Raw genomic sequence first — 1,066,341 nt, forward strand, 5'->3', positions numbered from 1 at the left:
ACAACTAGTTTACCCTGTTAAGGCAAGGGTGGGATGCATGTGTAATATTTCTGGCCTATCTATGTATTTTGAGTCCCGCTAATTTCACCGATGAAAAAGATTTCTAATGTGCATTGTACTAATTAAAAAATCCTCTGGTGTTGATGGGATATATAGATAACGGAAGCTGTGTTTAGTAAGCCTACCCCCTCACACCGAGGGCTTCAGATGAGAGTCTCTAGGATCTCCCTAACTACTCCCACAATAGGCACTCCTGACTAGTAACTGCCTACTTATGCGTTCATTTAACTTCACAAACACATGGACATCTTGTTGACATGCAGGTTAAAAATGCAGGTGCCTCATCTCCAAAGTTCCATTGAATCAGAAACTCACAGTAGGGCTAAAAATCATCGAGATACCATGCTCTCAGGGTAATTCAGCTGGTTCATATACAGCTTAGAGTTTGAGGACCCCCACTGTAGAGAGGAAGAGGAGGGGCCCCGTCCTGGCCCTTGCATGCACTCACTCTGGAAAAATCTGAACAAGTCAAGGGAAGAACCAGCCCTCATTCTTCTTCCCTTCCGAGGCTCAGACTATACGAGAAGCTGTGCAGAAGTTGGGAGCAACTCTGGAGGATTTATGAGCCACAGATGACAGAATCCACTCCTTTCCTTATCTGGAGTTCCCCAAGCTTCTCCAGGCACATGACCACAAAGGAAATGGGCCCTTGTCTCTTTCCTATTTACCCCAGCACTGGGGCCGGTCATAGTTTGGTTATGAACATCCTTTTTTGGGAAAAAGAAAAATTATTCTCTAACCAAGAAGAGGAGAAGAATTTGAATAAATGTAACTGCTTAGAATCCACAGCTGTCCTGTACCTCAGGTGGGTTTCGAACAAACCTTAATCATAGTGACTCAACTCCCTTCCCACTTACTGTATATTTGCCTTTCATTTAAATATATATCCTAAAATGCAGTAAAATCGTATTATCCCTAAAAAATAGAACAATTGACTAAAATGAAGATTAAAAACTAATCCCCAGGGGAAATTATTAGAGTGCTTAGTTTTGAGATGATAGGTTGTTTAATAGAATTGCATACCAGGAATGAGAACTATTTCACGTAATGGAAAAAGAGCGAGGTTTAAGAAAATATACGCACATAAATATTTATACTGAGAGAGTATTTTTAAGTAGGAGATTTTTTTTAACTACTGTATCAGCTCAAGTGGGAACACAAAATTATTTTAGGGTAAACCAGATCTCTGTTTGTATCTTTTCCTCGCAATTAAAAAGTAAAAGATTTCAGCAGTAAAATCCCATCCCAATAAACTATGCATTTTCTTTCTCTTGGGAGGCCTCTAAAATTGGGCAAAATTAAGAGAAGGAATCTATTAGCTCATCCTTTCATGGGATCAGGGTTCAGCATGTGATTTAGTGTAGCAAGGGGAAACAAGCCTGTCGATGGTGAGTAGAGCCTCATCCTTTAATTGCCCTCTGTTGGTAAACATAAGTGTTTTCCAAATGGGATAAACCCAAGCTGAAAAATCAAAGAACCACAGTATAAAATGTTCAATTAAAGCATTTTCCAAGTTGGCTTAATAGGAGAGAGGCTGGAATTGACAAGAAAGCACCTGACATTGGAAGTCCTACATGATAGCATTTGCAGTCAGCCTGCAGCGTATTTTGCAGATGAGGAAATAGGCCCAGAGAGAACCATGAAATGCTGAAGGATTACAGCTGGAACAGACTCCGTTCTCCTAGTTTCTGCCCTGCTTTCTTCCTAATGGCGCCGTTCAAAGTTTTTGCTATTATTTGTGTTGATTTTTAGCTGAAGAACACTCAGGACTCACGTAATGATAGAAGGAGCATCTGCGCCACATTGGGGGGCTGCTGCCTAGGCCATGACTCTACTGACCTTGAGGGCTCCCAGTGTCACAGGTAGAAGCCACTGTGCTTCCCATCTCCCCCAGGTCCCTGTTGCTTGACTTTGGAGAAATCTAATAATTTTGTATTTCTGTCCCCATTTGTAAACAGTGGTGGTGAAAATCTTTTCTGAGTCAAGCTGCTACAATGTATACTTTTAAAAGCAGTGGCAGGAGAAGAGGCTGTGTGGCATCAGCCTGGTACCTTCTCTGTGATGAGGTCTGTCACTGGGACTATAGAACCCCAACACAGGCCAGAGGTGTTCTGACAGCATGAGGGCCTATTTGCCCAACACCTCACATCTCTACACATCAAAGTGTCTAAACCATTGGCTACACTGAAGATAGTTTCAATACCAGAAGCATCGGTAATTAGCTCTGAACTACTTGAAGATTCACCCTGGCTCGGCATGTTAAGCCTGAACCAGGGGTGTGTCACCCAACATGATGACATATGGCATCGTGTTTCTGTATCTGCTGGAACCTGACCCTGGGCTTTCCTGCCACTTGTTTTCACCATTCTCCTGCCTGGAGGGGACGACTGAACTGAGTTTTCTCAGCTTAATCCTCTGCACACTCTTAAGGCATGGGTTCTCAAATGATACTCCCCCCAAAATAAGCTGGGATGCTTCTTGAAATGCCTGTCCCCAGGCTGTGCACCCAGAGGTTCTGATTCAGTGACTTTTGTGGGTGTCCTAGGAATGTGTATTTTAACAAACAGGGTTACCATGGATCACTGGTCCTCCACTCTTCGTCCTGTACAGCTGACCCAAGACACAGACCTGCTAGCCTCTTGACAGGGCCAGCAGATACCTCCCTGGCCATTCTGCCAGGCTTACCCTGACCTCTGATGCCTTAATTGTCCATTTCCCTTAGGTGCCTGCTCTGCCAGTTCCCTCAGAGACCTCACACCACAGCAGGCTGCATTTGAACTCGTGTGCGCTTGTTACCAGAGAACCGGTTCCAAACTCAAGTTCGGCTGCTCCCCACTCAAAAATCAATACTTAAAAGACAAGTGATGGTGGGAAAGGAAAGTCTGCTTTAATCAGGAAGCTGGCAACCTGGGAAGATAGTGGACTACTGTCTCAAAGACTTTCTTCCGTGTCCAGGGAAATCCTGGGGGAGGGGGGTTAAAGAGAAAGGCATGGACGCAGGGAGGGGGCTGCCTGCAGGATCAGCAGGTGCCCAGGTACATAGTGATATGTCGGCATGACCCTGAACAGACGTGCCAGCTTCCATGACAGCTGTTTTTGAATAGAGTCAGGCCTCATCTTCTGGGAAAGCTGAGTCCTTCACACCTCAAGGCCAGTGGTCTGCAAATCTCAAAGAAAGGAAGTTAGTTCTGTTACAGATCAGGGACTTAGGTCAGCAAGCAAGGAGTGCATAAGCTTGAAGCCAGTTAACCCGAAGACTGGTTGGAGTGCTCTTAGAGGCTCAGCCCTGGGAGAATTCCTAAAACTTTGTTGTCTCCCAGGCTAATTTTCTTTCCAGCAGTCAACACACAGAAGACTCATGTCCCCCTCCTTTCTTGAGCAATACAACTTATTTGCCTTGAGGAGCCTAGACTTACAAAACACATTGGCCTGTTTACTCACCTTCCTTGGGGGCCGCTTCTTCCCCAGCCATTCCGTCGGCAGGGCCTTTTAGGTTGCTGCGAATGGAAAATTCAGTCAAAAAAGAGAGTTCTTGACGCATGTCACTGGAAGGTCCAGAGCCAGGTCACGTCTCGGGCCTGGCCTGATTCCGTTTCTTTCCATCCGCTTTTATTTTGTTTTCGGTGCCTCTTCTTGACCCTCCATAGCGTGAGCAGAACTCCGCTCACGCCTGCGCACCACAGAAGGGGAGACCACGTGTCTGCGGTGGCATCCCAAGCACCAAAATCTTCTGATTCATCCTGATTGGACTATGTCCATCACGTGCCTGCCCCTCAACCAATGATGGCAGCTGTGCTGACGGACCGACCCCACCCTGACACCAGGCGTGGCACCAGAGTCCTCCAGTAGCACTGGCTCTCTGGGGTGGGCGGCCCCTGGCTCCTATTGGGGGGAGGAGGGGAGGACTAAGGTGCCGCGCAGTCTCAGAACAATGGACGCCGCCAGTACTGCTGGCTCACGGTTCACCCAGGGGCTTCACAGGCATCTCTCTGACTAAAAGCCGCAGAAAGCGAGATACAACACAAGCCTTGGAGGTGAATCGGCTACACGTGAACACAGGTGAAAGCGCCGGCAGGGGTAACAGCAGGGCAGGGCTTCCAGCAAACGAGGAAAGGATTTACCTGCCGCACACATTTCTCTCTACTATGTCTTGCAAGTTGAATCTCCAAGTTCTCCCCAGATAAAAATCCCTTCCCATTTAATTGCTCTTATTCCTTAAGTAAGTTTGTATCGATTTTAAAAACCGACAGGTATCTACTCTTAAAGGCGTGGTGCCTATTTTCTTTGTGAGCATAAAAATATGCTCGAGCAGAAGAAAAAGCGGAAGTGAAACCTTTTGAACCGTGAAAACAGTAGAGCGTGTGTCTAGATTCTTTTTTTCTGTGAAGACATTGGTATCACATTGTTTAAAAAAAAAAAAAGAGAGAACACCTGTTGTATGATTGGGGCATTTAGGACCCAGAAACAAAAAGCATTGATTCTTTTAAGAGAAACCAACTGGCAAAATGAAAGATACACTTGTCAGCTAGGAGGAACCTGAGTGAGTGAAGGCTCAAAGCCAAGATAAAAGAAAAAAATATGATCAGTTAGGGTTCCCAGCGTGGAAAACAAACTCACCAGAGTCCATGAAAGATCTCCAAGAAGGGACAAGAAAAGTGACACCTGGAGGTGGTTCTTGGTGTAGGTTTCCTTAAATCCATCCCGCCCCAGCCCAGGAAGGAGGTAGCCTGTGAGGACTCACTTAGGAAAGGGTGAATATGGACTGTGGCCTACAAAGAACCTCTCCTCACTTCTCTGAAGAGACACAGAAATGGACAGTCCCTTTTCTTCCACTGGGAATTGTCTCTTTGGGACGTGGTGCCTAGAACTTGGCAGTCAGCTGGCCTGAGGACCAAACCCAGCCACTGGGGAAAGCAGGATGGGAGAGTCTCAGAGAAGCAAAGCCGGGGCATGGGTGCCACCTGAAGCCTGCCCTGACTCTGTTCTTCCTGTTACACAAGGTAATAAACTTCCCTCTATTGAGCCAGCAGGAGTCAGGACTTTGAATTACTTGCAACAGAAAGCTCTTTCACACAGTGGGGGTTTTTTGACCATGAGTCTAACAGTTAAATTCAAGCAGGTAAACTTGACAATCCATTTTAATTATTGGTCGAGGATGTTTGGGGCTGCAAATAACAGAATGCATGATGAACAAGCTTTAACCAATAAGGATACTTCTTGATCTCACCTAACAAATAAGTAGGTAGATACATCCATGCTATCCATCTAGTTAGACACCAAATCTGTCATCCTCAGATAACAATGTCAAGAAGCAGATAGGGGGACATGGAATTATTTTTTTCATGTCTCTGCTTTGTTCAACAAAGAAAATTGCTGAAGGCCCTTAGCACGCTTCCTCTTAAGTCTCATTGGCCAGAACTGGGCGGATTACATGGCCACCCTCCCTTTATGAAGGTACTTGGTGGTAGCTTCCAGCATCTCATGGAGATGGCTCTGCCAGGCAGGAGAATATGGGAGGAGAATGACTTCTGGGTAGGCAGCCCTGTCTACTTAGCTGAATCTCCCAGCCCAACTTCCTCCAACCTAAGTTCTCTGAAGGAAAAATCTCATACTCTTCTAGCAGAAAATGTATAATAATGTATCAGTTTAATTCCAAATATTATATACTTAATGAATAGCTGGATATCAAATTCTTAGAAACACCTGTAAACAGTTCATTGTGTGATATGCCAACAGCAGAGAGAGCAGGCAAGTAAGAAGCTCTCGCTTTGCTGGTAAACCATTACAAACCTGTCTTTCTGGGCAGAAAGTTAGTGGAGGTAACGTGTGTCCTCCTAGAGGAGAATCATGCATGTTCAAAGTCCTTGGCTTGTTAAAAGGGTCATTAGATAACAATTTGATCCTTGAAGTATTTAAAACTATGCTTGGATTCTATTGTATCTTCACAGTTTCTTACGTTCTTTTTTTTCTGCCCCAATACTAAGACCTTGCCAGGGATGTCTGGGATCTGGTCCAAGACATTTTCTACAAATATATATTTTATGGAAACGGTAAAGAGGGAAAGGAAAGTGATATGAATTCAGTATCTATTATATGACAGACACTGTGTGTGGTACTTGCCCTGTTTTGATTCCATTCAAGGAACAGATGAGGCAGTCTAGTAGAAAGGATATAGGCCAGTTGTGTGTCCACACACAAATCTTTTCACCTCTCCAACACCCTGTTTCCTGATCCCTAAAATAGGGGTAATAATAGTCACTACCTCATAGCATTGCTACAAGAACTAAATGAGATCATCTAAGCACGGTGCTTAGCAGATAGTGAGTGCTCCAAGTACAACCAACACCCCTGTGAGGTTGGTATCACTACCTCTAGTGGTGAGCTATATCCAGGGTTTTATGAGAACCGATTTGTAGATTTTCAGGAATTTTGCAAGCTAGCTGTGATACGGTTGTTAGCTTGAATGTGAGTATTTACACCACAGAAATCAGCAAGCACTACAAAGCAGAGCTTTTCTTCTTCCTGGAGAGCCAGTTGTAAGACATGTATACCACTGATTAGTGCCATTTGATAAATGAGATTCAGAGAGGTTAAGTAACTTACCCAAGATTACACAGCAAGTAAAGGGCAGAAATGGGATGTGACCTCAGTTCTCTATCACTTCAAACCTGGCCTCTTTCTCCTCTTTTGCAAGTATAAATGTAAAATATTGTGTAATTTTCACAACCCATCATTCTTTCGGTTAGGAACTATTTACTGAGCACACACGTATGTGAGGACACTGTTCTAGGAACTGTAGGGTCCAGAAACATAGACTACCCTCAAAGGGCACTCATCATCACAACTAAACCTTCCGAGCATTTTCATTCAATCCACTTGTCCACCACTGCACTAGATAAGTGTTGCTACCCAAGGACTCTCTCCACTGGAGAGTTGGATGAAATTGTGAGCCTCATGAACTGTCTTGGGGCAGGCTCCACCCACATCCCACTGCTGGGGGAACCTCCTTCCCCCTTCCAGACGTGTCCAGGTTGGAGTGTAGGCAGATCATTTAAAAACCTGCTTACCACATGTTACGATATGACCCTCTCCTTGGATTTTTTCTGTTTTCAAAGAATAATCTTCACGCGAAAAAAGCCCTGTGATGAGCTCAGCTGATCGTGGAATCACCTGTGGACCATCGGCTGAGGGCCATCACAAACCAGGTACGTACTTCCCTTGCTTCCTGCTTCTCCCCCCAAACGGAGCACAACTTTTGATGTTTCCCAAGCTTTGGTCATTCCAATACTGCCTTTCTATTTTTTCCATACTCTTTCACCTGTTTCTTTAAGTAAGTACTTTTTCTTTAAATTGGCTCACTTTTTTTCCCTCAAATTTATTTTAAAAGAAAAATTCTGGCCAGTGCCTTAAATAGAAAAGTGTAATGACTTGCCAAAGATAATGATAGGCATCAAATAAACTTGCAACTATTAAAATAGAAGAATATTCATATGTTAAGTCCAACCATCCTCTTACAGGCCACCAGGAGGATGTGCATTCCACCCTAAAAACATTGCTCTAAGAGGCAGGCTTTTCTCTCCTCCCAGGAGCTAAGTTAGCATTTAAAATACCTGACCAGAAATGCTATTCTAAGAGTGGTTGCCCCAACTTGATCTTTTCTCCATTCACAAGAAAGAATTATAAGAAAGGTCTTCGGGTTCTTTTCCATTAACTCAAAATGCCTTCTTATTCCTATTTCTCTCCATTCTGACCTTTCCTGAGGAAGTCTTTATTTCCTCCCTCGTTCTCTGCAGTAGACCTCCACTCCATCATGCACACTCAGCCATCAGCCCTCCTCACCAAGCCCCCACCCCATAGTGTGTGGCTTTTCCTTCCATCCTCACCTTCCCCATGCTGTTGACATCACAACTCTCCTCATTTATAAGGAACATTATTCTACAGTGGGAACATAACAGCAACCAAAGGTAATTCCTAAAGGTCTGGATAACAATGCTGCTGAGTTATCTTGGGTATGTCTTGATATGTCTTGGGTATGGGTACCTCAGTGTCCCCTTCTCAGCACTAGGGACAACAGATTGCAAAGACCTGGGTCTGAATTAACAGGAGTTATGGGTTTTCCTAAACCTAGGACAACTAGTTTACCCTGTTCATGCAAGGATGGGCTACCTGTGTGTTGGGAACGTCATCGAAAAAAACAAGACCACCAATTGACTGATGAGCTGAACCCAGGCACTTGGAGGCCTCTCCCTCCTTCCCCTGTCCTGGGAATGTGCATTCTGCTTGCCTTTCCCACTCCCAGAGGCTACTTCAAGGACATAGCCTTGAGGTAGTGATATGGTGTTGAGAACACCTGCACAGTATATGTGATTGAGCCCAGTGAAGGCCTCTTTTTAGAGGCCTTAAACTTTTAAGATTTGAAAGGCAGGTGCAGGGATCCATTCATCTTGCTGCCACCCAAGACAAGCCTCATAGGTAAGTTCCCTTTGCTATTATTAAAATTGCCACCCCCAAACTGGAGTGGCCCTCCTCTTTCGTCCATCTCTCCCTGCCTTCTGAGTACAGGGGCCAGTTTCAGATTATACCAGGAAAGCTCCTGAGAAGTTTGCAGACCAACACCATGTAATAGTTCTAGCCTATTTCTACATTTCACCAGTGAAAAACCAGATTTTTATGTGATCCAAAGGGAATCCTAATTTTGACTGAAGATGGATGTTTTGCCCACCCTAGCAAGTGGGAATGGAAATGTGATTTTATAAGATTTAGAAAAAAACAAAGAGACATAAGGTCTGGTGAATCCATGTGTTGCAGAGCAAAGTAATACCTTTTGTCTCCTAGAAATGAAGCCATCTTGGCCAAAGGACGAGCAGTGATATTGGCAATTCTGCAGAGAAATGTCTGCTGTACGCTCTGCCTCAGAGTGAAGGAGCCTCATACTCTGCCCATTTACAAGCTAAATGTACTGATGACTCTGCTTTTTTACACCTTGCACTTCCCTGAAGACATAAATATTTACATTTGTGAAGACATTTACAAAGTGCTTTCACATATTTCTTTTCCTCAAGACTTCAAGTCAGAGCAGGCAATACATCTAGGGACAAAGAGACAGCTCAGAAATGATAGGAAGTCAAACGAGGTCATAGCAACAGAGCTAGTAAGAGAACTCGGGTGCCGTTGCTCCGTACCCTGTCACTTTGCCATGCAGGCCCCAATGGATACAGTTACAAAGGAAATCCATGTTTTCCCAGATTGCATCTTTCCCTCTGGGTTCCCACTCTGAGAAGGGCACCACTACCCAATCACCACGCTGGCAAACTTGACGTCTTCCTAGACTCCTCCCACTCTCATTACCACATCCTTCATACTACTTCTCAAAGCTGTTTTCTCTCTCTTCCCACCACTGCCCTCGTTGTCTCTCTCCTGGACCCTTGGAATGGTGTTTTAATGGGTCTCTGCCTATGGTTTGGGAACTCTTCCCTACCCAGTTATCCACCACCCAGCTGCCTGAGTGAGCTTTCAGTATGCAGCTCTGGACATAACACCCACTTGCATAAAAGTCTTTAACAGTTCCTCCTTGAATGGAGAGGTCCAACCTCTAGCGTCCAATCTGTCTTTCCCTTTCTATTTCTCTCTCTCTTACACACAGAGAGGCAACTGTATGTTCCACCCCTACTAAATTGTATTCAGCTTTCTGAATATGCCAGAAAATATAACTGTTTCTTGTCCCCAGGAGGGCATTCCATCCTTCGCTGCCCATTCACCTAACCAACACTGGCTTATGAGTTAAGACCTAGTTTATATATCAAGTTACATCCCCTAGGAAGTTTTACCTGATCCAATAGAACTGACTCTACCTATCTTGTGGCACATGGTACCCTGGACATACTTTGGGAGTCTGCAGTGCCTTATCATGCTCACCTGTTTACTCTCTGTCTCCTGCAAAACTTGAGCCCCTAGAGGGTAGAGAAATATCTTAATGATCTTTGTGTGTCCAGTGCCTAGCATGGAAGAAACACATCACGCATTATAAATAAGTGAATTAACAAATTTCTATATCAAATAATGATTACTCCCCGAGTGTTCGAACCAGATCTTCTTTTCTCTGCTAGAAAAGGTTGAAGAAGTCCAGGTGATACTCAAAACTCTGTCTGGTAAATTTGTCCTATGAATGGATAACTCTCTTTTTCAAGGAAAAGAAATAGTCCATAAATGACCAATCCCTCAACTCTTTACACTTGACCTTCCCCCAGCAACTGCCAACCCTAAGGATTTTCTTGTCCCACTGGTCAAGGGTAGCTTGTTGACCCAGTCATGTACTCTCCCAATTTGTTCTTTCTTTCTTAGGTCATGGTTTCTCTCTCCTTAGTTGATTATTGATTCTAGATGAAGGGAACAGTTTGCACATACTGTCTACAAGGAGTAACAGGGACATTGATTTGGCCAAACCTGAGGTTTTATATTAGGAAGCTATGGGACATCAGTCTGGGTAGATAAGGGTAGATGTGAACGATGGTAAGTTAGTACCGCAAGAGAACTAAGAGTCGGCTTGTCCAGAGTTTCCTAGAGTGGGGTCTGCATATCATCATGGTGGAGTGTAGTTTGATTTTACATACATATATGCAAAAAAACCCACCATTTTTATTTTAATTATGTGCTTATTTATGTGTACTAAAAGAAAGGTCATTATCACTTTAGTCCCACAATTTCACATATGTTATTGCCAAGACTTTCTTTTTTTTTATTATGATATATTAGTCACCATACAGTACATCACTAGCTTTTGATGTAGTGTTCCATGAAAGACTTTCTTTCAAAGACTTAAGTACACAAATGAATCAATTTAGAGAATAAAATGTTAAAAAAAAAAAAGTGAAATGTCAACATGGTAAGTATTACAAAGGTGATACCCAAATGACTGAAGCTGGAGAAATGCTGAGCTAGTCTAACACCTCTTCATGTCTCAGGCAGGGAAATCTAGACCCAAAGAAGGTAAATAACATGTCCCAGTCAAGCAGGTGGAAAGCCTGAAATGCTAACATAAAGACCAGCTCAGCAATAATTCAGACACTGACTATACATTTTGAACTTGTTGAATAAAAAATGGTTTTTGTTATTAGATGAAAATATTAGAAACTAATCTTAACTCTGGGAACCACTTGAGGGCAGGGAGGAAAAATAGAAAAGAAAGAGGAGTAAACCCTACCTACATCACCATGGCATGTCCCCAGAGTAGCCATTCCCTACCACTCCTACCACTCCTACCACAAAGACGATGGAAAACTCCAATATTGGAAGCTTGCTAGAAGATATCCTGAAATGATCAGTCACTTCATACTGTCCCCTCTGTTCCATTTCATCACACTTGAAGTTTCGCCGGCTGGGATTTTTGTTGTCTTGGCAAACATGATGATGGTGTCAAACCTAATGTTTGCTAAATTTTTGCAGAAATTCTGAGAAGACTTCTGTGGGTGCCTATTGTCAATTATCTGGAAAAAGAGAAGTTTGCAGACATTAGAAACAAGAACTGTGTGGGGTTAGGCTCTGGGTTTTAATGAGAAGAATTCAAATTAGAATGTTGGCTATTTCCTATAGCTTGCTAAAAATAACCTGGGTGCCTGCTTCCTTCCCTTGCACTTCATTTTCAGTGCCTGCTCATGCTGAAGATGCAGGAGGGCTAGAAAATGCTCCTTGGGATCTTGCACCAATGCTATTTGTTCAGATAAATGTAATTTAGCTTTGACCTGCCCTCTCATGCACCAGTGGGCTTGCTACCTTCGGGCTCCTGTCAGATTTATGCTTGAGGAAGCTTGAAGGTGATAAGGGGAGCACACACACCACACGCTGTTGATTTTACCTCTTGAATGTCTCTCTCCATCACTGCCACCAACTTCGCCCAAGCTACCATCATTCCTTGCTTGGGCTGTCTGCTCTTTCTACTTGAATCTAACCTGTCCTCACCCAGTCACACTGTAATCAGAAAAATCTTTTCCAGCACAAAGCTGAACATATCCCCCACCACTACCATGACCACCACCATCACTTAAAACCATTCAGTGGTTTCCCATTGCTTATATGATAAAGACTGGAATCCTCGACATGACCTACAAGCAAGGACCTCCCTGATGTGTGCCCTAGAACCTCTCCAGCCTCACCCCCTCTCCCCTTTGCTCCCTCTGCTCCAATGCACAGCCCTCACTCCACTGCCTTCCGTTCACCAGGCCCCCACAGGGCCCCAGCTCATGCCTTGTCCTTTCTTCTTTATCTACCTAAGTCTTCCTCATCATTCAGACCCCAACCCAGTCATCACTTTTTTTTAGGAAAGCTGTTTCCTTTAGACAAGGTCACATCCTTTCTCATATTGCCTCTCCGAGCCCAATGGAGACCTCTCCTTCACAGCACTCATCACTGCTTCATGTGCATATTTATTTGATGATGAATTGATTACTAGTGTTACTCCTCCTGATGGTGGCTCCATGAAGGCAGGGACCGCATCTGTTTGCTCATCCTTGTATCCTCCATATCTAATACTGGGCCTAGCCCACAAGAGACACTCAATGTTTCTCGAAGGATATCAACATTAAGCCCCTGGAGGACCCAAGCCTCTCTTTCTTGCAGAGATCCTTCCCAAGAGAAAGGGAAGTATTGCCGCATTCAATACAGCACTTTCTTTACCTCAGTCTGGTCCCATAAACTCTCTTGTTTCCCATCCTTACCTTAGTCCTCCTGATGGGATACCTTCTGTAGACAATAGGTTGGTGGGGGGGGGGGTCCCTCAATTTTCCTGAAGTGCTAGGAATACATTAGTATGATGCTTTTCATCATAAACCTGCCTGCCTTCAGCCTGGATCTTCTGAAGGAATGGTCCCCAAATAAACCACAGTGCCTCTCTCAATTTCTTGATGCAAATGAAAGATCTCATATATCATTTTCCCCATTAAGTTAAAAATACATATTTTCTAATATCTCAATACAGAGGAGTCTTAGATGCTCACTTGTATTGTGGAGGAGGTTTAGGAAAGGAGGGCAGAGAGGAAAAATTAATGGTGTCTAGGGAGGTGACTCAAAGCTTTCTACATGAAGCTTTAAGGAATCTTTCTCCATGGGGAATAGGGGGAAACGGACAACAAGACTAGCAGCAGGACCTTCAAGGCAAACGAAGGTTAAAAAAGGCTAATGTAGAAGGTGAGATTTCCTTTCTTGTCTACTCTGTGCCACCCACATCTCCATGCCCTGCAGTGGATCTGTCCTATGCTTTGCAGTAAGGTGGGCCTGGGGGCAGGGTGAGGACAGTGCCCCCCGTAGGGCCCCTACTGTCACCCTACTCACGCCTTTCTTGGAGGATCAACATTCAGCTTCTGGTGCTTTAGAAATCCAGCCCAGCCTGTGATGAGGGAGTTATTATTGGCACATTCTTGAATTTTATCAGTGTTTTTAAACAGTGATTACTGTGAGGACATGCAGAAGCCCAAGAGAAGGCTGTAAACACTGGGAAATTAATCTGCTTGCTCTGTGACAACTGGGCCAGCTTCCACATGCCAAATGTTTGGGGCAGGGTCAGATCAAGGCTGCAGATGGTCACTGGCAGAGAGCTACTATTTTGGGGGCAGAGGTCATGGGAAAGTCTTATGGTTCAAAATTGGCTTCTATGTCCCATGACCTTTCCTTCAGCCTCATGTATCACAATCATCAACAATCCATCAAATTTGAGGAAATCTTTGGATATTTTGCTTAAAGACCCTGATATTGTGCTGCTTTAGAAGCCTAGAGGATAAATGGACTCACAAGAGAGAAGGCAGACAGCCTCAGACCTCTCCTGCCTCTCATAGAAGGGGGAAGAAAAAGGAAAACATTTAAATATTGTGTTATGTTCTATCAAAGTGTATATTTTTCAATGTCTAATTTGAGCTGAGTTTTGGGAATTCTGTATTCCTTTCAAAAACTACAGCTCTGGGGGCACCTGGGTGGCTCAGTCTGTTAAGCATCCAACTCTTGGTTTCAGCTCAGATCGTGATCTCAGGGTCGTGATCAAGCCTTGTGTCAGGCTCCACGCTCAGCGTGGAGTCTGCTTGAGACTTTCTCCCTCTCCTTCTGCCCCTCCCTCTACTCTCTCTCTTTCTCTCTCTCTCTAAAATAAATAGAATCTTTAAAAAAAAAAAAAAAACTACAGCTGCAAAGAATATAGAAAACCACATCAATGTATCTAATTAGAAGATATAAGTTCATATTTCCAAAGGGCAAAGAGCTGAGTTTTGAGATAGTTCATCCAGGAAATTTTTCCTATGAATGACAGGGAAAGCTCAGAGTCACACTAGCCAATGGGAAGTCCATGTAGCTCTACTGTTTCTCATGTACAGTTTCTCATGTACAGTCTCTTCATGGGAAGAGAAACTGATTCAGGGCAGAGGGCAACCTATGGGCTTGGGGGAAGAGCAGAAAGCAATCGTAGACAAGGGTCTAGTGTTAAGACTCTTTTTCAGACTTTACAACAGAACCACCTGGGAGCATTTTAAAGTACAGATTTTCAGGGGCACCTGGGTGGCTTAGGCAGTTAGGCATCTACCTTCGGCTCATGTTGTGATCCTGGGATTGAGCCCAGTGTAGGGCTCCCCGCTCAGCAAGGCTGTCTGCTTCTCCCTTTCTTGCCGCCCCTCCCCCGCTCACACTCTCTCTGTCACTCTCTCAAATAAATAAATAAAATATTTTTTAAAAAAGTGCAGATTTTCAGATCTTCATGGCATGTGACCCAATATTTACACTTTCAAGGGGCATCACATGTGATTCCAAAGCAACCTGAGGAAAAGCTATGCTAGAACAGTTAAAATCACAATAGGGAGTGGGGGGAGAAAGGACAATGGTATCTAGAATTCACTGTCATTGTTAAAAGCCCAGGAAGAAAGACAAATATTGAGTATAAATCCAAGAAAAATTCAGGATCTTGGAAAGGTGTTTTCCATTCAGACATCAGACAAGACTAAAGTTAGCTTATCAGTAAGTGAAAGCAGCTGCAAATTAGTAAATTAGCTACCAAATTTCAGTTGGTAAGTGAGAGACAACCCAACTCAAACTGACTTAAGCAAAAAAATCAAGAACCTTTTGGCTTATGTAAATGGAAGTAGTAGAACTGCTCTCCAAGGGATTCAGAAGCTCAAACATCATTGAAACTCACTCTGCCTTTGGCTCTCGAATGTTACATTCCTTCTATCTTGGTTTTTTTTTTTTCTCCTCTTGTGAAGGAGATATCTGCCTGAAGTTCTGACCAGTCATACTTGATTCCAAGTCTGTAGAAAGAGAACTCCTTTTTCTAGGTTATTACATTAAAAAAAAAAAAAATCCCAGGATTATTTCTGATTGGACTAGCTTGGGTCACGTGACTACTTCTGAAGCAGTCTCCCTGGTCAGGGATTGTTTCTGAGGTCTGGATCATTTTCCCACCCCTAGATCTGGGGAAGGGAGTAGTAAAGGGATGACCCAACCCCATGCATTGGAAGTACAGCAGAAAGGGGAGATAGTTTCCCAAGAAAAAAATCAAGATCTTCCCAGAAAAAAAGGAAATAGATTCTGGGTAGCAGAAGCCATGATTATCTGCTACAATGGCTAAAAAAATATTTTTGTTTGTTTAATTACATAAAAATGTTGTGTCAACTTTAAAAATAAATCTGCCAGTTATTTTACCAACAAAAAAAGGAGGGGTGCTTATTTGGGGAATGGTAGAGAATTGTAATCCAGGACAAGTTATATACTGCAAAACCACAGACAAGTCCCGCTAAGCAAAAGGAGAATGCTCTTTTATAGAGAAAAACAGGGAAGTTGGGATGGCTGTCATAAACAAAAAGTCCATTGGAGTAAATTAGGAGTTGGAAATATAGAGGCTTCTCATTGGCTAAGTTATGACAGTCTTTCATTGGTTGGGCTATTGCCAGGGAAGGAGGTAAGTCTTTCTTCCTCCTGCTGGGTTAATAAAGTAGTCTCCATGTGCACCATCCCTCTCTTGCGGTTGAGTCTAGGATTGACCAGGAGGGCTAGGGTGGTAAGAGCTCCCCCTGCTGGCCCCAACTCCATTCTAAACACATTTTCTTTTATTAATTTCCACAATATCTTTCAGTTAATATTCACTAATTTTAATATTAAGTATAGAGTCCTATATTTGAATATAGATATTATATTACTGTAATGGCCTGTTTGTCACTAATCTTCCCCAGTGGATTATAACCCCATGAGGGCAGAGACCGTGTTTATCTCATTTATCCATGTGTAGACAAGCAGTCTTTACAGTGGGATGTGCAAAAAAGTGTGGTGCATGAAGACAATAGTAGAATTTCTCTTTTTCTTATGTGATTTTTGAGGAACTAAAAGGAATCTTTATTAACATTTAGTATAGAGATATATGGATTGGCAAAGGCACACTCATTATGTTCAGAAGTGGTAATGGTAATAAGGGGTCCAAAGAGAAGAATGTGAACTCCACTTATTCATTTGTTCCTCAGGTTCCTGGCTTCCCACTCTCCACTCTCCCTTCCTCCCACCCAGCATCATTCAGACTCACTGCCTAATGCTATGATTTGTCAAACTAACCCTGGGACCTCTCTCTCAGAAGGTGTCCTCATTAAAGTGGGACACCCACATTCTTTCTGACCTCAGCAAACTCAATGTCGGATATTAGTGGTCCAATCTGTTAATCCCAGTGATCTTTATCTGGAGCCTTACTGTTAATGAACCCAACCTTTCAAAATGTAGGTTGGAGAGCAGGCTGCCCTCAACAGTCAGCCAACTAGGACTTATCAAACACCTACTATGCCAGGACGAGGTAGATAAAGAGATTCACAAGGGAAAGGCCTTTTCCTCAAGGAGCTCAACTAGTTAGGAAAAGAAGTCATGTAATTATAAAGGTGGCTGACATGTAGAGAGGGGAGGATGACTATAGCATGTGCTTTCTTCGAAAGGCATCATTTCCCTAATGCTGTTTAAAAGTGAGCACTGCTTTTAACAGGACCAAGTCGTCTTGCACCCCAGATTCCTGGAGTTCTTTTCAATATAGTGTTGGAACCTGGCCAGGCCTAGACCAATGTCAGTATATCTTTTGTAGGTAGAAACAAAGGAGACTGGATACATACCTGGCTGTCCAGTAAGTTAGGAAATCAGCCTGTCAACAAAATCTAAGGAGTAAAGATTAGACTCCCAGACCAGGTATCAGGCACATCACCTCCCAGGGCTCATTCCGATAAAGGTAAACAGACTGGCTGCATTATCTGTCAATCTACAATGGTTGCAGGCAATATCACCAATGCCCAATTTCATGTTTCATTAAGATTTCAATTAATCTCTTCCTCATTTAGCCTGGGAGAGGGATTGATCTGCCTTTAAATAAATACCACACAATCTTTTACTTTCCAAAGGCAAATAAGCTTATATATTTGATTTATGTCCTTTGTCATGTCCAGAAACAGCATCTATTCTATTTCTCTCACCATATCGACTTGGCCAGAAGTTGCAGTTCTGAGAGTTTTCCTCTCTGTCCCTAAGAAGAGAATTTTTCTCTCTCTGAATCTTATGTTTCCCAACAGTTCCGCACCTCCCTGTGAGCATACAGACTTTTAAAAACTGTACTAAGTAAAATGTGCCAAAGATACCCAAAGTTCCCTTGGAGGTACCCAAATCTCCACATCTATCAGGAACAAAAGGTTTTGCTTTTTCTTTAAGCCAATAGATATGATGGCACTCAAGTGGCTATGAAAGGAGTGAGTTAACAAAAGAACATTTGGTAATTTTTTTGTCTACAAAATGAGTGGGGCAATTCATGTTTTTCCACAGGCTGCTTTTCTCTGAATAAAAAGAACAATATCTAAGAGGAGAAAATAGTTTATTCATGTCCCATAGTTGAGCCATTTAGATGTTTTTTCTGATGCAAGTAACAGAAAACTCAGCTCTCAAAGGCTTAAACAATAAAAGTCTTTAATCTGCCATGCAACGAGAAGTCCTGAAGCACTTTGGTTTTCCATTGTTCAACAATGTCTTCAAGAACCAGAATCTTTTCTCCTCAGAATGGAGACTCTGGTCTCAAGCTTGACCTATTATGATAGAAAAATGGCTGCAGCGACCTCAAGCATCACTTCCTCACGTATCAATACCCAAAGACAAGAATGTTCCGTCTTTATTTGCTTTTTAAGAGAAAGTTTGCTTTTCCAGAAGCCCTGTGAAAAGGCCTTCCTCACATTTCATTGACTAAAATTGTATTCCACATTCATTTCTAAACCAATCACTGGCCTAGAAATTGGTATTATCAAGATTTAATCCCCTAAAGCAGCCATATGACCAATAAATGTACAAATTAGATTTCTGTTTGCAAGGAGGAATGGCTGTTATGTAGGCAATCAACAGCTTCTGTGCACAAGATAAAAAAAAAAAGGAGATGGAGATGGGGTGGTGATTGACCCAAGCAGCTTTGAGGAAGTCATACAACTCTCACTTTAGGATTGACCTGAGCTTTCAACCACTGGAGCCATTCCACTAGCATCTGAACTGAGTATATTGTCTTTAAGATGTCTTTGTTAAAATGTATATATATTAATTGGCAAGAAGAAAGACCGATAGGTAAGCCATGTCTACTGGCATGTAGACAAGAATTTATCAGTCAGATTAACTATAAATCAGATTGGAAACAACATTAATAATTGGGTTGAACATTATCACATGCTTACCATGTGCTTGCAATGTATGAAATTCACATGGTTTATAGGTTATACAGATGAAAACCAAAGCCAAGAGAAACCAAGTAATTGCCGAAATTCACACAAATGGTTTGGGGTAGTCAGGATTTGAAATCAAGGCAGTCTGACTCTAAAGTCCATACTCTTGATATAGGTAGTTAATCCTTTAATTGATTGAGGGAAGCCATGAATTTAGAAATGTATGGACTGCAGGATCTAGGTTGCTTGAACCAATCACATTAGCAAAGGAAAATGAGATTACGTGGATTGGCTCAAACCACATAGAGCCCACCCCTAAAATTGGTTGGGCCAATTCCACCTAAACAACGTGGTTGTTACTTACTGTGGAGGGTTAAAGTCAATGTTGGAGAGATAATCACAGGTTCTTAACAGTGTTTTCTTGCATTGGGAAAGTGGGGGAAATTTGCAAAAGGTATCCAGTTTATAAAAATACTCAAACTGGTGAAACCCTATTGATACTCCAGGGAGAAAAAAAGTAGCTCTGATGAAGAATTTTCTTAGTAAAATCTATAAAGAAAGGGGCAAGTACAAATTCACACTTGAAAAGTTTGATTCTGGGTGGGTTTTACATTTTTTAATTGTTTTTGCTCATCTGTATTATTTTTTTTCTATAGTCAACTTTCAAGATTAAAAAAAAATTTAAAGGCCACTTAAAAGAAGGGGGGGGTTGCTTTACTGATAAGTACTTGGAAAGCCAGCCCAGAGGACATCACCAGCATATGGTTTTTCCCCACATCAACACCACTTAAAGGAAATTGGATTTAAAACAATATTGGGGTCCTTCTTTAGAGGAAAATTCATCATAGGATGGATGCTCCTAATGCATTTAAAATGTCTTATAATCAATAAAAGTGTTCCTACGTATTTTAGGAACATTTCTATTGCATATATCATCCCAATTTTATAGGATACCCTATTTCACAGATGTTAAAGTCTTCAGACTCAGCTGAATATAATTCTACTAGATTGTACTAAACACTAGTGACCAATGATCATTTAAAAGAGAAATTTCAATAACCTTCAAAAAAGAGGAAGCCTTTATATCATATGCCAAGCCCTTGGTTGTTCCTTTGAGAAAATTATTTTTTTTTAATGATCACTACTCTTTTGAAAAGAGTCCTCCCTTACTGTAAACATTCTTTTACAAAAACTAACAACGGTGGATAAGAACAGCAGCAGGTGTCCCTCTAATTCCCAACTGCCTTCTTTCATGTCCAGCCCTACTAGGCACTTTAACAGTGTGTCTGATTCAAACTTAAGTGAGTAAATTTAGATGGGTAAATTTTATAATCACCGTATTATAAAGTACCAAATTGCAGCTTTGAGAGATTAAGCAATTTGCTAAGGCTTCTCAACTCCTAAATACAGCCAAAATTCAAAGCCTAATTCTTCCTTATTCCAGAGCCCATACTCTCTGCATTTCACTAAGCTGTCTTGCTGACAGATAATCATTCCTTCATTCAGTAAATAATAATTATTGAGCACCTACGATCTGCCTAACACCACGGTAGGCTGTGTAGAGAGACATAGCTCCTGGTCTTCATACTGAATGGAATAACAGGCGAACAAATCAACAAACTAATAAATATATAATTTTGAATGGCAACAAGTATGACAAGGAAAAAAACCCAGAATGTTTTCTGTATAAAGATGTACAAAGTTTATCTAATCCAATCTAAGTATGAGGTATCAGGAAGAAAATCTCTTCCTCGTAGCCACCACTACTTATAGGTAGATGAAGCAGTAAGCCTCCTACTAGGTGGTGATTTATAATAAAATCCGGGTCAGACCAATTTCTGCTACACATACTGAGAAAGAAAATTGTCCCTGAACTGAAGCAGAACTTTGTGGTCTGAAGTGATTAGCTGCTCCTTTGGAGAGGTAATTACTGTTCCTGATAAATCACATAAGCTATTTTCTGATAGATTTCAATGAGCTCAGGAGTCCTTTCAAGAAAATTTACTGTGCTGGATCTTCTGTTTGCCCCTCCATCTCCACTCCAAACCTTCCTCACCCTCCTGGGTCCTGGAAGCTATCCTGCATGGACTGCATTCCTGGGCTTCCTGGCCTTCCAATTTGGGTTAAGTCTGGCTCAGTGAGAAGCACCAGCAGGAGACTGGAAGGCAAAGGGCAGCAGGATGGGGTTAGGGTATACATGCCCTGGTTCTCTCCCTGCAGAGATGCCATGGGTGGGCTATACCCCTCTACTGAAGGCCTCTGCTCCTGGCAGATGGCACCTTCTATGTAGCTGCCATCTTTGCGTCTACCCTTCTGTTGCCCCTTCACGCCCAGGAGTAGACATGGCTCCCACTGTTTCTAGCCCTGAGGACCACACCATCCCTTGTTAGTATCCACAAACCCTGCCCACACCATAATGGTCTCTCTTCCAGTGTCTTCACATTACCCATTTTGAGTGGGCCATTTGCTTTCTACCAGGACTTCAACTAACACTTGCACTGTCAACCTCAGGAACTGTTTAGCAACCTATGACCAGTCTCCCAGGTGTCTCATGACCTTTATGTAAACATTCTTTAAAAAAATATATTACAAATAGTGATTATCTAAACAACTTTTTTTCCTAAAAATATGTATCAAGTAAGAAATACTTAAGTTAGTGTGCTCATAAGACTTCTCCCTGGCAGCAAGTTTGAAAAATACCTTTGATACATGCTTGCAATTAATTTGGCTGAGACATTACTTTAATAATATAAGCACAAAAAGAGGCATATATCCTATTCTGTACACTTGATAAAGTTCCAAATTTCTGCTCTTTTGGGTACTGAGATAGCATATCTCTTGAAAAGTTTACCGAAAGTAAATGTGAATATTCTAGCAGCAGACTCAGCAGCCAACCCAAAGTTGCGTCACAAAACTTCTCCACTCAGCATCTGAGCACAAGACAAGTTTGGAATCAGAATCCTAGAGAGAAGTATTGGCCCTCCTAGATCCTTATACTCTATTTAAAGGTGGAACTACCCAAACAATACTTCTAGCAAGTTCACACATTTGAAGACCGCTCATCTCATTGATGACAAAATTCTAACATCCACTCTATTAATCAAAGCCTTTAGTGCAGATCAGAGATAAGGAATGTTTAAGTCCCTCTCCTAGCAGCTGTCTCTGAAGTATAGACTTTATTTAGAATTTTCAAATGCTAATTAACCATCCCTTTGGTATATAATTTCTGATTAGAGTACTTCAAATATTAACTGCTTCTGAAGTGTAGATAAAAACCAACTAATACAGATTTCACAGTGTCTATGTAGAAATGTATTAAAGGAAATTACAAACAATATAGCAAATAAATACTGTTGGGCAGAACACTGCCTCCTGTAATGCTGGCTCGGGTCACATTCATCTGCATGTGGAGCACATTATACTGTCCTGTTACACTATTTCTGTAAGACCATACTAGTAGTATACAAAACAAACATTAATGCAAAATCATCATGAAAAGCCATCAAATGCCATTGTATTATAGAAACCATATTATATTTGTAGATCCCTAATAAACCATTGTTTTATAAAACCTATATTTAATTTCTTTTTTTTTAATTTCTAAGAAAACATTCACAGTTTATTGAATAACACTATTGGCATCTCAGTGACATACTATTCTTTCTAAATTTCCCATTTCCTTTTGCTTCAGAGAGCAGTTTAAACAGTTTGCAAATCAAAGTCCATGCCCTTGGAAGCACTCCGTGTGAGCGTTCAGGTTATAATGTGACATTTGCTCTTCTCTGACAACATCCATCTTCAGAACTTCTTCCTACAGGAAGAGAAACCACTCTTGCACCCCTACTGAAGAAGGGGCCCAGCCTGTTAATCTCAGTCCATTCATTATGAGGCAGCTAATGCGAACATAACTTTCAGGCGGCCCTGGGACGACTGAGAAGGAAAATCTAGGGTGATTGTAGGAAGGCTATACCCATCTGGCTGAAGATTATTGGCAATTATCCAGTTTTTAAAGCGGGGAAGAATCTATTTTTATGAGGCTTATTGGTGGCTAATTGCTTGAAATGTTTGACAGAACACAATTTCTCAGGTGTTCAGCCAACTCTCAGTATCTTTCCTTTCCTAATGTGGGCCCAACCCATTACAATTGTTTCCAAAGGACTGTCCATAATATTTTATCGGGAAGGAATTTCATTGTATTGTTTGAAATAGAAGGGCAATTAGATGCCGTTAAGATGAAAAACATAGACCCTTCACTGAAATGATTATTTCAGTGTATTGTAATAAGATTCATGTGTCATGCAGTCATTTGAAAGATTGTTCAAAAACTAAGCTATTAAAATCTCTGCTTTGTAATAAATACAAAAATAAAATTTTATGACTGACATTTTACACGTAAGTTAGGAATCCATTAACTGATTAAAACCAAATCAGCTAGAAAGTGCTTTAAAAAAAGGATGAGGTACTTCCTTCAGGTGATTTATCCAAATAGATAAAAAGAAATGGAAAAATGTGACAAGGAGTTTCTGGGAAGAAGATGGAGAAGACAGCCTAAGTGGATATCAGAATACTAATCGAGTTAGATGTGAACTTGATAGGAATTCCTAGAAAGGTGCTCAGACCTTAAAGCTGTCTTTAAGTAAAATGACTATAGCATTTTGCTGGGGTTTGTTTTTGTTTGAAGGCCTGCAAATTATCTGATACTCCTCTCACCAAGAGTGGGGTCTCTGCCTCCGCTCCTTGGGTGTGGGTGGGCCTGACTGCTTCAACCAATACTGGCACCATGTGACTTCTGAGGTGGGCTGGGAATAGCCATATAGCTTCCACCTGGTTTTGTTGGGATGTTTGCTCTGAGGGAAGAGACCTGCCGTGAAAGAAGTCTGACTACTCTGGGACTGCCCCACCGGAGCGGCCATGTGTAGACGCTCTTGTCATCCAACAGGGAGCATTAGTGGCCAGCCATGTGACAAGCCATCTTGGACTTCCTGTCCAGTTAAACTTTCAAATGATTGTGACCTCAGTAGACATCTGACCGATTACCCTAGAAATACCAAGTGAGAACTATCCAGCCAAGCCCTTCAGAATTTCTGTCCCTGGGATAATTTGTCTTACAGCAATGGTAACAAGAACCATTGACCTACAGGAGATCTGGGTGCAAATGTTACAAACTAGAATATTCTGTAACCTGCATTAGGCAAACTTACAAAAAGTGGACTCGTTGTCGGGTTCTGGCAAACTGTCCTAACAACCGTGGAGCCTTCTTTTCTTTTCAGATCCAGAGAAGTACTCCTATCCTCCAGACGTCGAATAAAACTGAAGTAAATTACCCCTTAATTCTAGGATCATTTTTTTCACATTTTATTTTACCAGAAGTCTCTCTGAGTACTAACATATTTTCTCAAAACTTATAGACTTGAGATGGAAAGAAAATTTTTATTTGAAAGAAATTTACTGTTTTTAAGCCCAAACTGAATCGAATCCTCCTTAGTTGCTCCTGAACTAAACCTTTTTCACTAATAACAGTTTTATTCTTAAAAGTTTCCCTAGCTCTGAATCAAGTTCTATTGTGACTCATGTGGTGTGTGGGCAGCAACTGAAGACTTTCTAGAAGGGTAAGTTACTACAGGGAAAACATCCCAAACGCTTTTGAAAAGTAAGTTGTAACAGTTATAAAACATCCATGGCACAATCTGCAGGCAGCCCCGGAATTGACTGCACTAAAGATTAGCAGCAGGTACATGATTAGAAAAGGAATAAACTGGAAAATAACTTTTTATAAAGTGGGTTCAAACAAAGGTATTATGCTCACCAAAAAACATCTGACAGTGGGCCTAACAGGAAGATAGGTGCCTTAGAATTGTGAGGGGTTGAAAGGAACACTGAAGCACAGAGCCATAAAATCAGACTAATACTGCTTCCTGTAGCTCTTTACGGCAGACCTTTCCTGCGTGATTATGCTGCCCACAGAGCATTAGAAGGACTCCACATGAATCAGGCTGACCAAATCTTTGGTCTGTTCAGAGCAGAAACTTGGCAAAATGACAACATAGAAAAATTATTTTTGTTGCCCCCCCCCCACCGCTTTTCGTTTCTGCAATTTACACCCCCTGAAATACACGGCCCCGCATACCCATCCCACTTAACCATCGCCTCTGGCCAAGTGGGTATGTCCTATTTGATTAAGGGTGCTTTTTAAGGGACAGTTTCCATAATGGGATTTTTTTCCAACCCCCCCCCCATTATAAGCTGTTCTCTAGTGTCCCCGTCTCGGAGTGCTAAAATCCCTCTGCAACTCTCTGTTAGGGAAACAATCCAAATTCTATATCTAAGTATTTAAGAATAGCCCCAGTTTAAGATCCAACCCATCTTACAGCTGTTTCTCAATCTTTCCTTCAGACAAAGGTAGATATTCATTGTTTCTTCTGCTGCTCTTCACCATGTACTTTCCCAAAACCGTGTCTTTGTCTCTGCCTCGCCCCCAACACAGAATGCCCTCCTCCTACTCCATACATACCTAAGTCCACCTTTCTTCCAAGGCCCACATTAAATCTGACCACCTCCTTGAAGCATTCTCCTCCTCTGGCAAACCCTAGTGATCATGTCCTCCTCTGAATTTTAGATCGCTCACCTGGCACTTAGCATGTGCTGTGTTTTAATGTTATTTGTGTATTTATATTCTTCTTTCTCCATGTGGGCCAGTGACAATAGCATGTGATGCTTCAGTCAAGAAATCATCTATATCAAATTTCATAGGTACTCTTCCTAGGGAGGTAATACATTTAAGTCCTATTGTTCTTATTGCTTTCAACAATATAGTAACTCTTAGGGATATGTCTAAAGAGATTTTTTTTTTAGCTCCTTAGGAGCCAAATGGAGAAGATATATTGGTGCAGCTCAGCCGACCCTTTAGACCAGAGTAGGTCTTCTTGAACCTTTAAGTAAAGTCCCATCATGGCCTGTACGTCTTATAATTAGGACAGAAACCTGTGCATTTTTGCAAATTCCCTTCACCACCTCCTTCTTTTTCTCTCTGGATTGGCATCCTACCTATATCAAATCACCCTTCCACTTATGGACTTAAAAACATTGTATTGCAGAGCATGGAATCTGGCCAACCTGAGTGGCTGTTGAGGGGCCAGCTGATGCTTCCTGTAGAATGAACCTTGATCAGTGATGAATAGGGTATGAATGGGATGAAGACAGATAAGTTCTCCCTCCTCTTTTTTGCCTATTAGCTACTCCAGGGTGTGATTTCTCTTTACAGCTCTCCCAGGAGAAGTCCTGGATGTCGAATGGGCATATCTGCTGAACAGCCAGCTGCGTCCCTTGTCTCTTTGCAGTTCAGTGAAGTGGTGACTAGTGTGGTGATACATTGCATCACTTCCCATTATCCTTGTTTCCTTTCTTCTTCCTATACTCTTCCTGCTTTGGGTTTGCATCTCCCTTAAAAAGGGGTTAGCACTTCAATCCTTGCCTCAGGCTGTTTTCTGGAGTACCCAGGCTAAGATAGTTCCTTTTATTAAACATCACATTTTACTATGGAGACTTGGAGTTCCACTTCACAGAATGGGGTACAAATAAAAGCCTTCCTGTAGTATCCAGTAGTCAATATTTGTCTAGCAGTTCATTACTTATCCACTAGTTCAACACTTGAGCTCCCGTCTGCCCATTTAATTAAAAGTCTGTTTTTCTGGAATCTTCATCTTCTTTTGGACTCCAAATCTTACTAATGCACAGAGAGCCAGACCTGGACATTCCTGAATCACTAATGGAATCAGGATAGCCCCTTGAAGCTAGGAGACCTCATAAGTGTGAAAGCTTGTTTGCTAAGATCCACTCTCCTCTTCTTACTTAGTTATATATTTTCAGATGGGTACATAAAAGAAGATTGCATTTCCCAAGGACACCTGGGTGGCTCAGTTGGTTAAGCGTCTGCCTTCAGCTCAGGTCATAATCCCAGAGTTCCAGATTGGCCCATATCAGGCTTCCTCCTTAGCTGGGAGTCTGCTTCTCCCTCTCCCTCTGCTCCTCCCCCTGCTCATGCTCTCTCTCTCTCTCACTCGCTCTCACTCTGTCACTTATTTTATATCTCAAATAAATGAATAAAATCTTTTTTAAAAAAGAAAAGACTACATTTCCCAGTATCTTTTGCATCTGGGATCTGGATAATCAGATGACTATGTTCTGGCCAATGGGATATGAGCAGAAGTGTTGTGTGTGCCATTCCCAGCCCTTACTTTTTTTTTTTTTTAAAGATTTTATTTATTTATTTGACAGAGATAGAGACAGCCAGCGAGAGAGGGAACACAAGCAGGGGGAGTGGGAGAGGAAGAAGCAGGCTCACAGCAGAGGAGCCTGATGTGGGGCTCGATCCCAGAACGCCGGGATCACGCCCTGAGCCGAAGGCAGACGCTTAACCGCTGTGCCACCCAGGCGCCCCATCCCAGCCCTTACTTTTAAAGGAATTGGCACATACATCTCTGGCCATTTTCTCCTCCCTTCTGGCCAAGATATAAAGAAAACGAGTAGCTTTCTTGTCCTGAGATGGAAGCCACAAGTTGAGAATGACAGCTGTTCAAATAGCCCTGGACAACTTACCTGTGGAACGTTACATATGAGGGAAATAAATTTTCATCTTGCTCAAGACACTGTATTTTGGGGTCTCTCTTATTATGTTATTCTAACCTGTCCCCTGTTTAATATAACACATACCAGATTGCTGGTTGCTGCTGTCACCAAACCGAGAGGTGCGTTGTGCCATATCCTTGCACCTGCTGCTGGTTTTTGAGTCTGTTGTCACCACCTTCTGAAATCCCAGGATCCTGAAGATATGTTCTCCTATGCGACTCACTAAGTTCTTGTTTCCAGTCACTAACCAATAGTCAGGCCAGCTCAGTCCTTCTGAACAAGTTTGGGAAGAAATGAGTCCTCTGTGGAAGACTCTGCTAGTGGCTAGTTGTTTACCCATTATGTATCCTCCCCCTTTCCCTTAGAAATAGAAACCATTTTGTAATGGAGTGGCATTTGCCATTCTCTTCAATCCATACAGCTTTTGCCCAAAGTAAAAAAGGTCCTTGCATCTGAGAATGAGCATCTGACACAGTTTTGGAGGAAGTCTCTGGTGACTTCAAGGAAGATTTTAATTTCCCAATACAGCCACCTCCCTTTCCACCTTGTCACTTCCTTTTCCTTCTTGGAATGGAAAGTGGATATGAGGCCTGAGCTGGAACAGCCATTTTGCCACCCTGAGGAGTAAAGTCTGATGTTTGGGGTGGCAGAGCAGGAGGCTAGAAAGATCCTGAAACACTGATGGCATCAGGGAGCCACTGCACCAGTCTTAGACTGCCTGGCCAGCCTGTTTCTCTATGAGGAAAAGTAAATCCCAATTTGGTTCCGCTTCCAGAGTCCGGATTCCATTATAGGCAAGCAAAAGCAACCTCTAATAGGTAATGGCCTGCCAGAAACCCTGGGTTTCTTTCAAGAATTTGTCAGGCTGTACCCAGCAGCCTTCAAGTTATACAGTAATTATTTTCCCCAAAAACAAAACAAACAAAATTAAAGTTCTACCTTATGAAAAATGCAGTACACTGAAATTACTTGTTTGTTGCTTATATTTCCTACCAGGCTCTAAACCCCATGAGGCAGGAGTCATATTGGTCTTGTTCATTGCCTTATCCTCAATGCCTAGCACTCTGCCTGGCATATGTCCCCAATGATATTTTAGATAGAACAATGACTAGATAAAAGAATTTCAACACACTATCATCGACTTATTTAAATTACTCATTATTGAAAGGCAACTCATTCATACACTTATTCATTCAGTCATTTATCCAACATTAATTGATATGATATGCATAGTGGTATAGGCACTATACCGTTGAGGGCAAAGTCACTGCCCTCAACGAGCTTAACTTCTAGTGAAAGGGACAGACCATTAACTCTTACACAGAAAAAGAAGAGTTTCAGAGAGTGATAAGTAGGGTAGGGAGGCTGTGGAACTACTATACCTGGAATATTCCAGGAAGGCCATATTTAAGCACAATTCACTGTCATCAACATGGCTTAATCACTTCAACCTCAACAGTTCAAGTCCTGGGAGCGAATTGTTTTCTAAGGGATGAGGTGGTCAATTTTCCTTCTTGAATTTAGTATCACATGCATTTCTGAAGAAAATAAAAGAGAAAGAGAAATAGAGGAGAGAGAGGGAGAGAGGTAGGGAAAGAGGGAGAGAAGGAAGGAAGGAAGGAAGGAAGGAAGGAAGGAAGGAAGGAAGGAAGGAAGGAAGGAAGGAAGGAAGGGAGGAGTTTTATCCTACTGTTAAGCACAGTTCCTCCTCTGTGGCTACAGAAAGATGTTCTATGGGTGAAAAACAAGGCCAACGGGGGTTGTCTTCTCTGAAAGAAGGGAGCACTGAGAACAATAGCTAATATCCCACAAGAACAGCTTTTGAACTCTCCTATGTTCAAAAGAATGTACTACATTATTAATGCTGCAACCCCTGTTTATGTTTCAAACCCTTCAAAAGCCTCAATCATTGTTCCTCCTCAAATCCCCTCTGAGTCCTGCTGAGCCCCCATGGGAGCCTTCATGAAATACAAGGAGAACCACCAAGACTTTCCCCTTGGGTTCTGCCCTCTTTCCACCACTTGAGCTTCCCAAATGGTAAGCTGCCTCCCTTAGAATTTGTTCTTGTAAGAACTGCAGTGAAGAACACTTCTAATTTCTAACATCCAGAGATGGCTGTCCTATTGCCTCACTCAGACATTCTAGAAATCAATGTCACATGTCTTTAGTATATACTGAGTTGGTTCAGTAACTTTATGAAGGAAAGAAAAAAAATGGACCTGGTCATGTTAGTGAAGTAGAAAAGTTTGTTTTCTTTAGTGTTGGCTAAACCACAATTTGGTTTTTTTTATAATAACTTTTTATTATGTTATGTTAGTCACCATACCGTACATCATTAGTTTTTGAGGTAGTGTTCCATGATTCATTGTTTGCATATAACACCCAGTGCTCCATGCAATATGTGCCCTCCTTAATACCCATCACTGGCCCAGCCCAATCCCCCACCCCCCTCCCCTCTGAAACCCTCAGTTTGTTTCCCAGAGTCCATAGTCTGTCGTGGTTCCTTCCCCCTTCTGTTTACCCCCCCTTCATTCTTCCCTTCCTTCTCCTACTGATCTCCCTGCTATTCCTTATGTTCCATAAATGAGTGAACCCATATGATAATTGTCTTTCTCTGCTTGACTTATTTCACTTAGCATAATCTCCTCCAGTCCCGTCTATGTTGCTGCAAATCTTGGGTAATCATTCTTTCTGGTGGCTGAGTAATATTCCATTGTATATATGGACCACATCTTCGTAATCCATTTGTCTGTTGAAGGGCATCTCGGCTCCTTCCACAATTTAGCTATTATGGACAATGCTGTCATGAACACTGGGGTGCATATGGCCCTTCTCTTCACTATGTCTGTATCTTTGGGGTAAATACCCAGTAGTGCAGTTGCTGGGTCACAGGGTAGCTCTATTTTTAACTTTTTGAGGGACCGCCACACTGTTTTCCAAAGTGACTGTACCAACTTGCATTCCCACCAACAGTGTAAGGGGGATCCCCTTTCTCCACATCTTCTCCAACATTGGTTGTTTCCTGGCTTGTCCATTTTTGCCATTCTAACTGGCATAAGGTGGTATCTCAATGTAGTTTTGATTTGAACTTCCCTGATGGCTAATGATTTTGAACATTTTTTCATGTGTCTGTTAGCCATCTGTATGTCTTCATTGGAAAAGTGTCTGTTCATATGTTCTGCCCATTTTTTGATTTGATTATTTGTTTCTCGTGTATTCAGTTTGAGAAGTTCTTTGTAGATCTTGGATACCAGTCTTTTATCTGTAGTGTCATTTGCAAATATCTTCTCCCATTCCATGGGCTGCCTCTTAGTTTTTTTTACTGTTTCCTTTGCTGTGCAGAAGCTTTTCATCTTGATGAAACCCCACAAGTTCATTTTTTCTTTTGTTTCTCTTGCCTTTGGAGATGTGTCATGAAAAAAGTTGCTGTGGCCGATGTCATAGAGGTTGCTGCCTATGCTCTCCTCTATGATTTTGATGGATTCCTGTCTCACATTGAGGTCTTTCATCCATTTGGAGTTTATCTTTGTGTATGGTGTGAGAGAGTGGTCAAGTTTCTTTCTTTTGTATATAGCTGTCCAATTTTCCCAGCACCATTTATTGAAGAGACTGTCTTTTTTCCACTGAATGTTTTTTCCTGCTTTGTCAAAGATTAGTTGCCCAAAGAGCTGAGGGTCCATTTCTGGGTTCTCTATTCTGTTCCACTGCTCTATGTGTCTGTTTTTGTGCCAGTACCATGCTGTCTTTGTGATCACAGCTTTGTAGTATAGCTTGAAATCTGGCAACGTGATGCCCCCAGCTTTGTTTTTCCTTTTCAACAATTCCTTGGTGATTTGGGGCCTTTTCTGGTTCCACACAAATTTAAGGGCTGTTCCAGTTCTTTGAAAAATGTCATTGGTATTTTGATCGGGATGGCATTGAAAGTGTAGATTGTTCTGGGTACCACAGACATTTTAACTATGTTAATTCTTCCGATCCATGAGCATGGAATATTTTTCCATCTTTTTGTGTCTTCTTCAATGTCTTTCAAGAGTGATTTGTAGTTTCTAGAATATAGATCCTTTACGTCTCTGGTTAAGTTAATTCTGAGATAACGTATGGTTTTTGGTGCTATTGTAAATGGAATGGATTCTCTAATTTCTCTTTCTTCAGTCTCATTGTTCATGTATAGAAATGCAACTGATTTCTGAGCATTGGTTTTGTATCCCACCACATTACTGACTTGCTCTATAAGTTCTAGTAGTCTGGGAGTGGAGTCTTTTGGGTTTTCCACATAGAGTATCATGTCATCTGTGAAGAGAGACAGTTTGACTTCTTCTTTGCCGATTTGGATACCTTTTACCCCTTTTTGTTGTCTGATTGCTGTTGCAAGGACTTCTAGTACTATGTTGAATAATAATGGCGAGAGTGGGCATCCTTGTCATGTTCCTGATCATAGGGGAAAGGCTGTCAGCTTTTCCCCATTGAGAATGATATTCACTGTAGGCTTTTCATAGATGGTTTTTATGAAATTAAGGAATGTACCCTCTATCCCTACACTCTGAAGGGTTTTAATCAGGAAAGGATGCTGTATTTTGTCAAATGCTTTTTCTGCATCAGTTGAGAGGATCATATGGTTCTTGACTCTTTTCTGTTGATATGATCTATCACACTGATCGATTTGCGAATGTTGAACCACCCTTGCATCCCAGGGATGAATCCCACTCGGTCATGATGGATAATGCTTTTAATGTACTGTTGGATCCTATTAGCTAGGATCTTTTTGAGAATTTTGGTGTCCATATTCATCAGGGATATCGGTCTGTAATTCTCCTTTTTGATGGGGTCTTTGCCTGGTTTGGGGATCAAGGTAATACTGGCCTCATAGAATGAGTTTGGTAGTTATCCTTCTGTTTCTATTTTTTGAAACAGCTTCAGGAGAATAGGTATTATTTCTTCTTTGAATGTTTGGTAGAATTCCCTGGGGAATCCATCAGGCCCTGGACTCTTGTTTTTGGGGAGGTTTTTGGTCACTGCTTCAATCTCTTCATAATTAATCGGTTTGTTTAAATAATCAATTTCTTCCTGTTTCAGTCTTGGTAGTTTATAGGTTTCCAGGAAGGCATCCATTTCTTCCAGGTTGTTTAATTTATTGGCATAAAGCTGTTGATGAAAGGTTCTAATGATCCTTCCTATTTCATTGGTCTCCCCTTTCATTCATAATTTTATTAATTTGGGTCCTTTCTCTATTCTTTTGAATAAGTCTGGCCAGTGGCTTATTGATCTTATTTATTCTTTCAAAGAACCAGCTTCTAGTTCTGTTGACCTGCTCTACTATGCTCCTGGTTTCTAATTCATTGATCTCTGCTCTAATCTTGATCAATTGTCTTCTCATGCATGGGTTAGTCCTGTTCTTCTGTTCCAACTCCAACTTCTTAAGGTGAGAATATGAGGACTGCATTATAGATTGTTCTAATCTTTTGAATGAGGCTTGGATAGCTATGTATTTTCCCCTTAGGACCGCCGTTGCAGTGTCCCATAGGTTTTGGACCGATGTGTTTTCATTCTCATTGGTTTCCATAAATTGCTTAAGTTCTTTAATTCCCTGGTTTACCCAATCATTCTTAAGCAGGATGGCTCTTAGTTTCCAAGTGTTTGAGTTTCTTCCAAATTTTTCCTTGTGATTGAGTTCCAGTTTCAAAGCATTGTGGTCTGAGATTATGCAGGGAATAATCTCAGTGTTTTGGTATCAGTTGAGACCTGTTTTGTGACCCAGTATATGGTCTATTCTGGAGAAAGTTCCATGTGCATCTGAAAGGAATAAGTATTCTGTTGTTCTGGGGTGTAGTGTTCTGTATAAACCTATGAGGTCCATCTGGTCCAGTATGTCATTTGAAGCTCTTGTTTCTTTGTTGATTTTCTGCTTAGGTGATCTGTCTATTGTTGAGAGTGGAGTGTTGAGGTCTCCTACTATTAACGTATTATTATCTTAATGTCTCTTTATTCTGGTTAAGAGTTGGTTTGTGTATCTAGCTGCTCCCCTGTTGGGGGCATAGATATTTATAATTGTCATATCCATTTGTTGGATACATCCTTTAAGAATAATATAGTGTCCTTCCTGTATCTCTAACTACAGTCTTTAGCTTAAAAGCTAATCTGTCTTGGGGCACCTGGGTGGCACAGTTGTTAAGCGTCTGCCTTCAGCTCAGGGTGTGATCCTGGTGTTCCAGGATTGAACCCCACATCAGGCTCCTCCGCTAAGAGCCTGCTTCTTCCTCTCCCACTCTCCCTGCTTGTGTTCTCTCTCTTGCTGGCTGTCTCTCTCTGTCAAACAAATAAATACAATCTTAAAAAAAAAAAAAAAAAAAAGCTAATCTGTCTTATATGAGAATTGGTACCCCAGCTTTCTTTTGAGGTCTGTTGGCTTGAAAAATGGTTCTCCATCCCTTTACTTTCAGTCTGGATGTATCTTTAGGTTCAAAATGAGTCTCTTGTAGACAGCAAATGGATGGGTCATGTCTTTTTATCCAATCTGCAACCCTGTGTCATTTTATGGGAGCATTTAGGCCATTCACATTGAGAGTGATTATTGAGAGATATGATTTTAATGATGTCATGTTGCCTGTTAAGTCCTTGTTTCTACAGATTGTAAATTTCTGTTCTGTATCACTCTTGGGGCCTTTTTACTTTTATAGAACCCCCCCTTAATATCTCATGTAGGGCTGGCTTGGTGGTTATGAATTCCTTCAGTTTCTGCCGATCCTGGAAGGTCCTTACTTCTCCGATCAATTCTGAATGACAGCCTTGCTGGGTAAAAGATCCTTGGCTGCGTGTGCTTCTCGGATAGAGCTTTGAAAATATGCTGCCAACCCTTCCTAGCCTGCCAGGTCTCTGTAGACAGGTCTAACGTTATTCTGATATTTTTCCCTCTACATGTAAGAATTTTCTTCCCCCTGGCCACTTTTAGTATTGTATCCTTGGATCTAATATTTGTGAATTGCACTATGATGTGATGTGGTGTAGGTCTGTTGTCATTGACCTTGGGAGGGGTCCTCTCTTCCTCTTGGACATGAATGCTAGTTTCCTTTGCCAGATTAGGGAAGTTCTCAGGTACAATTTGTTTAAATATCTCTTCTAGACCTCTCTCTTTCTCCACCACCTTAGGGATGCCAGTGATTCTGACGTTGGAACATTTCATTGAGTCAGTAATCTCCCATAATCTACATTCTTGAGACTGGATTTTTTTGAGCCAAGTTTCTGTTGTAACTTTCTCTTCTACCATCCCTTCCTCCAATTCACTAATTCGTTCTTCTGCCTCATTTACCCTGGCCGTCAGAGCGTCTAGTTTAGACTGCATTTGATTCATAGCATTTTTAATTTCTGCCTGATTTGCTCTCATTTCCACCCTTAGAGATTCTATATTCTCCTTAATATTTTCATTAATATTTTTTTTCCAGCCTACACATCATCTTGACCATTGTTAGTCTGAACTCCATTTCTGACTATTTGGTTATATCCGTATCCATCAGTTCTGTGGCAGAGGCCACAGACTCATTATCTTTTCTTTGCTGGGGGGAGGGATTTCTCCTCCTCGTCATTCTGATGAGGAGAGGTTGCAGGGATGCCCAGAGCCCAAATTATTGACCAGGACCCAGGCAGTGTGCACTTGTTTATAGGGACGTTAGGGATGTGGGCTTCCTGATTTTTCAGCCTGCCTTCTGGGGGAGGGGCCTGCCACGCTGATATTCAGGCAACCCTGTTTGGGTAGAGTTGCCCTGTCCCCTGCAAGGGGGGATGGGGATGGGCACAATGTGAGCTGGTATTTCCGGGCTTTTGTTCTCTGGTGGCTTTCTGTGACTCTTCTGAGAGTCAGAGCAGCAGTGGCCATATCCTAGCCTCTGTCTCAGAACAGAGAGATCACAGTCTGCTCTCCACTGAGCTCTCCTGGCCACTTTAACTCTGTTTCTGTCGGTGCTGCCAAGAACCCTGCAGCGTCCTGGGTTGTGCACCCCACAGCCGGTGTCCCAGCCCTCACTTCCAGGGCCGGCTCGTCTCTGTCCTTTGTGCTTCTAACACTGCCAGCTGCTCCTGCGCGCACTCCCGAGCTCCCTGTTTCAGTGTGGTTCGTGTGCTCTGGAGTGCCGGTTTTTAGTTTGGTCACGCGCGCGCTCCTGAGCTCTCGGTTTTAGTCCGGTTCCAGTGATCGCTCCGGAGCTCCGGTTTTCAGTCTGGTCGTGCGGGGTCCCAGGCACACGATCTCAGTCTGCTCTCTCGCGGGTGGTGGTCCGCGAGTCCGCCCGCTCCCCCGTGCAGGTGGCTACCACTTCCCGGCGCCCGAACGCGGCGGCTCCCTCCCCCTTCCGTTTATCTTCCGATATCTGTGCGAGGTTTCACGGCTCCCCGCTTCGTACCTCAATACTCAGCACTGGAGATGTTCGTTTGTAGAGATCCAGACGTATCTTCCTGCGTCTCAGGCTGATTTCATGGGTGTTCAGGATGGTCTGGTAGATATCCAGCTCGACTCAGGGGACCAGCTGAAAAAGGGGTCCCCTATTCCTCCGCCATCTTAACTCCTCCTCCAAAACTACAATTGGTTTACAATGTCAGTAGACTTGTTTCTGCCCGTAGGTGAGTTAGAAGAATGGCCAGGGTTAAGGGGAGCAAACAGGGATGGGTGAAACTGTCTGAGCCCAGCTGAGGGTTGTACTGAGGGAGGGAGATGGCATTGGAGAGAGAGTTTCGATTGGCCATGTGTCTGCTTTCACGGGATGGGAATAACAGGGCCCGGGCCAGGGTAAGGCTAGTGCGGCAGCTAGGATGCACCAAGTAAGGAGGCATCATCACTCTTGGGTGCTGCCCCTGCTCTTGTAGCACCCCGGCATGGTGTGTCCTGGCACCCTTGCCTCTAGCCCCTAGTTCTGGCTCCAGGGACTTGAGTTCTTTCAGGCTACAAGAGAGTGAGGCGAGCCAGACACAGATTCTCTTCATCATGACAAATGGGCATGAAAAGGTGGAAGACAGGACTGGTGAACAGCTGGTAAATAGCTTTACTACTAAAACAGAATAGACCTCATTCTCTGGCTGAGAGGAACGAAGTATGTCTTGGCTTCGAAGAGACAGGGCCACTTTCCCGAGGGAAGAGGAGGGCTAATAAAAACTAAACTTTTCAGTTTGACCCCCTCCTGCTCACTCATGATTTCTCTTTTTTCCACACCCTGCCTATCACCAGAATAAAATAATACACAAACATAAGTCATAAAATGTAGTAGGGGAGGGAAATATGTCAGAACAGTTGAAAGAGGGAGCAGGATTCTCCATAAGAAATGAAGACTCCAGGGGCACTGGGGGGGGGGGCTCAGTCGGTTAAGCGTCTGCCTTCAGTTCAGGTCATGGTCCCAGGGTCCTGGGATCGAGCCCCACTTCAGGCTCCCTGCTCAGTGAGGAGCCTGCTTCTCTCTCTCTCTGCAGCTTCCCCTGCTTTTGTGCTCTGTGTGTGTCAAATAAATTTTTAAAAAGAAAGAAAGAAATGAAGACTCCAATCAAGAATAAGCATTCTCAACCAAAAAACCTCCAATCCCCAAACAACCACGCCCAGGTGGAGTGCTCACACCCTCCTGAGAACCCCGCCCTCATGCTCTTGACCTTGAAGACACTGTGCTTTCTTCCTTACCTCTTCATATAAAGATTCGTGTTTCTCCCACTGGATCGCAAACTCCTGGAGGATAGAAACCATCTCACCTTTGCCCACATTTCCTTGAGATGCAGCAGAGTCCCTGACACAGTATGTGCTGTGGGACTTATATTCAATGGGGGGACACAACACAGTGACACTAGGGATGGTAAAAGGCAGAACTCTGTGTTACAGGCTGGCCGTACAGAGGTTTGTATGGGGACAGGGGACAGGGTAACAGGGAGCTGGAGCTATAGGGGGTGGCTTATATATGATAAATGGGATAGGCTTAGCTAGGGTTCTCAGGCTCCCTGTGGATTGGTCAGCTTGAATCATTTTGTGGGCTCCAGGGCATAGGGGCTATCCCTAGCTGCCTGGTACCTGACATTAGGGCAATGAGGCCAGTACATAGCACCATGGAGTCTGAAAGCCCCTAAGGGAAGTGGTTGGCAGGGTGGATTTAATCAGCTGCTCAAAATGGGGAACTGACCAGCCTCTAGCTAGAGCCTCAATACTGGCTGAAGACGGCATTTAGAATAAAACAAAATAAAAATTATATTACAGGTGCTTAGTAGTATAATATCTACTGAAATCTTACACTGATTTAAAAAGCCTGAAATTCCTTTCTCTGAGCTTTCTCTGAGCTTACTTAGGTCACAGTTAGGAAGCTTAAAATGCAAATGCCCCTGAAAGAGAGAAACTGCCTCAAACTCAGCTGATCAGAAAAGTAGAAGTTCAGGTAAGAGCCTGCACAGGAGAAGCTTCGAGTGTGTCAGTAACACACGAACATGGGCTTCTTTACTATTTTGCCCAAGACCGAGCCTGACCTGTAGAAGGGCAGTTTAGGGGCAGCATCTGGTAGAAGAAGGGACAAGCAAGTCCACCAAACACTGTTGTGGACTCTTTGGGAAGCAGAGCAAGATAGACCAAGGAGCAAAAACCGTCCTTACTCAAATTATACAGATTTTCTATTTCCTTCACCGCCTCCACTAAACCTGCCAGAATATCCTACAAGGCATTAGCTATAACCTTTGGGTTAACTTTCTTTTCTCCTGGGCAGAAATCATTTGCACTGCAACTGGACGAGAATCGTTTGTAACGCTCCTCGTTTTCTACACTGCAATCTCTGCCTTTACGGAGTTGTAAAATCACTGACTCAATCATAAATAGGAAATCAGACAAAGGCAAACAGCCCTAACAAATCTGATCATCCTGACACAGGACAGACTTGGTAAACAGCTCACAGCACGGAAAGTGCATCCAGTAATCCCACTTGCCTATTTCCCAATTTTGGATAATTTTTCATGACAAACTACATCCTTTAAAAGTGCTATTCAGAAAGCAGGAACTCAAATAGATACTTGTACACCAATGTTCGTAGCAGCCTTATTCATAATGGCCAAAAGGAGGAAATAACCCAATGCCCATCAATAGATGAACAGATAAACAAAATGTGATGTATTCACACAATGGAACATTATTCAGCCATAAAAAGGAAGGACACATGCTACCACATGGATGAACCTTGAAGACATTATGCTCGGTGAAATAAGCCAGACACAAAAGGACAAGTGAGGCACCTAGAATAGTCAAGTTCATGGAGACAGAAAGTGGAATCATGGTTAACAGATGCTAGGCAGAGGAAGGAATGTGGAATTAATGTTTAGGGATACAGCATTTGTTTGAGATGCTGAAAACATTCTGGAGATGGATAGTAGGGATGGTTGCATGACCACGTGAATGTATTTAATGCCATGGAATTATACACTTAAAAATGGTAAAAATGGTAAATTTTACGTTGCGGATATTTTACCACAATAAAAAGGAAGGAAGAATGAAAGAAGGAAGGGAGGGAAGGAGAAAAAAAAAGTGCTGTCCAATTGCTGGGCTCACTTTTAGTTTGGGGGGATTGTGATTTTGTCTGCTACTGTGTGTCAGGCTGTGTGCGAAGCACCTGTCATTTTATCTTCACAAGACTGTGAGGACTTATTCTGCTTGTTTTCTAGATGAGAATACAGAGGTTCAGAGAGGTTAAGTCAGTTCCCTTTAGTCACACAGCCGAGCTAGCTCTGTCTCCATTCAAAGCCTGTGCTCTTTACCAATCCTCTTTACTGCCTCCTCCTCCTCTTTCTAGTCAAATCTTTCACTTCTGAATAAAGCAAATTTCCAAATTAGCTATTATATTTCCAAGCTCTTTCATTTTCTGCTTTCCAAGAGGGGGAATGAAAATAACTTTCTCCCATAAATCCACAGTGAGTTTTTCCCATGAGGTCGTACAGCTTAGGGGCTCTAGTCTCAGTTTTTTCTCACCTTTCATAAGCCTCAGGCTCAGCATCCTCTCAGGCTGAGGACCCAGACAAGGGGTCTGTGGAGGGTGGGAAAGAGAATGGACCAGAAAGTGGACGACATCCAGAAAAACAGATATGCCAAATATGTCTGGTAAAATGGCACAACACCAGACACAGAAGCAGAGTCTTGGTGGGACACTAAGAAACAGAAGTTTAAATCAACAGCCCTAAAGAATGGAAACTATGGCAAGGATAAAACTGGTGAACCTCTTTTTTTTAACTCATTTCTATGAGGTTTTGGAATAGATTTTCTACATTTATACATAATATTACTTCAATCTTGCTAGATTCTGCCCAATTGTACCATTTGATTAAAAACTCCCTTTAAGACCTAGAGTGCCCTGGGGCTTCCAGACAAAGAAAATGAATGGTTTGAGACCCTTCACACCAGGCGAGGCCCCTGGGGGAGATGAAGCATTTGATTAAGCTAGAGGGGAAAGGAATGGCTTGCAGCGCAATCCTGGGAAACTGGGTGCCCCTTGGGCGGGGGGTGGGATTGTCAGTGGGAGAAGGAAGCCCTGAGTCACCGAATCGATTCTTCTTTTATCCGATCCCGTGGGAGGAAGTGTGGAAAACTGCTCATTTCTCAGCTCCTCTTAGTGAGAGTAACCAGAGTTAGTGGCTAAGGAGAGGGGGTGGCATTGTGTTCACTTGTAATTAGAACCGAATAAACCTCAGTCTAAACCAGAGCCAGAGCCCTGCTGGGCGGCTGCCCACGGCTGCTCCCAGCAAAGCTGTCAAGGAGGGACACCTGCCCTGTCGCTCCGCTCGCCTCCCCTCTCTCCTGCGCCACCCCCTCCGTCCCCACGCAGGTCGGCTCAAATTTGGTGCATCCGGAAAGAGTTGTTAGAGGTTCGGCTGTACGTGGGTGGCAGGACATGGTGAAAGTTGCCCGAGGACGATTCATCCAACGATGAGATGTGGAAGGAGCGGGAGAGGACAGGATGCTGCCAGCTAGATTCCTTGGCACAGTAACTCAGAGGTGAGAGGAGGTCAGGGTGACAGGCATGGGAACAGCAAAAAAGGAAGGGGATGAAGGACATCACCCAACTTGATGGCCATCGAATGTAGTGGGAGAAGGAGACACATCCCAGTTCGGAGTTTGTTGGTTGACACCTGGTCACAGGAGCGTTCACATGGACAGGTGACTGGTAGGCAGGAGTAGAGATGGATTTTGAGAGGAGTCCATAGAGGTGGTATTTGGGGAGTGGGCTTCCTGAGAATCACTCTCAGAAAAGAGTCAGACCAAAGAGCTGTAAAGACTGAACCTTGGGATACCCAGTGCATGGTCTGAAGGAAGAAGAGTCACCAAATACAGAGACAAAAGGAAGGAACACGGGGGTTGGTCAGGACTAGCAAAAAAAGGGATTTGGGTGTCTTTGGGAAGGCAGTTCGGCTTCTATCAACCACACATCTATGGTCTGTGTTGGCCTCCATTGTTGTAAGTGGAAGATTCTGGGGGAAATGCTCTGCTTTGGGGATTCTCCCTTCCAGTCATTGTTTTGAGAGTGTGGGTCTGGTTCAACTATTCTAACTTTCCTGAACTCACCAAATAGCTCCTCGGCCAGAAAGAGCACAGTCATTGAGAACAGGGTCTTGGTGGAGGAAGCTTTACCGAGACTGTTCTGTTCTGACCCAGAAGTCAGCTGGAAGCTCCGGGTGGGGAAAGCCTCAGCAGAGCTGGGAAGCTGCCGACCCGACTTCTCCGCACTCCCACCTCACTACTGCCATTTTTGCCTCCTCCCAGAGGGACTGGCGAACGACTTCCACCATCCCCGGAGGCTCAAGCATAAAACGTCTGCCTTACAGAGTGATCCAGGGTGGGAGGCAGTGCAGCCCTTAGCTGGGCGATCTCAGTGGACAGTCCTGGCACCCTGGGCATGCACTGGAGAGGGCGGGACTGGCAGCTGCTCCCTGCATTGCTGCCTGCAAGGGCTCTCCCTCCAGATGTTCTGTGCCAGGGCTCCAGGGGGCCTGCAGGCCCTGGGCCGTGACAGCAGCCAGCCAAGCCCCACAACCTCAGAATCCTTTCCTCTGGGGACTCTTGGCAGCTTTGATGTGCTTCCTGCACACCGAGCCACAATCACACGTGAAGGCGCAAACCCACCACGTTGACTCTGGGTGAATTCTCAGACTCTCCAGACTTCCTTAGCAACAACTCCTTAAGCTATTGCTTTGGTTACCCCGATAGTGCTCAGGGGCCATCTGCAAACATCACCCCCACCCTTGCCTCTGAAGAGCCTAGGGCACCTTCCAGGTAGGTGATGATGTCAGTTTGTTTTACTAACACTGAAGGCTCTTCCATTCTCTTTTCCTCCCACACTGGAGGTGAGTCAGACGCACGTCATTGTTATCCTGACTCTACTCAGCTTTCTTTAGCCTCGTTGCAAAGGGACTAATAGTTGAATGGAAAGAAGAAGGAGAAAAAAAAGCTAAACACTAGTAGAGATGGTTTTGCCTTCTGTTGTACAGGGTCGGGCACCGTGTCCTTGCAAAAGGAATCAACTTGGCATGGAGTTGAGTCTTCGGTAAACTTATACTGTGTTAAGTTTCGATATGCTAAAATGGCTTGGGGGCCTTTCCCTAAAGGTTTTGCCTCATTTTATTAGCAGGCATTCTATAGCTGGAACAGGTTTTCTGTCTTTCAAAGTGGATATTTTACTTTTAACTTAGCACATCGTGTCATTTTCCTTTGTTGGGAAAGCTTGTCAGGTTCGGTTTTAGGCTCAGCAGTGACTATAGCAACAATGTCTAGAGAGAGCTTTTGTTTCTCCAGTGACTGTCATTTCAACCTGATTCCATTTTTGAAGCAAAGGACAGTCCCCGTTCCCTCACTTAAGCAAGAGCCTCTGGAACGGTAGTGCAGTCCCTGCACTCACGCTGGGGTTGGGGTGGAGAGCATCTCCACTTTCTGCCTGCTGGCACGTGGGCACTTGGTGTCAGGCACAGAAGCAACCTGCTTGCTTGCCTCTAGCTGGAGGCATCCTCTGCACTATCACTCCCACTACCAAGCTGATTTTCAAGGCCACTCCGGCACAGGAACCCAGGAAGCAATATTTTGAAAATCAAGGCAGGTTTGCACACCTGTCCCAACGTGAGTTCCCCAGAAGCGCAGCCTGAGGCAACGGCTTCTGTGCTTTTCCTTATTAAAGACTACAATCCCAGGGAAGTCACGGCGAGGAGGACAAGGGAAAGCAGGAAAGGAGGGAGTGCTAGTGTCAGGCACGACTGACTGCTCAATCTCAAACACGCGGCTTCTGAGGGGTGCTGGAAACTGCAGCTCAAGGCAGGCTGTCCCCGGGGGGAAGGACGACCTATCCACAGATTCCATCTCTTGGGAGTTGGAGGGCTATCCCACAGGGTGTGAACCCCCATGCGTTTTGTCTTGGTACCCCAGCAGATCTCACAGCAGAGCTGCTGCTCCCACCGACCGGGATGCCCCAGGGCAGGAGTTAGAAGGAGCGCAGTAGAGCAAAAGGCCAAGGGGCTGTGGAAGTATGCCCTCCTGAAAGTAGCTGGTGTCCTGGAGAAGATGTTTGCTGGAGCAGTCCAGCCATCAAGGGTCCCAGGGACTGATGAGATCAAGAGTATCGGAAGTGGTTCATGAAATGTATCCAATACAAGATACCACAAGGTGCCTTTCTAGAACTTTCTTCCATACCCGCACTGTGTGATCACTTCATTACAAGGTCAAGACTTCAGAGTGGCATGCCACTTGGTTTGAAACAGTATGGTCAGCTGGACAATTTTTCTGAAAAGGATTACAACTGGTTTAACAAGGGGGAATACCACATTAGAGTGTAAACACAAAATGAATCTGAGGTCCCTACCTGCTCTCTACCAGGCTCTATGGAACTTGCCTTCCCACGGACAAGTGAGCTTCCTTCATGCTATTTCAACTTCAGCCCATACCTCTTCAGTACTTTCCAGTTATCAAAGTAACCTTATTCTAGTCCTTTAGTTCAGTCCTGTGTATTTGAATCTTTCTATTTCAAATTCAGTTTCAAAGCTTTCCCTCCCCCCAGCCCCCACCAAGCCCGGGGTTGGATTGAAGTGCGATGGGGGCATAGTGGACTCTCCCCAACACCTCCCTTGCTTCTTTCCTGTGCTCTTCCCCCCACTACCACCACCACTGTCGGGGTGGGAGGAGGAAAGAGCAGGGAAATGGCATTGCCTCCATGAAGGCCTAGTATACATAGGATCCTTTCCGCGGTTTGTTATAATTAGTGTTCTAGCTGTTTTCTGTGGCCTGGATGTGGATGGTCGACGGTCTCAACAGGCTTCATTGATGTAAGATACAGTTTCCCAAGGTGTGTGGGGTCCTTCAAGAGAAGTGATCCCATCTTCAGGATCACCCCCTGGGAGCAGTCCAAGCTGTACTTCTAGGAGACCTAGGCTTTTGCTTCTTGCTATGAGGGACCCAGTGAGCCCTTTGCCCATCTCATCAATTTGAGAAGGCTCATAATCCTGAAATCTGCCAGTATAAGTAGAATCTATTTTCTGTACCTCCAGGAATGGAAAATTTTAAAAATGGTCCTTGTTCCTGCCTTGTTTAGTCATCTGTCCTCCTCATCTCTTCCACAGTGTTTTCTCCAGTCCCAGCCAGAAGAAGATGTCAGCCTGCCCTCCGTGAAGACACTCCCAGGTTGTAGAAATGAGCTCCAGGTCCAGTTTCTTCTCCTTGTCTTGGAACTTACTCCCCATCCCCATGAGGGGTGAAAGAAAGGTGAGACATAGGTGTTCATCATGTCCTCTTACTAGGAAGACCATTTCTCTCCCTCGAAGTCCTCTGTTAGGAGATGGTATGGGAGTTTAGGATGGCACTGAAAGGACACTGGGAGGCGGTATGGGTGGTAGTATGGGATCTGTTGTAAGTGTCGCCTCTCAGCAAATCATTCTGGAATGTTGCTATCACCAACAGCTGGCCATTCTCTGCACTTGCAGTGTGAGGAAACTTGAGGTTTTGTTTCCAGCAGTAAAGTTAGTTATCAGTTCCAACCAATATGACAAAAAACTCCCCCTTGGTACCTATCTTCATCCTGTTACATAAATATCCCCAGTAGCTGATTTATTTTTTTAATATTAACAATTCTAGTGCCTTTTGGGGGTGATTTTACAACTTCTATGAATTCTTGTCTCTTTTTCTAAATATCTTCACGTTCTGGCCAGGGAGGTTTGCTGCTTTTTCCTCTATTGTTTAGTTCATTTTCATTCAATTATCCCTGGTCTTAACTTTTAGAATGTCAGCCATCACATCCCAGTTCTGGCAGCAGGACAGAAGAAGGGAAGGGCAAGGGCCCTTCCCAGTTCCTTTAAGAATATATTTACAACTTCTATGAATTCTTGTCTCTTTTTCTAAATATCTTCACGTTCTGGCCAGGGAGGTTTGCTGCTTTTTCCTCTGTTGTTTAGTTCATTTTCATTCAATTATCCCTGGTCTTAACTTTTAGAATGTCAGCCATCACATCCCAGTTCTGGCAGCAGGACAGAAGAAGGGAAGGGCAAGGGCCCTTCCCAGTTCCTTTAAGAATATATTCTGGAAAGATCACATAACCCCTTGGCTAAGCTCAGAACCCAGTCCCAAGATCCATACCGTCACAGAAGAAAGGCAGCCCTCTGGCCAAGTGCACTACTGCCTCAGATGTCATGATGGTGACATAAGGCCACGGTCTCCACCACATCCCCAAAGCAAGAAAATTCTAGATCATTCTCTTTCATAGTTTATTTTATTAAGAACATTTTTCGGGGTGCCTGGGTGGCTCAGTCAGTTAAGCATCTGACTTTTGATTTCGGCTCAGGTCATGATCTCAGGATCGTGGGATCAAGCCCCGCATCTGGCTCTGCACTCAGCACAGAGTCTACTTGAGATTCTCTCTGTCCCTCTCCCTCTGCCCCTCCCTCCAATAAATAAATAAATAAATAAATAAATAAATAAATAAGTATTTAAAAAAAAACACTTCTCAAATTATTTCTACTAAAAAGGCAATGAGTGTTTGTTAAAAAGAAAAAAAAAGACAAACCAAAGGTAACTGTAAAGAACCCCTATATAAGTCCACCCATCAGAAACAATCACCAAGGTGTACATCTCCCAGATTTTTTCTGTGTGTCTATATGTCTTTACTATAAGAATGGGTTACACGTCTATAGCTCTTGATAAATAGGGTTATCAAAACTGAGTCCTAATCAATAGCTAATTTGGGGGGAATAGCTGAGGATTTCCATATTTCTTTGAAAGATACCATAATTTATATGAACAGTCAACCTATTGTTGGACATGGAGGTTATTTCAACTAATACTCTTTTGCTACATATTTAGGAGGTTTCCAGTTTTTCATTATCATACACAGTGCAAAGCTGGAATAATGGTTCAAAAATTAATTCCAAATATTAAATATCCAAAGAATAAGGGGGGGGGGGAATCTCCCTGTACTTAAAAAAGGAAGGAGAGGAGAGACCCAAAAATGCTAAAGAAATGTATTATGGGTTTCAAAACCTCCTTCACGATCTGCCAAAATGACAAATACATGAAAAATCAACGACCGAGAGGCATTCATTTTAACCAATATTATCTTATTGGACAGTTTATGTTTGACCAAATTGCTTTGCTTAAACTGCTTTCAGCTAAATCACCTGGAGCTGAGTTAAATAATTAAACTCTCTTGGAAGGGATTAAGGGTGACCCACTTAACCTTCATGTTCTTCTTTAGGGAAGTGCGGGTGAAGTTGCTAGAAGACACTAGTGCCCTCCAAGCAGAAAAGAGAAGACTTTAAAGACACAGCTTTTTATTTCCCCATCCCTGGAGTTTTGCTCAAACAAGATTCCAAAAAGTTCAGAGCACCTCTTCAGAATATTTAATTAGAGATGTTCTGACATTCATCAGACATAGAAGAGAGGATGCCCAGCAGCCCCACCCAGCCCTGATTTATTAGAAATGAGGAGGCTTTTAGCATTCACTTTTTTTGATTCCTGTGCCAGAAAGAGAAAAGGAATCATTGCTTTTCTTCAGCTTTTCTTAGGATTTCTCCAAAGCAAAACTAAATGTACCTCCCATGCTCATGTACACGATTCCTTCTTCCAAGGAGCTCTTTCCTCTCGAGGCACTCAAATAATGCCTTACAGCAATGATAGCCTGGATCCTTTGTCCTTTTCTGACTTTACCCCATTAACTCCAGCAATAGGACCCTCTGCAAAGATAACCAGAAGTCAGTGTCAGGAAACAAATGGGCAACTCTCAGCCCAGCACATTCCACCTACCCAGGATCCCTTAGGGGATGGGCTCTGCAGGAAGCCCATTGCCATGATCATCCAAGAGGGTACCCTTTTAAGCATCAACATCTTTGTTTCTGTTTTAGTCATTTGCGATGGCAATCTTCTCCAAAGTACATTTTATAGTTTCTGGCTTTTGAAGCAGAGTACATAGACTATAATTAAGCCTTTTCTTGATGGGGTCACTTTATGGTACATCATTTAAAACTTTTATTGGGAGCCAATTTTTGTTCCAGGCACTATGCCAAAAGGATACAAACATAAATAAGACACAAGCCCCACAGCAAAGGCTCCACAGCCTAGTGGGAGAGACAGAGGACTAATCAACTCCTTACAAAACTTCCTGATAATTAAATGGATTGTGAAAAGGGTGGTTTGAGAACACAGAATGTAACATCTAACTCTCCCTGCCTTTCAGAAAGGGAAATGTTTAGAGAGAAATTGATGTCAAAGATTAAGTAAGAAATGCTTCCGTTCCCAAATGGTCACAATGATAGAACAACATTCCAGGCAAAAAGAGGCACATGCAAAAATTCAGAGTTTGAGGACATGTCTAGGGAAACTTCTCACAGTTTGGGAAAGCAGTGTACATTGCCGAAGGGCAGGAATGTGGACCAAGCCTCAGAGAGGCTAGTTTGTCACACTGAAGGATCGAAACAGGACTCAAGAATGCCCTTCACAGAGTTATGATAGGCTTGTGATGTTCTTGGAGGATTTTTAAAATCTAAGGTCATTATATGTGGTATATGCTAAAGAAATATTTTTGAGTTAAAAAACATTTTCAGATTAGCATATTACAGATTACAAGTTTCACTTTTAAAATAAATCTTTACAACATTTAAGAGATATTTTTTCTTTGTTCCATTAATAAGCAACACATGCTCCTTAATTTGCCTTATTAATTATGCAAGGAAAGGCCTGGTCTCCTGACCAGTACATTTAATACGAACATCTTGCATTGTGTGTTCTGGGATTGAACGCACCTAATATAGAATGACTCTGAGGACGTTTCACAGTAGCAAAAAAAAGATGAAAACTCCTTTCATGACCTAACGTTGGAATGCTTGCCATTGCTAGGGAAAAAAATTCCAACGGGTTTATTTTTGAAACATTCATGTTTGTTCCTAAATGATGAAATTAGAAAAGGCCTTCAGGCTGCTCTTGCCCACCCCTTCCTAGCAAAGAACATTTTACAGGTGTTAGTGGTCTCTGTGTCCAATAGACTGGACACACAACTGGGTATAAGGGTCACAAGGATCAGCAATACCTTGATATACTATATAAGATGTTTTATTATATAACTGCAACCTCTAGATCTGGTGAAATCGTCTTGAAAAGACTTAGACGATTTCTTTCTTACATCTTCCATTCATTTGTTGCATTTCGCAGAAGTACCTACATGTATCCTGTCTTTAGCTTTTAATCCATTATGGGCATACATTTTAAAATATCGGACCTAAAATAAAAATAACTTAAAATAGTGTAACAGCTAAAAACCCCACCGTGCCCATCAGCGGTCCCTGGATATCCCAGCTGAGTAACTGTTTCAAGAGAGCTTTCCTTCTTCCTACCTCTTAACCACTGTACACACCCACTCGGAAGGGGGCAAATGCTTCAGCTTTAACAGGTGGGAATAATTACATAATTCTAAAATTCATATTTCATATTCAGAAAAATAGAAACTGAAGCAGGAAATTAAAAAAAAAAAAACTTTAAGAGCATAAACTCCCCAGGACATCTGAGACGTTCCCTGGCTGGGAACTACTGAAGGGTTTGAAGCATAACTTGGTTTGCATTTTTAAATGATCTTTCTGGCAACACCAGTGGGGATGAGTTAAGGGAGAGGTGAGGCCGAACCAAGAGATCAGGTAAGTGGCTGTTGCAATAGTCCAAGCAAGAAATAGGATGGGTCTACACCTGGGCAACAGCAGTGGGCAGTGGATTACTATTTCAGGTCAAGAGCAAGGAGTTAGGAATTAAAGCCATTTCATCTATGATTCTGTCAACACTGATCCACTGGGGCCACACCTGAACTGTGTAGAGCTGCTTGTCCTAAACTAAATGGGTGGCCCCCATGAGCTGAGGCTACAAGTAATTACAACCGCTTATTTTCCATCATGTGTTTGCCCTTCCCTTGTGTTCATCTTTTGGTTCTCTCTGTGCCTTCCTGTAGCATAAAACTGCTCCCTTTAACTCTTTTTTACTTCTAATCTGTTCTGGGTTTAGAAAATAGATATCTACAATTGCTAGAATTGATACGAAGTAACTCATATCAAGCCATTAGTGTGAGACTCAGTGGCGCTCTTCAAAAAAAGAAAAAGGCACGAAATTAGTGATGGCTCTTTTGTCTGCTTCTACGTGCTGTTTCTCACAGTACTCTCACGTGGGATCTTAGTTGGGTTTCCCTCAGAAGCAGACCCCAAGACGAAAACTCTAGGATAAGTCATTTTGGGGGAAGTGAAGGGAACACCAGTGGGAGCTGAGAGTATGTTATTAACTACCACGTGGATGTCTGTTACTTATCCCTGCTGGGAAGCCTGTGGAGAGTGTGTGCCTCAGAGTTAGCCCACACAAGAGGGCATTTGTGCACAAACTCATAAGCTATTGGTTGAGGGCTGCTTCTGGGGAGCACTAACTGCCCAGTACTTCTGGCTTGCTATGTAAGCAGAAAAGAGAGCTCCAGTAGCAAGAGAAGGTCCTCAGGCAAAGAAATGCAAGTGCTACCAATGAGAAATCTATGGGGCGGAGGGGGGACAGGGGCCAGAAATTGACAATGACTGCTACAGAGTCTGGGGGTTACGTTTAGAGAGTGCTGAAAGTCTGTAGGTTTCATTATTGTCATTGTCACCACAGTTTACCACTTCAGAGCTCCCCACATTCACTCAGAGCTCTGTGGCTTCTCAGTGCCTTCCATGGCTGTGCTCAAATGCCGAATAAATGAAGGTCATGATGGTTAATTTTTTTTTTTTAAAGATCTTATTTATTTATTCGACAGAGATAGAGACAGCCAGCGAGAGAGGGAACACAGGGGGAGTGGGAGAGGAAGAAGCAGGCTCATAACGGAGGAGCCTGATGTGGGGCTCGATCCCATAACACCGGGATCACTCCCTGAGCTGAAGGCAGACGCTTAACCGCTGTGCCACCCAGGCGCCCCATGATGGTTAATTTTATATGTCAGCTTGACTGGCTAAGAGATGCCCAGATAGCTGGCAAAACCTTCCTGTGTATGTCTGTGAGGGTGTTTCTGGAAGAGATTAGCATTTGAATGGGTGGGCTGAATAAAGAGGAGTCCTCACTAATGCAGGTGGGCCTCATCAAGTCAATTGAGGGCGTGAATAGAAGAAAAGAGTGGAGGAGGGGTGAACTTGCTCCCTGACTGAGCCAGGATGCCCATCTTCTCCTGCCCTTGGACATCAGTGCTCCTGGTTTTTAGGCCTGCAGACCTGGACTGAACCATACCACGGGCTTTCCTTGTTCTCCAGCATCCAGATGGCAGGACATAGGACTGCTTGGCCTCCATAATCACGTGAGTCAATGCCTAGTATATATTTCCCCCTGCCTCCTTAGGTAACAAAGCTCTGGTTTTATGCTGGGCTGCAATGGGCCTCACTAAAAGACATTTCCCAACTGCCCTTGCAGATTGGTATAGCCATGTGACTAAGGTCTGACCAGTGAGAGGAAGTACACAAGGAACACCAAAGAAAACTCCTTAAAAGGACTTGTCTCCGGGGGCGCCTGGGTAGCGCAGCCGTTAAGCGTCTGCCTTCAGCTCAGGGTGTGCTCCCGGCGTTCCAGGATCGAGTCCCACATTGGGCTCCTCTGCTGGGAGCCTGCTTCTTCCTCTCCCACTCCCCTGCTGTGTTCCCTCTCTCGCTGGCTGTCTGTCACAGAAATAATAAATAAAATTAAAAAAAAAAAAAAAAAAAGGACTTGACTCCATTGGAAGGTGTACCCTTTTGCAAATCCTTCCCTCCATGTTTCCTGTTCCCTTGGAGAGTAAACACAATCGTTGGAGATAATCTGCTCTGGCCCATGAGGTGTCCTTGAGGATGCAGGCTATGTGCTAAGGATGGAGGAACAGAAAAATAGAAAGTCGGGTCCCAATTTTATTTAAGCCACTGTGGTCAAAACAGTTACTGACTGAAAGGCAAATGTGTTCTAATTAGGTTAGAATGACTCTTAACTCTATTCCCACCTATCTTCTTGCCTCACACATTAACAAAAAAACGACTGTTTCCGTGATAAATAAAATACCTACTTTTAAAAGTCTTGTTATTCTGTAATTAAAGATTGAGTATTCAATCTTTAGTATTCAAGATGGAGTTTTGACCCAAAATTATGGTATTGAAAGCAATTAAATTAAATACAGATAAATCTCTCCCTTAGTCTTTTCCGAAAGAACTCCATAAAAATCAGAGCTAAAGGAATCTTGAGGGGTCATTTAGTCCAACTCCCAATTCTTAGAGATTGCAGAAATGATTTCAGAAAACTAAATGTCTATTTTTATTAAACTCAAATTTTTTTAAAGTTAACATAGAATGTAAAGTTCTGTGAATTTTAACACATGTATTAATTTCTTTGACTACTACCGCAGTCGAGATACAAAGCAGTTCCATCACCCAAAAGAGGGCCCCAGGGTAATCACACCTTCACACTACCCCTAATCTGTTGTCTTTTATTATACTTTAATCTTTTCAGCAATGTCACACAGATGGAATAATTAGCATAACGTCTTGACCAATATCCCGATTGTTGTGTGTGTCCGTGGTTCAGCCTTTCCTATTGCCGCATAAAATTTCATTGTATAGATGTGCCACGTTTGTTACTTATTCCCTTTTAAAAATTTATTTATTTATTTATTTATTGGAGGCGGGGGAAGGGCAGAGAGAGGATCTTTAAGCAGGCTCCACACCCAGTGCAGAGCCAAACTCGGGACTCAATCTCATGACCCAGAGATCATGACCTGAGCTGAAATCAAGAGTGGGGTGCTTAACCGACTGAGGCACCCAGGCACCCGTACTTATTTCCTTTTGATGGACATTTGGGTTGTTTTCGGTTTGGGTAGATTTTCGATAGAGCTGCATGAACCAAAGTTTTTATTTTCTTTGGGGACTTTCCTCAGAGGACTGAGATGGTTGGATCAATCCTGCTCTTCCTGTTATATTTTGAGAATTTAGCTTTTTATATATTCTACATACAAGACCTTTAATACGTGTTTTATAAACATTTTCCCCTGGTGTGCTGCACGTATTTTTATTCTCTTAACAATATTTTTATCAGAGCAAAACTTTATTTTGCTGGAGTCTAATTTACCAATATTTTCTATTGGCGGTCATGCTTTTGGTGTCCTATCTAAGAATTCTTCGCCTAATCCTGATCCTGAAGTTTTTCTCCTCCATTTTGCTGTAAAAGTTTTACAGTTTTATGTCTTACATTTAGGTCTATGATCTATTTGAGTTCATGTTTGTATCGGTGTGAAGTTTAGGTTTTCTTTTTTTTTTTTTTATACATGGATGTCTACTTGTTCCAACACTATTTATTGAAAAGATAACCCTTTTTCCATTGAATTGCCTTTGAACCTCTGTCAAAAATCAGTTGGCCATATTTGTGTAGGTCGATTTCTGGTGTCTCTATTCTGCTCATTGTTCTATTGTTTGTCCCATCACCAATACCACGCTGTCTTGATTTCTGTAGCTTTTTATAGTAATTCTTAAAATGGTATAGTATAATTCCTCAAACTTTTTTTGGGGGGGGGGGCAAAATTTTTTGGTTATTCTAGTTCCCTTGCCATCCCAAATAAGTTTTAGAGTAACCTTATCCAGGTCTGCAAAAAGTTCTTCTGGAATTTGTATTAGAATTATGTTAAATTTGTAGATCAATTTAGGAAGAACTGACATTTTTACTATGTTGAGACTTCCAACTCATGAGCAAGATGTATATCTGCATTTTTTTAGGTATTTTCTTTCTTTCATGAGTTTGTAGTTTTTAGCTTACAGAACCTGTACATTTTTGGTCAGATTTAGACCTCAGTCTTTCTTTCTTTTTTTCCTCTTTTTTGTTGGGGGGGGTGGTGACTACTGTATTTGTATTAAATTTGGGACTCCTATTGTTCATTGCTAGTATATAAAAATAGAACTGAATTGGGAGTTGACCTTGTACCTGTCACTGAGCTCACTTACGAGTTCTAGCAGGGGTCTTGCCTTTGCTTTTTGTAGATTCCTTGTGATTTTCTCTTTTTTTCTTTTTTTTTTTTTTTTTTTTAAGATTTTATTTATTTATTTGACAGAGAGAGACAGCCAGCAAGAGAGGGAACACAAGCAGGGGGAGTGGGAGAGGAAGAAGCAGGCTCCCAGCAGAGGAGCCTGACGCGGGGCTCGATTCCAGGGCTCCGGGATCATGTCCTGAGCCAAAGGCAGTCGCTTAACGACTGCGCCACCCAGGTGCTTCTCCTTGGGATTTTCTTAATCATGTAATCCATGAATAGGGAGTTTTATTTCTTCCTTTCCAATGTGTACACCTTTTTTTTCTTGCCCTATTTCGCTAGCTAGGACTCAGTACCATGTTGAATAGGAGCAAGGAGAGTGGACATCCCAGTCTGATTCCTGATCTTAGAAGAAAAGCATCGTACCATTAGGTATGATGTTAGCTGTAGATTTTTTTTATAGATGCTTTTTATCAGATTGAGAATGTTACCTTCTATTTCTAGTTCACCAATAGTTTTTATCATGATTGAATGTTGTATTTTGTCAAAAGTTATTTTTTTCTACACTAATCAGTATGATTAAATGGTTTTTCTTCTTTAGATTGTTAATGAGGTGTGTTACATTTGTTGTTGTTTAAAAATTGAGCCAGTCTCTTGCATTCCCCGGATAAAACCCACTTGGTCATGGTGTGATAGATATGTAGGTAGGTAGGTAAATGGATGGATGGATGGACGGATGGACAGATAGGATGTGCTGGATTTAACTTGCTAATGTAGCATTGGTAATTTTGGTACCTATGTTCATGAGGGTTATTGGTCTGTGGTTTTCTTTCCTTGTAATCTCTTTCCTGGTTTTGCTATCAGAGTAATTAAGTTATCATATGAGTTGGGAAGTGTTCCTTCCTATTCGATTTGCTGGAAGAGATTGTATAGAGTTGGTGCTATTTCTTCCTTAAATGATAGGTAGAATTTATCAGTGAAATCATCTAGGACTGGAGATTTCTGTTACAGAAGGTTGTTAACCATGAGTTTAATTTCTTTAGTACTTATAAGGCTATTCAGGTTGTCTGTTTTGTATGGGTGAGCTTCATATTGGGTGAGTTTGGGTACCTCATGGCTTTCAAGGAACTAGTCCATTTCATCTGGTTTAGTTGAGTTTATATGTGTAAAGTTGTTTTTAGTATTTCCTTCTTATCCTTTGCAAGATCTATAGTGAAATTTCCTTTTCGATACCTGGGTAATTTGTTGTAGGGTGACCAGCATCCCAGATTGCTTGGGACTGGGGCATTTCCTGGGATGCAGGACTTAAAGTGCTAAAACTGGAAAGTCCCAAGCAAATCAGGATGAGCTGATTACTCTTATTTCCTTTTTCCCCCTTTGGCAGTCCTGTTAGAAGTTTATCAATATTATTGGTCTTTTCTAAGAACCAGCTTGTGGTTTTATTGATTTTTTTCTTATATTTTTCCTGTTTTCAATTCCATGAATTTCTCCTTTTATCTCTACTTCCTTCTTTATACTTGCTTTGGGGTTATTTTGTTCTTTTTTTTTTTTTTTTTGGTTCCTTAAAGTGAAAGTTGAGATTATTAATTTGAAACATTTATCTTCCAATACAAGTATTTAATGCTATAAATTTCCCTCTAAACACTGCTTTAGTGGCATTCTAAAATCTTAATATATTATATTCATTTAAATTCAGTTCACAATATTTATACTTTTCTTTGAGACTTTTTCTTCAATGCATGGTGTTTAGACATGTGTTGTTTGATTTTTCAAGTGTTTGGGATTTTCCTATTATTTTTTTTTAAAGATTTTATTTATTTATTCGACAGAGATAGAGACAGCCAGCGAGAGAGGGAACACAAGCAGGGGGAGTGGGAGAGGAAGAAGCAGGCTCATAGCAGAAGAGCCTGATGTGGGGCTCGATCCCAGATCGCCGGGATCACGCCCTGAGCCGAAGGCAGACACTTAACCGCTGTGCCACCCAGGCGCCCCATTTCCTATTATCTTTTTGTTGATAGATTATAGTTTAACTCCATAATAATTAGAAAACATACTTGTATGATTTCAATTCTGTTAAATATCTTGAGGTTTCTTTTATCATCCAGGATATGATCTATCCTGGCAAATAGTCCAAGTACACTTGAAAATATGTCTAAGTTCCAGCACCTGCCTACCACTGACCTAGCAAGGGGACATCTGGTAAATCATCCCATCTCACATGGCCCTCTGTTCCCATGTCTATAAAATTAGAATGAATTAGATAATCTCTAGAATTCCCCCTCTGTCCTTAATATGCACCCCCCTTCCATGAGTAAACAGGAATGAGACAGTTTCCTTCCTGTCCATCCATCAACAAAAACAAACCAATTTTACCTGCTCATGAATGAATGAACATGGGAGATAAACCTGTTTGCAAAGCCTTATCTTTAGTTGCCCAGAAGCCACGAGGAATTTGAAGAACTACAGACAAAAATCTCATTCTTACAAGGCAGTTTCTGCAGCCTTAATGATATTAAGAAAGGAGGATGTGAATCTGTTTATTTTTTCTGAACTTGAGAAGATATTGCAACTTCTTCAGTCTCTTGCCAGTCAGCCTAGTGATAAAATTTCTATTTAGATCTGGGGGTCATGGAAGTGACTCCATAACCTCCTTGGTGAAGTGAGCTGCACAAGCAGTCCCTTCTCTTTCCCCGGTCCATCTCAAATATTTCACCAGCCTCACACCCATGAAATCTAAGATCGGATAAAAACAGAAAGGATGGGTTTTCAGAAACATGTCTCAGAACATGTCCACACATAGAGAACTGAAGAAATTGAAGGAATAAGAATAAAAAGGAGGGCATCAATTCCAAGGGGAGCTTTCTGAATCCTCGTCCTCACAACACGAACAGGGTTTTATGTCTCTTATATTTCCACATGTGCCATTTTTGAGGGGCCATGGTACTTTGTAAAAAGTAGACCTTAAGAATTTTGGAATAGAAGGGAAATTCACTTATTAAATATCATCTACAATCAAGAGACATATCTCTCCCTGAACACCTTCAGTAGAGAGAGCTTGCAACCAGGACTCTCTGACATGATTGGAAGGCTTAAACTCAGGCACACAACATGGCAGGTGCCAGCAGGGGGCAGCAGCTTGGCAGGAACATGGAGGCAGGCCTGGGTATATGGTGAGGCCAGTGAAACTCTGCCAACAGGAAACCAACGTGCTCTGCTCTGGGAAGAGCTGGATTATGAGCTGGAGCATCATATGATAATCAAGACGGGAAGTATTTTGAAGTCCAAAAAATTGTTTAACTTTTTATTATGAAAATTATCTTTTCTTTAAAGATTTTATTTATTTATTTGAGAGAGAGAGAGTATAAGCAGGGGGATGAGCAGAGAGAGAGGGACAAGCAGACTCCCTCCTGAGCATGGAACCTGAAGCGAGGCTTGATCCCAGGACCTGGAGATCATGACCTGAGCCAAACGCAGACGCTTAACGGACTGAGCCACCGAGGTACCCCAATTATGAAAATTTTCATACACATGTGCACATGCGTGTGCACACACACATGTTCACACACACTCAGAAGTAGAAAAATTTAGTAAACCCACATATCCAGGCTTCAGATCATCATTTATCAGTATTCTGCAATAGTTTCTTAACTACACCTATTTTCTTTCTTATTTTAGAGACACTTGGAGAATGTGTGTTCTTCAAAGATGAGGTTCAATGGGTAGTCCAACCCTGGTACGATCCAACACTGCCATTAAGGACTTAAGGTTCCTTCTATCTTTCTGCCCTGATAACCCTTAGGTTATAGGATAATCCTCATGATGGCACGATAGCCACTGTACCTCCAGGATCACATCAACATTGCAGGCAGGAAGAAGATCCGGGTTAAGAGGCACCTGCTAAAGGTCACATTTTGCATTAGATATGAAGACAGGGTCTCAAGGAGAGCAGTCAAATTTGAGAGCCAAAAAATAAGCTTTCTAAGCCTCCTAAGAAAGAGGGGAGAATACTAAGAAGTCCAACTGAGAAAAAATGCAACATTATTGATCACTTTTTATAGCTTCCAATGAGACCAAGTTTTTGACAAATTATCTCATTAAATCTTCACAGCCACCCAACTGAGCAGGCGAAATCATTTTACAGGTGATGAAATGAAGCCTCAAGAGACCTAGTAGCTTTCTCAAGGCTACAGAGCTGATAAATGGTAGTTCCAAAGCCATCCCCTTTACTCTCTCCTCATTTCCTTTTTATTGATCCTCCCAGAGATGTGGTAAATGTCCCTATAGATTGAAAAATCCATAATCCTCACCATCAAAAGCCACTGTTGTATATACATGGTCTCAAACTCAGGAGCACAAAAATGCACGTTCTTCCCATGTCCAGTGCACGATGCTGCCCACCCCCTGCAGGCCTGACTGTGCCTGCACCACAAGGGGCCCTCTGGGGGCTAGTCTGTGTTTCCTCTGGACAGAGGCCCCCCAGCTCTAGGCCCAGATGCATCTGCTTAAAAAAAATGGAGTAAAATCTCTACAAAGCCATGTTTTTCTACATTTTCCAATAAAAGAAAATGCACATAGATCCACTGGGCTCAAAGTGACCTTCTGTCAAGAGCTTCTGAATTGTCTTCAAAGGAAGAAAATATTGCTTTGTGCCTAGCTCTTGGGATAGATTAATCATGAACCAAACTTCACATAAAAACAAAGATAAGAGATTTGATGAAATCCAAAATTTTTTTAACTTTTTTTAATGAAAGTTGTCAGAAGTACACAAGAGAGGGGAGAATAATATTAAGAACCTCACGTGCCCATCCCCCTGATTCAACAGTTACTCACTTTTGGCTCTACTTTCTTCATTCCTTTTTTTTTTTTTTTTGAAAGAATAGTCTCTTTATTTTTTTAATAATAATATTTTTATTATGTTAGTCACCATGCAGTACATCCCTAGTTTTTGATGTAAAGTTCCATGGTTCATTACTTGTGTATAACACCCAGTGCACCATGCCATACGTGCCCTCCTTAATTCCTTTTTATCTGCCTTCCTTTTTTGTGTGTGTGGTTATTTTTTTAAGCCAGTTCCTGTCATCAGGTCACGTTGCCCCTAAATCTTTCCGTACATATCTCTAATAAATACAGACTTTTTCCTGTATAAACAGAGAGGCATCATCACAGTCAATGGTATTAACATCTACTCTGTATTCAAATTTTCAATTGTCTCAAAAATGTCTTTTTATAATCCGGTTCTTCAAAACAGAATCTAAACAAAATCAAGTCACTGCATTTGACTATTACCTTCGTTAACTCTCTTCTATCCTGGGTTAACATGTTAACAATGCCAGTGAGGACCTCAATTCCTGCAGTTCTTCAAGCATGCTCTCGCCTACCTCCAGGCCTTTGTACTTGCTGTTCTTTCTCCCTGAAAGATGTCCCCAGGCCCATACATCATCTCAAAACAGTCTACTTGTCCTTCAGCTTTTAGATTGGATGTTCTTCCTTCTCTGAAGTGCCACCTACCAGACCTTCTGTTACTAAATGCAGGCTCTGATTCGACAGTTCTGGGGCAGGTAGGAGATTCTGAATTTCTAACAAGCTCCGTGGTGATGTCCGTGCTGCTGGTCTGAGGATCGTACTTTGAGTAGCAAGGGACTAGATTATTTCCCACTTTATCATAGCACTTATCATATTGTATTGTCACGCCTCCTTGAATCTCTGCCCTCTAGACCAGGGGTGGCAAACTACTGGAGCTTTTGGAACACAGCCAGGTCCTTTCGTTTGTCTTGTACGTGGCTGCTTTTGAGCTATAACAGCAAAGTCGGATGGTTGTGAGACCATATATCCCACGAAGCCTAAAATATTTGCTGTCTGGCCCTTCATGAAAAAGGTTTGCTGAGCTCGCTCTAGGTTGTAGTGCAAAGACGATAGCTTTTTCACTAGCATATCTCAGAACCCAGTGCAGGGCTTTGTACATAGTAGTTACCCAATAAGTACTTACTAGATGATGAATAGTGACAGTAGATGGCAATAATGGAAAGCTTACTATATGCCAGGCTCTGTAGTAAATGCTTTACATTTACTCAGCATCTCTAAGTCCCCCCCAACCCTCTGTGAAAGGTAGGGTGTCCTCATGTTTCAGATGAAGAAACAGGCTTAGAGGTCCTGCCCAAGTTTAAAGTACCACAAGCCCATGTAATCTAACTCGACTACACCCTCAAGAAGGAATTGAAAAAGGTAGCTATGGAAAGCCAGGCAGAAGCTGTGTTTCCTGAGCCCATTTAGGGCACCCTGAGCCATTGTCTCTGTGAAAATGGCTACCAATGGGACCAGGCCAAAAATTCAAAACATTCTTGGTGTTTATATCCAGGTATGCTAGGTCAGTTGAACATATACACAAACACACAAAAGCACCTTTTTTTGTAGTAATTCTATCCAATTATAATGGGCCCCAGCATCTCTTCTGAGTCCAAAGCAGAACTTCAAGACTGTGTACTACCTGGTTCCTTTCCCTACAATTGCCCTCACTTACTGTCCTGGAAGAGTTTCCAACCTGTGGTGTGGGGAGGGGAAACCTACCCAGAGCCCAGCAGACTCCTGATTTGAAGAGCTAGAATGGAGTCTGGTGGAGACCAAAGCAGAGCTGGCAGGACAGAGTACCAAAGGAAGAGCACTGCACAGAGCAAGAATCCTAGAGATGTGCAGAGGCCCTGCTTTGAGTACTCAACAACGTACTGATCATCATATTCATGTGAGGAAATTACCCAAGGCCAGGGAAAGAACCCCTCTAAAAGATGAGATAGAAGAGTGGAAAACCTCAGAATTGGCAAAGAAATGGATTGACTACTCAGAAGAGTCCCTAGGTCTTAATCTTAAAAGCAAAACTTAGAAGGAGCAAACTGTTTCCAAGTAGTCTAATTGTATCTCAAAACTAAATTTAGGAATATTTTTAGGAAGACAGAATATCCCACACTCAATGTAAAATTCACAATTTGTAGCATCCAATCAAAAATTACCAGCTATCTAGGGGTGACTGGGAGGCTCAGTCAGTTAAGTGTCTGACTCTTAATCTCGGCTCAGGTCTTGGTCTCACAGTCATGAGTTTGAACCCCATACTGGGTTATAGAGCCTACTTAAAAAAAATTACCAGCTATAGAAAGAAGCGGGAAAATATGACCCATAATAATAAGGATAATCAATTAATAAGAACTGACACAGATGTAAGACTTAGTCAACAAAAGCATTAAAAACAGTCATTATAGCTACATTCCTATGTTAAAACAGGTAGACATGGAGGACCAATGACCCAAATTGACCTTCTACACATAAAAACTATAATAGCCGAGGTTAAAAAAAGAAAAGAAAAGAAAATTGGATGGAATTAATGGCAGATTAGTCATTTCAGAAGAAAAGATTAGTGAATTGGAAGATGTAACAATAGAAACTACCAAATGAAATAGAGAAAAAATATTTTTTTTTAAATGAGCTGAGACAACCTTAAGTGTCCTAACAAAAATTTAAAGTCAAGGGGCGCCTGGGTGACTCAGTTGGTTAAGTGTCTGCCTTTGGCTCAGCTCATGATCTCAGGATCCTGGGTTCAAGTCCGGCATCAGGCTCCCTGCTCAGCGGGGCGTCTGCTTGTCTCCCTCTCCTTTTGCCCCTCTCCCCATTCATACTCTCTGTCTCTCTCTCTCTCAGAAATAAGTGAAAATCTTTAAAAGAAATTTAAAGTCGAAAGGTAAAGATTGTCAGATTGATGTGGAAAATAAGATGCACCTAACTATATGCTCTATATAATGAACACTTATTCACTCTAAAGACACAAGTTAATAGTAAAATAATGGAGAAGTGTATATTATGCTAATCAAAAGAAAGCTGGAGTGACTAAATTAATATCAGTAATATTCAGAGAAAAGCATATTACCAGTGGTAAAGAGGTCATTTCACAATAACGAGGGATCAATTCATCAAGAGGACATAACAATACGAAGGGTTTATGTATCTAATAATAGCGCTGCAAAGTCCATGAAATAAAAGTTGTTAGAACTTCAAAGAGAAACAGACACATCTATAACTATAGCCAGAGATTTTATTGCCACTTTCTCAATTACTAATAAAATAGAAATAAAAATCAGTAAAAATAGAAAAGGTTTGAACAGCACCAATCAACCAATGTGACCTAACTGACACTCCACCCAACAGTAGCAGAATTCACATCCTTTTCGAGTGCGCAGGAAAAATTTACCCTGATAGACCAAACTCTGGGTCATAAAATATGTCTCAGTAAAGTTAGAAGGATCCAATTCATCTAAAGAATGTTCTCTGACAGCAGTAGAATTACATTGCCAAGGCCTCTGGAGAATTTCCAGTTATTTGCAAATTAAATAACACACTTCTAAAAGCACATGAATCAGAGAAGAAATCAAAAGGAAAATTAGAAAGTATTTTCACCTGAACAAAAAAGAAAATACAGCAATCCACATTTAAGGAATGCTGTAAAACCATTATTTGTGAGAAATTTATAGCTGTTTTCTTTTTAGGGGAGTTGACACACAAATGTTACATTAATTTCAGGTGTATTACATAGTGATTCAACGTCTCTATAGTTTATGCTATGCTCACCACAAGCATAGCTGCTGTCACCATAAAATGCTATTACATTATCACTGATTATATTCCCTATGCCCTGCCTTTTATTTTCATGATTTATTTATTCCATAACTGGAAGTTTATATCTCCTTTTCCCCTTCACCCATTTTGCCCATCCCCCATCACTTATCTTTCAATTCTTTTATAAGGAAAAAAATAGAGGTATCCTACCAATGACCTCAGTTTTCACCTTAAGAAACTAGAAAAAAACGAGCAGAAGAAATGAAACAATAAATATTAAAACAAAAATCAGTGAACTATATAACAGAAACACAATAGAGAAACCCAGTAAAATTAAAAGCTAAGTGTATGAGATGATCAATAAAATTGATAAATCTCTAATCAGACTGATCAGGAAATGAAAAAAAAAAAAAAAACCACACACACAAATTTCCAAAATCAAGAATGAGAATGGCTATACATTCTACAGATATTAAATAATAAGGAAATATGGTTAACAACTTTATAATAATTTGACAATTTAGATGAAATGGACCAAATCTCCTCAAAATGAGAGACAAATTGAATAACTTTATATCAAAAAGTACTTGACTTTGTAGTTAAAAACATTCACACAAAGAAAACCCAAGGCCCAGGTGGCTTCATGATGATTTCTACTAAATATTTAAGGAAGAAATAGTATCAATTCTACACAAACTCTTCCATAAAATTGAAGGGGGAGGAAGACAACCCAACTCATCCTATAAGGTCAGCTTTACTCTGGTACCAAAATCCAGACAAATTACAGTAAAAGAAAACTGAAGATCAAACTCCCTCGTGAGCATATATGCAAACTTTTTTAAAGAGGGAGAGAGAAAACCCTAAGCAGGCTCCACGCCCGTTGCAGAACCTAAAGTGGGGCTCAGTCTCACGCCCCCAAGATCATGACCTGGGCTGAAATCAAGAGTCAGATGCTTAACTGACTGAACCACCCAGGATCCCCATATATGCAAACCTTCTAAACAAAATTTTATCAAATTGAATCCAACAATACATATGAAGTATAATATATTATGACCAAATGTAATTCATCCCATGAATGCAATATTGTTTTAGTGCTGGAAAATCAATGTGATTCACCTGTTAACACACTTTTTAAAAGTTATTTAAAAAGAAAGTCATATGATCGTTTCAATAGATGCAGAAAAAGCATTGACAAAGTCCAACATCCATTCCTGTTAAAAGAAAAATAAACTCTCAGCAAACTGAGAACAGAGGGAACTTTCTCAACTAGATATTAGTAATTTAGAACAGCTTACTGCTAACATAATACTTAGGGGAAAACATTCAGTCTTTCACCATTAATGCCCAGAACAAGACAAGGATGTCCACTCTCCCCAATTCCATTCAACATTGTACTGGAGGTTCTAGTCAGTACAGCAAGAAAAGACTGAGAAGTGAAAGCATCCAGCTTGGAAAGAAATGAAGTTGTCTTTGATATGGTTATGAAGAAAATTTGTTGGAATCTATATTTTTAAGATTTTATTTATTTATTTGACAGAGAGAGAGACAGCCAGCGAGAGAGGGAACACAAGCAGGGGGAGTGGGAGAGGAAGAAGCAGGCTCCCGGCAGAGCAGGGAGCCCAGTGCGGGGCTCGATCCCAGGACTCTGGGATCACGCCCTGAGCCGAAGGCAGATGTTTAATGACTAAGCCACCCAGATGCCCCTGTTGGAATCTTTTTTAAAGCTACTAGAATTAAGTGAACTTAGCAATGTTACAGTATATAAGATCAATATTACAGATCAGTAATTATTCTATTTACTAGCAATGAATCAAAATTTGAAATTTTTAAAAATTATCATTTATAATGGTGTTAAATGTGAAATACATAGGGATAAATCTGACAAAGAATATTTAAAACATGGGCTTTGAAAGCTACAAAAGTAGCTAAGGGAAATTAAAGAAGTCCTAAATGAATAGAGATATATGCTTTGTTAATGGGTTGAAAGACTTAAATTTGTTAAGATGTCAGATTTCCCCCAAGTTGGTCTATAGATTCAATGCAATCTCTATCCAAATTTCAGCAGGATTTTTTGGTAGAAATTCACAAGTTGATTTTAAACTTGGTGGATAAATGTAAAGGATCTAGGCTAACCAAAAATAACTTTGAGAAAGTCAAATTTGGAAGGCTAACACTATCTGATTTAGAGACATGTTATAAAACTACAATAATCAAGACAATATGGCATTGACTAAAGATTCAATAAATGAGTGGCACAGAATAGAGTCCGGAAATACGTCCACACATATATGGACAACTGTGTTTTGACAAAGTTGCAAAGACAATTTGGTGGAGAATGGACAGTCTTTTCAACAAATGGTGCTAGAGCAATTGGATATCCATAGCCAAAATTTAGAACTTCTGTCCAGTCTTCCAGCATGTGCAAAAATTAACTCAGAATGGATCACAGATCCCAATACAGAAACTAAAATTATAAAATTTCTAGAAGAAAATGTAGAAGAAAAATCATTGTGATCTTGAGTTACATGAAGATTTCTTAGATGTGATACCAAAAGCATAGTCCATAAAAGCAAAAATTGGTAAATTGCACTTCACCAAAGTTAAAAACTTCTCTCTGAAGGACATTGTTAAGAACAAAACAAAACAAAAAACAAACAACTGGAAGAGTGAGGAAAGGATTTGCAAAGCGTATGTGTGATAAAGGGCCTATACCCAGGAAGTATAAAGAACTCTTGAAACTCAAAAATTTGAAAACAACCCAATTTTTTTTAATCGGCAAAGGATCTGAATAGACATATCACCAAAGAAGGCATGTAGATGGCAAATAAACACAAGAAAAGACGCTCAGCATCATCAGCCATGAGAGAAATACAAATTAAAACCACGAGGAAATACCACTGCACGCTTATTAGAATGCCTAAAATTAAAAAGTGTGACCATGCCAAATGCTGGCAAGGATGCCAAAAAATGGGAACTCTCACACACTGCTGGTGGGAATGCAAAATAGTGCAATCATTTCAGAAAAGAGTTTGGCAGTTTCTTAAAAAGTTAAAATACTCCTACCATATGACCCAGCCATTCCAGTTCTTGGTATTTACCCAAAAGAATTAAAGGCGTATGTCCACACAGAGACTTACATAGACTTATACCTGAATATTCACAGCAGCTTTATTTGTAATAGCCCCAAACTGGAAACAATCCAAATGGGCAACAGGCAAATGAATAAACAAATTGTAGCATTTCCATGCAATGGAGTGAAAAAGTAATAAACTATTAATACACTAAAACTATTAATACATTTCAGTATGGATGAATCTCAAAATAATCATGCCAAATGAAAGAAATACATACACTATGATTCCCTTTGTATAAATGTCAAGAAAATGCAAAATAATCTATACTAATAGAAAGATCAGTAGTTGCCTAGAAGGTGGGAAGGGGAGGAGGAAGAATTTACGAAGAGGGACAAAGAGACTGCTGGGGTTGGCAGATGTGTTCATTACCTTGATTGTGGTAAAAGTTCACAGGTGTATTCCTATAGCAAAATGTGTAATTGTATGCGTTAAATGTGTGCAATGTATTGTATGTCAATTACACGTCAATAAAACTGTCTTTTAAAAAAGATCTCTTATTTCAAATTCATAGGGGTAGGATAGACGTTATTAAGCAAAGCTGAATGAAAAAGAAAAACTGGTCCCTTGAAACGTTGTGAACAAGATGCAGTTTCTTGGTGAAGGTTTCCTTCCTGCCTACACAGGACCCCTCCTCCTCCCCTGGCATTCTATAGAATTCCTGCCAAGCTGGCAGCCAGGGTTTGCCATCCCGCTTCCAAGAGGGATCACCCCGGCAGCGACTCCCTCCCTTGTCTTCTCTCTCCCTTTTCCTCGTTGTAGAACCTATTTTGAACTTACCTGACAGTTTGGGAAGGAGATGATTTACTAATTCACACAAAATGGCAGGGGAAAGAATCAAACAAGCTCATCATGCTACCTCTCTTTATCTCTGCCCCCTCAACCCCTGGTGACATTTGCATTTTTTAAAAGAATTAATTAATTTATTTATTCATTCATTCATTCATTCATTTGAGAGAGAGAGAGAACATGAGTGGGGTGGGCACGGCAAAAAGGAGAAGCAGTCTCCCTGCTGAGTGGGGGGGGTGGTGAGGAAGGGAGGGGGGATGGGAAAGGGACTCCATCCCAGGACACTGAGATCCTGACCTGAGCCAAAGGCAGCTGCTTAACTGACTGAGTCACCCAGGTGCCCCAATATTTGCATCTTAAAAGAAGCAATCACAGGGCACCTGGGTGGCTCAGTTAAGCACCACCTCTTGATTTTGGCTCAGATCTTGATCTCAGGGGGTCATGAGATCAAGCCCCATGTAGAGTCTGCTCCAGATTCTTTCACCCTCCCTCTCCCTCGCCCTCTGCTCCTCCTCCTGCTCACACTCTTGTGTGCCTTCTCTCTCTCTCTCTCAAATAAATAAATAAATAAAATCTTAAAAAAAAAAAAAGGCAATTGCTTTTATCCAAAATAAATGTTGCAAGAGGAACTAAAGGCTGCATCCAGGAAATACTTTGGGCTTTGGGAGATTTGCCAACATCTATTTCATACTTTAATTCAATCTCTCTATATACAATATTCCCTATGCCCTCTATTCATTGGTTAAAACAAGTTTATTTGGAATCTGAAAAACAAGAATTTTTCACAGCTGTAACCATGTGCTTCCTTAGAAGTATACATAACTTTGCATTTGTGGTTTGCAGATGGGACTGGAATGTATGAAGTCAAAATACCAGAAAAAAAATGCTTCTCTAAAGGAAGCATTTTATAAAGCAAAATTCCCAAACATCTCATCTCCTGAGGGTTGGTCCCAGGAGAATGCTAAACTAATTTTCAGAGAGTGAATTATGTCCTGGATATAAGCCCTATAAAGTGCCTGAAGTGTTTATAAGATACCCGAATTCTCAGAGACCATGGGCCAGAGAGAGGACTATTTTTTAGAGATGCCAGTTTTACTTTGGGACTTAAAAAATATTTATTGTAGGGCTGTTATATGTCAAGCCCTTTGTTAAGCAATAGGGACCCAGTTGTGAATAAGATAGTTACCCTCCCTGGCCTTATTGAGTTTAAAGTCTGGAAGAGAAGACATACATCCAACAAGCAGCTCTAAGCATGGTAAGTGTTAGAGATTGCTGGGAGCATGTAAAGCTAGAGAATCTAACCAAGGAGCAACAGGGAAGGCTTCCTGGAGGAGGTAATATTTGAGACCTAGAGGATGATGAGACAAAGATAGGGAAAGAGAGTTTCAAGCCAAGGGTCGAGGATATGTCATGCTCGTGGAGAAGGAGAAAGCATATTATACTGGAAAATCTTAGAGATGATTTCTCTAAGCAGTATGAATGAAGTAGACAAAGGGAGAAAGTAACTCAGAACGAAGCTGGGAGGTAGACAGGAGATAAATCTTCCTTGAACAGGTAAAGAATTTTGGTCTTCAGCCTAAGAACCATGACAAGCCATTAAAAGGATTTGAGCAATCAAGCATCATGACCAGATGAGCATATCAGAGTCAGGACCTAACAGTTTACCTGAGCTCATTCTATCACTGTACGTCCATAGTGGTTGAGCTGGGTTCCTGAGCATCACTGCCTGGACGCACATACTGCCTCTGCCCTCTATTAGCTCTACAAGTAATCTGGCTTCTCTGGACTTCCATGTCCCATTTATAAAAAAGAATATTTTAAAAAATGGGGCACACCTGGCTGGTTCAGTTGGTAGAGCAACCAACTCTTAATCTCAGGATCATGAGTTCAAGCCCCACATTGGATATAGAGATTACTTTTTTAAAAAAGGGGAAAAAAAGGAAAAGAAAAAAGAGAACAATAATGTTATCCTCAGAGCTGTTACAAATATTAAATCTGTTAGTACATGTAAATTATTTGGAATTGTGCTTGTCATATAGAAAAGGCTCAAAAATTTTTTTCCACTTATATTTGTACAGCTCTTAGGAATCTCAAATATAACATGTCTGCAAGTTTTGGCTTATCTCTCTCGATGCTACATCTCTTTTAGCTTTCTCCATCTCAAAAAAAAAGAAAAAAGAAGAAAGAAGTGGCACCTACTATTTATAGAACCCCAAAAAACTGCATCATTAGTATAAGGGTAACCATGTCTGTCCCCACACAATCATGAGACTATAAGGAAAATTAATTGTCTTGAACCTTGGTTCTACGAGGAAGAAAAAAATCGTAAGGACTATAAGCAGAGATAAAGAGGAACGTTTTATAAAGATAAATGGATAAGCTCATCAGGAAGAAATAATGATTCTATATCATTATGTATCTCATAATAGAGTTTCAAAATGCAGGAAATAAACTTGGAAGAACTAAAAGGAGAAATAGACTAATTTGGAATTTTTTATTGTTATGTTAGTCACCATACAGTACATCATTAATTTTTGACATAGTGTTCCATGATTCATTGTTTGCCTATAACACCCAGTGCTCCATGCAACATGTGCCCTCCTTAATACCCATCACCAGCTAACCCATCCCCCCATCCCTCTCCCCTCTAAAGCCCTCAGATTGTCTCCCAGATTCCATAGTTTCTCATGGCTCGTCTCCCCTTCTGATTTCCCCCCTTCATTTTTCCCTTCCTTCTCCTAATGTCCTCCGTGCTATTCTTTATGTTCCACAAATAAGTGAAACCATATGATAAGTGTCTTTCTCTGCTTGACTTACTTCACTTAGCATAATCTCTTCCAGTTCCATCCATGCTGATGCAAATGTGGGTAATCATCCTTTCTGATGCCTGAGTAATATTCCATTGTATTTATGGGCCACACCTTCTTTATCCATTCATCTGTTGAAGGGCATCTCCGCTTCTTCCACAGTTTGGCTATTGTGGATATTGCTGGTATGAACATTGGGGTGCATATGGCCCTTTTCACTACAACTGTATCTTTAGGGTGAATTCCCAGTAGTGCAGTTGCTGGGTCATAGGGTAGCTCTATTTTTAACTTTTTGAGGAATCTCTGCACTGTTTTCCAAAGTTGCTGTACAAACTTGCATTCCCACCAACAGTGTAAGAGGGTCCCCCTTTCTCCACAACCTCTCCAACATTTGTTGTTTCTTGCCTTGTCAATTTTTGCCATTCTAACTGGTGTAAGGTGGTTTCTCAATGTGGTTTTGATTTGAATTTCCCTGATGGCTAATAATGTGGAACATTTTTTCATGTGTCTGTTAACCATTCATGTGTCTTCATTGAAAAGTGTCTTTTCATGTCTTCTGCCCATTTTTTCAATTGATTATCTGTTTCTTGGGTGTTGAGTTTGAGAAGTTCTTTATAGATCTTGGATACCAGCCCTTTATCTGTAGTGTCATTTGCAAATATCTTCTCCCATTCCATGGGTTGCCTCTTTGTTTTGTTGACTGTTTTCCTTGCTGTGCAGAAGCTTTTTATCTTGATGAAGTCCCAAAAGTTCATTTTCGCTTTTGTTTCCCTTGCCTTTGGAGACATGTCTTGAAAGAAGTTGTTGTGGCAGATGTCGAAGAGGTTGTTACCTATATTCTCCTCTATGATTTTGATGGGTTCCTGTCTTACACTGAGGTCTTTCATCCTTTTAGAGTTTATCTTTGTGTATGGTGTAAGAGAATGGTCCAGGTTCATTCTTCTGCATATAGCTGTCTGATTTTCCCAGCACCATTTATTGAAGAGACTGTCTTTTTTCCATTGGATGTTTTTTCCTGCTTTGTCGAAGATTAGTTGACCATAGAGTTGAGGCTCTATATCTGAGCCTCATATCTGGGCTCTCTATTCTGTTCCATTGATCTATGCGTCTGTTTTTGTGCCAGTACCATGCTGTCCTGGCACAGCTTTGTAATATAGCTTGAAATCAGGCAATGTGATGCTCCCAGCTTTGTTTTTCTTTTTCAACATTGCCTTGGTGATTCGGGGTCTTTTCTGGTCCCACAAGAATTTTAGGATTATTTGTTTCAGCACTTCGAAAAATGGCATTGGCATTTTGATTGGGATGGTGTCAAAAGTATAGATTGCTCTGGGTAGCATAGACATTTTAACAATGTTTATTCTTCCGATCCATGAGCATGAAATGTTTTTCCATCTTTTTGTGTCTTCTTCGACTTCTTTCATAAGTTGGTCAGTCATTGACTTCCCAAGCATTGCTTTATCTCAAAACAGGCTTCAATCCCACAAAGTATGTTTCCAGATTGCTTTGTCTGTTCGCTTCAGTGCATAGTCTATCAATGGGAGGTGCTTGTCAGAGATCATAAGGAAGAAGGAAAAGGGAAGCCCTTTTTCTTTTCTTTCTGTTTTTCATGGCAGCTGCACCAGCAGCAGCAATGCACGTGACTGCTGGTTGCTGGGCTCCTACATCATCGGTCATTGTGCAGGCTCTTATTTGCACAAAGCAACTGCAATGATTCTAATGGCAGTAATGGGTTCCCTAGAATCCTCAAATGTGCCAGGATACTGGGCTCTTGGATGAAGCCATGTTAACTTTTTCTCCTGGGAGAAGATGGAATGCTAATGGCTTTCTACAGTTAGTAAGCATCCCCCCACAGGCACACACTTTTTTTTTTTTTTTTTTACTTTTCTAGCTCTGTAACAAATTTGTAACCAATTTCCTGTATTAAATTCTCTCTGAAATACCTACAATGGTTTCCACTTTGCTCAGAGAATACTGACTAATACAATAATACAGTGTAACATTGCACTCATCACTGCAGATTACGTTGTGTTTTCAAACACATGTGAAATATTACCAGCATTTTTTTTTTTTGAAAGCAAGAGAGAAGTGTGGGCGAGTGAGTAGGGGAAAAGGCAGAGGGAGAGGGAGAGACAGAATCTTAAGTGGGTTCCACGCCAGCACAGAGCCTGACACTGGGCTCGATCTCATGACCCTGAGATCATGACCTGAGCCCAATTCAAGAGTCCAATGCTTAACCAACTGAGCCACCCAGGTGTCCAGAATATTTCCAGCTTTGATGATTCACTGGACCATCAGTAACTGAAATTATACAGAAAATGTTCTCTGATTACAAGGTACTAAAACTAGAAATAAATTGTAAAATATAACTACAAAAAAAAGTGTTTGGAAATTAAGGACTGACAATAAATGAATCAAAGAAGAAATAACAGCTACTGCATAACAGCTAGCATGTACATTGCTCTTACTGGGTACCAGGCTCCATTTAATCTGCACAAAAATCCACCCAAGGTACACATCATTATTATTTTCTCCCATTTCCACAAACAAAGGAATTAATGCCCCCAAGGAGTGATTTAACTGAACTCACACAGCTGGCAGTGCTACATTCAATCAGTAAAGCCCAGATTCCACATTTGTAATCAAAATGCTGGACTGTGTCTCATCATAAAGGAAATTAGAACTAGTTCAAGATGAATGATCATAAAAATAACACTATATATTACAACTTAAGAGATAAGATAAAACAGAACTTACAAGGATATTTATAAACTTACATGCTTATGTGTATATATGAAAAGATAAAAGGCTGGAGATTATTGAGCTATAGTTAGAAAATGAGACAACTATTTAGAAAAAGGCTAGCAAGATAATCTCAAAGGCATTGGAAGGAGGAAAATAATAAAGATAAATACAGAAATTGATGAAATAGCGAATAGAGAAAATAAAAACCCAAAGCCGATTTCCTAAAAACTCATAAAATTGAAAAAAAATCTCTGGAAAGACTCCTAATAAAAGTAATAAAAGGCAAAAGAAACAATATTAGGAATAAAAAGGGAAACATACTCTAAATGATGCAGTCATTAAAAAAAATAATGAGATCTACAACTTTGTGCCTATACATTTGGAAATTTAGATGAGATGAGTAAATACTTAGAAAAAATATAACTTACCATAACTGACTCAGGAAAAAGTAGAAAATCTGAATGCCCTGAAACAATGAAGGAAATTCAATTTACTTTTTAAAATCCCACAAAGAAAACTTGAGCCCCCGATGGCTTCCTAACTAGTTCTACCAAACAAATTAAAATACAAATAAAATAGTCTTATGCAATCTGTTACCAAGTATAAAAAAAGAGAGACCACTCCCCTATTTGTTATTATAAGGCAACATATTGAACCCAAACTCTGACAAGTAAAACACAAGAAAGGAAAAGTATAAGTCAATCCTTCTCATGAGCAAAGATGGGGGGAAATTAAGCAAAATATTAACAAACCAAATCCAGTGACGTTATAAAAACAAGACTGTCATAAGCAAGTTTGGTTTATCCCAGGAATGCAATTTTGGGTTGACACTTACTTTCTTTCAGCACCTTAAAATGCTATTTTACTTCTTAATGGCAACTGTGAGTTCTGATGAAAAATCCATAGTCCCTTGAATTGTTTCCCACTATAAGCAATGTGTTGTTTTTGTCTCGCTGCTTTTAAGATTTTTTTCACTTGTCTTTAGTGTTCAGCAGTTTATGATGTAGCTAGACATAGATTTCTTTGGTTAATCTTGTTTGAGGTCTGCTGAGCTTCTTGGATCTGTAGATTTATGTCTCCAGAGAAATTTCGGAACTTTCAGCACTATTTCTTCAAATGTTTGTGGGTTGTTGTTTTGTTTTGTTTTGTTTTTTCTGTAACATATTCTTTCTCTGTAACATATTCTTTCTCCTCATATTGTAGGACTCTGTTAGACCTTTTAGTATTGTCCCATAAATCCCTGAGGCCTTCATTTTTTCCCCCCAATCTTCTTCTCTCTGTAGTTTACACTGGATAATGTCTATTGCTCTGTCTGCAAGTTCACTAACTCTTACCTTTGTCATGTTCATTTTGCTATTGAATCCATCCAGTGAAAGTTTTATTTCACTTACCGTATTCTTAGTTTCAAAATTTCTATTTGTTTTTTTCCATCCTATCTTCTGTTTCTTTGCTGAGTCTTTCTATCTTTCCATTCATTAAAAAAGTTCACTCTTACTTTTTTCAGCAATTTGTAACTGCTACTTTAAAGTCCTTGTCCAATAATCTCAACATCTATGTCATTTCAGTAGTGCCTGTTGATTGTCTTTTATCATACAAATAGAGATTTTTCTGATTGTTAATATGTCAAATAATTTCATATTGTATCCTGGACATTTTTGAATATTATGAGACTCCAAGTCTTGTTTAAATACCACAGAGAACATTGATATTTTTGTGTTGCCGGGATATAGACCTGCTTGGGTTCAGGGATAAAGTTCTGGCCAGTCTTCTGGGGAATGTAATGCCAGTGTCAAATCCGTTTTTAAAGTCTTTGCTGTGCATTCCTGTCTGTCAGTCCTGTGTGCCCCTCCATGGCCAGGCTGGGACTTGGGTGGTGGCCTACCCAGGAGCTCATTCCCCATGTCTAGGGTGTCAGATCCAAGTATGCACAACTTGAGGATGAACCCAGGAGTTTTATGGGATTTTTTTCCCAAGCTCCCCTATTTCTGTCATATTTCTGGTACTTCCGATTTCCTGGAGCTCCTCTTTGTGGTCCACTGGCCAGAAAACTGGGGCTTTTTTATTTTGCTTTGCTGCATATTTCCCACAACTACACCTGTTAACAGAGGCCAAGTGGCAGAAAGTCAGAGAGACAAACTAAATAGAAGTTTACCTTATACTTTTGGGACCGAAGCTCCTTTGATCAGAGAGGAAAGTCTCCCTGTTTCAGCTTTAAGTACTTGCAGGTTCCATTGCTGCCATTGTCTCTCTGCTCAACGCCACTATCATAAGATTGCCTCAGAGCTAAGGTGCAAGAGAATGAAGAAAACAAGGAGGATTTCTCAATATGTTAAGAAACCACTTTCCCACTCTTCAAGCCAGAACTAATGCCTTCTCCTGGAGCCCTCACATCCATGTCTTGGTGCCTACTTTCTGGTTTTAGGGTGCCTTGAGTCCTGGCTGGGGGGTAACAGAAGAAAAAAGGGGGAGAAATGAATTACCGATTTGGTGATTCTTTGAATTCTGGTCTTCTTCCCCAATCTTCCTACTATCATTTATTTTTTAGAGTCCTGAAATTATCAGTTCCAAGTATTCCATCCAGGTTTTATAACTGTGTTCAGTGGGAGCAACAAGGTTCAATGTCTACTCCATCTTACCAGCAACTGGAACTCTGGCTCCTTCCATCTTGCTCTTCGTCATCCCCAATGGTCCAAGACAGTTGGCAACATTCCAGTTTTTATGTTTTCATTCCAGTCAATAAGAAGGAGGAAGAGACAAAGAATGCATCTCTCACTGTAAGGACATTTTTAGAATCTCACGTAATCTTGTCTTATTTTAATCTTGTCTTATTTTCAGAGCTTCGTCACGAAGCCTCAACACACTGCTGATGGGTTTTATTCTAGATAATCATTTGCCTAGTTAAGAAATGGTAGCTGAGGGGCGCCTGGGTGGCACAGCGGTTAAGCGTCTGCCTTCGGCTCAGGGCGTGATCCCGGCGTTGTGGGATCGAGCCCCACATCAGGCTCCTCCGCTATGAGCCTGCTTCTTCCTCTCCCACTCCCCCTGCTTGTGTTCCCTCTCTCGCTGGCTGTCTCTATCTCTGTCGAATAAATAAATAAAATCTTTAAAAAAAAAAAAAAAAGAAATGGTAGCTGAATTAATAAGAAAGAAGAGAATTAAGATATGGGGGATAAGTAGCAGTCTGCCACAAAGGCCTCATTTTAGTTCTTTACAATGTCTTGTTCTAATCCTTCTCTCTTAAAAATACCTAAAGTGTGTACAGCCCTGAACTCAGTCCTAATGTATTATAGAAGATGAAATTATTGTAGAGCAATCCAGGCTGCTCTGCATTTTCCACTAGTCTCCCTGCAGTATCATGGGAGGGACATCGGGGCAGCTGAGATTTGTGAGTCAGAGCAGAGGATGACGTTTGCCCCGCATCCTTTCTGGCCTCTATAGGCTTCACTCTAGTTGAAGGTCTTTTTGAATGTCACCTGAGTGTGATCAGGAGAAGTAGGCATAGGCTGACCTTTTCACAGCTCTTTTCCTTTTACTTGCTTGCAAGCTCTAGCCCTGGTTTCCTACCCTCCCGTAAGCCTCATCCTGGGCTAATTGGCCAGCCTCTTGGCAGTCTGAGGGCTCTCAGGAGGCTTGGGAAGAATATGGAGTTACTCTGATTCCTTTCAATAAGAACGAGTAAGATGTATTTATTATAAGATCAAAGAAAGGAATTGATAGGAAGAAACAGTCTAAAGAATAATTTAAAACCAAAGGGGAAAAAAATAAGAACCTACTGTTTAGGGAGACATTCTCCCTAAAAGATCTGTATTTCAGCCCCTGACACTCACTTGTGCTGTGTGTGTGTGTGTGTGTGTGTGTGTGTGTGTGTGTGTGTGTGTAGTTTAACATGTTTTATTAATTAGAGGTGTAACCTCTAAGTTTGGCCCTGGGCTACTTCTGGCCTCCTTCAAAAGGATCTCTGATAATATACTATTGCCAACATATACATGCCTAGTTGCCTGTGACAAATTAATCTTCACATTTTCTTCCTCTTCCCATAATCTGAAGCTTAGTTTTGTAAGCTCTGCATTATTCATCAGGTTTCATTTATACCAAGCTTCCCTCCCTGCCTTAGCTGGAATCTTTCTGAGAGCTGGGAGCTTGCATATCATTGCTTGAAGATAGGCCGGCTGCATCTCAGAGGTAAAGTTGCCCTGTAGTCATCTGAGCCTGGGAGATCCACGTCTTCTATGAAGTCCGTCCTGATCCAATGGCCCAACCTAGACTTTCTAGAATTCAATTTTGAAACTTTCTGTGGCAGTAATTCCCCTCCTGAGGCTGATATAATTGTTAAGTCAGACACTGTTACATTGAAACTTGGGGAACAGAATCCAGGTATTAGCAATTTTTCTCCAGATTTAGTGAGGTCTGATTGACAAATAAAAACTATATATTTAAGGTATCTGAGATGTTTTGATATACGTATCCATTGTGACATGGTTGCCACAAAAGTTAAATAACATATCCATCCCATCACATAGATACTTTTTGTTTTCCTTTAAGTGAGAACAGTTGAGAGCTACTCTCAGTCAAGTATATGATAGATTAACTACAGTCATTATGCTGTTCATTAGGTATCCAGAACTTAATCCATCTTATAACTGAAAGTTTGTACCATTTGCCAAATATTTCCTTTTTCCCCCCACCCCTCAGCCCCTGGTAATAGCATTCTATTCTCTGTTACTATGAGTTTGACTTACTTTTTAGATTCAGCATGTAAGTGGAATAATTCAGCATTTGCTTTCTCTGTTTGGTTATTTCACTTAGCAAAATGTCCTCTTGGTTCATCCATTTTGTTGTACATGGCAGAATTTCCTCTTTTTGAGGACTAAATATTATTCTACTGTAGGTAGATAGATACATATCACATTTTCTTTACCCATACGTCTGTTAACAAACACTTAGCTTGCTTCCATATTATCTTGGCTACTGTGAATTTAATGCTGTAACCAAATGATCGTTTAGATATGTCTTTGAGATAGCGATTTTATTTCCTCTGGATATATACCCAGAAGTGGGATTGCTGGATCATATGGTTGTTCTATTTTTAATTTTTTGAAGACCTTGCATACTGTTTTCCCTAGTAGTTGTACCAATTTATATTTCCATCAACAGTGCACAAGGGCTCCCTTTTCTCCACATCCTCACTAACACTTGTCTTTTGACATTCTCACAATAGCCATCCTACCAAGTGTGAGGTGATGCCTCATTGTGGTTTTGATTGACATTCTCCCTGGTGATTAGCGATGTTGAGCATGTTTCCATATGCCTGTCCTATGTCTTTTTCAGCTCCTTCATCCATTTTTTTAATTGGGTTATTTGGAGTTTTTTTGCTACTGAGTTATCTGAGTTCCTTATATATTTTGGATATTATTTCCTTATCAGATATATGGTTTGTGAATATTTTCTCCCATTACATAAGTTGCCTTTTCATTTTGTTGGTTGTTTCCTCTACCAGCAGGTTTTCTTCATTCTTTTTCATTCTTTGGTCTTTTTGTTCCTCCAGCTGGGTAATTCCAAATGATTTATCTCTTGGTTTTCAGATTCTTTTTTTGGTTCCATCAAGTCTGCTATTGATGCCCTCTATTGTACTTTTTATTTCATTCATTGTACCCTTCAGATCCAGAATTTCTGTTTGGCTCTTTTTTATTATTTCTATTTCTTTGTTGAACTTACCATTTGTTTAGATATAATTTTCCTGATTTCACTGAGTTGCCTATCTATGTTATAGCTCACTGAGTTTTCTTAGAATAATTAATTTGAATTCTTTGTCCAGCAATTTATAGATCTCCATTTCTTGGGGTCAGGTACTAGAAAATTGTGTGTCCCTTTGGCAGTCTCATATTTCCTTGATTTTTCATGTTTCTGTAGCCTTGTGTCAATGTCTATGCATTTGATGTAGTAGTCTTGTCTTCCAGATTTTATTAATTGGTTTCAGTGGTGAAAGACCTTTACCTATGGGTGTGGGCAAGGGCCTTGGCCGGGTGGAGTGTGGCAGTTCCTGCTTCAGCGAGGGCACAGTGGTGTAGTCTAGTTCTTCTGCATCAGCTGAGGCCAATGTTTGCAAAGATTGTAGGGCTCCTCAGCAGCCAACACTGCAGGTGACCATAGAAACAGTGAGAGCTATTGGGGTCTTTAGTGGCAAAGGGTTCTGGGCTCTTTCTGATCCCCTTTTCTCCCATAGGGGAAGCCGTGGCCAAGTGACTCCCTCTGATCTAGTTCTGGCTTTTGAGTGTGTTCCCAGTGGTGGTGGTACCAGTGTCTGATGTACAGGCTCCCAGAGGGTGGCCGTGGGGCCAGTGATTTAGAGCACAGACACGTGCAGAGTTATAGTTGGTCCAGTCCCACTGCACGTGGCTCCAGTGCCCTTGGGTGGGCACTTCCAGAGTAGCTGCAAGTCTGTGTCCTGAGCACAGGTGTGTGCAGAGTAACCATGGCTCTGAGGTCCAGGTTGTAGATGTGCCCATTGAGGTGGTAGCCCAGTGTCCTAGGCACAGGTACTCACAGAATGGCTGTGGAGCCAGGGTCCTAAGTGGGGGTCTGAGCAGAGGGATGATGGCTCCAGGGTTCAGGGTGTAGGCACACCTGCTACATTGGTGACTCTAGTTTCCCCAGTGTGGGCACACACAGAGGAGCCACAGAGCTGGGGTCCAGAACTAACTCGAGGCACAGGCCAGCCCACAGTGACAGTGGGTCTGGTAACTAAGGATAGGTACATACAGAGAAGCCATGGCCCTTGGGTCCAGTGCGAATGCAGGGCTGGGTAGAGGAGTGTCACAACAGCAGCTCATTTTTGGGGCAAGGGCACAGTAGCATCTCCCTCTCCAAGGGGTCCATAGCAGTGATAACTGTTGGCGTTAGGTGTCCTCTTTGGAGTAGGCCACTGAGGTCCATGCCAACAAACACTACGGGGTCCTCTGCTATGACAGCTGCAGGGAGTCTGTGGTTGTCTCAGAAACCGTTGAGGTCCTCAGTGATAAAGACAGCCAGGATCCATCATCAACAGGCTGCTAGGTAATGCAGTAGCACTCTGTGATACAGATGGCCTTATCCTAATCTTCTGTGTTGCTAGCCATCTCCAGACATTTTAGCTATGCACACCTCCCCAGCAGTCCTTCTCTACAGTTATGCTCCATTTTTTGTTATTGTTGGTGTTCCGCTGCGTTGCTGCATGTTCTTGGTTGGACTCGTGCCCTCCAAGGGCTACTTTTGTTCATGGGTAGCTGTCTAACTGTTTTATATTGGAGACAAAGGGTGGTGTCACCTATTCCACCATCTTGCTGATGACTTTCTTCCAGGTATTGGTGATTTTTAAAGCTCCCAGGCAATAGTGGTCTGGTGGTAATGTTTAACAGCCAGCTCTCCAAAGGAAAAAAAACCTGTATCATATATACCCATATAAGCATATCACAAATGTTAGTAACATAAAGGATAGGTAGGACACAATTTAGATATAAAAATAAAACATAATCCCCTTTGTTGTAAATCCCATTTAGCCAATTAAATCTCACAGAATGCTTTCCTTGATTTTCAGTGAACTCTTACACTTCTGGTTGACACGTGGTTGCAGTTGACAAAGGAATGTAGGTCAGACATGAATGTTGGTTGATATGTTTACTTATGTTAACAAGGAAAATGAAAACGAACTGTGTAAAAAATATGTCAGAATTTTACTTGTCAATAACATGAGTAACTTCTTCGTTTAATCAACTAACTTTGAATGCTGGAGGAATATTTCCTCAGCTTCTTGTGTTATTGACAGCGTGATGGTTACAAATAGGACATGCTTTTAATTTGAGATTTTTCTTGCTTCTTGAAGTGGGCCTATAATGTTATAAACTTACCTGTTAGGACTGCTTTTTCTGCATCCCGAAACTTTTGGTCAATTGTGTTGTTATTTTCATTTGTTTCCATGTATTTTTTTATTTCTTTTTTGACACCCTGGCTGACCCATTCATTGCTTAGTAGCATGTGATTTAACCTCCATGTATTTGTGGTCTTTCCAAATTTTTTCTTGTGGTTGATTTCTAGTTTCATAGCTTTATGGTCAGAAAAGATGCAAGGTATGATCTCAATCTTTGGTATTTGTTGAGGCCTGCTTTGTGGCCTAGTATGTAATCTACTCTGGAGAATGCTCCATGTGCACTTGAAAAGAATGTGTATTCTGCTGTTCTAGGATGGAATGTTTGGAATATGTATGTTAACTCCATCTGGTCCAGTGTGTCTTTCAAAGCCATTGTTTCCTTGTTGATGATCTGTCTGTTGATGTCAGTAGGGTGTTAAAGTTCCCTACTATTATTGTGTTATTATCAATTAGTTCCTCTATGTTTTATGTATTTGGGTACTCCCATGTTTGGTGCATAACTATTTATAATTGTTATATCTTCTTGCTGGATTGTCCCCTTTATGATTATATAATGCCCTTCTTTGTCTTTTTTTACAGTCTTTGTTTTAAAGTTTTGTCCCATATAAATATTGCTACTCTGGCTTTCTTTGTGTGATAAATGTTTCTCCACCCCCCACTTTCAATCTAAGGTGACTTTAGGTTTAAGATGAGTCTCTTGTAGGCAGCGTATGGATGGGTCTTATTTTTTTATCCATTCTGACACCTATGTCTTTTGATTGGAGCATTTAGTTCATTTATATTCAAAGTAATTATTGATAGATATGTATTTATTGTCATTTTATTATTTTAGGACATACTTTTAAGTTTAATCTGCATTATTGACATTTCTTCTATCATTTTCTTAAGTCTAGATAATCAACAAGACAAGAGATCAAGTCCTAATTACAGTATCTGTCAGTTTCAATGGTGAAAATATTCCTATCATGGTCAATTTTTAGCTAGCAATGTGCCATCATGGAGCACAGGAATTGGGAAGAGATGAACAGGTGCATACCATTATATAGTATTTCCATCGTGCAAATAGAACACATGCAAATAACCTCAAGAGTACAGAGAAGAGTAAAATAATTAGAGAATGATAAGTATTGTTTTTAATATAATTTAGCTAACTATACCTTTATATAATTAATTTTTAATAATGGGTTTATTCAACCACTGCTTCACAAACTTTCTGAAAATTTCAGAAGTGGTTTTTATGAGCTAGTATTCCCCATCTCCAAAACATACTTCTCCCAGATGGGTTCAGTGAGCAACCAGGATTGGAAACCCTACCTTAGAGGAAAGCAGACATGATTCTGTCGCTCTGAAGTCTGAAACCATAGAGTGATCCCAGGGCTTCCTCAGCTGCTGGGTTGATTCACATTAGAGGGTATGTATCAAAAAGAATTGCTTTTATTTTTGGACATCAGTACCAGCGGTGAAGGTGTCCAGAGCTGACTACTCCCCTGCATGCGAGAGAAGGGCAGGCTTTACCAGAAGCCAGGGAAACCACACTGCCAGCAGAGCAAGCCCTGACTCCATCCCAAAAGGGCCCTCTCCATATCAACTTAAAAATAACTCCTGATCTCGTCCCTTCTCCAGAGGAAGGGGTCACCCCTCCGCAGGCATCTATTTTTCTGAATACCAGGCGTCATAAAGCACATAGGGCACTGGTCCAGGAAGCTGTGTTCCAAGCCACAGTCATTTCTCACCATTAGATTGGACAACTCAACCTCACAGTGTCCCTGTTTCTTTGTCCAACTACAGAGTGAAACAACACCTGCTCCGTCCGCTTCTCTGTGTTGCTGAAAGACTCAAAATAAGGCCGATTTGCTAGTGATCTATAAATAGTACAAAACTCAACATCTCTCTCTACAATGTGCCATAATTGGGGTCTCATCATTATTGAGGAACAGTATCCCCTCGTAGTTAATTGGGGGCTTTATAATTTTTTTTTCATTTTGTGTTTTACTGTGACTTATTCACTGAGTCTCCCATTGAAGGTTATTTGGGTTGCATCTCTGGTCTTTTGTTTGAACAAAAAACCCTGAAGTGTCTTCAGGTGTATCTGGTAAATGGGGATGATGCAACCCATCATTCGGGATTTTTATGAGGATGAAATCATAGGCAATGTACGTGACTTAATAAATGTTAACAGTGATGATGCTGAGCCCTGCCTTTCTGAGCCTCCCTTAGGCCAGTTTAGGATGAGTTTCTAGAATCAGCCTTTCTTTCTGCAGCAGCCTCACGATCCAGAAACAAACCAGACCTTTTGCTTTTGACTTGTCGCCCCTGGAAGTCAGAATGGCCACAGGCTTCTCTCCCCACTGGGACTGCCTGGGAAATTACCTGCCACAAAGAAACAATTTCTGGCAAGTTCTTCCTCCAGCGGCTTTGTAGTCAGTTTCCTCGTAATTTTCTATTTGCAAATGCAAAATGGTTGGTCAAGTTCGTTGCTGAACTTCTGTTACTAACTGAGACAGCAGCTTATTTCATCACGTTTGTCATTTGTCCTGTGGCTGTACCTGTACCCAAAATGTCAGGTTTCCTCTGCTCTTCCAGGCCTCTGAGGGTTTCACTAAGTCGTCTGTAGGGCTTCCAAGCCCCCTTGGTTTTGTGTTTGTGGTTTTCTTTTTTGTTTTTGTTTTTGTTTTTGTTTGTTACTATTCTTGTTTCCTGCCTTTCCCCACTGGCACCATAACAGTGAGTCCCAAGCATTTAAAACTGCATTTCCTTGAACCCAAGATTTCAGCCACATTAGTATGGCTCTCATTCACTCCCGGCAAGATCCACAGCAAAATTGGCCCCTGGAAGGTTGACGGACTCCACAGGCATCCCTCCAGGGAGGCAGCCTCAGCCACTCTGGTGCCTTTCTAGCTTTCAACGGCTTCCCTTTGTCCAGTCAAAGCCACCTTTCTATGACTTCAACCCGTGCATTCCAGTTTTTCCCACAGTAACAACACTGCCTTTTATAAGACAGTATTTCCCAACACTTTCTGATATAAAGAACTAGCTGGGGTTAAAAAGCCAAACAAACAAACAAACAAATTCCAGATTCTCTAGTCCTACTCCATACCCAATGAATCAAAGATCAGGGAACAGCCTGGATTCCATATTTTTAAACAGCCCTTCAGGTGATTCTGAAGATGAAAACCACTTTTCTACAAGATTAAAATTCCTGTATTTGAAGGTTATTAATTTCTACCTCCAAACTTCTCTTTTTTCCAAAATGAAATATCCCTTATTCCTATAAGCAACTCTTCTAAGAAATGGTCTCCAGACCTCCTTCCAACTTCTCTGTCCTCTAATGCAAACAACAGACCCTATCAATTTCCCGATTGAAATATGACACTCATATGTGAAAACAGTCTTCATGTATTAATGTATTTATTCTCTTAACAAATGCCTACTGAGCACATGTTGATGACAGGCACTGTGTTAGGAGCTAAAGATAAACAGAGAACAAGATAATCATAGTTCTTTCACTGTCCTCCTAAAGGTTAGAGAGAGAAAGGAAAGGAAGGAAGGAAGAAAGAAGGAAATAAGGAAAAGAAAAGAGGAAAGAAAGGAAGGAAAGAGAGAAGGGAAAGAGACAAATAATCAGAAATTGTATGAAATACCATGGAAGAAGCAAGTGTAGAGAGGAAGTAATTTCCCTCTACTCTCTTGAGTTCCTAGCTGAGACCCCTCTGATAAAAGACAGAAAAGAGAAAAACAAACAGAAGCTTATTAACATGAATACTGTACATGCACATGGGAGATACCAGGAAAACCGAGTAACTCCCCAAGACATTTAGAATTCGGGATTACATGCCATCTTAATAGGGAAAGGGAAGCAAGATGTAGGCCTCTTAGGGGAGAGTAAGTGGTTTTTAGGGAAGATGAATGGGCCCTCGGAAGAACAGATAGGAAGTGTGATGACTTGTGACAGTTTGTCTGGGTGTGGTGTCAGCTTCTAGTCTCCTCTCCTGTAATAAGAGTCCATCTTTCCTGGTTAATGAAACTCCAAGGAAGGAGATTTATGACCAATGAGTTCCTTTTGGAGAATCTGTCTTTAGGCATATAGGGGAGTTCAGAGAAAGCCTCTCCTTGCATTTGCTTGTTCTCAAGTTCCCGCAGCTCAGAATAATCAATATGCCAAAGGCACCTATTTTGGGGTGGTGTTTTCTGCTGCCTTCACAAGCAAGGGGCTGGAATAGGATGGTCGGAGAAGGCATCCCTGAAAATGTGTTATTTAAGCTCATACCTATAAAACGAGAAGGAGCTAATGTAAAGAATGCTGAGACCAGACGGGGAGGGGAGAGTGGTGTTTAATGGACAAAGACCCTTATGTGAGCAAGAACCTGGTATGTTTGAGGAACCCAAAGATAATCCATGTGGCAGGAGCATGATGTGTGCGAGGGAGATTTAAAGTGATGTTGGGCAGATGAACAGAGGCTAGGCCACCACACAAGATTTATTAGTACGAAGGAATTTGGATTTTATTCTAGATGAAGTGTGAAGCCACAAAAAAATTCAAACTGGGAATGACAGGATTTGGTTTTTCTTTTAAGAAGGTCATTTTTCAGAACTTCTGATATGAATAAAGTATCCAAATCAGTATCTTTTCCCTTCTGGAAATCATACAGAAGCAATAAAGAAAATGAAAAAGAAAACCCACAAATTCAATTTCAGCAATACTAGGAGACAAATGTAATTTATAGCCTTGAAAATATGCTAAAAGATGCCTAACGCAGCCAAAATAGGGTAGAGTGTAAAAGCAAGAAACACAGAGAATTGCAAGAAGTTTCAGTGGTATGATTATCTACAAAAGTGCCATAAAAGACTCTTGCTGAAAGTGACGAAGCTCGCCCGAAGTGCAAATATCTCTTATTTACCGCGCAAGTACGGGAACTGAAATGAGCGGGGCTGGCGACAGGTGACCTCCTGGGTCCGGCTGGCATCAGAGAAGCAGTGGCAGCTAACTACACAAAGAATCAGCAGATAAGCCATATTTGCAGAAGGCAGTCTCCAATGAGCCACATTTGCAGAAGGCCGTCTCTGCAGTAGCAGATAGTAGAGAGCCTTTGAATTATGAAGCCTTAAAAGTTAGTTGCTGCCCTACCCCAAGGAAAATCCCTGCAAATAGCTTCCACAAAAATATAGCTCACTCAAAGGTGAGTAATCATAAGGAGACCGACACAATTTTGATACAAAGATACCATAAGGAAAAAAAGGTGGAGAAGAACAATAAAAATTACCAACAGATAAAATTGTGCTCAGAAAAATGTTACAATGAAATGGGTGGAAATGGTCCACAGATATTTTGCTAAGAATTAAAATTAATCTAATGAAGTAATGGCTTCTGCAAAGGAAAATCCACAAAGCACAAATATAAGAAATCAAGGAGATACTACGCTTCAAGAGGAGATAAAACCTGAGCTAGTATAACTCAGAAAAATGTCAAAGGAAAAAAAAAAAACCAAAATTTGGAAGGAGCACAGGGAGCACAGATATTACAGAAAAAGGTAATAAGGGACACACAGGACAGAAATAAAAGTGAAGACTAAAATGAAATGTCAGTAAAGGAATAACAAAAAAGGGTTAGAGAAAAGAGATGGAGAGCGGAAGAATTAAACTGGATATGCCTTTATTTTTTTTTTAAAGATTTTATTTACTTATTTGAGAGAGAGTGAGCGAGAGAGAGAGAGCACAAGAGGTGGGGGGTGTGTGCTGGGGAGAAGCAGAGGGAGAAGCGGACACCCTGCTGAGCAGGGACCCCGATGTGGGGCTCAATCTCAGGACCCTGAGATCATGACTTGAGCTGAAGGCAGAGGCTTAACTGATCCACCCAGGTGCCCCTAGATATGCCTTTAATTGAAAGACAAAAGAAAAGTCAAGACCATGAAAGAGAAGAATATGTAAAGGTAAAATTCAGGAGCTCTTTCCTCGATCTTAAATTTGCATATTGAAATGGCACATCGCATGTCAGGGAAACTGTTATTCTTGACAATGGAAAAATTATACAATAAAAAGTGGGAGAGAGGGAGTAGAAGCTTGTTAGGGATGGTAGAGTAAGCTCACAGATCTCACCTGTAAAAATGGGAGCCAAAGATATCATTTAAAATTTAACAAGTAATTAGGGGCACCAGGATGGCTTAGTGGGTTAGGCACCCACCTCTTGGTTTCTGCTCGGGTCATGATCTCAGGGTTGAGAGATGGAGCATCGAGGTCCACGCTCAGCGAGTCTGCTTGGGATTCTCTTCCTCTGCTCTTCCCTCCTTCCCCCCTCCCCCTGCTTGCATGCTCTCTCTCTTAAAAAAAAAAAAAAATTAAAACTTAACAAGTAATCAAAGTCAAAGTCAATGTAACAGTTCCAAAGAAATGCTAAGAAAGAGAACATTGACAAAAATCAGTTGATAGAGGAAGGGGAAGTGAAAGTGAAAATAAATACTAACTTTATAACTTCTCTTAGTAAGGAATTAATTGCTCTTTTCTAAAGAAACAGAGGACTAAGGCATAATCACAATTACATTACAAATTGTTTGTTAACAAACAAAAATAGATACCTTTCTAAATAGCAGAAGGACTGCCCAGAGACCCAGTGCAAAGAAAAAAGACCATATGGTTAAAAAACCAAAACAAAACAGTGGGGAGCCTGGGTGGCTGAGTCAGTTGAGTGTCTGACTCTTGATTTCAGCTCAGGTCATGATCTCAGGGTCGTGAGATTGAGCCCTACGTGGGGCTCTGCACTCCTCCCCCCATTCTCTCTCTTTCTTTCTCAAATAGATAAATAAAATATTTAAAAAAAAAGAATTTCTCTAAATTTGGAAAACAATAAAAATTAAAATGATAGAACTGAAACCAAATATATCTGTCACATCAATTAATATAAATGGGTTAACTTACCTATTGAAATAAAAATATTTTCAGGGGGTGCCTGTCTGGTTCAGTCAGTAGAACACATGACTTTTGCTCTCAGGGTCATGAGTTCAAGCCCCACGTTGGGCGTGGAGACTACTTAAAAAAAAATTGTAAAAAAGGTAAAATAAAAAAATTATCAGGTTGGATTGCAAAGCAAAAACTACCTCTATGCCACATATAAAATATACACCTGAAAAAAAAATAAACGTGTACAAAGTTGGAAACAGAAATCTGTGCTAAGACCTACTAGACGAAAGCGAGCAAGCAAACAAAAAAGCAGAGGTCACAGTCTTAAATATAAGCTAAGCTAGAATTTAGGCCAAAAAGCATTTAGTGGAACAAACAACAAATAAGATACAGAATACCTAAATAATCAATAAGGTCTGTCTAAGTTGATACACATCGAACTGTGTATCCTAAAAATTAAAAGTGTTCCTTCTCTTCAAGTGCCTATGGAACTTTCATAAAAGCTGACCGTATGTTAAATCTGCAGAGAAAACCTCAGTAAATTTCAAGCAGTAGAAATAACACAGACAACATATTCTAGCGAAAGGCAATAAAATTAGAAATTTATAACCATCAGAAAACAAAGTTCCTTCCATCTGCAAATTTTAAACACTCTTAAACAACTTTAGGGTCCAAAAGGAAATACAAGCAGAAAGTTTTAACTTCCTAGAAAGGCAAAGAAAGAATGGCAAAGATCTAGGAGAACCTCCAGAATATAGCTAGCCACACTCAGAAGAGACTGTGGAACCTTAAAAATACTTATAAAAATAAACATGAAAGAAGACCAAACATATGAATTAAGCATCTGACTCAAAATGTCAGGACATAAACAAGAAAAGAGGACAGGAGAAATTAATACAGATAAAAGCAGAAATTGATATGTGAGGGAAACAAACCACAGAGCAATAAATAAGTCAAAAACTAGAATCTTCAAGAAGTTAGACATCGATAACCCATATGGAGGGACATGGAGATGTGCCACCCCAAGTCTCTCTTCTTGAAAGATCTGTCAGAAACTCTGGGGATTACCTCAGCTGAGGGGAGCCACGTCACTCAAGCGGACACCTCTCCTGGAGTCACCCAGATCCACTATTTGTTTGAAGCAGGAATAGAGAGGCCTGACCATCCAGCCCGATAGGGAACAACTCTGAAGGAACGTTCCAGCTCCAGAGCTGCCCAAGAAGTCGCCAGAGGTCGTCGGTGGACCTGCCTCACTTCTCCTCTGCCGCTCCTACCCCCACCCCCACAGGTGTTGATTCTGGCTGCATTCCCTCATAAACATCTGTGCCCTCAACTCTCCCGATAGTCCACTGCCCTGGGAATCCAGCTCCCAACAAAGCACTGGCTCCAGTCATCAGAGGGAGGGCGAGAGTACACAGACACAGAATGAGAAATGGTAAGACAATAATCATAGATACGGAGGAAATTGAGAGAGTTACAACATATCAATAGGAATGAAATGGACAATTTTCTAGGAAAATAGAACTTCATAAAACCAACCCAGAAGGAAGAGAAAATCACAACAGGTCAATTCCATGGGAAAAGGAGAGAAAGTTGTCAAAGATTTGACTCCCAAGATGGCATGAGGAATTTCCATAGAGAAATCCTACCAAACCCTCGAAGAGTAGATCATTCTAACACACACTGTTTCAGAGCATGGCAAAAGAAGGAAAATGCTCAAGTTCTTTTTATGAAATCAGTACAATAATGACAAAATCTGTCAAAGCTTGTACAAAGCAAACCAACGATGGATCAATGTCAGGTATGGAAAGCATTTGTGAATTTAACAGCTCACTTAAAACTAGCATCGTGACCAAGTGGAGTTTATTCCTGGAATTCCCATATGATTCAGTATTAAAGAAGTATTAATATAATTTATCAGATTAATAACTCTAAAGAGAAAATCATGTAATCATGTGTATAGCCCTGAAGCAGCATTGGACAAAAGCAGTAAACCACCTTATCAAAATGCACAATAAGGTAGGACTATATGGATACTTCTCAATGTAAAGTATCTCCTTCATGCCTGATATAGGGGGAATCAGGAGCTAGGAGGGGCAGTCTCACTAAAATCAAGAAGTCAGTATGCTCTCTTTCACCACCATCATTAATATTATCCTGGAGGTACTAGCCAACACAGGCAGGAGAGAGTAGGAAATTAAAAGTATAAAAAATTCAAAAGGAGAGGCTAAAATTCTCATTGTTTGAAGATATTACTCTTCACCTGTACAACCCAAGAAAACCAGCTGAAAATTCACTGCTAACAGTAAGAGTTCAGTGCCCTAGTGGGATACAAAATAAATAAACAAAATCAGTAGTTTTCACATACATATAAATAGCAACTAGTTAGTAAAGTGGGATTTTTCTTGGAAATTTAAGTAACAATCAGAAAGAATAAAATACCTAGCGAGAAGCTTAGCAAAATGTGTACAAGGAAATGTTTAAACACTACAAAAAGACCCAGAAGGAGATGTGATCGAGTAGAGCAGAAATAAAAGGGTCAGCGGGGTTGCTCTTGCACCGGCCCACCCAGGTGATATGCTCAAAGCTGTAGAAGGAACCGTGAGGCCTTCTCTTCCTGGATTTGGAACTTTGTCTGATAAACTCATGGGGAATGGATTGCTCGGGGTGCTTCAGAGGTCAAGCAGAGAAGTGGGGTTCATATAATATAGGCCAGGCTATGACTGAAGACCCCACAACAGAAGGCCGAGCTGGTGGTCCGTCAGCCCTCCATGGGTGTAAGGAGAGTAATCAGGCCCTGAGCACAATGCAGAAAGCCCATCACCTTCACCAGGCTTCAGCAAGGAAGGTGAAGGGGCCTAGGGTGAGCAGCAGGTCCAAGGAAGAGGGACCTCATGGGGGCCAGCAGGATGGAGGGCAGGCCAGCCTGTTGGCCACGTGTTCTCTACCCTCTCTGTGCCTCAGTGTGCTGTCTGTGAAATGGAGATAATAAGAGCACCTTCCACATGGGATTGTGAGGGTTAATGGGATGATATATTCAGGTGCTTAGAACCTTGCCTGGCTCCTGTGAGTGTGACAAAGTATTTACTGTTGTTCTTACACCACAGATTTAGGAAGGAGGAGTGGAGGTAGAGAAGTAATGTAGCATGTTGTCAGTTGATTAAAACCTCTTGCAGCTGGCCATTGGGCCGCCCTTCCAGAGCCCAGGGAGCCATGTCCTCGGCATGGAAAATTTCTTCTGTGGAAATGAGGAGCACTTGGGGGTCAGGTACCCCTCAAGAGGGCACACCACCGAAACCACATATGCCTCCTCCAGGTCTGTGCATGGCAAGGCCAGTGGTTGCCAAGTGGAAGAGGCAGGAAACCTTAGACCCAGTTTATCTACCTCTGAATGACCGGCGTTGGGTGGGGCAGTTCAGAGGCAGGGAGCACCTGACTTTTCCCCTGGGCTCAGGTCCACCCATCCTCGACTACCCTGACGCCGTGCCTGCAAGCACCAGTGGTCAGAATAGAAGTCCTTCCCCAGCCTGCTCCCCGACGGGCGTGCCTCCGCAGGAAACAGCATTTCCCTTCAGCCAGCTGCCCAGCCCCTCATCTGGGAGTCATCTCCCACTTTCTCCTTTACCCTCCACAGCTCATCTGTAGGCAGTCACATTGGTTGTGGCTTCAGAATGCATCCTGACCTCAGCCTTCCACCCCTATCACCTTGGTCATTCAAGCTGCCATAACTTCCTGTGCAGACCACTGCAGAATCCTCCATCTAGCCTGCCTTCCTCCGCTCTTGACCGCCAGTAGCCTGAGTGATCCTTTTATTTTATTTCGGTTTGCTTTCTAAAGATTTTATTTATTTATTTGTTTGTTTATTTATTTATTTATTTATTTAAGAGAGAGAGAGTATGTGTAAGCATGGGGAGGGGCAGAGGGAGAGGGACAAGCAGACTCCCCACTGAGCTTGGAGCCCAACTTGGGGCTCGATCTCACAATCCCGAGATCATGACCTGAGCCAAAGTCAAGAGTTGGATGCTTAACTGACTGAGCCACCCAAGCACTCCAAAGTGATCTTTTTAAAACATAGACAAGAACATTCCACAAACCCTTGCTTAAACCTTCCAGTGATTCCTGTCACCCTTAGATTACAATCCAAGGGGACAGGGGCCTTATCGGTCTTGTTCAGTTTATAACCACATTACCTACAACAGTGCCTGGCACACTGGTGGAACTTAATAAATATATTTGTTGAATGAATGAATGAATGAATGAGGAAAAAAATGAATACATGAATGAATTGGAGTCGTTTACAAACTCAATGTCTGTCTCACAAATGCGGCTAATATGGGCCAATGGGAATGTTGTCAAGTTCATACAGGACTGGTGAATCTTTCGCATCCCAGATAGAAAGAGCCTCTCAATATCATTTAACCTATTGCAAATTATTCAAAATTCAGTATAAATTTTCAGATCATCTATCTCCCTTAATACTCATTTATGCCTGCAGTTGTTCAGCCATATTATGGTTTTACATCTTTAGAGGCAATGTAGGGATTTTACCTTTTCACCGTGGGCCAGTAATTGCAAGACAATTAAATTGGACACGCCGCAGTTGAGTCTAACAGCACATGGTGGGGAGGGAGGCAGGGGCGCTATAATGGAAGAACATGGCCATTGCTGCCAGGCCCGCCTGGTTGTGAGCCCTGCCTGCAGCAGCTGTTAGCAGATGTTCACCGCATACCTGTTGAAGCCCTGGACGGAGTCTGAAGCCTGCGTTTGCCATTCCCTAGACATGAGACCTTGGGCAGGTCATTCGGTCTCTCTGAACCTCAGCCTCCTTACATTTAGCATGGTAGGAATACTGTATTCTACCCCATTTGAGAATCAAATGAGATAGTACACATCACTTAGCAAAAGCTGGGTCTTTAGTGAGGCAGTAAATGCTGCGTAAATATTGCCTCTTTATTATAATAATCTTGGGCATAAGCATTTGTGAGGATTAAATAAAATGACATGTAAAGTCTATACTGTGTTTAGAATGAATGTTCTCTCTTTTCAACACCAACCGCACCTCTCCCCCGCTGCCCATGGGGAGAGAGAAAACCAAGGACAACCATTCAATGTTAGAAAAGGGATATTCGACACCATGTGGACACTCGTGAGGGAGAAAAACATAAAGGAAGAGTTACAAGATTAAAAAAAACAAAACAGGCAAACAAACCCACAGGAAGGCAAGACACTATTTATAGAGGGCCTCTTATTGGAAACCCAGGAAGAGCGTGCCAAAGACCAAAAATACCAGGCACTCGAAACCAGCGAAGTCAAAGAGAAGGCCACAATGAAAAGAACACTTTTCGAAAACTGCAACGAGAGCCCAAGTACCCCAAATGGGAAAGCCCACAAAACGCAGCAGCCGAACACCGCTCAGCTGCACATGTTTATGAAGCACCTACCAGATAATCTGGGAACTGGGCCAGGAGAGCACTTTGCAAAAAACTCCCGGGTCAATAAGAACTCTTTTCACTACATCCCACGGAGGAAGTGATCGTGGTGTGACCGGCTTCCCCAAGTTTGACAAAGAGGAAGCAGCCGGGGAAATGGAGCTGAGTCCTGACAGCCAGGGCTGCCTCAGCGGGACGGAGGACCGGGGCGCATAAGGGGACACACAGAGCATACACCACTGAGGCAATGTCTCTTCTCTGTCTTGGTGTCATAATATTTATAAACACAGATTGACATAAACATGATGGCTACAACTTTTTTTTTTTTTTACAGTTTAAAAAATGTCACAATAACTACCGAGCAGAGATGCCAGAAGTATACCTAAGAGGTCTGTAGCACCAGGTTTTCAGGCTACTGAACCTCAGTTCATGCAAAGTCAACAAATGTGTATTTGGGTTTTTTTGTTAATATTTATTTATTTATTTTAGGGGCACCTGGGTGGCGCAGGCGTTAAGCATCTGCCTTCGGCTCAGGGCATGATCCCGGCGTTCTGGGATCGAGCCCCACATCAGGCTCCCCCACTGGGAGCCTGCTTCTTCCTCTCCCACTCCCCCTGCTTGTGTTCCCTCTCTCACTGGCTGTCTCTCTCTGTCAAATAAATAAATTAAATCTTTAAAAAAAAAAGATTTATTTATTTATTTTAGAGAGACTGCACGTGATGGGAGTGGGGAGGGCAGGGCAGGGGCAGAGGGAGAGAGAGAACCTCCAGCAGATTTCCTGATGAGTGTGGAGCTCAACGTGGAGCTTCATCTCATGACCCATGAGATCACGACCCTGAGATCACGTCGCTGAGAGGACCCTGAGATCATGACCTGAACGGAAATCAAGAGTCAGATGCTCAACTGCCTGAGCCACCCAGGAGCCCCAACAAATGTGTCTTTGTTAAGCGGTTGAGTTGCTCATGTCATATAATGTCCTGAAGGAGCCCCTGTCGGGCTCTTTAATTCTCTCAGGCAATATTCATGAAGTGGCTTTTTCCATGGTAAAAGATGACTACCAACGTTGTTCTTTATTTTACCAATTTTGGATGCAGGTAAAAGGAGTCTGGAATGACTCATTGTCCTCATGATCGACTGCCTTCACCAAGCTCTCCAACTTCAGTTTTCTTTGTGATCAAGTGCAATTAAAAATTTTATGTTTGCCTTTGTGTTGAGTGAGAATGTTCAATCTTGAAGAGAATGTCTGCTGCCAAAAGGCAACTTTGTGAGTCACTTTTTATCATCAAGGTCAACAACAAAATCATTTTCCCCTTCATGCATTTACCTTTGCCACAAGGTCTAATGTTTTCTCCACAAAGACAAACAACAGTTTAATTCTGTGCCTGAAAATTTGAATGAGCACTTTGTCCCAGCTGAGAGAGCATACAGATATGTGCTGGCACAAGCTTTCACCTTTCTCAAAAAAAGCCAGCATTTGAATCACTGCTCTTTACATAGTTTATATACTATTTTTACCAGTGAGCAAAGTGAGCACTGATACCCACTGAGAGGGTCAAGACTCAGACCCTGAGATGGTTAACTGTATATGTCAACTTGATTGGGCTAAGGGATGCCGAGATAGCTGACAAAACATGATTTCCAGGTCTGTCTGTGAGGGTGTTTCCAGAAGACATTAGCATTTCCATCAGTAGACTGAGTAAAGAAAACATCCTCACCCCCCACCCCCCATGCAGGTAGACGCCATTCGGTCCATGGAGGGCCTGAACAGCACAAAAAGGCACAGGAAAGATGAATTTCCTTGCTGCCTAAGCCAGGACATGAGCACTGTTGGCTCTCAGGCCTTTGGACTCAGGCAGGACTTATATCTGCTCCCCATGTTCTTAGGCCTTTAGGTTGGAACTGGACCTATACTGCTGGCTTTCCCCGACCTTCAACTGGCAGACAGGACGTTGTGGGACTTCTCAGCCTCCATAATTACCTGAACCAGTTCCAAAGAATAAATCTCTTTCATATATCTATGTATAACCTATTGGTTCTACCCTGACTAATACAGACCCTTAGAGGGAAGGTGATCCCAATAAGTGTGGTGTGCCTGTTGGTACCTGGCTGTGGCTTTGGTGTGGGCTGCATGACCATCTCCTTATGCTGCTTGGATGCATGCTCATTACCTTTTAGCTGCCATCTTATACAAAAGAAGATGGTATTTCCAAAGCCATAACAAATAATCTGTGGGCAGTTTTAAGTGTAGGATGTACATAGATACTTATTTTAAACCTGGGCTTTATAATTGTGGGGATGCAAATGAGCATAAACTCTGATATGACAAAACTTTGTGTGATAAAACTGATCATTAAAGAACCATTATTGACGTGACATTTAAAAATCAATCATTCAATTTTGAATGAATTCCAGAAGTTCTGTGGCTTACCAAGAAAGTTGTCAGGGCTAGAAATAATACAATTGAAAGCAAAGAAAAATTGCTTAAAGCTTCTTTCAAAATTTCAGAATCACTTCATATGAGATAACTTAGTCAAGATATAGGTTATAGATCTGACTGAATGTGTTTCGGCTCAAGAAGAGACAGCCAAGTGGGGCGCCTGGGTGGCTCAGTCTGTTAAGCATCTAACTCTTGATTTTAGCTCAGGTCATGATCTCAGGGTGGTGAGATTGAGCCCCACGTTGGGCTCCATGCAGGGCATGGAGCCTGCTTGGGATTCTCTCTCTGCCCCTCCCCTGTTCATTCACACATGCTCTCTCTCTCCCTCTTGAAAAGGAAAAAAAACAAAGAAGAGACAGCCAAGCTGAGATGATGCATTTTTACACATTCCAAAGACATATCTGAACTCTGACTGAGATACTAAAGTCAACCCCATTTTTATTTCTGATTGGACTAAAACCATTAATGAATTTGACATTTCATTGTGCTTGGTTTGCTCCATTTTAAATGATGTGTGGGTGAAAATGTGTTCTTTTGATCAAGTTAAAGAACTTTTCAATGAGATATGTGATGGATTTTGGAAAAGCTGTCTCTACTATTCATTATGGAGATTTATTATAAAGCCTCAAAACCACAGCAAATCTGCTGAATTATCATTTACTTCACTTTGTTCTGAATGTCCCTCATTGTCATGTGGACATTGAAGCTTATACTTTAAATGACATTTAACCATCTATCCATGCTCCCGGTTGAAAATTTTTAAAATTAAGTTTTAAAATTATCCACTTAAAAATAGAATGATATGAAGATCCCTCTTCCTCCAACCCCACCAGACACACACATGGAATTTTCCATACTTTTGTCTAGAAACATAAGATATGTTTTCTTGTAGGTTAATTTAGGAGAAAATTCAACCCATCTTTGGCTGGTGGATCACCTAAGCTGAACAGGATTAGAAAACCACATCGTATCCCACAATGACATCTTCCTTCCGTAACCAGGCTATCCCTCTGTGGCTCCCACCTACCACATACTACTTAGAGTCAGTAAAGGAAACCTTCCATTACCATCCTATTGAAACCCAAGTGGCTAGAGTTTGCAAGACACAAAATATGGAGTCAGGGCCTCTTTATCATGTAGGAAGGAATGAATATCCCTAGGAGGGTTGGAAGACTACCAGAGAGGAAAGATTCGTACATAGCAGTGGTGTGTGTGCGTGCGTGTGTGTGTGTGTGTGTGTGTGTGTGTGTGTGTGTGAAAAGCCAAGGGAAGGATCCAGAGGGGATAGAGGGCAATGATGCTGGCAGGAATAAAGCAGTCTGGAAGCCTACAGGACAAGACCATCAGATGGTAGAAGAAAATGAGTTGCTAAAAGGGACAGCAGCTCCTAGTCTGTGACCCTGTAGCTCTTTCGCATGCTTTTTTTTTTTTTTTAAAGATTTTATTTATCCATTCGACAGAGATAGAGACAGCCAGCGAGAGAGGGAACACAAGCAGGGGGAGTGGGAGAGGAAGAAGCAGGCTCATAGCGGAAGAGCCTGATGTGGGGCTCGATCCCAGAACGCCGGGATCACGCCCTGAGCCGAAGGCAGACGCTTAACCACTGTGCCACCCAGGCGCCCCTTTGGCATGCTTACTTGAACCATTCAGAGAGAGAAAGCTAAACCATCCAGCTAAGTTCAGCACCATTCTAGCTAGGAGGGAGGGGTGCGCTGGCCCTTAGCAGGTAGGTGATTGCAGCCCTTCTCAGAGCTTCTGTGGTGAGCCAGCCCTTCCCTGGAGCATCACCAGGTTCTCAAGTAACTCCCCTGCCTGAGTCCACAAGGCTGGTTCCAGGTCCCCTGACCTCCCTTTGGCAATTGCCTGTGGGGCCCCTGCCTCACTGGTTACAAGTCTGTCTCTACAGGACGAGGCACGTGTGGAAAGGATGGAGTACAAATCCCCACAGTCCTCACCATCCTCAAATGCAGCCCCCTCCCAGCAATCCCTGCTTTGTGTAAAATGCATCTCTGTTTCCAAGGAGCATGGCCACTTCACGACAATGGCCAACAGGAGTTGCTGTGGTTTTCGGGGACTTTAACACATCTTTTGTTGGTCATCACAATAACTGATTATTTCAGGTGAGGCAGGTACTAGCTATAGTTCTGTGCTGTGGTTGAGGAGGCTCAGATTCGGAGGGTGGAGTCAGGCTGGGAACCAGCCTTTGACTCCAACTCCAGTTCTCCTCTCATTTCCACCATATTGTCATCCTTGAGCAACGTCGGACTCTAGACCTTCTCTGGCCTCAACTAGGGGCGCCTGGGTGGCCCAGCAGTTAAGCGTCTGTCTTTGGCTCAGGGCGTGATCCCGGCGTTATGGGATCGAGCCCCACATCAGGCTCCTCCACTATGAGCCTGCTTCTTCCTCTCCCACTCCCCCTGCTTGTGTTCCCTCTCTCGCTGGCTGTCTCTCTCTCTGTTGAATAAATAAATAAAATCTTTAAAAAAAAAAAAAAAAAAGAACCAGAGTAAATATTTTCAGCTTTGTGGGCCATACGGTGTCTCTTTGTTACAACCATTCTACTCTGCCACAGTATCACCTCAAATTATTAAAATCAGGAATGAAGAAGGAACATTACTACTAGCCTTACAGAAGTCAAAAGGTTTATAAAAGAATATTATTAGCAACTGTATACCAACAAATTAGATAGCCTAGATGGGAAAATTTCTAGAAAGACTCAAATTACCAAAACTGACTCAAGAAGAAACAAAATATGAATAGACCTATAACAAGAGATAAAATTAGGAGAAAAAAGAAAAACAAAAAACAAAAAAAATACCCACAAAGAAAATCCCAGGCCCAAATGGCTTTACTGCTGATTTTTATCAAACATTTAAGGAAGAATTAATACCAAACCTTCTCAAACTCTTCCAAAATATAGAAGAGGAGAAACCACTTCCAAATCCATGCTTTGAGGACAGTATTACCCAATATCAAAAGCAGATAAACACATCACAAGAAATGACAGACCAATATCTCTTGTGAATATGGACACAAAAACCCTCAAGAACATATTACCAAACCAATCCAGCAACATATAAGAGATGATACACCATGATCAAGTGTGATTTATCCTAGAAATGCAAGGTTGGTTTAACATCCAAAAAGCAGTTCACGTACTACAACTTATCAATAGAATAAGGATAAATACCACATAATCATCTCAGTAGATGCAGAATAAAAATTTGAATAAATTTAAAAATCTTTCATGATAAAGATTATTTATTTTTAACACACTTAAACTAAATAAAATTAAAAATAAAATAAAACTAAAAAAGATTATTTACTTTTAACACACTTAACAAAGTAGGACTAGAAGGGAACTTCCTTAATATGAAATATGGTATATATGAAAAACCAATTGCTCACATCTTACTAAAGGGTGAAAAACTGAATGCTTTTCTCCTAAAACAAGGAATGAAACAAGGATGTCCTTTTTTTTTGTCACTTCTATTCAATACTGTACCAGAGGTTGTAGCCAGAGCAATTATGCAAGAAAAATAAATAAAAGGTATCCATGTTGGAAAAAAAGAGATGAAATTATCTCTCTGTGCAGATGATATGGTCTCATAAATAGAAAATCTTAAGAATCCACTAAAAAAACTATTAGAATTAATAAATGAGCTCAGCAAAGTTTCGGGATGTAAGACCAATATGTAAAAATCAATTATATTTCTACAAATTTGCATTGAACAATCCAAAAATAAAATTGAGACTACAGTTCCATTTGCAATAGCATCAAAAAGAATTAAGGCATTCTTTAGGGATAAATTTCACAAAAAGGCTGCAAAATTTATGCCCTTAAAACTACAAAATATTGTTGAACAAATTCAAAGAAGACTTAAATAAATGGAAAGACTTCCCATGTTCAAGGATCAGAAAATTTAGTATCGTCCAGATGACAATACTCCCCAAATCGATCTGCAAATTCAATGTAATCCCTATCAAAATCCCAGCTGGCTTCTTTGCCTCAATGGCAAGCTGATCCTAAAATTAGTGTGGAAATTGAGAGACCCAGAATAGCCAACACAATCTTGAAAAAGAAGAATAAAGAGGAAGTTTCCTGATTTGGAAATTTTACTATGAAGCTATAGTAAGCAAGACAGTCAAGTACTGGCATAAAATAGACATATAAGTCAATGGAACAGAATTGAAAAATAAACCATAACATTCTCAGTCAACTGAGTTTAAACAAGGGTACCAAGACAATTCAGTGAGTAAAGAACAATCTTTTCAATAAATGGTACTGGGACAGCTGGATATCCACATACAAAATAAATAATTTGAACCCCTACCTCACACCATTTACAAAAATTAACTCCAAATTCAAGAAAGACCTCAACCTGATGGCTAAAACTGTAAAATTCTTAGAAGAAAACATGGGTATAAATCTTAATGTCCTTTTATTAGGCAATGACTTCTTAGCTATGACACCAAAGTCACAAGCAACAAAAGGAAAAAATAAATATGCAGGACATCATCAAAATCCAAAACTTATTTGTGTGAAAGGACACTATCAAGAAGTAAAAAAACAATTCACAGAATGGGAGAATATTTTCTGAAAATGATACACCTGATAAGGGACTTTTATCAAGAATATAGAAAGAACACTTACAACACAACTATAAATAAATAAATAACTTAATATGGGCAAAGAATATGAATAGACACCTCTCTATACAATGGAATATTATTTGGCAATAAAAAGGAATTAAGTACTGATTCATACTACAACATAGATGAACCTTAAAAATAATTACGCTAATTATAAACAGCCAATCACCAATGACCTCACATTGCATGACTCTATTTATATGAAAAGTCCAGAATAGGCAAATCCATAGAGAGAGAAGTAGATTAGTGCCGATCCAGAGCTAGAGGTGCTACTGGGAGGTATGGGGAGTGACCACTAATGGGGATGGAATATTTTGGGGGCTGATAAAAATGCCCTAAATTTGATTATGGTGATGACTACATATCTCTATGAATACACTAAAAACTAATGAATTTTATACTTTAAATGGGTGAAGTATATTGTATGCAAATTAAATTTCAATAATGCTGTTATTAAAAAAATAAAAAGTTTTGCAAGCCTAAGCTAACAACGGTCTACCAGTCTAAGAATCTGTAGTGGTAGAAAGAGTTGTTGGAGACTGAAGAGAGGATCAGAGGAATCTTCCCCATGGGGGTAAAGTAGGGCTAACTTTCCTTCACTTCAAGATTTGGGGAGTATTGTCATCACTTCAAGATTAGTGAAAGGGACATCACGGTGATTACTCTAGAAACTTGATATGACTCCCTGGGGCATGCGGTGACACACACCTGAAAATTCTAAAAGGCAGGAGGTGGTGGCAGCAAGAGAGCGCTGTAGCTGGGATGTAATTATACTCCACCAACAGTGGCTCTAAGGCACCTGCTTTCTGGGAAAGGTATGGGCACCTGACAGTCACTCAAGTGTGCTTAGTGATCATGCCCAAGAGCTACAGGGAGGGGTGGAAATGTCCTGTGGGATGTCCAAAGCCCGAGGCTGAAATCACGTGTGTATAGAGACAGAGTATATGCACCTGCAGCAAGGGAGCCACCCAGGTGAAAGTCACCTTTAAACACCTGTTTAGCCTACCTTCAAACACAGTGTCATCCAGGGCTGGAATTAGAGTAAGGGGAGTGAGGAACTTCAGGTGGGCACAAAGTTTAAGAGGACACCAAAAAACTTAGTAATCAAAGTGAATAATACTTTGATACAACATTTTTAAAAATTAAAATTAAGGTCAAAACATCCATGATGAACAAAGAAATAAAAATTTAAATAAGGGAGGGATTAGTAACAGTGCCACACCAAGCCATATCGGAGCCTGAGGTGAAAGGATAGATGTATGTCCTCTGTATACATTTTTAATGTATCTTTTTCATGGTAATTTTTTCCAGAGCATTAACATAGTAGAAAAAATATTGAAAAATTGAAGTGTATTGAAACCACATTACTTTACATTTAACTATTTTATTTATATGCCAAACAGATTTACTATCATTTTAATTTCCTGGCTTTTATGGACATAAACTTAACAATATTTTCAAAATCAAGATATTTGCTTACGTCATTTTCAATTGAGAGAACTGCTGTGTTTGGCAATGTCTCTTGTCTAAGTGACAGTTGGAAATAAGTTCTTAATTAAATTTCAACTTGTCCCGTCTTTATTTAAAATTTTGAAATTTTATCATCAGATTTTTGCATTAGTTAGTTCTTTAGAATTGTACATTCAAATATTTATATTGATTACTAATTTGGGGGGTCCTTAGATTTTATGTCTTAATCCAGCCCCAATGCCAGTCAGGTCTGTCTCTGAGAGGTAAGACTATTCCTGACATCTTACCTCTCTTCCGTCTTCCTCCTTTGCTCTAGAATGATCAGAAATGGTGATCAGCAAACTAAGGAAGGAGGGCGGGGAGGTGGGGAGAGTTAGTGTAAGTGCTAGGTTGGGAAATCTTGAAGAATTCAACCAGGCCCCCTTTTCCTAGGGCAAAGCTGAGTTAAAGGAGGAAAGAAGCTGTCACTTAAATGTAGTTGGAGTTGAGATGATTTCATAGAAGCAAATATCCTAATGACTGAGATGAGACTGGTTTTGTGACTTGAAGTGGTCAGAAGATTTTTTTTTGCTTATCTGCAAGTGACCAAGACAATCTGGAACCTGCCTTAGATCTCAGGAGAGTCAGGAAATGGAGCTGTACGGAGCAGTTCTGAGCCAGATCTGGGGGTAGGAGCACCAGTAAGCTTGTTTGGGCCAGTACCAATCCTTTCTGTTTGTTGCATTGGTTGTGGTTTTCCATAAAAGTCTCATCTGTGAAAACAAGGACACGATCATAGTGACTCCTTAGCACTCTGATATTTCCATGCTTCTCCAGACCCTGAATTTAAATAGATCAGATTTATTGTCTGAAAAAATATGCCTCTTCTTCAGCACTATTTCCATGACTGCAAGAAAACATTTTTTTTTCTTTCCCCTTTAAAATGAGTGATCCACAACTCTATTTCTGCCTATATGGAAGTTTGAAATATTTATTTCTTCTTCTAACTTTTTAATCAAAGCTAAGAGTAGGGGCTATTCTAAACCAACAATAATCTTTTAATAGAATGATTTTTTTTTTTCTTTTAGAGAGGGAGAAAGAGAGTAGGAGGAGGGGCAGAGGGAGAGAAACTCAAGCCGACTTCATGCCCAGCCTGGAGCCTGCCTGGGGGCTCGATCTCATGACCCTGATATCATGACCTGAGCCAAAATCAAGAGTCGGACCCTCAACCTACTGCACCACCCAGGCATCCCAATAGAATGAATTTTAAAATCAAGCAATTCCCTCCAACAACTTCCTTTTCATCCTCTCAATTACGCTGTTTGCCTTTCAATCTCCTTCAACATTGTCTTGGTTGCAATATCTTCCCTTTTCAACTCTCTTCCACTATAATTTCCTAGGGGGGTGTTGAGCCTTCTGCGTTACTTAGCTCTATTCCCTTCTATCAGCAAGAACCCTTCTCATGCAATAACCCAGTTATTTCAAGGGAGATTGGAAAAGCAAAGGTACCAGGGAAAGCAATTGTGTTTGTGTAAAGTGGAGTTAATGCAACTGGCTTGACAGTCTCATGAGAAAAGAGGGTTCACTCTAAGATTTTAGGGAGCATAAGAAGTAGAAACTAAAGTTTGTGAGGTTCACCCCCCTTCCATGCCGTAAGTGTTTCACTAGGTTACAGCATGCTGACATTCATTATTGTCAGGAAGCCGAATGTAAGGACCTAGTCCCAAGCACAGTCTGCCCAGGGAGGTGCATATGCAGGTGCCAACAAGAAAACCCCAGTCAATGCATAATGCTGGGTCTAAGCAAACTTCGCATGTTAAAAAGAGGAGTAGTCTTGATTTCTGCATAGAAATATACTCTTTTATGCCTTGAAACGCACCACTCCCTTTGTGTTACTTTTCCATTTTGGATAGAATTATGCTGCTGCTGCCTGATGCTACTGTAAGAAAAAGAACAGGGCGAGAGTGATGATAAACAGCAACTGGCACACGGTGTCAGGTGGAAATGGGGACCAATGGGACTGTGAAGGACTGGAGAGTACAAGCCCCATCTAGTGGGGACAGCGTTGTCACCCTGGGGGAACACTGCTTGGAGAGCCAGGTATTCCTACTGTTAAGGATAGGCTGGTGATGGGTAGTAAGGAGGGCACGTATTGCATGGTGCACTGGGTGTTATATACGCAAGTAATGATTCATGGAACCTTACATCAAAAACCAGGGATGTACTGTATGGTGACTAACATAATATAATAAAAAATACTATTAAAAAAAAAAAGAAATTCAGACATGTATGTGCTGCCTTCCTACTCTTCAGTGTTGGTTAAGAACCCAGTAAGACCCAACACTGATGGACTAAACTACCCCATCTACAGGCTGGGTGTTACCAAAGGAGCACAGATTTACGTCTGCTGCACACACACGCGGCAATTTTGTGAAGCTCAGCTAAATACTTTTGTAAATAAACAAAGTAGCTAAAGGAACTTGTTTCCTTTTTTAATTCGAGAGAGTACACATATATAAGAACACACAGTCACTGAGCCTTCTTTAATCATTCATCTCCAGCTGCCCGGTACCCAGGAGTATGCTCAGGAGAGAAGCAGCCCAATTGCAAACCGACACCTATAATTCAAGGTGAGTTTTGATGGGGAACTCGTACCTGAGACCACAGCTTGTTTTCCCTGCCTTCAGCATCTTAATACATGGAATAGATTACTCCTGACCAAAAGCCGTTTGGACTTCCTATTATATCTGCACTTCTATTTCTCTGAAGTGTAATTCCCAATCACTTTGGAGCTCAGGACTCTTCTAAGTACAATCTGGGCACACCACATAACTATTTTACTTTTATTTTATTTTATTTTATTTTATTTTATTTTATTTTATTTTATTTTACTACCCAAACATACACTCCAAATTTTATATTCATATGAAGTGTTAAGAGACACCAGAAATCTCATTACTTTAAAAAGCTTTTTATTAAAATTTCTTCCATGTAAGAATACTGCTTTAATAAAAATTAAAAAAAGAAAAAGGAAAAAAAGAACACTGCCATAATAAAGCTGTTGTATGTACCTGGGGAACTAGTTCCCTGAGGAGAATTGGGCCCAGGCTCAGAGGTCTATCAGGCAATCAGCATTTGGGGGATATTTTTTCTGGAAGAGAGGAAGGAGAGGGCTGCAGTCACCAGACACTGCCCAGAGACTGACCATCATGTCAACAGAGAAAGACGTGTGATAGAAAGACCTCTGGGGTGTCATTGGGTTATGTGACCACAGAAGTGGACACAGCTCTGAGACGCCCAGACAGAATCCAAACAGAGGTCATCTAGATATCTAGTAAGCATTGTGGTCTGGGCAGCAGGAACAAGGGAAAATCTTCAGAACACAACCAGGCAGTAAAGAGATCAGTAGAATCCAATCAAGTTGCAAAGCACACTTAGGGGTGGGACGGAAATGGAGAGGTAAGTCAAACACTGTACCAGGGCACCTGGGTGGCTCAGCTGGTGAATCGTCTGACTCTTGATTCAGCTCAGGTCATGATCTCAGTGTCATGAGACCGAACCTCCCACCACCACCGCCTAGTGCTGGGTGTGGAGCCTGCTTAAGATCCTCCCTCTCCCTCTGTCCCTCCCTGTCACCTGCAAGCAGGCACATGCCCTGTCTCTCTCTCTCTCTCCAAAAAAAAAAAAAAAAAAAAAAAAAGATTTATGTATCATTTCAAACCAGAGGACCTGGGCTGGGAGATCATGTTATCGAAGCAGCAATTTAAAAAGGGTTCAAGATGTAGTCGCACATCCTGGGGTGGCTCCCCTCCTTGCTAAAGCTCATGACTGCGCATCACAGCGGAGTTCTTCATGACTCTTCTTCCGCAACTTCGATTCTCGAGATGACAGCCTCAACCCAGGGGTAGAGTGATGGCTGCTTTTTCCTCAGGGGAAGATTTAGACTCAAAGAGATGATGACGTACACCAACTCTGTAGAACTGGTACTTTCTTATTAAGAACAGACTTTACGGGGGCGCCTGGGTGGCTCAGTCGTTAAGCGTCTGCCTTCGGCTCAGGGCGTGATCCCAGAGTCCTGGGATCGAGCCCCACATCAGGCTCCTCCGCTGGGAGCCTGCTTCTTCCTCTCCCACTCCCCCTGCCTGTGTTCCCTCTCTCGCTGGCTGTCTCTCTCTCTGTCAAATAAATAAATAAAATCTTAAAAAAAAAAAAAAAGAACAGACTTTATGGACATGGGACAGTCTGTGTGTATTTGATGCTTAAAATGTCTGAAATGTTTAAGAGAATTTGGTATGTTAGAGAATAAAACGTTGCCTTGTGATTCCAATTTTAAACCCAAGATTGAGTAGTTGACTTTAGATAGTGATTTTTAGTTCGTAGATGTTAGGAGAATTTTACAACTTTACTGAAGCAGTTAAGATCAATGGTCAAAAAATTCTACTGGATTTATTAGATTCGTTAGGGTTAAGTACTTGGGAAAGTTGTTTATTAGTTCAGACATTTAAAACCTTTAAAAATGAAAATAGAATACATGACCTTTATGAATAATGTTTAATAGATTTTAAAAGAATTTTATTAACTGGGTTCAATAAAGCTGTTTGATAGATAAAAATATGAGATAAAAGTTGAATGTAAAAGTTGAGAGAAAAACTATGTTTTTTAATTTATTACATTAATAAATCAACTATTTATTTTAAACCCCCCAAGTAGTTCCAAGGAACACTCAAGGACAGCGGAGACATGCCCAGTGTAAGAGCTTCAGGAAGACTTCACCCTAATATTCCTTCATCATTGGCTGTGTGACCTTGGGTAAGTCGCTTTGTCTCTCTGGTCGTTAAGTTTGTTCCTCATTTAAGAAACAAGGGAGATGGCCTAGCTGGCATCTAAAGTCCCTTTCAGATCTAATATTCTAGAATTCCAAGACTATTCCATTGGCAAGCCATTTTGACAGGCTGTGGAGTTGTCCTGTCACTCAGGAAGGCCACCACAGCAACAAATCCTGTTTGGCTGTTCTCCAGGGACTCTTCATCTATGCCTTCTGATGGCATTCCACTTATTTATTTTTAAACCTCAGGAAAATGTTTCCTTCCCTAAACCCAGTTAGCACAATAGGACAAACCATAAATAGGGAAAGCCCCATGATCGACAAAAGCCCCATTTTCTTGATCACATCTTCACCTAGACTTTTCGGATCTTAGAGTCGATTGTTTGTATCACCCTTTCCACACGATGTCAAAAGACCTGGCCAAGAGAGTCAATTCTCTTCTCAGATCAGTCAGATCAAAGATGTTGAACAAATCCAACAGTTTAACAAGATGCTATCTTACAGGTGAAGCACCCATTGCTTGTGCTTGGGGCCAGTTATTATCTGAGCCAGCTCTTACCCATGGATGGGATTGACCACAAACAAAATTAGGATGTTAGAGAGGCTGCTTCCATATGATGATGGCATTTCCCGCTTCCTTTGGGGGGGGTCTATCTCAAATCCCTCCTTGGCATTCTCTTTCCTCCCCACTGTCACCTGTGTTTCAGTCTCATTGTATCTGCTCTGGGCCATTTCTCAGCACTACCATGTGTTAACTCTGTGAACAACTGACTAGATTGTGTACCGCTGAACTCCATGGTCTGTAATGTCAGTGCCTCTTGGAGATATACAGTGACCCCTATGTAACTTTGGACAAATCATTGACTTCTCTGAGCTCCAGTTTCTTCTCTCATCAAGAGCGGCAATAATCCCTACTTCATATGATAGCTTTGAAGATATGATAGAATGATATTTGTAAAGTACTTAGGATGGGCCTAACACAAGGTGAGCGCTCAGAAAATGGCATCTTTTTTTTATAAAAAAAATTTTATTATGTTATGTTAGTCACCATACAGTACATCCCAAGTGCATCTCTTTTTAATAATTATTATTTGGGGCGCCTGGGTGGTTCAGTCAGTTAAGTGTCTGACACTTGATTTCTGCTTAGGTCATGGTCTCAGGGTTCTGGGATCAAGCCCAGCATCCAGCTTCCCACTCAGCCAGGAGTCTGCTTGTCTTTCTCTCCCTCTGCCCCTCCCCTGCTTGGGCTCTCTCTCTCTCTTTCAAATAAATAAATAAGTCTTTTAAGAAAATAACAATATGAATAATAACTCTTGAATTGGAAAGACCTTGAACACATATCTGGAATTTCCATAAGAAAAAGAGCTGCCACCGTCCACCAAGTCCCCTCCTAAAACAGCATTGTGTAAGACGGAGCTGAGTCATGAGAACCTAGTTAGACACTGAGATTGATAGATGAGGACCCACAGTGCCTCTCTGGAGAGCGGAGGTGGGGTCTTTGTTGATGCAGGCTGGTTGGATCCACAGGACCAGCCGAGAGAATCCTTGGCTTTACACAGGATAGAAATCAAATGTGAGTGGGCAGGAAGTGAGAGCAGAGTTTATTGAAGACCAAGAGAGAGTGCAGATGCCAACACAGCGTCTAGAAGACTCAGAAAGGAAAGAAGAAGTCTCATCTTTGCTTGGGGTCTGGGGTTTTTATTGAGGATGGTAGTCTGGTGTACGAGTCTCTCAGGCTTCCGGGAACTGGTCAAAACATGGATGACTGCTCAGGTGTCCTCCATAAGTCACTTATGCCCTGGAGCCAGGGGTCTTGGCTTCAGGACTCAGTGGTGCTTGGGGTCTGTGATCTTGAAAAACGAACATAACCATCCCATCCAGTCACTCTTTAGATGTTATTGATAGTGCTGGGAGACTCCAAAGAAATCATTAATTCCTTGACCTTTACAAGGAAAACATGCATTATTTGTACTATGAGCCATGATGCAGGGTGGGAGTGCAGGTCCTAGTGAGAGGAGAAGCAGGAAAAGGAGCAAAAGAAAAAAAAAAGCCGTTTTTCATGGGATCCCTTTAGTTTTCTTGTCTTAATTTGATCTTGATTAGGTACAGTTTTCTTAATCATAAAATAGAAATAATTGTAATATTGGCTTTGTAGAGTTAGCCTGAAGTTTAAATGAGGTAATTACATAAAATGCCTCCCACGGAGCCTAATACATGGAAAGAGCTTGATCAATGTTGGCAGTGCTTAGAATGTAAGCTCCTTGAGTTCCCTCTTGTTTGCAAATGCGTCCCTGATGTCCAGCTCAGGGCTTCGTTCAGTGTAGGAACTCAATAAACACTTGTTGAATTAATGAATATTATTAATATTGGCATTGTTCCCTTTGGAAAATTAAACAAGAAAAACCAATTCCTAATGGATATGCTTGTGTACCCACTATGGACAGAATGCTCCTGAATCCTTAGGTAAAAGCAGGGGGTTGGTAAAATCCAACTGGGGAATGAGAATGCAGTTCCAGAAGATGTATAGAAAGGTGGAGACTTAATTGGCAAACACCGCAATGTAAATGAAGAGAGTGTTGCTAGCCTGGGGGGGGGCGGTAGGGGGGTGCTCTTACGGAGACCTGTAAAGTTGAGGCCAAGTGACTGTGTATCTGGACTAGAGGTGACTTCCACCCTTCCTGGCAGATGCGAGCCTGCAGGATGGAAACAGATGCATCAACTTGTACAGTTTGATGACCGTAACCATTGAGGTCAATCAACCAACTCCTTTATCCTAAAACTGGCTCTCAAAGCAGCATTCTGGTTATAATTTAATTAGTGGTACAAATGAGAAGCGTGTGGGCTATTTGGCTTGCTCAGTGATTTTTAAAATTAGTTGTTCATATTTATACATCAGGAAATTTCTCATATAAATCCAGATCTTCAACTTCTGAAAAATCAGAAACTCTGGACACACCAAACTCTGAACAGCAACAATTGGATAGAGATCACATTGGCTGCATATTTTATAAGGGGAATAGGGTTCCCCGTTGGGCACAATCTCCATGATTCCCCTTCACCTTACCTTTGGTCAGTCCATTTCTTTACCTGCTTGGCCTTATCAGCACTGGGATTTGCTATCCCTCTGGGGAGCCAACATGCTGACCAGCTGACACAGTATGCCACTGTTAATGTTTCTTGCTGCAAATTAATGAATTGTCACTTGGGCTTTTGCTTCTGCCTCTTGTGGGTTTGGTTAATGTGAGTCAGTTCCTTGGGCACTGACTCTCAACACATAAACCAAAATCAAATGTATGGACTTGCTCAGGGTGAGGCTCAGTTTCTCCCAAGCAGTTCTGCCTCAGCTGATATCAACTATGCTCTGAACATCACTCTTCAGCTTGCCCATTATCTTTCTGAATTCCTCAAAGCCCAGAGAACAACCTGCCCCATGACATCTGAAGGGCAGGGGCATCATTCACCAGCTGAGTTGCAAATGAGGCACTGATCCATTTAATCTGTGAACCTACTGCAGATGCTGGAGAAAGCTTTGTTTATGACTGCCCTTGAAGGACTTGGCCTTGAATGTCACCTAATTGTCTTGTGCATAACAAAAGCCAATGGAAAATTGCTCTTGACAGACTCATTCCTTCTTGGTTTCCTTGCCATCTCTTTGTGGCTTCCTTCATTAGCTCCTTTCCTCTCAGAGAAAGCCCGTGACCTTGGAGGCTTCTGTGCTTCCTTTCTGAATCCGCGTCGTCCCTATAATGGAATGAAGGTGTCTTCCTGCTACCCCGGGATCTATCGGCAAGCAGAAACCACAGATGCCCTCACAGCTTGCAGCCTAGGCTTCTCAGTTTCATCTCAGCGGGAAAGGGGTCTTTGCAATCCACACTCTCTTTTTTTCCTTTCTCACATCAGAGCAAAAGCAAACAATAATTTAAATAGCATCTTTTTATAATAAGGAAAACCTTCAGCTTTCAACACAACCAGAAAGGAAGCCATTTGTCGCCTGGAATAAGCTGTCAACATGCACTTGGCATGACTTTCCCACTGGGGGTGATGGATATGCACCGAGCCATCTGTACTTCTCGATCAGTTTTCATGACCAATGCTAGGCATTTGCAAGTCACATTAGGAAGGTAAGTTGTGTTCAGACATTGAAACTAAGGAGTTTGCTTATGGGCTAAACCCTTGGCTTCATTACTGTTACACCAATTACTGTGGTGATCAGCCTAGATATTCACACACTTTGACATGCAAAATACCTCAGTCACTTCTCTTGTTCTTTACGGTGAGGAGGTAGTTATAGAAAAATACATAGTCCGCTTTGCAAGTGTATAGAAAATTGCCTTGTATTGGATTCTATACACAGGAGGCAGGATGTCTGCAGTGTCTACCGCTATGTTAATGGATTCTTCTGGAAATGTCGAGGTTGATGATCCACCCAATAGATGGTCCATAAATTCACTTACCACCCTTCTTTCCTCCAGAGAAACCTAAGGATAAAAGAAGCTTGAGGAAAGCCGCTCTTGACAGCGTCTGGGAGCCATTACACTTTTGTCCCTAGATCACTTAAGTTTCTATGGCTCACTTACTGAGTTTCCAGTGTTTGTGGAGTCTATTCCTCAGAAATGCTTGGAACACAGCCACTCCCTTATTTGCTTGAAAAGAATAACAGTAAGTCAAGGGGCCTGAAGTTAAAAGGAGGCTGGAACTTCTCTCTGCGCCCTCTGATCTTGAGATCCACAAAGAAGTTATCTGTTCACCATCCTGAAGAGGAAGAGTTTAAATGTCTTCGACTTCTGAAAATTAGATGTTCTCTCACGTCTTTTCATGAGTGCAGTAACTGTTGAGCTGCAGGAAGCTCGATCAAGAGATAATATGTTTCCCCTCTCTGGGAAATGACCACGCGAATGTTTGATGGTTTAAAATTTCTCAAAACTTCCCCTTTCCAGCTGAAAGGGAGTACGATCACAGAATCCAGAACAATGAAAAGTCTGGGCAGAGCAACTTCCGTCTGATCACCACGTCCCAGAATGGAACAAGGGAACATTCCTTAAAGCCCTAGAGAGCTGGTCTGGTAGCTCGTTCAAGATTTGAACTCTAGAAATACAGGAGGTGCTGAAAACAATGGAAACAAGTGAATGAGTGAAATAATAACCAAGCAAACTGACAGTCAAACAGATAAACTTATGGAATTCCTGATCCCAGGAGGGAGAGGTGGGCTGACAGCTCTAAATCCCAATAGGGTTTTCATCTTTGTCCTGCCCCACTCAGACTCCTGCATAGACCAACAACCTTGGGAATCTTACCATCCCCGCTTCTGTTGCTAGCTGTGAGTCTACCCTCTTCCCCCTGCCACGCACACAGGAAAATGCCCTTCTGAGCTGCCTGCCCTCACCTCTGTGGGCTGGTGTGTTGCCAGGGCTGGAGGCATCAAGCCCTCCCTCCCCTGACACCATCCCAGCCGTAACCGCCTCCACCCATACGTCCGTGAGGCCCTCAGCACACCGGATGCAGATCAAGGCCCTCGTTCTCTCTCCCCCCACATGCCTAAGCATAAAGGGGACTGTCTCCCACATCTGGCCGCCAGAGAGGTGGGATGGGGCCAGAGCACAGGGCCATCTGCCAGCACCGTGGCTCTCCTCTTCCTCCCCGACTCTTCTCAGCCAGCAGACCCTTGATGGAGTTTAGGGCAGAAGATCTGGCAATGGCAACTCCCGGCTTCCTTTCCAGGCCTCTCGTGTATGGCACACACTGTGGCTCTGGAGCTCAAAACGTGGGGTTTTGCCCAATTAGCGATGCAAATGTCCATTTGGAAAGTCAAAACCCAAGCAATGGGTGGGGTTTTACTTTGCCCTTAGCCCTTCACTCTGACAGCTCCCCACTGAGAACACAGTCTGATGGATGCTGGTGGAAGGGTAGGGCCCCAGGGGAGCTGTGGAAATGAAGAACTCACCCCACGACACGGGCTTGTCCCAGGAGCTTCTGGAGATTCAGGAATTCAACTACACTACCCATGTAAAAGGTCTCTCTCCCCACGACTTCATGACAACTAGGATGTGTCTCCCTGCGGCCAGCGTTCACTCTGCCTCGTTCTTGTATCCGCCTGCAAGACCCCCAATCGGGCGCATCCTCTGTGTGCTCTCTGGGCTCTGGGCTGCTGCGTTCAAAGCATGGTCTTTCCTGCCTCCGCTGCTGCTCCCAAGACACGCGCTAGACCCCTCACGGGTCCTGCTTCTCCAGCTCTGCAGCAGAGCCACAGCCTGCGGTGCTCCAGTGACAGGTTGCTGGCATAGCCACCTCACCTTCGTCCCAGCCCAGCGAACGCCTTAGACTTCCCTTTTCTGTCTTCCCTACTCACCATAGAACCTCTCCCCTGGCAGCTCACTTTGGATGACTTTCACACTCCACTGTCCTTTCAACAGGAGCACCTGACTTTCCGTTTTCTTCCCAGGATAAGGATAAGTCAGAAGAGTTACGACATGAACAGGAAGAAGTTCAGAGATGCTGCATTTTGCTACCATGTGGCCCTCAGTTTTCCCTGATGGACAGAGAAAGAGAGACTTCAGCCGGGGTTGGTCCTTGTATCTCCACCATCTGTGTTTCAGACTGAGCTGAAAGAAGCGAATCGTGGAAAGGGAGAGATAGAGTGTCTGTTGCTGGTTTGTAAAGAATCCTTTATGGCCTGATTACATTGTGATTATTTGGATTTACGTTTTTTCCCCTAAAATATGATTAGAACACGCAAGGTGAATGCAGATAAACGTTGGTAATGATATAACCAAATGTCCAACCTAGTAGGCTCAAGGCATCACATAATATGACTTGTAATGAAAGCTATTATTTTCAGTGTCAAATGAATACGTGGTTGAAGGAACTCCTTTCATTCCTGTATCTTTAATGTTATGACACTTTTTTCATCTGCATGAAATTTAAAGGATGCTGGCCTATTCAGACAGAAATTTTCCTACTCAGAAGGAACCTAAAATAGGGGTTACTTAGCAAGATAATCACTGCCTCTCAAAATTTCCTTAAAGAGGTTTTAATTAGAGTTCTCCAGTGCCTCAGGTTGTGAGTTGTTGAGGTTTGGTTTGGTTCGGCTCTTGCATTTCAATGACTGATATTGAACTACTCTCTTCTGTCACCCAGGAGAATTGCTCCCAATGGGCAAAAATGAAGTCAGCTCCAAGGGCAGATCTGGGCTTTCCCAGATTCATTACTGCTGCGGCAAACCCACTGGTTCCTGGGGGCGGGGGGGCGGGGCGGTATAGTACATGTATCTGTGTTTAGGTGCAGGTAAGAACAAACCCGTATAAATAGTAAGGCTGTGTGTGTCTGTAAGGGGTGTGTGTGTGTGTGTGTGTGTGTGTGTGTGTCTGGCAAGTGCAAACTGGCAATACGCAAGAAGCTTACTGGTGGTAACTAAACCGTGCAGGAAGGTTCGAGTGGTGTGGTGCTGGTGCAGGCAGAGCGGATGCGACCCAAGGCAGACATCTGGGGACAGGGTTGGGCCCCATGCCAGATTCTTCCTTGTGACTGCCAGGGATAGCAATGGTTAATTATGAGGCAGAAGGTGTTTGGAATTAAACCAAAGATGGACCTGGCCTCACATTGGGAGTGCAAGGGAATGACAATGTAGGAGAGTCCAGACTTGTAAAGAAGCAGCTGAGGGAGAAACCAGTTCCAGGTGTGAAGAGTTTAGGACAGTTCCCGAACTGAATTCAAGGAGGGAGGAAAGCCAGAAAGAACTTAGTTTTTATCTAGAAGTGGGGTCATCAAGAAGGAAGTGAGGCTGGTGAAGCCTCGGAAGTGAAGTGAAGGACCTCAGATGAGAAGTCTGAGCTTTTCTGTGACGTTATCACTGCATGAAAAACGGCACGGTGCCTGCCTGTAGCCGTGTTCACACCTCACAGTGCAGAGTAAAGGATTTAGCCTCTGGCAAGAGGGGTTGGATGGGCTGGACTGTGTTCACACGGAGGACAGAGGGGCATCATGGCTCTGTGACCTACAAGACAGTGAGAAACTGACACGGGGCCTCATCCCAGTTCTGCCATTAACTAGCTGGGGACCTAGACGTGTCCGCCAAAGGCCAGACGTCAGTTTGCTCATCTGGAGGAAAATCAGGCAGGCGACACGTATAATTGAGCAGATACTCCAGGAGATGCCCACATGCGTTTTACTGTCAAGGGGGCAACTAGGTAATCTCTAAATTCCCTTCCAGCTCTAAAATTTAACATGCGGTGGGGAAAAAAGCTCAGGCTTGGGATTTATTGCTGCCAAAACAAAACAAAACAAAAACAAACAAATAAACAACCCAGTTTGATTCACTGACATGACTAATTGTAAACTTGGGAGAGTCCTTAACCTCCCTAAAGCTGAGGGAGGTCTCTAAAATAGGCGTGATGATAAGCCTCCTGTCAGGCCTTGGAAGAAATACATAAGGCAATGGGTCCCCTTCCATAGTCACAGTATGGCTACTGGGAGGCCACCATGTTGCCAGCCCCACTCTCCCCAGCAGCCAGGTCTGGCCCCGTGACTCAGTTGTACCAACTGAATGAAGAACAGGCCAAGCTTCAGAACATTTCTGTTTGGTTTTTCATTTTCTTCCACTTCCGTTGGGGAACTGGGATGGAGATAGCCTGGCTCCGTGACCCATTTATTTCTCCATATGATCACTTCATCACCAGTTTGCCTGATTCTCAATAATATCCAGTTAATGTTCCTTTTTTAAATCAGTATCATGGCATAAAGGTAAAATTGACATCCTTAATATTTGAATTTTCTTATCAGAGATATTTTAGCTTTCCATTTATTTCAAGTCTTATATACATCCCCACAAGGGAATTTTTAAGTTTATCTGTATGTGTTTTGTCCTTGTCTACTTGGACAGTTACAACAAAATCCCATCAACTGGACGGCTTAAATGACAGACATTCAGAAATTTCTCATAATTAGAGAGGCTGTAGCGGCTTAAACACCTAAGAGGGTTTTGGTTTTTGTTTTTTTCTCATGCAAGAAGTCCAGATGCATGGCTGCCAATGTGAGTTGAGAGGCTTCAGGATATTAAAACTAAGGTCTCCTCTACACTTGGTCTTTGCCTTTGGGCTCAGGGTGCGGCTTCAGCTCTAGGCATCAACTCCACGTTCTAGGCAGGAAGAAGGAGGGGAAATGGCAGAAAGCACCTCTCTCTAGGGAGCAAAGGGTTTCCCAGATACTGAGCAAGATGCTGGTTTATGCCTCATAGACCCGAAGTGGGTCCCATGGCTCCACTTTATACAAGGGAAGTAAAGAAAACAGTTTTCTTTCAAAATTGCATTTCTCTCCCCCCAAAATGGGGATTCTTCCAGAAAGGGAGATAGAGGGAATGGGTATTGCTTGAGTAAGCCATAAGACAATTCTGCTACAATGTAAAATCAAATGCATCATCCATCTCCATGATTAATTTGAAATTCTGAAAACCTCCACACGTCTGGAGAAGTGTGGCAAAGAATGGATCTCATCATCCATTTTTCCCTCCTCCTTAGAATCGGAACCTGGATTCAGGACCACCATGTATTTCACAGTCTCCTTTGTGCCTAGAGTAGCCATGTGACTAAGTTCCGGCCTCTGAGTTGCAAGCTGGAAAGGTGTGTTGGATTTCCTGAAGGAATCCTTTAAATAGAGAGGGTTACCCTTTTGTCCTTCCCGCCTTCCTCCTTCCTGCTGCCTGGATGTATATGGATGTATGGATATAACAGAGTCATACAATGTGTGAGGTGCATCTCCAGCTGTATGAGCAATGACAGTGACCACCATTTGCTGAGGGCTTCCTACATACCCATCCCTGTGTCTAGAATTAACATGTTGTCTCATTTAATACTGATAATGTCCTCTGAGGGAGGTGCGAACATAGCCATCCACTTTTTAAGGATAAGGAAGCAGAGGTGTAGAGAGTCTAAGTAACTTGCATGGACCAAGTGGAAGAGCAAGAACTTGAACTCAGGTCATCTGACTCCATATTCACTTTCTTTAACACCACACCACACCACTCACTGCCCCAGCCTTTCTGAGAACCAGCAGAGGTGAGGTGGGAAGGTGGCACAGGTGTATAGTCTGTGGTTTGAGAGGCAGTCTGTGTGTCCTTCCATGTCTATGCATTCATGTGACCAGTGGCTTCTTCTGAACACCTACAACCTCTCACTAGCTGCATTACCCTGGACTAATTACTTAACTTCTCTGTGCCTCTGTTTCCTCACCTGTAAAGCAGAGGTGATCTACCTGATGGAGTCCTCGTGAGGCTTTATGACTTAACATGTGCAAAGTCCTCACCTGGAGAGCACTCAACCTGGGTGGGCTATTACTGTGGCTGCCACTGTTGTCACTTCCCACGGAAACAAAGCCCATCTGATCATCACACTTTCCCCAGCATGAGCCAGGACTTGTCCATCGTGAAGATCACTCTAGCTATGACAGGTGTCCTGGGAACAAGGAAGAGAAAAAAGCAAGAATGAGATTAAAAAAAAAAAAAAGAGCCCGAAGCCCCTAGATGACCCTTAGACCTAAGACTGTATCCCCCAGAAACCCTGCCTGCAACATTTCTGGTCAGGGTGTCGCCAGCCACCTCCTCCACCCCCCGCAACTGTTCCTGTGGCCTCTGTCTTCTCTGACCCTCTAGGCAGGGCCCAAGATTGGCCAGGAGTGGCCTCCAGGCCAGAGAGTCATTCGTTCAAGGGTCAGCACTGAGACTGATACAGCCCCTCAGGACCCTCCTAAGCCCCTGACCCAGGATGAAAGGGGGATCCCAGAGCCCACAGCAGCCCAGACTTCAGAAACCTGCCTTTTTATTTTTACAGGTTAGGATTGGGTAGCCAGTCAATCTGCTTCCTCAGCAACAAGCCCTTTGGCCAAGAGCTAGATTGTCTTACATGAGTCTATTCCTTAGGTCTCCTCTCTCTCTTTGCTCAGCCCTACTTCCACCCCTTTCTTTCCACTTCAGCCAGACATGTGGGCACCTATTTGGCCCCTTATCTCCATCTTTTCTCTTGAGGCAGTGTGTACATCGGCTAAAATCATTATCCTACATCTCATAATACTTCTGCTACCCACCCCCATTCACTCATGGAACAAAGTTGGCCTGTCTTCTGTTTGGAAGTCTCTGTCGGTGTTAAATCATCTGGCAGACTCTGAGTCAGGGGTGTATTGTTGAGAGCTCCTTACAATGGCCACAAACTCTCAAATGGCTGTGCTGATATCAGTAGAATTCCACATTATGTTCAAGGTCTCAGAGATGTCTCCTTGATTCAGTTATGTGGACCCAAATCCCCTGGCACCCAATTCTAGATTGGACAGGTTCTATATTACAAAGCAGTAGTAATTAAAACGATATGGTACTGGCATAGAAATAGACACATAGATCAGTGGAACAGAATAGAAAACCCACAATTATATGGTCAGTTAATCTCTGATAAAAGAGGAACGGATATCCAGTGGGAAAAAGACAGTCTCTTCAACAAATGGTGTTGGGGAAACTGGACAGCTACATGCAAAAGAATAAACTGGACCACGTTCTTGCACCAGACACAAAAGTAAACTCAAAAGTGGATTAAAGACCTAAATGTGAGACCTAAAACCATAAAAATCCTTAAAGAGAGCACAGGCAATAATCTCTCTGACATCCGTCTTAGCAACATTTTTCTAGCTATGTTTCCTGAGGCAAGGGAAATAAAAGCAAAAATAAACTCTTGGGACTTCATCAAAATAAAAAGCTTCTGCCCAGCAAAGGAAACAATCAACAAAACAAAAAGGCAACTGGGAGAAGATATCTGCAAATGATGTATCTGATTAAGTGTCAGTTTCCAAAATATATAAAGAACTGATGCAACTCAACACCCCCAAAAACAAATATCCAAAATAAAAATAGGCAGAAGACATGAACAGACATTTCTCCCAAGAAGACATCCAGATGGCCAACAGACACATGAAAAGATGTTGAACTCATCATCAGGGAAATGCAAATCAAAACCACAATAAGATATCACCACACCTGTCAAGATGGCTAGAATTAACACAAGAAATAACAGGTGTTGGTGAGGATGTGGAGAAAAAGGAACCCTTGTGTACTGTTGGTGGAAATGCAAACTGGTGCAACCACTGTGGAAAAGAGTATGGAGCTTCCTCAAAAAATTAAAAATAGAACTACCCTATGATCCAGTAATGACACTACTGGGTATTTACCAAAAAAATACAAAGACACTAATTGAAAGGGATACATGCACCCCTATGTTCATTGCAGCATTATTTGCAATAGCCAGACTATGGAAGCAGCCCAAGTGCCCATCAGTAGATGAATGGAGAAAGAAGATGTGGTATGTATAAACAATGGAATATTACTCAGCCATGACAAATCAGGAAATCTTGCTATTTGCAATGACATTAGCAAAGAAAAAAAGAGAGAGAGAAAGAGAGAGATAAACCAAGAAACAGACTCTTAACTATAGAGAACAAACATGGTTACCAGAGGGGAGATGGGTGGGGGGATGAGGGAAATAGGAGATGGGGATTAAAGGTTACATTTATCATGGTGAAAAAATAAAATAAAATGATTAAAAAAAAAGAATTAGTTTCTAGATAATTCATTTAGCAGCAGGGGATCTTGATTAACCACCCACTCTATTACCTGCCTCTTGATTTCCCTTAATTTCTCTTATGCAGACTTTTCATGTCCTGTTAATGAACACACTTGTCAGGACTCCTGTGGCCAGTGGTGGCAGTAATGGACGGAGCCCAATTCACACCTCTGTTGTCGATTCTCCCCAAAATGACCCTGTTTGCTGCATATTAATAGATTTCACATTTAATTGGTTAGTATGACCAAGCCCTTCTGTTGGAGGCCCAGGAAAGGCCTCTTTTGTTTCTTTCCTCTTGTTCTTACAGCTCAAAGTATTTTCCAGAAAAGCAAAGTAATAGAATCATGGGCAGGCTTGTCTTCCATTATATACCTTTCTTTAAAGTTTGAACCACTACTCTATGGTTCCTGCAGTCCATGGGCATACGTCTCAGACCACATGGTCCCTGACAATCTCAGCTCAGCCGGTGGCCTGCCATTGCCCCCGAAGTCATGTTTCCCACACCAAGGATGATCTAACTGACCCCTTTAACTTTTTCAAAAGGGCTCTAAATCAGAACCAGCTGTATGTGCTCATGTGGACACTTTCCTTCTACTGCTCTGCATTTTCATAGGGCAGCCAGAGAGCAGCCTCACAAAAGGAGAAAATAGTCTGACCATAAACCCTAGCTGTCCAGGGGGATTGCAGACCAGTGCTGATAGCACGTGGAGACCTTGTGGAAAGTCACGACTGTGTGCAGTCCCTTATACTGGAGGAGGGAAAGCCACTGATCCCAGATAGCTTGTTGCCAGGCAACCTGCACAGAGCAAGTGGGGTCATCCAGTGGACAATCCCGTTTGCCCACCTGAGGAGATGATGGGCACTAGCACCATGGTGTTTTGGGGAACACAGACCTGTGAAAATTGCAATTCAGATTTTCAAAATTTACCTCTTTAAATGGTAGTTGAATAAAGACAGCTCAAATGCTTAGTTTGAATTTGTTAATTAGAGATGTGTACAATTAATTTCAATGTGCAATTTCTTTCTGAATTCTCTTAACCATTAAGTAGACTTTTCCTGTCACATGATTTTTTGGTTACAAAATTTTTTTGGATTCCACTGGTTTATTCTTTAACTTTGTATCATGAAAATTTTTAAATATATACAAAAGTAGAAGGAATAATATAATGGACTTTCATTACAAATCATGAAGCTTCAACAATTTTGACATATTTTTTAAAATTTAATTTATTTTATTTTGAGAGAGAGAGAGCAGGGGGAGGGGCAGAGGGAGAGTGAGAGAGAGAATTTCAAGCAGACTTGCACTGAGCACAAGCCCCACATGGAGCTTGATCCCACGATGCTGGGATCATGACATAAGCCAAAATCAAGAGTCAGATGCTTAACCGACTGAGCCACCCAGGAGCCCCAACATATTGCCAATCTTCATTTGTCCAGACCACCATTCCTCCTATCTCTTACTGGTTATTTCTTTTTAACAGTTTTACTGAAGTATAATTTTCATACCATAAAATTCACCCATTATAAGCATGTAAGTCAATGCCATTAAGTAAATTTGTACATCTGTGTAACCATCAAAAAAATCCAGTTTTAAAATGTCTCCAACACCACAAAACTTGACTCATTCCACTTGTAGTCAATACCTAGTCCCACCAGCTGACCCAGGCCAACACTGATGTTTCCTGTCTCTACATATTTGCCTTACAAGTCTTTGTGTGAACACGATGCTTTCATTTCTCTTGAGTAAATACGTAGGAATAGAATTGATGAACCATATAGAAAGTTTATGTAACTTTTTAAGAAATTGCCAAAATGTTTTTCAAAATGGTGGTACCATTTTATATTCTTGCTAGCAATGTATTAGGGCTCCAATTTCTCCACATTCTCAGCCGTACTCATTATTGACTGGCTAGTTCATTGTGGTTTTGATTTGTACTGCTCTAATGGCCAGTCATGTTAAGCATCTTTTCATGTGCTTATTGGCCATTTGTATGTTTTCTTGGAGAAATATTCAGATCCATTGCCCGTTTTTTTAAATAGGTTATTATTGAATTGTAAGGGTTCTTTCCATATAGGGTTATATCCATATTCTGGATACCACTCCTGTATTAGACATACACTTTCCAAAAGTTTCTCTCATTCTGTGGGTTCTCTTTTGACTTCGTCAATGGTGTCCCTAGATGCACAGAAGTTTTTAGTTTTGGTGATGTCCAATATTTTTTTTCTTTTCTTACTTGTGTCTCTGATATATCTAAGATGCCATTGTCTAATGGGAGGTGATGAAGGTTTATGCCTGTTTTTGTCTAAAAATATTATAGTTTCAATGCTTTTCCATTTAGGTCCTTTTCCATTTGAAGTTAATTTTTGTATATGGTGTAAAGAGTCCAAAGTGTGTATTTACATGTGGATAGTCAGTTGTCCCAGTACCATTTATTGAAAAGATTATTCTTTACTCATTGAATTATCTTGGCACCCTTGTCAAAAATCAGTTGATTAAAAATGTGACAGTTTGTCTCTAATTTTCATTCTGTTGACACTGAAATCTATCTTTATCAGTACTTCACTGTCTTGATTATTGTGGTTTTGTAGTAAATTCTGAAATAAGGAACTGTCAAACTTCATTCTTTTTCAGGATTGTTTGATGATTCTGTGTCCCTTGACTTTCCATACAAATTTTAGAATCAGCTTGTCAATTTCTACAGAGAAGTCAGCTGTGATTTTGATAGAGATTACACTGAATTTGCTGATCAGTTAGGGGAGTATTGCCATCCAAATAGAAAATCTCCTAATCTATGAACATGAAATGGCTTTCCATTTCTTAGGTCTTCTTTTAATTTCTTTTAACAACGTTTTGTAGTTTTCAGAGTGGATGTTTTGCACCCCTTTTTGCACCCGTTTTCTTCATGCTATTGTAAATTGAATCATTATTAATTTTATTTTTTAATTGATCAGTGTAAGTATATAGAAATATGATTGACTTTTGTGTATTGATTTTGTATCCTTCAACTTTGCTGAACTCATTTATTAATTCTAGTAATATTTAAGTAGATTAGGGTTTTCTATAAACAAGATCACATCATCTGCAAATAGAGATAGTTTTACTTCTTTCTTTACAATCCGGATGACTTGTACTTATTTTTCTTGCTTAACTCCTCTGGCTAGAACCTCTGGCAGAATGTCGAATAGAAGTAGCAAGATAGGACGTAATTGTTTTGTTCCTCATCTTAGGGGAAAAGCTTTCAGTCTTTTACCATTGAATAAGATTAGTTGGATTTGCCAAACCCTTCACTCCACCATGCTGACAGTCCCATGTAGCTATTCTTTAAATATATATATATTATATTTATAAACATTATATATATAATATTTATAAACATTATATATATATAATGTATATATATATGTATTTGAGAGAGAAAGTAAGAGGGGAGAGGGGCATTAAAAATTGTTTTGCTTTACAAAATAAACCAAATTCCTTCTGTGTTAAATTCCCTAGAGGACTCTCTTCATTCCTAAGCCAGCTCAGTCTAGGAAGGCTGATTGCCCAGCTCATGGTGCCAAACTATATTGTTGTGCTGTATTTAAGATGTTTAAAGTAAATTAATTCAGAGTCACTGCTAAGTGTGAGCTCATCAATAAATGAAGCACAACAAATCCAATCTTTCTCCCATGAGTGGTTTCAGCAGCTGTCTTTTCGCCCTCCCTGCTCCCCCTCCCCATGCTTGTTATCTCTTTAAGAACCAGAACCTCCTCCAGAGCTGGGATTTTCACTTTCCCTTGTGCTCCTTGCCATGTATCCCCTACCCTCACACCTACAGCTTCCCAGCACCTGATCCAAGTGTGGGGGTGTCAGACACCGAAATCACCCAGCAGTGTAGACCATCGCAGTGGCTCTTGTGATATCCACACGCTAAACCAGCTCTTGACTCTTTCAAAGAGCTTCTCACTCAGAATCTTTTCACTCTTTTTGAACTATGACAGTCCTCCTTACCTGGTTTCCTAACCACCACCAGATTGGACGTGGCTACCTGGTTACTGGAGCTCAGCCCCTGTCAGAGGTGATGGGTGTCAGATAACAGAAAAGGGGAAGATAGAAAGCCCAAAACTTGAAAATCATTTCAATCCCTCAATGCAGGCACAAAGACACTTAGATCTCGATAGCCTTTTGGGGGTTATGGTCCTGAGACTTTGGAAGATAACACTATGCTCAAGATATTCTATTTCAGAGAGCAGAAAAATATATACAATAAAGTTATATATTTACAAATGTATGGAAACATTTTATTTTTCAAAAAGTTAAAAAAAATTTAGACTTGACTCTTAGAGAAGAAAGTTTTGTTCTCTATGAGTTAACCTTTTTAAATAACCCATTCCTGGTTATGAGCTCGGCAGGACAGGTCCAGGGACCCAGAGGGGGGCCCACAGGACCAGCTAAGAAGATCCTTGGCTTCATGCACAAGAGAAATCAAATGTGAGCAGGGAGGAAGTGAGAGCAGAGTTTATTGAAGACAGAGAGAGAGTGCAGCTGCAGAAACAGAGTCTAGGAGACTTGGAAAGGAAAGGAGAGAGTCTCGTCTTTGCTTGGGATCCGGAGTTTCTATTGAAGACAGTGGTCTGGTGTACGAGTCCTCTCAGGCACCCAGGAACTGATCGAAACATGAACGAGTGCTCAGGTGTCCTCCATGTCACTTATGCCCTGGAGTCAGGGGTCTTGACGTCAGGAATCAGTGGTGTCTGAGTCTGTGATCCTGAAAAAAACGAACATAACCACCCCATCCAGTCACTCCTTAGATGTTATCGATTGTGCTGGGAGACTCCAAAGAAATCATAAACTCCTCAAGGTTTGCAAGCGGTATGCACGTGATTCGTAAATATAAGGCAGTGGGGGTGCAGGTGCCAACAAGAACAAAAGCAGGAAAAGGAGCAAAAAAAGCTGTTCTTCGTGGGGTCCCTTCAGTTTCCCTGCCTCAATGACTCTGAACCTGACATTGAAAACAGCTGCAGAGCAAAGAGCTGGTTGGTAGCGTTAATGATTCTCACGCAATGTTATTTGGTGAATTCCAGAGTCCCTTCCTTAAAGAAATATCGAATACGTAGAATGTGCCAGAGGCAGTCAGATGATATGGGGAAACATAAGCAAATCAGATACAGTGCCTGCCTCAGAGAGCCTGCCTGAGCCTAGTGTGGAAGACTTCTAGATTGAGAAATACTTACCCCACAGTATGCCTGCTATAATAAAGTGCTTCGCAGCCAGAAAGGGAGACGTTTATTCTGCTTTCAAGGGATGAGAAAGGCTTTAGAGAAGATGTAACTTTTGAGGTGTGTCTTAGTGGGGTTTTAAGGTGGTAATAAAGCTCACTCTATCCCCTTGGAGTTTGAACCAATTAAGAAATATAATAGGGAGTAAAATATTGCACATAAAACTGGATTAGAGAATGAGGCTTAGGCCTACAGGCAAAAAACAAAAAAAAACAAAAAAAACCATCCTCCGTTTCTCTCAAAGTCTAGACCTCAGGAGCTGCTCACATACTGAGTTCTGGAGAAAACCGGGTGAGCAGGGCAGGCTCATCGGCAGCAGACAGGGTTGTTGCCTGCCTCACACGTGTTGAATGCAGAAGAGAGGAAGGCCGTGTGTGGGAGACATTTTTAACACATCAGCCTCACCACACAGAGAAATAGGAGGCAGAGAAGTGTCAGACTCCGCGGACTCTCCAGTCCAAAACATTATGCCTCCTTCCATAAGGAGATACAGCCAAGCGCAAGAGAGGGACCAGACATCTTTCCTCAACACTCTTCCCTTCTGGTGAATATAGCAGGAGTGCCCTCCCCTCAACCCAAACGTGAGGAGCCACGGGAAGGATCCATGCCAACAGGTCTTGAAGGATAAATAGATACTCAACAGATTTCCCTCATAGACGGAAAAGGAAGAGCAAAGCAGGGAGATTTCAGTGTACGTAGTGCCTTGGGGAATGGGACGTAATCACAGAGAGTTTCCTGGAACGTGAGTTCTCTAACTAGAGGTGTGGACGCCCCTGAGTAAATACTTGCGCTCCTCCCTTCTTACTGTACTCAGTCCAGCATCTAACAGCACCACGGAAGGGCTCCACAGGTTCCTGTTCATCTTACTTGGGGTTCGCTGAGCTTTCTGAATCTATGGGATGATGTCTTTCATCAGTTTGAGAAATTTTTCAGTCATAATTCCTTAAATACCGCTTCCATTGCCTCACTCGGCTCCTTCTGAGACTCTGACCCTCTCACCTGTCACACTATTGATGTTCCTTTTTCCATATTTGTCCTCTGTATCATTTGTTCTGAATGTTTTCGAATGACCTCTCTTCTTTTTTTTTTTATTTTAATGATTTTTTATTATATTATGTTAGTCACCATACAGTACATCCCCGGTTTCCGATGTAAGGCTTGATGATTCATTAGTTGTGTATAACACCCAGTGCACCATGCAATACGTGCCCTCCTTACTACCCATCACCGGTCTATCCCATTCCCCCACCCCTCTCCCCTCTGAGATCCCCAGTTTGTTTCTCAGAGTCCATAGTCTCTCATGTTTCATTCCCCCTTCTCATTACCCCCCCTTTCTTTATCCCTTTCTTCCCCTACCGATCATCCTAGTTCTTATGTTCCATAGATGAGAGAAATCATATGATAGTTGTCTTTCTCTGCTTGACTTATTTCACTTAGCATTATCTCCTCCAGTGCCGTCCATGTTGTAGCAAATGTTGAGAACTCGTTCTTTCTGATAGCTGAGTAATATTCCATCGTATATATGGACCACAACTTCTTAATCCAGTCATCTGTTGAAGGGCATCTCGGCTCCTTCCACGATTTAGCTATTGTGGACATTGCTGCTATGAACATTGGGGTGTATATGGCCCTTCTCTTCACTACGTCTGTATCTATGGGGTAAATACCCAATAGTGCAATGGCTGGATCATAGGGTAGCTCAGTTTTTAACTTTTTAAGGGACCTCCACACTGTTTTCCAGAGTGGCTGTACCAACTTGCATTCCCACCAACAATGTAGGAGGGATCCCCTTTCTCCACATCCTCTCCAACGATTGTTGTTTCTTGCCTTGTCTATTTTTGCCATTCTAACTGGTGTAAGGTGGTATCTCAGTGTGGTTTTGATTTGAATTTCCTTGATGGCTAATGATTTTGAACATTTTTTCATGTGTCTGTTAGCCATTTGTATGTCTTCATTGGAAAAGTGTCTGTTCATATCTTCTGCCCATTTTTTGATTTGTTTATTTGTTTCTCGTGTATTGAGCTTGAGGAGTTCTTGGTAGATCTTAGATACCAGTCCTTTATCTGTAGTGTCATTTGCAAATATATTCTCCCATTCCGTGGGCTGCCTCTTAGTTTTTCTGACTGTTTCCTTGGCTGTGCAGAAACTTTTAATCTTGATGAAGTCCCATAAATTCATTTTATCTTTTGTTTCTCTTGCCTTTGGGGATGTGTCATGAAAAAGGTTGTTTTGGCCGATGTCATAGAGGTTGTTGCCTATGTTCTCCTCTAGGGTTTTAATGGATTCCTGTCTCACATCGAGGTCTTTCATCCATTTGGAGTTTATTTTTGTGTATGGTGAGAGAGAGTGGTCAAGTTTCATTCTTTTGCATGTAGCTGTCCAATTTTCCCAGCACCATTTATTGAAGAGACTGTCTTTTTCCCACCGGATGCTTTTTCCTGCTTTATCAAATATTAGTTGCCCAAAGAGCCGAGGGTCCGTTTCCGAGCTCTCTATTCTGTTCCATTGGTCTATGTGTCTGTTTTTGTGCCAGTACCATGCTGTCTTTGTGATCACAGCTTTGTAGTACAGCTCGAAATCTGGCATTGTGATGCCCCCAGCTTTGTTTTTCCTTTTCAACAGTTCCTTGGAGATTCGGGGCCTTTTCTGTTTCCATACAAATTTAAGGACTGTTTGTTCCAGTTCTTTGAAAAATGTCCTCGGTATTTCGATCGGGATAGCATTGAAAGTGTAGATTGCTCTGGGTAGCATGGACATTTTAACTATGTTAATTCTTCCGATCCATGAGCATGGAATATCTTTCCATCTTTTTATGTCTTCCTCAATGTCTTTCAAGAGTGATTTATAATTTCTAGAATATAGGTCCTTTACGTCTCTGGTTAAGTTAATTCCAAGGTAACGTATGGTTTTTGGTGCTATTGTAAATGGGATGGATTCCCTAATTTCTCTTTCTTCGGTCTCGTTATTCGTTCGAATGACCTCTCTTCTAACTAGTTAGTAAACTGTGTTCACAATCTGCCATTAAACCCAGTCATTGAGTTCTCCTTTCTGGACACTGTGTTTTTCATTTCTAAACGTCCATTTGATTCTTTTTAAAGATTCTACTCCAAACGTCTGGTGACATTTTCTATTCTGTCATCGCTCTGTCCATCTTTTTCTCTACTTTCTCAACTATAGTAATCATGGCTATTTAAAAGTTCTTAACCACTAATATCTGGACCACCTGTGGGTTTATTTCTATTGCCTGATTTTTTTGCTTAGTTGACTGTGACATGATCTTTGCTTTTTAGCAAATTTTTATTGTATGCCAGACATTTTATAAAGACCTATAGGGCTCCAGATCCTCATCAGGCATCAGGCAGGAGACTGCTCATCAGAGATTGAGCTGGATCAAGACGTGGATACAGTTTTAGTAAGAGTTATGGGAAAACCCCATCTACTGTCAGCTTACCCCCGTTCCTACGGTGTGACTCCCCAGAGCTTCAATCAGATCCTGGCAGGTCTCTGTCCCCGTAACCCCAAAAGACTGCAGGAGACTCAGCTCTACCTTCAGAGGTTTTGTGCTTAGTTTTTTAGCATGGCGCCTTACGCAGATTCCAGATTTGGTGTGTATCAGTAGGGAACCCAGCCATCTGCTTGAGGTCTCTGTGATCTTCAGTTGGGTCACCTCTTTCTCTCATAACTGTCACAAACTCTCTGTCCTTCAGCAGCTGGCTTAGGGGCAAGCCAAATTCCTAGGCTTTAGCAGCTTCCGGAATCCGCAGGCAAAATGGGCCCGCTGGACTTCGGGGCAGTGCACCACTCCCTACAGCCGTCATCTGTCGCCTCTTTGTATTCAGTTCAGCTCACCTGACCATTTTCCTTTCTTCAGTGCCTCCAGACCATAGGATATTTCACTCCGTCTTTTCAAACATCTTACCTAACTCTTTGGTCACCCATCCAGCCTCAGATTCAGAAAATGTTCTGGGGAGGGGGGATAGCCACGTGTTTGAGGCTCCTCAAACCCCTGCTTTGGGCAGCCCAGCCCCACGGGACCACTGGAGAGGTGCTGCATTCTCTGCCCCTTCTGGTGGGCAGCCTCAGCCCAGACCACAATCAGAAAATGATCCCAGGGGAATGAAGGGCAGCCAAAGGTCTACCCACCTCCAACAGCTCTCCCCTTTCTGAAATCTTAGTCCATTTACTCTTGCAGCTTCCTCAACTCTCAGATGCCATTAAAAATAAGACGTTTGTGGGGTGCCTGGGTGGCTCAGTCCGTTAAGCACCTGCCTTTGGCTCAGGTAATGATCCCAGGGTCCTGGGATCAAGCCCCATATCGGGTGCCCCGCTCAGTGGAGAGCCTGCTTCTCCCTCTGCCTCACCTCCCCACTTGTGCTCTTTCTCTCTTGCTCTATCTCAAATAAATAAATTAAGTCTTTAAAATTTTTTTTAAATAACACCTTTGTAATTTACCGGGTTTTTTCCTACTTCTTGCCAGTGGGTGGGTTGGTCTGCCACGATCTACTGTAACCTACCCAGAAGCAGAGCTCGGCTTCCCAGGTTTGCCCTTGGCTACTCCGCTGCCCACCCTGCCGCTGCCCTGCAAATATGCACTCTCTGTTCCCTTACTCTGCAGCGTTTTTCCTCATTGGACTCTTCGCTCCCATAAACGCCAATGGCAAGCCCTGGTCACCACATTTCTGGCTCCCCGATGGCCAGGGTCTCCCCTCTCAGCGTAGCCCTCTGCTAAGGATCCGCACCAGTGGGGGACAAGTATAGGGAGTACCACAACCCCCTGTGTCTGGGGGACAGGGCTCACAGGCTGAGCTGTGGGCCTGGAAAGCTTCAGATGTTTCTCACACTCCCGGATCATCATCCTGCTCAAAGGGGAGATGCATGGCTTTCAGAAATGGGATAGAAAAGGTTTTTTTTCTTTTAAAGATTGTATTTATTTATTTGACAGAGAGAGAGACAGCCAGCGAGAGAGGGAACACAAGCAGGGGGAGTGGGAGAGGAAGAAGCAGGCTCCCAGCAGAGGAGCCCGATGTGGGACTCGATCCCAGGACTCCGGGATCAGGCCCTGAGCCGAAGGCAGACGCTTAATGACTGAGCCACCAAGGCGCCCCTAGAAAAGATTTTTTAACAGCAAAGACTGCTTAGAAAAGATTTAAGCAGAGCGATATTATTCAAATTGTGGCCCTTACATGTCTCAAGTGAATGGAAAAAGTTTGAGGAAAATGTTTTTAAATTGGGAGATTTTAGTGCATGCTTGCACCCACACACAAATCTAGATTCCTATTGTTTCTTTAAAAACCAAGTGACCTGGTACCTGGGCTCACAGTCTCAGGACACATACTGTCTTGAGGTGAGACATGCCCCTTCTGCAGGTGACATGGCTGAGGCCCCCTCGTAGCGGGGCCTGCGTTGAGCTAAGTAGGTTGCCTCATGTAAGCAGGATTCCCTCTCAGGGTCCTGCCAGAGGAGAGTCAGCATTGCCTCACCCTGAGAGTGACAGTGAATGCCACCCCACCTGGTTCTGCCCCCCCAGTGCCTCACCTCAGTCAGGCAACCCCCTGGCCTGTGTGGAGCCCCCGTCCGCCCTCCACCGGCCCTCACCTCACACACCTGCCTCTCGTCACAACAGCAGGCACAGCAACTCACAGAAGCTCCTTCTGAATTCTCTTCCTCCTTCCTTCACTGCTGCTTAAACGGAGTGTTTATTATTAATTACACACAACTTCATCATCGGGGGAAAACGAATGCGTACCCCTTCACAGTGTTCTGAGTCCCCACACAGCTCCACTGTACCTCAAACAGGAAGCCAGTTGCTAGGAGACCAGCAGGCAAACTTCAAGAGATGAGCGCTTTCTACCTTTTCTCTCTGAAGTTCTTGGTCTAATCCCAGCCCAGGGTAGCCTGTCAGTACATTTAGAAAAAAAGAAAATTCCCTCCCTCTCTCACTCTGTCTCTTCTCCCCTTTCATAACTTCAAAGGAGACTTTGCATGTATTATTAGAGAAATAACAAAACTGTTTATGAACACACAGTAAAATATAGCCTCAACTTCAGAAGTTTCATCTGTAATTCTGCGGTCTGCTTTCCTTAGGATAGTGGCATGACATGCTGGTATAGAAACCTCTATGAACTTGTGAGGGCTTTTTTTTTTTCTTTTCATGTTCCTTCTAGAAATATGAAGGTGATGGATTAGACCCCAGAAAGAAACCTAAAAAATATAAAAGAATTGGGAAATACTTCTGCATTGAGTTTTCAATGTCAAGACTCAACTTGGTTGGTCAAATAGTGTGGATCCCTTAGAAGGTGTGGGAATCCAGTTAAACGAGAAAAGTCCTAAATATTCACAAAGAAAATATGCAGCATCCGTAAGAGATGATTAAACATAACGGGCCACTAGCATGTCTCATTTTGTTCTTCCAGTGGCAGATGGTAAACAGGATGTTGAAAAATGGAGGTTGGGGTCTCTAACTCTGCACAAGCCCCTTGAGGGGGCACATTTGTAAACAGGAACGCTTCCAGGCGTCCGGAGCTGGGGATCCCACGATGTCTTGCAGCGTTTCCTAAAGTGTTCCAGCTGGGACAGGCTGACCCCCAGTACTATCCCAGAACCTGTCCTTTGTGCCTGAAAGAGCTAGAAGAATTGGAGGCAGTAGTCAGCTTGCAAAGACCAAAATATCTACAATCTCACCCTGTCCATAAAAAGTTCGTGGACCTCCACTTTAAATCAATGCCTAAAATTTGAACTTTTTTAGTTCTTCACTTAGAACAAGAATATTATCGTTCACAATATTCATAAAACCAACTAAAAACATTGAATTCAGCTTCCTTATTTTCTTCTATAGTTCAATGTATGATAAATGTTAGTTATGCAAAAAGACTTTTGTCCCTCCCTAGTGCAATCTAGTTCAATTGGCTATATAATATGCACGATTTCTTTTCTCACTTTATTGCTCATAGATTAATAATCTCATTTGGAATTTTCTATCCTAGAGAGGGGTTACTTCTTTAATTTTTATCCAGCCTACACATTTCAACCATTCTAGCATCAAATTTCAAAATCATTTCTATTAAAGTTTAAAATGATCCATTATTTTCTGTAAATATTGCACTGCTACTTGTCATCAAAAGCATCACTATATTTGGCTAGATATTGACATATAATATTATTTCAGGCTTTGACACATATTTGTCTTTGTTGAATACCTTGACTAGTGGCTGTTTATTCAGCCTTCTTCTGTCAGTTTTAATAATGGCATGAGTGCATTCGACATGCAAACCTGCTCACTTTTAGGGTTTCCAGTTTTTAAAAATTTAAGCAGTTCATTTCTCTGAAGATTTTCTTTTCTTTTTCAGACTTTTTTCTTTTCTGAGCTCTGCTGTCATATTTTCTATCATTATCTTGACTCGTTCTCATGCTTTCAAGGATCTAGGAAAATGAAATGGAATTGTATCTATTTATCAAAAAAAGTAAATTACCGTAAGTGTAAAAATAAAAATGAATCGGCGTCGCACTTTCAAACATGTCACCTCTAGACCTTCACCAACACACATTTAAGAGTCACTTGAATTGTTTCATGTTGCAAGATGTCCCTCAGCCAACATACGCACCTGTTGTGAATAGCACAGAACTGGAACCGTGAATTAGAACACAGACAGGAGCAAGCAAATGGACACTGGGCACCGTGAGGAGCAACCCTTTGCTGTGCCCAAAACTATTCCTTTGATGCTAAGAGGAAGGATTTGACAAGTTAATTTGTCTTTTTTCTATGCTAGGCCCTGCCAGGCCCTTCCTACATCTCACACAGCCTCCGGCTCCCGTAAACCTCAGAATGGTCTACCACAGCCCCCTTTTGTTTTGAAGCCCTGGAACAAGAGACGAAGGCATCGCTCTGATTCCTGACGGCGTGAGTGAGGGGGGTTCCGGGTGACAAGCGACCCTGTACTAGCACTGGGGGTCGCATCCTGAGGGACCTGAGCGTTCTCTTGCACATGGTGTATGTTGCACTGGGGCATGATCTGTGGGCCCTGTATACCATGGCACCCCTGTTGCTTAGATTTAAAGGTGGTGCTGCGATTGAGGGACCATCTTCTTTGGGGTCCCCCTGCCTCAGGCTGCGCTGGGCACAGAAAAGCAGGATGTCTAAGATGACATCTTGAGAGCATCCCCCAAGCCCGGGAAGGGGGCAGGAGTTCCTGGGTTCTGAGCACAGTGTCCCGGGGATGTGAGGGAACTTCAGAGGTACATCTGCTAGAGGCAGGGCCCCCGGGCTGGGCAGTGACCTCCAGGCCGCAGCTCAGCAGGTGCAGAACAAGGAGTATATCAAACAGGGATGTGGTGACCGGAAGACCGGAGACCTCCCTGCTAGGACCCCTAGGACATTTATATGACCCTTGAAGGGCAGGTGGAAGCCTCAGTAGTCACCAAACTAGAACGCCCTTTCAACGTAGCCAGATCAGAAGCCATTAGCCAGATTTAGAGCAAGAAGCAAGAAATGTGACATTTCCTACACACCATTTTGTTCAACAAACTCGTGATCTACCACATAAATAAGTTTGGTGAAGACTGACACTCTTCTCCTCCTTTTCTCTGCCCCACAGTCTGGAGAAGGTGGTCTGGAGAAGAGTGGGCATTGGGGTCTTCCCTACTGGACAACCTGTGGTCCTTCTGGAATTTACTGTAGGGGAAAAACGATCTGTGTTTCTGCATCTGGACCCTCTTCAGATCACGCTGTGGAAGAATCCCTGGTCAGAGAAGCCAGTGCCTGGCTGCTCTCTCCAAGCTCAAGTACCTCATCCCCATCCCTGCTCCCTAATTCTTTCCACACTGGCTCAGGATCTGGAGGAGGGAATTATGGGTGGCAGGAAGTTTTGCCATCAGTCCAAGGAGAGGAAAATGGAGCCATCAATGCAAAGTCTTTTTTCCTCTGAATGCCTCCTGGGTTGAAGGAATAAGGTCTTTATCATTTGCTCAGTGCTCTGAGGATCCTTTGCTTTCAGGGACCCCCCTCTTCTCCCCGGCCCCAGAAACATCCTTGAAAGTAGTGCTCTGTGCCATGGGAGTCACCTGGCCCATGAGTGGGTCACTCTAGACATTAGCTCAGACACTGACAGAGCTGCGGGTCCCACACAGGGGTTCTCGGGGTCCTGGGAGAGTCCCTGTCCTAAGCCAAGTCGACTTGCCTTCAGATTGTCTCCTGGCACAGCTTCCCTTCACTTGAAGGCAAAGCTCAGAAGCGGACAGCAGAGGGCGCCCGCGGCCTGCCGTTGGCTGGGACTCGCAGTCACTGTGCGAGGGCCTGCTGGCTCACCCTCAAGGCACTGGGGCGCACAGAAAACACAGTCACTTAGGTGAATGCCTCCCAAGGGCCCACTGTGGTTTCCCTCCCAAAATCAGGACCTGTGTCCCTCCACACGTAAACCCAGGCTTCCACCGTGGCCCTGTTCCTAATAAGCTGGCAGAAAGACAGCTCCTGTCTGTTAAAGCTCGTTTTCCTCAGAGACTTGCAGAGGGAATGTACCTTCATTTCCAACTCCTCTGCAGGAGGCAGGCCTGCCCCTCTCCTGGATCTGAAATGTTTGCCCGTTCCCTCTGGCTGTCTTTGAATCTGTGGACACGTGGGAAAGCGGCCGAGGGCCTCCCGGTTTCTGAGGGCCTTGAACGAGTGAATCGTCTATAAGAAGCACCTTTTGGCCATGAAGCTAATCAATTCAGCCAACTCTCTGATGCCTGATGTTTGAAGAGGCATTCTTGAAGCGAGGCACGCTGCTTTGTGCTGTAGAGATATCACTTTCAAGGGGGCTGAGCCCCGTCAGAGCAAACCTGGGGTGTAGCCCCTGTTGAGCAAGATGTGAAGAAAAAAAAGCAGAGGCAACGTCCACTCCCCACGCCGGTGGGTTCGGCCAGGCCAGGCCCTCTTCCTTCCTTCCCTCTGCTAAAGCTTCGAGCTCTCCACAGCGCCCGTGCGCTCTCCGTAGGTTTGCGGGGCAGGTGCTGGAGGTTTCTTGCCATCAGCACGGACTGCTTTCAGAAGTGCTCCCACATTCACATTCCAGGAGGCTGCCTTCCGGGAACTTCCTCCTCCTGCTCGCCCACCGCTGGGTTACCTGGTTGTTTTCCGAGGCCCTCCTTCTGTCACCTGTACCCTGACTTCCACCCCACCCCCAGGCATCACAGAGGCCCCACAGAGGCCCCACAGAGAACACTGACAGGAGGCAGACACCGACAATGCTTCCTCGCCAAAGGAGTCAAAGTCAGCCTTCGTCTGCACAGACACAACAAGCTTGGAGCCCGCAGGGCCAGGAGAAGGCAGTGGTGGCCAGGAGGGAGCCTAGAAGGGTGAGTACGGGTTTGGATTAAGTGGAGGGTTCATAACTGGCTGAATAGTGCTTCCCGAGGAATCCTGTTTGAAAGCGAGGGGTCCCGGTCTGGAGGGTGGTGGGTGGTGGCCACAGGCCCTGTCCTCGGCCATTTGGCATCGTCATCAGGGGTGGTCATGGAGGCATGACACGTGTGAGTCACACTTACCGTGACACACTTTGAGGGATAGCTGTTGTCCTAAATGACAGAATCAGCATCGTTGCAAGTATTCAACAGACTGAAATAGTCAAATCGAATAAGGTGAAATTTAACTGAGATAAATGTGAAGTTTAGAACTTAAAACACCACATGTGAAGAAGTCTCAGGTGTTGGAGGTGCTTTTGAGGGCATGGCAGAAAAAAACGCACGAGAGTCATAGGCTGCGTCATGAGGGATATTGAATCCAGAATTGGAGAGGTGGTTACCAGCACTTGAAGACTGTGTCCCTTCCTGCCCGTCGCCCTTAGAAGGGACCCCAAGCACACAGTGACCAGCATGGGGAGGGGACTGAGGCCAAAACCAGTAAGGGCAATGAGAAGCCCAAGGATACTTGGTCCCGGAGAAAAGACAGGGATGTGGAAAGGCGTTGGGAAGGAGGGGTGCCACTTTGGGATTTCGGAGGGTAGAACCAGGCCCAGCCATGAATGGGGTGCGAAGCTGTGAAGGCAGAGCCCGGCTGGATGCAGCTGGGATGTGAAGGGGACCGTCGGTGTCCGGGGAGGTGGGTGTCCCTTCCTTACCCGAGAGCCTCTTTCTTAAAGAGTCACGGGATACCAGGGGATGCTCCCTGCGTCCCAGCGGGGGGCTTTCCTTGATTCCCCGCCTGCTGCTGCTTCTGGCCAGTTGTCTGGCAAGTTAAGGATTTGGGCCAGCTGGCAGGGTGCGTGGCTGAGCACAAGGTTCGCAGGAGGAAGATGCTTAGGGGATTAAGCCGACAGATCTCCCACATTAAGCTTGCCCGGGCTTGAGGCCCAGAAGGCAGGGCAGCCGGGCGGCCTCCCATACCTCTAGACGGCAGGCAGGGGGTGTCACGGCCCCGCAAACTGCAGCGCCGGGCGCATGGCTTCCCTGGCAACAGAAGTGCTGTCGCTGGTGCTCCCGAAGCAGCTGGGAAATTTTCCTAGAGCTTCGGCCACCTGCTCCAGGCCTCAGAGTGGACACGCTGCCAGCTGCGGACTGGGGCTTCCCTTACCACGTCCTGCCAGCTACCTTCCGACTGCCCTGCTTACCCTGTCCTTCTGGAGGCTGTGAGGGCTGCCCCAAATATAGAGCAAAACCCACACTTCCAGGAACGAAGGGAAGGCCCAGGGGGACAGCTCTTTCCCAGCCCTGAAGGTTTGGGGGCCCTCTCGGGACCCGCAACAACTGTCAGCCTTCACCAGGGTTTTAGGGTGGAGTTCTTGGTCTTCGTGGGAAGAGGGGTGGGGATGAAGGTTGATCTCCTCTTCCTCTGCCAGCCTGTTCTGATGGCAAACCTTGGCCCTCAGAGCAAGCCGGTGATAAAAGTCCATTTTCCCAATAACTGAGGGTGCCGAACATCAATGTTCATTGGTCCTTTAGATAATGTCATTTGTGAAATTCCTTTCCAGACCTTTGCTCATTTTGTCTGTATGGTGGTCTGTCTGGTTGATTTTTAGGAGTTCTGTATTCTGGACAGGAGCCCATTGTTGGGTATATGTTTGACATATATTCTTTGTGTCTTTGGAGGAATAGAAGTTCTTACTTTCAGTGGGGTTCAATCCTTCCTTTTATAATTCTATTAAAGAACCCTTTGCCTCTATCATAAAGATGTTCTTCATGGTACGGTCCAGAATCTTTAGACCTACATAAATATGCAAGCCAGCTGGAACGGATTTTTAGGGAAGGCTGCGGGTGGGGGCTCAGGACTGACTGTCATCTGTGCGTGTTCTCTCAGCACCACTAAGATTCGGGTGGTCTTTGATTTTTGTTTTGTTCATTCGCTTCTTTTTTTTAATAAGAAGTGTTTTTATTAGAGAATAGTTTCTGGTTGGCAGAAAAGTTACAAAGACGGTGCAGAGAGTTCCCGTGTACCCCCCACCCGTTGTCTGTGGTATATTCGTCGTAGCTAATGCGTCATTGTTAAGTCAAGTCCATACTTTGCTCAGATCAGGACCATTGGTTTCTGACAGATGATGTGCTGCTGGCAAAGGCTGAGAGACCACGTCCTGGTCACTAAACCTTCGGTGACAAAGTCCCCTGGGGAAGAGCCCACGTCTCTGGTCTCAGCCGAAACTGGAGAACTCAGCAGGGCTCCCGTGGTGTGGACTCAGGTCCTGTGAGATCCAGGAGAGGGACGTGTGGACATTCTGCCGTCAAAGGGCCTCCAGCGTCGTAGACCACCTGAACTCTCAGCCCCAGTTTTAAAAGTCTTGAGTTTTCATGTGTAATGCGTAGCCTTCTCCTTGAGTCCTGTAGACTTTAGTTTTGTAATCTTGAAGCAAAGTCCAAATTATATCGATGACGAACAGCTTTGTATTTTTATATTTAGTCAGCGTGCTGTGCGTCACATCCCCAGGACTCCTCTTACATGAGGACGTTTGTACCTTTGACCCTCTTCCACCCTCCACCCCTCACCTGTGGTCACCACCAATCTGTTCTCTGTAAGTTCAGGGTTTGGGGGGGGGTGCTAGCTTTTGAGTTTTTTTAGATTCCACATATAAAGGAGATTATACAGTGTTTGTCTTTCTCTAACTTATTTTACTCCACATAATGCCTTCCATGTCCATCCATGTTGTCACAAACGGCAAGAGTTCCCTCTTTCTTATGGCTGCATAATATTCGTGTGTGTGTGTGTGTGTGTGTGTGTGTGTACACCACATTTTCTTTATCCATTCATTCACTGATGGACACTTGAGTTGCTTCATATCTTGGTTCTTGTAAATCACGCTGCAGTGAATGTGGGGGTACAGCTTACCTTTTGAGTTAGTGTTTTCATTTCCCTCAGATAAAAACCCAGATGTGGAATTTCTGGATCATATCGTAGTTCTAGTTTCACTTTTTGAGGACCTCCATACTGTTTTCCATGTGGTGGCACCAACTTATATTCCCACCAAAGGTTCTCTTTTCGCTACATCCTCACTGACATTGTTATGTCTTGCCTTTTTGATAATAACCATTCTAACAGGTACAAGGCAGTATCTCATTGTGGGTTTGATTTGTATTTGCCCGATGATGAGTGATCTGAGCATCTATTCATGTATCTGTTGGCCATCTGTATGTTGTCTTCGGAAAAATGTCTATTCAGATCCTCTGCCCATTTTTTAATCAGATTGGGTTTTTTTGCTATTGAGTTGTATGAGTTCTATATATATATTTTTGGATATTAACCCTTTATCAGATATATGATTTCCAAATATTTTCTGTTTAGCTGTCCAGAAGCTTTTTAGTTTGATGTAGTCCCACTTGTTTTTTTTTAAATAATATTTATTTTGTTATATTAGTCACCATACAGTACATCCCCAGTTCTTGATGCAATGTTCCATGATTCATCACTTGCGTATAACACCCAGTGCACCATGCAGTACGTGCCCTCCTTACTACCCATCACCGGCCCAGCCCATCCCCCACCCCCCTCTAGTCCCACTTGTTTATTTTTGCCTTGTTACCTTTGCCATTGGTGTCAAGTCTAAAAAGTCATCACCATGACCAATGTGAAGGGGCTTATAGCCCATGTTTTCTTCTAGGAGTTTATGTTTCCAGGTTTTACATTTAGGTCTTTAATCCAGTTTGAGTTAATTTCTATGTATGGGGTATGATAGGGGTCCCATTTCATCCTTTTGCCTATGGCTATCCAGTTTTCCCAGCAACATTTGTTGAAGAGACGGTCCCTTTCCCATTGTCTATTCTTGGCTCCTTTATCATAAATTAATCAAACACATATGTATGTGTTTATTTCTGGGCTTTCTATTCTGTTCCATTTCTTTACATGTCTGTTTGTATGCTACTATAGTGTTTTGATTACTATAACTTTGTAATATAGTTGGAAATAGGGAGTGTAATGCCTCCAGCTTTGTTCTTTCTCAAGATTGCTTGGCTATTCAGTTTTTTGTGTTTTCAGACAAATGTTAGGGTTGTTCTATTTCTCTGAAAAGTCCCATTGGAATTTTGATAGATTGTTTGAATCTGTAGATTGCTTTAGGTGGCATGGACATTTCAACAATATTCAACATTCATATTTGATAAAATTTTATCAATAATTATTTTACCATTCTAACAGAAGTCTCCCATTCCTTGAGGATAGTATATTTTTCTAATGATTTGTGTCTTAAATTTCTTTCATTAATATCTTACAGCTTTCAGTGTACAAGTTTTTCACCTCCTTGGTTAAATTTATTCCTAGGTATTTTATTTCCTCTGATACAATTGTGAGTGTGATTGTTTTCTTAATTTCCCTTTCTGATAGTTCATTATTAATGTAGAGAAATGCAACAGATTTCTGTATATTGATTTTGTATCCTGCAACTTCACTGAACTCATTTAACATTTTTTAGTATAATCTTTAGAGTTCTCTTTTTTCTTTTAATTTTTTATTATGTTATGTTAGTCACCATACAGTACATCATTAGTTTTTGATGTAGTGTTCCATGATTCGTTGTTTACGTATAACACCCAGTGCTCCATGCAATATGTGCCCTCCTTAATACCCATCACCGGCCCAGCCCAATCCCCCACCCCACTCCCCTCTGAAACCCTCAGTTTGTTTCCCAGAGTCCATAGTCTGTCGTGGTTCATTCCCCCTTCTGTTTACCCCCCCTTCATTCTTCCCTTCCTTCTACTGATCTCCCTGCTATTCCTTATGTTCCACAAATGAGTGAAACCATATGATAATTGTCTTTCTCTGCTTGACTTATTTCACTTAGCATAATCTCCTCCAGTCTCATCCATGTTGCAGCAAATGTTGGGTAATCATTTTTTCTGATGGCTGAGTAATATTCCATTGTATATATGGACCACACCTTCTTTATTCATTCATCTGTTGAAGGGCATCTTGGCTCCTTCCAGAGTTTAGCTATTGTGGACAATGCTGCTATGAACATTGGGGTGCATGTGCCCCTTCTCTTCACTACGTCTGTATCTTTGGGGTAAATACCCAGCAGTGCAATTGCTGGATCATAGGGTAGCTCAATTTTTAACTTCTTAAGGGACCTCCACACTGTTTTCCAGAGTGGCTGTACCAACTTGCATTCCCACCAACAGTGTAAGAGGGATCCCCTTTCTCCACATCCTCTCCAACATTTGTTGCTTCTTGCCTTGTCCATTTTTGCCATTCTAACTGGCGTAAGGTGGTATCTCAATGTGGGTTTGATTTCAATTTCACTGATGGCTAATGATGTTGAACCTTTTTTCATGTGTCTGTTAGCCATTTGTATGTCTTCATTGGAAAAGTGTTCATATGTTCTGCCCATTTTTTGATTTGATCATTTGTTTCTTGTGTATTGAGTTTGAGAAGTTCTTTGTAGATCTTGGATAACAGCCTTTTATCTGTAGTTTCATTTGCAAATATCCTCTCCCATTTTGTGGGTTGCCTCTTTGTTTTGATGACTGCTTCCTTTGCTGTGCAGAAACTTTTTATCTTGATGAAGTCCCAAAAGTTCATTTTTTTCTTTTGTTTCTCTTGCCTTTGGAGACATGTCATGAAAGAAGTTGCTGTGGCCGATGTCAAAGAGGTTACAGCCTATGTTCTCCTCTATAATTTTGATGGATTCCTGTCTCACATCGAGGTCTTTCATCCATTTGGAGTTTATCTTTGTGTATGGTGTGAGAGAGTGGTCAAGTTTCGTTCTTTTGTATATATCTGTCCAATTTTCCCAGCACCATTTATTGAAGAGACTGTCTTTTTTCCACTAAATGTTTTTTCCACTTTGTCAAAGGCTAGTTGACCATAAAGTCAAGGGTCCGTTTCCGAGCTCTCTATTCTGTTCCATTGGTCTATGTGTCTGTTTTTGTGACAGTACCATGCTGTCTTGGTGATCAAAGCTGTGTGATATAGCTTGAAATCAGGCAACGTGATGCCCCCAGCTTTTGTTTTTCTTTTTCAATGTTTCCTTGGCAATTCGAGGTCTTTTCTGGTTCCACACAAATTTTAGGATTGTTTGCTCCAGCTTTTTGAAAAATGTCATTGGTATTTTGATCAGGATGGTGTTGAAAGTGTAGATTGCTCTGGGTAGCATAGACATTTTAACTATGTTTATTCTTCTGATCCATGAGCATGGAATGTTTTTCCATCTTTTTGTGTCTTCTTCAATGTCTTTCATCAGTGTTCTGTAGTTTCTAGAGTATAGATCCTTTACCTCTCTGGTTAGGTTTATTCTGAGACAGCTTATGGTTTTTGGTGCTCTTGTAAATGCAATAGATTCCCTAATTTCTCTTTCTTCAGTCTCATTGCTCACGTATAGAAATGCAACTGATTTCTGAGCATTGATTTTGTATCCTGCCACATTACTGAATTGTTCTATGAGTTCTACTAGTTTGGGGGTGGAGTCTTTGGGCTTTCCATATAAAGTATCATGTCATCTGCAAAAAGAGAGAGTTTGACTTCTTCTTCGCCAATTTGAATACCTTTTATTCTTTTTTGTTGTCTGATTGCTGTTGCAAGGACTTCTAGTACTACGTTGAACAATAATGGCGAGAGTGAGCATCCTTGCCATGTTCCTGATCTTAAGGGAAAGGCTGTCAGCTTTTCCCCATTGAGAATGATATTCACTGTAGGCTTTTCATAGATGGTTTTTCATAGATGGTGAAATTGAGGAATGTACCTTCTATCCCTACACTCTGAAGGGCTTTAATCAGGAAAGGATGCTGTATTTTGTCAAATGCTTTTTCTGCATCAGTTGAAAGGATCATATGGTTCTTGTCTCTTCTGTTATGAATGTGATCTATCACACTGATAGATTTGTGAATGTTGAACCACCCTTGCATCCCAGGGATGAATCCCACTTGGTTGTGATGGATAATGCTTTTAATATACTGTTGGATCCTATTAGCTAGGATATTGTTGAGAATTTTGACATCCATATTCATCAGGGATATCAGTCTGTAATTCTCCTTTTTGATGGGGTCTTTGCCTGGTTTGGGGGTAATACTGGCCTCATAGAATGAGTTTGGTAGTTTTCCTTCTGTTTCTATTTTTTGAAACAGCTTTAGGAGAATAGGTATTATTTCTTAAACAGGTATTATTTCTGAATTCCCCAGGAAATCCATCAGGCCTAGGCTCTTGTTTATTGGCATTTTTTATAATAATTTTTATTACATTATGTTAGTCACCATACAGTACATCTCTAGTTTTTGATGTAAAATTCCATGACTCATTACTTGCTTTAACACCCAGTGCACCATGCAATACGTGCCCTCCTTAATACCCATCACGAGCCTATCCCATTCCCCCACCCTCTTCCCCTCTGAAGCCCTCAGTTTGTTTCCCAGAGTCCATAGTCTCTCATGGTTCATTCCCCTTTCTTCTTCCCTTTCTTCTCCTACCAATCTTCCTACTTCTTATGTTCCATAAATGAGTGAAACCATATGGTAATTGTCTTTCTCTGCTTGACTTATTTCACTTAGCATTATCTCCTCCAGTCCCATCCATGTTGCAGCAAATATTGAGAAATCATTCTTTTTGATGACTGAGTAATATTCCATTATATATATGGCATGTTTTTGATCATTAATTCAATCTCTTCATGATTAATTGGTCTGTTTAAATCATCAATTTCTTAACTTAACCAGAGACGTAAAGGACCTATATTCTAGAAACTATAAATCACTCTTGAAAGACATTGAGGAAGACATAAAAAGATGGAAAAATATTCCATGCTCATGGATCAGAAGAATTAACATAGTTAAAATGTCCATGCTACCCAGAGCAATCTACACTTTCAATGCTATCCTGATCAAAATACCAAGGACATTTTTCAAAGAACTGGAACAAATAATCCTTAAATTTGTATGGAAACAGAAAAGGCCCTGAATCTCCAAGGAACTGTTGAAAAGGAAAAACAAAGCTGGGAGCATCACAATGCCGGATTTTGAGCTGTACTACAAAGCTGTGATCACAAAGACAGCATGGTACTGGCACAAAAACAGACACATAGACCAATGGAACAGAATAGAGAACCCAGAAATGGACCCTCGGCTCTTTGGGCAACTAATATTTGATAAAGCAGGAAAAAACATCCGGTGGGAAAAAGACAGTATCTTCAATAAACGGTGTTGGGAAAATTGGACAGCTACATGCAAAAGAATGAAACTTGACCACTCTCTCACACCATACACAAAAATAAACTCCAAATGCATGAAAGACCTCGATGTGAGACAGGAATCCATCAAAATTCTAGAGGAGAACATAGGCAGCAACCTCTACGACATTGGCCAAAGCAACCTTTTTCATGACACATCCCCAAAGGCAAGAGAAACAAAAGATAAAATGAACTTATGGGACTTCATCAAGATAAAAAGCTTCTGTACAGCCAAGGAAACAGTCAAAAAAACTAAGAGGCAGCCCATGGAATGGGAGAATATATTTGCAAATGACACTACAGATAAAGGACTGGTATCCAAGATCTACAAAGAACTTCTCAAACTCATTACATGAGAAACAAATAAACAAATCAAAAAATGGGTAGAAGATATGAACAGACACTTTTCCAATGAAGACATACAAATGGCTAACAGACACATGAAAAAATGTTCAAAATCATTAGCCATCAGGGAAATTCAAATCAAAACCACACTGAGATACCACCTTATGCCAGTTACAATGGCAAAAATAGACAAGGCAAGAGACAACAATTGTTGGAGAGGATGTGGAGAAAGGGGATCCCTCCTATATTGTTGGTGGGAATGCAAGTTGGTACAGCCACTCTGGAAAACAGTGTGGAGGTCCCTTAAAAAGTTAAAAATTGAGCTACCCTATGATCCAGCCATTGCACTACTGGGTGTTTACCCCAAAGATACAGACGTAGTGAAAAGAAGGGCCATATGCACCCCAATGTTCATAGCAGCAATGTCCACAATAGCTAAATCGTGGAAGGAGCCGAGATGCCCTTCAACAGATGACTGGATTAAGAAGATGTGGTCCATATATACAATGGAATATTACTCAGCTATCAGAAAGAACGAATTCTCAACATTGGCTGCAACATGGACGGCACTGGAGGAGATAATGCTAAGTGAAATAAGTCAAGCAGAGAAAGACAACTATCATATGATTTCTCTCATCTATGGAACGTAAGAACTAGGATGATCAGTAGGGGAAGAAAGGGATAAAGAAAGGGGGGGGGTAATCAGAAGGGGGAATGAAGCATGGGAGACTATGGACTATGAGAAACAAACTGAGGGCCTCAGAGGGGAGGGGGGTGGAGGAATGGGATAGACCGGTGATGGGTAGTAAGGAGGGCACGTATTGCATGGTGCACTGGGTGTTATATGCAACTAATGAATCATCGAGACTTACATCGGAAACCGGGGATGTACTGTATGGTGACTAACATAATATAATAAAAAATCATTAAAAAAAATAATAATAAAATAAAATAAAATCATCAATTTCTTCCTGTTTCAGTCTTGGTAGTTTATAGGTTTCCAAGAAGGCATCCATTTCTTTCAGGTTGTTTAATTTATTGGCATATAGTTGTTGATAATAATTTCTAATGATTGTTTCTATTTCCTTGGTGTTGGTCGTGATCTCTCTCCTTTCATTCATAATTTTATTAATATGCGTCCTTTCTCTATTCTTTTGAATAAGTCTGGCCAGTGGCTTATTGATCTTATTAATTCTTTCAAAGAACCAGCTTCTAGTTTTGTTGATCTGCTCTACTGTGCTCCTGGTTTCTAATTCATTGATCTCTGCTCTAATCTTGATCAATTATCTTCTCATGCATGGGTTAGGCCTGTTCTTCTGTTCCAACTCCAACTTCTTAAGGTGAGAATATGAGGACTGCATTATAGATTGTTCTAATCTTTTGAATGAGGCTTGGATAGCTATGTATTTTCCCCTTAGGACCGCCTTTGCAGTGTCCCATAGGTTTTGGACCGATGTGTTTTCGTTCTCATTGGTTTCCATAAATTGCTTAAGTTCTTCTTTAATTCCCGGTTTACCCAATCATTCTTAAGCAGGATGGCTCTTAGTTTCCAAGTGTTTGAGTTTCTTCCAAATTTTTCCTTGTGATTGAGTTCCAGTTTCAAAGCATTGTGGTCTGAGAATATGCAGGGAATAATCTCAGTCTTTTGGTATCGGTTGAGACCTGTTTTGTGACCCAGTATATGGTCTATTCTGGAGAAAGTTCCATGTGCATCTGAAAGGAATAAGTATTCTGTTGTTCTGGGGTGTAGTGTCCTGTATATATCTATGAGGTCCATCTGGTCCAGTATGTCATTCGAAGCTCTTGTTTCTTTGTTGAATTTCTGCTTAGGTGATCTGTCTATTGCTGAGAGTGGAGTGTTGAGGTCCCCTACTCTTGTCGTATTATCTATATGTCTCTTTATTCTGGTTAAGGGTTGGCTTGTGTATCTAGCTGCTCCCCTGTTGGGGGCATAGATATTTATAATTGTCATATCCACTTGTTGGATATACCTTTAAGAATAATATAGTATCCTTCTGTATCTCTAACTACAGTCTTTAGCTTAAAATCTAATCTGTCTTATATGAGAATTCCTACCCCAGCTTTCTTTTGAGGTCCGTTGGCTTGAAAAATGGTTCTCCATCCCTTCACTTTTGGTCTGGATGTATTTTTAGGTTGAAAATGAGTCTCTTGTAGACAGCATATGGATGGGTCATGTCTTTTTATCCAATCTGCAACTTTGGGAGCATTTAGGCCATTCACATTGAGAGTGATTATTGAGAGATATGATTTTAATGATGTCATGTTTCCTGTGAAGTCTTTGTTTCTATAGATTGTACGTTTCTGTTCTGTATCACTCTTGGGGTCTTTTTACTTTTATAGAACCCCCCCTTAATATTGCTTGTAGGGCTGGCTTGGTGGTCACACATTCTTTCAGTTTCTGCCGGTCTTGGAATATCCTTGTCTCTCCATCAGTTCTGAATGAGAGCCTTGCTGGATAAAGGATCCTTGGCTTCATGTTCTTCTCAGTTAGAGCTCTGAATATGCCTTGCCAACCTTTCCTGGCTTGCCAGGTCTCTGTAGATAGGTCTGACGTTATTCTGATGTTCCTCCCTCTGTAGGTGAGGACTCTCTTCCCCCTGGCCGCTTTCAAGATTGTTTCCTTGGATCTAAGATTTGCGAATTGTAGTATTATGTGACATGGAGTTGGTCTGTTCTCATTGATGTTGGGAGGGGTCCTCTATGCTTCTTGGACAGGAATGCTTGTTTCCTTTGCCAGATTAGGGAAGTTCTCAGCTACAATTTGTTCAAATATCTCTTCTAGACCGCTCTCTTTCTCCACCCCCTCAGGGATGTCAGTGATTCTGACATTGGAACTTTTTATTGAGTCGGTAGTCTCCCGTAGTCTTATTTCTTGAAAGTGGAGTTTAAGTCACGTTCCCTCTTTTTCCTTCTTTTCTATCATCTCATCTTCCAACTCACTAATTCATTCTTCTGCCTCACTTACCCTGGCCGTCAGAGCATCCAGTTTAGACTGCATTTGATTCATAGTATTCTTAATTTCCACCAGATTCACTCTCATTTCCGCCCTTAGAGATTCTATATTCTCGTTAATATTTTCATTAATATTTTTTCAAGCCTACACATCATCTTGACCATTGTTACTCTGAACTCCATTTCTGATAATTTGGTTATATCCATATCCATCAGTTCTGTGGCAGAGGCCACAGTCTCTGTTTCTTTCCTTTGTTGGGGGTTCCTCCTCATTGTCATTCTGATGAGGAGTGGTTGCGGGGATGTACAGAGCCCAAATTATTAACCAGGACCCAAGCAAGATGCACTTGTTTTATAGGGACCTTAGGGATGTGGGCTTCTTGTTTTTTCAGACTGCCTTCTGGGAGAGGGGCCTGCCGCGATGATACTCAGGGAACCCTGTTTGGTTAGAGTGGCCCTGTCCTCTGTGAGGGGGGTGGGGCGTGGGCACAGTGCAAACCGGTATTTCCGGGTTTTTGTTCTCTGGCAGCTTTCGCTGGTGGTTTTCTGTGACTCTTCTGAGAGTCAGAGCAGCAGTGGCCGTATCCTAGCCTCTGTCTCAGAACAGAGAGATCGCAGTCTGCTCTTCACTGAGCTCTCCTGGACACTTTAACTCCATTTCTTTTGGTGCTGCTAAAAACCTTCACAGCGACCCGGGCTGTGCGCCCCACAGCCGCTCTCCCAGTCCTCGCTTCCAGGGCCACTGCGTCTCTGCCCTTTGTGCTTCTAGCACCACCAGCCGTCCAGTTCCCACATGTGCTCCCAAGGTCCCGGTTTCAGTCTGGTCGCACGCGCGCTCCGGATTGCCGGTTTTCACTACCAGTCCACGAGTACAGCCTGCTCCCCAGTGCAGGTGGCTACTGCTTCCCAGGGCCCGAGCGCAGCAGCTCCCTCCCCCTTTCATTTATCTTCCAATATCTGTGTGCAGAATCACGTCTCCCCGCTTCATACCTCAATACCCAGCGCTGGAGATGTTTGTTTGTAGAGATCCAGATGTATCTTCTTATGTCTCAGGCTGATTTCGGGGGTGTTCAGGATGGTCTGGTAGATATCCAGCTCAACTCAGGGGACCAGCTGAAAAAGAGTCCCCTACTCCTCCACCATCATTTTTCTTCCCTAGAGTTTTCTATATATAGTATCAGGCCATTGGCAAAGTTACAGTTTTACTTCTTCCTTTCCTATTTGGATGCCTTTTATTTCTTTTTCTTGCCTAATTGCTCTGGTTAGGCCGTCCAATATTTTGTTGAATAGAAGTGGTAAGAGTGGGCATCCTCATTTTGTTCCTGACCTTAGAAGAAAAGCTTTCAGGTTTTCACCATTGAGTATGATGTTAGCTGTGCGCTTGTCATATAAGGCCCTTATTATGTTGAGGTATGTTGCCTTTATACCCACTTTATTGAGATTTTTTTTTATCATAAGGTGATGTTAAATATTGTCAAATGCTTTTTTTCTCTATTGTAATGAAATGTTTTTTTTTATCCTTCATTTGTTAATCTGGTGTATGATGTTGATTAGTTTTGGGATGTTGAACCATCCTCGCATCCCTGAAATAAACTCTACTTGATCATAGGTCATAGGATTAGTATTAATTACTCTTTGAATGTTTGGTGGAATTTCCCAGTGAAGCCTTGTGGTCCTGGAATTTTCTATTTCTTCATGATTCAGTCTTGGTAGGTTATAAGATTAGGAATTTTCCATTTCTTCTACATTGTTCCGTTTGTTGGCATATAATTGTTCATAGTAGTCTTTTATGATCCTTTGCATTTCTGTGGTATTAGTTGTAACATCTCCTCTTTCATTTCCGATTTTATTTGAGCCCCCTCTCTTTTTCTTGGTTAATTGAGCTAAAGGTTCTGTCAATTTTGTTTATCTTTTCAAAGAACTAGCTCTTAGTTTCATTGATATTTTCCGTTGTCTTTTTAGTCTTTATTTCTGCTCTGATCTTTACTTCCTTTCTTCTACTAACTTTGGGATTTGTTTCTTTTCCCAGTTTCTTCTGGTGTAAAGTTAAGCTGTTTATTTGAGATCTGTTTCTTGATGTGTAGGCTTTTATAACTATAAACTTCCCCTCTTAGAACTACTTTTGCTGCATCAAATAAATTTGGATATATTTCCATTTTTGTTTGTCTAAAGTATTTTTTTTTTAATTTCTCTGACCCATTGGTTGTTCATTGGTTGTTGTTTAATCTCCTTATATTTGTGATTTTTGCCAGTTTTCTTCTTGTAACTGATTTCTAGTTCTTACCATTGTGGTCACAAAAGATACTTAATATGATTTCAGTCCTCTTAAATTTATTAAGACTTGTTTTGTGGCCTACCACATGATCTATCCTGGAGAATGTTCCATGTGCACTTGAGAAACATGTATATTATGCTTTTGGATGGAATGTCCCATTTATTAAGTCCATCTGATCTAACACATTGTTTAAGGCTAACGTTTCCTTATTGCTTTTTCTGTCTGGATGATCTATCCATTGATGTAAGTGGGGTATTAAAGTCCCCTGCTATTATTATAGTGCTGTCTCTTTTCCCCTTTAGGTCTGTTTGTATTTGCTTCATATATCTAGGTGCTCCTATGTTAGGTACATAAATATTTACACAGGTTATATCCTTATAGGATTGATCCCTTTATCATTATGTAATGGCCTTGTCTCTTTGTCTCTTAGTCTATTTTGTCTGATAAGTATGCTACCCCGGCTTTCCTTTGGTTTCCAATTGCAGGGAATGTCTTTTCCCATCTCTTCACTTTCAGTCTTCATGTGTCCTTATATCTGAAGTGAATTGTAGGCAGCATATAGATAGATTATGTGTTATTGCTGTTTGTTTTAAATCCACTCAGCCACTATGTCTTTGGATTGGAAAATGTAGCACATTTACATTTATAGTGATGTGTAATAGGTATGTCCTTATTGCCATTTTGTTCATTGTTTTCTGGCTGTTTTGTAGTTTCTCTGTCCCTTTCTTCTTTTGCTCTCTTCCTTTGTGAACTCCTTTGCTTTAAGGGTGTGCTTAGTCTTTTCTCTGTCTTTTGTGTGTCTACTATAGATCTGTTGCTTTGGGGTAACTGAGAGGCTTATATAAAAGAACATATATTTATAGCAGTGTATTTCTAGTTAATAACAACTTAAGTTTGAAAACATTCTAAAGCTCTACCTTTTTATCTTTTTATTTTGTGTATCTCTTAATGTATTATTGTAGTTATAGTTATTTTTACTACTTTTTTCTTTTAATCTTCATATTAGCTTTATAAGTGATCAATCTACCATCTTTACAACATTATTCTGAGCTGTAATGTACATTTACTTTTATCAGTGAGATAATATACTTTCATATGTTTTTCCTGTTACTACTTAGTACCGTTTTGTCTCCGTTTAAAGTCCTTTTAAAATTTCTTTTAAGGGGCGCCTGGGTGGCACAGCGGTTGAGCGTCTGCCTTCGGCTCAGGGCGTGATCCTGGCGATCCGGGATCGAGCCCCACATCAGGCTCCTCCGCTATGAGCCTGCTTCTTCCTCTCCCACTCCCCCTGCTTGTGTTCCCTCTCTCGCTGGCTGTCTCTATCTCTGTCGAATAAATAAAAAAAATAAAATCTTTAAAAAAAAAAAAAATTTCTTTTAAGGCCAGTCTGGTGGTGATGAGCTTCTTTAGCTTTTGCTTGTCTGGAAAACTCTTTATCCCTCCTTCAATTCTGGAAGACAAGTTTTCTGGGTAGAGTGTCCTTGGTTAGAAGTTTTTTTAGTTTCAGCACTTTGAGTTTATCATGCACTCTCTGGCCTATAAAGTTTCTGTTGAAAAATCTGCTGATAGTCTTATGAGAGTTCACTTGTATATAACAAGTTGTTTTGTCCTTTGTTGCTTATAAGAATCTCTCCTTGTTTTTAACTTTTGAGACTCTTATTATAATGTGCTTTGGTGTGGGTGGGAGACAGTGGGAACTCTCTTTGAGTTCGTCTTATTTGGAACTCTCTGGTCTTCCTGGATCTGGATGTGTGTTTCCTTCCCCAGGTTAGAGAAGTTTTTAGCCATTATTTCTTCAAAAATGTTTTGCCTCTTTCTCTCTCTTTTCCTTCAGGGACTCCTACAGTGCAAATGTTGGTCCATTTGATATTGTCTATAGGTCCCTTAAACTATCTTTGCTCTTTCGTTCTTTTTTCATTTTGATGCTCTGATTGTGGGTGTTCGATTGCCCTGTCTTTATTTCTTCTGCTTCATCAAGTCTGTTGAACCTCTCTATTGTATTTTTCAGTTCGGTTATTGTATTCCTCAACTCTCTTACTTCCATTTGGTACTTTTAATATTTTCTCTTTGTTGAAATTTTCACTTTATTTCATTCTTCTCCCAAGCTCAGTGAGCACTTTTATGACTAATATTTTGAACTCTTTATCAGGTAAATTATCTCCATTTCGTTAAAGTCTTTTTATGAGGTTTTATTTTGCTCTTCTGTTTGAAATGTATTCATTTATTTATTTTTCTTGACTCTCTTTGTTGGGTGTGTTGGTTTTTATGTATTAGATAAAAGAGCCACCTCTCCCAATCTTGAAGGAACGGCCTCAGGTAGGTGATGAAGCTTATTATTAAACTCTGCCTTAGCTCTTAATTGTCTCCCAAATCTTTGTGATTGTCCAAGCAGCCAACATTATTTTTAGTGACTCTCAGTAGTTGAGGGTGTGCCAACACTTGTCCATGTCCCAAAGGGGAGGATCTAAGTCAACATGCAAATTGAGGCTGATTGGAAACCAGACCCTTAGGCTGCAGGTTTTAAAATATGCAAATATACCTCTCTCAGGGGAAGATTGGGAATTGGCAGTTCTCTCTATTCCCTCTGTCCTGAGCCCTGGGATGATAGTCAGTAAAGAAACATTTCTTTCTTGGCTACCATCACATTGAAATGAACACAAATCCTGCTGGCCACCAGACTCAGGTGATCAAGGGATGTCTCCTGGGTGACAACCACAAAAACCGGGGCACTAGACTAAAAACTGGGGTACCAGACACGTGCCAAGGCTCCCCTCTGGGAAACCTGTGCTCTGGAGCACTGCAGAGGGAGAGTGGGAGGACATGCCCAGAGAAGATTACAGTTGGCTTTTAGACGTGTGTTTAATTAGAAGCCTGGTCCTTAGGGCAGAGCTATGAAGATAGGCTAATAGGCCTCTTTCACGGAAAGACTGGGAATCTCTCTGTTTCCTAATTGCTGTTAGAGATGGTAACCAGTTAAATACTCTTTCTCCATATGTTACAGTTCTGTGAAGCCCATGAGCATAAGCCCTATTGGCCAGCAGAGCCAAGCAATTTAGAGTTGTCCCTTGGGTGGCAGCCACAAAAACCAGGGTGCCAGATGAAGGTATAAGCTCCTTTCTGGGCAATACTGGCAAACTGGAGGAGGCAGAAGGGGAAGGCAAAGACGGTGCTCACTGGTCCCTGCCTTTGGAGAGTGTTTCTTTCAGTAGCCCTTTAGATGCATGTTAAATTAGATGCCTGCTCCTCAGGCTGACACTTTTAGAAAAGCAAATAAGCTTCTGCCTCTGCTCTGCATCCTGGCGGGGAGTCCGCTTCTATGAACCTTTTAAGAACTGTTTCCCTATTTGCTATAGCCTGTGGGTCTCACGGATGCAAACCCGCCAGCTTCAAAGCTAGATGTTTTGGGGGTTTATCTCTCAGGTGCAGGTCTTAAAAGTTCAGATGCCACGTGTGGGGTTCAAACTCTTTGCTCCTCAGCAAACTCTGGTTTGTATGTTCTCTGATTGTGGGTCCCACACCAGGGGTGGGGTTTATGGTGAGATTGTGTCTCAGCCTCTCTTTCCCACCTTGATGTGGGTTTCTTGCTCATTTGCCCAATGTATAAGAGTCACTCAGCGAGTTTAAGCTCTTTTTTCAGAGGAAATTTTTCTGTATATAACTATAGGCTCAGTGTCTGGGGGAGGAGCGAATTCAGGACGCTGCTACACGGTCATCTTGAACTAGAACCTCAAGTCTAGTCTTGGGGAAGGATGTAGGAGGCTGAGAGAGAATGACTCTGATCGTATGGGGACCAGAGGAGAAGAGGCCAGCTGTGGGAGGTTAAAGATGGTGCATGTTCTTTGACAAGCCTCTCCTCGAAAGGTAGAGTCTGTTTACCTTAGACTTAAAAAAACATGGGAAAGTGACACTATGCCATTTCTGGACCTAGTTTTTAAGGAGATTGGCAGCTTCCACCTTGACCTCTTGGAGCCTTGAATACGATGTTAGTAGCCCAACTACAGTGTTAGAAAGAGCACATGGACAGGCTCAGAGACTGTACAGAGAGGAGAAGGGGCCCAGCTGAGGGGACAAGAATGTGAGTGAAGCCATCTTGGACTCTCTAAACTAGCCCAACTGAATACCACTAAGGCACACGGAGTGGAAGAATCACCCAACCGAGTCCTGTCTAAGTTCCTGACCTGTGGAATTGCATATGGGCTTCCCCTGGTGAGATTGCAGGTTTGGTTCCAGACCACTGCAATAAAGCAAGTCACATGAATTTTTTGGTTTCCCAGGGCATATAAAAATTATGTTTACCCCCCCAAAAATTGTTTACACTGTACTGTAGTCTATTAAGCGTGCAATGGCATTATGTCTGAAAAAACAATGTACATACCCAATTTAAAAATACTTCATTACTGAGGGGCGCCTGGGTGGCACAGCGGTTAAGCGCGTCTGCCTTCGGCTCAGGGCGTGATCCCAGCGTTATGGGATTGAGCCCCACATCAGGCTCCTCCGCTATGAGCCTGCTTCTTCCTCTCCCACTCCCCCTGCTTGTGTTCCCTCTCTCACCGGCTGTCTCTCTCTCTGTCAAATAAATAAATAAAATCTTTTTAAAAAAAATAAAAAAATAAAAATACTTCATTACTGAAAAATGCTAACCATCATCTCAGCTTTCAGTGAGTTGTAATCTTTTTGCTGGTAGAGGGTCATGTCTCCATGTTGATGGCTGCTGACTGATCGGGGTGGTGGCTGCTTGGTGAGGTGGTTTGGAAATTTTTTAAAACAACAAAAACGTTTGCCACACTAGTTGACTCTTCCTTTCATGAAAAATTTTCCTGTAATATATGATGCTGTTTGATAGCATTTTACTCACAGCAAAACTTCTTTAAAATTGAAGTCATCCTCTCAGACCCTGCTGCTGCTTTATCAACGAAGTTTTTGTAATATTCTAAAACATTTGTTGTCATTTCAACAACTTTCAAACCAAAAGCAGATTCCATCTCATGAAACCACTTTCTTTGCTCATCTGTAAGAAGTAACTCCTCATCTATTAATGTTTTTTCACAAGATCAAAGCAATTCAGTCCCATCTTCAGTCTCTGCTTCCAATTCTAGTTCTGCTGCTATTTCTACCACATCTGCAGTTATTTCCTCCACTGAAGACTTGAACCCCTCAATGTCATCCCCGAGGGCTGGAATCACCTTCTTCCGAACTTCTGTTGTTGTTGATATTTTGACCTCCTCCCATGAATCATGATTTTTTTTCTAATTCCAGTGTAGTTAACATACGGTGTTATATTAGTTTCAGGTATACAATATAGTGATTCAACAATCCTATATATTACTCAGTGCTCATCATGATTATTGGACTCTTTAATCCCCTTCACTTAGTTCACCCATCCCCCCACCCCTCTCCCCTTGGTAGCTACCACTTTGTTCTCTATATTTAAGAGTCTGGTTTTTGTCTTTTTTTCTTTGATCAATTTGTTTCTTAAATTCCACATATGAGTGAAATCATATGGTATTTGTCCTTCTCTGACTGGCTTATTTCACTTAGTATTATTATACCTTCTAGATCTGCCCATGTTACAAATGGCAATAGTTCATTCTTATGGCTGAGTAATATTCCATTGTATATACATACCTCATCTTCTCTGTCCATTCATCTATGAATGAACACTTAGGTTGCTTTGGTATCTTGGCTATTGTAAATAATGCTACAATAAACACATGAGTGCATGTATCTTTTTGAATTAGTGTTTTTGTTTTCTTTGGGTAGATACCCACTTGCGGGATTACTGGATCATACGGTAATTCTATTTTTAATTTTTTGAGGAACCTCCATACTATTTTCCACACGAATCATCAGTGTTCCTAATGCCATCTAGAATGGTGAATCCTTCCCAGAAGTTTTTCAACTTGCTTTGCCCAGATCCATCAGGGGAATCACTATCTGTGGTAGCTATAGCCTTATGCAATACATTTCTTTAATAATAAAACTTGAAAGTCAAGGAGTGCCTGGCCGGCTTAGGTGGTTAGGTGTCTGCCTTCGGCTCAGGTCATGATCCCAGAGTCCTGAGATTGAGCCCTGCATTGGGCTCCCTGCTCAGCAGGGAGCCTGCTTCTCCCTTTCCTCCCTATTTGTGCTCTCTGTCACTGTCTCTTTTTCTCCCAAATAAATAAATAGATAAATAAATAAAATCTCTTGAAAAAAATAAAACTTGAAAGTCATAACCACTCCTTGATCCATGGGCTGCAGAGTGGATGTTGTGTTAGCAGGCATGAAAACATTAAGCTCATTGTACATCTCCATCAGAGCTCTTGGGTGGTCAGATGTATTGTTAATGAATAAGCAGCAGTATTTTGAAAGGATTCTTCCTTTTCCAAGCAGTAGTCTCAACAGTGGGCTTAAAATATTCAGTAAACCATGTTGTAAACATGGTTTCTTAATCCATTCAGAGAGCACAGGCAGAATAGAATTAGCATCATTCTAAAGGGCTCTAGGGTTTTCAGAATGGTCAGTGAGCCCTGGCTTCCACTGAAAGTCACCAGCTACCTTAACCCCTAACAAGAGAGTCAGCCTGGCCTTTGAGGTTTGAAGCCAGGTATTGACTTCTCCTCTCTAGCTATGAAAGTCCCAGATGGCATCTTCTTCCAATAGAAGGCTGTTTACACTGAAAACCTCTTGTTCAGTGCATCTTCAGGAATGATCTTAGCTGGATCTTCTGCCTAACGTGCTGCAGCTTCTCCATCAGCACTTGGGGCTTCACCCTGCGCTTTGATGTTATGGAGATGGCTTCTTTCCTTAAACCTCATGACCCAGCCTCTGCCAGCTTCAGGCTTTTATTCCGCAGCTTCCTCACCTGTCTCAGGCTTTATAAAATTGAAGAGTTAGGGCCTTGCTCTGGATTAGGCTTTGGCTGGTTTGATCTCTCCAGACCACAGAAACTCTCCATATCAGCAAAGTGATCTCCATATCACTTTCTTACCATTCATGTGTTCACTGGAATCGTACTTTTCATTTCCTTCAAGAATGTTTTCTTTGCATTCCCAGCTTGGCTCATGTTTGGTGCAGGAGGCCTAGCTTCTGGCCTGTCGTGGCTTTCCACATGCCTTCCTCGCTAAGCTTGATCATTTCTAGCTTTTGATTTAGAATGAGAGACACACCACTCTTCCTTTCACTTGAACACTTAGAGGCCATTGTAGGGTTATTTATGGGTCTAATTTCAATATTGCTGTGTCTCAGGGAACAGGGAGGCCTGAGGGGAGGGAGAGAGATGGGGGTTTGGTGGAGCACGCAGAACACACGGCCTTTATTAAGTTTGCTGTCTTATATGGGCACGGTTCTTGGCACCGCAAAACGATTCCAATAGTGACATCTATGACCACTGATCACAGATCAGCATAACAAGTATAATAATAATGAAACAGTTTGACATATTGTGATAATTACCAAAATGTGACACAGAGACCTGAAGTGAGCAAATGCTGTTGGAAAAATGGTGCCGATAGACTTGGTCAATGCACGGTTGCCGCACACCTTCAATTTGTAAAAAAATGCAATGTCTGCAACGTGTAATAAAACGAAACACAATAAAATGAGGTCTGCCTACATAATAAAGTGTAGTCGTTTTAAGTAAGTATGAAGTAGCTTCAATGGCCACTGATAACCAGAGCACTGGCTAAACAAAGGGGTCCTGACCAGGAACCCCGCCCCCCCCCCGCCCCCCGCCCCCCGCCCCCAGCATGTTGACTGGCAGTTGGGAGGGGTTTGTGCTGTTGCCGGGATTTACACTGGGGAGCTGGGCTTGCTCTGTTGCTCTGTCTGTTGCTTCAGCAAACTGACTGCAAGGACCTCGGGCAGTTTTCTGACGGATGGGCTTAGAGCTAGAAAGGGGAAGTCTCTTCTTTGTCTTTTGATTGCTGAAAACCAGGACTTTGAAATCTCCGACTCCTATCTGCTCACTGATAAGGATACAGAACTGGTAGCAGGCTCTTACAAGAACATCAGTAAAGAGATCTGTTTAGACCAGAGTGTAAAATTAACATTGTGGCAGTTTATCCTAAGGAGAGATGAGTGTTACCTACAACATACAGAAGTTGGTTTTAAAACAAAGATCTTAATTGACTTCCACTAAGCAAATGCCTCTTGGTTAAAAAAAAAAAAAAGAAAAGAAAAGAAAAAGAAAAGAAAATCTGGGTGTAGGGTGGGGTGAAGCTGAGAATTATCAGACACTGAGTAAGTGGCTGTTCAAAGGGTCACTCTACCCTTCTCTCCTAGAGAATCCTGCCTGGCCAGCTGGCCTCAGCCAGCCATTCTCCCATGTTGAGAAGAGGCAAAGTGTCCAGATATCTCAAGCAGGCAACACCTTCACCTGTAACACCTTGCTTTAACTTGCTCTCTGGCTCAGGAGAGCTGGCCAGGGGTTGTTGAAAGCTTAGGGTGGAGTTTCTCAAAGAAACTGATTCAGGAAGCATCCATGTCATAAACACTTGGTATGCTTATTAAAATGAAGATTCTCTGCTTCACCAGATCTGTTAATACCCAACCTCTAAGCCTAAGAGCCAAAGAATAGGAATTAACTTATCCAGGTGGTGCTGATGTCTAGGAACCATTGACTCGGGCATTCAGAGATTCTTTTACCTCTAGATTTGGTCTGGGATTGGACAAAGATGCTTTCTTGAATTGTAATTTGCAGGGAGATCGTGTATATTGTATGAGAAAGAATGTTGAAGCACTTCAGAGCCCCCTCTCTGTAAAGGGCCCCCAAAAGAGGTGATTTCCTCCCAGTCTCCTGGCCTTGAGGTACACTTTTAGTCATCTTCGGCCCCACCGCCACCCCGTTTACCGTCTAGTGTCCATGATGCTCAGTGTCTAGGTCCCTGCAGCAAGGATCCGTGCAACCGGGCAATGCAGGCAATGCGACCCACAGGTTGGACCAATAGAATTGAGAAAGTACAGATTAAATAACTAGTGTGGGTTTGAATCCCAGCTCTACCAGTCACCAGCTACTTTACTGCCCACACATCATCTGACCTCTCCAGGCCTTAGTTTCTTGTTTTGTAAAATGGGGACAATAATAGCCCCACCTCGCAGGGTGGTTGTGAGGACTCAAAGGACTAATGCACGTAGAGCACTTGAGTCCTTAAGGCGTATCATACATGATTATATTATTGTGGGGCAGAGGCCAGAATCCATGACCCAGGAGGAAAAGTTGAGAGAATAAGGAATTTTTGTCCAGGGAATAAATAACATTGGGAAGACTTGACATTTTCCAACATATTGATGGTTATTACTTGGGGAGAGAAATTTATATGTGTGCCATTCGAAGTGGTAGGCCCGGGAGTAGTCACAAAAACTACAGGGAAATGGACTTTCCCTAAATGAAAGGAATGACTTCAAAGAGGCGTTGGAGGATACAACGTGCTGCCCCAGGCCATAGTGAGCTCCCCATCAGTGGATGTGCTCACGCTCGGGTGGCTGGATGATGAAGAGGAGAGTCAGTCCTGTCTGGGCTGGGAGGTAGAATTGCCCATCTCTAATGGTCCCCTTCCATCCCGAGTCTGTGACTCATGACTCCAAGTTTATTTAAAGAGAGCAAGAATCCACTAGAAAAGATGAAAGGATGGCATCTTTGCAAAGCGGTTCCTAGTTTGACTCTTAATTCTTGGCTTCAAGCCCAGGAAACCACCCAGGCACCATTGATCAGCTATCTCGGGGACAAAATCTGTTTCCTGCCACAAACGTCCATTGGTTCCATGTTTGCCTCTAGAACCCCAGACATCAAAGCCGGTTTCTCCTTCACACCACAGTGTGTCAAATACCTAAAGATGGTGCTCAGTAACTCCATACCCCCACCCCTCCTACCTTCCACCAGGTCTTTTCTTTTTGGAGGTAGAATTGCTTGTTTCCAGTGCCTGTGAAGGAAGCCCTAGCTTCGACTCCAGCTGGAATCTTCAGTATTAAGCTAGGCTGCATTTTCGGTGCATGTTTTAATAGGCATAGCCTCACTGATTTGATATGAACCTACACTGGGCCGAGTTTATCTTTGTACCAACTAAAACGGAAGTTTGCTAAGCATATTTTCATTGTTTTAAGATGGCAGAACACTTAAGCAGCTTAAAAAAGTAACTTGTTCATATACTCTTAAGCTCTTTAGAAAAATTACTAGGTCAGTTACAAATCCATCCTACCCATTCATTAAGAAAGGTGATTGAAGGACCACCTCCAGGCAACTTTGTTAGTCACTTCTGGTTTTCTATTTTAACTTGAACGCCTTTCTTCAGTGTATTTCCTAAGAGCGTTCACTCCCAGGAACACTGGGTAGGTGAGGGTGGGGGCGTGATGGGTGTGTGTGTGTGTGTGTGTGTGTATGTGTGTGTGTGAATGATGGGCACTGGGGCTGGGGAAGGTAATGGCTCTCTTGGCTTTGGCAATAGGATCCAGGGGACAGCAACTTGATGCCTATTTACCATACCAGTTACATAAATGTGTGCGGTGAGCTGGGAGTATGGAAGGCAACACAGGCCGGAGGTGTCTGTGTTACCCTGGAGAGCCCATACCCTCCCAAGCCATTTATACTCTTGCAAAGGAGGCTGGATTTTATCGGTGGATACTATTTTACGATGCTTTTCTTACATGCTGAGTTACAGAAATGCATAGGAGAGGTGTGGCTGGGTGAACTCATTAGAGATATGGGGGTGTCCTAACAAATATGTAACAAAAAAATGTGCAGGGAGACTGGCCCATTTAAAGGAATACAGAGCACTTTGGTTAAGGAAAAAGGAAAGATGTACCCCCAGAATATGTGATGAGATCCCTTACAGAAAGCATTTGTCTAAAGATACAGAGAAAGATACCCAAAGCTTAGGCTATTTCGTCTGGGAGATCATTCAGGTTAAAAATGGGTCGTGAGGGGCGCCTGGGTGGCTCAGTTGTTGAGCCTCTGCCTTCGGCTCAGGGCGTGATCCCGGCGTTCTGGGATCGAACCCCATGTCGGGCTTCTACGCTGGGAGCCTGCTTCTTCCTCTCCCACTCCCCCTGCTTGTGTTCTGTCTAAATAAATAAAATCTTAAAAAAAAAAAAAAAATGGGTCGTGAGAGGTCCAAGTCGAAGGATCAAACGATGGCGTCTGTTTAAAGGCGGGGCTGTGCTTGGTAGAGGAGCCGTAGAGGAGGCGCCCCGGGATGCGCCCGGGGACAGTCAGTGATGGAAGGAACCGTGCGATCTGCACGCTCACGGGACTGAAGGCACGCGCGGCTGAACGGGTGTAATGAGAGGCAGAGAAGGGAAGGGGAAAGCTCTCGGGTCTCAGGGGTGATGACTCAGACGCTCAAAGGCAAGACAGGAGGAGATGCTAGTGTGCAGCGATGGAGGGCCGGAAGGCCTAGTCTGACAGGGAACGGAGGGGGCACAGGCTGGCCGGCCTGGGGAGCAGCAGGAGCTCTGTGGAAAGGAGAGCAATGAGGGGCCAAAGCAGGACCCCATCAAACCAAGGTTCTTACGATCATCTCAGGAGAGACCGTCAGTGTCCAAGTCTCTGAGCTGCAGCTTATCCAAAGGCTACGGAAGATAAGCAGCCCTTTCTTCCTTTCTAGACGGAAGTGGAGAAAGTGGGCTGGTCTGCAGCACGAGGACTTAGATGAAGGTTTCGGAACAGCTGCGGCAGGTATGAGGGCAGTCGAAAATTCGCTTGTCTGGTGACTGAGGTTTGATAGGTTCTTGGAGATTGGGGTAAGCAGGCTGGACTGAACCCGGATGTCGGGGAGTGGAATGCAGCACGCCCAGCCTGGATCCAAGCCTCCCGGTTGTTGTACCCAAGTGGCTCCACACCGTGGGCCTGACCAAGGGCAAGCCCCGCCTTGCTTTCCTTGGCAGCACCACCATCCACACTGTCACCCCCGCCCCCCAAAGGTGACCTAGGTCATTTTTTGCTGACCTGGTAACTAGTTTCATCCAATTAATGGTCATCAGGACACTCCAGTTCCGTCCAGGTAACACAGGAATTTAAAATAGTCAAGTGGCAGAAAGATTCATGTAAAGGGGGCTCTAAATTATTACCTTCGGTAAAAAAAAAAAAAAAAAAAAAAAAAGGTCTTTTACCTAAACTCTCTTTAGCTGTAGTTTAAGCGTGTTTCCCCTGTAAGGTGCTCCGTGGTTGGCTCACCTATGAAAATGATTCTCGGGCATGTGGACATACTGCGTGCCTCACACTGTAGCACCTATTTCTTTTAATTATTCATGGGTATGGATGTCTACCTGTTAACCCTACTCTTTGAAAGCCCTACTTCTAAACCATCACCTGGAACTTCTAGAAAATGTAAACACTAAGTCCCCACCCCAGCCCTGCTAAATCACAGTTGCTAGGGACGCAGCCCTGTGACCTGTGTTTTAACAAAACCTCCAGGTGATTCTGATGGAAGCTCAAGTTTGAGAGTCCGTGTTCGAAAGTACATAGCCAAGGGTGGAAAGCGCCTGACTGACAGGAACTGAGTGGTGGAGCTCATTCTGGCCCTTCCATCCCATTCTGCAATTAACGTGCCAGGACACCCTCCCAGAAAAACAACAAAAAAGCCTTAACATATTGGAGAGGAGGACAAGGAAGGCAGGTTATTGTGTCTTCAGTTTGCCAATCACTGGCTTTACACGTGTGGTCCCACTTCCTTCAAACTATTTGAACCGGTGACTGTTTTACCAGATGAGCAAACCAAGCTCAGAGATCGGGTAGTTTATCTAAAGGCACAGCTGCTGTGCAGCAGATGGGATTTGGTCTTGGTCTCCATCAAATGTTTATCGGATGGATCAAATGCTTATTCCTTATGGATCGGTCATCAGCGGCATAACCCATACAGAGAAAAGTATCCGACATTGTGGTCTCATTCTTTTAAAAATAACAGAGTTCGTGTTGAACCATGCCCTGGGCTTCACAGGTCACATGCTTCTGGTCCCGGTGTGCCATCTGGCACTTTCCTCTCAGCTTTGGTTGAGATGGGGAAGCAGCACCAGGTTACTGAAGTGGATCGAGGTAATACTGGGACCTGTTCAGGTTACTCTATAGTTAACTAGAGACAAGTGGTTGAAGCCCACTGGGCCTATTTCCTTTGCCCTTGGACTATCCATCTTATCCCCATCCGAGGAGTTGGTAACCCAATGCCACCCCATCTGTTTACCACAGGCAGCAGATATGAAGCACAACCAAACGGCCCCTCCAATCGGCTCGTAGATGAAGGCCCTCCATCAACGTAGGCTAATGGCACCTTCTCCCAGGGACTCCCAGCCCACCTTCAAGCCCTTCAGAAATAATGGATAAGCCCTTCAAACCAGGTAAGAATCATGGTCTAGACAGACCTTTCCAGCTTGCTAATCAGATTTATCTTGTGGCATCCAGTCTTACCCTGTCTTGTAATTCTAGAATTTGTAGAATTGTTGAACCGGACAAAAGGAAGAACTCTGTCAGTTCCCAATTAGCTGCACCAGTGGAGAGGAACACTGATGTGGTAGATTTTAAAAATTTGGTTCCATTTGGCTTTGGAATGCATTATGATTTTTTCAGGAGATTAACTTTTCTAATTATATTTTGCACAGCCTAATAGTAACAGGCATCTGTATTCCCTGAGCACACAACACTTAACTCGGATTTGGGTGACGCAGTTAGAGGCAGTGCAAAAATGTGCTGGTCTCAGGGATGACAGTGTCGTTATGGAAAATCCACACGTGCATAATGAAGAGGGAACTAATTAGAAAGTGCTCTGCAAATATTAAATGATAAGCAGAGAAGCCAAATTGGGAATTCTCTAAGGACGTGTGAACAGAGAGTAAAAAAGGTTATTAACATTCTAAGAGGGACAGAAATTGTGAAGAATCATCTTCTAGTGTTAATGGAGCCTCATGAAAAAATTGGTTGCAAGGAGGGTCAATGAGTTACTGGGTGGTCTCTCAAATAAGAAAACCTCAAGCAATAATACCAAAGCATTTTAAAAGAGCGTTTAAAATGAATTTTATTGTTTGAATTTTACAAGTAGTCTTGAAAGGCTTCAAACAAGAATTCTGTTGCAAAACTCTAATAAATAGCTTGCCCCAAGTCCCCAAACAAATGAAAGACAAAATAAAAACTAAACTCAGAAGGATAAGCAAGACTTCAGAATGCTTGGATGTTAGCGATATTTCTCATTTACAAAGAGATATCAGGCAATGTAACAATCTCCTTCATACAAGTCAAAGAGAGAAAGAGACAGACAATTGAGATCTTTACAAAGCACTCCGAAATCTTCCTATTTCCATGATGGAAATGTCACCCGAAAAAAAAAATTCCATGGAAAAATCACAATCGTGAATGAAACCGTAAAAGTCTGGTGGGGGGGGTGGGGGAGGAGAGAGAAAATCCATCCGTTTCTTTCAGGGATGGAGAAAGGAGTTGAGATTACTTGGGGCAGAGAGTGTCTGAGCAGATGGCATCGCAGAACGTTCTCTACATCAGAGTTGCCACTGAAGGGACACAGGTGTCAGCTCTGTGACACTTTTATGAAGGCAAGAAACAAGGCCACCAGGGGCTCCCGGGTCCCTCAACACTGGTGGGCCCAGTGTGTCCGTCTGCAGGACTGGGGGCCTTGGGACGACGGCCAGAGGCCCGGCGTGGCTGCATCACTAGACAGGAAAAACGGCCCGTCAGTCATTTCTGCAGCAGAACCCCGGCTGGCCACAGCCAAGGCCGCGCTTAGACTGCACACTGGGGCATGCAGGGTTCAAAGCCCGGGCTGTGATCACAGTCGTTGCTCCTAACAAGCAGGAATTAACTTCACATTCGCTTTCCCTAGTTATAAATACTGGTTCAGTCTTTGGAGAGGACTAATTATATGGTCATTTTGAGTAAGCTAAAAAAAAAATACAGCTTTGCCACATTTTCATCTTTACATATCTCAAACAAAAGCTACGCTTTTGACCAAAATGCATACAAGGAAGATTTTGGTTTGGAGGAATTCTAAAACCAATTAATGTTTGGAGCCAGGAAGCTGTAGAGAAGCTGATTCCAATTTGGTGGGACTCAAACCAGACAAAGGGTTCTAGCTCTGAGGAACACACACCTGGGACCATCTCCCGGGGAGAGGAAGCAGGGGGTGGAATGACGTCACAATGCAGGACAGGAAAGGGGCGTCGCCCGAGGCGCTGGCTCTGTGCCTGATGCACTGACTTGCGGGTAACCCCGACCCCGCTGTCCTCGGGAAGATGGGGACAAAGGGCGCTAGCTCATGCACAGGTCACAAGGGAGGTAGGCATTTTCTCCAAGCACCTCCCTCCCCAGGCATTTTAGGAACAAAGGTAAGGAAATCCCTCTCCCCAAATAAACCATTTGTAAAAACTATTTTCCTAGGAGCAATGACATGGGTCAGGAGCAGGAGGGGAAGCTTGGGTTACCTGAAATCGACAAGAGCTCATGGAAATAGAGGCAGATGGGCCAGGGAGGCCTAGGCCCACTTTCTTTTTTAAATAGGTAACAGATAAAGATATTGTGCAAAAAAATAAAGACATTCACATTTTAGCAGTTAAACTTTTATTTTACTTTTTAAAATTTTTATTTACTTTTTGTTTTTCTTTTCTACAAAAGGCAGATAATGATTGTTGATCTGCAATTGTTGTGTTGTGCACTCCCCGAAAGGGGCCAGAGTAGGGAGCGAGGGCTAATAGGCAGAGAAGGCTTTCCGTGGCAGGGCCGAAGGAGCGCCCAAGCGCACCAGAGAGCCCCCCGCCTGGGCCCCCCGGCCAGCCCCCGCAGCCTGCTCTAGCTCATGTCTATGGTATTGAAGACCCATTCCGTGAACTTCTTCAGCTTGTCCGAGGCATTCTGGGACTCCTCCTGCAGCCTCAGGTTGTCCTCCCGCAAGTGCTGGACTTCTGCCTGCAGGTGGGCCTTGTCTTCCTTTTCCTGGGAGGCAGGGCAGAGAAGGAAAGGGCTGGGACCCAGCAGCTGGAGGGCTGGCAAGGGAGCCGTGTGGCCCCTTCACCCATTTCTGGTCTTCATCCTAAACATCCGTATCCGTGGCCTGACACTGGGCATTCGGATACTCAAGCCAGGGTACAGGTCCTCCAGAGACTCACTAAGGAAGGTTTCTTTTGGAAGGCAAAGACATTAACGTGTACTTTACTTTCAAAAGGGCTGTCTCAACTTTTGGACTATTGTTTTGGTGGCAGCTGTCTTAATATAGTCAAAGCCACTCAAGAAACCACATTCTCTTGGTGTGAAAGCTCAAATGACAATGAAAATGGGTGGGTCTGGGCTACTGACCCAGTAGACAAGGGGTGGGGAGGCCCAGAGAGGGCTCCGAGGGGCTGGCTGGGGTTCAACAACTTTTCTGCACACGTGACAATGAAGGCCTGCTTGCACGGTGTGTGTCTTTGGGAACCGAGCTCCAAGCAGCTCGCGGCACGTGTGTCCCGAGAAAACGGGGACAACACCGCATGTTATTCCACGAGCAGGGCATTTGCTCAAGGGCACTTTCACAGACCAGGGCCTTTGCTTTAAGACTACGTGTTTACCTTCTTCAGGTCTTCCCGAAGCATCTTCAGCATCCCTTCCAGCTGGTCCACTTTAGAAGCCAGCGTGGGGGAGGAATCTTTACTGCTGGGGACAAGAAACAAAAGGCGCTGTTGGCAGAAGCCTCCACGGCTGGGTTTGTTTGGCATTTTTTTAACGAGGCTGCTGTACGGTAACAAAAGGTAACGCAAGGGTGAATGACAGCCCGTCGGTAGCTTCCTCTGTTAAAGATGCTGGATTTTCACGACAAAAGAATATACAGGACAGTAAGTGCAAATGGCCTCTCCGGCGGCAGGAGAGGTACGCTCTGGCAGAAACCGGCGCCCAGCACTGCGGCGTTTCCTAGTCTCCGCAGTGGCTGTAAGGGGAAGAGAGCCCCTCCTCTGCGTGCAGGGGGGGTTGAGGTCAGCTCTACCTTGGGGCGACCAGGAGAGGGTAGGTCTCTGGTTCCCCAGAAAACAGTTGTGGTTACTCATCCAGTTGCAGCTAAGTTTTCATGCTCCCGTCTTGAAGGCTTGTCTAAATATCTTAAAACATTTTAAAAAATAAGAGGTTTCAAAAGCTCATCAGTCCAACCCGCAGGTCTCCTTTGCTATTATGATCTGCAAACGAGGCCCCCAATTTTCTTTATATACGTGCTAGTAATGCTACCCTAATGGAATACCAGAAGAACCCCAGGGAGCTCGCGGGTGAGAAGACCACCCAGCTGGCTGGACAGGAGACCCTCGTCAACCGTCCGACCCTGTCTACCTGAATTCAAGCTGCAAAAAGTTTCCAAGTGAGCTCTGGCTGGATCCACCGCCTCAGAGCGATACAACCAAGCATCTACAGCCTCCCGCAGGGAGAACATGCAGCTGCCTCTTTCCAGAGGCCAACAGGGAAGACAGAGACTGAAGTTCTGGAATCCTGGACTAAAGGGCAATCTCTACTTGAGCCGTGCTGAGGTCTTCTGCGGATTCTAGATCTACGAGCCCAAAAAGCAAAACTCTCAGTGGCACGAGTGTCTCGCGGCTGTAAATAAATGAAATGGTAAGGATCTCCACACTTGTAAGATGGGACCAATGAAAACGCTTAGCGGCCTATCTTGACTTCTGAAGGTTTTCAAAGTGAACGACGTGCCTGTGTACGCTGATTTTTAAAAACACATTTAACTCCATTTGTTCACTGAACAAAGTGCCAACTATCACACTCATCTTAAGATTCTTCAAAGATTTAAGAACTAGTTGCTCAATAATCCTTTCTGAGGAAAATGGACATGTTCGCTCAGACTTCTGGTGGGAGGCCCCATTCTAAGAAGGTATGTTTTGGGTTCACTGTGCTCTTGACTCTACTTTTTTTTAAGTTCTCAAAGTAACTGCCGCTCTCCCTCCCGAGAAGCCTCAGTGATCAGAGCGAATGCAGCACCTGTCCCTCATACTCAGGACAAACCACCCATGACTCTTCTGCTTTCTCCGTGAAGAGCACGTCCCTGCAGACTTGCTCAGCGAAGTCGTGAGGAACAATTCCACAGGCTATATGAACGACCTAGGCTAACCTCACTTTTCCTATTGTTGTCTGTTCCCTGGATACCTGGATTCTTAACCATCCTTAAAAGGCTTTAAAAGCACAGATTTCAAACTGATGAAGTTATTCCGCACCAGGGAGCACCTGCTATGGGTACCACAGCGGCCTGCGGGATGCCTTCCTTCATGGTAATAGGACACATCTACCCAACTTCCTCACCACTTAAAACAGAGGAAAACGGACATCTGTCTCCGCACAGTTCAACGCAAGTCAAAATCCCTGCTCTTGACTCCTAAGGAAACCCTCTGGGCCTCCGTCAGTGCTTGCTTTTCATTTTCTCTCGAACCTTACCTCTCCTGGTGACCCGGATCTAATGTCGATCTGAGCAGCACGTTGGGAGCTAAGACGCGAGCACATTTACAAATATGACCAATGGACAGCGGGGGAGAAACTCCAAAACCAAGCTCAGGCTCAGGGATGTCAGGCAAATGACGTTGCTCACCTTATGCAATCAGCCCTCAGAGCATAAATGTATGATGGCTTTAAATAATAATGAATATTCATGATTATGACTAAGTCATCAAGACCAGTTAATTATGTTTCTAGTATTGCGTTACAAAGCATTCTAAATGTGCAGTCAGCTAATCCACGTGGCCTCCGTCTCTTCCCCACACCTGCTGTCACGAGTGGAAGGGACACGGGGTGCGGAGTGCAGAGCTCGCTACTGGGTGACCAACCTGCTGTAGGACGTCATCTGGGCCAGAACCTGCCCCTCGAGCTGGTCGCTGCTGGATGCGGCACTCAGGGGCCGGCGGCTTTCGTCACCAGCAGCAAAGAAAGAGGCTCTCTGCACTGGAAGACAGAGGAGAAGCCAGTCAGTATTTCGGAACCACATCCCGGGCCCGGTCTATCAAAGGTCAACAACCAGCCTACACAGAGGGTCAAACCTAACCAACGTGGGGGGGTGCATGAGGAACCCTATCTCCTGACCTGGGCAGGAAAACGTGACCATTTCAGCTGTAAGAGGACAGCAGCGGTGGAAGATCCCGTCTGAAAACACTTGTTGTGGGTCAATTTGTAGTCCTCTTTTTCTTACTCATCGAGGTAACATTCTGTGAAATGTTTCCCTGGAAACAGGCATCGTGCCAAATTTCCAGACCAAGGCTTTCTCCACTCGGATGATAGAAAATGCACTTCTAGACGTATGTTTTCCACAAGACTCCTGGCTACCTTGGTAGGTTTTAGCCAAAGTCCAACCATATGTGTTTCAAAATATGCCCAACTCAAAACTTGAGCCAAGAAAACAGAATCAAAGTTTCAAAACCTCTCATTAAAAACACAAAACTACTACCATCTCCTATAAAGGAGAGTGACCAGCAAATTGAAATTTAAAATCAAGTCAGTACTGGTGAATTGGGATCAGCGACTCCACCGTCGCCTGATCAATTCTCCTGAAAACCGGAGCTTGGTGGAAGAGCCACTTTCAGTTCTTCAAACGTGAGCAAACAAAAAAACCAACTCTAAACCACTCACCTGCTATCAACATTTTATAAAGAATGTTTTAGCACCAAAGAATTTGGAATGATGGCCACAGAGTGAAGTCAGTGTATTCAAAAAAGGCATCAGCCAAGCTCACGTCCACACGCACGGACAGCATTACGTTTTGTTTCTTCTATGGCCGCGCACTAGCGCCAGGGCCCGCGTTTAAGCAAGCACAAGACAGTGGGTTAGCACAGAACGGTGCGGACAGAAAACGTGCTACCAGAGTCGGGAGAGGCAGTGAGAAGCACGAAGGGAATATGCGACATCTGTCCAGACTGGGGTAGGGCCAAGTGGGACGAGCACCCCTAACAGACCCACCGGTGCACCTCGCAATGACGTCCTCATGCCGTGGTCAAAGACTCTCGCTGGATAGCTGTTCTCTTGGGTCAAGTGACAGCTGGGATTCCCCCATGCCCTGCCCTTCCCGTGTGTGGGGAGGGGAGACCTCCGTGCTATCGATTCCCAGGGAGAGGACACGTCGGGCTCCATCGGGTTAAATCAGCGCGTGCCCCTACTGAGTGCTCGGTAACGGTTCGCTCCACTGGTTTCCGGCTGCAAGTGCTCCACCCTGTGTGGTGGGTGTGTCCAAAGCAGCAGCGTGGACACACTGACCAGAGCCTCGCACCCCCGAACTGGGCGTGGCCCGGCCGTCCCGCGCGTCCCGCTCAGCTCGTCCGCGGACTCACCCTCATAGGCCTTGGCAGCGTCCACCAAGTTGGACCAATCCAAATCCGCAGCAGCGTCGGGCAGGGGCATCAGGCCGGGGTCGGGCATGGGAGGCCTTCGGGTCTCCTGGACGTCTGTGAGGGAGCTATCCGAGGCCGAGAACTCTCCTGCACGAGAGGAGAGAGAGAGGATCCTTCCTGGGCCCAGAGGAGAACCGCTCAAGATCTCACCTGGGCAGTTGTTACCTGGAATCCGCTTCTAGTCCAGCAGACCGGCAGGGGCGTGAACTAGTCTCAACTCAATTTTAGTCCTCTCCCATAGTGTGAGACACAGAAAAGCTAGTTTTGCACTAAGACAACACGTCTGCTTCTGTGGGAGCGGTCTATCTACAGGGGGGCCCAGGGAACCTCCCATGTTTCTCTTTTTTTCCCCAGAGTCAAGGATTCAGGCTAGGACAATGAGGCCCGTCTCAACAGACAGCTGGACTTTGAAGCCGGACCAGAGAAAATTACCCCTGTTTCGGGGCATAGTAAGTCTTATTCTTACTGGACTGGGCCCTGAGATCCGACCCACCTGCCTGTGGACTCCCTGTCCCCGGGGAATGGCCCCCTGGTTTCCACTGCTGGATGTCTGCAGGCTGATGTGGGAACCCAAGCAGACTTATGAGGGCGCTCCATGACCCGAATGCGGTTACTACAGGCAGGTGATTTTACGATTGGTGTTGGCGCTCTTCGCCTCCCCAAAGAAAGACAGAAGAAGCAGCTCTTGGGTTCGGTTTTGGATCATAGCAGTCCAATGGCCTGAGCTGCTTCTAAGGTGACAATTTTAAAAATACGAACATGAAGCATCGTAAGGATGAGCCTTTGCTTGGCCTGGGGCAGAGAGGAGCGGGCGCAGGGAGCCCCTCTGCCGTCCGAGCATGTGCTGCTACCCCTCGAGTTCGCCTGGCAGAGAACAGAGCGGGAGGGCTGCTGGGCCCACGACACACAGATGCTCTCAACGGGGCAGAAGCTGGGGCAGGAACAAGGGTGGGGTGTGCGACTCCAGGACAAGGGCCGCTCTCAGAATGGGACTGTAACACTACAAATCCACGCCGACCCAAGCTCAAACCTCAGTTAAAATCACTGACTCCTGTTTCCAAGGAGTTAAAAAGCTTCCCCAATGATGATAGCCTGGTAAACCAGAGTATATCTAGTGCTTGTTTTCCCTTTCAAATGACATAAAGAACTGCCCTGAAGTACAGCTGCTAGTTATTAATGTGCTTAAATTAGCAAAATGATGAGTAAATGGAAATCAACAAATACTGCCAGATATTAAATGCTCTGATCTATTTAAACATGTTCCCACCAAGGGTAAGTAGGTGGAACAGACAATTCTGTGTGTCACTCACAACCCTTCTGCCCTTTTATCTCTGGCACCCAAATTTCCATATGTACAAAAGAAGTCGCTCCTCCCCATTGCCCAGTGACAGTTGCTGAAACAAGGCCAGGGCTGCGGAATCAGCCCAACAAGGGTTGCCCCATTTAGGACATGGGGTCACCGTGCTGCCTTTCAGGAAAGCAAGAACGGGATGGGAGGGGGCTCACAGAGGGCAGCCCATTCCCTCCCTTCCGTGGCTGGACGGTGACCACATGTGCGATTTCTCCATTACTCTCTTAGAACAGAAACCTCTAGAAGACAGGGTCTATTCAGACATGCCCTCAGAAAGGGTTTATTGCTGCAGGAACAATGGAACTCAGGGGAGAGTGGCCCCAATGTGGAGACACGGGGAGAAAAAGGTTGGTCACTACCAGGAAGTTTTTTTCTAGAGTCTAGATGGTAAAAAGTGATTATTTCACACGTCAACTCTGGAGGGTGACCTCGTGGAGAAAAGAGAAGCCAGATTCCAGTTGTAGTCAGACGGGGGCACGGGGGGCAGGGAGAAACTGGCACGCTCTCTGAGTGATGCCTGCCGTCAGGGAGAAGGGGTGCGGTGAGCAGGACAGAGGTGGTGGAGGGACATGTACGGGAGTGGGTTGAGAGCTCATGTGTGATGAGGGGAGAAAGCAAATGAGGCAAGCAGGAGATTCAAAGACAATACTGCTCCAGAGAAGCAGCAGAAAGGAAAAGAGACATGGGTATGAACGGAGGCAGAATGCCCAGAAGGAGAAAGGACAGATGGGAGACAGGGTTACAGCATATGTCTAATGAACAAGCAGGATCCCAGGTTCCATAGCAGGTGTCTGGTGGGCCAGGTCATAATGGGGGAAGGTGGGTGCAGAACCCTGGAATGGAGGTGGACAGAGAGGAGAAAGGAAAAGAACAAATGTAAATTCACAGTCCCAGAATATGGTCTCTCATAAAACCGGGACCTAATTTGGTCACAGAGCAAACAAGCTATTTATGAACCAAAGGCAAGAAACGGAGGTGCCTGGTATTGATATGCTTTTCTCTAAACTAATACTTGCTTGTTCACTGAATGAATGAATGAGTCAACAAACGACTGGCTGACACCACAGTCTAGGGAAGACAGAACAATGGCAAGTCTGGGTTCTTATGGTGGCTGGAAGGGGCCAATGGATACAAGTCTCCAAAACATAATTTAATGTTAGCCAAATGTACGCAATCATAGCAGATAGGATGTTTGGTAAAAATATAATCCCCAAACTACACCTTTGTATTAAAACCGAAATTCAGCAAGTCTTGGGTAAGGTCTGGAAATCTGTATTTTTACCAAGCATGGCCAGGAGAGGGTTGTTATATGCATCTGGTGCCCCAGTATTTATGGCTGCCACCCAAGGGATGCGCCTTGATTACCTGGCTCTGGTGGCCAGGGGGGCCTGCATTCCTGGGTCCCATGGGACTTTAACAATTGGAGGGACAGTTCTTGACAGGTTACCACCTGTAGGGCACTGCACAGAACACAGACTGAAACAAACTCCAGCTTTTCTGTGAAAGAGGCTTATCTGCTTATTCCAGAGCTTTGGCCTCAGGGCAGGCTTCAGGTCTGGCGCACAAGTAGGGGTCCCTGGTGGTGCTCATGGGGCACGGAGGCCAGTGCATGCTATCTTTGTGCCTGCCCTCTGCCTTCCTCTGGCTCACTGTTATCTCTCAGAAATGAACTTATACACTCACTTAGTAATCTGGTTTTTATGACTGCACTTGGGGACCCTTTGAGATCGCCTGGCTCTGGTGGCCAGTGGGGCTTACAGCTGTGGTCTCACAGGACTGTATATATTTGCATACTTTCAGAGCTGCTGCCAGAGGGTCTGGCTTACAATCAGCCTACAGCTAGGTGCTGACTGAGATCCTCCCCTTTGGGACACTGGTCTTGGCACACCCCCAACTTCTGGGAGCTATTAAAAATGAAATGGGCTGTTTGGCTATCACAAAGGTTTGAGAGACAAGAAAGAGCTAGGGCAGGGTTGAATGGTAAGGTTCATCTCCCAAACGAGGCTACTCCTTCAAGACTGGGAGAGGTGGCTGTCTTATCTAAGACACAGACCAACATAAGGAGTCCAGAAAAATGAGGAAACAAAGGAATATGTAATGAACAAAAGAACAAAATAAAACCAGAGAAAAAAGCCTTAACGAAGGGGAGATAAGTATCTGCCTGAGTTCAAGGTAATAGACATAAAGATCCTCGCTGAACTTGGGAAAAGAATGAACACAGTGAGAACTTCAATAAAAAGAAAATATAAGGAAATATCAAATAGAAGTCACAAAGCCAAAGATACAATAACTGAACTGAAAAATATACTAGAGGGGTTCAACAGAAGATTAGATGAAGCAGAAGAAAGAATCGGTGAATTCAGAGACAAGGCAATGGAACTCATCAATCAGAGGAGCAAAAAAAAAAAACAAAAAACCAAACACCCAACCCAAACCAAACCAAACCTAAAGGAGTGAAAATAGCTTAAGGGACCTACAGAACAATATCAAGCGGACCAACATGTGCATTACAGGGGTCCCAGGAGAAGAGAGAGAACTTCCCTAACCTGGGGAAGGAAACACACATCCAGATCCAGGAAGACCAGAGTTCCAGATAAGATGAATATAAAAAGACCCACACCAAGACACATCACAATTACAGTCTCCAAAGCTAGACGAGAAGATCAAATTAAAAGCAGCGAGAGAAAAACAACTTGATATGCACAAGTGAATCCCTGTAAGACTTTTCAACAGGAACTTTCCAGGCCAGAAGGGAGTGGCTGAATGAAAAAAACTGCCAACCAAGAATCCTCTACCCAACAAAGCTGTCCTCCAGAACTGAAGGTGAGATAAAGAGTTTTCCAGACAAACGAAGCTGAAGGAGAGGTGCCTGGGTGGCTCAGTCGGTTGAGCATCTGACTCTTGATTTCGGCCCAGGTTATGATCACAGAGTCCTGGGAGTCTGCTTGTTCCCCTCTCTGCCTCTCCCCCTGCTTGTGCTCTCTCTCTAAAATTAATGAATCTTAAAAAAAAAAAAAAAAATCTAAAGGAGCTCAACACAACTAGCCTGGCTTTATCGGAAATGTTAAAGGGACTTCTTTAAGCCAAAAAGAAGGAGTGCTAATTAGTAAAAAGAAAACATAAAAATATCAATCTTAACAGAAAATGGAAGCATACAGTGCAGGCAGTAGTAAATTGACTACTTACAAGGCTAGTAAGAAGGTTAAAAGACAAAAATGATAAAAATAATTGTTTTACAGTTGGCCCTTGAGCAAGCAGGTTCGAATTGCATGGGTCCACTTCTATGTGGATTTTCTTCTATAAATAATCTCAGAAAAAGTTTTGAAGAACTGCAACAGTTTCAAAAACTTGCAAACTACACAGCTTAGAAGTATCATAAAAAGTTAGGATGTCATGAATGCCGGAAATACATACAAATCTATTATAAAAAGTTAAACTTTCCAAAACTCACACTGTACACGGCACCACTCACAGTTGAGAGAAGTGTGAACAGAGATGCAGTATTACATCATAATTGCACACAGTTAACCATGGTACGCACTGTGCTGTACTCATCTTGCAGCCACCTCCTGTTGCTACTGCAGTGAGGCCTGGTGCTCAAAGTATCCACTGAAAGTGCACGTGAGGCTAATCATCTCCGCACGAGCAGTTCCTCTCTCCAGTAAACCGGGCATCACGGTGAAAACCGGTCTCCATTCCCACGTACTTCTCATTGTGTTTAGTGCAATACCATAAACCTTGAATAACACCATGGGACCCATTCGAAGTGCTACTAGTGATGCTGGAAGTGTTCCCAAAAGGCAGAAAAGATATGAAATAACACGAACAAGCTGAATTGCTTGATACGTATCACAGACTGAGGTCTGCAGCTGCGGTCGCCTGCCCTTTCAAGGTAAATGAATCTAACATAAGGCCCATTGTGAAAAAAAGAAGAGGAAATTCACAAAGCTGTCACTGTAGCGGCGCCAGTGGGCATAAAAACCTGGTACTTTCTGTGAAATACCTTTTTCCCTCCTATTGAAAATGCAGCTTTCAGGTGGGGTGCAGGACTGCTAATAAGAAAGGCATTCCTACAGACTCTAATAGGATTCAAGAAAAAGCAAAGTCATTATATGACAACTCAAAGCAAATGGAAGGTGAAAGATCTAAAGCGGCGGAATTTAATGCCAGCAAAGGATGGTTTGATAATTTTAGAAAGAGGTTTGGTTTTAAAAATGTCAAGATAACAGGAGAAGCAGCTCCTGCCAACCTAGAGGCAGCAGACAAGTTCCCAGACACAATTAAGAAAATCATTGAGGAGAAAGGATATCTCTGCCTGAACATGTTTTTAATGCAGACAGAAGTGCCCTGTTCTGGAATAAAATGCCACACACACAAAAAAACATTTATGATTTACTCCATATGAAGAGAAGTGAGCAGGATTTAAGCAGGAAGGGACAGACTAACTAGTTTTGTGCAAGTGCAGTTAGGTTAGGATCAAAATTGCCCTTTTCTATAAATCCACCAGCCCCTAAGGGTTGAAGGGAAACAATACCAGCTGTCAGACTTGAGGTTGTACAAGACGGCCTGGTCAATGAAGACCCTTTTTCTGGATTGGTTCCATTGATGCTTTGTTCCTGAGGTCAGGAAGTACCCTGCCAGCAAGGGATTGTCTTTTAAAGTACTTTTGATATTGGACAATGGCCGGCCACCCAGAATCCCATGAGTTCAACACCAAAGGTGTCAAAGTAGCCTACTTGCCCCCAAATACGACATTTCTAAGTCAGCCTCTAGATCAAGGGGTCATCAGAACTTTTAAGGATGATTACACACAGTATTCCTTTTCGATTTTTTAAGATTTTGTCAGAGAGAGAGGGTGCACAAGCAGGGGAGCAGCAGGCAGAGGGTGAAGCAGGCTGCCTGCTGAGCAAGGAGCCTGATGTGGGGCTGGATCCCAGGACCCTGGGATCATGACCTGAGCCAAAGGCAGATGCTTAACCGACTGAGCCACCCAAGCGTCCCTACACACAGTATTCTGGGAAAAGGACTGCCAACACTATGGAAGGGAACTGTGATAGAGAGACAGAACATCATGAAATTCTGGAAAGATTATACCATCGAAGATGCCACCATAGTTACAGAAAAGGCATGAAAACCATCAAGTCCAAAATAATGGATTCCTGTTGGAGAAAACTGTCCAGACGTTGTGTATAACTTCATAGGATTTACGATAGAGCCAATCAAAGAAATCATGAAAGAGACAGTGGATTTGGCAAAAAAAAGAGTAGGGGGTGAAGGGTTTTAAGATGTAGATCTTGAAGAAGTCCGAGAGGTAACAGACCCCACACCAGAGGAATTAACAGACGGCGACTGGATGCAGATGAGTGCTTCCAAACCAGTGCCAGATGATGGGGAACAAAGAAGAAATGCCAGAAAACACTGACAGTAGACAATCTGGCAGACGGGTTCTGATTCTCCAAGATGGCTTTTACAACATGAACCATTCTATGATATGGGCTCTGAAACTAAAGCTCACAGTGGAAGGATCGGTACTGTATAGAAACACATTTAGAGAGATGAAAAAGCAAAACAGTCAGAAATTACAATATATTTGCATAGAGTTATACTGAGTGTGTCTGCCTCTCCCACCCCTCCTTCCACCTCTGCCATCCCTGAGACAGCACGGCCAACCCCTCGTGTTCCTCTCTCCTCAGCCTACTCAATGTGCAGATAAGGGGGAAGGTCCTTCTGATGAGCCACTTCCACTTACTGAATAATAGTCACCAGGCCATGCAGTTAATAAACCTAGCTGCTGTGTATGTAAGTGTTTTGTGTGGAACTCTAACTGTACAGCAATAATTGTACGAGATGCTTTTGTGTCATCGTTGCCAAAGTATTCATCATGTAGAACGCTGAGTGGAGGTCTTGTATGCAAGTGGACACCCTGTCCTTACGTGGGCATATGTGATATTGAATATAAAATTAATAATGCTTGGTTTTCTTACTGTTTTATAATTTTGCTTTCAAGGAATTACATTACTGTAAAGTATGCCTCTCGCTCTTGTAACTGGAGAAACCGCATATCAGCCTATCGTCACAGGTAAGTGGTTTTTTAAAAATGTAACAATGTTTCTAAAACTGTACTATGAATATGACTGTAGTGCTTTATGCCATAAAAATTTTATAGTGATTCATTCATTAGTGTATAGGTGAGGCTACTGTGAAGAACTGTATCAAGTCCACTAGGCCACCATCGAGCAACCATACTGCTGCTCCTTCATTATCGACGCATGAACTGTTACACCTGCAAATAAGTATGCATTCCTTTCCACTTCCGATGTCTAGTGTTAGCAATACGTATAACATCTACAGTGCTCTGTTCCCTATAAGACAAAATTGGTGTAGGTACTGACAGATGGTTAAGCGTGTAAACAGACAAGGTAAACTTATGGTTTTGGTAAATACAGTACAGTACTGTAAATGTAGCTTCTCTTATGATTTTTAATATCTTCTTTTCTCTAGTTTACTTTACTGTAAGGTTACAGTATATAAGACCTATAACATACAAAATATTTGAAATGACTGTTTATGTTATTGGTAAGGCTTCCAGTCAATCATAGGCTATCAGTAGTTAATGTTTCTGGGGAGTCAACAGTTATACAGGGATTTTTGACCATATAAAGGGTTGATACCCCATATACTCCCCCTTGTTGCTCAAGGGTCAACTATAATTAGTTAAGGGATACACATGATAAAAAGATGTAAATTGTGACATCAAAAACTTCAAACATTGGGGGGAGAGTAAAAATGTAAGACTTTAGAATACATTTAAACTTAAAAAGTTGTTATGAACTGAAAATAAATGGTTATAAGTTATATGAAAGCCTCATGGGAACCACAAAGCAAAAACCTATGATAGATACACAGAGGACAAATGGAAAGAAATCTAAGCCTACCACTACAGAAAGTTATTAAACTACGAACGAAGAGAGCAGGAGAAGAAAGGAATACAGAGGAACTACAAAACAGCAAAAAGTACATGCCTATCATTAACTATTTTAAATATAAATGGACTATATTCTCCAATTAAAAGACACAGAATGGCTGAATGGGTAAAAAAAACACGACCCATCTATATGCTGCCTGTAAGAGAGTCACTTGAGAAGTAAGGACATACACAGACTGAAAGTGAAGGAATGAAAAAAGATATTCCAAGCAAACGGAAACTAAAAGAAAGCTGGTATAGTTATATTAGAAAAAAGAGACTTTAAAACAAAGAATAAAAGACCAAAAAAAAAAAAAAAGGCATTACATAATGATAAAGGGGCCAATCCAATAAGAGACTATAACATTTGGAAATATCTATGTACCCAAAACTGGAGGACCTAAATATGTGAAGCAAATATAAACTGACCTAAAGGGAGAAATAGCAATATGATAATAACAGGGGACTTTGATAACCCACTTTCATCAATGGACAGATCATCAAGACAAGTCAATTAGGAAACATTAACCTTAAATGACACACTAGACCAGATGGGCTTAACAGCTTATAAAGAATAATCCATCCAAAACCAAAAGAATATACATTCTTTTCAGTCACACATAGAACATTCTCCAGGATGGATCATATGTTAGGTCACAAGTCTTAATAAATTTAAGATGACTGAAATGAAATCAAACATTTTCCCCACTATAATGCTATGAATCTAGAAATCAATTACAAGAAGAAAACAGGAAAATACACAAATATGTGGAGACTAAATAACATGCTACTAAACAGCAATGGGTCAAAGATGACATCACAAGAGAAATCAAGAAATACTTTCAGAAGAATGAAAATGAAAATACAACACACCAAAGCTTACACGATGCAGGAAAAGCAGTTCCAAAAGGGACGTTCATAGTGACAAATGCCTACATATTAAGAAATACCTCAAATAAACAACCTAACTTTACACCTGAAGGACCTAAGAAAAGAACAACGAATAAAGCCCAAAGTTAGTAGAAGGAAGGAAATAACAGATCAGAGTGGAAATAAATAAAACAAAACACACAAAATAGAGATCAATGAAACTAAGAACTGGTCCTTTGAAAAGATAAACAAAATGGAATCTTTAGCTAGACTCACCAAGAAAAAGAGAAGACTCAGGGTCAGAAATGAAAGAGCAAACACTATAACTGATACCAGAGAAATACAGAGAATCTTAAGAGACTACTATGAAGAATTAGGTGCCAACAAATTGTGCATAAGAAGAAATGCATAAATCCCATGAACATACAGCTTGCCAAGACTGAATCATGATTATGAGACTGACATGCCACCTGCTATGCCAAGTCACTAAGATTGAATCAGGAAGAACCCAAACATCGGAACAGACTGATTACTAGTAAGGAGATGGTTGGAAGGTCTGTGATTACTGATTCAAACAAAAACTCAGGAACAGAGGACTCTGCTGCTGAATTCCACCGAACATTTAAAGAAGAATTCACCCTTTAAAACTCTTCCAAAAAAAAAAAAGAAAAAAAAAGCAGCAGCAAAAGGAACACTTCCAAACTCATTTTATGAGGCTAGCATTATCCACCCGGATACCAAAATTAGACAGGGACACCACAAGAAAAAGAAAATCACAGGCCAATATCCTTGATGAACAAAGGTGCAAAAATCCTCAACAAAATATTAATAGACCAAGTTTAACTGTACATTAAAAGGACCATATACTATGATCAAATGGGATTTGTCTCAGGGATGTAAGGATGGTTCAACATCCACAAATCAATGTGATATACCATATTGATGAAATGAAGGATAAAAATCATATTATCATCTCAGTAGACGCAGAAAAAGCATTTGACAAAAATAAATACCCATTTATGATAAAAAAATCAAAAGAGCAGGTATAGAGGGGATGTACTTTAACATAATAAAAGCCATGAATGACAAGCTCATAGCTGCCATACTCCATGATGAAAGCTGAAATCTCTAAGATCAGGAACAAGGCATTCTTTTTTTTTTTTTTTTTAAGATTTTTTATTTATTTATTCGACAGAGATAGAGACAGCCAGCGAGAGAGGGAACACAAGCAGGGGGAGTGGGAGAGGAAGAAGCAGGCTCATAGCGGAAGAGCCTGATGTGGGGCTCGATCCCATAACGCCGGGATCACGCCCTGAGCCGAAGGCAGACGCTTAACTGCTGTGCCACCCAGGTGCCCCAGGAACAAGGCATTCTTACTACTTTTATTCAATAAAGTATTAGAAGTCCTAGTCAGGGCATTAGACAAGAAATAAAAGGCATCCAGATATGATGTAAAACTCACTATTTGCAGATGGCATATTATATTAGAGAACCCTAAAGACTGCACCAAAAACTTCTAAGAATTAACAAAGGAATTTAGTAAAGTTGTAGGATACCAAATCTATTCACACACATCTGTTGCATTTTTATACACTAATAACAAAATATCAGAAAGAGAAATTAACAATCCCACTCACAATTGTATCAAAGGAATCAAATACCTAGGAATAACTTTAACCAAGGAGGTAAAAGGCCTGTACACTGTAAACTATAAGACACTGATAAACGAAACTGAAAACACAAATAAATGGAAAGATATTCCATGCTCATAAAAGAGTAGTTAAAATGCCCATACTACCCAAAACAATCTACAGATTCAGTGCAATCCCTATCAAAATTTTAATGGCATTCTTCACAGAAGCAGAACAAGCAATCTTAAATTATCTGTAATTACAAAAGACTCTGAATAGCCAAAGCTATCTTAGAAAAAAAAAAAAAGCTGGTGGTATCATGCTCCCTGATTTCAAACTATACTACAAAGCTATAGTAATCAAAACAGTTTGGTATTAGCATCAAACAGACACATCAATGGAACAGAACAGAGAGCCCAGAAGTAAACATATGCATATGTGGTCAATTAATTTATGACAAAGGAGCCAAGAATATATGATAGGGAAAAGACGGTCCTTAACAAACAGTGTGGGGAAAATGGGACAGCCACATGCAACAGAATGAAACCAGAGCTGTATCTTACACCAAACCACAAAAATTAACTCATTATGGATAAAAGACTTGACTATAAGACCTGAAACCAAACTTCCACAAGAAAACAGCAGTACGCTCCCTGACATCAGTTTTGATGATTTTTTGGATTTGACGCCAAAAGCAAAAGTAACAAAGGCAAAAATAAACAAGTAGACTACACACAAAAAAATTTGTGCACAGCAAAAAAACCTATTAACATAATGAAGAGGAACCTATGGGCTGGGAGAAAATATGCGCAAATCAGATCTGATAAGGGGGTAATATTCATAATATATAAAGAATTCCTACAACTCAATAGCCAAAAAACAAACCAATTAGAAAATGGGCAGAGAATGTGAACATTTTTCCAAAAACAACATATAGATGGCCAACAGGTGAATGAACAGATGCTCAACACCATTAATGATGACGGAAATGCAAATCCCAAACCACAGTGAGATACCACTTCCCACTTGTTAGAACATCTATTATCAAGAAGGGAAGATACAAGTGTTGGTGAGGCTGTGGGGAAAAGGGAGCCCTTGTGCACTGTTAATGGGAATGTAAGTTGGTGCAGCCATGGGGCAAAGTAGTACAGAGGTTCTTCAAAAACAGAGCTACCACATGATCCAGAAATTCCACTCTGGGTATTTATCCAAAGAAAATGAAAACACTAACTTGAAAAAAATATATGTACCCCCAAGTTCACTGCACCATTATTTATAATAGCCAAGGTATGGAGACAACCTAAGCTGTCTGATGGATGCATGATACACACACACATGAGGAGTACTACTCAGCCTTGAAAAATGAAATCTTCCCATTTGCAACAACACGGATGGACCTTGAGGGCATTATGCTGATTGAGATAAATTAGAGAAAGACAAAGAAGTCACAGGGATGTCTGTAATGTGCAGCATGGTGACTACAGTTAATTACTAGCTGCTAAGGTGCAAAGAACGCATCTTAGAAGTTCTCATCACAAGGAAGAAAAACCTTGCAACTACGCGAGGTGAGGGATACTAACTAGACTCACCGTGGTGACCGTCTCACAATACATACAAACACCGAATCGTGATGCCATACAGCTGAAACTCACATAACAACGTAAGTTAGCTACACTTCAATAAAAACCACAACCAGAACAGGCACCCCAGATGACTCTCAGGGTCTGGTGAGGCCGGCGAGCCGCGAATCTGAGACGCAGAACCCACTTACCATGCAGCGACTTCATTCCCAAGGTGTAGGAAGGCCTCCGCAACGGGAGAGACTTGGGGAGGGAAGGGTACGTGCTGCTGAAGAGGACGTCGTTGGGCAGCGCTTGGTCCAGAAGCGAAGCCCTGGAGGCGAAGAAGTGCTCCCTCTGGCCGCTGTAGATGCTCTCGTCCGACAGCGTTCGGTGCAGGGCCCGTCGTGCCGTGGGGGTGGTAGGAAAAGGGGACTGAGGAGAGGAGAGCGCCTGGAACTGGACAACAGCATCCAGACAAGTATTCAGATGACGGCGCCTATCATGGTGATAGAGTAACTCTAGTGGGAGCGCCTCTTGATAAACAACTACTACTAGTATACCTAATGAGTTTTCCGAGCTTGTTTTTAGGATGGATTTCTAGTCATTAAAATAGGGAAGCCATCTATATGTTTATACAGTTCTATATAAATGGCAGAAGTTCCAGAGAGCTGTTATCTCTCGTCTTCTGCTTGTGTCACCAGATTTTACTTGAGATTCTTCTGCAAAAAGCCTCTGAGAATCCCATTCATTGAGAAAGAAGAGACACATTAACGATTATAAATACCCAGCCTGCGAGCCAACAGAGTATTGGGTCTGTTAGCAATGAAGTTATATTTACTCAGTCCTTCCTAGCCTAGTGTTCACCTTGACAGGGAGAACCACGTGGAGGACAGGTGAAGACGTGAGTAGGAGGGCTGAGTCACAGCTGGCAGAAGGCCTCCGTGGGACTTGCCGTGACACTTTGAAGGGGCAGAGACAGAACGACACAGCCACGTCTCCACTTAGGATGCCGAGAATAGAGCGGACGCTCAGGCTCATTCGTGTGCTCTGCTCAAACACGCTTCCGTTCATCACACCAAGGGTTAGTCAAGTCAAAGCTACCCGCGAGGTGGTGTGCCCCGTGCTGCAGAAATCTGAACAAATGATCAATCAAACCCATTGTAAATGAGCCCCAGGAGTGGCCGACTGTGTAAAAATTGTGCCCACTTCTAAAAATTCATGATGAGTTAAGTGCAAGGTACATAGATGCTTGCCCGGAAAACGAAGCTGCTGTGAGTCCTGAAGCTCTGGGAGTCTTTAAGTGCCCGGAACTGGGTATGGAAATGGTGATTTCCTTTTTCACCTCACCGAGAAGAGTGGGCATGACAGAGGTTAAACGGCTTGCTGATTATACTTTTAAAAAATACAGCCAGATCCTCTCTCCCCCAAGCTTCTAGGACTATTGCCTAAGGCTCCTGCCTATCGGGCCAGGCACCAGATCTCCATTCAAACACTGCTCCCAATCTTTTTTAACACCTCTGGGTTTAGCAAAGGGATTTCCTTTTCTAGTGAGTATCCCCACCGGGATGGTTATACAGAGAGGAGGCTTTCCACCAATTCTGGTTTCAGCCTCTTTGGGAAATATTAACATACTGATTCAAGGTGCTGAACTGCTACCTTGAAGAGCTCCTTGGAGCGGCATGCTTTGTTCAAAGTTATAACGTCTTGCACTAAAGAGAGGCAGGGTAGGAGATGGAAGGAAGCAATCTGCCTTGATGTTTTCCGCCCATTAAAAAGTCGTGTCGTCCCAACACGCGGGGGTGGCCCCTCACCCCAACTCTCTTCCCCTCCAGTCTTAAAGGTGTGTGCACACCGATCTGGCCCCGAGCGTGCCCTGGGCCTGCCTTGCACGGTGCTCGCCGGGCTGTGTCTGGTGCTGCCAGCCCTGGGAAAGAACCGCCACGGAGTCAGCGCTGACTCGCGAGGGATCTGAGGGCCCGTCAGGCCAGGGGGGTTTGCAGACTGCTCCAGGGGACCCTACCGGTTCCTCACAGCGTCACTGTGTGGGGAGAAGAGACGTTCAGGTGGGACCAGGCGCCCATGACGCCCACCCCTCCATCAGAGAAACTCCGCTTTCCCACTTCTACATATTGGACTTCTGTGTATAGTTTTATTTTAAAAAGGGGGGTCTCTTGAACTTCAAAATCCTCTGGGCACCACTGATCTATTTCAAAGCTGAGGAACAAGGCCTAGAGGAGTAACATCTTGGATCGGCTCGGTCTCCTGTTCTCTCTCTCTTTCCAGTCCTCCTGGCTTCAGTGGGAGGTTCACCCGCACCTGCAGGAAGCAAGCGCCACGTCTTCCTGAACACCCGAGCTGCACGGAGCCTTTGGTCTATGCCTGAGTTCCGGCTGCAAAGTGGGACTACAGGTTTGCGCTGCGTCTGTTCACTGGCCGCAGCCTCAGGGACCATAAGGTGATCCCATCTCCGCCTGCCCATGAGGTTTCCTAGAGTGTGAGCGCTCTGCCATCTTCCTTGAGGCAGGAGCTCCGTGGCAGCGGCTTTGGCCCCGCAGCCGCCTACCTCCGAGCCGCAGCCTGCCACGTCCTGCGGCAGACGTCTCACTCGGCTGGCAAATCAGCCTGGGAGTGACCCTGGCATCTGGTATTAACCATCACCCACAGGAAGCACTTGCTATCTGAGAAAGCCAGTGCGTCCGAGTGGGTTCCAAGCATCACGGCCCAAAGCTGGCCACTGCTGGGACCCTGACGCCTGATGCAGTGGCTCGGGGCCTTGAGCCAGGCGTGGCCTGGAAGACTTCTCAAGGGCATGCTGGCCTTCCTGACACAGCAGAGCCATGGGCATTCTGACGGAGAATCTCAGAAGACACACAGAGATACTTAGCTAAAGTCATCTGAAACCAAACCGAACAGGATGACACTGGAGGGGAAACAACCATTGCTTCCAGCCCTTCCCAGTAACAGAGCAGCCAGTGGAGGGCTTTCTCTGCAAGGGTCTCACGGTAATGCTGTCATGACATAAAGAAAGTGCACCCCTGTTTCAATAAGGAATGTTAAAATAATTCATTTTGCAAATAAAAGCCCAGAACAGGAGTAAGGGTGAAACAGACATTTGCTTTCAATTATTTCCACTGCATGAGTAAATCAAAAGAATGAAAGCTCTGAGTTTGCCCCTTTCCAAAAATGTTAAATTGAGAATTGGACGAAAGATTCCTTTCAGGGCAGGTTTTATTTTCCTCTAATCTCAAAGGAAAAATCTGAAAAAATTTTTATTTTGAAACTGGTACTTAAACATTTTAATACACCTCTTTGGGTTCTGACGGATAAAGAAGTTTCAAGCACTATCTTTTCCGAGGTTGCTAAGGAAACCGTTTGTACCCTGCGGGATGAGTCAGAACTGTTAAGTGCTGGCTTATAAAACAGAAATTACAGAAATCAAGAATGGCAAGTCTTTAAAATGATTTATGATGTTAATGTTTATGTTAATAAATCTTTTTTCTCAGCACAATGCCAGAATGGCCTTTAGAGTACATTTAATTTCTGTAAATGCTGATTTTTCAGTTTAGGGGGGTACACCTGACCTATCTTGAGGAAGGCACGCACCCCTCCCCCCGAGTGGTGATGAGAAGCCTGAATGGGAATGGACAAGGCCACACAGCCCATCCCGCTGGGCATGCCCCCTGCACTCTGATCCCAGTTTGAGGACAGCAAGTGGTTAGGGAAATACTTTAGCTTACCTTTTCAATCAATTGTCAGAGTTCTTCTTAAATTACACTCTCTAGTCACTCCGAACAGACTACCAGCTATTCAACTAAGGACCTGGACAACAGAACACGTCCACGTTTGCTGTGCTGACCTTCCTGGGGGTGGATTCCCTCCTTCTGGGGCTGCACAACACACCGCACAGAGAAATGCCTCATGCTCAGAGTGTAATACCTTTGGGCCCCACTCAACAAACGCCAGCTCCGAGCCCTGGGAGGGCAAGATCGCACACTTCCGAGGACAAGAAAGCAGAGCGCCTCAAATAGGCTTCAGGGGTCCTCTGAGCTGAGGCAGGCCACAAACCCTTCTATGTGGTCGTGCAGAGGTCTGGCCACTGACACACAAACACAAACCCTGAGCACGCACTCGGGACCTGATGGGGAGGGAGGCTGGATTTAGAGAAGACATTTCTAGTCTGGAATTCTTCGAGGGAAGCAGAGAGAAGGTTTTGAGAAGTAAAGAGAGTCTAGACCTAGTTTGCTGGGCTGAAGAGATGGCTTTTGGAGGGTCACGGGGTGAAGAGAGTGGGTGTGCACAGGCTGCTTCTCTGAGTGACCGAGCAGCATGTGACGCTCCGGCAGTAGGCCTGCCTGGCCGGGGGTGGAGGTGGGGCACGCAGGGCAGGACGTGAACTGGGAGCTACTTGTGGGGGGAGGGACCCTCTGGACAGAAGGCAGTAAAGCATTTACAGAAAACTTTCTGTCTGATGAGGGAGCCACAGGTGCTCTGCAAAGTTCTCAGAAGCACGGTCATCTGAGCTCATGTCTGTGAAAGAGCGTGGTTGTGCACGGGGAGTGGGGTACGCTAAAGAAGATAAGGAAGGGTGGTGGGGCCAGGTAGATACAAAGCCGGACTAAGAGGTGTGGCAGCGGGAAGAGAACGTGGGGAGAACATTGTGAGCTAATTTTAGGGCAGAGCGGGTGAGCGCAGGAGCCAGGAGCCGACACCTCCTGGCAGGTCCCACTGCAGCGAGCAGCCCCGGCCCGTCTGGCCTCCCTAACGGCCATGCGCCCCCAGCTCTGTCCTGTACCTTAAAGTTCTTCTGGGATTCGGGAGTTGGGCTTTCCAGGTCGATGAGTTTCTTGAGGTCCTCCTCGATGGTGGACTTGGAGGCTGGCTTGGGGGACGCCCGGAGGTCCCTGGTGGAGGCGCGCAGCCTGGTGTGGGCGATCTCGTTGCCGTCACTCTGATGGCGCCTGGAAAGGAAGGGAAGAGATGGCAGAAGCCAAGCAGACAAGGGGGACCTAAGGCCACGACGGACCCTGAGGCTGTAAGTCAGGGGGGACATATGAAAGGAGAGCAAAGGACAATCTGCTCAGATAAATGCTTGTGAAAAAAACCACACACACAACCAACTGGAAGTACGAAATAAAAATCTGATGGATAAATTGCTTCTCTACAGCGAACTATCAGTTTCACTAAGCCAAAATCAGCAAGACTTAGTAATAAGACCACAGGCTAGGAATCCCCAATGTAATTTTTTTTTTTTTTAAGATTTTATTTATTTATTTGACAGAGAGAGAGACAGCCAGCGAGAGAGGGAACACAGCAGGGGAGTGGGAGAGGAAGAAGCAGGCTCCCAGTGGAGCAGGGAGCCCGATGCGGGGCTCGATCCCAGGACCCTGGGATCACGTCCTGAGCCGAAGGCAGACGCTTAACGACTGAGCCACCCAGACGCCCCCCCCCCAATGTAACTTTTGTACAAACACAAACAGTGTAACTGAATGAATCATTTAGAGGTTTTTCCCTGTACTACTCTGTCAAAAAGTTCTTCATATTCAGGGTAGTCCCTTTCTGATGCTCCCTCTGGTGGCTTCTGAGTTCAAAATCCCATGGGAAGCCTGGGATTAATATCATCAAAGGGGACTGAGGGTCAATTACTCTGAAGTCTGTTCTTCAGACACACTCCCTCCTACGAGATCTAAGATCCTCCAGGCAAGGTTCTGCCACACAACTTATTTAAGGAATAAAGCAGAGAAATAATTTGAGACAAGTTTTACTTAGGAGGAAAAAAAAAATCTCCCTACCAAACCCCAGCCGGCCTCCTCTGCGGTAGGAAAGTGCCTCAACCTTTTCTGTTCTCTGCCATGTTAAAAGCAAACCACCCGGCAAGACAAGCAAAAGAATTCTTACTTTCTTGTGTCCATAAATCCCACGGAGTTTATGGTTCCTTCGGGTTTCTTCCACCCAATCAGGTACTTGCTGGTCGCGCCCTGGCGAGGGTAGAAGGTCCTGGGGCCGGACGAAGAGGAGGAGGAGGAGGAGGAGGGGAAGGAAGGTGCGAGCTGCGAGGCGGCAGGATGGAGCTCTTCTTTCGGGGAGCTTCTGGCACTGGTGAAGACCACTGGGCTGGCAGAGTGTCGGGAGCTCATGGTACTGAGGAGAAGCGGGAGAGAGACAAAAGGACCCCAGTGTGACGTGTGCACCCCGGGGTCTACACGGCAGCAATCAAAGTGTCGTCCAGGACAGGGTTATGGCCAGGTGAAAGAATAATGACTGCTTCATAAAATATTAATGGGACTGGCTGGCTAGGCTTTCTTGTTTTCTCACTATAATTTAAATGCCTCCTGTAAAAATGAAACACGGTCACTGGGGCTTAGTCTGCACTTTAAGTGAAGAGGTGAAAACAGCTGAGACCTCAGGGATGCTTTGAAACGTGCTGGCACGCCGGAGTTTGCTATGGGGGGTCTAGAAGAGGCAAGGAGCAGGAGAACTGGCAATAAAAGGTCTGGCTGTCTCCATGGCTGTCTGCCTTGCCTTCCTCAGAACTAGCGATGCTCCCCAGGTCCAAGCTGGATCAGCACACAGTTCTCCAAACACCCACATCCGAGGCCAGTGGGGCTCACTGGTGTCTCCTTCCCCATGGCATCTGGCATTAAGATGGACTCTCCTGAAGAGCTGTTCAATGGAATGAAAACGGGCCACTATGCTACGCCATATAAAAAATCAACTCAAAATGGATTAAAGACTTGAATGTAAGACCTGAAATCATAAAACTCGTAGAGGAAATCACAGGGGATAAGCTCCTTGACATTGATCTTGGCAATAATATTTCTGGATTTGACACCAAAAGCAAAGGCAACAAAAGCAAAAATAAGTGGGGACTACGTCAAATTAAAAGGCTGTACAGCAAAGGAAACCCTCAATAAAATGAAAATGCGACCTAGTGAAGGAGAAAATAGTCGCAAATCATACATCTGATAAGGGCACAATATCCAGAATATAGAAGAACTCATATAACTCAAGAGAAAAAAAATCTGATTAAAAAATGGGCAGTCTGAATAAACATTTTTCCAAAGAAGACATACAGATGGCTAACAGGTACATGGCAAAGATGCCCAACCTCACTAATTGTGTGGGAATAGCAATTCTAAACCACAATGAAATACCACTCACACCTGTTCGAATGGCTGTTATCACTACATCGAAAACTAATGAAGTGCACTGGATGGTAATTAACATATTAAAAAAAGTTTTTTAATTTAAAAAAATTTAAAAAACTGTAATTATTATGTCACTCAAAACCAAATATTTATTGAGACCTTCACTTCTAATAAACCTCCATTTAACAACAACAAAAGAATGGCTGTTATCAAAAAGACAAGAAATAACAGGGGTTAACAAGGATGTGGAGAAAAGGAACCCCTTGTGCACTGTTGGTGGGAATGTAGTTTGGTGCAGCCACTATGCAAAACAGTATGAAGGTTCATCAAACAATTAAAAACATAACTACTATATGATCTAGAAACTCCACTTCTGTGTATTTATACAGAGAAAGTGAAAGTACTAACTTGAAAGTATCTACACTCCCATGTTCACTGCAGCATTATTTACAATAGCCAAGCTATGGAAACAACCTAAGTGCCCACTGATAGATGAATGGACTAAAAAAACGTGGTATACATACACAGTGAAATATTATACAGCCCTAAAAAAGAAGGAAATTCTGCCATTTGCAACAGTATAAATGTGTCTTGAGGACATTATGCTAATTGAAATAAGTCAGACAAATACTATATAATCTCACTTATATGTGCCATCTGAAAAAAAAACCAAGCTCTCAGATACAGAGAACAGATTGGTGTAGCTACAAGTGGGGGGTGCAGGGTGGGCGGGGGCGGGAAGAGGGTCAAAAGGTACAAACGTCCTCATGTAAGAGGAGTCCTGGGGATGTGACGCACAGCACGCTGACTAAATATAAAAATACAAAGCTGTTCGTCATCGATATAATTTGGACTTTGCTTCAAGATTACAAAACTAAAGTCTACAGGACTCAAGGAGAAGGCTACGCATTACACATGAAAACTCAAGACTTTTAAAACTGGGGCTGAGAGTTCAGGTGGTCTACGACGCTGGAGGCCCTTTGACGGCAGAATGTCCACACGTCCCTCCCTGGGATCTCACAGGACCTGAGTCCACACCACGGGAGCCCTGCTGAGTTCTCCAGTTTCGGCTGAGGCCAGAGACGTGGGCTCTTCCCCCAGGGGACTTTGTCACTGAAGGTTTAGTGACCAGGATGTGGTCTCTCAGCCTTTGCCAGCAGCACATCATCTGTCAGAAACCAATGGTCCTGATCTGAGCAAAGTATGGACTTGACTTAACAATGACGCATTAGCTACGATGAATATACCACAGACAACGGGTGGGGGGTACACGGGAACTCTCTGCACCGTCTTTGTAACTTTTCTGCCAACCAGAAACTATTCTCTAATAAAAACACTTCTTATTAAAAAAAAGAAGCGAATGAACAAAACAAAAATCAAAGACCACCCGAATCTTAGTGGTGCTGAGAGAACACGCACAGATGACAGTCAGTCCTGAGCCCCCACCCGCAGCCTTCCCTAAAAATCCGTTCCAGCTGGCTTGCATATTTATGTAGGTCTAAAGATTCATGGACCGTACCATGAAGAACATCTTTATGATAGAGGCAGAGGGTTCTTTAATAGAATTATAAAAGGAAGGACTGAACCCCACTGAAAGTAAGAACTTCTATTCCTCCAAAGACACAAAGAATATATGTCAAACATATACCCAACAATGGGCTTCTGTCCAGAATACAGAACTCCTAAAAATCAACCAGACAGACCACCATACAGACAAAATGAGCAAAGGTCTGGAAAGGAATTTCACAAACAAGAATATCTAAAAGACTAATAAACATTCACGCCTAACATCATCAGTTAGGAAAATGCAAATTGAAGCCAAAAGAAGAACCAGTACACACCCACCAGAATGGCTAAAATTAAAAACACTTATAACATCAAGTGCTAGAAAAGATGTGAAGCGACCAGAACGCTCACACGCTACCGATGCGAAGGTTACTTGTCACGATCTGGTTCGCGTTCTCTGCTAAAGCTGAATGTACGCGTATCGTAGGACACGGCAACCCCACTCCTAGGTATGTGCTCCCCGGACACACACACGTGTACCCATGGACACGTACAAGAATCTGTGGTAGTCCCACACTGGAGACACTCCGAATGTCCACGGCAGAATGGATACAAGAGCTACTGTGTGTTCTCTCAGTGTAACTATAACACAGCAATGAAAATAACCCTGCGACCTGCTACCCATGGTGAGTCTCGCCAACACGATGCTGACTGAAGACACCAGACACAGGATAAAACCTGTGGTACGATTCCATTTATGTCAAGCCAAGAATAGGCAAAACACGTGTGTGAATGGAGGATTCAAGATTGTGTTTACCTTGGGGAGGAGGTGGGAATGACCGGGGAAGACAAGTGCGGGGGGTGTGTCTGGACGTTGGCTATGTTCCAGTTCTGGATTGGGGTGGTGGTTACACAGGTATGTGCACTTTGTGAAAATCCCCGCTGATGCACTGTATGACCGGAACCTCTCTCTGTAAGTGTGTTACACTTCAGTGAGAACACACCCACAAAAATAAATCAAAAGCAGATAACCTGAAAGGAGGAGGCGCTATCAGTCCATGAGAGCCACGGACTGGAACAGGGCATGGAACAGAGGTGATCTGCGAAGTTCTCCACACTAAGTGGGCCTTACTGCCGCAGATCAAACAGAAACATCTTCGCTTCTGTAACTAAGGAGGGGGTACCAGGCTCAAACCTCAGAAAAAGTATGATAAAAAAAAATGACCAGCCACATTCTAACCGCTCTAACAGTTTTTTGCTTGTTTTTGCCAGAGACTTTTGTAGCTAGACAGGAAGAGAAAGGAAAACAATCCCTCACAAGACCTCAGAGGGCAGCACAAATTTAAAAGCCATGTAATCTCATTTAATTTTTACCTCTTGATAACAAATACCCCATTTGTTTACTTTTCAAATGAAGAAAAGGAATGCAGAACTCTTCCATGAATGCCATATGTTAAATCAATAAGAACAAAATAACAGTTGGTCTCTGTTATGAAGAACAGACTAAAAGTGGGAAGATGAACCAGAAGGAAAAGGAAGCAGGAAGGACATAAAGACAGAGGCAGACAGGCTCGGCCGGAGTGGCACCAGGGACCAGAGACAGGGCAACATCCAGGAACTTGGGGGGCATCGACAGCAGCTTCCTAAGTGGTAAGAGTGGACGTAGCCTCTGCGGCCATTGGCCACAGTGTGACAGGCCTGCGGCTGTTTATTGCTTACTTAGGGACAGGAGCTTATCTCTGGTTTGCAGACTTTCCCCACCTGACTATACCTACCTCATACACACAACACAGATGTGGGGGTGTCTGCAGCCTCTTCGGTGGTTATGGTCTGAGGCAGATTCCCACGAAGGGCAAAACAGTAAATCAGGGTCTAACGTGCACACCTTCGTCTTGGGTAATCACGTGCTTGCTTTACCTGCCTTGATTAGTACCCACCAGCGAATGCAGGTGTTTTTGAATTACCGGAACCGATGCATATTAAAGCATGTGTTATGTTAAAGGACAGACTGCAGGGCCCCACCCCCGAGATTCTGATTGGGTAGGTAGGCGGACACATGGGAATGTGTACTCTGACTTGTTCCTAGCCGATGCCATGGTCCTTAACTCATGACCTGAAAACCACCGTACCAGATGTGCATTTGAAATGCCCACCGTTTCCATTTCTGAGCAACGGGCATCTTGATATGACAGCATGGGCACTCAGAACCCTGGGGCTTTCAAAGACTAAACGTTTGGTCAAAATAGAAATAATTAGCCATGAGAATAAAACGTAAATTGCATAGTCCATTAATTTATAAATCATTTCTCCATGTTTTACAAAATAGCCATGCTGGTTTCAGCCATACTGTCTGGCCTGCGTGGAAAGGGAAGTTATAGAAAAGGCTTGGAAACATCGGAGAGAGAGCAATATCGACATGAGATAGTTTTGGGAGCGCTTTGCTTCCTGTATGAATTTAATTAGTACCATTTCCCTGGGAGGCATTCAGTACGTTTCTGCTCTAGACTATGAACTCTTTGCAGGCAGAAATTTGTGTATCTGACAACGCCAGAGTACCGCGGACTCCCAATAAAACAGTCGTTGGACGAAGGGTTTCTCTCTAGCACGTACGGAGCACGCTATTTAACTTGTTTACCTTATTGATAGCCTGTCTCCCCCACTTGAATGTGAACCCCACAAGGGCTGATCTTTTTCTCCTTCACTGCTATATTTCTCCATGCCTACCACAGTGGCTGGCCATTGTAGGCATTCAATATCTGATGAAAGAAACTGTCACATAAATTAGCTATTCATTTTAAATGTAAGAGAGGGTTATGTGTGAAGACAGTGCGTTTTACTCAGGCTGTATTTAAAACTGGGTGTTGCTTTATTTTTATTGCAAGAAATAATTAAATCTACAGATTCTGCCTCTGTTTGTAAGTGTTTTCTTAAAAGGATAATTGCTTAAGTAAGACCATAGACCCCAGTTATTGGTTTTATCTGTGAACACGATGGCTGGCACAAGCTCCCAGGTGTGAAACAACAGCACACTCATATTCACTAATGGTTATGATCAAGACAGCCCTACTTAACGACTGATTAGATCTGGGAACAAAGGTAAAAGCAAAAACAAATGAATAAGTCGTTGACAGTTCTTCCTTCTTTAACGTACACGACTCAGAGCACGAAGCGAGGTGAGCATCGGCACACCTGGCCTCTAATTCCAAGTACGTGCATGAGGGTATCAAAACACATTCTTGGGCTCCAGTCCCGGAGGTTTTAAATTGATAGAGCTGGGGTGGTCCCTGGGTTATGTATTCTCGCAGAATCTCCCCCAAGTGTGCACACCGACTGAGAACTGCTCAAGTCAGTTGAATTATTCATACTGTTATGACTTCATCAAAATCCCACTTCTTATTGTCGAGATCAAGCAGGTGAAGCCACAGGGCACCTGGGTGGCTCAGTTGGTTAAGTGGTTAAGTGTCTGCCTTTGGCTCAGGTCATGATCCCGGGGTCCTGGGATCGAGCCTTGCACTGGGCTCCCTGTTGAATGGGGAGTCTACTTCTCCCTCTCCTTTGCCTCTCTCCCCTGCTCCTGCTCTCCTTCTCTCTCTCTCAAATAAATAAAAATCTAATAAAAAAAAAAAAAGGTGAAAAGGTGAAGCCACTGGAGCGGTGTTTCCCAGCCATGGACTGTAGCCACCTGCAGGGACTGACATAAATGAAGATTCCTTGGCTTACGTCAGATCTTCAAGAGCCCTAGGAATCCTGGAGATTTCATGTGAATTCAATACACGGCAATTCGGTTGTACCCCGGGCAAATCAGCTCTCTCCATGGGAGTTGTGCAAGAAGGTAATGAGCAAGTAATACAAACGGAAAGAGAACAGCAATCGGTACGTTAGGACACGGCAAATACAAGACCCGCGACTTTTCTCATTGTGTCAGAGGTGACTTTAACTCCGAGTACACCCAGACTGAGCCATCTGGTCAGAGGGCGCCCGGACTCCCCATGAGGGGCCACCAGCTTTACTTGTTATACAAGCCACAGGGCGTTTCCCCTTTCCTAAAAACGGCCCACGCTTTGATTTGCTCGCTCCTTCCAGGACATGAACCTTGAAAAGGAAGAGATCTCCGCGCACACACTACCTCCCACAAAAAGAAATGAGGCCGCAGGGTAACTGGACATGTGGGGCAGCGTGTCCGGACTTCTCGTCTCAGCCCAGTGAGACCGTGAACCCGGTGCACCGCGACCTGGTTCTCCGACATCCCAGCTGTGGTAAAACGCTAGGAGAGGATGGATGACCAATCTGCCAGTCACGGCAGCTACCGCGTCACCAAGGAGGGGCTCCATCTGCTTGTCGACCTTGCAAAAGGACGAAGCACGGAGCCGGACTGTCAGGAGACAGAGGCCCAAGTGCCAGAGCTCTGAGGGCCTGGGGAGCCTTCCTGTGCTGCTGCACTGTCACCGAGACCACCGCCTCCCGCGGGACACGTCTGCCACACTCTCCGTGCTGCTGAAGGAAACACTCGGAGTCGTCTGCCATCCTGGCGTGACACAGAGCGACAGATCTGAGACAGGCTGGGTCTGCTAAGGATGATATTTTCAGGAGGGGGAGACCAGCAATTAGTCACCTGTCTAATGGCTATGACAAAATCCGCACGAAGGCTGTGAATGCTGGCCTAGCACCAAGGGGAGGGGATCGGGTTTCCTGTGATTACTTGTACAAATAACAAATAAGCCAGCCTCTGGGTGACAGATAATGTGGGGGACATGATTAAGGAGGACTCCTGCCCCCACTGTGTGCAACACTAGCCAATTCGGCCAATACTGGGCTCCAGAGTTTAGGAGGGCTTCAGGAGACACGAATTCTAAAGGACCGCGGAAAAATGAAATGGGAATGATGAAGCTGGCGGAGGGGATGTCCCAGGAACTGTGGTAAAGAAAACTGTTCGTCTAGAACATGGGCTATTTCTATGGCGCGCACCGGGTGCTGTGTGTAAGGGATGAATTACCGATTTCTACTCCTGAAGCCGACACTGCCCTGTACGTTAACTAGACTGTAACTTAAAAACAAATAACGTGAGGTGTTTAGTAAGTCCAAGGGCGCACTAACATAGAAAGCGTAGGGAAATGGGTGGCCAGGGATACACAGTAGGAGGGGCTTCAGGGGTCATGGTGGACGGCGAGCTAACGAGTCTGCGACGCAGAGCTACTTAGGAGGGAGCTAACGAGAGAACCACGAATATTAACATTTTTTTTAAAGCACCACTGAGAAGAATGTCACGTTCAGGTCTGGCATCTAAAAAAGACAAAGAAAACAAAGTAGGAAACTTAAGCAGCAAAAATGTAATTGTAGAATGAGACGCATAAAGGACAATTATAGGACCTGTGGGAGATACGGGTTTGCTGAAGGAAAAGGAGCGAGATAAACCTCATTAAGGCGGGTGATGGGAGAACTTGAAAAAGGAAATGCCAAAACCTTTCGTCTCAAAAGAACATTGACAGTTTGCAATACACTGGATAACCTTTTCTTATTCTCACCAACATATAAAAACAACCATTTTGTAAGCAGGCCGGGTGTTATTTGATCACAGATAAGGGACACGCGTGGTGAAATGCCCCGACTGGCCCTAGGGCTGGTCCGTGGGAGGACTGGCCTTGCACACCTCGATCTCAGCACGCAAATGTACTTTCCTTCTATTTCTCTCTCGACTTGCCTGGAGGTGGAGGAGGGCAGTTATAAATATATATATATTTTGTTGCAAATGGCTTCTTGTTGGTATCCGTAAATTTTATAATCTTAGCCTTCAAAAATCTCCTTAATGTGTAGAAGAAACTCAGCTCAAAAAAACCATTTATTCTCTCTTAATTGTGCATGTAAGCTGCAGCGGGAGGAACTGCAGATAGGTAGACACAGGATGAAGTTTTGAAGAGGGAGACGACATGATAAGCACCGGAATTGCTCAGAGAGGATGTGGACTCTCTCTTTTTGGGATTATCTCCCCTCTCCCTGCTTTTGAGGCAGGTGGACAGGTTCTCATCCTGGTAGGATGGTTTCAATAGGACAAGAGATAAACTCTGTTCCCTCAGAGTTCCTTTTGGCCTTATGATTTAACGGCATTTGGAGAATTTAGGCTTTCCCTATTGACTGGATGAATGAATTAGCTGCATCACAGAACAGAGCAGTGAGAACTTCCGGGCGGCGAGTGCCACATCAAGCAATCGGACATCTGTGGCTTGACAGAGGTCTCATTTTCTCAGTGCTCACTTGAAATTTCAACCACAGCGGTTCTGTTTCTCAGTCTCTGAGGTTAGCGGAACATCACTGTATTTTGGATAAAATCATCACCCACTCCCATGAACTGAAAGAAATGGGGCACACACACCAGATCACCCGGAATTCTGCTATTATCAAAGCAAAATACAATATAATCCTGAATGTCCACGTGTGTCAGACCACAAAGAAGAAATGACCAGTGAAAATGACCCACGGACGTAAGACGAGCAGAGCCAACAACACGTTGAAGAGAAGTTCTGGGTTTATCATTTTAGAGGCTGCATGTTCAAATTCTGAATTAGCCCATAAAACTTAGAAAAAGAATATTCTCACCTTAATAAAAAAGCGTAGAGGAGAGGCAACTAATGGTAAGCAATTAAAAAGAGTTCCAGGCAGGAGAGATGTGAGAAGGAAATGTTGTTATAGAGACAGCAGAATCATTTCTAAACAAAGAAGGCATAGTTTTCACATAGCAGGACGCCGGAGAGGGCAAAGGACAAACTCTAAGCGCAGCAGCTCTAACGCGCACAGCGGCGCGCAGCCCGGCGCTCGGGAGCCCACGGCCGTCTTAATGCTCAATGTAAACTCAACCCGAGAAGCCCTCCTTTACCTCTACTCTCAAGAAACACACAGCTTTTCTGGCATGAAAAGTGAACTTATTAAGCCAACCAGCAAGGGCACATTCATGAACGTGAACGGTACTGATGACCGTGGGCAGGCATTTTTCTTGGACTTTAATCAGCCCTTTTAGTGAATGTCAGACACTGACTAACTTACATCCAGATACTGACGGATACTTGCAGACAAGCTATTAAAAAGTCCTCCCCGGTTGTATTTTGCAGATGAAACAAATCTTACATAGAGAGGACTTTACTAAATGTTCACGCTGCACCGGTACTTTCGTAGACTCTCATACATATACCTGTACCTAAAACCACTAGAGCTCTGTGCAAATACGGACACTTCTATACACTAAGCTTTGAACTACAGTAGTCGGAGCGGAGGATTTATGTGATTTTTGAAATGGATTATTGGTGGGGGCCCTGAGGAGTCATCAGGCAAAAAGTGGGAACTTGAAGGAACAAGTTACTCCTATTTGATGACCAGGACGTCCTGAGCACCTGTCCACTCTGCTCACGGTGGCACGCGATATGCAGAGGTGCTGAGGATGAACAGTGGGCGAGAAATCCTCCGGTACCAATGTCATCACATGGGGGGGTACCCCTCGGCTGCCGAGCTCTGGGCGCTGATGGCACCAGGAGGGAGCAGCAGAACGGCTGGCAAATGAGGGCAAATGAAGGTGGGCTGTGGAAGCCTGGACCCCCGAACAGGTCAGGTCAGGACGTCAGAGAAGAAATGTGTATTTGCAACCATGAGGTGGGGTTTTCAGCTTTATAACGTGTGCTCCTAAATCTAGTTCTGACGTCAGCAATGCCACTGGCTATGCAGGACGAGAGCACCATATGTTAACAAAGGGGGTCTTTGGTCACCACACAAACCAGCACTGCCTACTGCCCAGGCCAGAACTCTAAGAAAAAGAAGAGCCCAGTTGGTGAGAATCTGTTATTTATTTATTTATTTACTTATTTATTTATTTACTTATTTACTTACTTACTTACTTTTACTTACTTACTTACTGAAGCAGGCTCTGTGCTGGGCATGGAGTGCACGACCCTGAGATCAAGACCCGAGCTGAGACCAACAGTCGGGTGCTTAATCGACTGAGTCACCCCTGGCAAGAGGGTTTTAAGACTGGAATGGTCTTTGTCTCTCCTGTGGTCACCATAAACCTTTTTTTTTTTGGGGGGGGGGGAGTGGTTTAAGACCTGAAAGTGAAATAGGCGTTGCAAAAAAAATAAATACACATCTCTCCCTAAATTTTCAAACTTCATAGAAAATACATATATATTCTAGGGAGCGACACATCAGGGCCATTAATAGACTTTTTAATTGTAGAAAGTTATCAGTGTGTATGGCTTCTCTAATGATATGCGAATAGAACCACCCTGTGTAATTACCAACTTACATTAATGCAGTTCTCCTGGGGTGCCACAAAAAACCTGCACAATCATCAACAGGGAGACTCGAGGACAGAGGGGTAGGAACACAGCCCAGCCAGAAATACGCAGTGGAACTTAATCACTGTAATTTAGATTTTGTCACCAAGTCCCAGGTACGAGCTCTTTTACGCACTGTCAAGAGATCTCCACATTAATTGCTATTCCTGTCTTCCGAGGACACAAACACTCTAATTTGCAGTGATTTGAGTTTCTCCAGCACTGTGCATTTGGTGGCTAAGACCCTCTTTCCTCCAGAGAAGGAAGTCTGTTAAAGCTCTGATTATCCAGCTCACCCTGCCAAGATCAACAGACTACAGTCACAAAGCACCCTGCTTACCAGAGTCTAGAAACGAATGTGACTCAGCCTATCAGCGGGTGGAAGCCCTGCCACCCTCCCTGAAAGGCCACATTCTTCTCTTCTCCACTAAGTTTGACTTTCAACAGAAGAGTTATTTCCAAATGACGATTTAAATGATTTCTGCATGGTCAGTTTGAAGCAGAAAATTCAGATAATCCTCTGAGGCCTTCAGCCAGCCCCAGTCAGCATGGTCAGATAATGCAAGCCCAGGTGCCTACTTTTTTTTTCATGGGGGGAGCTTTGTACCCCTGGGATTTGTTAGATGGCACAGCTGACATCTTGTGCTTTGGCTCCAGAGGCCCAGCCCTTTTCAACCTTACTCCACGGGGGATGCTATTCCAGACAAGACCTCCCTAACTTGACTTTCTTCTGCCATCAAATTAGACCAGGCATATATATCCCCAAACGGGATATCATTTTTTTAAGATTTTATTTGAAAGAGTAAGAGAGAGAGTGAGTGAGCATGCATGCACAAGCCAGGAAAGAGGCAGAGGGAGAGGAAGAAGCAGCCCCCCCGGTGAGCCCAGGTGAGCCCAGGACCCTGAGATCATGACCTGAGCCAAAGGCAAACTTAACTGACTGAGCCACCCAGGCGGCCCTGGAATATCATTCTTAAAACGATAGCCTCCTTTCAAAATAACTGAACATCAAGAAGATAGGAGTCGAGCTAAACCTAGAAACCACACAGAAACTATTTGGAACTGAAAAACAGAGTCAGGGCAAAGGATCAGCCGATGAGATGGTGGGGCATGCCCCAAACAGCAAGTGACTGCTGTAATTCTTTGTCATGTGACTCTAGGTTTATGTCACATTATGGTATTTGATGGTCTGTTCTACTTCCCCAAAAATGTCCTTAACCTATCTAAATCAAACATTCTATCATCTGAGTTGGGGAAAGGTAACTGGATGCCTGGTCCTCAAGAATACCGAAGAGGACTTTCCCAGTCGCCCTTTTGCTTGGGAGTCATACGGTCTCTAGATGGGCAACGTGGTCGTGGTGAACAGAAGTAAAACTTGTGAATGCTTCACACGCCGACCCGGTGTTTCCAGACTTCCCGGGAAGCTCGAGAATCTCGTCAGTAGCGATACAGACACAGGAGAGAACCGAGTATGTAAGCGATCACGTTAAATCCAAATTACACAGAGGACATCCTCCGTCATTAAGATTACCTGGGGTTTACTGACAGATTATGTGCCTAGATTCCCATCAGAGAAGTAAAACTAAATTCAGTGTGTCTGCTACTTTTCTTTAGGGCATAATAAAGGAGGCCCAGAAGATAGCAAGGTTAGGTGCCGTCATGCAAACTGATCGATGACTGACGACAATAAAAGGATCCTGGCTTTGACACAAGGCAAGTTAACCCTTCTGTGACTCATTTTTCTCATTTATAAACTAGGGAGAATTATATTACCTACTTCAGATAGTGACTGCTGAGATGAAGTGAATTAAAATATATAACACCTCGAACAATACCTAGGACCTAAGTATTCAATCAAGTGTTCATCATTATTACTATCTTTAGTACATTCCCACGTTACTACTGAAATAAAACATCTTTTCCAGGAAAAAAAAAAAAAAGGGTAAAAGGAGAAACCACCACAGACATCAACAGGCCCAAAAAGATAGTGGTGGAATATTTCCTGCCTAAAAAGGAAGAAGCCTGTCATACTTTGGATTTTTGGCTCAAATCCAAAAGAGGAAATGAAAAATGGTATTTATTTTGCCTAGCAGAGAGATCGCCAAGGATACAGGAGAATGTGTTCTTTCCTATTCAGAAAGGTAGATGGGATGTCTAATTTTAGCTACACTTGTCTACTGGACACCCCCCCTCCCCAAATCAAGACATCACCGTCAGGAGGCAATTCCTGAAAAAGAATTACCACGCAAACACTGGCTAAGTGACGTTCTCCGACAGAGAGGCAGTGTGGAGGATGCGTTTGGCGTCGTAAATAATGCCACGTTAATCTTAGGAAAGACCCCTCTCTTTTAAAGATATGCTCAAGATTTTCTTTCCGTGTTTTCAAAAGAAACTGTTTCGTTCTCTATCACTACCTGAAAGCCAGAAATCTAAAATTCTTCTCTGATTCTGGTACGTAAGAAAGCTTTTATAAAATCAAACACAACTTCCTGAAGACTCATCATGTAAACTTTGCTGTCTGCGGTTTAAAATGACGCGTTCGGGTTGCAGGAATCAAGTATTCGGTGGCAGACACCAGGCGGTCCCCGCGGGAAAACCCCGTCTCGGTTCCCTGGTGAGCGCGGGACGTGGGCTGGGGCTGGCCGCCCACCTCAGGACCGGGCCGGGGGGGCCGCGGGGGGCAGTTACCTTGTGTGGGAAGCAGCGTCATTTATACTGAAAGTGCTGTTCTCCCTCGTCAGGGGGTTCGAGCCGGCCTGGCTCTTGCCGTGGATATCCAGGCTCAGGGAGGATTCTGTCTTCCGGTCCAGGCCGAGGCTCTCTGGCTCTAAAGTCCGATCTGCCATGGAGATCACTTCGCTGGAACTGTGCCACAAGGGTGCCACTTTCTCCTTGCCGGGCCCCGAGCGAGGGGACGACGTGGCGGCCCCCAGGGAGGCCGTGCTGCCGTGGCTGGGGCCGTAGGAGGTGGTGTCGATGCCGCTGTCGGCAGACGTGCCCTGCAGATAGTTGTAGCTGTTGAGCTCGGATTCGGTGCGGTCCCCGTCGTACCACTTCTCGTCACTGTGGGCGCTCGACGCGTTGCTGGAGAGGGTATTGCTGCTGGAGTGGCTCGAGTAGTGGCTATCAGACTGCAAGGGAAGCAAGATGACTTGAACGCTAGAAACGCTAGGGAGAAGGGCTCCCTGGCACGTGTCTGGTTATGGAGTTCTCACAGCACCAAAATTTCAATGATAACAAACTGAAGACAGGAGGTGCCTGGAAAAACCCATTAGGAGAGGTCATGGCAAAGAGCGCTAGAGACAGGTTTATTTTTCAGAATCCATTTTTCATTCACTTAGGCTAAAATATCAATAGTATTGAGATCACTTTAATCAGAAAGTGTGCTGGATTCCAAAAGTCCTACCACTTGGAGTCAACATAAGGCAGAATATAAGACTTATTCCTAAGGAGATCTCCTTTTCCTTCCCCAACTGGCAGCTCTTTAGAAGACAGCTTTCCAAGGAGGGCTCAGAGGTAAAATTTATTAGAGGTGCCAAGTCAATTCAATAGGGGGAAATTACGGTGCTAGGACAACCGGATTTCTGCATGCAAAAGAAAAGAATGAAGCTGGATCCTTACCACACAGGAAAATAAACTCAAAAAGATCAAAGAGCTAAATGTGTGAGCTAAAACGATCAGACTTTTAGAAGAAAACCTAAGTATATATCTTCATGACCTATTTATGCAATGGTTTCTTGGATATGACACCAAGAGCACAAAAAAAAAAAAAGAAAAAAATAAACTGGATTTCATCAAAACTAAAAACTTTTGTGCTTCAAGAAACCCAGTCAAAAAACAGGCAAAAGATTTGAATAGACACTTCTCCAAAGATGGTATCAAATGGCCAACACACACATAAAAAGATGCTCAGTATCTTCAGTCCCCAGAGAAGTGCAAAACAGCACCACAATGAGGCAACACTTCACACACTGGGATGGTTCTAAGCAAAACGGCAGCCCGTAATGATGGCTGGCACTGCTGGTGGCACAGCTGCTGTGGGAAAACAATTACACTTCCATTCTTAGCATCTACTCGAGAGATGAAAAACCTAAATGAATATTTACAGCAGCATTATTCAGAATAGCCAAAACGTAGAAACAACCCAAATGTCCATCACCTGATGAATGTATTTTAAAAATGTGGTATATCCATTCAATGGGATATTATTCAGTCACAGAAAGAAATGAGGTACTAACACCTGCTGTAACACAGAGGAGCCTTAAAAATGTTATGCTGAGTGAAAGAAGCCAGACACAGAAGGCCACATCTTATACGATTCCATTCATATGAAATGTCCAGAACAGGCACACCCACAGAGATAGAAAGTGGATGAGTGGTGGTCAAGGGCTTGGAGGGAATGGGAAGAGCCAGCGTGACTGTCTAAGGATACAGGATTTCTGCAGTTAGATTGTGGGGATGGTCACACAACTCTGTGAATATACTAAAACCCACTAAGTTATATACTTCAAATGGTACCAAATACTATGATACGCGAATTATCTCAATTAAAATGTGTATAGAACCCTTTCCAAAGAGTGGCTTGCTTGGTTGCTTAGAACATTCTATAGTTTATCAAAGAAATAAGATTTCAAAAGATATCTGAATAAAATAATATTTTAAATTAGATGGGAGACAGGAAGTCCAGATACCCGGTAGAGATCGAATGAAAAGAGGAGAGAAGGAACTGTGTGTGTGTGTGTGTGTGTGTGTGTGTGTGTGCGTGCGCGCGCGCTGCTTGAGGAAGGGACATGCTCTTCATCGGCTGGGGGAAGGAGCAGGAGCAGGACATAAAAATTTCACTTCAAAGTGAAAGATTTCTTTTTAAACAAGAACCAATCAACCTGTTACTTTACTGATGCCGTTTTTTGTGACACCACCATTTACGTTACAAGGCCTTCGTTTATTTTTCGAGTTTGCAGGCGGAACTTCTTTAGCTCTGGACCTGTGCTGTGGGATTTGCCAGCCCCTTGCCACGTGTGGCTACTGGGAGCACTTCAAAGGTGGTTCGTTTAAACTGAGATGTGCTGAGAGCGTAAACTACGTAACAGATATCCATAGGAACGTAACAGGAACCACATTTGTAATTTTAAACTTTATAGCAGCCACATTTAAAAAAGTAAAAAGGAACAGGTGAGGTTAATTTTAAGAATATATTTAATCTAACCCAATCTATTCAAAATATTATTTTACCGTGTCATCAATATAAAGGTGTTAATGAAGGAAGGGAGATTGACAGATCGGGTAATTTCTCACTTATAAGTAGAACGAGGGCGACATCACATTTCTTCGGTAAGTCTCACCACACAGCCCAGTGCAGGGTGCTTGCCCGCGCGCAGGCGTGCGCTCTGTTCCGTCAGCTTCATATTCATTTTACTAGAGAACAGCTTACATGGGCAAAACCTCTGAGTCTTAATTCTACCCGTAAGTGATCAGGAATTATGTAGAAGTATGGTAAAACAAAAATGTGTGTAGCTACGCAAGACAGGAAGGGTAGTCATCAGGAGGCTGTCTGTCCCCTTGACTGATGCTTCAACCATATCCCGTGCTTGCCACTGTGTAAGCAACAGAAATCCATTTTAGCACATTTCTGTTCCCAACATTTTAGGACTGCTTGTGATCACATCATATGGCCTTCCATCTCCATCTGTGGGGGTGGCAGGTGCATACCAAGGAGGAATCTGAGTTTATCTCAAAGCAACCTTAGGGCCCCTGGCAACAGAAATTCCAGGGCCCGAGCAGCCAATGCCCACCTCCCACCAGGATGCCTTTTTTGACCATGTGGAAGAAACAGCAAAGCACACCTGTGCCCTTTTCACATTGCATGGAGTGTACGTTGCTAGGAATCTTATCATGTTTGACAGTTAACTTACATGCCCTTGTTTGTTTGGAGACAAGTGGACCACCGGATCCTGCCGCATTAATCTCCCACTGGGGCTCTCTCGGAAAGCGGGCAGTACCTTTGATACTGCTGGGAGATGGCACGTTGGCTCTGGAATACAGCACAGGACATTATGGGGCAGGCGCTCAATGGGTATGAGCACATGTTGACAAATGAAGACGGCTTGCCATTGCATCTCTCAGGTCACTGACCAGCAAACTCGGAATTTCAGCGATAAGCTTGTTGAGAGTTTACACAAGAGACAGCATGTCAGAAACTAAGTGGCTGATGGGTAAAGCTTGCAGCTGGTGACAGTGTGTCACGTCATACACAGTAGCAGAGCCAAGTACCACCAAACCAAAGGCCATGAACAACGCGGCAAAGTTAGGAATCAACTTTTGGTTTTGGGGGGAAAGTTGAGAATATATGGATTCGACTTATGAAATTCATTCATTGCCAAGTGTGGCTAACCTAGCTCGGTCTACATTACCTAGACAGGCACGGATGCAATCACGTGTTACTTACCAGGACACTTTGGAAATATTTTACCTGTATATTCATGCTGCTCGAGGACAAAAGAATTGAAATCCTGAGGTCCTCTATAACTGTAAGCTGAGCACAACAGAAAAGACACACAGCAACTAGTTTACTTAAGACAATTGCTTCCTTTCGGACTCCAAGCCGGCATTCAAGGTGGGGTTCCAAAGATAAAAGGCAAGCGGTTTCGCTTAACACACCGGGAGCTAGCGGCAACGGTTCCGGGCTTCTGCAGCCACTCCTAAACGTACAGGACTGGGCAACATCATCCTCTTTCACTCTGACTCTCCACCATCTCCAAAAGCAGAGGCAGAAAAACGAAATCCGCTGAGATGGGTGAGCCAATTAAGCTCACAGCCTCATCTCCACTGGGGCACAGTGTGTCACCCACGATGTACAGACAGGTGGGTCTGGCTAACAGATAAAAATCGCCTCGGGCAGTTTCGCTCAGTGACCTGAAAGTCATTAGAGAACTGTTCTTACAAATGGCGTGTCTGAGGCACTCAATGGATATACAGTGTACTGAGTAATGAGCACGAACAATTATTTTTCTTGATTTCTCCCTAGCATGGCTTATACCATCAAGCCCCAGATTTCCATCTGATGTGTCAGTTAGAGAAAGCGAGGCTATTCCTCTGGAATGGCAGAATTTAAAAAATTAGGGAAAAAAAATTATTTTAACATTTTATTTGAAGCCTTCGATTTTGGATGGAGAAAGGCCACCAGTTGGTGAAAAGGCTTCTCTGGCAGGTTCTGGGGTATCTTACTTTAAAAAAAAAAAAAAAAAAGGCATATCTAAAAGGATGAACAAATACGTTAAACAGACTCACTGATACTAATTTCAGAGTCTCATCTATTAAGAGCGGGATGCCACCAAATCAGAGTAGATGCAAAGTAAAAAAGACTGGAGGGAGGTTTATGTGAAAGAATGAATATGGGTCTAGGGCGAACCTTATAATGACCCTTTCTAGTCCCAAGGTACCTTTGTGACTTCACATGAGTGGAAGTGTGGCTCTGAACACTGCACAAAGACCTTGCTGGCAGCTCTGCTCGAAGCCCACACTAGGAGCCAAAAAAAGCTGCTAGAGTCATGCTGAAGAAGGGATCCTTTTCACATGTGTCGTTACCATCTCAACAGTATCAAAACATATGGGATTAAAAACATTCTGTCAAGAGCAGAACAGCAGATCGGAAAATGCTCAGGTTTTCTGTGTTGGGGGCGGGTGCCATGAGACTGGGTAATGACAGATGGCTCCGGTAACAAGGCACATCTCACTGAAGGTACTGGAACGAAGCAGATCTTCCGAACCTGAGAATTCCATTTCTCTTCCTCATTTCCTGTCTTAGCTAAACACGTCTCCACTCCTTCCTATGCTCGTGGTTATTAGTACATTTATAGGGGAATAGTCATTAAAACCGAGCAAAACAACGTATTTGCAAAAAAGAAAAAGAAGATGGGTCTTTGCCTTAAAAGTTTACCTTTTTCAGCCCTGAAGTTTCCTTCTTTTTACCCCACACTGGTGGTACTACTACTAGAGATAGGATAAAGGGGAGAAAAACCCCACCCCACAGTCCAGATTCACGTCTCTGGTCACGACAGTGTTGACACTAAATCCCTGATGCTACTGTTTTGAGACTTAGTCTTGTTTCATGGCAAAATTTTATGGTATCAACTAGTGTTACGGTGTCATGTGGAACAACTCCACGTAGAGAAAGGGCCATGCCAGAAATCAAATGAAGGCTCACCGCTGCGAATCCTTCCCATCCAGCTGTTTTAGACTAAGACATGGCCTCGGCTGACAGCTTAATAGCAGAGTGGGGGTGGGGTGGGGCAGCACAGGAGGGAGGAGAGAGAGCCTAACCACGCTACAGATGGGACCCAACAGCAACTGCATCTCCTTCCCACGTCGTACAGTTTATTCTGTTTTTTCACACTTGACATTAAGGATACCAATGCATCTCTCAGGGCACTCAGAGTAGGCAACAACGAGCAAACGAACAAGGGCTGGGGGAGATACTCAGGACACGTGTGGTTTGGCAGTGTGGCATTTCAATCTCGGTGATGAGAATTCCTGTGCCCTTTCAATTTTTAAACTGGGGGAGGGGGGTCACTTAGAATTCTTTGACTTTTCTCTCAGGTCTTATTTGCTGCCCTCACTCATCCATCATCCAGCTGAGACTTAACTCCTACACACGTATTAACCAAGGCTGTATTCTATCACAGAACGCTTTCATGACGTCGTCAAGAGGTGGCCAGTGTCACGTTGGTATAAAAGCAACTTGCTGCTCGTAGGAATTAGTTACTTACCCATTTGGTCAGCAATGCTATCCTCACTTCTTTGCCAGCTGGGCGTGGATTTCCCGCTGCCGCCGAGATCTGACTGGGTGTTCTGCCTGTCGATGGAGGCTGGCGATCTGCGGCTTACTCCAAACCTACGGCGAATCCCCCCAAAGGCAAAGATGACATCAGGGACGGCACCCAGAAGGGGAAGACAGGCCCAGGGTGATGAAACAAACGCTAACGCAGGCACTACTAGTCTTGCCTACATGCAGAAACTCGCCCACTCATGCGTGTGCTCGGGTGCCGAAACCGTGTGTGTCGCGGTCAACACACATCACTCTGTTCGAGAAAGGGATGTGTGCTCAGTACATACACTGTAAACAAGGGCCGGAGACATTAGCCCTGCGCTAACCCAAGAAACATAGAATAAGAAAACCCAAATTTTCTAGCACACGTGTAGTCAAGCTCAGATTCTCATTCACGGGCAAAGGAAAGATTTCACTATCCTCACGTTCCATGTCTGTCTTCAGACTGGACCAGATCAGGGGTTTCTCCTAACGCAGTGATCTGCTAAATCCCTAAGTCACTCATTCTTCGAGCCAATATTTCCTGAATGTGCGCTCTAAGGTCTGAAAGACAAAGATGCTATCATTTACATTACAGAGTGACCGCTTTCAAGATGTCTAAATTTTAAATTGCCTTTGGGAAGGGCAATCTGGAAGTACGTTAGCTGGCATACATGAAGGCAAATGTCTATTTCTGGAAAGAATAGTTAGCTATTTAATGAGCTGGTTTTATTTTACCCTGGGTAGAATAATAATACGTGCCTAATTAAAGCATATGCCTTGATGAGCAATGTCGGCAGGTAAATAGAACGAGCCCAGGAAAAAGGGCCGGAGTGTAAAATTCAGACTCATATGGACATTTATACATTGGTGTGTGGTTACTAATGAGCTTATGAGTAATCAATACGATGCAAGATCAACAGAGCCTGACTGATTGATGCTTATGACAGGTGCCTGACTTGCTACAGGCTGATAAATGCACTGGGAGAACCAGCAAGTGGGGCACTAGAAAGAACAGGAGACGAGGAGGAAGAAGGCCTGGAGCCAAGTTCCAGCCCCCAACCGAGTCACTCGAATTTTGTCTCCATTTCTTTATTTGTAAAATGGAAAATTCCATTTTATGGATCGGGGAAGAAAAATCCATACAAATGCATTTGCAAAGCAAAGAAGGCTGTAACTTTAACCTCCTACTCTAACATCTCCCTAAATTACTTCTGCCCAATGACAACTGTTTACAAATTCAATCACAAGCCTCCCTAAACAAAGTTACCTCCATCATGATAAACAAGAACCTTGATATATGAAAATTTCAGTGAAAGGTGCTCTTTAAAAAACAAAAGGGTGGTTTCTACAGACTGGGTGTGGATTTCAGTTCTGCCTTTCTTATAAGTTGATCCAAACATCTGGAAGAAAATGACTAAAACTGTCTGCATCTTTGTATATGTTTATTACTTGATGCAATGATGCTTATTTCCATTAATAATGACAACAAAAACTGGTGGTGGGGGCAAGTCACTAATTATGATCTTTGCCATCTCCTCCCTAAGTAGGGTCCTTGTTTAGCTCAGGACAGTAAATACCCTCCAAATGGCCCTATGATTTTATTCTAAATTCGCAATAAATGAAGACTCTTCCAAAAAGGCAAAGAGATAAATGTTAGACATGGATTCAATCTTGCTTTTCCTTTTTGGTAGGTAGCAGTGGAAACCAAAGACAACTTTTAAAACCTCTGGATTTAAAGCTGAATGCTTTTCCGGCTGTCTGGTTATAAATGAGCGATAAAGCAAGGCTGTCCTTCAATCCCGCCTTGAGAAGTACATATCATCTGATGGGCACGAGGCACGTGAGCAGGCTCACGGCCTTTCCTCATCATGGGCTGGAAACTTCTCCACAACTCTCCTTTCTCGGTCTCAGTGGTCCTCAGGACAAGCTCCACCCTCATGGACGAGTGCTAGAGAAGCTGCAGTGGCCTGCCTGCCTCTGTCGGTCTCGTCTGCGGGCTGTGTGCCCTCAGTTATGCTTCTGGCCACGATCTCCAAGCTCCTCATTCACCCAGCCCGTTCCTCCCTCTGGCCACTGTCTACCTCGTTAAGTCCTCAAGCACGTGGCCCGAAGATAAATTTCCAAGGACGGTAGAATAGACCCTATGTCTTTTCAACAGTGTTGCTTTCTACTTTTCTCTTGTTGCCATTCTAAACTTGTGCGGGTGACTTTCTCCCCCACCTGCACGGAACGGGCATCAGTAGCCACCCTGTTAAATTTCGCCTCTCAAGCTATCGGGATGGTCTCAGCATCCCCGCACCAGGGAAGGCACAGGCAGATACTGGGCCCGCTCAGGCAGAGGGAGAACAAGGAATGAACAGATTACACTTGTGGACAACAACTGTGTCCTGATCTGATCTACTGGTAAAACCGCATGCTTCCGAGCTGCTTAAAGTTGAGTATTACTGAGTTTGCAGTGGACCACGTTCGGTCCTGCCCCACCGGTAACTGGTACATACCTACGTGCATGGGGCTACGCTGTAGAGTAGATGTGATCATCTTTTTCTTGATAAGGGTGCCTAGAATCTAACCCGGCCCCCGGGCTATGCACGTGAATCAGACAGTGCACAGTCTCCTACATCACTGGGAGGCAGGAGAAAAACTGCCTGGGGTCCAGAGGACACTGTATCATTATCTTGTTAAAGAGCATCACCCAGGTTAAAAAAAAAAAAAAAAGATGTTATACAGTATGGTCAACAAACACTGGGTAACCTCACAAAGGGAAAACCCTCAATATCACCTACGGTGGGGCTGGTGTTACAGGTCAGGTTCAATTATTACCACCTCGTTAAGAACACCGTGCAGGATGGGCACAGGACCTGTGTTTCCGACACTCACCCAAACGCTCAGGTTTCAGCTTACATTTTTGGTGCACATTTCAAGTGTATCACGGCCCCAAGAAAACAGTGCTTTTGCTGCTGTTAGCTCGTTTATGTTTTATTGCTGTATTAACACTGAAGTTGCAGGGAATTCTTATTTTTGAAGGCAAACCAGGCCATTTAAAATCTAATTAAAACAAGAAATAATTAGTTGGGCCTGTGGTATGGTACGATAGCAATACTTAACTCATAAAACCTTTCGTAGGAACTCATGAATAGGAGCTAAATTTTTTTCTCATTGTCACTAAAGTAATTAAAAGAAGACATGTGCATTTTAGATATGTGACCAGGGGACTCCCATGGGGGACACTGGAATGCAGGGCGGAGGGGAAGCATATTTTACAGTGGTTTTATTACCTACTTCCTGCTAACATAAATATTTAGCAGCAGCCACAACAAAAAATGGCTGTAAAAACCAACAAAATGCTATAGGATAAACCAAAATACCCATTTTGAAGATATTCTTAGTAAGCATGACTATTTTGTAACATGGTAAAATCTCAAGAAAGTAACCAAATCATGTGCGCGTTTGTTAAAAATATATACGGGGAAAACTTGGAATAGAAACATCAGTTTTTATAAATGCCTCACGTTTGATTTTCAAATGGTTCCAAGTTCTCTACCAACTTCCCCAGAGAGAGAGCCCAGCAGGACGTCTTTGATGGTTCTCTCACTCTTCCTCTGGGCAAAGATGGCATGGGTATGCCACCTAACATTTTGCTGCTAATTACTTCCCAGCTTCAGACATTCCAGGGGTGGTGGTGGTGGTTTTTTCTTTTTAGTAGCCTCTAAAATCATGTACATTTAGCCTTTTACTTTTAAGTCTTGTCAGAAGTTATTTTTGGGTGTTTGGTGTTTTCAAAAAAAAGAAAGAAAGAAAGAAAAACGACAAAATCCACAAGCTGAAATCACAGACGACTTTGAAAGCGTGAGAAAACGAATTTTAAGCTTTGGCTAGGATGATCATTTCCCCTACTTTCACAGCAACACCAACTCCAGCCAGTACTACGGAGTTTGCTTCAGGAAGTAACAAACTCGGTACTCTGAAACTAGACAATACATACAACTGGAGAAACGAATGTAACCTGATTTCCCTGCCACTGAGCCCTTGGAGGCTAGAGAATGATAAACTTCCCGAGAAGTGGTTTGAACCAGACATTAAAACATTCTTCTATCTGGGATATTAACTACATTTTCCCTTTTGCTCCTTTTGTAGATCGATCAAGGCCGGTCTGAGTTACAGATGAAAGGCAGTGATGTCAACAGGGGCCACACCTACCCTTCGGGCATGGATTTTTGCCTGTAAGTGCCTCCACCAGAGCCAGTCTCGCTGGATGAAGACAGGTTGCTAGGGGAGTTACGACACTGCTGGGACCTCGCTAGAGCCATGGATGAGACCGTCACGTAGATGTCTGAACCGGGAGACAGCCTGTGAGCACAAACCAAAAATATGAAGTCAATCCAAGGGGAAGTCCCAAGGCAGTGCATGATGGATAATATCATACAAACGCGACAAAGAAAGCCACTTCGTGGAGGTAGTGAGAATGAAGCCAGCTGGAAGCCTACAAAAGAAACTTCCCCATAAAATGACTCCCTAAGGAAACAGCTGGAGAATGGCCTTGAAGGGAATGGGGGTGGGGGACATCAAAAAATAACAGGGGGGGAAAGCATGTATGTTTCCAAAAGCTGCCAAAATTCAATGTGCTGAATTGCTTCTGCAGTCTCCCAGTACGGCAGTACAGAAGATAATTGAACCCTGGTGACATTAACATAGCAATTAATTCCAATTTTTCACACTGGTTTTCCCAGAGCTTATGACCACAGTGAGACTAGTGCATTCTTTGTATGTGTCTTTGTTTTCTAATTTTGTTACTCAAAGTCTGGAACGACTGTTCAGATTTTGCTATTCAGTATTTATAAATGTGGTTGATCATATAGCATCCCCATCTAAAAGCCTCCATAAAAATGCCCAGAATGTCACTTATTGAATTTAATTGGAATCAGTGAATTTATACACCACCACAGTAGAGCTGAGCTCCACAGGCTCTTTACCCTGCTGACGGGCACTGGGGACAGAAACCAGAGCTCTGTCATCAGGACATCGATTGTGTCCTTTACCTCCTCCACTCTCGTGGACAACAGGACAACCGGGGACGTCAGTAAGTGACGCTAGCCACTGTGACTGGCGGTGAAGTCCATCTTACTATGAAGATTTAGTTCAGGAGCGAGTCATTTCCATGGGAGAGCTGAGGAAGGGGAACCTAGGTCATTCGTTCAGCAAGCCGGGCCTCTTGACTGTGAATCCACTGCTCCGGCTAAGTGACTGCTGTCCCCCAGACAAGGCCGGCTTTTCTCCCCTTCCTAGGACAGCTTGCAGTGGGTCTGCTCGGCCGGACGCTTTTGCAGGAAAAGATATCTTTTACTCAAACCAAAGTTCTGAAGGCTGGGGACAGACCCGATTCGCCGAGCTAGAGCATTTTCTAACAGTGCTGCTATGCACTTTCTGGAGCAGGACAGGATGGGGTTTCAGGGGCAGGAAGGTGACACAACGAGAAGCTTTTCTAACAGAACAAGAATAAGGACGGCTGCTGAGAGTATGACTCCCAAACCCATCTACGCCCAAGAGGCGGATGTGACTCTCTGAGCAGATCTCTCTGCTCAGCGACAAGCCTAGACTCTCCCGCTGTCTCCTGGACATCTCTACCGAACACCGTCAACCGCAGCTCAAATTAAACCTCATCCAACCGAACAGGTTTGCCATTCCCCCAAACCTGCCCCTCCTGTATTTGTTATCTCGAGCTAGACACCTCGAAACCGTCCTTTGCCCTCCCCCCCTTCCTCATCTTCCACACCAATTGGTCTCATTAAGTTCAACTTTTAATGAGTACTGTGTGTCAGGCACCCTGGGGGCCGGTCTTGACAACATGGAGTCTAAGAAGGTAACTGGTCTTCCACCTGCTGACTGTCCTCCCAACCCCCCATCTCCGGCCTGGATCAGCACGACTGCGCTCTAACTGTTCTTCTGACTTCTAGGCTCCGTCCACCCCACTCCTCCAGGCTCCACCCGGCCGAGCCATCAGACCGCTCACGTGCTCCGCGCACCTTCCCTTTGCCTACAGAATAGAGGACCGAATCCCTGGCCCCCTCTTCCAGGCCTTGGACCATCCTGTGCAAGCCCTTCCTCCTCTCCTGCTCTTTGCCTGCCTCCACGCACCCTACACTCAGGACAGGTTCAGTGCGCCCCTATTCTCAGACTCAGCTTCCGTGTGCATGCTTTTACTCATCTTGTCCTCTCTGCCTCTCTTCCCCCTCCCTGACATAAAATCCTTTTTCTCCAAGCCTGATTCCAACATCAGATCCCTGAATTCCTAGATGAATCGGAACCTCCTGGAGTCCCCCACCGTCTGTTCTTCGCGTCGCTACAGCACACCCTTTCGTATGGTTAGTTTTATGTGTGTCTATCTTCCCAACTAGATTCGATTCCCGCCTTAAGGGGCAGCACTGAGCCTTGTTTCCTCGACATCTCTGGTTGCTTAAAGCACGTCTGCTGAATGAAGGAGAACCTCTATCAGCAGTGCAGAAAGTGAAGAACAGTAGGTGGGTCCAGAATAACGGCCCACAGTGACATCAGACGCCCACGCCAGGGGCTCTCAGCCGTGGTGGGTCTATAGCAGTTTGAAAATAGTTGGTCGCTAATAATAAAGTGCCAAAATTTGTGAATATTATACTAAAAGCAATTATTAGAGATTCAAAGTTAATATTCTTCCTTACATGCGAGAAAAAGGGCTGACGGAATTACACCCAGCACCCTTGAGCATATCATCACTCTGACATATAATGGCAAGAGAACTCACTGATAATGGCTCCTCTAGGTATTATCCAATGGGGCAAATAAGGACACCAAGGATGCTGGGTCCTTGAGGGAATGGGATGAGAAGCTAGTGAAAGAGGCAGAGTTCCTAAGTTCCTCCTGTTATTATCACCAATCTTGTTATTGCTACACAGATCGAGAGAAATACTAGCTACACAGCTGGGACTGTCAGGAGGATTCAGGCTCAGGAGAGGGGTATGTGTGGGGCAGCCCCGGTGGGGTCAGGGACTAGCGGGGTCCTGGAACACCAGCTCATGCCTACTTTGGGTACCATGTTTTGATAAAAGAGAGATCAAGACACTTATCTGGGTACCATAAAATAGACCTCCCTTTATTCTTTTCCATTAAGACATATCCCAAATTTCTCAGTACTTGTTCTGAAATAATGGGAAGGGGGCTGGAGCAGAGGAGGAACAGGAGAAGTAAGTTACAAAGAAAACTGGGTAGGCTTTTCTAGGCTTGTAATACAGAGACACTTCAAATGTAGTTTCACCGGTGGGTGCTTTGCTTGCCTCCTGTGCAGAGTGGCGGTAGTACAGAAAGAGGAAAATAAAGGAGACCCGGGACGAGCACGTTCACGTGGTCAGGGCCGGTGCAACATCCGGGGGGGGGGGGGGCGGGCATGTTCTTCTAACTCTCTTCAGGCTAAACCAGTAATGCCAGTGAATTAAATGTACGGTAAATACTCACGTTTGTGTTTCTGTGAGGAAGTGACAACTGATTCCGTAGGGAAAGTCAAGATGTAACTTTTACGTTTGTATTTAGAGCTTGCTTTTCTTACTCTGCTTTCCAAAACGTACATTAATTTAAAATATCTCATGCTAGTTCTCAACCTCAGCTCTTTTATTTGGCAAATGTATCAGAAAATTCTACTTGGTTACTGGAGTTATCCCAAAGTGAAAAAATAGCATTTCCAGAAGGCCGGCATTCACTCCCAACCCTCTTCTGCCTTTATATAACTCAATAGTGGCTTTGTTTTCTGTCTGTTCACACTCACAGAACACACAAACAGAAACGGACGGAATGCCACCCAAATGTTTTTACGACGCTAGACGTAGATGTATGGCGGGCAAAAGAATTTTCAGAATTAGCCCTTATTCTGATGACTTACTATTCTTCTCAAACACTCTGAAATGGATACCATCACACAAATACTGTTTGAGAACAGACCTCGTTCAGGGAGCGGGCGGTGCCGCCTGCCCGGCAGTCTACTGCCAGACAGAGCCTGCGGCTGGTCACCACTCAAGCTGGGCCATGCGCTGCCCTGCCACGTTGAAAAGGGGGACCCCCCAAACTGGCTCACACAGGAAGCCAGCGTGCTGACTTCCTGACTCTCCATCCCCTACCATCCACTCTATTTTAAGGGCTGCTGAGGCCACGGAAGAGTCAGTGCAAGATCACAAGGCTTTTCTTCTCTTTTGAGATAAACTGAGCTCTTTCTACTTCCTCTCAGTCTTAACGAGCCTCCCACATCTGGATATTACTGCCAAATAGGTTTAGAGGACTAACACGAACACATCTTTCAGCTGCTGTGAGATTTTTTCAATTCTGTGGAATGTAAGAATTTTCAAGAATGTTCTGGCCACTGTGAGAAAGGAAATGTCTAAAAACCTTTCAGTGTTAATTTCAGTGGATTCTTTTCCCTACATTTTTGTAAATTTAGCCAAGAAATAACTAAATGTTTTTAAAGTAACTGATATTAAATGCTCTCTGGAGCGCCCTCTGACTTCCCTCCGCAGAAATAAAACACCAGGGCTTTTTGATTCTGTGAAAAATGCAGCCACTGAAAAAGTCACGATCATCAGCCAGACAGACGATGCCCCCATAGTCCACAAGACTCCACTTAACACCAGCTTTTCATTTATATGCAGTGCATTTCACAGCACTGAAAACACAGAATTGAACGGAATGGATGTTTAGGAAGAGATGGTCCAAGATCAGAATCAGTTCATTTTCCAGAAGCATTCTCATACCAGGGCAAAAGGGAGAAGAGAATTACCCAAAAACCCAGATTTCTAATAAAGTAAAACTCTCACACCCCAACACACCCTTCCCATAAATCAACTCACAGGACTACACACAGTGTTAACATTAATAGATTCCCACTAAATTGATCTCTTCAGATTGTGACTGATTATAATTTATCAACTTGTGGATAAAGAATTCTCAGCATCTGAGTGGCTGATGAGGAAACATTTTCCTGAGTAGTTTCATATAGGTTTAATTATGCCTCTCTGTCCTGCTTTGTACTCCAAAGTGACAGCACTGCCTGGATGTGTCCAAGGAGACAAGGCCCTCTGTAACCCAAGTGCAAACAGTGGAATGATGGCAAAAACAAGAGAGAGGGTTTCAAATAGCACCAATGACTGACAAATTAGATACTTGAGTCCATAATTAAGCACAGCTCTTTACCACAACTTAGCAATTAAAATGCTATTCACCCAGGGAACAGGACCAAGTTAAAATCTGTCTTCAGAAATGTATATCAACCAGGATTCTTCCAGAATTATGTAAAAAAAAAACAAAAAAAAAACCTCACAAACGATTCAAGGTAAAGTAATCTGGGTGCCATTTGAACAAGCTAGATTCTCATTCAAGCCACTTGTCCCTCTGTCTTTTCATGTCTTCCTACTGTGTTCTTTGTGAACCAGAGCTACCCGGGCTTTCCGACCAAACAGTTCATATCAGCTGTTCAGACTGGATCATGGAATCCCGCTCTGATGAGCCTCCTGGGACAAGGTCACTGTAGAACAAGGAATAACTCCTTTGCACAGCTAGGAAAATCGGGCGATTCCGCACGCGGAGAGAAACGATCAGCACGTCACAGCTGCTGGCAAGCAGTTAGAATTCCCAGCCTGGCACACATCACGGGCGCCTCTTGAGAAGAGTCAATTCTATATCTAGGGTGACTCTAAAGAACAGAAAATAAAAATGGATTGCTTGCAGGATCAGCCACATAATTCATGGGACTCAGTGCAAAATGAAAATGAAGAGTCCCTTTGTTGAAACAGTACTGCAAACTGTAAGGCAGCGACAGCAAGCGTGAAGCCAGCACGGACCGTGTCAGCGTGGGGCTCTGTGCGCCCGCATAGGCTGCGCCGCCGTGAAGCCGGCTCTGACTGCAGCACGTGCCTGGACCCCAAGCACACACACATGTGCGCTCATCTGACAAGTATGGCGTGAGCTCTGGTCTACCTAGATTTCATCCACGTAGCGCGGCGCTTAAGATAGAGGCTCTGAGGTCCGGAGGCCTCGATGCCAATCTCCACTTCACCACCAACCAGCTGCTACGTTGCGCTAATTACCTCATCTCTCAATCCCTGGGCGTCCATATTTGAAGAAAGAGGGTGAACAGCAGCCAAGGTACTGGGCTGTTGGGTGAACTGAGAAAACACACAAGGGCCTGTGAACAGAGCCTGGCATAGAAAATGAACTCAATACTACCTACTTATAGTTTTTAAGGAAAACACAAGTAAAATGTAACTGGCATGAGGGCAGTACACATAGAGTGCAGGGGGGCTCAGGCAGGTGAGAAGTCAGCACCTACTGCAAAAACTAGGAGAAATGAAGCTTTATGAAGAAATGCATTCGAAATAGGATGTATAGGAAACCAAGGATTTCCACAGAAGTCAGGAGTTAGGACACAGGAGAGTGACGGTTTATGTGGCCGCCATGATGACGAGTCAGGCTGGAGAACCATCCTTGGCGGAAGATGGGCAGGGGTTGTGACTGGAAGGATGAGTGGGTCTTGCAGGGTGAGCCCCCCTATGGTGAGCCGAGGAAGCACAACCCTTCTCTGTCAGGTAACAGGGACGCACAGAAGGTTGTGTAGCAAAGCAGTGGTATGGCCAGAGCTGATCCTCAACAGCCAGGGTGAGCAGGCAAATTTGAGGGAGACACAGACAGATAGGATTCCATTAGCCCACCATAAACACTAGTCTCTTCGATTAGTCCTACCTCCACCAATATTCACAAATCCTTCATGGAAAGAAGTCACAACCAAACACTTTAGTGAGAAGCTAAATGATTTTTTGTTTGTTTTAGACACGCGAGGATTTTAAAAACTGGAAAAAACTAGACAGGATAAATTCATTCCCTATCCCAGTTTACGAACAAGAATAAGGGAAGCAGAAGCTGAAGTAGGGCACGCCATGCTGGCCTCTGCTCAGAGTGGCTGCCCATGGGCAACTCCCTCCAGGGGTCTCCGAGACCCCCAGGCCTCTCCTCACAACTGCCCTAGGCTAGGAGAAGAGAAAAGCACCACCACACAACCCACCTTCCTCTCCCAGGGGATCCTCCCAGCACTCGAGTCTGACCCATCTGCTGCCAGCCGCTGTTCAGGGGCTCTATGCCTTCACCCCTACATCCTCACATTTATTCTGTGTCATTTCATATGCCGTCAGCATCTGTCCTCTTACAAATATAATGGCAAACTGAAAGACTCAAACAAAAAGTGACAGATTGGGATACTCCAGGCTGTCTCACTGGCGGGGCTCTGAGTCTCTCCAGAGTGGGGACTGGTAGGGCTAGTGAACTCCCCCACACACCTGTCAGCAGGCCACAGGCACAGGAGTCAGCCCTTCCCCTGCTGGCCCTCCTCATGTATTCGCAACTATGTTCCTTAAAATGAGCTGCAGCTCCGCAGCCAGTGGTCCAGGGCCATCTTTATGGGCCTGAAGCATGTCTAACAAGCCGTCTTGTGGCACGGCCACCGCTGAGCACTCAGCACAAACACACCCAACACACACTCTCGAGCGAGAGCGCAACTCAACTCTGAAGACCGGCCCTAAGGACACTCTGCCCATCTCAGGACACACAGCAATTGTTCCTGCAAGTAAAAAGGAAATGAAGTCTACTTTTCTCAGCAAGCACTTCAGTGATAGGCAGATCCTGAACGGCCACCCTGTAACCACACTGTGTGATTCTCACAAGCGGAAGCTGACCTTAGACCTTTCATAGTCCAGGACTCGGAACAAAAGGCTTATGGGAAACTTTCACACACGATTGTGGCAGTGGGTTTGGTGGCTAATTCGTCTTCATTATCACTCATTTCAACAAGTTTATATACATGTACTGTGCAATCAACAAATCTTGAAGAAAAATGTCAGTGGTTTCAAATATAAGGCAGCAGAAGATACTTTCTCCCCTGGGAGTTAGTTAAATTCTTGATAAACACATTCATGTAGCTGATGCGTCTTCATCAGGCAAAGGTCTAACTTCTCCATGGGGAGGAGGCTGACAGCACGACATATATTAGATCTGGCTTCTAGGAACGCCATCCCCGTGTTGTGTGCGTGCGTGCGTGCGTGCGTGTGTGTGTGTGTGTGTGTGTGTGTGTGTAGGGGCTGAGGAAGCCTCAGGGCCGTTGTGGGCCTCTACAGAGCCTCCCATGAGGTGTGACCAGGTCAGGCCCCCCCCACGCAGTCCTAAGGCAGCAGCCCCCTAGAGCTGGGTCGGAGGGCAAGCCCCCACTGCTGGGCACTCACAGGAGTACAGATCCTTAGTGACATAAGAGCAGCATGGTCACGTGTCCCCTTACTGCTCTTCCCAGAACACAACTGCTTTTCATGAGATCCTCTCGAAGGTCATTCTCATTTGCATGGATGGGTTTCCCAGAATTTCCTATACTTTCTGCAAATGCACAGCTCATCAGGACTGTTTTCAGCACAGCAGGCCTCCTGAACTCATCCTCTGTGTCACCAAAGTGAACCGTGACACTGTCGCTGAAGACAACACAACCTGCCTGTGAAACACACTGACCCACCACACGCTTAGCCTGGGTTAGGCTGCAGAGGGCCTCACCAGCCCAGGCTGGCAGTGCTACCGCAGCCCAAGAGTGCTCCCTCGGAACACGAGCTGTTACCCCCGCCCCGCCGTGAAGCTGTGTCTGGAAGAGCATCTACACAATGGCAACAATGACAAACAGCAACCACCATGTTCTAAGCCCCTAAGTGTGGCAGGCCTGTCCTAAAGTTCAGATCGGACACAGAGTAACCATACTGCCTCAATCTTCACATCAACTCTGGGGGCTGGGGCTGGTGCCCATTTGATTCTCAGCACCCTGCAGTACAGAGGGGACAAGGAACTGCCCACTGTCACAGCGCTCCCCAGTGATGGGCCTGGGATGCAAACCAAGGCCTCTGCACTTCTGACCTCTGGGAGTTTTCCGGTGGTTCACACTGCTACACTGGTGGCCCCTGTAGGCGGGAAGCCCTCTGGGGACATTTGTCTGGGCGGAGTGCACGACAGTTCCTTAGCAAGCCCGAGGAGTGACTTCCAAGCACTTGGAGAGCCTGAGCTGGGGGCCATGCTGGAGCACCTCATTCCCGGGGTCTGTCTGGAATGCATAAAGGAAAGGGAACAGGGGGGTATGAGGAGCTCCAGCACTGCGCCCGTTTCCTGAACACTTAAGTAGGAAACATCACTGCACTATAGTCTGAACGTGTGAGCCTGCATCCCCTCTAACTCTAATCCCAGTGTGGATGCCACGGGACGCCAGCTCCTTTGGAGAGCTGGGGGAAAAGCAGCCTTAAGAGCCCAGTGAGTTTAAGTCAGGTATGGCCCTCTGCTTTTCCTCCTCATCTTGGCCAATAAATACAATACCATAATTCGGTTTCAACTAAACTGAAAGCTTTTATAGGAAATTCAATCAAGAACAACTCACATTTCACTTTGAGTCGATCTGAGACAGTTTTACCAGCAATACACTTTTAAAATAGGAGTATTCGAAACTTAGCCAACAAAACTCAAGGAAGTCTACTTAAATCCAGCTCTAATTCTATAGCTTTCTCAGACTACTGAGTGCTTCATTTCTACTGTTCTTCAAATTCTTATAAAAATAAACTGATTTATCAAGTGTCCACTGAAGGATGAATGGATAAACGTAGAATGGGGCATCTACACAGAATGGAATATTGTTCAGCCTTCAAAAGGAAATGTCATGGACTGAATGTATGTCCTCCCCACCAAAGGCACGCGTTGAAGCACTAACCCCCACCGTAATGCTTTCGGAGGGGGGCCCCTGGGGGTGATTAGTCATAAATAAGGTCATGAAAGTGGAGCCCCCACAATGGGATCAATGCCCTGGTAAGGAGGAAAAGAGAAACCAGAGATTCCTTCTCTCTGCCAGTTGCTGTCTGCAAGCCGGAAAGAGGGTTCTCATCTGGAACTCTATCTGCTGGTGCCTTGACCTTGGAGTCCCCAGCCCCCAGAGCCTTGAGAAGTCACCTCTCCTGTTTAAGCCGCCCGGCCAGTGGAGTTTTGCTATAGCAGCCCGCACGAAGACAGGACGGATACTCCAACCCAGATGAACCTCGAAGGCACTTTGTTAAAGTGAAATAACCGGTCCTAAGAGGACAAGTATTTTGTGATTCGACTTACATAAGTAGTCAAAGGCATAGAGACAGAAAGTAGAATGGTCACCAGGGGTGGGGAGGGGTGCAGGGAGGGAAGTGACTGTTTAATGGGGACAGTCTCCATTCTGCTAGATGAAGAGGTTCTGGAGATGGATGGTGGGAGGCTTGCACAACACTATGAATAAACGCCACAGAGCCCTACACTTAAAAACCGTTGAAATGGTAAATTTCAGGTCATGCATATTATACCACAATAAAGAAGAGTAAAACAATGGATTTATTTTCTCCTGAATTGATTTACTCCTGTTCCTACTACTTCTTTAAGTAAGTTCTTTTGCTTATTGGTTTAATTACTAAATAAAGTTTAAAAAAACTCTATGGAACATAAGAAGTAGGAAGATCAGTAGGAGAAGAAAGGGATAAATAAAGGGGGGGTAATCAGAAGGGGGAATGAAGCATGAGAGACTATGGACTCTGAGAAACAAACTGAGGGCTTCGGGGGGGCGGTGGGGGATTGGGATAGGCTGGTGATGGGTAGTAAGGAGGGCACGTATTGCATGGTGCACTGGGTGTTATACGCAACTAATGAATCATGGAACTTTACATTAAAAACCAGGGATGTACTGTACGGTGACTAACATAATATAATAAAAAATATTATAATAAAAAAAAAATAAAAAATAAAAAAAACTGATTGCGGGCCCATGACAATGCCAGAATTTGTAGCCGGTCCTTGGGATACACCACTGAGGAACCGCCCACACATGGGTGATGGCCCACGTTGCTGACATAAACGCGCCACCCGAGGCATCGGACGGCATGGGATGAAGATAAAAACGAAGCCGTCATGGAAGACACACACTTTGGCGGGGGGGGGGGGGGGCAGGCGATGACACAGGAGCAAAGAGCTGACCAAAAAAAATCAAGAGTGAAGTTTTGGAAGACAGGGAAAAGGAGTGTGAAGGAGGGAGCGGCGAATGGTGTCAGATAAACTGAAGACCATCACATCCAGTGGCTTTAGCTCTAGAAACAGAGAGGTTGGGGATGTGGCTGGAGCAATCCCAGTGAAGCTCTAAAGTTCTAGGACTGAGGGGTCCTCAACTCAAGCCAAACAACTATGATCCAGGCAGACGGCATGTGGAACGTGCAAGCCCTGAAACGTCTAACCACAGCTAAGGGATTAAATGGGCGCTTGCTTTATGTCAAAGCACACAATGACAGCGGAGACCGCTGTGGGCTGTTGAAATAAACTCAGAGAGCATCTCCTTAAAAACGAAGACTGAACGGGCGCAGGACCGGCATGCTCTCTGTGGGGGGCTGGTGTCTGCTGAGAGGGCACAGGGAGGCTACACACGCAGCCAGCCTTCACCTCCGAAGGGGGGATGTGCTTCCCCAGCTGCTCAGAGCTAAAAGCAGCAGACACGGGGAATAGTGGCATCCAGGTACAGCTTAAAAGTACCAACACTGGTTACGTTCCAACACCAAATATTTGCACAAAGGATGGTGAGGCTTCAACTAAAAAAAAAAAAAAAAAAAAAAGGAGAGAGAGTAAGGAAAATTCCTTATGCTAAGATGCCTGCTGTTTGGCAAAGCCCCTGAAATAGCTAAACTTTTCTGAGCATATGAACACACATCAGGGCTTTATGACTGACCCCACACTAGGTTTAAACACAGTAATGTGATAAGTTCAATGCGTTATAGCAGATATTTTAGTTCCAATTCTACCGTTACTCTAGTTAAATTTGAGGCCAAAATACTGATATTTTTGCGTCATATTACCTATTTTTGTTGAGTAAATATTAATTCTGTTAATAACTACTACTCCCACAAACACTATAAAATTCTGTACTCAACAGGCCACCTGGAGAGCATAAAGCGCGCATATTTAAGCCAAAGAGAAGCAGACTTTAGTCTATTTAGATGGCAAATGAATCCTCTGTTTTTACTGTATCGGTTTCTCTCAACAATGTATTCAGACCACAATTCAGTGAAATAATTCTTATTAGAAACTTCAAACACCAACACATTTTGGTATGTTATAAAAATCATGCCCTTGGTTTTAAAGGAAAAAGGAAAAATCTGTTCCACAAGTATTTAAAAAAAAAATCTTCCTAATGACATTTAAGTCTGGGATCTTGCGTAAAAATGCGAGAAAAACTAGGCTTCTCCAGGCAGTAAATTGGTCTTTTCATCCAAAGTGAACCAGGCTGGAACGCACGGTGAATGAGGCAGGCAGACCTGTGTAGCCAATGTGGGCCGCGCACACGTGAGAGGGCTGCCGGCTTCAGCTTAAAGACAGCTGGTTTCTCTACAGTTCAGCACAACTTGCCTCGCGTTGGGGAGGAAAGTAAATGGAACGAAAATTACGTAAAGGCAGTACTCCGGTCTCAGTGTTAGGCTCATGGCATACCAGGAAGGTATGGCAGACCCTGGCATTTATTCTGACCATCTGCAACTCATCTGAAAGGAGTCGCACCTGACAGACCACCAAGGAACAAATGCAAATGGCACCCGGGGCAGCACTGGTAGGAAGGGGAAGGCCGAATGGACAAGGAGAGCCCGGCAGCCAGGAGCCTCCCTCCCCCACCTTGGTAAGGTGTTCTGTTCTCGGTAACACCATGAGGGGACGCTTTCCAGTAACATTTTACTACGTTTCAGGGAGAAAATGATACTTCCGGGTAAATCTACGAACTTGGTTGTTCCTGGAGGACTCTGGAAGTATTCCTGATGAATGGCCTGAGTCTGTTCTACTGAAACGGCAGCAACACAAAGGTTCTCCAACAGCACCTTCTGTTGCGACTCCGGGTTAAAACTTAAAAAAAGAAATAATGTAACTGAAAGCGAGCAATGATGGGATAGGAAATCGAACTCTTAAGTTTCCACAGAGGAAGACTATCTAACTACCACGTATTTCAAAGGAAGGTGAGCCAAATAACCCGGATATCCTGCATACGCAGAGCTGAGATTTTACAGGCCACGTAAACCCTCCGTCACAAGATCTGACGTATCAGTTCGATGTCCTAAAGATAACTGAAATTGACTAGAGGTTAAATTTCTCTGAAAACCCCTGGCGACCTCACTCCTGCCACTTTCATCTGGAAAGCCTGGAGGGTCCCGGGGCTACGCTGATGGTCTTCCAGGGAGAGCACTCAGATTCCCCGTCCCGCAGGGGTGGGGGACTGGTAGTGGTTAAGATGCACAGCAGACACGAGTACCCTCAGAAATCACCTTCGAACTCAAAGAGCTCTGTCTGGAAATTAGGGAGCTGATGCATTCTCTAGCACTAAAAGCTGCGAGCCTCATAAGGTGATAATTAGCTACAAGGAATATTTCCACTTTTGAGGTCAGGCTTTAGTGTCTGTTGCAGAAATTAAATTCAGCACAGAATCAAAATATACCCTGCTCTTTTATTACATGCAATATTGTATAAAGAAAATCGCACAAAACAATATAACTTATAAAAGTCTCATGATTGTCTTGAAAGAGAAAGAAAACAGCACTGAGGTCCTTCTCCAAACAATGAGTTCCTACGGTCCATCTTTCAAAGTGTGGGCCAAATCGTGAATTCCAGTTCACACGCACTCGGGGAGAGCCAGGTTTGCAATGTGGAGAACAAAGAGTTGATTCAGAAATCTCCTGGATGTTTTCCTCCTCAAAAATGATGAAAACTAGAGGAGTCCAGATGGGACAGGAGCCACTTTGGGGGGAATCGTCTATTGGGATAAACAGTAAAGCTCCGCAAGTAGAGCTCCAGGATTAAGTGAGGAAGTTTAGAAGGACAACTAGTTTGTTGTTGTTGCTGTCTATAAATTATTTCTACATGACAGCCTAATATTTCCGAGCTAGTTAAGTGACAATGTTTTATGCGAGAGTGCATAAAACACATAAAAGCACAAAAGTCAAACCAAGACAAGAAACAGTTTTTAAAACCTAGGAAAGGTGTTTAAAACCTCCAGCTTTCTGCTCCCAATCTGAACCAATCAATGACTACTGAAGCATAGCTGGGGCCCATTTTCCTTGGCACCCTGTTTCTGCTGCTCCGTTGAGCTAGACTCACGTTTTGGCCCCCACCTTCCTTCTGCCCCACACAGCTCCTGGAACAGAGACTTCTCCCCAGTTCTGGGGATTCCCGATCCTTCTCCAGGGTGGGGGCCACGAAAACATTCTGAGATGTGATCAAGACAAGCAGAAGTGATGAGGGAAGGACAGTGCACAGAAAGAAGCTGGCTTCTTCTAGCGGGAGACTATCGTCTTAAAGCCAACTGTCTCCTTCGTTAGCATAGGTAATTTGCAGTGCTATCATTTAAAAATTTTTTACAGTCTTTATTAACAAAGTGACACAGACACTCAATCAAAACCTTGCATTCTTTTGCTACTATCATATCACTTCTCCCCAAAAGACAAAGACTGTCAAAGATGGTAATGTGGTCAATGTCCTCTCGAAGAGTCTGCCAAGTTCTAACCCATGTTGCCAGTGCTAAGCGTGCAGTGACAGATTCTGTTGCTATCACATGGAAATGAAAGAGCAAAGCACAAATATGTTACTCAGAGCGAATGCTTTGTTGGAGTATATCCTCATGCACCCTTATGGCTTTAGAATGCTACCATGCTTGGAAGCCACCAGGGCACGCACCTTTCTGTTTCCATTCCTGATTTCTCTCTTTTTTTTCCTTCTTCTTTTTAGAGAGGAGGAAGGGGGGCAGAGGGAGAGGGAGAGAGAGAATCTTAAGCAGGCTCCATGCCCAGCGTGAAGCCAACATGGTACTCAACGGGTCATGACCTGAGCTAAAATCAAGAGTCGGATGCTTAACTGGCTGGGCCACCCAGGCGCCCCACAATTCCTGATTTCTAGTAAAATACAGGAAGACCTAAAGCTAGTGCTTGTGGGTCTGGTGCTCTTTAAATATGGGGCTGAGATTCAGATCGAACCTCTGAAGGCACACTCACCGCCTCTCCAGTGGGCGCCCGTCACTGGAGATGCTGCGAGGGATGTTGGCGGCTCTTTCTGGAGGAGGCATCTTCCCATCTCCTTTCCCAGCATTCAGCCTCGAGGTCATGGGACTCTGCACCTGGGAGGGGACTTGAGGTGAATGAGGCCCCTTGTTGGCATTCCTCTGCCATTTGTTATTATTTCGGAAGGGAAACTTGAATTCGTATGAAACCCCTTCATTCATTTTGTATTCCATCACTGGTGTGCGGTAGGTTTCAGAGCAACTCCTATTAAGGGCACAGAAAGAAGAAAAATTAATATTGTTTTTTTCTTGTGGGTGGAATCACACTGATTCTCATTAACAGTTAAAGTGGATCAAACACTTCATCCTTTGTTTCAAACTGTCTTGTAATCATTGGGCCCTCTACTTGAACTGTCCTTTCAAGAACCAGAACCCCAGGAAGTATTATACTGGCATATTTTCCCTCGCTCAGTCTCAACTACGGAGTCTGAGATATGATGGAGTCTTGAAAAAACAGTGAGACCCCGAGTCATCCCGGTGAGGGGAGGGGGCGGGTAAGAACAGAGTCAGTATGAGGCCCGAGGAGGGAAGGCCGCCAGGCCGGCAGCGCAGCGCAGCAGGACCCTAAGACCAGGCCTCAAAGGAAGCAAGCACTCAGCTTCATGCACCCTTCAATGAGTGTCATGAGGGGATCTAAAAAGGTATTGAATTTGTTTGGGATCTTAATAGTCAAAAAATTAAGTGGGGACAAATTTTTGAAATCCAAAATGAGAGCCAAATTTAGCTCAGAGGGAGAAAACAAAAGGCCAATTATAGAAATTCTGCAATTATCAAATCACCAAGGAACAAAAGCATAATCTGAAATCAGACTCCCCTCACGCCCCCTCACCACCCCAGCCAGAAACCTCCCACTGCAGGGCTGGCCCCACGTAGCAACCTGAGTGGAATTAATGTCAGGCCCTAATGTCTTTCTGTTGCTTGAGCCCCCTTTTTTGGTGGGCCCCCAAACCTTAGGGAATGTGGAACCCACTCTCCATTCCCTTTACCCAAACCACCAAGGAAGGTTCAGTCTATTAACTTGACTGATTGACAAATTACTAAGAAAAACCTATGCCCACTAAAGCATTAACTCACACTGTGCACCTGGATTTCATTACTAAGCAAAAAAAAAAAAAAAAAAAAGACTTTCTTGCTTAAAGGAATTTCAAACACTGAGCTGCAGGTGGGGACTGGGAAAGGAAGGGTTAAGAGTGATGATGAAACACTTCAGAGACAGAGGAAAGAGTCCAAACAGTGCTGTCCACTAGACACATGATGCGAGCTAGCAGCCACATGAAAAAAGTAAGAGGAACAGGTGAAATTAATTTTTTATTTAATGTAATATATCTAAGACGTGTCATTTGAATAGTAATCAAGAAATCAATATAAAAACAAGATGAGGGACATTCATCTAAATTTGGTGTGTATTTTATACATACAGCACGTCCCTCACTTCAGACTAGCCACGTGACAAGGGCCCCTCGGCCATAGGCAACCTGTGGCTCCTGACCGCACAGCACGGGGCCAAAGACTGGGTTTTTTTTTTTTTTTTTTTTAAAGATTTTATTTATTTATTCGACAGAGAGAGACAGCCAGCGAGAGAGGGAACACAAGCAGGGGGAGTGGGAGAGGAAGAAGCAGGCTCATAGCGGAAGAGCCTGATGTGGGACTCGATCCCGGAACGCCGGGATCACGCCCTGAGCTGAAGGCAGACGATTAACCGCTGTGCCACCCAGGCGCCCCCAAAGACTGGGTCTTGATTTGGGAAACGGGCTTGTGTTGGTGGGGGAAGCAGCACAGTGGAAGGCGTCACCATCTCAGGACCTTGTGTGCGTGTCTCATTGTGCGCACGCCACACTGCGCCCTCTCCCACACCTCGTGAGAGACGCGGGTTTTGAGAAGGGCCGCTTCTGAGGCGCGTGCATTTGCTGGGGTCCGTGCCCGCTCAGTCTCAGCCCCAGTCTCCAGCAGGCACCTTTCCTTAGAGTTTTCTTACCACTCCTCCTGATTCCCTAAAGACCTAAGTCAACCTTAATCTGACCCTCCGCCAAGGCTCCGCTGTACCCCTTAGAAGCACTGGTGACAGTCGCTTTCAAACTTTTGGGACCATGAGCCCAGTAAGAAAGACATTTTACACTGTGATGCAGCCCAGCCACAAATACACACACGCGCACGCACACGCTTCCGTTCTGCGGTATTCCGTGCTAACCCGTTCCATTAAAGGAACACACTGCATGCAGCTCCTGACTGGATTTCATGATCCACTCAGGAGTTACAGCCCGCAGTTTGCAAAACACTGCTTTATGGCACATCTGACATGGCTTCTAGCAGCTAATGACTTCTTATATAATAAACCTTTTCTCTGATAGGAGGGAATGTCACCTCAGCCTTTGACATAATTTCTAGCTTGGATCTGATCGTTCTGACAAAAAAGCTGCAATGCTTTTTTGGTTCTTAATAGAGGAATTAGTGTAGTACGGTTTGAAGTCTTCCATTTCTGACCATATATGGCGTACTATACAGTAACTTGTGCTCCGGGTCTATAAATATAATGCAAGAATGTTGCAGCTTGCAAAAGGGGCAGTAATAAAAACTTGCAATAATCCATGGGAAAACTTCCCTCCACCTCAAAGTCAGGACAGCTTTTGCTTCCCCTCAGCACTGGTCCATCTTACCCTGTAAATCCAAAGGGGCATGTCATTTATCCAGCATATACGTATACATATCTTCCAACCTTCCATCCTTCCGTTGGCTGCCAGCAACCAGCACAGGCACAGAACATTGCCATCGCTGGGCACCAACTTTTCAAAAATGTTCCCGCAGGCCGTGTCTCCCCTTCAGCACACCCCTCCCTCCGACAGATTCTCTTGCTGGGTTTTAACTCCCTGGTCCTGTACGTGCACCTTTACAGGCACAGGCTGCCTCACGGCAGACAGTGATACATAAATAACGATGACAGAAACAAATACAATGTCCCCTGAAACAGACAAGCTGCCTTCATCTCTGGGGCCTTAGCTTCTTTGGGAAATGAAAGATTTGGAAATGAAAGATTTGGAATTGGTAATCGCTGAACTCTCTTCTAGTTCAAAAACTCTTTGAAATAGTCTCTGAAGCTACGTAACATTTCATACTAAAACCAGTTAAAAGACCCCGGGAGCCGAAGACTTGGTCTTCTCTCCGTCTGTATTTCATTTCTACCACCTCTCAGGTGTCGCAAGAAATCTCCTGCACAGGCGATGATAACAGGATGCAGGACGATCAAGCCTCAGCGGGGAGAGAAGACTCATTCCGAGAGAGCAAGAACAGCAGATCTGCTGCACCTCGGCCAACTCGCCAGTCTCGCTGCCGTCCGTGATGGGACAGCCCACCCACCAGCCTCCCGTCGCTTACTTATCTCTGGAAATACGAGAATGATACATGGAGTCAAGAAGTGGGCTGTACACTGAAGAACAAGGATAAGAGCTGGCTTTTAGTGACACACATGAAAATTCACAGAAGGATTTGTATTGTGCCATTCGAGTAAACGCGGTGTTGAACAGTAACGAACACGGACAATCTGGCAGCGCCACAACAGCTCCGAGGCAGGCGCTGTCATTATCTCCACTTTTTTAGATGAAGAAACGGAGGCCAGGAGAGATTAATCTGCCCGAGACTGCACAGCTAGGAAGTGGCACAGCCAGGATCTGAGCTCACAGGATTAACCTACGTGGAGGTTAGCCTTCATCACTAACTGAACAATACATCTACTCCAAGTCCCCAGACTTCTTCACGTCTAGGGACTACTCATCTCACGCACCACGGTCTACCACAAAGTGGAAAACAACAATCTGTAACGAGCGATGGGCCACAGGAATTACGGTTTCAGTATTTCGGGCCTAAGAGACACATGGCAACACGATAAAACTCTGGTAGTTGAAAGGTCACTCCTTCTCCCTACTCTCTTTCTCAGCCTTTTTATTCTTTCTTTCTCCTTTATGTTCTGATGATCCATTGCTCTCCCCTTTTTCCTTTCAACACTAAGAATACAGATAGAAGGGGTGCCTGGGTGGCACAGTCATTAAGCGTCTGCCTTTGGCTCAGGGCGTGATCCCAGCATTCTGGGATCGAGCCCCACATCAGGCTCCTCCGCTAGGAGCCTGCTGCTTCTTCCTCTCCCGCTCCCCCTGCTTGTGTTCCCTCTCTCACTGGCTGTCTCATTGTACAGCACGCCCAACAGACCATCTCCACACTGGACTCTTGAATCAGCCAAGTCAGATGTCTGAGGACAGCTAGGGCCCTAACAGGCCATGTGATCTGGGTTTGGAAAAAATACCTAACCCCTTTGTACCAAAGCTCTCTGCCTGAAAGATGAGTGATCTGAACCCGATGAACTCCCACAGCCTTTCTGGTTCCAAAGCAGTATGCTTTTGCATTTTGAATACTTGTGTTTTAAAATGAAGACAAAACTCTGATCTGTTCTACTTAAAAAGTAATTTGGTCCTTTTATGTAACTTGTTTGTTTTTAGCTCTTCCTCTGAATGGTCCTTGATTGCTTTCTTCAGAAGCTGTAGGCTAGGGGCCCTCCACAGAAGGAAGGTCCACTACCCCTGCACAACACCGTTCAGAACATCATGATTTGATGTGGGTGAAATTGCTGGCAGGGTGTTTTTCATCTCGCCAAGGGCACGGCTGCTGAGGCTCCAGAGGTCGCAGGCACCACCAGATAAAGGCGGGTCACGGGCTCCAGCACTGGGCAGTCAGGGTCTGGCAGGGGTGAGGGGCCCCTCCTGACGTTGGACCCCTCACTCCCCGGGAAGCTTTCCGGTGGAGGCTGCTTCTGCAGGACAGGATGGCCTGTGGCGGGCGGTCACTCTCGCTCCCTCTCGCTCGTCCTGCTTGCTCGCTGGGCAGCCACGGAACCTCTCCAAACCTCCTTCTCCTCATTGTTTCAATGGAAACGGAAGACTTTTGTTGTTGTTGTTAATGCCCAATACATAGCAGGCACTCAGGAATTTTACTTCACTTCCCCTGTCCTTTCTTCCCTTAAAAACAACTTTGGTGTGAAAGCAATTCATAGAGGACCTGCTTATATCCCAAGAACAGGGAAAAGAGCCCTATTTCACTTTTATAATTTAAGTCGCATGTTGCTGTTAGATTGTTTTCATTAAAACAAACAAACAAAAAAACCCCCTGCCTTTTCAAAACTAAGGACTCTCCCATGTGAACACACACGGGTGTTTGTATTTATGTCCGGTCAGCATGTCAGGCGCCTGTGACCCCTTAGGACCCTGCCCCCCCCCCCCCCCCCCACCAGAGAAGCAGGCAGCTGAGGGGCTGTGGGACAGGCGGCCTGGAGGAGGCCCATTTCCTCACGCTGGAGCTGCAGGAACGGCTGACAAAGAAGAGAGTGACTAGTCAAAGAACAGAGTAATCAGTTGCTAGGAAAACAGCAGTGGGAGTGTGAAGTGTGAAGGAGAGAAAAATGACAGAAGAGCATTATCTTATTTTGTTGGAAATTACAGCAAGGTGTTCATGCTTCCACTGTTCTTTGAGAAGTTGTTTCTAAAGGAGGGAAGGGGAAAGCAGGGTTTCCAGTCCTCCAGTGGCATCCACGGCACCATTTCACACCTGCCCAGAAGCTGTGACTGGGGCTTTTCGGAAGGAACCTGTCGTGTGAAAGGCACAGAGTGTGCCTACCAGGCGCGGGGCTGCGCGCGGCACCCACCCCTCATCCCAGCCCCCCATTCTACGCCCAACCGGGGGCGGGTTCCTAACACCTCTCTGTCCCGTCACTGCCAGCTCCACTGGCTAGGAGAGCGGCAACGAGCGTCCCGGCAGCGGGGCTAGAGGATGAAGACAACACGCTCGTTCATTCGCGGGGTGCAGCGGGCGGCCTGTCTTGGCTCGCAGGACCACACGGTGAGCATCTATCCCAACTCAGTTCAGCGCCATCACGCTGGGAGCTTGAAACCGACCACAAAAGCAATACTGACAGCATGGGAATCAGCAAATGCTACAAATCAAGGCTCTGTTCTTCAGCAGAAAGCCAACGTACCGGCAGGCCCCTGCTTGTGCTGGCGTGTAAAATAGGATTTGTGCCCCAAGCCTACAAAGGAATAGTGAAGAGCTCGGATTCGCAAGTGAGACCTAAATTTGCCAGATGAGCTTGGAAAGTTACTAACCTGAGTCTTGGTTTCCTTTACATAGGAATAATACTAACACCGTTACCTCATAAGGTTGTTATAAGGATTAAAAGCACTAATCCACGTAAAAGTGTTTTTTCCAACCCGGCAAATTAAATCCTCAGCATATGCTGGTTGTTTTTACCAACACACCACAGAAGACGTATCTGGCTTAGTATACTGCCGTGGATAAGCCACCTCCTACCACAGACCTATCGATCCGGAGTCGGGCCTTCTGACCCCGGCACAATTCAACGTCAGGAATGTTGCCCAGCCACTCATCACATATTCACACTCACGTGCTCCTATTCCCATCCTCCTCCACCCCATACAAACTGGGGAGGAGCCTAGAAGCCAGGGGAAAGGTCTCTGAGCAGACAAGATGGCGCCACGCCATCTATGGACTCATGGTCAGACCACTAGTCCTTAGACCAGTGTCGTTAATTCCGTACTGTAATTAAGGTCGACAAGTTACAAAGCTTGGTTATCTGCTCCGGTTTATAGCTGCCTATTGAGAAACAATCAAGCAGACAATGTGAAGGCGAGACCAAGGAACAGAAGACAGAAGGACCAGAGAAGGAGCACAGAGCAGCTGGAGAGTGTTGTAAGGACCTAAGCACCTCACCTCCAGAGTCATTCCTGACTCCCAGTTCAGCAAATGTTTAACACTAATGACGATGTGCTTGAGGAAACCCAAAAACACCTGGCTAACTAAGGCGGGGCAGTGTGTAAGGCAATTTCAGAATATCCCCCATACCCCCAAAATAGCTGAAATAAAAAGTTCTGGATACATATTTTGGTTTCCAGAAAAATCCAGTCATCCAAAAGGGAGCCGTTCTTGAAACTATTAGACAGAGGGAGTTCACCATATTCTGAAAGAGGCACCTAGTCTCTGGGCCGTCTGGGCAGTAAGCAGCATCCAGAAACACCACCTTGAGCGCCTGACTGGTCTGCAACATTTGGTCTGAAGAGCTGAAGCACATGTAGGTAGGTTGTCGCTGTGCTCACTTTTTAAAGGACACAAATAACCCATTATAACGGTTTACACATTATACCATCCACTGTTCAAGAATCCATGACAGCCCAGGTGCAGGACAGGTCATGTTTTGAGGGAAAAAAACAGGCTAAATAAGGATGTTTTGGCTTTAGAAGGCCTAAGAATTAATTGCCAAAGCTTAAGAGAAACTCTTAGACAATAATGGGCTGAAAGCGAATTAACAGATTGCAAAAAACTAGTAAAAATAGCACGGACATGCCCAAAGGAGAAAAGAAACAGTTGATTAAATTTGTTCCATCAAGAAACCTCCCCAGAGACCAAGAAATTAAATTTTCAAGCGTGCTGCTGGCTTGGCAGGAGCTAGGAGGGACAGGGAGCTCCCGGGCTTCCCTCTGCGAAAGGGCTGGGGACCCAACTGCCAAAGCAGCACGCGCAGGACCAGCTCAGTTGAAGCCAATTCCCGACACACACACAGATGCAGTTAAGAGAACGCCTGCTAAGTCACGTCCAGCGCTCCAGAATGAGGGAGCAGGGGTCAAAAGGGCACTCTGAATTCTGACAGAATGATGAGTAAGAGTGTCGGTAAGCCTGACAGTGTGTGTTGCTGTGTCTTCGAATATTACACACTGCATGTTTCTTAGTTACCGCACAGGATTATTTAAGATGGGTATCCCCAGACTTCTCTGTCTGTACTGGCAAGCTTATAAGTCCACAGATGTAAATCCTGGGAAGAATCCAAGTCAGTCACTCTTTCCAGCTGCTCTTGCCACAGACCAGGGAGCCACGTCCCGAGTCAGACTTTCCACGGATGGCACTTCCAGCACCGCGTGTAACCCGACACACTGCCCAGCACCCGACTCCCCCACCCAGCAGGAGATGTGCTTAACGGCACACAAACCCGGCCTTGGCTTCCCAGGGCCCCAGCTGCCAACTCAGCCCTACCTCCGTGGGGTGCAGTCCTCGTGCGGGGGGATGATGACGACCTTCACCGTGACGGATGTTCTCAGGAGATCGATCATCTGCTCATGGCTCAGGGTGGCCACGGCCACCTTGCAGATCTCCACCAGCCGGCTGCCCTGCCTCAGCCCTGCCTGCCAGGCATAGCCGTACGGTTCCACATCCGCCACGATGCCCTCGTAGTTGACGTGGAAGCCGAGCTGTCCTAGCCCATTCCTTCGCAGAGTCATCTCCACCGATTCACAACCTTTGGACACAAACTGGACAAGGAAACAAAAGAAATCACGGTTGAACGCCACAGGGTGTTAAGTGGTAGACAGGGCACTGGGAAAACACCGCAAGCAGGGCGACTGCTGAATGCCCCGCTGCCGGCTGAAGAGCATCTGGTTACTTCCCCTTCACTACCCTCCATTCATTAGGCCAAAAAGAACATACTTGTTGTGTCCAAAGAACTCAATGGCTTCCCTGAGCTTACAAGGAAACCTCTAACAGAGACCTACAGGGAGCTGGCAGCCAAGAGACCGTATTCCGCTACTCGCTTCGCCCTTAAAAAATTCAAGGGAGCAGATGCTTGAACAATTCTTCTCAACAACTAAAGCAGCCTGGCTGGGCCACCTCGCCAGCCACCAAGGCAGTGGCATTAGGTCACACGCACGTGGTTTCCAGCACAAACCACGGCAAACGTGTCTTCTCCCACTTGTTCTACTTTTCCTTCTGAAAAACGATGGAAAACAAGTGTCACGTAAACTCCAGGTCGCTTCCTATCATCCAGGGAGTTTTCAGAGGAGCTGATAAAATAGCACCAACTTCAGTAACTTACTTCTAGTCTGCACTGAGGGCGTCAGGAAAGGGAAATTGAACGTGGGGAAGTGGAAGGAAAATACTCACCTGCAACCTTTTGACAATCTCCTTGATGTCCTCATTACTAATTAAACTCTCCACCGAGACGCATTCTCCTCGCTCGTAGAAGATTTTGAGGCTGGTGTCAGTTGAGGTCCACCCTATCACATCTCTGCAGGAGCAGTTGAAAACCACACTCTTGGTTTCCTGCTCGATGAGCACGATGAACTCGTTGGAGACCCCCAACAGGCAGTCGATTTCCATGGCCTTGTTGTAGTCTTTGGCCCGGACAGCCCACACAATGGCCCCCATGCTACTGAGCTCGGCTCCTGGGTATGGCTTAGACTTCTCCTTCTTCTTGGAGGCCAGAGAGATGAATGGGAACTTGCCGGACGGGTCGATAGGGGTGTTGGTGACATTCTTTTCTGCCAGATCTTTCAGGTACTCCTGGCGGGTCCGGGTTGCCATGGCCCGAAACTTTTCTGATTTGTGAGCAGCGTTCTCTGCATTAATCACTTTGGCCAAAAGGAAGTCCCTGAACACATTTGACTTAGGGAAAGTGACCCCTTTGGGGATGGGAGGTCCAAAGGAAGGCACGTCTCTGGACCTGGTGACGGCCACACTAAGAGACAAGAGCAAAGGTGAAAAGAGAGGAGCATCAGGACTTCTCAGTCTCACAGCACGAGAATAAAATATGCATTCTCAAAGAAAAAGACATCCCTCAGGAGGAAGAGAACTATCACTGTCCCATAAAAATAACAGACGTTTCTATTTAACACGAACACAACTTTTCATTCAACCATATTTAGGATTTACAGAACACAAAATTTTTTCTAGTCCAAAAAACCCCAAAAAGCTTAAAGTAAAAACTTTCCTTACATTAATGGATAGTAAACCAACCATAACTCCATGGGGAAAAAAGTCTAATATTCTACCTTTAAATACCTACTGATTATTTCCAAGCAGGGGTTACTATAATCAGCATAACCTTTTAGAACAAGCACAGATTTTGCAAGGACACAAATGTGGTCTTCATTTTAGATATGATGCTTATGTGCAGACAGCTTATAATGAAAACACTCAACGATGCAAGACATAAAAGCAATGGATTAAATTTTTTAAAAAACTAAACAAATATTATTTGCTGGCCTATGCAACCAGATCAAAATCATAATTTTAAAAGGAAAACCGAAATTTCAATATTAAAATGATTATGATTTTTATAGTAATAGCAATAGTGCTTTAAAATAACTGAGCTATTCTTTGGTCCACATTCTCTACATTTGGTATTTGATTCTGACAATGTATTTGTGAGGAAATATTTTCCTTTTCCTAGTCCTTCAAGCAACATTGATTTGAGAAAGCCTGCCCCAGTCACTTCTTCTGCATAATATTGTTAAAACTGGGACTAAGATAAGGACCATACAAGCATCTGTAATAACCTGTTATTTTTAATCTCGAAAAGGAAAAAAAAAAAAAATCAAGTTTTTCCTAAAACAGTAACAACAAAAGTTAAATGGAAACAGAAAGGTTGTGTGTCTTCTATCTTGTTCTAAGACCTCATTCTAGGATCCTTAGTGAAGTTTGAGAGGGCTGGAATGATGATTCTAACAGATCGAATGTCCCTCTTCTCAAATTATCTAATTATTTAAAAGTGAGTCCATTATGCAATTGTACTAAGTATTAGGGAAGCAATATAAAATATTTTTCTGAATTTCCAGAATGGAAAAGTCATAATCAGAGAGTGCATATCTTTCAAAATAAATTGAAGAGCTCTATTTCATTATTATTTTTTTGTTCTGTTTTAAGAAGGGTTTAAGATATTTAACTTTGCTTTTCAAAAAAGGATTATTTCTCATGAAAATAGGATAAATAAATAAAAATTGGGAAACCCAGGACAGAAGTTACCTATTTTGTCTGAAGATGCCATGGAATGGCCAATTTGTTGGTTTTCACAAATTTATTTAAAAAAAAAAAAGACTAGTATCTAGTTAGCTTCATGAGGAGGAAAGGTGGCAAGCAACACTCCATTTTCTAACTGAAGATGAGAATTCACAAAACCTCCATATGCATTACAGCCTAATTATACCAGTATTAGAAAGGCAATTTTTCTTGTCTATTGTGAGCTGTCTGGCTTGAATGCTGACAGCTGTATAATTTTAATTTGATCATTTTTTTTAAAAGTCAAGCAAAAGATGCGAAAATCCAGATATGTTAGCTTTTCTAAAGAGGAATCCTGTAAGGATCCAGAAACACTCATTTTTAAATTGGCAATTCCTTCTCTTGCTAATTTCACTTCAAATTGTTATTCTTTCTCAAGAAGCAGCTGCGGTTTTCTTTTAAATAAGGAGAGGAAAATGCTTACCAGGGGGTGCCAATATGAGCACCATCTATCCACTTGCCCCTTAAACTCACTGGCTTTTTACAGATCTATTTATTCACTGTTAGAACTTTAGACAAACATATGCTGAAAACCCAACGATAATTAGAAGCCTCTAGAATGAACTATGAGGGAAAGAACTGAATCCTCAACATATAATTATCAATGATTCATCATGGTAGGGAGGTAAATGATACAGATGCTAAAATCAGTTTTGCATCATTAGAAATAGAACCTTTGCCGAAGATGAGAAGGATGATGCTCTGGGATGCTTTTTTCAAACAAAAGGTCTTGTTTTGGGTTAATCTAACTTCAAGGTTTTCTACAAGGTTAAAAGCTCATTAATTTAGACGCCACAGATTCTGAACTCCTGATAATAACGCCTGCTTTAAGCTCAGAAGAAAGAATATTTTTGCCTTATAAGAAGCCTTTCTAGAACTTCAGGTTGCTCTATATAGACCCTTTAAGACGTATTAATCATGAATGGTCCCTGCTGTTTTTAAAAGCAGAGTCCAAAGGGCTTCTGTTTGAACACACTTGTGTTAGCCTCATAGGCACTACTGCAGCTCCTGAGAAATTACACATTCTTTACCGTCCTCGCCGCGCCTTATGTACTCGGCAGTGCTGAGGACTGGACGTTCTACTCAGGAGAGTAACCCAGCAGACAGAAACTCGGAGTCTCGGCAATTACGGAAAGTTAGCACCAGAAGAGAACACGGAGAATTCAGCGTTCCTCAAACTCCTGCCAAGAAAATCTTGAGTTTCATCTTAAAAGTCATCTTGACTTTGCATTCTACTGAGGAATAGCTGTGTTCATTTTAACACAAAAACATGTTCCATCCTCCAAACCTTGGGAGTACGACTTAAGGACCAGGCAAGTGTCCTGTTTTACTGACATTTGGCACAGCCCTGAACAACCTCCCTTTGAACGGCTGGTACGAATGCTCCACTTCTCCAGGACGGACTCTGAGAAGTAAAGGGTTTGCACAGAGCCTGTTACAGAGAGCCAGGACTGGAATGCGAGCTTCTGGATGGCCAGCAGCACGCTCTACGATAAGACCACACTATTCCTTGAGAAGGAACATTTTTAAACCTCCCACTCTTGAGGTGCTTGCAAAAGGCACCATCCACAGGTGTCACACAGCTGAAGAGACCACCATTAGCCTGGGCTTTGTAGCATTTGCTGCCATCAACCACCTTGGATACAGTAGCGGATCTTGACACCCAAAGCCAATTTCAAATTGATAACATGGGAAATGTTCCAGAGACATCCAAACAGAAGTCTCAATGGAAAAACGTGAGAAGACAACGATGCTTGAGTTTCTGAAGCACGTGGAAATGGCAATAAGCAATTCCAACCCCCAATTTAGAAGGAAGGGGACTCGGCCTCAGAATGGTAGAGGGAGGTTTCCCCTTCTTGGGGGCTGGATCACACTGCCAGCTTGGGGAGCTCTCTCAGAAAGCAGACCTGGGCAAAGGACAGGCAAGATGAGTGGCAGAACAAACATGTGCCCATCACTCTCTCCCCGGGCCGGGGGGGGGGGGGCTGGGCTCTTGACTTCTACGAGGACTCATTCACCGATGCTCACTGAGCACCTACTGTGTGTCAGGCACTGTGCCTGTGCTGAGGATCAAGGGTGAGCTGTCAGAGGCTCGTCCCTCCAGAAGCTCCAGGTCTGGCAGGGCTACGCGCAGAGGTCTGAGTGCTCTTGCGGGAGGCGCGGGGTGCTACTGGAAACACAGGAAAGGCAATTTACCTAGTCCTGGGAGGTCAGGGGAGCCCCCCCAGAGAAAAGAAAAGCAGGAATTCATCAGCTGAAGGAGGGGTAGGGGTGCGTAAGAAAAGGCCTTCCTGCCCAGAGAGCAGCATGTGCGGAGAAGAGGGGTGGAGCGCGGTGTGTTCTGGGAGCTGTAAGTAGCGCCACAGGGGTAGGGGTGCGGAGGAGACTCGGCAGCGGCCCCAGGGGAGGCTGACAGCGGAAAGGCCAGGCCTGAAGGACCTCGGCAGGAGGCTGTACGCGAGGGAGTCTGAACTTCGCCCAAACGGTTTTAAAAAGCACCAAGAGTCACATGTTCTGATTTTTGTCTTAGAAAGGTCAGCTACACTGGACAATAGGAATGCTGATTAGGCTTAGAATAGACTTTCTGAAAAAAAGGTCTATCATTTGACCCACTTTGATTTTTTTCTTCCTAGCTGCAGCCTGCATATTTATTTTTATTCAAGAAAAGAAGGGCGTGCACATTTAATATGCACACACCACACTCCCTGCCTACACTACTTTACTTATGGGAGTTTAAGTAGATGTCAAGCAACCCTCCACTGCACAGAAAGGGAAATTTAAGATCTGAGAGGTTTCACAATCTGGTCTGATTCCAAGTGCTTTTTGTAATATATCATACTACCTCCTTTCAACATTTATTATATTTTAACCTCTGAATATGGAAGTCTTTCTGAGAGGGGAAACATACATTTCTACCTTTCTGAACGTAGTTACTGACCACAATTTAACAATTGCTTTGAAGACTCAGGTCATTATTATAACCACCTATTACTATAGTTTTAAAATTAATAATAATTCTTTAATTTCATCAAATAGTGAGTCAATGTTCCAATTTTCAGTTGAAGATGTCCTAAAACTTTAAAAATCTTTTTATCTAAAATGGATCCAATTAAGACCCACACATTTTAATTAATTCTATCTTAAATTTTTTGTATTCTGTTCATTCCTCTCTACTTCTCTCACTTTCTCTTTTATTTCTTACATTTATGTGTTGAGGAAATTGGGCTGTTTCTCACAAGAGTTGCATGGTGTCTGAATTTTGCCCAATACGGGCATGTTCTTCTGTCTTTTGTATTTTCTGTACATTGGTTTCTCCAGAAGTTTGATCAGATTCAGGTTCAATGTGTGGGGGGGTGAGTAGGGAATAAGACTAATTCATAAGTGGGGTTGTGTCCTTCCATTATGAGACAGGTGTATCTCTTTTTGTGGCATCTGCAACCTCTGAGGATCCCTGCCTTGATCTCCTAATTCACTGGGTGCCAAAAAATGTTGGAAAATATTTCACACTGAGTTTTTACAAATGAGGCCCTGAGGGGGTGAATGAAGTCTATTTGGTCCTTTGCTCCCAAACCAAATGACCCCAGACTGCTTTGCTTATTGGCTTTGAATCACTGATATGAATAGTTTTTCCGCATCTCTCTTATTAGTAATCTCTTATTGATGTTTTCAGCACATCCTTGCCACTGAACAGTTCCCCATCTTTTTGATTTGTTGCTTCTAATATGCTCTATCAGCCGGGACCAGACAATGAAGCTCAGTGTAACGATACCAAACAAAATAGAGAGACCAGAGGGCTCTCTTAACAGGTATGGGCACAGTACAGACTTAGTGATTCATTTCTGAGTTCCTGCCTATGTCTACTGTTCAATGCTAACTGGCCTGAGAATTAGTTTGAAATAGCTTTTCCTTCTATCAACTTTTCAGTCCCTAGGGAGAGAACACCCATTATTTCAGGACCTCTTCTCCATATCCACCACAGGGATTTTTCTCTTTTTGTTTACCTGTCGCATCCCAGAGCCTATAAAAGTGCCTAGCACATACATGATAAGGGCTGTAAAGAACTGACCAAAAAAAAAAAAAAAAAAAAAAAAAAAAAAAAAATCAATGAACGACAGCAGGAAGCTCCAAATTTGCCTTTTTGTATACAAATTATCATGCATGGTGACACTGGGTGAATTTCCCTAAAATTCTATTTATACTGTGCTACGAGACAGCCTAGCATGCCAAGGGCCTCCACTGCGCAGTAACCCCATCTACAATAGCAGCCTTCTTATTGTATCTTCCACCCTCCTTCCTGTGTCTACACTTCTGTATATAATGCTGGCCACTCCTAGAATTATTTCTCTTTTTCCCACTGAATTTCATCCATCTGTGCTTTAAAAGACATGCCAAATCCCATTTTTCTCAGTTAAATGTTCCTTGTAACTTCAGCCTGGACTGACCCCACACTTTCCTACCCGATTAGAGCAAGAAGCTCCTTTGAGAAAACAACTTTTGCACTTTCCTCATTACAGGTACCAAGTAGATGTCAATAAATAAATGTGAATGTTCACCGGGCAGAAAGTTCGGAACAAGAGATTTTTCAATGATAAAAAGCACCTGAATCACTCTAACTATATTACTCAGGGATAGAGTTAAATTAGATTTAAATCTAATTTAGTATAAATCAACTCAGCTCTAAACTTTTCTACCAAAGTACCTCTAATAAAGGAGGCCCATAAATTCATATTCCTAAGTAGTTTGGGGAGTGGCTGGTGTTTGAGAAAAACTCACGGGTACAGAAATTCTTTGGAAGACCACATTTTATCTTAAAATTGATACAAATTTTCTATTCTGCTTCCTAATACATTTCTTCTTGCAAAAGATTATTTAACTTAGAGAAAGAGAGTATGCAATATGCACTCGCATCAGGGAGGGGCAGAGGGAGAGAGAGAATCCTAAAGCAGACTCCCCACTGAGTGTGGACCCCCAACAAGGGGCTCTATCCCAGGACCCTCAGAGCATGACCTGAGCTGAAATCAAGAGTCAGCGCTTAACCGACTGAGCCAGCCAGGCGCCCCATTAATACGTTTATTTTCATGAGAACACGGAACCCTTCACAAAATTCTTCCTAAGCATTAACTACAAGAAAGTTGCCCAGTCCTTTCTGGGACTTTAAAACATCTGACATCACCACACACCCCAGGAAACACGCCTACCTTGAGGTGTGAGAGGGGCTCAGAACAATGACTACACCTAAAGTTTACGACAGGAAAAGATCGCTACTTTAGTTTCCTGTGATTTCTTTTAGTGATGTTCCAAATTGTATGTTCTCTTGGATTTACAAAAGGCCCTAATTCACAGTTTATAAAGCAGTGTGCTGGGTCTTCAAACAAGCTTGGCAACTAGGAAATGCCAGGCTAGCTCATGTGGCATGAGCTGAGGTGTTCGGTGTCCTCCCACAAAGGGTCTGGCATCACATCGCATGGTGGGGTTGAGAAGACGGGCTCTCCAGGTAACAGATTAAAAATAAGAGAGCCAGCAAAAAAGCACAATTTTCAGGGTGGGGGTGGGGGTGGGGTATAAAAGAATCTGATAGACATCACCTCCTCATCTAGCAAAGTGCTGACGAAGCCGAGACACTTCCTCCTGACCAGTCTGTTTAGACCTGCACTGGCCACGTGCAGGCTACTGAGCACTCAAAATGTGACCACCGCGACCAAGGAGTATTAAATTACATTATATTTTTTAAAGTGACACTCAACGCAGTTATTGGAAAGCTTTGAAAAAGCATGTTTGGAACAATCTGAGTATATGAATCTACTTTTCCAGTTACAAATTTTATAAAATCTAAACACAGATTACTTCCAAAGAAAATCAAGCATTCTAATTAAGATGAGCTGTAAGTCTAAAAGAGACTCCAGATTTCAGAGTCGTAGTCCAAAAATAAGTAAACAGGTCAATAATTTTTAAAGCTTAAAAATCACCTGTTGAAATAATAATATTTGGAAATAGCAGGTAAATAAAATGTATTATTGGGTAAAAAACATATTGCTAAAATTAATTTTACCCATTCTTGTTACTTTAAAAATATGGCCATTAAAAAATAAAATTAACATATGGCTTGCATTACATTTCTACCGAACAGCACTTTATTTAGACAATGGCTTTTAAAGAAGAATCTCTCTCTAAAATAAACGGCATAGCTTTCCACTCCCAAACTTCGTAGTGACCAATCAAAATGGGATTAACTTTTTATCAAAGTTGTAGGAAATCCCTTGCATGAATCTAGTCCAGAGCATGTTTCAACTGCTTGGGGGTATTTTCTAAATGCGAAGAGCTCTCCCGGTCGGTCAAACGTTCTGCACTTAGTCTGTCATTCCACACCTCAATCAAGCAGCTTTCAGAGATCATATTCCTGGCAAGAGCCTGCAGATCTAGGTCTCTTTTGTTGGAGTTTCCACCCCCTAGCCTAGAGTTCTAGAACAGCTTGTGTGTCAGCAGCGAGGGCAGCGAAGACCCCGGCTCGAGAATCAGACTGAGTGCATTACAATCTGAACTGCCTGGTACCAGCTGACTGCGGCCAAGTTACCTATTTCCATTGCTCACACTGCCTCATGTGAAAATGGGGATTTTTAAAACAGTACCTAATGCAGGGGTTTTAAAAATTAAATGAGGTAACCCACGTACAGCGCCTAGGACAGTGCTGGGCTTATCACCAGAGGCCAACATACAGTTACTGTGGGATGAGTGCAGGGGAGGCCAACATACAGTTACTGTGGGATGAGTGCAGGGAAGGTGGTGGCTCGCAGGAGCCCACAGCAACCTGTATTTGTTTTGTTCCCTGAGTTTGCCTGCTCGGCTCCTGTAATTAACCCGCAGTGACACCCAGAATTAGACAGTTGTGGATCTCACAACAAGCCAATTATCGGTCTGTGCTGGCCAGTTTCTGGGTAGGTGGCCGTATTAATTCAAAAACAAATATGCAAAATTAACAAAGCTTAATCTTCCAAATTTTAGGGACGGAAAGACCTATTTTAAAAGGACAGATTCATATTAGAAACATCTTGTTAATGCCAGCATAGCCTTACACGTCTTCTTGGTACGATGCCCACGTCAACCCAGCAATGCAGGTTCTTATCCTTGTCAACACTCAAAGACCTCTTGCAGACAGACGCCTGAATTCTGATACTCATGAGATCAGGTCAACAAGGAGCACAGACACAATTCCACCACAGGCTCACAAAGCACAGAAATGCCTCCAAGACTGCAGTCAGAAATGTTAGCGTGAATCAAATCAGTCCTAAGCAAGGGTTTGCGCTTTTTAAATAGTAATAATTAAAACAAAACTTTTCTACTTATTACGATCATTCTTTTCTGCTCTTGCCATACCAAAAGCAAAGTATAATTAGCAGGATGAGTAATTAGTTGGTGACCAGATGGTATGGATGAAGGACACCCCCTAAGGAGGAGGTGCAAATGGAAACAGCAGGTGTCTAACCAACGTGTCTGGGCAATGTCAACGCCGTTAGGTGACGTCGTTGTGTGAATTCGGCCATCTACACGCACAGTTTAAGGGCAAAAATAAATAGCAGCAGACTTCCCACTGCCACTTCAGAAAGCGGAGCTGGATGGGGCCCTCTGGGTGACCGCCAGCCAACACCCGTGCGGCCACAGCTGTAGCGCCGGTACCTGTAACAGACCCCGTCGGTGCAGGGGTTGTGGACCCTCACGATGACGAAAACGTGCTGGAAGTGGGATCGGATGTTTTTGGGGCTGAATGGCTGTGCTCCCGGCTCTTGGAAAACAATTGTTACAATATCATTTCCAATATGCCGCTTCCGTAGGAGCTAAAAGAAAAAAAAAGCAAACAACACAAATGACAACACTGTGTTTTCCCCCCAATTCCCTGAGGAACTGTATTTAAAACATTTATTATTCATCAGGACACATTAAGGTAGGTAAACCTACACAGTTGCTGTCAATATTTTAGCCTGTCTTATTCCCTCCCAGGCAGAATACAGAAATGAATATTCCGAAATTTGCATAAAATAGCCCATCAGGAGCAAACCAATATCTGGCACATTATGCCAAGTTCCAGCCTCTCCAAATTCTGTTTCCATAACAACAGTTTTGTTCCATTTTCACATAAGAAAGAAATTTGCCATAGGGAAGATGTTTTAGAGAAGAGAATGGCTGAAGTAATTACAATGCAATTTATGTTCTGGTTTAATTCACTTCATTTAAAGATATGTGGGTAAGGTGTTTCCGTAGATGCTTTTTCTGTCACCAGCTGGGAATGCAGAAATTACTAATATTCCTAAAGCAGGTTAAATTTCAAGTTTAAACAGCTTTTTTAATTACAGGGAAAGCTGCTTAAGACCACCTCCTGTTTCACATTAAATGGAAAGGTGGCTTTCAAATTCAGGCACCCTAAGACAGGCTAGGTCAGAGGCTCGCTCTCCAAGAGGGGTTTATTAAGATAGTTTAATTCAGTAGCGTGAAAAAAAAGTTGAACAAAATTTGAATTTCTCACATTATACAGAGGCTCTTACAAGGAGAAAAAGAACAAAATATACCATTTACATCAACTGTTAGGTATAAGCTTGCATTTATAAAAGTTTTTTTTGTTTTTGTTTTTTTTTCCTCCAGTGACTTTAACTTACACAAATTACATATCAGTAAAATCAATAATCTAGTATTGGCTGCCAGCTGGGAGAAACAATAGCCTTTTAGATTAGGGTTGAGAATTGGGAGTTAGAATGTTCCAGAAATGTACTTTTAACCTTAGGAATTTCAAAGCATCCCAAATTATCTTCTAATGAGGCCATTTACTTTCATTTCTAAACATGATATATTATTGGATGTTACAGAAATAAAGGCTGGTCTATACTGATTGCTATACAGAATATACCCATTATTAAACATCATTAATCTACTCAGGATCTTGGACACATCAAAAATATATACAATTTGTCTATGTATTAGGTCATTCCTGCACAGATGATGTCATTGTCTTTTTGATGCAATGTGATTCTTTCTTCTTGCTTGATATGTAACACTAATGTCTTAGTAAAGGACCCAAATAGAAATAAATCCATCTGTCCATCTCACATTATATATAATGAAAGACAGTATTTATAAACAAATTCCTGCCACAGGATTTTAAAAGCTATGTTCTGTTTTTTTTTTTTTTTCCCCAAGCATAGAGTGATCTACATAGAAGAAATAAATTCTCTAGCTAGAGAATTAAAATTTCTTAAGATGCAGCGGTACCAATTATTCTTTCATTCTGATTTAGGACCATAACACTTTTGCCTTGCTTGGACCTCCAAATTCAATAATCTAAGGTAACTGTCCATTTAAATCCCAACTCATGCTGCTCAACACACTTCAACTCATTTAGCAGAAATAAACAATTAATTTAATCTTAACTAAATTTTTTATCTTTCCATACACCTTCCTTTCTCTGCTGAGTCATCAGGTAGAAGGAATAATCCTTTAAAGATCACTTGTGAATGTCCTGAAATTTTTTGTCTACTTACTGGTCAGAAAAAGAAAAACATTTTTTTTTTACCATGATGTTTTCCTCTCTGGGTAATCCAGAACTTGGAATTTGCATAAAAAAACTGTCAACAAATTCCAGATCACAGAATTTATCCTAAATAGATTTCAGATTTGTAGCTGATTTCCTGCTTTGCTCCCTATCTTTGATTCCTTTAGTAATTTTAAGAGGCAAAATTTCATTACCTCGATTTGTGATTTAATCGAACCTGCAGTGATGAAGTGTTCGATTAGATCCGTGTTCGGTTAAATTCTGGGAAAGAGGATGTGATGCATTCTGCAGCTGGCCTGTGTTCTGTCAGTACACCAGTTAACAGTAACAAAATCTAGATCCACTTTAAGGTCAGAAGTAATCCTGGATCGCTTGTGTTTGTAACTGTATTGAAAGGAGACGCTGTTTGCTCTCTGGCTCTTTGAAATGTCAGTGTGGTATCATTTATTTTGACATATTTTTAAAAAACAGCAACGACCACATACCTTCTAGAACAATACTGCCAGGTTCCATTTTGCTCTGTGACAACCTACCGCTCCTAGGTTCCTTCATCTACTATGTCAATGACCACATTTTAGTAACAGGCACTGTGCTTTTAGATCTTCTTTAAAAGAAACTGTGTACGATGTACACAAAGACAATCGTTTTTTTATGTTCTTTGCTGTCTCCTGACAAATGTTAAGAAAAAAACTTTTTCTGAGATCCCATTGACATTTATTTTGGTTTTTCTCCCGGTTAGTGTACCAAACCTCCTTTGAAATCTGAAATGACACATCAGTACTCTCCTGCTTTGTACCCTGGCCTCTTGAGATGGAATTTCACCCACTCATACATGTTCTCTGCAACCCTGCAGGGTCACCTAATCACCATGATTTCAACTTGTTCTCTTCAGATTCCATGAAAACCTCAATCCCCGTGGGTGAAAAGCAAATGATTAATTCACAAAGCCATCCAGCTGGCTGTTAACCTAGAATTTGTGTCTCTTCATTTGTTTTCAGCTCATTTGCTATTCGTTATTTCCGCAAAGTACAAAGCTTCCTGCTGCGGTGACAGGTGCAACATTAAATTCTGCTTTAAGATTTTACAAACTTGCCACTTAGGCTTCTGGAGGAAATGAACAAGGGCGAAGAAACAGACAACACCAGGATCTCTTACCTGTTGTTTGTTGTTAGGTGTGTATGGCAGCATGGTGGAAACATGGAACATAATTTCATAGTCTTTGTATGTTGTGTACAGAGAATGGGTTCCAGTGGAGTCAGCTACAGAAAAAAATATATATATAACAATGAGATGACGGTAAGAATAGGAAAAACAGTTCGCTTATGGAAAACATCTCAAAAAAAAAAAAAAAAAGGAAATGGTTTAGAATGAAAAGATGTTAGAATAAGATCTAGCATTGGTGTTTGTTTTTTAAAAAAGATTTTATTTATTTGTCAGAGAGGGAGAGAGAGAGAGAGAGAGAGAGCATGAGAGAGAGCACAAGCAGGGGGAGCAGCAGAGGGAGAGGGAGAAGCAGGCTCTCCACTGAGCAGGGAGCCCGATGCGGGGCTGGATCCCAGAACCTTGGGATCATGACCTAAGCTGAAGGCAGCTGCTTAACCGACTGAGCCACCCAAGTGCCCCGAGCACTGGTGTTCTACCCATTTTTTGTATCTGATTCTCTTTGGTAGTCTAGTGAAGCCTATGGATCCCTTGTCAGAATAATATTTGTAAATGTATAAAATATATATGATTTCAACAGAAATCAATTATACCGCAAAATAGTTATCAAAATAATTTTTAAATATATTAGGTTTCTCTAACAAGTTTTAGCAGGTGATCTAGTAACTACTCTGATTTTGAAGTAGTGATGTGCATAAGCAATATTCTGAAGGATCTCCAAAAAAAATACAATATGAAAATATCCATGCTTCCTACTTGCAGTAAAATCATAGGTAGAACTTACACAACTGTGGTTTGTTGCCTACATTCATAATTGGAGGAAGTCCTAAATTTTAGTTAGGGGGTCAGTGAAAATAAATGGAAAATTATTTCCCATCCAAGTTTACACACCCCTGAACTCTATCCAGACATCAGATGAAGAACATCTTTTCCAATACTTCTGATTTAAGCAAGGGAAATGTTTTGTTCTTAAGAAACAGATGGAAACTTAACAAGACTGTAACACGGAATAACAAAGGTATTCTAGCACTGTCCAACAATGTTTCAAGACTATTCTGCTCTCAACTTCCTTAAGTCAACAGCAACCTCTACCCTCTTAATCATTAACTAATCAATTGCCCACAAATAACTGGAAACCAGAGAAGAGAATTATTAACTGTCCAGTCGAAAGGGAGTATCTTTAGTCTTAAAGGCCCTGGACTTACTGGCTGCAAGATGACAGAAGTGCGTTCATTCTGGGTAAACTCAAGCCTCCATCAGCCATTCTGCTGAGGACCAGAACACTGCGTTTTAGAGAAGCTCCGAGACAAAGCCCCCCGCGTATACCAAGAGGCAGTAGTTCTCAAATTTAGCATGTACAGCGGCATCTGGGGAACTAGTTTAAAAGGCAGATTCCCATGCACCACCCCCAGAAATACTGCTCAGTGGGTATGGGGCTGGGCAGAGGAATCTATTTGAATAAACACCCCCAGGTGACTGGAATGCAGCCCCTCCCCTGCCCGGAGGCACTGCTCTAAGAACAGACCACACAACAGTGGCTTGCAGACAGACTTGTAAAAACCTTCTAGAGCCCAGAGTTTCAACCCCAAGCTTCTTGGAGGACCTTAATTTTTGAAGCTGACATTAAATGCAAAGGGTTAGAAACAAGCTAAAAATGAAATAAAGCACAGACTACTCTTCAAAAGTTGCAAAAAATGTACCAACATATAACTTTCCAAGAAAAAATATCTTCTAAAAGCTAATGACCACCAACACAAAAAACTACAAATTACTACAATAAATAACTGAACTACCTAAGACAGCTCTTGAGTAGGAAGAACATATCTACTATTAAGGACTCTTGCTATAAATAACTCTTGAACTGATTAGTACATTTTAAAACCTTAAAGTGAATGTGTCAGCTTTGACGTGTACTTACATGTGTTTCAAGTCAATTTTGAGCAAAATTAATGAACTAGAAAAGAGACTGTCATCTAGTATTCATGAATTACATTCCGCTTTCTACGTCTGTCTAATTCTAAGAGGATTACTGCCCGAGAGGAAAGCTGATGTGGAAGACAACGCGGAAGGTTATCTGCTTTTCTACTTCTGGCCCATTCTCGCCTTCCTTCCTGCAGGCCTCATTCATGTAATGTACGCAGCTCAACCAGTCTTTTTCTGGGGACTTCTGGAAACCCCCCAAGTTTGGCTGATAATTTTAAACAGTTTCAAAAGTTCCAGAGATGAAACGAGGACCAAAATAATGACATTTTCCTTTCTGAGAAGAAAGAAATTCCAAAATCCTGAAAATACTATGGACATAACAGAATCGTTAAACTTTATCAGAGAGAACGGAACATGAATGTTTATTTTCTTAAAAATAAAGCATTCAATGTTGCTATTATGATATTTTTAGTGACCTTGGAACTCTGAAACCATGAAAAATTTAAAAGCATGACAATCAGGAAAATGAAAATGACAAAAATCCTTTCTTCTCTGGCTGAAGAGAATATATATTAAAAAATTTCTAAAGGGAAATATGCTTGGAGAAGAGGGGCGGAAGGAAGATTACACTCCTTCATACTTGGCACGGAGCTCTGAAGGTTAAAGAGTAATTCAGGGACCTTACGGGTCATCTTGATAATCACGTGACCTGCCTCCAAAACATACTACCGGCAAGTGGCACAGACCCACTAATAGGGCAGCACTCCCCCCGAAGTCATGCAAAGTAAAATTTCCAATACTCAACGCAAATGATAAGAAGGCACTGAATAAAGTGAGGAATGATAACAGTATTTCTCTCAACTGCTCTGAGAAAGTGTAGACACATAATACCCCACATTAGGCACTTCTGTTTACGATGGTATGAACTGGTTAATGAGTCTGGAGAGCAGTTTCAGATATAGTCAAGGTCATACTCATCCGTGACTGCTCTTTCTGGCTCAACGCCTTTACTTTTAGGTAGTCTGAAACTTGGCTGATACGGTCTATGTGTACAAATCTGAATGAGGAAAAGTAATCAGGCTTTTATAACAACCATTTCTCAATCACTGATAGATGTATCGGAGTTAAGAAAGCTAGATGAAGGGAAACAAGCCTATGCAATTTGATTTCAGGAAAGTTCCTGGTTTAAATATTTATGAACACAAGAGAAAAGTAATCTCATTAACTAAACGCATGTAGGCTAAATAAAGTCGACAGAATGAAGCAAGCTTCAGCTCCGTTCATTAAACGCACTCACCACTACGGAACACGTTCAACGCAAGATTTAAATCAGACAGCTTGTAAGTCTCATTTTTATCCCTTTATTTAATTTAAAATATAATAGTAGTTGGCTGCTGGGGACCATCCCTTGAAGACCCCCAGATGTCCCATCCATGCAACCTTGCCTCAGGGTCTGGGGAACGCAGAACTCAACGCTCAGAAACACAGCCAGGGCTGTATTCGAGACGAGACACACTTCTGCCTTTATGTTACTATTTCACTCACTCACTAATGAAGTATTTGGGGAAATGAAGAATTCTCCCTGCTCTGGCATCTATCATGTTTACTAATAATTTTTCAAGGTATGTTTAGCTGTGGCCAGGTGATGGGTGCCTTTACTTCAGTGAGGGTCAGGATCAAGAAGAGTTTGTTGTCCTGCCCTTTGTGCCACGACAGCTGAGTCCATACTGTGTCAGCTCAAGGTGTGTGTGAGTGTGCACGTGAATACACCCAGGACTCGGGGCTTCTCAAACCGGTAACACACAGAGAGGTGAGGAAGGTCGAGATGGTGTGGGGCTGGCCCGTAGCAGTTAGCCACTACTGTTTTCTGCCACCGACTCACTTGGCAAGGCACCCGCAGTTACCTGGGTTCTCAATTTGGAAATAAGATCTGAATGTGAAGGACAGTAGCGTCATTTGCTAAGTGACCACAAACAAATCACTTCGCTTCTCTGTCCATCGATATTCTTGCTGCTGTGAGGATTACACGAAGTAATGTGTATGAAAGGACTAGCCCATGACAGGTGCTCAGGGTGTGCTGATGAGAATTTAGAATTTTGTGCAGTTGAGGTAAAAAGGGTAGTTTCCTTAAAAAGGGAACTTTACATATTTTAATTTCTTTACCAAGTGCATTCCAGGACCACTCAAAGGAAAAACCTTACCTTATAACACAGGTCAAAGTTAAAGAGGTGAAAAAAGAATCCTTTTCTTCATTCATCAGTGTCTACGCCTCCAAATGGCCCTTTGCATGTGCAAAGCGTTTAAGCAATGCTAGTTCTATCCAGTTCCCTATCAAAGTTTAAAGTTCCAAATAAATAAGGACTTATTTTCTTCATGAAAAAACCTGTAGCTTTTCTAAGACTCTGAATCTCAGTGGTTTTTGTAACACCGCTGAAAAATGGGGGAAGTAACAAGCATTCACTAACACTGCGGCAAATTAATGAAGGTAAGGCTTTGAAGGAACGCTTTCCAAAGGGCTTCCAAAGTCTCCTATGTTCTGCCTTGACAACAAGCCTCACCCAGGAAATGGTTTCCCAAACAATCATCCGTATGCACAGCGAAAAATGAAGGTGGTCTCCAGCTTTCAAACAACAAGCTGCTTGGTGGGAAGTTTATTTTTGTATTTACTGTAGTTTGAGAGGATGGTAATTATCTAGAGGTTATGTCATCCAAATGAGGAGAGAAAGTAAGGAAGAAAAAAAAAAAATCCACCACTGAAAATGTCTTCGCTGTAGAACTGTTCTAACCCCTGACACATCTGTAGCTTATTTGCAAAGACCTTATTTCTGAACCAGAAAAATGGACTTTATATGAAAAACTGGGAAAAACAAGAAATGGTTCAAAAGCTCCATCAATTCTTCCTAAAATCTGAATAGAACTGTAATACATAACAAGCAGAGCCATTTCTCGAAATGGCTTGGGTAATTTGAGCCCAAGGGCTAGAGAGGGGGAGACAGCCACACGGCAGAGCTCTGGGCTTTGCAGTACTTAAGTCTACGATTCTGCTTTCTCGGAACACTTCCCACACTTCGTTAACCACAGCACCGGGATCTGTTCTACCTCCCTAGGGCTTCCTAGCCATCTCGACTGGGGCACATTAATCTGAAGAAGCCAATTCTGTGAAATGGGGATAACTGGTACCTAGCAAGGCCTGTGAGGACTGCGGGAGATAACAAATATAAAAAGTATTGGAACTTTTGCTTCCAGGCATAAGAGTACCTGGTACAGGACTTGTTCTCCCATTATAAGTAACTAGAAAAACTGACAAAATATCTAAAACAACGTTTTTCAGACATTTTACAATAGGCAGCATTGGATAGTGATCCCAGACAAAAAAGAGCCGAAGAAGATGAGTCCTCTGATTCCCACCAGGTTTTCCACCTGGAGGTACTCTTGGAACGACAACACAGAGCATGGCTTTGAAGAGGGAAGTCAAAACATAGTGGAGTTCAAGAAGTCTGCAGTAGCTGATACTTGCTGGGCAGAATACCAAAGAGGAGGAAACTACACAGTGAAAGAGGTTCAGAAATCTGCGTAAGGGTCCCCTTGAATCTTGGGCTGAATGGTAAGCTGCACAGAGAGAGGAAGATTCCAAGAGCCAGGCAGAGAAAAACTATTAGGGTAGTGTACAGCATGGTGACTACAGTTAATAATACTGTATTGCATATTTGAAAGTTGCTAAGAGAAGATCTTAAAAGTTCTCATCCCAAGAAAAAAATTTTTGTAACCTAGCAGGGCAACACATGTCAACTAGACTTGGTAATTTACAATATACACAAGTATTGAACCATTATGTTCTACATCTGAAGCTAATAGGATGTTATATGTCAATTATACCTCAATAAAAGAAAGACAGAAAAACTATTAGGCAAAGAAAAACGACCAGAGAATTGTAAAGCAAACAATTCTCACAGTTCACGTAAGGTTGGAAGACACTCAAGTTCTAACCACAGTAAAGAGACCTCACTGAATGTGCAGGTATTCAGACACAAGAAAAGTCATGCCTTAATAGTAGAGCTAAATTAGAGAGTAAAGAACTGCTCTAGGTATGCTTTAATACAGCTTAAGAACAAGATTCATAAAGACCAAGCTGTTTTGTAAGTAACGTATCCGCCCACCAAAACGAAACTCAACACTCCTTTTAAAGAGGACAACAAAATCTAGACACTCAACCATTAAATAGTCACAATACACATTCTCTAATCAAAAGTAACTAGAGACATGAAGCAGTAAAACGTAACTCAAAAGCAGGAGAAAATCTGTTAAATGGAGACCTCAAATGACAAGGATGAGGGAACTGGCATACAAAAACTTTAAAACAGCTACTATAAATATGTTCAAGTATTAAAGGACAACATGAACCTAATGAGGAGAAAGTGGGAAATATTAAGAAAAGGAGGACCAAATGCAATTCTGGCACCGAAGAGGACAATATCTGAAATGAAAATTTCATTGGACTGGATTAACAGCAGATTAAGACACTATGGAAGAAAAGAAAAACACAGTGAATTTGGAAGATATATTAATAGGAATTATCCAAATGGAAGCAGAGGGGGAAAAAACGGTTAAAAAAATTACATCAATAGAGACTCATTAACCCATGGTGCACTAGAGAGTGATCTAATGTATGTGTAACTGGAGATTCAGAAGATGGGCACAGGAAAAAATAAATCAAATGGGCAATTACTATTTTTATTTGATGAAAACTACAAATCCACAGATCCAATCACATCTACACTGTCAAATGTAAAGGAAATGATCCTTTAGGAACACTTGAACTGGAAAGCTTTCTCTCTCTCTTTTTTTAGAGGGGGTTGGAGCAGAGGAAGAGGGAGAGAATCTTAAGCAGGCTCCATGCCCAGGGCAGAGCCTGACTTGGGGCTCAATCTCATGACCCTGAGATGAAGACCTGAGCTGAAATCGAGAGTTGGACACTTAACCAACTTTGCTGCCCAGGCGCCCCAGCATTTTCTCTTTTTAATGACTGTACTGAAAGAAGGGGTTTCCTGACACAAAATAAGGTTGGACAAAACATGTGAGATGACCTCCTAGCACACAGAGCCAAGCCTCATCTCTGGGTGAGCCACGGCCAGTGAGAGGCTGCTGGCGGTTTGCAGAGGCTGGCTTTGACCATGTCAGCTTCAAGTAAGAGAGATAAATATGCAAACTGCCTCTTTCAGGGCTGTAGACTAGAAATACCCTCTGACTTTCTGTTCCCTGGAGGAGACTTGACACTCTGAAAGGGCAGAAAAAGAAACTACAGACTCATCTGCTTATCAGCTTTGCCCTGAAAGGTTAGGGCCTTAAAGGAGGGCACTGCAGCAAAAAGGAACCCTTCGCGGCTGCACAGAACTGAAAAGTGTGCCATCAGAGACAGTTTGCCAATCCAGGCTCATCCCGCTCTAGCCTTCACGGTTAATGGGATTTCAAGGCAGAATATGCACAGAGTGCTTATTTGGCTTATTCTAGTGTCTTACTTGATGCCCCACTGCATAAGCATGTTCTTGCCACACATTTCTCACATTGCCTTTCATCATCAAGAAGTGGCTGGGAATGTGTGCGTGCACAACTAATACACAGTCTTATCAATTTCTAATCTGGCCACTCATGCATAGAATCTCGGTGTTTACAATGTCCACAACAGCCAAACTACAGAGAGAGCCCCAATATCCATCGACGGATGAATGGATAAAGAGGATGTATGTGTACGTACGTACACACACACACACACACACACACACACACACACACACAGGAATATTACTCAGCCATCAAAAAGAATGAAATCTTGCCATTTGCAACAAAGTGGATGAAACTAGAGAGTATTATGCTAAGTGAAACAAGTCAGTCAGAGAAAGACAAATGCCATATGATTTCACTCACATGTGGAATTTAAGAAACGAAACAGATGAACCTAGGGGAAGGGAAGGAAAATTAAGATAAGATAAAAACAGAGAGAGAGGCAAACTGTAAGACTCTTAACTGTAGGAAACAAACTGAGGGCTGCTAGAGGGGAGGTAGGTGGGGGAAGGGTAAGTGGGTGATGGGCATTAGGGAGGGCACTTGATGTAATGAGCACTGGGTGTTGTATGCAACATATACTAATATATGTTAATATATATATGTTAAAAAAAAAATCAGGGTGCTTATTATATTTTCTTTCCAGAGTCTTTCACATAGCTTTTTGTGGTGACGGTAACTTACATAACACAACAAATTGGGACAACATGAATGAAGCGTATAGGGCAAATGTCAGAGTATCTGGAAAAGAAGAGTCTCGGGGCATACTGAGATTTAACATTTTATGCAGTTGCAAGCAGAGTATGGAACGTTAAAATAATATTTAAGAGTTGAGGCTATTTATGGGCTTTAATAGTCTCTCTTGCATGTCGTTTCCAAGTTGGCAACAGTAAAACCATGGCAACAGGAAATTCTTCCCTGCAGTGGCGTTTATGAATGCTTTTCTGTTTTCATGACTCAACTCCTTATTTAATTTCCTGTACAGAAAATCGGAGAGATTACTATAGACTGCAATACAGATGTGCTAATCCAAAGACCCTCTCAAAGAAAAACAGGTCACAGGTGTCCGTGGATGGATTTTGAGATAAAATTGAAAACTGCCTCCTCACAGACACACAGCAGACGTCAACCTACTCTAACCTAAACAGATACTTGAGAACTGCACTGTTTTATTAATGACCTGGGGAACAGGAGTGTACATGTATGTTCATGTACTTCCATGTTCATGAGCCATAACTAAAAAAAAAACTTCCCCCTCATTGTGCTTTTAATCAACGAATTTCAGGAGCCAAACTAATACCAAAGCTAAGAAGCCTATTTTTTTAGGGATTCAATTAGACTATGAATAATAAAAATAGAAAATAAGCAAACAAAAGCCCTCACTATTAATAGAATAGAAAAATGAATAAGAAAACCATAGGAAGACTGACTGCATAGATAAGCACGAGGATTACGAAAGAAATTAATGAAAGTAAAAAATTCTAGGGCTTACGACCAGATGGTTATAAGATTCTGGAATTTTTAATCACTCTAGCATTCAGCTAAATATAGTGAAATTTATGCAACACTATCCAGGAGCCATTCTGCGTGATTTGCACCCACTGCTCTACTACTCCATCGACACTTCTGATAAAAAAAAAAAAAAAAAAAAAGTGTTAACAGTCCAATCCTAGCTACTTCGATTATAGTCTTCGATTGTTTCAGTGCCACATCCTCCCTCTCTGGCTTCCTCTCCCCTATCGGCAGCAGTGTTCTGCAGTAAATGGCAATGTTGTTTTATGGGCAATTTAGCAGATGAACATCAACACAGCAGGAGGGAAATAAGCGTAGCAGGAGAGTATAAGTAGTTCTTACTTTTGGTGTCAAGCTGTGCACGGTACTTCTCAAATCCTTTGAGCCGAACACGTTCTCCCAACAGCTGAAGGAACTCCTCGAAGGCCGGGCCGGCTGACTCGTTGTTGTACATCTCCTCTTCGGTGCTCTGTCCAGCCCTGCAGTACATGATGCCCACCTTCTGCTGATAGTTCAGCTGTAAGAGAGGCAGTGCGGTAAGTGCGGGCGGGTCCACTGTGCCCCCCACCCAAATGCTCCTAACTCCTGCAGGGCACGTGCCCCCTGGAAAGGCAACAGCTCTCTTCTCCTGAAATCCTGCCGTTTCAATTCTTCCATCTCTAATCCAAAAAAATACAGAACAAGTATCTGTAACTCTAATCTTCACAAATTAAGAGAAAAGGCCAGGAAAATGAATCAACACGTTCTGTACGTCAAGGTCATGCATCATCAGAACGATGTTGATACTTTAGGGAATTTCTCTGAACGGATTACAAAGTACAAAATGAGGCCCTAAAAAACAGCTTGACAACAAAAGGGAATTCTTTTTTAATCATCTCCCCCTTTTCAAAGGGGAAGGCTTTACAAATTTAAAAGCAGAGGTCCACTTTACAAGAGATACTTTAAAATACATTCACACAAAAAGCCCATGAATGTACTTGTGAATTTCGGCTTTTTTTTTTTTTTTTTTTGGTAGAACTGGGAAAGATTTCACTCCCAACGCCACTTTTCCAATATACTAAATTATAAACCTCAGTTATGTCTTTGTTAGAGCATTAGCATTATCAACAATATACTTTTCAAATATTTTTCTAAAAGACGAGAGCCTGAATAGAAACTTTAAAAGGGGTTTCATGATGGCAATCAGCTAGTGGCAAATATTCCTTCCTCAAAGACAGTTAAAACAAATCACTCAGGAGATTTAAATATGATGCAACATTAATCAAAATATTTACTCATCACTGAAAAGTCTAGTCATTCTGCAAACAAATTTTACGGTGATATTAGTCATTTAACAAGACATTAGTTTTCTTTTTAAGATTTATTTATTTGAGAGAGAGAGCAGCATGTGCGCGCACATGAGCCTTGGGGTGGGGGGCAGAAGCAGAGGGACAGAGAGAATCTCAAACAGACTCCGCACTGAGCATGGGAGCCCAACATGGGGCTGGATTCCAAGACCCTGAGATCACAACCTGAGCTGAAACCAAGAGCCAGACATTTAACCGACAGAGCCACCCAGGCACCCCAAGACATTAGTTTTCAGTATAAAAATTTAGACTTTTAATGCCCTAGTGAAATCGAGGCACTCCACACTGCTGTGGCCTCTTTCCAGAGTGACAGTGCAGCCAGTGCACCAGTCAATTTTCATGTCCCAAAGTGAAAGGGGGAAGGGAAGAGGCAAAATTGTAAAAGCTAACATTTATTGAATACCCACTATATGCCAATCGCGGTTTAGAATTTAAGATACATTAGCTGATCCTCACAACAGCCCATAGAGCAAATATCAGCAGAGTCGAGAATGGAAGAGGAAGTGACAAGCTCAGTAGGGAGAGAGACAAGACCACAAACTCCGTCCCATGACATGGCTGGCTCTATCCCAAGATTCAACCAGGCTTGAATCCACAGCCCCTATTTGCAATTCTGAAGTTGAAAGGTAAAAACCAAATTTAGGCAATCACATTTGGCAGTAAAACTTGATATGGGCAGACACTAATACTTTAATTCTATGTTACATGAATATTCACATTTTTCCCCTGTAGGAATATTAATGTGATAGTGGGGTGCTGTCTCAGATCCCAGTGGGAATATTTCTATATGGTGTATATATTCTATTGTCCTTCTAAAACGTAGACATTTCTGAATTCTGAAAGCCATCCGGCTCCTACCATTTTATATAAGGGACCGTGAACCTGAACTGCTCTTTTCAACTTTCTAAACCAAATGATTCAGCATTGTAACAAGAAAATGTCATAGGCGCAAAACTCTCACTTGCTTTCCTCCGTCCACTGCACACCACCTCGTGGACAAGGAAGCTCCACGGCCTTTTTACGACCCCCGCGGACATGAGAGCTCCCGGGGACATGAGAGCTCCCGGGGAGTGCTCTCGTTGCACAGAAGAGGCTCACCCTTGCTCCGCTTACTCCAGCAAGCAGGTCAAGTTCCAAGCCGGAAACTTGCAAATAACTGGATATAGTAATCATGGAATATTTTCAAAACAGCATGTGACATCACATTATTTCTACTTCATTTAAATTATCGACAGAAACACTTCTGACTTAGTTCATTTTCATATACCACATGTAGGTAAAACGGAACAGAAGTCAGAATAAAACCTATCGCACATGGCTGACATTTGACCCTTCTCTCAGCAGGCCTGCTTCAAACGTCGGAATGTGGCTCATGTTTGCACGGGGACTCCCACAGGTAGAGATCTCGCCTTGGCTCTAGAATTAATCTGAGTACCTACCCTATCGGGTCTCAACAAATAAAAAATAGTGGTAGGCTCTGTGTCCACTACAAAAGCAGCCTTCATACAGCCGAATCTTTACTGTCTCCCTGCAGGGAGGGCTATCAAAGAGAAGGCATGTGGAGAAAGGAAGGGGTTTTGGGCTATTTGCTCTTTGGCTCTGTGCCTCCCAGATCAGCCTTCTCAGGCCACAGCGTAAAACAAAAGTCACCCTGTTCAACAGAGAGCATCACCAAGACACTGGATTTGTGGATGGCTTTTTAAAACTTCTCAGATAAAGGCCGAAGATTTCACTGTGCAACATTCAAAAGGATTCGTTTATATAGAAACAGGAGTTCAGTACAGAGAGAAGTGAGGAAACTTCCCCTCAACCACCGGAGAAGCTGAATCCGAGGACAATGAGACAGTGTGCCGCCGTCTTCTGACGGATTTCTCATCCTCTAGTGAACTCCACCGGCAGCTCAGGGAACAAACTGGCGTCTGCTGCTTGTGAAAAGAAGGAGCCTTTAAGAGGATTAGGACATTTGTTAGAATGTCAGATTTCCTCTGGTTTGAAACTGTGCCAGATGTCACTGCTCTATCCGCTAACGTGACAATATGACTGTATTCTTGGTTTCTAGTGCAATTAAATCAAGGTAGGTGGTATTCTCTGGACGCAGGCTCCTGGAACCCTTAGTTGGCAACCCTGCTCCCTGCCAGAATACGAGGGGCTGGTGGAGAGGAGTTATGTAAACATAATAAGGAACACTGCAAGGGAAAGAGCAAGTGTAAATGGAGGCAGAGCTAGGGTTTGGGGTTTTGAGTTGTTAGGAGGTTATATAAAACAGCACTTTTTTTTAAGACACACACAAACACATCTGTATGGGTTTATATATACGAATACACAATGCTTCCATATAATGCTCAAAATAGAGCTATGAAGACACCAGAAGCCATCCTGGGAACAGGCTGTGTTTATCCACAGTTTGGGATAATCCTGGGGCCATGCTATACAATTCCATGCTTGCATATCAACTGTTCACAGGGAGCATTCTGGAAGTGTCTGGACACCCACAAATGTTTCTTTTATAACAAGTAATGATGGTCAATCCAACAGGACAAAGGCTACGTTTGAGATGAAGGTCTTGAATCGCAATAAAGCAAAGTGTCCTTAAAACCCATCAAAAGTGACATGGGCTTTCACAGCTAGGAACCAACAGGACATAAAATCACTCTTCTAATAAAGTAGATACCTCAACACAGAATCAAAGAAACAAATACTGCCATCGGATTTACATAGCCCTGAGTGTCTGGAAAGATGGATGATGAAGTCAGAGCCCTTCGCCAATAGAAACAGATTGGAACAACCAATCTCTCGGTTCGGCATTTTCACCTCCTCTTGCCTGGTGTCACGGCCTCAGGAAGGCTACTGGGACAGCAAAGACCATGAGAATAACCCAGTTCTCAAATTCTTAGAAAACCTTTACACTGTCTGACTTAATCCAGAAATTTAAAACCGTCACTATGAGTCACGGTATTTCATTGTGAGGCAGTTCTCAGAGTGTGGGCCATGATGCCGGGGGGTTTGAGCTTTGCTCTGGGACACAGGGATCTGGAAATAGTTTGCTCCTTTCAGTTCTTGCTTCTAAACTCCATTAGGCTGTACAACAGCAATGTTTAACTTAAGGATAATTCTGCCCCACTGTTGAGGCCAAACTGTCCTGAGACGACTCCTCTGCCACGTGAACTAGGAGGTTCTCCAGTCGGCCTGGTGGAGGCAGAAGCTATTCCTGGCCTTGTGGGAGAACTGAGGGTTTGCCCCCCTAAACCTGGAAGGTGGTTCTCACCCTGGCCTCAAGTTGTTTCCTCAAATGAGTGCACTTACAGTACTCATCTCTGCAAACTCCACCTTCCTTGGCTTCGCGGGACTCACCTGGAAGTCTCACTCGGGGAGACTGCTGGGCTTCCATGGATGCCCCTCCCTGCACTGCAGTTTGCAAACTCTTCAGGCAGAAAGCTGGTGTGATCTCCCTGTCCATTGAATTTGTATCCCACCTCCCAGAGATCACTGTCCTTTGCTGTCTGATGCCCAAAGTCATAAAGACCACTGTTTCATTGTTTTGCCTCGTTTTTTAAAAGTTGTTTCAGATAGAAAGGTAAATTCAGTCCCTCTTTCTTAATCTTGGCTACAAGCAGAAATCTGGCTTGAATTTTTACATCAAGTTTATTGTTATATAATTTCTGAACAGTAAACTGCATCCATTTGATTTAATGAGTTCTGATACACCTGTACCACCATCAAAATACAGAAAATTTCCATCATTTCCGAGTTTCCTGATTCCTGCATCAACTCACTCAGATGATCACTGCCCCCCCACTATAAATTAGTTTTGCCTAAATTTTTAAAGAATCTTTTTGTTGGGTAAAATCCACTGTAAGAGTTAGTCTTTTGGCACTCTAGAAACCTGTCCTGGCTTCTACCTTTTCTTTAGGCTTCAGAGCCTGACAAATGGTTGATTTTAACATTTAGCTGTCTTGTTCTTCTATGAAGGTCCTTCTTCCCTCTGTCTATGGTTTTTCTCTTTTTCTTCTATTTTCAGACATTTTTATCCTGATGGACCTATGCCTGATTTTCTTTATATTTATCATGCTTAGGGGCAGAGCTCCATAAATCCATCTTAATTCATTATCTTTCATCAGTTTTGGAAACTTTTCTATCAGTATTTCTTCAAATACTGATTCTGTCCCCCAAATAATGCTTTACTTGTTTTCCTCCAGGGAATTCCATCACATATACTATTTCATTCTGGCTCACTGCCTTTTAGGTACTTTTGTGTATTTCTCTCCAGTTAAAACTTTTCTGGTAACGGCACCTCTACGTTTATGGCAGCATTATTTACATAGTCAAACGACGGAAGCAGCGCAAGTGTCCACTGACTGATGAACGGATAAAGAAGATGTACACATACTGGAATATTACTGAGCCATCAAAAAGAATGAAATTTGCAACAATATGGCTGCATCTAGAGAGTATTATGCTAAGTGAAAAAAGTTAGTCACAGAAAGACAAATACCATATGATCTCATTCATATGTGGAATTTAAGAAACAAAACAAACAAGCAAAGGAAAAAAGTGGGTGGGGAGACAAACCAAGAAACATACTCTTAACTATAGCGAACAAACTGGTAGCCACCAGAGGGGAGGTGGGGGGGGTATTGGGGGACTAGGGGATGGAGATTAAAGAGTAGATGTATCACAATAAGAACAGAAACAAAAAAAATGAAAAGAAAAAGAAAAACAATTTTCTGATAATTTATCCTCAATTCATCAATTTTCTCTTTTGCTCGAATATGTTCTTAAACCTATCTATTGAAATGTTAACTTTTGCTATATTTTCCATTCTAGAATTTCAATCTGATTGTCTTTCTTATCGTGCTGACTTGAACTTCCAGTATCCTGTTGAATAGCAATGGTGACAGTGTATCCTCCTGCCTTCTTAACACTAAGTCTTTCATCAGTAAGTAGAATATAAGCTGTAGATGTTTTATAGATGTTTTTCATTAAGTCGAGCAAGTTCCTCCCTTCTTCCGCTTTCATCATGAACGACCACTGTGTTGTTCCTCAAATCTCACAATCCTTACCCAATCTGCCTCCTTCTCTCCACCTTGCAAATTCATTTTGTGTTGGCTTTAAATACAGTGTACAAGGTTTTAGCTGTACTTAGCAGGAAGAAGAGGCAAAAAATAGATCTACTCTGTATTTCCAGAAGCAAAAGTACAAACTTTTAAAAACTATTTTGTCCAGTGTTCCTGGCTATTCTCATTGGGTGGGCTGGTCTGCAGCAAACTATTCTGTCATTACTGGACACGATGACCTTGTTCATTTTTTAAAATCCTCATGATTCACACTGACAGCATTTACTTTGGCTTGTTTTTCATAAACATGACAACTTTCTTTACCACTTCTTAAAGACTCATCACTATACTGTCCCCTAAAAAGAATGTCAAAGAGACCGGAAGAATTCAGTGTTGTGGGCAAAAAATGCTAATTAGAAAATTTGTCCTCATTGGAAATGACTAACAAAAATAAAATCACTTTTTAAAAATGACATGGATACTGGGTAGGAAAGTTATTTTAAAAATCTGACTGAGATGCTGTCAAAATTATTTTTATTTGTGCACAGACATATTCTAAGCTACTTTTATCTTAGCATAACAAAAAAATTCTATACAAACACACAATAATCTCTAATGTACAAAATTTCTCAACAAAAATAAAAAGCTTCATATTGGGTATTAAACTGATAATAAACGTACCTGGTTTTGACTTGATATTAAGACAAATTTCTATTATATAGAAAATTGCTCTTCATTGCAGCATTGTAATAGGAAAGGACAGGAATCAATCCAAATGTCCATCAATAGGGAAACTGATAAATTACGGTACAGTAACACAACATAATATTATGCAGGCATAAAAACAATGGGAAAGCTTTCTATATATTGACATAGAAAGATCTCCAAAATATATTACTCAGTGAAAAAAGAAAATGTCCACAGCATGCTATATTCTGTATAAGAAATAAGACTCTATATGCATATTTGATGATATCTGTATAAAGACAGAATATATAAGAAACTAGTACAAGTAGTAACTATACAGGAAGAGAGAGGGAGGAGACAGAGCAGAGTAGGAATGGGATTCCTCAAAGTAAACATAATTACTTTGATTTCTGCACCACTGGAAGATATTAGCTAGTTAAGATAAGTCCCATAGGAAAGAAACGAGTGTAGATTTTTGTTCTAAAGCTGAATTTAAAACACAATCCACAATTTAAGGTCAAGACTGACAGATCTGCACTCCATTACTCCTTTCAGACTGTGAACCAAAGAATGCTCACTGCTTGTCTCTGCCATGCTCAAACCCGTCCCTGCAAATCGCAGTCCCACCACAGCCAACTGTCTTCTGAAAGCCACTGCTATCAGCTGTGCTAAGCACTGAATCTTACCATTGGAACGGACTCCAACCAGTCATCCAACCCAGCCTCTGCCAGGCGAAAGAGCGTGGATGAGAAAGCACAGAGTGACCACTACTTGGGAAGAAACAAGATAAAGCCACCAATGCCACCGCCTTCTTCCCCTGACCTGACAACTGTCACGTGTATTTCCCTCCTGATAATGTGCATACAGATCCACGAGCTGTCTAGAATCAACGTGCTGGCCACCTGAACTGTAACTGGGCCTTAGCTGTTACCATGATCTAAAAGAAGAAGAAAATTTCAGGAATGGTAATCGTTCTGCCAAAGCTTCATTCATATAAAATGGGTTTGGGGAAAAATGTTTTCCTTATGGTTCCTTCTTTAAATCTAGCAGCCGGAATCAAAGAAGAAAGTGGCTGGCTAAACTCATTTATCCTCAATAAAATAATGCAACATGGCAATGAATAGGCTAAGTCAGCACAGAATTTCATCCACACCCTTAATCAAAGAATCGGTGCTAGTCATTATCAAATAACACTGCTTCTTTCCTTAACATTCATTCTGGAAATAAGTATCACAGACCTAATTAGATATGATCGTTTTCCCCTTTAACTTCAATAACTTTCAAGGAATAGAAAGCCCAATGAATATTTCCATTTCTTTGCATTTTTAATAATTACCTAGAAAAACAGTGGAGATACTCGTTTAGGTAAAACCACTACCGTGTACATGAAACCTGATATTTCCTAATGAAAACAGGACTACCAATTTTCTCTATTGCAGACTGGCAATTGCACTTTAATATGTTATACTTAATACGGGGCACCGAAGCCAGCAGCAGTAATGCTTGGAGCCCCCTTTCCAGAGTTTCTTTTCCCACTCAAGGGAGGAAGAGGGGGATGGGGTGCTTAGTGCGCTGCTTCAGAGCGCAGGCTCTAGAACCCAGCACTTGGATTTGAGACCAGCCTCCACCAGACCCTAACGGTGCGTGGTGGGGTCTTTTGGCCTCTTTGTACCTCCGTGTTCTTGTCTGTAAAACAAGAACAATAATAGCACATACATCAAAGGATTCTGAGGACTAATTAAGATAATTCATGTAAATTGCTTCAGAGGGTGCCTGGCTTGGTCACTCCTCCATAAAAAATATCTATTTTTATTACTCTCTTATGTGCCTCACACTCCTGTGTGGCTAGACTGCCTGCTGCCATAACCAGACGCTGCTTTCATCCTTCTGTGCTTTGTTCGTACTGTTCTGAGTCTCGACCACCGCCCTGCTTATTCTCTGGCTTGAGGAAGTCCTCCTCCCTTCCATGGCCCATCTTGGGAATGGGCCTAACCAATCATGACTTGGCCCTGTTGGCCTGTGCCTACGCTGCTCTCTGTTTGCAATTCTCTTATTATACTCATTATATTAAACCTGACTTTCATTACAGTAATTTATGACCTTGTCTCCTTCATGGGTAAGGACTGTGTCTTACTAGACTATTTATTCTCCATAGTATTTAATAATCTGCAAAGAGTGGTTCTCCATAAGCATTTATTAGATTTGAAACAGTTGTGCTTACTTATGACCGTGAACATAACCTATTATACGGCCTGTACTAGCAGCTCTCATGGGATTGCTCACAAAAGTTAAATGAGATAGTGCACGTAACGGGCTTCTAACAAGCTGTTATTTTATCATTATCAACTGCAGCGAATAGTTCTTCCATGTGCACCATGTGCCAGGCACGGTGGCTTTTCATTCCTCTTGCATGGAGTAGATGAGATAAAGGTGTTTTTTAAATGACTGGTGAAGAAAATGGCTCTGACATGGCAAATTTAAAAGTAACTATTAGCTATATTATTAAAAAGCTGGCTTCAATAGATCATGAAATTCCTGATATTTTACAGCATAGTTTTGAGTATCTAAATAATTCAAGACATGCAGAAGTATAAAAACTTGCAAATCGTAAAAACAAAGGGCAGTATTCTGCAAATGTGTGTACCCAGTGTTGAGGACTATTAAGGGAAGACAGCACTCCGAACCTCTGAAAGTCTCAATCTTCTCATGACCGTAAAACAGGCCCATGATTAGAAGCCCTCCCTGTGCAGGGCACTATAAGGAGTGAACCAGGACACGTGCTAAAGTGCTTACAGCAGTGCAATAAGTAAACATATGTGCTGATCTAATTTGTTTTTCTCATAAATGATGCTCTCAATTACCGACTAAGTGAAGATCTAGGACCAAGATGGATAAACTAAATCTAGAGTTGATCCAAATTTTCTGAGTCACAGTCTGTTCTAAATCCTTGACAGTGTGAAGTCACTGGTAGGGTATTGCCCTGTATAGCACAATGGAAATGGACATCAATAAACAGTGAGAGGCCCAGAAAGGCATCAGGAGGAAGAATGTGAAAGCTCGGGTAAGCCACATCTACAACTTCGATAAGCATGTATTCATTTTCTAAACTTCACGAATTAAAATGTCTACCTTCAGTTTCTGCAAACGTATCAGTCTAATCAAATAAAAAACACATTTTTATATTTTTGTGAAATGCTTTCTTTCATATATTACAGATATAATTTTAATTTGTTCTATTCATTTCAGCTTTTAAAAGTGGTAAAATGAGAAAATAAAGCACCAGGGATCTGAAAGTCAAAATGTTACAATGAAGCAAGCAAACAGTGTTTTCTTTTCCCAAACATAATCATGTAAGCTGTTTAAAGGAAAAAAGCTACTAAAGGAATTGTTTAAAGAAAACTTAAGGGGAGATCCAGAAGTTCTTTTCAGTGAGTCTAGTTTCCTGATATCATTCGATGAATCTTTTTAAATGTAAGGATGTATAAAGCATGAAATTTTTAAAAATGACATGGATAGAGAGAGAAAATGCTTTGCAATGATTCAAATGCATAATCTACTGCACTTATATGCATTTCTTTTTAAAAATCTATGTAAAAGGCATGAAAATAATCGTTTTCTCAAAATGATTCCAAGGCATTAATGAGATTTCCTACCAAAAAAAATGACTCCCCAGACTAAATGCTCAAGTATGTGTGTCATCTGCTTTTTATCAGCACAATCTTGGCTTTGAATGCTATGGAGATATAAATGAAAAGACAGAGGCCAAGGGAGTGGGGGGAGTGGGGGGGTGGGGGGGGTGGGAGGATGCTCCTTAGTCCAGATTTAGAGCTGCATATATAGAAGAGCAGGCCTTAAACTTTTAGGTTCTACTGCCTGCTAAAATTTCCAAAATAAAACTGGGGAGACTACCCTAGGTTGCCAAATTTTAATTTCTCTGAGGAAAGGCATTAAAGAAAACAACTAACACATATATTATCATCAATAATTTATGAAGGAAAGGATATTTTAATACCCCCTAAGAATAAGAAGCCCATAATTTTAGAATGGGCAGTTTTGTGAATCAAATAAATTTAGCTTTAAGTTAAACTCACCATATAGTGTTATCTTTTCTAGGTTGATGGGACCAGAAAGTGTTCATCACTAAGAGAGGGCAGAAAATGGGCCAGAGACCACACAAGATGTCTACAGTTAGGGCACCTAGTTTTTAGGAGTATGGGTACAACAAAGGGGAAAATGGCAAAAAAAAAACCAAAAAAAACAAAAAACAAAAAACAAAAAAACCAACAAAAAAACCCCCCACCTTTTCTTCTATAAAATAACTTGTTCTAATGTAGGATTTAGAATGTTCAATTTGTGATTACATTAACAGTGCTGAAATATGATTCTCCTTGAAAAGCAGAGTAACTGAAAAGACTGAATCCATAAAGTTGAACCTAATCCTCATTTTTCTATTCCTCCTCTGTTAGACTGCATGCTCAGAACATTTACGGGAAAACAGCCCCCAAACAGTTAAGCCTCAGCGGTGTTCTGAAGCATTCCAAGTGTGCCCGATTTGCATGTTACAAACACAGACACACAAAGCCTACTTGAAATCTATGTACAGAACAGACATCAGCTGGGCTGATAAGTAAAATGAATGCACAGAGAGAGCAAAGATTAGAAAAGTTGTGTCCAGCCATTGGTTCCTCATATATCCCTACTGGCTGAATTAAAAGAATATACCTTAAAATGGATTTTTTTTTAAAACTCCTATTCATTTTAAGAATGTTGGAATTTTTGGTTAATTAAGGAGATGCCATCAAAATTTGTTCATAAAATGGCATTCAATAAGTGGACCAATTTTATGTTTGGAGGAATTTTTTTTTAAATGCAAGAGTAAAGCTATTATTAGTCATATTGCCAGGATGTAATATGGCTGAAATGTTCAAAGCTGTTCAGAGAGAGAGTGAGAGTGTATAAATACAGCATCTAACACAACTAGCCCAGATGCTCGAATTCTTACAAGCAGAATGTGGGCACATCTCCGGTTAGTGGATCTTCCAGAGCATAACCTGTCATTCTCTACCCTTTTGCTGTCTCTGTATGGATTATCTTATCAACCATCTGCATCTTGACCAAATGGCCACACATTAAGGTACAGGAAGAATGGAAGTGAGAAAATCTTGAGCATTTCCTTTTGTGACTAATTAGGACACAAATTTTTAAAATCTTGTATTTAGAAATCTTGGCTAGACTACATCTTTGGTGGTATAAACAGACTTTTGAAAACTGAAGTGTTTAAGAAGAGCGTGGTATAGTGGCTAACAGCACAGGCTTCAAACTTACTAAACTGTGTGAACCTGGGCTTACTACTCAATCTCCCTGTGCCTCAGGGTCCTCATCTCTAAAATGGGGATAATAATGGTGCCATTCTCGTAGGGCTGGGAGAGTAAAAGGGGTAACATATTTAAGGCACTTAAAACAGAGGCTCTGATTACTACTACTTACTCCTACAGTATCTGAAAAATTCACTGCATTTATGGAAGATTTTATACTGAAAGAGTTGAACTCAATTTAAGAACTGTATCTATCAATTCAGACATAGAAAATTTCATCAGATGAGAAAGGTTCAGAGAGTTAAGAAGAAAGAAAATGAGTAATGGCAAACAGACCATACTTTAAGATAAATGGTATCAGTTTTCCCTGTCAAAAAAGAAATATGAAGGTCTGTATTCTAGAAACCTAGCAGTTAATCTGAGCAGCAAGAATGTCTTCCCCCAGAAGCCAAACTCACCCCTTGTTCATCCAGTTTCATGAGTTGCTCTGTGACCTTGGGCGTGTTGAAGGCCAACCTCAGGCACTGGACGTTGAGCTCAGGAATCACGTGCTCCAGCACTTCTTTCAGGGGCAGTCCTCTGGCTGTCGAGTGCTTTGCCGTTGAGGGAACGGCATCCTCCAGGACTGAGCCTCTCAGGGTCATGAGCTGAAAGACAGACATGTGCTCCGATGACGGTTCTCGCTGTGGGAGGGGCGTAAATACATCGAATGCACTGAGGCCTAGGTTAAGGCGCTGCTGAGGAGCAGGGAACGAATTCTGAAGGAGAAGCCGGTGAGGGAGAAAGAATGAGGGGAGTGATGGAAGAACTCTATATACGAAAAGAAGCCAAGGCTTCCAAGACCCAGGCAAGTCCAAAGGAACTCATTATCAAGCCTTCCAAGGACACCTACTTAAAAACCAAATAAGGCATTTCCTTAAAGAGCTTGGTAAGATCAGGGCCTTTATATGGCTGTAAAATGCCACTAACCAAATTAAGCTATCCCAGAGAACTATCTGAAGCATAAATGCTCAGGATTTAGACATTATACCTTTTTTAAATTTTACATTACATTATTTTATGACACAATTATTTTACATTACATGATTTTATTACAAAATTTTATTACATTACATTATTTTATTATAAGAGATAAGGGAAAGGATAAAGGTTTAAATTTCATAACACCTTGCTGCCAACCATGAACTATTTATATCCCCAAATGCTATGACAGTAAGACCAGGACTGTAGCTGGTATGGCAGCATGGTCAACAGCACCAGAAATCACTCTAGATTTCCCCTTATTTCTTAGAACACTTTCCATTATTATGAAATATAAACATAACCAAAGAAATGTCTCTATGTAATGATGATTTGCTGGAGTAAATACGAAGCCTAGAGCAGTCTTAATTCCCAAAAAGTGCCACATGGCAAAGCTGTTACTAAACGTAAACATTGTATGATGACCTAAGAAAAAACCCCATCACACTGAACACCTTCCCATGAAGCTGGCAGGTCACGAGGCACGGGACTGCAGCAGGTGCGGCGAGAGCGGACAGAGGAGGGTGCGCGTGCTGACGGCCAGGGGTGCGGTGTACGAGCGTGAGAGGAAGAAACACACAACGGCAACTCGGAAGGCTGTATTTACTAAGAAAAGTGTAACCAGTTCAGGTCCTAAGAGGGTCCAAAGGCAGAATATGGGGCGTTGTGGCTCAGTGCATAAGAACAGGCCCTCACGGAAGGCATGGCACTAAAAAGGGGCCAGGAAATCGCGGGAGCACTCTGTAGAAGAGCATGTCAGAGAGCGAAGGTACTGAGACAAGGAAGAGGAGGATGTGGGGCGCAAGAGCCACCGCTCTGGCCCAGCTGGACGCGGGTGGGGGAGCTGGGGGGCGCGGAGCAGCAGTGTGCACCCGAGGGCGTGCACCCCGCCAGGCTCCAACAGGCAGCCTCAGACCTTGTCTGAATGGGGAACAGGACGTGTACCCTAAGGCGAACTGCAAGAGGAAGAAGCCGCGGGCGGACAGCACCGTCAGAAGGAAGCTGTGAGAGTCTCGGAAATCAGGCAACGGGGGCATGACAGACGGTTAGCAGGGAAATGGAAACCAAAGGAACAATCACCAGGGAAGTCAAATCTGTAACATTTGCCAACTGATGGTGAAGAGAAGGAGGGTAGGAAAAGCAAAATTTATCAACATCTTGCTCTCACTACGAGAACAAGGTACTATTCGTTTAATTAGTATCTTTTCTTTCATTTATAAATAATTTGTTTTCGAATAACACTTGTGTAAAAAACATCATTTTTCCTATGATTTAATACCAAATTTGACAGAAATGGTTTCTGGGGCTTTCTTTTGTGTTTTAAATCCTGGGAAACTGCTGAACCGCCCAGGTACTGCGTCTCTCCTTCCGTGAGTAACCTGTGCCTGGACACAGGAAGCTACAGAGGCTGGAAGTCCGCCCAGGAATGCTAATCGTGCACCACAGAAAGACAGCAGCTCACCCCAAGGAAGCCAACCAGAGGAGAAAAAGGACTCATTTTTCTATCTGGATCACTAGCATTGCTGATATTTTTGTCAATGATTTCCAGAAACAAGACAAGAATCCTTATAAGTCCCTGTGCACCTTTGCTTAAAAACACTCACATTCTGTAAGGTTTTGTTCATAAACTGTCAGGCTTACAAATATGTTTTTCTGTTTATGTTGTGCACTAATGACTTCTACTGAAATGAAAGAGGTAAGAGTGAAGTGCCTGTCAGGAGAGGGACGAACATCTAGAGATGTTTTCTGTCAAAGGACTTTTGTTAGTTAATTTTTGTGAAAAGCCTCATTAAGATATTACAGTTAAACCACATTTAAGGATGACTTTGATTAGAAAGGAAAAAGTTACACGAAAGCTAGGGACACTTCATTACATACACATTAGAGAGGAGAGGAAGGGCGAGCAGACGTACGATTCTAGGCATTAAGATGTGTAGTCAGTCCCGAACAACTCAGACAACAGTCCCCACCCACCTGGGGCTTAAATTCCAGTGCAGGAGACAGAAAACACACAAAATAAAAAGTACAGCACATGAGGTAGTATTAAGTGTTCATGAAAAAACAAAGCCTAGCATTAGACATGAGATGGGATGTGTGGGAGTAGAAATTTTAGATCCACTGGCCAAGGAAGGCCCCTGTGATTTATGCATAAAGGTCAGCAGAAATGAGAGAGCTGCAGCCAGGAGGATGCCAGGGGAAGAACAAGGCAGGACAGAGGAATAGGGAGTAGCCGAGCCCTGAGGCAGAGGCTTCAAGGTGGCCCCAAGGGGAAGGAAGCCAGAGTGGATGGTGTCCTAAATCAGCAAGGACACTGACTGGCTTTTACTCAGGACAAGGGAAACCTAAAGGATTTTGCACTGAGGAATGACAGATCTGGATTACATTTCTAAAGGATCCCTGCGGGGCTTATGGGTAGAGCAGGAAGAAGGGTTCTCAGAGAAAGATGATGGTGGCCTGGCCCCTGGCCCTGGCCCAGGCCGAGGTGGTGGGATGAAAGAAGAGGTTGTATTCTGGGCATATTTTGAAGACAGAGTCAACTTTTTTGCAGACAGTTTTGCTGACAGACCAGACTGGGGGTTAGGAGGCAAGGAAGAGAGAGGAGTCCAGTGTGACTTTAAGTTTCTGGCCTATACAACTTCAGTCACAGAGCTGTCACTTAAACATTAATATGAACATAAAAGTGATGACGGTGTCTTGAACCATAGACAACATCTGACATGGATGTTCCAGTCAAAGGCTAAGGCCAGGACCCAAGGGACCATCGGATGGGCTAGCAGAAAAAGGACCGAACTGTCACACCAGAGAAGTGGGGGGCGGGGGGGGGTGCAGGGTGAACACTTTGGGTCCAGGTAGCAAGGGACGAAAGGCCAGAGGTGGGAAAGGCAGAGCCACCAACCATGGCGGAGGGATCCCGGTCACTTAAGACAGCCGGAGTTAACGCCGGAGAGAGAGGAGAGACGCTGGGAGCAGATGGGGAAGAGCTGCAAAGCGAGCTGGAGGGGACAGTCATGGAGACTGGTAACAGGAGCTGGGGAGGAAATCCCTCACTTAGAAAACTCTGACCTCTGGTGAGACGGGTGGTAGGAACCGGTGTGGCTGTGGGAGGGGAAACAGGTGAGAACAGGAGGACAAAAACCCCAGAAGTCAAGTAATAAACAGGCTGACAGGAATCCAAGAAGCCAGAGAGGGGCAACTACCTGTGTCCAACTTCAAAAACAGTGTGTTCTCTGTGCTTTTCATGTTCCACAAACACATTTATCCTGCTTACTGATTAGCTCTGGTGTGGAGAGAAAGCACACTAGAGCACGGGAGCTCTTCAATTCTCTCTGGCCACTACATACAACCCGTTAGATATTGAAGTCATGCCTTTAAAAACCCTATTTTTAATTTCCCCGGAGTTCAAGCTGAGGAACGATTACTAAGTGAAGCCAACCCCTGGAACCTGCCTTGTAGTCAACGGGGGATATGAAGTAAACGTCCTATTTAAACTGGTTTCAAAACCATTATTTTTCAGATACCTCAGGGGGATATTAGGCATTAATGCACAACAACAATCCTGAAGTGAATCTGGCGCAGAAAGGCAATAATAAATTCGTAACTGGCACAACGGCACACATGTTTAGAAAGAAAACAAAGGAGAAACCTCACTGTCCCAAACTTGTTCATGAGTTTATAACAACACCACCACCACCAACAAAAACTGCTGTGTTGGCTATTTTATTTTCCTTTTCCTTTCCGAGCTGAGTTTCATTTTAAAATAAAAACTCATATATTATGTGTGCTTTGAGCTCTAAAGAGCCCCAAGAGCCGGTCTCATGCACAGTGAGGAGCCTCGGGTCGGCCGGGTCACTCTGAGTCTCCTGACAGCCAGGGAACAGGCCCAGGGAAGAGCCAAGAGGAAGTGGAAGACGAAAAGTCTCTTTCCCTCTTCTTGGGTTAAGAACTGTCCTCAGCAACAGTTTGGAAGAGCGAGCTAACTCTTGGGTGACCCTCTCTCATCTGGAGTCCGCTGGCCCAGTGCTTCCCGGCCACCCCAGCGGGATATGCAATATCCACTTTGGAATCTTGAGGACTCCAGTTTCCTCGAACCACACTTAACTGATGTATCTTTCTCCGAATCAAAACTCCCATTCATTTATTGCCTCTACCCAGGGGTCGATGGAAAGGAAGGGTCCAAATCTAACCACGATGTCCACCCCCATCAGCAGCAGAACCAATGAAAGGGGCTTTGTTCATCTAAGACGTCTGTAGCTATGTGCGATTACATTTAATTGCTTTGCTACTGAGACTCCTCACTCCACTCAAGCCTCAATCTTTCTGGTGTGCAACTTACCTCACTGGTTCTAAAAATTATTCGGTAGTTGTACGGAGATCCATTTTCCTTCGTTTCTTCTGGTTTTTCCCTTCGAATGCTCACAGCCACCGGACCAAGATTCTCATCAGCCCCAAAATAGTTCCAGTGTTCTTAGGTAAAATAAGACAAAACAAAATTAGAACATTTACACAACACTTTAAAAATGTTATAGTCTGCTTGATATTTAGATCACTCAGAAGTTATGTCAATAAAATGTAAACACATTTAGCAAATATTCCTCAGTGAGTTATAAAATGAAGACTAAGCCACACAAATTTGTGGTCTCAGAGGAGGTAACACTGAACAGAGGTGGCTTGTTGAGTGGTTTTGTTTTGTTTTGTTTTAAAGAGATTTGTGTTCTGTCTCTATATTCTACCATTTAAATAGGCTACATTGTGTGGGCTTCCTTGCCTAAGGGAAGGTTTGTGCCAGCACCTCTTAGCTTTTATTAAAAAACAAAAAGTAGAAAACAGCCCTACACCTGTTGAGAATAGAGTCTGAGGATTGAGGGCTTTCCCCCAGATTAAAAAAGACTTCCCAGGGGGCACCGGGGTGGTTCAGTTGATTAAGCATCAGGTCATGATCTCTGGGTCCTGGGATCAAGCCCTGCATTCTCGGCTCCCTGCTCAGCAGGGAGTCTATTTCTCCCTCTCCCCTGCCCCCAACTTGTGCTCTCTCTCAAATAAATAAATATCTAGAAAGAAAGAAAGAAAGAAAGAAAGAAAGAAAGAAAGAGAGAGAGAGAGAGAGAGAGGGAGGGAGGGAGGAAGGAAAGAAGGAAGAGAGAAAGGAAAAGAAAAAAAAAGGAAAGAAAGGAGCATAGAAGGACTTCCCAGAACTGGAGAGAGGAGAAAGGTCTGTGAGTCACTGAGCCACACTTTCTCCCAGCAAGAGTAGGGTCTACGGAGGAAAAAGCTTCTAAGAACCCTTAGAAGACAGAAGCCAAGGCCCAGGCCTCTGGGCCTCACCAATGGTTCCCATTCACTAAGCATTAGAGGCATCCTGCAAAGCCAGGAAGGGCACGTTTAGGCTGGAAGAAGAGGTCTCCCCTGGGTAAGCAGTGTGGCCAGATGACTGATGATTCTGGGCCCTTTCCTCAACATGCTAGCACTGCACAAGACCCCAAACCTTAGCACAACCTGGGGGGGTGGGGGAAAGTCTCCAAATGACTGGTGTTGAATTCCTTCCTCTTCACCCGATGGAAAGTCAGGATCAAAATTAAACTAATTTACAGAAAAAAAAAAAAAATGATATTCACTATACACTAAGTATACACTTCTTTAAAAAAATTAAAATTGTTGATACATACGTGAGATGCTCACAGATGAGGAAGTCCATAAAACACAGAAATATATGAAAAGCTAAAGTAGATAACTTATTTTTCAAACCTCCACAATACTTTACATTGTCCTAGCTCATTTACATGTGACATGGCTAGACGACGGAGTCATGACGTGGTAAGTTATCCTCATACAAAATGCATGAATTTGATAATACATGTTGTTCCCAAATAAGATATAAAAGCATTTGAAAATCCATGAGAATAAGAAGAAATAACGGCATAAAATGCCTAATCAGGTGGTTTTAAAATTTAGGTAATGCAGATGAAGATACTTTGCAATACTAAAGAGTGATTACATAATCATTCAGTGAGGGCTCTCGAGAACCTTATCATAATCCATGGAAATTCAAAATGAAAAAACCGCCAGGGGAATATAGGCAACCACCGTCCATAGATGGGACAACTGAGAAGCAACCCAACAGACGTCACGCAATTCGTGTCCAAACACTCATGGACACTCTAGAGCACAGCACGTGAGAATCATCACACTCACAGGCTGTTCACGCTTACTTTGCATATCATTTGAATAAAGCCTGGTTGTCTGCTCTTCAAGCTCACGGCTTTAGTTCAGAGGTGAGAGAATTCCAGCTGTTGACAAAGTCCAGAGTGTAGGGCGGACACAGACTTGCATGCAGACAGCGATGTGACAGAACAACGGACAACATGGAAGAAAACAAAGGCAGGAGACAGAAATCGTATGACAAAGTGGATGAGAACTTAGAGAAAAACAGGCCAGCGGGCTGGGGCCATTTACTGAAGGAGCACCTGAGCGACTCAGAGAATGTTTTCTTACCGCAGCACAGAACGACGTGTGTCAGAGAGGAGTGAGAGCCCCGTGCGCTACACGCTGTTCTTTGCACTTTGTGGACCCGACTGAAATCCCACTCTCCAAAAAGTCTACGAAGTCCTCCCCCACTCCCCACAGGCCTCAGGAAGGGCAGGTGAGCTCGCCAGTCTCCGCTGCTGGAGACGTTCAGGGCTGCCCTGGGTTCACGGCCAGGGACCTCAGCCGCCCTCAAGCTCATGACCTGAGCTCCCCTTCTCCGGAGCAGATACTGCAAAGGTCCTTTGTTCTCGTTCCACCTCCCCCACCCACCTTCTCCTTGGTCTCGGCAAATGACAACACTGTCCACACCACAAGGAAGATAAAGAAGCCACGTCAGAAGCAAGCATCCTCACTATCCACCATCATACACACAAACTGACCTGGATCCAGACTTTCGCTTCCTTTTCTTCCCAATCCCAAAACCATCTCCCCCCCAATTCTGGCCTCCACTCATTCCACCTTCCCTGGGACTCCGATGCCTTCCTTGATTCCCCTCTTCAACTTCAATGTCTCCCTCTCTACTTCCTCATTCCCATCACCACTGACTCAGGCTCATGTCTCCATTATCTTTACATGTAAAACTTGTCCTCGACTCCTTATTCACCCTTTGGGTTCTCTCCTCTGTCTCTGCTTCTACTGGCAACTTCCGGAAAGGGCTGCCTAGCTCCTCACCTTAGAATTACTACAATCTGACTCTCATTGCACAGCCACCAAGGACAGCTTTCTGTCTTTCCTCTCTTTCTTTTCTTTTTTAAAGATTTTTGTTTATTTATTTGACAGAGAGAGCACAAGCAGGGGGAGCAGTAGGCAGAAGGAGAAGCAGACTCCCCGATGAGCAGGGAGCCCGACGCGGGACTCGATCCCAGGACCCTGGGATCATGACCTGAGCCAAAGGCAGATGCTTAACTGACTGAGCCACCTAGGCAACCCTCAATAACAGCTTTCAAGTGACAACAAATAGATACTATGGGTCCTTCTCATGCTCCAATTCTCTGTAACATCTGGCACAGATAATCATTTTCTCTAGAAACACATTTTCCTCCTGGCTTCTGTGGACCACACTTCTGCACACTGTCCTTCTGCCTCACTGGCTGTTCTTACTCTGCCCTTCCTCTTCCCATTGCGAATATTCCACCCACGCTCAGAAAGAACTTCTGTCACCTCAAAGTCTGGGTGCCCACTATAGATGTCTCACTCCCCCCATCCTCATCGATGGAACTCTGTCCGTGAGCAACTGCCAACATGAACTCATTACCATCCACAGAAACCTGCACAGCTCTCTGCAGCCCCAATTTCAACAACTGCTACCACGTTCACCCAGCTGCTCATGGCAGATTCCCAGGGAATTCCAGCTCCTAAACAGCTCTCAAATCTACCTACCTTCTTTCCCACCCCACTGCCACTGACTTACCCTCATCATCATCTCCCTGGATGTCTGCAGGTCTTCTGACTGGTTTGCTTTTACCCAAATCGTTCACATAGTAGCCAGACGATCCTTCTAAAATGCAGATCTGACCATCACTATGAAGTTTTAATGCTCTGGCTTCCCAAGGGTCCTTGCATACTTTCCATGCCTTCCCAACGGCCCTCTGAGCCTGTCGTGAGCCTATCACTCCAGTTCCAAGTCAGATGACTCCATCATCCTTCCAAACCCACTCTTCTGAATTTTTCTCAGTTGCTCAAACTTCACTATGCCCTTTCTCACCTAAAAGACTGCCTAGAACATTATTCCCACAGCTCTACTTTATTTAAGTCCCCTCACTCTGCAGGTCTCAACTGAAATGCTATCGAGACATCCTCTAAAAAGTGACAACACTGGACCTAAATCAAAGTGCATTAATTCCAATACTTTGTTTTAAAGTAAGAATTCATAAAAAGACAAATTATTGAAGTCAAATAGTTCATGTATTTCAAATAAAAAAATTTAGAAATATTAGGACACAAAAATATAAATTCATAAAAATATAAATATTAAACATTACCACTTAAGTATAAATTGGCAGATAAGATTAAAATAGTGTTATTCTGAAAAGAAACTAAACCCTACATAAAACTGAAGAATGTTCACAAGACAGAAAAAATCTGGGTGGCTCAGTCCGTTAAAGATCATTTAAAAGCTTTCTGCGTGTCATCATCAAATCCTGACCATATTTTTTTGCAGTTTTTCACAGCTACTAAAGAAGTACATTTATGAGTTGGGGGAATGTTCATGAGACAATTATAACTAATTTCTAATACTTTCTTCAGACTCTATCTTCAATCCCACCTCTGGTTTGGTGACTCTAGGAAGAGCTTTTTAAACTTCCATGTGTATCTGTGCAGAAACCTCGATTTTTTTTTTCCTTGAAAAAGAGCTCTAGCTATTGTTTCCAAGAAAGCACTTCCATTTGTTGATCTATTTCAGTTTCATCGGGGTAGATGGAAATCCTGGTCTGGTTTCTGGTGTTAACTTCAATACTATCATGATCAGACACTGTTCAAAACGTCTTTACACCTGAGTGAGAATTATTCTCACAATAAAAGCCTTGTTTTGGGGTGCACTGTCCCTGTTTCCTGCTCCCGAGGATTACAGAGGTCTAGAAACATACCCACTCTACACGAACATAACTTTATTCAGTTCAAAATCCTAATGCAGCGTGTCACTCTCTGGCAGATGGACATTGGTTCGGTCTATCACCTTAAATTGAATTTCTGAGTCCTTAAACTTTGATCTCAAAACATAAGGACTGATTTTTTTTTTTTTTTTAATCAAAATACCAGCCTTTGAGGGGTATCACCTATCTGGTCCTTCTGGCCAGTCTTGCCTCTGCCTGTCCTTCAAGCTCAGTGGACTCAGAACCTTCCTCCGGGCAGCCATCTACCTGCAGGCTTTGCTAGCGGAGTTATCCATCAATTGCAGAGAGCTCCTCCAGCCAGACCCACAAATCAGCTTAGTCTTTTACAGGAATGGAAGGGGGAAAAGGGGAACAAGGGGGAGTTGCAGAAGATGAGGGTTACAGAAAGGCTGGAAGCCTGTGATGAGAGAAATCAGGATGATGAAGTCTGAGGGAGAAGAGGGGAAGGGAAGAGGAATTGGATATTCAAGTAGGGTGGATAAATTGACTGATGAGGAGTTGAAATACAGGTATCACGCCACCAAAACTAACGACATTCTAGCGCCAGCATGCTGGAATGCCAAAACCCACTACTGCAAACACTCTATCAGAATGATATAATGCAGGGAAGTGAGGCACTTCGCCAAGCATTCTATCTAATATTCATGTCCACCATGAAAATATAGGTATTTCTCCTTTTCTACAGATGTGGCAGCTATGATTTAGAGAGAATAAGTTGCCGCCCAGCCACAACCAGCAAATAGCGGTACCAGATTTCAAACACAGGATTTTAACCACTGATTTCAAAGCTCATTTTTTTAGCCATTTTATGTTAACATCATCTTCCCAGAAATTTCTGAAATTGTATTTATGAATACAAAAAAGTCCAATAAAATTTGATGCCGAAAGGGATTAACTAACCAGATCATGCATAAAGAAAGCTTTATTGGGCTCAAATTGCTTAAGTAGCCAGAAGGGCAATTTCTACATTTTGTGCAAAAAAACCGGAGTTTCGATTGGTTTAGTATCCCCAGAAAAGGTTTAGATTATTTAAAAGCATCTTAATCAGAAATCTCTGAAAATATCTAAAATCAGATTTTTAAAAAATAAAGCACTTGTATCAAAACAAAACCTTTATGCCTTGATGTGCTGTAAGTCAAGGCTCCCTTGTGTTAAAAGGGAGAGATATTAACGTTTTATCCATCTATAGTTGGTGCCCCCCCACCTTCATTTTCCATATTTAACACCTAAACAAACGTCTAGCCTGAAGTTTAGTTCTGGTTCCTGAGTTTTAACAAGGAGGATACCAAGAATGCCAATGAGTAGTTCTGCCATCACTAGAACATTCTGCATAAATAACTATATTTTTGGTTGACATCTTTATAATAATAATTTCACATTCTGATCAAGGGGAAGTAGTAAGTAGCTCAAAGCTCCAAGTAATTAGATCAAGTACTGGCACATCACTGGTTATGAACTGTGTATAAGGCAAAAAAAAAAAAAAAAAAAAAAAAAAAAAGGAAAGAAAAGAAAAGAAAAAAGAAAAAAAAAAGAAAAAGAAAGCCTAGTATTTTATCTGTAAAAGGGGAAGGGAAAATACAATCACAGGAGTTACAGGGTTCAACCAGCAATTTTGGATGGTTTGCGTTGGTCTTCATGGTATTTGCAGACTCCGTACTAACACTTCAGTTGTACATTTCTCTAGGGAGACCAGCATAATCTGCACTGTGCAGAATTAGGAACAAAAATACATTTTTTTATAAATAATTTGAAAAGTTAAAGTATTTCTTTACAATTGTTGAGAAATTTAAATAGGGAGAACAGACATGATAAACACAAAACAGAGAAAGAGAAAGAAATGAAATGTAGCTACTATCTCACACCTCACAAACCAGCATCCCCATTTCTCAAGTGAGCACCGGTGCTCGGTGGAGCGGTCACACTCCCACTCTGCTGTGGCATTGTGAACTGAGACCAGCCATTTCAGAAAGCATCTGGGCAATACATGCTAACGTCACAAAAACGTTCATATTCTCATCTCAGTTACCCTAATCGACTAGGCAGGAGGAAAAGCAAAAACCCTCCCACCGTCTCTAGAAAAGGCATCGCAAGTCACTGCAGAAGGGAACACTACAGATAGGAGTGCTGAACACAGACTTGGGCCACCCTACGTGTCAGCAGGTCAAAGAATGCAACAACCGACAATTATTTCACCATTTTCACCATTTTAAGCTATATTTTCCCAGAACAGTCTACTTGGTGGGCTACAAGCGTGCCACTGGTAGCGCCACGGACCTGAACTCGGACCCTCTGTGTTTCTATCAGGCAGAGAATCCAGGGGGACATGGGAAGGCCACTCGGTGTAGCACATGCTTCTGCAGACCTGCTCCTCTCTGCCTGTTGGGTTCAAGTTGTTCAGATGTTCTGCTTTTGTGCTACTTGTTACATCTTAATAACACTAATAACTAGCTTAGAGAGGACAGATCTAAAGTTAGGAGAATTAAAAAAAAAAACAGAAAGAAAGCAACGGCAGCATATTCTGCTTTTAAAAAATGAAACACAGGTTTGGCAAAGTAGAGTTAATAAGAAGCCAACTTTTTTAAAGAATGGCTCTTTCCGAGAAGTGCACCACTCAGATATTCTCAGTCTCTGGTCCCCAAAGGGCTCATCCTAATTATAAGGGTGGAGGATCCATGAGAACTGCATAGCCCAGGACTTTGCATCATAATCAAAAGCAGGTCAGAGTAATGGATGGGGACATTTACACAGGACTGGCCACATGCCAGAATTCTATCCCAGAGCACTCCACTAAACTTATAATTATTGTTGCATAAGAGTAATTGTGCACATTTATAAAGTACAGAGTGCTCTGAAGTTCCAATTCTTTTTTTCCATAGGTAATTCTCAAAAAGTAGGGTGGTCTACTTGCCAAAATTGCTCGAAGTGGTGGGGCTTAAAAGGGCACGTGACTAAGCAGCCCTTAATAGCCCCGTAACTTGCCAATACAAGGTAGACTCAATATGAAGTTCTGTTGACATCAATAAATTGCATCGAAATGATTAAAGGAAAAGAAAACACAAAGAAAACTCTATTTAAAACAAAGGGAAAATAAAGAGTAATAGAATCAAAATGGGGGAATTTTTACTGGTCATTATCTGTTATATTTTTAAATATTTTTAAACATATATTCATATTTTAAAATATTTAATTATATTTATATATTTATATTTTATATAAATATATATAATATTTAAAATATATTTATATTTTAAATATTTTATATTATAATATAATATAGTATATATTTTTATATTTCATTGGTCATTATCTATTATATTTTTTAAAACTCAAGCTCACTAGGGATTAAAAGAGAAAAATATTTGGGGCCTACAGTAAGTGTTCAAAAATATAAACTATAAATATTCAAGTAGGCAAGAAAAAGTTCAACTGTACAATCTTAAACATATTAGGCGGACCTTTCCGGTCTACACTTTCTTAAGCGCAACCTGGCAATAAAAATCAGGGTTCCTGTAAAGTTCACACCATTTGACTTACAGGACTCTACCTTACGGAAATAACTGGGTATGTGGGGGGAAAGTTACATAACAAGATTTATGTATGGCCAGAGGTTTTTAATCCTGTCTATGGATAGAAATTAGGGGGCCCACAAACTTGAATGAAAAAAATATATAGCTTTATTTTCATCAACTTCTAAACAAAATATGGCATTTCTGTCAATGATAAATGTAGGCAACAAACTACAGTACTATTAGCTGTACGTACATGTGACTTTGACACCAAAAGAAACCACAGATATTTTCATGTCATAGGACAGCTGCTGCAGACATATCCAAATGTCAATCATGCTCATCGCTACTTTGAAGTTCTCAGGCCTGATACTCACTAGATCATTTTGTTAACACAGAAGAAGAAACATATTTACTGGTATGTCAAAAAATTTCAAACACTTTTGCAATTGTATTTTAACATGCTTGGTTTGCTTTGTATATTTATTTTATGCACTTAAAAACATTCTAATTTGAGTAAAAAATTATTCTAAGGTGACTCCATAGGTTTTGCCCAACTGCCAAAGAGGTCAAAGAGGAAAACAAAAACAAAAACTTAAGGATATCTGATATAAACATTATGTATAATAATGAAACCTGGAAAACCTGAATTTGCAACAGCTGGAAAATTTTTTTTAACTTTTTTTTTTAATATTTTATTTATTTATTTTTCAGACAGAAAAAGAACAAGCAGGGGGAGTGGCAGGCAGAGGAAGAAGCAGGCTCCCCGAAGAGCATGGAGCCCAATGTGGGACTCAATCCCAGGACCCTGGGATCCTGACCTGAGCTGAAAGCAGATGCTTACCTGACTGAGCCACCCAGGTGTCCCTGGAAAACTTTAAATAAATGATGGCACAGTCAATTATGGAACCATGAAAAAATTTATATACTGTATCTAATGATCCTATCTTACTGAAAACATGAATAGGCATGTGTTCAAAAGATGAAACAAAATCACTAGTAATCCCACAAGATTAATTTTCTAATTTTCTATAATTACTAATATTTCTGTAATGAATTTCATATATGTAACTTCTATAATGGGAAGATTTTTTGAAGTATAAAAAAATGTATTTGTTTGCAAATGGCCAGTGAGTATAAAAAAACTTTAAAAGGCTGCATATTAGTGTAACTCTTTACTTTTAATGTTAACCCTAATTCAAATGCCAGCTTAGGGAAAAAAATGTATTTAACATCCACATGAGAGAAATTACAATGAAGCACCCATCTCTAAATCAACTTTTTTATAAACAACCTTTGTCCCTCCTTACCAGGGATACTGCAGCAAGAGGTCTTCTTATCTAAAAATGCTTTTGAAGGATCTGGAATAATGTCCCTAGGGGTGGCCAGAAATGCAGTCAAGAGAGAACTCACTGCTGCTCGGGAGGTCAGGGACAATGCAGTGTGTGTCAAAAAATAGCACAGCCCACAGACCTGCTGGCTGCCCACCCCAGTTGCAGATGTCGCTTCTGCTGATGCTCCTCCGCCGTCAAATGCTTCTCTTTGACTTGAATGCATCTGGGTGGCTCTGTCAGTTAGCATCTGACTCTTGATTTCAGCTCAGGTCATGATCTCAGGGTTGTGAGATCGAGCCCCATGTCGGGCTTCTTGCTCAACACCGAGTCTGCTTAAGGATTCTCTCTCTCTCCCTCTGCCCCATCACTCGTGCTCTCTCTCTCTCAAATAATAAATAAAATCTTAAAAAAAAAAAAAGATCTCTTGCTGCCCTGAAGATCAGATGAATGGCCTCCATGTACAGAGGAGGGGCTCCATGAGAAGCCCAGGAAAGGAACTGATATGAAAACGTGACTACTGCTCGAGCACCTGATTTAGGAGCTCAGGATGAAGGGTTCACTGGGTGTCTAAAGTTATAAGGAGGTACACATTTGGAAGACAGGTGAGACAGGCTTTAATTTTGCATCAAGTTGTACTGAAAGAATAGAGCTCAAGAGCCCTTCTTCCCTTGACTCAGCAAAGAGAAGAGCGTATGGGGATCTGTAAGCATGGCAGTCACTCTGATGCGCTTTGATACAGGAAGTTGGGGAAGCGCTCCCACTGCCCAAGTGGACGGTTCCTATGCTAGCTACTGTAACGGACTGCACCTGAGGTGGGTTGGTTTTTTTTTTCTTTTCATCTTTACTACTTTATACTTAGAGAAAAGCTGCAAAAACGGTACAGGGAGTTTCCATAGCTCCATGACCCAGCCTCCTCCAATGCTACCACCTTCTGCGACTCCTGTGACTCCATATGGTACAATTACCATGATCAGAACCAGGAAATTCACACTGGTACAATCCCATTAACTGATTTTATCCAAATTCCACCAGGGTTTCCACTGTGCTTTTTTTGTCCCGATATCCCGTTCAGCCCTCCACGGGGTAGTCATTTCTCCTTAGTGCCCTGCAGTCTGTGACGGCTACTCGCTCTTCGCTCGTCTTTCATGACCGTGACCCCTTCGCAGAGTATTTCCCAGTGCACTGGGGTCTGCCTGCTGGTCTCAGGTGACTGCACTGAGGGTGTGTACTCTGGGCAAGAGAGCCACAGAAATGATGTCACCTCCCCAGTGCATGATTTCCTGGGGTTCAGGGTATGGACCTTGGTTCACTCCATTCAGGTGGCGCCTGCCAGTGTCTAGATTTCTCCTTGCGCTTTATAAATACCTTCGGGGAGATACTCAGATTATGCAAATCCTGCTTCTCCTCACCTGTCACTCACTGATTGTGGCATCTATCAGTCGTGTCTAATACGGTTTACAATAGTAAAATTCAGTCTCCATACGGGTGTTCTGGGCCTGTGGGGACCAGCTGGTGGTCCTGGTTAATTTCTACTAAACCACCATGACCACACACAGACTTGTTTGTGGTCTCATTTCCTGAAAAGAGAGGAAAAGGAGCTGCCACATATTATTCAGGGTCTGCCGTGGAACACGAGGTCATGCACACAGAGGGCCCTCGTCGCCTCTCCCTGATGCTGTAAGTATGGGACACGCTCAGCTCAATAAATCTTAGACTTCACATCGCACCGAACGTTCATTCAATGGCGGAAGCTTCACGGAGCCTGCCTTGGCTGGGGTCCTGGCCTGCAAGGCGGGCTCAGACTGGTTAGGAACCGGCGCGTCGCCGGAAGCACTGTGCAGAAACAAGGGCACGGGGCGACCTGGGGCAGCACTGGGGGCAGGCCCACGAGAGGCAGGAGCCGGTCAGGGGTCAAGAGAGGAAGAGAACACAACACGCATGCATGCAGGTGGACGAGGAAAGGCAGCTCCACGCGGGAACGGAGCACGACAAAGTCTGCCCCACGCGGGCACCCCTGCGGGTCCCATCCCGCGCTGTGGTCACTGCCCTCTCACGGCCCGGGGACATGTCTGTGGTCGCACTACTGTGTCGGCACTAGCCCTCAGTGCTGCCTGTCCACGGCCGGCGAGGCCTGCTGGGGAAAGGGACGCACAGTGCTGAGGGGAAGCCTGCCGCCCACACCAATCCTCCCAGGCCTTTGTTCATAAACAAGATCGCCAGACAACTAAGGAAAACCCATAACGGCATGAGAGAGAAAATGAGAAAACAGAAAATACAACCGAGAAGATACAGATCAAAGAACCGAGGAGAAGAGATTTCAAATGAACAGCAATGGAGGAATGTGGGATATAAAAAGGATAAGCTATTATCAGATATAACTATAGAGAAACTAAAATATTGAGATCCTGGGGATTAAATATACAATTGCTGAAATAACTGAAAGGCCTAGATAACAGAATGCAGAGAGGTGCATACCAATCCCTTGTCCAGGAGACAAAATTGATAAATACAGAACAGAAACAAAAAGAAATTGAAATTACAAAAAAAAGCATGGAGGATATATTCAGAGGTTCGCCATCCAACTAAATGGACTCCAGAAAGGGGGGGGGGGGGGAATAAACTGCAGGTTTTTAAAACTATTCAGAAAAAAATATAATGGTTGAATTATTTCTCATAATTCTCAATTATTTCTCATAATGCTCAAATGTTTCTCATTTGTCTCAAGATCACCAATGGCAGACTTTAAACACCATGAAGACAGGTGCATGTGCTTTTGTTCTCTGCCAGGCATAGCAGCTGGCACAGAGTAGATGCTTAATCAGTACTATTTAATGAATGAAGATCTAAATATGTACTTTTTTTTCCTAGTAAGCTCTATGCCCATCGTGGGGCGTGAACTCATAACCCCTAGGTCAAGGGTTACATGCTGAGCCAGCCAGGTGCCCCACGTGTACCTGTTGATTTTTTTATATTTATTTATTTTTAGAGAGAGAATGGGCCCATGTGAGCAAGGGGAAGGGCAGAGGGAGAGAATCTCCAGCAGGCTCCCCACCGAGCACAGAGCCCGCCTCCAAGCTCTGTCTCAGGACCACGAGATCATGACTTGAGCTGAAACTGAGAGTCAGATGCTCACCTGACTGAGCCCCTCGGGCGCCTCTACTTTTGATTTTTAAAACTACTTTAAAAATATGAAGAACACTCTTGTTAATACTAAATAGGATAAGAATTTGTGTGTAAGATATAGAAGATTATAAACCAAATTATTGGAATTAGGAGAGGGATTACTTTCTCCACTTCCGTATTACTAATTTTTATAATAAGCATATGTAGAGTTTGTGTGACTTGTTTATTGTCAGTGTCCTTCACCCTCCATCAGGGTGGTCTCTTCTGTTTACCATTCCAGTGCCCCACACCTTGCCAAGCACGATGCAGGCACTCATGCTTATGTGGCAGCCATGGACGTGCGACACTTGGGTCTCCCTTCCAGAAAGGGCTTGCAACCGATTTAGCCACAAGAAATGCAATTAGTTGAAGTCTCTGGCTGTAGCATCTTTGGATCTGCTAGTTTTCCGATCCAGCCACTTTCTTCCTGGCAGCCCCCATGCACAAACAGAGCGTGCTGCGGCTAAGAGGGCCTGCACACTAATGCCCAACACGGGACTCCTCTAAGCTTATTCTTCATGCCACTGGGTCGACTATGACTCTGTTAGATCTGCATCGTGGTTTGAGGCTCCCTTGTCCAGTTCTGCTCCTTTCCTTTCAGGGGTCACATCTGCATCATGGACTGAAGGCTTTCCCTGCTCAGTTCTGCTTCTTCCCCTTTCTTCTGTCCCAGACATCACCCCCAAGCCCCAAACAAACCACTTAAAAGCCTATACTGTCTCAACATTGGCTTCTCAGAACTCTCAACTATTTGTTACAGGATTAAATTTATGATATAAATTTACACGGTTGCAAGGTTGGATTTTATTTGGCAAAGGCAAGAGGTTGGATTTTGAGTAGGGCAGACTAGAGATGGAGAGACTAAGACACCTGGTCTAAAACTTGGGCAAGAGGCAATGGGGGCCTACAGCGACCGCACTGGGAACAGGACACAGAGAACAGGAAGTGAGCAGCAATCTGAAGGTAGAGTCAAGGGGCCCTCCCAACGGTCGGAGGTGGAGAACAAGGGCAGAGAGGCATCAAAGAGGCCGCAGCGCTTCAAAACCAAGCGACTGATGATACCAGTGGCATTTATAGCAAGAGTGCAGTGATGAGGGAGATTCGTTTAGGGAGGAAAAACTAAGTCAGCATTTGTGTGCAGGGCTTTGAGTTGTCAACACGACAGCCATCCGGGTGGAAGCAGGCGACAGCGAGAAAGGCAGCTAGGGGGCGCCAGGGTGGCTCAGTCAGTTAAGCTTCCAACTCTTGATCTCAGCACCGTCTTATCTCAGGGTCTTGATCTCAGGGGTCTCAAGTTCAAGCCCTGCATTGGGCTCCATGCTGGGCATGGAGCGTACTAGAAAGAAAGAAAAGGAAAGAAAGAAAAGAAAGGCAGCTAGAACAGAGGAGAAAGCCTGGGAAGACAGGGATGTATTTGGATAGAAGTGTTATGTGTGCTAATTATCTTTTCCAAAGAGAATTTTTTTAGGTCATTAATTATAAAGGAAATATATAAATCATGCTGATGAACTAGAAATCAAAGACGCAAGTGAAACAATGTGTTAATAATGAAGGTTGTATAGTTGAGAATCAAATGTGGGTGTGGGAGCTGACGTAAAACAGGAGACACAGTCAACAAAATAAGCAAACCAGTACAGCACACCTATCACCAGAGAGCAGCCATTCAGTAGCTACCAGAAAACAAGTCCTGGCATCACATTCTAAAATAAATTTCTCACATGGAACTTTCCAAAGGGGCTAAAGAATGACATAATGGGCAACGCTTCATCACCAGTTTTATTGCAACAACAAATTCTGTTTTTATATGACTGGATCTTAAAAAGACGACCTTGAATAAAGTCAAGTGTTTGCGCAAATGTGGCCTCTTACGGTTTATCTTGATTTAAAAATAAAACAGAGGGAGGAACAGCTGAGGCACATACCCTTTTAACCAACTTCCGTGCAGCTCCGAGTTGAGATGGCTCAGGTTATACAGTATCCTGAGTGCCTTACAGAGTCTAGATCAGTGTTAAAATTCGGGAGATCACAGCCGAGAAAGAAGAGGACCATTTTCAAAGAAGCAAACATGCAAACCTTCAAACCTAATGGCCTCCTTGCTCCTGGAAGCCTGAGAAAAAGACGGTAGCAAATCACACTTCTGGGTTAACTAAAGAAGGTATTTAGTGCCCAAAATCTCCCTGAAAGGACTACCTAAGTAGAGAGATACCTTCAAACCAATCAAAGACAGTTTATGTGATCTCAGTAAAAAGTAAAAAACAAGGGTATTGAAACAATGAATTATTATACATGTATAAGATCTTTCCCTATTAAACTTAGCCAAAATTAACTGTTAAGTTCAAGAACACAGAGGTTCAGTGAAGCAGACTTGCTGGCTTATCACCTCCCTGAAAAATAAAACTGTCCACATCAAAACACCGAACAGCATAATTATCCTTAAAGAACTCTGAACTATAAGACAACCCAATTTTTCTCAACTTTAATGCTGCAATACTTACAGGAGGATTAAAAAACAAACTATACACAGATTTCCCAAACAAGCTTAGCTGGACGGTGTCCCTGATGATCTATACACGACACAGTACAATCCACTAAAACTTCACAACAGCTACCTGACCTCCTCTAACAAACGCGACCTTCGAGACCAGCTCTCCATAGTAAACTGGAGACTAGACCAGAGTGCTGAACTGTCACTCCCAAGCGCACAGGAAGTTAAGGCATACGTTCTAAAGAAATGATGCTAAAGATGGCTGGTTATTTACCTCTCACCCTCTTATGAAGAAAACCAGACCCTACAAGAGCAACTGAAATCCAGCGATCAACAGATAGTTCTGGGGCCCGGCACGCTGCTGGAACTGATGTGTGTGTGCGCGCGTGTGTGCGTCCACACACGTGCGTGAGCAAGTGCAAACGTGCGTGTGGCGGGGTGAGGCGAGGTGGAGGACGAGGAATTAACAGTACAAACAATTAAACCTGATGGTTTAACGTTATCAGAAAAATAATTAGATATACAAGCATTAGGAGCGGGGAAACTATTTAGACGAGCCTCAGACCAGATAATGGCGGTTTCTCCCGGCCCCTGGGCAGTAGGGAGAGGCCTGTCACTTACACAGCACCTCCAGTCACTTTGAGAGGGACACCCTGCCTGGCATAGAGACTAGCCCATCAACACTCTTGACCAATGGAGCAACAAACACCACTGCCGAGACAGTGGGTCTCTCTTTTCCATAAGTGCATCACTCTGAACGGGATTCAGGGAACACCTGCGTCGCAGACAACTGCACACTCGGTGCAAAAGTGGAGAAGTCTTGCACAGCCACAGAAAGTGAGGAGGGCAATGGCTGGGAAAGCGCCTCCTCAACAAGCCATGCTGGCTCCAGGCAACATCGAAACTTTAACAGTTTTCTCCACTTACAAACTTCCTGGGTACTTCAATCACGGTGACTAGCTAAATAAAAACTAAGCACAAAACACGTATATGGACTCAAAGGGAGATTACCCTATTGATACTAACGCTATCCTACTGCCTGGTTTGGGTCCCTGTAGGAAGGCTATGGTCGTATCACAAGCACTCATCGCAATGACAGCTTCACCTCGGGGTCCTGAGAGCATTAAGGGAGGAAGTCCGTATAAGACACCAACTAAAGACACAATAAATGTTAACTCTATTATTCCTGTCATTTAACCTTGGGTGTGTCCAGGCCAGGGCTTACGTGGTGTAGTCAGATATCGTCTACAACCTATATTCCCAAATAATGACACACGTAACAACAGTGTGATATCAGAGCGACTGCAGTGTCAGGAGCCCAATATAATTAAGTTTAACATATACTGCTGACTGTAGAGTCTACTGATGAAAGAGAATCCCGCCCACCCCGAGACTTAGCCACGTGAAGTCGGGAAGGCATGAAACAGCAGAATGGCCAATATCTGGTCATGAAGAGGCTGGACTGAGTCAGCCAGGCCAGTAGCACTAGACCCCGATGCACCTGCCACTGATGTACTCCTTCAACAAGACGACTGCCTTTCCGTTTCTGATCAGGAAAGAAGGAGTTAGCCCACGAATCTCAGCGAATCGAGCTGTACAGTAACAATTATAAGAGAATACTTTGTTTAGCCATATCCTATATGGTGACTAAGTATAGACAGATAACTTTTTAAGTATGCAGTTATACATTAGGGGGCTTCATTTCAGCTTCGAATGAGGTTACTCAGAGCCCTAATTTGCTGTTTATTATCATACTGTGACGAATGACCTGCCTGATTTGAAAACTCTAAGTTGTGTGGCCCAAGAAAACACAGCAGGAGCTCTGAAACTGGCTCCCACTGGACTGACTTCCTGGATTAACTACTGCTCTGAGTTCCCTCTGTCCAGCACGATGATGAATGCCCAAGGACACGGGCAGGCCATCTCCAGGGCCACACACACTTTGTTCCCACCAGCTGGGCTTCAAGCTGACAGAGTCAGGTGGTGTCTTCCCAAACCTGTTTATGCCAGTCGACTTGTTATTGTAATTATGAAATTTAATTAAATATTATGAAAGCTGATGGAATAGGAGTATAAAAGATAAATCTTGTTTCTATTAAAAACTAAGCTGAAGGCTTTAGAAAGACTTAATAAAAGCAAGTCATTAAAAAGAAAGCTATTGGATTAGATGTGGGCAAGACAACTATAAAAAAGGAAAAAAAATGAAACCTAAGATTCTGTAAGACTGGTTTGCTTTGCTAGTGTCTGTTTTATATTGTTAATACCACGTAAAATTCAAAATAGTAGGATCACTGTTAAGGAAAAACCCTCGGCCTCACAAGAGTTTGGCAAATCCATTTTTACATATTTTAGTGAAAATAAAATATATTGGGCATGTATAACTTTTAAAGATTCCCTACTCTTAACTGGTATTTTCAATTAACCCAGTTCCAATTATGATGGGTAATGGTATTTTCCATGCTTCGAATTAGAAACGACTTTGGATTAGTGGCTTTTAAATTTATGAAGTGTTAGGATCTAAGCTGGAATCCTCTGGAATATAGATGTCCAAATTTTTATGCCATACAAATTTCTACCAGATTTAAACATAAAAACATACGCTTTCCCTTCACTCTGACACAGCAGAGAGAAGGGCCCAGTGGTTAAGAACACAGCGCAGGTGAGACACTTCTGACGTGGAATCCAGACTCCCACACTACTAGCTCCATGCCAGCTGAACCACCTACATCCACTAAACCACGTAAGCTCCAGTCTTCTCATCTGGAAAATGCAATCATTGACGGTACCTACCTCAGTGGGCATTTTGAGGTTGAAAGGAGAAAAATGCAGGGCATATCAAATACTTACTGAGAGTTCCTGTTACATAATAAGTGCTCAAAAATGTTCATTAATATTTTATACTGCCTAATAGAAAAAGTGCCTACTATGTAAGTAAAATTATGACCAATATGTTCTGTTTTTAGCAAGATGGCCCCCACCAACAGATACCTCAGAAACACCTGTGGAAAATGTCCCGAGGTACAATAAAGCAGGGGTTCTCAGCTAGAAGCAACTTTACCTCCCAAGAGATATTTGGCAATGCCTGGAGACACTTCAGGTGGTCACAACTGGGGGGAGGGGTACCTACTGGCATTTACGGTGTAGAGGGCAGAGGGGCTGCTAATCTTATCCTACAATGCACATAGGACAGTCCCCTCCAGCAAAGAATTATCCGGGCCCAAATGCCAAGATGGCAACACTGAGAAACCTTGTCAAGGTATATAGGACAGTATAGGTGATTTCTAAAAAATCAGAACTCCATAAAATTATTGAGAAAACATCGATTGCTTAAAAAAGAAAATGGGATTTTCATTATCACGTTGTCAAATAGCTAGGACAGATATTTAGGAGACATGGATTTTAGCAACACGACAAGATTCTTGGGGTCAATCAGCCCTCATGAATACGGTCTATCATGCAATGACCTTAGGATAAGTTTTCTTCTAACGCAAACAATGTTAATACAGCTACCATGAGCATTAGAAGTGGAACGTCATTCGCAAGAAGTTTAAGTAAGAGTCAAAAACCCCGAAGAAGCAGGTGGAAAGTCAAAATACTGCTCTAGTACTTTGCACCCAGAGGGCCACTCAGCCAGGCTGCGGAGACTCCTGAGCTAGCTAACGGACCACAGTGCAGGTCCTTCCCTGGCGAGCAGCCTGTTTCTCAGCTTGGGTACGTACAGGACTGAAGCTCACTCTTCAGTGACTAATGTGGCTCAGAAACACTATTAGACTGCTCCTAAGACTTCGTTTAAACTACTTACTGTTAATAAATCACACGGCCTTTCTTAAAAGCAGGAGATAAAACTATAAAAGTACAATCCAAAAATATATGTGTATCCCCCCCACAAACACACAAAAAGCAGAAAAGACTAGAAAGGAAGTCACCAACACATTAAGGCTCAGTCCCTTTTCTACCCCATTCTGTAAGACTTAGATTTGACTCCTGCCTGAGACTTATTGGCTGAGACTTTTTGTCAAATAACATAACTAATGTTCACTAAAATGAGAACATTGAGGCAGAAAAATGGTTTTGAAGTTCTAAGAAAAGGCAGCATTAAGATTGTTTTTGTAGTCATTAAAAAAAAGCTATCTTTAAAATATTTCAACTTTATGGCATTCATCTCTCAAGGTAACAGATCAAGTCTTTTATACAAAGACTATAATTTCATCCACTAAATTAAAAAAATCATTAATATTAAATATCCATTTTTATGCCTGAAAGGAGAAAGTAATTCAAAAATGCAAAAAGACATAAATGGTAGCAAATACAGGTTAACTATTTTATCCCTGATGCTACAGGATCTCCACTCACCCTTCTGATAGAAGAATTTCCTGTAATAGTACGCGCCCAGATCCACGTGCTCTACGATGTACCTCTTCACCCGGTCCAGATGCAACACGAGGCTGTCCTTGGGCACCTCAAGGACCGCCACTCCTGCGTTTGTGCAATGGGAACTAAGCGTAGACTCAAAGGAGGCACTTTCACACCCACTAAAGGAACCAGAATTTGATTTCGACAGGCTGATCTTCCTTTCACCTTCTCCACCGATCTCGTTCCGAAAATACGGACAGCTCATTACCAGCTCATTGCTCTTATCATCTCCCTGGTCCATGCTGAGGCTCCCCTTGGAATTCAGGTCCTCCGTGCTGCCCATCGGGGAGCTAAAACTGGCCGAGTGGGATAAAGGCCCCGAGACCAGGGAGGCCACGGCAGCGGCCGATGCCCCCGTGGTGGTGTTTCTCCTCTTGATAACATTATGCCTGTTCATAATCGCTTCATTCAAGTCAAATAATATACTCTGGACATCGTAGTGGGCAAAGCACTTTGGACATGTCCAGGGCCTGACAGAGTCTTCCGACCGGTTATCTTCCAGATCCGACGATTTCCCAAGTTCCTCACCTTTGGCATTGCGTAATTTCCGAAAAATGGACGAGTCTCCAGTCTCAGACTTGGAACGGCGCTTGAGTGGTTTTTCCCTTTCCTTAAAGAGCCTGAGGTTCTCTCTCTGGGAGATGGGCCCGTCGATAACATCCAGAGAGAAACCGGAGCCCTTGCCCCCACCGGCGATGAGAAAGTCACTGAGCTTGGTTGGAGTTGGACCTCGATCGGACTTGTCATCTTTGTAGCCCTTTAACAGATCGAAGAAGCTCTCCCCGGACGTTCCCTGCTTGTCGATTGAAGAGGTGCTACCATATTCCCTGTGCAGTGATGGCCCAGTCTTGTAGGTGGGCGAGATACATTCATCGAAGCTATCCACGTCAAGTTCACTTATGGTGATGTCGCTGTTGCTGCGCTGCCGGATCCTGCGGAGGGCCTTCCTGGGGGAGCTGGGGTAGGCTTCGGGCATGAGAAATCGGGAGTCCATGCTCTCCGCCGGCCTCGTCTTGCTTTTCAGCGTGTTCTGTATGCTCTTCAACATGGCTGAGTCACTGGAATTGAGGCTAACAGAACTTCCCTGACTCACAGGACTGCTTTTGGAGGACAGGCTCTCAAGGCAACTTGAGGTTTCTATTTCCTGGCTTGAACGGCTAGATTCTTTGACGTTCTCCTTGCGTGGGGGCCAATCCGCAATCCTAGCCCTAACCCCCATCTTGGGGACTCCGGGGGTGGAGGTTATATGGTGAGAGCCTTCACTTCGGGGCGGCCCTACCGGAGCCAGGACCGAGGGCCCCAGGCTGCCATTCTGGGACCTGAAGCGTCGCATGTAGAAGTCGTCGGTGTGGACTTTGGGAGCGCCATCTGTGGCCACAACTGAGGCCCTTTCGGGGGCAGCCGGCCGCTCTGTCTGTGACCGTTTCAAGCTGGTCATGATGGAGAAGCAGTCAGACTCAAATCCCTGCACAAAGGACCATCATAGCTAAGTTTTAAATGTGCACTTCCCTTTTGGAGAACGGTTTCCAGAAAATACAGCAGTTGCATGAGATCTTAATCTTTTTCATTTAAAAGGTGAAAGGATGCCTTATTTCCAAACCTCTGAAAATCCAGATCTTCAAAACATTATAATCCACAATGGTTTCCTTTGCTTCACTTTCACAGACAGCTTTCTTTCAGAAAAAACTGAATGGAACTTGTATTACTGGGGCTCTGTGATTGCCACAATCCCATGCTTTCTCTAAAAGAAGAAGGACAATTAGAATTAGCATCTGATAAATACCTCTAAAAATAAATATGCAATTGCTAAAACCAGACACATGAAAATAAAATACTCGATAATGGATTGTGGGTCACAGCTCATCTTTTCAGTAAAGCAGGTTTGAAAGAAAGTGAAAGCATTTAATAAAATCAAATGGTACATATTTTGAAAGACTATTAATACTTCAGCTTCACTGAACTGTTTCATGTAATAGGAGGGAGGGGGTGGGGATCTCGTTCCAAGACATCAAGGCTCCTACCCCAAGTACGGACCAAGTACAGGCTCCGACCTCCAGTAACGCAGAACATCACCAACCACTGTGCCCACCAGAAGTTCGCAACACGACCAACGGAGTTCAGTAATTAGAGCAACGTGTAGTCAGTTTCTAAATAAGACTGAAAATCACGTTATCGAGTACCCTGCAACACTCACTTTTTAACATCTTTCATATTTCAAAACGCTGCTTGCTTTTTCGGTTTCTTTACAAACGCTTAACGTAGTTGGCAAGAGCAAATCCAATAGAGAGAAAATAAACCGGGTTTTCCCGGAGCCATTACATCCATTACCACTCCTCCGAATTTCCCTCACTTTATCACTTACCCCCGCGAGGAAGACCTCCGGATGAATCCCGCATTCACCACCACCTCTTCCCCGGCTCTCCCTAGCCTACTCTGGAAGCTGGAACACTCTGCTAATTAACAAAACGCCTGCATTTCCTTACGCACTGCACCCTCCCCCACCCTCCGGTGCCGATTTATGAAGACAGCAGAACAAAATGCTGCTCTGGACAGACCTCTCCATATTCCCCGACAGACGACAGAGAAGCGTTAGCATCCGTGCAGGTGACGGGTGAAGAACACCAACTTCGTCGTGAGCCCGTCAGTCAGGAGGCAAGAGACACCCATTCTGAGCACAAAACCCCGCATGGTTGCGTACATCCTGCAAATAACGGCAGGGACCCTCTTTCCAAGGCTCCACAAATTACACAAGAGGTGGCCTTTAAATTCTTGCCAAATCCACGTTTGGAAGGATGCTGCTGAACCAGCACCGGGCTGACAGGGCTGCATTGTCTACAAATCACGGCTGACACCCCGAGGACGACCCGCGCTCGCTGCACTCCGCTCGGCGGTAACAAGCACTTACTTCCACGATAATTAAGCATCTCGCGAGTCGGCCTCCTGCCTCCGAGGCAGCCGCTTTAATTTCTCTTGCAGTACGCAGCATCATTTTAGAAGACTCGCTGCTATTTAAAGGCTGGAACATTTAGGGGAGTTTCAGAAACTGCACGCTGCCTGCAGAATGCAGGGCCGGCGGAGCTCCAGCTGGGCTCGGGGGCTGGGCCGGGAGGCCGGGCAGATAAACGCCAATTGTTTTCACTCGGGCCCCTCCTCCCCCGGCTTTTGTGAAAGGGGTTAAAAGGCTTTGCACCGCTACCTAATTAAACCTGGCTTTTGAGCTCTCTAGAAACTTCTGCCCTCAGATTGCTCTGATTTCCTTAACAATCCACAACGCTGCGTGCCCCTCTTGAACTGTAAGCCTTCACGTGGAATAACGTGCTAACTGTTGCTTCCAGAGGCAGAGGAGGGGCAGCACATGTGGCCACAGCAGAGGTTCCAGGAGTGCTCCACATAAAATGGGAGGAAAACCAGCCAACTGAGCCAAAATGCAAAGTAACCTCCAGCCCATCTCCAGAGAAGAAAATCTTTAGACAACCAAAGCTAGAATTTATGAGCTATTTTGTAACTGGGGGCGGGGGTGGGAGGTGGGCTGTTGATTTCAATGAAATATCTTTCAAGCAGAGAATACACTAGCATAAAGAACAATTCTAAGTAGATTCTTATAAAAAAATCAGATATTTTCACCATTTCTCACAATTTCAGAGAAATCCAAATAAATCTATTCCCAGAGCTTTCAGTCTCTAAAAGGCCAACACACGAATGCCACCAGGGATAAAGACATTCTTGTCACGTTTCATTTCCCTCAGAAAATAGTTTGTTGCAGAACTGTCTTTTTTAGGATATGTGAAGTTGTATCCATTGTAGGAGGAGACTGAAACCCAGCACTAAAAGACAATAAACAGAACTGACTTGGAAAAGCCCAGGCTGAGCTATCTCTGCCACAGACCTCCTCTTCCAGAACCATCTCAAAGGCTTCCTAGATTTTTTTAATGAGTTTTTAAAAATCTTATATTTCATAAAAATTACTTTGCAGTTTGAAAGAAATGCCAAGACTCCAGCTACATCTTATGAAACAATGCAATGTTTTCTTTTAATTTCAAAATATAGGTGGGCACATAGGGAGAGAGCGTACCCACAGTTTAATGATCTGTAAAAACCAAGGAACTGGAAGACAGACAACTGAGTTAAATAACAGGGTTTTGTTTTGTTCTGTTTTTTCCTGTCATAGGACCTTCTTTACTATTCTCATTCCCTCTCTGTCCCATCTCCCTCTCTTTCTCCCCATCCCTGTTTATAGCATAGCATCAAATCCCTTTCAGTGCAATATGAACTTTGAACAGACACTAGTATATGTAGAAATATATGTATGTTTTGCATTTGTTAAACTAGTCAAAAATAAAGATGTCAACCATGTGTGTAATATTACGACAGATCAATAACACCTAAAACCTATTCCTTAGGATTGAGAGAAAAGCAAACATATGCTGACAATTATTAGCAATTCTCTTAATTATCAGCAAACCTGCTTAAACATCATTAAATACAGTAAAAAGCAATAGAGTTAAATAGAAGAACAACACTAATTTACAGCACATCACCTCCATCTGTTGAAAGAGCACGCTATACAGAAATTTCCTTGGTACACGTTTAATTCTCCACCTCTAAGTACTACTACTTGAGTCTATGGCAGACCCATTTAACAAGAATACCAACCCACTGTTTGGTTCAGCGACTTCCCGCAAATTCTATCAGAAAAGGAGAAGATGCATCCAAATCTTACTGGTTGACAATCTTTTCATCACTCAAGGTCTATCACAACGGGACCCACCATCCTTTCCTCATAATGTCAATCCTCCAGAAGTGCTTCCTCCTCTCTTCTAAATCACTCCCAGCATTTCTCAATTCCCTTCTGAGTACTGACCACACACTTGGTGCCAGGGGCATGTGAGGAAACAATCCCTTCCTTCAAGGGAAGCTATATGTGTAAAAACAGTCCTTATCATTCTGGCTCCTTGAGACATTTACACTCTTGACCTCTTGATCCCTCCCTCCTTCCTAAAACACTCTTCTCGAGATTTCCATGATAACCATGTTCTTCATTTTCTCTTGCCTTTCTCTTTTTGCTCACTCTTCAATACCACGGGTGGGCTCCACTGAAAAGCTAGTGATTCCAGAGTGGCATCCTTGGCTGGCTTCTCTTACCATCCTTCATACTTTGAGGGGGCTATAAGGGGTATTAGTATTGGGATGTACAGGAGCACTGAGTGCGTTAGGATGAGACAGCAGGCATGGGTACACCCAAGTAAAAATATTACTCTGGAAAGCAGGCTGTTGTTGACTTGGTTGGATCATAGTTGCCTGTGCAACTGAATGAAGACAGAATAAGGGAATTACGTGGGGAGATGCTGCGTGGTGGCCGGTACACTCTGGTGATGTCACAGGTACCTGAACCTTCAGATATAACCTCTGTGCAGTTACCTCCAAATCTCCATGCATGACCCTCTCTCCTAAACTCCAGATAAAATACATGCAAGTACTCATTTGATCGCTTCCTTATTTACCCATTTTGTACAATGAATTAACTACCAGAAAAATGGAAAAAAAATTTTTTTCCAAGAAATGAATGAGTGATAAGGAAGTGAGAACAATAAATAATAGAAGGAACCAAACGAAAGAAACAACATGAGAAACTTTCTCTGTGCCAAGGGCATAAAAAATAGTTTAAAGGGTACACAAGAAAATGTGGGAAGGAAAAAAACAAAAACAAAACCAAAAACCAAAAAAACCAACAACTATACTTTCTATCCTGAAATAATTTACCAAACAATACAGTATATTCACCAAAACAGATGTAGTGCTTCTCAACAAATACGTCCATGTTCCACAATGGGATGTTGTTAGATTCCTCCACCGGTATTTACGAAATTTGAGTATTTATAAAGGTATCAATGTAAATAATTTACAAAGTTGTATATATAGCTTTAGAATGCCCATAAATATTCTTTAGTAATGCCCATAAATAAATATACTTTACAATGTAATAATAAGCTTTATTTTAAAATAGAAACATAAGCTCACAGTCCTTGAACATTAGGTTAGCTAAGATAACCAAGTAAGGTAAACTCTTTCCTTTACATCCCTTCCTGGCTTTCCTGAATTTCATTCACATTACGTAAAAGTAACATCTCCGTTGGAAGGTCTGTCTCACTCTTTCAAGAGGGCTTGAAACACATACAAACATCTCAGGGCAATGTCATTTGTAATTTAAGATTTATGAATCAGCACATAACTTTTTAGACAGGAATTTCCCCCTTTTTTCATTTCCGTTCTGTCCCTTCAACAAAAAGCAGGAAGAATTGGGAGAAACAGGGTTGATAAATCTAGTTCCTGTTCCAAAATGTTCACTATCTGAAAAACACACCACTGATGGAGACGAAGTAGATTAAAAAAACTTGGCCTGAAATTAATCAAGTAAAAGAGTTACGGGATATAGACACCTATGCAAAGGATCAAGTTACATTTGAATTTGGAGATAAGAAAGCAACTTAAAATGTGTCTATGAGGCCAGAGCAAGAACTAACATCTGGCTCCTACCCACCTGCCTAACTAAAAAAAGTTCAATGAAAAAAGTTACATTTCAAAGGCCTAGCGAAGGAAACAATAAAACTTGGTAGAACGCTTGATGGCAAAAAAGGGATGACAGAACGAAGCAGGTACCAAGCAGGTTATATGGTGGAGTTACTGATGAGCAGTGAAATGATTCAACAGTTGGCAAAACAAGAAGGAGAGAAATAAATGGGAACATTTATCTCTTATACTTAAATATGACTAAAACTTATGTAATAAGCAATTGCTACAATGCCAAAGAGCTAGGTTTGAGGAGCTCAAAGTAGAAAGTAAAGTAAAAGGTAGCAAGTAGGAGGGTAACAGTGAATCAGAATCATTAGAGGGAAAATAATAGGTGTTTGAGGTACAGTAAACGAATACTTTCAAGGAAAAGAAACTGGAGCTCACCCACTCATCAGGGGCACTGAGCGTTTCCATGTCTGGCAGCAGGATATTAAGAGAACAGAGCAGAACAGTGAAGCAAGTGTGTGTTTTAATGTACTAATTTGTACATTAATATTCATTTAAAATACATAAAAATTGTATTCATCAATACTGTACACTGTGACCTACTACTGCACAGCTGATTATCAAACACAACTTGGTACTAAACCACTTAATACCAAGTATGATCTAGGGAAAGGGGAACATGAAAAATGGATGCCAGGGGAATAACCAAGAAATGCCTCATATGCAAGGGGAAATCCTTGCCAGCTTCTCCCAAATTCTGCTTCAAATTCTGCAAGTCATTAATCCACAGAAAAGGGTCCCATAATTAAATAAGGCAGGGACACACTATATATCACCTCCCTTAAGACATGATAGTACTTTTTAGTAGATTAAAGATTCCATGGGGGGAAAAAAAAACCCTAGTTTATTTAAACTAATATTTCTTTGGATATGACCCTGGATTCACTTTTTTAAAAAATAGAACATTTTTATACTGTGCATCCTATTGAACGTAACTGGGGACAAGAATGCCCAATTTTAGAATACCCTAGGATACAAACAAAATTGTATATACGTTATAAATATAGCTGTTTTTTTAAAAGTTACATGCAGATATATACACAAGCCAAAGGGAGTAGTTCCCCCAAAGAATTTACAATGCTTGTCTTGAGACAGTTGAATTAAGAATAACTTCTGGGCTTTCTTTTTTCTTCCCCCCCCCTTTTTTTTTACTTGTACTATTTATTTTCTAAAGTAAGCATATATAACGTTAACAATCAGAAGAAAAAACTTAAGAGAAAAAAATCATTTTTTTAGAAATGATTTTAGAAACAGAAAGAAATAATCATTCTTTTACTAAACAAAACAAAACACCTGGGCATGTAGTACAACGAACACGCACCTGAATACTAATTATAAGATACTGCACTATGCTAAAGCTCCAACCACTCACATCACCAAACAAGTCAAAGTTCAACAGATGTGAGGTCCTTCATAGGGGACGATCTTGCACTAAATTGCCTGATTTAAACGAAATCAAAGAGGGCTACATGACATGTAGAGTACTCAAGACTATAAGATCAGCAGTATTTACAGACTGGATGAATTACTTCATACACAACTGCCTCCACTTCCTCATTTACAGATGATTTCCTTTAAATTTAATATCGGTATAAAAGTCCCCTCCTGCCCAGCAGGGCTGGAGAAACATCTGAGGCTGCCTAACGGGAGTGAGGCTGGGCGGCCACCACTCACTCACCCCCCTTCCTGGGGCGCATCTACTTTCCCCACATTCGCAGACATCTCACCTCCTGTCCTCACAGTCGTCCTTCTGCAGAGATTCAGGCTCAATGTAAAGAAGGTCACCATCTGACTCTGCTATGAGATACTGATGGCTCAAGAAACTGAAACTGTTTGTAACCTGGAGAGGAAGAATCTAATAGTAGTGACCTTCTCTGGGGACAGAAGGAAAAGCGGTCTGAACTGTATTAAGTCAGATTTAAATTAGATAAGCTATGAAAGCTGCCTCTGATCCAGACACGAGGAGCCACAGCAGAGAATCCCCATCACTGAGACAGCTTGTCAGGCTGCCAACGTAGACACCGGGGCACCGGATGGAGCTCTGCACTATGCTGTCACCCTCCCAGGAAGCGACATAGAGGGAACATGTCCACCCTCAAGTCCCTCGAATGCACCTGGAACAGAGGAGAGAAGCATGGGAATCCAGAGGGTTCAGTAAGATAGAACATCACAAGTGGCTGTAATAGAGATATGGTGGTTCTCTCAATTGAATATCTATATCCAAAGAATTTAAGAAAGTGCACTTGAAAAAGCACATGTAAATTTAGCTTAGAAAAAGAGTAGAAAGTAGCATCAGTAAGAAGAATGGAGAAAGTTATTTCTACATACAACTCTAATATCCAAATAACTGTTAATCATGAGTAATATCAACAGTGACCATCTTTCACTTAGCAGATTTTAAAATACCACCCAAAGACCAAGACTAAAAAGAAAAAAATTAAAGGGGCGCCTGGGTGACTCGGTCAGTTGAGCGGCCAACTCCTGGTTTTTGGCTCAGGTTATGATCTCAGGGTGGTGGGATCCAGCCCTGTGTCAGGCTCCGCGCTCAGCAGGGAGTCGGCTCGCGATTCTCTCTTTCTTCTCTCCCTCTGCCCCTCCCCTTGCTCATGCTCTCTCTCCTTCTCTCTCTAAAACAAATAAATTAAATCTATTTTTTAAAGAAAAAAATTAAAACATAAAATCACCGCACACTGCTTTAGCCTTTCCTTCCATAGAGATTGCAGATGGTCCGTTTGTCTGTTTCATCACAGCCTCAGTTCTGACTATAAGCTCTCCCGGCAGGGCTCTGAAGCATCAGGACTCCCATCTACTTCACTGTCCAACACGGGTTTGTGCCTCCAGTCCTCATGAGCACCCCGTGAGGTCACCTCCATTTTCAGAGAGGTAAGTAGATTGCATATGACATATCCAGTGGGCTTGCTCCCAGTAAATACTGGACTGGCCAAGGATTTATGGCAGAAAACTACTTCAAAAATATATTATAAAAGAAAAAAAGGTCTCCCTTTGTAGCCTCAGTTATTACTTTTGAAGTCCAACTCCGGTATGAAATACACCTAGTGGGAGAAAAATATTGATGATTAACTTCCTTAAAATGCTACCGTGGTCAAGTCACTTATCTTTTGGGAACCTTCATGACTCCTCAGCCACCACCCTGTTACTGCGTGATTCAGGCCCGGAATTCGGGACAAACAGTAGCACCTTTCCATAAAGATCTATGGGATGACTGATTCAGATCAAGGGTATCCCTCTCTGACCTCACGTTCAGAATGTAAAACTGTGAGTTGCGAGAAAGAATATCAAGTGCCAACCCTCCCTCTTCCACATGGGGTCTTTCAGGGTCAGAAACTGCAAGTTCAGGGGCACCTGGGTGGCTCAGTCGTTAAGCATCTGCCTTTGGCTCAGGGCGTGATCCCGGAGTCCTGGGATAGAGCCCCACATCAGGCTCCTCTGCTGGGAGCCTGCTTCTTCCTCTCCCGCTCCCCCTGCCTGTGTTCCCTCTCTCACTGGCTGTCTCTCTCTCTGTCAAATAAATAAATAAAATCTTTAAAAAAAAAAAGAAAGAAACTGCAAGTTCACCAAAGGCAAACGGGGGAAAGCCCCCGTGTGAAGCCAGATTTCCTCACGGCCAGACTCCTACCCTGTCAGCTAGGCCGTGATGTTCCTCCAGGACACGCCCCTCAGCAATCTGCCGACATCAGCTTTAACCACAGTCTGAGCGTCCTTGATGCACCAGTTTCTACGCACAACCCTGCTTACTCCCCACAGCAACTGCTGGGAGGTGCGATCCACGAAGTTCACGTGTGAAGACCCTGCCGCTCCGAAGAGGCCGGGTCACTGCTCTAGGGTCTGATTCCTCAGCCAAGCTGCTTGCACTAGAACACCCACTCCCCCAAAAATGCCTCTCCTCCTGCTTCTTTCTGACATTGGTGATTAACCCTACACACGGTTCGGCCTTTTTCCCCCATTAGATGTTTAGGTTCCTGAGGGCTTTTTTAATCCCAAAAGCATCTAAGCTCATATCCTTGAAATTAAATCATTAAGGAACAAAAATCACTTGATCTCAGTGAAAATGGAAGCGAAATTAACAGATAATAGAATTCACACTGTAATCTAAAATGTAGGTATGGTTATCTCATAAATATCTGCTGAGGGAGACAGGTCAAGGGGGGAAGAAAGCCCACTTAACCAAAATTTTATAGATTTCGGCTTCATCTTTCTCTCTTTACGAGCCTTCACGACAACAACAGAAGTGAATGAAAAATAACAGCAACTTGACCTTCTTCTCTTCTATCCAGTTACCATCAAAGGGCATGAAAAACAGCCACATAAATGAGCAAATCTTTTAAAAGAGCAACCAGAAGTGCATCCGTTGGAACTGGACAAGGCACCATCACAATGAAATCACCAAAAGGTAAACTGATGCACAACAGAATCAGCTCTTAAAAATCCTAGCCCAGTAAATAAACACATTCACAGGAAAAAGGAGGGCTAGTTAGTACAGCACAGGTAGGAAGGACAACAGAAACCAGTAATTACAAATAACCACCGTCAAATTCATCATGGTCAAGATAATCATCTTTTATGCACCATGTCATTTTTCTCCCATACAAGTCTCCCCATTGCTGCCCCCTTTTGCAATGTTGTTTTCTAAGTGAATGAATTATATGCTTTTTGTTTAAAAAAAAAAATGGAAATAGTACTGAAAAAGTGAAAAATATATCTTCTTGTTCAGGACACCCCAATACCAACTCCAAGGGTAGCCACTCCTAACAGTTTGTGTATTCCTCCAGACACTGTGTGGGTTGGGCACCCACAGTAAGTGAGGCATTGAAAGATAAGGACAGAGGAGAGGAAGGATCCAGGTCACGGGACAGCTCACTTCTGAAGAGACTTAATCCAGCACAGAACCAGGAAACCACGGCAGAGGGGTGGATGGGGAAGAACAAAAGAATCTACTTGCATCCAGAGGAAGCAGAGGACCTCCCCTTGCCAAGCTGACATAAAACACTTGATGAAACACTTCACAACTACACACACACACATATATATATATATATATATATATATATATATATCCTGGTTCTGAAAATAGGAGCCCTCTACAAATGTTTCTGGCAACTTGTCAACAGCAATTAAGGCAAGAGCGAATGAAATAACTTTTTTTAAACCAATGCACACCATATTCCCCAGGTTTTTTTTCTTTACTAATTATGTACATATACAAATATTCATACACATTTATACATAACCCTCAAATAAAATTATTTTTATTGATTCCCCCCAAACTTAAAAATCCCTGACTTCTAAATGAGATTTACATTTAAAAGTTTTTAAATTTTTAAATTTTTAAAAATTGAGATGTAACTGCTATAACATTATGTTAGTTTCAGGTATACAACTCAATGATTCAACATTTTATATACTGCAAAATGATGATTGCATGTTATCTGTAAGTTCAGTTAGCATCTGTCAGCACACAGTTACAAAGTTTTTTCTTGTGATGAGAACTTTCAAGTTCTGTTCTCCTAAGCTACTTTCAAATATGCAATACCATATTATTAACTACAGTCCCCATGCTGTACATTAGATCACCATGACTTACTCATTTTATAACTGGAAATTTGTGCCTGTTGACCACCTTCACCCATTTCACCCCACCCCCCATCCCCCCACTCAGGCAACCACCAATCTGTTCTCTATATCCATGAGCCTGGTTTTGGATTTTGGGCTTGTTTTTAGATTTCACGTTACCCTCAAATTTATTAACTTTATCATTTTAACTTTCGTTTACAAACTAGAAAAAAAAGCTAACTAAAATGCAAATCAACCAAGTGTTCAAAGATAAAACCTTGAGGCTTCGGAAGTCTTCTTCTGTTTCTTGGCCGTGCTTTTCCTTTTTGTGACAAAGTGGCATGAGTCCCCTAGCTGGAATGGTAAGTTTGATCCTCCGATGTCATGTTGCGTGTCCACATTAGCACTCACACTTTAAAATGTCATCACTCTGCCTATTCAGTACTGTGTGTTTATCAAGTGCATGCCAGCACAACACTCACACTTTTCTGCTTAAAACCTCACGTTAACTTGCCACCACTTTCAAGGCAAAAGAACAATCTCCCAAATGCACGGTAGAGCCCTCTAATGAACAGCCTTGTCTCTATACTCTGAACCTTCAGCTCCAGTCAAAGGGAAAGAGATCCAGCTACAGTTCCTTGAATGTACCTTAAATGAGCCTTCGGGAGAAACCAAGTGGCAAGCTGTCCTGGGACGCCTCTTCCCTCACTTACGGCTTGTTCCTACTCACCCCTCTTTATCCCGTTCAACTCTTACTCCTCAAGACTGCATTTCAGTAGAGTCCCTCTTAGGCAGTTGGCCACCCCCGACCCCAGCCCCTGCCATGCTGTCATGTTACCTTTCACACAGCATCCCTTGAGAGTACTGCACGTATCTTACGGTGATTCAGAATCAAGACAGGGATTCTCTACTTTAAAGAAATTATCACTTTACTATGCATCATTACCTTCTAACACCAGCTCTGCTGGCAATAAAAATGAGGAATTCTCAGATTGAAGTTTTCTGACAAAATAATTGATTTTGAATTTTTTTTTTGACAAAATTGCAGTTGAAACAAGTTTAAAAGAAAAAGGATATTAGAATAAAGAAAATTCTTTAACAGAACACAAGTGCAAGAAAAGGCCTAACTAGTGTTATAATAATCATGGGTATAATAAGCATCAAAGACATTCAAATCAAAACAACACTACATTATTTTTTACCCATTAGGAAAAATCCTAAGAATGCCAGGACTCACTATTAATGGTGCACAGTTAAAACAGACATCCTTATCTTGACAGGGGCAATAAAAATTGGTAAAAACCCTTTCAGGGGAGACAAAATAAAGGTAAACCAGAAAATATGCATAATGTTGGGCTCTGTAATCTCTCTTTCAACATTTGGAAATGTATAGTGGTCCAGGGGCAGAAGGGATTTTCCTTTACTGAGCCCCAGAACTCCTCACACTCTGGCCAGCTCTTTCTGATCTTTATTTCTCCAATAGGCCCTGGAATCTCTGCCAGACTCTCCATTCCTTGTGAGCTCTAGGCATCCACTCTTTCTCTTCGAGTCTCTAACACTGCCACCAAGTCCTTGGTTTCCAAAAGACAATCATACAAAATATCCCAATGTTTCAAGGTTTTCTGATTCACCACCAACTAAGCCACGAGGGGCCATGAGGCAAGGGGTTGTGCCTTGTTTAGCTTCAGGGTACTTAGTTCCCACAGAAGTTTAATGATAAATGACATCCACATTTGAATATGACAACAAATGGGACAACAAACACTGAGAACTGATTTTTACAATCTACAGAAGGAAAACCTACTGTGCAAAGATACTCATTGCTATGCTATTTAGTTTTTCATTTACATTTTTATCAAAGTACTGCATACAATATTTAAAGGCAAATAGTACTACGACATATAAAAAAAAAAAAGCAACAAAAACACCCAAAACGGAGTGCTTTATCCCATCTTCTCCATTCACAGGAGCTACCCCTTTCGATTCATACCACTGTTCTCTCCAATATTCTCATATTCCTTAATAACATGTTCATACTGCTATTTCTTGATTTATTATCTTAAATATTATCTTTTGAAGTTCTATTGTGGAAAATGAGAAATAAGCATACTTTAGTATCTCCTTTCTTCCCTTGCCCCATGCTACGTACATATTTTTGTATGTGCATGTGTGTACACATGTGTATTACAGCTATACATAGAGCAGGATCTGTATTACTATGGCTATATTTACTTAATTGCTTCCCTTATTTTTCCCGGAGTTAATAATTGCTTCATTTTTTCCCCATTTGTTTAGTTTCTATATACATGCCTTTAATTTTCCCTGAACTCAACAATAGAAGAAAAAAAAGTTTTCATTACTGATTTCCAGATGGTTAAAAACAACACATGCCCTATCAATTCCATTTCTCTTTCCTGGAACCCTCTCTCCTCGAGCTCTCCATCCTTACACTCCCATCTGACCTGCCTGATCACTAGGTCTATTGCAATGGCATTCTCAGAAGCACCCCAACATTATCATCTTGACAGTCCCTTCTCTCCTCTCCTATGATGGGTCCCATGCGTCCCAGATCTCACATCTCCCTCATTCTTAAGTTTATTCCCTCGTTTTGATGACCGTTACCTTCATTCAGCAACTGCCTAAGAAGAAGCACATATGTAGAAGCTCTGAGACCTGGCATGTCTAACCTTAAACTGACAAATTGGCTGGGTACAGAACTCTGGATAGGAAAACATTCACCATTGGAATTTTACAGGTATTAATCTTCTAGCTTCCATTGTTGGAACTGAAAAATACAGTGATATTCTGATTCCTATTCTTTTATACATGACATGTTTTGTTTTGTTTTTTTTTCAGGAAGTTTTTAAGATCTTCTCAAATATTTGAGTAGCATTTCTGTGAGTCTTTTTATAATCCTGTATTGGACACTCAGTAAGCCTTTTAATATAAAAACATATCGGGACGCCTGGGTGGCTCAGTTGGTTGAGCTTCTGCCTTTGGCTCAGGTCATGATCCCAGGGTCCTGGGATCAAGTCCTGCATCAGGCTCCTTGCTCAGTGGGGAGTCTGCTTCTCCCTCTGCCTGCTGTTCCCTCTGCTTGCGCGCTCTTTCTCTCTCTCTCTGACAAATAAATGAATACAATCTTTTTTAAAAGAAAATTTAAAAGATAAAAACATGTCTTTCACTTAAGTGAAATTTTCTTTCTTTTCTTTTCTTTTTTAAATAATTCCCTTCCTTCCTTTTCTCTTTCACTTTGAGAGTTCTATTTATTGGATACTGGATCTCCTGAATTCCTGAATAGTTGCTTATCTCTTCTCTCCCAACACCCATTTCTTTTTCTTTCAAGTAGTGGGGAGAATTTTTTTACCTTCATTTTCCAACCATACTATTAAATATTTCGTATTGACTCTTGGATTCAATTCGGAAAAAAAAAATTGTTTTCAATGACTGTTGCTTCCATTAAAAAAATAAATTGTATTTTTATTTCATAATTGCAAAACTCTGTCTCATCCCCACTAATGTTAAACTAATTTTTAAAGCTTCTTCTTCGTATCCAGTATCTATATTTTCCCCCACATATACTTTTCTTCTGTTTGCTGTGATCATTCTTTCTCACTTGGAAGGCTTTTGCTCTTATGTCTGTTATCATTAGCTATCCTTTTATATTTAATATTCAGGCATTAAAAAGGAAGACTGAAGCTCTGTATGGAAGCAGAGCTTGTTGACTACTACATAAACTTTCCTGCAGGGGACTGGTTAGGTACCCAGTTGTTTTAGTTGTGGAAACTGAACCATAGGGGAAAATATAATTCTAACTGTCTAGCATCTGTTTAGTCTCAGAGCTCTCTTCCTAAATCCTTGCCTTATACAGAGTGTCTGTCTTCCACAATAGAAGCTACAAATGCCACACTGTCACTTAACCAGACATTCTTACAGATAGGGTCTAGACAGACAACCTGCCCCTCAGCCAATGAGATATGCACATTTTGAACTCTGAATTGAAACGTAGTACCTGGAGAAAGCAAGGGGGTAGTGAATCCATTTACATGGAGAGTGGTGGTAGCAGTAGTGCCTAGGGTGCATAGTAGTGCCCTCAGTGAAGTGCCCGTGGTGGCAGCAGAAAGCTGGACATTCAGTGTTCAGGGGCAGCACCACACTGGCTTTCTCTGTGACTCAGTGTCCTCTTAGCCACTTGGCCTCCCCTGTTCTCACCCATTTTCCAAACCTAGTTCTACAGCCTTCCCAGTGATTCCGCAAGTCACTAAATATTATTTCCATAAATTCTTCCCCAGTTTAAATCACACAGAGGGTTTTCCCTTGATACTGGGGGAACCCACAAATGCCAGGTGTATATAGGTCATTTTTAGGATACACTTCAGGTTTTCTAGAGAAGAATAGTTCCATTTCCTGTCTAGTGTTCAGCATTCCAAGAACCAAGATCAGCAAAAAATGTTTCAAATAATTCTTCCTGCTTTCTGGAGGCTTTATGATTATACCAGGTTAGGGAAGGGACCCCAGTATCTACCTACTAGTCCCAACTCTCCGATCTTCCCAGCAATTTGGGTCCTCCAATTCTGGGGTTGTACAATGTCAACATTCCCTAGAACCCCTGTATAAAGGCATTCACTCACAGCTCTGTCTACATCATTAAATTAGTTATAAAACATCCATCCCTCTCTGCTGACCAAAACTATGTTGATAATTCTAGTCTTCTATTTTTCTCTTATTTGTCTTTGTATATGTCTTTTTATATTTCTTTAATAAGGCACAGGGCTTAAGGAGGGGAAGGAAATAACTGTGTATGTTCAGTCATGTCAGTTTAACTGGGGGCTGTGATGCTATTATTCTAAACGGAAAACTTTCAATTATGAAATATTTGAAACATGCAAAAACATAGAGATACCTATTACCCATCGTCTGGATTTAATAAATATCAATATTCTGCCAAATTCGCTTCAGAGTACAAAGAAAGAAAATGTTAGAAATACAGCTAAAATATCAATCCCATTCCACTCATAGATTCTTTAAAGAAACTTCTCTCCCAAAGATGCTATGTACTCTTCCCATAAGTATTTTGTGTATTTAGGAAATCTATACAGATGGTATCATTTGGAACACATCCTTTTACAACTTTTTTCATATAAAATTGTTTTTAAAGATTTATTCGTGTTGATACAAAAAGATATACAGCCTTTATAATAACTTCTGTATGTTTTCCATTCTTTCTATATGCTAGATTTTATTGAGTGAAATCTACATTATTTCCAATTGTTTGTTACTACAATGAAAGAATGGCCCCTGCTTTTATATATTCCTTGGGAAGATGTGTGAGAGTCTCTCTAAAGGATTCTAGAAAGGGAACTGCTGAAACCTCCAGTTGGAGCATCTTTCAACATTATTAGATACATCAAACTGCTCTCAACCGTGCTTGAAACAATTTTATAACCCAACAGTAACAATAGGACCTAACTTGCTCCACCATCTTTGCCTTTAAATTACTGCCAGTATGATGGTATAAAATGTCACCTTGTTGCTTTCACTGGCATTTCCCTGATAACTAGTAAGAATTTTAATTCATTTAAATGAATTGGTCTTATTTACTTACGTTTTGTCAACTTTTGTTATTGACTTGTAGGATTTCTTTATATACTGTGGATACTGATCTTTCATGAGATCCTTCATATGCATCTGAATGCATTCTCATACCTTTTCTGTTCATTTAAGGTGCATTTTCTCATATACACATTTATAATTTTTAACACAAATTTATCACTCTTCCCCTTTATATTTTGGGTTTTTTGTATCTTGCTCAAAAAAAACCCTTCTGGGGCACCTGGCTGGTTCAGTCAGTAGAGCATCCAACTCTTGATATCGGGGTCATGAGTCAAGCCCCATGCTGGACGTGGAGCCAACTTAAAAAATTAAAAAAATAAAAAATAAAATCCTTCTAATCTCTAACACCACACAGATGTTTTCCTATATATTCTTCTAAAAGCTGCAAAGTTCCTTTTTGTTTTTTTTCTTAAGTAGGCTCCATGCCCAACGTGAGGCTAGAACTCACTACCCCGAGATCAAGAGTCTACCAAATGAGCCAGCCAGGCATTCCAAAAAGTCTCTCTTTAAAATGTATGTCTTTAATTCATCCAAAATTTGTTTATAGGAATATATTTTTAATTTTACCATTCTGTCCTGCCATTATTTTTTGCCTGCTCCTTCTATACTGATTTTTAATACTATGCCAAACACAAGTCCTCATGTGTGCAGAGGTTTCTTATGGTCTCCCTACCTGTTTGGATGGTGTGTTTTTCTATCTGCCAATGCCAAACCAATTCAAATATCATAATATTATAATAAGCCCTGCTGACCCCATTAATTCTCCTTTTCAATTAATTTTAGTATCATTCTTGTCGGGTTTCATAGCAAACTTTCATTTTGCTTTGTTTTCGAATTGCATTAAATTTATGTTAATTTAGAAAACTTTAAATTCTTTGTAATATTGAGTCTTCCCATTCAATAACATATATAGCTCCTATTTATATAGATCTTCTTTAAGATCTTTTAATCTAAAGGTCATTGCTTATCATTAGTTATATTTATTATCAGGTACATTATAATATTTTCTTATTCAGACTAAGATCATTCATGTAATCACATTTTCTAATACAGTGTTGCTAGTATACTTAAAAGCTAGTGACTTATTTATTTCGTATCCAGGAATCTTATTAAGCTCTTATTAGTATTAAAAATTTAATGATTCTCTTTAATTTTTTGCAAAATGATAATTTTTTCCTTTTTGTTGCCTTATTGAGTTGGCTAGTTGTTAACATGGCTTAAATTTAAGATACAATATTGAGTAAAAAAACATGTTATATTCTACTTTGTAAACATATATTTCTATGTGCAAAGACGTAAGGACTTCAAATACAAGGGAAATAAAAGAGTTGATTTAGTTGAATAGTTGAAATAGTTGATTTTTTGGAAGAAAGGATTTTCTTCTTTATAAATATTTGCTATAAAGTAGTTTTTTAAAAAACACAATTACTTTGGAAGTAATATGCAAGAAAATAACATACATTCCATAATCTTTATTAAAACAAATGAGAGATCAGTAAGAAAGTCATGAAAATATGTCAGAATATTTAAAGAAGGAATAAATCTTACCATATATGGGTATTTGTGCAATGGTAAAGGATTTGTCAGCTAACAAACACGACACTACTCTATACAGCCCACTATCTTCACTAAAGCATATGGCACGGAGTACCCTTTAGGTTATGTTCTTAAATTACCTTTGGTATGATTTTGGTAAGGAAAAGAGATGGATTATACTTTTCAAAAGTACTTTTGAAATGCTATTAGTTTGGACTTGATTATAACATCAATGAAAGATCTAACCTTCAATGAAACCACTAGTCAGGGCTACCCACCTCCTTCCCAAAACCAAATTCAAGATCTTTCTAATTGAGAGCACAAACAGAAAATGAATTCAAAAAAGTCTCTTTTAAGACTAGGTCTCCAAGACCTAGTGACTTAATTAGAAAACAGACAAAAAAGAAACCCTGACCCAAATGACAAAGTTGTGTGATGTAAGTAAAACAAAAATTGGACAATAACATGAAGGGAAAATCGTCAGAGAAATTAAGTGAATGAGTGACATTAGGGTATATATGAAAATGAAATACTCTAGAATAAAAATAATTTCCAACTAGAAACTCTAAGACAGAAAACAGAAACAAATAGAAAAGCACTAATGTTCTTCAAGAGAGGGCCCATTTCTCGACATTCTTCCAATAGCCTTTGATTTTTGCCGGTTTGATGATGTGAAATCCAAGTACCCTCTCTACCAAGAGAAATGGAAGGGCATGATTCAGAGGATGAAAGAAAACGACAGAAAGGTACCTTTAAATCAGGAACTGGGGTACAGAAAAGTACCGATAAAATGCTGTGGGGCTCCTGGCTGGCTCAGCTGGTAGAGCGAGCAACTCTTGATCTCAGGGAGTGAGTTCGAGCCCCACGTTGGCTGTAGAGATTACTTTTAAAAAAATTTAAAAACTGATGACAACAAGGAAGGGAAAGAAATATCACTCATATTTCTAAGCGGAGTACATGTTGGAATAAAGCAGGCCTCCATGTATTTGAAAAAAAAAAAAAACTCAAAAAAGTACATCATTTATTCACATGAAGCCCAAGAAAAGTGGGTCTAGAGAAGAGAGAACAAAAAGATGCAACTACCTTGTAAGTTACAAAACAAAATAGCATTAAGGAGGAAAATGAAAAAATACAGGTAGCCTAGCCATCCTGTGGTATAAATAATAAACAAATAATAATATAAAAACTAGAGATAGCAATATTTATTCAGCACTTAGTGTGTATCAGGGACCGTGGAAGGCACGCTGCATGAGAAGGCCCAGGAGAAGTACTTAAGGTCTGCGGGGGGAAGGCTTCACGGAGAGAAGAGAGAGCTGACTCCTGAAGATAAAACAGGAGGGAGCTAGGATGCAAAGCCTGGAGACAGTACTTCAGTAAAAAAGAACAGGTGCTAAAGCAGTGAGGAATCAATCAAAACATACTGCGTTGGCATACAGAATAATTATGATAAGATACAGAACATGGATAGAATACATAAATAATACATGGATAGAATACATAAATACATAAATAGGTCATGAGAAATGGTTTGGTCCAGAGATTATGCTCCAAGTCACATGAAGGTATAAAAGGAAACAAATCATGGTCCAAATATCAAAAGGAATTGATAATAATTCTTAAGGGGTCAAAGATTTTAAAACTATCATATAGATCCTCAGATTTAAAAATACTTAGTAATATAAATATGAAAATGAAAACAGATTACTTCAGCTTATAGAAAGAACCCCAATTTGTAATAAAACAAAACAAAAACTCCCAACATGTTTTCAAAATGTGTAAGCCCAAAGACGACAGAAGATTTTAAAGGCGATATTTTACAAAACTGGATTAAAAAACAACAAAGAAGGCAAATTATTGGGTATCAAGTTTAAAATGAAAACATCAAGCTGGTGCTATGATGTAAGAGACATCTGTAATAAAATATGACATTTTACGTCAAGTTGTAACAAACGACATCAAGAAAAAAACTAAAACATAAAAGGAGAAATCAAGTGAAAATAATCACACTCAGTTATTAATTAGACAAGCATTATTCTTGATACCCAGGCTACAGCACTGAAAGCAAGTGACAAAAATCTTTGCCTTCGTTGGAGTTACAGTCTAGGGAGAGAGACAAACAAAAAATAAATAATATTTTTGACATGCTACAAAACGATATAAAGAATAAAGCAGAAGAGAGAATGAGTGTTGAAATCCCAGTTCTAAACAAGGTCAGGTGAGGCGTGGACATTTCTGCCAAGAGCGGGAGGAAAGGGGGCACGGCGGTCAGTGTCATACAGACCCAGTGTGTGCAGTAATGACAAGAGACAATGAAGGACGCAATTCATGAAACAAAGTTACCCTGACTTCTATGCCCTAAAAGCAGAATTACCTTTCTAGTCAGTTCACTGTCTATGGTATGTATATATAAACTGAGCCAATAGTTTAAAAAACCTAAAACTGGATTATTTTTAAAAACTTAGTCTACATACTTGGATCAAAGTTTAATTTTTAGGCATGTCCAATAAAAACAAAACAATAACTACATATAAGAGCAAACTGAAACACGAGAAGACGCTGTTTAGAATTCCTGAAAACTGAGGGGCCCCTGGGTGGCTCAGTCAGTTAAGCATTCGACTCTTGATTTCAGCTCGGGTCATGATCTCAGGGTCCTGAGATGGAGCCCCCATTAGGCTCTGCACTGGGAGTGGAGTCTGCTTAAGATTTTCTCTCTCCCTCTCCTTCTGCCCCTCCCTCTGCTTGTTCTTTCTCTCTCTCTCTCTCTCTAAAAAAGAATTCAAAAAAATAAAAAACTATTAGAATTCCTGAAAATTAAAAAGTGAAACTTCTAACCTATTGGATTAAGCCAAAATCATACCGAGATAAATGTATAACTTTTAATACAAATGATAAACTGAGAATTCAACTCATAACCTTCAGAAAAGTAAAGGAAAATATAAAGAAAAAAATAAAACTTAATAAGCTATAAACATAAAATGATAAAATAAATACATCTAAAACATGATTTTTTGATAAAAATAAAATCTTTATATCCCTAGAAATATATAAGTAAAAATAAAAGAGAAGCAAATTGGAGGGAAAAAAATTTATATATATATTAACCAGTGATTATTTTTAAACATCTGAAAATGAATAAGCAAGGACACAGGTGATTTCCTATTAAAATATAACAGTATAAAGAATGAATACCAAAAAAAAAAAAAAAAAAAAAGACCAACAAAACACTATAAAGAATCGGATACCAAAAGAAAACCAAAAAAGAAACAAAAAATTATCAATAAAATGCTTCCCAAATATGAGTTACAGAAATAGCTGAAAATTCTTTCCAACTTGAAGAATTTTTAATTTCTTAATTAAGAGATCATGCATTATGTGTTCCATATGCATAGGAAAAAATACATGCAAAACACCAACCATAACGTAAAATAAAAGCTGGCAGGTTATCGAATCAATTCTAAGTTAAACAGGGTCCCAATTTCAATACTCAAGATATCAGAGAAAAGAAACCTGAACTCTTGCATTTTATTTACTGAGAAATTACTATCTGCCAAGCACTGTAATGAAAACTTCACATACATTATCAACATACACAAATGAAATTTTAGGCAATATTAAATCTGTTGGTATTTCACATAAAAATAACTAAAAAAAAGAACAAAAGTACATAATTATTTAGTAGACACAAAGTAGGAATTTAATAAAATTCTATACAAGAATTCTACACAAATGGCTTCTATTTTTGGGAAAGGTACTTGTTAAGACAACAACAACAAAAAACCCATAAATTATTATTGGAAATTGGATGATTTCCTATGATCTAAAGTGAAATGACACAAATACTAGAAAAAAACGAGACAAATGTACTGTTATTTTTTTTGATATCATGGACACAACAGCTGTTACAGAGACCACAGTACTGCTGGAGTCTAACAGTATCAGGCACACAGATTGAAACAAACGAGTAGTATGTATATATTATGAATAAAATATATAATCACATAAACAGCTTACACGAATTGTTCAGAAACTATTAGTAGTTGTATGTGAGGTGCCGGCACCTGGCTAACAAATGTTCCAAAGTGAAAATGTGTAATTTTACAACGGTAACAAACTGAAAAAGAACAGGAAGAGCCCATTCACAAGAAAAGAAAATATAAGAAAGGTTTCACTTTACTACCATACCAAACAAAATTCAAACTAATTCCTTAGTACAATGCTATGAGGATGCAATTAGCTAACTGCTTCAGAAGTCATTAAAATGTGGGGATTTTTAAAGAAAATAATCCGTAACATTAAAAATCAATCTATACAAATAAAGATGTAAATGAAAGCATTACTAATAGCACAAAATGAGAGTAAACTAAATGTGTAACTGGAATATGGTTACGTAAATTAAGACACCAAAGGATTTTTAAAATGGCATAATACCACAAGGGAAACATGATATAATATTAAACTTAAAAAGCAGAATGTGAATTTGTGTATATATAGTGATTGTTGTGTCTACATTTTGAAAGCGAATCATCTTCAGGTTTTAATCACAAAGAAGACAAAATTAATCCTGTAGATAGCTACTAAAAACTCCTTTTAATAAGTACAAATTCTTCAAACAGATTTCAAAATCCAATTTTAGAGTATTACCCTAAAGTCCCATTTTTTCATCATAATATTAAGGAAGAGTCTAAAACACAGCATTTGCTGCCCTAATATCTGAGTCATCCATGAAAACGACAGGCTGTGACTAGATAAGAATATCTTAAATGAAATTTTGAAAAACTATCTATAAAGTTATTCCCAGAAATCAAGGGGTCCAGGGAATTGAAAATGCACAGGTTTTCTAAACTTACTTAGTACAAATTGTACTCATTCCAGCTGGTATGGCAGACATTATCCATTATCGGCCTCAAATTTAACCCTCCCAATTCTTTCCTAATGATAGATTCTCCATTTGTTCAGGCAGCCATGGAGCACCTTGGTAGGCATCCTCTATTCTAGCCCCAGGGGAGAAAGCAGGAATTCTCTAAATCAGTCATGGACTCTGGGGCCCCCTGGCCAGTGACCGGTCTAGGGTAACTACAGAATCCAGTTCTGACCAATGAGAAGTAAGCAGACGCCTGCAGACAATTAGCAGATTTGGCTAGCATGGCTTTGCCTACCACCCCTTCTTCCTCCTGGAAGTACTGGAAGCCAGGAAGAGCAACAGGTATCTCACATTAACAAAGGCCAGCCTGAGAAAAAACACTAATAGAATGAAGGACAAAATCCAGGGTCCCTTCATGGCATCCCTGAGCATGTATACCAGACCTGGAAGTGTTGACTTTATTGAGAAAACAAACTTCCTTTGCTTAAACCACTAGAGTGATTTTCTAATGCTTGAAGCAGATCATCTTCCTAACTGATACAAGAAAGAAATCTGCATAAAGGTGATTCCTATTTATAAATACTTGCCATTTAGTTTTTACCAAAAGCTATTTTGATCAAAGGTATTTAAACAAGAGGTTGTAGGGAGAATAAAGAAATGAAGAAACAAATGAATAAATAAGTGGGAGTTTATAATAGGATCTTAAAGATATTTCTCTAAATTAAGTTCCTACAGTAATTAGAGTCCACTAGAAAATATATGAAAAATCTTACATGTGAAGTATAAATTTGGGGTATTAATAAAGAAGTCTCCTTCTTTCAGCCTATATTTTAATGATTAGCCAAGAAAAGTACTCCACGTCAAATCTTGCTCAGGAAAATGGTACAAATCTTCACCCAAAAAATAAATTTACATAATTCTTTCCTACTTTAAATGGGAGTTGGCTTCTTGTTTTTCAACAGTTAGAAAACCTGCTTTGGAGATCCCCAAAATTAAATTTTACATACAGTATGGAAAAAAAAAAGCAGAAAACTCTATTATTTATAAAGGTGAATCAGGCTCAAAGTATTCTAGTGAGAATCAGGAATGAAGTCCAAATTCTTTGATTAAAAAAATCAAGTTGATTGTAATCAAATGATTATAGTAACCAAATGATTACTCTACATTAATCTGTCAGATAAATTAAAAGGTTACGCTATCTCACATGGCTATCTCTAGAAGATTATTACAGTCCTAGATGATGGCACCGTGATCTTTCATAATGTTCTGACACAATCCTGGTATCCTGGTATGTAATTATTCTTGGGGGAGTCCAATGTCACTGGGAAAAAAAAAAAATCCATGAACAGTGCACATTAAGAAAAACTGCTAATACTTTCTTATCTTGCTTTTCCTTTCTCTACAAAAAGTGAAGTTGCAGTGAAGTTTGAGCAGAAAATGAAAATGCTGGCATCAGCTGCTGGTTTGCATACATTTAAAATGCTTCAGAAAATAAGCAGGTGACTTAGATTATTTAGATTCATAAACTAAACCTTCATGCGCAAATCACCTATGTGTGCGTGTATGCCAACCCCACAGCACCCGCCAGCTCTGCCCAGCCTTCCATGGACCACTGCGATCACAGTCAGTTAAATGGAAGCACAGGCTGTGGTTCCTTGAGGCTCCTGACACACCTTCTCTCAGAACAAAAGTCTACCTTCAAACTGGTGGGCACTCTCCACATGTCCAGTTCCCTCCTGTCTCCTAACAACCTACGGCTCATAATGTATCCAGAAAATTAACAGAAAAGGTAAAAACCAGGTTCATCGTTAGAAAAGCAAGGTTCTCTAGACAGTCATAAGAACAGTGAGTATCTAGTGCAATGCTTGGTACATTCTGGACACTCAAGCAAAAGTACTGCTTCTCCCTCTATTTTTTCAGTCTACGCCCTGGTATTCACTTGCAAGTATCTATTATCCAACAAATACCTGAGGCACTGTTGTATCTGCTTTAGTCACTGCCCTAAAAATGTTTACATTTAGTGGGAGAGACAATAAATAAGTAAACATGGCGTAAGAGCAACATACGGTACTTAGGTTTTGAATTCAATACAATATTTTTTTGACCTATTGTACCTGGAATGCCACCAAAGATATTAATTCTGAAAGTGGGTATTTTGGCTTAAGAATCACAAAAGGCAACATTAACATATCACAAACCAATACTTTTAATAATTACCTACAATATACTTTAGCAGTATTCATTTCCCAGCAAGTTGGAAGTATTTTCATTTCAGATGAGTTACATATTTTTTAAAAACTGAACTTGTACAAATTAGAAAATCAGTAGTTTTCATCATAAAACAAGCCAGAAATAATATTCTACATTCTATCTGGCAGTCAACTGCAAGCCTAATGTTACAGTATTCCCCCCATGGCAAAGTGAGGTAGGTTTCTTTGTATCAGTTACACCTGACAGGAGCCAACTTTCATTGCTGGGCCTCTTAAACCAAGTATGAACTCAAGTAGGAGTCCATCAACACTTCCGTTTAATTTTATTTTACTTTGTTCATTTTCATTCTTTGTATTCAGTAAAGTACCTCCACAAGGGCCCACAGTCCTGTGAGTTAAACAGGCACGTCCGTATGGAGAACCTGACTCAGAAGGTAACAGAGAGCTTCAGTGGGTCCTCTGTGCAGAGAAGCACAGAGAACACAACCCACAGCGACCTCATGGGCAACAACGTCCCCCCGGTTCACAAACAGCAGACCTCCTTGTGAAATCAATGAGTGCAAAGAACTTAACTAAAACTATAATAAAATGGCAGGGGGGAAATGATACATAACAGAGAAAGATATTCTATGTATAAAAGTAACGAGAGAAATCAGAAAAGAAAGGCTGATGTGTTTGGTTGCATAAAACTTGAAGACAGCTGTGTATTAAAAAGCAAATCGAAAACCAGCAAGAAAACTACAATACAATACAGGTTTACATACTGCACATCTATGAACAGTCACTGTAAATCAAGAAAAGATACTGAGACTCCAAAAGAAAGCTGGGAAAAGAAGAGGTAATAGGCAATTAACAAAGGAGAAAAGAATAAATAATTGGCTAAACATTTAAAAAATATTTCTCTTCAGTAAATAAACACAAATGAAGAGGTTTCTTGGGGGTGGGAATTGTTCTTGTTTTTTTTATAAAATGTGCTCACTGGCTACTGGAAGGAGTAAAAACCAGTTTAGAAGAAAACAAAAACAAAACGTTTAGAAATAAGAACCAAGAGCCTTTATAAAATGTTTAGACACCTTTACCCAGCTATTTTATTCCTGAACATTCTCAAGGAAATAACCCAAAAGACACAATCTTATACAGAAAATGTTCATGATGGCATTATTTACAGTAGAAAAGAATTATATAGAACCACAAAAGCCCTCAAACGGCCAAAGCAATCTGGAAAAAAAGAAAAACACAACGGGGTGGGGAGGGCATCACAATTCCAGATTTTCAAGCTACATCACAAAGCAGTAGTACTAAAACAGTATGGTACTGGCATAAAAAGAGACACATAGATCAATAGAATACAACAGAAAATCCACAAATAAACCCACAACCGTATGTTCAATTAATCTTTGACAAAGGAGGAATGAATACACAATGGGAAAGTCTCTTCCACAAATGGTGTTGGGAAAACTGTCTGGACAGCAACATACAAAAGATGGAAACTAGATCACTTTCTTACACCATACACAAAAATAAACGCAAAATTGATTAAAGACCTAAATGTGAGACCTGAAACAATAAAAATCCTCAAAGAAAGGACAGGCAGTAATCTCTGACATGGGACGTAGCAACACTTTTCTAGAAAAGTCTCTGGAGGCAAGGAAATAAAAGCAAAAATAAACCACTGGGACTACACTAAAATAAAAAAAGGAAACAATCAACAAAACTAAAAGGCAACCTAGTGAATGGGAGAAGATATTTGCAAATGACATATCCAATAAAAGGTTAGTATCCAAAATATACAAAGAACTGTTACAACTCAATACCCAAAAAACAATCCAATTTAAAAATGAGCAGGGAGCGCCTGACCGGCTCATTCAGCTGAATGTACGACTCTTGGTTGGGGCTCAGGTCATGATCTCAGGGTCGTGAGACTGAGCCCTGCATGGGGCTCCGTGCTCAGTGGGAAGTCTGCTTGAGATCTCTCTCTTCCTCTGCCTCTGCCCCTCTCCCACACACTCTTTCTCTCAAATAAATAAAATCTTTTTAAAAAGGCAGGCAGAAGACATATGGATGGCCAAAAGACACATGAAAAGATGCCCAATATCACTGATCATTAGGGAAATGCAAATCAAAACCACAGTGAGATAGGACCTCACACCTGTCAGAATGCTTAACGCCAAAAACACAAGAAACAAGTGTCAGTGACGATGTGGAGAAAAAGGAACCCTCTTGCACTGTTGGTGGAAAAGCAAACTGGTGCAGCCACTGTGGAAAACAGTACGGAACTTCCTCAAAAAATTAAAAATAGAATTACCTTACAATCCAGTAATCACTACCGGATATTTAGCCAAAAAATATACCCTGTTTACTGCAACATTGTTTACAATAGCCAAACTATGGAAGCAGCCCAATGTCCACCAGCAGATGAATGGAGAAAGAAAATGCACGCACACACACACACACACACACTCACACACAATGGAGTATTACTCAGCCATAAAAAAGAATGAATTCTTACCATTTGCAACACCATGGACGGAGCTAGAGAGGACAATACTGAGTGAAATAAGTCAGTCAGGAAGACAAACACCAGATCATATGGTGTTTTGTGTTATGATCTCACTCATGCGGAATTTAAGAAACAAAACAAGCAAAGGAGGAAAAAAAAGAAAGAGACAAACCAAGAAACAGACTCTTAACTATAGAGAACAAACTGGTGGTTACTGGGTGGGAGGGAAGGAGAAATAGGGGAGGGGGACTAAAGAGTACACTTAGCATGATGAAAATGAAATGAAATGAAATGAAATGAAATGAAATGAAATGAAATGAAATGAAATGAAAATGAAAGAACTATAAGCAACCTCAATATCCCCAAACTAAAGAAATTATGGAATGTCCATAAACACAACATTATATATTCATTACAATTACGTTCAAAGTGTTTAACTACATGAGAGAACACAACATAATGTTAGGTTTAAATTTAAAAAATTATGTGTGTAATGTGATCTCAACAATGAAAAGAGGAAAAAATCCTAATAACAACAGCATGTACATGGATGGGGAGAACACCACAATAAGCAGTATTTCAGGGCTGGTAATGTCAATAGTGGTTGTTACCCTTCCCTATGCATGCTACTCTATACTCAAGGTTTTCTATAGTCTTAGAAGACAGGGTCTCTACCAGCTCATCACAGTCCCAGCACTGCACTCGGCACATACTAGGTACTTAGCATTATCTGTTGCTTAAATTGAAAGCCAAAGGAAAAAATTAACATAGAAAAATAAACACATGTACACATATACATACATATGTAAATATACATGTATGCGGGTGGGTGTGTCGGTATAGACTTGCAAACATAGTAGCGATATTAAAAAGGTTAAGAGGGAAAGTAACTTTTCTGCATGTATGTTTATACTCATAATCTGTAAAAAGCAGGGTAGTCTGGGTACTGCAGGCCAGGGGAACGAGAAAGAAAACATTCAGAAACTTGCCAAAAATATTTTTTTAAATAAAATCAGAGGATGTTGTAATTTTTGAATTGTTATCTTTGTTCTGATCAATATACACATGAACAAAGAAAAGCACACACCAGCAATTTATACAGAAGGTCACAGGGGGGAGTTTTACTCAAGAATGCAAAGAATGTCTCCTTACGTTTCATCCTGGGGGTAACTGATAAGAAGCTAAAGACTTCACGGAATAGGAAAAGACCGTCTTTTCTCACTAGCCCATAGTACAAAACCAGATACAAGTTTTTAAACTTCCTGTTTTTTTTATCTTTGCAGTTATTTTTAAGTCTGATGTTTAAATTCCATAGTTTAAGAGTCATCCACTCTTAAATTCAATACCATGTCTTCATTCATGCAAAAGGAAGCAGTAATATTGTTTAGAAAGAAATGAGGCATCTACGCGTCCTAAAATTACTGTTTGAAGGTTTCAGCACAGTGAAAGCACCACTGGATTACTAATAGATACTAAAAGACATTAATTTGTTTAGAAAAAATGCAGTATTTATTTATTTATTTATTTATTTATTTATTTATTTATTTTAAAGATTTTATTTATTTATTTGACAGAGATAGAGACAGCCAGCGAGAGAGGGAACACAAGCAGGGGGAGTGGGAGAGGAAGAAGCAGGCTCATAGCAGAAGAGCCTGATGTGGGGCTCGATCCCAGAACGCTGGGATCACGCCGAGCCGAAGGCAGACGCTTAACCGCTGTGCCACCCAAGCGCCCCAAAAATGCAGTATTTAAACAGAAAAACTCTCCTAACCGCCTTTGCTGAATAGAAACAATGTTACCAGTACATGTTCCTAGAAACTCACAGAAGATGCCACTTTCATAAATATGAGGGAAAAAGGATTTTCCCCCATTTGATACTAATCCTTGGTACATGTGAAAGTACTGACTAGAATGTTCCACTCAGACAGATCAAGGCTCAAAGTATATAACTGGGTGAGGGCACGAATTTCAAATAAAAACCCTAACCTGGAAAATACAAAGGCCAACCAGAGCCATTTTTTGTTTCCTGTGGATAGGAAAGGATTGACTCCAGCACACTATGGCCAACAATCTGCATCATCTCCACTACTGACAAAGGAGATTAGGAACTCAAATTCTTCAATTAATAGATTATCTCTGAGTACTTAACACTTCATATGCAATACTGTGCTAAGTTCTCCTTTAAGAAAGCTGGTAAGAACTGCATTTATTCAAAGAATCAATCACTTCTACACTAAAAACAAGCCTACACACATTTTGATACTTGTTTTCCATATGTAAAAAAAATTCTATTAGAAGGAGGAGAGTCCTAAGCAATTCAGTGTGACCTCTGTGGTATGTAAATCTATAAAACAGGTGCAGGCCAAGGAAAAAGGCTCCTTCCCTACACAATTCTGGTACATTTTCCCTTATCTTAGAATATCATCAATTCATAGGTCTGCTCAATTCTGATGTGAGCATTTTGCAGGGGGGGAAAAACACACTCTGAAAAACATGCCTTTCCTACCTTGATGCCCAATTTAACAACATTCAAATTAACGATCCTATTCAGTTGACTGAGGGGTAAAGAAGAACTGGAGAGAAAGAAAAATGAAGCAGAAGAAACACATTTTTTCCTCTTCTGTCATTACTGTTTTTAACCTAACATGTCTCTCAAAGCGTTTAGCTCCATGGTGATGGGAGCAGGCGAAAAATATAGAAACACTGAAAGAACAAATTCCCTCAGAATATTTTAGGGTTTCTAACGCAAAGCTTACCGTGGAATTACAGAGGCATACTAAGTTGAAAATAGATTCTTATAACTTAGTAATGAGGTAAGATGAAGAATCTTTCTTTATAATAGCTTTTTGAAAATCTGCTACATTCCCTTCTCCCCCCACCGCCAAATCAGCCATCAACTTGTTTGTTTGTTTGTTTGTTTGTTTTGCATAGTAATTTCCCAAAGTAAAGAATATAAAAGAAAATACAGGGCTGTTTCGAACAGTGGGTTTCAATTTTGTCCCCAAGGGGACATGTGGCGACATCTGTGGTTACAACTGGGGAGCAGTGCTACAGACACCCAGTGAGCAGAGGCCAAGGGACACTGCTGACATTCTCCACCTAAGACAGCCTCCATAACAAAGAATCATCTGGCCTCAGGTGCCAGGGTCCAGAGGTTCAGACCCTGGTTTAGAAGTATCATTAACAATGAAATGCAACAATTTATAACCACCCAAGTTCCAAACCTTGTCCCTTAGGTCAAACAAGTGAGGAAAGGCTCCCAGGCTCTCTGCACTGCCCGCACACTGATGGACATGATGGTTCTACTTTTACTCTCAGGGCACAGTCATGACACCTGCTATCAGAGGGGAGGTAGCCACTGGAAGGACTTAGGAACCGAAAAGAAATATAGGCACAGGGAAATATATTTGCAAATAATCCTGAAAAGATTCTGAAAGAATTTTAACTAACATAAAGCAAAGGATGATGTCATTAAATGAAATTACATCAACGATACTCTATACATTTTGTAGCAGCAATGACAGATAGCCCCAATTTCTACTTACTGATCCTTGCTTGCTAAAAAATTTTCCCAAATCCTCTTTCCCTCAAAGTTTTAATTAGATGCCTTGAAGTAATTAAGTTTATTCTTTACTTCAATTAATAATATTTCCTGAATACCTATCTACTCTGTGAACGGTTCTAAAACCTGAGGATAGGCTGGTAAACACAGGGGGAAAGCCGTCACTCAAAGAGCTTACATTCTAGTAGGGAAGTGCAAGAACATCAATAAATAAGATAAAGGTCAGAGACCGAGAAGTGCCATCCAGAAAAAATAAAATTAAAAAGTAATACGGTCAAGATGGCTGGTTGGCTACTCTCTCATCAGTTGGGGGGTCAAGGAAGGCCTCTCTGTGAAGAAGCCATTTAAGATAAGAAGACCTAAATGTCAAGAAGGAATCTGCTACCCAAAGGAAGGACATTCCTGAGGTGCCTGGGTAGCATAGTTAGTTGGGTGTCTGACTCTTGGTTTCAGACTGGGTTGTGATCTCAGGGTCGAGGGATTGAGTGCTCCCCATCGCCCCCAAAATAAACAAACAAATCTTTAAAAAACAACAACAACAACAAAGGAAGGACATTTTACGCAGAAGGAAGAACAAGTAGAAAGACCCTAAAATATGAACAGATTTAGCACGCCCAAAGTAAAGAGAGCCTATACGGCTGGAAGGGAGGGGGGTGACTTGGGGTAAGAGAGACAGATGGCATCAGTCTGTAAGGAAGCTTGGAGGCCTTGGTAAGAGCAGCATGAAGTGGCTGCAGGGCTCCACAGCCTTGTCTTGTGACATGACCCGGCACGAGATGCACGTGGCGTGCATTAAGGTGGGATCAGCATAAATGGAGAGAAGTGGACAAGGCGGGTGTTACTGAAGGTAGAGACAACAAGGCATGCTGAGAGATTAGATGTTGGTAATCCCCATGACATACTGTTGGCTATAGAATGCAATGAATCAAGGGTAACTCTTCAATGGCTAGATGGGTGGATAGTTCTGGGTGGATGAGTCTCCTGAGAAATTTGGAGCGGCAGAGAAGCAGGTTTAAAGACTTAGGATGGCCAACCACGCTGGTCGGCCTGGGACTGAGAGGACTTCCCAGAAGGTGTTAAAACCAAGAGTCCTGAGATGAAGATGTTTTTAACCTAGAAATAGAAATCAAGACACAGAAATCAAGAGTTTTGTGTTGACCCCTGGACATCTATGTGGAGATATCGGCCACGGAAATACAAATCTGAAGCAAGTCTGAGCTGGAGACAGAGAAGCAGGTATCACAGAGATGTCGATGGCAGTGAAAGTCACGGAACTAGATGACATCTCCTCGGGAGAAAGGAGAAGAGGCCCCAGGACAGAGTTGGTATTTCTCTTTTTCCTGGATACAGTCCAGTTCTCTGCCTCATGGCCACTGCCTTACAGACTTCACACTCCACATCTCTGACTCTCACTTTCCAGATCTCCCCAGCAAATCAGAAACACAAAGTAAAATACACATTTCAGACACTTTGGGCAAGGCATGTCAGCTAAAACCCTCTGCTCTGACTTCCGTCATCCTACCTTTCTGAGCTCCTCTCCCGAGTCACAGAAAAGCCCAAATGTATAGAATAGGTTTCTGGTCCATCCTGTCCCGTGCCTTTCCCAAAGCTTCCCAGCAAAGAAATCCACTATTGCTACAGACAACTGTTTGGCCTCTTTTTCTTACTCCCAGTCCCACCTCTTCCTTTTTCCAATTATCTTCAACAAACATGACCTTCAACTTTTACAATCCCAAACTCTCACAATTAAAAAATAAAATTCTCACAATTGAGGAAAAGGAATACAGAGGCAAATAAGTAAACAATAGCAACTCTCCAAGGGCAAGTTTCAGCTGAGAGGGGCCCAAGTTCAGTGCATTCGTCTCTTTGAAAAGACTCCTAACAACCTCGGCTGGGGCTTCACTTGGGTACAGTGGCATTCAAAAAGGGAACAATTACCCGGGTGACTCAACAGATGGCCCACTTAAACTATGGGATTAACACAATGTGTCTGGTGACCTAGTTCAAGTAACTAAATAGAAACCTCCCGATTGGCCAACTTGTGATCGAAAATATCACATGTTTGCAGCTGACCTTGTCAGATTTAACTCTATCTGGACAATCTGGGCAGAGAGAATAAGAGGATAAATAAAACATCGGAAATAATCAAAAGAGGTCCCATGGCTTGGAAAGGCCATAGCAAAATTACCTGGCTTCCCTTTGGGACAGCCCCTTCCCTGTGAGGGCAAGCAAGCATCCTGCTTAGGGAGAACGAGACTCACGGCATAACAGGGGCGGTAAAAAAAGATGATCTCTCACAAAGAAGGCTCTGCCTAAAAGATGGTAAGATAACTGAAAAGGTAGGATTCAGAGAGAAGTAATCAATGAAAATAAATTATGCCTACAATACCCCAATCTACTGATAAATGGACCCTCCATTGTGAGGCCCTCTGTAAGGCCAAGGGAGCCGCTGTGACTGTCCTTCAGAAGATCTTCCCAAATCTTTCTCCAGCACTGAAAAACATTCATACTGTATCACTATGAACTCTTATTAGGTATAATAAAAGTGAAGCTTTTTTTTTTTTTTAGATTTTATTTATTTATTTGAGAGAAAGAGCAGGGAGAGGGGCAGAGGGAGAGGGAGAAGAAGGCTCCCCACTGAGCAGGGAGCCCAATGCGGGCCTCGCTCCCCGGACCCTGAGATCATGACCTGAGCCAAAGGCAGACGCTCAGGCACCCCAAGGTGAAGAATTTTTAATCATCCGTTAAGAAAAAGAACAGAAAAAACAGACTTGAGTTTACAACAAGAACAATAATAATACAACCTCTGAGGAGTAAGGCTCAATAATTGCTCCTGGTCACATAGTTTAAGCAATATCTCATTGTCTAATCATGTCTTTTCATTTTCATACTGAACACCAAATTTATTTTATTTTTAAGAATATTAGAAATATTTACATCCTAGTGCAAATTATATTTAAAAACTGATTCTCCTGTTGACTATATGTTGATAACTGCATTTTTAGGGCACTTAGAAAACCACAATAAAACATACATCCATATACACTGATTTTATCTGATACGCAAATACCTTCTATAATCAGCACATTCCTCTCTGTAAGTATATAAAAAAATCCATTGGTAATAAAAGATAAGTTCTTCATCTTTCAAAGAAATTTCAATTTTGTAAATGACAGAAACTCAGGGAATAAAATGCTGGTAACAGACTTTTCATTACATAATTGGGTTTACAGGCTTCTGACATGAGGCTTAAGCACAGGAAAGCTATACAGACACGTTTAATGGATACTAAGCAGCATACATTTGCCTGAAAGAAGAAATATATAATTCAATTTGTATATATTTAATACATTTAATTGCCTCACCTTCATGCCAGTGAAATCGCTAAACAACGCTTCATGTATTTACTCCATTAGCATTAAGACACTATTCATAGATTTATAATTTAATGATCTGAAAATATATTAGTCCTTAGTTGGTACCTCCTTCAAGAAATGTGTTCTGTGGGGCACCTGGGTGGCTCAGTTGGTTGGGCAACTGCCTTTGGCTCAGGTCATGACTGTGGAGTCTCGGGATCAAGTCCTGTGTCGGGCTCCCTAATCAGCAGGGAGTCTGCTTCTCCCTCTGACCCTCCCCCATCTTGTCCTCTCTCTCTCTTATTCTCTCTCTCAAATGCATAAATAAAATCTTTTAAAGAAATGTGTTCTGTGGCATCATTATGGCTCTACAAGGAGAAGCAGAGCTTTTTAATAAGAGAAGCATTCTGACAAAGGAAAAGAAACAGACATTGTTTGGACAAAGAAACAGAATGAAAACCCTAGGTAGGAATCTTGAAAAAGTGTAGCTCACGACCATTTGCTCATCAAGGAAAGACAGAGTTGGCTCTGCCATCAGCAGCAAGCCAGGGAGCCATCTTACTGTCCAGTAGCTCAGAGGTAAAGGAGCCCTGCACGGGAACATTCCAACAAAAATAAAACTGTCCTGGAAAATTAATACATTCCCAAATTATTTTCATAATTCAGTTAATTAAAAAAATCTATCTAGTAATAAAATACAGGATACAAATAAACAAAAAACAAAGTTTTCAATGAGTTCATTTATTCAAAAACATTGTTTCTGATGCATATAAAATTCTACAGTCTCTGAAGATAAAAAGCAAGTTACTACCATCAGGTGCTAAAGAACTATTAGGCGAGCTCTTTACATAAAACCACAGAGGACACAAAACTTAAGGAGCACAGTAATTCCAACACCTGTGCTTCTGGCTGGACGTGGAAACTGCTTGGGGACGGACACCACTGAGCACAGGTGTGACCGCGTGCAGAGAAATAGAGAACCACCCTCATCTCGGGTGACTGCACAGTAAGAAGGGAGAAGCAGTGCAGTCCCCTCACCAGGAGGTCTTCTCTCTGACCCCCAGACCAGGTGAGACGTCCACCCCTGCCGAGGGATTCCAAGGAGCCATTCGTTCTTTGGAAGCACTTCTCATGCTCCTAGGGTGAGTTCTTTGGGGGGCAGAGACCAGGTCTCACCAACCTGTAGAGCCCCAGACAGCAGCACAGTTAGCCACGCTGCACCTGCTCAACAAATATTTGATAGAAGAATAAACGAGTGAGAAGAAGAAAGCCAGTGAAGGAGAAGCTATTTTCATGGAGGTGGGAGAATGAAGAAGAAAAGGAGGACGAAGAGAAGGAGGAGAGTCACTTTGGGGAAATGAGGCAGAAAACAGAGAAGAATAAGGGTAACGCAGCACAAATGTCACAAACGAAGGAAAGCGCAGGAACATGTAGACTGAGAACTCCATACCTGGAAGTAAGCAGATCAAAGAATTACAGGGCTCAGCCACTGTATAAAAAATTTAGGTATAAACTGAGCAGGGAAACACTGAATACTTTTTTCCTGAGATCGCAAAGAAGGCAAATATTCCATTCTTACCACTTCTAGTTAGCCTTATCCTGAAAGTTCTAGCTAGTTCAATAAGGCCAGGAAAAGCAAATCTTTGCAAAAGGTATAAATCTTTAAAAAGGTATAAAGATGGGAAAGGAAGAGGTAAAACTGTAATGATTCAAAGATACCCGGGATCACATATGTCAATAATCCTATAAAACACACATGCATACAATATTAGAACCAGCAAAAGAATTTAGGGGTTTTGCAGGACAATATACAAATAGCAAGTGAACAACTAGAAATGAAATTTTATAATATCGTTTACAGAAGCATAAAAAAAATCTCACATACCTAATGGAAGATGTGAGAAACCTCTATATTGAAAACAACAAAATGCTCAGAGAAATTAAGTGGAGAGTTTTGTCGATGAGAAGACTTAGTATTACCAAAATGTCTATTCTCTGCAAATTGAAATTTAGGTTCAATGAAATCCCAATCAATATCTAGCAAGCTTTAGGGGCACCCGGCTGGCTTAACTGGTAGAGCATAGGACTCTTGATCTTGCAGGCATGAGTTCGAGCCCCATGTTGGGTACAGAGATTACTTAAAAAAAAAAAAAAAAAAAAAGTCTAGCAAGCTTTATGGGGAAAAAAGGCAAGTTGATTCTAAAATTTACATGAAAATTCAAAGAATCTATAATTGTCAAAACAATTATAAAAATAAGAACAAAGTTGGAAGACCTCACTATTTGATTTCAAAACTTATAAAGCTATGATATTCAAGACAGCGTGTAACTGGCATAAGAACAGACAACAGACCAGTGAAACAGAAGAGGGTCCAGGAATAGACTCACACATATATGGGCAATTGATTTTCAACCAAAACACCAGCTCAGTTAATAGAAATGTCTTTTAATAAATGGTACTATATATAATATATATATTACCTCAATAATTACTTTATTTCATATACCAAAAAGATTAAAGTTAAGTTATCAAGCTAAATGTAAAAAACCCTAAAGCATCTTTAAATAAATATGGGAAAATATATTCCCAATAGTGGACAGGCAAGGATTCCTCAAATAGCACACAGTAAAGCACTGACCATGAAAAATGATAAATTTAAAATAAAACCTTCTCAAGAGGCACCACGTGTGTGTCTATGTTTATATGTATCTTTATTACTTCAAAAATATATATAATATGTATTTTAATATCTATTTAAAATCTTACAAATAAAGAACTAAAAGATAATTCAGTAATAATTTAGAAAAACAGTCAAGACTTGAAAAAAGATACTCTGCAAAAAAAAAAAAAAAACAAAACATAAATGGCCAAGAAGCACATGAAAAGATGCCCCAGATTATTAGACTTCAGGAAAAAAAAAACAACGAAAATCACAATGAGATACTGTTTCACACTTAGCCCGCCAGAAATGGCTAAAATGAAAAACAAAACAACACAAAATCTGACAATACCGAATGCTGGTAAGAATGTGGAACAACTAGAACCTTATGAATTGCTGGTATCAAACAGCACAACCACTCTGGAAAAACAGGTTCGTGGTTTCTGAAACAGCAAAACATGTATCTACTCCATGATCTAACAACTCTACTCCTGGGTATTTACCCCCGAGAAATGAAAATACATGCCCACAAAGTGACTTCATAAGGATGCGCAGAGTGGCCTTATGCATAACAGCCAATAACACAACCCAAATCTTGACACTTAAGGTCTATGCATTTTATTTGCATGTATATTTTATCTCAAAAAATAAAAAACAAAAATCTTGAAGACAAAAGGTATAAAAGAATGGTGACATAAACCTGCCCTCCCCCACCCTTGTCTTCCCCGTGCTGGAAACACGAAAGGATGAGAGAGACCTGAGACACGTGGGAAGGTCTGTGCTGGACAGAGAAAGAGCTGGAGGCTGTTCACAGGCAAAGAAGGGATGAGTGGGGAGAGATGAAAGGACATGACTAGGGGTCAACATCTGGAAGGCAAGAGGACCCTGGGCTGGACAGGATGGAAGGATCACCTGTGGAGAGGAGCAGAGCCTCACAGAGCGTGAAGCATGGAGAACAGAGAAATGAAGGAACTGGGAGCGGGGAAGTAGGCTTGCTCCGAAGCTGCCTTTGTCTCCTCCGTCTCCTCTACCCCAGCAGTCGGTCCCCAGGTATGCGGAATTCTTCTATGCCATCTGATGGAAAAGGTATGAACGGAGAACCTCAAGGCAGCATGTGCAGCAGCCATACTACCCTGTTACCCGCCTAAGAGAATGAGAGAGTATGCGGCAAACGGCTGGAATCTCTCTTGTTGGAATGAAGCATGCATTGTGTCAACGTGGATTATCTTTCACAGAAAGAAGTACGCAAGGACCCATCTGTTCCCTGCCCTTCCAGTGACTTGTTTTGCTACTTTTAACAAATAACTATGCATTTAGGCCTGTATTTACTTTACTTCAAATGGAGATATCACAGACTAATAAACTCGAGAATCCTCAGGTTAGCCAAACATTCTCAATATGGAACATGCTCTCTGGGTTGATTTACTCACCAATACATGGAACTTAACATTTAATAAATGGCCCAATAAAAGAGCTAATTCACCTCATATGGCATAGTGAATTATATATAGACTAGAGGTGGAGACAAGAAATTGCTTCCTTGTAACATAAACAAGTCTGGTTGCTGCGAAAGTTACAACTTGGGACTTTCTTTTCTCTGTATGTTTGAGTACTCTTGATTTCACCCTAATTCCAATTGTAAATGCCTCAATAATTAAGTTTAAATATCATCTCTCTTTTGAAGGAGGAGACTTCTATGCTAACAAGAGTTTAAACTGTTTTCATCAGGGTCAATCAAGTATTTCCATGGCTACCTTCTTTTTATCATTCAGCCAAGACATCACTTCCAAGATAACTGATAACTTTTTTGTTAGCCTAGCTATAATACCGAGCTTTAAAAAAAAAAAACCCAAAATGCCTAAAAACAAATTCTATGAATCAACTTTATCACAGTCTTTCATAGAATTCTATTTCAATATACAGACTGTCCCTCAACATATGATGGTTCAACGTAATGATTTTTTGACTTTACAGTGGTCCAAAAGCAATAGAAAGCATACTTGGAATTAGAGTTTTGATCTTTTCCCAGGCTAGTGATATATGTTAAGATCCTCTCTCCTGCTGCTGGGCAGTGACACGATCACGAGAGTAAATAACCAGTACACTGATCTCCATTCTGTACCCACACAACCTTTCATTCTGCTTTTCACTCTCAGTACAGTGCTCAACAAATGACACGAAAGCTTACACACTTTATTGTAAAACAGGCTTTATGTCGGAGGGTGTTGCCCAACTTCAGGCTAATGTGAATGTTCTGAGCACGTTTAAGGCAGGCTAGGTAGGATAAGCTCTGATGTTCAGTAGGCTGGGTGTATGAAATGCATTTTGGCATGGGCGATTTTCTTTCTTTTTTTTCGCTCTTGTTCTTTTTATATATTTTTTTAATTTTTTTATTATATTATGTTAGTCACCGTACAGTACATCCCTGGTTTCTGATGTAAAGTTCGATGATTCATTAGTTGCGTATAACACCCAGTGCACCATGCAATACGTGCCCTCCTTACTACCCATCACCAGTCTATCCCATTCCCCCACCCCTCTCCCCTCTGAAGCCCTCAGTTTGTTTCTCAGAGTACATGCTTCATTCCCCCTTCTGATTACCCCCTTTTCTTTATCCCTTTCTTCCCCTACCGATCTTCCTAGTTCTTATGTTCCATAGATGAGAGAAATCACATAATTGTCTTTCTCTGCTTGACTTATTTCACTTAGCATTATCTCCTCCAGTGCTGTCCATGTTGCAGCAAATGAGAACTCGTTCTTTCTGATAGCTGAGTAATATTCCATTGTATATATGGACCACAACTTCTCAATCCAGTCATCTGTTGAAGGGCATCTCGGCTCCTTCCACGATTTAGCTATTGTGGACAATGCTGCTATGAACATTACGGTGCATATGGCCCTTCTCTTCACTACGTCTGTATCTTTGGGGTAAACACCCAGTAGTGCAATGGCTAGGTCATAGGGTAGCTCAATTTTTAACTTTTTAAGGGACCTCCACACTGTTTTCCAGAGTGGCTGTACCAACTTGCATTCCCACAAACAATGTAGGAGGGATCCCCTTTCTCCACATCCTCTCCAGCAATTGTGGTTTCTTGCCTTGTCAATTTTTGCCATTCTAACTGGCGTAAGGTGGTATCTTAGTGTGGTTTTGATTTGAATTTCCCTGATGGCTAATGATTTTGAACATTTTTTCATGTGTCTGTTAGCCATTTGTATGTCCTCATTGGAAAAGCGTCTGTTCATATCTTCTGCCCATTTTATGATTTGTTTATTTGTTTCTCGCGTACTGAGTTTGAGAAGTTCTTTGTAGATCTTGGATACCAGTCTTTTATCTGTAGCATCATTTGCAAATATATTCTCCCATTCCGTGGGCTGCCTCTTAGTTTTTTTGACTGTTTCCTTGGCTATGCAGAAGCTTTTTATCTTGATGAAGCCCACAAGATCATTTTATCTTTGGTTTCTCTTGCCTTTGGAGATGTGTCATGAAAAAGGTTGCTTTGGCCGATGTTGTAGAGGTTGCTGCCTATGTTCTCCTTAAGGATTTTGAGGATTCCTGTCTCACATCAAGGTCTTTCATCCATTTGGAGTTTATCTTTGTGTATGATGTGAGAGAGTGGTCAAGTTTCATTCTTTTGTATATAGCTGTCCAATTTTCCCAGCACCATTTATTGAAGAGACTGTCTTTTTTCCACTAAATGTTTTTTCCTGCTTTGTCAAAGATTAGTTGCCCAAAGAGCCGAGGGTCCATTTCTGGGTTCTCTATTCTGTTCCATTGGTCTATGTGTCTGTTTTTGTGCCAGTACCATGCTGTCTTTGTGATCACAGCTTTGTAGCATAGCTTGAAATCTGGCAACGTGATGCCCCAGCTTTGTTTCTCCTTTTCAACAATTCCTTGGTGATTCGGGGCCTTTTCTGGTTCCACGCAAATTTAAGGGCTGTTTGTTCCAGTTCTTTGAAAAATGTCATTGGTATTTTTTGATCTGGATGGCACTGAAAGTGTAGATTGCTCTGGGTAGCACAGACATTTTAACTATGTTAATTCTTCCGATCCATGAGCATGGAATATTTTTCCATCTTTTTTTTTTTTTAAGATTTTATTTATTTATTTGACCGAGATAGAGACAGCCAGTGAGAGAGGGAACACAAGCAGGGGGAGTCAGAGAGGAAGAAGCAGGCTCATAACAGAGGAGCCTGATGTGGGGCTCGATCCCACAACGCTGGGATCACGCCCTGAGCCAAAGGCAGAAGCTTAACTGCTGTGTCACCCAGGCACCCCTATTTTTCCATCTTTTTATGTCTTCCTCAATGTCTTTCAAGAGTGATTTATAGTTTCTAGAATATAGGTCCTTTACATCTCTGGTTAAGTTAATTCCAAGGTAACGTATGGTTTTTGGTGCTATTCTAAATGGGATGGATTCCCTAATTTCTCTTTCTTCAGTCTCATTATTCGTGTATAGAAATGCAACTGATTTCTGAGCATTGATTTTGTATCCCGCCACATTACTGAATTGCTCTATAACTTCTAATAGTTTGGGAGTGGATTCTTTTGGGTTTTCCATATAGAGTATCATGTCATCTGCGAAGAGAGACATTTGACTTCTTCTTTGCCGATTTGGATACCTTTTATCCCTTTTTGCTGTCTGATTGCTGTTGCAAGGACTTCTAGTACTATGTTGAATAGTAGTGGTGAGAGTGGGCATCCTTGTCGTGTTCCTGATCTTAAGGGAAAGGCTTCCAGCTTTACCCCATTGAGAATGATATTTGCTGTTGGCTTTTCATAGATGGCTTTTATGAGATTGAGGAATGTACCCTCTATCCCTACACTCTGAAGGGTTTTAATCAGGAAAGGATGCTGTATTTTGTCAAATGCTTTTTCTGCATCTATTGAGAGAATCATATGATTTCTGAATTTTTCTATCTGGATAAAATCTAAGACCCCAATCGATTTGCAAATGTTGAACCACCCTTGCATCCCAGGGATGAATCCCACTTGGTCATGATGGATAATCCTTTTAATGTACTGTTGGATTCTATTAGCCAGGATCTTGTTGAGCATTTTGGCATCCATATTCATTAGGGAAATCGGTCTGTAATTCTCCTTTTTGATGGGGTTTTTGCCTGGTTTGGGGATCATTGGGGATCAAGGTAATATTGGCCTCATAGAATGAGTTTAGTAGCTTTCCCTTCTATTTCTATTTTTTGAAATAGCTTTAGGAGAATAGGTATTATTTCTTCTTTGAATGTTTGGTAGAATTCCCCAGGAAAACCATCCGGGCCTGGAGTTTTGTTTTTTGGAAGGCTGTTTATCACTGACTCAATCTCTTCATAATTAATTGGCCTGTTTAAAAAATCAATTTCTTCCTGTTTCAGTCTTGGTAGTTTATAGGTTTCCAGGAAGGCCTCCATCTCTTCCAGATTGCTTAATTTATTTGCATAAAGCTGTCGATAAAAGCTTCTAATAATCCTTCCAATTTCATTGGTGTTGGTTGTGACCTCTCCTTTTCATTCATAATTTTATTAATTTGGGTCCTTTCTCTATTCTTTTGGATAAGTCTTGCCAGTGGTCTGTCAATTTTATTGATTCTCTCAAAGAACCAGCTTCTAGTTCTGTTGATCTGCTCTACTGTACTCCTGGTTTCTAATTCATTGATTTCTGCTCTAATCTTGGTCAACTGCTTCCTCGTGCGTGGATTAGGCCTGTCCCTCTGTTGCTCTTCCAGCTTCTTGAGGTGAGAATATAAAAACTGCATTTTAGATTTTTCTATTCTTTTGAGTGAGGCTTGGATGGCTATGTATTTCCCCCTTAGGACTGCCATTGCAGTATCCCAGAGGTTTTGGACCATTGTGTTTTCATTCTCATTGGTCTCCATAAATTGTTTAAACTGATTTTTGATTTCCTGGTTTATCGAGTCATTCCTGAGCAGGAAGGTTCTTAGTCTCCAAGTGTTTGAGTTTCTTCCAAATTTTTCCTTGTGGTTGAGTTCCAATTTCAAAGCGTTGTGGTCTGAGAATATGCAGGGAATAATTTCAGTCTTTTGGTATCAGCTGAGACCTGTTTTGTGTCCCAGAACATGGTGTATTCTTGAGAATGTTCCATGGGCATTAGAATAGAATGAGTATTCTTTGGTTCTGGGGTGTAGTGTTCTATATATATCTATGAGGTCCAACTCGTCGAGTATGGCATTCAAAGCCCTTGTTTCTTTGTCGATTTTTGGCATGGGTATTCTGTCTACTTCTGATAGTGGAGTGTTGAGGTCCCCTACTATTAACGTATTTTTATCTATATGTCTCTTTATTCTGGTTAAGAGTTGGCTTGTGTATCTTGCTGCTCCCCTGTTGGGGGCATATATATTTATAATTGTCACGTCCACTTGTTGGATACATCCTTTAAGAATAATATACTGCCCTTCTGTGTGTCTAACTATAATCTTTAGTTTAAAATCCAATCTGTCTGATATGAGAATTGCTACCCCAGCTTTCTTTTGAGGTCCATTGGCGTGAAAGATGGTATTCCATCCCTTTACTTTCAGTCTGAATGTATCTTTAGGTTCAAAATGAGTCTCTTGTAGACAGGAAATGGATGGGTCATGTCTTTTTATCCAATCTGCAACCCTGTGGCGCTTTATGGGAGCATTTAGGCCATTTACATTGAGACTGATTATTGAGATATGATTTTAATGATGCCATGTTGCCAGTAAAGTCTTTGTTTGTATTGGCTCTGACTTTCTGTTCTGTATCACTCTTGGGGCCTTTTTACTTTTATAGAACCCCCCTTAATATCTCCTGTAGGGCTGGTTTCGTGGTTACGAAATTGGTCAATGACTGGCGATTCTGGAAGGTCTTTATTTCTCCATCAATTCTGAATGACAGCCTTGCTGGATAAAGGATCCTTGGCTGCATATTTGTCTCTGAAAGAGCTTCAAAAATGGCCCCCCAACCCTTTCTCTCATTCCAGGTCTGTGTAGACAGGTCTGACGTAATTCTGATAACTTTGCCTTGGTACGTGAGAAATTTCTTTTCCCTGGCCGCTTTCAATACTGTATCCTTGGATCTAATATTTGCGAATGCACTATGACGTGACGTGGCGTAGGTTTGTCGTGGTTGAGCTTGGGAGGGGTCCTCTCTGCCTCTTGGACATGAATGTTTGTTTCCCTTGCTAGATTAGGGAAGTTTTCAGCTACAATTTGTTCAAATATCTCTTCTAGACCTCTGTTTTTCTCCACCCCCTCGGGGATGCCGATGATTCTGACATTGGAACGTTTCATTGAGTCAGTAATCTCCCGTAGCCTACATTCCTGAGAGTGGATTTTTTTGAGTCCAGATTCTATTTTAGCTTTTTTCTTCTACTAACCCATCCTCCAATTCACTGATACATTCTTCTGCCTCATTCACCCTGGCTGTCAGAGCCTCTAGTTTTGACTCATTTGGCTCATAGAATTTTTAATTTCTGTCAGGTTCACTCTCATTTCCACCCTTAGAGATTCTATATTCTCGTTAATATTTTCGTTAATACTTTTTTCAAGTCTACACATCATCTTGACCATTGTTACTCTGAATTCTATTTCTGATAATTTGGTTATATCCATATCCATTAGTTCTGTGGCAGAGGCCACAGACTCATTGTCTTTTCTTTGCCAGGGGGGATTTCTCCTTCTCATCATTCTGATGAGGAGAGGGTGCGGGGTTGTCCAGAGTCCAAATTATTGACCGGGACCCACACTGTGCGCCCTTGTTTTATAGGGATCTTAGGGATGTGGGCTTCTTGATTTTTCAGCCTGCCTTCTGTGTTCTGGGGGAGGGGCCTGCCGTGCTGATACTCAGGCAACCCTGTTTGGGTAGAGTCTCGGCGTCCCCTGCGAGGGGGGATGGGGATGGGCACTCCCTGAGCCGGTATTTCCAGGCTTTTGTTCTCTGGCGGCTTTCCCTGGCGGTTTGCTGTGCCTCTTCTGAGAGTCAGAGCAGCAGCGGCCGAATCTCAGCCTCTGTCACAGAACAGAGGGATTGCGGCCCGTTCTCTACTAATGTTCTGGCCACTTTAACTCTGTTACTGTTGGTGCTGCTCAACCCTGCAGCGTCCCGGGATGTGCGCCCCACACCCGGCGTCCCAGCCCTCACTTCCAGGGCCGGCGCGTCTCTGTCCTTTGTGTTTCTAACACCGCCAACCGCCAGCCGCCAGCCGCCGCGCGCACTCCGGGCCTCCGGGTCTCAGTCTGGATCCAGTGAGCGCACCGGGATTCCGGAGTTCTGCGAGATGCCTGGTGGCGCGCGCACCCGGCTCACCGGTCTCAGTCTGCTCTCTCGCGGGTGCCGTCCGCGAGCCCCTCCCGCTCCCCCGTGCAGGTGGCTACCGCTTCCCGGCGCCCGACCGCGGCGGCTCCCTCCCCCTTCCGTTTATCTTCCGATATCTGTGCGCGGTTTCACGGCTCCCCGCTTCGTACCTCAATACTCAGCACTGGAGATGTTCATTTGTAGAGATCCAGATGCATCTTCCTGCGTCTCAGGCTGGTTCCGTGGTTGTTTAGGCTGGTCTGGTACCTATCCAGCTCGACTCGGGGGACCGGCTGAAAAAGGGGTCTCCTACTCCTCCGCCATCTTAACTCCATCAGCTGGGTGATTTTCAACTTAGGGTGGGTTTACTGGGAAGGAAGCCCTCCCTAAGTCGAGGAAGATCTGTCTATTGGGAAGGAAAGAACCTACAACGCCCCTCGAATCAGGCAGCCTTAGAATACACGCACTCATCGGCCCATTCCACACCCCTCGGTCAAACAAGCCGCGGAGAGCCGGTGACTAGTGTTTGGAAATAACCCCAAGAGGCCCGTCGAGGTAAACTATCAGCGCTCCCGCGAATGTCAAATCCCCGCCAGACAGTCAGTGCAGGTTCACCACCCAAAGCCGGGCAAGCCCTGCTGACGGGGCGGTTGCTGCCAAGGCAGAAAGAAGCACCTCTCGTCCGCCTGCAGCCGTGATGAGGCGTCGTCCCACTGAAGGAGGCACCTCGATCAGACACGATCTGCGTGGCGTCTCTTCACCCACAGCGGCTTGAGGACTTAAAACAGACAAGAACGGTTCTGCTTTGCAGTTCCTCCGGAGAGAGAGGACGCAAATGTCTTTCTCCGCCTCTTAATTGTCCTTGCAAGTTACACGTTCTGTAGACCAGGTCACGCATCTCTCAGTCAGAACAGTCTTCCACACGGATAGGTACCAACTGAAAAGCCTGAGGGCAAAGAGTTACGCCAAAACAAAAAGCAATATTCTATACGAAAGCTCAACCACGGCAACAAGTCCATCTGCCAGAGAAGCCGCCCCCCCTGCTGAACAAGGAGACGGAGACTCTGAAACCATTTATCACATGGCCGGGAACTTCATGGTCATTGCCAACAGACTATTACTGCCATAGATGAAGGGCAGTGACTCCTGTATTTGTAAATATTGTGAAATGTCAGAAACTCATTTTAATGCAATATACACTACAACATTTGTTCAATATGGAAATCATTTTCTTCTGCAAAAGGTCCAGGCAGATAAAAAATGGTATCATCAAGAACTAGTTATTCTCTGGAAACAGGATGGTCAAAAGTAGCCAGTTCTCAGATGGAAGGTCATGAACTGAACAGGATGTTTATAGTCACCCACTCTAGCAGAGAATAATAGTAATAACTATTTATGATACTTCTCCTAGTTATGATACTTTACAGTTTCCTAGAGAGCATTTTTGTATTCATTATCTCGTTTGGGAAAATGGGCCAAGTCTATGCAGGACTACAGGGAACACCCCAGCATCAAACAGACCACAGGGCCTTAGGAAGCTCACAGAAAAGCAATGTTCTCCTCTGCCCGTACAGGAAAACAACTAACAAAATTGAAATAATTGCATCTTCTCTTGTGCTGAAGAACAGCTGAGAAACAGTAACTGAGAAACTATTTTATAGTTCATGGTGTTCCCCCAGATTTGAAACACCACATTCCTGCAGTCAATAACACACTAAACTCAATAATCACGGCCCAAAAAGGAGTCTGCAAAACAAAGACGAACTACTTAAGAAACCAGACTCTTTTTCTTTCTTTTCTTTCTTTCCTTTCTTTTCTTCCTCTCTCCTTCATCTTTGTTGTTGTTTTTCAAGCATGGAAACCCGGAAGAATGGGCCTACTTTGCCTTTTGTATCCAAAGATAGCAGAAAACAGATACAAACTCTTCCAAAAAGCACCATGACCCTGCCTCTATCCTGTAACATTAGGAAGAAAGTGAACTTGACAATGAAGTTTAAAGACCTGGTGAAAAGGACAGAGATCAGAGACAGCAAACTAGAAAAGGCAGAAGAGAAACATTCAAGCATCCAGATTGCGTCCTTCCAGACCTGCCAGATTACCTGCCTTTCTGGCCAAGGGATTACCCCTAATCGTGATTCTGAGCTGTGGTTTCACACCACCTCTAGGGGACTCCAAGATTCAAAGAATGTGACAAGATTTCAGAACAAAATTTTAATTTGACCAATTTATGGACGACAGTGAAATATAAGAATGGCTGGAAATCACCTCTCTGGGAACTAGATGACAGTGTACCCTCTTATCTTGAAACCTGAATAACTTCTCACACTTTTCATTCCTTTAAAGAAAAAAAGAAAGATCTAGGCATATTAACAGTTGGGAAGAAGATTCAATTTTTTTAAAAAAGTGCTCCACTCATTTCCTAGCCTTCTCACAGAATTAATGAAGGAGGAACTCTTCTAGTAGCAAATTAGAATGGCTATTTTAAGGACTATTTTTTTCCCGCTAAGTCAGCAAGTCAAACTTTCTATTAACTGAGCATCTACTACTACAAGGAAAGAAAAAAAAAAAAAAAACCCCACCACTGACAAGTTAACAATTGTTCAAAAGCTGTCCTCAGACCCTGGTCAGGAAATAGTGGCTACCTGGTACAAATGACGTCAACAGAAAAAACAGTTGATGGAGTAATGGTAGAGTTAGCAATTTCCCTTTGGTGTTTTACTTTTTAGACTACAAATTCCTCACCCGAACTCTTTACTCTCTAATTTTTTTCCCAGATCAAGTCTACCACTTCATTCTTTCCTTGAACTCGATTTTATTCTCATCCTCCACTTAGAAAAAGTCAAACCTATTCACGTCTACCTCTCCCCCAACCCCATCTCCATCTCCATCGCTCCAGCTCATCTGAAAAGGAGAAAGTGGAGGTGGAGAAGGAAAAAGGTAGCTTGCTCTAAGGAACAAGAAGATTGGGAGGCCCACTGAAAATGACTTATCCAAATCCTTTCCAAAAAGAGATTACACTGAAATCGTATCTAAAAACAAAAAACTCATCAAGCTGTCCTTCTGTGGAGTGGTAAACAATAAAATCAGGAACCCACTGACAGATAGTCTTTTAACTTAAGAGTACAAGTAGCAAATAAACAAATGGGGAGGGTTCTTTATTTATTTATGGTGTTAGCACTGGGGCTGAGAAGAGTTGCCTGAAATAAATCTAATGTGTGCTATCCAAGAAAATCAACTGACACACAATCCTAGCATTGTGGATAAAAAGACAATGGTTCGAGGGCACCTGGGTGGCTCAGTCAGTTAAGTGTCTGCCTTTGGCTCAGATCATGATCCTAGAGTCCTGGGATGGAGCCCTGTATCAGGCTCCTTGCTCACGGGGGAGCCTGCTTCTCCCTCTGCTGGCCAATCCCCCTGCTTGTGCTCTCTCTCTCTGCCAAATAAATTTAAAAAAAAAAAAAAAATCTTAAAAAAAAAAAAGACAATAATTCGGAACTATTGAACATCATCGTGCAATATCTAAATGCCCCACAGGTAAAAAGGTAGAAAAGATAGGATTATTATTTATTAATGACTTTTAAAAACAAATTAAAATTTGCTTTCTTCAGCCACTGAAATACAAAGATCTCAATTTGGTGCTTAAAACTAAAAACACATTGTGACATCAATGAACCTAAGTCTAAGTGTTTTCCAATAATACAGACTTCTCAAGTAACGCAAAACCTGGCAATATTTGCCTAATAGAATCCTGTGGTCTTTCAAGATGCTGCAATGGCAACAGTGAAACCTGCCAGCTGCTGCTGTGTAACAAAGAACATTCTCACTAACCTCCCAGCTTCCGCGTTAACACTCTCTCAAAAATCCTCACTCACTTCCAGGGGTGGGCCTCCCAAAGAATTCCAGGCTAACATTTAACCAGACACAGCGCCAAAACTGAATGATACCACAAAATGCAGACTTCCTCTAAAACAACTTTTACACTCTTCACTTGGAAGAGAGGCCAAAGGACAAAGCTCTCATCATTTGTTCTGTTTACACCACAATGGCTTCAGGACAAGAAACCAGGGGGGTCACTGCTGGCCAAGGGGCTGGAGCGCATCACTGCTCCCGGAGAATGCCTCAGTTAAGGACACTTGAAAGCAGCCCACTGGAAGCTGAGAGGGCTGTGGCATACCGAGCTATTCTGGGCCTCCGAGAAGGAGGCCAGAAAACAAATGCTCAGAAACTATCACGACACCACAAGGGACAAACACTTTCAGATCCAGGGAGACGTCTGTTGCTTGAGTTTTTGTGGTGTGATGACTTGAAAACCAATCACCCAAGTTATTGTAAACCGAAGCCTGGAGTGGGCTAATCAGAGGTCCCAGTCAGTGCAGAACTCCTCAGGCTTGCAGTGTCACGCTGCTCAGCTGTGTGAAGCTGGTACAGGACAGGGAAGGGGGCAGACAGACGAGGCACATCAGAGAGGAGGCAGCGGGGGACAGATACGCCATATTGAAAAAAAGCAAGCCCAGGAAAGACTCTGACATTCAGTTATCCCTGGAGAATTCCCACGTACAGCCTTCGGTTGCTTGACTTCTCTCCTACCTTTCTATCAGGGGAGCAGAATGTATTTCTTTTAAAAGCATCCTATTCTTCTACTCTTTCTATAAAGCAGCTTATTTCACAATACTCCTTCACTTAAAGAAGAAAAACAAGAAATGTGCCCTACTCAGGAAAATCTCTCCCTAAAAATGGATGGTAGCAAAAGGTAACCAGTGTGGGCCCCAGTCCAGCTATCTCCTTACCCCGCGATGAAGCGACGACAACCTGTGTAAATAAAACACTGGCCGCAGTTCAGATGATATTAGGTTTACTACGTACCATATAGAGGTATTTCAGCGTTTCTGGGTGCCACTACCTTCCGTCAGTCTTTTATTCACAACTAGGGTGAGGGATTTATCCCTGTTTCAATGGTGTGCTCTGTGTTCTGTGAGAACACATTATTAGCCAATGTTAATAACAGCTACTTCCAGATGGTACGATTCTACATGGTTCTCATTTTCCTTTCTATCTTTATGTTTATTTGTTTTTACATTTTCATAAGCATGTATTATTTTTTTTAAAGTTATTTTTTAAATATGCTGGGAGACGGCATTAAATGAGATTTTCTTCATGTTTTGAATAAATACAACTGAACGGATGTTATTCCAAATGATCATCAAAATACAAGTAAAGGATCAAATTATAGCAGCACTTACTGCTGGGCCCTGGCCTAAATCTTTACAACCAGTAAGCTCTACACACTTGCAGAGCATGGAGATCAACTGGTACCGCCATCTTTAAATAAAGCCTTTACGTAGTGCAGGGGGTACATTATCACATTTTAGGAATAGGGTCAAATATCCAGACAGAAACAGAGACAGCTGGTCTATCTTCACACACAGTTTAGCACAGTTCTCCAGATTACAGAAGGGGCACCTAAATAACCCTCAGACTAGACTAATTCTGTTTAATTAGTCTGAGAATTGAAAAAAAAAAAGATGAGATGGGAAGTGTTCATCAGGGATTAGCTTTCACTCAGAACACTGGGATTTCATTTGCACAAAGTTAGAAGGCATCTGCTCCTGAGGGGATAGGACAGAATCAAACATAAAACTCCTTTAGGTATTTTCATATTAAGAACTTTGAAATTCTTAACTGAGGTTTTACAAATCATTGCACCCATTAAACAAGAGGTATTGACTGCCATGGAAGAAATAATTTACAGAAAGTTACCTGGAAACCATAAGTGATGTTAAATTCCCACTAGAGATACACCTTTCATGCCCCTCTGTTTATGTATTGGCTAATGACCCAATTATTTACACAATATGCAAACTAAGGGTAATAAGATTGGGTGATTTGTATTAGTACTGAGGCATGGTCTCTTGGCTCCTAACTGCGGAAAGAGATTAAGTGAAAGGTTAATTGGGTACTAAACAAGTCCTCGTGACAAACAGGATCACAGTTCTTCCTAAACAGGCGTTCTTCATACACATAACCTAAATTGCAAATATGAAGGTCTTTGTGATTTCTTTTAGGGAACAAAGCTTAACTAACCACATAATACAGAATTTTGTCAAGGGTGTTCATGAAATACTTCACCAGTTTCTTAGAAACTCACTCTAAAATCTACCAACTTAATTCAGCATAAGTGCTACTAATAATTTTATAATTTAAACACCTGATTTTCAACAACTCCAAAATGAATGTGGCAATGTCCAACAAGGAGCAATGCCCTAAATGAACAGAAACAACCTAACTCACATGCTTGTGCAAAGATACCCACAGACACAAAATAGTAGTTACACCTGCAAAATACAAAATTACACGGTGAGCGGTGGCTTTCTTCTACTTCCTGTCAAAAGATGTGTTCCTACGTGATGCCCATTCACATGTATTCCAAAATGAAAATAAAGATTTATTATATATATATTTATTATATATTATTATATATTTATTATATATTATTACCAACAGGTCAACTCACATTACAAGTTGAAAATCTGGTCTTTTTGCTATAGATTAGATAAATCTGCTTGTCCTTTTCTCTTTAGAGCAGACACAGTAAGATAGTAAGCGCTGGGCAAAACCCCTAATGCACCATCAGAGAAAACCCAAAGGGAAAAAAAATTAAAAGGCTTACTTTCTAAATAAGTCTTCTTCTTATCTTTAACCTAAATGACTTACAAATATCCGCCAGTTTAGAATGAATACGATAATTTTCAAGTTTTTGCTACAAAATAAGTTGAAACAAAGTACACTTATTATTTAATGAAGATAGAAAACAACTTTCACCGGCTTCATTGCCAAGTACCTAATAGGTCTCAACAAGTCTGTTGACCCTTCATTTTGAGAAAGGGAAGAAAAGGATCACAAAATTCTATCCTAAATATGAGAGACACTGATGAGTGGGACAAGTTAGAAGGAAGCAAAATAAACACAATATAAACTTCTAGGATTCCCCCCAACCCCAGTTGTGGTGTGGAGGTTAAGCTGAGGCTCCAGACAGCAAGAGACCCCTGGATTCCCCTTCCTGAAAGACAGACAGGCCAACAGTTCACCAAAGGTCAGGATACAGAGTCTGGAGGAAAATTCTAAAGCTAACCCACACAATCAAAACTGTTTTACAAATGTCGACTATTCAACTGCTTTCCGTCCACTTCCGCAATGTATATGTATCCTCTAGAGTACTTTCAAACTCAAAGAACAAGTCTCCCTTTCTCACTCCCTCAATCAGAATAAAGAATAGAAAACATTTAGTAGTATGCCAGATAATTTGTGCCAATTTAGATGATTCATGTATTGCTTTCCCAGACTAAATGGTCTATGGCCAGTGCTTTCAAGTCAACAAGGGTACAGAAAGCAAGACCTAATTATAGGTCTGAGTCACTTGTCTAGCAGTTCTCTCAGCCCCATGGACCATCCCCCACAAAGGCACCATTTCATTTTGAGGTACAAAATCAAGCCAAGCCTACCAATCCCTTTATATAAAAAAATAAATAAGAAGATACCATTCCACACACACACAAAACAAAAACATCAGTTCACAGTACTGATTTCTCAAAGAAAAATTTCAATAGTCTTCTTCCATTAAAAAGCAACTGCAACACTCAATTTTTAAAATAAGAAAATGCACATAAAACATACTACAGGATTATAATGTAAATATCTTGCATTTCTTGTGTTTATATTTGACCTGACGTACAACATGGCGCATGCAATCTTGAATTCTGGTCATCTTCCAATGGGAGAGTAGCTCTATTCACAAGGGTCTCATTGATTGGACGTTTCCACTGATGGCTATCATCTTCTCCCATTGGCAACATTTTAATTTAAGATCCTGGGTCCACACTGGGGGAAAAAAAGCTAAAGATAGCTACATCTAAATAAAATTAAAAGGAGGACCCGTTCTTTGAACAACAGAAAAATGCACGCACACAGCACAAAAACCCCAATTCGATTTCGAAAAAAGATGTTATTGTTTTCCTTCCTGTAATGTGTATACAATATTCATGAATTTAGGGGAAAATATCTTCTGAGCTTACTTTTTTTTCCCCACACGTCAAACATTTAAACAAAAATAACATCCTGGGGAAAAAAAAAGGAGAAAGAAATTCTCTTCTGATTGTCATAAATCTTTCTCTGACACTTTATCAGTAATTATGTCCCCACGTTGAAAGGATTAATGATCCCTGAATGGAAATGACTATTTAGTTCTGTGGAGGCCACGTTCCAAACAAGAACAAAGGGTAATATGAACCCTCCAAGAGCAACGGAAGGAGCTATTTGATTGCAGCAGTTAAATAACCTAAGATCTATTCCCAACAAGAACGATACAAAATGATCTCAAAGACTCAAGCTCGGGTACAAAAGGAAATAATGACACAGCACCAGGGACTGCGGTCCTGTGTTTCAAAGTACCATGCTTCCCAACCTGTTCATAGGAGTGGATGCCTCTTCTGGAACGGCTGCCACCGTACAAGGAACAAACTGACGATTGAGAGTGCACAAAAGCAAATTTTGTAGGTGTGATGGCAGGAAAATGCAGACTTACCTAAGTCTGCCAAAGCCAGCATTCTGAGCACAGGATGACTCGAGCTACTTAAATAAAAAAGCAGCCGACAGGACACACTGGGAAAAGCCCAAGGATGACACAGTTGGTCCCACACAAGCCAAGCCTGCACGGGAGGGCAGAAGCAGGTGAAGAAAGGGAACTCACTAGCAGACCAGACACCGATTTAGGAAATAAGATAAAAAGCTGTCCACATGTTGATTAAACTCAACAATTTAAAGTCTAACACATTTAGTATAGATCACTGGGATGTCTAGTGTCTCAGAGCAAATTTATGGCCTCTTTCCATGATCCTGAATTTATTCTCAACTCCTCTGTGATATTAAAGAACAAATACATAGAGTATCTACTCTTACCTGAAGTTAAAAAGCATACCAAAAAAATCATACTACACAAATGTGATTGAAGCACAGACAAATGCGTGGAAACAATAAGGTATAGGATGAGGATAGTGGTTCCTCGGAGGCAGAGAACGGCACTGCATTCAGGGGGCATGACCCTGGATTGTTTACTGTTCCACAGAACTGGTTAACGTTCCATTTCTCTAGAGTATTATAGGGAGAGTACACATGGGTATTTGTATTATTCCTTATATCATTGTTTTTATATTTGAAATATTCATTTTCATTTTTGAAGGACAAAAGCAAACAAGGCCTCAGCAGCCTGGGCACAGACTGTCCTAAGAAAACACAAAGAACAGGCCCATGCGCCATATATACACAGAGACAAGGAGCTGGTTTTCAGGCGGGTAGGCCAAGACCCTTTTCAGAGTTCACAGCCCAAGAGCGTTGATTAAAAGGCAAAACCTTCCGGAGGGAAAAGAGAGAGAGTGAAAGCAATAGATTTTATGCTCCTGTCTTTGAACACTAACTCACTCTCTCAGTGAACTGTTCAGAGTGAAGACGGTGCCAGTCAGCACGAGCGCACCCTGCCAGTTTAACTGAACGGTATTATTTTGCCTTGCTTTGCAATTACTCCCACATTCCCCGGGGAGAAACTAATGGATTACTAAAAATAAAATGGAGATTAAGTGAATCACTTAGGATGTTTTGGCTCCCAATGTAAACTGGCTTCAACAAAAAGGAAATGCACTGGCTCAAAAGCTTGGACTTCTGGAGACCTCAGGGCTCACTTCTCTGTCCTCTGCCCAGCGCCGCTTCTTGCTCAGGCCGCAGCCACAGCCCATCTCATGCCAGAACAGAACAACATCCAGAGGAAGAGAAAGCGAGGCAGGCTCTTCCTGTAGCCATCTGTGGTATGAGAACACTTCTGCCAGAAGCTCTCACTGGCTAGGACAGGATAACCCGACCATTCCTGAAACCAGTCTTCTGTCCCGGTAACGTCCAACACTGGCTGATGCTTTACTGGTGAGGCGTCGATCATGGACAAAGCAGGGAGGGGCTTGCCCCCAACCAGGGCCCTGCCCCGGAGCTCCTATGTGCCAGATGGATGGGATGCACAACGGGGATCCCACCCTAATGTCCGCCCTGCTGGTAGTGACTGGGCATAGCCTGAGCAGGACTGTGTTTATCTGAAGATGAGATTAGTCAGTATCATGATGAATTTATATATAAAGCTACAGACTCAAAAAGTAGATGACCAAATGAATTGATCCCTTTGAGAAAAGATTTTTAAAAACTTTGTTTCTAGGTTTCCACTGCTCCCATGAGAAACTTAAAGACACAAAGTCAACACGTTTTCAAGTAGGTGGGTCACAGGAAGTGCAGTACAGTACTTACCATATTCTTGGGCCATGGCTGCAGAAATTTAGACAACAGCATCCATATTAATAGTGAATAACCTGAAAAGAAAAATATAAAATACTTGTAAAAAAGTTTAAAAACAAAAAAATAGCTAAGTGCACAAGAAATTTCTTTAAAAGAAAATAGTTGCAAAAACAAAAAAAGTTTTATCTTTTTTCTGAAAGTGGCAAACCAGCCTTTTGAAAGTAGGCAGCTGCATTTAAATCAGAAGTTAGAGAAAACAGAGGCACCTGGGGGGCTCAGTGGGTTGAGTGTCTGACTTCGGTTCAGGTCATATATCTCAGGGTCCTGGAATCAGGATCCAGCCTCGCATCGGGCTCTGGGCTCAGCAGGGAGTTTGCCTGTCCCTCTGCCCCTCTCCCTGCCCTCTCTCTCTCCCCTCCTCTCTCAAATAAACAAAATCTTTTAAAAAAAGAGAGAGAGAAAACATTTGTAGTATTAGAGTATCTCTAAATATCTTCAAGTTCAAATCATCTGCATCTATTGTTAAACAAACAATACACATTTTAACCAACTAATATTGCCCTGGACTACTTTGCAAAACTGAAACAGAAACACAATTATTAAATGGACCTCAAAAATCACGTTGTCTATCCCCTAGAAAACACATCTACCCTCTTCGAATCACTGCAAATTAAAGTTAGATAAACAGCTTCAATTTCTAAATTTCTAAACTCAGGGCTACGAGGGAATAGGTCTCAGAATAAATACATATATTGGATTCAAATATTTGATACTGCATGTTTATTAAAACTCTGAATATTCAGAATACCATGGAACACTAGAGAAAGACACCCACAGAACCAGGGACTCCAAGATCCTGGAAAGGTTTCGAATATTCGAAAGTGAAAGATAAGAACTTTGTCTCTATTCAGACCTTAGGACAAATAACAATAGAGCAAATCACACTCTTAGTTAAGAAGGACTTAAGGGGCGCCTGGGTGGCACAGCGGTTAAGCATCTGCCTTCAGCTCAGGGCGTGATCCTGGCATTGGGGATCGAGCCCCACATCAGGCTCTTCCGCTATGAGCCTGCTTCTTCCTCTCCCACTCCCCCTGCTTGTGTTCCCTCTCTCGCTGGCTGTCTCTATCTCTGTTGAGTAAATAAATAAATAAAATCTTAAAAAAAAAAAAAAAGGACTTAAAAACATAAAAATCGATCTCTGCTATAATATTTCCTGGGCATGGTGTGCCCTGACAAGGCTAAGGGCAGGTACTATCCAAGTATCTACAAATACCATGACTAATTTCACCTTCCTTAGTGTATATAAGGTGTGCCAATGTTCATTAGTTTGTCGGGAAGAAAAGAACTTTTTCTCTATCTTCTCATGTTCAGTTTCTAGGGGCCTGCTAATTAAACTGACAAGGACAAATTAACAGAAGAAAAGGTACAAGTTTCTTTATAGATGTTAATATTTTTAATGGGGATGTCACAGAAAACAAGTAAAAACCCAAAGAAGCAGTTCGACCCAGGGGCTTAAATACCATCTTAATAAAGGGCAATAAATTGTGCAGAAGTGACTAGACAGGAAAAGGGGACTGGGGCTCCTAAGGATGATAAATTGTGGAAAGACGACCAGGCACTATATGGTAGATAGGACCCTTTAGTAAGATTATGCGGACCCAAGTTCCTCTACTGATAAGAATGGTTCTTCTCTTCCTGGTATAGAGGTGGGACGCACCTTTACAAATGGAAATTTATGCCCCCATTTTCAGGCAGGAAGGGGGAAGGAAAGAGAACCCTTCCTGCATCTGCTATTTCTCAATTTCCTTCACTCAAAATAATCCTTGTGCAAGTGGCATATTTTGGGGTGGCGTATTCTAATCATCTTCAGGTTCACAGAAATAAAAACACCATTAAAAGCATAATGGCACAAGTCTCAGGATGGAAGAAGATATGCGCAGTACATATATCCATCAAAGGACTGTTCAAAATCTATGAAAAACTCAGATAGAAATACAATACAGAGGCCACCTAAACAAGATATCCAAATGGTCAATAAGCATTTGCAAAGGTACGCAACCTCATTCATTACCACTGACTACAAAACAAAGCCACAATGAGATAAAATGACAGACTAAGATGGCTAAAACTGAAAGTCTGACAATACCAAGTTTTAGGATGTGCAGCAATTCAGCTTTCTACACTGGTGGTGGGGGAGTGAGCCAGAAAACAGTTGAGCAGACAGAATCTAATGAAGCAGAACATAAACTCACAAAGTAGCCCAACAATTCCATTCCCACTCCCTAGCCAGGAGTGCACATGCATAGCCCCAAAGACACACTCGGTAACTGTCAAGTATTTATGTTAATAGCCAAAACTCAGTGACAAATAAATTGTTGAGTATTCATATAATGAAATATTTTTTTACAGCAAGGGTCAGTGTGCTTTTTCTGCAAGGGTCAAACAGAAATATTTTTGGTTTTTTGGACCATATAGTCAGGGAGCCCTGTTGCAACTACTCAACTTTGCATCTGGAGTACATTTACATAGACATTATGTAAATGAATGGGTGTAGCTTGTACCAATAAAACTTTATTTACAAAAACAAGCAGCTAGCCCACATGCTGTAATTTGCCTGCTACATGGTAATAAATATAAATGACTCATAACTAATACAACAACACAGACGAATCTCGCAAACATAATGTTGAGACAAAGAAGCCGGACACATGAGAGAATATACTAGATGATCCATTTTGTGAAGTTCAAAAATAGGTAAACCTGTGTAAATTAGGATAATAGTTACCTCTGAGGTGGTACTTATCTTTATATGTGTTACACTTATATAAAAAAGTAAAAAGTTGTTTTTTTTTTTAAATAAATAAAGAATACAGGCCAGGAGTATAAGTGGATGCTTTCTCAAAGCCCAGGCTCCCTGAACATCAACTACTCTGAGCAGCAGCAAGCCCTGAGCCCCCACAACGCACCATCCTGCAGCGGGCACATCCTAGTGTGATGTCTGCCCGGCAACCCAACCTTTGCTCGGAGTTCCAGGTGGGGCTGTGGCTAAGGAGCGGTGATTAGACAGAACACACAGGAGTGGCAGGAAGGGAATGCAATCCGGAGGGAGGGAGGAGAGTACCAGATGGTGGATGAAGAAACTGGTGGAAATAAGCCCCATGTTTTTATATCATCTGCTGGATAATTTATACGCGGAATAAAAGTCACATGAGCAGCTTAGAAACACAGTTTGGAAGGTCACTGAATGTGCCCTTTGGCAAAAAAAATGACATTTTAAAAGCTAGATAACTAGGGCTCTTAAAACACTGTTGAACACATTCGTTTCCAGTACAATTTTTTCCAGCTTTTCAAGTTGAGGAAGCAAATCTGACAGATAAAAGTCTTGACTTTCTAGGTCTGCATACTTCAAACAGTTTCTACACCTTGTCTTCGTCTTAACCATCCATACCATGTCTAAAATTTAATTAGATACGTAACATCCCAGGGATCAGAGGACGCCGCTAAATTACCAGGGTTATGCCCAAATATATTGGGAGAGGCGGAGAATACAAAGATACCATGAACAACAAGATCATGGCCACATCATAAGGATTCACATTCTCTCTGCAGGTGCTTAGATCATGAGTGAAATAAAGAGCAAAGGAATAAAGAAAACATAAATGAAAAAAGGTGAAATCCATTCACTGTACTGCATTTACTGCATAACTGATATGTGCCAGAAACTGACCTAGATGCTGGAAACACAAAGGTAAAGCTCCTTTCTTTAAGGAGCTCACAGTTATAAAGAGGCTGACAAGCCTATGCATCAATAATTTAAGTTAAATGTCATAACAGTTACACAATATTCACAAGTGCTATGGAGCTAGAAATTAGGAGAGCATTATTATGGAGGAGGAGTAGGGAGAAAGGGTGAGGAAAGGAAGTTTTCCCATACATAGAAGGCAAGAGCTGAAGTGGGTTTTGAATGACTAAAGATGAGCAAGGTAAGGAGAGAGAGAAGAGCATCATTCTGGGCAGAGGGAGAGAGTGTGCAAAGGCAGGAACGAGCCAGTCCTCTCTGAGAAGTAACAAGGAATCTGCAGCAGCCAGAACATGGTGGACAAGCCAAGCCTGAGATGGCAGAGGAACCCATCACTTACACTAAGTTGGAATCTCGTCGTACAGGTATGACAAAGCCACGAGGGTAGGAACTGGGGGATGGAAATGGAACACAAGGAATAGAGGGGAGTGACGGGTCTCCAAATACACCGTCTTACCTAGTTTTGACATTCATAAACATGGTAATGCTTCACAAAATCAAGAAAAGCAAATAATTAGAATCAACCAGTATCTGGGGGTAATTAAAAATGAAACACAATCAGTGACAAATGGACTGCATGAAAAATGCACAACTTAACCACCCTTAAGGGAATGCAGGGGGAAAAGCTAACCTAGCGTCTTCGGAGACCACTGTCTTGACTATAACTGAGGCTAGAGACAAAACAAAGAAAGAAAGAAGAAAGGCCAGAATGAACTCTGTGGTGTTGAACTCAAATCAGAGATTCATGCTTTTAAATATATATATTTCAACAGGTGATGACAGATACAGGCACACCTTGGAGAAACTGTGGGTTCAGTTCCAGACCACCACAAGAAAGCAAATATTACAATACACCAAATCAAATAAATTTTTTGGTTTCTCCATGCATGTAAGAGTTATGTTTACACTATGCTGTACTCAATAGAGTACAGTGTGAGATAGCATTATGTCTAAAAAATGAGCATACCTTAACTTAAAAATAATTTACAGCTGAAAATGCTAACTATCATCTGAAGTTTCAGGGAGTCGTCATCTTTTCACTGGTAGAGGGTCTCGTCTGGATGCTGATGGCTGCTGACTCATCAGGGTGGTGGCTGCTGGCGGTCAGCGTGGCTGTGGCAATCTCTTAAAATAAGACAACAATGAAATCTGCTGCGTCAATGGACGACTCCTTTCACGAACAATTTCTCAGTGGCATGTGAAGCTGTTTGATAGCATTTCACCCACGGCAGAACTTCTTTCAAAACTGGAGTCAATCACCTCATATCCTGCACTGCTTTATCAACTAAGTTCACGTAATATTCTAATTTGTTTTCTGTCATTTCAACAATCTTCACAGCATCTTCACCAGGAGTAGATTTCATCTAGGGGCGCCTGGGTGGCTCAGTCGTTAAGCGTCTGCCTTCGGCTCCGGAGTTCTGGAATCAAGCCCCACATCGGGCTTTTCCACTGGGAGCCTGCTTCTTCCTCTCCCACTCCCCTGCTTGTGTTCCCTCTCTCGCTGGCTGTCTCTCTGTCAAATAAATAAATAAAATCTTAAAGGAGTAGATTTCATCTCAAGAAACCACTTTCTTCACTCATCCATAAGCCTCTCCTCATCAGTTTAAAGTTTGATCACAAGATCGCAGCAATTCAGTCCCATCTTCAGGCTCCACTTCTCATTCCATTCTCTTGCTGTTTCCATCATATTTGCAGTTACTTCCTCCACTGAAGTCCTGAACCCCTCAAAGTCCTCCATGAGGGTTAAAATCAACTTCTTCAAAACTCCTGTTAATTAATGTTGGTATTTTGACCTCTTCCCATGAATCACGAATGTTCTTAATGGCATCAAGAATGGTGAATCCTTTTTGGAAGGTTTTCAATTTCCTTTGCCCAGATCCATCGGAGAATCACTATCTGTGGCAGCAATAGCCCTTATGAAATACATTTCTTAAATAGTAAGACTTGAAAGTTGAAATGACTCCTTGATCTGTGGGCTGCACATGGATGTTGTGTTAGCAGGCATGAAACCATTAACCTTGTTGTCCGTCTCCATCAGAGCTCTTGGGTGACCAGGGGCACTGCCAACAAGCAGTCATATTCTGAAAGGAAATTTTTTTCTCTGAGCAGTTTTCAACAGTGGGCTTAAAATACTCTGCAAACCATGTTGTAAACAGATGTGCTGTCACCTAGGCTTTGTTGTTCCATTTAGAGAACATGGGCAAAGTAAATTTAGCATCATTCTGAAGGGTCCTAGGATTTTTTAGAATGGTCAGTGAGCACTGGCTTCCACTGAAAGTCACCAGCTGTGTTAGCCCCCTAACAGGGGAGTCAGCCTGGCCTCTGAAGCTTTGAAGCCAGGCGCTGAATCCTCCTCCCTTGCTACGGAACTCCCAGATGGCATCTTCTTCCAATAGAGGGCTGTTTACACTGAAAACCTCTTGTTCAGTGCATCTTCAGGAATGATCTTAGCTGGATCTTCTGCATAACGTGCTGCAGCTTCTCCATCAGCACTTGGGGCTTCACCCTGCGCTTTGATGTTATAGAGATGGCTTCTTTCCTTAAACCTCATGACCCAGCCTCTGCCAGCTTCAGGCTTTTATTCCGCAGCTTCCTCACCTGTCTCAGGCTTTATAAAATTGAAGAGCGTTAGGGCCTTGTTCAGATTAGGCTTTGGCTTAAGGGAAAGTTGTGGCTGGTTTGATCTTCTACCCCGACCACTAGAAGTTTCTCCGTATCAGCAATAAGGCTGTTTCATTTACTTATCATTCATGTGTCTACTGGAGTAGCACTTTTAATGCCCTTCAAGAACTTTTCCTTTGCAGTCACAACTTAGCTTTTTGGCACAAGAGGCCTAGCTTTTGGCCTATCTCAGCTTTCCACATGCCCTCCTCACTAAACATAATCATTTCTAGCTTTTTATTTAAAGTGAGAGACATGCCACTCTTCCTTAACACTTAGAGGCCAGTGCTAGGTTATTAATTAGTCTAATGTCAAAGTCTCAAGGAATAGGGAGGCCTAAGGAGAAGGAAAGCGATGGGTACAGGCTGGTCAGTGGAGCAGTCAGAACACACACAACATTTATCAGTTAAATTTACCCTCTTATATGGGCATGATTTATGAGGCCCAAAACAATTACAACAGTTACAATTATCACTGACCACAGATCACCATAACAAATATAATAATAATGAAAAAGCTTGAAATATTGTGAGAATTTCCAAAATGTGACAGAGAGACATGAAGTGAGCCAATGCAGTTGGAAAAATGGAGCCAAAAGACTTACTCAAACAGGGTTGCCACAAACCTTCAATTTATAAAAAACACATTATCTGTGAATTGCAATAAAATAAAGCACAATGAAACGAGGTATGCCTGCACTGTTATTCTTTCTTAAAATTCATTACTACCACTATTTATTTTGTAACCCAACCTGTCCCAGATCTGGCCAGTGGAAACCCCTTCAAGATGGCTTCTAGGTCATTTTCAAATGACCCTACCATTCTCTGAGCATTTCCTTAACTTTCTGAAAATAGACGTTTCAGTCTCATTTTGTACTTTCTTTCCCTGAAACGAGCCAAGGAGTCCTGGTTCCTTTTATTAGAAAGTGGTATTTAAAAATCAAAATCCCAAGTGCTAGATGGGTTCATTGCCAGTGGGGACTACTCTGAGACACTCTCACAGTGACAGAGGTGGGGAGTACACATGTCTATGTGCTTACACATACACACACGCACACACACTAGTATCTATAGCCACAGGACTTCTCAAGGCACAAGACAAGGTGGTTACATATAAAGTTTACATGAAAAGTCAAAGGCTCAAGAAGAATCAAGATACTCCATAAGAAGAAGATGGTAGGGAGGCACCTGCCCTACCAACTATCAATTCCAACATAGCAGGAATTGTAGATTAATACAGGAAGGTTGCATTATTTAATAATGGTACTTGCACAGGTGTATTATTCATGTGGGGGGAGGGATCAAATTGAATCTCTATTCCACTCTCTATAGAAAAATCAATTCTAATTTAACTAAAGACTTGCATATAAAAGGCAGGATTATAAAACTTTTAGTAGACAATAAAATAGTATTTTACAGTTTCAGAATAGGTTAGCAACATAAAAAAGAAAAACCATAAAGAAAAAGAAATTCATTCTACATTAAAATAAAAAAACTTCTGTTCATTAAAAGTCACCATAAAAAAAAGGCTAAACCACAAATTATAAAACATATAACCAACAAAACAATAAGTATCTAGAATAGATCTTTTATGACTTTCTAAGAAAGATAATCCAAGAGAAAAATGGACAAAAGTTAAAGAAGAAAATATAAAAGGTCCTTACATACATAAAACGATAGCTTCTTTAGTAATTAGTTTGGAAACACAAATAAAAAGCACATTTACACACCCATTGACTTGAGTAAATTTAACAAGTGAGACAATGGCCCAGATGTGGCGTTCCACAGATGTGGAGAAGTGCAAATGTTCAGACTCTGAGGTGGGAGTTGTACATTGGTACAATCACCATGGAACACAGTCAAGCATGGGTATATCTTAGTGGCCAATAATTCCACTCCTGAGTTTATGGTCACCAGGAGAACTGTCACCCAGAGACAAATACAATTGTTCCTAACCACAGAAAAGTGCAAACAACCCGAATTCCAACAGAACAGGAAAATAAAATGTGGTTTTGTTTGCAGCAAAATCAGTGAACCTGATGCTAAATGCATGAATGTGGAAAAATTCAAGGGGACAATCTCCCTAAATACTTGTACAACAAAGAGTTAGTTACATACAAAATTTTAACAAATTAGATTACAAATTCACTAAAGGCTGGGTCAATACCACTTAATAGTCATTAGAAGCCTCCTACGGTTTTACGCTCGGTATTGTGGATGTTTCCAAGACATAGACCATTAAGTCCTCCAAGAGATAATAATATAATTCTCTACAGCTTTGCACACAATATTGAGCCCATGGCAAACATTAGATTAAACAAAACAAAAAACTGTAGCTCTCGTTTGTTACTTAAAGAAGAAGATACTTATTGCCCAAAGCACAATTAAAACACTTGAGAATGCATCATCCACACTGTAGTTTTTCAAAAGAAAAAATATATATATTTAAAGAAAAGACAAAAAAAAACCCTATTAATTCTGTCCGTCGGCTACCAGGACAGAGGAGATTGCTTCTCTTAGGCTCGTACCAATTGGACTACTGATTCCTTTAAAAATATGTATTACGACAGTATAACTTTCTTCAAAAATTAATAACTTCTCAAGTCAATACTATGAGATTAAAAACAAAACATGTGTACCAACACAACTGCTCAGAGCTGTAGCATTAAACCTCTAATAGTGATCAACACTGGTGTCACCCACCATTTGCTCAGCTGACCTGGCCGGAGGTTCAAGGGAGGTGCTCCCTAAGGAACCACAGTCAAAGCCAAAGTCACTTTGCACCATAAGGTTCACACACTTCAACAATGTGGAAAAATCCCAAGCTATGCATTTTAAACTTGGCATCAAAGATATAATGTATTTTTCTTGATCTTAAATGTCATAAATAGTGTTCAGAACTTAGACTCTTATGGTCTATATTTTATATGGGTAGGAATATGTACAAAATCCTTAAAACGAATCGTAAGTCACATAGAGACATCAAGTGACAGTTCTACCTGATTCACCTCTAATGCTTTTTATTTGCTTTCTAACAGCATTATTTTAAAAAGAGCAATTCCAGAGCCCATAGAAGAGATTTCTATTTTAAGCGGAGGTAACAATCTTTCCTTATGTAAAAAGCAATTACACTGGGTAAGAGACAAAACGAAGTGCTGGGACCCACACTAGCAGTAGGCCGGGGAAAGCATTCGCTTTCATTCTCAAGGGTATGCCCTAAGTGTATCAGTCTACCAGTCACTGAATTTATTAAGCCATAATTTTGCTACACGAATTTGTCATTCTTTCCTTTAGAGAACACTGAATAATCAGAAGGCAATGTTTGCTATCCTCTCTACAGTAACAACTGTGCATTTGGCCTGAATTCTAAATAACCAGGTTCTTTTGAAATTCAGCCAATATACAGATCTTTTCACTAAAAATAAGCACGAAGGAAACAGGCTCAAATCATAAATGTCATATTTATAACTACTCAACATGGGAGAGAACAGCCTTCTCCAATAATTTGGATAAACATGCACAGACCTCACCATCACTGTACGTGCTCTACTGCCACTGAAAACAGAATTGTTAAGAACTTGAAGCATAAATATTCAATTGGATGTTTGATGACATCAGCACTGGTGGCCTCAAATCTATCGACAGAATGCTTAACCGACCACATGGTGTCTTTCTATACTGGTTAAGCCTACATTAGGAGTGATAGTGGCTACACAGTGCTCAGTTATTTAATCAAACACTAATTGAGGTGTTGCTGTGAAAGTATTCTGTAGATGTGATTAACAGCTATCATCAGTTGACTCCAAGTAAAAGAGATTAACCCCGATAATGTGGGAAGGCCCCATCCAATTAGCTGAAGGCATTAATCCCAAAGACTGAAGTTTCCTAAAGAATAATAATTCCTCAAACCATCAGCATTAACTTCTGCCCTAGTTTTCAGCCTGCTGGTTTACCCCACCGATTTCAGACCTGTAGCCCCCACAAATACATGAGCCACTTCTTTCAAATAAACCTAAATGTCCCTCCAAACTGCAGTGTGTATATAATAAGGGAATATTACTCAGCCATAAAAAGGAAGAAATCCTATTATATGCAATAACATGGATGGACCTTGAAGGCATTATGCTAAGCGAAATAAGTCAGACAGAGAAAGACAAATACTATATGATCTCGTTTATGTATGAGATCTAAAACAAAACAAAACTGAATTCATAGAAAAAGAAATCAGACTTGTAGTTATCAGAGGCTGGGGGGGGTGGACTTGGAGGAAAGTGGTCAAAAGGTACAATCTTCCAATCTTCCAGTTATAAGATACGTAAGTACTAGGGCTGAAATGTACAACATGATGACTACAGGTAACACCTCTGTATGATATAAGGGGAGGTTGTTCAGAAAATAAATCCTAAGAGATCTCATCACAAGGAAAACATTCTGTTTCCTTTTTTTCTTTCTTTTTACTGTTACCTACATGAGAAAATGGGCATTAGCTACCCTGTTATGGCAATCATTTCACAATATATGTAAATCAACCACCATGCTGTGCGCCTTAAGCTTATACCGTGATGTGTGTTGATTATCTCTCAAACCAGGGGAAAATACACTGTAAATATATGTATAATATATATACATGTATATGCACAGGTGTGTATTCCTATCGATTCTGTTTTTCTAGAGTCTTGACTGATATGCTGGGCAAAATGAGAATCCCACTACGAGTTTTAAAGGTTTTGGTCATACAAAGAAAGAAACACCTTAATTTAATTCAGTTTACCTAGGAAAACAAGGGCATCACTAGCCTACCAGAAGACCACACCTAGTGACTGAGACACTCCCCACTGACTAAAATAGAAGCAGACTTGAGAGAAGGGCACCACAGTACCAGTATGACAAAATGCTGCGGCAAGAACAGGGGAACAGGAGTTCTAACTTGGGGTCTGGAGAAGGGGCAGGAGAGCAGGAAGGAAACTGGGCAAAACAGAGAAGGCCATACCACAGCAGAGATGTCGAGGTCAGAACTTATTCAGCTGACCTTTTTAATTCAGCTCACAGTATTTCAGAACTTACTAAAGTGTCGCAAGTGTTTGACCATGTCTATCCCATCTAACTGTTCACAACACCGTTAAGGGGCACATACTACTATTGCCCACAATTCTCAGGAGGGTCGGGGAAGCTGAAGGTGACGTGGCTACTACGTGGTACAGGATCCCAATTTTGAACCTAGGCATGAGACTGAGCTACTGAGCTGTAAGTTTCCCTAACAGTACTTCCCAGGCAGAACGATGGGGCAAAAACCTTCCAAACCCAAGAATCTTATGAGCAATGCCATAAACATACCAAAAGTAAATGGCAAACTACATTCGATGTCTGTCGACGGAGAGGGGACTGAGAGAAAACTGCATGAGCAGAAACAGAAAGGTGAAACTGTATAAAAAGAGAGTTCTGGCTCAAAACTGCTAATAACTCACAAATTTACCTTTTGACCTTCCTCCCATCTCAAATTTTGTAAGAAATATAAAAACACAAATAAATGCACAGAAATCACAGGAAATCCCAGTACAGATGGCACTGGCAGATCAGAGTAGTGACAAAGTGTAAGAAATAGAAAGCATACTGAAGCTGACTGAAAATGGAATCCAACAGAACTGAAAGACCCGTTAGAAACAAGAGGATGGACCTCCAAATAAATGTTCCTAGGAGACTGCAGGAAACCTAACAAACTAGAGTCAGCAGAAATACACCTTGGATGGTGAGGCGGGTCATTAAAGAACATGACACCTGCATCGGTCCCTTCCCCATGAGAACGTATTGGGGGGTATTAGCCCCTGGATTAAAGCCATGAGAAACACTCACAGTGATCTTTAGGAAATAAAAGTAATGAAGGGTAGATCACAGCAGATCACGTAGGTCTCACAGCTGGATTCTACACCCCAGAGAAGCTAGACGACGTTCCACGACTAACAACGAAGCTCACCTGCACTCAGAAGACAAGTAACCCACACAGCTTATGGCAAACACCCCACCACTACGGCTTGCCCGCCCACACACACCACCAGGTGGACAGAGCCTCTACGACAAATGCTGAATTCAACCTTCCGGCTCTGTCATTTACTACAAATAAATCTATGAGGAACCACCAAGGGAGTTTAAAACATGACACCCCAAAACATGCCGATTTGGTATACTGACTTTTTGGACTTAAAAAAACCACAAGTGCACAAAAGGCACACTGACCTCCCCTCTTCTTCCTGAGAACACGAGATAAAACTCCCATATGCAAACTCCTATCCCTGTACCTGGAAGAAAAGGACATTCTGATCACCAGAGATAGGGAGTGGAGGCTGAGAAGAATCTGTACAAACAAATCTTTTCAAAATAAAGCCTATTATCTTACTTTAGCCTCCCTCATACATTTTAGTTTCTTTTCCACAACCTAATGTAGAAACAGGCCCCAACAGTTCTTCAGGTCTTCATTTTCCTACTAAAGCTCCCATGTACATGTTTAAAAAAAAAAAAAATATATATATATATATATATATGCTTTTCTAATTTGTCTCATGTCAACTTAATTCTCAGGCCCAGCCAGAGACCCTAAAGTTAGGTAAAGTTTTACCTCCCCTACACAATCACTATCCACCCCGGAAAAATCAGCAACATGGAAAGAAACATCGAATTCAAGAATGCCAAAGAAAAGAGAGTTAAAATGAAAAAACAAAGAACATGTTTCTAAAAGGATAATAAATTTCCTCAAGAAATTCAAGGAAATACGATATCTGCACACAAAAAAAGAAAAAACAAGTGTTTTTGGTTAAAATAAAATCATCGGGAAATAAAGTAATGAAGGATAGATCACAGCAGATCATGTAGGTCCGACAGCTGGATTCTCACCCTGGATCCCCCCGCCCAGTGAACGTCCCGGGCTCTGTCCATTATCCCCTCCCTTTGGCTTTGTCCCTTTTGCCTATTAACAAGTCCAAATCTCCCTTCATTCATAAAAAGCTTTTCCCTTGACCCAGATCTCTCTCCGAAATAAAGAAGCAATGAGGTAAGAAGGTGTCCATGATGATTTGGAAGTTCCTCACTTAAATAACTGGGTGGACGGTTCTCCCATTAGGTGAACAGAGACAGAAGGGAAGAACGGGAGATGGACAGGGGAGTGCCTGATAACAGCACAGAACATATAAAGCGCCTTTTCAGAAAGAGCTTATAAACTCGGAGCCTATATACTGAACTTGGTCCACAGACATATTTTTTTTGGCCCACGCAGTGTTTTAAAAAATTCAACCCATCCTTTAAAATTCAGCCTGTTTAACGAGCAAATCCTCATTTACAGTTTTTCTTTAAAAAAAAAAAAAAACAAAAACCCTGGGAGATCTGGTAACCTTGGGCCCACATTCCCACAAAGCATCGAACGGCTGGACCTAAGGAGCCTGCATGGGGCCTGCGAGCTCCCCTGCCCGCTGTCCGCAGCTCTGTCTTCCCGACCCTGAGCCTATGTCAACGCCATTTATCACTCCACTTACTCTGCTGTTTTTCCTAGTGTAGGAAAATATTTTTTCTTACCCTGAGGCCTGCTTTTACTCACTGACATTGTTGGCCAGGCGCTTACCACACCAGGCCAATCTGCTGTTGAAGCAGAGTCGAGAAAGGAGTTGAAAATATGGGTCTCTGGCTATTCATGGGAGACAGGGCTTGAGGTGTGCTTTAAGGTGGGTCTGAAATAGGTTAAGAGGAAGAGGGCTGAGCTCACAAAAGAGAATGCATAGAAGAAGACAGCAACCATGGATGGAACTCTAGGAAATGCCAGAATTCAAGACGGTAAAAGAAAGGTAACAGTAAGTGAAAGGTAAGTTCAAGGAGTGAGATATTCAAGAAGGATTTAAGTATGTGGCCGGTGCATAGATTACAGCAAAAATTCACTCAGCTGTGACACTAGCACAGCAGAGAGAGATCGGAGTCCCCCTAAGGTAACTTATTGAATGACCAAATCAACAAACAACATCAATCAACATCTACAACAAAATCAACTTGAACTACCTGGGAAACCAGACTACTCAGCAAGTGGTTAAGGCAGAAATAGGATGTGTCTCTGAATTACTGTCGATGTCAATACCATCACCAAGTTCTCGAGAGCCATTTTTCATTGGCCAGAATTATCATAGGGTATCTAAATTACTTAAGTTTTATCTTACCTGTTAAAAAAGTTCCAAAAGAAAAGGCAGAAAAAAATACTAGGAACAATTCAACAACAAAATTTTCCTCAAATTTTTCCATGTAAGAGAATAACTTGTACTACTAAACAAAACTGGTCAGTTAAAACAAGGGAAGAGTACTACATTTTCCTGCAAATTTCTACGGAACAAGGAGAGTAAAAGTCCATTTCACATTAGATTTGTAAGAATGTAAAGTATCTCACTGGCAAAAGCCACCAGACTGAACAAGCAGCAATACCTCCGCACGTATGGTCTAAAAAGATGACAATCTGGAAATTCTACCATCTAAGACAGGGATCTCTGTTATGTCTTTTGTACTAGATTACAAGATAGAGAACTGGGATATAAAACACTGACATCAATTTTAAAAAAATACAAATTCAATATTAAACATATGTGGAAGTGTTCACCCTCATTAACAATCAAGAAATACACATTAAAGCAAAAGTGAAGTAGTCACCATTTTAGAACTATCAAATTACCACAGTAACAGTTTGTATACTTATAACTATCCAGTGAAGGGGGGCAGAATATGGGACCCCAAAATAATGCCACTTTGCCATGTGAATGAAAGCAATCAAAGCCTAAAGACTCAGGAAGAGTTGGGGGGTTTTGTTGTTGTCTTTTTGTTTTTTTCACCTATCCCTTACCTATCTGAAAGAGTTTCAATAGAGGCCCTGTACTAGCAAGGGAGCTAAGAGCAAAGATAATGTTTTATATCAGAAAGACTTATCTGCATGGCCTGGTAAACATTTGTTCACCAAACATCTGCTCTTCTCATCTTCCTGGGATTTGTCTTCCCTCCCTTGAGGACCCTAGACCCCTGTTCCCTTCTCCTGAGCTCATAAGAATGGAATCTAAGCCCCAATTCCCTGTCTGCCAGGGAACCTCTCATGTACTCACGGCTCTTAAACATACACAATTAAATTTGTTTTTCTCCTGTTCGTCTGTCTAATGTCCATTTAATTATTAGACCAGCCAAAGAATCTAGAAGGGAAAAAGGAAAAAATTTCCTCCCCTGCAGTTTTGGCACCCAAAGTAGGGCTCTCCACTGGCTGGACATTACATATTCTGGGGCTGCTGAAGCTGACAGGATCCCAAAGAAAGTAAGGATTCTTACTGCACCAGTCCCCCGGGGTCTCAGCCTGCAGGGTCATGTGGAAGTGAGAGTAGTAAGAGTCTTTTTTTCCCCCTAAATTCAAATCAGCAGGAGAAAATATGAATTCTGTGTGAATTAGTTCCTTGGGTATAGCAACTCCAGTAATGATTTGTTATGAGTACTCTTATTTTCTTTTGACCCCCTTCCTCTTAGAGATGATCACTGGTTTCTTTTATCTCTGTCTTCCGCATTGTTTGTAATAAGAAGAAAAACCATAGGGCAGAATGCAGGCATAGGTCTCATAAGCCTGTTGTTCAAGCCAGCCTCACAGAACGGTAAGTTCACAGTTCTCACCAGACCAGGGTCTGTTTAGACAAACTTAGCTATGGGAGCCCTGTGTAAAAACCAGTTGAGGTTGTCCTTTTGTCTCGCGCTAAGCCCTGAGAGCTTGCCTTTGTGACCAGTGAGAATGTTCTCTCTGGTCTCCACCATCCAAAATGTGCAGGTACTGATGTGCAACTGGTGACCAGTCAAACAGACTAGGATTCCAAGACACAAAGTCACAAGCAGCACCCTCTTTGTCCAGCCATGCCAGGTTTTAGGGCTTTGTCATACAGAGTCCTGGCTCATAAGGGGACTTTGTCTTCTCAACCTTCACTGTCCTGTCAGTGCTAGAAATGTCCCATTCTGACAGTGCTGCCCCATGTCACAAATTCCCAGGTCTTGCTTCTTCCACTATACCATTCTTACTGCCTGTGACACAGAAGGTCTTCCCTTTCCTAGGCTAACTCAGAGAAAGAATTTTCTGGATCTGGTAAGGGTTGCATCTTTTGCATCCTCTTTTGGGACACCTCTTGTTTCCATCGTTAAGCCATAAAAAGTCTTACTGGTTTGTGTCACTACTGAGATTAAGATAAGATCCTACCTGTCAATGTCCATATTGAACTGGCTATATGTGAAAGAAAAAAATGTTTAGAGCCCTCTCATCCTACAGAAAGACAAAATTAATAAGAGACCACAAAGGAATATAATGGCTAACTTTAAAGTCTGCCTTAATAAGATGAAAGAACAGAAATTAGACTTAGTACCAAAACTGGCATCCGCACCCAACATAAATTCTCTATCTTAAAATCCAGCCCCATCTCCTCAGCAAATTCCCTTAGCTCCCAAATCCTTCTTCCCTCCTCAAAAAAAAATCCCTTAAACACCCAATTGCCTATTTTAGCTTCCCTTTCCCTAAAGATTTACAAAGAGCTCTCCAGCCTAATCTCTAGGCCCACAGTACTCATGGGAATGCTGCAAGCCAGGAAGTGAATTTAGCAGAAGCACCCAGACTACAGTAAGGCTCGCTCTGCTGGGCTCTAGAATTAGGCTCTGCCAGCTTCAGGCCTTCCTATGTAAGATCCTTTGTGGATATATCCTAGGTCCCCCCAACCACAAAGAATTCATGTCCCATGAATAGGAACATCTTTTAAATCATAAAGCCCATCTAATTCCACTTTCAGAAGATCCAACCAAATTTAAAGAGAAATTAAAAAGGCAAATGGCCATTCAAGCTCCACTCAACAAGGACCTTGTTTAGCTGCTATGAAGTGTTCTTCCCACCCACAATTATACTGTAGTTATCAGACAAGCCAGGGCCCCCTGGGGAGGATGGGGGGGGGGGACTTCACACACACAAAAAAACAAACCAGATGGTCCCAAATTCTCCCAGGCCTCCCGCGAATGACCAAGAAATGTCTCAGCTGGGGGCTGATACTCAGGGGCTAATAGAAACATTCGTAGAGGCTTTCCTCTCTAAGGTGAACTGGTTCAAGGTTAAACTGGTTCAAGGTTAAATTGTGCACACAGAAAGGAGAGCATCTGAAGGCCTCTGCTGAACACTTTATAGACTTTTCAAAGGCATACTTCACTAACCCCTGAAGCTCCAGGACACAGAAATCTTTTAATTTCCACCTCAGTAGGGCACTTTCTCCCTAGTTTAAAAAGACAAATTCAAAATAACATGCTTAGCTAGGTTAGTTAACCTCTAACTATTACAATGGAAGTAGCTACCCAATCCTTTGAAGATACCCTTGCAGGAATGCGAGAGAAAAAGGGTGAACAGCAATAATTCTTGATTTACAACTTGCATCTTGAGAGAACCAAAAGCTTAACTCTGAGAGCAACTCAAAACCCACTCAGATCCTTTCCTGTTTGCCTTCAGACATTAGCAGATGGTGCAAAACACGAAGACACTACAAGCACAATTGTCCTGCACGTGAGGAACAGTAAAAACTTAAATAGTAATTACTCCAGGCTTCTGATGAAAGACAAAGATATCCCAAACTAGGTGAAAATGTACATTCTTTCCCTGTCCCTTGAAAATGTAAATCTTACCGTTGTCTTTAAAATGTAAACACCCCAGTAGATAACTAAACACAGTCCACAATCTCCTAAAATGAAGGGGGCAAACGTGTGTGATTTTTAAAATACAAATTGCAACAAAGGCGCTCTTGCCCAACCTACCGCACAGCCTCCGTGAAATTACTTCTCATGGACAAATATAAATCTTAAAATCCTTCTCTATGTGAGGCACCCGGGTGGCTCAGTCAATTGGGCCTCTGACTCTTGATTTTGGCTCTGGTTATGATCTCAGGGTTGTGGGATCGAGCCCCATGTCAGGCTCCACACTTGCCAGGGAGTCTACTTGACATTGTCTCTCTCCCTCTGCCCTCTCTGTCCCTACCCTCCGCACTCACATGCACACTCTTCCTCTCTCTCTAAAATAAATAAATCTTTAAAAACAAACAAGTCTTCTCCACAAATATTAGTAAACAGCTTTAACCACTTAAGTGGATAACCTTAACTTGCTCCTCTGCCAGAGACACAGTTATTTATAAACTCGTGAGTTTTGTATTATACCTGATTCATAACTAAAATTTTAGAACAGAAGCTGCAGGAAGATCTCTGTCTGCATCTGTGTGTTTATGTATGTCTATGAATGTATGATATATATATATATATATATATATATATATATATATATATATATATATGATATTCTTCCACCACCAGATGGTATTGACAAAATTAATTTGTAAAAGAGCTCTACTTAACTAGCCTAAGACACGTAAGTGCCTATAAATTAAGTATTTCTAAATCTCAGAAATATGATAGGAACTAACCCAAATGTCTTTTAAGTTCACATGATCTAGGGTAATTTTGTCGAGAGCTAGTTTAAGTTTGTCGGTTCAATTAATACAGACCTGTCTTTAAAGTTATCAGCATTAAGTATAATACTTTTATTCTACCTAGCTTTACTAAAAGTCAAATAAGCTCATGTTACAGCTGTTAAAATTTGCCATCAAGAAAAATAACTGAATATGATGGCTAATTTAATCGCTCATGAAATCTTCATAAGTAATCTAAATATGATTGTTAAAAACAAGTGAATTAAATAGATGTAAGTGGGGCAAGAGTTTTTAGGTGAACTTTTCAGCAATAATTATGTTTTATGGTATGTCTACTTAAAAACAATTTCCCAAATCTTTGGTAACTTCCACCAATAGTTTTGCTAAATTAAGTTAAATGATGGAAATTCACTCAATATCTAGATTATTTCCAAATAAGATAAAATACTGAACATTAGTTACAGGTTTTTTTATTTTTGGCTTATTACAGAGAAACTAAAGATAAATTTGGGTGTTGTTAAGCATGTCTTCTGCCACACTGAAAGACTGTATTATGAGGCAGCTTATAATTCTAGAAATTATAAAATGTTACTCATAAATTTTCCAGGAACACACAACTGTCCACTTCTTAATTTTCATTAGAAATTAACTTTTTAAGGGTTGGAAATTCTAATATAGATAAATAAAGCTACTAGAAATAACTAGGGAAATATCTCTGTATGCAAGCAAAGTAAGATGTGTGTTTTTGGTAAGCAAAGGTACGAGGGGTAGAGATACATTTTGTTGAGGGAAAAGAAAGTAATTCTGTCCTAGAGAAAAGCTGGTCATTTCAGAAGGAAAAGAGGAAAAAATATAGTCAAAATCTGAATAGAGATAAAAAATAAAAGTTGCAGGTTTATGGAAAAGGAATCTTGGGAAAGAAATTTTATGTGTGGTCAAGCTGGCTAAGACTGGAATGGATTAAAAATTAATTTTAATATCAAAAGTCCTGGTGCAAAATCAACAAAATCAGAATGTGGTTATCTCTTTGTTAAAAAGACAGGTTTTCTTTTTCGTTCTTTTTTTTTTTTTTTTTAAGATTTTATTTATTTGACAAAGAGAGAGCATGCACACGAGAGAGCACAAGCACGGGGAGCAGCAGAGGGAGAAGCAGGCTACCCGCTGAGCAGGGAGCCCGATGTGGGACTCGATCCCAGAACCCTGGATCATGACCTGAGCGAAGGTAGACGCTTAACCGACTGAGTCACCCAGGCACACCAAAAAGACAAGGTTTTCTTGAACTTTTTGGTCTGCTGTTGGTAACAGATGGTAGAAAGTTTCTTTACCTTTTAAGTAAATTTTCCTGGAAAGCAAAGATTTTGTATCTTACCAAAATAATTTAATGTGCTTCGTGTTGCCTTTACCAGGTCTTTGATTACTTAAGAAAACCCAACTTCTGAATGTGAAGGGGTAAGTTTTATTCACTGTGTAACTTCTGTATTTGCCTTTAAAAACTTCTATTGGCACTTTGGTTAAATAGATAATTAAGCATTAGTTCAAACTGATCCATGATCCTATTCAGTCTAATGTTCAAAGCTTTTGATGTTTTGACAAACTTCCCAAAAATCAAATTCAAAATGAAGTCTTTCTGACCTTGAACTAACTTTAGGATTTTTCAGAGGGCCCTGCAACATCTCAAAAGATGTGTTCTCTTTCTTTATGAAAAAAAAAAGAGAGAGAGAGAGAGGTGTTACACAAATTAGGCTTATCTGGTGTGTTAAATTACATGGGAAGCACTGTCAAATAAGTGATGATAAACATTCTTAGGTTATATTGTATAGGTAAGGGTTATTGATATAAGTGTTCTAGAAATTGTATGAAATTCCTAAAAAAAACTCATATGTCCTAATATAATGTTATCACTTGTAGGTCTAGTTATTATCTTAAAATGTTGTATGTCACAGAAATAACCAAATTTCCTTGTCAATATCATTATGATGAACTCTTGTTAGACCTTTAACCATAGCTTTTTAAGTCTCTGTCATTTACAGACAGCTACTGTTTTATTCTGATGCTTTTGCAAAGACATTTCATCTTCAGAGAGATTCATGGGAAGGACTGGCAAGTAGTCTAGAGTACAGGTTTCTGATCACTTTAAGATCATACTGGTGACTGGGCAAGAATTTACAGAACTCTAATGAAGAAACTGGTAGCTTCATAAAACTGCTAATGAAAGATCAAGATTAATAAGAATGAATTTCATGGGACTGAATGAATGGGTGAGAATAATTCTAATTTTTATTACTTTTTGTTTCAAACACTGCTCATTCTCTTACGTTTTGTTTTTTCAGATTTAAGGAAACTTTTTTTCTCTTAAGCTATCAGCAATTTGTAAAATGTATATTTGTGAACAAAGATAAAAAATTTATTTTTTTCTCCTTACCTGATCCCTCCAGAGTTCAAAAACTCTTAGTGAGTATTCTTATTTTCATGGCAATATAGTTACTTCCATAAGTTCAATAAGAATCTGTTCTCCTTATAACAGGACACACTTGGAAACTGGTCATATTACCCAGGCTTTGACTGGGAAGTCATGTTTGAAAGAGACACAAACAGACTCAGATATGACCAGACAGCTTTAAGAAAATAAGGCTGACTTTTTGAAGCCTTAAATAAAGCCCACGGGAAAAATCCAACCGATACTTGCTAACAGAGCTCCTGGCAGCCTTACCAGGTGAGTAAAGAATGTCACTTCCTGGCAAGCACAAAATCTCAGGATACTTTGGGGACCTCAAGAAGAAAGGAATTAATCCAAATCTATAGGTATTAAGCTAAATTTGATGGTAAGTCATTGGCCTGGCTTCCTAGCTTTGAAAGACTTTTACAAGTCTAAACTGAGGTTCCTTATAAAAAAAAGTCCAGCAAAGCAAATTAAGAGTCTATACAGTCAATCACTATTCTTGCTGCACTTATATAAATAACCAGGCCAAGTTTAATGCAAACAAATTAGATTTACTGTTGACAAATAGGGGGGTGATTATAGAGAGAAAAAATATGCTTCAGTAATACACCTTTGTGGGTATCAAATTCTAGTGCTGTTGATTGCTTTTAAGGTTCTGTTTGCTACCTATAAAATGGACTAGATTCTGAATTCTTATAGTTCCTTCCAATATTTGGCCACAACTCTCCAAACTAATAATTCCAATTTTTCTCCCACACTTCGGACTTGGAATCACAGAAAACTAACAGTGCTCTTTCCCTGAAGCCACGCAAGCTAAAGTGGGTCAACTTGATATCAACTATTGCGAAATCACCACAACAGTTCATGTACAGAAAATCTCCATGCCTCTTGCTGTGTAGGACACTCAGGAAGATCAGCAGAGACATTCACCTGCAAACCAGGAAAATCTATTTCAGGTTGCCACTGCCTCCCCCTGTTCTATCTGAAGATGCTTCAAGCCTAACATCTGGAAATTTCAACTGGCTACTCTCAGAACTTAGAAACTGGGATGACAGTCTCCCCCAATTAACCACGGTTTTTTTCTTTTGTTTCCACAAAACTGCTTCTTACTCCATGCCTGACTGTTTTCCTGACATCAGTTTAACTGAACTGACCTACTGTCAGGACTCACAGACTGGTCCGATGAGATGGAGCAATCTGCCAACTCACCCTCTGAACTGCGACAGCTCTCAGGGGAGTTTCAAAGGTGACACTGGAGTGCAGTGGAACCCACTTTGGCTCCACTAATGTCGAGTATTTAGAGCTGAAGGCAATCAAGGCCTACAGACTCAGAAAGAGGGGTTTAGTTCTGTTTTGTTTTGCTTTTACCTCTCCATTAACTGCCTAAAATAATTTAGATAGAGGGCCTGTACCCAGAAGACGACCAGTATCAAAGATAACTTTTTATGTGAAAAAGTTGTATCTGCATGGCCTGGCAAACGTTGGTTCACCAAACATCTGCTCTTCTTGTCTTCCTGGGATTTGTCTTCTCTCCCTTAGGGACCCAGACCTGTGTCCCCTTCCCCGTAGCGCCTAAGAATGGACTGCTGAGGAGCTTCTCATATCTCTGAGACTTCCATACATATGAAATTAGATTTGTTTCAGCCAAAGGCCCTAAAATGTAAGAAGAGAAATGCTTTCCTTACCTACATTAGGAAAATAATTCTTATATCGGTGATACTAGTAAGCCTGAATTAAAACTGCTTGCAGCGTTGTAAATTGGGGTAACACCTTTAAAAACAGGTCATGTTGAGCAAAATGCTCATCACCCTTGTCACCAATGGCACTCCTGGAAATGGATCTTTTGTCAATAATACAACAGAAGCAAAAGGTTATATGAATGAATATATGCTCTACTCCAATGTTTTTTAAACAAAGCACAAAGAATCTGGAGACAAGTCAATTGTCCAACAATAGAAATACTATATAAAAAATTATAGTGCATCAACACTATAATCTCTAAGTTACTGTCCTATAATGTAACAATAAGGAAGACAATGTGGACCCCAAGAAGATAATTGATATCATGTGAAGGTAGACAATAAAACAACATGCCTATCAAAAAACCCTCCAAAAACCCAATATGCCTACCAAAATTACAACGAGGTAAAAAAAATAAAATAAAAAAGGGTTTGCAAGTGATCAAGCCAAGGATGGAAATATTCAAAATGTGGAAATAATTAATAATACACTAGAGTGATAGATGTATGGAGAATTTTTTTCGTGTTTCAGTATTCTTTTAATAATACAGTAGATGCAATAGGAAGAAAATCTGGCACCATGGGATTATAAAACTGGCACAGAGACAGAAACTGCAGCCAGTGTGCGAAGGAGAGAGCCGGAGAGAGCCAAATGCGAGAGAGCTGTAAACATGAGTTTGGACAAATGCACTAAAAAGAAGTTACCAGCTTTAGAAAATCAGAAGGCTACTAGGGACCTCGGGGAAAGCAGTTTCAGCAAAACAGCAGAGACATAAATCTTCTGCAAAACACTGATGTATAAATAACGGAGGTGAGAAAGTGCCTGTGACTCGGGCACTGCGGGGAAAGAAGCAGGGGTTAGTCTGGGAGAAGAGAGAAAGGTTATTGTAGTTCGGGGAAGGATCAGGGTTGAGCCAAGTGTTTTCAGATTAGAACCTAGGAAAGTAAATAATCAGTAAAGAGAAAAATTAAAATTTCAGGAGAAAAGGAACATAATGGAACGGCTGGCTCCTGGAGGCCACAAGGCCAAGGACTCGAGTTACATGGAGCAGAGCATGGCTTTTTCTTTTCTACCCCCGAAAAGCACTCCATTTGTTTCCAGTGAAAATTCTCCTATCTTCTTAGAATAAGAGACACATTAGAACATGTCTCCAACAGGATTTGCACATAAAAGCCACACAGTTCAAATAAATGATTCTCACATTGACTTCTAAAAAAGCTAGAGGTCCTAAGTTAGTTATACCCCAAATAAAATAACCGTGTGACAGTGACGACGACTATCTTGCACAGATCTAAAATTCACATTTTTCTTCATTTTAACATCACTGAAATGACGACCTATCCTGTAATCGGTGGCATCTTAGCACTGTATCATAGTTTTAGAAGGCTGTGGGTTTTTTCCTTAATGACAGATAAAATAATATGACATAATGAGACATAAAAAAAATGATGTATGTTACAAACTGAAAGTATCTTCAATTCAATAAAACGTGGTATCCCTCTGTCCTTGCAAACCCCTCTCTCAGGTTACCATTCAGTTACAACGGAAGCGAGGAAAGGGAAATAAAACCTTGGCAAATGCAATTTTAAACTACTTTATTTGATAAAAATATAAAACTGTGAACACTTGGCCAGGCAGATTCCTGATTCTATCTATAATTAAATGATCCCATGGTCCTGATTCAATAAAGTTTATTCATGCTCATAAATGCAGCACATAAATCACGTATACACATTTATGTTTCACGGCTCTCCATGTAAGTGACAGTCGTTTCACAGCAGAGGGAGAGTGGCATTTCAGAAAAAAGGACTAAAACAGCCTACTTTCACGTAAACATATACTTTACAACCAAATACTCTTCTATTGGACAAAAATCAGAAGCAAGCACATCTTTTATTAAAAATATTAAACTTTCATAGAAATACTAATTAAGGGACTATCACTCAGGACAATTTAAAATACATATTCATACCTTTGCAAGTTTTCTGTAAATCCAAAATAAAGGGTTTACTGAAATAAATAAGTATATACAGTCGACCTCCAAACAACATGGGTGTGAACTGTGCAGGTCCCCTTATACATGGATTTTTTTTTATAAACCCAGTACAGTAACATAAATGTATTTTCTCTTCTTGATGATTTGCTTAATAACGTTTTTTTCTGTAGCTTACTCTGTGGTAAAAATACAGTTTTTATACATGTAATATACAAAATATGTGTTGACTGTTTATGTTCTCAGTAAGGCTTCAACAGTAGGCTATTAGTAGTTACGTTGTGGGGGAGTCAAAAATTATATGTGGATTTTCAGCTGTGAGGGGGGTTGGCACCCCTAGCCCCTGAGCAGTTCAAGGATCAACTGTGTGTGTGTGTATATGCATATGTATATATTTATATATAAACAAATTTTAACGGTAATTTCATTGGTGTTTAACTTCAACAAATGGGTTGTCTGGAAAGAAAAAGTGTAAAGAAAAATACTTAATGAAATATTTAAACATTAAACACCTTTGGAAATTACCATAATTAGAACAATTAACCACTCCAAACTGGCATGCACCACAAATTCTTTAATGTTTCATACAAATAAGGAAACCAATTTTGCCAGCCAATACATTTATTATACCCTTGCCTATACAACTGGAAACATACAAGATAATCAAGTCAATGAAATTAGCATCTTAAAATGTCTCTTCAGCACAATCAACTTATTTTAGGCCAGTGATTGTCTCATAAAATATTTTAAAGTGATTCTGAATATAAACATGGGTTCGGCGTCAATGCCAAAATAGGTACCATGCCAGAAGACTCCTTCTTGACCCTCTACTTAGATAACTGTTATTAACTACGATGAACTGTGTTAATTTACAAAGCACTTTCCTACGTGATCAAATGTAACAGCTCCAGATCTTCCAATTTTTAAATAATATTACTTACACCATTTGACGATAAACTTAGACCAAGTTCATTGTGCTGACATGTATTAAGCACATTTCTTCAATGAAGACCACAAGCATTATGACTACAAAATTTCAAGACCATCAGCCAGAACAGATGTTATATGATCATTACGTCATCAAGAAAGAAATTACAGCTAATTTTGTCTTATGTAAAGGGGAATATGCTGAATTTCATACTTTCACGATTTTATCAATTCTCTTCTATAAAATGTAGACAATCAACATTTTCTTCCTTTTTTTTACTTGCTAATTTGTTTTTATTCTTTGTTAAAAAAACATTTTCTGATTATTTAATATAAGCAATACTTTATGTTAGAAGAAATAAAGAAACAGTTCATGCCCTCAAGAATATTAGAATATACAGTAGAAAGAAATATAAATAACTTTAACATATGGCAGAATATGCTAAGTGCTGGAGGAATTTTATGAGAATACAAAGATGATAAAATTATATTAATGAGAAGTATATTAGACCATAACTAGATCTGCATTATTGCAAGTGAAAAATATTCTCTCTGGACTAACAGAATCACCAGTAATAAGGCCTTATCAACACCTCATTTTAGTTTTCTGTAACATTTTTTAAACATTGACAGGTTTTCATATTTAATATAACCCACTACAGTTTATTCCTAACCTGACAGCCAAGAAATTTTCTTTCTGACCCTTTAAAATATTCAGATTTCACAATAATCCTTATACTAGTACAATATTGTGATTTGTAAGACATAAATATATATTTGGCCACTCAAATAACCAAATATATATTTCTGATATATTTTTGGTCTTCTTCCAAGGTTCTTGGTTCACAGCTCCCCAAATCCTTGGCGTTTCCTATATGATGAAAGCCTAAAGGTGTCTCTTACATTATGTTAATGAAGTGTCTTTTGCAATGCAATGAAGTATGGGGGCTGGTAGCCAATGGAGCCAACCAAGCAGAGGTGTGGAACTTTCAGCCCCACGCCACAACCTCCAGGGAGGGGAGAAAGGCAAGAGAATGGCCAATGACAATCAATCATGCCTGTAATGAAACCTCCATAAAAATCCAAAAGGGTGGGGTTCAGAGAGCTTCTGGGCTGGTGAACACATGGAGCTTTGGGGACAGTGGCATGACTGGAGGTCTGGAAGCTCCACGCCACGTCCCCATACCTCCCCCTAGGCATCTCTTCATCTGGCTGTTGATTAATGTCCTTTGACGTTCTTTGTAATAAATGGTAATCTAGTTAGTAAACGGGTTTCCTGAGTTCTGTGTGCCACTGTAGCAAACTAATCAAAGCCAGTCTACCTAGTCTGGGTATACAGGTATCAGAATGCGCTTGAACTGTAAGACACCCAGCTGATGTCCACAGAATTGCTTGGTGGTGTGGGGAACTACTCCCCTCCCAGTGGAATTAGGTCCCGGAACCCAAAGAAATAGTAAAACCAAAACAGCCAAATGAAAGCATCAGTCTGGGACGCCGGGGTGGCTCACTCGGTTGATCAACAGCCTTCAGCTCGGGTCACGATCCCAGGGGATTGAGTCCCCCATCAGTCTCCTTGTTCAACAGGGAGCCTGCTTCTCCCTCTGCCTGCTCTGCCTGCCACTCTCCCTGCTTATGTTCTCAATCTCTCCCTCTGACAAATAAATAAAATCTTAAAAACCTCTTTTCCTTCAAGGACTGATGCTTTTTTTTTTTTTTTTTAAGAACAACTATGGCTAACACGAAAGAATTCTAATTACCATTTCCATGTCCAAATATAATATGCAGATAAAAAAAAGTTAGGGTCAATAGATTTTTTTTTAAAGTAAACCTTTATAAAAATTGAAATATACATATAAGTATACAACCGTACACCCTTCAGGATTTTCACAAAGTGAACCCACCTACGTAGCTACTATTCAACCAAGAAAGAGCACTGCTAACACCTAAGAGGCCACCCTCATAGGGCATCAGTAACATCCAAAGCCAGCAACCATTATGACTTCTAGCACCTCAGACTGGTTCTACCTACGTATGAACCGGTTACTTTATGGTTCAAGGAAAGGACAAGGTTGGCAAGCAATTGGTATAAATAAGGTCATAGAGTATGTTGTCTTTTTTTCACACAACCCTGTGAAGTTCATCTATGTTGTAACAGGAAGCATTAGTACTACTAGGTGAACGTTCCACAGAGCGCTTCCCCATTTACTACTGAGAACATTTTCATTCTTCCTAGTTTGGCCTTAGTACAAACAATGCTATGAATATTTTTAAGCATATTTTTTGGGGCACATAGTTTCTGTTTGTTCTGCTGGACCAAAGACTGTACCCACGGATACTTCCACTAGAAGTGTGTATGCATTCCAGTTGTTTTGCACTTGGAATTATCAGGCTTCTCCATTTGTCATCCTTGTGAAAATATAATTATTACATCATTATGGCTTTAATTTTCATTTCTCTCTGATTTTGAGAACGTAAATTTTAAAAGGCCTATTGCCAGGGGCGCCTGGGTGGCACAGCGGTTAAGCGTCTGCCTTCGGCTCAGGGCGTGATCCCGGTGCTATGGGATCGAGCCCCACATCAGGCTCCTCCGCTATGAGTCTGCTTCTTCCTCTCTCACTCCCCCTGCTTGTGTTCCCTCTCTCGCTGGCTGTCTCTATCTCTGTCAAATAAATAAATAAAATCTAAAAAAAAAAATAAATAAATAAAAGGCCTATTGCCAAATTAATATCTTCCTTTGTGAACTATCTATTCAAGTCTTCTATCTTTTGCTGGGGAAGGGTAAGACAGAATGGAGGGCCTGACTTTCACTGGTTTATAGCTCTTTATATATTCTGTATATGAAGTCTTCTGTTGGAGATATATATATATCTCCAATATAGTAAGTGTGTGTATATATATATATCAAATATCTTCCCCCACTTGTGGCTTGCTTTTTTATTCTCTGAAGAATGTTTTTGATGAAGAGAAATTTTTAATTTTAATATAGTTCCACTTACCAATTTCTTCCTTTATGAATAATCTCAATGGAATTGTAAAATGTGAAAATAGGAACATTTAGACCTTCAATTACTATATTGGCATGTTTATAACATAAAGTTAATCACTTTAAAACAAGTTTATACAAAGATTTTAATTTCTAACAAACTAAGTGTAGATAATTGTTCAGTAAGAAAACAAAACAAAAGAAAACTCTTCTGGGTCATTCCAGTGTGCAGTGATTAGGAACTGTACCCCTGCTTTCCGGTGGAGCACGTCCATATTAATGATCTCCACTCTAGTCAAGGAACATTTATTTAAAATGTCTGCTCTCACAAATAATGAATCATGGAACCTTACATCAAAAACTAAGGATATACTGTATGGTGACTAACATAACATATTAAAAAATTATTATTAAAAAATAAATAATAAATAAAATGCTCTCATTCGAACAATTTTGAACAACGGTTATTAAAGATAAGTTTTACTTGACTATCATGAAGGAATTTGGGAATTGAAGTAACTGTGATAAGAAGGGCCCCCTCCAAAAATATCACTGCTGAACATCTCATAACTGAAATTAGGGTGCTGGTCATCAACAACCTTTTTCTTGTGCTTTTGCTTAGATAATTTCTGTTAACATGAAGGAATTACTATCTTACTTCACATCTGAGAACCAAAAATAACTGAGGAAAATAAAGCTGGTAGACTGATAATTTAAGACAAGCTATCTGCATAACAAATTATCATATTATGATATAATTACACATCCTTTGAACAAGAACTTGCTTGACAGTATGAGGCAGGCAACGCAGCAAAGGACTTCAGAGACTTAGGTAAGAATCTGATCAAGAACACACAGGCAGACATTGTGCTTATAAAAATTATATATATAGGAACTGTTTCCTCGTCTAGTTTTATAATTTATGTATTAAACCACCAAGCCACTCATCAAGTTTATTTATAACAAATGCACCAAAATGACATGATAAATATGAGAAAAGAGTCAACGCTGCAGCCCATCATTTAAAAATGTCACTTATGCAACAGTGACTTGGAGAACAAACCCACTTTTTCTTGTCACTTTTTAGTTTAGTTTACATTGTTGTTAATAATTCATACAGACTCTCTCACTTGAAGAAGTCAAAGAGCTTACAGGTATCTTAACTTAAAAAAAAAAAATCTAAATTGAACTGAACTGAACTCAAAAGAAATACTTCATTCTGTCCTGGCTCATCATGAACAGCAAAACCTAACTCAGGAAGGCTCCAGATGACAAACTCTACTCACCCCTCAATGGGCAAGAAAAAGAAAAGAAGCAAAAGAGGTGGTAGAGAAACTACACCAAAAAACAAAGAACTATTATAATGAATCCAAGGTTGCTCAGCAGCACCCACATTACTTCTAAAAATCAGCAGAAGATGTTTTGCAAGTTATATTGTTTCTTCCATGCTGAGTGCACATGGAGTCACATCCACAGACCCCTCCTATCCATTTCATGGCCCCAGCTTCAGAAGCACTAAAGCAGTTACTGAGTTTAGGCACCTGACTTGGAGAAGAGCTCCTGTGGAATTGAGAGAGGCACTTTACTATTCTTTTTCAAACACAATTCTTTTTTTTTTTTTTCCAAAGATTCCATTCATTTATTCGACAGAGATAGCCAGCGAGAGAGGGAACACAAGCAGGGGGAGTGGGAGAGGAAGAAGCAGGCTCACAGCGGAGGAGCCTGATGTGGGGCTCGATCCCAGGACTCTGGGATCACGCCCTGAGCCGAAGGCAGACGCTCAACCGCTGTGCCACCCAGGCACCCCCAAACACAATTCTAACAGGTTTATTTGTGATCATTTCATAAAAGCCATAAACCAGAAAGGGAATGGAAATGGGACTGCTGCCAGAATCAGGCACACCAAGGGCAGAAAAGTAAAGCCTAAAAGAGACAGAAGCAGCCTTAACACCCCACAGTAGTTCCCAAAAGCTTCCTGGTAATTCCAAACCCAAATAATAATGATAGGTCGTAATAATGACCTCTCCTACCAAGAAGAGATTACATTCAGTGTACTTAAGATAATTTTTCTCAGAAATGGTTAATATAGAAAATTTAAAGCATCACTTGCCTCCAGGGAAATGCAAGTTGAAACTATGATGAAGGACAGCTGCACACCTACTAGAGTGGCTAAAATAAAGAATACTGGCACGCCACGTGGTAGCGAGGATGGGAAGCAAGTGGAGCTCTCAAACATCGCTGGCAGAAATGCAAAATGATGACAACCACTCTTGAAAATGGTTTGGCGGTTTCTTATGAAGTTAAATATACACTTAGCCTACAACCCAGAGATTACACACCTGGGTATCTACCTAAGAGAAATGAAAACTTACATTTACAGAAAAACCTGAACATAAATGTTCAGTTACCCAAACTGGAAACAGCCCAAGTGTCCTTTAGTGTGTGAATGCATAAGCAAACGGGTCATCCACACAATGAAATACTGAGCAATAAACAGGAACAAACTACAGATATACACAAGGCCTCAGATGAATCTCGAAGGCATGCTCAATGAAGCAAGCCAGTCTCAAAGGGTTAAATACTGTACGACCCTATTTATATGATGATCCAATTCATTAGGGGAAATGACGCCCTCAAAAAGTCAAAACGATAGCAATGGAGTATCAATCAATAATTGCTAGGGGATGTGGGTGGGAGGAGAGATAACTATGAAGGGATAGCATGAGGCGGTTGGGGGGGTGGGTTTAGGAAACTTCTGCATCCTGCCTGTGGTACAAGTTATAGGATTCTAAATAGGTGTTAACTTCTACAGAACTGTACACAGGTATGATAGTTTACAACTGTGTGCTACTTTAAAGAGGGTTCTCCTTTTCCTTTAAGGAGGTATCACTATCATGGATATAAACAAAATGTGGCAAGTTTGAAAAATGTATAATAGGATCACAGAGTAACATTCTCATATTGACTGATACATGACTGATTCTGATCATCTTCAAAGATAGAAAAACATATACCAGAAATAGTAACCGCAAGAGATCAGGAGCAGCCATACTATTATTAAACAAAGTGGACATTAAGACAAAAAACATTACTAAAGAAAAAGAGGAATAGCTTAAAACAATAAAAGGGCTGATTAATCAGGGAAATACAATAATTATAAATGTTTGTGTGATCTAACAACAGAGCCCCCAAAACAAATGAAATGAAAATGGGCAGAACTGAAAGGAGAAGGACAATTCAACAGTTAATTGGAGACCTCGAAATGACTGCAACTAGACAAAAAATCAGCAAGGATAGGAACACCTAAATAGCACTAATAACCATACTGAACTAACTGGCATCTATAAAGCACTCCATCTGACAAGAGATTACACATTCTTTTCAAGGCTCAAGATTAGACCATTTGTTATGTCATAAAATATATTTAAGTACTGAAATAATACAAAATATGGAACTCCAAAGAATTAAATCAACAACAAAAGAAATTTGGGAAATCTCCAAATACTCAGAAATTAAACAATAATTTCTAAACAACCATAGGGCAAAGAAAAAAACTTTAAGCAAAGTTAAGAAATATTTTGAACCAAATAAAAACAAAAAAACCCAACAGGTTAAAATTTATAGGATGTAGCTAAAATAGTTCTTAGAATTTTATAGCCATTAGGAAATAAGAAAGATCTCAATTCATTTGCACTTTAAGAAACTAAATAAAGAGTAAACTAAATCCAAAGCAAGCAAATGGAAGAGAATTGAAGTGCAGAGCAAAAACTGAAAACAGAAAAACAGAGAAAAAACAATGAAAACAACATTGGTTCTTTTAATTTAAAAAGGTCAATAAAGTTGACAAAACTGACCAAGAAAAAAAGAAAAAGATACCAATTACCAAAATCAGGAGTGAAAGAGGAGGCATCACTATTGACCCTACAGAATAATTATGAAAAAGTGTATGCCACCCAATTAGACAATTTAGAAGAAATGGACAAATTCCTAAAAAGACATAAATTAGCAAAACTGATTCATGAAGAAAAAGGAAATCTGAATAGACTTATAACAAGAAATTAAACTGGCAAATTAAAAATCTTGTCACAAAGAAAATCCCAGGCCCAGATGGCTTCACTGCTGAATTCTATCACATATTTATAAAGAATAATGCCAATTCTTCACAAACTCTTCCAGGGAATAGAAGAACAGAGAACACTTCTCAACTCATTCTAAGAATTCAATACTATTCTGATACTAAAGCAATGCAAAGACATTACAAAAAAAGGAAAACAAACAAATCAATATCCCTCATGATTATATTATACACAAAAAACTCTCAACGAGTAAACCATATCCAGCAACAATAAAAAAGATTAGATACTATTACCAAATAGGATTCACCCCAGGAACACAAGTTAATGTTTGAAAATCAATAGCACAACATCTGAATAATTTAATACATTATATTAATACAGTAAAGGACAAAAAGTATCAACATATAGAAAAAATTCAACACCCATTCATGATTTAAAAAAAAAAAAAAGCCCTCAGCAAACTAGAAATAGAAGGGAACATCCTCAATCTGATAAAGGGTATTTGCACAAAACCGACAGGTAATATCATCCTTAATGGTAAAAGACTGAATGCTTTCCCCCAACATCAGGAACAAGGGTGTCCATTTTCATCACTTCTTCTGAACGTTCGACTGGAGGTTCTAGCTAGTACAGTACAGCAAAAACAAACAAACAAACAAACAAAAAAACCATGCAAAAACATTAAAGGTATACCAATTAGAAAGGAAGACCTGAAACCCACAGCTTTCAAAGCCTCAATTTTCTGGATTTCCAATACTCCCACCTCACACACACCACCCAACGAGACAACTCATGTTTAAAAGCGAGAGCCAATGTGCCGTTTGTGTGGCAGAGAACAGACTACAAACTGACCTCCCTGCCTCTACTCTCACTGCCTTCGAATACATTCTGCACACTGCAGCCCTATGGATTCCCCTTAGCCTGCCTTGTCAACAGTATCAGTGGTCAGGAGCACAAAAGTTCGTCAGTGAAATTAACAAACACAACACACTGAATCCATCAACGTAAAGACTAACAAAAGAATATACGTGCTGAACCAAAACTTATTCATCATAAACTGTCTGACATATTTTCCAAATGTAGATAGATTTTATCTTACTCCATTTGAATAAAATTATATAGGCTTTATAACATCAGCTTCACTTCTGACATAATAGGCATAACTCTTGTTCCACGGTCTGTTACACGGGAAGCAGTAATTCCCGTCTCCAACACGAACTCGAGTTATGTATTTTGATGAGGGCTACTTTCACAGTGACATTTGTAACAAAATGCTCCCCTTCATTTGTCAATACTATGCCCTTGGAGAGAAATATGGCCATCTCCTCAGTCACGCCGGTCAATCAATTTAATTACTTCACTAGTCTCTAGTCCCGTGCACGAAAAAATGCCAACTGTATTGTCACCACACAGCACCACAACAATACCTGACACCTGCCCACGCGGTTGTTCACCGACTGGTTTTGAAGGGAGGGCTGGAGAGGCCGTCATCATCGATGTGCTCCTCCGATGAGAACGGAGGTGGAAATTGGGGAACAGTACAGAAGGGAAAGGGATCCCAGACCCTGCCTTCCGGGGCAACAAAAGGACATGCCACTCATGTCCCTCAAAGAGAAAAGGAAGAAATCTACCTCAAACTTTACAATTAAAGTCACCTACAGACCCACTTACAGCGCAAGCCACCCTCTGGGTGAGGCTGAGTCACCAAAGGCAAAGGCAAAGCACACCTGAGCACTCGTCCACAATTCCTGACCACAAAAGCGAAGACGCAATTGGTTCCTCAAATGCTTCTTTCGCACTTGAACTTTTACATCATTAAAGAGTGAGTGCACAAGTCTGAACCAGAGAACAAAAATCACCCACACTCTGAGTTTATATAAACGTGATCCATACCCAAGAACAACACTGCTATCTGCCCCACTGGATGTTCCCACTCTTGAACAAGGATTTATCTGCCGAGCTGTTTCAAAGTCAAAGATCTGTTCTAAAAAAAGGGAACCTCGATTACACCCTGGCAATGCAACCTCAAATCCCACCTCTTGTTTCTTCTTTTTTTCTTAATAAAGTATCCAGTTGATCTGTTAATACTGTTGGAAAAAACACGCTTGTACTGAGATTTAAAACTTCTGAACTAATAAAACCACTACCACATTCCAATATTCTGGCACGTCTGACCTTCCCCTTAAAACTTCAAGCAATCCGCACTAGCTCCTTACTGCCAAGTATTCTTGTAGCTATGCCATCGGGTGGCTAGCACCAAAAACTAAGCTAATATACCTTCTTTGCACTTCAGCCCTGGTACTAGCCACTAGTTCCCCAAGTATGCAGACAGAGACCTTGTTGTCAAGGACAAGAGTCTGTGGCCACCTGGCTGCCATGGCCCCTCACCATCAGACGGGTCTACATGTAGGTGGACCACCAGGTAGCAGAGGAGAAGACGCTGACGGGCTTAGATGAGCAGGAAACAGAAGCACATTCTTCTCGGGCCATCAGTTGGTCAGTTTAGAAATATTTACTAAGCACTTTCTCTGTGTCAAACTCTGCTCAAAGTTATGGGCACATAGCAGGGACAAAGACCAAACCGCAGGACCTCAAGGAGCCTATGCTCTACTGGGGAAACTAAAGCTCATCCAAAATGCAAAAACTAAAAATTCTAGCTCTAATTGGGGAAAGAAAGAAAAAAAAATGCAGTCAACCCTTTATGCCCCAGAGTAACATCAGGAACAGACTACAAACTGACCTCCCTGCCTCTACTCTCACTGCCTTCGAATACATTCCGCACACTGCAGCCCTATATAAAAGGACACTACACCCTTGCCTAAAGCCATTCGATGGCTTCTCATTACACTAGGCATAAAATTAAAAATCCCTGATGTGGTCTAAAAGCCCCTGCATGATAACCCAGCAAATCTTTCCAACTTGAAGGTGAGACCCATCTCCCCAGTTACTATGCTCCGGCCACACTAACTTTAAGCTTGTCAAACACCCTCAGCTTTCTTGTCAGGGCTGAGGGTTCATCTGAAACATTTTCCTAAGTTCCCAAGTCCCAGTTTGGATCATTCCCACTCATCTTTGTCAGGAGTACTTTCTCCCTCCATTCCCCTTTCTGCTTCCTCACCTTAACCTACACATGCCCTGAACTAAATCTGGGAATCAGGTCCATGCTCGTATTTCCAAATAACTGGCTTTCATGTACGATCTGCTGAAAATGTAGCCTGCAAACCCCACCTCTTGCTTCGTGTGTGTGTGTGTATGTGTGTGTGTGTGTCTGTTTAATAAACCATCAGGTTGCTCCTTCATACTACTGGAAGACAGAATTCCATTGATTCCAGAGCACTACTACAGTTTCTATGTACGCACTGAATTGTGGGACCACAGTACTTGTTCACCTGTCTTCCACGAAGCCATAAATTTGCTGAAGACAAGTACGGTGTCAAGTGCGGAAATACAACGTCCCCAGGGCCCAGGATGATGCCGGCACACAGAAGACACTCCAGGGAAAACCATGAATGAATGATGATCACCAGTAATGGGAACAAACGTAATTTAAACTCCAGAGAACTGTGCCTTGAGACAGGTCTGCTTCTTCTAAGAGCCACACTTAGTTTTGCTTGAATTTTCTGTTACAATAAAAGGTTTACTGGGGAAAACAAACTCCGGCCTGATTAGAGACTGCTGACAGTCTACTTGTAGTTGACACATCCTTTCCAGTCAGTTAGAAGTGTACCTAATATATGGATTTGGTTTCTTTTTGTTTTTAAATGTGGATACCCTATTTGAGAGCATGACTCTGAGGATCAAAAGGTGTTAGACGCTTAAGTACTCAGCAAGCCACAGAGCGGTATAAAAATGAAGATATTATTATTATTATTTTTAAGTTAAAGGAACAAACTTTCCAGTATCAGGAACAGGAATCTTCATTCCTATTAAAACACTAACTTTAAAAATGTTCTTTATAATATAACTACTTAATACCTAAAACTGCCTTTTTGAAGGAAATTCTACTTTTTATAGTTTCAGCTTTTATATTATGATGAAAAATGACTATTGCAAGTATTTTGCCTTTATCCAGATAGGTATACAACAAAGAAAAAAATGTGCATATACTTCCACAAATGTTTCAAACCGTGTCAGTGTATGACATTTCTGTCCTAGCAGTATGGCAGGGCAACCATGGGAGATTTCCAAACATTACCTGTGCAATGCACAGTAGGCCTCTGTCGGAAACACATGAGTTATTATAACATGAAACACACACACACACAGGGAGCAGATACAATATACTCTGACCTCTTATAAACAAAAAGCAAGCAAAAACCTATGTTACCTCTTCTTAAAAGACATTTCTTTTGATGTAAAAAATTACATTACAGACAAAGGAGGATCACAATTATGTAACTTTGTGTTGCTAAATGTACCAAAGAGACTCAATATTAAATACTAACTTTATTTAAAGTGTAAAAGCCTCAAAGAGGCTTATATAAAGGTGTTAGTAAAGATGACGACCATTAAGACAAGAAAAGCAGTGTCCAGAAATGAAGACAGATTTTACTGAGTAAAAAGAAATGTCTGTTTTACCTTTTTAAATCATGAAGGAAAAAAAAACTGTCCTTAAGGATTACTTTTTTAACGAAGTCTAAATAATTCAAGTATCTAGAACTTTAAGCTTACCATTTTGTTTCGATCTGGGACAAAATTTTAGGCAGTAATTCATACATCCATGCAAGCTCAACATATGCTTGCTTCTCTGATAATTAAAAGGCTAGTTATAAACTTCTTCACAACCTCAACCTTACCCCATTAACTTTTCTGTTGAACACACCTTATGGAAACCTTAGACTCGGGTGTGCTGAATGAGACGTGAAAGACTTACTCCATATTTTGATGACTGATTATTCATTTCCATGTGATGAACCTTAACTTACATCACTTGATAAACTTTGGGCTCCAAACGAAAGAACCTATCGTATTAATTACCTTAAAATTAACATGCTAGATGTTCTATGTTCTCCAGCCTGGCCTAGTCAACGAAACATCCAATAAAATGTACAGAAATCAGATTCTCTTCTATGATGCATAGTCTCTCATCTTGCCATAAATTCACTGGAAGAAATGGATGTATGGCATGAAGACTGGGATCCCAACTTACAAGGACGCTGGATTCATCTGGCCTAACTGTGTACTGCCTTTCAGAGTCTAAAACAGAGCTGTGGGAATTACAAGAAATACCCTATCAGATCCCCAAGCCCCAAAAGTACCAGAGGTCAGCTTTTAAAGGCAGTGCCTATTTATAAACTAATATAAGTTGGGTTCTAAATTTGACCCGCATTTTAAATTATCATCTGCTGAGGAATGTCCAGCTGGACTCATACGCAGTTCAAGTTGCTCGAGGGAGGTCCAAACAAAGTTCATTTTATACGCAACAGACAAAGCCTTCTCTTAGCAACTGGCATTGTCCACAAAGGAAGAGCGGCAGCTGTGAAGAGAGAGCCATCCTGCAGTTGAGGGTCCCTGGACTTCACTCCTTCACATAACTAATAAAAGCAGGCCATTCTTCACATTTAGAGAGTTTGGGGAAACCAATTTCCGATTGCTCAGCACAACAGGATGAAGTATTAGAGCATATTTTCAATGGAGTGCAGAGTACATGAATATCATCCCAGAGAAGAAGCCAACAAAAACCTATTTTTAAGGTTCCTCACAGAACATTTCTTTTTAGAAAGTACAAGTTCACAGGGCCATAATGACCAAAATAGTCTCACTGACAATAAAGACAGTTTTCTGTTGCATTTATGTTCACAAACTGGAAGATAAAAGAAAACCATCAATATCCTTTCTAACATCAGTTAAATAATTACAGCACCTATTGATGATAATTTTGGAAGTTGTTATCCCCAATTTTGAGGAAGTCTCAACGTACTTAGAACTTCCACAATTTCTTTAAAAATTCTATTTCAAGGACATCACAGTAGTGTAAGATTGGCACTAGCATATCTTACTTAGGAAGCTATGCCCTTTCGGACTCAGTCTCCCAAAGAGGAAAACTGCCCCCGGGACAGAGGTGAAAAAATAAGACATATAAATCTCTGAAACATCAGTAACAGGTGGCAAATTGTCCATAAATATAAAAATGTCTGTAAATATAAAACTACGTAAATTATCTATTTCTGTAAACTCAACTATCTGTAATTCAGTAAAATCCATACATATACTATTACAAATCAAGAATAAAAGTAAAATACCAGACATGGCCATAGCTACATGTCACACACAAAACTGGTCCCCCCTCATTAGCCTACAATTCTGGCCCAGTCCGCCACGCGCAAAGATAAACCAACACTGCGGTTCAGAGGGCAGGGCAAATCCAAATACTCATTTTTCTAGATATAAGAAAGGCCAATCTGATTTGAAGATTCAAAAACCACAGACCATGAAAAGTAAATGCTTAGTATCGGCACCAAGGGCCCTGCTTTGGCCAGGCCTTCCTCACTGATTCACCCAAAGAACATTTCTTGAGCTGCCACGTGGCTGACAGCTGCTTGTTACTCCCCAACACCCACTCTCCTCTTGCTCCTAAGAGAACCCCCGCTGATCAGAGGAGCATGGCATCGAACTAAAAGAGCACCTTTCAGAGCTTCCTCTGCAGCCAGGTGAGTGCACATGACTCAGTTCTGGCCAATGAGAAACAGCCACATGTGGTTTGAGAGAATTAAGCAAAGAAAGGTTGCTTAAAGGGCGTGGACTCTGTTCAGAATTTCACCCTTTTTTCTCTCTTCTTCCACCTCCTAGAATGTGAATGTGAATGTGATGCTTCCAAGATTTACCTTCTATCACGCAATCACCACCGTAAGGGTGACCGCCACGCGCGGGGCAGGCGTGGTTGCAGATCCTGGTGCCACAGAGGCTGTCTCATCACCTCGGGTGCTGCTTCGGCCCCACTATGCCAGCAACGGCCTGGTGTCTCGTACGTGTGGACATGAACAGGCTTATAACATCTCGGAAAGAACAGTACAGTGCTTACCTGCCACGTGAGGACTTCGTGTTCTTAAAGAAAAAGAAAGAAAAAAACGAGTCCCTTCTCTGTTCATACCTTTAATCTTTCACTTAAGCACTTCCACACTAAAGACCGTGTGTGTGTGTGTGTGTGTGTGTGTGTGTGTGTCCCCATTATCCTCAAAGACCTTACAGGCAAGCACTACCCTTACTCACTCTGCAGCTCTAGGATCCAGCACAAGGCAGATACTCAGCAAGTGAAGCGAAAGAATCCAGACCTGCTAAACTCAAGAGTCTTCCAACGACAGAGAACTCCAGGTTTCAGAACTACGCCATGGTATGGGCAAGAGGGCCAGCTCATTCACTGAGACAGGAGAGCGGTGGGGAAGCCGGGGCCCTACCCGCTCAGGTGCCCCCCCATGCAGGGACCTCACTCCCGCGTGTCTCCGTGGCCGAGTGGGATGAGAGCCCCCGTCTTCCTTCACCCTGTTCCTCACTCACACTCGCGCACTCGTGACGCTCGCTGAGCACCTACTATCCACCACACACTGTAGGGCGCCAGGAATAACTCCAGCGCACAAATATGGCAGCTCTCCTGAAGGAACCCATCATCCAGAAAAGCCAGAGGAAAGCACAGAAGCAATTACAATACAACGTGAGAAGTGCATCTAACAGGGTGTGCTTCCTCAGGGGGGCAGGACACCACCCGGAGCGCCCTCCGGATGACCTCATGCACTCCACACCACCGCTGCTCGAGTTCCTCTCTGGGACACGGGCAGCGGAGACCAGGGAACGCTCAGCCCGAGCACCGGAGCCACTGCACCGGTCCGGAGGTCATGGGGCGCAGAGGGCAGGGGGCAGGTAGGAGAAACACGAGTGCAGCCTGGAGGATGAAGACAATTTTCCCGGGGTGAAAAGTATGAGCAGAACTTTTCATGCAGAGACCACAGGCCCTTAGAGGAGCACGGCCGACCCTGGTACTGGATTGTGAGGACAGACACCCAAAGTGGTTCCTACCGCCCCCGGTGGCTGGAGCTGTCACACGTTACATCTAAACGGGGGGCTCGGTGAGAAAGACCTCAGGATTTTTCGCAGATATTTCTAAAACATGGGGGCTGTAGGAGAAGCATGAAAGAATGTTTTATTCTGAAGCATGTAATAATATCAATCCTGCTCTATTTTTAAGCCTGGATTATTAATATTTATAATTTTAAAAGATTACTTGTTCGAGGGAAATAAAAGAACATTTTACAAAAAAGCACAGCAGTGGACTGAAAAAAAAACTTTTCCTGAAACTGAAATATTTCCTTAAAATATCCTTACATAATACAGCTCCCTTTAAACTCTGAAAAGATGGTTAGGCAGATTCAGGACTTAAAAAATAAACTTCACATTTAGTGGCAGAGTCAACTCTTTCAAACCTAATGTCCACTGCCCTCCCCTTCTTCTTTAGTCATAGAAATCTGACTTTATTTAGGCTGGCAATGTGCCCACTTAAACACCACAGTTGAGCCTCCCTTGAAGACAGTGGTCGCCAAGGAGTTTCAAGAAGTCAGTGGGTGGAGATTCCAGAAAGTTCCTTTTGCCACTTTTCTTTTCCGCTCCTCCTCCACACAGCTTGGCTCGAGCTCCAGCAGTGTCCCGTGGTTTTGTGGATGACGGCCTTATGCTGCTTAGGATGCTAAAAGCCAGAGCAGCCTGAGTCCCTCCCTGATGACTCTGTAGAACCACCACTCCTGAACGGTTTCCCTACAGACATCTTACATGAGAAATTAACCATGCTGAATCAGAATCATGTTCCTACTAGTCAAACACAACTTTCATTGCAGATGCTAGAAAATATTAAAGCATACATGGTAAGAGTTGGCAAAAAGCAAAAAGTCTTATAGTATTAAAACACGTTATTTTATGATTCACTGGCATCTAAATCACACATCCATATCATTATAAATCTTTTCCAATTTTTTCTTTTGGGCACAGAAGACATCTCGTTCTTGCAACATCTAACCCACTCTGGGAGCTGAAGTGGGGAGCGAGTGGGGCTGGAAGAACAAACCCAGGAGAGCAGGCATGCAGGGCCCCGTGGGGGTTGGGGGTGGGGGGTGGGGGCCCAGGGGTGCATTACATACCTGGAACACAGCACAATGCAAGCTCCTCACAGAGAACTTCGCTGTGCTTTACAAGCCGGAAGAATTGTTAGGTGAGCGTCATTTGGAGATCTATGATCTGATTGTCACTGTCACTTGAACCACATCGGGATTTCAGTGCAATAGCATTTTCATTCTCCTTGATACCGTCATTTAATGTTTGCTTTATAACAACTTGTCTGATGCAGGTGAGATACATTGTTTTCTTACATGTTTGTGGAAATGCTACTGCACTCCTTCCTCCACCCCCTACCCTCAAAATAGGTAAGGTATAATGTGCAAAGGATGATGCCTAACATAAACAGAGTAATTCCACAGAGCTGGCGGGGCAGGGGTGGGGGGCACTCCTGTCTTTGGCGAGAACCAGAAACTTACAGACTATTGAAAAGAAAGGTCAGGATCACCTTCTTCATTTTAACTCAATGGATAGGTTTTGTTTAAAGCTAGAAACAAACCCCAAATGGAGAAACTAAACAGAAAATAATTCTACTTCTGTTTTTAACCTCTGTTCCCCTTTTTAAAAAGATTATTCCTTTCTACTTCAAAGAGGGTCGCCAAACCAACAATAAGCCTACTGTCCGTTCAGCACTGCCTGCCAACCGTGGACTTCCTGCTGTATGTTCAATTATTACACAAACATCAGCTTTCTTTACGGGCAAAATGGGACAGCGAAATGCACATAATGTCCAGATTCAAACCTAGATTTCAATGCTGCTTCTAATGACTACTAACCGTAGCCAACTTGGGCAGACTAATTTACCTCTCCCTGGCCTCAGTTCCTACAACTATAAAATGCAAATAGTGCTGTCACTCCCCTCCTAGCATTGTTGGAAAAATCAGTGCTAATGTATGTATTAGGCACTTTGTAGCTATTAACATGATGTTAATTACTAAAAAGGTTTTATTTATTTGGTTGTCAAAGATGAAAGATAAAAAACTTTTTTTAAAAAGCTAACTAAAAGCATCAAGTAAAATAAAAAATAAAATGAGAGATAGAATAAATTCTGAGTAACAGAGTCCTCTCAGCTCTTCCCTGAAACATTCTCAGGGCTGGGAACTCGGGAGCTGGAAAGGCAATTCTATCACGCAGGCATTAACACACACTGAGCGTGATATCTACAATGTGTCAGTTTTCTCTCTCAGGCTTGAGGGAACAGGTAGTTAAGACATGGCCTCCTGCTTTCAAGGAATTCACAGCACCCCCACATCAACAGACAAATACAATCTAGCGACAGGCCACAAGACAGGGAAATACAGAGTGCCACAGGCGTTCAGGAGCGGGGCACACTGCCCAATGTAGTGGGTGTCAGAGGAAGGAACTCCTTGAGTAAAATCTTCCAGAACCAGGAGGTGTTAAGGGAAGCCCTGAAAGGGAACAGCACAAGCACCCTGAGGTGAGAGTCTACCAGGGGTGCCAGAACGAGAAGGGTCAAAGCAGGCCTGGCAGATGACGTGGCTGCCCAGGTTCCCATCAGAGGTCTGGAAGGTCACACAAATCACCCTGGACTTTCTCCCACAGGCTGTAAGGAGCCTTGGAAATGTTCCAAGCAGGACAGGGACATGATCAGACATGCTTTGTAGCACAGAAATTATGGTGGCAATGTGTAAACTGAACAGAGTGCAGAGGCAGAATGGGATGGTCAACTAGTATCCAGGTGAGCAAGAATAAGGCTACAGAGTTAGAAGTCACATTTTAAGCTCACCTAAAGGTGTTTTAAGATTTTTCTAAGGCATTACAAGGAAGCTGGTCTTCCTTGGTTTTTGTAGACATTTTGTATCTAGGTAATATCCCAACAGTACCAACAGCTCCAGAAGAACAGAATAAAGTGGTCTGGTTTTAAGTGGTTAGTAACTACGGTCCCATGTGAATGGAAGTGAATCTGGAGACATCTGCAGAGACAGGACTGTGCAACTTCACTACGAGAAACCACCGAGCACATTCCTCACTATCAGTTCCACACTTAAATGCCTCTACTTAGGATCAACTGTTAGGAACAGAAATAAAAACTGTATCTCAAACACTTGTCATTTGTCTATGCAATGAGGATAAATTACTGGCAACAAGTATTTAGAGTCAGGCAAAGAATAAAATTTTGATAGTCCTCAAATTTTGACCTTTTAAGACTTATGCCCCCAATGATTTTAATATGTCCTTGGCCTAGAACTATGAAGTCACTTACCAAAAGAGAGCAAAACAGCTGTGTAGGCATCAAGAAAAGATCTTATCTATGCTCAGCTATAGGCCAAAATTGTTCATAGGAAGGAAGGATACCACACAAGTTGTCTGGCTGACTCTGAGTTGGCTGCTGTCTGTAGATTCACAAAGGAAATGTGATAACATGAACATCCAGGCACAAATATCCATCTGGACAGGATGTCAGCACCATCCCTCGATTTCTTAAGGGTCTTATTCTCTCTTAGAAGAATAAAATCAACCAACTGGTATAAAAGCACTTTAATTCGTTTGGGTGAGAAGAAGGAAAATCAGAGAGGAGTCATCTCTTTGGAACACAAACAAGGACTCATTTCCTACTATCACTTGGGAAGCTTGAAAGATTAAGAAAAAAGTGCCAAGTTCCTATTTCCGTGAACCTCAACCCACCCAAGTCTTCCTTTAGATGCAGTCCCCTGGCACCAGGTGAACGAAGCTCACTGAGGCCGTTCTACTGAGTGAGATGTACTCAGGAAGAGGGTGGTGATAAAAAGTGGTTACTTACCCCAAGCTGCCATGAGGGAAACTGGCAGAAGAAATGTTCTGATGACAGAATGAATCATAAAACCGAGACTCTTCCCTTCTTTGGTTTAAGCTAGATAATCCCTAAACCCAGCACATGATTTCTGAAGCTCCTACATAGCTAGTCAAAGTATTCTTTACTTTTATAAAATTAATTTTTAGTATTTAATTTGGACTTCTTAATAATCCCTTCCTTCTGAGAATCTTCTGCCGTGCAACACAGAAAATTTATAGCTAAAAGGTTAGAAGTAAAGCAAAGCTCTAGGACCAGACCACATGAATTCAATCCTCAGCACTTACCCCCCTGGGCCCATTCCCTGTCCTGTCAATCAGGACCAGTCTCAACAAGGCTCTGGTGAGGAAGACATGGGATAACAATGGAGGGTGCTCAGGACAGGGTCTGCTACAGAGCTCCATAAATGATCCCAATCATTAATAGTCTTAAAGAGGAAAAGCATGGCAACACTAGGAGAGCCTATGGAATAGTCCTCAAAAACTCGATCATTTTGTGTAAGAGAGATGCCAACAGCATAAAAACACCAATAACAATGCCCACTGTGATGTATCTATAAAGGGATATCACAGGACTATGCAACCATCTTCCCTCTTCGTATATTACTGTCACTTTCTACAATTTTAATGCCAAAGGAGTTCTTAATTACCTTAAACTTGGCCTTTCTGTCTGCTTGTATAACCTGTTGTGCTCCCATTAACAGGGCCTTTAGAGGTTGATTTCAAGAGATTTACAATCACCTACGGTTGATTCCTTAATGGATTTCTACTGGTAAATAATTACTTAAATTAGCTAACTTCTAGACCATGTAGTTGTTTCCACTAGGAGTCCACGGAGCTATATTTGCTTTTTACCAGCTGTCTGGATAATTATATTTAGTCCACATTTTTTTAAAGTCAGAAGAGAATGAATATGTTAATAATTAGCCACTCTTTTTTGGACTTCCCTAAGTCCTCTAATTCCTCTCAAAGCTTAAGCAAGGGGTTGAGAATGAAGATGTGTCAACTCACACCTCAGAGGCAACTCAATACTGGATATCGAGGGTATAAAGTCAGACAATTCTTGAGACCACGAAAGATAAGAATTACAATACGAACAGAACAGTGAATGGCTACTGGCTTCCCAGGTGCATCCAGGTGCAGTAGTGAGCCTAAAATCACACACTACTAAATGTAAAACTACATACAGTACTAAAATGTTTGCCTTCAACTGCTCATTTTTTAGTAGGGAGGAGGAGCAAGAGAAAAATCCCACTGTAATCGCAACACAGGATCTCCAACAGAACTGAAAGGTTTCCACTCTGTCCTCATATTTACAAATGTAAATAAATCAATTTAACCAAGATACTATGACTTTAAAAAAAAAAAGTCTAGGAGAAACAACTGTCCACAGAATACCCATTACTTTAAGGTTTATGTAACCCACCCAAAACAGTACTCCAAATTTTGTACTTAAAAACAATGTAGGGGAGACTGGCTCCAGGTAGGAGAAAGGACGCACACTCCACCCAGCCTCTCTGCTGCATGCGTCCACCTGGACAGAGTATCTGAGAGCCGGCTCTGGAAAGTAAATGAATGTAGCAGGCTGATGGGGGGAGAAGAGTAAAACTCAAAGTATGACTAAACCAGTGATGAATTTCCCCATTTTTTCTTCAAAATCTCCCAGCCTGGAATCAAGGCAGCCACACACCTGAAAGGGAGCAAGCACCAGAATCCAGACAGAAGGGGGAAAATCCAGAAATACTCCAAGTTCTAGCTTAAGAAGCAGGAAAAGGGATTCCTCACACCCTGGAGAGTGGGGAAATTCCTCATTGTTCTTCTTTTTTATTTCTCTATGCTCTAGCCTCCTAGCTCAAGGTGGTAGCAGGCAGAGGGAAACAGTCACCTAAACCTCAAGGGAAAGGAACCTTTCTTCCTCACTGATCAGAGGAGCTATGCTCTCACAATGTAAGTCTGCTGCTTTTTTGCTGACTTCCTGCCCCTTGGTCCAGAATGGAGACAGTCACAGGAAGTGCACTGCCCCATTCTAAAGCCCCATCTTTGTGGGGCGCCTGGGTGGCACAGCGGTTAGGCGTCTGCCTTCGGCTCAGGGCGTGATCCCGGCGTTATGGGATCAAGCCCCACATCAGGCTCTTCCGCTATGAGCCTGCTTCTTCCTCTCCTACTCCCCCTGCTTGTGTTCCCTCTCTCGCTGGCTGTCTCTATCTCCGTCGAATGAATAAATAAAATCTTTAAAAAATAAAAAATAAAAAAAATAAAGCCCCATCTTTGTGTCTGGAGGACTACGAAAGGGAACGTCAAAGAAACAGGAAGCACTGGAGAAACTGAGCCACACAAATACAGCCAATGGATTTGGGCCTAAGATGTAAAGGCAATTCCAGATTGAAACAAGAAACAGAAAAACCAAACAGACTGACTACTAGTAACAAAATTGAATCAATAATCAAAAAACTCTCTACAAACAAAAGTGCAGGACCAGACAGATTCACAGATAAATTCTACCAAACATTTAAAGAATATTAATACCCATTCTTCTCAAACTATTCCCAAAAATGGAAGAGGAATGGATGTTTCCACATTCATTCTAAGAGGCCAGCATTACCCTGATACCAAAACCAGACAAAGACTACAAGAAAATAAAAGACCAAAATCTCTGATGAACGTAGATGCAAAAATCCTCAACAAATATTAGCAAAACCAAACTCAACAATACATTAAAAGGATCATTCACCATGATCAAGTAAGATTTATCTAAGCAGTGCATGGATGGTTCAATATCCACAAATCAATCAACCTGACACACCACAATAACAAAACGAAGGATAAAAATCACATAATCATCTCAATAGATGGAGTAAAAGCATTTAACAAAATTCAACATCATTCATGATAAAAGTCTCAACAGAGTGGTCTAGAGGGAACATGTTTCAACATAACACATGCTATATATGACAAACCCACAGCTAACATCGTACTCAATGGTGAAAAGCTGAAATCTTTTCCTCTAAGATCAGGAATAAGAAAAGGATGTCCACTTCTGCTACTTTTATTCAACACAATACTGAAAGTCCTAGCTGCAGCAATCAGATAAGAAAAAGAAATAAAAGGCATCCAAATTGGTAAGGAAGAAGTAAAACTTCCATGATTTGCAGATGACAAGATACTATATACAGAAAACCCTAGAGACTCCACCAAAAAACTATTATTATAAATCAATCCAGTAAAATTGAGGGTTACAAAATTAATATACATAAATGTATTGTGTTTCTATATACTAATAGAAGACTAGCAGGAAGAGAAATTAAGAAAACAATCCCATTTATAACTGCACCAAAAAAATAAAATAAATAAAATACCTTGGAATAAATGTAACCAAGAAAGTGAAAGTCCTATACGCTCAAAACTATAAGACTTTGATGAAAGAAATTGAAGACAACACAAATAAATGAAAAGATACGTCATGCTCATGGATTGCAAGAATACTGTTAAAATTTCAGAACTACCCAAAGTAATCCACAGATTCAATGCAATCCTTACCAAAATACCAACAGTATTTTCCACAGAACTAGAATAAATAATCCTAAAATTTGTATGTAACCATAAAAGACCCCAAATAGCCAAAGCAATCTTGAGGAAGAACAAAGCTGGAGGTATTACAATCCCAGATTTTGAATTACACTACAAAGCTATGATCAAAACAGTCAAGTACTGGCATAAAAACATGGATCAATGAAACAGAATAGAGAGTCCAGAAATAAACCTACACCTATATGCTCAATTAATCTACAACAAAGGAGGCAAGAATATACAATGGGGAAAAGACAATCTCTTCAATAAATGATGTCGAGAACACTGCAGAGCCACATGCAAAAGAATGAAACTGGACCACTTTCTTATACCATAGACAAAAATAAACTCAAAATGGATGAAAGACCTAATGTGAAATCCTAAAAGAAAATATAGGCAGTAAACTCTTGAACATCAGCCTTAGCAATGTTTTCCTGGAACTATTTCTTCCATTAACAGAAACAAAAGCAGAAATGAACAATTGGGACTACATCAAACTAAAAGGCTTTTGCACAGCAAAGGAAACCATCAACAAAATGAAAAGTCAACCTACTAAACAGGAGTTTTTGCAAATGTTTTATCTAACAAAACGTTTAATATCCAAAATATACAAACAAAAACCAAAAACCTCCTGTAACTTGACACCAAAAAGCAAGCAATCCAATTAAAAAATAGACAGAGGACCTGAATAGACACTTTTCCAAAGAAGACCTATAGATGGCCAACAGACATGAAAAGTTGCTCGACATCACTCATCATCAGGGAAGTGCCAATCAAAATTACAATGAGCAAGCACCTCACAGCAGTCAGAATAGCTAGTATCAAGAAGACAAGAAATAACAAGTGTTGGTGTGGATGTGGAGAAAAGGGAGCTCTCATGCATTGTCGGTGGGAATGTAAATTGGTGCAGCTGCTATAGAGACTAGTACAGAAGTTCCTCAAAAAAGTAAAAATAGAAATACTATATGATCCAGTAATACTACTTCTGGATATTTACCCAGAGAAAATAAAAACATTAATTCAAAAAGATACATCCACGACTATGTTCACCACAGCCTTATTTACAATAACTAAGATGGAAAAACCCAAAGTGTCCACTGATCATGAGTGGATAAAGAAGATGTGGTGTACGTACACAATGAAATATTACTCAGCCACAAGAATGAAATCTTGCCATTTGAGACAAGGTAGATGGCCCTAGACGGTACTATGCCAAATAAAATAAGTCAGAGGAAGAGAGATACCATATGATTTCACTCATATGTGGAATCTAAAAACAAACAGCAACAACAACAACAACAAAAACAAAAACAGACTCATAAATACAGAGAACTGGTGGCTGCCAGATGGAAGTGTGGTGGTGGGGTGGTCACAATAGGTGAAGAGGATTAAGAGATACAAACTTCCAGTTACAGAATAAGTAAGTCATAGGGATGAAAAGTACAGCATAGGGTGTATAGTCAATAATATTGTAGTAAATTTGTATAGTGACAGATGACAACTACACTTAGCAGGACATTTCATAAAGTATTTAATTGTTGCATCACTATGTTGTACACCTGAAACTAATAATATTGTATGTCAACTATATTTCAATCAAAATGTTTTTTTAATTAAAAAAAAAAAAAAAGACTTGAACAGACACATCACCGAAAAGGGTATACAAATAGCTGCAGATAAGCACACGAAAAAATGTTCAACATCATTAGCCATTAGGGAAATGGAGATTAAAACCCCGAGATAGCAGTTCACCATCTATTAGAATGGCTAAAATAAAAAATACTGACAATATCAAGTGCTGACAAGGATGTCAAGCACCTGAAATTCTCATACACTGCTTGTGGGAATGCACAATGTTAACTCAAGAAAATGATTTGACATTTCCTTAAAAGCTTAAATGCACACCTACCACATAATCCAGCCATTCCACTCCCAAGTATTTACCCCAGAGAAAGGAAAGCATGTGTTCATGTAAAGACCTGTACACAAAGGTTCACAGTTAGCTTTACCTGTAATACCCACAAATTAGAACAACACAAATATTCTTCAGTGGGTTAACGGACAAACACACTGTAATACTTCCACACAATGGAATCCTACTTAGGGATTCAAAGGAACATGCTATCAATACCCACAACTGGGATGACACTGAATGGAAAGGAATTACACTGAATGAAAGAAATCTGCTGCAAAAGATGACACACTACATCCTTCCATTTAAACATTTTTACAAAGACCAAGCTATAGAGATGGAGAACAGATCAGTGTTTGCCAGGATTTAGAGGGTAGGAGAGAATGCAGCATGAGAACACTTTCTGAGGGGATGAAACAGTTGTGGGATGGTTACACAAATCTACACATGTGTTAAACTTGCAGAACTGTACAGCAAAAAAAAAAAAAAAAAAAAAAGCAATTTTAATCCATGTTAATCTTTTAACCAACATAAAAATACCTCAAATTGACAATAACATCTTGCATAACTAAATTGGGTAACTAATTGTACTGAATATTGCCACAGAAATGGGTTTTAAAGACAATGGAACATGTAGTATTAAGTATTATTTAAGCCCCGTTTATTTATAAAACATTATAAAAGACACCGCAAAGCTGTTTCTTCCCAAAGTTGACTGCTCAGTCACAAAAAATATGACTCTTCAACAGCAAGAAAAGCAATATTCAACAGAGCCAACAGTTCTAGTCATAAGGCATCTGGCTTTTGAGATGCTGATGTTACAAAGCAGGTGAATCATCAGAGAACCAGACGCACGATCTTGAAGCCATCCAAGTGTGTCCACTAACCTCGTCCCATCTCTAGCCCCAGGGGGTTTCACAAACTTCCTCCATTTCCTCAACAGGAAGCACTCAATGCACATACAGTTTGTTTTAAAGCTGGAAGAGTACAGATACAGAAGGAAAAGGTCAAGGAAACCAGTTTCACTGAGAACACCTGCACGTCATCATTCCCACCACAAATGGTGGTACCTTCACAGTGCGCCCGCGCCTGTCCCTAATCCCATACACCTCACGTTAGAACTGCCGCTCTACCCAACGGAGTGAGTCAAAGGGAGGGACAGCTCTCAACCACCAATGTTAAACTGAAATGATCCAACCGAGGGCTAAAATACCCTGATAAAATCATATTCAAAGACACATCTCTGAACTATTTCGGTCATAATAGATTAGTCTTCCATTTCCTCAAAGCATTTCTTATGGAGTCATTTTCTCCTATTTCAAAGAGAAACGATAACCATTCCAAGAGCAACGCAGATGTCACCCATCCCACTTTCAGTGATACACCTTTCCTTTTCGAGTATGCGTTGGCCACGCAATAGTATAAGGTAATCAAAACTGTGTTACTTTAAAAAGTATTCTTGAAATAGAATTTTTATTTTAATGATGAAGCTATGGATAGTTTCTTTTTCTTTCTATTTTTCTCTACTTTTCAAAGGTTCCCTCTACTGAAACATTAAAATAGTTGCATTCCCTTTCTTCTACTCCTAACATAACTTGCCATAAATTATGGCTTATGACCATTATGTTTTCATTATTAATACTCTTGAAGAAACCCTACTTTTTGACCTAATATCCCACCATCACCACCAACGGGGGCGGGGATAACATACTCTAAACTTTCAGATAACACTGCTCTCACCAATTATTACAAAAATAATTCAAACACAAACATAAGGAGAGTCTGGATATTTTTAAATGGGAGAGACTCCTCCTTGATCTGTTTAACTTGCTGAAGAACAGTGCAGGGGAACATATGAATGTTTAATAAGCCTACTCTGATTATAATATTTCAATATTTCAAGTATTACATTGTATTTCAGAAAGTGGTAACTTCTTGGGGTTCTTTACGTACTGAAAAAATAATCAGCTGACCATAAATGACTGAACCTTGACACACAGAGAACACTCCCTTCTGTTCGATGTCACGAGTGGCGAGTGATGTCAAGTGAGCCACCATGACCATGCTCTCCTTTCTGCTGCCTCGGATGCTATTCTTTCCACTAGTCTTAGCCAGCAAAGATACTCTGCCTTCAAAATAAAATCAATACACAGAACTTCACACATAATTTTTTATTTTTTAAAGAAAACTCATTCATTTTACATGATTTAGAGGCTGAAGTTTGAGGGTGGTTGTTTTTTTTTTTCCAGGCTAGAATATATTAGCAATGCCTCCTGGCAAAAATGCAAGTTAGAAAATCAGGACTGAGAACGTACTGTAAACAAATGAAGAAAGGAAAAATTGGATGCCATTTTGTGATGCTACTAAGTCAGGGGAGAACTTCGATGGCTCCTAGGTACCCGCAGCATGCCATCAGCGTGCAGGGCATGACAGAGAGGTCCTAACCGAAACAGTAACAGGGCTGGGTGAGATAGTCCAGGAATACCCTACAGCTAAACAGTTCTCAGGCCATCATTTTAGCATAAGAATGGGACCACTGTAGACTGTGAGCTCCCGAAAGGCTTGGTCTTAGTCTTCACACTAGCAGAGTGCCTGGTACCGGAGAGATAATAAGTGCGGACTAGAAAGAATCTAAGAAACTGGACTAGTGACAAGGGCCGTACCCCCGTGGGTGTTACCCACTGTTCCCCGGAAGCACTCGGGCACTTGGGGGAGTGGCCGTCAGCAACGCGTCCTCCCTTTTGGAGGGGTTTGGTAACTGCAGCAGCAGCCCACAGAGGAGAACAATTTTCTTAGACAAAATTCACTCTTCTTCAGCTAATTGCATACTTGATAATAGCTTGTACTGAGAGAAGTCTCAGCTCCGCCAATTTTTCGCAGCTCGTTTGTGTTACCATCATCAACCTTACCTTCAACCTATGGTTCTTTGTAGGAATCTTTTTAAGCCAGGTGTCAATTTTGTAGCTGCTGTTTTAGCTGATACTGATTAACAGAACCTGTAAGCCTACTGAACAAACACGGCACCTCACGACAGGCTGACAGCAAACGACAGGAAGGCCGCCCGCCGCTCTGCACCCTCAGCACCGTGGAAGTCCCACAGGAGCAAGCCCCAGGGTAGCTGTGCTCCAAACAGGACACTTCCCACCCGCCACAGGACCCACACAAGTGTCCCAGCTTCGATCCCCGTGTTGAATGTCAGGAAATTTTAGTTAATTTCTTAGAATGGCTTAATAATGGCTCTACTATCTTCTTCCCGCTCTCCAACAGATGCACCCGTTCTGGAAAACATAAACCGAGGCTCCTTCTGATACCGTTTCTGCTCTCAAGTTCTTGTTTAAGTAAACTCTATACCCTGACATAGGGCTCAAACTCACAACCCCGAGAGCCAGAGTCGCCATGGCCCCTCAAGTTCCTGTTTCAAAGAGAGACTGTACCTCACCCAGCTTAATTAACCTTCTTCTATCCACAAGCAGTTCCTCAGTTCAGGACTTTTAAGCCAGATTCCCACGACTCCTTTCCATACCTGACTTTGCTGGAGAAAAACCTGGAACGCAGCACCAGGAGCAGTAAGACCAGCAGATTCTGAATCACAGAATCCGGGTTCAAAACCTGCCATTACCAACCGTGTGACTTGGGGCAGGGGAAATGACCCTTTCTGAGACTCCATTTCTTTATTTCCAAAAGGAGGAAAATTCTACTTTGTTCACCTGTCTTGGTTATTATAAAGATTAATAACTATTATAAATAAACTATTATAACTATTATAAATAACTATTATAATGATTCATAACAACTAAGAAGATTAAAAGCAATTTTATTTCTAGATTTATAAATATTAACATGTTAATTATATATTACAGTCACCTTCATTATTATGCAGATGAACAGTAAATTCACTTATATATGTATGTACTTAATATAACAATAAAGGTAACTTTGTTTATATGTTTAATTATAAATAATGATTATTTTGAAGACTAAAAGTAATCTTACTGTTTTTATTCATGTTCTCGCTCAGTAGTCCTGCTATGATACGCCACCTTTCAACACTAACCAAGTTCAAAAGGCCTCTTTGCAAAGTTTCAAACCATCCACTGCTATAATAGTTACTGTGTAATTACAGAAATAACACAAGTGGAAAATTACAAAGTTTAAACTAAGTATAAAATATAACTCAAAAGTCACCCACAATCCCACCACCCAGGGGTAAACTCTTCATATTATGGTACAGTTTTTTTTTTTTTAAGATTTTATTTATTTATTCGACAGGATAGAGACAGCCAGCGAGAGAGGGAACACAAGCAGGGGGAGTGGGAGAGGAAGAAGCAGGCTCACAGAGGAGGAGCCTGATGTGGGGCTCAATCCCATAACGCCGGGATCACACCCTGAGCCGAAGGCAGACGCTTAACCGCTGTGCCACCCAGGCGCCCCTATGGTACAGTTTTTAAGAGATTATGTAAAATGTTTTCTATCTTCTGTAATTTCACACTATCCTGTGCATACTTCTCCATGTCTTTAGCGTTTCTCAAAAATCAGATGCTTGATCTTTAACCGTCTTCTATGTGCATGGGTCACAACCGAACCATTTTGCACTATGTGACAGATAGGCTGCACCCAATTTTTATGTTACAAATATTACAGTGATCAACATTCCTGAACATAAATTTTTATGAATTAAAAAAAAAGTTTTGCCACAGAATAGTCGTAGAAGTGGTAAAGCAGGACATAATCACTGTGAAGGCTTTGGGCACATACTGTCAAAATGCTTTTCACAAAGTCCCCACAGTAAATCCCACTTAACAAAGGTAAGATAATTGATTTAGAAACTGACAAGGCTGAGGTAAGCAGAGAACCATAAACTCTCTCTCTCTCTCTCTCACACACACACACACATACATACACACACACACATACACACACACATATACACACACACAGCTTAGCCATCTAATTTGAAATACACATTCTTTTACCAATTTCCTGATGAAGACTGAACATCTCTTCCATGAATAATCGGTCTCCAGACTGACTGCAGGCTAGTCATTCTTACACAAACCATGACCAAAAACCATCATCCACAACTCCCACTCTCCGTGTTTTATTAGAATGGAACACGAACTCAAAGGCTCTCAGGAAACAAGCCCCCAATCCTTTGCAGCCATCATGACCACACTCACTTAACAACATTCTTTTTGGAGGCCTGCCCTTGGAAGCTTTCAAAAGTATTCAGCATATTTTTGTAGAAAACTAATATTTAATCATATTACATAAAATTTGAATTACGTAATTATACAATAACAAGTACTACTGACAAAAACGAAACCAACTCTTTTTTTTTTTTAAGATTTTATTTATTTATTCAACAGAGATAGAGACAGCCAGCGAGAGAGGGAACACAAGTGGGGGGAGTGGGAGAGGAAGAAGCAGGCTCACAGCAGAGGAGCCTGATGTGGGGCTCGATCCCATAACGCCAGGATCACGCCCTGAGCCGAAGGCAGACGCTTAACCGCTGTGCCACCCAGGCGCCCCTGAAACCAACTCTTGATCGACATTCAACTCAATCAGCCAACCTAGAAGGACGTGAGAGTCTGCAGAGTGGCTGCGGGCACGCAGTGTGGGCATAACGGGCATCAAGGAGCTTGGCAGGAGGAGGCGGTAAGGGAGACAGACGTCACCAGAGAGAGCTCTCACCTCTCAGCCCTTTGCAAGTACTCAGGACTATGTTCAAAAGGCATTTTTTTAAACGTTACATGTACACGTAGGCACAGGACAAACCTCCAGACACAGGTAGTCCCGGGACCCAGACAAGAGCCAGAGCACATGTTTAACAGACTTGCTGAATGGAAGCCAAGAGCAGCCAACCAAGTTCTCTCTCCCATCCCCCTCCTCCAACCAACCTCCAAACAGAGCCCAGGCTCTTGCCCCTTTCTTTCTAAATCCAGTCATCGGTTGAGCTCATCCCGTCTCAAAGCTTCAAATACCATGTATAAAGTGAAGGCTCTCAAATGTAAAACTCTGGATGCATGTCAAAGAGCACAATGGGGATTCCTCACCCCGCAGACCTGCTCTACTCACCAGACCAGTAATCACCCCCACCATCCACGCAGGCCAAGAGGCTGCTGCCATGACTTTTCCCACTTGTAACTCCACATCCAATGTAATAGTAACTCCCAGCACCTCTTCATGTGTTTGTGGATTTATTCCTTCTCCGTAAAATGTAAATGTCTAGAGGGCAGGGATCCTGCCTTATTTCACGGATCTATCTCCAGCCCCCAAAGTAGTCTCAGGTACACAGTAAGTCCTTAAAAACACTGTTTAGTGAAAAGAGCTCCTAGAAACTTGCAGACTCCTCTAGGAAGTTCTCCATGTATATAACTAGAAGACCAAGAGAAAATTCTCCAACCCCTTTTGAAATATACAATATTCACGGCTTGAGCGTGACAATGGACTACTATTCCAACACCCTCCTTTTACAGATGTGAACCTTAAGGTCCAAAAAAACTTAACAAAATGTATGAGACCATGAGAGCACAGCTCCTACTGTAAGTGTCTAATGACATACAAGCAGCCCCACCAAACCGTCACCCCTGGCATCCCTTCTCCTTTTGTTTATATACAACACATTTCTTGCAAGTATCTGGAGAACAGAATTGGTGAAATCAGAGATGCTTATTTTTCCATTCTGGGGTATGTAAGAGGCTTCTTGCAATGTCCCCAACTGTACAGCCACTTGAAAGCCCATGACGAGTCTGGAGACTCCTGAAGGGCCAGAGAACAATACGCAGGAGACAGAAACTGAAAGTCTAGTTGCCTGGATTCAAAATCCCAAAGTCACTGCAGGAAGCTATTGTTGCTAACTTCTCTCTCTTCTTTTACAAACCCTTCCCTATTAGAATCTACTGTGAATTTCCAGTACAGAGAGAGAGTAGCTGGGTGTCTATAATTTGGTACTTGTCATTTGGCTTCACATTTTTTGTCCAAAGGTTCTTCATAAAATGGAGTAATATAAGCTCCACCCCTACACCCCCACACTAGAAGGCTCCCCAAGGTAAACTTCCCACAGCTATGAAGTCATGTTAGCACCTCACAGACTTTATCCCTGTCCCAATCTGAAGCTTGCAGTATCACTCCATTCGGCTCCCCTGACACCTTGTAAGGGGCCTACCAGGCACCCCCAGCTGCTGTTACCAGCCAGGACCACACCCACTGAGGCAGTCAAGGTCAGGAAGCCCCATGTTACCTCCCCAACCCCCGAGCTCCTACTCACCTAACCACATCAACCTCCTGGCTAGGGCGGAGCACGATGTGTGAACTTTTCCAGTGCTCGATGAGGAGTTCTGCTAACGTGTGTTTTTATGAGAAACAACTAATAAGCACTTTACCATTAACAAATGGTTTTCCACAAACATCTCATCTCCTCATCAACACCACCCCACAGAGTAAACATCACATCCTCATTTTTCACATGACGTGAATGGTTAAAGGGGTCAAAAGGGGGGTCACTGTCACACTGAAATAAAGTCCTACCTGCACCAGTCTCTCAATGTGGAAGCCCTTGCTCTTTTGCCCACACTAAGTACACGGCCTCTTGTGAGAGCCGCACCCATGTCCATGATACCACCTAGCTGAGGTGCTAGACCTTGCAGAGCATCCTTCAGTCCCCTCGCTCATCCATCCCCGCTCCCCACTGCCTTGATTTGGGGCGGGGCAGGGAGGGCAGCAGACTAGGATGGATTAACCTAAAACTTCTGATTCCTAGGAGCTCTCGGTTAACGTGGTAGAGGCCGATGGCTGGGTGGGTGGGCAGGTACCTGGGGAGGGATGACAGGATAAATATATAATACGTCAAAAAATAATGCAAGAAAGACAGGGCAATGTTGCCCCCTACGTCTGTGCTGTGCTTCATAATTTGCAAGGAGGTTTCACGTACATTTAGCCCCCCACAAACACAACCCAGAATAACAACTAAGTACTAAGCTGAAGCTGGGGAAGCTGGGGCTCAGTTCGGGGGGCTGGAGGAAGTCTCTTGGAACTGAGACTGAGGGAAGGTCTCAAGAGAGGTAGAGGTGAGAGAGATGGGCACTCCAGAGCACTCCAGGATCAATGCACACCACCACAGCCTAAAAATGTCAGAAGACCTGGAGAGCCGGGACGCTCTAGGATGGAGCACTCCGTTTTCACTCACGAGTAACAAGAGCTACAGATGAAAACGAAGGAGATGTTTAAACAAAACCAGGAGAACACATCAAGAAAAATGACTAGCTCTCCAAGAGAACAATGAACATAATGAGCTTCCATAAAGTTATGTGGTTCTCACAGACACAAAGCAGAGATGTTCCGTAATGGGATTTTACATTTCCTGTCCACCAAGGTCAAAATTCACCTTTTATACTTCTCCATCCCCTCTGTTTTTAGTGAAGATTCACACTTTTTCACTTACAAAATTTGTATTTGTATTTATCTCCTTTTGGGTACCTATTTGAATATGGTGCAAGCTTTCAGCGTAGGAACCATGCCTTTTATTCCTTTTGTATCCCCCAGAAAACCAAGAATAACACTTATCATGAAAGTCATCCCATAAATATCATTGACCGATCAGGACATCACAGACTTATTTGAAAAGAATTGGAGGGGTGCCAGGGTAGCTCAGTCAGTTCAGCATCTGACTCCTGATTTCGGCTCAGGTCTCACTCTCAGGGTCCTGGGATCAAGCCCTAGGTCAGGCTCTAAGCTCAGCAGGGAGTCTGCTTGAGATTGTCTCTCTCCCTCTGCCCCTACCCCGGCACTCTCTTTCTCTCTCTCTAATAAATAAATCATTAAAGAAATTAAAAAAAAAAAAAAAAGGAATTGGAACTGATTGTAGGAGAAGCCCCTGTAACACACAGGTCTACCATTTCACCCTTTGCAGTCTTGCTCATTTGTCCTCACAATGTGGCAGGCACTATCCTAAGCACTTTATTTATACTAACTTATATCATCCTCCTAACAACCCTATGAGGTACATACTATTATCGCTATTATTACTATTTTACAAAGGAGGAAATAGAAGCACAGAGAGATTAAGTAACTTGCCCAACATCATAAAGCTGGTAAGTGGTACAGGTAAGATTTGAATCCAGGCAGTCTGCTTCCAGAGTTAATGCACTAAACCTCTATGCATGACATAGTCTCCAAGAATAACACATTATATTGAAAGCATATAGGCCAGATTTTGCTTCTCCAGTTTTTAAGCTGTGGCAGCAATCACATTTTTTTTTAATTTGACACAATGCAATCCGCAATTACTTTTTTAAATCACAAAAAATACAAAGATTTTAATAAGCTCCTAAATAAAGCATTTAGATTTGGGGCTTTGCATGGTGTTTATACTAGGAAGTGCATCTGCTCTTGGCATTAAACATGACGAGCTAGTTTATGATTACACAATAGAATGTCAGTGTCATCATCTGATCAAACAAACAGTGAATGATTAATACCTCTTTGTAGAGAAATTTCTTTTTAAACATATTAACATATAAATAGCTAAGCAAATACTACTTGATTCAGATAACCTAATATCTACAAAGACAAGAGAGTTCTTTACCTATAAATAATAGTCAACACTCACTTAGACACAGCAGCATCCAACGGTGTGTTTGTAAATGCCCACACACAGCGTCGACTCAAAGAATCGCCTGCTGACTGTAACTAATGCTGACATAAATCTGGACAGAGATGGCATTGAAATCAACAGCTGGTTTCATGTGACAAAAGTGTTGTTCCAAGCAATCGGAAAATTTTTCTGTAGAAATGTTCTAAAACCTTGTCTATGGGTTATAAGACAAAGCCAGTTTCACTTATATCCTTAAAATTATTAGCTACCACATATATCAGTAACCAATTCATAGATCAAAGCACTCTGTAACACTTCAATCAAAATGGAGAGAACAAATGGGAAAGAGAAAGTTGTTCTCAAAGTATACCTAAAGAACAAATAACTAAGTCCATTAAGTTTGGTTCCTGTGCACAACAGAGCAGAGCTCATAAAAACTAATTGGTCAATATGCTTGAGACTATAAACACCCATTTTAATCAGAAAGAGTAGCAAACATTAAGCAAAACAAATATTATTTAAGAAAATGTATTTAATTTGGTTCATAATGCATACAAATCTCTACTTTAGTCATAATTTTTAGATTAAAAAACTAACATAACCTTGCTAAGAGGATACAATTAAAACATAATGGCGTTCTTTTTTTACTGTCGCTTTCAGCATGGCTCCATGAATGCTGGTTGTTTATCTATACAAATAAAGAGCAGCCTGAGAACTGTCCTAGTTTCTTTGAGAGTTATCAACTGAAGCTAATGCTTCCTCAGTGAGAAGCCCGCTCTAAAAGAGTGCCGTGAGCCGGGCCAGTTGGCCTTGCTATTGACACGGACACAAGCCCGATCTGCTGCACGGGCAGCACCAGCTTTGCCATGGGATCCAGGGTCCTTTAGTGATGTGTCTCAACAGCCTCCGTTATGCTCATCGGCTCAGCTCAAAATAAAAGGGCAGCCTTTCTCCCCGAAAGACAGCAAGCTTCACCTGAATCTAGTCATACATGCTAACGGAGGGCTGCCTGATGACAAGGCAAAGCTCCCTCCCGGAGTAACACAGCTCCCCCGTCCTGCTCACTTTCTCCTCCCCTCCACTACAGTGTCTTGGACATATGGACGCCCCATACAGGGAGCCCCTTGCCTTCCCCCAAAATACTCCACACATGTCTCTACATTGACCCAATTAGCAGTATACTGTAGTATTGCTTATTTCAACCCAGACACATGAAAGGACTTAGGAGAAAGCACCACTCTGAACCTTCACTAGAAAACTAGAGTGTGTTCCCCCACATGCCACCCCCAAGTGTGTGCTGTGAAAATCTTTCTTTACTTCTGCTCCATGAGGAGCCTGTTGTGAGAAATACAATACTTGCGGCACGGCTAACACCTGGGAAACACCCAAAACATGCACCCTCCACGACACATCGACGCTGAGCCTTCTCTCGAGCCTCGGATGCGGGTACTGGTGATGGCACTACAGTGTCAGAGGAGAGAGCCTAAATCGTAGGAATAAGGGATGACCCCGAGACAACGAAAACCTGACAGCAGAGTTGAGCCCCATACTATAGCTGGTAAAAACAGTTAATTAGGCCTGAACCACGTTGATTGTTTCGCTTCAATTTTTTTTTTAAGATTTATGTATTTTGAAGAGAGAGAGTGCACATGAGAGCAGGGGGAGGGGCAAAAGGAGAGTGAGAATCTCAAGCAGACTCCCCGCTCAGCACTCTCACGACCCTGAGATCATGACCTGAGCTAAAACCAGGAGTCGGACATTCAACCCACTGAGCCACCCTGGTGCCCCTGTTTCACTTCAATTTCTTATCACAAGATTTTCTTAACAGACGAATCACACCAGGCAGCTTCACAGGACATTTGTACATACACACAACATCTCTCCCCGATAAAATACAGGCACACCAAGGCTGCAGTCCTGTTCCACACTTAACACCACTGGTTTCATTATGGGGATGAACCCAGTCACCAACAGAACATTCGTTTGTCAGTAACAATGTTTTTGTGACGATGAAGATATGTCTCAAAAAAGTTCTGAGCAAAATGGCATATACAGATATGACCTACAAGGTAGCTTCATCATCATCCACAAATGGTTCTAAAATTATAAATCCAATTGATTATTACGTACCATGGCTACGGTGCCAAATTCTCAGATTGCCAAAATCCTCATTTATAAAACAGAGGTAGTATCTCTCTTAAAGACTGAATATCAGTAAGATAGCATGTCAAAAAAAATGAATTCAAGATGGATCACAGACCTAAACATAAGCTAAAACCATGAAGCTTTCAGAAGAAATTTCAGGATTGGGCGGGAGGGTAGGCAGAGACCTCCTAAGACACAGAAAGTAATAACGATTTTTTTTAAATGGACACATTAGCTTTGATCCTATTTAAAACTTTTGATTATCAAATGACACTGTTAAAAAAAACTGGGGGAAAAATGGCAAAATATAAATCTAAAAAAAGAAGGACTGATACGTAGGGTCTAAAAGGAACCCCTACACTCAATAATAAAATGTTCGCTGCAGCTTGTTTGTAACAGCCTGTTTTGGAGGGGACAGCTCGATAGGGGAAGAGGAGATGCTGGAAATTTCCCTCTTGTGAAGAATAAAGGGTTAGTAGCTAGACTGCCTACAAGACTACTTGAGGGAGAAGACAGGAAATAAAAACTAAACAGATGCCAGGACAATCTGAACTCCTAAAAAACACATTGTACACAGCGCCAGTCAGTGCACATTTAAAAGAAACCTGGATTTAAAGCGGCAGTTTTGTTGTCCTATTACACTGGTTTCAAAGAACTTCTACCCAAACTTAACGCTGGAAGTAATAATTCTTATTTAGGTTTATTCAGTTCTCCAAATCAAGAAACATGTATTTGAATGGAAAATATATTCTACTTAAAAAACTAGATTCATGTCATATCACACTTTAGACAGTTTCTGTTCTGCCTAAGGGGGGGAAAAAAACTTTAACTCCTTTACAGCAATAGGCCAAGAAAATAAGGATGTAAAGTAATACAAAATGGCACACGGTTGCCAATAATTATTAAAGTTTTTCAACCATAATCCCTGAGCTGTGATTTTATATAATTATACATCTGGTTCTGTCTAGACATGTTAGATTGGTAAAGCATACCACCCTACCCCACAAGCACTGGCAGACCAATATATAATAAACAGTTATCCACTGTAGCATTACAGGACATGAAATTGATAGTTATGTTTTCATGTTTTTAAAATGTAGATGTTAACTTCTTGTAACAATAAGAATTTCTGACACTTACTGCAAGGGTTTGGTTTTTTTTTAATGTTTCAACTTTTTATTTAAATTCCAGTTAACACATAGTGTAATATTAGTTTCAGGAGTAGAGTTTAGTGACTCATCACTTACATATCACGCCCAGGGCTCATCACAGGTGCCCTCCTTAATGCCCATCACCCATCTAGGCCCTCCTCCTGCCCACCTCCCCTCCAGTAACCCGCAGTTTGTAAGAGTCTCTCTCATGGTTTTATTGCAAGGTTTTCTAATGTGAATTTAAACATGTTACGAATGTGTGCCTGTACTTTCTCATTTGATTTACCCTTCTCTCTGCGATGTGACTGTCAGCGCACAAGGGGTGCTCTGTTCCTATCCACGTGCTGTGTTCCCGCGCAGTTACACCACACAATGACTTGACATGCTGTTTTGCACAAATTAGAAGAAGTATCTAGACTCCAGGGCTCTGTCTCAGAGGGCTTTAGAACCTGTTTAGACTAAACTGCCAGTTAAAAAAGGATACCATGTGTGAAAACTAAATGATTCACTTTTTAGCTGTTAAGGGGACAAACCACACGATTTCTGAGTAGCATTAACACCACGGTAAATGAAAGAGTTCTGACGAGAGTGGTGAAGATGTGAAATCAACAAATATTGCTACATGAAGGATTAGTGACAACTAAAAGTATGTTATTTTCAGCTAAAACAGGGATACATCCTTTCACAATAGTATGTGAGGACGGAAGCATAAATACACAGGAAAAAAACAGGGAAGAACGATTCAACGCAGTGGCTCAGGCACCGAAGCAGACAGAAGATGTGGGTTCAAATCCCAGCTCGGCCACTTACGAAAATTGTTAGCCTGACCTGTAACATGAAGGGGTCGGTCAACATCTCACAGGACGATGTAGAGATTATATGAGATCATGGAGGCAAAAGTCTAGCAAATTGCTGAGTATTAATTATTCAGTAATGGTTAACTCTTATTGTCACAGTTAAATTAAAATTTCCTCAGTGAGGATCTGGAATTACTGAAAGGCTGTAATGTAAAAGAACCAAACTGCATCACACAAAAATATGCCAATTAAAGATTTCTAGTTTAGGCATTTTATCCCATGCTCCCAACAACATTGCGGGAAGCCAACAGAATTTTTTTTTTTTTTTAAAAGATTTTATTTATTTATTTGACAGAGATAGAGACAGCCAGCGAGAGAGGGAACACAAGCAGGGGGAGTGGGAGAGGAAGAAGCAGGCTCCCGGCGGAGGAGCCCGATGTGGGGCTCGATCCCAGCGGAAGAGCCTGATGTGGGGCTCGATCCCAGAACGCCGGGATCACGCCCTGAGCTGAAGGCAGATGCCTAACCGCTGTGCCACCCAGGCGCCCCAGGCCAACAGAATTTTAAACTTTAAACTAGCAATAGAGGCAGCAGGAATAAGTTCTTCTCCTTTTCTTCTGGTCCAAATAAAGAAAAGGAATGAGGGGAAAAAACAAAAACAATCATTCAGAATCAACCATTACAGGCCATCAGTCACGTGACCACACAAGGGTGCACAGACGATCGTAGCTCAGGGTAAAACTGTTTCCACGTAAAGTCACAAACCTGCACACTCAGTTCCTCCTGCTTGTAAACCAGCTTGATGCTGTTACGCTACAACCTGGGCAGGTTACAACTAACTGAGCAAGTGCGTGATAAAAATAAGAACTTAGTAAAAAGGTGCAACGTTCTATTTCCTTTAATTCTTCATTCATGTTCCACTCACAAAGGATCAAGTTCTTACTGTGTGCTAGGCTCTGCCGTGATAACAGGCAATGCCTGCAGGGAAAGAGCATCTATGAAAAGTGTGAAAAGGCACGGCCCAGGATGTCCTGTCTCACGCAGCACACATTTCTGAACCTCCAGAGCAAAAGGGCAGATAAAGGTAGTGAGTGGGGGTGACACTAAGTAGACAAGGCCAGAGCCAAAAGGCAAAGAGGCTTTGCCTGATCTTCTCCCAAACATTATGGTTTTACAACACATACCACTTTTTGTGGAAAGGGTACATTTCTTAAATTTTATTTACAGGACTCATTTAATTAGCATATTTATTCAGAGTTATAAAAAGATAAAACTCTGTAGTGGCTTTGCCTCCAACTGGATACCAATTTTTAGGTACCCATATTCTCTCTACCCTTCAAGGGTAGTTCCAAGACTACCTTCTCCAGAGATCATTTCTTGGGAGGCTTCAGCTGAAAGTTGTCTTTTGCTATGAATTCCTGTGGCACTTCTCCTGCAACTACCTCCCTCCTACCAGTTTCCCTTTCTCCCCTGTATTAAGGTTACCTTCCTATACGTCCATAAAAACTCAGGTTCCGTGGAAGCAGGTTCATGTATGACTTACCTAGGACAGACAGCTGCAGGGTTCAAAATAAACGTTAACAAATGCATGCTTTTGTTCCTTTAAGATTGAAGCTCGACCATAAATTTCTCTAACTTCACCACCGCCACTGGTGGTATCATATTTACTGAAAAATGTGTCTTTAATCGGGATGATTGCTGGAAAACCTTGACACAGTATGGAAAGCATGAAGCTAAAAGAACCACCTTCTCCATAAAATACCTACCTGGCCTTCACCTGAGATTCAAACACTACCACTCCGTTTTATACATTCCTGGTGCCTCCAGGACATCTAAAGAATTGACAGAGTTGTTCAATTTAAACCAAAGGCCCTAAATACTATAATTTTCCGTCATGTAATCATAAAATCAGAGTTGGGAAATTTCCACTCTCCCTCAGTCATCATGTGGCCTCCATTAGCCTTTTTTGACCTCAACTTACTCACATATGAAATAGGTATAACATTCTCTGTCTCACACTACTGGTGAGGGTAAATGAGAAAACCTGGATGACAATGCCTGGCATTCAGCCTGGCCACACAGGACTTGCTCAATATCAGTGTTACTTCAAGATGGTCGGCTGAAGTCCTACCATGAAGTCTCTCTATTATAAGACCAGTAATTTGATAACTCAAGGATCTCTTAGCTCCTTAATCCAAAAAAATTTAATACTAAAAGCTAGGAACTGGATGGAAGGATTACCATTCTTCTCCAAATATTCCACATAGCAATCAGACCCAGCCTTAAGTCTCAAATGCACTTTCCACCTACATTAAATTTACTTGCAATTTTCTACTATGGAGTGAGATTCTTTTAAAAGTTACTCTGAATAAAATACGATGAGTCATTCTTAATATACCGGTCTAAAGAAAATCAGTGCACTCAAGCCAGAAAGTTTTCCTTCTGGATTTCTTAAACTGAATTCTTTGGCCAACATTTTAATCAGTCATGACGTGAAATGAATAAGTAACTTGAAATATTTCACAATTTCAAACATTCACTAAATACAGAATAGAAAGTCACATCAAACAGGACAATTTGGATGCATGGCAAGTTGTATCCACTCGGGACTGCCCCACTTAAATGATGCAGAAGAATCAATGTTGGGTCTGGCAACTGAAGGACCTGGAGTACAACACACCCTCAAAGTCAGAGGAAGGTAACGGGTTCTGTTACTGTTGAAATGAAGTTGATCAGCACAAGATTTAATAACGTAAGATTTCCTCAGAAGGGAACGGATTCAAAGTGCAACTTCTCACTAGTCCTCAGGAAAATGCAATCTAAACAACAATGGACACCAGTCCATACCCTCTAGAAGAGCTAAAAGTAAACACTAAAAATAAGTGTTGGTGAAAATGTGGAGCCACGGGAACTCTCAAACACTGTTAGCAACAGTGAACTGGTACAACTGCATTAAAAGGTTCTGTGCCATCTACTAAAAATGAACAAACACATATCCAACCTCAGTGATCCACTCCTCGGTACAGACACCCAACAGAAGTGTACACACAGACGCCCCATAAACAAATACAGGGAGCCTCATAACAGCATTAGTTGCAATGGCAAAAACTGACAGGAAGAAAACACACGCACGACAAACCAGGAACAAAAAAACAGATGTTCAGTAGTAAATAAATAAATTGCAGTATAGTTACATGTCAGAATAATACATGGGGAGAGGGGAGCTGCTATACCCACAAATATAATATTGAGCAAAAGCCAGACTAAGGAGTATATTGCCATATTACTCCAGTTTTATTAAGTTCAAAATCAGACACATCTAGCCCATGGTTACCTTTCCTTGTATTGGGATAGGGAAGGGTAATGAAATGGGAGAAAACACGAAGGAGGTTCTGGAATTTGATAATATCCTAATTTTCTAATACTCTAAATTTTTAATTTAGGTAATGGTTACACACGTGTGTTGAGTTTGCAAAAGTTTATCAATGGTAAAATGCTTACAGTCGGTGTGCTTTTCTGTATGTATGTTACACTTTATTTTTATTTATATGAAAAAATCAAGGTACTCATGAGTGCATGTATCTTTGTATTTCATGTAAGTATAAAAATACACAAATATATTTGGAAGAATAGAGGGTTTTTTCTTCATAAAGGTGGCATTCTGTACAACTCCTAACATGCATTTTTCTCTTATTATACCATGACTATTTTCCCTTCTCTCAAATATTCTAGAATGTAAATTTTTATGGATGCATTGTTGGAGACAGTACTGAATACAGCCATAAATGACTGCACGCCATTTCCAAACGTCTGCCTTCATAAGCGATGTTGCAGTGAATGCCATGGTGCAGACATGTTTGTACCTGTTCTCCACTTCAGGAAGACAAATTCCTAGAAATAAATCCCCAGGGCCAAAGTACACATTTAAACATGCTAAAAGTGTACAACAACTCTGGAAAATTTTTCATCAATGTTGCTTAAGAAATCTTAGTAATCATTAGCTTACACTTTACATGAAAAACCTGGCTACCCAGAATAAACACTTTCTCTGAAGTTTTGCTTAGTTAATAGTCTCCCCTTCTCACAAAGATTTTAGACCATTTCAGTCTTGGAAAAATACTGTCTGTCTGTATGTGGATACCCTGAGAAATAAATCTATTGACAACAGTAAGGGACTGATCAAAAAATCCATAAAGTCCCCAAACAGAAATATAATGAATATAAAACCAAATAAAAAGTGATGTGTGTGTGTGTATATATATATATATATACGTGTATATATGTATATATATACGTGTATATATATATATGTATATATATATAATATTACACGTGTACAAAAAAGTTATATAAGGGTATTTAACAAAATGTTAAAATACACTGCTAGGTTTAGGATGGGTGATTTTTACTTTATTTTTTCAGTTTTCTTTTATTGCTTACATTATTTACAGTGAACACATCGTTGTTAAGATTAAAAAATAAAGCTTAAGATCTGAGAGAAATTCGGTCCCCTGATAAAAATAAGACAACAGATGTCTTCTTCCCTGTCCACAAAACAAATTAAACTGACGAAAGAAAAATTTCTCAGTTTTAAGATTTTTCTCCCATATACTTTTCATCAATCTTCGGGCAACTGACACGGGGTTTTTCAACAAAGCACATAGAGCAGAACAAGGAAGGAAAGGAGAGCAGCAGGGAGCTGGGCACCCCCACCAAGACACAAAGTCAGGCTCTCCACTTCACCTTCAAACCTAAGCCAGCCAGTGCTTCGGACCCGACTTCACGTACCCACCCATTTTCTGCTAATGAAGTCATTCGCAGTTCCTGAGATGGAATTAATATATCGGTATTTCCTGGTTTGCTATTAAAATCACCATGACTTCCCCGTACTCTATATCTGAACAAAAATAAGGACCTAGAAACTTCCCTGTTCCCAGAAGTGTAGCCTCAGGTCTAATGTTCATTCTACCCTAGAGACCCACAAGGGTTAATTCCACTCCCTAGGAACACAGGAGTAAGTTACTCACCAGGTAGAATTTTGACCATTATCTTAATTACCCCCTTCCTTAAGAGAACTAAGGTCACTTCATTCATCAGAGGAAAGGGAAAAAAAAAGCAAAGTGGAGTTTTCTCTTCCAGCCACTCAAATCATCCACACTGAGTTACAGAATTGAAACCAGAATTAGAATCTAAATTTCCTGATTCCTCCCTTCAAGGTAGTGTCTTGCTTATTAATGGCGATTAAAAACGGCTTTAGCAAACCAAAGAGGATCAAAACAGCAGCAGCTTTCTTGGTGTCCCTTTGGCTTCAACCACTGAGGAAGTCATTCAGCCTTGACTCCACCAGAAACACTCCTACTGTGGAACAGGCTGACTCAAAGAGTAAACAGCCCACGGACAGGACTGGCCTGCTCGCCCATTCTAACATCAAACGAGACAAAACGAAGAGGGTAAACAGCCACAATGTGTTGTCACTTTCATTTTTTTACAATTGGATTTTAAATGCAGGCTCTTAGGAAGAGTCTCTTGGCTATAGTTCAAAGAAAACAGAACATCCTAATGCAAAACCATTTCGACTTCCCCTAATTCCACTTCTTTCAGCCAATTTTGGAACGTTCTCTTTATCTCAATTAGAAAATTCATGTCATACTTGTTTTACATGTCCAGCAGCTCTTCAAAATACAATTCCAGTGGCTAGAGTTAGCACAAAGGCCATTTCAAGTGTGGCAATGCCTCAGAACACAACCAGTCCCAGGGGGTCATGCCCCTGGGGCAATGGGGGACAGGGAAGCGGGTGGCTGGAGTATTAGCCCCTACGGGTTCAATATATCACGAATCTATGCAGATGAAGCATGATGACTTGATTAACCAGATGATGGAGAGCAAAAGCGGTATCAAATCCTAAACCCCAGAACACAGTCACACCGTATATTCGAAGGATCACTCAGCAGGAATATCAGCAAGGCACCAAGTTTGGACCAAGCCCTGGGGCTCTAGCCACCAGCAAGAGAGACACCCACTGCCCGCAATGAACGCAACGGCTAATGAACATGAAGACGTATAAGCAGAAATTATAACTGAATACATGCTATAATCATCATAACTACTATCATTTACTGAGAGCTTAGAACCTGCTTAGAATCTCACACATGTTCATGTGAGAGTCGCAATAATTATCACGTAAGTGTTACAAACCTTGGGCAAGTTCCTTATCCTCTCTGTGCCTCAGTTTGTCTCTAAAAAGAAAGTAACACCTACTCCCTGGGAGTGAGGCGAGAGTCAATACACGTAAACGCACACAGAACACCGCCTGGCACATGGCAACTGGTCGATAAAAGGCAGCTCTGATTCTTATTATAATCATCGGTGTGGGTGCTGCTATTACCAACGCAAAGGCAACCAAGAAAAAAGGAAAGAGCACTAAGAGAAAGAAGAATGGTGGGTGCCGCACACAAAGGGCATCAGACAAGCTCCGTCAGCCTCCTCACGTGCAACATGGGATGAGGCTACCTGCTCCATCCTCCTCCTGCCAGGGCTGTCCTGGGGGCCACAAGAAAGCATCTTCAGCCCTAGAATGCAAAGCTAGTGTCATACTCTGTCACTGACCAGAGGGCCTCTCTACTAGACACCTTGGAGAACAAGAACTTTCACAATGAGCCGTAAGTCAAGTAACCATGGGCATAAAATGAGTATTCTGAACATCACTCGAAAGAAAAAAAAAAAAAAAAGAAAGAAAAGTATGCTTTCTTAAGATCCCACGACAGCTACATAAAATGTAAAAAGCATGGTAAGCTCTCCACTACCTGGTAACACCAGACAGCATCCCCGGAGCCTTGTAATGGCAGAACATTCAGAGCCTTGAGCGAAGTATTTGACAACACTTTTTTTTTTTTTTTGCATCAATTTTAAAGGCAATGCCGAAGTGCTGAGAAACCCGACCACATCACAGCACCCAGGCTCGTGGGGGGCAGCGCAAGGCCCCAGGTGCTGAAGATCTAAGCTGCATCTTACTTCGGCTGCCACTATCGGAACAAAGTGACCTTCAAGCTTTATTCTTCACTTCATTATGTCTGACAAAGTTTCTTTCCCTCCAATACTGATTGTAAAAGTTCACAGGAGGTGAAGCTTCCGATTCCGGCTTCTACAGCTTCACACACAGACACAGAAGCTTCTGGCGCCATTTCCATCCCGTGCTCAGTTTTGGAGGCTCAGACTCCAAACAGAAGAGCCCAGTCCTGCGAACTCTTCCATATACATCCCGCCTCTATCTGTACGATCTACTCGGCCCATTAACGGGCACAGGCATTTTCAGATATGGTTGAATATTTTAATAATTTAAATTAAGGAAAACATTCATATAAGAACATAAATGAGGATTTCTTTTCATGTCCCATTCTATTTTCCAAATTATCTAAAATTAGCATCTATGACTTACCTACTCAACAAAGAGGAAGTCTTTGAAACAGACACAAAGGCACAGAAAACTATTTGATTTCAACTAAAATTCTGGTAAGTTACCTGATATCTACTTTACTTATTTTGTTTGGCACAACAACTACAATAACTGGGAGGGAAAATGTATTTTGCGATAGAAATTCAGATAAGAAATCTCTGTCATCAACAGATGTCAGAGATTTTTACACTCATCAGGGTTCTACCCTGAAGTAAGAGATATAATTATACTAATATCGGTATCAAATGCGTATCTCCATATAGCACACAGGCATTTAGTTGATTAACCACCAGTACAACCAATCAGAGACTGTCCAGTCTCTCCCACTCACAGCTGAGTAAGGACAGATTCGGCCAGGCTAAAACCTAATTTGGTTTTAAAACAAATTTCCCAAGAAAGAAACAGTAATCAGTGTAGATAAATAGGATTCAGCTTCAGCTTCAGGCTGAAAACCTCTCTCATCTCAAGAAAACACGAGACAGGGAAAACTGCGTATCTTCCTTAATACACAGGGTAGACAATGATCAACAAATTTTTCTCCAAAGGGGGGCAAACTGTACCTTGATTCTAATCCTAGACTCTCATCAGAGCACCAGGCAACTGAGAATCCTCTACGTATCAAGGAACATGGAGGAGGTCACACTTTTTAAAGAACAGAGTTTCTCTATCTGTCCCCCACTTCCCGCATTCAGCCCCCGCATTCAGACATCAGAAGTCAAAAGTTCCTACTCATATTTTCAGCTTGGACTTTCTTTCTAACCTTGGGATAAATAAAAACTGTCAATGAAGCAATGAGATTGTAAGTTGCCTTCCATTAACTATAATTATTTCATATGAACAAGTTTTCTCTCCCCAAGTAGAATATGAGCCCATTTTCAAAGTTCCCATCACAAATATTCTATACTTCAATTTGGCAACCACTAGCTCTTGCTCAGCCTTCTAATCCTGGGCACCAATAGGCCCTGGGGTGGAGGTGCCTCCGTGTCTAGGAACTGGCTCTTATGGGCCCAGAACAAGTGTAGGCAGCTCCCCATTCCAGGCTTTAGTGGCAAAGACCACATCATCACCTTCTTCAAAATCTCCCAAAGCTACAGGGATCATTCACAACCCCCCACATTATACAAAATCTGTAACTCGACAGCATGTGGGGGTAAATCTAGAGTCACGAACAAGGAGTAGGCAGCACATACCTCCAGGGCCTGACTCAACAATGCCTAACGTCAATACCCTTCTCCAGGAACCAGAGGAAAAGAGGTCAGCCTTGTTTCTCATAGTCCGGCACAGTACATGGACCAAGTGCAAAAAACAGAATCACACCTCCTGATCTCCCAGGATGAGCCAAAGAAATACCAACCTGGGAACAGCAGATGGGAAATAGTCTCAGGCACTGAGAAGCTTGGGGCATATTATTTCCCTATTCTAAGAACTATAAATCAGGAGAATCTGGAAATTTTTTTAAACTTATGTCTTCTGAAGCTGCTCTGATTTCAAAACATGCTCCTATAACCCCAAGGAGAAGTACTAAATGGCACACTTCAGAATGAATTTGATTGAGAATTTTATACTAGTCCCACTGAAGTAAATGAAGTCATTCTTTGTGTCCACATGGGGCTGGGAAAGGCTATAGCTCCCCACTATTTGTAAAGGCTCTGGGCACTTAACAGGAGCCCATGAGTATCACTTTCAGAAACATGAATTGCCTGGTTCTGTCCCTAATGCACCTGGCTAAGTATACCCAGAAACTAGAGCCCCAGTTCAGAGTATCTGAACGAACACACACACACACACACACACAACTCTGTTAACACCACTGACATCTAACCTTCAAAAATGTCTTGTTCTGCTTTGTTCTAATGACTATAATAGGATTGCCCGGACAGGAACTGATAACCAAAGAAAAACAAGTCCAGGACTGTCTGGAGTTCACATGTTATTTATCTCCTGTGGGCCCAAGAGATAAAAACTGTAACTCTAGGCTCTTCTTCTCCCTCCCACCTAGCCAGGTGCCAAGAGGTGGACTCCTAGAGCTCACGGGCTGGGGGGAGGGGGTGCTGGTGCGAGTTATTTTCTGCAGCAGGAGGACAAGAGGGAGCCATCATGGGGACGGTGTGGCACCACTGCGTGAAGTGGCCCCTGCTGACCCCTTCCTCTCTAAGACAAAGGCTGCTGCAACTGTAACTACAGATATACGTACATGCCATTTAATATTTTGAGCTCAGTTTGGTCTTAAAAATCTAAATTCTACATAGAAATTATTCTCCTTAACCTGCTTAGCATAACAAGATTGTAACCATCAAGAAAAATCACCGCGTCTTCACAGAGAGTGCCAAGGAAGGGCTCCTGCAAGTGTATTTGCTGGTCTTCCAAGGGTTCTGCGGCATAAATCATCTAAGGTGTATTAAATATTGGCAACATCCTCGGCGTTGATTTGGCATGTGGCTTCCATCTGAAAATCAATTTCATCTTTACTCATTCAAAAGCCCATCAGAAAGATTACAAGGAACTACAACAAGTATAAAAAGGTAAAATTCTTTATCAATGATTAAACTTGACAGGTTTTCAAAAACTGATAACTGATTGGCCTAAAAGATAATGTCCTTATAAAGAATATTAAAAAACAGGGGCGCCTGGGTGGCTCACTTGGTTAAGCGTCCAACTCCTGATTTTGACTCAGGTCGTGATCTCACGGGTCATGGGATGGAGCCCCCCACCCAGCTCTACGCTCAGCAGGGAGTCTGCTTGAAGATTTTCTCCCTCTGCCCCTCGCACCACTCACGCTCTTCCTCTCTTTCTCTCTCCAGTAAATAAATGAATAAATCTTCTTTAAAAGTATTAAAGACAGCAGACAGTACCCAGAATACCACTAAGGCCTCATGTATAATGCATCAATTACCTCCTTCACACTAAATATTGGGCTGCAAAATTACCAAACAGAATTATAAAAGTCTAAATATTTTCAGAGACAGAATGACCACTGTGAAATTTCTTATAATATAAAAATCAAATCTCAGGATTTTTTTAAACTCAAGAGCTATAAACATAAAATTTATCCCCCCCCCCCACATACTACTATAAACTGGCTCCCAGATGAAGGACGTTCCAAGGTATTCCAACGATTCCTTCAGTGTGCGACATGCAGTGTTACGATGCTATATTATCTAAAAGAAAATGTTAGGAGTCACAGAAACATAGGCTCTACTAGGACGATCGAATCTTCAAATAATCACCTTTTCCTCATATTTTGTTACCACTCTATCAGAAAACAAGTCATATTTAATATTTATACACAGTTATTTCAACCTCCCATTAAATGTTAACAAAATAACATTTTTTCATAATTAATTACTAGAATTACAAAAATAAATTCCAAGTTGCCAGGGATAAAAAAAATCTTATTACTGTTCCATGCTTTGGCAAACCTTGTACTTGCATCTATACCGTGGGCTTTGAGTCAAGTCGAATGAAATCTTGGCTAGAAAGGAGATATATTAATTTAGAGTAGTGACCCTTTCTGAAGAGAATGGGACAGCATGCCAGTAATACACATTCTGTATTTTTTAAATTAGCCTAGAGGATTTTATATTTTTAGTCATTCCTGTTCTATTTGGCTATTTTATCTTAAAAGAATTTTAAAGTGTTATTAACATTCCGAAGCAACATTATCAAAAAGTATGTAGGAATCTTTGTCCCTAACAAAACCTCTAGAACCAGGAAAAGGGAGTCTGAATTAAAAAGGTAACCAGTTTTTCCACCAACTACAATAGCTACTCCATAGGAACAATTACCCAAGATTCCCACACCTGTCACTCAACAAGCATGTGTGTAGACTCAGGGTGTCCCACGCACTCCACTCAGCCTCGGAGACACAATGCTGAACAAGACGAGCACAGCACCTGACCACAGGAGTGGTATAGACTGCACCCTTCCACGCCACCACTACCTCTGGGCTCCAAGAGAAAATGTGCTCCATCACCAGTTCTCACTTACACTCAACAAATCTTCTCCTTACAATGATACCAATAAATGAGAAATTTTTATTAAGAGGGATAAAATTATAATGTTCTCCAACTAGCAGTATAGTGGCTGTCTTTTTACAAAGAATCTAGACCGCTAAAAGTTCAAGCAGAACCCTTCGGGAACTTCTGGCCAATGATTCAAGGACAGTGGCCACCGGAGGACTGGCTGGAGCTGGCTCTCTCCTGGGGCACAGGAAGCCAGCCCAGGAAAGGCCACACAGAGCTCCTGTCTAAATGTTTACCAGCCTATATACCATGGGGAAAAGTCCCTCTGCAAGACCTTGGATCTGAAACGCACCCATAAATAACCTTCATCTGTGGCTGACTTATTGGCTATATATATAAATTAAGTCACAGACATCCCACTATTCAAATAAATCTACACCAATACCATGTTTCCACACATCTCACAGCCATGAACTCACCAAGCTGACCAGATCCTGAAAATTCATATAATCAGAATTATAGTCCATATAACAACTCGGTGTCATGATCTTTCCTAGAGAGTAAACCTTCTATTTTTTTTCTACTGAATCTTAACTTTCTTTACCCCTATCTTTTAAAAAATTTAGAAACAATTTCAATTTCATTCAAAGATATAAATAAAAGTTATAAACTTCAAAGGCAATATGAAAAAGAAATCCTATCAGCCACCTTCACCTGCCCAAAACCATAAAGGGTTTCTCAATAACTAGATTAAAAGGGTCCAAATTCCTTAACTAGGCACTCCAAGTCCTAGACCAGTGAGTTTCAAGCTGATTTTCCAACTCATTTCCCCCATCCCACTCTACCAGCCATCACTTCAGGCAAACTGTGAACTATCCTCTCATACCTGAACACGCTCTTCACTTTACTTTTTTCCACACCTTCTCTCACACATTCCGTCTGCATTCAGTGCCCACTGATAATTAATTACAAATTACATGCACCCTATTGTCCTAACTCAAGGGCTGCCTCTTCCCGGAGCCTCTGTTAGTGCCTCTTCTGCTGAACTTCATACAGTAGGCTCTCTACGTGGAAAGGTATGTGCTTTGGGGAAAAAGAAATCATTGAAATCTCAACTCTGCTGCATGCAAGTTAGGCCATGAACAGGGACTTGCCTTGCTAGCCTCAATCTGAACAACACAGGGGTTACAATAATGACTGTGCAAGGTTTGGGGTTTCTGGGCAACACAGCTGCCACGGGTTCAAATCTCAACGCTAACAACTGCAGAGGACAGACCCTGGAAAAGGAACTGACCCACCACAAGCCTCAGCTTTCTCCCTGGTCAACTGGAGGATCTCCAACTATTTCATGGCAGAATGACAAGTGTCAGGAAGCCACTGCACAGCTTGGACTCCCATGCCTAGGGCCCCGGCACCCCCACACCCCGTCCTCAGGGCTAGCGGCCCTCCTCCCTCTGGGCTCCCACTGCATGCGATGCTCCCCTCTGTCACAGTATTACCTGTCTCATCCATCCACTGGCACATTGATAGCCCACATCCAGACTGTCTGGCACTCTGAAAAATACATATACTAGAAAGAAGTATTTTTAGGTATGCAGAAGGGCTTCACATAGGTAAAAAGCGAAGCACATCCATAAGAATCGGGACACTGAGAGATTGTGAGGCTAAGAAACAAAGGAAAACACCTGTTGAGATGAGGCTTATTCTTTCAGATCCAATTCAAATAGTAATACTTGTGACTTATTGAAATACTAACATGGGGCTGTGCCAGCACTCGACAGCGGCCACCTCCAGGAAGGCCTCTGGGGCTTCCCCAGGAAGGGCGCTTAACCTTGGAGCCACCACCACCACGGTTCATCAATTCATCTCTAATACAACGCACGACACCCTCCCCTGTACGTTTTTTTTCCTTCATCATCTTACCTCCCTGATCTGAAGCTCAAGGAGAACAAGGCCTGTATGTGACTGGCCTTCCTTTCCAGCCCCCCTCCCTACCACAGAAAGGGAACTAAATGAATTAAAAAGGAGTGTTAAAGCTTCTAAAACTACATCCAAATCACAAGGTAATTCAACATCGCAGGATTGCTCTGCCAAGTGATCCATCACAAGACCCCAAAGTCAAGTTCAGAATAGATCTAGACAGCACTCTTACACCTACAGGAGGAATTCAACGAAATCTCTCAAAATCAAAAGAAAAGTTTTTCCCTGAATAAGGTTTTCATTCATGGTAAAAGAATCTGAAACAACAGAAAACAGTGAACCAAAACAAAAATGTCAGGGAGGAAAAACTCTGTCCTTTTGAACTTTAAAATGTTCATGATACTTTCATGTTCTTCTCTCCTCAAGCCAAATACTTTTCTTAGAAAAACAAATTAATGCTTTACATTCCATATTCATGAGTAGTTATAAAAATAAACTAGCACACACAATGGTAGAGCTTTTTTAAATTACTGATTAATCAAATTAATGAAAGTTGACTTAAAAAATATATTTTGAACTCGCTATTTTCCAATGTGGGTATCACTTCATTAAAACATCTCTTTTCTATCTCTGACATTTCAGAATCAGCAAACGGGTAACAAACACTGAATGAGCCCCCAGCACCCCCCCACACCTTTGGTGAGGGGTACTGGCAGTGAAGAAGAGGGGAAGGTCATGATTCCGGAATTAAATATTAACTTCCCCTCTCCTTGTCTGTGGCACATTCCCTGACACTGTAAAAAGAAACAGAAGCTTGAATTTCATTCCGAGCTCACTGAAGCGTGCGGAGCCAACTGCGAAAACAGAAATTCGCCGTCGGGCAAACTAGCGATCCTTTGTATTGCCCTGTCCTCTGCGAAGTCTGCCTGAAAGAGGACCCCACCCCCCCAACCCTTCGTAGGATGCCAGAGGTGAGCTATTGGAAATGCTCTCCCCAAGCTAAAATCAAGTTCGTTCATCCAATCCAAGAACAGTGAGCAGGGAAGCTAGAGGGGGGAAAACCCTGCTCTCCTAGGATTTTTGTATCAATTCCAAGAACTTTCCTTCTCTCACTGCCAGCAGCACCCATCAATTCCCATAGTAACCAGCCCACGGCTTTCCAACTGGTCCAAAAGGGAGGCAGGCATGCTGCAGACAGAAGCACGTGGGAGCGTGACCCAAGCCCCGGGCACCCATCCAGTGTGCCTTAAACACTCCCATTCTATCTCCCTGCCCTTAATTCCCAGGCTACCAGATGGTTCTCTCCTTTCTCCCTTCAACGTGCTGCTGAGACAATGAAGGAGCTATTTGCCTAGGACTCTGCACAAAACAATTTCCTGTTTTCTGATGCAATCTTGGTTCAGGTCTACTGGGTACTGAAGCAATCATGTTCCCCCCACCACCACACTGTGCATAAATGTTTGCTGAATGAAGGAATCCTCTGGCATAGAAATAAAGATTTCAAAGATATGGGCGTATAGATCTGAGATTGAGGACGGGGGACAAAGAGGCTGCACTCCCAAAAGGAATGAAGAGCAGATAAAGGGGTGCTGAAGTGGGTGGAGACCCTTTATCTTCGAGAATAGGATTTCTTATGCTGAAGGAGCAGGAGTGGGAACGAGAGGAGCAAAACCTCTCACAGGGAACTGAGACTATTTCTGTCCCAACACACTCACCAAGGGCACTGCAATCAGGAACCGTGGCTCACGACGGTGGTGGGCTTAAATGATATGAAAGTCATACACGGTAATTCTCAACAAGGAAAGGGAAAATGATCAAAATTGAGGGAAGATATAGCTGATAATTTAAGCAGTTTGAGAGAAAAAAAATATTCGCCGATTCTGACATGTTTCTCTAAAGGATTACTATGTTGAAGAGATTTATTTTTTTTTTTTAACTAAAAAGTAGAGAAGAGAATCAAATTAAAAGTGCTCAGCGTGGGCTATGAACCCGTTCTGCAAGATTTCACATCTTCAACAGAATTTAATGGCTCAAAGAAAAGGAGATAATGAGGGTGATAGGGGGTGCTACAGAAAGGAGCCCCTGCCATTGCCCCTGGAGTCCACGCCTCACCAGTGGGACACGCATGCTGTCGTTAGGGAAGCTGCTGAGTAATGCCCCTGCAGGGCTACAGCACACGCCTGCACACACGCTGAATCCGCAGAGATACGACCAAGCCACTTTCTAGTGAGGGTCCCACCGTAGTATGGGTGAGTTTCTTAAACATGTACCTACTGGATGCATGGCACTGTGCCAATAACAGAATATAAAGTAATAAAATAAAGACCCAAAAACATGACTCTGCATCACCAAAAAAGGAGGGGAAATGGAAAGTGAGCCATGGAAACAATAAACTTTATTGGGATAAGAAGGTAAGATTATGAATGACTGCCCTTTATATTATCAGTGATAAATCTCTTTAAAATTCAATATTTTCAAAAAAAACAGATGAGAAATATTTGAGCCATATAAAACAAATTCCCAGAAGATCAATGCTTTAACAAAAAATCTAAATTAATATGGAAATGTACCATAATCCCACTAAGATTTACAGGACATTTTTTTGGAAATTCAGAATCTAAGTGTCAAGTTCATATGGAAAAATAAATGAACAAAAATGAGAATAATTACAAAAAAGAAGAGTAATAAAGGAGACCAAGGCTTAATACTTGCCAAAACATGTTATAAATACATAATAATTTTAAAAGCATGAAATTGGTTCATCAATAGACCATCAAATCAAAAGATAAAATAAAAATTCTAAAAATACTTTGGAGAGCTTGCTATAAGATAAAATGTGACATTTAAAATCCGTGCAGAAAAAATAATTACTCTATAATGGTTTTGGCACAACTATGCAGCCACATGGAAAGGAGAATGGGATACCAACTCACACCAAAAAAAAAAAAAAAAAAAAATCTCAAATTGGTCAAAAAAATTTAAACATTAAAAAAAAGAAACAAAAATATTAAAAGAAAGTAGGAGATGTTTTTCATACTTCTGGAGAGCATAAGACCTTTCTAAGGAGGACATGAAACCCAAATCCCAATAAAGTAAAACATAAATTTGATTATCCAAACATAATAAATTTATACATCACAAGTTACCATAAATGACAAAATACACACCCAGTGGGATAACTTCTCTTTTTATTTAAAGAGCTTATCTCAGATAAATGGACAAAGGATCACAAAAGTCAATTAATACACAGAAAGAAAAACTGCTCTTAAACACACGACAGTACACACAACCTCATTTATAATGAGAAATGCAAAAGAAAACAACAGAAAGACTCCCTTTTCCAGCTATGAAATTGGCAAGGATTAAAAGGTTTAATCACACACCACTGGCAGAAAGGAGGAGAAAGGCATACACGGCCGATGGGAGGGTAAACCTGGACAATGCCTATGGAGGGCAGTTTGGCAATACTTACCACAGATAGGAAGATCCACGTCCTTTAACCCGGAAATCCCTCCATATAAACGTGTACACTCTCAAGTTCAAGGACAGCCACAGAGGCATTGCTAACACTACTGAAAGATCAGAAACAACTTAAAGCCCATCAGTAAGAGACTGAATAATAAAGTACAGACATAAACTGGAATGGAACAGGATGAAAGCATAGTGCGGTATGCTACCATTTGTGTAGAAATAAACTTTAAAAAGCGTACATACTAAATGCAATATGACATTTCTAGACTGGATCCTGGAAAAGAAAAAGGGCATTAGTAGAAAAACTCGTGAAATCTGAATAAAATCGATGCCATTTAGGTTCACTGTATAACTTTTGGATTTTACTCTATGGGCACGTATTGCCTATTTAAAACATAAAGTTTAATTTTTATTTTTATTTTTTTATTTTTTAAAGATTTTTTTTTTAATTTATTCGACAGAGATAGAGACAGCCAGTGAGAGAGGGAACACAAGCAGGGGTAGTGGGAGAGGAATAAGCAGGCTCATAGCGGAAGAGCCTGATATGGGGCTCGATCCCATAACGCCGGGATCACGCCCTGAGCCGAAGGCAGATGCTTAACCGCTGTGCCACCCAGGCGCCCCTGAAGTTTAATTTTTAAAAACCTGATAATTTTGTGATTAAATTTATTATCTTCCACGGTATTCATATCCTTCTACATACTGCTAATGAGACACATCAAGGTGGATCATGGCTTCAACAGTTCTACTACTTCAGTTCTTGCACCTAAATACCCACCTGCCTCAGCTACCAGATTTTTGGTCCTTAAAGGTAACGGCCATGTCAACTCATCTCTGTACTCAGAGACTCTGCAGAACAAAGATCACATGGTAAGGGTTCAACAAATAAGAGTCAAAATTCATATGTTCTGGTCCAGTGATTCAATTTTTGATTAGTAAGAAATTTTGTATTTCAAATATCCAACAATCCTTCTAGGGATTTCTTTGGTCCTTAGTTCACAATGACACTGAAGAGAAAAGAAAGGTAATTCTCACCGAGGATTCGGCTAGGGAAACAGAAGCAAACACAGCTCTGTTCAGAGAGCTGTAGGGAACCGAATAAAGAAGACACAGCCCTGACGGTAGAAGTTAGGCGTAATTAAAGTCAACACTTGAGAAGGTGAAAGTGTGGTGCTGCCTTGCATTTTCTGAAATGTTTTATGCAAAGGCTATTAAAACGTTTTCAAGGAAAAATTACTTATTTTGCAATTTAAGAAAAGTGATAAAACGCCAATTCAGACAAAGTTTTTGTTTTCTCTAATGTCTTCTCAGGAAAAACTTGGGGGCAGCATGCTTAAGAATGTCCAAAGAAAAAATTCTAGCCTCAAGCCCCATCGATACCTAATTTTCTAAGTATTCAAAATGCAAAAGATAAATAACCTAGGAAATACTGAGGTGCCTGAATGGGCAAAGAAATACTGCTGAATTTCTTCCCAAAGCACCAGTTGTGCTGCCCCATGCCATCTCCACAAACTCAGCTCCGAGCCTAGGACCAACATCATAAAGTAATATAACTTGGGCAACACTTCTGATCTCTGTGAACACCCATTTCCCATCGATAAAATGCACAGATGGCAGCTGAGGCTCCTTCCACATCTACAAGTCGATTACGTCTCTTTTCCTTCACATCCTGAATATAAGCAAAGACCTTGGAGTCCTTTCATACAAACTCACACCGAAACAGGCATTTGTCTGTGTGCACCGGGGAAAGGAGCTACGTGTAATACTTCCTTCCTGTTTCTGGAGTGGCCCAACACACACGAAAAAACCAAAACAACATTTGATTACAAACTGAAGGTATACATAAGGGTTCTCAAATGACTGGGAAAAGAATGTACTGAACGCCGTGTTGAAATTAAATTGTGTATGCTGTACAGCGAAACGTCCACTCAGCTGTGCAGTCATTCATTTAGGATTACATAAGCTTCGAACTTGGCTGTCATAGATCTAGTTAGTCTACATATATGTACTAGTTAGTACATATGTCCAGTACTAGTTAGTCTACATATAACTTCTGTGAGTTATCTTTTTTTTAAGATCTTATTTATTTGAGAGAGAGTGAAAGCTATCAGAGGGAGAGGAAGAAACAGGCGCCCCGCTGAGCAGGGAGCCCGATGTGGGGCTGGATCCCAGGACCCTGAGATCATGACCTGAGCTGATGGCAGATGCTTGAGAGCGTTTAACTGGCTGAGCCACCCAGGTGCCCCTCTGTGAGTTATCTTTAAGAGCATACACTGCTACTTGATAGTTTTATTTTGTTTACCACTTTTCACGGCATGGAAAAAAGAGAACACCGGGGAAAGTTGCAGGCGTATAAGAATTTGCAGAGATACGAGAATTATCAATGGATAGTTTTTATTCTAATTTCTTTAACATAAGCCTCAACCTTGACCTACTGGCTTGAAAGGTGATGAGGAGCTAACGCTGACAGTTTACCTGTCAGTTGAAATTTTCCCTTTCGATACACAGGAACAACATTGCGCTGCTAATAAATAATGGTTTTCTTCTAAAGTTCCTTTTCCCTAAATAACCAGCATTTTATGGTGTAAGGTCTTTTATAAATAACATAGGGATAGAGAAGAGTTTTCTAAGAAACATACAAATAAGTTCAAATTTCCACAGGAAAGATCTACTTCAGTGGATGAGGATATGAAATAATATCCATCTGTAGGATAAGCCAGCAATGCTTTCCTGAGGAAACGAACTTGAACGTGTTTCAAAGGAGGGAAAGGTGACTGACAGGTGGCAAGGAGAAAGAGAAATTCCAGGCCAAAAAAAAAAAAAAAAAAAAAAGCCGTGCGTAAAAGCTGCCACTGTGGTTGCCCGAGAGGCAGAGCCGTACGGTGACGTGATGTGTGACACAGGTTATGTTAGTCACTAAAGCGGCCTCCGTGTCCTCATCTGCTACAGGAGAAGACGGGGCCGCAAGGCTTCTCCGGCCCCTGCCGCTGGGGGCCTGCTCACTCCGAGGCGCCGGGCTCCCCAGCCGCAGCTGACACGCGCAAAGGCAAGGCTCAGAAGCCCCCCGAGGCCTCGGGTAAAGGGCTTGGGAAATTAAAAAGAATACTGTGTGATAACTGTTGTGAAGAAAGAAGTCGCATCTTAAGACTGACAACTTCAAGACCCAGAGTTCTTGAACATAATCAACAGATAAAACAATGATTACATTCTTTTCTTAAGAGACTGAAGGGATGAGGCACCGTGCCCGTCTTCCCTGACATGCCAGACAAGCATGCAAGGGAGAGGAAAAAGGCAAACCCCGCTCTTTACTGCGAACAATGTTCTTTACGGGAAACCAAAGGACAAGGCGGTGTGCGTATCCCTGCCCCGGCGGAGGCCCTCAGTTCGTTCTGTGTTCCCTCTGCCTGTGGTGGCCGTCATGTGGTAGGGGTGAGGCTGAAGACACAACACATTCCTCAGCCATGACAACAGACAGGAGCGGTTCACGGAGGAGCCTTCCAGACCCCAAGACACTTAATGCAATCACCACACCCAGCTTTGCCCCCAGTGCACAGATTCTAAAAACCAGGTGTTATTTTTACACGAGAATACAGTGGCCATTATAATAATTTTCTTGTTAATCACTTAATTGCAGAATTCTCTACATATAAATAAATTCACATCTGGTAGCAAAATATAGCCCAATAAATAAAATTAGTTTTTAAAAAAAAAAAAAGTTCAGAGCACCTGGGTGGCTCAGTCAGTTAAGTGTCCAACTCTTGATCTCAGCTCAGGTCTTGATCTCAGTGTGGTGAGTTCAAGCCCCACATGAGGCTCCACACCCAGCATTAAAAATAATGATAATGAAAATAATAATAACAAACAATTCCAAAGTCAAATATTAGAGTTAATAAGGGTCTACTTATTTGTAAACCACAAGTCAGTTCTTAGATGCAGCTCCTGTCCTGTCCCGTTTCTCTAGATAAATATGAGGAATTTGAGAACCTTTCTCTAGATAACTCCCTCTGCTAATGGGAGTCACTCTGGTAAAACCATCTGGGAGTATCTATTACATATCCCCTGGCCTGACAAACGCCGAGAGAAACATATGCCCACGTGCACAGAGTCAAGGACGAGGATATTCTTTGCAGCCTTATTTGTAACCAGGGACTGCTGAAAAAAACCTAGGAATTCAGCACAGGAGAATGGCAGAAAAGCCATCCTACAGTCCCATGACGAGTCTACATAACCATGTAGCTGTTGAAAAGGACAAACTAGTTTACAGGAAGTAACAGAGATCTCCAAAGCGTGTACCGAATGACAAAGTTACCGACATTCAACACAGTACCAATTACATGAAGTTTTAAAACACAAAAATACCAAACCTTCACATTAGAAGTGAAAATATAAACACCACATCAACAAAGCGTTTAGCTCTGGAGAGCCAGTAGGGAAACAGAAAGCAGACTCATTTATTACTCTTACTAAAATTAATTTTTAAAACATCTCACAAGGGTTTTACAGGGTCATTAGGTGACTTTGGATTAAAGAATAAGGTGAAAAAGGGGCGCCTGGGTAGCTCAGTCGGTTAAACATCTGACTCTTGATTTCGGCTCAGGTCATGATCTCAGGGTCATGAGATCGAGCCCCACGTCAAGCTAAGCAGGGAGTCTGCTTGAGATTCTCCCCTTCTCCTCTCCTCTCCACCCTTCACTAAAATAAATTTAAAAATGTTTAAAAATAAAAAGACTACATTAACATCTCAACTAAAACAGGCATGCTCCCTTTTAACTGCTTAAGAGTCCTTTCTCACCAGTGGCCTACATTTTGAGAATGCAAGCTTAACTTTTTAATCAAGGTCAGCTTATGATAACAATGATAAGGGTCCCCTTCTTGTAGTGGACTCTCCAGAAAAATCAGGGCCTGGACTGGCACCATTGAACTCCTCTATTCTCAACCCTGTCCGCGGACTATGAGCCCTGCTTTCACACAACCCTCTATCTACATGGCTCATAGAAAATGAAACGCACTCTCGATTCTGGGAACTGCATCACCCATGTTCTATCTACCCATAACAGCTAGCTGCTGGAGTGGAAAAGAAAAGAAGAGAGGAAGAAGGGAGGGAGGAGGGAAGATGAATGGAAGGAAGGGAAGAAGGAGGAAGGTAGGAGGGAAGGGAGAAAAAGGAGGAGGGAGGCAGGAAGGAAGGATATAAAGAAGGGAAGGAATAAGCAATTTGCTGTTGAAATACCTATCATTAATGTAAGATACACTTTAAAAATAACCAAATGCATCTTTCACATTTTTAGTTACTCTACTGCCATGATTTAACAGAAAATAAATTGCAGAAGAATAAATAATAGGAAAACACCCTCCTTATAGCACTAAGTATAAAAATAGCTTATAAAACAGCATGCACAGGATTTCAATTTTGTATTCAAAACATATACACGGTCACAAAGAAGAGCGAAAATGAAAGAAAACTATTAAGACGTTAGCAGTCCTAAAAAACAAATGACCTAGTTTCTTCAACAATAAATTACATGAAAAGAGAGGGGGAAGGGATAATGTTACAGATTAAGAAAGACTTAAAAGAGACAAATGTAATGTGTTATCCTGCTTGGATCCTGAGTCCAAAACAAACTAACTTTAAAATCACAAGTTTGAGACAATGGAAGACACTGGCTAGTAAGTAATATTAAGGAATGATTCATTTTGTTAAGGGTAATGATATTGTGACTTTTTAAAATCATTATCTGTTAAAAAAATTTACTGAAGTATTTACAGGTGAAATGATATAATATCTAAGTCGTGCTTTAAATCCCCCCCCCACCCAAAAAACCCACAAAAGCAGGAAGAAGAGCAACGTAACAAGAACGGCAAAATGTAACTGTTAAAGTTAGATGATGGGTACATGGAGGCTCATTGTGCTCTTCACTCTACTTCTGCGTATGTTAAAATTTTCCACAAATATGAAGCAAAAATGCTAACAGGGATAGTTATCTCGGAGTGGCGGGGACTGAGTGATCTGCTTCGAACTGAGTGGTTTTTATTTTGATCTGTGCTCCTCTTAGGAACACCCAGATCCTATACAATAAACATGAATTACTTTGGTTACCTGAAGAAACAAATGTTACCCTTTTAGTGGATGGATGGGTGGGTAGACAATGGACAGATGGATGGATGGATCCTTCGATGCCCAGTTCCAATGATGCCATCTCCATAGATTTAATTCTTCCTCTACAGACACCTCAATGCATTTCACTTGTATTTCCACAGAAGGCTTTATTACATTTGGTCATTTGTTATGGCAATTTTTAATTATGTCTTATCTCCTCCTCTAGAAAAACAACTTGATTAACAAGAGGCATTTGGTTTTTTTATATTTTTATCCTGGTCAACATCAACCAGGTGTTAAAGAGTTGTTTATTTAATTGAATTAGCTTCTCCACTAGTAAATCCAGAGGGGAGACAAGGGGCTACAGAAGTAGAATATCTTACTTCTTGGAACTACAAAGCCTTTAAGGCTAAGACATACCCAAAGGTCCCTATACAAAGACCAATACCCAACAAATGTTATCTCATCTATTTCTCAAACCATTTGCTTTCCCATTGACTGGGGGGAAAACACCAGTCAGTAGCGGAAAAAGCCCAGTTACTGAATTGTTACAGACTTAAAACAAAACAAAACAAAAAAAAAAAAAAAAACAACTCTCTGAGGGAGGAAAAAATCAAAGTCCGTTAGCTCTTCAGCAACCATGTCATTACTTAACCCACTGAAGACTCACCTGGAGTAGCTGTGCACCAGTGCATTTTTCAAGGACACCATCATGGCAAGAACACAGAGCCAGCCACGTGCTGGGACAAACAAGAGTTCGGGAAACATCCCTATCCCTGAGAAGGCTGGTGTCATGTGGAACGGCTGCGCGTGCACACCTCTCTCCCGTCTTCTTTATCACCCACTCACCGGAGGCCCTGGCACGTTTGCTGCAGGCAGGAGCGGCAGCTTTCTCCAACCGGGGCCATTCATTTCTATAACCTCTTGCTTAAAAATCATTTCCACAAAGGTACAATAAAGGCATCCTCCCAGGTGCAGAAAACCCCCAGAACACAGCATACTGTGCTTCCCTAAATGGGAGACCTCACCCGCCATGGCCTTAATTTCGCCCACGTGGTTTTGATGAAAGCCCCTCAAATGCTTGTGAAGATATTTACAACTTCCTTTACGCTAAGGTATTGACAAACACTAAAATAAAGCCTAGGTTGCTGGGGCGCCTGGGTGGCACAGCGGTTAAGCATCTGCCTTCGGCTCAGGGCGTGATCCCGGCGTTATGGGATCGAGCCCCACATCAGGCTCCTCTGCTATGAGCCTGCTTCTTCCTCTCCCACTCCCCCTGCTTGTGTTCCCTCTCTCGCTGGCTGTCTCTATCTCTGTCAAATAAATAAATAAAATCTTTAAAAATAAATAAATAAATAAAGCCTAGGCTGTAAAATAAAGTCCCTACCACAAAGAGTTTCCCAAACCCTTTGGAAAAAGTATATTGTGAAGAGCTGGCAGGTGCAAGCTCCCCACAAGTTTGTTGGGACGACGGGCAGGAACAAGAGACCACGTGCATCAGTGCACATGAGGCTAGATGGCCAGGGAGGAGGTTCCATTCTTCAACTGACCTCTGAATCTGCTACAGTCATTCTTCTGTCTGGACGGTGGATATGAGGCATGACGATTATTAGGTTTCTTGCTACCGCCACATACAACACCAAGAGAAGTCCGGGAGAACGCACCAACACGTATTTTTTTTTTCCTTTTCTTTTTATACTTACTAAATGGTTGGGGTCTTTACTTTGTGTATCATATCAGCAAACTATTAGTCTACACAAATGTGACCAGTTATTCTTTTTCTATTTTATTCTCAAGAAAAGAAAGAAGTGCTGAGCTTTTTAAAATTGCTTCAGCCACTCTCCCATTAAAAGCAGAAGGCTGGGATGCAATAACCAAATTGAAATAAGAGAAAAATTTAAACAACATCTCACTTACCTAGGAGCACATAGCTGTCTATACAAGAAAGGGAAAATTCAAAGCAAAAATACAATACTTGGGAAAAGTATTCAAGTGTTTCAATGTGTAAAAGCAAATAATTTAGTCAGAGATTATCATCAGTTAACAGCGCTCTATGTTTCTCGCTGGGGATTTAGGAAGAATATAGCCACACAATTTTTTTTGAAGGGAAGGAAAATAAGTACGCTTTCTCAATTCAATTTTGTATTCCAGAACAACGTTACCCAAAAAATAAATAAATAAAAGTGTATAAAGAACGATGGATTTAATAAGATCCACATAGGACTGCCTAGAAAATATAAGGTTTTGTAGGTTTATTTGGTTTGGTTTGGTTTAGTCTTTTGGATTTTTGTTTCCTTCTGAAGAAGGGAATTGATTCAGATATCCCTGAAGTGGAGAGAGTGTCTTTGGAAAGGAAGCGTACATTTAGAAGACCAAGAAAGAGTCACGCCACTAACAGGTCTGGAAAACTGCTCAATCTAAGCCTCCCTTGTCTGTCTGAGCAGACCGGAGCTAGCAGGAATGCTTACGAGAAGAATCTCCCACCTGACCTGACAGATAGACCATCCTAACACCATCAGATAGTATCACCATTAAAAGGAGTGGTTTAAGTGTCCCAGGGTTCAGGCTGTTAAGAGGAACAAAATTCAAAAGACAAGGTGTAGCTGCTACATACAAAAGCTAAACAAGCTTGGCCTCACAGGATCCCTAGAACTACAGCTTCTGCTAACAACGGTCGTACTCAAGTTCCATCAGGGGCTGATCCTTACTTAAGAGTGTTTAAAATACCGTAAGACACACAGGGGCTGCACAGAAGGTGCGTGTTTCTATTGTATACAGGCACCCTGGAGGGGAAAAAGTGGCTCTTGAAAAACAACTTTCAAGACTGAGGTGAAGCCCAGAGGGCACGCCATACCAGGCGCCGATTTCTCCTCCTTCAGAAAGTACAGGAACTACCCTCACAGGGCATGCCTACAGGCTGCTTGTTGCACCGCTGAGCAATTCTTGATGGTTCCAAAGATGCTACATTCTCAAAGACAGTTTTTTATTGTGCTGCTAATAAAAGACCCAGGCTTTTCAAATGGCTACAAATTACAGAGACCTAAAAATCCTTCCTGGATTTCACTTTATTAAAGAAGGATGCTGGGTTTGATCAAATAAATGCTACCGGGAAAGTGTCCTAATGCACTTTAAAAACATTGTCAGAGATAATAATTTCTCAATTCCTCTTACTGAAATTCAAGGAAGGTCGGAGACAGCCAGTCACTTTGAAAGCACTGCTCCAATTACCCAGCAGGCTTCGGAAAAGAAGCCCTCAGCTCTGCACAAAGGTTTACTACGGGGAGATGCTCAGATAACCTTGACCGTCCTTTGTAGGCTGTAGTGCTCCAGGAGAGCCAACTCCTTAGGCGATTTGCTTCTGCTTCTAACGAAGCAGCAGGTAAGAAAAATGCCCAGGTCTTTGTTTCAGCAAAACCAAAGAAACCTACACATCCCAAAACCATTTGTTTTATCTGAATTTAAGAGTTTATCATATTATAACACTTGAAGCTTGTGGAAATGTCTCTCTCAATCTGAATGAAGCTGTTATTTTTCTCAATACGAGTATACCCTTTTACAACTGATTAAAATGTCTGAGAAATCCAGGACAAACAGAAGCTAAAAGAATTTGCAATCACCAAACCAGCCCTACAAGAAATATTGAAAAGGGTCCTCAAAGCAAAAAGAGAGCCTAAAAGTAACATAGACCAGAAAGGAACAGAGACAATATACAGTAACAGTCACCTTACAGGCAATGCAATGGCACTAAATTCATATCTTTCAATAGTTACCCTGAATGTAAATGGGCTAAATACCCCAATCAAAAGACACAGGGTATCACACTGGATAAAAAAGTAAGACCCGCTGATATGCTGTCTGCAAGAGACTCATTTTAGACCCAAAGACACCTCCATATTTAAAGTGAGGGAGTGGAAAACCATTTACCATGCTAATAGACATCAAAAGAAAGCTGGGGTGGCAATCCTTATATCAGACAAATTAGATTTAAACCAAAGATTGTAATAAGAGATGAGGAAGGACACTATATCATACTTAAAGGGTCTATCCAACAAGAAGATCTAACAATTGTAAATATTTATGACCCTAACATGGGAGCTGCCAATTACATAAGCCAATTAATAACAAAATCAAAGAAACACATTGACAATAATATAATAATAGTAGGGGATTTAACATCCCCCTCACTGAAATAGACAGATTATCTAAGCAAAAGATCAACAGTGAAACAAGGGCTTTAAATGACACATTGTACCAGATGGACTTCACAGATATATTCAGAACATTCCATCCCAAAGCAACAGAATACACATTCTTCTCTAGTGCACATGGAACATTCTCCAGAATAAATCACATCCTGGGTCACAAATCAAGACTCAACCAGTACCAAAAGATTGGGATCATTCCCTGCATATTTTCAGACCACAATGCTTTTAAACTCAAACTCAATCACAAGAGGAATTTGGAAGGAACTCAAACACCTGAAGGCTAAAAAGCATCCCACTAAAGAATGAATGGGTCAACCAGGAAATTTAAAAAAAAAAAAAATCATGGAAACAAATGAAAATGAAAACACAACTGTTCAAAATCTTTGGGATGCAGGAAAAGCAGTCCTAAGAGGAAAGTATATAGCAATACAAGCATTTCTCAAGAAACAAGAAAGGTCTCAAACACACAACCTAACCCTACATCTAAAGGAGCTGGAGAAAGAACAGCAAATAAAGCCTAAACCCAGCAGAAGAGAAATCGTAAAGATCAGAGCAGAAATCAATGAAATAGAAGCCAAAAGAACAGTAGAAGAGATCAAGGAAACTCAGAGCTGATTCTCTGAAAAAATTAATAAGATTGATAAACTCCTGGCCAGACTTACCCAAAAGAAAAGAGAAAGGACCCAAATAAATAAAATCATGAATGAAAGAGGAGAGATCATAACCAACACCAAAGAAATACAAACAATTATAAGAACATACTATGAGCAACTATATGCCAACAAATTAGACAATCTGGAAGAAATGGATGCATTCCTAGAGAGGTATAAACTACCAAAACTGAACCAGGAAGAAATAGAAAACCTGAACAGACCCAGAACCAGGGAGGAAATTGAAGCAGTAATCAAAAATCTCCCAACAAACAAAAGCCCACGGCCAGACGGCTTCCCAGGGGGATTCTAACAAACATTTAAAGAAGAATTAATACCTATTCTTCTGAAACTGTTCCAAAAAATAGAAATGGAAGGAAAACTTCCAAACTCATTTTATGAGGCCAGCATTACCTTGATCCCAAAACCAAAATCCCTGATAAAAATATCCCTGATGAACATGGATGCAAAAAATTCTCACCAAAATACTAGCCAATGGGATCTAACACTACATTTAAAGGACTATTCACCATGACCAAGTGGGATTTATTCCTGGACTGCAAGGTTGGTTCAACATCCACAAATCAATGTGATACACTACATTAATAAAAGAAAGAACAAGAACCATATGATACCCTCAATAGATGCAGAAAAAGCATCTGACAAAGACAGCATCCTTTCTTGATTAAAACTCTTCACAGTGTAGGGATAGAGGGTACATACCTCAATATGATAAAAGCCATCTATGAAAAACCCACAGCAAAGATCATTTTTAATGGGGAAAAACTGAGAGCTTTCCCTCTAAGGTCAGGAATACGGCAGGGATGTCCACTATCACCACTGCTATTCAACATAGTACTAGAAGTCCTAGCCTCAGCAATCAGACAACAACAACAACAAAAAATTAAAGGCATCTGAATCGGCGAAGAAGTCAAACTCTCACTCTTTGCAGATCATATGATACTTTACGTGGAAAACCCAAAGGACTCCACCCAAAAATTGCTAGAACCCATACAGGAATTCAGTAAAGTGGCAGGATATAAAATCAATGCACAGAAATCAGTTGTGTTTCTATACACCAACAAGACAGAAGAAAGAGAAATTAAGGAGTCGATCCCATTTATAACTGCACTCAAAATTATAAGATACCTAGGAATAAAACTAACCAAAGAGGCAAAGAATCTGTACTCAGAAGACTACAGAATACTCATGAAAGAAATTCATGAAGAAGACACAAAGAAATGAAAAAGCGTTCCATGCTCATGGAATGGAAGACAAATATTGTGAAAATGTCTATGCTACCTAGAGCAATCTACACACTTAATGCAATCCCTATCAAAATACCATCAACTTTTTTCACAGAAACGGAACAAATAATCCTAAAATTTGTATGGAACCAGAAAAGACCAGAGGAATATTGAAAAAGAAAAGCAAAGCTGGTGGCATCACAATTCCGGACTTCCAGCTCTATCACAAAGCTGTAACCATCAAGACAATATGGTACTGGTACAAAAACAGACACACAGATCAATGGAACAGAATAGAGAGCCCAGAAATGGACACTCAACTCTATGGTCAACTAATCTTCAACAAAGCAGGAAAGAATATCCAATGGAAAAAAAGACAGTCTCTTCAACAAATGGTGTTGGAAAACTTGGACAACCACATGCAGAGGAATGAAACTGGACCATTTCCTTATACCACACACAAAAATAAACTCAAAATGGATGAAAGACCTAAATGTGAGACAGGAATCCATCAAAATCCTTGAGGAGAACATAGGCAGCAACCTCTTCAACATTTGCCACACCAGCTTCTTCCTAGAGACATCACCAAAGGCAAGGGAAGCAAGGACAAAAATGAACTATTGGGACTTCATCAAGATAAAAAGCTTTTGCACCACAAAGGAAACAGTCAACAAAACCAAAAGACAACCGAAAGAATGGGAGAAGATATTTGCAAATGACATATCAGATAAAGGGCTAGTATCCAAAATCTATAAAGAACTTATCAAATTCAACACCCAAAGAACAAATAATCCAATCAAGATACGGGCAGAAGACATGAATAGACATTTCTGCAAAGAAGACACCCAAATGGCCAACAGACACATGAAAAAGTGCTCAACATCACTCGGCATCGGGGAAATACAAATCAAAACCATAATGAGATACCACCTCACACCAGTCAGAATGGCTAAAATTAGTAAGTCAGGAAATGATAGATGTTGGCAAGAATGTGGAGAAAGGGGAACCCTCCTACACCATTGGTGGGAGTGCAACCATTCTGGGAAACAGTATGGAAGTTCCTCAAAAAGTTGAAAATAGAGCTACCCTATGACCCAGCAATTGCACCACTGGGTATTTACTCCAAAGATACAAATGTAGTGATCTGAAGGGGCACATGCACCCCAATGTTTATAGCAGCAACGTCCACAATAGCCAAACTATGGAAAGAGCCTAGATGTCCACTGACAGATGAATGGATAAAGAAGATGCAGCCAGCCATCAAAAAAACGAAATTTTGCCATTTGCAATGACATGGATGGAACTAGAGGGTATTATGCTAAGTGAAATAAGTCGATCAGAGAAAGACAATTATCATATGCTCTCACTGATATGTGGAATCTGAGAAACAAGGCAGAGGATCATAGGGGAAGAGAGGGAAAAATGAAAACAAGACGAAACCAGAGAGGGAGACAAACCATAGGAGACTCTTAATCTCAGGAAACAAACTGAGGGTTGCTGGACAGGAGAGGAGTGGGAAAGATGGGGTGGCTGGGTGATGGACACTGGGGAGGGTATGTGCTATCGTGAGCACTATGAATTGTGTTAAGACTGATGAATCACAGACCTGTACCCCTGAAACAAATAATACATTATATGTAAATAAAAAATAAAAAAATAAAAATAAATTTTTTAAATAAAAAATTGAGAAATGAGAAATGTCCACAGAAACATTAGAACAGGCCTAAGGTGGGCCTGGGTTCCTACCTGGGAGTAATAACCACGGGGAACCACTCTGAGACCAGTGGTAACACCCGCATCGGTAAATGTCAGGCAGCACATCATCTAACCATCTCTCCGTTTTTCAGGACAAGCCTGCTATTCCCAATTATACACTGATGCACGACAGTTAACACGAGTTGAGGTATAAACTCCCATCAAATTGTAAGAAACACGTAGACGATTTTTTGAAACGTATTTACTATGGAATGGGAACTTAAGTAGGTCACGAAAGCTTTCTTATTATTAATTTAAGTAGCCAGAAAATACCTGAACTATTTTAACTGTAAAGATAACAATGCTGAATTCAGAAATCAAAGAGTAAAAACCGTAGTTTCCCTTCCTCTCCAATTCCGTTTCTGCCTCTCAGCAGTAAAACAATGAAGGAGGAAAAACCAGTGAGGAAGAAACACAGGGTCCATATGCGATAAATTCAAATTTCCCTACAAGGAGGTCTTCTAAGCACAGGTGTCTGCATGGCGTTCCCTTCCCCCACAGGCCTTTGGACTAATCCGCCAACTCACCTTCTTCCACTTCAAAGTGAGTAGTGAATCTTGCTTCTGAGTCCAGCTTGAGGTATTCTCTCAAAACCTAGATTAAAATAATTATTGACTTTAGTACAATAAGGTTATCTTTGAATTCTGAAAAACATACAATTGTACCCCACAATATTAAGGGGGGGAAATCACCATTACAAATCAAATCATAACTGCGAAAGGATATGCTCTACCTCTAAAACCCTCTTTCACTGGTCATCTCTTTACGTGTAGTTCAGCACACATTTAAATATAAGCCAACCAACAGCCACCCCAGCTTAAACAAATTCTTAAACCCAGTTATTCAGTCTCTAGGCAGATTGGTGATCTAGGGCCTCAGCCCCCATCGCCTGTTCAGGGAGTCTGAGGAGAAACTCAGGAACCTGACTGTACACAAAGGCCCCCAACAAAGTGATGACGTAGTCAGCCTGTCCCGTGCCTACGGGAACCACTGTTCTGAACCAGTGGTTCTCAACAGGGGGTGACTTTGTACCCCCAGGGGATATCGTGCAATGTCTGGAAATATTTTTGGTTGTCACAACAGGGGGTGGAGGTATGTTACCAGCTTTTCACGGCAGAAGGCGGGGAGGCTGCTAACCCACCCCACACTGCACAGGACAGCCCTCCACTACAAAGAATCATCCACCCCCAAAGGTCAACAGAGGTGAGGTTGAGAAACCCTGTTCCAAAGCAAACAACTCTCTGATCAATTAGAAATTTTACAATTCCCACACTGGTCACTTCAGATAGGCTATAAACTCCCACTACAGATATGAACATTTCCTGTAACTGGTACAGGAATATACATGCATGCCCCATATTAATACTATGCAGTACATGTACTCATTCTAAAAATACTACAATAAATCAGAGTATACATGTCCTTAAGAGCCTCCCGAGAAACTAATGTTTTGATGCTTACTGAGGTGAAACACTTTGTCAAACTGTGTTAACCCCTCAAAACTTTGTTCCCAAACATATAAAATGGAAGCTAAGAAGAGTGAAAGGAAAAGAACCAGAACTTAGTTTCCCTCACAGATACTCCCCATTCCTGGTAAGGACAAGAGGGATGAAGTTCCAGCCTGTCACCCTAGATAGGACTCCCATCATTTATTCAGCCAGGTATACAGACAGGTGCTTCAAAACCCACTTTCACTGTATTCAAAATGAGACTTCCTGAGGGCCCACCGTGTCCCCACACCATGACCTTAGGCAACACAGCAGAACAGAGCTTGGTCAGACCCTGGAGCAGGTCTTTCCTACCCTACTGCAGTCACATGGTATAAACATCAGGAGGAAACTGTGGGGAAAAGAAACCTATAAAGTCAAGTATCCCAGATACTAAAAACCCTGCAGTTTTCACATGATTGGCCTACACAGTGCATCGACAGAATGAGGAAATAAGTACGGAAACCTGTAACACTCAAAACACACGCTTTGTTTTGTCAAGCTTAATTACTGAGCTGTAACTGGCTAATTACATAACGAAGACATACCTGACAGCTGATGTGCACCAGCAATCTAGCTAGGGACGTGTACAAACATGCAATGTTTAAACTCAAAGGAAGGGATGTGCTATATGAACGCACTTAGAAGATTCCACCAGACTTAGTCCATTCTGACTGGACATTTCCTTGATGTGGCATAGGAGTTGATATTCTAATTATAGACTGATTTCTTCCTCCGAATCCCCAGTGTGTAAAGGAACTACCTAAATCGAACTCAAGCACAGTCACCCCAGGCAGTGAGTCCCTGGGTGGGTGGTGGGCGGTGGGCAGACAGGCATTCACATCCGGAAGCGCCTGTGGGGGCGCTGGCAGGGTAGGTTGGATCTGGGTCAGAGGCCGCACTCCCATCTGGAGCCCCCTACCCCTGCTCCGGGAACCTCCGCACCAGCCGAACATTAGAAAGCTTTACTGAGTACTGTGCTTGTCCAAAGGTAGGGCTAACATACATTCTAGATTCAAGATGCCTGTGAAACCAGTGTAGAGCCCATCATTCCCCCACTATAGAAAGAAGACCACTGGGGAAGGCAGCCTCAAACACGAGCCAAAAAACTAATGACCTGGTCAAAGACAGCTGCTGCTTCTTCTTTTTTTTTTTTTTTTTTTTTTAAGATTTTATTTATTTATTTGACACAGAGAGAGACAGCCAGCGAGAGAGGGAACACAATCAGGGGGAGTGGGGGAAGAAGCAGGCTCCCAGCAAAGCAGGGAGCCCAATGTGGGGCTCGATCCAAGGACTCTGGGATCACGCCCTGGGCCGAAGGCACACACTTAACAACTGAACCACCCAGGCGCTCCAAAGACAGCGTCTTCATACCCATCAGTGGCTAAGAGAACAGAGAGTACTTTTTGTTTTATGAAGCAAAATAATTTCCAGGCCTTCCTTTCTTTTTACAAGAAAAGAAGAAAGGAGGGAAAGCCTAAAAATTACTAGGGAGGCTCTGAAATATTAACGCACAATATGAAATCTACTTAACCCAACCTCCATTTTTCTAGATTTAAATCCATCTTCAGATACAAATTCATAATTGAATTTCAAAACATAAACACTTGATTTTTTTCCTCTCACCAGTAAAATATATTCTGTTCCAAAAAAGAAAGGTTGCTCAATTTCCTGTCAAAAGCAATCCAGAGAAGGCCACCTACACTGTAAAAGCAGCAAGAAAAAAAAATAACAAAATGCTGAAGAAAAGCCTGCATGTGTGGGTGTATACTAAGTGCAATGTAACTACCACTCTGGGTTTTTAAAAGCTTTTTTTTTTTTCCCTTGATCATTCTGAGAAATATGAAAATTAGCGTGGCTGCTAAAGAGAAGTTTGTCCTCCAACCTCCCTAAGGAAAACAAGCCCGATGATGGATTTCAGTTCCACCACAGAGAGAGGTATGGGTAGACATTCAATGCTTTTGACCCATGATTCTTTTGTCTAATAAGAAAGGGCAGATTCTACCAAACAGACTACATGTCATGTTTTCAGAGAGGGAAGGCTGCTCTGACATTTAACTTTCTCCCCCTAGCTACCCTCCCTCCCCCGTGCCCCAGACTTCTGGGGGCTAACCACTCACATAAACTGCCTGGATGAAGATTTAGTATAGCAATGAATTTACCACTCTGTCTATGCAAGTCCCCTTACCCTGTTTATGCTTTCTAAAATTCTAAATTCTATGGTAAAAATCAACCAGCCCAACACTTTTTATTAAAAGCCTATTGAAATATGTTCAATGCTGAGGTAGATAGAGTGTGGTAAAAAAAAAAAAAGAGAGAGAGAGAGAGAGAGGGAGAGAAGGAAAGCTTGAATAGCTCACCAGATAAAAGAAGAAAACAAAGTTAAAATTAAATACAGTATTATCACTGAATTCTAACAGTAAAAGGCCCTATTCATATAAATCATACTTTCCATGAGAAGAAGGAGTTGGTCACAAGAAATAATGAGCAGGGGAAAAGAACATCTTCACGAAATAATGGTAAATACTTTTCATTTTTATTTTGTTTTAGTTTATTTTATTTTAGTTGACTCCATGCCCAACGTGGAGCCCAGCGTGGGGCCTGAACTCACAGCCCTGAGATCAAGACTTGAACTAAGACCAAGAGTCAGATGCTTAATGGACTGAGCCACCCCGGTGCCCCATGAAATGTTGGTAAATAAAACCAGCACACCAAAAGACAAATCAAGATGTGGCAGAAAGCCTACTCTATGGGGCAGCTGCAAGACAAGACAGCATGAGAAAACAAACCTCTTAAACCTTACAAATGATTTGTAGGATAAGCTAACAATTAACTACTAAGTCAACTAACAGGAGGGGCTTTTTGTTCTGTTTTGCTTAAAAATCTCAGATCAACCGACCAAAAAAAAGCAAGACTAGTTAGTATAAATAACTTTATTTCTCAGAACCACTTGAGAGTAAGTAGCCAACATGATAGCCTATCACCCCTACGAGTTTAGACAGTAGTTTCTATAAATAAGGGCATTCCACAAAACCGTAATTATGGCCATGAAAATCATCCAAATTACATAGTACCATCATCTAATCCACAGACCAAATCTTACACTCTCCAATTATCCCAGTAATGTCCATATTAGTAAAAGGATCCAATCCATCCAGGATCTCACACTGCACTTCGTTTTCACATCTCATTAGTGTATTTCAACCCAGAACCCCTGACTTCCCTTGACTTTCATGACCTTGACAACCGTGAAGATTCCAGGCCAGTTCTATAGCATGTTCCTCATTTGGGTTTGTCTGATACTTTCTTATGATTAGCCTCCAGTTCTGAATTTTCAGCAGGAATGCCAAAGAAGAGAGTTCCCCTCGCCGTATCCTACCAGGTGGTATACTAATCTTTTTCCCTTGCTGGTAACCTGAATGTGTATCACTTGATATTAGGGGGACTCTGCCAGATTTCCACTACAAAGTTACTTTCTACTTTGTAATTTATAAACACTTTGTAACAGGATATTTTCAGATTATATAAATATCCTACCAACCAACATTTGTGTCCAATGATAATTCTTGGCCAGATTAATTATTTTATGATGGCTGCCAAAAAGCGATTTCTAACCTAATAACTCCTACCATTCTAGAAGGGGGGAAAACGGTATTAGAAACCAAGATCTGGGTGTGCTTATTGCAACTGGGTTATTACTGCTCCTACCCAGGAGAACAGAAAAACATGCACAGATGCACACACGTCCTTCTTCATTTCTTTCCATATCTATGTATATTGCAGACCAGGAGCTCATACAGATGCCCTGGATTCCGTCCCAACTATAGGGTCTTTCTAGCTCTCCGCTTTCCCTTCCCTACAACAGTAGTAAACGTGGCTCCTATTAACCTCACTTTTCGTTCTTGGACTCAGCCCCCATGTCACCTAATGCTACCCCAACCTCTGATCCAGTATCAGAAAAAGCCCACTCTCTCTAACTAGGGAACCAGTAAGGGAGAAGCCCAGAGAAACAAAAATGTTATTAGAGACTATATAAGATACCATTTTTGCAGAGCCCAAATAGGCAAAGCTAAAAATACACTGTTTACAGAAACACTCATTTTTAAAGGGAAGGGAATGCTGAACAGAAAATTCAGGATAGTAGTCACCTCCAGAGGGAGACAGAAGGACAGAATCATAGGGGAATGCATAACTTCAAAATAGTTCTAGTTCTAGTGAGAACCTACAAGCCCTAAAAACAAGTTCCTTGGCATACACAACTACGCCTCGCCAAACCACCAGGAGGTCATCGGCAGAGTTTCAGTTCTACATTTAAGATCTGAGGCCTAGGAAGGTTAAGTGTGTTGCCTGGGGTCACACAACCAAAAAGCAGGAGCTCAGACACAAACCAGGTCTGACTCGACTCCTCCATCTGCTGTACCCTCAGCTATTCCTCAAACGGAAGAAAAAGGATGGGCAGGAGAGATGGAGCTAAGACTAAGACTCCTCTGTGCCTCTGAACCATTTCCAGAATGGTTTTTAGGGTACAGGCAAGCCTAGGTCCAAAACTGGCAGGTGGAGGGGTAAAAATCTTCCTAAGGGCAGGGAAGGGGGTAGAGGCACAACTCTAGGCCATACAGAGACTGCAAGAACAATATGAACAATCCTTTAGGGAGAGTTTCTAGCACATTTCATAGGCTACAAATTCTGGCTCAAGTAAGTCACTAAATAAAATCTCCTCTCAGAAGGCTCTGGTAAAATCTTATTACTATTGTTTTGTTTTGTTTTGAAATCAGGAAACAAGGAAGAGAAAACCAACAACCCATTCATGAAGTTCCAAACAAAGCCTAAATAGGAGAAATTATACATCACTTAGCACACTGCATGAAACATGAAATTAGCGACAAAATGTTGAGCCCTTTTAAAGAATTTGTATAATGGGATACTGACGTGGAGCAACAGGACATCCTGGGAAGCTTAAATCCCACTCTGCTACCTGGGTGTGGCTTAAAATTGCTAAAACCCAAAAAAGATGTATCTCCATAAGAAGAAAAGAAAAAAAAGCATATTTATCTTCTCAAAAAATCAGGTATAACAGCATTCTAACTGCATTTCTGGTAGAACTATCTCCAGAGTCTATTAGTGATTAATAATAACTCATACAACCTAGAAGAGTCTTATGATCAGCACCAATGATTTTGTGATCTTAGTTCAAGCTTTCTCTCTCCGTCTTTACAATGGAATATGTTTTCCCACTGTTGACTTCCAAGGGGTGGAGTATAAATTGAATCAAAAGTAATTTTCGGCCTAGCCTCCTTCCCAACTCCCCCAAAAATCTGCTAGTAAGTTCTATCTTCCCTTTCCTTTTCTTTCCGAAGAGGAAAAATCTAGACCTAGCCCACAGACTAAAAAAAAATACCACAGAACAAAAGAAAACAAAGGACGTGTTCAAGATGGTGCAAAAATAATTCAAAACTCACGCACACTTCATGCTGGAGTCTAAACCGTCTGCAATACATAAAGGTTAAGAAATGCAAAACGGTCCTGTAAAGACAGTAAGCACAGGAGAAGCACACAAAAGGATAAATCTCATTAGTTAAAAAAGAAGTCATTTAACAGGACTCTGCAGGGGGAAGGTCTCCAACCCCCCACCCCACCCCCCACCCCGACCCCCGCCAGCTTTTTAGTTATTTTCTTTATGAAAAGCAATCAGGTGCTGTTGAAATCAGCATCTGGTACTAGAAAGACAAGAAGTTATCTTGAGGTATTTCTAAATGAAAATGACAAAAAGAATAAATTAATCCACAGACACTCGTTTCTTACATCCTACTGTATTAAGCTTACATGCTCACAAGATGAGCAAATTATCCTTGAGGATTTAGGGACAACAGCCCAGCTTTAAAAGAAATTTAGAATCTAGAGGTGCTGGGTGGCTCAGTTAAGTATCTGACTCTTGATTTCAGGCTCAGGTCATGATCCCAGGGTCCTGAGATGGGAGCCCGATGGCAGGCTCTGTGCTCAGCAGGGGGTCTGCCTCTCTCCCCCTCCCTCTGCCCTTCCACGCACCCCCCCCCCCCATCCCCGCTCATGCTCTCTCCCTCTCTAAAGTAAATAAATCTTTTCTTAAAAATTTGAACTCTAGGGGCGCCTGGGTGGCACAGCGGTTAAGCGTCTGCCTTCGGCTCAGGGCGTGATCCCGGCGTTGTGGGATCAAGACCCGCGTCAGGCTCCTCCGGTATGAGCCTGCTTCTTCCTCTCCCACTCCCCCTGCTTGTGTTCCCTCTCTCACTGGCTGTCTCTATCTCTGTCGATTAAATAAATAAAATCTTTAAAAAAAAATAAAAATAAATAAAAATAAAAATTTAAGCTCTAAAAAATAAATACGAAAAAAATGTATTATTACTTTAATGTTGGAAAGGGGAAAACCCTGAAACATATTAAAGAGTTTCCTTATAAACTCCCAGATAATGAATTTGGGGCAAAAATCAATATGGCTATTTAATAAATAAATCCTCTCAAGCTAATCTAATTTAGTGATATTGCGACAACTCACTTAACAAGGAACTGCAAAGGGGCGCCTGGGTGGCACAGCTGTTAAGCGTCTGCCTTCGGCTCAGGGCGTGATCCCAGCGTTATGGGATCGAGCCCCGCATCAGGCTCCTCCGCTATGAGCCTGCTTCTTCCTCTCCCACTCCCCCTGCTTGTGTTCCCTCTCTCGCTGGCTGTCTCTATCTCTGTCAAATAAATAAATAAAATCTTAAAAAAAAAAAAAAAAAAAACAAGGAACTGCAAGACTTGAATTTCTAAACATTAATGGATCTGACAACTCAGGAAGACACAAGAAAAATGTTCTTCCCCTGGAAAGTACATACAATGGTCCTTTGATCCCAAGTTGTACGAACTACTACTTATTCTTCCTTTCCCTCAAATTCTAAACACGAAAGTGAGAAATAAGTCCTTTTTCAAGCTAATTATCTTCATCTTGAGGCTTCTCCAACTCAAAGTCACTTCTATCTACCCATTTGCTTTTGCCAAAAACCTAAGATTCACTATCCATTGCTTTCTTCCACAGCCCACATCCATTCTGCCAAGACCTATAAATTCTACCTCCTGAAGAACACCCTGAATCCTTCCCTCCTCTCCATACCCACTGGCAACACACTGGTCCAAGCCACTATTATCTCTAAACCAGACAACTCCCCCAGAGTCCTCATTAATTTCTACCCATGATCATTTTCCACAGAGTAGTCAGAAATGACTTTTTAAAAGGTTAAACTACATATTATTATTCCCCTGCTGAAAACCTACCAGTGGCTTTCCATAGCCTGAGATGTCAAGAAGTGTGAAAGATATAAGATTTTACTCTAATTTCCAAGCTAATAAGTTAGACTGTCACAAGTGTATGGAGACCACTGAGGACATGAGACACGCGGGTCAGAGACAAAGGACTTCATTACTCACAGCAATAACAGTAGCCAGAGTACCAGCTTTTTTGGTGCCAGTCCCTTACGTCCCAATTCCCACCAGTAACAGCTGCACAGTAGTGGGATGTGTTACGGGAGAGTAACCCTGAGCTTAATGAACCCAAATCTTTTATAATGGGCAGTATGCCTGCCTGAACTTTACCCCAGAAGGAGACATTAGACAGTAAGTGTGATTGATCTTTGCTCTGGAGGGTATCTTCCAAGGCTGCTGACTATACAAATCATCCTTAAAAAGACAGTCTAGAACAAAAGTGGTTAGTGTGGAAACACAAGACACATGGAAAATTGTCTCCCAACATTAGACTAAAAGCCAAATTTCTTACCATGGTCTACAAGGCCCTACATAATTGGTCTCTTTCTCTTCAATTTCATGTTGAACTCCTATCTCTTCAGCTTACTATGCTCTAGCTCCACCGCCATCTTTGGTGTCCTCAAATAGGTCAAGTTCTTTCCTGACTCAGGACCTTTGCATATGCTGTCCTTTTGTCTGAAATGCTATTTCTCAGGCTTAGATGTCACTTCCTCAGAAAAACCTTCTCTACTCAATCTATCTATATGAGGCCCTACACATATTGTTTATTCCCTTTTTATCACATTGCTCACTTACTCATTCAGTTAGTAAACATTTATTGGGCAACCACTATGCACCAATTATTATTATAGGCACAATAATTACCTTATCTACTGATTTATTTACTAACAGTCTTCCTTGGAGGTAGAAATCTTATCTTTACATTCATCCACAAAGACCTAGAACTTAAAACTGTGCCCTTAACAAAACTCTGTTCAATACGAAGTACCGAAATGTTTCCACATCACCATGGGGAAACAGCATAGCACTGAGCAAAAAGCTTAAAATTAGAATCTAGAAGTCCTAACCCGGAGTCATCATTTAGTGGCACCTGACTAAGTTCCCTGCAAAATGGAGAAAATCATTCTCCTGCCTAACTCACAAGATTATTACAAGGATCAAATGACAGAATCTATTAGGAAGCCCTTGCAAATACTAAACATAATTTAAAACTAGTAACAAATCAACAGTTAATAGTCATGAGGTAGTCATTCATTCAGTAAGAATATACTAAGTCCCTACTATGAGGGTAACTATTAATGAAAATCAAAAGGTATATCAAAATGTAAATTAAAAATATATAACTTAAAATGAGATTAGAATATGGTTAGTTCTTCAATAAACTTGAAGGGGAATCGTTTTTCCCCTTTAAGTACCCTTTGAACATGGTTTAAAAACTTTTAGACAAAAGTTGAGTCACCTTTACCAGCTCCTAATCCCAGAATATTAAAAGAATGTCTTCTGGTTACTTATTTTTAAGCAAGCCTTTCAAATGCCAATTTAGAAAATTTTTAAACTATATTTACACCCCTGAATGCCAATCTCCAAAACAGAAATTTGTAGCTTTCTGGCAAAATTTATGAATTTATTAATTTTCTCTCCTTTTACTGACTTCATCTAAAACCGAATGCAGTCTCTTTACTTCAAGGCGGGTGTGTGTGTGTGTGTGTGTGTGTGTGTGTGTGTGTGTGCTTGCGTGCACCATGTGTGGTAAAGAAAAAGTAAGCTCCATCTTACATGTATATAAAAGAGCAGCTTCCAAGTCAGTGCACAGGGCTGCCAACAGGAGGAAACAGAATGATCACAGTGAGGTAGAAGCACAGGGCTGGCAACCTGAGCACAAACTGGGACCATCAGCTCAGACAAGACACACACCTGGCGGGAGTTCACCAACCAACCCATCATCTCCCATAAGCCTACCATGCAATTACACAGAAATTCATTAAAAGGGGTACTGCCTCTATGATGTAAAATGGTGACATATAAACTGACGAAAAGGAGGGTCTAGGTGACATCCATTATAAAGGAAACAGAGCGGAATGTGAGAACAGCAGGATCAAGAGTCCTTTCGTAGGACCTTCCTCAAATTCGATGCACACATATATAGATAACTAACAGCGGCACATCATGGTCATAAAAAGAAGGAATGATAACATGAACTGGTGCTTCTAAATAGTAAAGTCAAGAAGGAAATATGAAAATGAGGGCGAGTACACGGGAAGGCTCTTGGGAGCGAAGAATGATATGCAGGTTGAGAGGGACGGAGGCAGACGATCTACAACCTACCCGTGAGGAATACTCAGAGAGGTACATGTTTCAGCCTATTTATACACAATTATATTTGGTAGTTTTTCATTACACATTGATGGTCTCTCAGAACTGCTTCCTTACAAGTTATTTTAATGATGGCTACCTACCCCAAATTTGGGGACAGGGAGCAGCAGCAGTCATGTTCATACTATTCACAAAGTCCTTGATAACCACAAGTCCTTGGAGGATAATAAGTACAAATAAAATATAGGACATCTAGAAGCTTCTACCTTGATTTAAACAGACAATGTCTAAACCTATCTTTCAATTAAGTAATTCCCCTTATTAATAACAACAACAAGGGTGCCTGAGTGGCTCAGTCAGTTAAGCGTCTGCCTTCAGCTTGGGTTGTGATCCCAGGGTCCTGGGATCGAGCCCCATGTTGGGCTCTCTGCTCCACTGGGACTCTGCTTCTCCCTCTGCCTGTTGCTCCCCCTGCTTGTGCTCTCTCTCTCTGTCAAATATATATATCTATGATAGTTACTATCTGAGTGCCCATAATATGCCAGGCACATAATAGTCTCTATCTCAGATAATCGATACAACAGTCCTAGCAGATGGATATTACTATCCCCCTTTCTTTTATTATCCCCTTTTTATAAGGAGTACAAGTAGAAATCAGTGAAGTTCTAAATCTTGCCCAAAGCAAATTAAGAGGTGAGAGCATTAGAATCCAAACCCAAGATGATTGATCCTTTTCCAATATTCTTGCTCTTTGTATTCAATGTCACGTAACCTCAAATAGTAACAGTTTAATATGTACTGTGTTCCTCATTTCCGAAGGCAAGAGAAACAAAAGATAAAATGAACTTGTGGGCTTCATCAAGATAAAAAGCTTCTGTACAGCCAAGGAAACAGTCAAAAAAACTAAGAGGCAGCCCACGGAATGGGAGAATATATTTGCAAATGACACTACAGATAAAAGACTGGTATCCAAGATCTACAAAGAACTTCTCAAACTCAATACACAAGAAACAAATAAATCATAAAATGGGCAGAAGATATGAACAGACACTTTTCCAATGAGGACATACAAATGGCTAACAGACACATGAAAAAATGTTCAAAATCATTAGCCATCAGGGAAACTCAAATCAAAACTACACTGAGATACCACCTTACACCAGTTAGAATGGCAAAAACTGACAAAACAAGAAGCAACAATTGTTGGAGAGGATGTGGAGAAAGGGGATCCCTCCTACATTGTTGGTAGGAATGCAAGTTGGTACAGCCACTCTGGAAAACAGTGTGGAGGTCCCTTAAAAAGTTAAAAACTGAGCTACCCTATGATCCAGCCATTGCACTAACGGGTATTTACCCCAAAGATACAGACGTAGTGAAGAGAAGGGCAATATGCACCCCAATGTTCATAGCAGCAATGTCCACAATAGCTAAATCGTGGAAGGAGCCGAGATGCCCTTCAACAGATGACTGGATTAAGAAGATGTGGTCCATATATACAATGGAATATTACTCAGCTATTAAAAGAACAATTCCTCAACATTTGCTGCAACATGGACGGCACTGGAGGAGATAATGCTAAGTGAAATAAGTCAAGCAGAGAAAGACAATTATCATATGGTTTCTCTCATCTATGGAACATAAGAACTAGGAAGATCGGTAGGAGAAGAAAGGGATAAAGAAAGGGGGGGTAATCAGAAGGGGGAATGAAGCATGAGAGGCTATGGACTCTGAGAAACAAACTGAGGGCTTCAGAGTAGAGGCGGGTGGGGGAATGGGATAGGCTGGTGATGGGTAGTAAGGAGGGCACGTATTGCACGGCGCACTGGGTGTTATACGCAACTAATGAATCATCGAACTTTACATCAAAAACCAGGGATGTACTGTATGGTGAATAACATAATATAATAAAAAATATTATTATAAAAAAATAAAAATAAAAAAAATATGTACTGTGTTCCTGGCACAATCTGGATGAACGAGCTGTTCATTATCTCATTTAATCTCTAAAATACCCATGCAAGATGGTTTTTATGAGCCATATTTTTTTTCATTTGAGGAAACAGAGTAGTTAAGTGACTGCCGAGGTAACACAGCTAACTTAACAGGAGGAACAAGCAGGAACCCAAACCTAAATCCATCTGAAACAAGGCCTGTGTTTCTACTACTGTCTTACATAGCCTCCACCTTATTGTATTTAGAATAATTATAATTTAGGAATTACTTATCAATTACTAATTTACTATTTATAATATTACATGAAAATACACATGATAAACTGTAAACTATGTTAAAATGTTATATTTTTCAGAAAAAATGGAAAGAGATTGCAAAAAAATTATGACATGAGTGACAGGATCACTGGCAAATCTCTTTCAATTTGTTTTCCTAGTTTCTCCTTAATTATGATATATAGCTTACATAAAGGTAAAACACACATATACACACAACAACCTACGTTTTAGATTTTTTCCCTCTGTTCTCTGGAACTTATCAAAACTAAATTTCGACAAGAAAACGTGATACAAGTTTAACATACCTCCAGAAATGAGCAAATGGTGAACAACAATGAAACTATGCCACAGAATTAAATCACACAGACCTTGGTAGCATTAAGGAGAAATAAACAGCTTTTCGATTTTTGTATCATACTTACCCAAAAAAAGAAAGTAAGAAAAAGAGGCAGGTATTCAGAATTCCGTAAGCTGGATGAAATGCTTGGAGGAAAATTCCCAAAACCAAACAAGTTCATGAAACTCAATAAAAAAACGCTTGAAAACTACAGTACAAAATCTTCATAGACAAAAGTCCATTTTAGTGACCACCCAGGCATTTGAGCTTAACAATTAATCTGAAGAAACAACTTAGTGACTCTGAAATGTCACTTAAACTAAACCAGAATGTGAATGCCCACATTTAACCAAATTCACTTTTCAAAATATATACGCTTCTCATCTTGTTCATTGACCCCAAATCACCTCCGTAAAACCTCTTCAGAAGCAGTTTAACCATAACCTGCAAGTGAGAGGAGCATAAATTTTGTTTCCCTAATGGAAACTACCACTCAACTACTCACTGGGTAAACTGATAGAAATATACGATTCATTTTCAAAGCCATCAAATACTGTGCATTCCGAAAGAAGAAAACAGTGCAGGATTAGGAGGGAGAAAAGGAGAGCTTCAACTTTTTCCAAAATGTTTTATGATCTTAAACAAATATAGCAGAAGGTTAAGAGTTGATGAAGCTAGAAGGTATTACATAATTCTCTACCCTTTCTAGTCTACCTAAAATATTTTTAAATTAAACAGAGTAATAAGGTTTAATATCTGTAAGTCAATACAACACTCTTCCTCTTAGTATAATTGTATTGATTAAAACACACACACAGCATCTCGACATCCCTCCAGCCCAGCCTGTGACGTTTTACCACCCAAGGAAGCCACTGTTGACATGAATACCTAATTCCTAATACTTAACCTACGATTCCTAATATTTAGTTTGTTCCTTTGCAAAGCATGAATTCAGAAAAATTACCGTATGATGGAACAAAAAAAATTCCAAAATTATTTATGCAATGATGCCGAACGAGTCACAAATCCTGAGATGTTTTGTATGTACGCCTTGAATCCATTTCGAAAATGAAAATAATAGGTTTATCTCTCAAAATAGCAAACTTCCAGAACAGACAGTCCTAATCTCCCACAGGAAAGCAGAGGCTCAAGACACCTTACAAAGTGTGCCACCCACTCTTCACACTAGAAAAGTCATTCTTGGTATTAAAGTGACAAGAGAATATATTAATGACAAGCTTGAGGCCTGAAAAAAGCAAACAGATCTTAAGAAAGTTGAGTAGTTAACTTTCTTCTCACTGCAAGAACCAGAATCACATTTGTATGTGCTTTTGACCCCATGGGCAAAGGCACGAAGTGGAAATTGCTGTCATATACAGGAAACAGATGGGGCGGATAATGCAACTAGATAATCAACTGCCCCCTCCTCCCTTCACTAGAATGTAAGAAACATTCAGTTATTAACGAAACAACCTCAAAAAGCGGAAGTTCATAGCTGACGTGGGACTTGAACGCGTGAAGGAACATGTTACGAGCACCACACACTGGTTAGAGCTAAATGACAGAGAGTTTCAGCTACGTGTTTCCTCACTCTCAAAAATGACTGTTACACTTGCCACAGCCTCAGTGAAAGCCAAGACCCAGCTGCACCTTCACCAACCAAGTCCCCTTAACTGAGGTGCAATTATTTGCTGTATTTAAGAATAAGTATTTACTTTAAGTAATAAGCTTCTTTTAAAATTTTAATTCCAGTATAGGTAACATAGTGTTATATTAGTTTCAGGTGTACAATATAGTGATTCACCAGCTCCACATATTATTCAGTGCTCATCAAGATAAGTGCAGTTTTAATCCCCATCACCTATTTCACCCATCCCCCACCGACCTCCCCTCTGGTGACCATCGGTTTGTTCTCTACAGTTAAGAGTATGTTTCTTGGTTTGCCTCTCTCTCTCTCTCTCTCTCTTTTTCCTTTGCTTATTTTGTTTATTAAATTCCACATATGAATGAGATCATACAGTATTTTGACTTCTTTTACATAGCTCTATACTCTCTAAATCCATCCATGTCGTGGCAAATGGCAAGATTTCATTCTTTGCTATGACTGAGTAACATTCCATTGCATATATATATACTTCTTTATCCATTCATCAGTCGATGGACATTTGGGCTGCTTCATATCTGGGCTATTGTAAATAACGCTGCAATAAACATAGGTGCATGTATCCTTTCAAATTTGTGTTTTCATCTTCTTTAGGTAAATACCCAGCAGTGGAATTACTGGATCACAGGGTAATTCTATTTTTAATTTATGAGGAAGTTCCATACTGTTTTCCAGAGTGGCTGTATCAGTTTGCATTCCCACCAACAGTGCCCAAGGATACCTTTTTCTCCACATCCTCGCCAACACTTGTTTGTGGTTTTGATTTTAGTCACTCTGACAAGTGTGAAGTGAGATATCACTGTGGTTTTGATTTGCATTTCCCTGATGATGAGTGATGTTGAGCATCTTTTCATGTGTCTGTTGGCCATGTGTAGCTCTTCTTTGGAGAAATGTCTGTCTATGTCTTCTGCCCATTTTTTAATTGGATTATTTAGTTTTTTTGGTGTTGAGTTGTACAAGTTCTTTATATATTTTGGATACTAACTTTTTATCAGGTATGTCATTTACAAATATCTTCTCCCATCAGTAGGTGTCTTTTAGTTTTATTGACTGTTTCCTCTGCTTTATAATTCAAACACTTCTTAAACATCAACTGGGTATAAGGCTCAGAGTTTCAAAAAGCTGCAGAGCTCCAAAGATGCCAATGGCAGACTTTCCTCTCAAAAAGTTTACAACCCAGTTCATGGTGAAGGACATGTAAAAATAACAATAATAAAAGCCAAAGTGTTGGCCAGTACAACCTCAAGAAATGGCAGAAGAACATAAGGCTTCTAAGATCAACTCTACAGGATCAAGGAAGAATAACAAATAAGTTTCCAATGGGCAAAAAAGAGACAGAGGAAAAGCAAATGGGGGGGAGGAAACAGAGAATAAAGACAGAAAAGGCTGCAATGCACACGGTATGTGAGTAAACAAAGAGTATAAACCATGGAGACACATTTTAATTAAACACACGAAGAAACGCTTAAACTCTAAAGACTGTGTGGAAATTTTCCCTGAGAGTCACAGGAGATAGACTGGCTTTCCTATCGATTCAGCGTCTCATCTAGCTTCAGCCTCAGAGCCAGGGAACCGGAGGCCTCCCTCAACACCATTTCTGGCATCCATGAACTTGTGGGGGATCGATCACCTCGCGATTACGAAGATGACTAGCAAATCTCATCATCCTAACAGTGTCAGTTGTGGGCACAGGGCATGTCATTCAGAGTTGTTATAGTGAGAATGCTCACTTTCAAGTACAGAGAAGCATTCAGATGAACTTGGAATGACTTGCAATCCTATCAGGCTGCTGATATAGGAGTATTTTTTTTTTAATCTATGTTGCTGCAAATGCCTTATGAAGTTTTTATGTTCATTGTACAAGGAGAGGTAAGTGAGCAGAGTGTGTTTGGTTTTCCCTCCCAGTTTTACTGAAATCTAATTGACATATAAGATTATATTAGCTTAAGGTATACAATGTAACGATTTGGTATGTGTATATGTTACAAAATGATCACAATAATTTTAGTTAACACCCATCACCTTATGCAGCTACAAATAAATATTTATTATTGCAAAAGAAAATGCTAAAAGTCTAATGATGAATCTGAAAACATAGTACAAAAAGAGATCAGAACTTTCAAATAGTGCCTACATTCGAAAATAATAATCTTCAACAAATTAGTCTAAGGAAAGAAAATTAAATTCCAGTTCCTTAATTCCATTTAAGCCATAAGCCTTTCAAGAAAAAAAAGTTAATCTATGTGGGAAATTTTCACATCTTCTAAAGCACAGGAAGCAAACTCTGCTAGCTTAGATGGTAGAACTGCCTCATGGTGCCCCTAGGGGAGGTATTCAAACAAGATGAAATAGTGGCTTTTACATTTAAAAGGCTACCTGGACAAAAGAAAGGCTGAATACCATACATAGCAAATAATGTCAACCAAGCACCACTACCAACCAAACTGCAAAGAAAGTAAAACATTGGCTGGAACCAACAGGAAGGGCAAGGAGGAGGACTGGGGGGTTGGTGGTAGAAAGCTGGAACCATTCCACAAAGTTTCCAAACCACCTGCTAATAAGGAGCTTTGACTGCCCTGTAGGCAATGAGGAACTAGGGAAGGTTCATGAGCGATCGTCACAATCAGAAACAAACATCCCTTTACGTACGTGTGCCCACACACGTGCATATACGTATTTTTTTCTTTTCCCCCCAAATCTTCAACAGTAATGTGGAAGAGAGTCCGAAAGAGGAAGGGCACTGAATAAGGAAATACTAGTAACAAGGCTGTTGCAACTCCCTAGGGGAGAGCTGACTGGGGCCTGGACCAGGGCAGTGGGAACAGAGAAATAAAGGAACCTGAGAGAGCCCTGGACATGAACTGACAACGCCCAGAAAACAATCAGCTGTGACTACTGCAAAAGATGCAACCAAAGTCAAAATAAGAAACTGCACCACCATAAAATGAACGACTACGCTATTCTCAAAAATAATATTTTTATCAAAGTTACATTAACATCTTCGAAGTTAATAATACTTATCTTCAACACAGTCTGAAACCCTCCACTAGCCACACAGAGACCAGGTCAGGAAACACTCAGCTCTACGTGGGCACTTTGAAATGTGTCAGTCTAGTTTCACTCGAAAATCTGTCAGTAAGTAGCTTAAATTTATCAAAAGATTTAAGATAATCCACAAAAGAAACACCCCCAAAATACAACTAACTCAAGATTCTCCACAATGAATAACATTTGCTCAATGAATTTCATCAGAGGATCTAAGTTTCATGCTCCAGTTAATGAGTTTCAGCATTAACTCATTACCTCCCATTGTAAAATATAATAAACCTTTTTAAATGACATGCAATATAATATATGGTAAATTATTAACAACCACACTGGAAACAATATAAAAGTATAAATATACAGGGGCACCTGGCTGGCTCAGTTGGTTAAGCTTCTGCCTTTAGCTCAGGTCATGATCCCAGGGTCCTGGGATGGAGTCCAGCCTTGGGCTCCCTGCTCAGCGGAGTCTGCTTCTCCCTCTCCCTCTGCCCCTCCCACCTACTTGTGCACCTGCCTATGCTCTCTCTCTCCCTCTCTCTCAAACAAATAAATAAATAAAACCTTTAAAATAAAATGCATATACTATGTAGTTAGGATTAATGCCTATACAAGACCTAAAAAGATAACATTTCAGAAAAAAATTATGCCATTTTTATCATAGCGCCTTCTTTTTCCAGCTTTTTCCAGGTATAATCAAAACTGGGGGGCCTGGGGGGCTCAGTTGGTTAAGCACCTGACCTTGGTTTTGGCTCAGGTCAAGATCTCATGGGTCACGGGATCAGACTCCATGCTTGGCAGGGAGTTTGCTCAAGATTCCCTCTCTCCCTCTCCTTCTGCCCTTTCCCCCACTCACACTCGCGTGCACGCTCTCTCTCTCTCAAATAAATAAATAAATCTTAAAAAATTGTAGTAAGATATTTACAGTGCACAACAGATGATTTGATATACGTCTACACTGTGAAATGATTCCTTCCATCGAATTAGCACATCACTTTACATATTTACCTCTTTTTTTAAAAAAACTTTTCAATTTAACAACACAGTGTTAATCAACTACAGTCACCCTGTTATACATTAGACCCTCAGAACTTATTCATCTCAAAATGAAAGTTTGTATCCCATACCACCTTCTTAATATTCAAAATCAGAGTATTTGGCCACTAGGATGAAATTTCTTTATGGAACATATTGGTTTCTAAAGATTAACAGGCTGATCTTGAACTGAGAAAAACACACAAACCCAAATCAACAATTCAAAGTACAACCATAAATGAACAAACAAGAGACACTATTTGACCAGGCTCATAAAAATTAGGTAAAAAGAAGTGGGGCAAAAGAAACACACTTGTTGAGGGCCTCCTAGAAGTCTGACATTGGGCTAACCAGACACTCTCTCCCACCCCATAGTCATTTTATAATGAGTCTTTGCATAATAGGTTATAAGCTTCATGAAGGCAGAGGGCCTGGTGGCCAGCATATCTGCAGGTTCTCAAACAACACCTGGCACACAATAAATTCTCAATAAATATCTGTTAGATGCACGGATGAATGGATGAATGGCTAGATGGCTGGTGGATGAACGACTAGCTATCTTTAGTAACAATGGTGGTCTAGCTCATGTATACCAAAAGATCCTGGCAGCTTAGGAGAAAGGGAGCAAGAAATGTGCTCCAAGCCACTGTGTTCCCTTGCCCACATACAGGTTATCACAGTAGAGTGGAAAAAGCATGGGCTCCACCATCAGACCTGGATGGGAAGCCAAGTTCCAGACTTACCTTTAGTGGGTCCCTGGACTACTTTATGACTAAAATGCAGAGACTAATTCTTTAATCTTGAAGTTGTAAAAAGGCTTCACTGAAATAACATACATAGAGTACATAGCAAATATCAAGCACATAATTAGTACTTAATAAATATAAATCTCTCCACACATTGGGCCCAGGGAAATGACTCTGGTGCTCAGTCTGGGTCTTAGGGATAAAGTCCAAGGGAGGGGTCTCAGTGAAAGGAATCCTAGTGCAGTCCACAGCAGGACAGCTCTTGAGTCATTTTAAAATTCAATCCAAAGGCCTGGCTCATTATATCGTGTTGGAGGGAATTAACAATCATAGCATGGGCCTGCGTAAAATTCAAAGAGGGTACTGGCCTCTGCCAGTGCCTGACAATTTCACAGTTGCCAGAATTAGTATACTTTACCATTAGGTCAAATCTACTTTTTTGACAGTATCTGAAGTATACAGTTGATCCTTGAACAACATGGGTTTGAACTGAGTGGGTCCACTCATACACAGATTTTGCTCAATAAATACAAAACAGTACTGTAAATATATTTTCCTTATGATTTTCTTATCAATATTCTCTTTTCTCTAGCTTACTTTATTGTTAAGAATACAGTATGGAATACACAGAACACACAACATGTGTTAACTATTTATGTTAACAGCAAGGCTTCCGGTCAAGAGTAGGCTGTTAGTAGTTAAGTTTTTGAGAAGTCAAAACTCAGACTGAGATTTTCAACTGTGCAGGCAATCTGCAACCCTAGCCCCGACGTTGTTCAGGAGTCAACTGCATTTTTTTGACTTGATGAAATTATGGATCATCAAGGATTCTTTTCAGGAAAAATTTCCCGAGGGCCCTATCCCGCTCCATCTCTAAGAGACCAACATAAGTGCGCATTTGGCTGTAATTATGCCCTTGTGTATTCTCTTTTTCATTCTTCCATAGCATTGTATCATACAGTGCAGCCCAATTATAAAAACATGAATAACCCCAAACTTTGTATCCATAACTGAAAACGTACAAAGAATTTTTTAAAGTTCTAATAGCTTCCTCTTGAGTTAGTAGCAAAATAAATTACAAAATTTGTATACTATCTTTCTAATTATTGCTAATCCATCAGGTGAAGTCCTCTTAATGAGTCAATGAGAAAATTATCTTAACTTCAGAATGTGCTTTGAGTATATTATTCAGCTACAGCGTCAGGAATACCTAAAATGTCTGGGTTTTTTGCAACATGAATCCACATCATTTAAATCAAACCTGAATCCAAAATCATTAAATTCAAATATGCAATTGAATAGTTTGCTTTTGGACAAAGGTCATCTTAATCACTGCTGATTTTAAATGAACATTTTACAAAGGACATATATAGCTGGGGACGTGGAGAATAAGAGAACAAATTAGGATAGAGGGAGACAGTCACGCCAGGGAAAGTCTCTCAAGTAAGAAAGTTCTTTCTTATAAACAAAAATCTAGGTATCAGTCATCAAGTCCAGAGAGTATAGCAACAGAACAAGAGATTGACAGCACAATATTCTAAGAACTTAAACCAATTTACAAAATCTCTATCTACAAAGTAATAGTCCCTTTCAGAGGGTTCCAGTTAATGAATCAACATTTGGAAAGGAATAGGATATAATTTTGTGAACAGAGGAACTGAAGCTATTTAAAATAGCAGGGGAAGGCACACCCTGTTTTGATTGGAATCAGCCAGAAGCTATGAGAAAAAGGATTTGTGCCCAGTAGAACAACTCCCTGAAGAAATCTAGCACGGTATGTTGGCAGGAACAAAGAAAAAACTTGGGCAGCAAGTCCTACGCTTCACCCATAGGAGTATCGGCAACTCTAGCCACCCTTGCCAGCCTGGATGCCACATACGTACCAGGAAGCTTTCTGAAGATTATAATACAGGCCTGCCTTGCTACTCAAAAGAAGAGTATTCCTACGAAACCTTTCGTAAGCCAAAACAGCGTAAAGCAAAAAAGCAGTTACCATTTCATAAAAGCCAAAATCCTTTTTGGACTTCTTTCAGTTAGCGAAACAGGTACTAGCACAGGTCTTTTGTAAAAGTGAAGTGGCATAAAGCAAACTTCGCCATAGTGGAAGAAACCGAGCCAGCCCTAGTAATCGATCACCTGGGAACAGGATTCTCTTATCACAGTATAAAATACTTGTCTCCTTGGAAATACAGTTCTCAGTGTTAACAACTGATTTTCCAGGAGACATCAATGTTCAGAAATTTCTGTTTAAGCGTATCAGATTTCCCAGGGTCTGATCGGCCCTGCATAACCAGACTACTGGTGCTGATGAGCGACCAAGCTCCTTTTAAAGCCACTCCTGCACACACCAGCACGGTCGGTTGCAAGTCAGCTTTCGTAAACTAGGTGCTCCACATCAGATTAGAGTTCAATATGTTCCTGAGTTGCCCACAGCGGACAATTTTATTTGGAACATAGTACAGATTTCCTTCACTCCCAAATGGTAATGTCACCTTTCTCTAAATGACTATCACTCACTTCTTCACCGCAATTACCAAAAAAATGATAATTTTCAATTTTCTCTTAGCCTCATTTTTTAGTCCTAATGAGGCATGTCCAGTATGTTCACCACAGGTGTCTTCACCGTAGACGTCTTCGCTGCCACAAGCATTCTCACCACATCTTCACCTCGTAACTAACTGGCCATAAGGCGATTTCCATAAAAGATAAAACAACTGGTTGACAGCTTGGTTTCATTTCTCCACTGACAAAGTTCCCATTTTTTATTATATAAATATCTGTTACCTAGCCTTCATAATGGTCTAGACACCAGTAGCCATGGTGGTCTTAAGATAGTGGATGATGACTACATATACCCATATACCAACTTGACAGAAAAGACGGTGACAGAGCTTACGGGAGGTGTGAAATAAGCGCGTAATGCCAGACCGCATAATGCACTATACCAGAAGATGACAACACATCAATTACAGCGATGACAAAGCCCAGATGGTTACCATATTACATCAGCATTTCTTCCCCATTTCCCATGCAACTCAGGACCACCTATTAAGGGACATATGACAAAGAGGGAAGAATGAACAACAGCGTAGAAGGCTCTCACAGTGCGATCCAAAGCTCAGATACAAATACACATCGTAGTATTTGGAAAACTGGCACCTCTTAATGAGGAAGAAATTAATAACGAACTTTATCAATTTTTTCATATTTCATTATGACATTTTTAACATCCCTCTTTTATCTTTCATTATTTTACCTCTTACAAAACTAACTGATAGCCAATGAGTGACACAGCAAAAATGTTTGTGGCAAAACTACCCTGAACCCTGATTAAGATGTGGTTCTTCTTAAAAAAAAAAAAAAAAAAAAATGTGGTTCTTCTTGAAAATACGATTCCAACAATGTGGCAACCTTTTTTCAACCGTTTTTTAATTTAAATTTTTTTTTTATTTGAGTACAGTTGATACATAATGCTACATTAGTTTCAGGTTAACTTGATAACTCTGAAGAAGTCTTAAAAGGTCACCCAAAATACAAAATGGTCTTGTGGAAACTAGGAATGCCTCGCCATATAATGACACCCTCTCTGTTGGCATCTTTATTAAAGATGGAAGAAAATTGTACTTTTGACCTTCTAAGATGTTAATTGTCCAATCAAAAAGCTCAGCTATTTATCTCACAGATGTTAAGCGCCAATACGGTAAAGCAAATGTGAATTAAATTCATTCACTCACAGGGCGCCTGGGTGGCGGAGTCAGTTAAGAGTTTGACTCTTGGTTTCAACTCAGGTTGTGACCTCAGGGTTGTGAGATCAGCTCTGCATCGGGCTCTGTGATCAGCAAGGAGTCTGCTGTGATTCTCTCTCTCCCTCAGCCCCTGTCCCCCTACGCACACACCCTCACTCTAAAATAAATAAATAAATAAATAAATAAATAAATAAATAAATAAATAAATATTCATTCACTCACAAGTTATTGAACACGCTGGATGTGCCATTTACGGAGTGCCACTGAGGCACCTAAAAGTCAAATAGAATACATAATCCCAAATCCTTTACAATCCAAATGAGCAAGCCAAGCAACTAAATAAAAATTTCAGTAATACTATAACAGAGGTATGTGTTCTAAAGTTACTAACGCTAGGAAGCCAGAAAAACTCTACAGATGGTAACTTTGAAGCTAGTCCTAAAAAAGGAATTAAAAAATTTTTATTTAGCAAGAGAGAGGAGTGTTTAAGAAAAAAACAGTAAGGGCATCAAAGGACAAGAAGTCACCTTACGCAAGAAATTTCCCCATCACTGTAACAAACAAGGCTCGGTGACAGAGTAAGGGGAGAGGAGGCAGAGGAAGCAAGATGACCTTCGCCGTATTAAGGCCTTCAGACGTGCTCCTGCGCATTACAAGAATTCCTACAGTGTCTGCCTGCAGGAGCTGGTCCTCAGGAGATAACCCGTCGCTGGGAGTCACACCTTTCCCTCAGGTCCTCAGGCTTCTGAAGAGTGGAGATGGGAGGGGACGCTGCGCCGGGAGATGGGTGGGCACTCTTCCTCCCCACCTAAATTTACACAGGCAGACCACAACCCTCAGGGTCCTCTCCGCACCCACCAGATACTGAATGACTTCAGATAACCTTAAAAGTGTGGAATCTTAGAATGGAAAGGAAACCAGAACAGTCTCACTTCCCAACCAACTACCAGAATCTCTTCTGTACACTTTGATAAATGGCTCCATATTGGAGGACATTTTAGTTGTTGTCCAATTGTTGTTCAGTTGTTGTCTCCCTGTATCCTCTCGTCCTCAGAAGCACTTACAACAGTTTTTCTAACCGGGCCTCATTTGAAATCCTTTCTAATATCTTCTCCAACGCAGCCCCTCCTTGTAACATACTCTTGTTGGTCAGAGCTGAGCACAAAGAGCCCCACTGCCCTCCAACCACAGCAGAGCACTGAACCACATCAGGTTCTCTGTGTGGACAAAGTATCTCTCGGTTGCACAGACCTTTATAAAAGTGCAAGACCTGGATCACATTAAATCTGTGGTCAAATAAAACACCTTATCCTTGTTCATTTCAACTGTTCTCATAAGTACTGTTTACCTCTCCTTTAAATCACTTATGATCATTGTAAGTTTACATTTCTTTGCGTGATGACCTAAATAACGTCTTTGTTTCCCCAGCTCAGGGGCCAATATCCTGAATGCAGGCACAAAACTATCTAATGGTATTTTGCTTTTTATTTCCTTTCCATTACCACTGTATTATGAGCTCATGGCACAGCACCTGTTCCAAAGGAAGGATTCGAGAGATGTCAGATGACGAATTAGATGTGTACACAAAAAAAAAATGATATAAGGCAAGATATAGTAAGTGTGATAGGAGCATTGAAATCAACCTTCTGTGGAAACTCCGTGGAGATTCCTTCGCCTTCCTCTGTGAAGGAAAGGCATCATGGGGAAGTAAGAGCATCCAAGCCAACTCGTGAGTGGTGTTTCAACCGAAAATTCAAAGCAAAGAAAATATCTGGGCAACAAAACAACCAACGAAAACCATATTTTTTAAGAACCATTATTTATATGGGAAATTACTCATATTAAGTTATAAACAGGATACAAAACAGTAAGCACCCCCCTCCCACACACACATACACAAAAAACCCCGGAGAGGAAATAGTTTAAATATTAACAAGAGTTATTGCTGAGTTGTGGGATTACTGGCAATCTTTATTTTCTTCTTTATACTCTATTGTAGTTTCCAAAATTTTCTATAATAAAGATCTTCATAATCAGTAGGAGAAATATTGGATTTTTGAACTCATTTAGGATGAAACTGCAATAACATTTTAAGTCTATAGGCTTTATCAGAAAAGGTTTCTGGGCTGTTTTGTTTTCAAGGTCACATTTATGTGACTGTCGTAAAGCAGAAGGAATGCTGGAGAACAGATTTCCGTCCTAAATAAATATTATAACGCTCCCACCCACCCAAAAAATTCCATTTATTTTCTGATCTATTTTGCATCTTGACAACCGGGGTGAAGGGACTTGTATGTAGAGGTTAATACCAGGAAACCAGAAGCCAGCATCAGTGCCAGCACTGCTCCACAGAACATAGATTCCCTTTCATGCTCTCAGCTGGGCCCTTCGAACGATGAAATCCACACTGACACCACCACACCACAGTCAGCATATCAAACAGAGGAACCTTAGAGCTCTGAGAACAGCTAAACATTACCATCAACAAAGGTCCACCCAGGTTGCCTGGGTGGCACAATCCGATGAGCACCCGATTCTGGTTTCGGCTCAGGTCATGATCTCAGGGTCGTGAGATGGAGCCCCATGGGCTCCATGCTCAGCGGGGAGTCTGCTTGAGATCCTCTCTCTCTGCCCCTCCCCCTCCTCACACATGCTCTCTCTCAAATAAATAAATAAAATCTTTAAATAAAGGTCCACTCTTTGAATTAATAGATATGTTAGCCTACAGTTAACAAGTTGAGAAGTATGCCACGAAATCCTGTCATTACCAATAAAAGAAGGAAACTATACCAAGTCTTCCAAAACATGAGCATCTAGCTAATCCCCAGCAAACTCCCAGAAATCTGAGTCTAAAGTACCCTCCTGGATGTAAGACTACATAAACTATAAGAACAGTGGCGGAAAAACCACCACTTTCCACAGACGTCAGACTTCCAACAAACAGTAGTACCCTAAAAACAATCTAAATGGAAGTGAAAGGTTGTCTGAGCAATGGTCATCAACCATGTCTCTTCCTTACTCTGACAAAGAATGGCAAAAGGGAAACGTACAAATTATGAAGAAATGCAGTTTCTAGATAGCTAAACCCACAGCCCCCTGAGCCATCTCAGAGAGACTCACTGCACGACCCACCTCTTTATCTCCCCTTAGAGACTCTCAGCTTTGGCCTGCTTGCCCCCCTTCTTTCCAGGTGCTACCACCTACCCCGGTCTAGGGCTCTGCTCCCCTCAGGACTTCTTACAGAGGAGCCTGCCCTATTTCACCCTTTACCCAAGCTTCCCTGTCTCTGAAACAAACCAACCCTCCTGAATACTTTGGAGAGTCATCAGAAATGACTCCTAATAAACAGGTATGGTGGTAAAAAATCATGGCACACCATGATTAGAGATTCAAGAAAGCTCTTCAATGGGAAATTAAGATCCTAGCTGAAATGTAGGTAGTACTGAGACTCCTCAATGTGAAACAGGTGGGTCTGGACAGCTTTAGGGTCCTAAAGCTCCTCAGCTGATTCTGATGTCGAGCCATGGCTGGGCACTGCTGTCCCAGACCCTGAGTTTTCTGTCCTTCATGCACTAAGTGTATTCAAGATTCCAACACCTCCTGCAGGGAGGACCTCAGGTTCCCCAGCCATTCAGATGCTAGGCTATCTGGTTAGGAAAGAAGAGCAGGTGTGACTTTGCCAGCCTCTGGAGTCCAGAACCTGGCACAGAAAGGGTCAGTTTCAGGCACATAAAAAGTTCACTTATGTGAATTCATAGCATTCCCCAGGATATGAAAAGAGAAGCTGAAGTATGTGCTATCCACACTAAAATGCTTAGGGTACCTGGTAGATAACGATATTCATGTGGTTTTGTACAAAATTCCTTATGAATGATCTCCCAAATATGCAAGACAAATTAGAATTAACTTCCTTGCTTACAGCTTATATCAATTAAAATCTAAGTGGTAGCTTTTGCTATGACAAAGACCTGCATATACATTTTTTGTTGAATAACTTTTGCATGACTGTTTTCAAATTCATCGTACATTATTTTAAATTGAGAAACAACAAAGAAAATATTTTGCAGTATCTTCTGACTGTGGGAAAACCTTAAAATCACATTGCCATTTTCTGTAAGCTAGAGTTGTTTCTCACAAACTCAAACCTTTGAACACCTTGTATAAAGTATTTACTGTGCACGGACCTCTCACTAACACACGATGCTCTGCAGAGTGGGATTCAGATACAAAGGTGATCAATGTTGGCTACTGTCCAAAAACATGTTTCCATAACATCATACTGACGCTCTAGAAATTGAACTCCACTCCTCTTTAGCCTTTTAGCCACAACAAACTGAATCGTATCAAAAGTATCTGCTTTAGGGTTTTATTTAAACATCAGGCACAGGGCACTTGGGTGGCTCAGTCAGTTAAGTGTCTGCCTTTGGCCCAGGGTCCTGGGATCGAGTCCCACATCCGGCTCCCTGCTCAGCAGGGAGTCTGCTCCTCCCTCTCCATCTGTCCCTCCTCCCCGCTTTCGTGCTCTCTCTCTCGCTCACCCTCTCGAATGAATGAATGAATGAATGAATAAATAAATAAATAAATAAATAAATAAATAAATAAAAGTCTTAAAAAAAACATTAAGCACAATAAAACCAGCCATTTTAATGGCTCAAGAAACAAGAAAGCCACAAAATCCAATAAGTTAGCACTGGAGGTTTATTATGCTGGTGAAGTCACTTTCACTCTGGGAAAGACAAGATGTTTTCCCATGTGCTAGAACAGAAAATCATGACACACGCCTACCACAGGACAATCTGAGAGAGAAATGGTTACACAGAGGGACAGTTTCAACACATGTATGCATACCTTGTCATAAACACTCTTGTTACTCACATGTGTACGCGCCTTCTCTAAGTCAGAAGATCCTAACGGCTAGAGAAGCCGCACACACACCACTTTCCCGGCTATCGTAGCCCCTCCTATCTTTGATTATTGAATTAAAAACAAACCTTAAGATCTGACCTTTACTATTTTTTAAGTAGCTCTGTATTAAAAATATTTATTCAGTCTATCTTTTTAGTAACTATCCATATCTAAGAGCCACTAGTGTCCACAGGGAAGTATGAGCACACCTAACATAAGCCAAATGGGAAGGTACACAGTAGCGAGCATTAAGTACTGCCCTAGGACCCAAAGACCCGAGTCTGAATCCTCGTGAAACCACTCCCTGAACCTAGCTAAGCCTCAGCTGGGCCACCCACACATTAAAGACAGTAAATCTTGGCCTGTCTAAACAGTGTTGTTGAAGGTATATATCCATAAGATAACACATTTGCAAATGATCTTAAACTAAAAACGTGAAGCATCATTCAGCGGCTCTTCTGGTTAGAAACCACTAGGACACCCTAAAACAGGTCAAACGGTGTTCTGTTTACTCATCTTTTAGGTCTTGCCACTTCCTCCTTCCTTCCTTCCTTCCCTCCCTTTCTTCCTTCATTTTACGGATACTCACCAGGCTTCCGCCACAGACCAGATACGGTTCCAGACTTGCCCTGGCCAATACCATAAGCAGTAGAAACATGCAGCTATTAGGCATTCAAAATGGCGCTAGTGCAAATTGAGACATGCTATAAACGTAAAATACACATTGGATTTTGAAGACTTAGTGTGAACAAAAGAAAATAAAACATCTCAATAATTTTTTATACAGATTACACGTGGAGTAGATAATATTTTGGATAGTAGGTTAAACATATGTATTATTCAAATTAATTTGTTTTTCTTTGTACTTTATTTTAACATGGCAACTAGAAGTTCCAAAATTTTTAAATACATGGAGTTTGCATTATATTTCTATTTGACAATGCTATTCTAGACCCTGGGGATATTTCAGGGAACAAAACCATGAAGCTTATGTTTCAACATCTGTGGCCCTAAGATTTTCAGTAATCAGTAGAAAAGGAAAACTAAGACCAGCAACTGTGTGTAGAGAGGACCCTGGGATGGAGGCCGCACACATGAGAGACAGACCTTCCCTCTGGCCCTTCCTTCTGCCCATGGTACGGCCCACAGTCCCCAGAATAATCAGGCAGTGCCATGGTGAGCTATGACCTCAACCATCTTGGAGAAGACTGTCCCTTCCCAGTTCAGCACTCCTAAGAACACAACCACTATCCATCCAACCTTAGTGGGGGACAAAGCTTTTAATTTGGGGCCATCACTAGTTTCCTGGCCTCAGTTGTGCTACTTTGGCTCATGCCTCAAAAGCACTCTTAACAGGTTTCCGATGGTAGGCAGGAAGAGGTTCTTAACAAAGACACCCTTGTCTGGATTCCAACACTCTCCTTTATTATGAGAGTTCTTCACCACCTCCTCTCCACGGGCCTGATGAACCACGCCTCTCCCACACACCGTCAGCTCCCCACATCACAGCCACCATGCTTCCAGATAAAGGGCAAGAGGCTGAATTCAACAGCACAAGTCATAACCACAATCTCAAGGTCCCTACTGGTCCACAGCAGTCAAAAAACTCGAGTCGGGCTGACCACATGCCAGCTAAATGTGAGGTTACTTGTTGTAAGATTTTAAGGAATGTCTGGAGGGTGAGCTGTTTAATTTAGTCCAAATGGGCCTATTTTTTAAAAGCACTTATCCTACACCGAGAAGGCATCATGAGTGTTTCAATTTCGTATTCTATGTGTTAGGAACTTACCTTAAATTCAAACCACAACATGGCAAATGTTTTGCTGGCCCATCCAACTTTCTGGCAGATTATAAAGAAAATCAGGGCCTTCAAGAGATTCTCTATGCTATGAAATGATCTAGTGGGTGTAGCAGGAAGCCGAGGCTCAGGTGTCAAGGCGGGTAGTGTTCTTTCATAATTGACCCCATCTATGTCCTCTGCTCATGCTGGTCTCTCCACCAGCGTGCCCTGTCCCCTCTGTCAACTTAAAGGTTACACCTCCATGAGGGCCCAGCCCAGAGCCTGGCCCTCCCAGAAATTGTCCCCAGCAATCCCAAACCGAATCATCTCTCTCCTTCTTTCTCAGAGGAACCCAGTCAACCAAAACATTGTATCATCTAATTATTTCTTCTCTGGGTATTCAAACACCTGTAACTCAGAAGGAAAGCAATTTAAAAAGTGAGCATGATATCTGAAAATTCATTACTCTCCCTTTCAATCAGCTGGGATTTATCTGAGCTTTATTCAGAAACAAAGATGAACCCAATGCCAGGGATACAAAAAGGATACACAATCCCAATACTCACATAATTCAGTCTAGCTGAGAAACAAAGTAAACAATGATCCTACCACCTAATGAACATTGTATTAAAGGTGCTGGCAAAGCACCATGGGAGCCCCCAGGAGGGCTCTCCTTCCTGGGTGACTGAGGAAAGCCTCTCACAAGAAGGTGATATAGAAGCCAAAAATTGAGAACTGAGTAGAAGTTGACAAGGTAACACGGGAAAGGCTTTTCAAAGGCCATAAAGTATGGCACATTAAAAGAAATGAGAGGATATATTTAAACACCTATACAGAATCACCAAAAAACAAAAACCAAAAAAACAAAAAATCTTCCAATATATTAAATTATTCATGTGGGCATTTGAGGCTCTATATACAGCCCCAATCCACCTTTTCTACATTTCTCGTAGTAAAACACAGCAAGTAAGGATGGGCTCTCCGGAACCAGCCTGGGGTCAAATTCTTCTACCTTTGTAGCCTTCTACAAGTTTCTTAACCTATCTGTACCTCAACTTCTTCACCTGTCACATGGGGATGACAATCTGCCTACCTCACAGGGTTGTTCTATTATTGTTATGAGAAAATAAACTAAAACAAACAGTAATTATCACAAATTAGGCATTCAATAAATGCTTGTATTGGTATCATTAGGACTATCACTATTTCCTTTCCCATGCTAGACCAAGTAACAAATCTGAAGTTCTTGTCCCCAACACCGGCCCATGCCTCAATATGAAGACCTCTTCCTACGTCTAAATCCCACCCGGCAAGACACAGCTTAAATTCCACCACCTGCATGAAGCTTCCCTGAGCCCGCTCGCCCCACCATTAGGGAAATGAGCAACCCTCTCTCTCCTCTGAACTCCCAGAGCAGTCTGCAGGTTTCTCTTGGGGCGCGCTTCACTCCCCTGCCATTATCCCCACATCTGATTTCCCTACAGGCCTACAGCTCTTTAAGAGCAGGGCCTACACCTTCCCAATCTTTGCTTCCCCAGAGAACCGAGAGGCCTTTTCACATATGGGCACTCAGTGTTTGCTGTTGAACAAATTAGAATACTCTCCCCTTTAATTAAGTCAAGAACAGACTAGAGCTTTTAAAATTGCTGTAGCATCTACCAAGCTATTCTTCCTAATAAAAACTCTTCCCCCGAGAGAAACTCAGTTCAATTTTACACAGCTTCTTTGTAAAGGAATCTTAAGAAAAGTCAATAAGATGTTGTTCGAGTGACAGACAACGGACAAAATGGAGTAAAAACAGTAAAAACTGCTGGGTAAAACAATCTCTCTCCTTTCCCCGTTCTCTGAATTCTAATGTGAATTTGTTTAGGCTATTATTGCTTTTCTGTTCCATATTTACAAAAGGTAGGACAAAGTTTCGACAGTGATGCCATTTTCATTGTTAATCCAGATTCTGAAGCCTATTCTGTCTGGTTTTACCACTTTTTATCACCCATGTAAAGGAAGGCTAGCCTGGAACCGCCCAGACCACTTGGCTTACACAATTACAGTGTCAATACCAAAGTACACAGGACTCTTACCTTTGGAGCCCCTGTCCTTAGTGAAAGTACACTGGAAAACCAGAATCACCACTCTTCTCCAAAACCTACCTAACTCAAAACATAGTTATTGCTAAGTACAACTTGATTAAAGTCCTAAACTTCAATTAGCAGAGAAAAAGTTAACTAGTATCAGCTTCCTCATACAATAAAGATATTTTGACATTCAAGCAATTCAAAGATAGTCTTCATTTACTATGCCGTATAGGTGACTTTTCTAAAAGAAAAGCCTTTATTAAAAAATATGGTTGAACAAAGCAAAAAAAAACAAAAAAACAAAAACAGGGAGAAAATAGAATGAAGCAGAGCTCAAGCGGTACTTCCCTGTCTTTTAAAAAATATATGCAATTATGTTCCACAGTATCCCACTGGATTCAAAATGAAGGAATTAGGCAAACGGAAGTGAGGTTATCAACCCAGAAACACATTCAGAGACAAGGGTACCAAGAATGTACAACCTGACCAGCACACAAAGTACATCAGAAATCCACCAAATCATGACATTACAGTTCCCCCCAAAGTAACAAAGTAGGATTGTTCAATTCAGTAATAATGTTACCTTATAACTAAGAATATTTTAAATATTTCTAGGACCAAAAAGATCGTGAGCAAAGGCAATGCAGCAGAATAGCTTCTAAAACCAATATCCACATGATTTTTCAAGCACTAAGTTCTTCACACCTTATGTCAACAGATGGACAAGTTCATAGCTATATGACTCTAATTTTTATTTTTAAAAAACACCATGTCTAATGTATTGACCACCATTATCCCAAAATTGACACAATCACTACAAATTTACCATTTCCTCTATAATCTAGTGCTTCTAAGTACACTCGACAAGAGCAGAGGGGAGGAGAGGGTTTCAAACTCATGAAGTAAGTGACACGCCAATAAATGCTTTATACTTTGTCCAAATATCAACCGTGTTATGGTAAAAGCTAGTTATTAATATCTTTTTTTCCAGTTCTCCCCAGTAAAAGTGGGAAAACTTCCATTTTTCTCACATCTGGAACCTGTTTTAAGAGGCTTATGTGAGCAGCATATAAATGCTGCTAAGCCACTAGTAGTCAGATCTCTGGTCTTCAAGTGCCATGGACCTTATGTTCAAATGTGACCACAACCAGGAGAGTATTATGGGGATTAAGAGATCAGACATGGCTGGATTTAAAAGCACTGTGAAACAGCCATATTGTCCATACCCTACTTGAGATCACCGCCTTGCTTCCCAAGGCTCACAGCTATGCCTCTCGATCAAGGCCTCCCGTCCCTGAAATTGCTCCAGATTTTAGATTTGTTCTTCCCTTCCTTCCAAAAAAACTTAAAGGACCTATATCCTATTCCCTTAAGGTCCCGTTCTCCACGTAAACTATATTGAGCTGGAATGCCAGAGGCAGATGATTTCTCAACATATAACTTCTTCAGTGATAATACCAACACTTCACAGGAGTCTTTAGAAAGCACCCCAAAATTCCAAGTCAAACATGGAGCAATTCAGAGGTCTGTAAGTTCATGAGCATCTTTTAAATCACAACACTCTGCAATAACAGCATTTAGAGAGCTGTCTGTTCTACCTTCAGGCTGGACTAGAACCAGGCTAAGAAAGTGTTATGAAATGAGCATTATTTCACAAAGCACAGGACAAGTTTTCCACTATGAAGAATATTATACTAAAAGCTATTTGCAAGAACCATTCAATTACCAAAAGCATAAATACAAATAGTTTACTTCCTGACTCTCCAAGACCACATTACTCAATACACTGCCTTACACAGATGCACCACTTCATAATTTTTTAAGGACTTTCTGCCTTTTATCTTACAAGTAAGGTACCCTTAAAAAGACTGTGACGTTTATATTTCCCATTCATAGGTGAAGAAAGGCAGTGTATTCAAACAACTTACCCAAATCAAACAATAACTCAGTGACTTCTGAATTCTAGGTCAAGGAAGCATCTGTTTTATATAATAGGCATAATGTGTTCATTTCCAAAAAGAAGGCACTCAAAAGAATACAGCAACAATTGGGGTACCTGGGTAGCTCAGTTAGTTAAGCACATGACTCGATTTCGGCATGGGTCATGATCTCAGAGTCATGAGATTAATCCCCACACTGGGCTCCACACTCAGCATGGACTCTGCTTGTCCCTCTCCCTCTGCTCCTCCCACCATGCTCCTCTTTCTCTCTCTCTCTCTCAAATAAATAAAATCTTAAAAAATAATAATATGGCAACAATTAATAAATTCTCAAAATTCAAAGAGTAATCAATCATTTATAACATGTTATACAATTGTTAGACCCCCTCCAACAAAAAAAATGACAGTACTAGGAAAACTATAAAATGGAAAATGTATAAATTGCTGCTCCATGTCTACCAAACCAAACACAAAGAAAGTAACCACCACTAACACTTTCTAATGTAAATGAAATCCACAGCAGGAAATACACTAGTTTTCAAATCACTGAAATATAAGACCCCCCCCCAACACACACACACACTTTCTTCTTTTCCATACATTGCAAGAAGTAACACTGAATTAGGGTTTTACAGACTAAAGACCAGTTTAACAGTAATGTATGTCAACTAAAAAGCTTCATGTAAATAAACTAGAAAGTAGATGGACGAAAGAATAGGACAAAAGTAAATGACTGAATATATGCTTACTTCCATTACCTCCAGAAAAGACAATAAATAAAAGAAAAATGGGATTAGAGACAAAAGAATATTAGAGATGTCTACAAAATTCCAAAAGATGAGAAACCAGTACTTAACTGGAAACTGAGCAGACCGGAGAAAGATAAAACCTAACTGCCAAAGACAGGAGTGAAGAGGCCACCAGGAAGAATATCCAACTAAAATAAAAGGTCTGCTCATGATTCAGAATTCCAGAAAGGCTAAGAAACTGAAGGGGTGAGGCTGAAAACAAAAGGAATTGGATTTGAGGGTCCGCATAGAGGACCAATTCCCTAACCCAACAACTGAGCAGCTTACTAATAAGAATGAGAACAGGGTTTATTCTGCATACAACTAATGAGAGGGTTTGGCCAGGCGTGACTGACTGAAGGTAGGAATGAGTCCCTGCACTGAAAACCTGAGGCATCAAGTTAACAGTAGAAAGATGGCCCCTTCAGACTCAGACTGGAAGACTCTTCTAGAAAAAATAACCAATCTGAAGGAAAAGACAAACAAACTGGTACCTGGGGACTCGCAATGAAACAGCAGGACCCAACCTCATCATCCAGAGCAGAACCCCAGACACTAACCCCACCATGCACGCTGAGTTTCTAACCAACTTTAAGACAAAGAGCATGCCCAGAGAAAAAAGAACATTATAATTATAGTTATAGGAACAATTTACCATGAAGATATAACAATTACAAATGTATATGTATCTCAAAATAGAAGCAAAAATAGAAATAAGGAAAGAAAACAACAATGAAATGATTATAGTAAGAGATGTTCACACTCCATCTCAGTAATTGATAAAATTAGACACAAAAAAATCAGGAAAGACACAGAAGGTCTGAACAACACAATCAACCACCTTGACCTAAATGACATTCGTAGACAATCTAAAACTGAAGAATATACATTCCCTTCAAACGCACATGGCACATTACCAAGATAGACCATATGGTATGCTATAAAGTAAGTTTCAATAAATGTAAAAGGATTGTAATCACACAAAGCATATTTTCTGACAACACAGAATTAAATTAGAAATCAGTAACAATAAGATATCTAGGAAAATTCCAAATGTACGAAAACTTAACAACATACCTCTAAATAGTTCATGGATCAAAGACAAAATCAAAAAGGAAATTAGGAAATATTTTGAACCAAATAGCAGCAAAAATAAAACATACCAAAATTTGTGGGATGCAGCTAGAACAGTAATTAAAGGGAAAATTTAAACTTTAAAATGTTTAATATAAGAAAATAAAAAGGATCTGCCACCATGACCCTAAGCTTCTCCCTTCAGAAATTGTAAAGAACAGAGCAAACTAAACCTAAAATAGAAGGAAGAAAATAATAAAGAGCAGAAGTCCATGAAGTAGAAAACACAGGGACACCAGAAAAAATTAATAAGACCAAAGGCACATCTTTAAAACAACTGTCAAAACTGACAGACTTCCAGTTAGATCAAAAACAGAGACAAAGACAAATCACTAGTACCAGAAATGGAAAAAACATATACCACCAGAGAGCTTATAAAATTTAAAAAGATAATAAGAGAGTATAATGTGTAACTTTATGCCAACAAACAGCACAACTTACATAATATGGACAAAATTTCTTAAAAAACAGAACCTATCAAAACTGGCACAAGATGAAACAAAATCTAAGTAGCCCTTTACCTTTTAAAGATAGTAAATCTGTTATCAAAAATATTCCAGGGGGCGCCTGGGTGGCACAGTGGTTAAGCGTCTGCCTTCGGCTCAGGGCGTGATCCCGGCGTTATGGGATCGAGCCCCACATCAGGCTCTTCCGCTAGGAGCCTGCTTCTTCCTCTCCCACTCCCCCTGCTTGTGTTCCCTCTCTCGCTGGCTGTCTCTATCTCTGTCGAATGAATAAATAAAATCTTTAAAAAAAAAAAAAACAACTCCAGATGATTTCACTGGTAGATTCTATCAAACATTCAAGAAGGAAATTAAAGTTTTTCAGAAAATAGAGGAGGAAGGATCACCTCTCAACCATTTTATAAGATTAGATTAATGCTAATACTAAAGGCTAATACTAACCTGACAAAAACATTACAAAAAATGAAAATAACAGAGGTGTATCCCTCATGAATATCTTTAACAAAATTTTTAGCAATTCAAATCCTATAATATATTAAAAGGTATATTATGAGCAAGGACAGTTTATCCCAACAATTGGTAAACATCTGAAAATCAATCAACATACAGACTAAAGGAGAAAAATCTTAGGATCAGAAATAGATGCGGAAAAGGTATCTGACAAAATCCAACAGGCATTTATGATAATACTCCCCACACAGCAGGAAGAGTTAGAGAACTTCCTCAAACAAATGCGGAAAAATACCAAAGGCAACACCACACTCAAAGGTGAAAAACTGATTTGTTTTCCCCTGAGATGAAGAATAAGCAAGAATGCCTCTACTTACCACATTTTAAACAATACTAACAGGAGGTCCTAGCCATTCAGGAAGGCAAGAAAAAGAAAAGGGAGAAAGATCTGAAAGGAAGAAGTAAAACTTCTTATCTGCAAATCATATGATCGTTTACATACAAAAAATCTAATAAATGAATTTAGCAAGACGGCAAGATATAAAGTTGACGCAAAAATAAAGAGTTAAGTATTTTCTTACATATTAGCAACAAACGATTAGACAATAAAGTTTTTTTTAATCCCACTCTTGGGCGTATGAATATTGGGGTGTGTATGTATGTGTATGTACACCCACCAAAATGAGAGAATTGACAGAGATGACAACACAAAATCTAGAAAACAGAAGAGCAATCAAAAAAGGAAAAAAAAAAAAAACCAACCAAGGGACCTCCCCCCACCCCAAGATGGTGATAAAGACAAGTCCCAAAATGGCAGCTCTGTGGAGGCTGGACAGCAAGCCATTCACCAACATGACATAGAATTCTGGGATGGACAACGCCAAGAAAAACTGGAACTGACAGACACCCTAATATGTTTTACCATTTGAGTCTTTATAGTCCTATCAGAATGTTTAGAGCAACATTACTGATCAACAGAAAGCTAAGCCAATTAAAAACAAAGTAACCACTATCTCTAAGTTAGAGAAAGAGCGAGTGACCATTGAATAATCTGTGGGCATAGGCAGCAATATTCAAATGATAATACTGCAAATATTAAATGATAGCTTGACCAAAAATTAGATAATATTATCACTGGGAGTGGGGTGCCCCGTTGGCTCAGTCAGTATAGCATGTGACTCTTGGTCTCGGGGTGGTGAATTCAAGCCCACATTTAGCCCACCTAAAATAAAAATTAAAAAAAATTTTTTTTAATTATCATTGGGAGGATGGGGAAAAAAAGTCAGGAAGTTAAATCCTCATCTTCTGCAGGAAACAGTCAAAAGATAATGCTTAGAGTTGAAAATCCAAGCCCTTGGAGTAAAAATAAGTTATTTAAACATATGGCAGTAAATGCCAGAAGAAACAGCTAAAAAAGAAAACCTGAAAATGGCTGCTTCTGAAGACCAACAGGTGAAGCACGGGATTTTTTCAAGTCTGAATTACAATTTTACTTACGATTTAAACCAGGGGTATTATTACTTTGCCAAAAAATAAAATAAGTTAAAAAAAACAAATAAATATTTCAAATAAAAATCTATTGCGTCAACCTTGGGGCCTCTGTCAAGGAAATATTTTTAACTGGATTTGGTGTCTCTAAGCAAGTTTCAGACAAAATCAGTTTGAATAAAATACATGAAATGTATATAAACAATTATAAAAAATTAAAACACCCACTTTTAGAAAAACAAGTAGTTCAATAAAAACATAATTTGGCAAAAACTAAGACTCAGAAACACTAGGGCCCATATCAAATATATCCAATTTCCTGATAAATACTGCAAATGGTAATTGAGGAAGTAAAATATTTTTTTCAAAAATACTCACATCAGCCTCAGAGAATATACAGTATGCTACCCACTGTAGCAGGCACTTTATTTCTGATGCTCGGCTGCCCACCGTAACATGAAGTATTTTCCAACACTACCTAACAGCTCCACAGCCCAGTTCCTCAAATTCATAGAGATGCCCTCAGGGGGCACATCACCAGTCATTTCCAACAGAATAACTCTAAACTCCACCCCATCCAATCTCTAGAAGGTGAATTCTTCTGCAGGTATGTTTTGCAAAACAGCGTTCAAGTCACAAAAATACCAGGAAGGGAGGGAAGAAAGGAAGGAGAAAATAATGACAAAATTTTGAGAAACATATACATTTTTAAAACACTTGTAACATTTTAACTCATTCCTTTAGATGTTAGGTGGGAGGCTTTCCGGAACCACTGAAATACTATTCATAGTTCCATCTAATCAGAAACATTCCAATTAAATGAGTGATATTGATGTAATTATCTGAGAAAACACTCAGGGGAACTCTACAGATGGCTTCGACAGTAGGCTCCATCCTGTGGGGCAAGTTCTCACTGAGGATGGATGAGGCCCGTGTACTCATTCCTGTGTTTGTCGAGTGTAATCTGTGATTACGCAATTGAACATTACAGCCACCTCAGGCCATTCTGTGTTTAAAGAGACGTGTTTATGGCCATATCCTGCCAAACGACCATAATACCACTTAACCTCAGTTTAACCACTGCCTGAATAAACTTGTTAGGATTACACTGAGATACAGACGCAAAACAAATAATGGGCCAAGAAATGTGATGTCCACATACTGAAGGGGGGGGTCCTTACATAACACCCCTTAGTCACCACGGCAAAATGTACTTGAGAATTTACATTCTAAAAGCTGAAAAGTTAAATAGAGAACAGGGACAAAAATAACAAATGCCAAATTCCAAAAAGAAATGAATTCCTCTGAAGGGTGGGGTGTGTCATCTCAGAAAGCAGCCCCAAATACAATGTTGTTTCTGGATCTACCCGAGCAAATCAGTAAATCTACAAAGAAGAAGAAAAAATGAATCTGAGCGCATTTTTACAATGTGCTGTACGGAGCAGACTGCACCAGGTTACTGACTGGAATCTCCCGCCCCATCGACTGCCCCCCAATTGCTTCCTATGACGGAAGGCCACTTTGGGTGCCACACTCACTCGGAGTGAACAAACCCACACGGGAAGGTGAACCGGCACACCCATTCTCTGCCAGCCAATTATCTAATGGGTACTGGCCAAAAATCTTTCTTTTTCAACATGCTTATAAGTTACAAACCAGGAATGAGACAATACGATGATGTTTGAAGTGTGCTTTACTTGTGTTCTTACTTCTCAATAAAGAGTTCAATCTGTAAGGCTAAAAGTCCAGCAAAAGATCCACTTCAACCATCCAGCCACCATATTTTAAGGCTTAAAAGGGAGGGATGCTTTAAGGAGACGGAGTAAGGGTGAAGCAGCTGACGCCCACCATCACAGGTACTCCAGACTACGCACTTAGACCTCAGCTTTATTTTATCATTCAAGTGAAAAGTGACATAAGAGAACACAAGGAATACGGGAAACCGTATCTTCGATAAAACTCCATCTATAATGATCATTATTGAGAAATAACTACCCACAGCCACTTAAAATACTCAAAACTATACCTATAATAAAATCATAAGAATATGTATTTCAACGTCCTTAAAAAACTTAGAGGCTGGGGCGCCCGGGTGGCTCAGTCAGTTAAGTGGGAACTCTTGATTTTGGCTCAGGTCATGATCTCAGAGTCACGTTGGGGCTTAAGATTCTCTCTCTCCCCCTCTCCCTTTGCCCCCCGCCTCTGTCTCATTCTCTCCCTCTCTAAAATAATAATAATAATAATAATAATAATAATAATAATAATAATTAAATTAAAAAATAAAAAAAACCTTTGAGGCTGTATTCCTGTACTTTCTTCAACAGAGATAGACCATTTTAATCTTTCATTTGTCATGAATGAACAAACCCTTCCGGCAGTATTCTCCTTATTACTCAAGGCAAGGGGAGGCATTACTAGAATTCCATTTCGCAATTCATCTACATTACCAACGACAAATGTTCTCCCAAGTATTTCTTACTCACACTACTATAATTTAGGACCGGCGGCTGATGAAGTATAGAGTGAACTATGTAGCCCAATATTATGTTACCACTGAAGAAACAACATTCATGTACGAAGTTATCCTGTTAGTTAATTAACAGAATTCAACATCAACTCCCCATTTAGTGGTCTCTTTTACTCCAAAATACCACTATTCAATAAACATTTGTTTTTATTATATTATGATTCTGCTTTTATTATAAATGCTTTCTACAAAATGGATACTAGGAAGCGTGGACTATTTCTGCAAAGATTAAATTATTACTAGTACTAAAAAGTAAAATATGCAAATACAAGTAATTTACAAAGTAAGCTGTGATGTCATTAGGTAAAAGTACCATCTCTGATTCAGTGAATTCCTGGCAGACTGTTCAGCATCATAGGTGGAAGCAGGATCTTTGAATCCTAGACCCATTACTAGCCTTGGGCAAGTGATCTGTCCCCTCTGATCCTCCATTTCTGTATGTTTAACCTGGAGAACATTACCAATTTCGCTGGATTACTGAGAGGAAGAAATGGGACCATGTATATAATGAGCTCCTAGCACAGGGCCCGGCATAAGTAAGTCCTGGCCATCTTGCTGCATTGCTGTTTTACTCAAGGGAAAAGTATGAGCAATCACACCTAAAGGAGTTAAGAAATATACATACTAGTCTTTAAAAGTCTATCCAAATAGTGAAATGATAATACCACAAAAATAAACTAAATTTATAAAGATCATATGAAAAAATTCTCCAAGGTCTAGTATAATTTAACCACATTTTTTTTTAAAGTCTAAGTTCTATCCTGACTTGAGTAGAAAATGTCTGAGATTTCATTCACGAGACATTTATTACTCCATCTCCCAGTGTCTGTAAAACAGAATAAATGTTTTAATAAGGGGGCGCCTGGGTGGCACAGTGGTTAAGCGCCTGCCTTCAGCTCAGGGCGTGATCCTGACGTTATGGGATCGAGCCCCACATCAGGCTCCTCCGCTATGAGCCTGCTTCTTCCTCTCCCACTCCCACTGCTTGTGTTCCCTCTCTCGCTGGCTGTCTCTGACTCTGTCGAATAAATAAATAAAATCTTAAAAAAAAATTTTTTTTAAATGTTTTAATAAGAATTAACTAATGGTTTAATAAGAGCTAAGAATGTTCATTAGCATTTTTTATAAAAGTAAAATACTGGAAACACGCTAAGTCCACCAATACGGAAATATATGAAAAAATTATGCAGCTATAACAAGAATGGGAGGGGTTTATATATACTAATAATGGAAAGATAGAAGACATATTGTCAAATTAAAAAAAAACATACAAAATACATAAAATAAGACTCCACGTTAATACACCCAAAGGAAAAAGTATGTCACATGCACATATTTATGGACTTAAATTCATATACAAAGGATCAAAATTCTGCAACCAACAGTGACCTCTTGGTTCTACTCTGCGTCAATCTGTTATTTCACTACTTTCATGAGACCACCCTTATATGTTACTTGTGTAATTTATGAACCTCAAGAAAGGTTAGCAAATAAATACACGAGGCTAAAATCAAGTAAAAATACATTTTAAAAAGCACTTTATACAGTACGTTTACAAAAGGATTTTGCAATTCTTTAAATAAATCCTTTAAAGCCCTTTAACAGGGGTGTCTGTTAAGCATGTAACTCCTGATTTCGGCTCAGGTCTTGATCTCAGGGTCATGACTTCAACCCCATGCTGGGCTCAAGGAGCCACCTTAAAAAAAATCTGTTAACATAGTATCTAATTGAATCCCCACAATACGCTTCTAGAATTTAAGGTAGTATCCTTATTTTAAAAGTGAGAACAGGGGCGCCTGGGTGGCTCAGTCGTTAAGCGTCTGCCTTCGGCTCAGGGCGTGATCCCAGCGTTCTGGAATCAAGCCCCGCATCAGGCTCCTCGGCTAGAAGCCTGCTTCTTCCTCTCCCACTCCCCCTGCTTGTGTTCCCTCTCTCGCTGGCTGTCTCTCTTTGTCAAATAAATAAATAAAATCTTTAAAAAAAAAAAAAAAGTGAGAACAGACTCAAGTATTTATTAATCCACAGTTAATCCAGCAGAAACATATTCCCCTTGACCCTAAATTCAGTGTTCTGGTCTTCACACTCCAGTACCTCCACAGATTGAAAATGCAGCAATGCAGTCATCCGAAAGACTCTCTAAATCTCTATCGTGCTTCTATTCACGTGACAGTTTGGAGCGTGGAGGAAAAGACATTCCAGCAGGAGTCAAGGATCAGGGTTCCAGTCTCAACGACATCATCACTGAGACTGCATGGTAAATCACACTCCGTAACAATGATTCTAAGGGGGACGCACATCAGCGTCAGCAGTGATGTTTTTAAATAATCCTAATAATAATACTAATACTCAAGCCTGATCTCCAGAGATTAGGACTTAATCTGGGCTGTTAGTAGGTTTATTAAAAGCTTCCCAGGTTATTCTAAGGCACAAGCTTGGTCAAGACCACAGGTATCCTTTTCCGATAAAAATAAAAATAAAAGATACTAAAAATCACTTGTGCCATATACACTCTGCAGAGCTGAAACGAGGGATGCATGTTATATGGGAAAGTCTCCTATAAGCAACGAAACACCTCACAAATGTAAAGTTATTATTATTCATTCATTCAAACATGTACCACATCTTCCATGTGGCGGGCATGTACTTGGGACAGAGAGAAGGCATCACCACCCTGCAGAAGCTGGGGAGCTACCACGTCCCCAGTAACTGCTGAGCTGTGCGAAAAGGCATGGCAGAGGCACAAAGGTGGTGGTGATCAGCCCAGTCTTGAGGTCCAGCCTTGGGTGATGGTGGGACGAGGGCTTAGAAAGGCCTGCAGAGGGGCGCCTGGGTGGCTCAGTCAGTCAAGCATCCGACTCTTGATTTTGGCTCAGGTCATGATCTCAGGGTCGTGAGATCGAGCCCAGCATGGGGCTACACAGTCAATGTGGAGTCTGCTTGAGATTCTCTCTCTCTCTGCCCCTCCCCATCCTGCTCTTTCTCTCTCTCAAATAAAAAATAAATCTTTACAAAGGAAAAAAAAAAAGAAAGAAAGGCCTACAGAAAGGAGACCCTTGAACTAGATCCTGGCATTTTAACCAGAGGGCACATCACAGGCAGGCAAGTACTTCAAGATGGCCAGAGGCCCTCAGAGAAAGGGCTCAGGCTCCTGGGGGGTCCTTAAGACCCTTTCAGGAGGTCTGTGAGGTTAAAACTATTTTAATACTCGTGCTACGACACATCACCACCAAAACCTAGAACAACCCAAATGTTCTCCAATTGGTAAATGGACAAACTGCAGTATATTCGTACATTGGAGTAAGACTCAGCAATTAAAAAAAAAAATTAGCGATACACGCAACAACACGGATGAATCTCAAATGCGTTATGTTAAACGCAAGAAGCCAGATTCGAAAGGCTATGACTGTATAATTCTATTTATATGACATTTGGAAAAAAGCACAACCACAGGACAGAGAAAAGGTCAGAGGGTGCTAAGGCTAAGGGCAGGCGAATATTTCGGGGTGATGGAAATGTTCTATATCTACACTTGTTTTAACCCAACCACCTGCATTTGTCAAAACCCAGAGAAGAATTGTACACTAAAAAGGGTGGATCGCACTGTATAGAAGTTACACCTCAATAAATCTAACTTGCAAAAATAACACTATGCTATTCGCCTTTTCCTTCTCTTTCTCTCTTAAATGTACACGGTTTGCCAGAAGCTCATGACTAATGATGTCATCACCCTCCAGCCAAGGGAATGCAAGCTTATATATCCTTACGTTCTGAATTTTTCTCCATTTCAATGCGGTAAACAGCGATCGATCAAATCAACATAGACACAAAGCTCTCTTGGGCTTCAACACTTCTAACGTCAGGGTTTCTGAGACCCAAAAGTTTGACGACCACTGCCCTAGGTGATGGGGAAGCCCAGAAGAATCCTAAGCAGAGGGTAAAAGCATCTAACCCCACAGGGAAGGGCCTTCAGGGAGATGAGTAAAGAGTTACTACCAGGGCGCCTGGATAGCTCAGTCAGTTCAGCGTCAGACTCACGTTTTCTGCTCAGGTTGTGATCTGAGGGCCTTGAGATCGAGCCCCGTATTGGGCTCCCTGCTCAGCGCGGAGCCTCCTTAAAAGACTCTCTCCCTCTCACTCTGCCCCACCCCATAAATAAAAATAAATCTTCAAAAAACAAAGAGTTACAGCAGAGTCTGACTAAGGCTGATCCCAGGAAGAACTGGAAAGAAATTATGTCCACACACCATCTGCAGCTTGTTACAAACCCTGAGCCAGCTTCTCTCTACTGAGTTCTCTCTGTTGGTGTGTTAATGCTTTGCAAACAAATTTCTGTCAACTGGTAACACAATTAGGAGATGAAACTGGTACAAGAGCCATCCTACAATGCATTACTGATACGTGATTTTTGGATTACTCCCCTTCAAACGATGCCAATAATTTAAAGTTGAGTTTTAGATATTTTAAACTTGGAAAATAACCACCTTAAAGAGGTACAAAAGCTAATATAGAAGAGGGGACTCCATACCTCGAAATCAAGTAGGAAAACTAGGTAGCTGATTAAAAACCAATATATCACTTCTCAGAAATATGCTTTCGTTTGTATCCAGAAACACTATGACAATCCCAACTCAGCAAAACACTTTCTATGTAAATATGGTTTTAATTGGATGGGAGGTGCGGGGGTTGTATCTTTTTGGTCTGCACAGTTCCCTCTCCTCCTGGGGAAAAGTCTTTTCTAAATACTGGCCCTATACATTCCAAATTATTTCAAGTACAGAGCTTTTTCTATAATCTTCTTATGCCTACAACTGTTTAGTACTTTGAGAAGCCATAGAGGTAGAGAAATTAAACTGAAAACTATGTTTTTAAACTTTAAATACATGGAAAACAGATGATAGATCAATCGATCAATCATGGGGAGGAAGTGGTAGGTATTAGAAGGATGATCTCCTCCACCTAAAAAAAAGAAAACTTAAATACAACTTTATAAGCCATTTTAAATGAGTGTGTGTGTGTTAACTGCCATCACATACTGCTTCTCTAATGATTTTAAGTAGCCAACCCCACTGACACCTCTTAGGTAATCCCGAACAGGTGGAAACCTGTCCAGAGCAATCAATCTGCTGCCTTTTAGAAAATTCACCTATACTTCTACTCCTGGGAAAGGGGGTAGAGGGCATGCCAGACGTCTACCAAAGCAGCTGTGTGTTATTAAAGATAAAGTAAAACGAGATTCTTACCTGACAGTACAGTCCTTTTGATCGACTTCTTATACAGAAATCCTGGGTATTAGTTTACTGCCATTCACATTCAAAACTGAACCTAAGGACTGAAAGGGGGGAAATAATTAATTTGAAATACATGCACAATGAAGATAAAAAACATCAGTTTGATCAAAGATGAAATTTCCGTACACTTGTTGAAGCCAAATGGTTTCTGCAGGAAACCTGTTTTCTGTGACTCAAATCCAAGATGGAAAACGTGGGTGGTTCTTCCTGTCTCACCATTAAGAGTCAGCCAATTGGCTGATGAAGTTTTCACACAACTTAAGCTCAAACTCCAGCCTTCCATCTGCTCTAATACTGCCATACCTTAGGGAAACGAAAGAAAAAGAAAGGCTTTCTTCCACCTCGAAGTCAGTCTTTCACAGGTACCTTACTCCATCCAGACTCTACAGGAGTACAGAACTTCAGATCTTCAAAACTTCAAATCCAGAAGATGTGAAACATAACAAGAGCTGAATCACAAAATAATTGAGGGGCTTTACAGCTGTCTCTGACTTTGGAGCTATGGTTTCTAAAAAAATGACACACGAATCTCTCTTGGATACTAGACTACGGTCGCAGTGTGACTGTGGAGCAGGGACTTCCAGCCCAGTCGGCTTCCCCAGAGCTCCACTTCTTCCCACCCACAAGTCACTCCCCATTTGCCAAGGCGTGCCCGCCAACAGATACTGTATTTGGGCTTCTAAACAGACAAGCCTGCCAGATGGGGATATGAACCCAGCAATTCTGCAGGCTATTTCTGCATATCCACCTGGAGCTAGTCAACTAGCCAGTGTGATAGACAACTGAAAACGCACACACCATACACACCTTCGAGGAGAAAGAGACCCTGGGCACAGGATACTAGCACGGGAAAACAATCACGGAGACCCTTCTGCCAGAGGCCTCCTCACACGTACCATCTGTGGGACACTGGCAAATATAAGACCATAAAGTAGACGGCTACACCCAACATTAACACAGGGACTTCAAGTGGCAAACCGCTCAAGGGGAGCAACGGCCCAAGATTCCAGGCCCAATCTGGAAACTTCTCGCGCCTCAGGAAGCTGTCTCAAAAATGCGAAGAGGCTCATGGAGCGCAGGCTGCTTAGCAGAGGAGGGCCTTTGGAAAGCCACCAGTGACTGCCCAGCAGGTCCTTCCAGAGCGACTCCCCTGCAGTCACACGGGAGGACCCACTTGCCAGACTAGAGCAAAGGACACTGGCTCCAAAGTATTCATCCCGAGAGAGCTGCTCTGCGGGGAGACAGTGAAACTTGAAATACGCGCACCGTCTGTACGTTTAAGTTTTAGGAAACACAGGTATGGAGGCACTAAGCAGATTATGAGCAAAGACATATCATAAGCTCTCCGAGCTGGAAGAGGCTGCAATACCCCATTACCACATCCTACCCCATAAAACCATCATCCTACAGATAAGATGAAGTCAAAATCTCCTGACTGCCAGCCTGGTGCTCTTCCTATCACACCCTGCTCTTTAATCAACCGGGGAAACGATCTTTTGGAGCATATTAAAATCAAGCTACAACTCCGTTGCAGGATAAAAATCTTGTTTAACCATGTGTTGCAAAAAAAAAAAAAAAAAAAGATTAACATAAAAGATTAAGAAGTGAAACCTTTAGAGTAATTCCCTGCTGGGGATGGGGGTAGGGCAGGGTTGGCTATCTTTCTCCATACAAATATGATTGAATCTTAAGGGAAAATGTACTTAAAAAATTATATACAAAAACCATCTCTTTTTGAAAAAACTCATCACTTCCAAACTTGTACCTCCAGTGAAAAAACACAAAGTATAATGCCTTACTTCACTTATATAGAATGCTGAATTGACAAAAACAGCAATCCTTTCTTCCCAAGTTGAGGTTGAAAATATTTTCTAAATAAGGTATTTCCACTGTGCTATAATTAACTTCCTCTATTATATTATATTTAACTTCAGAGCAAATCAAATAGATTTATTCCCCCATTGTGGTTTTCTTTAAAACTCTGATTTAACACTTGTAAGACAATAATGTAAGGTGATCTTTCATTCTGTTCATTTTCTCCAATTCCAGATGACAATTCCGCAAATCAGCACAAAAACATGCATGCTTATACACATAAAAAGAGAAGAACGCATTTTGCATAGGATGGAATATCTGCATGCATTTTTGAAACTTTTAAGATAAAACATAAATCTCAGAACAAATTCATAATTGCCCCTAGGTTACCAAAGAGAGGCCTGTATACTCCTCTCATATTAAGGATACTTCAGTTACAATTTGTGATGAAAGTTAGTACCAATTCTGCCATGAATCGGTTGTGTAACGTTGGGCAAGTCATTTAACCTTTGGGCTTAAGCTGACATGAAAACCTAGCACAGTCTATTTCTAAGATATTTTCTAGGTTTCTTAATATCTTCCTAAGACATTAAAGATCATCTCTACCTCCCTTGAATCCTAAAAATCAAATACATCTTTAAATAATAAAAATGAGCACTTAGAAGTTACATTATGCCCCAGAACTTATTGAGAGACTACCAGCAGGTTAGATAAATGAAAATTTCACAATATTATGGACTTTATCTGCATTAAATGTATCTCCCCGTCTCGTGTTCCAGCTTCTCCGAGCAGGTGCAGAAATGCACTTTGACATCTGGATGACTCTGCTGAAGGGTTTTTCCAACTCTCCCCAGGCCTTGATTCCTTCCTCTTCCTGCCCGCTGCATCAGGACCCTGATTCTCTGAAATCTGGCTCTATTTGCCACAATGCTGAAAATGAAAGGCTTTTCTATCAATTAGATTTAAAACCAGCTACCATCCAAATCTATATCTGTACATTTTTATCACTGAGTAATCTAGATTTTAATGTCTAAAGAATTTGTTCCACTGATAACATCTGAAAATTTAATGACTTTTTTTTCATCCAAAGCCGAGTTCCTTCCTTATTGCCAAATAAGCAAGGAAGTTTCAGAATACTGCTTATAACACAACTCACAACCTTAAGGTAATTTATTTTCTTTACGTACCAACTGGTGATTTTTGCCATCCCCTGTGAGTTCATGAATAAAATAAACACTAGGATTGAGAATCTGGCATTTTACTAGTCGAACCTAAAGAGCAGTGTTTTGCCAAGTTCATTCATTCAGACACTATCTCCTACAGGGCAGGCACTATTTATTCTTCGTGCTGGCAACATACAAACTGACAGAAGTCTGCCTTCACGGAGCTTGTAGACTGATGGAGGAAACATCCGACACACAGATTATGGGTGTAATATAGACATAATATATATGATGTACTCATAAGCAGTAAACATAACATATAGACATATGACATGGGAGACAGATACATGTGAGAGGGACTATGTGCTACTGAAAAGAAGGGAGGCCAGGATGGCAAAGTACGGAGGGGTAGGTGTGAATGGAGGGAAGGTGAATTGCAATCTTAAGTGGGTCAGGGTAAGACTCACAGCAAAGACTTGAAGGAGCTGAGAAGTGAATCAAACTAAAGTTTCCTAGTAATTTTTACCTTGTACTGACTGTGCATGTAATAGCAATGCCTTATCAAAACAATGGTATATGAGAAAATTTACAAACAGCCCAGAAGACTAAACAGAAGAGAGCTGTGTGTAAACCCCCTTCATTTTTGCAGGTCAGTTTACCAAGTGAAACTTACATCTTCAACTAGGTGTGATCATTATGCGTTTTTTTCCTTCCCCAACTGTTAATCTGAACAAACTTCTTTTATCTGTGACCCATTTTCCTTAAAAGTCAAGAACAAATTTCCAAATATTACTTGATGCATGAAAGAACAGTGGTATTATCCAACCAACAACCCACTGAGACATCCCAACCAGGACTTAAATCTCAGTATGAGAACCCAGGAAGCACTGGAGCTTCACCCCACTGGAGAGAAACCCATGCTTTCCCAGAGGGGTTGGTGGGGAAAGACCAGACAAGCTGTGAAATCAGGAGGCCACCCCCCCACCACCACCACCACCACCAACCAGCTGTCTAGCCTCGAGCATATCTCTTCACTCCCTGGCCTTCGATTTCCTCAACTATAGAATCAGGGCACTGGACCATGTGATTTCCAAGCCCCTTCCAGTGCTAGGTACGTTTCAGAAAAAAAGTTAAGGTAAATAACCATACCTGAAAAATTATAACAATGCTAAGCCACTATTACAGATCCACACACTTTAATTTGTTCTTCTGAGAACAAATTTATCCTGACTCACGCATAGACCCTCAACTCTCTCAAATCAAAAGATTCACAAGAATGGGTCTGGACTGGTTCGCCAAGGACAAAAGAACCTGCAAAAAAATGGTAGTATTTTTGTCTTGGCTTCATGACCAACATACTCTCATTAGACTAATACAGAAACCCTAAACTAACACAAGCATGCACCTGCGGGGTTTCAAACACTCTTTATGCGTCACCACCCCCAATTTTAAAAAGTGTGTTTTGAAATAGTAGGCCTCCTTCAAAGTTCCTTGCAATCCATTAGTCTTCTTATCATGGTGTTATTTCAAAAAGGTGCTGGGATGAACATCTTATTCAGAGAGGCCTAAAATCTCTACTTCCTCTCCCCACCGTTAACAGCTCTCTTCTGTAAAGCCCACCTTCTCGATGCAAAATTTAAAAAGAAAGCAAATAAGCCAACTGGGGATAGAAGGATTATGTTTCCTGCCTTTTTGGCCCTAAAGTCCAGGCAAGGCTTGTGAGTTAGGTTCTGCCAACCTGGCGCACCACGTGGGACCCCTTCAGAACAGAGTCACGATACGTGGGAAAAGGAGCAAGGCGAAGGATGTGTGGCACCCACTTTGCTGGCCATGTGGAGTGCTTCTGGCTCTGGCTTCCTGATTTGGAGAATCCTGACCCAGGCAGGGGCAGCAGCCCCGGGGAGGGCCAGTCCCACAGTACAGCACTGGCAACCATTCCCAGAAACTCAGCCTCAGGGCTCTTTCTTCAGCCCTCCCGACGATTTGCTAAGCTACCTATCACCCCTAATAAATCCCTTTCTGTTTACACTAACTAGACTAGATCTTAGTATCTGTAACCAAACACCCTGACCAATTCACGTAGCGCATATTCCTTTCATTATTTCCATATACAAGAGCTGAGATTGAAAGACACAAGGAACACACAGAACATTCCACTATAAGTTAAGAGTTCTTTGTTTCCAGCCAGGGCTCAAATCCACAATCAACACTTCCAACCTTTCCTTATATGTACTTTCTCATAAATTTCATCACCTCTCCCATGCAAGGAGAAGAAAATGATTTTGGCCTAACTAATTTTCTATCAATAAAGAGTCTGATGACAGTAACTTGGCGAGATATTTGAGAACAGGATACAACAAACATCGCTTTCTATACCAGCTCAAGTTTATGGAGAAGCCTGCAGTGTTAGACAGCACGTTGAGAACATTCCCAAACTGCAGACAAGGTGAGCTAATGCTGTGTTGCAATGCCAAAATGATCAGTGCTCTATGCCAAGGCACAGCTTAATTCACGGAGCAGCAATGAACTTTTCACTTCTTTTCACCCATCCCTCAGGGCAAGACAATCATGTTAAAACCGCAGACACATCAGGTAACTAAAATATTACCCTACAACCGAACACCAAAAGCAGACCGGAAACGCCGAGAAGTGACTATGCATGTTAAAATTCTCTTCTCGGTAGGAAGACATTAAGTCCCATAAAATCAGTTGACAAACACGAGAAAAGTAATCAGTTGTTAGCAATACTATTCTTTGAAATGGCAGGAGAATCTTACAAAGGACATTTGATATCTCCGAATAATCCAATTACTCTGTCCTATCAAACCGCACACAGATATTTCTCAGGTAATACTCAAAGGCAAAACTTTTATAGAAAAGATCACTTACACACTCCTGAAGCCAATTAATGACACTGATACTCATGCAGAAGGTGACTCAACGGTCTGCCAAATAGAAAGTGGGAATTCAGTTCAAGGGAGAGCCCAAGGACGCGTGAACAGAGACTCCAGACGAGTCTACTAAGGTCAGCGCCAACCTGGCCCTGGGTCACAGGTACTCAGAGCCGCCCCAGCTTCCTGACTGCGCCACCACTTCCCCTCCTGCTGCCCCGAACTGCTTTCATCAAATAGTCTGTAGCACACTTAGCGTGAACACTGGTGGTGGGGACACTAGGAATACGCAAAAGTCAAAAATGACTATATTTTCCCCTAAGGACGAGGCAAATGAGCTTGCACAAGACAACTCAGAGCCTGGCTTCTTCCAAACAAAATTTTAGAAACAATAATTTCATAGAGCCTCTGGGCAAGCAAGTTACTAAGATGAGTATGGAGCTTTACTATGATTACACGTGCACCGTATGTGCCCTTGAAATGCATCTGGCTTTCTCGCTCGCTCTTTTTTTTTTTTTTCAGAAATGAAGTATTTCTGGGCTAGAAATGACACATGGCCTACTTTGAAGTTTTTTTATGGTTTCTCATATTTAGACTCTAACCTCAATCTATTGCAGGTTTAAGGATGGATAGGATGCTCATTTATTAATAGTATCAAAGTCAAAAATACATACGTAATATTGCACATGAGTGATTCCCAAAGCTAGTCTGCAAAAACAATACTACAACTGTAGGGCCTTAGAGAAATGGGGGGGGGGGGGGGCAGGAATTTGTTCATGAGTATTTCATAAAGCTAGCTAAGTGTATCCAATTTAAAGCGTTGCTCTTTATTCTGAGACTATGTCCTTTTTATTCTTTTGGTATTCAAATGGCCTTTCCTCATAAAATGCTGAAAATTTTAATTTCTTTAATTTAAATTCAATTAATTAACATATAGTGTATTATTAATTTCAAAGGTAGAGGTCAGTGATTCATCAGTCTTATATAACACCCAGTGCTCATCACATCACGTGCCCTCCTTAATGCCCATCACCCACCCTCCTTAATGCCCATCACCCAGTTACTCCATCCCTCCAGCAACCCTCAGTTTGTTTCCTATGATTAGGAGTCTCTCATGATTTGTCTCCCTCTCTGGTTTCGTCTTATTTTATTTGTCCCTCCCTTCTCCTATGATCCTGTTTTGTTTCTTAAATTCCACATAGGAGTGAAATCATATGATAATTGCCTCTCTGATTGACTTATTTCGAAATGCTGAAAAATGTTAAAAATTGTATCTGTAACCTGTACCTTCTCTATCTCCAACATCCCAACTCTCCTCCTTCCAGTGGCTCAGGCAAAAAACAAAATAAAATAAAACCTAATGCCATTCTTGGCTCCTCCGTCCCCCTCCACACGTCCAGACCATGAGCATATCCTGTCAGCCTTGCTCTCAAAACACACCCATAAGAACCACCTCTCACCACCACCATGAAGGTATGGAACATTTTCATTGTCCCCAAAGTGATATCAAAATGGCCAGTAAACGTATGAAAAGGTGCTCAACTCCCTTAGTCTACAAGGAAGTGCAAATTACAGCCACAATGGAACCCTCTACCATCCACCGGAACAGCTACAGTTCAATGGCAGGTTGAATGTGGAGCCAAGAGTTGCCAAGAGTGTGGAGCTCCCATACAGTGCTGATGGATCACCCCCTTGGAAAGCTGTTTCTCAACATCTACGAAAATGAATATATGCAAACCCCATGACCCAGCAAGTCCACTTCTAATTACATCCCCTATCGATGTCTGCACCAAAAACACACGCACAAGAAAGGCAGCACTATTCACTTGCCAAGGACAGGAAACAATTGTGGTGTCATCATACAATGGAATGCTCTACAGCAACAAAAACGAACCCACTACAAATACCTGTAAGGACAGGGATGAATCTCACCAACACCATGTTGAATGGAAGAAGCCAGAAACAAAAGAACTTATTACACATGACTACATTCATAGAAAGCTCACTAACAGGCTAAATAATAAGTTACACAACGAGTAGTCAAGGGGTAATACTGTGGGAAGGGGTGACTGAGCCTCCTAAGGGGCTATAACATTTTTTTTTAAGATTTTATTTAATTATTTGAGAGAGAAACAGTGAGAGAGAGCATGAGCAGGGGGAGGGGCAGAGGGAGAGGGGGAAAGAAGACTCCCCACTAAGCAGGGAGCCCCAAGCGGGACTCGATCCCAGGACCCTGGGATTATGACCTGAGCCGAAGGTGGACACTTAACCGACTAGGCCACCCAGGTGGCCCAGGGGCTAGTAATATTCTATTCTTAACCTGAGTGCTGATTACACAAATGTATTCACTTTGTAAAAACCCATCCCACTGCACACGTACTTTTTTGCACTCTTCTATATGTTTTTTTCTACTATTATATAAAGTTTTATTTTGTTTTTAATTACCTTCTCAAAAAGGCTTCCTCAGGCCTGGCTTCATGAACATGTCCACTGCTCCCCAGGACCGCACATCCTTTCTGCCCCTCCCCCTTATTTTTCCTCTTTAGCACCTGTCAGTATCTGAATACTGTGTATTTTACATACTAGATCTATTTTACAAACCTACCTTGTTTACTTTCTGTTTCCACACACTAGAAGTTCCACGAACACAAGTATTTTTTCCATTGTGCTGAGTATGTATTACTGAGTCTCCAGTGTCTAGAATAATGCTAGCTAGCATCGATAGTAGGCACTTAATAAGTACTGATTTAATTCATTGGTTAAGTACACGGCCTTGCCCAATTCGATCATGCTTGTGGATCTGAGCTGTAAATTCCTACCGCCGCCACGCTGTTCTGAACAATAAGCCGGTTCTGTTCTGCTCTGGCTTCAAACTGCTCCACGTGGTTCTCAGACCTCTCATCTGCTGGATCATCTGTGGGGCGCCCCCGTTCTTGCTATTCCCAGAGCAGGTTCTGGCCAGTGTGGGTACAACACCAACACTCTCAACTCTAGAACCTCTGTGTTTATAAATGAAGCCCAAGGCTGCATTAACTTGCTCCTTAGCAAAATCCAACCCGTGGACTCATACTGAGTTTAAGGGCCAGTGAAAGTAACCAAGAAACTTAACTCTATTTAACTTTTTTCTTCCCCACATAAACATGTAAATCAAGAAGTATTCACATCTTATAATGGGGTCTTTGGTTTCTGGTCCTTTGGTTTCAGGGGTCTCTCCACCCATTCCTACTGCAAGTTTTAGCTCGCCATTCCAACCCTTTCATTTATTTTTTTTTAACTGTATTATTTTTAAGTATCTCTACACCCCATGTGGGCTTGAACCCACAACCCCAAGATCAAGAGCCACAGGCTCCTCCGACTGAGACAGCCAGGCACCCCAACCCTTGAATTCTTTTAAGGTGGTGTTGTTTCTCAATCTTTTGTTGCTATCGTTCCCTAAGGAGACTTTTTAGACATTTTCCTAAATCCCGCTCCCCCGTGAAATTTTAATACCACACATATGCTGTATCTCTACTTAGGTACTAATGTATATTGCACTTCCATTAAAGAATAAAATTGCTGCCCTCGCCCAATATCACTTCCTCCAACATGTGTGTTTTAAAACCTTGCTTCTGTCAACTACCTTACCTTTCTAAGGTACAGCTGTCAACAATAAAACCATTTCAGTAAAAGATAAAAGCTGTGGGGCTGAGATCAAGAGTCCCATGCTCCACTGACTGGCTCAGGCGTGTTACTCTTGATCTCAGGATTGTGAGTTCAAGCCCTGTGTTGGGTGTGGAGCCTATTTAAAAAAAAAAAAAAAAAGATAAAAGTTGTAACCCAGGGAAGTACAGAGTCTAACAGCACAGCAGGAAAAGCTTCCCTCCCAGCTGAGGCAAATCCATTAGAACTACTATTTTTCAAGTACACTTCTCCAACAAGCCACAAAACCCACCTAATATCCAGCTCATATTTTCCATCTTGTTCATAAGGACAGCATTTTGTTAAACTAGACACTTTGCTGAAATCAAAAGACAGCAGTCCCTTAATGAATAACCTATCTCACCTTCTTAAAATCTGTTTTTAAAAAGAACACAGGATTAGCACAAAATGACTTATTTTGTCTCTCCTAAACCCCTCTAGAATCTGTTCCTTTTTTTGACGTGGCCTGCATACTCCCTACCTTCACTGTTGTAAGAGGTTCCCGTTCCCCTAGGTTCAAATTAATACTTTTTATTTTCCACCTTATGAGCAAACTTTTTAAATGCAAATCTGATCTGTCTGCTCCCCGGGTATTTTAAATCTTTCCGGAGCTTTTTACTCCCAGTAAAGTCCCAACTCCTCAGCATGATATGCAAAGATTTTCACTGTGAGGCCAATCAGTGGCCAGTCACATCTTCCCATTTCTAGAAAGCTTTTCATAACCACTTTACCCAGGAGAGCAGAAATGCTCTTACACCCACACCAGCTGGTACCTGCCCTCCCCCACCTCATCCACTAGCCCCTGGTCTCTTCCTATTTTAGAAGCAACATCACCTCTTCAAAGACTTCCTTCCTCTTCTGCCCCTCTCCTTCCCAGAGCCACAAAGCAACTCATAACCAGCTTTACAGACACTCTGCATGCATTTGGTAATTACTTGCTTATCAGAATGGGTCTGTTTTCCCCCACAGTGGAGCCATTTAAAGGATGCGTGCAAGGAAAGGCACTAAGAATACTTGCTACAAGCTGATATCCTAAACTGGGAGCTTGACATTCATCTTTGTATTCTAGCACCTGGAGTACCAGGAACCTATGGGAATTTGAAGCCCAATAAATATTTTTGGAATGACAAACCCTGCTGGCTCCAGATAACCACTATCTCTTTCTCTCAGTGTTATCAAATCACCTGTTTAAATCTAGACTCAGTTTCTGCCAGAAATTCACAAGCAACTTAATCCATTTTCCTTTCTTTAGAAAACAAAAACACTGATTTCAGCTTCTCTCACCTTCTCATTTCTTGAAGTTTCCAACTGGGTTCCTCGAAAATAATTGCAGAGTTTTCGGTATCCTAGGAAACAACTCATTTCAGCCCTGAGATTTTTACCTACTTTGAGTGAGAAGACTCTCACTTTACTGCATCTTTTGTATTCTCCCCTTCTCTGTCTGAAAACCACTTCCTTGGTAGAGAGGAAAGCAGGAGGAGTGAATGACTCTGCACTCCCTCCTTGAAGATTAAACAGTGAGTCTAGCTTTGTTCTTCTTCCTCGCCTTGTTTTATAGATTGAACAGTAATTTGCATATGCCTTATCTTTATTAAAGCTGAACCCAAATATACTTGATAACACAGCAAGTCCACTCTTAGACATATATCCATCAAAAGCACGCCCATGTGCATCTCAAAGGACATAACAGCCAAAGATCAAAAATTGAAACCCAAATGCCCATCAAAAGTAGAACATATCAGTAGTTGTATATTCATACAATGGAAAACGATAGAGCAATAAAAAAGAACTATAGCTACAAGAAACACATGGATACATTTTACAAGTTAAACAAAAGAAACCAGGCACAAATGAAAACACCCTTGATGATCCCATTTCTATAAATTTCAAAAATATGTAAAAACAAATCCATGGTATTAGAAGTGAAGAGTGGCTACCTTTGGGAAAGAAGGAAGCTGATGATGGCAAAGGTGTACGAGAAGGCTTCTGGGGACTAGGCACATTCTCTTTCTTGACCCTGCATGGTGATTACACACGTGTACTCATTTTCTGATGATTTACTGAGCTCTATCTTCACGATGAACTTGATGTGTATTATACTCATAAAAAGTCTTCTTAAATCATTGTGGTAATTTCAAATCCTTCCCTGCAACTCATGGGTCATTCTAGAGGCAAATGTTTCTAAACATTTGTTGCCATTCAGTCTGTTCTTTTGTTTGCATGTTTACTATCTGCCCCCTCTCCTTTGTATACCACTTAAAACGTGGCTTCCTAAGAAAGTAGAAACACAACCCACAGAATAGGAGAAAGTTTTTTCAAATCATATCTGATAAAAAAAAAATTGTATCTATGCTGAAACAATCAACAAAACAAAGAGGCAACTCACACAACGGGAGAAGATATTTGCAAATGTCATTACAGATAAAAGGCTGGTATCCAAGATCTATAAAGAACTTAATCAAACTCAATACATGAGAAACAAATAATCAAATCAAAAAATGGGCAGAAGATATGAACACTTTTCCAATGAAGACATACAAATGGCTAACAGACACATGAAAAAATGTTCAACATCATTAGCCATCAGGGAAATTCAAATCAAAACCACATTGAGATACCACCTTACACCAGTTAGAATGGCAAAAATTGACAAGGCAAGAAACAACAAATGTTGGAGAGGATGTAGAGAAAGGGGATCCCTCTTACACTGTTGGTGGGAATGCAAGTTGGTACAGCCACTTTGGAAAACAGTGTGGAGTTTCCTTAAAAGATTAAAAACTGAGCTACCCTATGATCCAGCAATTGCACTACTGGGTACTTACCCCAAAGATACAGATGTAATGAAAAGAAGGGCCAAATGCACCCCAATATTCATAGCAGCATTATCCACAATACCCAAACTGTGGAAGAAGCTGAGATCCCCTTCAACAGATGAATGGATAAAGAAGATGTGGTCCATATACGCAATGGAATATTACTCAGCCATCAGAAAGAATGATTACCCAACATTTGCAGCAACATGGACGGGACTGGAGGAGATTATGCTAAGTGAAATAAGTCAAGCAGAGAAAGACAATTATCATATGGTTTCACTTATTTGTGGAACATAAGGAATAGCAGGGAGATCGTTAGGAGAAGGAAGGGAAAAACGAAGTGGGGGAAACAGGGGGAGATGAACCATGAGAGACTATGGACTCCGGGAAACAAACTGAGGGTTTTAGAGGGGAAGGGGGTGGGAGGATGGGCTAGCCTGGTGAAGGGTATTAAGGATGGCACGTATTGCATGGAGCACTGCATATTATACACAAACAATGGATCATGGAACACTACATCAAAAACTAATGATGTACTGTATGATTACTAACATATCATAATAAAAAAAATTGGATCTAGGGTATACAAACAATTCTCAAGACTCAACAGTAAAAAGACATACAACTCAATTTCAAAATGGGCAGAGGAGGGGCGCCTGGGTGGCTCAGTTGGTTAAGCGTCTGCCTTCAGCTCAGGTCATGATCCCAGGGTCCTGGCATCGAGCTCCACATTGGGCTCCCTGCTCAGCAGGGAGCCTGCTTCTCCTTCTCCCTCTGCCCCTTCCCCTGCTTGCACAATCACGCACTCTCCCTTTCAAATAAAATAAACAAAATCTTTAAAATAAATAAATAAATAAAAAATAAAATGGGCAGAGAATCTGAACAGACATTTTTCCAAAGAAGATATACAATGACCAATGAACACATGAACGATGGAAGCGCCTGGGTGGCTCTGTTAAGCATCTGCCTTCAGCTCAGGTCATGATCTGGAGATTGGGCTCCCTGCTCGGTGGCGAGTCTCCTTTTCCCTCTCCCGCTGCCCCTCCCCCCCTGCTTCTCCCTACTCCCGTTCTCACTCTCGCGTGCTCTCTCTCTCAAAAATAAATAAACAAAATTCTTTTAAAAAGCACATGAATGATGATCAACATCATTAGTCACTAAGGAAATGCAAATCAAATCCACAATGAGATTCCACTCCCCACCCCTGAGGACTGCTGAAATAAAACCACCAAACAGTAGAGCAACGAGCACTGGCAAGGATGTGGACAAACAGGAGCCTTCACACACGGCCGATGGTGGGAACGTCAAAGGGTACGGCTACCCTGGCAAACGGTCTGGCGGGATGAATACAGAGTGACTCCAGAAGTCAGCAACTCCACTGAGAGCTGTCCGCCCAAGAGAAATGAAAGCATGTGCACACAAAAACTTGCACACGAACAGCAGCATTCTTCTTAACACGAAAAAGTGAAAACAACCCAAATGTCCATCAAATGATGGATAAACAAAATGGTGTATAACCATACACGGACTAGCACTCGGTAATAAAGTACAGATGCACGCTACCACATGGATGATCCTTGAAAACATCATGCTAAGCACGAGAAGCAAGGCACAAAGGACCACGTGTTACAGGATTCCGCCGACATGAAACATCCAGATTAGGCAACTCTGTAGACAGCAAGGAGATGCGCGCTTGCTTAGGCCTGAAGGTATGGGGTGCGCGACCCAAGAGCTAAAGGGCATGGGGTGTCTTTCTGAGGTGACGAACATGTTCTCAAACTGTGGTGATGGTTGCACGAAGCTGTGAATATCCTAAAAACCAGTGAATTGTGCATTTTCAATGAGCTAATTATGGTATGTGAATTATATATCAATAAAGCTGTTATTTTTTAAAAATCTGGCTTCCTTTGCAGTGGCCCCAAACAGCTGTGCTGCCTTCTCAGAAGCCGGCCCCATTTTTGCTTAGCAGTGTGATTTGGCATCTCCAATCACAACTTTTGTTTCTTGGAGCTTCCCACCCATCTGGATGAAGCCATACTCCTTTTTATAGTTCTGCTGGCCTTGGAGGTACCCTATCTTTTCTCTGAGCTTTGTGAAATCTCCTCCTAAAAATTTAGGCCGTGACACTTTTCTATCATGAAAAAAATGGAAGCCACTTCCACCCAAGGTTCTCAGCCTGAATCAGTGAGTCACAATTTCCACCTTCTACCTTCTAAAAATAGATCGAGGACTTATCAGATGTCTCCATATATTGGGTTAAGATGTCCACAAATATACAGACAGTTGAAGTGCACCATTTATAAACTACCTTCTCCTGTGGCAGCTTTGAACTTCTACATGTTTATTCAGGGATGCATGTAAGATTAGGCTCTGGGAATACAAAATTGCAAAAGACACAGCCCTGGCCTTCAAGGTCTAACAGGAGATGCAAACACAGAAAAAATAACTTTAACATATTCTGACAAAGCTCCCCCAGCTTCTCTCTATCCTGCCACTTAGTAAGTGGCTTGTAATTTTCTGTTACCCGTCTGTCAGCCTGGCTTGCTTTCCTGAGAACGGACGTGCCCTCTGAGTCCCAAAGACTGACAGTGACCTGAACCCAGGAGAGCTTCAACAAACTCTTGGTTGAGTATGTGAATGAAAAAGCTTGACTATGCAAGGAGAACCAAGTATATCCTACACCAGCATCTGCCCTGCTCTCTTAACCTCTTCTCGGTTACAAATCCCAGCCGCACTTGGCCTGAGCATAGTCCTTGCTGAGGCCGGTGGGGAGCAAATGAAGCTGGGAAGATACCCAGGCTGATTCCTCCCTCTCTGCCCCCTGACCTCTCCTCCATCTGAGCTCTTAGCTTTCCTACCCTTGCCTTCCTCCATCTGACACCTGGGGAAAAATGCTCAGGATAACCTTTCAAAAAGACAACTGTGATGAGATGGGATGTTCCTGTGTAATGTAGATAAAATTTATGGCTCCAAGAACCCACCATTATAACCCAAATGAAATGTATCTTTCCATCAGGGTCTTTAAAAACCCAAGGGAAAGAGACCGGGACAGCTGAAAAGCTGGGAGGGCTTGCAAGAAGGGAGGACCAGGGGGGGGGGGGGGGGGGGGCCACCTGGGTGGCACAGCGGTTAAGTGTCTGCCTTCGGCTCAGGCCGTGATCCCCGCGTTACGGGATCGAGCCCCACGTCAGTCTCCTCCACTATGAGCCTGCTTCTTCCTCTCCCACTCCCCCTGCTTGTGTTCCCTCTCTCGCTGGCTGTCTCTCTCTCTCTGTCAAATAAATAAATAAAATCTTTAAAAAAAAAAAAAAAAAGAAGGGAGGACGAGCAGCTGACACAGACTGGGCCGGGCGTCCACTGCGTGCCAGACCTTGCACGTGCTGCCATACAATTCCATCATAATTAGAGCTCCCAAGGGCGCCAGGTGGCTCAGTAGGTTGAGCATCTGGCTACTGATCTCCATCTCACAGTCAGGAGTGTGAGCCCCGCGTTGCGCTCCATGGGAGCCTACTTAAAAAATTAATAATAATAATAATAATAATTAGAGCTCCCACCTACTGGTACTGAACCCAAACTGTGGGGATGGCATAACACACATCATCTCATTTCTCCTTGACAATAACCTTGCAAATTAAAGCATCATCACTGTCCCCTTTTTAAAAATGAGGGAAGAGGCTGAAGAACCACCTGAGGGCACAGAGGTAGGATGGAAACCAGGTCTCGGGTCCCAAAGCCCGTATGTACCACTTCCAATTACCAAGAAACACTGTGAGACATGGGAATGCAACTTAGTTTCTGCACCCATGTCCTAAATCTAAACCGTAAAAATGAGGGAAACTCCTTCCTCAAAAGTTGGCTTTGAAAATTAAATGAGACAATAATCCAAAAATGTACTAGTACATAACAGACCCTCGAAAATAAAACTGTTTCTGTTCTTTCTGCTTCTCCTGCTGTGAACTTCTGGCCTTAAAGCCTGAGCACACAGTGGACACACTGTCATTTGTAAATCAGCGCTCACACCCTGTCCTTGAGGGCGGGCTCTGGCCTACTCGTATCCAACAGGTTAAAATAAAATTAATTTCGAGAAAAGCATCTAGAATGCCAACCACCACCTTACAAAGTTTTAGAACACAATTCACTTGCAACGCCGAAACTATTCACAGAGAAATCTAAGGTCAAAGCTGCTCTTGGTTTTGTTCGCCAACATTTTCCTCCTGAGGAATCACAGACACCCCACCCTCAAGGCTGCTGCGCCCGGCACCATATGCCCACAGTGGAAAATGCTGCTGTCTTCCCGGGGCCTCCCTTCTCCCCATCAGATTTCACCTTCGAGCCCCTTCTGCTTGTATTCAGAAGCCATTTTTGAAAGGTAAGAAACAGGAAAATGTTAATTGTGGTTAGTTTTCATTGGGTGGTAAAATGATGGAGGATTTTTTTTTCTTCTTCTTCATACTTTCTGGTATTTTCTGAACTTTCAAAAAAAAACCTTATGCAGTGCTTTCCTAATACAAACAAAAAAGACACACAAGAAGAGAAAAGGAAAGAAATGCCAATGCATTTAAATGATCTCCTTAGTCTCCTGCTGGACATCTCTCTTCTTCCTGACTACCCGGTGAGCTGGAAGCATCCTGAGAACAGGTCTGCTAAATCCTCTGCACCACACTCATCACAGCACCTCAGCCACAGCAGGGGCCGGACACAAACTGGCTCAGTGAGGGTGTGTCGCGTGAATGAGGAATATTCAGGTAATATTTAGAAACAGACTATCTTAATGGGTGGTGGGTGGACCAAGGTATGAATGTGGCATGTCTTTAATGAACTTGGATTATCATAGTTAAATATCATTATTAAAAAGGCAGCTTTCAAAAAACCAAAGCAGTTAAACATGACAAATCTACAACCCGAAGACAAGGTGAACTACTCAAGGTGATTCCCAGTTGCAGAGGGAAACCAAGAACCAGAGAGCAAGCAGACCTAAGGTCCTCATGCGTCTTGCTCTAAATGAGTGCCCCAGAAACTGGATTCATTAAATAACCCCAGGGTTCTGTGCCCCACTTGGAGGGCACATCATGGCCCTGCTCAGCTACATGCTCAACTACCAAAGTTTAAGAATACTCTTTAAAATTAATCTTTGTTCTTAAGATTAAATAATAAGCCTAAATATGAAAGCAAATGGGATTACGCTAAAACCACCCCAGCCATGTTATCACTCCACCAAAAATCCTTATCTAATAAAACAAAGCAGAAAATGTAGGGGCTGATTTAACATGAAAGAGAAGTCTCAAATATTTGGTTTGGAGAAATGACCTGCACATAAAGTTTAAAGAAGGGTATATTGGATTCTATAAACATACAAAGCCCATTAGTCACTAGAAAAGTGAAAGTAGTAAAAATGTTTTCCTTTTACACCATGACCTCAGTTAACTAAATTAGCTTTTTACTAATGACTTCAATTCCGTTTGATCAATTGAATATGTGTTTCCTAGAAGCACACCTGATTGCCAAGACTGACCTTACACCTGTTTTCGTATTTTCAATTAACTTCAGTTCTATTAACCTCTCTTTAAAAATCTGCATATTGCTGGGGCGCCTGGGTGGCTCAGTCGTTAAACGTCTGCCTTTGGCACTAGGGCGTGATCCCGGCGTTCTGGGATCGAGCCCCACATCAGGCTCCTCCGCTATGAAACTGCTTCTTCCTCTCCCACTCCCCCTGCTTGTGTTCCCTCTCTCGCTGGCTGTCTCTATCTCTGTCAAATAAATAAATAAAATCTTTAAAAAAAAAATCTGTATATTGCTAATATACCTCCGGGCTCCTAAAACACACTTATTTCAAAACAAAGCAGATGCTGACTTGATGACAGTATGATAATTTTAGGGCAACAGGCGGAAGTCAGTGACAGGATGACAACTTCACAGCAGAGCTCATGCTGCAAGATGAGAAAGCAAGCATTTCACCCAGAAAATACATTTCTCACGTTTCCTGTCTTGCCTTCAGCTGGGAAGTAAAGTGAAAGTGTTCTTACTAGAAAATAATTCTGTGGCTATTACAAACTCTGTGAAGATTTATATTTATTTTGCCACAACCATAAATATTTCTGTTTCGTCTAGCTATCTGCACTAGAAGCATTTGCAGCCATAGGCCCTGAACTTCTATAGCAGGTGTGAACCTATGAGGTTGTTGCCCACATCTCAGTAAGTTCAGTTGGCCGGAGAGAATATTCAACCACAACCAATAGCTTGACTCTACTAGAAGGGAGAAAATTAAATATATTAACCATGAATTTTCTCTAGGAGTCCAAGATACTTGCTCTCATGCATCTCCTAAAAGTTCACTCACCTACCACCTCATTTTCCTTAGTAAAACCAGCAACAGGAGGACGTGAGAGAAACGAAAAGAAATGGTCTAATGCCTGAGGCCCTGAAAAAATGCAAACAGGCCAGGGTCTGCAAGCTGGGCAAGTCACTTAGCCTTTCTCAGCTTTATCGTCTGTAGATAATACCTACTTCACAGGAATTCCATGGGGATAAAATCAGATAATCTAAGCAAAGAACCTATTCATTGGTAGAGCTCAGCGAAAGATATTTAGGACTATTATTAACTGAGCACTGTGGAGGTCACCTTGACAGGCCAAAGTGCTGCAGGAGATACAGGAAAAGAAACTGCCAAAGGGTCACATGCCAGTTCTGGGAAATCCAGATCATCACTGCAGATACAAAAAAACAGTCCCTGACTCCCACCGTGGCACAACACAGACAAATGATAAACTACACACCATGCTTGACATTTCTACCAGCAAGACCAGCCTTTCATTGGAGAAATGGCAGAGAGCTTCTATCATCAGCATGGACGGTGTTTAAAACAAATAGGGTGATGGTCACAGCTACCCTATTATATGCAGACAGGCTTTCCATCATTTCCGGCAATAAAACATATTCTATGCACACAGCCAAAACATGACTGCAACAACTCTAGTCCCACCAGGTGACTGCACTAGACAATTTCCCAACTCAGTAGCTGCTGCAATGAAAGTTAATGTAAGAAGGTTTGTAACAGGAGCTCGACAGCTTGGCTCCCACTCATGGAGTCCTAATGTCTATCTTGTAGGCTTGTTGCAAAGATTAGCAGTGGTGTGACACGAAGTGCCTGGCACATTGGGTACTCAATAAGTAGTAGCCTTTGTAAAATGTGTAACGAGGAAGGAACAAAATCCAAAGGCCGAGCCTGACATGAAGCAATCAAAAAGAGAGTAGCTCCTTTTCAACAAGAAATCAAGTTGTATGGGGGCGCCTGGGTGGCTCAGTTGTAAGCGTCTGCCTTCGGCTCAGGGCATGATCCCAGAGTCCTGGGATCGAGCCCCGCATCGGGCTCCTCCGCTGGGAGCCTGCTTCTTCTTCTCCCACTCCCCCTGCTTGTGTTCCCTCTCTCGCTGGCTGTCTCTCTCTGTCAAATAAATAAATAAAATCTTTTGAATGAATGAATGAAAGAAAGAAAGGGAAAAAGAAAGAAATCAAGTTGTATGAAAACAATTGGATAAAGAACACAGTAACAAGCCTTACAATAGGGAAAAAAGCAGTAAACAGCAGGTGAATGAGTCTGCCACCCAAAAATGAATGTCAATGAGCCCATTCCCCTGGGGCGAATAAACATACAAAGTAAGATATGGTTCGTACCTCCAAGGGTCTCCAACTACCTGAGCAGAAATCACATGGCTTCACCTATCTGTTTGCATTCCTTCCCCTTGACTCTATGTCCTATGAAGGCCAAACCCACAACCCGACATTGAGCACCGTGCAGGCACTCAACACAAATTTGTTAAACAAATGAGACACTCAGGTTCTCAAAGACTAAAAGAGTACGTGCCTCAAAAGCTTTCAAGCCGGGCTTCATAGACGGCTCAATCTGAACGTCCAAGGTGCAGACAGACACTCCGTGTACTCAGCGCGCCCCCGCTGATTCTAACACCCCATGGAGACTAAGAACCACTAACCTCGTGGAGCCCCCAAGAACTGTCTGAATGGCCTTTGCAAGGGCCCCATCCAGAATGATCCGGCCTAGGCTTGCGGTGGGGAATGCAGCCGTCACTGCTACAGAAGGCTCTACCCGCAAAGTCCTTTCTGCTGCCCCTTCAACCGGCAGCACTTACTGAACTCCCGTCCTTCTCTGCGGCGCCTGGGAAGACAAACGTAATCTCTCCTCCTTCCGTAGGATGGACCTTCAACCCTTGTGACAGGGATGACATCTGTTCTGAGTCTTCTCCAGGCTAAATGTCCTTGATGAATTGTGCATCAAAGATTTAATGTTAAGCTCCTTAGGTATACAGCACAGTACAACGGCTTATCAGAGAAGGGAGAACTTAAGGAGAGTTACACCAACCAGAAAAACGGCAGTGAAGGGAGTGGGCGCAGAAGGGTGAGAAAGCCAGATAAAACTGGAACTCGGGCTGGTACTGCATCAGAGGGGATAAAAGCAAAACAAAATAAGGATAAGGAGTGTGATATGCAGGGAAGGGGGTAAGAGAGAGAAAGCTACGGGTGAGGAATTTAGTGCTTTAAATTGAATAGAACTAACATGGAACATGAACAATGGCTCAAAGGAAGTCGGAATAGTTGGGAAGAGGAGAAAGCTGAGCCGCAAGGAAGGCAGAGACAGAGTCGTGGAGAGGCCAAAGAAATCAGATAAGCAGGAAGGGAGAGACCCAAGAGAAAGGTCACAAAAGCGAGCAGGAGAGTGTGAGTTTGACGTGGCAAGGTACTGAACCACTTTAGGGCGGCACTGAGGGCGGCACACGTACCTGGTGGTACTACATTAGGAAGAGTAATCAGACAAGATGGCCTAGACACAGGGCAGCAGGAGCTGACGTGCTCACCAAGGAGCCTGCTCTGGCCACCCAGATACAAAGGTCAAGGGTCTGTCCTGAGATGGTGGCAATTAAAAGAGGAAAAGTTGAAAACAAGAATCAATTCGAAAGAAAAAAAAAAATGGCAGTGCTTTGTCTCAGAGCAGCCCAAAGAGAGAAGGGAAGACTCAGAAAGGACATCTGAGAGCTATCTGGAAAATTTAAGGAAGAAGCAGGCAAGGCTCAGGCAAGGGAAGGCGAGATCGGCGTGCGGTCTCAGGCACTGAGTACAGGGGAAGATTAGCATGGGGGGGGGGCTTGTTTGTGGAAGCTTCTCAGTTCACTCCCTGCTCCACAAATACACATGGTAACTCAGGGCTTTGCTCTTCTCTGGTTTTGAGTCTAAAATCTGTAGCATTACCACCAAAGTTAAAGTGCTTAAAAAAAAAGTTGAAGTGTTCTGATAGGAGCTAGCTGAAAGAAATCAGCCAGAAAAGAGCACACATTGCGTGAGCCCATTTACAGGAAACATCCAGAGGGAGCAAGTCTATAAAGTGGATTAGTGGTGGCCTAGGGCTGGGGACAAACAGGGAGTGACAGCAAAAGGGGTTAGAGTTCCTTTTGGGAACGATGAGGATGTTCTAAAATTGTTTATGGAGATGGTAACACAGTTCTATGAATGTACACTTCAAATGGGAGAACCATATAATAAGTTAATTATAACTCAATGAAAGTGTTACATTAAAAAAAAAAAAAACAAGAGTGCATAAACAGGTACTGCAACTTCAGAAACTTAGAGCCCATCTCCCCAGTAAAAATGACTATGAGACTCGAGTTCAAATAAAAAGCCATCAGGCAATTTGGAAAATTCTAAAAGATATTTTAGAGACTCTAAGTAAGCTGTATTCCTTCTAGGGGAAAAAAATGATTAAGCATGGAAAAGACAGAGATTTAAATATATAGATCCCTTTCAAATTAGTTCTTATAACTGACCTAAATTTCTTAATATGTACCTCAAAAATAAAGGCTGGGGGGTTTTTTCAGACAATTACATCAAGTGATATTCCAATAGATACCTATTGTTCAGTCTCTTACAAGCTGAAATAAGACAATGTATAATAAGTCACTTCAACGAAAAGCAAAAGGTTATGTAACTTAACCATTACTGAGCAGATGGGTAGACTTATTTTATAAACCGGAGGACCTGAAAGATAAAGAGCGATCTCCTCTTGCCTGCAAGATACAAGAGAATACCCAAACCGTTTCTGCCTCCCGACAGCTCTGAAGCACCTGGGTCCTGCTCCCGACGCCTCCCTGCATTATTAAAGCCATTACCGCTCTCTGGACGCTGCACGCCCAGCCCAGTGCTTAGACGCGGTTCCCGACAACCCTCAGTCACTCAGCAACAGTCCTACTCACTGCAAGCGTCAGGCCCTCACAGGCACCCTTACCTTCTCTTTCTAAATTGCATAACTGGCAGTGGGCCCCTCGCCGACGCCCCACGGAATCCTGAGCCCGGAGGAAGCAGCAAACCAGGAGGGCAGTGAAGAAAGTGGCAGCGCCTCTGTGCAAACTGTGTGGCGCGTGGGAAGAGCCAAGAACCAAGAACGGACACCCTGGATGCTCCTAAAGCAACGTCAGGCTGTGAGCAAGGTATCCGTCATCAGCGAGGACCGCATGGACACGGCTAGCTCCTACCACCTCTCAGGAAGGACGTTTGGTAAGTTCAAAACGCCTCCGGTTGAACTATAAGACTGATGCTCTCAACTTTTTCATCTTTTGGATCTTAAATTTTCACTCAGTGGGGTCAAATATATATTGAACACATCCCACCCGCCTACAACAAAACTTGGAGTGACCCCAAAACTTAGGAATATATAAACAGGTATTCCGAACCAAGAAACATGGAGAGTGGTCTCCCTGATAAATCTGACCTATTAGACCCTATTTGTTAACTGATGCAAGTCATGAGAAGCCGCAAAGAACAAAGACTATGAGAAAGGAAAGAGCCGGGGTTTTTCCGACTATAATATCCTCCCACCTAAATCGAATCACTTTGGCTCGCACGATGTTTATTAAGGGGCAAGTCCGGCACCACACGCCCACGTGGTGCTCCCGTGGCTCTGCACAAAGTGAAGCCCTCTGACACCCTGAAGGAAACCAAAATACCAAGTTCTCCCAGAAACTGCCCAGGAATCACAGCATGAATAAGAAAGAACACTATTCCATCCGTTGGGAAAGAAAACCAGCCTTTGAAAGGCCAGTGCCAACTTTCCACAATACATTCTGGCCTATGGCCTAAGACTTAAGTAGTTCAAAAGAGACCACAAAGTACCTAAGATGGTAACGAATCTACTTTCCAGAAATAATACCACCATTACAAGACATAACTTTAGACGCTTCAACTCTTTTTTTTTTCATTTGATGTTAAGAATTCGGAGAAGGGCCAACACTTTCCCCATTTCACAAATGAGAAAACTAAAGCCCATGAAGGTTAGCAGACCTGCCAGCTGCCAAGCTGACTTCTCCTCTCGCACATCAACTGCTACCTCATACCCAGTATTTACAAGCCAGCTCTTAATCCCCAAAACCTCTTCCTCCCACCGTCCCCGCTTCAGCGAATGGCACCTCCATTACTCCACTTGCTCAGGCCAAAAACCCTGTTCTCCTTGACTCCTCTCCTTCTTGCTCTCTACATCATCGCACCCTTCAGGAAGTCCCACCAGCCCCACCTGACCTACGTCCAGAATCCAGCCACTTCTCATCACCTCCACTGCTCATCACATCTGACCCAGATTATTGCTAGAACCCTCTGATATCTCCCTGCTTTCCACCTTAGTCACCCCCCCACACACATACATACTCTATTCTCTGCACAACTGAGTTTTTTGCTTTAAAAATATGTCAGATCACACCCTTTGTGGAAAACCCTGTGGTGGCTTCCCATCTCACTCAGAGTTGTTCATCGCTGCAGATCCAGGACGAGAGCAGCATCTGCCATCTCGAAGGTGCTCAAGTGAATACTGCTGATTAGTAAACAAACGAAAAATGGCCAAATTCACAGAGCCAGGATGACACAAATCTTCCAGTGCTCTTGGTAACCATGAGACCACATTTACAACAGCAAACAATCCACATGGGAAGAAATTCCTAAATATAACTTTGAATAACGGAACCCTATCACACGTAATCAATACTAGGTTGAATTTCTAATGACAAATTCATACAAAAATATCATTTTCACTTTAAAAAGCCATGAAATCTCACACTAGGTTATCTGAGTATTACACATTTGGCAGCACGGGCAATTGCCTGTTTCACTTCCACAGCACTGGTCCTCAGATCAGTGGCTCTTCCGTATTCGGTAACATGATGTTGCCACATCTCTAGGCTACCACACACATTAATGACAAGGGCTCTGAAAAACGCGGAAACAAGCACCTAGGAACAGGGGTGGTACGCGTTTCTAAATTTCCCACACTGGCACTATACCGATCTGAAACAGAAATTAAGTTTCTATGGTATTAAAAGTCACGGCAGATGGGGCGCCTGGGTGGCACAGCGGTTAAGCGTCTGCCTTCGGCTCAGGGCATGATCCCGGCGTTATGGGATCGAGCCCCACATCAGGCTCCTCTGCTGTGAGCCTGCTTCTTCCTCTCCCACTCCCCCTGCTTGTGTTCCCTCTCTCGCTGGCTGTCTCTATCTCTGTCAAATAAATAAATAAAATCTTTAAAAAAAAAAAAAAAAGTCACGGCAGAAAAGCGACATTCAGAACTGTCTCCTACCAAAATTACAAAAACCTCAGAGTTGAGATAAAATGTTGACTGTTTTCAGATCAAAGGGAAACTAATGCTAAAATTATCCACCATTATAGAATTTCCTCACTAAAATGTTTTAGAGTTAAAAACAAATTCTCTGAATTTCTTTCTTTTCTTTTAAAAACATTTCTACTACCTGCAAAAAGCCTTCAGTCTCACTAAATCACAATAATAAATTCACGGAATTTTAACAGTTGGCCTTAAAGGAAACTTAATTCAACCTCAACCTTCTTCCCCTTACAAAGGAAAAGATATTTGGTATATAATAAAATGAACAATAAAACTTGTTAAATGAGTGAATGAATGAAGATCCAAAAAGGGTATATGACTCTTTAAGGATCTGACAATTAAGGGAAAAAAATCCAGATTAATCAAAACTGCGTTTCTAGACTCCTTTGGAACAGACGTGGAAGTAGAGGAAACCAAGACTTGAAAACCTTATCTGGGTCCTCAGGAAAAACTTAACCAAAATTCACTAAACCCTGTTTCCTTCAGTTCTGTTACTTAGAAAAGCACTTGATAAAATAAATTTTGCCAAGACCTATCTCCTTGGAAACCAAAAAGGCAGCACTGTCTAGGGTTTGTTTTTTCTTCTATACAAAGAATATTTAACACAGGACTAATTTCATAATAAACAACTACAACTGTTTTGCATCAGAAGTAAAACAGGTGGCCTTTGACGAAAAGAAAACTCAACCAGACGAGAGCAACAGAACACTGAAAAGGACCGGATCAATCACTAGAATATCAGCCACATGAGTGCACGAACCATATATTCCCTTGTCACTAAAAGCAGCCACTGGCCCCTGGCATTATAGGGGGAGTCAATAAATACTTATGGGATGAATGAGTAAGTTACTCCTTAGAGAATCACCCATGTAGACATGAATTCATTTGGTCACCACTGAACAACTAAATGCAAGCATACCACATTGTTCCTCCACAACAATTCTACCGATGTCCCTTCAAGTAATACACTCAACCAAAATTATCCCCACAGTTTTATTAAGAAGGCGAGAAAGTATGTCTCAAGTAGCCCAAAGTACTTACTACAATAGCCACTTAATTTGCTCTTCTGGTTCCAATCTCTCTCATTCAATTCATCCTATACAACCCAGCCAGGTTAGTTTTCCCTTCTTTGCACATCCCAGAAAAGAAAACAGTGCTGTTGGCTAGCTAGTCAATCTTTTTGTGCGGCCTACTGCTATTCAAGGAGCAGACGGGGAAAAGCAGAGTCTACTGGAATGGAGTAGGAAAAGCAATATAGTGTCAAGGAAAACAATACCACCAGTGACAGTTCTTGTAATAACTGATACCACTGAAAACCTTGAGATTACCACTAGCGGCTGTCATGAAAGGCCTCCTTGTAACACTGCAACTCAACTGACACATATGGTTTGGGGTATTTATACCCAGTGGGGTATATATCCCATCTTCAAGGTCCATCGCCTTTTGCAAGCTTTCCCAAGCCACCGGAATAAGTATCTGTGAAAGTACTTTGCAAACCAGGAAGTGCTAGACACACAGCTCTTACTCTACTCGCTGCCAATTGATAGCCTTGCAAACATGCTGCCATTTAAATCACTTTACCTCATTCTTTAAGTGTCTGATACCCGCAAAAAAATGAAAAATCCTGTGAGTTGTTTTCTCAATTGTCGAGTTCTCTATTCTCTATTATTTAAGAATAGCATCAATTAAAAGTAAGTGCCACTCGCACCTACAGATTTCAATATATTAGAAAGCTAGCGTAATCCAAAAAGATGTAGTACTGGCATAAAGACAAAGAGACCAATGGAAGAGACAGCCCAGAAATAAGACCTTGTGTATGTGGGCAACTGATCTTCAACAAGTGAGCCAAGACCACTTCAATGGGGAAAGGACAATCTCTTCAAAAAACAGTGTTGAGAAAACTGGACATTCACATCCAAAAGAATGAAGTTGGACCCTTATCTTACACCACATACAAAAATTAACTCAAAATGGATTAAAGACCTAAACATAAGAAAACTATAAAATTTCTAGAAGAAAAACATAGGGGAAAGCTTCATGACACTGGTATTGGCAATAACTTCTTGGATATGATGCCAAAAGCACAGGCAATAAAAGCAAAAATAGACAAATTTTAAAACTATGTGCATCAAAGGATACAATCAACAGAGTGAAAAGGCAACCCAAAGAATAGGAGAAAATATCTGCAAATCATACATCTGATAACGGGTTAATATCCAGAATATATAAAGAACTGAAATCCAACAACCCGATTAAAAAATGGGCAAAGGATTTGAATAGACATTTCTCCAAAGCTGATAGACAAATGGTCAACAAACATATGAAAGATGCTCAACATCACTTATCGACAGAGAAATGCAAATCAAAACCACAGTGAGATCTCACCTCACACGCATTAGGATGGCTACTATGAAAAACAAAGAAATTAACAAGTGTTGACGAAGATGTGGAGAAACTGGAACTCTTGGGCGCTGCTGACGGGAACGTAAAACCACTGTGGTCTTACAACTACTATGAAAAATTGTAGAGATTACTCAAAAAGTTAAAAAGAGAACTACCATATGATCCAGCAATCCCACTTCTGTGTGTATATTCAAAAGAATTGAAAGCAAGGTCTTAAAGGTATATTGGTACACCCATATTCATACCAGCAATATTCACAATAGAAGAGGCAGAAGCGACCTGAATGTCCGTGAATGGATCAGTGGACAAAATATGGTCTACACATATGGAGTATTATTGGGCCTCGAAAGAAGGAAATCCTGTCACATGCCAACATGGATGAACCCTGAGGACATTATGTTGAGTGAAATAAGCCAGTCACGAAAAGACAAATACTGCCTGATTCTTACTTATATGAGTTGTCTAAAGTAGACACATTCACAGAAACAGAGAGTAGAATGGCAGCGGCCGGGGATAAGAGGAGAGTATAGTTTCAGAGCTGCAAGATGAGAAAGTTCTGGAGATCTGTTTCACAACAACATGAACGCACTTAACACTCCTGCACTATATACTTGAAAATGGGTAAGATGGTAAATTTTATGCTATGTGTTTTTTAACACATTAAAAAAAGTAAGTGCCAACACACAGTTACCAAATCGGATTTATATGTTCTACATCCACCGCAGGAGTCTAAGCAGCCTGACCCTTTCAGCCTTTGGCAGGTATTTCCAGAGTTTTTTCCAAGTTGTCTTTTTAGTCAATGGGACAGCGTAGAGGATCAGAGGCTCCTCTCCTCACCCATTCAAAATGAAGCTTCCACAGTCCCCAGGCAGCTGCTCTCTGGTTTAAGCTACTACTTGTTTACCTTTTTGTCAAGCCTGGGTTCAAAACTGATAAAAAAAAAAAAAAAAAAAAAAAAGCAGTTGTGCTCTCAAGTGGGTGGAGGAGAAGCAGAACAGAATCCTCCACCGAGTTCCTTCACATCACCGTCCACCTGATACGCAGCACGCTGCCCCGGAGAAAAGCCCCCGAGTTCACCGGGACCCCCTAACCTCTCCACCCAAGCACTCACTGCTCCCCCAAACACACGTCCTCCCCAAACTGCTGAAAGCCACTATTTTAAAACATTACCTGGAAAATGGCCTTCAGAACAATCCCACCAAAAGCAATTATTCAGCTGACGTTCTTGAACTCTGAATAAGTCTTTCCTATGAACTCTGTAGCTCTCCATAACCTATCATTTACCTACTGAAACATTGTTATGCAATTATTAGACCTCATTTCCTATTACAAAGGATAAGCACTAAGATCCTCATTAAAAAAATAAAGTAACATGGAGACACTTCGAAGAACCACGGGCACCTGGCAAACTGTTAGAGACAAGGGTTAGGAACCACAGTCAGACCCCACCCCAAACACAGACAACACACACACACAGCACCTTCTCTTTACATCGGAGAGGCCAGCTGCTCAGGAATTAGGCTCAGACAGGATACCGGCAGAACCTTCTGAGGTCTTCCGTAGAGCAGCCAGAACTAGGCTTAGGAAGAGGGAGGAGGTCCACCAACCACACCCCAACCCGCAGGGCAAGAGGAAGAAGATGTGTTTCTGAAGCCTTCTGAAGAAAAGTAGTTCGGTTCCGACAAGTCATAAACTTACGTTTCTTGCAAAAACCTGGGGAAATACTGCTTTCCACTTTTTTCCTAGGCACACATCGATGACGCAAGCAGTAACAGTCAAAGTGGGTGAAAATTTTAGGACATGCAACTAATTTATAATGATCTATATCTTGTAGGCATCTCCTAACAAGCACTGTCTCTTCTCGAAAGCATGAGATACCACGGTTCGGTTGTCCGTTGTTTCTCTAAGAGCATCGAGAACCACAAAGAAACTTGTAAAAAACCAATAATCGATTCTGGGAACCAAGACTGTTGAAGGGAACACAAGGAGTTCTCAATATCCAACGAGAATACCTACCTAGGCAAATACTCTAGAATATGAGGGGTGGGGAAGGATAACATAGGAGCTGAAGGAAAAGAGACTGATCACACTCAAGTCTGGATTATAGAAACATAATCATTCACTATGAAGCTCTTTGCTTTTTCTTTCTCACTAGCTGTTTTCTGAGTAGTTGAGAATTCATTCTAAAAGGAAGCAAGACCCTGAACCACAAAAACCCATTAACGATGATACCTACAGCTTCAGTAAAAGACTTTGTGAAAACACTAGAAGAGAAAAGAGAAAATAACCAGAATTAACTACTGTATCTGCAAAAGGCATTTAACCCAGACCTGATCTGGGGGAGGAGAAAGGAAAAAGAACCCAGTGGTAGCCGAAGCTGGACATCCTGTCCTATTCATTCAAGTCGCCTCTGAGTGACCTCTGTGCTTGTGCAAACCAGAAACCCTCCCTCCCCAAGCGTGCACACTCCAACAAGCATCCACGCTCCTGCCTCTCCTGAAAAGAGGGGAATCTAATGTTATGTAATTGCCTGTTTCCCACAGTTTTAAAGTGAGGCGTACTATAATCCTAATTAGAGGGAGAAGTCGGTGCAACATGACAAGTAACAAATTAGAAATCTAAATACTGAAAATTCTCATCCCAGGCCTCCAAAGGCAAAGAGCTAGGACTTCAGCTGACCCTGCCGCACACCCCCCAAAGCACTGCTATTTCCTACGGTCCACCTAAAAAAGCTCGTGATGTTCCTCCATGCCATTTCAGGGTCATCCCTCTTGATCTCCAAGAAAACATTCATGTTCTCTTTACTCTCCCCAGGCCAGAACAAAAGGAGAAAATGAATGTGCACGGGCCCCTATCCTCAAAAGATATGCCCCAATAGATTTTCTTACCTTCATGACCACAAATGCAACCACACTCACGTTATTCCATCCCTCACTCAAACCATCTGTGCTTGAGAGACCCAAGGCAAAAGGAATTTTTCCCCTGCTTCTGACTCACTCCAGAGCTCATCAAAAGCCCACCAGAAGAATAAAAGAACGATCGTCTAAGGATCATTAACTTAGATCTAACCTTTGGAAAATAAAATCCCATATAGGTGTGTAGGCTTTGTTTTGCCTTTTTTTTTTTCCCCAGTTAGCTAGACATAGGGAAAAAAACAAACAAAAACCTAAAAACAAAAATGCAACGAGGTCAATTTACTTCTTATGCCAAAAAGTAGAAGTGCAGTGGATAGGTTAGGCAGTCAATCTCAAGTGACCGTGGAACATCCATATTTTAAGAAGCACCGGATACGGAACAAGACACCAATTTCTGGATGAGCACTGAAAGAATAAGATAATGTTCAACTCTTCCAGAAGGGAGAGAGCCCCTCGTCTAAAGGGCAGTCACCCAACTGCCACGGATATTTCTTCTCTCCTGGCTCAGGTTACCCTAGTGGAAGGGAGGGTGGCGCTAATTAAATCAGTCACATCTTCAACAGGAAGCTCCTTCAACATGTTCCTCTTTCTGTGCAATTATCCCTCCATCTGACCCAGCCCCCCTCCAAGTCCCCACCCCCTGGTAACACTTAACACGTAACTGAAAAAGAAAGTCTACAAGTTGCCACTGTTCCAGAAATAAGGAAGGGACAGTCACTTTCTTTTACAAATGAAAAATTATATAAAGGGAAGAAAATGGTAAGCTTGGCTTCTCCAAAGAGCATACAAGTCTATTATGCTCTGAGTTAATAAAGTCTATTCCCCCCGCCAAAAAAAAGGAGGGGGGAGCCTACAGGCTCTACCATGTAGATATTTTAACTAACTCATAATTTCTTTTTCCATAACTTTGTAATTTGAGTAACTCTAAAGCTTACTTGCCAAACACTACATCAAAACTGTTTTCAAAGCTCTTCAACCTTCATGTTGATTTTGTTTGTTTCCTTAAGTTTTGCTCATTAAGATACTTAATAAACACTGAACACTTGCGGGGGGAGGGGAGCAGTAAAGGAATTTTAACCTATAGACTCCAAACAAACAAACAAACAAACAAAAAACCCAGGAAACAAAGGAGTACAGTTAAATCTGGAAACCTTCCTCCCAATCACTGCCTGATCACTAACTAGCTCTTTTATAACCTTCGACAAATCACTTCAACTTCTGGGCCTCAGTTTCATCAACAGCAAAATGGAGAAAACGGGCCAAATGATTTAATTCAAAATCCCTTCTAGCTTCAACAGTCTATGAATCTGTTCATTAGAAAGAAAATGCAACTGCAAATAAGACTTTATGATTTGCAAAGTACTTTCATACATATTTTCTCATTAATTCTTGCAGCAAAGCTGTGAAGCAAGCATTATGCCCGTCTTTGGTGAGAAAGACAGTTTTTCAGAATGACAGTTCAGAGAGGTTTGATTATTTTTTAAGATCCCATAGCCAGAAATTTCGAAACCCAGACCTTCTGAGGGCAAATACTGGGCTCCATTATTTCAGAAAATAATAAAAATAATTGATTGATTGCTTGCTATGCAAAACTTTTAAGGAGGCATCAGGGTACCATAACACCAAACCCAGAAAAGTTACCACAAATGGCCCCACTGGACCGAAGTTCCACGAAACACACTTTTACTCACCACAGGAACCATGGAACCAGACAGCACACTTCCCAGATAGAGACACTGAGTAAATACCACCTGACACCATAAACTTCAAAAGGTTAGGAATATAGTGATATTATGGGGGAAGGGACAACTTTTTTCTCAATTTCAGATATGAACTTCCATCATTTGCATCAAAAGGAAGAAAGAGCATTCTACGTCAGAGATCTAGTTCTCCATTAGAGGGATATATCTATTTGTCTTCCTCTGACAAAGTCGGATTTCATCAGTGAACCAAAAATCTCAAATGTCCTGTCACCTGGAAATCTTCAAATGGGCCAAGAGGAATAATACCACAATCATGAGGACTGACAGGAAGCACACAATTATGTTCTCATGAATCACTACATACTTTCCCCTAAATTGGAAAGATTCAGGGAATCTGTAGTTTTACACTTTTCCACCTCTCCTCATGCTTCCATTTCACAGCTCAAAGAGAGAGAAAACAGCCATTTATTGAAAACTTCAAACTGCAAATTAATAGAACATATACGTATCTCCACTCAGGGTCAACCAAGATCCCCCAAAGCTTACAAAACCACTAAACTCAAGCAATCTTCAATCTCTGACTTCAATAAAGCTACATGAAGATTTTAAGTTGTTTTAAAAAAAAATTGGGGGCAGGGGGTAGGAGGTTCCCTAAAATTACTCATGGAATTCAAAGTAAAAGCAAAGTAAATAAATATGAAAGCCAGAAAATAACAGTGAAAGGATAGAGTTAAATAAATCTCAGTACAAAATCTAAGTAAGGTGCTTTGGATTTATTGCCAAGAGTTCAACCTTGCCACAGGATCCAAACAACTGCCCGACACTTCCGATCTAAAAAGTTCTCTGTATGAGAGTTGCAATTTCAAACCGGAGGAGCGGTCCCAGGAACTGCAGAGAAGCTAACAGCAACACCTACTGACTATCTTGAGCCACTTGCCAAACTTGTTCTCTCAGTCAAACTAGAGAAATCTAATGATACAGTCAACTTCAAGAGTCCTTTACTTAAGCATAATGAGATAAGAAAATAAGTCGTCACCCACATAAAGCTATTCATCCCCAAAATCTCTTATTGTGCCCCTAACCATTTACGAGCAAATCAAATCATCACCCAAGTCATTTTAAATGCATTGTTAATCGCTGATGCCTCAGTACAGATAATTTATTCCATGGGAAAAATGTTTTAATATTAATATTCTTGTTAATAACTGGTATGTCATCTAATAGTTGGACACATCAGTGACCATAAACTGCTTTACGCAAACCTTTCATTTGAGACTACTGCTGTTACTGTTCTGCATTATTCCCATCAGTTTTTTTTTTTTATCCTGGTATAGGTGGTTTAATTGCAGCCTTCAAAAAATGAAAAAGAGAAAAGTGAAAGTCATTAAATCGGGATTATATAGAAAATTAATACTGTTACTAAACTGGCTGCAGAGAATGATTCTATAGGACTTAATCTTGTACTTTTCCAAAAGATTAAATCAGAGAATCTTTGTCTTGGACGAATATTCCATATGAGAAAAGAAGAGAAAGTTGACACTTAACTCCCACAGAGTACCAGTATAAAAACAATGGGTTTAAGAGTCTGAGTCAGAGTTTCAACATGAAAGGCTTACTTTATAGAGGAAACGCCAACCCCAGTTCATCCAGATAGACCTGGAACCTGATGAAAGTCGACACCTTTACTCTGAAATTTGCATCGCATCACTGGCTCCCAGTTTAGAAATATAATCGTCCAGCACGTAGTAAGAATTTCAGGGAACGCCACCTCTAAAATACCCGTCAGGAAAAATTAAATCTATTAAGGTAAACGCAGTCTCCAGGAGCCATCAGTCCCCAAATGCTTCCCTTCAAAAACGAATACCAACAACTCAATTAAACATCTTCCCTGAAGTGAGCCATTTCCCTTGTCTCTAGATTTAACAAACGGTGAAACCCGATGAAATTTCAACCTGCCCAATATGATTACTTGTCCAACCTAGAAACGCCGTGAAGCGATACGGAGCCTCGCAAATTTCCTTTAGGGTCAGAAGTTGGAAACGGATGAGGCTAAAGAAAAAAAGTTCTTTTTGAAGCGCCCTCACGCCTTCCCAGCCCTCTCGCGGTTTACTTGCTCCAAGGAAAGCAGGTTAGAGCTTCCCTGACTATCACTGCCCTCCCCCCAGACCCCCGAGAGAAAAATTAACCACCCGCCGGCAGCGAGCTCCCTACTCCCTTTCCCGTGATTACACCCTTCGGCCTGTCCTTTCCAGCACAGCCTGCAAAGCGCTCACCCAGGTGACTGAAGGGGAAGGGTGCCGGGTGACGACGAGAGGAGCCGGGTGGGCGCAGCCACCCCGACGGGGGCGCGGGTCTCCCGGGCTCTCGCGGAGGCGCTCCGCCGGTAGTTAATGCAGATTCGGATTCCAAGGAGCGTGCGCGCGCGCCGTGCGCGGTGCAGCTCGGACTCGCCCCCGCCGGGCTGCGCTATCAGCACGCCACCGAATCGGAAATAAAACTTTGACCGGTCTCCCGGTGTCCTGCTCCCGGCCCTGGACCCGAGCCCCAGCCAGAAATACGCTACGGGGGCTGTCGACCGCGCTGCACCCCCGCTCCCCTGCCCGGCCCCGGGGCTCGAGAGCCACTTACCGCTCGGCCCGGCTTCTCGGTGCCGCCGCGCGTCCGGGGTGGGTCCGCCGCGCGCTCTCCCTGGGGAGAAAGAGAAACCGTGTGGACGGTCGGCGCGCGCTCACTCGCCGCCTCCTCTGCGGAGAACCGCGGGCGGCGAGGCCGGGCCGGGGCGGGCGCCGAGCGGAGGGGGGCCCGGGGGAGGTGGGGGCGGAATCTGCCCAACTCCCGAGCCCGGCTCCGAGGGGGACCCGGAAAGCAGGCTGGAGAGCAGCCGGCGGGGGCCGCGCTCCTGGAGTGGGGGGCGAGGGTGCCCCCGTCCCCGAGCATCAACTATTGTCTGGGCGTCCGGGTCCCCGCTCGCGCCGCCTCCGAGGCTCAGCGCCCCCCATCCCACCCGCCTGCCCCCAGGAGAAAAAGCTGGGGGGGGCGGTAAAGCGTGTTTGGGGTGGCTGGGGGTCCGGAGGTCGGAGGTGGGCGCAGGGGAAGGGAGGTTTGTGCCGGGTGGGGGAGGGGACAGGTAACTGCCGACGGGGGTGGGAAGGCCCGGGAGGACCGGTGGGGGAGGAAATGGGGAGGGAGCCCCGGAGGCGGGAAGGGATGCAGTGGCTGGGGGGCGGCCTCTGAAGCCCGGACCTGGCCCTCCCCGGGGACCCTCCTCCCGGGAAGTCGGCGCCGCACTGACTTTTTCGCTCACTCGCTCTCGCACGCACTGAACTCGCTCACAAAGTTGCCGGCGGTGGCGGCGCCGCGCTCGCCCTTCCCTCCCCTCCACTCCCCTCGCCTCCCCGCCTCCCCGCCCCATTCCTTCCCCTCCTTCTCTCCCTCCCTCCGCAAGTCTCGGGTGAGATCACCGCTGGGCTGCTCAGCATAGCGCGCAAATCTCGCGAGAGAAGCGGCAGCTCAGCCTGGCCCGCGAGGGAAGTAGGAGTTGGTGGAAGGTGGGGGACCGTGGAACTCCTAGTTGCTATGACGACGGCAAAGCCCTGGATTCCTGTCTCCTGCAGAGAGCCAAGGCAGTAAACGTGGGTGCAGTTTTCAACCTGCCCCCTCCCTTGCCCGACACCCTAATGGTGGGGAAAGCGAGGGCTAGAAGCGGAAGGAGAATTTTTTAAACCTAATTGAGAGGGCATCTGTAGACCAACGTCATGATACCTGGCCAGATTTGGCAAATGAAGCTAATTGTTTTGGGGCTTTTCTCCAGAGGTTCTGGGGGAGATTTCTGCCATAGAAGCCAGCACGTATCTGTACCCCCAAAGTTCTATATATATTCACTCCTTCAACCCTCCGGTCTAATCTCATCCCCCAACCACCACTCCATAGGCCCCCTCTCTCCTCCCCTCCTCCGCTCCCACATCCCCATCACCACCACCACCGCCAGACTGGGCTCCTTGAGGATCTGCCTTACTCATCTTTGTGTTCTCAGCGCCTCCACAGGCTTGGTACATAGTAGATATTTACTTAATGTCTTGGGGGGGGTGGGATGAATGCAGCAGTCTGTAAGTGTCCTCAGTACTTTCCTTTCACCCTACCCTGTATAGTATGTACCTACTTAGGCTTAGAATGTAAATATCTGCTCCACAGACATATTTTTACTCCATTACTGTCTGCATATTGCTGTTCACACAGAATATGTCTTTTTCAACAGAGTTCATCCTTTCTACGACTTTGTCTTATAAAAGCCCTGGGGTGGGGAGAGTTTTGTTTTGGTTTTGGTTTTTGGTTGTTGTTTTTTTTAATCACTAAGCTTTTCAAACGCCTTCAAACCTACTTCAAAATGCTGTTAAGAATCAAGACGAAATCTTTTCATGTCCTTCTTTTCTTTGGGGGGTTTAAATAGTCACTGCGTAAATAAAATGGGTACTGTGAATAGAAGTGAAGCTTAAACTTTAGATTTCAAAAGGGATGAATGAAAAATAGATTCCAGGGTATGTGAATTATATCTCAATAAAAGCTAATAAATCCCATCCCTACACAGAGAAAATTGTGATTTAATTCAGTCCCACAAAACTAGAAAACCCATGAAAGTACATGAAGACTAGGCAGCTAAGACTCTTAGGTCAAATGCAACCCTAAATCCTAGATTGAGGAAAGTTTTTACATTAGAAACCTAAGTGAATACAATGATTGAAAAGCACTGGACAACTTCAGAAGACTAGGTTTGAGTTTTCCTGTATCACGAATAATTGAATCTCCTTGAGAAGTCATTTAATCTCTGATTCTGCATCTGTAAAATGAGGGGGTAGCCCAGATGTGAGGTCAGCTTTAAAATTCTGTAGCTCTATGCCTATAAAAATTTCTAATAAATAACATATTTTCCTTTTACATAAAAAAATAAAATGAGTGTTTCATTTTATAGGTCAGTTTCCCAAAGTTTAGCTAAGTGTTGACAAGTTGATTTTAAAGTTTCTCTTGTCTCAACTGTAAAAACAACAAAAATATTGACCATGTTGCAGTAATTTCACAGGGAATCCATTGTTGACGATTTGTTTTTACACTAACTCAAAACAGATCCCTTGTTATTTAATAAGTATGCTAACTCAAACCAAAGACCTAAACTGAATATATTCACACCCCCACCAAAATAACTATAAGGAAGGAAGGAGGGAAAGAAGGGAAAAAGAAGAAAGGGAGGAGAGAAGGAAGGGAGGATGGGAGGGCAGGCCTTAAATCCACACACTGGTGTTTTTAATATAAAATTTTTTACAAAGAGGGGCACCTGGGTGGCTTAGTCAGTTAAGCATCTGCCTTCGACTTAGGTCATGATCTCAGGGTCCTGGGATTGAGCCCCATGTTGGGCTTTCTGCTTAGTGGGGAGTCTGCTTTTCCCCCTCCCTCTGTGCTCTTTCTCTCTCTCTCTCTCTCTCTCTCAAATAAATAAAATCTTTAAAAAAAATTTTTTTTACAAAGAAACTCAATAGAGCATCACCATCCATCCCATTGATGTGTATTAAGGAACCATCTTTCACAGCCTAGTACACTATCATAAATCAGTTGTTCATTTGCTCTGGCTCAACTTTTAACATAGTTTTACCTGTAAAGCATGGCTGCCAATCTCTATTCACCAGCACAGTACAACTTCAGGGCCATCTGTTTTATGACTCCCGGATAGCTATTCGATAACATTTGAAATAACTGACCCAAGTGCTAGCCAAATCTACCAACTTTATTCAGGACTTAGGAGGCTCAAGAGTGGGTATTGCCTCAGATTATGAAGGTAACTTCCCTAACCTTCAAATAGAGTAGAATAGGAGAAATTGTCCCAGGGACCTAAAACTGCCCTTTCAAGGCCCTGGGCCTTTACCTGTCAGTGGTGACAGAATTTTCACCTATGTTTCTGAAGGAGATAAAAGGTGAAATCCACCAAAGCTATAGATTCCAACTACATGTTTTCTGGCTCAGGCACTCCCTCTGTATCCTCCTTGGCCTTCCGGGGATTTCAAGATAGCAGACAAGAAGCAGCAGAAGAGTAAAAGGGGAAATACAGAGTTTGCCAAACACCCTTCCCGCCTATTCTCCCTGGGCTTGTCTACCTACCTCTGCCTAACCTCCAGGCGCACACAGGGCTGGGTAACCTTTCCTAGTGATAAGGAGACCATCTAGTCATTTCCTGTTCCTCCTTCCCGATTCACTTCTTAGTTTGTTAGAACACAGTTGAATTCATTTCCCTCTGGTTATTTATTTCTACACAACAGAACACCCTAACATACCTGATATGGAATGATTTTGACACAGAAGCCTACCAAGCAAGCAAAATTGCTATTTTTTAATATTATAAACATCAAATCACATTTGCATGTTTTTCAGTTAAAGTCTGGGTTATTCAGCCTATTATCATCAATTCGGAACTTCCTATTACGAACAATACATCAATAGGGAAGTACTAACACATATGCAGAAAAATTACTCTTAACTATTAAAAAAGGCCGAAGTGCTCCCAAATCATCCAAAATTAAGTTATATCTAATGCTGTTTCAATTTTAGGGTTTTATTGTTTTAGCCCTATACAGTGTAACTTGAGTTAACTGGATACTAGATTTCTTAAGTTCAGTCTCCCCTCTGCGTCGTAATATTTATTGCATGTTTAAACACCAACAACTTTATAATCAATTAACATTGCTTAGCAGAGCTACTGCACTTCCTTGTCCACTCCCGCACTCTTCTAAAGGACTATTTCACACCTTCTCCCCCTTTATTAAACCTCTGGCTTATTACTCACAGCTAACGGCCTTGCATTTTCTTTGTTGGTAAAATACAAGCAATCAAAAGAGAACCTGGAACTCACTCCCTCCCTACCACTCTAGATACCAACCCACCTGCACCTGTCTGCACGTAGTCTTCTGTCCTCCTGCACTTGTGATGAACTCTCAGAGCTCTAACCTAAGACTAACCTCTCCCACTGTGTACTAGTCCCATCCCCTCTGACCCAGGGACACTGATTCAGTAACTGCACCCTCTTTCCTGCAAATCTTCAAAAGGTTTTGCCATGCTTGCTGTCTTTAGTTCCTCTCCTCCATTCTCTTGAATCCCCCCCACCACTCCAGGGAAACAGATCTTCTCAGAGTCCTTAGTGACTGCCTTTTTGCTAAATCCAGTGGTCAGTTCTCATCCTCACCTCATTCGAGCCCAGCAACAGGGAAAGGTTGGTCAATCTCATCCTTGAAACACTTTGTTCATGTGACTTCTGGGCTAAGAGTCTGTCTTGGTTCTTATTCTAGCTTTGTGGCCTTCTCAGTCTCCCATCTCTCAACTCAGAAGTCCCCAGGTCTCTATGGACATCTTCTCTTTGCAGTCTCTTACATTTTTGTGGTCATCTCACTGATCTGATGACTTTAAGTGACATCTATATTGACTACTCTCAAATTTACATCTCCAGTCCAGACACCTCCCTGAAATTCAGACTCCTACGTCTGTGAAAATTAATAAAGGGAAACCTCCCTAACCGTGGAGTCCAGAGGCTAGAAGAGGGAGTCCTACCACTCGACCTCAATTCCAGGAACAATTGTCAATTATAGACTCCAACGGAAGTGTCAATTACACACCTCAGCAGAAGAATCCTCAACAGGAAAGGATAATCAATTACAGGCCCCAAGAGGGAAAAGATGTGCATTGCGTCTCCTACAAGAAATTGGCTGCCCCTGCGATTTGGCCAATGAGAAACCATCATCACCTTGAACTTCTGCTTTTTTCCACTGGGTTTTCCTTCAGAACAAGTCCCCCTAACTTCCCCCTTCTTCTCCATAAAATACCATCCTTCGTTTGTTGGACTGGCCTCTGGTTTCTCCACAGCATACTTGTCCTGAATGCACTTCTCCATTATTCCTGAATAAACCCATCTTGCTGGTAAAATAACTGACACTTTTATTTTTAAGGTTAACACATCCATCTCCTACTCAACATCTCCAGCTGGTTGTATATGAGGTATCCCAGACTTCACATGCGTAGAGCTGAAAAGCTTGATATTCCCCCCAAAACACAGCTCCCTCCTGCAGTCTTCCCCGCCTCAGTTACGGGCACCCTTCCAGAGATTCAGAGGGTTTTGTTCAGAGCAGAAGTCGTGGGGTCATCCTTGACTTCTCTATTTCTCTCACATCATATATCCAGACCATTAGTGAATTCTGCTGACACTTCCTTCAAAGTACATGTAGAATCCAGTCCTTTTCCACCCACCCAGTCTCCCTGGTTTGAGCCTTTTCTCACTTGGAGTATCATGATATTCCCCCTGTGGGTCTCCCTTTCTGATCTCTCTATTCCTGCCCTTCCCCTCAATAACTTGTTCTACGTACAGGACCCAGAGTGTGGCCCATAAGTCAGTCAGATCCTGTCACCTCCCTGCTCAAAAGCCTTCATGGCTTCTCATGTCACTCAGAGGAAAAGCCAAAGTTCCCATTCTGGACTAGAGAAATGTATTCTCTGACTTCCATCTAGCGCTCTGACTTTATCTCCTTTCTCCCCACCCCACTCCCCTTCCCCTCAACTACAGAGGCTTCTCTCCTCTCCCCAAATACACCAGACACCCTCCTGCCTCCAGGCCTGGCAATTTGCTGTTCTCTCTGCCTGGAAAGCTCTTCCCCCAAATGTTTGTGTGGCTCACTCACTCCCTGTTCAGAGGTCACTGTGTCATTTGCCTGCTTGCTCCTGGTGCTCTCTCTTCTTGGTCCTGTGTTGTCCCCCCCCCCCCCCGCCCTTTCTCTCTCTCTCTCTCATTCATAAGGTAAGATCTCTAAAAGCAAGAGCTTTATGTCTTCTTTGTTACGTCTGTATTCCTGTATTCTGGGCACTCAATTCCTGTGTGTTGAATAAGCAAGTAATGCCGTTTTGAAGACAAAGTAAAAGGGCTAGCAGAAGAGAAACAAACTGAGGGCTTCAGAGGGGAGGGGGGTGGGGGAATGGGATAGGCTGGTGATGGGTAGTAAGGAGGGCACGTATTGCATGGTGCACTGCGTGTTATACGCAACTAATGAATCATCAAACTTTACATCAAAAACCAGGGATGTACTGTATGGTGACTAACATAACATAATAAAAAAATATTATTATAAAAAAAAAGAATACAGCAGGCAGACTAATGCCCCCTTACGATGTCCATGTCCTAATACCTGGAACGTGTGAATATGTCACCTTCCATGGCAAAAGGGACTTTGCAGAGGTGATTAAAATCTGGAGATGACCAGATATGTGCCTTACGTTATCTGAGTGGACCCAGTGTAATCACAGGTTTCTCATGAGAGGGAAGTAGGAGGGTGAGAGTTAGAGTCACAGGAGATAAGACCATAGAAACACGGTCAGACAGAGATTTGAAGATGCCACACCAGTGGCTGAGATGATGGAGGAAGGGGCCATAAGCCAAGGAATGTAGGCAGCCTCTTAAAGTTGGACAAGGCAAGGGAAAGAGATTCTCCCCTAGAGCCTTCAGAAGGATTTACAGGCCTGCCCTCATCTTGACTCCCAAGATAACAAACCTGCATTGTTTTGAGCCGCTAAATTTGTTACACCATAAGAGGAAACTGCTACTCAGAGTTCACTCAGTGTGTAAACTCATTGAAGACAGGACATGGGTCTTGTTTCATTCTTAAATCTGTACTGCCCTAGCACAATTCCTAACACAAGCAAGGCATTCAGTAAACGTTTGTGGAAGGGATAAATGAAGTTTAACAGCAGAGAAGAATCAAAGCTCCCATCCTGATGGAGTGATGAAATCACTTATCCGGTGTCACCTTGCCTCAGAAAGGGAAGAAAGCATCTTGCTATTAGGAAGCCTCCTTGAACTTTTTGAGCCCTAAGTAGGGAGACAACCCAGGGCTTAGGCACCAAGATCAACAACAGAGAACAAGGACAAGTCACAGGGGGCCTTGTGGGATATGTTAAGGAGCTTGGCCCCTCTTCTGTAGGCACAAGGGAGCCATTGAAGGATTTTCAGCAAGGCAGAGAGACATATTCACATTTGCACGTAGGAGGTATAGCACCCTGAAAACATGAAATTTAGAAATCCATGGGTCAGAGAAGAGGTCAGAACTAGAGTCATAAAGGTGGGAGGCAGTAGCTTATAGTTGCTGATTTATTCCATCTAGAGAACATTTTAATTAAAAGCACCCTCACAAATTTTCTTTCCTTTTCAAAGGTATTTCTTCTGAAACATATTCCATTGAGCTGTCCATGCCATTCCTGGTTTTCTGACAATGTTCTTGCTAACATAGGTTCAATAAAAAACCCAGAGGATCAAAAGTTCTGGCTCACCAGCCCTTTTGACCTTTTCCTACATAGGCATCAGCACATCCTACCCCAGCTACAATTTTTTTTTAAAGAAATCTATCTTCTCTGAACTATTTCAAATTTTTTTTATTCATCCCTCCAATAGTATTTCCTTTCAGGAAGCTCTTTGCACTATTTAAAATAATGTGAACATTTTCGTAGGAGCTGGAAATTTCCTTCCAACTAACCCCTGTCTCTTTATTCCTTTCATCAGATTTCATAGTTGAGAATGTGTCAAGAAGGAAGGTGGGAAAAAAAAGGTCTCTCTCCACTCCCTTGTCTTTTTAAATCCCTAGAAATGAAAAGAGGCTTGCTCATGACTTGGAAGTGGTGGGCTGAGGCCTCCCAGAACCATCTGCCTCCTGTCATTGCCAACCAGAGCCAAGGCAACATTGACAAGAACCCAGGAGCCGAGGGAGCGCCTGAGTTGCACCTGCCCTGCGGGATCCAGGGAGAACACAGTGAGATTCTGCAGAGGTCACGCTTTGTGTGCTCCTGGGTGCAGAAAACATAGGCAATTTGGGTGTCTGCTTGTAGACATACCAAAGAGCATGGCTGGCATGTTAAAGCCATCATAGCCTTTATTTGAGGGCAAAGAGGAAAGAATGACTATGCTAACAGTCCAAATATGTTTGGGATCTTAAAATGGCTCATCACTCACCCTGAATTTTACAAATCACTTTTCACAGATGAAATTTTTAAATGTCTCTTTCCATTTCATTTGTTCCTTACATTTGAGGGGTAGCAATGAGTATACTCACTCAGGTATAAGAAATAGCCAAGGCCACTACATGTAATCTTTTAGTTATGCTACAGATACTCACCCAGTGGAGTAGAAGAAGATCTACTAGACCTTGGATTCTGGCTTGGATTTCCAGATTCTAACTCAACCAGATCAACTGTAACTTTAGTAAGTTGTTTAATTTTTTATTTAATTTTTCTGGACTTCTATCTCTTTAAGTGCAAAAGGAGAGGACTAAGAGCCCATCCCTTTGAACTATATATTTGTATGTTGCCACTTTAGCCTCTTTCAGATCTGTATGCTCCTGGTCAAGAATCTGAAGTCTGTACTTTTGTTTCGGAACAGGAAAAAGGCTCCTGAACTCCCTCCATTCTCACTGATCTCGCCCTTCCGACTATGGTCTTCACCTTCCCCTGGCCTCTCCTGCCTCTTACCCACAGCCCCACTCCACAGCCCCATCTCAGATATCAAGGGCCACCGCAACTCATGCTGAAAGGTTGGAGAGGGGTGTAGACTCCCAAACAATCGTGCAGACGTGTCCTGTTGCACTCTTGCGGTTGGTGCTAGAATGGATGTCATTCTCGCTTGTGGCATGACCAGCCCACGGCAGCTGCTCTGGTTGGCAGTGGACTCTGAGGATTGCTGCTCCCAGCTGCTCCCACCTCTCAGAACAGCCAGCTCCTAGTCCCTGGGCTGCTGGGCAGTTCACTTTCCTCGTTCCACACTTCTGCTGAGGACTGCCCAAAGCACAGTCCCTGCCAAGTAACAGGGGACAACCTGAAGATGCAGGATTGTTCTAGAGAATCCATTCTAATTCCCCCAGCTGGGACTGTATTACGGGAGCAAAAATGAAAGTGTAACACCGACTGGTCTTCACCTGAAGGTAGTTCCACGGGGTGGAGTCAGAGGGACCTGGCCTCACACCCCACCTCCACATCCACACTTTGTAGCCTAGTGGCTTTGGAAAAAGTTACCTACCTCTCTAAGCCTTGGCTTTCTTGACTTTAAAGTGGTAATAATAATCACAATTGGGTTTTTTTAAGATAGATTTATTATTTATTTGAGAGAAAAAGAGTGCACGAGCAGGGGGAGGGGCAAAAGGAGACAGAGAGAGAGAAGCAACTCCCCACTGAGCTGGGAGCCTGACTCAGGGCTTGATCCCATGACCCTGAGATTATGACCTGAGCTAAAACCAAGAGTCAGTCGCTTAACTGACTGAACCACCCACATGTCCCATGGTTGTTTGTTAAACACATGGTGTTTAGAGGATTAAATAACATAACATGAATTTTTTAAAAAATATTTTATTTTTAAGCAATCTCTACATCCAACCTGGGACTCGAACTCACAGCCCTGACATCAAGAGTCACGTGCTCTACTGACTGAGCCAGGCTCCCTGAGATAACACATGTTCTGTTAGACTCTCTAGGTTGGCTACCTAAGAGCCTAGCACAACCCCCTTTTCCCTCCTTGCCCTCCATGTCTTTCCAGATTTCTTGAAGCCTTCAGAACAAGCTCACATAAAATAGGGACTCTTCTGAAAACTCTGAGTTCCAAAAGATACACAGAAATACAGTGAAATGCCAATGCAGAAATGTAGAAAGACAGTACCCACCAGGCTCTCTCCATCACTCACCTGCCCCTCTCCCTGCACCGGCTGCTACCACATTTTCTTTGCACAATGCTTTCCTTGACTTGTTTTGGTCCACATCAGGAAAATACCTCCCAGATTCATTCCAAACTCAAACATCTCCCAAATTTGCAGAATAGCTGGTGAGAGAAGGACCTGACTGACCCAGCTCTGGATGAGGTGCCTGCCTCTGGACCAATCAGCTGTGACCAGGAGTCTGCAGCCATGTTGCATAAAGTGGCATGGAGAAGCCGTGACAAGACTGTGGGGGTGACAGTTCCCAGGAAGAGGGACAGCAGAACGCAGTGAACACACGGAGTGGAGGAGTTACGTGAGAGGTATATGACCAGGCTTCATTCCTTAAAGAAATTATTATATACAGGTGGCCAGGAAGAAGACAGAAATATTAAGTCTTTGATTAAGTTTAAATTGATTCTGATGCAAAAGGGGATAATGTATGAAAAAAAACCCAAATGATCAACAGTGGTAGAAGAAATCTTGTGCTTTTTGAGTTCCAATCAATAAGGCCCTGCCTCTCTCTCTGGAGGACATCTGCTCCTCAGGACTTTCTACCCTTACAAAGCTCTAGGCCTTACCCTTCCTTCTGTCTTGGAAGACAAGACATAAAAACACTTACTCAAAATAAAGGATGGCTAGGGGACAGGTTTTGTCAAACAGGGGAACTATTTAAAGTGGGATCTTTCTGCCCTGGGCAGGAATTAATGGAATTAAGCCATGAACGGGGATTTACTCTACTGCACACAGTGAAAGAGGCTACAAAATGGGATAAGACAGGATTAAGTAGCATAATTAGAGTTTATGGGAAAGAGATCAAGAAGTTAGTGATGGCTCCAGGAAGCCAGTGGATCTTGGCTCCTGTGGTGAAGATGAAAGAAGGTGGAGCAGGGAGGGAGGAGCAGCGAACAAAAGAACCGAGGTCAGAGTGAACGTGGCACATTTGTGGACAGTCACATGCAAGAGAGCGCAGAACATCGGCCACTGAACTGTGGGATGCCCAGTGAAAGAACCCAGCAGTGTGCCTGTTAAATGCAGATTCCTGCCGCCCCCCGCCCCGCCCTGGGCACAGATTTGGGTGTAGTTGTTCTGAAGAGGGTCCTGATAGCTCAGGAGAGCTGCACTGAGCCAGTGCCCCTGCGGCCACTTCTTGGGGCTACTTTGGTCCCCAATCCCTAGAGGGGCCACTTGGTCACCAGCTGGTCTGGCCTTCAGCTCCCAGGCTGCACATTGTGACACCCAGCCCAGATGCAAGGAAAACAGTCTAGACGTTGAATGCTTCTTAGACAATGTTGCTGGTTATATGTCTCACTCGTTCTCTCACCTGTTTTTTATTATCTAGCCAAACTCTTTTATATAAACGTAACAATCAGCATTTGTATAATAGTAAAGAGTGATTTATCTTAATTAAAAAAAAAGAGGTGTGTTTGAAGAGTTTCTATTCCAAACTTCCCAAGAGTTGATACTATTAATTAATCATACATTATTTCTTTTTCTTTCTAAGCCACTTTTTATCTCCTCTCCTGCCATTCAACCCACATAATTTCCTTTAAGGTGTCATTTTACAACAAGAAAACAGAGTTAAGGATAAGTCTCATAATTTTCAAGGTGTTGAGACTAAAATAGGTTTTTTAATACCCTCCCCAAGGGTCTTCTTATTAAGCCATTATCTTGTCATTATTTTATTCTTGCGTCGTTCCCTTCAATTATTTTCAAAAAAGTTTAAAATGCTAGTAAGATGTGTTTCAGTCCCTTGACCCAGAAATTACAAGTACACACAGAATGAATATGACTTTTCACTGCCCCTCCCTCTTCTCTGCTTGAATTTCTCTTATACTCAGTCCATCCCCAGTCTAAGTTTTGTAACCGTATTTCTCTGGACCTACTGTGAGGATGAGACAGGAAAAGCATCTGCCTTGTGTCATTACGTTCATTTAGTTGGGTGGTTCTCACTCCAGCATCACCATGAATAGACTTTGAGTCTTCCATCTAATTTCCATCTAGCCCCATTTTTTAAAGTATATTTTTAAAGATTTTATTTATTTATTTGACGGAAAGAGAGAGAGAAAGCACAAGCAAGGGGGGAGGGGCAGAGGGAGAAGCAGACTCCCCGCTGAGCAGGGAACCCGATGCCAGGCCGATCCCTGGGCCCCCAGATCATGACCTGAGCTGAAGGCAGATGCTTAACCACTGAGCCACCCGGGAGCCCCCATCTAGCCCCACTCTATTAGAAATGTGATTACTATTCAGCAGTTACCTCTTCTAATAATCAGAAGAAACGACTATGATGACTCACAATCTTCTTGGTCTCCAAGCACTGGATACAATCCCATCTGAGAGCTCTGTGTCCTGAGATTGGTCTGCATCTCTGGTCTCTGCTGCCTAGGAGCACACAAGATGAAAAACAACATTTATTGGGCCATCACTGGGGTAGTGAATCAGACCAACTCAGATGAACAATAGCTGTAAGTACACAAGTCAGCCTCTGGGTGCTAAACAATATACACCTAGCACCCCTCTCGGGATTGTGTTCTGCTTATTTATTATTACACAGTAAATTACCAACCACCATTTTATTATATTTCACAGTTTTCAAGTCAGAGAATCTGGCAGAGCCCAGCCAGGTGATTCTTCTGTTCCAACCCACGTGTCTGCACCTTGGTAGCCACCTGGCCTCTTCAGCAAAGCAGTCTCAGGGTAGTCGGACTTGGCAGCCAGTTTCCAAAAAGGGTGTTTTGAGGGATGGGAAGTGGAAGTTGCCTCTTTCTTTCTTTCTTTCTTTCTTTCTTTCTTTCTTTCTTTCTTATTCATTTATTTATTTGAGAGACAGAGCATGAGCAGGAGGAGCACAGGGAGAGGGAGAGAGAATCTCAAGCAAGCTCCGCATTGAACATGGAGCCAGACATGAGGCTTGATCCCATGGCCCTGAGATCAGGACCTGAGCCCAAACCAAGGGTCAGCCACTCAATGGACTGCACCACCCAGGCTCCCTGGAAGCTGTCAATTTCTTAAGGCCTGCACCCGGAAATTGGCATATTACTTCTGCCATATTCTATTAGTCAAGAAATTACATCTCCAACCTACGTAATGAGAGAGAGGACTAATAAAGAGTATGTGGCCATCTTTAATCCATCATGGAGTTTTTTCACCAAATGTTTGTAGAGCATGTAGTCAAGCCCAGGCTCTGTGTACAACGCTGGGAATATGGAGGAATGGTAACACCCTCCCTGCCACGAACAAGTCCACGGCCTAGAGGAGAAGCCGATGTGTTATATAGTTCCCGTTCGTAAAGTTCAGTAATTCTCCAAGACAATCAATCAGTGAAACCAGGAGTAAATTTTAGGAGATAATTTAAAATGAAAAAGAGAAAAATCCACTGTCTAATAATATCTAGTTTCTCATAATTCAAACGTGTATTTATCTAACAACACCTGCCATACAAATAAATTGTGACGTGGAGCCAAAGCTTGAAGTGTTAGAGGGGAAAATAAATGGCAGAGATAACTTCTTTGAGAAACAAAGCTTGTGCATGCTAAGAAACTGTAGTCAGAGCTCAGAGATCGTGGGATAAATTCCAAAAGACTTCAGTTCTCATCTGTAAGCCAAGCAGTTAGGCCAGGTATCACCCTTGGCGAACCTGTCAATCAGCAATCAGAGAAGGCTTACCCTCGTAACAGAGCATCTGGATCACAAAGGAAAGGCAGAGCAATCAGGCATCCTCTTCTGGGGCGGCGGGGGGGGGGGTGGGGGGGGGAAGGAAAGAGAACGTTTCTAGTTCAGCAGCCTTGCAGCTCGGATGCTGTCTCCCCCCTGAAGCCAAGCTGTTAGGCATAAAGTCGCTTAGCTTAATAGACTGATATGTCACAATTGTTTAAGGTTTGAGATTTCCAGCAAAAGTTTGGGAGAATATGGTCACACTGTAATAGATTTACTGTGTTCATGAAGCAAAAATATGGTAAAGATTTGGAGAAAGTGGTTTAGATTCTGCTTTTTAGGGATGATTCCTGAGGGACAGGCCATCAAAATCACTGACCTACAAGCCATTCCCTGCCTGCCCAGTTCCTTTGGGCCTTTGGGTTTTGTCCATGTTGCTCTCTCACCTGGAACATCTGGGTCATGCTGGAAAGGGGAAAGGAAAACGTGAGAATGTGGTTGGGACCAGGGAAGTGGCCCAAGCAGTATACTATTTGGAAGGCACATGTTGTTCCCAACGGGAACGCAGATGACAAATGCTGCTGTAGAGAGAAAGGAGACTCACGTGGTGGGAAAAGGTCTCAGATAGGGTGTGTGAACTTGAGCTAAACAGAGACAGAGATGTCAAAGAAGATGGTTCTAGGCCGGCAAAACAGCACATGTGACACATGAATATGGTTCCAGCCAGTAGGTTTTGAGCACCTACTCTATGGCAGGCATTGGCCGCTGCTGAGCCCTCTATGGGATCTGGACACATTCGAGAGACCTCGAGGAGACCAGCCCAGTACAAGTATCTAAGACTGTTGGGACGTAAGTTTAGCAACACAGGCACGTCCAAGTTAGAAAGAGCCTTGAATCCTCTACTAAAGTCTTTGAAGCAGTGTTCCTCATTCTAGAAACAGAAGTTCCTTGGTTTGTTTCAAAGAGCTCTTGACAGATTCTTTTCCAAAAGTGTAATCCATATTTCAACAAGGGGAAAAAGAGCGCCTGCATTCTACATTTAGAACAGTCATCACTGGGGGCGCCTGGGTGGCGCAGTCGTTAAGCCTCTGCCTTTGGCTCAGGGCGTGATCCCGGGAGTCCTGGGATCGAGCCCCACATCAGGCTCCTCTGCTGGGAGCCTGCTTCTTCCTCTCCCACTCCCCCTGCTTGTATTCCCTCTCTCGCTGGCTGTCTCTCTCAGTCAAATAAATAAATAAAATCTTTAAAAAAAAAAAAAAGAACAGTCATCACTGTTAAACCTAATTTATATATGGGATCAAATGCCTAGTGGTTCTTGGTACTAGTCCCTGTACTCTTTGACTTCTCATTCTTATATATTTCTTGGTTTAAACATGACCTGAACTGTGTATTATTCAATGACTTTTAAATATCATTGGATTTTCTTGGATAAGCAATTATGAAATAAGAGGCAAACTATTTTACAGGTTGTATTTTTCTAAATCACAATATTGAAATGCTTGGTTTGCTCCAGGAAGGTGAGGCCAGGAGAAGGAAGAATAAGTTAACATGTACAAAGTCATCTCCTGAAAAATGGAAGATTTTTCTCGTGCTTGCCCCACTTCCCAGTGTCCCCACTCTACCTATCACATGAGACCCACCTTAAGTCCAACTTCTTCCATAACATTCTCTCTCATGTTTCCATCTTCTACTGATTATTTCCCTCCCCGAGCTCCTCTTGCACATGTCATTATTAAACTCTCTCAATCTTTAGAAACTAAACTAATAAGCATTTTAGATCCTATACATTTTTTATATTGCTCAAGGTCTAGCTAATAATAATAACTAATAATAATAATAATAATAGCCAACATTTGTTGGGCATTTAACTGTGCCGATGTGTAACTTGCACTATTCGATTTAATTCTTGCAGTCATCCTTGGAGGATGGTGCTATCATTATCCTCACTTTACAGATGAGGAAATTGAGACTTACTCAAAGTTATATGGCCAGAAAATGATGAACTCAGGATTTGAAGGTATTCTGATCCAGAGTCCATGTACTTAACTCTTTCTCAAAATAATACAAAAAGCATTTACTGAGCATCTACTGTGTTCCAGGGATTGCATTAAGTGCATTACATGGACTACTTCGTTTATTTTTCACATGTTATCTATGAGGTAGGTACTATTATTGTCCCCATTTTAAGGATCAGGAAATTGAGAGGTCATGAGATTTTTTTGTCTTTGTTTTTGTGAGAGCATTTAAGTCCTACTACAGTAGCAAATTTCAATTATTTTTTTTAAAGATTTTATTTATTTATTTGACAGAGATAGAGACAGCCAGCGAGAGAGGGAACACAAGCAGGGGGAGTGGGAGAGGAAGAAGCAGGCTCATAGCGGAGGAGCCTGATGTGGGGCTCGATCCCATAACGCCGGGATCACGCCCTGAGCCAAAGGCAGACGCTTAACAGCTGTGCCACCCAGGCGCCCCGCAAATTTCAATTATTTAATACAGTGTTATCACTATAGTCACTATGTCTTAATGCGAGAAGTAGTGAGTTTAAACAGCTCTGTCAAGGGCATATATATCCAGTGAGGGGCTGGAATCCAGATTGGGGCCAACCACAATTCAGCCTAGAGACACTGAAGAACATAGAATGCTCCACTTAATGCAGGACTGCCTTCCATAACATCCTGGCTGCTACAATTCTCTTACTTCAACCATTTCCTTCATCACATGTTATCCAATGTCTTGACTCTCCTTAGGCTAATCCTAGATAGCATCCATCTTAAAGCATGGTCTTCTGAACTAGAGCAAATATCTCAGATAGGATCCGATCAGACCCTGTCATAAGTCTCATCCCACAAACAAAATTACAGGGTTCTGAAGCCAGGTTCCCTGCCATTCTCCTTTCCATGGCCCTCAGCCCCGCACTCAGTGTGCCATGTCAGTTCCTGTCTTCGGCCACAAAGACGCTCAGCTCGTTTCTTAATGTGATAGTGGTTTGGATTTCCATCTCCGTAGTGAGTGGGGTATCAGTTAGGAATGATTTCCACTGTTAATAATAGAACATCCACTAATGGCTTAAACAAAAGTGTTTATAATTCTTACATCACAGCCATCTGGACAACATGGTGGCTGGCGTTCGTGTAATGGCTTAACGATGACAGGGCTGGCATTGCTACGATTCTCTTGGCCTTTTCTTCCCAGTTACAAGTTTCAGGCAAGTCAAGAAGGGTTGAAGGTGCTGGATGTGCCAGTTGTTTCTTTTTTTTTTTTTAAGGTTTTATTTATTTATTTATTTAAGAGGGAGAGAGAGCATGTGTGAGCCCCGAGAGGGGCAGAGGGAATCTCGAGAGGAATGTTAAGCAGACTCCGTGCTCAGTGAGGAGCATGATGCAGGGCTGGATCTCATGACCCCGAGATCATTACTTGAGCTGAATTCATGAGTCAGATGCTTAACTGACTGAGCCACCCAGGTGCCCCAGTTCTGTTGCTTTTAAAAGAAAAACAAAAGTTTTCCTAAAAGCCTCCTCAGCAAACTCCCCATCTGGCTCATTGGCTACAGCTGGGGGTCACGTGGCACTTCTGGCTGCAAGGGAGTCTAGGAAGCTGGGGAACATGACTGCTCTGACTAGCTTAGACCCTTCATGATCCATTGCTTGGGTTTGGCACATTGCTGTCCAGAACAAGCAAAAAGGAAGAACAAGATCCTAGGTACCCGAGAGGCATAGAAGAGTGTCTGCCATGGCAGAGAGTGAAAGTCATCTGCAGCCCTATATCCACTGTCTAATTTGTTTGGGGATGAAATTAGTCTTTGGGCAGCAATGTATACATCCAGTTATAGCCTCCCTACCCACACTATTGGAACCCACTCCAGTTTCCTCCTAGAACTGAAGTCCAGCTATGAATAGAAGCCATGGATGCAGCTAATTCCTGCCAATCTCTTTCTCTAAACCCTGCAAGCAGTTAAAGCTTCCAGCAGTCTGAACAAATGTCCCTGATCTTGGACTCAGACTTGACCCTTAAGAACAAGTACTGCTTGTTGCTCGTGAAGCTCTGCATCATGCCCCATTCTACATTTCTAGATCAGACTTGTTGATCTTGGACTTGGACCTGGATTGGATTTTGGTCTTGGCTGACTTTAGCTCAAATCCTTCTCCTAGCTGGGAACTCCCAGCATGCCTTGAAGCCCAACCCACACCATCTATGACACATAACAGATTACTAAATAAATTCACATTGAATTTCTTTGAATATTTAAATTCCCAGGATGTCAACTGCTGTCACTAACAGCAATAGCCATCTGTCAGAAATGCTATTAAGGAAGTAACCTTGTTCAAGGAAGACTTGTAGCAAGTTAGCTTCAATTTATTAGGCAATATGGTCAAAGATAAATGAAGTTCCATTTTTAAAAGGGAACTTTTGAGTTTCGTACATTGAGTAATGGGCCACAACAACAATCAGCGATAAAACAGGACAAGTCTGAATATGGGTTGATCTTGTACTGTCTGGCCAACCAACACTGAATATCAATGTCTAAGTTTTCAGATAAAAGAAATAAAAGGAGAAAGTCACAAGGCTTATAGAAGAACAGGGTAGCAAATATTGTAACATCCTGTATGAATACTGATATCTACATTCCAGGAAAGTGTCTCATTGGAAGAGCGAAAATACTTTGTTTTACCCAGATAATAAGAACGATTTAACCTTCCACATTTCTCTATAGCTCAAAGCTAAGAATAATACTTAACCATAATAACTACACTTTCCTAGAGTCCCGGTAAATGTGCATCTCTAATTCTGCAAAGCTTTTGGTTTTCTATTTTTTTCCTTAATTGGTTTATTGCATGTATGTCTTATTGAAAGCCATCTCAAAGATTGTTTTCAAAAGATTGGGGTTTTTTGTTTGGTTTGGTTTGGTTTTTGTTTGGTTTTTTTGGCAGGGGAGAGTGCAGCCCAAAGGGATTGAAGTTAATCAGGTCATGCTATACACGTTTCTTGTGATCTAGCTTTTTACAAAGCATAGCATAGTAGGATGACTAGAAATAGATAGGTTGATAGAATGTACTTTCCTGCTACGTCAGTTAAGCATTTGACGTGGTTTGACGGGATCTGAATGGCAATTATATCCAGGTTGAGCTCCCTGACAAGAGTTTGGACTACAGACACCGTGGCTGTGTTGGTAACTGGGAGAAATTCCAATAAGCTGGGCGTGCGTATGTCAAGGATGATATTTGATGATGAAAGTTTAGAAATCCAACTTATTTTCTTACTGCCCTGTGGTCTCCTGACCTCTTAAGGGAGAGCCACAATTTTCCTTCAGGGAAATTCAAGTAATTGAATGAATACTTCATTGAGACCTCAGAGCACCATCTCCTCACCAGCCATTCCAACTCTGATTGATTGGTAGTGACTGTGGGCACTGTGTTTAAAAGGACTCTGAGATTTCATCCAGACTCAACAGGAAAGATGCTTAGCTTCATTAACGATATGTGTCAGGGGTGGGAGCCAGTGAAAGTGGAGTGGGAAGCGTGCATCTATACGCCATTCATGCTAGAGATCAGTGTCACCTGAGGGCTTGCTAAGTCACAGATCACTGTGTTTTAATACGTCAGCGGTAGGGCCTGAAAATCTGCATTTCTAACAAGTTCCCAGTTTTGTTGACGCTATGGATCCAGGGACCACTCTTTGAGAACCATTTCGCTAGGTTAAAGCAGAAATCGTTTTAACCAGGAAATTTAAAAAAAAATTATTTCCAATGGTCTGAATTATAGAAGAGTTTTGATAAAGCAGTTGAAGATTTTCTGATTGTAATTAACAAACATCTCCATGGAGTCACGGAGGAGTTAACTGCCCTTTGTGCCCTGCAGAAATTGACGTGCTGGGTGAGTGGTTTAATACTGATCATTTGAACTTGAGGGACATATTAGCTGCGGACAGCAGTTTGGAGTGTAGTGTAAGATAGAATTGTTCTCCCAGTGCTAATTAGACACCAGGAGAAGCTGCATATTGAGTCTTCTCTTGGTTCACGGATCGTGTAATCAGAACAGAACAGGACATCTGTCCACCTATTTGCTGAGCCTGAAGAATGGCATCCCGCTCATCTAACAGTTAAAGTAGTTAATAACTTCATATGTGCCAGCCAGATGGGGTGTTACACGTAGCACCACGTTTAATATATTATCACATTTAATCCTCATGTCCACCATTTTCTGGATGAGAAAATAGAGGCTCAAGGAGGTTAAATAATTCTCCCAAGTTCACAGAAATAGTAAGGGGCACAGCTAGGGCTTACATCCAGGCAGTCGCCCCCCCAGGCCTTATACTCCACACGCCCATAGCAGTAAACTGCAAGCCGCATCGATTTACACAGGTGTCGGTTGAAGGGCAAGAACAAGGATACAACCTGGTTTCGTAACATTTGAGTCAGACCTTGGATGTTTAAAGACACTTTCTCTCCACTGTGATTCTAGAAATGCTATTTGCATGCAACCTTGGTTCACAGGATCTCCACCAGCCTCACCTGGCAAGGACCACCCCCCCCCCCACAACATATATGGGATGTGTTACCAAAAAGCTCCAGGTGCATCATGCCATTGTCAGTCATATCTTGTTTTAAACATGCCAATGGAATTGGTTGTTTAAAGGAATCTATTGGCAAATGCTATTCTTGAAAAATGAAAAATCTTCTGGTAATGAAAATAATCACTCTATGTTCTGTTTTACAAGTCTGATTAAAAAAAAAAAAAAAAAGCCAGATTTCTTTTTTCTTGGCAGGTGGGAGGTGTTTGGTTTGAGTAGGAAGAATTTAGCCCACAGGAGAAATCAGGAGCCAAAGTCAAAAGCCCATTTGCTTTTTTATCCTTCTCTTTCTTTAATCTAAAGGGTAAGAGGGGATTTAGCCCAGGAGTAGACATGGTTGCACTGGACAGAATTCCCCTGGCTACCCAGTTAGTTGCTGCCCCGATGCCTGGGAACAGTTGTCTTGCCCAGTGAGACTCCCCACAATGAACTCCACGGCAAGCTGGTGGGGACGCAGAGCCAGCCTCCGGCGTCCGGAAGGCCAGCATAGTTCAATTTTTAGTAAAGTTGATCAAGGAAACGAGAGAAAAACGTTAATCAGTAGTTCTCACACGGAAGGCCAAAGAGATCCTCTGTAACTTTTCCACGTATTCACCCGAGGATGAACTATCATAGGGTTCAGTGGCACTTTCTCACGGAGAGCCCTCATCTTGTGAATCTTAATGGGATGTTTCTCACGAATGTGAGTTTGCCTGGATTTGCCTCTGTGTCCTTATCTGATCTACAGAGCCATGTTAAATGGTGAAAACTCGGGGGCGTGAATAGGGAAAGGGGAGGGAGGACACAAACCCCACACTAAACCCTGTGCCCCTGGAATAATTGCCCTGCTGCCCCAGCCTCTCTATGTGTCTTCATCGTCATGTAAATGATGCTTTAAAAAGCAGAAAAATTCCCCCAGTCCCGTGCTACACAGAGACCAGTGCTGCCCAAACTTTCAACTGAAGAGCAGCAGGAGGCCTGAGCCACATACTGCACCCCTGGCCTCCACACTCTGCATGTCTGCGGGTCGTGGAAGGAGGTGCTCAAAGGCACGTCCTCCTCAAGATCTTCTGTTTTCGATTAAAAAAAAAAATTTCACGTAGATTTTTTCACCCCTGTTTTGGGCCTATGGGTGTGAGTGACCCCAACCTGGGAAGATGGGTACAGGTCACGCATCCACCCACTGAGCCATCAGATCAGCTCTGGCTCATCTAGTTTGGGCTTTGAAGTCACTTGTGTGACCAAATGTCCTGGGCCTATTACATTTTATTTAGAGCAGTGTAAGTAACCAGACTGTGCTCAGCTGGAATTTTAGATCCTTTCTCAAATGCAAAGGGATACACTGAAGTCAGGTTAAATGTTACTGATTGCTGGGAGTGCAAAGGAGATACCAAAGGGAAATGATGGAACTTTAAGCAGAAGGATTGGTAAATATATAAACGTCTTAAATAAGGGTTAAAAGGGGAGAATACTGTATGCAATGACTATATTCTGAATCATAAATATAGAAGCATTTTTCTTTACCAGGGGGGTTATGGAGAAAGCACATACAAAAATATTTGACCCCTTTTCAGTGATCATATTTGCAGGGAGAGTATTGATATTGTCATTCCGAGTCTGTTGTGTATAACGGGATGAAGCCGCAGCACCCATAAAAATGCTCCACTTTTTCATTTTTTCTGCATTTTTCCGAATCTGGGAGCATAGTTGACTGACAGCCCCCCTTCTGCCCTTTGGATACCCCCCCTCGCTGGGTTCACACTGAGGCCACGCCCTCAGGACTGCTCCCAGCCAATGAATAAGCACCATGGAGTCGCACTAGTCCGGCCTTCTTTCTGCTGGTCACATGACTGCAACTGACATTTTTGGCTCCAGGGCTCTCCAGCCACGTGGCTGAAACTCTCTTATAAGTGGGCTGCAGTCTGAGGCTCTTACTAAACCATCCTCCTTCCTTCCCCTGTCCATTTCATAGCTGTTAGACTTGCACTGTTGTCTGCAAGCTACCCCTGCCTCTCTTGTTTCTCCCCTTTCCCCTTCTCCATTTTCCCCTCCCAAATCCGTTGCATGTTAATGCCAGGGTGTTTGCCTCTTGAAAGACCTGAGCTAACCTAAAGACAAATGGACAATCATGAGATATAGTTATCCATGGTTTATATTTTCCATGATTTTAATGATCTGCAGTCAACTTCAGTCTGGAAGCCCACAGTCCTCCTTCTGACATATTGTCAGAAGGTCGGTGGTAGCCAAATGTATGCTGATGTGGGAAACAAAGGCAGAAGAAAAATTAGTAAATTTCCTTACTACCTACAGCCCATTGACAAGTTCTTGAAACAGGCAGAGTGACATTCCTCTAGGGACTCAACTGCCTCAATGTGAATACTTTGCTAAGGGCAAAAGGCAATCCTAGCCCGAACCCCCACCCCCCAACCAGCATCTAGAAGTCTACTTTAGCATATAAAAATTCCTTTAGAAATATCCTTTATCCCTAAACCCCTAAAGATACATGTTGGCAATCATCCCCCAAGCATATGGTCCACTGATATACATCTGAAGGGTCTCATGACTAAGGTTTTATTAGACGGTAATAAATGACCTTTTCCCAACAATAGCTAACCCTCTCAAGGTCCTGGAAACCTTGCTTCCAAAATTCCTTAGAGACTTATGCTATCCCTACCCCCCCCCAACTTGAAAGTATATAATGGGCCACTCCTCATGACCCCAGTGCAGCTCTTTCTGCCATGAGTTCTGTCAACCGTACTTTAATAAAATCACCTTTCTGCACCAAAGACATCCCAAGAATTCTTTCTTGGCCATCGGCTTTGAACCCTAACGTCTTTCCTACATCACTAGCCACAGCGCCTGTCATTCACCCCACTTCATCCCATCATGTAAGCATTTTATTATCTCACATCATTACATGAAGAAAGGTAAATACAATATAATGTTTTGAGAGTCCACACGCACATAACTTGTATTACAGTATATTGTTATAATTGTTCTATTTTATTATTACTTATTTTTAGTCTCTTACTGCACCTAATTTATAAAGTAAAATTAACCATAGGTATGTATGCATGCATACGAAAAAAACATAGTGTATACATAGGGTATATGTTTGGTACTGAGTTTTCAGGTATCTACTGGAGGTTTTGGAACCCACGCACAGATAAGGGGAGATTACTGTATTCTAATTGCTAGATTCTCAGTGTGAAAGAAAAGAGATATAATACAGAGTAGATTAAATAAAGCCCTCAAATCCTGCATGTGAAGTGGAAGTATCACTATTAGTTTGTGAGGTATTCTACCTTTAAATACCAGCCATTCTCCAAGATGGCCCCTGATGATTCTGTCCTGGAGATGTTCATTGCCCTTCTGTAGTCCCTACCCCGCCCTTATGTAACCAGTAGTATAGCTGGGAATGATGGAGTGTGATTTCCAAGACTTTAGCATAAAAGACAGTGGTTTCTGTCTTTCTCCCTTGGATCACTCGCTCTGGGGAAGCTAGCTGGCATGGCTTCAGGACATTCAAAGAGGTCTTCAGAGAGACCCATGTGAGAAGGAACTGGAGCCTCCTGCCAAAAGCCAGCACCAACTTGCCAGGTATAGAGCACGATACCTTGGAGGTAAACCTTCCACCCCGGTCAAGCCTTCAGATGACTGTAGCCCGGGCCAACATCTTGACTACCACCTTATGGGAGACCCTAAGTCAGAACCACCGGGTGAGCCACCCTCAGATGCCTGACCCACAGAAACTGAGATAACAAATGTTTCTTGTTTTAAGCAGCTATGTTTTGGGATAATTTGTTCGACAGTACCTGATAACTAACACACACCCACACCTGCGCACGCACACACATTTTATAATTTCTAGATCCAGCTGCCAATTTGCAGAAAACACAGAGGACAGAAGAATATGTTGCAGTGCATCACGGAGTCGATCAGCAAGTTCACGTATTCAAATTCAGATTTGCGTTCAATCAGCAAAGTCCAAACTGTGAGAAACTTTACAGGTCACGGAGCCTGGGTTCTTTAACAGATAAATTGTAAGGAAAAGGAAGGACTAAAAAGAAAAACTTTACATTGTAAGAGTCTTAAAAGACACATTAAATCTTAAAAATTGTCAAGAATAAACTATAATGTTTAGAGAGGTATACTTCGGATAAAACTAAAGAAACACAAGTAAGTGACTACTGTAAAACAATAGTTCTTAAACTTTAAACACACATCAGAATCACCTGGAGGATTTCTCAAAACACTGATGGCTAGGCTCCACCCCCAGACTTTCTGATTTAGCAGATCTGTGATAGGGACAAAGGCTTTGCATTACTATCAAGTTCCCAGGTGGGGATGAATCCTCTGGTCCAGAGGACCACTGCCATAAAAGTCAGGAGAGGGGTCACTTGGGATGGGAAGGATGAGAAAAAAGGGAGAGCCCGTAATTGGGACAGGTGGCTGGCCAAGTTTTATTTTGTTGCTATTGGTTGCAAGACTGTTAGCCTTATCATAATTCATTAAGCTATGCATTTGTTTTATGTGGGCTTTTAAATCTGTTTTATTTTACAATAATGAGGGTAAAAGTGAAAATTCTGCAAAATTAAAAAATAGTAGACTTCTGACTTTCACAGTCCAGTTGGGTGTTTTCCTCATGCTCCAAAACCAGAAAGTAGGTGTGGCACATCCGTTACATATGACGCTAGTTCTAGACTCAGTACTACAGACTGTCAAGTACCCTACTGCAGACATTCGATAAGTTATTTGTATCTAGATACTTCCCATTCATTCTTGCCAGTAATATTTCTGAAGCATCAATGAAGATAGAGCCCCGTGCTCTGTATAAAATGTTAGAGTTAGAACAAAACAAAACAAAACGAAACATGGTGCTTTGGGTCTACTGGGGAGAAGCAGATTTTTTTTAAAGCAACAAATAAAGCTACATAAAATTAGAAACATTGACTATACTTTCAGCTGCTCTCTTTAATACATTTGCTTTTCTTAAAAAATTCAGAAGAATATACATTTAGAAGTCATATTTATAACTCAAGTCCAAAAATATTCTTAAAATATTTATGACAAAATTAAGTCCTAGCAAAATGTTCACGGTGGTATCTTTAAAGTACTGTCTTTTTCTTTCATCTTGCTTCCTACTTATCACCATCAAATATTTATTCAGTATATTGATTGTTATTAAATTAAAATAGATTACCTGGGCAATTGCCATTTGGCCAGAGGAAGAGCATAGTATTAAGTGATCACCCTCCTGTCTCTTTCTACTTCAGTGTCCGTGAGATGGTCACGGTGTTCAACCTTTTCTTTTCTATTTCCTCCCTTTGAATTTGGTATTAAATGGACAATGCAGATATTATGAAACTGTGTAAGTTCCTCTAGAACTCTCATACTTCTGAGGAATGACCAGAATTAGTAATTCAGTGTTGAGAAATAGTAGCAGCAGCACGACTACCCGTATGATAAGTAGATCCCAAGGACCTCCTTTATGGTTTTTATCTGGTTTGGGGTTTTGCGGGGGAGGGGAGAGGGGGGAGTGGCTCACACTGTTGAAAATCAGATGAGAGCTTTGACCTTGTACCTGAAAAGGTGACCAAATGCACCACAAAACATCATGAGACTTCCAGGCCACTTGTCAATACACGTGGATCTCCCATGGGGTCCAAGGACCAGACAGAATACCTGACTTCATTATACTGTATGATGCTGAGTGCTAGGAATAGAAATATATAAACAAGTGGTCCCTGTTTTCAAAGAGCTCTCATCCCAGTGAAGAACAAACTAGACAAAAATATTTTTATTGCAGTAAGATGCTGTTTTAATTGAGCTATGTACAGATAAAAACCTTTGGGTAAACAACACAATTATTTTTGTATGCTTATACCTTTTTGGAAACAAAATGCCTTAGGGCTCTTTATAAACCATATTATCCAGATGGAAAAACAGGGAGAAAAGAGAGATCCTGAGCTTGCCAAATATGACTCAGCAAGTCAGTGACATACCTGGAAATAGAAAGGAGAAATGAAACAAGTTTTCAGCGATCTACCTTGAAACAAGCAATCTATTAGCTCAGCACAGCAGTCAGGAGAGAGGCAGCTCTGACACCGTAGGAGGAAGCCAGTGAGTCAGCTCCAATGTGGAGACCAGGTCTGAAGAAAGTCCTCCTATGTGGAACAGTGCACAACTCTGACTCCCTGCCTTAGTCACTTCCTCCCTGGTGGCTGGAGAGACCCGACCAAGCTTTATGTAGATGTCCATCCTGCCACTGTGTTTTCTTTGATCTATGACACAGATCCTGTCACTTCTGACTTCTTAGAACAGCTCTTGCTTCCCGCAGGTAGACCAGCTGGCTGGAGGGTGAAGGTGAAGAGTTTCCAGCCTGTGAACTCTGTCCTACAGACTTCACGGGGAAACTGGTCTTGCTGGCTTGAAAAGCCCCAAGAGCCTCCTGGGGAGAAACCCTCTGTTTGAAACAATGTGTTTCTGTCCCCAGCACCCAGCCTGGGGCCTGGCTCATGAATTAATAATAAATATATTAATAAAGATGTGTTGTGAAACTGAGTCAATTCTTCATGACATATAAGGTCAGAAAATCATGTCGTCATAATTATTAGAATGTGCTAGAATGGTGTGCTTTGCATTCTCTTCTAAATTGTGGCTGCCTAAAAGGCAAATATGACATTCATTCATTTCTGTATCCTTAATACCTGACATATGACCTGAAGCAAAGTAGATGCCTAATAAATTAATGAATGAGTGAATGTTGAATTGTGGAGAGTGTCTAAGATGTTAGCTCTTGACATAGAAAAAAAAAAGGGGGGAGGGGGGTAGCTGCATAGAGAAAGGATCCAAACGAAATTGTTAAGGACATTTTTATTAGACTACTGCTTATTTTTAAAAATCTAAGCAATAACTGGAAGCATAGAGAATAAAGTAACCACTTCACCTAAATTGCCTGAATCCAAAAGTAACCATGATTAAAATTTGGTTGATATGAATCCAGACATCTCTTAATACATAGGTTAACAGATAATATTTTTAAATATTAAACTGATCTATTCTAATTTCCTTCTGAATTGTTTCCCCGGCAGCCTTCATGAGCAGGGTTGAGATGCTGAGTTACAAGGAATATTGTTCTGGGAAAAAAAAACAGGCGCTGCCTGCAACAGGGAGTGTTAGTCACAGCTGAATTCCTTGACCTTTTGATATCAAACAAGAAAATAATCATGAAAACCAGACATCACAAAAGAAAAGGATTTTGGGGGGCACCTGGGTGGCTCAGTCAGTTAAGGGTCCAGACTCTTGATTTCGGCTCAGGTCATGATTTCAGGGGTATGAGATCAAGCCCTGCATCAGGCTCTGCACTCAGTGGGGAGTCTGCTTGAGATTCTCTCCCTCTACCCCTCCCCCCACATGCTTTTTCTCTCTCTCTCTAAAAAATAAACAAGTAAATCTTGGAAAGGAAAGGAAAGGAAAGGAAAGGAAAGGAAAGGAAAGGAAAGGAAAGGAAAGGAAAGGGAAGGGAAGGGAAGGGAAGGGAAGGGAAGGGAAGGGAAGGGAAGGGAAGGGAAGGGAGGGGAGGGGAGGAGAGGGGAGGGGAGGGGGGGAAGGAAGGAAGGAAGGAAGGAAGGAAGGAAGGAAGGAAGGAAGGAAGGAAGGAAGAGAGAGAAAGAAAGAAAGAAAAAAGAAAGAAAGAAAGAAAGAAAGAAAGAAAGAAAGAAAGAAAGAAAGAAAGGAAGGAAGGAAGGAAGGAAGGAAGGAAGGAAGAGAGGGAGGAAAGGATTTTTAAACTATGTTATCTCCATTTTTAACATCAATACTAAATCATAGAGCTCCTTTCCTGGCATTCAGGGGACTTCTCTCCTGCATGTGATGGTCAAGCCCTGAGTTTGACTATTCTAGAAAGAGCACATCAGAAGACAGATGTGCTGCAGATGAAATGGAAACCCCCAAATCTTCCCAATTCTGGCTCCTGGAATTATAGTAGGAAAAGAAGGGTCAGACAGGATCCAGAAGGTCAGACACAAGGTTCTGGTTTTCCAGCCTGCCTCAGAACCAGACTTGTGTGCACAGAGGGAGCCTTAGAACATCCAGATAGCTGAGGGGAGGCCAAGAACTTGAGGGCTTCCCCACCCCATCCTACGAGGAGGTTGTCTTTGGCCTCTAGAGTGGCCCTGAATGCTGCATCCAAGGGGGCACGTGACAATAGTGCAGCAACATTGGTGTGTCCCAAGTAGATGGTTGAACTTGAGCCAGTGTTCCTCATCCCCCATGGCTTTGGGTGGTCTACAAGGGGCCCAGAAACTCCTGCATGTCTGAGGATAGGAATGTAGAGAGGCTGATAGGATCGGCAGACAGGCAGAAGCCTGACTGTATGGGACATTACAACCAGACCATGAACGCCAGTGCTGTGTGCCTCAGAAGCCGCTGGTCCAAAAAAGAGTTTATAACAAACAGCTCAAAGCAGAGATCAATGGTGATTGGGCGGCTGAGTATGGATTTGAGAACTTTGTCTTCCCTTCCCTGCTGATGCCACCATGAGCTCCTATAATCCATCCTACTCCATTAAGACAGACTCTACCTTGGAGAGGAGCAAGGAGGAGAGGAAACCTGAGACAGAATTGATCTCAATGAACATCTTGAACCACTGAATCAAGTTTATCAGATTGGGGTAAAATTTAAATCTCTCCTCATATGGCATCCACCACAATGATCGTTACCACATAGCTGAAGGAGTTTATAACCAGTATCAGAGCACTTGTTTTTAAAACAGTGGTGTCGTTTCTTTGTACGTATGAGTATAATAAATTTGTAGCTCAGTTAGGCAGATACACAGATAAAAATAGAGAGAGATGGTTACAAAGGATCCCCATCACCATGTGACTATTGTATGTATCCATTAGGTTTTGGTTGCACATAACAGAAACACTCTTGCAGTTCAAGCAGACAGGGGGATGGGTGCAAGTACAATAACGGAGGAGCCTGGGGAGCAGCTTCAGGCTTGGGCTTCTAGGACCATTTCCAGAAGGAGTTCTCAGAACTGGTGTATCAGTCAGTGTCTACTGCTGCTACAGTCATTAGGCTGGAGAACCAGGAAGGGACTGTCTCAGATTCAGGCTCCAGGATTATGCCACATATGGTGGACTGGAAGATGGCCCTCCAAAGCTACCCACGCCCCAGTCCCTGGAACCTGTGACTATCACCTTCTGTTGGAGACAGGGTTTCTGCTGATGTGACAGAGGATCTTGAAATAGAATTATCCTGGATTATCAGGGCAAACCCTAAGGGCACTCACATGGATCTTTACAAGCGGGTGGCAGAGGGAGAACACCGACAGAAAAGAAGGCATGGATGACATTGCAGGCGAATGTGCCACCGGCTAGGTCTCTCTGCCGGAGCAGAACACAGTCCTGTTCCGCACAGCAACCTGAGAAAGGGCCCAGATAGGTTTGGAAACAGCTCTGCATTCCCACTATCGTCTCCTTTCTGAGATGAGTATGCCCAGATCACTTCTACACCTTTTGCAATCTTGATTGGATTTCTCCTTATCACCATCCATCTTCAAATGTGATTCCCAGCGCAGAACATGGCGGACAAGGCAATGAGCACTGCAGGTCCCTGCAGGCCAGGCCCTTCCTTTGTTTTGGAAGCTCTAGTCTATGAAGACGGCTTGAGTTCATGTTAACATTTTTGGCAGCTATATTTCACCATTTACTGGTGATGAATTTGTCTTTAATTAAAACCTCTAAGTTTTGGGGGCACCTGGGTGGCTCAGTCAGTGGACCGTAGGACTCTTGATTTCAGCTCAGGTCATGATCTCAGGGGTGTGAGCCCCGTGCTGGGTTCCAAGCTCAGCGGGAAGTCTGCTTGAGATTTTCTCTGTCTCCTTCTCCCTCTGCCTCTGTCCCTCTCCCCACTTGTGCGCATGCACGCTCTCAAAGCAAATAAATCTTTAAAGAAAAACCTCCGCGATTTTTTCATATGCACTGCTATTAAGCCATCTTTCTCCCGTCTTGTATTTATGTAACTTTTTTTGCAGTTGTTTTTTACTTGTTTGTTTTTTAGACCTTCAGTTATTTGTTGTTTACATTCCTTATTTTAAATTTGGTCTATCTTTTTGAACTGTCGATCTTTCCAGATAATAATTTTATTATCCTATTCATTAGCTCTCCCTGAATGTCATAGGCGTGTCACCAATGTCTTCATTGGGAGTCCCTTAGCGAGAGGTTTACGTCCTCACTTCCCACTTACTAGTTATGAGATGTTGAACAAGCTTATTGTCCGTTTTGAGCCTCTGATAAAAATGGCACCTACCTTTAGGATTGGATATAAAGAGCTTAGCACTGTGCCTTACATGTATGAAGCACCTAATGAACAGTAATTATTGTTAGAATTATTCATTAAAATGCCACAGAAGGAGCTGACAGAGGAGAGCTCCTTGGCAGGCCACTGGAAAGTCCCCAGGACATGAATTAACCTTTTTTTTTAAAGATTTTATTTATTTATTTATTTATTTATTTATTTATTTATTTAAGAGAGAGAGAACAGAGGGAGAATAAAAGGAAGAAGCAGAATCCCGCTGAGCAGAGAGCCCGATGCGGGGCTCGATCCCAGGACCTGAGATCATGACCTGAAGGCAGGTGCTCAACTGACTGAGCTACCCGGAAGCCCCTTGAATTAACCATTTAACCAACAACCTTTGGGGCTGGTCTCAGTGTTGCATCTGCCTGATGGCCCCATAGTAGCAACTTCATTTGGTTTGTGCAGTTCTAATGAGAGATGGTGTCAAATACGTTGCTCCAATACAGATGAACGCTGTTACAACATTCCGCCGATAGCCTATGGAAAAGACAATGAGGCTGGTCTGGCCTTGCCTCCTCTTGCGGAACCCTTGCTTGCTGGCCTCCAGCGTTCGCTGCTTCCCTTTGTAGGAGCTAATGAATGATTGATTCAGCAAACGTCAACCTTACTGGTCTAGAAAGGTAGGATTCAACAGAGTGCCTCAGGACATGTCCCCTTTCCAGGGGAAGAGCAGGGAGGCAAAATGGGGGTGTTCCTAGCCTTCAATTTCTATGACACCCAGAGTGTGTCCACTTCGACCGGTTTTCTGTATCTGAGTTCCACAGATTCTGCCTGCATTTTTTTTTTTTAAGATTTTATTTATTTATTCGACAGAGATAGAGACAGCCAGCGAGAGAGGGAACACAAGCAGGGAGAGTGGGAGAGGAAGAAGCAGGCTCCCAGCAGAGGAGCCTGATGTGGGGCTCGATCCCACAACGCCAGGATCACGCCCTGAGCCGAAGGCAGACGCTTAACCGCTGTGCCACCCAGGCGCCCCTCTGCCTGCATTTTTTAAAAGAGCTTCAGGAAGGATCTGAGAGCCAACCTTTGGAAACAACTGGTTTCAGCCATTCTGAGATCTCACTATTTTACCCTTTGTTCCCCTTTGGGTTAAGAACAACATTCCAATTCTTTATGGTCTGTCAAAGATCACCAAGAACAGGACAGCTAGTGTATCTGCAACAAGTTATTTCTGACCCCTGTGATGTAACTCACTCTGGCTGAGAGACTCCAGCCCCCTGAGATGCGTGAGCTCTTGCCCCCGGCCTCCACTGGTGCTCACCACCCCCTGCAGGACATCTCCCAGGACGAGGAGCTTCCTCTCTGCAGGGGGAGCCAGCAGGCCTGCGGGACCCCATAGCTCTGCTTTCTGTCCTCTGTTATCATCTTGCCCTGAGCAAAGGGATGGTGTCTTCCTTGTTCTCCTTCCTCCTATTACTGAGAAAGCCCTTGCTACTGTTCTTAGCATGATACATAGGACCCAGCTGTTCTGGTTTTTAGAATTCTTCTGGCTTTTTACAAGTCAGGAATGACTCTCTCAGACTCTCTCTCATTTCCATTCTTGCTCTTTTCTTTTGTTACGAAACCAAGGATAGCTTTCTGATCCTGTTTGGGTTATGAAGACTTTCTTCTCTGCCTCGTGTGTGTGCTTTTGTTTTTCTTTTTGTTGTTGTTGTTGTGCTTATTCTGAGTTTCTCGGAGTGCTTTCTGTCTAATCAAATCTAATTCTTTGGCTGTCCCCCCTCACCAGACTCCTTCATTCACTTAGAAAAAAATTTATCAAGGTTCATCTCTGTGCCAGGCTCTGGGCTCCGCACTGAGGATATTACATGCGGTTCCCGTTCTTAAGAAGCTGGGGGATAGAAGCGAATACAGTGTCCTTGTCACACTTCCATTTTTAAAATATTTTGCCTATTGAATCGCTTTCTGTTTAGAACCTGAGATCGTAGGACAACTATGGGCAAGTAATGACCTCTGTCAGTTGTGAAAGAACATGACTTTACACCGACTGAAGTCTGAGCAATGGGTTTACGCTAAAGACTGAAAGAGAAAAGGAGCTAGGTGGTATTGAGTGCAGGCTAAGCACTAGGTTGGGTGCTTTAACATACACTGTCCTATTTTTCACGAAAACCCAGGAAGGAGATATCATAATTCTCATTTCATAGGTGAGGAAATTCAGCTTTAGTGAACGCTGAGGTTACAGAGCTATAAATCAAGTTGCTGAGATTCACATCTCAGTTTGTGTTTCTACTGCATTTTTTAAAAAAAGATTTTATTTATTTGATAGAGAGAACGAGCATGCACAAGCAGGGGGAGTGGCACGCAGAGGGAAAGGGAGAAGCAGGCTCCCCGCTGAGCAGGGCATTATGACCTGAGCTGGAGGCAGATGCTTATCTGACTGAGCCACCCACGTGCTCAAAATGCTGTGAAGCATTTTGTTGCAAAACTCAGCCTCCTTTGAAATGGGGCCTTTAACCTTCCACGTCTCTCCTGTACTCAGTCTATATTTCTCAGCCCCTTACACACTCAGCCTGGCGCACATCTTACTCCTTCCAGCAGCCTTCATGAACTACCCCAGAATGTTCTTTATTTCCATGCAATCCCTCTTTGGGGCTTTTTGTTATATTGAAATAGTTGACTTTGGCCTTAGGGCCGTCATGGGTTTATTTCCTGTTTGTGTACTGGGCTTTCCTAATGGGGTTACTAATACTGGGCTTTCCTAATGGGGTTACTAATGCTGGGCTTTCCTAATGGGGTTACTAGTGCCTCCCACCACAGCGATTAGCACAAGGTGTCCAATGTGGATTGCAATCTTCGCACTCAGTCTTTGCCCTTTCCCTCATCTCCTTCACTGGACCTTTGTTCTATGTCCTTTTCCTCCCCTTTATGTATGGGTCTATAAACCCTCTGTGCTCACCGGGAGGTTTAACGTCTAGGTCTCTACCCCAGGTAGATAGCAAGATGGCTTCCACAGTTGTCTTTGTACGGCAGGAGGGCCATACTGTAGGCCCAGACTAGGGGTTTTAACCCACCAGCTATGAGGAGCGACAGAGGCCAGAGCACTCACTCCCTTCCTTCCCTAGAAATGTGGTCTTTCTGGAAGGCAGCCCGATGCCACTCAGTTCCCTTGGCTCTAGCTCGTGGTGCCCTCTGAAGCCACAGCTGGCACCCCAATGGACTCTGAGCCCCACTCCCTGCTCTGTCAGCAGCCCTTCCATTTACTAACAGCCAGAACTTTTGCTTTATTCATGAGACATATGGCATTTTCCTTTGGAATCTGTAAGCTATTTTTCCCCTCTCTCCTTTTTTTTTTTTTTCCACATTTTCCAGACCTTGTCCAAGGAGGAAGGCCGTGGTTTTCACCACCATCCCTGCAGGCAAATTCTTTCGATGGTCAGACAACAGGTATGGAACGTGTGGAGCTTGCTAGCTTTTCCTCTCTTGTCTCCGCAAAGTGCACATATCCAAGCTGCAGTCTGTGAATCATTCATCTCTGACATGTTTTCTTAGCCCCTGACATCATTGTGTGGCAACACTGCCATTGTGACCCAGCCAGGACTCAGCGAAGAGTCAGTGCTGGGCAAAGGGTCAGCGCTCACTCCGTTGCCAGGCTTCGTTGCCAGGCCCGCGCCTGCTGAGGAAGGCCCTTTCCCACCACTGGTTCATCCCCACGCCGACAACCCACCGAGCAGCTGTACTGGCAGTTGTTCCCCATGATCTTGTACACGGAGACAGTAAAGATTCTGGATAAGAAACTGGCTCAGGGACCCATGAATTAGTGACAAGAACCACACAAATGGCTTCTAGGATCCAGAGCCTGCCTGTCCTGACATTGTCTGTCCCAAGTCTACCCTGGGAGCCTTACCCCTAGTCTACCCAGGGCCCACACAACACCCGTAACCTGTGGGATCTGATGCTATCTCCAGGTAGACGGTGTCAGAATTAAATTGTGGGACACCCAGCTGGGGTCAGAAAATTGCTTGATGTGGAAAAATCACCCATCCACCTGGCCACAGACATGCTCGGTGTGAGTAGCACAGGAGACAACAGAATTTTCTCCTTATCCCAGCACTTACTGAATGTTTACTGTGGGCCAGAGAGTTTGAAACCATCACTTACCCTCATCACAACCGTAAGGGGTGGGCACTATCATTTCCTCATTTTCCAAGTGAGAGAGCCGGGGCAAAGAGATGTTACACAGATAGCCCCCCACCAGAAATCTGAGACATGACACAGCCAGGGTTAGACCCCAGCCCTCTAGCTCCAGAGCCTGTGCTCTTGACCATCTGTCCTACAGCGTCCAGGCTTCATTGTACAGATAAGGAAGCAGAGCCCCCAGGAAGTTAAAGAACTCCAGCCAAAGCAGCGAGCCAGGAGTCAGGCGGAAGGTAGAACACAGTGGCAACGGCCCGGGAGGCATCCGGTGGGAAGCGGGTTCAATTCGATCCTAAGGATGAGATGGCATTTCTCGTGGAAATGTTAGGGGTCAGATGAGGCTCTGTCCCCCTCTTCTCTCTTTCTAATGGATGTGACCTCCCCCACCCCCACCACAAGCCTGATCTGTCACTTGGAAGTGTCAGGAATCCCAGAGAGTTACCCTTAACCTCTGGAATTATCCTCTACTTAAGACCGGAAGGAACAAAGGGAACTTTTTATTGGCTTTTACTGAGCAAAGATGGGTATGTTAATCCATTCACTTTCAAATCCCTTTTGCTTACCGATGGAGATGATTTGAACATGTTCGTTAAACTAGAAGTAATTTCTTCTAAGGGAAAGAGGAGAAAACAAATGGTGCCTCTGACCTTTGGCATTAAAATACCTTTACGTTTTCTCAGAGCGGCAAAGCGGGCAGGTTTTATAGTCACCTCAGACCCCGCCTTCCCCTCTTCTCAACGGCTGCTCCTAACCGCACATTGTAAGTGTTGAACTGTGGCCCAGGGGACTTTTTTCTCCACCAAAAAAGGTGGATTAGTAAAAAAGAGTGACCAATGCTGGAAGGCTATTACCAGAAAGTACGAGTCAATGTATCACCAGGGGCAATGTTACTGAAAATAAGCAGCAATGTACCAGAGTCTGAGATTCTTCCACGAATCTTGCCAGGATCCCACAATTGAATAAATCATTATAAAAAAAAAAAGTACTCTTCAGCCAGGTGCTGTTCTCACTGGCAGGGGCGCAACAGTGATCAAAACAGACAAAGCCCTTGCTCTCCTGGAGCTCACCTTCTAGAGAGGAAGCGACAACGATCAACAAATGAACCAATAAGTACAGATTATCTGTCAAGTGGTGAAAAGGGCTATGGAGAAAAATAAAGCGGGCAAGGAGGAGAGATACAGATGAGATGGGGGTTTGGTTGGTGTGAAATACTAAGAAATATACTTAGTCTCCCGATTCCTGGCACACAGCTCCTAAAACCCCTGGAATTTCTTGAGTGGTATGAGTGTCTTTTGTTACTCACAGGGAACCACCGTGCACACACAGGAGTTGGTGCTAAAACAAGTGACTTAGAATGCGCCCTCGAGATCTCAGAACGGGGGCTGCTCACCAGAAAGGCCAAGTAATGAGAAGGTTGGAATTTTCAGTTCCACCACCGACCTCTGGGAAGGGGAAGTGAGGTGCTGAAGATTAAATTCTGTAAAAACTCTAGCACAACAAGATTTGATGAGTTTAAGGCCTGTGAATGCATTCACGTGCTGGGGGGTCAACAGGGACAGGGGTTCCACGTACCCCAGTTCCACAGGGACGGGAGCTCTTGCACTTGGAACCCTCCCCAACCTCGCCCTAAGTACGTCTTCATCTGGTTGTTCATCTGTATCCTTTATAACACCCTTTATAATAAACGTAAATGTAAGCAAACGTTTCTCCTGGTTCTGTGAGCCACTCTAGCAAATTAATCAAACCTGTGGAGGGAGTTGTGGGAACCTGAGATTTATAGCCAGTTCGTCAGAAGCAGGGTGACAACTTGGACTTGGACTTGGTATCCAAAATGGGGGCAGTCTTGCGGGACTGAGCCCTTAATCTGTGGGGGGTCTGACACTATCCCCAGGTAGATAGTGTCAGAACGTAATTTAATTTGTAGGACACTCAGTCAGTGCCTGCTAAGAATTAGCAAACTGCTTGATAGTGTGGGAAAAAACACATTAGGGCTAGATAAGGTGACTAATGAAGGCTTCTCTGATAAGGTCACATGTGAGCAGAGATCTGAAGAAACTGAAGGAGTGAAACTTGTGGTTTTCCTAGCAGAAGAAATAGCACATGCAAAGGTCCTGAGGCAGGACAGTGGTCAAGGAAGAGCAAGGAGGCCAGTGTGGCTAGAGCAGGGTAAGAGAGTGGGGAGACTAACAGAAGAGAACCGATTTTGTAGGGCATAATAGGCCCTGGCATGGACCTTGAAGTTTATTCTGAGAGAGTTGCAAAGCTGTTCAAAGTTTTGAATGGAGGAGTGATGAGAACTGACTTGCCTTTTAGAAGGACTCCTTTGGCTGCTGTGTGCAGAATGCTATCTCCAGAACCTAGCATTTCCCACCACAAGCAGTGAGAAAGCTGACAGCCCAGTGGGGAAGACAGGTCATGGGTAACTGGAAAGAGAAGTGCAGGATATTTTGGAAATCTGTAACAGGAACGTCTGATCTAGTCTGAGGATCCAACAGGAGGCTTCCTGGAGGAGGTGATTTTCAGCTGAGACCTAAGGGATGTGTAGGAACACAAGGAGATAAAGAAGGGAGGGGAAGACCTTTCCAGGGAAGGGAACTACACATATAAAGAACACAGGAATGAAACCGCTAGACTCACTGCGAGAACTGCAGGAAGACCAGTAAGGCTGAAGCACAGTATCCCAAGGACCAGGGTGGTGGGTTAACATCGAAGAAGGGAGAGGCCATCCTACAGGGCTGGGTCCAGAGAGTTGTGAGGACTGGTTATAATCTTAAAGCTACAGGAAGCCAGTGAAGGATTTTCCTTAAAGAAGCAACGCGATCAGATTTGCAGTCACAGAATGACTCTGGGCAGAGAATGAAGGATACACTTACTCAGCAGGGCAGGAGTGGATGAAGGGGAACCAGTCAGGACATTGTGCGGAGGTCTGGGCAGAGATGATAAGGCTTGCACCTGCAGGGATAGGGGGTTGGAATAGATGGGTTTGAAGGCTATTTAGGGGGCAGAAGAGAGCAGACTTGGTCATTGTTTGGAAGTGTGCAGAAGGGGACCACCCAGTAGCTCTCCATGACTTGCCCTTGGGCACCTGGATAGATGGAGGTGCCATTCCTGAGAGAGGGAGCCCGGGGGAGCAGCCATGTGATTTGGAATTCTAGGGCCTTGGCCAGCACTGGTTTTGCCTCTTGAGCAGAGCCCGTGGTGCTTGGTAGGTAGAATGTGCTGGAGCCAACTTACTCCTGCAAGCCTGATGTTCAGCAGTTGGTAGCTTGAAATTTACAATGGGGGACAATTTATACAACGAAGGCAGACATTACAAATCACAGCTTTCCTTCCAGAGAGCCAGTTTGCAGCACGCTACTGACTGCAAGGGAAGTTTGGCCCTGGTTTCAGGCCCTCCAATGACTGGCTCATTGGTCCTTTAGTTATTTGGGAATACAGGTCACCTATCCTTCTCCCATTTTGTTACAAAACGTTGACCTTGCTACTTGGACTTAAGCCTGGGTACCTTCCTATGAACAGTCTATGTTCTCCAGGCTCTTGCCAGAGTTAAGAATGGAAGCAGCTGTCAGGTATGAGAAAGAACCCCAGATTTAAGTGGACCCAGGCGGCTCTGTCACTTACTAGCTGGGTGACTCTGGTATGGTTTCTAAACCTCTCTGGGCCACCATCTTCTCAGTAGATAATAACATCTGGGTCCCCAAAATAAATGAGGTATTTGAAGGGACAAGGTACATGTAGGGTCACACATATTAGTAGCTTCTCAATAAATTGCAGTTTAAAAACAAAGGAAAGTGAACTGCTAACTAACTGATATTTGAGGAAAACAGTCAGAGGGCAATTTTGCATCCATTTCTCTGGGTTCTGGAATTAGGTCCACCACCTAGAGGCTGTGGGCAAGTCACCTAAATTCTAGGCTCTAATTTCTTTACCTGTGAAGCGGGGGAAGCCCCAGTGCCTAACTCTTCGGGTGGTGGTGAGGGCTAAGCGAAATGATGCAGGCAGAGAGCGTGCCTGGTGTGCGGTAACTACTCAGTAGAAGTAAGATTCCTTGATTCTCTTCTCTCCTTACCTCTGGTTCATCACAGATACCCACATATCGTTATTTTAGGGAAATCTCCCCCCCATCACCTGTGAGATAAACACCTGTGTTTGAAGTACTAGATCCTTGGGTGTTATAAGCTCTGGTGAAAGGAGAAGCTGAAGCTGAAGGAGGGTTGGGTGGCCATCACACACATGCCCCCACCACCACCACCACAAAGACCCCAGGGCCAGCTCAGCTTCTTTTCCATGAAGCCTAGAGGTACTCCTAGGATACCAATCAGGGCTGCTTTTCAGTTTAATGACTTTCTGGACTTCCTGCCTATATACTTTGCCTCTTCTTGATCTTCTATGTAATACCAAGATTCCATGATTAGCAGGATATTTGAGAAGGAGGCAGATACTGGAAAGCACAACAGGCAGGATGCTGAGAGATCCATCCATCCATCCATCCAACCAACCAACCAAGCACCCGACCAACAAATATTTTCTAAGCATCCAGTTTGTGGCACATGCTTCCTAGTGCTGGGGATCTAAAATTGAAGAAGTCCTTTACAGTTCTCAGCATCCCTGAAAAGAGATTCATAAATAATTCTGTCAGTTTTCATCAAGGCAGAAAGCCTAAATGACAGCGGCTTGAACAAGAGATATATTTATTGTCTCAAATATCGAGAAGTCCAGAGATAGTGCCCATGCATTATGTAAAGTTCCAGTTCTTTTTCTCTATAATTCTCTTGGATTTGACCCGCTTTATGTATTTTGGTGTCCAAACTAGGCTAGAGGTAATATGGCTGCAGCAATTCCAGCCATCACACCAGATATCACAACATTCAAAGGAAGAAAGAAAACCATGTCTTCCTGTATCTCTTTCTTAGAATAGAGGAAATTTTTATCACAAATGTCCCAGCAGATGTACATTTATATCTTAGTTCCCAGAATCAGGTCGTGTGCCCATTTCACACTTCATCACTGGCAAAGGGAATGAGATACACTCAATGGTACGGACCAGTCAGGATGGTACAGAACTGGGACTTCTGAGGGAGGGACAAATTTCTTTTCTGGGTGAGGGAGGGGGGGGATGGTGGGGAGGTTTCAAAAAAAAGGTGGTTTGGGACTGGGGTGGAGAGAAAGACTATGAGGCTGCAAGCCCTGCAGATCCCAATGGGGAGGGTCGGGTAAGCCCTTCTCGAGGGATCTGGCATAACCCTCCAGAAAGTATGGAGTCACTGTGTGTAGTTTTAATATTGTTCAATCATACTTCTGAGTTGAGAAATAAGAAGGGGAAAGAAAAACAACCACCTGGTGAACATCTACCATGCGTTCAAGTCTGTACGGATGCTCTATATGGATTCGCTCCTCTAATCCCACAACACACTACGAGAAGCCTTGGATCGGCCCACATCCTCCAACGAACACATGGCTCACGAATCAGGGGTCACAGCCTCACTGGCTGCTGTCTGCTCGGGGACACGACCACAGACGTGGCAGCTCCCAAGCCCCTGATGGCAGGGGTAGCACGAGGCAGTGTCGCGGGAAGAGCATGATCTCACAGAAGGGAGGTCATGAGCATCTGGATTGAAGCGGCAGTAGCAGGGATGGTGAAGAAGAAACAGATGCGGGTAAGAGCAAAATTCATGGGAATTCATGACCCAGTGCTTGTGAGTGTAACATGATAGTGTTTTCCAAGACACAATTGGTTCGACTACCATTTTCGCTTTGAAAATTCAAATGTGTTCCAATCCTACTGATATGTTAGGGAACATCTGAGCATGATACATGTTTCAGGATCAGTTTTGCACATACTTGTCCCTCGAGAAATACCAGGTGAGTGCGGAAAACTGCATCCAATTTAGGAACACACAGAACACATGTGCGTGTGCGCGTACACACACGTACACCACTCACACGTCTACCGGCTGCCTCGGTTCGCCACGTGCGTTATGAGCCACGCTTACCCACATCTGGTGCTTCAGTTTTGCGCCTGATTCTTCGCCGCCGCTTTGCAATAACCCACAAAACACGGCCCTTCCAGTGCCAGTCTCCCAAGCACACGGCCAGTCTCTCTAAGCCCCACACCTGCTGTATTATTTATGCACTTCCCAACCATCCAACATAGCTAAGACCTTGCTACCATTTTAGGTTCCTCTTTTTTTTTTTTTTTTCATGCCACTGATGGAAGTTTTTGAGTGTTGTGCCCATTTTTCCTGCCGTTTTCATTGGTCAGTTCTGTACAGCACCCTGATTTTTAGGAACATGGACACTGGTAGAGTAGAAGTGATCGTACCTTTAAGCCTTTGGGTTGAGATTCCTGGACCCACAATGGTGCACTCTACTGAAAGGGGACTGGCTGCCAAAGCAGGATTGGTGGGGGATGGGGATACTGAGGCTGTGGCTTTGGACATACTGAGACTGGAGACGCAGGAGAAGCTGGAAAGTATCTAGATGACTAAAAATATTAATTTGAAGTTCAGGAAACAAAAAAGCAGACAACTAGGGGATATGGAAGTAGTTTTGGAGACAGTTAGCCAATGTCAAGAATTGAGACCACGTGAGTGAGAGAGGCTTCCCACACAGTCTTGGGAGGAAACCTAAGGGCCACCAGCAGCCAAGGGCAAGGCCAGTAGGTAGAGAGGGGTCAGAGAAGGAGCCTGAGCAGCAGACAGGGTTAGCGAGGTGGGAGAGAGAGATATCAGGAAGGCAGGAGAGGTCAGAGTTCACGATGGGAAAGGTGGGCTCACAAGGTCAAACTAGTTACAAGTCTAAACAGAGCAAGGGGTCAACGGTGTCTGTCAGATTCACGTATTCCCCATTCTTAGCCACAGGGAGGGCCAGCTTTCGAGTGTCTCCTCCCAGGGTTTTTAAGTCATGAAGGGGAGCAAAAGAATGGTATTTTGTAGGGAAGTCCAAACTGAAGGCAAATTTTAAAGATCTCTTCGGAGCACGGGGGAGAGACTACGAGAGAGGAGACTTCAGAAGGGGATGGAAGGAGACAGAGAGAGAGGGGAATGGCTATATTTGGAGAGAAAGATGACACCTTCCTCCCCTGCGGCAACAATGAAGACGGCAAGGTGAATTTAAGTATGGCAGACTTTACACCCACAGCCTCTCTACTCCTTGGAAAGTGAAGGGGGCGTGAAAATAGGATTGCAGAGGCTTAACCAAGAGAGGGCTTACTTTTCCAAGGTAAGAAGCAACAAGAGGTGGCCAGCCCAAGGCTGATGCAGGGGTTGTGCCGTGTCACTGATGCCCAGACTCCTGTGGTCCTACTCTGCCGGTCTCCACTGTACAGCTGCTGACAGTCCAGGCAGCGTGTCTTCATTTCAGAAGGAAACACAGAGAAGGGTAAAGACATTGCGTGCCATCTATATCCTTCTTTTTTTTTTAATCGGGAAAACAATAGCTTTCCTGAAAGCGTATTCCATTTACAACTCACTGGAGAACTAGGTCTGGCTGCAAGGGAGTCTCGGTAGTTAGTGGTTTTCACTCTTAGGAAGGGGAAAGGGGGGAGTGGATGTTGGGTAAACAACTAGGTATGCCTGCTGCAGCGAGAATAAGTAAGAATGAATTCTTGGGACACAGCTGGGTTTCCAGAACACAAACTGACACGAGCACCAGCTCGCACTGGGGTTCTGTCACAGCCAGGTGGGTAAACGGGGGGAGTGATCTCACCTCAGGGGGCCTGAAATATTCTCATCTATAAGAGAAGATGGTTAAGCCATCATGTCTAAGATTTTTTAAAAAGCCTACAATGTGTAATTCGAAGGTATTTGTGAGTATCTGTTTCTTAAATAGCAGGAAACTATGATTGACTTTCTTGGAAGTGTGAGAAACCCATCGATGGTTCTTTAATTAAGCTAGCACCCTCTTAGCTCAGAATGACACAGTGCAGTGCCTACGGAAAAGGCTGTCGACAGGCACAGATTTTTAGAGAGGGAGAGAGAGGAGGGGAGAGCACAGAGGGAGAGGGAGTCAGAGAATCTTAAGCAGGCTCCACGCCCCCAGCGTAGCTCGGTCTCACAACCCTGAGATCGTGACCTGAGCCGTAATTAAGAGTCAGATGCTTACCCGACCGAGTCACCCAGGTGCCCATGTCTACAGGTATATTGGGGAAAGCTTATTTGTACACCAAATTCAAGTTTTCTCAGAGTTTAAATGCACTTATGGATAGTTCTCTAATTCCGACACCTACAAGAGCAATTACAAGCTGGAAGCCCAGGAGATTTGAAAAATTTAACAGCAAATGCCTTCCCAAAAGGCTGCGTCAGTTTGTATTCCCACCAGCAATATACCAGAGTATCAGTTTCCCCAGCAGGAAATATATGTAAGCATGAAGAAATAAATAGTATTACAAGTTCTTTTATTCTTGGTCAGATACTGTCATAGGCGCTTTACAATTGTTACTTCACGTAATTCTCCTGGCTACCCTAGGAGGTAGGTAGTAGTATTATGCCCATCCTAGAGACCACGAGACTGAGGCTCAGAAAGCTTCAACAGCTGGCCCAAGCCCATACACTTAATCACTGGCCAAAGTGCGACTGAACGCATCTTTATCTGACACCAAGTCTAACCTCTTAAACTTGGCAGGCCACTGCCTCATGATTTATTCCTACAGGGTCTGTAGTCTACACGAAGAAACGCAGGAAGCCTTCCCTATCTCGCCTCAAGATTCTGCCCGGAAGCCCTAATGCTGCCAAGTCTAGAATTTGGTAGAGAGCAGTATTGCTCAGAATCAGCTGGAGACATCACAAAGCCGCAGAGTGGTATTACTCACTAAGAAGACCTGTAAGAAGCATAAAGAGGCCTCCTTTTCATGGTTTTCAGCAGAGTAATTAACATGAGAGTTAAGGAAATTGATTTGCGCCTTTGCTTCATTTTCTTCAGGGGGAACTATGTCTTCTGGTTGCGTTTGTAAAGAAAAGCTCAGGCTTTTCTTGTTCTCTGGCATAGACCAAGGTGAGGTTCCCACAGGTCCCAGTCTATACCCATTTAATCCTTGGACACATGCCCACTCATACCACCAAGTACCGAACTTCATCTTGCTGTGGCACATAATCACCATAGGAGGGAAAAGAAACACTGAAGGAGGTGACCTGCGCTCATAGTACAGATTTTGTTGTAACAAGGTCAACAAACGACAGTAGCCATTAGTCACTGATTAGTTCTTAGGATCCTGCTAAGACAGGAATGGCCAGCACAAGTCAATCTTCACAGTTTCACCTGGGCATTTCTTAAGGGAGTAAGGAAAAGGGTAGTGGCAGGGTTGAAATGGTCATTACGAACCATGGGAGTACCTCGATGAGAGGTAATAATACGGCCTTGGAAAGATGTACACTCTGACATCGTGAAGACCCACTCAGGGCACTCTTACCAACCAGCGGTCGGGAAAGATGCTGAGACTGGTCGGAAAAAGACGAATTCGAGAGTGTTCTATCGATCTCGAAGTCTGGAGGATTGGCATCGACTGACAGAGTCACGTGGATTTACTTTATTAATCGGGTGGATCACATTGATTGATTCTTCTACAGCTTTGTTGAGCCGGAACTTGTTGATCTTCAAATTCAGTCATTTAAGCATGGAGCTTAATGAGTTTCACTACATATATGTAGTCATGCAACCACCTCAATGTCTGTAGGACTTGTACTCCTCGCTCTCATTTCCCATATTAGTTATTGATATTCTTTCTCTTTTTCTTTTACCAGTCTTGCTAGGTACTTACCACTTTTACTAACCATTTATTGTACATTTGTTTTCCAGTTCACTGACTTGTGCTCTTATCATTACTATTTCTTCATTTTTACTTACATTGGGCTTTATTTGCTCACTTTCTGACTTCTTATGTTGTAAATTTAGATTTTTTGAGGGAACAGCTTTATTGAGATACAATTCACATGCCATACAACTCACCCGTTCGAAGTATACAATTGCGTGGTTTTAAGTACATTCACAGAGTTGTGCAACCAGCATTAAATACATTTTAGAAAGTTTTCATCACCCCCCCAAAAAAATCCTATGCCCTTTATCAGTCACTCTACCCCTTGCTAACTCCTCTTCCCAGCTCTAAACAATGACTAATCTAATTTCTGTCTACAGATTTACCTATTCTGGACATTTTCTATAAATGAAGTCACACAATAGAAGTGACTTTTCTTCACTTAGCGTAAATGTCCTCAAGTTTCCTCCACATTGTAGCATGCCTCAACACTTCATTCCTCTTTATTGCCAAATAATAGTCCATTGTAATGGATTTGCCACTTTTTATGTATTCTTTTATCAAGAGATGAATAGATTATTTAAGTTTTTCTTCATTTCTTTTTTTTCTTTTAAAGATTTTATTTATTTATTTGAGAGAGGGACCACAGCAGGGGGAGTGGGATAGGAAGGAGCAGGCTCCCAGCGGAGGAGCCTGACGCGGGGCTCGATCCCAGAACGCCGGGATCACGCCCCGAGCCGAAGGCAGACGCTTAACGACTGAGCCACCCAGGTGCCCCGCTTTTTTTTTTTTTAAGATTCTATTTGTTTATTTGAGACAGAGAGAGAGAGCAGGAGCCAGGCTAGGGGGGTGGGGCAGAGGCAGAGGGAAAAGCAGACTCCCCACTGAGCAGGGAGCCCAATGAGCAGGACCCTGGGATCATGACCTAAGTTGGAGGCAGAAGCTTAAGTGATTGAGCCACCCAGGCGCCCCAGGTTTTCTTCATTTTTAATATGTGAACCTAAAGCTGTGAAATTTCCTCTGAGCCCTCCCTTAGCTGCATCACGTGAACTTCGGCATCTTATATTTTCATTATAATCCCATTCAAGATATTTTCAAATTTCCTTTGTGATATAAATCATGAATTATTAATAAATGTATTGCTTAATTTTCAAATGTTTGGGATTTTTGTCTATATTCTGCAGATTTAATACTCTCTACTGACTTATCTTGGAGTTCACTGTTTCTTCAACTGACTCCAAAATGCTGTTTAAAGGCATCCCCAAATCTGTTGTTTCTGTACACCAATAACAAACTATCAGAGAAATAAAGAAAATAATCCCATTTATAAGTGCTTCAAAAAGAATAAAATATCTTGGAATAATTTAATTAAGGAGGTGAAAGACCTGTAAATTAAAACTATAAGACATTAATGAAAGACAATGAAGAAGACACAAATAAATGGAAAGATATCCTGTGCTCGTGGATTAGAAGAATCAATACTGTTAAAATGTCCATACTACCTAAAGCCATCTATAGGTTTGATACAATCCCTATTAGAATTCCAATGACATTTTTCAAGGAAATATAACAAGTAATTTTAAAACTTGTCTGGAACACAAAAATTCCTGGAGAGCCAAAGCAATCTTGAGAAAGAAGACCAAAGCTGGAGGCATCATGCGCCCTGATTTCAAACTATATTACAAAGTTATAGTAATTAAAACAGGATGGTATTGGCATAAAAACAGACACATAGATCAATAGAACTGAATAGAAAACTCAGAAATGAATCCACACATATGGCCAACTAATTTATAACACAGGAGCCAAGAATATACTATAGCAAAGAGACAGTTGCCTCAATAAATGGTATTGGGAAAACTGGACAGCCACACGCAAAAGAATGAAACTAAACCACTGTCTTACACCATACACAAAAATGAACTCAAAATGTATTAAAAACTTGAACGTTAAGACCTGAAACCACAAAATTCCTTGTTGAAAACATAGGTAATACGCTCCTTGATATAGGTTGTGGTGATGATTTTTTAAATTTAACACCAGAAGCAAAAGCAGCAAATGCAAAAATAATAGGGACTACATCATACGAAAAACATCTTCACAGCAAAGGAAACTGTCAACAAAATGAAAAGGCAACCTACTGAACGTGAGAAAATATTTGCAAATCATATATCTGATCAGGAGCTAATATCCAAAATGTATAAAGAACTTAATACAATTCAGCAGCAAAAAAGACCAAACAATCTGATTTAAAAATAGGTAAAGGACCTAAATAGACATGTTTCCAAAGAAGGCATACAAATGGCCAAGTGGTACATGAAACGATGCTCGACATCATTAATCATCAGGGAAATGCAAATAAGAACCACGATGAGATGTCATCTCACACCTGTTCAAATGGCTGTTAGCACAAAGATAAGAGATAAGTGTTGGCAAGGATATGGAGAAAAGGGACCCCTGTGTGCTGTTGTGGGAATAAAAACTGGTGCAGCCACTGTGCAAAACAGCATGGAGGTCCTTCAAAAAATTAATAGAACTATTGGATAATGCAGCGATTCCACTTGGGGTATTTATCTAAAGAAAACAAAAACACTAACTTGAAAAGATATATGCACCCCCATGCTCACTACAGCATTATTCACAATAGCCAAGATATGGAAGCAACTCAAGTGTCCACTGATAGATAAATGGATAAAGAAGATGTAGTATATTTATACAAGGGAATATTACTCGGCCATAAAAAATAATGTAACCTTGCCATTTGCAATATGGATGGACCTCGAGGGCCTCATACTAAGTGAAGTCAGGCAGAGAAAGACAAATACTGTGTGCTCTCTCTTATATGTGGAATCTAAAAAACAAAAACAACAAAAAATAAGCTCTTCCAATGAGAGAACAGATTGGTGGTTCCCATGAGGCAGGGGAGAGAAATGTGTGAAGGGGGTCCAAAGGAAAGAAAGAGCCCTCCGTGATCCTGATGTCTCCAGATCTAAAGGAAAAAAAAACAAAAACCTTCCTTTGCCTCAAATGCTCTAAAAATAAATACACGCTAAATCCCAACCACAAATACATTTCTCTCTTTACACTATGGCCTTTCTGTTATCCTAAGCTTAGGTAAAATGAACAATTAATACATAAAAGTTTCAGAAGGAGACAGTCAGAAGGATAGGAAATTATCAAGGTAATAAAAAATTTAAAATGTATTTTTGGAAGTTCTGGAGACATATGGTTCAGAGTTCTACACATATACGTAGAAAATTCAAAGTTTACATATGACTAGTACAAGTTCCACCATCTCCAGAATTACATAATGCAAAATATAAATGTAAGTACTTATACAAAACCAGAAATTAAAGACGTTGGTTCAGTTGGCTGATTTGAATTTTATTTACTGTGATAAATACTCAAAAGTGAAAATCGGATGCAAGGCAGAAAAAAGGCATCTGATAAATTTTTCATTTCAGTTATTGTAATTTTCAGCTCTAAAATTTTCTCTTGGTTCTGTTTTCCTAGCTTCTATATCTCTGCTGCGATTTCTCCCATTATGTTCATTTGTTATGAACCATTTTTTCCCGGAGTCCTTGAACATATTTATAATGGCTGCCTTAAAGTCCTATCTCTTTATTGCAACAACATCTAGATAATCTCAGGGTTCCGTTTTTTTTCCTCTGAGTATGGGCCACATTTTTCTGTTACTTTGCACATCTAGTGATTTTTCATTGTATTCTGGTTACAGAGAAAGGTACGATGCGAAGACTCTAGATTCTGTTATGTTCCTTAGAAGGGTTATCTTTAGTAGCTTGGCTTGACTCAAATTCCAAACTCTGTTTTTCTGCATTCAATAGCACTTGACCTCTCTGCTCTGTTCTTTCAGCTTCCAGCTCCTCTGTTTCTCTTTCCTTCTTTTCTTTTTGGTTTTTAAAAAATCTTTATCTTTTCTCTTTACCTTTTTCCCTTCTCTTCTTTCTTTTCTTTTTTCTTTTCTCTTCTTTTCTCTTCTTTTCTTTTCTCTCTCTCTCTCTCTCTCTCTCTCTCTCTCTCTCTCTCTCCCTCCCTCCCTCCCTCCCTCCCTCCCTTCCTTCCTTTATTCCTCCTTCTCTGGTTAGTCAAGGAGTTGACTACACCTTTCGTAGTTCATTCTCTTCTAGATCCCCATCCCCCCATTCTGGCCGGTCTGCCAGCCTGACTGTCCCCCGATAACTCAAGATGTGGGTTGGTGAATGTGCTCCAGCAAACTTGCAAATCTCACAAGGTGCACTTTCTGCTTTTAAGGTCAGACTTCTCTCCACTTTGCTTACTTTTGAAGGACTCTCATGTATGCAATTTGTTTATCTTAAATATCATTTTAAACCATTTTATAATTATTTATAATTATCATTTATGAGAGAGTTAGTCCAAATAAGCTGCTCTGCCAATATCAGAGTCAAAATCTGTTTCCAAACAACTTTTTTTAAAAAACACACCATTTGCACAGATCTCACAGGGAAATGATCGAGGTATGATGTCTTTTTTTTTAAGCAGAGAAAGACAATTATCATATGGTTTCACTCTCAAGTAAAACATAAGGAAAAGCGTGAAGGATGACAGAGGAAGGGAGGGAAAACTGAGTGGGAAGAAATCAGAGAGGGAGACAAACCACGAGAGACTCTAGGTATGATGTATTTTAAGAATATGGTTTTGGAAACAATCAAGATTTACTAAGAACATTACAAAAATTAAGGAAATATAAATTTTATGGGAAAATCACATTCATCTCTCTGAGGTGCACACATTTATTTTTAAAAGGGAAAGAAAGCTGAAAAAGGAACAAGTCGTCCAACTATTATATAAAACTAAAAATCAGTACTTTTCACAGAAGACTTTAACATCAAAGAGACAACTCGTGCATTGCTGCATTTATTCGAAGTCTTGAATTTTAAAACACGGTCAGATTGGGGTCAATTGCTATGTTAGATGTCTTCTGGTTGATCCCACCTCACTCAAATTATCTGTAGCTATAAATGACCGACGACAAGCATTCCTGAGGCTGTGGCTAACACAGCTGCCACAGACCTAATGGGGCTGAGGGGGGTGGGCACAGAATGAGTCAAGGTCCTAGCTGCAGGGATTCGCCTGTTTGATGAACACAGGTCATGACAGAATTTTGTCCCCACAGGAAAACTAAGGTTCGCTCTTCGGCAAGAACATTTTATAGTAAGTAAACATCTCATGAAGATCAAAATTTTTTACATCCCATAATTGAAGTTAGTCTCACTCACAGATAACTGGTTAGTGGATTAGCCAGATGAGCCAATTAAAAACTTCACGGTTACCATTGATTGCTTTTGGGTCATGGGTGTTCTCTCAGATTCCTCTTTTAAAAATGGAGCTCCTCCTGCAAAGGTTAAGGCCTTAGCATTTTGAAACGCACTATTTAAAAGATCTTTCCTCCTCTAGAACTGCGTTAGAGCAATGTGGGATTCCTGGGGGTTCAAAGCATTATAATTATTTTGCCCTGAAATAACTGAACTAATGATCCTAATTTAGATTTTTTTAAAAGCAATTTTACGTGATCCAATGAACCTTCAGGATGTAGAGGGAACCAAAGAGAGAAAAATCTGGTTCTCAAAGCTAAACTGAGGCCCCGGCTGAAAGATGGAAGGATGGGAGTCAACTCTGACAACATTCCAAGATGAAAGCAAGAATGAGTTAGAAACAGGCAAAACAAAAATCCCGTGTCATTTTGAAGAGCCACCAATGTTTAAAGGTCCAAGCATCGCGCCATGTTATTTTAACTGGATGGTGTATTGCCGGCATCTTTTTGAAATTACTTTTTAAGTTTTAAATTGTGGTTAGGCACACACAACATGAAACCTCTCATCTGAACTATTTACGTTCGGTGACATTAAGGACGTTCATGTTGTTGTTCAACCATTGGTATATTTTAAACATTATAACCTTATAACCTTTATGATGGCCCTGTGATGGCATGTCCTAACGCTTACTCCCTCTAAGGCTAATGGTTTTTCCTTGAGAATAGACAACTCAGAGAGAAGACCTTGCTGAAGGATGGCTGAAGTTACAGGGAGGAAGAACTTGGCTCCACATGAGAGAGAATTTTCTATGTTTAGATCTGACCAGCAGAGGAACAGGAGGCCCGGGAGCTCCCTTTGAAGGTGAAGAGTGTTCACACAGGGGCCCATAGGCCATCTGTTGGGTGTGTTCTGGAAGAGATTCCCGTAATGGGTGGGAGAGGGGCCTCTGGGCTTCCCTCCAACTATGAGATCCTATGGTTGAACTGACAGAAATCGCTGTACACTCAGGTTTCAGAAGACCTTGTCAGACTTAAAGTACCTCGGATTTGGGCTTTAAAATAGTCACACTTAAAACCACTTATTGGCAAGTTTGATCCTTCCTTGGCACATTGTCTGCTCTTTTTGTCTAAACTATGGAGCCCCCCCCCCATGCTCAAATTCTCTGTCAAATAAATAATAAAATCTTTAAAAACAAAATAAAATGCTAATCTTTAGCTGGAATGAAGGATTTCAATTCTCTCATCCTTTTTGTCTGGCTAACTCCTACATATCCTTTAAGATTCAGCTCAGGTATGGTCTTTTATAGGAAAATATCCCTGTTTTCCCGTAGGGCTTAGCCAGGGCTCTTTATAGCATCCATATTATCTGTGGATATGACCGTGAACATGAAGTTTTCTTTCTTCCTCTACTCTCCGAAAAAAAAAAAATACTTTAAGTATAGGAATTATCTGTTTCTTGAAAGTCTCCTAAAACTGGTGTGTACCACATTGGGTGTTTTTAGAGTGGTAGGTATGCTTATACTTTAAGTGATTGATTTGGTCTCTCTAATGGATTGGTTTATACAGATTTTCTACTTTTTCTTAGGTTAATTTTGGTAATTCTTAATTTCAGTAATTCATATTTTTCTAGAAAAAATACATTTCATCTAAGTTTTTAAACTTAATGGCAACATTTATTGTATTATTCTTAATATATCTACTGATTGTTAATATATCTATTATGATTCTTAATATATCTACTATGCTTGTTATTATGTCTTTTTTGTTAATATTGTTTATTTGAACTTTTTTGGTTTTCTTTCAGACTTTCTAGGTATTGTATTCCTTAATTTTTCAAAGTGCAAGTCCTTGGCTTCTCGAATCTCTCTGTTGTTTGTTTTCTATTCCATCAACATTTGCTCACATCTTAATTGTTTGCTTTGTTTTCTTTTCTTTGGGATTACTCTGCTATTCAGTCTTTTAGCTATTTGAGCATAAGGATTTATTTTAAATCTTTCTTGTTTTAATAAATCTATTTGAGGCTATGGATTTCCCTTTATATTCTGCCTTAGTTATTTTCCAGAGGTTTTAATATGTAATGCTTCTGCTTTTCACTTTAAATATTTTACGGTTTCTTCTGATTTTCTCTTTAGCTCATGAATTATTCAAGTAAATTTCTCCCAACGTTTTACTTTGTAAAACTTCATTTCATTTTGAAAAATTTCAAAACGATAGAAAAATGGAAATAGTTATGAAATGAATAGTAAAATGAACACCTCTACTCCACTTACTCAGATTTATAAGTTTTTAACATTTGCCATTTTTCTCCATTAAATTTTCTTTTAAGTAATTGCTACACCCGACGTGGGGCTCAAACTCCTGACCCTGAGATCAACGGTCACACACTCTGACTGAGCCAGCCAGGTGCCGCTCTGTTCACTTGTGTGTGTGTGTGTGTGTGTGTGTGTGTGTGTGTGAACCATTTGAATTTAAGTTCGGATATCATGACACTTTACCCTTAATTATTAACTACTACCACTAGTAGACTTTTCTTTCATTATGCAGAATTGCTCTTACAGCTTATTAAGTATTTTTTCCTTAAATTCTATTTTGTCTGCTATTACTGTAGGTATATAGGCTTTCTTTTCATCAGTATTCGCATGATAATCCTTTTTCACTTCTTTATTTCAAAAAATGTTGGTAGGGGCAGGTTGTTTACTTAGTCATGTTTCTTGCGAGTGATGTTTACTTGGATTTTACACTAACAATGAACTGAGAAGGAAATTCGGAAAACAATCTCATTTACAACAGCACCAGAAAGAATCAAATACTTAGGAGTCAACTTAACTAAGGGGGTGAAAGACTTGTACACAGAAAATGAAAAACATTGCTGAAAGAAATGTAAGAAGACACAAATGGGAAGACATCTCATGTGTATGAATTGGAAGACTTAATATTGTTAAAATGTCCATACTATCCAAAGCCATCTCCAGATTCGATGCAATCCCTATCAAAATTCCAATGACACTTTTTACCAAAATAGAAAAAAATAGTTCTAAAATCCATATGGAACCACAAAGGACTCTGCACAGCCCAATCAATCTTGAGAAAGAAGAACAGAACTAGAGGCATCACGTTCCCTGATTTCAAAACAGTTTACAAAAGCTACACTGGTCAGAACAGTATGATACTGGCATAAAGGCAGACATATAAACCAATGGGACAGAGTAGAAACCAAGAAAGAAATCCACACATATATGGTCAGCTGACCTTTGACAAGGATGCCAAGAATATATGCTAAGGAAAGGATAGTTTCTTCAACAACCAGTGTTGGGAAAACTGGATATCCATGTACAAGAGAAAGAAATTAGACCCTGATCTTACACCGTACACAAAAATCAACTAAAATGCACCCATGTATATTCAGATGCTACCATTCGACATCTCTAAATCATTGACTGCTAACTCCCAAGCAGGAGAAATCACAGAGGTTGTGCGGTGCCTGGCAGATTTTGTTCCTTGTGAAGTCACCATGTGTTCTTTTGTTCTTCTGTTACTTTCTCAAAGAAACTCGTTTTGAGGACAGACATGTTTTATGCACCTTTATAATTGTATTTGTTTATAATTTCTTTTTTTTTTTGCCCTTGATATACAATCTATGAGTTTTAACAAATAAATGCATCCATGTAACCTGAATTTCTACCAAGATAATGAGTATTTCCACCATTCTGGGAGGTTCACTTGTTTTTTCAGGATAGGTTAGTCCTACCTGTTCTAAAACTCCATGTAGAAGGACTCACACAGTATGTGCTCCCTGATCCCTGGCTTCTTTGCTTAGCATGATGTGAAATTTATCTGTGTTGGGTATGTCAGCATTTTTTTATTTTCGATTTTTTGCTGAGTAGTACTCCACTGTATCAATGTAAAACATTTTTTCTTCTCCAGTTGATGAACTTTTGATTTGTTTCCAAATTTCATCTATTGTGAATAAAATTACTACATACGTTCTTGTGCAAGTCTTTTTGTGGACATGTTTTCATTCCCACGGTTAATGACCTACGAATGGGATTGCTGGCCCATAGGTAAGTGTATGTTTAACTTTCTGAGAATTGTTCACGATTGTTATGCCTTCCTTATGAATTGAAACATTATTATGACATGAACCTTTTTAATTCTGGTAGTACTCCTTGTCTTGAAATCTATTTGCCTGATAGTAATTTAGCTACTCCAATTTTCTTATGCTTACCATCTGCAAGATGTATCTTTATCCATCTTGTTACTTTCAATCTATCTGATTCTTTACATTTAAGGCGTATCTCTTGTAGACGGAATATAGGTGGGTCTTCATTTTTTTTATTCAGTCGGACCATCTCTGTCTTTTAGTTGGAATGTTTAGTCTATTAACTCTGAATGTAATTATAAATATGATTAGATTTAGGTGTGTCCGTTGCTATTTTTACTTATCCACCTATTTTTCTAAGATTTTATTTATTTATTTTCTATATAGAGAGAGTGCATGTGGTGGTGGGCAGAGGGGGAGGGAGAGGGACAGGTGGACTCCGCACTCAGCACAGAGCCCCACACGGGGCTCGATCTCAGGACCCTGAGATCATGACCTGAGCTGGAACCAAGAGTCAGACGCTTAAGCAACTGAACCACGCAGGCGCCCCTTGTCCATCTATTTTTCGTTCCTCAGGTCTTCCTTTCTTGTCTTTGGGTTAATCTTTATTTATTTATTTATTTATTTATTTATTTATTTATTTATTGCTGTTTCAGTTGAACTCCTTTATTGGCTTTGTAGCTACACTTCTCTGTATTATTTTTTGTGGTTGCACTACTACAAATACACATCTTTAACTCACCACAACCTATTTAGAGTTAATATTGTACTACTTCATATAAAATAGAGTAATTCTGCGACAGTATTGTCCCAATTACCTCCTCATCCTTTCTGTTATTGTTGTCATTTACATTTCACGTACTTATATCATAAACCCCACCTTATAGTGTTTTCATTCCTACTTTAAAGAGTCATATGACTTTTTAAAAGGAGAAGAAAAAATAAATGCATCATCTGTCGGCATTCATAAAGGTGTGCTGCTTGGAGCTCCCTGCATGAAAGCTGCTGGGTGGAGAGCGGTGGATGGACAGTTTCCCGAGCCTGCACGGGAAGGTCTGCTGCAGCACTGACACCGAGACCACTAGCCCCAGACCGCTTCCGTCCAGTGACCGAGCACAGCAGAGGTACTTAGAGCCAAGCCATTCCTGCCTGACCTGGGACCCCTCCTCTCCTGGGCTGTCTTCGCTCTGGAGGTTCCAATTGGCCTGGTCAAGATTTTCGCAGAGCTGCACATTAGTAAAGACTTCTCGGGGTGTCTGGGTGGCTCAGGCAGTTAAGCCTCCACTCCTGGTTTTGGCTCAGGTCATGATCTCAAGGTTGCGAGACTGAGCCCCAAGTCTGGCTCTGTGCTCAGTGCTGAGTCTATGGGAGATTCTCTCGCTCCCTCTGCCCCTCCCCCTGTGCCTGCTCACGCATGCTTTCTCTCTCTAGCAAATAAATAAAATCTTAAGAAAAAAAAAAGACTTCTCCCACACTGCCCCCATCCTTCCCCCTCTCCTCTTGCCCAGGTACGACCTACCTTGTCGTCTGAAGCGCTCCCGATTCTTCTTTTTGTTTCCCTTTATCCTTCACAGGCATCTTCCCCATTAAATCTTACGCATGTCTCATTCCACCTTGGTGTCTGTCTCTTAGAGGACTCGAACCGACATTGGTCTGTTATACGTACCATGTATTGATTATTCTGGTGTTCATTCCTTCATGTAGGTTTGCGTTTCCAGCTTGTATTATTTTCTTCCAATCTAAAGAAATATTTCTCTTGTAGTGCATGTCTACTGTTGACAATTTTCTTATTTAAAAAAAAAATCTAAATGTCTTTGGAATTCACCTCAATTTTTGAATATTTTGCTAGATATAAAATTTGGGATTGACAGTCTTTTTGCTTTCAGCCCTTGAAAACTTGCTCCATTGTCTCTTGCTTTATTACTTTTTTAATGAGAAGACTGACAGCATTCGTATCATTGTTTCCTTGTATATAACGTGCCTTCTTTTCTACACCTGCTTTCACAATTTTTTTTTAATCTTTGGTTTTCATTAGATTGACTTACTGGACCTATATGTGGTTTCCTGTGTTGCTATCCTACTCAGGATTTGCTGAGTTTCTTGGATTTTAAAATTTACATTTTTCATCTGATTTGGGGTTTTTTGGCCATGATTTCTTCAGATATACTCTCTTTTCTTCCCCCCCCCCCGCATTCTCCTTCTTTCCTTCTCAGATCCAATTACAATTTATGATAAACTAATATTATTCTACATGCTATCAAACTTGTTTGTTGGTAAGTCCTACCAGTAACTTTTAAGATCAGATAATGTACTTTGCATTTAATTTCCATTCAGTTCATTTTTATGGTTTCCATTTCTCTGCTGCAACTCCCCATTGTTCATTCATTATGATATTATCCTTTAAGCCTTTGAACATATTTATAATGGCTGCTTACAACCGTGTCTACTGATTGCAACATCTGGTTCACTGATGATATTTGTTGCTTGCCTCTTCTCTTGACTATGGGTGACATTTTCCTGTTTCTTCATATGTATCGTAAGTTTTATTGTATGCTAGATATTGTGGCTGATATGTGTGAGAAATCTGATTATGAAGTCTTCCTTTAGATGGCGTTGAGTTGTTCTAACAAGTAGTACATTTTTAACTCCTTTTAACCTTCATATTTAAGTATAATTTTCCCAAAAAGTTAAATACTTGTCAGTATTTGTATCCTTCCAAATTCAATCAGAACCTTAACTTACTTTATTCTTTGCATATATCCTCTCCATCTTCTTATTATTGCTTAGATTTTTAGTTTTAACCATTTTTTAAAGTCATAAAAATTGTTCATTATTTTTACAGTCAATAATTGCCAATTGATTTTTATAATTTTTTAAGGTTTACCATTATTTCTGTTTTCCCAAGCCTTCTTTGTGGTTTCCTTTTTTTTTCTTTTCTTTTCTTTCTTCCTTTTTTATTTTCTATTTAAATTCAATTAGCAAAGGTATAGTACATTAGTTTTTGATACAATGTTAATGATCCATTTTCTTTTTTCTGAAATTACTCTTTTTATTTGAGAGATTTCACATTAAAAAGAAAGCTCATTGGTGGCTATGCTCCAATGTCCCTGGGAACGTCTCTAGATTTTTGCTTCTCCAAATGTGGCCCAGGACCCATAGAATAGGCACCATTGATGTGTGTCTCAGGTTAGAAATGCAGACTAGCCCAACCCTAGACCTAGTGAATGAAAAATGTACTTTTAACAAGATCCCTGGGTGATTTGGTATACACATTAGATTTGGAAAGCACAGTTCTATATTACTTATTACACTAGCTATGTTTTCTTTTTTTTCCCTTCAGGATGTGAGCTACCTAGAAACAGTGTCTTTTATAATTCTAGCCCTTAAACCTACATAGCAATTGCTAAAGCATAAATGCTCAATAAAAGCTTGCAGAATTAATAAAATAGGGATAATGACATGTATCTAAAAGATGGTTTGCTTTTGGTGAGGGCTGTACTTGAGGCTGGCTGGCTGTGTTTTATTTTTAGATTTGCATTAACTATCACTCTCCAGCAAATTATGGGACCCCCTCTACTTTGGGGCCCACCAACATTATCTGTCATCTCATAACCACATAGTAAAAGCTCTTTCATCTCTTGATGGAGCTGTAAACCTGGTGACTTGAGAAATAGTTTAAAAAAAAAAAAAAGCCAGACATCAGAGAGCTATTTATTTAGTGGCTTATGTTAGGTCAGGCTGTTAGAAACAGCCCAGAAAAAAAAATCTTTAAAAAATAGATTTTTAATGGAATGAAATTAGTTTGGGCCACAGACATTGCTCCCTGCTAAGGAAGAGGAGTAGGCAGGAAGACCTGGAATTCATCAGGAACAGAGTGAGAAAGGAGAGAAGGAGAGCATAAGGGGAGAACAAGAGAAGAAAGATAGAGATGTACGGGAAAAAAGCAAATTTTCCATCAGCATCAGGCCCAAGGACAGAGAAAAGGACAATTTTAGAGTTCCGTCTAGTGCTTAATGCTTGATAAATGCCTACTGAATTAAGCGCAAATGCTTTAGCCTGACATTCAGAATTCTCCACATAATGTTCAAATCTTGCCCTTCAGCCACACTTTCCATTATCACTCTGTTTATGCCCCACTCCAGCCAAATTGCATCACTTAACATTTGTCCTTGTTGATCTGGATCATTGCTCACAATGCTCTCTTGACCTGGACTGTCACCTTGTCTGATCTCCTTCTATAAAAATTCTACCAATCCTTCAAGGCCCTTCCAAAATGTCCCTCTTCCAAAGGCTTCCATTGATTTCCTCCCTATTCTCCCTCTTTACGAAGAGAATCCCCTTCTGTGACTTTTATCAAATCTAGTTATTTGTGTACTTGTCTTCTCTTACTCAACTGAAGACGTCATTGACCACTTCGTCTCTCTCAATGTCCTAGAGCACAGTCCAATGCAGACCCATGCACAAGGCATTTACTGGGCATAGAACATGAGATGATTTCAGTTTATTTGCAGTGAACTGATCTGAACCTTACCTGGAGATAGAGTGATTGCCATCTCAAAGATTGCCCCTCATTCTAATTTAAAACTTCAAAAGTTTTGGTTTGTTTGTTTGTTTGTTTGTTTGTTTGTTTCGGCCAGGCAAATCTATCTTCCTTTTTCTGGCTGACTCACAGCTTGGTCCCATAGAGAGTTCCTCTTCCATGTCCCACTGCCGGCACATCTTCAAACATGCATTTAATTTGGAGTACTAACATAGCAGGCTATTCTCATCCAAGTTTTTGACCACATATGAGTGGCCTATGAGGTTGATGACATGTCATAATTTACGGTCTTCCTAGGACATGAATTTGTAAGCACTGCCTGGTGCATAACAGTAAGTCACTTGAAGATGAGCATACCTCCCTGACCACCTACCACATTTCAAGACAGCTTTGTTGCTTGCTACTCACTTGATAATTTTGGTAACTCTGGAGGGGAAAGCCCAGTATCTCAAGGAGGTACCTCGACTGAGATATGCTTGTTTGGCCCATTCAGTGTTGACTTGTATCAAATTTAGGAAAACACATTAGTTACCAACATTTTGAACAATTTAATATATTAACTATATATTAGTCCATAGTTTATACAGGGTTCATTTAATATATAGGATTCTTTTTTGTAACACTGTACAGTTCTATGGGCTTTTGACAAATGCATAATGCCATGTACCCACCACCATCATATCATACAGAACAGTTCCACTGCCCCAGAAATCCCTTGTGGTCCCCTTTCCATCCCTCCCTCCCTTTTCCTGAACACAGGCAATCAATGATCTTTTTAGTCTTGCCTTTTCCAACATGTTATACAGTTGAGATCATATAATTTGTAGACTTTTCAGACTGACTTCTTTCACTTAGCAATATGCATTTACGGTTTCTCCATGTCGTCTCTTGGCTTGATAGCTCATTTCTTTTAGGTGCTGAATAATATTTCATCGTCTGGATGGACTGCAGTTTGTTTATCCGTTCCCCTACCGATGACATTTACTTCACTGCAGTCTCCACCGCTTCCTGGTAGCACTGTGTCTCTTTGTGAAAAATGGCAAGAGAGAATTCAAGTTCTGTTCAAATTGAAAACATGACCAAAGGTACCAAGATCTTCACAAAAATCAGAGAAAACTCCCTATGGGCATGTAATCTGGAAGAAACCCAGAACTCCATAAAGAGTTCCCTGTTTCCATAGTTGGGAATTTTTAAGATCGCCAATGTCTCCTTGTGAATGTCAGGGATCTGCTAAGCAGGCACCCCATCACACCACCTCACATCTACGTCAGCCGACCCCTTAGATCTTAAAATTCAGTGCTTATGCTCACCCTTTTCTTGGTCTCCAAAGCCAGTTCTCACCCTTGAGTTGGATCCATTTCTTTCTTCTTTTTTTGTATCATTGCTATTCTATGTTACTTTTTCTGCCTCTGCCCTTAGTCTTTCGAGGAACACCTTGGCGTATCAATAATCCAGCAGGATGGACCCATGTTGTTAGTGCTTTAAATGTACAGTGATTTCCCTAGAACTTTTTCATGTGCTTTGGTTCAGATGTATTATGGGTTAACAGGCTATACTGAGCCGACTTTGGAAATTTATCACCATATTCACACCGTTTCTATGGGAACATGTGTTGGAATTACAAACAAATAACTTGAAATGGAAAACAACTTGTCACTAAGGAGGCCACCTGCAGCCAGTAAGGGCAGGAAGACCATTTTGACAAACAGAAATTAGCTGCTTCAGTACTTTGTGCCAGGTGGGCCAAAACTGGTGTGTGTTTGTAGAACCACAGTATATTGTGTGTGTGTGTGTGTGTGTGTGTGTGTGTGTACGCGCACACAAGCATGCATGTACATGGTGGTGGGGTGAGGAAGGAGGGAAGGAAGCGTCATCACAGTTCGACCACTATTCAGATTCAAATATTTGACTTTTCAGAACTCGCACCCTAGTAGCTTCAAGTGTTACATTCCTTTCTCCTTTGGGGTTGGATGTCATGGGCTATAGATAGGCAAACAGTGTCAAGAATCTCCTTTTGAATTTCAGGAGAAAGTTACCTAGTTTATAGGGCAATAAAGCCAGTCATGGGCAGACTTCTTAAAGCTCTAAGAGTAATTCTCAACCTGGATGCACATTAGAACCACTAAGGAACTTTTAAAACCTACCGATGTCTGGCCCTCAGACCGATTAAATCAGATTCTCCAGGGTGCGGCCCAGGAAATCAGTGTGTCTATATATACACCACCCCTTTCCACAATCCCCCAGGTGATTTTACTGTGCAAACTGGGTTGAGAAACACTGCTCGAAGGGTGTGACACTCAAGCTTAATCTGATCGGAGCAAGAACCCTACACCCACTCCCGCCGCGGAGGCCATACAGACACTTTCGTTCTACGACAGTGTAGGCACCTGATACTTCAGAAGGGAACTGGATCTCCTTTTTATAAACAATGTTCTCTCTTTCAAGGGAAGAAGAGGAAGTAGAATTGAAATCCACCAAGATAACTGAAGCAAATAGCTCTAGGCACAGATGAGGAAAAGTTCTTGCGCGTATCCATTAGTTAAAGACGACGGCTGCTTTTAGAAGAAACATATTCGCACTAAAACTTTCCCTCTTTGGAATTATCCGTAAATTTCTAAATTAAGTTGTAGTTGCTGAGGCATTTCTTATTGTTGAGAGAACACCTCCTTCCCCTGTCTTGTTCCCCGCCATGTGCCTTGTGTTTGTTTGTTTGTTTTTTATTCCTTTTGCTGCAAGTCGGAAAAGCGGGAGGAGAGGAAGTCCTTGATGTGTTTATTTTAGAGGCAACACATAAAATCTTATCAAAACAGGAATCTAATTAAAAATACTTGCTCTCTGGCTCATTCAGCAGCTGAGTAAGGGGTGGGCATGGGAGGGAATCGAACATCAGTTCCCAAGGGAACAGAATTGGTCAGTATCTGGCATACCTGTGATCAGTCAAGCCACCAGAGGAATGTAATTTGTGGAATAAGCAACCAAGAACCAACATCCAGCGTCTTAAGTCATCAAAACTGGAGGCTATATCAGTTACTGTCTCAAGGAGGAAAATCGATCTGCTTTAGAATCTAACCTGGTTCTCTTCTGGGCTCAGGAAATGGGCTCCACCCCTCAAAGGTTGTTGGGGTGTTTGGTAGGATGTGCTGGTTCAATATACCTGGATCCACAGGTAGGGACCACAAAGTAGGGACCCTGTGGTAAGAAAAAGGCGAGGAAGGCAAAAATCTGAGGAAGTGGGGAGAAATGGAGAAAGGAGAAAGAATGAGAACAGGAGGCAGGAGAGGGGTGTGCATGTAAATGTCTACACTGATCAGATCCCATGTGTAATTCACTTACTCTTATTGCACACTGACTCATCTCTGAGCTAGGAGAGATTTGCACTGACTACACAAGTTTGGCTGTCGAGTTTAGAATGGAATAGTGACCTGTCATCACCTGCTGGTCATTGATGGGTACAGGGCAGAGAGTGTGGCTGTATCGAATGGTCTGCTGGAATCATCACTTTAGGAAAAACTACTCAAGATGCACGCACTATTGATGCTGTCATCATAGCAGAAGATAGATGGCCTCCCATGTTGTCATTACCACAGCTTCTGTCAGACTTGTTTACTGAGTGTCTGGCTACACTGACAGGTTGGTTTAGTTAGAGTGGAGGAACTTGTTGGACACACAGAGACAGTCTGGGGGGGGGGACCCATATCGCGTTTACACAAGCAGGAAGATCACAAAACTATTCCAATTACGCTTCTCACCAACTTGCCTCTAATAGCTGAATTTCAGTAGATACTAATTTTCCTTTAGCATGTTCTGGTCTGTGGATGAGAGAAGAGAGGAATAGGAAAGCCAGGGGATGTGGCTCCTAACACGTGGTCTGGTTTTCTTATATATGGGAAGTTTGACTTTTCTTTTTTTGAAAACTTGACTTTGGGATTCTGAAAATTTAAAAATAATAAAAATAAAAATAAAATAGTATCATTTTATATCCTTACATCAGGCACCTACAACAACTGTACCGGATATTCTCCTTTGTATAGACTGCCCCTCTCCCCACCCATTCTTTTTCCTTCTTTGTCCCTCAGCTTCTTGTTGGGTTTGGCCAAGGTGGGGAACAGTAATGGAAATCGAAGGGTGAGAGAAAAGAAAAATGAGGACATTTATTTCCCCTGCCTCCTTGTTCTCAGCCCCTAGGCCAGCACTGCTTTTGTGCACTTATAGAATGCCTCACTCATTGCCATGGTAACCCTCACAGCATTGCCTCCCATGAAAGAACTCACGTGCCAAAGAAATTATGGTGATGGAGATGGTCTACAGACATTAAATAACTGCTCTGTGCCTCCCAACTAGAAAATGGAGTCAAAAATAAAACCAAGTCTTTCTGTTTCTGAATGCCATGCTGTTTCCATCAAAATGGCCACATCTCATTATTGCCACATTAGATATGTCATTCAATTTTGTGGCAAAACAAGTTTGCCTTGGCCTGAATAACAATATAGACTAAATGGAACTAACAGACATACACAGAACATTCTATCCAACGGCAGCAGGATACACAACTTTCTCAAGTGCACTTGGATAGACCACATGTTGGGTCACCAGGCAAGCCTTGACAAATTTAAGAAGATTGAAATCACATCTTTTTAAATCACAATGGTATGAAACTAGAAATCAATAACAGAAGGAAAACTGAAAAACTCACGAATGTGTGGGAATTAAGCAACACATTCCTGAACAACCAATGGGTCAAGAAAGAAATATAAAGGGAAATCAGAAAGTATCTTGAGACAAATGAAAATAAAAATAAACATATCAAAACTTATGCCATGCAGCAAAAGCAGTTCGAAGAGGTTAGAGCAATAAACGCATACGTTAAAAAAAGAGAAAGATCTCAAACAACCTAACTTTACATCTCAAGAAATTAGAAAAAGAACAAACTGAGTCCATAGTTAGCAGAATGAAGGAAATCATAAAGATGAGCAGATGTAAAACATAGTAGAAATAGAAAAAAAATCAGTAAAACTAAGAGTTGTTTTTTTGAAAAGTAAACAAAGTTGACAAACCTTTAGCTAGACTAACCAAGAAGAGAAGAAAGAGGACTCAAATAAAATCATAAATGAAAAAAAAGACATTATAACTGATATCACAAAATAGGAAGGACCACAGAGGCTACTAAGAAAAATTACACACCAACAAATCAGATAACCTAGAAGAAATAGATAAATTCCTGGAAACATACAACCAGCCAAGACTGCAAGAAGAGATAGAAAACATGAACAGAACAATAATGACCAAGGATATTGAAGAAGTAATCAAAACCCTTCCACAAAGTAAAGCCCCAAACCAAATTGTTTCATTAGTGAACTCTACCAAATATTTAAAGAAGAAGTAATGCCAATTCTTCTCAACCTCTTCCAAAAAAAAATTGAAGAGGATGGAATACTCCCAAACTCATTTTACGAGGCCAGCATTACTCTGATGACAAAGCCAGACAAGGACACTATGTGAAAAGAAAACCATACGTCAATATCCTTGATGAATACAGATGCAAAAATTCTCAACCAAATTCTAGCAAACCAAATTCAACAACATATAAACAGGATCATACACCATGATCGAGTGGGATTTCTGTCTGGGATGCAAGGTTCAATATATACAAATCAATAAACACTATATATACTACATTAATAAAATGAAGAATAAAAATCATACGATCCTAAAAAAAAAAAATTACATGATCCTTCCAATGCAGGAAAAGTGTTCAACAAAATTCAACACCCTCAGGATAAAAGCTTTCAACAAATTAGGTATAGAAGTAACATCCCTCAACATACTGAAGGCCATTTTTGAAAAAAGGTGTGAAAAGCTAAGAGTTTGTTCTTTAAAATAAGAAAAAAGTAGGTCATAAAATAAAATTAGGAACAAGATAAGGATGACCATTCTCATTACTACTGTTCAACATAGTACTAGAAATCCTAGCCAGAGCCGTGAGATGAGAGAGAGAGAGATCATCCAAATTGCAAAGGAAAGAGTAAAATTATCTCTTTTTGCAGATGACATGATCTTATATATAGAAAACCTTAAAGACTCCACCAGAGAACTGTTAGAACTAAAAAATAAATTCCATAAATTTGCAGGACATAAAATCAACCCACAAAAATCAGTTGCATTTCTATGCATTAACATGAAATATCTGAAAGACAAATAAAGAAAACAATCCCATTCACAATACCTTCAATAACAATAAAAAAATACTGAAGAATAAATGTAGCCAAGGAAGTGAAAGATCTGTACACTGAAAGCTATAAGACCCCAGTAAAAGAAATTTAAAAAGACACAAATTAATGGAAAGATATCTCATGTTTGTAGGTTGGAAGAATGAATATTGCTCAAATGTCCACACTTTCCAAAGTCATCTAAAGAGTCAACGCAACTCTTATCAAAATTCTAATGGCATTTTTTCACAAAAATGGAAAAAAACTATCCTAAAATTCGTATGAAACCATAAAAGACCTTGAACAGCCAGAGTAATCTTGAGAAAGAACAGAGCTGGAGGCATCACACTCCCTGATTTTAAATTATCACTACAAAGCTATAGTAATCAAAACTGTTTGGCACCGGCATACAAACAGACACATTGATCAATGGACTAGAACCAGGAGCCCAGAAATAAACCCGTACATATACAGCCAACTAATATTTGACAAGGGAGCCAGGAGTACTCCATGGAAGAAAAGATAATCTGCTCACGAAGTGGTACTGGGGAAACGGGATATCCACATGCAAAAGCATAAAACTGGATTCTTGTCTTATACCACTCACAAAAATTAACTTAAAATGGATTAAAGACCTAAATATCACACATGAAACCATAAAACTCCTCGAAGAAAACATGGGGGAAAACTCCTTGACCCTGGTCTTAGCACCAGTTTTTTGGTTTTTGTGGGTTTTTTTGGATTTGACACTGAAAGAACAAGCAACAAAACCAAAAATATACAAGCAGGGCTACATCTAACTGAAAAGCTTCTGCCCAGCAAAGGAAACGATCAGCAAATTGATGAAGCAACTCAGGAAATGGGAGAAAATATTTAGAAACCATGTATCAGGTAAGGGGTGAATATCCAACGTATGCAAGGAACCCATCCGACGCAATAGCAAAAAACCCAAATACATCAGGGAATTCAAATTGAAACCACACTGAGATACCACCTTACGCCAGTTAGAATGGCAAAAATGGACAAGGCAGGAAACAACAAGTGTTGGAGAGGATGTGGAGAAAGGGGATCCCTCTTACACTGTTGGTGGGAATGCAAGTTGGTACAGCCACTCTGGAAAACAGTGTGGAGGTCCCTTAGCTAAGTGAAATAAGTCAAGCAGAGAAAGACAATTATCATATGGTTTCACTCATTTATGGAACATAAGCAACAGGAAGACCAGTAGGAGAAGGAAGGGAAGAATGAAGGGGGGGTAAACAGAAGGGGAATGAACCATGAGAGACTATGGACTCTGGGAAACAAACTGAGGGCCTCAGAGGGGAGGGGGGTGGGGGAATGGGATAGGCTGGTGATGGGTATTAAGGAGGGCACGTATTGCATGGTGCACTGGGTGTTATACGCAAACAATGAATCATGGAACATTACATCAAAAACTAAGGATATACTGTATGGTGACTAACATAACATAATAAAAAATTATTATAAAAAATAAATAAACGAAATGTATAATTTAAAAAAAAAACAAATAATCCAATTAAAAAATTGGCAGAGGAATGGAATAGACATTTTTCCAAAAAAGACATACAGATGGCCAACGGGTACATGAAAAGATGCTCAATGTCATTAATCATCAAGGAAATGCAAATCAGAACCACAATGAGATACCACTTCACACCTGTTTGAATGGCTATTATCAAAAAGACAAGGAATGAGAAGTGTCGGCGAGGATGTGGAGCAAAGGGGACCCTCGTGCACTGTTGGTGAGAATATAAATTGGTGCAGCCACTGTGGAAAATGGTACAGAGGTTCCTCAGAAGATTAAAAACAGAACTACCCTACAATCCAGGAATCTGGATTGGGTCTGGGCACACATCTGAAGGAGACACCTGCTCTCCCGTGTTCACTGCGGCATTGTTCACAGTCGCCAAGACATGGAAACAACTCATGTGTCTGTTGATGAATGGGTAAAGACAAGATTATCTACATCTATAGTGTTTCGTTGGCGAATTCTACCAAATATTTAAAGAAGAAGTAATGCCAATTCTCTCTCTCTCTCCATATAGTATAACTATATAACAACTATATATAATTATATAGTTGTGACATTTGGGTGGACATTTGTGACAACACGGGTGGAACTTGAGGGCATTGTGTTAAGTGAAATAAGTCAGACAAAGACAAATACTACATCAATTTACCGATGGTGGGATCTAACAAAAGGCCAACTCATAAAAACAGGGGCTGGGGGGGCGTGGGGAAAATGCCGGAGGTGCTGATCAAAGGGTACAGACTTCTAGTTATAAGACAAATAAGTCCAGGGGATGCCATGTACGCGTGGTGACCCTAGTTAACGATACTGGATTGTACACTTGGAAAGACGCGCACACTAAAGGTAATTCTTAGGACGCGCGCACAAAAGATAATTATGTGAGGGAACAGATGTGGTTACTAACCTATGGCGGTAAGCATTTTGCAAAATACATGTATATCAAATCATCACATCTTACACCCTAAAGTTACACAGTGTGATATGTCAATTACGTCTCGATGAAGTTGGAAAAAAAAATAACGTTTTCCCTGCCATGGGCCTTAGCTAAGGTGGTTTAAATGTTACAGGGAAAGAGCCGCCATGGTGGTAGAAAGGGCTGAGTCAGGGGGCGGGGGGGGGGGGGGGAGATGTGAGAGCTGCCTTCCCTATCCGAGAAGCCCTGATTGTCACTTCACTTCCTCTGACCTCGATCCCTCCTCTGTTACAGTTGTCCCCAAAGTACAGAGGGTCAGTGGAGGGGCTTGGCGGGCCTGGGCTGGGGACACCCTCTCCAGTCCCCTCACCGTCACTGTGCAGTTTGGATCCTCAGTCCTTCTCCCTCCCATGCTGACTCCCAGTTCTGTCCACCTCTGCCTGCACAGCCACGGGCTTCAGGGGAAGGCCCCCCCAGAATGAATCCTCATCAGCCTCAGCCAGTCGGTTGGTCTAGTTTGCTTTGCCAGAAGATTGCCGTGGGCAATTGCACGGGGGGGGGGGGGGGGCAATGCAGTCACCCCGCGGCTGAGAAGATGTGAGGGAATGTTGTGAGAGGCGCTTCTGGGAAGGGATTTTTTTTGCTCTTAATGACACGCGCGTGCACACACACACACACACACAGAAGTGACACAAGTGAGGACTTTGTCTTTTTCCTGTCTTGACTGTTACTATCTGCAAGGATGCCTGAAGCCGCCAAAGCCACGAGGAGAGCCATGCTGAGCGGGCATCAGCCTGCAGACCAGTGGAGAAGGATGGGGTCCTTGCTGCAGGCGGGGGGGCCCTCTCTGGAAAACCCAGGCACCGCCCTATGTCACCTTCCTGTTTTATGAGATGCCAAATACCCCTTATAGTTCCAACTCCTTTCTGCTGGGTCTCCTGTTACTTGCAGCCAAAAGTAAGATGGAGACAGATCCATACAGATCCCGGCTCTGCTATTAACTTCTAGCATCCAGGGACACTGTGTAAAGAGAGGATTCTGTTCTGATCCTGTTCGAACCCCCTTATTCCATTGTCTTTGTGCGCACCTCGACAGAGTGCCTTGAAGTGGTCACCCCAGTCATGGGTCAAGCGCCACAAAGAACTCCAGAAATTTAAGACTATCTTTGTTCTCAATCTGTTGCCCTGACCCTCCCCTGCCCTCAATTCTCAAAGCTTTGGACTTCCTTTTTCACCTTCTGGTACGCAACTTCCCTTCGTCCGCAGCCCTAACCTTGAGGACTGCCTCCTGCGTTCGAGCTTAGACTTCCCGCGTTCGAGCTTAGACTTCCCGCGGGTTAAGGCTCAGGTCTCCCTGCGACCGCACTGCCTCTGCAGGACCTACAGCAGCATCCCTGCCTTTCCACCCTCCGCATCTCCCGTCTCACTCAGGGACATCTCGGGATTTTTGCTTCTCTCCTTTTGGGTGTGAGTCTGTCTTCTGGGTTCTGCTGCTGCCCTGTCTGCTTACTCCAATCAGAGGTCTGATTGCATCACCGAGAGTCCTCAAGTCTCTGTCGCGTGGGCTCCACGTTCCCTTGTAAGGTTCCGAGGGGTCTTCAACTCTACTTCCACAGAGGGCGGCTTCTCTTTGGTGCACGCTTCTTGCAAAAACCAGAAGCTGCCGCCTGGGACAGGTCCTCCTCTGGGCCCCCCTGCACCGTTGCCCCTGCCCCTTCTGTGACACACAGGAATTGAACTCTTGAGCTGGCTGTTTGGGGCGGGAAGGAAGGCACTCTCAGATTGGACACGACTCTACGGACTGCTCCCGGCCCTCTCCTCATTCTCAGGTTTAGCAACCAGGGCGTTTTCTGATCAGATTTTCCAGGCCCACAATAAGAAAGCTGCATCAGGAGCTGAGAGGCATGCAAAAACAGGCAAAAAGCTCCCCTGCCCTTGTGCTAGTTGGAGATGCCTGCCTACCTCGAAGGTCCATTCCAGCTCTTAAATTCCATGCTTCCAAATAAGATAGTAAAATATTCAACTTTATGGATTGCTAACAGATTCTTGGACCGAAGCTCGAGCCACCCCCAACACGCCTGATTGGATAACAATGCAAAGTACAGTGGTCTAACATGTGCAACGCATTGCCTCTCCTTTTTAAAAACTCATTTTACGAAACCCCTTAATTGAATCAGGCTTGAACTTCCTGTGGCATAAAACCAAATAGAATTACACTGATGCTAAAAATGTAAATGTATCCCAGATACCACTGGATGATGTATTCACGGGAACACTGAAGCCTGAAGACTTGCGTGCACACACTGGGATAATAGAGCGGAGCCCAAGGATCAAGCATCTGAGATATAAACATTTATGGAAACATTTTAAATTCTCTGCTTTCTTAGGATTTTTAAAAACTAGTTCTGACCTTAGAATCCTAGAATGTCAGACCTGGGACGACCTCTAACAGATCACTGGTAAATGGTAAAAAAGGATGCCTGGAGGGCTAAAGCGACACTCATGGGCGCTCAAAGTACAAACAGGGCTGGCGCTGGGTTTGGTTCAGCACACCTGGATTAAACTTCTATGCTGTGCCTACCATTGATCTGGGTGTGGAGGTCCAAAGGCAGAGAAGAAACAACCACTGCTTGCAACGTAGCTCCAAGTGTCTGGATGTCCAGATCAGCCCTGGTTCTACCTTCTCCCTCATTCTGATGCGACTCCTTGAGCAACAGGAAGCTTTCTCTTTAGCAGCACAGGCTTAAGGGACTAGGAAAAAAATCAAGGCATCTCCCTTTGTTGCCCTCATCTTGAGGCCTGCTCCCCAAGCAGAGCCCCACGCTGAGTCACGGGGGGTCCGTGAGCTCTGCCCCCAGCAGCTTCGCCTTTGCGCCTCCCTCCCCGCTGCATGAGCCCCTCTCGTGTTAGTCGCTCATGACATACCCACGGATAATGGGTAGCTGCAGCCTGGTGACATGTCAGCAGGCCACAGTCTTCCTGCTTGGCAGCAGGTGCCGGGATCTCCTTGGGAGAATGCTTGTACAGCACGTTTACTTTCCTTTTTGTTTTTTTTTCAAAGAGTAGAGTCAGCTCACCAAGGAGGAAAATTGCGCAGCGTGACGCTCTCCCAGCGTGGAGATTTTGGCCCTGATGTTGGGGCCTGGCATCTCTCTTTCGTAGCGCTGTTGCCAGGCAGACTTGTTACTGACACAAATTTCCTCCCCGCTAAGCGGAGTTCTTCCCCCTCCCAACTCCATCATCCCTGCAGCCCGAGCTCGGCTGCAGAGGAAGCCATGCCAGACTCTCTGATTCACGCTCCTAAAATATCAGCCGGCCCGGGTATGCGAGTGATGCGATAAATCTGGAAAACATAAATCAGATTGTTGGATGCTATATCTGTCCACGTGCATAGGCTGCAGCAGGCCTGGAGACATGCCCTGCCTCTCTTGGGGGACTGCACCCAGGAGGAGGTGAAAGGTCACGGCTTCCGGACCCAGGAAAGTGGACGAGGAGGGCAGCAGTTGACACACAGAAGCAGCCTTCAAACCGTTGACACACATCCCAGACCCCAGACATGGGGCCGAAGTGTTCAGTCTTGGAGATTGGCAGGAAGGCTGGAGAAGGAAGCCGGAGGAGAGGCCCTGATGTGGCAAATCTTCCAGCGTCAAGAACTTGTAAAGTCCCTGAGTCTGGACATCAGAGGGAAGGTTGCTTCAGCTTCCCTAGGGCTCCAGTCGAGATGGAAAATCCAATATACAGAACCAAGCAGGTCGGAAGCTTCCTTAGAGAATATTCTAGAAAAAAGTGAACTAACAAGGCCTTTCCTTTGGTGAACAAAGACAAGTGCTTTCCCTGAGCCACTTAGTCATTTCAAAGGCCAGAGGAGAAGGGCCTTGTCCACCTAGCTTAGTTCAGGCCATTTGATCTCACGGTTTCTTGACCTGGGCCTGGGGCAGCGGGCTTGTCACAAACGACGCTACTGCTCTGGGTTGGGATCCTTACTACAAAGGTCGTTTAAATCTGTAGGCAAGTAAAGAGGGTTCATCCCTCAGAGCCTTAAGCCTCAGACACTGCTTTGCTCGGGTTTGGTCCTGCTGCCTCAGTGTGACTCTACCCTAAAGTCAGATCGGATTCTCTGGGGCTTTGTGCCAGAGGATGCCAGGGAAAAACTAGAAGAACGAACAGACGAGGTGGATGGAGTGGGAGGTGCCACCTGGGAGCAGCCCTGAATGTAAATGAAGCGGCCATCAGTGGCCCGCTCCAAAGGGTCTAAGAGGTATGTCCTGGGCAGCCAAGAAAGACCCAGGAACAGACCAACAGGTGGCAGGGCCACTGGCTCCACTGACATCATGGCATCGGACAAGGAGCCCAGCCTACCCGTCTCCAGGTGTTCAGGCAGGTGAGATCATTAACAAGCAACAAGGTGAGATGTTGAGAAATTAATTGTAGCTTATCTTTTCTTCCACTCTGACCTATCAACAAAAACAATGAAAGGATAATTTTCCTCTTTCCCTTCCAGGAAAAACAGGCCGCGCTTTGTGTTCCCAAACCTGGGTGTCTTGACCCCAGGCAGGGAGTTTCCAGCTCTTTGTGCAGTCAGGCCCACCTGGGGGAATTAAGAAGGTAAGGGGAAAGAGGTTTCTATGATTTGTGGGTAAGAGAGTGTCAGGGCCCTATCCCCTCATGGTAGATGGTTCTGGATTTGTGGGATTCTCCACATGACCTGTACTTTTGCGCTTTAGCTGTGAGACGGCTGTGTGCTCACCGTGTGGTCCTGGGAGCAGCATGAAGGGTCCTCCTAGGGGGGCCTGGAGACACAGAGAGGAGCCATCCTTGCCATTGCCTGGACTAGAAGTGCCAACAGGAGGCAGGGACCAGCAGAGGCGTCCAAGAGCAGAAACTGCCGCAGGGACAGGAGTGATCCACACCAGTTTCAGTAAGGTAGTGAGTGAGGTGACCTTGAAGGTCTTCCAGGTCCAATATCCCATATCCCTGTATCACATACAATTCTGCAAGCTCTCTGCCTCCTTTTCACGAACTGATCTTCCCCCGTCCCGTGACTCAGCACAACAGACACCGCGCCCGCAGACGTCCAGCTCACAAGGACGCTCTGGTGTCCCCTCTACCTGGGCCACGGCGACGGCGGCCCAGCGGTGCACATCTGCATGCTGTCATCCCGAGAGAAGTCCGCGCATGCGGGCCTGCGGGGAAGGCATGTGCCTCAGATTGGCCAAGTCCAAGATGTCGACAAAACATTACATAAGCTTTTGGATTGAATGAAAAAAGCTTCTATTCTTTTCGTTGTCGGACTGCAAAACCGACAGCCGCACACGATCAGGCAGCAACATGCAGGGAGCCAGTCCCCTGTTTGCACAGGAAGCTCTGGCGGGCTCTGTCTTTTTCTAGAATCACACCGGCGAGCCAGCCAAGGTCTCTACTCTGGCCCTGACCCATGACTGGCTTTCACTCGATTGCTGAGTTCAGCCAACTTCTTGGGTCATCTCCGCAATAAAGGCAACACTGCCACGCGCAGGACTGAGCTTGCCTTCTCACCGGACTTTGGCCAGGCCTGTTCAAAGTCCCAGGATGTCCCATGACAGGGCAGAGGCCACAGGGGACTGCACCGGTGGGTTGACTGGTTTCCTCACATCCCAGTCCTGTCCCTCCATCTCTATTCCACTTTCCAGTGTGCCCCCCACCATGCTCACCCTTTCTTCTCTATTAGTAAACTCCTAAGGGTTTAAACATTTCTTTCTCCGGGAAGCCCCACTAACCACCCAGGCAAAATTCAGTGCCTCTGTCTCTACACTGGCCCACAGTTTCATGTCCCTGTGGATTGCAGTTAATTGCTTACTTGTCCTTCTCACCTACCACATAAAAATTCTTGGGGAAGAGAAGCCACAGCTTATCAATCCCTGAAACTTGCATGATTTGGGTGTAATAAGTACTTTTCCTTACCTCACTTACAACTTCATTTTAAAAGTAATACTCTATAGGGACATCTGGGTGGCTTAGTCTGTCAAGGGTCCGACTCTTGATCTCAGCTCAGGTCTTGGTCTCAGGGTCCATGAGTTCAAGCCCTGTGTTGGGTTCCACACTGAGCATGGAGCCAAGAAAGAAAGAAAGAAAGAAAGAAAGAAAGAAAGAAAGAAAGAAAGAAAGAAAGAAAGAAAGAAAGAAAGAAAGAAAGAAAGAAAGAAAGAAGAGGAAGGAAGGAAGGAAGGAAGGAAGGAAGGAAGGAAGGAAGGAAGGAAAGAGAGAGAAAGAGAGAGAGAAAGAAAGAAAGAAAGAAAGAAAGAAAGAAAGAAAGAGAGAGAGAGAAAGAAAGGGAGAAAGAAAGAAAGAAAGAAAGAAAGAAAGAAAGAAAGATGAAAAGAAAAAGAGAGAGAGGGAAACAAGCCATAAGTGACTCTTAACGACAGAGAACAAACTGAGTGTTGATGGAGGGAGGTGGGTGGTGGGTGGGCTAGGTGGGTGAGGGGCATTAAGGAGGGCCCTTGTTGGGATGAGCACCGGGTGTTGTATGTGGGTGATGAATCACTAGATTCTACTCCAGAAACTAATATTGCTCTGTACGTTAACTAACAAAATTTAAATTAAAAAAAAAAGTAATAGTGTATAGATGGAGAGCCCAAACCCTAGCAATATCTGATTTTCAAAAGGGATCACAAGCTATCCAAGTGAAAAATTCTCATAAAGTTGCTTCTGGAAAGATACATTTCTTTTACAAAATTACGGTAAAATATACATAAAATTTACCACTTCAAATAACCATTTTAGAGTATACAGTTCAGCAGCATTAAACATATTCTCACTGTTGTGCAACCATCACCACCATCCATCTCCAGAACGTTCTCCTCTCTCCCAACTGAACCTCTGTACCCATTAAACACTAACTCCCCACTCCCCATTTCTCCCAGCCCTGGCAGCCGCTGTATCACTTCCTGTCTGTCTGAATTTGAGGCTCCAGGTACCTCATAGAAGTGAATTATACAATATTGGTCTTTTTGTGACCGTCTTATTTCACTTAGCATACTGTCCTCAAGATTCATCGCGTGCATGTGCCAGAATTTCCTTCCTTTGAAGGCTGAATAATATTTCATCGTATGTATATGCCACGTTTTGCTTATTCCTCTGTCCACTGATAGACACGTGGGCTGCTGTCATCTCTTCGCTATTGTGAATAAAGCTGCTATCAACATGGGTGTACAAATACCCTCTTGAGACACTGATTTCACTTCTTTTGGGTGTAAATCCCAGAAGTGGAACTGCTGGATCCTATGGTAATTCTACATTTAATGTTTGGAGGAGCCTCCACACTGTCTCCAGACGCTGCACCAGTTTGCATTCCCTGCAACAGGCAAGGATTCTAATTTCTCTGTATCCTTGACAACACTTACTATTTTCTGTTTTTCATAGTGACCATCCTAATGGGCATGAAGTAGTATCTCATTGTGGCTTTGATTTACATTTCCTTAATGATCACTAAAGTTGAGCAAAAAATAAATTTCTTTAATATGTGTTTCCAGCTTGGGGGATCTGGGTGACTCAGTTGGTCGGGCGTCCAGCTCAGGTCATGATCTTGGGGTCCTGCGATCGAGCCCTACATCAAGCTCTGCACTCAGTGGGGAGTTTGCTTCAGATTTTCTCCCTCTTTCTATCCCTCCCCCTGCTCTCTGAATGAATGAATGAATGAATGAAATCTTTAAAAAAATATGTCTTTTTAGGTTGTTGAAGAAATATAGCATGTACTATAGACAGTTTTAAAAATATAGACACAAAAATTATAGAAAAGTACAGGAATATGCAGGAGGAAAAAAAAATATGTGTAACCCAGTTACCTAGAGATAAACACTGTCGACATTTTGGGACTCTCCCTCCGGTCTTTTTTTCTATGGAAGCACATTTTTATGGCAAAAGAGTTTGTAACATTTTGGGGCCAAGGCTTTTAAAAAGCAGAGGTGCCCCCTTCGTCCTCCTTCCCCTTCTGCCAGCTCGATGAGGGTGGTGAGCCCTAGGAGACGGGGGAGCCAAAAAGGGGAAGGAGCCTGGTTTCCTGAAAACTTAGTGGAACCGAGTGGAAGAGAGGCAACTGCTGACCAGGAAGACTTGCTTCAGACTGCCGTGAGAGTGAAAACTGCATTTCTGTTTATGACAGCATAGTCTGTTCCACCTTCTGCTCCATCAGAGGATGCAACTTAATTACCCAGTACCCTACTGTTAGACAATTGGAATGCATCACCGCATTCTGAGGAATAGATATGTGTTTCAGTTCAACAGCCCAGTTGTTGGGTGTAGCAGATAAAATGCTTTCGGCTGCAAGTAACAGAAAACCGAGTTAAAACTCATAAACAAGGAGGGACTTTTTGGCTAACTGGGAGTCCAGAGGTACAGTGAGCAGCACTGATGGCTACAATGACATGAGGACTCTCTTCCTCCCTCCCCTCTCTTTCACACCCGATATGGGTTGCCTCCTGGGGCTAATTCCCTGGTGATTATAGGAGGTCTGGCAGCAGCAAGGTCCACATGCTCTCCCATGAAACAGGAGAGATTGTTTCCCATAATCAACCAATAGCAGCTCAAAGCTTTGTGCTGATTGGCTCATCCCTGAACTACACTCTGTGGCCACCACAACTGGACTTCCAGTGGTCTGGACTGATCAGGGACATACTCTAGAGCCGAAGATAGGCTTGGGCCCAGCCACACCCCATAGCTGCCACCAACAGTGCTTATTTCTATAGAGGGACAGAGAGCCTGGATTACCCAGATGCAGAGAAGAAAGTCGCCTGATTCTAGCTTTCTCTGAAATAGACTAAAGCTCCTTTGGAGCTGCCGAACAAAAATCAGGTAATTTCCCCCTTATATGCATTGAAATATGTCTTTGAAAAAATTACTTTCTGCAAAAAAAGAAGATTGAAACCATGAAAGAGGTCGATAATTTAAAGACAAGGACACAGAGTCAACAACCAGGGGAAAATTAAATGACTTGGAAACAAAGTCCAGGTATCTCAGAAAGAATATTTTACAGGAGGCACTTCTATGGTGGGATGGCACCAAGTAGAAGAAAAGAGGACAGTGGCATATCCCGATGTTGTGTGCAGGATATTTAAGCTCAAACTTGTTTCTCAGTCTGTTCTCTGTTATTGGAACACTTTGCTCACTTATCATCCAAATTAAGCACGACTGTCAAGGACACAGTATCTATGCTAAGTTCAGGCTACATACGCTGACCTCAGCTTTTCCTCCAGACATGTAAATGCATTTTCCTGGACATTATACCATGTTCTAGAAATAAAAGAGAGGTAGTTAGGTGAATGCTTTTTGCCCTATACTGTGTTACTTTTCCTCTAAGACAGGCATTAGAGACGTTTTACTTATTGGTTCAGAGAGGAACTGGGCCAATTATTTTAACGCACACAAAAAATAATTCCTTTCAGCACAGACGCTCTTTGATTGACTTAAAACCCCTGCGTGTAAAATCTGCACAAACAAAAGAAATGTGAAGAGAGAACTGCTATAATGAGCTTAAGTTCAAATGGCAAGGCAGGTGTTGAATTTCAAACTAATTGGTAATGCCAACCCCAAATGGTCTAATTCACCTTCTCCGTTGCTCTATAGGGAGAACAAAAGCAAGAAAGCCTGTTTTTCTGCCCTGATTCCTCCCCAGTGCAATCCTTTCCAATCTTTCCGATGCAATCCTTAAAATCCAGCTCACTTTCCATCCTGCCCTGGACTCTTCCTGAACTACTCCAACCCTTGTCTTCAGACTGCCTGGCACTCACTGAAACGGACCAAAGACTGGGGGTTAAAATCTCAGACTGTGACATCAGACCTGCAATCAACCTAGATCCTCGGTCCGCTACTGGGACCTGGGGTTCCGCCACTCTGAAAAATGACTGTGAGGATAAAATGAAGTCATGCTTGACGAGAAGCAGTCAATAAATGTCAGCTCTTATTAATATATTAATATTTTATAGCGAGTCTCCTCCCCCCTGGCCTGGAGTAGCACAACATCGGGCAGAGAGAATCTGCTCAAACTATCCCTGTTGCTTTGGACAGAAGGGAATTGAAAATGTTTCCCAAAGTGGAGGATGGTTGTGGACCCGGCTGGACAGAAAGGCCAAGGGCTGTTACGGCAAGGGTCATACCATTCCAAAACGGGCCCGCAGCAACTATTCCCTAAATCTAGCATGAAGCAGCTACAAATTCCAACCAATTCCGGTGGCAGAAAGAAACCCCAGGACCACTGCTATCAGACCGAGAAGTTAAACAGAGGCTGTGAATGTCAACATACTGTTCAGAAGAGCACTGCTAGTCAGAACTTTCTGTTTGATGGCTGGCCAAACAGGAATTGGGGTCTTGATGGAATTTCAACATGGGCCAAACTCATAAATTTTATTTGTTAGATTGTAATGGGTTTGGAGAGCAGAGGCAATGCTTAACATTTTTAAGGGAACAACAGATTTTCAATCACCTAAGAGTCAATAAATGAGCCGCTTACAAAGGATCTTTATGTCTTTGTTAATTGAAACAAATCCGTTAGGCCCCGGAGTGAACAATACAAGCTCACCAGCACTTGTACTTGGCATGATGGAAGTTTCTTTCTTTCTTAAACACAAATGCTGGTTGCTTATTCATGGCCAGTGGTAAGAGCCTGGACCAGAAAATGGTGTAAACCAGCCTCAAAGCTCTGACTCTGTTTTCCACTAGGGGAGATCTTGGGAAAGTTACATACTCTCTCCAGATACCCATTTCCTCATCTGGGAAATGGGAATAATAATTCTCCCCACCTCGAATAGTTGCCATTAAACAAGCCAATTCATGTAAAGAACTCAGCCCCATATCTGCCATGTAACAACTGTCCAATAAATACAAGCAATTACAGTAATAATTATTCCACAATTCGGATTTCTTGCTATTTTTTTTTTAGCGTTGTCTTCACACGCTGTTTAACCACATCTTTGCATGAAACTTGGAGACAGCACTTGGCTGTTTTAAGGAACTTGCAATTCTTTAACCAATAAATCTTCTGATGGGTGCTCTGTGGATATCAAGAACGCTAAGGATAAGGGTTGTCACCAGCATTGCGTAGGAGACGGCAGAATCAGACCCAAGGTGAGCGAAATTGATATAATTTACAACTGCTTATTTGAGATATCTGCTCCTCTTCCAAATTGAGTTGTTTTCCTACCCTCAGCAAAACACACTTCAATTTCTTCTCTGACCTGAGAAAACGTCTATAAATCAAATAACTACCACATCATCTATGCCCTTGAACTGAATCCGGGAAACCGTGAGTTATGATGCTGTGTGCCTAATACAGCAAGAATGAGCTTAAAGTAATTCTGCTCAGAGACCTTTACAGGATAGGTGCTTTTTGTGCGTCTTCTCCGGGGATGTCATGGCCTTGCTGGCACTGAGGAGCGCCAGGAGCTGTGATAGGGTCCTGAGCAGTGATGGATTGCGCCTCTCACCTGGACCCTTGGCGAACAGGACCGCTTTGGGAGGCCACTCTCCAGGCATTTCTGCTTGTAAAGGAAGCATAATCCTTGACCTGCACGAGGCCTGGAATTCCCGTGGCAGCCTCATTATAGGAAGGCTCTAACCCCGGAGGCCAAAGGCCACAGCCCCCGACGGCCCCTCGTGAGCCACTGAGAATGCAGTGAGCAAGGAAGACGTGGTGCCGCCCCCTGGGAGCTGACCGTCCAGGGGAAGGACAGCAGCTCAATATTGGGCAAACATGAATTAATCCCAACTGTAACGAGCACCGTGAAGTACAGAGCAGTGCCGGATTTTATACTGGGACCTACTGGGAGGGGGAAAGGGGGGCTAGGCATGAAATTGAAAACACGTGTTTTATATCGAAGTCAGCACGGATACATGACGTGGAACACCAGCTTTGCTTCAGCTCTAAAGATAAAGCTGGGGACAGCCGAGAAACGTCACATCTCCCCGAGGTGGGGCTGGCTGTGTCTCTCCCGGGTTCGGGGATGAGGCTCCAAGCAGCGTGGTGCGGCCGAGCAGGAAGTCTGAGTGGCCCCGGCAGGGGCACAAGGGCTTGGTCTGTGGGGGTGAAGCCCTCCGAAGAAAGGAGGAGGGTCCCGACAGGCTGGGGAGCGGCCTGTGGCCAGGAGATACCTGGCCCGGAATGGCAGCCCCCAACTGGCTACAGCTTTCTCAAAACTCTTCACGCAGCTTTCAGACTGTCTTCTCAGCCCGGGCCGCCCCTCTAAGTTGTCACCTAATCTTCACTCAGGATGTGTGTGTGTGTGTGTGTGTGTGTGTGTGTGTGTGTGTGTATGAGAGAGAGAAAGAGAGAGAGAGAATGGGGGGGGGAGGCAGAGGAGAAGAGGAGAGGAAACACTTCTGGCTCACTCCCCTTTCCTTCTCTACTCTGTTCATCCCTCTCTTCGGACACCTGTCAACTCGTCTGCTCGTTATCTGTTTTCAGTCCATCCCGCTGGACACAGTGGGCTCAAAGGCAGCGGCCAGATAAAGTCAGCCATCATCTGAACTCTCCCGCACTCCGCTGCCACAACTCTGGCCTCTTCAAACTTCTCTCACTAGATCTGCAGGTGGCATTTCAGAGGTGGGGAGCAGGGGCGCTCAGATTGCCATGGGGTGAGCAGTGACAGATGGGGAGAGAAAGGCACGGAGGTAGAGAGCACAGCCTCCTGTTTCATAAAACACGTGGGATGGAAACACTTGGAGAAGTCTCACCCCCAACCACCCCTGAGGCGGGAACAGCTGCAGGACAATCTCCAGGACCCAGAAAGCTCACAGCACAGAACGTGAATGATTCCAGGGACTCGCCCTAGAGTTACCGAATCCTTGAATTCTTGACCGTCATCAGATCTATAAAAGTCCTAAGTCAAATGCATTAAAGGATAACTAAAACATTAAAATGACCCCTTAAAAACTTTCATAATTTTATTACAATAGGAACCCAGTTATTTGTAATAGACATCTCACCTAGATCCCTTAACATGTGTCACTAGCAGTTGCCTTGCTCTCAGAATAGTTTGTCACATAAAAAAGTTTTTATACGTGTGACAATAATTACGATGACAGAGAATGCCTGTGTTGACACATGGATACTGACAATTAGTATCATGCTCCCCGAGGTTTGCACCCCCGTAAACCAGCCTCACTGCAAAATTTGATGCCTGAAGATAGAGAATACATTTTTAAAAATTTAATTTAATTTATGGTATATTTCAAACCAGTATTGGGTTGATATGTTGCCTGCTTTAGGGTCAGAGGAAAGAGAGACCCCTCTACCCTACCTCACATCTTACCCAATAATTAATTCCTTGTGATTAAAGAGCCAGACATAAAATTAACAATCTAAAATATATGTATATGTAGGAGACCTAAAAAAAAAAAAAAAAACCAACATTGGGGATAGGGAAAGTCACTTAAAACGAGACTCTAAATCCAGAAACCTGAAACAAAATAACTGACAAATTTGATTGCATGAAAATGGCAAATCTTGCAACTAAAAAAGATAACATGAACAAAATTATAAACAATGGTGTAGCACTATGGAAAACAGTATAGAGGTTCCTGGAAAAAATTAAAGAAAGAACTACTGTATGATCCAGTAATTCCACTACTGGGTATTTACCTATAGAAAAACGCTAATTTGAAAAGATAGATGTACCCTTATGTTTATTGCAGCATTACTGACAATAACCAAGACATAGAAACAACCTAAGTGTCCACTGACAGACGAATGAATAAAAAAAGATATGGTGCACACATACACACTGGAATATTATTCAGCCATAAAAAGAAGGAAGTCCTGCCATTTGTGACACCACGGATGGACCTTGAGGACAGTATACTAAGTGAAATAAGTCAGACAAAGAAAGACAAATACTGTCTGATCTCCCTTGCATGTGGAATCTAAAAAGCTGAACTCACAGACACAGACAGTAGAACGGTGGTTGCTAGGGACAGGGAAAGAAATGGGGAGATGTTGGTCAAAGGCTACAAACTTCCAGTTACCAGAGGAATAAGTTCTGGGGATCTAATGTACAGCATGGTGACTGTAGTGAATACTGTGTTGTATACTCAACAGTTGCTGAGAGTAGATCTTAAATGATCTCACCACACACACACACAAAGAAATTACGTGAGGTGATGGACGTGTTAGCTTCCCTTACTGTGGTGATTATTATGCAATAAAAATATCTATGTCAAATCATCACATTGTACAGCTTAAAGTTATATGTCAATTATAACTCAATAAAGTTAGGGGGGAAACCCCAAAAAACAAAATTAAAAAGAGAATGTCCAGACTGGAAGCAACTAGAGACATCCTTACAAGCTATCTCCCAGGCAAGTTTTCTGCAGCAGAATCCCTCTATCTGTGACACTCAGACTTCACAGAGCATACATCTCTCCCTAATACAATGTGCTTTGGACCAAGGTTTATATAGAAAATTTTATTTGTACATCCCCTAAATTCAATATAACATTTTAAACAAAGCGGTATGCGTGTGGGGTGGGAGGAGTTCTCTAGCTACTTTCCAAATATAATTGGAAGAATGTCAGAATCACATGCAGATGTTGTGAAAAGCACTCAATGTCAACAAAGGGATTGAGTCAGATATTGACAATACTCAGGCCATGTGACTACACACATGCAAATATCTGTGAAAAGTCATTCACTGTTTGGTCATCAGGAAGCAACCTTTGGTGCAACTGACATGCTAATTTGTTACACATAGTTCCTGCAACTGACATGCTAATTTGTTACACTTACTGACATTGTTCTGTCTTCTAGGAAATTGGTTGGTAGTGATGAATTGATAGGAGAGGAGCTGCTGTAACATCTCATTCAGTGTCTGGTTTTTAGGAAAGTTCCTGATGGTAAATGAGAAATGCTTGTATTCACAACCAGTAGTACAAACAAAGGATTAATATCGAGAAAATATATCAAATAGCTCATTCAAATGTGAAGGGAAAAACCACCACTAGAGGACAGGTAAAGAGTGGAAATGGACAATTCACAACAGAAAAAATGTAAAATTAGACAATAAATGCAAGCAATACTCAACCTCACTGATAAAGAAGGAAACACATTAAATACAATAAAATAATGAACTACCATTTTTTAAAATTTATCATATCGACAAAGAAAAAGTATGATAATATTAAGAGTTGTTGAGGATATAGGAAATCAGGCTCTTTTACATTGCTGATGGCTGTGTGTGTTGATAAAGGTATTTTTTTTTAAAGATTTTATTCATTTATCTGAGAGACAGAGATAGCGAGAGAGAGCACGAGCAGGGAGGAGAGGGAGAAACAGTCTCCCTGCTGAGCGGGGAGCCCAATGTGGGGCTTGATCCCAGGACTCAGGGATCATGACCTCAGCCGAAAGCAGACACTTCACCGACTGAGCCACCCAGGCATCCTGATGAAGGCATTCTTCAAGGCAAATTGGCAATGTCTATTAAAGTTGTCATATACACATGCTCTACTCTAACGATTTATTTCTAAAACACTGTTACTCAGAAATACCTGTATGCACAAATATATGTGTCTGTATGAGGATAATTATCATGGCATTATTTATAATAGCAAACAATTTTGAAGATATCCAAAAGTACACCAACAATGTAAAGACATTACTCATGAAATGCTGTACAGTTGTTAGAAAGAGCAGGATAGACTTATATGTGCTGAAGTGGAGAAGTCTCTGGGACATAGGACGTGAACAAAGAAAGTTGCAGAGCAATACGTAGAATATCCCATGTTGATGTATATGCCTCTCCCTATAAATATAAATAAATGGAGAGAGAGACACACACAAATAAGTAAGAAAAGAGACTGAACTGTTGAGAGCAGTTACCTTCGGGAAAGAAGTCATCCTTGGAGGAGCTGGTGGAGACATGTCCTCATTCACTAAACGTTTCAGTTTCTTCCCTGGGTCACGCTCCTTGCTGTAGGCGGATATGTTCCCAGGCTGGGGACCTCAGGAATGGCTACACGACTTGCGTTACTCAGAGAAGTGATGTTCGTCACTTTTGTGCTGAGTTCTGGAAGTCAGGGCACCATTTGCTTTGTCCTTTTCTTTCTGCCATGAGATTGACAATGCTCCAGATAGCTAGGTTTTTCCATCAGCTTTAGTTCTGGAGTGAAGAAGGCAAGAAACACAGCTGTAGTGGACTCACAGAAAACGTGCAGTGGGAATAAGAAATATGCACTTGTGGCTATAGGCTGCTGAGATCTGGGGGTGTTTGTTACTGCAGTATAACATGACCTATTCTGATTGATACAAAAAGAGGAAGACTTCTACAGTTTTTTCTCTATGTGTTTCTCTATTGTCTGAGCATTAAATGTGTGTGTGTATATATATATATATATATATATACATATATATATATATATATATATTCATGTATTACTTGTATAATACACTAATTTAAAAAAATTGACATCTTGGCAAAATGACGTATAAATGACTATATGTCAAGGACCTACGGGATTGTTGACAAATAAAAATTGCAAGGTTCAATCCTGGGATTCCAAGGGCCATGCTGAAGCGCCTGCCTGAGACTGGCAGGCCAATACACCATGGCTACAAGCTAGAGTGCTGTGAAAACGTAGAAGTTGTGTTGTCAAGCCAGGGGCCAAGAAATTAGGGTGGTTAATCGGACATGTAAGAATTCTTGTGCACAATAGCGGGGGATGGGGCAGTAAACAGCCACCTACTCAACCACAGGATCAAAGGCATCCCAATAAACGGTGAGACCACAGTAATTGCTTTTTTTTTTTTTAAAGATTGATTTCCTTTAGAGAGAGAGAAAGAGAGAGCACATGAGTAGGGGGAGGGGCAGAGGGAGAGGGAGAGACTCTCAAGCAGACTCCGTGCTGAGCACGGAGACCGATGCAGGGTTCAATCCTCGGACCCTAAGACCATGACCTGAGCCGAAATCAAGAGCTGGCCACTTAACCAACTGAGCCACCCAGGTGCCCCACAGCGGTTGCTTTTATAACTATTGAAAGACACGGTTCTTCAGCAATAGTTACAATTATTGCTGACTCACAGTTGTCTGAATATGTCTGTTTCTTTGGATGTGTCCTAAACACAAAGAATTTGAGAACCACTGACCCAGAAAATAGAGTAAATCATTGCATGTAGACGCTTATTTCCTAGTGGCTGCTGTCCCTTGCTCAAATTCCAGACTCTCCGGCCTTACTCAGAGACCGAGCACCTCCTCCCTGTCAGGTAGTCTAACTGCAGTCAGCAGTACAGACACCACCTCTGCTCCCAAGCTCACAGCCAAGCTGAGGCAGATCCGTGAAAAATTTACAACCAGAGGAAGGGCTAACAATAACAGCAGTAGTAACGCTTTCTCAAGGGAGTGGTAGTTTCCAAACATGGTGCCAGGTACACAATTTCTAATTCTCAGAAAAGATCCTGCAAGCCAAGTATGATTACCGCTACTCTTTCAGATGAGGAAATGGAAGTTGAGAGAAATTAAGAAACCCCCTTCAGTTTGGACAGGCGGTAGATAGGGGTCAGTCTCAAGGTCTTTTTGTTGTCTACAGCAAGTCACCTCCTCTTAAAGGGAGGAATAAATAATAGCTGGGGGGGTGGCTAAACTTCGAATCAGAGCTTTAACCTTCAGAGTACCGTGCAGAGATCCAGCCTTTTGCTTCTGCCGGCCCCGGAGGGCAATGCAGAAGTCTGGTTAGTGGCCAGCCCAGCAATCTGACTTAGGTTAGTTATGGTTAGCATTCCTCTCGACTCTGCCTGCACCCCCTCCTTCTTCTAGTGCTGGGAGTAAACATCTCGCTTGCTTGGGGCACAAGGGTGGGGGTGAGGAAAGTCTTCACAGTAGCTCTGCTATTGTGCAAAGGATTCTGGAAGAGGCCGATCTAGCTTGTGGTGACACTGGGGACCCCAAGGTCCAACCTATCAAGTCCCTTCTGTGACTGAGGTTAGGGAATTGGTCACAGCTATTTGCCCTCAGCTCAGTACTCTGTTTAACATTCTTCCTGGTTAAGCACTCAGCACAGAGAAATGCCCTAAGAAATCTAACTCAGGTCTGTTCTCAGTTACTTAAGGAAGTTCAACCTGAATAAGGTTATGGCAAGGCTCCCAGCCCCCAAACTGCTGTCACATGGGGCTCATTTTCCCACTCAGCAGGAGAATAGAGAAGAGTGAGCAGAGAAGGTTTCACCAGAAAAGCCTAAAAGAGCCTGAAAGACCCCGAACAAGAGGCTTTGGGGATGGTCTCCTTTCCTGGGCTCTGCCCTGGGGCCGAGGGTACCTGGGTCAGTTGGCCTTGCGTCCAAGATTCAACGAGGCCTCCCGAGCACCCAGAATAGAGTCAGGAGCTTCTTAGCCAGATGACAGAAATTCTAGACAACCTGCAGGATGGCAAGTCAGATTCCAGTGAGTGGCTCAGCTCGATACTGTGTCTGGAAGTAGGGAAAAAAAGACTTGGCTCTGGGGTCAAGCACAGTGCCAAAAGGAGAATAGGAGCTAAGTGTTGAATGAATAAAAGCACAAACAGATGAGGTGTACAGGGAAGGACATACTTATCGGAAAACTCTAAATACTGGATGTTTTCACAGTCCTTGGAGAGCCTGCTTTCTAGAAGCCTCACGTTGAGGTAAATTAATGTGACCTTCAGTATTGTGGTTGTCTTAGTTCAGACTGTTGTAACAAAATACCACAGACTGACATTTATTTCTCATAGTTCTGGAGATTGGAGGTCCAAGATCAAGGCGTGGGCTAGTTCAGTTCCTTGTGAGAGCCCTCTTCCTGACTTCAAGATGGCTGCCTTCTCCCTGTGTCTTCACATGGCGGAGGTAGAGAGCTCTGGCCTCTCCATCTCTTTTCTATAACGATGCCAGTCCCTCTGTGGGAGCCTCACCCTCAAGACCTTATGTAAACCTAATCACCTCCTGAAGGACCCTCTTCCAAATACCATCACGATGCAGGTTAGCAATTCCGGTGGGGCATAAACAATCAGTCCCTAACAGTAGTGTATTAAGATTGCATGTTTGGGGGCTCTGCTTTTGTACAAAAGTTCGATCACTGAGCTAGACAGAATTCTAAGATAGCCCCCAAGATTCTTGCCCCTACAGTGTGCATGTCCTGTATAATCTCCTTCCTGGAGATAGGTGGGCCTGACCTAATCAGTTGCGTTCCTTAAAAGAGGGTCTAGAGGTCTGAGATGGAAGAAGGCCGAGAGACTGGGAGCATGAGAGGGGTTTTGCTAGGGCCTTGAAGGAACTAACAGCTATGTTGTGAGAGAGCCTATGGAAGGGGCCACATGGTGAGGAGATGTGGGAGGCTTCCAGGAGCTGAGGGCAGTGCCCGGTGATAGCCAACAAGAAAATGGGAACCTCAGTCCTACAACCAAAGGCAACTAAATTCTGCCCAAAGCTATGTGAGCGCGGGAGTGGACCCCATGCTTCAGACATGGCTCCTCCCAGCGGACACCTTGATTCCAGCCTCCTGAGACCCCGAGCAGAGAACACACCCACACCATGACAGGGGCCCGATCAACAGACCTGTGATCATAAATCTGGCCTGTCTCAAGCCCATGAAGCTTACGGTAACTTGTTACACAGCATAGGAAACCAACGCACTCTCCTTTCTGCAGCACATCGGTCCCCGCCTCTGGTCCCTTTGTCTTCTCAAAAACAACTTCTGTGGTTGTTGACTACCTTTCTCCCTTATATGAATAAACCATCTCTTTTCCATTTCCTTTTTCTTTTCTACCAGTTCCTTTGGGAATTTATATAGTAATTAAGATCTGCTCTGCACACGCTGTTATTTTTAACACTATTGAACACAAAAAGCTCTGTTACCTTCTTCCCAACCTCTACAAAGCATTTCCAGGGCACGCATCACTGTGAGGCTGCTGTTTTCCTCCTTCTCAACCAGTGTTGGGAGCTCCCAAAGCTTAACGTTATGTTTATTACGTAACAGCAAGACAGAAGCCCAAACAACCTGCTGCTGGGCTTTTAAATAGAGCAGCAGCAGCAATCTCTTCGGGGCTCGATGAAGAGCAACTTCAAATGTCTCCTAATTTCAGCAATTTTCTGGTCTATAGAATAAAAAGTCTAAAAATGGCTCTGAACATATTTAAGTGCACTCACAGGAAACCCACCCCTCCCCCTCCAGCTAGGCCGCTGCAAGGGGGCGGGACTCGAGAGGGAGGGGCGCCTGGGGCTGTTGGGCTTTGCAGGCAGCCTCTCAAGGACTGTTGCCCTGTGCAAGATGCTGTCAGGGGGGAAAATGGGAAAGGCGTGGAAGTGGAGCCTTTGCAGGTTGGCACTACAGTCACGTGACTTGGTGGCAGGTCCTCCCTCCCTGGGCTCCCTGTTCTCATTGGCAGGACCCTTAGCAGTTGCATTCAGGCAGAGGACCCTCCGTTGCATTGAGAACCCACTCAATCCGGTTTGAGAGGAGGCAGCGGCTCGGCTGGGGCCATCCACTGAGTACAGTTTGTGTGGCTTCCTTTGACCACCGCAGGTCAGTTTTATTCTCAGGCACCAACTCCCCCCTTCAGTGCCCCTCACCTCCCCCACTTCACCCCGAATCTCTGGGCTTAGCCATGGGAAAAGAGTGCCTCTTTCCCCTCTCCCACGCACCTACCCCGGGCTGACTGGGTGGGCTCCTCTCAAATCCACACTGTGGCCAGGGACATGGAACCCAGCGTTTGGCCAGGAGCGGGCGCGTATCTGCTTCTAGAGCAGGACGATGAGGTCACAAGCACTGAGAGTGGGGGAGGGATGTGTCCCCAGCAGAAAATCAGGGTGCTGTTAGCAGAAGAGGGTGGAATGGATGCTGGGTGGGCCAGAACCGATGTCCTCTAGCCACCTGCCCTGTTCTAAAGCAGGAGAGGGTTGGGAACATTTCTGGCCTGGAGAGGCAATCAGGAGCAAAGGATCTCTCCTCCCCTCTATGCTTCCACTGAGCCACCCAGAATCCCGTGTGTTCACCTGTACCTGCATATGCACCGCACCTGCTCACCAGCCTCCAAGAGGAATCAAGGTGTGCATTTATAGCGTGTTTTTTCCTCTGCCTGAGCCCTCCAATTTCCTTTCCCCTTCAAGGTGGGAGGAACTTCTGTGCCCCTGCTCTACATGCGAAAGAAAAGAACCAGGTTGTTTTGCCCAATTTTACTAATGTTGGGATCGATTTTAAAGCCACTCTAATATAGAACGGGACACTTGAAAATACATCTTAGTGGGATTATCCATTTGATTAATGATACTTAAATCATTAATTTTATATTTAACCTAAGGAATGTGATTGATTCATTTATGTAATAAACTTGTGTTTATTGAATATTGAGTAAGTGTTGGGAGCCAAGGGGAACAAAGATATTCGACACTTCTCCTCCAAAAGTTTACAAGCCAGTAGATAGAAAAAGCGCATAGCACAAAAATAGCGAAATACGGTTTTAGGTCAGAATCCGTCTGTTTCTTTAAAAAGACAGCTGACTCTGTGTTCACCTAACTACTAGCTTGAGGGGGTTAACTGAAATTAGGGAAGGTTTGGCTCAGGTATCTGATATAAAAAGGGTCACTTAGCAGCTCTGAATTCCACGAAAGATTCTGGAGGTTGGGGAGAGAGCTGTCGTGTTGAAAGGAAGCCTTTTGCTTCAAAATGGAGAATCTTTTGACCACTCTGGAAAAAAGCTGTGTGAAACCCAATGAAGAAAATGACTCAATCCTTCTTGATCTTTTGGCTTTTGACAAGAGCAAGGCCTAAGAGAAAAGGGCAACACGTCGGGTTATCAATGGCACATGAACCATCTGGAGAACCTGTTAGTGGATAGATTGTGCAAGAGCATCTGTTAAAGAAAATTTGTCATACAAAGTCGGGACAAAGAGGAAAGGTGAGGGGATACGTACTGGGCCTTGACAGGGTCAGCTGAAGTTACACCATGGGTCCCGAGTTTGAACACCTCTAGAAAGGGTCCTGGGCAGCCTCTCTTTGGTCAGATGACCCCCTGGACTGGTTAACCGGGGTGCAGGGGGAAAGGTTATGTCACACAGAAGAGCTGATGAGTCTGTAGAAGCCATGGTTGGGTGGGGAAGGTCCCTGGGCAGAGGGTACACCCCCTGGGGGTCGGGTGGGGGTGGGGAAGAGCTGGGCAGATGAAATCATGGGTCCCGTCTGCCGGAAGTTAGCTGGAGACATGTTAGTAGCTCAACTTCCACTTCCTGCCACTTAGCATTGAGTTACTCTTATTGCTTCTGGGGCTCAAATACTAAGCCTCTGCTCTAAAACACATGCCAAGCATGAGGTAACAAATCCCTGCCTGGCCTCCTAAAGCTGGGTAATGTCTGCAGCCCCTTACCAAGCGAGTCCCCACTTGTATAGCCTGCCCCAGTCACTCAGTCTTTCTCGAACTGGACCCCTTCTGTGCTGGGGTCCTTAACCTGCACCTGGCCTGTGTCCCAAGCTTTGCCACGTGCTGGCGGGCATCCCTGATGCTTCCTGGATCCCCAGCTTCCATGGCCCTGGCTCCTCGGCTGCCCCCTTCCGGCTGCAGTTTCCAGAGGCCTGGTTATGCCACCACAAGGGCTGCCTTCAACACAAAACTTGGTGCGAAGGTTTTGCAGAGCTCTGATGGAGGAGTGAAATAAGAGACTGAGCGAGTGAGTGTTCCCGGAGGCAGTCAGCACTAACACTGTCTGGGAGAGCTGGGTGACACCAAAAGACCATCTGGGGAGTTCTTACTTTTTTCCTGACTTCCTCTCCTCTCCATACTCCTGGCACAGGGAACTTGAGCTGGCTGGAGTGGGTGAGCGTGGTGAAATACGAAAAAAAAAAAAAAATCATCAAGTCAAGACTCGACAGCCTCAAACACGAGAATAACAAAATCTACTGTGGCTCCAGCTGTAGAAATTTGGCCAGTTTAGGAGAACGATTGAAAGCCACATGTGATGTACAAATCACAGGGCAAGCAACATTCCGCTCCCCAGTGCTTCCCATCTTCCTGGCCGCGCGACCCTTCGGAAACCTCCCCGGGGCTCTTTGCCATGTCCTGCCCTTCCTAGGGGACTACAGGGTGAAAAAAGGCCCTGAGCAAAGACTGCCAGTAGACCAGCAGGGCCGATCACTTCTTAGACCATCGAACCCCCCTCTGAAGTTGTAAAAAGGCAGCCCAGCATCTGGGCAGTTTCCAGAATTCCCAGGGATGACCTCTGAGACAGAGGCCACAGCCCATGTGTCAGACCAGAATGCGAATGTGGTAGCATCAGAAAGGTTTCTCCTCCTCTCTAGGGGGTGGACGAATGATCAAAACATCCAGTTTTTAAAACTCCAGGAATATGAGGAGGTATTGATCTCTAATCCCTGGTCTTTAGAAAAAAAAATCCCTAGACTTTTTTTTTTAAGCTAACTCTCCAAAGGAAGGCTTGCTGGAGATAGTGTTAAAGGCCTAGACGTTTCTTTGTTCTTTTTGTTCTGATTGCGGACAGTCAACTGCCGAGTTTTGGTGGAGGCACCGTCGTACAGTAGGAAAAAGATGGATCTTGAAGGCAGGCAACTGGGAGGGATCCCAGCTGGGTGTTGCTTAGCTGCGTGACCTTGGACAGTTTCCATGACCTTGAGACCCTTAATTTACTTATCTAGAAAATGGACATATTAATAGAATCTCCCTGGTGTGAAAAATTACATGAACTTGCAAACTCTCAGCTCATTGCTGGGCGCACAGGGGGGTCTGAGGAAGACAAGTGTTTTGGGAGAGGGGGAGGGTACAAGGTGGAACAGGGCAAATGCAGGATCTAAGGAAGGTGTCATGATTGAGCCACACCCATGTCACAGAAAGCTCCTTGAGGTTCTGCCTTGTCGGACTCATCCTGGACTCTCCAGCCCCAAGCATGGGCCTTCTGCAGAGCAGGCACTCAGGAAGGGTTTGCTAGCTGGGCCTGGGGCCTGGTCAGGGAGAGGTTTGCAGGAGGGGAAGGCAGGCAGGTGAGACAGAGAAGCAGGAGTGAGGCAGCGTGGGGATGAAGGACACTACGGTGAGAGAGTGGAACGGTGCAAAGTGCCCCATCATTAGAGCCCCCGTAAAATTAATGGACTTGAGATGGAATAATTTCCAAAGTGCTTTGGAAGCCAGATGGGAAGCTTATGTCAATGTTTTCACTGCAAGCTTAAGTGAAAATAATGAACCCCGTTCCTGCCTGCAGGGAAGGTTCTGGTTCCACCATCGTCTACCTTTCTCTGTCTAGCCTTGCTGAGATGGGGCCTTCCCGTCCTCTCTGCAGATGCCCCTGTGACTTGCCACCTGCTCCGTGGGGCTGTCTGGGCAGCTGGCCCGAGGGAAATTGCTTTCAGGTAGAGCAGGGCAGGAAGGGCCCAACCAACACATCCTACCTCTCCCAGCAGATGGGCGCAAAACACCAAAAGCGAACCAAATTCTGAGGCTCGGCGCCTGGCAGGCGGTGGGGGGGGGGGGGGTGTCTTTGAAGCCTTCCTGGGGAGCTATAGTTAGACGTGACAAGCCATCGGACAACCGGACTGCTGCACAGATATATTAGTGGCTGGTGTGGGGAGAGGAGAAAACACCAGACCCAGAGATATGGCAGGGTCCGCCCACCTGCTTTGCAACTCACCCTCTGTCAGGCCCATTAACCTGTCTGGATCTTCATTTTTCCCCTGCAAATGGCCATGACCCCGCCTGTGGTTAAAATGACCTTTTGCCTCTCTGTCCTCCCAAGCTCTACAGCCCCGATTTTTACCCGGCATGGATTTCACCCTGTCCGGCATGACAGTTCTTTTTATACTTTATTTAATTTACACACCTCTTGACACAGCAGATTATAAGCTCTTCGAGGGCAGGGGTCGGTGGGAACCACAGCTCATAATTATCCATTTTTAATCATTCACTTACCAAGTATTGGCCAAGCCCCCCAGGGACTGTGCTAAATGTCTAAAAATGGAGCAGTGAGCAACTCCGATAAAAATCCCTGCTCTCAGAGTTTCCCTTCTGGTGTGGAAGGCAGAAAATAACGACAAGACATAACCTAAGCAAGAAAAATAAAAGCAGGGCTCCTGCATCACACAACTCCAGGGGGCGCTCTTCCTACAGAATACACTGCTAATGATTCCCCCCCGGATTCTGCCCAAGCAGCTGCCCTGGTGATACGCTATCCCCAGGGCCTGGCCCAATGCCCGATACGTGGTAAACATCCCGGCAACATTTATTAAAGAGTAAGTAAAGGCACAAATGAGCGGTCTTCTCCATGCAGGGACGTCTGTTCATATCCGACTAGATCCACTCTTCTCTCCTTTCTGCATATGCTTGCTGTGTGCATCTGCTTGAGTGAGGCAGGGCCACGCGACTAATTCTGTTCCGTGGCCAGCAGCAGTGCCGGGACTCACTTCTGGGCAGGTGCCTGGCCCTCTCCAGCTTTTTCTGCTGCTGCTGCAGTGGCCAAGGTAGCCACGAGGTGTGGATTCTCTGTCATCGGAGCCTCTGAGTGATTCTGTGGAGCAGAGCAGGTCTCCGCAGGAATCACTTGCCGGCTAAGCCTGTGTTATGTTCCGTTAAGGCACGGACGCTTCGGGGTTGTTTGCTCCCTCGGCAGAGCCTAATCTACTCTGACTCATGCTCCCACCCTCCTGCAAGCTCTTTCAAGGTCAGGCTGCTGGGCCATTCACTGGGCCCAGCACAGAGGTGATCAGAAATGCTAAAAAAAGAAAAAAAACCAACCAACCAAAAACAACAACAACAACAAAACCTGATAGATAAAAGAGGAACGCACATCGACGAATAAGTATTATCAGTGCTTTTTCCTTCAGCTGGAATCCCTCAGCTCTCCAGTGGGCCCCGGGCCTAGCCACGATGCCGGGTGTTCATTGCCAATGGGTGGGTTTCCTTCTACCCCCAAAGTCCTCTCTGCAGTGGGGGAGGTAACGCTGCCCTTTTCCACATAGGAAAAAACACACCAGTTTCTTTCCACGGGATGCAAACAATCTGGAGGAAGGCCACGATTTAGGAAAACTCTAGAGGCCCCGCGAATTGGAGCAATTGGGGTCTTTGCCTACCCAAGGCCCCCAGTGTGGCTCACACAAAACAGAGAGACCCTCACAGCTGTGCTCTGAGCATAGACAGAGAGACGGACCAAAACGCTCCCTTCCTCACACAGGGTCAGAAGCACCGCTTCGGATCCGTTTCCTCAGCCCAGGGCTTAGCAAACCCGCAAGTATTTGCATCACCTGGACAGCTTGTGCAAACACTTCGTCAGCCACCACCCTAGCGATGGAGATACAGGGCATCTGGGGAGGGGTCTGAGAATTTGCATTTCTAGTAAGTTCCCACATGCTGCTGCCGCTGCTGATCCATCCCTTAGACTGATGCTCTGTCTCTCAAAGTCAAGGTTACGTGTAATAACTTGAGGGTAACACTATAACCTGCTACCATCCATTAACGGTATAGGATGAACGCCTTCTTTCAGCTTACCCAGATCGGGAAGAGGGAAAGGTAAGTTTCAGGGAGGGGAGGGATTCTTTCCAGAGTGAGGGCTGCTGCCCAGAGGGGAGGGCAGCCGTGTGTCATGCAGGAAGGTCCCGGAATGAGAGCCAGAAGGAACCTGGGCCAATCTGGGCACAGAGGTGGCCATGGAAAGGATGTTTGAGAGCTGGTCATTGGGTGGTAAAAAGAGCACTGGACCTCGAGCCCGAAAACTTGTAGTCCTCTCCCATAAAGCCTTGCAGCTGCTGGCCGCGGCCAAGGTGAGCCACTCTGAAGCCGATCTCTACCATCTCTCACTGGCAGAGCCTGCCCAGTTTCCGGGTGGGTCAGCCCTGCCCAGGCCCCTGTGCCCAGTGCACCACCTGCACCAGGCCTGAGACCCAGCGCGGGAAACCTCCAGACAGTGCAAAGCGCTCTGCCGTCTTCTTGCTGACTTCTTAATCCGTGCTGCTGGCGGGGTTGTGCTGTGCCAAGGGTTAGCGTGGGTGGCCGTGACTCACTCAGCCTCGTGGGGAAGCAGATGCTGCCAGCGCTGCCACGGAAACAGGCTAAATCAATCCCAGTCCCCGTAGGGGGCAGAGAACAAGCTGCCTGCAGCCAGTGAGTTGGGGCGGCTCTGGTTCTGTTCTGGGTGCGGCCACCGAACCAGGGAGGACAGCCTGTGCTGTGCTGGCCACGGCTCTGCCCGGGAGCTGGGTTGGGGGCAGCAGCAACTGGAGCTGGTGCGGGGACTGCGGCATGTGACCGGGGCAGACGGGCGGCTGTGTGGGATGTGGGCACAGACTGTGGGATGTTTGTGCTGGGGGGGGGGGGGGTTGTGATCCTGTCTTCCTGCCCTTTCTGGAAAGGTCTAACTCCTCTGAAGCTGCTCCCTTACTAGATGATGTGGAGCTGCCCTCCCTCCCAGCTGGCCGGAAATATTACCCCCCAGCTGAGGAGACGGGGACACTGAGGCCAGAGTTGCAATGACCTAAGCAAAGTCCCACAGCTTTCAGAGGCAGAGTCAGGCTGGGCTCCCGATGTCCTGAACACCGGATCCTCATTGTTTCCACTGGCCGCAGCCTCCCTAGGAAACAATTTGCTGGGCCTCGGGCAATTTGCTTTGCCATGAATATCTGCTCTTCAAGGCAGTGGGGAGTGCCATTAATAACACACTCTGCTTTTCCCAAGAGCAGCAGTGAGTCTCCGGCCAGCTTTCCCCACCTTCATCAGCTCCTAAGCCAGGCGAATGAGTTCCCACTGGCTCTACCAACCAGCCAGTGGAAATCCTAAGAGTTTCCCGTTTGCCCAATATCCTATCATTACAGAGTTAGGAACAGAGCCAGAGCTGGGTGTCCTGGTTTTCAGACCAGCTCCCCCCATCTCCTACCCCAGGGTAGGGGAAGGTCTACTCTCCTCAGTTCCACCTGGTGATGCTCACGCCATTTCCCCAGGTGCCCCCTTTCTATTCCCAGGGGAGGCTCACAACTGGGTATGGTGGCATCTGCACGTGTTTATGTCCAGAGGCCCCTCAGCCCCACCACAGCCACTTCCCCCTTCCCCAAGCCCCTCGCTGCACAGGGGGCTGGGAGCAACCTTTCCCTTCCATTTTATGGTGAGATAAAGTCCAGCGTGGGTCCCCTCCTGCATCCTCTTTGGGGGATATCCCTTTCCCTGCCTCCCTGTGTCTTTGATCCATCCCTTATGTCCTTTCTCAACTTCTGCCTTTCTGTGAGCTCCTTCTCAGTCTGTAGACATGTTTCTGTCCCTCTCACAAGAAAAAGCAATGAAACGAACTGGTTACTCTCCTTCCCTAGCTGAATAGATGCTTCTTAACGTGGCCTGAGCTTGTCCTCTCCCCTTTCCTGCCTCCCAAGAGCTCAAACATCTCCCTGTGAAGCCCTGCTCTTCCTCCTCGGTGCTACCTGCCCTGCCTCCCTGCTGGTGTCCCCTGTGGTCATATCAACACCTGGGGCGGTCTCTGATGTCCCCCACCTGCCTGGACCTCAGGGCACCAGAGGGGGCTGGGGCCCTCCCAGCCCTGCCGCCGGGCATCTTCTCTTGATCAAGCAGTTATACTTGTGCTTAGCCTTCCTGACCCATCCCTTTCAGCTCCAGCCTTTGCCCGCCCTACCCACCCCTGCCCCCAAACTGGGCTCTCGACCAGTCTACAGGACCAGCTAAAAAAACGTCTGTTATCCCCTTCATCTCTGGCTTTTTTCCTACCAAAAATATTTTATCCTCCCCAAGTTAAAGGAGACAATCTCCCCTGCACGGGAGACAGGCAGGGACTGGAAGGTGTGTAGGGTGGGGAGGAGAGCAGGGGACTCCTGCGGGGGGGGGGGGGCACTGGGAGCAGGAGCCCGTGGCCAAAAGGGCCCTTCTGCACTGGGTCAGTTCTCACGGAATGAAGCAGAAGCCTACCAAAGGGGCCGCTACGGAGTGGAAGGAGAGGGTCTCCTTCTCAGTCTTGGAGCTGAAGGGTAGGCTTTGAAAGAGGGGGGAGTAAAGTTTTCCTTTGATCACAGTCTAAGAACCACCTGGAAGGCAAGGTGGGCTCATCTCTTTCCAGCTTTGCCAGGTCAGATGTCCATGGGAGGGCACCTCGCCTCCCTGCCTGAGCACCTGAACCACAATGGGGGGCCCGCCCCGCCCCCGCCCTCCTCCCTGAGCACCTCTGCAGGGCCGGGAGGTGGCTCCCACTGCAGTCAGCCCACTGAGGCCCACGGCTTTAGAAAGGGCCTGTGCCTTCTGTCAATGCACCTTGCGGACTCAGAAGCTCTCGACTCAAGGTGCCCTGAAGATGGCAAGGCACTTCTGTGACCCCAGAGCCCAGGCTGTCAGTCGGCTCCCTGGCTTTCGGTACCTAGCTCCCATCCCAGGAGAAGACTCGGCCAGGCTTCTGGGAATGGCACAGAACACCCAACATACTTAACAGCTCCACATAGATTCTTCCCGAAGCCCGTCCGCACTCACCAAAATGCAGACTGTCACATTTCAAAGGGGACAGCCCTCCGAGCTCATGCAGGACTACTGTCAAATGACCGACCCGTCAGGCTGGACAAGTTCCCAGAGCAGAAGACTCTCTGGGTGATTAGGAATCTGTAGAAGGGACTTTGGGAAATGGACATGTCTTCCTGATTTCATCTGAAATCTGCCTCCTTGTAACTTCCATCCACCTGATTCCACTCACTGGTCCTTGGAAGAAAATTTCTCATCACGCATCTCATTGGTCTTATGGTAGCTGGAGGAGACGAGGATGGAATTGTCTGCCTTTTTTCTAGAATGAGGATGCCTTGGGAGGCCAAGGGGATTGCGAAAAAGCTACAGGGGGAGTTGGAGAGAGAACGCAAGTGTCTCCACTTCTCGTCCTCCTTCCATTAATCTGTGTTTCTTTATCCTTGCCAGGTGTTTCTGCACCTACCACATGCACCTGGAATACTGGAGGCTTAGGACACCTTGCCCCTTTCCAGAGAGTTCTCAGTTCCAGCTTAGGACGGACACACACCCACACCCACACCCACACCCACACCCACACCCACACACTTCACAGCACAGGCTCGCCAGCAGCCTGGGTGGCTCGTCTTTACCCAGGAAGGTCAGCCTGGAAAACCAGGTTTCCTCCTTACTTTCAGCTGCTCCCCCACCCCCAGCACAGGCCAACAGGCAGGAGAGGGACCACGTGGAGAAGCTGCTCTTCACTAAGAAGAAGGGCCTGAACTTGAAAGGGAGAAGAAAGGCCTGGAGAAGAGTTTGGAAATGACAGCCGTCAGCGCTGGGCTTGGAGAGATGGCAGAGAGCTCGTGGGGGTGTGGGTGGGAGGGTGCTCACCGGCGCCAAGGCTGAGTCGTGTGGCAGCAGGGAAGTAGGGGAGCAGGGCCCTGAGTGGTGCCAGAGCTGCAAACCAGAACCGCAGGCCTGGTCCCCACAAAGGCAGGTCCTAGCAACTTCCAATCCCTCGGATGGATCGCAGGGCGGGCTCCACCCCCAGAGACGTGCCCTCAGCCTTCTTAAAGGCACGGTGCTCAATTCCCGGCTCGCGCTGACTCTCCGGCCAGCAGCGTTCACGCTCACTACTCAGGCTTCATCGTCTTTCCCAAATCCGTTAGGCACAGAGAGAGCCAGGCTCTACGCTCTGCAGCTTGCGGATGCCAGAGCTGACATCTGTCATGGACCCCCACCCCCAAATTCTTATGTCAAAGCCCTACCCCTCAGTGTGGTTAGTATTAGAAGGGGGGGTCTTCGGGAGGTAATTAGGTTGAGATAACGTCTGGAGGGTGGAGACTCCATCGTGGGATTAGGGTCCACAGAAGCAGTCAGACCAGAGCTTTCTCTTTCCGCCGTGTGAGGACCCAGCAAGGCAGCCCCGCACCTGCAAGCCAGGAATTGGATCCTCGACGGGGAGCCAAATCGGCCAGCGCCCTGATCTTGGACTTCCCAGCCTCCAGAACCGAGAGAAATGCCTCTCGTTTCTAAGCCACCGAGTCTATGGTATTGTCAGAGCAGCCTGAGCTAAGAGCCTCTCGGATGCTCCAAAGGAGAATTGACACAGATCTGGTAACCCAAACAGCAGAGAAAGCCAGATTTGCCGAGCTCCGTTTCTTACGGCGGAAGGGGCAGGGAAAGAGAAGTGTCATGTCTGCGAAGGACGCCTTTGGCTCTGATCTCTGGCTGTCATCAAGTTGAAGGGGGAGTGTTGGAATCCAGGGCTCCCGGTATGGATCTGATGGAAGACAGTTCCAAACGAGGTGAATATTCCTAAGTAATAGTGGGCTGTGGAATTCCAGACAGGTGTGAGACGACAGTTAGATCCAGGCACTCGTCCTGTCTTTGCCACGAATAGCTGTGCAGACTTGGGAAATCACCGCATCTCTCTGAACTTGGGTTATTTCATCTCCTACTTGAGGATAAAACCTGGTCTTCTCCACCTTCTTCTAGGCTGGCTGTAATCCGACGTATATGAAGGCACTTTGAAAAAAAAATGTAAATAGAAGGATGAATTTTTTTGAGAGAGAGAGAAAGAGCGTGCGTGCTTAGTTGGCATTAGAGAAACCAAGGAAGGCTTCAGGGAGGAGCAACCAAGGAGGAGCCAACTGGCCTGGACAGATGCCATTCATAATGGCGGTTTCATCTGGGCCAAGGCCAAGGCAGAGAACTCCTATCTGAGATCCCGGGAGGAGGCAGGGACACTCAGAGGCTGAGTCAGAAGGGTGGATACACAGAGGCGCACAGGACCACAGACGGAGCCCTAGCCCAGTGGAGCCAGGGTGAGAGGCTCAAGTCAGTGTCCCTGAGCCAGACCAGGTAAGGGTAGAAGACACTTACAAACAGCTCCAGAGTAACTAGGCCTTCCAGGAGAGCCATGGATCCCCAGCCAACAGATTTGCTTAGTGTCACAGGCCACGGGATGTGGGGCAGGTGGAATGAGCCTACTGACTGAAAGGACCAGGTGAAGTGCAGACAGTGGGGAGGATTTCGGGACATGGAGATCCTGGGTGATGGGCGGGAAGGTAGTGGGCTCCAGTTCCAGCCACGGTACGGTGACAGGCCCGGGCTGGGAAGGCAGAGTCTGGAAATTCGGCCAGGTCCCACGTATTTGGTGGGCGTATTTGGCAAGGGTGGGGGTCAAAATGAAAAGCAAGGATGGAAAGCCAGGTAAGGCCAGGGCTTGATGCCCACCAAGAAATGTGGACTCTTCCCTGCAGGCAGTGGGGAGACATTGGCTGGTTTTAAGAGCATCTTGATGCAGCTAGTTACCAGCAAGTGTGGGGGAAACTTAGGGCAAAAATGACAATTTGGCAAGAGGTAACAGAGAGAATTACTAGAGCAGAAGTTGTAGAGAATGAAGGACAGCAGGGTGACTGGCTCCACAATCCAACTGCGCGAAGTAGTGACACCTCTGAGAGGACCTTTGTTGTTCTGGAAGCTTCTACCATTTCTGCCGCTTTCCTAACAGCACTCAGGTTTCCTTTTGAGGCATTAACTCCTCCCAAATACAGCCTGACAGGGCCCATCCCTAACCCAGGAGCAGGCCTGCTCTAGCTGGGCCGATCAGCAAGCCCTCCCTGGAACCCGAATCTCCAGCAGAATAGAACGAAAAAGGCAAAGGTGGGATTCTGCCCTCCCGCGCACTCCATTCACCATAAGGCCATTCTTGTCTATCTTGCTTCTTAGGCCTCGGCGTGGTCCAGATTCCCACCTATTTCCAAGCCTGGCTCTTCAGACTTCCATCAGTTCTGTAAAAATCCGGTATCCTTCAAATAAATTCTCTTTGGCCAGGAAAACTAAGCTACTTACAACCTAACTGAGAGAGCAGCCTTAGGGATACACGTCCAGCTTCTGTGTTTTGGCTCTTTTCCTTCCATATGCTGACTTCCTCCCCATTGGGACCTGGCCTTAGAAGCCTAAGACCAGAGAAGGAAAACCCAGGGTTAGGGTTCTAATTGTGCCCATTGCTTAACCGTCCCTGGGGTGTGGAAGTAAAATCATGTGTGGGCCAGCAGCCCCCAGTCCTTGATTTAACAGAGTGCAGGAAGAAGTGCCTAAAGATGGGCAGAAAACACAGTACTTCCCAAAGCCGGGCATCCTGTTAAGGTGCAGACTGCACGGGCAGGGCTGGGGCTGGGCCTGGAATTCTGCATTTTTGACCTGAGCCCGGCTGAGGTCGGTGCTGCGGGTGCCCGGCTACTTGCGTGTCTTGCTAGCAAGCTCTACGTGGCATGTACCAGGCAGCAGAGAAGGCATTTAGGCAATTTAGCAGATCTCTGGTCATCAAAGAGGCTATGTGCGTCGAGTCCCTGGGGTGAAAGCCGGGTTACTGTGAGCTGAGGGGGGCGGGTGTTGGAGAGAGAGCAGATGACCGAGGCTGTGGAGCTCCCAGCCTGTGGGGGTACCTGCCGACCTCAGCATGGCGGAGGGCCGTGCTTCTCAGAGGAGTGCTCTGGAGAAGTGTACATCCGTGCTGGTCAGGGAGGACAGAAACACAGAAGCCTGTGTCTCCTGCTCCATCTGCCTTTCGCTCTCCCAGGGTCAACCCTGCCGCACCTAATGGGTCTCAGGCATGGTGGCCCCTCCTCTGCTCATTTGGTGTTCCTGGCCTCTGAGGGGGTCTCCACTCTTTTCCTTCCTTCTCCCATCCTAGCCAGTGTTTCCTCTTCTTCTTCATCACCTCGAGAACACTTTCAGGTAAAATAGAGGATGTAGACAGTGTCAGGTCATTCCATTTCTCTGTTCAAAACCCTCCAATGGCTCTCATGTAACTTAAATCCAAATCCTTACAATGGCTTCCAAAGCCTCACATGACTTGGCTGCCCATTTCTCTCTGACCTTTTCTCTTTCCATTCTCGGCCTCACACAGGCCTCCTGGCTCTTCCTCACACGCATCACACAGGTTACACCTCAGAGCCCCTCCATTTGTGCCCATGGTGAATCTCATCTCCTTCACACCTTTGCTGAAGTCACCTTCTTCACACAAAAACACATACACGAATGTTCATAGCAGCATTACTCACAGTCACCAAAAGGTGAAACCAACCCCAGTGTCCATTAACAGATGAATGGATAAACAAAGTGTGTGTGTCCATGCAGTGGAATGTTCTTGGCCCTAAAGAGGAATGAAGTATTGACACACGCTACAATATGGATGAACCTCGAAAACGCTATGTGACATGAAGGACATAAAGGCCACATGTCGTGTGATTCCGTTTATAGGAAATGTCCAGAATGGGCAAACTACAGAGACAGAAAATGGGTTGGTTGCCTCGGGCTGCAGGGAGGGAGGAATGGGGGATGACAGCTGATGGGTGCGGTGTTTCTTTTTGGATGATGACTGTTCTAAGACTGCTGGAGGCAGCTGGGTGCACAAGTCTATTTACAACTAGTTTTCAGTACATGCACTTTAAATGGGTGTATGGTATGTGGGTTGCAGCTCCATAAAACTCTTATCCAAAAAGTCACCCACTCTCAGTGGGCCTGTCCTGACCACTAGATTACAAGCCCCCGCCCTCAACTAGTGTCTTCAGTCCCTCGCACCCTGCTCTGCTTTTTCCCAAGGCTTAATACCTTCTAACAAACTGCAATTTCCTTTTTTTTTTTTTTAAACTTGTATTTTGTTTCTTGTCTCTCTCCCCCACTGCAGCGTAAGCTTCGGGAGGGGAGGGAGTTTCTCCTTTCTCTTTTGTTCCCTGATGTATAGTGTCCGGAAGAGAGCTGGGACTTCGGTAGACACTCAGTGAACATCTGCTCGGTGAATGAAGGAACAAGCACCAGAGTTCCAGGGAAGAAGCCTGGGGCTCAAGATGTCCCAGCTGCCTGGGGCCTGCCTGCTGCTGGGCCACAACACAGCAGTCGGAGGGACAGCTTGCTTCACAGATTTCACACCCACCTCGCTCTATTGTTTGCCACAGTCGCCGATGGCAGCAGCTTCCCACGGGAGGCCACAGAAGAGCTGTGGCCACAAACTCCCACAGGGCTGGGGCCATCGGACAGCAGCGAGCAGCCGCCACCCGGAGACCTGCCCGCGCGTGAAATGTGCAGCTCTGCGCTTCAAAAAAAAAAAAAAAAAAAAAAAAAAGGAAAAAGAAAAAAAGACCTGTGGTAAAATATAACAAAATTTGCCATTTTAAGCATTTTCAAGTGTAGCGGCATTTGAAGTTCGGTGGCATTAATACATTCACTGTTACGTAACCGTCCCCACCATCCGCCTCCAGAACATTCTCATCATCCCAAACTAGGACTCCGTACATGTTAAACACGAACGCCCCAGGCCCTTCTCCCCCCGTCCCGGGCAAGCAGCATCCTACTTCCTGTCTCTAGAAATGTGGCTACTCCAGGCACCTCCTCTCAGTGGAGCCACGTAAGTGAAGTCAGCCTTTCGTGCCTGGCTTCTTTCACTGAGCATGAGGTCTTCAAGGTTCATCCGTACACAACAGCACAGATCAGAATTCCTGCCTTTTGAAGGCTGAGCAATATTCCACTGTAGGTGTAGACCACACTTTGTTTATCCACTTGTTTCACCTTGTGACTATGGTCAATGATGCTGCTGGGACCCCGGGGACACAGGTATCTGTTCGAGACCCTGCTCCCACCTCTTTCGGGTGGACACCCAGAAGCGAAAATGCTGGTTCACACGGCAATTCTACATTTCACTTTTGGAGGGTTGGCCGCGCTGTGTCCACGTGGCTTTGCTCTTTGCCGTCCAGGAGCGCAAGGGCTCCCCTCCAGCCCTCCAGCCCATGTCCATACCCCAGAGTCAGCTCAGGGCGGCCTCTGTGTTCATCCAGGAGGTAGGTATTCTCATCCCTGTCTTACAGGTGAGAGGAGACTGCAGCCCAGGAGGTCCATGCACCCGGCCTGGTTGCAAAGTGAGCAGCCGAGCTGGGACTTGAGCGTCCTTCTCTGACTCCAAGGCCCGTCTGCTACACCAGCGATGCCTGGTGGCCTCCCGCGGCTCGAATCTGGCCCCCAGATGCATGTATTTGATCATCAGGTCTTTCCAAAGTAACAGTGTATCAGCTTCTGTGGGAAATGATGTTATTCCCAATTATTCAGTGCTCCTGTGTGTGGGAGGCGTGCACTCACACCGTTGACCTTGGACCTGGCTATGTGCTTTGCTTGGCCAATCCAGGGTGAAGAAGTCACAGGCACTCATCATCTCAGACACGAGGTTCAGTCACTGCTCCTTTTCCTTTGCTATAAGAATGGCGGGTCCCAGGTGAGGGCGGCCTCTTCGGCCTGGATCCCAGGGTAAAGAAATCATGTGGACAGAGGCTCAGCTAACCTGAGCAGGGAGCCCAGCCGCCCCGGCCCTGCAGTCCATGCGGAACATGAACAACTCAGGCATCTGTGTTGCTGTGGGTCACTGAGAGTTTGGGGTTCTTCCTTATGCAGCATAAACTAGCAAAAGCTGCTTGATCCTGCGTCTGCTGTTTTAACACTTTGGAAAGTTATGCAATTCCACATACGTGGCTTCTTCTGAAAACTTAAGATTTGCCACTTCAGGGCTCACAGTGTCCCTTGGCTGCTGGTGGGCAGCCCTCCAGAGTACCTGCTGCTTTACAGGGAGCCTGCGTCCCCCCAGAGCCACAGCCTTCAGCACGCTCCCCTGCCCCAGCCAGGGTCTCTGGACAAGCCCCCAGGTCCTGCTAAGACCTGATGGTGCTGCTCCCTGGGACTGTGCCTTCCGTGAATCTCAGGAGAGAGAGGGGCCCCAGAAATGCAGGTTCTAATTAGTGGCTGTCCAGCTGTGCGATGGGGGACAATGTCACTCCCCTCCCTGGGCCTGTTTCTTCTTCCATGAATGAGAGGAGATTCAACCAGATCTCAGGGCACCTCTGAGGTAGCACCGTGGCCAGAGAACGCCAGGCTTTACTGCCGCAGAGACTGTGCTGGCAGCTTGGGGTTCGGGAGGGAGCTGATGGTGATGTTAGCAGTCTCCCTGCCCCCACTTCACCGTTCAGAGAGGGGGAACATCGGGGTCGAGCCCCACTGGGAACTCTGTGATGGGAACTTGGCCTTGCACTGAAAGAATGTGCCCTGGACACCTGGAGTGGGACCCCAGCCCCCCTGCCCAGGCCTAGAGCACCCCTGCTCATCTTCTACGTGACTGCAGGCCGTATGTGGGGCATTTCAGACCTATCACTTACGCTTGCAGGTGGGCAAACCTTTCTGCAAGTCCTACTTACTCATTGTTTGATGAAAGCCCCTGCAGGCACGGTGCTAGGGCCTCCACCTCACAGGACGGAACAGAGGGAGAGCACTTTCAGAGGCCCTGACCGTGGGCTGATGGATTTGCTGTCCCCAGGTCTGTCCCCAAAAGCTCGGCTCCAGGTTCCCAGAGGCATACGGGCCTAAGTCCCGTGAAGCACACCCAATCCAGGGACCCAAGACGCGTGGCTGCTTTGGAAACCCACGGAGGCTTATGAAGCTCTGCAGCCTTCTGAACCCACTGCCTCCGTTCCAGTAAACATTTCTGCGGGGAGGGAAAGTTTCCGTGTCCACACATCCTGTGTGCGCAGCTTGTTGAATTTTCTCCAAATGAGCGCACTTCTGTGACCCAGATCAAGACAGAGAGCGCCATCATCACCCAGGAAGTCACCCTTCCTCACTCTTTTCCGGCCACCACCCCAAGAGCAGCCAAGGCCCTGACTTCTAACAGCATGGGGGAGCCCTGCCTGGTTTTGAACTTCACATAAATGGAACCACCCAGCACTCCTCTTCTGTGTCTGGTTTCTTTGGGGGTAACATTACTGTGTGAGGTTTGTCCTCACTGTTCTTTAGTTCTGCAGAAATAGGAGCAAGGGGTGAAAGGAAGGGGGGGTGGGGGAACAGAAGTGGGAGGGTGGGGTGGTGATCCAGCCAGGGACCCTCATGCTCCTGTGATTCCAAAGGAGCGCTGGACCTTAATTCGGTCATGAGCTTGACCTGTGGAAGGCTCAGCCCTTGAGTGAGGAAGTCTCATTGGCGTGTGATGGAGTGGGAAGGGGGCACATGGATCCTCTATTCCAGCTCTGCTTCCCAGAACTTTCCTTTGAACATGTTAGGCCCTGGACAAGGGACGTGTTTGCAGAAGTGGTATGAGTCTTCCCCGGGGGCCTCCTCTGAAACGTTCACCCTGGGCAGCTGGGGGGCTGGAGGAGGGGTGGGAAGGTTTACAGGCCATCTGAGGAGTAAGAGACAGTTTAGACGCACCCTTGGCTGTAAAGCAGAGTTTATCTGGAAAGAATGCCCATGAGGGGGAGACCCCGGCAGATTGCACGCCCCAGGGAGACCTGGGTTCTAGCCATGAAACCATCTGGCCCCAAGCGGCCTAGATGGTGCTAAGGCCTTCTACACCTATGTCTTTGTGCATTGTTTTAAACTACGGTCAAATATACATAACATAAAATTTACCTTTCGACCTGTTTTAAGTGTACAATTCGGCAGCATGAAGTGCATTCACACTGATATGCAACTATCACCACCATCCATCTGCAGAACATTCTCTTCTTTCCCAACTGAAACTCTGTATCCATTAAACAACAACTTCTGGTTTTCTGAAAACTTCAAAAAAGGAGTAGATATCTAATGGTGGAACTTCTGAAAGTCATTTTTGGGGGAGAGGGCCCAGCATCTAAGATGGGTGCAAATCCTGGCCTTTGTGAAGAGGAAATAGTCTGAGTTTATCTGGGCTGCTGCCCTGCCCGCCTCCCTAAAGACTGGGTCTATGTTTTCCATGTCCTTGTTCCCTCTACTGGCCTTTGGACTCTGTGCCCATTTGGTCCTGGACTACCCAGGGATGGTTCCTTATGCTATCTTAAACCATCTTGTTTCTTTAAACCTAGCTGGGCTGCTGAGTAGGGCCCTGTCATCCAGGGCATGGACCAGGGTGGATCTTGGTAGACCAACTGCCTCCTGATGAGAAATGGGTGCTGGGGGACCCCCGCTGTGCCTCTTTCTCACACTCACATACCAGAGACCTGGTCCTCTCAGCAAGCTGAGCTTTTCCTATCCTTAACAGATAACCCAGAATCCCTGGCAGGGGTCTAAAAGAAGCTAGGCTAAGCCTGGAAGGAATTAGACCATGGGACATGAGTCCTCTCGGAGAGGGTAATGTGTCAAAAGTCCACAAGCTACGTTCTTAGATCCACCCCCTAGAGGGAGAGCCTGACAGGTCCCTAGAGCGCATCCAGGGCTGTGCTGGGACCATTAGCTCAACCAGAGACTCCTGCAAAGGCTCAGCCGAGCTCCCCAAGGGCACAAGGCTGTGTACCTCCTGACTGTCACCTGCGGGAGGTGTCTCGGAGGTGCCATACACTAAGCCAGCCCACTCAGGGTCCCTAGCACGCTGCCGCACCTCAACAAAGCAGGTGCTTTCCCAGGGAGGGGGACTGGGTCAGAGCAGAGCCCACGCCCACCAGGGGCAAGGCCCAGGGGCAGCCCTCCAGCCCAGTGTGCCCGTCTGAAGAGGGAAAGGGAGCTCAGCTTACCCCGGGGCTTGAAACAGGCATATCTTTTTTTTTTAACGACAGAATTCTTTCTTTACGGGAGGCTTTAACTTTTACGTTTCAAACACTTTCCTAGGTCTCCAGATGTGCTCTTCTGGCTGTATTTGGGACCAGAGAACGTGGGGTGGGACAGGGCGGGTGCATTAGGGCCGGCATCCAAGCCCATCCTGGGCTCTGCCTCCTTGCCCCTGCAAGTGTTTGCACTCCCCTTACCCACCGCTCCTAGCTCACTGAATGGATCTTGAGTCTCCTGCCCTCAGTCCCCGTAGCCCGGTTAAATTCCACAATGCGGTTCTATCCAGGTTACCTCCCAGGCGCTGCTGCCATGTGGCATTCCAGAATCACACAGCTCCAACGACCAGCTACCACCTGGTGCAGGCCTTCTGTGCCCACAGCTCTCACGTGTCCTCTCCTTAGGCCAACCCCTTCCACCTGCAATGGCTTCCTGGGGCCTCCTCCAGGAAGCCTCCAGAGTCCTTCAGCTGAAGAGATTTTATGATCCTTTCTGTTCCCCCAGAAATTCCTTGGTGCCTCCCTCACGACACTTTGCAACGTCCGCCCGACTGGAGTCATTCTCATCCGTGGCCTCTCCACGAGATCGTGTGCTCCTCAGGGCAGGACTTCATTCATCTTCGTAATCCCAAAACCTGGCACACAGCAGGCACTCAACAAGAGGACTTAAAGTGTTCTGACTCCGATCCCACTTCTCATCACCAGCTAACAATTCTGGCCACCAACTTCCAACGTGTGTGTGTGCGTGTGTGTGTGTGCACGCGCGCACACGTGTGAGGGGTTTTCCCCACACACCCACGCAAGGCTTCCACATCAGCTGGTGTCCTACAATTCGACTCAATTCCGACCCCGTCTAGACAGAGACAGTGTAGGATCCTACAGGTGAAGGGTTCAGTCCTACAAGACTGCCCACCCCTCCTACAGACAGACACCAGTGCAAGTGCAGCCCGTGTTTCTGACCAACCGGCTACACACTGGGAGCTCCCACGACCCCCTCCTTGGGTTTGATGAATTTCTTAAGAGTGGCTCACAGAAACATTTTACTTACTAGATTGCAGGTTTACAGACATAGCTCAGGAACAGCCAGACAGAAGAGATGCATAGGGTTTCCGGGCTCTCTGGGGCGTGCCACTCTCCCCATATCTCCACGAGGTCACCAACCCCCATCCTTTTGGGGTTTTGTGGAGGCTTCATCACAGGGGCAAGATTGATGAAATCACTAGCTATTGGGGACTGAGTCAACTTCTGGCCCCTCCCCATCTCCCCTCCCCTGATCAAGGGGTTGGGACTGAAAGTTCCAACCTTTCAATCCCATAGTTAGTTCTCCAGGCATCCAGCCCCCATTCTGGGGTGCAGTCCAAAAGTCACCTCATTAGCATAACAAGAGAAATCTTTATCACTCTCATTACAGGAAATTCCAAGGGTTAGAAGCTCTGCCAGAAATGGAGATGAAGGCCCAATATATATTTCTTATTATAAATCACAGTATCACGGAATTAAATAGATGGCCTTTCAGTTTGTTGTCCAAACCCTGTCCTGCTCCCACTGCACTTTGCAGGAAGGACTGCCGGGGACCTGTTTACTGACTTTGTTGGCTGTGCCCCACAGCGCCCAGTGGCTCAAGGGAGAATGATTGGTTTGCTAGTATACTGGGTGCTGCTGGCCAGCATTAGAGCTGGGGCAGTCCCCCTGCGTGCAGCTGCCTGCCCCCTCCAGGGACACAGGTGTGGATGGGCTCCCCTGGGCACCTGCCAAAGTGACAGGGCGGAGACTGCAGAGGCGGCCTTGGGAGCTGCAGCCCTAAGTCACCCCGACCCTATCCTAAACCCCAGCTCCCTACCCGGCCTGGAGGGAACAAGACCCTGCCCTTCCTCCCTCTCTCCTTCCCTGCCTGCCAGTCTTGGGAAAAGCTGAGAGAGGTAGACTGGTTCTATTTCTCTAAATTATAAGGGGAGGGGGTGTGTCAGGAGGTCCCTCATAACTGCGTCCACAGCCTCAAGCTGTGGTCAGGTGGCAGAACGGCACACCTCAGCACTTGCCCAGGGAAGTCGGCCTGCTTCCTCAGGTGGGAGAGCTGTGGGAAGCCCCACTTCCTTTCCAGACTCCAAAGAGAGGGATTAAGCTTTCCGAGGGGGTGGGGCTGATAGGTGGAGCTAGATTCACTTTTCTTTAAGCCTTGGGGCTGCAGCTGGGCTCCGTATGGCTCATCTCCTGCCCCCTAGTCTCCCTTCCCAGGTAAGCCTGCTCTTCTTACCCTACGTGAGTGAGATAAAGTACGCAGCATTTTGTCTACAATGCTTACCACAGGAGTAGGGGCTTGGGAAATGGCCATTTTGTTCTGTTAGGTTCTTGTGCATCGGCCCTTCAGGAAGAGCTCTGAGGGGCGTGCAAGTAACAGAAGACCCAACCAACAGGCTTAACACGCAGGACTCGTCATCTCACAGAACAAGGGTCTGGAAATTCACACTTCTAACTCAACAACGTAATGAAGTTCCTAGGTTCGTTCATTCTTTCCTCTCAATCATCCTTGACATGTGGCTTTTCTTCCTCATGCCGTGACCTGACAGTCACAAGAGGAAAGCCACAGCCCTGCTATGGTGCCTGTTTTCAAGGCAGGGAGAGTGAAGGAAAGGGTGGGACCAGCCATGTTTTTCCTTTCATCAGAAAAGAAAAAGAAAGAAAGAAACAAAGAAAAAGAAAGAAAAAAGCAAAGCAAAGCAAAAGCTTTTGCAAAAGTTCCTCAGCAGAGTGTCCCTTATGTGTCTGTACTAGGTCCCTATTGCTGCTCTAACAATGGCCATGAACTTAATGGCTTAAAAGAACACATTTACTGTCTTCCAGTTCCGGAAGTCAGACGTCTGACTAAAATCAGGTGCCAGCAGGCAAAAATCAAGGTGCCAGCAGGACTACGTTCTTTCTGGAGGCGCGGGGAGAGAATCCATTTCCTTGCCTTTTCCAGCTTCTAGAAGCTACTACCCCCATTCCTTGGCTTGTGGCACCCTACCACGTCCAAATCCAGCAACACCTGGTGAAGGTGTTCACATGCTGCATCACACTCTCTGCTTCTCTCTTCCACATGGAAAGAGCCCTCTGATTTCATTGGGTTCACCTGGATAATCCAGGCTACTCTCCCAAAGGTCAGCTGATCAGCAGCCTCAATTCCATCTATGACCTTAACTCCCCTTTGCCATGTAATCTAACATATTCTCAGCTTCCAAAAATCAGGATGTGGACACCTTTAGGAGATCTTTCTTCTGCCTCCCACCATGTCCTTGACCAAACTCGATCTCACTGGCCACCACCAGTTGCTAGGAAGATTGATAAATCAATTAGCCTGTAGAAGGGAGCAGGAGAGTGGTGGCTGGCTTAGACTAATTGTGTTTTATCATCTGAGTCTGTTCACTTTGTTAAACCAAATCAGGGTTGTATTAGCAGGGAAAGGAGGTGAAGGCGTGGTGGGTATTGGGTTGGCTAACTGCCTGCCACGGCAAGGTGCTGCTGATTTTGTGCAGATTTCCCTGGTCACACGTCATGTTTGCACTTGGTGATGAGATGGGATGGAAATCATTAATGCGGATGTTCCTAGGGGGTGCCCAACCCTGCACATTCGAGAGGGATCGAGACTGTCAGCCAGAGTTTTCATTCTCTCTCCTTCTCCTGCCCCGCAGCCCTCCAAAGAAAGAAACTGCCCATACAAGATGGTTTTTCTCAGGCAAAGAAAGCCAGTTGTAATGGGCAAAGGGGAGTGAATTAAAGAGATGGAGAGAGGCAGGGAAAAAATGTATTGGGAAAGTGTGTCAGTGTACATCATAAAAGTCAGAATGAGGAGTGAAAAGAACAGGAGTAGAGTTAGGAAGGTCTGGTGGTAGTCGGAGAGTTTCCCAATTGTTTTTAAGAGAGAACATAGAAGTGGGAACCATAGCTTGTATTGGGTTAGAAAAATACAAGTAAATACCATGAGTATTTTTGGAATTACGTTGGATTATACAGCTGACTGTGACTCCACCCTGGAACTCAACCAAATGGTAGATTTAACATAAATTATTACACACAACTGCCCCATCCCATCTCTTCCCGAGATGGTGCTCACTTGCTAGTCAGTGAAATAGTTAACACTGGCAACCAGTTAACACTGGCTTCAGAGGCTCATCTGTAAAATAGGTATTTGGACAGGGGAACGTCTGAGTCCCCTTCCAACTCCGATCGTTGACAATCCTGCGATCATTTCATGAAGTCCAGCTCAAGCTCCTTCCTGTACCCTCAGCTGTCTGGGGCATCACTCTCTTGTGTTCTAAACCATGGTCTCAGAACAAATAAACATAACTTGGAACGTTACCACTCATAAGACCGTTTACTTTTTCTTCACTTCAGTTTCCTCAAATGCAATCCCTCAGTCATACCCAACCGGGGGTGTTATGTGAGGGTTAAAAATCACAAATGTAAGGTGCATGGCACATAGTAGGCACTCAAAGAACTAAAGAACTAAAAAACTAAAAAAAAAAGACATACAAAATAAAACGATGGTCTGTGATCAAAGGGGAAAAGTTGCCTTTTGGATGGTGACAATTAAAAAAAAAGATCAAGAGCAAACATCTTGAAATTTTTAGTTCCTGGTCTTGGGAGTATTCTCACCCCTCCCTCCCCGGTTTTATACTTTCCACACTCAAACTGACTGGTCACCCTTGCATCTGTGTTGGGGAAGGTCATTGAAAGGACATGACCACCAGGCGACCTGTGAGCTGAACCTGGGCGGGCACTCAGAGTTTCCTCAACGCCCCCATCCCTGTTCTCAGAATGTGGGTTCCACATGCTTCCCTGCTTCCAGCAGCTGCTCCAAGGACATGGCCTTGAGATGGCGATGTGTTGAGAACACCTGCACGGTCTGCATGACTGAACCCAGTGAAGGCCTCTGTATAAACTTTTAAGATTTGCTGAGTGCGGGGATCCACTCACCTGGGTGCAGCCCAAGCCAAGCCTCATATCTAAGTTTCCTTTGCTTATTAAAACAGCCACCTGCTCACCTGGAGTGGCCTGCGTCTTCCTTCCATCTCTCCCTGCCCTCGGAGTGTGGGGTCAAGTTCAGGTTACACCCAGGATCTCCTGAGGGGGACTGCAGACAAACACTCTGACACCTGACGGGGTTTACAGAGCACCTCACCTATTAGTTGGAGAGGGAAATGCTTGTTTGCTTATCCCCTTTCAAAACACTGTGTGGGATTTCCCTGCTCTCTAGGACCAGGGTCCTATAAATGTCACAGAGGATTTGAAGAACTGTTTTCATGTTCCCAAATGTACGTGATTCTTCGTTTTGATCCAAGATCCCCCAGCCCTGCACTGTCCCATACAGGAGCTACGAACTGCTTGGAGCCAATTAAATTTTAATGAATTGAAATTAAGTGAAATGAAAAATTCAGTTTCTCAGTCAACCTTGGTCACATGTCAGGTGCCAATTAGCGACATGTGACTAGGGGCTGTCACTCTAAACGGACCAGATTATAGCATTGTCACAGGACATTCTATTGGACAGTGCTGCCCCTGATCGATTTGCCTAGGTTTCAATAATAATAAGCTTTAAAAAAAAACCCACACAACAAAATCCAGCCTGGCGGTTGAAGTGTTAGCCCTGATGAAGGGTTGTCTGCAGTCTGGCAGGGACCATTATCCCACGGACCCGCTGCGTGGGAGCAGAGTCAGCCCAGTGACCGACAGGTGGAACAGATGTCGTCGGGCCCATCTCCCCGGGCTTACGAGGGCTTCCCTGCGCCTGCCTCTCAGGCCTAGCTGTCTGCCGGCAGCTTCATGACTGACAGCGTAACCGGTCACCGTTCCCAAAGACGGACGCAGTGAGTCATCACCCAGTCCAGGCCACGGGGGGGAGTCGGAGCATCTGGTCAAAAGGGCCCCTCAGCGCCTTCCCCTGGAGCAGTTAGGGGCTGCTGGCTTTCCTCATACTCCTCCCAGGAACAGATAAGTGGACAGGCATGTCCTTGCCCCCGTTTCTGCCCGTCGAAATCTCCTCGCCCCCTTCTCCGTATTCTCAGATGCCACATTCTCCCAGGACCTCCTTGACTCTGTGTGACTGCCCCCGGCACGTTCCTCACAGATCTCCAAGCCCATTTATGGACCGTGCCTTCCACCCTCCGTGTCTGTGATGGCAAAGCCCTTGGAGGGCAAGGCCTGTGCTCCTCACAGGCCCAGCGCAGGGTGCCGTGTCTTGACACAACAAACATTAATCAGCAGGACTGGATCCCTTGTAAGCTCTGGAGGGTCCACTGGGAAGAGTTTTGTCCAGTGTCTCTATCTTTTACGCTTGCTCCAGAGAGACCCTAACGGTAGCCTCTGTGCTTAGGGGGATACAGGGTAACCATAAGCTCAGACCGTCAAGGCACAAACCTCGACCTTTCTCCCTGGGTGACATTAGGAAAGTTATTTCACCTCTCAGGGTCTCATTTTCTGTAAAATGGGGGTACCAAGAGTGTGCATCCCCTGGAGTTGCCGTGAGAAATAAAATAATATACCTCAAATACATATTAAAGTGCCTGGCAAACAGTAAACACTCAATACACCCTAGTTATGCCTTATTATTACCATTCTCGGCAACAGCCTCACTGACCTGGGGAGCAGCTTCCTGATTTTATTCCTGCCCATATTTTTGCCTCGGACCTTCAGTTTCCTCATCTGTCTGAGCATCTCCCAGACGCCCCCTTGCCTTGGCCAGCCCAGCCCCCATCACGAGCACCGACCCGCTTCCCAAGGGTGTAGGCCTCGGGATGCCCAGCCTCCTCTGGACACGGCCCGGCTCCACGCTGGGTAACTGGGCCGCCACGCAGGCTGAGGACACTCGATAAATGTCGACGGGTTGGACTTGCTGGTCTCAGAACAACTAGCTCCCTGGAAACGTGTTGGGCTGATCTCTGAGCACAAGCTGCCTTCACCTTAAATTGGGGGTGTGTCTTCGGGAAGAATGGGAAGGGTGTTAGGAAAATTATAGGCGTGAGCTTCTCCTAGGAGCGTGTCATTGGGAATAACAAAACAAAAAGTATAAGCTGCTTCTACAAGTTTTTGCTAAAATGGCATTTTGGGAAAAGAATTTGAGACCCACCAAACCAAACCATCAACAATCAGAAAACAACAGTTTAGAATGTTGGCAAGCATGCCATGTAATGAGTATTCTCTTGATAACGGGCCTCCAGAACATGGAAAGAGAAATCACAACATATTATTGATGTCTTGGACATTTAGGTCCTCCATTCTGAGGTCTTTTTGGGCAAACGACCTGTCGTGCTTATATAGAAATGCTTCCCTCGTTACAGCCTGCCACACTAGAACATTCTATGTCTACCAGCCGTACAGGGGCTGCACAAGGGAGAGTCCTGAGCCTGGGTTTTATTAACTGCTGAGAAGTCCTGCCTCTGGACATGCTGTGTGCAGTGATGAGCAAACCCAGATGCAATCCCCTCTCTTGGCCCTTATCAAATACCATCAGATAATCACGCAAATATTTACAACTGAAAACTGATTTGTTCCATGGAGGAGAGGAGTATGGGTCATCTCTGAAACTGTGTGACAACAGGAATGAGAGACTGCAAGCTTCGAGACACCTCTTCTGAGGAGGTGGGCAGCGTGGGCGGAAGAGGGCTCCAGACAGGGATTTTCCATGTCCGCAGATGCTCGTTCACTGGCGCGTTTATGTGTGAGTTTCCCCCGCCAAGAAGACCCTCCCGGGGCCCCAGTTCCACCTGCACTGCCGACTCCCTCTGGAAGGGCAGCTGAGCTGCTCTGTGATGTGAGGGCTGTACTCAATTCCCCAAAAAAGGCCACTCCTACTCTGACATCTGGGCCCCCCAGGCCCCCCATGCTAACCCTCTCCTCATCCAGCTTGGATCCCGTGCCGGTCTCCGTCCCCACGACACCTCCTCACTGTCTCAGCTGCGTCCAAGCGGCATGCTGCCACAGGGCACGAGGGAGGCGGCAGCTGGCACCCCACGGTGCTCCAGAATAGAGCCGCGGGCTCCGTCCTCCCCAGCCCCACAGACACTGCCTTCTGGTCTCAGCAGACTCTCTCCTGCTACTGCTTCAACGTGAAGATGGGAAAGTCAGTCCCAGGAGCAACGCAACAAGATGCGAGCTGGGGCGGGAGCGGCAGCGACCACCAGAGAAGCCAGAACCCACAGTGGGGAAGCCTAGTCCAAGCACCGCTGGGAGGCACTTATTTTAGCCAGCAAGCTTCATTCCTACGTAATGTGGAAAGGAAGAAGCATTCGCACCTAACTCGTAGCACGTGTTTGTCGAAGGAAGGCCTGAACGGACGAAAGCACGTAAGCCCTGCTCAGTCCTTCCTGGAGGATTGAACAGGGCGTGGGAGAGGGCAGGGGGGGCCGACTGGAGCCCTGTGCCGGGGAGGGTTCCCGCGCAGCTCTGAGGCAGCAGCTGTGTCTCCAAAGGGGACGGGGAGAAGAGAGATGTGCCCCCGGCCAGAGCGGGGAGGGCGCCAAGCAGACGGCCTGGCCCCCATCCCGACCCCGAGGACACATCCCCGCAGACCTGCTGCGCCCACTGTGCTGCTAACTGGGGTTGGGGCCTCTTGCCTGGGGAGCGAATGAACTATTCAGCACGCTCCTCTGGAGAGAGGCTGCTGCTGCTGCTGCTGCTTCCCAGCGGCCCCCACCGGCCCCTCTTCATGTCTAAATGTCGCGTGAAAGTCAGTCTGTCTCCCCCATGTGTGATGCATCCATGCTTCTCTTATTTTGGGCTTTCCCCTCGGTGTGAAGATAAAGACGGTGCCATCCACCTAGTACCCCCTTGTCCTGGGCTTGTGTGGTCTCAGCAGCCAGGTCTCACTGCCCACCCCCAGGCCCTCTGCAGTGTTTCCAAATCCCAGCCCCTGTTCTAGGCTAAGGGCCTGGCTTGGGCTGCGGCACAAGGGCAAGGCTGCTGCAAGGCCAAGGGCCTCTACCAAGGCAGCAGGACTCGTCCATGGCCCCTATCCCTTGGAGAACATGGCAAGCAAGGGAAAGTACGGGATGGAAAGGAGCTGATTATCAGAGGGCCATGCCCGGACTGAAGGGTGTGAGGGGAGGGCAGGGCCCCACCGGGGACTGGATCGCTCAGCGGTTGCTAGGCTGCACCAGGTCTCTCCAACCTGCCCTACCGGGCACTGCCCCTCCTCCCCCTCGGCAGCCAGCTCACACTGTGAGGGCAGCGGGAACCCAAGCCCTACCCACCCGGGGGGACCTGCAATTCTCCCTCTGGCCAGCTCTGCCTCTCATTTCTCAGGTCTCCTCTCTCCCTTCACCAGGGGCCTCAGAGTTCTGGCAATTTCCAGTGTTAGTCCCGCCTCCCGTCCCCAGCAGGTGTTTGCTGATGGCAACCCAAGGGAAAGAGGGAGGCCTGATGGCAGGTGGCGGTGCTGACCCACTCTTGCTCCAAGGCTGCTGGGGCCTGGCAGAGACTCTCCAAGAACCTCCTGACTCAGCTCTTGGGTGCGCTCAGGCCTAGCTGCGGATGAGCCAGTGAGGCTGGAAGAATTCCCATTTGAGTTGGCTGCTTGCTGCACGTGGTGTGTACCACACACAGAGACTTTCCTTTGTAAAAAAAAAAAAGAAGAAGAAGAAGAAGAGAGAAGGAAAGAAAGAAAGAAAGAAGAAAGAAAGAAAGAAAGAAAGAAAGAAAGAAAGAAAGAAAGAAGAAAAAAGAAAGAAAGAAAGAAAGAAAGAAAGAAAGAAAGAAAGAAAGAAAGAAAGAAAGAAAGAAAGAAAGAAATGAGGCAGCAAGAACACTAACCACAGCCCGCCTGGGTGCCAGCTTTACAAGTCACAAGGAGCCGGAATCAGATGGTGCCTTCTAATGAAATGAGCACAGAGGAGTAAAGTAGCCACGCAACGACTTTGGACAAATTATTTAATTTCTCCAAGCAGCAGTTTCCCTCTCTGTAAGAGAGGGATAAAATGCTATCTACTTGATATTTTCCAATAAAATGAACCAGGGCTCCCAGGAGAAACGGTGGATTCTGGGGCTGGGGCAGGAAATACACCTGGAGACTGGAGCACCTGGTAGGGCCAGGAAGGAAGGAAGCACTGAAAGAGACAAAACAGGGAACCACCCAGCTCACGGTGACGGTGACGGGGCAAGTGGGGGGCTGTCAAAGGGACACAGGAGAGAACCTAAAGAACTCCCGGTAACCAAAGCTGGAACCATTTGAGCAACAAAATAAAGTAATATTAGATTATAACCCAAAGTACAAAATCAATTTCCACGAGTCCATATTGATGTGAAGAAATGGTTGGATAAATAAATAAATGGGTAAGAAGAGACAAATTTTCCATGCAGAAGAATTCCATACAATTATACAGATGCTCTGCCCTCAAGGACGTGGGGGCTGTGCATAGAGACTTCCTTCCGGAGAGGACCGTATGGAAAAGGGGAAAAGGTGTAACTCCAGTACAGAAACCTGACAAGCCCTACCTGGAGCCGGGTGACCAAGATCAAGGCCACCAGCCATATATCCTATTAACCCTTGATATGATGAGAATGACACCTTCCTTCCGTCTTCCTCCTGAAACACATCAAGGCTGGTCTGATCACAAGAAAACCATCAAATTATAATAGAGAGACAGTCCACAAAATTCCTGAACAGTGCTTCTCAAAATTGTCAAGGTCATCAGAAACAAGGAAGCTATCGTGAGAAGCTATCTTGGCCAAGAGGAATCTAAATGTAATGTGAGACTCTAGACGGGATCCTTAAACAGAAAAAGGAAATTATATAAAAACGGAGGGGGCGCCTGGGCGGCACAGTCAGTTAAGCACCCAATTCCTGGTTTCAGATTGGGTCATGATGGCAGGGTTGTGAGATTGAGCCCCCTGTGTGGCTCTGCACTCAGCGGGGAGTCTGCTTGAGATTCTCTCCCTCTCCCTCTGCCCCTCCCGCTCCTACTCTTTCTCTCTCTAAAATAAATAAATCTTAAAACAACAACAACAACAACAACAACAACAACTGAGGGGCGCCTGGGTGGCTCAGTCGGTGAAGCATCTGCCTTCGGCTCAGGTCATGATCCCAGGGTCCTGGGATTGAGCCCCGTATCGGGCTCCTTGCTCAGCAAGGAGCCTGCTTCTCTCTCTGCTGGCCGCTCCCCCTGCTTGTGCTCTAACAAATAAATAAATAAAATCTTAAAAAAAAACCAACCCTGAAAAAATCTGAATAAAGTACCAACTTTAGCTACTAATATGTATCAATATTGAATTATTTGCTGTGACCAATGTAGCATGCTAACGTAAGATGTTAATAATAGTGGACACGGGGCGTGGCATAGACGAGAACTCTAGGGATTTCCCTCGTAATTTTCCTGTAAATCTAGAACTGTTCTAAAATTATAAAGTTTGTTTAAAAAGTATTATCTCCCTCCAAGGGTTGTGAACATGAACTGTGCTGGTGCACGGACAGTGCTCAGCACGGTGCCTGGCAGATAGTGAGTGCTCAACAAACGGCAGCTCGGTTATTATTCGGTCCTAGGGAGGATGGAAACCAGAGAAGGAAGCACACCGTAGAGCAGAGAGCATATGAATATGCGAATTACGACTCTAATTCCCAGTTCTGGCCACAGCACCTCAGCAGCCACTCTGGAGAGCTGCCGACTTCCGGAAAAGGGCCATCCTGTCTCATCTCAGCACATGAGGGGGGCCTCGTCTGCATTGCTGTGAAAACCTGGAGCTCAGTGGATGGGGGGGCGGGTAGCATTGCTGATGCCCGAATCGCAGCCAGGATCAACGCAGATTCGGGCCTGCTGATTTGCAGGTAGTCAGAGTGAGGGCGTGCATCTCAACACCCCAGAGAGAGGAGATCCCCCTACACAGCTTCCAGAGCTGGGTGGCCCTGACTCCCTCTGCAGGGTGCACGCTGCCTCTTGATTAAAAATGGAGTCTGGGCAGAGGCTCTGGGTCTGTGCTCTAATTTGATTCCTTGCCGACAATGAGATCCCTATGCCAGCCGCCTTCCTGGGCCAGTCACCTGCATCCGGAGAGGTTGTCCACACCCACTAGGTAGGACTTAAACCCCTGCCGTTCTGACTCAGTCCCGGCCCCCAAAGGGGCGCTATCATCCAGGCATAGGCCAGAAAGATCAGTGAAGGTTCCAGAGGGCAGTTGATCGACACTGGAGAAATCTAGGTTATGGAGGAACAAACACAGAGGCAAGAAATCCAACAGTCTGTGTGTGACCTTGCATACTTGGGCTTGCAAGCCAGAGAAACCTAACTCAGGTTAGGGGCCCCAGGAAAGGATGTGACATTGGGTGGAGAGACAGAAATTAGCTCACACAATCAGGCCTGGCTGAATCAGGGCAGCGCCACGGGTCACCTGCTGGAACCAGGACTCCAGGGCTGCCAGGAGGCACGTTCCATGGGTTTCTTGAATCTGCCACCAGCCCTTCACCTCCTGCTCCGTGCTGTCCTCCCAGGTCTGCTTTCTCCAGCCACAGGCAGCCCCCAGGCCTACCGTCACCACACTTCCCGCAGAGAGGAGCAAGGCACCTCTCACCTTCCTCCTCTAGCCAAGCTTCAGTTACAAAGTTCACAGGGAAGTACCCTGACTCGTCCACCTGGCCCAGCACCCTGACCTCCAGATGGCAAGAACCAAGGAGGCAGGGCCCTCAGAAGTGTCAGCCCCCATTTAGACCTCACGTTGGAATCACCGCAATCAAGGGACTGAAACCACAGCTGTTATTTGACCAGAAATTTCTATAAAGACCTTCTACTAATGTGTAAAGTTGTTCACTGAGTAACCGGAAAGGTAAGAAGAGAGTTCAGTTGGACCACGGAGTTAGCTACTGCCTGAAACAGCTACTGACCCTAGGGCTGGGCACAGGGGGAAGAGGCTGGAACTGAGAACTTAGACACTTAAAGGAAGGACGCCCTGGGCGCTGAGAGGAGGGAGCACCAGCCTGATGGCGTCTCTGCGGGGGATGAAATAAGGTGGCTTGGGAAAGTGCTGGCTGCACTCACCTGCCCCACCGGCCCGCAGGCATCGCTAACCGAGTGCGTGTGCACCTCCGCCTGATGGCGTACTATTGGACGATAAAAAGGGGTAAAGGACAATGAATCAATCTCAGCAACATTTTGCAGCGTGAAAGAAGCCAGACACAAGGGGCAGACTGGGTGCTTCTGTTTTTATGAGACGTCCAGAAAAGGCAGATGTATAGAGATGGAAAGGAGATCGGTGGTTGCCTTGGGTGGGGGTGGGGATGGGGATGGAAAGTGACTGCCCTTGGGGTTTCTCTCCGGCCTGAGGCACACGTTCGATGAGAAGATTGCAGTGAAGGTTGCACAACTGCCGACATGCTAACACTGACGAGGGTGAATTTTATGGTTTGTAAATCACATCTCGAGAAAAGCAAGTATGAGGCAGGTGCTAGTTAACCCTCCAGTGGCAATAACAAGTGCATCAAATCAACACGTGGTACACCTTAAATCTACGCAATATGTCAGTTGTATCCCAGTAAAGCTGAGAGGGGGGAAAGAAACTACTTTAGCCAGAAAACCATAAGCAGGAGCAAGTTCCTTCCTCCTCCTGCCTCTCAGTGACCCTCCAGAGGCCCCCTCTCTCCAGTGCTGAGCAAGGAAGCTTTGCAGTAGCAAAGTAGAGACATGTCTGTGGAGTCCCAGTCCCAGCATCCCAGAGCAGAGTACAGAAGGGTCAGTGTGAAGCAGAAAGACAATTAAGAAGTATCCTAGGGAGGTGAGTGTTCCCCCAAAGGAAGGAGGTTTCTGGTTCTAGAAAAAGGACTGGAGGCGATGCCAGGCAATCAGAACAATAAATGTCCACAGCTGAGGGCCCGGAGGCTGGAGAGAGAGGACAGGCAGTCATCTGTGAAAACGCTGGGGAGCGGGGGATGGGGGGATGACTAGAGTCAGAGTCAGGTGACACTGGAATGAAAGGGCAGGACAGGAGCTCCTTCCGCTCCCCCTGCCTAGAGTCCAAGATCGGTGCTGGCTGCAGTGTTTCTAGCTCTGACGACTGGACTCACCCACAGGGAGCATCTCGTTCTAGAAGATACCACACCCTGATTTTCAAGGAGCACGGCAGCTCCACTCATGGTGAGAGTTTGTGAGGGCCGCAGGGTCTGAAATATCCCCTAAATTAAAGGCTCACTCCTTTGAGGTCACTCCCCTTCCGCTTACAAAATACAAATACACTGAAAACGGTAGCGAATTTGTTTTCATTCTAAAATACTTATATGCCTACGAGGTGCATTTCTATATCATTCCTCGGTCCTGGCAGGAGAAGGCAGCGGCCCGCGAGCCCTGTGAGGGTGATTGGGAAATCTGGATCAGGAAAGTGCTTGAACTCACAGTTTTCTGGACACACAGGAAGATAAGCTAGAGAGACAGGAAGTGGACCAGTGGCTGCCAGGGGGTGGGGATGGGAACAGGGAGTGACTGCAAAGGGGGCCTGAGGATCCTTTTGGGGTAATGGGAATGTTCTGAAATTAGATTGTGGGGATGTGGCGCAACTCTGTAAATATACTAACAATCATTGAATGGTGCATTTAAAATGGGTGGATTTTATGGCATGTAAATTATACCACAATAAAGCAGTTTAAACAAATGAAAGTATCTCAAAGAAAGTTTTTATGGACTCTTGGGCTGGTACGGACAAGATATCCACCGAGGAATCTGCGGCAGGCACAGTGTCTGCCCTCCTTAAAGGTCTGCTAGGCTGGGCTCTGGCCTCCGCCACACCCTCCCTCCGGGGACGGGGGAGCTCAGCGAATCCCAGTCAACACTGTTCAAGTCCCGCACAGCCTCTGCCTCTGCTCTGGGTGGCCGGGAGGCCACGGGGCTTAGGGTCAGCCCTAGTGGGCCCTGCATTCAGCTCCGTCTTAGCTCCGGGGACTCAGGGTCAGCCCTGGTGGGCCCTGCATTCAGCTCCGTCTTAGCTCCGGGGACTCAGGGTCAGCCCTGGTGGGCCCTGCATTAGCTCCGTCTTAGCTCCAGGGACTCAGGGTCAGCCCTGGTGGGCCCTGCATTCAGCTCCGTCTTAGCTCCGGGGACTCAGGGTCAGCCCTAGTGGGCCCTGCATTAGCTCCGTCTTAGCTCCGGGGACTTAGGGTCAGCCCTGGTGGGCCCTGCATTCAGCTCCGTCTTAACTCCGGGGACTCAGGGTCAGCCCTGGTGGGCCCTGCATTCAGCTCCGTCTTAGCTCCGGGGACTCAGGGTCAGCCCTGGTGGGCCCTGCATTCAGCTCCGTCTTAGCTCCGGGGACTCAGGGTCAGCCCTGGTGGGCCCTGCATTCAGCTCCGTCTTAGCTCCGGGAACTCAGGGTCAGCCCTGGTGGGCCCTGCATTAGCTCCGTCTTAGCTCCGGGGACTCAGGGTCAGCCCTGGCGGGCCCTGCATTCAGCTCTGTCTTAGCTTCATTTTTCTGCGCAGCCTGATATCAAGAGTCAGGTGTGGGGGAAGGGACTACAGCTTCGGCCTCCTCCCCAGCTTTCACCCCTGTTCTGCAAAGACATCACTGGGTTATAGCTCAGCTATTAATAGAGTTGGGGTATTGATACCTGTTCTGCACTTGTCACTCATGCGTGTAAGAAATAAGATTGCATTTGAGCATTTCCGGTCTCCAACCAACCCCCAGAGATACCGCCTTAGAGCGTTCCTGGTTGAATTCTCAGGACGTCCCGTCATGGGTGTTCCAAGTTCAGAGCCTGGGCCTGCACCCGAGGAGCTGACCACCTACTGATGAGCCAGGACCTAACTAGAGCATTGCTTGTCACCCTTCCTGGGCACATGCACGACTCAGGGCATCTGCCTAAACGCAGGTTCTGAGTCAGAAGGTGCGGCTTGCGCCCTAGACCCTGCAGCTCTCATCCGCTCACATGGCATCCACGCTGCTGGTCTACGCACCACAGCTTGAGTCGCTTGCACCTAGGGCTTCACTGCCTGAGCTGCGAAGCCTCCGCTGCTTCCCCTGGAGTGTCCAACTGCAAGGGAAGAAGGGGAGGCCTTTTCCTAGCAGAAGCTCATGGGAGCCCCTGGGCTCTCTGGGCATTCACTGAGGGATGCTTGCCTCTGCATCAGGTCCAGCTCCGTATCCTGAGTCGTCTGCAGGCGAGGACAATAGCAAAGACAGCAGCTGCACCCCCCCCCAATAGAGGAAGCAATGAGCTGCTGATGAAGCACAAAGGGACATGCCCCAGTTCTCAGCAGCTGGCCACGGGCTCCCCTAGTGTGGCAGAGGACAGGTGCCATGTGTCTCCTGCTCAGCACCTCAGAGGCCGGAATCCTGCAGGTGATCGATGGGCCCTGGAGCATTGCCAACAACAAACAAGAAAAAATTTGCTGCCAAAGCCAGAAAGAGCCAGCCCTGAACTCACGTGGCTGTTCTCCGAGTCAGAGAACATATGTTAGCGTCACTAGGTACAAAGCACGGCCAACGAACGTCAAGTTGATTAAGACCTAGTCCTAGTCTCTGGAAGCCCACTACCCCGGGCGAGTGTGAAATGTGAATGACTTGTGACACACAGCAGGACAAGGAGGCCCCGGGACAGAGAAGAACGGCTTGGGAAAGGGGGAAATCACTGGGAGTAGGGGAAGAAGCCCCCTTGAAGGACGTGGCGTCAGAATTGAGTCTCAAAGGCTCGGTAGGGTGGTGGTGGGTGGGGGTGAGCACAGAACAGGATCGCACGCAGCCTTGGGTCGGGGGAGGCCGCAGGGGGAAGCTTAGAGCAGAATGTGTGGGACCTGAGCTGTGAGGCCTATGACCGCATCTGAGCAGCACAGAGATAGGTGGTTAATCGTGTCCATGAAGCGTTTACTAGGTGGCGGTCACTTTGTAGACGCTGCAGGAGCTGCAGGAAGCCACAAAAAAGCAAATACTTTTCAAACACTAGCACATTCGTGCATTCTAAGATATACAGCGGGCACTGGCAGAGTGGGGCCAGGAGGAAAGTACAGAGCAGTGCAGGGGCTCAGAGAAGGGACATATTCTTCCACGCCCTGTCTTCAGACAACTGTGGGTGCACAGGAAGCAGACGGGCAGGCAGACTAGCCAATTAAGCAGGGCCTGACCTTCTGCTCAAAGCTCTGCAGCTTGTTGACAGAATGGAAAAGTCTGGCCATTTCTCATTGGCCTTCTATGTCCACTTTCAGCAACGTCTCCCTCCCCTGCCTGACAGAGAAGGATCTGTCCAGGGCCCCACGGCCATGCCCTTGACCAGCTGCTTTGGCGGCGAGGCTTCCCTGACAAGTGTTAAGAAAAACGATCCAGAACCTGGAAACAAGGCCAAGAGGGTATCTACATGTCCTTTCAATGTCATGCTGAAATATCGCTGACCAGCCTCACCCAAGGAGTATCACCTTCTCGGAGAACGTACATTTGTTTGACTACACTGTTTACTATCAGCGAAGGGCTCAGACTTTGTGAAGTTAGCTGTCAGCGTGTAGGTGCTAATGATTCCGGTCCGGTAGAAAGATAACCTCCAAGGCTTGGGTTCATTACGCCGTAGGACATGAAGCAGTTCTGTATCTATGTATCCAATATTCTTTCTTTAACAGGATTGTGTAACCCCCCATATCGCCATTGCTCTTTGAACCAGCCTGACCGTTTTTACTGTTTCCCTCATTAATGACGGAGTTAGATAAAGGTTTTGACCTGTGTTCGTTCTATAGTTGTAAGAAAGTCAGGCTCTTAACTTTCGAACGTTATTGCCCAGTTAGAAACTGAGGATTCTATGCATTCTGACAGACACAAGAATGTGAATTGATGCTGCTGATGCTATTCGAATTTCCTAATAGACGAAGATGGTCCGTACCAAGGTCCAATGTCAAAAAAGGAGCCAGAGACCCCAAGAGGAAATGCATGAGAAGGAAGAGCTTGTCTGTGCAGAAGGCGAGTTTTATCTGTGCCTCCGTGAGGTTGGGACTGTTTCTCTCAGGGGCTACAAGCCCCCTCAGCCTTCTGAACATTGCCAGAAGTTGAGTATCATCCCAGCAGGGCAGGGAACAGGTCACACTGGCCTTTATGGGACGAGTTCTCGTCAAGGTACCATGTGGCAGCAGCAGAAGCAATGACAACTGAGACCTTAGTCCTGCCAGAGGCTGACCACACACGCCAGCCTGGCCTCTCTCTGTCCGACATTTGGAAGGAGGTTAGCCCTTTGGCTAACAAAACCCTCCATCCGAAGGACAATTCAAGGCCTCAAGAGAAAGGTGTTCAGCTTCCTGCAAGGAGGCATGTGAATGATATATATATTTGTACCCCAAATTGGTAAACTGAATCTCACCAATTACAGACACGTGAGGATACATAAGAAATTTTCTTTAAAACAAAAATCCATAGCTGAGAAAGGAAAAATTGGGAGAAGTCTGCTCTGCAGGGAGGAAAGGCAAGCCTCAGAAAGCACGAGAGTCCTCCCGTGGTTTCTTGGCTCAGTCTACAGAGCAGACTGTAGAGGTCGGGATGGGACTGTGTTTCAGTTTGCCACATGACAAACTAGCTCACACTACTGGCATAAGATAACAATCACGCATTATCCAGGATCTGTGGGCTGGCTGGATGCCTCTGGCAATGCAGGCATGACTCCACTCCTCACTGCAGCTCTGTGCGTGACTCTGCCGCACCCTGTGTCCGGCCGGGGGCCCAGGCTGAAGGGGTGGCTACCCGTGCAAGAGGACAAGCAGAGGCATATGAAGGCTATCAGGCTCAGAACCGCACATCACGACTTCAATCCACAGCCTTGACCAAAGTCAGCATCCAGGGGCATGCCCTTTGCCTATTGTTAAGGTCATGACAAGGGTCTGGATGCAGGGGGTGGGTAAAGGAATGGCGCCAATCATTCAGTCTGCCCAGAGAAGAGGCTAAGTGCCTTTGGAAGCCCACCTCCTAAGTGCCTCTTTTTAGCACGCCAACCAGATAAACATCTTATTAGCAGATAAACATCGACCGCCCTCATTTTGACTACTGCATAGTATTCCATGGACCAAATGTATTATTCTCTATTTAGTCAGTCTTGTAGATGTCATTCAGATTGTTATGAGGGTTTTTCCCATCATAAAAAAATGTTGCCATGCAACTAATGAATCATTGAACACTACATCAAAAACTAATGATGTACTATATGTTGGCTAACTGAACATAATAATAATTTTAAAAAGACTGAAAAAAATGCTGCAATGAATATCCTCTGCCCATGTGCATGAGTGTTCTATTGGAGGTTGCTCAATGGTCTCTGTTAGCCAAACCCCTCTGCTATACAATCCCTGAATTGTAGTAGACACACGGCTGCCCAGAATAGACTACATTTCCCAGCATCCCTCCACTTAAGTATGGACATGTGACTAAGTTCCAGTCCACGGGGTATAGCAGCAGTGCTGTGTGCAACTGTGGGATTGTGGCCTTAAGGGAAAGAGATGTGCCCCCCACCCCTTTCCCAATTGGTCCTGGCTGGAATGTGGCTACAGTAGGGAGCTGTCTTCCACCATGTAGGGAAGCACCCTGGAAGAGCAAAAAAACATGGAACCTAGGTCCCTAATGCCGTGGAATCATCCTCCCAACACACACACACACACACACACACACACACACACACACACCCCACCCAGCCCTAGATTAATTCATCTGTGTTGTTATGTTCAGGAGAAATATATCTATTGTGTTTAAGCCACTGTTATTTTGGATATTATAGGAATCAATCCAATATCCTGATTAAAATTAATATATTCACAAGATAAATTCAGCGCAGTGGAATTGCTACATCAAAAATTATATGCATTAAAAAAATTACTCTTTAATGCCAAGTCACCTTTCACAGCTATTATACTAATTCATACTCCCACCAACAATATGTGAAGTGCTTGCTTTACCAAACCCTTGCCAATACTGTCCATTATCAAACTTAAAATGTTTACCCGTGAGCTGAAAAATATCTCATAACTTGAACATTTGCATTAATTTATAGAGATGGGAAGTCACAGTCTTGGCCTATGTTTGTTATCCTTTTTATACATTCTCTTCAATCTTTACCATAATTCTATGGCATGTTATCATTGTCCCCGTTCACTTTAGCTCTAAAATGTTGAGTCACTTGTCCAGCATGCCACAGCCAGTGAGTGACGGAGCCAGCTTTGAATCCAGGTTGGACTTGCTCCAGACCAGGCACCTGAGCTCTTTTTCCGACATCACACCTTTGACCTTGCCAGGGCTTCCACCTCCCCACTGACCACCTGTATATTTACTGGACACGAGCCTGGGGCCCATGCAGGCAAACTGGCCCCCGAAGCCAGGTCCGACTGCGCCCAATGGAGAGCCCATAAACCGGTATTGTCAGCTCTGACTTCCAGTAGCTGGGACTTGTGAACTCCCGTGTAACGGAGGTAGCCGTGCAGTCTTATCCCGCCCTTCCCCGCGAGCGGGAAGGTCGCCATGCCTGACCATCCCATAAGCATCTTCGGAAAGCTTCTACCTTCGGCTTTCTTTACTACGACTCATAGCAGCGGAGACGGTCTTTCCAAGCAAAGCCTGAGGTGCATCGTCAATAGCTTACATTCTAGGCAAAAAGAACAGCATCCTGACCAAGGCGAGAGGTGGCCTTTGAGCTCAATTTCTTTATCTTTATTTCAAGAATAATTATAGCTTTTTATCATTGTGTGTGTGAGAGAGAGCGAAAGACAGAGGAGAGAGAAATAATAAATGTAAAGTGTTTTGCATAGAGTAGAAACTGCAGAAACTGCACCCATATTTCACGAATGTTGGAATGGCCCTGGAGTGCTCAGGAAAGTGAAGGCCGACCCTGTGTGAGGGTGAGGGTGCAGGGGGGCGGCAGCTTTCTCCCCACGCTAGGAACAGGGTGATGAACTCCCCAGTCAAGAGCACTAGAGAGAAGACTTTGGCAATGATATCTGGATTCTTTGGGTGGTGGCCCCAAAGATAGGACAGAAGGGCTGGCACCATAGCAACCAGGGAGCCAGGACACCTCATAGAAACAGGGAGGAGATCTGCCTTTCCGAAGACTTCTGACTCCCCCTTCTGAGTCAGGGGGAAGACCCCATGGGTCCATCTGACCGCAAAGGCCATGGCAGCAACCACTGCCTGCAGCCCCTGGTGAGGACTGGATGGAAGAGGAGGAAGGGGAGGAAGCATGGGCTTGTAGGATGGGAGGAGAGCAGCAGCCCGCCCCATTGTCAGACCGCAAAACCCCAAAGGTGATAGGCAGCAAATGGACCCCTTAGTTATCTTCTCCAGACTCAGTTAGGCTGGCCCCATCTGCCCTGTTTGCACTTTGTGTCCTGGGAGATGTTCCCCGCAGATCATGTCCTGGGACAAGAGAAGCAGGGGGAAGAGTTCCTGGGCCTCTGCACCCAAGCACAGGCTGCAGGGACCCGAGGCCTCATGATCACAGGTGGCCCACGAGTCTACTTGGCATGTCCAGAACATCAACCAATTCAATACAATAAAGGAAAAGTCCCGGGAATTCCAGTCTGACGACGTATTATTAAGGTGTGAAGTTTTTGTCTGGTGTGAACCCAGGTAGATTTCCAGGTGGACCCAGGGAAGGAGTCTGGCCCAGAAGGGAGCTTATTTCTGGGACTTTGGCCTCAACCTCCAGCAAACAGCATTGGACCAGGAATGCCTTGGGGACAGGGATGCAGTAGGACTCTCTTTTGGATGCCCAGCCTTTAGCACAATACATGACATACACTGGGTAATTAATAAGTTTTTACTGATTGAGTTAATGAATGGCTGGAGATGGATGAAGGCCAAGGATGAATCTAAACAATTCTAGCGTAAAAGGGCGCTTGTTAGCAAGCCCACCCCTCCCATCAGCACCCAGGCTGTGATCTGGGCCTTAGACATTCATCTTCTCCTTTCCCAAGAATCAGACGTGCTTTAAGGAAACGTAGGCCACACTTGCTGAGATGTCCCCAATTTTTCCCACTGAGACTTGGGAACAAGAGCATTTGCATGTGGAGGGTCTGGTCTCCCCAGGCCCAGTGCTTCCTACAGGAAAGCATTAGAGCTTACTAGTTTTGGAAGGGTGGTGAATAACGCTATGGCTTGTTTCCCAATCTGTAAAATGGGGCTAAAAACTACAACTATCTCCTGAATCAAATGAAATACTTCTTATAAAGTGCTGAGCCTAGTTCAGAGCACCTGGTAAGACACACACACACACCACACACCATACATACAACCACACATCACACACACTACACACAGATACACACTACACCCACACCCCTCCCCCCCACACACCTGGGCTGGGGCTCTCAGGGAAGGCTCCAGCGGGGAAGGTGCTCTCACTAAGCCCACGACACTCCGTAACACAGTCAACTCCAGAGTCACAGGCTGGATGCTCTTCGAGGTTGTCAGTAGCATCCGTCCCCAGCATGGACCCCTTTGCAGCCCCTGAAGGCCTCACTAGGTGAAATAGGAGACTTAGGGTCAAATCCTTCAGACAGATGGGAATTTAGGCCTTGACAGAACAAAACACAGGGCAAAACCCGCGTTACTACCTTTAACGAGCTTCATTTCCACTCAGGGAGCTAAATGAGGCAGAGCCCGCAGAGCACTTCGTTGCTGAACAAACCAGGTTGATCTGGTCCGAGGACGCCGAGAGGCTACGCAGCGGTGCCCAAAGTCACAGAGGGAGCTGGGAGCAGAGGCAGGACCAGACCCCAGGTCTCCTTCACGACTACACTGCACTTCTTTCTCTAGCTTTTGTCACAGAGGGCCCACCACACTTTGTTCAGACCGCCAGGAACTTTCAGGTTGGGGCTACTGGCATCTAGCGACGAGAGAGCAAGGACGTTGCTCAACGCGGTCGGATGCACTAGACGCCCCCACAACAAAGACCTGTCATGCCCAAGATGTCAGTTTGGTTGGCTGTCCGTGGGTGTAGGCGATAATCTACGCTAATCACCCAAACCTCCAGGAAAAGTAGAATTGCAAGAGGGGGAAAAACGTCGCAGAAACAGATTATAATTTGATGATTCCACTCTTTGGTGAGAAAACCCTATCTTTTTTCTGACACCAAATCTGTGGAGTTTTTTCCACACCAACAACCGATTCTCTGACATCAACTGGGCGTGCGACAATTCAGGTCAGTTCTGACACGACCGGGCTAGAGTTAACACAGGACCCCGCAGGTTAAGTGCTCAGTCCCACAGAAAGAAATCCCTTGACAAAGGGAAGCAATGAAACTGTGACTCATTCTATGTTTTAGAAATCTGATATTCGGAAACCTGCAGACCTGAAGAGTCAGGGTCTTCTTGTGAAAACCTGATACACAAGTGCTATCCAGACAAAGAGCTGATTCATTAGGTGTGGCGGACCTGTACTTAAAGCCCCAAATCACAAATGTTTCACATCTAAATTTTGTAGACTTTGTTACGTACATTTTTGTTAGGCACTGTGTGAAACAATGGGATTTCCGGGTTCTTTCCCCACCCCACAGTGATCACATACGTCTTTTGTAACATGCCCACGCCATGGTAGTCAGCTTGCAAGGAAGAATTTATTCATGAGTGTATTTGGGATTTTCGAAGACCTTACAAGAATGCAGAGTAACTGTGCTTTTGGAACAGTTGGAAGTCTGTCTTTTGGAGCATGGAAGTAGGTGAGCTCTGGCCCTCACCCCCAATCAGGCAACCGGGTCGGGATGCTGTGGTTACTGGTGGGGGCAGAACGGAGATGGTGGGATTTTCCTGTGGAGGACCATCCCTGAAGAAATCTCTCTACCTCCTCATTTGATCCAGGTTTTCCAGGGAAAAAACAAGACTCAAGGTTTGATGGGGAAACAAAAAGTGATCATTTTCTAATTCCCAACATTTCTCCTCATCTCTACAAATTTTCAACCCCACTCAGCTCCCAGCAAAGCAGTCACGGGTCCGAGTTGACCGGATGGCAAAAGAAGGGTCTATCTTTCCTGGTGCCGGCCTGCCTGCATCGAGAAGGGCTCGTGGTGGCCAATAGCACAATCCCTGAAGCTGAGGGCTCAGCTGGGATTCCAGTTCTGCCACTAACTGGCTGTGGGATCATGGCAAGTTACTTCACCCCTCATGCCCCAGTGTTTGCCTCTGTCAAAGGGGTCCTAAGAGCAGCATTACTCACTATAGCCGAAAGGTGAAAGCCACCCGGGTGCCTATCAGCGGATGCAAGGATGAACAGAATGTGGCATAGCCATACAACGGCCCATCAGCCTTCAAAAGAAGAAATCCTGACACATGCCACTGCCCGGATGAACCCTGAAGACCTCACACTGAGTGCGAGGACAAAACTATACGATTCCCCTCCCATGAAGTACCTAGAGTAGTGAGAGTCACAGAGACAAAGCAGAACGGTGGCTGCCAGGGGCTGGGGGAGGAGGGCACGCGGAGTTGTTCAATGGGTTCAGAGTTTCAGTTGTGCAAGATGGAAAGAGCTCTAGAGACGGACGCTGGTGATGGCCGCACAACAGTGGGAATGCATTTCATGCCACTGAACTGTACATTTAAGAACGGGGAAGATGGGAAATTTTACGTTACGTGTATGTCACAAGTTTTTTAAATAAAAAAATAAAATATGGGCGCCTGTGTGGCTCAGTCAGTGAAGCGTCCAACGCTTGACTTCGGCTTAGGTCATGATCTCAGGGTTGTGAAACAGAGCTGTGTGTCGGGCTCCGCGCTGGGCATGGAACCTGCTTAAGAATTTCTCCCTCCCTCTCCCCCTGCATCCCACCTCTCTAAAAAAAACAAAAAACATTCAATTAAAAAATAAAAATAAAACAATAAAACAAATAAGGAAGGGTAATAGTCTAGGGTTGTGAGGACTGAGGTGAGCGACGCAGTGTAAATCCGTGGTACTCTACAGGGGGCCCTCCTTGCCCCTCAGCAGTGATTTGTCAGGCCCAGAATGTCAGCACATCCAGGAGCCCTGGTGAGAAAGCACCTGGCACAGAGTAGCTCTCGATAAACGGTGGCTGGGATTTTTATTTAGTTTTCATGAAAGGAATTTACCACGTCCCCGCTCAGAGGAGCCAGTTACTGACGCAGAAGCAGCTAGCTGGACCTCTGACAACAAGGGCTTGAGGGCGAGGCCTGCGTGTCCGAGGGCACCTGGCCGTTTGTGGTCACCGGCGGAACCAGAAGGGTCTTTCTCTACAAACTCAGGTTGTTTATTTTACATTATTTTCTTTAAATCAAACTAAGTTGGACGATAAGTCCTTATCCCTCTGGGAAATTCAACCTGTCCTTATTGCTGCCTCCTCCTGCACACCCCCGAAAGATGGGCAGAGACTCTGGGGTCTCACACAGGGCAGACTTCCAAGGAGTTCCTCTGGCCTGCCAGCTGCCGGGGGGGGCGAGCCCTGGCGGCCCCCGTCCAGGCCTGTGTGGTCCCTGGAAGGCTCAAGTTGCTGCTTCTGCGGCTGCACTGCCTGGGAAGCCGTGATCAGGATTGCAGGGTTGGGGTTCCAGCCTGCCCTCCCTTCATGAAGTCACTCTCCTGTCTCTCCCCTCTCTCCGAGCGTAACTCCCTCACCAGCTGGGTGGTGACTCTGCCCTTCCGCCCAGGACCACCTTGAGACAGCTCAGGGCAGAGCTGCCGGGCCAGGGGCTGGTCTGTCCGCTCTCAGCTCCCAGACCGCCTTCCACACTGCCCACATCACCCTCCTCCTTGTCAGCCGGCTGGACAAGAAGGGCCGGGGGAGCCTAGAAGGGAGGAGGAGGGGAAGGCACAGCTCTGACTTTGCAGCTTTGCTCCACCAAAGCCCTTGCAGCCGGTCACGTCTTCAGCTGTTTCCCCCTTCCCGGCATCCCGGGACATGCCCCTCAGGGGTACCCCGCAGCTGTGGGCTGGGCCCCTCCTCAGAGCTGGAGCTGCTGCTGAGCCAAGCCCTTCCTCCAACCCACAAGGTTCTGAGAGGCTCACCTCTTCCCTCTGCTCCAGGCCCTGGGGCAGGAGCTCCTGCTCTTATCGCCTGTCCTATTCCTTCGGGGACCCTTGCTCTCTGTCTCCCTCACCGGCTGCCTCATCTTTAATGCCTCAGATTACAGTCTTTGTTCAACTGTCCAGTGAGGTTGCTACCTGCTGTCCCCGCGTGTGTGTGGCGCGGGGCGTGCCTGCATGCTCTCCCCATCCAGCAGCTGGATTGCACCAAAGTGCTGGCTCCAGGGTGTCGTCCGAGGAGTGCCCAGGACCAGAATGATGGTTTTGAGCTGTTTCGACACCAGACGCTCGGCTTCCTTCACTGCAGCACGTTCAGCTCCTCACTGTCACCTGTCCCGTCTGTCAAGGGGCAAGCAGGGCAGTTTGCCATTTGTCCTCCAAAGGCTACAACTGGCTTTTTCCCCGAGAGCAAAGGCTGATGGCCTGCAGACACTGGGTTCTCTTGGGTCCTGTGAGAAGCATCAGCTCTACTGCCTAGAATGAAGTGTTTTGTGAGGGGCAGGGAAACAGTAGAAGGAGAGCACTTTGCACAATCCCCGGATGTCTTAAGGGGAAGTCTTGTAATTAAGGTTTCTGACTGCAGGGCCCACATTTAGCCAGAGGAAAGAAGTCAAATGGGCCAATGTAAATAGGCACAGGAGATAAGCAACACACGTGCATCTTGGGAGAAAGGGCACAAGGCCAGGGGAACTACCAGTGTGTCAACCCGACTTAAATAGGTTCCAAGAGCCTGTCATTCGGTTTTTTGTTCCTCACACCTCTTCAGGAACGTGTGTAGGTCAGGGGTACCAACTCCACCCCAGCACCAACCCCTAAACTCTCCCAATGGACCGAGCTCCTGCTGCCATCTTGTGGCAGTTTTTATGAGGGCCATCAGCAGAGCCACTGCTCCCTCGCCTGCTATGCTTCTATTTGTAGACTGGGACCTTTCTTGACTCTGAGCTCTCATTGTATTCATGAGCAGAAGGAAAGGCCACTCCCTGACACACATTGCCCTTGTGAGGGTCTCACCTCTGATGGAGTGCCCTGCTCCTGCCATGGGACTCTCAACCGTCCACAGGCGAGGTCTCCCCATCTCCTGTGCGGCACAATGCAGGGAGATGGGGTGCACATGCGGGTGGGATGGGGGCGTCACTGTTGACTGAGCAGGTACCAGCAGGAATGGCACTAACACTCGCTCTGTACTCCCAGGTCCCTCAGGAAGAAGATTTCTCCTTTTGAGTCAGATTTGAGTGTCTCTCGAGGAAGGGAAAATACGAACTCCAAAGGTAAACAAAACAAAACAAAAAACAAAACACTCCACTGTATCAAGAATTGTCTTATGTTTTTAGTCACATCCTTCCTCCCCCCTCCCCCTGGCTTCATGTTGCATACATCTTGCTGCTGACATCTTGGCTGCTGTCCTGACTCTTCTGTGGGTGCATGGTTTCCAACTGTGAGCTCCTAGAGGTCAAGGACCCTTGGTATTCATAGCCTGTATCTATCACAAAAAAGGTAGTAAATGTCCTTGAGTGAAAGAACTCTATGCTATCTGGTCAGCATATCCTGTCAATTCTTCCAGAAGCCATTCTCTTATCCTAGCCTTCCTCTTTATTCCCAGGGTCAAGGCAATAAATGCTGTGTGCCACCCACATTTCCCTTCATGATGAGACGCTCCTTCCCCTTGACTGCTCAAAGCTATGTCTCTCCCCAGGAATTACCCTCTTTCCAAAGGAAACTACTTACCCAAGGTTAAGCCTCCTCTGGGTGCACCCCACATCCAGTAACTGGTGAATGCTGCCTGAGCTAGCTCCAGCCTCTGTACCCTAGGTTGAGGTAACTCGGAAGGACCATAGAAGCTCTAGGGCTTGTGGTGAGATAGGCTGAGGCCTTTGTTGTGACTGCATTGCTGTTCACCTTCTCCCTCCGCCCCATTAGGCTTCCTTCCCTCCTCACGGGTTGAGGGCTGTCAATGCACCGGGCAATGACAGCAACAGGCTGAGGACAATTACTCACCTACTTAAGGCAAAGTGTCAGAGTCAGAGTCAGAGGGGCCTGCTTGGGGGCACATAAAGAACCTCTCATCTCCTTCAGTCAGAGGACAGAAGCAGCGGAGGCTTGGGCCAGAGCATAATGCTAAGGGAGCAGAGCTCCAGAGCAGACTAAATTCTCAACTTAGGTAAGTCTGCTGTGCCCAGGGCGGGGCCCCAGTAGAGAAGGAACTGAGACTTGAAATGGGGACCATGGCAGCTCTAGAGCTCCCTGTAGAACTGGCTGATGTTTCTGTTGTAACTGTACTGCAGTTCAACTCGATGCTCTTGAGAACCTTGGAATCCACATACTGGCCTCAGGTCAGAGGTGACCTACTCCCTGGTGCCTGGAGACCACTCAAATCTGCTCATCCCCTTCAGTCGGCTCCCACCTCCTCTCCTGGCTGCCTGGCCAGTAACAGGTCAAGCCACACCACCACCTGGCCAGGAAGTGCTAGGTCTGCTGGGAGGAAAGAGGCTTTGTGTCAAAAGAGCTGTAAGATCCCATCAGTGCATACTGGCAGAAGCACGGAGAATAGATATGGGACTGAATCTGGAGGATGCTGAATTGACAGAAACAGAATATAAAGTTGGATAGGAGTTTATCAACAGGAGGACACTCTCCTATGAAAGAAGATTGATACCCTGGCAAAGCCCCTAAAAATAATGCAAATATGCTGCTAGGTTGTTTCCCAAGAGCTTAGAAGAAGCAACAGTCCACACTAAGTACAACAGAAATGCCAAAATTGCCATGGTAGTGGTGAAGAAAGGGGTCCGAGGTCCAGAGAAGTGGGTGCGTTAAAATGGGCATATTACCTAAGATCAGAAAACCCACCAACTATGTTCCATGGGAGGGAGGGCCACGAGGACACTTTGTTTAGCAGAATGATAAGAACTGTGCTGGTGAGAGGGGCACAAATACTACTACTGAAGCAGCTCAGTGGTCGCTGTCCTCTGCGGGCCAGGGCTGGGACTAGGAGATACGGCGATAGGACTAGCTCCCCTATAACAATGGGATGACAGAGACTTGCATTAATAGAGGCTGAGAAGTAAATGGCGTCAGAAGCAAGGTGGATGTAATTATTGTATAAGGAGCAAAGTCAGCATGGCAGCTAAGATAGCCTAACCCAGAGAGAACATAGAAATGGTTAATAGAACATGGCATTCGGAAGGGCAAGTCAGACAGATGGGCAGCCAACAAGGGTATCATGCAATCTATGCACAATCAAAACAAAAATCAAGGAGGCTGAAGGGAAGTACCTTAATAAAAAAAAAAAATCATAATCCGTTGCCCAGGGTCTGGACCTGGAACTCAGTGACTTGAAGGGAAAGCTGGGCCCTCAAAAGGAAGTACCCTGCAATATCACACAACATATATGGGATGGTTACCTTCTCTGTCCTTCCCCAAGAGATGTATGGGCCAAGGGGAAGATCCAGAGATTCCAAGGAGTGGTTGGACATAGAAACAGGATAGGAGTTGACATTGCTTTTGGGCACCCAAAGTGTCATCATGACCCGTGTTAGAATGCTGGTAGAGATATATGGAGATTTATGCAGGTCTGACTCAAAGTGGTCCCACTGGGTCCAAAGACCTACCCAGTGGTTATTTGCCTAGTCCCAGCATGTATAATCAGAATGCACATACTTGGTAATTAGGCAGACCATCTAGTTAACCACACTGGGGAAGGCCAAGGGGAAGCCTATGAAACCACCCTCCTGCCCCCCCCAGCCAAGAAGTAACTCATAAATAATGCCATATCCCGTGGGTCTGAGAGGAGCTATCAAGGAGATTAAAAGAGATCTAGCTGTTTTTTTTTTTTAATAAAAGAGATATAAAGGAAAAGACATAAAGATGATAGCCTGCTTATTTCCAACTGATTCACCAGTCAGGTCACCAAAAAGCCAGACAGATGCGGTATCTTTGTCAGAAAAAATTAACCCTGCTTCAGCCACATGGTGGTACCTGGTATATGGCCGCCTTGGCAAATGTATCCTTATCCATCTCCACTGAGAGAAAGGGCCAGAAGCAGTCTGCATCCACAGATTGATACCACTATACTTTCATGATCTTGCCCCAGGGCTATGTTAATTCTTCTGCTGTCAAAATACAGTCTGTACGAAGCCTGACCTTGTAGACATGCTGCAGGACATTACATTAGCCCAATACATTGATGGCCTCATGTCAATCAAACAGGATGAGCAAAAGTGCAAGTATGATGGGAAATAAAGCCTATAAAGATTCAGGTGACTGCTGGGACATCTTCAAAATAAAGGACTAATTTCTCCCATCATTAAAAAGGAATCATATGCTCCACAGGTCAGTATGGATTCCAAGGTCAGCAAAGTCCAGCCATGGGAATTCTGCTCTAACCCATTTGCCAAGTCACATGGAAAGCTTTAAGTAGGGCCCAGGGCAAGCAATGACTGTAGCCAGTCCCACATGTGGTATAAGCAGCCTTGCTCCTTGGTCCATAAAACCTGGTAGATCTTATGATATTTAAAGCATCTATGGTGGGCAAAGATGCTGTATAGAGTTTATGGTAAGCCTAGCTGGAGAATTACAATGTAGACCCACAGGGTTCTGGAGTAAGGCTATCGCATTTACCACAAAGAACTAGAGGTCATCTGAAAATAGCTCCTGATTTGCTGCTGCACCTTGAAGCTGCTGCAAGATAGCCCCACTCACGTGGCCCTTTAAGAGAGTGGCGAAGGGAAATCCTCGCAAGGCAAAAATCAGGCTACCCAGCCACCCACCTTCTGTAGACATAGAACAGGCCCGAGGACAGAAAAAAACATAAACTAATAGAAGTAGCACATGGCTTGGCTGGTTGGCCAGGAGCCTAAAAGGAGAAAGAAGGTCAGGGACAAGGGTAGAGGCACATGGATGGATGAATGGATAGGAGTGGGCATGGATTATAAAGAGCTTTGAATGCATGTTAATGGCCACCAGAGGCCTCCACTACGGAAGTACTACAACCAAACAGTCCAAATGATTTGGCCAGTTGATATCAGCCATCTTTTTTTTTTCTTTTTAAAGATTTTATTTATTTATTTATGAGACAGAGAGAGAGAGAGCGCGCACACAAGCAGGGGGAGAGGCAGGCTGAGGGAGAGCCTGATGCGGGACTCAATCCCTGGACCCTGGGATCATGACCTGAGCTGAAGGCAGACGCTTAATCAACTGGACCACCCAGGTGTCCCCAGCCATCTTCTGCATTAGCCACTCCTGTGCTGTCAAAATGGGTGTGTGAAAGGAATGGCCATTGCGGCAGCAATGGAAGACATACAATGGGATTCCTTTTACCAAGGTGATGTAGCTACTGATGCTGTCTAACCTTTAACCTGAGTGTTACAAAGATCACCCTTGATACAATACCCATCCCTCAAGGAGAACCGCCACCCACTTGATGGCAAGTTGTCTACACTGGACCCCTTCCACTCTAGATAGGGCATTTATCTTGACTAGAATTAACACATGTTCTAAGTATGGGTCTTGCCTTTCCTGTTTGCAGGACTCCAGCACTAGGATCATATGAGGGTTTACAGGGTTGGACCCATCGATGCAGGATCCCATATAGCATTGAATTGGATCAAGGGACTTCATAGTAGAGGGTAGAAAGGTGGGCTTGTGGCCAAGGGATCCACTGGTCATATCATGTACTGTAGAAGCTGCTGGCCTAATCAAACAATCGAATGGGCTTTTGAAAGTACAGCTGAGGTACCAACTTGAAAATGATATCCTGAGAGGGTGGGGCAGCATCCTTTAGGATGCAGGATATATCCTCAACCAATGGCCATTCTAGTGGTTCTGAGACCCCAGTAAGTGGAATACACAAGACTGGGAAAACAGGTAGAAATGGGAATGGCCCCACTTGCCATCTTTATCAATGACCCATTTGGGGAATTTGTGCTTCTCATTCCTACAACTTTAGGCTCTGTGTGTCTAAAGAACCTGGTGTCCAAAGTGGGGGAAACTTTTACCAGGAGATACAGCAAGAATCCCATTCAACTTGAGGCTTTGTGTGTGACATCATCACTTTGGGTTCTTTGTGCTAATAGACCGGTGGGAAAGGAAATAAGTCACCTCCATCCTGGAGGTAATTGACCCAGATGAGGAGGAGGCAGGGCTGCTGTCACACAATGGGGGCAGGAGAGAACATACCTGCCATCCAGGTGATACACTAGGGTGGCTCCTGGTAATCCCTTGCCCAGTTCAAGCGGAAAATAGTGAAGTACAGCAGTACTTCAGTACTGCTTCAGAAGAGCATGGTAACCAGGGGCTTAGAGTTCTCGAAGATGAGGGAATCTGGGTCACCCCAACAGGTAAAGCTAGGGGTAAGAGCAGGTAAACACCTAGACTAGGAGAGGTGCTAGTCAAGAGGAAATCTCAAAAGGGCAGCAGAAGAGGGAGACCTGCGGAAATGAGCAGTCCAAGAACCGTAGTGGCTGTTCGGGTGCTCTGGCCTGATTCCACTTCAGGATAGGGGCCACCATGCCCCCAAGCTGCCAGGAGCCTTGACCTCCCCAGAAAGGGCCCTCAGCATCTTGTTTTGATTCAGGACATCTCAGAAGAGCCACCCAGCTCCAGATCTCCCCAGGGATTTCGACTAAAGCCGTTGCTCTAACTGCATCACAGTTCAATTTCTTCCTCTGTTCAATCCAGCTTCTTGTGCTCCCTCATGTGTATTGTTCCTAAGAGCACTCCCCAGCCAACTTCCTGTGCAAAAAGTTCAGGCTCAGAGTCCACTTCCACAGAAGTGAACCCACTATAGTCAACAACTTGGTTTAGGCCAACCGCCTCAAGGCTGAATTACACAATAGCTTCCAACGACCTCCTCCAGGCTTCTGCTGCAATTGGAATGCCCTGTACACTGACGAGAGGAATTTGCCTCCATCTTGCCTCATCCTGTGTATTATCTCAGGCAAATTACTGAACATCAGGCAGAAAAAACTTGTATGTCAATGGTAGACCATGCACGGTCTATAGCATACCCTTTTGTCTTAGATTCTGATTCTGTGGGAGCTATTTTATGACTTTGTAAGTTGTAGGTAACTGATAAGACATATAAACTCTGTCCCCTCTGATAAAGGTTCAAATGACTCCCTCCCTAAAACAACAAGAAAACATTTATCTCCAATTTACAATTCATTTCAATATTCCTTTACTCCACGTAACTGTGTTTTAGAAAACTTAAATCTGAACTCATCGCAACATGTGGTTAGTTCTCTAGATTAAGGCATCAAATAAATTCTTGAACATGTTTACATTCTTGTATCTGAGCGTCACGATTTTACCTTTTCCTTATAACCCTTAAATTCCAATATGTAAGACAACAGTAAAAACATAAGGCAGGTTTCTGAATTTGTCTGGCACACAGTAGGGACTCACATCTTACTGCAATCAACCCTTTTCAAAGAAAATCATTACAGCATTCTAGAGAGTCCTTTTGCCAGAACTTCCAATAGAAATAGAATCTATTTTCCAGAATTTTTCATCTGGGCAAGAGGTTTTTTTGTTTTTTTGTTTCTTTTTAAGATTTTATTTATTTATTTGACAGAGAGACAGCTAGAAAGGGAACACAAGCAGGGGGAGTGGGAGAGGAAGAAGCAGGCTCCCAGCAGAGCAGGGAGCCTGATGCAGGGCTTGATCCCAGGACTCTGGGATCACGCCCTGAGCCAAAGGCAGATGCTTAATGACTGAGCCACCCAGGCATCCCATCAGCTGGCAAGAGTTACGATATACCTGACCTTTGCCACAGACATGGCAGACTTTTATTTTCTTTTTGCTAAGAGATCATTGTCAAATCAGCCTGCATTGTAATTTGTTATCATCTGTCCTTGAATATGGAATATTTCCAAGATCAATTTACTTCATGGCAATCCTTTTCAGGCTAGCAGACACCCCAGATTTTAAATGTCCTTTCTAAAAACAGACTTTACTTTTAATCTCTTAAAACATTTATTTGCTCTTAATGAAATTCTTTGAAAAAGTATCCCCTTCCCCAAATCGATGGTGTATTTAGAGAAACTAATTTAAATTCCTCTTAGTTGGGGGGGGCACCTGGGTGGCTCAGTCATTAAGCGTCTGCCTTTGGCTCAGGTCATGATCCCAGTGTTCTGGGATCAAGCCCCACATTGGGCTCCCTGCTCAACGGGAAGCCTGCTTCTCCCTCTCCCATTCCCCCTGCTTGTGTTCCCTCTCTCACTGCCTTTCTGTCAAATAAATAAATAAAATCTTAAAAAAAAAAAAATTCTTCTTAGTTGGAAATGTAATAAAGTAGGAGGTCCAGTAAATTTATGTCCTCTGAATTACAAGATAGAGACTTTTCCAAACTTAAAATTGTAAAACTCTTGCCTGTAGTAAAGACCAATCCTCCCCAGCCAAAACAGGAAGGGCAAGGTGTTGCAGCGATCCAATTAAAGTGTCAGGCTGAAGTAGAAACTGAATGTGCAAGGAAGCTCGAGCCCAACCTAGTTGTATTCACATATCTGAAGACTGTGACAATACGAGAAATGTGGTGTGCTTTTGTGTCTGGAAAAAGAAAGTCAAAACCCGAAGTTTGGTAGCGGTTTACCACCACAGAATAAAAAAAACTAAAACTGACAGACGTAAATATTCTATCACTAGAAATGCAGAAAAATTATAAAGCATGTTTTCCAAGCCAGGAAGAAAAAAAAATCATGTTCGCCTTCCTTGTGCTCCAAACCTATGTCCATAAATTAACTTCTGATGGTCCACGTGGCCTATCAGTTATCTTCTGATGAAGCTGGGAGGGCCCTGATCTTTAGAACTGTTAAATTAATACACTGGCATTTTGATCAACATATTTATCTCCTCCTTTCATTATCACCAGTTAGTTCTAAATTTAAATCAGTTTCTGAAAAAACCCAAGTTTCTACAAAACTTAGGTTCTGACAAAACCAAGTTTATGTACGAACTCCCAATGAGCTATAAAGCCAGCTATATTTGGGTAGCCAATCGACCCCTCTCTAGAATCTCTCTCCACATTAACTCTAGCTCTTCTGCCATCTTACTCCTTTAAACTAAAACATATTTGTGTAACTTTAGCTACCAAATGATGCTAATGAAAATTTCATTATGGAAACAAATGCACCCTAAATTTGACTTCATTCTCCATGTTATCCAGAGAGTGAGGCCTGAGGATCTCGCATTTTTTTAGGACCAATGCCCAATTTCCATAAGGCCATGGGCAGGTGAGCGAGTGCGTGGCTCGGTGGCTATGCCATACCATCTAATTACTGGAGACACAGAAGCTCTCCCAGTTTCGGTACTTGTCATTTCTTTGTCCCTCTCACCCATGGCCCAGATCACCTCTGTGTTTTCTTTCTGACCTGCATTTCCAGAGGGTGACCTAATATACATTGAGAAACAGAGATGTTAACTAGGGACATGTCGGAACTTGTGGAAGTGGATAGTTTTCTGGTTTCCAGAAAGGAAAAGTTACTATTCAAGGGAAGCTATTTTTTGCCTCCTGTCTTCTGGCCCCATATGTCCAAAGAAAAAGTAAATCTAAGGTCACACAACATGAGTCATAAGCCTCTAGATGGAGTAGTTTTCAGTAATTAAACCATTTTATTCTCCAAACACTCATCCTACCCAGCTCAGAAAAAAGACAGATGAAGTTCCCTTCATTTTTGCCTGAAGCACATTTTAGTGCTTAGGCTATCAATGGAGATTTTGTTCTATTGAAAATGAATTAGAAAGTTAAACTCAGGGCCGGAAAAGAACTTCGGCTATCTTGTCTCTGCTGTTACTGCTGCTGTATCACCCTGCTGTGTTCTGATACAGGAGGGTAATAAGGACCTCGGGCCAAGAAATAATTGCCTAGAAAAGAGAACATGGAAAAACCCACTGTGTTGTGATTGAAAACACTGATTTCTAAATAAAAAATAATGTGACCTATAATTTAATCAGTGCCTACAGGTATGCAAGATGTTAATGAAACCCCATGTATCTTTCATTGGTCTGCCTATTTTATCAGAGGTGTCTGGCCTACCTCCAGGATACACTTTGTACTGGATGGGACACAAACTTCAGAATAGCTGCCATGCCCACAGTCAGCTCCTTCAATCTCAGTGGACTTAGTTTATACCATGAGACCCTTACACTCTACTCAACACCTCCAACACTCTCTATCATAGGTGAATACCTGCAGGTTAGCTAGCAACTTCAGACATGGCTGAACTTGAAAGAATACCGTACGTAAAGTCAAGGAGAAGGCTAGCCAATGCTTAAGTAACATAATGTTATGATACAGAGAGGTGAGTGTGCCAGTTCATCATAGTAAGGATTAACGCTTGACAGAGGCGATCCCCCCACCCCAGCCAATAACAGCAAATAAGCATGTTGCAACCAAGCCTTCCACAAAAAACAATGGAAAAAAAAAAACTATACAAAATATAAAAAAATATTTGAAGGCTCTGGGAGCTACTACCATAACTACAATTTTAGAGGCTAAGACCCCTGAGAGAAGGAAAGCCCAGAGAACTATGACAGCCACATCTGCCAATTTGAAAGCAATGGTTGAGAGGCTGAGAAGCTGAACAGAGCTTCTGGACTCTCCCAAGGCTGTGACGTCAATAATTATAACTCAGGGAATACTACGGATGAAACCCCAGACTTTTAAGTTTGGATATCTGAAGAGCTATGGCATAGGAGTAAAGGTGAACTAGAAATAACAGACTCAGGAGACTGAAGTCCACCTTCCAAAGCTCACTCTCTAATTTCCTACCTTGTCTGCCAAAAGTAAAAGTAAATCTTCTTGAGGAAGTTAACATCCACAGCCTCAATTATCTATACATTCTCATATACAAGTTAAGTTCACATCAGAAATATGTAAAAACAAAACAAAACAAAAAACCCAAAAAACGAAAACAAAAAAACCAAACCATAAAGACTGATGAGAAGGAAACATGTTCAAGAGATCCAGATATTAAAATTATTAGACATGAACTTTAAAATAATGGTAGTTAATATGTTTAATAAATTAAACAAGAGAGAAATATCAAGAGTTAAATGAAAACTATATTTAAAAAAGGGAATTCTGGAACTGAAAAGTAAGATTACTAAAACTGAGACCTCGATAGATCAATTTAACAGAAGACTAGATATAGCTAAAGGAAGAAATAAGTAAATGAGGGTATGTAGGAGAAAATAGTCAGTTTGAAACATAGAAAGACTTAAGATAGGAAATTCAAATAAAAGTGTAAGAGATAAAAACACAGTAAAAAGGTTTAATATATTTTGTAATTGCAGTGTGAGGAGAGAAAGGCAATACGCCAAAAGGAATGTTTGAAGAGATAATGGCCAAGATTCAAGGGACAATAACAAAGCTTTGGCAAGATAAATACAAAGAAAACTATACAGAAGCTAAATATGGAAAACTATTAAAAATCACAAAGAAGAATGAAATCTTAAAAATAACCAAAGAAATAAAAAGGTACTGCCTCCTAAAAGAGCAGCTAAGACTAAAAGAAACCAAGGAAGTCAGAAAACAGTGAGATAAAATACTTTTGAAGTACAGAAAGAAAATAACTGCCAATTCAGTACCCTGTATCTCCCCGCCCCAGAAACTTAAAAACATTTTCACACAAGAAAAATAAAAATTCAAGGAATTTGTTACTAGCGGACCAAAAAACTATAAAGGAAGTTCTTCAGGCAGAAGGAATATTATCCCAAAAGAAATCACAAAAATAAAGGAAGCCATAAAGAACAATGGAAAAAGTTAAGTATATGGATAAACCTAAATTAATATAAGTTATACCAAATAATAATGCCCTCGAAGTTTAAAATATACACATAATTAAAAATGCATGACAAAATAGTACCAAAAAATGCAAAGGTAGAAACAGTCAGTCTGAGAGGTGGTAAGGTACTAAGTAGGTAAATTTTAATTTCAATAACCACTAAAAGAATAATTAAAAAGATATATAGGCAATAAGCAAAAGGAGGGGTATAATAATGCAAATGACTTATTCCAGAATGTGGCAAGAAAGGAGAAAAGATATACAGAAAACAGGAGACAAAAAGGAAACAAATAGTAAGATGATAAATTTAAGCCCAAAAATCAGCAATTCAATGTAAATGGACTAAATACTCCATTTGAAAGACAAGGATTGTTGTGGTGCCTGGCTGGCTCACTCAGAGTGTGCAGCTCTTGATCTCAGGGTTGTGAGTCTGAGCCCCATACTGGGTGTAGAGATCGCTTAAAAATAAAATCCTTAAAAAAAAAAAAACTATCAAATTGAATAAACAATCCCAACTATATGGTGGCTTTTAAGAGAATACTCTAAAAATAAGAACTAGAAAGGTTGAAAGTGAAAGGATGAATACAGTTATAACATATAAACATTAGGTATACTAACAACAGATAAAGTAAATTTTAGGGCAACAGGTATTAATAGACATGAAAAGGGCATTTTATAATGATTAAAGGCATCAATTGGTCAAAGCAAATCTTCCAAATTTATATGTACCTAATAATGTAGCCTCAACATACATAAACCAAAACTTGAAAGAACAGTAGAAATAAATCTACAATTATGGACACCCCCTGGCCCCGCCAAAAAATCAGTTAAGAATATACAGGATCTCAGGGGCGCCTGGGTGGCACAGCGGTTGAGCGTCTGCCTTCGGCTCAGGGCGTGATCCCAGCGTTCTGGGATCGAGCCCCACATCAGGCTCCTCTGCTATGAGCCTGCTTCTTCCTCTCCCACTCCCCCTGCTTGTGTTCCCTCTCTCGCTGGCTGTCTCTCTCTCTGTCAAATAAATAAATAAAATCTTAAAAAAAAATATACAGGATCTCAATAACATAACAAAATTGACTTAATTGATATATTTAGTATAGAAGGCTGCCATAACTGCAGAATACATGTTTCTCCCCCCAATGCCCAGGGGAACATTTACAAAAATTGACAATATACAGAGCCACAAGCAAGGCTAAACAAATTTCAGAGGATCATTAGGAGTGTTTCTTTGATCATGGTTATTAAGCAATAACTAGAAAACAACTAGAAAATTCCAAATATCTGAAAATTAACCAACATGAATCTAATTAACCCATGGGTAAAAGAAGAAATCATAATGGAAATTAGAAATTATAATGGAAATTAATAATAATGATTGGTAATGGAAATACGACAGGTCAAATCTTGTTTGATGAAGCTAGAGCCAATGGCTAAAGAGAAATGTACAGCCTTGGGGTGCCTGAGTGTCTCAGTCATGATGTCAGGTCATGATGTCAGGGTCGTGAGATCAAGTCCTGTGTCAGGCTTCATGCTAGGTGTGGAACCTGCTTAAGATTCTCTCTCTCCCTCTCCCTTTGCCCCTCCCTCCCCTCTTGCATGTGTGAGCTCTGTCTCTTAAGAAAAAAAAAGTACAGCCTTAAAATACAAATAGTAAGAGCAAAGGTTGAAAACCAAAAAGCTGAGTGTCCATCTCAACAAGTTAGAAAAAAAAAAAAAAAAAACAACCCAGCAAACTAAACCAGAAGGAAATAGAAGGAATATCAATGTGGAAATGAAGTTAAAGAAAAAAATACAAAGGATGAGCAAAGCCAAAAGTTGGTTCTTTGAAAAGACAATCTCGTTGAGCCTAATCAAGAAAGGCAAAAATAATTAAGTATTAGAATGGGAAAGGGGCAAACCTATAGATGTTACAGACACTACAAAACTGAAAGAATATTATGAAATACTTTATGCCAATAAATTTGAAAATGAAAATGGGATAGACATATTCCTTAACGGTGAATCTCACCACAAGTGCCCAAGACTCCCTCCGTCAGGGGATCCATGAGATCAAAATTATTTTCATAATAATACTATCTTAAGATATCATCTGCCTTTTTCGCTGTACTGACATTTATAGTAATTGTGCAGAAGACGCGGTGAGTCAAACTATAGGCACCTTAGCAGGATTCAAGGCAATGGCACCAAACTGTAGTACTAGCCATTGTATTCTTTTTTTTTTTTTTTTTAAGATTTATTTATTTATGTGACAGAGAGACAGCCAGCGAGAGAGGGAACACAGCAGGGGAGTGGGAGAGGAAGAAGCAGGCTCCCAGGGGAGAAGCCTGACGCGGGACTCGATCCCAGTACGCCCTGAGCCAGAGGCAGACGCTTAAGGACTGAGCTACCCAGGTGCCCCTAGCCATTGTATTCTTTACCAGCATGCACTCACAGGGGAAAAATCAATTTCACCTGAGTGTCTTTGATGAAGCAACAAAAATTGTTAAATTTAGGACATCTCGTTCCTTCAAAATGCATCTTTTTGGGATGCCTGGGTGGCTCAGTCGGTTATAGTGTTTGCCTTCAGCTCAGGTCATGATCCCAGGGTCCTGGGATCCAGCCCCACATCAGGCTCCTTGCTCAGCAGGGAACCGCCTTCTCCCTCCGCCTGCAGCTCCCCCTGCTTGTGTTTTCTCTGACAAATAAATAAAATAAAATCTTTTAAAAAAAGACACAAAAACCCACATCTTTTAAAGATTCTATGTGGCAAAATGGGAAGTATGTACAAAGCATTCCTTCAGCATACCAAAACATAGTTTTCTCAAAGGACAGTCCTTTTGTGATTGAGTTATGAGCTAAGCTAGTCACTTTTTTTTTCATGGAATGTTATTTTTACTCGAAAGAAAGACTGAGACAAATTATAATTATTCAGACTTCAGTATTTGACAGATTTTTCTCAAAAATGAAACGAGTCTGTGGCTTTTAAGACAACAACTGACAATATTTGTTACCAATGATAAAATTTGAGCTCTCGATAAAAAGAAATTTAGAATGCTTGTATCTGCCACTATGAGCTTTCTAGCTCCCCAGTAAAGGTGTATCTGACTACATTGATGTTGATATGAAAAAAAGTGATTTTTTTTATAATGCATAATGAAATGTGTCAACATTTGGAAGATCTGCATAACTCAGGGAACCATTACTTTCTAAATAAACGATGTTACAAAAGCACACCCAGGTAAAAGATCCATTCCAAGTGAGGTAAGGCAACGGATTTTAAAATAATCCAGTACAAAGGGGATTCCACATTGCAACTAACCTTTAAGAAAGTGCCAATTGTCTAATTTTACTGAAGTATCAAAACAAGAATATCAACAATTTTCTGAAAAGGCTATTAAAATAACTCCTTTCTTTTCCAAATATATATATATATGGCCAGGTCTTCCTCAAACGCTTCAACCAAAATAATACAATGCAACGTGCTGTACGTAGAAGCTGTCTCATACATTTTTTAAGTTGGAAGCATAATTTTAAAGAAAATGTCAACATGTAATGAGTTTATTAATTCATTAAGAAATAATATCTTAAAATGTGTTTAATTTCTAATGTAATAAATATTCATATAAACCACATAAACCAAAACTCTTTGGGATGTGGGAGTCCTCAGTAATTTTCTTCTGAGTATTCAGAGACCCAAAAGTTTGAGAACCTCAGTTCTAGAAAAACCCAACTTGCCAAAACTAACAATAAACAGAAAATCTGAATCCATAATTAGAAGCCTTTGCCTAAAGATCATTTCCAGGTCCAGTTTGTTTCACAGATAAATTCCCCTGCCCGATAATCTAAGGAAGGAAATAATTTACCCAGAGAAAAGCAGACATGTCATGAGATGTAAGGCAGCCCCTGAGAAAAGGAGAGCAAAACCTGTGTCTGCCTAAGTTTCTGCTGATTTTCTGCTCTACAAATGCTACCGATGCATCCTAGAAGAAACACCTTAATTCTCAGGTGGTCTGAGTCTCTGTTTCTTGAAAACAATACTCAAATTCTGGAGAGTACATACAAATCTGTTGTGGACATTTTAGTGATCACTGCTGTATGCGCTGTGTAGCAACCATACAGTTTGGGGAATGGACTCCAGCTTCAGGCTAGCTCGGATTTGTCTGAGCCAATCACGGTAATTCTGTTTCTCTTGTCCATGATGGGTTTAGAATATCAGGATGCCGGGACAAGTTAAGGATCTTGCCTATGTCAAATCTTATATTAAAAAGATGCATAGGCTTCTGGGAAATTTTCCCACGTAAGAGAGATAATTAAGTGTTTTTCTTTCTGGATGATGATGTGTATAGAATGGGGTCTAGAACTACAGACAGCTCAAGTCTGAAAGGAAGCCAGCATACACAAGGGGTAGAGTTGAGAAAACCACAGATATACAGAGCTGGAGTAACATGAACAAACCAATCCTAAAAGTCCAGTCTACCCTTAATTTTGTAGTGAGCCAATTTCCTATATTTAGCAACTTTGAAATGGGTTTTCTCTTCCTTGCAACTGTAAGCATCCCAAGTAAATTAGTATTTTGAAGCTATTTAAATGAATACTGTTTCATGTCGCAATTGTACAAAAGGAGTCACTCCCAAATTAATAAGCTAGACAAATCTGCATTCTGTCTGAAGAAAGGTACACCTTCCATTTGTGCTATACTGTATCGGCAGAAAATCAAGAAGTTGTGGGTGGTGTGTGAGAGCAAATCCATTAACGATTAAGAGTATTATGAATAGAGAGGCACTACTTGGTATCTGCTTAAATTCAACACTGTCCTGGGATGTTGATTTTATCTGATAAACACAGGTCAAGTATATGCGCTTTAGAATCGGACTGGAGACCCAGAGTATTCTTATAAGGGTCAATTATTATGTATTCACACAACGTTCTGGGGAGCGAAAGGGAGCCCTGGACCAAAGGATGACTTTTCCCTTAGATACAGTTTACTGCACATTGAAATTGAATGGTTTCTGAAAAGGCTACCAGACAAGACGGATTCATCTCTAGCCACGTGCTGTTATTGTGTATCCTAAGAAGTTACAAAGCAATCTAGGGAACCTCTTATACCAAATTACATTTTCCAAAGTATGAAGTTTAGTTACACTTAATTTCCTTTAATAAGCACATATGAAGGGGGGGGATAAAACAAGCATTTTGCATAGTAAGTGTGGACTGCAAACCCAAGAAACCACCATTTGGTAATGGCCCTACTTCACAGGATCCTTTTCACCTTCCCCGCAGGAAAACACACCTAACCTGGTGAGATCCAGCGGCTACCGGTCAGCAGAAATTCTGGACCCTTTAGGTGGAAAAATCCTAAGTAAGCTGCACTTTAAGAACAATGGAGAGGTTTTATGGGACTCAAATTTCATGTCAAGCCCCCTTTGAAACTCTGGCTCTAAGACTGATGCAGCTCGCGTACAGAGAGAATTTCTTTCTTTGAAGATGTGTTTCCTTTAACCAGCAGGTTTCCTGTCACTAGAAAAAATAAGACTAAATACCACTACATTTCCAATTGTGCCACTGTGATCCTGGGTGGGAAGACAGCGAACTGTCTGGGACTCTGATACAGATGGCGTATAATACGCAGCGTGGCGGTTCTGGTTGTTACTAATAGCTAAAATGACTCACTAAAGGCTTAATACGTGATATGATCAGGAGTATATCGATTCTTAAGTCAGTTTGCACTTTCTTTAAGTATTATACGTGTGAACAGTGGGTTAGTACACGCCTCAGGTTAGTGTTTGCCTGACTGGAATCCAAACGTTCACCTCTTTTTCTATATTGTAACGTAGTGTACTAGAGTGAATACATGTACACTTTTATTATCATATACGTTCCATCTAATATTATATCAATATGACATATTCAGACAAATTCAAGACATAAACTACAACCTTTCTACCAAGTATGAAAAGATATCCTTTTAATATGAAATATGTACATTTCTGTTATAAGCTGAATCGCATGTTTATAGGCCAAAGCTTCTGATTAATATTATTCAGAACCAAGTACATGTTTTAAAATATGCTATGCAGCGCTTAATATGGTATACCTAAATTATTCTTAATTTGACAAAAATGGACAGAAGGCAAAATGAAAAAAAATTTATTTCCTCAGTGTTTTATCCACTGTCAATACTGTATTTTTGATGCAATATATTTGCAAAGAAAAAAACAATCTCAGCTTTTATTTTCCATTTTAAACAACTACAATATTTACAAGCTATTTAGAATAACAAACACTCAGACGCACACACACTCACGGACCCACGCAAGTACATATATTCTTACCTCTGGTTTATACTGAATGCTGGTAAAGGCAATGAACGCTTTCAGAGCCCATGATCAGAAAAGGGAAACCCATTTTCCTTCCTCACATAGATCTTCCTGAACCACTTTTAGTATTCTTCCTTCCATTTCCTCATGCAGAGCTCACTATATAGGGTTAACCAGTTTTTACAATTTATTTTTACTTAAACTATAAGCTTTAAAAAGCATAAGCAGACATGATTTCCCTCCACATTTCTGTTAATTTGGTTGCAGAATCAAGCTTCACATATAAAAAGTCTTGTTTAACCGCAGTCACACTAAACCCAAGAGTCATCTGGAGCAGCCATCTCATTTTAACCCGCTACTGTGTTTTGAATCCCAGGGCATCACGTCATCTGTGCAAGTAACACCCAGGCATCCACCCTTCCCACCATCTTACATGACCTGTTCCTTCTAGCGTGGCTCCACTGAATCATAAATTGTCAGGTGCAGAGCTGAGGCATGAGAAAAAAAGGTCTGATCCTATATAATAGGTATAAGTCTTACGACAGAGTTGTCATGTAACCTTGCGATGACAATCGGCTCTGGTTCCCCCAAAGAATGTGGTGTTGCTTCCATAAAATGGCAGATACAAAAGTTTAGCTTGCAAATAGAACTAATCTACTCTACTTCAGAAAGAATATGTGGCTGATAGGCAATAAAGAGAAATTCTTCTCATACGTAATTCTTGACAGATGACCATGGTGAGGTGATTCAAAGCAGAAAATATACTTGTTTCAAGCAAAATTAATGCTCCACTCACATACCTACCAGATCTATCTGTATAATAGTAAATTCCTTTCCAAACACAATTCTTACCTAAACATTTCACAAGTTAAAAATGAGAAGGCCTAGGTGTATACCAACCAGATATTTTCAATAGAGAAATGAAAAAGAGAGAGACTGGTTTTTAAACACTTAATTAAAAACCCTTACAGATACCCAATGTAATATTAAAACTTATGCTGCACAAATACATGGTCCTATCTGACTTTCCTCTTTCTCTAGATCAATAAAACTCAATTTCCACAGAAGACTGAAACCAAAAGTTCATGGGCCATTAACAGGATCCAAATATCATTTTAGCCTTGATTCTCATTATTTTTCTACTCATTTTAGAATTAAAGGAAAGCCTCAGGATAAAAATTGATGTTGTATACCTTATCTGAACAATTTATCACATCAAAAGAAAATGGACCAGCCACATCTGTGTCCAAGCAAAGTAATTTTGCGTGATTATATCACACTACAGAGAAGAAGAATGAATCCTGAGGGTTTAAACAAAGGGGTGGGGGATTGTCTACATTAATGAAAGAATAAGGAAGATAAACAAAAAAGTAATTAATCTGGGCAGCAGTTTATAGCTTAATAGCCGCTTAATAGCCAGTAAACAAATTCAAAGACTTCTTGAGCAAGATTACTAAGGTATCTTTTTCTCAAGTCATATATTTAGGAGGAAAGATTTTTTAAAGTTAACTAAAAGAAGAAGACAATTTTAGACTCCGGGCAAATCATAAGTTTAAAAGACCTCATTCTGGATGAATGACTCAATGCGGCAATCCATCGAGTGAAGAATTTCTAAGCAGAGGCAGAAGGATGCGGCTCAGAAGCAAAGCGGAATTTATGAAGGCTAAACTACCCTTGCTTAAATTTGAGGCTGTTTTTCATATTTTGACAGAATAGAAAAACGAAGCAACCCAAGGAGAAAAACATACCTTCCTAATGAGCTTAGTCTCTACATAAAAACTTAAGTTTTCATTGCCTGACATTTGGTACACAAGAGTAATTTCCCACACCTCGCTCAGGATAGAAACACTGACTACTTCTGTTTCAAGGATTAGTAGAAGTATCTCAGATATACTTGAAATATTTTTAAAACTACTTCAAATCTAATGGAAGCTCATCTTCCAATAATAGAAACTCAAAGAAGGCAGAACACTGATGAAGTTTGTTCATTAATTTCCTGAAAGGTAATTAATCTCCTCTTACCTTAAAAATACACAGCCGCACCACCTACTCTCCCAAGCCCCTTAAATATCAACAGCTTATATTAATCTAGACTCTTGGAAAATTTAGAATTCTTTAGAAAAAAGTGAACGTTTAAAGTTTTATCAAGTATTGAAAATGGTGTAAAAAGAGGGCTCACACCAAGTTATAAGCCGGAAGATTAACCAAAAGTTTAATTTTGAGTTATAAAGTGATTTTTGCCACTGAATCAGAGGAAATAAGAAAAAAAGCTAACAATTTATAATTCACTCCAGGACTCTCTCTCTCAAAAGAAGGAAAAAACAAAACCAAAGGAAAAAAAAAAAAAAAAGACCAGAAAGATATCAACGAAACTCTGTTCAAGGGAAATGCATAAAAAGCTAGTATTTTAATTCCATATTCTTATTTTCAAATTATGGAACTCTGAAAGTTTTGGCAATTGTGAATTAAAGACAGTAGTGTATGTATGCCGAAGTCCTGTACACTAACGAAGAAAGTTAATCAGGGAGCCTACACAAACAGCTCACTGTTCTCCAAGGTGGGGTGGGGAAGGTAGAGTAAGACAGTGTGATCAACTTAATGGAAGCATGTGTATCTGTATGTAGTAATTCAGGTCCAATTATTGTTAAGACATGAATCTTTCCTTCAATTATCACTGCTTCCTCTGACATAATTATTAGAAAAGTATTCTAACTTCGAAAAGACTATCAGTTTTAGACTTCAAAAAATAACAGGGCTCCTGTTAGGGGTTCCTAATTCATAAATTCACTAAAGGGCTATCTGATAATAAAATTCAACTTGTTTTCAGATGAATGTCCATAGTTGCTACCCCAAATCAAGACCCAATATATATGTTCTGTATAAAATCTATTCTTGTGTTTTTAGAGTATGTAATGTGTTTAACAATTGGGGGTGGGAGGTTAGAAATAAAAATAATTCTAGCCCTTCTGACTGAATCATCTGAAGCTCAGATTTTTTTTTCCCCCCGATGTGTAAGAAAATGAATTATCTTCCATTTAAGACTGAAAGGGCTCCACTTATCTTCCCATCTAGGTAATGACCATGAAAAGATCATATTCATTTCAGAAAGAGAAAAAGCAGCAGGAATCATAACTCCTTTGAGAATATTTTAAATAAATATAGACGGATAGACAGCTCATATATTCAGTTTCAGAAGAGAAAAATAAAAGCCTGAACCTTAACGACATACTGTAAATTTGCCAAAAGGAGGCAAATACAGAATACAGAATGTCACGACAGGATCAGGAAAATACATTTTAATTGGTCAATTTAGCAAGGGTACCCTTTGTATAAAGGTTCACTAAATCACTCGACAAGTGTTTTTAAACAATAAATTTTGCAAAATGTGAAGTATGGAAACATCAGCACGAAGCACACTGGGTCCTGAATTGCCACAAAAATTTTAAATAAGAAAAGGGCCAAACAGATGAAAAGGCAGTCGGGTGGCATATTATTAGCTAATGATTTCCTTAGTTTCCCTTCCTTCTACTGAAGTGTTACGCCAAACTATAGGACCAACAGTAGGGACCAAGGAGGGAGACAGCTCCTCTCTCCTGTCACCTCATCAAAAGACACTTCAAGCCTGTGCTGTCCAATACAGGAGCCACCAGGCCCATGTGGCCAGCGAGTGACTGAAATATGGCTAACGCCAAGTGTTGAATGAATAACACTTTGGGTGCATTGGATTCACTAAATTATAGGATTAAAATTAATTTCACCTGCGTCTTTTTACTTCCCAAGATGGCTGCTCCTAAATGCTCAGAGGAGATGAGATACACAGTCGTCTTTGGAGTTTCACACAAAAGGGGAAAGTTTTCTGAAGGCTCTAAAAAATGCCAAAAGTTGGAAATTAAATCTAAACTGCAGTTTCCACCTAGCCCAACTGTAAATCTGAATTATATATTTCCCTGAATACACGCATATTTTTTAAAAAACCAATAAAATTTATGAGACAACATATTAAGTCAATTTCACAGTTATAAATATTTCAAATTACACCTACACACTATAAATTACAGGAAATAAAATTCAAGTAATAGAAAAAGAAGAGAGGAGCAAAATAAAAGGCGAGGTTATTCAGAGAGGGATATAACAGTAAGAACTGCACCATTTGGATAATTTTGTTTGAAAAAATTTTACTTAATTAACTGAACTGCATGTGAATAACTTCAAGAGCTAATAACTCTTAAAAGAAAAACAATCAATTATTTCTTTAAATTCTTGGATGTTCATCTTCGTCTCTGAAAAACAAAAATATTTTCTTCCCAGAACTGACCCCAGCAGAGCTTGCCCCAAGCGGAGAGAAGCAGAGGCCTGGGGCACGCTTGGTGCTGGGGTTCATCTGACATGTGGACACAGGAGGTGGCAGTAGTGTTCACAGGACCGATGCACTGACTGTTATCTCCGGGAAATGCCAAAGGTGAAGCTAAGTGTATCTTGCGATTTAGTGTTCATTTTAAAGAAAACACCCAATGTACTGGCATGAAGTACAGACTCTAACAGAAAATGAGCAGCACAGTTCCTGCTATGTATGTTTAAGGAAAGGGAAGGGGTTAATCCCAAAGGCAATTTAAATAATGGTATTTTATTTTTATATATAAATAAATGTTCTGAGAAATCTCAGACTTTAGTGCATTGTTGTAAAAAATTAGTGCAGTTTTCTCATTAAAGTTTTTAGCGCTCAAGGAATAAGATAAATCTATGTCTGTTCATAGTCTCTTTCACTGTACATTAAACGTTCATACTGCTAAATGTCAAACTGAAGGTTTCTATACTGGTCTGTTCTTAAAAATCAAGGTAAATGGATTTCATGTTCTGTGACAAAACATGGCAATTATTTTTGGCAAAGAAATTAGAAAAATATGAGATTGTAGTTTAGAAATGAAGTTTGTTGATGTAAAGCATAGGCAATACATAGAAAAAAACTTTTTTAAGGATGTATTTTAACAGAACTTTATCCTTCATGCAAAATGTTTTCTCGGCAGCTAACTTAAAAAAATATTTCAGCTTTATTTGGGGATGGAGACAGTGACAGGAGTCAGGGTGAAGGGTGAAGGAGAGGCGCTTAACCAAGCCCGCTCTCCGTCCAAGTCTCTCCCATACAGGAGCAAAGGAATACCTGTAGGCATCTTCCATGCTCTCCTCTCTTTTTCCAATGTCTTGGAATGGAGAGGGAAAAGAAACGTAGTTATAAAACACTGGCTCATACTTCGGCCCCAAGTTCTAGTACCCCAGTTTCAATGACAGTCACATATTTATCATCAATCTGGACCAGAAGTACTGTCTTGTCGATGTGGGATCTAGTACCTGGATCTCTGCTGCAAGGCACCCATCGGTGAATCACCTGATGATTCAGAAAACAGTAAGTTAGTGAGAGACCTTGAAAACATTCACAAAACGCACTCAAAATTAGACGTAGTAATTCTGTAACTGGTAATTTAGCAAAAGGTACATTTAAATAAACATACACATAAATTAGCTAAACACATGCAAACAAGTCAGTCAGGCTACAAAAAGTGAGAGCACGGGTCAGCTTCGTGAAAGAACTTACATGGCCTTCCATGCCCTCCTGAGGACTCCAGTCTTTCCAGCTGTTTCTCCCAGCTTTTAACCGAATACCCTCATCAGGCCACTGCAGCTCTTTCCTTTTTGACAGGTTGATCCCATCCAGAATTTGACTGGGATCTACAATCTATGTTGCAAATAAATATGGGTCATTTCCAATTCAATTTTTTCTTGATGATGACAAATTACATAATCTCAAACAAAATTTCTTTCACAGACTCCTTGTGTCTCAAGTTCTCCCCTGCCTATAACTGAACAACAACAACAAAAATCTAAAGGGCCATCTCCTGAATTCCTCTAGCCTCCTGGCAGACCTTACTGCAATGGCCACACGACAGCAGCTGAGTGTGGCAAACGTCACCACTGGAAGGCTACTTGCTTTAGTTCTTACTTTTTCAACATTCAAACATGTTCTAGTCTTCAGACTAAGCAATAGGAAGGTGTGTTCTTACCAGAATCCTTTACTCAACAAACGAGAAATAAAAACAAATGAGTGACACAAACAGCACAAGAACCATGTGCTTACTCACTTGGACTCTGTAAATCACATCCCCCCTTTTGGCATGTGAATTATTGGCAGGACTTAAGGTGTTTCCTGGCTGGGCGTCCACGGCACTGCTCTGACCTCCCTCTGTCCCAAGAAAGCCCACGAGAGTGTGATGTTTGCAGGCTGGGATGCTCTGGCTGGAGCTGCTGGAAGAAGGGAGGCCATGCTGCACACAGGCCATGCCGCTCTGATTGGAGGGCTCCATCTGGTTCACCATAGAGAGGCGGGACTGGATGGAGGACGGTAAGTTTCGAAGCGATATCTGACTCGTGGAGGAGCGCCGACAAGGCACAAATCCCGTGGTGGACATCCGGAGAGACGAGTGCCGGCTGCTGTAGCAGTAAGAAGACTGGCTGGCCACTGAGGCACGAGCAGGGGACTGTCTGACCAGGCTTGACTGTACGGAGTGGGAGCTGTGGCTAGTGCCTGGAGAAGGATAAACAACGGCATTCTAAGTGCCATGATTCAAACACGGGTGGGGTTTTTTTTGTTTGTTTTCTGGGTTTTTTTGGTAGTTTCTAAGAGTTTTTCCCTTAAGTAATTACTTGGTCAATTCACTGAATTTAAATTATACCTAACACTTTTTTTTTTTTAAAGTTTACATTTATACCTAAAACTTTTAAAAAATATATTTATTTATTTGAGAGAGTGAGAGAGCATGCAAAAGCACAAATTGGGAGAGATAGAGGGAGCGAGAGAATCTCCAACGGACTCCCCGCTGTGCGTAGAGCTCAATGTGGGGCTTGATCTCCTGACCGTGAGATCATGACCTGAGCCAAAACCAAGAGCTGGGAGCTTAACTGACTTGTGCCATCCAGGCACCCCTATACCTAAAACTTTAAATGTGGTCAAAAAGAAATAAATATCTGAGATCTGTTCTTGTGTGGTTTTGATAAAAACTTTAATTTGCTAATTTTTAAATTAAAATTCTGGGACAAAAGACACATATAATTTCAGCAAATATCGGGATTTAACATTGAGATGACTCCTAAAATATCTTCCACAGAAATATTACGGAATAATAAGAGTACCTCTTTAATATGTCAGAAATGAAATATCTCATGGAAACGAGACCACAAGAAATATTTCTTAAGGACCTATCATGTGGCAAGATCTATAACTACTACGACTCAAAGTGTAGAATTAATGTCCTTTCAATCCATTCCAATGACAAACTGCACAGTCTATAGAGGGATGGTGATACAACACCCTAATTTTCATATCCATTAAGGGATTACTACTAAATATGAATTATCAGTGACACTGAATAGCAGGTCCTCCCATGTCCTTTTTCAGATGGCCTGGTATGATTCCTCAGGTTCGTCTTTTTCCTGACTTATAACAGTAATGTGAAGATGGGGAAATACTTAACTACACTGAAAAAATTGCTCCATGTACTTTTTCTATCTGAAAATAAAGAGCTGATCGAAATGAGAGCATTTAAAAAAGCACAATGAAAGTTCTAGCTTTTCACTCAGAAGTTACAAAAGAACATATAAAATGTTGGTACGACACCTATTTGGAGTCTTAATTCCAATGCTATTGGATATTTTTTTTTTTAACTTAACAATAAATGTCTTAAGACTTCATCTCATTCATGTGAAGTAGTAGGGACAAGACAGTACTGGATCAACCAACCAGCCACATGAAAACAGATTAAATCTGATTCCTACTGCATACCAGGTGGATTACAGATCTTGTGTAAAAGGTAAATTAGTAAAAAACAGAAACAAAAAAAACAAACCTTCATGCCTTGGGATAGGAAAAGTTTTCTTAAGTAGGATATAAAAACTACTAGTCATAAAGGAAAAGATCAGTAAATTGCTCCATACTAAAATTAAGAACTTCAGTCAAAAGAAGAGGAGCCGCCCTTCTTAGGAAGAGAATGGAAAGGGAAGGGATAGAATGGGAAAAAATATTTGTAGTACAGAAAGCTGACAAAGAACTCAAACACAGAATATACAAATAAGAAAAAGATAATCATGGAACTAGAGGGTACTATGCTAAGCGAAATAAGTCAGAGAAAAACAAATATCCTTTGATTTCACTCATATGTGGAATTTAAGAAACAAAACAGATGAACAAAGAGAGAGGGACGGAAAAATAAGACAAAAACAGAAAGGGAGGCAAACCATAAAAGACTCTTAACTATGGAGAACAAAGGCTGTTGGAGGGGAGATGGGGTAGGGGATGGGGTAAGTGGGTGAGGGGCATTAAGGAGGGCACTTGTTCGGAGAGCACTGGGTGTTATACGTGGTGATGAATCACTGGATTCTGCTCCTGAAACCAATGCTGCACTGTATGTTAACTAACTTGAAATTAAATTAAAAAAAAAAAAAAAAAAAAAGGAAAAGATAACCAAAGAGAAAAATGGGCAAGAGACTTAAAAGGGACTTCAAAAAGAGGAGCACGTAATAAACGCATTTAAAACCTTCCAATCTCGGGTTCAGAGCAGTGCAAATTAAAACAATGAACTAAGGATCACTGTCTCCTGTCCGTCTGAGCAAGCAGGCAGCAGAGATGGGAACTGATAATACTCCAAGCTGGTGAGAGTTTACAGGATGGGCATTCCTGTGCATGACTGGGGAGAGTACCAAATGGTAACAAACAAACAAAACAAAAGAAACAAAAACTTGCTAGAAATATTTTTGGCATTATGTGCTGAATCTTAAATATTCTCATAAACTTTGACTTAATGATTGCATTTTTTAAATCTCTAGCCCAAGAAAATAGTGATCACAAAGTTTATAACATTCAGAGGAAACCAAATCATTGTCCAATGAAAAAAAAGTTAAATAAATTATACTAAATATTAGCCTTTAAAAATGATACTTTTGAAGAAATGATATTCCAATAATACATATATTTAATAAAATTGGATAATGTCCAACCAAGAATCAAACAAAATATTCTTTTTATATATTTCCAAGTAGGTAATACAGAATTCTCTCTTTTTTTCTTTTTGAGAGACAGAGAGAAAGCGAGCACACCCATGAGTGGGGGGAGCGGTGGGGGGGCAGGGCAGAAGGTGAGGGACAGAGAGAATCCCAAGCAGGCTCCACACCCAGTGAGGAGCCCGTCGCAGGGCTCAATCCCACCACCCTGGGATCATGACCTGAACTGAAATCAAGAGTCTGATGCTTAACTGACTGAGCCACCCCAGCATCCTGGTAACACATAATTCTCTTTCTACATGCATACTAAGAGGCTAAGTTAGATACATAATTCTGTTTTCACATTACCTAGTGCTGGAGGATAAGATGTGACCGGTGGATGGAGTCCTGCTCCCGACCCTTGCCCTGGATTTCCAGTGCTTCCCTGGGACACATTGCTCTGGGGCTCACTGGCACTTGTTGCATTGTTACTAGTGCAGGACATCCCACCGCCAGTGTCAGAATCTTCAATATTACCACCGCTGTTACAGCCAGCCCCACACCCTTTCCTTAACCTAGAAACAAACAGCAGAGTAAGCAGCATTATCCCATGATCACTTCAAGATAAACATTCAGAATGTTTAATGTTTAATTTTTTTTTTAAGATTTTATTTATTTATTCGACAGAGAGAGACAGCCAGCGAGAGAGGGAACACAAGCAGGGGGAGTGGGAGAGGAAGAAGCAGGCTCATAGCAGAGGAGCCTGATGCGGGGCTCGATCCCGGAACGCCGGGATCACGCCCTGAGCCGAAGGCAGACGCTTAACCGCTGTGCCACCCAGGCGCCCCTAATGTTTAATTTTTAACATTAAATGTTTAATGCTGAATGTTTAATGCTACTAATGTTCATCTTTGAAAGTCTTTATGGTGCAATCAGTATTAGAAACAAAAAAAAGGGGCAGCTATGATTTCAAAGAATGGCCTAAGAACTATCCACCCCTTATTCTCACTGCCTCAATTATTCCCAACCTTCACTTTTATATAATCTGTCATTCTTTCCCAATCTTTTCACCTTTCCTTAGCCATAAAAAACTGCACATAACGAAACTGCACCATTAAGATGGAAATAGGATTCTTGCCGGTGTCTGTTCAGTGCCTGTGAAGTGTGCAACCCCTGAAAACCTGATTTCTGCTGTAGCACACTTGGAAGAGAGCTGCTGCGATCATTTTTCCTTTTTTTTTTTTTTTTTTTTTTAAAGTGTAGGGTGACCAGCTATCCTGGGTTGTCCACGACTGTCTCAGTTTGGCACTGAAATCCTGCTTCCCAGGACACTTCTCAGTCCTGTGCAAACCAGGACAGTTGGGCACTTTAATCTCTACACTATTTCTCTCAAGGGAAGAGAACTCAGCCTCTTTAAGGCAATTCCAGCACAACAGATAATTTTTGAAAAGAAATTTCTTCAAACACCACTCTGGTTTATGTTCTTCTTTGTTTGGATAGAGACTGATGTTAAAATGGTGAGACTTTTTTTTTTTTTTAATATGCCTAGAGGAAAATGCCTAGTTGAGAGTCTGCCACCCTAATCCCACATTCTGTTTTTCTTAAGTTCTGTTATTTAAGGATCTAAACAAAAGCCCATAAGAAATTGAAAAGATACCCTGATTTTTCTTCACCATCCACCAAACAATGATGTTCCTATACCGAACACCGTAATTTACTAGACAAAAGGCGTAGAAAAATCCATGTGCACATTTGAAGACACTACAGATCTGATATGGGAGTGATGACTGGATTGTTAAAATGGCAGTAGGAACACATAACTAGGAGTTTCAGCAAGTACACCGTGCTCCCCCTACTGCTAGAATGGAACAAAACAGAAGGTAAGCAACTTGTTCAAGTTTCTTATGTTTTTCTCTATTTTGCTGTTTGTTGGCCACACATCCTAATAGTGGCACTATGTCGCAATACAGAGTCAAAAAAGTTAAAGAAAAGAGAACTACTCAAGAGTCTACCAACTGCTGGATCAGTGGCCCTTAACCAGAGTTGTATATGAGATTTATCGAATAAGAGTCTGAAGATAAAAATGCTCAGACTACTTTCTGAAGTTCCTGATACAATAGGTTTATATTGTGTTACGGCATCTGTATTTTTTCTGTAAGCTCTCCAGGTGATACTCATGCAAATTGCCTTGATTAAGAGGTTCACAACACACCACCACTGAAACATGCAACCCCATAGCTCACCTGTGCCAGGTTGACACTATGAAGTTTCTGATATTTCCCAAACTGATAGGTCCCCCAAGGATTTCTTTGAGCTGTTCATGGCTGTCAGAGTAAGAGGTTGTCAGGGGCGAGACAAAGATTGGGTAGCCAATAGGCTGATCACAAGATGAGTTTATCATGTTTCTCAGAGCTTGTTTGGCGTTTTGGATGCTACCTCTCTCTGGGTTACGGTTACGTAGAAAGACAAGCTCTTGCTGTTGCCCTGCCCAAAGACCTCGGACACATTCCTTATTAACCTGAAAACCAAACACATGGGAATTAGCTTAAGGGGCTATGAACGAAATTCATATAAACAGAAGAATATAAATGGGAGGGATACAAAAGCCATATGAGAACCAACTGTGAAGAGCAGGAAACAAATACAAGTAGGTCACATGTGAATAGGAGTTCATCAATTTTCCACTGTCACCAGTGGGCTGTTAAATAATAAGCACACACAGAACTCTTTCCCCTGGTCTATCTGGTAAAAATATCAAGTTTTCCAAATTCATAATGCACTGAGTTCTGTAACTGAGATAACAGATATATTTGATAGAAATGAGCAGTAACAAATATTCCGAGTTAAAAGGATGTTTGTAACTTTGCAGGTTGATTAAATGAAGTAGATAAAAAGTGAATCATTATAAACTATTAAAATAAAATTTCAGAAATTATGCCTCCTAAAGCCATGAGATGTTTAAAAAAGCAACAAACAAGGGGAGGTAGGTGGGAGGATGGGATAACTGGGTCATGGGCAGTAAGGAGGGCGCTTGATGGATGAATCACTAAATTCTACCTCTGAAACTAATTTAAAAAAAAAGACAAACAAAAAAACAACAAAACGTAGAAGCTATGGTATTATTTTGCAAACTGGAAATCAGATTAGCAATATGGTGCTGGTGTTTTAAGAAGAGATGCTGCCCAGAGAGCATATGTAACAGATAAAAGACCACCAAAACAGAAGTAAACATTTTAAGACTTTATGGCACAGGAGAAAATTTCAGAGGACAGAATAAATTACAAAATAAATCAAATGAAGTGCTCATGAACAATCGAAGCTAATGTAATATTGTCATTTTTTTTCCTATAAAAAGTTTCAATCACTTTTTAAAGTTGGGATAAGGTTATGTAACTTTCATTTTTTTTCAGACATAAAAAAATGCCTCAAAAATGTACCTTAATGACTCTGAAGCTCAGGTAGCGTCTGTTCAGCATGATGATCTTGTATTCGTTGGTACCGTCATCCATGACGTGCCGCAGAGCGAGAAGGGAGGGAGAGTTGGCAAGGACTGCACTCCGCCATGCAGGGTCCCCTTCATGCGCTATTACGAGGTTCTTTTCATGGGACACAATGGCTTCATAGAGCACAGTAGGGTCATCATACTCATCTGGAGAAGTGAAATGATCCTAAACAGAGAAACAAAAAATATACACTTTACAGGAAGAGAAGGACTTCCGGTGGAATGATAGAAAGCTTCTGCAGTTACTAATCAGTCACTAAATGAAAATTCTGAAAAACTGGTTTAATATGAATATTTCATATCCACACATATTGTTATTATAGGAGACAGAGAGTCTTAAATTCAACCAGGTTAGGAATTAGCTCATTACTGCCATACTACTTTTGTAAATTCTTCAACCCAACCCTCTCTTCTAAGCTTTAAATATTTTTCCAATTTTTATATATTTTCTTTGTTTTTCTCATTCAAATGGGGTTTTACATGTCTCCATTCATAATTTTTTCTCTTAAAGGACTGTCTCACTGGTATCAGTTAAGGAAGGCTAAACTACATAAAAGTTCCCTAAGTTGTGTTTCTTTTTAACGAGGCATTTTTCACATAAAGCCACATCTCTAGAATGATTCCAATATAGCATGTATCTAATCTAGATAAAATAGTAAGATTAAGGGTCCTAGTCCTAAAGAAGCTAGTTGAGTCTTCCCTGAGAAATCTCTTGGCCCATGTAGCAACCACTCCTGCATGCTACAAGCCGTTATTTAACACTTCTCACGTGCGGGATTCTGTGGCAGAGAGCGTGGAGGGAAAAGGAGTATGTGGAACGTACCCCCCCTTCAGAAATCTGCAAATTAACAGAGGATCCAGGACATATGCCCACATAACCATAACACAAATCTGAATTGCTGAAATGAAGTGTAATCGTAGATATTCATAGCTGGGAGGTTGATAAATTTTTACATCCAGGTAAAGTAACTCATTTCTACTCAAGCCAAGTGACCAGACTGTGTGTGATACCTGAGGGGACACGGCTGAGTGCAGTAAGGCAAGCTCCCCAACGATGCACCTCCATGTCTGGGGACTGGCCTCGAGAATAAAAAAAGTATTCACTGTATATGTAAATAATCTCTCATAATGTAAAAAGTTCTGCAACACGTTTTTCACCTAACTCTTACAAACTCGCCAAGCAGCTTCAGTACATAATACCGGCATTTTGCATATATCAAATCTGAAGCTCAAAGAGACTTTTTTTAAAAGATTTTATTTATTTGACAGAGAGAGAGAGCGAGCGAGAGAGGGAACACAAGGGGGGGAGTGGGGGAGGGAGAAGCAGGCTTCCCGCTGAGCAGAGACCCGACACAGGGCCTGATCCCAGGACCCCGGGACCATGACCTGAGCCAGATGTTTAACGACTGAGCCACCCAGGTGCCCCAAGCAGCTCAAAGAGTCTTAGCTGCTTCCTAGGTTTAGAAAGTTAGTAAATGATTAAGCCAGGACTTAAACACATTTTTAAAGAGAATTTATCATTCTGATTAAAAAAAAAAACGTTAACTGAAAAACCTGTCAAGTCTAGTTGATGTGATTAGGGAAAGTTACGTGATGCAGATGGTTTTGAACTGGATCTTAAAGAATGCAGACAACTTCAGTGGATGGAGATAGGCACTGTGTGGGAAAGGGAGAGAGCTCCAGGCAAGAATCCTACAGGGGAGCAGCACAGGTCAGTGAAGAACACAAAGGTGATTATAGCCTGAAGTCTCTCTGGGGAATTGGGTTTCTATTATGTTGCCAGGCAGCACTGTGCTGGACATTGGGGAAAGAGCAGTGAGCAAGACAGATACAAGCACTGTCCTCATGGAACTTAGGATCTAGTTAGAAAATACTAAAAAAAATTTAGAAAACTAGCTTTTAGCCAGATTGTGGAGCATCTCCCTTGTACCTTGTCCAGAGTTCTTTTATTGGGCTGACGCACTCCCCTCTCCACTGCTTTGAGCACTGGCTCTTAACAGCTCACAGTTATTCCCTTCTCTTGGAACTGCCTTCAGCTGATGGAGCTGCCTGGGCAGGAAATGCCAGGGGAGGTTTATTCCCCACTTGGTTGTGGGGGGGCTCAAGGTACACCAGCTAACTCTTGGTGACACTGACACTCCAGAACTCACTCTAAATCCAGTGGAAGATAGAATTCAGCTGAAACACAGTTTTGCTTAGTTCCTTCCCTGTTCTTTCCTGCTTCCCTCCCTTCCTTACAAATTCCCCTAAGGGCACCCTGTCAATCTCTGGCACAGGAATCCTGGACTCTGACTCTGCTTCTAAAGGACGTGGCCTAAGCTAGCATTTACAACTTAAAATACCGCTATACATCATATACCAACCCTCCTGACCTTTCCTTTAAACACTGAGCTCACTTTCCTATACCAGCAGATAGACAGAGGTCATATGATGTGTTCTCCTTTAGGGAAGGAATCCTATCTTTGTATAGCAGTTTTGGTACAATTTTTGAATGGAGTGTAGAAGTGCAGACATAGGCAACAGTTATAATCTTAATAAAATGGACAAAGTTGGAAATTATTAGGCATGCCAAAATAGAGTATGTTGAATCTTGCTCAAATATTTCCTTTCACTGGGTTTAAGATGGTTGGATGAGTATTGTTTTACAAAGTATTTGGAACAAGCAGATCCCATGAATAGGGAAATGGTTGAATAAACTATAGTTAAAAATTATGTCCTGGAATACTACAGAGCCATTGAAAATGTGAGGTGCCTCTGTATGTGATGACTTAGAAAGTATCCATGTTACATTAAATTGGAAAAAAAAAAAAAGCATGCATTACAGATCACTTTATGTAGCACAAAGGAAAATATTTGTATATACAGATGGATATGTCTATGAACTCAGGAAAATCAGAAAAGATATGCATCAAATTACTGGCAGTGACTGCTTCTTGGAAGGGCCATACAATGGCATGAGGTGATGGGAATACTTACTCTTGAGTGAAGCTCACTTTTTAACGTTTTTCAAATACAAGGAGAAAATATTCCTAGTTCTGGGAAAAGTTTTCAAAGGCATTTTAAAAATATACTTGACAAGTTATAAGCCAACACACAGGATATATTTTTTTGAAAATAACGAAACTCATTCATTTTACATTCACTGGCTGCCAAGCCTTGTGCTAAGCAATGAAGATATAAAGATTAGTAAAAAATGATCCCTGTCCTTAACCACACATTGTTAAGATTTTCATCATAGATCACTTAAAAGCCAAACTGGACTTTGATTCGTTTATTTTAGTTCTAACAACCACGTAATCTTCAAAGAGACTAATGAAAAAGGTAAAATAAATAAGGTAAAATGTTTTACAAAATGATTAAACAGAGGATAAGAATAAGAGAACATGTGAAAAAGGCAATTTGCTTAATTTCTCTGAGTTCTGAGTTTTCACCTACCAAATTGGGATGAAAATAATTTTCTGGATGGTGGTGATATGTATACGAGAGCACTAATACACTGTACAATACTGTACAATTACTAAATATCACACAGATTATGACCATTTTTATTTATAAAGTAAAAACATAATACAGTCAATTGGAGAATTAAAAAATTTTAAAAAAGGTAAAGGAAAAAGCAAAAACTAAAAACACCTACAAAGTGTGCTAGACACATGTTATCAAGGATGGTTTGAGAGGCAAGAGTTAAGAGAAATTTTATATTTCTGGCTCTCTGGGAACAAAACCTTTTCTTTACATACAATAAATTATACCATTTCAAGTGGCAGTTAGATGCATTTTGACAAATATGCACACCCATGGAATCACTGCCACAATCTAGATCTAAAACTTTTCCATCACCCCAAACACTCCTTCCTGTCTTCTGGCATTCAATCTCTACATCCTAAGCAATCACTCATCTGCTTTCTGTGGCTATAGACTAGTCTGGCTTGTTTCAGATTTTATATAAATAAAATCCTACAGTATGTACTCTTTTTATGTCTGGCTTCTGGCACTGTGCATAATGTTTGAGATTCATTCATGTTGTGGTATCTAACAGTAGCTCCGTTTCTTTTTATTGCTAGGTGATATTCTATCATGTAGATGTACCATAAGTAGTATGTTCATCTGTGGATGGACACTTGAGTTGTTTCCAGTTTGGGGCTATTACAACTAAAACTGCTAGGCACACATGTGTGTAGACATAGACTTCCATTCTCTTAGGTAATTATCTAGGAGGGGAATTGCTAGGTTGTATGGATGTGTATGCATATCCTTTCTTTTAATATATAAGCCTATTGTTCACTTTTGTGGGTTGGGTTTTCATGAGTATATAACTCATGAAATATGTAAGTATGAACTTTGGAGATTACCAGTACTGATTTACAGCTCTATCTTTTCTTGGCCCAAGAGTCCGTCATGGGCAACCCAACATCTGGTTCAAAATGATGCTCAGTAAGTGGTTGTTTCTGGCTACTGTATAGGTCCATCTCACCCCCCTCAAAGGTGTATCAGAATTACGGAATTTCTGCAGGCTGCATTTGTGTTCTCTGTCTTCCCCTCTGCCGCTAGCCCTCCATGGCTCCGGGTTCCTGACTCCAACTCCTTACCCCCACCGTTTGTCACTGTTGTCAGTCAATGGCTAATGAGACTGAGCTGTAGTGTGTAGCCCAAGGGTGTTGGGCCAAATATAAGGTAGAGAAACACTGTCACAGGCAACAATGCAACAGCCAAAAGAACATGTAAGGAATCGGACCTGGCAGCAACAGGTAAGAGCACCTGTAGGGATCGATGGGGCAAAGACCTAAGATACCAGAAAATTCCCTGTGCCTCAGTTTCTTCTCTGCCAGATGGACAGAAAACACCTGTCATAATCTTTACAATTAACTGAAGATGTCGATCTGGAGCTGTTAGATAATCATGCTGTATAAAAGAGAGTATTTCTTACACAGCAGATATATTAATCAGTGTTTTTTTAGAAATTCTGAAGTTTTAATAACATTTTAATCTAAAGTCATTATCTTTTTCATTTAAACACACTGACCTGGCTCAAAACTGTAAAGCTAGTCTGAAATTAGACAACTCTATTTGTTCCCAAATGAATATTTTCTCCATGATCCTCAAAATACTATTTCATTTTCCACAGAGACTTTCAAATAGTATATCTCTTGTCAGTAATCTCTTAAGTAATACGGGACATTGACTTTATTATAACAGTTTAGATCACAGTAAAATCACTTGAGGAGTAATTCACCCTTTATTTGGGGGGTAAAAAGATTCAAACAGATTTGAGTACAGCAGATGTATTTTAATGAGGCTTATCGTGTGGTCTTTGTCATCAGATCTGATGACCATTGTTAAGTGGAATGATTAGAGTAGCAAGTACAAATACTTAATTTCCTAATATAGTCTTGAAATGATCCAGGGCTTTGGATATGTATTTTGGGTCTGCATTTTAATTTTATTACCCTACTAGGATTACTTAACTAAGGCTAAATAATCTGTCTTAACCCTCTATTATTCTATATATCATGCTGCATGAAACTCATAGTTCAGTAACAGCAGCACTCACAACCCTCCTGAGACGTTAGCACACTACACTGGGAGTTAGCTAACATTCGCCTACACAAGAGGCTTGAATTACAATTATGTGACATGTGAGGTGAAAACAAGAATTGTAAGGGCCAGAGAGCTTTATTTCTAGTTTGTCACTGCTGACAGTTTTCAGGTTCATGTCCAGATCAGTCACTCTCTAATATAAATATTCAAATTTACCCTTAGAAACACAGGTCCAGGCTTCTAAGATCTAGTATCTTGCCATAAATCAAGTTTTTCTGTGTTTCAAATAATATTTCTCCAAAGGTTCCTAAGAAACGTAATTTGGAAGTCAAATGAAGAAGTGCCATTAAACACCAGTAATGCATTATAATTCTCCTCTTCTTACCTGATGAAGTTTAATGGACATGCGGATTCCCGGGACTACTACTTTCCTTAGCAATTCCATGTCCGCGAAGATCCACTCATCTCGAATTGAAGAAATACGGAAATCTCCCTTAAATAGGGCATGCAATCCATAGAGGAATGACTCTAAATTACTGTTAGGATTGGAGATAAAAGTTTACATATTTTGACAAAGAACTTCCATTACACTGATTCTTACATGTGGTTGTGCATCAGAATCGTCTGGGAGTGCTTTGCAAATACAGAGTCTGATGACTACACTAATGTCAGAACCCCTGAGTCAGACTCACAAGGGACAGGGGCCCTGTGATCTGGGCCCTTGTTTACAAACCACTATAATAGTAAGTCCATGAAAATAAACAACAGACAGAGAGTATATAAGTCATAAAAACTTACAGAGGGCCTAATGGAAAACATGTAGTAATCACAAATGAAATGAAATTAATAAATATGTAGTATTTCTTAGTTCTAATTCATTCAGATGCGTATGTCAAGAAATTCAGCTTACTCCCAAAAATCTAATGTACTATATTAACTATAGTAAAAGCATAAATGCTCTGGACCAAAAAAAACTACAAGGAAATATGGAAAAATAAAAAGAGGTAACTCATTAGAAAAACAGATGTAAAATGGGAGGAGACCAATCAAACTTTATGGGTGATTATTTTTTAAAATGTCTCAAATCCATTAAATTCTTATTATCAATAGTTACCCATACAAGTGTGATTTTTAAAGGCCAGCTATTAACCACTTGGGAGAACTCAAATATGTTTAGCAAAGGATCTATTAAAAAACTATCAGAAGAGACTTCTGCAATAAATTAGCACAGAATGCTTCCATGAAAAGCTATTTCAGATTTTTCAGATTTACGTTATACAGCTTCTCCTACTCTCTTCCTGAAAACAGAAACGTCTTCCTTACCTGGACATATGGTGAGATGCGGTCCCCAAAGCTCTCCGTCCCAGAACACAAAGTCCGTAACAAAGAGTCACCAGGGATGAATCTTTGTCTACATCCAGTGGCTTTAAAAAACAAAGAACATTAGTTATCAGAAAGGTATAAAGGTATTTAACAAATTGGAAGACAGCTAATAAATCAGAGGATGAAGAACTCAACTAATATATAATTTCTAGGTTTTTAAATAGTTCTAATGAGAAGAAACATAACAAATCAGTATAAAATGAAGTATGAATGTATAGAAGGAGTTTCTCTGAAACCTTTAAATAAAATCTAATGCTTTATAATACTGGAACATACTTTTAAAAAAAACGGACTTTTATAAAGTATTAGGATCTTAGCAAAACATCTCAAAGTACTTACTGCCATACATCATTACTGATAATGTCTTCTGAAAATACAATATTCTATCTATTAATTAGTTGTTTCTGGACATAACCTGGCAAGCAGGCTATTAACAACAGCCACATTAGCCTACTAGTAACTATTACCAGAGTAAAGAAAATCAAACTGATGTCTGTGGAATACTGCTTCCCCTCAACCTCCGAATTTCTTTTTAACAACTGAAGGTTCTCTCACCCAGATGGTCAGAAAGGAGGAGGTCTGGAAAAACTGACCTCATAATAATCAATGGGGACATTCTTTCCATCTCTGAAGAAAATGGACTCAAAGAGTTACAAATGAAGTACACAACCTCTACCTTTGCTCTTCGGGAAGAGCAGTACTCTATCCAGTTGAGGTAAATCACACAGAAACTCTCCCTGGATATGCCAGCCAGTCGATGGTCATAGTCTTCATCAATATTTGGATTAAATGTTGGGTCCACATCAACATAATTTCGATCTGCACACAGACGTAGTCCTTCCTGCATTGTCTCATTGGCTAGCCACTCCTCCAGTTTAGAAGATGTTGTAACATAATAAATGATACCCTAATGGGGGAAAGATTAAAAAAAAAACAAACAGATTAAGTTACAGTTTGAATTAACTCCAATTCCTCATTAAATACATTCCAATGGTTTATACTGATTGTATAACTAAAAAATATTTTATTCTAGCTCAATACTCTAAGAATACATTTTAGGAATGCTGTAAAAAATATACCTCAGGCCTTTCTGGGTGAACAGTTAATTTAATACTTTAGGAGTCACAACCATAAATTCATCAAGACAAATTCAAAACAACTCTTTTTCTATTGATTTTAGATCTTTTGAATTTAGGACATTTTAAGAGAGGTAGAAAAACTTTACTGTGATGCACTTCTCATAGAAAGTTATTAAATCATCTTGTGATGCTAGGTCAAGTTATAGAAATACAAGAGTAAAACAACAGAAATATATCTGTTTAGAACCAGAGACAGAAATTGCCATATACACACAGAGATGCACAGCATGTAAAAAATGCAAAATCAATCTGTTTAGCTTCCTGAGGTTGGGTTTAACCAACGATCGATTATAAGACAAACACTCATCCCAATCAGCACAAATAAAGTGATACACAGAGGCAGTAACACAGATACGGAAAATCCAGATACGGGTCACTAAAATTTACCACACATTTCCCTCTTCAAAATACTGGCTTTGCCTGCAAGCTGCCAAATCACAGCTTTGCTGTAATCTTGTAAAATCTTTAGCAAAGACAGAACATCAGTACAGTAAAGAACTAACCTTGCCCAAAGAGAGGTTTGGTCTTTGCCCTTGGGTCCTGGGAAGTAACTTCTACTCCCTTGGAATGTCTTGCTTGCTTAAGTCTTTGTTCACCTATGAGCTTACAGCCATGACCTCTGGAGGAAGTGGATACTAAGGCTGGTCATGAGGGTAGTCAACCACATCTAAGTGACCAGGCCACAGTAAAACTCTACACACCAAGCCTCAGGTGAGCTTCTTTGGTTGACCACAGTCTGTGAGTACTGTCACACACTGTTGCTGGGAGAAATGGGCAGTATGTGCACAACTGCACTGAGAGAAGACAACTGGAAGGTCATGCTTTGGTGTCTCTGGACCCTGCCCTATACGCCTCTTCCCTTGGCTGATTTTAATCTGTATCCTTCCACCATAATAAACCCTAACCATGAGTGTAATGGCTTTGCTGAGTTTTGTGGGTCTTTCTGGCTAATTACTAAACCAGAGACTAGTCCTTGGGGACCCCAAATTGCAGCTGGTGTCACGAGTGAGGGTGGTTTTGGGGACCTCCCAAATCTTGCAATACTTTTATTCAGGTCACTGAAAGCAGTGCAAAGCAGTAGTTAACAGCAAGGGCTGTTGGAGGAGTTGGACAAGCCTAGATTTTAAATCCCTAACGCCACTTGCTAATTAGAGGGCACTGGGAAGGTAACTTCTGATTCTTGTTTATTTGTAAAACAGAGATGTAATATTCCTTCAGAAAACTGACACATATATGTATATGTATGTGTATTCTTTAGTCCAGTGCCTACAACATACAAGCTATATATGGTAGCTATTATCCATGAACAAATGGAATAAGTTCCACTAAAGATAGAAACAGTAATACCTTGGTAGGTATACTTTGCTGACTTAATGGATACTAGAGAATTTTTTTAAGTAGACTCCCACTGGGCATGTAGCCCAAAGTGGGGCCGGAACTCACAACCCTGAGATAAGACCTGAGCTGAGATCAAGAGTTGACACTTAACCAACTGAGCCACCCAAGTGTCCCAATACTAGAGAATTTAAATCACTACTTAGAAGCAAAGCACAAGTAGTTTAAAAAAAAAAACCTCTTTTCCAAGAAGAACGTAGAACAATGAGAAGATCTAACTAGGCACGCGCCCTTACCTTGACATAGTAAGTGGTGAGTACTTTCCGAAGGTCAAAGACTTGAAGCATAGAGGCAGCACTATTGTCAGTGATACTATAACCCTCCAGAATATACTTAGTGACTATCACTTCCCAAGCTAGCCAGCGCTGGCTAAATGCAGCATTAAATGAAAGCACATGAGGAATATGGCCAGGTTCACAACAGCAAAATCCTTCATCTTCTTCAACGCCTTCAGTAATGGCCTCCACTTCCCGCTGTTGACAGTAAGTACCTTAGAGAGAGAGAGAGAGGGGGAGAGACCACTGCATAAGGGGAGAAAAAAAACCACATAATGTAGAAAACGAATGCTTCAAAGACACAAGAAACTTGGGAAAAGAAAAAAACACCTTTTATGGTAATTGAAAGTATGTGACTGATCTGCCTTGGATTGTTCACTAACAAACTGCAGGAAGCTCTGGAAACCACGCATATTATACAATCACTTCCTGCAGAATCACAACATGCATTAGCACAGTAAAGGTTCTGAAAATTATGCAGTTACCTTCTTAATTTTCACTTACTGATTCCAAACTTTTCAAATTTGGGTTTACAATTGCATTCATATCAAATGAAGGCCAATGAGCAAAGGGACACATCATGATGGTTTGAGTTAATGCAGTAAGGGAAGAACGGATTTAGAAGTGAATCACTGCGGGGCACACAATATAGACAGACATGCAGAACTCAAAAGAATGTGAACTCTACTTATCAGTACCATGTCCATGTGGCAAGCAGAAATATTATATACATATATTTGGATATATAAACTGTAATGGTTCATGATAATTTAATCTTAAATCTGTAATTGCTTTTTTCTGTTCCCAATTCCAACAGTAACTGGGTACAATTACATTATTGGCATTTGAAGCTTAGAGGCTGATAAAGTTTCAATTAGGTATGAGCTCTGATTATTCAACACTACCAAACAATTCTTTGAAGTTACATTCTTTTATACAAGATATCAAACAGACATTCCCTGCATTAGTGTTACTGAAGTAAAAATACAAAACCAGAATAAATACAGATTATTACACCCACAGCAATCTAGTGCCAGTAAAATATCATCTGTCACATTAATTTTAACTTTGTTCTGTGGCCTTGTTTCCACTTAATTAGCAAATTCCTTAAATTTCTGTAAGGACTATAAGGGGATTGCACTTAATTTTATAAAAGCACATATTTAGGTTATATTATAATAACTTATATGGACTTCACAATTTTTTTTTCCTTTAAAGAGAATATATACACCAACCATGTTTGAAAAACACTGCTTTTTTTTTTTTAAATTTATTTGAGAGAGAACACAAGTGGAGGAAAGGGCAGAGAGAAGGAGAAGCAGACTCCCCACTGAGCAGGGGAGTGCAGGGCTCGATCCCAGGATACCAGGATCCTGACCTGAACCTAAGGCAGATGCTTAACTGACTGAGCCACCCAGGTGCCCCTGAAAAACGCTGCTTTGAGAGAAAGAGATGCCATGACAACTAGCCCCAGCCGGTGGTGGTGCTATAAAAGATAGAGGCAGAAGAGCTAGGCTTGGTCGGACTACTGAGCTGTATTGTTTAGCACTCCAGAACTCTCAAAATCTTACCATTTCACTTCCTGTTTGATTACACTGCTGAGCACTTCCAGAACAACGTCACACAGTGGTGAGAAGAAAAACCCTGGCTTGAACCTGACGTTAACAGGAATGCCTGCTGCAGGTGATCTTCACACATGCTCATGACCATAGATTTACATGTACAAACTTTTTTTTTTTCTTCAGAATAAGGATATGTATACTTTTAGAAAGTATTTTTCAAACCAAGAATGGAAATGAAATTCAATCAAATGTCTTCTGGCATCTTCTGAGAGGATCATATTTTGTTGTTTTTCTCTATAACCTATTAATTTGCTAATACTTCAAAAATAAAAATGAAATGAAAATGGCTCAACTATTGAGAGGTATTTAAGAAAAAAAAAAGGACTAATTTCTGCTTATTCTGGGTCCTGAGGATTTTTGAATCTAAGGTCTCATGTGAATTAAAACTACACTTATTTTTTAGCCAGTTTAGCCATATTTTTACATTGGTACTACAGTGGCTTTGTAAAAAGCCTGGAGAAATTTTCCTTCTTTATCCATATGCTAGAATAGGCTAGAGAGGGCAAACGAATTATTCAGTTTCTAGAAGAAATATCCTGAGGCTGGGGTTTTAAAACTGCGGCATGAAGCTGGGTCTGTTCCTTAGATTTTATGTTATTACTTTTTTATTTTATCATCTTTCTGGAAGGTCAAAGGTTTTTAAGCAAAGGAGATGACATAATGAGAGCTGTATTTTGTGCAGATCACTGTGTTAACAGCATAGAAAATCTCTGTGGCAAGAGGGAACTGGAGATTTTGACATTTACTCAGAAGACAGAATGAGATCCTTGTTCAGAGCAGCAGAATAAAGTGAACAGAGTAATTAATTAATGTGGGACATTTTTACTCTACTATACAAACCCAAGAATATTTTCTACCCCAACACGCCCTAGTAATACATTTTGCTTAGGAAATGAAGTCAACGATAAACATAGGAGTTAATATTAGCAATTGAAAAAAGAACATTGAGACTCGGAAAGGGATTCTAGAATATCTATAAGGAACTATTACCAATTGTTTCCTGGATTAGCTATGTCTTTCAGTCACTTCATAGTGAATATTGTCGGTAAAACTAATACTGGCAGTGATGAAAACTAGACATGTTAAAAGTAATTTGAGTAAAAACCGAGAAGAATTCAATCAGCATATTATACTTTTGACCTATAAAGTCTGACCTGGAAAACTGTACTCGGTCGAACTAACATTTACAAACAGAAAGTTAGCATTGTAGAAGCTGTAATAAAAAATTTTTGATAGACAAAAAATGATTGATAAATCTATGACCTAAAATTTACATGGAAAGAATACTGAGAATATCAGTAAAATAAAAATGGAAATGAAATAAATATAAAGGGATTTAACCAAGACATACAGGAAACTGATCACGAAATTTGTTTAGCTAAATGTCAAATGGCATTTAGCATCCACTACAAGAAACATAAAATCAATGAATTAAATTGGCTTAGTGGAGAATAGCCCAGAAAACACATCAAAATGCTCAGGAGATCCAAATATCTGCCTAGTAACATACTGACACTCTTGATTAATATTTTGAGAGGCAGGAGGTAGACGGGACAGGGACTAACACTCTGAAGGAAAGAAAATAACCAAAGATCACAAGATCTGAGCAAGAATATAATCATACCTCATGAGAATTCTGGAAAGCAGAGAAAGGAGAAACAACTCCATCATTTAATCATTCTACAAAATTAACTAATCATGAATTATATGCTAACTGATGAAACAGTAACTAGATACATAGTAATGAATGAAGCAGATAGGATTTCTGCCCTTGAGAAGCCTATAATCTACACCAAAGTTTTGCAAAATACAGTCTTGGGCCAAATCCAAGCTAAGAATGGTTCTTATATTTTTAAAGCATTGTTTAAAAAAAGAAAAAAATCAAAGAAAAATATGCAACAGAAAATGTGCATGCCTCCAAAAGCCTAAACTATTTACCATCTGTCCCTTTATAGAAAAAGTTTGCCAACCCCTGGGCTAAAGAAGAAATAAACTTTGAACAAACACAAATAAATATGAAATTATGAAATTATAATTATGCTAAGTGAAGAGGTAAAAATAGCAAAATGAGAGATAATCATGTGGGACAGGTGGTTAGAGAAGGCTTCTCTGAGAAAGTGATATTTAGGCTAAAGCTTAAAGATAATTAAGGAATTAGCAGATGGGAGATTGGTGGGAGGAAGGGAGATGGCTGGTACTTTCTAGGCAAAGAGAAAGGCAACAGGAAGTCCTTAGTAAAGAATTTAGCAACGTTAAGACCCTGAAGGAAGGCCAGTGTGGCTAGAGTGAGTGAGGATGAAGGTACAAAGTGGAGCTGGAGAAACTGGCAAAGACCAGATCACAGCGTGGTAGAGCAGGTTAGGAGTCTGAATTCTATTTTAAGTGCAATGGAAAGCCACAGACAATTTTAAGCATGAAAGGGACATGATCAAATTTGCCTCAAAGAAAAAAAAATCAATATGGCTAAGTGAAGACTTACAGATATACCTCTTCCTATCCACATCCACCACAAATTGTACTGTGTTCCCCAATCAGTTTGTTTTGTTTGGCAAATAGAGTTTGAATGGTAAAAACTTTGTCCAAAATTTTATTTGAATCTACTCAGTACCAGAGGCTGAAAGTTGGGAGAGTGAGAATTTGGATCGGTTTCTGATTTGGAAAATTTCTGACCAATATGGTGAAATGAGCACATCCTAAGAAGGACCCTCTTCCAATTCACACAGACAGAAATGCTAGATAAAACAGCTTCCCCACATACATTTGTTTAAAAAAAAAAAAATTAAAAAACAAAGGTGAAATCTTCAGGTACCAGCAATTTAAAAAGAAGTTAAAGTCATGGCAGTAGTAGGTGTAGTGGTGAGATGAGGGGGTGCTGACTTTTGCATGAGTCCAGCTGGATTAGATTTAACATCAGGCAAGACTCTAGAGAGATGGAATTAAGGTCCTGGGCTCTGAAGGAGAGGCAGAAACAAGCCATAAAACAAGAATTGGACATTTTGAAAGACAGAGACTGGATGACAAACAGACCACAAATGAATAACAAACATCAACATTTACTGCCTTAATCTGAGTGTCACACAAGTATAATCTTAATTCCAGTGAATGGAATAATTCTAGAAAAGTACTTGCTCCATTAACAAAGATATTACCTAACAAAGTTCCGAAGATATTACCTAACAAAGATCCAAACCTTCGGATTCAACATCAGTGTGAAAGTCAAGCTGTAGGGTTTAAGTCGGATTGGATGCTGTAGTTATTAGCCTATTTTATGAGTCATCTTGGGCCTATCTGGTTTGAACTGGCTTCTTGTGGCAGCTTCATTTTGGAGTACCCTTAGGATAGGCCTCTGACTTTCCCGAAAGCTGGCCCTGGCTTCCTCTTTACTCACCTCCAGGAATCCTGTTAGAACCTAACAACTGCCTGCTCTAACAGCTGCAGAACACTGTGAATGCACTGAATGCCGCTGACTTGTTCACTTAAAAACTGTGATTTTACCGTTATGGGAACTTCGTTTCAAAACCAGAATCTGCCGAAGACAAAGGCATGGTGTCTACACGAAAGTACTTGGTTGGCTACACGCAAAACAGCATTCTATGCTCCAGCCGTCTAACAAATACACGCGACCGGTCCCAAAGAGAATGGCAAGAGAGCAAGCACAAAACAACAGTAATTCAACATCACCAGGAAAATAGTGACTTACGCAAGAATGATGCTACCTTCACATATTTTAGCACACCATAAAAATGATTTTTCTCTGAATGTGAATTTTGGGAAAAAATCTAATAATTGCTCTTTTAATAACTCTCCTCATTCCACAACTCTAAAGGATCTAATTTTATGCTAATTTTTAATCTGAGATGTAAACACATAAAACTTGGATGTGACAGGAATATGTTACAGAAATAAAAGGTGAGTATCTTACCTCTGAATTCAAGTCCCCGCAGCTGGAAAGTGACCAACCCATTGCCTATCTCGATAAGGTGTACTAATGCATTGAGGTAGTCAGAGGCAAGAATGAAACAGTCCCCCGTACTGTAGTTTCCCCATCGTCCTAGGAGCAAATCACCACAGAGACTGTGTTGTAGGGATCTGGTTAAATGTTCATAAAAGATGGAATTCAGATTGTTGTCATCTGATCCTATAAGAAGGAATTAAATATGTTACATTTTACTGTAAGTCTTCATTATATCAACAAACAAGATCATTAAAAATATTAGAACTAATTTCCACTTAGGATTGTATTATATTTTTTTGACAAGGAAAATAATTTTAACACCCTTATAATTTCTATATAAAAATGAAACACAGGGTAATGAGAAAAGTTTCAAAATTTAGAGTTAGAAGTCACATAACTTCTCTGATCTCTGGCTCCCATACATAAAATGTGAGAACTAGATTAGATGAAATCTAAGGATTTTCACCTCTTCAATAACCATGACCTCTTCTATCACTATTCAATGAACTCCAACTTATAATGAAAACCACACAAGAGAAATGAAAAAAAGATAAAAAGAATTCAGAATTAGAACAAAAAGATACATTAATAAAGAAAGTGGGTAAAGGAATACAAAATTTGAACAAACAAGAAAGGCCAAAAGGAATAGAAGATCATTAGTCAAAAAAACAAACAAACCAAACAAAACCTCCCCAAAACAACAAAAAACCCTGAATATTAAGATGGCTAAAACTAGCTTAATAGAAATAAACTGTATATATAGAAACAGCAGCAAAGAACCTAAAAAATTTATTAGAGTCATCCTTTAAGAAAAAAAGTTAGGATAAAACTAACCATCTTTAGAAGTGACCCAGCCAAAGCAATAACCTGTAAACAGGTGCCCATAGTATAATACCGCAGGAAGGCAAAATACACAAAGCTTACTATTTTAAACTTAGCCTAAACAATAAAATAATGAAAAGGGTACTCCAGATACTAATTCAGTAAGATGATCATATCTAATGCCTTGTCTGCCCATTACAGAAGTGTGCGTATTAATTCAGGACATGGTCTTTTTGATACGCGGGCATCACTAGCATCATGAGAATTCTAAGCCCCTTATACAAGGACATACTAGAGCTGAGATGGTTGTTTTATCTACCAGAATGTGATAATGACAGGCATTATTATCAAGTAACTAGTCCTACTTAATCCAATTTCATAATTATAAAACTATCTCATTATTGTTAATTTAGTGTCTCAAATAGAGCAGTTGAAGGAATCAGCAAGTGAAGGAATCTGAGTCAAATGGATACAAATACTCCAGTCATGTGAGAGTAAGATTTCTTTTAGTAAATTAATACACTGAAATTCTGGTTACTTTCTTATGGTTGGGTTAGTGAGATTCACCCTCTGTGTGTCAGATTACTAACAGGTGGACAGACAAAAGGATGTCTCCCAAACGATGAAACTAAGGAACCAGACTTTAGACAATGGTACCACCACCAAAATGCCGTCCATTGAAGCTCTATCTTGAGGGCTATTTGGCTGCCCCATATGACATCTCTACGTTCAATAAACTAAATGAAATTAAATGAATATTTACCTAAACATCCAGGAAAGCAGGGGAAACAAATATATGAATACACCTGTTGGTCAGACTGCATACTCTTTGATACACTTGACCAGTTTTACTTTAACTGTTCTACTTTTTAACTTGTTTAAGAACAATTTTTGAATGGCATTTTTTTATTCCTATGAACACTCTTAAAATGCATTTTATAAAAGATAGGTACATACAATGTAGATACTTGAATTCACACTTTGCTAAAGCAGAACAAGAAGCAAAGGATATACAGCCTTTAAAAAATGCCACTTGGAACTCACAGAGGATTCCCAACAAGTTAGGAGTGAACTATATATATAATAAATTCCTTAGACTTGCTTCTTTACTCACAAACAGAGCTTTTACCTGGATTTCTATCGAGCTGGGAAGCCAACCTGGTATTTGAATGATCCACCCGTTTTGTGCTGAAGAAGGCAAAACAGAACATTTTTAGTAACCTTTAATTAAAAAGGAGAAAACTGTACAATAGAAATATTATCACTTCATGAGCGTACTTTTAGGGATAAGGTTTTTTTATTCTCCTACCTCCATTGTACATAAACACATCAGTTATTTCCTAACTGGTGTTTCATTGAACAGGGTGTAGAAAGACATTAATGAGTTTAAAGTCCCCCCCCTCAACTGATCAGGATGAAACATGAGTACTACATGCAGTTCTTAGAAATACACAGTTCATGAAACATTCTGTGCAAGGAGAACGTGCATTTATTAACGTCTAGTGGTATAGTGTTCTTAGAACAGTGGTTTCCAAAATGTGGTCCACAGAACCCGAAGCAGGGAACTCAAGACCATTTTAGGGAGTTTTTCAGACCAAAATAATTTTCATAATAATACTGAGCTATTATTCGCTTTTTTCATCGTGTTGACAACGTAACAGTGGATAAGGCTACTGGCACTTTAACATGAATCACGACAGTGGCACCAAACTATTTTTCACCGCCAAATACGCACAAGAAAAAATTAACAAAAATTCAAGTTTTGCTTTAAGGTGTCTTTAATAAAGCAACAAAAAATTAATTTTATTAAATCACAACCCACCCCTCAGTACAAGTCTTTTTAATATTGTGTGCAGCAAAATACACATAAAGCACTTCTGCTGCATTCTGAAGTGGGATGGTTGTCTCAAGGGAAAGCATTCGTGTAGTTGTTTGAATTGCAAGCTGCACTAGCTCTTTTTTTCATGGAACACCATTTTTACTATGATTATTCAGACTTGCATACTTCACAGACATTTCTCAAAAATGAAGAAAGTGAGTCCGTCCTGTTGCCAATAACAAAATTCAAGTTTCTAAGCAAAAATCAGAATTTGGGAAAATGTATATATATTTACCAATAAGCTTGATAGCTTAGCAATACTTTTCTTTAGAATTGGTGGTGATGTGAATGAAAACATTTTTATTATTATATAATGAAACGTATCAAGATCTTGATTAAGATCAAGAATTGTAAGATCTACATTACCCAGTGAACCAATATTTTCTAAACCATCAATAAATGCTGTTATAAGATTATGCATGGGTAAAAGATCCATTCAAAGTGTAAAACGTATCAGTAGATTTTGATGTAACACAGTTCCAAAAATTCATGGGGCCAAGGGCCCTGCTCAGCAACGAGCCTGCTTCTCCCTCTCCCTCTCTGTCTCTCAAATAAATAAATACAATCTTTGAAAGAAAATAAATAAAAATAAAAGCAATCAAAACCCAGCAGATTCAGGAAAAGATCTTTACCTCACCCTCAACTGCTTGCTTGTATCATGAAGAGAGCTATTAACAGAGACTTCTCTTTACCTAAGAAACTTATCTACATAATGGGGCAACCTTTGTTTTCCAAACACCTCCTTTCACCTTCTTGCTAATGATCTTTCTCCCCTTTGTATCCTAAGACCCTTACCTCTCTTCTTAGTTCACAGAAGCATCATGTTACCTGTCTTTGGAATTTCCATGTCTATGTGGATTCCCCATATGTGGGCATTAAATTCGATTTTCTCCTGTTTATCTGTCTCATGTCAATTTGACTCTTAGTTGAGCTAGAAGGACCTTGAAGGGCAAAGGAAATTCTTCTTCCCCAACAACAGATATGGTTTTAGACTCTATATTCTAACTAATCTTTAGGAAACTACCATGTGTCGAGTTTAAGTGAAGGATCCAAAAAAATATCCACAATTGTCTAAAAAGGCTATTAAAATACTTCTTTCCTTTCTAAGTATGTGTGTCTGTGTGAGGCCAGATTTTCTTCATATACTTCAACTAAAACAACATATTGCAACAACAGATTGGCTACAGAAGCAGATATGAGAATCCAGCTGTCTTTTACTGAGCAAGACATTAAAGAGATATATAGAACTACAAAAACAGTGACACTTTTCTCACTGATTTTTTTTGTGGTGGGATGGAAAATACAGTAATTTTCATTACAAAAATATTTATATTAACACAACAAATTTATTGTTGCTATTTTTAAACTAATAAACATTTGAATTTTTCTGGGTGTTGATTTCTAACATAGTAACAATCTATAGATAAAACCTATATCAGCAAAAACTCTTTGGAGACTTTAATAACTGTGAAGAGAGTAAAGGGGTCCTGAGACCAAAACTGCTGCCACAGACATTATTTTGGGCTCAATTTAAGTTAGCTGAGAAGAATAGAATATAAATAACACTGAAATTCATCAAAAAGAGAAACACCACACGTGGTTTTTGATAAAAGACCAGAGCAAAAGCTTCAAATTCCCAAGCTAGTCCACTGTTTAAAAGGTGAGACTAGGGGCGCCTGGGTGGCACAGCGGTTAAGCGTCTGCCTTCGGCTCAGGGCATGATCCTGGCGTTGTGGGATCGAGCCCCACATCGGGCTCCTCTGCTATGAGCCTGCTTCTTCCTCTCCCACTCCCCCTGCTTGTGTTCCCTCTCTCGCTGGCTGTCTCTCTGTCAAATGAATAAAATCTTTAAAAAAAAAAAAAAAAAAGGTGAGACTACTACTTTCACCTATTAAATACACTAATGTGTGAAAGTATAGAAAGAAAAGAAGCAGTCCTGGAGCTGGCCAGTAGAATTAAAAAGCAATATAAGCTCTTTGTGAATCAATATATTAATACATGTTAAAAGCCTTAAAATGTTTAGTCTACATGACTCAGTAATTCCCCTTTTGGATAATCTTTTTTAAATTAAAAAAAAAAAAAGAAATTTGGAGAGATTACATATAAGGATAGTTAGCAGGCATCAGATGAAACAGCTAGCCAAAGGAACTAAATCTAAATGGAGAAAATACTTTATGCACAAAGATGGTTATTAAAAAGTTATCCTCGTGAAAAACCAGAAATAATCTATAGAAAATTTAGCTCTGCAAATAGCTATTTCTAAGAAAACTATGAGATAACTAATTATGACTGCTATAAGGAAATAACATTGTATAGCATGAAGCTTCAGAGTAGTATTAATGTGAAACCAACTCAATGAAAGAGCATTATAAGAAAAAGGACAGAAAAATGAGAATATCCAACAAAAACCAAGTTTTAAAAAAATCTTAGAAAAACTGGCAGAGAAAAATACAGAGTAGTTATCTGACTCTTCTAATTTTATATGATTTTGAAACTTTAAGAGTATTTATAAAATAGTTTTAGCAAAATATTTCAACACAAAAAATTATTAGCCATGAATTATTATAATAATGCTGTTGATAGTTTTTCTTAGCAAAGAATAAATAAAATCAGCTTTCAAATGTTTTATTGTACTCACTTATAGTCTCTCTCCCAGAATTTCACAGGTCGAACATATGAAGTGATGAATATTGCACTTCCCAGAAAGGGATTTAGAGGAGTAGAAAAAAAGGCAGATACAGCAGCCTGAACAAACAACATGGCTGAATCTATGAAAAAAACTGGTTAAGGATTTTAACATTCATTTGAGTGAGCACACTCGTGTGCACACACACACACATACACACACACAAATACATCTCACAAACATACTGTGATTACAGCAACGAGAACAATGAGGCTCATCAGAGGAATACAAAAGGGGGTGTCACTGGACAATACAAGGGGGTACAAGCGAAAAGACACAGCCAGGAAAAGTACACCCTGGCAACATGCTTTGAAGGGAGTCAAATAAATATCTGCTAATATGTATTTGGTGTAAGTCCATACATTAACTCTTGAATAAATATGCTTGGGTTTTATTTTCCAAAAGATCAAACTAAAATTTACAGACACAGAAAGTCTGCATTTCAACATCCATGTGGTCACTAACCTTTACTTTTATTTAGACAGTACTTTTAAGAAATGATGAGAATAGAAAATTTTAAACATACTTCAATTACAATCACGATTATGAAAAATGTTTGTACCTTCATTCACTTAAAAATATTTCTAAACATTTTGTATTTATTTAAAAATTCCTAGACTTAACTACTTACATATGTAAACATAAAATTTTCAATCAGCATTACTTAATTATAAAACCTTGATAATGTCCTCATGTTCAGATATCTGTGGGTCACAGATGTTAATACAAGTTAAACAATCAAAATCGGTACAGATGTGGACTCAAAGGAATGGGAATATCTGATAATTTATCACTTAGTAACCTATATTCAATGCCTATAAAAGATTACACCTACAAACCAACATTCACATCGAGGATGTGACTGCCCTTTCTTACACAACTTTTAGCAGAAGGATACGGGGCACTGCAAAGGGCTGAGCAAAAGCATGGAAAGCAGAACCCCATGTAATTTGCCATGGGGCAATGTAAGTGTATACAAACTGCAATTTATAAAGGAGTTCCCAAAGCTGTAGGAGGAAAAGAAAACAATCAGCAAAAAACTTATCATCAGATACTTGAATTAGAAAATGAAAGACCTCTAAAATGTATTTTTTTTTCTAATAGGAAAATGGCATTGAAATTATCTGCCCTTTGCATAAAAGGAAAAGACATGTCATAACTGCCAAAAGACTGGATATATATTTAAGTAAAGACAGCTAGCTGATTTATGGACTTGTGCTTCCTCTGTTTAAAAAACTCTATGCCCTCTATCGGTTATATGACTACTACTACTACAAGCAAAACACAGAAAGGTAGGAAATCTAGATGTTTATAAAGCTTAAGTAATTCATACATATTTTTATTCCAAGACACATTTCCCTCAAATTTAGTGCTTTGAAAACTGAATATGTTTTAAATGAAATGTCAAAAGAAATTTGGAAGCAGCAAGGCAGGAAATAAAGTTGTAATACAATTGTCACTGCCTGTCTGCCTAAGGATTCAGTAGTGTCAATGGAAACACAACACACATTTTAATTTTATGTAAATTAGGATGTGTTTTGTTGTTGAACATGTCTTCAAGACTGAAACAGAATGACTGTTTGCCCAAAATTGCCTCTGTAGGTCAGGCAATGCAAGGCCCAACTCACAAAACAGACACAGGATCTTAGGGGCAAGAGGTTCAGACTAATTCGGTGCCGTGATTCAGGCACTAAACACCTCATATTTAAATTGTTCAACTAATTGCAAATGAACCTGTTTAACTTCCAATTTAAAAAAGAAATTACAACCTCAACCAATTACAAAATGCAAATGAACTCCTGCATTCTTTGCCTTGATTGAAAATGATGCCGATAACCCTTGATCAGGATGTGAGCAGGATGACAGAAGTAAAAGCAGCACTTATATTATCAAGATGCCACTGCAACTGCCTAAAAGATTCTAAATGTGAACCAGACTGAACTCAAATTTTCACTGTAATGTTGAAGAAAAAATGATATGCAATTACATAGATAAGTGGTTAGTGGATAAAAGCACTTTTGTATACATTCATAATTTTTTCCTGTAAGATTATTTAATTGACGGTGCGTCTTACAATATCTTAAAAAATATATCTAGAGATCCCTTGAAAATTACTTGCTTACTATCATTGTTCAGTTCTATCAGCTAACTTTACAGAAGGCAGAGTCCTTAAGGGCAGAGCTTTCCCTATTTGCTCACTGATGTAGCCTAAACATTTAGAATAGTTCTGGAGCACTGCAGGCTCTGAAGGACAATTTGCTTAACAAATGAAAGTATTAAGAAAATCCAAACTAATGCAAATTAAGTCTATTTCAGAGATTGTTTCTATTTTATTGAAACTTTCACTTTTTCCCCAATCAGTATAAGATGCCATACAACTTCCAACCTAAATATTCAAATTTGTGAGAAACCACATGCTTCTTTGGACAAACAATTCTTTGATTAACTTTCTGGCTTCCTCTTTGGTTAACCATGCTCACTAGAAGAGGAAATAAATGATAAAAAAGCATACAAATTAGTGACTGAATATAATACTGCAGTATTTTAGAAGCTACTTAGTACAATATTTAGCACAATACTTTGAAATTGACTATCACTAAAACCTTGTTCACATTAATGGTTTTCCATTTGTACTGCTCCCATCCTAGATTAGACCTCCATCACATCTAAATTACTGTCACAGTCTCTTAAACTGTTCTCCGTACCTTTATGTTCTCTCTTCCCCAATTCATCCCAAATGTGGCTGACCAGGCTAACTTGCCTAAAATTGGGCTTTCATTGTGTTTTGTTAGCTGTCATATATTTCCGCTCTCTGTTACCTATCAAATGGGATAATAAATGTCAAAGTCCTTTTTATGTGGTCAGTGTTAACATGAAATCTAAGCTCAATTTAACTTATAAATAATCTGACTCACAACCTATTTCATTTAGAAAGGTAGTATGGTTCAGCAAAGAGAGTCTTAGAAAGGGAGGCAAAAGACCCAGGTTTTGCCATTTCATTTGTAAAAGGACTAAAAGTACCTCTCTTAGGGGTGGGTAATAAATCTTAGAAGCATTTTGTGATTTTCAGAGTATTCTGCAAATGTCAACATCAAACTAACTTCTGATTTCCTTCCACACGGCCTCACTGGCCTCAGTATCTACCATCTTCATTCAGCTATCAGGTTATTTCCTCCCTCCATCTATCCAGCAGCCCACAGCCCAGTTCCATTATTACCATATCTATTTCTAGAATTATTCAAAACCACACCCACTTTTGGATGTGGTTTTCTATTTTTTCTATATAACTTAATTTTATCTTCCTACCAATAGCAAGAAACATGTCTTTTACGGATCATAGCGACTAGCATTGTTTAGGGATTCCAAAGTGCTCCTAAATAACTGGCTGATTGAAGAAAGATATTACTTAAAAGATAATGAGGCAAATGAAATGCAAGCAGAATCCTCACTAAACAGCGTATTACTTAGGGCGATACTTTTTACAGATAGGGCTATTCCTTTCAGTGATAAATTACCTTGTTGAAGAGTATGGACATGAAGAAGAGATCCAACAGCATGGTCTCTGAAAAAGCTTCATAGTCAATTTTGAAAAAGAGCACAGTAAAGATGACTGTGACATACTGATACGTAGGGCTGCTAAAAGAGGATCGTAGCAACTTCAGACCAGCAATGGTGATCATTAAAGCACCTAATCTACAGTATAAAGAAAGCACAACTCATCAATGACTGAGAACTTCAGAAAATCTAACTTCAGAAAAATCACCATTTCATTAACTATGCTACAAAATATATGCAACAAATGTAAACTGAAAATGATTTACACAGCTATGCAAATTGCATCCTAAAATAAACTTACAGTATTTCCTTTTAACAAATGTAATGTGATTGCTATTCCTTTATATAAATAAGCATGTTTTAAAAATAAGTACCAGCATTGCAATTCTAATATATCGTTCTCCAGTTTCTGGTTATTTTTATTGCTTTAATATTAATAGCATTTAGCACATAAAAAACATGTATTAAGGGGCGCCTGTATGGCTTAGTCATTAAGTGTCTGCCTTTGGCTCAGGTCATGGATTGAGCCCAGCATTGGGTTCCCTGCTAAGCGGGGAGTCTGCTTCTCCCCCTCCCAGTGCTGCTCCCCCTGCTTCTGCTCTCTGTCAAATAAATAAATAAAATTTTTAAAACAAAACAAAACATGTATTAAGGCTTACCCAACAACATGTACCTAGTCTAGTGGATAGGTTTATAGGATGACTGCATAGGCAGCAAGTGACCACCTATTTGCCTGATTTACACAGTACACAAAAACGCATCTCTCAAACTTACCATCTAATATTAAAAATTAACTTTATTTAATAAATGTCCCCTCATAAAATATTAGTTGAGGATAAGGCATCTGGAGTAGTGATACACAAGAGCAGAAACAGATGTTCAGGCAACGAAAGTTAAAGACACAGTTTCACCTGAATTTTTTTTATCTCACAGTGCTTTGCACCAAAGAGACACTCAATTATCTGCTACTTGATCAATTTCTTAAGACATTGCTTATGACAGCCCCTAGCAGTTAAACACAGATGAGAGGAGTATTGTACTTACTCTGTATCCAGTTTTTTTGGACTAGCAATTGTCTCTGCACTGCTACTAAGTTCATTGAGAACAATCAACGGGTAGATGATATTCTTCTCCACAAAAAGAAGCCACACATGAAGTTTCTCAAACCACATCATAGTGGCTGCATCTAACAAGGAGATAGAAGAAGATCACATCATCTAATATATAAAATGCAGGCATGCCTCATTTTACTGTGCTTTATTCCACTTTCCAGATACTGCACTTTTTACAAATTGAAGTTTTATGGATACCTTGTGTTGAATAAGTCCATCAGCATCATTTTCCAACAGCATTTGCTCACTTCATGTGTGTCACATTTTGGTAATCCTTGCAATATTTGAAACTTTTTCATTATAATTATATTTGTTATGGCGATCTATGATCGTGATCTTTGATGTACTGTTGTATCTGCTTTGGGATAACATGAACTGCACCCACATAAGGAGGCAAACTTAACCAATAATGCACATGTTCTGACTGCTTTGCTGACCGGGTGTTCCCCCACCCCTCTCCCCCCTTCCAGGCTTCCCTATTCCCTGAGACTGAAATTAGGCCAATTAATAACTCTACAATGACCACTTATAAAGTGTTTAAGTGGAAGGAAGAATTGCACATCTCTCATTTTAAATCAAAAGCTGGAAATGATTAAGCCTAATGAGGAAGGCATGTTAAAAGCCAAGAGAGGAGGGCCTGGGTGGCTCAGTTGTTAAGCGTCTGCCTTAGGCTCAGGTGATGATCCCGGGGTCCTGGGACTGAGCCCTGGTGTCAGGGTCCCTCCCTGCTCAGCAGGGAGTCTGCTCCTCCCCTTCCTTCTGCCTCTGCCCCCCGCCCCCGACTTGTGCTCTCTCTCTCTCTCTCTCAAATAAATAAATAAAATATTTAAAAAATAAAAAATAAGATAAAATAAAATAAAATAAATAAAAAATAAAAGCCAAGATAGGCCAAAACCTAGGCCTCCTGTGCCAAACATTGGCCAAGTTGGGACCGCAAAGGAAAAGTTCTTAAAGGAAATTAAAAGTGCTGCTCCACTGAAGACACAAATGATAAGACAGTGAAACGGTCTTACTGCTGATATGGAGAAAGTTTTTGTGGTCTGCATAGAAGATCAAACCAGCCACATTCCCTTAAGCCAAAGCCTAATCTGAACAAGGCCCTAACGCTCTTCAATTTTATAAAGCCTGAGACAGGTGAGGAAGCTGCGGAATAAAAGCCTGAAGCTGGCAGAGGCTGGGTCATGAGGTTTAAGGAAAGAAGCCATCTCCATAACATCAAAGCGCAGGGTGAAGCCCCAAGTGCTGATGGAGAAGCTGCAGCACGTTAGGCAGAAGATCCAGCTAAGATCATTCCTGAAGATGCACTGAACAAGAGGTTTTCAGTGTGAACAGCCTTCTATTGGAAGAAGATGCCATCTGGGACTTTCATAGCTAGGGAGACATGAATACCTGGCTTCAAAGGCCAGGCTGACTCTCTTGTTAGGGGCTAACACAGCTGGTGACTTTCAGTGGAAGCCAGTGCTCATTTACTATTCCCAAAATCCTCACGCCCTTCAGAATGATGCTGAATCTACTCGGCCTGTGCACTAGAGATGAAACAACTAAGCCTGGATGACAGCGCATCTATATGACATAGTTTACCGAACATTTCAAGCCTACTGTTGAGGCTACTGCTCAGAAAAGAAGATTCCTTTCAAAGGATGCTCTAAGCAATTTTCCTAAAAGGCCCAGGAAATTTGCTTTGAGAATGCACAGTCAAGTTTGATATAGAAAGTTTTTAAAAGCTTCAGAGTTCTCTAAAAAAGTTAATTTATCTCCAAACAACTGAGGAATGTACTCTCTATCATAATTCACTAACTAAAGAAAAAGTCTGAGGAAAAAATCATTGGCTTATTTAATCACAGATATATAATAAATGGTGACATAGTTATGAATTCTTATTATTTCTCTAAAATGAGGAAATATGGTATATCACAGGTCATGGGGCCAATGAACAAAGACCAACTATTTATGACAGGCAAGACAAATCAGGGTTTAAAATGGACTGGACTTCTACCTCTTTTTGAGTCATTTTATACTTTATCCAAATCTGAATAAGTAAGAAGAATTACAAGTGTTTTAAACCTCTTTTCATTGATCTGCTCTTATATCCTTCTCTAGTAGGACATAGTGTCACCAGTGGAAACAGGAACAGAGTTCTCTCTATTCCCCCCTATGCTTTGAGCTAAAAATATTTCAAAGAGAAGTCTTAAGGAGGACTGGATTGCCTGTATATAGAAAAGAAAATTTAGGGAAAGGGTAAGGACTGGAAAAAGAAGCCACAGACATGTACAGGATTCGTCAATGAGAGGTCTGTGAAGAACAGTATAGAAAGGAAGTAAATTTTATTCTGTGGAAGTTAGCATTGCGTCACTGACATTTATACTTCAACTGAAATTAAAGCATCCTGCAAAAGGTTTGAGTCATTACAACTTCAAATCTAAGTATAACAAACACAAGCCAAAGTGTTACTTGAAGATACTTATTTAACCATCATCTGCTTAAAAAAAAAAAAAAAAGAAAAAAAAATCCGCAATATTAAAAAGAGCAGTGTTAATGAAATACTTACTCCGAACTTCATACTGATTGTACTCCACTGTCTTCAGCAGAGGGTGGGAGAAGCAGTGCCATGGTAGCTGTTTTCTGAGTTGAGGCAGCACATAATGGGTTACAAAACCCACGAAGCCAACCAATGCATACAACACATACTTGAGAGCAGGCTAAAAGAAGAAAAAAATTAAGATAATTAAGAAAATTAAAAGTGATTGAGATCCACAGAACTTCTAATTTGTCAGTTCAACTTTCTACTTATTAATAGAAAATGGCAAAAAGTCAATTTTTGAATCTAAGAACCAAACATCTGTCAACAGTTAACACCGCTTTCTTATGTGGTTTTTCTGAAACTTGTACCCGGGTTGCCCTATATGGTCAATAGGTATAGAAGTGGTGGTATGTCACATCTGACATCAATTATAAAAGACTGCAGCTTCTGTCTTGGGCTTTCTCTCTCTAGGACCACTGGCTCTGGGGAAAACCAGCTGCCATTTTGTGTGGATACTCAAGCAGCCTATGGCGACGGCCACATGGAGAGGAACTCAGATCCCTGGCCAATGGTCAGCAAAGAACTAAGGTCTGCTAAAAGCTTCGGCTGACAGCAGCCCCGTATGACTGTAGCATCATAACACAACCCAAACTTGGATCATCTAGCTAAGCTACGATCAGATTCATGACCCAGAGAAACCATGAAAAAATAAAGATTTGTGAAAACTGAACAAACGAAAAGTCATATATTTCAGCATTATGGATAAATATTACAATCGAATAAAAAATGAGTCCAAAAAGTTATTTTCCCCCAATCAAAAGATCAAAATGATTCTTTACCTGCAACACCGTGAACACTGTGCTTACATGAATAGCAAAATATAGCACACCAATAACAATGCATACTACCAGGTCAGACTGTAAACGCTCACTCTGTGGAACAAAACAGAATTATCCAACAATTACTTAAAATTTTAAAAAACGTATTTCTTTTATTCCCACTGACAAAGAAATATTTTTCCACTGATCCTATTCTTCCAGATAGTTCTTATACATAATAATTGGCTATAATAAGCTTTTTCTTCCCCAATTTCCTGATATTTTGGGTTCACACCACAATACCAAGGAAATGAAACTAGTTCTACCACTGTATAAGATATTACAAGTCTTTTATTTTACTTCAAAAGATTTTATTTTTTAAGTAATCTCTATACCCAACGTGGGGCTCGAACTCACAACCCTGACATCAAGAGTCCTATGCCCTACTGATTGAGCCAGCCAGGTTCCCCCATAACAAAGTCTTTTAGAATGAAGACTTTCTCCCCATTGATCTGTAAGTCTGATTTTTACATATGGGAAAAGGAAATGAGGTACTTAAGTCACTGTGTCAGTTATAGGGGATACTCTTTTGGATAACAAAGTTACATTTTCATTGATTTTTTAAAATGTTGAAACTGCAGGTCTTATTTTACTTACTGGATTTTGACTCTTTGAGTGGTTATAGTAAACCAGAAACGTTTCAATATCTTGACTGCTCATCAAATGACCCACAGATTTATGCTCATTTCAAGCTAGATTCAGAAATATCTTACTACGTTTAACATGAAATGTCCTTTGCTAACATGGAAACTAAAGTCAGAAAAATTTGTTTGAATTCTATTCTGAAGCAGTTTTGTATTTCTAAAGTTTCTGAGAATACGTGAACAGCTCAAGTTCAGTAAAGGTAAATATTATGACTAATTCAAGACCTATATAAATTCAGTTTTTCACAAATAGAAATAATCTAAAATAACTTAGAAAAAACTATTTTATGCTTGGTTCCATTAAGCAGATATGAATCTATAAAATTCATTTTTCAAATAATTACTAAAAGAATCCAGATAACATCGAATTCACTAAACTAGAAAATTTTTAAATTACTACATTTTCTTAATTATATTAAATTAGTACAGATAACTGCTCTTGCCTTCAATCTGAAAAATAAACACACGTACACTTTTCAGATCGCCCTAGAGGAATAAAACACACTAAAAGACCAGCAGATGATTTATAAGGACATCGTTTTTATCAACAAGAACAATAACAACAAAACCTGATTTATGTTAAAATATGCATCTTTCAAATCCTAGTTTAAACTGAATAGGATTAAGAATTCTATAAATAACTAAATTACTTCATTTCAACTAATCTGAAAATGAATGTTTAGCATACTCTTTTACACAGAAACAACCTCTGAGGAATGAGCATTTAACAGGTTAAAATTTGACATAAAGGCAGTCAATATACACCTGTACACACATTTTCCCCAATTACAAAAGGCCTTCATTATATAAAATGATGAACTGTCTAAAATTTACATCTTTCAGGTGACTGTAAAAAGCTAAAACTTACAACAGAATTTCTAAGTTTTTCAGGCAGTGGATCTTTTACTTCAGACAGAGGGTCTTCTGGATTTTTCTCTTCTGTTTTTGGAAAAATCTTGGATTGCACCAAAGAGCTTTAAATTAAAAAAAAGAAACAGAAAGGAAAAGAATTAATAAAAAATACATTCATAACCTGAAAACCAGTACTTCAAATGACAGATGAAGTTTACAATAAAAAGTCAAAAGTGTTCTAGGGGCGCCTGGGTGGTGCAGTCCGTTAAGCGTCCAACTCTTGGTTTCTGCTCAGGTCCTGACTTCAGGGTCCTGAGATCAAGCCCCAGCTGCCACACTCAGTGAGGAGTCTGGTCGTGATTCTCTCTCCCTCTGCCCCTCTTACTCATGCACACATGCTCACACTCTCTCTAAAATACATACATAAATCTTTAAAAAAAAAAAATCAAGCATTCCAAGTGTATTTAATCATTAGCAAATGATAATGTCTAAAGAGTTTACAATGCTATAAATAAGCATACAAGGAGAATATTTTTATTAAAATATATTTTTAATACTTTTTAGGAGAGAAAATGCTAACAAATATTGCCAGCCAAACTGGTTAGAGTGAACCAAAGTTAATATATTTGAAACACAATATAGACTAAGTCAACAGCACTTTGAGAAGGCAGTGGGAAAACAGATCTTGAAAGTTAAAATTTCAAAGAAATGCGAACTTATTTAAATTTCTTTAATTCGATAACAATTGATTTCACTTACAAAAGTACAGATGGATCACTGCTTTGTCGGCTGAGATGATAGGATATTGCCACTAATAAACCACAAAAAATGGAGAAAAGTACTGGAATATGCTGGCCATCCCAAGAATCCTGTTGGGAAAAAAGTTTCACAGAACAATATGCATCTAATTCATCATCTATCACATAATTCTTTTATGTCAGTATTTTGGAGGAAGATAATTAAATATGCCAAAAACTTTTTGGCCATATTATTAACCGTATTTTATTCCAGATAAATTTAGATTTATTACTTTCTGATGAGCTAGAATCTAACTACTAGATCTTCAGATTTCTTTTGGTACTAAAGCTCTGTTTATACACTAAGAATAATACATTTGCTTCTGATACATGCTGCTGTCAATTTCTTTCATATTTCAAGTGGTATTAAGCTTATGGTAAACTACATTCTCCCTTTAGAAAAACGAAATAACTTGGGGCAGCACATGTTTGGTTATACATAATAATGGAGTGGGGAAAAGGCAACACATGGTACAACACGTTAAATAATTAACAGAAGAGACACTGCTGTGCTTTTATCCTGATACCTTTGCTCATAATAGGCCATTATTTCATCTTCCAGAATATTGAGCAGGCATTCAGTGCTCTTGAATGATGAACTGCATATTCCCCAAAATAAATAATGCAAAGGCTAGCTTCTAAAGCCAACCAAACATCTGGATGTGGATATGTCACATCATGTCTGTTCACTGTAATATTTCTGGAGTCTACTAGCATGGTGCTTGGTAAAGAGTAGGTAATACTGATAAAAGGAATAGTTAATAGTTCTTAAGTATGGCCAGAGAGGTAAGCGGCATTCTATTCCTTCTTCTTTCTCTGGGATTCAAGAATGGGAAGTGGTAAGCGTGGGAATCCAAATAGTAGTTTACTATACAATTTGGTTTTTTTCCCATTTAATAATAACGTCTGGAAAACTGTTACACATCACAACATACAGGTCTTTTTGTAATGGCTACATCAAAATATCATTATCATCATACTGAACACTATGTGTCGAGCTCCATTCTTAGATCTTTGCTAAGTATTTCCTAAACAATTCTTATGATCATCCTTGGAGATACATACTATTGTTCCCCAATTTATAGATGAGAAACTCACACACAAAGAGTTCAAGTAATTTGTTCAGTTAAGTGGTGGAGCCAGGAACTGAACCTCCTGATGTCTGGATTTACTAAGAAGGAAGTTAAACAATACAGGAGTTTGAGAATGAAAGAGAGATAAATACATAAGAAAACAAAGTAAAAGAGAAAACAAAATGTATGATGGAATAGCATTTGCACAATGATTCCAAGGGAAACATATCAGCTATATGAGAGAGACGAGGAAGACCACGTGTGGTAGAGATATGCAGTGAGAGGTGAAAGAACCTGAAGCCTACAACTTCCATAAAGCACAGTCCATGGATAATGCATAAAACTTGACAACATATAAGAAGTGTAAGTTAGTTACTTAGACACCAGGAGGCAAATACCAAAAGAATCAACTCAAAGAACTGAAAATGGTTAACTCTAAGGAAGCGATAAAGAGGCAGGGGATGGTTGTTTCTGGTGATAAGTCTTGTAGAAATATCTGATTCTTTGAAAGACATACATGTACAACTTTAGGAAACATTAAAACTAATAAAAAGATGTCCAGTACAGCTGCTTTAGAAAACTGGCAATTCCATTTCTAAGGATTTACCCAAGAAAAATTAAAACATATGTGTGTTCATTGCTTTATTCATACTATTCCTAAACTCTAGGGGCACCTGGGTGGCTCAGTCTGTTAAGGGTCTGCCTTCGGCTCAGGTCATGATCCCAGGGTCCTGGAATCAAGCCCCACATAGGGCTCCCTGCTCAGCGGAAAGCCTGCTTCTCCATCTCTCTCTGCCCCTCCCCCTGCTTGTGCTCACTGTCAAATAAATAAATAGATAAATAAATAAAATCTTTAAAAAAATATATTCCTAAACTCTAAACAACTCACATGTTCACCTCTAAGACAGCAGAGAAGTTGATATATGCATACAATGGGAGTAGGGACGATTTAAAACTAAATGGGATATTTCCTGCAATAAAAAGAAACACATAATGTGGATGAATCTCAAAATGTTCTATTGAACAAAATACACCAGCTACAAAGAGGTATGATTCCATTTATATGAAGTTCAAGAGCCCCAAATCTGCAGTAAAAGTGGTTGGGGCAGGGGGGACTGAAAAAGGAACATGAGGGAAATTGCTTATGGTGATAGAACTATACCTTGCCTTGAGAAGGGTATGTATTATCCAGGTATATACACTTGTTAAAACTTATCCAATTGTGTAATTAAGATGCATGGATTTCACTCTATGTAAATTTTTCCTCAATTAAAACAAGTGTTTGGAGAAAACTAAAGATTCCTGCCTTTATTGGACAAATGTTTGACACTACTTTTTATTGCTCTCAGACAAAGGAAAAGCAACTTAAATTGATCTCAAAATCACTTACTTAGATCAAGAATTTAGAATAATCACATATTCAATATAATTCAAAAATATTTAAATAGAGAGTAACTACAACCTTTATCGAATCACTAACTTAAAAAAACAAAAAGCAAAACAAACCCACCACCTCTGAGTTTTCAACAAACTCTGATTCAGAAGTGGAAGAAAATTCAGCAACTATGAAAAACACAAGGGAAGCTGGATTTGTTCTACCCACTTGTAGTGGGTTGGAACATTTTCTCTTCACTCTGTAATGGCCCAAATTCTAGCACTCTCTTAAAAATATGAAAACATCTAGAAAGTATACACATATTACTAGAATGTACTAAAGTTGTTTTAGAAAAAAATTTCAGCTTTTAATGAGCCAAAAAGTTCAAGGAAAAATGAAAGAGCAAACACAAGGAAAGCAGAAATCAAGAAATAATAAATGTGGATGCCTGGGTGGCTCACTCAGTTAATCCCTTTGGCTCAGGTCATGATCCCAGGGTCCTGGGATTGAGTCCTGCATCAGGCTCCTTGCTCAGCAGGGAGCCTGCTTCTCCCTCTGCCTGCCGCTCCCCCGCTTGGGCTCTCTCTCTCTCTCTTTCTGGCAAATAAATAAATAAATAATCTTAAAAAAAATAATAATAATAAATGTAAAAGTCTGTATTAGTGGATTAAAACAAACAAACACACATTCCTAAAGGTATGCAAGGTCTCCCAATGCATCTAACTGCCCAGAAGTAACTAAGGTTATCATTTTCTTGTATAGTCTTCCATTATTATTCTATGTATATACAAGCCACTGGATGTATTTAAAAAAAAAAAGCACAAAGGAAACACCCATTTTTGGGGATATTACCTTATTTTTTATTAAAACACACATACGAAAATGTGATATATATATCACATCCACACAGGAATATTAATCTTAAAAAGGAAGGAAATCTTGTCATTTCTAACAACGTGGATGAAACTGGATGGCATTATGCTAACTTAAAAAAGCCAGACAGAGAAAAGACAAATAATGCATGGAATCATATATATGTGAAAAAAAAATTTTTTTTAAAGAAAAAGTCGAATTCATAGAAACAGAATAGAAAAGTGGCTGCCGGGAACTGGGAGGTGGAAACAGGGAAAGGTTGGTAAAAGAGTACAAACTTTCAATAAAGGTGTAGGTGGGGGGTGTGAGAAATGAGTGAAAGTGAAAATACAAACACTTCTGGTTAGAGGATAACTAAGTCATGAAAATGGCGACTGTATTTAATGAGACAGCATTGCATATTTGAAAGTTGCTAGGAGAAAGATCTTCAAAGTTCTCATCAGGATACACACAAAAAAAACTTTGTAACTGTGTGCTGAACAATGTTCACTTGACTTATTGTGATCATTTCACAATACATACAAATACCAAGTTATGATGTACATCTGAAACAAATATAATGATATATGTCAATTATACCTCAATTGAAAATTTAAATAAACAAAATTTTTTACAAGGATGAATAAGGTCTGAGGATCTAATGTATAACATAATGACTATGGTTGATGACAGTATATTATATAACTGAAATTTGCTAAAAGAGTAGAACTTAAATGCTCTCACCAAAACAAAAAAATATGTGAGGTGATAAATGTATTAACTTGATGAGGAGAATCCTTTCATAGTGAATCAAATCATCACATACACTTTTAATACCTTACATTTTATTTGTTGATTATACTTCAGTGAATCTTACAAAAAACAAATGGTTTGTCTTGAAAATCATTCCACATTAGCACATAAAAATCTGTTCTAAATCTGCAGATTTATTGTAATGGGTGACATCTAAAACTAAAACAGTGTAATGAAATACCATAACCAACAAAAAAGGAAAAGAACATCTTCCCGCCTGCCTTACGATACACGGTTCTATTTGACAGGTTTATAATTATTGTTCTTCTACTAGAAAATTATAGTTAAGTAGCGCTTTGTACACGGGCTAGAAAACTTACTGCACTGTTACCTTCTACGATTTCAACTTCCAAATAACCTCTCACTCTCCAAAACCTGACTCCTGAACGCTAGGATGGTTTACAGGTAGTGAACCTAGGACACTTGCGTTTGGATCACCTTGCCTCCAATTCCTTCCTGGGTTCAGCTCCATCAAGTATCTCCATCTCTACTGGGCTTCCCCTCCCCTTTTAAATGCAATCAAGTCTCAAATCTTTTTAAAAAATAAAAACCTGAAAACAACCCCCATTATGTACACGTTACACAACTATGTTTTAGAAAGTATATCCTATATTTTCTTAATATTTATTCAAACCCAACCTTATATTAATCTAGCTTCCTCAGCCAAAACACCAAAGAAGCTTTTTTGTTGAAGTCACCTATAACCTGTTAACTGCCAAATTCAATAAAAAGTTTTTTCAGACAATCCTGTCTCTGCCATTTCCTTTATAAGACTCTGTTCTACCCATCACTTAAATACTTGCATTTTCCAGGGTTCTATCTGTATCCATTTTCTCTTGTTAGACCAGGTCAGCAGTCTTTTACTTACATTTTCATTTAGTTGATGAATCCTGTATCTTTTAATCATTACCTCAAAGCTCTCCACAAATAACTACTTACTATGCATCCCTGGATACCCCATAAATGTCATCAAATGAATGTGTCCATCTGTAAACAAACATCTTCCTTGCTAAACTCAAAAGATTTCCAATCTTAGGCACTAGTATCACTATTTAACCAGCTGTTCAAGCCAGACCTTACCCAGAAGTCCTGCTTGGACCCTCTTCTGGCTTTTCTCTCTTAATCCATTACAGTCCCCAAATATATTCACTGAATCCAACTTTAGCTAGGTCCCTCGTAATTTCAAGATTGCAACACGGCTCACCCCACTGCTGATCCTTCCTGCTTATATTGCTTATATTATATCTCCTTTCACACCAGAGACCAAGTAATCTTTCTGAAACCCAATACTGATCATTTCTTTACCTTACTTCAAATATTCTGGTGGTCTTTTAAAAAAAAAATTATGATGGTCTCCCATCTCCACCCAATATGTTCAGGGTAAGATATTTCATAATCCAGCCACTGCTTATCTTTCCAGCCTTACTGAAGGCCATCTTTCCTCATGCACCCAAACCTCCGGCAATTCCAAATTATTTGCTGTTTCCTGTACATACCACACTACCTTGACAACTCCATGGCTCTTCATCCCTTGTATCAACTAGCTGATTTCTGTCTGACTGTCAAATATTGGTTAAAAAGCTACCCCCTTGGAAAATTATCTTTAATCCCTTTTGGCTAAATAAGGTGACAACTTAAATACCTGTACCACTCCGCTTTCACAGCCTTCATCATTCTCTACTGAAGTGTTGGTTGACTTATTAATCATAACTAACAGACAAGCAACTTAAAAACAGGAAATGATGTTTAGCACATTCCTGGGCACACAGCAAACACTCCCTAAATGCTACTGAATAAATGATGAAAAAAAGGATGCTATGAGTCACTTGTCTTAGTCCTTTCAACCCTATCATTCTCTGATTGTCTTGCATTAAGGATAAAAATAAAAATAACAACAGGGGTTGAGAGTTGTTTACAAGAAATTTAAATTTTTTATGTTTACAACTTGGTGGCCATCTTTTTAAAATGCAGCTAATTAAGGCTCATCCAGATCCTTCTAAGCCAATAATGACGTTAAATTTCAGTGCATTAATTTTTACTAGAATGTATCTTAAACTGCAGTCCTTGCACTTGTGTTCACAGGTTTTAAGAAATCGTGATGTGAATAGTAGTTATATATATTCTTAAGTAAAAATCTAAAATTGATTTCATATTCTGTTACTACCATGCCCACCTCTATTCCAGACCAACCTAGTTTTAATAATCTGTTTCTAATTCTAATATTAACCGATGATTACTACATGGAAAAGGATTTACTTTTAATAATGGTTAACCACGAAATTGCTTTTAAATTCAAAGTAAGTGAGAATGAGAATAATATTCAATACACGAAGATCATGGAAATTAATGCAGAAGTGGCTGCAGGGAGAATAGGGGATGGGGGCTTAAATCATTTTTAGTCAATTTAAAACAATCTTCACATAGAAAAACAGGCTAGTCAATTTAAAACAGTCTTCACATAGAAAAACAGCCTTACAGACAAAATCGTACCATAATGTCTTGCTCACCTTTAAAGCTCCATAACACAATCCATACAGTAAGGCTACGGCCACAATGCTACAGATAAAACTGTAAAGTGCTGCAAGCAAGCTTGTAGTGGCTAGACAGGAAAGGGACAACATTTAATATTTTATAGGCATTTATAGAAAAAACACATCTTAAAAGTATTTAAAATGTTGTAATATTGACTACAATGAAAGATCCACTCATCTGACTTTTAAAAATTCAGTTATGTCAAATTCAGTTATGTCATCCTATCCTTTGAAAAGATTTTGAAATGACAAAGGTTTACTACACACAATTTTTGATACAATTTTTGATACAATTTTTGATACAATTCACCTTATAAGTAATGAACATTTATACATGGCAGAAAAACTGTACCTATATTATGCTTCAAGATTGTATCTTACTATTTACAAAAGTATGGGAAAATGAAGCTTGCAGAGGTTTAAAAGAACTGGCAATGTATTAAGTACCCGCCAAAAGATATTAGTCTGTGTAAACAGAACTTGTATTACCCAAAGAAGTAAATTTATATTACCATGTGTCAATTAACTCTCACAAAAAAGTACAGATCTGACTAATTACTAACTAACAACAGCAAAAAACAGATCCACCTCCTCAATAAGAGGTTTTGGGAAGACTGGACAGCTACACACAGAAGAATGAAACTGGGCCACTTTCTTACACCACACACAAAAATAAACTCACAATGATTTAAATACCTACATGTACGACACGAAACCATAAAACTTCTAGAAGAAAACACAGACAGTAATCTCTTAGACATCGGCCTTAGCAATATTTTCCTGGATCTGTCTCCTCAAGCAAAGGAAACAAAAGCAAAAATAAACAACTGGGACTACATCAAACTAAAAAAGCTTCTGCAGAGTGTAAGAAACTAAAAACAGAACAAAAAGGCAACCTACTGAAAGGAAGAATATATCTGCAAATGACATATCTGATAAAGGGTTAATGTCCAAAATATATAAAGAACTCATACAACTCAACATGGGCAAAAACCATAAGTAATCCAATTAAAATGTACAGAAGACCTGAATAGACATTTTTCTAAAGAAGATATACAGATGGCCAACAGACACATGAAAAGACATTCAACATCACTGATCATCAAGGAAACGCAAATCAAAATCACAATCAGGTATCAGCTCATACCATAGTGGCTGGCATCAAAAAGATAAGAAATAACAAGTGTTCACACGGATGTGGAGAAAAGGGAACACTCATGCAACTGTTGATGGGAATGTAAATTGGTGCAGCCTCTAAGGAAAACAGTATGGAAGTTCTTCAAAAAATTAAAAATGGAACTACCATATGATCTGGTTAATTCCATTTCTGGGTATTTACCCAAGAAGAATGAAAACACCAATTAGAAAAGATAAATGCACCCCTATATTTATTGCAGCATTATTTACAATAGTCAAGATATGGAAGCAAGGTAAGTGTCCATCAACAGATGAATGGATAAAGGCTCAGCCACAAACAAGAATGAAATGTTGCCATCTGCTACAACATGGATGGACCTACAGGGCATTATCCTAAGTGAAATAGGTCAGACAAAAAAAGACAGAGGCCATATGATTTCACTCACACGTAGAATCTAAAAACCAAAACAAACAAAAAACAGAAACAGAAACAGACTCCTGAACACATAACAAACTGGTGGTTGCCAAACTGGGAGGCTGGGCAAAATAGGTGAAAGGGGTGAAGAGACAAACTTCCAGTTATAAAATAAATAAATCACAGAATGAAAAGTACAGCATAGGGAATACAGTCAGTAATACTGTAACTTTGTAGAGTGACAGATGATAACTACACTTAAAGGGATAAGCATTTTTTAATGTACAAAATTATTAAATCACTATGTCGTATACCTGAAATTAATATAATATTGTATGTGAACATCAACTATACTTCAATAAAAGATAAAAATTTTTTTTAAAATTCTGTTCTCACAAGTGGAAAAAATAGATTTAATGGGATTACTAATAATAAGGACTAGGGGATGGTTAATATAGCTCTCCTTTATTTTTAAAATATGGATAATAGATTTTGTTCATGGTCATTTTATAGGATAACCATGAGAAAAAAACTACAGGAAAATATCTTCCTTAGGAGATATTAAAAAACTAACACCTTACACAAGTTTGTAACAATATGATGAAGTCCACTATTATAAATTATCTACCCTAAGCACCCTCCAGACCCTAAATACTGAAACAGTCTTCCACCCATTAAGCTATGCTGAAGACCAGCCTAGTCTTCATTCACACCCCTTCAAAAATTTTTCAAAACATTAAAAATGCCCTAGATTCATAGCAACCAAGGGAAGATTAGTTTCTATTTAAAATTTAAGCCACAATAACATTTTACCAACAGCGATGATTTCAATGCATACACTTGGAAGATGTGGACTACAAACATGAAGTATGAAGAGAAATGGACCACAAAACTTAGAGTAATTTCTTTCCCTTTCATATTTTTTCTCTCCTTATACACTCAACTTTCAAGTAAAATTTTAAATGGTTAAATACCAATGTATTTTAACCACAATGTCTATCCATAAAATTATTTTCAAGTTCTGCAAACCATTATCTAATTCAGAGTAATAGTGGTATGGTCTTTCTCATTTTCAAAGTAAAATATACATTTAAGAGGGGAATAAATTTCTAAGTATATCAATTCTTATCCACATATTCTACTCTAAACACAGAGATACTTCTAAAAATCTTATCTAGGAAAACACTTATACTAAAAGCATCGGGTTTTGGTGTTTCCATTCTAAAGAAATAAAGCTCTGAAACCATATTCAGAGACATACCAAATACATAAACTAGTTCAAAATCCAAATATAATGTCATGTATCAGGGATCAATCTATTTGGGATAACCTTTTATAAATATTTAATAAATCTGTATAGATTCCATCTAAACTCACTACAACTTCTAGTTTCAGACAACAGTACTTCATCATTTCTTATAAAGTAACTCCATTATTCCTGGATCTTTCAATAAAGTGGCAGACTTGACTACTTCTATCTACAAAGTAATTCCTGCTCAGTCTTTAATTATTAAATAATTTCCCTTTTCCTTCTAATGTCAATTCTAAAATGAAAACTGGAAAGGTATTTTACTGTTACTTTATTACTTAATAATCTGTAAAAGTAATCCTATAATCTGTAATTTTTAAAAGGAACTACTCACCATTACCACCAAAGATATGAATATCCAATTGCTCACAAAGGTACATCACAAATGTATTCACCTGAGGCAGGAGGCCAATGAAAAATACTATTGGGAAACAGAGTGTAAACACTACAGAAGAAAAGAAAAGCATATTAAAAAACATTTATACAACATTCATCCTTTTGTTCATTTTAAGATCACAAATGATAAAAAAATCCAAAATGAATAAACTACTAAGCAATTAAAAAAAAACATTTTAAATTCTTTCTATGTAACTGCTTGGGTATTAAATAATTTTTTTCAGTGATTAAGAACAGCTTTTAAAATTATTTCAACCATTTTCATATGATAGTTATCTGAGATACAGAATCCAAAGGAAAACTTCCATTGCATCTGCTTCAAAAACAGAAGAATTACTGTTTTATTCATCATTAACTTTTTTCATCCATAATAGCCCTATGGTTTTGTTCCTCACTGAGAGGATTATAATAAACAGCAGAGTAAGCCTATTGAAAGCATTTTTAACTATATAATTGATCTATTTATCGGGGAACTATTTGTGTACAAATAAATTAATGTTAAGATCTGAAATACTTTAAAGACAACTCACCTATAACTAAATCCCTGGCTGATATAAACACCAGTGGATTAGTGAATGTTATTCCATATAATTTGAACTTGGTTGTAGTAAGGTTTCTGCTACCATAATCCAAGAGCCAAATAAGACCACAACATAAACAGAAATAAACTGGTCTACTGTAGGCAATGATACGATTATGGCCCTGAAAATGATATTTAAAAAAAAAGTCAGGTTAGTTGATTTTAAGACTCACGACTAACTATAGAGATTTTGATAGCTTATATTCTAAGGATTCAAAATGTATCCATATGGAAGCCAAGTTTCTGACTGTGGCAGAAGGAAATTACAAATATGGAAAGGAAGAAGAATAGAATGAATCCTGTGACACTGGACTGAAATCAGAGGTATCAATATGAACTTATCATTTTTAATACACATATAAATCAATATAAGATGTGTGTACACATGTATGCATGCACATATGTATACATGTAAATATATTTCCTAGCTTTATCCATTGAGAGGACCTAAAAACAATGACATTCTAGTAATAAAGATTGCTAGCATCAAGATCTTAGTTTCTAAATAACATTATTGACTAAAGAAACCCAGGCCCTCAGAGAGAAAAGGCTGGTTTGGGGCTAGGGTAGGGAAAGTTTACATAGATGAGCCTAGAACATGTTACTGTGAAGAGGAAGGAAGTACTTAAAGACTGATAAGGATATGTCAAAAGGACTGAGAGGGCAGCTTGGTGGGCTCCCAACGGCCAAATTAGGGATAATTTGTGCATCAAAATTATAGTCCATTGAATAAAATATGAATCCATACCAATACAAATAAGTAAACACAGAAGGAAAAGTTCTTCCTTACAGTAAAAAGTCAACTAATAAATGTGGAAGGAATGATGGAATTAGAAAATCACTATTTGGCAACTGTCAAATGATAACTGAGTCAGGCAAGAAATATCAATAGATTTTTACTGAAAACAAGTAGGCAGAAGTTGGTGGGGCAAGGGGACATATCTGAAATCCCCAAATATCTCCCTATGAAACACTTATTAACTCAAGGAGAAAAACAGTAACATTACAATAATTAGTGGTTCTCCAGGGAGTGTGAGGGAATCTTGCCCCCAGATGACATTTGGCAATGTCTGAAGACATTCTGGTTGTCACAATTGGGGAAGAGTGCTACTGGTATCTAGCGGGTAGAGGTCAGAGTTAATGCTAAACATCCTATAATGTACAGGACAGCACCCCTCCCTCCCATCGATTCTCAACAAAGAATTATCCAGCCCCATACGTTAATGCTGCGGAGTTTGAAAAATCCTGCAGATACTACCCTTAGCCAAAAGATGAAAGTTAACATCACCAGTAAAAGGATAAAATCAACATCATGTGTTTCCTGAAATGACACACTGAGAAGAACACATCACTTCATAATTTTCCTTCCAAAAAAGCATATCCTGTATCTAATTAAGAAGAAACATCAAACTCAAACTAAGGGATGATCTACAAAATACATGGCATGTACCCATCAAAAGTGTCAATATCATGAAAAACAAATACATACTGAAGAACTGCTCCAGATTAAAGGAGGATAAAAACAACAAATGCATAATCAGGGATTTTCTAATGCCAACTGAGTCAACAGGAAATGCCTGAGTAAGATCTGTAGATTAGAAAATAGTATTCTGTCAATGTTCAATGTCCTGATTTTAATAATTATATTGAAATTAATCATATAAAGGAATGCCTTTGTTTCTAGGAAAATACATGGGAGTATTTAGAGGTAAAGGGGCACTGTGTCTACAACCCACCCTCAGAAAAGTGTGCGTGGAGTGGATGGGGCAGGGCAGGGGTGGTGGTGTAAAAAACTAGAAAGGGAATAAGCAAATATGGTAAATGTTCACACAGGGATCATAAAGATTCTTTGCACAAGCCTTGAAACATTTCCCTAAATTTCAAATTATGTCAAAATTTGAAGTTAAAAACAACATGCCATATATCATACACTTCAAAAGCGTTCTTACAAAATATTAAACAATCATTTGAAAGAAAATTGTTTCCTTGTTCAGTTTTGCTCATCTACACTCACTATTAAGTATTCCAGTGTATGGGTAAAAATAATAATTATATTCAAGAAAGAAGGCATCATCATAAACTGTTCTTGGAGTCTGTTTTTGAACTATTTTTTTTTTTAAGATTTTATTTATTTATTATGTCAGAGAGAGAGAGACAAAGCACAAGCAAGGGGAACAGGCAGAGGGAGAAGCAGGGTCCCTGCTGAGCAAGGAGCCCCATGTGGGACTCAATCCCAGGACCCTGGGATCATGACCTGAACCGAAGGCTTAACCAACTGAGCCACCCAGGCATCCCTATTTTTGAACTATTTTAAAGAGAATGCTCTTTGGTCTTCCTATTAAATAAACACTCTATGTTGAGTTCTAAAATTGGATCATACTTCACAAAAAATACTGTTTAGCAGCTAAATACTCTTTCCAAAGTCACAAGGTGAATAACAAGGTTTTTAATCTCCTTAGTGTCCAAAGGTCTAAACACCAGATCAATTTATTACTTATTATTGTTTTTAATGATTACCTAAGCAAAATAATGTACAATTTTCCCTACTTCAAAATTCTGTTTTTCAATACTTACTCATGATTTATTCTTCAAACTTTATTAAATGCAAGCTATTAAATAACTATGAGTTTATATGAACCATGTCTACTTAATTGATAACCTCCTCCTGAAACAGGCTGTCAAAAAATGAATTATTATGCTCATTTGCAACTGAGATTTAGAGTTCACAATTACAATGCCATTTTATTTCATGCTAATAAATCATCTATCTTTCTAGCAGAGTGTCAAAACTTAGATGAGAAAATAATAACATAAATCTTAATTCAATCTGACATATGACAAAAAGAAGGTTCTGATGAATATTAGGGAATTACAAGTTACAGGCATATTAGAGTGACTTACATGTCTGGGAGAAGAAGAATCTGGTTGAACACTCTAAAAATGAAACAAAAGATAGATTATTATACGACTGAGGTCCTGGTAACTTCATAAGCAATTTTCAAAATACCTCAAATAATTTCAAGTAAGATATTCCACAGCTAAGAGATGACCTACATTGTCTGCTGAAATTAACAGTTGAAACTCCAGACACTGGTGTCACTGTGATATCAAAGAGATCTCAGATCTTTCCCGACTCTTAAGCTTATTATGGTTAATTAAAAATTTGCAAATAGCTTAACACTTCTGAAATGGCATATGGTAGATAGTCCATCTTACTCCTTGGCTATTACTACATGTAAGGATAGTTAAGGTATAATGCTTTCTTATATGATACCACTCCATTCAGGAAATGCACAAAATATGGATAGTTTATAAGAAGAATTCTAGTTCAGCCCGCAAATTCCAAGCTTACTAAACAATTCAATAGTATTTATATTAAATTATCTGCATTTTCACATCAAAATCATCAAGTTAAGCTGTCTCCCTGTAAGAGATTTTATCAGCTTTCCTTAAATTGTTCAAAAGGTATTTTGCAGCCACTTCCCAAATCATGACTTTTCTCCCATGTTTCAGTTCGTTTTTTTTAATTTTATTTTAAAATATTTTAAATTCAAAATAAATTTACTAAAACAGAAAATTTTAGCAGAATAAGAGCAAAAATACAAGAATAGTAATATTTTAGAAAACACACTAGTCAGTTCTCAACAATAACAATGAAAAATATAGGAATCAAATGCTAATGGAAATCTCTTAAAAATAGAATGTTTCCAAATTCTGCCATCTTGTATATTATCTTACACAGATTTTTTTTTTTTTTTTTTTTAAGTAGAAATAAAGGCAAGGACTACTTTCCTGGTCTTCTCAAGGAGCATCTGTCTTCCTTTGTTCCTTTCCATTTTCCCTTCTTTAACTTCAGGATTACCTGAATGCTACTTTATTGGGGGTTTCAGAGGGGAGGGGGAGGGGGGAAATAGGGCCCGGTGATGGGTATTAAGGAGGGCACATGTTGTAATGAGCACTGGGTGTTATATGCAAATAATGAATCATGGAACACTACATCAAAAACTAATGATGTTCTGTATGGTGACTAACGTAACATGAAAAAAAAAGGGAACAGTTTAGATTTATAGAAAAATTATGAAGATACTATAGAAAGTTCCCATATACCCCATGCCAAGTTTGCATAATTATTAACAACTGACATTAGTGTGGTACATTTATGTTATATTGGTATATTATTAGATTTGTCTACTTTTATTTTTCAAAATTAAAATTATAAGGCTTTTATTCCAGTTCATTTCTAATAGCATACCAAACAATTTTATTAGGATGGTCTATCATCACCCTACAACTCTACAATGGACCAAGCTCAGTGAGTTTGGCATGTGGCCCTTGGCAGGATATGAGACCAGGTAAGCTCTAAACTCAATTCTAACATCTGGCCTCTAAAAGCTTCTGGTCCAGTCTTTCTTACTTCTGTTTATGGTATTACCATTCTTCTAGTTAACTAGATTTTTTAAATCTAAAAAAAATTTTTAAATCTCAGTCATCTTTTATCTTTCCATATCTAACCAGATTAACCTGAAAACAGTGGACAAAATTAACAGGACAAGAGACACTGAAGCAAAGGAATGAATTTAAATAGTTTAAGGCAATGAAGAGATGGATTATAGTGGTTGGAATAGAAAGAATAAGGGCCAGAAATTTTGACAGAGAATCACCCAATTTAATCAAAGGGACCTGGTTACTTGTTATTAGGGGTCGAGAAGTAAGGAACAGAGGCTTTAGGATTCTGAGTCAGTATACTACTGAGAAAAGCAAAGGAACTGGGAAAGAAAAATATTTATAAGAAGATGACGATGTGCCATTTTTAAAACACGTCGAACTGCCTGTTAGGTATATAGGACTAAAGCTTGTGAGAAAGATGAAAACTTTGGATATAAATCTGGACATGATTCATACATAGGGGCAACAAATAAAGTAATAAAAGAGGGTGACCTCACTGGCAAGGAGTTGCAAGCTGAAAAGAGGGTCAAACAAAACCCTAAAATTTCTTATAAACTAAGAAGTAGTCCAAAGATCAAAGGGGCATCAACAAAGGAAATTAAAGTTATCTGAAGTAGGATAATGATCAGGGTAGCATAAAGTCACAGAACAAAAATGAGGATAATATAAAAACAGAAGACAGTATTCATAAGTACTAAATGATACAGCACTCACAAAGAATGAAGAATGAAAAGGGACATATATTCGGCAATAAGAGATTATTAGCCCATAAAGACTGTAATTTCAGTACTGCAATGAAAAAAGTATAGATGGGTCTTGAAGAAATGGAGCTGACACAAGTGGTTTTTCTGGATGTCCATCCATAAATAGAGAAAGGACAGCTAACAGTATAAACAGAACTAAACGAATAGTTTTCAGGTTGGGGGAAGAGTTCTGCATGTTAGCATATATTGGGCAAATAACCAATACAAGCAAGGGTTTTTACTAGCTCAGAAGAAAAGGAAACAGTCCACATTAACAATCCATACTGATTTTTCATGGAAGGTGAAAAATTAGGTATTTGATTTTTTCCATTTTTAGAAAGCTTAAAATTAATAACATTTGGCATTTCAGAGCTACTGTTTAAATAGCAAAGGGATACCAACCTTCTGCTTTCAGTGTCCCAAAGAATATATAAACTAGTCTTGACACTACGATATCTAACAATGATGGATTTTTAAAAATTTAATCTATAGAACAGTAGACTTAAAATATGGGAGTGGGAGAGTTGATGTTCATATTTTTTAAATGAATTTCAAGAATGTTAATTGTCATTTTTAACAAATGCCAAAATATTTTCTTTTAATACCACCTCCCCCAAAATAGTTCTTAGGAAGCTGCATTTATATATCATTATTTTTTAAAGTTTATATGTCCCTTTTGTTCCCTAGCCAATCTGATGTAAACATCAAGGGAAAAATCTAAAAACAGACATCTTACTATAATGCAACAAATGACACAAAACCTCTGCCTTTTAACACAAATTATTATTCCCTAGTCCGAAAAGAAGAGAGATGCTGGTACCTTAAGTAGTGAGTATTGACAGCTGGCTATCACTAGGCAGAACTGGAAGACCCAGATATCTCTGAAGAAGCCTTGTATGAGAAGAATAGATCCCAAAAAAGCCACAAGAATAGCCAGGATGACAGCTAACACATTTTCCAGAATCTCACGATTTCTGTAGACAAAAAAATTTATGAGTAAGTATATCATCAATATACGAAATTAGAGTGAAAAAAGGGAAGACATTATGAAGAATTCCATTCTATGCTTGCTGACATGTTTTTTTGGTACTGATTTGAACAAGGTTTTGGATCATACTGTAAAAGAAATTAGTTTATATGGAAAGTTAACACAAAACCTTATGTGCAGATAAAGCATGTACAGTAAGTGAAGTTCTAATTGTAAGACATAATACTAGTTTTAATTTCTATTTTAAAAATTTACTCTTCTTGAACATCTGCTTTTCTGTAGCATTTGTTGCTTAATAACTAACCAACTTGAATAGCAAATAAAAGGAGATATGCAAAGAAACACATTTAAAAAACAAAATCTCAAAACAGTTTCTAGAAAATTAAGATGGAAAGTTATTTTATATGATAAAGGTTGTAAACAAATTTTGATACCAAGTGATTTCATTTTCCACATCTTGAAATCATCTGAAATAATATCAAAACTAAATTTACTCGAATTACTTAAATACAGGCTATTACATATATTGAAAATGAAGGCAGTAATAAAAACCATCAATGTTGCCTCTATCAAAGCTGCTGAGACAGTTCTGTATTTTATTAAACTGACTAAACAATATGATTACCCAGATATTACATATAGCAATGAAGACGACTGTTATATGTCATACCAAAAAATAAGAATCTCATTACTTCTTGGGGAAATTTTATTCATAAAATGTTGAATACTTGCTAAAAGTCTTGTTTTTAAAAAACATTTACCGACATGGGAACATGCTCAGTATATCTGCTATACAAAGAAAGCAGGACATAAAACTATGTATAGGAAGATATAAGTTGTTATTTAAAAGACAATATATCAAAACGATACTACTAATAATGGTTTTCTCTGGGTAGAAGAATTATGGTTGGCCTCTTGTCTTAAAATCTTCCTATACATATTTAAATTTTCTAGAATAGGTAAAGAATTATTTTTATAATCATAAAATTTATTACCTTGTTTTTTTTTTAACTAAGTCAATGCCATATTTATAATCATCAATTGACCTAAGAAAATTCCCAAACACCTCTGTACTAGTTCATTTTACAGTTTTCTCAGATGAAAACAAGTTCAATAGTATTTTCAAATCAATACACTGATATTCTCATTTGTTCTTATATGGCAGTTGTAGAAGTCCAGATTTGTCAAATCCAATGAGCCTCGGCAGTTATGCTATATTACATACTGTCATACAGTGTCTCATCACTGAACATGTGCTCGTCTAAGGCTTTTGTTAGTTTTTAATTTTGATGAATTCAGTTTATCAACTTCGTTTGTTGTTTTTGGTGTCACATCTACAAAATTCTGCCTAAACCAAGATCACAAAAATTTTCCCTACTATGTTTTGTTTTGTTCTAGGAATTTTATTGCTTTAGATTTTACTTTTAGAACTATGATCCATTTTGAGTTAATTTTCATAATTTTATAATATGGTGCGATGTTAAGTATAAAAGTTTTTTTCATATGAAAATCCAATGGTCCCAAGACCATTTGTTGAAAAGCCTACCATTTCTCTACTTAACTGATTTGGGGTATTATTTTGATGCCACTTAGGCTTGGAGTTTTCTTTATAGGCATGTGTTTAACTACAATTTCAATTTATTTAATAGATATAGTACCATTAAGGTAATGTATCTTTCAGAATGGACTATGGCGATTTCTATCTTTGAAGAAATTTGTCCATTGTCAATTTATTTACATATAGCCGATCATAATATCTTATTACCCATTTAACACCTGTAGAATCTGTAGTGATATCCTATCTCGTTCCTGTTATAAGCAATTTGCATCTTTTCTCTTCCCCTACTCAGCCTGGCTAAAAGTTCAATTTAATTGAGCTTTTGGTTTCCTCGATTTTTCTCAATTGTTTTTCTGTTTTCTCACTGACTTCTATTTTGTTCTTTACTATTTTCTTTCTTCTGCTTACTTGGGCTCACTGTGCTCTTCTTTCTCTAGTTTCTTAAGGTGAAGGTGATGTCACTAAATTGACTTTTCTTCTTATTTAGTGCTACAAATTCTCCTGAGTAATGTGTTACTGGCCCTAAAATTGTGACATGTTGTGTTCATTTTTATTCAGTTCAAAATACTTTCTAATTTCTCTCCTGATTTCTTCTTTGATCCACGAGTTATTTAGAAGTATTCTTTAGCTTCCAAAGATTTAGGGATTTTCCAAGGTTCTTTTTGTTTTTAACTTATACTTACTTCCACTATGGTCAGAGAACACATTATGTACGGCTTGAATTCTTTTCAATTTGACGCTGGTATTATGATCCAGAATATGGTTTATCTTGTTAAATGCTTCAGTGGCACTTAAAAGAATGTGCAGTCTGTTGTTATGAGGGAATGTTCCATAAACGTCAATCAACTTAGGTTGGCTGCCAGGACTGTTGAAGTCTGCTATGTCCTTGCTGATCTTCTACATATTTTTTCTAATCAGTTATTTGGAGAAGGGTGTTGAATTCCACTATAATTGTGAATTTGTCTATTTCTCTTCTTTCTTTTTTTTTTTTTTTAAGACCTTATTTATCCACTTGAGAGACAGAGAGTGAGACACTGCACACAAGCCAGGGAAGATGCAGAGGGAGGGAGAAGCAGACTTCCCGCTGAGCAGGAAGCCCAACATGGGGCTCAAGTCCAGGACCCTGGGATCAGGACCTAAGCTGAAGGCAGACGCTTAACCAACTGAGCCACCCAGGAGCCCCTATTTTTCCTATTTCTATTAGCTTTTATTTTGAAGCTCTGCTTTAAGTGTAAAAACACTCAGGATGGTTGAATCCTATGAATTAATTAACCCTTTATCATTACAAAAAACGACTTTTCTTGGTAATATTCTTAGCTCTAAAATCTACTTTGTCTGACATTAATACAGCCACTTCAGCTTTACTTTGATTAGTATCAGCATGGTATATCTTTCTCAATCCTTTTACTTTTAACCTATTTCTGCCTCTGCCTTTATATTTAAAGTGCATTTCTTATAGACAAGAGTTGGGTCTTGCTTTTTTTTTTTCAATTCAATTTTTGACTTTTTCTATTTTGTCATTTATTTTCTATCTTTGGATTTGTTCTTGATCTCTTTTCCCTCATTTTCTGCCTTATATGACCCTTCCCAGCCTTACGCTGTTGTCATGAACTTTAACGTGTTATAAACCACACAGTACACTGTTATTCTTTGTTTAAATATCCAATTATCTCTTAAAGAGATTTAATTAGCAAGAAAAATGTCTTCTATATTTATCCATGTAGTTAACTTACCATTTCCAGTGATCTTTGTTCCTTTGGGTAGTAGGTCCATATTTCCATTTGGTATTATTTTCCTTCTGCCTAAAAGAAATCTTTTTATATATTTTGTAGTGTGGTTCTGCCTGCGAAAAATTCTCTCAGTTTTTTGTAGTCTGAAAATGCCTTTTTTCATCTTGGTTTTTAAAAGATATTTTTGCTGGGTACAGAATTCTAGGTAGACAGGTTTGTTTGTTTTTTTTATCCTCCCCCCAATACTTTAAAAATGCTGATCCATTCTCTTATTTGCATTACTTCCAGCAATAAATCTAACGTCTTCCTTATCCTTGTTCTTCTGTATAAACTATGTCTTTTTTCCTCTTGCAGTTTTTTAAGGTTTTTACCACCAATTCTGAGCAATTATGTGCCTTGGTGTAGTTTTCTTCATGCTTCTTGTACTTGGGGTTCATGGACTTTCTGTATATGTTCAGAATTTTCATCAAATTTGAAGTTTTCCATTATTACCTCAAAATTTTTTCTCTCTTCTGGTCTCTTGAAGTTGTCCCACAGCTTACTTTCATTTTGTTTATATGTTATTTTCACCAGGGGATGGAGTAGGAGAGGATTCTTTTTTCCATTTCATTTTGGATCATTTCTATTGCTATGCTTTCAAGTTCACTAATATTTTCTTCTGTGATGTCTAATCTACCCTTAATCCCATCTGTTGTATTTTTCATCTCAGACATTGCAGTTTTCATCTCCATAAAAGAACTACCTCAATAAGTTTGATTAGGGTCTTTTAAAATATCTTTTATGTCAGGAAGCCTGGTGGCTCAGTCGGTTAAGCGTACAACTCTTGGTTTTGACTCAGGTCATGATCTCGGGGTCCTGGGACCAAGCCCCATGTCAAGCTCCCTGCTCAGATCGGAGTCTGCTTCCCCTCTCCTCCTGCCCCTCCCCCCACTTGCACTCTGTCTTTTGCTCTCTAATAAATTAAAATATAAAATATCTTTCATGTCTCTATTTAACTTTCTTAACATACAGAGTACAATTATATTTGTTTTAATGTCTTTGACAGCTAATTCTAACATCTGTGACAATTACAGGTTGGTTCCAATTGATTCGTTATTTCCCTCATAAATCATGTTTTACTGCTTCTTTGCACGTTTGGTAATTTTTGGATGGATGTCATTATGAATCCTTTGATTGGATGCCACAGTGAAAATTTTAGGTGGTGACAATTTTCAGATTTCTATAAATCTTCTTGAACTTTGTTATGCTACTTGGAAAACAGTTTGATCTTTTTAGGTTTTGCTTTTATAACTTGTTTGGTGAGTCTGAAGCAGTGCTCATGTTAGGGCTAATTATTCCCCACTTTTAAGGCAAGACTCTCCTGAGTACTCTACACAATGCACCACAAAATATGAATTATGAGTTTCTTCAATCAGACAGGTGGGAATAGGCACTATTCCTATCCCTGTGTGTCAGGCACTGTCCATCTACTTCTTTCACATGATTCTTATCCTGGCCTCCGGTACATTCACTTATCAGTACTCTGCTGAAGAGTTATGGAGACCCATTGTAGAACTCTGAGGTTCTCTGTGAATAGCAGTCCTCTCTCTGATATTCTGTCCTAGGTGTGTTAGGTCTCCCTGGGCTCATAGCTCCATCTCCTCAACTCAGGAAGTCTGCAGGGCTCCACTTCAGTACCTCCTCCCTGGGTGGGAGCCAGCGAGGAAGACTGGGAACTCTCTTAAGGCAGTAAGCTGGGGCAATTGTAGGACCCACATAATGTGTTTCCCATCTCTCAGGAATCACTGTCCTTTGTTTTCTTATCTCCAATGTCTTGAAAACCACTGATTCATGCATTTTGTCTCTTTTTTATTGTTTCAGATAGGAGAGTAAATCCAATCTTTGTTACTCCAGTCACTAGGAAGCACCAAGTTTTAATAGACTAGTATTGTTCATTATTAAGACTAGTACTACGAAATAGGGAAACAGAAGTTTCCTCTTACACCTTTTATATTTAGAGTCATATTACTTATAATCTTATGATCATTAACACTTCATATTCTCTGGCTTTTAAGTACCGTTCCATGATTCTTATTGATGATAAAAAGGATTTTTTTTTTTTGTAGAAACATATTAAAATTGCCACAAAAAAGTTTTTAATGGATTCAGGAGAGTCAACGTTTGGGAGCCCTATTAACTTAAATTTTATCTCAAAAGAACCAAAATAGAAAACACTTTTCAACATGGTAACCAAATAAAAATCTCAATGGGTAATTAGGGACATTTCAATTTAAAAATACAATCTACACATATCTTTAATGTCACACTGTATTCTCACCTATCAAACAGGGCCAAAAGTGTGAGTCTGTCAAAGTTAATGCCGATCCATAGCTGGGGTAAGATCCAAAAGCGGTAATAGTGTTTAACCTTTTGAGCAGCTTCTTCTGTTGGACCATAAGTAGCTGCCAAGTCAGGGCTTAGATCAATGTCTTGTTGCTCCAACAAATCTGTGTCAATGGTCAACAGTCTGTTCAATCGAATCTGCGGAAGAGAGAGCTAAAAGAAAGTCAGCACTGAAAGGCTTAAAATATCCTTAATCAAGTCATGATTCAAGGACTACTCGAGCAGCTTGCAGATTATCTAAGTCCCCTTAATTCTCTACACTCCTTACAGATATTTTATGATCGACAGAAACTACAAAAGGTGATAAAAGGAAGTAAACTTAGAGCAAATTAATCAATAGGTCTTTTGGAAAAGTTGTATTGGGAAAAGTGTTTGAAATCTCAAAGCTATGAACCTCATTACCATGCTAAATATAAGCTCCTCTGAATTGGATTCAGTGCCTTCAACTTTCCTTTCTTCCTACAGTCTCTCATCACTGTTACTTTCAAGTCACCCTTACACACCCTTTTTTTCTTTTGTTTTGGCAGGCTACTTGTCTAAGGCTATACAGGAAATTACCACATTACATTTCTTTTAATTCATCCACTTTAATTCATCCACTCAACAGTTCACCAGTTTCCCCTTTCTCTGAAAGAGTCTAAAGTTTCCCTCATCTAGCACAGCCCTAGCCAGGATTTCACTATACCCATACCATTCAATAGCAGAAAACAAACAAACAAAAACAATTATTTCCCTATTTTTTGCTTTCCTATGAAGTTTCCAGGAATACACTCCAGCAAAAAAGCAGAGACAATCTTTACTCTTCAAACACATATGTGGGTACAGTCAAGAAAATATGCTTCCTATAAATAACATAGCCATTTTTATCTCTTAGCATTGACAAGTACCTCCCCAAACACTTTTTTTCTTATCCTCTACGCTAGGGTTTCTCGACCTTGGCACTACAGGTATTTTCAGTCAGATAATTCTTTGTTTGGGGGTTGTACTATCCACTGTAGGGCGTTTTATAGTATCCCTGGTTTCTATCCATTCACTAGATACCAGTAATATCCCCCTAGTTGTGACAAGTAAAAGTGTTTTCACATTGCCAAATGCTGAAAACCATTGTTCTATGCCAACTCACATCTATGGTCTAAAAAACCAGCTCACAACTAATCATCTTCAGGAAGCCACTAATAATTAACCCTTTGGGACTACATTTATTTATATGCATCTCTTAGGTGTTCCATATAAGAATTTCATTTTATATGTTAGCTAACTGAATCTAAAAAAGTTAAAAGAAGAATTTCATTTGTTTTGTCTTTTCTAAGTTTAATATATACATCTTGAGGGCAAAAGCAGTGTTATCTTTTTAAAATATCCCCACTGTATCTCACATGGTATATTTTTTACACAGCAATATCATCACTAAGCTTCCCAAACACACTCTGGTATATGAGTAACTAATAGTTAACAGATAATATAATATCCAAAATCATAATTTTCAAAGTGAAGATTTAAGATGGCACAACCAGATTATGACATTGGTGAGTAAATGGACCTTTACCTATTCTCAAAAGTGTAATTACTGATTCATACACAGCTTAAGAAACTTCATGGTGTTTTATGTTTGTTTCCTAACAAAGGACTTATAAGAAGAGATCCACTATGGAACAGCAAAGGTGATTTTGCCACAGTTTTCAAGAAGATTGATATTTTATAACTTCAACTTTTCTGATTTGTGTCACTACTTAATCTGAACGTACATCATTTTATAAAAATAAAGGAAAACCTACCACATCATGTGGATAAAATCGAACTGAGGTAGAACTGGATACATGAGAATCCGTGTCACTAAAATAAAATGGAAAAAACTTTAGGGACTAAATAGCTTGTCAAGAAATAAAAAGAAAAATAAATCTTTTAACAATTAGATGATATATACACTGTCTTCACTTTTCCAGGACTTCAAAATACAAAACAGCATTTTCCTACAGATGTGATTAAGAGCGTAGCCTCTGGGCCAGAGTATGTATATTCAATCTCTTCATCAGCTAACTGAGATTTGGGAAAGTTATCCAACCCTCTTACATCTCAGTGTCTACATGAGTAACATAGGATAATAGTACCTCTTATCTCAAAGTTCTCGTGAGATGGGTTTAAGAAAGCAATTAACATACTGCCTGGAGCCACAACAAATTGAAGCTATAACATAATAGCTTAGAATGTGATCATTCCGTTTCCACAGTCAAGTTTAAATTTTTGAAACTTGAGACTTTAGCACATTTATGGTGTAAGGAATTGTTCTTATCTTAAATTACATTAAACATAATTGTTTCCATTGCTCCACCTTTCTATTGTTTCCATTGTTAGGACATCACCTAACACTCCAATTTGATCATTTTCGGGTCGGTTCTGAAACTGCACTCAAGAAGCTCAGCAAGTATGTTCTATCTGTCCAGCAAGTTAAGCTAAGTGACTGCAAGATCCTAGCGCTTTAAATGGCCCCTAAAAACTTTAAAATAATCCATGAACTGCCCATAGATGTGTAACATTTAAATAGGTGTGTCCCATTATTAAATGTAAGTCCTAAAATAGGATTCAAGTGATCACTGTGGAAAAAAGTGAGCTAATCACTTATTAATGGATTTCAAGGCAACAACTTGAATAGGTGATAAGATTAAAATTTTAGAAAAAATTTAAATACATTCTAAGTTATAACTGATTGCATACTCAAGATTTCTATTTCTTATTTGCTTTTCTCCTAACTTCTTCCTTATCTTACAGTGTCATTTCTTTGTAAGGGAAGGAGAGAAAAGAAACGAAATGTAATATATGACCCATATTTTAAAAAATTCCTTTCTTATAGCTAGTAAACAAATTTTAAAATAAAAGATGATCATGTAAAAAGAAACTTGACCAAAACCCTTATGTAGATATAAAATTTTTAAATTACACAAAGAGAACTGATGAGTTTGAACTTAGTTGTGTAATTATTTTCCCAATAAGCCTTTTTTAAATACGCTTTTTTATTGATCTTGCAGTGTGTGTGTGTGTGTAGCATGAAATCTATAGTTAAATTTGAAATTGTGGGAAACCACCACCCCCACTATAAGATCTACAGGGAATTTTTACTTAATTATTTAAAATACAGAACAGCGTTTAGGAATAATGCTTTCTCTTTTTTCCAGAGCAATAAATTTACCTTAATCTTTGGAGACTCTACTGCACAGTGACAAATTATTTAAGCCAATATGAACAAATGTTTTCAAACCAACCTTTCCATCTCAAGGCCTAAAAGCTTGAAACATGGTAAATATATGCAAGTACATACATTCCCCTAATATGACTTCACACATACCAGATATTAGATGCTCTTCTTGCTGCTGGTTCAAAATTCACAAGTGACATATCACAGCCACCAGTCTCATAAAGCGTAGAAGAGAACTTACCTAGCAAATAAATGATTTTTTTAAAAAGCCATTAGAATACTCAGAATTTTTCCATCAGGAAACACTACATTTCAAACTTGTTACAACTTAAGAAAATGTACTATAAACTTTTTCCAAAATATTTTAAAAACAATGATCTGCCTGTAATTCAGCATGATGTAAACTGAAAAGGAATGCTGAACAGTGGGGCAAAATGTCAACATACATAATCAGGTTTTAACAGTAAGGGATTTAAGTCAGCTTTGCAATCCAGCCTCCTCTTTTCTCGTCCCAGGGCATTCTCAATTGAAGCAATCACATGAATGAAATTTAATGCTATTTAAAAGGCACCTGACCACTTTGCAAGTGGTGAGTGGCCATTTGGAAAGCTGCTTAAGTGTTAAGATAGCTCAAACTGCAAGACAACAAATTTCTGAGATTCCCGTCAAAGAGTTCTGGGTGTTTTTTTTTTTAGTTTTGCCTTTTTTGTTTACTTAAATACAGTGTAATATTAGTTTCAGGTGCAGAATTTAGTGAGTCATCACTTACATACAACACCCAATGCTCATCACAACAAGTGCCCTCAATACCCGTTATGTTTGTTTGTAAGAAAAAATGAAGTGTCAAAATGGATCTAAGTTCTATGAAGTATAAGAACATTGGTGACAATTAAATCGCAGTATTTAATGAACATTACTAATTGCATGAGTCTATAAGAACCTTATGAAAAAATTTAGTAACACCATTTGCTGTAGCCAAATATCTCTAGAAAACTGATAAGAGGTTTAGAAATTACACTGGTTGCAAAGGAATACAGGCTTAAAAAACCCTTAAAATGAACTAAGATAAAATGATTTCTGAAAGTGAAATTTTGAAAATCTGGAGACTATCTGAAATTCATTCTTCACCTTGACAACCCATGGTAGTCCTATCAGTGGTACGGAGCATAAAGAAATGAATATATAAAGTTTCCAGTAGGGCAATGAGATGGGGTATATAACTGCAACCACTGGGGACTACTCCAGGATGCTTCTGATTATTTTTTACTGATGTTATAAATATGACGAATCTTAAGGGCAATTTCAACTAGATGGCAGGGCTGAAAGATCTCTTAGATGACTACAATGCAAACACAGTATACAATAAAGACTTTAAGTGAAATCCTTGAAAAATAACAATAGACCCCATAATATACTGATACTGTAACTAAGGGATTGCAGAACATTTCAACAATCACTTTATTCTTTAAAAGGATTAGAATCTGAAAAGTATTAAATAAGATTATTTGAGTACTTTCTACGGGTCAGACAGACTATGCAAATATTTGATTATGAGGTTTTCTGTAGTAGCATTTTTTTTTTGTCAGAATAATATACTCCTGTGACAAATGAGGAAAAAAGCATTCTGTGAAATGTTTTCTTCATTTGCTATTTTTCAAGGGAGGATTATTCAGCATGTGGATTATCTAAAACTCTGCTTTTTACCACTCCCACATGCCACCCTCATCTTTTAGTCATGAATCATTCACTCTTAGCACCTCTAACACAAACCAGATTCATGAACTAAAACGAAATAATAAAAACTGTCCATTTGGCTTCTTGTTAGGTGTATTACTGAAAAACTTTTGAAGTGATAAGGTGGTTGCAGAAATTGTTAGTGAAGAAAAAAATTAAACAAAAATACTGGCTTGACTGAAATTTCCAAAATTATTTTTAAATTATAATTTTTTATGCTGTGCTCTTTCCACTGTTACAATGGAAAATGAAAAATTGGCTCTGTTACTATAATTAGCTTACAATAATAGAAAAAAGAAACATCTGATCAAAATCACAGATGCATAAATGCAGAATAATTATAAACCCATGTAAATGACTAAATCACAGAGTAACAAAGAGCTGGGAGGGCTTGGCTACTACGTGTGAAATCCAGTAAGAACTGAATGGATAAACATAGGTGTTTATATCACCTAATTTGTATTTTTAGAAATAATACTATATTCAATAGAATTTAAATTATTGGAATATATTGAGTAATTAAGCATTGTATCAGATTTTTAGTAATAGAAGTCCTCTTTGGGGAATACTAAATATGATAAATATTTATATGCAACTGAAATTGACTAAAGATATTATTCTTTCTAATATTCAAATGGAAAACAGTAAAAGAACATTAAGTCATTATACAACTGTATTATCTTTTATGTATAGATGTCTATGAAACATAGCTGCATTTTAAATAAATGGAAACATAAAAATAAAGCATGCCCTCCAAAAAGCTCTTTAGACAAAGTAAGCTGGAAAAACTGAATAGTTTTATTACTATATAAATCCAGAACTCTGAATGCTTCTTTACAAACCAATGACTAACAAGTTGTAAATTTTAGAAATTTAAACAAAGCATAAAATATATCTATGAAAAAGGAGGCTATAATTTTAACAAATGTGCAATGACTTCAACAGTGCTCCCCGCCCCTCCAAGAAGCTTTTGTCTCCGTACTAACTTTAAGCACATGCTCAGGTCAGAACAAGCTAACATTGTATTAAGGCTTCATGCTATATCCCTAGTGTAAACCCACCAAAAGAATAGATTCTGTGTCTCCCCTTACATCTTTGGGCTTGGCAACTAGTATTGCTTCAAAAGAAACAAATTTTATTCAGAGGATAAACAACTCAGGAAAAATTACACTAAAAAGTATTTAGCTTAAGGTTTCAGTGAAAAACTTAGTAATATTTTAAGGTATAGTAATCCACTAAAAGCATCTTCAAAAATAATCAAAACATAAAGAATCATATATTACCATTGGTTTATAAAGATTAATATCCTAAATTTGTACAAATATCCTTAGCATACACAACAATTTTACATATACCTCATTTAAGATTAAAACCATAATGTAGTTATCATTTAGGCCCAAAGTAAAATGTGCCTTTAATTAATAATCCCATTTTTATTCTGTATTAAGGAAAAAAGTACTGATTTTTTCTAATTAATGTAAGTTGAGAAGAATATCAATGAAATGTGTCCTCACATGGATTATGATTAAAAACTAAGTCATCTCATCATATCGAACTCCCAGGTCATAATTAATTATGTCTAACAGAATGGCTTTGTCATTATTTTAAAAGAAACCAGTTACTTTCTGACAAAATAAACAAGACTGCAGGCTGGAATTTCAGGCTCAAAGGTATTGGCCACGAGATAGCATCTCTAGAGATAAAGAAAAAAAAGGTAAGGTACCTGGTATTTCTCAGTTTTAAATGTTCGATAGATTGCTATTGCCTAAAAAAATTACATTACACAAAACCATTTTTTTTAGGTAGGAGCATTTCCAATAACCGTAGGTCAATAAATAAGTGATGAACAACAGGATGATGAGTAAAATTAAGATACCGATTTAAAGAAAAGGACACTTGAGAAACACTTCCCTGAAGCTATGAATGGTGCAGCAGACAAACTCAAAATAAACACTGGCAAGACACTGATAAAAGGCATGAGAAATCAATGGGATCCTCTAACTCATCCTTTTAATACAGTTCCTTGCTACACAGCACAAACTGTAAAGATTGCTCACTCGGCTAGGAAACGCCTAATGCATCTTGATGTTACTCATTTACTTACTATGTACCTTGCAAAGAAGGAGTTACTAAGACAGATCATCTGTACGATTTTTCTAATCCTCCCAGTTCCAACAACAAAGGAGGCCTCTTAAAGTTCTGTTAATTCTGCATCCTCTAAGCCTAATCCTGGTACACTGTTAAATGAGTTCTCTCTTTTCTAGTATTAACTCTTAGGGCAGGCAGGGGCTACAAGAGCAAAGCCAGACACAAGGGAGGCAGCTTTATGAAGTGCTGTTCAGAAGGGTACCGGAGGATGAGCTCGCTTCAGCAGCACATATACTAGAAGGCTGCTGGAGGGCCACACACGTCTACATGACTAACCGAAGTACTCTACAAAAAGTGCTTATTTCTAACGTGAGGAGGATTGTGTTCAAAATGCTATTTCAATGAATATATTATTATACTTTTAAAAGACAAGACCTTTAAGACTAGTCCTGGTTTCTTGGATGGCGCCACTGTTATTATCATGAATGGTATCTGTGAGTCTCTGAGGAAACATGAGTTTTCACCCTGACAGAAAGGGCTCATTTTATTTCTGCTTATGGGTTAATGGACTTGTTTCTCCACAGACCAGGGGTCAGCAAACTTTTTCTACAGAAGGCTAGAAAATAAATACTCTGTGCGGGACAGATGGTCAGATGCAACAATTCAAGACTGCCATTGCAGCATGAAAGTAGCCACAGAAAACACGTAACATACATTTATTTTACTTCATTTATAAAAATAAGCACCAAGCTGAATGGATTAACCCCACACGCCATAGTTTGTCAACCCCTGTCCTGGACCAAAAGCCTTAGGCTTCTAAAACCTTTTTAACTATTGTACTACTATGGTAATCAAGTCACGAGGCTACTTGTAATTAAAAGTTTCAATACTGAGAACCAGTCCTTCTTCCTGGGATGTTCAAGGCTGTGCTAGGTTTTTCAAACAAGAGAAGAATAAGGAAAAGAGCACGTATGAGAAGAAAGAGCCTCTGAGGACTGGTAAAGAAAGACAGAGGTCTCTACTGCTTGGCGACAGTAAAATAGATTTATTAATGAGTAAATTTTACTGACATGGCCAATTGTCCTTTAGTTCTGACTCAACATCACATGCCTTAATTGATTAAGTCTCCACTCTCACTGCCTAATCCCCAGGATCAGGTGAACCTTCCAAAAGTGAATGTACAAGTTCATATTCTGCTATGATTTCATCATCTGCTCACATTTTTCTTTCAAAGGGATGTCCTCCTTATCCTGGTAAAATTTACAACATGACAACGATACTGACAACATTATAAATGATCAGGTAACAAAAAGGCAAGACACAGAATGGGAGAAAATATTTGTAATTTGTATCTGACAAATTATATCTAAAATATCAAAAAACCTGACACCTCCATAATAAAACAACCCAATTTTGAAAGTGAGCAAAAGATTTGGACACACTTCACAAAAGAAAATATATGTATAACCAATTAACACATCAAAAGATGCCCATCATCCTTACTCATAAGAGAAATGCAAATTAAAATCACAATAAGATATGACCAACGGGGCCAAAATTTTAAAGGCCAACAATAACAAACGGGGACAAGAACAGGAACAAGCACAATTCACATACACTGCTGGTGAGAACGTAAAACCACTTTTGAAAACAGTTAAGTTTTATTAACAATGGCCAAAACCTGGAAATAATACAAATGTCTGTCAGATGAATGGATACATAATATACATATACTTACACGATGGAATAATACTCAGCAGAAAAAAGAATAAACTAACCCATGCAACACGATGAACTCAAAAGCATCACATTAGGTGCAAATGACCACATCATGACTGCATTTATATGAACTCCTAGAAAAGGGAAAACCGTAATGACATAAAGGATGCAGTGGCTGCCTGTGGTGGGGGCAGAGGAGGGATGGACTGCAACGGGGGCAACAAAGAATCTTTTGAAGATTATGGAAATGTTCTGTATCACCACTGCAGTATTTCAGAGGTGTGCGTACCCGTTACAACTCATCCAGTTGTACAAGTTAAATGGATGCAATTTATCATACCTAAATTATACATCAATAAAATTGATTTAAAAACAAAAAAGAAAAAAACGACTACTCAGGTAAGAGCCTAAACAGATGGATAAGTATGAGACAGCATGTAGTCAGTGGAATTCCTACAAAATACAAATCAAGATTTTGGAGAGTAAGTGATAGTTGTTTTCTGTTTTTTGTTTCATTTTTTTAAATACTATGCATCATCAGATTAAAAAGTAGTATATAAAATGAAGAAAAGTTCCCCACTCCCCAGAGACAGCCACTGTGTTCTCCTGAATAATTTTTATGTACAAAGACAACTGGATCCCTCTCCTTATATACACTTTCTAAAATTTACTTCTTTTGCTTACTAACTAGCTTAACTGTTGTCAATAATAAAGATGCATCAAGTTCTAAGCATTATACTATGTTTATGTACTATCATTTCTTTTAGGGGTTCTCTATTAACAGAATTTAGATTGTTTAAAGTTTTTCAAAATTACAAACAATGCTACGATGAATATTCATGTACATATATCTTGGCCAGTTTGTAAAATCTGTAGATTAACATCAATCAACATTTTTGGTCTATAGTTCTAAACTGCCCTCCAAAAGCGTTCAATCTTCAGACCTTTTCCAGTAATAGACACTACACATTCAAAGATGAAAAAGATCTCAACCTTGTTTTTAATTTGCAATTTAAAAAATTATGAGTAAAGCTGAACTGTTTGCCTATGATTGCAAACCACTTGTATTTTTTAAACTCTTAACTTCTCTAGTTATTAATCTTTATCTTACCGATTTGAAGTGCTTATTGTGGCAAAGACTGATGACTGACCTCCAGTATTCATCCTTTCCTTTTCCTTTCCATAATATGACTTTCCCTCACTGAATCTCAGCTGGGCCTATGTCCATCTAGTTTGAGACACTTCCTAGCTAGCCTCTCCTGCAGCTAGAAGTTGCCATGTGACTAGTATGGACCCACAGGAGGTGGGAGAAAGTGACAGGCACATATCTCAAGTCACGATGTGAAAGATACAGGCTGTCCTTACATTTTTTGACACTTCCTGTTTTTCAGATAATTGTCAACAACTGGACCAGTCACCACGGACCAGGAGGGATGCCACACGTGGAAGATAATGCAACCAACCCATCTGCTGAGGACAGCTCCCATTAAACTGTTTGAAAGACATGTAAACTTCTCTTTTATTTCAGTCACTGATTGGTGAGGGGCTGGGGAGAGGTGTCCTCTCCCAAAAAACCCAACCTATATTTCAGTTAATGCATGTATTAACTAAATTTAACTTAGGATCTTAAAAATGTTAATGTTAGAAAGTAGATAATCTAAGTCTAGTACTTCAGTGAATTCTTTACAACAGAGACAAGCAAGAAACAAACTGGATATCTCAACCAGTCCCTGTTATCTTCTGAAAACTCCTAGAGGAGTTCAGGCATCCAGAACTTTTGAAAATAAAATACTAGAAGTCTTTCCACAGTAATAGTGACAAACTTCTGAGCATTGTCCAGGGGATGAGGTTAAAGCAGATAAAGTTTATCTAGGTTTACTTTTCATTTATAATATTTGGAGGGATAAAACTGACACTACCAAATCCTGCCAGAGTGTAAACTGGGACAAGGTTCCATAAAGCAATTGACAGTATACGTCAAAGCCCCAATTATGTTTATTCCCCTCGATGATTCCCTTCAACATATTTATCCTAAGGAAATAACCACAGCTATACTGAAAGGTTTATGTAAAGGATGTTCAGCAGAGTGTTTACTATAACAGGAAATATCAGGAATCATCTTGAAGACTAATAATGGGGTTAACTGGTTAAATAATGATTAAAAATAATGTTAATAACAATGATAGCAATAATTATTTATGTAATTGACTTATTATTGCCAGGCACTATTCTAATTGCTTTGCACATTCTAATAGATACAATCCTCACTATAAACCTATTAAGTATTATTATTACTGAGCCTTTGATAAATGAGGAAACTGATGCACTGGGAGAGAAAATAACTTGACCAAGGTCACACAGCTAGTAAGTAGCAGAGCGTGGACTGAAAGCTGTGAAGCCTGACTCTAGAGTCCATTACGCTATACTGCCTTTCATGGAGATTTAAGAGATAAAATAATATGCCGTCACCTACAAACAAGTTAAAGAACAATTAATAACACGAGTAAATAACACATGTGCTAAGTGAAAAAAGATACAAAACTCATACAGTAGCACAAAAGTCACACATCATGACCCCAATTTTGTTTCAGAAAAGTATATAAATGTATGCATTAAAAAAGACAGGAAAGAAAAAATCATAAAATTTCAATAGCGAATATCTCTAAGTGATGAAATTATAGATGACTTACTTTTCATTATATTTTCTAATATTTCTAAACTTGTATTTCTGTTATAAGAATGGGAAAAGCACATCCTAATTTTATCAAAAGGAAGAATACATCCCCAAACCCATTAACATTTCCTCCTTTTAGCTATAACAAAGGATTTTTACTGCTTCAATAAAAACATTTACTTTCATTTGTATATACTTTGTTGTACTCCGCCCCAAAATAAAATAGAATTCAGTATTTTTTATATTCAAAAATAGCAATAAAGAACAATAAAGGTCATGATCAAAGTTGCTGCAAAAAGAATCTAACTTTTTGCTGAGATGAATGCCTAACATAGGGCACAGAAGTATACACTCATATCCCCCATACCCTCTTAACTCTGTATTTACAGTAACAGGGAAAAGTGCCTATAATGTACCACAAACTGCTAAGAATAGTACATAATACATATAACAGTTTTTAAACTCCAAGACTAACTCTAATAAAAATCACTGAAAGTATTATAGAGCCCCTGCTCTTTAAAGTAAAAAATTTAAAAATTTAAAAGCCTCCAAATCATATTTCTGCTTAATAACGCATAGCTGTTATAAACCGCTTAATAAAAAGGGCAATAGGGTGCTGCCAGATTTAAGACTTCTTCTAGAGCTGACCACATTTTCAAGTTAATAAACTTTGTAGTAAAGCAGATTATCTCAAAGAATACCTTCTTTGTCAATCCTTGCAAGGCAATGAAACAAAAGAAAACCTTAGAAAAAATCAATTCACACACCACTTTTTAAACCTCTAATGCATTAATGAAATTAAGAAAGTCTTAAATTCATCAGAGGAATACCACCTATGATATTTACATATATTTTAAGCATAGATATAAACTTGTCCTCATTTCTTGTCTGTAACAGTTTATTTTTTACACGAAAATTTTATGTAATTTTATATATACTTTTTCAAAGCATATCCTCACCATTGACCACCATTAATTTCATACACAGAACAAAACAAAACACGTAAATTTTCCTGTTTTTCCAGACCTTATCTAGAACATTTCCTCTGAGATGAGTTACATCTTAAGAGTTTAATTATCAACTATACAGGCATCATTATATCAATTTATGTGTCTTAATTTACAAGAGGAAGCTGAGATTTAACATAAAAACTGAGAAGTGATTGCCAAGGTTTATAGGAAAAGCTTAATAGAAAATAGAACTTTAAGGCTACCCAAATTCAGTCTCCCGTGTGATTCATCTGGGCACTAAACACAGCTTGTTTCATTAAGTGTAACTGCAGTTTAATTCAGAATATTGCAGGAAATCAACTGCAAACAAATGAGTCCATTAGGAGACTGTTGAGAAGGAAATTAACCTTTAAGATGTGGTTTAAAAAAAAAAAGTAGTATGCTACATTGAAAGACTTGAGAAATTCTTAGATAGTAACTGCCTTTTTTAAAGATGTTAACTTCAAAACTTATCTATCACTTACATTATTTGAACTTTTTTTTTTTTTGCATGGAAATGAAGTCTATAAATAAGAAAGAAAAATTACCCAAATTTTCCCAATCAGGTTCTAAGTTATACAAATCAGTTTTTAAAATTAATTACGATTAACAATTATGCCTGCTGAGTATGTATGATGAAAATGCATTTTCTTCTGCTGAAAAAGCTGCTAAAAAAATCCATAAAATAGTATCTTCAGTGAATTTTTCCACCATGTCTAATGTTACCTGGCAACCTTGAAATGCTAGTTAAAATTCAACAAAGAAATAAGGATTCTCAGGGTGTAATATAGGAAATGGATGTGGTTATCTAGTATGACACCACAAAGTAAAGATGTAGAGAACAGTTAAGGAAAACTACGTAGGCTTAGAATTAAACAGTGCCCGGTTGCAAGTTTCCTTTAATCCAAAAAAGCTATATCTCTGCTTAAACAACCAATTATAATCTATTCATGTGTACAGATGCAAACATTTATATGCACTCAAACATACATACGTATGAATGTATATACATTTGCGTTTTATACAAATGTATTATATATGTATATATATAACACATTTTCACATGTAAATATTGTACATTTAAAAAATTTTCAACTGAAGAAGCTAAATTTGGAAACAATCCTTTCTAAATATTCCATACTTTTTGGAATATCATGACTAACTTTATTAAGATTTTATTTATTTGAGAGAGAGAATGAGACAGAGAGAGCATGAGTGGGGTGAGGGGCAGAGGGAGGAGCAGACTCCCCCTTGAGCAGGGAGCCCGATGTGGGGCTCAGTCCCAGGACTCTGGGAACAGGACCCGAGCAGAAGGCAGACACTTAACCAATTCAGCCACCCAGGCGCCCCAATATCATGACTAACTCTAACATCTGAGTCCCCAAATTCATTTACCTAAAATTATCTTACCACTGTAATTATAATCATGTAGAAATTAAACAATGCAACACAAATATTCTAGTGGAATATATTATAAAAATCAGTGTCTCTACCGATTCCTTTAAGTTCAACTGCAGCCCATTCCCAACATCTTTTTGGCCAACTTCATTTGCTGTGGAACAGGCTCACTGTTGCTTGTTTTCTGCTCATTATCACAATACATTCAATTTGGAAGCATCCAACTACCACAGGTCACTAACTAGCTACCAGAAGGCTGGTAAGAAAAAAATCCAAATTTCAAGACAACGTCCTGAATATACACCCACAGATGCTAAAGTCACCTCCAGACTTCATCTTCAGAACTGTGTAGAGTTCATATGTACATATTTTCAACAATATGCAAGTGGATTAAGGAAGGGATTTTAAAATGAAGGCTCTCTTAGCAAGTTTTGTGAGCAAATTAGGTTTTCATAGAGGAAAATCACCTACTGCATCATTTTATGCTTGATCTGACAGAAGTCTAAAAATCCAAAATGGATCAAAATTAAGCCTTTTACTTTAGCAAATCTGCTACCACAGACCCAATGGGCAATGGTGATGGTCGCTATAATTTTATATGCACAAATTGACAAATCCTCTTTGGGGTTAACCTGAGAGAAATAGTCATTGAAAGACATTAATTGAATATACTTGCAACTAAAAAAAGTATCACTATTTTAACTCAAAGCAAGTAACTAAACTGAGGACCCTCCTAATAAATTCCCTTGCTTTTTCAAATTACAAACGCAAAAGCACTCTAAAATTTAAATATTTTGTTGCCTTCTTTTTTTATTTAGAAATCACTATATATGCTGTTATAATTAGTGACCATTTTCAAGTTTCTGTAAGATTTGCTAAAGATAATTATTTTCATCAATATGCATATCTAATACTTGTTAAATCTCTGGAACTAATAAGGAGTTTTACAAAATGGGAAGAGTCAACAAATAGCACATGAAACCGGGCTCCTTACACCACACAACCTTCTAGCCAAAGTGTCAAGTGGATTATCATCTTTATAAAGCAAACAGTTATACACATGGATAAACAAAATCATGGTGAGCAAATGTAATGCTTTCAATTGTATGTTTTTTAATAAAATTTTCTTCATTGTACTTACTTAAATTGTTATTAATCTGCATTCTGAACACAAGAAAGATGGATTATACAGAGAAACAGAAGACCAAAGCAGTAATAAATACTGTCTTTAAGGTACAAAACAGGTATTTGAGTGGATATTAATAACTTATATTTATAGATATATTAACAGGAAAAAGAAAAACCCTGAGGAAGTTATCGATAGTAGTATAGAGCCATGGCACCCTCAGAGTACTGCATTTAGGATTATTGTTAGTCTACTTCAGGTGACAGACACTGAAGTGAAATACAGAATACCCAAAAGAAAGATTCTATAGTAATATACCACTAGAAAGTATTTATGCCTTTCCTGCAGCACATTCAGCGCATTCAAAGAAATTAAGGTTTAATCAAAATAACTTTTAAAACATCAACATTTCCCCTCATGGTATAAGTGCCAAGGAATAACAGAACTGCCTGAATCATTGTAAGAGAGCATGAAAGCATGAACATTTATTAATACTTTCAACTACCTATCAGTAACAGACATGCTCAAAAAAAAAAAAATGCAGAATAAATGTTGAGAGAAAAACAGAAAATGGGAAAGCAAGTCAAATTTTCCTCACACATAGGTCATATCCTATAAAAAGTGCTCTTATGCATAGTTCCAAATGAAGCTATCTCACAAAAGAAGAGCAATCATCGTTACCCATTATGTGCGGCATTATAGTTTTGTTATCACCAAGATTATGTAAGGCCTGCATACCAAGTTCATCGTGCAAACTGCTGCCGCCTACAGCAGATGCATTGTCATGTGAGGCTTCTAAGTGGATACTCCCATTTCTCACCAGCAAGGAGGCACTAGCACTGAGCACTGCAGCCTGGGAAGGGGGGCGGGACTGGACTTTGACCTGGGCTGTGGACTGCTGGCCTTGCTGACCATCTTGAAGGCTAGGAAAAAACATGGATTGGGGAGACATTACAGGGAAGAAAAGAAAAAACAATAGCTAGAATGAAGTCAATATAGAAAACTGATTTCGAACTGTAACCTGATTTTTTCAGTGTAACCTAAGAAAGAGCTAACAAACTTTGTAAAATACACAGATTATACTGCTCTCTTAAATCTTCTGGTCCTTAAAAATCTGTTTCATAGTGATGAACACAGCAAACATCTAATGTATATGTAAGCTAATCAATCTGTTACAAGCCAACAAAATCCTAGTATAAGGACAAAGAAAGCAGCACAGAAACACAAGCGCGTTAAATCTATGTGGGCTGTAGCTGGTCCCCAATAGATAAATCCTCTTTTTCAGTTTAAATGTGCACTTTTATTTATAACCTTTTTAATAATTCTAGAATTGTGCTTTCAAATATTCTGGCATCTCGAATTCACAATAAAAGTTTTTATGCACTTGAAAACCAAAGAATCTTTATCAAATGCAACCAAGATGACAATTTTGAATCAAAAGAAAATCACAGACTAGTGCAAGAGAAACAGAGTAACAAACATCGACTCAACCAAGTGAAATATGAATGATGCTAGGATGCTGGAAGTGTGATTAATTTATAAAGTATTTTTTTCTATGAAAAGCCTACATATTTTTTAAAGAAGGCCACAGGCTCTATATACGTGTTACAACCTTCTCCGATTCATTTCAATGTTTCATTAACAAGGAGCCACGTTTTAGAAAAATCTTGGAAGTAATACGGAAACCAGTAATTTCTCAAGGGATATTAGATTCTTTTTTAAAATCTCACAGAATTTTAAAAATACTTAGTATTTTATTTTAAGTTTGTCATTTATTAAAATTATTTATCAAAATCGTCTAAATATTTAACAATCTATAATTAAGAAACTGTATTATATTAACTCATTTTATATTCTGGATGTTTATTTTAAAATACTATGAATTTTTATGTTCTTAGTATAATACTCAAATTTAAAGTGATGAAACTCATGGAAATATTTTCAGTATAAGTATTATATGTCATTCTCTACAAGATATCAAAATAACTGCAGTTATTAAATTAGACCTTTTAGGGAAAAAAAAAAAGGAAAATGCTGCTTAAGATGGCCTCATTCAGTACTTTAACAATTCTTGAGTATCAACTTCTTCCTAATGTTTTAAATTCAATGCAATGGTTTCTCTGATGCTTATAAAACAAACTCATCTGCATAGACTATGAAAAGAGCTGTAATTTGAAGTAACCATGTAATAAAAGACTAGAAAATACTGCTTATGTTGCTTAAGCCTGTGGTTATAGCAACAGAATCCACTCTGGAATTACACTGTCTGATAAGGTAACCACATGTGACCATCTAAAGGCAAATTTTAGTTTCTCGGTCCCACTAAGCACATTGCAAGTGCTCGACAGCCACATAAAGTAGCTAGCAGCTGCCATAGCTAAAAGCTACCAGAGTGGGCAGAAGCTAGTAACAAGTGTCCACCACACTGGACAGTGTGAATTACATAGATAGTATCACCACCACAGAAAGTTCTACTAACCATCACTACCTGGAACATTCATATTTCAGCTTCTTTTAGAGCCAAAGAAAAGTATACACTCTAAGTAGAGCAGAGGTACAGAACACAAGAAAAAAAACCAAGTCTACACAATGTTGACCTATCGATGCTTATTTGCATTATTTTTTTAAGCCATAACTATGAAAGCATTCATTTAATAACTTCTTTGGAGTAGAATCTTTGTACAATCAACATAAATCAAGAGATGATCTTGGGACGTAATATAATCAAATATGGTTGTATCTTCCATACATACATAATAAGTCTGTTACTCATCCTCAAAATCTATCCAAATTATCCACAAACCTTACAAATATGACCAAACTTCACAAGGGAGAAAATTCTGACGAATAAAATGTTCAAGTAGCTCAAGTACTAGGTTCCTTCTAATTCAGAAGACATTAAGAATTTTATACAATACGTTCTCAACAAATTTTTCTATCCTTTTTTGTTTGAACTTAAAAGTAAAAAACAAAGGTGCTATATGACAGATGTATTTTAATGTGAACACATTTGAGAATACAGTAATCCTCAATGTATCCAAATATACAAAAAAGGTTTTCAAAATATCGGGCAATGCATGGAAATCAATTTCAGAATAAAGAAACCAAGGAAACGAGTGAAAATCTACGTGGCCATCAAATTTTTGGAAAATCAAAAGCTAGTTACAAATGTTATGTCCCTCGAATTCCTGTTTTCAGAATCCTTCAACAACAAAAAAGCCTGTCGTTTTTGCAGAAGTTGGTAGAAACTACTCCTGGTGGGTTGTACTGTACCTAACTACTAACTGACAGGAACTAGTTATTTCTTAAAGTACCAATTATATATCAAAACTACCAGTTTGAGAAAAGGTAGAAACTATTTTACAACATAGCAAAAGGAAAGGTAAAAATTTAGGTCTAACTATTGGCTATCAATAGCATCACTGATGTGCAATCTTACTAATTAACACTTCCAATTTAAACAGCAGAAAAAATATAGCTGGTCTTAGTCTTTCCTTCCTCTGTACCACTTATTTAGTATTTGACACACTCTGCCAATATTTTCTACCTGTTTTTGTGCCTCCACAACTAAATAATAAACTCTTTAAGAGTATGATTGCGTTATTCTTATGAATCTCCAGATTCCAGAGAATACTCAGAAGATTGTTTTGGGGGCGCCTGGGTGGCACAGCGGTTAAGCGTCTGCCTTCGGCTCAGGGCGTGATCCCGGCGTGATGGGATCGAGCCCCACATCAGGCTCCTCCGCTATGAGCCTGCTTCTTCCTCTCCCACTCCCCCTGCTTGTGTTCCCTCTCTCACTGGCTGTCTCTATCTCTGTCGAATAAATAAATAAAATCTTAAAAAAAAAAAAAAAAAAAGATTGTTTTGAACACAGTACACAAACAACAAATATTTGGTGGATTTATTCCTGAGCACCACAAAATGATCCTTATGAATTTCTAACCATGGACTGTTAGTACTACTATGATCTTATTTTATTACAGATCTTTCAATCTTATAATACTTAAAAAAATAAACCTAGGAATACAATAAAGCTTTTTTCCCTTCCCCCACATGAACTAATTTCTTTTCATTCCAGTCCATTAATTAGAGTTCTAAAAGATACCATATTTGGGTTGATAAAAATAGATAAATATGGAACTCTTAGTTTCATAACATTTTTAAATAATAATCTTTGCTTTTATCTCTAGTAACTGAGAAGAACTAAAAAACCTATGTACAAGGCTAACTTAATGAAAAAAAAAACACTTTTAAAATAATTCTGAAACAGGACATTCTAACAATTACTAAAAAAATGCAAATTCCCTTTGTGAAGAAATTTGATTCACTCACAATCCTTGGAGACCTATATTTTACCAAGTTGCTTTTGATTGTCAATTACTTAAACTATTCATTAAAGTTTAAAATAAGTTAGTACATTTTACTGGTATTTACATAATTGTAATTAAATTATTATCACTCCTATTCCATTTTCTTTTGACAAATAAGTTTTTCAAGTTTTCCATGACCATGCCATCCATATTTAAAGAAGAGATTATTATGTAACTCAAACTGAGAGTTAGCACCAATATTCTCTACCTAAATTTTTTTGCAATTAAAAAAAGATTTTATCAAATTGGTATTTCTCCTAATGCCTCTAAGCTAAATTTTATCTTATATCATTCATGATGAAGTCAGCCTAGTTAAGATACATGCAAACTTTATACTGGAAATATCTGGGAACCTTAACAAAATCTACATGCTGACTACTAGACTACCTTTGAAAACTTCTAATGTGAGCCCTTTAGTTTCATACCCATCCTCAGTTGAATGATGATGTATTTAAAACCCTACAAAATTCTACAGAATTGGCTAGTTAGAACATAGCTCTTTAATATTCCACCAGGCAAAGAAAAAAAGTAATTTGTCTGCATTTGTTTGGTGAGTGGGATCCAGCAGGCTCATTTGTGGCAAAGAATGAAAGGATTTGTAAAGACTAAAAGGAGAAAGTTAAAAAAAGGATTAAAAAATATCAATATGGAGTAAGAAAGCAAACATGTCTGTGGCAAGTATTATTCAAGGGGCAAAATGAAGCGGTTAGAAAAAACAAAACAAAAAGTAAAATGAAATGCTGAGCTCTTTCTGCAGGTTGGGACTAGACCACCAATCCAGCAGCAGAAGGAAAAATTACTTCAGGGAGCAAAGGAAAAGAGGTGAAGGGCACACAGAAGAGGAGGGTTCACAAAGAGCAACAGTGCTCAGAAAAGGTTTCTAGACCAAGTGTTTTTTTTTAACTGGTGCCTTCCCACTTTTATATTGTAAATGTTGGTTTAACTAATCCACCCTACTTTTACAGAATTACATATTACTGCAGGATTAATTAGGAAGTTCCTGATTGTAATGTAAAATCCAGAAAAATAAGCAAGTCTTAAATCCCATGGGAATATACAAGAAAACATTTTGTTACTTTCAAGAACAAGATTTTACCAAGGGAAGAGTTCTGGCTCTTCTAATCTACCATGCATTCAACAGCAGTTATTCATCAAATGCTCTTCCTTTTGAATTTCAAATTAAAATGTAGGGAAATAATTTGGTAATGGTGTTTTTCAACACAGAGATTAATAAAAGTATATGGTATAACATATGCACTGCTTAAGCAAGTGCATGTAAAACACTTCTGTCCATATTTGTATTTGTAAAATAAAGGACAAATCTTTTGTCTCATAAGACATACTTGAGAATAAAACACTAAAATTTTAATGGAAAACTATTCCCAATATTATAAGTAGATGCTTTCTTAATTATGCGTATTGGAAGAGTAAAAATGTTTTTCTTCAGTACTATACAGAAGTTGAGAAATTCAACATAGATATATGCAAATATATACATATATATCCAATTGACCATACTTAACCATAAATGGAATACTTTAGTTCCATGTCATTTACCAGGTCCTAGTGATTATGAAATAAAGGACACCAATTTTTAAGCAATACAAAATATATACTTTAGTGGAATAAAATAATTACGCTGGCTTATCAGGCTGAGGCCAGTTATCTGTATTCTCAACAAGCTCACCACTCAGTCCATACTTGTTCCTATTAAATTGTCAAGATGTTCGGGAAAAGATGCTGCATTAATATTAATTTGGAGCAGAAAAAAAATTAAAAGCTGACTTAAGGCCTCTATTTACATTTATATAACTGCCCTAAAGTAATTTTGCTATTTAAAATTGGCTAAACCAATCTGATCGTTTTGTTGAAATAGTGCAACATAAGGCATGCAGAATGCAACAGGCTCATAGTGACATGCAGAGAAAGCTCAGAGAACTTAAAACTATAGGAGAGAAACTGCAGGGAAGAGAAAAAGCTATTTGAATGCTTTCTTGGGACTGACAGAACAGGTTAGAAGGTTTGTCACATGCACGCTAAGCTTGGTGGAATTTTAAAATACCATACCTTAGGGGTGATCCGACGAGCAATGTAGGAGGGGTAGGGTTACTCCCTGCATTGTGCCGGCGCCGTACTGCCTGGCGCCTAAATGTGCTGCGTTCACGGCGAAATGACACTGCCTCCTCGCTGGCCTGTGCTGCTGCATCAAGATAGACTTAGGTCAAATAGGCGCCTAGGTCACAGATGTAAATAGCAGCTGAGCCTGCCTCTCCCCTGCCTTCCCACCCTCTAAGTAAAGGGAACTTGCCTAGTTGAGCCAAACAGTTTTCATACATATGCTGTTAATCTATCGTATCAAGGAATACACAAAACATACATGTCATTTATTTAAAGATAACTGTTTCTTTAAAAATAATGTTTTTAATAGATCTGGCCTCATGACCTTCTCTTCAATCTCAATTTCCTATTTTAATATCTCTGTTTTAAATCTTTTTCTAAAAGCCTCAATTTAGTCTCATAATCCTCTATTTCCCCCCTTTAATTAAGTCAACCCAAAAGTACAATATTTGTTAGTTCCAATTAACAGGAATGGGGCTTTACTTTCTTATTCTCAGAGGACAGTACAAGGAAGCAATGATAATACTTCATTTTTGATGCTGAGGAGTAAGGCAGTCGTTTAACCCACACTGCCCTGTGCCACAACTTTAACAGCTTTTTAAATGTTTAATTCAAGACAGCATGGATATATCTTAACAGTAAGTTAGTTTGCTTCCATCAAACTGTATTCAGCTCTATGCCCCAGCACAGGTCTCCTCAACATTAGGAAGCAAGGATCAACAAGGTGACAAGTACAAACTAAAACCAAATGCACAATGACGACAAAATCACAACAATGGCTTAACAGAATTAGGTAAAATTTTACAAAACCATTCTAACTGACTGATTTCAGTTTCTAAAACAAAACGCAAAATGATGCTTATCTATCTGAATTTAAAACAACTGTATCCTAGTGATCTAAATATTGTGATCTAAATATTTTAGGAATGATCTTGACTATGACAAAGGGTATTTTCATACCAAATATGAATAAAGACAAAACAACTTAGTACAGAAACATTCTTTCCAAACACTTTTTTTCTATCCAGTATGAAAAGGATTACAAATCCAAGAATGCTGTATATTCAGATTTCAGTTCTGTTGCAAGCTTTCTGGACATTTTAAAAGCATAGTCACTAATTCTCAAATCATTATCCTGCTTAGCAACAGCCATTTCCACCAATGTGATGTTGACTTTAATAAACAATGTATGCTTTTTAATGTTTACATTTTTTATCCCCTCCCCAGACTGCACCAGGGAACATTCCTTGTGTAATGAATCTATCATGATTAGGAATGTATGCACTACGTCCAGAAGGCATGGTGTTCCTGGGTAGGCATTGTTTTCTTTTATTGCAGGAATGACAAGCACACAGTTATTTCACCCATTTGGCAAGCTTCTGCCAGTAAGAAGTAGAAGTCACAAATTATAGGACTCTTACTTACATATTTTATTTTTCAGCTCATACACTACAGTGACATTCTAAAGTTAGGCAACTAAGTAAGAATTAGGCTTTGGGGCTTTGGCTCCAAATCGGATGTGACTCCTTGAGCTAATATTTCTTTTCTCTTTTTTCTCCATTTTACTGAGATATAATGAAAATTCCTTTAAATGTGAAAAAGGTTACTCGTGAGCGCTCACATATGCAAAAATTATATATGACCTGTGAGAACAAATGATCATTAAACCTGGTCATCTAGACCTGTGTTGTCCAACATGGTAGCCACTAGCCATATGTGGCTATTTAAACTTAATTAAAATTAAATAAAATTAAAAATTCAGTTTATCAGATTCATGAACCACATTGCAAGTGCTCAGTAAGTGCATGCCTAGTGGCTACCATTATTGGGGCAATACAAACACAGAATATTTCCAACATCACAGAAAGTTGTATTGGGCAGTGCTGATCTAGAAATTCAAAGATGCCTATCTGTCACCACAATCTACAAAGCATATTGTGTGCTTAGCGTACCCCTGACAACTGTGACCTCAACAAAAGGAAACTACAACCAGCACTGTCACAAAGGAGAAAACATACTAGCAGGGCAGTCATTGGATAAAGGATAAAACAAAGCACACAAGCTACTTGCAGGGAGATAGGCAAACTTAGATGAGTGACTGGTATTCCTGTTAATAGCTCTTAGACATCAGCAAGGTTAACTCAGGTTATGGAATTTAAAATCACACAAAATTAAGACATTTTGTGACCATATACTGAAGATTTCTGTTCTAGTATAACAAACTACTGGTCAACTTACAGGTTAACTTCATTAAGGAACTTATACACATTCTCTCTAGTTTTAGATTATCTAGTTCAGATAATTTTATTCTTTACATAAAGATATATATAACCCAGATATAATTTATGGAGAATAATTCAATCCATAAAATGTACTAAAATTACTCTCAAGGACTGCCTATTTGTAATCATTGAATACTGAGAATAAAAGAAGGGAAATAGGAAACAGTTTTCTTTACTATATTCCTTCCACTCAAGACTTAATGGTGTGAATTTTAAGTAAAAGCTAGTTATTCCACAATACTAAGATGAAAACACAAACTACAGTGTCCATTTATAGTCAAAATGTTCTTTGGATTCTTCAGAAAACTTTTTATTTTTTGCTATTATCGCACCATTTATATTTTGTCATCTGCAAAAGAACTACATGAAACTACATAACTCTCCTAACCAAATAGTTTTGGAAACACTTCAAGATGAAAGTTTAGACATCTACTGTACTTAATTGGAGTTATGATTATTGCCTATGTTGTCCTTGTAATATTCAGGGTGTAAATATCTAATGCTAAAAGAATTTTCAATGTTTACTATAGCAACTACTTTAACAGCAGCTAGGATCACATATTCAACTGAAAACACTATGCCATAGTCTATGGTCACAACAGGTAAGACTAAACCCTGCCCCCTGAGGAATGTACTACTTATACCGAACATCTCTATTTGGAATAGGATCCAGTTCTACTAGTGCCAAGGAAAGAAAAGTATCTTAACAGCTTAAAATAATTTGCTCTAAGCATAGTCATAAAAATAATTTCCTGTAAGAAAAGTGTCTTTAAAGTTTAAAATAATTTGCTGTAAGCACAGTCACATAAATTAAAGACCCTGATGAAAACTCACTTCTACAACCCAACTATAACAAACTCTTTTTGAATCCTTTAAATTTATAAGAGAAAAAAAACAAAGCACACAAAAAAAATCTTTGAACTAGGGAACCAGACAGGAGGGAGAAAACACTTTAAAACCTGGTTTTGAAGTTGACATTTTGACATTGCTTAAAACCCAGTACCTCCTGGCAAAATAATGAAATTAACTAGAATAATAAGAGCATAAAATACAAACAGGGAAAATTTAACACCTGGGTACAAGTAAATTTAAAGCATGTGTAGGTAAAGGAGGAAAAAAAACCACAAATATTTATTTAACTGCTTGAAAACCCATAAATAAGAAGTCAGATTTAAAAATACTTTCAGGGACATATATTTAGACAATTGCAAATCTTTTAATGTATATTTTTAAAATCACAAAGCATTTCTTTGTGTTAGAAAACTTCAACAGACTGAATTACAAATTTAAGAGAAAACCTTGGGTCATTTAGCTCTTTACTTTTGAGGAAGTAAAACAATCATTCGATTAAGTTTAAACATTTACTGGGGGCCTAAGGGCAATTCATGCACAAGGCACAGAGATCCTAAGATATTTTAGACAGCTGTGTGATCTGATCTGCTCCTGAAGATCAAATAGAAAACCAAAGCCACAATACGTAACTCCCATTTCAGAAGTTACTTCCCATTTACCTAAATGAGTTAAGGAAAATTCTCTAAATTCTGTATTGAATTGTTTTAATGCAACTATTTGTTTATATTGGGGATACTGAAACAATAGGCTATCAGTTTGTTTTACTCTATGAATGAAAACAGGAAAAGTATTAAGGGCAACAAGTACTTTCGGGATGGTGGGGAGGTACAAAAGAGCAAAATGTGCGGAGGTGGGAGGTGAGGGTTATCCATATTCTATCTCAAATATTGGAAAGCTGTAAGCACAAGTATGCACAGAAAAAGACACCAATTGAAAACAAGTCAATCATACAGCTGATTGCTTAGTGCAAGGGTTCAAACGTAGTTAAGTTACTGTCCAGTGGCTGTACATAGTCGTTGACTGGCCTCTTGTGAAAGCTCAGTTGCTATTAAATGAATAAAAATTTAGACAAAACTACTCAAGAAAGGTGTTATTTTCAGCGGGGAATGTTTATTATAGGAAAAAGTAAGTCTGGGACAATTGTGAAAATAAAAAGTTGGGTTTTGGTACCTCAAACAGATTAGAAGCAAACTGTATTAGGAAATGAGACTTTAAAGAGAGACAAAAATACAAACAAGTATATATACACCTTGGAAAAATAAAACATAAACACAGACATCCTGAAATACACTAAAATATTCTTTAAGGTAAAAACTATTTTACTTAAGAATATAAAGTTACTACATGAAGAAATACACATTCAAATGATTTTACAAAAAAATTTTCAAAGAAATAATTTAAGTCTAGGCATGAAACCCATTTCATCTAAACATCTTTTCCCCTTCTTACTTTCCATGTCAGCCAAGGATGACGCTAACACCAGCATGCCAAGATTTTGTTCTAAAATGAAAACAAATACTCATCAGTGTCATTTTCTGGGAGGCTAAAGAACACGGAGAATCTACTGCACAACCTCGAAGCATTCATTCTGGATCAAAACAATTTCAAACTGTGAACACATTTTAAAGGACTACTTTACTTTTTGACAAGTGAGCCAACAAACAACAGCAACAACGACAAAGGATTAGCTGTGTCTTGAGTCAGAGAGATTTACACGTCCTGTTGGTATCTTCCACAGTCCCAGGCAGCCAAACAAATAGAGGTGGGTAGACAAAATGCTTTCAAGAAATAACACCGTACTCCGGAGTCGTGATACACACACAACAGTTCCTAAAAGCTACAGTTTCAGGATCACTTACCTTCAGAGGGGACTTCTAACGTTTTTTAATCCTTTGTAAATGGGATCAAAGAGATAGACCCTCTCCCATAAAACTGTACCCAGAAACTATTTTGCATCTATTTTCAGAGATGCACCTAAGAAGGGGTCATTAGTGAAAAATATATATTTGAAGTGACATCTATTTGAGGAGGGAAATTCCTTAGCAAATGATTAAAAGGCACCAGTGTCTTCGTTTTCATAATAAACCTACCATTTATTTACACAGCACTTTTACAAATCTAAGCTCACTAGAGTCTGATAGTTAATGGTGAGACACACCTAGACAGTTATTATTCCTGTTTTACACCTGAAGAAACCCAGGCACAGATTTAATGACTTGCCTAGACTATCCAGTTAGTAATGAGAAGAGGTATTAAAATGTAACTGTTTAATTCCTTATCCAGAACTCTTCTGGAGCTAGAAAGAAAAATACTGTAACATCTGCTCCTACCATACAAAATCAGGCAGGAGCTAGACTGGGGAATTCTAGACACTAACCCTTATTTGCCTCATCAACAAAATATCTTTTCTTCATACTGTTTTAAGAGAAGACAATTTTTCCAAGTAAATGAAGCATACAAATCTATTCACTACACTGAATGAGCATCCTTCTCTGTTTTATATGCCTAAGCTTACGTCTCCATATAGATTAATACAACCCTTTCCCTGAATCAGGGTCAGTTGCATATACATTTATTACTGCATTGTACTAATATGCAGCATTCAGTTATGATTCCACAATGTCCTTTGAACACTATCAAACTAAAAAGACAATCTGCCCTGCATTTAATGACCCACCCTGTTTGTGTGGTCATTCCAGCCTCTCCTTTCACATTAGCAGCGCATTTCTGCTAGTCATTACTTTAGCCTTTCCAAACACCAATCCCCTTCTACTAATTTGTTGTTTCTAACTTGCCACGTGGACTGAGGGATCAGAAAATTAATGTATTAGAATTGAGAGTCCCTCTATTTAGTAAAGTACAAAAGCTTTAATTCTCATGTTCTTGTCTATTCAGTGGTCTAAGGTTTAATGATATCTGGGTTCAAATAACTGTCCTTCAATTTACACACATGGCACAAACTCTCATAAATTATTTACTGAGATTTGGTTTTTCTTTGACTAAAGTAATATTCCCTTAACAAAAGATTATCTTTGGTTCCCAGCACAAAACAGTAATAGGATTGATCCCATTACATGCTTGTAGAATAGGGACCCAAACATTACATTTAAAATAATTTTCTCGAACAGAAAAACAGAGGTTTAGAAATTCAGAAAAAAATTACAGATAATAGAGCAAATATAAACCTTTCCACTCTGGCTGTTCTTTATAATTTGTTGAATCATGCAGTAAATTAAGGGATGCAAAAGAAAGTGGTCTTTGAAAAGTAGTGTAGGGGCGCCTGGGTGGCTCAGTTGTTAAGAGTCTGCCTTCGGCTCAGGGCATCATCCCAGCGTTCTGGGATGGAGCCCTGCATCAGACTCCCTGCTCAGCGGGAAGCCTGCTTCTCCCTCTCCCACTCCCTCTGCCTGTGTTCCCTCTTTCGCTGCCTCTCTGTCAAATAAATAAATAAAATCTTAAAAAAAAAAAAAAAGTAGTGTAGGCTACAAAACACGACACTTTTCTACCATATATAACTTATCTGTATTTTTTCCTTTAAATATAAGCCATAAATTATTAAAGAAATGCTTTATAATTATAAAAGAAAAATTAAATGCAAAAGAGATCAACAACAGAAAATGCCTTAGTTTGCACCTAAAACTTTTTTCCTGACTAAATAGGAAAACTGATGAAATCCAATTTTAACAAAAGTAGTGGAATATTGGTGAGAAGTCCTATCAAAACAATCACTTGTAACTGTGACTATCAAAGGGTAAGTTATAGGACATACTGTTGCCAAAATAAGATTAAAATCCATTATTACTCGATTAGATGTTCATGTTTTTCAGTTGGTATTATGTAAGAAATTGGGAATACCAATATTCGTATTTTTACTATTGTTGAGTTTCACAATGGCCTGATTAGAAATCTCTAATATATTTCTAAATTTCATTATTTTCTTCCACTTTGAGGGCAGGAAACATTTGAGCAGCATAAGAGACTGGTCTGTATAATAGAAACAGTAGCACTATTAAGCATTTCCGACGTGCCAGGCACTTTACATCTGGGAATTCCTTCCATCCTCACAGCAACCCTGTGAGATGACAAGGCTGAGGCTTCAAGAAGATAAGCAGCTTTCCTACAGCAGAGCCCATACATGCCGGCAAGGCTGTCCGAGTTCAAGTCATCATGTTAGATCACCTCCTGTTTTAGAGTATTTGATTTTAGTACTTGAGAGTACATTTCCTAGATTTCATCCTTCTACACTGCCAACACTGTTCAGTTTTAAAATAAAACAAAATCATTGGAGAACTCAACACCTCCAAGTTCATTAGAATAAAATCTATTTATGGTTTATGTACGGCCATACGAATGGTCAAACAGTATCCTGTTTTGTTGACACCTTTTAAGAGTATGGTATGTAAGAACAGATAACCCAGAAAACTATCTCCTAAAGTGCCAGAAAGGACTGTAGCAATTAATGCAAATATAAACAAATCTTTACCAATTATTTGACATTTTATGTAATTTTTAATACCCCCTCTACCTCCAATCTTCCAAAAAACCGAAACAAAATCCTAATAAAATGTGATAAAACCAACTAAATATAAATCCTCCACATATTTAAGCAGTTTAGTTTTACTCTTATTTCATTCTAAACACAATGAAACTTAAATAATAACAGCCCCCATAATGTCTTCTTTTGGCAAAAAATGTTTTTTTTAACAGCCCATAGACTATCACATTTATTCCATCAAAGTAGAAAGTTTTAGTTCATTATCTATTTCTTATTAACACTCAATGAGTTGTTTGTTTTTAAAAAATAAGAACACAAAAGAAGACAAAACCTGGAATCTGGAAAAATAAGGGCTTGTATTAGTCAAAGATCTGTACCAAGTAGCAAATAAAACCTTCCATGTAACTTTTCCTAAAATCAGAATACCTCATATGCCCTGTGGAAAGGAAATGACATTTTAAATACGAAGATATAAGGACTTACTAGAGCTCTTGTCCATTATTTTTTTAGTATTTAAATTTCCATAGTATTTAGAACAGCAATATTTTTCTACCATAGCATGCTCATTCTTAAAATTTATTTTAACGACACCTTGAGAAATTAAACTATATCTTAAAACCCAATGGTTTCTTGCATAGTCGTGAACATTCCTGATATGATTTGTGCGAGAAATCACTAAAAGCATTTCAAGACTTTTTATAAAAAACAGAATGACAGCCACATCAAAGATCCAAGGGAATTTAATTACTATACTGTCACCAAATGGTTATAATCACTTCAGACATAATTAGTTCTCAATATTTAAGTTTGATCGAGTGTTTTCTTCTTTAGGTACTAAAGATCATTTTTTTTTACATTCCCATTAGAAATGAATCTTTATTAGAAATGATACCAAAGGAAATGAGAATGTTTACCAGACATAAGCTTGAATACAGGGAATGGGGGTAGAGGATAAAAAAGCTATAATGCCAGCAACAGAAGACGTCAGAATTCTTCTGATCCTACTCAAGAACCAGATTCCATAAAAACCACAACAGAATGAACTAACTATTCTGGGTAGGAGGAAACAGCAAGAAACAACTCTGAAATAAATAAATGGCCAAAACATGCTGACAATATAAAATCACCCACTGAATTTTGCACAATTTCCCATAAACCTCAAACAAATAAGCTATTACTTTAACCAAAACACCATCACTGTTATCATAGGGAGCATCATGTATCCACGGATGGATACTAAAATAAACTACAAACATCAATTTAATAAACTTTAAGTGTGAAGCTAGAAGAAAAAAATATGTTAATGCCGGACACCTGAGTAAGCAAGAAATAAAATCAAAGAGACAGACAAAAAAGAGGCACAAGTTTTCAAAGTACATAGTCAGAGAGAAAGTAATATTTGGAAAAATCTTATATAACCGATTGAGTGATCTAATTCTGAAGGCTCAGTGGCACATGCTATATGCGAGATGACTAAAAATGGTTTGTGACCTAATAAATTTCTACATTTTGTTGTTGTTACTGTTGTACAAAGAAAGAAGAGAACCAATTTTTGTTATTCCTGGTAAAACATTAGGAGGTGGCAACTGACTTAGGAAAACCCAAGGCCAAGAAAGAATTGATATATTCAAATAACACAACTGAAAAAATAGTTTCTCAGTGTTCATACCAGAACCCTTTCTGAGACAACCATGTCCTTCCACGTGGAAGAAAGTTTATTTTGATAACACAGTGGAAGGAGGGATAGTAACACGAAGCATATTTTAGTAAGTACGACTCTAATCAATAGTACCAACAACTGCAGTGACTCTTGGGGAAATCTCTTCCTATAATTTACTTACCTCCACTGCCTGCATCTTGCTCTTCACCTTCGGGAAATGCAACCTGGCTTGGCAAGCTATTCCTTGACCGAGTGACTGTCTCTAACTGGGAAGCCCGGCCCAATAAAGATAGCTCATCTAGCACCTCTCCCTCTTTGGCCTCGAGATCTGATTTTGAAGTGGTTAAGGGTTTTATACTTTCGGGTGCCATCAGCCTGTTGGAGTCATTCAAACACGCTACTGTGCCACTGTCCAGGCTCAACACCCGGGCCCGAGTCTTGGCACTGTTTGTGCTGGAAGTCCGACGCGCTGTCCGCTTTTTGCCAGTTCCTTCAGGCCCCAGATGGGCTTTGTGTGCGTGCTCAGAGTCAGCGCCCCTTTCTTTAGGGACATGTTTGGTCTTCAGGGCACTATATCTGCCCTCAGGAGACTGACACGAATGAGAAGTGGTGCTAGAAGAGCTATCGCTGCTGATCTGGTGGGCAGACTGAACACTCGATGCTCTGCTCAAGTCACTTTGGTCGCTAGAGTCCTCATCGTGACAGAATATAGCACTATGTGGCTTTGTACCAGCAACACCTCGAAAGGAAACATAGTCCCTATGCCGACTCGAATCAAAACTGCTGGCCCGTTTTTTTCCTGTCCGTCTCCGGCCTGATTTATGGGCAGAGGCTGTCCGGTGGATCAAGCTAGACGATGATTTAGGTCGCACATCGCCTTCCTTTCGCTTTCCACCACTGTCTTTAGCAACTTTTGAGTCCGCTGAAACAGCGGACTTATCACTCTGCTCCTCTTTGTTCTCGGCTGTTTTCCCGAGTGGTCTGTCCCCCTGTGATGTAAATTCATTTGCATGGGGATTTTTATTGACTTCTTCAGATGCAGAGGTGCTCAGACCTCTCTGATTGTGCAAATCATCAGAAGTATTGGAATCCTTGGCCTCTTGAACCCCACTGTTGGTACTCACTTCCAAGGCAGTCTTTTCACTGCTAGTCCTTTTGTCACTGGTACAGCTACTCTTGTCCTCTGGGTCAGCACAGCCCTCTTTCTTCCTACTGCTTTTCTTTCCTACTCTAGGAGACTCCTCATGCTCTGACAAGATGCTCTCGATGTGAGTGGAGCTGGTCTGCTCACTTTTGTAGCTGCTGACAGTACTGTTGGTGTCACGGTCCGTTCCACTGCAGTAGCTCTCTGTTGACCCACTACTCCGCGTGCTCAGGCTCCTCAGGCTATCCACGCTTTTGTCTGCTTTCAAAGGTTTGCTCTTCCCACTTTTTGTAGGTGGCTGAGAATTACTGTTTTTCAGCTCACCAACAAGCTGAAATTCCCCAGACAAACAAGAATTTTCCACCAAGGATTCTTTGGATCCGGAATGAGGCTTGGAAGACTCTAACTCACTAACTGGATCTAATCCCCGTCTTTGCTGATAGAGAGGGAAGTCATTCAGTGAAGTGTCTGGAAAAGCCACAGCCGAGCTAGAAGTCCGTGGTACACCTCGTGGCCGGTGATCTTTCCTGTAAGAATGTGAATGTAAAGGGACAAGAGAAGCTACTTCTGTGTCACAGGCGTTGGACAGAGATTGATCAATGTGGTGGTGGTGGCTGTGACTTGGCAAGCTCACTTTGTCACTGAAGTCCCTTGGTAAGTCCTGTCCACAGGAGGATAAGGAAGGCTGAATGGAGATGAAGGAATCATTGGAGACCAGACGGAAGAGCTTCCGATCAGTTGCCAGATCTGTTTCAAACACATATTTGGAAATGTTAACACAAATCTATCATCTGCTTTTCTACTGTTTAACAATGGAAAGAACTCACAACACACAGTAATTCGAGGAAAAACAATTTCCCAAGTAGTTCACTGAATAAAAGTTGGCCAGTCATTCCAAAGAGCTGGTTTCTATTTCACAGCTGCACAAAGAAAGCATTCTATTGATAGAATGAACTGAACTTCTAAATCCTCGAATGGCTGGAGAAAAGGTTCCATAGACTATCAACAATAAGAGGCAACATAGGATTATATTTAAAACAGCTCTGGATTTTCTTCTTTCTTAAAGATTTTATTTGAAGTAATCTCTACACCCAACGTGGGGCTTGAATTTACAATCACGAAATCAAGAGTCGCACACTCCACGGACTGAGCCAGCCCGGCGTCCCATAAAGTGGCCCTGGATTTTTATGTGAAGTCTGTCTCTAGCTACTAACTGGATAGCCCTGGGTTATGTTTCCAAGCCTCAGTTTCCTCATCTATAAAACAGGATCTCAATATTATTAAGTACTACCATGAAATAACTGAGTTAGCGTGCTTTAGCATAACATTGCTTAGCACAAAGCCTGACACGGTTAACAGCAGCTATCATTCACTAACACAATACAAAATCTTTTTGAAAAACTAATGTGATTATCTTATAAATAAAAAAAAACCAAAACACTCTAGAGTAATTTGAAACAAACAAACAAAAACAAAAACTGAAAGGCTGAACAATCCCCAAAGAAGACATGACATAATGATTTAAGATCTTGTTGTTCACAATGACCAAAAAGATTAAAATAGTTGTGGAGCAAAATACGGCATTTTCTCTTTCATCATTCTTGCAACAATTACAAAATACTTCATGAAAAACTACATTATCCCTGTATATCTGTAAGACCATTCCTTTAACCCTTCACTTAAGGCAGCGATCAGTGACTTGAATTACCATACATACTATGTATACAGATATAAATAAATCCACCTACCTACCTACGTTGTAATTTATCTTGAAATGCAGCTTGGCAACTGAACTGTACAATAGCTTAGCTGACTTTTTATATACTTTTTGACAGACAAGGATGGCTGAATCTGCTGTTAGTTCAATAAAGAGAAAAATAACTATTTTATTTGTTATAACTGCATAGTAAAAATTCAATGATAGATTCTGCAGTTAAGTCAGACTCTTCCCAGGAGAATCTCAATAATAAAAGCATACCTTTCCCCCTAAGATTAATATAAAATAAAAATGAATTACTAGAAATGTGTACTTTTAAAAAATCTAAATCTAGACTAGATTTAAATAATTAAAAACTTAGAAACAGCATCTAGAATGTACCATATAAATTGATTTATAGATGACCTATCAGGCTCTCTTATGTTTCAAAGTCTTCAACATAAGTACAATTTATGTTCTTTATCATTTGTCCAAAACAGCTGCCACTATACTTGGGTTCTTAGATCTCTAAATATAAAAATTTGAAAGTTAGCACTGTATTTACTTTTTTATAATATTAAATTATAAAGTTATTTCTAAAAACTCTATATCTCTAATAAGCAATTAAAAATAGTGTGATATTCACATTTCAAAGTTATGATTTTATAGAACAAAAGCTTAACTGAACAAGTAACTTAAAATCACTAATTCTTATGTATAAGATTTTTTTTTAAATGCTAACAATCAAAACCAATTCTAAGACATTAATAAACCAGAAATATAAGTTTTTCATTTAAAAAGACACAGCCAAACTTACTTTATAATACATGTACTTTTTTCAGTGTTGCTAAATATACCAAAAAAAATTTAATGTTGTCAGGAACAACCTTAGGTGGTTTTAGGAAATTTTCAAGTAAATATGGCTGCTTAGACATTTTTCTTACTGGTAGCAATATAGTCAAAGACAGGCTCAAATCAACACAAAGAGATACTATTTTTCATAAGTAAACCTTTTTTCAATGACAGCTCCTAGTGGCATTCAGGGTAAGAAAGGCACGCTCACATACTGCTCATCCTGGTGCAAACTGGTATAACCTTCTATAAAGCAATCCAGCAATATGGCCAAAAGCCTTCCAAAAATATACTCACCCACGATCAGTAATCTATTTCTAGAAATTGCTGCTCAAGGGTAAAATCAGGTATGTAATAAGGTTTCAGCAAAAAACTGTTCATTTCAGGTTATTATAAAACTTAAAACCTAAAAAGTATGAAAGTGTCCAACAAAAATATGTTGAATAAATTAGATTGTCTATTAAAACATCACACAGGCACTAAAAATGTTTTCAAAGATTACATATTAATATGAGAAAAAATACTTAAGTGAAAATGATGGTACTATATAAAAAGTATGGTTCCAATATCAAGAGCTAAAAAGAATATTAAGAGTATATTTGCATATGTGTGTAGGAATATTAAAAGTAATATACCATATTTTGCTATAAAAAGGAATAAAGTCCTGACATGCTATATAACATGCTAAGTCAAGGAAGCCAGACACAAAAGCCACATATTCTATAATCCCATTTATATGAAATTTCTAGAATAGGCAAATGCATAGAGACAGAAAATAGATCAGTGGTTCCCAGAGACTGGGGGAAGGAGGAAATGGGGAGTGTAATGGGTATGGGTTTCTTGTTGGGGTGACAAAAATGTTCTGCAATTGGGTAATGGTGATGGTCGCACAACCGTGTGAAATTACTAAAAGTCGCTGAGTTGTACACTTTAGAAGAGTGAATTCTGGGGCACCTGGGTGGCTTAGTCGGTTAAGTGTCTGCCTTCAGCTCAGGTCATAATCCCAGGGTCCTGGGATCAAGCCCACATCAGGCTCCTTACTCAGCAGAGAGCCTGCTTCTCCTTCTCCCTCTGCCTGCAGCTCCCCCTGCTTGTGCTCTTTATCTATGTGTCAAATAAATAAATAAAATCTTTAAAAAAAACAAAAAGAGTGCATTTTATAGTATATGAATTATATCACAATACAAAAATAATTTTAGAAAGTGGTACACCAAAAAACATTAAGTTATTTCAATGCCAAAAGTATGAATTATTTTCTCCATATTAACTATTTTTTCTAAAATTAACATATGTTACTTTCATAAACAAAAACCACATTTCCTCCTCTCTTCTGGATCATCTCCATCAATTATAAAAAACAAGCTGTTCTCTTATGCATTCTTACAAAATCCAAATCTCTCCTTTATCCTCCCTTTCCCTGCTGGCTTTCACCTTGCATCTCTGATTCCCTTTATACAAATTCACCAAGAATAGTCTGTATTCCCTCTTTTTGGTTCTCCTCCTCTAATTCTCTCCTACATGTATTCTGATCCCCTCATGAATATGCTTATCTAGGTCACCAACAACCTCTGCGCTGTTGATCCCATGGTCAAGTCACAGTCTTGTATCACCTGGCCTGTGAGCAATGTTTGACAAAGCTGAGCACTGCACTCTCCTTGAATAACTGAGATACAACCCTCTAGGTCTTCCTGCACCCCACCAGTTGTTCCTACTCAGTCTCCTACACCTATTAAACTGGAGTGGCTCAAAGTTCAATCCTGGGAAATTCTCATCGTTCCATCTACACGCCCTCTTCTCTATCTCTCATCCAGTATTCTGGCCCCACGATAACTAAAATTCAGGAATCCTTGTAACTACGTTCCTCCATCTTCTAGCCAGCCCCCACATTCATATGGGAATAGGCTAAAGTACCGATCTTGGGTAAGGAAAACATGAATGCGGCTGGAGAGGGAAACTGTAGATAATCCCTTCTTAAAAGTGAAAAAGCAGAACCCACATCCCCACATCCTCAGGTCACTCTTAACCACGCTGACTCATGTTGATAAAATGAGTGCCAACTAATCACTAACTGCCAACCAACTAAACATCGCTGTCCTGTAAACCCAAGCCAGCCAGAGAACTTAATGAGCCCCAACTGAAAATTAAGCCAGAATGAACATCTGCCACTAGGTGGTGCCAAATCACAGCCACGACCAACAAATTTGCATCAGGGCAGCCAGGACACCTGAACTCCAGGCTAGGCTAACGGTGCAGGCTTGCCCAGTTAGTTTATGAACTTCACGATAACCCAACACACAGCTGACATGACTTTTCTGGTGTTTATACACTGAAAACTCCTAAGTTTAAAACCTCAACCCAGACTTCTTACCTGAAATCCAGACCTACCTAATTATCCACTAATTACTGCCACAGAATCTCATACTGATATGCCCAAAACTGAACTCCCTATCTTACCCTCGTCCCTGCTCTCCCTACTCCTAAATCTGCTCCTTCTCAGTCTTTCCCCTCCCATCTTCCCCATCGCTTAACTCAAAAACCTTTCAGTCATCCATGAGTACTATTTCTCTCACATAATACATCCAAATCCATCAACATCAACATAGCCTCTCATTAATATCTCCGACACATATGAGACTACTTCTCATTGCCCTGACCTGTGCCCTAGATTACTGCAATCATCTGCTAACTGAGCTTCCTGCTTCGGTCTTTGCCCCTTTTAATCTCAACACAGGAGCCACAGTGATTCTGTAAAACTGTAATTGAGATCATGACACTCTTTCTACTCAAAACCCTCTAGGAATTTCTCATCTCACTGGAAATTAAAAGCACAATCTTTTTTTTTTTTTTTTAAAGATTCTATTTATTTATTTATTTGAGAGCAAAAGCGCATGCATGAGAGAGAGAGAGAGCACAAGGGGGGTGGGAGGAGCAGTCTCCCAGGGCCCAGGGATCATGACCTGAGCTGAAGGCAGACACCCAACCAACTGAGCCACCTAGGCACCCAAAATCACAGTCTTTAAAATGGCTTACAAGACTATACAATTTGTTCCCCTCATTTACTTCACATCAACCACATTATTGCTCAAATCTGACAAGCAAGTTGTTACTTTAAGAATTTTGCCAATGCTGTTACCTCTGCATAGAGAGAGCCCCTCCCGCCCGAATATCCTGACAGCTCACTCTTTTCGCCTCCTTCAGGTCTTTGCTTTCAGCAGGGCTTTCTTCCCTTGACCACTCCATTTAAACTAAATCCCCCCAAGCCCCCACCATTCCCTATACTAGTATGATTCCATACTACTAGTATGGAAGCCATATAAGGGTAGAATTTTTTGTGTTTGTTCACTGATTTTTTTCAAGTACTTAGAATGGTGCTCACAGCACATAATGAGTAATAATAATATCTGTTAAATGTTATCTATGTGTGTTATCTGTTAAATAGTAAATGTTACCATATTAAAATGATAGAAGTTACAAGACTATCTAAAAGTGGTGTAACATAGCAATTAAAAGCATGATTCAAAACTAGATTTCAATTATACTTTGCCACTTTGGCAATTATACAACTGCCACTTTGTAGCTATTGACTTTGAGCAAGTTTCCTATAACTTCTCTCTGAGCCATGATATGTTCATCTGTGATGTGAGAATTGTGTTATTACCATTGAATGCTTACAGTGAAGATTAATTGTGTGAATGCTTATAAAATGTGTAAAAGAAGACCTAAACCAGTGGTTGACAAACTAAGACCCGTGGAGCCAAACGGGCCCTCTGCCTGCTTTGTTAAAAATATCATATTAAATTATTATAAACTGCTGTCAGAATGTGAGCAGCATATTCTACAAACTCACCGTGGCCACCACAATACATAACGTCAGTGTCAAGTATAATGTTCTTACCTTGTTCTTCACTTCCTTCCTTACAAAGACTAGAGCTCTGGCCCAGACTTAAACTGATATCATCAGAAGTCTTAGCGGTGTCTGTATCTCCTACAAAGTTAAAAGAAACATGCGAACACGTTACATTAAAAGTACAGGCTGTACAGTGTGGCATAACAAGAAAGGATACTGACTACACTAGTTTACTATACACTACCCTAGTACACGATGGCTACTAGAGCAGTTTTTGCATACCACACGTTACAATGATGGATGATGCACTGAACTAACAGGAAGCATCCGGGACTATGAGACCACATCTTTATTCTCACAGCACTATAAACCAAAAAATACAGAAAGCTTCATACTGTTAGCTAATAAAACTTTCTGTAAAAAGAATCACTTTTTAAAAAGAAATGGAAATCATGCAGTAACAACTTGAAACAATATAAATTTCCTCCCCAGGGAAAAGTATAAAAATTCCCCTAAAAAAGTATAAGGTAAAAAAATCTGTCTGAAATAGATGCATGTAAAAGGCATATATAAGATGTACAGAAAAACACGTTCCCTCTTTTTTACTGCATTTGTGCCCAATTTAAAGGTTTCACATTAAATTACTCAGTTTTCCACAAACCTCACTAAAACCCATGAAAAGTATTTTCCTTCAAGGCAAGGAAGTTTCTTACATATCAAAACTTACAACTCGTGCAATGTAATGCAAATATTCAAATATATGTGCGAGATTTGGATGATGAAAGGAGAACCAATTTAAATCAAGTAACCTTTAATGTAAGATACATAACTGCATCGACAAAATAATTTCAAGAATGATTTTCATTACATGTGAATATACAGTACTCAGTTATCTTTAGTACATCAAAAATGAAATGGAAAGTCATAGGCAACGTTGAACTTAATGTCTACCTTTAATAGTTGCTGCTGTTCCAAGACGAGAGGAACCAGATCCAATCTGAAAATATGATATGAAGTAAAATTAATTAAAATGCTCTGTCATTATCAATATGGACTAGCAAGATTATCAAGCAAAACGATCATATTATCAAAACATGCTATCAGTCACTTGTATTAAAAGACGCCCGCTGGGCATGTTGTATCAGAGCCACATAACCTGTTTGCTGGGGCACCTTCTGCGTGGATATTAGATTGTGCTAGGGCACGGAATCCCTCTGCATGCTTAGGACTGGCGGAGCCCACAGAGCAGGATGCCTCCAGTATCAAGCAGTGCACGTCATACAGTTATTACCATTTTTTATATTGTGTCATGACATCTTTATATTATAAATAAAAGCAAAACTGGGTATTAAGTCTATCTGAAACAAATTTAGACTTATCAGGGCATATAAAAGGAAAGTCTGGGACAAAACATTAACATATGCTACGAAGAGCAACCTAAATCTTACTGTCAAACTGTTAGTGTATCAATAGGTATTTCCTGAGTTCTAGACAAAAAGTAAGTACTTCTTTGTAGACTGCTATAACATATTTAAAAAGAATAAAAACTAAGCGATCCACATAAAATGATTGCTTAGCACTATTATAAAGAGAAAACTAAAACCTACTGGGCTTTTAATGCTTATATTCCAGATGATATAACACCTCCCTAAAAATCTTAGCCATCATTCATTATACTACCACAAAAATCATATAAACAAATACCACAAATTCCACAAACACATTAAGGAAATAAAATATAACAACATGACAGTTACTAAATCCACAAGTCTTAGTAACTTTCTATAACCTGTTTTCAAGGGGTTTAAGAACACAGTCAAGCAAATTTAATATTTTAGAATAAAATTAAGAATATTCATATAATACTTTGTATTTTACCAAATCTTTCCTTCCTTCCTTCCTTCCTTCCTTCCTTCCTTCCTTCCTTCCTTCCTTCCTTCCTTCCTTCTTCTTTCTTTTTTTTAAGATTTCATTTTTTAAGTAATCTCTACACCCAACTGGGGCTCAAACTCACAACCCTGGGATCAAGAGTTACACATGCTCCCCTGACTGAGCCAGCCAGGCATCCCCTATATCTTTCCTTTCACTGTGGAGTACACAATAAGAAATTTGCTCAAAATGTAAGTTAATATTGAGTTTGAAGGGGCATGAGGGACTTTCTTGATCTGGATGGCAATTAAAGGGTTTATACATATGTAAAAACCCACTGTGCTGTACACTTAAGAAGTGTATACTATGTTAGATGTCAGTGAAAAACTGAGAAAAATAAGCACACACAAACAGGTTAGAACTGCTACCTTCTTGTGTGGTCAATAAAAAAAATTAGTTTGCAACATTTTTTTGAACAATTTATTAAGCTTGATGCTCCTGATTTTTCCAAATTTCTGCTTTCAATTAGCCATAAAAGGCATTGCAACTAGACAGAAAAAGGTCAAAAAGCATTTTACTGCAAAATAAAATTTCATGCTTATCACACCTGCTAGACAAGTTATAGAATATATGCTGTTTTTCAACTAGAATACACATAACTTCCTAGACCAAAAAAACAAAACAAAAACAAGTAAGCAAACATGCAAAAAAAAACCCACTTTATATGCACACCCTTCTAGAAATCTAAACTTAAAAAAACAACTTTTGAATATCGGTATAGTAGTCATTTGCCTGCAACCACAAAGTGTTCCCTCTTCTTTCCTTAACAAGCTTCCCACTTTGTTCAGATGTTGGGTGTGTATCTTTTGCTCTATGAGAAGTGGGCCCTGTTTCTGGTCTAGGTGTGTGTCCTGGTTCTGGTCAATGAATGTGTGCGAGAGTCTGCTGGAGGACTGCAGGGAAAGAAAGATCTTTGTATGCCTGAGAAGACGCCAAGCAAGGACAACTCTGCCCACACTGTTGCCTGCTTCTTACCTTTCACCAGGGTCATGACTGAGGCTGCTGTGCTCATCCTATAATCCATAGGGAAAAGCAAACCCAAGCCCTAACATGACTGAGCTGCTGAGCAAATGCCACACATCCACTTCCAGTCTTGGAGGACAAACATGAACTCTCATTTCCTTAAGTCACTTAATTAGCTGAGTTCTATTACTTGCTGACAAAAGCATTCTTAACAGATACAATGGGTGGTTATATTTTACTCCTCATGCTTTTCTGTGTTATTCAAATTTATCCCCCCAAAATATAAGAGTCAGGACTGTTTATGTCTGAAACAGAGGACTCAGTACATCCAAATAGGAGAATGCATTCCCCAAAATGTCACTGTAGAAAAACACTGAATGTCATTAACATTCATGATATATTCAACAAAGAAAATCAAGTTCCAAACAGCATGCACACTATAATCCCACCTTTTTTAAAAACGGTTTTTGATTATGACATTATGGATGATTTTTATTTTCTTCTGTTTGGTTTCCCTCAGTAGTTATTTTTCTAAAAATGAACACATTAAAAAAAGGAAAATTCTAAGGAAAAAAAAAGTGGTCTGCCCAAACCAAAATGGTTCAGTTGTTTCTTCTCTTTGGTAAGTGCCATAAGAAAGGTCAGGAAGGATTATGAGTGTCAGAGAAGAAAAATTTCTTCCAACTAAATAACAATCGGGCAAGGCGGCCTCCTCCACGAAGGCTTTGCCCCTCCCTCTAGCTGGGAACAATTATTCTCTCCTCTAAAATCATTAGCCCCTTTCCTGTACCATTCCTCCGACAGTTATTACTTTGTATCTTAGACTTGTATTTCCTTGGTAACATACATCGTGTTTATAACTTTGGTTACTTATAGCCCATCTACCCCGACACTGTAAACTCTGTGAGGGTAAGACCCACTACCCACTCCATTCAAATAAATTGACTTGAAAGCTACTGGACACTAAAACATATGAGGGAAGACAAGTGACAAAAGGAGAGGGAGGTACAGGGCAATAAAAAACAAGAAAAAAGAAAGGGAAAGGAAACCGAATAGAAGATGGAAAGGAGAAGGGCAGAGGTGGCAAGAAGAATGATAATGACTAAGACATAGCCACCATGCTCAAGTTCACTATCTAGTACAGAAGACATTTACATAAACAACCATGATAATGTATAATAAGTGCTATATGATAAAATATGGACAAGAAGTACAGTATGTCTACTGGTAATACCCCCACCAATGTACAGAAAGACTGACTCCACTTCAACTTCCCTAAAGGGGAACAGTAATTATGTCAAGCATTTATTTTGTTATAAATAGGATAAAACTAAAACACCAAAATCCAAGTAGCACGATAACTTCCAATATTTGCCCATTTTTATTCAAGAGTTAATATTTTAAGGAAAACCAAATGAGGTATGCTGTGTATTTATATGCAGACAGGCTTTAATGACACTGAGGATGGGAGTCCCTCTGTAAAACAAGTAGGGTAAGTTCCAATAGACACGATACCATGGTAGTTACCAAAGATGGCTGGCCACTGCTGCACCCTTTCAACTGTCCTACTGGAAAAAGGGGGGAAAAAAGTTTGGCTCTCCAAGAGATTGTGGGGAAAAACAAAGGCTTAACTCCCTCAGTAATCTGACATTGCCAACATCTGTCAGTATGGACAAAGGCCAGGGTTAATTAAGCATACAAAACATGCAGTCATATTTAAAGATTAAGCCATTTCATTTCATAGACTGAGAAAGCAATGCCAACCAAAAGAGGATCAAGGATATTAATACTTCTCTTTCAACTGGTATGTAAAAAATGAAACTTAAAAGGTATGGACCTAATTAAAATGTCACAGCCCTTTGCAATAATGTTTTTTATTTTACTTATGTATTTTTGAGAGAGAGAGAAAAAACACACGTGAGCATGGGGGAGGGGGAAAGGAAAAGGGAGAGAGAGAATCCTGAGCTCGGGGCTTGATCTCACAACCCTGAGATCATGACCTGAGCTGAAATCAAGAGTCTGACACTAAAACAACTGAGCCACCCAGGCGTCCTGTTGTTGTTGTTGTTGTTGTTGTTGTTGTTGTTGTTGTTTAACTCTAACATTTCCCATCTGCTTGTTATAGAAAGACGACAAATTTAAGGACCTATTTGTTCTACACCACACTTAATCACAACTAAAAGTGCAACCAAAAATTCACACACTTGAAGTTTAAATCATGAAACACAATTCAAACAGAGGCAAATCATCTATCAAAATATTAGGAAACAAGACCCTATTCCAGATTTAGATTCACAGAACATGGTGTTTTCCCTAATACTGTTCTGAAATAGCGCAGAGCTAAACAATGTGGAATAGTAATACTGCGGGACAGTCAGAATAACTAGGTCTGCTACTTGACCATCTATTAAATAAAGAGCCAGGTCTGATTCTACCTCTAAAGTTCTATTATCTATATAGATAAAGATAATTAGCACCTGTTCACTGAAAGTCAACTATGCACACGGCAGTCTATCAGACCATGGATGAAAGAGGAAAACCTACTCTGCAGAGGATTACAGACGGCCGCATGTGACACCAAAAACGAAGTGCTACGTAAATACATCAGTAACTGCTCCATCTGCAAGAGAAAGAGGCAATACCACGTCTCTGAAAATCTTGAGAAACAGGGAAGGTTATAATAAAAGTCAGAGTGAGGCCAGAAAATTTAAAAAAATAAAAATAAAAATAAAGGAGATCTCTGGAGCAGAAAGGAGGAAGAGTGATTTCAACCCACAAGCAGTGTAGAACAGTAGAAAGACTGCAGTGAAAATCAAGAAGTGAGGTCTAGATCCTGATAAAAAATCAGCTGTTTCCTCTTCTACACAGCGAAAGGGCTGACAGAAGAACCCACCACAATCTGTAGTTATCTAACGTTCGGCTACGACAAGCCCTCTAAGTTTCTTGCTGGGTTTACTCTCTGACGCTTCCACAGCGTTACTCCAGCTACCAGACTCGTCTGCCGAGAAGGTAAGCAGGCCTAAGTGGGACTTTGATTCATGTGAGAGATGTTCGGAGTGAGAGACAGAAATGCAGCTGTGAAGGCCCAGCTGGGCTTAGACAGAATGACAGTCCAGCAGGCATCAGCCAATTTTGAGAGCAGACTTTCAGAGTTACTATTTCAAGTTAAAAGTTACAGAACAGAAGGACATTAAAATTGGCAAAAGCAGATCTACATTCTACATCTAGCTCTACCACAAACACCTTGAGCAGCACAATTCTGAAAAAGGTTTACTAACTATAATTAACATACGTTATATTACTTTCAGGTGTGCAACACATTGCTTCAACAATTCTATACAATACTCGGTGCCCACCATGATAAGTGTAGATTTTGAAGAAATTACCTTTTTTTTTTTGCCATGTTTAAGCTAGGAATAGCCCCAGACATCTATCCCCCACCACTACCAAAAATGTGAAGGTAAGTAAGACAGTGCAAGCTAGGACCTAATTTCCCTAAGGGTGTTCACCACAACTGTCATGATCAAAACTACCCTAGGCAATGAGCACGAGGTGAGTGCTCAGCAAAAATGTACTTAATTAATGTGAAAATTCCATTAAAAATAAGAATACTAATGAAAGATATTATTAATAAACAATCAAAACTTATTAATCAGCACGATAAACCCAAACACCAACTGACTATTACAGACAGAATTACTTGAGACCACCATCAGGAGAAGGGAAAAAGGCAAAATAAAATCACAGTTTCCTACCTGGTTGCTTGGATCTAGGCCAGCATAAGAGTTTCTTGAACTGCAACCAACTGGGGGTGTGGCCTCTCGAATGAACTCGGACATTTCAATCCCTCCACCAGGATCACTGTGGGAAAAAATGAGAAAAAGAGAGTAACTGTCATTATTCTGCCACCAATGGTTTTTTATTATTTTTTAAGTTATTATACGTTTTTCTATAAAACTACAAGGTTCTCATTTCTAACAGAGCAAACAGCAATTTAAAAAAGATCATTCTTCCTTTGTAAGTCTTATAAACTGAACTATTTTATAACCACGTCACTACTTGAAAATATTTAAAACTCTCTAACCAAACGGTCTACCCCCAATCCAACATTAGAAACTAGCCTTAAGTACAATTATAGATGCTAAATATAGCACATACTTTATGACATGTGCCATAAAACCACTCTAGCAAAGACATGATTTGCCTTTTGTTTCCCAAGAGCAAAGAGAAACTGGCCGTGGCAAACACAGAAAGTAATCAGATCTTACACAGCCACTCTCCAGGAGCGCAGCCTCACTGAGCTGAATGACACTACGAGGAACATGGAAGAGAACAGTCCACCTTGTCAAGCTAACTCTACCTGCATTTTTTTTATGTTAACAGCATTTAACTGGGATACTAATTTGTTTTACAGAAGTAGAAAGCTAAGATTTGAGATTTGTAATGAGTTAGAAGGCTTAAGTTTAAAAAATAAAATGATGTAGTAAAATAGGTATTAGAAAGACAAGAAAGAAGTACTAAGTTCAAAGAACTGAGGAAATCTACAGGGAGTACTTAAAGATAAGAGGATCTAAAAGTGGGGGAAAAGATCACACCAAATTTCAAAAAACTCAAAGTTTTATAATAAGGTTCCTCAGGAGCATAACTTTCAGATTAACTCAGGCCTAAAAGTCACCATAATCCTATCTTTTACCCAAAGATTTTTACTCATTCTACCTGGTACATACAGAGTAAGTACTTGATAAACTTTAAAGTTACTGTTATCAAGGATAAAAATTCTAGAATACATGCTAAAATTATAGCAGATATAAACTATCCTGCCATCCAGCACCTAGCTCAATCATCTGGTTAACAGCAATACCAAAAAGCAACCCAAAATTCTTCTGCTGAGCCACGTCATCCCAAACTCTCATCTGGTTTTGGGTAATGTTGACCATACACTCAGGTTTAGGGGTGAGCACTACTAGCCAAAGTCAGCATGCTCCATTCTTTTGGTCATAGAACTTAGTTCTACACCAAGCATAAGACCTAACTCAGGCTAGTATGAATCAGGCCAGGAGTGTTCTATTAAGAGAGGTTATTTCTCTGTATCTGCTAGTCTTAATGCTGAGAAGATTTAAGACTTGGCGCTGCTGCAGTCATTTTACAACCATAAGAGGGCATGCTGTCTAAGAAGTCAACCGAAAAAAAAGGAGCCCAGCCTGGTAAAGGGAAGCTGGATCATGAAATGACTAAAACTGCACCTTGCCAATTTGAAGACACCCCTCACACATAGACTTTTCAGTAGTGTGTGCCATAAATTCCCATAAACCTATTTCGATGAGGTATTCTAACAGCTGCAATCCAAAAATACAGGCAAAATAGAATTTGCTTACAAGTATACCCTCCATTTAATAAGTATTTATCACTACAGCTGTTTGAATTCTAGTGACTTTTTAGTATTAATGGTCTCATAACTATCATGTCCCTATTTACTTAATGGGTTACTAACTCTAGGCCATTGACTGCAGTTAGCTAACTCATGTTTAGTAAAGAAAATTAGCTTTCTAACTTGCTATCCATTTATACAAATAAAATATACTGGAACTCAGTTACAAATCTGATAGCAATTCAGCATGCAAATGTCCAAGTGTGAGAAAAGTAAAACATGCTCAAGTTCGTTAGCTGTTTGGTGTTAACTCATACAGGATACGTGGGCCTGAGAAATCTTTTTCTAATTTGGCAAAATCTCTGTGTGTATGTAGAGACGACTATTACCACTCTGAATGAGTGGTGAGTACTAACCAGCAACATCACTGTTCTCTCCACTGTTCTCAAGAATGCATTCTCTAAGTCAGATTCCATGGAAATTAGAAGGTGGAGAGCAAGGTAAAGATTAAGGAATAAAATATTCAACCCCAGAGAAAGGATAGAGAGCCCTCACCTTTCCTAGTTTATATACATCAACTTTATTGGTATATAATTCACATGTCATCCAACTTACCCATTTAAACTTTGCAAATCAATAGTTTTTAATATATTCATAAAGTCATGCAACCATCACCACAGTTAATTTTAGAACATTTTTATCACCTCAATAACAAACCCCTTCAGCTATTAGCCCCCTACCCTTCCCATCCACCCCAGCCTTAAGTAGCCAGAAATCTGTTTTCTGTCTTTATAGATTTGCCTATTTTGCATGTTTCATATAAATGGACTCATTATATGTGTGGTCTTTGCGACTGGCCTCTTTCACTTAGCCTAATGTTTTCAAGGTTAATCCATGTTGTAGCAACTATCAGTACTTCATATTTTTTATAGCCAAATAATACTGCATTGTATGGACAAAACACATTTTATCTATTCAATCATCAGTTGATGGACAACACTGCCTACTTAGAGACATCACTTCTGATAGCAAGTACAAATGATTATAATCTGAAAGTTATTATAAATAACAAATAAAAGCAAATATTTACTAAGTACTTAATACATTCCAATAATAGGGGCATGTGCTTTATCTGCATTTTCTCACAAAACACGCTCCTAAAATCTAAGATATAAATACTATTATTTTCCTTTTACAGATGAAAAAAGTGAAAACCAAAAGGTGTAAAAATCTAAGGTCTCAGAGGAGTGAACAACATAAACTGAGTCATTGGTGTATGGAGTTCAGGTGGGAAGGGAGGATACAAATAATATTTACATAGTACTCTACTCTGTTATATCTGTTTTTCCCACACACACACCTGAATATAGGTACTTATAGCCAATGAGAACTGAGACAAGATTTGAACACCTTGTCTGTACTCTAAAGTCCACTCTGAAACACCAATACTTGTCTTTCGAAAAAATAAGCACTAAAGTTTTCCTTCCATTTCAAAACCAAAAATAAACACCATTGTCTAAAACCGGGTTTCTTAACCTCAGCACTATTGACATTCTGGGCCACTTCATTCCTGATTGTGGGGGACCATCTTGTGCATTGTAGGATGGTTAGCATTATCCCTGACCTCTACCCGCTAAATGCCAGCAACACTCCCCCTGGTAGTGATAAACAAAAATGTCTCCAAATATTGCCAAATGTCTCTTTGTGGGGAAAATCACCCCCATTTAAGAAACAATGATCCAGAACTAGTACCCAATGGCCAACAGTGAGTGGGAAGGAGGTATTAAAGGGAGCAAAATAGGATGAATGAAAAAATGGATAGCTCCTTTTGTAACAAAATAATCCTCTAGCAAAATTACCATACCTCTCTTCTCTACAAATACAGAAGTAGAACTTTTAGCCAGCTGTCGCTGTCCTAAATATAGCTAAACACACAAAATGGCTGAGTAAGAGTTTTCTTTATTAGCAAGACTTGCAGATTTTTGGCAATGGCAATTTCAGCACATACCTGGAAAGTACAGTAGTTTACAATTCTCACAGAAGCAAAGTGGTCTACTGCAGTAAGCAATACACCAAATTCAGGGAATCTCTACCTTTATGCCTTAATTTCCCCATCTGTTAAAAAAAAAAAATACCAGGTACACACGGAGAGGCAGAAAAGCAGACGGGGTCTAATCTGAATTATAAAGGAGACTTCACAAACTGATTTGTTGGTTATTAGTATCATTAACTGCTCAGGCTTTAATCAGAAACGTCACAGCACCATTAGAGTATTAAATTTACAAATCTATTCTAGATTATAATGATGTTCATCAAAGTATGAATAGGTAAAAACAAAGTCCTTAAACAAATCTTCTTCAAAAATTTAGCCTAAAATTTACCCACATATAGTTTAAATGGGTCCTTAATTTATAGTATTTCAAGCATTACCGCCATGAGAAACAGAAAATATGGTCTCCAAAATATTTGTATTCAAATCCTAAAATCCAATGTGCTAATTTCCTCTCCTGAAACATGAGAAATGTAATACAAACATTAATGACTTTCACTCTTTCTCTAAGATAAAGATTTAAGAAGGATTTTTGAACTGCTGTACCAGAGCCAATGACAACCACAAGGCTCCTCCCGCATTCATTCATTCATGCAACAAACTGACAACTATACTGTACCAAGCACAGTGTTAGGCTCTGGAAATGAAAGTATTTTCCTGTTCATTTCTTCTCCTCAGAACAGAACGTGAGTCCCAAATGGGAGATGTGGGGAAACAGATATCAAGAACAAAAATTTACAACAAAGATCTCATTTAATGCTGAAACTCAAAACACTTTAAGATTAGAAAAAGACAAGGATGTAAGCCAATACTATTTTATTTTAACCATGTGCTAGAAATCATAGCCCATGAAAGTTAAGGACAAGTGTAAGGACTAGAAAGGAAGAAATAAAACTGTCATCATTTATAGAAAATCAAGAAATACCTATATAGTTTCAACATTAATAGGGGAGTTTAGTGAGGCTGCTGGATAAAAAGTAAACAGTTATATTTAAAGGGAAAAAAAACTCAGAAAAGGTAATTGTAAAACACTTCTGTAATAAAAAGCTATAAAATAATTTGGCAAATTTAACAAAAGCAATGCAAGCCTTTTAATGAAGAAATGATAAATTTTTACTGAAAGATATTAAAGAAGGCTAAATAAATGGAGATTCCATATTGTAAAGATATTAATTCTCAGCAGAGGAATCTACATATTCAATGTAATTTCAATAAAAATCCTAAGTTCTTGTAGACTTGGCCCAATAGGCTCTAAGTTCTATATCAAAGAACAACAACAACAACAACAAAAAAGAACAAAGTAGGAGGTCTGCCCCACCAGACATCAAAAGTCATGTCATGAAGCTACAATAAGTGGGACACTGTGGTAATGGCACAGGCATGGACAACCAGATCAACAGAACAGAAAAGAGAGCTAGAAACACACCCACCATATATGAAAATTTAACTCATGACAGAGTGAGTACTACCGATCACCAAGGAAAAGACAGTCTCTTTAACAAATACTGATTAAACCAGTTACTCATAAAGAAACAAGAGTTCAATCCCTACCTGACACTACAAATGAAAATAATTTGAACTGAAATGCAAAAACGAAAGAAATATGAAACTTTTAAAAGACATAAGAGAATACATTTCTGATCGTTGTGTAGGAAATAATTGCTTCAACAAGACACAAAAAATGCTAATTACCCAAAAATGGTAAATCTTAAATTTAAGACTGTATGCTAATCATAAAACCCCTTAAGAAAAGCAAAATGATAAGCCACAAACCAGGAGAAAATGTCCGTAATGAATATAACCAATGAAGTAGTAGTATCATGAATTTATTTTTAAAATTCCTATTATTCAACTCCAAAGAAAAATGAAACAAGACATGAACAGGCCTTGGAAAGAAAAGAAAAACTAAAAGAATCAAATATGTATGATAAGATGCTCAACCTCATTAGTAATCAGAAAGTTTAACTGAAAGTCCCAATGAGACACACTTATCACTTACTTGAATGGCAAAGTTTTAAAGCTTATCAAAATCAAATATTGGTGAAGTTATGGAACAATAAGAACTTTCACATTCTAATAGTGGGAGTATAAACTGGTACAATCATCTTGGCAAACAGGCTGGAATTATCTAATAAAACAACATGAAAATACCATGAACCAGTTTATATTCACTAGATATACACATGTGTACCAAGAAATACATACAGTAATGTGTCTTCAGGACACATGGATAAATAAAATGGATAAGTAAACTGTAGTCTATTTGCACAGTGGTAGACTATGCAACAGTAAATATGAATAAATGATACCTATAAGCATCAACATGAATAAGCCTATAAAATGCAGTATTTCACACAAAAAAAAGCCCCTCACAGAGGAATACAAATAGTGTTATTCTCTTTAGGATATCCTAAGGCAGATAAAATTAATATATGTTTAGTAATATGTACAAAGACTATATAACAAGAAAGAAAAGCAAGGGAATTATTAACATAAAATTCAAGATAATGGTCACTCCTAAAGGAAAAAGAACAGAATGAAATGGGAAAGAGGTACATAAAGGCTTGTATGGTATTTGTATAATAACCTATTAAGTTTTGTGGTGGCTAATCAAGTAGTCACTTGATTCTAATTCTCTAAATTATACTGAATGATATGATTGATAAGCTGTTTAGAAATATATACATTTCACAAAAAAATTTAAACTAGAAGAAAATGGAAAAACAATTCAGTAATGAAAGGAATTAAAAACACAGGGGCGCGTGGGTGGCTCAGCCAATTAAGTGTCTGCCTTCGGCTCAGGTCATGATCTCAGGATCCCGGGATCAAACACCGCATCGGGCTCCTTGCTCGGTGGGGAGAACCTGCTTCTCCCTCTCCCTCTCCCTCTCCCTCTGTCTCTCTCTCTCTCTCTCTCTCAAATAAGAAATAAAATCTTTAAAAAAAATTGTTTAAAAGGAATTAAAAACATATAAAATATCCAGAAAAAATAAGATTTAACAATTACTGAGTGATTACTGTATCAAGAATGGTTCTAGGGGTGCCTGGGTGGCTCCAATGGTTGAGCGTCCAACTCTTGACTTCGGCTCGGGTCATGATCTCAGGGTCCTGGGATCAAGCCCCGTGTGGTTGGGCTCTGTGCTTAGCGGGGAGTCGGCTTGAGGATTCTCTCTCCCTTGCCCTCTACCCCTCTCCCCCTTAAAAGAAAAGGAATGGTTCTAAATGCTTTATATATATTATCTCTCATTCATTTTTTGTATCCTATATCATAATATATAGTACTATTATTTGCCTCATCATTCAGATGAGAAAGCCAAGGCATAAAAAGCTTAGGTAACTCCCCTAAGGTCATACAATCAGGAAGTGATTCAAGCCCTGGCAGATTAAGTGCAGAGCCTACGTTCTATTTGTTTACCCATAATACAAGGGTATGCATTTCCTAAAATAGACTTAAAAAATACATAGAACCCATACAAAAAATATGAAATTTTATGAGACAAGTGAAAAAATGGATATATACACCATGTCCCTGATGAGACTTCGTATTTTAAAGGTTGAGATCTCTCCATGTTGAATACACTTATCAAGTCTCATGGAATTTTCTGGAGTATGAGCAAAGAGGGCATCTCACAACAAACTATGTACAGTTGACCCTTGAACAACCCAGGTTTGAACTGCGCAGGTCCACTTATATGTGGATTTTTTTACATTTTACAATATTATAAATGTATTGTCTCTTATGATTTTCTTAAAAACAATGTCTTTTCTCTAGCTTACTTTATTAAAAGAATTAGTACATACATAATACATGACATACAAAATATGTGTTAGTTGACTGTTTATGTTCTCAATAAGGCTTCTAGTCAACAGTAGGCTATTAGTTAATGGGGGGGGAGTCAAAACTTATACACGGATTTCTTTTTTTGTTTTGTTTTTTTGTTGTTGTTTTTTAGATTTTATTTATTTATTTATTCAAGAGACAGCAAGAGTGAGAGAACACAAGCACGGGGACCAGCGGAGGGAAAGGGAGAAGCAAAAACCCCGCTGAGCAGGGAGTCCGATGGGGGGCTCGATCCCAGGACCCTGGAATCATGACCCAAGCTGAAGGTAGACAGTTAACCAACTGAGCCACCCACGGGCCCCTATACATGGATTTCTGACTGCACAGGGCGAGAGGTTTGGTGCCCCAACCCCGTCATTGTTCAGGGGTCAGTTGTTTATGCATGAGAAGAACCAAGATAACACTGAAACAGAAAAATACTGAAAAGGGATTCACAATGCTAAATATTAAGCATATTAGTAAGCCATAAAAACAGTACAAAATAAAAATCAAACAAAAACAGAACAAAACAAAACACCAGTGTGGTATAAACAAAAGAGAAAGAGATCAATAGGGCAGAAAACAAAGCCTAGAAATTGACAAACGTATATATGAGTATGCTACATGAAAAGGAAAGTATTTAAAATTACTGGGGGGAAAACACATTACTCTCTCGATAGTGTAAGGACTAACCCAAAAACAAAACAAAACAAAACAAGAATGTTTTCAGCTTGACTACAATTAAGAATGAAAAATTATAAAAATGCTGAAAGTAGACACAGGCAAACATTTATATAATATGGAGGAAGAAAAAATCTCACACAACTTGGTATCAAAGACAGAACTAATAAGCATTCACAGAATAGAACACATAAAAATAAACTGTGGCATATAAATAAATAAAATGCTATAAACTGAGGAAAAGTATCTGACACAAAATATAAAGAATATTCTTCATAAATACCTTCTCCAAATCAATAGCAAAACTAATCACCAACAGAAAAATAAACAATTCACAAAATAAATATGTGACAATAATAACACAAGAAAAATACACCCATTTAACTAGTAACCCAAAAATTTAAAAATTAAACAATGAGATATCTACCACAGCTTTGTCTAAATACCAAATACTCAATGTTGTCAAAAGTGCAGAAAAAGAAGCCCTCAAATTGCTGGTCATGGTAATGAGAAGGTAAATCTTTGAAATTTGGCAATACATATTGAAAATATAAACTTAAAAATGGGTATAGCTTTCTAGTGTTCTACCTCTGCTAAATTATAATTAAAATTTAAATCATTTAAAATGAAAACATTCCAGGGGCACCTGGCTGGCTCAGTTGGTGGAGAGTGCACTTCTTGATCTTGGGGCTGTGAGTTCGAGTCCCACCGTTGGGTGTAGAGATTACTTAAAAATAAAATCTTTTTTTTTTTTTTTAATATTTTACTTATTTATTTGTCAGAAAGAGAAAGAGTGGCAGGCAGAGGGAGAACCAGGCTCCCTGCTGAGTAAGGAGCCCGATGTGGGACTCGGATCCCAGGAACCCAAGATCATGAAGGCAGATGTTTAACTGACTGAGCCACCCAGGCATCCCAAAAATAAAATCTTAAAAAAAAAATTTAAACATCACAGTGATCTAACATACTTTAATTATTTTCAAATTTAAATTTGTAACTAAAATCAAGACAGTTAAATTATGACATACCTACAAAATGGAATACTGTGCAGTTATTAAAAATAATATGCAGAAAAAATGCTTTCACTACTTCAAATATTTTCTGAGTACCTATTAGTGACTCTGTTTTAGAACCTGGTAATAAAACAGTTCATAGGAAAAACAACGCCCCTGTCTTCAAGAAGCTTATAATGCAAACGAATAATGAAGTAAGACAATTTCAGGTAGTGATTAGTGCTATGAATAAAATTATTACAGAGGTAAAATATTTGCTCAATGAACAAACAGGTTAATCATGTTAGGGGTGGAGAATAATGTAACTGAAAAGGGATAAACTCAATGTACTGGAAAACAGAAACGTTACCTATCTTAAAAGAGGAGTACCCACTTTTCATATTATACTCAGTGGAAACATCACAGAGTGGTTAAAACGTGGACTCCAGATCAGAGTCCCTGGAATATTTCATCTTTCTCACCCTAGTTTCCACATCTACAAATCAGGAATAATAACAGCATCTATCTCACAGAACTATTTCGAGGACTTACATACATTAAGTGTTCATATAGTAACTGTTTTTTGCAGACTTATTATTAGTGGTACCCATCACTTCTATGAAATCACAATAAACTTCTGACTATGGATAAAATAAATCCTTTGGTCAAGAAGAGAAAGGGGATGAGGCCAAGGCAATGAAGAGAAAGGTGACTGAGAGCCAAAGGAGGAATATTGAGCTGGGAGGGGAAAGAAAACCTCCAGGAGAAGGTGAAAGCTACACAAACTTGAATCCTAAGAGGTCGGTTACACAAAGATGGCGGGAAGGAACAGCGAAGTTTCTAAGGTGAGAATACATAATGAAAAAATACAACAGATTAAGTGAAAATGCAGATTTAAAATGTCAAGTAAAATATTATCACAGTTTGCTTAAGATATATACACTTTTTACTTATACGTATAAATAAAATATAAATGCTAAGATTTATAAACCATGCTTTAAAATTATTTCTTTACACTGTTTCTCGCTGGTTTTGGTCTTTGGTGTGAGTAACTATTTTACAATTATAACTGTTATTGTTGTAGCATGTTATTTAGTAATAAGGCCAGGACACTTATTTAATACCCCACATAGGCCAGTTAGCTTTGCTGGAGTCTAATGTGACGATCTGTACTTGTCTTCGTAGCTCTAGTGGCAAGATCTAACACTGCCTTAAAACCACGTATCAGAACAGAGGCTCAACACAGTAATCACATCATTGTACGCATGCATGATCCACATCCTTACAAACTGAGCGCCATGGGTTTCCTTACCTCGGTCCATTACTGTCTTTTCTTCTAGTTGAACAGTTGCCTGGCTCAGCTTTGGCTTGCTGATCTGGGAACTCATTTGTGTTCCTATCTACAACTTCTCCAGCATCCAGTGCTCTGTGGAGTCGATAGTTGACCATCTTCAGAACAATGAAAACAGCAGCTATCACAGGACAATAAACTGCTACTATAATCATTGAAGAAGGAAGAGCCTTTAAGAGAAAGAAAACAAAGATAGGCATTTAAAAAGATTTCAGATTTAATTAGAGAAATCTGTAACTAAAATGATACGCAGACACACTCACACACAAAACAACAATTATGTTACTAGCACTAAATTATAAAAGACAGCACTGCCCAAAAGAGTAGCCCCTAGCTACATGTAGCTATTGAGTATCTGAGATATGGTTAGTATGAACTGAGATGTGCACTAAGAATAAAATAACACTGGATTTTGGAGATTTAGTATGAGAAAAAAGAATGTAAAACATCTCAATATTTATATTGATTACATGTTGAAATAATGTTTAGATTATATTGGGTTAAATAAAGTACACTACTAAATTTATTCTCATCTGTTTCTTTTTACTTATTTTTAATGTGGCTACTAGAAAATTGTAAATTACATATGTGGCTTGTGTTACATTAACACTGGAGAGTAGAGTATAAAGTCCATGCCTAAAACCTTATGACAAAATTGGAGAGTTAGGTATCACATTACATAACACATGAGTAAGACAGGATTATGGTCCAAATATGTATAAGCCCTGTTTATGTGCTCTCTGTAACTCTCTTCAGGATATAAACATTCTTAGGATTCTAGAAAGTTGTTCTAGTTAAAACTGTTAGAAGAATAACCTTTGAATTGTGACTGAAAATGCAGATAAGACGTGGGAGACATGAAAAATCCAAGGATGTTTTCTTTTCAGTTCTTGAGAACTGCAGCCTGGCAAATGAAAAAAGAAGAATACAGAACAGAATCAAGCAAAAAAACAGATTAACTGAAAAAACTCAGAAGCTTCCTGGGCATGAAGATTGCAGACCCATCATACCTGAGGATCTGCGGATGCGGACCTGAGTCCAGGGGTGACGGGGTGCAGACCACCCCACTTGGCCTCAGAATCACCATTGGCAGAGATTATAAAACTAAACGCAATTTATGCCCATTTTCATGAGAAACAGATCACTCCCGTGTCTGTAGCTCTAAATTTCATAAGATTTAACATCAGTCATCTGAGAACACCGTTCCAAATTTGCTTGGAAAGGTTACTTCGAATTGTTTGAGATGCTGAAACTAAAAAGGGCCTGGCGAACCAGGTGGGTTCAGAATACAAACATGATAAAAGTAAAAAGTTACTTGGTAGGGAGAGAGAAGGAAAGACTGTGAGTTGGAATCAGGAGGGGGAAAAAAAGTAAATCAAGCCACAGTTTACTACTTTTGAGTTGGATGTGGGCATAATAGGTATATATTTGGTATTTTAAAAACTTGGGGGGCGCCTGGGTGGCTCACGGGGCTCCTGGGTGGCTCAGTCGTTAAGCATCTGCCTTCGGCTCAGGGTGTGATTCTAGGGTCCTAGGGTCCTGGGATGAGCCCCGCATCGGGCTCCCTGCTGGGAGCCTGCTTCTTTCTCTCCCACTCCCCCTGCTTGTGTTCCCTCTCTCACTGGCTGTCTCTCTCTGTCCAATAAATAAATAACATCTTTAAAAAAACAAAAACAAAAACAAACTTGGATTAAGAAACCCTTCATGTTAGTGTATCTAAAAAAGTAAACCTGGGGGACGCCTGGGTGGCTCAGTTGTTAAGCGTCTGCCTTCGGCTCAGGGCGTGATCCTAGGGTCCTAGGGTCCTAGGATGGAGCCCTACATCGGGCTCCCTGCTGGGAGCCTGCTTCTTCCTCTCCCACTCCCCCTGCCTGTGTTGCCCTTCTCGCTGGCTGTCTCTCTCCCTGTCAAATAAATAAATAAAATCTTTTTAAAAATTTAAAAATTTTTAAAAATTAAAAAAAATTAAAAAGTAAACCTGGGATCCCAACTTAAATGTCACTGAATGACTGATTAAGGCTTATGATTTTAAATTTAAAAATGTACTTAAAATTTTAGAAAATCCATAAATATCAGGTTTAGAAAAGTTAAGTACTTGGAAAGATTTATTAGATAATCTAAGTACTTAAACATGAATACTAAATTTGTAAGTACAATTTAAAGAGATCTTAAGTGCAATTTAAAGGGATCTTAAGCTATATTTAAAAAAAAAACCCAGACCTCTAAAACATAATTGTTAAGAATGTGTTCAATATGAGTTTGAAACTGTTTTAATTTATAACTTTAAGAAATCTAATTTTTTTGGGAAAAAAAAAAAAAGCACCCTGAATAACCTTTCCTGAATAGAAAACACACACACACATTGACAAAAATTTCAAAGTAAACACACACACAAACACATAAAATATACTGCTTATTTACAAAGTTCTGCATGATGCCGGTTTCTATATTATATGTTCACATAAGAATTAGAATTCTTGGCAATCATTTAGTTCAACACCTTCATTTTCAGACAGAAAATTGAGGCCTAGTAACTTTGAATGACTCAGACAAGATTATCCATCTTAAGGACAAAATTAACCAATACTTCTCATGCCTAAGTCAATGCATGTTTTACTATATACACTGATACCAATTCCATTTTCAAATATAAAGTGTCAATGAAAAATAAGTCAGAGTTCCATCACTAATCACCATAGTCCATATTAAGATAAAAATTATTGATTATAGTAATTAAGCAGATAGAAAGAGAACAACCTCACCATTATTATTCAGAGTGGTAGACAAATCCAGTGGAAACGTTAATGGCCCCTCCAAATGGGAAAAGAGAAAAGAGACTACTTAATATTGAATGGTCTATCACATCTGCCTGTACAAAGAGTCAAAGATTATGAATGCCTACAACAGATCGAACTAAACTCTCTCCCTATTATATTGCTAACAGTGGATTACTGAATGCCAGGAAACATACTAAATGTACAGGATCTATATAGTAAGTACAGAATTTCTTTTCTTTAAACTTTGAACAGTGAAAAGACTAAAAGCTAAATAAAAATTCAAGTGACCATTTCATACCAGAAACGAGTATCAGATGATGAACACCTGTATTTTCTACTCAAACTACAGAAATTATCCATTTATTTTACACCCTATGGTTTAAATACTTAAGCCTTGTCAGTGGTTACTCTGGAGGTTTCTCAGTGACACAGGACAGCTGTGCTGTAAGTTTCACTTTTCCCAAGGAGGGATAAAAATGCATGGACATACACTGGGCTGTTGTGTGACTTTATTCAAACTTGTTCTCTACTTACATTACTTCACTGGACTCTCAGCTGACCCCAGCACAGCTAAAAATATTAGTATGATTGTAAATGTATCATAAACCTTCCCTGTAACTACCTTACTAACATCACAAGAAAATTTTAAATGGTGTCTACCTTTACAAAATTTCAGTGTGGTTCCCCTAAAATCAAACACCAAACAACCAAAGACCAGTTAGGACACCTATCCCTCAGTTTTATGATTATATAAAAAAAGTGCAAACCAAGTAGTATTTACTAGCTGCTTTTATATTTTATTAAATTAGATATATTGATACTGTGTTTTCAAAGAAAGATTTTCAAAAACATTCATAATTCTATTTATCAAAAGTATCATCTCATGGGAAAGCAGGTTCTTTTTCTGGGGGAAAAAACTTGTATGAAATAAAATTGCTTATTTTTCTGTTAAAAATACAATTTTTGTATCCTATTGATAATCCAATTCTAAATTAAAAATCTATTTTGAAATTTGGGGCAGGTACCTATTTACATATTTTTTAAATATTTTAAGTTTGCTTTTTTAAAGTTTTTTAAGTAGGCTCCACACCCAACATGGGGCTTGAACTCACCACCCTGAGATCAAGAGTCATATGCTCTATGGACTGACCCAGCCAGGTGGCCCTGGTAGGTACTTACTGACTTAAGATTAATTATGTTCCATAACAGACAATACTTTAAAATGTACTAATATTTCCAAAGGCCATGTTTCATCCTAGTTATAATACTTTATCATTGATGTTATCTTCAAGTTAATGTTGATGTGACCAAGCATATTAACTGCTCTCTGATAATAAAAGCCAATCTATTTTACCTTCACTTCAAGGTCTATCTACAGGTATAAATTGCTTATATGGAAAGGTTGGTTTTACTTCTTCCCTAAGATACCACAAACAGTGGACGTCAGCAAATGAAGATGGGTAGCAGGTGGTATAATACTGATGTGGACAAACAAGGCCCTCACTGAATACTCAGAAAGGTCACAGCACCACAAGCTCTCGATAAAGACCTGCAGAGTCATCAGACTTCAAGGGCTCTTCTTATACATCTTAAATTATCTACGCATCTTACACATCTTATGCATCAAAACTTATAATATGAAAACAGACAAGCTGGGTATTTTTTTAGTTCGGTAATATGCTATACGGGGATTTGCTTATTTATGCAATCACACTCAAGTATTCACTCCAGTTCAGTCAGAAATCGGTGGTCTATAATCTAAAGGTTATCAGAATGGTAGACTATCACCCACAACTGAGGTCAAAAATTTTTTAACAAATCTCTTAAAATAGCTATCATTAATGTAAAACACCTTATATGTTTCTTTCCTTTTTCCACTATTGAAAGTCCCTTATTATTTAAGGCAACGTTTACCAAACGTTTGGCATCACAGCCTTTATGCGTATTCAAGGAAACATGTGAACCGTGTATTTTACATGAGATTCATCACATCTTAATCACATCTTAATTTCTTTTTTTTGAAAGATTTTATTTATTTATTTAACAGAGAGAGAGACAGCCAGCAAGAGAGGGAACACAGGCAGGGGGAGTGGGAGAGGAAGAAGCAGGCTCCCAGTGGAGGAGCCCGATGTGGGGCTCGATCCCAGGACTCTGGGATCACGCCCTGAGCCGAAGGCAGACGCTTAACGACTGAGACACCCAGGTGCCCCCACATCTTAATTTCTTAAACTGACAGATGGATTAAAGACTTTAATGTAAAGAGCGAAACTTTAAAAATTTTAGAAGAAATATAAAAATATTTTTATGACCTTTAGGATATTTAAGCACGATTCTCGCAGCACACACTATAAAGGACTGATGAATTATAATTAAGAACTTCTGTTCAAGAGACACTATAAACTTATAGATCCATTAAAACATGTATCATTATATAGGTATACGTACGTATTTATATATGTACGTATAGATGCAATACATAAAGAACACACATAAAGAATTCTTTTGAAATCGGTAACAAAGAGGCAAACAAACCAATGAAAACAAAGGACAATAAATGGACCTTACACAGAAAAATATACATAAATAGCCAATAAAAACAACAAATGAAAACATGTTCGACTTTATCAGTAATAAACAAAATAGAATTTAAAGCCACAGTGTAGGGGCACCTGGCCCAGTCAATAGGAGAATGTGACTCTTGATCTCAGGGTTGTGAGTTCAAGCCCCCACGTTGAGAGTAGAGCCTACTTAAAAAGTAAAAAAGAAACCCACAATATATCATTTAATACCCATCTGTGTAGAAAAAACTAAGTATGGGGGCGCCTGGGTGGCACAGCGGTTAAGCGTCTGCCTTCGGCTCAGGGCATGATCCCGGCGTTATGGGATCGAGCCCCACATCAGGCTCCTCTGCTATGAGCCTGCTTCTTCCTCTCCCACTCCCCCTGCTTGTGTTCCCTCTCTCGCTGGCTGTATCTATCTCTGTCGAATAAATAAATAAAATCTTTAAAAAAAAAAAGAAAGAAAGAAAAAACTAAGTATGGAGAACCAGAGTACCAAAGTATAAAGTATTGGCAGAAATACAAATTTATAGATAAATCACCCAAGATCTAGCAATTCCTATCGTAAGTATAAAATTGATATAAACTCTTGTATATGCAACACTATAAGACGTTCATACAAAAAAACAGAGCAAAAACGTAATTGCAAAATCGGAAGGAAAATGGGAAACTGTAGACTAGTTACCAGTGGAGTATGACAGTGAAAACTGCAGCCAAATGCAGCCACAGTAACTGTACAAATACAGTATTATATTCCAAACATAAACTTAAGCTTTACTGTATTTTCTTGATATATTTTTTTGGTAATGAGTATGTATTTCTTTTATAATTAGAAGCAAAGAGCTAAAATTTTAATAGTGATAAAAAGGTTTTCATATTAGCTTTCATCTTTTACAGAGATATGATCTATATTCATCTCAATAATGGATGACTTAGCAATAGATCAAATTCCAGTCAAGGTAGTTTCTCACCTTACTCCTTATTTGCAAAAAGTTAAAAAATATCTCAACTCTCAATTATACATCCCTAATAATGGCACCAAGTACTAATGGCTGTTAGACAGCGCTAGATATTCAGATCAAATATAGACCCCCAAACAGTGGTAAGCCTCCTTACTGAGATACTGTGTTAGATATTTTTAATAAGATCATCTCTCTTTAAAGTTGGATGGATAGAAATGCCAATCAAAACTACAAAGAAATATTACCACACACCATTAGGATGGCTACTATCAAAGAAGGGAGGGAGGAAAGATGAGAAAATAACAAGTTTTGGCAAGGAGGTGGGGAAACTGGAATTTCTGCGCCCTGTTGATAGGAATGTAAAATGGTGCAGCCTCCATGAAAACAGTATGGTGACTCCTCAAAAAATTAAAAGTAGAATTACCATGTTTGATCCAGCAATCCTACTTCTGAGTACTTATCCAAAAGAATTAAAAGCAGGATCTCAAAGAGATATTTATACACCCTTGTTCACAGCAACGATACGCACAATAGCCAAGAGATGGAAGCAATGCAAATATCCATCCATGGATGATAAACAAAATGTGGCCTATACATATCATGGAATATTATTCAGCCTTTCAAAGGAAGGAAATCCTGTCATATGCTACAACATAGATGAGCCTTGAGGCCAGCTGCCAACTGAAATAACTAAATCACAACAAGACAAAATACTGGATGATTCCACTTATACCCGGTATCTAAAGTAGTCAGATTCACAGAAATAGAAAGCAGAATGGTGGTTACCAGAGGCTGGCAAGAGGAAGAAAGAGAGAGTTGTTGTTTAATAGGTATAGACTTTGTTTCATATTACGAGAAAGTTCTGAAGATCCAATGCACAACAATGTAAATATACTTAACGTTACCAAATAATACACTTTAAAAATGTGTTTAAATGGCTAATTTTATGTTACGTGCACAGTTTAGTCCCTTAAATTCTGATAGTTTATCCTTAACATTAAAAAAAGGAAAACCAATCTGTGATGGATTCAAGCTATTCAACATGCCAAATACATTTCTGATAGGACTCTTGAGAAAGACACTTGGAATCACAAAAATAATCATACTAGATTTATCACAGTCGTGAAATAAATTTATCTTGTGTTTCATTTCAGAAATCGAGTTACCTCCCCCCTATGCTACACACTGCATGGCAGAAAAACAATCTTTTATACAGAGCTCATTTTTATGTGCAGCAGCAATGTAAAGACATATGCTCACTACCTATGCTTAGATTCTTAATTTTCATTATTTTGAACACCAGTGAATCAAAATCTGGAAGCATACAGTTAACAAGTATTTCCTTAATAAATTTGTAGCTATTCTCAAGCAGAACTGATTTCAATGCATATTTTTCAGTTCACGTTACAAAGTGATTATCAGCTATCTAATAGTAACAACCACATCTTACACTTAGATATAGATATCAACTGACATCTAATACTTGGTGATTACCATGTACCAGGCACACTTCTAAGTGTGTTATGTATATTAACTCATTTAACCCTCATGATCACCTCATGAAGATGGCACTGTGATTCTTCTATTTTTACAGATGGAGAAACTGAGGCACAAGGAGATAAGTAACTTGCCCAAGGTCTCAGAATGAGGCATTTAGGAGCAGTTTGACTCCAGACTCCTTGCTCTTAATCATGACACCTACCTGCCTCTAAATCAAAGGCTGGCAAACCTTTTCCATTTAAAGGCAAATAAAAAATATTTCATGTGTTACAGGTCATAGGATCTGTTGCAACTGAACTCTGCTGTTAGCAGTGTGAAAGCAGCCCTAGACAATACTGACAACATATGAACACAAAAGCATGGTGTTTTCCCATAAAACTATTTTTATAGACACTGAAATTTCAATTTCCTGTAATTTTCACATAGCATGAAACATTACTCTTTTTATTTTTTCCAATAACTAAAATATGTTTAAAAAAAAAAAGGTCAGGGCACCTGGGTGGCTCAGTCCTTAAGCGTCTGCCTTTGGCTCAGGGCGTGATCCCAGAGTCCTGGGATCGAGCCCCGCATAGGGCTCCCTGCTCTGCTGGGAGCCTGCTTCCTCCTCTCCTAGTCCCCCTGCTTGTGTTCCCTCTCTCGCTGGCTGTCTCTCTGTCAAATAAATAAATAAAATCTTGGAAAAAAAAAAAAAAAAAAAGGTGGGGGCACCTGCGTGGTGCAGTCAGTTAAGCAACCAACTCTTGGTTTCAGCTCAGGTCATGACCTCAGGATCATGAGGTCGAGCGTCAGACTCCCTGCTCAGCACAGAGTCTGCTTGGGACTCTCTCTCCTTCTCCCTCTGTCCCTCCCCCCATGCTCCCTCTCCCTCTCTTTAAAATAAATAAATCTGAAACCAAAAAAACCAAAAAGCAAAAAACAAAAACAAAAAACAAAAACAGGGAGACACACCTCTGCTTACTCACTCTAATGGAAAATCCCTTTTGGCTTATTCACAAAAAGAATATAAAAGGATAAACTAATTCCTACCATGTGCAGAACAGTTGCCTATTTATACCACCTTTCGTTCCTGGCAAACAGAGAATACTGAAGGAAAACGGAGGAAAAGGAGGGCTTAGTAGAAAATGAGTGTCAATTAAGGGTAAGGAAACAGGTTAGGTCAGAAAGGAAATGAATTAAGCCTTACAGTTTTCACATACAGGTTGCCCCCAAAGAACTTTAAAAAGGCCTTCATGTCACAATCATGGCTCTAGGAATTCAGGCTTCTTTCCACAGTCTCCTTTGGGGGGGGTGGGTGTAAAGCATTCCAGGTAGATATTTCATTTCAGAAGACAGGGTTGCAGAGGGAAAGGGAAAAGTACTCCCAATGCTGAGATGCACACATACTTTCCCATAGAAAACACACACATACACACACACACACACACACACACAAATATAATTTTCTGTAAATGCAACTACACAATAAGTCAAATTGATTTCAGAGGGCCAACTGGGAACCTCTGTAATAAACTCAGAATACCTCTTCCCCAAAGGCAACTAACTGACTTACAAGTGAACCATTAGAACTTGAGCCGACCCATATTTCTGCAGCAGTTTGAATTTTATCTATATAATATTTTAATATGAATAGGATCATGAAAAATACCAGATACTATCATTTAGATCTATTTATATTTGCATTTTATATTTATGTCACTCTATAGTATGTATTTGTATTTACATTTTTAGCTACAGTTGGATGCTCTTCTTAGGGAAGTAACATTTAAAATCACATATTACCCAGATGAAAAGGAACCAAAATAATATAGTACATATAACTCATCATCAACATATATTTACTGGCAGCTAGAGATGGGCAGCTTAAAGTATATCTGAGAAGATGGCATGGATATGAAAAGCAAAGACTAAAAAAAAAAAACCCCTAACAAAAAAAAGGATACATACTGATGAACTAAAATAATTACATATATTTTATAGGAATTTTCCCATACTTTTATTTTTTCCAGTAAAAAAATATTTATGTATAAATATAATTATAATAAACATATTTAGATAAACTATTTCAAAATATATATTCCCAAATACAATTAGCCAATAACGTAAATGATATAGACGGAATTAGTGATTCACAAAAATCCTTTCCAAAACTAATCCATCCTCACCTATGTGTTGAAATGGCTTTCTAATGAGATTAAGATACCCAAGCCAACAAGCAGAAGCCAAACTAAAGTACAATAAAAAATAACTGATACACCTGGAAATTTTAACTGGTTATTAAACTGTAAGAACAGCAAATAAAAACAGAAAGGTAGAGATATTTATGCATCTAAATTAAAGACTCGTACATTTATCATTCATACATTTATTCATGTTGAATAAAGAACTTCATTCTTTACCAAAAAATTCCCCAAATGAAATCTGAAAGAATTATTATCTAAGAACATAACTTGAGAAGCACCAATGTTTTGATTCACGAATGTTTTTTTGAGAAAACCTAATCACACTAGAAAGAGAATAGGGTATCCTATGCCAAGATCTTGACTCACATTTCCTCTCGTAAATTAATAACCTGACATTGTAGTGTATAAATCAATCTTTTATTAATCAATCTAAATAAATCCTTGACTAATTTGATAAAAACAATTCAGTATATTGATAAAAATTCATTTAAGTAGTAAATATGAGGACCAGAAGCCGGTCACAAAGTTCAACTTTAAATAGTATGACCTATTTCTTTATTCCATTTGTTTCTGATATATTTTACTGAAACAATTTTTCCAGGATTCATAGTAAGTGAAAATAAGAATTCATTAACGTCTGTCTACATGAACTTGCAATTTTGAAAAATAGCAGCTAGGTTATTACCTCACAAAATGTCAGCTGAGGATCTATCCAATAGGATTATCTTTAGGTCAATGCATATAAAATAATGGATTCTTAGGGGGCCCAGGTGGCTCAGTCAGTTAAGCGTCCAACTCTTGATTTTGGCTCAGGTCATCATCTCAGAGTCGTGAGATCGAGCCCCACATGGGACTCCACACGGGGCATGAAGCCTGCTTAAGATTCTCTCTCTTCCTATGAACAGACACTTTTCCAATGAAGACATACAAATGGCTAACAGACACATGAAAAAATGTTCAAAATCATTAGCCATCAAGGAAATTCAAATCAAAACCACACTGAGATACCACCTTACGCCAGTTAGAATGGCAAAAATAGACAAGGCAAGAAACAACAATTGTTGGAGAGGATGTGGAGAAAGGGGATCCCTCCTACATTGTTGGTGGGAATGCAAGTTGGTACAGCCACTCTGGAAAACCGTGTGGAGGTCCCTTAAAAAGTTAAAAATTGAGCTACCCTATGATCCAGCCATTGCACTACTGGGTATTTACCCCAAAGATACAGACGTAGTGAAGAGAAGGGCCATATGCACCCCAATGTTCATAGCAGCAATGTCCACAATAGCTAAATCGTGGAAGGAGCCGAGATGCCCTTCAACAGATGACTGGATTAAGAAGTTGTGGTCCATATATACAATGGAATATTACTCAGCAATCAGAAAGAATGAGTTCTCAACATTTGCTACAACATGGACGGCACTGGAGGAGATAATGCTTAGTGAAATAAGTCAAGCAGAGAAAGACAACTATCATATGATTTCTCTCATCTATGGAACATAAGAACTAGAATGATCAGTAGGGGAAGAAAGGGATAAAGAAAGGGGGGGTAATCAGAAGGGGGAATGAAACATGAGAGACTATGGACTATGAGAAACAAACTGAGGGCTACAGAGGGGAGGGGGGTGGGGGAATGGGATAGACCGGTGATGGGTAGTAAGGAGGGCACATATTGCATGGTGCACTGGGTGTTATACACAACTAATGAATCATCGAGCCTTACATCGAAAACCGGGGATGTACTGTATGGTGACTAACATAATATAATAAAAAATCATTATTAATAAAAAAAAAAAAAAAAAAAAAAAAAAAAGATTCTCTCTCTTCCCCTCCCTCTGCTCCTTCCCCCTGTGCAAGTTCTCGCTCTTTCTTAAAAAAAAAAAGAAAAAAAAAGAATGTAAATCAGTAAGATGTATAAATTAAATGCATACTCTTAAGAATATTAACAACCCACATACCATTTTGGCCTGAGCTCATAGAATTTGCTTGAAACAGAAAGATGGTATTGCATGCTGTATAAATTCATCTCTATCTTTAAAAATAAATCCTAGGGGTGCTTGGGTGGCTCAGTCAGTTAAGCACCAGACTCTTGATTTCAACTCAGGTCATGATCTCAGGCTCGTGAGATCGGGCCCCCCCCCACCCCGCCACAGTGCAGTTCGACGCTGGGTATGGAGCCTGGATAAGATTCTCTCTCTTTGCTCTCTGCCCCTCCACCCCCTACTCACTCACGCATGCTTTCTCTCTCTAAAAAAAAAAAAAAAAAAAAAAAGTAAATGCTAAAATCAGGCAAGATATGATATACACTAGATTTAAGATGAGGTAAATAACGCTTAACAGAAAAAATGAATTAAGGAGTGAATATAGCATATTTAATACCACCATTTACTCATTGTCCATAATGGCAACTCTGACACACTTAACTCAGTGAATATGAGCTTTATTCATTGATTCAACATGTATTTACTAAACGCCTATTAAGTCCCAGATACTCCTTGAAAGAATGGTAATACTGCGGGGAACCCGGGTGGCTCAGTCGGTTGAGAATCTGCCTTTGGCTCAGGTCATTGAGCTCTCTGCTCAGCAGGGAGTCTGCTTCTCCCTCTCCCTCTGTCAAATAAATGAATAAAATCTTTTTTAAAAATGGTAATACTGCGATAAGCAGATCCTTACTCTTCTTGAGCTTATTACAAGAATGACTAATTTCGTGTTCTACCCAGCACCAGGTACTTTAAGTGGATTATCTCCCAACAATGCTTTGAATAAAGTACTATTATTACCTCCATCTATGGATAAGAAAACTTGAGGCTATGAAGTCATTTGCCCACAGTTCATAAGCGGTAAAAAGAGTCGAACTCCAGTGGTTGAGAATCTGAGTTTTGTGGGGGTTTAAGTTTACTTATTATTTTCTACATCCAATGTGGGGCCTAAACTCACAACCCCAAGATCAAGAGTTGCAGGCTCTTCTGAGTGAGCCAGTCAGGTGCCTCAAGAATCTGAGTTTTTAACCACTACACTAGGCAGTCTTCCCTCCAAGGCAGTGTTCCACAACTTTTTTCCCCCCATTATCACCCTAAGGAGCCTTTTCAGACATTTTTTCCTAATCACTCCTGGGAAATAATTGAAATTATATATATATTGGTTTCTGCCCCTGGTTCCTGGCACAGAGCTCCTAAAACCCTTGGAATTCCTAAGTGATAAGAGCCCTAGGAGCATCTTTTTCTAATATTGGTCTTTGACTTGGGTTCCTGACATCTAAATCCCTTGGAATCTTCTGGGTGATCGGAATGTCTTTGTTCTAATGAGGGGCTCCTGGATGGGGGCTGGTCACCAGAAAGACCAAGCCACGATTAGAAGCTTGGGATTTCAGGGGTGCCTGGGTGGCTCAGTCGTTAAGCGTCTGCTTCGGCTCAGGGCGTGATCCCAGGGTCCTGGGATCGAGCCCCACATCAGGCTCCTCCACTGGGAGCCTGTTTCTTCCTCTCCCACTTCCCCTGCTTGTGTTCCCTCTCTCGCTGGCTCTCTCTCTCTGTCAAATAAATAAATAAAATCTTAAAAAAAAAAAAAAAAAAAAGCTTGGGATTTCAGAGAAGGAGAGGGTCTGGAAATGGCCATTTCAGAGAAGGAGAGGGGCTGGAAATGGAGTTAATAACTGATGACGCCTACATGAGGAAGCCTTCACAAAATCCCAGGAGTATGGGGTTTGGAGAGCTTCCAGGTTGGTGAACAGGGGGAGGTGCTGGAGAATGGTGCACCAGAGAGGACATGGACCCTCTGCAGCCCTTCCCATACACCCTGCCCTACCACCTTTTCCAGCCGGATGCTCATCTGCGTGCTTTATCACACCATTTTGTAATAAACTGGTAAACAGTAAGTAAACTGTTTTCCTGAGTACTGTGAGCCACTCTAGCAAATTAACTGATTCTGAGAATGGAGTCACAGGAACCTCCAAATTATAGGGAATGAGTCAGAAGCACAGGTGACAGGGGCGCCTGGGTGGCACAGCTGTTAAGCGTCTGCCTTCGGCTCAGGGCGTGATCCTGGTGTTGTGGGATCGAGCCCCACATTGGGCTCCTCCGCTGTGAGCCTGCTTCTTCCTCTCCTACTCCCCCTGCTTGTGTTCCCTCTCTCGCTGGCTGTCTCTATCTCTGTCAAATAAATAAATAAAATCTTTAAAAAAAAAAAAAAAAAAGAAGCACAGGTGACAATCTAGCCTTGTTATGGGCATCTGAATTGGGGGGAAGGAAACTGTCTTGTGGGACTGAGTCCTTAACCTGTGGGATCTGATACTCTCTCCAGGTAGTGTCAGAACTGAACTAAACTGTAGGACACTCAGATGGTTACTCAGAGAACTGCATGGTATGGGAAAACCCCCACACATTAGAAACGCTTTAAGTGTGGTAGCAGCCTAAGAGTAAAAGAAAAACACATGGAAGCGTAGGTTTTTCAAAACCTCCCCCTCATGAAATTTTATCACCAGATACACTAATGCTGTATGTACTATACATACATGTGTACTTTACACATAAAAACATTTCTTCACCACCACCACCACCACCACCATCCTCCCCCATCAAGTAACTAATTTTCACCCCTTGAGGGCAACACCATATCCACTGAGAAAGTTTGCCCTAGAGCAAGTTTCTTAACCTCAGCAATGCTGGCATTGGGGGCCAGGTAATCCTACATTATGGGTGCTGCCGTAGGCATTGAAGGATGTCTAGTACCATCCGTGGCCTCCACCAACTAGAAACCAAGTAGTAACTGTAGCAAAGTTCAGTTGAATCTCCCAGGCCTAGAAACATGCAGGTAAGTAGCAGCAATTGCTTCTCTTGCTGCCCTTTACACAATCGTAAGAACTACAGTTCCTGATTTTGCCCACGAAAACACTGGAGTGGATGGGATATAAGCAGGCTGCAAATGCTGTATCTCTGTAGCTGGTGTGAAGGAGCACATGCAAGAGCAGCAGCAAGAAGGAAACTATTTTATATAAACACAGGCAGGAAAGAACCCCATTAGACCAATAAGTGAAAGGACATTAAAGTTTAATAAAATCCATTTATAATACATGCCATAGAATAAGGCTAAGTAACCCCTCCCACCAAAATGATGAGTGAGACAAATGATCTCACTTTAAGTATAGATGAGAACCATAACGAAATCCCCGGGAGAACATTGTGTTTTATAATGGGCTTCCATTGTATTCACACAATATGCGGTCAAGAGGAGCCAAGATTAAGGATATAATTAGATAGTGATGGGAAGGGCATCTCTGAGAGTTTCAAATTCAGAATACATATCAAAAAAGATCAGGGGACACTAAATTCATCTCAAACCGATCACAGGTAAGCCTTTCAGGAGAGTAATCAGAAAAGCATCTCGTGCATCAGTGTGGAGAAGGCTGGGGAAGAGTGATGTGCTGGTGGTCCTGAGGTCAAAGGGGAAAAGCGGCAAGGCAAGGTGCATGACCCTGAGCCAGTTTCCTCAACTGTCAAACGGGGTAACAGCATCTTCATTTCACATGGCTATGGAGACGATTAAAGGAGAAAACGTGAGCGTGGATGATGCCTGGGCATGTAATAATGGCACAATAACCATGATGTTTTTAATCCCGTTTAAGCACTGTAGTGGCAAAAAAACTAAGATAAGCGAACAGAAAGACCTCCGAATAGAAATGGTTCAGAGGAACCAAAGATGAGCTACAAAAAAGATGAGCTAGGTAAGACTTGTGAGACCTCAGAATACCCAGAGGTAAATATTTTGCTTCATGGTGCACAACCAAAGTCATTAAAAAATAGAGACGTTTCTATAACACAGTAAAGAAAAAGGAATCTATACTTCAGACAAAAATATATTATGCTTAATAGTAAAACACTAGCATTCCCATTAAAGCAGGGAACCAGGTAAGGCTGTCCATATTTTCAACATTATTTAATACAGATACATAAGGGCGCCTGGGTGGCTCAGTCAGTTAAGCGGCTGCCTTCGGCTCGTGTCATGATCCCAGGGTCCTGGGATCAAGCCCTGAGTCGGGCTCCCTGCTCAGCAGAAAGCCTGCTTCTCCTTCTCCCTCTGCCTCTGCCTGCTGCTCTGCCTACTTGTGCTCTCTATCAAATAAATAAATAAAATCTTTAAAAAAAAAAAAAGTACCATGCAGGGCAATTACACAATAGAAAAAAGTATAAATATTGGAAAGAACTTCAAATTATTTTTTTACAAACATAATTAACTGCATATTTGAAAATGTTTCTACGATAAGCAGAAATTATTAGAAAAAAATAAGCTAATTTCATAAAGTGGTTGCAAAATCAATAAATTGAAATCACTTGTTTTAGATGGGATCCTGAAACAGAAAAAGAACATTAGGTAAAAACTAAAGAAATCTGAATAAAATACGGACTTTCAAGTTAATGATTTATCAAATATTGGTTCATTGGTTGTGACAAATGTACCATAGTAATCCAAGATGTAATCAACAGGAAAAAAATGAGTGCAGAATACATGGGGCAACTTTTCTGTAAGTCTACAACTATTCTAAAATAAGTTATTTTGGGGGAACCTGGGTGACTCAGTCGGTTAAGCATCTGCCTTCGGCTCAGGTGGTGATACCAGGATCCTGGAATTGAGTCTCGCATCAGGCTCCCTCCTATTCCCTCTCCCTCTGCTGCTCTCCCTGCTCGTGCTCTCTTGCTCGGTCTCTCTCTCTCTCTCAAAATAAATAAATAAAATCTTTGAAAAAAAAACCACAAAATAAAATAAAATGTTTTTTTAAATCAATAGTTCTCTTGTATGTAAGCAATGACCAGTTAGAAAGAGCGAAAGAAATGGTTCTACTTACACTGTGTTAGAAATTAAAATCTAACAATAATAATACTAAGGGAAAATGTACAAGGTTGACAGAAAAAAAACTAAAAAAGAAAATTCTCTTTAGGGACATAAAACGAAGAGATCACCTTAACTCAGTATCATAATGATGTCAAATTTCCCTCCCTGAAGTAATCTACAAATTCAATGCCTTCCAACCACAAATTCCATAGCATCCCCAGGAAACAACAAGATGGATAAACATGCAAGAATAGCAAAAAAACAAACAAAAAACTAATAAGACTATCAACAATCCTACTATGAAAGAAAAACATATACGTATATAAAACAAGGGTTACAAAAAAAATACAGTATTCACATAAGAGCTGATAAAACAGAAACCAAATCTAAGTGGGAACTTAGATTATGAAAAAGATGGCATTTAAACTACTAAAAAAATATGAGATGGTTTAATAAATTAGGTTGATTGGGACAACTACCTATCAAAAAAAATTTTTTTTAACTAGATGCTCACATATTGCTTACAGCAAAATAATTTCTAGATGGGCTAGACTATAAAATTATTAGATGCTTGCAATTATATTACAAAGACCTAATCTTAATATGTAACAGTGTTTAGATACCAATAAGAAACAAGCTAAGAGAAAATGGATAAAGCACATGAACTCTTCAGAGAGCAATGGGGAAAAAAAACCCAAACTCTTAAGCTTATAAAAAGCTGCTCAACCCCAAAGTAAGATATGCAAATCAAACCACTCTAAGATACTATTTCTTACTTATGAAAATAGCAAAACTATGTGAAGCTGTGGTGCATGTGAGCACAAATGGATCTCTCATGTATTGCTTCCAAGCATGCTAAGGGAGTAATACAACCCCTCTGAGGGGCAATTTGGTAGTATCTTTCAAAATTACAAAAGCATTCATCCTCTGAACAAGCAATCTCATTTCTAGGAATTAATCGTAATAGTATACCTGGACACATCTGAGATGACATTTATACAAATTATTTACCCCAGTACACTTTGTGTTAGAAGTTGGCAAACAAATTAAATGTCTACATATAACATACATGCATATAATATATAAAATATATATGTTAATGTATATATTAATACATCATATGTTATATGAGAGTATTAATGCATATAATTACATACACAATATATAAATTAAACATATATATAAATAATATAGCCACACGATGGAATTCTATGCAACTGTCTAAAAAAAAAAACTGAACCCAACAAACAAAAATCCAGGACCAACAGCTTCACTGGTGAATTCTACCAAACATTTAAAGAAGAATACCAATCCTTTTCAAACTCTTCCAAAAAAGAAAAAAGGAAGGAACAGTTCCAAACTCATTTTATGAGGCCAGCATTACCCTAATGCCAAAACCAGACAAGGACACCACAAGAAAATTACAGACCTATATCCCAGATGAACATAGATGCAAAAATCCTCAAGAAAATATTAACAAACCAAATTCAATAATCCATTAAAAGAATCCTGGGGCACCTGGGTGGCTTGAGCATCTGTCTGCAGCTCTGATCATGATGTCAGGGTCCTGGGATTGAGCCCAGCATCAGGCTCCCTGCTCAGCAGGGCGCCTCCTTCTCCTTCTGCCTCTCCCCCCTGCCCATGCTCCTGCGTGCTCTCTCAAATAAAGAAATAAAGAAAAAAGAATCCTACACCATGATCAAGTGAGATTTAGTCTAGAGATGCAAGAATGGTTTCACACCTGCAAATCAGGGGCGCCTGGGTGGCTCGGTCAGGTAAGCATCTGCCTTCAGCTCAGGTCATGATCCCAGGGCCCTGGGATAGAGCCCCCCTCCTTGGGCTCGCTGCTCAGCAGGGAGCCTGCTTCTCCCTCTCCCTCTGCCTACTGCTCCCCCTGCTTGTGCTCTCTCTGTGTCAAATGAATGAAATCTTTATTAAAAAATCTGCAAATCAATGTGATAGACCACATTAACAAAATGATGGATAAAAATCATATGATCAGCTCAAAAGATGCAGAAAAAGCATCTGACAAAAGTCAACATCCGTTTATAAAATTCTCAACAAAGTGGGTATAGAGGGAACATACTTCAACATAAAGGCCTCATATAACAAGCCCACAGTTAATATTATACTTAACAGTGAAAAGCTGAAAGCTTCTAAGATCAGGAGCAAGACAAGGATACCCACTCTTAACACTTTTATTCAACACAGTATTAGAAGTCCTAGCCAGAGCAATTAGGTAAAGAAAAGGCATTCAAATTGGAAAGGAAGAAATAAAACTATTTGTAGATGACATATTATATTTAGAAAACCTCAAAGACTGTTTAAACCAAAATACCAAAAAAACTGTTAAAATAAATTAATTCAATAAAGTTGAGGATTTAAATCAATATACAAAATCAATATACAAAAATGTGTTGTTTCTTTTTTTAAAGATTTACTTTTTGAGGTGGGGGAGGGAATGCACACAGAGAGGCAGAGGGAGAGAATCCTCAAGCAGACTGGCCGCTGAGCACCGAGCCCAACAGGGGGCTCGACACCATGACCCATGAGATTATGACCTGAGCTGAAACCAAGAGCCAGCCACTCAACCGACTGAGCCACCCAGGCACCCTTGTTATGTTTCTATACACTAATAAGCTATCAGAGAGGGGCGCCTGGGTGGCTCAGTCGTTAAGCGTCTGCCTTCGGCTCAGGGCCTGATCCCAGGGTTCTGGGATTGAGCCCCGCATCTGGCTCCCTGCTCCACTGGGAGCCTGCTTCTCCCTCTCCCACTCCCCCGCTTGTGTTTCTTCCCTGCTGTCTCTCTGTCAAATAAATTAAAAAAATCTAAAAAAAAAAAAAAAAGCTATCAGAGACATTAAGAAAACAATCCCATTTACAACTGCATCAAAAAGAATAAAATACCTAGGAATAAATTTAACCGAGGAGGTAAAAGACCTGTACACTGAAAACTATTAGACACTGATGAAAGAAACTGAAGGAGGACCACAAATAAATGGATAGTCTATGCTCATAGATTGAAACAATTAATATTGCTAAAATGTCCAGGGACGCCTGGGTGGTACAGTTGGTTAAGCATCTCACTCTTGGTTTCAGCTCAGGTCATGATCTCAGGGTCGTGAGATCAAGCCCCATGCTGGGAAACTCTCTCTCCCTCTCCCCTCCCCGCCAATAAATCTTTTTTAAAAATTGCTAAAATGTCCATACTACCCAAAGCAATTAGACTCAACACAATCCCTACCAAAATTTCAATGTAATTTTTCAGAGAAATAGAAGAAACAATCCTAAAATGTGTATGGGACCACAAAAGACTCAAAGGAGTCATAGCAATCTTGAAAAAGAAGAACAAAACTGGAGGCATCACATTTCCTGATGTCAAACTATATTACAAATCTGCAATAATTGAAACAATATGGTATTGGCACAAAAACAGACACAGAGATCAGAACAGAATAAAGAGCCCGGAAAAACACCCACACATATATGGTCAATTAACTTACAATAAAGCAGCCAAAATATACAATGGAGAAAGGACAGTCTCTTCAATAAATGGTTTTGGGAAAACTGGACAATCACATGCAAAAGAATGGAACTGGACCACTATCTTACACCATACAAAGTTACTAAAAATGGATTAAAGACTTAGAAACCTAAGACCTGAAACCATAAAACTCCTAGAAGAAAACACAGGAAGGAAGCTCCCTGACATGAGTCCTGGCAAGGTGTTTTGCGGGGTTGACACCTTAAGCAAAGCAACAAAAGCAAAAATTAACAAGTAGAACTACATCAAACTAAAAAGCTCTGCACAGCAAAGGAAACCATCAGCAAAATGAAAAGGCAAACTGCTGAATGGGAGAAAATACTTGCAAATCCTATGTATGATAAGAGGCTAATATGCAAAATATATAGAGAACTCCTGTAACTCAACAGCAAAACACCAACCAGATTAAAAAATGCGTGGAGGATCTGAATAGACATTTTTCCAAAGACATAAAGATGGCCAACAGGTACATGAAAAGGTGCTCAACATTACTACCAGGGAAATGCAAATCAAATCCACAGTGAGCTATCACCTCACACTTGTTAGAATGGCAATTATCAAAAGGACAGTAAATAACGAGTGTTGGCAACGATGTGGAGAAAAGGGAACTTTTGTGCACTGCTGATGGGAATGTAAATTGGTGCTATGGAAACAGTATGCAGGTTCCTCAAAAAGTTAAAAATAGAACTAACATATAATGCAGCAATTCTACTTTTGGGTATTTATCCAAAGGAAACAAAACACTACCTGAAAAAATATATGCACCCCTTCATTCACTGCAGCATTATTTACAATAGCCAAGACACGGCAACAACCTAAGTGTCCATCAATGGATAAACGGATAAAGAAACTGTGGTACATATACACAACTGAATGTTACTGAACCATAAAAGGGAAGGAAATACTGCTATATGCCACAACGTGGATTGACCTTGAGGGCACTATGCTCTCAAGTGAATTAAGTCAGAGAGAGGGGGGAAAAAAAACCCACATGATTTCCCGTATACATGGAATCTAAAAACAAAACTAAAATGACTGAGCTCATCAATACAGAGAACAGACTGGTGATTACCAGAGTTGGGGGTGGGGTGACAGACAAAATGGGTGAAGGAGGTCAAAAGGTAAAAACTTCCACTTAGAAAATAAATAAGTCACGGGGATATAATGTACAGTTAATAATACTGTATTGCATGTTTGGAAGTTGCTAATAAGTCTTAAAAGATCTCATGACAAAAAAATTATAATGATGCATGGTGACAGATGTTAACTACGCTTATTGCGATCATTTCACAATATATATAAATATCGAATTATGTTGTATACTTGAAACTAACATAATGCTATACGTCAAGTATATCTCAAAAAAAAAAAAAAACAGCACGTATTGCATGGTGCACTGGGTGTTATACACAACTAATGAATCATCGAACTTTACATCAAAAACCAGGGATGTACTGTATGGTGACTAACATAATAAAAAAAAAATTACTATTAAAAAACAAAACAAACAAAAAAACACTGAAGAAGCCCTTCTGGTACTAATGCACATATGTTTAAGATATATTAAGTGTGGGGGGAAAATATATAGAATACTGTAGGTGGGGGAATTTGAATCTGTAGGTTGTGGTGAGAGTCACAGTGGTTTCTTATGGGAGATAGTGCCCGTGGAGAACTGGGAAGATGGTGGGCAGGTATAAAAGGGCAACTCTTTATCACCTTTAGAGTTGTGTATGTTTTAATTTAACCATGCAAATTAATTCCCCAATTTAAAAAGTTAGATGAAAACACAGAATTTTTTTTTTTTTTTACAAACTTTTAATAGGGAAGGGCTTCATAAGCATGAAGAAAACTAGTAAGTGTGGCTACTAAAAAACGTTAAATTTGTATGTTCAAAAACCCAATCATAAAGTTAAAAGACAAAGTAGGGAGAAAATTTAATATATGACAAAGAGCTGATTTTTATACATAAAAGGGCTCTCAAAAATCACTTAGCATGACAAAATGACTTTCAAAAACAGATAAAGGATACAGAAAGCAATTTAAAAAATATAAATGTCGGGGCGCCTGGGTGGCACAGCAGTTAAGCGTCTGCCTTCGGCTCAGGGCGTGATCCCGGCGTTATGGGATCGAGCCCCACATCAGGCTCCTCCGCTATGAGCCTGCTTCTTCCTCTCCCACTCCCCCTGCTTGTGTTCCCTCTCTCGCTGGCTGTCTCTATCTCTGTCAAATAAATAAATAAAATCTTTAAAAAAATAAAAAAAATAAAAAATATAAATGTCTACTAAGCACATGAAAAGATACTTATTATTAAAGAAACACAAATTAAAACAAGATGCCATTTTACACTATCATACTGCAAAAAATTTATAATAACCAATATTGGTGAGAACAAAGGGAAACAGGTTCTTTCACACCGGTGAACATATAAATTGGTATAGCTTTTGAGGTGTAATTTGGCAACATCTAGGTGAATTTAAATATGCATACTCCTGTGGCACCTGGGTGGCTCAGTTGTTAAGTGTCTGCCTTCGGCTCGGGTCTTGATTCCAGGGTCCTGGGATCAAGCCCCGCATCGCATCGGGATCCCTGCTCAGCGGGAAGCCTGCTTCTCCCTCTCCCACTCCCCCTGCTTGTGCCCCCTCTCTTGCTGTGTCTCTGTCAAATAAAAAAAATATAAATAAATAAATAAATAAATAAGCATACTCTTTGACCTAGCAACTTGTTTTCTAGAAACTTATGCTGTATACTCCCACAAGCAAGATCTTACATACACAAATGTGCACCACAGCATTCTTTGTTCTTATTTTGGTCTTTTGCTTTGGACTATACTTTTATTATGGACTGTATATACTCATACAGTTTCTATAGATAGTATTATTTTCATGATAAATACCTAATAGTGGTTTTTTACCTGGAAAGTGAAATGCTCAAAGAATATACCATACTGGGTAAAAAGCACTATGTAAGCACTGCTATTATCAGTGCAAGTTTCTATACAAGTTTCTGCTGCAGCCTGAATTAAAATTATTCAGTAATTTATTCACTGCTGAAAAATGCAGAAGACCTAAACCAACAACCTAACCAGGAAACAATAAGGTATTTTCAGACATTCACAAATAAGAGACCAAGACCTCCCAGGCTAGTAACTATTAACTTGAGGTGTCTATCAGAGTCACTATGGGCTTTTTCTGTTGGTACATTTAGGAGTAGTTGTTTTTTGAAATACACATGTCCAGCCTAGCTCTTCCTTCCTCAGAAGGTACTGATTTATTAGAATGAAGCAAAACAGAACTTCAGGCAAGTTAATTCCCAATTATCAGATGATGGGTTTGGGGTTCTTTTTTTAAGAAAGGTAATGACAGCTCTGTCCCATGTATCACCTGTCAAGAAGCCTGTGTCCCATGCTATACGCCAGCAATTCTCAAGTACAGCATCATGACAGACACTAGGAACATAAAAAGGATTTCCAATAATCTTCCAAAGCTGCTCAATAACTTCCTTTAAAAATTAAGGAAAGGCAGGCTCAGGATTATCTCTACAATAGCCTCACTCTAGCCTGTGCTATGATACACATTTTGCTGCAGGATAAGGAAAAGAGGTGAACAGTGACTCGGGGTGAGCAGATGAGTGAGGGGCATAGTTTGAAACCATCCTGTGGAGATTTCTAATTCTCCTCAACCTATTAATAAGGAAAAAACTATAAAGTTATAATTAGTTGAAAGCCACATGCCAATGCCTAAAATAGTGGCAAGAGCTATGTGGTGCATTCTGTGATTTTACAATTACTTTGACTTTCCGTATTTTAATGTACCAATACATTTTTAATAAGAAAGCCAAAACAGACACATAATGGAAGCTTGAATAACAGTGACACTGCACAATGATACGAAAAAAACTGATGCTAGTAAAATCTGCCAGTAAATATGTAAGATTACCGAATCAAAGGCAAAGCAACAATGAAAGGGAAATTTGCAATACCACACTAATCATGTTAAATATGTTAAAATATGTAAATTCTAGAAACTATAACTTTGGACAATAAAATAAAGTTTAAGTTTATAGGAACTATAGAGAATAGAGAGGAAACAAATGACATTACAATTAGATAAATCCATAACACAGAACATTCTATACGATAATTAGCCTTGGGGTGCCTGGGTGGCTCAGTCGGTTAGGTATCTGCCTTCCGCTCAGGTCATGATCCCGGTCCTGGGATCAAGCCCCTCATCAGGCTCCCTGCTCAGCAGGAATCTCCTCCCTCTGCCCTTCCTCTCACTCGTGCTCTCTCTCAAGAAAATAAATAAAATCTTAAAAAAAAAAAAAAGAAAAAGATAATTAGCCTTGACTTTTTAAAAAGTCAGTTGGATGGGGGAGAAATGATTAAACCCTACCTGGATCCCTGGTTTGGAAAAACTAACTATAAAGGACATTTTCAGGATAACTGAGGAGGTTTGAATATAAACTAGATGTTAGGTATAAGAGAACTATTTATTATCTTCGATATAAAAGTGTTATGATTATGAAGCCTGAAGCATTTAGTCATGATGGATCAGAAGTATACGTGTAAGAATGTATATACAGCCATATATCCTGTACCAGTATACAGTTGAAGCAAATATGATTTTTTTAAGATTTTATTTATTTATTTACTTACTTGAGAGAGCACATGCGCTAGCAAGGGGAAGGGGGGAGGGGGGAGGGGGAAAAGGACAAGTGGGCTCTGCACTGACTGCTGAACAGAGCCTATGGTGGGTCTCAATATCATGACCCTGAGATTATTACCTGAGCTGAAATCAAGAGTCAGCCTCTTAACCAACTGAGCCCCCTAGGCCCCCCATAAATATGATCATTTTTTAAAAGGTTCATGATTGCTGAATCTAAGTAGAGATATGGATGAACATGTGATACTCTCTGAAATTTCTTGTTCATATGAAAATTATTCATATTAAGAAATTGAAAAAATTACTCTAAGCTTATTCCTCAATAGCACATACTGCATATTTTAATTCCTGTGGCATAAAGGACTGAAAAAAAGTAAGATTTTTTGATAATACAGAATTTTTTTTAGATAAACTAAATTTATTTTCACTTTTTAAAAATCTTTAAATTGAGGATTTCCTTACTAAAATGCCCCCAAAGCTCTCTTTACGTCCTTGCAAAGTTCACTTGGATTCTGTCTTAAGGGTCTGTGGTGCTTGTGGAAATGATGTGCAATGCTTCATCTGTGGCATAAATAAGATAGTACAAATGATAACCGGTTTATTTGGGTTCTTTAACTATTTGTTTTTATATCCTTCCCATCAACCATTCCAGATACTTATTCAGAGACAGTAATATTATGGGCATAAATGATATTGTGTGAAGTTAAAAAAAAAATTCACTGAGGAAGACTTAACATGTTGGATATATTATAATAAAACTTCATAGCAGGGAAAAATCACTACACCTCAGAACCTACTTTCTTTTAATAAGCAATATTTTCTCCAGAACAAAGATTCATTTCCCTGGTGGAAAGATTATGGGAAACACTGCTCCAACTCAAATAACAAACCTCATAAAAGTCCCCCCACCACAAGGCCTACCACAGTGCCCAGCATACAGTAAATGTTTTGAATGTAGAATTATCCTTTGCATAAAGCCTTCTAGGAAATATCTGCATCCTCCTTCCAATTCCTGAACACTGTATGACACATAAGGAATTAGTCATATTCTACCCTGTAATATAGTTGTATATTTGTCTCATGGCCTCATAAATTAGGAAGAACAGCATTATTATATAGGAAGCTAAGACACTGCTGTCCATTTTGCGTGAATGATGTCTAAAGTTACTCATCTTTAGGATTATTTCATTTCATATAACTTTTCATATGTGAAATATTTCAATTTTTAAGATTTTATTTATTTATTTGACAGAGAGAGAGACAGCCAGCAAGAGAGGGAACAGAAGCAGGGGAAAGGGGAGAGGAAGAAGCAGGCCCCCAGCAGAGCAGGGAGCCCAATGAGGGGCTCGATCCCAGGACCCCGGGATCACGCCCTGAGCCAAAGGCAGACGCTTAACGACAGAGCCACCCAGGCGCCCCAAATACCTCAATTTGAAAATAGCATAACATAGGTTAATGGTCAATGCATGATTCAAAAATCATTCAGAATATACTCCTCTTGTGTCCATCTTAAATGTATCGATCCCAGACATAAAACCTTTCATTAATTTTTCTTATACAATTTGATAAGTACTAATAAATTGTAAAATTCCTTAAAAAATAGAATACCAACATGATAAAGGAAAGCAGTAAGAAAACTGTATTAACCATGATGACACTAAATGCAATTAAGTATCCTGGATTGGATCCTAAAACAGAGAGAGGACATCAGTGGGAAAACTAGTGAAATCCACATAAAGTCTATAGTTTGTTAACAGTACTGTACCAATGTTAATTTCTTCATTTTAATAAAAGCACCATGGTTGTGTAAGATTTTAATATTAGAGAAAGCTAGGCAAAGAGTATACAAAAACTCTCTACTATTTTTGTAACTTTTTTGTAAATCTAAAATTATTTCAAAACATAAAGTTTTAAAGATAACTTTAGTGGTTAAATCTGTTTAGTTTATGTCTAGACAACACTCAGGGAGTAAGGAAGGGTAGGAAAAGGAAAACACCCAGATACATAATTCAAGCTTCTCAAATCTGTGACTAATCTTCCTGCCTATTCTCAGCACAGTTGGCACTCGGGTTCTATTTGGTCTGTACAAAGCTCTACAGAATAGGACTTTTTTTTTTCCCCTAAAAACCTCAAAAGGAAATGGCTTGCCTTTCCCTAGGTTTTTTCTTTCTTATCATAACACAAAGCAACAGAGACTAGCACCAGCAGTGCAAGTTTAAAAAGATACAACCCCTCGGGTTCTAATGATAAAAGAAGAGAAGAAACTATTTTACAATTCTCCCAAAGAAAGAATTTAACCAACTTTTTCAGGAAATAAGCAGAGCGATCAGAATCAGTAGCTACTAATTTTACTGTGATTTGTAAAATGCACCTATATTTAAAGAAGACAACAGTAGGAAAATATTTGTGGCAATCTGCCCTTTTCCATACCATTAGTCAATGCTGTTCTTGTGTTACTGTTCCTGGGTATCTCGGGTGTCCCAGCCCACCTAAAAAATAACTCTCCGCCCTCCCCAGCTACGCAAAGACACAGGAAAACCATTTGATTTACCTCAAATTAAATAACAGAAACTATCAACCTCTTCTCAAAGAAACATTTTGCTTATTTATCAGTTGCCTGCTACGAAAATTATCCAACTACAAAATATAGAAAAAAAGATCAAAGACGTAATGTAATATGTTAGTGCCACGAAATCCTTAATTTGTATTAAGTTTGAGTTAAAAATTACTTCAAGGGAAACTCTTGTCAAAAAACAGAATATTACTGAAATGGCTTTATTTAACATTCCATTGAATAAGAAATTTACAATAACACCCTGTTTGGGAAAGTGCTGACTGGAGGTGGAAAGTACTCTCAACGCTCTATGTGTATGTATGTATGTATGTATGTATGTATGTATGTGTGTGTGTGTGTGTGTAAGATTTTATTTATTTATTTTTTAAGAGGGAGAGAGAGAACGGGGGAGGGGGTGGAGGGCAGAGGGAGAAGCAGACTCCCCGCTGAGCAGGGAGCCCAACTTGGGGCTCCATCCCAGGACCCTGGGATCATGACCAAGGCATGGCAGATGCTTAAATGACTGAGCCGACCAGGCACCCACTCTCAACACTGTTGATGAAAATTTAAATTAGGACTTTAAGAGGGCTTAAATTAGCTTTTAAGAGGGCAAGGTGCTTTTGTTTGGTTTTGACTATTTTCTTCTTTTCAAAATACTCTCTTTCCTTGGCTTCTATAACAGGTTCCTTTCTTCACTTCCTCTTGCCTTTCTTATCTCCTTTGCTGATTTTTAATTGCTGATTTTTAGGCCTTGGAGTTCTGCCTGACCCATTTTCTTTTTAATGAATTACACTTTCTCCCCAGGTCTTATCTACTTGTAGCTTGGAGTTATCCCCTGTAGGTGACAACTATACAGAGGTGGTAACTTGTAAGTAAATTTTACCCCAAATTTCTCTCTTGAACATTCCTCTTCAACAGTCTGAACTCACGTTCTTCAAAGGTATCCTCAAAATTGCCTGGCAACCCTACCGTCCCTTGCTAGTCAGTTCACTTCCCCACTCTCCAAAAATTAGGATAGCATTTCCCCTTCTGGAAATCCTCCTCAAACCTTGAATATCCTCCTCACCTCCCCACCTCACTCTCAACAGAAAACACTCTGTACTACATCAAGGAGACTATCAAAATAAAAAAAGACCTCCCTCAACTTTCACCACCAACTGTTCATCCCTTCTTCCACCAGCATTCCTTTCTGAGGATGATCTCTTACCACCTGCGCTCTCTGGACCACAAACCTCTCTTGCCTTTTCAGGAACCTTGTATTATTGTCCATTGTTCTCTCATTCATGTTCCCTCTCAACATAAAGAAAGATTCACTCATTGGGGGCGCCTGGGTGGCACAGCGGTTAAGCATCTGCCTTCGGCTCAGGGCGTGATCCCGGCATTATGGGATCGAGCCCCACATCAGGCTCCTCCGCTATGAGCCTGCTTCTTCCTCTCCCACTCCCCCTGCTTGTGTTCCCTCTCTCGCTGGCTGTCTCTATCTCTGTCGAATAAATAAATAAAATCTTAAAAAAAAAAAAGAAAGAAAGATTCACTCATTGTAAAGTGAATGAGTATCAAAAACAAATAAGCATATTCCTTAATACAACAAGTCTACTTCTAGGAATTTATATAAAAGACTAATACAAAGACTTAACTGAGAATATTCACCCTAGTGTTTTCTAAACAGCTAAAAATTACAACCTATATAATAACGGAAAATGATTCGATACACTGTAACACATGTGTACTATGACCTACTACAGAGCTATTAAAACTGTTACTTTTTCCCCCCATGGAAACATTCACAATTTGGAGTCAAGCAAAAATAGAAGGCTTTAAAACAGTACAAATTTTATGAGCCCATTTTTGTTAGAAGGAAGCATAATACATATTTATAAGCTCCAAATACACTCTGGTTACTAAAGTGTTCAACAGACTGGGTAAATGGGAATACAAGTGATTTTTATTTTCTTCTTTTCACTTACCTGTAATTTCAGATTTAGCAAAAAAAAAAAAAAAAACACCCCACAAATATACATATAATATATATAATAATATATATATACACACACATATATAATTGAACAAAGATTCTATTATACTGACAGAGAAAATCTAAATACTGAGCAAAGAGAAGTACATTATTAAGGAGTACAAAAATTGAAATGAGAGGATAAAGTATGCAATTATCATTAATTTATTTTAAATTAAAACATGTTTGTATTTGGGGAGAGAAAATGTTTTGGATATTTAATAAAGTTTTTCAATTTCTTCCAAGTGCTGATAAAACACGTTTTACATAAAGCCAGAAAGTGAAATAAGGTCCTCTTTACAGGAGACCAGAAAAAGATGACCAAACTGTAGTATATTCATACAAAGGAATTCTGCTCATCAGTAAAAAGGAACAAGTTACTGATACACACAACATGGATAAATCTCAAAAACATGATGTTGAATGAAAAAGGATTACAAAGGTAATGCTCCATGACTCCATTTAAATGAAGTTCTAGAACAGGATAAACTAATCTACGATGGGGGAAAAATTCAGAATAAAAGTGAGAGAGTTGACTGGGAAAGGCAAGCAGGAAGTTTCTGGGGTGACATTAATGTTCAACAACATGATGGGGCCGCACTACACAGGTGCATGCCTTTATTAAAATTCAAAACTCATCCAACGGTTCACTAGGATTTGTGCCTATGAGAAGTCTAGATGATGATATGCATGCTGAAATATTTAGGGTGATCTATATTGATGTCTGCAACTTACTTCACAAACATCCCCCTTAAAAAAAAAAAAAGGTCTTGACAGAGGGACACATTGACACACAACATGTAATTTTAAAAAATTATAGAAGCCAGATGGTGGGTATAATTCTCTCAACTTTTCTCTATGTACGAAAATGCTCATAATAAAATGTTAGAAAAATTTAACTTTCAGTAAAGTCAGCTAGCAAAAGCCAACTATGTAGTTAAATACATGTATTTGAAGGCAGGAAAAGGAATAGAAACCTTTCTAGTTTTTCAATCACCAAATGATTTAACAATTGTGAGTAACTTCTCAAATGGTAGAAAATATTCCATCTTTAACAAAAGACCCTAAAAGATTTTAGCAATCAATAGCCATTTTTGTAAATTCACAAGCATTTCTACAAGTTGACAAATATGGCTGGAACTTGATTTGTAAACCATCTTTGCACAATATATCCTTAATTTATTATATGACATAATAGAGAGACAAGAACTAAATCTATGTCATAGCCAATTATGGAAACAATTACATACACCTTGATACTAACTACTGAAAACACTAGCATGAAAAGGTACAGGATATAGGTCAAAACAGACCACCAACTACTCATCAAACTTTTCCTAAAGAATACAGAAGATACTAATAAATAATCACGTTTAATTGCTAACTTATAATACAATAACTTCCCTAATTAAAAACTTTTTAGGAAACAGAAACTGTTTTAGTCCTATAGTCATAACAAAATCTTGATTACATCTTGAAAATATTTTTAAATCTTGGCAAAAGAAAATGACATGAGGGCCTCAGAGAAATCCTTACTAATAAAGGGCTTATCATTCTGTAGAAGATAAACATCAGTTACAGAAAATGCAATAACCTGGAAGAAAAATTGAAACCTTCATAAATCTGATATGGATAATTTAGTTTCTGAATATAATCTCTCCAGATTTATACAATATATATTACTATATGGATATGTGTATATAGGTTTATGAAGTTGCATATGCAAAAAACCTATAATATGCTACACTTTGAATGATTTAAAGGCTTTTCAAGAGTTATTCTACATTTGATTTTTCAATAATTTTACATCTGATTTTTGTCATGCACCCTGATACTGAACCTAACCCCCAGGTAAGATGTAACTCCACCATACAACACAGCCTACCACAGTAATTCCCCATCCCCAAATATTCTCTATCAGTTATGTTGGTAAGTCTAAAGAAGGTTCACATATATTATAAAAAATTCCTTCAACAAATATTTAGTCAAAGCTTATATCAGCCAAGCATGAGAACATACACTGGATATACAATGCCAAATAAATCACATGATCCCAGCCCTCACAGAATGTACAAGGTATTGCAGGGGGAGAGGTATTAGAGACAGCAAATAAGCACACAAAGATACAAGTATGTGTTTATGATTAGAACCATGAAAGAAAGTTACAGGGTGTAATGATGGAAAAAAGAGAGAGAACCTGCTTATGGTTATCAGGTCAGACCTCTCTGAGGAGATGATATTTAAGCCCAGCCCTAAGGACCAAGCAGCAGCCACCTTTGCAAAAAAGCAGAGGGAAGACTATCCTGTCAGAAGTCATAGCACGTGCAAAGGCCCTGAAGGAAGACAAGCTTGGTAGGTTAAAGTAACCGAAAGTCCAGTGGCCATAGTTACTATGGCACAAACTGCAGACAAAGGTAGAATTAGTTCCACTGAGGCCTTAGTAAGAATGTTGAATTTTATTCCAAGTGTAAAAGAAAATCAGTGAAGGATATTAAAAAGGCAGAATGACATGAACAGATGATGTCCTCTACTTGTGGAGAAAGAATCGTAAAGGGCAAGAATAGAAGCTAAAGTAGTAGTACAGACAAAAGAAAAAGAAAAACAGTGTGAACTAGGAAGCAGAAAGGAAGGTCTGAGATACTCTGACAGAACTGGTAAGATCTGCTCATAAGGAAGGGGGAGGGAGACGGTATGAGCAACTACATACATGATGGTACCATGAACTAAGGTGACAAAGAGAAAGAAAACAAGTCTGGTCCCCGGGGTGTGGTGAAGGGTTAGCAGGGAATCAAGCACACTTTAGACATGGTATCTCTGAGATGCCTGTGGGACAGTCAAGAGGATATGAGTAGGCAGCTGGATTTAGGTCAGAGGATGGGACTTAGGGGCATATCGATCAGGTTCTTTAAACTGACTTGGATGTCTATAAAATACAAACAAATGGGCCACCCTCCAAATATTCTGCATCAGAATGACCACGCACACATGCACATTTTTAACACGTTCAAATCTGACATCAAATGGAGTCTGAGAACCACTTATGTAAATAGATTTTAATGTTATATAGTTCATCACCTAGGGATATAACTCTTTGGAGAAGAGAACAATAAGCAACAAGATAATGGTTTGACTAATAAATCGAGAGCTACCTAATCTCCTCCCATCATACAGCATTATAGAGGAAACACTGTTCTCATTGGCCATTCTTTCAAATGACATTTACTAAAGGCCACTCTGAAGGTGAATAATTTTTTATTTTTCATAAATATTCGCTTATAAAATACACATGAAATATCTCACAAATGAGTAAATCAAGGTTAAGAAAGGTAGAGTCTTGCCCAAAGGACTCACAATCAACAAGAGCCAAAATTCACAAATCAAGATAACACCAATTCCAATCTGCTTTCCACAACACGAAAACGCCACAAAGCCCGTGACTACAAAGCTCACCATCTGTCACACGTCATGTGCAAAAATGATTACAGTTGACCCTTGAACAACATGGGCTTGAAGTACACGGGTCCACTAATACGGACATTTTTCTTCACAAATACAGCATAGTACTATAAATATATTTTCTCTTATGATTTTCTTAACACTTTTCTCTAGCTTACCTTATTACAACACAGCATATAATACATGCAACATACAAAATATGTGTTACTTGACTGTTTGTGTAACCAGTAAGTCTTAGAGTCAACAGTAGGCTGTTAGTAGCCAAGCTTTTTTTGGGGGGGGGGTCAAAAGTTATACGCGGATTTTCAACTGAGTGGGGGTTAGGTGCCCCAACCCCCATGCTGTTCAAGGGTCAACTGTATAGCAAGAGAAAATGGGGTGAGTGCCTTAAGAGAAACAGAAGGGACAGTGAAAGTAAGAAGGAAAAATTACTTATTCATTTTCACTACTTACATGATTTATAATTGCAGAAACTATCAATTCTACCTTTCAAAGTATCCACAAAAGCTACTAATAGCAAAAGTGTTTTACTCCTATACAAAAAGCCCTAAGACTCTACCTAATTTAACATACTACGTCATCATAGACTTTGGATATTTAATTTAAAAAAACAAAGAGGGGTGCCTGAGTGGCTCAGTTGGTTGGGCATCTGCCTTCAGCTCAGTCATGACCCCAGGGTCCTGGGATCAAGCCCCAAGTAGGGCTCCCTGATCAACAGGGACTCTGCTTCTCCCTCTCCTCTGCTCCCCTCCCCCACTTGAGCACGCGTGCTCTCTCTCTCTCTCAAATAGTCTTTAAAAATAAAAAATAAAATTTAAAAACAAACAAAAACTACCTATACAATGGCTATAAAAGTCCTTATAAATCCCAGCTCTTTATCTGCCTAACGTCACAAAACAAGTCATCTGGGGTTGACCTCAGGAGTCCTCATCAGTAAAATGAGAACACAGAGTTTAGGATAAAGAACCTATTCCTTTCACAGTCACTATCCTTGACAGTTATTATTGGAAGAACATACAAATAATAATCTATAAATGTCAGAGATTTTATTTTTACACGGAATGTTGGATTTTGCTTCAAGTGTATACTTCCAACTATCTGCCTCAATACTGTAGAAGTAGTAAGATTTCTGAAAATGTTGACAAATCAGGGCCTCTGGGTGGCTTAGTAGGTTAAGCCTCTGCCTTCAGCTCAGGTTGTGATCCCCGTCCTGGGATCAAGCCCCATGTCCAGCTCCCTGCTCAGCAGGAAGTCTGCTACTCCCTCTGTCCCTCCCACCCTCTCACATGCACACTCTATCTGATGAATAAATAAAATCTTTAAAAAATAAAATAAAATAAAGTAAATGAAAATGTTGACAAATCATCTTCGCTGATTGCCCCTAGACTAGAATCAATCCTGACTATAAACTCAGGGTCACTCTGTACTTACCTTTTCACAACAGTTCTAAAACTTGTAAATTGTTCCTTACCCCCAAGCTAGACTTCGAGTTCGGTGAAAGCACAAGCTGTGTCTTGTACATTTCTAATCATTCAATATCTGAGTAGTTAACTATGTGAACGGCACTGATCTAGGTCCTGACAACACAGCAGAAAACAAAATAAAGTCTCTGCTCTCCTCAGAGCTAATACTTCAATGAGATAGGAGACACTAACATATATCAATCAGTGATAAGGTATATTTAAAAAAGGGGGGGGAAGGAGGACTAGAAAATATTGTGGGAACTGGAAGGTTGCTATGTTACATAGGGTTACCAGGGAAAGCTTCACATGTAACTGAAATCTGAGTAAGTGGAGCAAGTCACATAGGTATCTGGAGGGAAGGTGTCATGGGAAGGGGGGCGGGGGAAGCAAGTGCAAAAGCCCTGTGGCAGGAACATTAGTTATTATGTGGGGAAAATTCTAAGAAGGCAAAGGGGTGGGGCATAATAGAGACACATGGGAGGGCAGGATCTGAGAGAAGAGTGCCATGATCTGATTTGTTTTAAAGAATCACTCAGACTTCCGTAACAAGAATAGAGATAAAGAATAAAAGCAGTGAACCTCATTAAAATCCTGCAATAATCCAGGGAAGCCATAATGGTAGCTTGAACCAAGTGAGTGATGATGATTAACTGGATTTTAGTCAGGTTTTGAAAAGAGAACCCACAAGATTTGATGAACTGGATGTGAAGAGAGAGAAAGATGAATCAAGGAGATATTTTAAAAGATTAGGAATAGACTTGCCATTAACTGAGACAAGAAAGCCAGTGAAGCAATTTTCCCAGAATCTAGCAAACTGCCCAGTAGATAGACACTCAAATGTTTGTGAATTAAATTTAACTGAATAAACTCCCAAAATGAAACAGTAAACTCAATGTATTGCTTTCTATTTGCTCTAATTTCCTATAGTAATGTTTGCTAATTACACAGACTTAGCCACTAACAAAGTTCACGTGCTTACAAGGAACCATTACACAGCAATACAGCAACTAATCCTTACATCTCAAGTACCAGTTTCAGTTTTAAATTTGTAATTCTCCTGGATATAAGAGAAATCTGCTATGAAAGCTCTGTGACAGCCTGAGGATTCTTACACCCGAAGTAATTAACCTGTTCCTTAATGATGTCATATTCCTGGAAGGTAGAGCAGTGCAAATAGAACCCCTAAGCCAGAATTAATTGAAAATTATAACACTTCATGATAAATTTTCAGAATGGAACAAGACTGAACAAGTCCCCTAAAAAAATAAGTCCTCAGTCACCAGCATTTTTTTAATCTTTTTTTTTTTACCTCCAGCAGTAAGTCCCTTCAAAACAAGTTTAATGAAAAACTAAAATCTGCTTGAGAATGTGAAATTTCGCACATCTTCCCCCAAGCTGGCACCTTTCCTGCCAATCAGTGAAAAGGAGCTTCACTTAAGAAAGAATTGGGTATCCTCACTTTAGCACTTCTCAGGCGTACTCCCAGACTTTCTAATTCAACACCATTACTATATAGCTCCATGAAGAACCACAAAGTTAACAGAAATATAAGGAATTCTCCTAAAATAAAAAGTTTTCATCCTTTCCTGCCTTCCTGTTACTTTAAAAACTTAATTGAACCTTAAAAAAAAAATAACTGAGTTTAAGTATCATCTCTCTTCCACATTAGTTTCCCTAATGCCCCACCCTAACCGAATGTGTTAAAAAAAAAAAAAAAAATGTGCGTACAACTCCCAGTGAAAATACAGCGTAAAACCCTAGATCATTCGGAGAAGCTGACCGTACTGAATTCAGCAACAGGCAAGTACTTCCTTTTTCCTATCAGTAAACGGCCTTGAACCAATCCAAACAAATCTGAAATGCCAGCCAGATTCCCCGTATCTCCCCCGCTCCCTCCCCCCAAAGCTGGCCTGGAAAAACAGCAGCCACTGACCACAGAGCTCAACAGAAAAGAACCAGTGGTAAGCAAAAACAATGCCTTTTGGAGGCAGGAAGGTTAGGAGCCAGGTTTTCCACCACCACCTATTCTCGAGTAAGAGCCCGGCCACCCCACAATCACGTTCCCAACAGAGCCGCACGCATTCTTCCCGGGCTCCGAGGGCCCCCGCACGCGGATTAGAGAGAGAGGCGAGGTGGAGAGGGGAGAGCGAACCGCCGGGGGTGAAGGGAGTGCCCAAGGGGTGCCCGGACGCCCGGGGAACGGAGCGCAAATAAGCACGCGTGCCAAGGATGAATGCGGCGTCCCTTAGGAGCAGAGTGCTCAGCGCCTGCCACAAAACGTGGAGGGCAGGGAGCCCTAATTGGGCTTTCCTCCCCGGGTGGACAGGCTGGAGGGGCTACAGGTCCAGGACCCCCTAAGACGGGGCCCAGGAGGCTACTATCTTCCCGTAAAAGGGTGGAGCACACGGGGGCGCCAGCTAGGGGCTGCTGCTGCTTCGTCCCTCCTGTCATCACCGCCATAGGGGACATCCTAAAGAGGAGAGTGGGGACTCGGTGAGGGAGGGGAGCACCACAGCCAGTGGGGCAGTGGGCCCCGAGTGGGCGGCGGGCGCGCGCCGGGGAGAGGAGAGGGCGCGACCCCGGCCCGGAGCCCGGGAGGCGCGAGCACCCGCCGGACTCCGGAACGCCAGGGTTTCCCGGCCGGCGACGAGGGGAAGCGGGAAGGGGCCACCCTCCTCCCCGCCCCCACACTCACCATGTAGAGGGTGAAGGGCAGGCCGAGCAGAAAGAGCCACAGGTAGAGGTGCAGCGCGTTCACGAAGGTGGCCTGGTGCGGGTCGTAGTACCAGCCCCCGCTGAGCGCGGCCCACACCCCCTGCCGGAGGATCTGCAGCGTCTGCGACCCCATCCCCACCCGGCGCCGCCGCCGCCGCCGTCGCCGCCGTCCCCGCCCCGGCCCCAGCTCGGCCTCGGTCGCCGGAGCCCGCAGCTGCCCCGTCTATCCCCCTCCGGAGCTCCGGGAGAGCGGGACGGCGCTCCGGCGGTCGCTAGGGCTGCTGCAGGAGGAGGAGGAGGCAGCTAACGAGGAGGAGGAGGAGACCGAGGAGGCGGCGAGCGGCGGGGCGGAGGAGAGCGGAGAAGAGGAGGAGACCAGCCTCCACAGCGCCGCCGCCATCTTGTCTCCTAACACCCGGAGCCGGAGCCAGGCCCCCGCGCCCGCGGCCCGCCAGCGCCGCCGCTGCCGCCGCGACCCCCGCCGGCCACCAGCCTTGGGCCCGGCGGAGAGAGAGGCCCGGCGCCCGGGAGGGACCGGGAGCAAGCCGCGCCCCCTCCAGCCCCTCCTCTCCTCTCCCTCCGCCCCCCGTGCCGGCTCCCCGCGGGTGCGCGCAGCGCCTCGGCCACCGCGGGCGCCTCCTGCCGGCGCCCGGGAGAAGCGCGCGCGGACGCGGACGTGGGCCCGGGGGGCGGGGCTCTGGGACACCCCATTCTGCGCCTGGTAAACCACCCTGCTAGATGCATTGACCGGTCTCCAACGGGAGCCTTCACTCTCCTAAACCCTGTCTTTAGAACCTTGTCAGCATCCTGGCTGACGTTTTATGATGTTTATGGAACACCTGGGAACAGTGAGGCTAGTATCTGCGTTGCTTATTAAAGGCCCGGGAGAATTCGATACAGCTGGTGACTAATGAAAAGTCACAAGTGCGCCTAATCTGAGCAAGAACTGTGTTGGCCCTTGGAGCGAGCTGGCGGCCCTCGGGTGAGAAAAATAGCCACGCCAGGACTGGAAGGATTTACTACTTCCAAAGATAGATAAATTAACAGAAATTTCAAGCGATGCAACAGGATGGGGTAGACAGATTTATCACTTCACAGGGTGATTTTATATTTTAACGTGCTGTAACGTAGCCGTTTTTAGAAATGGACCAATCTAAACAGCGTTGAAAGATTAACTGTGCCTCCACCCCAAGTCAGGATAGGGTCTCGCAGTTCTCTTTTTTACTGCTGTTAAGACTGGGAATCATTCCTGGCTCTTTGTAGTGTTTATAAGGCATGTCTGATCTCATTGAATGAAAAATTTATAGCAATAAAAGTATTCTGTATTCCTGGGTTAAAGCTGCTATAATGAATGAAAAAGCAAAAAAGCCAAAAACAAAACAAAACAAAAACCGGTGCTGTTTTAAGAAGAGTATTGAAAAACCATTGCAATACCTCCTGGTTCCATCCCACCGGAACAGTTCAAACATTTTCATACCCATTTCATTTGACCTGCACAACACTCAGGTAAGGGCAGCATAGAGGCTATTCTTATTTTATGGCTGAGGAACCCAAAATGCAAAGAAAGAAGTGATTGCCCATGTTCTCCTAAGTAATAGTGGTTGAGAAGACCTCTGAAACCAGCGGTCATTCTAACTTACCAGCTGGAATTAGAAGTTTATTTCTCAGCACCCTCCACCTTATCCATTCAGACAAGAATTTGAACTGATCAACACTGCTCAGCAGCATTTGGTTACCTGTGGCCAGTTTAGACGTTATGACCAATTGTTCTCAGAGTGTAATCCCAGGAACAATTGTGTCAACATCATCTGAGAACTTTGTTAGAAATGCAGATTCTCCGGTACCACTCCAGAGAAGCTCTGGGTGTGGGACCTCGCAATCCGTTTTAACAAGCCCTTCAAAAGATTCCAATGTACCTTAAAGGTTGAAATTACCATTGTAGAACACAACCCCCAGCTTTGATTAATTCATTTCCTTATAACCACAAAGCCATCAAGTTCCACGTACCTTCAAATTGTGAGACACGAATGAACACTGGCCAAAATATACTTTAAAATATATGAGGATGTCTGAAAGCACAATCAAGTTTAAATAATGCAATTTTACAATTAAAATAGAGGCCTTGGGGCACCCAGGTGGCTCAGTTGGTCAAGCGTCTGCCTTGGGCTTGGGTCATGATCCCAGGGTCCTGGGATTGAGCCCCACCTCAGGCTCCCTGCTCAGAGGGGAGTGTGCTTCTCCATCTCCCTCTGCTACTCTCTCTCTCTCCCCATCAAGTAAATAAATAAAGTAAAATGAAATAGTGGCCTTGAGGTTTGGTCTTAAACACAAGGTATTGTCAAGTGTTCATTTGTTTCTCCTAAAAGAGACAGGAAAGCTCTCTGAGCCAGGTTTGGAAGTGATCCCAACCTCTTCCAACACAAACAAAGATGTAAACAAGGATAAAATTCCAATACCACACAGTTTCCATACCAGCAAATATCTGCTTTAGTTTAATGTAAAAGGATTAACTGTAATTAGGGTGAGGTAGACTGGAAGAAGTGGAGACCAGGTCTAGATACATCATGGAATCGGAGGCAGACCCAGCTGGCGTGATGAGCAAGCAGCCAGAAGACAGTATCTGGAGGGTGTGGAATGGGCAGTAGCCAGGAAGGCAGCCAGCAGGAGGCTAGTTCAACACAGAGAATGCAAGTGTTGTAAGTCAGCAGGCAGCTGGAACACAACCTTGCGAAGTCCAGGAACAGACAAAAATTGGGAAATCATGGCAAGCATTAAGAAAATGGGCTGCTTATAGCATAACCCCAGCTTCAGTGCTTTCTTCCAGGTCTGGATTCCTCTCCCTATAAGGAATTGATGAAAGAATTCAGGTCCTTGAGATCATGTGCTGGGCAACTTTGCAGGGCAACACTTGCGCTCAGGGCTACAAGACAAGTATCCAAAAGCCAGATTTGACAGAGAGAGACTTAGAAACAAAGAAGCAACTTAATGCCTAGAACTGAGACCAAATTTCACATTGATCACAGTTGCCTTGTGTTGAGGTCCCAGAGAGTTAACATAGAACTCGAATTCCCTTCTAATATGGGCTGGGATTGATTCAGGAGCCTAGAGATGAGAGTCCAATGACACCAGCCACTGAGTAGAAGGGGATCAGCAGAATAAGCCCAGAAGGTAGAAAAGGCTACAGACTACATTTTTCAGCTCTGGACTGGTAAATGCAGTTTAGAAAAATGCTAAATAACTACGCTAGCAATGGAAACAATTCAACAAAATGGGCGACCTTTTTGAAAGACTGACTCAGTCTTTGCAGTGGGGATGAAAGGGGAGAACACTGCAATGCTTTTTATCTGTATCTTTCGAAATGTTTATGAATGCTGCCACAATAAGATTTATATTTTATAGACAGGAAGCCAAGCCACAGAGAGGTTAAATGGTTTGCCCAAGGTAATATACCTTAAAGTATAAGAGCAATGCAAAAACTGAGGAATCTAATTTGCTAAGTGTTAGTCCTCTGAGCCCTGCATAAAAGCTATTAATAATGTTACACTTAGCATGTCAAAGTTAGCAGAAATGACATACTACCAAACCACCATCTGACATTTGCTCATCTTTCAGCTAATTCTATTAAAATTATACTTCCTGACTACTTCATGGGCCCCTTGAGGACTGGGAATGCTCTGACAGCAGGTACTCCCCTCCTGCCTGAAAGGAACAAAGCTGAGTGTGCAAAGCCTTCCTTTTTTTTTTTTTTTAGATTTTTTTATTTATTTGAGAGAAAGAGGGAGAATGAGAGAGCACGAGCAGGGGGAGGGGCAAAGGGAGAGGGAGAAGCAGACTCCCCACTGAGCAGGGAGCCCAACAGGACTTGGGGGCTTGATCCCAGAACCCTGGGATCAAGACCTGAGCCGAAGGCAGACGCTTAACCAGTGGAAGCACCCAGATGCCCCTGTGCAAAGCTTTCTAATAACCTCCCCCCAAGCCCACCTTGGAGCAGAGGTGAACAAACTGCAGCTGTGGTCAGTTTATACGGCAACAATTATGTACTTTGGACATTACAGCCCGCGTGTCCTGCCAACAACCTGAATGTAGCAGGTACCCAGGTTTTTTTCCCTCAACCGAAACAAGCCCTTCTTATTTATTTCTCTTAGTGAAACCAATATTTTCCAACTAGCTCAGACGTGAAAGCTCATCTACCCTCCCCCATGGTCTAGTCTCCTGTTGTCTTTGTCCTGCATAATCCTGCCTTCACAATGCCGATCAGCCATCCTGGTGGATGCCCCCATGGACTCATACAAAATAGCCCCTATTGCCTCCCGTCTTTCTTCAAAAACCATTCTACATTCCACTAACAAACTAATCCCCCTAATCCACTTTCTCTGCACCCCTCCCTTTCTCAGAAGCTTTCAATTCCCTCATGGTGCCTACACTACTAAACCAGGCATTCAAGGTCCCCAACGATGGAATCACACTATCTTCTCTAACTTAGCCCCCGCTACTCCCAAGCATAAACCATTTTTACTGGCAAATATCAGCATACCCATTTATTTAATTTTATTTACCAGCCCATCCATTTATTAATCTCTGCCTCTATGCTCCTACTGACATCATTTGCCTAACCTAGAAAAACTTACTCCTTCATCTGCCTACTAAAATCTGCTATGACTACTTCAAATCCATTCCTCTATTTTTTTGAATAGCCTAAAGCACTCATATGTTCCATTCATTGAGCACTTAAATGTGTGCTGCTTTGTATCCCTCCAACCAAACTGTACATTCCTTGAGGGCAAGGCACTTCTCAGCCTGTCCCACAATGCCTAGCAGAAAGCAGTTAAGGTCAACTGACACGCAGTCCAGTAAGCTGAAAAAACAAAGCATTACAGAAAGCAGTGACTTTTCCATTAAAGAGTTTATGTTTTAGGTGTCACTTGGTAATTCTTCAACCTTCGAAAACATTATCATCAGCTTAGAAGAAATATGGCATAAAGATGAGGATCATTTGGAAGAGAAGGGAAGTGCCCTAGAGTCCTTATCTGATTCTCTTTTTAGGTATTTGCTATATACCACTTTATATCACATCAGGAAAGTAAATGTCAAAGTGGAGGAGGGGAACTTCCCAAATCCTACATTATAGAATTAAAAAATACTGATATCTGGCTATGGAGCTAAATAAGTAAAGTAGCTCATCCTTCTGGAAAATCTCAACTCAATCTACTGGGTTTTTTTTTTCTTTTTGACTTTTTAAAAACGTTTTTATTTATTCATTTATTTAAGTAATCTCTACGCCCAACGTGGGGCTTGAACTCACCACCCTGAGATCAAGAGTTACATGTTCTTCTGTCTGAGCCAGCCAGGTGCCCCTCTATTGGGGCTTTTAAATGTCAATTCCACATGAGGACTACTTTAGAAAATGTTTTAATTGACAGTAACTAGTTCAGTAATTCTCACTATGGTTTTGTGTCATCTCGAGGTATCTTCTGTTATATCTCAAAATTCCAATTCACTTTTCTTAAACTCTCACCCAACACTTTTGGGGCAGGGCAGTGAAAGGAAAGGGGAAGTGTATAAGATATTGTAAAACTCCCCAAATGCTGGGAATCCCTGAATTAGAAACAATAGACACATGTATTATTTCCCATCTTTTCACATGAAAGGATTCTTCTATGTCAGTGGATGTCTGATGTGTTTAGCTGTACCATATTAAAGAACTTGCTTACCTTTCTGTTTCAGCCATGGTAGTGTAATTCTGGCAGGACCTATTGGGCTAACTAATCTAGCTGGGGGATTCTCTGAAGAGCTCACCTGATTAGTAGCTACCAGTGTCCTCTATAGCACCTGCCTGTAGTTATGCAGAAATGAGAGTTGCCACCTCTAGAAGCTAGAGGTCTGGCCCTTCTGGCAAAGAGCACCAAGAACATTCCTTGGTGGGAAGTGGTGTCTGGTAATGGACTATCATGAGGTGTGGAATCAACCTGTATTTCATTCCAGAGTTTTCTACTTTCTAGGTCTGTTCTAGCCCCAACTCAAGAAATCCAAGCAGAATTGAAGAATCCTGGGGAATTCCATGTTGCGGACTCATTGCATTTAGTTTCAATTGCTTTTCATTCATTCATTCATTCATTCATTCATTCATTCTTTTTTTTTAAGTAGGCTCCATGCCCAATGTGGGGCTTGAACTCATGACCATGAGATCAAGAGTCACATGCTCTACCAACTGAGCCAGCCAGACGCCCCTCAATTGCTTTTTCTAATGGGAAAGATAAAGAATGATGTAATAAAAAGATCTTTCTCTTGGAGATTTTTCACAACTTGCTTTATGGAAAACTTGACAGTATGTGGGAATATGTTTCTTATAAGTTTTGTTTGTTCCTTTGGTTTGGTTTTTGTTTTTATTTTTGTTTTTGCTTTGCCTATTGGCATTGGGATTCAGCAGCTGTAAATATACATAACCATATCCTAATTATGCACAAATAGTGTATTTTGTATATATGTTCCAGGGGAGTGATATTTTCAGGACAAAATCTCCCAAATAAATCAGTAGAGATCATGATGCAAAGTAAAAGCTCCCAGTTCATCCCGTTTTCTCACTCTCGCAGTATTTCCATCTTTGAAACTCATTATGCTCTCACATCCTGTGACAAGTGTTTTTCAAGTGTAGTCCATGAATCTCCCCCACCCCCCATCACAATCTATTAGGAATGTAGAATTCCAAATTCTGGTACATCTCTACACAGGGTACTGAAAAACTCCTCCAGGGTTGGCAATCCCTGAAATAGAGAATTAATATAAGCATCTATTGTCTTCCATCTTTTCCTATTAAAAGATGGAATTCCAAGCAGCCAACAGAACACTGAAGGAGCTTTTTTTTTTTTTAATGTTTATTTATTTAAATTATCTCTACACCCAACATGGGGCTCAAAGCCACAACCAAAAGATCAAGAGTCCTGTGCTCTACCAACTGAGCCAGCCAAGCACCCCTACGCTGAATGAGCTTTTAACAGCTGATATGGATTGATCTTTAAGATATATGGCTAAGTGAAAAAAAAAAGTGTAGGACAGTATGTATAATGTGCTGTTGTTTGCATAAAGGAAAGAAAAGCATATTTTGTATGGAATTACGTATTGAACATCCCGAACAGAATATCTGAGGCAACGGCAGCAGGAGTTGCCACAGGGGTGAGAGAAAGACTTACTTTTCGTTGTGTATCTTTCGTACTTTATGAATTTTATGTCATGTTCATGTTACCCATTTTTAAAAAGTAATTAATAAGTTGGAAAATAATGCAGATCCCTAGGCTCTGCGCAGTTGAAATCTCTCACATGGGGCCAAGAGATCTGCATTTTTAAGCACCCTATTCTGCAAACCAGGAGTGAGAACCACTGTCCCTAACCTTTCCTTTAAAAAAAAAAATATTTTATTTATTTATTTGACAGAGATAGAGACAGCCAGCGAGAGAGGGAACACAAGCAGGGGGAGTGGGAGAGGAAGAAGCAGGCTCATAGCGGAGGAGCCCGATGTGGGGCTCGATGTGGGGCTCGATGTGGGGCTCGATGTGGGGCTCGATGTGGGGCTCGATGTGGGGCTCGATCCCATAACACCGGGGTCACGCCCTGAGCCGAAGGCAGATGCTTAACCGCTGTGCCACCCAGGAGCCCCTCCTTTTTTTTTTTTTTTTAATTCCTTCTTATTCCTTCCTTCTTTTCTTTCTCCTGAACCCTCTACCACCACCACCACCTCTCCTGCCCTCACTTCCTTATCCGTTGTAGGTCTCAGGGTTTTACAATTCGATCATTCCAAGCTCAGTACTTTTTCACTCCTCCTCCCCACCTTGCCATCCACTAAAACCACAATCCAGGATGGATCTACCTTTTTGACCTTCAGCACACAGACTAACTTCCCAGGTTCTAATCTCAGCTGTGACCTGGATTCTTCCTGACAATTCTTTGGTTCTTCTTCAGTTCCTCGTAATGACTTTTAAAAGCTCACCAATGTTCTCAAAACACCTATACCCCTCTCGCTCCCATAGCACAAAGAAAATAGAGGATATCGGGCATCTTTCAAATTCCTGCCCTCCTACTTCTTTTTTTTTTTTTTCTTTTAAAGATTTTATTTATTTATATGACAGAGAGAGAGACAGTCAGCGAGAGAGGGAACACAAGCAGGGGGAGTGGGAGAGGAAGAAGCAGGCTCCCAGCGGAGAGCAGGGAGCCAGATGCGGGGCTCTATCCCAGGACTCTGGGATGACACCCTGAGCCGAAGGCAGACGCTTAACGACTGAGCCACCCAGGCGCCCCCTGCCCTCCTACTTCTATATGCATCCATCCTTCCTATCCTCTTTTTTTTTTTTCTATCTGCACTCTCTGGACCCCTCTCCTGCAGTCTCTGAACCATACTCAATCTGTTAATCTTGGCTCCTTGGGCACCAAAAGCTTTCTCTTTCTACTGATTCTTTCCTTCAGCCTACAAACAAGCGCTCTCCTCCACAAGCCTTCTCTGTGCTCCAGCATCCACCCTCTTTCTTCTCTCCTTCCCAGCCAAATTTCTTAAGAGTGGAACGAAAGGGGTGCCCGAGTGGCTTAGGCGGTTAAGCGTCTGACTCTTGATTTCAGCTCAGGTCATGATCTCAGGGTTGTGATGTCGAGCTCTGCATAGGGCTCTGTGCTCAGTGGGGAGTCTGCTTCTCTCCCTCTGCGCCCCCTGCTCATGCACTCTTCTCAAATTAAAAAATAAATCTTAAAAAAAAAAAAAAGGAGAGAAAAGAAAGGAAGAAAGAATGCAACAATACTCTTCACCTGCCTTGAACTTAACTCTGGTCACTGCTCTTGCTCAAATCACCAGTGATTTCCTAGTTGCCAAGTCCAGCAGGCACTTTTCAGTCCCTACTTTATTTAATCGTTTTGTTCCTGGGTCATTGCGCTCTCTTCCTGGTTTCCTCTCACCTCCGTCCCTGATTATCCTAGACTTGGTCTCCTTTATGGAGTTATCCTCTTCTACTCCTCAAAGGTTGTCAGTGGATTAAGAAGGGAAAAAACTTCCTATCGTCCACTTCCAGGAGATGCTAACAGCTCCCAGCCTGAGTCCTGTAGAGACCCTCAGCCTGCGGGAAGTACCAGAAAGTGAAAACAAAGGCCATATGGGGAGCGATTAGAAACACCCCACCTCAAAAGTGTTTGTGAAAATTAGTGTCTCAAGAGCAGAACGATGAGCCCTGCTGTAAGTATTACAGCTGTGATCTAAATTTGCTTTTGGGGTTTTGCTTGCTTTAAATCCTTTACTCCTAATAGCCTCAGGTTACTAGGAGTTCTTAAACTTCTTAATCTCTAATTTACGAAGAGTTTCTTATAAGCATTTATTTATTTAGCCTTCAGGCTTGTATTTTGAAAACTTGACATTAACTTATTGGGATTTGCTTGGCCCAGCCTCTCTACCAATCTGCTTCCAAGTGGCTTTTTTGGCTGGTATTTAGTTTTTCATCATTAAAAAAAAAAGATTTACATTTTTTTATCAGAGAAAATATAGAAAAAGGAGCTAAAACTTACCCAGCAGGCCCCCTACCCAGTCACAACCACTAAAGATGTCGGTATCCTTCTTCTCCGTCTCTCCACTCCATCCCCCTGACTACTTCTGTACCATATTCTAATTGGAGTTCAGAGCCTGATTGGGAAAGTTTTTATGTCAACACATGCCATGTGCCTTGGCAGTCTGCTAAGTCTGAGAAACTTCAGGAGGCATTTTTTCCTTCTGACTTACCCATGTGTTTCACTTAGATTCTTGGAAACATTCCTCTGTGCGACATGGGTATTAGCCTACAGCTTCAAGTAACAGAAAATTTTGTTCAAACTCACAGAATAATAAGGAAAAGTACTGCTTCATAAAACTACAAGTGCAGGAGGTAGGGTGACTTCAAGGGCAGTTTAATTTAGTGACTCTGGATCTATTTCTCTGCAGTACCCTGAGATGACCTCCTTCATGGGCTGGCTTTCACCTAAGGCTCCTCCCTTCATGGGGGCAAAATGGCTGTAACAGTTACTGGTTTCACGTAGAAATGCCATCCATCTGGGTGCAGGTCACCCAAGAGCAAGGAAACTTCTTTCCCAAGAGCCTCTAGCATTCTTCTTTTTTTTTTTTTTTAAGATTTTATTTATTTGTTTGACAGAGATAGAGACAGCCAGCGAGAGAGGGAACACAAGCAGGGGGAGTGGGAGAGGAAGAAGCAGGCTCATAGCGGAGGAGCCTGACGTGGGGCTCAATCCCATGACGCCGGGATCACGCCCTGAGCCGAAGGCAGACGCTTAACAGCTGTGCCACCCAGGCGCCCCAGCCTCTAGCATTCTTGAGTCAAGCTCTGTTCCGGGGCAATGCCACGCACTGCCTTTAGCCAGGGTTCCTGAACCAGGTACTGGCCATGAGAATGGAGTTGCCCTCAGACCAGCCAGTCCCCGACGTGGATTGAGACACCAGGGGTATGTTGAGAGCAGCAGATCCCTAAGTAAGCCCTGGATTAGGTTAAGAATCAGAGAGAACAAATGCAGACTACACAGACAGACAACCACACATGGGTTTAGAAACGTGGCCATTTAATTAGTTATTTAATTTATTAATAAAATTAATTGTGTTTAATTAATTAATCAACCCATGTTGGCTTGTGATTGTTTTGTATTTCATTTTTGAAGTTTTAATAGATGATACCTTCACATAATTCAATATTTAAGGAAAAACAAAAACCAAACAAAAAGTATATACAGTGAAACATCCTTGCTGATCCCAGCCATACAGAGATGTTTTATGTATATACAAGGAAAAAAACGAGAGTGTATACATATAAGTTCTCTCTTTGTACACAAAGTATAGCATGCTATACCCACTGCACCGCACCTTGCTTTTTTTTTTTTTTTGCTGAACAATATATGTTGGAGATTACTGTATCAGCACCTAAAGCGCTTTGCCATTCTTTTAGTCACTGCATTGTATTATACTGTATGAACGTGCCACAATTTATTTAATAGCTATGGGTGGACATTCAGGTGGCAAATAATGTTCTGCTGTTAAAATGCTGCTATAATGGATGATATCATATAGACTTCATTGTGTGTATTTGGGGAATATCTAAAGCATAAGCTCCTAAAAGTGGAGTTAATGCCAAATTGCTCTACTACTGCTGTACCTGTTTATACTCCCCCTGGCAGGGCAGGAAAGGGCCTGTTCCAGAACACCCTTATCAACAGAGAATGTTATCACACTTCGGGGTCTTTGCTAATCTGATCGTTGAAAATTGTTATCTCAGTATAAGTTTTTTAAAAGATTCATTTGAGAGAGAGAGAGAGAGAGCACAAGCAGGGGGGAAGGGAGAGGGGGACAGAGAAGCGGACTCCCCGCTGAGCAGGGAGCCTGACACAGTCTGGATCAAGGGGGCCAGAGATCACTGAAAGCAGACATGCTTAACTGACTGAGCCACCCAGGCGCCCCTGTTATCTAAGTATAATTTTAATTTAAATCTCTTCTCTTGTGAGTGAGACTGAGACACTTTCATGTGCCTTGGACCCATTTCTTGCTCTTCCAGGACTGGCCTGTCTTATTCTTTGCCCATGTTTGCATTGCACCCTTGGTCTTCTGCTTTCTCATTTGTAGGAGCTCATATGGGTTAAGGGAAATTAGTCTTTGCTGGTCTGTAAGAGAGCTGCAAATATTTCCATCCAATCTGTCATTTGTCTTTTGACTTAGCTTATGGTTTTTTCCAGGCAGAAAATTTTAATGTTATGAGATTGAACATATCCATCTTTTACAGTTCTGGGTTTAAGGTCATAACTAAAAAGACCTTCTCCTATTCTTAGGTGAATAACTCTGTTTTAGCTTCTTCTAAAAGAGAAGATGGTTTCGTTTTTATACATTTAAATATTATATCTGCTTGGAATTTATCCTGGTCAGGTATAAGGAATAAATCCAACATTGATTTTTTTCCCCCATTTGACTGACTTTAGTTTTATGCTGTTTCATGATGATGCCCCTTCTTGTTTTATGACACTGAAGGTATTGCCAGTATTCTCTGTAAATGTTTTAAAACGTCTAAGTTTTCATTGACTTTAATTAGCAAAACAATAACTCAAAGAGTTTCTATAACTTACCCTAGGCTATGATACATGTTGAGGTTGGGGAGACAATGGGGTAAATCACAAAAGGAATAATGCTGGCTGCACATTCATCACGATCGCTGTTTGGAAATGTCCTTGCTCAGGACACCCACTCACAATATAAACAACTGAAAACAACAAAGTAGGGGCGCCTGGGTGGCTCATTCGATCAAACATCTGCCTTCGGCTCAGGTCATGATCCCAGGGTCCTGGGATAAAGGTCGCATCAGGCTCCCCGCTAAGCAGGGAGCCTGCTTCTCCCTCCGCCTGCCGCTCCCCCTGCTTGTGCTCTCTCTCTCTCTCTGACAAATAAATAAATAAAATCTTTTAAAAATATAAAAATTTTTTTAAAAAGAAATATGTTATTAAAAAAAGGAAAAGAAAACAGGGCGCCTGGGTGGCTCAGTGGAATGGGCGTCTGCCTTCAGCTCAGGTCATGATCCCAAGGTCCTGGGATGGAGCCCCACATCGGGCTCCCTGCTCCTCGGGGAGCCTGCTTCTCCCTCTGCCTGCCACTCCCCCTGCTTGTGCTCTCCCTCTCTCCCTCTCTTTTTGTCAAATAAATGGATAAAATCTTTACAAGAAAGAAAGAAAGAAAACAAGAAAGTACAGCTTAAGTGATTTAAATCACTTAAAACTGACATGTGCAATGTTCTTTTTATTAATTTAGGCTCTTTTTAAACATGGCATCATTAATCTCCTGTAGGAATGGGCCAGGTAGCTTCTGCTGAGCCCCTAGAGTCTTATCCAAGAGGCAGCACACGGGGTAGGAAGCCCCCTCCAAAGCTACTCAGGGAGAGGGGAGCCCAGCAGGAAAGACAGAACGGAGACACATCTTGATTTCTTAAGCTATGGATTTTAGCAGTGGGGTTGGCCAAATCCAGATGCCCAGGGACACTTACCCAACTCCCTTTTAGTGCAAGGAGAATGGAATATATATTGTGATTCTCTAGTGGAATAAAAACTAACATTATCCACAGCAACGGAATGCCATGGTCACCTCTGAGTAAAAATCCTTTGACAAGTAAAAACAGACTTTTGCTATAGCACTGTCACATCGCATTATAGTAATTTGTTTACATCTCCATCTTTCCCAGGAGACCAGGAGTTATTTTAAGGGCAGAAGCTCTTTGTCTTCTTTGAATCCCTATAGCTGAGTACACTCATCCCTCTCTATCGGAATGTGCTTACTGCATGCTTCTCTACTTGGGTATCCCACACTTCAATACTTGCCATTTGCCCAGCAGCTACACATCAGCCACCAAACTACAGAACTCCCCATGCGTTACCTTTTCTCAATTCTCACAGCAGTGGTATGAGGTACGTACTATTATTTCCCCCCTTGTAACAGTGAGGAAACCAAGAGGGAGAGAGCGAGGTTAAGTAACTTGCCCAAGGTCACACGGATAAAAGATGGTGGAGCCAAGGTTCAGATCCCAGATGGTCTAACTTCATCAAATCTAATTTTTTTTAATTTCATTTTTGAGTAATTCCTACACCCAACAGAGAGCTCGAACTCACAACCCCAAGATCAAGAGTCGCGTGCTCTACTGACTGAGCCAGCAAGGAGCCCCACCATTTAATCTAATTTTTTTTCTTTGTTACTGACAAATTATTGCGTGACACATCTCACAGCTGATTGCCACACAGTGGAATAGAACCTCTAATTTACTGGGAAGCTGTGGGAATGGCATTCAAAGAGACTGGGTTCATTTCTGGGTTGCAACTCACTGGTGGTTGCTTAAGAAAGTGCATCTGTTTCCTCATCTGTAGAATACATAATAAAATGACCTCTTTATCTTGGGCTTGTTGAGAGGATTAAATGAGGTTTAAAACAATCTGCTGTAAATGGTTACAAGTGTCGATCGCTGCCCTTGCCTCCCACTACCACCAACGCCCTGCACAGTAGCCCTGAATGTCCGGCTTTCTTCCTGCTGCAAAGCCAGGAAAAGCCTCCTTGGTTATGCAGGACACACGTCGCTTTCTGACGGTGAAAAAGTAATTTCTCTACCTTGGGGTGGGTTGAAATACTTTTCCAATCCAAATGTCAGGTCCACTTAAGCAGCTGCTGAAGGAAAGGGATTATCCCAGCTCCTACTTGTGGCTGCTCCCGCAGAGAGCAAAACCGTAGCTGAGTGCCAAGACTCTGACGACCAGCTCCTTTCTCAGCATTATAGGCCAGTATCCTGGGACCTGACATTAGCCATTAGGAATTTCTTAAGCAGCAGCCGACTGGGAAAGGCAACTGCCAGTGCTGAAGAAATATATTCAAACTCATTTTTTTTTTTACAGTAAAAGTCCCAAAGATAGACAAAGACGGTGAGTTGACTCATAGCCCTTAATATAGAGGAGTCATCTTGATGGTGACACTCACCCTGATGATGCTAAACAGGTGGCCTGTTCTGTCCGCCACGGGACCCACAGCCACTGGAACACAATGTGTCTCATTATGTCATCTACGGGGGGAAAAGTGGACGAAGGCTCCAAGATCCCAAGGGTTTTATTTAAAAGGAAAATTTGATTCTACAGGAGTCACTAAACAAATAGAAGGAAATAAGGAGCCGGCGTGATCAGGGTGGGGAGCATAGGCAGGAAGCGTATAGGAAAATGCCCTAGAGGCTTGCAGACTGGCACTAGTGCAAGTCAGGGCTACATTAGCTTGGAGCCTGAAACAGACGCTTCGCCCCAGACACAGAAGCTGGGGGCTACCTCCGCAGTCATTCTGATCGCGTTCTCTTGTCAGGCAAACTCCACTTCCTTGCTCTATGTTCCACTTTCTAAGTGCCCACTAGCTGTTCCCCTAGTGGCTTCCCTTACAGGACCGAGGGGCTTCACTATTCCTGCCTGGGTAGGAATAGGATGAGGAAGCTATCTTGGGCTATTCTTACCCTCTTCTCTCTCTGTGAACACTTACCCCATGCCCAGAATCTGTTCTTCCTTGCTTAAAAAAATTCATGCCAGCCCCCAAAGCTCACCTCTCCCATGAAACCTTCCTTGACCTTTCTTTTCCTATCACACATATAACTTGTACACACAGAGTTAATGGACACACAGACATATTCTTCTCTGATGTGTGCTGACCTTCTCCCCCCCAAATAGATTATAAAGTCCTTGAGGACAGAACCACATCTTCAACGTCTTGAAATCACTTGTCTGATTCTATGATTTGGTAGTTAGTGCAGCTGGGAATACCTGAGGTGCTCAGAGTCTCTATGGTCTGGGGAATGTAAGGAGCCCTAGGGTGGTTTCTCCAGAGGATGGCATCCAATTAGCCTTGCTGTCGGGCCTCTACCAACCTTTCCCCTGGTTCAAGGAGCTGGCTGCATGGCTGGAGATTAAGTCCCTTTTCTGCCACCCTGGCTGTATCCCGCTTGTTCTGGATTGGGTGTGTGCTCTTCTTCTGTCAACCCCCCCCCCCCAAGAATGCAAATCCCACCTCCGAACCATGCTTTCTGAGGCACATTCCCTGCTACCCACTCTTCAGAGCAGCTAATTAGAATTTCAGGCTGCCCAGACCTCTCTACCATGTGGATTGGTCTCCACCCACCTGTAGCTCATCTCTCACCCTCCCTGGCACTAACCAGCTGGGCCGTCTCTCCATCTAACTCTGCCAAGACCTTCTGGAATCGCCTGCCTTGCTCCAGGGTTTCTGGCTGGTCTCTGAGTCCTTTCCACTCCGCCATCAACTGAGCCATCATTCCGAGACTTCAAAAAAATATTCACCTCGAGGTTGGAGACAAACACACACACACCCATATTCACAAATTCATGTATCAGTCGAGAAGATGTCCACTACCTTCCTAAATTAATAGTCTCCGTCTTCTGGCATTTCTCATCATTGCTAAGTCTTCCAACATCCAGCTTGGAATTTTCTTTAAATCAAAGGAGATCATTTACTCCAACCCTCTTATTTTATTCCCAGTCTCTATTTTACTACCCTACATTTATGCTTAGTTAGAAGCCAGTGGCATAAGATTTTTGCTAATGATGACTTTAGCGAGGAATTCTCTTTGTTAGTAAATTGCCATGGTGCTAGAAGACTTTACAGGAGGTTTCAACTTGGTAATTGGTTACCATCAAAATGCATTTATCCATTGCTAAAATGAGATGATTTCCTTCTCAGCCTCAGAAAGGAGACACACACAAGTTCTCTCTCCCTCTCTTCGTCCCTCTTTCTCTCTCTCTCTCTCTCTCCCCCTTCCCCCCTCCCTCTCTCTCTGTGCGTCTCTCCCCCAATGTGATCAGCCAGCTTTCTGCCTGGTACAATCAAAATACCTCCCAGCTGGAATGACAGCATCATTTTATTGACACCGAAATAGGAGAGTGATAAAGCAAGTCGCAGCAGGCACAGCAGAAATGCACTGCTTTTATGATTCGTATTTCAGAAAGGATGCCATGAGACCAAAGATTCAAAACAGAGTTTGGTATGTGTTGGCAAAAAAAAAAAAAATGTAGCTAAGGGCAGTCACCTCAGCTGAACCTTTCACACTCTAGAGGAAGCAATACCACCACAGATCCCCGGCCTCACTGCGAGGTTGCCGTGGACAATAGATTTCCTACAACCCTTCTCTCAACTGTTCTCTATGCTGGGAGCTGGCTAAGAAAATTGCGTTATTTCCTAGGTGGTGATCTTCTGACAGCTTCGGAGCTACTAATGCTGTGGAAACAGCATCACCAGGATTCTGTCTCGCCCAGCCCCACCTCTTGACAAGGGGCTGTCTTTGTCCACACTCTGCAAACCCAGAATCCACAGAGGGGGTGTGTTGCCTCTCTCTCTCTGCTTTCCCCACTGTAGAAACCCCTGGGAATTCCCTCCCCCTGCAGGTTTCTACAGCCTTTTTCCCTACTTCTTACTTTGACTTGTCTTCTTTCAGACCCAACTAAGGAAAACAATGCTGGGTTGACATTTTATGAGGCCTGTAACTATAGGACGGTGCCGTTGGCAGGGAAACAGGATAGACTCACAAAAGACGGACCGGAGCCCTGGGACCTCAGTCAGATCTTTGCTGTCAGGGTATTACAAACCCTCCTTCTTAAAAATGTGTTTCAGCTCCCAGCATCTACGGAGCACTTAGACTTCCTTGGGTGGAAGATGCTCTTGCCTGTAAACCTCACTGCTTCTGAAGTCTCGTTCCTGGACATTGGTTATGAGTCAGTGAAAAACCCCAAATGATCTATGTATCAGGTGCTCTCCCTCACTTTCAGTTTATGTCACAAACAAGAAAAAGGACTGAGCTCAATTTGCTGGAATCTCCCTCATGACAGTTCATTTTTATTTTGAAACAAGTGTTGGAAAATGTTAACGCTGAGGGAGAGGCTTAAAACAAATAAGTAAAAATGAAAGCAGAAATGAGGCCATTCACATGATCTCCATTTCCATGACTCCAAAAACCTGGATCAATCAGCAATGCAGCTCAACCAGGAAAACCAAAACATGTTGTTGTGGGCAGAATTCTCCTGCAGTCGCCAAGATGGCCGGCCCCTGGCATGCTCACGCCTTCTCCTAGCAGCTTGGCCAAACACTCCCCTCGGTCCTGCTGCGAAGACATTTTGCAGATGTAATTAAGTGCCCAAATCAGATGACCTCACGGTAGGGAGATTATTTGGGTGGTCTTGACCCAATCACATGGCCCCTTAGATCTAGATTTAGAGGTCAGAGATAGAAAAAGACCAAGAGATTTGAAGTCTGAGAAGGATTCGACAAAAGGGAGACACGCCATTGCTGGCTTTGAAGATGGAAGGGCCAAGAAGGAAAGAAATGCTGCAGTCTCTAGGACTGCTGAGAGCTGGACCCCGGGTGACAGCCAGTCAGGAAACAGGGACCTCAGTCCTCCAGCTGCAAGACACTGGATTTCATGATAGCACGAATGTACTCGGATAAGAGCCCTGAGCTGCAGATGAGAACACAGCCCGAATGACACCTTGATCCAGCCTTGTGAGACTCTGAGCAGAGAGTCAGGCTGTTCCCAGACACCTGACCCACAGAATCTGCGATACAATACTGGCTGTTACTTTAAGGTGTTAAATTGTTACTCAGCATAGAAAACAAATACATACTCATAAATGGGTTAAAAGTTTTTTATCCAAGACCAAAATTCAACCTTCTCTGGCAAGAAACCTATCAGCCTATCAACCACGGTGAAGCACATCCATCAGGCATCCCCTTGCTGCTCAAAGTGTGATTCATGGACCAACAGCACACACATAGCCTGGGAGCTGGTTAGAAATGCAGCATCTTGGGGCGCCTGGGTAGCGCAGTTGTTAAGCGTCTGCCTTCGGCTCAGGGTGTGATCCGGCGTTCTGGGATCGAGCCCCACATCAGGCTCCTCTGCTATGAGCCTGCTTCATCCTCTCTCACTCCCCCTGCTTGTGTTCCCTCTCTCGCTGGCTGTCTCTTTGTCAAATAAATAAATAAATCTTAAAAAAAAAAAAAAAAAGAAAGAAATGCAGTGTCTCAGGCTCCATCCAAATTTTCTGAGTCAAATCTTCATTTTAAGAAATCCCCTGTGACTCATATGCATTTTAAAGCGTGAGAGGCACTGGTTAGCATCCTAATTCAGAGCTGGAAATCTGGAATCAGCAAAACCTGGATTCTCCACATGGCTCCACAGTCTTACTGGCTGTGTGGCCTTGGACAAGTTGCTTAACCTCTCTGAGTCTCTATGAATCTATAAAATGGAGCAAACAATAATACCAACTTGTTAGGGTTGTGGTGAAGATTAAATGGGACAGTATGAAAAATGTATTAGCCCAGTGCTTCCTGGTACATGGTAAGAGCTTAATAAATGTTGGTCATTATTGGATTGGGCACTAAAAGTGAGGTGAGTCAAATCTAAAGGGGGCAAACCCATCAAATGGAAACCTGCAGGGTCACTGTGCTGAACGTCCTCCTCTGATGAAATACATTGTCACAGACTCCTCAGAGGCTGTGGAAGGTTGTGACCTTACTTTTCTACCCCAGTAAGCATCCCCTGACCCCAGGCTGGGTCAGTCACGCCCTCCCATCACAAGCATGGACTCTTGTAACCACCTGTGTCTCTGGGCCCCCGCCCCTGAGAGGTACCCCCTACTAGCATTAACCTCTTAACCCCACTGGGCCCCACCTCACTTAGCTAATGGAATCTGGCCAGAAACCATGGAGACGGTTGTTTGAAACCCCGAGCAGGTGGTGTCCCTGGATATCGATGACAGCTCACCCCACAGAAAAGATGAATGGATATGCCAGCAGCACAGCATGAGCCATGTGGCTGGTTTAACAGAAATCTAAGGCTCTTTTCATTTCTGCTGAAGGGAATGGTGACAATGACAGCAGCATTGAGTGTGAGGACAAATGAGCACACCGGCAATTACAAATGGCCAGAACAGGAGCGAAGTCATCTGCCATAAGCTCTGAGAGGTCCTGGCTCCCCCTCCTGGTTTCTCTGTCCCTGGCAAACACTTCTCTCCCTTGCTCTATGTTCTGAGCCAGAGCCAAAGAAATCTCTATGGTTCGATATAAATAATGAGGACGGTATTGATAATAACAGCCCTCATTTGTTGAGCACTCCAAGTGCCAAGCACTTCTCACGAATTATTTATACGCCTTATAACAACTCTGTGGAGAAGACATTATGATGTTTCTTTTTAGTCAAGGAAACAGGCTCAGAGAGGTTAAGTGGCTTGCCTAAGTTTACACAGCAGATAAATAGTTGTCCTTGGATTCAGACCTGGGTATGCTTGCCTCAGAAGCCTGTGCTCCTTTTACTTTGTCTCCACAGCATAGCTCTTGTCCTGCCTTCCTTGAACAGGCTCTTGATCCTCTGCGTGAAGCCCGTCCTTGGGTCTTTGATGCTAGGGCCAGTCAGCTCCTAAAGTGCCTTTCTCTGTCCCTCTCAGGTGTGCACCCTTTTTGGATCCCATCTTCCCTGCTCAGATGCTTGCCTGTCTGGCCCCTGGACAAATAGAGCGTACACCTCTTTCTTGTTGTCTACAAGGCTCTTCATCTCACTGCTCATGGGGGTGCTGGCCGGGCCCGGCCGAGAAGGGACTGGATTGACATTCCTAGGCTCTGGATAACTGTACCCCCCGCCCCCCAAACCTCACCTCGCAAGTAGAGTCTCCTATATCCTCCAGCCTGGCTCATGATTACAGAAGAGTGTTTCCAGGATGTTCCAGGTGTTAAAGTAATTAAATAAGGAGGCCATTAGATTGAGGTGGCCCTGACGATTTGGCAGCCTACATAAGGAAATCAATATCCAAGCCAGAGTCGAAGCACCAAACCCCAGAAAATGAAACTTAAGAACAACCAATTGCAAACAGCCAACCGGGCTTCCCCAAATAAGGCAACTGCTTAAGCTATAGCCAATCGAGTAATATCCTTCCTTTGCTTCTTCGTCCTTTCTATAAAAACCTTTCCGCTGGCTTCTGTCAGCGGAGTGCTCCTGACCATCATTGGTTTGGTTCCCAATTCGAAAAGATGTATGTTCAAATAAACCCTTGAAAATTTTAATATGCCTCAGTTCACTGTTTTGTTGTTGTTTATTTTTACCGGGCTGCACCAGTAGGATAATTTAAAATATGAGTAAAAGAAAACTCAACTCTTCAACCTACCTTCCATGGTCAGTACAGTTACTGGAATGAATACAGGAAGTCAGCGATAAAGGGAGGGGTCTGGATTGGTGGCTTCGAAGTCTCTTTCCATTTCTCTACTGTCCTGTCCTCATCCTAAACTTTATCCTAAGTTCCCTGGTTTGGCAACGTCTTTTAGCAGTTACAGGGCTAATTGTCTCCCTTTTTATATTCTGCTAACTTTCTATGGCTTTTTTTTTTTAAGGATAAGGAAGCATATTCTCCAAAAGTGCCAGAAAACCTCTCTTTGTGACTCATTGGCCCAAATGGGCCTCAGCCAGCCTCATCCAGGCCCATTCACTGGTAGTGGGGATGAGGATGAGGCTTAGGCCACTGAGGGCCCACCTGGAGCTGGGGTAAAACCCACAATGGAGAGTCACTACGAGACCTATTACACGGCAGACAGTTTTATGGGTGCTACTCCCGTTAAGGGTTGATTCTTGTGCACTTATCATTTTAGACAAGCAGTAAACAATGGAAGAAGTGTCTCCAGAAGATCTCATTGACCCAGATATTACAATGTATCTGCTGGCCTAAGAGTCCTTCAGAGCTTCTTGTGCAAATCCATGGTTAGTCAGTAGGTTTAATTGAACACATGCTGTTTGGATAGTGTTATTCTAAGCACTGTGCAAAGTCAGAAAAAGGACACAGTGCAATGACTTTTTTGAAAAATAGAATGAGGGTTGAGAAAGTAGTTCTCTTTTAAAGGCAGCATTAATTCTACTCATTTATTTTCCAGAATGCAGAAACTACTTGTCTCTTCCTCCTTTCTTTGTCCTCTCTCATTTAACTCTCTCTCTTTTCTTGTTACTACTTTTCCCCTCTTATTATTTGCTCATTTCAGGAAAGCAACATAGTAGAGATTAAGAGTGTAGAATCTGGAGTCAGGCTTCCTCGGTGGGAACGCTGACTTTGAGCCTGAGTTCTGACTGTCAAGCCAATGACATCATGGCTCCAAGCTTCCATGTTTCATTGGTGAATCATACCTAATTATTACACCTCCTTGGATGATGCACATGGAAAGTGGTTAACCAAGGTTAACTATTTACTATTTAAATTTCTTCCTCCTTCATTCCTTTTGATTGTGCCATGTTTTCAAATCCTCTTGTGATAGATGGGTCAGAAATAGAGTCAAGGTTAGAGTTATAGAATCAACTTTCTAGGGAGGAATAGAATGGAACCATTTCATTTCTGTCTCTTCTCCTCATTATAATCAGGGTATTTAAAGAGCGAATATAATTAAGGCAAGGATGAACATGTGCAAAACCAGTTGAAAGGCACACATATGTGCTACATATGCAAGCAGGAGAAGAATGTTCTAGTCTTTGCAAGAATCTCCCAGCTGACAATTTCAAATTCATCTAGGCCTCGTTCGCTCAACTGGTGAGGGCACTTTCTGATGAAACCAAGATGATGGCTTTACTTCCAGAATGTGGTGACCCTGCTTTACATATTTTATGGCTGCAGACTGCTCCCCTGACCCTGGCCAGCCATCTGTAAATACATCCATTGTTTAGAAGATGGTCGATTGGAAGAGTCTGATTAAAGCAGCGCAGATCTATCATCGTGGTAGAAAGCAACAACTACAATTGAAAGCACACGCTATCACAGTGGTGGGTTAGTGGGACGGTTGTGCATGAAGAGAACACAGACCGTCGTCATTGTAGAGGTCATAGGAGACCACTCAGTTGGAAGCCATAGATTTCACAGCAGTTGGCAGCCCACAGCAAAGACTACTCCTGGGTCCCTTGCCTTCAGTGCCCCAGCTCTGCCCAGAGACCATTTGGAGAATGACCATCTATCCCTTGAGACCAGAATGTTGTAGACTATTAACGTTTCCTCTCCACACCAGCCACAAATGTTTCTTCATTGCCTGTTTCCTCTGCCTGGAATATTCTTCCTCTGGATCCCCCCGTAGGGCTAGAACCATCATTTCTTTCAGGGCTTTACTCAAAGGTCACCTTCTCAGGGACGCTGTCTAGCCATTCTATCTGAAATTTGCCACCCCTCTGACATACAAAGGGCCCCTTCCCTGCTTTATTCTTTTCTCCTTGGGCTTTACAAGTATCTCCCACACAATATAGTTAACATATTTATCTTATTTATTTTCTACCTTCTCTAATACAATATAAATACCCTGAAGGAGGGCTTTGGGTCTCTTTTGTTAATTATATTATCCCCAGTGCCTAGCATAATGCTTGGCATATACTTGGCTCTTAATAAATATTTGTTGAATGAATGACTGAATGAATTTGGATGGCTAATTGATCTGACTCCCCTCTGAGAATGTGAGCTCCATGAGACCAGAGATCAAGCTGTTGGGTTTTTTTTTTTTTTTTCCCACTTCTGTATTCCTAGAGCTAATCACAGGACCTAGCAGGTAGTAGAGACTCAGTATGTATTTTTAAAATAAATAATTGAAAATACCAATAATGCCAGAATTGACAGAAGGCGTGCATTGGAAGGAACATGATCATGCAGATGTCTTCACAGCTATGAGGCTGCCTAAACAGTCTCCAAGTTAACCTGAGAGTAATACTGGGTATTGTTAGGAGGCAGTCTTCATGTACACTTAGGGTCCAACAACTTGAAATAACACACGCTAGCCTGTGGCAGTGGTACCGTACCAAGCTCGGGGTTGGGGTTCTAAAATCATATATAGTAAAAAGTTACATTAAAAGCCTCTTTAATCACCCATACGGTACAGATTACAGTGTTCCATGCATTCGGTGCCATCTCTCAGTAAGTTCAACGCAGCCAGTTTTTCCCCAGAGCTGGAACAGATGGCCATGGCTGTTTCTTTGGTTAAGCACCAGATGAAGTAGTTGGCGTGAATTTAAGGGCCATATTGTTGGGGAGGAAATGACATATATGTATATGTTCATCTGTATTCTTTTCTTTTATTGAACATACAGTTGACTTCGAGCAACTTCCTTGTGTATGTAACTCCACTGGACTATTTGGTCCTCAGTGGCGTCAGAGGCTCTTTATTGTTTATCATGGAAATAGGTGTAAAGGAGGTGTGAAAGAACCCTCTGGAGGCACTGCAGTAGTTGGTGTGACCAGTAGGAGAATGTCAACCACCGTGATTTTCCAAATTAAAAAGAAAAAAAGTCTTCTATCTAAATTGTATACAGAGCCTAAATCCCTACAAAAAATAACAAAAAGCATGTATGAAGTTCTTCCTATGTATGGGTACTAGGTTTTTTATGTATATTGTCTCATTGACCTGCCTCATAGCAACCCTTTGAGGAAGGTATTATAATCCCTGTGACCCTGCTGTGATTCTTCAAAACAGCCAGGCAGGCATGCAGGCTTGGCCCGTTCCCAAAAGAACACATTTAGCTGTAGCCAATGATGGAGACACTCTGAGCCCTGGGTATGATACAAACAGTTCTGTCCTTTTCTCTTGAGTTGTCTTCCAGTCCCTACCAAGTCTGCCTCATAGGGGTGCTTAGAAACCTCTTCCCGGGGCACTTGGGGGGCTCAGTCATTAAGCGTCTGCCTTCGGCTCAGGGCGTGATCCCAGGGTCCTGGGATAGAGCCCTGCATCCGGCTCCCTGCTCTGCTGGGAGCCTGCTTCTCCCTCTCCCACTCCCCCTGCTTGTGTTCCCTCTCTCGCTGGCTGTCTCTCTCTGTCAAATAAATAAATAAAATCTTTAAAAAGAAAGAAAGAAAGAAAGAAAAAGAAAGAAAGAAAGAAAGAAAGAAAGAAAGAAAGAAAGAAAGGAAGGAAGGAAGGAAGAAAGAAACCTCTTCCCCACTTCATAAAAGTACCTAGGGTAGGGGGGTACCTGGATGGATCAGTTGGTGAAGCATCTGACTCTTGATCCCAGCTCAGGTCTTGACCTCAGAGTCATGAGTTCTTGCCCTGAGTTGAGTTCCATGCTGGATGTGGGAGCTGGATGTGGAGCCTACTTAAAAAAAAAAAAAGTAACCTGGGGTATTATCTATTTAAAAAAAAAGTAGTAAGAGTAAATCACTTGTTCCAGGAGTTGTGCATTATTGTGCTCACTTTATTGGTAGGGTTGGAAAAGTAAAAAAATTCCATTTTGATCAGAATTTATCAGTTATTTATAAACCAACTCATTTAAGGGGTGGAAAAAAATATGGTCACTTCCTATGTTCCTTTTTTGAACATGTTCTCTACTTAGTGTCCTATTTTCTACATTGGATACATTTTTTTCTTCAATCTGCTTTCAATGAAAAGACTATTGATACAGCACCATTGCTTCAGACAGGCAGTCCTGGAAGATTCGACCTTCTGGAAGATTCTACCTTGTTTGCTTTTTATACCTTCTCTTATGTTTTTTCCTTAGCTTCTTTAGGTATCACAGTTTCTTCCACATCTCCCAAAAACATATTCAATATTGATCATAAGTATAGTCCATGTTGTCAATATGTCTAAAATTTCTATCATTTTCCCTTCCTTTCTTTTCTATCCCCTCTTCCTCAGGAGCCTGGCTTCGTCCTACCACCAGACATTGTTTTCAAACTGGGGACAAAGGACTCTACTTGGTCACACTGGTGAAGATGGGAAAGGAGCAAGGAAGAAGAGGCAGAGATGTGGTGATTCTGCATCTCACATTTACAGATGATGACAGTGGTTCTCAGGGACTTTTAAGGAGCTCTCCCATGTTACTCAACTAGCAAGTAGCAGAGCCAGGGATTGAACCTGGGTCAATAAGGTTCCAAAACACCTATTGTTTCCATTCTACCGCACTGCTTCTCAGAGGCAGCAAATCCCATTAAATGCAAGTTTGGGGCAACAATCATGGCCAGACTTTGTGTGAATGGATAGAATCTTATATGATTCACTAAATGGGTCTGGCAGCATGACCTTGGAAAGAGGGACCAGATAAGTGAAGGACTTTCCTGAAATCATCAATGGCACGAATGACCCATGTTTACTCTATGCACAGGACCATATGTTTTGAAGGAGACACAGGGCACCCTACAAGGTTGCACTTAAGAGACCGTCTAGCTGAAGGGAAAAGTTATGCCTTATAATAGGGCACTTCCTGGAAACAGAGAACACATTCAAACTGTACAATTAAGAAGAATTTAAGGGACTAATATATTTATAAAGGTGCAGGTGGGGTTTAGGGTATTGGAAAAGGAACATGCAGGACCCTGGGACCAGCAGCAGTGGAATTCTGTTACCTATCCCTCCACACGTACAAGGGCAAGGGGAAGGGGCAGAGCATAGCTGCGTGAAGAGGAAGGGATACTCTCCTATCCCAGGAGCTGTGACCTCCAGTAGGGAGAAGCAGCCAATCCACAGCGACCCATCAGGGAGGGGGCCACAGTAGTAAATATCTCATCCTCACTCTTCAATATCCTGGGGATGCTTCCCCTTAGCCAAACCCAACCAGAAGCTAGAGGGTAGGCATTGATTCTATTCATAAAGACCAGTCTCCCACACACAGCAAGGAGTGAAAAAGGGTAAACAGTGAATCTTAAAGGGCAAATGAAAGATAATTTTATTAAAAAAAACAGCATACCATTTAAGTGTCTTATAGAGGTTGCTAATTACAGGAGTATTACTATAAAGTATTTTGTGAAGGATAAACTCTTTACACACCTTTATGTGCCATTTTTATATATCCTGTTGTTCTGTAACTAGGTTAGGTGTTTTTTTTTTTTTTAAGATTTTATTTGTTTGTTTGTTTATTTATTTATTTATTTATTTTGAAAGAGAGAGTGCAAGTTGGGGGAGACGCAGAGGATGAAAGAGAGGGAGCAGTAGACTCCCCGCTGAGCAGGGAGCCCAACACGGGGCTCAATCCCAGAACCTTGCAATCACGACCTGAGCCAAAGGCAGATGCTTAACCAACTGAGCCACCCAGGCGCCCCTCTTACTAGGTTAGTTTCAAGTAAGAATGGCCCAAGTTAACTGTTGAACTAAACTGGCTTCCTGGCTCAAGCCAAGTGAAAGGCAAGGTGAGCCTAAGCCTTCTGAAGGAGCACATTTCAATTGCGTTGCATGAACAATGTTTTTGCTCAATCCTTTTCCCATTGTGCAACATTATTTCATTCACTCAGATTTTTCTCCATTGTTTAAAAACTCTTTTTTTTCTTACATTTTTGCCCTTTCCTTTCCTCCAGTAAGAAAGGCTGCTTGGCTCACACCTCCATCAATAGATGCTTGAAAATAATGCACCATGGCAGCTTTTCAAGGATTTTCCTCTTTCCTCCCTCCAGAGAGAAAAACAAAAGGGTGATGATAGCTTGAGGGATTGGATCAGAACGTTGTTTTACTGGAATCTGCAGCTGTTTCTGGATTGCAGAAGTCATTGGAGGGAAACAATGTGCTCGGGGACTGAAGGAAATGGTTTGGCTCCAATCTGTCCCAAGTCATCTGGGGAGGAATTTTCGCATTGTTACAGAGGTTGCTACTCAACAAGGCTTTTGCATCTTTTGACAGAGCGTGTGGTGAGGGCAAGGAAAGAGAAATCCACGTATGACGTATGACAGGAGCAAAGAAGGCAAAGGCAAAGAAACAAGTGACCTTTGGTCAGCGTACAAACCATTCCGTAGGCTCTGGCTTAAATGTGTGGCTGATGAAAGGGTTGCCATTTCTTTCTGTCTTGTTTGTTTGTTTTTTAAGATTTTATTTATCCATGAGACAGAGAGAGGGAGAGAGCGTGTGCCCAAGTGCGACTGGGGGGAAGGGCAGAGAGAAAAATCTTCAAGCAGATCCCCTGATGAGTGGGGAGCCCCACAGAGGGCTCCATCCTGCCACCTGTGAAATTATGACCTGAGCTGAAAGCCAGAGTCTGACACTCAACCAACTCAGCCACCAAGGCGCCCGTCACCATTTATTTCTAAGAACTTGAGGGCTAGGGTGAGTCAATGAGATTTCCATTTTCACCCCACAAGCAAAGCAAAGATGGGGTTTATATAGGCAGGTGGATCTAGCAGATGAATAGTGAATGAAACCAGTCCAATGGCAGATTTTCAAACAATATTTACATAAGAGACTCACTGGCTTCTCATTAGGCATGAAAGTATATACTTGAGTATTACTGCCTCTAATAGATCTATAAGATAAATCCATATATACCTTTGTACTCATATGTATGTATTTCTGGTATTTGAGGAGTCTCTGAAACTGTATTTTCCTCCTGGGTACTATCCCTGCCATAGATCCTGTAATCTCTATGAAAGTGCCTGTAAAACCTTTCTAAGTTAGGCAAAGATCAGACTAGGTGCGCAGTTATGGGGACCTACCCAGCATTCATTCCAACTTCTCTTGGTAGATTTTACTTTTGGGTTCTTGTATATTCTCCCTTATTGATTTTTTTTTACAAAGTTAGTGCTATGAATTGAATGTGTCTCCCTAAAAACACGTGGAAGTCCTAACCCTCAGTACCCACGAATGTGACCTTCTTGGAAACAGGACGTTTGCAGATGATCAGGTTAAGATGAGGTAACCCAGTGTGTCTTGTGTCCTCATGAAAAGGGCAAATTTGGACAGAGAGACAGATATAAAGGGAAGACAATGTGAAGATACAGGGAGAAGACAGCCATCTACAAGCCAAGGAATGCCTGTAGCTACCAGAAGCTAGAAGAGAGACGAGGAATAGATTCTCAGAGCCCCACCCCTTCCAACTCCTTATTAAGCCGCCTATTTTGTAATGTTTTATTATGGCAGCTCAAGGAAATCAATACAGATTAAGTCTGATGAGATTTTCTGGCACAATCTTTTGATTTCTCCAATGAAGAACCGGAAGCTTAAAAAGTAAAATGGCTTAGGAGTCACAGAGCCAGGCAGGGATAGAGCGCTAAATTCCCGCATCATCCCTCTCCCCATTGCTATAACTGGTCTGATTTGGATAAATGACAATAGGCCTCCACTGCCACTCAAGACAACGGGGAAATGACATCCCGATCTTCTAATACAGTTGCTACTAGACTTTAACAGTTGAAACAAGACTTTGGCATTATTAACATGGAGTAGAAACGTTTATTCTGTGACTCTCGGTGTCAATGGATTTCATTCAATGCTCACTGACTCATCACTTAAAAAGCTACAGAACCTTGAAGAGATTGTTAGTGGGTTATATATTCAGATTACATCTTATATACGAAAGGAGGCACTTCTTGGGAAAGTCAAGGACAATTTCACCTACATCTGGTGGCTTCTCTTATGAGAATCTAAAGCTCTGGGGAAGCTGTTGGAGCTCCTGAGCCAGGCAAAGTTGTGAATGGTGAGAGGCATGGAGTAGGAAGGAGCTCAGCCTGCCTGCCCCATTCCCCTTCAGCTCTCCTGGGCCCCCAACATTCTGCCCAGTGCTGCCCTTCCTAGGTGGTGGGGGATGGGAGGCTCCACTAATCTCTCTACACCTGACTCTCTGGTCCTTAGTGCTCTCAGCAGCCCATCCCCAAGTGCCCATCAGACAAGCGGGAGTCAATTCTTTTGGTTTTTCACTCCCTGGATGCCAACACAGCACGATGCTAGGAGCACCAGTGAGGCCTGCTAAAGAACAAAAATTCAGCTGAGTAAATTTGAAGATCTAATTGGCTTTATTCAATATGAACCCAGCAGCAACTCCTCTAGCAAACAGAAGGGAGCTCCCAGCAGCTGTACAAAGTGGAAAGATTTTGGGAGGGGGGATGGGTTGAATGGGTGAAGGGCATTAAGGAGGGCACTTGTGATGAGCACTGGGTGTTGTCAGTGTGGAATCACTAAATTCAACTCCTGAAACTAATATTCCACCATATTATATATAATATATCCACTTGTGCTGACCGGGAAATTTCAGACTGATTGGTTTAAAATTCCACTCCTGGGAATTGCCGAAACTGCAGTTAGGTTAGGTGTTCAGTGTTGGTGGGACTTGGCCAAAGTGACTCCATTTGGAGCCTGTTGTTTCTTTTTCACAGAATGGTGGGATTAAGGGTCGTTTATGATCTTTTCCTGAAGAAAGGCCTAATTCAAAGAGCAGTTGGGATATAAGAGAAGGGCTGGGGTTAACCTCAACCTTGGTGGGCTGGACGGAACCAGAGGCCTGCGGATATGCCCATGGTTGGGCAGGCCCAGGAAGATTCCTCTAAAGGTGAAGCAGTATGAACTTGGAGAGCTGGGGTTTTATGTACAGTTACGACAATCGCCGGAAAAAAGAAAGAGGTAAGGAATAAAGAGAAAGACGGAAGAGAACGAGAGAAGGTCAACAAGGGGCTGGTCAGGATACATGGAAGGCAAGTTTAGATCTGATCTGCTTAATGCAGAAGTTATTTTCATTTTACTTTAATGGGTTTGCTAGACAAGCTGACTCTTACATTTGCAATTTTCCTAATCTTTCATATGAGCCTTTCCATTGCCTTTCAGGCTCTGATGGAAAATTGGCTTCACTTAGATTTCATTAAATGAACTAGCTTCAGTGAGCTCTGTGAAGTCGGCCTCATAAATCAGCTGCTTTTTTCTTTAATCATTTCTTCTGCTCTTTCCTGGATTCTCCCTCGCTTATCTTTTCCCGGCGTGGAGGGAGCCACGGCCCAACAGGGTGTCCTTGATCACGGCTCCAACTCTTATCTCCGGTTCTCCTTCCCATCATCCTGCAATCCTTTCTCCTCTTTCCTCCTCCCCGAGGCCTTTCCTCCAGTGAAATGGGTTTCTGTGGCAGACACTACTATGTTCTCAACTCTGTCCCCAGACAAGACTCCAGGCCAGATCTTATCTAGGTACTTCTGTGGGTGTCTCTGTCTCTGCCTACAAACTTGGCAAGCGTCTTCAGGCAGGAGTCACAGATGGTACTCTCCTGTGACAAGAAACTCCCACAGAAAGTGTCATGAAATGGGGGTTCTCAGAAGCTCCGGGGGCTGGAACTCAGTGCTAATGGTGAGAAAACTGTTAGGGAGGTCACAAGGCCAACTTTCAAACTTCGACAAAACTGTGAAGCTGGCAGAATTTATCCTCAGCCCTGCCACTCTTCTTACAACTCCCCTGCCAAGTTTTCAATGTCACATACTCTTCTTGGATGCTCTGGTCTCTTTTCCCAGCCCGCCAACCTGGACAGCCGGTAAGATTCAGAATCGAATGTTCCATGCTTCTGCTTATTCGAATTTATATCTAACTAGCTCTCGATCAGTGATTAGGAGGGCAAAAGATCTGAACAGATACTTCACTAAAGAAGACATAAAGATGGCGAGGAAGTACATGAAAAAGGGAGCTGCGTCATCTGCCATCCGGGAGACGCAGCGTAAACCCACAGTGAGCTACCACTGCAGTCACCAGAAAGGCAAATTAAATCGCCATCAAAAAACCGAATTTTTTTTTTAATTGAAAAGATGAAACATACAAAGTATTGGCAAGAATGTACAGCAACTGGAAGTCATGTTGTTGGTTTCTTAAAAGCATAAATGTACACATACCATATGATCCAGATGTTCCCCTTCTAGATATTTACTCAAGAGAAACAAAAGCAGATGTCCACACAGGGATGTACGCAGACCTTCATAGCAGCTTCATTACAACAGCCCCAAACTGTAACCAGCCTGTATGAGTCTAATGCAGCTGCCGTAACAAAATCCCACGGCCGGCACAGCAGGGTTTAGGTTTTGGTAAGGGCTGTCTTCCTGGCTTACAGAGGGCCACTTTGTCCTCACAAGGCCTTTCCTCTGAGGGTGCTTGGAAAGATAAAGAGAGCGAGCGTGCAAGGCAAGCGAGCAAGAGAGCTTTCTAGTATTTCTTCTTCTAAGGACACGGTTGCTATCCAATCAGGGCCCCAACACTTATGACTTCATTTTACCTTGATTACTTCCTAAGGATCCTGTTTCCGAATACAGTCACATTGGGGGTTAGGGTCTTCACATACTAAGTGGGGGGAGGGGAGTCACGTGTCAGTACCTAGCACAACCCAAATATCCACCAACAGAGGACTGGCTAAACTAGCTATGGTGTATCCATACAACCGGATACTCTTCAGCAATTCGAAGGGATAAACTATTGATGTACTGACACTAGAGCTGAGACTCAAAATAATCACGCAGAGTGAAAGACGCCAGATGAAAAAGAGAAGACATAGTAAGTGATCCCATTTATATAAAATCTTAGAAGGGCACCTGGGTGGCTCATCGGTGAAGCATCCAACTCTTGCTTCGGCTCGGGTCAGGATCTCAGGGTCGTGAGGTCGAACCCTGGGTCGGGCTTCCCACTGGGCGTGGATTTTCTCTCCCCCTCTGCACCTTCCCCTGCTTGCACGTGAGCTCACGCACTCTCTCTCTTAAAAAAAAAAATCTTAGAAATGCAAAGTTATCAATAGCAATGGAAAGCAGAATTGGAGATCTGGGGACGGGCAAGGCGAGAGGAGCGGGGCTGAGAGATTACAACGCGGCACAAGAGCATCTGTAGAGTTCTATGTTCATTATCCTGATTCTACTGATGGCTTCGTCGTGCTGATGGTGTTATTATCATAGTGTCCGCTGGAAACCTGTGCAGCTTACCGTTTCAGTCATACCTCGCTGAAGCTGTGCAACACTTTGCATTTCCAAGCCCTCACTTGGGCAGGTTTAATTCATTTGTAGCAATGTTGGTCCCTCTTCCCTACCCTGCGCAGAACTATTTCTGGCCCTTCCCTCACTCTCTGCCTGCCTTGCCTGAGCCAGGATTTTCTTGGGCTCCACTGAATATTGAGAGGTCTGTCCATAAAGACAAACAATCAAAATATTTTCCTCTAAAACATATTTTGAAATCTGAAGAAAAGGACTAAACACATTTAATACACTTTTCCTTATTACTGTGTATTAACTGGTCTTTGGAGGAATGATGGGCCATGCCTGGGGATGCCAGGATATCACCTGAGAAACCACATGCCCATGAATGCATGATGCCTGATCTGAGCACCTGTGCGTGGATGCACAGGCAGCAATTACTACTAATGCATCTGCACAGTGATGGATAGTCTGCAATTTCATTGATCATTTCAGCATGTATTTGGAATAATATCCCAGGAGTTTGGGTATCATCCAAGAGCTAAGACTAAGTCCCCAAGCTCCAAAGCTCCAAGGTAGTTGTTTCCTGCCACTATCCCCCCATAGGCAGCAGGGGCTGGTGGATGCCGGCCAGGTCCTAGCAGTCACAGTAACAGTAACAGTAATACTCCAGAGTGTGTGGAGTGGTAGAAATGAGGTCCAGCTATCTCTCATCATGAGAAGCATGGCTACAATACTTTGCAGCTCCTATGTCCCTGCTCCTTGACTTTGGGCTGGCCTTGTGACTTGCTTTAACTGATGGGATGTGGCAAAAGTGACATTACTCAAGTTCCAGCACCTAGGCCTAAGAGATCTTTCAGCTCCCCGGTGGCCCTCTTGGCACACTCCTGCAGCCATGAAGCTTGCATTAGACTACCAAATGACATCAGCTGGACAGGAGAATATGACAGCTAGCATCAAGGCCCCAGGCCTCTGAGTGAGGTCATCTTAGATCATCATGCGCCCGTCAACCCACCAGAAGATTGCAAGCTCACAAGTGACCCTAGGTGAGACCAGATAAGCCCAGACCCAGCTGCAGAATCATGAGCAAATAGGTAATTGTCACAGTAAGCGGTTCAGTTTTGGGGTGGCTTGTTATGCAGCAATAAGATATCTACGATGCTTACTTAAGAGCCAACCACATGTGAAATCTAAGGCAGTTCCCAGGAAGCTCCTAAGAATCACTTTGTAGTGTTTTCAGTGCCCTGTGTCATAACAGTGGGCAAGTCACTCACCATCTACACCTCAATTACTTTGCTCCTCAAACAGGGACATCATTATGTATCACAGAGGGTGTGTTGAGAAAATTTATTCTTGTAGGGCGTTTCTATATGCAGTTGTTGGGGAGTGAAACGTTTAGCTACATATTTAGAAAGTGGGTCTGTTTTGATAGCTTTGGCTAATAAGATTTCTCTGTTGAGGCTGTCCTTAAATAGAATTAATGTCAGGCTGTTCTGGCTTTACTAGCAGACGGTCTTCAGACTACGGATTACTGCCTCCTCCTTCTTGTCTACCCCCACTCCTCTTCTCCCCTCCCCATGCTCTTCTTTGTTGTCTTGGGGCAAGAGACCTGGCATGGATGTTGCAGTCTTTTATCCTTTCCATTTAGGACAGACTGTATCTTTTTTGGCTCAAGTGTTACTGAGTATGCCATTTACCTTCCCCACACCTGAGTTTCCCCATCTGTAAAATAAGGGGGTTGGATTAATGGTCTGTTATTAGGGGTCCTATGAGTCTTACTTTGGGAGACAACCTTTATGAGATAAGGAATGCATTTTCATGAGGGATCTGTGTTGACTGGAAAGAGTACAGAATGTGCATTAAGAACATTTATGATAGGGCGGCTGGCTGGCTCGGTTGGAAGAGCACGCGACTCTTGATCTGTAGGTTGAGCCCCACATTGGGCGTAGAGATTACTAAATAAGTCAATAAACTTAAAAATGGTGGTGGTGGGGGATCCTGGGTGGCTCAGTCAGCTGAGCATCTGACTCTTGATCTCAGCTCAGGTCTTGATCTCAGGGTCATGAGTTTGGCCCCTGCCATGGAGCCTACTAAAAAAAAAACCCAAACAACAAAAAACAAACAAAAAAACCACACCAACATTTATGACAAAAATCACAGGCCTGTCTCTTCAAGCATCACTGGTACCCTGCTCTGTAATCTGGGTCCCGGTGCTTATTCTTTGCTTTGGAAATGAGCGATAGGTGGCTTGGCAGAATGGGGAACAGGTGTGGAAGGATCTCACAGGGGGTTTGGAGAAACGACAGACTTGCTTTCCTGAAATAAGCTTGAGCCTTCAGCCACACGGCACATGTAGATTTCCATAAATAAAAAGAAACTCATGGTAAATATAGATTCATTAAAGGGTCTTAAAAATCGGATCTAGGCTTGGGCTGTAGGCTTGGGTACAGGCCACGATGCAACCTTTGTCTCTCTCTGCCCTTTCCTTGTCTTTTCTTCACTCACCCATGAGCTTTTATCTGAAAAGATGTGTCAGGACTCTGGTTATAAATACCCGATCGGCTAATTTCGTTCAAAAGGTATTTATTTTTTGAGTGATGGATACTGGAGTGGCTACAGCTTTAAAGGGACAACTGAACAATTGAGTGTAGGGCATGGGCTGCCCTGAGCTCAGCAGGCAGCTGGGGATCTTTTCTACGTGGTGCGGCTATGAGATGAACCTCTGTATTTGTCTCAGCTCAAAATTCAGATTTCCCAGGAAGAGATTCTGACTGCCCAGCTTAGGTCCTGTGTCCACCCTGTGATCAGGGGAGGGGTCTGTGATTAGCAACCTACCAGCAGAGCGTGCGCCAGGGTGGGAAAGCTCCCCCAAAGTCTGTGCGTGGTAGGAGTGGGGTCTAGCAGATGCTACCAGAAGAGGGAGTAGGGACGGGCAGACAAACATCGTAGCGTCTAAGGCTCCAAAACTTCTCAGAGATAACTGCAAGTGACAGCAAGTTCAGGCAACACCAACGTGTTCCCAGGGCACAACTGGGTAATTTCAGGAGCTTGGAGGGCTGGCTGGCCGGAAGGCTGACAGCCAGGGTAGCTCATATCATAGAGGGTACAGCCAACTCTTTCTTCTTAGGAGGCTTGTTATGGCTGGCATTCGATAATATTCATGAACTGACTAGCTGGCTGACTGACTGACTGAATGATGCAGCTCTTACATGGGCTGGGGGAGGACTTCTATGTGACACTGACCTGAGTTGAATTCATTTAGGAACTGCTTAATTATGACTCTTTCAGTTGCAAGTGATTGAAGTCCGTCAGAGCTATCTTTAGCAAAAGATGGTCCTCACTGGGATATCATTGCTGACGGGCAGGGACAGACTTGAACCTCGTCCTGAATATCAGGGAGCCTCTGCCTCCTGTCTTCCTTCCTCTCTGAGCCTCTGCTCCCCTCTTCCACTCAAATGTGGCAGCTTGGGATTCTTTCATTTTCAGTCTACCTTGTCAGCAGACCGAGGTCTTGGTCTCCAGTCTACCTTGTCCACGCCTCCAGAACTTGTATCTCCTCTTCTCAAAGCCCAGGGTGACTGAGACCGCCGTACCTTCATTCCCATTCCAAGCCCAGAACAGGGACTCTCCGTGGCCCAGCATGGGCCGGGGATCTGCCCCTGACTCAATCGACCAAAATGGCCCACGCTGCTTGGCGGAGGTGGGGTGGGGAGGGAGTGCCATTACATTATGAATTTGGCTCTGGGAGCAGTTCTTGGAAAGGAAGGGGGATGTGGGCAGACAACCCAATTGGTGTCTCCTGCAGAAGCCAAATAGTGTAATCTTTGCTTACATTTGTATAGTGCTTTAAGAATACTTGATTCTTGACCTAACTGTGTGAGGTAGGCAAATCAGGTAAGAGTCTTTCTTTCATATCTACTTGATTTCACTCTGCCGTGGTGTCTGTTTTTCAACTCTTGTCTTTCCCACTTGACTTCACATTTATTGAGGACAGAGACCATATCCTATTTATCTTTGCTTCTCTATCCCCAGTACCTAGCTCCGGGCTCTGTACCTGGTGGCACCTGACTGATGCTTATTCAGTTGAATTCCTATTTTTACAGGTGAGAAAACTGAGGTGCACAGTATTACAATACAGACGAGCCCTCAAGAGCCCCCAGTTATGCTGCGGCTTAGCCCAGGTTGGCACCTGAGTGAGAGGGCCTGCAACAGCTCAGAAAGATCATACCTAAGGCAGAAGGTCTAGGCCTTGATGTTAGAAACTTCCAGAACAGCCTCAGCTCTCCAGAAAGGGTCTTCCCCAGAGGAGGTGGACAAGCAAGGAAAGAAGGCAGGTTACTAACACTTTCATTTCCTTGGGACTTGACTCAGCTATCATGGCTGTGTGACATTTGAACTTGATGGGAGAGAAAGGAGAAAGAAGTGGAGGGGGACACACTTGTTCTGGGAAGCTTTCTACTAGATGACAGGAAGCAGTCAGGGACACCGACAAGGGTTTCACGGTCTCTGAACTGGGCTGGATCTTCCAGTTCTGCCACTCACCAAACGACCAAGTCCCTTTACCTCTTTGTGTCCACCCTCCCCAGGCTGTGTGAGGGCTCAAGAAAATGTAGGGGAAAACTCTTTATAGATGGGAGATCATTATATGAGTACAATTATCTCTCTCCATTCAAGGAGGACATACAGAAATTGTGCCCCACAAAGGTAAAGAGGCCAGTCTTCTCCCTCAAAGGTCTGATGGTCCAGGATGGAGAGCAGAAGGCAGTGCAAAGTGCTGGGGGCTCTGAGGATGGGTCAGTCCTGCGTGGCCCTGAGAGGAAGCCTCCTGTGTGTCTTTAGGATATCCATGAAAGGGTTCCCCGTGTGGGAAGCTTTGGAGCTAGGTGTGAAAGGAGTCCGCTGTGCAGAGGAAGCGATATCTGCAGGAAGCAGTGGGATTCTAGCAGGGTGATTATGCAGGGACGGAATTACCTGAGGGCCCCGAGGGTGATATTACTACTGTCAGACACGGTTGGGGGCCCCACATTTATGCTGCATAGGCCCCACTCGGCAGTCTGTTTTCAGGGGTACCAACCAAGAAGGCTCTGGAAATCCCAGGCCCTTGATTCCTCCTCCCCACCTTGCTGGGAGACTCCATTCCTCTGTTCAGCTTTGTTTCTTCAGCTCTGGGAGAGATCTTGAGAAACAATCCGGTGTCATCCTCTGCAACAAGGTAAGTGTGGCTTGTGATCCCCGTTTTAAGGAAGAGGCACCTGTGGGTGAGAGAGGCTCCGGTTGCTAACTAGGGACATAGAAGCCAGGATGGTGTTTCCTAGAGTTCTTGGTTTCCTCTATCAAGATGCTTCCTTTCTTTGGTTCCTTTTAAGTTTCAAATCTCCATTTCAGGTAATACTTGTAGTGTTCCTTATTTACGTGTAATGTTTCAAGTCCTTTCTTGGCCACAGGTTATGAAAAGGAGAGACGCTGACAGGAGGGAGCAAACAGAAAGCGGGTACCGGAGGCTTCGCGGACAAAAAGAGAAACTTCTGGGCTGTCCATGGATTCGGCACGCATAGCAATCCCACCCAGCGGAAAGACTCCTTATCCAAACCACAGACCTTCGAAGCCCTGAGAACCAGGACCACTATTTTCATAGCCAATGACAGGAAGGAGCCCAGGGGTATAATTTTAAGGGTTTCAAGGTTTATCAGAATAAACTGCTATTATTTTATTTTCCTCTTTCCTTTCCCTCTCACCTAGCCCTATTAGTGACTTAGTGTCACAGCCCCCAAAGAGAGGAAGGGAGATGAACTGGAGGGCATGCGCAGGCCCAGCTACGGCTCACGAGAGACATGGATGGCCCAGCCTGTGCACACAGAGCCGTGGGGGAGGCAGGGAAGAGAGGGAGTCACGGTTGCAGTAATTGGAGTAACAGGAGACAAGTGTGCTGACTGTGGGTTATTAATAGGCACCAAGACCTATATTTACAACCACTGGCTTAAATTAGGAGCAGAACACTCACACCTAGCCAAATCCTCGCCCCACACCAAAGACACCTGCACTGTGCGAAGTGACCATTCCAAGCCCAGCTCACCCAGTTCAGTAAGCAGGTGGCCTCAGGTAGGAGTAGCGAGATCGAGATCTGCGAGATCCTGGGCGGCTTGCTCAAGACGTCTATTGCAATTCTGCCCCTGGGGCACAGGCCACAGAGCACAGGGCACCATTCTCTTTAAAGGAAGGGTGGAAGACAGGGAGGAGGGGCGGGAGGGAGGAATGCAGGTAGGAAGGAAGCGGGGGTGAAGAGAGAGGAAAAACAAGACACCAGGTTGCTCAAGTCAAAACCTGAGCTCAGGCCAAGCCTCTCGGAGGTTTTCTATTCCTCCACATCCAGCCCACGTCTGAATGGGGAAATTGTTCCATTTCACCAGGAGAGAAAGCTTCTACTCACGACCTGCCAGAGGCCCAGAGATGGAGCATGGGAATTTAAATGCCCAGAGGCCAGGCATAACCCCCAACCCTGAAGCAGGAAGGCGGGGCGGGAGTTCCCAAACACGGTGTGGGACCGGTCCAAACCGGACTGCCTCTGTACTCTCCTTGGGCCCCAACAGACGTCCCCAGTGGGTCCTCGCTCTGGGTCCGAACCTCTGGACTAGGGATTCTCTGAGGGGGAGGCTGCCCTGCATCTGCGGTGGGGGGAGGGGTTCAGCCTGGACCGGGGCTCGGTCACCTGGGTCCAGGCTCTGAGTTTGGGAGGAAGAAAGGGAAGGCGGGGGATGAAGGGTGAGTGGGCTGCCCCAGGTGTCAACCCAGGGAGATAGATTCCGAGTGGGGAGAAGCTTGGGAATCGGAGGGAATACTCACGATTGGGTCTAGTGTTTCTGCTACTTCCTACTGTCTTACCACACAAGAGCCTCTCTGAGCCTCCGTTTCCTTATTAGTAAACTGGGCTAAAAAGAATATCCACCTTACAGGATTTTTTTGAGGGCCCAAATTGGTTATATAATCACTTCTGCCTTTACTGAGGGCTGCTTATGTCCCAGGCATTGATTTTATTTCATTGTTTAAAGATTTTATTTATTTGACACAGAGAGGAGAGGGAGCGTGCGCGCAGGCACGTGTGCACAAGCGGGGGGAGGAGTGGAGGGAGAAGCAGGCTCCCGCATGAGCAGAGCCCAGTGTGGGGCTCGATCCCAGGACCCTGGGATCAGGACTTGAGCCGAAGGCAGACGTTTAACCCACTGAGCCATCCAGGCGCCCCTCAGGTATTGATTTTAGTGCTTCCCATGTATCACCTTACTTAATCCTTAAAATCACTTTAGACCTTGAGTGTTTGCATATATGCAAACTAATCAAATTGTACACATTGAATGTATGCCCTTCTGTGTATATTAATTATACCTCAATGAAGCTCTCAAAAAAAAAACACTTTAGGAGGAAGGTATGATTTTTTTTTTAATCCCCATTTTGCAGTTGAAGAAACTGAGGCTTAGCCAAGAGTTTAATTGTCCTAGACCAACAGCAAGTCCTAGCAGAAGTGGGATTCAAACCCAGGCAGTCCGGCTTCAGAGTCTCTACTTTTAATCAGTGCACCAGGGCTTATATGTAAAAGTGTCTTTGCAACTGCAAACCATGGTTTACAGGTCACTTGTGGTTAGAATCAGTGGCACAGCTGGGAGGTCAGTGGCATTGTCTGGGTATACTGAGTGAGGGCATATGGATCATTACTCAGTAAGCGCTCAGGCACTCTGCCATCCCTTGCCCTTGTCCCCAGGAGAGGACACGATGCAAAAGAAGGAATGCCAATTCCACCATGAACAGAGCTTTCGGGGCAGGTGTCAAATGCAGGTAATAAGATAATAAAGAGATCACACAGCTGCAAGCAATTGCATCTGACCTGGGCATCAGCAAAATCCAAGGAAGCAAAGATGGGAAGTCCTCAGATCGCGGTCTCCTCTACCTTTAGTAAGACAGGAAGCACAGGATAGTTTCCCTGATGTTCCATGGGCCTGGCAGGCCGCCCTCTGGGGCTCCCACTGACCTCACGCAGACTCTAACCCATAACCCAGGAAACATACAGCCAACCTCCTGAAGACTAACCAGTGTCAGGAGACTCATGTCTCATGTCTGAGCGAAAGGTTAGCAGCTTTCCACTATGCAAGGCAGAGCCGCTTTGAAAGGTTTCTTTGGGTAGAGCAATGGGGAAAGCTCACGGCTACAACAGGAAGTATTTTATCATTGGGGCCTGGATGTTTTCTAGTCATTATGGTGCTCTTAGTCACTTGACAGAAGGAATGTTTTCACTAACTGTTACTATTTCATGGTCCTTGGCTGAACTCCAGACCTACGCAGTCCACCGCGGGCCTGACATCTCCACTTCGGTATGAACCAGTGAGCTCACACTTAGCAGGTCTGACAGTAAGCTGTGCTCCCCCGTCTCCAGTATTGATATTGCTAAGCTTCTAGTTGCTCAGGCCTACTTGCTATCCTCCTTGTCTCCTCTCTTTCATACTCCTGGTCCATCAGCAAAGCTAGCTGCTCTACCCGCGAAATAAATTTTAAAATTGGGCCCACATTTTGCCATACCCACTGTCACCTCCCTTGTCCAGCCTGCTGTTATCTCTTGCTAGCGTCACGGAAGAGCCTCCTCGTCTGTCTCTACCCCTGTTTCCTGCAACCCGTTGTGAGGCCTGGCAGTCTGAGTGTTTCCGTCCTAAAGTCCGACCACACCACTCCTCTGCTGAAAACTCCCAGATGGTCCCCATGTCACTCAAAGGAAAAGCCCAAGTCCTTCTTTGACCCCAAAGTCCCACATGATCTGCCCCTACCCCCATGACCTCTCCTATCTCCTACCGGCCTGGAACTCTCATTCCTGCTCATTGTCCCCTCTGCCCAAATGTTCTCCCCCCACATCTGTATGGCTAGTTTCAATTCCTTCAGATCCTTATTTCAAGTCATCTCGTGAAGGAGACCTGCTCCGGCCGCTCTGAAATGTGACCCCTTCTAGTCCCCTGCCTCTCTCTCCACCCAACCTGTACCACGCCTTTTTTTCTTCTCAGCATTGAGCCCTTTTGAATACTATATTATGTATTTTACTTATCTTGTTTGTCTCCCCTGCTAGAAGATAAGAGGTATGAAAGGATTTTGTCTGCTTTGCTCACTATTGTATCTCCAGTGCCTTGAACAGCACCTGACACACAGTAGACACATGTCTCAATATTTGGTGAGTAAATGAATAATAAACAAGGAACACAACATTAGATGCGGATCCTCTAGCAAATCATTTAGCCCCTCCAGGCTTTGATTTCTAGGCTTTGATTTACTTGGAGGTAAAACTGAGTTTTTGCCCTACCTGGCTCTGAGCTCCCCCGCAGCTGACATGCAGACATTCCTGGGTTAACACTTAGAACCGGAAGCAGCTGTGTGCCAAGAAAGGGTCTGAAGAGGGCCTGAAGATTTGGGTTCACGGCCCCAGTTGGTAACACTTGTCTGGATCTCAGTTTCCACAACAAATAGAAAGAGCTCCACCCAGTGGCCACTAAGGTTACTTTCGGCACTTAAAGTGTAAAATTTGTCTCCATACCCCTCATTACCACACGATGGCGCAATTGTCTACCACGGTCTCAAAGAAGGCGTTGCCATGCCAAATCTGAATAAGCAGCCCGCCTATTAGAAACTTATTTTTCATGGACACCTGTGAGAGCTGCTCCTTCATCACATCTCTCTGGTTTGTTTCGATAACATATAACAAAAATCATTAAATTGATTTTTTTTTTTTTTAGATAAGAAGGTATAAACCTCAAAAGCAAGTGAGGGGAAATTTCAGCTAAACCTTTGTCACCAGCGTGATTTAAAGACCAAGCTGAAAAGCTGGAAAACAAAAGAATTCAATGGTGGTGTTAGATGAGGCCCCAGCTCTATACTACATTGGTTCTAAAAGTGAGTAGCCGCATATCTGTCTGTACATAACCAAGAATGTTCCCTCCAGGAGGTAGGAAGGCTAGGGAAGAACTGGATTGTTTATCCCAGGACTTTTCTGTTTGCTTGAAACAGCCGTTAAAAGACTCCTCCTTATAAATAATAAATAATATAACAAAACAGAGTGAACAGTGCATGGCATACAATAAGCCCTAAATAAATAGTAGCCACTGTCATTGTCATTAATATCATTATCGCGTTCTAGTTTTTCCCCTCCTCTGCCACCTCTCCAACTAACAATAATGCTTTTGGCTTGAAATTTACTTTAGATTACAACAAATAAAAGTGACTTTGTGATTCTTTATTCTAATTACAAATTACCCATGTTCCACCACTCAGCTCAGAGGTAACTAAGAGGGTTTTCGTATTACCCAAATGCACCCGCACACACGTTTGTGGTCAGGTTGTAGTGTTAAAAAACAAAACTCACCTGAGTAAAGTTTAAAGATCTTTGGCTTGGGGCGCCTGGGTGGCACAGCGGTTAAGCGTCTGCCTTCGGCTCAGGGCGTGATCCCGGCGATCTGGGATGGAGCCCCACATCAGGCTCTTCTGCTGTGAGCCTGCTTCTTCCTCTCCCACTCCCCCTGCTTGTGTTCCCTCTCTCGCTGGCTGTCTCTATCTCTGTCGAATAAATAAATAAAAAATCTTTAAAAAAAAATAAAGATCTTTGGCTTTATCCAAGGATTCATGAATAGGGCAGCATCCCACCTAGCAGAGAGAAAGGAGCTCTGAGGAGCTGTGCAAAATGAAAGACTCTTACAGGAAGAAGGAGCAGGAACAAGGAAGTTGATTGGGCAACAAGTGGATTGGTTATGGCAAGATCACTCTCCTTCAGGGCATGGTAGGGGTCTGTCAGGCAGATGACCTCACTAGCCCGGACGAGGTGATTCCTGATTGACTAGATTAAGACTCCTTTTCTGGGAGAAGCTGAAACTGTCAATAAATCTCAATTCGGTGACATGGGGCTTAGCATAAGTGACTCCATTTGGGGACTGTTGTCTTGTTTTTAACAGTATAAAGGGTTTTTTTTTTTCAGTAGTTTTTCATTTATCATTATACTAAGCACATTTCAATATCATTAAAATTCTTCATAATTATCACGGAGAACAACGCACTTCTTTGATTAGCAAATGAGTACATTTTAATGGTAGAAAATACTGAATAGTACAGGACAAAGATAAAAAAGAAATCATTCCTAATCCCATCATCCCGACTAGAGACAACTGTTCATATTTTGATATATGTCTTTTTTTTTAAGATTTTATTTCGTTATCAGAGGGAGAGCGTGCCATACACAAAGCAGGGGAGGGGCAGGCAGAGGGAGAATCAGGCTCCCTGCTAAGCAAGGAGCCCCATGCTGGACTCAATCCCTGAACCCTGGGATCATGACCTGAGCCAAAGGCAGACACTTAACTCACTGAGCCACCCAGGTGTCCCTGATATATTTCTTTCAATAATATTCATGCAAATATATTTTCCATAAAATCAGGAATATATTACATATATGATTTTTTCTCTTGATTAATTAAATTTATTTAAAAATTACTTTAAGATTACAACAGTTTTCTTTTCTTTTCTTTTTTTTAAAGATTTTATTTATTTATTTGACAGACAGAAAGAGAGCCAGCAAGAGAGGGAACACAGGCAGGGGGAGTGGGAGAGGAAGAAACAGGCTTCCCAGCGGAAGAGCCTAATGTGGGGCTTGATCCCAGAACGCCGGGATCACGCCCTGAGCCGAAGGCAGAAGCTTAATGACTGGGCCACCCAGGTGCCCCTACAACAGTTTTCTTTTTTCTTTTTTTTTTTTTTAAAGATTTTATTTATTCGACAGAGATAGAGACAGCCAGCGAGAGAGGGAACACAAGCAGGAGGAGTGGGAGAGGAAGAAGCAGGCTCACAGCGGAGGAGCCCGATGTGGGACTCGATCCCGGAACGCCGGGATCACACCCTGAGCCGAAGGCAGACGCTTTAACGACTGCGCTACCCAGGCGCCCCCCTACAACAGTTTTCTTTTCCTTCTTTTTTACTTTATGTGATCATTTTTCCTCTCATTACATGTTCTTCAAAAACCCCAGTCGTAGGGATGATTTTGCTCTTTACTTTCATTCTTGTTTTGATTGTTTGGGGCCCTTGACTAAAATGCTTAAGTGGAGGGTGCCTGGGTGGCTCAGTTGGCTCAGGTCATGATCTCAGGGTCCTGGGGTCTAGCACCATGTTGGGCTCCCTGCTCATCAGGGAGTCAGCTTTTCCCTCTGTGCTCCGCCCCCGTGCTTGCTCGCTCTCAAATACATAAATAAAATATTAAAAAAGAAAATACTTAAGTGGAATCCTTGCAGAGCCCCGGCAGGGTCGTAAGAGGTGTGATTTCACAGAGGGCCGTCCCACGGGCTAGCCCTACACTAGGCTGAATTGAGCTGAATCCTGCTTGACCTTCATTCCTTGATTCAAGGCTCTGCTCATTGTTACGCTGCAACTCGCTCTCCAGGGGCATGATGTTCTAAACAGCTGCCCTCCTTAGTAGTCTTCTGAATTAAGATTTCATAAGAGAAAGGAGGCAAATTTCTTACCACTTTGATGTTTCAAGCCCTGTGAACTCTCAGAAGACAGGAATTAAAATACTATTGATTGAGCTAAGAACATTCACAATTTGTTGAGTATGCATTAGGTCCTGCTAGGAGTTGTCCTCACTTCATCTGATCCTCACAGCCAACTCCTTTTACACAACAAGGGACGAAACAGAGGCTCAGAGAAGTGAAGCACCTTGTCTAAAGTCACTGGTTGATCCAGAATAGGAAGCCAAGTGTTTGGCTCTGAAACTTTTGTTCCAGCGGTCCCATCATACACCTTCCCAAAACATTTACTGAAAATCATATTTAGTGCAAATGGAGTTTATGAGGCAGGAACTAGGGCTCCTCTCCTCGAATGGTGAGAAGTGAGGGGGGCAGGCTGACTCAGAAAAGCTCCATGTCTGCCTGAGGGATTTTAGCAGCAAAGTACTGATGTATTTAACCCGAGAATCCCTCCCTGGGGCGCCTGGGTGGCTCAGTCAGTTAAGTATCTGCCTTCGGCTCAGGTCATGGTCTCAGGGTCCTGGAATCGAGCCCTGCATCCGGCTCCCTGCTCAGTGGGGAGTCTGCTTCTCCCTCTGCCTCTCCTCCTGGTTTATGCTCTCTTGCTCACTCTCTATCTCTCTCTCTCAAAAAAAAAATTCTCTTTATCTGCACGGGATATATTCCAGGACCCCCATGGATGTCTGAAACCATAGATAGCACTGAATCCTGTATATAATATGTGTTTTCCTACACATGCATACCTGTGATAAAGTTTAATTTATAAATTAGGCATGGTAAGAGATGAACAATAAGTAATAACAGAACAATTATAACAAGGTACTGTAATAAAAGTTAAGTGGATATGCTCTCTCTTTCAAAATATCTCATTTTATTGTACTCACCCTCCTGCTGCTTGCAGTGATGTGAGGTGATAACAGCCTCCCTGGTGAGACGAAGTGAGGCTGAGGACGTCGGCATTGTGATGGGGAATTAGGCTACTACGGACCTCCTGATGACAGGTCAGTAGAAAGATCATCTGCTCCTGTTGGCCATGGGGAGCTAAAGCTGCAGAAAGTGAAACCCAGGACAGGGCAGGGGGTGGCTACTACTGTATTTCCCAGAAGAACTGAGGAGAGCATGACATCCATTTACCAAATCATATTTTAGGCTCAAGTAATAATAATGATAACTACTCTTTGTAGACTCTGTGCTGAGCATGTAATACACATCCTGTCATGTAATCATTCCAGGAGCCCAGTAAGAGAAGTACGAGTATCTCCAGTTTCCTAAAGAGGGATCTGGGACACCAGGAGGTTGCCTTGCCTAATGGCAAACAGCAAGTATGGCTTCCGTTTCTGTCAGCGTCCGAGGTCCCAGACTTAACCATCGGTCTGCTTCTTTCTGCTTCTCCTTGCTTCCTTCCTCCCTCCATCCTAACTCCCTTCTTGTCTCCCTTGCCTCCTTCTTTCTCCTTTCTTCCTTTTCCCTCCCTTCTCTTTTCTAGAGGGAAAAACCATAGTTGACCTCCCAGTCAGGAAGCCTCTGCGGCTTTCTAGGCTGTGATGAAGGGTGTTTCTGACAGTGACGAGCAGCAGAAAGAAGCAAGTAAATACTTGGACTATTCAGCTGGTGCTAAGCAACATGCTAAGAACTTCTGGATGACTTGTCTCACTGAAATTCTATAAACCTCTAGAAAAAGGAGGTTCTATTGCTATCCCTATTTAGCAATGAGGAAACTGAGGTTCAAACAGACTTCTTGCCCAAAGTCACACAGTTTTTGTTGTTGTTGTTGTTGTTGTTTGGTTTTGGTTTTTTAAGATTTATTTATTTATTTTGGAGAGACAGAATTTCAAGCAGACTCCGCACTGAGCAGGGAGCCTGACATGGGGCTCGATCTCATGACCCTGAGATCATGACATGAGCTGAAACCAAGAATCAGACACTCAACCAACTATGTTGCCCAGGCACCCCCAAAGTCGCACAGTTTTTAATGGACAGAGCCAGGATAAATCATGATCTGGTGTAAAATCTGGTGTCGAGCTGTACCGCTGATGCTAGACTTTTCAGTGTGATAGAGAAAATGGTCCTTTTGGGGTGATATTTGTCAACCACTGCTCGAGAACTTAACAGTGGTAAAATCTTGGCAATTCCCTCTGGCTTTCAAAGTCTTTTGCTACCTGCCCTTCTTTTATTTAGTCTGTTTCATTTCCCACAACTCCCCTTCTGCACTCTCCCCTCTTTGCAGGCTGGTATTTCTGTCACTGCTGTCTATCACATTAATTTCCATGAGCACCCTTTCTAGTCTCCACTCTGCAAGTGACATCCATCCTTCAATGCCCAACATAAGAACCTCTCTATGCATTCCTCATCTCTTCTAGTCCTAGGTGACGGAGATATTACATCACCTCACAGCCCTGTACAGAATCTTTTGGTGATGACCTTTTATCTGCTAAACAAAAGCCAGGCTTCTTAGTTTGGTATTCAAGTTTGCCACTCAGTCACAAAGGTGTACCAAGAGCCAGTTATGTGCTAGGCACTCTCTAGGTGCTGGGAGAATTGTGGAGAACCGGACAGACAGGTTTCTACCCTTATGGTGAACAAACTGGGCATTAAATAATTACAAATCATCAACTAAACAATTATTAGTATGATTCAAGCAATTACGAGGCCCTCTAGAATCTGGTCTCAACGTATTTTCAGTTCCTTCTCATCCTTTATTCCATTTGGACGAGCCTACTCATTCCATCCCACCTCTGTGGCTGTGCTCATATTCTCCCTTTTTTCCTTCTTGAAGAATCTTCCCTGCTCCACCCCTTACCCCTTCCTTCAGGAATAGCTTTGGCTCTGCCCCATCCATGAAACCCTGCTAGACAACTGTAGCCCAAAGGATCTTCCCTCATTTGAATTCCTAGTCCTTACCCATCAGACAAATATTTACTGAATGACTTCTTGAAATGTTTGATGAGTTGACTCTTCATAAAGTCCTAAACACATGCTGTGGTATTAAAGATTTACATTCTATATGGAGTTAGACTTTTCCTACTGAGAGGGATCAAAGATTTTTTTCCTCTTCTCCTCTGGTTGGGAGAAGAATGGAGATCAGAAAAGCTACAGTAAAGCATATGAATTTGCCAATAAGCAAAGTGACAATAAAAATTGCCTAATTCCTCATAATCCTACTACTTGAAAGAGATCTACCACTGACAAGTTTCTACCTTCCTAGTTTTCTTTGTTTCTGTTTCTATTTCTATGTGTGCATGTCTATGAAAAATTTCTTTTCCCTCCAAATTAAAATTTTATCAAGAAAATCTTTTTCCAGGGGGCACCCGGGGTGACTCAGTGGGTTAAGTGTCTCTCTTTGGCTTGGGTCATGATCCCAGGGTCCTGGGATCGAGCCCCTTGTTGGGCTCCCTGCTCAGTGGGGGGGGTCAGCGTCTCCCTCCTCTTCTCCCCCTGCCCCTCCTGCTGCTCGTGCTTTCTCTCTCAAATAAATAAATGAAATATTTAAAAAAAAAAGAAAATCTTTTTCTTACGGTCTTTTTTTAAAGCAGAGTACCTCTACCACCACTTTGCTGCTCCTCTGCTTGGGAGTGGAATAGTTTGTTCTAGATTGAACAACACTTAGAGAATTTACTCAAAGATTCATCCATATCTTTTCCTGTTAACTAATCCTATGTCCAATAAGAATCTGAACATTAGTTTTAGGGCATTTACTCACAAATCCTGTCTCAAGACCTACACTGGATGGTCTTCTCCAAGACTCCAAATGTGTGGGATGCCTAGGTACACAGTGTAGGGATACTTTTATACACACCACAGAATGTGGGGCCTCCAAGAACACAGATCTTCCAGTCCACACCCCTCACATAAAGGAGGGGCAGACTGAGCTACAGTGTTAAGTACTTGCCCATGATCAGACAGCTGGTGGGAACAGGGCTGAAGATGCCAGCCCTGATTATCTTTACAAATTGCCTGTCTTCATTTGTCTAACGATCAATCTCAAACTAAAATTAAACAGAAAATACTGGGGGAAGCACTATTTCTTGCTAAACGAATCGTATTTATTCCTACCGCTGAAGGGGAAAAGGTAACACAGTTTGGTAGAGATTGGGCTAGACCTTTCAGAATTGATGTGTTTTGAAATGTCAGAAAGGGTTCTCCTTGGAAATCTACATTACTATGATAGGATTAAAGCAAAGAAGAAATATTAGGGTTCACTTATCTCATTCTTTCTTTCCTTTTTAAAAAATTTATTTATTTACTTGAGAGAGAGAGAGAGCACGGATGGAGAGGAAGAAGCAGACTCCCCACTGAGCAGAGAGCCTGACAAGGAGCTCGATCCCAGGACCCCGGGATCACCAGCCCAGCCGAAAGCAGACGCTTAACGGACTGAGCCACCCAGGTGCCCTTATCTCATTCTTTCTTAACGTTTGAGAAACAACGACAACACAAGGATGTAGGAAAAGATTGGCCCTTGATCATGGACTGTAGTATTGGCTCGTAGGTATATCCCTCTTCGGTTCTTGATCACATTTCTAGGGTCACCATGATCTGAGGTGAAATTCACTCAAGCGAAAGAAACAACTGTAGAAACACTGAGTCGGTTCAGAGAGACCAAGCCCCCTTCACGGACAGCTTTCAAACTGAGCTCTCCAGCCTCAGTTTGAAGCCCCAGTAAGGTGGTCTCTCATTCTGAGTTCTGAAAAGTGACGGTGTTGGAGTCTCTCTTTACAGGAACCAGCCACGAGGGAGCTGTGTAAAAACGTGAGAACTGTAGTTTCAAGAGTGCTTCTAAAGAACATTCCAATGGGCCTAAAGGCCTTATGGAGATGAAAGGTTTCGTAGGTGGGAGTGGGGCCGGGAGCGGAAGCTGATCCACCTGGTTGGACTGGGGCAGAGGCACACCCAAGAGCGGGAAGAATCCAACTGTAAGAGGGAGCTGGAGAAGAAAGGGCTCTGGCGGGGGAGGTACAACCCAGCTCGCTTTTCCTCTGCTCACTCTGAAAAGCTCACTTCAGGATCAAGAGCACAGGTGCTGCTCAACGGGGCCCCTGCCCTACCACAGCAAACAAAGGGCGCGGCCTCCTCCAGCCTCTTCTGCCTGAATGGAGGTTCGGCCTTACCTTTGAGGATCCACCCATCCCTGCTCATGCACCCAATGAGGCCGCATCCTCCTCCTGCCAGGAGGTGTTGAACTCTCGCAGGAAATGGACAGGTACCACGGACCAATGGCTGGAGCTGCCGCGGGCCAATGGGAGACAGAAATGGGTCGACCTGGGGTTGAAAATGAGAGCCCGCAAAAGGGGGCGGGCCCCGGGGCGAGACACGTAGGCGCAGGGGGTGGAGAGGGGCGGGTCGGTGGCTGGCGGGGCGGCCCCAGCCGCGGCGCGAGGAACATGCGGACAGTCGGCAGCGACCAATGGGAGGGCGGGTTGGCGTGGAGGGGGTGGGCCCGGTGCCGGGAATCCCCGCCCCTTCGGGTCCGCAGGGCTGGGGCGGAGCCAGGCCCGCGTCAGGTGGTCCCGGGCGTGCGGGCGGCGCTGGGGGCGGGGCGCGGCGCGGAGAGGGGAGCGGCGGCCGGCGCGCGGCGGCGGGCACCGGCTGCGCGAGCAGGTACCCGCGGCGGAGGTGGCCAGGCCGCCCCCGGGGGGCGAGCACGAAGGCGGGGGCTCCACCGCGCCCCCATGTCGCGGTGAGCACTCCCTCTAGGCGCACTTGTCGCCGCGCCGCGCCGCGCCAGCCCCAGCGAGCCGGCTCTACCCGCCCCGCCAGCCCGGGCCCTACCTGCGGCCGCCGTCGGGGGAGGGGGGTCCCCCCAGCTCTGCGGAGCCGCATGAACAATAGGCGGCGGCGGCTCCTGCGGGCGGCGGCAGCCCCGCACCCTATGGATCGGCCGTTCCATGGAGCCCTCCAGAGCGCTTCTCGGCTGCCTGGCGAGCGCCGCCGCTGCCGCCCCGCCGGGGGAGGATGGAGCTGGGGCTGGGGCCGAGGAGGAAGAGGAAGAGGAGGAGGAGGCGGCGGCGGCGGCCCCGGGGGAGCTGGGTTCCGATGCACCACTGCCCTACTGGACGGCCGTGTTCGAGTACGAGGCGGCGGGCGAGGACGAGCTGACCCTGCGGCTGGGCGACGTGGTGGAGGTGCTGTCCAAGGACTCGCAGGTGTCCGGCGACGAGGGCTGGTGGACCGGGCAGCTGCACCAGCGGGTGGGCATCTTCCCCAGCAACTACGTGACCCCGCGCAGCGCCTTCTCCAGTCGTTGCCAGCACGGCGGCGAGGACCCCAGTTGCTACCCGCCCATTCAGTGTAAGGCGAAGGCGGGGCCGCGGAGCCTGGCGGGGAAGGGGGGCTGGAGGCCTAGGGGGTGGTCGCAGAGCGCGTGGGGAATGGTTGACCTGGGGGTGGGTGTGTGTGCGCGCGCTCGGGTTGCAGGGGCTGCTCTGGTGGGTGCGATGGGTACGATAGAGACGCTGCAGGCCTTGCCCAGAACCTCAGGCGCTTGGGCTTCTTAACCTTCATCTGACCACCTCAGCCACGGCTTCTGCCTTCCACATCCTGAAGCCCCAGCATGAGAATCTCCCCATTTCGCACTCCCGGCTTTCCCAAATCTGGAAGGATTTCAGGCCAGCTGGTAGTTTCTGTCATAACCTTAGTTCCCAAATCAGGGACCTTCCTGACCTCTTCTACCGCCTGTCCCCGCCCCTTCAAGGCATTTACTTTGAAGCAGAAGGGGGTGTCTCCCGCAGGGCTGGCTGGGCTGGCTCTCAAGTCCCGGAAGCCTGTGCGAACTCAAGGCTGAAGTGCCTTTGAAATGTCGTGTTGATTTTTTGGATCGCAATCTTGTATCTCAGAAGTTGTACCTTTAGGAGTCTCACTGAATGATGTGCTGAGAAGGGTGCGAGTGTGTGAAGAAGCAGGTGATGACGGGTGGAGAAATGATTGGAGAGGGAAAAGTATGTCCTTTCCCCATGAGAGATCAGGAACACAGGGTACAGTGACTAAATCCCAGTCTCTTGACACCCAGGCTGTTCGGATAATACATTTTTTCCTTTCTTCTCACCCTAGATCCTTGCCTATATTTGGTATTTGCCAAATCTCAAGGGGACCATGCCCACGGGTCCCTCCCAGGGCCTTTCTTCCCCGTGTCCTGGTTTTCACCAATTTCCCAGGAGCCCCCTGTTCCACACCCTGCAATGAAATTTCCTTTGTTTTTTTCAAAGGACTTAAATTGCCATTGGAATCCCTTAGTTCTGCTAGGTGGTTTTAGAAAATGTAAATATCTTCTTGTGTAGTTTACATTGTTCTATATTTGAGGATCTCCATAATTTCTTCCCTGCTACAAGATATTGTTAATACATATTTATTATTGTTTACTCCATATTTTGTATACTTTGCATTTTAGTTAATTTAAAAAAATCGTTACCAAGGGCCAACGTTAGGCATTTAGTTTCTGAATTTCGTTTATAACATTTATCTTTCAGTCCTGTAACTCATTTTCACCTGAACATTTGCGTTACTTTATTTAAGATGTTTTCTTTAAGTACCATCACCTAATATGAAAATCATAACCTCTTCCTTATTTTTCTATTCTCCTTCTTTATTGGTGTTTTGACCATCAAATTGACATTCACATCCTTAGCTCCCTTTCTCTCTCCCTCTCATACAGTGTAAAACTTCCTGTTTCTACATTTTGATCTTTATAATGCCTGGAGGCAACAAATGATTTTAAATGGTTTCTGGGTGTTAAATCTTTTTGGCTCTAGTACTGGGAAGGTGAAGGCTAAGGGTCCTAGCGTAGTGTCTGAAATAGTGCTGAAGAGGAGCTCGGTCACATACCGGAAGAGATACTGGAAGAATCGTCTGGCATATTAGTGCAATTCTTTATACATAAATCAAAGGTTCGAGGTTCTTTATGGGGGATGTTTTGTGATTTTCTTTTGTACAGCTAATGTCAGAGTGGGAGGGCTGTGTGAGGCTCCTGAGCAGGAACCCCGTTTCTTCCATCTCTGTGCCCCCAGGTGTCAGAGCAGTCAGGAGTGAATGTGACTTGGGCTGGAAAAACTCATCTGCAGAACACCAGCCGTGGCCACAGCGTGCTACGTCAGCAGCTCCTTCTTCCTTGGGTGCCCAGGACTTTATCTTTATTGTGACAAAAGTTACCTTAGATAGACTAGATTTCTGTATCTAGAACTCAGATGATAAGAAAGTAGGAAGTACTTTGTGCTTATTGAAAGAATTGACTTGAAGAACATGACATTTGAAGGCCCTGGTAAGTTATTTTATTTAGTCTCATCAGGAGTTCTGAACTTGAATGGAATTAATTCTTGATAATTCAGAAAATTTAATTCTATTCAAAAACTAATTAGAGTGCCTAGCAAAGGATAGATACCGTATTAAATGCCAGGAGGTAGGGGTGCTTAGCTGGTTGAGTTGGTGGAGCATGCAACTCTTGAGCTGGGGGTCATGTGTTCAAGACCTGCGTAGGGTGTAGAGATTACTTAAATAAATAAAACTTAAAAAAAGTACCAGGAGATAAAGAAATGATAAGATAAGGAGTTGCTTATAAGTCACACCTGAGGGAGATTGGTGATATAAATACACCATGTTGGTACAATGCTTTGATAAAGATGACGTGGGAAATTGCTAACAGGTGCTCTGATGGGTGTCCTGCATCCACCATTTTAGTTAGTGTCACTCAGAAAATAAAGTAATTGACAACCTTGTTTCCAAAAACTTGTAATGAAATTGAGCCACTGACAGCTTTTCCTCAGTTACCCTTTTGAACTTCTCTTCTGGGGCATGAATTGTGACGTTAGATTACGAATAGCAGACAGTTAAGTAAGAATGTTCACTTTTAGTTTTATCTTTTTATCTTTTTTTTTTTTAAAGATTTTATTTATTTATTTGACAGAGATAGAGACAGCCAGCGAGAGAGGGAACACAAGCAGGGGGAGTGGGAGAGGAAGAAGCAGGCTCATAGTGGAGGAGCCTGACGTGGGGCTCGATCCCATAACGCCAGGATCACGCCCTGAGCCGAAGGCAGACGCTTAACGACTGTGCCACCCAGGCGCCCCCACTTTCAGTTTTAAATATTGCTTTTCAAATTGAAAATTTTGTTTCAAACTTTACTCAGAACAGAAGAGGGGGAAATTACCAAATCTTGTGACAAATAAAAAAAAATAATAGATATTTAGAAATCATCTAATATTTATATAGTGCCTTTATCCCCTCCAATGTAGATATGAAAGTTTAGCTCTCCATGGTGCTGACAAATATGAATAACCTAGGAGCTCACTCATCTTTTTTTTTTAGTGAAAGAGGAAAAATATACAGTTCCAAATTTATCATCTTGGGACATATATAGTCCTAGGTATTAAAAAAAAAAGTTTCTCTTACAGGAGAATTGTGTCTGTTTTCAAGCAGGGCATTAATTAAGATTTTTACTAATTTACATTTTTTTCTTGCATCCACTAGAAATATAAGGGTGTATTTTCAGGGGTACTTGGGATTTTTAAATGAGTGAGGTATGTATCATTCACTTGCCCCAAACCTACCAGAATGTGCCTGTATGTTTAGTTTTCAAGAATGCAGTTGAGAGAGAAAAACATCTTGATGACAAAAATGAAAGAAATAAGGTTTTGTTCCTGATATTCCTGGAAATATCCATCCATAGAAACTGAAAAATGTGCTGATTCTGACTTGACCTGATTCTTACTTAAAACCAGGTCTTGACTGTGGGAAAGGAGAGCCCCACATTCTCTCAGCTGCAGCTGAAGGTCTAGGTCCTACCCAAAGCGACTTCTTCACAGGGAAGGGAAAAGAAAGTACCCTCCCCCCAGTCCCCACTCTTCTGTCTTCTATCTGCTTGCAAGCTGTGTTCTATACTTTTCTTGAAGGTTGGTCATAATATTTCCTTAACTAGTTAGCATGTACCTGAGTGTTTCTGTTCTACCCAGAGAGAGACTATTGCTCTCCCTTCCCCACAGAGGTTTTCCGTCTCTTCTGAAATGCCATCTGAGGAGCTGTCCCTTCAGCACCCAGGTTCAGAATCACTTCTTTTAAATCCTTATACATTTAAATAAATATTTAACACATCCTATGTGTTCACAACTATGCTTCAGACCAGAGGAAAGGAGGAAGGATATAAGAGAAAAATACAACAGTTAATTCCCTTAAGGAAAATTCATATATTCAGTTGAGGAAATAAGATGTGTGAATGCAGACTTGTTAAAGAGATAGATATCTTTTCATTAGTGTAAAAGCTGTTAGAAAAAGTGAATGTTCTTTCCCTCTATGACCAAGGAGACTCATAACATAATTTACGTATTTCTCCAAGAGGGTTTCTTATCTCTCCTTAATATACACGTTGTTTTTCTCATTCATATAGACAAGATAAGACAAGAATTAGTAATCAGGGTTCATTTTAGGACCCAGGAACACTTAAGATATTTTAAGCAGAAAGTGATTTAGCCCAGGAAATTGGGTGCTTACAGAATTGTTGGATGGGCAGGGAGAAGGGGCTCTTAGCTGGACCTATGGGAACAACTCCCAGAACATTGCAGACCTGACCCACCCAGCAAGCTACTGTTCCCTAATTGGGAACGTACAGAATCAGGAGTTGACATTGAAGCTGTCGATTTCAAGAACACCCTTTTGTAGTTGTTGTCCAGAGATTAGGCAGCCACTTGGCCTTGCAGCATTCCTTTCTACATCTGCCCAGAGTTAGTGATTAGACACTGACATGCAGAAAAATCCCACTTCACAGCCATGCTTGCCAGGAGAAATGGTAAGAAGATGGTGTCCATCTCACTTCTGCCTTCCATATCTCATACATCTAACTGGCAGAAGCAGACCTGTAGCCATCAGGGAGTCTGGGAAATGTAGTTCTTCGCTTTCTGGCCTCTGTACTACAAGATATGCTAGAGGATTTTAGAGTGGACGTCGATTGTTAGTGTGCAGGGCCAGCTGTAACATTTATTCTTTATGAGGAGTGCCAGGTGAGGTGAAAGCTTGAAATTGCAATTTTGGGGGTCAAGATGGGCTATACTTATTGTATGTCTTTTTGTATTCTTTTGTGCAAACTGCCTGTTGCATTGTAAAATACAAACAAATATTAGCCCTAGATAGGATGAATACTCTAATTAAGCAAGAATAGAGTTTTGAGCACCACCGGCATGCGAGTGGAGGTTGGAGGCATCCTGGAGCTGGCTGAGGAAGGATGGGAACAGCCAGCAGTGGGCAGTTCCTCTTTCGGTCTTGGCAAAAGTTCAGAAATAGATCTTTGTTTTCTTAGGTTTTTTTTGGTTGTTGTTGTTGTTTTGTTTTTTTTAAACAAACTGACTATGTTCTCTCTGTTTCAGGAGGTCCAATGCATTTTTAAAAAATTTTTCAGATTTGAGTTTGGTTTATTTCCTACTGAGATGGACCCCCCCACCCCCCCACCTCCAATTTTACTCTGTCGCTTACCTGCTGAATGTTCAGCAGGGTGAGTACAGTGGAGAATAAAGCAGACAGAATCTGCCCTTGTGGATCTCACAATCTAGCAGGACAGCAGGCACTGAACAAGTAATTAAACCTTGTTGGGTCTTGCCAAACAGAGACTGTTATGGACGCGTTTGATGGGGGCCTGACCTCATTTAGGCGGGGTTTCGGAAAAGTTCCTCTAGGAGATTTTGTTTAAGCTGAGACCTGAGGGTTGAGTATGAGTCAGCCACGTGAAGACAAAGAGACTGAGAAGACAGAGCACAGGGTTTTCATGAGAGAAACATGAAATAGCACTTTACTTCTGTAGCAACACCTTATCTAGCCCAAGATTTGTAATCACTGGTCGCTGTTATGATCTATCCATGGAAGTCTTTCCAAGCAGCCCGAAGGTATCACCAGGTACCCTCAGTTCATACTCTGCATTGGAAAGGAGATGAGTGGTTGGGTGTGGTACTTGGGGACATCAGGGATAGAGCTGTGGAGCAGGTGACTTCTGGAGTGACATGTCCCCTGGGAGGCTCCTCTCCTGCACATCTTAGTCACCAGGTCCTGGTAGAATCACGTTTTGAAAATATCTTCCCAATTTACTCCACACTCTCCGTCTCGCCTGCTGCTGATATTCAGACCCTGTGCTTGGGTGCCTGGGTTACTTCAGTGGCCTCCTTACTGGTTCCTTTTGGAGTAGGCTCCCTGTCCTCCAGGTTATATCCCCATGGCTGCCAGAATTGATGTCCTTTCTAAATCACAGTCTAGTAACACTCCCCTACTTAAAAATGCATTGAGTCCTATCATTCACAGTGTGAAGTTCAAGCCTCTCAGAATGACTTTAAAACCATTTCACAGCCTAGCTGACCCCAACAAGACCCTGAGCCTCATCTCCTATCCTAACACATATAATCCAGCCACACCAGCCAGACTCCTTGAAATTCTTGATATGCCATATATTCTTATACCTCATGTTCTTGCTCATGACCTTCCCTTTGCCTGGATTGTCCTTCTCCGTCCTGATCTTTGCTGCCTGATGAGATCCGTCCCACTCATTCTTTCTTTTTCTTTCTTTTTTTTTTTTTTTAGATTTTATTTTTAAGTAATCTCTACGCCCAACATGGAACTGAAACTCACAACCCCGAAATCCAAAGTTGCGCACTCTACTGACTGAGCCAGCCAGGCACTCTCCCTCCCACTCATTCCCAGTGTTGCCTTCCCTGAGAATCCCTTCCCACTCACCCTCTTAATCTTGTCCTGCAGTGGGAGTTGGTGGTTTTCCTAATCTGATCATAGAGCTACGAAGGCTCTGTTCGCACTGTGGTTTGGTTGTTGTGTGTCTGTCTTGTCGTTGGATTGTATGCTTCTCACCATCTAGGACACAGTAAAATGAATAAGTCTCCCAAAAATGATCTCCCTCTGTTCCCTTTAGTTAAAATGGTTTGTCATGGTTTGACATTCCGCATGATGTTCCAAGTAGAAATTATTACATGAATATTTATTGAATGCCCACATGTGCTGGTCATTAAGAATAATGCAACAGAAAATAGGGTAGCCACATTTCTTGCCTCGATGGAGCTTACCTTACAGTGGGAAGACAAAAAAGCCAAGTGAACAGATAACTTGCTATGTTTACCCATTGGTAAATGGGTGATTCAGTGGTGTTTTCAGAATGTTTTTGACTTCTTTTTTTCTTCTCTTTCTCAGTGTTAGAGATTGATTTTGCAGAGCTAACCCTGGAAGAGATTATTGGCATCGGGGGCTTTGGGAAGGTCTATCGTGCTTTCTGGATAGGGGATGAGGTTGCCGTGAAAGCAGCTCGCCATGACCCTGATGAGGACATCAGCCAGACTATAGAGAATGTTCGCCAGGAGGCCAAGCTCTTCGCCATGCTGAAGCACCCCAACATCATTGCCCTTAGGGGTGTGTGTCTGAAGGAACCCAACCTCTGCTTGGTCATGGAGTTTGCACGTGGAGGGCCTTTGAATAGAGTGTTATCTGGGAAAAGGATTCCCCCAGACATCCTGGTGAACTGGGCTGTGCAGATTGCCAGAGGGATGAACTACTTACACGATGAGGCAATTGTCCCCATCATCCACCGCGACCTTAAGTCCAGTAACAGTGAGTATGACGAGGTGGGGCTGGAGGGCTCAAGAGTACTTTTATACTCAGTCCATGGCTTTGGTGGGAGTGGATTCCTAAAGGAATCTCAATGGGCATTGAAACTCCTTGCTTAAAACCATTTCCATCCTTGAGTTGAGATGTAGGGGCGGAATGAGTGCCAGGAAAATTTGGTTTAGAAAGAGAAGAATGAGGCACCTCAGGGGTTTGGAATAATTCTGAGCTCATATTAGCAGGCAAGGTTGGTGGTGTATAATTCTGCTATGCTGTGCAATATATATCCACATACAGATAGAGAGAGAGATACATAGATAAATAGATATATTTTTCCACTTTAGGGAAGTGTGTCTGTAATTACAAAAGGGGTTTCCCTCTTTGGTGAAACAACAGGTAACTATAACGCCTATTTACATTCTACCTGACCACCCCAACTTGAGGTACCCCCCAGAGAAGGGACTGTAAGGAAGAATAGGCATGCTGTTTAAGCTCTGGGGCCGATTCAGGTGACGGTGTCCACTGGGAGAGCGTGACCTGGCTGGTAGTATTATAGACTCCTGATAGCCTACGGGTCTTATTAATTAATTGTTGTAACTACTTAGTGTTTAATAGCAGGGAACTGAGAAGTAACTGTTTATTAAACATCCGGAATCCATAAACTGGATTGTAAAGCAAGTACATAATTACATGGTGATTTGGTGGAAACCAGTCTCTTCCCTTGGAATCTGCAGGCACTGGGACTGTGCCTCTTTTGTGTGGTAATTTGTGCTCTCTTTTGCCTGAACTGTGTGGTGGAGAGGATAACATTTGTTAAATAGGATATGCTTAAAATCACTTTGAGCATCCTGTGTGGAGAGGCAGGTGTTAAGGTTTGGGGGAGTGGTGTGGGTCCCAGGAACTTCACTCTCTGTTTCCTTCGGCATTGAGCCCAGAAATCCTTCAGACTTTGTTTTGTTCTGAGCTGTTCCAGATGTGGTTTATTTTTCCATCGATACTACTGTGAATGTTTACGTTTAAAAATACATTTTAAAGTTATTTAAGTAGTAGATGTTTTTGTTGTACAAAAATTAAGCAGTGTAGATAAAAAAGAGAAAGTAACCAATAATGTTTTCCTTCAGGGAGTATAACTTACATTTGGCATATCCTCCCAGACATTTTTAAAGTAAATATGTTTATATAAATATATATACACCTATAATTATACATATAGACATACCCACACACAAATAGATTTTCCAATTTACTTTAAAATAGCCTTTCTTACCCTTCTCTCTTCTACCTCAGCCCTCTTCTCCCTTAATAATAGAAAAATTCATCGTTGTAAGAGCATGGAACATTATATATAATGCATATGAAGGATTTAAGTTCCGTAAAATAAAACATGATTATTCTCATCCCTCCTCTCAGATTCTGTTCTTTAAACACATGAAATTAAAACTTTTGGTGACCCTTTTCACATTTCTGCCTAGACATTGCTTTGGATGATGGGGTAAGAATAAGCAGATGTGTTGGTAGAAAATGTGGCGGATAAGCTGACCTTTATTTTTTCTTATATCCTTATGCTGGAAGACATAAGCAGAGTGCTTTAATCGTACGTATTGAGTCCTTTGAAAAACTTGGGCTAGAATGATGGAATTGTAAAAGTCAACCATTTCCTCCAGGAAGTTTCAAATTTGGGTGTAATTTCAAGCTGTAACCACCAGGTTTTATGTTCTGTGAGATTTGCGTTTGAAGGTCCAGGCTCTTGTGAAGGAAAAGTTAGCTTGCCAAAGTTCTGCCGTTTGCAAGAGGTGGCAAGAGACCTCAGTGTCATTCTGTCACTGGGGAGAAAAAACCCTGTTCTTTCTTTGTCTTTAGTGGGCTCTGGTGTACTGTGCTGTGGCCGGGTTGGACTTACACGTGGTATAGTCTGACCCTTGACCTCATCAGGGTTGCCGATGCCCGGGAATGTGCGGAGTCCATTGGGCTGTGTGGTTGGTGCTGATATTGATGCCTGCTGTAAATCTCACAGGGGTGTTGGGGTAGCTCCTTGACATTGGTCTGTGGTGGCTGTTTGCCTGGGATTGTGTGAATCCAGTATGAGTCTTGATGTCACTGTTGTTTTTACTCCAGTGCTCTGTGTGCATGACTTAAAAAATCATTTTGGAAATGTTATGCTAGTTTTTACCCGCCCGTTGGAGAGTCACAATTTCTCTGTGTTTTGCAGACTTGAGGATGCTGGCTTGTGTCTCTAGGGGTTTTTGTCTGTTTAAGATTTTATTTATTTGAGAGAGAGAGAGAGCGAGCATGAGTGGGGAGAAGAGGGAGAAGCAGGCTCCCCGCTGAGCAGGGAGCCCGTTGTGGGGCTCGATCTCAGGACCCTGGGATCACGACCTGAGCCGAAGGCAGACGCCCAGCCAGCTGAGCCACCCATGTGTCCCTCTCTTGGTTGTTATTAAGGGTTCTAGAGAGTTGGATTTTGGTCGCTGCCATGTGAGGGGAGAACTCTAGGAATCGTATGTGTTGGTTGACTTAGGTCCACTAGGGAGAAGAGATGTATATATGTGGGCTGTCTTTGTGGAAAAAAGAAAGTAGTTGGTGACAGACATCTAACTGTTGCAAAAGGCTCCGTGGAAAGGTGATTAATTACAATGCTTTACTATCCTGGTCACCTACTTTAAAAAGTCACTGCGGTTAACTGGCAGTGGAATGTCTGCAGCATCGTATGTTGATATATAATCCTCAGTAAGTTTAGGTTTGACAGCACATAACCTAAAAACCAGAATAACAGCGGCTAAAACAACGTGTGTGTTCATTCGTCTTTGAAAAGAAGTCTGCAGGGGTTAGGGACATCCCAGTGTCCTCAGGGATCCAGGCTCCTGTTTTTCACTCCGTCCCAGTACATGGCTTGCATCCTCAGGCTTGCCTTATGGTCTGAGATGGCTGCGAAAATGCCAGTTATTTGGTCCAAGTAACAGGCCCAAAGGAGGAGGAAAAGCAGAAGCACAGAAAAAGGTACTCCTGGAGCTGAGCTGGCTCCCGTGGTCCTCCCAGAAGTCCAGCAGAAACACATCTGCTTGCATTAATTGGCCAGAATGTAATCATATAGCCATGGCTGGCGCAGGGGAGGCTGGGAGATGCAGGACTTTAATCTGGGTGGCAGTGAGAGCAGGGCTGGTGGGGGAAGCAGCTGGCAGTCTTCCCATGGAATCCTAACGTGGGACATGCGTTGGGAAGAACTGTTTATTTTGGATGTTTAGCATCATACAGCCAAACAAGGTTAGCCAGGCCTTGGGACGTGTGGCCCAGACCCCTGATTTAGCTAATGGCTTCTAGTACTTTACCACATTGCATCATTGACTCAGACATCACTTCTTAAAACTACTTGCAGAAAGCCCTGGCTCTAATAATGGATTCGTGTCTCTGCTCCCTCAATTGGGAAAAACTGGCCACTTGATCGTCAGCAAAGGTGTCAAGGAAAGATGGTCTTTTAGTGGAAAGATTGGCCGTTGGAAGGTTACGTAGATGGATTTCAGGATTTTGGCTTAAAGGCATTTGGCAGAATAACAGTTCAATAGCGGTTGTTAAAAGTTAAATTAGTGTGAAAACAAGGTCATATGAAAAAGCTTTGGAAAATGAAAAGCCTTGCCCAAAGTGAGGGTTGTGTTATTACTTTTTTCCCTATTATTAAACAACTTCTTTCTTCCTCTTAGAAAACACAGAAGAACAGAGAGGTAAAAGCTGTGTGTTTCTCCAGTTTTTGCACTTACGGATATTTGTTTTTACTCGGAATTGTGCACGGGAAATCCCAATAACCGTGTTGCTTGTAGCATGCTTTCGTGCCCCCGACTTGTCCGCATATTGTGACATGTTACGTAAATAAATATTCTTCCACCACAAGATATTTAAAGGTTGCACAGGATTCCACTACTTAGATATACGTCATTAACTAAACCGAACCCTTGTATAACAATAATAATAATAGTAATAATAATAATAATAATAATAATAATAATACAGTTGATGCTTATGGAGTGCCCTCTTTAAGGTTAAGCATGAAGCTTTATGTGTCGGTTCTCTTTTCATTCTCATAGCAGTCCCGCAGAGTAGAGACGATGAATGTGTTTATTTTACAAAGGAGGAAACTGAGGCTCAGACGGGGTCAGCCATTTCTCCAGGGTCTCGCCGCCAGTCCCAAGAACAGACTTTGTGGCCAGGTCTGACCCCTCTGCTTGTGTTCTCAGTCACTGCACCGTTGCTGGCACACTGCTGGTGGGCGGCTGGGGCGTTTCACGGCATTATTTTATGTAGCCCGTAGCGCTTTGGTTTTACAGGGTTAGGAATAGTATTACCCTACTCACAGAGCCATAGCGTCCACGTTTCCTTAAGGTCTGATTGACTCGTAGTTTCATAGCTGGAAAGCAGAGGTGAGTGGTGAGCTGCATTTGGTTGGGACTTGCCACATTTGCCTTCTTTTTTTTTTTTTTTTAAGATTTTATTTAATTGACAGAGACACAGAGAGAGAGGGAACACAAGCAGGGGGAGTGGGAGAGGGAGAAGCAGGCTTCCCACTGAGCAGGGAGCCCGATGCGGGGCTCGATCCCAGGACCCCAGGATCATGACCCGAGCCGAAGGCAGCTGCTTAACGCCTGAGCCACCCAGGCGCCCCCACACCTCCCTTCTTTGGTGTGATGTCAGTTGAAACTTCTCATGAGGTCTTCACTGCCTTATCTCCTTCTTCTGAAGGCACTTCCCCCGTAAGCCAGGCTGGTTTCCTCTTTCCTCTGGAATGTGCTCTGTGCCTCCTAGCCACAAGGCACTCAGCACCCTCACCCTCACTGTGGGAATAACCTGGCTTTCAGAGGTGCTCTTGCCTCGGCTCTCTGCCTGTCCAAACCCTACCTGTTTTCCTGTGCTCAGTGCAAACGCGACTGCTCCCTCCCAACAGCCCATCACTGTGGTCAGTGCTACGTAGTCACCTGGTGCTAAACACACAGTACCTGACAGCATGTGGGAGAACATGAGGGAGACAAGGGACTAGAGCTGCTGGGCCAGCGGTTGCAAGCTCAGATGTCTTCCGGTCGGGTCAGTACATTTGTGAAGCAGTTGGGGTGAAGCTGTAGGGCTTGGGAGGAATGATGGAGCAGTGAGCGTGCGCTCCGTCCGGCGTGGGCTGTTGGAAGATCGAACAAAGCGCAGCTGGCCTGCCGTGGGCTGCCCTGGCCCTGCATGCCCTGGCCTCCTCTGCTTGTTGGCTATGATTTCAGGAGCGTTCCTAGACCTCCAAATAGATTTTGTGTCTTTAGCTTCCAGGGATATGAATGAATGCGTAAATGAATGAATAAAGTACCCCTTGAACTGGTCTGCTTATGGGATCTCAAAGTGTCAAACCTCCCCTTCTCTCGTCGGAGGATGTCCTGCATCCTCCTGGACTTGTGCGGACGTGTGTTTCATCCCCTTTATAAGCTCCAGGCCCTTGCCCCTTTCCTAATGTCCCAGTTTGTCAACGTTTCGGGTGCTGAGGGTGGTATTTTCACAGTGTATTTGTTACCAACCTGCAATGCCTCTGCCCTCTTTTTTCTCTGCACCCTTCCGGGATGCGGGCCCCAAATAACTCACTGGCAGTGTGTCTGCTGCGGGAGCAGGCCACGCCCCCTGCCACCTGCATCCGCGGCCAGTCGGCTCCATCCAGCCTCAGCGCACGCCCTGTGTTCCCACCTTGTGAAGTCCCGGTCCTGCCCCTCACATGCTCCCTTCTGGTTTTGTGGCCCTGTTCGATTGGCTGCTCCTCTTGACAGCTATGGGCTGAGTAGCACCCCTCCCTTCAATTTCTGTGCTCACTTGTGCTTTATGCACTTCTCAGCCTTCTCTCAAGAGTTCACAAGATAAAGAAGCAGGAGCCTTCCTTTCTTGGAAGTGGAAGGAAAACAGAGCTTCCATCACGCCCTTGACCTCAGACTGGCTGTAACATTCTAAGCCCTGCATTATACCTGGACTGGACACTGTGTTTCCTGGGGGGGATTTCTCCGGGCTGAGAGTGTGCTGCGGAATGCTGTGACCCACTGGATTCCAGATGCTGGCGTTCTTCTTCCTGTACACTGAGGTCGAGCACATTCCGATGTGCAGGAATGAATGAATGGATGGGAGAAGCGCGTAGGGTGCAGGGATCCTGGCCACGAGCAATGTGGCAGGAAGGACTTGCCTAGAAAAGGATGAGGAGTAGCCATAACAGCAGTTTTTCCTATAGGAGAATAAAAGAAACTGTAAAACATTGCCAGGATGGATCTGGGAGGCAGCAAAGTATTGGTTAGAGAACCCAATTCCTAGTCCTTTTTAAGAGGTGTGTAGTGACTTTTTTATGTCTCATGAAGGCATCCCCAAATGAGATACGTTTGACAGTACCTGGCTTAGGTGCTGCTGGGTCTCTCTCCCCATTTTCCTTTCCATTTCTGGTCTTTGTGGTTCTTTGTTTGCTACAAGTTCTTTCTTTCAGAGTTGGAGGGTGTTGGACGTGTTTTGAGGATTTTCCCTGGCAAACGCACACAAGTGATCAATGAATTGGATCATTTCAGTTGTAGGAGGCAATACCTAAGGTTAGCCGGCGGCCACCAGGCGTGTAACAGAGAATTCCGTTCAGTTGAGGGCTAGCAATTTGCATGAACACAGAGGCATGTTCTGCAAGTCAAAAGACATAAATAAATAAAAGCTGAAATAAAGCAAACAGTTGAAACTGGTGAGGCCAGGTGGTCTGACACAGGGGTCGAGTTGCAGCTCCCAGTTCTCTTCACGTTGCCTGGGAACCTTGCTTTTCCCTTTTCCCGTTGGGCATGGCCATCCCCAGCACAAGATGGTTCTCCTTTGTGTGTTAATTTGAGTGCTTGATGTTGAGAATATAATAGTAAGCAGTAACAGACATCTGCCCTACCCTGAAGGAGCTCCCTGGGGGGTCACAGGGAGAGACCTAAGTCAGGACTGTGGTGCATGCCGTGGCCTGAGAATTTCCTGAGGGAGCGAAGGGGAGTTAACGAAGGGGAGTTAATGAGACAAAGCAGTGAGGGGTGAGGGTGGGCAGGGCCAGGACGGTCCAGGCAGGGAGACCAGCAGACTCCGATGGCCAGTGAGAGCATGGTCCCCCAGGAGGCAGGTGATGCCCTTGACATTCCCAGGGTCCTTTCCTGTGCCTGCTGGGGGTCGAGGGGCCGCCGAGGAGGACCAGGAGGGAAATTTGCCATCCTTCCCCAAGCTTGCTCTGGAGTGCCTGCCGTCATCGTTGGTGGCTCTGGGAGCTTCTCTGCAGCATGCTCAGTGGTGTAGGAGGTGGCCTGGGCCCCGGGCAACAGTTAGGCACCTAATAAAGCCCGTGCTGCAGTTGTAGCAGAAGATGAAGGATCTTGGTAGATATTCTGGACCCTGAGCGGTTATCTTGGGGAAAACAGCCTCAGTGAGGGGGCAGGTTCAGGGCAAGAAGGGCTTTTAAAGGTTTGTGGGCTCTGATTCCAGATGATTCCTTAGTGTCTTCCCCTTCATTTCCTCTGATTTGAGCTGCTGTTGCCCTGAAGGTCAAATTATGATGTCTTCTCTTTCCCACATCTCTCCCCAGGCAAACCTGGTAACGACTAAGTGGTGTTGTCTACCCCTTGCAGCCGGTCCATGGCCCTGTCATTGCTCAGGGTCAAAATTTGTGCTTCCGGATCTCTAAGGAGACCAGAGCCTGCCTGTCCTTTCCTCCTTGTCCCTTGGAAAATTTCAATTCCTAACCTGATGTCTTACTTCATTCCTGGGAGGTAGCTCAGGGTTGCTTGTGGATGGAGAAGGTGAGACACAGGTGATGATGCGACTGGGCTTGTTGCAGCAAGAAAAATATGTCGTTTCCTCTCCAGGTCTCCCGTCTCCTTACCTTGGAATCCCCTTCCATTCCCCATCAGCTCCGTGTAGAGCTATCCTTGTTCCTCTTATGAGGGAAGGGCTGTTAACATAGCGCCCTTGAAACCCTTAGAGTCAGTGCAGAATGTGGGTTCATTTGGGGGGACAGGGTTGCTACTTTGACTAATCCAAGACTCTGAGAAGGTTATGAATCGACACCGTTATAGAGAACTTCTTAAATTGGGCATCTGGGTAAGAGGAGAATTGGCGTAGAAGGAACACTGGCCCACGTGCTACCCTTGGCACTGACGGGCCGGGTTGCCTTGGGCACACCTTGTGCTCTCTGATCCTCAGATTCCTCGTGGGCGAAATGAAAGGTGTGGATGAGATGGTCTCTGAGGTCCCTTCCAGGACTGACATTATGCGTGTGCGTGCGTTTGGGAAAAGGTGGCGACTATGTGGTCTGTGTGTGTGTCAGGCCAGCACGCGCCCAGGTCCCCCGCTTTCTGGCTTCTGGTTGCAAGGACCAAAGCTCCTGATGAGGGGAATGTTCTCCAAGTGGTTTAGGGAGAAAACAGTTGACAGGAGCTCACAGGTGCACCCCTCCCCGTTTGCTGCCCAGGGCATGACAGATGGCCTTGCGGAGAGAAGATGCTCCGGTCACATGAATCATGAGGGAGAGATTCATAATAAACCAAAGGCAGCCTTCATCCTGGAGGCTGGAGGCAGGACGCAGTAAGTCAAATGACACTTCTGTCCTTGGGGCTGAGCGAGGGGCATCCTGGTGTCTTGGGGCTTTGCTCTTGCCTTCCCACCCACTGCTCTGAATCAACCTAAGTCTTTTTCAGGTGGGACTCGAGACCACGTAGGTGTTTGTGTGCCTCTGTCCCCCTCCCCAGCGGAGCTGCAGGGAGACTCTGTGTCTGTGGAGGCACCGGAGCGTGACAGTGTGGTCGAGAAATGAGACAGATTGAAGCTGAGGATTGCTCATCCCTGGGATTTGTGCTCTCTGTAGGAAACTTGGAGGTTTTGATCTGAGAAGAAAGCATTTCCCCTTAAGCTCGGCTTTGGGAATCACTGTGGTCTAAAGGAAGGAACACCAGCTTGGGAGTCAGAGAGACTTGGAAAAGCTACTTCTTGAGCTCTGACACTGAGCAGTGGCTAGCCTCTGGGGGTTCCAGGAGCCTCGTGTGTAAAACGTGGGCAATACAGAAGAGCGGTGTTGTTTGAAGACGGTATACGGCAGCGCGTGCCACGTGTCACACGGGAGCCACGTTCACTAATGGGGCTGCGCGTTTTTTCCTCTTTCCAAGGAGAAGGAGAAACGTCTTTCTATTCCGTGTTATTTTAGGTGGACACAGGATATAGCTGGGTTTCCCTTTTTGAAGTAGCATGAGGATTTTAGGCAGCCCTGAGCTTCCCTTTCCCAAGTAGGCCGGGGGTAGCTTTACCATTCCCACTGACCCTGGCAGATTTATTTCAGCCGAAGCCACAAAAGGGGATCGATACCCCACAGCCCCTTCCAACTGTGTCTGGACTTCTTGTGGAAAAGGCCGGTGTCTCTCGCTCCCTCTGGACCTGCGTTAACTCACAGTGCTTGGCCCCGTGAGAAATGCTGCCTTGTTTTGTTATGGCCTTTGGCCTGATTGAATGGGACAGCTGGCCAGTTTTATGGCTCTGCTGGCCTCTCAGCTGATAATTAAAATGCTTTTGCCCCAGGAGGAAGGCAGTATATTTCTCTTTTCCCCGCCGCACCAGTCTACGGCCAAGGTCAAAGGGAATGCCTTTTTCATTCCCCCTCCCGGCTTCCCCAAACCAACTTAGCATTTTTGTTGCACAGTCTTTTCTAAGACTGGAATATTCAGGGTGGGCCAAAGAGATTTTATGTTGAATTTTGTGGTCTTCTTTTGGCAGGAGCATGAAACATGATTGCCCCATTTCCATCTCTGTGCAGCGGCTTTATTGCCTGTAGCTATTCAGATCTGGTGGGCACAGCACTTAGTAGGTGCTCAGGAAATGGTGGGTTTGGTCGTTTATAGATTCCAGCACTGCGCCTGTTTCCATGCATTAATAACCTCTCCCCCGAACCCACGACATTAGCTAAACAATGCCTAAACTCTCCTTTAGAGCTCACATTTAGGATGTGAACCCTCTCGTTCATTGGAGATGAGCCCATGTGAGCTCTGGGTGAGAAGTGGTTTGTGTCTTGGCTCTGTTACTTGCTAGCTGGGACCTTGCGCAAACGATAAACTCTTTGTGCTTTCGTTTTCGCTAATGTTAAATGGGAATAATTATAATTCCACGGATCTCATTTTATAGGGTAGAGGTGAGGATTCAGTGAAATAATCTAAATGAAACTCTTAGCACCATCTGGCACATGGTAAGGGCTCCATGTATTGATCGTAATTATTGTTAAGTCCAGAGGCTGCGTTTATTCCCTCAGTCTTTAAATCCACAATTTGTGATCTTGTACTTTTGAGTATAAATTGTCTTGTACTTGAATTTTCAGTGTTTTAGTCCCATTCTCTCCAATTGCACTATAGATACTTAAAATTCAAAATGGGATATATACCTTCAGGTAAGAATAGTTCAACATTGAAATACAAAGGAAAGTCGATCTGTTTCCTATCCTAATCCCTAAATTTCCTTCTTAGAAGCAAATGAAATTAAGATGTGGGGGGGGGTTGGGTTTTTTTAGTTTTTGGAGGTTTTTTTGGTCTCCTTTGATATCTTTTTTCTGTAAAAACATAAGAATCCCAGTAGAATTCTGGACAACAGAGGACTGTTGTTTTTCTTTCTTCCATCTTCTCCTGCTCCCTACCTCCCCTCTCCCACGAATCACACACAGTATAGGACTTGGCATACAATTCCTTGTTGCTGTGAAATCTTGCCTTATTCTTTTGTTCTTCTTCTTTTTTTTTTTAAAGGGAGTGGGGGGGTGGGGGCAGAGGGAGAGAGAGAATCTTAAGCAGGCTCCACACTCAGCACGGAGCTCAACACAGGGCTTGATCTCACGACCCTGAGATCATAACCTGAGCTTAACCCACTGAGCCACCCAGGTGCCCTGAAATCTTGCATTTTCTGCCCCTCCTCCCTTCTGGATGGACTCAGACTCCTCTACTGAACAAGCTGGAAGGTGTTCTTGGACCTCAGGTAGTCGGAAGCCTAATGTTTGCCTCTGGAGTTTTGCCAGCTACGGAGGCTCTGACTCTTGCCATCTGTCTACCGTGGGACCTGAACCATACCAGTGGGGCCGTGGGGCCCTGGCACTGACTGATCTGGTAACTCAGACCTTTCTCTGAAGATCCTTGTGACTGTTGCAACTTGATGTGCCTTGATAAGGCAGTGTAACAGGAAAAAGTGTTATTGAAAAAAGAAAAAGTTATCCCAGATTGCACAGTGCAGATGCGACTGCTTTGTCTTTCTCCGCGATTTGCCTATTCCTGTCTGTGTAGCTCATCTTCTCCTGCCACGTCAGTCGGAGAGTGCAGGCCATCTGGATACATTTTATTTTTGTTTGTTTCTGCATTCTGGTAACCTTCAGAATCCAAGAAGGAGGAGAAAAAGATTGTAGTTGGGGGAAACGGTGATAGTCTCCAGTTTCCAGTCATTCATAACTCCCTTTTGTGTTTATAGATAAGATGAGAGCTTGAAGGAACCTTAGAGCTGTGACCCCGAGACGTTGAGTAATTTGCCTAAAGTCAAGCTATTGGGCTGCCTGAGTCTCGTGACAGTGTCCTTTCTTTCAGGCACCCCCAGCCCCTGATAGTGGGGCCTGGTACTCTGCCACGTTTTCCAGCTAGGTCCCAAGTATTGTGGGCGACAGCAGGATCTCCACACCATCAGAGGAATGAGGGATGCCTTGCTTATAGCCCCAGAGGTCACAGCTGAGCAGCCACGTCTGAATCTTTCCTGCCCACAAAAACAAACTCAATCATTTCTTCACTGGGTCTTCTATATATGGAAGAGACCGTGTTCAGGTTGTACCAGGGGTTTTAGTTTTCAGAAAGAAAACAATGAAGACTCCCCACCCCTCCCCCCACCTGTACTGAGATATAATTGACATGTAACATTGTGTAAGTGTGAGGTATACAATGTGATGATTTGATATACATATATATTGCGAAATGGTTACCACGGCAGGCTTAGTTAACACATCCGTCACCTCCCATAATTACCATTTTTTGGTGTGGCGAGAACATTTAAGATTTACCCTTCTTAGCAGTTTTCAAGACTATAATACAGTATTGTCGTGTTTTTTTTTTTAAGATTTTATTTTATTTTAATTATTTTTTAAAAATTTTATTTATTTACTTGAGAGAGAGAGTGGGAGCAGGGTGAGGACCAGAGGGAGAAGCAGGGAGCCAGATGCGGGGCTTGATCCCAGGACCCTGGGATCATGACCTGAGCCGAAGGCAGACGCTTAACCGACTGAGCCACCCAGGCGCCCTTAAGATTTTATTTTTAAGTAATCTCTGCACCCAACATGGGGCTTGAACTCAACAACCGCAAGATGAAGAGTTACAGCCAGCCAGGCGCCCCCACAGTATTGTTCACTATAGTTAATCACCATATTGTATGTTAGACCCCCAGAACTTACTCATCCTCTAATGAGAAGTTCGTACCCTTTGGCCAGCATCTCTCCATTTCCCCTACCCTTCAACCCCTAGCAACCGCCATTCTGCTCTGTTTCTGTGAGTTTGCCTTTTTGAGATTCCACGTGTAAGTGAGATCATACACTATGTATCTTTCTCTGACTTACTTCGCTTCGCATAATGCCCTCCAGGTCCATCCACGTTGTCATAAATGGCAGGATTTCCTTCTTTTTTATGACTGATACTCCACTGTATGTGTATATACGTCATATATCCTTTATCCATTCATCCATAGATGGACACTTGGATCGTTACTATATCTTGGTTATTGTGAATAAGCTGCAGTGAACATGGGGGTGCAGATGGCTCTTGGAGATAGTGATTTCATTTCGTTTGGATATATACCCAGAAGTCGGATTGCTGGATCATATGGTAATTCTCCTCTTAATTCTTGGATGAACCTCCATACTGTTGTCCGTAGCGGCTGCAGCAATTTCCATTTGTACCAGCAGTGCACAAAAATTCCCTTTTCTTTACATCCTCACCAACACGTTCTCTCCCACTTTTTGGTAATCGCTGTCCTAGCAGGTGTGGTATCTCATGGTGGTTTTGAGTCACATCGCCCTGATGATTAGTGACGTAGAGCATCTTTTCATATGTCTGTGGAGTATTTCTTTGTCTTCTTTGGAAAAGAAGGTCCTGTGCCCATTTTTTAATCAGATCGAAAAACATTTGTATTTCTTAAGTAGTCAGCTCCTTGCTCTCTGTGCTTGGGGATAGGAGTCCTGTGGTGGAACAGTAGCACTCTCTCTGTCAATGTCAGTTCGGCTCTCTCCCTCAAACTCATAAATCAATCATAAATTAGCTTGTCTTTCCCAAGTGCATGGCAGCTGGTGACAAAGAAGGGTGGCCCATCAGGTCCCATGGATGGTAAGGAAAAATCAACTTACATGTTTCCAAAATAAGGTAATTTAAGATCATTAGTGACATTATCTGATTTTTTTCCCCTTAGCTTATTACTCATGGTGACAGTAATAAATGGCCCTCCGCTCCCCACCCCCCCGTATTCCTAGAGGTGGGATGAGGAAAGCCTGTTTTGTGTTTGGTGCTATAGAACTGTATTCGGAGCAGTATCTGTCTAAGGCAGTCCAGGCAGAGAATTCCAAGTAGCCCCATTTTACAGTAGAGGAAGCCGAGGCTCAGAGAGGTTTAATGTGTTGCCCAAGAACGCATAGCTAGAGAGTCGTGGGGCCTGAACTCAAGTCCAGGCTCTCCAGCACTCGTGAGGTGGTCTTTCTTCTCTGTTCTTTAGGAACAGACTGTAGTAGGAGACCCTATTCTCGCAGCTGGTTTTGTAGGCTGGACCCCGTGACTCACCAGAGTTTGGGTGCGCTGGGGCTAGCCCTGGCTTTAAACCTGGTCTTGGGGCCTCTGTGGGGCGGATCATCCCCATATCTGGAATTGCAGGGAGGGGATCCTTCACGCTTCCAGCCCAGGGGCCTGGCATCCCTAGGCCTGATGGTCCTCTGATGCACAGGAGCTGAGGGCTACTGTCTCGTTTCCTCTTTCCCCAGGGCGCCTCCAGAAGCGCAATGTGAATCTTAGCCATCATTCTGCAGCCTCCGCCTTGCCTCTTGTTAGTGCTCCTTGTGAACCAAAGCTATGCTGATATACAGCTGTCCAAAAGTTGGACTGTAACCGAAGTTCCCACATTATTTCATTCTTGTTTTTGCTTATGTTGGTATTGTGGCTTTGCTTTTGTTTCAACAAGGGAAATATAGATAGATTTCAGATAAATTCACAGATGCTTATTTATGGAATTAAAAATTTTTAGGTTTTATTTTAGAGATAGAGAAAGAGAGAGAGAGTATGTGTGAGTAGGGGGAGGGGCAGAGGGAGAGCAGAGAGAGAATCCCAAGCAGGCGCCGCACTGTATGTGGAGCCCAGCCTGGGGCTCATCCCACGACCCCGAGATCATGACCTGAGCAGAAACCAAGAATCGGACACCCAACCAACGGAGCCATCCACGCACCCCTTGGAATTTCAAAATTTTAACCAGAAAAGTAATGTAGGGGCGCCTGGGTAGCGCAGTCGTTGGGCGGCTGCCTTCGGCTCAGGGCGTGATCCTGGTGTTCCAGGATCGAGTCCCACATCGGGCTCCTCTGCTGGGAGCCTGCTTCTTCCTCTCCCACTCCCCCTGCTTGTGTTCCCTCTCTCGCTGGCTGTCTCTCTCTGTCAAAATAAATAAATAAAATCTTTAAAAAAAAAAAAAAAAAGAAAAGTAATGTAAACATTCAAAAAGGGTTTGGACACGTTTGTTAATATCCGAGCCCCATGTGGTTTATTCGGATGCCATGGCTCTTAGCCTCCTGTCCTCTTGGAGGTGAGCAGGCCCTCTACGGGTGTTGCCTCTGCAGCCGAGTTTGTCACCAGATGGACTGGGTCGGACCATCGTGGCGATCGTATCCCCCGTGGAGGACGGCTAGGCATGCTGGCAGTGCCCACTTCTATTTTTAGATGAATGTCGTGACAGAGAAATTTGACTTTCCATCCTTCATCCCTTAATGCTCTGAGTTGAACTGATTGCTTACGGAATAGCCCCCAAACTATTATGAGTGAGGCTTCCCAGCTGCTCCCTTTTCCCTCCTTATGAAGAGAGTTTTGACTTCGTTGCCACCAGCATTTTGAGGTATTGTGATGGGAGGAAAGCAGAGGGGACAGGAAAGGAATGGTGCAAATTCATCCTGACAGAAATGTTTTTTAGAAAGGCATTTTCAGCAGGAAATTCATGAGTTTCTTTATGTGAGGGCAACGAATGGGAGAGAAATGGGGGATTTGCAGAAGTGTTTCTGTGGAGCATGTGACCCCTCTGGTGCCTGGCGAAATAAGTAGAGTCCAACTGATTTTGATTTATTTCAGATGCTGCCACTCCCCCCCCCCCCCCGCCGTTGGACACATTTCTGCCCTATGATCATTACATGTAAGGCTGACTTTATATGTAAGGTTCTAGGTCATGTGGACCATGAATCTGGCCAATTTTAGGGTCCTCATAAGCTTTTTTGGTGCTTGATTTGATACGTAGTATATTGGAGGAGAGGCTGGGAATGGGAAGGTCACTGATAATGACCTTGTAGGAAGAGTAAGAATGTCCCTGCTCTGGAAAAGGGACATTTCCTGAGACTGTTCCTCACTGGAAGGTTTCCTGAGGGCAGGAAAGAAGGCATTTGAGCATTTTTCCAGCAGTTTCTGGGTACGCCCATTATGCCTACCTGATGTAGTTTCGGAATGTTAGTGAGGTCCGGAGCCAATGGCCGAGAAAAAATTCTTGAGATGTCTTTGGTGCAAAAAGGATGGTTTTATTAAAGCACGGGGACAGGACCCATGGGCAGAAAGAGCTGCTACACTGGGGTTGTGAGGGGTGACTGGTTATATACTTGGGAGTTGGGGGGAGGTGAGGAAAAGGGAGGTGTCCAAAAGGACTTTCACATGCTAGGGAAGATCTATAGGATACTGGAGGCCTGGCTATTGCCGAGTTGTGTTTTCCTTCTAGTAAGGCACTAACATTAAGGCAGTTGGGAGCTTCCTGAAGGAATGTGATACTCTATCTCAGGTCCTCGTCAATGGGCTGCAGGTCATAAAGGAATTTAATTCTGTTTACTTTCCCTTCTGCCTCTGTTTCCCACATCACTCATGGAGGGGAGTGTCATGTTAGGGCTCCAGGAAATGGACTTACGGGTCTCTGAAAGTTAGGCTACTGATAAGAATGCTTTTCCCCTGTAAATCACGAAGACATTGGTAGCCTGGATGGAAACTCCTGTCTGGCACGACTGTGACCTGTATCAGTTAACCATTTGTTTTTCCCCTAGTTTTAGGGCAGCCACGAGTGCCTGAGGAATATCACACAGATCCCACAGCTGGGGCGGGGGTGGTTGTGGGGTGTCAGTTTGTGCTTTGTCCTCAGTTTGCCTTCTGCTCCCTCGTCATACCTTTCCAAGTGGCAGGGAAGGAAGCAGCCACAGACTGGCTCCCCCCGGAAGCTGAGGTGTACCACCCTGAGAATCTGTGTGGTTTTGAGTTTGCCTGACCGTAGTAAGGTGCTCCACTCCATCACATGGTGGGTACGATTTGTAGAGTCATCTTGGAGGTAGGCCGGGAAGGTACAGGCACAAACCTCGGCTCACCCATCCCAGTGGGCATGGAGGTGGAAGGAAGGGACTCGGAAAGGCAGCCACAGCATAGACAGGAAGATTGTGAGTCAGAACAAAGCTAGTCTTAGCCTGAGGCATTCCTTGAGATGGGCCTCTCCCTACTCTTAGATGAGAGGTTGGGGAGTGAGTCATAGGAAACTTTAATGTGTGTTTCTAAGCTTTCCAGGACTATTAAGGACTTGTGGTTCAACACGGCAACTCCCGTTGTTTTGAGCCTTTGTGGTTGGCTTCCTTGCCTGCAAGGTGATGGTGATGGTTTTCTGTGGTGGGTTGTGCTGCTTACTTCCTCCACCCGAAAATCTTTTCTCCTCTGTGATGCCCTGGGGGAAGCCGAGGCTACAGAGCTTAGGTGTTTCATTGTGCGTGGGTTATGATTCTCAACCAACAGGTCCTCCTGAGAAACTGACGTGCCCGTGATTACGCAGATGCCGTAGGAAATACAACACGTCACTTTAGTATACACGTAACATAGGCATCACTTCCACCACATTCTTTTCATCCTCCGGAGCCGTGCTATGTAAACACGCCCAAACAACCAGGACAGGAGGATGCCGCGTGGAATCGTGTGCCAAGGGTACGTGAGATGGTGTCCAGAGAAGGCCGAATTTTCTGGCAGGCATGGATGGAGGCATTAGAAGAAGGAGTGAGGTTCAGGGGGGTTGGTAATAGGGTGGTGGGCCACAGCAGTGACTTTCCAGGGGACGGGGGTGCCCCTGTTCAGCCATGGCTTAATGTTTATCAATGCTGTGCCTCTGTCATGCGGGTTCTTTTTTTTTTTTTTTTTTAAATTTTATTTATTGAGAGAGAGAGAGAGCACAAGCAGGGAGAGGGGCAGAGGGAGAGAGAGAAGCAGGCTCCCCACTGAGCAGGGAGCCTGACGCAGGGCTTGATCCCAGGACCTGAACCCAAGGGAGACACTTAACCGACTGAGCCACCCATGTGCCCCTGTCACTTGGGTTCTTTAGGGATTTCGCACGCTGGAGGGAAATATTGAACAGGAAAGCCATGCCCCCAACTAGTTGAGTCTTCCATATAGAAACAGCTCTCGTCTCCGAGTGGCCGGGGAGCAGAACATGGTATAGTGTTCCAGACTCTTAGTCAGGCAGATCTGGCTGTGGGCAAGGTCCTCAACCTCTGAGCCCATTTCCTCTTCCCTAAGATGAGGATAATCCTAGTATTTACTCGTAGCATTGTAATGAGCATGAAATGAAATTATGCACGTAAGCCCTTTGCATAATGCCTAGTACAGAGTAAGTGCTCAATAAAAGGGAGCTTTTCTTTTTTTAAGAGCACTGTTTCCAAGAGCAGCTGCTTCCCTGCTAGCAGCAGACCTGAGAATAGACTCACAAGTGTGCCACCAACTGTTTCCATTACTGTTGCTTCAGAGCAAACCACCCCAAACAAGAACCATTTCATTATGCTCGTGGAAGCCAGGCTGGGAATTTGGAAAGGGCTCAGCAGGAGTGGCTCCTTCCTGCTTCTTTGTGTTTGGAGCCTCAGCTGGGACAATTTGGAGGCTCTGGATGAGGCCGTAGATGGAGGCAGGAAAAGTCAGAAAGGCTCGTTCACACGTGTGTCTGGTGCCTGGGCCAGGAGGACTCGAAGGTTAGGGCTGCTGGTGGCGGTGCCCACGTGTAACCCCTCCACGTGTGGCTGGCTCAGGGCTCTTGGCCTTCTTTCTTACGTGGTGGCTCAAGGCTTCGAGCACAGATGTTACAACGAACAAGGCTGAAGCTGCATCATCTTTTCTGACCTGGCTTCGAAGTCATGCAGTGTCACTTCCCCTGCATTCTAGTAGTTACCATGAGTCTTAGGCCCACAGAGATGCAGAGGGGACAGAAACCCGCCTTTCCGTGGAAGGAGTGTTCAGATCACGTCGGAGAAAAGCATATAAGGTAGGAAAGGGTGTGCCCGTTTGAAAATGCAACCTGCTGTGCCTGCCAGGGCCACTCTGGTGGCAGAGTGTGGGGACACGGGTCGTGGAGAGCCCGGGCAACAGCAGCACCCCAAGCCCATGTGCCAAGAAAGAAGAATGACTTCTTGTTGACAAAATCATCAAAGGTCTGATGCACTGCCTCTTCTTGGATTCTTCTTATCCGGTTTATAGCCGGGTGTTTCTGAGGCACGACAAAGACTGCAGCCCTTCTCAGTCAGTGTGAGACCCTGCGTGGGGACAGTTTGGGGCAGGCGGGCGTTTGCGGGGAGGTTCCGTAGTAAAAGCGGCGGCAAGGCTGCTCTGCCTCTCGGTTTCCTGTGGTGACATCTGTGTCTGGACCAGCTCGGGGCTAGAGTCCCAGCTGTGTTGTCTGCGCTTACTTAGCACAAGATGGTAACTGCCGTAGGTGCCCGAACTGAAACAGTCCTATTTTAGGACGTTGGAGAGAGCAAGGTGTCCTGCAAACACACGCGGGGAAGTTGGGCCGGAAAGAAGGCGCCGATGTGTCTGTTTTAATCCTAAGCCTGGCTGTAGGAAAAACCTTTCCTCAGCAGCATGAGAGAGGTGGGAAGGGGGTCCCGCCTCCAAAGAGGGGATGAAAGGGAAGTTCCCATGGAAAGCCGGGGCTGGTTAAGAGGGTCACGGGAAAATAGCTTGAAACAGGCTGATGAATTGTGCTATGTCTCTTGAGACCAGCTGCTGTTAGTCTATAAATATGAGTTCCCTATCATGTCCCCTCTACCCTCCGGCCCCACAGAGCAGCAGAAGTCCAACCGTCATGCTGTTGAACCGTGTGGCAGGCACAGATGTGCGCCCAGCATGAAGAAACCTGGTGCTTTGAGCTGGTTTACGCCTATACGTCTTTTCCCTTGTTCCTCGTGGCACGTGTTCACAGAAAGCCAGCCAGAGTTGGGAGTGGCCTGGAACTGTGGACACTTTCCAGGCTTGAACCGAGGCCCCAGCACCACAGTCCTGTTAACTGGCCTGTCGGAACACTGTGCTTATGGCCCAGGTGCCTGAGGACTGGCTCTCCAGAGCAGCCCAGTAGCCAGCCCCGGGAAGCCCGTCTGTCAGTGCTGTCCTCTCTGGCCTCGTTCTCAGCCCGTGTCGTTCCCTGAGCTCTCTGCTGCATGCCCTTGGCTGACGTGGTGCAGCGCAGTGCGCTGGGAGCTGGCGCTTGCCCGTGTCCCACGTGAATGCAGGACCAAGCTGCTTTGGCACTTGGTGTCTGGTCTCAGCACGTCGGGACTGTGGAACTGCATGTGGTCCAGACAGTGGCAGCTGATAATGTGTGACTTGGTGGCTATACGTGGAAACGAAGGAACCATGTTCCCAGGTGGTTATGGAGAGCTGGAAGGGGGTGGAAAGCTTCAGTTCCTATTGGAAGCCAAGAGTTGGTGGGTGTATGTTGTCACAGAGGTAGGGGGAATGGAACCTCTAAGAGCCCCTCTACTCCCTGAATGCTCATACCTTCCCGAAAGATTGATGACATACAGGTACCCAGCCGGAGCGAATGGGTGATGTGAAGCCAGAGAGATTTCCTAGGACTCACTGGCTGCTCCTTCTCCCTGTTCATGTGACTAATTTCTCCGTCTTGTTGGCCCATCGTCCCCATCCCCAATACTGTGGGGATTTCTTCACCACTTCCCCCAGGTAATTGTGGAGGTTACTGTTGTGTCCTTGCTGCCTGTCTCACTGCAGCCACACCACTTCCCTGCTTCAAAACTGCCTGTCACTCCAGGGTAGATTCCAAGCTTCTCTGCGTGGCCTGCAGTCCTCCCGTCCGGTCCCAGCCCTTCACTGCCGCTCCACCTTCTCCCTTTGCCCTTGTGAAGGTCTGCTGTAGCTGCAAGGGACTATGTCCTCTTTCCTAGATGTGTCAGGGTGTTTTCCTCTTTGGCCTGAAGCCACATTATTCCCTCCTACTGAGCATGGCCTTCTCCTGATTCCTTCCCTTGGACCAAGCCCTGTCCTTTCTTCACAGCTCAGACAGCAGCCGTGTGTTCTGACTCCCTTCCAAGGCGTTTCGTCCTCTCTACATCTCTTGCTTCCGTAATGCCCCACAGTAGATGCATAGGCAAGATGGGCGTGTGGAGTAGAATCAGATCGTCATTAAGAGCGTGGGAGTGAGGGGCGCCCGGGTGGCTCAGTCGGTTAAGCGTCCAGCTCTTGATTTCAGCTGCAGTCATGATCTCAGGGGCCTGGGACCAAGCTCCACATCAGGCTCCATGTGCGGCTCGGAGTCTGGAGGATTTCTCTCCCTCTCCCTCTCCCCCTGCTCGTGTGCTCTCCCTTCCCGTCTCTTTCTCAAGTAAATAAATCAATTAAAAAAAAAAAAGCGTGGGAGTGGAAGGTAGTCGTCCCAGCTGTGGCACTTACTGGCCGCGTATACTCACTTCACTTGGCCACAGTGTCTTCATCTGTAGGTAGCGATGAAACAGTACCCATTGCCCGCGGTTTTGATTGGGGTAGTGCAGGTAAAATGCTCGGCACGTGCCTGGCGTGGCGTTACTGCTCCGTGAGTAGAGGCAGTGATGATGGCAGCGGTTAGACTTAGGACCAGGGCGGGGATGTGAGACTGGGGTAAGTTCCACCCTGTTTTCCTTTATAGAAGCATCTCTTCATCCCTCCCTGCCCCTCTCCCTTTTGCCTGTGTAGGGGACTGCTGACCTTTGCCAGGAACCAGAGCTGTTGGTGTCTTTAAGTGGCCAAAGTCAGTAGATTCTCAGGCAGGAATGGTAACAGGGAGGAGTCTTGTTCTCTTGAGTGACAACCTAGATTCTCTCCTGGTGACCGTTCTGATCCTGGATGTTCGTTGTAGTTAGAGGCTTTAGCTAACCCCTTTCCACCCATGGTGTGGTGCCTTCTTCCCAGAGAGGAAGGTGGGCGCTACAGTCAGGCAGGGCGGGGCCTGGTGGTCTGCGGGCCAAGCCTAACATCGTAAGTAATTGTTGACCTACCGGGACCCTCCCGTGAAGGGCTGACCCTTGTTCCTCAGAGCTCCACCCGGTGTCCTGACTGCTTTGAATAGCACCAGGCTAGTCTTACAGGGCAGACTTTCTGGCCCCTGGGCTGCGATGGAGCAAGAAACATCTTCCTCTCTAAAATAACCCTTCCGTCCATTTTGGGATGTAGAGAATGGGCCTTCCTGGGGTGAATGAGCAGTGAGCAGTGTTTCTCCTGTGGTTGATCGTGGCTCTTAGTGAACAGGGGAGCTGAGGTACAGAGCTTTTGGAGTTGACCCGTGTTCTTTGCGTTTCTGATCTGTGAACCTCGACCTTTCTTCCTCCTCTCTGGAGGCCCTTTATACTAGCCTGGTAAGACACACATTTTAGAAAAGGAAAAAGATGAGGAGGGGGATGCCGTATGGATGGGGACAGGGACAGAAGATTCCACGGGGAAAGGGGTAGGACAGAGGCACTGGACCAAGCAACAGGGCTCTGGTGATGGATGGGAAATTGGAGACGGTCAGTCAAGGGTGTTTCCTGAAGGGTCGATGGGAGAGAATTCTGTAAGTCAAAGCACAGATCCTGGATTAGGAACATTCTGTGAACAGTTGGCTTGAACCTTCCTGCTACTGTTCAGCACCGAATACACACCTGCTTTGAGGGTGAAGGTCCAGTGGAGAGAGCAGGACTCAAGGTCCCGGGATTCCTCTGCTTTAGTAGCTCTTATCCTCGTACTTTTGAACCTTTAACATGAAGTCCGCTCTCCCCACTGACTTCACTGCCGAACCCTCTGGGGGGTGTGGCTCGAAGGTGACCAGTGCCCATACTGAGTTTGCAAGGTCCAGCCTGCACAACTCCAAGCAAAACTCCCCACTTCTAAAATGGTTTCAGATCTGATATAGGAGGGTTACTTGTCCTGCCCATCAGCACCTTCCCCTTGCTTCCCCCCAAGCTAATGTACTGTCTCAGCCACGATGCTTTTAGCACACATTTGCCCTAAATTATGCCTGGTGAGATGTTGCCCATCAGCAGGCTTTTGCCACCACTCCTCGCCAAAGCTTCCCTGGTTTGGGTGTCTGCAAGCTTCCATATATACATCTATACAGTCTTTACTTCTAAAGCAGTCTCATCTAAATACAGAAAGCCAGCTCTCTTCCCTGGAAGGATGTAGAGCACGACTCAGGGGGTCTGGCTTGAGTCTGAGACCCCAGGGTTCTAGTGAAAAGGACAGTGTACTTACAGGTAGGATTAGATTGGACTCCTACTTTGGTGGCTTCTCTGCTAGTTCTGTCCTGCGCTAAATGCATGGGTCCTTCCTCATCCGTCCTCGTCGCCTCCCTGCCACGGAGACTCAGCCATCAACTTGACAGTGCTGTGAGAAAACCACTCCGTGGCTCTTCCTCTGTACAGGACACAGGATTAGGTGAGGTTCTTGCCCAATTAATCTATGAGATGAGACTGCCCCAAACACATAAAATGAAGATGTGGGTTGTACGCAGTGGCGTCGGAGAGAGCAGCACTGTAGAGACGTACCGGGCGTTGTAAAGATGTAATGACAAGACGTTTGAGCCCCGAGTGGGGAGACAGCATGGTCAGCGTAGGCACAGAAGCCAGAGCAGGGCTCCCGTCCTGCCTGTGTCTCTTCTCACATGTGGGAAAGTCACCCGTGAGCCCCAGCTTGCTCGTCTGTAAAATGACCGTGCTACCCCACCTTGCAGGGTTCCCGTGACAGCAAGATGAGGTGACATAGGTGACATTCCCAGTGTGGTGCCTGGGATGCCAGGAGAATGCAAGAAATCGTAGCTACTGCTATTATGTATTTTTTTAATGACTTAGTTTTTTAAATATTAACCAAAAAATACCTATTTAACGTAGACAATTTTGACAATATAGATGAGTATCTGAGAAACTTATCACCCCAGATCCCAGTGCCCAGAGATAACCACGGTTAGCATTTAGATATATATATATCCTTTGATCATTTTTCTGTGTGATAAACAGGTAGCATATTCTTAAGAAAAAGAAATCTGAAAAAAAATCTGATCAAACGATGTAATTGTGTACAATGTTTTATTAAAATATAGTCACATATATTATTAAATTGCCTACTACATCTTTTTTATATATGCATTTTAAAGTGCATGTATAGGAGTGCCTGGGTGGCTCAGTTGTTAAGCGTCTGCCTTCAGCTCAGGGCGTGATCCCGGTGTTCTGGGATCGAGCCCGGCATCGGGCTTCTCTGCTATGAGCCTGCTTCTTCCTCTCCCACTCCCCTGCTGTGTTCCCTCTCTCGCTGGCTGTCTCTATCAAATAAATAAATAAAATCTTAAAAAAAAAATAAAGTGCATGTATAGTACCTATTAAAAAGCCAAATCATATCAGAAGGTGTATAATAAAAAACCAAGGTCTCCTGCTCTATCCTTTCTTACTCCCCAGTCTTCCTCCCGGCTAGTGATCTTCCTGAGGGGAGGTGCTAGTTTAATTTACATTTGAACACCCTGTACTTAGCACAGTGCATATGGGCTCTCTTTACGGGGGGCTCTTTAAAAAAAAAACCACAAAAAAAGCAGATTTAAGTCAACACTTATAGAACATGACATACTCCTTAAAAAACATGCAGCTGAGATGTGTCAAGCTGATTCATTTTATAGAAGCTTGGAGAGGCTGTCCAAATCCTTGGCTGTATCGTATGGAGATTTTATTGACTGGAATGTTGCTTTTGGTTTAGATTTTCAATTTTAGTATGTCTTTTTGCTCTAAGAGATGGTGTAGTAGTGGAACTGAGCTTTGTATCTGTTAGATTAGGTTAGCTAACGAGAAAAAAGTTACCCAACGTAACAATGGCTGCAATAAAAAGTCTTGTTTTCTTGTATGTCGAAGTCTGGCAGGAGACAGCCCATAGTTAGCATGGCATCTCCATTGCATAAGCCCGAGACTCCTTCCCATTCACAGCTCTGCCGACTTTGGGGCAGGATCTTATCCTCAAGGTCCAAGGTGGCAGCTAGATCTGCAGCCATCACATCTGTGTTCCAGGCAGCACAGTGAAGGGAGGGGTGAAGAAGGACCAAAGGCTGTGAGCTGAGACCTCTACAAGACAGATTGCAGAAGGCAGCCACTTGATACTTCTGAGCCAGCTGGTTGTGCTTTGGGACAGGGAGGATGTGAAACGTAGTTAATGTTACACGTGGCCAGGTGCCCATCCTGCACTTGAGGGTTCTGTTACTCTGGAATGAGGGGAGAATAACCACGGAAGGGCGACTGCCAGTCTGGGTCACAGCTTTCAGGCCCTTTTCCTATCATTAATCCCTTGTTAGTCCTTCCATGATATGTTGCCAGGATTGCTAATGTAGCGATTCTTTTCTGCTGTGTTTTCAATTTGTTTTCTCTTTCTCATGGAACGCTGCTGACTCTGTCCTTCTGTTTTAACCCTTCCTTGGAGATTTCTCTCTCATCCACGCCTCTGGAGTCAGAGGCTTCAAGACACCTGCTTGGATGTGAGATGGTGGCCAACAGATAGATCTTTTCGTCAAGGGCGGTAGCCTTCCGCTTTCTGCCCGCGGGCTTCCGGTCATGTCATAGAGATCACGGGTTCCCAGTGGTGGGCTGCAGACCCCGGGCGCGGGGCTGCTACAAGGTCTTTTTGAATCTAAGCGTGTTTGCAGAGAGTATCTCATAGCCCCTGTGGACCAGCCTCTCTGGAGTTCAGTCTCCACATCTCGAAGTGCCTTCCTGACTTCCCGAGAGAATTCCGACCCCTTAGCCCGGGGCGCAGCACGAAGCCCCCGTAAACATTAGCTCTGGCGAGTGTTTTCTTCTTAAGCAACACTAAACGTACACTGACCATCATGGTAGCATTTGCTCAAAGCTGAAAGGACGTATTTCAAGAGGTCGGAAATCACTGCTGTAGCCTCTTTGGTGATTCTGATGTCGCCAGCCCTTCAACAGGTTTGGGGAGCATCGTCTAAACGGATTCACTCAGAAACCTCTGGGGATGATTTGTATTCATTTATTGACTCAGTCAGGAAAAATACTTCTCGAGCATCTGTTATGGCTCCTCGGGTTAGAGGCGTGGAAAGGGAGGCCGTCGCGGTTCGGTTGTGAGCCGGCTCTGGGTCACAGGACAAGGTCGCTGTGCTGAGTGTTGTCTGGCTGCGCCCGGAGCACTTTCACACATCCAGTGCTTTCTTTTGGTTTCCTCTTCCCACCAAGGGAGGGTGGACCCTAAGTGCCCGAGCACCCAGTTCTCTCGCCTTTCTGTGGCGCTTCTGACGGGGACTTGTGGCTGCCTGTGCTGAGTGTTGCCGGGAAGCACGGCTTCGCTGGTTGTGCCAGTGGACCTCGGTGGAACTCTGCGGCCATTGCTGACCTGGCTGCGGCCTCGGCGGCTGCATCTCCTACTGGCCGTCTCCAGCCTGCACCGCACCTGCCGAGGCGGACAGTCGGGGAGTCTAGGTGGTCAATCATTTGCCTTGGTAAGCAAGTCTGGCCTCTCTTGGGCCTGCCTGGAGGGACAGAGTGGGCTGAGGGCCAGGGGCCAGGAGAGGCGTGCTGGCCGTGCTCCCACCGCACGCTAGTGCTCCATGAGGCAAGCCCTTCCAGGTGGCTGTTGCTGCGTCGGCACCACAGGAAGGCTGCTGTGTGTGAGCCACCGACCTGCTGGCACTCTTGGGCTGCTGGGTGGGGCTGGAGCCTGAGATCTTCCTTCCTCCACTGGAGACAACGGGCTGCAGGAAGCAAAGGTCTCTAGTGCTGACTCAGGTGCCCTGAGGCCGGGCTGTGTCTAGTGAATGGGGCTTTTCTCTGGGGTAGAGTCATCTTGCCTGACTCCTCTTTGCCCTCGGGTTTAGCTCTTATTCAGCTGGGATGGGTGGTGGAGCTTGGCAGCCCCAGGGAAGCCCCACACTGCTTTCAGGGAGTTACAGACTCAGAGAAGGTCAGAAGTAGGAGAACAGCAGCCTGGTGCAGATCGCACAGTGGTGGAGCAGACCCAGACATTCTAGGCCTTCAGCTCTTGCTGTTTTCTCTCTACCTTGTTGCCGCTCAGAGACTGTTCCCGCTAAGGTGGGAGGGAGGGGATGCCGGGGCGTAGATCTGGTGATTGAACTGAGCTTTGGCAGGACCAAGCAGGAGCACAGGTTTTACACAACTGGAGAGATGGGAGATCTAAGCCAGGGAAAGGTCCCTTGCAGCTTGCCCTTGGGTACAGACCATACCAGTTTCCTTCTCCCTATACCGAGAAAACAAAACTGCGGCAGGATCCCGGGCTAGGATGGCAGATTGAACACGTGCACAGACTGCGTCTGCTGGTGCTCGCTCTCCAAACCCGGCTAAAACTGCAGGAGCTCACACAGCTGGCAGGAGAGGAGGCCATGGCAACCTAGCTTGGGAAGCTGGAAAACAGGTGGGTGAACGGTTAGCTGACTTAAGACATTTGAGAAAGATCATTTTAAGCTGACAGTGAGGAAAGCAAAGAACCAATCAGTTTATATCACAGACACCTAAAAAGTCTCACAAGGGGCAGCACCAGGCACCTGGAGCTGGGATGAAGTGGGGTCCTCAAGTAAAAAAGGTCAGGTAGCAACGGTACGACATGCAGTGGAGTCGCGTGGATCTTTCTTCTCCAGTCGTGCAGCCACCTGACCACCTCTCCTTTTGGAAGGAGTAGATGGCTTCTGGACAGGGACACCAGGCACAGTGGAGGGTGTGGGTACTTGATAAAGAAAAGGAGGGATGAAGTGAGTGTTTACAGGCTGAAGCCTGCATTCCGAGAGCACCTCGGCCCTCCATGGGACTGGCTTCCCAGCACACTGGCAGCCAGGACTTCCCTTTCCTAGCCATTCAGAAAAGTACTGCTCCCTGAGAGCACCTGACCAGCTCAAGAGAAGTGACTTCGCGATGTTCTTGCCTAGGCTGACCCGGATCTCCCCACCATGAAGCTCAAAATTGACAGATTCCCCCTATGTGCTAGGAGGTTCTAGTCTGCTTTGGGTTCTTCATGCCTTTCCCTGCCTACTTACTATGGAAGACTTACAAGCAAGGAGAATCCTAACGAGCCCTTGTACTCACCAGTTTCAACACTGGCCAGCTCATGGGAAATCTTCTTTCTTCTGTCATCCCACTCATTTCCCAGCCTTGATTATCTTGAAGGAAATGTGTAGCATCATTTCATATTTTTTGGTAAATATTTCAGTATGTACTTTAAAATGTAAGGACTTCTTTTTAAAACTGAAGCACAATCTGATTTTCAGTCATGAACAGACAGCCAAGGATTGTTATGACTCTGAGCAAAGGAGCATTAGACGCCAAAGCACAAACAGGAAAAGCAGCTAAAGCAAACTGCACTGGGAGAAAACAAAGAAGTAAAAAAGAACCATCAGTGATATACTCAGGTAGAAGAAAAGATACTGTGCCTGTATTATAAAAACAGCTGTTACACAGATACATTTATGCTTGCCACTCCAAAAAAAAAAAAAAAAATTCAGAGGAGGAAAAAGAGCTCCCTTAACAATTAAAACCATGATAGGGAAATGAAAAACCCAATAGAAGGGTTCGAAGGTAAAGTGACGACATCTCCAAAAGAAGAGCAAAAAGGAAAAAAGATGGGAAAAATAGAGGAGAAAGGATCAGAAAATTGGAGGACCAGTCTAGAAAGCCCACATCTGAATAACAGAGGTTCTAGAGAGAGACAACGGAAATATAGGTGAGGAAATTAACAGTAAAATACTTCAAGAAAATTCTCTGTAACTGAAAGACATGAGTGTGCAGATTTCAAAATACTAAGTTCCCACCTCAAGCTGCATCCCTCTAAGATTTCAGACCACAGAGGACTAAGAAGAGAGTAGAAATTTCCCAAAGGAAAAAGACACATCACTTACAGAGCATCAGGAAGCAAAATGGCTTTGAGGCTTCTTAACAGCAGTGTTGGAAGCAAGAAACGGATGCATAATGTCTTCAAAAATATGGAGGGAAATCTCTAATCGTTTTTATACCAGGTATAGGGATGGAAAATAGACATTTTCCAACAACAACAAAGAGGCACCTTCCATGCATCCTTTTCTAAGGAGTTACTAGAGAACGCACACCACCAAAACAAGAGAAGAAGCCAGCAAAGAGAGAAAGTGGGGTGCCAGACACAGCGATTAATTAACACAGGAGAGGGATGAGGGAAAAGCCCCATGGACTGTGAAGGGGAACTCCAAGAGCATGGCTGAGCACCAGACCTAGAGGTTGGGCAGTTGACATCCGGCAGTGTGACTCAGGGCTGTCATCGCCAACTCAGCAGCTGGTGGTGTTACATTGATTGAACCTGAGGACTCATTGCCTGGAGGAGCCTGGTCCAGATTCTTATCTGCACTTGGCCGTCTTGCTCATGTGCTGATGAAGCTCCTGTGCGTTCCTTCTTGCCCCCCTTACCGGATAGACGAGTGTTTTCTTTGCCCAACCCGAGAACTAGAGGTAGGCCAAGGTGAACTTAGAGCTAGGAAATATAGAAGAGCTCATGCCTGTGTATGTGACCTTATTTGGATATTGAGTCTTTGTAGATGTAATCAAGTCAAGATGAGGCTACGCTAGATTAAGACTGGCTCTAATCCAATGACTGGCTTCTGTATAAGAAGAGGGAAGTTTGGATACAGACACACAGAGATTAGAAGGCCATGGGAAGACGCAGAGACAGACACACACAGGGCACACAGCCAGATGAAGATGTTGGAGTTAATGCTGCCCTGAGCCAAGGAGCACCAAGAATTGCTGGCAGCCACCAGCAGCTAGAAGAGGCAGGGAAGGATTCTTCCTTTCCCAGAGCCTTTGAAGGGAGAGGAGCCCTGCCAACACCTTGACTTTGGACTAGAAGTCTAGCCTCCAGAACTGAGAGAGAGTAAGTTTCTGTTGTAAGCCACCACATTTGTGGTGGTCATATAATATGGCAGCCCTAGAAAACCAGTACACCCAGCTCCATTTTTATTTGCTCCTCACTCTTTCCAAACTAAATAATATCTTATTTAGGGATGTATACATAGGTGGTGAAATTATAAAAAGAAGTAAAGGAACGAATGACAGAAGTCGGGAAAGGGATATGATGGGGAGGGACACACGGAGCTTCTCAGGGACTGGATGGGGTCACAGGAGTTTTCATCTCCTTTTCTTTAGACCATACACTCTTCTAGGTGTATATACATATGACAGTAAATTGGGGGGAAAAAGACTAAACCAAGCAGAGCACAGCCCTCAAAAGAGAGGTAGACCAGTTGCTTAATCTGGGAGAGATGGTGCTGATTCATTCAAATTACATGAAGGTCTGGGGACGGGAGTCTTGGCGCCAAGGTGAATATTTAGCAAATCAGAGCCCCCTGTGCTAATGGAGATGAATAATAAATAAGAAATCTCAAAATGATAAATCATCAACCAAAGCTAAATTTACCATTACGACATATGGGAGTGTCTCCTCAGTTATGCCAAGTTTTGAGAGCCTGTCCTCCAGCTAAATGATATTAGGTCAGACTCCAAGCCCTCTGTGGCCACCCCTGCCTGACTCATTTCTCCCTCTGATAACCTAACAAGAGCTGGCCTTTTAGGTGGTCTGTACGAAATACCACTGAATCCCATAGAAAAGTCACTCCACCTCTCTATATTCATGGAGGTTCGACATTCGTTTCGGCACTAGTTTGCCTTTATTTCTCTCAACACTTCTAAATATTTCTTTCTAACAGACAGAAGGCCTTAGGGTCAGAGTTTGACCTGTGACAAGATCTACTGAAACTTAATAACAGTTGTTTTTGTTTTCATTTCATTTATTTGTACAGGTTAGCTGATAATAGAATATTTGTGTTTTTCATTTATAATAATATAAGATTTCTTTTAGTAATTTTTAAAAAGTCAATGCAAAGAAAAATATTAAGTAAATGGTATATGGGTGGTGTCCTGATCTGGAAACAATCATGAATAATGTCCATGGGTTACGGAGGTTTGGAAAACTGCTTATCTTCATGATTGTAGCAAAACGTAGGCCCCTATTGATGTACACTTTGTCTTGACCTAATACCCAATTTTATCTTGTATCTTTCCATACAGTCTGCACAGAAGGCCCTTAAGGGCAGAATTACTAGCTTATCCTCCCTGTGGTCCCCCACCCGACCTGGCAGCAGCTGGATGTGTTAGTCACCAGTGACCCCTGGCCGAGGTGTTCCTCTCTCTCCAGTCTCATTATCTTGCCTGGTACACTCTGGCTCCCCTTCATGCCTCAGGGATGGATGGCCCTGGGGGGATGCCCCCCCCCCCCCCCGCCCAGCAGCCATGGGATGGGGAAGTGGGTAATCTGAGAAGATGCACAAAATACTTCTTCAGTGAAATAAGTGGCCAGTGAGGGGTCAGTTCTTTCAGAGAGTCTGGTTCTGTGCTGGTTCCTGGAGAGAGAACAGTGTGGGTTCCAGAAGAAAGAGAATAGGGTTTTTGCCCTTGAGGAGTCCTGTTTATCAGCTTCCAGAGGAGCTCATGAGACACATGCATGCAACACTTGGGAATGATTTAGGGGAAGTATATAGTGTTAAATTGTGTGATAATGGTTTTGGGTACTAAAGGAGTAATTCAGGAAAAGGGGGAGCAGTGAAGACTAGTTAACCAATGACTGTCTAGGGATCTGGCAGAAATTGAAATAAGCCCGAAAGATAATAGGATTCCTTTCTGTCCTCTGGATGGCACAGCACATGAAGAGAGGCCTGGCTTTGGAACCCCCCTCCATTCCTCTCTGACTGTGGGCAACTGACTTAACCGGTCTGTGTCCGTTTCAGCATGGGTAAAAGGGAGGAAATACCTGTGCCTACTTCATAGGGTTGATTTAAGGATTAACCAAAGCATTGTATGTAAAGCTCTTTACATATATTATGCAAAGAGCATCATGCCACTACATAGCAAGGGATCAGTAATGGGTAGCTAGCATTAATTTACCAACCATTCCCTTTATTTCTACAGCAAAAAATTATTGCATGGTTATCATTTGTCAGGGACCCCCAGGCTTCCCACCAGTGTCGTCAGTACCGTGGACGCTGAGTCCCGTGGCTCGCACTTACAGAGGAGACACTCAATCATCATAGTAACAATAATAGCTGTGGTGTCCCGAGTCCCTGTTTAGGTGTCAGGCACTCTGCTAGGTGCTTCGTTACTACATCGCCTTTAGTCTTTATCCCCATTTTATAGAAGGGAGAGTAGAAGTGCGGAGTTTATGGAACTTGCCCAGGGTCACGTATAGAGTGTTAAAGCTGGAATTTAAATTGTCTGCTTTCGGGTTTTTTTTTCCTGATCCATACTGACTCTTGTTACTGCCACCCTATACCCATTATATCCCAAATTGAACTTGGCTTCCTCCAAAGGCTCTGCCTTTCAACTTCAGTCAGGGGTGCCACCATTCTACTCGTCACCCACGTCTGTAAGGCTGGGGACCTTCCCCTTCTCCGTCAAGCCTCTGTCTGGTTAGTTACTAAGGCTTTTAGTTCAGATGCACCTTTTCCTCTCTGTTCCCCCTACCTGGCCAGCACCCCCATTGACTTGGCCTGGTCTTGTTTTCAGCATTTGTTCTGCTGCCGTACCCGTGAGGGGTGAGCTTTATACGATACACTTGGATGGACGTCATTCGATTTGGAAAAAACATTCTTAAATTTTCTAAGAAGTAAAGCACAATAATTTGTTTTTGCTGTGGCTGTCAGTGGTAGGAGCTCAGAAGGGTCTCACTGCAGTAGTATAGAGAGTGAGCTGCTGTGTTTATAACCTTTCTCTCCCCAGGGAAAGTGTACTGGGAGGGAACTACTCCATTCTGTTTTTAAAAGTAAAGCCTTTTTCTTTAACAAATGGGACAATTGGATATTCACATGCAAACAAATGAGGTTGAGCACCCTTATGTGATACACAAAAATGAACTAAGAATGGGTCAATGACCTAAATATAAGAGCTGAACCTGTAAAGCACTTAAAAGAAAACATAGAGGTAAATCTTCACGAACTTGGATTTGGCAATGATATCCTTGATGTTACATCAGAAGCATGACCAACAAAATGAAAAACAGATGAAGTGGACTTCATCTAAGTTAAAAGCTTTTGTGCATCCAAGGACATTGTCAGGTAAGTGAAAAGACAGCCTATAGAAAGGGGAAAAATATTTGCAAATCATATATTTGATAAGGATTTAGTACCCAGAATATATAGAAAGAAGTCTTAAAAGAAGTATACAAACAGCTGGGGCGCCTGGGTGGCACAGCGGTTAAGCGTCTGCCTTCGGCTCAGGGCGTGATCCTGGCATTATGGGATCGAGCCCCACATCCGGCTCCTCCGCTATGAGCCTGCTTCTTCCTCTCCCACTCCCCCTGCTTGTGTTCCCTCTCTCGCTGGCTGTCTCTCTCTCTGTCGAATAAATAAAATCTTAAAAAAAAAAAAAGTATACAAACGGCAAACAAGCACATGAAAAAATGTTCAGCATCATTAGTCATTAGGGAAAAGCAAGTCCAAACCACAGTAAGATACCACTCCACATCCTCTAGGATGGCTATAATTTTAAAAAGTAAATAAAAAGGAAAATAAGTGTGTTGGGATGTGGAGAAATTGGAACCCTCATACGGTGCTGGTGGGGATGTAAAATGGTGCAGCTGCTGTGGAAACAGCAAACATAGAATTATCATAATTACCTAGTAATTCCACTCCTAGGTACGTATCCCAAAGGACTGAACACAGGTCCAGAAACAAAGAGACGTACCTATGTGTGCAGAGCGGCACTACCTCGCGATAAGCACAAGGTGGAAACAGCTCAGGTGTCTGTCCTGGACAGGTGGCTAAACGAATTGTGGTGTATACATACCATGGCATAGTATTCAACCCTAGAAAGGAATGCCATGTGGCTACAGGCTGTAATATGGAGGGACCTTGAGAACATTATGCTACGTGGCATAACCAGGTGTGTCACCTGTTGCACGATTCCATTTGTACATAGTATCCACAATAGGAAAATCCATGGAGATAGCACATTGGTGGCTGCTGAGGGCCAGGTGGAGGGGAGAATGGGGAATGATTGCTGATGAGTATGGATTTCCTTTTTGGGGATGAAAAATGTTTTGGAACTAGATAGAGATCGAGAGTCATAGCCAGGATTACTGGCTGGCTTCTGAGAACAGCCTCTCCTCTTTGCTGAAGTCAGGACCCCAAGGCCAGGGATTTCTAATTCTGATGCCTTCAGGGGTCCGACAGATGGGGAAACCTGTTTGAAGTCCGCTGGATTTCAGGCAGCAGGGCGTGGGGGGGACTAGGTGGAACTGGACTGGACCTGCCCTATCTGAAGGCACTCATACTCAGGCAGATCTTTCCTGGGCTGATTCTTGCCCCATCTCCATCATTCTGCCAACCCTCTTAAGCCATCTGACAGACTAGGGTATTTAAAACATCGTCTTCACCAGGCCATTCATTTTCTAAAATTCCATTTCCTCCAATAGAACCTAAACTTCTTTGCTCCCCCTTCCAGCATAGACTCTGCAGAAGCTCAGCTGGCCCTATGTATCGTGAAACTGTTACCCTCCTCCCACTTACCCGGTCCCAGCACCTGGAGTCGGGGGGAGGGGCGGTGGGTAACAAGACCAAACCCCACTGGCTGTGTAAGCGGATGGGCTCACTCCGAATCTTTGGTTTTAGGGCGGCTTAGAAATGGTCAGCGGCTGGTGGCTGCCTCAGTACAGGGAATGAGGAGTTTCTTTAGTGCCACTGGCCCAGCAATTTGAGTGCATATTTGTCTGTTATCTGTGCTGGCAGAGATGGGGAAGGGGCACAGAAGAATCTGGAAAGATTTTTGTTATTTGATGAGACGGAGACAGTTTTTTTTTTTTTTTCTTTAAATCTGTCCAAGCCTTTAGAGGCTTGGATCCATTCAACTCAGAGCCAGGTGGGGTGTGTCAGGGGAGTCCAAGAGAGGGTGTGGAGGAAGGACACCCAGTCCATTAGATCTAGGGAGGGGCTGGCACTGTTTTCTTTGTGCTTCCAGCTCCTAGCTCCTTGTAATCCCTCTTCACTGCTGATTTTCTGAAAAGCACGTAGGATGCAGAGATCTTTGGCCCACATCCTTCCAATATGTAACAATTCAGTGGACATTTGCAGGCTTGGGGCAGGAATAGAAAAGTACAGTGTGTGATTTGAGGGAACTGTCTAAGGCCCTTGCCCTCAAAGGTACCCCCAAGCCCCTCCTTGGTTCCCAAAGTACCACCATCACAGGTCCCTTTCTTTAGATACCGAAAGAGTTTGAGCTCTCAGAGAGTCTTAAATTGCAAAGATCTCTCAGAGAGGCAAAGGTAAAGCCTTCTTAAGAGCCCCTCAGTGGGAGTCGGTGGAGAATCAACCCAGGAAGGGTGTAACCCGGCCCATGTAGGGCTCAGAACTCATTTTTTCATTGTTTACCTAGACAGAGTGGCTGGAAGAACTGAGTCAACCTGTTTTTAGTTGTCATTCTGTCTTCAGTGGGTTCCTTTCCCCACCCTCCCCGTTTGGACTTGAATAGCAGGGAGGGGGAGAGACTCCTCTTCCTTCTCTGAAATCCTGAGTATAGAGCTCTGAATTCTCGGCGGTTCAATGTCCCGCTCACGAGAGGTGGTGCTTACATGGAACCTTCAGAACCATCCTACTTGTGGAAATGGAGGTCTGGCTTGCTCGCATCCATCACCCGCTCAGAGTTAGCTTACAGCACTTTAGTCAGTTAGCATTTCTGCTCTTTTTAGGAAGATTGGCTCCTGCAAGGGGACACATATCCCTGGAACCATCCTGTTGGAGAGGTGGCCGCTTCGTCTACCATCCTAGGAGAGCCAAGATGGCTCCACACGGTGGTGCTTTGGTGTTAGAACTTGGGAGACAGGCCCAGGGTATAACTGGTTCAGTGCACTATTTCTTTCTTCCTGGGTCATATCCACAGAGAGATTCGTGGCTGTGAACATGTGTGTACCCTTTGACTTCTCCAATTTGTCAGCCTGGGAGTGAGTTCCCAGGTCAAGGGAAAATCTCTGTGCCCAAAGACTTGTTTTCTTATAGGCTTAAGTAAAGTAACTTGGAGAGGTTCATAGAAACTGTCCAGGTACAGTATGAAACCTTGAAAATCCACTGTGTTCCACCATTCCTTGTGGTCTGAGAGTGGTTATGGCCCAGGAGTGCCCAGGCAGACAGGAAACCCAAGTAGGCTGTCCTCAGAAGGGTCAGCTGTGACCTCACGGCTCCTTCCATAGGGTGTGAATGGGCTGTACGCCGTGAGGGTTAATAGACTCTTGAGTCCTGCTGCCTGTGTTGCAGTCCTGGCTTATTCGTTGGTGCTGTATCTCAGTTTCCTCATCTTGTAAAAAGGATATGGCAATGGCACCCACCTCATAAGGTGGTTGTGAGTTAAAGATAGTGCCTATTAAAGACTTGGCTCAAAAAATCTTACCAAAAATGATGGTTCCTACCATCAGTCCATGGTAGCTACCCAGGGAGCCTGAAGGAGAGGACAAGAGTCTGGCAGGAGGACTCTGTATTCACTGGTTTTCTTGTGATTAATAAAGACTTTCTAATTTCTTCTGTGTCTTTTCCTTGCCCAGTATTGATCCTCCAGAAGGTGGAGAATGGAGACCTGAGCAACAAGATTCTGAAGATCACTGATTTCGGCCTGGCTCGAGAATGGCACCGAACCACAAAGATGAGCGCAGCAGGGACATATGCTTGGATGGCACCCGAAGTCATTCGTGCCTCCATGTTTTCCAAAGGCAGTGACGTGTGGAGGTAAGGTCCAGAGGCTCAGGGTCAGTGCTTCCCAGGTCCATTTTGGCTGCACACACATTTCAGGACTTGGAGACTTGATGCGTAGACTCCCAGGCTCTCCAAATAGGTCTAAGCGACCCCTTCAGAGCAATCTACAGTAATTTCCAGGTTGGCATGGGACCATTTCCAATGCCTTCACCTACCCAAAGTCCCTTTAGTGTGGTGGCAGGTACCACCTCTATGTGTTGGTGATTGCTCATAGGAAAGACCAGTAGATCCCAGGGGCAGTGGACACTCCCATATCTGACCGTAGGGTGGCGAGGGCACCCGGTCATTCCTGGGAACCTTTCCCGGGGTCATCCTGGCTGCCTTAGTAACTGTGGCTGTTACTGCTGGACTTGTCCCCATGGTAAGCTCTTCAACTAATGAGTATTCTTTGTGCAATCTCTTTCATTTTCGTGGGTTGGAAATTATCCTTTCTAGTTGTCTGGTTAACCTTTTAGTCAGGGCTCTATCTGTTGAACAGTGATATAGAAATGGGAAAAGATGGGTCTTAAGCAGATACCCAGAACCTCAGGGTCACAGATTAGACCAACCACCCCCTAGTAAATATCAGCCCAATAGGTCATAAGGACATGGATCTAAAAATCTTGTCTTCAATAAATAAATTAATTAAGTAATAAAAATCTTGTCCTCACTGGTGGGAGGATGAGCTTCTACAGAGTGCATCATCATGGCTGAGCGATAGTAACGTCACGTGGTATGCCAAAAGAAAGGACCATAGGTTATCATTGTACTTGGCCCATGAAGTTGTTTCTTCCTGCTGAGTTGTAAAGTGAGCTGGTGTGTGTATATGGTGAGTGTATGTATTTCAGGGTTTTTTTTAAGATTTTATTTATTTGAGAGAAAGAGAGAGAAAGCGCACATGAGTAGGGGAGAGAGGGAGGGAGACAAAGGGGGAAAGAATCGCAAGCAGACTCTGCGCTGAGTGTGGAGCCCGAGGCGGGGCTCAGTCTCACGACCCTGAGATCGTGACCTGAGCTGAAGTCAAGAGTCGGATGTTTAACCGACTGAGCCATCCAGGCACCCTGAGTGTGTATTTTAAGTAACAGCTTTATTGAGATCTTAATTATAAAGTTCACCCTTTAAAATGTAGAAGTCAATGCTTTTTGGTAAATTTACCAAATTTGTATAAATCACCATTGTTTAATTGCTAGGGCCACTGTAACAAATTACCACAGACCTGGTGGCTTTAAACAATGGACATTTGCAGTCTGGAGGCCCGAAGTCTGACATTAGTATTAGAAGGGCTACACTCCCTGTAGAGACTTGAGAGGAGATTCTGTTCCACATAAGGATTCTGAGTATTAGGACATGGACATATCATTTTAGGGTTACCATTCCAACCACTACAACTGCTGTTTCCAGAATATTTTTATCACACCACAAGAAACCCAGTGCCTATTAGTAGTCATTCCTGAACCCTGCCTCCCCCTACCCCCAGCAACTACTAATTTACTTTCTGTCTCTGTGGGTTTGCCTGTTGTAGACATTTCATACACATGGAATCATACAATATGTGGTCTTAGTGACTGGCTTCTTTTATCACAGTTTCAAGGTTCATCCGTGTTGTAGCTTGAGTCAGAACTCTGTTCCTGTTTGTAGCGAAATAATATTCCGTTGTATGGAAATTTGTTTATCCATTCATAAGCTGCTGGACATTTGAATTGTTTCCACTTTTTGGCAGTTGTGAATAAGGCCGTCGTGGACATTTTTATACAAGCTTTTGTGTCAACATATCTTCAGTTCTCTTGAGTATATGCCTGGGAATGGATTTGCCAAGCCATATGGTAATTCTGTGTTTAACTTTCTGAGGAACCACCAAACTATTTTTTACCACAGCTATATCATTTTCCATTTTCATTAGCAACATAGGAGGGTTCTGATTTCTCTCCATCCTCTCAACACTTGCTGTTATATGTCTTTTTAATTATTGCCATCCTGTTAGATATGCGTATCTCAGTGGAGTCTTGGTCGTATTTCCGTAATGACTACTCATGTTGAGCATCTTCCCATGTGCTGATTGGCCATTTGTATATCTTTTCTGGATAAATGTCTATTCAGATCCTTTGCCTATTTTAAAATTGGGTTAGTTGTCGTCTTCTTTTTAAGTTGAAAGAGTTCTTTATATATCCTTAATACAAGTCCCTTATCAGATACATGATCTGCAAATATTATCTCCCTTTCTGTGGTCTTTTTCTTTTTACTTTCTTTTTTTTTTTTAAGATTTTATTTATTTATTTGACAGAGATAGAGACAGCCAGCGAGAGAGGGAACACAAGCAGGGGGAGTGGGAGAGGAAGAAGCAGGCTCCTAGCGGAGGAGCCTGATGTGGGGCTCGATCCCATAACGCCGGGATCACGCCCTGAGCCGAAGGCAGACGCTTAACCGCTGTGCCACCCAGGCGCCCCTCTTTTTACTTTCTTGATGGTGTTCTTTGAAACACAAACATTTTTAATTTTGATGAGGTCCAATTTATCTATTTTTTTCTCTGGTTGCTTGTGCTTTTGGTGTCATATTTAAGAAATCATGTCCAAGGTTATGAATATTTATACCTATGTTACCTTTAACTTCATTTTTTTGCCTGTGACTACAGTAGTCCTTCCTTATCAGTGGTTTTGTTTTTTTATCGTTTCGTTTACCCGTGGTCAACCATGGTCTGGAAGGCCAGACCCATCATCAGAATACCTAACTCTGTGTCACAATGCTTACATCATTCACCTCACTTCATCTCATCACGTAGACTTCTTATCATCTCACATCATCACAAGAAGAAGGGTGAGTGTAGAGCTGTGAGATTTTGAGAGAGAGAGCATATTTTCACAACTTTTATTATAGTATACTGTTCATCTCTTACTGTGCTTAATTTATAAATTAAACTTTATCATAGGTATGTACGTATAGGAAAAAACATACATAGGGTTCTTGGGGCCCTTGGGTGGCTAAGTCTGTTAAGCATCTGACTCTTGGTTTTGGCTCAGGTCATGATCTCAGGATTGTGAGATTAAGCCCTGCGTCAGGCTCTGCACTGAGCATGGAGCCTGCTTGAGATTCTCTCCCTCTCCCTCTGCCCCTCCCCTGCTTGTGTGCTCTCTCTGTCTCTCTCTCTCTCAAAAAAAGAAGAAGAAAAAGAAACCCAGGTTCGTTCTGGGTCCCTCGGTGCATTGTTCTTGTCTGAATGGTTACATCTGAGTGACTATTAGTTCAGCATTATATTCTGCAGAAACGGAGAAAAAAGAGCTTATCCGTCAGCAAGCAGCTTGTCTTTGATTTGGAGACAACCCAGAAGTCGTGCCCATGTCTTCTGTACGCACCCATTGCGTGCTCTCGGTTATGTGCGCACACTTGGCTCCAAAGGAGGGAGGCAAATGTAGGCTCCCGCTGGATAACTGTGTGTCCAGCTAAAACTCTTATTATGGAAGAAGGGGAGAATGGATTTGGGGGACAGTCAGCCACTTGCCACAGTCAGCTTCCATGCTGCAGCATTTCCTGCAAGCAGCAGTGTATTGGAGCCCATCAGATGCGCCTTTAATCGCACCCGCCTCGAGCCTACTTACCTAAGTGGCTCCAAGTGCTCTTGTACGTTCACCAGCGGAAATCTCGCGCCCGTTGCTGTATGTACAATATGCATACCCTGGTAACGGTATTCACCACCTACACAAATGCTTATGAGCGAGGCTGTGTGCCAAACGCTGTGCCTCTTTTTTTTATCTCATTTGTTCCTCACAAGACTCCCCCCAAGTTATACAGATGAGGTGACAGAGGCTGAGATGGTTTAAGTCACTTGCCTAAGTTCCGCCAGGTGGTAGAGGTAAAGCTGTGACTAGGACTAGATATGTCTCGGGGCGCCTGGCTGCTCAGTCCATTAAGCATCTGCTTTCAGCTCACGTCATGATCCCAGAGTCCTGGGATCGAGCCCCGCATCAGGCTCCAGGGAGTTTGCTTCTCCTTTCCCTCTGGGGCTCTGCCTGCTTGTGTTCTCTCTCTCTCTGTCAAATAAATAAATAAAATCTTAAAAAAAAAAAAGAAACTAGCTATGTCTCTTGGAACTTTGTGCCTACCAACTGTTGCCGTTGGTATACTCTTATTCCTGCACTTTGGGCAGCCTCTCCCAGGATGATTGGCGCACCATGCCTGGGGCCCAGCTGGATGTCCCAGAGGGGACCCAAGCAGGCCTAGGAAGTTGGACAAAGCTCATTCCCAAATTGACTTATAATTCGTTTACTCATTCAGGAATTGTTTGTTGAATGCTAACTCTTTGCCAGGTACTAGGCTGAGCCTGCGTCCACCCCCCACCCTTCTGGAACTCCCTGGGGTCTGGGGCCTCTAGGCCTCTGCTGGTGCTGGGTGCCCAAGGCCAGCTGAGCTTGTCTTACTGCTTTTCGAGTGTGTAGTTCTCTGGGCCTCTTCCATATGCTGTGATGGAGGATATGATGGTAGTGGCCCAGATCCTCAACTTCATACGTTTCCTAACCTGCTCGGATTTAGACCGCCTCAGGAAGAGTAGTTGACGAAACCCTTACCCACTGGTGGTGCTGTGTGGGGAGCGCAGTGGTTAGTGGTCTCCTGTAATGACATCTTGCCTGGTGTGGGGGGCGTGGAGTAGAGGCATTTTAAGTTTTTTAAATTACAGAAGTAAAATGAAAAAAATTAGAAAATATGGATGGAAAAAAAGGGAAAAAGAAATCACCCATTACCCACTTCTAAAGAATAACCTCTAGGGGCGCCTGGGTGGCGCAGTCGTTAAGCATCTGCCTTTGGCTCAGGGCGTGATCCCAGTGTTCTGGGATCAAGCCCCACATCAGGCTCCTCCGCTAGGAGCCTGCTTCTTTCTCTCCCACTCCCCCTGCTTGTGTTCCCTCTCTCGCTGGCTGTCTCTGTCAAATAAATAAATAAAATCTTAAAAAAAAAAATAAAGAATAACCTCTATTAATATTACGGTACATGTATTTCTGTTCACATGCTCATCTACCCATCCCTTTAAATGGGATTATTCTGTTTCATAAGCTGCCTTTGGAATATAATATAGCATGAGCATATTACCGTATCAATAAATATATATTGTGTCAATGTATTCATGTATATATTACATACATTAATAAATCATTTTGAATGAGGTCTGGTTAGCAACAAGAATAGTTTAATGTTACTTTACAATTTATGGAGTGTTTTCTCATGTGATGGTTCAACTGTCTTTGCCAAAGATATTTTTTTAAAGATTGATTGATTTTAGAGAGAGAGAGAGAGTGAGCAGAGGAGAGGGGCAGAGAGAGAGGCAGAGAGAGTCTTAAGCAGACTCCATGCTGAGGACGGAGCCCAACTTAGGGCTCTGTCTCAGGAGCCAAAATCAGGAGTCGGATGCTTAACCAACTGCACCACCCAGGCGCCCCTTTGCCAAAGGTCATAGAACAGTCAGTGTGGTTTCTGGAATGTGGGGTCACAGCTGATTACCACGTGTAGCAGCCCATTCGAGGGACGCCTTCTCCTTTCAGGGTGTGTGTCTTAGAGACCACATAGGTTAATAAGAAAAATCATCCCAGGGGTGCCTGGGTGGCACAGCGGTTAGGCGTCTGCCTTCGGCTCAGGGCGTGATCCCGGCGTTATGGGATCGAGCCCCACATCAGGCTCCTCTGCTATGAGCCTGCTTCTTCCTCTCCCACTCCCCCTGCTTGTGTTCCCTCTCTCGCTGGATGTCTCTATTTCTGTCAAATAAATAAATAGAATCTTTAAAAAAAAAAAAAAGAAAAATCATCCCAGTCCAGCTAAGGATTTGCCGTGCCTTTGGTCGGGCTGCTGGCCACTCTGGTGCTTTTCCTCACTTTGAAAACACAGAACACCCCTCGCTGACCTGTGACCCCACCCACCAAATAGTGGAAAGGATTACCATAGCCCTGGAGGTGGTTAATTATTGACACAGGGTGCATTCCCCAGGGTTTGGGGTGAGGTTGCAAGGGCTCCTGGGAAATCACTGAGAGCACTGGGGGAGCTGGCGGCTCTCTGCTGGGGGAGGGGCTGAGGCAGAGTTTCAGCTGAGCTGGTACTTTGGCTGCTTGCACACAGTCTTGAAAGGGCCTCTTGACCTTCTCTCAGCCCTGGGAGGACATCAGAGTAGGTCAGACCTGAGGTAAATCATGTGGACTTCTGCCCACCTCTCCCTGGGGCTCAGACCCACCCAGTGTGTGATTCTTTAGTTCCTTTCTTGGACTGTATTCCTGCCAAAGGAACACCAAGGCTTCATTTACATTACCACCTTCGGTTACAGAAATAAAGAGGAACATTGGCAGAGGAAACTGGTTCACTCATTCCCAGAAGGCTTCTCGCCTGCATGCTGGTGTCCCTCAGCAAGGTGCCCAGCCGACACTGCCGGCTTTCCCTGACCCCACCAGATGCTTGCTTGTTCCAGGCCCTTCCCAAGGGGAAACACAGCGTTCACTAGCCATACATGGAAGCTTCTGGAGAAGTAGTAGTCACGTTATTTATCCCTTGCTGTTATTCTGTGAAGGGGGAAGCGTGGTCTTTGTTGCACAGGCGAGGAAAACCGAGGAGCTTCCTTTCCCAGGGCCATACTGCTGTGAGTGGTAAAGTAGACATTTGACTCAAGTCTGTCTGAATCTTCCTTGAGCAGCATTTGACCAGCTCCTCTTAGTTGTGGAGACTTTCCAATGGAGCGAGATGCAGATGAACGAAGAAACAAGCCAGGCGAGAGCAGAGCTGCCCTCCTCGAAACTGAGAGGGGTAGAGTCCCTAGCTCCTCCCTCTCCCAGGTGGCCTGAGGCATCTCCATGGAAACCATCCCAGAGGCATCGCAAGGACACAAAGAGGACACAGGTTTAGATCTTTGAAACACTCTATTGTCTTTCCAGGTAGTTAGGGCTCAGACACCAGTTGTCTTCGCCTAGATAGAAGAGAGGGGTTCTTCGGGACTTGGGGTTTGTATTGCCCAGAGTGGAGGTTGGCAGTAATGCCAGGAGCAGACAACTGAAGATGAGAATCGCTGTGAGCCGGAAATCTCGTCGGCAGTGCTGAGAGTTCTTGGAGGTCACTGAGTAGCGCTGCCTGGCACCACCGCTGTCTCAACGAGTGACAGTAAAAGTTTGGCAGGAAGAATAATAGTGGAATTCTTGGTATTTGGGGCTTACTCTAGGGTCCACAGTGCAGCCTGCAGGACCATCTGACCATACGCTTTTCCCCACACCCACCCACCAACTCATTTACTATATGAGTCCCTACTATGTATGAGGCCCGAGAATTCAAAGATTAAACTACTATCCCTGCCCTTGAAGAGCCCGTAGGCTGGCCAACAGACCGCTAAACAGACGTCTGCAGCCCGGACAAGGGTTCCGAAACACCTGGGAGTGTCAGGGAAGGCTTCCTGAAGTGTCCAGTTTGGTTGCCATCAGCCTCGGGTTAAAATCCAGCTCACTGTCAAGACAAGACCTGCAACTGTCTACCAGGCTTTTTTTGGTTGTTGAGATACATAAAGTGATGGTATTTGGAGGGCTCACCAAGGAATAGCCATTGTCCAAGGAGACTGGCCAGACCACTCTGGGGGGCCATCTGTAGGGATCTTCTGGGATGCCCTGGTGCATTGGTTGGCCTGTTGCTTTACTTTGAAGCCATGCGAGGCCACTTGGGATTCTTTGAGGGCAAGGCATGGCTTGTACGTGTTGACCCCTGTCTCTGAATCCCTGTCTTCCTCTACCTGGCAGTCAAGGTTAGTTGTCTCCTGCCCCCATCCTGGTCTGGCCAGGAGCGCATCTGGGTGTCTTTGTGCACTCATGGTGTCTGTCTTGGCTCATCTCTGTGTTCTAGTTGATGGTCTTTTCTGTTCCTCTCACTAGTCTCTTTATGGACAAGACCTGTATCCTGTATCCCGGTGCCCAGCACTGAGCTTGACGCATAGTAAATCTTCAGTAGATGTGTGAAATGAACGAGTACACTGTGGTGCATTTGAATTTTATCCTGAAAGACGATTAGAGTTTACCAAGCAGAGAAGTGGTAGAAGGGGATTCTAGAGAGAAGAAATTGAGACTTGTTCCAAGGTCCACCATGACTTATTCCATGTATGCCCTAAACTTATCTGAAACTTGCTTTCGTCATCTGCAGCATGGTGATAATATTTATCTTGCAGGTTCATGGTAGGGATTCAAGGTGATGTTATAAATGCCTTGGCACCTTGTGCATACAAAGTACCATGATGAAATAGGTATTGGGCTTACTTTTTTTTTTTTTTTTCCATTAAGTAATCTCTGTGCTCAGCGTGGGACTTGAATTCATGACCCTGACATCAAGAGTCACCTACTCCACCAGCTGAGCCCTGTCTTAAAATAACATGACTTTGTTGGTTGTAAACTACTGATGAGTATTTTTAAAAAATTGAGGTTTATGTTGAAAATACAAGGAGAGCCACTCTTTGAACTATTCGTGGCCTTATGGTTGCTTCTCCTGGGAGGATTGCTGTTCCTGGAAGGGTTGGACACTACGTGATTTTGCCTTGTTCTTTTTTTTTTTTTTTTTAAAGATTTTATTTATTTATGTGACAGAGAGACAGCCAGCGAGAGAGGGAACACAGCAGGGGGAGTGGGAGAGGAAGAAGCAGGCTCCCAGCGGAGGAGCCCGATGTGGGACTCGATCCCGGAACGCCGGGATCATGCCCTGAGCCAAAGGCAGACGCTTAATGACTGCGCTACCCAGGCGCCCCGATTTTGCCTTGTTCTGATTGTGAATTCGTAGAATAATTATTCTGAGCTTTGTGCTCCCCATTCTCTGACTCACAGGACATGTGAAAGGAAATTCTTCATGTGGATTTGAAAGGTCAGGAGGAAGCTGAGGTCCTCACAGCTGACCCACTGCTCCACTCTTCCCATATAGGCCACCCTCGTGTGACTTTCCCCTTTGAATTACACACAGGACTCTGTTAACTGATCAGGGGCAGGGATCTGTCCAATCTAGTGTGCCTTCCAAGAAACCTGTTACAGGACAAAATCTGTTTGTTGTAGGTGATCAGAATGTATCTATGACGAAAGCTGAAGTTTTCTTAAAACAGGAAAAAATGGATTCTTAGGAGGCGACCTCTTCTTCCAGAGTCTTAAGTTAACAGTAACAACAACAGAAAAGCTATGGCCGGGGAGCGCTGATTTCAACACTCAGAGTCGCTCAGTGAGTCTCATGGCATCCTTGTGAGACTGGAGTTGTTATTCACACTTTGTAGATGGGGAATTTGAGGAACAAGACTTTGACACCAAGTGTGCCCCACTCAAGAACTTTTGCTTTTAGTGGGTCGGCCTCCTGGTCTCCTGCCTGTGTCCCATTAGTGCGTCTGCTGTGTCAGCCTCCCTCCGTGGCAGAGAGCATGTGGCTAGCTCCGAAAGGCCTCGCAAGCTCTGTCCGTGAGGTCGCATCTGTGGCAATCTGAGATTGCTTCTGTCTTCTTCCTCTCCTCAGCTATGGGGTGCTACTTTGGGAGCTCTTGACTGGCGAGGTGCCCTTCCGAGGAATCGATGGCTTAGCCGTGGCTTATGGAGTGGCCATGAACAAGCTCGCCCTCCCCATTCCTTCTACGTGCCCAGAACCTTTTGCCAAACTCATGGAAGGTAAGTGACCCCTGACTGTCACAACACTGGAGAAAGTTTACCTTCTTAGCAGCGCTTGGGTAGATTTCAGACAATTCTGGGTCCGTTACGGAGAGAGGAGATGAAGTACGAGTCAGTCAAGGAGGGGTCCTGTGGGTGGTTGGAAGAGCTACTTTCAGATGATGTGGGCACCCGCTATGCTGATGTCACAGGTGCTCCTTCTGTCCATCTCCAGCGACTGTAGAGCTCAACTTAGTAACTAAAGCCCACTATCCAGTACTTCAGTATTTTATTATTTAATACAAAATGAGAAGATACAGCAGCTTTTATTTTCAGGACCTCTGAGCATATTACATCTAGAAACGAAGAATATCTGAGAAGAAAGGAACTCTAGAAGTCACCTGGTCCAACCCTATAATTCCCTGAGTGAGAAATCCAAAACCGAGAGGGGCAAAATGCACTCTGTTAGCTAGTGTCTGAGCTGAGAATAGGTAGAGTTCACTTTTCCCGACACCCAGTCCAGTCCTTTTTATCTTTGCCTGATCATCATCCCATTGAGGTGGGGAAGGCTGCTCATTTATTGGTGGGAAATTGAGGTCCGAAGTCTAGTTACCCACTATCAGGACTGGAATCGTTTAGGAACATGGTACATCCTGGTTGTCGAGCCCAAGCTCTTCAGACTTGCTTTTCTGATGGTAAATCAGCAGGCAGAGCCGGTTGGGGGCAGAACTGCTGCAGCTTATTTCCACGTTCACTCTTCACGGTCATGAGCTTGGGCAGCTTGCTTTACCTCCCCAGCCCTCCGTATGGCTGCTGAAATCCCTGTGTTTCTGTTTCTGGAAGGAAAAATGAGAGGGAGTTTTCTGGTAAATGAGGTCACATAATATTCTGTCTTACGCTTGTCTCTGTCCATTTGTGCTCTCTGTCTACTCTCGTGTTCCATGCAGACTGCTGGAATCCTGACCCTCATTCACGACCATCCTTCACAAATATCCTGGACCAGCTAACTACCATAGAGGAGTCCGGCTTCTTTGAGATGCCCAAGGACTCCTTCCACTGCCTGCAGGATGACTGGAAACATGAGATTCAGGAGATGTTTGACCAACTCAGGGCCAAAGAAAAGGTAAATAAAACAAGAAGAAGGCGTGCATCGAATCAGTGGGCCTTCCTCACTGGGCCTTCCTCACTGGGCCTTCCCCACTGGGGCCTCTGGACAGATTCTGACACAACCACCTTCCCGCTTAGTTTGAGGTACCAGAGCAGCTTTTTCTTCCTGACTTTCCATAGAGAGAGTTCTCCAGGTCTCAGGTGTGACCTGAAGTAGTAGAGACGTTTTCGTTCTTTCTGTGATTTGGCAGGAACAAGTAGGGGTGTCATGAGTCCTTAGTTCTTCACACAGAGTATCTACTTCATTGTCCAAACCAGAGGAAGAGCGCCATGGGGCAGGTACCAGCAGAAAATATGAGAGGGTTCTAGAAACGTTTCTTGGTTCCATACTGGACTTCCAGAGTGGGGGTTAACTTGAGATGGAGACACTTCAGCACTGAGCACACTTACCAGCATATCCTGCTACTGTCTTTGGTGTCAGAATCAGAAACAGCAGATGGGCTAAAAGCACCATGGTTCTGAAATTATATGGTATTTTGCATGTTTTTATGAAAAAGGCTCAAGCCTGAACTGACTGAGGAGTTCAGATACTCTTAGCTTACTAGACATCTGCCTTTCATTTTGGTGGCCATTCCTTACATGGCTCCTCTCTGGGCCCATGGTGTCTGGAGAGCAGTCTGAGTCCACAGAGGGGAAGCAGATCACAAGCACTTATGTTGTTTCTACCGCAGGGACCAGGCTGGATCTAAGGGCTACAGCTAGGGGCCCAAGAAGCGTCCATGTGTCTCTTGGTTAATTTCTTGTTTCCCTTCTCATTGTCCGCTCTGGGCATTTGGGATGCCACATAATAACAGTAGCTGAAATTATGTACATCTTATGGCTTCCCAGTTCTTTCCCTTGAAAGATGTGATGATGAAAGAACCTTTCGTCCTTTTTATCCAGGAGTCTCATGGCCCCTGCCTGCCCCCAGGAGGACAGGTGTTACTGTCTTTCTCATCTCAGGGCGAAGGGTCAGTGACCTGTCACACAGCCAGTAAGTGGGGAAATAGAATCTTCAACCTGGGTCTTCTGATTCTAAAGCCATCTTCTCTCCAATAGTGTTTGCCTAAACAAATGACTTAAAAATTATTTCTGGAGCTGATTTGAAGATTTAAACCCCTTTTTATGCCACATAGCAACCCTAAACCTGGTACTATTTGGCAAGTCAGTGAGTGTTCCGCAGGGGAATGGAGTGAGCTTACGACAAATCTTTTGGGACCTGGGTGGGGGAGGGGACCAACGCTGACTATTGGGCAGAATGATTAAAAGAGGGTGTTCCTGGGGCACCTGGGTGGCTCAGTCAGTTTAACATCTAACTTTGGCTCAGGTCATGATTTCAGGGTCCTGGGATCGAGCCCCACGGTGGGCTCCCCACTCAACAGGGAGTCTGCTTCTCTCTCTCCCTCTGCCCCTCCCCCTACTCCTGCTCTCTCTCTCTTTCTCTCCCAAATAAGTAAATAAATAAAATCTTAAAAAAAAAAGAAGGTGCTCCTGTTACTAATGCTGTTCCAACTAGAAGAAACCTAGAGTTGCTGGTCCTTTAGGTTGTTGAATCACTTGATTCTTGGTTTTCTTTCTCTTGATTGGTGAAATTATAAAGGTACCTGCCAGTAAGAAAACGAAAGTTGGATTTTGTCATAGGTAGTTACTAGGAGAAGCCAAACCCATTCTCATAACAGCTAACATTCGTAGGGCATGTACTATGTGCCATGCTCTGTTATAAAGTGATTTATATGAATTCTTACATAATCTTACATAATAAGATCATAATTGTCTTATGTAAACAACTGTGTGATGTTAGTGCGGTTGACTCCATGTTACGTATAATGCCCACGGTAACTGGCCCCAGGCCACGATTCAGGTGGTTTGTTCCAGAGTCCTTGCTCTTAACCACTGTGCTATGATGCCTGTCCGTTATAAGACTCCTAGTTGGGGAAGTGAGGGTGAGGGATGGATAATGACCTTTCTCTCTAGGGAGATGCCTCTTACATCATTGTATGCAGGTGATGTGATTTGCATACTAGGAGGCTGATCCCCAAATGGGTGTTTCACAAGGAGGAGGAGACTCACCGTGTTTGAGGGTCTGGCTGATAATATGGTGCCGTTGGCGAGTATTCTGTGAGTGTCCTGGTTTCCCATGTGGTTCAGCTCATTCTCAGTTTGTCTCAACTTACTGCTTCCAGGTATCGTGATGATGGATTTGTCTTTGGACTGGGGTCTGAGTTCCCTCAAAGGAAGGGTCTACAACACAAACCATCCCCTAGATAAGAGCAGGTAGGAGAGGAAGACTTAGGAAGGCTGAAATTAGCTTGAACTTTTTAACTTTCCCATCTATCAGCAAATCACCCAGCCAGGAATGATTTTTCTGAATCTTACATGTTTTTGTTCTCTGGATGGTGAAAACAGTAGTGGAACAAGGAGAGCCAAGGCTTTGGGGGTGAGGGGTGGCATACGACAGTGAATCTGTTTTTGGTTTATTTCATCGAAGGAGACATTCAAAAGTTCAGGCTCATCTCTCAGATACTTAATGATGAATCTGGGTTCCTGTAAAGGATTGCATTTATAAAATTGAACTCTATCTTCCCCTCCTTCTTTCTCATTCATTCATTGACACTGAGCACCCATCATATACAGAACAATTTTTTCTTTTCCTTTCTTTTTTTTTTTTTTTTTTTTTTAAGAGGGAGCGATGGAGTGGGGTGGCAGAGGGAGAGAGAGAGAGAGAGAGAATCCCAAGCAGGCTCCACAGTGTGGAGCCTGATGTGAGGCTCAGTCTCACCACCCTGAGGTCATGACCCAAGCCAAAACCAAGAGTCAGACGTTTAATCAACTGAGCCACCCAGAGGCACCCAAGACAATTTTCAAGGTGCTAATCCTTTTCTCACTTACACCCTTTCTATCACTTTTATTATCCATTTACTTTTATTATTTTAAATTTTTATTATCAACTTTGATACTCCCGTGAGAATAGAGGGCAAGTTGAATGAAAAGTTCCTAACATCAGAATATTTTATTCCTCTCTTGTCCCTGTTCTCTCTTCTGTTCTCTGCTCGCTGCTCAGCCTCCCCAGTATGTGCTCACATGCTTTTTTCTAGCCCTAGGCTCCCTTTCTGCAGTACTTTGTTTTCGTCTAGAATGACTTCTTAGAGTAGAACATTCCATGGAGAAATTTTAAGTTTCCACCACGGAAGTGTTGCTCTCACTGCTTTATTGAAGAAATGCCCCACTTTTTTACGTTTTAGTGCTTCATCCCACCCCAGGCCAGTCTTAGGCCCTGGGTAAGCAGCGCTGATAGTAAGATTCCAGATTCAATCATTGTACGCACCTGTTCGGTTTCCTGATTCCATACACCTTCCCCCTCCCCCGCCCCATCTCAGGAACTCCGTGCTGGGTACAGAAGGGAAAGGGGAGGAAGGGAGAGGTTCTGCCCATCTAAGACAGCAGCGGTGCTAGAGCAAGTGCCTGGCAGAGACTTCGGGAAGCGTTTTCTCTTCTCTTTGCTCACGATCCTTCCAGAGCACATGGTTGCCCTTCAAGATGAGAGTTCAAACCATATGCCTCCGTGGAGTCCCTCACCAGCTGAATAGAGGTTTAGAAGACATGCCTCATTACCTTTCGAACAATCACTCAGGAAATATAATTTTATTCGAATGTTAGGTGATACCTGGAGGGCAATTCATTTATCATGGACACATTTTCAGCTAGATCACATTAAGTTGGCTCTGGTTTAAAAAAACGTCCTTCATATAATGGAAAAAATGAAAATAGAACCAAGGCTGTGAAATTTAAGTACATGATAATATTTTCAACCCAGACCCCCATTTTTTTTTCCAGTCATAGGCAGTTTTAATCAGTAATCAAGGAGCAACTAGAAACTCTCAGCCCCTGTCTCCAGGGCTACCGTAGCTGTGTCCTCAGTGTGGCTGGGCTGAGCCTGCCCCTCCCCGGCATCCGGGGTGGTCAGCGATTCCTTTACCAGCCAACTGTGAGACCTGAGCCCCTGCCTGGGAATGAGAGTAGGGGGCATTATAAGAGCCCTCGAGGGCCTCGGCCTCCCCGCCTGCCCTGGGCACCCCCTCTTCTCTGCCATGCTTCTGCCCCTGCAGGAGCTCCGCACCTGGGAGGAGGAGCTAACGCGGGCTGCGCTCCAGCAGAAGACCCAGGAGGAGCTGCTGCGGCGCCGCGAGCAGGAGCTGGCCGAGCGGGAGATCGACATCCTGGAGCGGGAGCTCAACATCATCATCCACCAGCTGTGCCAGGAGAAGCCCCGGGTGAAGAAACGCAAGGGCAAGTTCAGGAAGAGCCGGCTGAAGCTCAAGGATGGGAACCGCATCAGCCTCCCTTCCGGTCAGTGGCCGGGGACCTGCTGGGGGGTGGGGGCAGGGGGCCTGGGGGAGCCGGGGACCGGGCTCGGAGGCAGGACGTGCTGGGTCTCAGGACGGAGCAGGTTCCAGGTGGGCCGCTCTGTTCAGGAGCAAGACTGGCCTGCAGCAAAGCTGCCCCCCTGCAGGGGAGGTTTTGAGTGTGACTAGCCACAGAACGGGAAGGAAGACGGACCGGCGACAGGCGGACCGGACAGCAGGCGTCCAGACTGCTAGAGCGTGGCGGCTCGCTGGGAGAACTCCGGGCTCTGCAGAATAGCTCATCTCAGGGTGTCTTTAACTAACTAGTTTTCTGTGGGCAGTTGAGACTAGGATTCGCGGGTAGGCATTTGATTTACCTACAATCTTTCAGAAGCACTTTGGGTGAATAAAGGTACATTTGTAGTATGTTCAGCCTTGGGAAAATGCAAAGTCATAGGAAACTAGGAATTAGAATCTGTGGGGTGTAATGGACCCATGGAGGGAGGGGAGCGCTCAGGTGTGTGTTTATTGTATTCCAAGCCTGTAAGGTCCTGGGAAGCAAACTCAGTAGAGGGGTAAGGACACCAAGGGAAAATGGCATCATAGGGACAGTAGCGGAGGATTTTAAGCACCAGGATGATGGCTTCGGTACAGACAAGGGAATTCATTCAGTGAAATTCAGTGGATGAGTTTGTGGGACATGTTTACCAGTGTCCTTTTTGCACATTTTTTCTGGCCAGGCAGCAGAGTCTGTGAGCCCCTCGTGAGCGTGCCACGTGTGGCAGCCTGCTGCCGTGTGCTGGGGAAGCTCAGCGGGAAACAGTAGCTCCCACCTTCAGGGAGACCACGTCTAGTCGGGAGACCCAGGTGCAGACGCTCAGCTGTTGATTACACGTCTTGGTAGATGAGGACCCTGGGACTTAGAAATCCAGGGCTGTACGGCTTACCTTCTTTATGCTGTGCCGTCAGTGCCTTTGGAAGGCATCCCATTAGCCCCATGGCGCTTGCCTCCCTAGGTTCCCACCAAGGATTAGTCCTTATTCCTTGCTTTGCTGCCCTTAGTGAGGAGTATCCGTCTGCCCGCTTTGGTCCCCGAGAAAAGGGGGCCTGTCCTCATAGATTGTAAGAAACAGAATTTTAAGTGAGATTTCCTAGAATAATCAGCAAATCTCATGATCTTAGGAAAACTATCGTAAATGTGTAATTGGACACCAGTGTCCACTGTAGATGAGGTTGACTTGGAGAGTGAATTTTCCTTCTCCTCATACGTTCGTCTTGCTGTCCTGCCACCTTTGGGGAGAAAGAGATGATTCTGAAAGAGAAGGTTTCCCAGGAGAACAGGGGGCTTCTTAGGAAACCAGGGCCTGTCCCTCAAGCTTGCCAGGAGATGTCACTTTTCTCATAGGAACTGGGGTATGGAAAATTCTAATGCACACACGTGTCTGTCTTTCCCCAAGCAGATTTCCAGCACAAGTTCACGGTTCAGGCCTCCCCCACCATGGATAAAAGGAAGAGTCTCGTCAACAGCCGCTCCAGTCCTCCAGCGAGCCCCACCATCATTCCTCGCCTTCGAGCCATCCAGTGTGAGACTGTTTCCCAAATTAGTTGGGGCCAGAACACACCAGGGGCATCTGTCCCCTGCTCTGTCCAGCCACCGACTGGCCCAGGCTTGCTCCATCCATAACTTCTGCCGCCTGTCCTCGGCAGTGTGTAGATACATGCACATATGTACGCAAACCCTCGGCCCTCCTGCTTGTCTCTCTCCATTAGCTTTATACTCCTGCCTCCCCTGCTTTTCCCTAGAGACCAGCAGAGGGGTTTGTGGGTATTGATGGGATCTTTCCTGAACTACAAAGCAATTCAGAAACTGGTGTGTGATGTAGATAGCGTGGTACCTGGCCTGGGGGCCTTGTGTGCTCTCTGCCATATTTGGGGCATCGTTGTTTTTCTTTTGTTCATGCTTCCCAGGGAAGGGTGTTTTCAAAGTGTAGGTCCTAAGGAAACTTGCCAAATACTTTGTGATAGGCCAAATCTGGACCAATTTTGCTTTGACCACAGTGTTTATTAAAAAGAATTTACACACACGTGTGTATATGAATGGAGTCATTTCCCTAACTTAAAGATAGAGATTTCATTTAAAAACAAAACCAAAAAACAAACCCTAGCTGGCTGTGCTTGAAAAATCCTTTCATTTCTGTGGATTCCCTTCCTTCATGTGGCCACAGTTGGCTGGAAGCGATGGTGGCTTCCATATGCTCTGTATTTTGCTTCAGTTCCCTCAGCTCCTATTTTTTGGTGTCTGGAACCATCCACTCATTTATGATGTAAGCCTAGTCTCTGAAACATTTGGGTTTCAACTTGTGCTGTAAGGTAGCAATGTCAGAAGAACGTTCCTCCTCTCTTATCTATTGTATTTCTCTAGGCCTGTTCCTTCCCCTCCTCCTCCTATTCCCGACTTCCTGCTCCATAGTCTTGAGCTCCTCATTGTCTTCCTTTTTTTTTTTTTTTTTTTAAGATTTTATTTATTTATTTGACAGAGATAGAGACAGCCAGCGAGAGAGGGAACACAAGCAGGGGGAGTGGGAGAGGAAGAAGCAGGCTCATAGCGGAGGAGCCTGATGTGGGGCTCGATCCCATAACGCCAGGATCACGCCCTGAGCCGAAGGCAGACGCTTAACCGCTGTGCCACCCAGGCGCCCCCTCATTGTCTTCCTTTCTTACCAAAACTTTTCTGCACTTCCAAGTCTTCCTCACCCCCTTATCTTTTTTTCTTTCCTACCTACCACCTTCCCTACCCACCCCCAGGCCAGTTCCACCCAACAAAACAAGTTCCTTAAGTCAGATCTGTTTGGAACTCTGATGTCTGGCTGGCCTGAGCTCCAGCTTTGCATTGGACTTTGGAGAATCTGGGAAGTTTTTCCATGTTTGGTACTTTGAGAGTTCTCCATGATTGGTGCCTGAGGACTTGAAGGCTCCACTTGGGCACAGAGTTTTTGAGGAGGTGTGACTTCTTCCCTGCAACTCCATATGTGTATGTGTGTGCGTGTCTGTGTCTGGTGAGGTAGAGGCTAGTTTTGGGGGGACTCTGTCTATCTTTTTTCCAGATCCCATCCAACTTTTGTTATTCACAGTGACACCAGGTGAAAGCAGCAAAACCTGGGGCCGGAGCTCAGTCATCCCGAAAGAGGAAGGGGAGGAGGACGAGAAGAGGGCCCCCAAGAAGAAAGGACGGACGTGGGGGCCAAGTACGCTTGGTCAGAAGGAGCTTGCCTCAGGAGATGAAGGGTAAGAGCCAGAATGCAGGAGAGTCTTTCCACTTAAAGATGGGTATTCCCTTTTAAAACTACGATGTGAAATACTTCTGCTCTGTTGTGCGTTTCATTGCTTTCTGAGAAATTACAAGCCTCTTGCTCTTTGCAACGGTTTTCCAATCTCCTTGCTCCCCGGAACCTCCCCTAGGACGGCCCTCAGCATACTTTCTGTGTAAAGGGCCAGCTAATAACTATTTTAGGCTTTGTGGGTCCTATTATCTCTCTTGCAGCTCCTTCGCTCCGCCCCGTGTTGCCATGCTGAAGCAGCCGTAGACCACGGGCGACACGTAAATGAAGGAGCGTGCCTATGTTTGTTCAGTAAAACGTCATAAACACAGGCGGTGGACGGGAGTTAGCCCCCCAGTTATAGTTTGCTGACCCCTGCAGGCGTCTGGCTCAGAGTAGCAAGTAGACCAAGCGGTAACCGAGTATGAGGAGTTCTGCCACATGTTCTACTTCCATCTGGCTCGTCCCCTTCAAACGTCCGCTCAGAGCAAAGAGAAGGACGAGCAGGGCTTACTAGACTCTCTTGACTTGGAGGCTTATGCCGAAGCAGGGGTGGACGGAATAACCCAGCCCTGGTAGTCAGTGCACTCAGATGTAACTCCAAGGCCACCGGAACTTTTTTTTTTTTTTAAGTTCAATTAATTAACAGTTTCAGAGGTAGAGTTCAGCGATTCATCAGCCTTCTCTAACACCCAGTGCTCATGACATCACGGGCCCACCAGAACTTCTTTTAAGCCACCCTGACAGGTGTGAGCGCCTCCTCTGGGAAAAGCACGAGACCCAGCTTTGTGTCTTGGATGTGCTTGTGTTCTTCCTGTGGCTTCCACGTTAAATTGTCTCAAGTCCCGGTTCTTCAGAGGCCAGTCCCTTGCCCTGTAGTTAGCAGTGGCGAGCGTAACCACTGACCCCAGACCGCCTGGGTGTGAATCCTGGCCCCACCAGGCCTCGCCCTGTGGGCTTAGGTGTTCCCGTCTGTAAAACGGGGCTTATGTCAGCACCCACCTCGTGGAGCTGATGCGAGGGTTCAGTAAGTTCCTCCTTGGGAAGGGCGGACAAGATCCGCTGGCTCGTGGTGAGCCTGTGTAAATACTGCTCTGAGGGTCCCTCCGCGCTTTGCGTGCGATTTCTGTGTCACACCTGGAGAACGAGCGTAGTGGCGTATAGCTCTTATTCTTGCTGTTAGAATCTGGAATCCTGTTTCTTGACTTTTCTAAGTGTGAGAAGCAGCAGCAACCCCCTTCTCCCTTTTCAGTGACTCTCCCGAGCTTGTGCCTGGACCTGTTCCTGGCTCTGGGATTCCTTTGACTACTAAGAAGATTTCAGGTCCAAAATCTGTTTTCTCATGTCAGATCTGAGCTGAAGGTGAAAATACCAGTTTGGTGCATAACAGATTGAAGCCAGGCTTTATAAATCACTAGATGCCTTGGAACAGAGCAAAGAAAGGAAGGGAGGGAGGAAAGAAAAGGAAAAGGAAGAAAGAAAAAGAACATTTAGGTATTTAGGGCCAGTTCCCTAAGCGCCGTGAGAGTTCGGTGACTGAGCCCTCTAGGGATGGCAGAGTGCTCTGCCGTGGGAGGTAACGTAGGGCAAGAGCTCTCAGGCTGATTTCCTTTGAGCCCTGGGGTAGAGCAGGGTTGAGGTGGGTCTGAGAAACTCAGTCACCCTGAATCCCTTGGTATTTCTGACACTCATGTGATTCCTGATAGATTCACCTGATGGGATTTCCTGTGGATCCCAGTAGTTCTGTTTCATTGATAGATATTTTTTGTCTTGCTGGTAAATTAACTTCATTTCACATTCCAAAATATTAATTTTGGCATTTTCTTCCCCCTTGCATAGATTTGCCCTCAAAACTGTTGTCACGTTCAAAATAGGACTTAATTTTTTATGATTCTCAGTTCCTATTCAAGAAATAAAGTATATTCCATTCATTCTCGAGTAAAGACCTCTTTCATGTCAGACCTTTTTGAGAGCCTCTGTATGACAATATTTCTAATTTTAGTCCCTATCAACGGAAGAAAATATGTCACAACAGAAAGCTGTATTGAATTCAGTAATGTTAAGTGAATTTGCATTTCCATCATTTCAAAAAATAGTATGTATCTCAGAGGGAACATATGTACTGCCTCGTAGACAGCTTGGGATCTGTGGATTCATGCGGTCTGTGCATTGTGCTGTGGTGGCTCGGGGACCTTTGTCCCACAGATTGGGAGGTCCTGGGGCTGTGGCAGCTCAAGCAGGGCCACCACGTTGAGATTCCTGCATGGTGTGGGCTGTGCTGACCGGGCCAGAGGAGGGCAGCTGGCCACACAGTTGGAGTTGAGCCTTGAGGGCTCCCATGTGGGAGAGGCTTGAGTTGGATGCACCCACTGTTGCCTACTACTCGTTTTCTTTATTCATTGAAGATCCCCTCAGAGACGTGAGAAAGCTAATGGTTTAAGTACCCCATCAGAATCTCCACATTTCCACCTGGGGTGAGTCTAACCTTCACCCTTCCATCGAATGTGTTCGTAATAGTCTCCCTTCCATTTCCTTGCTCTCACGGCACACCCCATAGAATCGAGCCTCGTTGTTGCCAAGGCTGTGCTGACTTTTCTTCTTTGGTACCCTCGTGCACCCTGGGAGCTTCCTGTGTTGGTCTGACTTTCCCTTTCTTCCCTGACCACTCCTGTTGTTGGGATTCTCCTGGCACCCTTAGTTATAGGGAGACGATCCAAGGCAATTTATCCTTTCGTCCTTAGCACTGGCTTTGACTTTGCTAATCAGGATTCCCTTCAACACAGAGCTGGAGGTGATGTTAGAAGATTATCAGTTAGAAGTCCCAGACTGGGGGTTTAGGAGATGCTTATCTCTGGCTGTGTATTTTGGTAGAAACCACCGGTGGCTGGAATGTACCTGAATTTGCTGGTATTTCTGATAGCACTTGAAACAGAGATCTGAAATGAGGGGAAACATAGGTCCTTCTCTCTCCCTCAGGATGGACTGGGAAGGGTGGGCTTTATTTGAATAGCTTTTTCTGGCCCTAAAATGAGAGCCACCTCTGATTATATTCCTGGTATTTCCAAGGCAATCTATAACCCACAGATTACCTCAGTCTTCCCTCTTTATTGTCCACAGTGCTTCTAGGCCTGTGATTCCCCCATCGTATGAGGGGGTGGGAGGGTACCCCGTCAGGATCCTCAGAGTTACTGGCTTGAGGGTGTGAGTGCGTCACAGGGATGTGAAAGCAAGCTCCTGCCCTTTTCCCCTCCGTTCCCAGGCAAACCAGGGGCTCGAGTACAGTATTATGTACTCCCCACATAGGTCTGTCCCAAAGTGCACTGGGTTGGCGCAGCTTTGTTGGCTGTTTTTTGTTTTTAAAAAGTGGCTGGCTTTGAAAGTTGCCTAAGCATGCCATAAGCTTGGAAGGAGTGGAGAAACGGTCTGAGTGGAGCAGCCTGGCTGTCCGTGTCTGCTGGCTCGTCTGCCCGGGGCTCGCCTGGCATTGCGGTGTCCCCGAGGTCAGCACTGCGCTGTAGACAGTGTCCTGGAGTGACGGCCTCTCCCGGAAGATGGGCTCGGGCAAGACCCTGGCAGAGCTGGGCAGTCCTCACTCTTCCTGTTCTCCTGCCAGCCTGCCTGCTAGATCTTTCCCCGGCCCCACAGCAGCATGGGGAGGGGTGGGCTCATGCACTGCCTTTCCTTTCCTAGAGCATGTGTACTTCTGTTCGTGATGCAAGGGGACTCAGTAATGTTTGCTGCCTCTACCCCAAGGCTCTTGGGCTTTGGTGGAATTAAGCACACAGGGAGAGACATTTGCACAGGCCCATGGAGGTGAGGGTGAAGTAAGGGAAGTAACCAGTTCTCACAACTTCCTCGTTTCCTCCTATTTAGCCTCAAGTCCCTGGTAGATGGATACAAACAGTGGTCGTCCAGTGCCCCCAACCTGGGGAAGGGCCCGAGGAGTAGCCCAGCCCTGCCAGGGTTCACCAGCCTTATGGAGATAGGTGAGCATTGCCTTTGTCCTGACTGTCGCTGTTCCCTCCGGGAAATTTTGGCCAAGCTTCTGGGACTGTTTCAGGACCCCTAGTGCCCCTTCATGGGGGTTGTCTCCTCTTTACCCAACTCCTGGGCCCCCACCCAATTCCCTCTTGGCTTGCTCTACTCCCAATTCATCGAACCTTCCCAAATCACAGTTTCTTCCTACTGCTGCCATGGGACCTGCCCTTGGCCTCCTATCTCAAGGAGCCAGGTATAGTCTCCTTAGGGCAGTGCGGAGGGTGAGACCTTGAATCAGGCACTTCCCTTTGCGGGGTCACTTTCCTTTGTATCCTGATGTGGGGAGTCTGCAAAACAGGAGGTGGTGGTGGAAGGCACTGTGATCTTTCTCCAAGGAAGCTTTCCAGTGGCCTGTGATTGCTGAACGGGTAAGGTCTTCTCCAGGCTCTCTCTCAGGTAGTAAATCCTCTTCTCTCTGAAGATTTCCAAGGTCTTAGTAGGTCCGTTGATAGAGTAAATGCACCTTCACATGTGGAGTGGTCTTAAGACAGGTCTCCGGGCCATCCTAGAAATTCAAGATCCCTTCCAAGTTTAAGGTGCAAAAAATTAGGAATGTTACTGTTCTACCCACTATTCTAGGAAACTCACCTCTTGTGTTGAGGGTCCCGATGAAAGAAGTAGAAAAGTAGCAGATTTCCTTTTCTGAAAACACGAAAAGAAGCTCTGGAATGGAGAGGGATTTCCTTGTGTTGGTCACAGTTGAGTGCGGAGGGCTAAGCCCTGGGGGTTCGATGCCCGGTTCCTTATCCCGCCCGTGAGACTCTTGACCTTTGCGTTCCTGACGCTCCGCCAGGAGGCCCAGGGTTGGGGAGAAGGACGAGATTCTTCCACTTGCTGCTTCATTCCATTTGCTGTCTCCCCTCCCTTCCTCTCATCTTCACAGAGGATGAGGACAGCGAAGGCCCAAGGAGTGGGGAGAGCCGTCTACAGCATTCACCCAACCAGTCCTACCTCTGTATCCCATTCCCTCGTGGAGAGGATGGAGAGGGCCCCTCCAGCGATGGAGTCCATGAGGAGCCCACCCCGGTCAACTCAGCCACCAGTACCCCGCAGCTGACGCCCACCAACAGCCTCAAGCGGGGCGGCACCCACCACCGCCGTTGTGAGGTGGCTCTGCTCGGCTGTGGGGCTGTTCTCGCAGCCACAGGCCTAGGGTTTGACCTGCTAGAAGCTGGCAAGTGCCAGCTGCTTCCCCCGGAGGAGCCTGAGCCACCAGCCCGGGAGGAGAAGAAGAGGCGCGAGGGTCTTTTCCAGAGGGCCAGCCGTCCTCGCCGGAGCACCAGCCCCCCATCCCGGAAGCTCTTCAAGAAGGAGGAGCCCATGCTGTTGCTAGGAGACCCCTCTGCCTCCCTAACGCTGCTTTCTCTCTCCTCCATCTCGGAGTGCAACTCCACCCGCTCCCTGCTGCGCTCGGACAGCGATGAGATCGTGGTGTACGAGATGCCTGTCAGTCCGGTCGAGGCCCCCCCGCTGAGCCCTTGCACCCACAACCCCCTGGTCAACGTCCGAGTGGAGCGCTTCAAACGAGACCCTAACCAGTCCCTGACTCCCACCCACGTCACCCTGACGGCCCCCGCGCAGCCCAGTGGTCACCGGCGGACTCCTTCTGACGGGGCCCTCAAGCCAGCGGCTCTCCTCGCCAGCAGGAGCCCCTCCAGCAATGGCTTGAGCCCCAGCCCTGGAGCAGGTGAGTCCGGTCCTCCTCCTCTTTTCTCTTTCCTGCCTTGTGCCTCCCCCAGGAGCGGCAGTACCGGAGTGAGTGCCATTCCTCCCGACTCAGCTCACAGGACGTGCCGCCCTGGGGCTGGAGCGGCGGCCAGGCTGGCTGCCTTCTGTCCGGCCTGTGCGTCAGTCGCAGAAGACAGGCCGGTTCTAGCAAGCATCAGAGCCAGGGTTCCCGTGGGATGCAGGCCCTGGGCCTCGGAGCGCGCAGTGCCGTGCTGGCAGGGCTCGGGTGGGCCAGGAGCCGCGCTCCGCCTGCTCCTGGAGGCGGAGACTGAGGTTCCCGGAACGGAGGCCGTGCCGCACACAGGACGGGTGTTTGGTGCCGTGTGGCTGGGCTCCTGCCTGCCATTACCGCTTAGTACAGACATACAGGCAAGCTTCCTCCTGTGCGTGCTGCCCGACATCACTCATCCCTGGCTCGTGCCTGACCCCCGACGCGGAGAGGGGTGCAGGTGAATTGCCAGTACGGCCGCTTTCTCTGTCTGACACCAGCCACCGGGGCATACGTAACCTGGTTCGCTCCCACCACCATCCCCTGCTCCCTAGAGACCTAAGTCTGGCTCTGAAACCGCTCCCAGGGGAAGACGACGAGATAGCAGTTGAGATTTCAGCGATATTTGAGTGTAAATGACAATTGTGTTTTCCCCTTCAGCTTGCCCCTCCCCTCTTTAGATTTTCTTTGTTGGACTCCGATGTGTCTCTTTGGGAAGAGACCTTATGATTCATCTTTAGAGTTTTGATACCTCAATTTGTTCCTGCCTCACATGTTTATTCACTGCATGAACTGGGAATAAACAGACGCTTCCTTACATCAGGGGTCAGCAAACATACTTGGTTAAGGGCCAGATAGTAAATGTTTTAGGCTTTGGGGGTCCCATGGTCTCTGTTGTAACTGCTGTTCAACACGGCTGCTGTAGTGGGAGAGGAAGCAGTAAGTGTGGCCGTGTTACATTAAAGCTTTATTCGCCAACACAGGGTGGCCCGTGGAGCACAGTCCCACCTTACGCTCTTTCATCACAGATGTGACCTCCGTATGTCCCACGATTATTTTTATTATCAGATACAGTGATCATGGCCTTCTGGTTCACTGCTGTATCCCCAGTGCCTCCCAGCACACTGCCCTGCACATAGTAGGTGCTCATTCAATATTTGTTACTTGGGTTAGTCCAAGTGACTGGGGACATGGCAGCTGTGGGGAGGGAGCAGTTTATACCTGGCCCAGAAACGTGGTGCTGTCGTCTGATGCTTCTCCCTTTGTCTCTTTGACCAGGAATGTTGAAAACCCCCAGCCCCAGCCGAGACCCCGGTGAATTCCCCCGTCTCCCTGACCCCAATGTGGTCTTTCCCCCAACCCCAAGGCGCTGGAACACACAGCAGGACTCCACCTTGGAGAGACCCAAGACCCTGGAGTTTCTGCCTCGGCCGCGTCCTTCTGCCAACCGGCAGCGGCTGGACCCTTGGTGGTTCGTGTCCCCCAGCCATGCCCGTAGCGCCTCCCCAGCCAACAGCTCGAGCACGGAGACGCCCAGCAACCTGGACTCGTGCTTTGCTAGCAGCAGCAGCACTGTGGAGGAACGGCCCGGACTTCCGGCCCTGCTCCCGTTCCAAGCGGGGCCGCTGCCCTCCGCCGAGCGGACGCTTCTGGATCTGGACGCAGAGGGCCAGAGTCAGGACAGCACTGTGCCGCTGTGCAGAGCTGGACTGAACACACACAGGCCTGCCCCGTATGAGATTCAGCAAGAGTTCTGGTCTTAACGTGAAAAGGGTTGGGGGCGGCCAAGGGGGAAGCAGGAGGAGATCGGGGGAGCTGGCTGGCACAGCCCTTTCTCAGAGTTGGACCCCCTGAAATCCAGCCCTACTTCTTGCACTGATAATGCACTTTGAAGATGGAAGGGGTGGAAGCAGGGCCACTTCAGAGGGTCCCGTGCCCTGCAGGGCCTTTCTACCCATGTCCACTGGAAGGGGCTGTGGCCATCAGCTCTGGCTGTGTAGGGGAGGGAGGGGTGCGTGCATGTCCCCCACCCTCCACAGTCTTCCTCGCCTTTAGGGTGACCCTGCAGGGTCACTCAGCCAAATCTGTCTGCTGCTCCCTCTCCTCAGCCCCCCAGGGAAGCCCAGAGCCTGTCCTGGAGTCCTTTTGTTAGCCCGGAGTTTCGCCTTCCCAAACACCAGTATTGGATACTCCACGATTAATTTTGTTCCTCTTCCACATTCTTCCCCCACACCCACGAATCAGAATCTCATTTGGGGTGAGTTAGGAGCTTTTCCATGTCCTCAGCCCTTACGTGCCAGCCGGAGGATAGAAGGCACGGTGCCCGGTGTGGGGTGCAGGAGTTGACGGATCTGGCACTTACCTGCCTGCAATTCCAGGCGCCCCCCCCCCCCCCGATTAATTTGAGCCTCGCAGGGTTAAGGGGACCTGCCTCAGTGAGAACTGGGGGGAGGAGGAGGAGGAGGAAACCCAGAGTCTAGTGGCAGCCAAGAGGGTCACAGAGTCTGTCCTTGTTCCTTTTGGAAACATGCAAATCAGGGCAGAAACCAGCACCTGTTGATGGCATCCATCTCCTACCCGGGGTCTGGACGCGGCCAGACCAGTTTCTGCCACAACCATGCTCATCCCAGGGATCGTTTCTTGGGAGACTCACTCACCAGTGCCAGTTCTGAAGCCAGAGACAAAGTTCCTGTGTTTGTCTGTTTTGTTGTCTGCTCTTTATGTGCTCTGCCCTTCCCTTGATCTTTCCTCCCATCCCCGGGATCTGTGGACTTCGGCTTATGTGTTTGGTTGGTAGAGACTTGGCACTGCTCCAAAAGAGCATATTGGTGGGGGTGGGGTGGGGGCCCCTGGACACTGGGAGCTGGACCGGTGGGGATTTCTTCGCAGCCAGGCCATCCGTTTTCTGGGATGCCCTTCAAGGACAACGGAGCCTTAGTACCTTCCGCAAATGGATACGGTGAGGCCATGATGTTTGTAAGGTGCTTAGAGAGCCCCCAGTGTGCAGCAAGCTCTGAGCCCCAGGCTGTGCAGACTGACCACGGCCTCTTGTCTCTGTACACAGTGGCCCCTGCTGCTGGGCTCTGGACCCTGAACTGGGGCGGAAGGAGAGCAGAGGCCAACCCCGACTTTTCTGGAATGTGTTTCCTTAACTTGAATGTTGAGTTGCTTCCGGAGCTTTCTCCTGTGTACCTTCACTTTTCCCCTTACCCTGAGGCCTCCTGTGTCAAGTGTGAACAGTTCTCTTTGTGCGGGACACACACACAAACTTGATAGAGAGCAGAGCTTTAGGCGGTGCTCCTCTCCCCTCCAGACTCTCCAAATGTTGCTTCACTGTCCTCTTTCACGGAATAGTTCCCTGGAAGTGTCGTAGGACGGCCCGCAGGCTGCCAGCGTTTGCTGCCTGGAGGCCAGAACACAGGGAGCCACAAAGCTGGCTCAGGGCATGCGTTTGGTCACTGCTCCGTCTCTCTCTGTAACTGATAAAGTCCCATCGTGGGAATGAAAAAAGGGGTGACCTTGGTTTTCAAATTGTTCCTTGTTTTAGGAGCTCACTGGCACTTTGGCTCAAGGGCACCACCTCCCCTTGGGTGGGAGGCACTCTTAGTGTATGTCCCCGGGGCTTTGCTGCTGGGTCTCATCTCCCTTGCTTTGTGCAGTGAAGACTGAAAGAGATGATTTTTGCCTCCATCCCCTCACCCCATGGCCAGAAGGGGGGAAAATGTGAATCCTGTGCACAGTTCCAGCCAACCAAATGGCTCCCCTTCATTCTTGATGGGGAGAGGGCGGCACGTGGTCTGTTCTTGCCCTTCCCTGGACTCTCCAATGCCCCAGTTCCTAAGTCACTAATGCATCGATAAGGCTTTGGCTCCACTGAACGGCCCTTCGGTGGGGTGCAGCATACAGCAAAATGCAAACCCTGCTGGCTCTGGACAGTGCTCTGTGCTGTGAGGCAACTAACCGTTTTCTACTTTTTGTTGTTCTTTGAGGCTGCACCCATCTTTTCTGGAAGTGGTAGTATAACTGTTGCCGTGTAGGCTTAACGGTGGCCACTTGGCATTGAGTGAGAGACGGAACCCATTACTCCCGCATCCAGAGGGAAGACAGGGGAAGCCTGGGTCTGCTGAGGGTAGAATTGCACATGCAAGAGGCAGAAGGAGGGTTAGTCTGCAGCTGCTTCGCTGAGCTTGCACGAAGACGGACGAGTTCTTTCTCAGCTCCTCCAAACCCTGTCTCTGACGGGCTCCTGCCCGCCACTCTCTCTGTGGGGCGAGGCTCGGTTGGATAAGGATCCTGTATGATAATGGGTTTGAGTTGCTTTCTGTCCGCTTTGGCTCCCTGGTCTCTGTGGTCACGGTCAGGAGCAGGCCTTGAAGCTGGGATCAGTCCCTGCTGTGGTATTAGCCAGCATCCCCTGTTCTCTTTCCTTCTCTTTCCTCAGGAGCACTTTCTGCTCTTGGCAGGGGCTCACTACCTGGAAGATGGTACTGCTCTCTGCTCTTCCTCCTTGGGTCCTTCCACTGATTCTAAACAGGATTATCTTCTATTTCCCCCCCTGGGGATCCAGGCCACTGCCAGGGGCTGAGTGGATGTCCCCATTTCCCCCATGTGTTGTTTCTAAGAGGCTTCGGTGGATGTTTTTCGCTTCATATCCTTTAGTATCCCAGGGGTCTGGTGGTAATGGTGAAGGTGGTGACGATATCGTACATGGGTCAGCACTGAATAGTGCTGACCTTTCCTCCTGACCTTTACAAAATTGCAACATTGTCCTTCTGATACACTTGCTGGTAGAGAAGAGGCAATGCTTGAAGAGGAAGAAATTCAAAGGAAGAGAAATTGAAAGGCTGCTTGGGCGGGCTGCTGAGTTGGGCTCGGAGCTCTTGAGCCATGAACAGGGTGGCTCTCTTCCACTTTCTGCTTTGCTTTCTCACCTCGGGCTTGGTTTTTAGCTCCTCTCAAATTTCCTTCCTGTAAAAGCAACCATTGCCTGCTTCCCTGTCAAGGGCAATGAGGACGTGTATCTGAGCAGGTCGCAAAGCACGCAGCTCCCTGCCTACCATCAGGATGAACTGCTGACATGAACAGGGCGGGTCTCACCACTTTAGCCTCTAGGGGACTTGCCTGCTTTCTGGAAGAGTAGTGATTTGGAGTTGGCTTAGCACGGGGCCCGTGGTCAGACACATGTTCTGCATTTATGTAGCACCTGGTGTTTATAAGCATCCTTTCTAATCGCCCCACTTGTCGGGCTGGCCCTCACCACTAGTGTCTCAGGAAGGAGGAACTAGGAGACGGGGAGGCTGGAGGCAGCATCAGAATGACAGTTTGGGGTCGCATATTGTTTAGGAGTCATTCCCAGAATCTGCTTTGTTTTGGAGTCTGGAATCAGGCCAATTCCTGGAAGAATCTTTGGGAGAAGGTCTGCCGGCCCTTGAGATACATGTCCTGGTATGAGGCTCTTTACAAGGCCCCTTTTCCCTCAGACCATGGTTGCTCAGGGACACAACAAGACACCCCAGGGGCACCTAGGTGTGGCTTGTTGTCAATGCTCTTGCTCCTCAGTCCCCACAGTGGAGGCCCCCTCCTCCCTTGCCCCCCCCCACACACAGGGAGGGAGACACCTCCTGAGCATTGCTAACTCTTCAAGCTCGCTTTTCACAAAAGCACAGAGCAGCGGCCTCTGAAGGCTGGATGGCTTCAGGCAGCCTTGACCTTTTCCTCGTGTGTTCAGTGAAGCCTGTGCTTTTGGCTCAGACACGTGAGGGCGCCCCTTCAGGCAGGTGGGAAACACTCCGTTGCCTCTTGAAGGATTTGGGGGAAGAAGCAGATGTTGCCCTCGCTGCAGTGCCAGGCTTTTCCTGAAAGCTCTGCCAGAGACTGGCCGGGGTCAGAGGTGAGAGCAGCCCACAACATGTTGTGATGCTAAGTGACCATGGAGGCAGGAGCGGCAGGCTGGTGTTGACCAGAACTGCCTCCATACTAGTTGTGTGAAGTTGCAGAGGTTTCTTCCCCTCTCTGGACCTCTGAGCCCAGCCACGAACTGAGGGGGATCCTACCTTCCCCGCCTGAAGCACGAAGCCCTTTGACTTTCAGCTGTCTGATCCTGGAACCCAATGTCCAGCACCGATGAGCCTCACCTTGCTAGATGGCTTCCCTTCGTGGAGAGTGTGTGCGCGTGTGTGCGCGTGTGTGTGTGGCTGTAGGTCGGAACCAGTAGGACAGTTTCCTATGGTTCGGCCACTAGGCCACCTGCCTCTCTCCTTGGCTTCAGGCCTGAGGATGACCTCTTGTCAAGCTACATTTGTTATTAGAAGCACGTTCCCAAATGCTCTCTTCTTTCAGACAGATCCTTGCTTTCTTAGATCAGGAATTCAAATGAGTGAAAATCCACATTAGAAAGGAAAACACTGCTGCCTCTGGGCGTCCTCAGTCCCTAGCACCTCCCTGGCCTTGTCACCTGGGCACTTGCCATCGCAGGCACTGGCGTTTGAAGGCGGGACGCAGAGACGGGCGTCCTGGCTAATGAAGGCTAAGTTACGGGATTTTGGTGCCTAGTTAACCTGACCCAGCTCTGGGTGGCTGTGCAGGCCAGGTGAGCCTCTCGTCCACTTCTCAGACTGTTGACTATTTTCCATTTGTCCTGATGAGATACCGACAGCGCCCCCCTCCTTTGTTCATTTCCAGTCTTGGGCTCTGGAAGCACCGCGGCCTCCCCAGGCTGCTCAGGGAGCCCCAGCATTTGTTGTTCTGAAGGTTGAGCTCCTTCCTTTAATCTGGAGCCAGAAGGACTGGCCTTTCTGATTCTTACTGCCTGTGGCTCCCCGCACCCCCTCACCCCAACCGGAGCCTTGCCCTGGGTCCCTCGCTCACGCTGCAGCTAGACCAGAGAAGAGCCGTTGTGGTGAGTTACACGCCCTTGGTCCCCAGTTGTAGCAAAGAAGGGAGCTGATGAACTCGTCAGCTTTCTCCTCTGGTTTTCCTCACTGTCCATCCTAAACACGCACACACACACAGACTCGCACGCTCACACACTCACATGCTTGCACACATTTAAACTGTATCTTCTGGAGGATTAAGGAAAGAGGTTGGAGATAGGTTTTACTTGGTTTGCAGAAACACTTTCTTTGGGATTTTCTTCCCCGGTAGAGCCTTTGAGTCTGGGTAAAGTGAAAGTTCACATTTGTGTTCGTTTTGTTTCTCTGGAATTAGCTACTAGTTTTCATTCCTAGGTGCCAATGTCTTGTCCATATGTCCTGACCCTGTGTTCTTGAATTCCCATTTTGCTTTGGGATTTAAGTTATTGTAATTTGTCAACAATATTTAAAAGTAGAAAAGTCCTGAGGGAAACTTACCAGGTTCTTTTCTTTGGCTTTTTTTTTTTCAAGGTACTGTAAATTGTTAACTAGGGATGCCAAGCAGGCTTGGTTCAATGGCTAAACCTCTTGTATTACAGTGTAATGCTGATGGAGCCTGGTCCCACCACCAGAGCACACACAGACTTGAATAAAACTGTTACAACAATGACTTCTGGTTTGCCATGTGCTTCGTAAGCTTATCCTTTCCCCTCTTTTTAATTAAACAAAATGTCCAAGTAACTGGCTCTTTCTGGGGGATTTCCATACGTGGGGAAAAATAGAACCCATGGCTATGGAGCGGGAAAGAGGAGGTGGATAACGAAGGCCCTGGAGCCCCCGGCTGGACCACAGGGGCCCTTCTGGCACATGGCACTGAGCAGCACTGCCTAGATGAGTCTGTCTCTTCTCACAACTGACTTTTGCACGGGCCACGTGGGCTTTCAGAGCCCCCGGCAAGCATGTGCCGTCTCCCACCCCTCTCATCCTCCACCCTGGTGTTCCCGGGGAAGTGGTAAACGGGGCTAAGAGGATGGACACACATGGAGTCGCACACTTTAGACAAGATGTGCCGGCTGTGAGGAAAATCTTGGCTTGCTTGTCTCGATCCGCTCAAGGGCACTTGCTGGCTGTGTGCCCTGGGGAAGCCACTGGGCCTCTCTGGGCCTCTCCTGGAGCAAGCGGATCGCCACGCCGCCTTTGTGCTCTCGCTTGCAGGATTACACGTTGGGTAGGGACAAGGGTGAGAGCAGACGGGAAAACTCATGTTGGGGGCCACTCCCCGCTGCCTTAGTCCCCTATCTCATCGTTCAGCGGCATGTGGAAGACGCCTTCTGAAACTTCGATATTGACACCCTCCCACTTTAATGCTGGGACCTCAGTCTCATGCCTTCCGGTTGGCTCGGCCCGCTGCCACCCAGGAGGGGTGACTGAGGTGGGGTTCTATGCTGGACGCTGAGCCTGAGAAGAAAGATGACCTTTGGCTGAGCTTCAAGGTGGGTTTGCCCAGGGCCCACGTAATCTTTGGAAGGCAGATTGGGCGAAGATGAAAAAATGACCAAACTCCTTGCTGGAGAAGATTCCATGAAAGGTACCATAGGCCGTGTGCAAGACATGTAAATTGTTCCATGTTTCTGGAAAGCAGTTTGGCCATGTGGCATTATTCCATAACATGGGCGCAGAAATTGCATTTAGTGATAAACGCTAGCTACAATGTGCCAGGTATTGTGTTAAGACTTGACCTATGTTATCTTATTTACAACTCAACATTTTTAAGAATAGACCCCATTTTATCTCCATTATATATTGAGGGCAATGAGGATCAGAGTCAAGTAACACGCCCAAGGCCACACAACTATCAAACAGTGGAGCTGGGATTTTTCTGAGTCTAGCATCTGCACTTGTATCACTTGTGGGGCGCCTGGGTGGCTCGGGCGGTTAAGCTTCTGACTCTTGATTTCAGCTCAGGTGGTGATCTCAGGGTCATGAGATTGAGCCCCACATTGGGCTCCCTGCTCAGTGGGGAATCTGTTTGTCTCCTTCTCCTCTGCTTCTCTCCCTGCTCTCTCTCTCTCTTAAAGAAATAAGTCTTTAGGGGTGCCTGGGTGGCTCAGTCGTTAAGCGTCTGCCTTCGGCTCAGGGCGTGATCCCAGCGTTCTGGGGTCGAGCCTCACATCAGGCTCCTCCGCTGGGAGCCTGCTTCTCCCTCTCCCACTCCTCCTGCTTGTGTTCCCTCTCTCGCTGGCTGTCTCTCTCTCTCTGTGTCAAATAAATAAATAAAATCTTAAAAAAAAAAAGAAGTCTTAAAAAAAAATAAGAGTGTTCCTTACTTTTGGAATTTTTTAGACTTTTACTTACGATGAATATATGTTACTTCTATACTCAGCAAAAGAATGGTGAATTTCGTAGTTTGGGGTATTTTCCCATGACACCAGGTTCTCTGCAGATGTTCCAGAAGCCTAGGCCACTTGCTTCAGGGCTGCTCCCTGACCTGAGCCATACAGCAAGGTGACTCCAGACCATGGCCAGGACCAGGACAAGCTTCCAAGTCCTAATGGAATCTCCCCTGACCCCTCTTCTCATTTCTTCCTCCCAATTGAGAGATGGTGCTGAAACGGTGAGTCACTTGCAGAGTGCAAGCAGAACCTAGCGAGGACACATGAAGAGAAAGTTCTGGAAGGAAGCACCACAGAGGTCTCCTAGAGGGCATAGCTGGTTAGGAATGCCAGGTCCTGGGAGGGCACACTGTGTGCTGCTAACATTTGCAGCACACGCACACCGCCCTCTGTGCAAGGAGCTGGGCTGGGGCTGGGTACAACCGCACCCTGTTGACTTGACCGTGGAATGTGCTTCATTCAAGGCTGAGACCAATGTGCAACTCCTCTGATCCCTGCAGTCCCCACCCAACCTAGTCCAACCAGCTCAAGTTGGAGAACGTGTTTTGGCAAAGGTGGGTGGAGTCGGGGGTTGTCTGCGGCTCAGCCCTGCTTCTCGTCTCAGACACTGGTCACGCTGCGGCCACCCAATCAGGAGAGCCTCTCGCACAGTCTCAAAGGCAGACCCCGGAGGCTTCCTTGTGATCAAGGGAGAAGGGGAGGGTTGGGACAGAAGATCCGCCCTAGGAAATACGCTCGTGGAACACAGGTCTGGTCACGTTACACCCCCATGTCTCTAGGACTCGAGATCCGCATGCCTTAGCATGGCCTTGAGGGCCCTGCACTTCACGATCCGGTCCCAGCCTACCGTCCTAAACACCTGGCACAATTTCCCCGCCCCAGCTCTTCCTCACCCTGAGACTGTACCTTTCCTGTTCCCGGTAAGGTAAGATCGGATGGCCAGAACTGAGGCCTCCTGCTGGCGAGAGCATTCTCTTCTTTCTGAGCAGACGTTCTGCTCCCTCCCCAGGTGTCTGAGCTGACGGTGACCTGATTAAGTGGTTGGCAAATGAAGTGGTTGAATTTGGGGTGGGAGGACACCAGGGAGCATCAGGCCAGAGAAGTAAGGAAGAGAGACGGGCCCCTGCCCTCTGACAGGCCACACACTCCCTGGAGAGACGGGAGATGCCGGGCGCACTGAAGCAGGTTCCCAGGCACAGCAGGACTCCTGTGACAAACGCAGTCCCAGGCGCCATGGTCAGTGAGACACTGACTCCCATCTTGTTCTGTGCTTTACCCACCCTGAAAAGAGAAGCATCATCCTTCTGACACATACTGACGGAGGGCCTACTCAGGCCTGCGATTCAGTGTGACCGGCAAACTCCAGCTGTGTTCAGGCCCAGGCGGGTCACCGAGGGACGCGTTCTTGAGAGGGTAGGATGTGGTAGAGGGTGGCGGTGGACCGAGAGGCCTGCGCCATCTGAGGGCATCCATTTAAAAAAAGAATGCATCAACACGTCCCCTCTGTGCTTTAAACTTCCTGAGAGTCAACGAAAGAGACAGAAAAGGGCTTCTGCCTTTTAGGAATTTACCACGTAGTGGGGAAAATCAGGTGAGGCCACAAGAAGGGCAGAGTAGTGGGGGGGTACAGAGGGGGCCGGGGCTGGGGGCTGGGGGAGAGGTGGGAAGCCAGGTCTAAGCTGAGGCCTGAAAGTAAGACCAAAGAGGCCCCGGGGGGGTGATGGTAGCAGGGATCCCAAGGATTATTCGAGCAGCCCTTGTTTTTTTGTTTTTAATTTAAATTCAGTTGCTGGCATAGAGTACATCTTTAGTTTTTGGTGTGGTGTTCAATGACTCATCAGTTGCATGTAACACCCAGTGCTCATCACATCACGTGCCCTCCTAACTGCCCATCACCCAGTTACCCTACCTCCCATCCCCCTCCCTTTCTGCAGCCCTCACGTTGTTTCCCAGAGTCCAGAGTCTCTCATGGTTTGTCTCCCTCTCTGATTTCTTCCCATTCAGTTTTCCCTCCCTTCCCCATGATCCTCTGTGCTATTTCTTATATTCCACATATGAGTGAAACCATACGCTAAATGTTTTTCTCTGATTGACTTATTTCACTTAGCGTCATACCCTCCAGTTCCATCCACGTCGATGTCAATGGTGGGTATTCATCCTTTCTGATGGCTGAGCAATATTCCATTGTATATATCAACCAACCACATCTTCTTTATCCATTCATCTGTTGAAGGACATCTGGGCTCTCCCCACAGTTTGGCTATTGTGGACATTGCTGCTAAGAACGTTGGGGTGCGGGTGCCCCTTCTTTTCACTACATCTGTATCTGTGGGGTAAATACCCAGTAGTGCAATCGCTGGGTTGTAGGGTAGCTCTATTCTTAACATCTTGAGGAACCTCCATACTGTTTTCCAGAGTGGCTGTACCAGCTTGCATTCCCTCCAACAGTGTAAGAGTTTCCCCTTTCTCCGTGTCCTCGGCAACATGTGTTGTTTCCTGTCTGGCTCATCGAGCAGCCCCTGTGAAGAGGCTTTTCATCCTCTGCCAGACTGCTTAGTTTGCCTTCCTCCCCTCACAGACCATTCTGTTCTTGTAGCCTTTTCTTTATCGTGAGTGTTGGGCTTAGGTGATCACTGGACCACAAGCAGCACAGGTAAATTTTAGCCCAGGTGGAAGCAGGAGTGGGTGCTTCCAGCTGGGATCCCCCCCCCCCCGCCGTTCTGTCTAGTCTGCCCTGGAGTGAGTGGGACAGTGTGTCTTAAAGGAGCCTTTCCATGGAGAATCAGAAAAGGGTGCGGGCAGTGGAGAATAGCATATGGGGTGAAGGGTTTGGGGCGTAGGGGGTCTTTTTCTTGATCCCATCTCTCAACAAATGGTATTAATGACAGCCGATAACAGCTCCTCCCTCCTTCCTCCAACAGCCCATATTGGGAGGAAGAGCAATGATCTTCAAAGCATAGTCCATAGACCCCTGGGGGTCTGCAAGGTCAAAACCATTTTCCCAATGATAATGAACTGTTATTTACCCTTTTGCTGTATTGATATCTGCACCAGGGGTGCGAAACAGTGGCGCATAAACTCCTGGCACCTCAGCTCCTGTTGTGGCAGTGATGCTAACTAGACAGTCCTGTACCCCTCCCCCACCACGTGCTCACAAGAACGGAAATGCCAGTTTCACTGAATAATGTCCTTGATAAAACAGGAAACATTGTTAATTTATTTGCATCTTGATTCATGAGTCCATCTTTTCAACATCCTATGTGAGGAAATGTAAAGTTCACATAAGCCCTTCTGTGGCAGATGGAAATCCCAGGTTGTCTGTGGGATTGAGTTGCCAGCCGAATGAGCCACTGTTTTTTCACAGAACGTGGTTTTTACTCAAAAGACTGATTGTCAAGCAAACTATGGTTATTTGGGCTCGACTACTTGACAGATATTTTCCCCAAAATGAAGGTAGTGGGACTGTTGCTTCAAGGAAAACAGCCGACGTTATTTGTTCCCAATGACAAAATTCAAGCTTCCAAATGGAAATTACTGTTTTGGAAAACTTGAGTCTGTTATGAGCTTGACACCTTCCCCACACTTAGCCTTTTCTGATGAGATCAGTAGCAATATTAATGAATTTGATTTTTTTTGATGTTCTATAATGAAATGTGTCAACACTTGGAAGTTCTCCATAACTCAGTTTCCATATGACAATGAAGTTATAAAATCATACACCAGAAATCTCTTCAAAGTCCAAGATAGACCAATGAATTTTATTTAGTTTTTTTAAGATTTTATTTATTTATTTGACAGAGAGAGAAGGACAGAGAGAGAGCACAAGTGGGGGGAATGGCAGAGGGAGAGGGGAGAAGGAGACTCCCTGCTGAGGAGGAAGTCGATCCCAGGACCCCGAGATCATGACCTGAGCCCAAGGCAGACGCTTAACCAACTGAGCCACCCAGGTGTCCCTAGACCAATGGATTTTAATATAACATCGTACAGAAGTTCATGGATCTGATTTCCCTGTGGCTCCTCATTTCCCTGTGAGTGTCGGTATAGTATCAAAAAAGAATGCCCACAATTATCTGAAAAAGCTATTAAAACACTCCTTTTTCCAACTACGTATGTGTCTGAGGCCAGATTTTCTTCATATGTTTCAACCAAAACAAGATATTGCAACAGATTGAATGCAAAAGCAGATCTAGAGCTTGGCTGTCACTTATTAAGCCAGACGTTAAAAGATGTGCAAACGTGAATATCAACACTCTGTTCATAGAATTTTTTTGTTTTGGAAAATATGGTTCTTTCTCATTAAAATATGTTATTTATGTGAAACATTTAATAAGATAATTATTTTCATTTTAAAATGAATCAACAAATTAAAACTTTTTTCTTGGTTTTACTTCCGAATAAGATAGATAAATACTGCAGGTATAGTGCACACACGGATGCAGGCGCTCTGGAGTCTGAAAGCACTAGAGGACTTGAATGCCCACCAGATGGCGCTAATGAGAACAAAGAGAAGGTGGGGGGCACAGAGAGAGAAAGAGGGAGAGAGAGAGAGAGGAATTAAAGTGGGATTTGCAGTAGTGAGTTTCATAGTATGAGATTTCCTAATAGCAATGATATTTGTAGACTCCGGAGGAAAAAAAGGGACAGGCCCAGGACTTAATCAGTGGGTTTTCACAATCTAAATTAGATAGGCAAAATCTGCCAAATAATACTTTGGACTTTATTCATTTATTTTTTTTTTTATGTCCCCTAACAAAGGCCAAGCACATTCCTTGGAGAAGCTCCCTGCAGCCCCGGGAAACTAAGCAGATTAAACTGAAAGAGCTCAGTCTTTTCCATTTTGTGTTGCTAATAAGATAACATTAATCTCTGGGGTTTAAGAGTGAAATTTAGGCAGATTCATTCCAGCAACGAGTGCTCTGTGGAGCCTCGCAGCCTGCCGCTCCTTCCCAGAGGCCCTTGGAAGCCCTGAGTGGAGGAGGAGGTAGTTGGGGTGAGGTTGGAGAGAAGGGCAACCCTGAGGGACTTAACTGACCTCTGGTGACAAAATAGTATAAACGGCTGGGCTTTGTGTGAGGAACTATAAATGGGCACTGGGAAAACGAAGCCAAATTTATTTTTCTTTCAAGGGCAGTATGAAATAGCTGACAAAGGATAGAAGTCTCTTCCAGAGGTGAAGTTTTTAATGGCAATGCTCTTTTAAGGGTCACCAGCAAAAGGAGCTGGAGCCTAAACTGGGGGCCGGCTTTCTGAAAGGGTGTATTAGCTGCTAGAGAAGTGGGTGTGATGTGGTGTCAACTCGCCTTCCCCTGGAGGTTGAGCCTTTACATGTTTCCTCTGACATTCATTCATTTGTTCATTCATTCATTCATTGACTCCTTTCTACATTGGTCGGAACCTGCTTCCTCCGGGCGGGAGGCTCCATGCCGGGGCCGGGTCTACCGTGGAGGCTGCAACAGACATGGTTCCTACCCTGGGGTGGATTGCTTTGAAAGAACAAGTCAATACTGAAGGAATCATGCCACCACCACCACAGTCTTCTTACAATGTTCCAAAGTCCGCTCAGCTTATTCTCTAGTAAAACTAATCAGTACAACCCGCCCAGCTGACTGGTCGATTTTCCCTGTGAGGATGGAGGTGGGCATTATACTGCTCAGAAAGAGTGGGTGGGGTGCTAATTTTTTTTAAGATTTTATTTATTTATTTAGAGAGAGAGCACTGAGAAGGGGAGGGGCAGAGGGAGAGGGAGAGAGAATTTCAAGCGGACTCCAAGCTGAGTGTGGAGCCTGATGTGGGATTCAATCTCATGACCCTGAGATCACAACCTGAGCTGAAACCAGGAGTCAGACACTTAACTGACTGAGCCACCCAGGTGCTCCAGTGGGGTGCTATTTAAACTCGATTGCCCTCTCTTCTTCCCGTCTTCCTTCCCTTCCTGCCCTTCTTTCCACAAGTACCTATTGAGCACCTACTACATGACCGGTGCTGAGGCAGCAAAGCTGAACAGGACATGCTTCGTCTCCAACCTGGGGGAGCACACGATGAGTATGTAGACAACAAGAACATATTTACAGATCGTGGTTAGTGATGTGAGGGACCAGGGGACGGGAACTACTTTAAATATAGATGGTCAGGGAAGGCCTCTCTCAGAAGCGAATTTAAGCCCAGATTTCTCACTCTTGGCACTATCGACATGTTGGGCCAGACAGCTTGTTGCTGCAGTGACCATCCTACACGCTGCAGAATGTCTAGCAGCATGCCTGGCCTCTGCCCACCGGATGCTGGTAGCACCTTCCAGCCCCATTATGACAACCAAAAAAGTCTCTAGACATTGTCGAAAGTCCCTTGGGGGCCAAAATGACTCCTGGTTGAGAAGCTGAGACCTGAAAGATGAGGAGCCCATCAAGAGAGGACTGCATTGGGGGACTTTCAGACTGTAGTAAAGAGTTTGGATTTTATTCTAAATTGAAAGAAACCAGTGTCTTCAGTCATGGGCAACATAATCCACTCTGAATTTCGAAAAGATCATTCAGGCTGTGGAGTGGAGAATGGATTGCCTGGAGGACAAGAAAGGTCACGACTGTCAAAGGAGGCCGGTGGACTTGTCCGCCTGACACGCAGGAAGAGAAGGTAGCCTGGACTGGGGTGATGACCCTGGAAGTGAAGAGAGGGAGACAAATATTCACCATCTTGGAAGTGGAACACCCAGGTCTTGCTGACGGATGTGATGTGGAGATTCCAACCCTGAGCATCCCTGTGGTGCCTCCCTTGCTCTGGGCCAAGTGGAGCATTTGCTGGGGGAGGGGGACAAGATGAACCCTGACTTTATAGCTGCTTGCAGCTCTCATAAGAATGTGTCATGGTGGGGGGGGTTTACCTGGGTGGCTCAGTCGGTTAAGCGTCTGCCTTCAGCTCAGGTCATGATCCCAGGTCTGGGAATGGAGCCCCACGTAGGACTCTCTGCTCAGTGGGGAGCCTGCTTCTCCCTCTCCCTCTGCCCCTCTCCACCCCTCACTCGTGCGCCAGTGCATGCGGTCTCTCAAATAAATAAATAAATGAACTCTTAAAAAAAAAAGGAATGTGTAGTTGGGGCTTCCGTTTGGTTGGGAGGATGTACAAAAGTGAGGGCCCTGGGTTCAGGGTTCTCTGTCCCCTGTTATTCCCTGCTATGTCTCTTAGGCACCAATTTCTGCTGATAAACCCGGAAAGGCAGAGGAAGCAGAGCTGATTTATAAATGAAAAGTAATCGAGGCTGGAATCTGAAGTCTCACTTCCAACTTTCAAGGTCACTGATGATGCAAAATCCACTCCGCACCCCCAAAGCAGCCCAGGAATCTCGTGTCTCTCCACTGGGAAAAATGGTAGCACAGGGACCTGGAAGCTCAGGTTGGAAGGGAGCAAAATGGTTGGTGTGAATGGCACCTGACCCGGGGCCGCTTGGGGGAAGCTGGAGAGTGATGGACTGGCGTTAGGGAACAGCGGACTGTTTGGTGACAAGCATTAGCGTTACCAGGGAAGTGGGAGAATGGCAGGGACAAATTCTAACAAAATATTAGGAGCTTGTTTGTTCGTTTGTTTTTAATTGCATAGCACGTGCTTGCTGGGAGTTTGAACTGTGGTGCTCCAGGCACGTAAGGAAGCGCGAGGGCTTAGTTGCACCAGCTGGGGTACCAAGTTGTTGATGCAGCTCCTGAGGGATCCTCTGATGTTAAAATGCAGAGGCTGAGTGTGTGTGTGTGTGTGTGTGTGTGTGTGTGTGTGTCCTTACCTATTTGCTGTTTTTCCTCAGGGCTTCCAAGCTCCGAGTTAAAAGGACCAGCCCCTTTAATGCTTTCGTTTTTTGTGTGGCTGCGGGTGTGAACGTCCGTCTAGGTCTGAGCCTGGCCCCCGCATGGCGCTCAGCTGAAGGGGTTCGTGGATCTGAAACAAAGGCGGACCGTCTCAGCTCAATCAGGAGCCACCCCACTCATTACAGATGCCCCAAGCCATCGCTTCCTCTGCTTAAAATCACAGAATTTTAGCGCAGAAAGTGAACTTAGGCTTTCTCGTCTCACTTTATATACGAGCAATCGGAGAGCCAGAGCGGTGAACTGACCCGCTCGAGGTCGCTCGGCTGGTGGGTACGATCAGAAAATGAGCAGGACCGGCCCGGGGTCCTCTCCGGGGTAGCCCTGAGGCCCTCCGTGACTACAGAGCAGTCTCTTGTCCTGGGGCGGGAACTCCCACCCCTGACACGCGGCCAGTTTCCCCGCCTTGGTGCCTGAAGCGTGGAGACTGCGGCAAGGTCTGACGGAGAAGACGAGTGGACTGGCCAGGGAACAGAAATGCTTTGTGCAATGGTACAAGAGTGACTTTTGGCGTCGCGGGGGACCACTGCACCTTGGCGAAGGCAACCTTCCCAGTGGGCCGTGAGGGTCTGCAAGAGTTCCTGCCCCTCTCCAAGGCGAGCCGTTTCCTCGGCTCAGCTCCGCCAGCGCAGGCCCCTCACATCCTGAAGACACCGTGTGCTTACCTGGCAATTCCTTGCAGTGGGAGCCAGCCCTTTCAAGGGGCTCTCTGATCCTTTCTAGCAAGTCCCTCGGGCAGGGGAGGGGGCCAGATCAAGGTCCTCTTCCTATAGGATGAAAGAAGGCACTCATGAGAGTGACCCAAAGTCAGGACCTGGCCGGCCTGCCCGGCCTCCCCTCCCACACTCTGTCCATTTGGACCTTGCTGCTACTGCAGCAGATGGGGGCTTTAAGGGAGCCCCAGTTTTCCATTCCCCCGGCCAGTGCAGGAGGAGTCTTTCCAGGGCTCCTTATTGAAGACAGATGAAGGTAAAATAGCTGAGGCTCGTTGGGACCGAAGAGCATTTGTGCTTTTTTGTTTAAGGTGACCATGTTCCTGGATGTCTTGGGTGCCCTCATCTCAAATATTCTGTCCTACTTTCTTTATTAAGTTCATGTATTGGGGCGCCTGGGTGGCACAGCGGTTAAGCGTCTGCCTTCGGCTCAGGGCGTGATCCTGGCGTTATGGGATCGAGCCCCACATCAGGCTTTTCTGCTCTGAGCCTGCTTCTTCCTCTCCCACTCCTCCTGCTGTGTTCCCTCTCTCGCTGGCTGTCTCTATCTCTGTCAAATAAATAAATAAAATCTTAAAAAAAAAAAGTTCATGTATTTATTGTAACTTATATTCTGATTTTTGGTTCTGAAGATAGAGATATTATTTGGAAATGAAATTCTTCACCCCCTTCTGGTGTCTGACTTCAAACATACAAAGCCCTCTCTGGAAAGAACAGAATCAACCCCACTCTCCCCTACCCTCAACCATACCAGCCAATCATCTAGGGAGCCTGTGATGGGGCCCAGCAAGGCAAGGAGTGTATGTGTGAGCATGGGTTTAGAAATCAGTTCCGGGTTCAAATCCCAACTTCCAGCACCATGATTTACAGCGTTTTCTAACTTCCTCTCCTACTGCTCCTCCCTGTACTCCTCTGCTTCTGAGCACTACCCAGTGCGGTCCCTCTAATACTTGGTGCCTGCCTCAGGGCCTTTGCACTTGCGCTTCCCTTGCCCTGGAATTCTTCTCCCAGAGACCCACATGACTATACCCTGCCTTCTTCAAGCCTTTGGTCAATGTCATCAGGTGGAGGCCTTCCACAGCCCATCTCTAAAATTGCAATCCTCCATGCCCTTACCCCGTCTCCTTCCTTGCTTTGCTTCTCCATAGCACTTATGACCCCCTAGCATAGAGTGCACTTCACTTAGACTTTTGATTGTCATCTGTCTTCCCCCAGCTACAACAGAAGCCCGATGAGGACAGGGATTTTCATCAGCTTTGTTCACTGCGATGTGCCCAGTGTCTAGAACAGTGTCTGGTCCTTTGCAGAAGCTTAATGAATTTGCATGAATACATAAATCTGAGCATGTAACCTACCCCTCTGAGCCTATGTCCTCCCTCTCTTAAAAGGAAGGTGTGAGGGGTTACAGAAGACAACTGCTGTAGATAAAAATAATAAAAACATACATTGCGTCTTATTTAGTGCCAGCTCTCAAATGCTCCAGGTGCTTACTATCATACATGGATTACTCTATCTAATCCTCTCCCTAGTCCTGTGAGGTATTCTGTTTATCTTCCTTGTACAGAAGAGGAACCTGAGGCTTAGAGAAGTTGTGTCACGTCCCCAGGGTCACACGAGATTCAGGTCCACATTTGTCTGAGCTGTGAGTCAGGACTCCTAACCTTGCCAACATGGTAGCCAGAGCCTGGTGTGTAGCCACGGCTCCACCAGGGCTAATTCTCTTCTCCAAACCACTCAGCGAGTGATGCTTGTGGTCTGTCTGCCCTTCTTTTGTGTGTGTATGAACTTTCACTGAAGGACACACAGTCCCTTCCACTGAAGCCTGACATCTTGGAAGCATAGCCTGTCCTCAGGAGACAATGTGGTGCTGTTATTTAACATAGTACTGGAAGTCCGAGCCTCAGCAACGTTCATGGCAGCATTATCAAGAATAGCCAAATTACGGAAAGAGCCCAAATGACCATCAGCGGATGAATGGATAAAGAAGATGTGGTGTATATATACCATGGACTATTACTCAGCCACAAAAAAGAATGAAATCTTGCCATTTGCAACAAAGTGGTTGGAGCTAGAGGGTATTACGCTAAGTGAAATAAGTCTGTCAGAGAAAGACAAATACCATGTGATTTCACTCATATGTGGAATTTAAGAAACAAAACAAATGAACACGGGGGGGAAAAGAGACAGGCAAACCAAGAAACAGACTCTTAGCTATAGGGAACAGACTGAGCGTTGCTGGAGGGACCTGGGTGGGCGATGGGTTCAATGGGTGATGGGAGTTAAGGAGGGCACTTGGGACGAGCACTTGGTGTTGTTTGTGATGACTCACTAACTTCTACACCTGAAACTAGTATTACACTGTATGTTAACGAACTGGAATTTAAATGAAAATGTGAAACTAAAAAAGAAAAAGAAAGGAGGCAATGTGTTGTATTTACAATGAGATGGTAGGTTTGTTCTCTGGGGACCTAGATTCTGGCACCTCCTTTGCATGAACTTACTGTGTGATCTTGAGCAATCGGTTCTCCTCCCTGGCGACCTGTGTTGTGATGAGCACGGAGGGCTCTCGTAGCTGCAGCAGCCTTGGACCCGGGGAGGACCCCACAGGTGTATGAATCATCTCCGGGATCCTGCCCCCAGGCTGTAGCCTTGACCTCACTCTGCTTCATAACGCAGCCTATCCAGCTTTGACGATTATTGGCCTTGCCCCTCCCACACTCTTGAGCTTGGGTCTCAGGCTGCTGGATTTGAGTGGGAGGACAGAGGAGGCAGCATCTCCAGTGATTTTCTAAGCAATTCCCTAGGGGCAAGACCAAGAGAAAGATAAGGAAGATTTGAGAGGTTTCCCACCCAATCAGGGACAGTCATTGCGGTAAACAGACTTCTCTTGTGGGGGTGATCACGGGGGAGATCTGCTCAGCCCTCTGGAAGCTCTGTGGAGGGGCTTGGGGACTGCTCGTGTAAGCGGGCATCTGCCCAACAGCCCCTTCCAATTTCCCACCACGCTTCCTGCCAAAGGAGTCCCGATGATCCCCTTAATCTGCCAACCCTGAAACTGCCTCACTTCAGTTCCAACTACTAAACTAGGGATTTGTCCCCCTTCTTGTGAAATGGGGGTGAAATCGAGTACAGCTGAGCTAGCCAATGGCTTAGGTCATTCTCCGCATTTCATTCATTCATATATTCATTCAATAGTTATGTGATAGACTATTCGAAAGGGATTCAAAGAGTAAATGAGTCAGGTTGTGGCAAACTTAAACTGGGTAACTGGTAATTTGAGGACAGTTTAATAAAGAGACTGTTTTCAACAGTGAGGACAGAGTATGGGAAAACAAGGGACAGTGGATTACCCCGGGAGCTGGTAACATCAGGAAGAGGTTATCAGTCCTAGGCTGCAGGGATAAGAGTAGAGAAAGTTCCCAGGATCCAGGAGAGAGCCCTGTGGATAGGGCCCCTTGGCAGGAGCTGTGTGACCTTTGGTTGATGGACTCATCCAGCTGGTGAAGGAACATCTTCACCTTCTTCTCTTCTCTCCATTGGCTGCATTCCATTGATGTAGTTGTGATGGGCCAGCCTCTTGGGGTTCACAACAAAGCAGAGAAGGACAAACAAATTTCTAGCACAGAAATCAGACACAGCCTGGGTCCTCGAGGAGCTTGTGTACTAGTGGGGGAGAAAGGAGTGCAAAAGCAGTTTACAGCATGATAAATGCTTTCCTAAAGCTATGAACAGAGTACAAGAGGAGTTCAGCGGTTAGGAAATGGGAAAGATCTATGCCAGGGAGGGTGTTACTGTGTTTGTAGGTTGGGGAAGGAAATTGGTTCCTGGGAAGGAAGTGTGGAGGAAGTAATGTCTCAACTGAGACCTGAAAGTGACAAAGAATTATCGAGAAGAGGAGGAAGTTAAGGAGTTGAGACAGAGTGAAACACGTGTGAAAGCTGGAGGCCAAAAGAGAGTATAGAACTCTTTGGAAAACTGTAAGTAACGTGATATAGTAAAATATAGGAGGACAGGTGAGGGATGAAGCTGACCAGAGAATGGCCCAGAGCACGAAGAATTCTTTTGCCAGATGAAGGAATTTGGAAGGTCAGTGGTTAAGTCCTTAAAAGGTTTTAATCAGGGGATTGGTGTCATTGTCACTTGTTTTAGAAAGTCACTTTGGTTGAAGAGAAGCGAGTGTATTAAAGGGGATTGGAAAGGAGGTTATTTTTGTGATCTAATTGAGAGGCGACCATGCCCCAACAACAGCTTGGTGTGGCTTGAGGTGTGGGGGTTCGGACCCAATGGCCAAGAAAGAATTCTTGAGATGTCTTTAGTGTAAAATATGGTTTTATTAAAGCACAGGGATAGGACCCGTGGGCAGGAAGAACTGCACTGGGGTTGTGAGGAGTGATGATTATGTTAGATTTTCTTTCTTTCTTTTTTTTTTTTTTAAAGATTTTATTTATTTATTTGAGAGAGAGAGGAAGAACACAGAGGAAGAGCGAGAAGGAGAAGCAGACTCCCTGCTGAGCAGAAAGCCTGACGTGAGACTCGATCCCAGCACCCTGGGATCATGACCTGAGCCAAAGGCAGTCGCTTAACCAGCTGAGCCACCCACGAGCCCTATATCAGATTTTCTAGCCTATGGAGGGGACGGTGATGTTAGGGCTCCAAGAAAGTGAGTCTATAGGTTTCTGGAGATGGCTTTTCTCTTGTAAATCGTTAAGACAGTTGCAAACTGAGGGAGACTCATGTCCTGGATGACTGTGATCTCGATCCGTTAACCACTTGATTTTTCCCTTTCCTTTGTTCTTGGGCAGCCAGGAGGGCCCCATATGGCACCTTGCACTGTAGGTGCGGTCATGTGACTAGGTTCTGGCCAACAGAAAGTGAGTGGAAGTGATGTGGACAACTTCCCAATGTGCCCGTGTACGGAAGAGGCGTGTCTCCCCCGGTCACCCTTCTTTCCTTCTCCCTTGGATATTGACAACATGGTGCCACCGGATTAGCCCCGGACTGCTTTTATTTGGACTGTTACTTGAGAGCTATTCCTGCCTTGTTTAACCCACCATTACTTTATCCCTTCTTATGACAGAGAGATAGTCTAACTAATACATAGAAGATGGCACTAGATGGTGGTGGACCCTCTGGCTTGTACTATATACTACGGTCATTACCTTTTGGATGAAAACGTACAGATTAGGGAAAAGAACAAATATTTACTGAGTGCTTATCATGCGCTAGATACTGTGTTAAGTATGCGTTCAAATTATTGTATAATTCTTACGATGGCTCTATGGGGTAGGTATTATTAGCCCTCTGTTAATGTCAAGGAAACTTAGGTTCAGAGAAGTTATGTCACTTACCCAGGGGAACACAATTAGTAAGTGACAGTCAGGATTTGAATCTGGGTCAGTGGTTCTTAACCAGAGGCAATACTGTCCCTCAGGAGACATTTGGCTGGAGAAATGTTTGGCTGTCACAAGTGGTGCTCTGGGGTGGGTAGGGATGTGTCACTGAGTATGGGGAGTATCAGGAATGCTGCTAAGCATCTAACAGTGCATAAGACAGCCCCCCCCCCACTCCGGATAGAGAATTCTCTGCCCCCAGGGTTAATAGTGCTGAGGGTGAGAACCCCTGAGGTCTAGGCTACAAAAGGCTCATGTTCTTTTCATTACACCAAACTGGGGGGTGGGAGTTGAAGAGGGGTTTATGGAAAACTGATATGCTAGGAGAAGAATGGCATGGAAACTTTGTTTGGGGGAGGGTAAACCTAGAGTGATAAAGAGATGAGTTAGAGGAACTGATGAACTGAGAAAACCTGAGCTGGGTGAAATGGAAGCTGAGGACACCAGTGGCCACCACTGACCTGCTCCAGGCGAGGAGTAGGGCTTGAGGGGCTGGGGTGAGGCTGACAGAGGGAAGACAGTCTAAGTGTCAGGGCCAGAACCTGCTGTCTTGGGGCATCTAGAGAATGGAGAGACGGGGGAAGTGAAGACAGACTAGTCAAGATGATTCCACTTCTACCTGCCCTCCCCTCCCCCCTCTCTCCGCTCTCCTCCCTCCTTTCCCATCTCACCCTTTCCTCCTCACCTCCTTCCTTCCCCTTCTCCCCTTCCTCCTCCCTCCTCTCCCCCTCTCTTTCCTCTCTCTTCCTTTCATCCCCATCTTCCCTCCCCTCCCCCTCCTCTCTCCTTCCCCTCTCCTCCTTCCTTCCCCATCTCACCTTCTTCCCTCTTTTCCCTACAGTCTCCTCCCCTAACTGCCTCTGCTTCTCTCCATCTTCCGTCCTACTAGCCCCTTTCTCTAGCGGTGTGCTCTGTTTTCCTCTGACCCCCAGTTCTAAGCTGTGGGTCTAAGCTCCCCCCATCAAATGCAATGCGGAAAGATCTGTATTTCCTCAGCTTATCCCCCTTGACAAGAACTGGCAAGCTCCCGCAGTGACAGGGACAGACCGACTCCTCTTTCCAATCTTGCTTCCTTCACCATTTCCTGTTTGCAGGACAGATTAACACATCTGACCAGTGTCTAGGATTGTTCTAAGGACAGACACATGGCTCCTGAAAGACCCCCCGGGGGAATTTCTGACATGCCAGAGGAGGAAGGAAATCCTTTGTCTCATTTTTGCTGTTTTCTCTGCAGTGTTTTCCAAAAAACAACTGGCCTGCTGACAAGATATTGCAAGGGACTTGGAGTGGCCTTCCTCCTTTTCCTCACCCCTGGCCTGTGACTGTCCCGGCAGCCAGCAGCCTGCTTCAGCGCCGGGGGACCGGCATCACCTAGCATGCCCTGAGCCCTGCTGACAGAAACTTTAGGGTATGCTCTCTGGGTCTGCTTCCTGGCCTTCTCTTCCCCGGGCCTTGGGGAGCCCTGTGGAGAGGCCATTGGCATCTCACGCCTTTGGAAAACTTGGTCAGGAAGAAGGCTGCTTCGATGAACTGAATGCTTTTGTTACAGGGTTCTTGTCTCACAGAGCCAAAGAATGAACCTTGTGGACACAAAAGGGTGAGGTGACAGTTTATTAAGTGAAGGTGAGAACAGAAAGAAAGCTCTCTAGAATGAGAGGGGTCCCGATGGGTTGCCATTGAGGTCTTTCGTGGTTGGTCTTTGAAGAAAACTGACCAGGGAACTGGAACCTTCTTGACGTCACCCCTGATAGCACCATGATTACTTCTCCTTTGACTATCTCATCTCTGATGTTTAAGACAAACGAGGTGGTCTGGTTCTGTCCCCTTATCTCTGGTGTCCTTACACCTCAGCATTTCCGGAATTTTCAGTGAGCCTGAATCGTGTAGCCCCCTGCCTATCTCTGCCTACCTGGCCCCCCCGGCCCTTACTCACTGTCAGGCCTTACAGCTAAGGTCAGAGGCTGCACGGGCTGGCCTGGGGTCAGTCCTCAGACAGGGGGGTCAGCGCCTAGGGTCTTCAGTTTTGTCCTTTTTTTTAAAAAAAAAAAACTTGTTTTAAAAAAACCTTCAGTGCAATGTTAAAAAGCCATCCAGCCAGCTGGAGAGACAACCACCAGAAAGAAAGAAAGAAGATTAGGGAAGACCCAGGGACCCCACCCCAGCTGTTCCCAGGGGCTGGAGGCCAGGGGCAGACCGGGATGGGGCAGGGGTGGTGCGGGAGAGAGGAAAGGCCACCCACCAAAATGAACAGGCGGAAAAAATATTTATATAGGAAACATCTGGCTGAACTGAAGAGGATCTAGGGGGATGGGAAGCCCCCATTTTTCTTTCCCAAAAATGTCCTAGACCTGGGGGAAGGGTTGGCCTCCTGGGGTGAAATGAGCAGGCCCTGCCCACCCCCCCCATCATGGAGTACAGGATGTGCTGTGGGCCAAATGTGTGTATGCTGGGGAAACAGGGAAGAGAGGGGTAGACAGGAGTAACCCCCTGCTGGAATCTGTTGTGAGGGCCGAGATGGTTCCCATCTCCCTGTCCTCCACGCTGGTTCTCCTGGCAGAAGGTGCTGTGCGGGGTGGGGGTGAGGAGGAGAGGAAGCCAGGGAAGCAGAAAGAGAGCAGAGGGGGCCCAGGGGCCAGGAAGGCACACAGGCTGAAGGGAGGGCAGCCCCGCAGAAGCGCGGTGGGCGCTGGCTGGGAACACCCTCCAGCCTGGGCTGGAACCCAGGCTCTGCTCCGCATGTGCAGCTCTGCGTATGTCACTAAACTCTTCTGTCCTGGATTCTTCAGTCCGGAAGTCGGAGTTAACAGTAGCACAGACCTTGAGGGCTTGGGAGAGCTCAATAAATGATGCGAGTAAACACTTTGCACGCCACCTGGCGCCTGGGGAGTTTTATAAAAATTAGCTGTTGCTATCTTCTGGAATGTAGATTGATGTTCCGTAGCTCAGTAGGAGTTCTGCGTGAAGGACAGGCCCCCTTCCAGGCATGGCATACTGGATCCAGGGCCATGATGGGGTGAGCGGGCCCCAAGAGTGGCCGGGCTAGCCCTGGTGATGCCCAGGATGGGCTGAGCCAAATCCCCTGTCAGCACAGTAGGCCCGAGACTAGGCAGGCGTTGTCGAGAAGGGGAGTGGAAGTAGGGAATGGCGAGTGGCGGGCTGACATCATTCCACCCATCACTGGACTGGGGGGTGAGCATCAGGCCAGCGGGGGTCAGAGCAGGGCCTGCCTCTGCAGCTGGGGGACCTGAATGGCTAAAATGGAAACGCTTCCCCAGGAGCCTGCTGGGGACGAGTAGGTGGGACCCCACTGTACGTGGAGGCCAGGAAAGGCCATTTTAGTGGTCACCACCCCTCCCTCCACTTCCTGCTCTCTTCCTGCCTTGCTTACATCCTAAGTGCCAATCATGGTCTCTCCTCTCTTCTCCTGGGAGAGGCTCCGTGGAAAAGCCTCTGATAGCAGCCAGTCCTGAGGGAGAGTGAGTTCAGGTTGTCTCTGTGTCTTCTAAGTTTTTTCCATATGGCAGGCTCTGGCTTTTATGCAAGAAACAATGTCATCACCCAGCGGGAGGGCAGATGGTGGAGGTCCAGCAGTCCCTTCCCGCAGCTCCTGGCTCAAGGGTGGGGCCGTCTCCCCAGTGAAGAGCGGCACCAGGGGCACAGGGCCTCCACACTCATCCTGGAGCGCCGCTCCCATCTGACCTCAGGAATCCCGCCCCCCCCCCCCCCCCCGTGGGCCCTTCCTAATCAGGGATCCTGCCTCAGATCCCTTGTCCCCTGCTCTTGGCTCTTTCTTGTGAAGGGCTGGGGACTGGAAAGGGGACTGTGGGGAACAGGAGGAATTAGATTTGAACTGAGGGGCTGAGAGATATGATATTTAGGGCGAAGAAGAAAAGTTTCAGCGGAGCGGGGAGCAGGCCCCAGCTTCTAGCCCCTCTCGCCTGCCCGGTGCTTCAGAGGGAGCAGAGCTGCCTTGTGCACGATGAATCGGGAGTAGAGGAATGAGCAGTAAATGTCTATCAGAACTGGCTCTCCACTAGCTCATTAGGAAGAGAAATGACTGAGCCAAAGCTGACAAGAACCAACTCTTTAGGACTGTTTTTTCTGGCACCTTCCACAGCATTGCCAAGCTAATGGAGGGATCGGGGATATCCGATGCCGGAAGCAACAGGAAAACAGTAGGGCCTGCAAGGCAAACAGACACGTGTGTGCCCGCGTGGTGACGGTGCCCAATGTCCCGATGTGGACCTTTCAATCTCCCTGGGCTCAGGAGGGGATTCTTACAGGGTCTGTACCTCCGAACTCCCAAATCACACAGCCACACGGCCGGGCAGGCCTGCCACTGCCCAGCCTGCACCCCGTGACTCAGCAGGAAAAGAGCTTGAGCAAGGCTTACTCTCTTCTCCAGGAATCTCGCCCTGAGGAAGATCTGAGGCCAATGTGTCCTGGTGGGGTCTGCTGGCTTTTCAACACTCTCCAGCAACAGCCCTGCCTACCTCCCCCATTCACCCATACAATCTACAATCCTTGTGTTTTTCCATCTTAAAAAAAAGTGTTATGCAAAAGCATCTTCAAGCCAAGTTCCGTAACCCCAGGGGTGATTTTCTAGAGTGCCAAACTTTAATCCTTTCCTAGCATGTCAGGGAGGTTGGGGGGGAGGGGCCTTTGGAGGCTCAGGGCAGTGCCATTTACCAGCTGTAAGGAAAACACTTTTACTATATTTGGGGTGGTGGGCTAGTAATCACTTTTTTTTTTTACTTTACTATAAAAAACATGTAACATTAAATTTACCATCTTAACCTTTTTCAAGAGTATAGTTCAGTAGTGTTAAGTATATTCACATTGTTGTATAACAGATCTCTAGAACTTTCTCATCTTGCAAAACTGAAACTCTATACCCACTAAACACTAATTCCCCATCCCCCTCCCCTCAGCTCTTGGCAACCACCTTTCTGCTTTCTATTGGTTTGATTTTGATTACTTTAGATACTTTATAGGAGTGGAATATACAGTATCTGTCCTTTCGTGACTGGCTTATTTCGCCACAATGTCCTCGAGGTTCAAAACACGTTAATATTTTAGCAACATGTATCTATGCACAGGTGTTGGCTGAATGTCAGCTCTGCCTCACCCCTACCTCACACATACACCCGATGATGGCACAGGAGTTCTGGAAGTTCCTCATGCCCGAATATTAAGGAAATCCCATTCCACGTCCTCCAATCCTTCCTATGGCTCTTTCTCTAGTGTGAGTTTCCAGAGACCCTCAGAGTGTTAGAAGTCTCTCTGCTTCAGCCAGTTTTTTGGTCAAGGCCTCATTTATCAAAGCTGGTACGTCTCCTTCTTTTTCTAGTTCATTCCCAAGTATTTCTTCTTATGTGCCACACACTATCTAAATGGAATTCTTCTATTTTTTTCCAAATATACCCTAAACATCCCCATTTGTATGCCTTTGCTCTTCTACTTTCCTTTTTTTTTTTTTTAAGAGAGAGACAGAGCCAGCGAGAGCTCACATGGGGGAGGGGGAGGGGAGTGGGAGAGAGAATCTCAAGTAGGCTCCACGCCCAACGTGGACTCCATCTCACGACCCTGAGATCACGACCTGAGCCGAAATAAAGAGACAAGGCTTAACTGACTGAGCTACCTTATTTTTATATTTTTAGATGTTGTTTATTTGAGAGAGAGAGCATGAGGGGGGGGAGGCTCAGAGGGAGAAGCAGACTCCCCACTGAGCAGGGAGTCTGATACGGGGCTCGACCCTCGGACACCAGTAGACACTTCACCAACTGCGCTGCCCGGGCGCCCCACTCTTCCACTTTCCCCACATGGGATGCCTCTTCTACTTTTCTCACTGTGTCCAACTCACACCCATCTGCTAAGGCTGCCTAAATGCTACTGTCTTCATGAAAGGCTCCAACTATTCCCTCGTTCAGAAATGATTTCTCTTCTCTGCGACACCCTAAAACTCCTGTTCCTGAAACTTCAGGATGGTGCTGACACTTTCATCATGCGGTAGCAGTTATCGACGGTCTACTGAGCCTCATGAAATATTCCGTGCTTCACATCGCCATTTGCTTTTCTATCTTGTCAACTGGTTACTTTCGCACATTTTCTTCCTCTCTAGGTTGTCCTAATAAAGCACGTGGGCTTCAGCATCAGACGAACTTGGGCTTGGACCCCGTTCCGAAGGCAGGACTTGGGGCCCATGGCTCTCTCTGCCTCCCCGGCTCTCGGCGCCAGTGTGGGGGAGGCCCAGAGAGTGGTTGTCCCAGCAGGTGGTTGTAGCACCTGAAATTGATGAGGGAACGGAAGGCAAGCTGAAGACAAAGCAGAAGCTGACACCCTACAACCCCCCACCCCCATGGGATGTATGTGACATTCCTCAGGCACTCCTGGCTGCTCTAAAGGACAAAGAAACAGTCCTTACTACCTACAGCCCATTGACAAGTCCTTGAAACAGGTATGGTGACATTCCTCTAGGAACTCAGCTGCCTCTATGTTAATACTTTGCTGGGGGCAAAAGGCAGTCCTAGCCTGACCCCCTCCCCTCCACCAAGATCCTGTAAGTCTACTTTAACATATAAAAATTCCTTTGGAAACTTCCTTTATCTCTAACCCCCCAAGAGACGTGTTGGCAACCATCCCCCAAGCATGTGGCCCACCGAGATATACATCTGAAGGGTCTCATGACTCAGGTTTATTAGACAGTGATAAATGACCTTTTCCCAACAGTAGCTAGCCCCCTCAAGGTCCTGGAAACCTTGCTTCCAAAATTCTTAGAGACTTACGCTATCCCTAACCCCTCCCAACTTGAGGGTATATAATGGGCCATTCCTCACAACCCTGGGGCAGCAGCTCTTTCTGCCCACGGGTCCTGTCCCCGTGCTTTAATAAACCACCATTTTGCACCAAAGACGCCTCAAGAATTCTTTCTTGGTCGTCGGCTCCGGACTCAACCCCACTGAACCTCACCTATAGTCCTCAACCTCATCATAATGGCGCCCAAACGTGGGGCATTGAGCTTCGGTGCAAAATTGGTGAGTACTTTCCCTTCTCCTCCTTTTCTCTCCTTTCTGGGGCTCTTCAAGGAGTACGGTCTTATTGGAACACTTTCATGCCGACTGCTCAGGCTGTAATCCTCTAGCCCATGGCTACTCTATGGGGAGGTAAAGTCCTGCCTTTTGGCTGGAAGTTAGTACCCTGGCTGGGATGGTAATAAGACCCAGAAACTTGAGGCCCCCTCTGTACTGCTGTCCTTATACAAAGTCGTCTGTTTTGGGCACTGGACAGCCACCTAAGTGACTAGCACGGCTGCCAATCTTAAGACTCCCAAGACTCCCGTGTGAGGTTTCCTCCTGATGGATCTAATGTGATCCCCTCTGCATTGCTGGTCTAGCCACTTCTGGCCGAGGGACCTCCCCTCGGAGCCGGCCGAAACCAGTACCCGATGGAATTACAACCCAACCGGGGACCGGACCGTTTCCCAGGGAAGTTGGCTGTAAGGACCACCTGTGTTGGAATGTCGCTTAGACCATGATGGACTTCTGTCTTTACTGTTTTCCGTCAATGTCCTCTACTCCCTAGCAAAGGAGACTCAACTCTCTTCTCTCACTGTTCCTTCTAACAGATGTGGGGGCTTCTCCCTCACTCATTTCCCGGGTTAATGGCTAAAACATGGCCTCTGCTCCTGTTGGAGCTGGTGAGTTGGAAAACCGGGAACCCTTTCTCTGCCTTCTGGCAGCACTCTGTCTCTACTCTCTCCCCCTCCTCCTCCTCTCTGCACCACCTGGGGTGCGGCCTGCCCAACTGGCTTCTGTACCGTCCTTGGTGCCTCAGGCATCATGGCTCCTCCTGCCCTCACCATCAAGGAGCGAAGAAGAGCACCCCCTGGACCTAACGTTACCCATTCCAGATTTCCCCACCAGTGTCTCAGGTAAAAACTGAAAATGGGGTGGGCACAGGTGGAACATAAGTCAGTATTTAAACTAAGTCAAGTTTGTTGGTTTAATTAAGATAGACCTGTCTTTAAAGTTATCAGCACTAAATGTAAAACTTTTATTCTGTCGAGGTTTACTGAAGGTCAAACAAACTTGTGTTACCTCTGTTGTGAGTTGTTAGTAAAAATCCGTATTAAGCTAAGTTTTGCTGACAACTATAGAACCCTACATATTTGCCTTCAAATCTCGTGTTGTCACCTTGGTTAAATAAAAATAGAGTTTTGTAGTGATCTGTAATCCTATTCAGGCTTATGCTATAATTTTAAGGGTTTAACAAACTTTACCAAGATTTAAATTGTAAATGAAGTCTCTTTAACTCATTAGGCCTTTTTCTTTGGTGTGCTGAGTTACTCTGCAAGCACTGTTAAACAAATGATAAGCCTTAGGTTACCTTTGGGTAAATGCTGTAACTATTCTAGAGATAATACGCAATTCCTAAAGTTTTAATGTTTTAATTTAAGGTCGTCATCACTCTTTTCTGGCTATCGAAGTGTTGTGTGTCACAGAAGGAACCTGACTTCCTTGCCAGCTATACTGTAAACTCATCAGTTACTAACCATGTCCATTCTGTGTTTTTGTTATTTGTAATTGTTCTTATTCTCTTCTAAAATGAGTTTCATCTTCAAAGAGATTCATATAAAGGACTTTTTAGGACAGGTACAGGTATTCGACATCTTTATGGAACCCTAAAACTGAAATGGGTAAAAATTTCCAGAACTAACTAAAGCTGCATTCAAGCTAAACAAGAATTAGTAACATAGGACTAAATTAACTAAAAGATTATAGTGTTGTCACTCTTGTTTAAAACATTACTGGTTCTCTAATGTTTGCTCTTCCAGATTGAGGAAACTTCCTCTTAAGACATCAGTGATATACAGAAATAATAATAAAGCAAATTAAAACATTTAACTTTTCTCTCTACCTGAACCCTCTGAGATTAAAAAGGTCTCAGTAAGTATTCTTTCTTCCATGGCAATCATAATCATTTGCATAAGTTCAATAACTATTGTTCTCCTTGTAACAGGACACCATTGGAAACACTGGTTATTTTACCATAAGGCTTTGACTGGAATGTCATATTTGAGAGACATGCATAGACTCAGATATGACCAAACAGTTTTCAGGAACTAAGGTTGACTTTATGAAACCTGGAGCCATAAAGCCCCCTGGAAATGGCCTGACACCTGGCTTACAGAGTTCCCAGCAGCCTCACCAGGTGAGTAAAGAATGTCACTTCCTTGGCAGGTGCAGGAACCTGAGGATACTTTGGGGACCTCGTGGAGAGGAATCTGCCCAAATCTACAGGTATTACAGGCATGACTGATGGCAAGTACTTGGCTTGGCTTCTGGCCTGGAGAGGCTACTAAACGTTCAACCTGGAGATTCCTTGTAAAAGCTCCAGCAAAGCAGATTCTAAAAGATCTGTGTGATCAGTCACTATCCTTGCTGAGCTTATGTAAATAATTAGGCCAAGTTTGTTAAAACTAGACTTGTTTTGCAAACAAATTAGTCCTGATTTGGCTATCTCTGGAAATGTGGGTTATTTTAGAGAGAAAAATTATGTTTAAATAACCACCTTTGTGGATGTTAAATTCTAGATCTGATTGTCCTTAAATGTTTGCTTAAGCTAGACAACTTGAGGTAAACTTAAGAGAAATAGCTTTTTTCTATTCCTATACAATAGCTCATGTATAGATAATCTTCATGCTGTTTATTCTATGGGGCTAATAACAGGACCCCATGGGCATATAATTAATTACTTGAATAACTGGGAAATGGGATTGATTCCCCAACGATTGCATAACTCAGCTATCACCTTGACCAATGTGGCTGGGATGATGAAACCATTCCCTAAAAGCCAGAGCATACCCCACTCCATAGGGTTAACTATGGGCTTGTGGAGATAATGGATGACCCCACTTTCCTTGTGACTGGACTGGATGATGACTTGGGGATGCCTTTATCTCTTGACAATTCTTCCCCCCCACTCGCCAGTGATTCCTTGTTAAGATATTAAGGCTAGACCTCAAACAAAGAAGGCTTCTTAATGCTTTCATCCTGCATAGTTACATTTAAGCCTAGAAGCCACCTCTACGGATATACAATTACAAGGAGAGTCTTTAGCCGAGCATACAACAGCGCTCCTGGTAAAAAGGAGCCTCAAAGCTCACCATGGGACAGTCTCTGACTGTAATGACTTCATATCAGGTCCAGAATGTTTTAGAGAGCAAAAGCCACCAATGGGTGATGGGAAGCTGACTTATTAAATACCAGGCTATGCTTATAGGTACACCTGAAATAATACTTAAAACCTGTAAAACTTTAAACCCAGCTACTCTTAAGCCTGGACCTGACCATTGTACTTCTGTAGAGCATAACTGTTCAGAGGTTATTGATCTTGTCTATTCTAGTCGACCAGATTTAAGATGTCCCTGTTGAAAATACAGAGGACAATTGGTACACCAATGGTAACAGTTTCATGGAAAAGAGGGGTAAGAAAAACTGGGTATGTTATAGTCAAGTCTAACTTAAAACTGTTGAGGTCAAAGCCCTGTCAGCAAACATGTCTGCCCTCAAAACAGAATTAATAGCGCCCACCTGTGCTTTGCAATTGGCAAAAGCCTTAAAAATATTTATACTGACTTTAAATATATTTTCCTGGTCCTCCATGCTCACGGTGTAATTTGGAAGAAAGGGGGATTATTACCAAGCCATAACTCCCCAATCGAATAGGGGCCTGAAATCATTATATGTATGGCCCTCCAAAGCCAAGTAGCCCTTGAAATCCTGACTGCAGTTCAAGGAGGCCCAGTATTATATGACTGGCTCCTGGCTGGGACCCAATGGCTCTGCAACTTAACCTGTGTCCATAGCTTCCTCCTTGCTGGATAAGCCACTGTACTCTGGGTTTTGCCTGGATGCATGGATGCATTATTAAAACCGTTACCAACCCAGCCAACCTTCCAAATTTAAAACCATGGTGGACATGTTCTGTGTCTCACTGGTATGACCACCTAGCATCTATCTTTGTTACCTCTTTGAGACTAGAGAATGTTGTTTGGCACATGGAAACTCTTGAATACATGGTCAAAGCCCTAAGTGACACTCTATAGAATAGAGTGATGTTAGATGTTTTTAACTGCTACACAAGGTGAAATATGTGGTAGCATAAAAACAATGCTGTGTATACAGTCCAGATTACCACAAAATACTTCTGGGTTTCTACCTGACATGAATGCTCAAATTGGTGCTTTAAATGATTTCTTTCCTTTAGTGATTGCTTTAAACTCCTGGACTGGAGGAAAATTATCAAAGAACAACTATCAAAGATCTTTTATTCAGATCTCTCTTTATAATATTAACCTTGTTTTGTCATATCTGATGTCTCCTTGCCTAGTGCCAAGACTCCTTCACCACCGTAACTTCTGGCTAACAGATAATACCTTCTCCTCAAGGAGGTTCATCCATGTTGTCCACGTTGGATTCAGCTGCCTCCCCTTTCATAACTCCCCTGTATGTTCCCCAACTGACCAATGTTGACCCATAGGGAGGAACATCTCTATGCCCCTATTCAGCAGGAAGAAGTTACAGAAGATGGGACCTTCCACCTTCAACAACCTTAAAGATTTAAGGGTCAAAATTGTTCAGGGGGGAAATGACGAGGGAACGGAAGGCAAGCTGAGGACAAAGCAGAAGCTGACACCCTACAACCCCCCCCCCCCCATGGGATGTATGTGACATTCCTCAGGCACTCCTGGCTGCCCTAAAGGACAAAGAAACAGTCCTTACTACCTACAGCTCATTGACAAGTCCTTGAAACAGGCATGGTGACATTCCTCTAGGAATTCAGCTGCCTTGATGTTAATACTTTGCTGGGGGCAAAAGGCAGTCCTAGCCTGACCCCCTCCCCTCCACCAAGATCCTGTAAGTCTACTTTAACATATAAAAATTCCTTTGGAAACTTCCTTTATCTCTAACCCCCCAAGATACGTGTTGGTAATCATCCCCCAAGCATGTGGCCCACCGAGATATACATCTGAAGGGTCTCATGACTCAGGTTTATTAGACAGTAATAAATGACCTTTTCCCAACAGTAGCTAGCCCCCTCAAGGTCCTGGAAACCTTGCTTCCAAAATTCTTAGAGACTTACGCTATCCCTAACCCCCTCCCCACTTGAGGGTATCTAATGGGCCATTCCTCACAACCCGGGGCAGCAGCTCTTTCTGCGCACGGGTCCTGTCCCCGTGCTTTAATAAACCACCATTTTGCACCAAAGACGCCTCAAGAATTCTTTCTTGGTCGTCGGCTCCGGACCCCACCCCGCTGAACCTCACCTGTAGTCCCCAACCTCATCAAAGTGAGCGTCAGGGCGAGCGTTCGTGGAACGCGTATTACGCGTATTACGTACGACGTGCACGCATGCTGCTGCAAGCGCCGTGCGTGCGTGACAGCTGGAGCCCTCGGCACAACCGCATGGGGCGCACGGACAGCGGGAGAATCTAAAGCTAAGAAGGTTTAAGCCAGTAAGTGGACGAGCCAGAGTAAAAACGGGGGATGTCTTCGGGATCCTTCCTCTTGACCGTTACCGACCCGGGCCTCCCAAGCGAGCCCGCGGGCAGCACAGGCGGGGTAAGACCTGTAGGATCCTCCGCTCGGCACTGGTGAAGTTTGGTAAGTGGCAGCTGCCACTCTCATTCCCACTCCTGCGGTGGGGGGCTGGGGGCTGTCCCTGCGTTTGTTTCCCCGGCAGCGCCTCCCAGAAGTAATAGGTGACATCTGTTCAGCATTTTCTGGGAATCTGCATTTGCCAGGAACCGTGCAAAGTCTCTAGCTCTAGCAGTATTAGTGAATGAGTGAGCAAATGAGTGAATGAAGAGAGGGGACGCAAACTCTGGAACGGTGGGCAAAGGCCGTCCGAAAAGAGGGGTCATCCTGGCCCAGTTGTTGGCTGTTGGCCGGGCAAGAGGATCCTGCAGCCCAGGAGAGGCCTCCCCGGGGTCTGACTTGTGCCCAGTATTCATCAGTGTTTTCATTAATGACTTAAGAGATGGAGTGCAGAGTACGCTAATCAAATTGGGGAAGCCTGTGAGGCGGGCTAGAAGCTGAGCACTTAGGAGGCAAGCTTGAGCTTGCAGACAGTACTTGACAAATTAGAGAAATAAACAGTCAATAAACAGAGCTCCAGGAGCTGCAGGCTTCAAGTGGCTCCAAGGGAGCAGCTACTCGAATGGATCTGCCCAGAGAAGCTTTTGACCCACTTTCCTTTGGGCCTCACCTGGTTGGATTGCATATTTGGGGCAAGTCTAAATGCAGTCCCTTGATGAGGAATTTGGACCCGGAGGCCTCATGGACAAAGTCCCCGCTCCAAAGGCGAAGCTCCGCCCATACTCCTTCCTGGCCTCTGCCCTCCTAGCCATGGCTTTGCTGGGGCTCAGAGAGGGAAGGACAGGGCTCCCCCTGCTCCCTCAAAGACCTGAGACTTGCCAAAAACATAAACTTAACCATGATGCCTCATCCCTACCCACCAAAATGGTGCTGCCCTTCTCTACTTCCTACTCATTCTTATCACTGAGTGACTTCCTCCCCCGTTTGAGGCTGCCCTGGAGGTTACTCTGACCTCAATTTTCTTTGGGCAAAATGTATCCGGTGTGAAAGGAGGGACAAGGACACAGCGTGATCTGGGAGGGAGTGCCCTCTATCTGCCCTTCCCGCCTCTGGGAGGAAGATGAGGTCTGGGTGGTTTGGCAGTTACAGAAATGTGCAGGCTCTGGAGCTCTGTAGCATCAGGGAAGTTACTTCACTTCTCTGAGTCAAGTCCCTTTGGTTATGAATAATTGCAGACCCGTTGGTCTGTCCTAATTGGAAAGGAGGGCTCAGTTGGAAGAATAGGACAGACGCCCAGGAAACCTGGGTGCTGGTGGTAGAGCCACCGTGGGACCACGGCATGACCTCTCCCCCCTTCTCCTTCTCTGGAGTTGCAAAGTTCTCTGCTCCTGCTTGTCTCAGCACGTCTGATTCCTCCTCCTCCTCCTTCCTCCCCCCTTCTTCCTCCCCTTCCTCCTCCTCTTCTGCTTCTTTTCAAGACTTCATTTTTAAGTAATCTCTACACCCAACATGAGGCTCGAACTCCCCAATCCTGAGATCAAGAGTCGCACACTCCACTGACTGAGCCAGCCAGACGCCCCTCCTTCTTCTTTCTTAATCGGCTTTCATGGTGCATGCCCCCGTCCCACCTTTAGAGGGGACTGACAGTGAGGACAAGCGTCCACCTGTCTGGGGAAAAGAAACCTGCCCCACGGGGGTCAAGTTTCTACCCTGGCCTCCCTGGCCTGAGGAGTTGCCCGTGTGTCCTCGGTAACAATATGCCAGCAGGAGCCCACCCTTGCAGGTAGATGTGAGGTTCTCAGGGAAGAGAAAAAGTAGGGTTGCCGTCTCTTGGCAGTTTTGTCATGTGAAAATGGGAATAACGTTACTGACCTGATACATGGGAAGTTCTGTCGCTCTTTGAACAACGGCTCTTATTCAGGGTAAGGTTCTCTGGACTCGGCAGGAGGGTCTCTGAGCTAGGGTGGGCCTGGGTGAGAAAGGAAGCTCAGAAGGGATGGGCTGAGGGGGTGTGAGTATGGGAAATGTGTCTCCATTCATCCACTGTTTGGGGAGACAGAGTTGTAAAAAGCTGGGGACAGGGATGGTGGAATGTTCTTGTTTTAGGAGGCCTGACTCCTAATTCCCAGCTGGAGGGCAAGTCAGCACGATCATGTCAGGGGCTTAAGCTCTCAAACTATGTTTTCATTCATTCTCTCATTTAACCGACGTCAGTTGAATACCTCCTGTGGGCCAGGTACTGCGCTGGTTGCTGGAGGTAAGGCAGTGATCCCTCATGGTATTTGTGTTTAGAGGGAGAAGAAGACAATAAGTAAGATAAATAAGTAAAATATGTAATATGTTACGGGCAAGTGCTGACGAGAAGAAATAAAATGGGAAAGAGGTATGTGAAATGTCAGGCAGGTGGGGTGGGTGTTGATATTTGAAATGGAGGTAGACAGGGAGGGCCTCACTAAGAAGGCGTCTTCTGATTAAAGACTTGAAAGAAGCCATAGAGCTAGCCATGTTATGGGATGGGGGAGAGGATCCCAGACTGAGGGAACAGCCAGGGCAAAGGCTCTGAAGTAGGGGTCGGCCTGCCACCATGAGGGAATCACAGGGAGGCCGGTGTTGCTAGACAGATGGAGAGTGGTAGCGTTGAAATCAGAGTGTTACGGGACCAGATCTTGTTGGATCATGTAGTCCATAGTAAGAACTTCAGCTTTTACTCTGAGTGAGAGGGAAGCCATTAGAGGATTTTAAGCAGAGGAGAATCAAGTTTTAACAGAGTCACTTTGCAATAGACTGAGGAGGTCAAGGACAGAGGTAGTGAGTCTTGTTAGAATGTTGCTCAGGGAGTAGTGTTCATGTCTTAGACCAGAAGGGTCATAACAGGCGTGGAAAGACGTGGTCAGATCCCAGATATATTTTGCAAGTTGCACTGACAGGATTTGCTCAGCTTAACTACTGCTTTGTTCTGCTAGCAGTGACATAAATTCTGATTCCGGGCCCTAAAACATAACTTGGCACATGGTCCTTCTTCCTGCCAGCCAGTCCTTCCAATGTATGTCTCTGCAGACATGTTCAGCTCCTTTCAAGCTCTAAGGGCCTGTGAAATTTGTGCAATGAAAGCATTTTGTTATCCGAGATATTTACTTCTCTGGATTCTGCTTCTTAGAGTCCTCATTCTTTTAAGTTTAACCTACTATAAATCAAGAGAGATAGGTCAACGACTTTGCAAATGGCCTGATGACAGAGAGGATGCCTTTGAACTAGGTGACCAGGCTAAGGCCTGGAAAGTTCATCACCATCCTGGCAATGGGCCTTACTCGGGAGCCTGAGCTAAAGATGTTCATCTCTGGAGGGAGAAGGAGTGAGTCAGCAGAAATGAGGGGTGAGAGAAGGTGACACCTGCAGAATTTGGTTTCCTTGTTCCCAGTTGCCTTTATTCTCATGTTTCTTGTGAGTTGTCTTTCAGAAAGCAAACGAAACTTCTCTGTAAGCTCCAGGGCTATATGCATGATGTCTAGGCAACAAAAGAGCAAATTTTGGTTGTCAAGATGCAGACTCATCCATTTCTTGGGCGTCACTCTTCCCTCACCAGCTCTGTTGGGAGCCATCAGCATAGTAGGAGTGGCTGTAGAGAAAAGATCTGAGCTCTCCTCGCTTGGGTCAGGGGGGTGGGATCTCTGTTCTGCACCAGGACTGCCAGCTGTCTTGAAGCCAGCATGGGAGCTATTCCTTCCAGCCAATGATGTGAAAGCCCATATTCCCTTTTTTTCTTAAGATTTGATTTATTTATTTTAGCGGAAGGGGCAGAGGGAGAGGGAGACCGAGAATCTCAAGCAGAGTCCCTGCTGAGCATGGAGCCCAACATGGACTCGATCTCAGGATCCTGAGATCATGACCTGAGCAGAAATCAAGAGTTGGTCATTCAACCGACTGAGCCACCCAGGTGCCCCTAGAATAGCTAGTACTTTGGTCACTGTCTAAACATTCTGTGAATGAGAACCTTTCTTTTGTTTATCTGGTAAGATGCTCAACTCGTTAAAAGACTTGGTTCAAATACTTACGATGCTCTTACTCCACACTTGTTTAGACATTTCCTTCTAAATGTCTGTGCTAACACATTCATCTTGCCCTTTGTTCTTATACATAGGCACTTACTGGTGAGGCAGCCCGGGTTCCCAACCCAAGAGATAACGGGGAGATGTTTCAGAAGACGATAAGAGGAGAACTGGCTGTTTATCTGGGCCCTTATTCCTTGGCCCATACCTGTGATCCTAAGGCATCCCCAGGTTCCCATTCCTCACACTTCTATCTTTTCTTTTCTATTCTATTCTATTCTATTCTATTCTATTCTATTCTATTCTATTCTACTGTATTCTATTCTAGTCTAGTCTAGTCTAGTCTAATATACTTCTACTCAGAGGTGCAAAGTCATAAACTAATCCTGGATCCCTCTAGCTGCCTAAAATTTGCCCCAGAGCTGACTTTACCACTGTCTTCTCTTTTGCCTTCTCTCTTAGGGGAGCAGCACAGGTCCCCATAACTCAGATAAGGAGTTGGAGGGTGAAGGCAAGAAAAATGAGCCACACGAAGAAAATGGGTGGAATTACCAGGTCACACATTGGCTTGAGGTGTGCCCCCCCCCCCCCCCCGCCAGCAGAGCTCTAGGTTCTGGTTCCCTTTCCTGACAGTGCCCCAGAGGTCAGAGGCCAGACTCCAAATAACTATGCAGAAATCCCAGAAGGAGAAACTGTATGGAGCCCTAAGTAACCAAATGAGCCGGTGCGAGGGTAAGACCAACTGATTCTGTCGAGATAAGTGCCTTTTGGTCGGCAGTCATAGACTTCCTCTTCTTTAAGTGGTATCTGGTGGAATTAGTATGTTTACTCTTAGAACACTCATTTAAGGAAAAATCAACCTATGTGGCCGGAGGAAGAGGGAAGACACTACATATTAAGCCTTTTTTGTCCAGCTCTTTCTCTTCAATTTGGACAAAAAGGCTCAGGCGGGAAGCCTAGGGATTTTGCAGGGAGAGTCCTCTCTGATCCCAGTGGACTAAATGTGCCCTTCTCGTCCTCAGTGTTTCATCAACAGACATTTATTGAATAACAACGATATGCAAGAATAGGTCCTCCTGCCCAGAATGCCCTTCTTTCTCCCACTTCCCTTTTCAGCCAGGGTCTAATGACCAATCATTTATCCTTCAGACCTGAGTTCCCTGAGACTTTTCTCCCTTGATTAAATGATAAGGCTTAAAACGCAAACTGCCTCAAAAAAACTCATGCGTGTGGAGTCATAATAAGTCCTTTCAGATCTTTCTCTAAAAGCCACCTTTGAAGTGGAAGGAAAGGAGGTTAGAGAACAAAAGGAGACAGAAGCTCCTGAAGAGAGTAGAGGAGGGGGCTGTAAGGGGGTGCCAAGGAAGGTAGCAGGGAGACTAGGGTCTCAGAGGTCACTCTAACCAACTTCTCACATGCCCAAGACGCTCAGTGTAGGATGGCATTATGCTGGAGGGAGGAAGATGGGGAATGAATAGGTTTGGAAGTATAAATTATAAGGGATGGATTGGGGGTGCCGGTGCAAAGAAAGACTTAGGGGTTAGCAGAAGGTGTTGGAGGTAGAGGTGGGGCGTGGAGTTCTTCTCCTGATTCTTAAGATGTTTGGAGTGGTGGGAATACTCAAGAGTCTCAGTCAAACTTAAGAATACAGTGATTTGTTTATAAAGAATATGTGGCTAGATAAAGAAATGGTGGTATCAGAGGGGGGTATCTGAATATAGGGTTGACTAGTTGACTCTGCAGACTGGCTGCCTCTGCTCAGGAGTCCAGCTATTCTGTTCTCTCCCTACTCAGACTATGGTCCAGACACCAGCTGCATAGCACCACCTGGAATCTTGTTGGAAAGGCAGAATCTTGGGCCCTGCTCCAGAGCTACGGAATCAGAACCTGCCTTTGAGCAAGATTCCCAGGTGATCTGTGGGCCCATGACAGTGTGAGAGGCACTAGTGTTCACAATTACCTAGCTCAGTCCTGGGCTGTCCACGGCAGGATATGTGAGCTGCTGGTATTTTAAAACTCTTTGTTCCAGGACAGAATGCCATCATGTGATGCTAAGAACCAGATTCCATTTAAATTTAAATTAACTTTAAATTAACTTTATAATTTAATGGGCTCATCTTTAAATAAAGTCTTTGTATATATACCAATGGCAAAAGGGAACCACATTACCAATATGCCTCTGACATATCAAATATTCCTGCCTTGGCTTATATACACAAGTTAACATCAGCAATATTCAATATGAGCTTTTTTTTTTTAAATCACAAGACATAATTTCTCTATTAGTGGATTCACTAGATATTCCCTAATGGATAACTTCTATAAATACTCTTATTTAAAATTCACCTATTGCCACCTGCTAGAGGATACAGGAAATCAGTTCAAGCAACCTCCAGCAATCCTGAAGGGAGACCTTGAGGTCTCTGTGCAATGAATCCCTGAAGGAGCAAAAGGCAGGTTAGCAGTGCTCTTGCTGCCTCCATCATGGCTCCTTGGACACATCACTGCCCTGTGCCTCGGTTTCTCACTGGCAAAATGATCAACATGATTGACAAAGAGAGCTCATTGAACAGCTCTCAGCTCCTTTTCCTCTTCCTTTTTAGTCTGCCTTGTTTGGATCTCAAGACATGATTCAACTAAGACCTCAGGTGCTTTTAACGAGAAGCTGGTACAAACCCAAGCAGGTGCAGGATGTGACCCAGGCCAGGACAGCGGGGCTTTGTGGCTCAAAAGGTAGCTGTGGTCACAAGGAGTGGAAAGGAAATGGAGGAAACGAAGGAATTTTGCCCCCCTACAAGCTCAGGGTCAGTGCCGATGGTACCCGAGAGCCCTAGGTTGCCTCAGAGGTTACACAGTCCGGTCCGCTGGCAACAAGGTGTCGGTACCTTCCTTATACTGAACTGTGTGCCAAACAGGGGCACTGGACTTTTTAATTTCTTCATTCCCTTATCATAGAAATTTCTACCACACCTGATGATCAGACAACCCCGTGTTTTTATTTCTACCCCTTGATATTCTCTCAAGCTTCTCTACCAAAAAAAAAAAAAAAAAAAAAAACCAAACCTGTTGTTATCTTTGATTAACATGCTTATTAATTCAAGCAAATACATGAAATAAGCACATGGATCAGGAAGGGCCAATTCTGTTGGGAGTCAGCGAAGATATCCTACCACATATTTATAGAATATTAATGCAATTCAGTGATTCCCAAATATCAGTCTCTGAACCAGTAACAGAATTTCAGCTTTTAAAAAAAATGCAATTTCCTAAACCCCACCATCTGTATTTTTAAAAATGCTGGCTGGGTGATTGTGAGACCCGGAAAGATTTCTGACCCACCTTCACCCATTTATAGATGAGGGTGAGGTTGTGGGGGCCCACCGCAGGCTCAGGGCCCCGCAGCCGGTGAAGGCCGATCCGGTGAGGGTCAGGCCTCCTCAGTCACAGGTCTGTGCTTATCTGCATTTCCAAGCCCACGTGTGGGTGTCAAAGAAACAGGAGCCCTGTCATGCCGAATCCAAAGTAACCAAAAAGTAAAAATGCAAGCAACATTTTGGCAAGGTGACCTTTCCTGTGGCAGGGTCGTCCCCTGGCTGAAAGATTAGAAGAGCCACCACATTCCAGCATCCTCCCCCAGCTCCAGCTCTCAGCCCTCAGCCCTTAGCCTACACTCAGCCTGGACCCAAAGCCTCACTCATTGCTTTCGAGGTGAGGGAGTGAGAGGAGAGACACAGAGCTCCCTGCAATTCTAAAAATTGCAGCAGATTCTAAATCTAAGAAAATAATTTTCCTTGCAGCCTGCCAGACTCCACTTAGGGCTTAGCAAACCAAACCAAACCAAACATAAAAACAGACCTACCAATAACATTAGCTTGGGACCCCTGAGGCGACCATGGAAAACTTCAGGGCCTTCTGACTGCAGGTGACTGGCCTGGCCGTGGATGTCCTCCCTGGGAGCTCTTTTCCTCCTCCACCTCAGTGCTCCCTGCTATGCATGTGAACTCAGACTTTCGGCAGCTCTGCCCCCTCCCAGCACATACGCCACTAGAGTGACCTGTCGCCATCTCCCTCTTTCAATGCGTTCCAAGCAGAACCCAGCCCTCTCCACTGACCAGGATCATCTCCCCATGTCTCCTCTTGGCCAGTGGCTCCATCTCCTAAGCTCAAAAATTGAAGGGAGGTTTCTAGTTGAGTGCTGTGGCACTCTCCATCGTTGTTCTTGTTTTATGCTGGATCCACAACAGAAGGAATTGTCAAATCTGTAGGTGGCTTGAAGTTGGGGAAATTAGCAGATACGGGTGATGGAATCAAGATGAAAACACTCACCACAAGCTCTAAAGGACAGACCGAAACCAATGTGGTTAAATTTAATAGGAATAAAACTGTGCACGAATATAAAAATACCATGTGACCATACTTTGTTATTCCATTTATATGAATTTCAAAAACAAGTTTTGTGTTTGCAAAACTTGTCTATGGAGCTAGTATCAGAGTAGCGGTTACCTCTAGGGTTTCAGGAAGGAGATTGATGGGAATGGGCATAAGAGAACTTTCTAGGGTGAAGGCAATGTTCTATATTATGATCGCTGTGTTGGTTGCAGGAGTGTATTCACTTTTAGGACGTATCCACTGACACTTGAGATCTGTGCATATTGTAGTACAGAATCATAACTCAATAATAACAATTTTAAAATCAGTGGTATAAATAGAAGATGGGGCCACACGTATACCACAAACCAGCTGTGAAATGATCTGATAAAAAAGCTGGGCACCTCTGCAGTCCAGACGTAGAGACAATGAGGGTCCCCTGTCTTCTGTGCTGGCCAGTGTGGTTCTACGTGTCACATTTCAAGAGGAACATGAATGGAGGGAAAGACAATGGCCCGCGCTGGAAAACTTGTGAGGGAAGAATAGTTGAAGGAATTGGAACATATCGGCCAGAAAACAGAAGACTTCAAAAAGAGTCCAGATGGGGGAATGTCATGCTGAAGACAAGACCTGGCTGGCTCTGAAGAGGGCCAAAGTCAGGCTGTGGATGGAAACTACTGGAAGACAGGTTCTAGCCCAGTGTAAGAAGGTTGGTTCTAGCCTTGCTTGGGTCTGGCTGGGTGAGCGGTGGAGGGGCCACGGGCCACTGCAGGCGGGGACATCTTGCACAACTTCAGTGTGAGGCTGTGGGAGCAGCTCGTCTGCTTCCACGTTGTGTGGCTGATGGACCCACTCTTCCTGTGGGTGGGAGCCGTGCTGCACCGGCGCATGCTGGCCGTGGCCATGGGCGACTGCTACAGTCCATCCCCGTGTCTACCTCCCTCTTCCGAGACGCTTCTGACAGGACCTCCCTTGGCCTTGCACAGCGCTTAGCCAGGAAGACCAACAGACAGGTCTTTCTATGGTCTGGATACACATATCTTATCAGACACATGATTGCAAAAGATGGGAGACTCTCCCATACTGTGGGTTGTCATTTTGCTTGATGGTGTCCTTTGAAGCACCAGTCTTTAATTTTAATAGATAAAAAGTTCATTTTATCTGTTTTGTCTTTTAAAAATAAAAAATTGTGCTTGTGCTTTTGGTTTCACGTCCAAGAAAACATCACCTAACCCAAGATCACAAAGATTTACACCCACGTTCTAAGAGTTTTAAAGTTCTAGCTCTTACATTCAGGTCTTTAATCCATTTGAATACACTTTTTGTGTGTATAATGTAAGGTAGTGGTCGAACTGCATTCTTTGGCGTGTGGCTACCCCGTTGTCTCAGCACCATTTGTTGAAAAGACTCTTTCTTCCTCCATTGAAATATCTTAGTATCGTTGTTGAAGATCAATCTGCTGTAAATGTGAGGGCTTATTTCTGGACTATCGTTTCTATTCCATTGATCTATCATCTATCTTTATGCTAACACCACATGGTCTTGCTTACTACAGCTTTGTAGCAAGCTTTCGTAATTGGGAATTATGGGTCCTCCAGCTTTGCTCTTCTATCTTAAGATTGTTTTGGCTCTTCTGGGTCCCTTGCATTTCCATATGCAGTTTAAGATGAGTTTGTAAATTTCTGCAAAGAGGTCAGTTGGGATATTGATAAGGATTGTGTTGAATCTATGGATCAGTTGGGAACTTAACGTCTTGAGAATGGCAAATCTTTCAATTCATGAACATGAGCTGTCTTTCCATTTAGTTGACTCTTCTTTAATTTCTTTCAACAATGTTTTGTGGTCCTCAGAGTTTGAGCTTTGTACTTCTTTTGCTAAATTTATTCCTGAGTATTTTATTCTTTCTGGTTATTTTCTTAACTTTATTTTTGCTTAGAATATATTATTAAAAGTAATTTTTCTGCCTCCTTTTACTTTTTTAATTGTGGCTGCTAGAAAATTTAGAATTACATAGGTGGCTCACATTTTATTTCGGATAGACAGCGCTGTTCTAGAATAAAGAGGATGAAATCAGAGAAAATAAAAGAACACAAAACAATGGAATAATCCAGGGCGCTCATGACACTATGCGTCTGGAGCTACATTTGTGAAACCTGGTGTAGGATTTTTGCCTATTATGGAAGTCACAAGTCTTGAAGAGCTTCTGACTGCAATCAGAGACACCACATGTAGCCTCTCGCCCCTGTTCTACACAGAGGGGATTTAATCAGATATAACCTGTAAGGTCTTCTGTGACTTCTCAGCCCTTGGGCCTACACAGGTGGTAAAAGTGACATTGCCTGAGCCCAGGCTTGAAAAACCAGGAAAAGGGTGAGAAAAGATAGCTCATGTTGAGTGTCTCAAATCCTTTCATATTATATCCAAGAAAAGGAATAGTAGAGCCTTGCCATTGACCCTGAAGTTCACTCATTTCTCACCTATTCTGCTCTACCAGCTGGGACCCCCTCAGGAAAATCTCCAGTGATCCTCCAGGATTGGTATGCCCATGGCATTTTGTAATATTTATTACACAGATTTGAAGTTGCCTGTTTACGTTTCTTTCTTCTTTACAGACTCTAAGCTTCTCAAGCAGGGAAAATACTTTGTTGACCTTTGAACCACCTATAATGAAGTGAGTGGAATGATAAATACTGAGTGAGGGAATGAATGAATGAATGTGCACTATGTTCCTTCTTTCTCTAGAAGAGAATAATTTTACAACATTACTTTCTTTTAAAGATAGGTGCTGTGTAAGTGTATTTTGGCTCAGTGGACAGAATATTACATTTGTTGTCAGAAAAGTGACCTATTTCCAGTCCTGGCTTTGTTACTGATGAGCTGTGTGACCTTGAATACTCACCTTCTCTGGACTTCCTCCCTCAGCTGTAAGATGAAAGGTTAAACTAGTGAGCTTTAAGATTCCTCCCAGCCCTAATATGCTGTGAGATGCTGAAAACACGGCAAACTGACTTTCAACTATAGGCTTCCTTCCAGACAAGCAATTCAATTGAACAGCTGAGATCCCCAACCTTTTGCAGGGGCCTCTGCCTCCCCCCTCCTCCATGTCTTCGCAAATATTAATAGCCAAGAGCCTCACTGAGTGTGGTTTTTAATAGAATCCAGTTTCAGTCCATTTAGAGTGGGACTTTTCATGCTGACTTGGTAATTTGAACTCTGTCATGCCTGATGGGCTGAACGCATTTTCCCTGTGTGGCCCGCCCTGGGCTGGGGGGAGAGAGCATGTAGGTATTGGGAGCAGGACGCGGGGACGCCTTAATCAGAGCAGCTGCAGATCAGCTATTTAGGCCTCACAGCCAGTCTCTCGTGCTCTGATGCATGTGACTAGGATCCCAGGACGTTGGGAGGAAATAGGCAGTGACTACTCTTTTTCCTGATAGTCGCCTTCCTCTTGCAGCCCAGAAGCCACTGGCTCCTGTGTGCTACCATAGGAAGAAAACTGGGTTGATCTTTGGATGTGACTAGAAGACGCTTGGTTCTGCCAACCAGCAGAATTATTCCAGCTGATTGTTGTGGAGTCTCTGATATGTTGGGAGAGGCCACGTGAGAGAGTAGTATGTGGCTTCCTCTGCCCCATCCCCCCAACCAAGTCTTTGTCCTGTTGCTTGAGAGAGTAATCTGAAGGCCTATTGGAAGTTCCTTCCTTCTAGAGTGCAGGGTGGGAACAGGAGGATGAACGTAAAGGTATTAGCCATACCATAACTGAGGAACTGGGGGCTCAGGGGGTTGGGGGAAGGAAATGAATGTTTATTCCATACTTACTCTGTGCAGGGCACTGAGCTAGGAGACAAGTTATTTCTTAATCCTCCCAATAGCCCATTAAGGAATATAAAATTATCCTCATATATAGGGAAGGAAAATGAGGATCAGAAAACTCAAACAATGGCCCCAAGATCACACACAGCTAGTGGACATCAAAGCTGGTACTCAAACAAAGCTCTATCTGCCCACTCCTAGAGCTCACATGATTAGAAATGGTGGAGCTGGGTGCTCTGATTTGTCTGCTGGTCTACCTCACAGCACTGCTTCACCTGGCTGGTCATCGGAAACACTTCAGGACATTAAAAAAAACTATAGTATCTTGAGTGTTATCCCCGGGAGTCTGAATCAATGGGTCTGAGGCAGAAGCTGAGATTATGCATTTTTAAAAAGCTACTTCAAGTGTTTCTGATGTTCTGGAAAGCACAGCACTGGAGCACGTGGCTTCTGTTCCAACCCGAGTCTCCTAGGGTTTCTTGGTTCTCAGAAGCACAGATCCAGTCCAGCCTTGCATTTCCCCCAAGTAACATTAGCCACTGAATCCATTATTCATTCATTCCAGATTCAGGGCTCAGCATTTATCGAGCACGCACTGCATGCCAGGCGCTGTGCTGAACATTCTGGCTGCACAGAATGAAGAAACCCCAGTGCCTGCCTCAAGGAATAGCCAGGTAGTGGGCGAGACAAACATCAACAGGAGGTTCCAGTTCCTTGTAGCAAATGCTATGCAGAGGCAGGCTCGTGCTGCTTTAGGAGTACAGACCATGGGGTCAAGGAAAGCTTTGGAGCAGTGAGGCCTCGGTCGAGTCCTATAGGAGTTAGCAAGGCAAAGAGGGGGTTGGAGGGGTGAGGCATGGCCCACGAGGCAGAGGGAACCGCATGGAAAGGCCCAGAGACCCAGAGTGATTGGCTTGGGGCATCACAGGGAGCTGTGCAATGGTGAATTGTAGGGTAACTTTGGAAGAGGACCAGGAAGGAGCCTGCAAGAGTCTGTGGGAGGAATTACATGGAGGACCTTGGGTGTTATGTTGAGTTTGGCCTTTATCCTAAAAGTGGTGAGGAGCCACTAAGGGTGTTTAAGCTGTGGAGTGACATAATCAGATTGTGTTTTAGAAGGGGAGCGCTGACAGCAACGAGAGGGTGAACCAGAGGCAGAAGGAGCTGGCAACAGAGACCCAAATTAATTGCAGAATTAAGAATTTATGTGTGTCAAAAAGCACCATAAACAAAATTTGAAAGCAAAGCACTTGGAAAGCATATTTGCAATGTTTCTTGACAAAAATAATATTCTTAATAAAATTACATATTGAGAATAAAGATAAACATACCAATATCAAATAAACAGAAAAATCACAAAGAAACAAGTACAAATGGTCAATAGGCATTTGAAGATGTTATTCACTAATAATCAAAGAAGTGAGTTCAAATAACATTGACATAGTATTATTTTCCTACTGGACTGGTAAAGATTTGGTAAGTGACCATACCCACTGTTAGTGAGGTTGCAGGGAACGGGGCACTCTCAAGCCTGCGAACAGGAGAGTGTGAAGTTTAGTACAGACTTTCCGAGGGCAGTTGGCAGCATATATCAAAATTCTTAAAGATAGCCAAGCAATTTCCTTCTTGGATTTTATCCCAAGGAGATAGCCATAGGTGTGTGCAAAATTTAGCTACAAGAATGTCTGCTGCAACATTATTTACAATAGAGAATGGGAACAAATGAAATAGTCACTGAAAGGAGACGGGTTACCAAGTGAGAGTCTAGCTGCATAATGAGGATGCTGTTGAGAAAGTTTGGGAGACACACAAAAAATGTTTCGTTCATGCTCTAGTAAGTGAAGTAGCCCAAAGTGCAAAAAAAAAAAAAAAAAAAAAAGTCTGATATGCTACCATTTATGACAAGAGAATATATACACATATATTTGAAAATGCATAAATGTTTCTGGAAGGATATACAGTACAAGTAATTGGAGGGAAACTAGATGCTGGCAGATGGGGTGGGAAGGAGATTTACTTCTTACTATAGAGCTTTGTGTCCTTTTTGAATTTTGTATCTGTGTATGTATTACATATTCTAAAATATAAATACACATTTTGAAAAGTAAGTTACTAAAGAGTATATATACAGTATAATCCAGTTTTTGTTAAAAAAAACTGCATGTGCATGTGTACATTTATACCAAAAAGAACTGAAAGATAAGTCCAAAAGGATAGCAATGTTTGTCTTGGGTGGTAGATGATGGGTTGGAGTTTGTCTCTCCCGCCCCCATTAAAATTTCTACAATACACATGTGAGGCTTTCATAACAATAACAAGAAAAGTATAATCTTTTCCCCAAAGAGTCTATCACAAAAGTCCAAGCAGGAAATGACAAAGCAGGTCAGATCCAGGATTAGTGCTCCAGGTACAGTCCAGCAGTGACATCTGCAAACAAAGCGTGTCATTAAATCACGGTCCCTGTTTTGGGGAGGGATGGGGAGCAGGAAGCTGAAGTTCTGCTAAGGTGAATAGACCTGATTTTGCTTAACAGCTTTCTGAAGTCTCTGTTGAACAAATGCACGGCAAGTTCAATTCCTCCACCCCAAACATCGAACAACACCCCCAGGCAACTTTTTATTTTGGGATCACTTAACTTTGGGTCACAGTGAATGGATTCCAGTAAGCAAGTGTATGTGAACCACGGGACAGGCAGATGGCCTGTGCCCAGGGTTGTCCTCACCTACTTCTAGTTTTCCACCTTTCTCTTTAGAAGGATGGCAACAATCTTATCCCCATCTGTCTGGCTCGGCCCCAACTTAGTTGTTGAGGCAAGACCTCTCTTCTGCTCTGTTTTGGGGATGGTTAGTCCAAGTCCTTCCTGATGGTAGGAAGACCAAAGGAAGGCCCTGCTGGTTTGAACTGGTTCTGCAGTCCACCTCTGACCTCATCTTCATCCTTCAGACCCTGACCGACAAGCAGTTTGCCAACCCGCAAGCTTTCTGGGCTGGAAGCTTGGGAACGGGGGAGTTTTGCACATCTGCCTGTGCTGTGTATGTTGCAGACGGTTCTGAGCTGGGGACACGTGCAGCCATTCTGGAAGAAGAGGGCAGACAGAAGATTCGGAGAGGGGTGGGGGGAGAATGTGGCAGCTGTAACAGCATTTTCCTTTTCCTCTTGCCTGGAAGTGAGCTATAGGCAAGCAACTGCAGGCCCCTGGGTATTTCTAGCACCTTCTTGAAGGCCCTGCTGGAAGCCTTTCAGGAGCCATGTGAATATAACCTGGACTGTTGGCTTCTGGGCCCCTCAGCAGTGATGGGATCCTGCAGTGGTAGAGCCTCTGATTACACAAAGAACCCATAATTAACTTTGTGTTTCCTTTCAATCTCTACCTATAATTGTGAACCTTCCCCAATGCTGGGGGAATGCTAGGTGGGTTTGGATATGTGCTGACATCAGAAAGTAGAATGAATAATACACAGAAATAACTGCTAGGTCTCAGCTGTCTTTTCTGGCCTGTCACTGCCCTGACCACTAGGGAGTCTGGTGTTACAGACCTTTTTAAACCTTGGGCTAAATACAGAGGCAGCCCACGTACCATCATTAGCATAGTCAGGGCTTTTCAACTGAATACGCACTGTCCTGCTCCCTAATGGTTGTAACCACTCAATATAATACTTTGCAGAGCAGCAACTAACTATAGGGTAGTTAGCAGCCGGAGCTCTGGAGTCAGACAGACCTGGTTCAGATCCTAGCTATGTCACGTAAGGCCATATAACCTTGGGATAGTCAATGTTTCTGGATTTTAAGTTTCCTTATCCACCTAGTGGGACTAGTATCTCATAGGGTAATTCCAGGAAAGAAATGAGATTATACATGTAAAGGTCTGAGGATAGTACATTTAATAAACGCTAACTATTAACATTATTGCATCTGTATATATTTTAATTTGTACAATATTGTCTCACTAATCCCACAAAAAATACACGAAAGTGCTTTGAAAAATTTAAAGCATCATATAAATTAAAGGTGTCATTGGTGATAATCTCATATGAGTATTTCTCAACTCTTCCATCTCCTTAAAGACCGGGACTCTATCCTCTGTCCCACAGCGTATTGCACAATGATAGGCAAACAATAAGCCCTCAGTAAATGTTTCTTATTTGACCGAAGCAACATGGCAGAGCGTAAAGAGCATAGATATCGGGAGACTAGGCTGGGATAAAATTAGTTTAAGGCAGGAGAGCCAGTCTGCAGTCACAATTTATTCATTCAACAAATATTTGTTGAACACATTCTATGTGCTAGATATTGAGTCCAGATAATTTCATCAAAAGGAGGCTGTACGAGTTCCCACAGAGCCAAGTCCCTGGGCAGTCTCCACCACGCCAGCCCACTCTAACGTACAGAAGCGGCAGCCAACATTGTTTCCCACTGGACAAACGGCCCCTTGCTTCAGGGGGAGCCCCGTGCTGCCTGGCTCTAAGTAGCTCTGACTCAGAGTTGGGGGGGGGGGTGACAGCGAGGGAGTGGGCTGCTTCCAACAGAAATGACAGGACCGCTGCCTGTTGATTTATCTTTATTTACACTCACTTAGTCCACAGTTCCATCCCGCAGGCTCTACAACGCTCCTTCCCCTGGATGTCATCTCCCCTCCCCTCCATCACCTATGTGCTCAGCCCCTGGCCCGCTTCACCCTGCCCCTCCGCCGCCACAGCTGCCTGCTGGGTGGGAGTATGGGAGAATGGTATGTGTGGTCACCAGAGGGCACTGAGAGTGGGCTTCAGTGGCATGTGAATCCTGGCAGTCTCAGATCCCCGAGGGGGCGAGAAGAAAGCCAGGCCGAGACAACAAGTGGAGGGAGGGAGGCAGGGGCTGAGGTGACTGGGGGTGGGGGTGGGGAATCCAGTGTACAAAAGCACGGTCTGTTGGCCTAACCCGATGCTTCTGCTGTTTGTCTCATCCCTGGATTTGTCACGGTTGCCTTGAGATGCTCTGGTCTGTCTGGAAAGTGTGGAGGGGTCCAGCCCGTGGGCTCCGTGCCTGCTGCCGTTGGGATGGTCCACCTGCCGGGCTCTGGCTCTCTCAGAAGCCCTGGCCAAAGTCAAAGTTGCAGCAGCATTCTCGGCCCTGTAAGAGTCCTCTCCAGCTGTCCCCGAAGAAGTTAGGGCCCTGCCAGTAGCTGACCTGCTACAGAAGGGGAGTCTCCGTGGCAGCAACCTGCCAGGTTCCAAAGCTGCAGGTCTCTCTTCTTTTCACACTGGGAGCAGATGGATTGTTGAGGGGCAGCAGGAAGAAGAAGGGGGAGCCAGAAGTGGGGAGCAGGGAACCCAGCCCAGGAGGGGCTCTTCACCCCTTCCAGGGGGCTGCCTGCAAGGCCCCGCTCTGGGGCCGCTGCGGCTGTTACATGGCTTCCTTCTCTCTCTGCGAGCACCTGCTGAGTTTCATCTCCGTCAGCTGGATGTACCGGACCACGTTGGTGTCTGTGAGGAGAGAAACACCTTAGGGAGCACCTCGCGGGGGGACCCGTCGACACGGAATCCTACTCTGTGCTCCGCTTTTTCCCTTCATCATCTATTTCCTCTCATGACAATCGTGCAAAGTAAGGATCCTCATCCTCGCTGTGACCTAACGGAGAACCGAGCCCCTGGAGAGATGAAGGCGCCAGGGAGCCCCGTGCTTAAGTGCTGCGTCAGACTCTGCCGCCTGCCCGCCCTGGGGAGCATAGTACCTTCGTCAGGTCATTGCCGGCAGGACCAAAATAGAGAAGTCTAAAAGTGCTTCATCCAATGAGCAATAAATATTAATTGAATGTAAATTTTTTAAATTGAAGAGTTTAAAATGACTTTGCTTCATTGTCTTACTCTTGTCCTTGTAAGAAAGGTCAGGCAGCCACCTCCGGAGAAATGGAGGCATTTCCCCCAATTCTGCATTAAATTAGTAAGCAGGGCGTGGCTTGGAACAGCTGTCTAGCTCTGCACACAGCCGGAGACAAGGGTTACGGGGGCTGCCTGGGATGTTATACTTCAGGAAGCAGGAATGAATGCTGTCTAATGCCCAAAAATGCCAGGTGAGGCATTTAGCAGGGCTGGCAGACAGGAGGTATTCAAGAAAATTCTGTTAAATGAGTCCAGTTCTTAGTCCTCAAGTTGCTTAGAGTATAGAACATGATTTATATACAGAAAAAAAACCCCCGAAAAACAGTGACACATTAAAGATAGGGGCATTCTTTAGGAACATAGAAAAAAGTATACATTTGGATATTTGCAAACTGATCCTGAAGTTCTTAAATTCTTCTTGGACGGAGAATTGCATTTTTTAAAATATCAGCCATGGGAACAACAATGGTGACACCAAGTCAAACTTGTTGTTTCAATGTTACCTCCTCAGAGAGGCTCTTCCTGACCACCTGGTGTAAAACAGCAACCCCTTTCCTCCTGATTCTTTCACTCTGCTTTATTTCCTTCCTGGCACTTAGCACGACTAAATATTATATTACCTATCTGTCCATTTGTTTACTGTCCATCCTCCTCTGTTATAACATAAACTCCTCTATCTGCCCAGCACTTACAACAGAGCCTGACCCATTGTATCTGCTCAGTAAATGTGTGTGGAATGAAGGGGTGGCTGAGCTGGTGGAAAGGAATTTGAGCAAATGGTCCAGGTAATGCAGGCTCTAAGAAATGGGACCTGACCAGAGAAGTCAGGGCGTGCTTCCAGTACGATGCTGAGCTCAGCACCAAGGGTAGCCGCTCGTATTCTGTCTGGCCAACTGGAGTGTGAGGTCCTCACAAGTACGGACGCTGTCTTCTCATCTACATCCCTGGCACCCAGCACAAATCGTGGCAAAAACTAAGAATTCAGTATGTATTTATTGAGTAAGTGGAGAGAGCTGGCTTCTGGATTGGAAAAACCCCAAAGAATTCCATATTCTGTTTGAAAGGAGGTGCCCAAGCTCCCTGGAACCCAGACCCCAGGCAAACACGTGGACTGTTTACGCTCCTCATTTCAGGTCCTGAGCCACACCTGGCCCTGCCATCCATGACAGCTGTGCGCCACGATGGGGAGGCCTCCGGGGCTGCCAGAGGGGACTGCCGGTAAGAAAACATCAGTCGCCACCTTACCTGTTGGCTGTCGGGTCCTTGCTTCTTTCAGGTAGTAGAGTGCTTTGTCATAGTCTCCAAGGTGGTAGAAGGCCACACCAGACCGGTAAAGGGCCTTGAAGTTCTCTCCTTCCTTCTTCAGGACTTTGAGGCAATACTCCTTGACTCGCTCGTAGTTCACCAGCTCAGCCTGCAGCAGGCAGGCTACGGAGGAAGGGAGAGGGAAGGGAAAATGCTATGACACAGAGGACTCTGAATGGCTCTCTCTGGTTCGTTCTCCCTGCCCAGGAAAGGTTTAGTAGTGTTGCGGCTTTATGCTGGGGTTTATTGCCATGGGATTAGTCATCAAATAATCTAGGGTTCTAGAGCCCACTTTCATCACCAGCAAGCTGTGTGACCTTGAGTGAGTTATTTAACCTTGTATAATGGGTTGAATTGTGTTCCCTCCAAAAAGATATGTTGGAGTCCTAACTCCTAGTACAGCAGACTGCGACCTTATTTGGAAATTGGTTCTTTACAGAAAAGGTAATCGAGTTAAAGCAAGGTCGTTGGAATGGGTCCCCATACAATATGACCGGCATCTTTATAAAAACGCATACTATAGGGGCGTCTGGGTGGCTCAGTCAGTTAAGGGTCTGCCTTTGGCTCAGGTCATGATCTCGGGGTCTTGGAATTGGGCCTGCGTCATTGGGCTCTGTCCTCAGTGGGGAGCCTGCTTCTCCCTCTCCCTCCGACCCTCCCCACTGCTCTTGCTCGCTCCTGCTCTCTCTCTCTCTCAAATGAATACATTAAAAAAAAATTTTAATTAAAAAAAAAACGTACACTATAGACGGAATGCTTATGTTCCCCAAAAATTCATATGTTGAAAACCATATGTTGAAACTGTTCAAATGTTGAAACTTTCATATGTTGAAAACCGTTCGCCAGTGTGATGGTATTTGGAGGCAGGGTCTTTGGGAAGTGACTAGGTCATGAGGGCTGAACCCTCACGATTGGGATTAGTGCTCTTATAAGAGATCTGAGTGAGCTCCCTTCCCCTTCTGCCGTGAGGACAAGGTGAGAAGACGGCTGTCTATGAACCAGGAAGCAGACTCTCACCTTGATCTTGGGCTTCCCAGCCTTCGGGATTGTGAGAAATCAATTGTGTGGTTTGGGCCGCCTAGTCTATGCTATTGTTATGGCAGCCCAAACGGACAAACACAAATGGGAAGTTTGGACAGAGACAGAAGCACACAGAGGTGAGAAAATGTAAAGAAACGTGGAAAAAGATGGCCATCCATAGGCCAAGAACGTCTGAGCCCCCACAAGGTAAGACAGACACATGGATAGATTCTCCCTCACAGCCCTCCGAAGGAACCAAATCTACCAACACCTCCATCTTGGACTCCTACTTTCCAGAACTATGAGACAATAAATTTCTATTGTTCAAGCTGCCAGTTCATGAGACTTGTGCTGTGGCAGCCCGAGGAATAAGCTGCAAGAGGTACTAATGACGCAAACGGTGGCGAGTACTCGTCAAGGGCTCACCTGCTGTGGGATCCTTGTAGCATTGCTTTACTTGTATTCTGACATAATCCTCAGGACACCATGATGTAGGTCCTACTATTATTCCCATTTTACAGGTGAGGAAACTGAGGCCCAGTAAGATTAGGTCATTTCCCAAGGGCACATATATGGCAGAGGCAAGCCTGGGATTGATTGATTGATTGATTGGTTTAGAAAAGATTATTTATTTGTCAGAAAGAGAGAGAGCGCGCGAGTACAAGCAGGGGGAGCAGCAGGCAGAGGGAGAAGCAGGCTTCCCACTGAGCCGGGAGTCCGACGTGGGGCTCGATCCCAGGACCCTGGGATCATGACCTAAGCCGAAGGCAGATGCTTAACCAACTGAGCCACCCAGGCGTCCCAAGGCTGGGATTTAAATCAGAGTTGCCTGGCTCCAGTGCCCAAGTTCTTTATCGAGTTGTTGAGGGGATTTCATAAAATAATGGCAGTCAAGTATTTAACACAGGGCTTGGCACAGAGTAAGTTACCCTAAGTGTCATTTAATATTATTATAATTCTTTTCAACCGTGCACCCCTTCAGTGACAACTGCCTCCGACTATCTTCAACTTCTCGTTCACACAAGTTTGTCCTTGCAGTTCCTGGGAGCAGGGGCCTTCTGATGGGCCAGGGCCCAGCCCGTACAGAGCACACCTCAGGACCTGTGAGGAGGCCCCGTGTACCAGGTAAGAGGGAGCTGAGGCTGGCCGGTGCCGTGGTGGGGCCCCTTCCTATGTTCTATCAGCCGTCTCTGAGTAAACCGCCTCCCCTTGAAGCTTTCTGTACCAGCCATCAGCTGCAGGGCCAGAGCCAGGGCCCGGAAGCTCATGAGACCCTGGGGAGTGATGCCCCTCTCCTTGTGCGCCCAGTGGCCTCCCCTGCCTCCCCTAACTCCCCACCCTGCTGAGCTACCTCCCCCTCCATGAGATCACACCAATGTTTCGGGGCAGCTGGGTGGCTCAGTTGGTTAAGCGTCTGTCTGCCTTCGGCTCAGGTCATGATCTCAGAGTCCTGGGACCAAGCCCCTCATGGGGCTCCCTGCTCAGTGGAGAGTCTGCTTCTTCTTCTCCCTCTGCCCCACCTCCCCTCATGCTCTCTCTCTCTCAAATAAATAAAATCTTTAAAAAAGAGAGAGAGAGAGAGGGAGAGAGAGCTGTAGGAGGCAGAAGTGCTCTTCCCGCCAAGACCAGACTGGGTGGCGGGGGTAGGCTGATGCCTCCTCCTTGTGCTCAGACCCTCGCACACGGGAGGACCGCTCTCTCTCTGGGTAGAGGCGAGTTACTGATTTAACCTTCAGAGGTCTAACTTCAGCTGTTTTGATCCCTTAAATAACTCCCCAGGGATGAGAATTGCTGATCAGGAGATCAGATCTTTCACTGGACATTTTGGGGGAAAAAAATACCCACCCACACCCTTTTTGCCGACTGAGGGGGAGGTGAACCACACAGTCTCTGAAGCTGAAGGTGTGAGAACCAGGAAGTGGAAGAGCATCAGCCCAGATCTAGAAACTGACCCATCAGGTTTCACAGGCCCCAGGGCAGAAAGCCAAACAAGGAGACAGAAGTGAGGGGCTGCTACCCTCTTGGGCGTGGGTGGCTGTGGTCGCAGGAAACCAGCATGTGCTGGCAGCCGGGTGTCTGGCCGAGCGGATGCCAGCAGCTCCCTCTCCTCTCCTCCCTCAGCTGTGGGGACCCTTCCCTGCCCCCCAAGCGGTTGGAGCCCACCCTGGTACTCACACAGCTCTGCAGACAGGGAGGGGTTCCTGTGCGTGGACCTCACTGGCTACCTGTGTGGGGCTTGGCTCCAACACCTGACCTCACGCTAAAGCCTTTCCTGTCTGGGCCCCCACGTGCCTCCTCTGGCGTCCTCTCTGGCCAGGCGGGGCAGACCTCTTCCCGTCCATCTCCAGACACACACTTCTGCCGGCTGACCTGAGCAGCGTAGGAAATGGGCCTTTGTCTCTTTTAAACACAGCTTTTGAATGCCTCAAATGAGGGTGGGGTGGTGGGGAAAGGAAACCAAAAGGCCCGGAAATGGAAAAGATCCTCCACCCCCAGGGGCGAAGGAAGAATAGCCATCAAACCTGGGAGTCCTTCATTGAACGTGTTTCGAATTCCCCTGTGACTCCAGACCCAGCAGGAGCTGGGATACTTGGCTGTGGACCAGGTTTCAGACCCCATGGGAAGTGGGGCCAGGCAGGTTACAGGGTATGGGGCCCCTGTTGGCACCAAGGCAGAGTCCAGGAAGATGGAGAAATCTAGAGTCAGCTTGGGTCCGAATGGGCTGCCGTCCTGAAGGCTGGGCTGGGGTGGAACCCAGACAAGGAACTTGGGGTGCCAGCCAGAGCTCTTAAGGGGGTCTGGGGTCGAGGGGGTAAGAGATCATCTGGAAAGCTACCTTCAGCCCTACCTACAGGGGATTTTTAGGTATCCCCATAATTTGGGTGGGGAGTTACTTGGGGTTCACATAACAAGCCTAAGGGAGAGGTAAGACAGGATGTTTGTAGGCACATCCTTAGAATGGAGAAAGTTCAGAAGGAGCGGTTGACCACAGTCTCCTGATGTTCCGTCCACATCCCTGTGTCCACTGCCCAGGGCCCGTGGGCTGCGGTCACATCAACCCAGTGCCCTTGCTTGCTCTCCGTGGTTAATCCCCTACCCTGTGTCAGAGCTGGTGCTCGGTACCTTCGTCCACTATGTCTTTTCGTCTTCATGGTAACTACAAGAAACAGGTTCTTTTACATAAGATGCAACCCATTCCAGAGAAATTAAGTAACCTGCTCAAAGTCACTCAACTAGGAGGTGATAGAATTATGATATCCACCCACTTCTGCCAGGATCTCCATTGTGCTCTTGACCATGGGTCTCTGTGGGTCTGCATTTGAAGCCTTTCCATGTAACCCCTGGTAAAAGCCACATCGCCTGTGTAAACTACCTTTCTCTGTGTTCCAGGGTCAACAAGGCAAAAAGCAATGCCTAACTTCCCTGCGCCATGTACAGGGTGCTGGGATCAGTGGTGAACAAAACATGCCATTCCATCCTGGAACTAATGGGCTGGTGGGGAAGGCAGACGTTCCATTATCTCGAATACTCCCATGTGCCGAGCTGAGAAGAAGGGAAGAGAGGGAGCACACTGAGGGGGAGGGGCCCTCAACCAATTTAAGTATCATGGGAGGGCTTCATGGAAGAAGTGGTATTTAAGCGGGGCTCTGAAGAAGGAGTGTTTCTCAACCTTAGCACTATAAACATTTTAGGCTGGATAGTTTTTTGTTATAGGGGGATGTCCTGTGCATTGTATGATGTTTAACAACATCCCTGGCTTCTACCCACTAGAGCCCAGTTGTGACAACCAAAAATACATCTCCAGATATTGCAAAATGTCCGGGGTGGTGGTGGTGGTGGTAAAATACCCCCCCCCCCTTTGAGAACCAGTGATCTAGGTGGAAAGGAGAAAATGCTTTCAGGCAGAACCAACAGAGAAAGAGATCCAGAGTAGGGGGAAGAGGGAGATTGACTCATTTGAGGACTTCTGAGGAACTATGCCTGGCTGGAGCAGAGAGACTGAAGGGAAGGGTAAATGGGAAGGAAGCTGGAAAAGCAAGGGGAAACCAGGACACGCAGACCCTTCTGGTCCATGTTGAGGATCTGGGATTTTATTCTTAGTCACTCTGGGATGATGAAATGGTTTGACTAGGTTGATTCAAGTGGAGGCAGAAAGACAGGGGAGAGGGATTTGTTTAAGAGGCATCTAGGAGACAGAATTGACTAGCATTAGGGAACCTCTGAAACATTCATGTGGTTAGAGCCCTTCATCCAGGAGGGATTAGACTGCCATGTTGGATTCACTGATGATTCGGAAATTTCTTCCACGTTGGTGTAACCAGGTCTGTATTTGAATTAGGGTTTATAATATGACAGTCTATGTGCTCTGCTATATGGAATGGATCAGTATTTTGAAGAGTACTGGGCTGGGAATCAGAAGAGCTAGATTCTAGTCCCACCTTTGCCACTAGCCAACAGTATGAAAATCACTTTCCCTTTCTGGGCCTCAGTCTTCCGTCTGTACAAGGAGAGACCTTCACTTGGCTGAATAATCTCTACTTTCCATTTCAATCTAACAGCCCATGAATACAAATGCTGGCCACTTAATAGAAGGACGACATTGTTTCACTGGTTCCTCTTCAAAAGGAACTCTTTCTCCCTACTACTTATGGTGAGGCATCTTCTGGTGGGGAGGACACTCGGAACTTGGGCAGTGATCAAAAGGGCTTCTGTAAGACAACTTTCCATCCACATGGAGCCTCTTGGTTTTTTTTGTTTTGTTTTGTTTTGTTTTGTTTTTGTTTTTGTTTTTTGTTTTTTGCATAGAGATTGGATTATGTGGTCTTCTTCCCAAGGCGAGGCTCTGGGGCAAGATATTTCCTGAAAGGAGTAAGCCCTGCCTCTGTCGGTCAGTTTCAGCAGAAGGGGCTGAGAACTGAGGAAGGCAGGTCTCATGCTGGTTGAAGAGAGAGCTTGTTCCCGTCTGTGGCCCCGACTCTGGGTATATATTTGGATTCAAAGATGCAGTCAGTCAGTGGCAGAAGGCATATGAAGGGGGGAGACATGTCCACAATGGACATGTGAAGATGGGTCTGGGCTCCCAGACAACCACACCCAGAAGCCCTTTTGAGAGCAAAGTTATTAACCTTCTGGGCTCTGGGTCTTCAGATGGGTTTAAATAAATGCTACCGCCTGGAATCAGCCAAGCCATGGAGGATTCAGACAAGCTTCTAGTCATGGCTGGGAAGAAGTATTAGAAAAGAAAAGCCTTCCCCAAGCCTACAGTGGTGACAGAAGGGGTGGATGGTGCAAGTTACAAGAGAAAGGTAAATTTGGGGGACAAGAATTGGGCTATTAAGTTCCAACCATCCTTGCACATGGAGATTCCTCTTTCACTGTCAACCTTGGGTGTTTAGGGTATGGTTTTATTAAAGGAGCTGGCAGGCTTTCTTAGCTCTGCAAAGGGGTCCGTGGTAGGAAAAAGCTAGAGAACCAGCAACTGAAAGAACCCCATTGTGCAGTGGTGCACTGGGGACAGTGGAAATCCTATGTTTGATGTTCCCCAAAGCAACCACACTGAGACCTCAGGCTAAAACATGGCAGGTTCTACTGGCTCTGGCACCTGCTCTGTTTTTGTTTTTCCTGGTGCACGCAGGGCATAGTGACTGCCTGGGCAAAGTGCCACTCGCTGGCATGAGATGAAGGCAAACTGGATGAGAGGAAGAAGAACAAGTTCATGCAACCATTGGGGTTCTTCTTACGACTGATTTCGCTACAATTTGCCCTTACCGGCTGCCCAGAAGGGAAGCATGGGCTGGATGGGAGGGAAGGAAAGATCAGACTGGGGCCGGGAGTGAGGAAAAGGTGGTTGCCTCACTTTATGGGTTGAGTTGTGTCCTCCCCAACAGAGCTGTTGACGTCCTCGTCCCCAGTATCTTAGAATGTGAGGCTATTTGGAGAAAGGGCCTTCTTTTTTTTTAAAGATTTTATTTATTTATTCGACAGAGATAGAGACAGCCAGCGAGAGAGGGAACACAAGCAGGGGGAGTGGGAGAGGAAGAAGCAGGCTCATAGTGGAAGAGCCTGATGTGGGGCTCGATCCCATAACGCCGGGATCACGCCCTGAGCCGAAGGCAGACGCTTAACCGCTGTGCCACCCAGGCGCCCCGAGAAAGGGCCTTTCTTTGCAGAGGTCATGAAGTCAACATGAGGTCACTAGGATGGGCCCTAAATTCAATACAGCTGGTGTCTTTATAAAAAGGAGAAGTCTGGACACAGAGACAGACACACACCTAGGAAAGACGATGTGAAAAAACACAGGTAGAAGGCGGCCATCTATAAGCCAGGGAACCCTCGACCACCAGAAGCTAGGAAGGAGGCATGGAACAGACTCTCCCTCACAGCTCGCAAAAGGAACCAGCCCTACCCATACCTTGACCTCGGACTCCTAGCCTCTGGAACCGTGACAACAGACGGCTGGTATTTTAAGCCATAGTTTGTGGTGTTTTATTACGGCCACCTTAGGAAACGAATACACCTTGCTGGTGATCCCTTTGAGAGGTGGGCTCATATTACTGGGGGAAAATTTCCCCCAAGGGGACAAAATTATTTGGTTTTCAGATTTATTTTAAGGGGCAACGGCACAGTAGTGAAGTGGATGGAGTTTGGATCTGGGCAGGGGTGACACTGGGACTGTTTAACAACTGGGACAGATCAGAGCCAAACCCAAGATGCACGAGGTGTTGCGCCAGCTCTGGGGTGTCCTGGCTGAACATTCATCGCTGCATCTTGGAGATGCAGTCCTGGGCTGCAGTCCAGCCTCTGCCACCTACTAGCCCAGGCCCTTGGGCTTGTCACTTAATCTCCCTCAGCCTCGCTCTTCTCGGGTATTAAATGGAGATAATCATACCTATTTTGCGGGAACGCTTGGGATGATAAAATGAGATAATTAATGTATGTTACATGCTTCACACAGTGCTGGGCACAGAAACAGATTCTCATAAATGCTAGCTCTTTAGGAAACCATTTGTCAAATATGGTTTCCCCAGCAACACGTACAATCACCGGAGAAAATTTCCATTTTGAGTCCCACACACGGCGTATGACACATACACAGAGCTAAAGCTTGATTTAAAGCAAATTTTCAAGACGAGGTCAGAGACATTGTGGAGGGGGGAGAACAGGGTCTTTCTGTGGCAGAACAATGGGAATGTGGCCTGGGCAGTGAAATGGCCAAAATTTTACTTCTGAGCCTCCATGTCTGGGACTGCAATGACCCACCCCACCCCACCCCTCCACGAAGGCGCCGATGTTCTCCTCTGCGTTCACAAAGGCTTGCATTCAGGGCTCTGAAAACAACTGTCTTCTTTTGATTTCTCGTTTTTGTTTCGTGGGCGAGGACGTACATAAACTCACACTTGCTCCAAGTGTTTCCCAAGCCTAGGTTTGCTGCCTGGTTTGACCTCTCCGTTTTCCTTTCAAAGGTGTGTTTTCTCTATTGGGAGCGGGTGGGTAGATGCAGAGAACATTACAACAGTGGCTTTGCAGCCAGAAAAAGGGGCGTAAAGGAAAGAATGGAGTGGGGCTCGGGGCCTATTTTCGTCTCGCTTGGACACGAGACAGCCTCAACGGGTGGTTCTAGCCTCTACCCCTCTACCCCCCAAACAGCTAAGGCTAGTACTGCTTGCACCTGCGCCCTCGCTGCAAACAGATGAATGGGTTCCCCAGCCAGCATCTGGCTGACAGCTTTATGGATGGGGAGGGGATGGACCCAAAGTAGCTGCGCCCCTCTGGGGTCCTCATAATTCAGGAGAGCTAGGAGCTCTAAATGCCAGCGGTGGCAGGAAAATGAATACGCCTGGTTCCTGACTCTATAGGGCTTTAGAGAGTCTGGGAGGGGAGGGGGAAGTATTTTTAGCAGAGAAGTTGCTGGCCAGGTTCAGTGCCTCTGAGCTAGTTGATTCAAGACAGCGTCCCTGGCATTGGCATTTACACATATGTCCTTGGGTTAAAACACCTCACCTCTCTGGGTCTCAACTTTCAAATGCATAAACATGAAGATAATTATGGTTGCTTTCTACCTTTTCCTTGAAGGCTTGCTGGCAGGATGAAAAAGCTCTGACATCTGATGAGAACCCTGCAGGCAACTGTTTCGCATTAAATCATCCGTGGAAACTTGTGTAGCATGGAGATCCTAGATCCCATGCCCAGCCACGCAGATTCCAAAGGGCTAAGGTGGAGCGCAGTTAATACACATTTTTAAGAAGTCCCCAGTAGACACCTGCAGGGGCCTTCACCTCCTGAGCTGGTACTTCATATTCTAGCATTTTGGAGATATGTTTCTTAAGGACCACGCAGCTGGTTAAACCTTGAGAGCCCAGGACAGCCGTGAGCAGCTCCAGGATTACCCACAAGGTCAAACAGGTCCCAGGTGGCCAAGTCCTAGAGCTGGAAAAATCTGCACATGTGGGAAAACAACTGTTCTCAGTCAGATGATCAGCTTGTGAGGTTTTGGGTTTTTCTCTTCTGAGTGATTAGAGACTTCTCCCTGGAGAACAGGAGCCCAGGCCAGGGAAATGGAGAAACAGAGCAGAAGGCTGAAATGCTCCATGATGAGCTCAAGAGAATGTAGCCCTGTAAGCAGTGTTCATCCATCCTTCCAGAAGGGTAATAAGAGTAAGAGCAGATAACTTTTATTTTAGCATGAATGGGCCAGGCACTATTCTACACATTAACTCATTTCATCTTGATAATAACCTAAGAGGTAGGCCCTAGTATCTTGCCCATTTTCTAGATGGGGAAACTGAGGCCTCAGGAAGTTCAGTCACTTGCTCCGGGTCACAAAGCAACTACGTGTTATGGTTAGGATTTGAACCTAAGGCACGTGGCACCCGAGAGTGTGCTCGTAGGCATTAGACACGCTGCCCTCCTAGGAGGCTCAACTGCCTGTAATGCATTTTAACTCACTTCCTTCATAGGACCGATTTGAGGCACGCGCTCTGCGTCTCATGAGGCCTAAGCGTGAGGCCCTGACGGTGCCCAACTGTGCTCACTTTACATGTACACTTCTCATCTGGAAGCTTCCTATACAACTCTCTAGGACCCCCTACCGTATTTGTTTCTCTGCATCAAAGAGGAAAACAAACAAAACCAAGTGCAGGGTTTCCACCAAGGCTTTTTTTTTTTTTTTTTTTGTTAAGTTCTAAAACCACTAGCATCTCCAATTCCATCGAGAGTCTACCGTTATCCTAATACGACTGACATGACGGGTCTCTGGTGTCTTCCTGAACCAAGCCCTACCTGCGCTGGTGTTTGTGAAACTAACTCCCACGGTATGACTTTTTAATTGCAGTTTTTGTTGAGGTAACTGTACATTCACATACAATCGCAAGAAATGATATAAAGAGCTCCCGTGTACCCTTTACCCAGTCTCCCCCAAATGGTAACATCTTATAAAACTACAGTGCAATAAATTGACCTTAATACTGACACTGATAGAATCCACAGATTGATTTTCCCAGCTTTACTTGTACTTCCGTGTGTTTGGTTATATACCATTTTATCACATATGTAGATTCCTCTATCAAAGTTAAGTTACAGAGCTGTTCCATTACCACAGGATCCCTCCTGCTGCCCTTTTAAAACTATATCCATGTCCCTCCTGTATCCCCAAGTCCTCTTTAACCCCTGACAACCACTAGTTTAGTCTCCCTTTCTAAAATTTTGTCATTTCATAAGGGAATCATACAGTAGAAAGCCTTTGGGAGCTGGCTTTTTTTCACTCCACATAATCCCCTTGAGATGCATCCAAATTGTTGCATGGACCAATAGTTCGTCCCTTGTACTGCTGAGTCGTACCCACGGTGTGGAAGTAACCATTGTCTGACCGTTCACCTGATGATGGACATCTGGGCTGTTCCCGGGTTTTTGGTTACTGTGAAGAATGCTACTATGAGCAGTCACAGACAGCTTCCATTTCTCTGGGGCAAATGCCTGAGACGGCAATTCCTGGGTCCTGAGGGAAAAGTCAATCTGTCATCATTTAGGATGGCGTTAGCTTAATTGTTCTGTAGATGCTCTTTATCAAGGTCAGGTAATCTCCTTGTATTTCTAACTTGCTGGGGAATTATTGTTTTCCTAGTAGCGGATGGTAATGGTTTCACGTTGGGTAGTCTTTTTCCAATGAGGTCAGATCTACAGGTACAATCATCAAATTGACCCTTTAGTGGGGTCACGCCCATCACTGCAGCTATTCACGAAACATGTCTTCTTTGCCCTTCTAGATAGTATCTGTGGGGCATCATTTGTTTGTTTTTTAAGTAGGCTCCAGCCTGGAGCCTAATGTGGGGCTCGCACCCATGACGCTGAGATCAAGAGCTGAGCTGAGATCAAGAGTCAGACATTTAAAGGACTGAACCACCCAAGTGCCCCTGTGTGGGGCATCTTTAAACCCCCACACAGCAAAATGGCATCGTTCTGGTTTGCCTACATTGTATGCTCCATAAGTAGCACTACCTAACACTTGTAAATTGTTTAACAACCCACTTGACCCTCAGGATAACTGTGGGAAATAGGTATTATTAGCTCTGCTTCCAGAAGCTGAGGCTTAAGGAAGTTAAGTGACTTGCTAGGTCCATCTGACGTGTAAGGAAAGAGCCAGTGTTATCTAAACCCAAGTCCCATGTTGGTTCCACTCCAGCCGAGCTGGTGGTAAAGAATGGAAACCTGGACCCTATGATCTCTAAAGGTCTTTTCTGAGTCCAAGGTACTGGGGAGCTCTAAGAGCAGGAAGATCCACCCCAGACTTGCCCTGCCTGGTGCCCAGACAAGAGCTCTCCCCCGACTGATGCCACGGCTCCCACTACCACGAATCGTGTGGCTCTGTCTGGTGTGGACAGATTCCATTCTGATTCCATTCTCCTCTGATTCCATTCACATTCGCTTCTGACCTTCTGCTCTTCCAATCCAGCACATGCTTGCATTTGATTCAAACAAACACCGCCAACGGTTTCTTTTGTTTTCTTTGCGTTAGCAACACTGGTTTTGGAGAGGTCTACTTTGCCCACCCTTTGAGTTCTTCACGTGGACGTCCCCAGCGGTCAAGGGCTGTGTGAACAAGGGATGCTGCGTCCCTCTTGCCATGGCCACACAATGTTGGGTGGAGGCTCTTAGTAAACTTATTTGATAAAGATTCATTCATCATGGCTCATGCCCGGGGCCTCGTAAGGAAAATGGAGAGCGTTGAAAAGATATTGCTATCTTCAGGGAGCTGATACTCTTCTTTTTCACCCTTTCTTGGCCAAGCACTGAGGTGGCAAAGTGGCAGGTGAGAGAGCTAAGGTGAAAAACCCATTGAAAATCCTATGCGTTGAAGGCTCATGTTGACAGTCCTTTAAGGGATATCAGAGTCTGCTCCACAGAGTTGTAACGCTGAAGCCTGAGGACAGATCAGGTTGCTGGGGCCTGTCACAGGCCACCGTTCATGAGGGAAGCACCCGGGTCCTATGGCAGCATAGGACCCCTGTGGCCCCTAACTCTCCCTCTTGACTTCATTGTGGTAGACTGAGAGAAGGGAGTAGTAGGAAGAACGTAGGACAGGATTCCTGCTTATTGCAGTCTACATTAACACCCTTTTGTTGGGTTGGAAGTGGGATTTGGAGGGGCCAGTGGGGCCCTTGGGGATGTGGAGATGAGTACATACCCAGCAACAGAAGAAGCCCATTGCCCGAATTATCTTTACCTTGCTGGCTCTGGCCCAGCACGACACCTGTCTTGCTTATTGGCAGGAATTCTGAGCCAGGAGGAGGGGAAATCTCAGAAGCCCAAATCCCATCCTGTTCTCTTTTTGGACTTTAAAGAATGTTGTCCCTGGTCTGACCACCTCTCCAGCCACCCCTTCATGACCCAGCAACGTCTCTCCTGTTCCTGTGGTCTTTCCCACCATCCTTCCACGGCACCAGTGCAAACAGCATGTCACCAGGTGTTTTGGAGGATACGTTAGTTGACAGGCACAGATGTCACTGAAAGAGCACTTTTGTGGCCTCTCTGGGGCAGCACCACATGGAATTGCCAAGTGCTGGAAATAACCAAAATATCCACCAGGAGGAGATGGCTTAAATAAATAACGAGACATGGGTACAATGGAACATGACACAGATATTGAAATCATGCTGAAGAAAAATACTGAGTGATACTGAACACATGTTTTTAGTGGAAAATATTGGTGGGAAAACAAAGGTGGTTCAACGTTTGTTCCGTACAACCTGAATCTTGTGAAAAATAAATGTGTTTCTATCTGGGTGAAGAATTGTAATAGGAGGCATCAGAGCTCCTCTTCGGGAAGCAATTATCCTTTTTTAAGAATGCCCTCATCAACTGCTCTAGTGGGTAAGGTGAGACTTTGAGAGCAGTCGGAGGCAAAGAAAGGTAGATAAAACAATGAGCAAACTGCTCTGTGTTCAACAGGACGCGAATTTGAGAGCGGAAGAGCCTCAGAGACAGAGAAGGGCCGGAGGGGGAAAAAAGAGTGAGAAGCATGGTAGGTTGTTAGAAGCTGCCCAGAAAAGTTCAGCGGTCAATAAGAAAACTCCTGGTAGTCTGCAAGCCAAACTGAGTCTTACGAAAAAGAATTTTGAATGTTCAGTTTTTGAGATGTAAACTCCTTGTGTACCCCGTAACCTTTAGGAACTCTGCAGCCCGAAGGGGGCATGAGAGGGAAGACGCAACAAGGGGGAGCAGAACTTCCCGCCCCCCTGCAGACACTGGGGGGGAGAGTGAACGGCATGGGGGGGGGACCGGGGAAGGAAACCAGGGGGTCCCGGCAGTGGCCCCAGCACATAGGACCCAAACTCCTTGTTTCCTAAATACACTGGAGAAAGGTAGAAAAGTGGTGCTTTCATTCTCAGGATGCCCGAGCAAGCCTGAGGCTTTCCTCTTCAGACACCAGGGAGGAAGTGCAGGGAGCTGGCACCCCCAGCGTGCGGCCAACAGGGCAGGCAGGGCAGGCATGAGGCTGCCGGCCTCACAGCCTCTCCCTTGGATGTCTCCCTCCCACAGAGGTCTTGCCTTCCTCCATCGCCCCTTCCCACCAGTAAGCTTGCTTGCTTGTGAGGCTCCCCAGGGAACCCAACTCAACAGGTAGGAAACACCCACACGGAAGGCTGTTGGTTTACGCCTTGCTCACCTCCCCTGCCCTGGAGCCACTGACCACTCTTTTGTCCTCCTCTGTTTGCTCCCTTGCTTCCCATCTTCCCCCATAACCTCCTTTGCTGAGTCCTTTTTCCTCCCCTCTCACATACTCTCCTGTCTTAGTACCTCCTGGAGCGGGAATTAGTTACATAAACCATCATCTATGAAGCGCCTGTTGTGTGCCAGGCCCTGTGTTAGGCACGTGTGCATGTATCATTTCATGTCAATCACCATCACAGTCCTGTGTGGTGCATATTATCGCTCCTATCCTTTAATGGAAACAAGCTCAGAGAGATGGGGACCTGTCCCAGGTTCATGGTGGGATCAATGGGAAGTGAGGGTTCAAACCTAGATGTGTTTATGCTACGTAAAGTTCTCTCCCATTAGGCTGCATTGCCCTGCAGGTTTTCTGCCTGTCTGTTCCTCTGTGTTCTCTTTCTTCCCTCCCGTCCTCATTGGCATACACAGGGGGACAGCCCTTCTCACTATCTAGGTGTCAGGGACGAGTCCGCACATGTTCCCGATGACCTCCAAAGCCTGAGGGTGCCTGAGGGTGCAGGCCCATTCAAGCAAGGAGCTCAGTTCTGACTCAGGGTGAGCAACAGGCCCAGAATCACATCCCCAAATGCTTGGATCTGGCCCAGACTCCTGAGGGATCTTTAGCTTTGGGCCAAGGGTGGCAACTGTCTGAGACACTATAACTTAGCCAGCACCCGTTGCCTGTAACTTTTGGCCTTGACAGTCTGTTTGTTTCTTTTCTTTTCTTTTTTTTTTTTTAAGATTTATTTATTTATTTATTTTTAGAGAGAGAGTGGGGGGAGGGGCAGAGGGAGAGAGAGAGAGAATCTCAAGCAGACTCCATGCTGAGCATGGAGCCCGATGGGCTCCATCTCACAACCATGAGATCATGACCTGAGCTGAAACCAAGAGTTGGGTGCTTAACCAACTGAGCCACCAGGAGCCTGACAGTCTGTTTCTTAAAAACTTTTATTTTTCTTGCCATCAGGACTTCCTAGTCTAGTATAACCAGCATCGCCAGGTCTCTGATGGTGAATGACTACCTGCTCAGAATCAAAGTCTAAATTTTGGAATAATCTGGAAATACCTAGCAGTAATAGGTAATATTTGGTGACATCAATTTAGATTCCAGAGCCCGGATAATATTTTAAATAGGCTTCCAACTGTTGCCCTGGTTTCTTTCAGAGACCCTCTGTCTGACTCTATCATCCTAGGAGGCTGTGAGCTCCCTTATTTTTGTTTACCCCCGTATTTGCAAGGGTTGCCTTGGAAATCTTAGTTGAGATGTTTTAACGATTATTTGTCAGCACATACCAGTAAACTAGAATAAAAGAGAGCTTGTTTCTTGTCTCTTTCCTAAATCTGGCTGCTCTCTGAAAGAGAGGCTGGGGAGTGGGGAGCTAGAAGGCCTTCAAAATCCTAGACAGTTCAACACTTGTGAAAGGACACTTGGAGGGCACTGACCGAACCCCCACTGTTCACATTTGGGGAAACTGAGGCTCAGGGTGATGTGACTTGTTCAAAGTCACAGAGCAAGTTAGCAGCAGACTCTGGACTAGGACCCCAGTTCCCGCTACCCTGTGCCATGTTTTGAGAACAGAGAAGGTTTAGATTGGGGCTCTAAGGAGCCATGGCAAGTGCACAGTAAAGATTCTGTGAATAAGTGAGTTTCCTTCCAATGCTCCGTGTGTCTGCCGCTGTGTCTGAGGAACCGGTGGCCAGGATTTCCAAAATTCAGGGGCCAATCAGAATCTTGGACACTGAGTGCACATGCCATCCCTTCCTCAACACCAGAGGCACATCGCTAATGTTCAGGACCAATTTATATCACAAGATCTGACCAAACTCTCTCTCCGCCTCGTTGGCAGATTCAAACTGTCACTAACGTACTCCTGAGTCCAGAGGGGCCTGCTCCTACTGGGGCTTCCATGCTGTCAGGATCTCGTTCCGTGTGTGGATTGGGGTGGTAGGCACTGCAGAAAAGGGGATGAATCCTACTTTGGGATATTAGGAGAAACTGGGGTGGGGGGCTTGGGATAATTTTGCTTGACATCTTCGGTGTTACTGCCTGACAAGGCTAGACAAGACATAGATAATATCCAGAATGGCACTAAAAATCATGTTTATAAGGTACGTTTTCTTCAGGAAAAGAAAAAGCAGAAAGCAAAACTACCCATGAGTTCTCTAACAGATAACCCTGTCATCATTTTTCTCGAAAACTAAAAGCGCTCATGCACAAAGTTAATAACATAAAAATACTATAGAAAGATTTAAAATAAAGTTAAAAAAGACACGAAGGAACCTTACGTGCACACTGCTAAGTAAAAGAAGCCGATCTGAAAAGGCCACATACTGTGTGATTCCAACTCCATGACATTCTGGAAAAGGCAAAACGATGGAGACAGTAACAAGATCAGGGGCTGCAGGGGTTGTGGGGCGGGGTGTAAGGATGAACGGGCAGAGCACAGAGGATTTTCAGGGCAGTGAAAACACTCTGTACGATACCCTAATGGTGGATACATGTCAGTATACATTTGTCTAGAGACGCCCGATGCACAACACCGAGAGTGAGCCCTAATGTACACTACGGACTTTGGGTGGTGACCACATGTCAGCGCACATTCATCATTTGTAACAAACGTCCCACCCTGGTGGGGGATGCTGACAATGGCGGAGGCTGTGCCCGTGTGGGGGCAGTGGCTGTATTTTCCCCTCCATTTTGCTGTGAAAACTGCCCTAAGAACAATAGAGTCTTAATAATTAAAAGAAAAGAAGTTGAAGTCTCTCTAATCCCTCTGCCCAGTCCCCTTTTCAAGGGAGGTTAATAGCTTCACTTAGATGATTTCAGATGATCTTCTGGACACATCTACGTTTATGCTAGTTTATATCTTCTCTTACACAGGGAATCCTATCAAACACTGTTTTGCGTTCTGCCTTTTCATGTAATAACAGCTTTTGGAGACTGGTCTGTCTCTGCACACACAGAACTACCCCATTCTGTATAATGGCCGCACCGTTCAGAAAGAAGGGCAGGAAGACAGTCTTTCTGAAGAGCTGGAAAAGACCTTGGAAATCTTGGAATCCAACCCTAGTCTTTGTAAATAAGAAAGCTGCAGCCCAAAAGAAGAGTCCGTGACCCAAGACACCAGCACGTGGGGAACTTGGAGTCCAAGTCCTTGTTCACCAAGTCATGCTTCCATTATGTTCTCAAAGGTAGGGATGTCAGAAGAGAAGCAGGGAAATCTTAGCCTTCAGAGAACACCCCTTGCGTTTTTCTCATTCGATGATTTTTTTAAAAAGATTTTATTTATTTATTCAACAGAGAGAGAGACAGCCAGCGAGAGAGGGAACACAAGCAGGGGGAGTGGGAGAGGAAGAAGCAGGCTCCTAGCAGAGGAGCCTGATGTGGGGCTCGATCCCAGAACGCTGGGATCACGCCCTGAGCCGAAGGCAGACGCTTAACCGCTGTGCCACCCAGGTGCCCCTCGATGATTTTTTTAAGCAAGTGTTTTGTGTGTATGTGTGTGGACTATGAAGCAACCCGCATTTGGGGGCCTGTTTTAATATGTGTTTGAAACAATATGGGAGAGTCAGTGTGGATAGATATTTAATACCAGGCATCAAGAGAGTTTTCCTAGTGGATACTATCCAAGTATCCCTTTTATCCTAAAATTGTTAAAATTGGAGGTCAGCATTTTTCTTCATTCGGCAGGTCCCACTTTTTATTTCTCCTCTATTTTTTTCTCTCCTACATACCCCTACCCATGTAAAATGCTAATTTACACTTCCAATACTTTATAGTTTAGGAAACACACTCACATTGCTCCTTGCCCTCACCCTGTGAGTCAAGCTGGCATGCTTATACCCATTTAATAAGAGAGGAAAACCAAGGTCAGGGATGTTGTGAACAGATTAAGTTCCTACATGGTGAATGTGTCACCAGTGGTCATGTGAGTCTGCCTCAGTGTTCCACTAGGACACAGGGCCAGCTGATCTCCTCTGGCTTTGGGGTCTCTTTGTTTTTGTTTCTTGAGAGATGAGGTTTTGGCCCACAAAGCCAGAACCTAGTACCAGCCAGTCATAAAAACACAAACTAAACGTAAATACTACTTTCCAGGATGTGAGGAGAACAAATGTTCCACATGACGCAGAATAATAACGTGTCCAACTTCATTTGTCACTAAAACTGAAACATGTTTTTCAATGATGGTATCATCGCTCTCATGACATTAAAACCGAGCAGGTCTAGAGTAATGCGTTTGGACAATTCCAGATGTTATCCATCTAGTGGGTCATCTCTCCTCACTGTGCCACAAAGTGATTGTTGAGACAGTAAAGGCTGAATTGAATTCCTGCTCTTAACACTTCCACTCAAATTTCTCAGGACATGCTAACTGGAATTCACATGCTCAGAAGCAAGGGGGGCAGAAAAGAGTAGGAAGTATGGGTGGGGCTCTAGCAGCCTCTAGGCTCACTGGAAATTATGACTCACCAGCTCCTCACACCTCTCTGTCCATACAAATTCAGGTCACCTTCCTAGTGACAAAAGGGAAATTCTGACCTGGATACAGAATGCAGGCCACTTTCGTCTTAACCAGCTAGAATGGTCATGGAATGGGACTCCTAATCACACAAGGCACAATCACAGTAAAAGGATGTTTGACCTACAGAATATAAGACTGGAGGGGGGGGCAAGTGAGTTGCCCTAAAAATGCCAAGGCTTGTCCTTGTTACAAGGGTGAGGAGATGTACTCTGTGAGATGAGATGTAGTCTGTGTTGCCTCAAAGGGTAGATAGAATATGGCTAGATCAGGGGCACCTGGGTGGTTCAGTTGGTTAAGCATCTGGTGTTTGATTTTGGCTCAGGTCATTATCTCAGGGTTGTGAATTCAAGCCCCACGTTGGGCTCCCTGGTCAGCATAGAGTCTGCTTGTCCTTCCCCCCCTCCACACCTCCGTCTCCCCCACCTCCACACATGCTCTCTCTCTCTCTCTCAAATAAATATTTTTTTAAAAGAATATGGATGGATCAATACAAATTTCAAGGAGGCAAATTTTAGTATTTAAGGAAGAAACTCCCAAAAATGGAGGCTGCCAGGTGAATGGTTAGGATTATAGGCTTTGGAATTATAGAGTGGCAGATGAGAAATCCCAGTTTGCCACATACTGCTATGTGACCACAGGTGAGTGACTTAACTCTTCCAAGCTTAAGTTTTCGGTCTCACAAAGTGAGATCAAATGAAGTTATATATATTAAGCATATATATTTATAATATGTGTATAAATTATATATAATTTTATATATTCATATATATATGTAGTGTGTGTGTGTGTGTGTGTGTGTATTCATCAAAGGCAGGGACCTTGTCCTTCATGTTTACTCCTGTATACTCAGGCCCCACACCAGGGTCTAGCACATATTAAATGCACAATTATTATTAATGGAATGATTGGATTTACTGGATCCTTAATATGAGAAAGCTACTGGAATAAGCATTTTCATTCATTTCTAACACATTCATGAAACATCAACTGGGTGCTAGGAACTGGGCTTGTCATGGTGGTCTTTACTGCCATTATTGTTACTATAATAATTATTATAGTTGTTGTTTTGTGGTGGTGGTCGTTAAATGGGTCACTTGAGGTGGTGGTGAGTCCCTCTGTTGCTGGAAGTGCCTAAGCTTATGCTACATGCCAACTTGGTAATGTTAACAAGGAAATTCACACACCTGTGTAAAGTTGGGGGTCACATCCAAATCTGAAATCATAATTCTGATTACCTAACTCTCGAGACAGCTAGTTAGCACCACTTCTCACTTTTGTTCTTTACACACACAAACACCACGGAAGGGAAACGTTTGCCCCATGAGCTTCCTCCACATAAATCTCATTTATAATTTGAATGTTCTTTGAAAGTCTTTTTGGCAGAAAGGGAAGGGAAGATCCACTTGGATACATTTCAACCTGGGATTCTTCTGCTTCAAGTCAACCTTCCTTGGCACTACACATCCCACCTCTTTTTAATAAATATTTGGGAACTGTTGGTTTGGGTCCGACTAAACATGGCATCATTTTATTGCTGTTACGAAAATGTATATGTACAAGAGAAAGATAAGAGCTGTACATCGCTAATGAATGATTTCAAGGCCACATGAATACCACCAAGAAGACTAAACCCCTTTCAACTTTGATAGCATTATCTTTGGCTTTTTAATGTCTGATACCATGCTGAGTGCTAGAGGTTTCTGCTATATGGTTGGGGCAGGACTAATTATCTTGGTGAAAATGGAAAACTCTGTTCCCGACTGAACCTCTGACTTGCCCAAAGTCAGCTGGGAATTAGGCACTTGATGGGTGGTAGGTTGAAACATTTGGTTTTCATCCTAGCTATCTGGAGAAGGCACAGCCTGGGGGTAGAAGAGAACAGCTGTAAGAAGAGAATGTCCCATCTGGAGGTCACTCCCAACTTGTAAAACTTTGGGAGCAGCTTTTGGCTGCTCCAGATTTTGGCCGTCCTGTCCTCACTGCAGCCGAGTCCCCTTGCCTTGGATGGGACACTCCCATGTATTGTGGCTGTAGGGACTCTGACTGTAAGGCATCCTAAAGAGTTTTTGGCTAAGAACTCAGAATTCATTTTCCCTGCAGGTAGACTAAGGCCCTTCAGAGTCTACTTTAGACACTGAGCCCAAAGTCTACATTCAGAGTGTTCTTTCCTAGATAGCATCCTACAAGTTTCAATTCTCACATCATTTCTTGGAAAACGATCTTAGAGGCCACATTTACAGGCAGAGATTTATTGGCAAAGGTGATGCCTAAGGAACAGCCTCGGGTCAACAACGGCTTGGCCAGTCAGGCTCTTTCACCCTGATGGCAAGCTCTCGGCTGAGCATCTTAGCATGAAGCCCCTCCCTCTTCTTTCCCCTTCCTTTGACCAATTCTTACCCCGCAAACTTATTTTCTGGTTACTGGGTTACCAGTTGTCTCTAGTCTTCATCTCCTTTTTACCACTCAGTTCTTGCATTTGTAATTCATCCATCTTTATGCTTGGTTCTCTGGTTCCACATCCATTTCTGTTGAGTACCCTTTGTCTCAGAACCTGCCTCAGAGTCTATATCTAATTTTGTCCACCTTAGATGTATCGACCCTGTCAGCTTCTAATATCCCATTAAGGGCAACTTCAAGGGTGGGTGGCTTATGCAGTCAGAAGGGCCCTGTATTGGGTTTAACGCTCTGTTATTGCTTCTTTGAAATTTCTAACAATTTTATCTTTGGAGCTGTGCTTTGTAAGTGAAGTTTGATGGACAACAGAGCACAAACATGAGCAGAGGAGAGAGGCACAACCATTCTTCGCAGCCCCACTTGCACGTAGCGTTCAGGATGCCCCATGAGCACAGAATTCCAGTGGACCCACAATGTGTGAGAATTCAGCAAGGCCCAGCTTGAGTACAAGGTAAGACTGTCAGGTCCATAACTAAGTAAGCAGGCAGACATGCTGACAGCCCCAAGAGGCACGCTTCCCATTCAACCCAGAAATTGCTTCCAATACAGAAAGAAAGCAATAAGAAGCACAAATGACCTAAAGCCCCATCATATCCTTTCTTACTTACGCTCCTACCCCGTACTAGCCAACCACTTATGCTGAAAATGATGACATAAAAGGAAAGAGTAGGGTAAGAGTAGGAAGTAGTTCCCTTTCCTTTCCTTACTCGGTAGAAAGCCAGACTCGGTGGAAAGTGCACACATAAAGAATGCACGTAAAGAAATGAAATAAAAATAGTTGAGTTTGTTTTGTTAGCATTTCCACTGTTCTAGGAAGAATGAACTACATATGCATGTATAAGCTACAAAATGGGAATTGTGTAATTTACGTGATTTCACATACGGTAAGTGCTCTCCCATTTCCATTTAAAACTAGCATCACACAATATAAAGATGAACAGTGAAATTCATGCCAATAATTAAAAATTTTAATTTTCTTATAATGACATTAAATAGCAAATAAAAGCACCATGTCAAATCAAGAGAAAGAGAGATCATGAAAGAAAGGAAAACAGCTTTATCTTTTAATACCTTTAATGATACTTCCCCTCGCCCCATATACACTTTTTGAATAAGGAGCTCCCCATTTTCATTTTGCACTGGGCCGCACAAATTATGTAGCCAGCCCTGGTCCCGTGGCTTTAAGACATGTCTATCCCAGGCCTTTTCCCAGTGTGATCTCTCTAGGCCTTGTCATACCCCTGTCCTGGGACTTCATATAGGGTCGGTGGATATTATCTGCCCCTTTGGTGAAATAAACAAACAAACAAATCTCTTAAACGTAGCTCTAAATGGATGGGAAAAGAGGTAAAATGACATGGTAGGGGCTTAACCAAAGTCACAGGATACGCCAGGGATACAGGCACAAGCTGACTCTCATCCAGACCCAATGCCACAGCCTGGCGGCACTCATCTACACTGCGGGCATTTGAGTCTTGAATGTCATTTGAAAATCCCAACAAAGTCATTACATGTTGCAACCTTTTGATCACACCCAGCTGGGGTCACCACAGCCCCATAGGAACCATGTGGAGCAAAAGGCTCTGCCTTTCAAGAGATCCTGCACAGAACATTCCAAGGCCTCAAGGGAGTCCTGTGTCTTGTCCCAGGTTAAAAGGAGTCAATCAACAGGCCAAGACATGCTTCCTTTGCAGCTTTGGTAAGGATTAGAGTCCTACATCACCCCAGGCAGGTCAGAGTATCTTTTCAATCACTGTATCGAAGTCATTCAAAATTCTGAAAGAATGGGATGCTTCCCATCTTTTTTTTTTTTTTTTTTTAATTCCTTAAAGAATAAGACAGGTAATATCAAGTCCAGGGGTCTTGCAGTACTGGCCAGATCCCTCCTCATCAGGAGGAACTCCAAGCCAGAACAAATCACAACCATGGGCACTTTGACAATTGCCTGTACACCCTTCATGTGACCCCCTCAAGTCATCCAAATGGATTTTTAGGCTAACATCTCTCAGCACATTGCACATTCTGGCTGCCCCCATTGCTATTCTCTTAGAGCTTTCCATGAAGAGTACCAGGGTCCACCAGACCTAGGTTTTTTCCAGAAGCCTCACAACAGCCTTTTGTTAGGTGCCGACGTGCCCTTAGCAACAGAGCCTAATCCTCCAGGTACTTCTGGGCTAGTCCAAGTTCCTTCCAAACCCCAAACATCTCTCTCTATGGACAGCTGTGTGGAAGGACAGATCTTTGAGAGCACAAACGTCTTCAGACTGCTCCCACCAGGAGCTGGCTGGGCTGCTCAGCCGGCACTGCAGGCCAGATGGAAGGGTCAGTTGCCTTTCTGCCAGAAAGAATGTGCAGCTGCTGTCTCCTTCCTATCAGCAGGCAAGAGGGGGACGGGGTGTCTTATGGGCTACGCTGCCCTGTTCCGGCTCTGACAACAGTAACAGTGATCTGTTCTTCTCTTTCCATCAAATGGTAATCGTAAACGCTTAAAAATTTTACGTCGCCATTTCAAATAATCTTCACGAAAATATTTTAATGAAATGTAAAAATGCTTCTGATATAATGCTAAGTGGGAATAAAAGGGTACAGGAGGTCCTGGCTTTGTAAACAGTTTACATTTAGGTATAGAAAAAATACAGGGAGGAAATATATCACAAGGGATGTCTTTTGGTGGTGGGGTTAAGAGTAATTTTGCATTTTTCTTCTTTAAACTTTTTTATATTTTCTAAAAGAAAATATACTTTAAAGGTATGTATTACTTTTGTAGTCCAACAAGAAAGGATACTTTCCTATTAGGTAGGATTTCTCAGACAGTAGTTACAGATTTTATGCATTTTCCCAAAGGAAACCAACATCAGGCTTCTACTTCTTCTCTAGGTGAATTCCAGGATCCCTTTTCCCAATTGAATTTTCTATACAGGAGATAGATTTTGGCTTTGACACAACTGCTTAGCTTGTAATGACTCTTCTTTTCTCTTTCATTGAAACTTGAAAATATTTAGGAAGAGCCCTATCAGAGTTTTGAATTAATGTACTGTATTTCTCTCTCCTGGTTCCCAGGGCTCGGAGCTCCAAACAGAAGCCCACTTGAGACTGGATTCAGAGAGCCAGAGGCCTAGAGGACCGGACCGTGACTTTGGGCATCAAGGTGTGGTTGAACATTGATTTTGGAGTTGAATGGCTCTGGAACCTCAGGGGTTTTTTTCTCTGTAATCTTTTAGCAAGTTGTTTTAAAGGTGAAAAAGCACGTTGTATGTAGAGTGACTAGCACAGTGCACACAATAAATTATTAATACGAAGAAGGGGTGAGCCGCTGGAGAAGGCAGCAGAGGGGATATCTGCTATTGCGGCTCTCCATTCTCTCACCACTGAAGTTTTCCAAAGTGCCCGCGGGGTGGGGGTGGGGGTGGAGGAGCTGGCGGGATCTCAGCCCCGCCCCGACTGGGCTTGCCTGACCAAGGACACTTCTTTGGTTTCACCATGGAAATGTAACCGCCTCTTGGGTAGGAGATAGGCAGTCCTAGCCACAGGCCAGCAGCCAAAAGGGTGGGGTGAGGGGCAACCCTAGAATGCCCATGGATAAGTCTAAATATAAGACTCCATTACCACTCTGAAATGACCGCATTGGTGATCCAGAGTGCCTCTTCCTCCACCCACGGCCACTCTGCCCTTTCACTACTCATCAGGCAGAAGCAAGTATGCCAGAAGCTTACAGGAAATCAACAGCATCAAGCTGTACATTATGATGGATTGAGATAGTCTATCTTTGCTATACGACTTTACCTGCTGCCATTATTACTAGGAGTAATGGGCACCACTATTTTTACAACTGCAACTACAACTAGCGGATGAACCCCTTACATTGGTAAACTACAATTTATAAAGTGGCTGGGTTATGCCTGATGGAAGGTGATCCGGCATTATGGGAACACAGAGTCAGGCTGGCACTGGACACCCCAAAGGGAACAGAGCAGAATTACTGATACTTTTGTTTCATCCCGCAACTTCCTGGGCCCAAAACACAGTCACCCCACGCGGCCACACCCAGTCACTCTCCTGAAGCTACTCTGCTTCAACTGTCCAGAGCTAGTTTAGGCAACTTCAAGGGTTAGGGACTAGGAGTAATGGCCTTTTATTTGGCCAGAGGAGTTGGACCATGCCCAAATCCCACCAAACGAGCTGAGAGAGGAGTACAGAATGCCTCTCCAAATATAAGGCCATTGCGCCTGCCAACATCTCCCACCTTCTCCCAGGAAGGCCATTGAATGACACAAGCTCTTCCTTTTTTAAAAAGAGACTTTAAATTTCCTGTGGCAAAGTTACATTTTTTAAAATGCCTGACCTAAATCCCCAAAGGGAACTCTGGAATGTATACCTCCCCTTCTCATCCCAACGGAAGGGCCCCCTTTTCCCTGGGGCCCTGCAGTCAGCCAGGGGGAGGACCCGTGTTACCGAGCAAGGATGTGGCACACAAGCTCAAGCCCAACCGTGAACTAGCTTCCCTTTGAGATCGCTCGCTCTTCCCCTGGCAACCGGGGGCCCCAGCAGAGCTCGGAGAGAAGAAAGTGGCATTTTGGAATCCATTTTGCTCAAGATGCTGAAGGCATCGTGGCACACTGCCCTTTGCTACCGAGGCCAAGGGAACTTGGGGTAGGAAGGACCTTACCCATGGGGATGCGGTCAGTTGAGGGCAAGGTGAGGACGAGCTCTGGCGCCAGTGATACCTGAGGAGCGCGGCCACTGGGAGGCGGTGGGTGCGGGTGCCCACCCTGGGCGCTACTTCCCGCATTTGGACCCAGGTCCACTGGTGAGCAGTAGCAGCAGCAATCGCCACCCGAGCAGCTGGGGCTCCTTGTGTCTGTCCAGTTATTTTTAGGTGAGATTTACGATGGATGAGGGGGAAGGGACCCGAGATGACAATGAGTTTTGGTAGGTATAATCCTAAAAGTCACTTTTTCCAAAGCACCCCCCCTCCCGGGTCCTCCTTCCCGGAGCAGCGCTGTGCCAGCGGGGAAGTGGGCAGCGCGGGCACGCCGCAGCGGTCGGCTGGGACCTGAGGGCCGGGGCCCCTCGCCGGGCGCCGGGCGGGGGGGCAGGGGAGGAGGGGCCGGGCGCGGCGCAGCTCACCTGCCAGGCTGTTGTAGCAGTCGATCTCGATGGCTTCCACCGTCTTGCTCTGCTCCTCCGAGAGGCGGCCGGGGTTGGGGGCCCCGGGCGGGGAGGCCGCGCGCGAGTCCCGCTCCTGCTCCCGGGGCGCCGGCAGCAGCCCCTTCAGCTCCAACAACGCCCGGTGGTATTTACCGATGGCTTCGCGGAATTTCTTGTCCTTGTAGCACTGCGCCCCTTGGCTCTTGAACTCGTGCGCCCGCCGGATGAACTCGGCGGGCTCGGCCACCGCCCCAGCCTGGCCGCGCGCGGGGACCCCGCCGCCGCCGCCGCCGCCCGGGACGCACAGTGGCGGCGGCGGCCGCTGCGCCTCGCCGGCCGCGGGCGGGCTCGGGTTCCCCTTGGCCGCGGCCGCCGAGCCCTTCCTCTCCATCCGGCCGCCGCCCGGCGCCCCGCGCGCGCCGCGATCCGCCCGCCGCCGCCGCCGCGCCCTCCCGGGTTTAAAAGCGGCGGGCGCCTGCCCCGCGCCTGGCAAGCTCGGCTGTGGCCGTGACACCCCGCGGCGGTCTGGCGCCCCGCACTCCCATTCTCCTCGCCAGCTGCGGGAGGCTGCTCTCTCCTCCTCCTCCTCGGATTGCCGTCCCCTCCCTCCCTCCCTCCCCCTCTCCCGCGCAGCCCGTCCTTCTCCTCGCCCTCCTCCCCTCCCGCAACCTGCGGGCGGTGGCGACCTGGCCCTCGCGGGCGCGGGGCTAGCGGGATGGGGGACCGCGGGCCCGATTCGGGTGGCGGTGATTGTCGCTGACCCGGAAGAAGCTTGGCTCGCCCGAAGGAGGGGAGGATTAATGACAAAGACGGCCCCGTTTTTTCCCATTCAACCCAACCCTCGGAGACGCGCCTAGTGTGAAAGAGACGAATGGGGGAAGGGGTGTGTGTGTGTGTGTGTGTGTGTGTGTGTGTGTGTGTGTTTAGGGAGGGGGTCCGCCGGCGACCAGACACTTGCAGACTCACCCTCAATAGATTGCTTGAAAACTAGAAAGGTGCGGCTGGGAGCAAGGGGCGTAGGTACAAGCCATAGACAGCTTCTTGTTCTTTGCAGTCAGGCATTAATATATTTAAGGTGGCAGGGCCTCTTTTTTGTGGATCCAGGTTGTCGCCGAGGTGTGTCTCCGTGTGTGGCCTCCCAGGCGTCCGGAACACTGTGCACTTCAGCGTGCGGGGCGTTGTATTCTAGGAGCCGCTGACGCCTCTGTGTGCCGGCAGCTGTGCAGAATGAATCACCGAGATCCGAGATGGAAAACACCTGTTACTGTGGGTCATCAGGCTGGGCATGCATGCGTTCCAGTTTCCATTTACAGGACAGTTCCGTGCCCTTCCTCCGGAGGTTCCATTCCTTCGTTCACCCTTTCAGGCAGCCTGAGTGTCGGCTGTCTGCTGAGAACTAGCTGGGGTTAAGGGGCAAATATAATAGAGTGTGAGAAGCACTGTCCTAGATTTGCAAAGTCCAGAAATGAAAGGAAGAAACCCCCAGCCCTACTCCTTCACCCAGATATATTCTGCTGATATTTTGATGTAATGCCCACCCTTTGTTTTCTATACATCCTTATTTGTACGAAATGCCCTTTTAGCAAGCATGAGTGGTATGGGGTGATATATACAGTTTCCTGCCCTTTTTACTTTACATTTTATGTGATTAAATAGTCTTTTAAAACCTCGTTTTTAATGGCTTCATAATACTCATTTTATGTCTGTACCATGGTGTACTTAACCATTTTTCTGTGGTCAGGCAGATTGATTCCAATTGTTTGTTATTATAAATAATGCTAAGATGATAAAAATAATAGATACCACTTATATATCATGCTTTCTTTGTGCCAGGCACTGGGTTGAGTACTTTACATATAATAATTCATTTAATTCTCATAACAACTCAGTGAAATAGGCACTATTATTATCCCCATTTTGGGTGCCAGGTGGCAAAGACTTTCCCAAGGTCACATTGCTACTAAGTAGTGGAGCTGGGATTTAAGTCCAAGCAATCTGGTTTCAGAATCTATGCTCTCAACTGTATTTGTACTTAAATTTTTGTCCTCGTTTATTTTTCCTTACAAGAGACTATGTCAATTTTTAAAACGTCTTGAAACATATTACCTATCTGCTTTTTGAGAAAGGTTGTACTAACTTGGGCTCCCACCCTCAGTGTAGCAGTTTCACAACACCCTTGCCAACACTGAGGGTTAAACTTTGAAAAGTATTTTCTAATTTAATGAATGAGAACTGTATATTGAATGACCCGGGGTATCTTCAATGACAAGGGTGAACATTTTTTACATGTATAGTTGCCATTTGTATAGTAGTACCGAGGGCTTTTATTTGGACACGATCTTAATGTACTAAATTATACCTTATATGTTACAGTATCTTACTTTTCTAAGTACGTTAACATCTTTAATCTCATTTTATCCTCACATTAGCCCCAGAGAAGGAAAATGATTCTTTACTCACATAGGGAATTTGCAGTGTTTTCTGACAAGTGAAACGTCATATTATTGTAGTGGTCGAGAGGCTTTGGACTTAAGAGGTATGCTGGGTGTCTATCTTGGCTGCTTCATGGGTAAGTAAACTTCAAGTTCCCTCACTTATTACATGGGAATATTACTTCCTTCATAAGGCTGTTGTCAAGTACATTATAAGTGCTCAGCAGATGGTAATTTAATCATTATTCATTAAATCCTGTCATTATTGGATCCCCTAATAACATTATGGCAGACTCTTGTTCATCCACAAATATTTGTCAGCCCCTGGCCCTTTTTACTGTAAGGTATTATATCAGGTAGAGCAAAGAGAAAAAACTGGGGGTTGAGTGCTCTGAGTTTTTATCGTTAACTTCTTACTCAGGTAAATGTGGGATGAAGATCCAGGCCTGGGATTTTGCTACTGTTGGAGAGAAGATATGAATTGGGTCATGACAGTCACAACTATTTAAAGGGGAGAAATACCGATTTGCCAAACTGCTTTTTGATATCCTATAGTGTCCTGGCTTAGCGGTGCAGTATCTCCTTCTTCGAGTTTGGGTCTGAGGACAGGGCTGCAAGAGACATGTAATTCATGCGGTACTAGCCTGTGTGGGAGGCACAGCCCGACGCAAGATCTTCATAGTAGCTTGGATGAAGGAGAGCACGAGGGAGGAAGGGAGAGAATATTATGGGGGGGGAGGGAGAGGAAATTTACTATGTCCATCTGTCCTACTCGGCAGAGCGGTGCGTGTATGTCTAGAACTGTTTTGTTTGGTTGTTTTCAGTGTGCTTCTGTCTCTAAGCCACTCCTTGGTGAATGGGTGCTGGCTTCTCAGAAATGATCTCCTCCCTTCAGATGGAATTAAATAGGTGCCAAAGAGATTTTCTCCAACATCCTTTCATTAACTATTGACCATATGCAGAGCACTATTTTTGGAAGCAAGCAAAAATCGAAATGACGATTTGGGCATGGATTTGGGATTTGGAAACTCAGTACTTCTCAAACTTTAATGTTCCTATGAATCCCTTGGAGATCTTATTAAAATGCAACTCCCAGATTCCCTTCATCTAGGGTGGGGCCCAAGATTGTGCATTTCTAACAAGCTGCTAGGTGATGCTGATACTGCTGGTCCAGGGCCCGCATTTTGAGGAGCAAGTATTTAGAGAAGAGGGCAGTTTCATCTCTCCCCTTCTCTCCTGACCTTTGCCTTCTCCCAGAGAGAACTCGTTCGTTACATCGGTCGGATTCCGGGAAATTAATTGGGCCACGTTTAACAAGGGCGGGGTTAGGAGCCTCCATGCAGCTTTTTCTTCCACTTCGTGCAGCAGGAATAGGTATGCTGAGCCAAGGCCTCCTCTTGGGATCTGGCCATCTTGTTTTCTCTTCTTCAAATGCATAGCTGAGCATACTTTTTATTGCTTCCATTTCTGGTCCAATGTGGCAGGACAGAGGGTGAGAAGATTTTGATGTGTAGTGGGGAAGGAGAGGCTCAGGGAGGCCTTTACTGTCGGCTGCTTGCTCTGACCTTGTTTTCACGAGAGAGCTCTGCACTAAGAAATTGAGCATCTACTCAAGTGAAAATAAAGTAGTGTTTTGATTTTTCATCTGTTGATGGCTCTGGAATGTATTGCGTGCTCGTGAACCTCACAGGGGAGAAAGATGACTGACCCACATTAGGTTTCTAGTACTCGTGGTCCTTTGGCTCATTGTCATCAAAACCTCTCCTTTCCTTCCTAAGAGGCAAGCTCTGGGTGCAGGCCCTGGGAATCCTATGGACGACCTTACCACTAATGGAAGAACTCATTAATACACAGGGAGGTTTCTTAGAGAAGATGTATGTGGAACTATTTTGATGGCAAGAACTTGGTTTGGTACACAGCAGAAGGCACGGCGCTCCTGCTGGCTTTCCGGGTCTCAGACTCTCTGTCCTGGGTTCTGACCTTGTTACTGTTTCTCTGAGCCTGCGCCTTTCTCACTGCCTACTGGTCTTAAAAGACTAAAGCCCCTTTTCTTTCCAAACTCACTTGGGAGCTTGCATACCTCCTAAACAGATGGCATGTGCTGCTTTTCTCTTCCTTCAGCTCAGTTTCCTAAGCATATGCGAAAGACATATATTTGAATCTCTTTTATACTAATCTAAGCTGTTCAGGGTTTGGTCACATGCCAACCAAACCAAAGCTATTTTGGGGATGTTTTTCTAATTGCATTCAACTTCACAATTTACCTGAGAAAATTACAGCATTTCCATCGCCAGTTTTTATCCATATTCAATCTTCAGTCATCCCTCTATGGAAAAGTGGGACATGTTTAACCACTTCATGCCCAGATGTAGCATTTGCCTCAGGAGGCTAATGTGAGCTTCATATTTTCATGCTTCTCACATCTGTCCGCTCACCCCTGACCCAACAACAAATATCTCTCTAATTCCAGTGCCCCGTTCAGTGTAGCCTGATTTAGAAAAATAAGGCCTCTCCGCCTATTCCTACCTTTTCCTACTACTCAATCCTCTCTGCACCCCACAACCTTCTCATCTCCAGTATCAATTATGGCACTCTGTGGGACCCATGATGTCAGCTGTTTGGATCCGCGAGCATCCCTTCCTTAGGGGATCCTTCCTTCCCCTATTCCATGTGGTCCTGATAGAGCTGTCAATCATGGTGTCTGAGGTCCATTTCCTGCCCCCCCCCCCCCCGTTACTACCACCTATTCCAGGGTTGGCCAATCATATTATTTTATCTCCCTGTCCCACAGTGGTTGGTTCAGGGAGGGGCACATGAGCCAAATAGAGCCAATCAGAGATTTCCGTGAGATTTACAGACCGTCATTGGGAGGGAAAAGTTCTTTAAGATGGAAGGATTTGAGGTAGAGGCTATCAATGGCCATCTCACTCACCACCTGGAGGAGTATCTGAAAAATGAAGTTGAACAGAGGCAAAAAGGATATTACGAGAGACAGAGCTCTGGTGGTGTCAATTAAGTTCTTAGATCCAGTAGTTTTTAATGCCGGGTACACCCTGTACTCCCGAGTCTCTGAACCAGTGAATTCCCTTTTGTACTTGAGCTAGTGTGAGCTGTCATTTACAATTTGAAAACCATTGATTTATATATTCCTTGTCAGTATTTACCTCCCCTCCCCACCGAATGCCACCCCAGCTTGGCTACTGTTACACGTGGCTGGTAAATATAGCCATGCCCCCCTGCCTAAAACCATTCATTAAAAAAATTCTTTTATACTCATTAAAAATAGCTTAGTTATTCATTTATTCTTAACTTTGTATTATGCAAAATTTTAAACCTAGAGAAAGAACAGTATAACGAATCTTCAAGAACCCAACACCCAGCCAGCATAAACAATTACTAGCAACCAATATTTATTGCCATATGTTTGGTTTTCCATATGTGCCATTCTCTCTTACACCTCTATGCCTTTAAACTCGAGTTTCCTGTGTGTTTCATCTCTCTGTATTTCTCATTTGCGTGCTCTTAGAACATTAGGTCTTTCAGCCAAAGTTACTAGATTTGCTTCAAGATTTAGCACAAGGTATCACCTCTCCTGGGAAACCTTACTGACCTCCGTATACAAGTTCAGTGTTCCTTATGCTTTGTTCTGGTGGTTCCTCTGTCATGCTTTTATATTACATAGCAATTATTCATTCAACAAACATCTACTGAAAAAGTTCACCATTTTAGGCATTGGAGATCTACCAATGAACAGAACAGGCAAAAATTCTCATCTTCGTGGAGTGGAGGGAGTCTGACAATAAACACCATAAATAAATAAGTTGTATAGGTTGTTAGAATATGATAAGTGCAACAAAAAGGGGGCCATTTAAGGGGGATTGTGTGTGTGTACATGTCTTCAAATTTTAAATAAGAAAAATCAGGCCACACTTAACTACACTGCATAATGCTATCTGCTTGCTTTTTTGTCCCTTCAACTAGACTTTGGCTACTGGAAAGCAGGGATGGTATCTTAATGTTTTTGTAGCCCCAACACCTAGTACAGTAGTAAGCATTTTAGTGAGTAATAGTTGTGGAATAAATGGAATAAGCAACAGAATACAAGACGCCAACTAGAAAGACTACTGGTGTCAAGGGAGGTTTTTAAAAAAAGGTAGTACACGTACATGGAAAAAATGCCAGCAGTACTCTTTATAAAAGAGCATATAGTAAAAATTAAATTTTCCTTCTACCCTGAACTCATCCCTCCAAAATTCTTCCCAGTGGGCATTCACTGTTACTTGTTTCTCATGCGTCACTCCAGAGTTTGTCTACCTACCTACCTACTTATCTATATTAAATTATAAGTATTATAAGTCTCCTCACCTCTGGATATATTATTTAATTTTACCATAACCCTATTAGGTTATAATGATGCTCACTTTACAAAAAAAAGAAGCCCGAGATTTGCAAAGGTTAGGTAATTTGCGCAAGGTGACACAGCGTGGAAGCGCAGAGCAGGCCGGCTGGACTCCAAAAGCCATGCCTTCGGCGCTTTTGGGTTTCTGCTAGGGATGCAATAAAGAGGATTTACACAGTCCAGTGGACTGTCTTAGATAATTTTTAAGATTCTTTAAGAATCTGAAAATGCTCTAATGCTGTGCTACCCCACCATCCCTTCTCTGCCCTTTTCTGTCTGGCTTTGTACCCGGGGACTGAGCCCTGCACAAGGTGGGCTCCTTTGTCCTCTTGCTGCTGCTCAGCTTTGCCCAAGGGAAAGCACCCACGTGATGAGCCTGGAGGATGGGGCTAGAGAGAGATTTAATAAGTTTCTTTTCCATTCTGTATCTGCTTTGGCACCATGGTGGCTATGTCCTTTCCTTACAAGAGTTATGACTGGTTGCCCCCTAGTCCTGGGGTCCACCTGTCAGTGGACTCACCTAACACAAATTCTGCCTTTTGCCCAAATATCTTCCACAGCTTGCTAATCTCTGGAAGCTTCAGCATTCTTTTTTGGTTTCTATAACCATGCGTACACTTTTGTAAATAGTCTCCATGTTAACAATCTCTTTAGATGCATCATTAGAGTTCGCTTTTGTTTCCTGTCATGACCTTATTGTAAATGCTATTTTGAAATCATGCCTTTCAGGAGACTATTGAAGACCATCTACTATAAGACCCAGTGAAATTTATCTCTACTGGTAAAATTTCGGTTTAGTAGGATAAGCTATTTAGAGGTAATCTGGACCTTTTCTCTTTTTTTTTAGATTTTATTTATTTGACAGAGAAAGAGCACAAGCAGGGGGAGCACAGAAGGAGAGGGGGAAACAGACTGTGGAGCAGGGAGCCCAATGTGGGGCTCGATCCCAGGACTCTGGGATCATGACCCGAGCCAAAGGCAGACATTTAACTGCCTGAGCCACCCAGGCGCCACTAATCTGGACCTTTTTACTCTCAAAATCTGCCTACTTGGCATCAGCCTATTTGACTAAGTGGTGAGACGTGCTCTGCTGTTGTGAAATTATGAGTATGTGTGTTTTGGGGACATTATTCCATTTCTCATAATTTTACAGATGTGTCAGCAGACATTTAACATTTTAACAGCTTTTTCTGAAACACACACATACAGGCATGCGGGTGTGTTACCCTTGCAGAACTGCTGGAGAGGTGTATTGGTTACGTACAGCTGCATAATAAATTATCCCAAAACTCAGCAGCTTAAAGTATCATTTATTAATATTATTTTTTTAAAGATTTTATTTATTTATTTGTCAGAGACAGAGCGAGCGCACAAGCAGGGGGAACGGCGGGCAGAGGGAGAAGCAGGCTCCCCACTGAGCAGGGAGCCCAAAGCAGCGCTCGATCCCAGGACCCCGGGACCATGACCTGAGCCGAAGGCAGATGTTTAACCGACTGAGCCACCCAGGTGCCCATCATTTATTATTTTTAAGCAATCCCACAGTTTCTGTGGGAGCATCTGAGTTGGAGCTCTGACTCAAGGTGTTTAAGGAGCTTGCAGGCAAGCTGTTGGCTGGCGCTGAAGCTCTTATTGGAAAGCGTTACTGCAGGGGCTTCCCGTTCCGAGCTTTCTCACACCCGTGCGGCAGGCCTCCATTCTCTGCGGTCTGTTGGCTGGACATCTTCGTGCCTTATCAGGTAGATCTCCCAACAGGATTCTTGAGTATCCTTATGATGTGATACCTGGCTTCCCCCAGAGTGGGAGATCTAAGACATCCATAGTCTTTTCTTTTTTCTTTTTCTTTTAAAAAGATTTTATTTATTTATTTGTCAGAGACAGAGAGAGCACAAGCAGGGGGAGCAGAAGGCAGCTGGAGAAAGCAGGCTCCCCGTTGAGCAAGGAGCCCAACGTAGACCTCGATCCCAGACTCTGGGATCATGACCAGAGCCGAACGCTGACGCTTAAACAATCGAGTCACCCAGGCATCCCTAAGAGAGCCATAGTTTTTAAAAATCTAACCTCAAAAGTGATATACCATCATGTGTGCCATATTCTGTTGGTCACACGGACTAACCCTGGTACAAGGTGGCAGGGACTCCACCTCTAACATTTACAGGAGTGTAAATGTTAAAGGAACATTTTGGACGCTGGCTATCTCAAGAGAGAAGTAGGTATTACGTCTTTTTATTGTACCTAACTACCCTCTACTAGTCTGCTAATAGGAAGTTTCCGTAAGATTATTCTGTCAGTTCCTGGGGCGCCTGGGTGGCACAGCGGTTAAGCGTCTGCCTTTGGCTCACGGCGTGATCCCGGCGTTATGGGATCAAGCCCCACATCAGGCTCCTCCGCTATGAGCCTGCTTCTTCCTCTCCCACTGCCCCTGCTTGTGTTCCCTCTCTCGCTGGCTGTCTCTATCTCTGTTGAATAAACAAATAAAATCTAAAAAAAAAAAAAAGATTATTCTGTCAGTTCCTACCTTAGTTCATTGGTTCTTAGTCTTCTGGGGGGAGAAGCTGAGGACTGCTTTGACAAGTGTGGCCAGTGACAGAATTAGTGGTAGGGGTCAGATGGCAGTGTCCAGTGTCTTGTGGTGGCGGCATGCTGCCCACGTTGTGCATTCATTTCATGGCATGAGTTGGGGGCACTGATCTTGGCTGTGTGTCCCTGAATCTACCCCTGGTGATTCTGTAGCCGACCCCATAGCAGGTTTGGGGGCAGCGTTTTGCTTATTTCTATTGGCAAATCTTTGGTAATGTTATGTAATGGATTCTGAATGTGCTGTGCCAGGGAAAGTGGAACACAATTTAGTTTGAAGTTAATTCATTGGTATAGTCACACTCATTGGTAATTTTGGACTTAGTGGGTTTTTTTTTAATTGTGGTAAAATACACAAAACATAAAATTTACCATCTTAACTATTTTTTATGTATACATTTCAGTGGCATTGAATACACACACATTGTTATACAGCCATCGCCACCATCCACCTCCCAGACTCTTCTCATCTTGCAAAACTGAAACTCTGTTCCCAATAAACACTAACTCTCCCCTCACCCCCAATAGTCCTTTTTTTTTCTTTTGTGGTTAAAAAAACACAAAATATACCCTCTCAATCATTTTAAAGTTTATTTTCAGTTGTGTTAAGTATGTTCACATTGCTGTGAGACACGTCTCCAGAACTTGCTCATCTTGCAAATCTGAAACTCCACACCCATTAAAAAACTCACCTCCCCCTCCTCCCAGCCCCTGGTAACCACCTTTCCATTTTTAGCTTTACGAATTTGACTAGCTATCTCACAGAATATTTTCTTGGTGGCCACAGCAATTACCTAAAACATCTTAAAGTTATAGCATTCTATTTTATTTTTTTTTATTAAAGATTTTATTTATTTATTTGAGAGAGAGAGTGCACAAGAGGGGGGAGGGTCAGAGGGAGAAGCAGATTCCCTGCTGAACAGGGAGCCTGATGCGGGACCCCAGGATCATGACCTGAGCTAAAGGCAGTCACTTAACCAACTGAGCCACGCAGGCGCCCTAGCATTCTATTTTAAACTGACAACAACTTAACTTCAATTGCATGTAAAAACTCCAGTCATTTACAACACCACCCCTCCACTTTGTTATTTTGTCACAACTTCTACTTTTATGTATTGTATACCTGTTCACATACATTTATAGTTACTTTAAAATGTTTTTTATTATTTACATTCTATGAACAAAATTACAGTAATACAGGTTTCTGTATTTGTCCATGTATTTACCTTTATCAGAGAATCTTTTATTTCCATACATCTTTGTGTTGCAGTCTACTCTCCTTTGATTTCAACTCAAGGACTCTTTTTAATAATTCTTATAGAGCTGGGGCGCCTGGGTGGCACAGCGGTTAAGCGTCTGCCTTCGGCTCAGAGCGTGATCCCAGCGTTATGGGATCGAGCCCCACATCAGGCTCCTCCGCTAGGAGCCTGCTTCTTTCTCTCCCACTCCCCTGCTTGTGTTCCCTCTCTCGCTGGCTGTCTCTGTCAAATGAATAAATAAAATCTTTAAAAAAAAAAATAATTCTTATAGAGCAGATCTAGTAATAAGTAAATCCCCTCAGCTTTTGTTATTGAGAAAGTTTTAATTTCTCCTTAATTTTTGAAGGACAGTTTTTCTGAACACAATATTCTTGGCTGACAGTTTTTTTTTTCCTTTCAGCATTCTGAATATACTATGCCACTCTGTTCTGGCCTGTAAAGTGTCTGCAGAGAAATTCATTGATAATCTTATGGAAACTCCCTTGTATGTTACAAATTACTTTTCTGTTGCTGCTTTCAAGATTCTGTCTTAATCTTTGACTTTAAACAGTTTGATTGTAATGTGCCTTGGAGTGGTTCTCTTTGGATTTATCATAGTCCACTTTTAAAAGATTTTATTTATTTATTGAGAGAAAGAGAGAGTAGGTACGCACACAAGTGGGGGAGCAGGGGCAGAGAGAGAGAGAGAGAGCCTCAAACAGGCTCCATGCTCAGCGTGAAGCCCGATGAGGGGCTCGATCTCACGACCCTGAGATCATGACCTGAGCCGAAATCAAGAGTCAGACACTTAACTGACTGAACCACCCAGGCGTCCCTCATAGTTGGATTCTTTAAACTACTTGAATCTGTGTGTCCATTTCTTTCCTCATATTTGGGAAGTTTGGGCCATTATTTCTTCAAGTAAGCTCTCAACCCCTTTCTCTGTCTTTTCTTCTGGATTCCCTAATATGTATGTTAGTTATCTTGATAGTGTCCCATAAGTACCTTATGTTTTCTTTGCTTTTCTTTATTCTTTTTTTCTTTTTACTCCTCTGACTCAATGATCTCAAATGACTTGTCTTCGAGTTCACTGATTCTTCTGCTTTGTGAAGTCGGCGGTTGAGCTCCCTCAATGATGTTTTCAGTACTATTACTGTATTTTTAATCTCCACCTTTTCTGTTTGGTTATTTTTTATACTTTACATCTCTTTGTTGATATTCTTAGTTTATTCATTTTCCTGATTTCATTTAGTCTGTGCTCTCTTTTATCCCATTGAGCATCTTCATGACGGTTATTTTAAATTCTTTGTCAGACAGCTCATAGATCTGTTTTGTTTGTGTAGGAGTCAGTTTCTGGGGTTTTATTTTTGTTCCTTGATTGGTCCATGTTTCTTGTTTGCCTTATAATCCTTTGCTGGGATTTGGGCATTTAAAAAAACAACCACTTCTCCCAGCAGTACTGGTCTTTGGGTGTTAGCTTTGTGCAGGGCAAGACCTTCACGGATCAGCTCAACTGCCCGGTCTAGGACACCTCAAACCTTTTCTGATCTATTGCTCCCCCTGGTGTCTACCTGTGGTTCTGCAGCTCTGACGTGCCGCTCTCCTCTGTTCTCCGTGTCTTCCAAACTGGTACCAGTTTCTTAAATGGTCCAAGTCAGGCAAGATAGAAACTAGTTATTCAGGCAGCCCCCAGACAAACTAGAATGTTGTGTGCATGGTCCACTCTTTTGTTTCCATCGTGATGGTCTGCAACTTTCAATTGCTCAGCAGTATTCTGCATGAGGGAAGGGCAGGGATAGGTACGCTAAATACTGCAAATTTTCCTACCCTTTTTGTTGGAACCCTTTCTTGGTTTTACAATGCCTTGAGTGCTGTAGCTTCTTGACTGCTCTCTAGAGTTCTTACAGAGGTATTCTTGTCACTATATTGTTAACAGGGTATCTCTCTGGAGAAGGATGGTCTGTAGCTTCTTAGTCCATCATCCTGCTGTTGTCTTTCTCTCCAACCATAGCCTTTAATGAATCCCTTTTTACTCAAATCAGTGGAATTGGAGTACTTGATTCATACACTCTTGTTCCCCTGACATCATGATGTTAGAACTAGGGAACTATCAGTTTTTGATGAATGAATGGGGTATTTCAGGCTATGTGAGAGGTTTTTTTGAGCAGGTAGCTGTTTTCATGCACTTCAGATCACACCTTCGACCACCATAAATGTTTGGATGTGTGGGACCACACTGATTGCCTTATGATAACTGTGAAGTGTGGGCTCAAAATTATGGAGCTGCTGAAGACAGCCAGAGTTTCTTTCCTTTCTCTTGTACTGAAGATCTCTTCAGATCTGCAGAATTGCATCTAAACTCCCACAGATTCTGCTGCTGTTGCAACAATATGTCCCCAGCCAAACTTATCATCCATTATTTATTCCCTTCCCTTACATTCTGCCCCAGCCCTCCCACTCACAGACTGCAGAGGTTTCGTCAGTAAAGTCAGGGCTGCAGTGAGAGCCTGGGAGGGAGGTATTTGAACATTAGGGTGGGTAGGGTGGAGAAAAAGAACGAGGATGAACATACAGTTTCATTTACACTTGTTTCCCAGATAATCTTATACTGGGAGTGTACAATATCTGGCTTATGAAGTCCAGAGATTCAGGGCTCTCTTAACTTCCTCAGCAAAGCAAAGTTCAGGCTCACGGGTGGGGATTAAGGAAGCTTCTTAAGTCAAATATTAGGAGAGAAACATGTGAATGCACAAATCACACCATATAGAGGAGTTTATTAACAGTTTCTCTTTTTTCTTCACCACGTCCCCTTTTCTCCCCTTCCAATCTTCCTTTACTGCTATTTTCCAGCCACTAAGTTGCACTATGGTGGATACATTTGTTTTACAGTCATCAGGTACCTTTTTGTGAAGTCAAGGTACTATATTGCCTTGAGTTGGCTAGTATTGGCAAAATACCACCATTAACAGAGCCACCTTAGCGGGAGGCAGAAGACAGGGAAGGTCTGGAGCAGAGTTCAGAATCAAACAGACCTGAATTGGGGTGGGGGAGGGGCTGCAAGGGCAGGACAAAGGTATTGTGGGAATGGAGGGTGATCAGAGAGCTAGGGTGCAGGTACAAAGGAAGCACGCCAAGTGTACGTTTCCAAGTCCGGTGCATTAGCTTGGAGACACTGGGCGGCACCATGCTCAGGATCTATTTTTTTTTTAATTTTGGTATTATAGTGCCTGTCACTAATCCTCTCTCAGTTAAAAAAAAAAAAAAACGGAGAAAGGTAAAATGTTGTCTTATTTTGTTTGTGTTTTTTTGTTTTGTTTTGTTTTGTCTTGGTAAATCTGGGCTCTAGAGTTCCTCCCGAGCATTGAGAATACAATCCAGCCAGTCTCCTGTTTCTGGATCCAAAAGAAGAGCCAATAGGATATTGTTTTGTGACGCAGAGGCCCCTGCTGGCAAAGTTGGCTTCTATCATATGGCGAAGCACTAGGCTCTCCCAACCTGTGGTGTGGGAAGCCAAGACAGCCCTTTCTCTGCACCTTCAGGGTTGAAAAATAAATCTCAGTACCTCAACTTAGCCCTGGGCCAACCTGTGACTGGCTCTACCTGCTTCTTCCTTAACTACTTCCAATGCTCAAGCTAGACAAAAACTTGTTAAACCAGATAAACTCAACAAAACCATTCAAAACCATACTTTTAAAGATGTAACTTACGGGGGCGCCTGGGTGGCGCAGTCATTAAGCGTCTGCCTTCGGCTCAGGGCGTGATCCTGGCGTTATGGGATCGAGCCCCACATCAGGCTCCTCTGCTGGGAGCCTGCTTCTTCCTCTCCCACTCCCCCTGCTTGTGTTCCCTCTCTCGCTGGCTGTCTCTGTCAAATAAATAAATAAAATCTTAAAAAAAAAAAAAGATGTAACTTATGTGAAACATAATGTGATAAGTTTCCATGGTACAGAAGCAAATCACTGAATCTTTGAACATGTGGCAGCAGGGGGTTGGGCAGTGGAAGAGGGACCTAAGAGGTTACCCCAACCAAAGTGTAGTGATTACAGTGAGGATTCTGAGGTCAGGCTTTTGTGTTCAAATCCTGGTTCTGCCACTTGTCACCTGTGTGTGTTCAGCAGGAGATAAGTTCTCTGGGCTTCAGAATCCCCATCTTAAAAGTGGAGACAATAGTACTTTGTGAAACTGTTGTGGAGATGAAATGCCAAAGTCTATGTAAAGTGTTTTCATTGAGTCTTGGGGGCATAGTAAATGGTCAATACATTCTAGTTACTTTTGTGGTAATTATGTCACCATCGAGGTTAAGATAATAGGTAGAAAATGGGAGCCAGTATAGCACTATTGCTAAAGAATGTGGGCTCTGTGACCTTGGGAAAGCTATTTAACTTCTCTCATCCCCAGTGTCCTCCCATAGGATTACTGTGAAGTTTACATGCCAGAAAGGAAAAAAAAAAGTTGTCTCTGCTTAGCTCAATATCAGACCAACTGAGATATAAATGGAGATACAGAGAGGTCTGTTGTCAAACTAGAAAACCACTGCATAATCTAAAAAGGAGTGGGGGATATAGAAGTGGTTGGGGCTTCAAAAAGCTCCGTAAGGTTTGAATTCAAAGGTCTAATATGTTTCTTAAGCCATATGGGTCAACCTGACTTATGTTTCGGCAAGAACTACCATCATTCTAGTCTAGGCTGGGCCCTCCCTGGGAGAACGCCTAGGTCTTTGCAGGGATGACTTAGGGTTCGAGAAGGCAGTTGGTGGTACCGTGTGTCTATGGCAGCTATAAAGGGTATTAGGCATCACCCTTTCCAAACACTTAAAAAGTTAGTTGTCATTGTTTGTTGTTTTCAACAGACAATGTGACCTCCACTACCACCGTCTTCATGTCCCCTCTCTGAAATGTAGCTCAGGAAGCTGCCTGGAAAACAAAGGATCTGGATTTTAACAGTTGGAATCTGCTTCATGATGAACACCAGGTTTTAAGATCCTTATTCAGCAAGCATGGCTGAGAAGCCAGGACAAAAGATTAAATCAACGTAAGCCCGTGATGGGACAATAAAAAATATCCACCAAACCAGTTTCCTTTAATCTTTTTGACACAACCCCTGTATTCTACTATGTGCTCAGTGGCTGCTAGAGTGCCTAAGTTTGCCTGTGGGGCTCACAGATTTCCCTTAGTTTTATCTGCCCTGTACATTTCACTTGTATAAGTCACCAGCACTTCAAACACCACTAAAACAAAACCCAACTATTCTACTCTGTTCCCCAAACTGCTCTTCCATATTTTTCCTATCTCAGTAAATCATACACCCAACTGCCAAGCTAGGTTTCTTACATTTCCCCTCTCCTCACCCTGGGGTCTTTACCAATTCCTACCCATTACACCTCCTACGTATAGTTCATTTCTTACTATCATTTCCTTAGCATAGGTCATCATCTTTTCAGGCTTAGATTATGGTAACAAATTTCTAAATCCAAATCTGACTTTGTCACTCGCCTCCTTAGACTCTTCCTTTAGTAACCCACTGCTCTCAACCCCGTGATGTAGTTTTCAGTAATCTTGTTCCCGATTTCTGCTCTAGCGTTATCTCTCCCAGTCTTCTCATATATTCTGTGCTTCAGTCATTCTGAACGTTTTTCACTTTCTTGTTCTCTCTTGCCTCTTGGCTTTGGTTCATGCTCTCCCTTCTGCCTTGCGTTTTCTTACCTTTCTTGTTCAGTTGGTGAACTCCTACTCCTCTTTCCTGTTGTGTGACAACAACCAGGATATCTCATGAGCTGCTGCTGGTGTTCTTCTGACCCTTAGGAAATGTTGAGTGCGATGCATGCTGTGATGCACCACCCAGACATCCCTTCAGGAACGCAGGGCTTATGCTCAGCTGTTGGGACAACTCTGGAGGGCCGTCTCAGTTCTAGAGCTTCTCCTGGGGCTGGCTGAGCCCATTGCCAGGCCTGCATCACAGCTCAACTTTTCCCTCAACTGACTCCAGCTTCCTTCCCCTCTTTTCCACAAGGAGTTGATTCTGAGAGTACCCTCTACCAAAAGCCATGTTTGCTAACCCCCTCAGAGTTTATATCCTTGAGAATTTCACCCTGCAACATTGAGTTCACCAGCTAAGTGCGCAGGGAGCCTCTTGAACAAGCAACCCAGTTCTTAGGAGACAGTTTCTAATAAGACTCCTGCAAGGCAGTCATGATGCTTGATCCCCATAAGGCATACCTCCCCCAAACCCTTTCCTCAGTCCAACTAGTATTAGAGACTCTGGACGGCAGAACTAGTTCCAGACTCGACCCATCGGTAGAGATGTGGGTTACTACCTGGCTTGGGTAGGAGCAACTAAGGAACTGCTCAGGCTAATGAGATGAACTGCTCTTGCTGATGTTTGGGCTGGGAATACAGAGACTGACAATGAAATTCCTTGGTGTTTTGGTCCAAGGCAGTTTCTCCCTTTTTTCCGCCCTTCATTATTGTTCCTTTAAGGAGCCTCTTTAGATGTTTTCTTTTCCTAGTCACCACCCCCATGATTTTTTTTAAAAGAGGAAAGTGTTTTTTAACAACTCCATTGTGATATGATTCACATACCATACAATTACCCATTTAAAGTATACAAATCAATTGCTTTTAGAATATTCAGAGTTGTGCAACCATCCCTTCAATCAATATTAAAACGTTTCATCAACCCCAGCATAAACCCTGTGCCCACCAGTTGTTACCCCCAGCCCTCTACCCTCATTTCCCCCAGTCCTAGACAATCACTAATGTACTTTTTAATTCTATAGGTCTGCTTTTCTGGACACTTAATATAAAAGGAATCATATAATATGTGGTCCCTATGAAATTTTAACAGGGCTGACATCTATATAATTGTTTACGGGCTGCATGTATATCTGTGCTTTATACCTAAAGAGAGTAAGACTTTTTTATATCCCCATCAGTTTCCATTGCCCACACTGAGAAGGCATGAGCCAAGGTGACAGTGTCTCCACAGAATTTTCCTAACCAACTGCAGATACCAAAACTGTGAGTCATTTGTTGACAATACACGATTATCAAAATGAGGTCTTTGTGTAATTGGTCTAATTACTCCCACCACCTCCAGAAACTGCCTACAAGTGAACTCTTCATGAGCATAATAGAAGTGAATGCAGTTTTCCTGACTAAGCCCAAATACTACTTTATAAATGGAAAAATCTGATCCTAAAAAGTAGCCACCTGGACTTGTCTTTTACCTCCCTCAGCCTTCGAATGGACCTACTGAAAAGTTTCAGGTGTCTTGCCTGCTTTCGCAGCAGAGAACCCGAAGATGTCACCAGAGTGATCGGATCTGGCAGTCACAGCTCCCAGACTCCGGAAACAGTTCGGGTTAACATAATGAATTTGAAAGAAAAAGATGGTCTTCTATTAAGTGTTTTAAATCCCTTTGAAATAAACGTAATCCGATGTTTAAAAAATATTCCTGTTCCTCTGAATAACACTTTGAATAAGTATTAAAAATCAGTGGGTCTCCCTTTTGTAAGATGATTTTTTTACATAGTAGCTGTTTGCTTCCTATAAGTTTATTTGTTTTGTTCCTCTTGACCATTGGAAATTTCTTCTGGGTAGAGAGTTTCACGAAGAACTCAATCCTGCCTCCTGTCTACCTTGGGTTATTGTGAACTTGACTATGAAAATCATCTCAAAAGTCCTTATTTATAAGATTAATTGATCCAGACATACCAGGACACTTGGCTCTATTCTGATAAGTTGGGGATGGCTCTTTACAAATGACTTTTCCAAGGACTGATAATTGGGGAAGAAAACCTTGTCAAGGGATTAGACTGATATTAGCCAGGAGTTCTGAGTCCCACTTTCAAATGAATCAAAATAGGTACACCCCTTTCTTCCTCTTAAACTGTGCTTCTCAATCCTGGCTGTATGTTGGAATCATCTGGGGAGCTTCAAAAATGCTGATGCCCAGGCCCCATCCCCAGAGATTCTGATTTAATTGGTTGGGACTGTAGCCTGGGTATCAGGCTTTTTAACCTAATTACATGAAAATCTCTGGGGTTGGGTCTCAGCCGTCAGTACTTTTTAAAGTTCTCCAGGTGATTACAGCATGCAAGCAGGGCTAAGAAGCACTGCATAAAGCCTAGCTTCGTTTTGAGCACGTAAGTCAAAGTACACAGGGTAAGGACTCAAATCATTCCTTATTGATGGATGAATCATGTACGGTGAGAAATCCTGGGTTTTATTTCCAATCTTGCTCCTAACTAGCTGTGCAAGTCCTTCCGTTTCCTGTGCCCTAATTTACTTATCTGCAGAACAAAGAAAATGGGCCTCATGATATCTAAGGCTTTTTCCCATTCTGACTTTCTAAAGTTAATACTAGTGGTTTTGTCCTATTTTAAAGCTACAAAGGGCCCTTGAAACTTCTGTAGGATTTTGTATGTCAGATAAATAAAATGAAAGAGTAGTGCCACTATTCTTCTTTGGCCAGTTAATTTTCACTGAACAACTCTAGAGGAAAAAATACTTATCAACTAAGTACTAGGTGCCAGACACCAAACAAAATTAATATCATTTCTTCCCTCTTAGAGTCTGTTGGAAATAACACAGGGGGAAAAATAATTGAACAAATGAAAATATTTATAATCAGTGAGAGTTGTCATAAAGGCAAACAAACCCAGCAGGAGGCTCATCTAGAATGAAAGGGGGGAGAGGCTGCCCTTAGATGGGTGAGCATGGAGGTCACAGTTAAGTAGTGACCTGATAGGAAGTGTTAATTCCTACTCAACATTCAACAAATATCTATTGAGCTCTTCCTACTCTCGGTGTTAGAAATAGAGCAGTGGGGGGAAAATAATAACAAAAAAACAAAGTCTGGGCCTCCAGGAGCTTGCATTCCGGAGGTGAAAAGGAGGCAGGGACGGATCGGAGTCTGGATGTGTGTATGGGAGTGGTGGGTGGGATGGGTGTGCAGCTCAGCTCAAGGAGCTAGCTGTTGTGCACGCGCTGCAGGCGCAGCCGGGTATCTCAGGAACCAAAAGCAGGCTAGTGCGGCTGGTGCACAGTGAGGGCAGTGAGACTTGGCTGGAGAAGCGGACTGGAGCTAGATTGTAAGAGGTCTCAGAGGTCAGAAAATGAGTTAAGAAGGTTAAGTGAATATGGTTTATGCAAAGCACCTAGCATTCGAATTAAGTCTGCTGAATGTAGGCTTAAAATCACTCTTCTGGGTTAGTCGCTTAGCCGATCACTGAGCCCCATGTCCATACCTCGGTTGGCTGCATTCTTGAATCTGAAAATGCAAGAACTACAGCGATATCTGAGTATTGGGCTGTTATGCTACCAGTTACCTGGTGGGGTCATGGCAGTGGTGAGTATGTGTGCATCCCTGGGAATGGGGCTGTACCTTGTCTGGATCCTTAAAGGTCAAAGGTCTGTGACCCGTAAAGGAAGAAGCCCCATAAAAGCATTTGGGCCAACAGAGATCTACAAGAGCACCGAGAATATATTTGGTCATGTTTTCATTTATTAATTCCACAATGGACATTTATTGAAAGCTTACGACCGTAAGAGTTTCCCCAAAGAAGAGAGACAGACAATCTGACTATTACAATGTAATGTGAAAAGTGTTGTGGCAGAGATGGGCCCTCGATGCTATGGACCTGTAAGAGAGCTACCGTTATAACTCACAGTGGTGATGGCAAGGGTCTGGGAAGAATTCCCACTCAGGTAACTTGAGTTGCTTCAACTAAATGTTGAAGGGCTTTTAGGAGTTGGCTGGATAAAGAAACAGAAGGGTATTCTAGGTAGAGAGAAATCCTAGGGCAGAGGGATCAAGATGAGAGAGATTAAAGTGCCTTGCTAGGGACAAAAGGTAGAGAGATGAAGATGGGGAGGAAAATAGGGGCCAGGTCACGAAGGACGTTGTAATCTATGACCAGGAGTCTGGAATTCATGCTGAGGTCATTGGAAAACCATTCCATAATTTTAAGGAAGGGAGTGACCCATGATAACTTCAAAAATGAATCATAATTATTAACATTGATTTCTTATTGTGTGCCATGCACTCTTTTGAGGCCTGTCATGTACAATGACTCACTTAATCTTTTCTAAGCTCTTTTAAGGACTATTATTAGCATCATTTTGTAAATGAGGAAGTTGAGGCCTACTTAATGCAGGAACTTCTCTCAGGGTGGCTCAACTAGTAAGTGGTTGAACTAGAATCCAAAACCAGACCGTTGGCTCCAAAGGAGAGCGCATGAGTACCATACTACCTACCTAATTCCTTGTCACCAAAGTAGGGCTCCTGGATCGGCAGTGTTAGCATTATGTGAGAACAAATCTTGGGCCTCACCCCAGAACTCCTGAACCTAAATCTGAATTTTAATATTTACCAGGTGATTTGCATGCACATTAATGATTGAGAAGCCTAACACACATGAGGGAACTGGGCCACAGGAGATGAATTGGAAGCCAAATACTCCATCTAAAGAGGAATACTGTTCTAGCACCAGTTGATTGGGGAATGCCAAAATGTACTGAGCACCCCTACTGCAAATTCATTTTTCATGTTTTGACAATAGGGAAGGGATAAGGATTTTATTATTATTTTTAAAAACCATTTTGCAGGACATCACTGTGTTAGCTAGCAAAAGATGTTTGCAAGTAGAATTCATTCGGCTTAGCAGCTGCCAGTGTAAAATCTCTGGCTTATGTTTTAGAGATTTAGGGGTAGGGAGAAGCTTCTACTCCCTTGGGTCACTTTTAGTTGTTTTTTGTTTCTAAGATGACAAATACTTGAGAGTAATGACTAGAGAATAGGTCTAGGAGTAAAGAGCCAAGGAAGCCCCTTCATCTGTGTTTCATCTAGAGTTTCGAAAGCTGCCTGTTCTAGGTGGTGTTTATATTGGTTTGGGGCCAAATCCATAGTTGGTAAGAAAAAGCAATAATTTTCTTGGTGTGTCTGGGACCTTATGGTGATAGTAGCAGACAACTTGTCAAGAATATGGGGCTCAGGATTTTGACCGTCTGTCATTGTCTTTCCAGAAAGTAATCAAAATATGTACGGGTTTGGGAACCGCTTTTCAAGGTACCCTTGGAATAATTGTACAGTGTTATGCCCTTATGATGTATGCTATAAAAAATAGGTGTTTTTAGTGAGGCTGCTCTGCTCTCTGCCAAGAAACCCAAAGTAAGCAGCACAGATTTTTCTTTTGCAGACTTGTAGGCAGCAATTAGAAATTTTAAGTGATAGAATATATGTAAGTCGTATTTAAAAAAATCACTCTGATGGGATGTGAAGGATAAACTGGAAAGGGTGAAGACCGAAGGTCAATAAGGAGGCTATTTTAATGGCCCGCAAGAGACATGAATGGTATCCACCCATTCACTCCAGTCAAAGAACTGGGAGTCACCTTGGACTTTCTCACTCCCAAAACCATTCAATCACGAAGTCCTTTCAATTCTACCGGGTGCCCATCACATCCATTCCTTCCTCTTAATTCCATTGCTATTTTCCCTATTCGGGCCTATGTTCTTTTTCACTTAGACTATAGGCAGAAGTGTCTCCAGTCACTATACCCTACAACCTGTCTTTCATATAACTGCCAGAATGGACTTTCTAAGACAAAATCTGACCTTTTCATTACTCTAAGTAAAAAATTCTCCAGGGGCACCTGGGTGTCTCAGTAGGTTGAGCATCTGACTCTTGTTTCTGCTCTGGTCATGATCTCAGTCAGGGTTGTGAGATTGAGCCCTGCATTGCCAGGGCCTCCGCACTCAGCTGGGAGTCTCTCTCTCTCCCTCTGCCCTTCCCTCCACCCATGTGCACGCTCTCTCTCTCTCTCTCTCAAATAAATAAATCTTTAAAAAAAAATTCTCAGGGTGTTAGGGTGGCCTAGTCAGTTAGGCATCTGACTGTGGCTCAGGTCATGATCTCAGGGTCCTGGAATCAGCTGGCTATGCATCGGGGCTCCCTGCTCAGCAGGGAGTCCACTTCTCCCTCTCCCTCTGCCCTTTTGCCGCTCATCCCTGCTCGTGCGCGCTCTGTCTCTCTCTCAAATAAATGAATAAAATCTTGAAAAAATAACAAAAAATTTAAAAAATAAAAAATAAATTTCTCCGGTGGAATATAAGCCCTCCAGTTACTGTGTTTCCAATTTGCTTCCAGACATAGAGAACTGTTTGCAAAACTTTGAATGTGTCTGAATCCTTCTTTATGTCTACATTTTTCCATTTCCCTTCCTTTCTCCTACCTTCCCCCTCCCCCCACTTTCTCCCCTTTCTGCCCCATTCGGAAAAACCTGTTCATCTTGCCTGTCAGCCTTTGCTGAAAACTCCACCCCATTGCCTTCATTATTTCCTGGGAAGTATTTCTTAATCCCCAGCGTGTAGCAACAGCATAATAATAAATATTCTTAATAATTATTTATTGAATAAATGAAAAAAAAATGACTGTGTGCTCTTTCCTTAATTCATTAGTAGAAGAGTTTGGTGGTTGCTTCTTAATCCTACATCACTGTCTAGGAGAGCTTGTCATTCCCATAGGCTTCAATTATCACCTCTACAGAAGTAACTTCCAAAGAGGCTTAAATTCTGTGTCCCTTATTGCTTCTTGTATATTCCAGTGGGAAAAATAAGCCAAAAGCAGGGACAGTAATCAGAAGTCTAGTACAATAGTGTCAGTGAGAGGCAGCAAGAATGGAAATTAGGGAACAAGTTTAAGAGACATCTGAGATCAAGTTGCATCCAGGCCAGATGGGGAGACTCTTGCCTGCGCTCTGAAATTCCACAATGTGTGCTGATGTCTACTCCCGTGATGAAGGCTCACACAGTGAGTGCTCACAGGACCGAGGAAGGGCAAACATTTTCAGAGCACCACTCCTTTTCCCTTCCCTTCTCTTCTCCAAGTTGGATATACAGATGAATGAGAAACCAGTGGAGTTGGGAACGAAGAAGGAAAATGCCAGGTTCTCCTCTAAGCTGTAGGTCTAATCTTTGGTCTTGGGATTTCCAGATATATAAAATCAAGACTGTCAACTACTTTTAGTAATTGTATGACATTAGACCAACAAATTTCCTTTATGCCCTCTGTTCACAATTTATGGCTTTTGGCAGATTGGCGTGCTGGACAGCTGAGTCCAGCTCAATGTACTACCAGGTCTGCCACCTCCTAGATTCACCTTGAGGGCTGTGGCTCCAGGATAAAAATCCTACGTGTGATCCGACAGGTCTGACTACGGGCAATTACAAGGTTTTGCCTGGTAAGTCTCCTGGGGAAAGCTGCCCTCCCCATACCAGACTTGGTGCACAGCCAGTGCATCTGGAGGGAGTTGCAGTCAAGGACTCAGGCCCTTTTTGAACCAGCCATATCCACATGCATATCTGCATTCCCAGCCTAGGCACCTCTATTTGGAGGCCTCTTTATGGGGGAGGGGAGGCTTTTGTTGAGACACTTTTCAAGCACCCCCACCAAGACCTTGGCCAAGGCAGTTTTTTCCACTTTTCATTTTGGCCTGTTTTCCTAATTGACCACCTCAACACCTGGCAGCTTGGTCCACATCTGTTTGGGTTCCCTATCTTTTAAATATTAGATATACCTTTTACCTTATAAGGTATAAGAATATTCCATCCCAACCTCCTACAAAGGGGCTCTGGGCTCTTGAAACAAGAGCTATTTATTATACATGATATAAATTCTATTTTTTTTCTTTTCACTCTAGCAAGATTCAAATATATTGAGAAAAGGAGAATGGATAATCCAGATGCTCATAGACTACATCAGATAGAATATTGAAACCTCTAAAACAAAACCAGCATTTTTGCTTGGCCTATAGAATAATGTGACTAATTTTGGCCAGACGGAGCATGACTATGAATTAGCTACATGCAGACTAGATTGAAGACACTAAACAATGACCTGCTACATTGCTTTAAATTACACAGATGAGGCTCTTTGGCCATGGTAGTTTAATTATTTTCTTGGAAGACATTATACTTCTTTATTCAGGAAGCCTAATTGATTTTATAATTACCTTTTCCTCTGAAGTCCACAAATGATGATTCCCCATCTGGATTGGTGAAGAAGAACCCACAGCGGGAAACATTACTGATGTGTGAAAAACTCAGGACAGCATTCCTTTGCTGACCATTCCCATTTTTGCACATACCCTGTAGTCAATTGAAGCGCTTGCACCTCTGGGGCTGGGGGAGGAGAAGAGCAAATTTCTCCTACCAATTCAAGGCCCATATCTTTATTACTTTCATAGCTCCTGCTTTAGATCAGTCCAGCATCCCCTCTTGTCTGGATTGTTAGGAACCGTTGCTTAGTATGCATCCAATTCACCCACCACACGGACATCTGAGTTCCCTTTATCAAATACAAGCCTCCACTGACTAGCCAAGGCCTTTAGCATCAAATCAAAACTCTTAAATAAAAAACGAACAAAAATCAAACAAACAAAAAACCAACTCCTAAGCAAATAAGATCTGGAACAAAGGGGGTCCAAGTGTCTCTTCCAGCATCATTGTCCAGCATCATCACATTGTATGCTCAAGGCGTAATATCCCTGCTCCCCTTTGAACAAAATCCCTTCCCCTTCTGTGTCTTTGCACCAGTGATTCCCCTGGCTAGAGAAAAGTGCCCATTCTCATTCCTCTTCTAGGAGCCATCATACTCATCTTTTGATACTAGTTCAAATTTCAGTTGTTATGTTCAATACATAAAAGGCAGAAGAGGAAAATGGGAGGGAGTAAAAGCACCCGGAGGTTGGGCTCTGCCACTCGTCACTGTGAGTTTGAGTGACTTGTTTACCTTCCCTGAGCCTCTGCTCTCTCATAAGTAAGTTGGCAACTTTTCCTCCCAGCTTTACTGAAGTAGGATTGACAAATAAAAACTATATATATTTATATTGTAAAACGTAATGATTTAATATATGTATACATTGTGAAATGTTTACACAATCAAGTTAACACACCTATCACCTCACAATTACCATTGTGTGTGTGTGTGTGGTGAAGACATTTAAGATCTACTCTCTTGGCAAATTCCAAGTATATAATACAATATTATTAACTATCAACCATCATGCTATACATTAGATCCCCAGAACTTATTCATCTTACAGCCAAAATTTATACCCTTTGACCAACATCTCCCCATTTCCCTCAGCTCCTGGAGACCACCACTCTACCCTCTGGTTCTGTGAGTTGGAGATTTAATAGTTACTGTGCATGAGGTTGTTGGGAGGGCCAATTGCAGCAACCTTTTTAAAGTGCTTAGCACTGCGCCTGACAAAGTGTAAGTATATCATATGTAAATGTTAACTATTATTTCTATTTTTACTGACATTTTCTCCAATTCAGTTGGATTTTAACTGTGTTATGTTTTAGCTTAACTAGCTTTCATGCCTAGAATTATATTAGTTTGGGTGAATTGAACGACCAAGGTAATAGACATTACCAATTCTAGTTTATTTATTCCTTAACATTTACCACAGCTGTATCTTATGGAGTATGGTTGAACAAATTGTACAGAACTGTCATGTGATAGTGATATTGTAAATTTAGTTCTATCAAGAACTATTAAGCCAGGATCAAGTTTTTGTATCTTGGGGATTCTTAGAGTCCAGTCTAGTATTTTTAATACTTTGCATTGATAATAAGCAACATTAACATAATCAAATAATTTAAAGACCCTACCTTCATAAGTTCTTTCTACCTGTGTTCCCTATGCTTGTATTAAAAAATATTTTTATTGAATTTATACACACAAATGTGATTTTTAATACCATTTTGGACTTATTCACTTGAATTTCAAATTTGACTTATTTCAATTTTAACTACACATCAAAGTCAAATTTATTTCCATTCTGTATCAAAATGCCATGGATCTCATTGTGATTCCTAATCCAGCTTTTGAGAACCGACCAACTCTTATATGTAAATACAGTTTTCTGCCAAGCAGTAAAAATTGTGAATGACTTATTTCATCTTTGTATACATGTGTACAACTATGTCTTATTCATCTAAAATCACAAATTTAAACGTGTTAAGAATAGAAACCCTCCCCCATTATTCCACAGCTCCACAGGAGCTTTGCAGTTGACTTTTCTTCTACGAACCTGTAATAACTTGTACTACCTCGCTTTTCACTTTGTATTACAATATTGGTTCACAGGGCCATTCTGTGCCCATCCACAACTGACAAGTGAAGGAATAAATAAAAATGAATAGATGAATGGATCCTGAAAAGACAAAATGTTTCTTTGAGTGTTCTGTCCATGAATCAGACAGACATTCTCAGGTTAGTGTATGGCACATTAAAATGCAAAGTCCTGACAAACCATTGCAGCTGGCCTCCTGCCCATATCCTCCACCTGGCAGAATATGATGAATCTCAGGAAACTAGGGAAGGCGCAAGGCTGTGGTTGGTCTATGATCCCAACTTAAACAGGAGGACCTGCTCTGGTACAACGACCTCAGCCACCAAGGGCTCATTGAAGATCCCGCTTTGATTCGTTAGACCCACACAAAATCAGCAAATATCTACCCGAGTTTCAGACCCATTCCCAAGACCACATTCTTAGGAGTTCAGCTTGGAATTTGGCCCCTCTTCTTCCAGTATTATGTTTTCGAACTGACAGAGGTAGGAAAGAAAAACTTATTCAGGAAAGAAAATTGGATCAAATATTTAACAGATCATATTAAGTCTGGTAATGATGACTATATGTATCACTGCCCAAATAAATCTTATATTAATCATTAAAAAATAAACAAAATAAAATACAATACAAAGCCCTGAATGTTAGCACATGTACAATACGGTTTTACATTTTACATGGGTATACTGCATGTCCAGATGGTATATGCATTGATACTTTTGCATGTATCATGTAATTCGATGCATGTAATTTAGGAATAACTCATGTCATGGACTGGTGATACAAGAAAAGGCACAGTATTACAAAGTCTGTCATTTCAAACATTTTTTTCTGTTTTTAAAGTCAATTTTTAAAAATCTTCTTTAAATCTGCATCTGTGAAATTACATTGAATCTTACACTTGAGCACCCATAGGAAAGCAAAGAATTATCTCACATTATATGTCAGGTTCACATAAATCTATACTCACAAGGACAGAGATCTGTGAAAGAAAGGGTTACTTTATCTGGCAGGAAATGGAAAATGAGCCCAGAAATTTTCTTCCTACCAATGAGTGTTTGGTAAGGGTTATTGCATAAACATACTGCATATGTGGCCCTAAGAAAATAAAATTATTTTTTTATGTCCACACATTTTAGATCTAGAAATAAAATCCAAACTGCAGGAAAACTCAGCAGGAGATAGGTATTGGAGAATACAAAGAGCATAATTATTAGGAAGGCAAGCCTGGTATCAGAGTTACCAGGCAACCAATCCCAAGAGAAAGTAACATGAAAGTGGATTGGGAGATAAGGTCATCCAATCATCTAAATGCCTGGGCAATTAGGTGTTTGAGGAGAAGTGGAAATGAACCTGTTATCATTTCATGGGGACTTAAGAAAATTTCCTAACAAGTCAGCAGAGAGAAAATAAAGAGAAGGGGACTATTTGCCAATACAGATATTATTAACCGTTCCCTGCCTTCTCCCTACTCAGCTGCTCTCCTCCAACTAAAATCACATTAGTCCCTAATTGTCAACATCTGCAGAGCAATAAACTCAAAAATACTTCCCCTTCATTCTAATCTTGCTTACACATGAGTAGGTCTTTCCAGGTAGGGGTGTGTGTGTGTGTGTGTGTGTGTATGTGTGTGTGTGTGTGTGTTTGTGTGTGCATGTGTATGCATACACATTTGCTCTCCTGGATATTGAGCTTAGGGTGTGAGGGAAGAGAGAAAATAGCATTCAAAGTTTCCAGGTGGAACCACTTCCAAGGGCTCAAAGACATAAACATCCTGTGCAGTTCCAGAATCTATGAGAAACTCAGTGTTGTGGGGTTCAGTATATGGGGTGGTGGTTTGGAGTTGAGAGATAAAGCTGAAAAGTAAGCTGGGGCGCACTTATGTCCTGTGGGCAGAAAATAGGGACTCAGTAGAGATTTTAGAGCAAGAAAGCACTTTTATTTATTTTTATTTTAAAAAAGATTTTATTTATTTATTTGACAGAGAGCGAGAGAGGGAACACAAGCAAGGGGAGTGTGAGAGGGAGAAGCAGGCTTGCCGCCGAGCAGGGAGCCCGATGCAGGACCCTGGGATCATGACCTGAGCCGAAGGCAGATGCTTAATGGCTGAGCCACCCAGGTACCCCAAGAAAGCTCTTTTAAAAGTAAAGTTCCCCTAGCAACAATGTTCAGACAAGAAGATTGGGTGTTGGGATTAGAAAAGCAGCAGTGGCAATGTCAAGGAGGAGCCTCATACAGGACAGGAACCTAAGGAGAATGGACAGGACCTGATGCCACCCGGATGCAGGCAGTAAGGAAGAGGGGTGGCAAGGCTTCTCAGCTAAGAGCAAGAATACCGGCAAGAGTGAAAATCTTGCAATCTGGGAACAGCCCGTTGGAGCTGTCCAGTTGGCAGTTGCAAATATGTTTCTGGAACTCAGGAGAGAGGTCTGGATTAGGCTACTTTGTAAGCCATGATGACAGAGATGGAGTCTGAAGACACAGTATGAGAGCAGAATAAAAACAGAAAGCTAGAGAAGATGAGGCGTGGAACTAAGGATTAGAGAATCTGTGGGTAAAACAAAGGAAGAGAAGCCAATGTAAGACAGAAAAGAATGGTCTGAGAAGTAGAAGGTTACTAGAAGCAGGTAGTGTCATGAAGACCAGGAAAGATAATTTTGAGAAGCTGGGGTATCTCATGCTTCCAAATTCTGTATCCAACACTTAAAGGATTGATATGCTTCTTTTTTTTTTCTTAGATTTTATCTATTTATTTGTCAGAGAGAAAGAGAGAGGGCACAAGCAGGGAGAGCAGCAGGCAGAGGGAAAAGCAGGCTCCCCACTGAGCAGGGAGATGGATATAGGACTCAATATGGGACTCAGTCCCAGGACCCTGGGATCATGACTTGAGCCTAAGGCAGATGCTTAACCGACTGAGCCACCCAGGTCCCAGATACACATCCTTCTTAAGCACACATGATTCATATAAGGCATAAAGCAAATCTAAACAAATATTAAAGAATAGGTATTATGTAGAACACGTTTTCTGAGAACAATGCAATTAAGTTAGAAGTTAATAACAAGAAGGTAGATTAAAAATTCTATATATTTTGTAGTTAAAAACACATTTATAAGTAAACCGATATGTCAAAGAAGAAATTGAGTTAGAACTTAATGAACGCTTAGAGCAAATGATAATGAAACACTATACATCAAATCTTGAGGTATACAATGAAAATGTTTCTCCAAGGAAAATTTATAGCCATGCATGCTTATTTAAGAAATGGATAGAGGCTGAACATTAATGAGGTAAATGTTTATCTCAATAAATGAGGAAAGATTGACAGAATAAAACCAAAGAAAATAGAAGGAAAGAATACAAATACAAGCAGAAATAAGTGAAATACAAAAAAACACCATAGAGCCAGTCAATAAAACTAAAAGTTTTTCTTTAAAAAAATACAAATTAGATAAACCTTTGTGACATTAGTCATGAAAAAAGAAAAAAATAATTGGCTAGAAATGGGGACATATATGGTGAAATAGCCTAGAGTAAAAAGACAATATGAGAACACTACGAACAATTTCATTACAAATAAGATCTAGGAATTACTATTTTCTTCTTCCCTGTAATCTAGTTTAGGAAGCCATCTAATCCTCTATTTGAAGGACCCTAAGAATAAAGCAAGATCTATCAGCAGGTTTCCAAGCTATTGCCACAACCACCCCCCTCCCAAAATTTGCCGGGATTGTTACTTGATATTTAGCAATTTGACTTTCAGCATCATCGTTGGGACCCTCCTTGCCATATCAGTCGTCAGTCAAGGATCTTCCACGGATACTTCTTTTGCTTCGCTCCAGAATTAGCCAAGAGTCTCAGGGGCATACTCAACCCAAATGTGCGGATTGTTAGCTGTCTTTGAACGCCATACTGGAATTTGATCAATTGAGCTCATCTTTGCTATTGCTTTTTGATGCCTCATGGAGTGTTTCGAGGTTTAGTGCTATACAATCTCATGGCTACACGGCCACTGTCCTGCAATGAGAATACAAATCCAAGGAAAGTTTCTTGGAAGGATTTTTTTTTTTAAAGATTTTATTTGTTTGTCAGAGAGAGAGAGAGAGCGCGCGCGCACAGCGGGGAGCAGTAGGCAGAGGGAGAAGCAGTCTCCCCACTGAGCAAGGAGCCAGATATGGGACTCAATCCCAGGACTCTGGGATCATGACCTGAGCCAAAAGGCAGTCACTTAACCAACTGAGCAACCCAGGTGTCCCTACGATTCTGTTTCTTCTGTGTTAAGCTTATCTGTGCTCTATGTTTGGGATTCTAGGATTGAGTTCTTAGTAATCAGATTTTTTTGAACTGCTGCCTTCAGAAGTACTAACCCAGGTCAAGTTTGGTCTTTGCCTTGAAGGGTAGTGTAGATTTTCTTACAACCCTTAAACTACAAAATATTTGGTACCATATCTCTCCCTGGACCATCAGGGTTACTCTCAGAGGTTTCAGGGTAACTTTTCAATACCTCCTAAGGAATTCTGAGGTAATCTTCTGTCCTGGTTTATATTACGAAGTAGCTGGCTTTTTCCTCACTAAAAGAGAGAGGGAGAAAACCCCACACATTTAATACTTGCTAGAACACTTTTTTGGTAGGACACCATATAAAACACTATCATATGTTTATCATTTTATTCTGTGGATTTCCAGAACATTAGCATAAATGAAGTAGTTGGTCTACATTGTTCTAAGACAGAGATTTTAAGGAG

At 42.6% G+C, this 1,066,341-nt stretch overlaps 4 protein-coding genes across 35 annotated transcripts; 1 reads left to right on the forward strand and 3 right to left on the reverse strand.

Annotated features, from left to right (window-relative positions):
* Positions 1 to 162,041: 162,041 nt before the first annotated feature.
* SIPA1L1 (signal induced proliferation associated 1 like 1) lies at positions 162,042 to 608,776 on the reverse strand. Of its 16 annotated transcripts, XM_044391372.3 has the most exons (27): positions 608,498 to 608,776; positions 607,409 to 607,509; positions 537,868 to 537,992; positions 525,493 to 525,552; positions 490,772 to 490,860; positions 444,633 to 444,699; positions 349,208 to 349,269; positions 292,101 to 293,901; positions 272,457 to 272,587; positions 267,562 to 267,750; positions 255,044 to 255,218; positions 245,702 to 245,805; positions 242,683 to 242,840; positions 233,119 to 233,692; positions 232,216 to 232,490; positions 224,072 to 224,341; positions 209,178 to 209,327; positions 204,940 to 205,064; positions 202,087 to 202,205; positions 198,863 to 199,305; positions 185,104 to 185,346; positions 184,001 to 184,166; positions 179,418 to 179,664; positions 166,771 to 166,917; positions 165,280 to 165,394; positions 163,042 to 163,126; positions 162,042 to 162,430 (listed from the first exon to the last, which is right to left on the reverse strand). In XM_044391372.3, the coding sequence occupies exons 8-27, from the start codon at positions 293,596 to 293,598 to the stop codon at positions 162,287 to 162,289; spliced, it is 5,358 nt and encodes a 1,785-aa protein (XP_044247307.2). In that variant the 5' UTR covers positions 293,599 to 293,901; positions 349,208 to 349,269; positions 444,633 to 444,699; positions 490,772 to 490,860; positions 525,493 to 525,552; positions 537,868 to 537,992; positions 607,409 to 607,509; positions 608,498 to 608,776; the 3' UTR covers positions 162,042 to 162,286. The 16 variants fall into 16 exon arrangements, with proteins under 16 accessions (XP_044247307.2, XP_057174450.1, XP_057174451.1 ...); XM_057318467.1 differs by lacking the exon at positions 444,633 to 444,699; XM_057318468.1 differs by lacking the exons at positions 537,868 to 537,992; positions 607,409 to 607,509; positions 608,498 to 608,776 and adding exons at positions 301,426 to 301,789; positions 526,157 to 526,244.
* A 5,159-nt stretch (positions 608,777 to 613,935) lies between these two features.
* On the reverse strand, positions 613,936 to 844,184 carry PCNX1 (pecanex 1). 16 transcript variants are annotated; one of them, XM_057318460.1, is made up of 40 exons: positions 844,102 to 844,184; positions 797,323 to 797,531; positions 786,858 to 786,963; positions 781,162 to 781,207; positions 780,259 to 780,348; positions 772,853 to 774,562; positions 767,966 to 768,016; positions 763,332 to 763,464; positions 757,633 to 757,817; positions 745,317 to 745,407; positions 743,752 to 743,809; positions 741,912 to 742,129; positions 736,139 to 736,292; positions 733,031 to 733,063; positions 730,080 to 730,251; positions 729,488 to 729,598; positions 726,269 to 726,360; positions 719,611 to 719,720; positions 718,868 to 718,973; positions 717,317 to 717,409; positions 716,505 to 716,655; positions 713,889 to 714,030; positions 712,805 to 712,982; positions 710,188 to 710,296; positions 709,242 to 709,371; positions 705,854 to 705,912; positions 703,870 to 704,085; positions 698,287 to 698,540; positions 696,193 to 696,423; positions 695,457 to 695,557; positions 694,519 to 694,669; positions 688,531 to 688,761; positions 687,337 to 687,611; positions 685,463 to 685,668; positions 682,204 to 682,646; positions 681,660 to 681,800; positions 681,416 to 681,452; positions 679,828 to 679,934; positions 622,920 to 624,056; positions 613,936 to 619,641 (listed from the first exon to the last, which is right to left on the reverse strand). In XM_057318460.1, exons 2-39 carry the CDS (start codon positions 797,514 to 797,516, stop codon positions 623,979 to 623,981), a joined length of 6,993 nt encoding a protein of 2,330 aa, XP_057174443.1. In that variant the 5' UTR covers positions 797,517 to 797,531; positions 844,102 to 844,184; the 3' UTR covers positions 613,936 to 619,641; positions 622,920 to 623,978. The 16 variants fall into 16 exon arrangements, with proteins under 16 accessions (XP_057174443.1, XP_057174439.1, XP_057174438.1 ...); XM_057318456.1 differs by lacking the exon at positions 844,102 to 844,184 and adding an exon at positions 834,548 to 835,063 and having other exon boundaries at positions 741,912 to 742,114; XM_057318455.1 differs by lacking the exon at positions 844,102 to 844,184 and adding an exon at positions 834,548 to 835,063.
* A 40,634-nt stretch (positions 844,185 to 884,818) lies between these two features.
* Positions 884,819 to 960,807, forward strand: MAP3K9 (mitogen-activated protein kinase kinase kinase 9). 2 transcript variants are annotated; one of them, XM_026519628.4, is made up of 12 exons: positions 884,819 to 885,542; positions 892,413 to 892,826; positions 928,934 to 929,114; positions 938,598 to 938,746; positions 939,673 to 939,848; positions 943,978 to 944,218; positions 945,675 to 945,797; positions 947,346 to 947,499; positions 949,937 to 950,005; positions 951,405 to 951,517; positions 952,453 to 953,256; positions 954,565 to 960,807. In XM_026519628.4, the coding sequence occupies exons 1-12, from the start codon at positions 885,140 to 885,142 to the stop codon at positions 955,047 to 955,049; spliced, it is 3,312 nt and encodes a 1,103-aa protein (XP_026375413.1). In that variant the 5' UTR covers positions 884,819 to 885,139; the 3' UTR covers positions 955,050 to 960,807. The 2 variants fall into 2 exon arrangements, with proteins under 2 accessions (XP_026375413.1, XP_026375412.1); XM_026519627.4 differs by lacking the exon at positions 949,937 to 950,005.
* Positions 960,808 to 1,002,486: 41,679 nt separating this feature from the next.
* Positions 1,002,487 to 1,035,208, reverse strand: TTC9 (tetratricopeptide repeat domain 9). Its single transcript, XM_026519629.4, has 3 exons — positions 1,034,797 to 1,035,208; positions 1,008,407 to 1,008,589; positions 1,002,487 to 1,006,765 (listed from the first exon to the last, which is right to left on the reverse strand). The coding sequence occupies exons 1-3, from the start codon at positions 1,035,206 to 1,035,208 to the stop codon at positions 1,006,686 to 1,006,688; spliced, it is 675 nt and encodes a 224-aa protein (XP_026375414.1). The 3' UTR covers positions 1,002,487 to 1,006,685.
* Between the last annotated feature and the right edge of the window lie 31,133 nt (positions 1,035,209 to 1,066,341).

Source organism: Ursus arctos, unplaced genomic scaffold, assembly GCF_023065955.2.
Source record: "Ursus arctos isolate Adak ecotype North America unplaced genomic scaffold, UrsArc2.0 scaffold_25, whole genome shotgun sequence".
NCBI classification, from domain to species: Eukaryota; Metazoa; Chordata; class Mammalia; order Carnivora; family Ursidae; genus Ursus; species Ursus arctos.

What these genes read in the sequence shown, in the direction of transcription:
- SIPA1L1 (XM_057318467.1), bottom strand. Translation starts at nt 293,598, where the DNA reads ATGACCAGCTTGAAACGGTCACAGACAGAGCGGCCGGCTGCCCCCGAA. An exon ending in CAAAAATCCATGCCCGAAGG is followed by an intron (nt 205,065 to 209,177) that starts GTAGGTGTGGCC and finishes GATTCGCCGTAG; the next exon opens with GTTTGGAGTAAGCCGCAGAT. An exon ending in TAGCATTGCTGACCAAATGG is followed by an intron (nt 202,206 to 204,939) that starts GTAAGTAACTAA and finishes GCTGTATTCCAG; the next exon opens with AGCCAACGTGCCATCTCCCA.
- PCNX1 (XM_057318455.1), bottom strand. Translation starts at nt 834,700, where the DNA reads ATGGGGTCGCAGACGCTGCAGATCCTCCGGCAGGGGGTGTGGGCCGCG. An exon ending in AGGAGGGCATGGAAGGCCAT is followed by an intron (nt 681,453 to 681,659) that starts GTAAGTTCTTTC and finishes CTGAATCATCAG; the next exon opens with GTGATTCACCGATGGGTGCC. An exon ending in GCCTTGCAGCAGAGATCCAG is followed by an intron (nt 679,935 to 681,415) that starts GTACTAGATCCC and finishes GGCATTTTTTAG; the next exon opens with AGCCTTCAGAAAACTTTCCC.
- MAP3K9 (XM_026519628.4), top strand. Translation starts at nt 885,140, where the DNA reads ATGGAGCCCTCCAGAGCGCTTCTCGGCTGCCTGGCGAGCGCCGCCGCT. An exon ending in AAAGGCAGTGACGTGTGGAG is followed by an intron (nt 929,115 to 938,597) that starts GTAAGGTCCAGA and finishes TCCTCTCCTCAG; the next exon opens with CTATGGGGTGCTACTTTGGG. An exon ending in TCGCCTTCGAGCCATCCAGT is followed by an intron (nt 945,798 to 947,345) that starts GTGAGACTGTTT and finishes TGTTATTCACAG; the next exon opens with TGACACCAGGTGAAAGCAGC.
- TTC9 (XM_026519629.4), bottom strand. Translation starts at nt 1,035,208, where the DNA reads ATGGAGAGGAAGGGCTCGGCGGCCGCGGCCAAGGGGAACCCGAGCCCG. An exon ending in CTGCTACAACAGCCTGGCAG is followed by an intron (nt 1,008,590 to 1,034,796) that starts GTGAGCTGCGCC and finishes CTTCCTCCGTAG; the next exon opens with CCTGCCTGCTGCAGGCTGAG. An exon ending in AAGGACCCGACAGCCAACAG is followed by an intron (nt 1,006,766 to 1,008,406) that starts GTAAGGTGGCGA and finishes CTCTCCTCACAG; the next exon opens with ACACCAACGTGGTCCGGTAC.